Source organism: Lissotriton vulgaris, chromosome 4_1, assembly GCF_964263255.1.
Source record: "Lissotriton vulgaris chromosome 4_1, aLisVul1.2, whole genome shotgun sequence".
In the NCBI taxonomy this organism is placed as follows: domain Eukaryota; kingdom Metazoa; phylum Chordata; class Amphibia; order Caudata; family Salamandridae; genus Lissotriton; species Lissotriton vulgaris.
Window position 1 is genome coordinate 2,107,575,291 of NC_141691.1, and position 1,153,433 is coordinate 2,108,728,723.

General features: G+C 46.1%; 1 pseudogene; it reads left to right on the top strand.

The window, feature by feature from the left end:
- Nucleotides 1–410,908: 410,908 nt before the first annotated feature.
- On the top strand, nucleotides 410,909–924,756 carry LOC147725137 (putative methyltransferase DDB_G0268948; annotated as a pseudogene).
- The last annotated feature ends 228,677 nt before the right edge of the window (nucleotides 924,757–1,153,433 follow it).

Here is a 1,153,433-nt window from a genome sequence, read left to right on the forward strand (position 1 = left end):
AACCTCTAATTCTTGCCTCTGGATCCTAAGCTCAGCCTCTCTCATCTTGGCCTCATGTTCCCTTCTCTGAGGGCTAGTCATCTCCTTTCTGGAGTGACCATGAGAGCCTCTAGAGACATGGGAGGTATTGGATTCACCTGAGTGATGCCTCCTCCTCCTATGGCTCTGGTTAAGTCCACCTGAGGGTCTGAATGGGTTGTTACCTGATTCATTCCCAAGTTGACTTAAGTTAGCCTGGTTCAGTCTACTGACCAGCACCTGACTATCTCTGTCATCATCTGACTCACTGCTTTCCACCTCCTCCTCCTCTTCTTCTTCCTCTTCCTCTACATCTACTTGAGGAGCTCCAGTGGTGGAGGCTTCCTCATCTACTAGGATGATAGGGGCAGGGGTGTCTACAGTGTCATCCTCTGAAGGATGGCCTCCTTCAGCATCCCCTGTGGGGTTTGCCTTAGAGGGCTTTAGAGTCTCAGACTGGTCTAAGAGCTCTCTTAGGTGGTCTGTAGTAGGGGAAGGCCCTGTCTTCAGACCCCTTAAGACACAAAGCTGTCTTAATTCCTTAAAGGAAAAAATAGCAAATTTGGATGGTGCCCTTGGAGGGTCACTCTCAACAGGAGTAAGTCCACTGGACCCCTCTGCTCCAGACATTGCTCTAGTGTGGGTGGATGTGTTGCAATCTACCTACACTGGTGTTTACCTACTAAACCTATCTAGTAGTTGTAGCTAGGGTGTGCTACTCCCTTTGCTCTACAACAACTAAGTTCAGTAGAACTTAAGTATACTAGTCTTGTTTTATATGTACCTAGCAGGTACCTGTGTGATCTTTCAGATGATAATCTCAAAGATTGTAATGGTAAAACAACAGCAAGCTCAGATCCCAATCCGCTGCTCACCAATGTGAGAAGTTGGCCTGGTATATAATGCTCACTAGTTCTAGTGATCACTTTGTACCATGCCAAGCAACCCTTATGATGATGGTTGTAATTCAACCTTGTAGACCAGTTATCCTAGTGGTAACGTGGACAAAGCAGTCTTAGGCTAAACTCTGAAAGGCATGTGAAGCCAGCTGTTATACCATACACAACCCCCTTGAATACCAAATGAAAGGGACACCACACAGATATATATTGAAAATATATATTGATTTATTAACTATTAAAATCCCCTGGACTCTTTATGAGCACAGAAGCACAAGCGTTAAATCACAAGACAGTTTAAAATACACAAAAGTTGCACAATATGGATGAGCCCTAGGGGCCACCTAAACCATATACTAAATAAGTGGTATAAGAGATACCAGGAGGAAAGTGAAGAGGCCTAGGGCCTTGGGAATCGCTGGAGCTATTCGAGACTGGAAATAACTAAGTCGGGAAAGGCCCACGGGACTCGGATGCAGTGTTCAAAGTGCACGCACTTTACAATACAAAGTCTATGGTGCGTAAAAAGCACAAAGTTAGAAAGTTAGGAACCTTCCGAGTGACCTACGGAGCTGAAACTTAAAACACAGGCCCTTGGGATGTGTACCAGTGCAGGAGCACCGGCGGAGCTGAGTTACCTCACCCACAGGAAGCGGGTGCACAGGGTCGAAGATGTGTCGGGTTTCGTCACGCTGGTCGATGGTGCTTGGAGCTGAAGATGCTGCAGGCGGCTCGATGAGAAGAGTTCCGGTGGATCCAAGGGTGGATCTGAAGAGTTGAAGACCTGAAAGCAGAGGGGACAGTGTTCAAAGTCACTAGCCAGTGACTACCGTGGAACCAGATTGGAACCAGGCGATGTCGGGTGCAAACAGGCGTTGTCGGGTAGCTTCTTTCTGCAGCCACGTGGATACCCGGGGTCGAGGACGTCCAGGAGTCGGTCACGAGCTGTCCCACGTAGGCTTCTCGCTGTTGGCGATGTCGGCGACCTGATCGGAGCAAACAGGCCTTGGCAAATGCAAGCCACGCAGAAGTCGAAAGATGCTGTTCACTCGGACCAGCAAGGTCAGAGCGGGTGCTCCTTTTCACAGGAGCTTGGGTAGGTCTGGAGCAACCAGACCTGCTGTTTAAATCTTCGGGTTCGTCGCCAAGATGGCCGCTGGCCGCGTGGCTAGTGGCCGGGATGGCGCGTCGAGTGGCACAGTGCAAAAGGGCCCCACGCAGATCGTGGAGATGCTGGGGGGCTGATCTTCGGTGCAAGGGCTGCTCGGTGGTGGGGGTTCTCAGTCCCCAAAGCACATCGTCGAGGATGCCTCAGAAGCTGCGCAGTCAGCTTTACGAGTGTCTTCCAAGAGGTCCGGTCCCACGTCACTCGATGCCTCCACGGGTCCCTTCTTTGCAGGGACTGTGGATCGGGCTCTGAGAGGTCTGGGAATCTGGTTCTTGTCGGGCTCTGGGCTCGGGCTCCGGCGGGAGGCGGCGGCAAAGCAGACGTCGAGTTGCTGGTTGGTGCCTGTGTTCACAGGGTGGTCACTCCTTGGCCACAAGGGAGATTCTTCTTCAGTCTTCTGTGCAGCAGAATGTCGAAGTCCAGTCTTCTTCTTAGTTTTAAGTTGATTTCGGGATGATCTGCTGTGCAATGGCACTGCTCCCCCTCTTATTCCAATCTAGGGGGTGGATCACCTACTAGGTCCCTCCTCTGGGAGGAACCAGGAAGGGGGGCGGTTACACCCCCTTTCCTTTGTCCAGCTCCGCGCCAGGACTGGGGCTGGAAGGCCCCAGAACCGGTTTGGGCTGGCCTATGCACGGGGACACCTTGTGTGCCCCGGGCATGTCTGATTCTATTCAGCCCTGTCCTACCCAATACACAAAATCCTGTCTGGGGTGGTGCTCGCACCTCCCAAGGCAGGAAACCCTTTGTCCAGGCCACCATCTGCCGAGTTTCGGTCAGCAGCAGGAGGCCAGACTTGTGTCTGTGGTGGCAGCGTCCATTTTGTGAAGCTGAGGCTCTGTTTAACTTTAACCGGGGTTAAGGCTACACACATGTCGTGTCCCTCTAGAAGGGTGGAATGCTATCCCCGTCGCCAGAATTGGCGAGGGGATAGTATTCCAATTCGTATGACACCTTACTCGACATGTTTTGATAAAGCCAAACCAAAGATAGCATTTAACCGCGAGGATTATAATGCACTTAAGAGTATATGGTATGGCAATATCCCGGAACAGCTTAGGGAGTTGTTCCCGACCGCTGCAGACAGGCTCAGCTCATGCTAGAGCACCATCTCACATATTTCCAAGCACTCTGCCTCCAGGATTGATGAGGCCTTCCATAGGAGTGGCTGATAGGAACATATGTGCCCAGTTTAGGGTTAGGCACAGACATACTGTACCTAAGTAAGAGGTGGTTACACCGACTTACCCCAGCTGAGTGATCAGCCAGTTGTGTCAATTATGGAGGCCAGGCCAGGGGTGGCACAATACGTGCTGCAGCCCCTGGTAGGCCTTGGATACACCTATGCCCTGGGCACCTAGGGTGCACTATTACAGGGGCTCATAAGGTGAACCAGTTCCAATTCGTAATGCACCTAGAGTGCATTGGCAGTAATTTAGAGAGAGAACAGCAGGCTGTGGGTCTGATTAGCAGGCCCACAGCCACATTAAGTCAGAAACCAGTGAAGCAAAAAGCAAAAATTTGGGGTGACCATAGGATAGCAGACCCTACTCTCCTACACCCCCCTTCCTGGTTCCTCCCAGAGGAGGGACCTAGTAGGTGATCCACCCCCTAGATTGGAATAAGAGGGGGAGCAGTGCCATTGCACAGCAGATCATCCCGAAATCAACTTAAAACTAAGAAGAAGACTGGACTTCGACATTCTGCTGCACAGAAGACTGAAGAAGAATCTCCCTTGTGGCCAAGGAGTGACCACCCTGTGAACACAGGCACCAACCAGCAACTCGACGTCTGCTTTGCCGCCGCCTCCCGCCGGAGCCCGAGCCCAGAGCCCGACAAGAACCAGATTCCCAGACCTCTCAGAGCCCGATCCACAGTCCCTGCAAAGAAGGGACCCGTGGAGGCCCCGAGTGACGTGGGACCGGACCTCTTGGAAGACACTCGTAAAGCTGACTGCGCAGCTTCTGAGGCATCCTCGACGTTGTGCTTTGGGGACTGAGAACCCCCACCACCGAGCAGCCCTTGCACCGAAGATCAGCCCCCCAGCATCTCCACGATCTGCGTGGGGCCCTTTTGCACTGTGCCACTCGACGCGCCATCCCGGCCACTAGCCACGCGGCCAGCGGCCATCTTGGCGACGAACCCGAAGATTTAAACAGCAGGTCTGGTTGCTCCAGACCTACCCAAGCTCCTGTGAAAAGGAGCACCCGCTCTGACCTTGCTGGTCCGAGTGAACAGCATCTTTCAACTTCTGCGTGGCTTGCATTTGCCAAGGCCTGTTTGCTCCGATCAGGTCGCCGACACCGCCAACAGCGAGAAGCCTACGTGGGACAGCTCGTGACCGACTCCTGGACGTCCTCGACCCCGGGTATCCACGTGGCTGCAGAAAGAAGCTACCCGACAACGCCTGTTTGCACCCGACATCGCCTGGTTCCAATCTGGTTCCACGGTAGTCACTGGCTAGTGACTTTGAACACTGTCCCCTCTGCTTTCAGGTCTTCAACTCTTTAGATCCACCCTTGGATCCACCGGAACTCTTCTCATCGAGCCGCCTGCAGCATCTTCAGCTCCAAGCACCATCGGCCAGCGTGACGAAACCCGACACATCTTCGACCCTGTGCACCCGCTTCCTGTGGGTGAGGTAACTCAGCTCCGCCGGTGCTCCTGCACTGGTACACATCCCAAGGGCCTGTGTTTTAAGTTTCAGCTCCGTAGGTCACTCGGAAGGTTCCTAACTTTCTAACTTTGTGCTTTTTACGCACCATAGACTTTGTATTGTGAAGTGCGTGCACTTTGAACACTGCACCCGAGTCCCGTGGGCCTCTCCCGACTTAGTTAACTCCAGTCTCGAATAGCTCCAGCGATTCCCAAGGCCCTAGGCCTCTTCACTTTCCTCCTGGTATCTCTTATACCACTTATTTAGTATATGGTTTAGGTGGCCCCTAGGGCTCATCCATATTGTGCAACTTTTGTGTATTTTAAACTGTCTTGTGATTTAACGCTTGTGCTTCTGTGCTCATAAAGAGTCCAGGGGATTTTAATAGTTAATAAATCAATATATATTTTCAATATATATCTGTGTGGTGTCCCTTTCATTTGGTATTCAAGGGGGTTGTGTATGGTATAACAGCTGGCTTCACATGCCTTTCAGAGTTTAGCCTAAGACTGCTTTGTCCACGTTACCACTAGGATAACTGGTCTACAAGGTTGAATTACAACCATCATCATAAGGGTTGCTTGGCATGGTACAAAGTGATCACTAGAACTAGTGAGCATTATATACCAGGCCAACTTCTCACATTGGTGAGCAGCGGATTGGGATCTGAGCTTGCTGTTGTTTTACCATTACAATCTTTGAGATTATCATCTGAAAGATCACACAGGTACCTGCTAGGTACATATAAAACAAGACTAGTATACTTAAGTTCTACTGAACTTAGTTGTTGTAGAGCAAAGGGAGTAGCACACCCTAGCTACAACTACTAGATAGGTTTAGTAGGTAAACACCAGTGTAGGTAGATTGCAACACATCCACCCACACTAGAGCAATGTCTGGAGCAGAGGGGTCCAGTGGACTTACTCCTGTTGAGAGTGACCCTCCAAGGGCACCATCCAAATTTGCTATTTTTTCCTTTAAGGAATTAAGACAGCTTTGTGTCTTAAGGGGTCTGAAGACAGGGCCTTCCCCTACTGCAGACCACCTAAGAGAGCTTTTGGATCAGTCTGAAGCTCTAAAGACCTCTAAAGCAAACCCCACAGGGAATGCTGAAGGAGGCCATCCTTCAGAGGATGACACTGTAGACACCCCTGCCCCTATCATCCTAGAAGATGAGGAAGCCTCCACCACTGGAGCTCCTCAAGTAGATGTAGAGGAAGAGGAAGAAGAAGAGGGGGAGGAGGTGGAAAGCAGTGAGTCAGATGATGACAGAGATAGTCAGGTGCTGGTCAGTAGACTGAACCAGGCTAACTTAAGTCAACTTGGGAATGAATCAGGTAACAACCCATTCAGACCCCCAGGTGGACTTAACCAGGAGCCTAGGAGGAGAAGGATTCACTCAGGTGACTCTGACAACTCCTATGCTTCTAGAGGTTCTCATGGTCACTCCAGAAGGAGGATGACTAGCCCTCAGAGAAGGGAACATGAGACCAAATTGAGAGAATCTCAAATTAGAGAGGCTGAATTGAGAGTCCAGAGACAAGAGTTAGAGATTGCCCTGGCCCAAGAGAAACTTGCTAGAGCAAGACAGCCTAGAGAGAGTGGGGTAATAGAACCCACTGGTGGCAGCAATATCCACAAGGATAAAGACAGGTCTTTTGATAATAGAAACCTGAGTAAGATTGTGCCCCCCTACAAAGCTGGGGATGACATCCATAAATGGATTACTGCAATGGAGAGAGCCTGCAGAGTACAGCAGATCCCTCAGGAGCAGTGGGCAGCAATCTTGTGGCTCTCCTTTGAAGGTAGAGGCCGAGACAGACTCCTCACAGTTAGTGATGGGGATTCTAGAAACTACCTGGTCCTGAAGAGTGCTCTGATTGATGGGTTAGGCTTAACCACTGAACAGTACAGGTTAATGTTCAGAGATACCCAGAAGACACAGACTCAGGACTGGTCTGAATTTGTTGAGTGTGCCACTAAGGCTCTGGAGGGATGGTTGCTGGGAAGCAAGGTTACAGACTATGAAGGATTGTATAATTTGCTGATGAGAGAACAAATTTTAAATAATTGTCAGAACCAGCAGTTGCATCAACATTTGGTTGACTCAGATTTGACCTCTCCCCAAGAATTGGGAAAGAGGGCAGATAAATGGGTAAGAACCAGAGTTAAGCAAAAGAACCAGAACCAGAACCAGGGTGGTGACCAGAAGAAAACAGACCAGAAGGGTGGGGAGCAGAAAACTAAAGACCAGAAGTCTTCAACAGGGCCCCAAACTGAGACAGAGGGTGGGTCCCAAACTTCCAAGAAGAAGAAGAAAGAAGGTCAGAAGAAACCCTGGTGTAAAACTTGTAAGAACACCTCTCACTGGACAAGTGAGTGTAAAAAGGGTGGAGCCCCCAGCACTGCAGCCCCTAAGGCACCTGCACCCACTAGTACAGTTAGCAGTGTTGGTCCTCAAGCCAAGGGTTTAGTGGGAATCACTTTGGGAACTGAAGGAGATTCTGACCTAGTCAGAACTCTTACACAGGCTGTTCTGGTTTGTGAAGGGGACATAGATTTGACCCCTGACATAAGTCCCAGTAACCTGGGCAAATACAGACAGACACCTTTGATTAACAACAAAGTGGCTCAAGCTTACAGGGACACATGTGCCAGTGTCACTATGGTGACACCTAACTTTGTGGACCCTGGACAATACATGCCAGGCGATGATTACCTGGTGACCAATGCCAGCAATGTCACTACTACACATAGTGTGGCACTTGTTAACTTTTCCTGGGGAGGGGTAACTGGCCTAAAGAAAGTTGTGGTTAGTGCTGATCTCCCAGTAGAATGTTTGTTGGGCAATGACCTGGAGAACTCTCTATGGTCAGAAGTTGAGTACAGGACTCATGCAGAGATGTTAGGGATATCATCACATGTCCTTGCTGTGACCAGGTCACAGGCCAAAAAGTGCCTCTCTGAACCTCAGGTCTTGGATCCTGGAACAATGGACCAAGTACCTCCCAAGAAGAAGAACAGGAGGGTTAAGGCTGCGCCTTCCCAACTGCCTACAAGTGAGGATCAGGCTTCACAGGAAACTGATCTTGAGACCCCTGAAGGAACTGTCCCTGAAGAACTTGAACCTGATCAGGTTGAGTTTCTGGGGACAGGGGGACCTTCTAGGGCAGACTTGGGGCAGGCTCAGTTAACCTGTCCTTCTCTTGAACCCCTCAGACAGCAGGCTGCTGCTGAGGCTGCTGGGAATGCTCAAGGTGCCCATAAAGTATATTGGGACGATGGACTCCTTTATTCAGAGGCTAGAGACCCCAAGCCTGGTGCTACCAGGAGGTTGGTTATACCTCTGCAATTTAGGGGCTTCCTACTCACCTTGGCTCATGATATTCCTTTAGCAGGACACCTAGGCCAGAACAAGACTTGGGACAGGCTTGTCCCTCACTTTCACTGGCCTCACATGTCTGAAGACACCAAGGAGTTTTGTCGCTCCTGTGAAACCTGCCAAGCCAGTGGTAAAGCAGGTGGAACAACAAAGGCCCCCCTGATACCACTACCTGTGGTGGGGGTTCCCTTTGAAAGAGTGGGGATTGATATTGTTGGACCAATGGATCCCCCTACAGCATCTGGGCACAGATTCATACTGGTGGTAGTGGATCATGCCACCAGGTACCCAGAGGCAATTCCCCTTAGGACCACAACAGCTCCTGTTGTGGCCAGGGCCTTACTTGGAGTTTTCTCCAGGGTGGGGTTTCCTAAGGAGGTAATATCAGATAGAGGTACCAACTTCATGTCTGGATATTTGACAGCTATGTGGAAGGAATGTGGTGTCAACTACAAGTTCACCACCCCTTATCACCCACAATGCAATGGGCTTGTTGAGAGATTTAACAAGACCCTAAAGGGCATGATTAAAGGATTACCTGAAAAGCTCAGGCGAAGATGGGACATCCTTCTGCCCTGCCTTTTGTTCGCTTACAGAGAGGTCCCTCAAAAGGGGGTTGGCTTCAGCCCCTTTGAATTGTTGTTTGGGCACCCTGTAAGAGGACCCCTGTGTCTTGTGAAGGAAGGATGGGAGTTACCTCTCAAAAAGCCTAAACAGGACATAGTGGACTATGTACTTGGTCTCCGCTCCAGGATGGCAGAGTACATGGAGAAGGCATCCAAAAACCTTGAGGCTAGCCAAGAATTACAAAAAGCTTGGCATGACCAAAAGGCTGTCCTTGTTGAATTTCAGCCTGGACAGAAGGTATGGGTGTTGGAGCCAGTGGCCCCAGCAGCACTCCAAGACAAGTGGTCTGGACCCCATACAATTCTGGAAAAGAAGGGAGAGGTTACCTACTTGGTGGACCTAGGAACTCCCAGGAGCCCCCACAGGGTACTCGATGTGAACAGATTGAAGGCATATGTCAGCAGGGCAGACATGGGCTTGCTCATGGCTACAGATGAGGGACAGGAGGAAGAGAGTGACCCTCTCCCAGACCTGCTCACTCAGAACCCTGAGGATGGCTCAGTTGATGGTGTGGCCTTAGGTGGCAGCCTCACTGAACATCAGCAACATGACTGCAGACAAGTTCTACAGGCATACAGGCATATGTTCTCATTGACACCCAGTCAGACTAACTGGTGTACACATGTGGTGGACACTGGTGACAGTCTTCCTGTAAAAAGCAAAATTTACAGGCAACCTGACCACGTCAGGGACTGTATAAAGACTGAGGTGCAAAAGATGCTGGAATTAGGTGTCATTGAGCCTTCAGAGAGCCCCTGGGCTAGCCCAGTGGTTCTGGTCCCCAAACCTCACACCAAAGATGGCAAGAGAGAGATGAGGTTCTGTGTGGATTACAGAGGACTCAATGCTGTCACCAGGACAGATGCACACCCTATTCCAAGGGCAGATGAGCTCATTGACAAGTTGGCTTCTGCCAAATATTTGAGCACATTTGACTTAACAGCTGGCTACTGGCAAATCAGGTTAGCTGAGGAGTCTAAAGCCAAGACAGCATTTTCTACCCCTAGTGGGCATTATCAGTTTGTGGTGATGCCCTTTGGTTTGAAAAATGCACCTGCCACCTTCCAAAGGTTGGTGAACCAAGTCCTCACTGGGTTGGATGACTTTTGTGCAGCTTATCTGGACGATATTGCTGTCTTTAGCTCCACCTGGGAGGATCACCTGATCCACCTGAAGGAAGTGCTTGAGGCTCTGCAGAAGGCAGGCCTCACTATCAAGGCAACAAAGTGCCAGATAGGGCAGAGCAAGGTTGTATACCTGGGCCACCTTGTAGGTGGAGGCCAAGTTCAACCACTGGAGAGTAAGATCCAGACCATCCAGGACTGGTCCCCTCCAACTACCCAGACTCAGGTCAGAGCTTTCTTGGGCCTGACTGGGTACTACAGGAAGTTTGTTAAGAACTATGGGTCCATTGTGACTCCTCTTAATGATCTGACATCCAAGAAGATGCCCAAAAAGGTTCAGTGGACAGAAATCTGTCAAAAGGCATTTGATGACCTGAAGAAGGCCATGTGCTCTGCACCTATCCTGAAGAGTCCTGACTACTCAAGAGAGTTCATTGTCCAAACAGATGCTTCTGAGTTGGGAGTGGGAGCAGTGCTTTCACAGCTTAATGTAGATGGCCAGGACCAGCCCATTGCTTTCATTAGCAGAAGGCTGACCCCCAGAGAGAAACGTTGGTCAGCTATAGAGAGGGAGGCCTTTGCTGTGGTGTGGGCCCTGAAGAAGTTGAGACCATACTTATTTGGCACTCACTTCAAGATTCAGACCGACCATAAGCCCCTCCTATGGCTTAATCAGATGAAGGGTGAAAACCCCAAACTACTCAGGTGGTCCATTTCCCTACAGGGGATGGACTTTACAGTGGAGCACCGCCCAGGGACTGACCATGGCAACGCAGATGGTCTCTCCAGGTACTTCCACTTAGAACATGAAGACACAACTGGTCAAGGTTAGTCTAATGTCCCTGCGTTTGGGGGGGGGTTATGTAGGAGAGTAGGGTCTGCTATCCTATGGTCACCCCAAATTTTTGCTTTTTGCTTCACTGGTTTCTGACTTAATGTGGCTGTGGGCCTGCTAATCAGACCCACAGCCTGCTGTTCTCTCTCTAAATTACTGCCAATGCACTCTAGGTGCATTACGAATTGGAACTGGTTCACCTTATGAGCCCCTGTAATAGTGCACCCTAGGTGCTCAGGGCATAGGTGTATCCAAGGCCTACCAGGGGCTGCAGCACGTATTGTGCCACCCCTGGCCTGGCCTCCATATTTGACACAACTGGCTGATCACTCAGCTGGGGTAAGTCGGTGTAACCACCTCTTACTTAGGTACAGTATGTCTGTGCCTAACCCTAAACTGGACACATATGTTCCTATCAGCCACTCCTATGGAAGGCCTCATCAATCCTGGAGGCAGAGTGCTTGGAAATATGTGAGATGGTGCTCTGGCATGAGCTGAGCCTGTCTGCAGCTGTCGGGAACCACTCCCTAAGCTGTTCCGGGATATTGCCATACCATATACTCTTAAGTGCATTATAATCCTCGCGGTTAAATGCTATCTTTGGTTTGGCTTTATCAAAACATGTCGAGTAAGGTGTCATACGAATTGGAATACTATCCCCTCGCCAATTCTGGCGACGGGGATAGCATTCCACCCTTCTAGAGGGATACGACATGTGTGTAACCCTAACCCCGGTTAAAGTTAAACAGAGCCTCAGCTTCACAAAATGGACGCTGCCACCACAGACACAAGTCTGGCCTCCTGCTGCTGACCGAAACTCGGCAGATGGTGGCCTGGACAAAGGGTTTCCTGCCTTGGGAGGTGCGAGCACCACCCCAGACAGGATTTTGTGTATTGGGTAGGACAGGGCTGAATAGAATCAGACATGCCCGGGGCACACAAGGTGTCCCCGTGCATAGGCCAGCCCAAACCGGTTCTGGGGCCTTCCAGCCCCAGTCCTGGCGCGGAGCTGGACAAAGGAAAGGGGGTGTAACCGCCCCCCTTCCTGGTTCCTCCCAGAGGAGGGACCTAGTAGGTGATCCACCCCCTAGATTGGAATAAGAGGGGGAGCAGTGCCATTGCACAGCAGATCATCCCGAAATCAACTTAAAACTAAGAAGAAGACTGGACTTCGACATTCTGCTGCACAGAAGACTGAAGAAGAATCTCCCTTGTGGCCAAGGAGTGACCACCCTGTGAACACAGGCACCAACCAGCAACTCGACGTCTGCTTTGCCGCCGCCTCCCGCCGGAGCCCGAGCCCAGAGCCCGACAAGAACCAGATTCCCAGACCTCTCAGAGCCCGATCCACAGTCCCTGCAAAGAAGGGACCCGTGGAGGCACCGAGTGACGTGGGACCGGACCTCTTGGAAGACACTCGTAAAGCTGACTGCGCAGCTTCTGAGGCATCCTCGACGTTGTGCTTTGGGGACTGAGAACCCCCACCACCGAGCAGCCCTTGCACCGAAGATCAGCCCCCCAGCATCTCCACGATCTGCGTGGGGCCCTTTTGCACTGTGCCACTCGACGCGCCATCCCGGCCACTAGCCACGCGGCCAGCGGCCATCTTGGCGACGAACCCGAAGATTTAAACAGCAGGTCTGGTTGCTCCAGACCTACCCAAGCTCCTGTGAAAAGGAGCACCCGCTCTGACCTTGCTGGTCCGAGTGAACAGCATCTTTCAACTTCTGCGTGGCTTGCATTTGCCAAGGCCTGTTTGCTCCGATCAGGTCGCCGACACCGCCAACAGCGAGAAGCCTACGTGGGACAGCTCGTGACCGACTCCTGGACGTCCTCGACCCCGGGTATCCACGTGGCTGCAGAAAGAAGCTACCCGACAACGCCTGTTTGCACCCGACATCGCCTGGTTCCAATCTGGTTCCACGGTAGTCACTGGCTAGTGACTTTGAACACTGTCCCCTCTGCTTTCAGGTCTTCAACTCTTTAGATCCACCCTTGGATCCACCGGAACTCTTCTCATCGAGCCGCCTGCAGCATCTTCAGCTCCAAGCACCATCGGCCAGCGTGACGAAACCCGACACATCTTCGACCCTGTGCACCCGCTTCCTGTGGGTGAGGTAACTCAGCTCCGCCGGTGCTCCTGCACTGGTACACATCCCAAGGGCCTGTGTTTTAAGTTTCAGCTCCGTAGGTCACTCGGAAGGTTCCTAACTTTCTAACTTTGTGCTTTTTACGCACCATAGACTTTGTATTGTGAAGTGCGTGCACTTTGAACACTGCACCCGAGTCCCGTGGGCCTCTCCCGACTTAGTTAACTCCAGTCTCGAATAGCTCCAGCGATTCCCAAGGCCCTAGGCCTCTTCACTTTCCTCCTGGTATCTCTTATACCACTTATTTAGTATATGGTTTAGGTGGCCCCTAGGGCTCATCCATATTGTGCAACTTTTGTGTATTTTAAACTGTCTTGTGATTTAACGCTTGTGCTTCTGTGCTCATAAAGAGTCCAGGGGATTTTAATAGTTAATAAATCAATATATATTTTCAATATATATCTGTGTGGTGTCCCTTTCATTTGGTATTCAAGGGGGTTGTGTATGGTATAACAGCTGGCTTCACATGCCTTTCAGAGTTTAGCCTAAGACTGCTTTGTCCACGTTACCACTAGGATAACTGGTCTACAAGGTTGAATTACAACCATCATCATAAGGGTTGCTTGGCATGGTACAAAGTGATCACTAGAACTAGTGAGCATTATATACCAGGCCAACTTCTCACACTCAGCCACCCCAGTACAGACATGGTCATATGCAAATCAGTCTGACCCTGTGCCTCATGGGAACAGTCCAGCCAGAACTGCCAAGCCATGTCTTTCCTAGACTGGAAATAAGCATCCTGGGACCGGTTTCGGATTCATAATCCTCATCAGCCAGGCTATCTTGAATCCAGTGGCCAAGTGAGCAAGGGACTCACGTCTGAGCATACCCTGCCCACTTAGGGTGAACAAAGCGATACAAAAGAGGATGATGGACGGAGCATTTGAGCAAATCGAATACTCACCCCCAGTCAACTGATCTGGGTTTAATCCATCACCATTCTTTAGCTCACTCAGCTTCCCAGTTCAGACAGGGCCATGTGCAAATCAGTCTGACCCTGTGCCTCATGGGAACAGTCCAGCCCGAACTGCAAAGCCATGTCTTTCCTGGACCGGAAACAAGCATCCTGGGACCAGTTTCGGATTCATAATCCTCATCGGACAGGCTATCTTGAATACAGTGGCCAAGTGAGCAAGGAACTCACGTCTGAGCAAACCCTGCCAACTTAGGGCGAACAAAGTGATACAAAAGGGGATGATGGACGGAGCGTTTGAGCAAATCAAACACTCACCCCCAGTCAACTGATCTGGGTTTAACCCATCACCATTCTTTAGCTCACTCAGCCACCCCAGTTCAGACATGGCCATATGCAAATCAGTCTGACCCTGTGCCTGATGGGAACAGTCCAGCCCGAACTGCCAAGCCATGTCTTTCCTGGACCGGAAACAAGCATCCTGGGACCAGTTTCGGATTCATAATCCTCATCAGCCAGGCTATCTTGAATCCAGTTTCCAAGTGAGCAAGGGACTCTCGTCTTAGCATACCCTGCCAACTTAGGGCGAACAAAGCGATACAATAGGGGATGATGGACGGAGCGTTTGAGCAAATCAAACACTCACCCCCAGTCAACTGATCTGGGGTTATTCTATCACCATTCTTTAGCTCACTCAGCCACCCCAGTACAGACATGGTCATATGCAAATCAGTCTGACCCTGTGCCTCATGGGAACAGTCCAGCCAGAACTGCCAAGCCATGTCTTTCCTAGACTGGAAATAAGCATCCTGGGACCGGTTTCGGATTCATAATCCTCATCAGCCAGGCTGAGTCCAGTGGTCAAGTGAGCAAGGGACTCACGTCTGAGCATACCCTGCCAACTTAGGGCGAACAAAGCGATACAAAAGGGGATGATGGACGGAGCGTTTGAGCAAATCAAACACTCACCCCCAGTCAACTGATCTGGGGTTATTCTATCACCATTCTTTAGCTCACTCAGCCACCCCAGTACAGACATGGTCATATGCAAATCAGTCTGACCCTGTGCCTCATGGGAACAGTCCAGCCAGAACTGCCAAGCCATGTCTTTCCTAGACTGGAAATAAGCATCCTGGGACCGGTTTCGGATTCATAATCCTCATCAGCCAGGCTATCTTGAATCTAGTGGCCAAGTGAGCAAGGGACTCACGTCTGAGCATACCCTGCAAACTTAGGGCCAACAAAGCGATACAAAAGGGGATGATGGACGGAGCATTTGAGCAAATCAAACACTCACCCCCACTCAACTGATCTGGGTTTAATCTATCACCATTCTTTAGCTCACTCAGCCACCCCAGTTCAGACATGGTCATATGCAAATCAGTCTGACCCTGTGCCTTATGGGAACAGTCCAGCCAGAACTGCCAAGCCATGTCTTTCCTGGACTGGAAATAAGCATCCTGGGACCGGTTTCAGATTAATAATATTCATCAGCCAGGCTATCTTGAATCCAGTGGCCAAGTGAGCAAGGGACTCACGTCTGAGCATACCCTGCAAACTTAGGGCCAACAAAGCGATACAAAAGGGGATGATGAATGGAGCGTTTGAGCAAATCTAGGACTCACCCCCAGTCAACTGATCTGGGTTTAATCTATCACCATTCTTTAGCTCACTCAGCCACCCCAGTTCAGACATGGCCATATGCAAATCAGTCTGACCCTGTGCCTCATGGGAACAGTCCAGCCCGAACTGCCAAGCCATGTCTTTCCTGGACCGGAAACAAACATCCTGGGACCGGTTTTGGATTCATAATCCTCATCAGCCAGGCTATCTTGAATCCAGTGGCAAAGTCAGCAAGGTACTCACGTCAGAGCATACCCTGCCAACTTAGGGCGAACAAAGCGATACAAAAGGGGATGATGGATGGAGCGTTTGAGCAAATCAAACACTCACCCCCAGTCAACTGATCTGGGTTTAATCCATCACCAATATTTAGCTCACTCAGCCACCCCAGTTCAGACATGGCCATATGCAAATCAGTCTGACCCTGTGCCTCATGGGAACAGTCCAGCCCGAACTGCCAAGCCATGTTTTTCCTGGACCAGAAACAAGCATCCTGGGACCGGTTTCGGATTCATAATCCTCATCAGCCAGGCTATCTTGAATCCAGTGGCCAAGTGAGCCAGGGACTCACGTCTGAGCATACCCTGCCAACTTAGGGCGAACAAAGCGATACAAAAGGGGATGATGGATGGAGCGTTTGAGCAAATCAAACACTCAGCCCCAGTAAACTGATCTGGGTTTAATCCATCACCATTCCTTAGCTCACTCAGCCACCCTAGTTCAGACATTGCCATATGCAAATCAGTCTGACCCTGTGCCTCATGGGAACAGTCCAGCCCGAACTGCCAAGCCATTTTTTTCCTGGACCGGAAACAAGCATCCTGGGACCGGTTTCCGATTCATAATCCTCATCAGCCAGGCTATCTTGAATCCAGTGGCCAAGTGAGCAAGGGACTCACGTCTGAGCATACCCTGCCCACTTAGGGTGAACAAAGCGATACAAAAGAGGATGATGGACGGAGCATTTGAGCAAATCGAATACTCACCCCCAGTCAACTGATCTGGGTTTAATCCATCACCATTCTTTAGCTCACTCAGCTTCCCAGTTCAGACAGGGCCATGTGCAAATCAGTCTGACCCTGTGCCTCATGGGAACAGTCCAGCCCGAACTGCCAAGCCATGTCTTTCCTGGACCGGAAACAAGCATCCTGGGACCAGTTTCGGATTCATAATCCTCATCGGACAGGCTATCTTGAATCCAGTGGCCAAGTGAGCAAGGAACTCACGTCTGAGCAAACCCTGCCAATTTAGGGCGAACAAAGTGATACAAAAGGGGATGATGGACGGAGCGTTTGAGCAAATCAAACACTCACCCCCAGTCAACTGATCTGGGTTTAACCCATCACCATTCTTTAGCTCACTCAGCCACCCCAGTTCAGACATGGCCATATGCAAATCAGTCTGACCCTGTGCCTGATGGGAACGGTCCAGCCCGAACTGCCAAGCCATGTCTTTCCTGGACCGGAAACAAGCATCCTGGGACCGGTTTTGGATTCATAATCCTCATCAGCCAGGCTATCTTGAATCCAGTGGCGAAGTCAGCAAGGGACTCACGTCAGAGCATACCCTGCCAACTTAGGGCGAACAAAGCGATACAAAAGGGGATGATGGACGGAGCGTTTGAGCAAATCAAACACTCACCCCCAGTCAACTGATCTGGGTTTACTCCATCACCATTCTTTAGCTTACTCAGCCACCCCAGTTCAGACATGGCCATGTGCAAATCAGTCTGACCCCGTGCCTCATGGGAACAGTCCAGCCCGAACTGCCAAGCCATGTCTTTCCTGGACCGGAAACAAGCATCCTGGGACCGGTTTCGGATTCATAATCCTCATCAGCCAGGCTATCTTGAATCCAGTGGCCAGGTGAGCAAGGAACTCACGTCTGAGCAAACCCTGCGAACTTAGGGCGAACAAAGCGATACAAAAGGGGATGATGGACGGAACGTTTTAGCAAATCAAACACTCACCCCCAGTCAACTGATCTGGGTTTAATCCATCACCATTCTTTAGCTCACTCAGCCACCCCAGTTCAGACATGGCCATATGCAAATCAGTCTGACCCTGTGCCTCATGAGAACAGTCCAGCCCGAACTGCCAAGCCATGTCTTTCCTGAACCGGAAACAAGCATCCTGGGACCGGTTTTGGATTCACAATCCTCATCAGCCACGCTATCTTGAACCCAGTGGCCAAGTGAGCAAGGGACTCACGTCAGAGCATACCCTGCCAACTTAGGGCGAACAAAGTGATACAAAAGGGGATGATGGACGGAGCGTTTGAGCAAATCAAAAACTCACCCCCAGTCAACTGATCTGGGTTTAATCCATCACCATTCTTTAGCTCACTCAGCCACCCCAGTTCAGACATGGCCATATGCAAATAAGTCTGACCCTGTGCCTCATGGGAACAGTCCAGCCCGAACTTCCAAGCCATGTCTTTCCTGGACCGGAAACAAGCATCCTGGGACCGGTTTTGGATTCATACTCCACATCAGCCAGGCTATCTTGAGTCCAGTGGTCAAGTGAGCAAGGGACTCATGTCTGAGCATACCCTGCCAACTTAGGGCGAACAAAGCGATACAAAAGGAGATGATGGACGGAGCGTTCGAGCAAATCAAACACTCACCCCCAGTCAACTGATCTGGGTTTAATCCATCACCATTCTTTAGCTCACTCAGCCACCCCAGTTCAGACATGGCCATATGCAAATCAGTCTGACCCTGTGCCTCATGGGAACAGTCCAGCCCGAACTGCCAAGCCATGTCTTTCCTGGACCGGAAACAAGCATCCTGGGAGCGGTTGCGGATTCATAATCCTCATCAGCCAGACTATCTTGAATCCAGTGGCCAAGTGAGCAAGGGACTTACGTCTGAGCATACCCTGCCAACTTAGGGCGAACAAAGCAATACAATAGGGGATGATGGACGGAGCGTTTGAGCAAATCAAACACTCACCCCCAGTCAACTGATCTGGGTTTAATCCATCACCATTCTTTAGCTTACTCAGCCACCCCAGTTCAGACATGGCCATATGCAAATCAGTCTGACCCTGTGCCTCATGGGAACAGTCCAGCCCGAACTGCCAAGCCATGTCTTTCCTGGACCGGAAACAAGCATCCTGGTACCGGTTTCGGATTCATAATCCTCATCAGCCAGGCTATCTTGAATCCAGTAGCCAAGTGAGCAAGGGACTCACGTCTGAGCATACCCTGCCAACTTAGGGCGTACAAAGCGATACAAAAGGGGATGATGGACGGAGCGTTTGAGCAAATCAAACACTCACCTCCAGTCAACTGATCTGGGTTTAATCCATCACCATTCTTTAGCTCACTCAGCCACCCCAGTTCAGACATGGCCATATGCAAATCAGTCTGACCCTGTGCCTCATGGGAACAGTCCAGCCCAAACTGCCAAGCCATGTCTTTCCTGGACCGGAAACAAGCATCCTGGGACCGGTTTTGGATTCATAATCCTCATCAGCCAGGCTATCTTGAATCCAGTGGCCAAGTGAGCAAGGGACTCACGTCTGAGCATACCCTGCCAACTTAGGGCGAACAAAGCGATACAAAAGGGGATGATGGACGGAGCGTTTGAGCAAATCAAACACTCACCTCCAGTCAACTGATCTGGGTTTAATCCATCACCATACTTTAGCTCACTCAGCCACTCCAGTTCAGACATGGCCATATGCAAATCAGTCTGACCCTGTGCCTCATGGGAACAGTCCAGCATGAACTGCCAAGCCATGTCTTTCCTGGACCGGAAACAAGCATCCTGGGACCGGTTTCGGATTCATAATCCTCATCAGCCAGGCTATCTTGAATCCAGTGGCCAAGTAAGCAAGGGACTCACGTCTGAGCATACCCTGCCAACTTAGGCTGAACAAAGCGATACAAAAGGGGATAATGGACGGAGCGTTTGAGCAAATCGAACACTCACCCCCAGTCAACTGATCTGGGTTTAATCCATCACCAATCTTTAGCTCACTCAGCCACACCAGTTCAGACATGGCCATATGCAAATCAGTCTGACCCTGTGCCTCATGGGAACAGTCCAGCCCGAACTGCCAAGCCATGTCTTTCCTGAACCGGAAACAAGCATCCTGGGACCGGTTTCGGATTCACAATCCTCATCAGCCACGCTATCTTGAATCCAGTGGCCAAGTGAGCAAGGGACTCACGTCTGAGAATACCCTGCCAACTTAGGGCAAACAAAGCGATACAAAAGGAGATGATGGACGGAGCGTTCGAGCAAATCAAACACTCACCCCCAGTCAACTGATCTGGGTTTAATCCGTCACCATTCTTTAGCTCACTCAGCCACCCCAGTTCAGACATGGTCATATGCAAATCAGTCTGACCCTGTGCCTCATGGGAACAGTCCAGCCAGAACTGCCAAGCCATGTCTTTCCTGGACTGGAAACAAGCATCCTGGGACCGGTTTCGGAATCATAATCCTCATCAGCCAGGCTATCTTGAATCCAGTGGCCAAGTGAGCATGGGACTCACGTCTGAGCATACCCTGCAAACTTAGGGAGAACAAAGTAATACAAAAGGGGATGATGGACAGAGCGTTTGAGCAAATCAAACACTCACCCCCAGTCAACTGATCTGGGTTTTATCTATCACCATTCTTTAGCTCACTCAGCCACCCCAGTTCAGACATGGCCATATGCAAATCAGTCTGACCCTGTGCCTCATGGGAACAGTCCAGCCCGAACTGCCAAGCCATGTCTTTCCTGGACCGGAAACAAGCATCCTGGGACCGGTTTTGGATTCATAATCCTCATCAGCCAGGCTATCTTGAATCCAGTGGCAAAGTCAGCAAGGGACTCACGTCAGAGCATACCCTGCCAACTTAGGGCGAACAAAGCGATACAAAAGGGGATGATGGACGGAGCGTTTGAGCAAATCAAACACTCACCCCCAGTCAACTGATCTGGGTTTAATCCATCACCATTCTTTAGCTTACTCAGCCACCCCAGTTAAGACATGGCCATGTGCAAATCAGTCTGACCCTGTGCCTCATGGGAACAGTCCAGCCCGAACTGCCAAGCCATGTCTTTCCTGGACCGGAAACAAGCATCCTGGGACCGGTTTTGGATTCATAATCCTCATCAGCCAGGCTATCTTGAATCCAGTGGCAAAGTCAGCAAGGGACTCACGTCAGAGCATACCCTGCCAACTTAGGGCGAACAAAGCGATACAAAAGGGGATGATGGACGGAGCATTTGAGCAAATCAAACACTCACCCCCAGTCAACTGATCTGGGTTTACTCCATCACCATTCTTTAGCTTACTCAGCCACCCCAGTTCAGACATGGCCATGTGCAAATCAGTCTGACCCTGTGCCTCATGGGAACAGTCCAGCCCGGACTGCCAAGCCATGTCTTTCCTGGACCGGAAACAAGCATCCTGGGACCGGTTTCGGATTCATAATCCTCATCAGCCAGGCTATCTTGAATCCAGTGTCCAGGTGAGCAAGGAACTCACGTCAAAGCAAACCCTGCCAACTTAGGGCGAACAAAGCGATACAAAAGGGGATGATGGACAGAACGTTTGAGCAAATCAAACACTCACTCCCAGTCAACTGATCTGGGTTTAATCCATCACCATTCTTTAGCTCACTCAGCCACCCCAGTTCAGACATGGCCATATGCAAATCAGTCTGACCCTGTGCCTCATGGGAACAGTCCAGCCCGAACTGCCAAGCCATGTCTTTCCTGAACCGGAAACAAGCATCCTGGGACCGGTTTTGGATTCACAATCCTCATCAGCCAGGCTATCTTGAATCCAGTGGCCAAGTGAGCAAGGGACTCACGTCAGAGCATACCCTGCCAACTTAGGGCGAACAAAGTGATACAAAAGGGGATGATGGACGGAGCGTTTGAGCAAATCAAAAACTCACCCCCAGTCAACTGATCTGGGTTTAATCCATCACCATTCTTTAGCTCACTCAGCCACCCCAGTTCAGACATGGCCATATGCAAATAAGTCTGACCCTGTGCCTCATGGGAACAGTCCAGCCCGAACTTCCAAGCCATGTCTTTCCTGGACCGGAAACAAGCATCCTGGGACCGGTTTTGGTTTCATAATCCTCATCAGCCAGGCTATCTTGAGTCCAGTGGTCAAGTGAGCAAGGGACTCACGTCTGAGCATACCCTGCCAACTTAGGGCGAACAAAGCGATACAAAAGGAGATGATGGACGGAGCGTTCGAGCAAATCAAACACTCACCCCCAGTCAACTGATCTGGGTTTAATCCATCACCATTCTTTAGCTCACTCAGCCACCCCAGTTCAGAGATGGTCATATGCAAATCAGTCTGACCCTGTGCCTCATGGGAACAGTCCAGCCAGAACTGCCAAGCCATGTCTTTCCTGGACCGGAAACAAGCATCCTGGGACCGGTTTCGGAATCATAATCCTCATCAGCCAGGCTATCTTGAATCCAGTGGCCAAGTGAGCATGGGACTCACGTCTGAGCATACCCTGCAAACTTAGGGCGAACAAAGCGATACAAAAGTTGATGATGGACGGAGCGTTTGAGCAAATCAAACACTCACCCCCAGTCAACTGATCTGGGATTAATCTATCACCATTCTTTAGCTCACTCAGCCACCCCAGTTCAGACATGGCCATATGCAAATCAGTCTGACCCTGTGCCTCATGGGAACAGTCCAGCCCGAACTGCCAAGCCATGTCTTTCCTGGACCGGAAACAAGCATCCTGGGATCGGTTTTGGATTCATAATCCTCATCAGCCAGGCTATCTTGAATCCAGTGGCAAAGTCAGCAAGGGACTCACGTCAGAGCATACCCTGCCAACTTAGGGCGAACAAAGCGATACAAAAGGGGATGATGGACGGAGCGTTTGAGCAAATCAAACACTCACCCCCAGTCAACTGATCTGGGTTTAATCCATCACCATTCTTTAGCTCACTCAGCCACCCCAGTTCAGGCATGGTCATATGCAAATCAGTCTGACCCTGTGCCTCATGGGAACAGTCCAGCCAGAACTGCCAAAACATGTCTTTCCTGGACCGGAAACAAGCATCCTGGGACCGGTTTCGGATTCATAATCCTCATCAGCCAGGCTATCTTGAATCCAGTGGCCAAGTGAGCAAGGGACTCACGTCTGAGCATACCCTGCCAACTTAGGGCGAACAAAGCGATACAAAAGAGGATGATGGACGGAGCGTTTGAGCAAATCAAACACTCACCCCCAGTCAACTGATCTGGGTTTAATCTATCACCATTCTTTAGCTCACTCAGCCACCCCAGTTCTGACATGGCCATATGCAAATCAGTCTGACCCTGTGCCTCATGGAAACAGTCCATCCCGAACTGCCAAGCCATGTCTTTCCTGGACCGGAAACAAGCATCCTGGGACCGGTTTTGGATTCATAATCCTCCTCAGCCAGGCTATCTTGAATCCAGTGGCAAAGTCAGCAAGGGACTCATGTCAGAGCATAACCTGCCAACTTAGGGCGAACAAAGCGATACAAAAGGGGATGATGGACGGAGCGTTTGAGCAAATCAAACACTCACCCCCAGTCAACTGATCAGGGTTTAATCCATCACCATTCTTTAGCTCACTCAGCCACCCCAGTTCAGACATGGCCATATGCAAATCAGTCTGACCCTGTGCCTCAGGGGAACAGTCCAGCCCGAACTGCCAAGCCATGTCTTTCCTGGACCGGAAACAAGCATCCTGGGACCGGTTTCGGATTCATAATCCTCATCAGCCAGGCTGAGTCCAGTGGTCAAGTGAGCAAGGGACTCACGTCTGAGCATACCCTGCCAACTTAGGGCGAACAAAGCGATACAAAAGGGGATGATGGACGGAGCGTTTGAGCAAATCAAACACTCACCCCCAGTCAACTGATCTGGGGTTATTCTATCACCATTCTTTAGCTCACTCAGCCACCCCAGTACAGACATGGTCATATGCAAATCAGTCTGACCCTGTGCCTCATGGGAACAGTCCAGCCAGAACTGCCAAGCCATGTCTTTCCTAGACTGGAAATAAGCATCCTGGGACCGGTTTCGGATTCATAATCCTCATCAGCCAGGCTATCTTGAATCTAGTGGCCAAGTGAGCAAGGGACTCACGTCTGAGCATACCCTGCAAACTTAGGGCCAACAAAGCGATACAAAAGGGGATGATGGACGGAGCATTTGAGCAAATCAAACACTCACCCCCACTCAACTGATCTGGGTTTAATCTATCACCATTCTTTAGCTCACTCAGCCACCCCAGTTCAGACATGGTCATATGCAAATCAGTCTGACCCTGTGCCTCATGGGAACAGTCCAGCCAGAACTGCCAAGCCATGTCTTTCCTGGACTGGAAATAAGCATCCTGGGACCGGTTTCAGATTCATAATATTCATCAGCCAGGCTATCTTGAATCCAGTGGCCAAGTGAGCAAGGGACTCACGTCTGAGCATACCCTGCAAACTTAGGGCCAACAAAGCGATACAAAAGGGGATGATGAATGGAGCGTTTGAGCAAATCTAGGACTCACCCCCAGTCAACTGATCTGGGTTTAATCTATCACCATTCTTTAGCTCACTCAGCCACCCCAGTTCAGACATGGCCATATGCAAATCAGTCTGACCCTGTGCCTCATGGGAACAGTCCAGCCCGAACTGCCAAGCCATGTCTTTCCTGGACCGGAAACAAACATCCTGGGACCGGTTTTGGATTCATAATCCTCATCAGCCAGGCTATCTTGAATCCAGTGGCAAAGTCAGCAAGGGACTCACGTCAGAGCATACCCTGCCAACTTAGGGCGAACAAAGCGATACAAAAGGGGATGATGGATGGAGCGTTTGAGCAAATCAAACACTCACCCCCAGTCAACTGATCTGGGTTTAATCCATCACCAATATTTAGCTCACTCAGCCACCCCAGTTCAGACATGGCCATATGCAAATCAGTCTGACCCTGTGCCTCATGGGAACAGTCCAGCCCGAACTGCCAAGCCATGTTTTTCCTGGACCAGAAACAAGCATCCTGGGACCGGTTTCGGATTCATAATCCTCATCAGCCAGGCTATCTTGAATCCAGTGGCCAAGTGAGCAAGGAACTCACGTCTGAGCAAACCCTGCCAACTTAGGGCGAACAAAGTGATACAAAAGGGGATGATGGACGGAGCGTTTGAGCAAATCAAACACTCACCCCCAGTCAACTGATCTGGGTTTAACCCATCACCATTCTTTAGCTCACTCAGCCACCCCAGTTCAGACATGGCCATATGCAAATCAGTCTGACCCTGTGCCTGATGGGAACAGTCCAGCCCGAACTGCCAAGCCATGTCTTTCCTGGACCGGAAACAAGCATCCTGGGACCAGTTTCGGATTCATAATCCTCATCAGCCAGGCTATCTTGAATCCAGTTTCCAAGTGAGCAAGGGACTCTCGTCTTAGCATACCCTGCCAACTTAGGGCGAACAAAGCGATACAATAGGGGATGATGGACAGAGCGTTTGAGCAAATCAAACACTCACCCCCAGTCAACTGATCTGGGTTTAATCTATTCTTTAGCTCACTCAGCCACCCCAGTTCAGACATGGCCATATGCAAATCAGTCTGACCCTGTGCCTCATGGGAACAGTCCAGCCCGAACTGCCAAGCCATGTCTTTCCTGGACCGGAAACAAGCATCCTGGGACCGGTTTTGGATTCATAATCCTCATCAGCCAGGCTATCTTGAATCTAGTGGCAAAGTCAGCAAGGGACTCATGTCAGAGCATAACCTGCCAACTTAGGGCGAACAAAGTGATACAAAAGGGGATGATGGACGGAGCGTTTGAGCAAATCAAACACTCACCCCCAGTCAACTGTTCTGGGTTTAATCCGTCACCATTCCTTAGCTCACTCAGCCACCCCAGTTCAGACATGGTCATATGCAAATCAGTCTGACCCTGTGCCTCATGGGAACAGTCCAGCCAGAACTGCCAAGCCATGTCTTTCCTGGACCGGAAACAAGCATCCTGGGACCGGTTTCGAATTCATAATCCTCATCAGCCAGGCTATCTTGAATCCAGTGGCCAAGTGACCAAGGGACTCACGTCTGAGCATACCCTGCCATCTTAGGGCGAACAAAGCGATACAAAAGAGGATGATGGACGGAGCGTTTGAGCAAATCAAACACTCACCCCCAGTCAACTGATCTGGGTTTAATCTATCACCATTCTTTAGCTCACTCAGCCACCCCAGTTCTGACATGGCCATATGCAAATCAGTCTGACCCTGTGCCTCATGGAAACAGTCCAGCCCGAACTGCCAAGCCATGTCTTTCCTGGACCGGAAACAAGCATCCTGGGACCGGTTTTGGATTCATAATCCTCCTCAGCCAGGCTATCTTGAATCCAGTGGCAAAGTCAGCAAGGGACTCATGTCAGAGCATAACCTGCCAACTTAGGGCGAACAAAGCGATACAAAAGGGGATGATGGACGGAGCGTTTGAGCAAATCAAACACTCACCCCCAGTCAACTGATCTGGGTTTAATCCATCACCATTCTTTAGCTCACTCAGCCACCCCAGTTCAGACATGGTCATATGCAAATCAGTCTGACCCTGTGCCTCATGGGAACAGTCCAGCCAGAACTGCCAAGCCATGTCTTTCCTGGACCGGAAACAAGCATCCTGGGACCGGTTTCGAATTCATAATCCTCATCAGCCAGGCTATCTTGAATCCAGTGGCCAAGTGAGCAAGGGACTCTCATCTGAGCATACCCTGCAAACTTAGGGCAAACAAAGCGATACAAAAGGGGATGATGGACGGAGCGTTTGAGCAAATAAAACACTCACCCCCAGTCAACTGATCTGGGTTTAATCTATCACCAATCTTTAGCTCACTCAGCCACCCCAGTTCAGACATGGTCATATGCAAATCAGTCTGACCCTGTGCCTCAGGGGAACAGTCCAGCCCGAACTGCCAAGCCATGTCTTTCCTGGACCGGAAACAAGCATCCTGGGACCGGTTTCGGATTCATAATCCTCATCAGCCAGGCTATCTTGAATCTAGTGGCCAAGTGAGCAAGGGACTCACGTCTGAGCATACCCTGCAAACTTAGGGCCAACAAAGCGATACAAAAGGGGATGATGGACGGAACATTTGAGCAAATCAAACACTCACCCCCACTCAACTGATCTGGGTTTAATCTATCACCATTCTTTAGCTCACTCAGCCACCCCAGTTCAGACATGGTCATATGCAAATCAGTCTGACCCTGTGCCTCATGGGAACAGTCCAACCAGAACTGCCAAGCCATGTCTTTCCTGGACTGGAAATAAGCATCCTGGGACCGGTTTCAGATTCATAATATTCATCAGCCAGGCTATCTTGAATCCAGTGGCCAAGTGAGCAAGGGACTCACGTCTGAGCATACCCTGCAAACTTAGGGCCAACAAAGCGATACAAAAGGGGATGATGAATGGAGCGTTTGAGCAAATCTAGGACTCACCCCCAGTCAACTGATCTGGGTTTAATCTATCACCATTCTTTAGCTCACTCAGCCACCCCAGTTCAGACATGGCCATATGCAAATCAGTCTGACCCTGTGCCTCATGGGAACAGTCCAGCCGGAACTGCCAAGCCATGTCTTTCCTGGACCGGAAACAAACATCCTGGGACCGGTTTTGGATTCATAATCCTCATCAGCCAGGCTATCTTGAATCCAGTGGCAAAGTCAGCAAGGGACTCACGTCAGAGCATACCCTGCCAACTTAGGGCGAACAAAGCGATACAAAAGGGGATGATGGATGGAGCGTTTGAGCAAATCAAACACTCACCCCCAGTCAACTGATCTGGGTTTAATCCATCACCAATATTTAGCTCACTCAGCCACCCCAGTTCAGACATGGCCATATGCAAATCAGTCTGACCCTGTGCCTCATGGGAACAGTCCAGCCCGAACTGCCAAGCCATGTTTTTCCCGGAACCAGAAACAAGCATCCTGGGACCGGTTTCGGATTCATAATCCTCATCAGCCAGGCTATCTTGAATCCAGTGGCCAAGTGAGCAAGGGACTCACGTCTGAGCATACCCTGCCAACTTAGGGGGAACAAAGCGATACAAAAGGGGATGATGGATGGAGCGTTTGAGCAAATCAAACACTCAGCCCCAGTAAACTGATCTGGGTTTAATCCATCACCATTCCTTAGCTCACTCAGCCACCCTAGTTCAGACATTGCCATATGCAAATCAGTCTGACCCTGTGCCTCATGGGAACAGTCCAGCCCGAACTGCCAAGCCATTTTTTTCCTGGACCGGAAACAAGCATCCTGGGACCGGTTTCCGATTCATAATCCTCATCAGCCAGGCTATATTGAATCCAGTGGCCAAGTGAGCAAGGGACTCACGTCTGAGCATACCCTGCCCACTTAGGGTGAACAAAGCGATACAAAAGAGGATGATGGACGGAGCATTTGAGCAAATCGAATACTCACCCCCAGTCAACTGATCTGGGTTTAATCCATCACCATTCTTTAGCTCACTCAGCTTCCCAGTTCAGACAGGGCCATGTGCAAATCAGTCTGACCCTGTGCCTCATGGGAACAGTCCAGCCCGAACTGCCAAGCCATGTCTTTCCTGGACCGGAAACAAGCATCCTGGGACCAGTTTCGGACTCATAATCCTCATCGGACAGGCTATCTTGAATCCAGTGGCCAAGTGAGCAAGGAACTCACGTCTGAGCAAACCCTGCCAACTTAGGGCGAACAAAGTGATACAAAAGGGGATGATGGACGGAGCGTTTGAGCAAATCAAACACTCACCCCCAGTCAACTGATCTGGGTTTAACCCATCACCATTCTTTAGCTCACTCAGCCACCCCAGTTCAGACATGGCCATATGCAAATCAGTCTGACCCTGTGCCTGATGGGAACAGTCCAGCCCGAACTGCCAAGCCATGTCTTTCCTGGACCGGAAACAAGCATCCTGGGACCAGTTTCGGATTCATAATCCTCATCAGCCAGGCTATCTTGAATCCAGTTTCCAAGTGAGCAAGGGACTCTCGTCTTAGCATACCCTGCCAACTTAGGGCGAACAAAGCGATACAATAGGGGATGATGGACGGAGCGTTTGAGCAAATCAAACACTCACCCCCAGTCAACTGATCTGGGGTTATTCTATCACCATTCTTTAGCTCACTCAGCCACCCCAGTACAGACATGGTCATATGCAAATCAGTCTGACCCTGTGCCTCATGGGAACAGTCCAGCCAGAACTGCCAAGCCATGTCTTTCCTAGACTGGAAATAAGCATCCTGGGACCGGTTTCGGATTCATAATCCTCATCAGCCAGGCTGAGTCCAGTGGTCAAGTGAGCAAGGGACTCACGTCTGAGCATACCCTGCCAACTTAGGGCGAACAAAGCGATACAAAAGGGGATGATGGACGGAGCGTTTGAGCAAATCAAACACTCACCCCCAGTCAACTGATCTGGGGTTATTCTATCACCATTCTTTAGCTCACTCAGTGTAGGAGAGTAGGGTCTGCTATCCTATGGTCACCCCAAATTTTTGCTTTTTGCTTCACTGGTTTCTGACTTAATGTGGCTGTGGGCCTGCTAATCAGACCCACAGCCTGCTGTTCTCTCTCTAAATTACTGCCAATGCACTCTAGGTGCATTACGAATTGGAACTGGTTCACCTTATGAGCCCCTGTAATAGTGCACCCTAGGTGCTCAGGGCATAGGTGTATCCAAGGCCTACCAGGGGCTGCAGCACGTATTGTGCCACCCCTGGCCTGGCCTCCATATTTGACACAACTGGCTGATCACTCAGCTGGGGTAAGTCGGTGTAACCACCTCTTACTTAGGTACAGTATGTCTGTGCCTAACCCTAAACTGGACACATATGTTCCTATCAGCCACTCCTATGGAAGGCCTCATCAATCCTGGAGGCAGAGTGCTTGGAAATATGTGAGATGGTGCTCTGGCATGAGCTGAGCCTGTCTGCAGCTGTCGGGAACCACTCCCTAAGCTGTTCCGGGATATTGCCATACCATATACTCTTAAGTGCATTATAATCCTCGCGGTTAAATGCTATCTTTGGTTTGGCTTTATCAAAACATGTCGAGTAAGGTGTCATACGAATTGGAATACTATCCCCTCGCCAATTCTGGCGACGGGGATAGCATTCCACCCTTCTAGAGGGATACGACATGTGTGTAACCCTAACCCCGGTTAAAGTTAAACAGAGCCTCAGCTTCACAAAATGGACGCTGCCACCACAGACACAAGTCTGGCCTCCTGCTGCTGACCGAAACTCGGCAGATGGTGGCCTGGACAAAGGGTTTCCTGCCTTGGGAGGTGCGAGCACCACCCCAGACAGGATTTTGTGTATTGGGTAGGACAGGGCTGAATAGAATCAGACATGCCCGGGGCACACAAGGTGTCCCCGTGCATAGGCCAGCCCAAACCGGTTCTGGGGCCTTCCAGCCCCAGTCCTGGCGCGGAGCTGGACAAAGGAAAGGGGGTGTAACCGCCCCCTGTGAGAAGTTGGCCTGGTATATAATGCTCACTAGTTCTAGTGATCACTTTGTACCATGCCAAGCAACCCTTATGATGATGGTTGTAATTCAACCTTGTAGACCAGTTATCCTAGTGGTAACGTGGACAAAGCAGTCTTAGGCTAAACTCTGAAAGGCATGTGAAGCCAGCTGTTATACCATACACAACCCCCTTGAATACCAAATGAAAGGGACACCACACAGATATATATTGAAAATATATATTGATTTATTAACTATTAAAATCCCCTGGACTCTTTATGAGCACAGAAGCACAAGCGTTAAATCACAAGACAGTTTAAAATACACAAAAGTTGCACAATATGGATGAGCCCTAGGGGCCACCTAAACCATATACTAAATAAGTGGTATAAGAGATACCAGGAGGAAAGTGAAGAGGCCTAGGGCCTTGGGAATCGCTGGAGCTATTCGAGACTGGAAATAACTAAGTCGGGAAAGGCCCACGGGACTCGGATGCAGTGTTCAAAGTGCACGCACTTTACAATACAAAGTCTATGGTGCGTAAAAAGCACAAAGTTAGAAAGTTAGGAACCTTCCGAGTGACCTACGGAGCTGAAACTTAAAACACAGGCCCTTGGGATGTGTACCAGTGCAGGAGCACCGGCGGAGCTGAGTTACCTCACCCACAGGAAGCGGGTGCACAGGGTCGAAGATGTGTCGGGTTTCGTCACGCTGGTCGATGGTGCTTGGAGCTGAAGATGCTGCAGGCGGCTCGATGAGAAGAGTTCCGGTGGATCCAAGGGTGGATCTGAAGAGTTGAAGACCTGAAAGCAGAGGGGACAGTGTTCAAAGTCACTAGCCAGTGACTACCGTGGAACCAGATTGGAACCAGGCGATGTCGGGTGCAAACAGGCGTTGTCGGGTAGCTTCTTTCTGCAGCCACGTGGATACCCGGGGTCGAGGACGTCCAGGAGTCGGTCACGAGCTGTCCCACGTAGGCTTCTCGCTGTTGGCGATGTCGGCGACCTGATCGGAGCAAACAGGCCTTGGCAAATGCAAGCCACGCAGAAGTCGAAAGATGCTGTTCACTCGGACCAGCAAGGTCAGAGCGGGTGCTCCTTTTCACAGGAGCTTGGGTAGGTCTGGAGCAACCAGACCTGCTGTTTAAATCTTCGGGTTCGTCGCCAAGATGGCCGCTGGCCGCGTGGCTAGTGGCCGGGATGGCGCGTCGAGTGGCACAGTGCAAAAGGGCCCCACGCAGATCGTGGAGATGCTGGGGGGCTGATCTTCGGTGCAAGGGCTGCTCGGTGGTGGGGGTTCTCAGTCCCCAAAGCACAACGTCGAGGATGCCTCAGAAGCTGCGCAGTCAGCTTTACGAGTGTCTTCCAAGAGGTCCGGTCCCACGTCACTCGATGCCTCCACGGGTCCCTTCTTTGCAGGGACTGTGGATCGGGCTCTGAGAGGTCTGGGAATCTGGTTCTTGTCGGGCTCTGGGCTCGGGCTCCGGCGGGAGGCGGCGGCAAAGCAGATGTCGAGTTGCTGGTTGGTGCCTGTGTTCACAGGGTGGTCACTCCTTGGCCACAAGGGAGATTCTTCTTCAGTCTTCTGTGCAGCAGAATGTCGAAGTCCAGTCTTCTTCTTAGTTTTAAGTTGATTTCGGGATGATCTGCTGTGCAATGGCACTGCTCCCCCTCTTATTCCAATCTAGGGGGTGGATCACCTACTAGGTCCCTCCTCTGGGAGGAACCAGGAAGGGGGGCGGTTACACCCCCTTTCCTTTGTCCAGCTCCGCGCCAGGACTGGGGCTGGAAGGCCCCAGAACCGGTTTGGGCTGGCCTATGCACGGGGACACCTTGTGTGCCCCGGGCATGTCTGATTCTATTCAGCCCTGTCCTACCCAATACACAAAATCCTGTCTGGGGTGGTGCTCGCACCTCCCAAGGCAGGAAACCCTTTGTCCAGGCCACCATCTGCCGAGTTTCGGTCAGCAGCAGGAGGCCAGACTTGTGTCTGTGGTGGCAGCGTCCATTTTGTGAAGCTGAGGCTCTGTTTAACTTTAACCGGGGTTAAGGCTACACACATGTCGTGTCCCTCTAGAAGGGTGGAATGCTATCCCCGTCGCCAGAATTGGCGAGGGGATAGTATTCCAATTCGTATGACACCTTACTCGACATGTTTTGATAAAGCCAAACCAAAGATAGCATTTAACCGCGAGGATTATAATGCACTTAAGAGTATATGGTATGGCAATATCCCGGAACAGCTTAGGGAGTTGTTCCCGACCGCTGCAGACAGGCTCAGCTCATGCTAGAGCACCATCTCACATATTTCCAAGCACTCTGCCTCCAGGATTGATGAGGCCTTCCATAGGAGTGGCTGATAGGAACATATGTGCCCAGTTTAGGGTTAGGCACAGACATACTGTACCTAAGTAAGAGGTGGTTACACCGACTTACCCCAGCTGAGTGATCAGCCAGTTGTGTCAATTATGGAGGCCAGGCCAGGGGTGGCACAATACGTGCTGCAGCCCCTGGTAGGCCTTGGATACACCTATGCCCTGGGCACCTAGGGTGCACTATTACAGGGGCTCATAAGGTGAACCAGTTCCAATTCGTAATGCACCTAGAGTGCATTGGCAGTAATTTAGAGAGAGAACAGCAGGCTGTGGGTCTGATTAGCAGGCCCACAGCCACATTAAGTCAGAAACCAGTGAAGCAAAAAGCAAAAATTTGGGGTGACCATAGGATAGCAGACCCTACTCTCCTACATAACCCCCCCCCCAACGCAGGGACATTAGACTAACCTTGACCAGTTGTGTCTTCATGTTCTAAGTGGAAGTACCTGGAGAGACCATCTGCGTTGCCATGGTCAGTCCCTGGGCGGTGCTCCACTGTAAAGTCCATCCCCTGTAGGGAAATGGACCACCTGAGTAGTTTGGGGTTTTCACCCTTCATCTGATTAAGCCATAGGAGGGGCTTATGGTCGGTCTGAATCTTGAAGTGAGTGCCAAATAAGTATGGTCTCAACTTCTTCAGGGCCCACACCACAGCAAAGGCCTCCCTCTCTATAGCTGACCAACGTTTCTCTCTGGGGGTCAGCCTTCTGCTAATGAAAGCAATGGGCTGGTCCTGGCCATCTACATTAAGCTGTGAAAGCACTGCTCCCACTCCCAACTCAGAAGCATCTGTTTGGACAATGAACTCTCTTGAGTAGTCAGGACTCTTCAGGATAGGTGCAGAGCACATGGCCTTCTTCAGGTCATCAAATGCCTTTTGACAGATTTCTGTCCACTGAACCTTTTTGGGCATCTTCTTGGATGTCAGATCATTAAGAGGAGTCACAATGGACCCATAGTTCTTAACAAACTTCCTGTAGTACCCAGTCAGGCCCAAGAAAGCTCTGACCTGAGTCTGGGTAGTTGGAGGGGACCAGTCCTTGATGGTCTGGATCTTACTCTCCAGTGGTTGAACTTGGCCTCCACCTACAAGGTGGCCCAGGTATACAACCTTGCTCTGCCCTATCTGGCACTTTGTTGCCTTGATAGTGAGGCCTGCCTTCTGCAGAGCCTCAAGCACTTCCTTCAGGTGGATCAGGTGATCCTCCCAGGTGGAGCTAAAGACAGCAATATCGTCCAGATAAGCTGCACAAAAGTCATCCAACCCAGTGAGGACTTGGTTCACCAACCTTTGGAAGGTGGCAGGTGCATTTTTCAAACCAAAGGGCATCACCACAAACTGATAATGCCCACTAGGGGTAGAAAATGCTGTCTTGGCTTTAGACTCCTCAGCTAACCTGATTTGCCAGTAGCCAGCTGTTAAGTCAAATGTGCTCAAATATTTGGCAGAAGCCAACTTGTCAATGAGCTCATCTGCCCTTGGAATAGGGTGTGCATCTGTCCTGGTGACAGCATTGAGTCCTCTGTAATCCACACAGAACCTCATCTCTCTCTTGCCATCTTTGGTGTGAGGTTTGGGGACCAGAACCACTGGGCTAGCCCAGGGGCTCTCTGAAGGCTCAATGACACCTAATTCCAGCATCTTTTGCACCTCAGTCTTTATACAGTCCCTGACGTGGTCAGGTTGCCTGTAAATCTTGCTCTTTACAGGAAGACTGTCACCAGTGTCCACCACATGGGTACACCAGTTAGTCTGACTGGGGGTCAAGGAGAACATATGCCTGTATGCCTGTAGAACTTGTCTGCAGTCATGTTGCTGATGTTCAGTGAGGCTGCCACCTAAGGCCACACCATCAACTGAGCCATCCTCAGGGTTCTGAGTGAGCAGGTCTGGGAGAGGGTCACTCTCTTCCTCCTGTCCCTCATCTGTAGCCATGAGCAAGCCCATGTCTGCCCTGCTGACATATGCCTTCAATCTGTTCACATGGAGCACCCTGTGGGGGCTCCTGGGAGTTCCTAGGTCCACCAAGTAGGTAACCTCTCCCTTCTTTTCCAGAATTGTATGGGGTCCAGACCATTTGTCTTGGAGTGCTGCTGGGGCCACTGGCTCCAACACCCATACCTTCTGTCCAGGCTGAAATTCAACAAGGACAGCCTTTTGGTCATGCCAAGCTTTTTGTAATTCTTGGCTAGCCTCAAGGTTTTTGGATGCCTTTTCCATGTACTCTGCCATCCTGGAGCGGAGACCAAGTACATAGTCCACTATGTCCTGTTTAGGCTTTTTGAGAGGTAACTCCCATCCTTCCTTCACAAGACACAGGGGTCCTCTTACAGGGTGCCCAAACAACAATTCAAAGGGGCTGAAGCCAACCCCCTTTTGAGGGACCTCTCTGTAAGCGAACAAAAGGCAGGGCAGAAGGATGTCCCATCTTCGCCTGAGCTTTTCAGGTAATCCTTTAATCATGCCCTTTAGGGTCTTGTTAAATCTCTCAACAAGCCCATTGCATTGTGGGTGATAAGGAGTGGTGAACTTGTAGTTTACACCACATTCCTTCCACATAGCTGTCAAATATCCAGACATGAAGTTGGTACCTCTATCTGATATTACCTCCTTAGGAAACCCCACTCTGGAGAAAACTCCAAGTAGGGCCCTGGCCACAACAGGAGCTGTGGTGGTCCTAAGGGGAATTGCCTCTGGGTACCTGGTGGCATGATCCACTACCACCAGTATGAATCTGTGCCCAGATGCTGTAGGGGGATCCATTGGTCCAACAATATCAATCCCCACTCTTTCAAAGGGAACCCCCACCACCGGTAGTGGGATCAGGGGGGCCTTTGTTGTTCCACCTGCTTTACCACTGGCTTGGCAGGTTTCACAGGAGCGACAAAACTCCTTGGTGTCTTCAGACATGTGAGGCCAGTGAAAGTGAGGGACAAGCCTGTCCCAAGTCTTGTTCTGGCCTAGGTGTCCTGCTAAAGGAATATCATGAGCCAAGGTGAGTAGGAAGCCCCTAAATTGCAGAGGTATAACCAACCTCCTGGTAGCACCAGGCTTGGGGTCTCTAGCCTCTGAATAAAGGAGTCCATCGTCCCAATATACTTTATGGGCACCTTGAGCATTCCCAGCAGCCTCAGCAGCAGCCTGCTGTCTGAGGGGTTCAAGAGAAGGACAGGTTAACTGAGCCTGCCCCAAGTCTGCCCTAGAAGGTCCCCCTGTCCCCAGAAACTCAACCTGATCAGGTTCAAGTTCTTCAGGGACAGTTCCTTCAGGGGTCTCAAGATCAGTTTCCTGTGAAGCCTGATCCTCACTTGTAGGCAGTTGGGAAGGCGCAGCCTTAACCCTCCTGTTCTTCTTCTTGGGAGGTACTTGGTCCATTGTTCCAGGATCCAAGACCTGAGGTTCAGAGAGGCACTTTTTGGCCTGTGACCTGGTCACAGCAAGGACATGTGATGATATCCCTAACATCTCTGCATGAGTCCTGTACTCAACTTCTGACCATAGAGAGTTCTCCAGGTCATTGCCCAACAAACATTCTACTGGGAGATCAGCACTAACCACAACTTTCTTTAGGCCAGTTACCCCTCCCCAGGAAAAGTTAACAAGTGCCACACTATGTGTAGTAGTGACATTGCTGGCATTGGTCACCAGGTAATCATCGCCTGGCATGTATTGTCCAGGGTCCACAAAGTTAGGTGTCACCATAGTGACACTGGCACATGTGTCCCTGTAAGCTTGAGCCACTTTGTTGTTAATCAAAGGTGTCTGTCTGTATTTGCCCAGGTTACTGGGACTTATGTCAGGGGTCAAATCTATGTCCCCTTCACAAACCAGAACAGCCTGTGTAAGAGTTCTGACTAGGTCAGAATCTCCTTCAGTTCCCAAAGTGATTCCCACTAAACCCTTGGCTTGAGGACCAGCACTGCTAACTGTACTAGTGGGTGCAGGTGCCTTAGGGGCTGCAGTGCTGGGGGCTCCACCCTTTTTACACTCACTTGTCCAGTGAGAGGTGTTCTTACAAGTTTTACACCAGGGTTTCTTCTGACCTTCTTTCTTCTTCTTCTTGGAAGTTTGGGACCCACCCTCTGTCTCAGTTTGGGGCCCTGTTGAAGACTTCTGGTCTTTAGCTTTCTGCTCCCCACCCTTCTGGTCTGTTTTCTTCTGGTCACCACCCTGGTTCTGGTTCTGGTTCTTTTGCTTAACTCTGGTTCTTACCCATTTATCTGCCCTCTTTCCCAATTCTTGGGGAGAGGTCAAATCTGAGTCAACCAAATGTTGATGCAACTGCTGGTTCTGACAATTATTTAAAATTTGTTCTCTCATCAGCAAATTATACAATCCTTCATAGTCTGTAACCTTGCTTCCCAGCAACCATCCCTCCAGAGCCTTAGTGGCACACTCAACAAATTCAGACCAGTCCTGAGTCTGTGTCTTCTGGGTATCTCTGAACATTAACCTGTACTGTTCAGTGGTTAAGCCTAACCCATCAATCAGAGCACTCTTCAGGACCAGGTAGTTTCTAGAATCCCCATCACTAACTGTGAGGAGTCTGTCTCGGCCTCTACCTTCAAAGGAGAGCCACAAGATTGCTGCCCACTGCTCCTGAGGGATCTGCTGTACTCTGCAGGCTCTCTCCATTGCAGTAATCCATTTATGGATGTCATCCCCAGCTTTGTAGGGGGGCACAATCTTACTCAGGTTTCTATTATCAAAAGACCTGTCTTTATCCTTGTGGATATTGCTGCCACCAGTGGGTTCTATTACCCCACTCTCTCTAGGCTGTCTTGCTCTAGCAAGTTTCTCCTTAGCCAGGGCAACCTCTAATTCTTGCCTCTGGATCCTAAGCTCAGCCTCTCTCATCTTGGCCTCATGTTCCCTTCTCTGAGGGCTAGTCATCTCCTTTCTGGAGTGACCATGAGAGCCTCTAGAGACATGGGAGGTATTGGATTCACCTGAGTGATGCCTCCTCCTCCTATGGCTCTGGTTAAGTCCACCTGAGGGTCTGAATGGGTTGTTACCTGATTCATTCCCAAGTTGACTTAAGTTAGCCTGGTTCAGTCTACTGACCAGCACCTGACTATCTCTGTCATCATCTGACTCACTGCTTTCCACCTCCTCCTCCTCTTCTTCTTCCTCTTCCTCTACATCTACTTGAGGAGCTCCAGTGGTGGAGGCTTCCTCATCTACTAGGATGATAGGGGCAGGGGTGTCTACAGTGTCATCCTCTGAAGGATGGCCTCCTTCAGCATCCCCTGTGGGGTTTGCCTTAGAGGGCTTTAGAGTCTCAGACTGGTCTAAGAGCTCTCTTAGGTGGTCTGTAGTAGGGGAAGGCCCTGTCTTCAGACCCCTTAAGACACAAAGCTGTCTTAATTCCTTAAAGGAAAAAATAGCAAATTTGGATGGTGCCCTTGGAGGGTCACTCTCAACAGGAGTAAGTCCACTGGACCCCTCTGCTCCAGACATTGCTCTAGTGTGGGTGGATGTGTTGCAATCTACCTACACTGGTGTTTACCTACTAAACCTATCTAGTAGTTGTAGCTAGGGTGTGCTACTCCCTTTGCTCTACAACAACTAAGTTCAGTAGAACTTAAGTATACTAGTCTTGTTTTATATGTACCTAGCAGGTACCTGTGTGATCTTTCAGATGATAATCTCAAAGATTGTAATGGTAAAACAACAGCAAGCTCAGATCCCAATCCGCTGCTCACCAATGTGAGAAGTTGGCCTGGTATATAATGCTCACTAGTTCTAGTGATCACTTTGTACCATGCCAAGCAACCCTTATGATGATGGTTGTAATTCAACCTTGTAGACCAGTTATCCTAGTGGTAACGTGGACAAAGCAGTCTTAGGCTAAACTCTGAAAGGCATGTGAAGCCAGCTGTTATACCATACACAACCCCCTTGAATACCAAATGAAAGGGACACCACACAGATATATATTGAAAATATATATTGATTTATTAACTATTAAAATCCCCTGGACTCTTTATGAGCACAGAAGCACAAGCGTTAAATCACAAGACAGTTTAAAATACACAAAAGTTGCACAATATGGATGAGCCCTAGGGGCCACCTAAACCATATACTAAATAAGTGGTATAAGAGATACCAGGAGGAAAGTGAAGAGGCCTAGGGCCTTGGGAATCGCTGGAGCTATTCGAGACTGGAAATAACTAAGTCGGGAAAGGCCCACGGGACTCGGATGCAGTGTTCAAAGTGCACGCACTTTACAATACAAAGTCTATGGTGCGTAAAAAGCACAAAGTTAGAAAGTTAGGAACCTTCCGAGTGACCTACGGAGCTGAAACTTAAAACACAGGCCCTTGGGATGTGTACCAGTGCAGGAGCACCGGCGGAGCTGAGTTACCTCACCCACAGGAAGCGGGTGCACAGGGTCGAAGATGTGTCGGGTTTCGTCACGCTGGTCGATGGTGCTTGGAGCTGAAGATGCTGCAGGCGGCTCGATGAGAAGAGTTCCGGTGGATCCAAGGGTGGATCTGAAGAGTTGAAGACCTGAAAGCAGAGGGGACAGTGTTCAAAGTCACTAGCCAGTGACTACCGTGGAACCAGATTGGAACCAGGCGATGTCGGGTGCAAACAGGCGTTGTCGGGTAGCTTCTTTCTGCAGCCACGTGGATACCCGGGGTCGAGGACGTCCAGGAGTCGGTCACGAGCTGTCCCACGTAGGCTTCTCGCTGTTGGCGATGTCGGCGACCTGATCGGAGCAAACAGGCCTTGGCAAATGCAAGCCACGCAGAAGTCGAAAGATGCTGTTCACTCGGACCAGCAAGGTCAGAGCGGGTGCTCCTTTTCACAGGAGCTTGGGTAGGTCTGGAGCAACCAGACCTGCTGTTTAAATCTTCGGGTTCGTCGCCAAGATGGCCGCTGGCCGCGTGGCTAGTGGCGGGGATGGCGCGTCGAGTGGCACAGTGCAAAAGGGCCCCACGCAGATCGTGGAGATGCTGGGGGGCTGATCTTCGGTGCAAGGGCTGCTCGGTGGTGGGGGTTCTCAGTCCCCAAAGCACAACGTCGAGGATGCCTCAGAAGCTGCGCAGTCAGCTTTACGAGTGTCTTCCAAGAGGTCCGGTCCCACGTCACTCGATGCCTCCACGGGTCCCTTCTTTGCAGGGACTGTGGATCGGGCTCTGAGAGGTCTGGGAATCTGGTTCTTGTCGGGCTCTGGGCTCGGGCTCCGGCGGGAGGCGGCGGCAAAGCAGACGTCGAGTTGCTGGTTGGTGCCTGTGTTCACAGGGTGGTCACTCCTTGGCCACAAGGGAGATTCTTCTTCAGTCTTCTGTGCAGCAGAATGTCGAAGTCCAGTCTTCTTCTTAGTTTTAAGTTGATTTCGGGATGATCTGCTGTGCAATGGCACTGCTCCCCCTCTTATTCCAATCTAGGGGGTGGATCACCTACTAGGTCCCTCCTCTGGGAGGAACCAGGAAGGGGGGCGGTTACACCCCCTTTCCTTTGTCCAGCTCCGCGCCAGGACTGGGGCTGGAAGGCCCCAGAACCGGTTTGGGCTGGCCTATGCACGGGGACACCTTGTGTGCCCCGGGCATGTCTGATTCTATTCAGCCCTGTCCTACCCAATACACAAAATCCTGTCTGGGGTGGTGCTCGCACCTCCCAAGGCAGGAAACCCTTTGTCCAGGCCACCATCTGCCGAGTTTCGGTCAGCAGCAGGAGGCCAGACTTGTGTCTGTGGTGGCAGCGTCCATTTTGTGAAGCTGAGGCTCTGTTTAACTTTAACCGGGGTTAAGGCTACACACATGTCGTGTCCCTCTAGAAGGGTGGAATGCTATCCCCGTCGCCAGAATTGGCGAGGGGATAGTATTCCAATTCGTATGACACCTTACTCGACATGTTTTGATAAAGCCAAACCAAAGATAGCATTTAACCGCGAGGATTATAATGCACTTAAGAGTATATGGTATGGCAATATCCCGGAACAGCTTAGGGAGTTGTTCCCGACCGCTGCAGACAGGCTCAGCTCATGCTAGAGCACCATCTCACATATTTCCAAGCACTCTGCCTCCAGGATTGATGAGGCCTTCCATAGGAGTGGCTGATAGGAACATATGTGCCCAGTTTAGGGTTAGGCACAGACATACTGTACCTAAGTAAGAGGTGGTTACACCGACTTACCCCAGCTGAGTGATCAGCCAGTTGTGTCAATTATGGAGGCCAGGCCAGGGGTGGCACAATACGTGCTGCAGCCCCTGGTAGGCCTTGGATACACCTATGCCCTGGGCACCTAGGGTGCACTATTACAGGGGCTCATAAGGTGAACCAGTTCCAATTCGTAATGCACCTAGAGTGCATTGGCAGTAATTTAGAGAGAGAACAGCAGGCTGTGGGTCTGATTAGCAGGCCCACAGCCACATTAAGTCAGAAACCAGTGAAGCAAAAAGCAAAAATTTGGGGTGACCATAGGATAGCAGACCCTACTCTCCTACACCCCCCTTCCTGGTTCCTCCCAGAGGAGGGACCTAGTAGGTGATCCACCCCCTAGATTGGAATAAGAGGGGGAGCAGTGCCATTGCACAGCAGATCATCCCGAAATCAACTTAAAACTAAGAAGAAGACTGGACTTCGACATTCTGCTGCACAGAAGACTGAAGAAGAATCTCCCTTGTGGCCAAGGAGTGACCACCCTGTGAACACAGGCACCAACCAGCAACTCGACGTCTGCTTTGCCGCCGCCTCCCGCCGGAGCCCGAGCCCAGAGCCCGACAAGAACCAGATTCCCAGACCTCTCAGAGCCCGATCCACAGTCCCTGCAAAGAAGGGACCCGTGGAGGCCCCGAGTGACGTGGGACCGGACCTCTTGGAAGACACTCGTAAAGCTGACTGCGCAGCTTCTGAGGCATCCTCGACGTTGTGCTTTGGGGACTGAGAACCCCCACCACCGAGCAGCCCTTGCACCGAAGATCAGCCCCCCAGCATCTCCACGATCTGCGTGGGGCCCTTTTGCACTGTGCCACTCGACGCGCCATCCCGGCCACTAGCCACGCGGCCAGCGGCCATCTTGGCGACGAACCCGAAGATTTAAACAGCAGGTCTGGTTGCTCCAGACCTACCCAAGCTCCTGTGAAAAGGAGCACCCGCTCTGACCTTGCTGGTCCGAGTGAACAGCATCTTTCAACTTCTGCGTGGCTTGCATTTGCCAAGGCCTGTTTGCTCCGATCAGGTCGCCGACACCGCCAACAGCGAGAAGCCTACGTGGGACAGCTCGTGACCGACTCCTGGACGTCCTCGACCCCGGGTATCCACGTGGCTGCAGAAAGAAGCTACCCGACAACGCCTGTTTGCACCCGACATCGCCTGGTTCCAATCTGGTTCCACGGTAGTCACTGGCTAGTGACTTTGAACACTGTCCCCTCTGCTTTCAGGTCTTCAACTCTTTAGATCCACCCTTGGATCCACCGGAACTCTTCTCATCGAGCCGCCTGCAGCATCTTCAGCTCCAAGCACCATCGGCCAGCGTGACGAAACCCGACACATCTTCGACCCTGTGCACCCGCTTCCTGTGGGTGAGGTAACTCAGCTCCGCCGGTGCTCCTGCACTGGTACACATCCCAAGGGCCTGTGTTTTAAGTTTCAGCTCCGTAGGTCACTCGGAAGGTTCCTAACTTTCTAACTTTGTGCTTTTTACGCACCATAGACTTTGTATTGTGAAGTGCGTGCACTTTGAACACTGCACCCGAGTCCCGTGGGCCTCTCCCGACTTAGTTAACTCCAGTCTCGAATAGCTCCAGCGATTCCCAAGGCCCTAGGCCTCTTCACTTTCCTCCTGGTATCTCTTATACCACTTATTTAGTATATGGTTTAGGTGGCCCCTAGGGCTCATCCATATTGTGCAACTTTTGTGTATTTTAAACTGTCTTGTGATTTAACGCTTGTGCTTCTGTGCTCATAAAGAGTCCAGGGGATTTTAATAGTTAATAAATCAATATATATTTTCAATATATATCTGTGTGGTGTCCCTTTCATTTGGTATTCAAGGGGGTTGTGTATGGTATAACAGCTGGCTTCACATGCCTTTCAGAGTTTAGCCTAAGACTGCTTTGTCCACGTTACCACTAGGATAACTGGTCTACAAGGTTGAATTACAACCATCATCATAAGGGTTGCTTGGCATGGTACAAAGTGATCACTAGAACTAGTGAGCATTATATACCAGGCCAACTTCTCACATTGGTGAGCAGCGGATTGGGATCTGAGCTTGCTGTTGTTTTACCATTACAATCTTTGAGATTATCATCTGAAAGATCACACAGGTACCTGCTAGGTACATATAAAACAAGACTAGTATACTTAAGTTCTACTGAACTTAGTTGTTGTAGAGCAAAGGGAGTAGCACACCCTAGCTACAACTACTAGATAGGTTTAGTAGGTAAACACCAGTGTAGGTAGATTGCAACACATCCACCCACACTAGAGCAATGTCTGGAGCAGAGGGGTCCAGTGGACTTACTCCTGTTGAGAGTGACCCTCCAAGGGCACCATCCAAATTTGCTATTTTTTCCTTTAAGGAATTAAGACAGCTTTGTGTCTTAAGGGGTCTGAAGACAGGGCCTTCCCCTACTGCAGACCACCTAAGAGAGCTTTTGGATCAGTCTGAAGCTCTAAAGACCTCTAAAGCAAACCCCACAGGGAATGCTGAAGGAGGCCATCCTTCAGAGGATGACACTGTAGACACCCCTGCCCCTATCATCCTAGAAGATGAGGAAGCCTCCACCACTGGAGCTCCTCAAGTAGATGTAGAGGAAGAGGAAGAAGAAGAGGGGGAGGAGGTGGAAAGCAGTGAGTCAGATGATGACAGAGATAGTCAGGTGCTGGTCAGTAGACTGAACCAGGCTAACTTAAGTCAACTTGGGAATGAATCAGGTAACAACCCATTCAGACCCCCAGGTGGACTTAACCAGGAGCCTAGGAGGAGAAGGATTCACTCAGGTGACTCTGACAACTCCTATGCTTCTAGAGGTTCTCATGGTCACTCCAGAAGGAGGATGACTAGCCCTCAGAGAAGGGAACATGAGACCAAATTGAGAGAATCTCAAATTAGAGAGGCTGAATTGAGAGTCCAGAGACAAGAGTTAGAGATTGCCCTGGCCCAAGAGAAACTTGCTAGAGCAAGACAGCCTAGAGAGAGTGGGGTAATAGAACCCACTGGTGGCAGCAATATCCACAAGGATAAAGACAGGTCTTTTGATAATAGAAACCTGAGTAAGATTGTGCCCCCCTACAAAGCTGGGGATGACATCCATAAATGGATTACTGCAATGGAGAGAGCCTGCAGAGTACAGCAGATCCCTCAGGAGCAGTGGGCAGCAATCTTGTGGCTCTCCTTTGAAGGTAGAGGCCGAGACAGACTCCTCACAGTTAGTGATGGGGATTCTAGAAACTACCTGGTCCTGAAGAGTGCTCTGATTGATGGGTTAGGCTTAACCACTGAACAGTACAGGTTAATGTTCAGAGATACCCAGAAGACACAGACTCAGGACTGGTCTGAATTTGTTGAGTGTGCCACTAAGGCTCTGGAGGGATGGTTGCTGGGAAGCAAGGTTACAGACTATGAAGGATTGTATAATTTGCTGATGAGAGAACAAATTTTAAATAATTGTCAGAACCAGCAGTTGCATCAACATTTGGTTGACTCAGATTTGACCTCTCCCCAAGAATTGGGAAAGAGGGCAGATAAATGGGTAAGAACCAGAGTTAAGCAAAAGAACCAGAACCAGAACCAGGGTGGTGACCAGAAGAAAACAGACCAGAAGGGTGGGGAGCAGAAAACTAAAGACCAGAAGTCTTCAACAGGGCCCCAAACTGAGACAGAGGGTGGGTCCCAAACTTCCAAGAAGAAGAAGAAAGAAGGTCAGAAGAAACCCTGGTGTAAAACTTGTAAGAACACCTCTCACTGGACAAGTGAGTGTAAAAAGGGTGGAGCCCCCAGCACTGCAGCCCCTAAGGCACCTGCACCCACTAGTACAGTTAGCAGTGTTGGTCCTCAAGCCAAGGGTTTAGTGGGAATCACTTTGGGAACTGAAGGAGATTCTGACCTAGTCAGAACTCTTACACAGGCTGTTCTGGTTTGTGAAGGGGACATAGATTTGACCCCTGACATAAGTCCCAGTAACCTGGGCAAATACAGACAGACACCTTTGATTAACAACAAAGTGGCTCAAGCTTACAGGGACACATGTGCCAGTGTCACTATGGTGACACCTAACTTTGTGGACCCTGGACAATACATGCCAGGCGATGATTACCTGGTGACCAATGCCAGCAATGTCACTACTACACATAGTGTGGCACTTGTTAACTTTTCCTGGGGAGGGGTAACTGGCCTAAAGAAAGTTGTGGTTAGTGCTGATCTCCCAGTAGAATGTTTGTTGGGCAATGACCTGGAGAACTCTCTATGGTCAGAAGTTGAGTACAGGACTCATGCAGAGATGTTAGGGATATCATCACATGTCCTTGCTGTGACCAGGTCACAGGCCAAAAAGTGCCTCTCTGAACCTCAGGTCTTGGATCCTGGAACAATGGACCAAGTACCTCCCAAGAAGAAGAACAGGAGGGTTAAGGCTGCGCCTTCCCAACTGCCTACAAGTGAGGATCAGGCTTCACAGGAAACTGATCTTGAGACCCCTGAAGGAACTGTCCCTGAAGAACTTGAACCTGATCAGGTTGAGTTTCTGGGGACAGGGGGACCTTCTAGGGCAGACTTGGGGCAGGCTCAGTTAACCTGTCCTTCTCTTGAACCCCTCAGACAGCAGGCTGCTGCTGAGGCTGCTGGGAATGCTCAAGGTGCCCATAAAGTATATTGGGACGATGGACTCCTTTATTCAGAGGCTAGAGACCCCAAGCCTGGTGCTACCAGGAGGTTGGTTATACCTCTGCAATTTAGGGGCTTCCTACTCACCTTGGCTCATGATATTCCTTTAGCAGGACACCTAGGCCAGAACAAGACTTGGGACAGGCTTGTCCCTCACTTTCACTGGCCTCACATGTCTGAAGACACCAAGGAGTTTTGTCGCTCCTGTGAAACCTGCCAAGCCAGTGGTAAAGCAGGTGGAACAACAAAGGCCCCCCTGATACCACTACCTGTGGTGGGGGTTCCCTTTGAAAGAGTGGGGATTGATATTGTTGGACCAATGGATCCCCCTACAGCATCTGGGCACAGATTCATACTGGTGGTAGTGGATCATGCCACCAGGTACCCAGAGGCAATTCCCCTTAGGACCACAACAGCTCCTGTTGTGGCCAGGGCCTTACTTGGAGTTTTCTCCAGGGTGGGGTTTCCTAAGGAGGTAATATCAGATAGAGGTACCAACTTCATGTCTGGATATTTGACAGCTATGTGGAAGGAATGTGGTGTCAACTACAAGTTCACCACCCCTTATCACCCACAATGCAATGGGCTTGTTGAGAGATTTAACAAGACCCTAAAGGGCATGATTAAAGGATTACCTGAAAAGCTCAGGCGAAGATGGGACATCCTTCTGCCCTGCCTTTTGTTCGCTTACAGAGAGGTCCCTCAAAAGGGGGTTGGCTTCAGCCCCTTTGAATTGTTGTTTGGGCACCCTGTAAGAGGACCCCTGTGTCTTGTGAAGGAAGGATGGGAGTTACCTCTCAAAAAGCCTAAACAGGACATAGTGGACTATGTACTTGGTCTCCGCTCCAGGATGGCAGAGTACATGGAGAAGGCATCCAAAAACCTTGAGGCTAGCCAAGAATTACAAAAAGCTTGGCATGACCAAAAGGCTGTCCTTGTTGAATTTCAGCCTGGACAGAAGGTATGGGTGTTGGAGCCAGTGGCCCCAGCAGCACTCCAAGACAAGTGGTCTGGACCCCATACAATTCTGGAAAAGAAGGGAGAGGTTACCTACTTGGTGGACCTAGGAACTCCCAGGAGCCCCCACAGGGTACTCGATGTGAACAGATTGAAGGCATATGTCAGCAGGGCAGACATGGGCTTGCTCATGGCTACAGATGAGGGACAGGAGGAAGAGAGTGACCCTCTCCCAGACCTGCTCACTCAGAACCCTGAGGATGGCTCAGTTGATGGTGTGGCCTTAGGTGGCAGCCTCACTGAACATCAGCAACATGACTGCAGACAAGTTCTACAGGCATACAGGCATATGTTCTCATTGACACCCAGTCAGACTAACTGGTGTACACATGTGGTGGACACTGGTGACAGTCTTCCTGTAAAAAGCAAAATTTACAGGCAACCTGACCACGTCAGGGACTGTATAAAGACTGAGGTGCAAAAGATGCTGGAATTAGGTGTCATTGAGCCTTCAGAGAGCCCCTGGGCTAGCCCAGTGGTTCTGGTCCCCAAACCTCACACCAAAGATGGCAAGAGAGAGATGAGGTTCTGTGTGGATTACAGAGGACTCAATGCTGTCACCAGGACAGATGCACACCCTATTCCAAGGGCAGATGAGCTCATTGACAAGTTGGCTTCTGCCAAATATTTGAGCACATTTGACTTAACAGCTGGCTACTGGCAAATCAGGTTAGCTGAGGAGTCTAAAGCCAAGACAGCATTTTCTACCCCTAGTGGGCATTATCAGTTTGTGGTGATGCCCTTTGGTTTGAAAAATGCACCTGCCACCTTCCAAAGGTTGGTGAACCAAGTCCTCACTGGGTTGGATGACTTTTGTGCAGCTTATCTGGACGATATTGCTGTCTTTAGCTCCACCTGGGAGGATCACCTGATCCACCTGAAGGAAGTGCTTGAGGCTCTGCAGAAGGCAGGCCTCACTATCAAGGCAACAAAGTGCCAGATAGGGCAGAGCAAGGTTGTATACCTGGGCCACCTTGTAGGTGGAGGCCAAGTTCAACCACTGGAGAGTAAGATCCAGACCATCCAGGACTGGTCCCCTCCAACTACCCAGACTCAGGTCAGAGCTTTCTTGGGCCTGACTGGGTACTACAGGAAGTTTGTTAAGAACTATGGGTCCATTGTGACTCCTCTTAATGATCTGACATCCAAGAAGATGCCCAAAAAGGTTCAGTGGACAGAAATCTGTCAAAAGGCATTTGATGACCTGAAGAAGGCCATGTGCTCTGCACCTATCCTGAAGAGTCCTGACTACTCAAGAGAGTTCATTGTCCAAACAGATGCTTCTGAGTTGGGAGTGGGAGCAGTGCTTTCACAGCTTAATGTAGATGGCCAGGACCAGCCCATTGCTTTCATTAGCAGAAGGCTGACCCCCAGAGAGAAACGTTGGTCAGCTATAGAGAGGGAGGCCTTTGCTGTGGTGTGGGCCCTGAAGAAGTTGAGACCATACTTATTTGGCACTCACTTCAAGATTCAGACCGACCATAAGCCCCTCCTATGGCTTAATCAGATGAAGGGTGAAAACCCCAAACTACTCAGGTGGTCCATTTCCCTACAGGGGATGGACTTTACAGTGGAGCACCGCCCAGGGACTGACCATGGCAACGCAGATGGTCTCTCCAGGTACTTCCACTTAGAACATGAAGACACAACTGGTCAAGGTTAGTCTAATGTCCCTGCGTTTGGGGGGGGGTTATGTAGGAGAGTAGGGTCTGCTATCCTATGGTCACCCCAAATTTTTGCTTTTTGCTTCACTGGTTTCTGACTTAATGTGGCTGTGGGCCTGCTAATCAGACCCACAGCCTGCTGTTCTCTCTCTAAATTACTGCCAATGCACTCTAGGTGCATTACGAATTGGAACTGGTTCACCTTATGAGCCCCTGTAATAGTGCACCCTAGGTGCTCAGGGCATAGGTGTATCCAAGGCCTACCAGGGGCTGCAGCACGTATTGTGCCACCCCTGGCCTGGCCTCCATATTTGACACAACTGGCTGATCACTCAGCTGGGGTAAGTCGGTGTAACCACCTCTTACTTAGGTACAGTATGTCTGTGCCTAACCCTAAACTGGACACATATGTTCCTATCAGCCACTCCTATGGAAGGCCTCATCAATCCTGGAGGCAGAGTGCTTGGAAATATGTGAGATGGTGCTCTGGCATGAGCTGAGCCTGTCTGCAGCTGTCGGGAACCACTCCCTAAGCTGTTCCGGGATATTGCCATACCATATACTCTTAAGTGCATTATAATCCTCGCGGTTAAATGCTATCTTTGGTTTGGCTTTATCAAAACATGTCGAGTAAGGTGTCATACGAATTGGAATACTATCCCCTCGCCAATTCTGGCGACGGGGATAGCATTCCACCCTTCTAGAGGGATACGACATGTGTGTAACCCTAACCCCGGTTAAAGTTAAACAGAGCCTCAGCTTCACAAAATGGACGCTGCCACCACAGACACAAGTCTGGCCTCCTGCTGCTGACCGAAACTCGGCAGATGGTGGCCTGGACAAAGGGTTTCCTGCCTTGGGAGGTGCGAGCACCACCCCAGACAGGATTTTGTGTATTGGGTAGGACAGGGCTGAATAGAATCAGACATGCCCGGGGCACACAAGGTGTCCCCGTGCATAGGCCAGCCCAAACCGGTTCTGGGGCCTTCCAGCCCCAGTCCTGGCGCGGAGCTGGACAAAGGAAAGGGGGTGTAACCGCCCCCCTTCCTGGTTCCTCCCAGAGGAGGGACCTAGTAGGTGATCCACCCCCTAGATTGGAATAAGAGGGGGAGCAGTGCCATTGCACAGCAGATCATCCCGAAATCAACTTAAAACTAAGAAGAAGACTGGACTTCGACATTCTGCTGCACAGAAGACTGAAGAAGAATCTCCCTTGTGGCCAAGGAGTGACCACCCTGTGAACACAGGCACCAACCAGCAACTCGACGTCTGCTTTGCCGCCGCCTCCCGCCGGAGCCCGAGCCCAGAGCCCGACAAGAACCAGATTCCCAGACCTCTCAGAGCCCGATCCACAGTCCCTGCAAAGAAGGGACCCGTGGAGGCACCGAGTGACGTGGGACCGGACCTCTTGGAAGACACTCGTAAAGCTGACTGCGCAGCTTCTGAGGCATCCTCGACGTTGTGCTTTGGGGACTGAGAACCCCCACCACCGAGCAGCCCTTGCACCGAAGATCAGCCCCCCAGCATCTCCACGATCTGCGTGGGGCCCTTTTGCACTGTGCCACTCGACGCGCCATCCCGGCCACTAGCCACGCGGCCAGCGGCCATCTTGGCGACGAACCCGAAGATTTAAACAGCAGGTCTGGTTGCTCCAGACCTACCCAAGCTCCTGTGAAAAGGAGCACCCGCTCTGACCTTGCTGGTCCGAGTGAACAGCATCTTTCAACTTCTGCGTGGCTTGCATTTGCCAAGGCCTGTTTGCTCCGATCAGGTCGCCGACACCGCCAACAGCGAGAAGCCTACGTGGGACAGCTCGTGACCGACTCCTGGACGTCCTCGACCCCGGGTATCCACGTGGCTGCAGAAAGAAGCTACCCGACAACGCCTGTTTGCACCCGACATCGCCTGGTTCCAATCTGGTTCCACGGTAGTCACTGGCTAGTGACTTTGAACACTGTCCCCTCTGCTTTCAGGTCTTCAACTCTTTAGATCCACCCTTGGATCCACCGGAACTCTTCTCATCGAGCCGCCTGCAGCATCTTCAGCTCCAAGCACCATCGGCCAGCGTGACGAAACCCGACACATCTTCGACCCTGTGCACCCGCTTCCTGTGGGTGAGGTAACTCAGCTCCGCCGGTGCTCCTGCACTGGTACACATCCCAAGGGCCTGTGTTTTAAGTTTCAGCTCCGTAGGTCACTCGGAAGGTTCCTAACTTTCTAACTTTGTGCTTTTTACGCACCATAGACTTTGTATTGTGAAGTGCGTGCACTTTGAACACTGCACCCGAGTCCCGTGGGCCTCTCCCGACTTAGTTAACTCCAGTCTCGAATAGCTCCAGCGATTCCCAAGGCCCTAGGCCTCTTCACTTTCCTCCTGGTATCTCTTATACCACTTATTTAGTATATGGTTTAGGTGGCCCCTAGGGCTCATCCATATTGTGCAACTTTTGTGTATTTTAAACTGTCTTGTGATTTAACGCTTGTGCTTCTGTGCTCATAAAGAGTCCAGGGGATTTTAATAGTTAATAAATCAATATATATTTTCAATATATATCTGTGTGGTGTCCCTTTCATTTGGTATTCAAGGGGGTTGTGTATGGTATAACAGCTGGCTTCACATGCCTTTCAGAGTTTAGCCTAAGACTGCTTTGTCCACGTTACCACTAGGATAACTGGTCTACAAGGTTGAATTACAACCATCATCATAAGGGTTGCTTGGCATGGTACAAAGTGATCACTAGAACTAGTGAGCATTATATACCAGGCCAACTTCTCACACTCAGCCACCCCAGTACAGACATGGTCATATGCAAATCAGTCTGACCCTGTGCCTCATGGGAACAGTCCAGCCAGAACTGCCAAGCCATGTCTTTCCTAGACTGGAAATAAGCATCCTGGGACCGGTTTCGGATTCATAATCCTCATCAGCCAGGCTATCTTGAATCCAGTGGCCAAGTGAGCAAGGGACTCACGTCTGAGCATACCCTGCCCACTTAGGGTGAACAAAGCGATACAAAAGAGGATGATGGACGGAGCATTTGAGCAAATCGAATACTCACCCCCAGTCAACTGATCTGGGTTTAATCCATCACCATTCTTTAGCTCACTCAGCTTCCCAGTTCAGACAGGGCCATGTGCAAATCAGTCTGACCCTGTGCCTCATGGGAACAGTCCAGCCCGAACTGCAAAGCCATGTCTTTCCTGGACCGGAAACAAGCATCCTGGGACCAGTTTCGGATTCATAATCCTCATCGGACAGGCTATCTTGAATACAGTGGCCAAGTGAGCAAGGAACTCACGTCTGAGCAAACCCTGCCAACTTAGGGCGAACAAAGTGATACAAAAGGGGATGATGGACGGAGCGTTTGAGCAAATCAAACACTCACCCCCAGTCAACTGATCTGGGTTTAACCCATCACCATTCTTTAGCTCACTCAGCCACCCCAGTTCAGACATGGCCATATGCAAATCAGTCTGACCCTGTGCCTGATGGGAACAGTCCAGCCCGAACTGCCAAGCCATGTCTTTCCTGGACCGGAAACAAGCATCCTGGGACCAGTTTCGGATTCATAATCCTCATCAGCCAGGCTATCTTGAATCCAGTTTCCAAGTGAGCAAGGGACTCTCGTCTTAGCATACCCTGCCAACTTAGGGCGAACAAAGCGATACAATAGGGGATGATGGACGGAGCGTTTGAGCAAATCAAACACTCACCCCCAGTCAACTGATCTGGGGTTATTCTATCACCATTCTTTAGCTCACTCAGCCACCCCAGTACAGACATGGTCATATGCAAATCAGTCTGACCCTGTGCCTCATGGGAACAGTCCAGCCAGAACTGCCAAGCCATGTCTTTCCTAGACTGGAAATAAGCATCCTGGGACCGGTTTCGGATTCATAATCCTCATCAGCCAGGCTGAGTCCAGTGGTCAAGTGAGCAAGGGACTCACGTCTGAGCATACCCTGCCAACTTAGGGCGAACAAAGCGATACAAAAGGGGATGATGGACGGAGCGTTTGAGCAAATCAAACACTCACCCCCAGTCAACTGATCTGGGGTTATTCTATCACCATTCTTTAGCTCACTCAGCCACCCCAGTACAGACATGGTCATATGCAAATCAGTCTGACCCTGTGCCTCATGGGAACAGTCCAGCCAGAACTGCCAAGCCATGTCTTTCCTAGACTGGAAATAAGCATCCTGGGACCGGTTTCGGATTCATAATCCTCATCAGCCAGGCTATCTTGAATCTAGTGGCCAAGTGAGCAAGGGACTCACGTCTGAGCATACCCTGCAAACTTAGGGCCAACAAAGCGATACAAAAGGGGATGATGGACGGAGCATTTGAGCAAATCAAACACTCACCCCCACTCAACTGATCTGGGTTTAATCTATCACCATTCTTTAGCTCACTCAGCCACCCCAGTTCAGACATGGTCATATGCAAATCAGTCTGACCCTGTGCCTTATGGGAACAGTCCAGCCAGAACTGCCAAGCCATGTCTTTCCTGGACTGGAAATAAGCATCCTGGGACCGGTTTCAGATTAATAATATTCATCAGCCAGGCTATCTTGAATCCAGTGGCCAAGTGAGCAAGGGACTCACGTCTGAGCATACCCTGCAAACTTAGGGCCAACAAAGCGATACAAAAGGGGATGATGAATGGAGCGTTTGAGCAAATCTAGGACTCACCCCCAGTCAACTGATCTGGGTTTAATCTATCACCATTCTTTAGCTCACTCAGCCACCCCAGTTCAGACATGGCCATATGCAAATCAGTCTGACCCTGTGCCTCATGGGAACAGTCCAGCCCGAACTGCCAAGCCATGTCTTTCCTGGACCGGAAACAAACATCCTGGGACCGGTTTTGGATTCATAATCCTCATCAGCCAGGCTATCTTGAATCCAGTGGCAAAGTCAGCAAGGTACTCACGTCAGAGCATACCCTGCCAACTTAGGGCGAACAAAGCGATACAAAAGGGGATGATGGATGGAGCGTTTGAGCAAATCAAACACTCACCCCCAGTCAACTGATCTGGGTTTAATCCATCACCAATATTTAGCTCACTCAGCCACCCCAGTTCAGACATGGCCATATGCAAATCAGTCTGACCCTGTGCCTCATGGGAACAGTCCAGCCCGAACTGCCAAGCCATGTTTTTCCTGGACCAGAAACAAGCATCCTGGGACCGGTTTCGGATTCATAATCCTCATCAGCCAGGCTATCTTGAATCCAGTGGCCAAGTGAGCCAGGGACTCACGTCTGAGCATACCCTGCCAACTTAGGGCGAACAAAGCGATACAAAAGGGGATGATGGATGGAGCGTTTGAGCAAATCAAACACTCAGCCCCAGTAAACTGATCTGGGTTTAATCCATCACCATTCCTTAGCTCACTCAGCCACCCTAGTTCAGACATTGCCATATGCAAATCAGTCTGACCCTGTGCCTCATGGGAACAGTCCAGCCCGAACTGCCAAGCCATTTTTTTCCTGGACCGGAAACAAGCATCCTGGGACCGGTTTCCGATTCATAATCCTCATCAGCCAGGCTATCTTGAATCCAGTGGCCAAGTGAGCAAGGGACTCACGTCTGAGCATACCCTGCCCACTTAGGGTGAACAAAGCGATACAAAAGAGGATGATGGACGGAGCATTTGAGCAAATCGAATACTCACCCCCAGTCAACTGATCTGGGTTTAATCCATCACCATTCTTTAGCTCACTCAGCTTCCCAGTTCAGACAGGGCCATGTGCAAATCAGTCTGACCCTGTGCCTCATGGGAACAGTCCAGCCCGAACTGCCAAGCCATGTCTTTCCTGGACCGGAAACAAGCATCCTGGGACCAGTTTCGGATTCATAATCCTCATCGGACAGGCTATCTTGAATCCAGTGGCCAAGTGAGCAAGGAACTCACGTCTGAGCAAACCCTGCCAATTTAGGGCGAACAAAGTGATACAAAAGGGGATGATGGACGGAGCGTTTGAGCAAATCAAACACTCACCCCCAGTCAACTGATCTGGGTTTAACCCATCACCATTCTTTAGCTCACTCAGCCACCCCAGTTCAGACATGGCCATATGCAAATCAGTCTGACCCTGTGCCTGATGGGAACAGTCCAGCCCGAACTGCCAAGCCATGTCTTTCCTGGACCGGAAACAAGCATCCTGGGACCAGTTTCGGATTCATAATCCTCATCAGCCAGGCTATCTTGAATCCAGTTTCCAAGTGAGCAAGGGACTCTCGTCTTAGCATACCCTGCCAACTTAGGGCGAACAAAGCGATACAATAGGGGATGATGGACAGAGCGTTTGAGCAAATCAAACACTCACCCCCAGTCAACTGATCTGGGTTTAATCTATTCTTTAGCTCACTCAGCCACCCCAGTTCAGACATGGCCATATGCAAATCAGTCTGACCCTGTGCCTGATGGGAACAGTCCAGCCCGAACTGCCAAGCCATGTCTTTCCTGGACCGGAAGCAAGCATCATGGGACCAGTTTCGGGTTCATAATCCTCATCAGCCAGGCTATCTTGAATCCAGTGGCCAAGTGTGCAAGGGACTCTCGTCTGAGCATACCCTGCCAACTTAGGGCAAACAAAGCGATACAAAAGGGGATGATGGACAGAGCGTTTGAGCAAATAAAACACTCACCCCCAGTCAACTGATCAGGGTTTAATCCATCACCATTCTTTAGCTCACTCAGCCACCCCAGTTCAGACATGGCCATATGCAAATCAGTCTGACCCTGTGCCTGATGGGAACAGTCCAGCCCGAACTGCCAAGCCATGTCTTTCCTGGACCGGAAACAAGCATCATGGGACCGGTTTCGGATTCATAATCCTCATCAGCCAGGCTGAGTCCAGTGGTCAAGTGAGCAAGGGACTCACGTCTGAGCCTACCCTGCCAACTTAGGGCGAACAAAGCGATACAAAAGGGGATGATGGACGGAGCGTTTGAGCAAATCAAACACTCACCCCCAGTCAACTGATCTGGGGTTAATCTATCACCATTCTTTAGCTCACTCAGCTACCCCAGTTCAGACATGGTCATATGCAAATCAGTCTGACCCTGTGCCTCATGGGAACAGTCCAGCCAGAACTGCCAAGCCATGTCTGTCCTGGACTGGAAATAAGCATCCTGGTGTAGGAGAGTAGGGTCTGCTATCCTATGGTCACCCCAAATTTTTGCTTTTTGCTTCACTGGTTTATGACTTAATGCGGCTGTGGGCCTGCTAATCAGACCCACAGCCTGCTGTTCTCTCTCTAAATTACTGCCAATGCACTCTAGGTGCATTACGAATTGGATACTGGTTCACCTTATAGGCCCCTGTAACAGTGTACCATAGGTACCCAGGGCATAGGTGCATCCAAGGCCTACCAGGGGCTGCAGCATGTATTGTGCCACCCCTGGCCTGGCCTCCATATTTGACACAACTGGCTGATCACTCAGCTGGGGTAAGTTGGTGTAATCACCTCTTACTTAGATATAGTATCCCTATATCTAACCTTAAACTGGACACATATGTTCCTATCAGCCACTCCTATGGAAGGCCTCATCAATCCTGGAGGCAGAGTGCTTGGAAATATGTGAGATGGTGCTCTAGCATGAGTTGAGCCTGTCTGCAGCTGTCGGGAACCACTCCCTAAGCTGTTCCGGGATATTGCCATACCATATACTCTTAAGTGCATTATAATCCTCGCGGTTATTTGCTATCTTTGGTTTGGCTTTATCAAAACATGTCGAGTAAGGTGTCATACGAATAGGAATACTATCCCCTCGACAGTTCTGTCGACGGGGATAGCATTCCACCCTTCTAGAGGGACACGACATGTGTGTAGCCTTAACCCCGGTTAAAGTTAAACAGAGCCTCAGCATCACAAAATGGATGCTGCCACCACAGACACAAGTCTGGCCCCCTGCTGCTGGGAGTCCTTCCAGCGAGGGAGGCTTGGACAAAGGGTTTCCTGCCTTGGGAGGTGCGAGCACCACCCCAGACAGGGTTTTGTGTATTGGGTAGGACAGGGCTGAATAGATTGAGACATGCCCGGGGCACACAAGGTGTCCCCGTGCATAAGCCAGTCCAAACCGGTCCTGGGACTTTCCAGACCCAGGCCTGGCGAGGAGCTGGACAAAGGAAAGGGGGTGTAACCGCCCCCTTCCTGGTTCCACCCAGAGGAGGGACCTAGTAGGTGATCCGCCCCTCAGATTGGGAATAAGAGTGGGAGCAGTGCCATTGCACAGCAGATCATCCTGAAATCAACTTTAAACAAAGAAGAAGACTGGACTTCGACATTCTGCTGCACAGAAGACTGAAGAGAATCTCCCTTGTGGCCTAGGAGTGGCCACCCTGTGAACACAGGCACCAACCAGCAACTCAACGTCTGATTTGCCGCCGCCTCCCGCCGGAGCCCGAGCCCAGAGCCTGACAAGACCCAGACTCCCAGACTTCTCACAGCCCGATCCACAGTCCCTGCAAAGAAGGGACCCGTGGAGGCACCGAGTGACGTGGGACCGGACCTCTTGGAAGACACCCGAAAAGCTGACTGCGCAGCATCAGAGGCATCCTCGACGTTGTGCTTTGGAGACTGAGAACCCCAACCACCGAGCAGCCCTTGCACCGAAGAAGAGCCCTCCAGCATCTCCACGATCTGCGTGGGGCCCATTTGCATTGTGCCACTCGACGCGCCATCCCGGCCACTAGCCACGTGGTCAGCGGCCATCTTGGCAACGAAACCGAAGAACTACACTGCGGGTCTACTTGCCCCAGACTTGCCCTAGCTCCTGTGAAAGGGAGCACCCGCTCTGACCTTTCTGGTCCGAGTGATAAGCCTTTTTTGATTCCTGCATGGCTTGCATTAGCCAAGGCCTGTTTGCTCCGATCAAGTTGCCGACACCGCCAACAGCGAGAAGCCTGCGTGGGACAGCTCGTGATCGACTCCTGGACGTCCTCAACCCCCAGTGTCTACGTGGCTGCAGAGAGAAGCTACACCTCAACGCCTGTTTGCACCCGACATCGCCTGGTTCCAACCTGGTTCCACGGTAGTCACTGGCTAGTGACTTTGAACATTGTCCCCTCTGCTTTCAGGTCTTCACAACTTCAGATCCACCCTTGGATCCACGGGAACTCTTCACATCGAGCCGCCTGCAGCATCTTCAGCTCCAAGCACTATCGACCAGCGTGACGAAACCGACACTACTTCGACCCTATGCACCCGCTTCCTGTGGGTGAGGTAACTCAGCTCCGCCATTGTTCCTACACTGGTACACATCTCTAGGGCCTGTGTCTCAAGTTTCAGCTTTCTAGGTCACTCGGAAGGTTCCGAACTAACTAACTTTGTACTTTTTACGCACCATAGACTTTGCATTGGTGAGTGCGTGCACTTTAAACACTGCACCCGAGTCCCGCGGGCCTTCACCAACTTAGTCACTGCTAGTCCCGATCAGCTCCAGCGATTCCCAAGGCCCTAGGCCTGTTTCCTTTCTGATTGGTATCTCTTATACCACTTTCTTAGTATATGGTTTAGGTGGCCCCTAGAGCTCATCCATATTGTGCAACTTTTGTGTATTTTAAACTGTCTTGTGTTTAACGCTTGTGCTTCTGTGCTCATAAAAAGTCCAGGGGATACTTTTAGTTAATAAACCAATATATATTTTCAATATATATCTGTGTGGTGTCCTTTCATTTGGTATTCAAGGGGGTTGTGTATGGTAATACAGCTGGCTTCACATGCCTTTCAGAGTTTAGCCTAAGACTGCTTTGTCCACGTTACCACTAGGATAACTGGTCTATAAGGTTGACTTACAACCAATCATCATAAGGGTTGCTTGGCATGGTACAAAGTGATCACTAGAATTAGTGAGCATTATATACCAGGCCAACTTCTCACATTGGTGAGCAGCGGATTGGGATCTGAGCTTGCTGTTGTTTTACCATTACAATCTTTGAGATTATCATTTGAAAGATCATACAGGTACCTGCTAGGTACATATAAAACAAGACTAGTATACATAAGTTCTACTGAACTTAGTTGTTGTAGAGGAAAGGGAGTAAGCACACCCTGACTACAACTACTAGATAGGTTTAGTAGGTAAACACCAGTGTAGGTAGATTGCAACATATCCACCCACACTAGAGCAATGTCTGGAGCAGAGGGTTCCACTGGGAATGTCTCTGTTGAGAGTGACCCTCCAAGGGCACCATCCAAATTTGCTATTTTTTCCTTTAAGGAATTAAGACAGCTTTGTGTCTTAAGGGGTCTGAAGACAGGGCCTTCCCCTACTACAGACTAACCCTGGGCGGAGTTGGCGGAGTGGGGCTTCGCGGAGCTACGCGAAGTGGGCGAGAAACTACGCCCACCTCCGCACTCCGTGTAGCCCCACTCCGCAAACACCACCCGGCCGCCAGCCCCGCCACCCGCCTCCCGCCTCCCTCCCGCCCTCCCTAAATACTTTAAATTAAAGGAATAAATTAATTTAAAACGCACTTACCTTGCCCGCCGCTGCCCGCCGCGTCCCCGGGGCTCGCTATCTTCCGTCTTCTTTCGTAATGCGCATGCGCGGGCGGCCGCGCATGCGCATTTCTCACGAGAAAATGCGCATGCGCGGCCGCCCGCGCATGCGCATTACGAAAGAAGACGGAAGACGGAAGATAGCGAGCCCCGGGGACGCGGCGGGCAGCGGCCGGCAAGGTAAGTGCGTTTTAAATTAATTTATTCCTTTAATTTAAAGTATTTAGGGAGGGCGGGAGGGAGGCGGGTGGCGGCCAGCTACGCTCCGTCTGCGGAGCGTGCGTAGTGCCGCCTGGCTCCGCAAAATGCGGAGTAGGCGGCACTACGCACACTCCGCAGACGGAGCGTAGCTGGCCGCCCACCCCTACTACAGACCACCTTAGAGAGATCTTAGACCAGTCTGAGACTCTAAAGTCCTCTAAGGCAGACCCCACAGGGAATGCTGAAGGAGGCTCTCCTACTGAGGATGACACTGCAGAAGCCCCTGTCCCTATAGTCCTGGTAGATGAGGAAGCCCCCATCACTGGAGCTCCTCAGATAGATGAGGAGGAGGAAGAGGAAGAAGAGACAGAAGGGGGGAGCAGTGAGTCTGATGATGACAGAGATAGTCAGGTACTGGTCAGTAGACTGAACCAGGCTAACTTAAGCCTATTTGGGACTGAATCTGGGAACAACCCATTCAGACCCCCAGGTGGACTTAACCAGAAGTCTAGGAGGAGAAGGACTCACTCAGGTGACTCTAACAACTCCCATGCTTTTAGAGGTTCTCATGGTCACTGTGAGAAGTTGGCCTGGTATATAATGCTCACTAATTCTAGTGATCACTTTGTACCATGCCAAGCAACCCTTATGATGATTGGTTGTAAGTCAACCTTATAGACCAGTTATCCTAGTGGTAACATGGACAAAGCAGTCTTAGGCTAAACTCTGAAAGGCATGTGAAGCCAGCTGTATTACCATACACAACCCCCTTGAATACCAAATGAAAGGACACCACACAGATATATATTGAAAATATATATTGATGTATTAACTATAAAATCCCCTGGACTCTTTATGAGCACAGAAGCACAAGCGTTAAATCACAAGACAGTTTAAAATACACAAAAGTTGCACAATATGGATGAGCCCTAGGGGCCACCTAAACCATATACTAAGAAAGTGGTATAAGAGATTCCAATCAAAACGAGAACAGGCCTAGGGCCTTGGGAATCGCTGGAGCTATTCGAGACTAGCAATGATTAAGTCGAGAAAGGCCCGCGGGACTCGGGTGCAGTGTCTAAAGTGCACGCACTTCTCAATGTAAAGTCTATGGTGCGTAAAAAGTACAAAGTTAGTTAGTTCGGACCCTTCCGAGTGACCTAGAATGCTGAAACTTAAGACACAGGCCCTTGAGATGTGTACCAGTGTAGGAACACCGGCGGAGCTGAGTTACCTCACCCACAGGAAGCGGGTGCACAGGGTCGAAGTAGTGTCGGGTTTCGTCACGCAGGTTGATGGTGCTTGGAGCTGAAGATGCTGCAGGCGGCTCGATGTGAAGAGTTCCGGTGGATCCAAGGGTGGATCTGAAGTTGTGAAGACCTGAAAGCAGAGGGGACAATGTTCAAAGTCACTAGCCAGTGACTACCGTGGAACCAGATTGGAACCAGGCGATGTCGGGTGCAAACAGGCGTTGTCGTGTAGCTTCTCTCTGCAGCCACGTGGACACCGGGGGTCGAGGACGTCTAGGAGTCGGTCACGAGCTATCCCACGCAGGCTTCTCGCTGTTGGCGGTGTCAGCAACTTGATCGGAGCAAACAGGCCTTGGCTAATGCAAGCCACGCAGGATTCGAAAGATGCTTATCACTCGGACCAGCAAGGTCAGAGCGGGTGCTCCTTTTTACAGGAGCGAGGGCAAGTCTGGAGCAACCAGACCCGCAGTGTAAATTGTAGTTGTAGTCGCCAAGATGGCCGCTGACAACGTGGCTAGTGGCCGGGATGGTGCGTCAAGTGGCACAATGCAAAAGGGCCCCACGCAGATCGTGGAGATGCTGGAGGGCTCTTCTTCGGTGCAAGGGCTGCTCGGTGATGGGGGTTCTCAGTTCCCAAAGCACAATGTCGAGGATGCCTCAGATGCTGCGCAGTAAGCTTTTCGAGTGTCTTTCAAGAGGTCCGGTCCCACGTCACTCGTTGCCTCCACGGGTCTCTTCTTTGCAGGGACTGTGGATCCGGCGGTGAGAGGTCTGGGAGTCTGGTTCTTGTCAGGCTCTGGGCTCGGGCTCCGGCGGGAGATGGCGGCAAAGCAGACGTCGAGTTGCTGGTTGGTACCTGTGTTCACAGGGTGGCCACTCCTAGGCCACAAAGGAGATTCTCTTCAGTCTTCTGAGCAGCAGAATGTCGAAGTCCAGTCTTCTTCTTAGTGTTAAGTTGATTCAGGATGATCTGAAGTGCTCTGGCACTGCTCCCACTCTTATTCCCAATCTGAGGGGGAGGATCACCTACTAGGTCCCTCCTCTGGGTGAAACCAGGAAGGGGGGCGGTTACACCCCCTTTCCTTTGTCCAGCTCCTCGCCAGGCCTGGGTCTGGAAAGTCCCAGGACCGGTTTGGACTGGCTTATGCACGGGGACACCTTGTGTGCCCCGGGCATGTCTCAATCTATTCAGCCCTGTCCTACCCAATACACAAAACCCTGTCTGGGGTGGTGCTCGCACCTCCCAAGGCAGGAAACCCTTTGTCCAGGCCTTCCTTGCTGGAAGGACTCCCAGCAGCAGGAGGCCAGACTCGTGTCTGTGGTGGCAGCATCCATTTTGTGATGCTGAGGCTCTGGTTAACTTTAACCGGGGTTAAGGCTACACACATGTCGTGTCCCTCTAGAAGGGTGGAATGCTATCCCCGTCGACAGAACTGTCGAGGGGATAGTATTCCAATTCGTATGACACCTTACTCGACATGTTTTGATAAAGCCAAACCAAAGATAGCATATAACCGCAAGGATTATAATGCACTTAAGAGTATATGGTATGGCAATATCCCGGAACAGCTTAGGGAGTTGTTCCCGACAGCTGTAGACAGGCTCAGCTCATGCTAGAGCACCATCTCACATATTTCCAAGCACTCTGCCTCCAGGATTGATGAGGCCTTCCATAGGAGTGGCTGATAGGAACATATGTGTCCAGTTTAAGGTCAGGCATAGGGATACTATACCTAAGTAAGAGGTGATTACACCGACTTACCCCAGCTGAGTGATCAGCCAGTTGTGTCAAATATGGAGGCCAGGCCAGGGGTGGCACAATACATGCTGCAGCCCCTGGTAGGCCTTGGATGCACCTATGCCCTGGGTACCTATGGTACACTGTTACAGGGACCTATAAGGTGAACCAATTCCAATTGTGTTATGCACCTAAGGTACATGGAGTCCATTTTAAGGAGAGAGCAATCAGCCTGGGGCCCTGAATAGCAGGATCCCAGGCCAACTAAGTCAAAAACCAGCTAAACACCAGGCAAAAAGTTTGGGGGTAACCATAGTCAGATATCCACCTTCCTACACAACCCCCCCCCCCAAACGAAAGGAGATAAGGCTATCCTTGTCCAGGTAAGCCTATATTGCCTAAGTGGCCATATAAGGAAGTACCAGCTCTGGCTTGGTAACCCCCTGTCTCATGGTCCACTAAGCAACCCCTCACCCTAAGGGCATCTGAGGGTCTCCACCATAGGGAATCTCTACCTGTGGTGTGTTTTGGCAAAGTTAAAGGCTGGTTTTGAGATGGAGTACTGAAGTGAGTTTCCTCTGTAGGACTCAGCTTCCTCCAATCACTCTCCACCATGTGTGCCTTTCGTTCCATGACTGAGTTGCACTGTGCTCTCAGGGTCAACCTCTGGCTGCCTACAGCTGGAGGCTGGGTCCCTTTGTTTGGCTTACTGGAGGGACAAGTCAGGTTTGGGCCCTTAGGGTCCCAGGTTTGGCTGTGCCCAACAATATCCATCTGGGGGAGGTCCCTAACTACTTTTAAGGGGGATCCCTCAGGAGTTTTCAAAGTTTTCACCTCACTAGGGCTACTAGTTTTGGTGCCCCTAATCTGTTGATGGGGGTGCTTTATTTGACAGGGGGCCCTTTGGGGTTCACTGTCCTTCTTGTCCTCTGCAGCCCTGGGCTGAGTAAGGCAAGGTAGAGAGGGGCAGGTTACCTGCTCCAGACTGGGTCCCACCTGAGAAGGGTCCACTGCCATCAGAGGCTCTGTCAGGCCAGGCCTAACAACCTCTGGGGCAGTTCCTTCATCAGGGCTAAGATCAGTTCCCTGAGGAGGCTGATCCTTTCCTAATGTCTGGGGGGAGGGAGATTTCTCTTCCTCCTAAGTGCTCTCTGTTTGGGTTGAGTGATCCATCCTTCCAGGCTTCACTACCCATGTATCAGTTTGAGTTTGGGCTGTGGCCATCACAGCCCCACCAACCTTTTCAGGAGGAGACTCAGTTTGGGTATGGGCTGTTACCAGTACAGCCCTGCTACTCTTTTCGGGAGGGAAGTTATCTAAAGATGGGGCTGAGGTTTGCTCAGCCCTCCCAACCTTTTCAGGAAGGACATCTTGGATTGGGGCTGTAGCCATCACAGCCCCACTAACCTTTCCATGGAGATTTACCATTTTAGAATGGGTTTGCTGTTCAACCTCAGCCCAGGCTGAGATTTCCAAATCATTACCCAGTAGGCAATCTACAGGCAAGTTTGCTGACACTGCCACTCTCTTTGGGCCAGTGACACCTCCCCAGCTAAGATTGACTACTGCCATGGGATGATTGGTTTCTATGCCATCAATGTTTGTCACCTGATATCTGGCATCAGGTAAAAGTTGCCTTGAGGGGACTAGACATTCAGCCACCATGGTGATGCTAGCCCCTGTGTCTCTGAAGGCCTCAACTTTCAAGCCATTGATGAGGGGCTCCTGTCTATACTTGCTCAAAGTGTTTGGGCAAGCAGTGAAATTGGCAAACCCCATGCCAGTCTCATAGACAAGAGTATCTGAGTTAGGGGACCTGGATAGGCCAGAGTCCACCTGTCCTCCAAAAGTAAACCCACCCAAATTCTTGGGGGTGCTCCCCACCTGGGGGACCACTGCTAACAGTGACAGGAGGTGTTGGAGCCTTACCTCGAGGTATATTCTCTTTATTGCCATTCTTGGGACAACAGCTATCTGTTTTGTAATGCCCCACCTGTTTACAGGTATGACAATAAGGCTTTTTCTGGGTTGTAGAAGTGTCTTGGGACCCACCCCCATTCTTGGAGTTTTGGGGCCCTGGGGAAGTCTTTTCCTTACTTTTATCCCCACCCTTCTCTTGAGGCTTGGTAGCACATTCAACAAATTCAGACCAGTCCTGAGTCTGTGTCTTCTGGGTATCTCTGAACATTAACCTGTACTGTTCAGTGGTTAAGCCTAACCCATCAATCAGAGCACTCTTCAGGACCACGTAGTTTCTAGAATCCCCATCACTAACTGTGAGGAGTCTGTCTCTGCCTCTACCTTCAAAGGAGAGCCACAAGATTGCTGCCCACTGTTCCTGAGGGATCTGCTGTACCATGCAGGCTCTCTCAAGTGCAGTCATCCATTTGTGGATATCATCCCCAGCTTTGTAGGGGGGCACAATCTTACTCAGGTTTCTTGTATCAAAGGACCTGTCTTTATCCCACCGCTGCCACCAATGTGAGAAGTTGGCCTGGTATATAATGCTCACTAATTCTAGTGATCACTTTGTACCATGCCAAGCAACCATTATGATGATTGGTTGTAAGTCAACCTTATAGACCAGTTATCCTAGTGGTAACGTGGACAAAGCAGTCTTAGGCTAAACTCTGAAAGGCATGTGAAGCCAGCTGTTATACCATACACAACCCCCTTGAATACCAAATGAAAGGGACACCACACAGATATATATTGAAAATATATATTGATTTATTAACTATAAAATCCCCTGGACTCTTTATGAGCACAGAAGCACGAGCGTTAAATCACAAGACAGTTTAAAATACACAAAAGTTGCACAATATGGATGAGCCCTAGGGGCCACCTAAACCATATACTAAGAAAGTGGTATAAGAGATACCAAAGAGAGTGACAACAGGCCTAGGGCCTTGGGAATCGCTGGAGCTATTCGAGACTAGCAATGATTAAGTCGGGAAAGGCCCGCGGGACTCGGGTGCAGAGTCTAAAATGCACGCACTTCTCAATGTAAAGTCTATGGTGCGTAAAAAGTACAAAGTTAGATAGTTCGGAACCTTCCGAGTGACCTAGAACGCTGAAACTTAAAACACAGGCCCTTGAGATGTGTACCAGTGCAGGGGCACCGGCGGAGCTGAGTTACCTCACCCACAGGAAGCGGGTGCACAGGGTCGAAGTAGTGTCGGGTTTCGTCACGCAGGTCGATGGTGCTTGGAGCTGAAGATGCTGCAGGCGGCTCGATGGGAAGAGTTCCGGTGGATCCAAGGGTGGATCTGAAGTTGTGAAGACCTGAAAGCAGAGGGGACAATGTTCAAAGTCACTAGCCAGTGACTACCGTGGAACCAGATTGGAACCAGGCGATGTCGGGTGCAAACAGGCGTTGTCGTGTAGCTTCTCTCTGCAGCCACGTGGACACCGGGGGTTGAGGACGTCCAGGAGTCGGTCACGAGCTGTCCCACGCAGGCTTCTCGCTGTTGGCGGTGTCTGCAACTTGATCGGAGCAAACAGGCCTTGGCTAATGCAAGCCACGCAGGATTCGAAAGATGCTTATCACTCGGACCAGCAAGGTCAGAGCGGGTGCTCCTTTTTACAGGAGTGAGGGCAAGTCTGGAGCAACCAGACCCGCAGTGTAAATCGTAGTTGTAGTCGCCAAGATGGCCGCTGACCATGTGGCTAGTGGCCGGGATGGCGCGTCGAGTGGCACAATGCAAAAGGGCCCCACGCAGATCGTGGAGATGCTGGAGGGCTCTTCTTCGGTGCAAGGGCTGCTCGGTGGTGGGGGTTCTCAGTCCCCAAAGCACAACGTTGAGGATGCCTCAGATGCTGCGCAGTCAGCTTTTCGGGTGTCTTCCAAGAGGTCCGGTCCCACGTCACTCGGTGCCTCCACGGGTCCCTTCTTCGCAGGGACTGTGGATCGGGCTGTGAGAGGTCTGGGAGTCTGGTTCTTGTCGGGCTCTGGGCTCGGGCTCCGGTGGGAGGCGGCGGCAAAGCAGACGTCGAGTTGCTGGTTGGTACCTGTGTTCACAGGGTGGCCACTCCTAGGCCACAAGGGAGATTCTCTTCAGTCTTCTGAGCAGCAGAATGTCGAAGTCCAGTCTTCTTCTTAGTTTTAAGATGAGTCAGGATGATCTGCTGTGCAATGGCACTGCTCCCACTCTTATTCCCAATCTGAGGGGTGGATCACCTACTAGGTCCCTCCTCTGGGAGGAACCAGGAAGGGGGGCGGTTACACCCCCTTTCCTTTGTCCAGCTCCTCGCCAGGCCTGGGTCTGGAAAGTCCCAGGACCGGTTTGGACTGGCTTATGCACGGGGACACCTTGTGTGCCCCGGGCATGTCTGATTCTATTCAGCCCTGTCCTACCCAATACACAAAACCCTGTCTGGGGTGGTGCTCGCACCTCCCAAGGCAGGAAACCCTTTGTCCAGGCCACCATCTGCCGAGTTTCGGTCAGCAGCAGGAGGCCAGACTCGTGTCTGTGGTGGCAGCATCCATTTTGTGATGCTGAGGCTCTGTTTAACTTTAACCGGGGTTAAGGCTACACACATGTCGTGTCCCTCTAGAAGGGTGGAATGCTATCCCCGTCGACAGAACTGTTGAGGGGATAGTATTCCAATTCGTATGACACCTTACTCGACATGTTTTGATAAAGCCAAACCAAAGATAGCATATAACCGCGAGGATTATAATGCACTTAAGAGTATATGGTATGGCAATATCCCGGAACAGCTTAGGGAGTGGTTCCCGACAGCTGTAGACAGGCTCAGCTCATGCTAGAGCACCATCTCACATATTTCCAAGCACTCTGCCTCCAGGATTGATGAGGCCTTCCATAGGAGTGGCTGATAGGAACATATGTGTCCAGTTTAAGGTCAGGCATAGGGATACTATACCTAAGTAAGAGGTGATTACACCGACTTACCCCAGCTGAGTGATCAGCCAGTTGTGTCAAATATGGAGGCCAGGCCAGGGGTGGCACAATACATGCTGCAGCCCCTGGTAGGCCTTGGATGCACCTATGCCCTGGGTACCTATGGTACACTGTTACAGGGACCTATAAGGTGAACCAATTCCAATTGTGTTATGCACCTAAGGTACATGGAGTCCATTTTAAGGAGAGAGCAATCAGCCTGGGGCCCTGAATAGCAGGATCCCAGGCCAACTAAGTCAAAAACCAGCTAAACACCAGGCAAAAAGTTTGGGGGTAACCATAGTCAGATATCCACCTTCCTACACAACCCCCCCCCCCAAACGAAAGGAGATAAGGCTATCCTTGTCCAGGTAAGCCTATATTGCCTAAGTGGCCATATAAGGAAGTACCAGCTCTGGCTTGGTAACCCCCTGTCTCATGGTCCACTAAGCAACCCCTCACCCTAAGGGCATCTGAGGGTCTCCACCATAGGGAATCTCTACCTGTGGTGTGTTTTGGCAAAGTTAAAGGCTGGTTTTGAGATGGAGTACTGAAGTGAGTTTCCTCTGTAGGACTCAGCTTCCTCCAATCACTCTCCACCATGTGTGCCTTTCTTTCTTTGACTGAGTTGCACTGTGCTCTCAGGGTCAACCTCTGGCTGCCTACAGCTGGAGGCTGGGTCCCTTTGTTTGGCTTACTGGAGGGACAGGTCAGGTTTGGGCCCTTAGGGTCCCAGGTTTGGCTGTGCCCAACAATATCCATCTGGGGGAGGTCCCTAACTACTTTTAAGGGGGATCCCTCAGGAGTTTTCAAAGTTTTCACCTCACTAGGGCTACTAGTTTTGGTGCCCCTAATCTGTTGATGGGGGTGCTTTATTTGACAGGGGGCCCTTTGGGGTTCACTGTCCTTCTTGTCCTCTGCAGCCCTGGGCTGAGTAAGGCAAGGTAGAGAGGGGCAGGTTACCTGCTCCAGACTGGGTCCCACCTGAGAAGGGTCCACTGCCATCAGAGGCTCTGTCAGGCCAGGCCTAACAACCTCTGGGGCAGTTCCTTCATCAGGGCTAAGATCAGTTCCCTGAGGAGGCTGATCCTTTCCTAATGTCTGGGGGGAGGGAGATTTCTCTTCCTCCTCAGTGCTCTCTGTTTGGGTTGAGTGGTCCATCCTTCCAGGCTTCACTACCCATGTATCAGTTTGAGTTTGGGCTGTGGCCATCACAGCCCCACCAACCTTTTCAGGAGGAGACTCAGTTTGGGTATGGGCTGTTACCAGTACAGCCCTGCTACTCTTTTCGGGAGGGAAGTTATCTAAAGATGGGGCTGAGGTTTGCTCAGCCCTCCCAACCTTTTCAGGAAGGACATCTTGGATTGGGGCTGTAGCCATCACAGCCCCACTAACCTTTCCATGGAGATTTACCATTTTAGAATGGGTTTGCTGTTCAACCTCAGCCCAGGCTGAGATTTCCAAATCATTAACCAGTAGGCAATCTACAGGCAAGTTTGCTGACACTGCCACTCTCTTTGGGCCAGTGACACCTCCCCAGCTAAGATTGACTACTGCCATGGGATGATTTGTTTCTATGCCATCAATGTTTGTCACCTGATATCTGGCATCAGGTAAAAGTTGCCTTGAGGGGACTAGACATTCAGCCACCATGGTGATGCTAGCCCCTGTGTCTCTGAAGGCCTCAACTTTCAAGCCATTGATGAGGGGCTCCTGTCTATACTTGCTCAAAGTGTTTGGGCAAGCAGTGAAATTGGCAAACCCCATGCCAGTCTCATAGACAAGAGTATCTGAGTTAGGGGACCTGGATAGGCCAGAGTCCACCTGTCCTCCAAAAGTAAACCCACCCAAATTCTTGGGGGTGCTCCCCACCTGGGGGACCACTGCTAACAGTGACAGGAGGTGTTGGAGCCTTACCTGGAGGTATATTCTCTTTATTGCCATTCTTGGGACAACAGCTATCTGTTTTGTAATGCCCCACCTGTTTACAGGTATGACAATAAGGCTTTTTCTGGGTTGTAGAAGTTTCTTGGGACCCACCCCCATTCTTGGAGTTTTGGGGCCCTGGGGAAGTCTTTTCCTTACTTTTATCCCCACCCTTCTCTTGAGGCTTGGTAGCACATTCAACAAATTCAGACCAGTCCTGAGTCTGTGTCTTCTGGGTATCTCTGAACATTAACCTGTACTGTTCAGTGGTTAAGCCTAACCCATCAATCAGAGCACTCTTCAGGACCATGTAGTTTCTAGAATCCCCATCACTAACTGTGAGGAGTCTGTCTCTGCCTCTACCTTCAAAGGAGAGCCACAAGATTGCTGCCCACTGTTCCTGAGGGATCTGCTGTACCATGCAGGCTCTCTCAAGTGCAGGCATCCATTTGTGGATATCACCCCCAGCTTTGTAGGGGGGCACAATCTTACTCAGGTTTCTTGTATCAAAGGACCTGTCTTTATCCCACCGCTGCCACCAATGTGAGAAGTTGGCCTGGTATATAATGCTCACTAATTCTAGTGATCACTTTGTACCATGCCAAGCAACCCTTATGATGATTGGTTGTAAGTCAACCTTATAGACCAGTTATCCTAGTGGTAACGTGGACAAAGCAGTCTTAGGCTAAACTCTGAAAGGCATGTGAAGCCAGCTGTTATACCATACACAACCCCCTTGAATACCAAATGAAAGGGACACCACACAGATATATATTGAAAATATATATTGATTTATTAACTATAAAATCCCCTGGACTCTTTATGAGCACAGAAGCCCAAGCGTTAAATCACAAGACAGTTTAAAATACACAAAAGTTGCACAATATGGATGAGCCCTAGGGGCCACCTAAACCATATACTAAGAAAGTGGTATAAGAGATACCAAAGAGAGTGACAACAGGCCTAGGGCCTTGGGAATCGCTGGAGCTATTCGAGACTAGCAATGATTAAGTCGGGAAAGGCCCGCGGGACTCGGGTGCAGTGTCTAAAGTGCACGCACTTCTCAATGTAAAGTCTATGGTGCGTAAAAAGTAAGTTAGATAGTTCGGAACTTTCCGAGTGACCTAGAATGCTGAAACTTAAAACACAGGCCCTTGAGATGTGTACCAGTGCAGGGGCACCGGCGGAGCTGAGTTACCTCACCCACAGGAAGCGGGTGCACAGGGTCGAAGTAGTGTCGGGTTTCGTCACGCAGGTCGATGGTGCTTGGAGCTGAAGATGCTGCAGGCGGCTCGATGGGAAGAGTTCCGGTGAATCCAAGGGTGGATCTGAAGTTGTGAAGACCTGAAAGCAGAGGGGACAATGTTCAAAGTCACTAGCCAGTGACTACCGTGGAACCAGATTGGAACCAGGCGATGTCGGGTGCAAACAGGCTTTGTCGTGTAGCTTCTCTCTGCAGCCACGTGGACACCGGGGGTCGAGGACGTCTAGGAGTCGGTCACGAGCTATCCCAAGCAGGCTTCTCGCTGTTGGCGGTGTCAGCAACTTGATCGGAGCAAACAGGCCTTGGCTAATGCAAGCCACGCAGGATTCGAAAGATGCTTATCACTCGGACCAGCAAGGTCAGAGCGGGTGCTCCTTTTTACAGGAGCGAGGGCAAGTCTGGAGCAACCAGACCCGCAGTGTAAATTGTAGTTGTAGTCACCAAGATGGCCGCTGACAACGTGGCTAGTGGCCGGGATGGTGCGTCAAGTGGCACAATGCAAAAGGGCCCCACGCAGATCGTGGAGATGCTGGAGGGCTCTTCTTCGGTGCAAGGGCTGCTCGGTGATGGGGGTTCTCAGTTCCCAAAGCACAATGTCGAGGATGCCTCAGATGCTGCGCAGTAAGCTTTTCGAGTGTCTTTCAAGAGGTCCGGTCCCACGTCACTCGTTGCCTCCACGGGTCTCTTCTTTGCAGGGACTGTGGATCCGGCGGTGAGAGGTCTGGGAGTCTGGTTCTTGTCAGGCTCTGGGCTCGGGCTCCGGCGGGAGATGGCGGCAAAGCAGACGTCGAGTTGCTGGTTGGTACCTGTGTTCACAGGGTGGCCACTCCTAGGCCACAAAGGAGATTCTCTTCAGTCTTCTGAGCAGCAGAATGTCGAAGTCCAGTCTTCTTCTTAGTGTTAAGTTGATTCAGGATGATCTGAAGTGCTCTGGCACTGCTCCCACTCTTATTCCCAATCTGAGGGGGAGGATCACCTACTAGGTCCCTCCTCTGGGTGAAACCAGGAAGGGGGGCGGTTACACCCCCTTTCCTTTGTCCAGCTCCTCGCCAGGCCTGGGTCTGGAAAGTCCCAGGACCGGTTTGGACTGGCTTATGCACGGGGACACCTTGTGTGCCCCGGGCATGTCTCAATCTATTCAGCCCTGTCCTACCCAATACACAAAACCCTGTCTGGGGTGGTGCTCGCACCTCCCAAGGCAGGAAACCCTTTGTCCAGGCCTTCCTTGCTGGAAGGACTCCCAGCAGCAGGAGGCCAGACTCGTGTCTGTGGTGGCAGCATCCATTTTGTGATGCTGAGGCTCTGGTTAACTTTAACCGGGGTTAAGGCTACACACATGTCGTGTCCCTCTAGAAGGGTGGAATGCTATCCCCGTCGACAGAACTGTCGAGGGGATAGTATTCCAATTCGTATGACACCTTACTCGACATGTTTTGATAAAGCCAAACCAAAGATAGCATATAACCGCAAGGATTATAATGCACTTAAGAGTATATGGTATGGCAATATCCCGGAACAGCTTAGGGAGTTGTTCCCGACAGCTGTAGACAGGCTCAGCTCATGCTAGAGCACCATCTCACATATTTCCAAGCACTCTGCCTCCAGGATTGATGAGGCCTTCCATAGGAGTGGCTGATAGGAACATATGTGTCCAGTTTAAGGTCAGGCATAGGGATACTATACCTAAGTAAGAGGTGATTACACCGACTTACCCCAGCTGAGTGATCAGCCAGTTGTGTCAAATATGGAGGCCAGGCCAGGGGTGGCACAATACATGCTGCAGCCCCTGGTAGGCCTTGGATGCACCTATGCCCTGGGTACCTATGGTACACTGTTACAGGGACCTATAAGGTGAACCAATTCCAATTGTGTTATTCACCTAAGGTACATGGAGTCCATTTTAAGGAGAGAGCAATCAGCCTGGGGCCCTGAATAGCAGGATCCCAGGCCAACTAAGTCAAAAACCAGCTAAACACCAGGCAAAACGTTTGGGGGTAACCATAGTCAGATATCCACCTTCCTACAATCAGCACTAACCACAACTCTTTTTAGGCCAGTTACCCCTCCCCAGGAAAAGTTCACAAGTGCCACACTATGTGTAGTAGTGACATTGCTGGCATTGTTCACCAGGTAATTATCACCTGGCATGTACTGTCCAGGGTCCACAAAGTTAGGTGTCACCATTGTGACACTGGCACATGTGTCCCTATAAGCTTGAGCCACTTTGTTATTAATCAAAGGCGTCTGTCTGTATTTGCCCAGGTTACTGGGACTTATGTCAGGGGTCAAATCCATGTCCCCTTCACAAACCAGAACAGCCTGTGTAAGGGTTCTGACTAGGTCAGAATCTCCTTCAGTTCCAAAGTGATACCCACTACCCCCTTGGTTTGTGGACCAGCACTGCTAGCTGTACTAGTGGGTGCAGGTGCCTTAGGGGCAGTAGTGCTGGGGGCTCCACCCTTTTTACACTCACTTGTCCAGTGAGAGGTGTTTTTACAAGTTTTACACCAGGGTTTCTTCTGACCTTCTTTCTTCTTTTTCTTGGAAGTTTGGGACCCACCCTCTGTTTCAGTTTGGGGCCCTGTTGAAGACTTCTGGTCTTTAGATTTCTGCTCCCCAACCTTCTGGTCTGTTTTCTCCTGGTCACCACCCTGGTTCTGGTTCTGGTTCTTTTGCTTAACTCTGGTTCTTACCCATTTATCTGCCCTCTTTCCCAATTCTTGGGGAGAGGTCAAATCTGAGTCAACCAAATGTTGATGCAACTGCTGGTTCTGGCAATTATTTAAAATGTGTTCTCTCATCAGCAAATTATACAATCCTTCATAGTCTGTAACCTTGCTTCCCAGCAACCATCCCTCCAGAGCCTTAGTGGCACACTCAACAAATTCAGACCAGTCCTGAGTCTGTGTCTTCTGGGTATCTCTGAACATTAACCTGTACTGTTCAGTGGTTAAGCCTAACCCATCAATCAGAGCACTCTTCAGGACCAGGTAGTTTCTAGAATCCCCATCACTAACTGTGAGGAGTCTGTCTCGGCCTCTACCTTCAAAGGAGAGCCACAAGATTGCTGCCCACTGCTCCTGAGGGATCTGCTGTACTCTGCAGGCTCTCTCCATTGCAGTTATCCATTTATAGATATCATCCCCAGCTTTGTAGGGGGGCACAATCTTACTCAGGTTTCTGTTATCAAAAGACCTGTCTTTATCCTTGTGGATATTGCTGCCACCAGTGGGTTCTATTACCCCACTCTCTCTAGGCTGTCTTGCTCTAGCAAGTTTCTCTTGGGCCAGGGCAACCTCTAACTCTTGTCTCTGGATCCTCAATTCAGCCTCTCTCATTTTGGCCTCATGTTCCCTTCTCTGAGGGCTAGTCATCTCCCTTCTGGAGTGACCGTGAGAACCTCTAGAAGCATGGGAGTTGTTAGAGTCACCTGAGTGAGTCCTTCTCCTCCTAGGCTTCTGGTTAAGTCCACCTGGGGGTCTGAATGGGTTGTTACCTGATTCAGTCCCAAATAGGCTTAAGTTAGCCTGGTTCAGTCTACTGACCAGCACCTGACTAGTTCTGTCATCATCTGACTCACTGCTCCCCCCCTCTTCTGTCTCTTCTTCCTCTTCCTCCTCTGGGTCTACCTGAGGAGCTCCAGTGATGGGGGCTTCCTCATCTACCAGGATGATAGGGACAGGGGTGTCTACAGTGTCATCCTCTGAAGGATGGCCTCCTTCAGCATCCCCTGTGGGGTCTGCCTTAGAGGTCTTTAGAGTCTCAGACTGATCCAAGAGCTCTCTAAGGTGGTCTGTAGTAGGGGAAGGCCCTGTCTTCAGACCCCTTAAGACACAAAGCTGTCTTAATTCCTTAAAGGAAAAAATAGCAAATTTGGATGGTGCCCTTGGAGGGTCACTCTCAACAGAGACATTCCCAGTGGAACCCTCTGCTCCAGACATTGCTCTAGTGTGGGTGGATATGTTGAAATCTACCTACACTGGTGTTTACCTACTAAACCTATCTAGTAGTTGTAGTCAGGGTGTGCTACTCCCTTTGCTCTACAACAACTAAGTTCAGTAGAACTTAAGTATACTAGTCTTGTTTTATATGTACCTAGCAGGTACCTGTATGATCTTTCAAATGATAATCTCAAAGATTGTAATGGTAAAACAACAGCAAGCTCAGATCCCAATCCGCTGCTCACCAATGTGAGAAGTTGGCCTGGTATATAATGCTCACTAATTCTAGTGATCACTTTGTACCATGCCAAGCAACCCTTATGATGATTGGTTGTAAGTCAACCTTATAGACCAGTTATCCTAGTGGTAACGTGGACAAAGCAGTCTTAGGCTAAACTCTGAAAGGCATGTGAAGCCAGCTGTATTACCATACACAACCCCCTTGAATACCAAATGAAAGGACACCACACAGATATATATTGAAAATATATATTGATTTATTAACTATAAAATCCCCTGGACTCTTTATGAGCACAGAAGCACAAGCGTTAAATCACAAGACAGTTTAAAATACACAAAAGTTGCACAATATGGATGAGCCCTAGGGGCCACCTAAACCATATACTAAGAAAGTGGTATAAGAGATTCCAATCAGAACGAGAACGGAATCGCTGGAGCTATTCGAGACTAGCAATGATTAAGTCGGGAAAGGCCCGCGGGACTCGGGTGCAGTGTCTAAAGTGCACGCACTTCTCAATGTAAAGTCTATGGTGCGTAAAAAGTACAAAGTTAGTTAGTTCGGAACCTTCCGAGTGACCTAGAACGCTGAAACTTAAGACACAGGCCCTTGAGATGTGTACCAGTGTAGGAACACTGGCGGAGCTGAGTTACCTCACCCACAGGAAGCGGGTGCACAGGGTCGAAGTAGTGTCGGGTTTCGTCACGCAGGTCGATGGTGCTTGGAGCTGAAGATGCTGCAGGCGGCTCGATGTGAAGAGTTCCGGTGGATCCAAGGGTGGATCTGAAGTTGTGAAGACCTGAAAGCAGAGGGGACAATGTTTAAAGTCACTAGCCAGTGACTACCGTGGAACCAGATTGGAACCAGGCGATGTCGGGTGCAAACAGGCGTTGTAGTGTAGCTTCTCTCTGCAGCCACGTGGACACCGGGGGTCGAGGACGTCCAGGAGTCGGTCACGAGCTGTTCCACGCAGGATTCTTGCTGTTGGCTGTGTCGGCAACTTGATCGGAGCAAACAGACCTTGGCTAATGCAAGCCACGCAGGAATCAAAAAATGCTTAACACTCGGACCAGCAAGGTCAGAGCGGGTGCTCCTTTTCACAGGTGCTAGGGCAAGTCTGGAGCAACCAGACCCGCAGTGTAGTTTGTCGGTTTCGTCGCCAAGATGGCCGCTGACCATGTGGCTAGTGGCCAGGATGGCGCATTGAGTGGTACAATGCAAAAGGGCCCCACGCAGATCGTGGAGATGCTGGAGGGCTCTTCTTCAGTGCAAGGGCTGGTCGGTGGTGGGGGTTCTCAGTCCCTAAAGCACAACGTCGAGGATGCCTCAGATGCTGCGTAGTCAGCTTTTTGGGTGTCTTCCAAGAGGTCCGGTCCCACGTCACTCGGTGCCTCCACGGGTCCCTTCTTTTCAGGGACTGTGGAACGGGCTGTGAGAGGTCTGGGAGTCTGGTTCTTGTCGGGCTCTGGGCTCGGGCTCCGGCGGGAGGCGGCGGCAAAGCAGATGTCGAAGTGCTGGTTGGTACCTGTATTCACAGGGTGGCCACTCCTAGGCCACAAGGGAGATTCTCTTCAGTCTTCTGAGCAGCAGAATGTCGAAGTCCAGTCTTCTTCTTAGTTTTAAGTTGATTCAGGATGATCTGCTGTGCAATGGCACTGCTCCCACTCTTATTCCCAATCTGAGGGGTGGATCACCTACTAGGTCCCTCCTCTGGGAGGAACCAGGAAGGGGGGCGGTTACACCCCCTTTCCTTTGTACAGCTCCTCGCCAGGCCTGGAAAGTCCCAGGACCGGTTTGGACTGGCTTATGCACGTGGACACCTTGTGTGCCCCGGGCATGTCTGTTTCTATTCAGCCCTGTCCTACCCAATACACAAAACCCTGTCTGGGGTGGTGCTTGCACCTCCCAAGGCAGGAAACCCTTTGTCCAGGCCACCATCTGCCGAGTTTCGGTCAGCAGCAGGAGGCCAGACTCGTGTCTGTGGTGGCAGCATCCATTTTGTGATGCTGAGGCTCTGGTTAACTTTAACCGGGGTTAAGGCTACACACATGTCGTGTCCCTCTAGAAGGGTGGAATGCTATCCCCGTCGACAGAACTGTCGAGGGGATAGTATTCCAATTCATATGACACCTTACTCGACATGTTTTGATAAAGGCAAACCAAAGATAGCAAATAACCGCAAGGATTATAATGCACTTAAGAGTATATGGTATGGCAATATCCCGGAACAGCTTAGGGAGTGGTTCCCGACAGCTGCAGACAGGCTCAGCTCATGCTAGAGCACCATCTCACATATTTCCAAGCACTCTGCCTCCAGGATTAATGAGGCCTTCCATAGGAGTGGCTGATAGGAACATATGTGTCCAGTTTAAGGTTAGATATAGGGATACTATATCTAAGTAAGAGGTGATTACACCAACTTACCCCAGCTGAGTGATCAGCCAGTTGTGTCAAATATGGAGGCCAGGCCAGGGGTGGCACAATACATGCTGCAGCCCCTGGTAGGCCTTGGATGCACCTATGCCCTGGGTACCTATGGTACACTGTTACAGGGGCCTATGAGGTGAACCAGTATCCAATTCGTAATGCACCTAGAGTGCATTGGCAGTAATTTAGAGAGAGAACAGCAGGCTTTGGGTCTGATTAGCAGGCCCACAGCCACATTAAGTCATAAACCAGTGAAGCAAAAAAGCAAAAATTTGGGGTGACCATAGGATAGCAGACCCTACTCTCCTACAGTCACTCCAGAAGGGAGATGACTAGCCCTCAGAGAAGCGAACATGAGGCCAAAATGAGAGAGGCTGAATTGAGGATCCAGAGACAAGAGTTAGTGGTTGCCCTGGCCCAAGAGAAACTTGCTAGAGCAAGACAGCCTAGAGAGAGTGGGATAATAGAACCCACTGGTGGCAGCAATATCCACAAGGATAAAGACAGGTCTTTTGATAACAGGAACCTGAGTAAGATTGTGCCCCCCTACAAAGCTGGGGATGATATCCACAAATGGATAACTGCAATGGAGAGAGCCTGCAGAGTACAGCAGATCCCTCAGGAGCAGTGGCAGCAATCTTGTGGCTCTCCTTTGAAGGTAGAGGCCGAGACAGACTCCTCACAGTTAGTGATGGAGATTCTAGAAACTACCTGGTCCTGAAGAGTGCTCTGATTGATGGGTTAGGCTTAACCACTGAACAGTACAGGTTAATGTTCAGAGATACCCAGAAGAACCAGACTCAGGACTGGTCTGAATTTGTTGAGTGTGCCACTAAGGCTCGGGAGGGATGGTTGCTGGGAAGCAAGGTTACAGACTATGAAGGATTGTATAATTTGCTGATGAGAGAACAAATTTTAAATAATTGTCAGAACCAGCAGTTACATCAACATTTGGTTGACTCAGATTTGACCTCTCCCCAAGAATTGCGAAAGAGAGCAGATAAATGGGTTAGAACCAGAGTTAAGCAAAAGAACCAGAACCAGGGTGGTGACCAGAAGAAAACAGACCAGAAGGGTGGGGGAGCAGAAAGCTAAAGACCAGAAGTCTTCAACAGGGCCCCAAACTGATGCAGAGGGTGGGTCCCAAACTTCCAAGAAAAAGAAGAAAGAAGGTCAGAAGAAACCCTGGTGTAAAACTTGTAAAAACACCTCTCACTGGACAAGTGAGTGTAAAAAGGGTGGAGCCCCCAGCACTGCAGCCCCTAAGGCACCTGCACCCACTAGTAAAGCTAGCAGTGCTGGTCCACAAACCAAGGGGGTAGTGGGTATCACTTTGGGAACTGAAGGAGATTCTGACCTAGTCAGAACCCTTACACAGGCTGTTCTGATTTGTGAAGGGGACATGGATTTGACCCCTGTCAAAAGTCCCAGTAACCTGGGCAAATACAGACAGACACCTTTGATTAATAACAAAGTGGCTCAAGCTTATAGGGACACATGTGCCAGTGTCACAATGGTGACACCTAACTTTGTGGACCCTGGACAGTACATGCCAGGTGATAATTACCTGGTGACCAATGCCAGCAATGTCACTACTACACATAGTGTGGCACTTGTGAACTTTTCCTGGGGAGGGGTAACTGGCCTAAAAAGAGTTGTGGTTAGTGCTGATCTCCCAGTTGAATGTTTGTTGGGCAATGACCTGGAGAACTCTCTATGGTCAGAAGTTGAGTACAGGACTCATGCAGAGATGTTAGGGATATCATCACATGTCCTTGCTATGACTAGGTCACAGGCCAAAAAGTGTCTCTCTGAACCTCAGGTCTTGGATCCTGGAACAATGGACCAAGCACCTTCCAAGAAGAAGAACAGGAGGGTAAAGGCTGTGCCTTCCCAACTGCCTACAAGTGAGGATCAGCCTTCACAGGAAGCTGATCTTGAGACCCCTGAAGGAACTGTCTCTGAAGAACTTGAGCCTGATCAGGTTGAGTTTCTGGGGACAGGGGGACCTTCTAGGGCAGACTTGGGGCAGGCTCAGTTAACCTGTCCTTCTCTTGAACCCCTCAGACAGCAGGCTGCTGCTGAGGCTGCTGGGAATGCTCAAGGTGCCCATAAAATATATTGGAATGATGGACTCCTTTATTCAGAGGCTAGAGACCCCAAGCCTGGTACTACCAGGAGGTTGGTTATACCTCTGCTATTTAGGGGCTTCCTACTCACCTTGGCCCATGATATTCCTTTAGCAGGACACTTAGGCCAGAATAAGACTTGGGACAGGCTTGTCCCTCACTTTCACTGGCCTCATATGTCTGAAGACACCAAGGAGTTTTGTCGCTCCTGTGTAACCTGCCAAGCCAGTGGTAAAGCAGGTAGCACCACAAAGGCCCCCCTGATACCACTACCTGTGGTGGGGGTTGTGAGAAGTTGGCCTGGTATATAATGCTCACTAATTCTAGTGATCACTTTGTACCATGCCAAGCAACCCTTATGATGATTGGTTGTAAGTCAACCTTATAGACCAGTTATCCTAGTGGTAACGTGGACAAAGCAGTCTTAGGCTAAACTCTGAAAGGCATGTGAAGCCAGCTGTATTACCATACACAACCCCCTTGAATACCAAATGAAAGGACACCACACAAATATATATTGAAAATATATATAGATTTATTAACTAAAAGTATCCCCTGGACTCTTTATGAGCACAGAAGCACAAGCGTTAAACACAAGTCAGTTTAAAATACACAAAAGTTGCACAATATGGATGAGCCCTAGGGGCCACCTAAACCATATACTAAGAAAGTGGTATAAGAGATACCAATCAGAAAGGAAACAGGCCTAGGGCCTTGGGAATCGCAGGAGCTGATCGGGACTAGCAGTGACTAAGTCGGGAAAGGCCCGCGGGACTCGGGTGCAGTGTTTAAAGTGCACACACTCTCCAATGTAAAGTCCATGGTGCGTAAAAAGTACAAAGTTAGTTAGTTCGGAACCTTCCGAGTGACCTAGAAAGCTGAAACTTGAGACACAGGCCCTAGAGATATGTACCAGTGTAGGAACACCGGCAGAGCTGAGTTACCTTACCCACAGGAAGCGGGTGCACAGGGTCGAAGTAGTGTCTGGTTTCGTCACGCAGGTCGATGGTGCTTGGAGCTGAAGATGCTGCAGGCGGCTCGATGTGAAGTGTTCCGGTGGATCCAAGGGTGGATCTGAAGTTGTGAGGACCTGAAAGCAGAGGGGACAATGTTCAAAGTCACTAGCCAGTGACTACCGTGGAACCAGATTGGAACCAGGCGATGTCGGGTGCAAACAGGCATTGAGGTGTAGCTTCTCTCTGCAGCCTCGTAGACACCGGGGGTCGAGGACGTCCAGGAGTAGGTCACGAGCTGTCCCACGCAGGCTTCTCGCTGTTGGCGGTGTCGGCCACTTGATCGGAGCAAACAGGCCTTGGCTAATGCAAGCCACGCAGGATTGGAAAGATGCTTATCACTCGGACCAGCAAGGTCAGAGCGGGTGCTCCTTTTTACAGGAGCGAGGGCAAGTCTGGTGCAACCAGACCCGCAGTATAAATCGTAGTTGTAGTCGCCAAGATGGCCGCTGACCACGTGGCTAGTGGCCGGGATGGCGCGTTGAGTGGCACAATGCAAAAGGGCCCCACGCAGATCGTGGAGATGCTGGAGGGCTCTTCTTCGGTGCAAGGGCTGCTCGGTGGTGGGGGTACTCAGTCCCCAAAGCACAACGTCAAGGATGCCTCAGATGCTGCGCAGTCAGCTTTTCGAGTGTCTTTCAAGAGGTCCGGTCCCACGTCACTCGGTGCCTCCACGGGTCTCTTCTTTGTAGGGACTGTGGATCGGGCTGTGAGAGGTCTGGGAGTCTGGTTCTTGTCGGGCTCTGGGCTCGGGCTCCGGCGAGAGGCGGCGGCAAAGCAGACATCGAGTTGCTGGTTGGTACCTGTGTTCACAGGGTGGCCACTCCTAGGCCACAAGGGAGATTCTCTTCAGTCTTCTGAGCAGCAGAATGTCGAAGTCCAGTCTTCTTCTTAGTGTTAAGTTGATTCAGGATGATCTGCTGTGCAATGGCACTGATCCCACTCTTATTCCCAATCTGAGGGGTGGATCACCTACTAGGTCCCTCCTCTGGGAGGAACCAGGAAGGGGGGCGGTTACACCCCCTTTCCTTTGTCCAGCTCCTCGCAAGGCCTGGGTCTGGAAAGTCCCAGGACCGGTTTGGACTGGCTTATGCACGGGGACACCTTGTGTGCCCCGGGCATGTCTGATTCTATTCAGCCCTGTCCTACCCAATACACAAAACCCTGTCTGGGGTGGTGCTCGCACCTCCCAAGGCAGGAAACCCTTTGTCCAGGCCACCATCTGCCGAGTTTCGGTCAGCAGCAGGAGGCCAGACTTGTGTCTGTGGTGGCAGCATCCATTTTGTGATGCTGAGGCTCTGTTTAACTTTAACCGGGGTTAAGGCTACACACATGTCGTGTCCCTCTAGAAGGGTGGAATGCTATCCCCGTCGACAGAACTGTCGAGGGGATAGTATTCCAATTCGTATGACACCTTACTCGACATGTTTTGATAAAGCCAAACCAAAGATAGCAAATAACCGCGAGGATTATAATGCACTTAAGAGTATATGGTATGGCAATATCCCGGAACAGCTTAGGGAGTGGTTCCCGACAGCTGCAGACAGGCTCAGCTCATGCCAGAGCACCATCTCACATATTTCCAAGCACTCTGCCTCCAGGATTGATGAGGCCTTCCATAGGAGTGGCTGATAGGAACATATGTGTCCAGTTGAAGGTTAGGTATAGAGATACTACACCTAAGTAAGAGGTGATTACACCAACTTACCCCAGCTGAGTGATCAGCCAGTTGTGTCAAATATGGAGGCCAGGCCAGAGGTGGCACAATACATGCTGCAGCCCCTGGTAGGCCTTGGATAAACCTATGCCCTGGGCACCTAGGGTGCACTGTTACAGGGGCTCATAAGGTGAACCAGTTCCAATTCGTAATGCACCTAGAGTGCATTGGCAATAATTTAGAGAGAGAACAGCAGGCTGTGGGTCTGATTAGCAGGCCCACAGCCACATTAAGTCATAAACCAGTGAAGCAAAAAGCAAAAATTTGGGGTGACCATAGGATAGCAGCCCCTACTCTCCTACACAGGAGGCCAGACTCGTGTCTGTGGTGGCAGCATCCATTTTGTGATGCTGAGGCTCTGTTTAACTTTAACCGGGGTTAAGGCTACACACATGTCGTGTCCCTCTAGAAGGGTGGAATACTATCCCCGTCGACAGAACTGTCGAGGGGATAGTATTCCAATTCGTATGACACCTTACTCGACATGTTTTGATAAAGCCAAACCAAAGATAGCAAATAACCGCGAGGATTATAATGCACTTAAGAGTATATGGTATGGCAATATCCCGGAACATCTTAGGGAGTGGTTCCCGACAGCTGCAGACAGGCTCAGCTCATGCTAGAGCACCATCTCACATATTTCCAAGCACTCTGCCTCCAGGATTGATGAGGCCTTCCATAGGAGTGGCTGATAGGAACATATGTGTCCAGTTTAAGGTTAGATATAGGGATACTATACCTAAGTAAGAGGTGATTACACCAACTTACCCCAGCTGAGTGATCAGCCAGTTGTGTCAAATATGGAGGCCAGGCTAGGGGTGGCACAATACATGCTGCAGCCCCTGGTAGGCCTTGGATACACCTATGCCCTGGGCACCTATGGTGCACCGTTACAGGGGCCTATAAGGTGAACCAGTATCCAATTCGTAATGCACCTAGAGTGCACTGGCAGTAATTTAGAGAGAGAACAGCAGGCTGTGGGTCTGATTAGCAGGCCCACAGCCACATTAAGTCATAAACCAGTGAAGCAAAAAGCAAAAATTTGGGGTGACCATAGGATAGCAGACCCTAATCTCCTACACAACCCCCCCCCCAAACGCAGGGACATTAGACTAACCTTGACCAGTTGTGTCTTCATGTTCTAAGTGGAAGTACCTGGAGAGACCATCTGCGTTGCCATGGTCAGTCCCTGGGTGGTGCTCCACTGTAAAGTCCATCCCCTGTAGGGAAATGGACCACCTGAGTAGTTTGGGGTTTTCACCCTTCATCTGATTAAGCCATAAGAGGGGCTTATGGTCGGTCTGAATCTTGAAGTGAGTGCCAAATAAGTATGGTCTCAACTTCTTCAGGGCCCACACCACAGCACAGGCCTCCCTCTCAATAGCTGACCAACGTTTCTCTCTGGGGGTCAGCCTTCTGCTAATAAAAGCAATGGGCTGGTCCTGGCCATCTACATTAAGCTGTGAAAGCACTGCTCCCACTCCCAACTCAGAAGCATCTGTTTGGACAATGAACTCTCTTGAGTAGTCAGGACTCTTCAGGATAGGTGCAGAGCACATGGCCTTCTTCAGGTCATCAAATGCCTTTTGACAGATTTCTGTCCACTGAACCTTTTTGGGCATCTTCTTTGATGTCAGATCATTAAGAGGAGTCACAATGGACCCATAGTTCTTAACAAACTTCCTGTAGTACCCAGTCAGGCCCAAGAAAGCTCTGACCAGAGTCTGGGTAGTTGGAGGGGACCAGTCCTTGATGGCCTGGATCTTACTCTCCAGTGGTTGAACTTGGCCTCCACCTACAAGGTGGCCCAGGTATACAACCTTGCTCTGCCCTATCTGGCACTTTGTTGCCTTGATAGTGAGGCCTGCCTTCTGCAGAGCCTCAAGCACTTCCTTCAGGTGGACCAGGTGATCCTCCCAGGTGGAGCTAAAGACAGCAATATCATCCAGATATGCTGCACAAAAGTCATCCAACCCAGTAAGGACTTGATTCACCAACCTTTGGAAGGTGGCAGGTGCATTTTTCAAACCAAAGGGCATCACCACAAATTGATAATGCCCACTGGGGGTAGAAAATGCAGTTTTGGCTTTAGACTCCTCAGCTAACCTGATTTGCCAGTAGCCAGCTGTCAAGTCAAATGTGCTCAAATATTTGGCAGAAGCCAACTTGTCAATGAGCTCATCTGCCCTTGGAATAGGGTGTGCATCTGTCCTGGTGACAGCATTGAGTCCTCTGTAATCCACACAGAACCTCATCTCTCTCTTGCCATCTTTGGTGTGAGGTTTGGGGACCAGGACCACTGGGCTAGCCGATGGGCTTTCTGAAGGCTCAATGACACCTAATTCCAGCATCTTTTGCACCTCAGCCTTTATACAGTCCCTGACGTGGTCAGGTTGCCTGTAAATCTTGCTCTTTACAGGAAGACTGTCAACAGTGTCCACCACATGGGTACACCAGTTAGTCTGACTGGGTGTCAATGAGAACATATGCCTGTATGCCTGCAGAACTTGTCTACAGTCATGTTGCTGATGTTCAGTGAGGCTGCCATCTAAGGCCACACCATCTACTGAGCCATCCTCAGGGTTCTGAGTGAGCAGGTCTGGGAGAGGGTCACTCTCTTCCTCCTGTCCCTCATCTGTAGCCATGAGCAAGCCCATGTCTTCCCTGTTGACATATGCCTTTAGTCTGTTAACATGGAGCACCCTGTGGGGGCTCCTGGGAGTTCCTAGGTCCACCAAGTAGGTAACCTCTCCCCTCTTTTCCAGAATTGTATGGGGTCCAGACCATTTGTCTTGGAGTGCTGCTGGGGCCACTGGCTCCAACACCCATACCTTCTGTCCTGGCTGAAATTCAACCATGACAGCCTTTTGGTCATGCCAAGCTTTCTGTAATTCTTGGCTAGCCTCAAGGTTTTTGGATGCCGTTTCCATGTATTCAGCCATCCGGGAGCGGAGACCAAGTACATAGTCCACTATGTCCTGTTTAGGCTTTTTGAGAGGTAACTCCCATCCTTCCTTCACTAGACATAGGGGTCCTCTTACAGGGTGCCCAAACAACAATTCAAAGGGGCTGAAGCCAACCCCCTTTTGAGGGACCTCTCTGTAAGCAAACAAAAGGCAGGGCAGTAGGATGTCCCATCTTCGCCTGAGCTTTTCAGGTAATCCTTTAATCATGCCCTTTAGGGTCTTGTTAAATCTTTCAACAAGCCCATTACATTGTGGATGATAAGGAGTGGTGAACTTGTAGTTGACACCACATTCCTTCCACATAGCTGTCAAATATCCAGACATGAAGTTGGCCCCTCTGTCTGATATTACCTCCTTAGGAAACCCCACTCTGGAGAAAACTCCAAGTAAGGCCCTGGCCATAACAGGAGCTGTTGTGGTCCTAAGTGGAATTGCCTCTGGGTACCTGGTGGCATGGTCCACCACCACCAGTATGAATCTGTGCCCAGATGCTGTAGGGGGATCCATTGGACCAACAATATCAATCCCCACTCTTTCAAAGGGAACCCGCACCACAGGTAGAGGTATCAGGGGGGCCTTTGTGGTGCTTCCTGCTTTACCACTGGCTTGGCAGGTTACACAGGAGCGACAAAACTCCTTGGTGTCTTCAGACATGTGAGGCCAGTGAAAGTGAGGGACAAGCCTGTCCCAGGTCTTATTCTGGCCTAAGTGTCCTGCTAAAGGAATATCATGGGCCAAGGTGAGAAGGAAACCCCTAAATTGCAGCGGTATAACCAACCTCCTGGTTGTACCAGGCTTGGGGTCTCTACCCTCTTTGTAAAGGAGTCCTTCATCCCAATAAACTTTATGGGCACCTTGCGCATTCCCAGCAGCCTCAGCAGCAGCCTGCTGTCTGAGGGGTTCAATAGAAGGACAGGTTAACTGAGCCTGCCCCAAGTCTGCCCTAGAAGGTCCCCCTGTCCCCAGAAACTCAACCTGATCAGGTTCAAGTTCTTCAGAGACAGTTCCTTCAGGGGTCTCAAGATCAGTTTCCTGTGAAGCCTGATCCTCACTTGTAGGCAGTTGGGAAGGCACAGCCTTTACCCTCCTGTTCTTCTTCTTGGAAGGTGCTTGGTCCATTGTTCCAGGATCCAAAACCTGAGATTCAGAGAGGCACTTTTTGGCCTGTGACCTAGTCACAGCAAGGACATGTGATGATATCCCTAACATCTCTGCATGAGTCCTGTACTCAACTTCTGACCATAGAGAGTTCTCCAGGTCATTGCCCAACAAACATTCAACTGGGAGATCAGCACTAACCACAACTCTTTTTAGGCCAGTTACCCCTCCCCAGGAAAAGTTCACAAGTGCCACACTATGTGTAGTAGTGACATTGCTGGCATTGGTCACCAGGTAATTATCACCTGGCATGTACTGTCCAGGGTCCACAAAGTTAGGTGTCACCATTGTGACACTGGCACATGTGTCCCTATAAGCTTGAGCCGCTTTGTTATTAATCAAAGGTGTCTGTCTGTATTTGCCCAGGTTACTGGGACTCATGTCAGGGGTCAGAGCTCTCCATTGAGCAATCGTTAGCGGAGCGCAGAGGACATTACCTTTTCCTGCATTGCACCAAGCAGCATCACTGCCCAGGAAGAACCGGCACAAGGAGACCGAAGACCGCGAGCACCAGGCACGCCACCGCCGCCTCGGGACTACAGGTCCCGGCAGCCTTTGCGGCGGAGGCGCGTTCCCTGACGCCGATCCAAGGCGTCAGGAGGGGCGTAGAAAAGCAAACAGCCCTCGGTGTAGCGGGGGGAGCTCTCCATTGAGCAATCGTTAGCGGAGCGCAGAGGACATTACCTTTTCCTGCATTGCACCAAGCAGCATCACTGCCCAGGAAGAACCGGCACAAGGAGACCGAAGACCGCGAGCACCAGGCACGCCACCGCCGCCTCGGGACTACAGGTCCCGGCAGCCTTTGCGGCGGAGGCGCGTTCCCTGACGCCGATCCAAGGCGTCAGGAGGGGCGTAGAAAAGCAAACAGCCCTCAGATACGCGGGACGCGTGCGGGACGCCCGGGGCTAAGCCCGGGCAAAGGGCGGGCCCTCTGAGGCCCTCAGAGGCACGAACAGGCCAGGCTAGGCCACCCCCCTGAAGACGATTGCGTGGGATTGAGGTACGGCTGTTTGGTTCCTTATTATGAGAGTTAACATCGGCCAATAAAATAGTCAATAACTAATATCTTTGAGCCGGCCAACACTTTCAGCATTACTCGTTACTATCAGCTAGTTACCCGGCTCAAGCCTAGACGACAGTGTGGGATCCGCGACTGTACTAAACATTAATTCAAAGTATGGTTAAAAAACAGGCTCCCCCGCCCACCGAGGCTGTGAATACTCTCGATTCATACCTAGTTCAAGTGGTAACCAGCATTAACAGTAAGAGAAGGCAATCTTTGGGCCTAAGCCAATCACCGGTATTGCTTGCAGATAGCCCGTCTACAAGCAACGTAAGTATAGCTATGTCCGACTCCTTGACAGGAAACGCACAGTCTATTCCTGTAGATTCTGGCCCTAATTCCTCAATCAACCATATTGAAGCCATCGAAGAATCTGCTTCAGCCAAGGACAGAGCTGATCTCATCGACTTAGCTGATGACGCCTCTACCGAGACAAGCATCCAGTTAGATGCTATAGATGAGGTCCCCCAGCTCCAGTCTCCACCCAACCGTGTTGTTAGAGCATGCAGGAAAACAGCAGCAAAGCGAGGGGGGAAACAACTAGGGAGGAAGAAGCCAGCCACTCCCCCCCCCAGAAGGCTGGGCAAATCCACAGACTATGAGGTAGAACTCGAGTCTAAGCGTATATCCGATGATGATCTCTTCAACAGGATTCAAGATATGATGGATATTAAAATCAAAACTATCATAAAGCCCTTGATTGGGAAAGTGGATAAATTAACTGCCGAAGTTAGGAAGCTGGGAGGGGTTCACAGCAACCTGGCCAAGGAGCTAGAGAATCTATCTTCCCTCGTTGCAGATTTAATATCTACGGATGAGGATGCTCCTTCTACTGACAGTAACGTGCAGTCCATCCAACCAGGTTTGCCACATTTAACCTTATCCCCAACATCAACAGCCCTGAATCAGAATGCTGTAACTGGGGCTCCTCACGTCATTACCACTGATGCTACAGTGGCATGTAATCAAGAGGCTAGCCCGGTTCAATTTATAGCGGAAGCCTCACCGCTAGTCTTGGTATTGGCCAATGTTCCTGTTCTGCCACAAGATAAATTAGAGTCCAATCAGGATCTCAAGGACAAAGCCTTACATTGGCTCTCAAACAACATCTATATGGCGCAAGAAGGGTTCGATAAACTGGCAGGTGACATAGTTTCGACCAGAAGGGTACCCTGGATTGGCAGCAAGCCGAAAAAGTTCCAAGGCGATTGCGTCATTATAAATTTCACTAAAGCAGAGGTCCTTCCTGAAATCCTGAACAATGTCTTCCCACCTCAGAGGCGTAATGGCCCCATAGTCCCGCTAACTCTTAGATTTTTCAACAACGAGTCTCAATCTGGTACCTTAACAAACACTAATAGGCAAATTAAGTACAGGAATAATAACAGCTGGGGAGGGGCCACGGGCTCCCGATACGTAAATGATCGGTTTCTGCCTGTACCGCAGCATGCGTCAGGAAGACCCATCTATTCGTATGAGCGGAACATTCTCCCGGCTTACCCGCAGGTGCTGGGATCAAACGGGTGGGGGAATGGCGTACCCGGGTACGATCATAGTGCACGGGGCACTAGGCCATCATGGTGGCAGAGAATGGATCCGGCTTTGGCCCACCCAATCACCCCACATCCCCAGTGGAACCTAGCTCACGCTGGTCAGACCCATCTAGCCACCCCATCCGCTTGGGGCTTCACTACAGGCAACAGGTTTGGCCCTTTATCGGACCTCAATACGTGTGATTGACTTGCATCAAGTACTGACCCAAACATTTCTGGATCAACCAACTTGAATTCACGTAAAGAGGGCCATAACACCAATGGCCTCCAAAGCTTTTATAGGTCTAATGTAGCCACAGAGCCCCAAATATCCATTATTCGAGGTCAGCAATCACTCTCATTTGGGACAGACGCTGGCCCTAATACGAGCACGACCAGAGTGACGATACAGCAGTGCTGTCACGCGAATTTTACCAGGGCCCCATTAGTACAAGTATCAGCGGAAGGTGACCCTGAGAGTGGCAGTGAGTCTATGACCAGTAGGGAGTCATGTAGGATCATAAGCTGGAATGTGGCAGGCCTAAATAGTAAACGTCAGGACCCAGTATGGTGCAGCTTTATCTCAAAGTACCACATCATCGCGTTGCAAGAAACGTGGGACACCTCTAATAATATCTGGTGGGATGGGTATACTAGCTTTATAAGTCCTGCTGTCCCTAGTAGAATGGGTAGAGCCAAAGGTGGTCTGGCGCTCTTATTCTCCGTGGATTTAAAAGGAAGCTATAATCAGATCAGGTCCGAATCTGATAACATACTGATTGTAGAAAGGACTATCAATAAAACCAGTAGGACCTTATATGTTAACTTCTATAATTCAGGCAACTGTGCCTACGACGGTCGCAATATCGCTAATTTAGATAGCATTTTAAATTCAGTCTTACAGAATATCTCATTTGCATCCGAGTCAATTTTACTAGGCGATTTTAACATACATCCATGTAATTTAGCCTGTAAGGGAAGAGTACCATGTGACGATGATGACGTTGCCTTAGTTGCGCCCCACTTCGAACACTCCGCAGAGGGCCAGGAGCTTGAGGATCTACTGGCGAACTTTAATCTTTACGAATCCAATTTCGGCCCAAGATTGCCAACCTTCACCGGCGGCCAGCATGGGTCTGTGATAGACTATATTTTTGTTTCTCTTGGCATTCTATCTCTTACCATGGCTTATAGCACGGTAGTAACCCACTTCAGTGATCATAACCCAGTGCTACTGGAAGTGGCGTGGGGTAGCCAGATGGGCTCAGCACCAGCAACAGTAAATCGAGCCCACTCTTTGAGAACTACAGATCAAGACAGAAGAGTAAAATGGGCAAAGGTGATCCCAGAAAACTTTTACATAAAATGCTTCCCTAAGATCAAAACCCAGACTGAGCTATGTCAGAACCCTGATACTCAAGGGAGCTTAATGGTATCTGCCTACGAGGAAATATGTGCACAGGTTTCCAAAGATCTTATAGCCAAACCTCTTCAGGGAACTCAAGGTCACAAGCGATGGTTTGACTCTGCATGTTCGAAGGCCCACAGAGATCTGTTGGTGGCTCTAAAAATTGTCCCTAGAGTAAAAGAGGATATTGCGAGGCTAAGGAAATTTTATAAGTCCGCAGTAAAGAGCCGCAAAGATTCCATTAAGCGTGAAACATGGGAGGATCTTCTCTCAGCGGCGGTGCTGAAGGACAGCAGAAGATTCTGGGAAATTATTAAGCAGCCCCTTTTCTCGGAAGATATTAATCTACCAATGGACTGTGTGATCACTGAGGAAAAATGGTTGTCCTTTTTTAAAAATGTGTATGGGGGCAATGCAGTTGATGAGGACAATAATAGACGCTTACTTCCTAGCGGGACTGTAAACCCTATTTTCTTCAATCCCCAAGAAGTAGAAAAGGCGCTTATGGAAACCACCAAACACAAGGCACCTGGCCCGGACGGAGTTCCGGCCGATTTCTTTATGTATTCTCCTAAAATGTGGTCGAGAGTGTTGTCCAATGTGTTTAATGTAGTTAACTTCAACGCAGCACCTGCCTTGTGGGCTAAATCCATTATCGTCCCCATCTACAAAAACAAAGGTCAGCGGGACGACCCAGCATTCTATAGGCCTATATCCCTGTTGGACTCAACCGTAAAAATTCTGGGGAGAGTTCTTTTACTAAGGCTGAGGGAGAACGTTGAGGGTTGTGGCGGGCTGTGTGAACTACAATATGGCTTTAGAGAGAGTAAAGGTACGATCGAGCAATGCATTAATTTGTATCTACTCATCTCTAAGTACACAATGGCTAAGGAGGGCTCAGTTTTTTTGGCCTTTATGGACCTTTCGTCGGCCTTCGACCTCGTTAATAGGTCCAAATTATGGCTGATTCTGTTGGACTTGGGAATCGATGAAGCCCTGGTCATGTATATGGCCTCGTTGCACCAGGAGCTCTTTGCAGCTGTCCGAGTGTCCAACAACGGTAGGTGTACCTCCTTATTTAAATTTCTTAAGGGGGTGCGCCAAGGATGCATTCTGGCCCCTACGCTTTTTACCATCTACATTAACGGCTTGGGGGCGCACCTGAGGGGCATGGGCACGGACGTTCCGCGCGCAGGAGACACCCACATACCGGCACTCCTGTACGCGGACGATGCCGTGTTGATTGCCCGTACGGGTGTTGGCCTGCAGGTTCTCCTTGATGCCTTTGGTTCCTTCATGGAAAATCTGGATCTAAAGGTTAATGCATCTAAATCCCACACTATGGTTATGGGACTAGAGGGTGCAAAGAGAAGACATAAATCATTCTTCTGCAGCGGGACTCCAGTGTCTGAGGTAACCACATTTCCCTATTTGGGAGTGCTGTTCGACCAAAAATGTACCTGGGGACCACAGATAAATGCTAAGAGGCTGGCAGTAACTAGATCTGCCTCCGCACTTCTGGGCTTTGCAGGCAAGTTGGGTGCCAGGCCTATGGAAGCGATGCTGAAGATATACAAAAGTAAGCCTGTTGCCATCGCATCATATGGATCTCCTCTGTGGGGTTACGTAAACCTCGACCCCATTCAGAGAGCAGAAAATAGATTCATAAGATCCCTTCTCTCTGTCCCCCAATCAACCCCAACCTACTCCATTCATAAGGAGGTTGGGTTGCCATATTTGTCGGACCTACTAAGCGTTGCACCTTTGATCTTGTGGCTGAAAATGTGGCTAAATGCTGATTTACCTCTGAACCATAAAATTTTGAGGGACGCCCTATCACTGGATAATCAGAGTAAAATCCCTTGGTTGGCCTACTTAAGTAAATCATTTTTAGATTTGGGTCGCCCAGAACTTTTCCGCTGCCCGGAGAAAATCACGGCTCATGACATAGCTCAAACAAAAAAGGCCTTTATAGAAAGGAAGGAAGCAAGCCGCGAGGCAGCCGAGCTGCAGAAACCTGCAGTAAGGGCTCACCTTCTACTAGTTAGCGATCCTCATTTGGCTCCTTACCTTCGTTTTGTAACAATCCCTTACCACAGGTTTGTATTAACTAAACTAAGGTTTAATCTCATTCATTTTTACCTAGGTTCTTTTAAGGGTTGGCAGAAGCCAGAATTAGCCGCCCCTTGCAGCTGCGACCACTTTTCTGTGCAGGACACAATGCACTTCGTCATGTTTTGCAGTTTATTTCAAGAGCAGAGGAAAAAATACTTGCTCCCCTTACTTAAAAACGCAGGGTTCACACAGGTGCGCCCTGCACTGCTCTATCTACAGCTTATGACCAATCCATGCACAGTATTTAGCCTTGCAAATTTTTTAGTCGCGGCAGCTAGGGCGAAAGCCGCTGGCCAACCACCGCCCTAAAAAACTACTAAATGTAATGAAATTACACCATAGGCATTGTCTTATATATAAATTTATCTTTTAAATTGTGTAAATAGTATTTAATATGCGTATCGAGTTACATGTTTTTTAATTGTTATGATTGTATTGCATACTTTTATGTGACGTTTTATTGTCTTTTTTCTCTTTGCATGACTTTGATTAAGTCGAATAAAGATATTCTGACTGACTGAAAATGTCAGGGGTCAAATCCATGTCCCCCTCACAAACCAGAACAGCCTGTGTAAGGGTTCTGACTAGGTCAGAATCTCCTTCAGTTCCCAAAGTGATACCCACTACCCCCTTGGTTTGTGGACCAGCACTGCTAGCTGTACTAGTGGGTGCAGGTGCCTTAGGGGCAGTAGTGCTGGGGGCTCCACCCTTTTTACACTCACTTGTCCAGTGAGAGGTGTTTTTACAAGTTTTACACCAGGGTTTCTTCTGACCTTCTTTCTTCTTCTTCTTGGAAGTTTGGGACCCACCCTCTGTTTCAGTTTGGGGCCCTGTTGAAGACTTCTGGTCTTTAGATTTCTGCTCCCCACCCTTCTGGTCTGTTTTCTTCTGGTCACCACCCTGGTTCTGGTTCTGGTTCTTTTGCTTAACTCTGGTTCTTACCCATTTATCTGCCCTCTTTCCCAATTCTTGGGGAGAGGTCAAATCTGAGTCAACCAAATGTTGATGCAACTGCTGGTTCTGACAATTATTTAAAATTTGTTCTCTCATCAGCAAATTATACAATCCTTCATAGTCTGTAACCTTGCTTCCCAGCAACCATCCCTCCAGAGCCTTAATGGCACACTCAACAAATTCAGACCAGTCCTGAGTCTGTGTCTTCTGGGTATCTCTGAACATTAACCTGTACTGTTCAGTGGTTAACCCTAACCCATCAATCAGAGCACTCTTCAGGACCAGGTAGTTTCTAGAATCCCCATCACTAACTGTGAGGAGTCTGTCTCGGCCTCTACCTTCAAAGGAGAGCCACAAGATTGCTGCCCACTGCTCCTGGGGGATCTGCTGTACTCTGCAGGCTCTCTCCATTGCAGTTATCCATTTATGGATGTCATCCCCAGCTTTGTAGGGGGGCACAATCTTACTCAGGTTTCTGTTATCAAAAGACCTGTCTTTATCCTTGTGGATAATGCTGCCACCAGTGGGTTCTATTACCCCACTCTCTCTAGGCTGTCTTGCTCTAGCAAGTTTCTCTTGGGCCAGGGCAACCTCTAACTCTTGTCTCTGGATCCTCAATGCAGCCTCTCTCATTTTGGCCTCATGTTCCCTTCTCTGAGGGCTAGTCGTCTCCCTTCTGGAGTGACCATGAGAACCTCTAGAAGCATGGGAGTGGTTAGAGTCACCTGAGTGAGTCCTTCTCCTCCTAGGCTTCTGGTTAAGTCCACCTGGGGGTCTGAATGGGTTGGTCCCAGAGTCAGTCCCAAATAGGCTTAAGTTAGCCTGGTTCAGTCTACTGACCAGCACCTGACTATCTCTGTCATCATCAGACTCACTGCTCCCCCCTTCTGTCTCTTCTTCCTCTTCCTCCTCCTCATCTACCTGAGGAGCTCCAGTGATGGGGGCTTCCTCATCTACCAGGACTATAGGGACAGGGGCTTCTGCAGTGTCATCCTCAGTAGGAGAGCCTCCTTCAGCATTCCCTGTGGGGTCTGCCTTAGAGGACTTTAGAGTCTCAGACTGGTCTAAGATCTCTCTTAGGTGGTCTGTAGTAGGGGATGGCCCTGTCTTCAGACCCCTTAAGACACAAAGCTGTCTTAATTCCATAAAGGAAAAAATAGCAAATTTGGATGGTGCCCTTGGAGGGTCACTCTCAACAGAGACATTCCCAGTGGAACCCTCTGCTCCAGACATTGCTCTAGTGTGGGTGGATATGTTGCAATCAACCTACACTGGTGTTTACCTACTAAACCTATCTAGTAGTTGTAGTCAGGGTGTGCTACTCCCTTTGCTCTACAACAACTAAGTTCAGTAGAACTTAAGTATACTAGTCTTGTTTTATATGTACCTAAAAGGTACCTGTATGATCTTTCAAATGATAATCTCAAAGATTGTAATGGTAAAACAACAGCAAGCTCAGATACCACCGCTGCCACCAATGTGAGAAGTTGGCCTGGTATATAATGCTCACTAATTCTAGTGATCACTTTGTACCATGCCAAGCAACCCTTATGATGATTGGTTGTAAGTCAACCTTATAGACCAGTTATCCTAGTGGTAACGTGGACAAAGCAGTCTTAGGCTAAACTCTGAAAGGCATGTGAAGCCAGCTGTATTACCCTACACCACCCCCTTGAATACCAAATGAAAGGACACCACACAGATATATATTGAAAATATATATTGATTTATTAACTATAAAATCCCCTGGACTCTTTATGAGCACAGAAGCACAAGCGTTAAATCACAAGACAGTTTAAAATACACAAAAGTTGCACAAATATGGATGAGCCCCAGGGGGCACCTAAACCATATACTAAGAAAGTGGTATAAGAGATACCAAAGAGAACGGGAACAGGCCTAGGGCCTTGGGAATCGCTGGAGCTATTCGAGACTAGCAATGATTAAGTCGGGAAAGGCCCGCGGGACTCGGGTGCAGTGTTTAAAGTGCACGCACTTCTCAATGTAAAGTCTATGGTGCGTAAAAAGTACAAAGTTAGTTAGTTCGGAACCTTCCAAGTCACCTAGAATGCTGAAACTTAAGACACAGGCCCTTGAGATGTGTACCAGTGTAGAAACACCGGCGGAGCTGAGTTACCTCACCCACAGGAAGCGGATGCACAGGGTCGAAGTAGTGTCGGGTTTCGTCACGCAGGTCGATGGTGCTTGGAGCTGAAGATGCTGCAGGCGGCTCGAGGTGAAGAGTTCCGGTGGATCCAAGGGTGGATCTGAAGTTGTGAAGACCTGAAAGCAGAGGGGACAATGTTCAAAGTCACTAGCCAGTGAATACTGTGGAACCAGATTGGAACCAGGCGATGTCGGGTGCAAACAGGCGTTGTCGTGTAGCTTCTCTCTGCAGCCACGTAGACACCGGGGGTCGAGGACGTCCAGGAGTCAGTCACGAGCTGTCCCACGCAGGCTTCTCGCTGTTGGCGGTGGCGGCAACTTGATTGTAGCAAACAGGCCTTGGCTAATGCAAGCCAAGCAGGAATCGAAAAATGCTTATCACTCGGACCAGCAAGGTCAGAGCGGGTGCTCCTTTTTACAGGAGCGAGGGCAAGTCTGGAGCAACCAGACCCGCAGTGTAAATCGTAGTTGTAGTCGCCAAGATGGCCGCTGACCACGTAGCTAGTGGCCGGGATGGCGCGTCGAGTGGCACAATGCAAAAGGGCCCCACGCAGATCGTGGGGATGCTGGAGGGCTCTTCTTCGGTGCAAGGGCTGCTTGGTGGTGAGGGTTCTCAGTCCCCAAAGCACAACGTCGAGAATGCCTCAGATGCTGCGCAGTCAGCTTTTCAGGTGTCTTCCAAGAGGTCCGGTCCCACGTCACTCGGTGCCTCCACGGGTCCCTTCTATGCGGGGACTGTGGATCGGGCGTGAGAGGTCTGGGAGTCTGGTTCTTGTCCGGCTCTGGGCTCGGGCTCCGGCGGGAGGCGGCGGCAAAGCAGACGTCGAGTTGCTGGTTGGTACCTGTGTTCACAGGGTGGCCACTCCTGGGCCACAAGGGAGATTCTCTTCAGTCTTCTGAGCAGCAGAATGTCGAAGTCCAGTCTTCTTCTTAGTGTTAAGTTGATTCATGATGATCTGCTGTGCAATGGCACTGCTCCCACTCTTATTCCCAATCTGAGGGGTGGATCACCTACTAGGTCCCTCCTCTGGGAGGAACCAGGAAGGGGGGCGGTTACACCCCCTTTCCTTTGTCCAGCTCCTCGCCAGGCCTGGGTCTGGAAAGTCCCAGGACCGGTTTGGACTGGCTTATGCACGGGGACACCTTGCGTGCCCCGGGCAGTTCTGATTCTATTCAGCCCTGTCCTACCCAATACACAAAACCCTGTCTGCTGGGGTGCTCGCACCTCCCAAGGCAGGAAACCCTTTGTCCAGGCCACCATCTGCCGAGTTTCGGTCAGCAGCAGGAGGCCAGACTCGTGTCTGTGGTGGCAGCATCCATTTTGTGATGCTGAGTCTCTGTTTAACTTTAACCGGGGTTTAGGCTACACACATGTCGTGTCCCTCTAGAAGGGTGGAATGCTATCCCCGTCGACAGAACTGTCGAGGGGATAGTATTCCAATTCGTATGACACCTTACTCGACATGTTTTGATAAAGCCAAACCAAAGATAGCAAATAACCGCGAGGATTATAATGCACTTAAGAGTATATGGTATGGCAATATCCCAGAACAGCTTAGGGAGTGGTTCCCGACAGCTGCAGACAGGCTCAGCTCATGCTAGAGCACCATCTCACATATTTCCAAGCACTCTGCCTCCAGGATTGATGAGGCCTTCCATAGGAGTGGCTGATAGGAACATATGTGTCCAGTTTAAGGTTAGATATAGGGATACTATACCTAAGTAAGAGGTGATTACACCAACTTACCCCAGCTGAGTGATCAGCGAGTTGTGTCAAATATGGAGGCCAGGCCAGGGGTGGCACAATACATGCTGCAGCCCCTGGTAGGCCTTGGATACACCTATGCCCTGGGCACCTATGGTGCACTGTTAAAGGGGCCTATAAGGTGAACCAGTATCCAATTCGTAATGCACCTAGAGTGCACTGGCAGTAATTTAGAGAGAGAACAGCAGGCTGTGGGTCTGATTAGCAGGCCCACAGACACATTAAGTCATAAACTAGTGAAGCAAAAAGCAAAAATTTGGGGTGACCATAGGATAGCAGACCCTACTCTCCTACAATGGCCATATGCAAACCAGTCTGACCCTGTGCCTGATGGGAACAGTCCAGCCCGAACTGCCAAGCCATGTCTTTCCTGGACTGGAAAGAACATCCTGGGACCAGTTTTGGATTCATAATCCTCATCAGCCAGGCTATCTTGAATCCAGTTTCCAAGTGAGCAAGGGAATCTCGTCTGAGCATACCCTGCCAACTTAGGGCGAACAAAGTGATACAAAAGGGGATGATGGACGGAGCGTTTGAGCAAATCAAAAACTCACCCCCAGTCAACTGATCTGGGTTTAATCCATCACCATTCTTTAGCTCACTCAGCCACCCCAGTTCAGACATGGCCATATGCAAATCAGTCTGACCCTGTGCCTCATGGGAACAGTCCAGCCCAAACTGCCAAGCCATGTCTCTCCTGGACCGGAAACAAGCATCCTGGGAACGGTTTCGGATTCATAATCCTCATCAGCCAGGCTATCTTGAGTCCAGTGGTCAAGTGAGCAAGGGACTCACGTCTGAGCATACCCTGCCAACTTATGGCGAACAAAGCAATACAAAAGGGGATGATGGACGGAGTGTTTGAGCAAATCAAACACTCACCCCCAGTCAACTGATCTGGGTTTAATCCATCACCATTCTTTAGCTCACTCAGCCACCCCAGTTCAGACATGGTCATTTGCAAATCAGTCTGACCCTGTGCCTCATGGGAACAGTCCAGCCAGAACTGCCAATCCATGTCTTTCCTGGACTGGAAATAAGCATCCTGGGACCGGTTTCGGATTCATAATCCTCATCAGCCAGGCTATCTTGAATCCAGTGGCCAAGTGAGCAAGGGACTCACGTCTGAGCATACCCTGCAAACTTAGGGCCAACAAAGCGATACAAAAGGGGATGATGGACGGAGCGTTTGAGCAAATCAAACACTCAGCCCCAGTAAACTGATCTGGGTTTAATCCGTCACCATTCCTTAGCTCACTCAGCCACCCTAGTTCAGACATTGCCATATGCAAATCAGTCTGACCCTGTGCCTCATGGGAACAGTCCAGCCCGAACTGCCAAGCCATGTTTTTCCTGGACCGGAAACAAGCATCCTAGGACCGGTTTCGGATTCATAATCCTCATCAGCCAGGCTATCTTGAATCCAGTGGCCAAGTGAGCAAGGGTCTCACGTCTGAGCATACCCTGCCCACTTAGGGTGAACAAAGCGATACAAAAGAGGATGATGGACGGAGCATTTGAGCAAATCGAACACTCACCCCCAGTCAACTGATCTGGGTTTAATCCATCACCATTCTTTAGCTTACTCAGCTTCCCAGTTCAGACATGGCCATGTGCAAATCAGTCTGACCCTGTGCCTCATGTGAACAGTCCAGCCCGAACTGCCAAGCCATGTCATTCCTTGACCGGAAACAAGCATCCTGGGACCGGTTTCGGATTCATAATCCTCATCAGACAGGCTATCTTGAATCCAGTGGCCAAGTGAGCAAGGAACTCACGTCTGAGCAAACCCTGCCAACTTAGGGCGAACAAAGCGATACAAAAGAGGATGATGGACGGAGCGTTTGAGCAAATCAAACACTCACCCCCAGTCAACTGATCTGGGTTTAATCCATCACCATTCTTTAGCTCACTCAGCCACCCCAGTTCAGACATGGCCATATGCAAATCAGTCTGACCCTGTGCCTCATGGGAACAGTCCAGCCCGAACTGCCAAGCCATGTCTTTCCTGGACCGGAAACAAGCATCCTTGGACCGGTTTCGGATTCACAATCCTCATCAGCCAGGCTATCTTGAATCCAGTGGCCAAGTAAGCAAGGGACTCACGTCAGAGCATACCCTGCCAACTTAGGGCGAACAAAGTGATACAAAAGGGGATGATGGACGGAGCGTTTGAGCAAATCAAAAACTCACCCCCAGTCAACTGATCTGGGTTTAATCCATCACCATTCTTTAGCTCACTCAGCCACCCCAGTTCAGACATGGCCATATGCAAATCAGTCTGACCCTGTGCCTCATGGGAACAGTCCAGCCCGAACTGCCAAGCCATGTCTCTCCTGGACCAGAAACAAGCATCCTGGGACCGGTTTCGGATTCATAATCCTCATCAGCCAGGCTATCTTGAGTCCAGTGGTCAAGTAAGCAAGGGACTCACGTCTGAGCATACCCTGCCAACTTAGGGCGAACAAAGCGATACAAAAGGGGATGATGGACGGAGCGTTTGAGCAAATCAAACACTCACCCCCAGTCAACTGATCTGGGTTTAATCCATCACCATTCTTTAGCTCACTCAGCCACCCCAGTTCAGACATGGTCATTTGCAAATCAGTCTGACCCTGTGCCTCATGGGAACAGTCCAACCAGGACTGCCAAGCCATGTCTTTCCTGGACTGGAAGTAAGCATCCTGGGACCGGTTTCGGATTCATAATCCTCATCAGCCAGGCTATCTTGAATCCAGTGGCCAAGTGAGCAAGGGACTCAAGTCTGAGCATACCCTGCAAACTTAGGGCCAACAAAGCGATACAAAAGGGGATGATGGACGGAGCATTTGAGCAAATCAAACACTCATCCCCAGTCAACTGATCTGGGTTTAATCTATCACCATTCTTTAGCTCACTCAGCCACCCCATTTCAGACATGGCCATATGCAAATCAGTCTGACCCTGTGCCTCATGGGAACAGTCCAGCCCGAACTGCCAAGCCATGTCTTTCCTGGACCGGAAACAAGCATCCTGGGACCGGTTTTGAAATCATAATCCTCATCAGCCAGGCTATCTTGAATCCAGTGGCAAAGTGAGCAAGGTACTCACGTCTAAGCATACCCTGCCAACTTAGGGCGAACAAAGCGATACAAAAGGTGATGATGGACGGAGCGTTTGAGAAAATCAAACACTCACCCCCAGTAAACTGATCTGGGTTTAATCCATCACCATTCTTTAACTCACTCAGCCTCCCTAGTTCAGACATTGCCATATGCAAATCAGTCTGACCATGTGCCTCATGGGAACAGTTCAGCCTGAACTGCCAAGCCATGTCTTTCCTGGACCGGAAACAAGCATCCTGGGACCGGTTTCTGATTCATAATCCTCATCAGCCAGGCTATCTTGAATCCAGTGGCCAAGTGAGCAAGGGACTCACGTCTGAGCATACCCACCAACTTAGGGCGAACAAAGCGATACAAAAGGGGATGATGGATGGAGCGTTTGAGCAAATCAAACACTCACCTCCAGTCAACTGATCTGGGTTTAATCCATCACCATTCTTTAGTTCACTCAGCCACCCCAGTTCAGACATGGCCATATGCAAATCAGTCTGACCCTGTGCCTTATGGGAACAGTCCAGCCCGAACTGCCAAGCCATGTCTTTCCTGGACCGGAAACAAGCATCCTGGGACCGGTTTCGGATTCATAATCCTCATCAGACAGGCTATCTTGAATCCAGTGGCCAAGTGAGCAAGGAACTCACGTCTGAGCAAACCCTGCCAACTTAGGGCAAACAAAGCGATACAAAAGGGGATGATGGACGGAGCGTTTGAGCAAATCAAACACTCACCCCCAGTCAACTGATCTGGGTTTAACCCATCACCATTCTTTAGCTCACTCAGCCACCCCAGTTCAGACATGGCCATATGCAAATCAGTCTGACCCTGTGCCTGATGGGAACAGTCCAGCCCGAACTGCCAAGCCATGTAATTCCTGGACTGGAAACAAGCATCCTGGGACCAGTTTCGGATTCATAATCCTCATCAGCCAGGCTATCTTGAATCCAGTTTCCAAGTGAGCAAGGGACTCTCGTCTGAGCATACCCTGCCAACTTAGGGCGAACAAAGTGAAACAAAAGGGGATGATGGACAGAGCGTTTGAGCAAATCAAAAACTCACCCCCAGTCAACTGATCTGGGTTTAATCCATCACCATTCTTTAGCTCACTCAGCCACCCCAGTTCAGACATGGCCATATGCAAATCAGTCTGACCCTGTGCCTCATGGGAACAGTCCAGCCCGAACTGCCAAGCCATGTCTCTCCTGGACCGGAAACAAGCATCCTGGGAACGGTTTCAGATTCATAATCCTCATCAGCCAGGCTATCTTGAGTCCAGTGGTCAAGTGAGCAAGGGACTCACGTCTGAGCATACCCTGCCAACTTAGGGCGAACAAAGCAATACAAAAGGGGATGATGGACGGAGCGTTTGAGCAAATCAAACACTCACCCCCAGTCAACTGATCTGGGTTTAATCCATCACCATTCTTTAGCTCAGCCACCCCAGTTCAGACATGGTCATTTGCAAATCAGTCTGACCCTGTGCCTCATGGGAACAGTCCAGCCAGAACTGCCAAGCCATGTCTTTCCTGGACTGGAAATAAGCATCCTGGGACCGGTTTCGGATTCATAATCCTCATCAGCCAGGCTATCTTGAATCCAGTGGCCAAGTGAGCAAGGGACTCACGTCTGAGCATACCCTGCAAACTTAGGGCCAACAAAGCGATACAAAAGGGGATGATGGACGGAGCGTTTGAGCAAATCAAACACTCATCCCCAGTCAACTGATCTGGGTTTAATCTATCACCATTCTTTAGCTCACTCAGCCACCCCATTTCAGACATGGCCATATGCAAATCAGTCTGACCCTGTGCCCCATGGGAACAGTCCAGCCCGAACTGCCAAGCCATGTTTTTCCTGGACCGGATACAAGCATCCTAGGACCGGTTTCGGATTCATAATCCTCATCAGCCAGGCTATCTTGAATCCAGTGGCCAAGTGAGCAAGGGTCTCACGTCTGAGCATACCCTGCCCACTTAGGGTGAACAAAGCGATACAAAAGAGGATGATGGACGGAGCATTTGAGCAAATCGAACACTCACCCCCAGTCAACTGATCTGGGTTTAATCCATCACCATTCTTTAGCTCACTCAGCCACCCCAGTTCAGACATGGCCATATGCAAATCAGTCTGACCCTGTGCCTCATGTGAACAGTCCAGCCCGAACTGCCAAGCCATGTCTTTCCTGGACCGGAAAAAAGCATCCTGGGACCGGTTTCGGATTCATAATCCTCATCAGTCAGGCTATCTTGAATCCAGTGGCAAAGTGAGCAAGGGACTCACGTCTGAGCATACCCTGCCAACTTAGGGCGAACAAAGCGATACAAAAGGGGATGATGGACGGAGCGTTTGAGCAAATCAAACACTCACCCCCAGTCAACTGATCTGGGTTTAATCCATCACCATTCTTTAGCTTACTCAGCTTCCCAGTTCAGACATGGCCATGTGCAAATCAGTCTGACCCTGTGCCTCATGGGAACAGTCCAGCCCGAACTGCAAAGCCATGTCTTTCCTGGACCAGAAACAAGCATCCTGGGACCGGTTTCGGATTCATAATCCTCATCAGACAGGCTATCTTGAATCCAGTGGCCAAGTGAGCAAGGAACTCACGTCTGAGCAAACCCTGCCAACTTAGGGCGAACAAAGCGATACAAAAGGGGATGATGGACGGACCGTTTGAGCAAATCAAACACTCACCCCCAGTCAACTGATCTGGGTTTAATCCATCACCATTCTTTAGCTCACTCAGCCACCCCAGTTCAGACATGGTCATTTGCAAATCAGTCTGACCCTGTGCCTCATGGGAACAGTCCAGCCAGAACTGCCAAGCCATGTCTTTCCTGGACTGGAAATAAGCATCCTGGGACCGGTTTCGGATTCATAATCCTCATCAGCCAGGCTATCTTGAATCCAGTGGCCAAGTGAGCAAGGGACTCACGTCTGAGCATACCCTGCAAACTTAGGGCCAACAAAGCGATACAAAAGGGGATGATGGACGGAGCGTTTGAGCAAATCAAACACTCATCCCCAGTCAACTGATCTGGGTTTAATCTATCACCATTCTTTAGCTCACTCAGCCACCCCATTTCAGACATGGCCATATGCAAATCAGTCTGATCCTGTGCCTCATGGGAACAGTCCAGCCCGAACTGCCAAGCCATGTCTTTCCTGGACCGGAAATAAGCATCCTGGGACCGGTTTTGGATTCATAATCCTCATCAGCCAGGCTATCTTGAATCCAGTGGCAAAGTGAGCAAGGTACTCACGTCTAAGCATACCCTGCCAACTTAGGGCGAACAAAGCGATACAAAAGGGGATGATGGACGGAGAGTTTGAGCAAATCAAACACTCAGCCCCAGTAAACTGATCTGGGTTTAATCCGTCACCATTCCTTAGCTCACTCAGCCACCCTAGTTCAGACATTGCCATATGCAAATCAGTCTGACCCTGTGCCCCATGGGAACAGTCCAGCCCGAACTGCCAAGCCATGTTTTTCCTGGACCAGATACAAGCATCCTAGGACCGGTTTCGGATTCATAATCCTCATCAGCCAGGCTATCTTGAATCCAGTGGCCAAGTGAGCAAGGGTCTCACGTCTGAGCATACCCTGCCCACTTAGGGTGAAAAAAGCGATACAAAAGAGGATGATGGACGGAGCATTTGAGAAAATCGAACACTCACCCCCAGTCAACTGATCTGGGTTTAATCCATCACCATTCTTTAGCTCACTCAGCCACCCCAGTTCAGACATGGCCATATGCAAATCAGTCTGACCCTGTGCCTCATGGGAACAGTCCAGCCCGAACTGCCAAGCCATGTCTTTCCTGGACCGGAAACAAGCATCCTTGGACCGGTTTCGGATTCACAATCCTCATCAGCCAGGCTATCTTGAATCCAGTGGCCAAGTGAGCAAGGGACTCACGTCAGAGCATACCCTGCCAACTTAGGGCGAACAAAGTGATACAAAAGGGGATGATGGACGGAGCGTTTGAGCAAATCAAAAACTCACACCCAGTCAACTGATCTGGGTTTAATCCATCACCATTCTTTAGCTCACTCAGCCACCCCAGTTCAGACATGGTCATTTGCAAATCAGTCTGACCCTGTGCCTCATGGGAACAGTCCAGCCAGAACTGCCAAGCCATGTCTTTCCTGGACTGGAAGTAAGCATCCTGGGACCGGTTTCGGATTCATAATCCTCATCAGCCAGGCTATCTTGAATCCAGTGGCCAAGTGAGCAAGGGACTCACGTCTTAGCATACCCTGCAAACTTAGGGCCAACAAAGCGATACAAAAGGGGATGATGGACGGAGCGTTTGAGCAAATCAAACACTCATCCCCAGTCAACTGATCTGGGTTTAATCTATCACCATTCTTTAGCTCACTCAGCCACCCCAGTTCAGACATGGTCATTTGCAAATCAGTCTGACCCTGTGCCTCATGGGAACAGTCCAGCCAGAACTGCCAAGCCATGTCTTTCCTGGACTGGAAGTAAGCATCCTGGGACCGGTTTCGGATTCATAATCCTCATCAGCCAGGCTATCTTGAATCCAGTGGCCAAGTGAGCAAGGGTCTCACGTCTGAGCATACCCTGCCCACTTAGGGTGAAAAAAGCGATACAAAAGAGGATGATGGACGGAGCATTTGAGAAAATCGAACACTCACCCCCAGTCAACTGATCTGGGTTTAATCCATCACCATTCTTTAGCTCACTCAGCCACCCCAGTTCAGACATGGCCATATGCAAATCAGTCTGACACTGTGCCTCATGGGAACAGTCCAGCCCGAACTGCCAAGCCATGTCTTTCCTGGACCGGAAAAAAGCATCCTGGGACCGGTTTCGGATTCATAATCCTCATCAGCCAGGCTATCTTGAATCCAGTGGCAAAGTGAGCAAGGGACTCACGTCTGAGCATACCCTGCCAACTTAGGGCGAACAAAGCGATACAAAAGGGGATGATGGACGGAGCGTTTGAGCAAATCAAACACTCACCCCCAGTCAACTGATCTGGGTTTAATCCATCACCATTCTTTAGCTTACTCAGCTTCCCAGTTCAGACATGGCTATGCGCAAATCAGTCTGACCCTGTGCCTCATGGGAACAGTCCAGCCCGAACTGCCAAGCCATGTCTTTCCTGGACCAGAAACAAGCCTCCTGGGACCGGTTTCGGATTCATAATCCTCATCAGACAGGCTATCTTGAATCCAGTGGCCAAGTGAGCAAGGAACTCACGTCTGAGCAAACCCTGCCAACTTAGGGCGAACAAAGCGATACAAAAGGGGATGATGGACGGAGCGTTTGAGCAAATCAAACACTCACCCCCAGTCAACTGATCTGGGTTTAACCCATCACCATTCTTTAGCTCACTCAGCCACCCCAGTTCAGACATGGCCATATGCAAATCAGTCTGACCCTGTGCCTGATGGGAACAGTCCAGCCCGAACTGCCAAGCCATGTCTTTCCTGGACCGGAAACAAGCATCCTGGGACCAGTTTCGGATTCATAATCCTCATCAGCCAGGCTATCTTGAATCCAGTTTCCAAGTGAGCAAGGGACTCTCGTCTGAGCATACCCTGCCAACTTAGGGCGAACAAAGCGATACAAAAGGGAATGATGGACAGAGCGTTTGAGCAAATCAAACACTCACCCCCAGTCAACTGATCTGGGTTTAATCCATCACCATTCTTTAGCTCACTCAGCCACCCCAGTTCAGACATGGCCATATGCAAATCAGTCTGACCCTGTGCCTCATGGGAACAGTCCAGCCCGAACTGCCAAGCCATGTCTTTCCTGGACCGGAAACAAGCATCCTGGGACCGGTTTCGGATTCACAATCCTCATCAGCCAGGCTATCTTGAATCCAGTGGCCAAGTGAGCAAGGGACTCACGTCAGAGCATACCCTGCCAACTTAGGGCGAACAAAGTGATACAAAAGGGGATGATGGACGGAGCGTTTGAGCAAATCAAAAACTCACCCCCAGTCAACTGATCTGGGTTTAATCCATCACCATTCTTTAGCTCACTCAGCCACCCCAGTTCAGACATGGTCATTTGCAAATCAGTCTGACCCTGTGCCTCATGGGAACAGTCCAGCCAGAACTGCCAAGCCATGTCTTACCTGGACTGGAAGTAAGCATCCTGGGACCGGTTTCGGATTCATAATCCTCATCAGCCAGGCTATCTTGAATCCAGTGGCCAAGTGAGCAAGGGACTCACGTCTTAGCATACCCTGCAAACTTAGGGCCAACAAAGCGATACAAAAGGGGATGATGGACGGAGCGTTTGAGCAAATCAAACACTCATCCCCAGTCAACTGATCTGGGTCTAATCTATCACCATTCTTTAGCTCACTCAGCCACCCCATTTCAGACATGGCCATATGCAAATCAGTCTGACCCTGTGCCTCATGGGAACAGTCCAGCCCGAACTGCCAAGCCATGTCTTTCCTGGACCGGAAACAAGCATCCTGGGACCGGTTTTGGATTCATAATCCTCATCAGCCAGGCTATCTTGAACCCAGTGGCAAAGTGAGCAAGGTACTCACGTCTAAGCATACCCTGCCAACTTAGGGCGAACAAAGCGATACAAAAGGTGATGATGGACGGAGCGTTTGAGCAAATCAAACACTCACCCCCAGTAAACTGATCTGGGTTTAATCCATCACCATTCTTTAGCTCACTCAGCCTCCCTAGTTCAGACATTGCCATATGCAAATCAGTCTGACCCTGTGCCTCATGGGAACAGTTCAGCCCGAACTGCCAAGCCATGTCTTTCCTGGACCGGAAACAAGCATCCTGGGACCGGTTTCTGATTCATAATCCTCATCAGCCAGGCTATCTTGAATCCAGTGGCCAAGTGAGCAAGGGACTCACGTCTGAGCATACCCTGCCAACTTAAGGCGAACAAAGCGATACAAAAGGGGATGATGGACGGAACGTTTGAGCAAATCAAACACTCACCTCCAGTCAACTGATCTGGGTTTAATCCATCACCATTCTTTAGTTCACTCAGCCACCCCAGTTCAGACATGGCCATATGCAAATCAATCTGACCCTGTGCCTTATGGGAACAGTCCAGCCCGAACTGCCAAGCCATGTCTTTCCTGGACCGGAAACAAGCATCCTGGGACCGGTTTTGGATTCATAATCCTCATCATCCAGGCTATCTTGAATCCAGTGGCCAAGTGAGCAAGGGACTCACATCTGAGCATACCCTGCCAACTTAGGGCGAACAAAGCGATACAAAAGGGGATGATGGACGGAGCATTTCAGCAAATCAAACACTCACCCCCAGTCAACTGATCTGGGTTTAATCCATCACCATTCTTTAGCTCACTCAGCCACCCCAGTTCAGACATGGCCATATGCAAATCAGTCTGACCCTGTGCCTCATGGGAACAGTCCAGCCCGAACTGCCAAGTCATGTCTTTCCTGGACAGGAAACAAGCATCCTGGGACCAGTTTCGGATTCATAATCCTCACCAGCCAGGCTATCTTGAGTCCAGTGGTCAAGTGAGCAAGGGACTCACGTCTGAGCATACCCTGCCAACTTAGGGGGAACAAAGCGATACAAAAGGGGATGATGGACGGAGCGTTTGAGCAAATCAAACACTCACCCCCAGTCAACTGATCTGGGTTTAATCCATCACCATTCTTTAGCTCACTCAGCCACCCCAGTTCAGACATGGTCACATGCAAATCAGTCTGACCCTGTGCCTCATGGGAACAGTCCAGCCCGTACTGCCAAGCCATGTCTTTCCTGGACCAGAAACAAGCATCCTGGGACCGGTTGCGGATTCATAATCCTCATCAGCCAGGCTATCTTGAATCCAGTGGCCAAGTGAGCAAGGGACTTGTGAGAAGTTGGCCTGGTATATAATGCTCACTAATTCTAGTGATCACTTTGTACCATGCCAAGCAACCCTTATGATGATTGGTTGTAAGTCAACCTTATAGACCAGTTATCCTAGTGGTAACGTGGACAAAGCAGTCTTAGGCTAAACTCTGAAAGGCATGTGAAGCCAGCTGTATTACCATACACAACCCCCTTGAATACCAAATGAAAGGACACCACACAGATATATATTGCAAATATATATAGATTTATTAACTAAAAGTATCCCCTGGACTCTTTATGAGCACAGAAGCACAAGCGTTAAACACAAGACAGTTTAAAATACACAAAAGTTGCACAGTATGGATGAGCCCTAGGGGCCACCTAAACCATATACTAAGAAAGTGGTATAAGAGATACCAATCGGAAAGGAAACAGGCCTAGGGCCTTGGGAATCGCTGGAGCTGATCGAGACTAGCAGTGACTAAGTCGGGAAAGGCCCGCGGGACTCGGGTGCAGTGTTTAAAGTGCACGCACTCACCAATACAAAGTCTATGGTGCGTAAAAAGTACAAAGTTAGTTAGTTCGGAACCTTCCGAGTGACCTAGAACGCTGAAACTTGAGACACAGGCCCTAGAGATGTGTACCAGTGTAGGAACACCGGCGGAGCTGAGTTACCTCACCCACAGGAAGCGGGTGCACAGGGTCGAAGTAGTGTCAGGTTTTGTCACGCAGGTCGATGGTGCTTGGAGCTGAAGATGCTGCAGGCGGCTCGATGTGAAGAGTTCTGGTGGATCCAAGGGTGGATCTGAAGTTGTTAAGACCTGAAAGCAGAGGGGACAATGTTCAAAGTCACTAGCCAGTGACTACTGTGGAACCAGATTGGAACCAGTCGATGTCGGGTGCAAACAGGCATTGAGGTGTAGCTTCTCCCTGCAGCCACGTGGACACCGGGGGTCAAGGTCGTCCAGGAGTCGGTCACGAGCTGTCCCACGCAGGCTGCTCGCGGATGGCGGTGTCGGCAACTTCATCGGAGCAAACAGGCCTTGAATAATGCAAGCTACGCAAGAATCAAAAAAGGCTTACTACTCGGACCAGCAAGGTCAGAGCGGGTGCTCCTTTTCACAGCAGCTAGGGCAGGTCTGGAGCAACCAGACCCGTAGTGTAGTTATTCGGTTTTGTCGCCAAGATGGCCGCTGACCACGTGGCTAGTGGCTGGGACGGCGCGTCGAGTGGCACAATGCAAAAGGGCCCCACGCAGATCGTGGAGATGCTGGAGGGCTCTTCTTCGGTGAAAGGGCTGCTTTGTGGTGGGGGTTCTCAGTCCCCAAAGCACAACGTCGAAGATGCCTCTGATGCTGCGCAGTCAGCTTTTCGGGTGTCTTCCAAGAGGTCCGGTCCCACGTCACTCGGTGCCTCCACGGGTCCCTTCTTTGCAGGGACTGTGGATCGGGCGGTGAGAAGTCTGGAAGTCTGGGTCTTGTCAGGCTCTGAGCTCGGGCTCCGGCGGAAGGCGGCGGCAAAGCAGACGTTGAGTTGCTGGTTGGTACCTGTATTCACAGGGTGGCCACTCCTAGGCCACAAGGGAGATTCTCTTCAGTCTTCTGTGCAGCAGAATGTCGAAGTCCAGTCTTCTTCTTGTTTAAAGTTGATTTCAGGATGATCTGCTGTGCAATGGCACTGCTCCCACTCTTATTCCCAATCTGAGGGGCGGATCACCTACTAGGTCCCTCCTCTGGGTGGAACCAGGAAGGGGGGCGGTTACACCCCCTTTCCTTTGTCCAGCTCCTTGCCAGGCCTGGGTCTGGAAAGTCCCAGGACCGGTTTGGACTGGCTTATGCACGGGGACACCTTGTGTGCCCCGAGCATGTCTCAATCTATTCAGCCCTGTCCTACCCAATACACAAAACCCTGTCTGGGGTGGTACTCGCACCTCCCAAGGCAGGAAACCCTTTGTCCAAGCCTCCCTCGCTGGAAGGACTCCCAGCAGCAGGGGGCCAGACTTGTGTCTGTGGTGGCAGCATCCATTTTGTGATGCTGAGGCTCTGGTTAACTTTAACCGGGGTTAAGGCTAGACACATGTCGTGTCCCTCTAGAAGGGTGGAATGCAATCCCCGTCGACAGAACTGTCGAGGGGATAGTATTCCAATTTGTATGACACCTTACTCGACATGTTTTGATAAAGCCAAACCAAAGTTAGCAAATAACCGCGAGGATTATAATGCACTTAAGAGTATATGGTATGGCAATATCCCGGAACAGCTTAGGGAGTGGTTCCCGACAGCTGCAGACAGGCTCAGCTCATGCTAGAGCACCATCTCACATATTTCCAAGCACTCTGCCTCCAGGATTGATGAGGCCTTCCATAGGAGTGGCTGATAGGAACATATGTGTCCAGTTTTAAGGTTAGACATAGGGATACTATATCTAAGTAAGAGGTGATTACACCAACTTACCCCAGCTGAGTGATCAGCCAGTTGTGTCAAATATGGAGGCCAGGCCAGGGGTGGCACAATACATGCTGCAGCCCCTGGTAGGCCTTGGATGCACCTATGCCCTGGGTACCTATGGTACACTGTTACAGGGGCCTATAAGGTGAACCAATTCCAATTGTGTTATGCACCTAAGGTACATGGAGTCCATTTTAAGGAGAGAGCAATCAGCCTGGGACCCTGAATAGCAGGATCCCAGGCCAACTAAGCCAACAACCAGCTAAACACCAGGCAAAAAGTTTGGGGGTAACCATAGTCAGATATCCACCTTCCTACATAACCCCCCCCCCCCCCAAACAAAAGGAGATAAGGCTATCCTTGTCCAGGTAAGCCTATATTGCCTAAGTGGCCATATAAGGAAGTACCAGCTCTGGCTTGGAAACCCCCTGTCTCTTGGTCCACTAAGCAACCCCTCACCCTAAGGGCATCTGAGGGTCTCCACCATAGGGAATCTCTACCTGTGGTGTGTTTTGGCAAAGTTAAAGGCTGGTTTTGAGATGGAGTACTGAAGTGAGTTTCCTCTGTAGGACTCAGCTTCCTCCAATCACTCTCCACCATGTGTGCCTTTCTTTCTTTGACTGAGTTGCACTGTGCTCTCAGGGTCAACCTCTGGCTACCTAAAGCTGGAGGCTGGGTCCCTCTGTTTGGCTTACTGGAGGGACAGTTCAGGTTTGGGCCCTTAGGGTCCCAGGTTTGGCTGTGCCCAACAATATCCATCTGGGGGAGGTCCCTAACTACTTTTAAGGGGGATCCCTCAGGAGTTTTTAAAGTTTTCACCTCACTAGGGCTACTAGTTTCGGTGCCCCTAATCTGTTGATAGGGGTGCTTTACTTGACAGGGGGCCCTCTGGGTCTCACTGTCCTTCTTATCCTCTGCAGCCCTGGGCTGACTAAGGCAAGGAAGAGAGGGGCAGGTTACCTGCTCCAGACTGGGTCCCACCTGAGAAGGGTCCACTGCCATCAGAGGCTCTGTCAGGCCAGGCCTAACAACCTCTGGGACAGTTCCTTCATCAGGGGTAAGATCAGTTCCCTGAGGAGGCTGATCCTTTCCTAAAGTCTGGTGAGGGGGAGATTTCTCTTCCTCCTCCATGCTCTCAGTTTGGGTGGAGTGATCCATCATTTCAGGCTTCACTACCCATGTATCAGTTTGAGTTTGGGCTGTGGCCATCACAGCCCCACCAACCTTTTCAGGAGGAGACTCAGTTTGGGTATGGGCTGTTACCAGTACAGCCCTGCTACTCTTTTCAGGAGGGAAGTTAGCTAAAGATGGGGCTGAGGTTTGCTCAGCCCTCCCAACCTTTTCAGGAAGGACATCTTGGATTGGGGCTGTCGCCATCACAGCCTCACTAACCTTTCCATGGAGATTTACCATTCTAGAATGGGTTTGCTGTTCAACCTCAGCACAGGCTGAGATTTCCAAATCATTACCCAGTAGGCAATCTACAGGCAAGTTTGCTGACACTGCCACTCTCTTTGGGCCAGTGACACCTCCCCAGCTAAGATTGACTACTGCCATGGGATGATTTGTTTCTATGCCATCAATGTTTGTCACCTGATATCTGGCATCAGGTAAAAGTTGCCTTGAGGGGACTAGACATTCAGCCACCATGGTGATGCTAGCCCCTGTGTCTCTGAAGGCCTCAACTTTCAAGCCATTGATGAGGGGCTCCTGTCTATACTTGCTCAAAGTGTTTGGGCAAGCAGTGAAATTGGCAAACCCCATGCCAGTCTCATAGACAAGAGTATCTGAGTTAGGGGACCTGGTTAGGCCAGAATCCACCTGTCCTCCAAAAGTAAACCCACCCAAATTCTTGGGGGTGCTCCCACCACCTGGGAGACCACTGCTGACAGTGACAGGAGGTGTTGGAGCTGTCTTTGGAGGTATATTCTCCTTATTACCATTCTTTGGACAACAGATGTCTGTTTTCCAATGTCCAACCTGTTTACAGGGATGGCAGTAAGGTTTCTTTTCTGTAGAGGAAGTGTTGTGGGGCCCCCCCTTTTCATTGGAGTATTTGGGCCCTGGGGAAGTCTTCTCTTTGGATTTATCCCCACCTTTCTCTTGAGGCTTGGTAGTCTCTTTCTTTTGGTCACCACCCTGGTTCTTAGGCCTGATTCTGGTTCTGACCCATTTGTCTGTCCTCTTACCCAATTCTTGTGGAGAGGTCAGATCAGAGTCAACCAGGTGCTGATGTAGAAGCTGATTTTGACAATTACTTAAGATTTGCTCTCTCATAATTAAATTATACAATCCTGTTTAGTCAGTAACCTTACTTCCCAGCAACCAGCCCTCCAGAGCCTTAGTGGCACATTCAACAAATTCAGACCAGTCCTGAGTCTGTGTCTTCTGGGTATCTCTGAACATTAACCTGTACTGTTCAGTGGTTAAGCCTAACTCATCAATCAGAGCACTCTTCAGGACCATGTAGTTTCTAGAATCCCCATCACTAACTGTGAGGAGTCTGTCTCTGCCTCTACCTTCAAAGGAGAGCCACAAGATTGCTGCCCACTGCTCCTGAGGGATCTGCTGTACTCTGCAGGCTCTCTCAAGTGCAGTCATCCATTTGTGGATATCATCCCCAGCTTTGTAGGGGGGCACAATCTTACTCAGGTTTCTTGTATCAAAAGACCTGTCTTTATCCTTAGGGATAGTGTTGCCACCAGTGGATCCTAATCCACTCTCTCTAAGCTGTCTTGCTCTAGCAAGTTTCTCTTGGGCCAGGGCAACTTCTAATTCTTGTCTCTGGATCCTAAGCTCAGCCTCTCTCATATTGGCCTCATGCTCCCTTCTCTGAGGGCTAGTCATCTCCCTTCTGGAGTGACCATGAGAACCTCTAGAAGCATGGGAGTTGTTAGAGTCACCTGAGTGAGTCCTTCTCCTCCTAGGCTTCTGGTTAAGTCCACCTGGGGGTCTGAATGGGTTGTTCCCAGATTCAGTCCCAAATAGGCTTAAGTTAGCCTGGTTCAGTCTACTGACCAGTACCTGACTATCTCTGTCATCATCAGACTCACTGCTCCCCCCTTCTGTCTCTTCTTCCTCTTCCTCCTCCTCATCTATCAGAGGAGCTCCAGTGATGGGGGCTTCCTCATCTACCAGGACTATAGGGACAGGGGCTTCTGCAGTGTCATCCTCAGTAGGAGAGCCTCCTTCAGCATTCCCTGTGGGGTCTGCCTTAGAGGACTTTAGAGTCTCAGACTGGTCTAAGATCTCTCTAAGGTGGTCTGTAGTAGGGGAAGGCCCTGTCTTCAGACCCCTTAAGACACAAAGCTGTCTTAATTCCTTAAAGGAAAAAATAGCAAATTTGGATGGTGCCCTTGGAGGGTCACTCTCAACAGAGACATTCCCAGTGGAACCCTCTGCTCCAGACATTGCTCTAGCGTGGGTGGATATGTTGCAATCTACCTACACTGGTGTTTACCTACTAAACCTATCTAGGAGTTGTAGTCAGGGTGTGCTACTCCCTTTCCTCTACAACAACTAAGTTCAGTAGAACTTAAGTATACTAGTCTTGTTTTATATGTACCTAGCAGGTACCTGTATGATCTTTCAAATGATAATCTCAAAGATTGTAATGGTAAAACAACAGCAAGCTCAGATACCACCGCTGCCACCAATGTGAGAAGTTGGCCTGGTATATAATGCTCACTAATTCTAGTGATCACTTTGTACCATGCCAAGCAACCCTTATGATGATTGGTTGTAAGTCAACCTTATAGACCAGTTATCCTAGTGGTAACGTGGACAAAGCAGTCTTAGGCTAAACTCTGAAAGGCATGTGAAGCCAGCTGTATTACCATACACCACCCCCTTGAATACCAAATGAAAGGGACACCACACAGATATATATTGAAAATATATATTGATTTATTAACTATAAAATCCCCTGGACTCTTTATGAGCACAGAAGCACAAGCGTTAAACACAAGACAGTTTAAAATACACAAAAGTTGCACAATATGGATGAGCCCTAGGGGCCACCTAAACCATATACTAAGAAAGTGGTATAAGAGATACCAATCTGAAAGGAAACAGGCCTAGGGCCTTGGGAATCGCTGGAGCTGATCGGGACTAGCAGTGACTAAGTCGGGAAAGGCCCGCGGGACTCGGGTGCAGTGTTTAAAGTGCACGCACTCTCCAATGTAAAGTCTATGGTGCGTAAAAAGTACAAAGTTAGTTAGTTCGGAACCTTCCGAGTGACCTAGAAAGCTGAAACTTGAGACACAGGCCCTAGAGATGTGTTCCAGTGTAGGAACACCGGCGGAGCTGAGTTACCTCACCCACAGGAAGCGGGTGCACAGGGTCGAAGTAGTGTCGGGTTTCGTCACGCAGGTCGATGGTGCTTGGAGCTGAAGATGCTGCAGGCGGCTCGATGTGAAGAGTTCCGGTGGATCCAAGGGTGGATCTGAAGTTGTGAAGACCTGAAAGCAGAGGGGACAATGTTCAAAGTCACTAGCCAGTGACTACTGTGGAACCAGATTGGAACCAGGCGATGTCGGGTGCAAACAGGCGTTGAGGTGTAGCTTCTCTCTGCAGCCACGTGGACACCGGGGGTCGAGGACGTCCAGGAGTTGGTCATGAGCTATCCCACGCAGGTTTCTCGCTGTTGGCAGTGTCGGCAACTTGATCGGAGTAAACAGGCCTTGGCTAATGCAAGCCACGCAGGAATCAAAAAAGGCTTACCACTCGGACCAGCAAGGTCAGAGCGGGTGCTCCTTTTCACAGCAGCTAGGGCAAGTCTGAAGCAAGCAGACCCCCAGTGTAGTTCTTCGGTTTCGTCGCCAAGATGGCCGCTGACCACGTGGCTAGTGGCTGGGATGGCGCGTCGAGTGGCACAATGCAAAAGGGCCCCACGCAGATCGTGAAGATGCTGGAGGGCTCTTCTTCGGTGCAAGGGCTGCTCGTTGGTGGGGGTTCTCAGTCCCCAAAGCACAACATCGAGGATGCCTCTGATGCTGCGCAGTCAGCTTTTCGGGTGTCTTCCAAGAGGTCCGGTCCCATGTCACTCGGTGCCTCCACGGGTCCCTTCTTTGCAGGGACTGTGAATCGGGCAGTGAGAAGTCTGGGAGTCTGGGTCTTGTCAGGCTCTGGGCTCGGGCTCCGGCGGGAGGCGGCGGCAAAGCAGATGTCAAGTTGCTGGTTGGTACCTGTATTCACAGGGTGGCCACTCCTAGGCCACAAGGGAGATTCTCTTCAGTCTTCTGTGCAGCAGAATGTCGAAGTCCAGTCTTCTTCTTGTTTAAAGTTGATTTCAGGATGATCTGCTGTGCAATGGCACTGCTCTTATTCCCAATCTGAGGGGCGGATCACCTACTAGGTCCCTCCTCTGGGTGGAACCAGGAAGGGGGGCGGTTACACCCCCTTTCCTTTGTCCAGCTCCTTGCCAGGGCTGGGTCTGGAAAGTCCCAGGACCGGTTTGGACTGGCTTATGCACGGGGACACCTTGTGTGCCCCGGGCATGTCTCAATCTATTCAGCCCTGTCCTACCCAATACACAAAACCCTGTCTGGGGTGGTACTCGCACCTCCCAAGGCAGGAAACCCTTTGTCCAAGCCTCCCTCGCTGGAAGGACTCCCAGCAGCAGGGGGCCAGACTTATGTCTGTGGTGGCAGAATCCATTTTGTGATGCTGAGGCTCTGGTTAACTTTAACCGGGTGTGAGAAGTTGGCCTGGTATATAATGCTCACTAATTCTAGTGATCACTTTGTACCATGCCAAGCAACCCTTATGATGATGGTTGTAATTCAACCTTGTAGACCAGTTATCCTAGTGGTAACGTGGACAAAGCAGTCTTAGGCTAAACTCTGAAAGGCATGTGAAGCCAGCTGTTATACCATACACAACCCCCTTGAATACCAAATGAAAGGGACACCACACAGATATATATTGAAAATATATATTGATTTATTAACTATAAAATCCCCTGGACTCTTTATGAGCACAGAAGCACAAGCGTTAAATCACAAGACAGTTTAAAATACACAAAAGTTGCACAATATGGATGAGCCCTAGGGGCCACCTAAACCATATACTAAATAAGTGGTATAAGAGATACCAGGAGGAAAGTGAAGAGGCCTAGGGCCTTGGGAATCGCTGGAGCTATTCGAGACTGGAAATAACTAAGTCGGGAAAGGCCCACGGGACTCGGATGCAGTGTTCAAAGTGCACGCACTTTACAATACAAAGTCTATGGTGCGTAAAAAGCACAAAGTTAGAAAGTTAGGAACCTTCCGAGTGACCTACGGAGCTGAAACTTAAAACACAGGCCCTTGGGATGTGTACCAGTGCAGGAGCACCGGCGGAGCTGAGTTACCTCACCCACAGGAAGCGGGTGCACAGGGTCGAAGATGTGTCGGGTTTCGTCACGCTGGTCGATGGTGCTTGGAGCTGAAGATGCTGCAGGCGGCTCGATGAGAAGAGTTCCGGTGGATCCAAGGGTGGATCTGAAGAGTTGAAGACCTGAAAGCAGAGGGGACAGTGTTCAAAGTCACTAGCCAGTGACTACCGTGGAACCAGATTGGAACCAGGCGATGTCGGGTGCAAACAGGCGTTGTCGGGTAGCTTCTTTCTGCAGCCACGTGGATACCCGGGGTCGAGGACGTCCAGGAGTTGGTCACGAGCTGTCCCACGTAGGCTTCTCGCTGTTGGCGGTGTCGGCGACCTGATCGGAGCAAACAGGCCTTGGCAAATGCAAGCCACGCAGAAGTCGAAAGATGCTGTTCACTCGGACCAGCAAGGTCAGAGCGGGTGCTCCTTTTCACAGGAGCTTGGGTAGGTCTGGAGCAACCAGACCTGCTGTTTAAATCTTCGGGTTCGTCGCCAAGATGGCCGCTGGCCGCGTGGCTAGTGGCCGGGATGGCGCGTCGAGTGGCACAGTGCAAAAGGGCCCCACGCAGATCGTGGAGATGCTGGGGGGCTGATCTTCGGTGCAAGGGCTGCTCGGTAGTGGGGGTTCTCAGTCCCCAAAGCACAACGTCGAGGATGCCTCAGAAGCTGCGCAGTCAGCTTTACGAGTGTCTTCCAAGAGGTCCGGTCCCACGTCACTCGATGCCTCCACGGGTCCCTTCTTTGCAGGGACTGTGGATCGGGCTCTGAGAGGTCTGGGAATCTGGTTCTTGTCGGGCTCTGGGCTCGGGCTCCGGCGGGAGGCGGCGGCAAAGCAGACGTCGAGTTGCTGGTTGGTGCCTGTGTTCACAGGGTGGTCACTCCTTGGCCACAAGGGAGATTCTTCTTCAGTCTTCTGTGCAGCAGAATGTCGAAGTCCAGTCTTCTTCTTAGTTTTAAGTTGATTTCGGGATGATCTGCTGTGCAATGGCACTGCTCCCTCTCTTATTCCAATCTGAGGGGTGGATCTCCGGCTAGGTCCCTCCCCTATGGGTGGGACCAGGAAGGGGGGTGGTTACACCCCCTCTCCTTTGTCCAGCTCCTCGCCAGGACTGGGGCTGGAAAGCCCCAGAACCGGTTTGGGCTGGCTTATGCACAGGGACACCTTGTGTGCCCCAGGCATGTCTCAATCTATTCAGCCCTGTCCTACCCAATACACAAAACCCTGTCTGGGGTGGTGCTCGCACCTCCCCAGGCAGGAAACCCTTTGTCCAGGCCCTCCTCACTGGAAGGACTCCCAGCAGCTGGAGGTCAGACATGTGTCTGTGGTGGCAGCATCCATTTTGTGATGCTGAGGCTCTGTTTAACTTTAACCGGGGTTAAGGCTACACACATGTCGTGTCCCTCTAGAAGGGTGGAATGCTATCCCCGTCGCCAGAACTGGCGAGGGGATAGTATTCCAATTCGTATGACACCTTACTCGACATGTTTTGATAAAGCCAAACCAAAGATAGCATTTAACCGCGAGGATTATAATGCACTTAAGAGTATATGGTATGGCAATATCCCGGAACAGCTTAGGGAGTGGTTCCCGACAGCTGCAGACAGGCTCAGCTCATGCTAGAGCACCATCTCACATATTTCCAAGCACTCTGCCTCTAGGATTGATGAGGCCTTCCATAGGAGTGGCTGATAGGAACATATGTGTCCAGTTTAGGGTTAGGCACAGACATACTGTACCTAAGTAAGAGGTGATTACACCAACTTACCCCAGCTGAGTGATCAGCCAGTTGTGTCAAATATGGAGGCCAGGCCAGGGGTGGCACAATACATGCTGCAGCCCCTGGCAGGCCTTGGCTACACCTATGCCCTGGGTACCTATGGTACACTGTTACAGGGGCCTATAAGGTGAACCAATTCCAATTGTGTTATGCACCTAAGGTACATGGAGTCCATTTTAAGGAGAGAGCAATCAGCCTGGGGCCCTGAATAGCAGGATCCCAGGCCAACTAAGTCAAAAACCAGCTAAACACCAGGCAAAAAGTTTGGGGGTAACCATAGTCAGATATCCACCTTCCTACATAACCCCCCCCCAAACGAAAGGAGATAAGGCTATCCTTGACCAGGTAAGCCTATATTGCCTAAGTGGCCATATAAGGAAGTACCAGCTCTGGCTTGGTAACCCCCTGTCTCATGGTCCACTAAGCAATCCCTCACCCTAAGGGTATCTGAGGGTCTCCACCATAGGGAATCTCTACCTGTGGTGTGTCTTTGCAAAGTCAAAGGCTGGTGTTGAGATGGAGTACTGAAGTGAGTTTCCTCTGTAGGGCTCAGCTTCCTCCAATCACTCTCCACCATGTGTGCCTTTCTTTCTCTGACTGAGTTGCACTGTGCTCTCAGGGTCAACCTCTGGCTACCTAAAGCTGGAGGCTGGGTCCCTCTGTTTGGCTTACTGGAGGGACAGTTCAGGTTTGGGCCCTTAGGGTCCCAGGTTTGGCTGTGCCCAACAATATCCATCTGGGGGAGGTCCCTAACTACTTTTAAGGGGGATCCCTCAGGAGTTTTTAAAGTTTTCACCTCACTAGGGCTACTAGTTTCGGTGCCCCTAATCTGCTGATGGGGGTGCTTTATTTGACAGGGGGCCCTTTGGGTCTCACTGTCCTTCTTGTCCTCTGCAGCCCTGGGCTGAGTAAGGCAAGGTAGAGAGGGGCAGGTTACCTGCTCCAGACTGGGTCCCACCTGAGAAGGGTCCACTGCCATCAGAGGCTCTGTTAGGCCAGGCCTAACAACCTCTGGGACAGTTCCTTCATCAGGGGTATGATCAGTTCCCTGAGGAGGCTGATCCTTTCCTAAAGTCTGGTGGGAGGGAGATTTCTCTTCCTCCTCAATGCTCTCTGTTTGGGTGTAGTGATCCATCATTTCAGGCTTCACTACCCATGTATCAGTTTGAGTTTGGGCTGTGGCCATCACAGCCCCACCAACCTTTTCAGGAGGAGACTCAGTTTGGGTATGGGCTGTTACTAGTACAGCCCTGCTACTCTTTTCAGGAGGGAAGTTATCTAAAGATGGGGCTGAGGTTTGCTCAGCCCTCCCAACCTTTTCAGGAAGGACATCTTGAATTGGGGCTGTAGCCATCACAGCCCCACTAACCTTTCCATGGAGATTTACCATTCTAGAATGGGTTTGCTGTTCAACCTCAGCCCAGGCTGAGATTTCCAAATCATTTCCCAGTAGGCAATCTACAGGCAAGTTTGCTGACACTGCCACTCTCTTTGGGCCAGTGACACCTCCCCAGCTAAGATTGACTACTGCCATGGGATGATTGGATTCTATACCATCAATGTTTGTCACCTGATATTTGGCATCAGGTAAAAGTTGCCTTGAGGGGACTAGACATTCAGCCACCATGGTGATGCTAGCCCCTGTGTCTCGGAAGGCCTCAACTTTCAAGCCATTGATGAGGGGCTCCTGTCTATACTTGCTCAAAGTGTTTGGGCAAGCAGTGAAATTGGCAAACCCCATGCCAGTCTCATAGACAAGAGTATCTGAGTTAGGGGACCTGGATAGGCCAGAGTCCACCTGTCCTCCAAAAGTAAACCCACCCAAATTCTTGGGGGTGCTCCCACCACCTGGGGGACCACTGCTAACAGTGACAGGAGGTGTTGGAGCCTTACCTGGAGGTATATTCTCCTTATTGCCATTCTTGGGACAACAGCTATCTGTTTTGTAATGCCCCACCTGTTTACAGGTATGACAATAAGGCTTTTTCTGGGTTGTAGAAGTGTCTTGGGACCCACCCCCATTCTTGGAGTTTTGGGGCCCTGGGGAAGTATTTTCCTTACTTTTATCCCCACCCTTCTCTTGAGGCTTGGTAGTCTCTTTCTTTTGGTCACCACCCTGGTTCTTAGGCCTGATCCTGGTTCTGACCCATTTGTCTGCCCTCCTACCCAATTCTTGTGGGGAGGTCAGATCAGAGTCAACCAGGTGCTGATGTAGAAGCTGATTTTGACAATTACTTAAGATTTGCTCTCTCATAATTAAATTATACAATCCTGTATAGTCAGTAACCTTACTTCCCAGCAACCAGCCCTCCAGAGCCTTAGTGGCACACTCAACAAATTCAGACCAGTCCTGAGTCTGTGTCTTCTGGGTATCTCTGAACATTAACCTGTACTGTTCAGTGGTTAAGCCTAACCCATCAATCAGAGCACTCTTCAGGACCATGTAGTTTCTAGAATCCTCATCACTAACTGTGAGGAGTCTGTCTCTGCCTCTACCTTCAAAGGAGAGCCACAGGATTGCTGCCCACTGCTCCTGAGGGATCTGCTGTACTCTGCAGGCTCTCTCCATTGCAGTAATCCATTTATGGATATCATCCCCAGCTTTGTAGGGGGGCACAATCTTACTCAGGTTTCTTGTATCAAAGGACCTGTCTTTATCCTTCTGGATAGTGCTGCCACCAGTGGATCCTAATCCACTCTCTCTAGGCTGTCTTGCTCTAGCAAGTTTCTCCTTGGCCAGGGCAACCTCTAACTCTTGCCTCTGGATCCTAAGCTCAGCCTCTCTCATCTTGGCCTCATGTTCCCTTCTCTGAGGGCTAGTCATCTCTCTTCTAGAGTGACCATGAGAGCCTCTAGAAGCATGGGAGTTGTCAGAGTCACCTGAGTGAGTCCTTCTCCTCCTAGGCCTCTGGTTAAGTCCACCTGGGGGTCTGAATGGGTTGTTACCTGATTCATTCCCAAGTAAGCTTAAGTTAGCCTGGTTCAGTCTACTGACCAGCACCTGACTATTTCTGTCATCATCTGACTCACTGCTTTCCACCTCCTCCTCCTCTTCTTCTTCCTCTACATCTACCTGAGGAGCTCCAGTGGTGGAGGCCTCCTCATCTACCAGGATGATAGGGGCAGGGGTGTCTACAGTGTCATCCTCTGAAGGATGGCCTCCTTCAGCATCCCCTGTGGGGTTTGCTTTAGAGGGCTTTAGAGTCTCAGACTGATCTAAGAGCTCTCTTAGGTGGTCTGTAGTAGGGGAAGGCCCTGTCTTCAGACCCCTTAAGACACAAAGCTGTCTTAATTCCTTAAAGGAAAAAATAGCAAATTTGGATGGTGCCCTTGGAGGGTCACTCTCAACAGGAGTAAGTCCACTGGACCCCTCTGCTCCAGACATTGCTCTAGTGTGGGTGGATGTGTTGCAATCTACCTACACTGGTGTTTACCTACTAAACCTATCTAGTAGTTGTAGCTAGGGTGTGCTACTCCCTTTGCTCTACAACAACTAAGTTCAGTAGAACTTAAGTATACTAGTCTTGTTTTATATGTACCTAGCAGGTACCTGTATGATCTTTCAAATGATAATCTCAAAGATTGTAATGGTAAAACAACAGCAAGCTCAGATCCCAATCCGCTGCTCACCAATGTGAGAAGTTGGCCTGGTATATAATGCTCACTAATTCTAGTGATCACTTTGTACCATGCCAAGCAACCCTTATGATGATGGTTGTAATTCAACCTTGTAGACCAGTCATCCTAGTGGTAACGTGGACAAAGCAGTCTTAGGCTAAACTCTGAAAGGCATGTGAAGCCAGCTGTTATACCATACACAACCCCCTTGAATACCAAATGAAAGGGACACCACACAGATATATATTGAAAATATATATTGATTTATTAACTATAAAATCCCCTGGACTCTTTATGAGCACAGAAGCACAAGCGTTAAATCACAAGACAGTTTAAAATACACAAAAGTTGCACAATATGGATGAGCCCTAGGGGCCACCTAAACCATATACTAAATAAGTGGTATAAGAGATACCAGGAGGAAAGTGAAGAGGCCTAGGGCCTTGGGAATCGCTGGAGCTATTCGAGACTGGAAATAACTAAGTCGGGAAAGGCCCACGGGACTCGGATGCAGTGTTCAAAGTGCACGCACTTTACAATACAAAGTCTATGGTGCGTAAAAAGCACAAAGTTAGAAAGTTAGGAACCTTCCGAGTGACCTACGGAGCTGAAACTTAAAACACAGGCCCTTGGGATGTGTACCAGTGCAGGAGCACCGGCGGAGCTGAGTTACCTCACCCACAGGAAGCGGGTGCACAGGGTCGAAGATGTGTCGGGTTTCGTCACGCTGGTCGATGGTGCTTGGAGCTGAAGATGCTGCAGGCGGCTCGATGAGAAGAGTTCCGGTGGATCCAAGGGTGGATCTGAAGAGTTGAAGACCTGAAAGCAGAGGGGACAGTGTTCAAAGTCACTAGCCAGTGACTACCGTGGAACCAGATTGGAACCAGGCGATGTCGGGTGCAAACAGGCGTTGTCGGGTAGCTTCTTTCTGCAGCCACGTGGATACCCGGGGTCGAGGACGTCCAGGAGTTGGTCACGAGCTGTCCCACGTAGGCTTCTCGCTGTTGGCGGTGTCGGCGACCTGATCGGAGCAAACAGGCCTTGGCAAATGCAAGCCACGCAGAAGTCGAAAGATGCTGTTCACTCGGACCAGCAAGGTCAGAGCGGGTGCTCCTTTTCACAGGAGCTTGGGTAGGTCTGGAGCAACCAGACCTGCTGTTTAAATCTTCGGGTTCGTCGCCAAGATGGCCGCTGGCCGCGTGGCTAGTGGCCGGGATGGCGCGTCGAGTGGCACAGTGCAAAAGGGCCCCACGCAGATCGTGGAGATGCTGGGGGGCTGATCTTCGGTGCAAGGGCTGCTCGGTGGTGGGGGTTCTCAGTCCCCAAAGCACAACGTCGAGGATGCCTCAGAAGCTGCGCAGTCAGCTTTACGAGTGTCTTCCAAGAGGTCCGGTCCCACGTCACTCGATGCCTCCACGGGTCCCTTCTTTGCAGGGACTGTGGATCGGGCTCTGAGAGGTCTGGGAATCTGGTTCTTGTCGGGCTCTGGGCTCGGGCTCCGGCGGGAGGCGGCGGCAAAGCAGACGTCGAGTTGCTGGTTGGTGCCTGTGTTCACAGGGTGGTCACTCCTTGGCCACAAGGGAGATTCTTCTTCAGTCTTCTGTGCAGCAGAATGTCGAAGTCCAGTCTTCTTCTTAGTTTTAAGTTGATTTCGGGATGATCTGCTGTGCAATGGCACTGCTCCCTCTCTTATTCCAATCTGAGGGGTGGATCTCCGGCTAGGTCCCTCCCCTATGGGTGGGACCAGGAAGGGGGGTGGTTACACCCCCTCTCCTTTGTCCAGCTCCTCGCCAGGACTGGGGCTGGAAAGCCCCAGAACCGGTTTGGGCTGGCTTATGCACAGGGACACCTTGTGTGCCCCAGGCATGTCTCAATCTATTCAGCCCTGTCCTACCCAATACACAAAACCCTGTCTGGGGTGGTGCTCGCACCTCCCCAGGCAGGAAACCCTTTGTCCAGGCCCTCCTCACTGGAAGGACTCCCAGCAGCTGGAGGTCAGACATGTGTCTGTGGTGGCAGCATCCATTTTGTGATGCTGAGGCTCTGTTTAACTTTAACCGGGGTTAAGGCTACACACATGTCGTGTCCCTCTAGAAGGGTGGAATGCTATCCCCGTCGCCAGAACTGGCGAGGGGATAGTATTCCAATTCGTATGACACCTTACTCGACATGTTTTGATAAAGCCAAACCAAAGATAGCATTTAACCGCGAGGATTATAATGCACTTAAGAGTATATGGTATGGCAATATCCCGGAACAGCTTAGGGAGTGGTTCCCGACAGCTGCAGACAGGCTCAGCTCATGCTAGAGCACCATCTCACATATTTCCAAGCACTCTGCCTCTAGGATTGATGAGGCCTTCCATAGGAGTGGCTGATAGGAACATATGTGTCCAGTTTAGGGTTAGGCACAGACATACTGTACCTAAGTAAGAGGTGATTACACCAACTTACCCCAGCTGAGTGATCAGCCAGTTGTGTCAAATATGGAGGCCAGGCCAGGGGTGGCACAATACATGCTGCAGCCCCTGGCAGGCCTTGGCTACACCTATGCCCTGGGTACCTATGGTACACTGTTACAGGGGCCTATAAGGTGAACCAATTCCAATTGTGTTATGCACCTAAGGTACATGGAGTCCATTTTAAGGAGAGAGCAATCAGCCTGGGGCCCTGAATAGCAGGATCCCAGGCCAACTAAGTCAAAAACCAGCTAAACACCAGGCAAAAAGTTTGGGGGTAACCATAGTCAGATATCCACCTTCCTACACCGGGGTTAAGGCAACACACATGTCGTGTCCCTCTAGAAGGGTGGAATGCTATCCCCGTCGACAGAACTGTCGAGGGGATAGTATTCCAATTCGTATGACACCTTACTCGACATGTTTTGATAAAGCCAAACCAAAGTTAGCAAATAACCGCGAGGATTATAATGCACTTAAGAGTATATGGTATGGCAATATCCCGGAACAGCTTAGGGAGTGGTTCCCGACAGCTGCAGACAGGCTCAGCTCATGCTAGAGCACCATCTCACATATTTCCAAGCACTCTGCCTCCAGGATTGATGAGGCCTTCCATAGGAGTGGCTGATAGGAACATATGTGTCCAGTTTTAAGGTTAGACATAGGGATACTATATCTAAGTAAGAGGTGATTACACCAACTTACCCCAGCTGAGTGATCAGCCAGTTGTGTCAAATATGGAGGCCAGGCCAGGGGTGGCACAATACATGCTGCAGCCCCTGGTAGGCCTTGGATGCACCTATGCCCTGGGTACCTATGGTACACTGTTACAGGGGCCTATAAGGTGAACCAATTCCAATTGTGTTATGCACCTAAGGTACATGGAGTCCATTTTAAGGAGAGAGCAATCAGCCTGGGACCCTGAATAGCAGGATCCCAGGCCAACTAAGCCAAAAACCAGCTAAACACCAGGCAAAAAGTTTGGGGGTAACCATAGTCAGATATCCACCTTCCTACAGGGGTACCCTTTGAAAGAGTGGGGATTGATATTGTTGGTCCAATGGATCCCCCTACAGCATCTGGGCACAGATTCATACTGGTGGTGGTGGACCATGCCACCAGGTACCCAGAGGCAATTCCATTTAGGACCACAACAGCTCCTGTTGTGGCCAGGGCCTTACTTGGAGTTTTCTCCAGAGTGGGGTTTCCTAAGGAGGTAATATCTGACAGAGGTGCCAACTTCATGTCAGGATATTTGACAGCTATGTGGAAGGAATGTGGTGTCAACTACAAATTCACCACTCCTTACCATCCACAATGTAATGGGCTTGTTGAAAGATTTAACAAGACCCTTAAGGGTATGATCAAAGGATTACCTGAAAAGCTCAGGCGAAGATGGGACATCCTTCTACCCTGCCTTTTGTTTGCTTACAGAGAGGTCCCTCAAAAGGGGGTTGGCTTCAGCCCCTTTGAATTGTTGTTTGGGCACCCTGTAAGAGGACCCCTATGTCTAGTGAAGGAAGGATGGGAGTTACCGCTCAAAAAGCCTAAGCAGGAGATAGTGGACTATGTACTTGGTCTCCGCTCCAGGATGGCTGAATACATGGAAAAGGCATCCAAAAACCTTGAGGCTAGCCAAGAATTACAAAAAGCTTGGCATGACCAAAAGGCTGTCATGGTTGAGTTTCATATATCAATCAAAAAAGGGGGGGGGGAGAAGGAAAACTTGTGATCCCACCAAGTTCCTTGGCTTCAAGTATTTTCAATCAAAAAGGGGGAGGGAGGATCACTTGTCCTGTATAACCTGGGTACAGTTCTAACTGGGATGACCCTTGGTAAAAGACCCTCATTTACGTGTATCAATGATGGTATGGGCGGTATATGTTGATTCTCTGCCTTTGTTTACACGTCTGTGCAAAATCATGGGGTCAATTGGTATGCACCCTCCACCAGGAGGAGAACACCCTAGGTTAAAAACAGTAGTGATTAGTGACAGTGGGTGGTGTGTGAGGGAATTTATAAAAACAATCGAATCATGCCAGGGAAAATGCACTTTATTGTCCGGGATTGAATTGAGGGTTGAGGATATCGCAGAATATGTTTTCAGAAGTGGTTAGGATTCATACATATTCCATCCTCTAGTGTCTAAACAATGGTCGACATGTTTCAGCCGCGTTTCGCCTGTTAAGGTCAGTGGGGCTTTCTTCAGGACCAGTTGAGTTCGGTGTAAAGAGTGACTAATGTCTACTCTTTTATGAAGGTCAAATTTGGACCTGTGGGTAAAACAGAAAATTACGTTCTAGGGTGAGGGTCATAGGGACGTGTGTGTTACTTAGAAAGTTCTTAAAAATGTTGCTCATGAGTAAACTTCGCTTCAAGACTTCACACTTAGTGGGGGACGCTCACCACATACTCATCCTGACATAACAAACATAAATAGGATAGAGAATTAATAAAAAACTAATAAATACAGGTGTGTTACCACTATCAATTGCAACAAGTCAGTTTAGTTTTAAAGTTTTGTGATCAACATGCTTTGTATAGAGGTCTCATGAATCATGAGGCATGCATTCATATACCTTTCGCATAGAAGTAATTCAGGTGTATCTACATAGTTGGAATAGAATCACTTGTTGAATCTGGTATACAGAGGTATTATGCCACCATGATAAATGTGATTTGCGCAAGTAAAAGGACTCTCAGATGTTAACACGGAGTCCCGCTTCTGAAAAAAAGTGACTCTCATGGTGACTCGTGATGGCGTGGCTCTATAATGCCGATGCTAGATGGAATAGTTAGGCGGTTACACATACCTTTCATGCGTTAAATGATTAACGTCTCAATCAGGCTCCAGGAAGTTATAAGGAGGGGCGCTTCTACAAAGACAGAAGCAAGCATTAAATTAACGGGACGGGCGTGTACTTATCTGTATCTGTGCCGTTGTAGTCTGGTACGCGATCGCCATACCTCGTCGCTCACATCTCCTGCATGCAGCTTGTGCTGTCTCTACTTCACTTGGGCCCGGATGCGGAAGTTACTCTATCGGCCGGGTTAAGTGCTAGTCTCTGGTGTAGATATTGACGAAAGACTACGAAACAACGGGAAACATTCCGTCAATGATTTAAATTAACGAAAAAAGGCAGTTACTGTGTACGGGTTGGGCGATTATTAATGCCATGATTCAGGTTTAGTTTCGGGTCACTCATCCTATTTTGAGAAAAAAGGGGGAAGAAGACTAGTGTGGAAGAAAGACTTCCGTGTATAATTACATCAACATCATATTATTATGATAATTATTATAAAGAACACCATGAGATTTGTAGAAGGTCAGTTAGTGTATTTCGGACACACAGCAATTGCCAGTTTACTCAGTTGTGAGTATGTCATATTATTCAATATGAAGATGTATTAAGTGGCCATGGTATTGATAGGGCTATTATCAATGGATTCCTGGTGTTATCTGTTCGGAATGGTGTATAGTCATACTTTATCCACCTTATGATATATATCTTTGGCAGTGTTGTGTTTACTGACTGTAGGCTTAGAGTCTCAAAATAGTCTGGTATTGATTGGAATTTTAGTCACAGAATTGCCAGGGATCTTAGTTGGGTTCCATGGAAATTCTTCATCTGTTCAGGCTTACCCATGGGATATTATCATTCAATCCCTGTCGATCTGTTCCCAGCCGGTGGACCCACCTCTGTTCCTTTTCGAACAGGATGCGTTCTGCGTTATGGTCTCTTGTAGTCAGAGTTTCTAGGATGACCCATCTGAGGTCCTCCACTGTGTGTCCTTTCTCCAGATAATGGTTGGCCATCTTTGTAGTGGCCTTCCTGCACTTCACATTACTTCTGTGTTCACAAATTCTTTGTTTTATTTTGCGGCATGTCATTCCAATATAACGCATGTTGCACGGACATGTGATCATGTAGATCACATGACTGGAGTTGCAATTGGTATGAGTTTTCATATACCATTTCAAGTTTGGTAGTAGTTGGATTGTCTTTGTTGTTGCTGTTAAGTGGCAGACCGAACAACTTCCACAGGGGAAGTGACCCTGGACTGGTGGAAGGTCCCAGAGTTGTATTTGTTTTGTTCCTTGTTCTGGTAAAGGTCTGGTGTGGACTAGGATGTCTTTGAGGTTCTGAGTCCGCTTGTTGGAGAATCTTGGTTTGGGCCATGTAAGATTGGCCGAAGTTAGAATTCGCCAATGTTTATTCACTATCTTCTTAATTTGGTTAGAAGCCGGGCTGTACGTTGTGACGCAGGTCATAAGGTCTTGTTCTTGACTTTTTGGGTTTGTTTCTAGAAGGCTTTCCCGATTCTGGTTCCTGGCTCTTTTTTTGCAGTTCTTGATCACTTTCTTGGGGTAATCTCTTGCTGAGAGTTTAGCACATAGGTCATCTGCTTGGAGTTGGTATTCCTCAGTTTTACTGCAGTTCCTGCGTAATCGTAAAAACTGGCTATATGGAAGATTTTCCCTGAGTGGTCGTGGGTGATGGCTGTTAAAGGACAGTAAACTGTTCTTTGCCGTTGGTTTAAAAAAGGTTTTTGTTTGTAGTATACCTTCTTCCACATAGATCGTTATATCAAGGAAATCTAGGCTTTCCTTACTTGATGTATATGTAAATTTCAGCCATTGGTCTTGAACATTTAGCCATTTGTGAAACTGTATGAGGCTCTCAGCACTTCCTTCCCAAATGAGGAGAATATCATCTATGTAACGCTTCCAGAAATGGATTTGTTTCTGGAAGGGGTTACACTCACTTGGTCCGACCAACCACGACAGGTACAGACCAGGATCGTCACAAAAGCCAAAGCGGGACCGAGCACAGCGACTTGATCGTAAATTTGACAGAAAGAACACTCACTCCGGATCAAGTCAAAGTACTGAATAAGGGCCTTAGGTATGTACCCACACCTAATTTGGATATCTTCAAAACCAAGTGTGAAATATCAGAATTTTGCCGAAAATTTAAACTGAAGGCATTTTTTGCTGGACAAGAAATGCCCACTAAGGATGGTGACACCACGCTCAGAAAAAAATCAAGATTCTGTCCTATGAATTCACAGATAACAATCAAGATACAGACATTTGAACAGGCAGTGATGCTTGAACTCGATGACCTAACCACCCAGGTTAAGAAACCATTTCAGAATATATCAAAGAAAGAACAACAAGCTCTTCAAGAATTGAAAAATGACAAAGATCTGGTCATAAAACCAGCGGACAAAGGTGGAGGAATTGTCCTGCTTACTAAGGCAAGATACCATCAACAATGTTTAGAACTATTGTCTGACAACACCTTTTACGAAATCATAACAATTGATCCAACTCCAAGACTGCAACAAACAATAACCCTAATGATAGAAGAGGCTGAGACACATAACTGGCTCTCTAAAAAAGAAGCAGAGTTTCTCCAAACAAACACACCAAGGACACCATATTTTTATTCTTTACCAAAGACACACAAGGCCAGAAATCCACCACCTGGATGCCCCATAGTGTCTGGTATAGGATCAGTCCTGGAGCCCCTATCCCAATTCGTTGATGAATATCTCAAGCCATTGACACAACAAACTCCCACGTATCTTAAGGACACTAGAGACCTTCTGAACCACCTTTCCACCGTAACTTACTGCGAGACGACCATGATCCTTGTAGGATTAGACGTGGAAAGCCTCTATACTAGTCTTCCCCAAGAGAAGACACTCAATACCTTGGAAAACATACTATTCAATATGGATTGGAATTTCAAAACACCGAGACATTTCATTCTCGAATGTTGCAGACTTGCATTAACAGAGAACTATTTTCAATTTGAGTCCACCCTGTATAAACAACGACACGGTACCTCGATGGGCAGTACATTCGCCCCGAGTGTAGCCGGATTATACGTTAGCAATTTTGAGGAAACATATGTCAACAATGAGTGTAACCCCTTCCAGAAACAAATCCATTTCTGGAAGCGTTACATAGATGATATTCTCCTCATTTGGGAAGGAAGTGCTGAGAGCCTCATACAGTTTCACAAATGGCTAAATGTTCAAGACCAATGGCTGAAATTTACGTATACATCAAGTAAGGAAAGCCTAGATTTCCTTGATATAACAATCTATGTGGAAGAAGGTATACTACAAACAAAAACCTTTTTTAAACCAACGGCAAAGAACAGTTTACTGTCCTTTAACAGCCATCACCCACGACCACTCAGGGAAAATCTTCCATATAGCCAGTTTTTACGATTACGCAGGAACTGCAGTAAAACTGAGGAATACCAACTCCAAGCAGATGACCTATGTGCTAAACTCTCAGCAAGAGATTACCCCAAGAAAGTGATCAAGAACTGCAAAAAAAGAGCCAGGAACCAGAATCGGGAAAGCCTTCTAGAAACTAACCCAAAAAGTCAAGAACAAGACCTTATGACCTGCGTCACAACGTACAGCCCGGCTTCTAACCAAATTAAGAAGATAGTGAATAAACATTGGCAAATTCTAACTTCGGCCAATCTTACATGGCCCAAACCAAGATTCTCCAACAAGCGGACTCAGAACCTCAAAGACATCCTAGTCCACACCAGACCTTTACCAGAACAAGGAACAAAACAAATACAACTCTGGGACCTTCCACCAGTCCAGGGTCACTTCCCCTGTGGAAGTTGTTCGGTCTGCCACTTAACAGCAACAACAAAGACAATCCAACTACTACCAAACTTGAAATGGTATATGAAAACTCATACCAATTGCAACTCCAGTCATGTGATCTACATGATCACATGTCCGTGCAACATGCGTTATATTGGAATGACATGCCGCAAAATAAAACAAAGAATTTGTGAACACAGAAGTAATGTGAAGTGCAGGAAGGCCACTACAAAGATGGCCAACCATTATCTGGAGAAAGGACACACAGTGGAGGACCTCAGATGGGTCATCCTAGAAACTCTGACTACAAGAGACCATAACGCAGAACGCATCCTGTTCGAAAAGGAACAGAGGTGGGTCCACCGGCTGGGACCAGATCGACAGGGATTGAATGATAATATCCCATGGGTAAGCCTGAACAGATGAAGAATTTCCATGGAACCCAACTAAGATTCCTGGCGATTCTGTGACTAAAATTCCAATCAATACCAGACTATTTTGAGACTCTAAGCCTACAGTCAGTAAACACAACACTGCCAAAGATATATATCATAAGGGGGATAAAGTATGACTATATACCATTCCGAACAGATAACACCAGGAATCCATTGATAATAGCCCTATCAATACCATGGCCACTTAATACATCTTCATATTGAATAATATGACATACTCACAACTGAGTAAACTGGCAATTGCTGTGTGTCCGAAATACACTAACTGACCTTCTACAAATCTCATGGTGTTCTTTATAATAATTATCATAATAATATGATGTTGATGTAATTATACACGGAAGTCTTTCTTCCACACTAGTCTTCTTCCCCCTTTTTTCTCAAAATAGGATGAGTGACCCGAAACTAAACCTGAATCATGGCATTAATAATCGCCCAACCCGTACACAGTAACTGCCTTTTTTCGTTAATTTAAATCATTGACGGAATGTTTCCCGTTGTTTCGTAGTCTTTCGTCAATATCTACACCAGAGACTAGCACTTAACCCGGCCGATAGAGTAACTTCCGCATCCGGGCCCAAGTGAAGTAGAGACAGCACAAGCTGCATGCAGGAGATGTGAGCGACGAGGTATGGCGATCGCGTACCAGACTACAACGGCACAGATACAGATAAGTACACGCCCGTCCCGTTAATTTAATGCTTGCTTCTGTCTTTGTAGAAGCGCCCCTCCTTATAACTTCCTGGAGCCTGATTGAGACGTTAATCATTTAACGCATGAAAGGTATGTGTAACCGCCTAACTATTCCATCTAGCATCGGCATTATAGAGCCACGCCATCACGAGTCACCATGAGAGTCACTTTTTTTCAGAAGCGGGACTCCGTGTTAACATCTGAGAGTCCTTTTACTTGCGCAAATCACATTTATCATGGTGGCATAATACCTCTGTATACCAGATTCAACAAGTGATTCTATTCCAACTATGTAGATACACCTGAATTACTTCTATGCGAAAGGTATATGAATGCATGCCTCATGATTCATGAGACCTCTATATAAAGCATGTTGATCACAAAACTTTAAAACTAAACTGACTTGTTGCAATTGATAGTGGTAACACACCTGTATTTATTAGTTTTTTATTAATTCTCTATCCTATTTATGTTTGTTATGTCAGGATGAGTATGTGGTGAGCGTCCCCCACTAAGTGTGAAGTCTTGAAGCGAAGTTTACTCATGAGCAACATTTTTAAGAACTTTCTAAGTAACACACACGTCCCTATGACCCTCACCCTAGAACGTAATTTTCTGTTTTACCCACAGGTCCAAATTTGACCTTCATAAAAGAGTAGACATTAGTCACTCTTTACACCGAACTCACCTGGTCCTGAAGAAAGCCCCACTGACCTTAACAGGCGAAACGCGGCTGAAACATGTCGACCATTGTTTAGACACTAGAGGATGGAATATGTATGAATCCTAACCACTTCTGAAAACATATTCTGCGATATCCTCAACCCTCAATTCAATCCCGGACAATAAAGTGCATTTTCCCTGGCATGATTGGATTGTTTTTATAAATTCACTCACACACCACCCACTGTCACTAATCACTACTGTTTTTAACCTAGGGTGTTCTCCTCCTGGTGGAGGGTGCATACCAATTGACCCCATGATTTTGCACAGACGTGTAAACAAAGGCGGAGAATCAACATATACCGCCCATACCATCATTGCTACACGTAAATGAGGGTCTTTTACCAAGGGTCATCCCAGTTAGAACTGTACCCAGGTTATACAGGACAAGTGATCCTCCCTCCCCCTTTTTGATTGAAAATGGTTGAGTTTCAGCCAGGACAGAAGGTATGGGTGTTGGAGCCAGTGGCCCCAGCAGCACTCCAAGACAAATGGTCTGGACCCCATACAATTCTGGAAAAGAGGGGAGAGGTTACCTACTTGGTGGACCTAGGAACTCCCAGGAGCCCCCACAGGGTGCTCCATGTTAACAGACTAAAGGCATATGTCAACAGGGAAGACATGGGCTTGCTCATGGCAACAGATGAGGGACAGGAGGAAGAGAGTGACCCTCTCCCAGACCTGCTCACTCAGAACCCTGAGGATGGCTCAGTTGATGGTGTGGCCTTAGATGGCAGCCTCACTGAACATCAGCAACATGACTGTAGACAAGTTCTGCAGGCATACAGGCATATGTTCTCATTGACACCCAGTCAGACTAACTGGTGTACCCATGTGGTGGACACTGGTGACAGTCTTCCTGTAAAGAGCAAGATTTACAGGCAACCTGACCACGTCAGGGACTGTATAAAGGCTGAGGTGCAAAAGATGCTGGAATTAGGTGTCATTGAGCCTTCAGAGAGCCCCTGGGCTAGCCCAGTGGTTCTGGTCCCCAAACCTCACACCAAAGATGGCAAGAGAGAGATGAGGTTCTGTGTGGTTTACAGAGGACTCAATGCTGTCACCAGGACAGATGCATACCCTATTCCAAGGGCAGATGAGCTCATTGACAAGTTGGCTTCTGCCAAATATTTGAGCACATTTGACTTGACAGCTGGCTACTGGCAAATCAGGTTAGCTGAGGAGTCTAAAGCCAAAACTGCATTTTCTACCCCCAGTGGGCATTATCAATTTGTGGTGATGCCCTTTGGTTTGAAAAATGCACCTGCCACCTTCCAAAGGTTGGTGAATCAAGTCCTTACTGGGTTGGATGACTTTTGCGCAGCATATCTGGATGATATTGCTGTCTTTAGCTCCACCTGGGAGGATCACCTGGTCCACCTGAAGGAAGTGCTTGAGGCTCTGCAGAAGGCAGGCCTCACTATCAAGGCAACCAAGTGCCAGATAGGGCAGAGCAAGGTTGTATACCTGGGCCACCTTGTAGGTGGAGGCCAAGTTCAACCACTGGAGAGTAAGATCCAGACCATCAAGGACTGGTCCCCTCCAACTACCCAGACTCAGGTCAGAGCTTTCTTGGGCCTGACTGGGTACTACAGGAAGTTTGTTAAGAACTATGGGTCTCCTCTTAATGATCTGACATCCAAGAAGATGCCCAAAAAGGTTCAGTGGACAGAAATCTGTCAAAAGGCATTTGATGACCGGAAGAAGGCCATGTGCTCTGCACCTATCCTGAAGAGTCCTGACTACTCAAGAGAGTTCATTGTCCAAACAGATGCTTCTGAGTTGGGAGTGGGAGCAGTGCTTTCACAGCTTAATGTAGATGGCCAGGACCAGCCCATTGCTTTCATTAGCAGAAGGCTGACCCCCAGAGAGAAACGTTGGTCAGCTATTGAGAGGGAGGCCTTTGCTGTGGTGTGGGCCCTGAAGAAGTTGAGACCATACTTATTTGGCACTCACTTCAAGATTCAGACCGACCATAAGCCCCTCTTATGGCTTAATCAGATGAAGGGTGAAAACCCAAAACTACTCAGGTGGTCCATTTCCCTACAGGGGATGGACTTTACAGTGGAGCACCGCCCAAGGACTGACCATGGCAACGCAGATGGTCTCTCCAGGTACTTCCACTTAGAACATGAAGACACAACTGTAGGTGAGTAGGGTCTGCTATCCTATGGTCACCCCAAATTTTTGCTTTTTGCTTCACTGGTTTATGACTCAATGTGGCTGTGGGCCTGCTAATCAGACCCACAGCCTGCTGTTCTCTTTCTAAATTACTGCCAATGCACTCTAGGTGCATTACGAATTGGATACTGGTTCACCTTATAGGCCCCTGTAACAGTGTACCATAGGTACCCAGGGCATAGGTGCATCCAAGGCCTACCAGGGGCTGCAGCATGTATTGTGCCACCCCTGGCCTGGCCTCCATATTTGACACAACTGGCTGATCACTCAGCTGGGGTAAGTTGGTGTAATCACCTCTTACTTAGATATAGTATCCCTATATCTAACCTTAAACTGGACACATATGTTCCTATCAGCCCCTCCTATGGAAGGCCTCATCAATCCTGGAGGCAGAGTGCTTGGAAATATGTGAGATGGTGCTCTAGCATGAGCTGAGCCTGTCTGCAGCTGTCGGGAACCACTCCCTAAGCTGTTCCGGGATATTGCCATACCATATACTCTTAAGTGCATTATAATCCTCGCGGTTATTTGCTATCTTTGGTTTGGCTTTATCAAAACATGTTGAGTAAGGTGTCATACGAATTGGAATACTATCCCCTCGACAGTTCTGTCGACGGGGATAGCATTCCACCATTCTAGAGGGACACGACATGTGTGTAGCCTTAACCCCGGTTAAAGTTAACCAGAGCCTCAGCATCACAAAATGGATGCTGCCACCACAGACACAAGTCTGGCCCCCTGCTGCTGGGAGTCCTTCCAGCGAGGGAGGCTTGGACAAAGGGTTTCCTGCCTTGGGAGGTGCGAGCACCACCCCAGACAGGGTTTTGTGTATTGGGTAGGACAGGGCTGAATAGATTGAGACATGCCCGGGGCACACAAGGTGTCCCCGTGCATAAGCCAGTCCAACCGGTCCTGGGACTTTCCAGACCCAGGCCTGGCGAGGAGCTGGACAAAGGAAAGGGGCTGCACAGAAGACTGAAGAGAATCTCCCTTGTGGCCTAGGAGTGGCCACCCTGTGAACACAGGCACCAACCATCACCTCGACGTCTGCTTTGCCGCCTCCTCCCGCCGGAGCCCGAGCCCAGAGCCTGACAAGACCCAGACTCCCAGACCTCTCACAGCCCCATCCACAGTCCCTGCAAAGAAGGGACCCGTGGAGGCACCGAGTGATGTGGGACCGGACCTCTTGGAAGACACCCGAAAACCTGACAGCGCAGCATCAGAGGCATCCTCGACGTTGTGCTTTGGGGACTGAGAACCCCCACCACCGAGCAGCCCTTGCACTGAAGAAGAGCCCTCCAGCATCTCTACGATCTGCGTGGGGCCCTTTTGCATTGTGCCACTCGATGCGCCATCCCGGCCATTAGCCACATGGTCAGCGGCCATCTTGGCGACGAAACTGAAGAACTTTACTGCGGGTCTGGTTGCTCCAGACTTGCCCTAGCTCCTGTGAAAAGGAGCACCCGCTCTGACCTTGCTGGTTCGAGTGAAAAGCCTTTTTTGATACCTGCGTGGCTTGCATTAGCCAAGGCCTGTTTGCTCCGATCAAGTTGCCGACGCCGCCAACAGCGAGAAGCTTGCGTTCGACAGCTCGTGACCGACTCCTGGACGTCCTCGACCCCCGGTGTCCACATGGCTGCAGAGAGAAGCTACACCTTAACGCCTGTTTGCACCCGACATCGCCTAGTTCCAACCTGGTTCCACAGTAGTCACTGGCTAGTGACTTTGAACATTGTCCCCTCTGCTTTCAGGTCTTCACAACTTCAGATCCACCCTTGGATCCACCGGAACTCTTCACATCGAGCCGCCTGCAGCATCTTCAGCTCCAAGCACCATCGACCAGCGTGACGAAACCCGACACTACTTCGACCCTATGCACCCGCTTCCTGTGGGTGAGGTAACTCAGCTCCTCCAGTGTTCCTACACTGGTACACATCTCTAGGGCCTGTGTCTCAAGTTTCAGTTTTCTAGTTCACTCGGAAGGTTCCGAACTAACTAACTTTGTACTTTTTACGCACCATGGACTTTGCATTGGTGAGTGCGTGCACTTTAAACACTGCACCCGAGTCCCGCGGGCGTTTCCCGACTTAGTCACTGCTAGTCCCGATCAGCTCCAGCGATTCCCAAGGCCCTAGACTTGTTTCCTTTCCAATTGGTATCTCTTATACCACTTTCTTAGTATATGGTTTAGGTGGCCCCTAGGGCTCATCCATATTGTGCAACTTTTGTGTATTTTAAACTGTCTTGTGTTTAACGCTTGTGCTTCTGTGCTCATAAAGAGTCCAGGGGATACTTTTACTTAATAAACCAATATATATTTTCAATATATATCTGTGTGGTGTCCTTTCATTTGGTATTCAAGGGTGTTGTGTATGGTAATACAGCTGGCTTCACATGCCTTTCAGAGTTTAGCCTAAGACTGCTTTGTCCACGTTACCACTAGGATAACTGGTCTATAAGGTTGACTTACAACCAATCATCATAAGGGTTGCTTGGCATGGTACAAAGTGATCACTAGAATTAGTGAGCATTATATACCAGGCCAACTTCTCACACCTGGGACCGGTTTCGGATTCATAATCCTCATCAGCCAGGCTATCTTGAATCTAGTGGCCAAGTGAGCAAGGGACTCACGTCTGAGCATACCCTGCAAACTTAGGGTCAACAAAGCGATACAAAAGGGGATGATGGACGGAGCATTTGAGCAAATCAAACACTCACCCCCAGTCAACTGATCTGGGTTTAATCTATCACCATTCTTTAGCTCACTCAGCCACCCCAGTTCAGACATGGTCATATGCAAATCAGTCTGACCCTGTGCCTCATGGGAACAGTCCAGCCAGAACTGCCAAGCCATGTCTTTCCTGGACTGGAAATAAGCATCCTGGGACCGGTTTCGGATTCATAATCCTCATCAGCCAGGCTATCTTGAATCCAGTGGCCAAGTGAGCAAGGGACTCACGTCTGAGCATACCCTGCAAACTTAGGGCCAACAAAGCGATACAAAAGGGGATGATGAACGGAGCATTTGAGCAAATCAAACACTCACCCCCAGTCAACTGATCTGGGTTTAATCTATCACCATTCTTTAGCTCACTCAGCCACCCCAGTTGAGACATGGCCATATGCAAATCAGTCTGACCCTGTGCCTCATGGGAACATTCCAGCCCGAACTGCCAAGCCATGTCTTTCCTGGACTGGAAACAAGCATCCTGGGACCGGTTTCGGATTCACAATCCTCATCAGCCATGCTATCTTGAGTCCAGTTGTCAAGTGAGAAAGGGACTCACGTCTGAGCATACCCTGCCAACTTAGGGCGAACAAAGCGATACAAAAGGGGATGATGGATGGAGCGTTTGAGCAAATCAAACACTCACCCCCAGTCAACTGATCTGGGTTTAATCCATCACCAATATTTAGCTCACTCAGCCACCCCAGTTCAGACATGGCCATATGCAAATCAGTCTGACCCTGTGCCTCATGGGAACAGTCCAGCCCGAACTGTCAAGCCATGTTTTTCCTGGACCGGAAACAAGCATCCTGGGACCGGTTTCGGATTCATAATCCTCATCAGCCAGGCTATCTTGAATCCAGTGGCCAAGTGAGCAAGGGACTCACGTCTGAGCATACCCTGCCAACTTAGGGCGAACAAAGCGATACAAAAGGGGATGATGGATGGAGCGTTTGAGCAAATCAAACACTCAGCCCCAGTAAACTGATCTGGGTTTAATCCATCACCATTCTTTAGCTCACTCAGCCACCCCAGTTCAGACATGGCCATATGCAAATCAGTCTGACCCTGTGCCTCAAGGGAACAGTCCAGCCCGAACTGCCAAGCCATGTCTTTCCTGGACCGGAAAAAAGCATCCTGGGACCGGTTTCGTATTCATAATCCTCATCAGCCAGGCTATCTTGAATCCAGTGGCAAAGTGAGCAAGGGACTCACGTCTGAGCATACCCTGCCAACTTAGGGCGAACAAAGCGATACAAAAGGGGATGATGGACGGAGCGTTTGAGCAATTCAAACACTCACCCCCAGTAAACTGATCTGGGTTTAATCCATCACCAATATTTAGCTCACTCAGCCACCCCAGTTCAGACATGGCCATATGCAAATCAGTCTGACCCTGTGCCTCATGGGAACAGTCCAGCCCGAACTGCCAAGCCATGTTTTTCCTGGACCGGAAACAAGCATCCTGGGACCGGTTTCCGATTCATAATCCTCATCAGCCAGGCTATCTTGAATTCAGTGGCCAAGTGAGCAAGGGACTCACGTCTGAGCATACCCTGCCCACTTAGGGTGAACAAAGCGATACAAAAGAGGATGATGGACGGAGCATTTGAGCAAATCGAATACTCACCCCCAGTCAACTGATCTGGGTTTAATCCATCACCATTCTTTAGCTCACTCAGCCACCCCAGTTCAGACATGGCCATATGCAAATCAGTCTGACCCTGTGCCTCAAGGGAACAGTCCAGCCCGAACTGCCAAGCCATGTCTTTCCTGGACCGGAAAAAAGCATCCTGGGACCGGTTTCGGATTCATAATCCTCATCAGCCAGGCTATCTTGAATCCAGTGGCAAAGTGAGCAAGGGACTCACGTCTGAGCATACCCTGCCAACTTAGGGCGAACAAAGAGATACAAAAGGGGATGATGGACGGAGCGTTTGAGCAATTCAAACACTCACCCCCAGTCAACTGATCTGGGTTTAATCCATCACCATTCTTTAGCTTACTCAGCTTCCCAGTTCAGACATGGCCATGTGCAAATCAGTGTGACCCTGTGCCTCATGGGAACAGTCCAGCCCGAACTGCCAAGCCATGTCTTTCCTGAACCTGAAACAAGCATCCTGGGACCGGTTTTGGATTCATAATCCTCATCGGACAGGCTATCTTGAATCCAGTGGCCAAGTGAGCAAGGGACTCACGTCTGAGCATACCCTGCAAACATAGGGCCAACAAAGCGATACAAAAGGGGATGATGGACGGAGCGTTTGAGCAAATTAAACACTCACCCCCAGTCAACTGATCTGGGTTTAATCTATCACCATTCTTTAGCTCACTCAGCCACCCCAGTTCAGACAAGTCCATATGCAAATCAGTCTGACCCTGTGCCTCATGGGAACAGTCCAGCCCGATCTGCCAAGCCATGTCTTTCCTGGACCGGAAACAAGCATCCTGGGACCGGTTTGGGATTCACAATCATCATCAGCCAGGCTATCTTGAATCCAGTGGCCAAGTGAGCAAGGGACTTACGTCTGAGCATACCCTGCCAACTTAGGGCGTACAAAGTGATACAAAAGGGGATGATGGACGGAGCGTTTGAGCAAATCAAAAACTCACCCCCAGTCAACTGATCTGGGTTTAATCCATCACCATTCTTTAGCTCACTCAGCCACCCCAGTTCAGACATGGCCATATGCAAATCAGTCTGACCCTGTGCCTCATGGGAACAGTCCAGCCCGAACTTCCAAGCCATGTCTTTCCTGGACCGGAAACAAGCATCCTGGGACCGGTTTTGGATTCATAATCCTCATCAGCCAGGCTATCTTGAGTCTAGTGGTCAAGTGAGCAAGGGACTCACGTCTGAGCATACCCTGCCAACTTAGGGCGAACAAAGCGATACAAAAGGGGATGATGGACGGAGCGTTTGAGCAAATCAAACACTCACCCCCAGTCAACTGATCTGGGTTTAATCTATCACCATTCTTTAGCTCACTCAGCCACCCCAGTTCAGACATGGCCATATGCAAATCAGTCTGACCCTGTGCCTCATGGGAACAGTCCAGCCCGAACTGCCAAGCCATGTTTTTTGTGGACCGGAAACAAGCATCCTGGGACCGGTTTCGGATTCATAATCCTCATCAGCCAGGCTATCTTGAATCCAGTGGCCAAGTGAGCAAGGGACTCACGTCTGAGCATACCCTGCCAACTTAGGGCGAACAAAGCGATACAAAAGGGGATGATGGACGGAGCGTTTGAGCAAATCAAACACTCAGCCCCAGTAAACTGATCTGGGTTTAATCCGTCACCATTCCTTAGCTCACTCAGCCACCCTAGTTCAGACATTGCCATATGCAAATCAGTCTGACCCTGTGCCTCATGGGAACAGTCCAGCCCGAACTGCCAAGCCATGTCTTTCCTGGACCGGAAACAAGCATCCTGGGACCGGTTTTGGATTCATAATCCTCATCAGCCAGGCTATCTTGAATCCAGTGGCCAAGTGAGCAAGGAACTCACGTCTGAGCATACCCTGCCAACTTAGGGCGAACAAAGTGATACAAAAGGGGATGATGGACGGAGCGTTTGAGCAAATCAAACAATCACCCCCAGTCAACTGATCTGGGTTTAACCCATCACCATTCTTTAGCACCCTCAGCCACCCCAGTTCAGACATGGCCATATGCAAATCAGTCTGACCCTGTGCCTGATGGGAACAGTCCAGCCCGAACTGCCAAGCCATGTCTTTCCTGGACCGGAAACAAGCATCCTGGGACCGGTTTCGGATTCACAATCCTCATCAGCCAGGCTATCTTGAGTCCAGTTGTCAAGTGAGAAAGGGACTCACGTCTGAGCATACCCTGCCAACTTAGGGCGAACAAAGCGATACAAAAGGGGATGATGGATGGAGCGTTTGAGCAAATCAAACACTCACCCCCAGTCAACTGATCAGGGTTTAATCCATCACCAATATTTAGCTCACTCAGCCACCCCAGTTCAGACATGGCCATATGCAAATCAGTCTGACCCTGTGCCTCATGGGAACAGTCCAGCCCGAACTGCCAAGCCATGTTTTTCCTGGACCGGAAACAAGCATCCTGGGACCGGTTTCGGATTCATAATCCTCATCAGCCAGGCTATCTTGAATCCATTGGCGAAGTGAGCAAGGGACTCACGTCTGAGCATACCCTGCCCACTTAGGGTGAACAAAGCGATACAAAAGAGGATGATGGACGGAGCATTTGAGCAAATCGAATACTCACCCTCAGTCAACTGATCTGGGTTTAATCCATCACCATTCTTTAGCTCACTCAGCCACCCCAGTTCAGACATGGACATATGCAAATCAGTCTGACCCTGTGCCTCAAGGGAACAGTCCAGCCCGAACTGCCAAGCCATGTCTTTCCTGGACCGGAAAAAAGCATCCTGGGACCGGTTTCGGATTCATAATCCTCATCAGCCAGGCTATCTTGAATCCAGTGGCAAAGTGAGCAAGGGACTCACGTCTGAGCATACCCTGCCAACTTAGGGCGAACAAAGCGATACAAAAGGGGATGATGGACGGAGCGTTTGAGCAATTCAAACACTCACCCCCAGTCAACTGATCTGGGTTTAATCCATCACCATTCTTTAGCTTACTCAGCTTCCCAGTTCAGACATGGCCATGTGCAAATCAGTGTGACCCTGTGCCTCATGGGTACAGTCCAGCCCGAACTGCCAAGCCATGTCTTTCCTGGACCGGAAACAAGCATCCTTGGGACCGGTTTTGGATTCATAATCCTCATCGGACAGGCTATCTTGAATCCAGTGGCCAAGTGAGCAAGGAACTCACGTCTGAGCAAACCCTGCCAATTTAGGGCGAACAAAGCGATACAAAAGGGGATGATGGACGGAGCGTTTGAGCAAATCAAACACTCACCCCCAGTCAACTGATCTGGGTTTAACCCATTGTAGGAGAGTAGGGTCTGCTATCCTATGGTCACCCCAAATTTTTGCTTTTTGCTTCACTGGTTTATGACTTAATGTGGCTGTGGGCCTGCTAATCAGACCCACAGCCTGCTGTTCTCTCTCTAAATTATTGCCAATGCACTCTAGGTGCATTACGAATTGGAACTGGTTCACCTTATGAGCCCCTGTAACAGTGCACCATAGGTGCCCAGGGCATAGGTGTATCCAAGGCCTACCAGGGGCTGCAGCATGTATTGTGCCACCCCTGGACTGGCCTCCATATTTGACACAACTGGCTGATCACTCAGCTGGGGTAAGTTGGTGTAATCACCTCTTACTTAGGTGTAGTATCCCTATACCTAACCTTAAACTGGACACATATGTTCCTATCAGCCACTCCTATGGAAGGCCTCATCAATCCTGGAGGCAGAGTGCTTGGAAATATGTGAGATGGTGCTCTAGCATGAGCTGAGCCTGTCTGCAGCTGTCGGGAACCACTCCCTTGCCATACCATATACTCTTAAGTGCATTATAATCCTCGCGGTTATTTGCTATCTTTGGTTTGGCTTTATCAAAACATGTCGAGTAAGGTGTCATACGAATTGGAATACTATCCCCTCGACAGTTCTGTCGACGGGGATAGCATTCCACCCTTCTAGAGGGACACGACATGTGTGTAGCCTTAACCCCGGTTAAAGTTAAACAGAGCCTCAGCATCACAAAATGGATGCTGCCACCACAGACACAAGTCTGGCCTCCTGCTGCTGACCGAAACTCGGCAGATGGTGGCCTGGACAAAGGGTTTCCTGCCTTGGGAGGTGCGAGCACCACCCCAGACAGGGTTTTGTGTATTGGGTAGGACAGGGCTGAATAGAATCAGACATGCCCGGGGCACACAAGGTGTCCCCATGCATAAGCCAGTCCAAACCGGTCCTGGGACTTTCCAGACCCAGGCCTGGCGAGGAGCTGGACAAAGGAAAGGGGGTGTAACCGCCCCCCTTCCTGGTTCCTCCCAGAGGAAGGACCTAGTAGGTGATCCACCCCTCAGATTGGGAATAAGAGTGGGAGCAGTGCCATTGCACAGCAGATCATCCTGAATCAACTTGAAACTAAGAAGACGACTGGACTTCGACATTCTGCTGCTCAGAAGACTGAAGAGAATCTCCCTTGTGGCCTAGGAGTGGCCACCCTGTGAACACAGGTACCAACCAGCAACTCGACGTCTGCTTTGCCGCCGCCTCCCGCCGGAGCCCGAGCCCAGAGCCCAACAAGAACCAGACTCAAAGACCTCTCACAGCCCGATCCACAGTCCCTGCAAAGAAGGGACCCGTGGAGGCACCGAGTGACGTGGGACCGGACCTCTTGGAAGACACTTGAAAAGCTGACTGCGCAGCTTCTGAGGTTTCCTCGACGTTGTGCTTTGGGGACTAAGAACCCCCACCTCAGAGCAGCCCTTGCACCGAAGATCAGCCCTCCAGCATCTTCACGATCTGCGTGGGGCCCTTTTGCATTGTGCCACTCGACGCGCCATCCCGGCCACTAGCCACGTGGTCAGCGGCCATCTTGGCGACGAAACCGACGATTTACACAGCAGGTCTGGTTGCTCCAGACCTACCCAAGCTCCTGTGAAAAGGAGCATCCACTCTGACCTTGCTGGTCCGAGTGATAAGCATTTCTTGAATCCTGCGTGGCTTGCATTAGCCAAGGCCTGTTTGCTCAGATCAGGTCGCCAACACCGCCAACAGCGAGACGCCTGCGTGGGACAGCTCGTGACCGACTCCTGGACGTCCTCGACCCCCGGTGTCCACGTGGCTGCAGAGAGAAGCTACACGACAACGCCTGTTTGCACCCGACATCGCCTGGTTCCAACCTGGTTCCACGGTAGTCACTGGCTAGTGACTTTGAACATTGTCCCCTCTGCTTTCAGGTCTTCACATCTTCAGATCCACCCTTGGATCCACCGGAACTCTTCACATCGAGCCGCCTGCAGCATCTTCAGCTCCAAGCACCATCGACCAGCGTGACGAAACCCGACACTACTTCGACCCTGTGCACCCGCTTCCTGTGGGTGAGGTAACTCAGCTCCGCCGGTGCTCCTGCACTGGTACACATCTCAAGGGCCTGTGTGTTAAGTTTCAGCTCCATAGGTCACTCGGAAGGTTCCTAACTTTCTAACTTTGTACTTTTTACGCACCATAGACTTTACATTGGAAAGTGCGTGCACTTTGAACACTGCACCCGAGTCCCGCGGGCCTTTCCCGACGTAGTCACTGCTAGTCTCGAATAGCTCCAGCGATTCCCAAGGCCCTAGGCCTGTTCCCTTTCCTATTGGTATCTCTTATACCACTTTCTTAGTATATGGTTTAGGTGGCCCCTAGGGCTCATCCACATTTGTGCAACTTTTGTGTATTTTAAACTGTCTTGTGATTTAACGCTTGTGCTTCTTTGCTCATAAAGAGTCCAGGGGATTTTGTAGTTAATAAATCTATATATATTTTCAATATATATATCTGTGTGGTGTCCTTTCATTTGGTATTCAAGGGGGTTGTGTGTGGTAATACAGCTGGCTTCACATGCCTTTCAGAGTTTAGCCTAAGACTGCTTTGTCCACGTTACCACTAGGATAACTGGTCTACAAGGTTGAATTACAACCATCATCATAAGGGTTGCTTGGCATGGTACAAAGTGATCACTAGAATTAGTGAGCATTATATACCAGGCCAACTTCTCACATTGGTGAGCAGCGGATTGGGATCTGAGCTTGCTGTTGTTTTACCATTACAATCATTGAGATTATCATTTGAAAGATCATACAGGTACCTGCTAGGTACATATAAAACAAGACTAGTATACTTAAGTTCTACTGAACTTAGTTGTTGTAGAGCAAAGGGAGTAGTACACCCTAGCTACAACTACTAGATAGGTTTAGTAGGTAAACACCAGTGTAGGTAGATTGCAACACATCCACCCACACTAGAGCAATGTCTGGAGCAGAGGGTTCCACTGGGAACATCCCTGTTGAGAGTGACCCTCCAAGGGCACCATCCAAATTTGCTATTTTCTCCTTTAAGGAACTAAGACAGCTTTGTGTCTTAAGGGGTCTGAAGACAGGGCCTTCCCCTACTACAGATCACCTAAGAGAGATCTTAGATCAGTCTGAGACTCTAAAGTCCTCTAAGGCAGACCCCACTGGGAATGCTGAAGGAGGCCATAATCCAGAGGATGACACTGTAGACACCCCTGGTCCTGACATCCTGGTAGATGAGGAAGCCCCCATCCCTGGAGCACCTCAGGTAGATGAGGAGGAAGAGGAAGAAGAGGAAGAAGAGGAAGAGGTGGAAAGCAGTGAGTCAGATGATGACAGAAATAGTCAGGTGCTGGTCAGTAGACTGAACCAGACTAACTTAAGTCAACTTGGGAATGAATCAGGTAACAACCCATTCAGACCCCCAGGTGGACTTAACCAGAAGCCTAGGAGGAGAAGGACTCACTCAGGTGACTCTGACAACTCCCATGCTTCTAGAGGCTCTCATGGTCACTCTAGAAGAGAGATGACTAGCCCTCAGAGAAGGGAACATGAGGCCAAAATGAGAGAGGCTGCTTTGAGGATCCAGAGACAAGAGTTAGAGGTTGCCCTGGCCCAAGAGAAACTTGCTAGAGCAAGACAGCCTAGAGAGAGTGGGGTAATAGAACCCACTGGTGGCAGCATTATCCACAAGGATAAAGACAGGTCTTTTGATAACAGAAACCTGAGTAAGATTGTGCCCCCCTACAAAGCTGGGGATGACATCCATAAATGGATTACTGCAATGGAGAGAGCCTGCAGAGTACAGCAGATCCCTCAGGAGCAGTGGGCAGCAATCTTGTGGCTCTCCTTTGAAGGTAGAGGCCGAGACAGACTCCTCACAGTTAGTGATGGGGATTCTAGAAACTACCTAGTCCTGAAGAGTGCTCTGATTGATGGGTTAGGCTTAACCACTGAACAGTACAGGTTAATGTTCAGAGATACCCAGAAGACACAGACTCAGGACTGGTCTGAATTTGTTGAGTGTGCCACTAAGTCTCTGGAGGGATGGTTGCTGGGAAGCAAGGTTACAGACTATGAAGGATTGTATAATTTGCTGATGAGAGAACAAATTTTAAATAATTGTCAGAACCAGCAGTTGCATCAACATTTGGTTGACTCAGATTTGACCTCTCCCCAAGAATTGGGAAAGAGGGCAGATAAATGGGTAAGAACCAGAGTTAAGCAAAAGAACCAGAACCAGAACCAAGGGGGTGACCAGAAGAAAACAGACCAGAAGGGTGGGGAGCAGAAATCTAAAGACCAGAAGTCTTCAACAGGGCCCCAAACTGAAACAGAGGGTGGGTCCCAAACTTCCAAGAAGAAGAAGAAAGAAGGTCAGAAGAAACCCTGGTGTAAAACTTGTAAGAACACCTCTCACTGGACAAGTGAGTGTAAAAAGGGTGGAGCCCCCAGCACTACTGCCCCTAAGGCACCTGCACCCACTAGTACAGCTAGCAGTGCTGGTCCACAAACCAAGGGGGTAGTGGGAATCACTTTGGGAACTGAAGGAGACTCTGACCTAGTCAGAACCCTTACACAGGCTGTTCTGGTTTGTGAGGGGGACATGGATTTGTCCCCTGACATGAGTCCCAGTAACCTGGGCAAATACAGACAGACGCCTTTGATCAACAACAAAGTGGCTCAAGCTTATAGGGACACAAGTGCCAGTGTCACAATGGTGACACCTACCTTTGTGGACCCTGGACAGTACATGCCAGGTGATAATTACCTGGTGACCAATGCCAGCAATGTCACTACTACACATAGTGTGGCACTTGTTAACTTTTCCTGGGGAGGGGTAACTGGCCTAAAAAGAGTTGTGGTTAGTGCTGATCTCCCAGTTGAATGTTTGTTGGGCAATGACCTGGAGAACTCTCTATGGTCAGAAGTTGAGTACAGGACTCATGCAGAGATGTTAGGGATATCATCACATGTCCTTGCTGTGACTAGGTCACAGGCCAAAAAGTGCCTCTCTGAACCTCAGGTCTTGGATCCTGGAACAATGGACCAAGCACCTTCCAAGAGGAAGAACAGGAGGGTAAAGGCTGTGCCTTCCCAACTGCCTACAAGTGAAGATCAGGTTTCACAGGAAACTCATCTTGAGACCCCTGAAGGAACTGTCTCTGAAGAACTTGAGCCTGATCAGGTTGAGTTTCTGGGGACAGGGGGACCTTCTAGGGCAGACTTGGGGCAGGCTCAGTTAACCTGTCCTTCTCTTGAACCCCTCAGACAGCAGGCTGCTGCTGAGGCTGCTGTGAATGCGCAAGGTGCCCATAAAGTTTATTGGGATGAAGGACTCCTTTACACAGAGGGTAGAGACCCCAAGCCTGGTACAACCAGGAGGTTGGTTATACCTCTGCAATTTAGGGGTTTCCTTCTCACCTTGGCCCATGATATTCCTTTAGCAGGACACTTAGGCCAGAACAAGACCTGGGACAGACTTGTCCCTCATTTTCACTGGCCTCACATGTCTGAAGACACCAAGGAGTTTTGTCGCTCCTGTGTAACCTGCCAAGCCAGTGGTAATGCAGGTAGCACCACAAAGGCCCCCCTGATACCACTACCTGTGGTGGGGGTTCCCTTTGAAAGAGTGGGGATTGATATTGTTGGTCCAATGGATCCCCCTACAGCATCTGGGCACAGATTCATACTGGTGGTAGTGGATCATGCCACCAGGTACCCAGAGGCAATTCCCCTTAGGACCACAACAGCTCCTGTTGTGGCCAGGGCCTTACTTGGAGTTTTCTCCAGAGTGGGGTTTCCTAAGGAGGTAATATCAGATAGAGATACCAACTTCATGTCTGGATATTTGACAGCTATGTGGAAGGAATGTGGTGTCAACTACAAGTTCACCACTCCTTATCATCCACAATGTAATGGGCTTGTTGAGAGATTTAACAAGACCCTAAAGGGCATGATTAAAGGATTACCTGAAAAGCTCAGGCGAAGATGGGACATCCTACTGCCCTGCCTTTTGTTTGCTTACAGAGAGGTCCCACAAAAGGGGGTTGGCTTCAGCCCCTTTGAATTGTTGTTTGGGCACCCTGTAAGAGGACCCCTATGTCTGGTGAAGGAAGGATGGGAGTTACCTCTCAAAAAGCCTAAACAGGACATAGTGGACTATGTACTTGGTCTCCGCTCCCGGATGGCTGAGTACATTTTAAAAGGCATCCAAAAACCTGGAGGCTAGCCAAGAATTACAGAAAGCTTGGCATGACCAAAAGGCTGTCATGGTTGAGTTTCAGCCAGGACAGAAGGTATGGGTGTTGGAGCCAGTGGCCCCAGCAGCACTCCAAGACAAATGGTCTGGACCCATACAATTCTGGAAAAGAGGGGAAAGGTTACCTACTTGGTGGACCTAGGAACTCCCAGGAGCCCCCACAGGGTGCTCCATGTAAACAGATTGAAGGCATATGTCAGCAGGGAAGACATGGGCTTGCTCATGGCTACAGATGAGGGACAGGAGGAAGAGAGTGACCCTCTCCCAGACCTGCTCACTCAGAACCCTGAGGATGGTTCAGTTGATGGTGTGGCCTTAGATGGCAGCCTCACTGAGCATCAGCAACATGACTGCAGAGAAGTTCTACAGGCATACAGACATATGTTCTCCTTGACACCCAGTCAGACTAACTGGTGTACACATGTGGTGGACACTGGTGACAGTCTTCCTGTAAAGTGCAAGATTTACAGGCAACCTGACCACGTCAGGGACTGTATAAAGGCTGAGGTGCAAAAGATGCTGGAATTAGGTGTCATTGAGCCTTCAGAGAGCCCATGGGCTAGCCCAGTGGTTCTGGTCCCCAAACCTCACACCAAAGATGGCAAGAGAGAGATGAGGTTCTGTGTGGATTACAGAGGACTCAATGCTGTCACCAGGACAGATGCACACCCTATTCCAAGGGCAGATGAGCTCATTGACAAATTGGCTTCTGCCAAATATTTGAGCACATTTGACTTGACAGCTGGCTACTGGCAAATCAGGTTATCTGAGGAGTCTAAAGCCAAAACTGCATTTTCTACCCCCAGTGGGCATTATCAATTTGTGGTGATGCCCTTTGGTTTGAAAAATGCACCTGCCACCTTCCAAAGGTTGGTGAATCAAGTCCTTACTGGGTTGGATGACTTTTGTGCAGCATATCTGGACGATATTGCTGTCTTTAGCTCCACCTGGGAGGATCACCTGGTCCACCTGAAGGAAGTGCTTGAGGCTCTGCAGAAGGCAGGCCTCACTATCAAGGCAACAAAGTGCCAGATAGGGCAGAGCAAGGTTGTATACCTGGGCCACCTTGTAGGTGGAGGCCAAGTTCAACCACTGGAGAGTAAGATCCAGGCCATCAAGGACTGGTCCCCTCCAACTACCCAGACTCAGGTCAGAGCTTTCTTGGGCCTGACTGGGTACTACAGGAAGTTTGTTAAGAACTATGGGTCCATTGTGACCCCTCTTAATGATCTGACATCTAAGAAGATGCCCAAAAAGGTTCAGTGGACAGAAATCTGTCAAAAGGCATTTGATGACCTGAAGAAGGCCATGTGCTCTGCACCTATCCTGAAGAGTCCTGACTACGCAAGAGAGTTCATTGTCCAAACAGATGCTTCTGAGTTGGGAGTGGGAGCAGTGCTTTCACAGCTTAATGTAGATGGCCAGGACCAGCCCATTGCTTTTATTAGCAGAAGGCTGACCCCCAGAGAGAAACGTTGGTCAGCTATTGAGAGGGAGGCATTTGCTGTGGTGTGGGCCCTGAAGAAGTTGAGACCATACTTATTTGGCACTCACTTCAAGATTCAGACCGACCATAAGCCCCTCTTATGGCTTAATCAGATGAAGGGTGAAAACCCCAAACTACTCAGGTGGTCCATTTCCCTACAGGGGATGGACTTTACAGTGGAGCACCGCCCAGGGACTGACCATGGCAACGCAGATGGTCTCTCCAGGTACTTCCACTTAGAACATGAAGACACAACTGGTCAAGGTTAGTCTAATGTCCCTGCGTTTGGGGGGGGGGGATGTGTAGGAGAGTAGGGTCTGTTATCCTATGGTCACCCCAAATTTTTGCTTTTTGCTTCACTGGTTTATGACTTAATGTGGCTGTGGGCCTGCTAATCAGACCCACAGCCTGCTGTTCTCTCTCTAAATTATTGCCAATGCACTCTAGGTGCATTACGAATTGGAACTGGTTCACCTTATGAGCCCCTGTAACAGTGCACCATAGGTGCCCAGGGCATAGGTGTATCCAAGGCCTACCAGGGGCTGCAGCATGTATTGTGCCACCCCTGGACTGGCCTCCATATTTGACACAACTGGCTGATCACAGCTGGGGTAAGTTGGTGTAATCACCTCTTACTTAGGTGTAGTATCCCTATACCTAACCTTAAACTGGACACATATGTTCCTATCAGCCACTCCTATGGAAGGCCTCATCAATCCTGGAGGCAGAGTGCTTGGAAATATGTGAGATGGTGCTCTAGCATGAGCTGAGCCTGTCTGCAGCTGTCGGGAACCACTCCCTAAGCTGTTCCGGGATATTGCCATACCATATACTCTTAAGTGCATTATAATCCTCGCGGTTATTTGCTATCTTTGGTTTGGCTTTATCAAAACATGTCGAGTAAGGTGTCATACGAATTGGAATACTATCCCCTCGACAGTTCTGTCGACGGGGATAGCATTCCACCCTTCTAGAGGGACACGACATGTGTGTAGCCTTAACCCCGGTTAAAGTTAAACAGAGCCTCAGCATCACAAAATGGATGCTGCCACCACAGACACAAGTCTGGCCTCCTGCTGCTGACCGAAACTCGGCAGATGGTGGCCTGGACAAAGGGTTTCCTGCCTTGGGAGGTGCGAGCACCACCCCAGACATGGTTTTGTGTATTGGGTAGGACAGGGCTGAATAGAATCAGACATGCCCGGGGCACACAAGGTGTCCCCGTGCATAAGCCAGTCCAAACCTGTCCTGGGACTTTCCAGACCCAGGCCTGGCGAGGAGCTGGACAAAGGAAAGGGGGTGTAACCGCCCCCCTTCCTGGTTCCTCCCAGAGAAAGGACCTAGTAGGTGATCCACCCCTCAGATTGGGAATAAGAGTGGGAGCAGTGCCATTGCACAGCAGATCATCCTGAATCAACTTGAAACTAAGAAGACGACTGGACTTCGACATTCTGCTGCTCAGAAGACTGAAGAGAATCTCCCTTGTGGCCTAGGAGTGGCCACCCTGTGAACACAGGTACCAACCAGCAACTCGACGTCTGCTTTGCCGCCGCCTCCCGCCGGAGCCCGAGCCCAGAGCCCGACAAGAACCAGACTCCCAGACCTCTCACAGCCCGATCCACAGTCCCTGCAAAGAAGGGACCCGTGGAGGCACTGAGTGACGTGGGACCGGACCTCTTGGAAGACACTCGAAAAGCTGACTGCGCAGCTTCTGAGGTTTCCTCGACGTTGTGCTTTGGGGACTGAGAATCCCCACCACCGAGCAGACCTTGCATCGAAGATCAGCCCTCCAGCATCTCCACGATCTGCGTGGGGCCCTTTTGCATTGTGCCACTCGACGCGCCATCCCGGCCACTAGCCACGTGGTCAGCGGCCATCTTGGCGACGAAACCGACGATTTACACAGCAGGTCTGGTTGCTCAAGACCTACCCAAGCTCCTGTGAAAAGGAGCACCCACTCTGACCTTGCTGGTCTGAGTGATAAGCATTTCTTGAATCCTGCGTGGCTTGCATTAGCCAAAGCCTGTTTGCTCCGATCAGGTCGCCGACACCGCCAACAGCGAGAAGCCTGCGTGGGACAGCTCGTGACCGACTGCTGGACGTCCTCGACCCCCGGTGTCCACGTGGCTGCAGAGAGAAGATACACGACAACGCCTGTTTGTACCCGACATCGCCTGGTTCCAACCTGGTTCCACGGTAGTCACTGGCTAGTGACTTTGAACATTGTCCCCTCTGCTTTCAGGTCTTCACATCTTCAGATCCACCCTTGGATCCACCGGAACTCTTCACATCGAGCCGCCTGCAGCATCTTCAGCTCCAAGCACCATCGACCAGCGTGACGAAACCCGACACTACTTCGACCCTGTGCACCCGCTTCCTGTGGGTGAGGTAACTCAGCTCCGCCAGTGCTCCTGCACTGGTACACATCTCAAGGGCCTGTGTCTTAAGTTTCAGCTCCATAGGTCACTCGGAAGGTTCCTAACTTTCTAACTTTGTACTTTTTACGCACCATAGACTTTACATTGGAAAGTGCGTGCACTTTGAACACTGCACCCGAGTCCCGCGGGCCTTTCCCGACTTAGTCACTGCTATTCTCGAATAGCTCCAGCAATTCCCAAGGCCCTAGGCCTGTTCCCTTTCCTATTGGTATCTCTTATACCACTTTCTTAGTATATGGTTTAGGTGGCCCCTAGGGCTCATCCACATTTGTGCAACTTTTGTGTATTTTAAACTGTCTTGTGATTTAACGCTTGTGCTTCTGTGCTCATAAAGAGTCCAGGGGATTTTGTAGTTAATAAATCTATATATATTTTTAATATATATATCTGTGTGGTGTCCTTTCATTTGGTATTCAAGGGGGTTGTGTGTGGTAATACAGCTGGCTTCACATGCCTTTCAGAGTTTAGCCTAAGACTGCTTTGTCCACGTTACCACTAGGATAACTGGTCTACAAGGTTGAATTACAACCATCATCATAAGGGTTGCTTGGCATGGTACAAAGTGATCACTAGAATTAGTGAGCATTATATACCAGGCCAACTTCTCACACCCATCACCATTCTTTAGCTCACTCAGCCACCCCAGTTCAGACATGGTCATATGCAAATCAGTCTGACCCTGTGCCTCATGGGAACAGTCCAGCCAGAACTGCCAAGCCATGTCTTTCCTGGACTGGAAATAAGCATCCTGGGACTGGTTTTGGATTCATATACCTCATCAGCCAGGCTATCTTGAATCCAGTGGCCAAGTGAGCAAGGGACTCACGTCTGAGCATACCCTGCAAACATAGGGCCAACAAAGCGATACAAAAGGGGATGATGGACGGAGCGTTTGAGCAAATTAAACACTCACCCCCAGTCAACTGATCTGGGTTTAATCTATCACCATTCTTTAGCTCACTCAGCCACCCCAGTTCAGACATGGTCATATGCAAATCAGTCTGACCCTGTGCCTCATGGGAACAGCCCAGCCAGAACTGCCAAGCCATGTCTTTCCTGGACTGGAAATAAGCATCCTGGGACCGGTTTCGGATTCATAATCCTCATCAGCCAGGCTATCTTGAATCCAGTGGCCAAGTGAGCAAGGGACTCACATCTGAGCATACCCTGCAAACTTAGGGCCAACAAAGCGATACAAAAGGGGATGATGAACGGAGCGTTTGAGCAAATCAAACACTCACCCCCAGTCAACTGATCTGGGTTTAATCTATCACCATTCTTTAGCTCACTCAGCCACCCCAGTTCAGACAAGTCCATATGCAAATCAGTCTGACCCTGTGCCTCATGGGAACAGTCCAGCCCGAACTGCCAAGCCATGTCTTTCCTGGACCGGAAACAAGCATCCTGGGACCGGTTTGGGATTCACAATCATCATCAGCCAGGCTATCTTGAATCCAGTGGCCAAGTGAGCAAGGGACTTACGTCAGAGCATTCCCTGCCAACTTAGGGCGTACAAAGTGATACAAAAGGGGATGATGGACGGAGCGTTTGAGCAAATCAAAAACTCACCCCCAGTCAACTGATCTGGGTTTAATCCATCACCATTCTTTAGCTCACTCAGCCACCCCAGTTCAGACATGGCCATATGCAAATCAGTCTGACCCTGTGCCCCATGGGAACAGTCCAGCCCGAACTTCCAAGCCATGTCTTTCCTGGACCGGAAACAAGCATCCTGGGACCGGTTTTGGATTCATAATCCTCATCAGCCAGGCTATCTTGAGTCCAGTGGTCAAGTGAGCAAGGGACTCACGTCTGAGCATACCCTGCCAACTTAGGGCGAACAAAGCGATACAAAAGGGGATGATGGACGGAGCGTTTGAGCAAATCAAACACTCACCCCCAGTCAACTGATCTGGGTTTAATCTATCACCATTCTTTAGCTCACTCAGCCACCCCAGTTCAGACATGGCCATATGCAAATCAGTCTGACCCTGTGCCTCATGGGAACAGTCCAGCCCGAACTGCCAAGCCATGTTTTTTGTGGACCGGAAACAAGCATCCTGGGACCGGTTTCGGATTCATAATCCTCATCAGCCAGGCTATCTTGAATCCAGTGGCCAAGTGAGCAAGGGACTCACGTCTGAGCATACCCTGCCAACTTAGGGCGAACAAAGCGATACAAAAGGGGATGATGGACGGAGCGTTTGAGCAAATCAAACACTCAGCCCCAGTAAACTGATCTGGGTTTAATCCGTCACCATTCCTTAGCTCACTCAGCCACCCTAGTTCAGACATTGCCATATGCAAATCAGTCTGACCCTGTGCCTCATGGGAACAGTCCAGCCCGAACTGCCAAGCCATGTCTTTCCTGGACCGGAAACAAGCATCCTGGGACCGGTTTTGGATTCATAATCCTCATCAGCCAGGCTATCTTGAATCCAGTGGCCAAGTGAGCAAGGAACTCACGTCTGAGCATACCCTGCCAACATAGGGCGAACAAAGTGATACAAAAGGGGATGATGGACGGAGCGTTTGAGCAAATCAAACAATCACCCCCAGTCAACTGATCTGGGTTTAACCCATCACCATTCTTTAGCTCCCTCAGCCACCCCAGTTCAGACATGGCCATATGCAAATCAGTCTGACCCTGTGCCTGATGGGAACAGTCCAGCCCAAACTGCCAAGCCATGTCTTTCCTGGACCGGAAACAAGTATCCTGGGACCGGTTTCGGATTCACAATCCTCATCAGCCAGGCTATCTTGAGTCCAGTTGTCAAGTGAGAAAGGGACTCACGTCTGAGCATACCCTGCCAACTTAGGGCGAACAAAGCGATACAAAAGGGGATGATGGATGGAGCGTTTGAGCAAATCAAACACTCACCCCCCAGTCAACTGATCTGGGTTTAATCCATCACCAATATTTAGCTCACTCAGCCACCCCAGTTCAGACATGGCCATATGCAAATCAGTCTGACCCTGTGCCTCATGGGAACAGTCCAGCCCGAATTGCCAAGCCATGTTTTTCCTGGACCGGAAACAAGCATCATGGGACCAGTTTCGGGTTCATAATCTTCATCAGCCAGGCTATCTTGAATCCAGTGGCCAAGTGTGCAAGGGACTCTCGTCTGAGCATACCCTGCCAACTTAGGTCGAACAAAGCGATACAATAGGGGATGATGGACAGAGCGTTTGAGCAAATAAAACACTCACCCCCAGTCAACTGATCAGGGTTTAATCCATCACCATTCTTTAGCTCACTCAGCCACCCCAGTTCAGACATGGCCATATGCAAATTAGTCTGACCCTGTGCCTCATGGGAACAGTCCAGCCCGAACTGCCAAGCCATGTCTTTCCTGGACCGGAAACAAGCATCCTGGGACTGGTTTCGGATTCATAATCCTCATCAGCCAGGCTGAGTCCAGTGGTCAAGTGAGCAAGGGACTCACGTCTGAGCATACCCTGCCAACTTAGGGCGAACAAAGCGAAACAAAAGGGGATGATGGACGGAGTGTTTGAGCAAATCAAACACTCACCCCCAGTCAACTGATCTGGGGTTAATCTATCACCATTCTTTAGCTCACTCAGCCACCCCAGGTTCAGACATGGTCATATGCAAATCAGTCTGACCCTGTGCCTCATGGGAACAGTCCAGCCAGAAGTGCCAAGCCATGTCTTTCCCAGACTGGAAATAAGCATCCTGGGACCAGTTTCGGATTCATAATCCTCATCAGCCAGGCTATCTTGAATCCAGTGGCCAAGTGAGCAAGGGACTCAAGTCTGAGCATACTTTGCAAACTTAGGGCCAACAAAGCGATACAAAAGGGGATGATGAACGGAGCGTTTGAGCAAATCAAACACTCACCCCCAGTAAACTGATCTGGGTTTAATCCATCACCATTCTTTAGCTCACTCAGCCACCCCAGTTCAGACATGGCCATATGCAAATCAGTCTGACCCTGTGCCTCAAGGGAACAGTCCAGCCCGAACTGCCAAGCCATGTCTTTCCTGGACCGGAAAAAAGCATCCTGGGACCGGTTTCGGATTCATAATCCTCATCAGCCAGGCTATCTTGAATCCAGTGGCAAAGTGAGCAAGGGACTCACGTCTGAGCATACCCTGCCAACTTAGGGCAAACAAAGCGATACAAAAGGGGATGATGGACGGACCGTTTGAGCAATTCAAACAATCACCCCCAGTCAACTGATCTGGGTTTAATCCATCACCAATATTTAGCTCACTCAGCCACCCCAGTTCAGACATGGCCATATGCAAATCAGTCTGACCCTGTGCCTCATGGGAACAGTCCAGCCCGAACTGCCAAGCCATGTTTTTCCTGGACCGGAAACAAGCATCCTGGGACCGGTTTCCGATTCATAATCCTCATCAGCCAGGCTATCTTGAATCCAGTGGCCAAGTGAGCAAGGGACTCACGTCTGAGCAAACCCTGCCAACTTAGGGCGAAAAAAGCGATACAAAAGGGGATGATGGACGGAGCGTTTGAGCAAATCAAACACTTACCCCCAGTCAACTGATCTGGGTTTAATCCATCACCATTCTTTAGCTTACTCAGCTTCCCAGTTCAGACATGGCCATGTGCAAATCAGTCTGACCCTGTGCCTCATGGGAACAGTCCAGCCCGAACTGCCAAGCCATGTCTTTCCTGGACCGGAAACAAGCATCCTGGGACCGGTTTTGGATTCATAATCCTCATCGGACAGGCTATCTTGAATCCAGTGGCCAAGTGAGCAAGGAACTCACGTCTGAGCAAACCCTGCCAACTTAGGGCGAACAAAGCGATACAAAAGGGGATGATGGACGGAGCGTTTGAGCAAATCAAACACTCACCCCCAGTCAACTGATCTGGGTTTAACCCATCACCATTCTTTAGCTCACTCAGCCACCCCAGTTCAGACATGGTCATATGCAAATCAGTCTGACCCTGTGCCTCATGGGAACAGTCCAGCCAGAACTGCCAAGCCATGTCTTTCCTGGACTGGAAATAAGCATCCTGGGACTGTTTTTGGATTCATATACCTCATCAGCCAGGCTATCTTGAATCCAGTGGCCAAGTGAGCAAGGGACTCATGTCTGAGCATACCCTGCAAACATAGGGCCAACAAAGCGATACAAAAGGGGATGATGGACGGAGCGTTTGAGCAAATCAAACACTCACCCCCAGTCAACTGATCTGGGTTTAATCTATCACCATTCTTTAGCTCACTCAGCCACCCCAGTTCAGACATGGTCATATGCAAATCAGTCTGACCCTGTGCCTCATGGGAACAGCCCAGCCAGAACTGCCAAGCCATGTCTTTCCTGGACTGGAAATAAGCATCCTGGGACCGGTTTCGGATTCATAATCCTCATCAGCCAGGCTATCTTGAATCCAGTGGCCAAGTGAGCAAGGGACTCACATCTGAGCATACCCTGCAAACTTAGGGCCAACAAAGCGATACAAAAGGGCATGATGAACGGAGCGTTTGAGCAAATCAAACACTCACCCCCAGTCAACTGATCTGGGTTTAATCTATCACCATTCTTTAGCTCACTCAGCCACCCCAGTTCAGACAAGTCCATATGCAAATCAGTCTGACCCTGTGCCTCATGGGAACAGTCCAGCCCGAACTGCCAAGCCATGTCTTTCCTGGACCGGAAACAAGCATCCTGGGACCGGTTTGGGATTCACAATCCTCATCAGCCAGGCTTTCTTGAATCCAGTGGCCAAGTGAGCAAGGGACTTACGTCAGAGCATACCCTGCCAACTTAGAGCGAACAAAGTGATACAAAAGGGGATGATGGACGGAGCCTTTGAGCGAATCAAAAACTCACCCCCAGTCAACTGATCTGGGTTTAATCCATCACCATTCTTTAGCTCACTCAGCCACCCCAGTTCAGACATGGCCATATGCAAATCAGTCTGACCCTGTGCCTCATGGGAACAGTCCAGCCCAAACTTCCAAGCCATGTCTTTCCTGGACCGGAAACAAGCATCCTGGGACCAGTTTTGGATTCATAATCCTCATCAGCCAGGCTATCTTGAGTCCAGTGGTCAAGTGAGCAAGGGACTCACGTCTGAGCATACCCTGCCAACTTAGGGCGAACAAAGCGATACAAAAGGGGATGATGGACGGAGCGTTTGAGCAAATCAAACACTCACCCCCAGTCAACTGATCTGGGTTTAATCTATCACCATTCTTTAGCTCACTCAGCCACCCCAGTTCAGACATGGCCATATGCAAATCAGTCTGACCCTGTGCCTCATGGGAACAGTCCAGCCCGAACTGCCAAGCCATGTTTTTCCTGGACCGGAAACAAGCATCCTGGGACTGGTTTCGGATTCATAATCCTCATCAGCCAGGCTATCTTGAATCCAGTGGCCAAGTGAGCAAGGGACTCACGTCTGAGCATACCCTGCCAACTTAGGGCGAACAAAGCGATACAAAAGGGGATGATGGACGGAGCGTTTGAGCAAATCAAACACTCAGCCCCAGTAAACTGATCTGGGTTTAATCCGTCACCATTCCTTAGCTCACTCAGCCACCCTAGTTCAGACATTGCCATATGCAAATCAGTCTGACCCTGTGCCTCATGGGAACAGTCCAGCCCGAACTGCCAAGCCATGTCTTTCCTGGACCGGAAACAAGCATCCTGGGACCGGTTTTGGATTCATAATCCTCATCAGCCAGGCTATCTTGAATCCAGTGGCCAAGTGAGCAAGGAACTCATGTCTGAGCATACCCTGCCAATTTAGGGCGAACAAAGTGATACAAAAGGGGATGATGGACGGAGCGTTTGAGCAAATCAAACAATCACCCCCAGTCAATTGATCTGGGTTTAACCCATCACCATTCTTTAGCTCCCTCAGCCACCCCAGTTCAGACATGGCCATATGCAAATCAGTCTGACCCTGTGCCTGATGGGAACAGTCCAGCCCGAACTGCCAAGCCATGTCTTTCCTGGACCGGAAACAAGCATCATGGGACCAGTTTCGGGTTCATAATCTTCATCAGCCAGGCTATCTTGAATCCAGTGGCCAAGTGTGCAAGGGACTCTCGTCTGAGCATACCCTGCCAACTTAGGGCGAACAAAGTGATACAATAGGGGATGATGGACAGAGCGTTTGAGCAAATAAAACACTCACCCCCAGTCAACTGATCAGGGTTTAATCCATCACCATTCTTTAGCTCACTCAGCCACCCCAGTTCAGACATGGCCATATGCAAATTAGTCTGACCCTGTGCCTCATGGGAACAGTCCAGCCCGAACTGCCAAGCCATGTCTTTCCTGGACCGGAAACAAGCATCCTGGGACCGGTTTCGGATTCATAATCCTCATCAGCCAGGCTGAGTCCAGTGGTCAAGTGAGCAAGGGACTCACGTCTGAGCATACCCTGCCAACTTAGGGCGAACAAAGCGATACAAAAGGGGATGATGGACGGAGCGTTTGAGCAAATCAAACACTCACCCCCAGTCAACTGATCTGGGGTTAATCTATCACCATTCTTTAGCTCACTCAGCCACCCCAGGTTCAGACATGGTCATATGCAAATCAGTCTGACCCTGTGCCTCATGGGAACAGTCCAGCCAGAACTGCCAATCCATGTCTTTCCCGGACTGGAAATAAGCATCCTGGGACCAGTTTCGGATTCATAATCCTCATCAGCCAGGCTATCTTGAATCCAGTGGCCAAGTGAGCAAGGGACTCACGTCTGAGCATACCCTGCAAACTTAGGGCCAACAAAGCGATACAAAAGGGGATGATGAACGGAGCGTTTGAGCAAATCAAACACTCACCCCCAGTCAACTGATCTGGGTTTAATCTATCACCATTCTTTAGCTCACTCAGCCACCCCAGTTCAGACATTGCCATATGCAAATCAGTCTGACCCTGTGCCTCATGGGAACATTCCAGCCCGAACTGCCAAGCCATGTTTTTCCTGGACCGGAAACAAGCATCCTGGGACCGGTTTTGGATTCATAATTCTCATCAGCCAGGCTATCTTGAATCCAGTTTCCAAGTGAGCAAGGGACTCTCGTCTTAGCATACCCTGCCAACTTAGGGCGAACAAAGCGATACAAAAGGGGATGATGGACGGAGTGTTTGAGCAAATCAAACACTCAGCCCAAGTAAACTGACCTGGGTTTAATCCGTCACCATTCCTTAGCTCACTCAGCCACCCTAGTTAAGACATTGCCATATGCAAATCAGTCTGACCCTGTGCCTCATGGGAACAGTCCAGCCCGAACTGCCAAGCCATGTCTTTCCTGGACCGGAAACAAGCATCCTGGGACCGGTTTCGGATTCACAATCCTCATCAGCCAGGCTATCTTGAATCCAGTGGCCAAGTGAGCAAGGGACTTACGTCAGAGCCTACCCTGCCAACTTAGGGCGAACAAAGTGATACAAAAGGGGATGATGGACGGAGCGTTTGAACAAATCAAAAACTCACCCCCAGTCAACTGATCTGGGTTTAATCCATCACCATTCTTTAGCTCACTCAGCCACCCCAGTTCAGACATGGCCATATGCAAATCAGCCTGACCCTGTGCCTCATGGGAACAGTCCAGCCCGAACTTCCAAGCCATGTCTTTCCTGGACCGGAAACAAGCATCCTGGTACCGGTTTTGGATTCATAATCCTCATCAGCCAGGCTATCTTGAGTCCAGTGGTCAAATGAGCAAGGGACTCACGTCTGAGCGTACCCTGCCAATTTAGGGCGAACAAAGCGATACAAAAGGGGATGATGGACGGAGCGTTTGAGCAAATCAAACACTCACCCCCAGTCAACTGATCTGGGTTTAATCTATCACCATTCTTTAGCTCACTCAGCCACCCCAGTTCAGACATGGCCATATGCAAATCAGTCTGACACTGTGCCTCATGGGAACAGTCCAGCCCGAACTGCCAAGCAATGTCTTTCATGGACCGGAAACAAGCATCCTGGGACCGGTTTTGGATTCATAATCCTCATCAGCCAGGCTATCTTGAATCCAGTGGCAAAGTCAGCAAGGGACTCACGTCAGAGCATACCCTGCCAACTTAGGGCGAACAAAGCGATACAAAATGGGATGATGGACGGAGCGTTTGAGCAAATCAAACACTCACCCCCAGTCAACTGATCTGGGTTTAACCCATCACCATTCTTTAGCTCACTCAGCCACCCCAGTTCAGACATGGTCATATGCAAATCAGTCTGACCCTGTGCCTCATGGGAACAGTCCAGCCAGAACTGCCAAGCCATGTCTTTCCTGGACTGGAAATAAGCATCCTGGGACTGGTTTTGGATTCATATACCTCATCAGCCAGGCTATCTTGAATCCAGTGGCCAAGTGAGCAAGGGACTCATGTCTGAGCATACCCTGCAAACATAGGGCCAACAAAGCGATACAAAAGGGGATGATGGACGGAGCGTTTGAGCAAATCAAACACTCACCCCCAGTCAACTGATCTAGGTTTAATCTATCACCATTCTTTAGCTCACTCAGCCACCCCAGTTCAGACATGGTCATATGCAAATCAGTCTGACCCTGTGCCTCATGGGAACAGCCCAGCCAGAACTGCCAAGCCATGTCTTTCCTGGACTGGAAATAAGCATCCTGGGACCGGTTTCGGATTCATAATCCTCATCAGCCAGGCTATCTTGAATCCAGTGGCCAAGTGAGCAAGGGACTCACATCTGAGCATACCCTGCAAACTTAGGGCCAACAAAGCGATACAAAAGGGGATGATGAACGGAGCGTTTGAGCAAATCAAACACTCACCCCCAGTCAACTGATCTGGGTTTAATCTATCACCATTCTTTAGCTCACTCAGCCACCCCAGTTCAGACATGGCCATATGCAAATCAGTCTGACCCTGTGCCTCATGGGAACAGTCCAGCCCGAACTGCCAAGCCATGTTTTTTCTGGACCGGAAACAAGCATCCTGGGACCGGTTTCGGATTCATAATCCTCATCAGCCAGGCTATCTTGAATCCAGTGGCCAAGTGAGCAAGGGACTCACGTCTGAGCATACCCTGCCAATTTAGGGCGAACAAAGCGATACAAAAGGGGATGATGGACGGAGCATTTGAGCAAATCAAACACTCAGCCCCAGTAAACTGATCTGGGTTTAATCCGTCACCATTCCTTAGCTCACTCAGCCACCCTAGTTCAGACATTGCCATATGCAAATCAGTCTGACCCTGTGCCTCATGGGAACAGTCCAGCCCGAACTGCCAAGCCATGTCTTTCCTGGACCGGAAACAAGCATCCTGGGACTGGTTTTGGATTCATAATCCTCATCAGCCAGGCTATCTTGAATCCAGTGGCCAAGTGAGCAAGGAACTCATGTCTGAGCATACCCTGCCAATTTAGGGCGAACAAAGTGATACAAAAGGGGATGATGGACGGAGCGTTTGAGCAAATCAAACAATCACCCCCAGTCAACTGATCTGGGTTTAACCCATCACCATTCTTTAGCTCCCTCAGCCACCCCAGTTCAGACATGGCCATATGCAAATCAGTCTGACCCTGTGCCTGATGGGAACAGTCCAGCCCGAACTGCCAAGCCATGTCTTTCCTGGACCGGAAACAAGCATCATGGGACCAGTTTCGGGTTCATAATCTTCATCAGCCAGGCTATCTTGAATCCAGTGGCCAAGTGTGCAAGGGACTCTCGTCTGAGCATACCCTGCCAACTTAGGGCGAACAAAGCGATACAATAGGGGATGATGAACAGAGCGTTTGAGCAAATAAAACACTCACCCCCAGTCAACTGATCAGGGTTTAATCCATCACCATTCTTTAGCTCACTCAGCCACCCCAGTTCAGACATGGCCATATGCAAATTAGTCTGACCCTGTGCCTCATGGGAACAGTCCAGCCCGAACTGCCAAGCCATGTCTTTCCTGGACCGGAAACAAGCATCCTGGGACCGGTTTCGGATTCATAATCCTCATCAGCCAGGCTGAGTCCAGTGGTCAAGTGAGCAAGGGACTCACGTCTGAGCATACCCTGCCAACTTAGGGCGAACAAAGCGATACAAAAGGGGATGATGGACGGAGTGTTTGAGCAAATCAAACACTCAGCCCAAGTAAACTGACCTGGGTTTAATCCGTCACCATTCCTTAGCTCACTCAGCCACCCTAGTTAAGACATTGCCATATGCAAATCAGTCTGACCCTGTGCCTCATGGGAACAGTCCAGCCAGAACTGCCAAGCCATGTCTTTCCTGGACCGGAAACAAGCATCCTGGGACCGGTTTCGGATTCACAATCCTCATCAGCCAGGCTATCTTGAATCCAGTGGCCAAGTGAGCAAGGGACTTACGTCAGAGCCTACCCTGCCAACTTAGGGCGAACAAAGTGATACAAAAGGGGATGATGGACGGAGCGTTTGAGCAAATCAAAAAACTCACCCCCAGTCAACTGATCTGGGTTTAATCCATCACCATTCTTTAGCTCACTCAGCCACCCCAGTTCAGACATGGCCATATGCAAATCAGCCTGACCCTGTGCCTCATGGGAACAGTCCAGCCCGAACTTCCAAGCCATGTCTTTCCTGGACCGGAAACAAGCATCCTGGGACCGGTTTTGGATTCATAATCCTCATCAGCCAGGCTATCTTGAGTCCAGTGGTCAAGTGAGCAAGGGACTCACGTCTGAGCGTACCCTGCCAACTTAGGGCGAACAAAGCGATACAAAAGGGGATGATGGACGGAGCGTTTGAGCAAATCAAACACTCACCCCCAGTCAACTGATCTGGGTTTAATCTATCACCATTCTTTAGCTCACTCAGCCACCCCAGTTCAGACATGGCCATATGCAAATCAGTCTGACACTGTGCCTCATGGGAACAGTCCAGCCCGAACTGCCAAGCCATGTCTTTCCTGGACCGGAAACAAGCATCCTGGGACCGGTTTTGGATTCATAATCCTCATCAGCCAGGCTATCTTGAATCCAGTGGCAAAGTCAGCAAGGGACTCACGTCAGAGCATACCCTGCCAACTTAGGGCGAACAAAGCGATACAAAAGGGGATGATGGACGGAGCGTTTGAGCAAATCAAACACTCACCCCCAGTCAACTGATCTGGGTTTAATCCATCACCAATATTTAGCTCACTCAGCCACCCCAGTTCAGACATGGCCATATGCAAATCAGTCTGACCCTGTGCCTCATGGGAAATGTCCAGCCCGAACTGCCAAGCCATGTCTTTCCTGGACCGGAAACAAGCATCCTGGGACCGGTTTCGGATTCATAATCCTCATCAGACAGGCTATCTTAAATCCAGTGGCCAAGTGAGCAAGGAACTCACGTCTGAGCAAACCCTGCCAACTTAGGGCGAACAAAGCGATACAAAAGGGGATGATGGACGGAGCGTTTGAGCAAATCAAACACTCACCCCCAGTCAACTGATCTGGGTTTAACCCATCACCATTCTTTAGCTCACTCAGCCACCCCAGTTCAGACATGGCCATATGCAAATCAGTCTGACCCTGTGCCTGATGGGAACAGTCCAGCCCGAACTGCCAAGCCATGTCTTTCCTGGACCGGAAACAAGCATCCTTTGACCAGTTTCGGATTCATAATCCTCATCAGCCAGGCTATCTTGAATCCAGTTTCCAAGTGAGCAAGGGACTCTCGTCTTAGCATACCCTGCCAACTTAGGGCGAACAAAGCGATACAAAAGGGGATGATGGACGGAGCGTTTGAGCAAATCAAACACTCACCCCCAGTCAACTGATCTGGGTTTAATCTAACACCATTCTTTAGCTCACTCAGCCACCCCAGTTCAGACATGGTCATATGCAAATCAGTCTGACCCTGTGTCTCATGGGAACAGTCCAGCCAGAATTGCCAAGCCATGTCTTTCCTGGACTGGAAATAAGCATCCTGGGACCGGTTTCGGATTCATAATCCTCATCAGCCAGGCTATCTTGAATCCAGTGGCCAAGTGAGCAAGGGACTCACGTCTGAGCATACCCTGCAAACTTAGGGCCAACAAAGTGATACAAAAGGGGATGATGGACGGAGCGTTTGAGCAAATCAAACACTCACCCCCAGTCAACTGATCTGGGTTTAATCTATCACCATTCTTTAGCTCACTCAGCCACCCCAGTTCAGACATGGCCATATGCAAATCAGTCTGACCCTGTGCCTCATGGGAACAGTCCAGCCGGAACTGCCAAGCCATGTCTTTCCTGGACCGGAAACAAGCATCCTGGGACCGGTTTCAGATTCACAATCCTCATCAGCCAGGCTATCTTGAATCCAGTGGCCAATTGAGCAAGGGACTTACGTCAGAGCCTTACCTGCCAACTTAGGGCGAACAAAGGGATACAAAAGGGGATGATGGACGGAGCGTTTGAGCAAATCAAAAACTCACCCCCAGTCAACTGATCTGGGTTTAATCCATCACCATTCTTTAGCTCACTCAGCCACCCCGGTTCAGACATGGCCATATGCAAATCAGCCTGACCCTGTGCCTCATGGGAACAGTCCAGCCCGAACTTCCAAGCCTTGTCTTTCCTGGACCGGAAACAAGCATCCTGGGACCGGTTTTGGATTCATAATCCTCATCAGCCAGGCTATCTTGAGTCCAGTGGTCAAGTCAGCAAGGGACTCACGTCAGAGCATACCCTGCCAACTTAGGGCGAACAAAGCGACACAAAAGGGGATGATGGACGGAGCGTTTGAGCAAATCAAACACTCACCCCCAGTCAACTGATCTGGGTTTAATCCATCACCAATATTTAGCTCACTCAGCCACCCTAGTTCAGACATTGCCATATGCAAATCAGTCTGACCCTGTGCCTCATGGGAACAGTCCAGCCTGAACTGCCAAGCCATGTTTTTCCTGGACCGGAAACAAGCATCCTGGGACCGGTTTCGGATTCATAATCCTCATCAGCAAGGCTATCTTGAATCCAGTGGCCAAGTGAGCAAGGGACTCACGTCTGAGCATACCCTGCCCACTTAGGGTGAACAAAGCAATACAAAAGAGGATGATGGACGGAGCATTAGAGCAAATCGAACACTCACTCCCAGTCAACTGATCTGGGTTTAATCCATCACCATTCTTTAGCTCACTCAGCCACCCCAGTTCAGACATGGCCATATGCAAATCAGTTTGACCCTGTGCCTCATGGGAACAGTCCAGCCCGAACTGCCAAGCCATGTCTTTCCTGGACCGGAAAAAAGCATCCTGGGACCGGTTTCGGATTCATAATCCTCATCAGCCAGGCTATCTTGAATCCAGTGGCAAAGTGAGCAAGGGACTCACGTCTGAGCATACCCTGCCAACTTAGGGCGAACAAAGCGATACAAAAGGGGATGATGGACGGAGCGTTTGAGCAAATCAAACACTCACCCCCAGTCAACTGATCTGGGTTTAATCCATCACCATTCTTTAGCTTACTCAGCTTCCCAGTTCAGACATGGCCATGTGCAAATCAGTCTGACCCTGTGCCTCATGGGAACAGTCCAGCCCGAACTGCCAAGCCATGTCTTTCCTGGACCGGAAACAAGCATCCTGGGACCAGTTTCGGATTCATAATCCTCATCAGCCAGGCTATCTTGAATCCAGTTTCCAAGTGAGCAAGGGACTCTCGTCTGAGCATACCCTGCCAACTTAGGGCGAACAAAGCGATACAAAAGGGGATGATGGACAGAGCGTTTGAGCAAATCAAACACTCACCCCCATTCAACTGATCTGGGTTTAATCCATCACCATTCTTTAGCTCACTCAGCCACCCCAGTTCAGACATGGCCATATGCAAATCAGTCTGACCCTGTGCCTCATGGGAGCAGTCCAGCCCGAACTGCCAAGCCATGTCTTTCCTGGACCGGAAACAAGCATCCTTGGACCGGTTTCGGATTCACAATCCTCATCAGCCAGGCTATCTTGAATCCAGTGGCCAAGTGAGCAAGGGACTCACGTCAGAGCATACCCTGCCAACTTATGGCGAATAAAGTGATACAAAAGGGGATGATGGACGGAGCGTTTGAGCAAATCAAAAACTCACCCCCAGTCAACTGATCTGGGTTTAATCCATCACCATTCTTTAGCTCACTCAGCCACCCCAGTTCAGACATGGCCATATGCAAATCAGTCTGACCCTGTGCCTCATGGGAACAGTCCAGCCCGAACTGCCAAGCCATGTCTTTCCTGGACCGGAAAAAAGCATCCTGGGACCGGTTTCGGATTCATAATCCTCATCAGCCAGGCTATCTTGAATCCAGTGGCAAAGTGAGCAAGGGACTCACGTCTGAGCATACCCTGCCAACTTAGGGCGAACAAAGCGATACAAAAGGGGATGATGGACGGAGCGTTTGAGCAAATCAAACACTCACCCCCAGTCAACTGATCTGGGTTTAATCCATCACCATTCTTTAGCTTACTCAGCTTCCCAGTTCAGACATGGCCATGTGCAAATCAGTCTGACCCTGTGCCTCATGGGAACAGTCCAGCCCGAACTGCAAAGCCATGTCTTTCCTGGACCGGAAACAAGCATCCTGGGACCAGTTTCGGATTCATAATCCTCATCAGCCAGGCTATCTTGAATCCAGTTTCCAAGTGAGCAAGGGACTCTCGTCTGAGCATACCCTGCCAACTTAGGGCGAACAAAGCGATACAAACGGGGATGATGGACAAAGCGTTTGAGCAAATCAAACACTCACCCCCAGTCAACTGATCTAGGTTTAATCCATCACCATTCTTTAGCTCACTCAGCCACCCCAGTTCAGACATGGCCATATGCAAATCAGTCTGACCCTGTGCCTCATGGGAACAGTCCAGACCGAACTGCCAAGCCATGTCTTTCCTGGACCGGAAACAAGCATCCTTGGACCGGTTTCGGATTCACAATCCTCATCAGCCAGGCTATCTTGAATCCAGTGGCCAAGTGAGCACGGGACTCAAGTCAGAGCATACCCTGCCAACTTATGGCGAACAAAGTGATACAAAAGGGGATGATGGACGGAGCGTTTGAGCAAATCAAACACTCACCCCCAGTCAACTGATCTGGGTTTAACCCATCACCATTCTTTAGCTCACTCTGCCACCCCAGTTCAGACATGGCCATATGCAAATCAGTCTGACCCTGTGCCTCATGGAAACAGTCCAGCCCGAACTGCCAAGCCATGTCTTTCCTGGACCGGAAACAAGCATCCTGGGACCGGTTTCTGATTCATAATCCTCATCAGCCAGGCTATCTTGAATCCAGTGGCCAAGTGAGCAAGGGACTCACGTCTGAGCATACCCTGCCAACTTATGGCGAACAAAGTGATTCAAAAGGGGATGATGGACGCAGCGTTTGAGCAAATCAAAAACTCACCCCCAGTCAACTGATCTGGGTTTAATCCATCACCATTCTTTAGCTCACTCAGCCACCCCAGTTCAGACATGGTCATATGCAAATCAGTCTGACCCTGTGCCTCATGGGAACAGTCCAGCCAGAACTGCCAAGCCATGTCTTTCCTGGACCGGAAACAAGCATCCTGGGACCGGTTTTGGATTCATAATCCTCATCAGCCAGGCTATCTTGAATCCAGTGGCAAAGTCAGCAAGGGACTAACGTCAGAGCATACCCTGCCAACTTAGGGCGAACAAAGCGATACAAAAGGGGATGATGGACAGAGCGTTTGAGCAAATCAAACACTCACCCCCAGTCAACTGATCTGGGTTTAATCCATCACCAATATTTAGCTCACTCAGCCACCCCAGTTCAGACATGGCCATATGCAAATCAGTCTGACCCTGTGCCTCATGGGAACAGTCCAGCCCGAACTGCCAAGCCATGTTTTTCCTGGACTGGAAACAAGCATCCTGGGAGCGGTTTCGGATTCATAATCCTCATCAGCCAGGCTATCTTGAATCCAGTGGCCAAGTGAGCAAGGGACTCACGTCTGAGCATACCCTGCCCACTTAGGGTGAACAAAGCAATACAAAAGAGGATGATGGACGGAGCATTTGAGCAAATCGAACACTCACCCCCAGTCAACTGATCTGGGTTTAATCCATCACCATTCTTTAGCTCACTCAGCCACCCCAGTTCAGACATGGCCATATGCAAATCAGTCTGACCCTGTGCCTCATGGGAACAGTCCAGCCCGAACTGCCAAGCCATGTCTTTCCTGGACCGGAAAAAAGCATCCTGGGACCGGTTTCGGATTCATAATCCTCATCAGCCAGGCTATCTTGAATCCAGTGGCAAAGTGAGCAAGGGACTCACGTCTGAGCATACCCTGCCAACTTAGGGCGAACAAAGCGATACAAAAGGGGATGATGGACGGAGCGTTTGAGCAAATCAAACACTCACCCCCAGTCAACTGATCTGGGTTTAATCCATCACCATTCTTTAGCTTACTCAGCTTCCCAGTTCAGACATGGCCATGTGCAAATCAGTCTGACCCTGTGCCTCATGGGAACAGTCCAGCCCGAACTGCAAAGCCATGTCTTTCCTGGACCGGAAACAAGCATCCTGGGACCAGTTTCGGATTCATAATCCTCATCAGCCAGGCTATCTTGAATCCAGTTTCCAAGTGAGCAAGGGACTCTCGTCTGAGCATACCCTGCCAACTTAGGGCGAACAAAGCGATACAAACGGGGATGATGGACAGAGCGTTTGAGCAAATCAAACACTCACCCCCAGTCAACTGATCTAGGTTTAATCCATCACCATTCTTTAGCTCACTCAGCCACCCCAGTTCAGACATGGCCATATGCAAATCAGTCTGACCCTGTGCCTCATGGGAACAGTCCAGACCGAACTGCCAAGCCATGTCTTTCCTGGACCGGAAACAAGCATCCTTGGACCGGTTTTGGATTCACAATCCTCATCAGCCAGGCTATCTTGAATCCAGTGGCCAAGTGAGCACGGGACTCACGTCAGAGAATACCCTGCCAACTTATGGCGAACAAAGTAATACAAAAGGGGATGATGGACGGAGCGTTTGAGCAAATCAAAAACTCACCCCCAGTCAACTGATCTGGGCTTAATCCATCACCATTCTTTAGCTCACTCAGCCACCCCAGTTCAGACATGGCCATATGCAAATCAGTCTGACCCTGTGCCTCATGGGAACAGTCCAGCCCGAACTTCCAAGCCATGTCTTTCCTGGACCGGAAACAAGCATCCTGGGACCGGTTTTGGATTCATAATTCTCATCAGCCAGGCTATCTTGAATCCAGTGGCCAAGTGAGCAAGGGACTCTCGTCTGAGCATACCCTGCCAACTTAGGGCGAACAAAGCGATACAAAAGGGGATGATGGACAGAGCGTTTGAGCAAATAAAACACTCACCCCCAGTCAACTGATCTGGGTTTAATCCATCACCATTCTTTAGCTCACTCAGCCACCCCAGTTCAGACATAGCCATATGCAAATCAGTCTGACCCTGTGCCTCATGGGAACAGTCCATCCCGAACTGCCAAGCCATGTCTTTCCTGTACCGGAAACAAGCATCCTGGGACCGGTTTCGGATTAATAATCCTCATCAGCCAGGCTATCTTGAATCCAGTGGCCAAGTGAGCAAGGAACTCACGTCTGAGCATACCCTGCCAACTTAGGGCGAACAAAGCGATACAAAAGGGGATGATGGACGGAGCGTTTGAGCAAATCAAACACTCACCCCCAGTCAACTGATCTGGGTTTAACCCATCACCATTCTTTAGCTCACTCTGCCACCCCAGTTCAGACATGGCCATATGCAAATCAGTCTGACCCTGTGCCTCATGGGAACAGTCCAGCCCGAACTGCCAAGCCATGTCTTTCCTGGACCGGAAACAAGCATCCTGGGACCGGTTTCTGATTCATAATCCTCATCAGCCAGGCTATCTTGAATCCAGTGGCCAAGTGAGCAAGGGACTCACGTCTGAGCATACCCTGCCAACTTATGGCGAACAAAGTGATTCAAAAGGGGATGATGGACGCAGCGTTTGAGCAAATCAAAAACTCACCCCCAGTCAACTGATCTGGGTTTAATCCATCACCATTCTTTAGCTCACTCAGCCACCCCAGTTCAGACATGGCCATATGCAAATCAGTCTGACCCTGTGCCTCATGGGAACAGTCCAGCCCGAACTTCCAAGCCATGTCTTTCCTGGACCGGAAACAAGCATCCTGGGACCGGTTTTGGATTCATAATTCTCATCAGCCAGGCTATCTTGAATCCAGTGGCCAAGTGAGCAAGGGACTCTCGTCTGAGCATACCCTGCCAACTTAGGGCGAACAAAGCGATACAAAAGGGGATGATGGACAGAGCATTTGAGCAAATAAAACACTCACCCCCAGTCAACTGATCTGGGTTTAATCCATCACCATTCTTTAGCTCACTCAGCCACCCCAGTTCAGACATGGCCATATGCAAATCAGTCTGACCCTGTGCCTCATGGGAACAGTCCAGCCCGAACTGCCAAGTCATGTCTTTCCTGGACCGGAAACAAGCATCCTGGGACCGGTTTCGGATTCATAATCCTCATCAGCCAGGCTATCTTGAATCCAGAGGCCAAGTGAGCAATTAACTCACGTCTGAGCATACCCTGCCAACTTAGGGCGAACAAAGCGATACAAAAGGGGATGATGGACGGAGCGTCTGAGCAAATCAAACACTCACCCCCAGTCAACTGATCTGGGTTTAACCCATCACCATTCTTTAGCTCACTCAGCCACCCCAGTTCAGACATGGCCATATGCAAATCAGTCTGACCCTGTGCCTGATGGGAACAGTCCAGCCCGAACTGCCAAGCCATGTCTTTCCTGGACCTTAAACAAGCATCATGGGACCAGTTTCGGATTCATAATCCTCACCAGCCAGGCTATCTTGAATCCAGTGGCCAAGTGAGCAAGGGACTCTCGTCTGAGTATACCCTGCCAACTTTGGGCGAACAAAGCGATACAAAAGGGGATGATGGACAGAGCGTTTGAGCAAATCAAACACTCACCCCCAGTCAACTGATCTGGGTTTAATCCATCACCATTCTTTAGCTCAATCAGCCACCCCAGTTCAGACAAGGCCATATGCAAATCAGTCTGACCCTGTGCCTCATGGGAACAGTCCAGCCCGAACTGCCGAGCCATGTCTTTCCTGGACCGGAAACAAGCATCCTGGGACCGGTTTCGGATTCATAATCCTCATCAGCCAGGCTATCTTGAGTCCAGTGGTCAAGTGAGCAAGGGACTCACGTCTGAGCATACCCTGCCAACTTAGGGCGAACAAAGCGATACAAAAGGGGATGATGGACGGAGCGTTTGAGCAAATCAAACACTCACCCCCAGTCAACTGATCTGGGTTTAATCCATCACCATTCTTTAGCTCACTCAGCCACCCCAGTTCAGACATGGCCATATGCAAATCAGTCTGACCCTGTGCCTCATGGGAACAGTCCAGCCCGTACTGCCAAGCCATGTCTTTCCTGGACCGGAAACAAGCATCCTGGGACCGGTTGCGGATTCATAATCCTCATCAGCCAGGCTATCTTGAATCCAGTGGCCAAGTGAGCAAGGGACTCACGTCTGAGCATACCCTGCCAACTTAGGGCGAACAAAGCGATACAAAAGGGGATGATGGACGGAGCGTTTGAGCAAATCAAACACTCACCCCCAGTCAACTGATCTAGTTTTAATCCATCACCATTCTTTAGCTTACTCAGCCACCCCAGTTCAGATATGGCCATATGCAAATCAGTCTGACCCTGTGCCTCATGGGAACAGTCCAGCCCGAACTGCCAAGCCATGTCTTTCCTGGACCGGAAACAAGCCTCCTGGGACCGGTTTCGGATTCATAATCCTCATCAGCCAGGCTATCTTGAATCCAGTGGCCAAGTGAGCAAGGAACTCACGTCTGAGCATACCCTGCCAACTTAGGGCGAACAAAGCGATACAAAAGGGGATGATGGACGGAGCGTTTCAGCAAATCAAACACTCACCCCCAGTCAACTGATCTGGGTTTAATCCATCACCATTCTTTAGCTCACTCAGACATCCCCAGTTCAGACATGGCCATATGCAAATCAGTCTGACCCTGTGCCTCATGGGAACAGTCCAGCCCGAACTGCCAAGTCATGTCTTTCCTGGACCGGAAACAAGCATCCTGGGACCGGTTTCGGATTCATAATCCTCATCAGCCAGGCTATCTTGAATCCAGTGGCCAAGTGAGCAAGGAACTCACGTCTGAGCATACCCTGCCAACGTAGGGCGAACAAAGCGATACAAAAGGGGATGATGGACAGAGCGTTTGAGCAAATAAAACACTCACCCCCAGTCAACTGATCTGGGTTTAATCCATCACCATTCTTTAGCTCACTCAGCCACCCCAGTTCAGACATGGCCATATGCAAATCAGTCTGACCCTGTGCCTCATGGGAACAGTCCAGCCCGAACTGCCAAGCCATGTCTCTCCTGGACCGGAAACAAGCATCCTGGTACCGGTTTTGGATTCATAATCCTCATCAGCCAGGCTATCTTGAGTCCAGTGGTCAAGTGAGCAAGGGACTCACGTCTGAGCATACCCTGCCAACTTAGGGCGAACAAAGCAATACAAAAGGGGATGATGGACGGAGCGTTTGAGCAAATCAAACACTCATCCCCAGTCAACTGATCTGGGTTTAATCCATCACCATTCTTTAGCTCACTCAGCCACCCCAGTTCAGACATGGTCATTTGCAAATCAGCCTGACCCTGTGCCTCATGGGAACAGTCCAGCCAGAACTGCCAAGCCATGTCTTTCCTGGACTGGAAATAAGCATCCTGGGACCGGTTTCGGATTCATAATCCTCATCAGCCAGGCTATCTTGAATCCAGTGGCAAAGTGAGCAAGGAACTCACGTCTAAGCATACCCTGCCAACTTAGGGCGAACAAAGCGATACAAAAGGTGATGATGGACGAAGCGTTTGAGCAAATCAAACACTCACCCCCAGTAAACTGATATGGGTTTAATCCATCACCATTCTTTAGCTCACTCAGCCACCCTAGTTCAGACGTTGCCATATGCAAATCAGTCTGACCCTGTGCCTCATGGGAACAGTTCAGCCCGAACTGCCAAGCCATGTCTTTCCTGGACCGGAAACAAGCATCCTGGGACCGGTTTCTGATTCATAATCCTCATCAGCCAGGCTATCTTGAATCCAGTGGCCAAGTGAGCAAGGGACTCACGTCTGACCATACCCTGCCAACTTAGGGCGAACAAAGCGATACAAAAGGGGATGATGGACGGAGCGTTTGAGCAAATCAAACACTCACCTCCAGTCAACTGATCTGGGTTTAATCCATCACCATTCTTTAGTTCACTCAGCCACCCCAGTTCAGACATGGCCATATGCAAATCAGTCTTACCCTGTGCCTTATGGGAACAGTCCAGCCCGAACTGCCAAGCCATGTCTTTCCTGGACCGGAAACAAGCATCCTGGGACCGGTTTTGGATTCATAATCCTCATCAGCCAGGCTATCTTGAATCCAGTGGCCAAGTGAGCAAGGGACTCACGTCTGAGCATACCCTGCCAACTTAGGGCGAACAAAGCGATACAAAAGGGGATGATGGACGGAGCGTTTCAGCAAATCAAACACTCACCCCCAGTCAACTGATCTGGGTTTAATCCATCACCATTCTTTAGCTCACTCAGCCACCCCAGTTCAGACATGGCCATATGCAAATCAGTCTGACCCTGTGCCTCATGGGAACAGTCCAGCCCGAACTGCCAAGTCATGTCTTTCCTGGACCGGAAACAAGCATCCTGGGACCGGTTTCGGATTCATAATCCTCATCAGCCAGGCTATCTTGAATCCAGTGGCCAAGTGAGCAAGGAACTCACGTCTGAGCATACCCTGCCAACTTAGGGCGAACAAAGCGATACAAAAGGGGATGATGGACGGAGCGTTTGAGCAAATCAAACACTCACCCCCAGTCAACTAATCTGGGTTTAACCCATCACCATTCTTTAGCTCACTCAGCCACCCCAGTTCAGACATGGCCATATGCAAATCAGTCTGACCCTGTGCCTCATGGGAACAGTCCAGCCCGAACTGCCAAGCCATGTCTCTCCTGGACCGGAAACAAGCATCCTGGGACCGGTTTCGGATTCATAATCCTCATCAGCAAGGCTATCTTGAGTCCAGTGGTCAAGTGAGCAAGGGACTCACGTCTGAGCATACCAAGCCAAATTAGGGCGAACAAAGCAATACAAAAGGGGATGATGGACGGAGCATTTGAGCAAATCAAACACTCACCCCCAGTCAACTAATCTGGGTTTAATCCATCACCATTCTTTAGCTCACTCAGCCACCCCAGTTCAGACATGGCCATATGCAAATCAGTCTGACCCTGTGCCTCATGGGAACAGTCCAGCCCGAACTGCCAAGCCATGTCTTTCCTGGACCGGAAAAAAGCATCCTGGGACCGGTTTCGGATTCATAATCCTCATCAGCCAGGCTATCTTGAATCCAGTGGCAAAGTGAGCAAGGGACTCACGTCTGAGCATACCCTGCCAACTAAGGGCGAACAAAGCGATACAAAAGGGGATGATGGACGGAGCGTTTGAGCAAATCAAACACTCACCCCCAGTCAACTGATCTGGGTTTAATCCATCACCATTCTTTAGCTTACTCAGCTTCCCAGTTCAGACATGGCCATGTGCAAATCAGTCTGACCCTGTGCCTCATGGGAACAGTCCAGCCCGAACTGCCAAGCCATGTCTTTCCTGGACCGGAAACAAGCATCCTGGGACCAGTTTCGGATTCATAATCCTCATCAGCCAGGCTATCTTGAATCCAGTTTCCAAGTGAGCAAGGGACTCTCGTCTGAGCATACCCTGCCAACTTAGGGCGAACAAAGCGATACAAACGGGGATGATGGACAGAGCGTTTGAGCAAATCAAACACTCACCCCCAGTCAACTGATCTAGGTTTAATCCATCACCATTCTTTAGCTCACTCAGACATCCCCAGTTCAGACATGGCCATATGCAAATCAGTCTGACCCTGTGCCTCATGGGAACAGTCCAGCCCGAACTTCCAAGCCATGTCTTTCCTGGACCGGAAACAAGCATCCTTGGACCGGTTTCGGATTCACAATCCTCATCAGCCAGGCTATCTTGAATCCAGTGGCCAAGTGAGCAAGGGACTCACGTCAGAGCATACCCTGCCAACTTATGGCGAACAAAGTGATACAAAAGGGGATGATGGACGGAGCGTTTGAGCAAATCAAAAACTCACCCCCAGTCAACTGATCTGGGTTTAATCCATCACCATTCTTTAGCTCACTCAGCCACCCCAGTTCAGACATGGCCATATGCAAATCAGTCTGACCCTGTGCCTCATGGGAACAGTCCAGCCCGAACTTCCAAGCCATGTCTTTCCTGGACCGGAAACAAGCATCCTGGGACCGGTTTTGGATTCATAATTCTCATCAGCCAAGCTATCTTGAATCCAGTGGCCAAGTGAGCAAGGGACTCTCGTCTGAGCATACCCTGCCAACTTAGGGCGAACAAAGCGATACAAAAGGGGATGATGGACAGAGCGTTTGAGCAAATAAAACACTCACCCCCAGTCAACTGATCTGGGTTTAATCCATCACCATTCTTAAGCTCACTCAGCCACCCCAGTTCAGACATGGCCATATGCAAATCAGTCTGACCCTTAGCCTCATGGGAACAGTCCAGCCCGAACTGCCAAGCCATGTCTTTCCTGGACCGGAAACAAGCATCCTGGGACCGGTTTCGGATTAATAATCCTCATCAGCCAGGCTATCTTGAATCCAGTGGCCAAGTGAGCAAGGAACTCACGTCTGAGCATACCCTGCCAACTTAGGGCGAACAAAGCGATACAAAAGGGGATGATGGACGGAGCGTTTGAGCAAATCAAACACTCACCCCCAGTCAACTGATCTGGGTTTAACCCATCACCATTCTTTAGCTCACTCTGCCACCCCAGTTCAGACATGGCCATATGCAAATCAGTCTGACCCTGTGCTTTATGGGAACAGTCCAGCCCGAACTGCCAAGCCATGTCTTTCCTGGACCGGAAAAAAGCATCCTGGGACCGGTTTCTGATTCATAATCCTCATCAGCCAGGCTATCTTGAATCCAGTGGCCAAGTGAGCAAGGGACTCACGTCTGAGCATACCCTGCCAACTTAGGGCGAACAAAGCGATACAAAAGGGGATGATGGACGGAGCGTCTGAGCAAATCAAACACTCACCCCCAGTCAACTGATCTGGGTTTAACCCATCACCATTCTTTAGCTCACTCAGCCACCCCAGTTCAGACATGGCCATATGCAAATCAGTCTGACCCTGTGCCTGATGGGAACAGTCCAGCCCGAACTGCCAAGCCATGTCTTTCCTGGACCGGAAACAAGCATCATGGGACCAGTTTCGGATTCATAATCCTCACCAGCCAGGCTATCTTGAATCCAGTGGCCAAGTGAGCAAGGGACTCTCGTCTGAGTATACCCTGCCAACTTTGGGCGAACAAAGCGATACAAAAGGGGATGATGGACAGAGCGTTTGAGCAAATCAAACACTCACCCCCAGTCAACTGATCTGGGTTTAATCCATCACCATTCTTTAGCTCACTCAGCCACCCCAGTTCAGACAAGGCCATATGCAAATCAGTCTGACCCTGTGCCTCATGGGAACAGTCCAGCCCGAACTGCCGAGCCATGTCTTTCCTGGACCGGAAACAAGCATCCTGGGACCGGTTTCGGATTCATAATCCTCATCAGCCAGGCTATCTTGAGTCCAGTGGTCAAGTGAGCAAGGGACTCACGTCTGAGCATACCCTGCCAACTTAGGGCGAACAAAGCGATACAAAAGGGGATGATGGACGGAGCGTTTGAGCAAATCAAACACTCACCCCCAGTCAACTGATCTGGGTTTAATCCATCACCATTCTTTAGCTCACTCAGCCACCCCAGTTCAGACATGGCCATATGCAAATCAGTCTGACCCAGTGTGTAGGAAGGTGGATATCTGACTATGGTTACCCCCAAACTTTTTGCCTGGTGTTTAGCTGGTTTTTGACTTAGTTGGCCTGGGATCCTGCTATTCAGGGCCCCAGGCTGATTGCTCTCTCCTTAAAATGGACTCCATGTACCTTAGGTGCATAACACAATTGGAATTGGTTCACCTTATAGGCCCCTGTAACAGTGTACCATAGGTACCCAGGGCATAGGTGTAGCCAAGGCCTGCCAGGGGCTGCAGCATGTATTGTGCCACCCCTGGCCTGGCCTCCATATTTGACACAACTGGCTGATCACTCAGCTGGGGTAAGTTGGTGTAATCACCTCTTACTTAGGTACAGTATGTCTGTGCCTAACCCTAAACTGGACACATATGTTCCTATCAGCCACTCCTATGGAAGGCCTCATCAATCCTAGAGGCAGAGTGCTTGGAAATATGTGAGATGGTGCTCTAGCATGAGCTGAGCCTGTCTGCAGCTGTCGGGAACCACTCCCTAAGCTGTTCCGGGATATTGCCATACCATATACTCTTAAGTGCATTATAATCCTCGCGGTTAAATGCTATCTTTGGTTTGGCTTTATCAAAACATGTCGAGTAAGGTGTCATACGAATTGGAATACTATCCCCTCGCCAGTTCTGGCGACGGGGATAGCATTCCACCCTTCTAGAGGGACACGACATGTGTGTAGCCTTAACCCCGGTTAAAGTTAAACAGAGCCTCAGCATCACAAAATGGATGCTGCCACCACAGACACATGTCTGACCTCCAGCTGCTGGGAGTCCTTCCAGTGAGGAGGGCCTGGACAAAGGGTTTCCTGCCTGGGGAGGTGCGAGCACCACCCCAGACAGGGTTTTGTGTATTGGGTAGGACAGGGCTGAATAGATTGAGACATGCCTGGGGCACACAAGGTGTCCCTGTGCATAAGCCAGCCCAAACCGGTTCTGGGGCTTTCCAGCCCCAGTCCTGGCGAGGAGCTGGACAAAGGAGAGGGGGTGTAACCACCCCCCTTCCTGGTCCCACCCATAGGGGAGGGACCTAGCCGGAGATCCACCCCTCAGATTGGAATAAGAGAGGGAGCAGTGCCATTGCACAGCAGATCATCCCGAAATCAACTTAAAACTAAGAAGAAGACTGGACTTCGACATTCTGCTGCACAGAAGACTGAAGAAGAATCTCCCTTGTGGCCAAGGAGTGACCACCCTGTGAACACAGGCACCAACCAGCAACTCGACGTCTGCTTTGCCGCCGCCTCCCGCCGGAGCCCGAGCCCAGAGCCCGACAAGAACCAGATCCCCAGACCTCTCAGAGCCCGATCCACAGTCCCTGCAAAGAAGGGACCCGTGGAGGCACCGAGTGACGTGGGACCGGACCTCTTGGAAGACACTCGTAAAGCTGACTGCGCAGCTTCTGAGGCATCCTCGACGTTGTGCTTTGGGGACTGAGAACCCCCACCACCGAGCAGCCCTTGCACCGAAGATCAGCCCCCCAGCATCTCCACGATCTGCGTGGGGCCCTTTTGCACTGTGCCACTCGACGCGCCATCCCGGCCACTAGCCACGCGGCCAGCGGCCATCTTGGCGACGAACCCGAAGATTTAAACAGCAGGTCTGGTTGCTCCAGACCTACCCAAGCTCCTGTGAAAAGGAGCACCCGCTCTGACCTTGCTGGTCCGAGTGAACAGCATCTTTCGACTTCTGCGTGGCTTGCATTTGCCAAGGCCTGTTTGCTCCGATCAGGTCGCCGACATCGCCAACAGCGAGAAGCCTACGTGGGACAGCTCGTGACCGACTCCTGGACGTCCTCGACCCCGGGTATCCACGTGGCTGCAGAAAGAAGCTACCCGACAACGCCTGTTTGCACCCGACATCGCCTGGTTCCAATCTGGTTCCACGGTAGTCACTGGCTAGTGACTTTGAACACTGTCCCCTCTGCTTTCAGGTCTTCAACTCTTCGGATCCACCCTTGGATCCACCGGAACTCTTCTCATCGAGCCGCCTGCAGCATCTTCAGCTCCAAGCACCATCGACCAGCGTGACGAAACCCGACACATCTTCGACCCTGTGCACCCGCTTCCTGTGGGTGAGGTAACTCAGCTCCGCCGGTGCTCCTGCACTGGTACACATCCCAAGGGCCTGTGTTTTAAGTTTCAGCTCCGTAGGTCACTCGGAAGGTTCCTAACTTTCTAACTTTGTGCTTTTTACGCACCATAGACTTTGTATTGTAAAGTGCGTGCACTTTGAACACTGCATCCGAGTCCCGTGGGCCTTTCCCGACTTAGTTATTTCCAGTCTCGAATAGCTCCAGCGATTCCCAAGGCCCTAGGCCTCTTCACTTTCCTCCTGGTATCTCTTATACCACTTATTTAGTATATGGTTTAGGTGGCCCCTAGGGCTCATCCATATTGTGCAACTTTTGTGTATTTTAAACTGTCTTGTGATTTAACGCTTGTGCTTCTGTGCTCATAAAGAGTCCAGGGGATTTTATAGTTAATAAATCAATATATATTTTCAATATATATCTGTGTGGTGTCCCTTTCATTTGGTATTCAAGGGGGTTGTGTATGGTATAACAGCTGGCTTCACATGCCTTTCAGAGTTTAGCCTAAGACTGCTTTGTCCACGTTACCACTAGGATAACTGGTCTACAAGGTTGAATTACAACCATCATCATAAGGGTTGCTTGGCATGGTACAAAGTGATCACTAGAACTAGTGAGCATTATATACCAGGCCAACTTCTCACATTGGTGAGCAGCGGATTGGGATCTGAGCTTGCTGTTGTTTTACCATTACAATCTTTGAGATTATCATTTGAAAGATCATACAGGTACCTGCTAGGTACATATAAAACAAGACTAGTATACTTAAGTTCTACTGAACTTAGTTGTTGTAGAGCAAAGGGAGTAGCACACCCTAGCTACAACTACTAGATAGGTTTAGTAGGTAAACACCAGTGTAGGTAGATTGCAACACATCCACCCACACTAGAGCAATGTCTGGAGCAGAGGGGTCCAGTGGACTTACTCCTGTTGAGAGTGACCCTCCAAGGGCACCATCCAAATTTGCTATTTTTTCCTTTAAGGAATTAAGACAGCTTTGTGTCTTAAGGGGTCTGAAGACAGGGCCTTCCCCTACTACAGACCACCTAAGAGAGCTCTTAGATCAGTCTGAGACTCTAAAGCCCTCTAAAGCAAACCCCACAGGGGATGCTGAAGGAGGCCATCCTTCAGAGGATGACACTGTAGACACCCCTGCCCCTATCATCCTGGTAGATGAGGAGGCCTCCACCACTGGAGCTCCTCAGGTAGATGTAGAGGAAGAAGAAGAGGAGGAGGAGGTGGAAAGCAGTGAGTCAGATGATGACAGAAATAGTCAGGTGCTGGTCAGTAGACTGAACCAGGCTAACTTAAGCTTACTTGGGAATGAATCAGGTAACAACCCATTCAGACCCCCAGGTGGACTTAACCAGAGGCCTAGGAGGAGAAGGACTCACTCAGGTGACTCTGACAACTCCCATGCTTCTAGAGGCTCTCATGGTCACTCTAGAAGAGAGATGACTAGCCCTCAGAGAAGGGAACATGAGGCCAAGATGAGAGAGGCTGAGCTTAGGATCCAGAGGCAAGAGTTAGAGGTTGCCCTGGCCAAGGAGAAACTTGCTAGAGCAAGACAGCCTAGAGAGAGTGGATTAGGATCCACTGGTGGCAGCACTATCCAGAAGGATAAAGACAGGTCCTTTGATACAAGAAACCTGAGTAAGATTGTGCCCCCCTACAAAGCTGGGGATGATATCCATAAATGGATTACTGCAATGGAGAGAGCCTGCAGAGTACAGCAGATCCCTCAGGAGCAGTGGGCAGCAATCCTGTGGCTCTCCTTTGAAGGTAGAGGCAGAGACAGACTCCTCACAGTTAGTGATGAGGATTCTAGAAACTACATGGTCCTGAAGAGTGCTCTGATTGATGGGTTAGGCTTAACCACTGAACAGTACAGGTTAATGTTCAGAGATACCCAGAAGACACAGACTCAGGACTGGTCTGAATTTGTTGAGTGTGCCACTAAGGCTCTGGAGGGCTGGTTGCTGGGAAGTAAGGTTACTGACTATACAGGATTGTATAATTTAATTATGAGAGAGCAAATCTTAAGTAATTGTCAAAATCAGCTTCTACATCAGCACCTGGTTGACTCTGATCTGACCTCCCCACAAGAATTGGGTAGGAGGGCAGACAAATGGGTCAGAACCAGGATCAGGCCTAAGAACCAGGGTGGTGACCAAAAGAAAGAGACTACCAAGCCTCAAGAGAAGGGTGGGGATAAAAGTAAGGAAAATACTTCCCCAGGGCCCCAAAACTCCAAGAATGGGGGTGGGTCCCAAGACACTTCTACAACCCAGAAAAAGCCTTATTGTCATACCTGTAAACAGGTGGGGCATTACAAAACAGATAGCTGTTGTCCCAAGAATGGCAATAAGGAGAATATACCTCCAGGTAAGGCTCCAACACCTCCTGTCACTGTTAGCAGTGGTCCCCCAGGTGGTGGGAGCACCCCCAAGAATTTGGGTGGGTTTACTTTTGGAGGACAGGTGGACTCTGGCCTATCCAGGTCCCCTAACTCAGATACTCTTGTCTATGAGACTGGCATGGGGTTTGCCAATTTCACTGCTTGCCCAAACACTTTGAGCAAGTATAGACAGGAGCCCCTCATCAATGGCTTGAAAGTTGAGGCCTTCCGAGACACAGGGGCTAGCATCACCATGGTGGCTGAATGTCTAGTCCCCTCAAGGCAACTTTTACCTGATGCCAAATATCAGGTGACAAACATTGATGGTATAGAATCCAATCATCCCATGGCAGTAGTCAATCTTAGCTGGGGAGGTGTCACTGGCCCAAAGAGAGTGGCAGTGTCAGCAAACTTGCCTGTAGATTGCCTACTGGGAAATGATTTGGAAATCTCAGCCTGGGCTGAGGTTGAACAGCAAACCCATTCTAGAATGGTAAATCTCCATGGAAAGGTTAGTGGGGCTGTGATGGCTACAGCCCCAATTCAAGATGTCCTTCCTGAAAAGGTTGGGAGGGCTGAGCAAACCTCAGCCCCATCTTTAGATAACTTCCCTCCTGAAAAGAGTAGCAGGGCTGTACTAGTAACAGCCCATACCCAAACTGAGTCTCCTCCTGAAAAGGTTGGTGGGGCTGTGATGGCCACAGCCCAAACTCAAACTGATACATGGGTAGTGAAGCCTGAAATGATGGATCACTACACCCAAACAGAGAGCATTGAGGAGGAAGAGAAATCTCCCTCCCACCAGACTTTAGGAAAGGATCAGCCTCCTCAGGGAACTGATCATACCCCTGATGAAGGAACTGTCCCAGAGGTTGTTAGGCCTGGCCTAACAGAGCCTCTGATGGCAGTGGACCCTTCTCAGGTGGGACCCAGTCTGGAGCAGGTAACCTGCCCCTCTCTACCTTGCCTTACTCAGCCCAGGGCTGCAGAGGACAAGAAGGACAGTGAGACCCAAAGGGCCCCCTGTCAAATAAAGCACCCCCATCAGCAGATTAGGGGCACCGAAACTAGTAGCCCTAGTGAGGTGAAAACTTTAAAAACTCCTGAGGGATCCCCCTTAAAAGTAGTTAGGGACCTCCCCCAGATGGATATTGTTGGGCACAGCCAAACCTGGGACCCTAAGGGCCCAAACCTGAACTGTCCCTCCAGTAAGCCAAACAGAGGGACCCAGCCTCCAGCTTTAGGTAGCCAGAGGTTGACCCTGAGAGCACAGTGCAACTCAGTCAGAGAAAGAAAGGCACACATGGTGGAGAGTGATTGGAGGAAGCTGAGCCCTACAGAGGAAACTCACTTCAGTACTCCATCTCAACACCAGCCTTTGACTTTGCAAAGACACACCACAGGTAGAGATTCCCTATGGTGGAGACCCTCAGATACCCTTAGGGTGAGGGATTGCTTAGTGGACCATGAGACAGGGGGTTACCAAGCCAGAGCTGGTACTTCCTTATATGGCCACTTAGGCAATATAGGCTTACCTGGTCAAGGATAGCCTTATCTCCTTTCGTTTGGGGGGGGGTTATGTAGGAAGGTGGATATCTGACTATGGTTACCCCCAAACTTTTTGCCTGGTGTTTAGCTGGTTTTTGACTTAGTTGGCCTGGGATCCTGCTATTCAGGGCCCCAGGCTGATTGCTCTCTCCTTAAAATGGACTCCATGTACCTTAGGTGCATAACACAATTGGAATTGGTTCACCTTATAGGCCCCTGTAACAGTGTACCATAGGTACCCAGGGCATAGGTGTAGCCAAGGCCTGCCAGGGGCTGCAGCATGTATTGTGCCACCCCTGGCCTGGCCTCCATATTTGACACAACTGGCTGATCACTCAGCTGGGGTAAGTTGGTGTAATCACCTCTTACTTAGGTACAGTATGTCTGTGCCTAACCCTAAACTGGACACATATGTTCCTATCAGCCACTCCTATGGAAGGCCTCATCAATCCTAGAGGCAGAGTGCTTGGAAATATGTGAGATGGTGCTCTAGCATGAGCTGAGCCTGTCTGCAGCTGTCGGGAACCACTCCCTAAGCTGTTCCGGGATATTGCCATACCATATACTCTTAAGTGCATTATAATCCTCGCGGTTAAATGCTATCTTTGGTTTGGCTTTATCAAAACATGTCGAGTAAGGTGTCATACGAATTGGAATACTATCCCCTCGCCAGTTCTGGCGACGGGGATAGCATTCCACCCTTCTAGAGGGACACGACATGTGTGTAGCCTTAACCCCGGTTAAAGTTAAACAGAGCCTCAGCATCACAAAATGGATGCTGCCACCACAGACACATGTCTGACCTCCAGCTGCTGGGAGTCCTTCCAGTGAGGAGGGCCTGGACAAAGGGTTTCCTGCCTGGGGAGGTGCGAGCACCACCCCAGACAGGGTTTTGTGTATTGGGTAGGACAGGGCTGAATAGATTGAGACATGCCTGGGGCACACAAGGTGTCCCTGTGCATAAGCCAGCCCAAACCGGTTCTGGGGCTTTCCAGCCCCAGTCCTGGCGAGGAGCTGGACAAAGGAGAGGGGGTGTAACCACCCCCCTTCCTGGTCCCACCCATAGGGGAGGGACCTAGCCGGAGATCCACCCCTCAGATTGGAATAAGAGAGGGAGCAGTGCCATTGCACAGCAGATCATCCCGAAATCAACTTAAAACTAAGAAGAAGACTGGACTTCGACATTCTGCTGCACAGAAGACTGAAGAAGAATCTCCCTTGTGGCCAAGGAGTGACCACCCTGTGAACACAGGCACCAACCAGCAACTCGACGTCTGCTTTGCCGCCGCCTCCCGCCGGAGCCCGAGCCCAGAGCCCGACAAGAACCAGATCCCCAGACCTCTCAGAGCCCGATCCACAGTCCCTGCAAAGAAGGGACCCGTGGAGGCACCGAGTGACGTGGGACCGGACCTCTTGGAAGACACTCGTAAAGCTGACTGCGCAGCTTCTGAGGCATCCTCGACGTTGTGCTTTGGGGACTGAGAACCCCCACCACCGAGCAGCCCTTGCACCGAAGATCAGCCCCCCAGCATCTCAACGATCTGCGTGGGGCCCTTTTGCACTGTGCCACTCGACGCGCCATCCCGGCCACTAGCCACGCGGCCAGCGGCCATCTTGGCGACGAACCCGAAGATTTAAACAGCAGGTCTGGTTGCTCCAGACCTACCCAAGCTCCTGTGAAAAGGAGCACCCGCTCTGACCTTGCTGGTCCGAGTGAACAGCATCTTTCGACTTCTGCGTGGCTTGCATTTGCCAAGGCCTGTTTGCTCCGATCAGGTCGCCGACATCGCCAACAGCGAGAAGCCTACGTGGGACAGCTCGTGACCGACTCCTGGACGTCCTCGACCCCGGGTATCCACGTGGCTGCAGAAAGAAGCTACCCGACAACGCCTGTTTGCACCCGACATCGCCTGGTTCCAATCTGGTTCCACGGTAGTCACTGGCTAGTGACTTTGAACACTGTCCCCTCTGCTTTCAGGTCTTCAACTCTTCGGATCCACCCTTGGATCCACCGGAACTCTTCTCATCGAGCCGCCTGCAGCATCTTCAGCTCCAAGCACCATCGACCAGCGTGACGAAACCCGACACATCTTCGACCCTGTGCACCCGCTTCCTGTGGGTGAGGTAACTCAGCTCCGCCGGTGCTCCTGCACTGGTACACATCCCAAGGGCCTGTGTTTTAAGTTTCAGCTCCGTAGGTCACTCGGAAGGTTCCTAACTTTCTAACTTTGTGCTTTTTACGCACCATAGACTTTGTATTGTAAAGTGCGTGCACTTTGAACACTGCATCCGAGTCCCGTGGGCCTTTCCCGACTTAGTTATTTCCAGTCTCGAATAGCTCCAGCGATTCCCAAGGCCCTAGGCCTCTTCACTTTCCTCCTGGTATCTCTTATACCACTTATTTAGTATATGGTTTAGGTGGCCCCTAGGGCTCATCCATATTGTGCAACTTTTGTGTATTTTAAACTGTCTTGTGATTTAACGCTTGTGCTTCTGTGCTCATAAAGAGTCCAGGGGATTTTATAGTTAATAAATCAATATATATTTTCAATATATATCTGTGTGGTGTCCCTTTCATTTGGTATTCAAGGGGGTTGTGTATGGTATAACAGCTGGCTTCACATGCCTTTCAGAGTTTAGCCTAAGACTGCTTTGTCCACGTTACCACTAGGATAACTGGTCTACAAGGTTGAATTACAACCATCATCATAAGGGTTGCTTGGCATGGTACAAAGTGATCACTAGAACTAGTGAGCATTATATACCAGGCCAACTTCTCACACAGTGCCTCATGGGAACAGTCCAGCCCGTACTGCCAAGCCATGTCTTTCCTGGACCGGAAACAAGCATCCTGGGACCGGTTGTGGATTCATAATCCTCATCAGCCAGGCTATCTTGAATCCAGTGGCCAAGTGAGCAAGGGACTCACGTCTGAGCATACCCTGCCAACTTAGGGCGAACAAAGCGATACAAAAGGGGATGATGGACGGAGCGTTTGAGCAAATCAAACACTCACCCCCAGTCAACTGATCTGGGTTTAATCCATCACCATTCTTTAGCTTACTCAGCCACCCCAGTTCAGACATGGCCATATGCAAATCAGTCTGACCCTGTGCCTCATGGGAACAGTCCAGCCCAAACTCCCAAGCCATGTCTTTCCTGGACCGGAAACAAGCCTCCTGGGACCGGTTTCGGATTCATAATCCTCATCAGCCAGGCTATCTTGAATCCAGTGGCCAAGTGAGCAAGGAACTCACGTCTGAGCATACCCTGCCAACTTAGGGAGAACAAAGCGATGCAAAAGGGGATGATGGACGGAGCGTTTCAGCAAATCAAACACTCACCCCCAGTCAACTGATCTGGGTTTAATCCATCACCATTCTTTAGCTCACTCAGACATCCCCAGTTCAGACATGGCCATATGCAAATCAGTCTGACCCTGTGCCTCATGGGAACAGTCCAGCCCGAACTGCCAAGTCATGTCTTTCCTGGACCGGAAACAAGCATCCTGGGACCGGTTTCGGATTCATAATCCTCATCAGCCAGGCTATCTTGAATCCAGTGGCCAAGTGAGCAAGGAACTCATGTCTGAGCATACCCTGCCAACGTAGGGCGAACAAAGCGATACAAAAGGGGATGATGGACAGAGCGTTTGAGCAAATAAAACACTCACCCCCAGTCAACTGATCTGGGTTTAATCCATCACCATTCTTTAGCTCACTCAGCCACCCCAGTTCAGACATGGCCATATGCAAATCAGTCTGACCTTGTGCCTCATGGGAACAGTCCAGCCCGAACTGCCAAGCCATGTCTTTCCTGGACTGGAAACAAGCATCCTGGGACCAGTTTCGGATTCATAATCCTCATCAGCCAGGCTATCTTGAATCCAGTTTCCAAGTGAGCAAGGGACTCTCGTCTGAGCATACCCTGCCAACTTAGGGCGAACAAAGCGATACAAACGGGGATGATGGACAGAGCGTTTGAGCAAATCAAGCACTCACCCCCAGTCAACTGATCTAGGTTTAATCCATCACCATTCTTTAGCTCACTCAGCCACCCCAGTTCAGACATGGCCATATGCAAATCAGTCTGACCCTGTGCCTCATGGGAACAGTCCAGCCCGAACTGCCAAGCCATGTCTTTCCTGGACCGGAAACAAGCATCCTTGGACCGGTTTCGGATTCACAATCCTCATCAGCCAGGCTATCTTGAATCCAGTGGCCAAGTGAGCAAGGGACTCACGTCAGAGCATACCCTGCCAACTTATGGCGAACAAAGTGATACAAAAGGGGATGATGGACGGAGCGTTTGAGCAAATCAAAAACTCACCCCCAGTCAACTGATCTGGGTTTAATCCATCACCATTCTTTAGCTCACTCAGCCACCCCAGTTCAGACATGGCCATATGCAAATCAGTCTGACCCTGTGCCTCATGGGAACAGTCCAGCCCGAACTTCCAAGCCATGTCTTTCCTGGACCGGAAACAAGCATCCTGGGACCGGTTTTGGATTCATAATTCTCATCAGCCAGGCTATCTTGAATCCAGTGGCCAAGTGAGCAAGGGACTCTCGTCTGAGCATACCCTGCCAACTTAGGGCGAACAAAGCGATACAAAAGGGGATGATGGACAGAGCGTTTGAGCAAATAAAACACTCACCCCCAGTCAACTGATCTGGGTTTAATCCATCACCATTCTTAAGCTCACTCAGCCACCCCAGTTCAGACATGGCCATATGCAAATCAGTCTGACCCTTAGCCTCATGGGAACAGTCCAGCCCGAACTGCCAAGCCATGTCTTTCCTGGACCGGAAACAAGCATCCTGGGACCGGTTTCGGATTAATAATCCTCATCAGCCAGGCTATCTTGAATCCAGTGGCCAAGTGAGCAAGGAACTCACGTCTGAGCATACCCTGCCAACTTAGGGCGAACAAAGCGATACAAAAGGGGATGATGGACGGAGCGTTTGAGCAAATCAAACACTCACCCCCAGTCAACTGATCTGGGTTTAACCCATCACCATTCTTTAGCTCACTCTGCCACCCCAGTTCAGACATGGCCATATGCAAATCAGTCTGACCCTGTGCTTTATGGGAACAGTCCAGCCCGAACTGCCAAGCCATGTCTTTCCTGGACCGGAAAAAAGCATCCTGGGACCGGTTTCTGATTCATAATCCTCATCAGCCAGGCTATCTTGAATCCAGTGGCCAAGTGAGCAAGGGACTCACGTCTGAGCATACCCTGCCAACTTAGGGCGAACAAAGCGATACAAAAGGGGATGATGGACGGAGCGCTTGAGCAAATCAAACACTCACCTCCAGTCAACTGATCTGGGTTTAATCCATCACCATTCTTTAGTTCACTCAGCCACCCCAGTTCAGACATGGCCATATGCAAATCAGTCTGACCCTGTGCCTTTTGGGAACAGTCCAGCCCAAACTGCCAAGCCATGTCTTTCCTGGACCGGAAACAAGCATCCTGGGACCGGTTTCGGATTCATAATCCTCATTAGCCAGGCTATCTTGAATCCAGTGGCCAAGTGAGCAATTAACTCACGTCTGAGCATACCCTGCCAACTTAGGGCGAACAAAGCGATACAAAAGGGGATGATGGACGGAGCGTCTGAGCAAATCAAACACTCACCCCCAGTCAACTGATCTGGGTTTAACCCATCTCCATTCTTTAGCTCACTCAGCCACCCCAGTTCAGACATGGCCATATGCAAATCAGTCTGACCCTGTGCCTCATGGGAACAGTCCAGCCCGAACTTCCAAGCCATGTCTTTCCTGGACCGGAAACAAGCATTCTGGGACCGGTTTTGGATTCATAATTCTCATCAGCCAGGCTATCTTGAATCCAGTGGCCAAGTGAGCAAGGGACTCTCGTCTGAGCATACCCTGCCAACTTAGGGCGAACAAAGCGATACAAAAGGGGATGATGGACAGAGCGTTTGAGCAAATAAAACACTCACCCCCAGTCAACTGATCTGGGTTTAATCCATCACCATTCTTAAGCTCACTCAGCCACCCCAGTTCAGACATGGCCATATGCAAATCAGTCTGACCCTTAGCCTCATGGGAACAGTCCAGCCCGAACTGCCAAGCCATGTCTTTCCTGGACCGGAAACAAGCATCCTGGGACCGGTTTCGGATTAATAATCCTCATCAGCCAGGCTATCTTGAATCCAGTGGCCAAGTGAGCAAGGAACTCACGTCTGAGCATACCCTGCCAACTTAGGGCGAACAAAGCGATACAAAAGGGGATGATGGACGGAGCGTTTGAGCAAATCAAACACTCACCCCCAGTCAACTGATCTGGGTTTAACCCATCACCATTCTTTAGCTCACTCTGCCACCCCAGTTCAGACATGGCCATATGCAAATCAGTCTGACCCTGTGCTTTATGGGAACAGTCCAGCCCGAACTGCCAAGCCATGTCTTTCCTGGACCGGAAAAAAGCATCCTGGGACCGGTTTCTGATTCATAATCCTCATCAGCCAGGCTATCTTGAATCCAGTGGCCAAGTGAGCAAGGGACTCACGTCTGAGCATACCCTGCCAACTTAGGGCGAACAAAGCGATACAAAAGGGGATGATGGACGGAGCGCTTGAGCAAATCAAACACTCACCTCCAGTCAACTGATCTGGGTTTAATCCATCACCATTCTTTAGTTCACTCAGCCACCCCAGTTCAGACATGGCCATATGCAAATCAGTCTGACCCTGTGCCTTATGGGAACAGTCCAGCCCAAACTGCCAAGCCATGTCTTTCCTGGACCGGAAACAAGCATCCTGGGACCGGTTTCGGATTCATAATCCTCATTAGCCAGGCTATCTTGAATCCAGTGGCCAAGTGAGCAATTAACTCACGTCTGAGCATACCCTGCCAACTTAGGGCGAACAAAGCGATACAAAAGGGGATGATGGACGGAGCGTCTGAGCAAATCAAACACTCACCCCCAGTCAACTGATCTGGGTTTAACCCATCTCCATTCTTTAGCTCACTCAGCCACCCCAGTTCAGACATGGCCATATGCAAATCAGTCTGACCCTGTGCCTGATGGGAACAGTCCAGCCCGAACTGCCAAGCCATGTCTTTCCTGGACCGGAAACAAGCATCATGGGACCAGTTTCGGATTCATAATCCTCACCAGCCAGGCTATCTTGAATCCAGTGGCCAAGTGAGCAAGGGACTCTCGTCTGAGTATACCCTGCCAACTTTGGGCGAACAAAGCGATACAAAAGGGGATGATGGACAGAGCGTTTGAGCAAATCAAACACTCACCCCCAGTCAACTGATCTGGGTTTAATCCATCACCATTCTTTAGCTCACTCAGCCACCCCAGTTCAGACAAGGCCATATGCAAATCAGTCTGACCCTGTGCCTCATGGGAACAGTCCAGCCCGAACTGCCGAGCCATGTCTTTCCTGGACCGGAAACAAGCATCCTGGGACCGGTTTCGGATTCATAATCCTCATCAGCCAGGCTATCTTGAGTCCAGTGGTCAAGTGAGCAAGGGACTCACGTCTGAGCATACCCTGCCAACTTAGGGCGAACAAAGCGATACAAAAGGGGATGATGGACGGAGCGTTTGAGCAAATCAAACACTCACCCCCAGTCAACTTATCTGGGTTTAATCCATCACCATTCTTTAGCTCACTCAGCCACCCCAGTTCAGACATGGCCATATGCAAATCAGTCTGACCCTGTGCCTCATGGGAACAGTCCAGCCCGTACTGCCAAGCCATGTCTTTCCTGGACCGGAAACAAGCATCCTGGGACCGGTTGCGGATTCATAATCCTCATCAGCCAGGCTATTTTGAATCCAGTGGCCAAGTGAGCAAGGGACTCACGTCTGAGCATACCCTGCCAACTTAGGGCGAACAAAGCGATACAAAAGGGGATGATGGACGGAGCGTTTGAGCAAATCAAACACTCACCCCCAGTCAACTGATCTGGGTTTAATCCATCACCATTCTTTAGCTTACTCAGCCACCCCAGTTCAGACATGGCCATATGCAAATCAGTCTGACCCTGTGCCTCATGGGAACAGTCCAGCCCGAACTGCCAAGCCATGTCTTTCCTGGACCGGAAACAAGCCTCCTGGGACCGGTTTCGGATTCATAATCCTCATCAGCCAGGCTATCTTGAATCCAGTGGCCAAGTGAGCAAGGAACTCACGTCTGAGCATACCCTGCCAACTTAGGGCGAACAAAGCGATACAAAAGGGGATGATGGACGGAGCGTTTCAGCAAATCAAACACTCACCCCCAGTCAACTGATCTGGGTTTAATCCATCACCATTCTTTAGCTCACTCAGACATCCCCAGTTCAGACATGGCCATATGCAAATCAGTCTGACCCTGTGCCTCATGGGAACAGTCCAGCCCGAACTGCCAAGTCATGTCTTTCCTGGACCGGAAACAAGCATCCTGGGACCGGTTTCGGATTCATAATCCTCATCAGCCAGGCTATCTTGAATCCAGTGGCCAAGTGAGCAAGGAACTCATGTCTGAGCATACCCTGCCAACGTAGGGCGAACAAAGCGATACAAAAGGGGATGATGGACAGAGCGTTTGAGCAAATAAAACACTCACCCCCAGTCAACTGATCTTGGTTTAATCCATCACCATTCTTTAGCTCACTCAGCCACCCCAGTTCAGACATGGCCATATGCAAATCAGTCTGACCCTGTGCCTCATGGGAACAGTCCAGCCCGAACTGCCAAGCCATGTCTCTCCTGGACCGGAAACAAGCATCCTGGTACCGGTTTCGGATTCATAATCCTCATCAGCCAGGCTATCTTGAGTCCAGTGGTCAAGTGAGCAAGGGACTCACGTCTGAGCATACCCTGCCAACTTAGGGCGAACAAAGCAATACAAAAGGGGATGATGGACGGAGCGTTTGAGCAAATCAAACACTCAACCCCAGTAAACTGATCTGGGTTTAATCCATCACCATTCTTTAGCTCACTCAGCCACCCCAGTTCAGACATGGTCATTTGCAAATCAGCCTGACCCTGTGCCTCATGGGAACAGTCCAGCCAGAACTGCCAAGCCATGTCTTTCCTGGACTGGAAATAAGCATCCTGGGACCGGTTTCGGATTCATAATCCTCATCAGCCAGGCTATCTTGAATCCAGTGGCCAAGTGTGCAAGGGACTCATGTCTGAGCATACCCTGCAAACTTAGGGCCAACAAAGCGATACAAAAGGGGATGATGGACGGAGCGTTTGAGCAAATCAAACACTCATCCCCAGTCAACTGATCTGGGTTTAATCTATCACCATTCTTTAGCTCACTCAGCCACCCCAGTTCAGACATGGCCATATGCAAATCAGTCTGACCCTGTGCCTCATGGGAACAGTCCAGCCCGAACTGCCAAGCCATGTCTTTCCTGGACCGGAAACAAGCATCCTGGGACCGGTTTTGGATTCATAATCCTCATCAGCCAGGCTATCTTGAATCCAGTGGCAAAGTGAGCAAGGAACTCACGTCTAAGCATACCCTGCCAACTTAGGGCGAACAAAGCGATACAAAAGGTGATAATGGACGAAGCGTTTGAGCAAATCAAACACTCACCCCCAGTAAACTGATCTGGGTTTAATCCATCACCATTCTTTAGCTCACTCAGCCACCCTAGTTCAGACATTGCCATATGCAAATCAGTCTGACCCTGTGCCTCATGGGAACAGTTCAGCCCGAACTGCCAAGCCATGTCTTTCCTGGACCGGAAACAAGCATCCTGGGACCGGTTTCTGATTCATAATCCTCATCAGCCAGGCTATCTTGAATCCAGTGGCCAAGTGAGCAAGGGACTCACGTCTGTCCATACCCTGCCAACTTAGGGCGAACAAAGCGATACAAAAGGGGATGATGGACGGAGCGTTTGAGCAAATCAAACACTCACCTCCAGTCAACTGATCTGGGTTTAATCCATCACCATTCTTTAGTTCACTCAGCCACCCCAGTTCAGACATGGCCATATGCAAATCAGTCTTACCCTGTGCCTTATGGGAACAGTCCAGCCCGAACTGCCAAGCCATGTCTTTCCTGGACCGGAAACAAGCATCCTGGGACCGGTTTTGGATTCATAATCCTCATCGGCCAGGCTATCTTGAATCCAGTGGCCAAGTGAGCAAGGGACTCACGTCTGAGCATACCCTGCCAACTTAGGGCGAACAAAGCGATACAAAAGGGGATGATGGACGGAGCGTTTCAGCAAATCAAACACTCACCCCCAGTCAACTGATCTGGGTTTAATCCATCACCATTCTTTAGCTCACTCAGCCACCCCAGTTCAGACATGGCCATATGCAAATCACTCTGACCCTGTGCCTCATGGGAACAGTCCAGCCCGAACTGCCAAGTCATGTCTTTCCTGGACCGGAAACAAGCATCCTGGGACTGGTTTCGGATTCATAATCCTCATCAGCCGGGCTATCTTGAATCCAGTGGCCAAGTGAGCAAGGAACTCACGTCTGAGCATACCCTGCCAACTTAGGGCGAACAAAGCGATACAAAAGGGGATGATGGACGGAGCGTCTGAGCAAATCAAACACTCACCCCCAGTCAACTGATCTGAGTTTAACCAATCACCATTCTTTAGCTCACTCAGCCACCCCAGTTCAGACATGGCCATATGCAAATCAGTCTGACCCTGTGCCTGATGGGAACAGTCCAGCCCGAACTGCCAAGCCATGTCTTTCCTGGACCGGAAACAAGCATCATGGGACTGGTTTCGGATTCATAATCCTCATCAGCCAGGCTATCTTGAATCCGGTGGCCAAGTGAGCGAGGGACTCACGTCTGAGCATACCCTGCCAACTTAGGGCGAACAAAGCGATACAAAAGGGGATGATGGACGGAGCGTTTGAGCAAATCAAACACTCACCCCCAGTCAACTGATCTGGGTTTAATCCATCACCATTCTTTAGCTTACTGAGCCACCCCAGTTCAGACATGGCCATATGCAAATCAGTCTGACCCTGTGCCTCATGGGAACAGTCCAGCCCGAACTGCCAAGCCATGTCTTTCCTGGACCGGAAACAAGCATCCTGGGACCAGTTTCGGATTCATAATCCTCATCAGCCAGGCTATCTTGAATCCAGTGGCCAAGTGAGCAGGGAACTCACGTCTGAGCATACCCTGCCAACTTAGGGCGAACAAAGCGATACAAAAGGGGATGATGGACGGAGCGTTTGAGCAAATCAAACACTCACCCCCAGTCAACTGATCTGGGTTTAACCCATCACCATTCTTTAGCTCACTCAGCCACCCCAGTTCAGACATGGCCATATGCAAATCAGTCTGACCCTGTGCCTCATGGGAACAGTCCAGCCCGAACTGCCAAGCCATGTCTCTCCTGGACCGGAAACAAGCATCCTGGGACCGGTTTCGGATACATAATCCTCATCAGCAAGGCTATCTTGAGTCCAGTGGTCAAGTGAGCAAGGGACTCACGTCTGAGCATACCCTGCCAACTTAGGGCGAACAAAGCAATACAAAAGGGGATGATGGACGGAGCGTTTGAGCAAATCAAACACTCACCCCCAGTCAACTAATCTGGGTTTAATCCATCACCATTCTTTAGCTCACTCAGCCACCCCAGTTCAGACATGGTCATTTGCAAATCAGTCTGACCCTGTGCCTCATGGGAACAGTCCAGCCAGAACTGCCAAGCCATGTCTTTCCTGGACTGGAAATAAGCATCCTGGGACCGGGTTCAGATTCATAATCCTCATCAGCCAGGCTATCTTGAATCCAGTGGCCAAGTGAGCAAGGGACTCACGTCTGAGCATACCCTGCAAACTTAGGGCCAACAAAGTGATACAAAAGGGGATGATGGACGGAGCGTTTGAGCAAATCAAACACTCATCCCCAGTCAACTGATCTGGGTTTAATCTATCACCATTCTTTAGCTCACTCAGCCACCCCAGTTCAGACATGGCCATATGCAAATCAGTCTGACCCTGTGCCTCATGGGAACAGTCCAGCCCGAACTGCCAAGCCATGTCTTTCCTGGACCGGAAACAAGCATCCTGGGACCGGTTTTGGATTCATAATCTTCATCAGCCAGGCTATCTTGAATCCAGTGGCAAAGTGAGCAAGGTACTCACGTCTAAGCATACCCTGCCAACTTAGGGCGAACAAAAGCGATTCAAAAGGGGATGATGGAGGGAGCGTTTGAGCAAATCAAACACTCACCCCCAGTAAACTGATCTGGGTTTAATCCATCACCATTCTTTAGCTCACTCAGCCACCCTAGTTCAGACATTGCCATATGCAAATCAGTCTGACCCTGTGCCTCATGGGAACAGTTCAGCCCGAACTGCCAAGCAATGTATTTCCTGGACCGGAAACAAGCATGCTGGGACCGGTTTCTGATTCATAATCCTCATCAGCCAGGCTATCTTGAATCCAGTGGCCAAGTGAGCAAGGGACTCACGTCTGAGCATACCCTGCCAACTTAGGGTGAACAAAGCGATACAAAAGGGGATGATGGACGGAGCGTTTCAGCAAATCAAACACTCACCCCCAGTCAACTGATCTGGGTTTAATCCATCACCATTCTTTAGCTCACTCAGACATCCCCAGTTCAGACATGGCCATATGCAAATCAGTCTGACCCTGTGCCTCATGGGAACAGTCCAGCCCGAACTGCCAAGTCATGTCTTGCCTGGACCGGAAACAAGCATCCTGGGACCGGTTTTCAGATTCATAATCCTCATCAGCCAGGCTATCTTGAATCCAGTGGCCAAGTGAGCAAGGGACTCTCGTCTGAGTATACCCTGCCAACTTAGGGCGAACAAAGCGATACAATAGGGGGTGATGGACAGAGCGTTTGAGCAAATCAAACACTCACCTCCAGTCAACTGATCTGGGTTTAATCCATCACCATTCTTTAGCTTACTCAGCCACCCCAGTTCAGACATGGCCATATGCAAATCAGTCTGACCCTGTGCCTCATGGGAACAGTCTAGCCCGAACTGCCAAGGCATGTCTTTCCTGGACCAGAAACAAGCATCCTGGGACCGGTTTCGGATTCATAATCCTCATCAGCCAGGCTGAGTCCAGTGGTCAAGTGAGCAAGGGACTCACGTCTGAGCATACCCTGCCAACTTAGGGCGAACAAAGCGATACAAAAGGGGATGATGGACGGAGCGTTTGAGCAAATCAAACACTCACCCCCAGTCAACTGATCTGGGTTTAATCTATCACCATTCTTTAGCTCACTCAGCCACCCCAGTTCAGACATGGCCATATGCAAATCAGTCTGACCCTGTGCCTCAGGGGAACAGTCCAGCCCGAACTGCCAAGCCATGTCTTTCCTGGACCGGAAACAAGCATCCTGGGACCGGTTTTGGATTCATAATCCTCATCAGCCAGGCTATCTTTAATCCAGTGGCCAAGTGAGCAAGGGTCTCACGTCCGAGCATACCCTGCCTGTGAGAAGTTGGCCTGGTATATAATGCTCACTAATTCTTAGTGATCACTTTGTACCATGCCAAGCAACCCTTATGATGATGGTTGTAATTCAACCTTGTAGACCAGTTATCCTAGTGGTAACGTGGACAAAGCAGTCTTAGGCTAAACTCTGAAAGGCATGTGAAGCCAGCTGTTATACCATACACAACCCCCTTGAATACCAAATGAAAGGGACACCACACAGATATATATTGAAAATATATATTGATTTATTAACTATAAAATCCCCTGGACTCTTTATGAGCACAGAAGCACAAGCGTTAAATCACAAGACAGTTTAAAATACACAAAAGTTGCACAAATATGGATGAGCCCTAGGGGCCACCTAAACCATATACTAAGAAAGTGGTATAAGAGATACCAATAGGAAAGGGAACAGGCCTAGGGCCTTGGGAATCGCTGGAGCTATTCGAGACTAGCAGTGACTAAGTCGGGAAAGGCCCGCGGGACTCGGGTGCAGTGTTCAAAGTGCACGCACTTTCCAATGTAAAGTCTATGGTGCGTAAAAAGTACAAAGTTAGAAAGTTAGGAACCTTCCGAGTGACCTATGGAGCTGAAACTTAAGACACAGGCCCTTGAGATGTGTACCAGTGCAGGAGCACCGGCGGAGCTGAGTTACCTCACCCACAGGAAGCGGGTGCACAGGGTCGAAGTAGTGTCGGGTTTCGTCACGCAGGTCGATGGTGCTTGGAGCTGAAGATGCTGCAGGCGGCTCGATGTGAAGAGTTCCGGTGGATCCAAGGGTGGATCTAAAGATGTGAAGACCTGAAAGCAGAGGGGACAATGTTCAAAGTCACTAGCCAGTGACTACCGTGGAACCAGATTGGAACCAGGCGATGTCGGGTGCAAACAGGCGTTGTTGTGTAGCTTCTCTCTGTAGCCACGTGGACACCGGGGGTCGAGGACGTCCAGGAGTCGGTCACGAGCTGTCCCACGCAGGCTTCTCGCTGTTGGCGGTGTCGGCGACCTGATCGGAGCAAACAGGCCTTGGATAATGCAACATGAACAGTGGGGAGCCCCAATTTCCAAAGTATATATCGAAATCGATTTAATCCATTTTAACCATTTTTAACCATTTTTATCCAGTCAATTTTAGTGCTTTTCACTTGTATATTCCACAAACATATTAAATCATGCGTATTGGATGCTTCATATATTCACAGCGTGCCACAGGCCTCATCAGGAATACGACCAAAACTCAAGATTTCGTCGAGCCAGCATTTCTTTATTAATACCCAATGCATTTCGGGCTTTTCATAGCCCTTCGTCAGGGGCACTGCAATTAAATTATCACAAAAAGATTCATTAATTTTAATCTGGTCCTGAATCAAACATATACAGTTCTTAGTCCTTCAATACCGCGCAACATTATAAGCAATAAAACCCCATATACCCCCAAGTGACAGACCCCATGTAATCACAATCAGTATTTCATCTACATTTTCAGTGCCCTCATGTGCTTTTATCACAACATGTGCTAATCCACGTTCTATGTTTACCCCTAACATCATTCCACGAGCATCGCAGTTAAACACTCCCATGCATTTCACAACATGTCTTATTAAGTACCCTTCATCTGCCCTTCTGCATTTATTCCTGTCTGAACTTCCCCATTACCTCTGTCTCGCCCTTTTTATGTTATTTTCCCTGCTTCCAATCTTCATTTCTACACGGCGCAGTACCTCACATTCATCTAATCAATGAAAAAAACGTCTCCCTGGTTTTGTATTACTCCTTAACCTACTCTGATTACATCAGTTTCATAACTCTACAACATTCTTCTCCTCCCCTCTTCCCACTCGTTTTCACTCGCATTCAAACCTCCCCCCGTTTTTTTCAAATTAAACCACTTCCTTTTTCACATACCTGGCTCGACACCACATTCTTCCTAACCCTCTCCGTTCAGCGTTTAAATGCAAATGAAGTTTCCACTCTGTGAAGCCACTGTTTAAAACCGACGCTCCTCCCCCCCTACCTCTGATGATTTGCACCTGAATGAAAGTCCTTGCCAACAATTCCCATCATACTTTGCATCTTGTAGTGAAAAACATTAACATGAATCTTCTAACAAACTGTGAGCAAGTGTCAAATATCTAAAATAAAGCTAATCATTTTGCTTTCAGTTGCTCGAATATAAACTGCATATGTCCATTCCCACTTATTTCTGCCATTTTCCTCATCCAGTCCAAGGCTATTATTCAGTAAAATCATGCTGTTTCGATATGCGTGTGGTTTCCGATGTTGCAGCTTCAATTTCAACTTTTCCTGTGTTTTCCTCGGGTGCACTGCCAGCTATAGGGCAATATATTGTAACAAAAGAACGGGTGGTGGTGTGCACACCGCGTTTGTTCTAAGTAATCCATTTTAATCATCATCTGCACGTTGCGTGCGTTAAACTGGGCATGTACCTTGCCCTGTTGGTACACAAGTTGAAACATGAACAGTGGGGAGCATAAAGATGCTCCACTCCCAGTCGCACTGCTGAAAAGGATATTACATCCTGCCCCAATTTCCAAAGTATATATCGAAATCGATTTAATCCATTTTAACCATTTTTAACCATTTTTATCCAGTCAATTTTAGTGCTTTTCACTTGTATATTCCACAAACATATTAAATCATGCGTATTGGATGCTTCATATATTCACAGCGTGCCACAGGCCTCATCAGGAATACGACCAAAACTCAAGATTTCGTCGAGCCAGCATTTCTTTATTAATACCCAATGCATTTCGGGCTTTTCATAGCCCTTCGTCAGGGGCACTGCAATTAAATTATCACAAAAAGATTCATTAATTTTAATCTGGTCCTGAATCAAACATATACAGTTCTTAGTCCTTCAATACCGCGCAACATTATAAGCAATAAAACCCCATATACCCCCAAGTGACAGACCCCATGTAATCACAATCAGTATTTCATCTACATTTTCAGTGCCCTCATGTGCTTTTATCACAACATGTGCTAATCCACGTTCTATGTTTACCCCTAACATCATTCCACGAGCATCGCAGTTAAACACTCCCATGCATTTCACAACATGTCTTATTAAGTACCCTTCATCTGCCCTTCTGCATTTATTCCTGTCTGAACTTCCCCATTACCTCTGTCTCGCCCTTTTTATGTTATTTTCCCTGCTTCCAATCTTCATTTCTACACGGCGCAGTACCTCACATTCATCTAATCAATGAAAAAAACGTCTCCCTGGTTTTGTATTACTCCTTAACCTACTCTGATTACATCAGTTTCATAACTCTACAACATTCTTCTCCTCCCCTCTTCCCACTCGTTTTCACTCGCATTCAAACCTCCCCCCGTGGGGGTATATGGGGTTTTATTGCTTATAATGTTGCGCGGTATTGAAGGACTAAGAACTGTATATGTTTGATTCAGGACCAGATTAAAATTAATGAATCTTTTTGTGATAATTTAATAGCAGTTCCCCTGACGAAGGGCTATGAAAAGCCCGAAATGCATTGGGTATTAATAAAGAAATGCTGGCTCGACGAAATCTTGAGTTTTGGTCGTATTCCTGATGAGGCCTGTGGCACGCTGTGAATATATGAAGCATCCAATACGCATGATTTAATATGTTTGTGGAATATACAAGTGAAAAGCACTAAAATTGACTGGATAAAAATGGTTAAAAATGGTTAAAATGGATTAAATCGATTTCGATATATACTTTGGAAATTGGGGCAGGATGTAATATCCTTTTCAGCAGTGCGACTGGGAGTGGAGCATCTTTATGCTCCCCACTGTTCATGTTTCAACTTGTGTACCAACAGGGCAAGGTACATGCCCAGTTTAACGCACGCAACGCGCAGATGATGATTAAAATGGATTACTTAGAACAAACGCGGTGTGCACACCACCACCCGTTCTTTTGCTTGGATAATGCAAGCCACGCAGGATTCAAGAAATGCTTATCACTTGGACCAGCAAGGTCAGAGCGAGTGCTCCTTAACACAGGAGCTTGGGTAGGTCTGGAGCAACCAGACCTGCTGTGTAAATCGTCGGTTTCGTTGCCAAGATGGCCGCTGACCACGTGGCTAGTGGCCGGGATGGCGCGTCGAGTGGCACAATGCAAAAGGGCCCCACGCAGATCGTGGAGAGGCTGGAGGGCTGATCTTCGGTGCAAGGGCTGCTCGGTGGTGGGGGTTCTCAGTCCCCAAAGCACAACATCGAGGATACCTCAGAAGCTGCGCAGTCAGCTTTTCAAGTGTCTTCCAAGAGGTCCGGTCCCACGTCACTCGGTGCCTCCACGGGTCCCTTCTTTGCAGGGACTGTGGATCGGGCTGTGAGAGGTCTGGGAGTCTGGTTCTTGTCGGGCTCAGGGCTCGGACTCCGGCGGGAGGCGGCGGCAAAGCAGACGTCGAGTTGCTGGTTGGTACCTGTGTTCACAGGGTGGCCACTCCTAGGCCACAAGGGAGATTCTCTTCAGTCTTCTGAGCAGCAGAATGTCGAAGTCCAGTCGTCTTCTTAGTTTCAAGTTGATTCAGGATGATCTGCTGTGCAATGGCACTGCTCCCACTCTTATTCCCAATCTGAGGGGTGGATCACCTACTAGGTCCCTCCTCTGGGAGGAACCAGGAAGGGGGGCGGTTATACCCCCTTTCCTTTGTCCAGCTCCTCGCCAGGCCTGGGTCTCGAAAGTCCCAGGACCGGTTTGGACTGGCTTATGCACGGGGACACCTTGTGTGCCCCGGGCATGTCTGATTCTATTCAGCCCTGTCCTACCCAATACACAAAACCCTGTCTGGGGTGGTGTTCACACCTCCCAAGGCAGGAAACCCTTTGTCCAGGCCACCATCTGCCGAGTTTCGGTCAGCAGCAGGAGGCCAGACTTGTGTCTGTGGTGGCAGCATCCATTTTCTGATGCTGAGGCTCTGTTTAACTTTAACCAGGGTTAAGGCTACACACATGTCGTGTCCCTCTAGAAGGGTGGAATGCTATCCCCGTCGACAGAACTGTCGAGGGGATAGTATTCCAATTCGTATGACACCTTACTCGACATGTTTTGATAAAGCCAAACCAAAGATAGCAAATAACCGCGAGGATTATAATGCACTTAAGAGTATATGGTATGGCAATATCCCGGAACAGCTTAGGGAGTGGTTCCCGACAGCTGCAGACAGGCTCAGCTCATGCTAGAGCACCATCTCACATATTTCCAAGCACTCTGCCTCCAGGATTGAGCCACTCCACTGATATGTTCCTATCAGCCACTCCATAGGAGTGGCTGATAGGAACATATGTGTCCAGTTTAAGGTTAGGTATAGGGATACTACACCTAAGTAAGATGTGATTACACCAACTTACCCCAGCTGAGTGATCAGCCAGTTGTGTCAAATATGGAGGCCAGGCCAGGGGTGGCACAATACATGCTGCAGCCCCTGGTAGGCCTTGGATACATCTATGCCCTGGGCACCTATGGTGCACTGTTACAGGGGCTCATAAGGTGAACCAGTTCCAATTCGTAATGCACCTAGAGTGCATTGGCAATAATTTAGAGAGAGAACAGCAGGCTGGGGGTCTGATTAGCAGGCCCACAGCCACATTAAGTCATAAACCAGTGTAGCAAAAAGCAAAAGTTTGGGGTGACCATAGGATAGCAGACCCTACTCTCCTACACAACCCCCCCCCCCCAAACGCAGGGACATTAGACTAACCTTGACCAGTTGTGTCTTCATGTTCTAAGTGGAAGTACCTGGAGAGACCATCTGCGTTGCCATGGTCAGTCCCTGGGCGGTGCTCCACTGTAAAGTCCATCCCCTGTAGGGAAATGGACCACCTGAGTAGTTTGGGGTTTTCACCCTTCATCTGATTAAGCCATAAGAGGGGCTTATGGTCGGTCTGAATCTTGAAGTGAGTGCCAAATAAGTATGGTCTCAACTTCTTCAGGGCCCACACCACAGCAAAGGCCTCCCTCTCAATAGCTGACCAACGTTTCTCTCTGGGGGTCAGCCTTCTGCTAATAAAAGCAATGGGCTGGTCCTGGCCATCTACATTAAGCTGTGAAAGCACTGCTCCCACTCCCAACTCAGAAGCATCTGTTTGGACAATGAACTCTCTTGAGTAGTCAGGACTCTTCAGGATAGGTGCAGAGCACATGGCCTTCTTCAGGTCATCAAATGCCTTTTGACAGATTTCTGTCCACTGAACCTTTTTGGGCATCTTCTTAGATGTCAGATCATTAAGAGGAGTCACAATGGACCCATAGTTCTTAACAAACTTCCTGTAGTACCCAGTCAGGCCCAAGAAAGCTCTGACCTGAGTCTGGGTAGTTGGAGGGGACCAGTCCTTGATGGCCTGGATCTTACTCTCCAGTGGTTGAACTTGGCCTCCACCTACAAGGTGGCCCAGGTATACAACCTTGCTCTGCCCTATCTGGCACTTTGTTGCCTTGATAGTGAGGCCTGCCTTCTGCAGAGCCTCAAGCACTTCCTTCAGGTGGACCAGGTGATCCTCCCAGGTGGAGCTGAAGACAGCAATATCGTCCAGATATGCTGCACAAAAGTCATCCAACCCAGTAAGGACTTGATTCACCAACCTTTGGAAGGTGGCAGGTGCATTTTTCAAACCAAAGGGCATCACCACAAATTGATAATGCCCACTGGGGGTAGAAAATGCAGTTTTGGCTTTAGACTCCTCAGATAACCTGATTTGCCAGTAGCCAGCTGTTAAGTCAAATGTGCTCAAATATTTGGCAGAAGCCAACTTGTCAATGAGCTCATCTGCCCTTGGAATAGGGTGTGCATCTGTCCTGGTGACAGCATTGAGTCCTCTGTAATCCACACAGAACCTCATCTCTCTCTTGCCATCTTTGGTGTGAGGTTTGGGGACCAGAACCACTGGGCTAGCCCAGGGGCTCTCTGAAGGCTCAATGACACCTAATTCCAGCATATTTTGCACCTCAGCCTTTATACAGTCCCTGACGTGGTCAGGTTGCCTGTAAATCTTGCTCTTTACAGGAAGACTGTCACCAGTGTCCACCACATGTGTACACCAGTTAGTCTGACTGGGTGTCAAGGAGAACATATGTCTGTATGCCTGTAGAACTTGTCTGCAGTCATGTTGCTGATGCTCAGTGAGGCTGCCATCTAAGGCCACACCATCAACTGAACCATCCTCAGGGTTCTGAGTGAGCAGGTCTGGGAGAGGGTCACTCTCTTCCTCCTGTCCCTCATCTGTAGCCATGAGCAAGCCCATGTCTTCCCTGCTGACATATGCCTTCAATCTGTTTACATGGAGCACCCTGTGGGGGCTCCTGGGAGTTCCTAAGTCCACCAAGTAGGTAACCTCTCCCTTCTTCTCCAGAATTGTATGGGGTCCAGACCATTTGTCTTGGAGTGCTGCTGGGGCCACTGGCTCCAACACCCATACCTTCTGTCCAGGCTGAAATTCAACAAGGACAGCCTTTTGGTCATGCCAAGCTTTCTGTAATTCTTGGCTAGCCTCAAGGTTTTTGGATGCCTTTTCCATGTACTCTGCCATCCTGGAGCGGAGACCAAGTACATAGTCCACTATGTCTTGCTTAGGCTTTTTGAGAGGTAACTCCCATCCTTCCTTCACCAGACATAGGGGTCCTCTTACAGGGTGTCCAAACAACAATTCAAAGGGGATGAAGCCAACCCCCTTTTGAGGGACCTCTCTGTAAGCAAACAAAAGGCAGGGCAGTAGGATGTCCCATCTTCGCCTGAGCTTTTCAGGTAATCCTTTAATCATACCCTTTAGGGTCTTGTTAAATCTCTGAACAAGCCCATTACATTGTGGATGATAAGGAGTGGTGAACTTGTAGTTGACACCACATTCCTTCCACATAGCTGTCAAATATCCAGACATGAAGTTGGTATCTCTATCTGAAATTACCTCCTTAGGAAACCCCACCCTGGAGAAAACTCCAAGTAAGGCCCTGGCCACAACAGGAGCTGTTGTGGTCCTAAGGGGAATTGCCTCTGGGTACCTGGTGGCATGATCCACTACCACCAGTATGAATCTGTGCCCAGATGCTGTAGGGGGATCCATTGGACCAACAATATCAATCCCCACTCTTTCAAAGGGAACCCCCACCACAGGTAGTGGTATCAGGGGGGCCTTTGTGGTGCTACCTGCTTTACCACTGGCTGGGCAGGTTACACAGGAGCGACAAAACTCCTTGGTGTCTTCAGACATGTGAGGCCAGTGAAAATGAGGGACAAGCCTGTCCCAGGTCTTATTCTGGCCTAAGTGTCCTGCTAAAGGAATATCATGGGCCAAGGTGAGAAGGAAACCCCTAAATTGCAGAGGTATAACCAACCTCCTGGTTGCACCAGGCTTGGGGTCTCTACCCTCTGTGTAAAGGAGTCCTTCATCCCAATAAACTTTATGGGCACCTTGCGCATTCCCAGCAGCCTCAGCAGCAGCCTTCTGTCTGAGGGGTTCAAGAGAAGGACAGGTTAACTGAGCCTGCCCCAAGTCTGCCCTAGAAGGTCCCCCTGTCCCCAGAAACTCAACCTGATCAGGCTCAAGTTCTTCAGAGACAGTTCCTTCAGGGGTCTCAAGATCAGTTTCCTGTGAAGCCTGATCCTCACTTGTAGGCAGTTGGGAAGGCACAGCCTTTACCCTCCTGTTCTTCTTCTTGGAAGGTGCTTGGTCCATTGTTCCAGGCTCCAAGACCTGAGGTTCAGAGAGGCACTTTTTGGCCTGTGACCTAGTCACAGCAAGGACATGTGATGATATCCCTAACATCTCTGCATGAGTCCTGTACTCAACTTCTGACCATAGAGAGTTCTCCAGGTCATTGCCCAACAAACATTCAACTGGGAGATCAGCACTAACCAGAACTCTTTTTAGGCCACGTACCCCTCCCCAGGAAAAGTTAACAAGTGCCACACTATGTGTAGTAGTGACATTGCTGGCATTGGTCACCAGGTAATTATCACCTGGCATGTACTGTCCAGGGTCCACAAAGTTAGGTGTCACCATTGTGACACTGGCACATGTGTCCCTATAAGCTTGAGCCACTTTGTTGTTGATCAAAGGCGTCTGTCTGTATTTGCCCAGATTACTGGGACTCATGTCAGGGGACAAATCCATGTCCCCCTCACAAACCAGAACAGCCTGTGTAAGGGTTCTGACTAGGTCAGAATCTCCTTCAGTTCCCAAAGTGATTCCCACTACCCCCTTGGTTTGTGGACCAGCACTGCTAGCTGTACTAGTGGGTGCAGGTGCCTTAGGGGCAGTAGTGCTGGGGGCTCCACCCTTTTTACACTCACTTGTCCAGTGAGAGGTGTTCTTACAAGTTTTACACCAGGGTTTCTTCTGACCTTCTTTCTTCTTCTTCTTGGAAGTTTGGGACCCACCCTCTGTTTCAGTTTGGGGCCCTGTTGAAGACTTCTGGTCTTTAGATTTCTGCTCCCCACCCTTCTGGTCTGTGTTCTTCTGGTCACCCCCTTGGTTCTGGTTCTGGTTCTTTTGCTTAACTCTGGTTCTTACCCATTTATCTGCCCTCTTTCCCAATTCTTGGGGAGAGGTCAAATCTGAGTCAACCAAATGTTGATGCAACTGCTGGTTCTGACAATTATTTAAAATTTGTTCTCTCATCAGCAAATTATACAATCCTTCATAGTCTGTAACCTTGCTTCCCAGCAACCATCCCTCCAGAGCCTTAGTGGCACACTCAACAAATTCAGACCAGTCCTGAGTCTGTGTCTTCTGGGTATCTCTGAACATTAACCTGTACTGTTCAGTGGTTAAGCCTAACCCATCAATCAGAGCACTCTTCAGGACCAGGTAATTTCTAGAATCCCCATCACTAACTGTGAGGAGTCTGTCTCGGCCTCTACCTTCAAAGGAGAGCCACAAGATTGCTGCCCACTGCTCCTGAGGGATCTGCTGTACTCTGCAGGCTCTCTCCATTGCAGTAATCCATTTATGGATGTCATCCCCAGCTTTGTAGGGGGGCACAATCTTACTCAGGTTTCTGTTATCAAAAGACCTGTCTTTATCCTTGTGGATATTGCTGCCACCAGTGGGTTCTATTACCCCACTCTCTCTAGGCTGTCTTGCTCTAGCAAGTTTCTCTTGGGCCAGGGCAACCTCTAACTCTTGTCTCTGGATCCTCAAAGCAGCCTCTCTCATTTTGGCCTCATGTTCCCTTCTCTGAGGGCTAGTCATCTCTCTTCTAGAGTGGCCATGAGAGCCTCTAGAAGCATGGGAGTTGTCAGAGTCACCTGAGTGAGTCCTTCTCCTCCTAGGCTTCTGGTTAAGTCCACCTGGGGGTCTGAATGGGTTGTTACCTGATTCATTCCAAGTTGGCTTAAGTTAGCCTGGTTCAGTCTACTGACCAGCACCTGACTATTTCTGTCATCATCTGACTCACTGCTTTCCACCTCTTCCTCTTCTTCCTCTTCTTCCTCTTCCTCCTCATCTACCTGAGGAGCTCCAGTGATGGGGGCTTCCTCATCTACCAGGATGATAGGACCAGGGGTGTCTACAGTGTCATCCTCTGAAGGATGGCCTCCTTCAGCATTCCCTGTGGGGTCTGCCTTAGAGGACTTTAGAGTCTCAGACTGGTCTAAGATCTCTCTTAGGTGATCTGTAGTAGGGGAAGGCCCTGTCTTCAGACCCCTTAAGACACAAAGCTGTCTTAGTTCCTTAAAGGAGAAAATAGCAAATTTGGATGGTGCCCTTGGAGGGTCACTCTCAACAGGGATGTTCCCAGTGGAACCCTCTGCTCCAGACATTGCTCTAGTGTGGGTGGATGTGTTGCAATCTACCTACACTGGTGTTTACCTACTAAACCTATCTAGTAGTTGTAGCTAGGGTGTGCTACTCCCTTTGCTCTACAACAACTAAGTTCAGTAGAACTTAAGTATACTAGTCTTGTTTTATATGTACCTAGCAGGTACCTGTATGATCTTTCAAATGATAATCTCAAAGTTTGTAATGGTAAAACAACAGCAAGCTCAGATCCCAATCCGCTGCTCACCAATGTGAGAAGTTGGCCTGGTATATAATGCTCACTAATTCTTAGTGATCACTTTGTACCATGCCAAGCAACCCTTATGATGATGGTTGTAATTCAACCTTGTAGACCAGTTATCCTAGTGGTAACGTGGACAAAGCAGTCTTAGGCTAAACTCTGAAAGGCTTGTGAAGCAGGCTGTTATACCATACACAACCCCCTTGAATACCAAATGAAAGGGACACCACACAGATATATATTGAAAATATATAATGATTTATTAACTATAAAATCCCCTGGACTCTTTATGAGCAAAGAAGCACAAGCGTTAAATCACAAGACAGTTTAAAATACACAAAAGTTGCACAAATATGGATGAGCCCTAGGGGCCACCTAAACCATATACTAAGAAAGTGGTATAAGAGATACCAATAGGAAAGGGAACAGGCCTAGGGCCTTGGGAATCGCTGGAGCTATTCGAGACTAGCAGTGACTACGTCGGGAAAGGCCCGCGGGACTCGGGTGCAGTGTTCAAAGTGCACGCACTTTCCAATGTAAAGTCTATGGTGCGTAAAAAGTACAAAGTTAGAAAGTTAGGAACCTTCCGAGTGACCTATGGAGCTGAAACTTAAGACACAGGCCCTTGAGATGTGTACCAGTGCAGGAGCACCGGCGGAGCTGAGTTACCTCACCCACAGGAAGCGGGTGCACAGGGTCGAAGTAGTGTCGGGTTTCGTCACGCAGGTCGATGGTGCTTGGAGCTGAAGATGCTGCAGGCGGCTCGATGTGAAGAGTTCCGGTGGATCCAAGGGTGGATCTGAAGATGTGAAGACCTGAAAGCAGAGGGGACAATGTTCAAAGTCACTAGCCAGTGACTACCGTGGAACCAGATTGGAACCAGGCGATGTCGGGTGCAAACAGGCGTTGTCGTGTAGCTTCTCTCTGTAGCCACGTGGACACCGGGGGTCGAGGACATCCAGGAGTCGGTCACAAGCTGTCCCACGCAGGCTTCTCGCTGTTGGCGGTGTTGGCGACCTGATCGGAGCAAACAGGCCTTGGCTAATGCAAGCCACGCAGGATTCAAGAAATGCTTATCACTCGGACCAGCAAGGTCAGAGCGAGTGCTCCTTTTCACAGGAGCTTGGGTATGTCTGGAGCAACCCGACCTACTGTGTAAATCGTCGGTTTCGTCGCCAAGATGGCCGCTGACCACGTGGCTAGTGGCCAGGATGGCGCGTCGAGTGGCACAATGCAAAAGGGCCCCACGCAGATCGTAGAGATGCTGGAGGGCTGATCTTACGTGCAAGGGCTGCTCGGTGGTGGGGGTTCTAAGTCCCCAAAGCACAACGTCGAGGATACCTCAGAAGCTGCGCAGTCAGCTTTTCAAGTGTCTTCCAAGAGGTCCGGTCCCACGTCACTCGGTGCCTCCACGGGTCCCTTCTTTGCAGGGACTGTGGATCGGGCTGTGAGAGGACTGGGAGTCTGGTTCTTGTCGGGCTCTGGGCTCGGACTCCGGCGGGAGGCGGCGGCAAAGCAGACGTCGAGTTGCTGGTTGGTACCTGTGTTCACAGGGTGGCCACTCCTAGGCCACAAGGGAGATTCTCTTCAGTCTTCTGAGCAGCAGAATGTCGAAGTCCAGTCGTCTTCATAGTTTCAAGTTGATTCAGGATGATCTGCTGTGCAATGGCACTGCTCCCACTCTTATTCCCAATCTGAGGGGTGGATCACCTACTAGGTCCCTCCTCTGGGAGGAACCAGGAAGGGGGGCGGTTACACCCCCTTTCCTTTGTCCAGCTCCTCGCCAGGCCTGGGTCTGGAAAGTCCCAGGACCGGTTTGGACTGGCTTATGCACGGGGACACCTTGTGTGCCCCGGGCATGTCTGATTCTATTCAGCCCTGTCCTACCCAATACACAAAACCCTGTCTGGGGTGGTGTTCGCACCTCCCAAGGCAGGAAACCCTTTGTCCAGGCCACCATCTGCCGAGTTTCGGTCAGCAGCAGGAGGCCAGACTTGTGTCTGTGGTGGCAGCATCCATTTTCTGATGCTGAGGCTCTGTTTAACTTTAACCAGGGTTAAGGCTACACACATGTCGTGTCCCTCTAGAAGGGTGGAATGCTATCCCCGTCGACAGAACTGTCGAGGGGATAGTATTCCAATTCGTATGACACCTTACTCGACATGTTTTGATAAAGCCAAACCAAAGATAGCAAATAACCGCGAGGATTATAATGCACTTAAGAGTATATGGTATGGCAATATCCCGGAACAGCTTAGGGAGTGGTTCCCGACAGCTGCAGACAGGCTCAGCTCATGCTAGAGCACCATCTCACATATTTCCAAGCACTCTGCCTCCAGGATTGAGCCACTCCACTGATATGTTCCTATCAGCCACTCCATAGGAGTGGCTGATAGGAACATATGTGTCCAGTTTAAGGTTAGGTATAGGGATACTACACCTAAGTAAGAGGTGATTACACCAACTTACCCCAGCTGAGTGATCAGCCAGTTGTGTCAAATATGGAGGCCAGGCCAGGGGTGGCACAATACATGCTGCAGCCCCTGGTAGGCCTTGGATACATCTATGCCCTGGGCACCTATGGTGCACTGTTACAGGGGCTCATAAGGTGAACCAGTTCCAATTCGTAATGCACCTAGAGTGCATTGGCAATAATTTAGAGAGAGAACAGCAGGCTGGGGGTCTGATTAGCAGGCCCACAGCCACATTAAGTCATAAACCAGTGTAGCAAAAAGCAAAAATTTGGGGTGACCATAGGATAGCAGACCCTACTCTCCTACACAACCCCCCCCCCAAACGCAGGGACATTAGACTAAGCTTGACCAGTTGTGTCTTCATGTTCTAAGTGGAAGTACCTGGAGAGACCATCTGCGTTGCCATGGTCAGTCCCTGGGCGGTGCTCCACTGTAAAGTCCATCCCCTGTAGGGAAATGGACCACCTGAGTAGTTTGGGGTTTTCACCCTTCATCTGATTAAGCCATAAGAGGGGCTTATGGTCGGTCTGAATCTTGAAGTGAGTGCCAAATAAGTATGGTCTCAACTTCTTCAGGGCCCACACCACAGCAAAGGCCTCCCTCTCAATAGCTGACCAACGTTTCTCTCTGGGGGTCAGCCTTCTGCTAATAAAAGCAATGGGCTGGTCCTGGCCATCTACATTAAGCTGTGAAAGCACTGCTCCCACTCCCAACTCAGAAGCATCTGTTTGGACAATGAACTCTCTTGAGTAGTCAGGACTCTTCAGGATAGGTGCAGAGCACATGGCCTTCTTCAGGTCATCAAATGCCTTTTGACAGATTTCTGTCCACTGAACCTTTTTGGGCATCTTCTTAGATGTCAGATCATTAAGAGGAGTCACAATGGACCCATAGTTCTTAACAAACTTCCTGTAGTACCCAGTCAGGCCCAAGAAAGCTCTGACCTGAGTCTGGGTAGTTGGAGGGGACCAGTCCTTGATGGCCTGGATCTTACTCTCCAGTGGTTGAACTTGGCCTCCACCTACAAGGTGGCCCAGGTATACAACCTTGCTCTGCCCTATCTGGCACTTTGTTGCCTTGATAGTGAGGCCTGCCTTCTGCAGAGCCTCAAGCACTTCCTTCAGGTGGACCAGGTGATCCTCCCAGGTGGAGCTGAAGACAGCAATATCATCCAGATATGCTGCACAAAAGTCATCCAACCCAGTAAGGACTTGATTCACCAACCTTTGGAAGGTGGCAGGTGCATTTTTCAAACCAAAGGGCATCACCACAAATTGATAATGCCCACTGGGTGTAGAAAATGCAGTTTTGGCTTTAGACTCCTCAGATAACCTGATTTGCCAGTAGCCAGCTGTTAAGTCAAATGTGCTCAAATATTTGGCAGAAGCCAACTTGTCAATGAGCTCATCTGCCCTTGGAATAGGGTGTGCATCTGTCCTGGTGACAGCATTGAGTCCTCTGTAATCCACACAGAACCTCATCTCTCTCTTGCCATCTTTGGTGTGAGGTTTGGGGACCAGAACCACTGGGCTAGCCCAGGGGCTCTCTGAAGGCTCAATGACACCTAATTCCAGCATATTTTGCACCTCAGCCTTTATACAGTCCCTGACGTGGTCAGGTTGCCTGTAAATCTTGCTCTTTACAGGAAGACTGTCACCAGTGTCCACCACATGTGTACACCAGTTAGTCTGACTGGGTGTCAAGGAGAACATATGTCTGTATGCCTGTAGAACTTGTCTGCAGTCATGTTGCTGATGCTCAGTGAGGCTGCCATCTAAGGCCACACCATCAACTGAACCATCCTCAGGGTTCTGAGTGAGCAGGTCTGGGAGAGGGTCACTCTCTTCCTCCTGTCCCTCATCTGTAGCCATGAGCAAGCCCATGTCTTCCCTGCTGACATATGCCTTCAATCTGTTTACATGGAGCACCCTGTGGGGGCTCCTGGGAGTTCCTAGGTCCACCAAGTAGGTAACCTCTCCCTTCTTCTCCAGAATTGTATGGGGTCCAGACCATTTGTCTTGGAGTGCTGCTGGGGCCACTGGCTCCAACACCCATACCTTCTGTCCAGGCTGAAATTCAACAAGGACAGCCTTTTGGTCATGCCAAGCTTTCTGTAATTCTTGGCTAGCCTCAAGGTTTTTGGATGCCTTTTCCATGTACTCAACCATCCTGGAGCGGAGACCAAGTACATAGTCCAGTATGTCTTGCTTAGGCTTTTTGAGAGGTAACTCCCATCCTTCCTTCACCAGACATAGGGGTCCTCTTACAGGGTGTCCAAACAACAATCCAAAGGGGATGAAGCCAACCCCCTTTTGAGGGACCTCTCTGTAAGCAAACAAAAGGCAGGGCAGTAGGATGTCCCATCTTCGCCTGAGCTTTTCAGGTAATCCTTTAATCATACCCTTTAGGGTCTTGTTAAATCTCTGAACAAGCCCATTACATTGTGAATGATAAGGAGTGGTGAACTTGTAGTTGACACCACATTCCTTCCACATAGCTGTCAAATATCCAGACATGAAGTTGGTATCTCTATCTGAAATTACCTCCTTAGGAAACCCCACCCTGGAGAAAACTCCAAGTAAGGCCCTGGCCACAACAGGAGCTGTTGTGGTCCTAAGGGGAATTGCCTCTGGGTACCTGGTGGCATGATCCACTACCACCAGTATGAATCTGTGCCCAGATGCTGTAGGGGGATCCATTGGACCAACAATATCAATCCCCACTCTTTCAAAGGGAACCCCCACCACAGGTAGTGGTATCAGGGGGGCCTTTGTGGTGCTACCTGCTTTACCACTGGCTGGGCAGGTTACACAGGAGCGACAAAACTCCTTGGTGTCTTCAGACATGTGAGGCCAGTGAAAATGAGGGACAAGCCTGTCCCAGGTCTTATTCTGGCCTAAGTGTCCTGCTAAAGGAATATCATGGGCCAAGGTGAGAAGGAAACCCCTAAATTGCAGAGGTATAACCAACCTCCTGGTTGCACCAGGCTTGGGGTCTCTACCCTCTGTGTAAAGGAGTCCTTCATCCCAATAAACTTTATGGGCACCTTGCGCATTCCCAGCAGCCTCAGCAGCAGCCTTCTGTCTGAGGGGTTCAAGAGAAGGACAGGTTAACTGAGCCTGCCCCAAGTCTGCCCTAGAAGGTCCCCCTGTCCCCAGAAACTCAACCTGATCAGGCTCAAGTTCTTCAGAGACAGTTCCTTCAGGGGTCTCAAGATCAGTTTCCTGTGAAGCCTGATCCTCACTTGTAGGCAGTTGGGAAGGCACAGCCTTTACCCTCCTGTTCTTCTTCTTGGAAGGTGCTTGGTCCATTGTTCCAGGCTCCAAGACCTGAGGTTCAGAGAGGCACTTTTTGGCCTGTGACCTAGTCACAGCAAGGACATGTGATGATATCCCTAACATCTCTGCATGAGTCCTGTACTCAACTTCTGACCATAGAGAGTTCTCCAGGTCATTGCCCAACAAACATTCAACTAGGAGATCAGCACTAACCAGAACTCTTTTTAGGCCAGTTACCCCTCCCCAGGAAAAGTTAACAAGTGCCACACTATGTGTAGTAGTGACATTGCTGGCATTGGTCACCAGGTAATTATCACCTGGCATGTACTGTCCAGGGTCCACAAAGTTAGGTGTCACCATTGTGACACTGGCACATGTGTCCCTATAAGCTTGAGCCACTTTGTTGTTGATCAAAGGCGTCTGTCTGTATTTGCCCAGATTACTGGGACTCATGTCAGGGGACAAATCCATGTCCCCCTCACAAACCAGAACAGCCTGTGTAAGGGTTCTGACTAGGTCAGAATCTCCTTCAGTTCCCAAAGTGATTCCCACTACCCCCTTGGTTTGTGGACCAGCACTGCTAGCTGTACTAGTGGGTGCAGGTGCCTTAGGGGCAGTAGTGCTGGGGGCTCCACCCTTTTTACACTCACTTGTCCAGTGAGAGGTGTTCTTACAAGTTTTACACCAGGGTTTCTTCTGACCTTCTTTCTTCTTCTTCTTGGAAGTTTGGGACCCACCCTCTGTTTCAGTTTGGGGCCCTGTTGAAGACTTCTGGTCTTTAGATTTCTGCTCCCCACCCTTCTGGTCTGTGTTCTTCTGGTCACCCCCTTGGTTCTGGTTCTGGTTCTTTTGCTTAACTCTGGTTCTTACCCATTTATCTGCCCTCTTTCCCAATTCTTGGGGAGAGGTCAAATCTGAGTCAACCAAATGTTGATGCAACTGCTGGTTCTGACAATTATTTAAAATTTGTTCTCTCATCAGCAAATTATACAATCCTTCATAGTCTGTAACCTTGCTTCCCAGCAACCATCCCTCCAGAGCCTTAGTGGCACACTCAACAAATTCAGACCAGTCCTGAGTCTGTGTCTTCTGGGTATCTCTGAACATTAACCTGTACTGTTCAGTGGTTAAGCCTAACCCATCAATCAGAGCACTCTTCAGGACCAGGTAATTTCTAGAATCCCCATCACTAACTGTGAGGAGTCTGTCTCGGCCTCTACCTTCAAAGGAGAGCCACAAGATTGCTGCCCACTGCTCCTGAGGGATCTGCTGTACTCTGCAGGCTCTCTCCATTGCAGTAATCCATTTATGGATGTCATCCCCAGCTTTGTAGGGGGGCACAATCTTACTCAGGTTTCTGTTATCAAAAGACCTGTCTTTATCCTTGTGGATATTGCTGCCACCAGTGGGTTCTATTACCCCACTCTCTCTAGGCTGTCTTGCTCTAGCAAGTTTCTCTTGGGCCAGGGCAACCTCTAACTCTTGTCTCTGGATCCTCAAAGCAGCCTCTCTCATTTTGGCCTCATGTTCCCTTCTCTGAGGGCTAGTCATCTCTCTTCTAGAGTGGCCATGAGAGCCTCTAGAAGCATGGGAGTTGTCAGAGTCACCTGAGTGAGTCCTTCTCCTCCTAGGCTTCTGGTTAAGTCCACCTGGGGGTCTGAATGGGTTGTTACCTGATTCATTCCCAAGTTGGCTTAAGTTAGCCTGGTTCAGTCTACTGACCAGCACCTGACTATTTCTGTCATCATCTGACTCACTGCTTTCCACCTCTTCCTCTTCTTCCTCTTCTTCCTCTTCCTCCTCATCTACCTGAGGAGCTCCAGTGATGGGGGCTTCCTCATCTACCAGGATGATAGGACCAGGGGTGTCTACAGTGTCATCCTCTGAAGGATGGCCTCCTTCAGCATTCCCTGTGGGGTCTGCCTTAGAGGACTTTAGAGTCTCAGACTGGTCTAAGATCTCTCTTAGGTGATCTGTAGTAGGGGAAGGCCCTGTCTTCAGACCCCTTAAGACACAAAGCTGTCTTAGTTCCTTAAAGGAGAAAATAGCAAATTTGGATGGTGCCCTTGGAGGGTCACTCTCAACAGGGATGTTCCCAGTGGAACCCTCTGCTCCAGACATTGCTCTAGTGTGGGTGGATGTGTTGCAATCTACCTACACTGGTGTTTACCTACTAAACCTATCTAGTAGTTGTAGCTAGGGTGTGCTACTCCCTTTGCTCTACAACAACTAAGTTCAGTAGAACTTAAGTATACTAGTCTTGTTTTATATGTACCTAGCAGGTACCTGTATGATCTTTCAAATGATAATCTCAAAGTTTGTAATGGTAAAACAACAGCAAGCTCAGATCCCAATCCGCTGCTCACCAATGTGAGAAGTTGGCCTGGTATATAATGCTCACTAATTCTTAGTGATCACTTTGTACCATGCCAAGCAACCCTTATGATGATGGTTGTAATTCAACCTTGTAGACCAGTTATCCTAGTGGTAACGTGGACAAAGCAGTCTTAGGCTAAACTCTGAAAGGCATGTGAAGCCAGCTGTTATACCATACACAACCCCCTTGAATACCAAATGAAAGGGACACCACACAGATATATATTGAAAATATATATTGATTTATTAACTATAAAATCCCCTGGACTCTTTATGAGCACAGAAGCACAAGCGTTAAATCACAAGACAGTTTAAAATACACAAAAGTTGCACAAATATGGATGAGCCCTAGGGGCCACCTAAACCATATACTAAGAAAGTGGTATAAGAGATACCAATAGGAAAGGGAACAGGCCTAGGGCTTTGGGAATCGCTGGAGCTATTCGAGACTAGCAGTGACTACGTCGGGAAAGGCCCGCGGGACTCGGGTGCAGTGTTCAAAGTGCACGCACTTTCCAATGTAAAGTCTATGGTGCGTAAAAAGTACAAAGTTAGAAAGTTAGGAACCTTCCGAGTGACCTATGGAGCTGAAACTTAAGACACAGGCCCTTGAGATGTGTACCAGTGCAGGAGCACCGGCGGAGCTGAGTTACCTCACCCACAGGAAGCGGGTGCACAGGGTCGAAGTAGTGTCGGGTTTCGTCACGCAGGTCGATGGTGCTTGGAGCTGAAGATGCTGCAGGCGGCTCGATGTGAAGAGTTCCGGTGGATCCAAGGGTGGATCTGAAGATGTGAAGACCTGAAAGCAGAGGGGACAATGTTCAAAGTCACTAGCCAGTGACTACCGTGGAACCAGATTGGAACCAGGCGATGTCGGGTGCAAACAGGCGTTGTCATGTAGCTTCTCTCTGTAGCCACGTGGACACCGGGGGTCGAGGACATCCAGGAGTCGGTCACAAGCTGTCCCACGCAGGCTTCTCGTTGTTGGCGGTGTTGGCGACCTGATCGGAGCAAACAGGCCTTGGCTAATGCAAGCCACGCAGGATTCAAGAAATGCTTATCACTCGGACCAGCAAGGTCAGAGCGAGTGCTCCTTTTCACAGGAGCTTGGGTAGGTCTGGAGCAACCCGACCTGTTTTGTAAATCGTCGGTTTCGTCGCCAAGATGGCCGCTGACCACGTGGCTATTGGCCAGGATGGCGCGTCGAGTGGCACAATGCAAAAGGGCCCCACGCAGATCGTAGAGATGCTGGAGGGCTGATCTTACGAGCAAGGGCTGCTCGGTGGTGGGGGTTCTAAGTCCCCAAAGCACAACGTCGAGGATACCTCAGAAGCTGCCCAGTCAGCTTTTCGAGTGTCTTTCAAGAGGTCCGGTCCCACGTCACTCGGTGCCTCCACGGGTCCCTTCTTTGCAGGGACTGTGGATCGGGCTGTGAAAGGTCTGGGAGTCTTGTTCTTGTCGGGCTCTGGGCTCGGACTCCGGCGGGAGGCGGCGGCAAAGCAGACGTCGAGTTGCTGGTTGGTACCTGTGTTCACAGGATGGCAAATCCTAGGCCACAAGGGAGATTCTCTTCAGTCTTCTGAGCAGCAGAATGTCGAAGTCCAGTCGTCTTCTTAGTTTCAAGTTGATTCAGGATGATCTGCTGTGCAATGGCACTGCTCCCACTCTTATTCCCAATCTGAGGGGTGGATCACCTACTAGGTCCCTCCTCTGGGAGGAACCAGGAAGGGGGCGGTTACACCCCCTTTCCTTTGTCCAGCTCCTCGCCAGGCCTGGGTCTGGAAAGTCCCAGGACCGGTTTGGACTGGCTTATGCACGGGACACCTTGTGTGCCCCGGGCATGTCTGATTCTATTCAGCCCTGTCCTACCCAATACACAAAACCCTGTCTGGGGTGGTGCTCGCACCTCCCAAGGCAGGAAACCCTTTGTCCAGGCCACCATCTGCCGAGTTTCGGTCAGCAGCAGGAGGCCAGACTTGTGTCTGTGGTGGCAGCATCCATTTTGTGATGCTGAGGCTCTGTTTAACTTTAACCGGGGTTAAGGCTACACACATGTCGTGTCCCTCTAGAAGGGTGGAATGCTATCCCCGTCGACAGAACTGTCGAGGGGATAGTATTCCAATTCGTATGACACCTTACTCGACATGTTTTGATAAAGCCAAACCAAAGATAGCAAATAACCGCGAGGATTATAATGCACTTAAGAGTATATGGTATGGCAATATCCCGGAACAGCTTAGGGAGTGGTTCCCGACAGCTGCAGACAGGCTCAGCTCATGCTAGAGCACCATCTCACATATTTCCAAGCACTCTGCCTCCAGGATTGATGAGGCCTTCCATAGGAGTGGCAGATAGGAACATATGTGTCCAGTTTAAGGTTAGGTATAGGGATACTACACCTAAGTAAGAGGTGATTACACCAACTTACCCCAGCTGAGTGATCAGCCAGTTGTGTCAAATATGGAGGCCAGGCCAGGGGTGGCACAATACATGCTGCAGCCCCTGGTAGGCCTTGGATACACCTATGCCCTGGGCACCTATGGTGCACTGTTAAAGGGGCTCATAAGGTGAACCAGTTCCAATTCGTAATGCACCTAGAGTGCATTGGCAATAATTTAGAGAGAGAACAGCAGGCTGGGGGTCTGATTAGCAGGCCCACAGCCACATTAAGTCATAAACCAGTGAAGCAAAAAGCAAAAATTTGGGGTGACCATAGGATAGCAGACCCTACTCTCCTACACTGCCCACTTAGGGTGAACAAAGCGATACAAAAGGGGATGATGGATGGAGCGTTTGAGCAAATCAAACACTCACCCCAGTCAACTGATCTGGGTTTAATCCATCACCAATATTTAGCTCACTCAGCCACCCCAGTTCAGACATGGCCATATGCAAATCAGTCTGACCCTGTGCCTCATGGGAACAGTCCAGCCCGAACTGCAAAGCCATGTTTTTCCTGGACCGGAAACAAGCATCCTGGGACTGGTTTCGGATTCATAATCCTCATCAGCCAGGCTATCTTGAATCCAGTGGCCAAGTGAGCAAGGGACTCACGTCTGAGCATACCCTGCCAACTTAGGGCGAACAAAGCGATACAAAAGGGGATGATGGACGGAGCGTTTGAGCAAATCAAACACTCAGCCCCAGTAAACTGATCTGGGTTTAATCCGTCACCATTCCTTAGCTCACTCAGCCACCCTAGTTCAGACATTGCCATATGCAAATCAGTCTGACCCTGTGCCTCATGGGAACAGTCCAGCCCGAACTGCCAAGGCATGTTTTTCCTGGACCGGAAACAAGCATCCTAGGACCGGTTTCGGATTCATAATCCTCATCAGCCAGGCTATCTTGAATCCAGTTGCCAAGTGAGCAAGGGTCTCACGTCTGAGCATACCCTGCCCACTTAGGGTGAACAAAGCGATACAAAAGAGGATGATGGACGGAGCATTTGAGAAAATCGAACACTCACCCCCAGTCAACTGATCTGGGTTTAATCCATCACCATTCTTTAGCTCACTCAGCCACCCCAGTTCAGACATGGCCATATGCAAATCAGTCTGACCCTGTGCCTCATGGGAACAGTCCAGCCCGATCTGCCAAGCCATGTCTTTCCTGGACCAGAAACAAGCATCCTGGGACCGGTTTCGGATTCATAATCCTCATCAGACAGGCTATCTTGAATCCAGTGGCCAAGTGAGCAAGGAACTCATGTCTGAGCAAACCCTGGCAACTTATGGCGAACAAAGCGATACAAAAGGGGATGATGGACGGAGCGTTTGAGCAAATCAAACACTCACCCCCAGTCAACTGATCTGGGTTTAACCCATCACCATTCTTTAGCTCACTCAGCCACCCCAGTTCAGACATGGCCATATGCAAATCAGTCTGACCCTGTGCCTGATGGGAATAGTCCAGCTCGAACTGCCAAGCCATGTCTTTCCTGGACTGGAAATAAACATCCTGGGACCGGTTTCGGATTCATAATCCTCATCAGCCAGGCTATCTTGAATCCAGTGGCCAAGTGAGCAAGGGACTCACGTCTGAGCATACCCTGCCAACTTAGGGCGAACAAAGCGATACAAAAGGGGATGATGGACGGAGCGTTTGAGCAAATCAAACACTCACCCCCAGTCAACTGATCTGGGTTTAATCCATCACCAATATTTAGCTCACTCAGCCACCCCAGTTCAGACATGGCCATATGCAAATCTGTCTGACCCTGTGCCTCATGGGAACAGTCCAGCCCGAACTGCAAAGCCATGTTTTTCCTGGACCGGAAACAAGCATCCTGGGACTGGTTTCGGATTCATAATCCTCATCAGCCAGGCTATCTTGAATCCAGTGGCCAAGTGAGCAAGGGACTCACGTCTGAGCATACCCTGCCAACTTAGGGCGAACAAAGCGATACAAAAGGGGATGATGGACGGAGCGTTTGAGCAAATCAAACACTCCGCCCCAGTAAACTGATCTGGGTTTAATCCGTCACCATTCCTTAGCTCACTCAGCCACCCTAGTTCAGACATGGCCATATGCAAATCAGTCTGACCCTGTGCCTCATGGGAACAGTCCAGCCCGAACTGCCAAGCCATGTTTTTCCTGGACCGGAAACAAGCATCCTAGGACCGGTTTCGGATTCATAATCCTCATCAGCCAGGCTATCTTGAATCCAGTGGCCAAGTGAGCAAGGGACTCACGTCTGAGCATACCCTGCCAACTTAGGGCGAACAAAGCGATACAAAAGGGGATGATGGACAGAGCGTTTGAGCAAATCAAACACTCACCCCCAGTCAACTGATCTGGGTTTAATCCATCACCATTCTTTAGCTTACTTAGCTTCCCAGTTCAGACATGGCCATGTGCAAATCAGTCTGACCCTGTGCCTCATGGGAACAGTCCAGCCCGAACTGCCAAGCCATGTCTTTCCTGGACCAGAAACAAGCATCCTGGGACCGGTTTCGGATTCATAATCCTCATCAGACAGGCTATCTTGAATCCAGTGGCCAAGTGAGCAAGGAACTCATGTCTGAGCAAACCCTGGCAACTTATGGCGAACAAAGCGATACAAAAGGGGATGATGGACGGAGCGTTTGAGCAAATCAAACACTCACCCCCAGTCAACTGATCTGGGTTTAACCCATCACCATTCTTTAGCTCACTCAGCCACCCCAGTTCAGACATGGCCATATGCAAATCAGTCTGACCCTGTGCCTGATGGGAATAGTCCAGCTCGAACTGCCAAGCCATGTCTTTCCTGGACTGGAAACAAGCATCCTGGGACCAGTTTCAGGTTCTTAATCCTCATCAGCCAGGCTATCTTGAATCCAGTTTCCAAGTGAGCAAGGGACTCTCGTCTGAGCATACCCTGCCAACTTAGGGCGAACAAAGTGATACAAAAGGGGATGATGGACGGAGCGTTTGAGCAAATCAAAAACTCACCCCCAGTCAACTGATCTGGGTTTAATCCATCACCATTCTTTAGCTCACTCAGCCACCCCAGTTCAGACATGGCCATATGCAAATCAGTCTGACCCTGTGCCTCATGGGAACAGTCCAGCCCAAACTGCCAAGCCATGTCTCTCCTGGACCGGAAACAAGCATCCTGGGAACGGTTTCGGATTCATAATCCTCATCAGCCAGGCTATCTTGAGTCCAGTGGTCAAGTGAGCAAGGGACTCACGTCTGAGCATACCCTGCCAACTTATGGCGAACAAAGCAATACAAAAGGGGATGATGGACGGAGCGTTTGAGCAAATCAAACACTCACCCCCAGTCAACTGATCTGGGTTTAATCCATCACCATTCTTTAGCTCACTCAGCCACCCCAGTTCAGACATGGTCATTTGCAAATCAGTCTGACCCTGTGCCTCATGGGAACAGTCCAGCCAGAACTGCCAAGCCATGTCTTTCCTGGACTGGAAATAAACATCCTGGGACCGGTTTCGGATTCATAATCCTCATCAGCCAGGCTATCTTGAATCCAGTGGCCAAGTGAGCAAGGGACTCACGTCTGAGCATACCCTGCCAACTTAGGGCCAACAAAGCGATACAAAAGGGGGTGATGGACGGAGCGTTTGAGCAAATCAAACACTCACCCCCAGTCAACTGATCTGGGTTTAATCTATCACCATTCTTTAGCTCACTCAGCCACCCCAGTTCAGACATGGCCATATGCAAATCAGTCTGACCCTGTGCCTCAGGGGAACAGTCCAGCCCGAACTGCCAAGCCATGTCTTTCCTGGACCGGAAACAAGCATCCTGGGACCGGTTTTGGATTCATAATCCTCATCAGCCAGGCTATCTTGAATCCAGTGGCAAAGTCAGCAAGGGACTCACGTCAGAGCATACCCTGCCAACTTAGGGCGAACAAAGCGATACAAAAGGGGATGATGGACGGAGCGTTTGAGCAAATCAAACACTCACCCCCAGTCAACTGATCTGGGTTTAATCCATCACCAATATTTAGCTCACTCAGCCACCCCAGTTCAGACATGGCCATATGCAAATCTGTCTGACCCTGTGCCTCATGGGAACAGTCCAGCCCGAACTGCAAAGCCATGTTTTTCCTGGACCGGAAACAAGCATCCTGGGACTGGTTTCGGATTCATAATCCTCATCAGCCAGGCTATCTTGAATCCAGTGGCCAAGTGAGCAAGGGACTCATGTCTGAGCATACCCTGCCAACTTAGGGCGAACAAAGCGATACAAAAGGGGATGATGGACGGAGCGTTTGAGCAAATCAAACACTCCGCCCCAGTAAACTGATCTGGGTTTAATCCGTCACCATTCCTTAGCTCACTCAGCCACCCTAGTTCAGACATGGCCATATGCAAATCAGTCTGACCCTGTGCCTCATGGGAACAGTCCAGCCCGAACTGCCAAGCCATGTTTTTCCTGGACCGGAAACAAGCATCCTAGGACCGGTTTCGGATTCATAATCCTCATCAGCCAGGCTATCTTGAATCCAGTGGCCAAGTGAGCAAGGGACTCACGTCTGAGCATACCCTGCCAACTTAGGGCGAACAAAGCGATACAAAAGGGGATGATGGACAGAGCGTTTGAGCAAATCAAACACTCACCCCCAGTCAACTGATCTGGGTTTAATCCATCACCATTCTTTAGCTTACTTAGCTTCCCAGTTCAGACATGGCCATGTGCAAATCAGTCTGACCCTGTGCCTCATGGGAACAGTCCAGCCCGAACTGCCAAGCCATGTCTTTCCTGGACCAGAAACAAGCATCCTGGGACCGGTTTCGGATTCATAATCCTCATCAGACAGGCTATCTTGAATCCAGTGGCCAAGTGAGCAAGGAACTCATGTCTGAGCAAACCCTGGCAACTTATGGCGAACAAAGCGATACAAAAGGGGATGATGGACGGAGCGTTTGAGCAAATCAAACACTCACCCCCAGTCAACTGATCTGGGTTTAACCCATCACCATTCTTTAGCTCACTCAGCCACCCCAGTTCAGACATGGCCATATGCAAATCAGTCTGACCCTGTGCCTGATGGGAATAGTCCAGCTCGAACTGCCAAGCCATGTCTTTCCTGGACTGGAAACAAGCATCCTGGGACCAGTTTCGGATTCTTAATCCTCATCAGCCAGGCTATCTTGAATCCAGTTTCCAAGTGAGCAAGGGACTCTCGTCTGAGCATACCCTGCCAACTTAGGGCGAACAAAGTGATACAAAAGGGGATGATGGACGGAGCGTTTGAGCAAATCAAAAACTCACCCCCAGTCAACTGATCTGGGTTTAATCCATCACCATTCTTTAGCTCACTCAGCCACCCCAGTTCAGACATGGCCATATGCAAATCAGTCTGACCCTGTGCCTCATGGGAACAGTCCAGCCCAAACTGCCAAGCCATGTCTCTCCTGGACCGGAAACAAGCATCCTGGGAACGGTTTCGGATTCATAATCCTCATCAGCCAGGCTATCTTGAGTCCAGTGGTCAAGTGAGCAAGGGACTCACGTCTGAGCATACCCTGCCAACTTATGGCGAACAAAGCAATACAAAAGGGGATGATGGACGGAGCGTTTGAGCAAATCAAACACTCACCCCCAGTCAACTGATCTGGGTTTAATCCATCACCATTCTTTAGCTCACTCAGCCACCCCAGTTCAGACATGGTCATTTGCAAATCAGTCTGACCCTGTGCCTCATGGGAACAGTCCAGCCAGAACTGCCAATCCATGTCTTTCCTGGACTGGAAATAAGCATCCTGGGACCGGTTTCGGATTCATAATCCTCATCAGCCAGGCTATCTTGAATCCAGTGGCCAAGTGAGCAAGGGACTCACATCTGAGCATACCCTGCAAACTTAGGGCCAACAAAGCGATACAAAAGGGGATGATGGACGGAGCGTTTGAGCAAATCAAACGCTCAGCCCCAGTAAACTGATCTGGGTTTAATCCGTCACCATTCCTTAGCTCACTCAGCCACCCTAGTTCAGACATTGCCATATGCAAATCAGTCTGACCCTGTGCCTCATGGGAACAGTCCAGCCCGAACTGCCAAGCCATGTTTTTCCTGGACCGGAAACAAGCATCCTAGGACCGGTTTCGGATTCATAATCCTCATCAGCCAGGCTATCTTGAATCCAGTGGCCAAGTGAGCAAGGGTCTCACGTCTGAGCATACCCTGCCCACTTAGGGTGAACAAAGCGATACAAAAGGGGATGATGGACGGAGCGTTTGAGCAAATCAAACACTCACCCCCAGTCAACTGATCTGGGTTTAATCCATCACCATTCTTTAGCTCACTCAGCCACCCCAGTTCAGACATGGCCATATGCAAATCAGTCTGACCCTGTGCCTCATGGGAACAGTCCAGCCCGATCTGCCAAGCCATGTCTTTCCTGGACCGGAAAAAAAGCATCCTGGGACCGGTTTCGGATTCATAATCCTCATCAGCCAGGCTATCTTGAATCCAGTGGCAAAGTGAGCAAGGGACTCACGTCTGAGCATACCCTGCCAACTTAGGGCGAACAAAGCGATACAAAAGGGGATGATGGACGGAGCGTTTGAGCAAATCAAACACTCACCCCCAGTCAACTGATCTGGGTTTAATCCATCACCATTCTTTAGCTTACTTAGCTTCCCAGTTCAGACATGGCCATGTGCAAATCAGTCTGACCCTGTGCCTCATGGGAAAAGTCCAGCCCGAACTGCCAAGCCATGTCTTTCCTGGACCGGAAACAAGCATCCTGGGACCGGTTTCGGATTCATAATCCTCATCAGACAGGCTATCTTGAATCCAGTGGCCAAGTGAGCAAGGAACTCACGTCTGAGTAAACGCTGCCAACTTTGGGCGAACAAAGCGATACAAAAGGGGATGATGGACGGAGCGTTTGAGCAAATCAAACACTCACCCCCAGTCAACTGATCTGGGTTTAACCCATCACCATTCTTTAGCTCACTCAGCCACCCCAGTTCAGACATGGCTGTGAGAAGTTGGCCTGGTATATAATGCTCACTAATTCTAGTGATCACTTTGTACCATGCCAAGCAACCCTTATGATGATTGGTTGTAAGTCAACCTTATAGACCAGTTATCCTAGTGGTAACGTGGACAAAGCAGTCTTAGGCTAAACTCTGAAAGGCATGTGAAGCCAGCTGTATTACCATACACAACCCCCTTGAATACCAAATGAAAGGACACCACACAGATATATATTGAAAATATATATTGATTTATTAACTATAAAATCCCCTGGACTCTTTATGAGCACAGAAGCACAAGCGTTAAATCACAAGACAGTTTAAAATACACAAAAGTTGCACAATATGGATGAGCCCTAGGGGCCACCTAAACCATATACTAAGAAAGTGGTATAAGGGATACCAAAGAGAGTGAGAACAGGCCTAGGGCCTTGGGAATCGCTGGAGCTATTCGAGACTAGCAATAATTAAGTCGGGAAAGGCCCGCGGGACTCGGGTGCAGTGTCTAAAGTGCACGCACTTCTCAATGTAAAGTCTATGGTGCGTAAAAAGTACAAAGTTAGTTAGTTCGGAACCTTCCGAGTGACCTAGAACGCTGAAACTTAAAACACAGGCCCTTGAGATGTGTACCAGTGCAGGGGCACCGGCGGAGCTGAGTTACCTCACCCACAGGAAGCGGGTGCACAGGGTCGAAGTAGTGTCGGGTTTCGTCACGCAGGTCGATGGTGCTTGGAGCTGAAGATGCTGCAGGCGGCTCGATGTGAAGAGTTCCGGTGGATCCAAGGGTGGATCTGAAGTTGTGAGGACCTGAAAGCAGAGGGGACAATGTTCAAAGTGACTAGCCAGTGACTACCGTGGAACCAGATTGGAACCAGGCAATGTCGGGTGCAAACAGGTGTTGAGGTGTAGCTTCTCTCTGCAGCCACGTGGACACCGGGGGTCGAGGACGTCCAGGAGTCGGTCACGAGCTGTCTCACGCAGGCTTCTCGCTGTTGGCGGTGTCGGCAACTTGATCGGAGAAAACAGGCCTTGGCTAATGCAAGCCACGCAGGATTGGAAAGATGCTTATCACTCGGACCAGCAAGGTCAGAGCGGGTGCTCCTTATTACAGGAGTGAGGGCAAGTCTGGAGCAACCAGACCCGCAGTGTAAATCGTAGTTGTAGTCGCCAAGATGGCCGCTGACCACGTGGCTAGTGGCCGGGATGGCGCATCGAGTGGCACAATGCAAAAGGGCCCCACGCAGATCGTGGAGATGCTGGAGGGCTCTTCTTCGGTGCAAGGGCTGCTCGGTGGTGGGGGTTCTCAGTCCCCAAAGCACAACGTCGAGGATGCCTCAGATACTGCGCAGTCAGCTTTTCGAGTGTCTTTCAAGAGGTCCGGTCCCATGTCACTCGGTGCCTCCACGGGTCTCTTCTTTGTAGGGACTGTGGATCGGGCTGTGAGAGGTCTGGGAGTCTGGTTCTTGTCGGGCTCTGGGCTCGGGCTCCGGCGGGAGGCGGCGGCAAAGCAGACTTCGAGTTGCTGGTTGGTACCTGTGTTCACAGGGTGGCCACTCCTAGGCCACAAGGGAGTTTCTCTTCAGTCTTCTGAGCAGCAGAATGTCGAAGTCCAGTCTTCTTCTTAGTGTTAAGTTGATTCAGGATGATCTGCTGTGCAATGGCACTGCTCCCACTCTTATTCCCAATCTGAGGGGTGGATCACCTACTAGGTCCCTCCTCTGGGAGGAACCAGGAAGGGGGGCGGTTACACCCCCTTTCCTTTGTCCAGCTCCTCGCCAGGCCTGGGTCTGGAAAGTCCCAGGACCGGTTTGGACTGGCTTATGCACGGGGACACCTTGTGTGCCCCTGGCATGTCTGATTCTATTCAGCCCTGTCCTACCCAATACACAAAACCCTGTCTGGGGTGGTGCTCGTACCTCCCAAGGCAGGAAACCCTTTGTCCAGGCCACCATCTGCCGAGTTTCGGTCAGCAGCAGGAGGCCAGACTTGTGTCTGTGGTGGCAGCATCCATTTTGTGATGCTGAGGCTCTGTTTAACTTTAACCGGGGTTAAGGCTACACACATGTCGTGTCCCTCTAGAAGGGTGGAATGCTATCCCCGTCGACAGAACTGTTGAGGGGATAGTATTCCAATTCGTATGACACCTTACTCGACATGTTTTGATAAAGCCAAACCAAAGATAGCAAATAACCGCGAGGATTATAATGCACTTAAGAGTATATGGTATGGCAATATCCCGGAACAGCTTAGGGAGTGGTTCCTGACAGCTGCAGACAGGCTCAGCTCATGCCAGAGCACCATCTCACATATTTCCAAGCACTCTGCCTCCAGGATTGATGAGGCCTTCCATAGGAGTGGCTGATAGGAACATATGTGTCCAGTTGAAGGTTAGGTATAGGGATACTACACCTAAGTAAGAGGTGATTACACCAACTTACCCCAGCTGAGTGATCAGCCAGTTGTGTCAAATATGGAGGCCAGGGGTGGCACAATACATGCTGCAGCCCCTGGTAGGCCTTGGATACACCTATGCCCTGGGCACCTAGGGTGCACTGTTACAGGGGCTCATAAGGTGAACCAGTTCCAATTCGTAATGCACCTAGAGTGCATTGGCAATAATTTAGAGAGAGAACAGCAGGCTGTGGGTCTGTTTAGCAGGCCCACAGCCACATTAAGTCATAAACCAGTGAAGCAAAAAGCAAAAATTTGGGGTGACCATAGGATAGCAGACCCTACTCTCCTACACAGGAGGCCAGACTCGTGTCTGTGGTGGCAGCATCCATTTTGTGATGCTGAGGCTTTGTTTAACTTTAACCGGGGTTAAGGCTACACACATGTCGTGTCCCTCTAGAAGGGTGGAATACTATCCCCGTCGACAGAACTGTCGAGGGGATAGTATTCCAATTCGTATGACACCTTACTTGACATGTTTTGATAAAGCCAAACCAAAGATAGCAAATAACCGCGAGGATTATAATGCACTTAAGAGTATATGGTATGGCAATATCCCGGAACAGCTTAGGGAGTGGTTCCCGACAGCTGCAGACAGGCTCAGCTCATGCTAGAGCACCATCTCACATATTTCCAAGCACTCTGCCTCCAGGATTGATGAGGCCTTCCATAGGAGTGGCTGATAGGAACATATGTGTCCAGTTTAAGGTTAGATATAGGGATACTATACCTAAGTAAGAGGTGATTACACCAACTTACCCCAGCTGAGTGATCAGCCAGTTGTGTCAAATATGGAGGCCAGGCCAGGGGTGGCACAATACATGCTGCAGCCCCTGGTAGGCCTTGGATACACCTATGCCCTGGGCACCTATGGTGCACCGTTACAGGGGCCTATAAGGTGAACCAGTATCCAATTCGTAATGCACCTAGAGTGCACTGGCAGTAATTTAGAGAGAGAACAGCAGGCTGTGGGTCTGATTAGCAGGCCCACAGCCACATTAAGTCATAAACCAGTGAAGCAAAAAGCAAAAATTTGGGGTGACCATAGGATAGCAGACCCTACTCTCCTACAATGGCCATATGCAAATCAGTCTGACCCTGTGCCTGATGGGAACAGTCCAGCCCGAACTGCCAAGCCATGTCTTTCCTGGACTGGAAACAAGCATCCTGGGACCAGTTTCGGATTCATAATCCTCATCAGCCAGGCTATCTTAAATCCAGTTTCCAAGTGAGCAAGGGACTCTCGTCTGAGCATACCCTGCCAACCTAGGGCGAACAAAGTGATACTAAAGGGGATGATGGACGGAGCGTTTGAGCAAATCAAAAACTCACCCCCAGTCAACTGATCTGGGTTTAATCCATCACCATTCTTTAGCTCACTCAGCCACCCCAGTTCAGACATGGCCATATGCAAATCAGTCTGACCCTGTGCCTCATGGGAACAGTCCAGCCCAAACTGCCAAGCCATGTCTCTCCTGGACCGGAAACAAGCATCCTGGGAACGGTTTCGGATTCATAATCCTCATCAGCCAGGCTATCTTGAGTCCAGTGGTCAAGTGAGCAAGGGACTCACGTCTGAGCATACCCTGCCAACTTATGGCGAACAAAGCAATACAAAAGGGGATGATGGACGGAGTGTTTGAGCAAATCAAACACTCACCCCCAGTCAACTGATCTGGGTTTAATCCATCACCATTCTTTAGCTCACTCAGCCACCCCAGTTCAGACATGGTCATTTGCAAATCAGTCTGACCCTGTGCCTCATGGGAACAGTCCAGCCAGAACTGCCAATCCATGTCTTTCCTGGACTGGAAATAAGCATCCTGGGACCGGTTTCGGATTCATAATCCTCATCAGCCAGGCTATCTTGAATCCAGTGGCCAAGTGAGCAAGGGACTCACGTCTGAGCATACCCTGCAAACTTAGGGCCAACAAAGCGATACAAAAGGGGATGATGGACGGAGCGTTTGAGCAAATCAAACACTCCTCCCCAGTCAACTGATCTGGGTTTAATCTATCACCATTCTTTAGCTCACTCAGCCACCCCATTTCAGACATGGTCATATGCAAATCAGTCTGACCCTGTGCCTCATGGGAACAGTCCAGCCCGAACTGCCAAGCCATGTCTTTCCTGGACCGGAAATAAGCACCCTGGGACCGGTTTTGGATTCATAATCCTCATCAGCCAGGCTATCTTGAATCCAGTGGCAAAGTGAGCAAGGTACTCACGTCTAAGCATACCCTGCCAACTTAGGGCGAACAAAGCGATACAAAAGGGGATGATGGACGGAGCGTTTGAGCAAATCAAACACTCAGCCCCAGTAAACTGATCTGGGTTTAATCCGTCACCATTCCTTAGCTCACTCAGCCACCCTAGTTCAGACATTGCCATATGCAAATCAGTCTGACCCTGTGCCTCATGGGAACAGTCCAGCCCGAACTGCCAAGCCATGTTTTTCCTGGACCGGAAACAAGCATCCTAGGACCGGTTTCGGATTCATAATCCTCATCAGCCAGGCTATCTTTAATCCAGTGGCCAAGTGAGCAAGGGTCTCACGTCTGAGCATACCCTGCCCACTTAGGGTGAACAAAGCGATACAAAAGAGGATGATGGACGGAGCATTTGAGCAAATCGAACACTCACCCCCAGTCAACTGATCTGGGTTTAATCCATCACCATTCTTTAGCTTACTCAGCTTCCCAGTTCAGACATGGCCATGTGCAAATCAGTCTGACCCTGTGCCTCATGGGAACAGTCCAGCCCGAACTGCCAAGCCATGTCTTTCCTTGACCTGAAACAAGCATCCTGGGACCGGTTTCGGATTCATAATCCTCATCAGACAGGCTATCTTGAATCCAGTGGCCAAGTGAGCAAGGAACTCACGTCTGAGCAAACCCTGCCAACTTAGGGCGAACAAAGCGATACAAAAGGGGATGATGGACGGAGCGTTTGAGCAAATCAAACACTCACCCCCAGTCAACTGATCTGGGTTTAACCCATCACTATTCTTTAGCTCACTCAGCCACCCCAGTTCAGACATGGCCATATGCAAATCAGTCTGACCCTGTGCCTGATGGGAACAGTCCAGCCCGAACTGCCAAGCCATGTCTTTCCTGGACCGGAAACAAGCATCTTGGGACCAGTTTAAGATTCATAATCCTCATCAGCAAGGCTATCTTGAATCCAGTTTCCAAGTGAGCAAGGGACTCTCGTCTGAGCATACCCTGCCAACTTAGGGCGAACAAAGCGATACAAAAGGGAATGATGGACAGAGCGTTTGAGCAAATCAAACACTCACCCCCAGTCAACTGATCTGGGTTTAATCCATCACCATTCTTTAGCTCACTCAGCCACCCCAGTTCAGACATGCAAATCAGTCTGACCCTGTGCCTCATGGGAACAGTCCAGCCCGAACTGCCAAGCCATGTCTTTCCTGGACCGGAAACAAGCATTCTTGGACCGGTTTCGGATTAACAATCCTCATCAGCCAGGCTATCTTGAATCCAGTGGCCAAGTGAGCAAGGGACTCACGTCAGAGCATACCCTGCCAACTTAGGGCGAACAAAGTGATACAAAAGGGGATGATGGACGGAGCGTTTGAGCAAATCAAAAACTCACCCCCAGTCAACTGATCTGGGTTTAATCCATCACCATTCTTTAGCTCACTCAGCCACCCCAGTTCAGACATGGCCATATGCAAATCAGTCTGACCCTGTGCCTCATGGGAACAGTCCAGCCCGAACTGCCAAGCCATGTCTCTCCTGGACCGGAAACAAGCATCCTGGGACCGGTTTCGGATTCATAATCCTCATCAGCCAGGCTATCTTGAGTCCAGTGGTCAAGTAAGCAAGGGACTCACGTCTGAGCATACCCTGCCAACTTAGAGCGAACAAAGCGATACAAAAGGGGATGATGGACGGAGCGTTTGAGCAAATCAAACACTCACCCCCAGTCAACTGATCTGGGTTTAATCCATCACCATTCTTTAGCTCACTCAGCCACCCCAGTTCAGACATGGTCATTTGCAAATCAGTCTGACCCTGTGCCTCATGGGAACAGTCCAGCCAGAACTGCCAAGCCATGTCTTTCCTGGACTGGAAATAAGCATCCTGGGACCGGTTTCGGATTCATAATCCTCATCAGCCAGGCTATCTTGAATCCAGTGGCCAAGTGAGCAAGGGACTCAAGTCTGAGCATACCCTGCAAACTTAGGGCCAACAAAGCGATACAAAAGGGGATGATGGACGGAGCATTTGAGCAAATCAAACACTCATCCCCAGTCAAATGATCTGGGTTTAATCTATCACCATTCTTTAGCTCACTCAGCCACCCCATTTCAGACATGGCCATATGCAAATCAGTCTGACCCTGTGCCTCATGGGAACAGTCCAGCCCGAACTGCCAAGCCATGTCTTTCCTGGACCGGAAACAAGCATCCTGGGACCGGTTTTGAAATCATAATCCTCATCAGCCAGGCTATCTTGAATCCAGTGGCAAAGTGAGCAAGGTACTCACGTCTAAGCATACCCTGCCAACTTAGGGCGAACAAAGCGATACAAAAGGTGATGATGGACGGAGCGTTTGAGCAAATCAAACACTCACCCCCAGTCAACTGATCTGGGTTTAATCCATCACCATTCTTTAGTTCACTCAGCCACCCCAGTTCAGACATGGCCATATGCAAATCAGTCTGACCCTGTGCCTTATGGGAACAGTCCAGCCCGAACTGCCAAGCCATGTCTTTCCTGGACCGGAAACAAGCATCCTGGGACCGGTTTTGGATTCATAATCCTCATCAGCCAGGCTATCTTGAATCCAGTGGCCAAGTGAGCAAGGGACTCACGTCTGAGCATACCCTGCCAACTTAGGGCGAACAAAGCGATACAAAAGGGGATGATGGACGGAGCATTTCAGCAAATCAAACACTCACCCCCAGTCAACTGATCTGGGTTTAATCCATCACCATTCTTTAGCTCACTCAGCCACCCCAGTTCAGACATGGCCATATGCAAATCAGTCTGACCCTGTGCATCATGGGAACAGTCCAGCCCGAACTGCCAAGCCATGTCTTTCCTGGACCGGAAACAAGCATCCTGGGACCGGTTTCGGATTCATAATCCTCATCAGACAGGCTATCTTGAATCCATTGGCCAAGTGAGCAAGGAACTCACGTCTGAGCAAACCCTGCCAACTTAGGGCGAACAAAGCGATACAAAAGGGGATGATGGACGGAGCGTTTGAGCAAATCAAACACTCACCCCCAGTCAACTGATCTGGGTTTAACCCATCACCATTCTTTAGCTCACTCAGCCACCCCGGTTCAGACATGGCCATATGCAAATCAGTCTGACCCTGTGCCTGATGGGAACAGTCCAGCCCGAACTGCCAAGCCATGTAATTCGTGGACTGGAAACAAGCATCCTGGGACCAGTTTCGGATTCATAATCCTCATCAGCCAGGCTATCTTGAATCCAGTTTCCAAGTGAGCAAGGGACTCTCGTCTCAGCATACCCTGCCAACTTAGGGCGAACAAAGTGATACAAAAGGGGATGATGGACAGAGCGTTTGAGCAAATCAAAAACTCACCCCCAGTCAACTGATCTGGGTTTAATCCATCACCATTCTTTAGCTCACTCAGCCACCCCAGTTCAGACATGGCCATATGCAAATCAGTCTGACCCTGTGCCTCATGGGAACAGTCCAGCCCGAACTGCGAAGCCATGTCTCTCCTGGACCGGAAACAAGCATCCTGGGAACGGTTTCAGATTCATAATCCTCATCAGCCAGGCTATCTTGAGTCCAGTGGCCAAGTGAGCAAGGGACTCACGTCTGAGCATACCCTGCAAACTTAGGGCCAACAAAGCGATACAAAAGGGGATGATGGACGGAGCGTTTGAGCAAATCAAACACTCATCCCCAGTCAACTGATCTGGGTTTAATCTATCACCATACTTTAGCTCACTCAGCCACCCCATTTCAGACATGGCCATATGCAAATCAGTCTGACCCTGTGCCTCATGGGAACAGTCCAGCCCGAACTACCAAGCCATGTCTTTCCTGGACCGGAAATAAGCATCCTGGGACCGGTTTTGGATTCATAATCCTCATCAGCCAGGCTATCTTGAATCCAGTGGCAAAGTGAGCAAGGTACTCACGTCTAAGCATACCCTGCCAACTTAGGGCGAACAAAGCGATACAAAAGGGGATGATGGACGGAGCGTTTGAGCAAATCAAACACTCAGCCCCAGTAAACTGATCTGGGTTTAATCCGTCACCATTCCTTAGCTCACTCAGCCACCCTAGTTCAGACATTGCCATATTCAAATCAGTCTGACTGTAGGAAGGTGGATATCTGACTATGGTTACCCCCAAACTTTTTGCCTGGTGTTTAGCTGGTTTTTGACTTAGTTGGCCTGGGATCCTGCTATTCAGGGCCCCAGGCTGATTGCTCTCTCCTTAAAATGGACTCCATGTACCTTAGGTGCATAACACAATTGGAATTGGTTCACCTTATAGGCCCCTGTAACAGTGTACCATAGGTACCCAGGGCATAGGTGTAGCCAAGGCCTACCAGGGGCTGCAGCATGTATTGTGCCACCCCTGGCCTGGCCTCCATATTTGACACAACTGGCTGATCACTCAGCTGGGGTAAGTTGGTGTAATCACCTCTTACTTAGGTACAGTATGCCTGTGCCTAACCCTAAACTGGACACATATGTTCCTATCAGCCACTCCTATGGAAGGCCTCATCAATCCTGGAGGCAGAGTGCTTGGAAATATGTGAGATGGTGCTCTAGCATGAGCTGAGCCTGTCTGCAGCTGTCGGGAACCACTCCCTAAGCTGTTCCGGGATATTGCCATACCATATACTCTTAAGTGCATTATAATCCTCGCGGTTAAATGCTATCTTTGGTTTGGCTTTATCAAAACATGTCGAGTAAGGTGTCATACGAATTGGAATACTATCCCCTCGCCAGTTCTGGCGACGGGGATAGCATTCCACCCTTCTAGAGGGACACGACATGTGTGTAGCCTTAACCCCGGTTAAAGTTAAACAGAGCCTCAGCATCACAAAATGGATGCTGCCACCACAGACACATGTCTGACCTCCTGCTGCTGGGAGTCCTTCCAGCGAGGAGGGCCTGGACAAAGGGTTTCCTGCCTGGGGAGGTGCGAGCACCACCCCAGACAGGGTTTTGTGTATTGGGTAGGACAGGGCTGAATAGATTGAGACATGCCTGGGGCACACAAGGTGTCCCTGTGCATAAGCCAGCCCAAACCGGTTCTGGGGCTTTCCAGCCCCAGTCCTGGCGAGGAGCTGGACAAAGGAGAGGGGGTGTAACCGCCCCCCTTCCTGGTTCCTCCCAGAGGAGGGACCTAGTAGGTGATCCACCCCCTAGATTGGAATAAGAGGGGGAGCAGTGCCATTGCACAGCAGATCATCCCGAAATCAACTTAAAACTAAGAAGAAGACTGGACTTCGACATTCTGCTGCACAGAAGACTGAAGAAGAATCTCCCTTGTGGCCAAGGAGTGACCACCCTGTGAACACAGGCACCAACCAGCAACTCGACGTCTGCTTTGCCGCCGCCTCCCGCCGGAGCCCGAGCCCAGAGCCCGACAAGAACCAGATTCCCAGACCTCTCAGAGCCCGATCCACAGTCCCTGCAAAGAAGGGACCCGTGGAGGCATCGAGTGACGTGGGACCGGACCTCTTGGAAGACACTCGTAAAGCTGACTGCGCAGCTTCTGAGGCATCCTCGACGTTGTGCTTTGGGGACTGAGAACCCCCACCACCGAGCAGCCCTTGCACCGAAGATCAGCCCCCCAGCATCTCCACGATCTGCGTGGGGCCCTTTTGCACTGTGCCACTCGACGCGCCATCCCGGCCACTAGCCACGCGGCCAGCGGCCATCTTGGCGACGAACCCGAAGATTTAAACAGCAGGTCTGGTTGCTCCAGACCTACCCAAGCTCCTGTGAAAAGGAGCACCCGCTCTGACCTTGCTGGTCCGAGTGAACAGCATCTTTCGACTTCTGCGTGGCTTGCATTTGCCAAGGCCTGTTTGCTCCGATCAGGTCGCCGACACCGCCAACAGCGAGAAGCCTACGTGGGACAGCTCGTGACCAACTCCTGGACGTCCTCGACCCCGGGTATCCACGTGGCTGCAGAAAGAAGCTACCCGACAACGCCTGTTTGCACCCGACATCGCCTGGTTCCAATCTGGTTCCACGGTAGTCACTGGCTAGTGACTTTGAACACTGTCCCCTCTGCTTTCAGGTCTTCAACTCTTCAGATCCACCCTTGGATCCACCGGAACTCTTCTCATCGAGCCGCCTGCAGCATCTCCTGCTCCAAGCACCATCGACCAGCGTGACGAAACCCGACACATCTTCGACCCTGTGCACCCGCTTCCTGTGGGTGAGGTAACTCAGCTCCGCCGGTGCTCCTGCACTGGTACACATCCCAAGGGCCTGTGTTTTAAGTTTCAGCTCCGTAGGTCACTCGGAAGGTTCCTAATTTTCTAACTTTGTGCTTTTTACGCACCATAGACTTCGTATTGTAAAGTGCGTGCACTTTGAACACTGCATCCGAGTCCCGTGGGCCTTTCCCGACTTAGTTATTTCCAGTCTCGAATAGCTCCAGCGATTCCCAAGGCCCTAGGCCTCTTCACTTTCCTCCTGGTATCTCTTATACCACTTATTTAGTATATGGTTTAGGTGGCCCCTAGGGCTCATCCATATTGTGCAACTTTTGTGTATTTTAAACTGTCTTGTGATTTAACGCTTGTGCTTCTGTGCTCATAAAGAGTCCAGGGGATTTTATAGTTAATAAATCAATATATATTTTCAATATATATCTGTGTGGTGTCCCTTTCATTTGGTATTCAAGGGGGTTGTGTATGGTATAACAGCTGGCTTCACATGCCTTTCAGAGTTTAGCCTAAGACTGCTTTGTCCACGTTACCACTAGGATAACTGGTCTACAAGGTTGAATTACAACCATCATCATAAGGGTTGCTTGGCATGGTACAAAGTGATCACTAGAACTAGTGAGCATTATATACCAGGCCAACTTCTCACATTGGTGAGCAGCGGATTGGGATCTGAGCTTGCTGTTGTTTTACCATTACAATCTTTGAGATTATCATTTGAAAGATCATACAGGTACCTGCTAGGTACATATAAAACAAGACTAGTATACTTAAGTTCTACTGAACTTAGTTGTTGTAGAGCAAAGGGAGTAGCACACCCTAGCTACAACTACTAGATAGGTTTAGTAGGTAAACACCAGTGTAGGTAGATTGCAACACATCCACCCACACTAGAGCAATGTCTGGAGCAGAGGGGTCCAGTGGACTTACTCCTGTTGAGAGTGACCCTCCAAGGGCACCATCCAAATTTGCTATTTTTTCCTTTAAGGAATTAAGACAGCTTTGTGTCTTAAGGGGTCTGAAGACAGGGCCTTCCCCTACTACAGACCACCTAAGAGAGCTCTTAGATCAGTCTGAGACTCTAAAGCCCTCTAAAGCAAACCCCACAGGGGATGCTGAAGGAGGCCATCCTTCAGAGGATGACACTGTAGACACCCCTGCCCCTATCATCCTGGTAGATGAGGAGGCCTCCACCACTGGAGCTCCTCAAGTAGATGTAGAGGAAGAAGAAGAAGAGGGGGAGGAGGTGGAGAGCAGTGAGTCAGATGATGACAGAGATAGTCAGGTGCTGGTCAGTAGACTGAACCAGGCTAACTTAAGTCAACTTGGGAATGAATCAGGTAACAACCCATTCAGACCCTCAGGTGGACTTAACCAGAGCCATAGGAGGAGGAGGCATCACTCAGGTGAATCCAATACCTCCCATGTCTCTAGAGGCTCTCATGGTCACTCCAGAAAGGAGATGACTAGCCCTCAGAGAAGGGAACATGAGGCCAAGATGAGAGAGGCTGAGCTTAGGATCCAGAGGCAAGAATTAGAGGTTGCCCTGGCTAAGGAGAAACTTGCTAGAGCAAGACAGCCTAGAGAGAGTGGGGTAATAGAACCCACTGGTGGCAGCAATATCCACAAGGATAAAGACAGGTCCTTTGATACAAGAAACCTGAGTAAGATTGTGCCCCCCTACAAAGCTGGGGATGATATCCATAAATGGATCACTGCAATGGAGAGAGCCTGCAGAGTACAGCAGATCCCTCAGGAGCAGTGGGCAGCAATCTTGTGGCTCTCCTTTGAAGGTAGAGGCAGAGACAGACTCCTCACAGTTAGTGATGAGGATTCTAGAAACTACATGGTCCTGAAGAGTGCTCTGATTGATGGGTTAGGCTTAACCACTGAACAATACAGGTTAATGTTCAGAGATACCCAGAAGACACAGACTCAGGACTGGTCTGAATTTGTTGAGTGTGCCACTAAGGCTCTGGAGGGCTGGTTGCTGGGAAGTAAGGTTACTGACTATACAGGATTGTATAATTTAATTATGAGAGAGCAAATCTTAAGTAATTGTCAAAATCAGCTTCTACATCAGCACCTGGTTGACTCTGATCTGACCTCCCCACAAGAATTGGGTAGGAGGGCAGACAAATGGGTCAGAACCAGGATCAGACCTAAGAACCAGGGTGGTGACCAAAAGAAAGAGACTACCAAGCCTCAAGAGAAGGGTGGGGATAAAAGTAAGGAAAAGACGTCCCCAGGGCCCCAAAACTCCAAGAATGGGGGTGGGTCCCAAGACACTTCTACATCCCAGAAAAAGCCTTATTGTCATACCTGTAAACAGGTGGGGCATTACAAAACAGATAGCTGTTGTCCCAAGAATGGCAATAAGGAGAATATACCTCCAGGTAAGGCTCCAACACCTCCTGTCACTGTTAGCAGTGGTCCCCCAGGTGGTGGGAGCACCCCCAAGAATTTGGGTGGGTTTACTTTTGGAGGACAGGTGGACTCTGGCCTATCCAGGTCCCCTAACTCAGATACTCTTGTCTATGAGACTGGCATGGGGTTTGCCAATTTCACTGCTTGCCCAAACACTTTGAGCAAGTATAGACAGGAGCCCCTCATCAATGGCTTGAAAGTTGAGGCCTTCAGAGACACAGGGGCTAGCATCACCATGGTGGCTGAATGTCTAGTCCCCTCAAGGCAACTTTTACCTGATGCCAAATATCAGGTGACAAACATTGATGGCATAGAATCCAATCATCCCATGGCAGTAGTCAATCTTAGCTGGGGAGGTGTCACTGGCCCAAAGAGAGTGGCAGTGTCAGCAAACTTGCCTGTAGATTGCCTACTGGGTAATGATTTGGAAATCTCAGCCTGGGCTGAGGTTGAACAGCAAACCCATTCTAGAATGGTAAATCTCCATGGAAAGGTTAGTGGGGCTGTAATGGCTACAGCCCCAATTCAAGATGTCCTTCCTGAAAAGGTTGGGAGGGCTGAGCAAACCTCAGCCCCATCTTTAGATAACTTCCCTCCTGAAAAGAGTAGCAGGGCTGTACTAGTAACAGCCCATACCCAAACTGAGTCTCCTCCTGAAAAGGTTGGTGGGGCTGTGATGGCCACAGCCCAAACTCAAACTGATACATGGGTAGTGAAGCCTGAAATGATGGATCACTCCACCCAAACAGAGAGCATTGAGGAGGAAGAGAAATCTCCCTCCCACCAGACTTTAGGAAAGGATCAGCCTCCTCAGGGAACTGATCTTACCCCTGATGAAGGAACTGTCCCAGAGGTTGTTAGGCCTGGCCTGACAGAGCCTCTGATGGCAGTGGACCCTTCTCAGGAGGGACCCAGTCTGGAGCAGGTAACCTGCCCCTCTCTACCTTGCCTTACTCAGCCCAGGGCTGCAGAGGACAAGAAGGACAGTGAGACCCAAAGGGCCCCCTGTCAAATAAAGCACCCCCATCAACAGATTAGGGGCACCGAAACTAGTAGCCCTAGTGAGGTGAAAACTTTAAAAACTCCTGAGGGATCCCCCTTAAAAGTAGTTAGGGACCTCCCCCAGATGGATATTGTTGGGCACAGCCAAACCTGGGACCAAAAGGCCCCAAACCTGACCTGTCCCTCCAGTAAGCCAAACAGAGGGACCCAGCCTCCAGCTTTAGGTAGCCAGAGGTTGACCCTGAGAGCACAGTGCAACTCAGTCAGAGAAAGAAAGGCACACATGGTGGAGAGTGATTGGAGGAAGCTGAGCCCTACAGAGGAAACTCACTTCAGTACTCCATCTCAACACCAGCCTTTGACTTTGCAAAGACACACCACAGGTAGAGATTCCCTATGGTGGAGACCCTCAGATACCCTTAGGGTGAGGGATTGCTTAGTGGACCATGAGACAGGGGGTTACCAAGCCAGAGTTGGTACTTCCTTATATGGCCACTTAGGCAATATAGGCTTACCTGGTCAAGGATAGCCTTATCTCCTTTCGTTTGGGGGGGGGTTATGTAGGAAGGTGGATATCTGACTATGGTTACCCCCAAACTTTTTGCCTGGTGTTTAGCTGGTTTTTGACTTAGTTGGCCTGGGATCCTGCTATTCAGGGCCCCAGGCTGATTGCTCTCTCCTTAAAATGGACTCCATGTACCTTAGGTGCATAACACAATTGGAATTGGTTCACCTTATAGGCCCCTGTAACAGTGTACCATAGGTACCCAGGGCATAGGTGTAGCCAAGGCCTACCAGGGGCTGCAGCATGTATTGTGCCACCCCTGGCCTGGCCTCCATATTTGACACAACTGGCTGATCACTCAGCTGGGGTAAGTTGGTGTAATCACCTCTTACTTAGGTACAGTATGCCTGTGCCTAACCCTAAACTGGACACATATGTTCCTATCAGCCACTCCTATGGAAGGCCTCATCAATCCTGGAGGCAGAGTGCTTGGAAATATGTGAGATGGTGCTCTAGCATGAGCTGAGCCTGTCTGCAGCTGTCGGGAACCACTCCCTAAGCTGTTCCGGGATATTGCCATACCATATACTCTTAAGTGCATTATAATCCTCGCGGTTAAATGCTATCTTTGGTTTGGCTTTATCAAAACATGTCGAGTAAGGTGTCATACGAATTGGAATACTATCCCCTCGCCAGTTCTGGCGACGGGGATAGCATTCCACCCTTCTAGAGGGACACGACATGTGTGTAGCCTTAACCCCGGTTAAAGTTAAACAGAGCCTCAGCATCACAAAATGGATGCTGCCACCACAGACACATGTCTGACCTCCTGCTGCTGGGAGTCCTTCCAGCGAGGAGGGCCTGGACAAAGGGTTTCCTGCCTGGGGAGGTGCGAGCACCACCCCAGACAGGGTTTTGTGTATTGGGTAGGACAGGGCTGAATAGATTGAGACATGCCTGGGGCACACAAGGTGTCCCTGTGCATAAGCCAGCCCAAACCGGTTCTGGGGCTTTCCAGCCCCAGTCCTGGCGAGGAGCTGGACAAAGGAGAGGGGGTGTAACCGCCCCCCTTCCTGGTTCCTCCCAGAGGAGGGACCTAGTAGGTGATCCACCCCCTAGATTGGAATAAGAGGGGGAGCAGTGCCATTGCACAGCAGATCATCCCGAAATCAACTTAAAACTAAGAAGAAGACTGGACTTCGACATTCTGCTGCACAGAAGACTGAAGAAGAATCTCCCTTGTGGCCAAGGAGTGACCACCCTGTGAACACAGGCACCAACCAGCAACTCGACGTCTGCTTTGCCGCCGCCTCCCGCCGGAGCCCGAGCCCAGAGCCCGACAAGAACCAGATTCCCAGACCTCTCAGAGCCCGATCCACAGTCCCTGCAAAGAAGGGACCCGTGGAGGCATCGAGTGACGTGGGACCGGACCTCTTGGAAGACACTCGTAAAGCTGACTGCGCAGCTTCTGAGGCATCCTCGACGTTGTGCTTTGGGGACTGAGAACCCCCACCACCGAGCAGCCCTTGCACCGAAGATCAGCCCCCCAGCATCTCCACGATCTGCGTGGGGCCCTTTTGCACTGTGCCACTCGACGCGCCATCCCGGCCACTAGCCACGCGGCCAGCGGCCATCTTGGCGACGAACCCGAAGATTTAAACAGCAGGTCTGGTTGCTCCAGACCTACCCAAGCTCCTGTGAAAAGGAGCACCCGCTCTGACCTTGCTGGTCCGAGTGAACAGCATCTTTCGACTTCTGCGTGGCTTGCATTTGCCAAGGCCTGTTTGCTCCGATCAGGTCGCCGACACCGCCAACAGCGAGAAGCCTACGTGGGACAGCTCGTGACCAACTCCTGGACGTCCTCGACCCCGGGTATCCACGTGGCTGCAGAAAGAAGCTACCCGACAACGCCTGTTTGCACCCGACATCGCCTGGTTCCAATCTGGTTCCACGGTAGTCACTGGCTAGTGACTTTGAACACTGTCCCCTCTGCTTTCAGGTCTTCAACTCTTCAGATCCACCCTTGGATCCACCGGAACTCTTCTCATCGAGCCGCCTGCAGCATCTCCTGCTCCAAGCACCATCGACCAGCGTGACGAAACCCGACACATCTTCGACCCTGTGCACCCGCTTCCTGTGGGTGAGGTAACTCAGCTCCGCCGGTGCTCCTGCACTGGTACACATCCCAAGGGCCTGTGTTTTAAGTTTCAGCTCCGTAGGTCACTCGGAAGGTTCCTAATTTTCTAACTTTGTGCTTTTTACGCACCATAGACTTCGTATTGTAAAGTGCGTGCACTTTGAACACTGCATCCGAGTCCCGTGGGCCTTTCCCGACTTAGTTATTTCCAGTCTCGAATAGCTCCAGCGATTCCCAAGGCCCTAGGCCTCTTCACTTTCCTCCTGGTATCTCTTATACCACTTATTTAGTATATGGTTTAGGTGGCCCCTAGGGCTCATCCATATTGTGCAACTTTTGTGTATTTTAAACTGTCTTGTGATTTAACGCTTGTGCTTCTGTGCTCATAAAGAGTCCAGGGGATTTTATAGTTAATAAATCAATATATATTTTCAATATATATCTGTGTGGTGTCCCTTTCATTTGGTATTCAAGGGGGTTGTGTATGGTATAACAGCTGGCTTCACATGCCTTTCAGAGTTTAGCCTAAGACTGCTTTGTCCACGTTACCACTAGGATAACTGGTCTACAAGGTTGAATTACAACCATCATCATAAGGGTTGCTTGGCATGGTACAAAGTGATCACTAGAACTAGTGAGCATTATATACCAGGCCAACTTCTCACACTGACCCTGTGCCCCATGGGAACAGTCCAGCCCGAACTGCCAAGCCATGTTTTTCCTGGACCGGATACAAGCATCCTAGGACCGGTTTCGGATTCATAATCCTCATCAGCCAGGCTATCTTGAATCCAGTGGCCAAGTGAGCAAGGGTCTCACGTCTGAGCATACCCTGCCCACTTAGGGTGAACAAAGCGATACAAAAGAGGATGATGGACGGAGCATTTGAGCAAATCGAACACTCACCCCCAGTCAACTGATCTGGGTTTAATCCATCACCATTCTTTAGCTCACTCAGCCACCCCAGTTCAGACATGGCCATATGCAAATCAGTCTGACCCTGTGCCTCATGGAAACAGTCCAGCCCGAACTGCCAAGCCATTTCTTTCCTGGACCGGAAAAAAGCATCCTGGGACCGGGTTCGGATTCATAATCCTCATCACCCAGGCTATCTTGAATCCAGTGGCAAAGTGAGCAAGGGACTCACGTCTGAGCATACCCTGCCAACTTAGGGCGAACAAAGCGATACAAAAAGGGATGATGGACGGAGCGTTTGAGCAAATCAAACACTCACCCCCAGTCAACTGATCTGGGTTTAATCCATCACCATTCTTTAGCTTACTCAGCTTCCCAGTTCAGACATGGCCATGTGCAAATCAGTCTGACCCTGTGCCTCATGGGAACAGTCCAGCCCGAACTGCCAAGCCATGTCTTTCCTGGACCAGAAACAAGCATCCTGGGACCGGTTTCTTATTCATAATCCTCATCAGACAGGCTATCTTGAATCCAGTGGCCAAGTGAGCAAGGAACTCACGTCTGAGCAAACCCTGCCAACTTAGGGCGAACAAAGCGATACAAAAGGGGATGATGGACGGAGCGTTTGAGCAAATCAAACACTCACCCCCAGTCAACTGATCTGGGTTTAACCCATCACCATTCTTTAGCTCACTCAGCCACCCCAGTTCAGACATGGCCATATGCAAATCAGTCTGACCCTGTGCCTGATGGGAACAGTCCAGCCCGAACTGCCAAGCCATGTCTTTCCTGGACCGGAAACAAGCATCCTGGGACCAGTTTCGGATTCATAATCCTCATCAGCCAGGCTATCTTGAATCCAGTTTCCAAGTGAGCAAGGGACTCTCGTCTGAGCATACTCTGCCAACTTAGGGCGAACAAAGCGATACAAAAGGGAATGATGGACAGAGCGTTTGAGCAAATCAAACACTCACCCCCAGTCAACTGATCTGGGTTTAATCCATCACCATTCTTTAGCTCACTCAGCCACCCCAGTTCAGACATGGCCATATGCAAATCAGTCTGACCCTGTGCCTCATGGGAACAGTCCAGCCCGAACAGCCAAGCCATGTCTTTCCTGGACCGGAAACAAGCATCCTTGGACCGGTTTCGGATTCACAATCCTCATCAGCCAGGCTATCTTGAATCCAGTGGCCAAGTGAGCAAGGGACTCACGTCAGAGCATACCCTGTCAACTTAGGACGAACAAAGTGATACAAAAGGGGATGATGGACGGAGCGTTTGAGCAAATCAAAAACTCACCCCCAGTCAACTGATCTGGGTTTATTCCATCACCATTCTTTAGCTCACTCAGCCACCCCAGTTCAGACAAGGCCATATGCAAATCAGTCTGACCCTGTGCCTCATGGGAACAGTCCAGCCCGAACTGCCAAGCCATGTCTCTCCTGGACCAGAAACAAGCATCCTGGGACCGGTTTCGGATTCATAATCCTCATCAGCCAGGCTATCTTGAGTCCAGTGGTCAAGTGAGCAAGGGACTCACGTCTGAGCATACCCTGCCAACTTAGGGCGAACAAAGCGATACAAAAGGGGATGATGGACGGAGCGTTTGAGCAAATCAAACACTCAACCCCAGTCAACTGATCTGGGTTTAATCCATCACCATTCTTTAGCTCACTCAGCCACCCCAGTTCAGACATGGTCATTTGCAAATCAGTCTGACCCTGTGCCTCATGGGAACAGTCCAGCCAGAACTGCCAAGCCATGTCTTTCCTGGACTGGAAGTAAGCATCCTGGGACCGGTTTCGGATTCATAATCCTCATCAGCCAGGCTATCTTGAATCCAGTGGCCAAGTGAGCAAGGGACTCACGTCTTAGCATACCCTGCAAACTTAGGGCCAACAAAGCGATACAAAAGGGGATGATGGACGGAGCGTTTGAGCAAATCAAACACTCATCCCCAGTCAACTGATCTGGGTTTAATCTATCACCATTCTTTAGCTCACTCAGCCACCCCATTTCAGACATGGCCATATGCAAATCAGTCTGACCCTGTGCCTCATGGGAACAGTCCAGCCCGAACTGCCAAGCCATGTCTTTCCTGGACCGGAAACAAGCATCCTGGGACCGGTTTTGGATTCATAATCCTCATCGGCCAGGCTATCTTGAATCCAGTGGTAAAGTGAGCAAGGTACTCACGTCTAAGCATACCCTGCCAACTTAGGGCGAACAAAGCGATACAAAAGGGGATGATGGACGGAGCGTTTGAGCAAATCAAACACTCAGCCCCAGTAAACTGATCTGGGTTTAATCCGTCACCATTCCTTAGCTCACTCAGCCACCCTAGTTCAGACATTGCCATATGCAAATCAGTCTGACCCTGTGCCCCATGGGAACAGTCCAGCCCGAACTGCCAATCCATGTTTTTCCTGGACCGGATACAAGCATCCTAGGACCGGTTTCGGATTCATAATCCTCATCAGCCAGGCTATCTTGAATCCAGTGGCCAAGTGAGCAAGGGTCTCACGTCTGAGCATACCCTGCCCACTTAGGGTGAACAAAGCGATACAAAAGAGGATGATGGACGGAGCATTTGAGCAAATCGAACACTCACCCCCAGTCAACTGATCTGGGTTTAATCCATCACCATTCTTTAGCTCACTCAGCCACCCCAGTGCAGACATGGCCATATGCAAATCAGTCTGACCCTGTGCCTCATGGGAACAGTCCAGCCTGAACTGCCAAGCCATGTCTTTCCTGGACCGGAAAAAAGCATCCTGGGACCGGTTTCGGATTCATAATCCTCATCAGCCAGGCTATCTTGAATCCAGTGGCAAAGTGAGCAAGGGACTCACGTCTGAGCATACCCTGCCAACTTAGGGCGAACAAAGCGATACAAAAGGGGATGATGGACGGAGCGTTTGAGCAAATCAAACACTCACCCCCAGTCAACTGATCTGGGTTTAATCCATCACCATTCTTTAGCTTACTCAGCTTCCCAGTTCAGACATGGCCATGTGCAAATCAGTCTGACCCTGTGCCTCATGGGAACAGTCCAGCCCGAACTGCCAAGCCATGTCTTTCCTGGACCAGAAACAAGCATCCTAGGACCGGTTTCGGATTCATAATCCTCATCAGACAGGCTATCTTGAATCCAGTGGCCAAGTGAGCAAGGAACTCACGTCTGAGCAAACCCTGCCAACTTAGGGCGAACAAAGCGATACAAAAGGGGATGATGGACGGAGCGTTTGAGCAAATCAAACACTCACCCCCAGTCAACTGATCTGGGTTTAACCCATCACCATTCTTTAGCTCACTCAGCCACCCCAGTTCAGACATGGCCATATGCAAATCAGTCTGACCCTGTGCCTGATGGGAACAGTCCAGCCCGAACTGCCAAGCCATGTCTTTCCTGGACCGGAAACAAGCATCCTGGGACCAGTTTCGGATTCATAATCCTCATCAGCCAGGCTATCTTGAATCCAGTTTCCAAGTGAGCAAGGGACTCTCGTCTGAGCATACTCTGCCAACTTAGGGTGAACAAAGCGATACAAAAGGGAATGATGGACAGAGCGTTTGAGCAAATCAAACACTCACCCCCAATCAACTGATCTGGGTTTAATCCATCACCATTCTTTAGCTCACTCAGCCACCCCAGTTCAGACATGGCCATATGCAAATCAGTCTGACCCTGTGCCTCATGGGAACAGTCCAGCCCGAACTGCCAAGCCATGTCTTTCCTGGACCGGAAACAAGCATCCTTGGACCGGTTTCGGATTCACAATCCTCATCAGCCAGGCTATCTTGAATCCAGTGGCCAAGTGAGCAAGGGACTCACGTCAGAGCATACCCTGTCAACTTAGGGCGAACAAAGTGATACAAAAGGGGATGATGGACGGAGCGTTTGAGCAAATCAAAAACTCACCCCCAGTCAACTGATCTGGGTTTAATCCATCACCATTCTTTAGCTCACTCAGCCACCCCAGTTCAGACAAGGCCATATGCAAATCAGTCTGACCCTGTGCCTCATGGGAACAGTCCAGCCCGAACTGCCAAGCCATGTCTCTCCTGGACCGGAAACAAGCATCCTGGGACCGGTTTCGGATTCATAATCCTCATCAGCCAGGCTATCTTGAGTCCAGTGGTCAAGTGAGCAAGGGACTCACGTCTGAGCATACCCTGCCAACTTAGGGCGAACAAAGCGATACAAAAGAGGATGATGGACGGAGCGTTTGAGCAAATCAAACACTCACCCCCAGTCAACTGATCTGGGTTTAATCCATCACCATTCTTTAGCTCACTCAGCCACCCCAGTTCAGACATGGTCATTTGCAAATCAGTCTGACCCTGTGCCTCATGGGAACAGTCCAGCCCGAACTGCCAAGCCATGTCTTTCCTGGACCGGAAACAAGCATCCTTGGACCGGTTTCGGATTCACAATCCTCATCAGCCAGGCTATCTTGAATTCAGTGGCCAAGTGAGCAAGGGACTCACGTCAGAGCATACCCTGTCAACTTAGGGCGAACAAAGTGATACAAAAGGGGATGATGGACGGAGCGTTTGAGCAAATCAAAAACTCACCCCCAGTCAACTGATCTGGGTTTAATCCATCACCATTCTTTAGCTCACTCAGCCACCCCAGTTCAGACAAGGCCATATGCAAATCAGTCTGACCCTGTGCCTCATGGGAACAGTCCAGCCCGAACTGCCAAGCCATGTCTCTCCTGGACCGGAAACAAGCATCCTGGGACCGGTTTCGGATTCATAATCCTCATCAGCCAGGCTATCTTGAGTCCAGTGGTCAAGTGAGCAAGGGACTCACGTCTGAGCATACCCTGCCAACTTAGGGCGAACAAAGCGATACAAAAGGGGATGATGGACGGAGCGTTTGAGCAAATCAAACACTCACCCCCAGTCAACTGATCTGGGTTTAATCCATCACCATTCTTTAGCTCACTCAGCCACCCCAGTTCAGACATGGTCATTTGCAAATCAGTCTGACCATGTGCCTCATGGGAACAGTCCAGCCAGAACTGCCAAGCCATGTCTTTCCTGGACTGGAAGTAAGCATCCTGGGACCGGTTTCGGATTCATAATCCTCATCAGCCAGGCTATCTTGAATCCAGTGGCCAAGTGAGCAAGGGACTCACGTCTTAGCATACCCTGCAAACTTAGGGCCAACAAAGCGATACAAAAGGGGATGATGGACGGAGCGTTTGAGCAAATCAAACACTCATCCCAAGTCAACTGATCTGGGTTTAATCTATCACCATTCTTTAGCTCACTCAGCCACCCCATTTCAGACATGGCCATATGCAAATCAGTCTGACCCTGTGCCTCATGGGAACAGTCCAGCCCGAACTGCCAAGCCATGTCTTTCCTGGACCGGAAACAAGCATCCTGGGACCGGTTTTGGATTCATAATCCTCATCGGCCAGGCTATCTTGAATCCAGTGGTAAAGTGAGCAAGGTACTCACGTCTAAGCATACCCTGCCAACTTAGGGCGAACAAAGCGATACAAAAGGGGATGATGGACGGAGCGTTTGAGCAAATCAAACACTCAGCCCCAGTAAACTGATCTGGGTTTAATCCGTCACCATTCCTTAGCTCACTCAGCCACCCTAGTTCAGACATTGCCATATGCAAATCAGTCTGACCCTGTGCCCCATGGGAACAGTCCAGCCCGAACTGCCAATCCATGTTTTTCCTGGACCGGATACAAGCATCCTAGGACCGGTTTCGGATTCATAATCCTCATCAGCCAGGCTATCTTGAATACAGTGGCCAAGTGAGCAAGGGTCTCACGTCTGAGCATACCCTGCCCACTTAGGGTGAACAAAGCGATACAAAAGAGGATGATGGACGGAGCATTTGAGCAAATCGAACACTCACCCCCAGTCAACTGATCTGGGTTTAATCCATCACCATTCTTTAGCTCACTCAGCCACCCCAGTGCAGACATGGCCATATGCAAATCAGTCTGACCCTGTGCCTCATGGGAACAGTCCAGCCCGAACTGCCAAGCCATGTCTTTCCTGGACCGGAAAAAAGCATCCTGGGACCGGTTTCGGATTCATAATCCTCATCAGCCAGGCTATCTTGAATCCAGTGGCAAAGTGAGCAAGGGACTCACGTCTGAGCATACCCTGCCAACTTAGGGCGAACAAAGCGATACAAAAGGGGATGATGGACGGAGCGTTTGAGCAAATCAAACACTCACCCCCAGTCAACTGATCTGGGTTTAATCCATCACCATTCTTTAGCTTACTCAGCTTCCCAGTTCAGACATGGCCATGTGCAAATCAGTCTGACCCTGTGCCTCATGGGAACAGTCCAGCCCGAACTGCCAAGCCATGTCTTTCCTGGACCAGAAACAAGCATCCTAGGACCGGTTTCGGATTCATAATCCTCATCAGACAGGCTATCTTGAATCCAGTGGCCAAGTGAGCAAGGAACTCACGTCTGAGCAAACCCTGCCAACTTAGGGCGAACAAAGCGATACAAAAGGGGATGATGGACGGAGCGTTTGAGCAAATCAAACACTCACCCCCAGTCAACTGATCTGGGTTTAACCCATCACCATTCTTTAGCTCACTCAGCCACCCCAGTTCAGACATGGCCATATGCAAATCAGTCTGACCCTGTGCCTGATGGGAACAGTCCAGCCCGAACTGCCAAGCCATGTCTTTCCTGGACCGGAAACAAGCATCCTGGGACCAGTTTCGGATTCATAATCCTCATCAGCCAGGCTATCTTGAATCCAGTTTCCAAGTGAGCAAGGGACTCTCGTCTGAGCATACTCTGCCAACTTAGGGTGAACAAAGCGATACAAAAGGGAATGATGGACAGAGCGTTTGAGCAAATCAAACACTCACCCCCAGTCAACTGATCTGGGTTTAATCCATCACCATTCTTTAGCTCACTCAGCCACCCCAGTTCAGACATGGCCATATGCAAATCAGTCTGACCCTGTGCCTCATGGGAACAGTCCAGCCCGAACTGCCAAGCCATGTCTTTCCTGGACCGGAAACAAGCATCCTTGGACCGGTTTCGGATTCACAATCCTCATCAGCCAGGCTATCTTGAATCCAGTGGCCAAGTGAGCAAGGGACTCACGTCAGAGCATACCCTGTCAACTTAGGGCGAACAAAGTGATACAAAAGGGGATGATGGACGGAGCGTTTGAGCAAATCAAAAACTCACCCCCAGTCAACTGATCTGGGTTTAATCCATCACCATTCTTTAGCTCACTCAGCCACCCCAGTTCAGACAAGGCCATATGCAAATCAGTCTGACCCTGTGCCTCATGGGAACAGTCCAGCCCGAACTGCCAAGCCATGTCTCTCCTGGACCGGAAACAAGCATCCTGGGACCGGTTTCGGATTCATAATCCTCATCAGCCAGGCTATCTTGAGTCCAGTGGTCAAGTGAGCAAGGGACTCACGTCTGAGCATACCCTGCCAACTTAGGGCGAACAAAGCGATACAAAAGAGGATGATGGACGGAGCGTTTGAGCAAATCAAACACTCACCCCCAGTCAACTGATCTGGGTTTAATCCATCACCATTCTTTAGCTCACTCAGCCACCCCAGTTCAGACATGGTCATTTGCAAATCAGTCTGACCCTGTGCCTCATGGGAACAGTCCAGCCCGAACTGCCAAGCCATGTCTTTCCTGGACCGGAAACAAGCATCCTTGGACCGGTTTCGGATTCACAATCCTCATCAGCCAGGCTATCTTGAATTCAGTGGCCAAGTGAGCAAGGGACTCACGTCAGAGCATACCCTGTCAACTTAGGGCGAACAAAGTGATACAAAAGGGGATGATGGACGGAGCGTTTGAGCAAATCAAAAACTCACCCCCAGTCAACTGATCTGGGTTTAATCCATCACCATTCTTTAGCTCACTCAGCCACCCCAGTTCAGACAAGGCCATATGCAAATCAGTCTGACCCTGTGCCTCATGGGAACAGTCCAGCCCGAACTGCCAAGCCATGTCTCTCCTGGACCGGAAACAAGCATCCTGGGACCGGTTTCGGATTCATAATCCTCATCAGCCAGGCTATCTTGAGTCCAGTGGTCAAGTGAGCAAGGGACTCACGTCTGAGCATACCCTGCCAACTTAGGGCGAACAAAGCGATACAAAAGGGGATGATGGACGGAGCGTTTGAGCAAATCAAACACTCACCCCCAGTAAACTGATCTGGGTTTAATCCATCACCATTCTTTAGCTCACTCAGCCTCCCTAGTTCAGACATTGCCATATGCAAATCAGTCTGACCCTGTGCCTCATGGGAACAGTTCAGCCCAAACTGCCAAGCCATGTCTTTCCTGGACCGGAAACAAGCATCCTGGGACCGGTTTCTGATTCATAATCCTCATCAGCCAGGCTATCTTGAATCCAGTGGCCAAGTGAGCAAGGGACTCACGTCTGAGCATACCCTGCCAACTTAGGGCGAACAAAGCGATACAAAAGGGGATGATGGACGGAGCATTTCAGCAAATCAAACACTCACCCCCAGTCAACTGATCTGGGTTTAATCCATCACCATTCTTTAGCTCACTCAGCCACCCCAGTTCAGACATGGCCATATGCAAATCAGTCTGACCCTGTGCCTCATGGGAACAGTCCAGCCCGAACTGCCAAGTCATGTCTTTCCTGGACAGGAAACAAGCATCCTGGGACCGGTTTCGGATTCATAATCCTCATCAGCCAGGCTATCTTGAATCCAGTGGCCAAGTGAGCAAGGAACTCACGTCTGAGCATACCCTGCCAATTTAGGGCGAACAAAGCGATACAAAAGGGGATGATGGACGGAGCGTTTGAGCAAATCAAACACTCACCCCCAGTCAACTGATCTGGGTTTAATCCATCACCATTCTTTAGCTCACTCAGCCACCCCAGTTCAGACATGGTCATTTGCAAATCAGTCTGACCATGTGCCTCATGGGAACAGTCCAGCCAGAACTGCCAAGCCATGTCTTTCCTGGACTGGAAGTAAGCATCCTGGGACCGGTTTCGGATTCATAATCCTCATCAGCCAGGCTATCTTGAATCCAGTGGCCAAGTGAGCAAGGGACTCACCTCTTAGCATACCCTGCAAACTTAGGGCCAACAAAGCGATACAAAAGGGGATGATGGACGGAGCGTTTGAGCAAATCAAACACTCATCCCCAGTCAACTGATCTGGGTTTAATCTATCACCATTCTTTAGCTCACTCAGCCACCCCATTTCAGACATGGCCATATGCAAATCAGTCTGACCCTGTGCCTCATGGGAACAGTCCAGCCCGAACTGCCAAGCCATGTCTTTCCTGGACCGGAAACAAGCATCCTGGGACCGGTTTTGGATTCATTATCCTCATCAGCCAGGCTATCTTGAACCCAGTGGCAAAGTGAGCAAGGTACTCACGTCTAAGCATACCCTGCCAACTTAGGGCGAACAAAGCGATACAAAAGGTGATGATGGACGGAGCGTTTGAGCAAATCAAACACTCACCCCCAGTAAACTGATCTGGGTTTAATCCATCACCATTCTTTAGCTCACTCAGCCTCCCTAGTTCAGACATTGCCATATGCAAATCAGTCTGACCCTGTGCCTCATGGGAACAGTTCAGCCCGAACTGCCAAGCCATGTCTTTCCTGGACCGGAAACAAGCATCCTGGGACCGGTTTCTGATTCATAATCCTCATCAGCCAGGCTATCTTGAATCCAGTGGCCAAGTGAGCAAGGGACGCACGTCTGAGCATACCCTGCCAACTTAGGGCGAACAAAGCGATACAAAAGGGGATGATGGACGGAGCATTTCAGCAAATCAAACACTCACCCCCAGTCAACTGATCTGGGTTTAATCCATCACCATTCTTTAGCTCACTCAGCCACCCCAGTTCAGACATGGCCATATGCAAATCAGTCTGACCCTGTGCCTCATGGGAACAGTCCAGCCCGAACTGCCAAGTCATGTCTTTCCTGGACAGGAAACAAGCATCCTGGGACCGGTTTCGGATTCATAATCCTCATCAGCCAGGCTATCTTGAATCCAGTGGCCAAGTGAGCAAGGAACTCACGTCTGAGCATACCCTGCCAATTTAGGGCGAACAAAGCGATACAAAAGGGGATGATGGACGGAGCGTCTGAGCAAATAAAAACACTCACCCCCAGTCAACTGATCTGGATTTAACCCATCACCATTCTTTAGCTCACTCAGCCACCCCAGTTCAGACATGGCCATATGCAAATCAGTCTGACCCTGTGCCTGATGGGAACAGTCCAGCCCGAACTGCCAAGCCATGTCTTTCCTGGACCGGAAACAAGCATCATGGGACCAGTTTCGGATTCATAATCCTCACCAGCCAGGCTATCTTGAATCCAGTGGCCAAGTGAGCAAGGGACTCTCGTCTGAGTATACCCTGCCAACTTAGGGCGAACAAAGCGATACAAAAGGGGATGATGGACAGAGCGTTTGAGCAAATCAAACACTCACCACCAGTCAACTGATCTGGGTTTAATCCATCACCATTCTTTAGCTCACTCAGCCACCCCAGTTCAGACATGGCCATATGCAAATCAGTCTGACCCTGTGCCTCATGGGAACAGTCCAGCCCGAACTGCCAAGCCATGTCTTTCCTGGACCGGAAACAAGCATCCTGGGACCTGTTTCGGATTCATAATCCTCATCAGCCAGGCTATCTTGAGTCCAGTGGTCAAGTGAGCAAGGGACTCACGTCTGAGCATACCCTGCCAACTTAGGGGGAACAGAGCGATACAAAAGGGGATGATAGACGGAGCGTTTGAGCAAATCAAACACTCACCCCCAGTCAACTGATCTGGGTTTAATCCATCACCATTCTTTAGCTCACTCAGCCACCCCAGTTCAGACATGGCCACATGCAAATCAGTCTGACCCTGTGCCTCATGGGAACAGTCCAGCCGGTACTGCCAAGCCATGTCTTTCCTGGACCGGAAACAAGCATCCTGGGACCGGTTGCGGATTCATAATCCTCATCAGCCAGGCTATCTTGAATCCATTGGCCAAGTGAGCAAGGGACTTGTGAGAAGTTGGCCTGGTATATAATGCTCACTAATTCTAGTGATCACTTTGTACCATGCCAAGCAACCCTTATGATGATTGGTTGTAAGTCAACCTTATAGACCAGTTATCCTAGTGGTAATGTGGACAAAGCAGTCTTAGGCTAAACTCTGAAAGGCATGTGAAGCCAGCTGTATTACCATACACAACCCCCTTGAATACCAAATGAAAGGACACCACACAGATATATATTGAAAATATATATAGATTTATTAACTAAAAGTATCCCCTGGACTCTTTATGAGCACAGAAGCACAAGCGTTAAACACAAGACAGTTTAAAATACACAAAAGTTGCACAATATGGATGAGCCCTAGGGGCCACCTAAACCATATACTAAGAAAGTGGTATAAGAGATACCAATCGGAAAGGAAACAGGCCTAGGGCCTTGGGAATCACTGGAGCTGATCGAGACTAGCAGTGACTAAGTCGGGAAAGGCCCGCGGGACTCGGGTGCAGTGTTTAAAGTGCACGCACTCACCAATACAAAGTCTATGGTGCGTAAAAAGTACAAAGTTAGTTAGTTCGGAACCTTCCGAGTGACCTAGAAACGCTGAAACTTGAGACACAGGCCCTAGAGATGTGTACCAGTGTAGGAACACCAGCGGAGCTGAGTTACCTCACCCACAGGAAGCGGGTGCACAGGGTCGAAGTAGTGTCGGGTTTTGTCACGCAGGTCGATGGTGCTTGGAGCTGAAGATGCTGCAGGCGGCTCGATGTGAAGAGTTCTGGTGGATCCAAGGGTGGATCTGAAGTTGTTAAGACCTGAAAGCAGAGGGGACAATGTTCAAAGTCAAAGGATCAGAGGATCAAAATAAGCTTTATTCGGCTTTTGAGTTTAAAACCATAAAAGCAACAAAATGAAGTACATTTCATACAAGAATATCTCAACATAACATTTCATAATTAAAATAGGAATTGATTTGAATCCACCTAAGATGATTTAACAAACAAATCTACTATTCAAAATAATAATCCAAGGTACAGAGAATCCCCCCTATTTCACCCGGTGTTATGGTGATTCGGTGCTCGGGGACCAGGATAGAAATCGTGCAGGTCCCAGATAGAGATGGAACCATCTCCAAGTTTGGGTTTAGTAGATCTCAAATAGGGGGCAATGTTCCTGTATTTAAATTTAATTAGGATCAAGTCCCCCGAAACATTTTTGGGTAGATGACCAAGCCACCCCACCCTTCTGACGCTCATTATCCCTCCGTCTAGCGTAGGTGGTAAAGATCTATTGTTTTTGAGCCAAAAAATGGCTTTGTTCAGTAGGTCCTGGTGTAGCTCACGTTTGCCCGGACTGAGAGGAGGGACCCCAGAGAGAACAGTGACGTATGGGGCAGCTTCTGGGGGTAGATCAATACAATTTCTTCTTTCTCGGGGGATCAAATTAGTTCTATGTGGGGCGTGTTCAAGATTACAAGTAGCTTTTTTTCCAGTATGAATGGGTGGTGTCAGAGGGGAGTTGCAAGTTTGAAGTGTCCTGGGAGCGTTGTTCATAGACCTTTCCCGGGTGTTATGGTGGATGTTAGAGGGGGTAGAACGTGTGGGTATAACAGTATTTCCCGTTAATGGATATGACCCACTTACAGTTTTTTCGATCCTGGTCAGCCTGTCCCCCAAGTCATGTATTTTTGCTACCAGTGGAGATAGAGCAGTGAAGAGCAGTCGCTCAATTTGGGCCAAAAGGGTCACTTGCAGGGGGGATACAGAGTCATTAGGTCGAGTCTCAGCTTTTTCCAACGTAAATAAGGCTGGGTTGGGGGCAAGTAGAGAGGAGCTGCAGTTATTGAATAGAGGGAGGGTTATATCGGGAGATGCCTGGGGAGAGAAATGAACAAGATCAGTGTCTCTGGCCACTATGGGGGGGGTTGATGTATCCGGGATATAGTTAGTGCCGCACAGGGCGTTCAGCTCTTCCCAGATGGACATAGTCTGGAACCGGAAGACAAGAGTAATTAGATCAAAGCGATGGAGGTTAAGAGGATAGAAACCTGACTGTACCTTATCCTGTGATGGAGCCAAGAGTGGTGGCCCGTCCCGTCCTCTTTGTGCCTCTGAGGGCCACAGAGGGCCCGCCCTTGTCCCGGGCTTCTCCCGCGCGCGACTCGCGTGGCGAGTTGAGAGTGCGAGCTGTTATGCGCCTCCGTTCGCGCTGATGCCTCCTCCCTCGTGCGCGTGTCCCGGGGCTGCTGGGTATTGTAGTTCCCCGATGGGAACTACCGCCGTTCCCCTCACGGCTTTCCTTGTCTGCTCGGGCCGTTCCCCTCACGGCGCGGGTGCTGGTCGGAATACCCCACTGGCCCCCTGCCACGGACTGTGCAGGTGAGGCTTGCTTTGGACTCCCACTGGCTCGCCGAGAGTGCGGGCTGTTATGCGCCTCCGTTCGCGCTGATGCCTCCTCCCTCGTGCGCGTGTCCCGGGGCTGCTGGGTATTGTAGTTCCCCGATGGGAACTACCGCCGTTCCCCTCACGGCTTTCCTTGTCTGCTCGGGCCGTTCCCCTCACGGCGCGGGTGCTGGTCGGAATACCCCACTGGCCCCCTGCCACGGACTGTGCAGGTGAGGCTTGCTTTGGACTCCCACTGGCTCGCCGAGAGTGCGGGCTGTTATGCGCCTCCGTTCGCGCTGATGCCTCCTCCCTCGTGCGCGTGTCCCGGGGCTGCTGGGTATTGTAGTTCCCCGATGGGAACTACCGCCGTTCCCCTCACGGCTTTCCTTGTCTGCTCGGGCCGTTCCCCTCACGGCGCGGGTGCTGGTCGGAATACCCCACTGGCCCCCTGCCACGGACTGTGCAGGTGAGGCTTGCTTTGAATGTTCAAAGTCACTAGCCAGTGACTACCGTGGAACCAGATTGGAACCAGTCGATGTCGGGTGCAAACAGGCATTGAGGTGTAGCTTCTCTCTGCAGCCACGTAGACACCGGGGGCCGAGGACGTCCAGGAGTCAGTCACGAGCTGTCCCACGCAGGCTGCTCGCGGAGGGCGGTGTCGGCAATTTGATCGGAGCAAACAGGCCGTGGCTAATGCAAGCCACGCAGGAGTAAAAAAAGGCTTAACACTCGGACCAGCAAGGTCAGAGCGGGTGCTCCCTTTTACAGGAGCGAGGGCAAGTCTGGAGCAACCAGACCCGCAGTGTAGTTTGAAGATTCCTTCACCAAGATGGCCGCTGACCACGAGGCAAGTGGCTGGGAAGGCGCGTCGCGTGGCACAATGCAAAAGGGCTCCACGCAGATCGTGGAGATGCTGGAGAGCTCTTCTTTGGTGCAAGAGCTGCTCGCTGGTGGGGGTACTCGGTCTCCAAATCACAATGTCGAGGATGCCTCAGATGCTGCGCAGTCAGCTTTTCGGGTGTCTTCCAAGAGGTCCGGTCCCACGTCACTCGGTGCCTCCACGGGTCCCTTCTTTGCAGGGACTGTGGATCGGGCTGTGTGAGGTCTGGGAGTCTGGTTCTTGTCAGGCTCTGGGCTCGGGCTCCGGCGGGAGGCGGCGGCAAAGCAGACGTCGAGTTGCTGGTTGGTACCTGTATTCACAGGGTGGCCACTCCTAGGCCACAAGGGAGATTCTCTTTAGTCTTCTGTGCAGCAGAATGTCGAAGTCCAGTCTTCTTCTAGTTTTAAGTTGATTCAGGATGATCTGCTGTGCAATGGCACTGCTCCCACTCTTATTCCCAATCTGAGGGGTGGATCACCTACTAGGTCCCTCCTCTGGGAGGAACCAGGAAGGGGGGCGGTTACACCCCCTTTCCTTTGTCCAGCTCCTCGCCAGGCCTGGGTCTGGAAAGTCCCAGGACCGGTTTGGACTGGCTTATGCACGGGGACACCTTGTGTGCCCCGGGCATGTCTCAATCTATTCAGCCCTGTCCTCCCCAATACACAAAACCCTGTCTGGGGTGGCAGCATCCATTTTGTGATGCTGAGGCTCTGGGTAACTTTAACCGGGGTTAAGGCTACACACATGTCGTGTCCCTCTAGAAGGGTGGAATGCTATGCCCGTTGACAGAACTGTCAAGGGGATAGTATTCCAATTCGTATGACACCTTACTCGACATGTTTTGATAAAGCGAAACCAACGATAGCATATAACCGCGAGGATTATAATTGACTTAAGAATATATGGTATGGCAATATCCCGGAACAGCTTAGGGAGTGGTTCCCGACAGCTGCAGACAGGCTCAGCTCATGCTAGAGCACCATCTCACATATTTCCAAGCACTCTGCCTCCAGGATTGATGAGGCCTTCCATAGGAGTGGCTGATAGGAACATATGTGTCCAGTTTAAGGTTAGATATAGGGATACTATATCTAAGTAAGAGGTGATTACACCAACTTACCCCAGCTGAGTGATCAGCCAGTTGTGTCAAATATGGAGGCCAGGCCAGGGGTGGCACAATACATGCTGCAGCCCCTGGTAGGCCTTGGATGCACCTATGCCCTGGGTACCTATGGTACACTGTTACAGGGGCCTATAAGGTGAACCAGTATCCAATTCGTAATGCACCTATAGTGCACTGGCAGTAATTTAGAGAGAGAACAGCAGGCTGTGGGTCTGATTAGCAGGCCCACAGCCACATTAAGTCATAAACCAGTGTAGGAAGGTGGATATCTGACTATGGTTACCCCCAAACTTTTTGCCTGGTGTTTAGCTGGTTTTTGACTTAGTTGGCCTGGGATCCTGCTATTCAGGGTCCCAGGCTGATTGCTCTCTCCTTAAAATGGACTCCATGTACCCTAGGTGCATAACATAATTGGAACTGGTTCACCTTATAGGTCCCTGTAACAGTGTACCATAGGTACCCAGGGCATAGGTGTAGCCAAGGCCTACCAGGGGCTCCAGCATGTATTGTGCCACCCCTGGCCTGGCCTCCATATTTGACACAACTGGCTGATCACTCAGCTGGGGTAAGTTGGTGTAATCACCTCTTACTTAGATATAGTATCCCTATATCTAACCTTAAACTGGACACATATGTTCCTATCAGCCACTCCTATGGAAGGCCTCATCAATCCTGGAGGCAGAGTGCTTGGAAATATGTGAGATGGTGCTCTAGCATGAGCTGAGCCTGTCTGCAGCTGTCGGGAACCACTCCCTAAGCTGTTCCGGGATATTGCCATACCATATATTCTTAAGTGCATTATAATCCTCGCGGTTATATGCTATCTTTGGTTTGGCTTTATCAAAACATGTCGAGTAAGGTGTCATACGAATTGGAATACTATCCCCTCGACAGTTCTGTCGACGGGGATAGCATTCCACCCTTCTAGAGGGACACTACATGTGTGTAGCCTTAACCCCGGTTAAAGTTAACCAGAGCCTCAGCATCACAAAATGGATGCTGCCACCACAGACACAAGTCTGACCTCCTGCTGCTGGGAGTCCTTCCAGCGAGGGAGGCTTGGACAAAGGGTTTCCTGCCTTGGGAGGTGCGAGCACCACCCCAGACAGGGTTTTGTGTATTGGGTAGGACAGGGCTGAATAGATTGAGACATGCCCGGGGCACACAAGGTGTCCCCGTGCATAAGCCAGTCCAAACCGGTCCTGGGACTTTCCAGACCCAGGCCTGGCGAGGAGCTGGATAAAGGAAAGGGGGTGTAACCGCCCCCCTTCCTGGTTCCACCCAGAGGAGGGACCTAGTAGGTGATCCGCCCCTCAGATTGGGAATAAGAGTGGGAGCAGTGCCATTGCACAGCAGATCATCCTGAAATCAACTTTAAACTAAGAAGACGACTGGACTTCGACTTTCTGATGAATAGAAGACTGAAGAGCATCTCCCTTGTGGCCTAGGAGGGGCCACCCTGTGAACACAGGCACCACCCAGCACCTCGACGTCTGCTTTGCCGCCGCCTCCCGCCGGAGCCCGAGTGCAAAGCCTGACAAGACCCAGCTTCCTAGACTTCTCACAGCCTGATCCACAGTCCCCGCAAAGAAGGGACCCGTGGAGGCACCGAGAGATGTGGGAGCGGACATCTTGGAAGACCCCCAAGACGATGACTGCGCAGCACCCGAGGCACCCTCGACTCTGTACTTTGGGATTTGAGGAGCCCCACAATCGAGCAGCATTTGCACCAAAGATCAGCCCTCCAGCATCTCCACGATCTGCGTAGGGCCCTTTTGCTTTGTGCCACTCGACTCGCCATCTCGGCCACTTGTCATGTGGTCAGCGGCCATCTTGGCAACCAAAACTACGATTTACACTGCGGGTCTGGTTGCTTTCGACCTGCCCTCGCTCCTGTAGAAAGGAGCACCCGCTCTGACCTTGCTGATCAGAGTAATAAGCCTTTTTTACTTTCCCCATGGCTTGCATTAGCCAGGGCCTGTTTGCTCTGATCAAGTTGCCAACACTGCCAACAGCGAGAAGCCTACGTGGGACAGCTCGTGACCGACTCCTGGATGTCCTCGACCCCCGGTGTCCACGTAGCTGGAGAGAGAAGCAACCTCTGATCACCTGTTTGCACCCGACTTTGCCTGGTTCCAATCTGGTTCCACGGTGGTCACTGGTCAGTGACTTTGAACATTGTCCCCTCTGGTTTCAGGTCTTCACAACTTCAGATACACCCTTGGATCCACCGGAACTCTTCACATCGAGCCGCCTGCAGCATCTTCAGCTCCAAGCACCATCGACCTGCGTGACGAAACCCGACACTACTTCGACCCTGTGCACCCGCTTCCTGTGGGTGAGGTAACTCAGCTCCGCCGGTGTTCCTACACTGGTACACATCTCTAGGGCCTGTGTCTCAAGTTTCAGCTTTCTAGGTCACTCGGAAGGTTCCGAACTAACTAACTTTGTACTTTTTACGCACCATAGACTTTGCATTGGTGAGTGCGTGCACTTTAAACACTGCACCCGAGTCCCGCAGGCCTTTCCCGACTTAGTCACTGCTAGTCCCGATCAGCTCCAGCGATTCCCAAGGCCCTAGGCCTGTTTCCTTTCAGATTGGTATCTCTTATACCACTTTCTTAGTATATGGTTTAGGTGGCCCCTAGGGCGCATCCATATTGTGCAACTTTTGTGTATTTTAAACTGTCTTGTGTTTAACGCTTGTGCTTCTGTGCTCATAAAGAGTCCAGGGGATACTTTTAGTTAATAAACCAATATATATTTTCAATATATATCTGTGTGGTGTCCTTTCATTTGGTATTCAAGGGGGTTGTGTATGGTAATACAGCTGGCTTCACATGCCTTTCAGAGTTTAGCCTAAGACTGCTTTGTCCACGTTACCACTAGGATAACTGGTCTATAAGGTTGACTTACAACCAATCATCATAAGGGTTGCTTGGCATGGTACAAAGTGATCACTAGAATTAGTGAACATTATATACCAGGCCAACTTCTCACATTGGTGAGCAGCGGATTGGGATCTGAGCTTGCTGTTGTTTTACCATTACAATCATTGAGAGTATCATTTGAAAGATCATACAGGTACCTGCTAGGTACATATAAAACAAGACTAGTATACTTAAGTTCTACTGAACTTAGTTGTTGTAGAGGAAAGGGAGTAGCACACCCTTACTACAACTACTAGATAGGTTTAGTAGGTAAACACCAGTGTAGGTAGATTGCAACATATCCACCCACACTAGAGCAATTTCTGGAGCAGAGGGTTCCACTGGGAATGTCTCTGTTGAGAGTGACCCTCCAAGGGCACCATCCAAATTTGCTATTTTTTCCTTTAAGGAATTAAGACAGCTCTGTGTCTTAAGGGGTCTGAAGACAGGGCCTTCCCCTACTACAGACCACCTTAGAGAGATCTTAGACCAGTCTGAGACTCTAAAGACCTCTAAGGCAGACCCCACAGGGAATGCTGAAGGAGGCTCTCCTACTGAGGATGACACTGCAGAAGCCCCTGTCCCTATAGTCCTAGAAGATGAGGAAGCCCCCATCAATGGAGCTCCTCAGGTAGATGAGGAGGAGGAAGAGGAAGAAGAGACAGAAGGGGGGAGCAGTGAGTCTGATGATGACAGAGATAGTCAGGTACTGGTCAGTAGACTGAACCAGACTAACTTAAGCCTATTTGGGACTGACTCTGGGACAAACCCATTCAGACCCCCAGGTGGACTTAATCAGAAGCCTAGGAGGAGAAGGACTCACTCAGGTGACTCTAACCACTCCCATGCTTCTAGAGGTTCTCATGGTCACTCCAGAAGGGAGATGACTAGCCCTCAGAGAAGGGAACGTGAGGCCAAAATGAGAGAGGCTGCTTTGAGGATCCAGAGACAAGAGTTAGAGGTTGCCCTGGCCCAAGAGAAACTTGCTAGAGCAAGACAGCCTAGAGAGAGTGGGGTAATAGAACCCACTGGTGGCAGCATTATCCGCAAGGATAAAGACAGGTCTTTTGATAACAGAAACCTGAGTAAGATTGTGCCCCCCTACAAAGCTGGGGATGATATCCATAAATGGATAACTGCAATGGAGAGAGCCTGCAGATTACAGCAGATCCCTCAGGAGCAGTGGGCAGCAATCTTGTGGCTCTCCTTTGAAGGTAGAGGCCGAGACAGACTCCTCACAGTTAGTGATGGGGTTTCTAGAAACTACCTGGTCCTGAAGAGTGCTCTGATTGATGGGTTAGGCTTAACCACTGAACAGTACAGGTTAATGTTCAGAGATACCCAGAAGACACAGACTCAGGACTGGTCTGAATTTGTTGAGTGTGCCACTAAGGCTCTGGAGGGATGGTTGCTGGGAAGCAAGGTTACAGACTATGAGGGATTGTATAATTTGCTGATGAGAGAACAAATTTTAAATAATTGTCAGAACCAGCAGTTGCATCAACATTTGGTTGACTCAGATTTGACCTCTCCCCAAGAATTGGGAAAGAGGGCAGATAAATGGGTAAGAACCAGAGTTAAGCAAAAGAACCAGAACCAGAACCAAGGGGGTGACCAGAAGAAAACAGACCAGAAGGGTGGGGAGCAGAAATCTAAAGACCAGAAGTCTTCAACAGGGCCCCAAACTGAAACAGAGGGTGGGTCCCAAACTTCCAAGAAGAAGAAGAAAGAAGGTCAGAAGAAACCCTGGTGTAAAACTTGTAAAAACACCTCTCACTGGACAAGTGAGTGTAAAAAGGGTGGAGCCCCCAGCACTACTGCCCCTAAGGCACCTGCACCCACTATTACAGCTAGCAGTGCTGGTCCACAAACCAAGGGGGTAGCGGGAATCACTTTGGGAACTGAAGGAGATTCTGACCTAGTCAGAACCCTTACACAGGCTGTTCTGGTTTGTGAGGGGGACATGGATTTGACCCCTGACATGAGTCCCAGTAATCTGGGCAAATACAGACAGACGCCTTTGATCAACAACAAAGTGGCTCAAGCTTATAGGGACACATGTGCCAGTGTCACCATGGTGACACCTAACTTTGTGGACCCTGGACAGTACATGCCAGGCGATAATTACCTGGTGACCAATGCCAGCAATGTCACTACTACACATAGTGTGGCACTTGTTAACTTTTCCTGGGAGGGGTAACTGGCCTAAAAAGAGTTGTGGTTAGTGCTGATCTCCCAGTTGAATGTTTGTTGGGCAATGACCTGGATAACTCTCTATGGTCAGAAGTTGAGTACAGGACTCATGCAGAGATGTTAGGGATATCATCACATGTCCTTGCTGTGACTAGGTCACAGGCCAAAAAGTGCCTCTCTGAACCTCAGGTCTTGGATCCTGGAACAATGGACCAAGCACCTTCCAAGAAGAAGAACAGGAGGGTAAAGGCTGTGCCTTCCCAACTGCCTACAAGTGAGGATCAGGCTTCACAGGAAACTGATCTTGAGACCCCTGAAGGAACTGTCTCTGAAGAACTTGAGCCTGATCAGATTGAGTTTCTGGGGACAGGGGGACCTTCTAGGGCAGACTTGGGGCAGGCTCAGTTAACCTGTCCTTCTCTTGAACCCCTCAGACAGCAGGCTGCTGCTGAGGCTGCTCGGAATGCGCAAGGTGCCCATAAAGTTTATTGGGTTGAAGGACTCCTTTACACAGAGGGTAGAGACCCCAAGCCTGGTGCAACCAGGAGGTTGGTTATACCTCTGCAATTTAGGGGTTTCCTTCTCACCTTCGCCCATGATATTCCTTTAGCAGGACACTTAGGCCAGAATAAGACCTGGGACAGGCTTGTCCCTCACTTTCACTGGCCTCACATGTCTTAAGACACCAAGGAGTTTTGTCGCTCCTGTGTAACCTGCCAAGCCAGTGGTAAAGCAGGTAGCACCACAAAGGCCCCCCTGATACCACTACCTGTGGTGGGGGTTCCCTTTGAAAGAGTGGGGATTGATATTGTTGGTCCAATGGATCCCCCTACAGCATCTGGGCACAGATTCATACTGGTGGTGGTGGACCATGCCACCAGGTACCCAGAGGCAATTCCCCTTAGGACCACAACAGCTCCTGTTGTGGCCAGGGCCTTACTTGGAGTTTTCTAAAGAGTGGGGTTTCCTAAGGAGGTAATATCAGATAGAGGTGCCAACTTCATGTCTGGATATTTGACAGCTATGTGGAAGGAATGTGGTGTCAACTACAAGTTCACCACTCCTTATCATCCACAATGTAATGGGCTTGTTGAGAGATTTAACAAGACCCTAAAGGGCATGATTAAAGGATTACCTGAAAAGCTCAGGCAAAGATGGGACATCCTACTGCCCTGCCTTTTGTTTGCTTACAGAGAGGTCCCACAAAAGGGGGTTGGCTTCAGCCCCTTTGAATTGTTGTTTGGGCACCCTGTAAGAGGACCCCTATGTCTGGTGAAGGAAGGATGGGAGTTACCTCTCAAAAAGCCTAAACAGGACATAGTGGACTATGTACTTGGTCTCCGCTCCCGGATGGCTGAATACATGGAAAAGGCATCCAAAAACCTGGAGGCTAGCCAAGAATTACAGAAAGCTTGGCATGACCAAAAGGCTGTCATGGTTGAGTTTCAGCCAGGACAGAAGGTATGGGTGTTGGAGCCAATGGCCCCGGCAGCACTCCAAGACAAATGGTCTGGACCCCATACAATTCTGGAAAAGAGGGGAGAGGTTACCTACTTGGTGGACCTAGAAACTCCTAGGAGCCCCCACAGGGTGCTCCATGTTAACAGACTAAAGGCATATGTCAACAGGGAAGACATGGGCTTGCTCATGGCTACAGATGAGGGACAGGAGGAAGAGAGTGACCCTCTCCCAGACCTGCTCACTCAGAACCCTGAGGATGGCTCAGTTGATGGTGTGGCCTTAGATGGCAGCCTCACTGAACATCAGCAACATGACTGTAGACAAGTTCTGCAGGCATACAGGCATATGTTCTCATTGACACCCAGTCAGACTAACTGGTGTACACATGTGGTGGACACTGGTGACAGTCTTCCTGTAAAGAGCAAGATTTACAGGCAACCTGACCACGTCAGGGACTGTATAAAGGCTGAGGTGCAAAAGATGCTGGAATTAGGTGTCATTGAGCCTTCAGAGAGCCCATGGGCTAGCCCAGTGGTTCTGGTCCCCAAACCTCACACCAAAGATGGCAAGAGAGAGATGAGGTTCTGTGTGGATTACAGAGGACTCAATGCTGTCACCAGGACAGATGCACACCCTATTCCAAGGGCAGATGAGCTCATTGACAAGTTGGCTTCTGCCAAATATTTGAGCATATTTGACTTAACAGCTGGCTACTGGCAAATCAGGTTATCTGAGGAGTCTAAAGCCAAAACTGCATTTTCTACCCCCATTGGGCATTATCAATTTGTGGTGATGCCCTTTGGTTTGAAAAATGCACCTGCCACCTTCCAAAGGTTGGTGAATCAAGTCCTTACTGGGTTGGATGACTTTTGTGCAGCATATCTGGACAATATTGCTGTCTTTAGCTCCACCTGGGAGGATCACCTGGTCCACCTGAAGGAAGTGCTTGAGGCTCTGCAGAAGGCAGGCCTCACTATCAAGGCAACAAAGTGCCAGATAGGGCAGAGCAAGGTTGTATACCTGGGCCACCTTGTAGGTGGAGGCCAAGTTCAACCACTGGAGAGTAAGATCCAGGCCATCAAGGACTGGTCCCCTCCAACTACCCAGACTCAGGTCAGAGCTTTCTTAGGCCTGACTGGGTACTACAGGAAGTTTGTTAAGAACTATGGGTCCATTGTGACTCCTCTTAATGATCTGACATCCAAGAAGATGCCCAAAAAGGTTCAGTGGACAGAAATCTGTCAAAAGGCATTTGATGACCTGAAGAAGGCCATGTGCTCTGCACCTATCCTGAAGAGTCCTGACTACTCAAGAGAGTTCATTGTCCAAACAGATGCTTCTGAGTTGGGAGTGGGAGCAGTGCTTTCACAGCTTAATGTAGATGGCCAGGACCAGCCCATTGCTTTTATTAGCAGAAGGCTGACCCCCAGAGAGAAACGTTGGTCAGCTATTGAGAGGGAGGCCTTTGCTGTGGTGTGGGCCCTGAAGAAGTTGAGACCATACTTATTTGGCACTCACTTCAAGATTCAGACCGACCATAAGCCCCTCTTATGGCTTAATCAGATGAAGGGTGAAAACCCCAAACTACTCAGGTGGTCCATTTCCCTACAGGGGATGGACTTTACAGTGGAGCACCGCCCAGGGACTGACCATGGCAACGCAGATGGTCTCTCCAGGTACTTCCACTTAGAACATGAAGACACAACTGGTCAAGGTTAGTCTAATGTCCCTGCGTTTGGGGGGGGGGTTGTGTAGGAGAGTAGGGTCTGCTATCCTATGGTCACCCCAAATTTTTGCTTTTTGCTTCACTGGTTTATGACTTAATGTGGCTGTGGGCCTGCTAATCAGACCCACAGCCTGCTGTTCTCTCTCTAAATTATTGCCAATGCACTCTAGGTGCATTACGAATTGGAACTGGTTCACCTTATGAGCCCCTGTAACAGTGCACCATAGGTGCCCAGGGTATAGGTGTATCCAAGGCCTACCAGGGGCTGCAGCATGTATTGTGCCACCCCTGGCCTGGCCTCCATATTTGACACAACTGGCTGATCACTCAGCTGGGGTAAGTTGGTGTAATCACCTCTTACTTAGGTATAGTATCCCTATACCTAACCTTAAACTGGACACAAATGTTCCTATCAGCCACTCCTATGGAAGGCCTCATCAATCCTGGAGGCAGAGTGCTTGGAAATATGTGAGATGGTGCTCTAGCACGAGCTGAGCCTGTCTGCAGCTGTCGGGAACCACTCCCTAAGCTGTTCCGGGATATTGCCATACCATATACTCTTAAGTGCATTATAATCCTCGCGGTTATTTGCTATCTTTGGTTTGGCTTTATCAAAACATGTCGAGTAAGGTGTCATACGAATTGGAATACTATCCCCTCAACAGTTCTGTCGACGGGGATAGCATTCCACCCTTCTAGAGGGACACGACATGTGTGTAGCCTTAACCCCGGTTAAAGTTAAACAGATCCTCAGCATCACAAAATGGATGCTGCCACCACAGACACAAGTCTGGCCTCCTGCTGCTGACCGAAACTCGGCAGATGGTTGCCTGGACAAAGGGTTTCCTGCCTTGGGAGGTGCGAGCACCACCCCAGACAGGGTTTTGTGTATTGGGTAGGACAGGGCTGAAAAGAATCAGACATGCCCGGGGCACACAAGGTGTCCCCGTGCATAAGCCAGTCCAAACCGGTCCTGGGACTTTCCAGACCCAGGCCTGGCGAGGAGCTGGACAAAGGAAAGGGGGTGTAACCGCCCCCCTTCCTGGTTCCTCCCAGAGGAGGGACCTAGTAGGTGATCCACCCCTCAGATTGGGAATAAGAGTGGGAGCAGTGCCATTGCACAGCAGATCATCCTGAATCAACTTGAAACTAAGAAGACGACTGGACTTCGACATTCTGCTGCTCAGAAGACTGAAGAGAATCTCCCTTGTGGCCTAGGAGTGGCCACCCTGTGAACACAGGTACCAACCAGCAACTCGACGTCTGCTTTGCCGCAGCCTCCCGCCGGAGCCCGAGCCCAGAGCCCGACAAGAACCAGACTCCCAGACGTCTCACAGCCCGATCCACAGTCCCTGCAAAGAAGGGACCCGTGGAGGCACCGAGTGACGTGGGACCGGACCTCTTGGAAGACACTCGAAAAGCTGACTGCGCAGCTTCTGAGGTATCCTCAATGTTGTGCTTTGGGGACTGAGAACCCCCACCACCGAGCAGCCCTTGCACTGAAGAAGAGCCCTCCAGCATCTCCACGATCTGCGTGGGGCCCTTTTGCATTGTGCCACTTGACGCGCCATCCCAGCCACTAGCCACGTGGTCAGCGGCCATCTTGGCGACGAAACCGACAACTTACACAGCAGGTCTGGTTGCTCCAGACCTACCCAAGCTCCTGTAAAAAGGAGCACTCGCTCTGACCTTGCTGGTTCGAGTGAAAAGCATCTTTTGATTCCTGCGTGGCTTGCATTAACCAAGGCCTGTTTGCTCCGATCAGGTCGTCGTCACCGCCAACAGCGAGAAGCCTGCGTGGGACAGCTCGTGACCGACTCCTGGACGTCCTCAACCCCCGGTGTCCACGTGGTCGCAGAGAGAAGCTACACGACAACGCCTGTTTGCACCCGACATCGCCTGGTTCCAATCTGGTTCCACGGTAGTCACTGGCTAGTGACTTTGAACATTGCCCCCTCTGCTTTCAGGTCTTCACATCTTCAGATCCACCCTTGGATCCACCGGAACTCTTCACATCGAGCCGCCTGCAGCATCTTCAGCTCCAAGCACCATCGACCAGCGTGACGAAACCCGACACTACTTCGAACCTGTGCACCCACTTCCTGTGGGTGAGGTAACTCAGCTCCGCCAGTGCTCCTGCACTGGTACACATCTCAAGGGCCTGTGTCTTAAGTTTCAGCTCCATAGGTCACTCGGAAGGTTCCTAACTTTCTAACTTTGTACTTTTTACGCACCATAGACTTTACATTGGAAAGTGCGTGCACTTTGAACACTGCACCCGAGTCCCGCGGGCCTTTCCCGACTTAGTCACTGCTAGTCTCGAATAGCTCCAGCGATTCCCAAGGCCCTAGGCCTGTTCCCTTTCCTTTTGGTATCTCTTATACCACTTTCTTAGTATATGGTTTAGGTGGCCCCTAGGGCTCATCCATATTGTGCAACTTTTGTGTATTTTAAACTGTCTTGTGATTTAACGCTTGTGCTTCTGTGCTCATAAAGAGTCCAGGGGATTTTATAGTTAATAAATCAATATATATTTTCAATATATATCTGTGTGGTGTCCTTTCATTTGGTATTCAAGGGGGTTGTGTATGGTAATACAGCTGGCTTCACATGCCTTTCAGAGTTTAGCCTAAGACTGCTTTGTCCACGTTACCACTAGGATAACTGGTCTATAAGGTTGACTTACAACCAATCATCATAAGGGTTGCTTGGCATGGTACAAAGTGATCACTAGAATTAGTGAGCATTATATACCAGGCCAACTTCTCACAGACTTAACCAGAAGCCTAGGAGGAGAAGGACTCTCTCAGGTGACTCTAACAACTCCCATGCTTCTAGAGGTTCTCATGGTCACTCCAGAAGGGAGATGACTAGCCCTCAGAGAAGGGAACATGAGGCCAAAATGAGAGAGGCTGAACTTAGGATCCAGAGACAAGAACTAGAGGTTGCCCTGGCCCAAGAGAAGCTTGCTAGAGCAAGACAGCCTAGAGAGAGTGGGTTAGTACCCACTGGTGGCAGCAATAACCAGAAGGATAAAGACAGGTCTTTTGATAGCAGAAACCTGAGTAAGATTGTGCCCCCCTACAAAGCTGTGGATGATATCTACAAATGGATGACTGCACTTGAGAGAGCCTGCAAGGTACATCTGATCCCTCAGGAGCAGTGGGCAGCAATCTTGTGGCTCTCCTTTGAAGGTAGAGGCAGAGACAGACTCCTCACAGTTAGTGATGGGGATTCTAGAAACTACATGGTCCTGAAGAGTGCTCTGATTGATGGGTTAGGCTTAACCACTGAACAGTACAGGTTAATGTTCAGAGATACCCAGAAGACACAGACTCAGGACTGGTCTGAATTTGTTGAATGTGCCACTAAGGCTCTGGAGGGCTGGTTGCTGGGAAGTAAGGTTACTGACTATACAGGATTGTATAATTTAATTATGACAGAGCAAATCTTAAGTAATTGTCAAAATCAGCTTCTACATCAGCACCTGGTTGACTCTGATCTGACCTCCCCACAAGAATTGGGTAGGAGGGCAGACAAATGGGTCAGAACCAGAATCAGGCCTAAGAACCAGGGTGGTGACCAAAAGAAAGAGACTACCAAGCCTCAAGAGAAGGGTGGGGATAAAAGTAAGGAAAAGACTTCCCCAGGGCACCAAAACTCCAAGAATGGGGGTGGGTCCCAAGACACTTCTACAACCCAGAAAAAGCCTTATTGTCATACCTGTAAACAGGTTGGGCATTACAAAACAGACAGCTGTTGTCCCAAGAATGGCAATAAGGTGAATATACCTTCAGGTAAGGCTCCAACACCTCCTGTCACTGTTAGCAGTGGTCCCCCAGGTGGTGGGAGCACCCCCAAGAATTTGGGTGGGTTTACTTTTGGAGGACAGGTGGACTCTGGCCTATCCAGGTCCCCTAACTCAGATACTCTTGTCTATGAGACTGGCATGGGGTTTGCCAATTTCACTGCTTGCCCAAACACTTTGAGCAAGTATAGACAGGAGCCCCTCATCAATGGTTTGAAAGTTGAGGCCTTCAGAGACACAGGGGCTAGCATCACCATGGTGGCTGAATGTCTAGTCCCCTCAAGGCAACTTTTACCTGGTGCCAGATATCAGGTGACAAACATTGATGGCATAGAAACCAATCATCCCATGGCAGTAGTCAATCTTAGCTGGGGAGGTGTCACTGGCCCAAAGAGAGTGGCAGTGTCAGCAAACTTGCCTGTAGATTGCCTACTGGGTAATGATTTGGAAATCTCAGCCTGGGCTGAGGTTGAACAGCAAACCCATTCTAGAATGGTAAATCTCAATGGAAAGGTTAGTGGGGCTGTGATGGCTACAGCCCCAATCCAAGATGTCCTTCCTGAAAAGGTTGGGAGGGCTGAGCAAACCTCAGCCCCATCTTTAGATAACTTCCCTCCTGAAAAGAGTAGCAGGGCTGTACTGGTAACAGCCCATACCCAAACTGAGTCTCCTCCTGAAAAGGTTGGTGGGGCTGTGATGGCCACAGCCCAAACTCAAACTGATACATGGGTAGTGAAGCCTGAAATGATGGATCACTCAACCCAAACAGAGAGCATTGACGAGGAAGATAAATCTCCCTCCCCCCAGACATTAGGAAAGGATCAGCCTCCTCAGGGAACTGATCTTACCCCTGATGAAGGAACTGCCCCAGAGGTTGTTAGGCCTGGCCTGACAGAGCCTCTGATGGCAGTGGACCCTTCTCAGGTGGGACCCAGTCTGGAGCAGGTAACCTGCCCCTCTCTACCTTGCCTTACTCAGCCCAGGGCTGCAGAGGACAAGAAGGACAGTGAACCCCAAAGGGCCCCCTGTCAAATAAAGCACCCCCATCAACAGATTAGGGGCACCGAAACTAGTAGCCCTAGTGAGGTGAAAACTTTAAAAACTCCTGAGGGATCCCCCTTAAAAGTAGTTAGGGACCTCCCCCAGATGGATATTGTTGGGCACAGCCAAACCTGGGACCCTAAGGGCCCAAACCTGACCTGTCCCTCCAGTAAGCCAAACAAAGGGACCCAGCCTCCAGCTGTAGACAGTCAAAGGTTGACCCTGAGAGCACAGTGCAACTCAGTCAAGGAAAGAAAGGCACACATGGTGGAGAGTGATTGGAGGAAGCTGAGTCCTACAGAGGAAACTCACTTCAGTACTCCATCTCAAAACCAGCCTTTAACTTTGCCAAAACACACCACAGGTAGAGATTCCCTATGGTGGAGACCCTCAGATGCCCTTAGGGTGAGGGATTGCTTAGTGGACCATGAGACAGGGGGTTACCAAGCCAGAGCTGGTACTTCCTTATAAGGCCACTTAGGCAATATAGGCTTACCTGGACAAGGATAGCCTTATCTCCTTTCGTTTGGGGGGGGGGTTATGTAGGAAGGTGGATATCTGACTATGGTTACCCCCAAACTTTTTGCCTGGTGTTTAGCTGGTTTTTGACTTAGTTGGCCTGGGATCCTGTTATTCAGGGTCCCAGGCTGATTGCTCTCTCCTTAAAATGGACTCCATGTACCCTAGGTGCATAACATAATTGGAACTGGTTAACCTTATAGGCCCCTGTAACAGTGTACCATAGGTACCCAGGGCATAGGTGTAGCCAAGGCCTACCAGGGGCTGCAGCATGTATTGTGCCACCCCTGGCCTGGCCTCCATATTTGACACAACTGGCTGATCACTCAGCTGGGGTAAGTTGGTGTAATCACCTCTTACTTAGGTATAGTATCCCTATATCTGACCCTAAACTGGACACATATGTTCCTATCAGCCACTCCTATGGAAGGCCTCATCAATCCTGGAGGCAAAGTGCTTGGAAATATGTGAGATGGTGCTCTAGCATGAGCTGAGCCTGTCTGCAGCTGTCAGGAACCACTCCCTAAGCTGTTCCGGGATATTGCCATACCATATACTCTTAAGTGCATTATAATCCTCGCGGTTATATGCTATCTTTGGTTTGGCTTTATCAAAACATGTCGAGTAAGGTGTCATACGAATTGGAATACTATCCCCTCGACAGTTCTGTCGACGGGGATAGCATTCCACCCTTCTAGAGGGACACGACATGTGTGTAGCCTTAACCCCGGTTAAAGTTAACCAGAGCCTCAGCATCACAAAATGGATGCTGCCACCACAGACACAAGTCTGACCTCCTGCTGCTGGGAGTCCTTCCAGCGAGGGAGGCTTGGACAAAGGGTTTCCTGCCTTTGGAGGTGCGAGCACCACCCCAGACAGGGTTTTGTGTATTGGGTAGGACAGGGCTGAATAGATTGAGACATGCCCGGGGCACACTAGGTGTCCCCGTGCATAAGCCAGTCCAAACCGGTCCTGGGACTTTTCAGACCCAGGCCTGGCGAGGAGCTGGACAAAGGAAAGGGGGTGTAACCGCCCCCCTTCCTGGTTCCACCCAGAGGAGGGACCTAGTAGGTGATCCGCCCCTCAGATTGGGAATAGGAGTGGGAGCAGTGCCATTGCACAGCAGATCATCCTGAAATCAACTTTAAACTATGAAGACGACTGGACTTCGACTTTCTGATGAATAGAAGACTGAAGAGCATCTCCCTTGTGGCCTAGGAGGGGCCACCCTGTGAACACAGGCACCACCCAGCACCTCGACGTCTGCTTTGCCGCCGCCTCCCGCCAGATCCCGAGTGCAGAGCCTGACAAGACTCAGCTTCCCAGACTTCTCACAGACCGATCCACAGTCCCTGCAAAGAAGGGACCCGTGGAGGCACCGAGAGACGTGGGAGCGGACATCTTGGAAGACCCCCGAGACGCTGACTGCGCAGCACCCGAGGCACCCTCGACTCTGTACTTTGAAGTTTTAGAAGCCCCACAATCGAGCAGCATTTGCACTAAAGATCCGACCTCCAGCTTCTCCACGATCTGCGTGGGGCTCTTTGCTTTGTGACACTCGACTCGCCATCTCGGCCACTTGTCATGTGGTCAGCGGCCATCTTGGCAACCAAAACTACGAGTTACACTGCGGGTCTGGTTGCTCATGACCTGCCCTCGCTCCTGTAGAAAGGTGCACCCGCTCTGACCTTGCTGGTCTGAGTAATAAGCCTTTTTGTCTTTTATCATGGCTTGCATTAGCCAAGGTCTGTTTGCTCCGATCAAGTTGACGACACCGCCACCACCGAGAAGCCTATGTGGGACAGCTCGTGACCGACTCCTGGATGTCCTCGACCCCCGGTGTCCACGTGGCTGCAGAGAGAAGCAACCCCTGATCACCTGTTTGCACCCGACTTTGCCTGGTTCCAATCTGGTTCCACGGTGGTCACTGGTCAGTGACTTTGAACATTGTCCCCTCTGCTTTCAGGTCTTCACAACTTCAGATCCACCCTTGGATCCACCAGAACTCTTCACATCGAGCCACCTGCAGCATCTTCAGCTCCAAGCACCATCGACCTGCGTGACGAAACCCGACACTACTTCGACTCTGTGCACCCGCTTCCTGTGGGTGAGGTAACTCAGCTCCGCCGGTGTTCCTACACCGGTACACATCTCTAGGGCCTGTGTCTCAAGTTTCAGCTTTCTAGGTCACTCGGAAGGTTCCGAACTAACTAACTTTGTACTTTTTACGCACCATAGACTCTGCATTGGTGAGTGCGTGCACTTTAAACACTGCACCCGAGTCCCGCGTCCTTTCCCGACTTAGTCACTGCTAGTCCTGATCAGCTCCAGCGATTCCCAAGGCCCTAGGCCTGTTTCCTTTCAGATTGGTATCTCTTATACCACTTTCTTAGTATATGGTTTAGGTGGCCCCTAGGGCTCATCCATATTGTGCAACTTTTGTGTATTTTAAACTGTCTTGTGTTTAACGCTTGTGCTTCTGTGCTCATAAAGAGTCCAGGGGATACTTTTAGTTAATAAACCAATATATATTTTCAATATATATCTGTGTGGTGTCCTTTCATTTGGTATTCAAGGGGGTTGTGTATGGTAATACAGCTGGCTTCACATGCCTTTCAGAGTTTAGCCTAAGACTGCTTTGTCCACGTTACCACTAGGATAACTGGTCTATAAGGTTGACTTACAACCAATCATCATAAGGGTTGCTTGGCATGGTACAAAGTGATCACTAGAATTAGTGAACATTATATACCAGGCCAACTTCTCACAGGAACCAGGAAGGGGGGCGGTTACACCCCCTTTCCTTTGTCCAGCTCCTCGCCAGGCCTGGGTCTGGAAAGTCCCAGGACCGGTTTGGACTGGCTTATGCACGGGGACACCTTGTGTGCCCCGGGCATGTCTCAATCTATTCAGCCCTGTCCTACCCAATACACAAAACCCTGTCTGGGGTGGTGCTCGCACCTCCCAAGGCAGGAAACCCTTTGTCCAAGCCTCCCTCGCTGGAAGGACTCCCAGCAGCAGGGGGCCAGACTTGTGTCTGTGGTGGCAGCATCCATTTTGTGATGCTGAGGCTCTGGTTAACTTTAACCGGGGTTAAGGCTACACACATGTCGTGTCCCTCTAGAAGGGTGGAATGCTATCCCCGTTGACAGAACTGTCGAGGGGATAGTATTCCAATTCGTATGACACCTTACTCGACATGTTTTGATAAAGCCAAACCAAAGATAGCATATAACCGCGAGGATTATAATGCACTTAAGAATATATGGTATGGCAATATCCCGGAACAGCTTAGGGAGTGGTTCCCGACAGCTGCAGACAGGCTCAGCTCATGCTAGAGCACCATCTCACATATTTCCAAGCACTCTGCCTCCAGGATTGATGAGGCCTTCCATAGGAGTGGCTTATAGGAACATATGTGTCCAGTTTAAGGTTAGATATAGGGATACTATATCTAAGTAAGAGGTGATTACACCAACTTACCCCAGCCGAGTGATCAGCCAGTTGTGTCAAATATGGAGGCCAGGCCAGGGGTGGCACAATACATGCTGCAGCCCCTGGTAGGCCTTGGATGCACCTATGCCCTGGGTACCTATGGTACACTGTTACAGGGGCCTATAAGGTGAACCAGTATCCAATTCGTAATGCACCTATAGTGCACTGGCAGTAATTTAGAGAGAGAACAGCAGGCTGTGGGTCTGATTAGCAGGCCCACAGCCACATTAAGTCATAAACCAGTGAATCAAAAAGCAAAAATTTGGGGTGACCATAGGATAGCAGACCCTACTCTCCTACACAACCCCCCCCCCCAAACGCAGGGACATTAGACTAACCTTGACCAGTTGTGTCTTCATGTTCTAAGTGGAAGTACCTGGAGAGACCATCTGCGTTGCCATGGTCAGTCCCTGGGCGGTGCTCCACTGTAAAGTCCATCCCCTGTAGGGAAATGGACCACCTGAGTAGTTTGGGGTTTTCACCCTTCATCTGATTGAGCCATAAGAAGGGCTTATGGTCGGTCTGAATCTTGAAGTGAGTGCCAAATAAGTATGGTCTCAACTTCTTCAGGGCCCACACCACAGCAAAGGCCTCCCTCTCAATAGCTGACCAACGTTTCTCTCTGGGGGTCAGCCTTCTGCTAATAAAAGCAATGGGCTGGTCCTGGCCATCTACATTAAGCTGTGAAAGCACAGCTCCCACTCCCAACTCAGAAGCATCTGTTTGGACAATGAACTCTCTTGAGTAGGCAGGACTCTTCAGGATAGGTGCAGAGCACATGGCCTTCTTCAGGTCATCAAATGCCCTTTGACAGATTTCTGTCCACTGAACCTTTTTGGGCATCTTCTTGGATGTCAGATCATAAAGAGGAGTCACAATGGACCCATAGTTCTTAACAAACTTCCTGTAGTACCCAGTCAGGCCCAAGAAAGCTCTGACCTGAGTCTGGGTAGTTGGAGGGGACCAGTCCTTGATGGTCTGGATCTTACTCTCCAGTGGTTGAACTTGGCCTCCACCTACAAGGTGGCCCAGGTATACAACCTTGCTCTGCCCTATCTGGCACTTGGTTGCCTTGATAGTGAGGCCTGCCTTCTGCAGAGCCTCAAGCACTTCCTTCAGGTGGACCAGGTGATCCTCCCAGGTGGAGCTGAAGACAGCAATATCATCCAGATATGCTGCGCAAAAGTCATCCAACCCAGTAAGGACTTGATTCACCAACCTTTGGAAGGTGGCAGGTGCATTTTTCAGACCAAAGGACATCACCACAAATTGATAATGCCCACTGGGGGTAGACAATGCAGTTTTGGCTTTAGACTCCTCAGCTAACCTGATTGGCCAGTAGCCAGCTGTCAAGTCAAATGTGCTCAAATATTTGGCAGAAGCCAACTTGTCAATGAGCTCATCTGCCCTTGGAATAGGGTGTGCATCTGTCCTGGTGACAGCATTGAGTCCTCTGTAGTCCACACATAACCTCATCTCTCTCTTGCCATCTTTGGTGTGAGGTTTGGGGACCAGAACCACTGGGCTAGCCCAGGGGATCTCTGAAGGCTCAATGACACCTAATTCCAGCATCTTTTGCACCTCAGCCTTTATACAGTCCCTGACGTGGTCAGGTTGCCTGTAAATCTTGCTCTTTACAGGAAGACTGTCACCAGTGTCCACCACATGGGTACACCAGTTAGTCTGACTGGGTGTCAATGAGAACATATGCCTGTATGCCTGCAGAACTTGTCTACAGTCATGTTGCTGATGTTCAGTGAGGCTGCCATCTAAGGCCACACCATCAACTGAGCCATCCTCAGGGTTCTGAGTGAGCAGGTCTGGGAGAGGGTCACTCTCTTCCTCCTGTCCCTCATCTGTAGCCATGAGCAAGCCCATGTCTGCCCTGCTGACATATGCCTTTAGTCTGTTAACATGGAGCACCCTGTGGGGGCTCCTGGGAGTTCCTAGGTCCACCAAGTAGGTAACCTCTCCCCTCTTTTCCAGAATTGTATGGGGTCCAGACCATTTGTCTTGGAGTGCTGCTGGGGCCACTGGCTCCAACACCCATACCTTCTGTCCTGGCTGAAACTCAACCATGACAGCCTTTTGGTTATGCCAAGCTTTTTGTAATTCTTGGCTAGCCTCAAGGTTTTTGGATGCCTTTTCCATGTATTCAGCCATCCTGGAGCGGAGACCAAGTACATAGTCCACTATGTCCTGTTTAGGCTTTTTGAGAGGTAACTCCCATCCTTCCTTCACTAGACATAGGGGTCCTCTTACAGTGTGCCCAAACAACAATTCAAAGGGGCTGAAGCCAACCCCCTTTTGAGGGACATCTCTGTAAGCGAACAAAAGGCAGGGTAGAAGGATGTCCCATCTTCGCCTGAGCTTTTCAGGTAATCCTTTGATCATACCCTTTAGGGTCTTGTTAAATCTCTCAACAAGCCCATTACATTGTGGATGGTAAGGAGTGGTGAACTTGTAGTTGACACCACATTCCTTCCTCACAGCTGTCAAATATCCTGACATGAAGTTGGCATCTCTGTCAGATATTACCTCCTTAGGAAACCCCACTCTGGAGAAAACTCCAAGTAAGGCCCTGGCCACAACAGGAGCTGTTGTGGTCCTAAGTGGAATTGCCTCTGGGTACCTGGTGGCATGGTCCACCACCACCAGTATGAATCTGTGCCCAGATGCTGTAGGGGGATCCATTGGACCAACAATATCAATCCCCACTCTTTTAAAGGGAACCCCCACCACAGGTAGTGGTATCAGGGGGGCCTTTGTGGTGCTACCTGCTTTACCACTGGCTTGGCAGGTTACACAGGAGCGACAAAACTCCTTGGTGTCTTCAGACATGTGAGGCCAGTGAAAGTGAGGGACAAGCCTGTCCCAGGTCTTATTCTGGCCTAAGTGTCCTGCTACAGGAATATCATGGGCCAAGGTGAGTAGGAAGCCCCTAAATTGCAGAGGTATAACCAACCTCCTGGTAGTACCAGGCTTGGGGTCTCTAGCCTCTGAATAAAGGAGTCCATCATCCCAATATACTTTATGGGCACCTTGAGCATTCCCAGCAGCCTCAGCAGCAGCTTGCTGTCTGAGGGGTTCAAGAGAAGGACAGGTTAACTGAGCCTGCCCCAAGTCTGCCCTAGAAGGTCCCCCTGTCCCCAGAAACTCAACCTGATCAGGCTCAAGTTCTTCAGGGACAGTTCCTTCAGGGGTCTCAAGATCAGCTTCCTGTGAAGGCTGATCCTCACTTGTAGGCAGTTGGGAAGGCACAGCCTTTACCCTCCTGTTCTTCTTCTTGGAAGGTGCTTGGTCCATTGTTCCAGGATCCAAGACCTGAGGTTCAGAGAGGCATTTTTTGGCCTGTGACCTAGTCACAGCAAGGACATGTGATGATATCCCTAACATCTCTGCATGAGTCCTGTACTCAACTTCTGACCATAGAGAGTTCTCCAGGTCATTGCCAGTTACCCCTCCCCAGGAAAAGTTCACAAGTGCCACACTATGTGTAGTAGTGACATTGCTGGCATTGGTCACCAGGTAATTATCACCTGGCATGTACTGTCCAGGGTCCACAAAGTTAGGTGTCACCATTGTGACACTGGCACATGTGTCCCTATAAGCTTGAGCCACTTTGTTATTAATCAAAGGTGTCTGTCTGTATTTGCCCAGGTTACTGGGACTTATGTCAGGGGTCAAATCCATGTCCCCTTCACAAACCAGAACAGCCTGTGTAAGGGTCCTGACTAGGTCAGAATCTCCTTCAGTTCCCAAAGTGATACCCACTACCCCCTTGGTTTGTGGACCAGCACTGCTAGCTGTACTAGTGGGTGCAGGTGCCTTAGGGGCTGCAGTGCTGGGGGCTCCACCCTTTTTACACTCACTTGTCCAGTGAGAGGTGTTTTTACAAGTTTTATACCAGGGTTTCTTCTGACCTTCTTTCTTCTTTTTCTTGGAAGTTTGGGACCCACCCTCTGCATCAGTTTGGGGCCCTGTTGAAGACTTCTGGTCTTTAGCTTTCTGCTCCCCACCCTTCTGGTCTGTTTTCTTCTGGTCACCACCCTGGTTCTGGTTCTGGTTCTTTTGCTTAACTCTGGTTCTAACCCATTTATCTGCCCTCTTTCCAAATTCTTGGGGAGAGGTCAAATCTGAGTCAACCAAATGTTGATGCAACTGCTGGTTCTGACAATTATTTAAAATGTGTTCTCTCATCAGCATATTATACAATCCTTCATAGTCTGTAACCTTGCTTCACAGCAACCATCCCTCCAGAGCCTTAGTGGCACACTCAACAAATTCAGACCAGTCCTGAGTCTGTGTCTTCTGGGTATCTCTGAACATTAACCTGTACTGTTCAGTGGTTAAGCCTAACCCATCAATCAGAGCACTCTTCAGGACCAGGTAGTTTCTAGAATCCCCATCACTAACTGTGAGGAGTCTGTCTCGGCCTCTACCTTCAAAGGAGAGCCACAAGATTGCTGCCCACTGCTCCTGAGGGATCTGCTGTACCTTGCAGGCTCTCTCAAGTGCAGTCATCCATTTGTGGATATCATCCCCAGCTTTGTAGGGGGGCACAATCTTACTCAGGTTTCTGTTATCAAAAGACCTGTCTTTATCCTTGTGGATAATGCTGCCACCAGTGGGTTCTATTACCCCACCCTCTCTAGGCTGTCTTGCTCTAGCAAGTTTCTCTTGGGCCAGGGCAACTTCTAATTCTTGTCTCTGGATCCTAAGCTCAGCCTCTCTAATGTTGGCCTCATGCTCCCTTCTCTGAGGGCTAGTCATCTCCCTTCTGGAGTGACCATGAGAACCTCTAGAAGCCTGGGAGGTATTGGACTCACCTGAGTGATTCCTCCTCCTCCTACGCTCCTGGTTAAGTCCACCTGGGTGCCTGGGCAAGGCCATCCTTGCTTCAGTCCCAAATATACTTAAGTTAGTCTGGTTAAGCCTGCTGACTAGCACCTGACTATTTCTGCCATCATCAGAATCACTGCTCCCCCCTTCTGTCTCCTCTTCTTCTTCCTCCTCCTCATCTACCTGAGGAGCTCCAGTGACTTGGTCATCCTCATCTACCTGGACTATGGGGACAGGGGCATCCGTATTGTCATCTTTAGTGGGAGAGCCTCCATCAGCATTCCCTGTGGGGTCTGCTTTAGAGGTCTTTAGAGCCTCAGACTGGTCTAAGAGCTCTCTAAGGTGGTCTGTAGTAGGGGATGGCCCTGTCTTCAGTCCTCTTAAGGCACAAAGCTGCCTTAGTTCCTTAAAGGAGAATATAGCAAATCTGGATGGTGCCTTTGGAGGGTCACTCTCAGTAGAGACATTCCCAGTGGAACCCTCTGCTCCAGACATTGCTCTAGTGTGGGTGGATGTGTTGCAATCTACCTACACTGGTGTTTACCTACTAAACCTATCTAGTAGTTGTAGTCAGGGTGTGCTACTCCCTATCTTCTACAACAACAAAGTTCAGTAGAACTTAAGTATACTAGTCTTGTTTTATATGTACCTAGCAGGTACCTGTATGATCTTTCAAATGATAATCTCAAAGATTGTATTGGTAAAACAAACAGCAAGCTCAGATCCCAATCCGCTGCTCACCAATGTGAGAAGTTGGCCTGGTATGTTATTTATTTATTTATTTATTATAAAGTTTTGTATAGCGCGAACAAGACCCGTGGGTATCAGAGCGCTTAACATGGAAGACGTATAGGATAAACAACTATATATCAACAGTTATACGAACAACATATATGAGGTAGATGATATATATTCAAAAACACATGTGTAGTTAGCGTTAAATAGTCGGTTGCGGCTACACTTCTATCATAAGCAATATAAGTAAACAAGTATGAGGTAGGTCGTTATAAGTTCATGAATGTTCTACTCTAAGTAGCGTATTTCTTCATCAGAAAGCTCTTCACTTCTTGTTTGAATGTAGCCACATTCTGGATCTTCCTAATGTTAGGAGGGAGTGAGTTCCAGATTCTGGGGGCAGCTCCTGAGAACGCTCTGTCATAGGTTTTTTTCTTACGGAAAAAGGCTGGCCGTAACAGCAACTCCTCAGCACTCCTAGCTGGTCTGTTACCCCCCGACAGCTGAATTTTCTTCGCTAGGTATCTTGGGGAGTTGTGGTGTAGCGCTTTATGAGTGATACATGCTATCTTCATTTGGATTCTGGCTTCACAAGGTAGCCAGTTTAAAGCTTTCAGGTGTGGGGATATATGATCATATTTCCTAGATCCGGTGATAATTCTTGCCGCAGCATTAAGGCAGGCTTTCAGTGGCGCTGTGGAAGTTTTTGGTAATCCAGCTAAGGTGGTGCAGCCATATTCAATCCTCGAGATAACTAAGGATTGGATTGCCAATTTGAGATCCGCCTCTGAGATGAATGGTTTCAGTTTTCTTAAGTAATTCAGGTGGAATCGGGCATTTTTAGCCATTGAGTTAATGTGGGCTTTCATGTCCAGATTCTCGTCCAGTGTGATTCCTAGCAATTTCGCTGACTTGATTAGCGTTGGGGTGCAGTTTAGCGCAGTCACGACTTTCGTCCATTCCTTTATTTCCGTATGGCTCCTAGCTGGTGAGATTAGTAGGAACTCTGTTTTGTGAGCATTTAGCTTCAGCTGATTGGTAGTTAACCATTGTAGAGCCATTTTTAATGTCTTGTTCATTAGTTCAATGTCTTTTAGGGATGCGATCTTTAAGTATATTTGCGCGTCGTCTGCATACATGTGATAGGATATCTGTGATTTTTGGAGAATTTCTGTAAGCGGTTCGACGTATAGGTTAAACAGATCTGGGGATAGCGTCGATCCTTGAGGGACTCCTATTGAAATAGGGGATGGAAGTGAGATTGACTGGTTGACCAGGAATCGCTGCGTCCTGTTCTGTAGAAAAGAATCAAACCATTTCAGCACAGTTCCTGACAGTCCCATCCTGTCAGGCAGCCTGGTCAGTAATGCTTTGTGATTTACCGTGTCGAAAGCCGAAGACAAATCAAGGAGAATCAGTAAGCATGCTTGATTTTGGTCAAGGGCCTGTAGTGCATCATCAACTATATGGAGGATCGCTGTTTCCGTGCTATGCCCTGCTCTGAATCCTGATTGGCATTCATCAAGCAATGAGAACTTGGTGATGTGTTGGCTCAGTTGGTTCTGTACGCATTTCTCAATTAGCTTGGCCAGTAACGGGATGTTGGTCACTGGGCGAAAGTTGTTTGGGTCTGATGTATCTGCTCAGGGGGTTTTTGATTATGGGAGCAACTTGACCTGTTTTTAGGCAGTCAGGGAGGATCCCTTGTGAAAGTGAAGCATTTATAATTTCGGTCCATATTGGAACCAAGACGTGATTGATTTCTTTTAAACATTTTGCGGGAAGGGGATCTTGGTAGTGGTTGTTTGGTTTGATTTCAGAAAGAGTTTTGGCGATATTGTGTTGGTCATATAGTTCGAACGTATCCCATTTTGCCTCATTTTTTGCCTTGGTACTCTCCGTTGTAGCCACGGTATCGCTCGTAGGCATTGGTTCGGTGGGGAGGTTCGCCACGGCGTTTTTGAGCTCTATTTCAAGCGATTTCGCCTTCTCCGTGAAAAATGTGGAAAATTCTTCACAATTTAGGGGTGTTTTTGAGTTCTCATGAACGGATTTGGCTAGTTTGTTTGATTGTTGCTTTAGGATTTCAAAGAGTTTTCGTGGTCTGTTTTTGGCATTATCCAGTTCTGATCTTATAAATTCTTTTTTTGAATTGATGATCTTTTTATTATATTGGTTTCTAATTTTTCTGAGGGCTTTCAGCTCAGGGGATGAAGGGTGTTGTCTCCATTTTCTTTCGGCTATACTCAGTTTGCGCCTTTCTTCATTTAGTGCTTCATTAAACCATGGATTTTTTGTCTTCTCCGAGATTCTTTTCAGTTTTAATGGCATGGTGTTATTGACAATATTTTCAACCGTAGTGATGCTCACTAGTTCGAGTGATCACCCTGTACCATGCCAAGCAACCCTTATGATGATTGGTTGTGAGTTAACCTTATAGACCAGTTATCCTAGTGGTAACGTGGACAAAGCAGTCTTAGGCTAAACTCTGAAAGGCATGTGAAGCAAGCTGTATTACCATACACAATCCCCTTGAATATCAAATGAAAGGACACCACACAGATATATATTGAAAATATATATATATTTATTAACTACAAATATCCCCTATACTCTTTTTGAGCACAGAAGCACAAGCATTAAAACAAAACACAGTTAAAATACACAAAAGTTGCACAATATGGATGAGCCCTAGGGGCCACCTAAACCATATACTAAGAAAGTGGTATAAGAGATACCAATCGAAAAGGAAACAGGACTAGGGCCTTGGGAATCGCTGGAGCTGATCGGGACTAGCAGTGACTAAGTCGGGAAAGGCCAGCGGGACTCGGGTGCAGTGTTTAAAGTGCACGCACTCACCAATGCATTGTCTATGGTGCGTAAAAGTTAAAAGTTAGTTATTTAGGAACCTTCCGAGTGACCTAGAGTAGTGAAACTTTAGACACAGACACTAGAGGTGTGTACCAGTGTGGGAACATCGGCATTGATGAGTTACCTCACCAACAGGAAGCGGGTGCATAGGGTCGAAGTAGTGTCGGGTTTCGCCACGCAGGTCGATGGTGCTTGGAGCTGAAGATGCTGCAGGCGGCTCGATGTGAAGAGTTCCGGTGGATCCAAGGGTGGATCTGAAGTGGTGAAGACCTGAAAGCAGAGGGGACAATGTTCAAAGTCACTAGCCAGTGACTCCAGTGGAACCAGATTGGAACCAGGAGATGTCGGGTGCAAACAGGCGATGAGGTGTAGCTTCTCTCTGCAGCCACGTGGACACAAAGAGATCGAGAACGTCCAGAAGTTTATCACGAGCTGTCCCACGCAGCCTTCTCGCTGTTGGCGGTGTCAGCAACTTGATTGGAGCAAACAGGCCTTGGCTAATGCAAGCCATGCAGGAATCAAAAATAGGCTTATCACTCGGACCAGCAAGGTCAGAGCGGGTGCTCCCTTTTACAGGAGGGAGGGCAAGTCTGGAGCAACCAGACCCACAGTGTAGTTTGTAGGTTTCGTCGCCAACATGGCCGCTGATCACGTGGCAAGTGGCCAGGATGGCGCGTCGAGTGGCACAATGCAAAAGGGCCCCACGCAGATTGTGGAGATGCTGGGATGCTGATCTTCGGTGCAAGGGCTGCTCGGTGGTGGGGCTTCTCAGTCCCCAAAGCACAATGTCGAGGGTGCCTTGGATGCTGCGCAGTCAGCTTCTCGGTGGTCTTTCAAGAGGTCCAGTCCCACGTCTCTCGGTACCTCCACGGGTCCCTTCTTTGCAGGGACTGTGGATCAAGCTGTGAAAAGTCTGGGAGTCTGGGTCTTGTCAGGCTCTGGGCTCAGGCTCCGGCGGGAGGCGGTGGCAAAGCAGACGTCAATTTGCTGGATGGTGCCTGTGTTCACAGGGTGGCCACTCCTACGCCACAAGGGAGATGCTCTTCAGTCTTCTGTGCAGCAGAATGTCGAAGTCCAGTTGTCTTCTTTGTTTCAAGTTGATTCAGGATGATCTAAGATGCTATGGCACTGCTCCCACTCTTATTCCCAATCTGAGAGGTAGATCACCTGCTAGGTCCCTCCTCTGGGTGGGACCAGGAAGGGGGGCGGTTACACCCCCTTTCCTTTGTCCAGCTCCTCACCAGGCCTGGGTCTGGAAAGTCCCAGGACCGGTTTGGACTGGCTTATGCACGGGGGCACCTTGTGTGCCCCGGGCATGTCTGATTCTATTCAGCCCTGTCCTACCCAATACACAAAATCCTGTCTGGGGTGGTGCTCGCACCTCCCAAGGCAGGAAACCCTTTGTCCAAGCCTCCCTCACTGGAAGGACTCCCAGCAGCAGAAGGTCAGACTTTTGTCTGTGGTGGCAGCATCCATTTTGTGATGCTGAGGCTCTGGTTAACTTTAACCGGGGTTAAGGCTATGTACATGTCGTGTCCCTCTAGAAGGGTGGAATGCTATCCCCGTCGACAGAACTGTCGAGGGGATAGTATTCCAAATCGTATGACACCTTACTCGACATGTTTTGATAAAGCCAAACCAAAGTTAGCATATAACCACGAGGATTATAATGCACTTAAGAGTATATGGTATGGCAATATCCCGGAACAGCTAAGGGAGTTGTTCCCGACAGCTGCAGACAGGCTAAGCTCATGCTAGAGCACCATCTCACATATTTCCAAGCACTCTGCCTCCAGGATTGATGAGGCCTTCTATAGGAGTGGCTGATAAGAACATATGTGTCCAGTTAAGGTTAGATATAGGGATACTATATCTAAGTAAGAGGTAATTACACCAACTTACCCCAGATGAGTGATCAGTCAGTTGTGTCAAATATGGAGGCCAGGCCAGGGGTGGCACAATATATGCTGCAGCCCCTGGTAGGCCTTGGAAGCACCTATGCCCTGGGTACCTAGGGTACACTGTTACAGGGGCCAATAAGGTGAACCAGTTCCAATTCGTAATGCACCTAGAGTGCATTGGCAGTAATTTAGAGAAAGAACAGCAGGCTGTGGGTCTGATTAGCAGGCCCACAGCCACATTAAGTCATAAACCAGTGAAGCAAAAAGCAAAAATTTGGGGTGACCAAAGGATAGCAGACCCTACTCTCCTACAACCATTCTTTAGCTCAGTCAGCCACCCCAGTTCAGACATGGCCATATGCAAATCAGTCTGACCCTGTGCCTCATGGGAACAGTCTAGCCCGAACTGCCAAGCCATGTCTTTCCTGGACCGGAAACAAGCATCCTGGGACCGGTTTCGGATTCATAATCCTCATCAGCCAGGCTATCTTGAATCCAGTGGCCAAGTGAGCAAGGGACTCATGTCTGAGCATACCCTGCCAACTTAGGGCGAACAAAGCGATACAAAAGGGGATGATGGACAGAGCGTTTGAGCAAATCAAACACTCACCCCCAGTCAACTGATCTGGGTTTAATCCATCACCATTCTTTAGCTCACTCAGCCACCCCAGTTCAGACATGGCCATATGCAAATCAGTCTGACCCTGTGCCTCATGGGAACAGTCCAGCCCGAACTGCCAAGCCATGTCTTTCTTGGACTGGAAACAAGCATCCTGGGACCGGTTTCGGATTCATAATCCTCATCAGCCAGGCAATCTTGAATCCAGTGGCCAAGTGAGCAAGGGACTCACCTCTGAGCATACCCTGCCAACTTAGGGCGAACAAAGTGATACATAAGGGGATGATGGACGGAGCGTTTGAGCAAATCAAAAACTCACCCCCAGTCAACTGATCTGGGTTTAATCCATCACCATTCTTTAGCTCACTCAGCCACCCCAGTTCAGACATGGCCATATGCAAATCAGTCTGACCCTGTGCCTCATGGGAACAGTCCAGCCCGAACTGCCAAACCATGTCTTTCCTGGACCGGAAACAAGCATCCTGGGACCGGTTTCGGATTCATAATCCTCATCAGCCAGGCTATCTTGAATCCAGTGGCCAAGTGAGCAAGGGACTCACGTCTGAGCATACCCTGCCAACTTAGGGCGAACAAAGCGATACAAAAGGGGATGATGGACAGAGCGTTTGAGCAAATCAAACACTCACCCCCAGTCAACTGATCTGGGTTTAATCCATCACCATTCTTTAGCTCACTCAGCCACCCCAGTTCAGACATGGCCATATGCAAATCAGTCTGACCCTGTGCCTCATGGGAACAGTCCAGCCCGCACTGCCAAGCCATGTCTTTCCTGGACCGGAAACAAGCATCATGGGACCGGTTTCCGATTCATAATCCTCATCAGCCAGGCTATCTTGAATCCAGTGGCCAAGTGAGCAAGGGACTCACGTCGGAGCATACCCTGCCAACTTAGGGCGAACAAAGTGATACAAAAGGGGATGATGGACGGAGCATTTGAGCAAATCAAAAACTCACCCCCAGTCAACTGATCTGGGTTTAATCCATCACCATTCTTTAGCTCACTCAGCCACCCCAGTTCAGACATGGCCATATGCAAATCAGTCTGACCCCGGGCCTCATGGGAACAGTCCAGCCCGAACTGCCAAGCCATGTCTTTCCTGGACCGGAAACAAGCATCCTGGGACCGGTTTCGGATTCATAATCCTCATCAGCCAGGCTATCTTGAGTCCAGTGGTCAAGTGAGCAAGGGACTCACGTCTGAGCATACCCTGCCAACTTAAGGCGAACAAAGCGATACAAAAGGGGAAGATGGACGGAGCGTTTGAGCAAATCAAACACTCAACCCCTAGTCAACTTATCTGGGTTTAATCCATCACCATTCTTTAGCTCACTCAGCCACCCCAGTTCAGACATGGCCATATGCAAATCAGTATGACCCTGTGCCTCATGGGAACAGTCCAGCCCGAACTGCCAAGCCATGTCTTTCCTGGACCGGAAACAAGCATCCTGGGACCGGTTTCAGATTAATAATCCTCATCAGCCAGGCTATCTTGAGTCCAGTGGTCAAGTGAGCAAGGGACTCACGTCTGAGCATACCCTGCCAACTTAGGGCGAACAAAGCGATACAAAAGGGGATTATGGATGGAGCGTTTGAGCAAATCAAACACACACCCTCAGTCAACTGATCTGGGTTTAATCCATCACAATTCTTTAGCTCACTCAGCCACCCCAGTTCAGACATGGCCATATGCAAATCAGTCTGACCCTGTGCCTCATGGGAACAGTCCAGCCCGAACTGCCAAGCCATGTCTTTCCTGGACCGGAAACAAGCATCCTGGGACCGGTTTCGGATTCATAATCCTCATCAGCCAGGCTATCTTGAGTCCAGTGGTCAAGTGAGCAAGGGACTCATGTCTGAGCATACCCTGCCAACTTAGGGCGAACAAAGCGATACAAAAGGGGATGATGGACGGAGCGTTTGAGCAAATCAAACACTCACCCCCAGTCAACTGATCTGGGTTTGATTCATCACCATTCTTTAGCTCACTCAGCCACCCCAGTTCAGACATGGCCATATGCAAATCAGTCTGACCCTGTGCCTCATGGGAACAGTCCAGCCCGAACTGCCAAGCCATGTCTTTCCTGGACCGGAAACAAGCATTCTGGGACCGGTTTCGGATTCATAATCCTCATCAGCCAGGCTATCTTGAATCCAGTGGCCAAGTGAGCAAGGGACTCACGTCTGAGCATACCCTGCCAACTTAGGGCGAACAAAGCGATACAAAAGGGGATGATGGACAGAGCGTTTGAGCAAATCAAACACTCACCCCCAGTCAACTGATCTGGGTTTAATCCATCACCATTCTTTAGCTCACTCAGCCACCCCAGTTCAGACATGGCCATATGCAAATCAGTCTGACCCTGTGCCTCATGGGAACAGTCCAGCCCGCACTGCCAAGCCATGTCTTTCCTGGACCGGAAACAAGCATCATGGGACCGGTTTCCGATTCATAATCCTCATCAGCCAGGCTATCTTGAATCCAGTGGCCAAGTGAGCAAGGGACTCACGTCGGAGCATACCCTGCCAACTTAGGGCGAACAAAGTGATACAAAAGGGGATGATGGACGGAGCATTTGAGCAAATCAAAAACTCACCCCCAGTCAACTGATCTGGGTTTAATCCATCACCATTCTTTAGCTCACTCAGCCACCCCAGTTCAGACATGGCCATATGCAAATCAGTCTGACCCCGGGCCTCATGGGAACAGTCCAGCCCGAACTGCCAAGCCATGTCTTTCCTGGACCGGAAACAAGCATCCTGGGACCGGTTTCGGATTCATAATCCTCATCAGCCAGGCTATCTTGAGTCCAGTGGTCAAGTGAGCAAGGGACTCACGTCTGAGCATACCCTGCCAACTTAAGGCGAACAAAGCGATACAAAAGGGGATGATGGACGGAGCGTTTGAGCAAATCAAACACTCACCCCCAGTCAACTGATCTGGGTTTAATCCATCACCATTCTTTAGCTCACTCAGCCACCCCAGTTCAGACATGGCCATATGCAAATCAGTCTGACCCTGTGCCTCATGGGAACAGTCCAGCCCGAACTGCCAAGCCATGTCTTTCCTGGACCGGAAACAAGCATCCTGGGACCGGTTTCAGATTAATAATCCTCATCAGCCAGGCTATCTTGAGTCCAGTGGTCAAGTGAGCAAGGGACTCACGTCTGAGCATACCCTGCCAACTTAGGGCGAACAAAGCGATACAAAAGGGGATGATGGACGGAGCGTTTGAGCAAATCAAACACACACCCCCAGTCAACTGATCTGGGTTTAATCCATCACAATTCTTTAGCTCACTCAGCCACCCCAGTTCAGACATGGCCATATGCAAATCAGTCTGACCCTGTGCCTCATGGGAACAGTCCAGCCCGAACTGCCAAGTAAGCATGAGCGAATTTTGCGGATCTCGCGTTCGCGAATTTTGCGGATTTGCGGATTCGCAATCCGCAAAATCCGCGAATTCCCGCGAATTTGCGGATTTTTTTTTTTTTTGTGTTCGCCCGTGTTTCTGCCAGTTCGCGAGGGTTTTGTACACTTTCGCAAATTGCGAACTTACCTGTCGGGTCGCAAGTTTCGCGAACTTGTTGTTTCTACGTGTCCAGCCTGTTTGGGACACTCTTCTTCATCACTGCCACTCTCTGTCACCACTGCCACTCTCTGACTACTCATGCCACCCTCTGGCCCACCCATGCCACCCTCTGTTTCATCACCACACCCTCTGGTTGTCCAGTGTACATTATTTTCGGCAAAGCAAAGCACACCTTCCCTGCCTCAAGTGACCTGAATTAATTTGGGGCTGATTCATGTGTCACAGAATATTTTTTTAGCTGGCACCTGCTTCCTTAGTGCGCCCTGATTAGTGATCTTTTGCACTTGCTAAGTGCTTTCATTGTTGCAAAATTAGTTACAACACCTGCCCTGCCCCAACTGACAATAATGAATTAGGGGCTGATTAATGGATTTTAACTTCCAGCCTGGCTCCTGCTTGTCTCCCTTAGCTGTAATTCAGGACCTTTGTGGCATATGTGTAACTATTCTGAGGTTCAGAGCAGGGTCACATAATAGTTTCAACTGGCAACTGAACTCTGGAGGGGCCCCTCAGGAAGCACTCCAGGAAATGGCTACTAATGATGAGCCTGAACTTTTGAACCTGGTAAGTAGTTACTTTCAGTTTTGCTAAGATCGTATTTCTGCAATTTTGCACTTATTCGCGGGGCGCGAACTCACGCGAACAGTGCGAGCAGTGCGAGCAAAATCCGCTGCTCGCGGATTTGCGGATTTTGCGGGAAATTCGCAAATCTCGCGGATTGCGGATTTCCCGAAAATCCGCAAAATCCGCGAGCGGAACGGATTTTCCGCCCACGCCATGTCTTTCCTGGACCGGAAACAAGCATCCTGGGACCGGTTTCGGATTCATAATCCTCATCAGCCAGGCTATCTTGAGTCCAGTGGTCAAGTGAGCAAGGGACTCATGTCTGAGCATACCCTGCCAACTTAGGGCGAACAAAGCGATACAAAAGGGGATGATGGACGGAGCGTTTGAGCAAATCAAACACTCACCCCCAGTCAACTGATCTGGGTTTGATTCATCACCATTCTTTAGCTCACTCAGCCACCCCAGTTCAGACATGGCCATATGCAAATCAGTCTGACCCTGTGCCTCATGGGAACAGTCCAGCCCGAACTGCCAAGCCATGTCTTTCCTGGACCGGAAACAAGCATTCTGGGACCGGTTTCGGATTCATAATCCTCATCAGCCAGGCTATCTTGAATCCAGTGGCCAAGTGAGCAAGGGACTCACGTCTGAGCATACCCTGCCAACTTAGGGAGAACAAAGCGATACAAAAGGGGATGATGGATGGAGCGTTTGAGCAAATCAAAAACTCACCCCCAGTCAACTGATCTGGGTTTAATCCATCACCATTCTTTAGCTCACTCAGCCACCCCAGTTCAGACATGGCCATATGCAAATCAGTCTGACCCTGTGCCTCATGGGAACAGTCCAGCCCGAACTGCCAAGCCATGTCTTTCCTGGACCGGAAACAAGCATCCTGGGACCGGTTTCGGATTCATAATCCTCATCAGCCAGGCTATCTTGAATCCAGTGGCCAAGTGAGCAAGGGACTCACGTCTGAGCATACCCTGCCAACTTAGGGCGAACAAAGTGATACAAAAGGGGATGATGGACGGAGCGTTTGAGCAAATCAAAAACTCACCCGCAGTCAACTGATCTGGGTTTAATCCATCACCATTCTTTAGCTCACTCAGCCACCCCAGTTCAGCCATGGCCATATGCAAATCAGTCTGACCCTGTGCCTCATGGGAACAGTCCAGCCCGAACTGCCAAGCCTTGTCTTTCCTGGACCGGAAACAAGCATCCTGGGACCGGTTTCGGATTCATAATCCTCATCAGCCAGGCTATCTTGAATACAGTGGCCAAGTGAGCAAGGGACTCACGTCGGAGCATACCCTGCCAACTTAGGGCGAACAAAGTGATACAAAAGGGGATGATGGACGGAGCGTTTGAGCAAATCAAAAACTCACCCCCAGTCAACTGATCTGGGTTTAATCCATCACCATTCTTTAGCTCACTCAGCCACCCCAGTTCAGACATGGCCATATGCAAATCAGTCTGACCCTGGGTCTCATGGGAACAGTCCAGCCCGAACTGCCAAGCAATGTCTTTCCTGGACCGGAAACAAGCATCCTGGGACCGGTTTTGGATTCATAATCCTCATCAGCCAGGCTATCTTGAATCCAGTGGCCAAGTGAGCAAGGGACTCACGTCTGAGCATACCCTGCCAACTTAAGGCAAACAAAGCGATACAAAAGGCGATGATGGACGGAGCGTTTGAGCAAATCAAACACTCACCCCCAGTCAACTGATCTGGGTTTAATCCATCACCATTCTTTAGCTCACTCAGCCACCCCAGTTCAGACATGGCCATATGCAAATCAGTCTGACCCTGTGCCTCATGGGAACAGTCCAGCCCGAACTGCCAAGCCATGTCTTTCCTGGACCGGAAACAAGCATCCTGGGACCGGTTTCAGATTCATAATCCTCATCAGCAAGGCTATCTTGAGTCCAGTGGTCAAGTGAGCAAGGGACTCACGTCTGAGCATTCCATGCCAACTTAGGGCGAACAAAGCGATACAAAAGGGGATGATGGACGGAGCGTTTGAGCAAATCAAACACTCACCCCCAGTCAACTGATCTGGGTCTAATCCATCACAATTCTTTAGCTCACTCAGCCACCCCAGTTCAGACATGGCCATATGCAAATCAGTCTGACCCTGTGCCTCATGGGAACAGTCCAGCCCGAACTGCCAAGCCATGTCTTTCCTGGACCGGAAACAAGCATCCTGGGACCGGTTTCGGATTCATAATCCTCATCAGCCAGGCTATCTTGAGTCCAGTGGTCAAGTGAGCAAGGGACTCATGTCTGAGCATACCCTGCCAACTTAGGACGAACAAAGCGATACAAAAGGGGATGATGGACGGAGCGTTTGAGCAAATCAAACACTCACCCCCAGTCAACTGATCTGGGTTTAATCCATCACCATTCTTTAGCTCACTCAGCCACCCCAGTTCACACATGGCCATATGCAAATCAGTCTGACCCTGTGCCTCATGGGAACAGTCCAGCCCGAACTGCCAAGCCATGTCATTCCTGGACCGGAAACAAGCATTCTGGGACCGGTTTTGGATTCATAATCCTCATCAGCCAGGCTATCTTGAATCCAGTAGCCAAGTGAGCAAGGGACTCACGTCTGAGCATACCCTGCCAACTTTGGGCGAACAAAGCGACACAAAAGGGGATGATGGAGGGAGCGTTTGAGCAAATCAAACACTCACCCCCAGTCAACTGATCTGGGTTTAATCCATCACCATTCTTTAGCTCACTCAGCCACCCCAGTTCAGACATGGCCATATGCAAATCAGTCTGACCCTGTGCCTCATGGGAACAGTCCAGCCCGAACTGCCAAGCCTTGTCTTTCCTGGACCGGAAACAAGCATCCTGGGACCGGTTTCGGATTCATAATCCTCATCAGCCAGGCTATCTTGAATCCAGTGGCCAAGTGAGCAAGGGACTCACGTCTGAGCATACCCTGCCAACTTAGGGCGAACAAAGCGATACAAAAGGGGATGATGGACGGAGCGTTTGAGCAAATCAAACACTCACCCCCAGTCAACTGATCTAGGTTTAATCCATCACCCTTCTTTAGCTCACTCAGCCACCCCAGTTCAGACATGGCCATATGCAAATCAGTCTGACCCTGTGCCTCATGGGAACAGTCCAGCCCGAACTGCCAAGCCATGTCTTTCCTGAACTGGAAACAAGCATCCTGGGACTGGTTTCGGATTCATAATCCTCATCAGCCAGGCTATCTTGAGTCCAGTGGTCAAGTGAGCAAGGGACTCACGTCTGAGCATACCCTGCCAACTTAGGGCGAACAAAGCGATACAAAAGGGGATGATGGACGGAGCGTTTGAGCAAATCAAACACTCACCCCCAGTCAACTGATCTGGGTTTAATCCATCACCATTCTTCAGATCACTCAGCCACCCCAGTTCAGACATGGCCATATGCAAATCAGTCTGACCCTCTGCCTCATGGGAACAGTCCAGCCCGAACTGCCAAGCCATGTCTTTCCTGGACCGGAAACAAGCATCCTGGGACCGGTTTCGGATTCATAATCCTCATCAGCCAGGCTATCTTGAATCCAGTGGCCAAGTGAGCAAGGGACTCACGTCTGAGCATACCCTGCAAACTTAGGGCGAACAAAGCGATACAAAAGGGGATGATGGACGGAGCGTTTGAGCAAATCAAACACTCACCCCCAGTCAACTGATCTGAGTTTAATCCATCACCATTCTTTAGCTCACTCAGCACCCCAGTTCAGACATGGCCATATGCAAATCAGTCTGACCCTGGGCCTCATGGGAACAGTCCAACCCGAACTGCCAAGCCATGTCTTTCCTGGACCGGAAACAAGCATCCTGGGACCGGTTTCGGATTCATAATCCTCATCAGCCAGGCTATCTTGAATCCAGTGGCCAAGAGAGCAAGGGACTTACGTCTGGGCATACCCTTCCAACTTAGGGCGAACAAAGCGATACAAAAGGGGATGATGGACGGAGCGTTTGAGCAAATCAAACACTCACCCCCAGTCAACTGATCTGGGTTTAATCCATCACCATTCTTTAGCTCACTCAGCCACTGCAGTTCAGACATGGCCATATGCAAATCAGTCTGACCCTGTGCGTCATGGGAGCAGTCCAGCCCGAACTGCCAAGCCTTGTCTTTCCTGGACCGGAAACAAGCATCCTGGGACCGGTTTCGGATTCATAATCCTCATCAGCCAGGCTATCTTGAATACAGTGGCCAAGTGAGCAAGGGACTCACGTCGGAGCATACCCTGCCAACCTAGGGCGAACAAAGTGATACAAAAGGGGATGATGGACGGAGCGTTTGAGCAAATCAAAAACTCACCCCCAGTCAACTGATCTGGGTTTAATCCATCACCATTCTTTAGCTTGCTCAGCCACCCCAGTTCAGACATGGCCATATGCAAATCAGTCTGACCCTGGGTCTCATGGGAACAGTCCAGCCCGAACTGCCAAGCAATGTCTTTCCTGGACCGGAAACAAGCATCCTGGGACCGGTTTCAGATTCATAATCCTCATCAGCCAGGCTATCTTGAATCCAGTGGCCAAGTGAGCAAGGGACTCAAGTCCGAGCATACCCTGCCAACTTAAGGCGAACAAAGCTATACAAAAGGCGATGATGGACGGAGCGTTTGAGCAAATCAAACACTCATCCCCAGTCAACTGATCTGGGTTTAATCCATCACCATTCTTTAGCTCACTTAGCCACCCCAGTTCAGACATGGCCATATGCAAATCAGTCTGACCCTGTGCCTCATGGGAAGAGTCCAGCCCGAACTGCCAAGCCATGTCTTTCCTGGACCGGAAACAAGCATCCTGGGACCGGTTTCAGATTCATAATCCTTATCAGCAAGGCTATCTTGAGTCCAGTGGTCAAGTGAGCAAGGGACTCACGTCTGAGCATACCATGCCAACTTAGGGCGAACAAAGCGATACAAAAGGGGATGATGGATGGAGCGTTTGAGCAAATCAAACACTCACCCCCAGTCAACTGATCTGGGTTTAATCCATCACCATTCTTTAGCTCACTCAGCCACCCCAGTTCACACATGGCCTTATGCAAATCAGTCTGACCCTGTGCCTCATGGGAACAGTCCAGCCCGAACTGCCAAGCCATGTCTTTCCTGGACCGGAAACAAGCATTCTGGGACCGGTTTTGGATTCATAATCCTCATCAGCCAGGCTATCTTGAAACCAGTGGCCAAGTGAGCAAGGGACTCACGTCTGAGCATACCCTGCCAACTTAGGGCGAACAAAGTGATACAAAAGGGGATGATGGACGGAGCGTTTGAGCAAATCAAACACTCACCCCCAGTCAACTGACCTGGGTTTAATCCATCACCATTCTTTAGCTCACTCAGACACCCCAGTTCAGACATGGCCATATGCAAATCAGTCTGACCCTGTGCCTCATGGGAACAGTCCAGCCGGAACTGCCAAGCCTTTTCTTTCCTGGACCGGAAACAAGCATCCTGGGACCGGTTTCGGATTCATAATCCTCATCAGCCAGGCTATCTTGAATCCAGTGGCCAAGTGAGCAAGGGACTCACGTCTGAGCATACCCTGCCAACTTAGGGCGAACAAAGCGATACAAAAGGGGATGATGGACGGAGCGTTTGAGCAAATCAAACACTCACCCCCAGTCAACTGATCTAGGTTTAATCCATCACCATTCTTTAGCTCACTCAGCCACCCCAGTTCAGAAATGGCCATATGCAAATCAGTCTGACCCTGTGCCTCATGGGAACAGTCCAGCCCGAACTGCCAAGCCATGTCTTTCCTGGACCGGAAACAAGCATCCTGGGACTGGTTTCGGATTCATAATCCTCATCAGCCAGGCTATCTTGAGTCCAGTGGTCAAGTGAGCAAGGGACTCACGTCTGAGCATACCCTGCCAACTTAGGGCGAACAAAGCGATACAAAAGGGGATGATGGACGGAGCGTTTGAGCAAATCAAACACTCACCCCCAGTCAACTGATCTGGGTTTAATCCATCACCATTCTTCAGCTCACTCAGCCACCCTAGTTCAGACATGGCCATATGCAAATCAGTCTGACCGTCTGCCTCATGGGAACAGTCCAGCCCGAACTGCCAAACCATGTCTTTCCTGGACCGGAAACAAGCATCCTGGGACCGGTTTCGGATTCATAATCCTCATCAGCCAGGCTATCTTGAATCCAGTGGCCAAGTGAGCAAGGGACTCACGTCTGAGCATACCCTGCAAACTTAGGGCGAACAAAGCGATACAAAAGGGGATGATGGACGGAGCGTTTGAGCAAATCAAACACTCACCCCCAGTCAACTGATCTGGGTGTAATCCATCACCATTCTTTAGCTCACTCAGCCACCACAGTACAGACATGGCCATATGCAAATCAGTATGACCCTGTGCCTCATGGGAACAGTTCAGCCCGAACTGCCAAGCCATGTCTTTCCTGAACTGGAAACAAGCATCCTGGGACCGGTTTCCGATTCATAATCCTCATCAGCCAGGCTATCTTGAATCCAGTGGCCAAGTGAGCAAGGGACTCACGTCTGAGCATACCCTGCCAACTTAGGGCGAACAAAGCGATACAAAAGGGGATGATGGACGGAGCATTTGAGCAAATCAAACACTCACCCCCAGTCAACTGATCTGGGTTTAATCCATCACCATTCTTTAGCTCACTCAGCCACCCCAGTTCAGACATGGCCATATGCAAATCAGTATGACCCTGTGCCTCATGGGAACAGTCCAGCCCGAACTGCCAAGCCATGTCTTTCCTGGACCGGAAACAAGCATCCTGGGACCGGTTTCAGATTAATAATCCTCATCAGCCAGGCTATCTTGAGTCCAGTGGTCAAGTGAGCAAGGGACTCACGTCTGAGCATACCCTGCCAACTTAGGGCGAACAAAGCGATACAAAAGGGGATTATGGACGGAGCGTTTGAGCAAATCAAACACACACCCTCAGTCAACTGATCTGGGTTTAATCCATCACAATTCTTTAGCTCACTCAGCCACCCCAGTTCAGACATGGCCATATGCAAATCAGTCTGACCCTGTGCCTCATGGGAACAGTCCAGCCCGAACTGCCAAGCCATGTCTTTCCTGGACCGGAAACAAGCATCCTGGGACCGGTTTCGGATTCATAATCCTCATCAGCCAGGCTATCTTGAGTCCAGTGGTCAAGTGAGCAAGGGACTCATGTCTGAGCATACCCTGCCAACTTAGGGCGAACAAAGCGATACAAAAGGGGATGATGGACGGAGCGTTTGAGCAAATCAAACACTCACCCCCAGTCAACTGATCTGGGTTTGATTCATCACCATTCTTTAGCTCACTCAGCCACCCCAGTTCAGACATGGCCATATGCAAATCAGTCTGACCCTGTGCCTCATGGGAACAGTCCAGCCCGAACTGCCAAGCCATGTCTTTCCTGGACCGGAAACAAGCATTCTGGGACCGGTTTCGGATTCATAATCCTCATCAGCCAGGCTATCTTGAATCCAGTGGCCAAGTGAGCAAGGGACTCACGTCTGAGCATACCCTGCCAACTTAGGGCGAACAAAGCGATACAAAAGGGGATGATGGACAGAGCGTTTGAGCAAATCAAACACTCACCCCCAGTCAACTGATCTGGGTTTAATCCATCACCATTCTTTAGCTCACTCAGCCACCCCAGTTCAGACATGGCCATATGCAAATCAGTCTGACCCTGTGCCTCATGGGAACAGTCCAGCCCGCACTGCCAAGCCATGTCTTTCCTGGACCGGAAACAAGCATCATGGGACCGGTTTCCGATTCATAATCCTCATCAGCCAGGCTATCTTGAATCCAGTGGCCAAGTGAGCAAGGGACTCACGTCGGAGCATACCCTGCCAACTTAGGGCGAACAAAGTGATACAAAAGGGGATGATGGACGGAGCATTTGAGCAAATCAAAAACTCACCCCCAGTCAACTGATCTGGGTTTAATCCATCACCATTCTTTAGCTCACTCAGCCACCCCAGTTCAGACATGGCCATATGCAAATCAGTCTGACCCCGGGCCTCATGGGAACAGTCCAGCCCGAACTGCCAAGCCATGTCTTTCCTGGACCGGAAACAAGCATCCTGGGACCGGTTTCGGATTCATAATCCTCATCAGCCAGGCTATCTTGAGTCCAGTGGTCAAGTGAGCAAGGGACTCACGTCTGAGCATACCCTGCCAACTTAAGGCGAACAAAGCGATACAAAAGGGGATGATGGACGGAGCGTTTGAGCAAATCAAACACTCACCCCCAGTCAACTGATCTGGGTTTAATCCATCACCATTCTTTAGCTCACTCAGCCACCCCAGTTCAGACATGGCCATATGCAAATCAGTCTGACCCTGTGCCTCATGGGAACAGTCCAGCCCGAACTGCCAAGCCATGTCTTTCCTGGACCGGAAACAAGCATCCTGGGACCGGTTTCAGATTAATAATCCTCATCAGCCAGGCTATCTTGAGTCCAGTGGTCAAGTGAGCAAGGGACTCACGTCTGAGCATACCCTGCCAACTTAGGGCGAACAAAGCGATACAAAAGGGGATGATGGACGGAGCGTTTGAGCAAATCAAACACACACCCCCAGTCAACTGATCTGGGTTTAATCCATCACAATTCTTTAGCTCACTCAGCCACCCCAGTTCAGACATGGCCATATGCAAATCAGTCTGACCCTGTGCCTCATGGGAACAGTCCAGCCCGAACTGCCAAGCCATGTCTTTCCTGGACCGGAAACAAGCATCCTGGGACCGGTTTCGGATTCATAATCCTCATCAGCCAGGCTATCTTGAGTCCAGTGGTCAAGTGAGCAAGGGACTCATGTCTGAGCATACCCTGCCAACTTAGGGCGAACAAAGCGATACAAAAGGGGATGATGGACGGAGCGTTTGAGCAAATCAAACACTCACCCCCAGTCAACTGATCTGGGTTTGATTCATCACCATTCTTTAGCTCACTCAGCCACCCCAGTTCAGACATGGCCATATGCAAATCAGTCTGACCCTGTGCCTCATGGGAACAGTCCAGCCCGAACTGCCAAGCCATGTCTTTCCTGGACCGGAAACAAGCATTCTGGGACCGGTTTCGGATTCATAATCCTCATCAGCCAGGCTATCTTGAATCCAGTGGCCAAGTGAGCAAGGGACTCACGTCTGAGCATACCCTGCCAACTTATGGAGAACAAAGCGATACAAAAGGGGATGATGGATGGAGCGTTTGAGCAAATCAAAAACTCACCCCCAGTCAACTGATCTGGGTTTAATCCATCACCATTCTTTAGCTCACTCAGCCACCCCAGTTCAGACATGGCCATATGCAAATCAGTCTGACCCTGTGCCTCATGGGAACAGTCCAGCCCGAACTGCCAAGCCATGTCTTTCCTGGACCGGAAACAAGCATCCTGGGACCGGTTTCGGATTCATAATCCTCATCAGCCAGGCTATCTTGAATCCAGTGGCCAAGTGAGCAAGGGACTCACGTCTGAGCATACCCTGCCAACTTAGGGCGAACAAAGTGATACAAAAGGGGATGATGGACGGAGCGTTTGAGCAAATCAAAAACTCACCCGCAGTCAACTGATCTGGGTTTAATCCATCACCATTCTTTAGCTCACTCAGCCACCCCAGTTCAGCCATGGCCATATGCAAATCAGTCTGACCCTGTGCCTCATGGGAACAGTCCAGCCCGAACTGCCAAGCCTTGTCTTTCCTGGACCGGAAACAAGCATCCTGGGACCGGTTTCGGATTCATAATCCTCATCAGCCAGGCTATCTTGAATACAGTGGCCAAGTGAGCAAGGGACTCACGTCGGAGCATACCCTGCCAACTTAGGGCGAACAAAGTGATACAAAAGGGGATGATGGACGGAGCGTTTGAGCAAATCAAAAACTCACCCCCAGTCAACTGATCTGGGTTTAATCCATCACCATTCTTTAGCTCACTCAGCCACCCCAGTTCAGACATGGCCATATGCAAATCAGTCTGACCCTGGGTCTCATGGGAACAGTCCAGCCCGAACTGCCAAGCAATGTCTTTCCTGGACCGGAAACAAGCATCCTGGGACCGGTTTTGGATTCATAATCCTCATCAGCCAGGCTATCTTGAATCCAGTGGCCAAGTGAGCAAGGGACTCACGTCTGAGCATACCCTGCCAACTTAAGGCAAACAAAGCGATACAAAAGGCGATGATGGACGGAGCGTTTGAGCAAATCAAACACTCACCCCCAGTCAACTGATCTGGGTTTAATCCATCACCATTCTTTAGCTCACTCAGCCACCCCAGTTCAGACATGGCCATATGCAAATCAGTCTGACCCTGTGCCTCATGGGAACAGTCCAGCCCGAACTGCCAAGCCATGTCTTTCCTGGACCGGAAACAAGCATCCTGGGACCGGTTTCAGATTCATAATCCTCATCAGCAAGGCTATCTTGAGTCCAGTGGTCAAGTGAGCAAGGGACTCACGTCTGAGCATTCCATGCCAACTTAGGGCGAACAAAGCGATACAAAAGGGGATGATGGACGGAGCGTTTGAGCAAATCAAACACTCACCCCCAGTCAACTGATCTGGGTCTAATCCATCACAATTCTTTAGCTCACTCAGCCACCCCAGTTCAGACATGGCCATATGCAAATCAGTCTGACCCTGTGCCTCATGGGAACAGTCCAGCCCGAACTGCCAAGCCATGTCTTTCCTGGACCGGAAACAAGCATCCTGGGACCGGTTTCGGATTCATAATCCTCATCAGCCAGGCTATCTTGAGTCCAGTGGTCAAGTGAGCAAGGGACTCATGTCTGAGCATACCCTGCCAACTTAGGACGAACAAAGCGATACAAAAGGGGATGATGGACGGAGCGTTTGAGCAAATCAAACACTCACCCCCAGTCAACTGATCTGGGTTTAATCCATCACCATTCTTTAGCTCACTCAGCCACCCCAGTTCACACATGGCCATATGCAAATCAGTCTGACCCTGTGCCTCATGGGAACAGTCCAGCCCGAACTGCCAAGCCATGTCATTCCTGGACCGGAAACAAGCATTCTGGGACCGGTTTTGGATTCATAATCCTCATCAGCCAGGCTATCTTGAATCCAGTAGCCAAGTGAGCAAGGGACTCACGTCTGAGCATACCCTGCCAACTTTGGGCGAACAAAGCGACACAAAAGGGGATGATGGAGGGAGCGTTTGAGCAAATCAAACACTCACCCCCAGTCAACTGATCTGGGTTTAATCCATCACCATTCTTTAGCTCACTCAGCCACCCCAGTTCAGACATGGCCATATGCAAATCAGTCTGACCCTGTGCCTCATGGGAACAGTCCAGCCCGAACTGCCAAGCCTTGTCTTTCCTGGACCGGAAACAAGCATCCTGGGACCGGTTTCGGATTCATAATCCTCATCAGCCAGGCTATCTTGAATCCAGTGGCCAAGTGAGCAAGGGACTCACGTCTGAGCATACCCTGCCAACTTAGGGCGAACAAAGCGATACAAAAGGGGATGATGGACGGAGCGTTTGAGCAAATCAAACACTCACCCCCAGTCAACTGATCTAGGTTTAATCCATCACCCTTCTTTAGCTCACTCAGCCACCCCAGTTCAGACATGGCCATATGCAAATCAGTCTGACCCTGTGCCTCATGGGAACAGTCCAGCCCGAACTGCCAAGCCATGTCTTTCCTGAACTGGAAACAAGCATCCTGGGACTGGTTTCGGATTCATAATCCTCATCAGCCAGGCTATCTTGAGTCCAGTGGTCAAGTGAGCAAGGGACTCACGTCTGAGCATACCCTGCCAACTTAGGGCGAACAAAGCGATACAAAAGGGGATGATGGACGGAGCGTTTGAGCAAATCAAACACTCACCCCCAGTCAACTGATCTGGGTTTAATCCATCACCATTCTTCAGATCACTCAGCCACCCCAGTTCAGACATGGCCATATGCAAATCAGTCTGACCCTCTGCCTCATGGGAACAGTCCAGCCCGAACTGCCAAGCCATGTCTTTCCTGGACCGGAAACAAGCATCCTGGGACCGGTTTCGGATTCATAATCCTCATCAGCCAGGCTATCTTGAATCCAGTGGCCAAGTGAGCAAGGGACTCACGTCTGAGCATACCCTGCAAACTTAGGGCGAACAAAGCGATACAAAAGGGGATGATGGACGGAGCGTTTGAGCAAATCAAACACTCACCCCCAGTCAACTGATCTGAGTTTAATCCATCACCATTCTTTAGCTCACTCAGCACCCCAGTTCAGACATGGCCATATGCAAATCAGTCTGACCCTGGGCCTCATGGGAACAGTCCAACCCGAACTGCCAAGCCATGTCTTTCCTGGACCGGAAACAAGCATCCTGGGACCGGTTTCGGATTCATAATCCTCATCAGCCAGGCTATCTTGAATCCAGTGGCCAAGAGAGCAAGGGACTTACGTCTGGGCATACCCTTCCAACTTAGGGCGAACAAAGCGATACAAAAGGGGATGATGGACGGAGCGTTTGAGCAAATCAAACACTCACCCCCAGTCAACTGATCTGGGTTTAATCCATCACCATTCTTTAGCTCACTCAGCCACTGCAGTTCAGACATGGCCATATGCAAATCAGTCTGACCCTGTGCGTCATGGGAGCAGTCCAGCCCGAACTGCCAAGCCTTGTCTTTCCTGGACCGGAAACAAGCATCCTGGGACCGGTTTCGGATTCATAATCCTCATCAGCCAGGCTATCTTGAATACAGTGGCCAAGTGAGCAAGGGACTCACGTCGGAGCATACCCTGCCAACCTAGGGCGAACAAAGTGATACAAAAGGGGATGATGGACGGAGCGTTTGAGCAAATCAAAAACTCACCCCCAGTCAACTGATCTGGGTTTAATCCATCACCATTCTTTAGCTTGCTCAGCCACCCCAGTTCAGACATGGCCATATGCAAATCAGTCTGACCCTGGGTCTCATGGGAACAGTCCAGCACGAACTGCCAAGCAATGTCTTTCCTGGACCGGAAACAAGCATCCTGGGACCGGTTTCAGATTCATAATCCTCATCAGCCAGGCTATCTTGAATCCAGTGGCCAAGTGAGCAAGGGACTCACGTCCGAGCATACCCTGCCAACTTAAGGCGAACAAAGCTATACAAAAGGCGATGATGGACGGAGCGTTTGAGCAAATCAAACACTCATCCCCAGTCAACTGATCTGGGTTTAATCCATCACCATTCTTTAGCTCACTTAGCCACCCCAGTTCAGACATGGCCATATGCAAATCAGTCTGACCCTGTGCCTCATAAGAAGAGTCCAGCCCGAACTGCCAAGCCATGTCTTTCCTGGACCGGAAACAAGCATCCTGGGACCGGTTTCAGATTCATAATCCTTATCAGCAAGGCTATCTTGAGTCCAGTGGTCAAGTGAGCAAGGGACTCACGTCTGAGCATACCATGCCAACTTAGGGCGAACAAAGCGATACAAAAGGGGATGATGGATGGAGCGTTTGAGCAAATCAAACACTCACCCCCAGTCAACTGATCTGGGTTTAATCCATCACCATTCTTTAGCTCACTCAGCCACCCCAGTTCACACATGGCCTTATGCAAATCAGTCTGACCCTGTGCCTCATGGGAACAGTCCAGCCCGAACTGCCAAGCCATGTCTTTCCTGGACCGGAAACAAGCATTCTGGGACCGGTTTTGGATTCATAATCCTCATCAGCCAGGCTATCTTGAAACCAGTGGCCAAGTGAGCAAGGGACTCACGTCTGAGCATACCCTGCCAACTTAGGGCGAACAAAGTGATACAAAAGGGGATGATGGACGGAGCGTTTGAGCAAATCAAACACTCACCCCCAGTCAACTGACCTGGGTTTAATCCATCACCATTCTTTAGCTCACTCAGACACCCCAGTTCAGACATGGCCATATGCAAATCAGTCTGACCCTGTGCCTCATGGGAACAGTCCAGCCGGAACTGCCAAGCCTTTTCTTTCCTGGACCGGAAACAAGCATCCTGGGACCGGTTTCGGATTCATAATCCTCATCAGCCAGGCTATCTTGAATCCAGTGGCCAAGTGAGCAAGGGACTCACGTCTGAGCATACCCTGCCAACTTAGGGCGAACAAAGCGATACAAAAGGGGATGATGGACGGAGAGTTTGAGCAAATCAAACACTCACCCCCAGTCAACTGATCTAGGTTTAATCCATCACCATTCTTTAGCTCACTCAGCCACCCCAGTTCAGAAATGGCCATATGCAAATCAGTCTGACCCTGTGCCTCATGGGAACAGTCCAGCCCGAACTGCCAAGCCATGTCTTTCCTGGACCGGAAACAAGCATCCTGGGACTGGTTTCGGATTCATAATCCTCATCAGCCAGGCTATCTTGAGTCCAGTGGTCAAGTGAGCAAGGGACTCACGTCTGAGCATACCCTGCCAACTTAGGGCGAACAAAGCGATACAAAAGGGGATGATGGACGGAGCGTTTGAGCAAATCAAACACTCACCCCCAGTCAACTGATCTGGGTTTAATCCATCACCATTCTTCAGCTCACTCAGCCACCCTAGTTCAGACATGGCCATATGCAAATCAGTCTGACCGTCTGCCTCATGGGAACAGTCCAGCCCGAACTGCCAAACCATGTCTTTCCTGGACCGGAAACAAGCATCCTGGGACCGGTTTCGGATTCATAATCCTCATCAGCCAGGCTATCTTGAATCCAGTGGCCAAGTGAGCAAGGGACTCACGTCTGAGCATACCCTGCAAACTTAGGGCGAACAAAGCGATACAAAAGGGGATGATGGACGGAGCGTTTGAGCAAATCAAACACTCACCCCCAGTCAACTGATCTGGGTTTAATCCATCACCATTCTTTAGCTCACTCAGCACCCCAGTTCAGACATGGCCATATGCAAATCAGTCTGACCCTGGGCCTCATGGGAACAGTCCAGCCCGAACTGCCAAGCCATGTCTTTCCTGGACCGGAAACAAGCATCTTTGGACCGGTTTGGGATTAATAATCCTCATCAGCCAGGCTATCCTGAATCCAGTGGTCATGTGAGCAAGGGACACACGTCTGAGCATACCCTGCCAACTTAGGGCGAACAAAGTGATACAAAAGGGGATGATGGACGGAGTGTTTGAGCAAATCAAACACTCACCCCCATTCAACTGATCTGGGTTTAATCCATCACCATTCTTTAGCTCACTCAGCCACCCCAGTTCAGACATGGCCATATGCAAATCAGTCTGACCCTGTGCCTCATGGGAACAGTCCAGCCCGAACTGCCAAGCCATGTCTTTCCTGGACCGGAAACAAGCATCCTGGGACCGGTTTCGGATTCATAATCCTCATCAGCCAGGCTATCTTGAATCCAGTGGCCAAGAGAGCAAGGGACTTACGTCTGGGCATACCCTTCCAATTTAGGGCGAACAAAGCGATACAAAAGGGGATGATGGACGGAGCGTTTGAGCAAATCAAACACTCACCCCCAGTCAACTGATCTGAGTTTAATCCATCACCATTCTTTAGCTCACTCAGCCACTGCAGTTCAGACATGGCCATAAGCAAATCAGTCTGACCCTGTGCCTCATGGGAACAGTCCAGCCCGAACTGCCAAGCCATGTCTTTCCTGGACCGGAAACAAGCATCCTGGGACCGGTTTCGGATTTATAATCCTCATCAGCCAGGCTATCTTGAATCCAGTGGCCAAGTGAGCAAGGGACTCACGTCTGAGCATACCCTGCCAAATAAGGGCGAACAAAGTGATACAAAAAGGGATGATGGACAGAGCGTTTGAGCAAATCAAACACTCACCCCGAGTCAACTGATCTGGGTTTAATCCATCACCATTCTTTAGCTTACTCAGCCACCCCAGTTCAGACATGGCCATATGCAAATCAGTCTGACCCTGTGCCTCATGGGAACAGTCCAGCCCGAACTGCCAAGTCATGTCTTTCCTGAACCGGAAACAAGTATTCTGGGACCGGTTTCGGATTCATAATCCTCATCAGCCAGGCTATCTTGAATCCAGTGGCCAAGTGAGCAAGGGACTCACGTCTGAGCATACCCTGCCAACTTAGGGCGAACAAAGCGATACAAAAGGGGATGATGGACGGATTTTTTTAGCAAATCAAGCACTCACCCCATTCCAAGCCATGTCTTTCCTGGACCGGAAACAAGCATCCTGGGACCGGTTTCGGATTCATAATCCTCATCAGCCAGGCTATCTTGAATCCAGTGGCCAAGTGAGCAAGGGACTCATGTCTGAGCGTACCCTGCCAACTTAGGGCGAACAAAGCGATACAAAAGGAGATGATGGACGGAGCGTTTGAGCAAATCAAACACTCACCCCAGTCCAAGCCATGTCTTTCCTGGACCGGAAACAAGCATCCTGGAACCGGTTTCGGATTCATAATCCTCATCAGCCAGGCTATCTTGAATCCAGTGGCCAAGTGAGCAAGGGACTCACGTCTGAGCATACCCTGCCAACTTAGGGCGAACAAAGCGATACAAAAGGGGATGATGGACGGAGTGTTTGAGAAAATCAAACACTCACCCCCAGTCAACTGATCTGGGTTTAATCCATCACAATTCTTTAGCTCACTCATTCACCCCAGTTCAGACATGGCCATATGCAAATCAGTCTGACCCTGTGCCTCATGGGAACAGTCCAGCCCGAACTGCCAAGCAATGTCTTTCCTGGACCGGAAACACGCATCCTGGGACTGGTTTCGGATTCATAATCCTCATCAGCCAGACTATCTTGAATCCAGTGGCCAAGTGAGCAAGGAACTCACGTCTGAGCATACCCTGCCAACTTAGGGCGAACAAAGCGATACAAAAGGGGATGATGGACGGAGCGTTTGAGCAAATCAAACACTCACCCCCAGTCAACTGATCTAGGTTTAATCCATCACCATTCTTTAGCTCACTCAGCCACCCCAGTTCAGACATGGCCATATGCAAATCAGTCTGACCCTGTGCCTCATGGGAACAGTCCAGCCCGAACTGCCAAGCCATGTCTTTCCTGGACCGGAAACAAGCATCCTGGGACTGGTTTCGGATTCATAATCCTCATCAGCCAGGCTATCTTGAGTCCAGTGGTCAAGTGAGCAAGGGACTCACGTCTGAGCATACCCTGCCAACTTAGGGCGAACAAAGCGATACAAAAGGGGATGATGGACAGAGCGTTTGAGCAAATCAAACACTCACCCCGAGTCAACTGATCTGGGTTTAATCCATCACCATTCTTTAGCTTACTCAGCCACCCCAGTTCAGACATGGCCATATGCAAATCAGTCTGACCCTGGGCCTCATGGGAACAGTCCAGCCCGAACTGCCAAGCCATGTCTTTCCTAGACCGGAAACAAGCATCCTTGGACCGGTTTGGGATTAATAATCCTCATCAGCCAGGCTAACCTGAATCCAGTGGCCATGTGAGCAAGGGACACACGTCTGAGCATACCCTGCCAACTTAGGGCGGACAAAGTGATACAAAAGGGGATGATGGACGGAGCGTTTGAGCAAATCAAACACTCACCCCCATTCAACTGATCTGGGTTTAATCCATCACCATTCTTTAGCTCACTCAGCCACCCCAGTTCAGACATGGCCATATGCAAATCAGTCTGACCCTGTGCCTCATGGGAACAGTCCAGCCCGAACTGCCAAGCCATGTCTTTCCTGGACCGGAAACTAGCATCCTGGGACCGGTTTCGGATTTATAATCCTCATCAGCCAGGCTATCTTGAATCCAGTGGCCAAGTGAGCAAGGGACTCACGTCTGAGCATACCCTGCCAAATAAGGGCGAACAAAGCGATACAAAAAGGGATGATGGACAGAGCGTTTGAGCAAATCAAACACTCACCCCGAGTCAACTGATCTGGGTTTAATCCATCACCATTCTTTAGCTTACTCAGCCACCCCAGTTCAGACATGGCCATATGCAAATCAGTCTGACCCTGTGCCTCATGGGAACAGTCCAGCCCGAACTGCCAAGTCATGTCTTTCCTGAACCGGAAACAAGTATTCTGGGACCGGTTTCGGATTCATAATCCTCATCAGCCAGGCTATCTTGAATCCAGTGGCCAAGTGAGCAAGGGACTCACGTCTGAGCATACCCTGCCAACTTAGGGCGAACAAAGCGATACAAAAGGGGATGATGGACGGATTTTTTTAGCAAATCAAGCACTCACCCCATTCCAATCATGTCTTTCCTGGACCGGAAACAAGCATCCTGGGACCGGTTTCGGATTCATAATCCTCATCAGCCAGGCTATCTTGAATCCAGTGGCCAAGTGAGCAAGGGACTCATGTCTGAGCGTACCCTGGCAACTTAAGGCGAACAAAGCGATACAAAAGGGGATGATGGACGGAGCGTTTGAGCAAATCAAACACTCACCCCAGTCCAAGCCATGTCTTTCCTGGACCGGAAACAAGCATCCTGGAACCGGTTTCGGATTCATAATCCTCATCAGCCAGGCTATCTTGAATCCAGTGGCCAAGTGAGCAAGGGACTCACGTCTGAGCATACCCTGCCAACTTAGGGCGAACAAAGCGATACAAAAGGGGATGATGGACGGAGCGTTTGAGCAAATCAAACACTCACCCCAGTCCAAGACATGTCTTTCCTGGACCGGAAACAAGCATCCTGGGACCGGTTTCGGATTCATAATCCTCATCAGCCAGGCTATCTTGAATCCAGTGGCCAAGTGAGCAAGGGACTCACGTCTGAGCATACCCTGCCAACTTAGGGCGAACAAAGCGATACAAAAGGGGATGATGGACGGAGCGTTTGAGCAAATCAAACACTCACCCCCAGTCAATTGATCTGGGTTTAATCCATCACAATTCTTTAGCTCACTCATTCACCCCAGTTCAGACATGGCCATATGCAAATCAGTCCGACCCTGTGCCTCATGGGAACAGTCCAGCCCGAACTGCCAAGCAATGTCTTTCCTGGACCGGAAACACGCATCCTGGGACTGGTTTCGGATTCATAATCCTCATCAGCCAGACTATCTTGAATCCAGTGGCCAAGTGAGCAAGGAACTCACGTCTGAGCATACCCTGCCAACTTAAGGCGAACAAAGCGATACAAAAGGGGATGATGGACGGAGCGTTTGAGCAAATCAAACACTCACCCCCAGTCAACTGATCTGGGTTTAATCCGTCACCATTCTTTAGCTCACTCAGCCACCCCAGTTCAGACATGGCCATATGCAAATCAGTCTGACCCTGTGCCTCATGGGAACAGTCTAGCCCGAACTGCAAAGCCATGTCTTTCCTGGACCGGAAATAAGCATTCTGGGACTGGTTTCGGATTCATAATCCTCATCAGCCAGGCTATCTTGAATCCAGTGGCCAAGTGAGCAAGGGACTCACGTCTGAGCATGCCCTGCCAACTTAGGGCGAACAAAGCGATACAAAAGGGGATGATGGACGGAGCGTTTGAGGAAATCAAACACTCACCCCAGTCAACTGATCTGGGTTTAATCCATCACCATTCTTTAGCTCACTCAGCCACCCCAGTTCATACATGGCCATATGCAAATCAGTCTGACCCTGTGACTCATGGGAACAGTCCAGCCCGAACTGCCAAGCCATGTCTTTCCTGGACCGGAAACAAGCATCCTGGGACCGGTTTCGGATTCATATTCCTCATCAGCCAGGCTATCTTGAATCCGGTGGCCAAGTGAGCAAGGGACTCACGTCTGAGCATACCTGCCAACTTAGGGCGAACATAGAGATACAAAAGGGGATGATGGACGGAGCGTTTGAGCAAATCAAACACTCACCCCCAGTCAACTGATCTGGGTTTAATCCATCACCATTCTTTAGCTCACTCAGCCACCCCAGTTCAGACATGGCCATATGCTAATCAGTCTGACCCCATGCCTCATGGGAACAGTCCAGCCCGAACTGTAAAGCCATGTCTTTCCTGTACTGGAAACAAGCATCCTGGGACCGGTTTCGGATTCATAATACTCATCAGCCAGGCTATCTTGAATCCAGTAGCCAAGTGAGCAAGGGACTCACGTCTGAGCATACCCTGCCAACTTAGGGCGAACAAAGCGATACAAAAGGGGATGATGGATGGAGCGTTTAAGCAAATCAAACACTCACCCCCAGTCAACTGATCTGGGTTTAATCCATCACCATTCTTTAGCTCACTCAGCCACCCCAGTTCAGACATGGCCATATGCAAATCAGTCTGACCCTGTGCCTCATGGGAACAGTCCAGCCCCAACTGCGAAGCCATGTCTTTCCTGGACCGGAAACAAGCATCCTGGGACCGGTTTCGGATTCATAATCCTCATCAGCCAGGCTATCTTGAATCCAGTGGCCAAGTGAGCAAGGGACTCACGTCTGAGCATACCCTGCCAACTTAGGGCGAACAAAGCGATACAAAAGGGGATGATGGACGGAGAGTTTGAGCAAATCAAACACTCACCCCCAGTCAACTGATCTGGGTTTAATCCATCACCATTCTTTAGCTCACTCAGCCACCCCAGTTCAGACATGGCCATATGCTAATCAGTCTGACCCCATGCCCCATGGGAACAGTCCAGCCCGAACTGTAAAGCCATGTCTTTCCTGGACTGGAAACAAGCATCCTGGGACCGGTTTCGGATTCATAATACTCATCAGCCAGGCTATCTTGAATCCAGTAGCCAAGTGAGCAAGGGACTCACGTCTGAGCATACCCTGCCAACTTAGGGCGAACAAAGCGATACAAAAGGGGATGATGGATGGAGCGTTTAAGCAAATCAAACACTCACCCCCAGTCAACTGATCTGGGTTTAATCCATCACCATTCTTTAGCTCACTCAGCCACCCCAGTTCAGACATGGCCATATGCAAATCAGTCTGACCCTGTGCCTCATGGGAACAGTCCAGCCCGAACTGCCAAGCCATGTCTTTCCTGGACCGGAAACAAGCATCCTGGGACCGGTTTCGGATTCATAATCCTCATCAGCCAGGCTATCTTGAATCCAGTGGCCAAGTGAGCAAGGGACTCACGTCTGAGCATACCCTGCCAACTTAGGGCGAACAAAGCGATACAAAAGGGGATGATGGACGGAGAGTTTGAGCAAATCAAACACTCACCCCCAGTCAACTGATCTGGGTTTAATCCATCACCATTCTTTAGCTCACTCAGCCACCCCAGTTCAGACATGGCCATATGCAAATCAGTCTGATCCTGTGCCTCATGGGAACAGTCCAGCCCGAACTGCCAAGCCATGTCTTTCCTGGACCGGAAACAAGCATCCTGGGACCGGTTTAGGATTCATAATCCTCATCAGCCAGGCTATCTTGAATCCAGTGGCCAAGTTAGCAAGGGACTCACGTCTGAGCATACCCTGCCAACTTAGGGCGAACAAAGCGATACAAAAGGGGATGATGGACGGAGCGTTTGAGCAAATCAAACACTCACCCCCAGTCAACTGATCTGGGTTTAATCCATCACCATTCTTCAGCTCACTCAGCCACCCCAGTTCAGACATGGCCATATGCAAATCAGTCTGACCCTCTGCCTCATGGGAACAGTCCAGCCCGAACTGCCAAGCCATGTCTTTCCTGGACCGGAAACAAGCATCCTGGGACCGGTTTCGGATTCATAATCCTCATCAGCCAGGCTATCTTGAATCCAGTGGCCAAGTGAGCAAGGGACTCATGTCTGAGCATACCCTGCAAACTTAGGGCGAACAAAACGATACAAAAGGGGATGATGGACGGAGTGTTTGAGCAAATCAAAAACTCACCCCCAGTCAACTGATCTGGGTTTAATCCATCACCATTCTTTAGCTCACTCAGCACCCCAGTTCAGATATGGCCATATGCAAATCAGTCTGACCCTGGGCCTCATGGGAATAGTCCAGCCCGAACTGCCAAGCCAGGTCTTTCCTGGACCGGAAACAAGAATCCTTGGACCGGTTTAGGATTAATAATCCTCATCAGCCAGGCTATCCTGAATCCAGTGGCCATGTGAGCAAGGGACACACGTCTGAGCATACCCTGCCAACTTAGGGCGAACAAAGTGATACAAAAGGGGATGATGGACGGAAAGTTTGAGCAAATCAAACACTCACCACCATTCAACTGATCTGGGTTTAATCCATCACCATTCTTTAGCTCACTCAGCCACCCCAGTTCAGACATGGCCATATGCAAATCAGTCTGACCCTGTGCCTCATGGGAACAGTCCAGCCCGAACTGCCAAGCCATGTCTTTCCTGGACCGGAAACAAGCAACCTGGGACCGCTTTCGGATTCATAATCCTCATCAGCCAGGCTATCTTGAATCCAGTGGCCAAGTGAGCAAGGAACTCACGTCTGGGCATACCATTCCAACTAAGGGAGAACAAAGCGATACAAAAGGGGATGATGGACGGAGCGTTTGAGCAAATCAAACACTCACCCCCAGTCAACTGATCTGGGTTTAATCCATCACCATTCTTTAGCTCACTCAGCCACTGCAGTTCAGACATGGCCATATGCAAATCAGTCTGACCCTGAGCCTCATGGGAACAGTCCAGCCCGAACTGCCAAGCCATGTCTTTCCTGGACCGGAAACAAGCATCCTGGGACCGGTTTCGGATTCATAATCCTCATCAGCCAGGCTATCTTGAATCCAGTGGTCAAGTGAGCAAGGGACTCACGTCTGAGCATACCCTGCCAAATAAGGGCGAACAAAGCGATACAAAAAGGGATGATGGAAGGAGCGTTTGAGCAAATCAAACACTCACCCCGAGTCAACTGATCTGGGTTTAATCCAGCACCATTCTTTAGCTTACTCAGCCACCCCAGTTCAGACATGGCCATATGCAAATCAGTCTGACCCTGTGCCTCATGGGAACAGTCCAGCCCGAACTGCCAAGTCATGTCTTTCCTGGACCGGAAACAAGTATCCTGGGACCGGTTTCGGATTCATAATCCTCATCAGCCAGGCTATCTTGAATCCAGTGGCCAAGTGAGCAAGGGACTCACGTCTGAGCATACCCTGCCAACTTAGGGCGAACAAAGCGATACAAAAGGGGATGATGGACGGAGCGTTTGAGCAAATCAAACACTCACCCCAGTCCAAGCCATGTCTTTCCTTGACCGGAAACAAGCCTCCTGGGACCGGTTTCGGATTCATAATCCTCATCAGCCAGGCTATCTTGAATCCAGTGGCCAAGTGAGCAAGGGACTCACGTCTGAGCGTACCCTGCCATCTTAGGGCGAACAAAGCGATACAAAAGGGGATGATGGACGGAGCGTTTGAGCAAATCAAACACTCACCCCAGTCCAAGCCATGTCTTTCCTGGACCGGAAACAAGCATCCTGGGACCGGTTTCGGATTCATAATCCTCATCAGCCAGGCTATCTTGAATCCAGTGGCCAAGTGAGCAAGGGACTCACGTCTGAGCATACCCTGCCAACTTAGGGCGAACAAAGCGATACAAAAGGGGATGATGGACGGAGCGTTTGAGCAAATCAAACACTCACCCCCAGTCAACTGATCTGGGTCTAATCCATCACAATTCTTTAGCTCACTCAGCCACCCCAGTTCAGACATGGCCATATGCACATCAGTCTGACCCTGTGCCTCATGGGAACAGTCCAGCCCGAACTGCCAAGCAATGTCTTTCCTGGACCGGAAACACGCATCCTGGGTCTAGTTTCGGATTCATAATCCTCATCAGCCAGACTATCTTGAATCCAGTGGCCAAGTGAGCAAGGGACTCACGTCTGAGCATACCCTCCCAACTAAGGGCGAACAAAGCGATACAAAAGGGGATGATGGACGGAGCGTTTGAGCAAATCAAACACTCACCCCTAGTCAACTGATCTGGGTTTAATCCGTCACCATTCTTTAGCTCACTCAGCCACCCCAGTTCAGACATGGCCATATGCAAATCAGTCTGACCCTGTGCCTCATGGGAACAGTCTAGCCCGAACTGCCAAGCCATGTCTTTCCTGGACCGGAAACAAGCATTCTGGGACCGGTTTCGGATTCATAATCCTCATCAGCCAGGCTATCTTGAATCCAGTGGCCAAGTGAGCAAGGGACTCACGTCTGAGCATGCCCTGCCAACTTAGGGAGAACAAAGCGATACAAAAGGGGATGATGGACGGAGCGTTTGAGCAAATCAAACACTCACCCCCAGTCAACTGATCTGGGTTTAATCCATCACCATTCTTTAGCTCACTCAGCCACCCCAGTTCATACATGGCCATATGCAAATCAGTCTGACCCTGTGCCTCATGGGAACAGTCCAGCCCGAACTGCCAAGCCATGTCTTTCCTGGACCGGAAACAAGCATCCTGGGACCGGTTTCGGATTCATATTCCTCATCAGCCAGGCTATCTTGAATCCAGTGGCCAAGTGAGCAAGGGACTCACGTCTGAGCATACCCTTCCAACTTAGGGCGAACAAAGCGATACAAAAGGGGATGATGGACGGAGCGTTTGAGCAAATCAAACACTCACCCCCAGTCAACTGATCTGGGTTTAATCCATCACCATTCTTTAGCTCACTCAGCCACCCCAGTTCAGACATGGCCATATGCAAATCAGTCTGACCCTGTGCCTCATGGGAACAGTCCAGCCCGAACTGCCAAGTCATGTCTTTCCTGGACCGGAAACAAGTATCCTGGGACCGGTTTCGGATTCATAATCCTCATCAGCCAGGCTATCTTGAATCCAGTGGCCAAGTGAGCAAGGGACTCACGTCTGAGCATACCCTGCCAACTTAGGGCGAACAAAGCGATACAAAAGGGGATGATGGACGGAGCGTTTGAGCAAATCAAACACTCACCCCAGTCCAAGCCATGTCTTTCCTTGACCGGAAACAAGCATCCTGGGACCGGTTTCGGATTCATAATCCTCATCAGCCAGGCTATCTTGAATCCAGTGGCCAAGTGAGCAAGGGACTCACGTCTGAGCGTACCCTGCCATCTTAGGGCGAACAAAGCGATACAAAAGGGGATGATGGACGGAGCGTTTGAGCAAATCAAACACTCACCCCAGTCCAAGCCATGTCTTTCCTGGACCGGAAACAAGCATCCTGGGACCGGTTTCGGATTCATAATCCTCATCAGCCAGGCTATCTTGAATCCAGTGGCCAAGTGAGCAAGGGACTCACGTCTGAGCATACCCTGCCAACTTAGGGCGAACAAAGCGATACAAAAGGGGATGATGGACGGAGCGTTTGAGCAAATCAAACACTCACCCCCAGTCAACTGATCTGGGTCTAATCCATCACAATTCTTTAGCTCACTCAGCCACCCCAGTTCAGACATGGCCATATGCAAATCAGTCTGACCCTGTGCCTCATGGGAACAGTCCAGCCCGAACTGCCAAGCAATGTCTTTCCTGGACCGGAAACACGCATCCTGGGTCTAGTTTCGGATTCATAATCCTCATCAGCCAGACTATCTTGAATCCAGTGGCCAAGTGAGCAAGAGACTCACGTCTGAGCATACCCTCCCAACTTAGGGCGAACAAAGCGATACAAAAGGGGATGATGGACGGAGCGTTTGAGCAAATCAAACACTCACCCCTAGTCAACTGATCTGGGTTTAATCCGTCACCATTCTTTAGCTCACTCAGCCACCCCAGTTCAGACATGGCCATATGCAAATCAGTCTGACCCTGTGCCTCATGGGAACAGTCTAGCCCGAACTGCCAAGCCATGTCTTTCCTGGACCGGAAACAAGCATTCTGGGACCGGTTTCGGATTCATAATCCTCATCAGCCAGGCTATCTTGAATGCAGTGGCCAAGTGAGCAAGGGACTCACGTCTGAGCATGCCCTGCCAACTTAGGGAGAACAAAGCGATACAAAAGGGGATGATGGACGGAGCGTTTGAGCAAATCAAACACTCACCCCCAGTCAACTGATCTGGGTTTAATCCATCACCATTCTTTAGCTCACTCAGCCACCCCAGTTCATACATGGCCATATGCAAATCAGTCTGACCCTGTGCCTCATGGGAACAGTCCAGCCCGAACTGCCAAGCCATGTCTTTCCTGGACCGGAAACAAGCATCCTGGGACCGGTTTCGGATTCATATTCCTCATCAGCCAGGCTATCTTGAATCCAGTGGCCAAGTGAGCAAGGGACTCACGTCTGAGCATACCCTTCCAACTTAGGGCGAACAAAGCGATACAAAAGGGGATGATGGACGGAGCGTTTGAGCAAATCAAACACTCACCCCCAGTCAACTGATCTGGGTTTAATCCATCACCATTCTTTATTTACTCAGCCACCCCAGTTCAGACATGGCCATATGCAAATCAGTCTGACCCTGTGCCTCATGGGAACAGTCCAGCCCGAACTGCCAAGTCATGTCTTTCCTGGACCGGAAACAAGTATCCTGGGACCGGTTTCGGATTCATAATCCTCATCAGCCAGGCTATCTTGAATCCAGTGGCCAAGTGAGCAAGGGACTCACGTCTGAGCATACCCTGCCAACTTAGGGCGAACAAAGCGATACAAAAGGGGATGATGGACGGAGCGTTTGAGCAAATCAAACACTCACCCCAGTCCAAGCCATGTCTTTCATGGACCGGAAACAAGCATCCTGGGACCCGTTTCGGATTCATAATCCTCATCAGCCAGGCTATCTTGAATCCAGTGGCCAAGTGAGCAAGGGACTCACGTCTGAGCGTACCCTGCCAACTTAGGGCGAACAAAGCGATACAAAAGGGGATGATGGACGGAGCGTTTGAGCAAATCAAACACTCACCCCAGTCCAAGCCATGTCTTTCCTGGACCGGAAACAAGCATGCTGGGACCGGTTTCGGATTAATAATCCTCATCAGCCAGGCTATCTTGAATCCAGTGGCCAAGTGAGCAAGGGACTCACGTCTGAGCATACCCTGCCAACTTAGGGCGAACAAAGTGATACAAGAGGGGATGATGGACGGAGCTTTTGATCAAATCAAACACTCACCCCCAGTCAACTGATCTGGGTTTAATCCATCACAATTCTTTAGCTCACTCAGCCACCCCAGTTCAGACATGGCCATATGCAAATCAGTCTGACCCTGTGCCTCATGGGAACAGTCCAGCCCAAACTGCCAAGCAATTTTTTTCCTGGACCGGAAACACGCATCCTGGGACTGGTTTCGGATTCATAATCCTCATCAGCCAGACTATCTTGAATCCAGTGGCCAAGTGAGCAAGGAACTCACGTCTGAGCATACCCTGCCAACTTAGGGCGAACAAAGCGATACAAAAGGGGATGATGGACGGAGCGTTTGAGCAAATCAAACACTCACCCCTAGTCAACTGATCTGGGTTTAATCCGTCACCATTCTTTAGCTCACTCAGCCACCCCAGTTCAGACATGGCCATATGCAAATCAGTCTGACCCTGTGCCTCATGGGAACAGTCTAGCCCGAACTGCCAAGCCATGTCTTTCCTGGACCGGAAACAAGCATTCTGGGACCGGTTTCGGATTCATAATCCTCATCAGCCAGGCTATCTTGAATCCAGTGGCCAAATGAGCAAGGGACTCACGTCTGAGCATGCCCTGCCAACTTAGGGCGAACAAAGCGATACAAAAGGGGATGATGGACGGAGCGTTTGAGCAAATCAAACACTCACCCCCAGTCGACTGATCTGGGTTTAATCCAGCACCATTCTTTAGCTCACTCAGCCACCCCAGTTCAGACATGGCCATGTGCAAATCAGTCTGACCCTGTGCCTCATGGGAACAGTCCAGCCCGAACTGCCAAGCCATGTCTTTCCTGGACCGGAAACAAGCATCCTGGGACCGGTTTCAGATTCATAATCCTCATCAGCGAGGCTATCTTGAATCCAGTGGCCAAGTGAGACACACTGAAGACAATTAAGTCAATCCACTCAGGGGCACCCATGGACCCCTGCCCCCACCACATCTTCAACAGAGCCGCCAACACCATCGCACCCATGCTCCTCCAAACCATCAACCGCTCCCTGGCGACCGCCTCGTTCCCCGATTACTGGAAACACGCCGAGGTCAACCCCCTCCTAAAGAAACCCTCAGCGGACCCCACTGACCTCAAAAACTACAGACCCATCTCCCTGCTCCCGTTCCCAGCGAAAGTCATCGAGAAAGCCATCAACAGCCAACTCGCCACATTCATTGAAGAACACAACATCCTCGACTCCTTCCAATCCAGCTTCAGAAAAACCACAGTACGGAAACCGCCCTCCTCGCCGCAACAGACGACATCCGCACCTTACTGGACAAAGGAGAAACAGTAGCCCTCATCCTCCTCGACCTATCAGCGGCGTTCGACACAGTCTCCCACCGCACCCTAATACGCAGACTCTACTATGCAGGAATCCAGGACAAGGCCCTCAACTGGATCTGCTCCTTCCTCTCCGGCAGGAGGCAGTGGGTCAGACTCCCCCCTTTCCTCTCGGACCCCGCACCTACCACCTGCGGAGTTCCCCCGGGCCCCTCCCTCAGCCCGACACTCTTCAACGTCTACATGGCTCCACTTGCCCCCATCGTCAGAACCTACGGACTCAACATCGTGTCATACGCAGACGAGACCCAGCTCATCCTCTCCCTATCCAACGAGCCCAACACCGCCAGACACAACTTTCGAGAAGGCATGGAAGCCGTCACCAAATGGAGAAAAACAGCTGCCTACAACTAAACACCAACAAAACAGAAGCACTCATCATGGGCCCAAACTCCGATGCCTGGAGCGACACCTGGTGGCCCACCGCCCTCGGAAACCCACCAACCCCCACAGACCACGCACGCAACCTGGGAATCATCCTGGACTCCGAACTCAAAATGGACCGCCAGATCAACTCTGTCTCATCTTCCTGCTTCCACACCCTCCTCCTCCTCCGTAAGACCTTCAAATGGATCCCCCTCGAACACCGAAAGACAGTCACTCACGCCCTGGTCACCAGCAGACTCGACTACGGCAACGCACTCTATGCCGGAATAAAGAAAAACCTCATCCGAAAGCTACAGAACATCCAGAACGCTGCCGCAAGACTGGTCCTCAACCTGCCAAAACACTGCCACATCTCCCAGCACCTGCGCACACTCCACTGGCTCCCTGTCGAGGCGAGAATCACCTTTAAGATGCTCACCCACGCACACAAGGCCCTCCACGGCACCGGACCAGCATACCTGAACAGCCGACTCAAATTCCACGCACCCCAAAGGACCCTACGATCAGCCCAGCTTTCCTACGCCGTGGTCCCCCGCACCAGAAAGACCAGATCGGGAGGCCGCTCCTTCTCCTTCCTCGCGGCCAAAGCATGGAACGCCCTTCCGCTCCACCTCAGACAGACAACATCGCTCCCCATCTTCGCAAGAAACCTCAAAACCTGGCTCTTCGACAGACCCCCTCCTTGATGGAATGGAACCTGCACAAAAGGGGATGATAGACGGAGCGTTTGAGCAAATCAAACACTCACCCCCAGTCAACTGATCTGGGTTTAATCCATCACCATTCTTTAGCTCACTCAGCCACCCCAGTTCAGACATGGCCATATGCAAATCAGTCTTACCCTGTGCCTCATGGGAACAGTCCAGCCCGAACTGCCAAGCCATATCTTTCCTAGCGCCTTGAGACCCTTACGGGTGAGTAGTCGCGCTTTAACAAACTTCTGATTGATTGATTGAGTGAGCAAGGGACTCACGTCTGAGCATACCCTGCCAACTTAGGGCGAACAGAGCGATACAAAAGGGGATGATGGACGGAGCGTTTGAGCAAAATAAACACTCACCCCCAGTCAACTGATCTGGGTTTAATCCATCACCATTCTTTAGCTCACTCAGCCACCCCAGTTCAGACATGGCCATATGCAAATCAGTCTGACCCTGTGCCTCATGGGAACAGTCCAGCCCGAACTGCGAAGCCATGTCTTTCCTGGACCGGAAACAAGCATCCTGAGACCGGTTTCGGATTCATAATCCTCATCAGCCAGCCTATCTTGAATCCAGTGGCCAAGTGAGCAAGGGACGCACGTCTGAGCATACCCTGCCAACTTAGGGCGAACAAAGCGATACAAAAGGAGATGATGGACGGAGCGTTTGAGCAAATCAAACACTCACCCCCAGTCAACTGATCTGGGTTTAATCCATCACCATTCTTTAGCTCACTCAGCCACCCCAGTTCAGACATGACGATATGCAAATCAGTCTGACCCTGTGCCTCATGGGAACAGTCCAGCCCGAACTGCCAAGCCATGTCTTTCCTGGACCAAAAACAAGCATCCTGGGACTGGTTTCGGATTCATAATCCTCATCAGTCAGGCTATCTTGAATCCAGTGGCCAAGTGAGAAAGGTACTCACGTCTTAGCATACCCTGCCAACTTAGGGCGAACAAAGCGATACAAAAGGGGATGATAGACGGAGCGTTTGAGCAAATCAAACACTCACCCCCAGTCAACTGATCTGGGTTTAATCCATCACCATTCTTTAGCTCACTCAGCCACCCCAGTTCAGACATGGCCATATGCAAATCAGTCTGACCCTGTGCCTCATGGGAACAGTCCAGCCCAAACTGCCAAGCCATATCTTTCCTGGACCGGAAACAAGCATCCTAAGACCGGTTTCGGATTCATAATCCTCATCAGCCAGGCTATCTTGAATACAGTGGCCAAGTGAGCAAGGGACTCACGTCTGAGCATACCCTGCCAACTTAGGGCGAAAAAAGCGATACAAAATGGGATGATGGACGGAGCGTTTGAGCAAATCAAACACTCACCCCCAGTCAACTGATCTGGGTTTAATCCGTCACCATTCTTTAGCTAACTCAGCCACCCCAGTTCAGACATGGCCATATGCAAATCAGTCTGACCCTGTGCCTCATGGGAACAGTCCAGCCCGAACTGCCAAGCCATGTCTTTCCTGGACCGGAAACAAGCATCCTGGGACCGGTTTCGGATTCATAATCCTCATCAGCCAGGCTTTCTTGAATCTAGTGGCCAAGTGAGCAAGGGACTCACGTCTGAGCATACCCTGCCAACTTAGGGCAAACAAAGCGATACAAAAGGGGATGATGGACGGAGCGTTTGAGCAAATCAAACACTCACCCCCAGTCAACCGATCTGGGTTTAATCCATCATCATTCTTTAGCTCACTCAGCCACCCCAGTTCAGACATGGCCATATGCAAATCAGTCTGACCATGTGCCTCATGGGAACAGTCCAGCCCGAACTGCCAAGCCATGTCTTTCCTGGACTGGAAACAAGCATCCTGGGACCGGTTTCGGATTCATAATCCTCATCAGCCAGGCTATCTTGAATCCAGTGGCCAAGTGAGCAAGGGACTCACGTCTAAGCATACCCTGCCAACTTAGGGCGAACAAAGCGATACAAAAGGGGATGATGGACGGAGCGTTTGAGCAAATCAAACACTCACCCCCAGTCAACTGATCTGGGTTTAATACATCACAATTCTTTAGCTCACTCAGCCACCCCAGTTCAGACATGGCCATATGCAAATCAGTCAGACCCTGTGCCTCATGGGTACAGTCCAGCCCGAACTGCCAAACTATGTCTTTCCTGGACCGGAAACAAGCATCCTGGAACCGGTTTTGGATTCATAATCCTCATCAGCCAGGCTATCTTGAATCCAGTGGCCAAGTGAGCAAGGTAATCACGTCAGAGCATATCCTGCCAACTTAGGGCGAAAAAGCGATACAAAAGGGGATGATGGACGGAGCGTTTGAGCAAATCAAACACTCACCCCCAGTCAACTGATCTGGGTGTAATCCATCACCATTCTTTAGCTCACTCAGCCACCACAGTACAGACATGGCCATATGCAAATCAGTATGACCCTGTGCCTCATGGGAACAGTTCAGCCCGAACTGCCAAGCCATGTCTTTCCTGAACTGGAAACAAGCATCCTGGGACCGGTTTCCGATTCATAATCCTCATCAGCCAGGCTATCTTGAATCCAGTGGCCAAGTGAGCAAGGGACTCACGTCTGAGCATACCCTGCCAACTTAGGGCGAACAAAGCGATACAAAAGGGGATGATGGACGGAGCATTTGAGCAAATCAAACACTCACCCCCAGTCAACTGATCTGGGTTTAATCCATCACCATTCTTTAGCTCACTCAGCCACCCCAGTTCAGACATGGCCATATGCAAATCAGTCTGACCCTGTGCCTCATGGGAACAGTCCAGCCCGAACTGCCAAGCCATGTCTTTCCTGGACCGGAAACAAGCATCCTGGGACCAGTTTCGGATTCATAATCCTCATCAGCCAGGCTATCTTGAATCCAGTGGCCAAGTGAGCAAGGGACTCACGTCTGAGCATACCCTGCCAACTTAGGGCGAACAAAGCGATACAAAAGGGGATGATGGACGGAGCATTTGAGCAAATCAAACACTCTCCCCCAGTCAACTGATCTGGGTTGAATCCATCACCATTCTTTAGCTTACTCAGCCACCCCAGTTCAGACATGGCCATATGCAAATCAGTCTGACCCTGTGTCCCATGGGAACAGTCCAGCCTGAACTGCCAAGCCATGTCTTCCCTGGACCGGAAACAAGCTACCGAGGACCGGTTGTGAGTGTTTGATTGATTCACATGCTCCGTCCATCACCACCCCCTTTTGTACCACCCCCTTTATGCAGCGCCTCCACTCACTAAAAGGGGGTGTTTCACCCACAATGGGATGGTGCACAGTTAGTGCCAGTAACACTATATTACCCGGCCAGGGCTCGGGTCTCAGGAGGGGCCCGGTCGTGGGAGGGCAGCATACTCAATTTTGCGGGAATCCCCTCCGGACGCATTTGTACCTCGCTGATGGTGCAGGTTTCCCGTCAAGGAGTTCTCTCCCCCAGGGGAGTCAGCTGGCAGAAACCTGCTTCGAGAAGAGGTCAGGGGGGTTAGGAGGCCGCTATCAGATGTTAAAGCGGCAGCCGGCGACTTTGCGGTCAACTTCTCTCGGCCCCTGGGTGTTTTCCCACAATTCTCCGGCTGCCATTGTGGTTCATTTCCGTGCTGGGATGTCTCGGATCATATCTCAGCGAAGCGAGATCGTAGGGAGGCTGTTTAGCATTCCGAATACTCCGCCAGAGCTCCAATTGCAGAATTGTCAAATTTGTACACTGACGTGCTACAGTCAAATGTGCACAATCTATGCTGTCCCTAACCTCCTGAACACTACTGCTTCACTCTTTTAAAAATCCAGGTAGTAGCTATGCAAGCAGCAATCACACTGTCACTCTCTCTCCACTCCTGTAATAATCCTGAGAGAACCATGTCCTTTTCTTATAATTGTGCTGAAACACAAGAGCTTATAAACTCACCCTACTGTCAACTACCAACACTCTACCTGTGCAGTTACTGTTGATGCACTTGTACAGTGACTCAGGCATTAAGAGAAGAAGTGTTAGAGTCAAATGTGCACAATATATGCGGTCCCCTAAACCCCTGCAGAATACTGATTCACTCGTGCAAAAATCCAGGTAGTAGTCATGCAAGCAGAAATCCCACTGTCACAAGTACACCTACAATATTCTGTGCAGTTTGCATGCAGACCTCCAACCAGGTATTTAGTATTCATACACTCTTGCAAATACCCACCTACTACCCACGCAGCCTTGCAATCCCCTGTCTCTCCCATGCACTTCTCCAATCACTTATCCACCACTATCTACTTAGCCTATTACTCCGCCAATACCTAAGCACTTCTAAATTAACCATGCACTCTGTTTGCAGCACTGTCATCATTCCAATTACAAGTGATGTTCTTATGGAATGCCCTAGTCACTAACCCAAGTACACCTACAAAGGTCTGCGCACAATGCTTACAGACCTCTAACCACATACATACTATTGGTACACCTATGGTTTTCAGTGAATATATATATATATTCACTGGAAAAAAACTAGTTTTCAGGGGCATTATAGTTAGTTGGACATTTCACTCTTACAAAACCATAGAATTTCACCCGTTATAGTTAGTTCAGCAATGCACTGCCGATGATGTCACATATTACATCACTCATGACATGGTCATTGACATCATCCTTGGTTTAAACGGTGAGATTTGCACACCCAGCGCTAATATCGTCCGAAATTATTTTTTAAAAGGAAGCGCGGGCTTCATTGATATTTAGCCCCCAGGTGGGCCAAATCCCAGGGGCAATGTTTTAATTGTTATGAGGGGCATCCCCCGGGGCTCATTCAATTTGTGTGGGGGGGCTCACAGGCCCCCCCAGCCCGAGGCTTCAAACAAATGTGGGAAGGGGCCACGCGGCCGCCCTCCTGGAGACTTGTACAGGCTCTGGGGACCGCCACCCCCCTGGGCCGGCTCCTGCAGTGTCCCGGGGTGCCCACTCTCGGGACACTGCTGTTTGCAATGGCAGAGCGGGAGCCTCACGGCTCCCACCCTGCCATTGCAAACTGCTTTGCTTCATTGAAGCGAGAGCAGAGAAACCTGCTCTCGCTTCAAGGGAGCAAAGCAGATTGCCGGCGGGACAGTGGGGGGATTGGGTACCCCCCACGGTACCCAACGAGAGGCCAGGCCCCGGGGGGTGGGGTCCCCAGGGCCATAAGTGGCATGGGACGGGGGCCACGCAAGCCCCCTCGCCCAGTAAGTAAAAAAATATTAAAACCCTGAAGTCCCCTGTGTTGTAAAAAGGGGAGTGGGCTCTGAACACCTCTCGGCAACGCAGCTCCCTGGCGCAAACTGGAGGTACCTGGTGGACTAGTTGGACCCCAGGGGACTTCAGGATTGAAGAGGAATTAATTTCCCAACTTAAAATGTGCCACAGGGCGTGTTTGCACACATGTCACCTCAGGCCCCGCTCACTTCTTTCACCATTGTGCAAATATTCCTCTAAAATCAGCCGAACTACGAATTCCGATTTACTCACCTGTTATCAGAAGAGACCTCAGTGTTGCTTCTTTGAGCCCAGTACTGATCCTGAAAAGTAATTCTAACCATACTTACCAGTAACTTGTACTCCCTTCCATAGGAATACATTGTGTTGTCTTCACTAGAAAAATTTCTAAGTGTTGATTTTTGAAACGTACAAATATTCCTCTAAAATCAGCCAAACTACGAATTCCAATTTGCTCACCTGTTATCAGGAAAGACATTGACGGTTCTACGGTGGCTTTCTTCACCACCCCTGAACTTTCTCTACTGATGAGGGATATAAATCCCGGAACCCGGGCCATGTCTCGGGTCTAGAGATGATTGAACTTTCTAGAACAGACTTGCACCAACCAAGGTGATATACTTTGAACTTTCCGGTTCTTTGTGCTACTCGCACTACAAATACCAGGATGCAGAGGGGCGATCCGGTGGAGAGGCCAGCAGTGTTGCACCCATCTTTGTTCATACTTACCAGTAACTTGTACTCCCTTCCATAGGAATCCATTGTGTTGTCTTCACTAGAAAAATTTCTAAGTGTCGATTTTTGAAACGTACAAATATTCCTCTAAAATCAGCCAAACTACGAATTCCAATTTGCTCACCTGTTATCAGGAAAGACCTCAGTGCTGCATCTTTGAGCCCAGTACTGATCATAATAAGTAATTCTAACCGTACTTAGCAGTAACTTGAATTTCCTTCCATAGGAATCCATTGTCTGCTTTTCACCAGAAAAATTTCAGTGTCTATTTTCACAAACTAAAAATATTCCTTAAAAATCGCCTGTATGACTCAAACACATTCTTTCAACTGTTTACAGGAGACGCACCAGTACTGGATTCAGGATCCACCAATGAGTAAGAAAAAGTAACGATGACACTATTTTCCTGCTAAGTGAATTTCCTCCCATAGGATAACATTGGTGATTCCATTTCAACTTTTAAAATACAATAATATTCCTTAAAAATCACTACTGTAACCAAAACGCTTTTATAGGAGATTTCCCAGGACTGAATTTAGGATCCAGTCCTGTGGTTAGAAAAGTAATCCATAAAGTAACTAATTTCATTTAACTGGAAATTCCCATTCAGCTCAATGTTGAATTGTGTTTCAAATTGTGTTGTCCATTGCAACAACTGTAACTACTGTACTTAAAACTCTATTGCCTATCTGCAAAGTAGTTAAACTAAAGTAATACATTCTGAGAAAGTATATTTTGTAATGTAATGTATAATGTAATTATAATGTAATTTAAAAAAAACAAATATATAAAAATAAATAGTTAACATTTTTTTAATAAATCAGTGTAAAAAACATATATAAATTAAAACATTTAACAATTGTCATTTACAAAACCTTTGAAATTCACAGAAAAAAACATAGGTTTCAGATATGTTACAGTTAGGAATTAGCATTTAAAAAACCCTTGAAATTCACTGATAAAACCATAGGTTTCAGACATGTTATAGTTAGGATTTAACATTTAAAAAACCTAAGAAATTCACTCGTACAAAACCATTGCAATTCCCGCGTTATAGTTAGTTGTACAAACTATAACTCGCGCGCCCACAATTCACTGCTGATGATGTCACATATAACATAATTCATGACATGGTCAGTGACATCACTGATGACATCACTGATGACATCTCAAATGACATCACTGATGACATGTCCTAGTTATAGTTAGAACCTAGTTTCCATAGGAAATCCGCAACATTCTATTTGGAATAACTTTGGTGCCGGTTGACAAATCTTCGTGAAATTCTCCAAGAAGATGGCCCGCTCCTATCTTGAAAGTTTCTGGGTGATTTGTCAAGCAGGAGCCGAGAAAAAAGGGGGGTCCCAAAACGTGTTTTGCCTATGCAATTTTCTATAGGGACATTTAGCCGCGGCTACAGCCCGAGCTGCTGAACGGAATTACACCAAATTTGGCAAAAATGTAGAGTTTACTTCACAGTTCACGCTTTTTGTTAAATGGTGTAAATCCGTGCAGTAGTTCCTGAGAAAATCAAAAGTAAAATCATAAATATATATCTATGGGCGCGTAGGGTACGCATATCATCCAAGGATCATGCTCGTACCATTATATTGGCAGCCATCTTGAATCACAGTAGAACTGAGGCACAAGAAAACTGAAAAACAAGTGCACAAAAGACGCAAAGGGGGCACGGTAGAAACACCCTGAACACCTAGGCCTACTCCGGGGTTCCCTAAGGCCCCAAAAAGTATTTATTGCGGGATGTGCATAGGATACGCGTATTACGTGGGGAAAAAAACAAAGACTGCTTTTTTTTAATTAGCCCCCGGGGGTCCAAATCCCGGGGGCAATGTATTTCATTATTAATGCGGGGCCCAGAGAGGCCCCCCAGCCCTGGGGACAGACACCCCCAGGGATTTATTGTTATGTATGTGGGGGAATCAAGGCCCCCCTTGCAGCCCCGGGGACCGCCAGCCCCGGAGCTTCTTTTTTTTAATAATAATGGGGGGTCCAGAGGGGCCTGACAGCCCCGGGGACCAGCACACCCCAGGGCTTTAAATTATGTATGCAGGGAGGCTCATGGCACCGCCGCAACACCGGGGACCGCCACCCTTGGGCCTTCTTCTTTTTTTAAATTAAAAAACCTGTGTGGGGGGCTCAAGCCCCGGGGACAACCACCTCCTGGGGCACTACATTTTTAAATTGGGGGGTCCGTGACAGACCCCCCAGTCCTGGGGGCTTTTAATTGTTGGGAGGGTAAAAAGGTCGGCGCAGCCCCCCTCCTGGAGCCATGTGGTGGCCCTGTGGACCGCCACCCCCCAGGGTATCCCCGGGAGGGATCCAAGGTTTTTCTAATACCACCCAGTGTAAATCAGTATCAGCATGTCCTTTATCAATAAAATGATTGGTCAGTTTTGTTGACCGTTTGCCGCATCTAATTGTGCTCTTGTGCTCTTGGATGCGGATCTTGATTTTTCTAGTGGTCATTCCCACATAGCAAAGTTGGCAGGGACACCATATCAGATAGATCAAACGGTCGCTGTTACAGTTTGTATGTTTTTCAATTTTCCAAGGGCGTGGTGTGCCTATATCTAGTTCAAGAGTTTTCTCAGTTTGGGGGCACACTGAGCATGTCCCACATGGAAAATGGCCTACTACCTGGGGCAAATTCCACAATGTGGTCTGTGACTCAATGTTCTTAATACCATGTGGTCGGGTATGGACCAATTTGTCTCGAAGGTTAGGACTACGTTTATAAGCAAACAATTGGCATGGGACGGTGTTGTTAGCTAGGTTCAAAACCCCCCAATGTTTGTTAATGCTCTTTTTCACGGAGTTAGAAAAGCTAGAAAAGGTGTTGACAAACGTGATTCTCTCGTTAGTTTCTCTGATTGTTCTTCTTTCCAGCAACGCTTCTCTATTATTGTTTGCTGCTCTTTTCTTAGATTTGCGAATAAGTTTTATAGGGTATTTCTTTTCTATGACCCCAAAGTTTTATAGGGTATTTCTTTTCTTTGACCTCAAAGTGATTTACACTGGGTGGTATTAGAAAAACCTTGGATCCCTCCACACTTGGCAGACCCCACGAAATTTCTGTTCCGCAAAGAACAACAGTGGGTGTATAAACTGAAAACAGACATCGCAGGTCTAAACGATGTTATACCCGGGGCATCTATCTAACGGGCTCACTACATTTCTACTAATTGTTACATATAAATCCAAATGGGTTGGAAATTGATATATATTATATATATATATTTTTATACCCACATAATTCGGTCACAGACCATTTTCTTATGTATATACATTGTTGCACATAATTTAAAGGTTCGTGATTATGTAGGACAACCCTTTCTTCTGGTGTGTGATTTGGGAAATAGAGAATAAGAAGAACTGGTGTCTCTTGACTCCTGTCACCTTACTTACATAACGAGTAACTAACCATTATTGTTATGGGCGTATTACAGTTGTTTCAGGCTCAGACCTATACACATATGAGCATGTCTGATGTGGCACTTTGTCCACACTTCCTAAAACGATAGCGCATGCGTGGGGCTGTTCACACCTTATACTTATACACCTTAGCATGAGCTAACTTTAGTCTTTTTTTTAAAGTCTCTTTGAAAATGGCTTTATTGTTTTTTTGCTGAGTAGCCCTCATCATTAGCTACATCAGAAAAGGTTTTGCAAATATCAGCATCCTAGCGTAAACCCTTCGTTCACTAGATCGGGCTGCAGTGCATTCGCAAACTGATGTCTTCTGCGCATGCGCACAAAGATCAGCGTTTCTTCCTTTTTTGCATTAGCACGCATGCGCGGGGCTTAACCACTACTCCCCGACACATGCGCAGCTTTAAAACAGGCGCGCATGGAGACGGCTATTACTTCAGGACCCCCTATGCGCACGGCTGTAATCAATCAGATGAGCGCTATTTAAAGAGAAGTCTGCCTTCCGTTCGGAGCTTTGACCACTCTATGATCTGTTTAGACAGCTTGATGGGCGAGGGTATGCCTAGATTGGGTCTCCTGCTTTTGGCAACAGTTCACCTTCTATAGTTCTGTACTAGAAGGCCTTAGAAGATTCCTAAATATACCTTGGGGCAGTACTAAAGTGTACCTAGGAGTATTCTTGGTCCTCCTGTTTGATATAGCATTAAGTATTTAGAAGTTATAATGGTGTACCTTTTTAGACACCTGTATTTTTCCCTGCAGCGCGGGGCCTCTTTCCAGAGCAGCCAGCCAGGTAGAGGTGAGGCAGGACTTTCCTACTATTGAGGGTAAGTCCTTGTTAGCCATGATTAGTTATAAGCATTATTATACTTGCAATCCAGTGACTAATGCACTTATTATGCAAAGTAATTCATGTGTTAACTTAGCAATTTGTGTGTGTCTCTCTCTCTCTCTCTCTCTCTTTCTTTTTCTCTTGCTACTTGTGTTTATTTTTAGATACCTTGGTATGACCTGACAGACAAATGAAAAGCAGGAATACCGGTGTTGTATAAAACTTTACTTTATTCTATTATAATTATCAGTTATCACATATATTGCAGAAGCATTAGGACATATTAAATCTGGAACTGAAGAAAGCTGCTGATACTCTGTTGTAGATCAATAGGCTGAAACATGTTGACCATTAAGTGACAGTGGTTCTATATCCATACCACTGTGCTGTTTCTTTTTAACCCTGTCAAGCGGAACACATCAATAAAGTCAAACAGTGTTTTCACTTAGACAGTTTTAATCTCACTTACCCACCCTTCCACACAGCGCTGCATACCTCATTACACCCATCTTCTCACATATGGGATTACCATCCTGTCCCTTACCTGATAAAACATCTCTGAGCTCCTTCTTTAAACACCGAAGTAGTAGCTCCCAGTGGTGACTAGGTTTTCCACACTGGTAAGGAGGACCCATATGATGAAGCATGTCACCTTCGGGTGAGTGAGGGTTCTTATCCCTAAGGGATGTCTCCCCCAGTTATTTTTCACTTGTAGCAGTATGTTTGAGAGAGACACTACTCATTTGTTTACAAACATATGTCTGAGACTATAGGTGTACAATTTGGTATTGAGCCTCTTTTGTTCTGCCGCTGCGTCACAAAAGTCACGCAACAATGGATCAAAAGAGCCGCAAGGGGCTTCTAAATCTACCCCTACAGACTCAAGTCCAGTCCTTCCTTTGTACACCTGGCAATAAGAAGAAATAGTAGTGGTGGATTGATAGTTTGAGTATTTTAATGACTGGTTAATGTAGTAGGAAACTTTTTAGTGTTGTTGCTGATCTGCAATCACGATGGACTTTGTCTGTCACTTCGCGTGCTGCGGACTGCTGCCTGCCAGTCCTAGGCGAACCTTTTTAGTAGTTTGTTTAGTGAGTTACATAACTTTCCAAGTCGACGGTCCGCAAATCAAGCAATACTAATATCGTAGTAGACACATGAGATAGGTCAATATATCCCGTGGAATAGTTGTCTATTTGCTATTTCGCCAAAATATTTTGTTATTGTTCTCTTGAAATGTTTGATTTGGTTGACAAATATCATCCATGTTTTCTGGTCTTTCTTTCTTTAATGTTGTACATCAGCTCCTCCCAGGGGCAAGAGGACATTGGAGGAGGCAGCTGCTGCTGCTGAACAAGGCCAGGATCGGTCAGGCGAGGGCTCCTTTGCTGGCCCCGGTAGGTTTTAATTTTAATATAGAGTATCTATTTTTTCCTAGCGTTCCTCATTCGATTTTTTCGAAATCGTCTTTGATCTTCTTGTAGACTGTATCTAAATTCTTATCCTGCATCGACTATGACTCCCTGTGGTATTACTAGATTATTCTTATTAGTCTGTCTGTGTAGCTAACTAAGATTGCACATTTGGCAAAAGGTGTAAAACGAAACTCCCATTCTAGTCAGCAATAGCTCTATGCACTGAGTGCAGTCCTCTCGGATTGTCCATAATGTCTTTTCAAGTCTTCTAAATGTTTAAGCTTCTTTGACAATTACCAACAATAAAAAGGTGAATGACCACCAAGAAAGAATAAGATACTAGTACTTTACTTTTGGTTTGGATAGGAGGACAATCCATACTACTACTGTTGTGCCTGATCAAACTCTTGTTCCTGTGTCCACGCAACCTCTTGCCATACCTGCCTGGGAGCCCTTGCTGAGCCGCCGGCACTGCTGCCTTCGCCGCTGCTCCTGCGCTGCCTGCCACCTCCCCCCGCCGCAGCCTCTCTCCACCAGTGCTGCCGCAGTGTGGGGGAGTGTGCAACTACAACTCCCAGCGGCCTCCGCGACCGGAAGTCGCGTTGAGGCGGAGCGCGCCAGGAGGCGCTTAAAAACAGCCTTCATCTGCTGGGGAGCGGGTGCCTGATCAAACTCTTGTTCATGTGTCCACGCAACCTCTTGCCATACCTGCCTGGGAGCCCTTGCTGAGCCGCCGGCACTGCTGCCTTCGCCGCTGCTCCTGCGCTGCCTGCCACCTCCCCCCGCCGCAGCCTCTCTCCACCAGTGCTGCCGCAGTGTGGGGGAGTGTGCGACTACAACTCCCAGCGGCCTCCGCGACCGGAAGTCGCGTTGAGGCGGAGCGCGCCAGCAGGCGCTTAAAAACAGCCTTCATCTGCTGGGGAGCGGGTGCCTGATCAAACTCTTGTTCCCGTGTCCACGCAACCTCTTGCCATACCTGCCTGGGAGCCCTTGCTGAGCCGCCGGCACTGCTGCCTTCGCCGCTGCTCCTGCGCTGCCTGCCACCTCCCCCCGCCGCAGCCTCTCTCCACCAGTGCTGCCGCAGTGTGGGGGAGTGTGCGACTACAACTCCCAGCGGCCTCCGCGACCGGAAGTCGCGTTGAGGCGGAGCGCGCCAGGAGGCGCTTAAAAACAGCCTTCATCTCCCGCGTCGCGGTAGCGCGCGGAGCCGCGCCGGGCTAAGCCCGGGCAAAGGGCGGGCACTCTGTGGCCCTCAAGGGACTGAAGAGGACAGGACAGGCCACCCCCCTGTCAATTTCTACCGCATACAAGATCCAAGGTGTACTCTGTCCAGTAAACAGTACAGTTGTAAATCAAAGTGTAATCCAGTACTAACCACACATCACTTCAAGTAATGGAATGATCAGGAGGAGTGGCTTCTTCAAATGATACCTCGGCTTGAATGTCGATTTCCTGATGTGCCCCTACTTCGGGAGGAACAACTATTGTGGGCACTTGTGCCGCTCCATGCACCTCTGCTTGCGCATCTCCTTGCGCTGCCTCTCCTTCCACATGTACTTGGGCATGTACTTGCACATGTGGTTGTTGTTGCGGCTGTGGTTGTTGAACACTTGTCAGATGAGTTACAACAACCTGTGTTGATTGAGGGACATTGCTGCTACTTTCTTGCGATGAGCCAACATCACTGGTCGATGGTGATTGAACAACTAGACTGGCTGCCTCTGTAGCACTCAAGGGCTTGGACTTAAGTTGGCGTGGTGGTGGTGGCACTGAGCCCAATGGAGCGGGGGTGCTGCTCCCAGCTTGGTCCCCAGCAGATCCCGCTGCTGCTGCAGGCGTACTTTTTTTTTTATTCCCAAAAAATGTGGCGGGCGGCACACCAGTCTCCTTGGTAAGTGGTGCCACTTGCCTCTTCTGCTCCTTACTGGCAACTTTCTTGCTAGAGGAGCTGCGTGGAATTTTTTTTGGGGCCATCTTCTTCAGATGTCAGAGCAGCAGGCCGCAGTTGCACAAGTTGCAGAGTTGTCTTGTCTGTGGCCACACGTGACGTCGCATGATGTTATGCTGCACACACCGCTGCAGGACTTCTTCCTGGCACTGGTGGTTCTCTTGTGCACCTAAAAGCAATGGAAGACAGAGGAACATCAGTTATACACCCCAAAAAAGTCGAAAAACACACAAAAATCAGCACAATCCCATGCCATCCATGCCCTCAATGATGTTTAAATTCAAGACACCCCACAGAAAGACTAGGCCCATGCACCACTCACTACCCCTGGGCATAAAGGATGAAAGCTAGGCAAAATGGGTGCAGGCCTGAGAACACTGCCTGCCTTCAAAATGGCCCCTTGCCCCCAGCACATGGCCAGGGCCTGCCTGTACCAGCACTCAAAATGGCCCCCACCCACATGGCCAGTCCCCAACAGCAGCCAAAAAAATCGAAAAACACACAAAAAGCAGCACAATCCCATGCCATCCATGCCCTCCATGATGTTTACATTAAAGAGACCCCACAGAAAGAATCAGTCCATGCACCACTCACTACCCCTGGGCAAAAGGCCCCAACAGCAGCCAAAAAAATCGAAAAACACACAAAAATCAGCACAATCCCATGCCATCCATGCCCTCAATGATGTTTAAATTCAAGACACCCCACAGAAAGACTAGGCCCATGCACTACTCACTACCCCTGGGCATAAAGGATGAAAGCTAGGCAAAATGGGTGCAGGCCTGAGAACACTGCCTGCCTTCAAAATGGCCCCTTGCCCCCCAGCACATGGCCAGGGCCTGCCTGTACCCGCACTCAAAATGGCCCCCACCCACATGGCCAGTCCCCAACAGCAGCCAAAAAAATCGAAAAACACACAAAAATCAGCACAATCCCATGCCATCCATGCCCTCCATGATGTTTACATTAAAGAGACCCCACAGAAAGACTCAGTCCATGCACCACTCACTACCCCTGGGCAAAATGCCCCAACAGCAGCCAAAAAAATCGAAAAACACACAAAAATCAGCACAATCCCATGCCATCCATGCCCTCAATGATGTTTAAATTCAAGACTAGGCCCATGCACCACTCACTACCCCTGGGCATAAAGGATGAAAGCTAGGCAAAATGGGTGCAGGCCTGAGAACACTGCCTGCCTTCAAAATGGCCCCTTCCCCCCCAGCACATGGCCAGGGCCTGCCTGTACCAGCCCTCAAAATGGCCCCCACCCACATGGCCAGTCCCCAACAGCAGCCAAAAAAATCGAAAAACACACAAAAATCAGCACAATCCCATGCCATCCATGCCCTCCATGATATTTACATTAAAGAGACCCCACAGAAAGACTCAGTCCATGCACCACTCACTACCCCTGGGCAAAAGGCCCCAACAACAGCCCAAAAATCGAAAATTCCAAAATTGTAGTTGCAGCAACTGTAATGCCCCAAACAAACCTACTTGTGAAATTTCTAATCCAAAAGTGATCCAAAGAAAGTCAAAAAGGCCTCAAATCCAAATATCCAGAAGCATCCACAAAAAGTAATCCTTCCAGGTCAAGATCCAAATGAGTGACCAGCACATGAAGAAAGCACTGGGAGGAGCCTGCTGGACAGGAACAGGAAGTTGGAGACTGTTGGGCACTTCCTTCCTCCCACCCCTCCCCCCCAAAATGGACTCCTTGCAAAAAAAAGTGCAGGCAAATGTCAACCTGAGGAGTTATTCTGATAAAAATCAAAATTTTCAGAAGGTTTATGCTGCTTGCTGGTGGATTTCTTGTGCAGAATTGCAAATTTTGCAATTTCGCGAGTGCAAGATTGTTGCTGCCCGCCTCATCAACGTGTGCGCAATTACGAACTCTCTCGATGCGTCCTGTGCAAGGTGGCAAGCCGCGAGGACGTAATCGCGGTCGCCAAATTTCCGCGGGATCCCGCAGCAAGATCCAAAATGGCGCAGCACACGCAAAATATGGAGAAAAACAACTCTGCAGACGCTGAATGACGGTAACTGAACGCCGCGTGCCACAATATTGTATCACCAAGCAAAAAAATCCGCTGCGTGCGAATTTGCGGATTTTTGACAAAAACGCAAGAGTTCACGGATTGCGAATTTGCCGAAAATCCGCAAATTCCGCGAGCGGAATGGATTTTACGCCCATGCTTAGTTTTTAGAAGAGAGAGCTTGAAACCTGCTCTCTCTTCCAAAAACCAAAGCCTATTGCTTTTCTACGTGGAGAGCAGCGTGTTAGCTGCTCCCCATGTAGAAAAGCAATGCCGGCTCTAGCAGGACGCGGGGAGCCATCAGGGACCGTGGGGGGATTGGGGACCCCCCCAAGGTCCCCAACAGAGAGGGCCAGCCCCAGGGGATGGGGTCACCGGGGCTAGAAGTGGGAGTTTTACATTTTCTGGTTTTGCTAAGAACAGTGAAGTGCAGAGGTTCTGTATAAGAATATCTGCAGTGTGAGTGACATTTTACTTAATCTACAAATCAATTTGAAATGTGAGTTGTTAGCTTGTAAGGGGATGTATGTGGTGCATTTTGTTTTTAATAAGAGTAATGTGTTTTCCCTGCTAAAGTGCAAGGCGTAGTTTAGTTGTGTAGAATCACATTCTGAGTTAGTCTGCATAACCATTGTGTTAAAAGCATTTAGTAAGTTAATGTGTTTCGTCAGCCAGCTTTGTACAGTAAAGTGCAGTACTAAAAAATTTAGAATGTGTGCAGTCACTTTTCCAGTACTAGAGTAGTTAATACTGTTGCTTTTTTGATTTGACTTGTGTTTCAAACCTACAATTTTCCACTCAGTATACATACACTACTGCAAACTTTCTGGGCCAGATTTACAAGCTTACAAAACAATAGAGGAGTATCCCCTCAAGGACAGAGAAATAATTCTCTCAATCTAGGGTTAAGTGCTCAAGTCAGCACAATATGCCCCAACCTGTTGTCGGATAATGCATATCCTTATAGAAGACCCCTCACTCACCAACCTGGTTGGTGACATGCTTCATCATCGGGGTCCCACCCCAAAGGCCGAGTGCCTATAGGGTGTGCTGCGACACCTGACTACAGTGGAGCTGGTTCGTATTTTGCTTTTTTATGTGTGCATAACTATGAAGAAGTGTTTTAAAAAAGGGCCAAAACTACTCACTTCAAGTATTTATTCTTGAGTGCTTGAACCCTTATTAAAATGGTGTGGCACCTGTGCCTAATTAAGTAGGCTTTGGTGTCAAAAGAAGTATAGTGCGTTAAAAATAGCGAAGTGTGCTATGTGAGATGTGAAAATTACAAAGGCTACTATTTAAAAAGGTCTACATGTTTCAACCATTATATACATTCATAGGTTTTCGTCAGGACCGTGGTGTTTTGAACTGGGTGGTCCGCACACGCTAAGGCACGTCCTGCCCTAGTCCACATAGGAGACCGCAAATTGCGGTCTCGTGTAAAAAGGTGCGTATTTCCTTAATCGGGAAAAAAACCTGTAAGGAAAACAGGAGAACAAAAGAAGGAAGGGGTCACATACCAGGGTAGACAAAACAAATGTTCCTAGTCTTTACCCCAATCGTATGATCAATAGATGGGGTCATGCCAGCGTTTGAGATCAAACAATAGGGTCCATCTAGTGCGGTCAGGCTGCAGTGCTTCAGTGATTATTACCGAACTGTGCCTACAGTGAAAGACCAGCGCCAAAAAAGAGGTGTCGGACTGGTTTTGGCGTCTGGGGTTTTGGTGTAAAAATGAGGGCCGTAGTAAGGGAGAGTGATCTTTATCGTGCTGCGATGTGGACGGCTGCATAAGTTTGTTTGTGAGCAGTCGTGGCATCGCTATAGTGAATTTCAAAAGCGACTTGTTTTAGCTTACGCTTCGATGCGGAACTACCGCTTCATGGGCACCAACGTTTCCAAGATGGCAAGAGTCCGTCTCCTGTTGAAGTTGAAGCAGAGCAGGTGTGCTTGCTTTTTCCCCCCATAATCTCCAGTGATGATGATGAACCAGAGGGTGGCATTGATGTACCAGAGGGTGGCATGGGTGAAACAGAGGGTGGCAGTGTTGAAACAGAGGGTGCTGTGAACCTGTGATGATGAACCAGACTTAGAAACAACAGTCGCGACCGTTGAGTGCCGACAAGTAAGTTCGCAATTGCGAACTTGTACAAAATCCTCGGGAACTGGCAGAAACCCTTGCGAACACTATAAAAACAAAAAAATACACAAATTCGCAAGAATTCGCGGATTTTGAGGATTGCGAGTTCGCAAATGCGCAAATTCGCAAACGCCAGATTCGCAAAATTCGCCCATGCTTAAAAGAAATTCATCATGCCTTCAATAAGTGAAAAGAGGCGAGAACATTAAAAAGCTTATCATTTCAAGAGAAGTCATCCACAAGATTTACCTGAACAACAATGTGTGGTGAAAAAGAAAAAAAAACCTGGTAAGACAACAAAGGATTTTCTAAAAGAACTATCAAACACTAGTAATAGTGTTGAGAATGTGAGAAATAAAAAAAGAATGTATCTGCAACTAAAAAGAAAAACAAGAGAAAAAAGATAAATGATGGGAAATCATGTTCTAAAGAAACACTGTATAATAAAAGGAGGAAGAATCAATTTTAGGAAATTAAAAAGAGAATGTTTTACAATAGAGTTGTCTTAAACTTATTAAAGGATATGAAGAAATGTAAAAGAAAATCAGCATTGTATGAGAAGAAACATATTGAAAGTATTGTTGAGAAGGCTTTTAAATTAAAAAATAAATTATTCATTTTAATAATCAATAGAATCCGATCACTAGATAAACCAATCCATTTAATAAAGGCGAAAAGTACGTGGAGAAGAATAATTAACAGAACTCATTTTTCTGATGTTTTTCTGGGTGAATGGAAACACAGTTCAAGTTCTAACCGCCCGATTCATGTACCAAAATTGCGCTCGCAAGGGGCCGGATTCTGAGAATCCGGCCCTTTGCGAGAGCGATTTTTGCATTTGGGATTCAGCATCCCAAATGCAAAAATCGCTAATTGCGATGTCGCAAATGTGCGAGGAATTACATTTAAGGAATCTCTATTAGAGATTCCTTAAATGCAATTCAACATCCAATTTAAAATTGCGAATTCGCAATTTCTTGCCGCAATTTACCGCGAGGTCAGACCTCGCGGTAAATTGCGAAAACTCAGAAAAATGCATTTAAATGCATTTTCCTGAGTTGCATGTTACACACACACATGTCCCTCGGACATGTGTGTGTGCAACACCTGTGTGAAATTTCATTTGAGGGGTGCTACAGGGTGTCCTGTGGACACCCCTGGCACCCTTCAAATCGCAATCTTATTTGCGATTAGCTAATTGCTAATCGCAAATAAGGAATACTCCCCATTCATTCCTATGGGCCTTTTGGCCCATAGGAATGAATGGCGAGTTATTCCTTATTTGCGATTAGCAATTTGCTAATCGCAAATAAGGAATCAGTAGGAATCGCATTTTATTATGCGATTCCTACATGATTACCGTTTTGTGAGTCCTTAATAGCGAATCGCTATGATTCGCTATTAGGGGCTCGCAAAACGGCCCGTTGATGAATCAGGCTGCAAGCCTTTTTCTAATGCAGAGAGTTATTTTCAGAGTAATGATTTGTTGCATGCAGTGGACACTAGTGGTCGAGCTTATGAGGTTAGAAATGGTTGTCCCATTGAGAAAGAAAAAATGGTTCCCAGAAATGCAGAAGAGGTGTTAGCTGATGAAGTTTTAGGGGGACGGCCTAAAGCTCCAGTGTACACTTGGAATTGCAGTAGTATTTGTAGTACAACAGGAATCTAATGATTTTTGATGCAATTTCTTATGTGTCTATACTAAGAAAAGTGTTAAACAAAAGATTAAGATGTTGCAAGGACTAGACCCTTGCAGAGTGTGAGAAAATACTGGTTTGCAAGGTCATTCTCTGGCATGTCTTTCTAGAAAAGTATGTCAAAGTGTCTTTCACTATTTCAGGACGTTAGCAGTACATCATACTCAAATGAGGATATTAGTCAGAACATTGTATTATGCAAAAAGTCCAGCACTAATGTTAAAAAAGTTGAACAGTATAAGATGAAATGAACGTTTGTGAAGAAATTGAGTTTAGTTACTTTGGTAATGAGGAAGATAGTGCAGAAACTGGTACATTAATAGAAGGACATGTGGAAGAGAATGTACAACATTCTAGTACAAAAATTTTTGAGCAAGAAATTACGAAGTTTAAGGTGATTTCAGGTGAAAGGCCAAATTATTCTTGTATTTTTTGTCGACTAACTCATTATAAAAATCAGACTAGGACTGTTGATCTGTATTTAAAAAGTGAAAGAGAAAATAATGAGTGGAAGGAATTTGCAACTTATTTGTTGGTAGAAAATTGTTTTGATTTGGGTTTTAATCAACGTATTTGTAAATATTGTTATAACAAATTAGAAGAGAACAAAATGCCTGCTAGAGCTGTGCATAATAATCTTGAGTTGTTAAATATTCCTTCTGAACCGATTTAAATACATATGAGTCTATTCTTATTCAATGTGTGCATTCATTTCAGGCTGTTGTTCGTATGGAGCCTCAGATTGAAGGGAAGAGTTGTATATTTGCCTCTAGATTTAAAGAAAAATATTAAATCAATTGGTGTAGAAAATGTAGAAGATGAAGCTGTAGCTATTCTAGCTAATGGAGTTCCTACTAAGAGTAAGAAAATCTGGCAAGAATTAGTGGATGTTAGGAAAGTGAAAAAGGCAACGTTGTATCTGGTAAAAAATAATCAGTACTATGAAAATGTGTATGTGGGAGAAGAAGAAATTAGTGTAGAAGAAGATACTGACTCATCAAATTGAAAAAGTGGATATGTACAGAACTGAAGAAATCTATGAACATTAAAGTGTTCATCCACTTCATTCCAAAGAAGTGATGGGGAATACTATTGAGTTATTCCAAATCAAGGATGCAAAGGGAAGTCCCATGAATTTATGGGAAGAAACTTGAGAAGCTCATTGTTTCCCTCAGTTGTTTCCAACAGGAAAAGGAGGACGATATGATGAACGACCTGTGCAGATTCCTACATCTGTATACCGGACATCAAGATTGTATGCAGAAGATCCAAGATTTCGACAATGTATTCCATATTTTTTCATCTATTGTTTGAGAGTGACTAGTCTGGACTTTCTTATGCAGTCAACCATATATTGAAAACAGGTGTACATCTGCAAAATGTTTCGGCAAAGGAATTTATGGATAAAGTACACCAGAAAGATAATGTTTTGGAATCTCAGCTGATTAATCTCATGGCATGTCAGCGTGGTACTAATGAGTACTGGTGCCATTGTCATGAAGAACTTAAATATATGTTAAGGATCTTAGGAGCTCCTTCATGGTACCTTACTCTATGCTACGCTGAATATGCTTGGGATGATATACTTCAATGTTTTCGAGAGGCAAATCCAAATATAGTAAATATTGAATACAAGACACCTTGAGAATTGTGCTCTTTGGATCCAGTTAATGTATGCAGATATTTCAATCATAGATTTAAAGCTATCATGTCTTTTATCACCAATAAAAAAAATCCTCCTCTTGGAGAAGTTGTGGATTTCTTTCGGAGAAAGGAGTATCAAGCAAGATGTGCACCTCACATACATATACTAATATGGATCAAAGATGCCCCCAAATTCGGAACAGATTCGGATGATACTGTGTTGTCTTTTATTGAAGAATATGCTACATGTGCTATACCTAAAAGCACAGAAGAAAAGACCTTAAGACAACAAGTCTTCCAAGTCCAAAGCCATCGTTGTGGGAAATACTGTCGTTGAAAGTACAAGTCAAGGGAAAAGTTTTATACCAAATTTCGTTTTGGTTTTTCACGTCCTGTAATATCCAAAGGAAGAGTAAACATTTTTATGTCAGCTATGCAACATACCTTGACAATAAAGTCTCCAAAGAATACCTACAATTTGAGAAGAAGTGAAGAGTCAAAATATATAAATGATTGTAATCCAGTTATTCTGTCCATGTGGAATGCTAACATGGATATTCAATATGTTGCAGTCAATTCCATTGCTGTTGCTCGATATGTAACATCCTACATAACAAAATCAGAAAAGACGGAATTGAAGGAAATGTGGGAACTGATTTCCCACGAGAAGATTCTAAGTAAGATATTATACAGTTACAGTTTGAAGGTGTTATCTCATCGACAAATCGGAGAGTATGAATGCTCAGATCACTTATCATCTGCAAGTCTATACTCCAAATCTAGAAGAACCATTTGGGTGAGTCTAGGTATTGGTGCAACACGAAATTGAGAACTTAAATCTGTACAATAAATTGAATATTTAGCTGAAAAACATCCAGAAAGTATAGATATTGTGAAAACAAATATGTTGAATACATATTACCCAAATAGAAGTCATCATCTTGGGAACATTTGTGTCTAAGAAGTGCTGCAAAACTATACTTTTAAACGGAATATTACAGAAAACATCAAAAATGGAATATATGCTGTGATTGGTTATGAAGGCTGTTTGGTGAAACAAAGACAAGGACATTTGATTAATCACCGAAAACTGAGTTGCGATATTCCTGACATAAGGGAACTTTACTATTTAGCTCTTTTGCAACTCTTCAAGCCAAGGCGTTCAGATTTGGAATTACTTGAAGATTTTCAGAGCTACGAAGATTTGTTGAACTCTACTAAAGATACTATAGAATGTCCTGTTTTTGCTAATTATGTGAACATGTTGTAAGACAAAATTGAGCAAGAAACTAAAATTGTAGCTGAGATTGCTAGAGACAGTTCTCAAGACAGTCAAACTTCTGCTCCATTGAGTAAGGTTCCACTAGGAGAACCAATTGTTCAAAATGAAGCTGCTATTGCCATGGATGAGGTGGAAACGGCAATGTATCAAGCTCAAGAAGATGTAACAAACTTAGGAAACTTTGAAGAACAACTAAATGTTGAGCAAAAACAAATATATGAGCAAGTGAGAAAACAGATTGACCATGGATTACTTCATGGAAACAAAGAATGCTCATACACGTCATTTCAACCTATCCGAATGTACATGAGTGGACAAGCTGGAACAGGAAAAAGATTTTTAATTAAAGTAATTACAACTTATCTACAGAAAACAACTGAGTCGCATTTGTCTTGTGTTGTCACTGCTCCAACTGGGTTGGCAGCACACAATATTAAAGGAATTACTTTACATTGTTTACTAATGCTACCAGTAGAGCATGAAAACAAATTGGAATACCACAAGCTATCTGGAGAAGCTTTTTGTGAAGTTTCAAGAGTCTTGAAGAAAATGAAACTTCTCATTACTGATGAGGTAAACATGGTATCAAACTTAATGCTTGCATTTGTGCATTTAAGAATGCAGCAAATTCTTAAAACAGAGTACAGCGTGTTATTTGGAGGAAAACAGGTCTTAGTTTTTGGATATCTACTAAAATTTACTCCTGTAAAAGGACAACCAGTATTTAAAACACTTGCACATGAAGATACCAGAAAGTCTATGGGTAGCATTGGAAATGTTACCATTTGGTCATATTTTGAATATAAGGAACTTATTACAAATATGCGACAGGCAAATGTTGCTGATTATGGAACTATTCTTCAAGATATAATATTTGGAAAAGAGACTGAACATGGCAAACAAGCTTTACAGAGACGATTACTTTCCAATTTGTTTCCAAATGAAAAAATCGTTCCTGAGAAAATACATATGAGAATTGCAGAAAGCAAATCTGTAATCTGCTTAATGCCAACACTGCGTGAATATTCTACATTTAATGAAGACATTTTAAAGTTGGAAAAGGAAGAAATTATACAATTGGAAGCTATTGATAAAATAGAGCATGAAGGAATTACTATTATTTTGACACAAAAGTTGAAAAGGAAATTGGATTCTTTAGAGAAATCGATATCTAAAACTGTAGGCTTAGAAAAGAATCTATATGCATGTATAAACTGTCGGGTAATTTTACGACGTAATTTGAATGTGGAAAAAGGTTTAGTAAATGGAGCAATGGGAAAAGTTGTTGATTTTGTTAATTATCTGAATAGAGATGGTATTGAATTTTTGAAAATCAAATTTGATCAAATTAAAAAGTACAACAATTTAGTTGTTGTTCAGCTCGGATTGTGCTTGTAAAAGATTTGTATATTTGCAGAAAACAGTTTTCTTTGGAATATGCGGTGACCACTCATAAATCTCAAGGTTTAAGTGTAGATAGTGCTTTGGTGATTTTGAAAGTACCGTGTTTAAAGAGGGTATGGCATATGTTGCTTTGTCTTGAGTCAGAACTTTATCTGGATTGTACTTGATTGATTTTGATGACAGAAAGATTAGTGCAGATGCAAATTGTGTGAAAGAGTATAATCGGTGAAGAAGATATGAGAATACCTGTAGTGAAGTTATAGAGAAGGAAAAAAAAGAAGATAATTTTGAGATTGCAAGCAAAAAGAAAAAAGACACTATTGAAGAGATTGTTGGGTACCAGTTAGAAAATAGGTCAGGTATCAACTGCTATGCTAATGTAGTGGTCAATGTAAGTTAAGAAGAGAATATGCTCCCAATGTAGGTCAATATCCTGTATTTGAAAAGCGTGTGGTAGGTCGAAAAATAAGATATGAGAATATCTGTAGTGAAGGTGTAGAGAAAGAAAAAAACAAGATAAAGTTGTGATTGCAAGCAAAAAGAAAAGGGACACTGTTAAAAAGATTGTTGGTTATCAGTTTGAAAATAGTACTGATGTTAAATGCTATGCTAATGTAGTTGTTAATTTTGTTTTTTTCCTTGAAAGTTTGCAACAGACAATTGTTAAGAATCGGGAAAAAAGATTTTGTTTGTTGTTGTCTTCTGTTTATGAGAAATGTAGTACTGATAAAAGTACAATACAAAGTGTTTCTGACATTCACAATGTATTGGACATATGTTCTGGTTGTACTCATTTTGCGCAGAATATTCAGCAAGATTGTCAGGAATTTCTAATGTATATGCTTGATGTATTGGAAGATGAAGGTGAAGATATTGAAAATCTTTTTGGCCTTTCTTATAAATGGCAACATGACTGTGAAAATTGTTTGTTTACATGTAGCACTAGCATAGACACTGAAAGATGTGTATATTTGACTTTACCAGACTGTGAATCAGTGTCTTTTAACAACCTAGTTAGAGGTGCAACTCAAACATGGAGTATAGCCAATGTAAACCAGAAACGTCATCAAGATTATTTATACAAAGATATGGAAAGTTGTACAGCTGATGGAAGAAAATTGGAAGTTTTAATAAAATTTTTTGGAGCTACTCAAGTCAGGAAGAACTTTTGTAGCTGCAGCAATTATTTTTCATGATGGTCCTTCTACAACATCTGGACATTACACTGCTTATTTAAAATGTGATAAAGGTTGGATACATTGCAATGATAGTCAATTGGTTTTTAAACTACGTTTGCCTCAAGAATTACCAAATTTTTACCTAATATTCTTAAAGCCAAAGTTTTAGGAAAAAAATGTGGCCTTTCAGGATTACTATTGGACAACTTCCAAGCAAAGGATTTCTCGCATACTATTTGACCTTGAGGAAAAGTATCTAAAACAATTAAGAACTTTTTGTTGTATATTTTGTCAGCAGATATTTCTAAACAACATTATTTACAGTGTATGAAATGAATAATAATGTGTTGTTATTTTATCATTGTTTGAGTTGTTTTATATGTACGTAAGAAATTGCTATTAGAAAAAAACATTTAACATACGTTTTATTTCTAATTTTTAGATTGTTATTGAGATTATTGAATGGGGTCATTTAAGATAATCTAATTTTTTTTCTTTTTTTTGCCCGCTGTTATGTGATAAGTACAATTGAAATCACAGTTTCTAGTGCAATAGTATATATTCTGAGAACAGAAAAAGGCAAATGAAATGTTTTACAAATTATTCTGTGTTGTAAAATATATATTGTAACTGTAGTTTTTTCTTGTCTTCCAAAGATGCTAATTTTATAATATATCGTTTTTTTACTATGTATTATTTTTACAGTAAGTATAAGTAACTATAAAAAATGGTCAATGTTCTGTGCTTCTACACAGCTGAAGAAACAAGAGATGGATAGAGTACCTATCTGTGCAAAGATGGTTTGTATCTTTTAATGATATATGATAAAGTGAATATGCATACTGAGTGTCCCTGGGGACCCACTATCTTAGAAGATATATTCAAAAAGTGCCCGAGAGTTTTATTACAAAGATCTTAAAAATGGGACATGGCTTCAGAACAGCTGCACTCTTGTCTTTCACATCTTCAATTCGCCACTTTGTATCTTTATACTTCCACCAAACAGTCTGTCACTGTTGTTGCACTCTTGTGGTGACCCATTCAGCAGTATGTGCCAATTTATTCACAGCGCTAAAACTAAAGCATTTATAAATTCAGTTAGGCACTGTGCTTCCAGAACTGTAATCATTTAGTCAGTACCTAAGTACTCATACAGCGAAGTAGGCCTTAGAACATGGACTGCTTGAAACCCCTATAGACTATATATGCAGTCTTCTATCCACCTGCACACTTACCTTTCACATCTTCAATTCCCCTGTCTGTATCCTTACAATTCCATCAAACACTCTGATATTGCCCTTGAATTGTTGTAGTGACCCATTCAGCAGTATGTACCAATCATGCAGTGCACTAAAACCGAAGCACTTATGGATTCACTCATAGACTCTCCTTACAGTACTGTAATCATTCACTCAGTACCCAAGAACTCATGTAGCGAAGGAGGCCTTAGGACAAGGACTGCTTCAAACCCCTATGCGGTATGCATGCACTCTTCTATCCATGTGCACACTTGTCTTTCACACCTTCAATTCCCCAGTTAGTATCCATGATGTTGCAGCACATACTCTGTGTCTCCCCTTGTACTGTTCTAGTGCTGCATTCAGCACCATGTACTAATCTATTCACTGCTCCAAAATCCAACCACTTATACATTAATGTATGTAATCTTCTTGCAGATGTAGTTCTTCAAACTCCTATGCAGTGTGTATGCACCTCTTTTATCACTTACACACTTGTTTTTTATACTTAGTCATTGTAGATTGTATTTGTTTAGTAATACAATAGTATATTTTATAGATTTATTTTTATAACATTATATGTATTTTTTATAACATATTCCATTTATCAACACTAAAAGAAATTCATCGTGCCTTCAAAAAGTGAAAAGAGGAGAGAACATTAAAAAGCTTATCATTTCAGGAGAAGTCATCCACAAGATTTACCTGAACAACAAAGTGTGGTGAAAAAGAAAAAAAACCCTGGTAAGACAACAAAGGATTTTCTAAAAAAACTATCAAACACTAGGAATAGTGTGGAGAATGTAAAAAATAAAAAAGAATGTATCTGCAACTAAAAAGAAAAACAAGAGAAAAAAGATAAATGATGGGAATTCATGTTCTAAAGAAACACTGTATAGTAAAAGGAGGAAGAATCAATTTCAGGAAATTAAAAAGAGAATGTTTACAATAGAATTGTCTTAAACTTATTAAAGGATATGAAGAAATGTAAAAGAAAATCAGCATTGTATAAGAAGAAACATATTGAAAGTATTGTTGAGAAGGCTTTTAAATGAAAAAAGAAAATATTCATTTTAATAATCAATAGAATCCGATCACTAGATAAACCAATCCATTTGATTAAGGCGAAAAGTACGTGGAGAAGAATATTTAACAGAACTAATTTTTCTGATGTTTTTCTGGGTGAAATGAAACACAGTTCAAGTTCTGAGCCTTTTGCTAATGCAGAGAGTTCTTTTCAGAGTAATGATTTGTTGCATGCAGTGGACACTAGTGGTCGAGCTTATGAGGTTAGAAATGGTTGTCCTATTGAGAAAGAAAAAATGGTTCCCAGAAATGCAGAAGAGGTGTTAGCTGATGAAGTTTTAGGGGGACGTCCTAAAGCTCCAGTGTACACTTGGAATTGCAGTAGTATTTGTAGTACAACAGGAATATATTGATTTTTGACGCAATTTCTAATGTGTCTATACTAATAAAAGTGTTAAACAAAAGATTAAGATGTTGCAAGGACTAGACCCTTGCAGAGTGTGAGAAAATACTGGTTTGCAAGGTCATTCTCTGGCATGTCTTTCTAGAAAAGTATGTCAAAGGGTTTTTCACTATTTCAGGACGTTAGCAGTACATCATACTCAAAGGAGGATATTAGTCAGAACATTGTATTATGCAAAAAGTCCAGCACTAATGTTAAAAAATTTGAACTGTGCTCTTTTGCGTGGATCAGTATCAGATGTAATGAACGTTTGTGAAGAAATTGAGTTTAGTTACTTTGGTAATGAGGAAGACAGTGCAGAAACTGATAAATTAATTAAACCGTACCTGCTCCTTGCTCCGGTGGGACGCCCAGAGCACTCGGACTACCCTCATCCTGTGTGGCTAGGAATCCCGCCACGAGACCTTGCTGTGTCTTTGAAGCCTTTAAGCCACCCCTCGCCGGACCCGCTGCGCGGGTCCCGCTTCGCGAGTGTGGACTGTTTTGGGCTGACTGGACTCTGTTTGGGGCACACCGGAAGACCTAGGAGGAAGAGCTGCAGGGCTGCGAGCGACTGCAGGGACTCCAAGTACCAGGAGTCCCTGCCGGCCAATTGTGCACACCTGGCCCGCTCTCCCTGCAAGCCCCGCCCCCAGCGAACGGAACTTAAACCTTACCTGCTCCTTGCTCCGGTGGGACGCCCAGAGCACTCGGACTACCCTCATCCTGTGTGGCTAGGAATCCCGCCACGAGACCTTGCTGTGTCTTTGAAGCCTTTAAGCCACCCCTCGCCGGACCCGCTGCGCGGGTCCCGCTTCATGTGTGTGGACAGTTTTGGGCTGACTGGACTCTGTTTGGGGCACACCTGAAGACCTAGGAGGAAGAGCTGCAGGGCTGCGAGCGACTGCAGGGACTCCAAGTACCAGGAGTCCCTGCCGGCCAATTGTGCACACCTGGCCCGCTCTCCCTGCAATCCCCGCCCCCAGCGAACGGAACTTAAACCTTACCTGCTCCTTGCTCCGGTGGGACGCCCAGAGCACTCGGACTACCCTCATCCTGTGTGGCTAGGAATCCCGCCACGAGACCTTGCTGTGTCTTTGAAGCCTTTAAGCCACCCCTTGCCGGACCCGCTGCGCGGGTCCCGCTTCGCGTGTGTGGACAGTTTTGGGCTGACTGGACTCTGTTTGGGGCACACCTGAAGACCTAGGAGGAAGAGCTGCAGGGCTGCGAGCGACTGCAGGGACTCCAAGTACCAGGAGTCCCTGCCGGCCAATTGTGCACACCTGGACCGCTCTCCCTGCAAGCCCCGCCCCCAGCGCGTCACCCCGCCTATAACTTTTTTTTTTACCGTCTTCCGCTGCGCGGGAGCGCGCCGGGGAGAAGCCCGGGACAAGGGCGGGACCGTCTGTGGCCGTCCGGGGCCGTAAGGAGGCCGGGCTGGGCCACCTCTCTGACATCCCTTTTGTGGACCAGCTAAGGTACTGTGCTTCAGGAGGAATACTTCGTGGTCTATTGACTTCTATTGTTACAGAACTGTGTGTGTTCGTTTGGTCCTACTAATTATTTGTATCCTCCATCCTTCTTCCGGTTACCAGACGGGGGTCAGTTTGAAGAGGGTTTTTTCGAGCCCTCACTGAATCGCCCAGGAACACGGTTTAGTCAGTGGAGTTATTGTTACAGAATAGGACCAGATCTTGCTTATATGAACTCAAGCAGGACCTTGCTGAATAATTCTGTTATATAGGTGAACCACTTGAGGTTAATACTGACCTAATATAGGCTGTTGTGAGAGGTTATTTTACATGTGGACCCCAGCACTTATTTGTAATTGTATTTGGTCCCTAAATTTATTGGAATAAGAAATTGTTTATCGCTGTATGGTATTGTTTTTCTCCTGTTTTGTTAGTACTGCAGCCTGTTCTCATCATTATTTTATCTACTTGAGTGCCGTCATTGACCCCCGATAGCATCTTTACTTTATTGTAAATATGCCTAGAAAACTGGCCCCTGTAACCTCAGAACCACTTAATACCTTAGACTCTTTTTTAGTCCAAGTGGTTAAAAAAATAAATAATGAAAGAAGGGAATCCCTAGGTTTGAGCCAATCACCAATCTTGCTCCCTCTGAGTCCTGTCCCCAATGCACAAATGTCTGGTACACCACCACTTGATCCTACAACTTATATATCCGACACTAATTCTCAAGACATTAGCAAGGATGATGAGAATTCTGACCTGCTAGTTGACTTGTCAACAAATGCAGTATCTGACTCCGAGCAACAGCAAAATATCGCAGCGGAAGCTACCTCACCCTCGTTGCCTGTTACGCGGCCTGTGAGAACTTGCAGAAAATCACAAGCTAAACGCGGGGGGAAACAGTCAGGAAGGAAAAAGCTTACTTCACCACCTAGACACAAAGGGAAAAATGTGGAGCGCGAAGACGCCGACGAGTTCAGACAAATCATTGACGATGACCTATTTAATAGGATCTCGGATATGATAGATATTAAAATTAAGACCATCATCAAGCCACTTATTGGGAAGATAGACAAATTAACAGCAGAAGTAAAAAAGATGGGTGGGTCGCAAAGTAAGCTGGTTAATGATTTGGAGAATCTAGCCACTCACGTTATCAAACCAGTAGTCATAGCGGAGGAGGACACGGGTGTAGACACAGGCCCCATGGAAGCTCAATTACAGCCCACCCTGGTAGGGCAGTTACCACCACCTTCGCCCAGCCAGGATGTAACAAGAGAGTCCCCTACTTTACCACCTGTTGTGCCAGCACCACTGAATTTAGGGGATGATTCATCACAATTTATCATGGAAGCCTCACCATTAGTTCTGGTATTGGCGAACGTCCCTGTCCTATCTCACGGGCAAAAAGAATCCACTCAAGGACTAAAAGATAAAGCTCTATATTGGCTTACCAATAATATGAACTAATACAAAGCTCCTCCCATTAGGAAGGAGACACCCTGTTGCACAGCTTGAAATTCAGACGAATGAGTCTTTTCAATTGATCATCCAAATTAATTCCACCTCATATTGGGGTTCCAAAAGTATTTAATGATTCATCAAAGTTTCCACAAAACTCAAAGTTCTGGTTGTATATCCAACATCAACATAATCCCATATAATTCCTTCCCCAATGCATTTCGGGCTGATTGGAAAGCCCTTCCTCAGGGGACAACTCTACAAAAAAGGAACAAATCACCATATCACTATGTATGTCATAGATGTTATCTGTACAATTATCATTTAACATCATCAAATTCATAAAGTTAACTTCATGTCACTCAGTAAGTGCCAGGCTATCGTAACGAACGCTTAGGTGCCATGCCTGTGTTGTGAATTTCTAGTCATGCTCTTAGGTTCACCTATGTAGAAAATGTACGTCCTTGAAATGTGCCCGATAGATAAACGTGCGTCTCGTACAAAGAATAACTACTGTCACCAAATTCCCCGATCACCGAATTGTGCAACTGAACAGATCCCAAACCACTGTGGAGACGCTAACGTGAGGCCGATACTCACGGACTGTTTTAAAGCTCAGCGTCGCGGTATCTGTAAAATAACAGAACAGCGCGTGTCAACATTAAAAACGTCTGACTCGTGTGCTCTTAATGTAACGCGGTCTCCCGAATGGAGTACTCACATAGTGGTGAAGCTGGAAGGCAGCATAGCCGTCTCTGTGTCGGGAACCCCAGAAGTGTTCTCACTCGATAGTGTTTTTACCGGCTCGTGTTTAGATGCCAGCAGTGAGGACGGACTAAAAAATGTGAAACGGCTCGTGTTTAGATGCCAGCAGTGAGGACGGACTAAAAAATGTGAAACGGGCTAAAACAAAAGCGGAGCGGCCATGTTAAGTGAGAAAAAATAAAAATGCAAACTATAAGTTAATAACAGAACAGCGCGTGTCAACATTAAAAACGTCTGACTCGTGTGCTCTTAATGTAACGCGGTCTCCCGAATGGAGTACTCACATAGTGGTGAAGCTGGAAGGCAGCATAGCCGTCTCTGTGTCGGGAACCCCAGAAGTGTTCTCACTCGATAGTGTTTTTACCGGCTCGTGTTTAGATGCCAGCAGTGAGGACGGACTAAAAAATGTGAAACGGCTCGTGTTTAGATGCCAGCAGTGAGGACGGACTAAAAAATGTGAAACGGGCTAAAACAAAAGCGGAGCGGCCATGTTAAGTGAGAAAAAATAAAAATGCAAACTATAAGTTAATAACAGAACAGCGCGTGTCAACATTAAAAACGTCTGACTCGTGTGCTCTTAATGTAACGCGGTCTCCCGAATGGAGTACTCACATAGTGGTGAAGCTGGAAGGCAGCATAGCCGTCTCTGTGTCGGGAACCCCAGAAGTGTTCTCACTCGATAGTGTTTTTACCGGCTCGTGTTTAGATGCCAGCAGTGAGGACGGACTAAAAAATGTGAAACGGCTCGTGTTTAGATGCCAGCAGTGAGGACGGACTAAAAAATGTGAAACGGGCCAAAACAAAAGCGGAGCGGCCATGTTAAGTGAGAAAAAATAAAAATGCAAACTATAAGTTAATAACAGAACAGCGCGTGTCAACATTAAAAACGTCTGACTCGTGTGCTCTTAATGTAACGCGGTCTCCCGAATGGAGTACTCACATAGTGGTGAAGCTGGAAGGCAGCATAGCCGTCTCTGTGTCGGGAACCCCAGAAGTGTTCTCACTCGATAGTGTTTTTACCGGCTCGTGTTTAGATGCCAGCAGTGAGGACGGACTAAAAAATGTGAAACGGCTCGTGTTTAGATGCCAGCAGTGAGGACGGACTAAAAAATGTGAAACGGGCCAAAACAAAAGCGGAGCGGCCATGTTAAGTGAGAAAAAATAAAAATGCAAACTATAAGTTAATAACAGAACAGCGCGTGTCAACATTAAAAACGTCTGACTCGTGTGCTCTTAATGTAACGCGGTCTCCCGAATGGAGTACTCACATAGTGGTGAAGCTGGAAGGCAGCATAGCCGTCTCTGTGTCGGGAACCCCAGAAGTGTTCTCACTCGATAGTGTTTTTACCGGCTCGTGTTTAGATGCCAGCAGTGAGGACGGACTAAAAAATGTGAAACGGCTCGTGTTTAGATGCCAGCAGTGAGGACGGACTAAAAAATGTGAAACGGGCTAAAACAAAAGCGGAGCGGCCATGTTAAGTGAGAAAAAATAAAAATGCAAACACGGAGCGGCCATGTTAAGTGAGAAAAAATAAAAATGCAAACTATGTTTGCATTTTTATTTTTTCTCACTTAACATGGCCGCTCCGCTTTTGTTTTAGCCCGTTTCACATTTTTTAGTCCGTCCTCACTGCTGGCATCTAAACACGAGCCGTTTCACATTTTTTAGTCCGTCCTCACTGCTGGCATCTAAACACGAGCCGGTAAAAACACTATCGAGTGAGAACACTTCTGGGGTTCCCGACACAGAGACGGCTATGCTGCCTTCCAGCTTCACCACTATGTGAGTACTCCATTCGGGAGACCGCGTTACATTAAGAGCACACGAGTCAGACGTTTTTAATGTTGACACGCGCTGTTCTGTTATTTTACAGATACCGCGACGCTGAGCTTTAAAACAGTCCGTGAGTATCGGCCTCACGTTAGCGTCTCCACAGTGGTTTGGGATCTGTTCAGTTGCACAATTCGGTGATCGGGGAATTTGGTGACAGTAGTTATTCTTTGTACGAGACCACGTTTATCTATCGGGCACATTTCAAGGACGTACATTTTCTACATAGGTGAACCTAAGAGCATGACTAGAAATTCACAGCACAGGCATGGCACCTAAGCGTTCGTTACGATAGCCTGGCACTTACTGAGTGACATGAAGTTAACTTTATGAATTTGATGATGTTAAATGATAATTGTACAGATAACATCTATGACATACATAGTGATATGGTGATTTGTTCCTTTTTTGTAGAGTTGTCCCCTGAGGAAGGGCTTTCCAATCAGCCCGAAATGCATTGGGGAAGGAATTATATGGGATTATGTTGATGTTGGATATACAACCAGAACTTTGAGTTTTGTGGAAACTTTGATGAATCATTAAATACTTTTGGAACCCCAATATGAGGTGGAATTAATTTGGATGATCAATTGAAAAGACTCATTCGTCTGAATTTCAAGCTGTGCAACAGGGTGTCTCCTTCCTAATGGGAGGAGCTTTGTATTAGTTCAGACTCTCGCTGGGAGGCACAGACAGCGTCCAACCCTGCTCGCACGCCATAGAATCTTACTGTTGATTAGAATTTGAATCACAGCTGTGCAAGTCCTCTGCCAATTGTCTTACCAATAATATGCACATGGCATACCAGGGAGTTGATCAGCTAGCGGGGGAAATAGTCATGACAAGGAGGGTACCATGGATCGGGAATAAGCCAAAGAAGTTCAAAGGGGACTGCGTAGTATTAAATTTTGCTATCGCAGAAGTACTCCCAAACATTCTTGCTAACATCTTCCCACCTCAACGAAGAAGCGGGTCCATAATCCCCCTTACCCTGAAATTCTTTTATAACGAGAATCAGATTGCGACCTCTTCTAATATCTCCAGGCCTAGAAGGAACACAATAGGTACTTACTGGGGTGGGGAAACTAGACCCAGATTTAACAATGACCGTTTTCACCCTATGATTAGCCTTGGGACAGGGCAACACAACTTTCCGATTGGGCCAACCGTCAGAACACCAGGGCTAAATTGGCCCAATATAAATATAAATAGGAGGGGACCAAGCACCCCGGGATATGATAATAGAGGCCAGGGAAACGGGTTTATGGCCAGGCCGGGAAATGAACAGTTCCTGATGCGCCCTAATACTCCTCAGCCTATGTGGAATACTGCAGTAAATGGATGGGGTCAGGTGGCCACTCCTTTTGACTGGGGATTTGGAACAGGGAATAGGTATGGAGTCTTGTCCAATTTAAATGATTGTGACTGACATATAGAGGTCACTAACCTGGGAAAAGATGCTATAGACCAACAATTAGATCAGAATAGCCTATGCATTAAAGGTTTAGATCCCAGTGAGCCCATCCCTCAGTTGGGGCAGGAAGACCAAACGACATTTAGACATGATCATCTCCCCATTCCAAATCTGTCTGAGCACTGTGCGTTCCAGGGTCTCGCCAGTGATAACCTACAGAGTCTATCGAAAGTGGGACCTAATGAAGCAATCCAATTATCACGAGAGACTGAAGGGGCATTGGTGCGGTACTCAGAATCTAAGACACCCATTGACTCCTGTAAGCTGATAAGTTGGAACATAGCAGGGCTAAATGGCAAGCGACAGGATAAGGCATGGTCAAGCTTTGTTTTAGGCCACCATATTATTGCCCTCCAGGAAACCTGGGACACCTCTGCCAATCTTTGGTGGGATGGGTTTACTAGTTTCACCAAAGCAGCTGTTCCCAGTCGTATGGGGAGGGCCAAGGGAGGCCTTCTAATCTTGTTCTCCTTAGACCTAAAGGGAAGTTGTAGGCAGATTAGCACCGACTCTCCCAACATTTTGATGGTAGAAAGAGTGACTAACAACACCAGCAGGACCATTTATATAAACTTTTATAACTCAGGGAATAGTGACTATAGAGGTTGTAACATCACTGACTTAGATAGTATTTTAAATCTGGTCAGTCAGAATACTAAGTTTGACATAGAATATATTTTATTAGGTGATTTTAATATCCATCCGTGTAACTTAATCTGTAGGAGAAGTGGCAATGAAGGGGATGATGGACCAGAGGGACCTCATTACGAACATACCACAGAGGGAGAGGAGTTGGAAGATTTTCTTGCCAACTTTGACTTGCATGAACCAGATGGTGGCTCTAGATTGCCAACTTTCACTGGAATCCCTCAAGGTACAATTATAGATTACATATTCATATCCCTAGGTATTTTAAACCGGGTTATTGCTTACCGTACGGTACAATCACATTTTAGCGACCATAATCCGGTAGAACTTGAAGTGGCGTGGGGAGGCCATATGGGGCCATCCCCATCGATAGCAAGGCCTGCCCATCCCCTGAGGACTTGTGACCAAGGTAGACGTATGAGATGGGCAAAGGTGGTATCGGAAAAAGTTTATGCCGAAAATTTCTTAAAGATTAAGGACCAGGTCGAGATTTGTAAGAATCCCTGTGCCCAGGGTCAAGAAATTGTAGAGGCATTTGAGGTAATATGTGGGCAGGTGTCACAGGATCTTCTAGCAAAGACAAAAAAAGTAACCCCAGGAAATAAGCGCTGGTTTGACTCAGCATGCTCAAAAGCACATAGAATATTGCTGGCAGCCCTAAAAAATACTCCTAGGGTAAAAAATGAGATTACCAGACTAAGGAAGATCTACAAGTTAGCCGTAAAAAAACGAAAGGACATCATCAAACAAGAAGCATGGGATAGTCTCCTTTCGGTGGCAGTCCTGAAGGATAGTAAAAAATTTTGGGAGATTATCAAACAGCCATTTTTTTCAGACGATAATAACGAATCTATGGACTGCGTTATCTCTGATGAAAAATGGCTGTCCCATTTTAAAAACGTCTACGGGGATATTGTCGATGTGACTAAAGATGTCTCGTTGTCAATCTCAGCCACCCGCCCCATCTTTTTTAACTGACATGAGGTGGAAAAAGCCATTTTGGCCACTACAAAGCATAAGGCACCTGGCCCTGACGGTGTTCCCGCCGACTTTTTTATGTATTCACCAAAATTGTGGGCTGAAGTTTTGGCAAACGTGTTCAACGCAGTTAATGGTAACTCAGCACCTGCCTCATGGGATACCTCTACCATTGTCCCTATTTTTAAAAAAGGCCAGCGGGATGATCCAGGCTGTTATAGGCCTATATCCCTTCTGGACTCATCAGTAAAAATTTTAGGTAGAGTTCTTTTATCCAGGTTGCGGGAGAATGTTGAGAGCTGTGGCGGGTTGTCCGAAATCCAATGCGGCTTTAGGGAAAGAAAGGGGACTATCGAACAGTGCGCCAACTTACATTTGCTCATCTCCAAATACACTGTGGCCAAGGAGGGGTCCGTGTATCTTGCATTCATGGACCTCTCCTCGGCTTTTGACCTGGTCAATAGGACAAAGATGTGGTCTATCTTGATGGAGATGGGTACTGATGAGGCATTGGTTACCTTTATAGCCACCCTGCATCAAGAACTCTTTTCAAGTGTACGTGTAACGAACGAGGTAGATGTACCCCTCTCTTTAGATCATTAAGGGGGGTGCGGCAGGGCTGCATTTTAGCCCCCTTGCTCTTCACCATCTACATCAATGGCCTGGGCGCACATCTAGGTGGGCAGGAAGCCGACGTCCCGCGTGTAGGAGCGACTAAGATCCCGGCGCTCCTATACGCGGATGACGCCGTGCTGATCGCTCGCACGGGTGTTGGCCTTCAACGCCTTCTGAATGCCTTTGGTTCGTTTATGGAGCAACTGGATCTTAAGATAAACGTAACCAAGTCACACACAATGGTGGTGGGTCAAGAGTGTCGTAAGAAGGGAAATAAAACATTCACATGCAGGGGGGACACGGTTTCTAGGGTATCTACATTTCCCTACTTAGGCGTACTGTTCGATCAGAAAGGGTCCTGGGGTCCGCAGGTAAGAGCCAAGAGGTTGGCTGTTTTTAGATCATCATCAGCACTTCTGGGCTTTGCTGGTAGGCTAGGGGCTAGGCCCATGGAAGCTATACTAAAAATCTATTGTAGTAAATCTGTGGCTATTGCACTATATGGTTCCGCATTGTGGGGATATGTAAATATGGAACCAATTCAGAGAGCGGAGAACAGATTTATCAGAACACTACTTTCTGTACCCCAGTCGACCCCAACCTATTCCATTCATAAAGAAGTGGGTCTACATTTTCTTTCTGATATGCTGAGTATGGCCCCTTTGATTTTTTGGCTAAAAATGTGGATGAATGAAGAACTTCCATTAAATCACAAGATTATGTCTGACGTTCTGTCCCTGGATGAATCCAACAAGATTCCTTGGCTGGCTTACTTGGCCAGGGAATTTTTAGACCTAGGCCGCCCGGAGCTTTTTTCCTCCCCTGAGAATATTAGGATTCAAGACATTGACTTTGTGAAAAAGTCCTTTATGGAAAGGAAGGAAGCATGCCGCGAAGAACGCGAATTGGTAAAACCGGCAGTGAGGGACCATTGTTTACTGGTTAACTCTTTATCACTTGCACCCTACCTTGGTTTTGTCACAATCCCCTTCCATAGGTTCCTTTTAACCAAATTCAGATTTAATTTGGTACATTTTTATTTAGGTTCCTTTAATAATTGGCAGAAGCCAGAACTAGCCCTGCCCTGTAGCTGCGACCAGTTTTCAGTGCAAGATACAATGCATTTTGTCATGTTCTGTGGGTTGTACTCAGAGCCAAGGAAAAAATATCTGTTGCCTATTCTCAAAGAGGCCGGCTTCACCCAAGTGAGACCGGCTCTGCTCTTTTTACAATTACTGCCCAATCCCCACATTACTTTTTGCATTGCTAATTTTCTGGTAGCCGCTTCAAGGGTGAAAGCTGTGTGTCAAGATTAGTTTCAGAGTAAATGTTTTTATCATCTATGTCTATGTTCAAACGTAACACTTTTTAATTGTTTGTTACATTTTTTAAACTTGTTGTTTACATTTAATGTCTTCTGTGTAAATAGGAAAAATTTTGTATGAAATGTATTTTATCTTTTTTCTCTCTTTGTATGGCTTTTAAATAAGCCGAATAAAGATATTCTGACTGATACATTAATAGAAGGAAATGTGGAAGAGAATGTACAACATTCTAGTACAAAAAATGTTGAGCAAGAAATTACGAAGTTTAAGGTGATTTCAGGTGAAAGGCCAAATTATTCTTGTATTTTTTGTCGACTAACTCATTATAAAAATCAGACTAGGACTGTTGATCTGTATTTAAAAAGTGAAAGAGAAAATAATGAGTGGAAGGAATTTGCAACTTATTTGTTGGTAGAAAATTGTTTTGATTTGGGTTTTGATCAACGTATTTGTAAATATTGTTATAACAAATTAGACGAGAACAAAATGCCTGCTAGAGCTGTGCATAATAATCTTGAGTTGGTAAATATTCCTTCTGAACCGATTTAAATACATATGATTCTATTCTTATTCAATGTGTGCATCCATTTCAGGCTGTTGTTCGTATGGAGCCTAAGATTAAAGGGAAGAGTTGTATAGTTGCCTCTAGATTTAAAGAAAAATATTAAAACAATTGGTGCAGAAAATGTAGAAGATGAAGCTGTGGCTATTCTAGCTAATGGAGTTCCTACTAAGAGTAAGAAAATCTGGCAAGAATTAGTGGATGTTAGGAAAGTGAAAAAGGCAACGTTGTATCTGGTAAAAAATAATCAGTACTATAAAAATGTGTATGTGGGAGAAGAAGAAATTAGTGTAGAAGAAGATACTGACTCATCAAATTGAAAAAGTGGATATGTACAAAACTGAAGAAATCTATGAACATTAAAGTCTTCATCCACTTCATTCCAAAGAAGTGATGGGGAATACTATTGAGTTATTCCAAATGAAGGAAGTAAAGGGAAGTCCCATGAGTTTATGGGAAGAAACTTGGAAGCTCATTTTTTCCCTCAGTTGTTTCCAACAGGAAAAGGAGGACGATATGATGAACGACCTGTGCAGATTCCTGCATCTGAATACCGGACATCAAGATTGTATGCAGAAGATCCAAGATTTCAACAATGTATTCCATATTTTTTCATCTATTGTTTGATAGTGACTTGTCTGGATTGTATTATGCAGTCAACCATATATTAGAAAACAGGTGTACATCTGCAAAATGTTTTGGCAAAGGAATTTATGGATAAAGTACACCAGAAAGATAATGTTTTGGAATCTCAGCTGATTAATCTCATGGCATGTCAGCGTGGTACTAATGAGTACTGGTACCATTGTCATGGAGAACTTAAATATATGCTAAGGATCTTAGGAGCTCCTTCATGGTACCTTACTCTATGCTGTGCTGAATATGCTTGGGATGATATACTTCAATTTTTTCGAGAGGCAAATCCAAATATAGTAAATATTGAATACAAGACACCTGGAGAATTGTGCTCTTTGGATCCAGTTAATGTATGCAGATATTTCAATCATAGATTTGAAGCTATCATGTCTTTTATTACCAATAAAAAAAATCCTCCTCTTGGAGAGGTTGTGGATTTCCTTTGGAGAAAGGAGTATCAAGCAAGAGGTGCACCTCACATTCATATACTAATATGGATCAAAGATGCCCCCAAATTCGGAACAGATTCGGATGATACTGTGTTGTCTTTTATTGAAGAATATGCTACATGTGCTATACCTAAAAGCACAGAAGAAAAGACATTAAGACAACAAGTCTTACAATTCCAAAGCCATCATTGTGGGAAATACTGTTGTTGAAAGTACAAGTCAAGGGAAAAGTTTTATACCAAATTTTGTTTTGGTTTTCCACGTCCTGTAATATCTAAAGGAAGAGTAAACATTTTCATGTCAGCTATGCAACATACCTTGACAAGAAAGTCTCCAAAGAATACCTACAATTTGAGAAGAAGTGAAGAGTCAAAATATATAAATGATTGTAATCCAGTTATTCTGTCCATGTGGAATGCTAACATGGATATTCAATATGTTGCAGTCAATTCCATTGCTGTTGCTCGATATGTAACATCCTACATAACAAAATCAGAAAAGAAGGAACTGAAGGAAATGTGGGAACTGATTTCCCACGAGAAGATTCTAAGTAAGATATTATACAGTTACAGTTTGAAGATGTTATCTCATCAAGAAATCGGAGAGTTTGAATGCTCAGATCACTTATCATCTGCAAGCCTATACTCCAAATCTGGAAGAACTATTTGGGTGAGTCTAGGTATTGGTGCAACATGAAATCGAGTACTTAAATCTGTACAATTGAATACATATTACCCATATAGAAGTCATCATCTTGAGAACATTTGTCTCTATGAAGTGCTGCAAAACTATACTTTTAAACGGAATGTTACAGAAAACATCAATAATGGAATATATGCTGTGGTTGGTTCTGAAGGCTGTTTGGTGAAACAAAGAAAAGGACATTTGATTAATCACCGAAAAATGAGTTGCGATATTCCTGACATAAGGGAACTTTACTATTTAGCTCTTTTTCAACTCTTCAAGCCGTGGCGTTCAGATTCGGAATTACTTGGAGATTTTCAGAGCTACGAAGTTTCGTTGAACGCAACTAAAGATACTATTGAATGTCCTGTTTTTGCTAATTATGTGAAAATGTTGAAAGACAACATTGAGAAAGAAACTACAATTACAGCTGAGATTGCTAGAGACAGTTCTCAAGACAGTCAAACTTCTGCTCCATTGAGTAAGGTTCCACTAGGAGAACCAATTGTTCAAAATGAAGCAGCAATTGCCATGGATGAGGTGGAAACAGAAATGTATCAAGCTCAAGAAGATGTAACAAACTTAGGAAACTTTGAAGAACAACTAAATGTTGAGCAAAAACAAATATATGAGCAAGTGAGAAAACAGATTGACCATGGATTACTTCATGGAAACAAAGAGTGCTCATACACTTCATTTCAACCTATAAGAATGTACATGAGTGGACAAGCTGGAACAGGAAAAAGATGTTTAATTGAAGTAATTACAACTTATCTACAGAAAAAAACTGAGTCACATTTGTCTTGTGTTGTCACTGCTCCAACTTGGTTGGCAGCACACAATATTTAGGGAATTACTTTACATTGTTTACTAATGCGACCAGTAGAGCATGAAAACAAATTGGAATACCACAAGCTATCTGGAGAAGCTTTTTGTGAAATTTCAAGAGTCTTGAAGAAAATGAAACTTCTCATTATTGATGAGGTAAGCATGGTATCAAACTTAATGCTTGCATTTGTGCATTTAAGAATACAGCACATTCTTAAAACAGAGTACAGCGTGTTATTTGGAGGAAAACAGATCTTAGTTTTTGGATATATACTAAAATTTACTCCTGTAAAAGGACAACCAGTATTTAAAACACTTGCAAATGAAGATACCAAAAAGTCTATGGGTAGCATTGGAAATGTTACCATTTGGTCATATTTTGAATATAAGGAACTTATTACAAATATGCGACAGGAAAATGATGCTGATTGTGGAACTATTCTTCAAGATGTAATAATTGGAAAAGAGACTGAACATGGCAAACAAGCTTTACAGAGACGATTACTTTCCAATTTGTTTCCAAATGAAAAAATCGTTCCTGAGAAAATACATATGAGAATTGCAGAAAGCAAATCTGTAATCTGCTTAATGCCAGCACTGCGTGAATATTCTACATTTAATGAAGACATTTTAAAGTTGGAAAAGGAAGAAATTATAAAATTGGAAGCTATTGATAAAATAGAGCAAGAAGGAATCACTATTATTTTGGCAGAAAAGTTGAAGAGGAAATTGGATTCTTTAGAGAAATTGATATCTAAAACTGCAGGCTTAGAAAAGAATCTATATGCATGTATAAACTGTCAGGTAATTTTACGACGTAATTTGAATGTGGAAAAAGGTTTAGTAAATGGAGAAATGGGTAAAGTTGTTGATTTTGTTAATTATCTAAATAGAGATGGTATTGAATTTTTGGAAATCAAATTTGATCAAATTAAGAATTACAACAATTTTGTTGTTGTTCAGCTCGGTTTTTGCTGGTAAAAGATTTGTATGTTCGCAGAAAACAGTTTTCTTTGGAATATGCGGTGACCATTCATAGATCTCAAGGTTTAAGTGTAGATAGTACTTTGGTGATATTGAAAGTACTGTGTTTAAAGAGGGTATGGCATATGTTGCTTTGTCTTGAGTCAGAACTTTATCTGGATTGTACTTGATTGATTTTGATGACAGAAAGATTAGTGCAGATGCAAATTGTGTGAAAGAGTATAATAGGTGAAGAAGATTTGAGAATACCTGTAGTGAAGTTATAGAGAAGGAAAAAAATAAGATAATGTTGAGATTGCAAGCAAAAAGAAAAAGGACACTATTGAAGAGATTGGTGGGTACCAGTTAGAAAATAGTTCAGGTATCAACTGCTATGCTAATGTAGTGGTCAATGTAGGTTAAGAAGAGAATATGCTCCCAAATTAGGTCAATATCCTGTATTTGAAAAGCGTGTGGTAGGTCAAAAAATAAGATATGAGAATATCTGTAGTGAAGGTGTAGAGAAAGAAAAAAACAAGATAAAGTTGTGATTGCAAGCAAAAAGAAAAGGGACACTGTTGAAAAGATTGTTGGTTATCAGTTTGAAAATAGTTCTGGTGTTAAATGCTATGCTAATGTAGTTGTTAATGTTGTTTTTTTCCTTGAAAGTTTGCAACAGACAATTGTTAAGAATCGGGAAAAAAGATTTTGTTTGTTGTTGTATTCTGTTTATGAGAAATGTGGCAGTGATAAAAGTACAATACAAAGTATTTCTGATATTCACAATGTATTGGACATATGTTCTGGTTGTACTCATTTTGCGCATAATATTCAGCAAGATTGTCAGGAATTTTTAATGTATATGCTTGTTGTATTGGAAGATGAAGGTGTAGATATTGAAAATCTTTTTGGCCTTTCTTATAAATGGCAACATGACTGTGAAAACTGTTTGTTTACATGTAGCACTTACATAGACACTGAAAGATGTGTATATTTGACTTTACCAGACTGTGAATCAGTGTCTTTTAACAACCTAGTTAGAGGAGCAACTCAAACATGGAGTGTAGCCAATGTAAACCAGAAATGTCATCAAGATTATTTATACAAAGATATGGAATGTATGTATTTTTAATGATGCAACGTTGTACAGCTGATGGAAGAAAATTGGAAGCTTTAATTACATTTTTTGTAGCTACTCAAGTCAGGAAGAACTTTTGTGGCTGCAGCAATCATTTTTCATGATGGTCCTTCTACAACATCTGGACATTACACTGCTTATTTAAAATGTGATAAAGTTTGGATACATTGCAATGATAGTCAATTGGTTTTTAAACTATGTTTCCTGAATAATTACCAAATTATTACCTAATATTCTAAAAGCCAAAGTTTTAGGAAAAAAATTTGGCCTTTCAGGATTACTATTGGACAACTTCCAAGCAAAGGATTTCTCTCATACTATTTGGCCTTGAGGAAAAGTATCTAGAACAATTAAGAACTTTTTGTTGTATATTTTATCAGCATATATTTCTAAACAACATTATTTACAGTGTATGAAATGAATAATAATGTGTTGTTATTTTATCATTGTTTGAAATGTTTTATATTTACGTAAGAAATTGCTATTAGAAAAAAACATTTAACATATGTTTTATTTCTAATTTTTAGATTGTTATTGAGAATATTGAATAGGGTCTTTTAAGATAATCCTATTTATTTTCTTTTTTTTTGCCCGCTGTTATGTGATAAGTACAATTGAAATCACAGTTTCTAGTGAATTTTAATATATTCTGAGACCAGCAAAAAAGGCAAATGAAATGTTTTTAAAATTATTCTGTGTTGTAAAATATATTTTGTAACTGTATTTTTTCTTGTCTTCTACAGAGGCTAATTTTATTATATATAGTTTTTTTACTAATTATTATTTTATGATATTTTTACGGTAAGTATAAGTAACTATAAAAAATGGTCAATGTGCTGTGCTTCTACACAGCTGAAGAAACAAGAGATGGATAGAGTACCTATCTGTGCAAAGATGGTTTGTATCTTTTAAAGAATTATGATAAAGTGAATATGCATACTGAGTGCCCGAGAGTTTTATTACAAAGATCTATAAAATGGGACATGGCTTCAGAACAGCTCTCTGCAACACACCGGCGTGGTATTGAATAGAAAGACATGCTTGGCTTGTAGAGACCAGGGTCTCACAGAATTAAAAGAGACCAAATTGCTCAATATAAAATACGTCACAAAGTGTGTTTTCAAATACTCTTTCATATTTACAACGACGGGATAAGTTACTGTGTGTAGCTTTTCTTCTCTATGTAACTATGTCCTCATCATACAGAATACATTGTGTTGAAGGGGTGTTCTATAACTGTTGCTATGAGTATTTTGGACATATGTAAGCAATGATTAGTTACTAATTAAGTTAAAAGTTGAGTACTGGATAGGTGTTTAAGGATTGATGTGTGTGAAAACACATGAAGTATTCAAAAACTATTGGCACAATGATACCTAAATACACACAGATTCACAGTGTTATTCTAGACAAGCAACAGTATCCCTTGCATTTTAGTAAAACACATTTACTAGTTTGGAAGGGGTAAGGTGAATAGACATATTCTACATTTTTTAGTACTGCATTTTAGTTTAAAAGCCTGAGTCATTTTCCGTAGTCATAAGCGGAAACTGGTTTCGAATTTTACGAAAAGTTAGGAACAGGATATCTTTATAAGCAATATATTTATATGACCTTATGAAATACTAAAACTCTACTGTTGGAATGTTATTAAACAACTGTATTTGCATAATATTTTTTGGAGCTAAAATAGTTGGTAAACCTACTTTTGCATTATGTACTAAGAAAACTGTTAAAGTGATGTGCTTATGTTTTTGTGATAGGATCTAGAACATAACAGATTTGTTATAGATAAAGAGGAGAATATTATAGAAGAGACATTGAAAATGAGCAACAGTTTAAATACAAAATGAATCTATCACAGGCAGTGAGACTGATTCAGAGGACATCAGTACTGCAGATATCACCTGTGAATTTGAAAATGAAAGCAAGGATGCTGATTTTTTGGAAGCACTGGATGACGTAGCGTTACTGGAAGCTATAAACTCTGAAATGGCAAACCAGCAGTATGATCTGGAAGAAGTACCATATGAACTTCTTTTAGAAGCTATACTAAAATATGAGGTGTCTGAAGAATAATTACACTGTTTAATAATAATAAACCATTCAGCAGTATGTACTAATCCATTCAGTGTGATAAAATGCAAGCACATATAGATTCACTCAGGCAGTCTCTTTACAGTGTTCTATTGATTCAGTCAGTAGCCGGTACTCATGCAGCGAAATAGGCCTTAGGACATGGACTGCTTTAAACCCTTATGCACTATACATGCAGTCTTCTATCCACGTGCACACTTGTCTTTCATATCTTCAATTCCACAGTCTGTATCCTTACAGTTCCACCAAATACTCTGTCACTACTGTTGCCCTGTTGTAGTGACCAATTCAGCAGTGTGCACTAATCATTCAGTGCGTTAACACTGAAGCACCTATAAATTCAGTTAGGCACTCTTCTTGGAGAACTGTAATCATTCAGTCAGTACCCAAGTACTCATGTAGCGAAGAAGGCCTTAGGACATGTACTGCTTCCTACCTCTATGCACTATGAATGCAGTCTTCTATTCACCTGCACACGTGTCTTTCACACCTTCAATTCACCAGTCTGTATTCTTACACTTCCAGCAAACACTCTGTCATTGCCCTTGCACTGTTGTAGTGACCGATTCAGCGGTATTTACTAATCATTCAGTGACCTAAAACTCAAGCACTTATACATTCACGCAGACACTCTCCTTACAGTACTGTAATCATTCACTCACTACCCAAGTGCTCATGTAGCGAAGTAGGCCTTAGGACAAGGACTGCTTCAAACTCATATGCTGTATGCATGCAGTCTTCTATCCACGTGCAAACTTGTCTTTCACATCTGCAATTCTCCACTCTCTATCCTTACACTTCCACCAAACACTCTGTCACTGCTGTTGCCCTATTGTAGTGACCCTTTCAATAGTATGTGCTAATCCATTCACTGTGCTAAAACTCAAGCACTTAAAATTTCAGTAAGGCACTGTATTTGCAGAACTGTAAACATTCAGTCAGTACCCAAGTACCTATGTAGCGAAGTAGGCCTTAGGACAAGGACTGCTTCAAACCCCTATACACTATGCATGCAGTCTTCTATCCACCTGCACACTTGTCTTTCACATCTTCAATTCCCCAGTTTGTATCCTTATAGTTCCACCAATTACTCTGTCACTGCTGTTGCACTGTTGTACTGACCCATTCAGCAGTATGTACTAATCCATTCACTACGCTAAAACTGAATCACTTATAAATTCAGTTAGGCACTCTCCTTGCAGAACTGTAATCATTCAGCCAGTACCCAAGTAGTCATGTAGCGAAGTAGGCCTTAGGACATGAACTGCTTAAAACCCCAATTCATTATGCATGCAGTCTTCTATCCACTTGCACACTTGTCTTTCACATATTCAATTCTCTGGTTTGTATCCTTACAGTTCCACCAAATGCTCTGTCACTGCTGTTGCATTGTTTTAGTGACCCATTCAGCAGTATGTACTATTCCATTCACTACGTTAAAACTGAAGCACTTATAAATTCAGTTAAGCACTCTCCTTGCAGAACTGTACTCATTCAATCAGTACCCAATTAGTCTTGCAGCGAAGAAGGCCTTAGGACATGGACTGCTTCAAACCCCTATACAGTATGGATGCAGTCTTCTATCCACTTGCACACTTGTCTTTCATATCTTCAATTCCCCAGTCTGTATCCTTACACATCCAGGAAACACTCTCTCATTGCCCTTGCACTGTTGTAGTGACCCATTCAGCGGTATGTACTAATCATTCAGTGCGCTAAAACTCAAGCATGTATAGATTCACTCAGACACTCACCTTACGATTCTGTAATGATTTACTCAGTACCCAAGCACTCATGTAGTGAATTAGGCCTTAGGACAAGGACTGCTTCAAACCTGTATGCTGTATACATGCAGTCTTCTATCCACGTGCACACTTGTCTTTCACATCTTCAATTCCCCAGTCTGTATTCTTACACTTCCAGCAAACACTCTGTCACTGCTGTTGCACTATTGTAGTGACCCATTCAGCAGTATGTGCTAATCCATTCACGGCGCTAAAACTCAAGCACTTATAAATTCAGTCAGGCACTGTGCTTTCAGATCTGTAATCATTCAGTCAGTACCCAAGTACTCATGAAGTGGAGTAGGCCTTAGAACATGGACTGCTTCAAACCCCTATACAGTATGCATGCAGTCTTCTATCCGCCTGCACACTTGTCGTTTACATCTTCAATTCCCCAGTCTGTATCCTTACACTTTCAGCAAACACTCTGTCATTGCCCTTGCACTGTTGTAGTGACCCATTCAGCGGTATGTACAGATCATTCAGTGTGCTAAAACTCAAACACTTATATATTCACTCAGAAAGTCTTCTTACAGTACTGTAATCATTCACACAGCACCCAAGAACTCATGTAGTGAAGTAGGCCTTAGGACAAGGACTGCTTCAAACCCTATGCACTATGCATGCAGTCTTCTATCCACCTGCACACTAATCTTTCACATCTTCTATTATACCATCTGTATCCTTACACGTCCACCAAATACTCTGTCACTGCCGTTGCATTGTTTTAGTGACCCATTCAGCAGTATGTACTATTCCATTCACTACGTTAAAACTGAAGCACCTATAAATTCAGTTAGGCACTCTCTTTGCAGAACTGTAATCATTCAGTCAGTACCCAAGTATTCATGTAGCGAAGTAGGCCTTCGGACATGGACTGCTTCAAACCACTATACACTATGCATGCAGCCTTCTATCGACTTTTACACTTGTCTTTCATATATTCAATTCCCTAGTCTGTATCCTTACACATCCACCAAACACTCGGTCACAGCTGTTGCACTGTTGTAGTGACCCATTCAGCAGTATGTATTAATCCATTCACTTTGCCAGAACTGAAGCAGTTATAAATTCAGTCAGGCTCTCTACTTGCAGAACTGTAAGCATTCAGTCATAACCCAAGTACTAATGCAGCAAAGTAGTTCTTAGGACATGGACTGCTTCAAACCCCCTATGCACTATCCATGCAGTCTTGTATCCACCTGCTCTCTTGTCTTTCACACCTTCATTTCCCCAGTCTCTATCCTCACACTTTCACCAAGCACTCTGTCACTGCTGTTGCACTGTTGTAGTGACCTATTCATCGGTATGTACTAATCCATTCACTGCATTAAAACACAAACACTTATAAATTGACCCAGGCAGTTTCACCAGCAGTGCAGAGGGAAGTATCGACTTGTAACATATTCATGTACATATGTTACATTCATGTGCTTCGGAAGTACTACAGTATGCTGCAAGTAAACACCTTATAGAGTTATGCTGTAGCACCTCCTTATAGTTCTGCACTTTCTCATTCTCTATACACTACCAATGTATTCTTTCATTCATTTATGCACTACACATTCATTCAAAAAAAGTTTACGCACTATCATACTAATATAGCTCTTTTTTTGAGCAGTGAAGTCAGTTCTTAAAAGAACTTTTTTTTGTCTTCTTTGTTGTTTTGTATTTTTTTAACAATTTTTTGTTGTTTTTTTCAAAAGGAAAAAAAGTGAACTGCACAAATAAACAAAAAGAAATTATTGGTGGGAGCAACGGTGGTCTTGTTTGCGCCTGCAAATTAAGTCATTGGATTGTTCTCCATAACATAGTGTTTCTTTGCAAAATTTGCAAAAAAAAGGAGAGGTCTGCAAAATCTGGACTGATGTCCGGATGAGGATTTGATGGTCCTGCAGATGTGCTTGGTTGAGCTGCAGGAGTCTCCTCTCAAAGTCTGCTGCATGCAGCACGAGCATAGTTCATGGATGTAGATTTTTAACGTGCTTCACCATGCTGGCAGTTCCAACGGAGTAGTGTGTATTAGGATTCCCTCGAGACAGGACTGCTGAACACACCTTGCAGGTAACTTTTGCTGCTTTGACTTTTTTTTCTCCCTCCAGAAAGGATTTTTTTTCTCCAAATTAGTGCCTCCTTCCTCTTCAGAGCTGGGTCTTCTGCCACAAGTTCTTCTTCAGAAGAGTGTTCTGACATATCTTCACCTTGCTGTGCAGCCATAATGAAGATCTATTGAAGAAAGAGCTCCTTCACAAAAAGATGTTTCTTCAGTGAAGGTCAAAGAGGAATGAATAAAAATGGGTGGGGTCAATCAACAGTTAGAATAGGAAGTATTATGAACCAATCAAATCTGTTGTTTTGAAGTCACATGGGGTACGCGTAGGCTGCTCTTATGATGCGCGTATGTACGACGTACCCCGCGATTTGCGTAATTGCTTTTAAAAGTAATATACACTTAATAAAACTAAATCAAAATACTATTTTCGTGATTACCTCAGATAATTTATTGCCTTATTATTTACATTAAATACATATATATATATATATATCTTTTGAAACATAACATTTTTTTTCCGGGGTACGCGTAACGTGCGCCGTACAAATGTACAAGACGAAACGCGGAAGAGCCGATGCAACCTTAACGTCAAAATGGATTTTTAACGAATGCGCGGGTATGCGTACAGTACGATTAGAGATGCGCAGGAGAAAACACTATATAGAAATTAATTATAATATATTGAAAAAATATATAAAATGAAAAACACATTTTTATTATTTTACATTAAAATGTGTAATGTAATTTAAAAAATAAAATAGCTAAAAAAATTTACTATAAAAATAAAGTAAATCAGTATCAAAAAAATAAATATAACAATTAATATATTTAAAAATTGGCATTTACAAAACCTATGAAATTCACTGAAAAAAGCATAGGTTTTAGGCATGTTATAGTTAGAAATTAGCATTTAAAAAACCTTGCAATTTCACTGAAAAAACCATATCTTTCAGCCATGTTACAGTTAGGAATTAGCATTTAAAAAACTTTAGAAATTCACTAACAAAAACCATAGGTTTCACAAATGTTATAGTTAGCTAGACATTTCACTCATACAAAACCCTTGAAATTCCCCAGTTATAGTTAGTTCAGCTAACTATAACTTGCACTCCCGCAATCCACTGCTGATGACGTCATAAATTACATCACTCATGACATGGTCAGTGACATCACTCATGATATCTCCATCTCCTGTGTACATGCGAGTCCACCAAAGACGAGAGAAGAACTTTACTGAAACCAATTTTAAATATGTTGCAGATCCGCACCTGCAGGCAAGCAGTTACCAGCTGGATGGGAGCAGGTTCAAACATCCTAATATGCAGCGGGGTAAAATGTATGAAATTTGTAGAGACTCCGTTTTTAAAAGCTGAAACAGACTAAAGACAGGGTCTGGAAAATAATGTTTTATAATAAGGAACGAGAAAATATATTTTAAGTAAATGAATTTTTATCTTCTGCTATTTAACTGAAATTTTGTACATGTATGCTTTATGGTTGTGATAAACCAAATAAAGTAAATTTTTGACTGACTGACACTCATGATATTGCTGATGACATCTCCAATGACTTACTGCCTGTTACCATAGTAACAGTTGAGTGAGCACAGAGGTTAGAAGTTCACCACACTATGTTGCTAATCGAAACAGTTATTGTGCTGGAGTTTTAAAAGTTTTCCATAGGAACTGTTAGTCGTAGCTATAGCCTCTGGTAAAGAGCTGGTAAAGAGTTAGCCTCAGAATTATACTTCAACTTATAAATATTATTTCTATTTTTAAATGTCTTCTAACTGTATGATTATCACACTAAATAATAGTGAAATGTCTGAAAAAGAAGTTGTATATACTTTTTTAAATTAACTTTTATTAAAACAACAATAAATAACTGGAAATGTAACGTAAAGATACCAATCTAATAAATAGCTAGAAACATAACTTTAAAAAAACAATTAAACAAAATGTGAGTCCAAAAGATGTAGGGTAATCTGCAAAACAAAAATGAAAATAAGTGTTCAAAATTAGATTGATGTGACTAAATGAGGTCAAACATTACAAGTTAAGGTAACACTTGGCAATATTTAGTCATTTGGTTATTTGCACATCTGCAATGTGCCTGATACATTTCACCTCTCTTATAGGCCCGCGTTCAAGAGGTGTCTGTACGGAAATGCCTATTGCTTCAGATTTAAAGTATGGGCCAACAGGTCTTTAAAATGATTCTGAGTTGAGACAGAATTAGGTGAGAGATCAAGTCATTATGCAGGACAGTATTCTTTGGGGATTATTTACAAGCCTCTTGCGCCACTTTTGCGTTACTTTTCCATTGTTAAAAGTGATGCAAAAGTGGCGCAAGGGGCTTGTAAATAAGCTTTAAAATTTCTAATGCATTTAATCGGAGGCATTGTATTTCTCGGCAGCTCTGCTTACCTTATGTAAACACTGTGACCAACAGAGTTCACAACTTGAACTCAGCGTTGGTTGTACACAGCAGAGTGGACAACTTCCAAAACTTTAAACGAGAAAGAGAAATGACGTGAGAGAGATTGAGAGAGAGAAAGAGAGAAAAAACATAATTAAAACTGTGAGAGAGAGAAAGTTATAGATGGAGCAGTTAATACAGGAGAAAATACTCATAGCTCACCTTTTGCCTCCTTTGTGTGTCCAAGCACGTGCTTGTTCATAGTGCACCCTCCAGTTTAGTGATCTGTAATAGTATATAGAATTAGTAATTGCATAGTACTGTTGTGTGGCGTTTTAGGACCCTATTGTAATTTTCCCGATTCATGCCCATATATAGATATAAATCACCCTATCCTTATATAGGCATAGAAATCCTAACCATATTTAGACTTAGCCTATGCAGTCCAAATCCACAACGATTTCTTGGAAAAACCCTCCTTCATCAGTCAGGGACTTCCCCTTGCTTGAATATTGATTTATCCAAGAACTCATGGAGCTCATGGAGTTTTCAAAGAACTGAATCTTTGATGACGTTATTATATCCAACCTTATGTGAAAGAAGGCACCTTCAAGGTATAAATATGCCCACACTTGCCCAGGCAAGGACATAGTCATTTGGAGCACCTCGACTATCTACTTGCCCGATGCCCTGCTGCAGCAAGTGCTGAAGGAAGCCGACCCTCGAGCTGACGCACTGAGAGAGACGCTGTTTTTTATCTTGCTGAGTAATCCATCTCCAGTGTTTCCAGGCTACCCTTACAGCTTACTGGGAAATCGAGTCCTGAGAGAGAGATACAAGACCTCCTTCATTCTAATATTTAACAACAAGGGGTGGTGATGGACAGAGTTTCTGAATTAAGCAGAATACTCTCACCCAGTCAAGAGATCAGGGCTAGATCCAACACCGTTTTTTAGCTCACTGCGCCATCCCAGCTCAGAACCTGGCTATATGCAAATTAGTCTGTTCCTGTCCCAGTGCATGATGGGAACAGGGCAAACCAAACTACCAAGCCAATTCTTACACTGGGAAGGAACCAAGCTCCTTCATTCTAAACCAAGGTACAGAGCTGATTAGACCCTTGGAGAATTCTTGGAATAGATTCATGGCAAAAAGAATACTAAACTTAAGCTACACCTCACTTACTTCTTCCCTTGTACTAGACCTAGGTTAGGTACACCAGGGTAGGCGTATTCTAGAAGCACCAGTTGAGTACTTTTAGTCTTTATTTATTAATCTATGTATTTTTTGTATTTTATGGCTTAGAAACCATATCACGCTTTTACAGTATTATTTTATAATACTCTTAGTACTGTACGCATTGTACTTTGCAACCAGTATTACGATTGTAGCCGTTCATTTCTTATGCTTGAGAAAGAAGACTGTTCAATAAATACCCTTTTATTGAAAACGCAGGTCTCTCTATTTCTCTGCACCTCTGGTGAAACGAAGCATGCACGATTGACTGAGTGAAATAACTATTTATTGTTTCCGCGACTCTAGAGATAGATTTCTTATTTTTAGGAAACAAAGTTGTCATGTTTATGCGGTTGTCAGAAACTAATCACTCCTTGTTTATTCAAGTAAGTTTCTGGTGACCTCTGAGCTAGCTGGCACTCACAATTAAGTCTAGTATAATCGATAGAGACCTAGTATACCTCAGTCCTACGTCAAATCTATAGTATATATTATTCCAATGCGCAGAGCCTATTGGGAATATAGGAACTACACTACAGTACATTCAACTGCACCCGTATATTTTTGCTTTATTTATTTGTACACTCAGGATAATGTATTTTATCAATTTTCACTGTAAGGAGGTGTCTGTGCGCTGTTTTTCTTCCAAAGTAGTATATCCCATGCACTCCCACTGCATAGCGGTGAGTTCTCAATATTGCGTACCTAGATTGCTGCACCCCATTGACTCGCAAAGTCCGGAGGTGAGAGTTTTTCTTGGGAAGTCAGAGGCAGATTTAGAAGCTCCTTGTACCTTTTTTCTCATGTTAAAAATGCACAAAAGTGGCACAAGGGGCTTGTATATCTCCCCCTCAGACTGTTGTAACCTGTCCTCACTTGTCGGAGGTAATTGTACATTTCTATGCAGTGCAGCTTCTGCACACTACCCACTCTCTCCTTTCACATATGACTTGTTGTTGTTTCGGAAACAAGCTTATTTGATCACCTTGTGCCATTGGCGTGATTCTAAGAGGTTGCACCACGTGTCGAAGCAGCCTTCTGAGACGTTGCTATGAAGGTCATGCATCATCGCAGAATCCACAAATGTAGAGCTTTGTAGGTATTTTGGGGGGATGATGCCAATTTGTGAACCACAACCTGTAAGATAATAAAAAGTTAACATTGTGTGTCATTTCTTGATCAAAGGAGAAATGACGTGAGAGAGTGTGTTTTTCACCATGTGCCAGGACATAATGCACCCTGAGGCTCTACATCTAAACGATAGTAAAAGAAAGATGTTATGATTGGTATTTGTTACTATCTTAATGTGGAGTACAATAAGTTCGCCCTTTCACACACCTTCCCTCCCGCATTTAAAAACAACTATTTGTACGGTTTATATTCCGGACGTTTGACCGATTATAAAAATGTTCCTGCTATTGAAAAAAAATATTTAAATGCAATAAGATACGGTATATAGGACTGCGTACGTCTAAATTGCTGCATCGTTATTTTGTATCCAGTCTGCTGCACCCCATCGACTCCCTCCGGTCTGCACAAATGCCTCACTGCTCACCTTTTCGTGGACAGGACACCTTCTACATCATGCAGTCCCACTCTGCCACCATGAAATCTGACATATGGTTCTGAGTCTTGATATCGGTATGGCTAACGACATACTCGTGCTCCCATCATCATCGCAGGTTCCTCACCCGCTCAGTCCTTCCGGTACCACTAACTAGGTAACCAAAGAGGCCACGCACGTAGTGGTGGGCCCTTATACTCGGTGGCTTGGGCCTACATGTGGCGTCCGAACCACTAGGTTGAGCTATCTCAGCGTTTGGGATGGGAGCAACTCTAAAATGGTGTACGGTACGGTCACATGTGTAGTGAAGCATGTCTTGGATGGGTGTGGTGTGGGTGTATACCAGCCATGAGGGAATGTGTGTGTGTGTGCCGTTCTGACAACTAGACCTGGAAATAAGAAATCACTACAATGGAAATCTGGGCAATGTTTTGTTTTTCTTTTTTCCTGGTAGCATAAGTGGAGTTGGCTGGCCTGACGTATGCCAGTGCTGTGCGAGACTCTGAACCATGATTCTGGAGCTATGGGCATGATTTCGTTAGCTATATGAAAAATCAAGTGATTTGGGTGTCCATTTTGTAGTGATGACGTCACCCGGGTTTCAAACAAAAATGTGTCATTATATCTGTAAAGTTCCACAACTTGGCCAACATGGAAGGTACGGTGTATCACGGACTCTATATTAGTCCATAGTTGATTACATTAAAGGTGGTGGACATGACGCATTTCTGTGATTATAAATGTTTGTTGTACATTCAGTGGAGTGTTGTAGATGTAGTAATACAGGGCTGTGAAAGGTTTAAGTTGCAGTTTTTCGCACATGAAGGGCAGCTAATATATATACGTATGTGGTTATTTAGGTACACTGTAGAACTTGGTGCTAGAAATCAGTGTTCGAGGCTCCGAGTTGCGTCCACATCCTGTTATTGTAGAGTAATGACGTAATGTACGCGTGTCTGAAAATGTACTGTAAATACGGTGCTCATGTAAATTGCTGATATATTTTTGGGTTGATTTTGCGCTATATAAATATGCTAAAAAAATATTTAAAAAAAGGAGGAATAGTCCACACTTACTGTCAGAGGTAAGATGGTTGTATATGCTATTTATAGCACAATATAATGTAGTAGAGCATAGGAGCAGCATTTTACGAACATAATAAATACACCGATACAGATAGATAGTTGAATTGGGTACGGGCACGTGTGCTCAACTCCATTTTATTGTCATATCATGTCAAAAGTTTTTATATAGCGCATCTTATCACCGCAAGGTCTCAAGGCGCTTGCAGCATAAAAACCAGATGGAAAAAGAGAGGCAATATCCAAAAAAAAGGGCTGTTAGCAGCTAAACAACAGAGGAACAGTTACTTGGGAAAGAGCCAGGTTTTCAGGGCTTTGCGAAATTGTTTATGCTCAGCGATGGAAAGAAGATGGGAGGGCAGTTTGTTCCAGAGAGAGAGAGCCAGGTAGGAAAATGAGCGCTGACCGTACCTGGAGTTACGTGCGCGGGGTTGTGTCAGTAGAGACTTATTACTGGACCTTAGAGACTTCTTAGGGGCATACCAGTTAAGTTTTTTCTGATGATATTGAGGCCCTTTGTTATACAGAGGTTTGTGAGTTAAACACAGGATCTTAAAATGGCTTCTCTGACGAATGGGAAGCCATTGCAGCTTTTTCTGACATGGCGATGACGCAGTTCTAGGGGGCAAATCCAAAACTAGTCTGGCTGCCGCGTTCTGCAGGACATTGTTCTCTTTATATGTAAATGATATACCTGATACCCTCTTGGGCTGCAATCATGAAACTCCCAAGATGGGCGGTGACCATGTTCCTGCACTTCTATTCGCAGATGATACTATTTTAATATCACAGACACCCAAAGGATTACAAAATGTACTTGTTACATTCAGATCTTACTGTGAAACCAAAGGTTTGGAGATTAACTTGTCTAAAACTAAATATATGGCGGTCAATCCTCATAGAACTTTAAAAAAAACTCTGACTGTTAATACAGAAAGGATCTAATATGTGCAAAGTTTTAAATACCTAGGCATTACTTTGAACACTAAACTATATTGGAAAACTCAAGTAGATAAAAGTAAAACTATCCTTACCCAGAATTTAGTCCCGATAGCAAGGTGACACAAGAGTAGCTACTCTAAAGCTGTGTCCCCAGCATTAGAGTTGCACAAATATAAGGCCCAATCTGCTTCTCTTTATGGGGCCGAATTATGGGGCTACGCGGCTAAACACATTTTTACGATACAAGAGAATATTTTCTTTAGGAAACTACTAGCCATTCCACGGTGTTCACCTCTACTTCCCCTCATAATGGATTTGGATATCCATGGCATGGATGACTATGCGGTTTTACGACCCTTGTTGTATTGGGTCCGAGTGTGGTCAACAGACGAACTAGTTGACTATAGAGAAGCCCTAAAAGAAATTCTGAAAACTAAAAATAATATGAAGCTGGTATGGTTGATCCACATCGAGGATTGGCTTAGCAAGCTGGGGCTGAGACACTATTGGGTAGACCCTGAAGGCTTAACTCTCATTTGTAACAAAAGTGTTAAAACTAAGGTATTAGGCGTTTGTTTCAAAGTTACAACTACACAACCCCGAATTAGGCACCCTAACCTTGAGGTATCTTGCTATGAAGACAGAGAGCAGATTTGAATCTTTTTTGGACCAAATACTACCTGGCCTTGCTAAATCCATGTATTTAAAGTTTCGCGATGGCATATTACAAATTAAAGCAAACACGGCCAGATGGATATGCAAAGAAGGGAATGCAGGGAAGGATAACCTGGCTAGTTGCGAATTTTGTAATACCGGTGCCATAGAAGATGAGGCAATGTATTATTCTTTTGTTCTGCTTATACATACCCCAGATGAAAATGGATAAAACCTATTTGCCATCTCTTGGGTTTTAGACAGATCACTGACAGAATATCGGCAGTCAAAATATCGACTTGCCAAAATATCGAGGTAAAAATATAGAATGCCAGAATATCGACTTCCTATCTACAAACAGGTGAGTACAAAAATATCGACTCCAAAATATAGATAGGAAAAAATATACACAGTCAAAATATCGAATTTTTTAAATATCTTAAAAGTAATATAATAATAAATATAATTAATTTAAACATACTTAAAATACTTAAATAAACTTAAAATTAATAAATAATTAATGTAACTTTTAAAAAAAAGCTAATTTTAAAACCTATATATATATATAGACATATTATTAACAAAAAATATACAATATTTTTTCCATAGGATAGCGAGAGGGTTAAATTTACTATTCACACTCCAGAGAGTTCAACAGTAGGAAAAGCGTTGGATAGCGTAGGGGTAAAAATTATTATTCCCACTCCAGAGAACGGAACAGTAGGGAAAGCGTTGGATAGCGTAAGATTAAAAATTACTATTCCCACTCCAGTGAGCGCAACAGTAGGGAAAGCGTTGGATAGCGTAGGAGTAAAAATTACTATTCCCACTCCAGTGAGTGCAACAGTAGGGAAAGCGTTGGATAGCGTAGGGGTAAAAATTACTATTCCGACTCCAGAGAGTGCAACAGTAGGGAAAGCGTTGGATAGCGTAGGGGTAAAAATTACTATTCCCACTCCAGAGAGCACAACAGTAGGGAAAGCGTTGGATAGTGTAGGGGTAAAAATAACTATTCCCACTCCAGAGAGTGCAACAGTAGAGAAAGCGTTGGATAGCGTAGGAGTAAAAATTACTATTCCCACTCCAGTGAGTGCAACGGTAGGGAAAGCGTTGGATAGAGTAGGGATAAAAATTACTATTCCTACTCCAGAGAGTACAACAGTAGAGAAAGCGTTGGATAGCGGAGGGATAAAACTTATTATTCCCACTCCAGTTAGTGCAACAGTAGGGAAAGCGTTGGATAGTTTAGGGGTAAAAATTACTATTCCAACTCCAGAGAGTGCATCAGTAGGGAAAGCATTGGATAGCGTAAGATTAAAAATTACTATTCCCACTCCAGTGAGTGCAACAGTAGGGAAAGCGTTGGATAGCATAGGGGTAAAAATTACTATTCCTACTCCAGTGAGTGCAACAGTAGGGAAAGCGTTGGATAGCGTAGGGATAAAAAAATTACTATTCCTACTCCAGAGAGTACAACAGTAGGGCAAGCGTTGGATAGTGAGAGGATAAAAACTACTATTACCAATCCAGAGATAGCAACAGTAGGGAAAGCGTTGGATAGCGTAGAGGTAAAAATTACTATTCCCACTCCAGAGAGCGCAACAGTAGGGAAAGCGTTGGATAGCGTAGGGATAATAATAACTATTCCCACTCCAGAGAGTGCAGCAGTAGGGAAAGAGTTGGATAGCGAAGGGATAAACATTACTATTCCTACTCCAGACAGTACAACAGTAGGGAAAGCGTTGGATAGCGAAGGGATACAAATTACAATTCCCACTCCAGTGAGTGCAACAGTAGGGAAAGCATTGGATAGTGTAGGGGTAAAAATTACTATTCCAACTCCAGAGAGTGCATCAGTAGGGAAAGCGTTGGATAGCATAAGGGTAAAAATTACTATTCCCACTCCAGTGAGTGCAACAGTAGGGAAAGTGTTGGATAGCGTAGGAGTAAAAATTACTATTCCCACTCCAGTGAGTGCAACAGTAGGGAAAGCATTAGATAGCGTAGGGATAAAATGTACTATTCCTACTCCAGAGAGGGCAACAGTGGGGAAACCGTTGAATAGCGTAAGGATAAAAATTACTATTCCCACTCCAGTGAGTGCAACAGTAGGGAAAGAGTTGGATAGCGTAGGGGTAACAACTACTATTCTAACTCCAGAAAGTGCATCAGTAGGGAAAGTGTTGGATAGTGTAGGGGTAAAAATTACTATTCCTACTCCAGAGAGTGCAACAGTAGGGAAAGCGTTGGATAGCGTAGGGGTAAAAATTACTATTCCAACTCCAGAGAGTGCAACAGTAGGGAAAGCATTGGATAGCGTAGGGGTAAAAATTAATATTCCCACTCCAGTGAGTGCAACAGTAGGGAAAGCGTTGGATAGCGTAGGGGTAAAAATTACTATTCCCACTCCAGTGAGTTCAATAGTAGGGAAAGTAAATACTTCATATATAAATATAAATAATATAAATATTAATATCAATTACAAAATTATTAAAATATTTTATAATTTTATAAAACATATTAATTAATCAATTAAAATTACAAATAAAAACTAACTAATAATAAAAATTACCTACTAATACTAATTATTTACCAATTACCAATAAATTAATTTACAATATAAAAAATAAATAAAAATTAGACACCAAAAAATATTTAAAAAATGTATTTACTTACAATTAAATTACTTCCCAAGCTATTCCCCTATAAACACACAACCCACTACAGAAAATAATGTAATAAAAGTAACAGTATGCAGTCAAAATATCGAGTTTTTAATATCGAGTTACATTAATATCGAGTAAAAAATATAGAATGGATACAATATCGAATGGACAGAATATAGAATACAAAAATATCGAATAGAATAGCATAAATATTGAATTAAAAAATATAGAATGGACAAAATATCGAATGGACAGAATATAGACAACAAAATATATAGAATGACAGAATAGAGACAACAAAAATATCGAATTTGAGGTAAGTTAATATTCATTTTTTTAAAGTATTTTTTATGTCATTATATGTTTGAAAAGTATATATTTATTTTATAATTTATTTTAATTAATTAATTTTATAGTATTTTTTGCGTAATATAATTCTGTAGCGGGTTGTGGGTTTATAGGGGAATAGGGTGGGAAGTAATTTAATTATAATTAATTAAATATGTTAATTTATTTATTGGCATTTATTTAGAATTATTGTTAATTGATAATTAATTGGTAATTAATTAAAATATAATTGATAATTTTTTTAATTAATTGAATAATTGATAATTATGTTAATTTTATTAATGTATTTTCTGTAGCGGGTTGTGGGTTTATAGGAGAATAGGGTGGGAAGTAATTCAATTATAAATAATTAAATATGTTAATTTATTTATTTGTATTCATTTAGAATTATTTGTTAATTGATAATTAATTGGTAATTAATTAATATTTAATTGTTAATTATTTTAATTAATTGATTATTTGATAATTATGTTAATTTTATTAATGTATTTTCTGTAGCAAGTTGTGAGTTTATAGGGTAATAGGGTGGGAAGTAATTTAATTATAAATAATTAAATCTGTTAATTTATTTATTTGTATTCATTTAGAATTAGTTGTTAATTGATAATAATTGGTTAATAATTAACATTAAATTGTTATTTATTTAATTAATTGATTAATTGATAATTATGTTAAATGTATTAATGTATTTTATGTAGTGGGTTGTGGGTTTATAGGGGAATAGGGTGCAAAGTAATTTAATTGTGAATAAATGCATATTGTTATTTATTTATTGGTTTTGTTTTGTTGTAATTTTTAATACATATTTAATTGTTAATTAATTAATTGTTAATTGGTAAATAATGTGTATTAATAGGTAATGATTTGTAATAAATATTGTTTTAGTATTTCTTTTGATTAATAAATATATTATATACTTTTTTATTACTTTTAATTAATTTGTATTTGCTATTAATTTTTATTTTATTTTTATTCATATATGAAGTATTTACTTTCTCTACTGTTGCACTCTTTGGAGTGAGAATAGTAATTTTTACCCCTACAATATCCAACGCTTTCCCTCCTGTTGCACTTTCTGGAGTGGGAATAGTAATTTTACCCCTACGCTATCCAACGCTTTCCCTACTGTTGCACTCTCTGGAGTGGGAATAGTAATTTTAACCCTCCCGCTATCCAATGCTTTCCCTACTGTTGCACTCTTTGGAGTAAAAATAGTAATTTTTACCCCTACGCTATCCAACGCTTTCCCTACTGTTGCACTCACTGGAGTGGGAATAGTAATTTTTACCCCTATGCTATCCAATGCCTTCCCTACTGTTTCACTCTCTGGAGTGGTAATAGTAATTTTAACCCTCCCGCTATCCAACACTTTCCCTACTGTTGCACTTTCTGGAGTGGGAATAGTAATTTGTACCCCTACGCTATCCAACGCTTTCTCTACTGTTGCACTCTCTGGAGTGGGATTAGTAATTTTTACCCTTACACTATCCAACGCTTTCCCTCCTGTTGCACTTTCTGGAGTGGGAATAGTAATTTTCACTCCTACGCTATCCGACGCTTTCCCTACTGTTGCACTCTCTGGAGTGGTAATAGTAATTTTAACCCTCCCGCTATCCAACACTTTCCCTACTGTTGCACTTTCAGGAGTGGAAATAGTAATTTTTACCCTTACGCTATCCAAATGCTTTCTTTACTGTTGCACTCTTTGGAGTGGGAATAGTAATTTTTACCCCTACGCTATCCAACGCTTTCCCTACTGTTGCACTCACTGGAGTGGGAATAGTAATTTTTACCCCTACGCTATCCAACGCTTTCCCTACTGTTGCACTTTCTGGAGTGGGAATAGTAATTTTTACTCTCCCGCTACCCAATGCTTTCCCTATTGTTGCACTCTTTGGAGTGGGAATAGTAATTTTTACCCCTACACTATCCAACACTTTCCCTACTGTTGCAGTCACTGGAGTGGAAATAGTAATGTTTACCCCTACGCTATCCAACGCTTTCCCTACTGTTGAACTCTCTGGAGTGGTAATAGTAATTTAACCCTCTCGCTATCCAAAACTTTCCCTACTGTTGCACTTTATGGAGTGGGAGTAGTAATTTTTACCCCTAAGCTATCCAATGCTTTCTCTACTGTTGCACTCTTTATAGTGGGAAAAGTAATTTTTACCCCTACGCTATCCAACGCTTTCCCTACTGTTGCACTCACTGGAGTGGGAATAATAATTTTTACCCCTACGCAATCCAACGGTTTCCCTACTATTGCACTTTCTGGAGTGGGAATAGTAATTTTAACCCTCCCGCTATCCAATGCTTTCCCTACTATTGCACTCTTTGGAGTGGGAATAGTAATTTTTACCCCTACGCTATCCAACGCTTTCCCTACTGTTGCACTCACTGGAGTGGGAATAGTAATTTTTACCCCTACGCTATCCAACGATTTCCCTACTGTTGCACTTTCTGGAGTGGTAATAGTAATTTTAACCTTCCCGCTATCCAACACTTTCCCTACAGTTGCACTTTCTGGAGTGGGAATAGTAATTATAACCCCTACGCTATCCAATGCTTTCTCTACTGTTGCACTCTTTGGAGCAGGAATGGTAAGTTTTTACACCTACGCCATCCAACGCTTTCTCTACTGTTTCACTCTCTGGAGTGGGAATAGTAATTTTTACCCCTACGCTATCCAACGCTTTCCCTACTGTTGCACTCCCTGGAGTTGGAATAGTAATTTTTACCCCTACGCTATCCAACGCTTTCTCTACTGTTCCACTTAATGGAGTGATTATAGTAAATTTTACACTTTCCACTATCCTACCGTAAAAATATTTTACATATTTTATTAATATTACGTTTATATATATATATATATGTATTAACAAAATAATTTGTAATTTTTTTTTTTACTTATTTATCAATTTTCATGTTATTTAAGTACTTTAAGTATGTTTAAGTTAATTATATTTATGATTTCATTATTTTTTATTAATTTAAAGCATTTTAAAAAATTCGATATTTTGACTATATTTTTTACATCGATATTTTTGATTCGATATTTTTGTACTTACCTGTTTGGAGATAGGAGGTCGATATTTTGGTATTCTATAATTTTACCTCGATATTTTAGTAACTCGATATTCTTTACATCGATATTGTTTCAGTGATCCAAAAGTAACATATTTATCAATTACTCAATTACAATAAATTACAAATTATATTTTAATTAATTACCAATTAATAATTAATTAACAATTAATTCTAAATAATTACCAATAAATAATTAACATTTAATTAATTATAATTAAATTACTTCCCACCCTATTCCCCTATAAACCCACAACCCGCTACAGAAAATAAATTATTAAAATTAACACATTTATCAATTAATCAACTTAAAATTAATTACCAATTATATTTTAATTAATTACCAATTAATAATTAATTAACAATAATTCTAAATAAATACCAATAGATAAAATAACATATTTATTTAATTATAATTAAATTACTTCCCACCCTTTTCCCCTATAAACCCACAACCCGCTACAAAAAATACATTACTAAAATTAACATATTTATCAATTAATCAATTAAAATTAATTACCAATTATATTTTAATTATTTACCAATTAATAATTAATTTCAATTAATTCAAAATACATAACAATACATAAAATAACATATTTAATTAATTATAATTAAATTTCTTCACACTCTATTCCCCTATAAACCCACAACCCCCTACAGAATTATATTACACAAAAATTAAAAATGAATATTAACTTACCTTAAATTCAATAATTTTGTTGTCTATATTATGGCTAGTCGATATTATGTCCATTCTATATTTTTTATTCGATATTTTGTCCATTCTATCCGATATAAAAATGTTCTAGTCGATGTTTTGGTAGTATTTATTATGTCTAGTCGATATTTTGTCTATTCTATAGTTTTTTACTCGATATTATGTCTAGTCGATAATAAAAACTCGATATTTTGACTCTATTTATTTATTTAATACATTTTGTAAAGCGCTTGGTTACACTAGCAAGTCTGTCCCCGCGCTGGTTGCTTAGATGCCGCTTCACTTATGTCCGGCATGAATGGGGGTATTCTTTAGATCAAGCACTAGGGTTTGAGAAACAGAATTGGAATGAGCTCTCTCCGGAAGACGGACTCTGATGTTTCCAGTCGCAGCCTCTTTGGTAGCTTGTTCCACTGAGTGGCGGTCAGGACTCTAAAAGATTGTCCACCCATTCACAATCTTTTAAACTTTGGGACCTAAACCTGCCCGGTGCCACAAGATCTTAACTGGCGAGTGGGCTCATACTGATTGAGGAGGCTATGAAGGTACTTGGGGCCCTTTCCATGGAGGATGAGGTGCCCTACACAAAGGGCTTTAAAAGTCACCCGCTCCCTAACCGGGAGCCTGTGTAGGGTCCTCAGTGCTATTTTTGCTGTTGCTCTTCTGGGTAGCTGTAGGATCAGACGGGCAGCCGCATTTTGTGTGCGCTGTAGTCTCTGGAAGCATTTTGCGCTGGCACCTAGATATAAGACATTTTCATAGTCCAATCTGGACGTTATCAGGGCGTGGACCAGGGTTTGTCTTACAGGCACAGGCAGAAGGTCCAGTGTTTTCCTTAGGACCCGTAACATGCCAAAACAGGTGCCCGCCACCTGTTTGGTCTGGTGATCAAATGATATTTTGTTATCTAGCCAGATTCCTAAGTTCTTCACTGGATTGCTGGGTGTGGGTAGAGCGCCCAGCTCATCAGGCCAGCAGGCCGAAGTCTAGACTGATGGCAATTTGCCCACAATCAGCACCTCCGTCTTGTTTCCATTTAGTTGCAGGCAATTGTCAGCCATCCACTTGGCGAGCTCCTGCATACATACTGAAAAGTTGGCGGAACATTGCTCCTTTGGTTGCGTTAGGGTCACAATCAGTTTTGTCTCGTCTGCATACGACACTATTTTAACCCCAAATCTGTCCGTGATCCCTCCTATTGGTGCCACATACAGATTGAATAGGGTGGGGCTGAGACTGGAGCCCTGTGGCACTCCCTGTTTTAGTTTTATTTCTCTGGACCTAAAAGGTCCCTGTGCGACCTGGAAGCTGCGCGCCTGTTAAAAATGACTCCAGCCATTCCCATGCGTCGTCTACCACTCCTCCCTTTTTCAGAAACTGTAGCATTGTGTGATGGGCTACAGTGTTGAATGCGGCACTGAGGTTAAGAAGTATCAGCACCGCTGTCTGACCCTCATCCAGATATCTTCGTAAAGTTTCAGTGGAAGATAGCAGGGCAGACTCTGTCGAGTGTAGTGCGCGGAATCCAGACTGTGAGGGGTGGAGCAATCCACTAGTCTCAATAAATGCAGACAGTTGTTTATTAACTGTTTTATCCACGATCTTAGTGAAGTATGGGAGAAGCGAGATGGGCCAGAGATTTTCTAATTTCTCCATACTAATGTTGGGCTTCTTTCTCAAAGGAAGGACTACTGCTTTCTTCCATGTTATGGGCACCTGTCCAGATTCGAAAGTAGGTGCCTAATGTAGGGCTCTGGAATGTTTATACTGCCATGGAGTCTTTTTGGGGATGCCGGATCACTAGGCGAGCCTGATTTAATACTTCCGCCATGTGGCATAGGATTTCCCGCGAGGGTACCAGAAATGTCGTAAGGCAGTTCCTATCCTGAATAGTCGTGGGGATGTCCGCCCTCCCCTCACCTCCTCTAGCTGCCTCCGGAAAGGCAGAGTAGATTTGTTCTACCTTACTGGCAAAGAACTCTGCTACCTGATTTCAGGATTTAACTGATCCGTTCATAGGGGCTGCTAGTCGAGCGAGATCTGACAATTCCCTATATACTAGAAACATTTCCTTCATGGAGTTGTCCGCATCATTGATTCTAGTACAGTAATAGATTTTTTGAGTTTTCCGGATAAGAGCGTGATATTTCCTCAAACCCTTCTTGTATCCTACTCTCTCTGTCTCAGAAAAGCATCTCCTCCATTTCCTCTCTAGGCATTTACATTCTGCTTTTTTTACCTGCAGTTCATTATTGAGCCATGGGGTGGATTTCCTCGTCGGTGAATTCTGCGTCCATGGCGCTGTATAGTCTAGCGCCTTTTGAATTCATAAATCTAATGCCTCACAGGCAGATTCAATTTCCACACCTTCGGGAGGGCCTCCCAGTATTATTACTTTATTAAATGCCTCTGTGGAAAACTTTGCCCATTTACTGTGTTTATTTGAAGTGTTAGTCCCATTCGGAGTTCCATTATCAGGAACCATTGCCCTAAGAGAGACTAAAAAGTGGTCTGACCAAATCACAGGGGTTGGAGGCCCTACAGTCAGCGCATCCCAGTTAGCAAAGATAGGGTCCAGGAGATGTCCTTGGCAGTGGGTAGGCATTTCCGACTTAAACAGCAACTGTATGCCTGCCAGTTCCTGTCTAATCTCCTGAGCTTCAGTATTATGAGGATCATCAAAATGAAAATTCAAGTCCCTTAGGAGAAGGAGTCTCTGGTGTTTTACCGCTGATTGTGTGAGATTTTCCATTAGTTGGGTCGCAAACCTGTCCCCCGGTCCAGGGGGGTGGTATGTCAAGAATCCCTTGAGGCTGTAATCATGGGAAGCTGAGATTGAGAAAAACCCAGTCTCGCTGTCCGTAATATCCGCCTCCTCTAGGGTGCAGGCCAGATCATACTTATGTATTATAGCAATCCCACCCCCTCTCCCTTTCTTCCTATCTATTCTGATTATGTCATATCCAGGTGGAAGGGCAGCCAACACATCTGGTGCTGACGAGGCATTAAGCCATGTCTCAGTGAGAAAAAGGGCATCGATCTGACTGTCCATCAGGTAGTCATGGACTTCCATCCTGTGTTTCCCTAACGAGTGGCAGTTAATGAGGGCAAGATTTGATATCTTTCCCCTACACCTAGACCTAAGTTGCATGTTTACGGCGAAGGAGCAGTGCACACACTTTCTGTCACCGTTCTCAATACTCATGCTATGCTGGCAAGTATTGTCTATGGGTGGACATAGGTCTCTAAGCTCTAGGGAGCTATATTGCTTCAAAAAAGTTAAACCAACAGGGGTTCCTGCCCCTTGCCCCGGTAGGTCACGGACGGGCACAGATGGGCTTGCCTTTGGCGCGCCTTCAGCGCGCTGCCGGAGCGCCCGCTGCGCCCGTCCGCTGCGCCTCCAGATTGTGTCGGCCATTTAGAGTGGAAGAGGGTGGGAGGGGCCAGGCAGCTGAAGCGCTCCCCTTACACATCCCCCAAGATGGAGGCTGTTGGCTAGATTCCTGCCCCGTAGCAGCACCTTAATCGGCTGCGCGGGGGCCAGCAAGGTTCTAAGTGCACCGGGTGTCCGGCGCGAGCAGTGGTAGGTAGTACACAAATTAAAATCTGCAGAAAGTCAAAACATCAACATTCAGCCTGAGCGTATGATTAAAAACGAACCTCTTCACCTCACGGCTTTCCGCCTCAAGAGGGAAGAATCCAAGCAATCCAAGAATCCAAGCCAAGCAATCTATACCTTTTAGATGTTTCAGTGAGGCAGAAAGAATTTTTAGAACTGAAACAACTCAACCCATTGTCTTTAGTGTATGCAGATACCTCTTTTCTGTGGAGAGAGGGCAAGGAGGAGAAGGGGTTTCAAGCTGTAGAGACCCTCGGCTCGATTTTTAGTTGAGTCATTATAAGTATTAGAGGTGGAATGTGGAATTATGAGATAGTGTCTGTACTGCCTATACCTTTTATATCTCTCTTTTTTTCTTTTTAAGAAGGAGCAACATCATTTGTATAAAGTTTGTTCAAATGAATTGACAACTGGTCTACGAGCGCTCTATTAAACTCTTAACTTTAACTTTAACTTTTGATGAGTGATCCATGTTTTTAGATTCTAAAAATGTATGTATTGTTTTATTATTCGCAAGTGTCTCTGATTGGCCATCAATTAGCATAATTGAACTATGTGGGAAAGATGGGCACGGAATAGGAAATTGGATTGTTTTTATATTGTATGTATATCTTTTATGGTTTTTTATAACCAAAATAAAGATTATTGACTTGACTTGACTTGATCAAATTACATTTTTAAGAATTCAATACCATCTTTATTCTGATAATTAACAAAATCCACAACTTTGCCCATTGCTCCATTAGCTAAACCTTTTTCTACATCCAAATTACGCCTTAAAATTACTCAACAGTTTCTACATGCATATAGATTATTTTCAAACCATCAGTTTTAGATATCGATTTTTCTGAAGAATCCAATTTAGTCTTCAATTTTTCTGTCAAAATAATAGTGATTCCTTCATGCGCTATTTTATCGAGGGCTTCCATTTTTATTATTTCTTCATTTTCCAGTTTCAAAAGTTGTTCGTTGAATATACGACACTTGCACAGTGTTGGCATTAAGCAGATTACAGATTTCTTTTCTGCAATTTTCATAATTATTTTCTCAGGAACTATATTTGCATTTGGAAGCAAATTGGAAAGTATTCAACTATGCAAAGCGTGTTTGCCATGTTCTGTCAGTAGTCCTATAAGTGCTTTAAATACTGGTTGTACTTTTACAGGAGTAAGATCTCCAAAAACTATAACTTGTTTTTCACCAAATAACACGTTATACTCTGTTTTAAGAATTTGCTGCATTCTTAAATGCACAAAAGCAAGAATTAAGTTTGAGACCATGCTTACCTCATCAATAATCTGAAGTTTCATTTTCTTCAGCACTCTTGAAACTTCACAACAAGCTTCTCCAGATAGCTGTTGATATTCCAATTTGTTTTCATGCTCCACAGGTAGCTTTAGTAAACAATGCAATGTATTTCCTTTAATGTTGTGTTCTGCCAACCCAGTTGGAGCAGTTACAACACAAGACAAATGTGACTCACAGAAGTGACCATAGCTCGCAAGATCCTGATGAATCTCCTGGAGACAGTGGACACGAATGAATATATTCAAGTGGAAACTGCAGACGCCAGAGTCAGCATGCCCCATAAAAGTCATCGAGAAAGCTGTCAACAACCAGCTCGCCGCCTTCCTCGAAACCAACAAATCCCTCGACTCCTCACAGTCCGGCTTCCGAGCCAAACACAGCACCGAGACCGCCCTTATCGCAGCAACAGACGACATTCGAACTCTACTGGACAATGGAGACACAGTCGCCCTCATCCTCCTCGACCTCTCCGCAGCCTTTGACACAGTCTGTCATAGCACTCTATTACAGCGCCTCAGAAACATCGGAGTCCAAGGAAAAGCACTGGAATGGATCACCTCGTTCCTCACCGGAAGAACTCAGAGAGTCCGCCTCCCACCATTTAAGTCAGAGGCCACTGAAGTCATCTGCGACGTGCCACAAGGATCTTCACTCAGCCCCACCCTCTTCAACGTATACATGAGCCCCCTCGCCGCCATCGCACGCCAACACAACCTCAACATCATCTCCTACGCTGATGACACTCAACTGATCCTATCACTCACCAAAGACCCTAACACTGCCAAAACCAACCTACATGAAGGAATGAAAGAAGTAGCCGAGTGGATGAAGCACAGCCGTCTGAAACTGAACTCAGACAAAACAGAAGTCCTTATCTTAGGTACCTTCCCCTCCGCCTGGGATGACTCTTGGTGGCCAGAGGCCCTTGGAAAAGCACCCATCCCGACGGACCACGCACGGAACCTGGGTGTCATCCTGGACTCCTCACTCTCTATGAACAGACAAGTCAACGCCGTCTCATCATCCTGCTTCAACATTCTTCGCATGCTCCAAAAAACATTTCGCTGGATCCCCACCGAAACTAGAAAAACGGTCACCCACGCACTGGTCACGAGCCGCCTGGACTACGGAAACACCCTATACGCCGGTACCACCGCAAAACTCCAGAAAAAACTCCAACGCATCCAGAACGCCTCAGCCAGACTCATACTAGACATCCCGCGTAAAGACCACATCTCTGGTCACCTGAAAAACCTCCACTGGCTCCCAGTTAATAAGAGGATTACTTTCCGCCTCCTAACCCACGCACACAAAGCACTTTACGAACTTGGACCCGAATGCCTCAACACACGACTTTCCTTCTACACCCCCTCCCGCCAGCTACGATCCTCCAACCAAGCCCTTGCTACTGTACCTCGCATCAACAAAACCACCATGGGAGGAAGATCCTTCTCCTACCTAGCAGCTAAAACCTGGAACTCACTTCCTACTCACCTTCGCCTCACTCAGAACCACCTAGCATTCAGAAAGCAACTTAAAACCTGGATATTCGACAAGTAGTTCCCCACCCATCTTCAAGCGCCTTGAGACCCTCTGGGTATGTAGCGCGCTATATAAATCATTTGACTTGACTTGACTTGACTATGTATAGAGGGGGACAAAACAAGGAAAATAAGAGGTCCCTTTAGGGAGAATCTATCTAAAGGCTATGATATCCTTCTAGTAGAGAAAGACTGGCCACCAGAGTTTGTCAGGGAGTGCCCACAATGCGAAGAAATGATTATGCCTGCCTTCTCAAATCACATTCCAATTCATAAAAAATACACATTTGCTAGAAAATGGGCAGTGGCCTAAGCCCCTGCATTATATAAAAATCATGTAGGAAGGAATGAGGATTCTCCTCACCATAAAATAGCGTTGTCTGGGCCCACTCCCCGTTTTTCAGTTGTGTCCTCAGCATTCTCAGCATGTTTTACTTTAATACTGGCTACCTTCTTTCTGGGAAATTGTAATTTTTTACTTTGATGAGCAGGTTCCTTGTCTTTGGACTTGACATGCTCTTCTTTATGTTCTGACCGTCCTCTTCTTTCTGGTTTCTGTGAGGAAGTCTGAAAAGATCGAGAGGGACGTGTATCAATATCTTGATATCTGTCAGGTTTTCTTAAATTGTCCCTATTTCTAAGGTTGTATCTTTTTTCAGAGGGCTCCCGTTGTGGAGACTCGCCCCCCCCCCCCGTTCCGGAGATCTATCTCTTCGTTGGGGAGACCTTCCTCTGGTCTGAAACTGTTTTTCTCTGGGACTTGTTTGCTTATTACCTTCCCACTTCTTCTTTTGAGAATTGAGATTATTTTTAATGAAAGTTTTTTCAGGATTTTCAATTAGTGTTTTTAGTCGGTAGGTTGTACCGTCAACTGTTAATTGAACTAAATCTCTATATGCTTTTTATTTTAACTAAGAGTTCTTCGCTTGACAATTTTTCAATGTCTGGGTGTGGTGTATAGCTGACTAGAACCGGCCATGTGGCTCCTGGTCTACCTAGTGGTCCGAGCCTGGTAATGTGATTTTGATGTTTTAGGGCGCCATTAAACCAGAGCAGGTGCTCTTGGTAAGTTAGTGGAATTTCAACTTCCTCGAAAGGAGAATATTCCTCTGGAGATTCCTCTATTTTGTAGTAGTGGAACTCGCGTGTCACAGCATGTGCTGCTGGAAAATGTATCCAGGAATAGAATACCTCTGTCTGCCGATATTCAAGGGCCTCTACCACAAATACGACTGTACCACCTCTTGATGATACTCCATTTTCTATACGTTTTATAGTTATAGTTTTTCTTATATTGACCGGGATGATTATAGCATTCGGGTGTTCATTTTGGATAATTGTGTCAGAGTTGAGCTGCCAAAGCATCTCTTTCTTCGTCACTTTCCGGCATTTTACTGACTGAAAGTTTGCAGAGCGAGTTTCAAGAAAACAAAGATTAGGTGCACAATATTTTGGAACACTGTATCCTTCAACGTTGACTAAACCAAAAACTAATACATAGGAATCTCTTCCTCCTAAGTTTTGGCGGATATTAACCTTTTATCCACTCCAGATGTCTATTGGAGTTTTTACGGGAAAAGGGGTCTGTGTGAAAAAGCACGACTGAGTTACTCTAGTACCTTGCGTTAGATTATCGCCTTACCAAACGTTGGGCTAGTTCCTATATTCCCAATAGGCTCTGCGCATTGGAATAACATAAACGGTAGTTTAGACATAGGACTGAGGTCGACTAGGTCTCTACTGAATATGTTAGACTTCATTATGAATGCCAGCTAGCTCAGAGGTCACTAGAAACTTTCTCGAGTGAACAGGAAGGAGTTAACTTTCCTGAATAGACAAGAAGGGATTAGCTTCTGACAACCGCATAAACATGACAACTTTGCTCCCTCCAGAATAAGGAGTATATCTCCAGAGTCATGTGAAAACAATAGATAGCTATTTCACGCACTCAATCGTGCATGCTTAGTTTCACCAGAGTGCAGAGAAATAGAGAGACAGGCGTTTTCAATAAAAGTGGGTATTTATTGAGCAGTCTTCTTTCTCATGCAAGAGAAATGAATTGCCACAATTGCAATACTTATCATTAAGTAAAGTGCGTACAGCAAAAGGAGTATTATGAAATAATACTGTAAAAGCATTTATATGGTTTCTGAGCCATATGATACTTAAAACGGATAAAATATATACAATACATACAATGATAAAAGTTGACTGAACGTACTCAACTGGTGCTTCTAAAATACGCCTACCCCGGTGTACCTAACCTAAGCCTAGTACGTGGGAAGGAGTAAGTGAGCTGCAGTTAAAGTTAAGTTAGTTTTGCCAAGAATCTGAATCAAGAATTCTCTAAGGATTTAACCATCTCCGTACCTTGGTTTTAGAATGAAGGAGGTCTTGTATCTCTTTCTCAGGACTCGATCTCCCAGCAACCCACAAGGTTGACTGGAAACACTGGAGCTGGATTTCTCGGCAGGAGAAAAGACAGCGTCTCTCTCAGTGCGTCAATGGGAGGGTTGGCTTCCTTCGGCACTCGCATCCGCTGGGCTTTGGGTAAGTAGATAGCCGCTCTGCTCAAAACCACTGTGTGTTGCTTAAGGCAAATGCTGGTATATTTATACCTGGAAGGTGCCGTGTTTGACGTAATGTTGGACATAAGACGTCACTAAGAACTGTCACTAAGAACTGGCAGTTCTTTCAGGACTCTCAGAAGTTCTAGGACAAATCAACACAGAAGCAGGGGGAATTCCCGGGCTGCTGGAGGCTTGGTTTGTTTAAAGAATGCGTTGTACTTTCTAGGAGTCTAGGGAAGTAGCCTTGCCGTATTTGGACTGCATTGGCTATGACTAAATATGGATTTGATTCTTAATGCTTTATAAGGATATGATTTGTTATAACCACACAAGGGCATGAATCGGGAATATTTAATTAGGGTCCTAGATACATTCACAACAATGGAACTGGCTTACTATTCAGGGACTAGATGGTGGATATTACAGATTGTTACTGTTGGATAAACGTAGTACTATGATGGAATTACATGAAAGAATCACTTGATGATAAAGAGATGACGCGCTCTTTTATTTCTTCGCAGGGACGTATTGCTTTAATTTGAGGAGAATTATTATTACTATGTTTTGAACTGATCATTCAATGTGAGGAAACATTGTATAAAGGACCGGATTTATGACAAGGTTGGTAGTAGCCTTTGATATATGGACTTGAACTCACTTTCTGACACGTTATTTGGGTGATATCTTGTTGGGGACTTGGTTCTATTCCTGTATTCTGGTAACACTGGTTGGCTTGTGGATATGTAACTATTCTCAACTTTCATTTGGAATTTCTTTCCAAGTAATGGTACTTTTAATAATGTGTAAAATCTGCTGTACTATGTTATTCTTATGTATTGTTATTAGGGTTGCAGCCATGAAGAAGTCAATTGCTATATTTGGGCAAGACGAAACAAGTGTTGGCTGCATTTATTTCTTTTGAATTGGAGCTGAGTTGATTGGATTTCGAATTTTGTAACAATTAATAAATCTATTTTGGAAACTGACATCAGTGATGTCATTTGAGATGTCATCAGTGATGTCAATGACTATGTCATGAATGATGTAATATGTGACATCATCACAGTGGATTGCAGGCTCGAGAGTTACAGTTAGTACAACTAACTATAACGGAGGAATTTCAATGGTTTTGTATGAGTGAAAAGTCCAGCTAACTGTAACACCCCTGAAACCGATGGTTTTTTCAGTGAATTTCAAAGGTTTTTTAAATGATAATTCCTAACTATAACCTGCCTGAAACCTATGTTTTTTCAGTGAATTTCAAAGGTTTTTTAAATGATAATTCCTAATTATAATGTTCATTAAGCATATGTTTTTTCTATCTTTTTTAATTATCATCCCATTCTCAGCCTAGTAAAAACTGCAAATATTACCATGTCTTCAATATATTCCTTCCTCCAAGAAATCGCTACAAACCAGAACCACAACTTACGTTAATAATATTCAAACTAGGCATTACCTTAGAAAAAAAAACACTTCCCCATACTTTCAACAAGCCATATATGCTATGCTACCTAAAAAAACAGGCGATAGTTCTACTTACCACTAACAAATAACCATCAATATTTAAGTAGTATAAGGAGGTCGACTATGTACAACCACCCCTCCTGACCCATCCCCCTCTACTACTTCACAGGCAGCGCAAAACACGAACGGACCTTCCCAAAATAATATATCCTCTCAGCAGCACACTAGCTGAATGTTCAGACATGTGGCAACCAACTATGTGTAAGGGAGGGAACTCGCACATCAACAATAATGTACACAATGCTAACAATACTGGTGATATGCTATACACAACTCATTATAGAAACCAAAAATGTTTCTGTGTGTAGCAATACTTTAATACGTACAGTGTACTGCACAGTGGATGCAACCATATTATCTCAGACTCTTGGGAATATCTCGGTCATGTAGCTGTGTTGTCTCCCCCCTTGAAGCAGAAGCGGAGTGGGCTGATCCAACGTATACAACTCCACCGTAAGAGTATAAATAATTAGCCTACGCCTTGGGCGTGCTTCACTTCTGCAAAGACAAAATACTCTGCCACAGCAATTTTCCTCACCCTGCCACATAGCTGCTGCCATGAAAATGTGCCTCCTTGATACAGGCCCATTGCCAACTCAGCGCCACAGCACCACAGACGTATTTCTGTATCGACTACTGCCTTCGATCTACACTGCGGACAGCAGGGATCACAACTTGAATTCAGCTTTGGATCTATACTTCGGACAGCATTGAATTTAGCCTTGATTTATGCAATAAAGAGACAATTGCACTACATGTCTTCAGACTTTGTTAAAATAAGTGTAAACAATTCTTCATCGATATCTGTGGTGACTACTGCCTTCGATCTACAGTGCGGCCAGTCGAGTTTACAACTTGATACCAGTTTTGCATCAGCACTACAGACAATATAGATTTCAGCCCCGATTTATTTAAGGCAGAGACAATTGTACTAAGTTTTCAGATTTAGTTAAAGGATGCAACAGAAAACATTCCTCAATAGCTTTACTGACTACTGCCTTAGATCTACACTGCGGACAGCAGGGTTCACAACCTAAATTCAGCTTTTGATCTACACTATGACAGCATTGAATTTAGCCCTAATTTATGCAAGACAGAGGCAATTGCACTACATGTCTTCGACTTCGTTAAAATAAGTGTAAAAATGTGATATCTGTGGTGACTACTGCCTTCGATCTACAGTGCGGACAGTAGAGATTAGATCTTGATACCAGTTTTGGATCAGCACTACAGACAATATTGAATTTAGTCCCGATTTATTTAAGGCAGAGACAATTGTACTCAGTCCTTAGATTTTGTAAAAGTATGTAACAAAAAGCATTCCTCGATGTTTGTGATGACTACTGCCTTCGATCTACACTGCGTACAGCAGGGTTCACAACTTGAATTCAATTTTGCATCCACACTACGGATAGTATGGGATTCAGACTTGATTTACTTAATGCAGAGACAATTATACTGTATGTATTCAGATTTTGTTAAAATAAGTGAAAAAAAAGCATTCTTCTAAAACTGTGCTAACTACTGCCTTCCATGTACACTGCGGATAGCAGGGTTCACAACTTGGATTCAGCCTTGCATCTACACTACAGACAGTAGGAAATGATACTGTATGTATTCAGATTTTGTTAAAATAAGTAAAAAAAAGGCATTCTTCTATAACTATGCTGACTACTGCCTTTGCTATACACTGCAGACAGTAGGGTTCACAACTTGTATTCAGCTTTAGATCTTTACTACAAACAGCATTTAATTCATCCTCGATTTATTTAAGGCAGAGACAAAAATTACTCCTGTGGCACTGATAGTATTCACAAGCACCTTCAATCCCTCCATCCTATGAATTATGCTCACAAAGAATGTAGAAGACTGCGCCAAAATGTACCTCCACCACTGGCAATACCAAGTACCTCTGGGACATCACCTTCAACATCGCCACCAGACATATCTCCCCATTTTGAGAAAGTCATAATGCACTGCGTGAAATGCAATCATTTAATTTGTTCTGACCACAGCTGCGTTCACTTCACCTACAACAAGCCGAAACCCATCATCCACCTCCAACCAACTCTACAAAGAAACTGGAACAAAATCACCACGGATCAGATCTCCACATCGCTCCTTCGAACCTCCCCAGCCCTCTCTACTAACGCCAACGAAGCCGCCTCCAACCTCACCCTTTGGTTATCCAACACCGCCGACACCCTAGCACCACTGAAAAAACGTCAACACAAACTTGGCAACAAGAAGGCCTCATGGTTCAACGATGATCTCAAGAAGTCCAAGAAACTATGCCGCTCCCTTGAAAAGGCTTGGAAAAAAGACCCATCCACCAGCAACAAGGACGCCTTCAAAAGCGCCACCCGTACTCACCACCAACTGATCAGAAAAGCCAAGAAAACAGCATTCAAGGATCGACTTGACAACAACGCCCACAACAGCAAGGAACTTTTCAACATCGTCAAGGAATTTTCCAACCCCTCGGCCAACTCCAACGACATCACCCCCTCTCAAACCCTCTGCGACTCCCTAGCCTCTTTTTTCCACAACAAGATTGCTGACATCCACAACAGCTTTGACAACCAACCCGGAAGCCAACCCACCCTACCATCTGCTGACCATCTTCCCCCCGTAAACACCCTTAACGCCTGGAACCCAATCTCCACTGAGGACACCATCCGCCTGATGAATTCCATCCACTCTGGATCCCCCACAGACCCATGCCCTCACCACATCTTCAACAAAGCAGACTCCGTCATAGCTCCGCACCTCCGAGACGTCATCAACTGCTCCTTCAACTCCGCTACCTTCCCAGAAGACTGGAAACACGCTGAACTCACCGCCCTTCTGAAAAAACCAACAGCAGACCCCACCGAACTCAAAAACTACCGCCCCATCTCGCTTCTTCCATTCCCGGCCAAAGTCATCGAGAAAGCTGTCAACAACCAGCTCGCCGCCTTCCTCGAAGCCAACAAATCACTCGACCCCTCACAATCTGGCTTCCGAGCCAAACACAGCACTGAGACCGCCCTCATCGCAGCAACAGACGACATTCGAACTCTACTGGACAATGGAGACACAGTCGCCCTCATCCTCCTCGACCTCTCTGCAGCCTTCGACACAGTCTGCCACAGCACCCTTTTACAACGCCTCAGAAACATCGGAATCCAAGGAAAAGCACTGGAATGGATCACCTCGTTCCTCACCGGAAGAACCCAGAGGGTCCGCCTCCCACCATTCAAGTCCGAGGCCTCTGAAATCATCTGCGGCGTACCTCAAGGATCCTCACTCAGTCCCACCCTCTTCAACGTATATATGAGCCCCCTCGCGGCCATCGCACGCCATCACAACCTCAACATCATCTCTTACGCGGATGACACTCAACTGATCCTTTCTCTCACCAAGGACCCCGGCACCGCCAAAACTAACCTACACGAAGGAATGAAAGAAGTCGCCGATTGGATGAAACAAAGCCGTCTGAAACTGAACTCAGACAAAACAGAAGTCCTCATCTTAGGTACATCCCCATCTGCATGGGACGACTCTTGGTGGCCGGAAGCCCTTGGAAAAGCACCCATCCCGACAGACCACGCACGGAACCTTGGCGTCATCCTGGATTCTTCACTCTCAATGAACAGACAAGTCAGCGCCGTATCCTCTTCCTGCTTTAACATTCTTCGCATGCTCAGAAAAACATTTCGCTGGATCCCCTCCGAAACAAGGAAAACAGTCACCCACGCTCTAGTCACAAGCCGACTGGACTACGGAAACACCCTCTACGCAGGTACCACCGCTAAACTCCAGAAGAAACTACAACGAATCCAAAATGCCTCAGCCAGGCTCATATTAGACATCCCACGCAACGAACACATCTCTGGTCACCTTAAAGACCTCCACTGGCTACCCGTCAATAAGAGGATCACTTTCCGACTGCTTACCCACGCACACAAATCACTCTACGACATCGGACCAGATTGCCTCAACTCTCGACTGTCCTTCTACACCCCCTCCCGCCAACTTCGCTCTTCCAGCCAAGCCTTCGCCACTGTACCTCGCATCAACAAGACCACCATGGGAGGCAGATCCTTTTCATACCTAGCTGCCAAAACATGGAACTCACTCCCCGCTTACCTTCGCCTCACCCAGAATCACCTAGCGTTCAGAAAGCAGCTTAAAACGTGGATATTTGACAAATAATCCTCCTCCCCTTCCTAAGCGCCTTGAAACCCTCTGGGTATGTAGTGCGCTATACAAATTTTATGACTTGACTTGACTTGACTTGCTTTCAGTGCAGCCCGTTCAGACCACGCATCATCGCAGGGTGAGCACACGCTAAGCACCAAACGTACCACTAACTGAGTACACCATAAATAATCACCATGTGGCCTTATTAAGGCAAAATTCAGTAGTCAAAAGACATTCTTACCAGTCCGTTCTCCCAGAAACACGCATCATGGCAGGCTCCACACAAACCGCCCCTACCTCAGTGCACCACAACTCATGAACCCTTTACTATACAATCTTCTGTGTATTATTTCACATATAGTGCTCCTACCTTTGTACAGCAGAAGTCATAAACCGTTTACAATTGAACATCTGTGTATGATATCATGATTACTATTCTACTTGTTACCAACAGCAAAGTAATAAAATGGAGTTGAGCACACATACCCGTACCCACTTCAACTATCTATCTGTGTCTGTGCTTTTAATATGTTTCCAAAATGCTGCTCCTGGGCCCTATCACATTATATTGTGCTATAAATAATGTATGCAACTATCCTACCTCTGCCAGTAACAAAAACTTGTATTATATAACTTTCTCTTGCTCATTTTACAAATACAAAAGTACAAACTGGATCATTACAATACTGCAAGCAAAGTGTATAGTAAATGTATAAGTGTGTGTTATTGCTCCATTTTTTTTAGCATATTTGTATAGCGCAAAGTCAACACAAAACTATATCAGCAATTTACATGAGCACCGTATTTACAGTACATTTTCAGGCACGCGTAGATTACACCATTTCTCTACAATAACAGGATGTAGTCGCGCCTCGAACACTGATTTCCAGCACCAAGTTCGACAGTATTCCCGAATGACCACATACCTATATATATATATATATTAGCTACCTTTCATGTGCCAAAAACTGCATCCTAAAACTTTCATAGCCCTGTATTACTACAGCTACAACACTCTGTACAACACTGAATGTACAACAAACATTCATATTCCCAGAAATGCATCATGTCCACCATCTTTTATGTGTGCAATTATGGATGAATATAGTCAGTGATACCCCGTACCTGCCATATTGTGGAACTTTACTGATATAATGACACATTTGCGTTTAAGACCCGGGTGACGGCAGGACTACAATAAGGACACCCAAATAACTTGATTTCTCATATAGCTCATGACGGAACCATGGCCAAAGCCCTGGAGTAATCAATCACAGCCTCGCACAGCACTGGCATTCATCAGGCATGACCACTCCGCTTACACTTCCAGGAAAACACAACAATACTACATGGCCCAGATTTCCATTGTAGTGATTTCTTAGTTCCAGATCTAGTTGTCAGAACGGCACACACACTCCCTCATGGCTGGTAAACACCCACACCACACCCATCCAGCACATGCGTCACAACACACATGACCCTACAAATAAAGAAGACGGGGCGCACGTGCTTTATGCCATTTTAGAGATGCTCCCATCGCAAGCGCTGTGATGGCCCATCGTGGTGGTTAGGACGCCTCATGTAGGCCCAAACACCTGAACAAGGGGCCCACTACCATGTGCGTGGCTTCTTTGATCACTGAGTTACTGGTACCACAAGGCCTGACCGGAGAGGAGAAACCTGCGATGAAGATGCGTTCACAAGTATGTCCTTTCCCATAGCGATATCTAGACTGAGCACCAAATGTGAGACTTCTTGATGGCAGAGCTGGACTTCATGATGTAGAACGTACCCTGTCCGCGAAAAGGTGAGCATTGAGGCCTGGGTGTGCAACAGAGGGAGTCAATGGGGTGCAGTAGACTCCATTAAAAAGGCGACACATCGATTTAGGCGTACGCAGTCCTATATACCATATCTTATTGCATTTGTACTTTTTTTTCCTATAGCAGGAAAGTTTTACTTATTTTTTTTTTTTTATTATTTTTATTCAGAAATTTTAACAACATTTATTCCCCACCACCCCCCGCACAGGACATTTTATCACATATACAAATATACAATATACAAATATTTGGACAAGATATATGCATACAATTGCTGTGTACTACAGCAGAAAGAAAGAATGTGAACAAACCTACCCGAACTTATTAAAACAACCAGGGCTACACAATCAGAAAAATAACCAAAAAGGCGCAACAGAGGAAAAAAAAGGGCTCAGAATAGGAAAATAAACCATACATGCAAACCTAATGTTCTTCCCTTTTTCCCCTTTCTAGCATATATCGCTTTTTTCCAAATTATAAATATATAACAACCTTGCCATCCATTGCTGCATACTAGGTGGGAGTCTGTCCCGCCAGGCAGAGGCTATTCATAAACGGAGCACAGCCATAGCCACAAACACAAAGTATTCGAATTGCGGCTGAATTATGCTCTGCCCCACTCCTACTAGTATCACATCAGGCGTTAGTCTTAGTTTGCAGCCCAGAGATCTACCAATGAAAACTTCAATATCTCCTTTCAAGGGGAGCAGGTTCGGGCACTCAGCAAAGATGTGCGATATATCTCCTTCTGTGCTATCACACCTTGGGCAGTTAATCTCCTGCGTACCTCCCCACTGCGCAATTCTGGCTGGTGTATAATACAACTCATAGAGGATTTCATAATGTTGAGCTTGTAGAGCTGATGAACAAAGAACCTCCTGCCCTGGCTGTAAAGACTTAAAAAACACCTAGTTTATCCATCCATTTTAATTCAAACTTTCCTAGATCATCCCCTCTATTCACTATGAGCTCTGCATACAATCTTTTTATCGTACACCCGTGCCCCCCTCAATAACTTGTAGTATTACATTATCCGCAAACCCTCGTGCATCTCCTTTCTTACTAGCTATGAAACTTCTTGTCTGTAAGTATTTGAAGAAGCTCCTTGTGCTGATACCGAATTCCCGTTGTATTTCCGAGAATTGGTGCACCCCTGTCGATCCTATCAAATCTCCCATTTTTTCACTCCGAGTCGACTCCATTCCTTAGATATCGAATCCTCGAAGATCTCATGCGGTAGTGTAGGATTATTACCTAATCTAGTATATGCATTCCATCTTCCCAGGCCAAAGCTTTTTTTAAATGCCTTCCAAACCCGATACGCCGCCTCTATTGTTTTAAATCTGGTTCTTCTGAAATAACTTGGTTCCTTATATCTCCAAAATAAATTCTCAGCTTCCACCCCTAGAACCAATCTGTATACTGCTGTTGATCCTGCGTGCATCTCTATTTTCATCTCGGCTCCAACCATGAGACCTGTCATTTGCTTTATCGCTGCTGCCCAATAATATAGTCTCAGATCTGATAGCACCCAACCCCCCCTATCTCTTGGTAATGACATAAATCTTATCGCTCTTCTTGTTTTACCCTGTGACCAAACAAAACGATTAATCATGTGCTCTATCGTGCTAAACCATATGGAACTAAAAAACAGGGGAATTGTTCTAAACAGATACAGGAATTTTGGCAGTAGGTTCATTTTAACAAAATGTACCCTACCTACTATTGGCATATGCAGATTGTGCACCCTATCCAGATCTTTCTTTACTTTCCTAATAATTGTGCATATGTTTATTTCCACCAACTTATCAAAATCCGCTGTAATAACCACACCCAAGAAAACCCCCTCCACCACCACCCGTGAATCTGTACATACAGCGTGCGTATTCTTTATAATTTGCGTCTTTGCTTTATTCAATGCATATCCTGCCACCCGTCCAAACTGCTCAGCCTCCTGTTATATTTCTCTAATAGCCTCTGTGGGTGACGGTGTAATGACTTTGATGTCATCGGCATACGCAAGAACTTTTATGGAACCCATTTTGGTGTCTAATGGCCGAATTCGATTATTTTGCTCTAGTTTATAAATCAGTGGGTCTATATACATCGCAAATAGTAGGGGGGAACACGGACACCCTTGCAGTGTACCACGAGTGATTGCAAAGGGAACAGTTCAACCTGTATTCACCCTGACACAATCAGTGGGACTTTTATACAATGTCTGAATCGTCTTCACAAATCCTGCCCCAAAACCCCCTCTCCTTAGTACGGCCCATAGAAATTCCCACGACACGCGGTCAAAGGCCTTTTCGGCATCCAGTAACATAGCTGCCATTGGCTTCCCCTCTACCCTTTGTGCATCAAATAAAGTGATCATCTTCCTAACATGTAGTGGGGTACCCCTTTGCGGAATAAAACCATGTTGGTTTGTGCTCACCAACGTCTCTATTACCTTGGAGAATCTAGCAGCTAATGCTTTTGGAAAAATTTTAAGTCAGCATTTATAAGGGTTATTGGACGATATGGTCCTGGCTCCGTTGGGGATTTTCCTTTTTTAAGAATTATTATAATGTCCGCCCCTGTCCAACTGGCTGGGATAGATGACCCTATCTGTGCCTCCCTGATTGTTTTAACTAGGTCCATATTGATAGATGTGATGAAAACTTTATAAAATTCCCCGGAATCAAATCTGGCCCGGCCGCTTTGCCCAATGGTAAGCTCAGCATAGCCTTCTTAATCTCCTCTACCACTAGATAGGCATCCAATGAATCTCTATCTTTCTCCTCTAGTACTTTACTCGGTGTATCCTGTAAATACCTCTGTATTTCTTCCTGATCTCTGTCCTGCTCCTCCTCATACAGCTTGCAGTAAAACTCCCTGAAGACTTCCAAAATTCCCCCCTATCTGAAATCAAATTACCGTTACTATCCTGTATTTCTTTAATTTCCCCTTTGGCTTCCCTCTGTCTTGCTCGTACTGCTAACGTGCGACCAACCCTTTCACTATATTCATAGCATTTCTCCCTCTGGGCAGTGAACATTTTGGCTGATTTTGTTGCTATACTTTCCTCTGCATCTGTTTTGGCCAACATAACCTCCATTAGTCGCTGTTCCACATCGCGACCCCCTAGAGTGGCTTGTGCTAACCTCCGCTCTGCCTCCAGCAGAGCAGTGCTTGGCTGAAATGTCCTAACTTCTCCTTTTTCTGTTTAGCTAGACTGAAACTAAGAGTCTCAGCATGCACCCCAGCCATGAAAGTGTCCCAATCATTCCATTTACTGGTGCTCCCCCTATTAATATCCCAAAACTCCTTTATCCATGAGTGCATGTGAGTAACATATTCCGTATCCGACAATAACTCCCTTTCAAACGTCCAAGACCTTGTCTGCCTTTTAAGTCCACTGCCCATTATTGTTAAAGTCAAAGGGTTGTGGTCAGACACAATTCTTGGAAGTCTTTCCACCTTAAGGTTAGCTAGCAGTGATCTAGAGGTAAAAAAATAATCTAGCCGGACACACTTTTTTTATGTGGGGCTGAGTAATAGGTAAAACCAGCCTCATCTGGCTTCAGTTCCCCCAAGCATCTACCAGTGCGTTATTGGCAGCCATGCTCAGGATTGCTCTACATACCCTCCTTTTCCTTCCTTGATATTGGCCCTTAGTCTCCAAACCTAGGTCTGAAGCCCCATTTATATTAAAATCCCCAGCTAAGATAAACTTTGGTGCCCATGTGGCCAGTTCTATATCTAAAATTTCAAATAACTCTGGGTCATCCTCCGCTGAACCATAGACCGACCCAAGTGTGATCCAATCTTCTCCAATCAGACAATCAATCAGGGCCCATCTCCCCCACTGGTCCACCAGCTTTTTCTTTGTGCTGATATTATATAATTTTGTTAGAATAGCCACTCCCCTGGTATTTGCCCCTTGTTTTGAGTATGCTAACAAACGCAACCCTAATAAAAAAGGGTTTATTGCCCTCTATGTGAGTCTCCTGGAGACATATAAAATCAGCATATGAATTTTTCAATTCTAGCGCCACCCTTTGTCTTTTCAGCCTGTCATTGAGTCCGCAGACATTCATCGTCAATATCTTAATGTTCGTATTCATACTGTTTTTTTTTATTTTCCTCAACTGGCCTACCCGGGCTCGCATCTATCTTTTCTTGGCTACCCCACAGTTATTTATCATTGTTCCTAGCCCCGAGTTTTTATCAATCCCTGGTTGACTTCATTTCCTCCTTTGCTTCCCTTATTTGCAACCACCCACCTTCCTGTTTTACCTCTCCGTCCTGTAGTGTCCATGTCCTTATTCCCTGTCCTGTGCTTCCCCCCCTACCTCCCCCTATATCCCTCCCCCGGCCCCCCCTTCATAGGTAAATAGGTCAATTCTGACCGATGTGTGACTGCTTCGTAGCCCCTAGAGTGTTGCAACTGTCCCCCTCCCTATTTGTTTGAACCAAAATCCATAAACCTGTGCATTTTCAACCTTACTAGTGCAGAATAAACAATGTTAGTAATACTTTTAGCATAGTAAATAATAAGTGATAAGCCATTGATTATACAGTAATACATATTTTGTTTTAACGTGAAGTTGGCCGTGCATTCCTACATATTCTGCTTTTAACATGGACTTTATACAACAAGCCTGGCATTTCCCGACTCCTTTTTTCTTTAAGCTCATCCAGGAAACCCTGCGCCTTAACCTCAGAAAAAAACATTCTTGTATGACCGACTAGTATTACTTTTAGTCTAGCAGGAAAAAAAAGATATGCCTCGCATCTTATCTTCTGGAAAGGATCAATCAATTGTCTTAACCTCCACCTCCTCTCCACGGTGACATGACTGAAGTCCGGGCGTGCGAAAAAAGATATTCCTTTGAAAGTCCGACGTTCCTGAGGTTTAGCTTTGTCCATGATCTCCTGTCTAGCCAAACAGTTTTGACATGTGTGCTCTGTAGAAACAGGACCCACTCCTTCCTTGCACTCCTTTCTCTTTCACTCAATTTTTACTCCATGAATTCAAATACTTTTCCTCTGAAAATTTATTTTCATTTTCAAATCATTTTTGTAGCGAGTTTTTCAGTTCATTTACTTCATATATCTTTCATCATTTTTTACATGATTATGATTAGTCCCAATGCATTTCAAGCATTACGCTCTTCATCAGGGGGTTATTTTTCTGAAAATATAATACACATATTTAAGTACTGTGGTCCAATAATGCAACAACTCCAACCGGAGCTAAATCAGATAACAATTCTGTACATAGTTATTCTCTATTCCCCCATTTCCAAAACATCTTATGACCTTTCACCGCTCGCTATAAACGTGTATGTGTTCTACGTTCCAACTCCTCACAACAATAAAGTACACTGACCTTCAATACTTCACGTAAGTTTTCAAAACTGCAAGAAAAAGAAGGAAATTTCTCTCAATGAGTATGTCTCTTAATCTAGTCATTAAACTTGCTCTGGGTTGCCCTGTATTTTTCTTACCTGGTGAGCGGTCATGATAAACTTCCCTCGCTACCTTGGCGTTCGTCACTCTGGCCCTAAGTGCCGGTTACAACTCTATACTCCTATTCCGCTCACGTGACTACGTGAAAATGCGTGCAAGTTTACGAATATTTAAAGAGATAGGCTCTTGCTATGGTGCACTGGTCTATGCTATCGTTCCGCTCACGTGACTACGTAAACAAACGTGCAACTCAATTTCAAGAGATCTTACTACGATACACAAAGAAATTAACCACATATGGTAAAAATACGTGTATGAACGTATCTTACTCTTGCATTAGTTGTGATTTTTCGGTGTGGTTATACCTGACGTTAATAGAGTGTGTATGGGGATTCATCTATACATATCCAAAATGGCACAATTATACTGTCACGTGTCCTTACAAAAAACAATTTAAATCAGTTCGTTCATTGAGACCTTTCGGCTGCATGGTGCATAAAAAGTTTATCCAAAACACTTCTCTCCTGAGTAAATGATTGTTATTATCTCTTCCTGGAATGTTCGCAGCTATTTCCAGTATGCAGAATTTCAATTGGCTTGCGTTGTGGTTAGCTTGATTGAAGTGGGTCGCCACTGTCGATTTTTGATTCTTCAATCTGATGTTACTCTTATGTTCTATTATACGTGTCTTTATTTTCCTTTGTGTTTTTCCCACATAGGATAACCCACATGGACAGCGTAACATATATATCACATTTTCTGTGTTGCAAGTACCTGATACCTTCAGGTTTATGGGAGTACCTTTGCTTGGATGGTTGATGGTGTTTCCTTTAATGATGGCTGAACAATTGCCACAATTGTAACATGGTAATGTCCCACTGTATTTGATTGTTTCCTGCATTTTTAGTTGTTTCAATAATTCCTTCAGATTACGTGTTCTTTCATATGCAAAAATAGGTGGTTTGGAGAAAATGCCTTTGAAATCCTCCTTTAATGCCAATATTGGCCAATGTTTCCTGATAATCTTTTTTATTTTGACACTTCTAGTGGAGTATTTTGACACAAACACACTTCTTTTTTCTTCTTGTTTTGGTACGGATCTCAATAGATGTTGATGCTGTAATTTATCTGCTCTGTTAGCTGCAGATTCCAAAATGGGTTCAGGATAGCCCCTCCTTTTAAACTTGAGTAGTGTGGCCTGTTTATGTTTCAAATATAGTTCTTCTGTGGATGCTATTCGTTTGATTCTGAGGATTTGTGAAAATGGTAAGTGATGTTTTAGCGAGTTTTGATGAAAGCTGTTATAATGAAGTAGATTGTTTCTGTCAGTGTTTTTAGTATAAACACTTGTGATAATTTTTCCTTCTGCGTTGGTTAATAACACATCTAAGAATGACAATTCTTTGTTGCTCATGGTGCTCGTAAACTGAATTCTGTCATCTTTTGAATTTAGTTCATACAATGCTTGTTTCAAGGTTATTTCACTTCCTTTCCAGAGTACAAAAATATCGTCAATGTATCTCTTGTATACTATTAAGTTGTTTTTCCATATTTCATTTTCCAATATGTGCTCCACCTCAAATTTGTACATAAAAATGTTCGCATAAGTCGGCGCGGCACAATTGCCCATGGAAGTACCAGATGCTTGTATATAGAATGTATCTTCCCACTTAAAGTAGCTATGATATAGCGTGAAATGCAACAGTTCCATAATGAATATCTTTACATCTTCAGTTTTGTCTTCTCGTACCAACATGCTTTCAACTGCAGATAACCCCAAATCATGGGGAATTGAGGTATATAACGACTTCACGTCTATACTTGCCATGATCATGTCTTTGGTAAATTTTCCTTGTTCTTCTTCCAGAATGTTAAGGAAGTGGGTTGTATCTTTTATGTAGGTGCTTGTATTTTGCACTATTTTCTGTAGGTGTTTATCGATGTACTTCCCTATGGGTTCATGGATCGATCCTATGGTTGATACAATTGGACGTAGTGGTGGCTGATTCAGATCTTTGTGTATTTTTGGCGTCATATATATGTATGGCACAGTTGGATTATCTTTAATGAGGTAGTCCTTCTCTTTTTGACCGATGGTTCCTTTGGTCATTGCATTGTCAATGATTATTTTCAAAATTCTCATGAATTCTTTAGTCGGGTCTGTTGTCATAATAGTGTAGGTATTTCGATCTTGGACATGTGCTTTTACTCTGTTGTTGTAATAACTGGTGTCCATTATAACTAAGGCACCCCCCTTATCTGCTTGTCTGATTGTGATATCTCTGTTATTCGCTAGTTTTTGCAAAATGTTCTTTTCTTGATTTGTCATATTTGATTGTTTTGTCTTTGGTGATTTGAAAATGTCTTCTATTTCTGTCGCTACTACTTTTTCGAATGCGTCCAACACTTTATGGCTTACTGGGGCCATATATTTACTTTTGCTTCTCAAGCCCATCAAAGTGTTTTCTTTAGTTGGCGTGATTGTTGGTTCAATGATGGTGTCAAAAAAAGTCTCAGTCTCAGAGATCTTAGAAATTTGTATAGACAAACTTTGGTTTCTAAAAGATTGGAATGGTACGTTGGTACATATGATGATCCTTTTTGTAATATTTTTGATTCTTGATCTGTTATTCTTTGGCTCGATATATTTATAACAACATTTTCAGGACTTGACTCCTTGTATTTTGAGCTACAGTTTCTCGACTTGGTTGTTTTTTTGCTCCTCCTGGTTCTGTTTGCGGTGCTTGGCCCACTTCTAAAAAATTATCTGACGCTTGAGCAGATGTACTTGCGTCTGTTTGATTATCAATGTTTTGTGTATTAGGTTGAATTGGTGGACCTGGTCTGGGTCTCCTGTCATATGTTCAGCGACTTTGTTGAGTGTCATCAGATGATGTGTCTTCTGTCAACACGTTTGGTTTCTGTTGGCGTCTTTTCGCGTAAATGTCAGCCCATGAGTAGACTTCCCCTAATCTATAATCTGTCGTGTCCCTTTTGAACTTCCTTAACTTCCTGTCATTTATTTCCTTTGTGTACTCTTCCAATTCTTTATTGGTGTCATCCCAAATTTTACTCCATTCGTCTTTGGTTGTTATTTTTACTAACTCATCTTTGACTTGATTTATTTCCTTGGTAAGATCCTCTATTAATTTCGCAAGTTCTTCAACAATGAGTAATATGAGGTCTAGTGAACATTTATTTAGTATTGCTTGCCAACGTTCTGTGAATCTTGCGTTGTTTTTACACAATGTCGATTTCAGGGCTATTCTTAGACCACGTGGAATGCGTTGCGCTTTGTGATATTTAATGAGGGTGCTTGCGTGCAATTTTTGGTTTACGATCCTTTTGGATATGTATAGTAATTGTTTTAAGGTGGCTTCTTTGGACCCAGTGCTTGGGCTTATATCTTCAGTCTCCTCTATGAGAGAGTAAATACGACTAGTGTCATCCTCTGTAAAAACTAGAGTTTCCGCTCTATATTCCGTTGTGTGTGCAATTTCCGCAAATTGCATGTTGTTTTAGTATTAGTTCGGTGTTGGTGCAAATACCACTTCGCTCAGACGTGAACAATGTACAAATGTTTAATTTGTGGTAGTGCACACTTAGTTTACCTGGTTTGTATATTTCACATATGATCATACAGGTCGTTGGTGCATAGGTTGGTACCCTACTGAGCTCTTAGGGTGTGTGTACAAAGTCTTGACATGTGTGGTCTGTAGAAACAGGACCCACTCCTTCCTTGCACTCCTTTCTCTTTCACTCAATTTTTACTCCATGAATTCAAATACTTTTCCTCTGAAAATTTATTTTCATTTTCAAATCATTTTTGTAGCGAGTTTTTCAGTTTTTAAGTTTTAATCTCTAGATTAAGAGACATACTCATTGAGAGAAATTTCCTTCTTTTTCTTGCAGTTTTGAAAACTTACGTGAAGTATTGAAGGTCAGTGTACTTTATTGTTGTGATGAGTTGGAACGTAGAACACATACACGTTTATAACGAGCGGTGAAAGGTCATAAGATGTTTTGGAAATGGGGGAATAGAGAATAACTATGTACAGAATTGTTATATGATTTAGCTCCGGTTGGAGTTGTTGCATTATTGGACCACAGTACTTAAATATGTGTATTATATTTTCAGAAAAATAAACCCCTGATGAAGAGCGTAATGCTTGAAATGCATTGGGACTAATCATAATCATGTAAAAAATGATGAAAGATATATGAAGTAAATGAACTGAAAAACTCGCTACAAAAATGATTTGAAAATGAAAATAAATTTTCAGAGGAAAAGTATTTGAATTCATGGAGTAAAAATTGAGTGAAAGAGAAAGGAGTGCAAGGAAGGAGTGGGTCCTGTTTCTACAGAGCACACATGTCAAGACTTTGTACACACACCCTAAGAGCTCAGTAGGGTACCAACCTATGCACCAACGACCTGTATGATCATATGTGAAATATACAAACCAGGTAAACTAAGAGTGCACTACCACAAATTAAACATTTGTACATTAGCCAAACAGTTTCCCACAAACACCAACATTGCTCTAGGTCTATCATTCTGGGAGGCACCGTAAGTTTTCTTTTGAGTCATGGGATACCTGTGTGCACTTTGGACTTCAACCTCCCAGTTCCAGTTCACAACCTCCGGGAATGCCTCTTTCAGGAGTGTGACCACGAAAGATCTGGGGTCCTGCTCTTCAGCCCCCTCTGGAATGCCAAGTAGCCTGATGTTATTGCGCCTTTGCCTGTTCTCAAAATCCTCGAGTTTCCACTGTAAATCTTCAGTGGTCTGCTCCTGAGCTGTTCTAAACTCCTGTCAACGAGTCACATCATCTTCCAGTTTCCCTGTTATCTCTTCAACTTCTGTTACTCGTCCTGCCATCTCTGCATACAACTTATTTATTTTACTTAGTGACCCTTGGATTTTCTTATTAGCTTGTTTTGTTCTTTTACTCTCTGTCCTGGCGTCACCCTGCATTTGTTTTAGAGTGGAGTAGAGTAGATCCATTGTGGGAGCTTGAGCTTGAACTTGAATTTGAGCTTGTGTGCTATAAGAACAAGCCTGCTGGTCTCTCGTGGCCCCTTCTTCTTGATATAAATTAGATGTGGCTGAGTAATCCCATGTCAGTTTTTTAGCCATTTCTAATTGCATTGGGCTGACCGGGGTTTGCTGCCTATGCTGCCTATGACTCTGGCTGCTTCTCTGCCGTTTACTCGTTTGATTAGAGGAGGGCCGTTGGATTGTATCCTCTGAGGTAGACTGAGCTGGATCTGTATCTGAAGTGTAACTTTCTATTGAGCTCTCATCAGAACCCCCGTCAGACCCACCGCTCTCAGATGATATACCTGTTTCTTCATTCACAGAGATAAAGTGCTCATCATTGGAGAACCTGGTATTGGCACTGGCAGCCCCTTTTCTATCATAGTCTGCGATCCCTAGGCACTTGAAACCTCTTGTGGGCCTCTCTCCGCTAGATCCCCCTCCAAGGTCGGGTCTATTCCACCTTCTTGGTTTGAGTCAGTACCCAGAATGATCTGAGGCCCTTGGGGTGGACTGGGCGGTGGGAGGGGTTGACCACCTCCATTTTGCCTTCTAACGCTGCCATCAGAAAAGCCCGTCTGTGGTATTTTCTGCTATTTGAGTGTCTTGCATAATCAAACTTCTGGTTTTAGCCTCACTTTCAGCGCGGCTTACCTTGCTGCGCGCATCTGTGCCCCCATTAGAAGCTGCCGCTGCATCTCCGGAATGCTGCTGCCTTGTCGGCTGCTCCTTCTCCTTCTCCATTGCATCCCCCGGATCTGTCAGGTCTGACGTCTGCCCATCGGGATTCGCCCTGCTCGGCGTTCCCTGTGCGCGCGCCGCCACCGCTGATGCCGATGCAGCTGCCGAAGATGAAGATGCCAGTGTGTTAGCGGTGCGACCGTACTGCTCCAAACTGCTTTGGCTGCCGCTTTGAATCACCAGACTCCCGGTACTTCCAGGCGCCCCTGAGAATACCTCTGTCAAGGTGGGTTGCCTCAGACTGTTCACCCTCGATGCCTTAGGGTTTGCATCTCTCGGTGTAAGTGCCGTTGGTTTTACAGTTCTCCTTTCCGGGGCTGCCGCCGCTACTGTTTTTTTTTCCGCCCTTTGTTCAGCTTTCAGTTCGGCATCCTTTTCCTTTTCTTTTTTTCTTAGCTCTTTCCTTTTAGACGCTGAATCTATGGCTATGTCTGTGCTTTTCGCTGCCGTCTGTTTTCTGGTCATAGCGTGTGTATCGAGTGGTCTCAGGGGCTCGTCTACCTCCTTCACATCCTTCGCATCCTTCTGTTTCGCTCCTCGTGGAGGCATCTCGGCTCTGGCACCTCTGGCGTGTCTATACTTCCGAGTGTCTTTTGTGAAGAACCACGCAGTCTGCAGGGCCTTGCGAAGAGTCTTTTGCTGCAGCAATGCTAGTGTTTTAAAGAGTATATTTCTAATCCAGATGATTTTCTGCATTATTCCTGAAAGCTGTAGTCATTTTCCTTCATGTCGGGAGAGGGAGCTTGTAGCGACTTACTCCTGCAACAGGTACGCAGCCATCTTGCCTCAGCAGGAAAGTTTTAATAGTGAATCAAAACTCCGTTGCTTGTGATGATTCAAACCACGTGCATCACTGTTCACCATTTGTTTTCTATAACCGGATGTAAAACTGTATTTTTAATGCGGGAGGGAAGCTGTGTGAAAGGGCGATGTTATTCTACTCCACATCAAGATAGTGGCAATTACCAATCATAACATCTTTCTTTTACTATGTTTTAGATGTAGAGCTTCAAGGTGCACCATGTCCCAGCACGTCGTGGAAGACATCGTATAAAAGAGTAGTTTAAAAAAACATTTTTAATTCAGAGCCGGTGCTTTAACTAAGGCAACATTGAAGCAGCGTCAAGGAAATACATTTAAAATATAGTAAAAGTGTGTCAGAAAAGCTCTAAGGCAAAGAGTGCAATCAGGAGTAATCATAGGACAGTATTATGCACTCACAAGACCCTCAGACACAGTTCTGTGAATTGTCTTGAGAACGTACTTCTTTGAAAAATGTAAATCAGTGCCTGAATATAAGCAAACTAGTTGACAAGCTGGACAGTGGGAACAGCCTCTATGCCACAATCATCAAAAACCTCACAAGACTGCTGTATACCATCATTCAGAAATCATAGCCAGAATCACTCTTAACCTCCCATGCTGCACCACACCTGAAGGACTTCCCCAAACAGATCACCCACATTTTCACAGCACTATCTAACACTGGTCCAGTCGAACTCACCAATCTCATCCGCTTTCGCAAACCTTCTAGACACCTCCGCTTATCCAGAGTCCTTCTTGCACAAACCCCATACATACTGAAAACCGGAACCAGCATTTGAGCCCTCTCCTACATAGCTCCTGAAAAATTGAAAGACCTACCACTACATGTATGAGCCTTCTCCTCCAATCTTGAATTCTGCAAGAAGGTGTAGACCTGTTTTTTTAAGTAATCCAACTAGATCCTAGTTTTACCTGGACTCACACCTGCTCATTGCATAACTTTTCCAACGTAGTTAAATTTAGGGTGTGGGGCCACATAGGTATGTCCAGTCTGGGGGACATCGGGGAGAGAGAATACATAAAGTTATTTCTTGCCTTGCAAGATAAATTTCTATTTCACAAAGTACAATTTTACAACTACTTGCAACTAAGATATGTACCTTAAGCTCGCAAAGCAGATGTGTAGCCCTTCATGAGTACCTGAGGTGAGTCCTCTGGAAGCCAGAACACTGTTGGGTCAGTTGAGTGAGCTTGCTATTTTGAAGATTGATTGGTGTCTGACACATAACAACTCACATCTATTTGGTGACTTGGGATCTAAATGGGAGGGTGGTTTAGGCCCATTAGAAAAGGATGATTTGAGAGACCTGCAGTTGGCCCTCTGGGAACTACCCATCTCATTCAGATTGTGCAGTAGCCAACTTTGTTTTCTACACAGAAATGAATACACCCCTGAACGTCCTTGGAAGATGGTTAGAATCCAATCAACTGAATGCACTACATGCCACACAGAGGTGGGTTGGGACTTACTCATGACTCATAAATATTGACAGAATATTACACAAACATTTTCTTCAGATGGTCTCTGGGTGCTTTGCCCCAAGTGATCCTCTGAAGAATATAGGAATAATATTGAGTTTTGAGTAAGAATAGTCCCTTGGATATGGGGGTTTCAATTGCTAAACGCAATATTGCAAATTTCTCGAGGCCAGACACAATCCTATTAAAAGAATGGCTGAGAAGAATAAACATTTGCAAAAATGAAATACACCTGTATGCAAATTCTAGGGCTTCCTGTATAAATAGAAAGATCTGAGTCCATGGATGGAATTAATGAATATTTGTGTTGGTTGTCCAAAGAGAGAAATCTGTACATCACTGTCTTATTATGCAACATGTTGCGCTGGCCTACACTGAAACATTTGAGGAATGTCTCTCCCTCTTACTGGAGTGCAGCCCAGTAAGAGGGAGCATAGAGGTGGAGCTTGCCTTCCACTGATAAATAGTGGCCAGACTCTATAAGTCTTTCCCAATTACTTAGAAGCATTGGGAGTGTCCCAGAAGAACTATTTAGGCAATGTGATAAAAGCTTGCCCTCCGAACGAGAGAGAAAGGTATCAAGACTCGCCAAGAATGGTATTCTTGGGGCAATCAAGATTTGCCCCTTTGTTCTGCTAAGCGGTGTAACTTGTCCATTCGAATTCTGGTGAGGATACTGGCTCCCCCTAAAAAACAGTTTAGTATTCCTTAAAAAGCACTTGCTCTTTCCTTTTAGGAATCTTTTCATTTTTTCTTTTTTTCACCACCCACCTTGTGTTTTGACCTTGTGTTTGTTTACCCACCCCTGTGAGTGTGAATTGCTGTATGAAAGTTTTGCACAGAGCAAATGTGGAATGCAAGTCCATGAGTATTACCTATTTAATTTTTATTTGTCTTCACTTATGTGGTCTATTACACATTCTTTCGATTTTTAGAAACCAAACCACTCCCCTCCCTAACATTCGAAATCTTTAGAATTTTTTTTTTTTTTTTTAAAACCTTTATTGACATTTAAACCAAATACAAGTATGGGCCTACAACCCCGGGGGCCGGCCGCTAAGCAGTTAGATTAACAGAGAGCAATTTTAATCACATGCAGCACCTCGGGGAGCAGAATCTCCATGCTAGCGTACTCTCGGCCACTGAACAGCACAATTAGAAAAACAGGATATAAAAGGTTTTCATTTTATAATATAAGATGGAAGGATCAGGTGCCGAACAATTTCCCAGCAGCGAAAATGGCAGGCAGAATAGTAAACATATCGACAATAAACAGTAATCGATCAAAGCAATGGCGCTGAAACAAGAGGTCAGGATGTGAAGGAATATTACGGTCAATTCGCGCCTGCAGTTACCTGCCCTAGGACCCAAAAAAACACCACGAAAATTGAGGCACAGATGAAAAAGCAGGGATTGATACCAAAGGAAACCCACTGCACTGACCCAGGAAAGAAAAAGACAAAGAAAGCTAAGAGAAGAGAAAAAAGGCCATAGAAACAAAAATAAAAACGAAAGATCCCCCCCCCCACCCCCCACCCTGCACCCCTGCAGATGACTACGGCCCCCCCCCAGCAGTGTGCCTGTCGCCCGAGAACCAAACCCGAAATATAGAAGAAGAAGAGAAAAAAGAGAAAGAAAGGAAACCCCACCTAACGGGGAAGCGGAGGAGGGCGATAGTCTATGCGCTCCCGGTCTCTCCCCCCCGCCCTATCAAATGGGCCCCCCTAAGCCAACATAAGTAAAGTTGTCCACCATACAAAAATACCCCGCCCCGGAATCCGTCCGTTGATGAAGCAGTCCCGTTACCAATAGATCCATCGTAAACGATTCAACCCACAATCTCAGCCTTGGCCCCGTCTAACAAAGTTGCTGTGTCCCTCGGGTAAGAAAAGCCACATCCCCGGAAAGTCAAAGTTCCACAGAAGCAGCCGGAGCATGAGTCCGCAATTAGGAGAGGAATAGCAGGTCCCAACGCACACAGCTTGCACCAACGATGTCCCTCCCTGTCCCCGAAGCCAAGCATCGTTCCATCCGCCATATTGGGAGACCGATTGGGGAGGGGGTGCGACTCGTTCTGACACAGATCAAAGTGTGGGCCAACAGTGTCCAGGATGGGGGAAGCAGTGAAATGCTCCGATAACTGTAGGACCGATGTTTCCGAGAACTTAAGAGAGTCACCAATCTCAGCACACACAATGAATTCCGTTTCTTCGGGGGCAGGCACAGCTTCCGGCACCGGGTCCAAACACACCAGTAGGGCTTCCAACAGGGGGCAAGTCGGCTGCCGGGTCTCAAAAAGCAAGTCAGGGCTCGTTCCCGGTCCTATGATTCCATCTGTTGCCGACAGCCAATGATTGACCTGGGCCCTCACCATCGCGTGAAGCGCCGCAACTTCCGCCATTACCATCCGCAAGGAAGGGCCACATTGAGTCCGTTCCGCCGGGCTCCATTCGGCCGCAGGCATAACGATCCCCACGGAGAGGCTCCCTCTCTGGGGCAGGATACGCCGGAGCAGAAACAGGCCGTGAGAGATGGGCCAGCAACATGCAGCAACGTGCGGCGGAACCCCTACCCCGGGGCGCCAGCGGTGCTAGTGCCGGGCCTCCGGGCCGGGGCCCCCCGCGACGCGGTCCCGCGCACCACCCGTCGCCTCACCTCAGGTACAGCATCAGGCAGCAGATGGTTGCAAAGTAGTTCAGAGAAATTTTCGAAAGTTCCAGGGACCGGACCCAACCACCCTCGGCAGTCCGTTGTTGTTCACTTTGGACCCGGGTACACCAGAAATCGAGACCCCGGCTTCCAGGCTGGGTTAGGCCTCAAAACATTTTTGATGTTACTTCACACCAGAACATCAGAAAAATTCCGCGATCACACCATCGGGATGCAGACTAGTTCACCCAAACGAATCCGGGGCAGGAGATCAGGATATTCGACAGGATAAGTGAGCGGAGGACGGGGGTCAGCGGAGCCGGGAGACTATGCGGCCATCTTGGTTGGTGTCGTAGCTCCTCCAATCTTTAGAAATTTAATGAAATTTGTTAATATCTTTTTTCTACATCCTTTAAAAAGAAAATAAAAAGAAAATAAAAATATTTAATTCTGAACACACTGTGTATGGTGGTCATGCTACAATTGTTTAATATCATTGGGCATTGAAAGTTTGTTTACCTATTTCTGCAGTACTGGCAATTGTTCTGTTTATATTGATATGTGGCGCAGCCTTACTGTGTTTTGAGCCAACCCCTTTTGTTGTTCCTTAGCCCAGTAAGAGGGAGCATAGAGGTGGAGCTTGCCTTCCACTGATAAATAGTGGCCAGACTCTATAAGTCTTTCCCAATTACTTAGAAGCATTGGGAGTGTCCCAGAAAAACTATTTAGGCAATGTGAAAAAAGCTTGCCCTCCGAACGAGAGAGAAAGGTATCAAGACTCGCCAAGAATGGTATTCTTGGGGCAATCAAGATTTGCCCCTTTGTTCTGCTAAGCGGTGTACAAAACAAAGTCAGAGACTACTGAGGTACAACCATATGAAAGCAAAGTTGTGGACCCATTTTTACTGATGGAGGATTTTGAGAACCAACTAAGGGCTCGATTAGGATTGCGGTGAATCCGCATCCTCCGGGCCGGCGGAAGCCACCGCCGGCCCGGAGGATGAAGATTCACCGCTGCGGTGAATGAAAAGACCCTCGCCACATTAGGATGGCTGGGGGGTCATCGGCGGACGGGAAGACCGTCCGCCGCTTTTCCCTTTTCCCGGCTTCCGACCGTGGCGGAAAAGCTCTAATATGGTGGCGGTGTCTATCAGACACCGCCAGCCATATTAGGATGTGCTTCAGGACATGCCTGAAGCACGTATGAAAGGCATACGGTCTTTTCTTTGGGGGCCCGTTGTGCTTCCCAGGGGGAAGGGGGGATGGGGGGGTGCACATAGGGGGTACCTATGGTACCCCCCTGCATGTGCATGCACAATGCAGCAGGCACCGCGCGGTGCTTGCTGCTTTGTGCATGCAAATGCACAGCATGCATATTTAACTTTGCGGCGGGTGCTGCTTAAAGCCACCCTGGCGGTCACATCCTAATTCCACCGGAGGGACGGCCGCTGCCCCTGCGGACGGTCCCTCCACCTCGGGGTGGTGGATGGACGCAGGTCCGTCCGCCATCCTAATAGGCGCCTAAGTTTCTAAATATGAAGGTAAACATTTTCACTGTGCAGGAATACATCAATAGATGCAATGATTTTTCATGATGCTTTTCAACCTAAAATCTGTTTTTAAAAATCATAGTTTGAGAATTTTACTGTTTTGTTTTTTGCCTTTATTGTTACTTTGGTGCTGCTGAATTATTTATCAGGCATTGCCCTTGTGAAAAAAGTGCTGTTTTGTGCCATTGCTGCCAGGCATTGGGTGCAAGTTTTCTAACTAAGTTTGTTTTTCGTAAAGAAGGGTGTGGTTTAGTAAGTCTGGGAGAAGTTTATACTTGGCCCTTCAATGAGTTAATAACTAAGAGTCTCCCATTAGATATACCCATGGCAGGCAGGAATAAGTTGTGGGAAAACAGAGATCTGGTGTCACTCTATGATATACACCCCACTATGTAAAAGGTGATCTTTTAAAGTTAAAAATGAGTTGGAACTTGGTCTTGGACATTTTAACGCATATTACTGGTTCTTCAATGTCATGAGCTCCAGGGTTTTGTCATGGCAGGCTTTCCTTTCCTATAGGGAACAAAAGCAGCAACTTTGGAATGTTGAACCTCTCAAGTTTAGGGTCACCTTTAGATATTGACAGTGAGAGTTGCTACTATCAGGTGACAGAATAAGAAAGTGTTAAAACCCAATAAGAAGATGGATTCTCTGGGAGTAGTAGTATAAGGTATTATATTAAGATTTTCAAACAACATATTGGTGTTGTGCATGCATATAGAGAGTATTAGGTGGACCGATAATTTGAAAGGATCTAAATTTGATTAGTTAGTTTTCTATTTTAGTCTTAGTTTTAAATTTACATTGACACAGAATTCCTCTTCTCCAGTCCACAACCACTGAAGCTTTAGTCTAGACTGCAAGCTGACTTTCACATGCGAGCATTACACGGATAAAGCGTGTCATTTGGGGTATGTTAAGGAGACTTCTATAGACCTTTTTATCCAACACACAATTTTCTGGAAGTCTTGTTCTTCTCTTAATAAATTCTAATTTTGGAGCCACTTGTGCACTTTAAATTAAAATGCTTCTGCTAAATGTCATGGACTCCACTGGCATTTGTCAATTAAGTCTCAGGCCCCTATCTGAAGTAATCTCAGAATTCATGTTTCTGCAAACGTTCCACAGCCTCGGATGGCATCAGAAGAATTTTGACTATTAGTCGAATGTGACTGGAAGTCTTTGTGAGATAATCTAGAGTTGAAGAGCAGCAGTAACCTCAGATGTAGCATTCCCCTTCATGGAAACTACAATGCAGTACACAATGAGGATAGAGATGTGGATATTTGTCTTTGTTTGTTTTTTTCCAGGATCTCACCTTCATCAGAAAACGGACTAGGATTGAGATACCAATATGTTTAAGAGCACGAGAAGAGACCATTTCTGAAACCCTTTCACCAATTCTACTTTTTTTCCAGAAGGAAAAACCATTTGGGCTGGCAGTAGATACTGGCTGTGGCGCTGGAGACAGCACTCGCTTCTTGGCAACTAATTTTGAGAAGGTAGTTGGGATTGACATCAGCAAGGTGCAGATCGAAGAGGCTAACAGTACTGAAAACCCTCCAAATGTGTCCTTCCTGTAAGTTATAGCCACCCTTCATTAGAACTAGCCTATATTGTGAATTCCTAGGGTTTTTTAAATAATAATTTATAAATGTATTAATTATTATGTCTTTCTTTTTATACTAATTTCTTATATTTTTATTATAAATATTTATTTTATTTTTTAGATTATATTTCATATTCTTATTATAAAATACTAACAAAACTAAATTGCAAAATATTTTTGGGATTAAATATTGCTTGACTTCGATTGCAACCATAACACAACTCCAGCAAAGCTCTTGGGGCCATATGCTCACAATGCTGTATCAATCCTTACACCTGCTTCAAGCATATGCAAGATTTTGACGCAGCATAAGATCAAAAGTAACTGAATGAGATGTTATACATTTCATTCAGTCACTTTTAGGAGGCGTTACTGCATCCCCTCCTGCACAGGAAAGCCTCCTTCTGGCGCAGGGCTTTACAATGTAATGCTCTCTCCAGATGCATCACATTCTTAATACAACACACCATGGCACATCTTTTGCACCACCGCTGTTAAATGTTAACAGCGGTGGACAAGGTACCTACGCGGTTGCGTTGATTGCTGCTGCGCTCGCGCTTTATTTTAAAACTTCCTCGTTTTCTATTTGTGTTACCCTTCTTTTGTGCTTTTACCCTGCTTTTATCTGGGAGCCCCCTCACTGCACATAATTTTGTAAACTCACCGCCACTTGGGCGGATCCGGTTCCCGGGGCTGGTGTTCTGTGGGCGCCATCTTGAGTGAGGACTCGAACCATCGGCGAGCGCCATTTCGAGTGTTGTAGCGCTCTGGCAGCATCGCGGGACGCCTACTTAAGGCGGTCCTTGGTCTTTAGGTAGCCTGGACAAGGTACCTACGCGGTTGCGTTGATTGCTGCTGCGCTCGCGCTTTATTTTAAAACTTCCTCGTTTTCTATTTGTGTTACCCTTCTTTTGTGCTTTTACCCTGCTTTTATCTGGGAGCCCCCTCACTGCACATAATTTTGTAAACTCACCGCCACTTGGGCGGATCCGGTTCCCGGGGCTGGTGTTCTGTGGGCGCCATCTTGAGTGAGGACTCGGACCATCGGCGAGTGCCATTTCGAGCGTTGTAGCTCTCTGGCAGCATCGCGGGACGCCTACTTAAAGTCGCTCCCCCCGCACAGGGGGGACGCGCAGTAGGGGCGCCTCCGTGTTGCCGGAGTCGTGCCAGAGTCCCGCCCGTCCGCGCTAAGGACGCGCGGGGCGCAGCGGACTCTTCATTGGTAATCTCACTCTCTGGTGTAGTGATGATCACCTACTCTAAAGAGACCCTCTGGTCCATTGGGCAGACCGTCCCGAGGTGTGACCTGGCACCAATCCATCCTCTATGCGGCCCTCACCATTGTGCCTGCAAGAGATGGTTGCTTGACTCCCCCACTCCCATCCGCCAGGGGGATACTATATCTGCCCCTCGGAGCAACTGCTCCGCGCGTATGCTTAGGGTGCTGAATCTGAATGCCAGGTCCTTGGTGAAACACCACCAAGCCATCCATGACCTCATCAAGGACGAGTCTCCCGATATATTTGCCATCACGGAAACCTGGCTTCAGGAGGCTGATGTGGCTATTATCAACTTGGCTTTTCCCCCCGAGTACTCCATCTACACTTTGAACCGCCCTACTAGAGGCGGAGGTATTGCCCTCGCAGTCAGGTCCAGTTTCACCTGTAGTTGGAATGGTCTTAACATTGCTGGTTGTGAAAGTGCTTCTTTTAAGATCTCAATCAGCCCCCAGTTCTCGCTCTCTGGGATGGTTGTTTACTGACCTCCGGGTAGCGACGTAGCGTTTAGGAAAGCTTTCCCAGACGCCGTCAGCTCGTTAGCTATTGGCTATGCCAATTTTTCCATCCTGGGCGACCAGAACCTTCACTTTGACAACCAGAACATCCCGGCTGTTAGCAGCATTTTAGCTGATCTAGAGGCCCTTCAGTTATTCCAACAAGTATCCCAGCCCACTTATGTAGGGGGTCATACTCTGGACCCTTTTTTTACAAATCTAGCAGAAGCTAAAGTTCTGTCCATTTCCCCATTAGGGTGGACGGATCATTTTCTAGTGTCCATTCAGTACCCTTTGCCTGAGACCCCTTCTACTCCATTAGCCAGATTGGTTCCCAGACGGCACTGGAATAAACTCAGGCTGGAGGATTTGCACCGTATCCTGGCTGAAGAGCTGTTAGGCCCACTAGATAACGTGGAGACGGGCTACAATTATTTTTGCCAGTGGATCACCAGGGCGCTTGACTCTCTGATCCCCATTACTTTGAGCAAACTTAGCTCTAGAGAGTCGAGTCCCTGGTACGACAGTGCCTTACGTGCTCTAAAAGGTACCTGCAGACGGGCGGAAAGAGAATGGCGGAAGTCCTACGAGGCCGTCAAAAAAGCCGCGTATCTTGCTTCCGTTAAGCTCTACCATCGAGCCATCTGTAGAGCTCGCGCGGCGTTCTATTCCTCGGAATTCGGCAACAGCCCGAACCCATCTAAAACCATTTTTAAAGTCCTTAAAGACCTTTTGGCGAAAAGGATCTCCTCCCCGGAAGCCTGTTCCACCTCCCACTGCGAGGCTCTGGCATCCTTTTTCCTGGAGAAAGTCCAGGTTATCTATCAGGCTTTCCCCAGTATTGGACCATCTCCGGGAGCCCCAGACAGCACTCAAGTCCATACCACTCTGCACTCTCTTCCCCCGCTACTACCTGAGGGGTACAACAAATTGGCCCAGCAAATCAAGTCCGGCTCTCCTTAGGATCCGTTAGGACCTGCCCTTTTTAGAGACCAGTCTTTTTTGGGATGCTCCACGGTGTGCTCCCTGATTAACCTTTCACTGGCCTCGGGCATGGTTCCAGCCAAATGGAAGCAGGCAGTGGATTCTCCAATCCTGAAGAAGCCTTCGTTGGACCCATTAAAACCAGAGAACTACCGTCCTATCTCATTGCTCCCCTGGCCGGCGAAAGTTGCGGAGGCCCACGTCAATCGGGCCCTCTCGGACCACCTTGCTCGGGCCAATATCCTGGACCCCACGCAGAACGGCTTCCGTGCTGGCCACAGCACGGAGACAGCCCTTCTCGCCATGGTGGAGCATCTGCGTGCGGTGTTGGATGCGGGTCAGACGGCGGCGCTGGTACTATTAGATCTTAGCGCCGCCTTTGACACCGTCTCGCACCGCATTCTTTTGCATCGCCTGGAGGAGATTGGCATTGGTGGGCTTGCTCTGCAGTGGTTCCGCTCCTTCCTCGACAATCGCTCTTTTTGAGTGGCCATCCCACCTCACCAGTCCAAATTCCATCCTCTGGGCATGGGGGTTCCGCAGGGATCCTCGCTGAGTCCCACGTTATTCAATCTATACGTGAGACCGTTGGCTGATGTCGTCAAGCAGTGGGGCATGACTATGGTCTCATATGCCGACGACACTCAGCTAGCGGTCACTATCAGTGGGGACGCTGAGCAGGATGCCCCTAGGTTCCAGAGTGGACTGAGGGCGGTGGCCAACTGGATGAATGCCAACTGTCTCCAGCTCAATGCAAAAAAGACGGAAATCATGATTGTCGGTAAGAGAGCGGAACTCTGGGGGGACAGGTGGTGGCCTCCGGAACTTGGGCCGTCTGTGACTCCGGTTACGGAATTAAGAAACCTGGGAGTCTGGCTGGACCCCACCCTCAGCTTTGTCGGCCATACAAAGAGAACTACGGCCTGCTGTTTTGGTGTTCTTCGGGGCTTAAGACCTGTCCTCAAATTCTTCGATGCCCCGACCAGGCAGCTGGTGATTCAGGCGACGGTGATGTCCTGGCTTGACTATGCCAGCTCTCTCCTGGTGGGGGCCAACCAGGCAGATATTACTCGCCTGCAGCGTGTTCAAAATGCTGCAGCCAGAGCGGTAGTTGGCCTGCCCAGGTTCTGCTCCGTCTCTAACACCCTACGATCCTTGCACTGGCTGCCGGTCAAGATGAGAATTCATTTCAAGGTCTTATGTCTGGCCTTCAACATTTTGAAAGGTTCTGCACCCCAGATCCTTACCAACCTCTTGTCTTTGTATGTCCCGACACGCTCTCTTAGATCCTTGGGCCAAGCTCTCGCTGTGGTCCCCCGGTTCAAGCTCAGCCGAGCTGGGGGCCGATCTTTTCGTGTGAGAGCTGCGGCTTTCTGGAACTCCCTTCCGGTAGAGATTCGTATGTTGGAGGACCTCCTGCTGTTCCGTAAGGCCATCAAAACCTTCTTATTTTAAATCTTGCCCCGCAGCTGTTCCCCTTTTCTGTCTTTGCATCTAACAGGGTTGTGTTCTACCTTGTCGTGCGCCAGGACGCTTCTTGCTGGAGCATCTGTGCGCATTATAAGTGCCCATAACATAACATAACATAACAAATGTTAAATGTTACAGGATTTCTAAAGCGCATGGCTGCCCGTGAGCGTCCCAGCGCTGAATAAGTACAGACAGAGTCATAATGGGAGGCTCACGGGAACAGCCAGGTTTTCAGAGATTTTCGGAAGGCCAGGAGATTAGTCTGTGCACAAATGTCAGGAGGGAGGGAGTTCCATAATTTGGAAGCGTTATAGGAGAAACGCCGACCTCCTGATCGCGCTCTCTTGATCTTAGGTGGCAAAGTTAAGTGGGCATTAGAAGATCAAAGAGGTCTAGAGTAAGGGTGGGCGTAAAATCCGTTTCGCGGGCGAATTTGCGGATTTTCCGCGATTTCGCGATCCACGAATCTCGCGAAATCGCGGTAAAATCCGCCAATCAGCGGGGACGAATTTTTAGCCAAGCAAGGGTTACAGTAGCAGGTGCAAAAGTTGAACCTAATTTCTTTGTAACCTTTTACAAAAGGGTTACAAACAAATTAACTTCAACTTGGACATCTGCTGCTAATTGCTTCCTGGCACCTCGTTGCCTACTTGCAACTATTCTCTGACCCTGCTCTGACCCTTGAAGCAGGGTCAGAGAATAGTTACAAGTAGGCAACGAGGCACCTGTCCAAGGAATTAAACCTCATCAGGAAGCACTTACAGATATAAAAAACAGGAAGAAGGGAGAGGATGGCAAATACACCCATTTTGAGTTGTCAGGAGGGGTTAAACTAAAAGAGACCTTTACAGCACAATTTTCATATGCATTTTGCTAAAAATAAAAAGCTGTATGTTCTGTAGGGGCAACTCAGGAATCTGGCCCTTCAGAGATCCGGCCTCTCTTTCTTTCTCTCGTTCTCTCTCCCCCTCTCTCTTTCCCTCTCTTTCTCTCTCTTTCAATCTATCTATCTATCTATCTATCTATCTATCTATCTATCTATCTATCTATCTATCTATCTATCTATCTATCTATCTATCTATCTCTCTATCTATCTCTCTCTCCCTCTCCCATAAACGACTGCATGGGTATCTTCGCTATGCAAGCGGCCCGCGAACACGCAAAAAACCCCACGAACACGCAAAAAACCCCGCGAACACGCAAAAAAACAAAAATCCGCAAATTCGCACAAATTCGCGAATTTTGCGGATAGCGAATTCGCAAATCCGCAAATTCGCGGATCGCGAATTTGCTAAATTCGCCCATGCGTGGTGTATGGAGTCACCAGGTCTCTGAAGATAGGGGGGGCTTTACCGTTAAGGATTTTGTGCGTTAGACAGAGCGCCTTAAATTGCACTCTTTCTACCACGGGCAGCCAATGAAGTGATTTAATGGCTGGCTTGGCCGAGCACCGGCTCTTGGTGTTGGTGAGGATCCGTGCAGCCGCGTTCTGCACCACCTGGAGTTTGGTAGTGACTTTCCGCGGGGCACCCAGAAACAGTGCGTTGCCATAATCCAGGCGTGACAGGATGAGGCCTGGATGAGGAGTTTCCTTGATGGGAAAGGGAGCAGTAGAAGAATTTTCTGGGCGGATCGCAGAAGCCCATAGCAGACCCCGGCCGTTTTCCTAGCTTGAGTGTGCATGGTGAGATTTTGGTCTAGCCATAGTCCGAGGCTTTTGATCTCGGATTTAGGGGTTGGGGGCTTGCCCATGCATGGGGGCTATAGAGAATCTGGACGGAAATGAGCCTGATTTCCCATTACCAGTATCTCCGTCTTGTCGCTATTGAGCTTCAAGTGAGAACTGTCCATCCAGCTGACTATGTCTCCCAGACAGGAATGAAGATTGGTGGTAGGGTTTTCCTGCTGAGAGAGGGAGACAACCAGCTGGGTGTCGTCAGCGTACGTTAGAAGTTTAATCCCGTGAGGGGTGACTATTTTTTCCAGCGGGGACATATATACGTTGAAGAGCGTGGGGCTCAAGGAGGAGCCCTGTGGGACTCCGCAACGTATAGGGGTCTCTTTAGAAGTATAACTAACCTCGATCACCTGGAATGAACGGTCATGGAGAAAGGATTTTATCCAGGTCAGGGCAACATCTGTAATCCCAAGATCACTAAGTCGTTGGACCAGGATTTGGTGGTTGACCGTGTCGAAGGCCACGCTCAGATCCAGGAGGATCACTGCCACTGATCCTCCTGCATCCATGATCTTCCTGGCCTCCTCGACCACCGTCACCATTGCTGTTTCCGTGCCCTGGCCGGGGCGGAAACCCGTCTGAGATGGTTTAAGTAGTTCATTCGATTCTAGGTAGTGTGAAAGCTGGGCATTTATGAATTTTTCTGTCATTTTACTGATGCCTGGAAGGAGCGATATAGGCCTGAAATTGGCTAGGTTGAGGGGGTCTAGATTGTTTTTTTTTAGTAAGGCTCTAACCTTTGCCTTTTTCCAGCTGGGGGGAACCACTCCGTATGACAGAGAGGCATTAATCAGGTGTACCATGGGTGCGAGGATGATGGGTGTTACTTGTTTTAGGATTTTAACTGGGGCAGGGTCAGAGGGTGAGCCACTTTTAAGAGAATGGAGGATGGGGGCCAAGGTTTCCTTATTTATGGGAGTGAACGTCTCAAGTCTCGTGTTGAGGTTCTGGGGTTGTGTTAGGGAGATAGGTGGTGGGTCCAAAGGGATTGGCGGGAGTTGCTGCAGAATATTTTGGATTTTTTGATCGAAATACGTGGCCAACTTATCACAGTGGTTGTCTGCGAGGACAGACGGACAAGTGGACTCTGGGGTTTTCAAGAGTAGTTTCCCAATACGAAAAGTCTCCCTCGACGAGCAAGATGCAGCATTCATTTTTTTTTTAAAAAGGGTGTTTGGGCAATTTTCATGGCTTTTTTATAATTGAGGATGGCCAGCCTGTATTCCTTCTTGCTATTAGGGTCGAAGTCTTTCCGCCAGGTTCTTTCAGCCCTTTTGCATATTTTCTTCAGACGGCGGGTTTCCTGGGTGAACCATGGGGAGGAGGTTTTTTTACGAGCTGTCCGATATGGTTTATTAGGAAGGATGGTATTGAGGGAGTTTTCGATCCAAGATGAAAACTCAGCGTCCGCTGTTACGGGGTCGGTAGCAAGACTGGGCTTGGAGAGATCAATGATCTGTTCCCATTTTTTGGGATCTAATTTTGCCCACGGACGAGCCGGTCTGCCGGGAGGTTGAGTAGGAGGGGCATTGGTAGGAATCTCCCAACTGAAGGGGATAAGCCTGTGGTCTGACCAGGGCAGAGGGATCGGGGCACTGGTTTCCAAGGTGTTGATGTTGAAAAAATGGGGTCAAGTAAATGCCCAAGGCTATGCGTGGGTTGGTCGTTCTGAAGATGGAGGTGATGAGTGGCAAGATCAAGGAGCAACTCTGATGCGGTGTTGTCCTCCCCATTATCGAAGTGGATATTAAGATCCCCTAGGATAAGTAGGTTAGACAAGGTACTTGTCATGGCCGTGGAAAATTCAACGAGGGAGCTGCAGAATTGACCCAAGGGTCCTGGAGGGTGATAGATGAGGGCTCCTGAGAGTGAGTTACAGGGGGACAGTTGAATGCTAAAGTGAACATTTTCACAGTTCAGTAGAGGACTGTCCCGGAATCTGCATGGGAGTTGTTCCTTGTGGATGATAGCTATCCCTCCTCCCTTTCCCTTCGCTCGATCCAAGTGTTGTATGAGGTAACCCTACTGTCACAAAAGTGATGCAACGGCTGTGTAAAAGAGGCACAAGGGGATTGTAAATCCGCCCTCCAACATACAAATTCACCCAGACAGTTTCACCAGCAGCGCAAATTGAAGCACAGACTTGTAACATATTTATGTACATTTGTTACATTCAAGTGCTTCGGACATACTACAGTATACTATAGGTAAACACCTTATAGATTTATGCTGTAGCACTTCCTTATAGTTCTGCACTTTCACATTCTCCATACACTAGTAATATATTCGTTCATTCATTTATAAACTACACATTCATTCTGACAAACTTATACACACTAACATAGAAATATAGTTCTTTGACCAGTGAAGGTAGTTCTAAAAAGAACTGTTTTTTTCTGTTTTTACTTTTCAATTTTTTTTGTGTTTTGTCAACAAGTTTTTTTTTTTAAACTAAAAAAATTGAACTGGAACCCAAAAAGTATCAAACAGGAACAAAAGAATGAAAAAAAAACTAATGTTGAGGACAGCGATGCTCCTGTATCCTGCGTTTCATCAGCTCAATAGACTGCTCCCTATAACATAAAAGTCTATCGCAATGAATGCATACAATTTTAACGTCAGAAAAATCAGGATCAATTTGTGGGTGTGGACTGCTTACTGAATATTCTGCTGCAGTTGTTGATGTGCTTAGTGCAGAAGCAGGTGAGTTCTCCTGCAACTTCCGTCTTGCAGCTCAAGCAAACTTATTGGGTTGCAAGTTCTTCACATGTCGCACCAAATTTGCTGTGCCAAAGGAGTATTTCCTAGATGCATCACCCCGTGAAAGTGTTGTTTGCCAAATTTTACAGGTTACTTTTGGAGCATTAACCTTTTTTTGCCCTTCTGGAAAAGTAAAAAATTGCAAAATTAGAGCTTCTTTCCTCTTCTTTGGAGGTTCTTCAGGAATGAAACCTCCCTCTGAAGAACTGCTGGAAGATGAGTTCATTATAATGATCTTCCTTCTATTTGAAAAAATTGCCAGAAGAAATGATTCTTCTTAGAAAGTCAAAGTCGAATGGTTATAATGGGACGGAACTTTCAACAGTTACATTAGGAAAACTTATGAACTAATCAAATCTTTCCTTTTAAAGTCACTTGACTTTACTCACTCTTATGATGCGCTTACGCAGCTGTTTCAATACCAGTACACATGATGTTCTACCGCGATTTGTATAATCGTTTTTAAAAGCAATATATGATTGTTAAAACTGTAAAAAAAAATGTTCATAGGTATCTCAAATAATATCTTCCCTTAGTATGTACATTAAATATATAAATATATGTTTTCAACCATGTAGAAACATTGCCGCCTTTCGCGTACAGGGCCCCGTTCATGACGTCACACTTAACCTTTGATGCGACGCGTAAGGTCAAACCATATTCGTACTGTATGCGTGGGTACACGCTGACTATCATTAGCAGTACATGTATGGTGCGATCACCCTCTCTGTGACAAATCAGAGCACAGGGCATGCTAACGAGAATGATTAGAAGTAGTCACTCATTGGAGATCCGATTCAGGGCCTGCCTCTGCGCACATGATAACACTGCCCCCATCTCTCTCTGTTGTTAATTGTTGGTGCACACACTCACACTTGCACATGCTCGGTCCACGCCCGCCCACACTCCCCACATGATACCACCTAGCATGCTTGCTATCACTAAGCCTGGAAACCAATACATTAGCCAATGTGATGTCCCCCAAGGCCATCATTCTTATAGAACGCGAAAACGCTACCAATGATGCTCCTGGGCTTGGTTTGCTCAGCCCCCGCGGTTCCCATATAATACGAACACTGACGTGAGCAGGCTCTCTTTTGCCTGCCTGTGCTGCGGTGACAGACAGACTGTCATCGTCGATTTTACTACAAACTCACAGCTCGAGTGGAGGAGGACTCCTGACACTCGACGTGGTATCACTACTGCTGGCGCCCAGCCACAATACCATAGGCGCGGAGGCGGCGGCACCTGCACCCAAAACACCCCAGACCCAGCGAAACCGCAGCCTTTGAAGACACGACAAAAGAGGACAGAAGCAAAGGTAAGAGAAACCGTCACAACATCAGACTCCGCTGTAAATTGTATATGCATGATGCTATTTTTTTCTCCATCATATGGCTCTCCTACCCCGTAATGGTTTTATATTGTATGCACATAGTATAAAAGTTTCTATCTGCGTCACGAGGTCCTATACACCTCTAATTTTATAAATTATGCGTCCATAAATTTCTGTGTCGTATTTCTGTACTACGCCACGTGCTTAGGCCTCTATCGAGGCCTCTATCGTTATTAATTGTGCGTCCATCATGATAGTTTTTGTTCTGCGTCATGAGGCCGTCCGAGGCACGCCCGGACTGGACGTTGCGGGCACAGGCAATCCCCGATACACCGCAAGAGTGGGGGCCGCTTTTGGGCCCCTGGGGGCCGATTTTGTTACAGGGCTGTTTTTGCAGCATAGCTGCAAAATCGGACCTGTAACAAAATTGGCCGAAAACTGCCCCCACCAAAGACCTCGGTCGCACCCCTAACTCCCATCCTCCCTGGGGAGGGGGTGGGGGGGCGGTCGAGCACTTTGCCAGGGCCGGTTTTGGTTCCCAGTCCGGCCCTGGTCCCAGACCTCTATTCTTATTGATCTTCCTTTGTTGATCCTAAAATTTCCTTCTGTCTTACGGAGCACTCCTACGCCTTTTTTATAAATTGAGCTTCCATGAATTTCTGTATCCTATTTTTGAAGTGTGTCACGTTCTTTACAATGTGTTCTTTTTATTGTATGTTCATGATGGTATTCTTTTCTGCATCACGTGCCTCTCCTACCCCTCAATGATTTTCTATGTACATAGTATAATGGAGGACCCAGGGGGAGCCGTGCGTGAGCCGCGTTCTCCCCTGGGTTGGTTCGCGCAAGGGAACTGGCCACAGGTGCAAGGGGCGGTGATTAGCTAGTTGGAGCGGAAGGGAAAACTGATAAATAGTGGTAGAAAGGGCAGGAAAAGGAACTGTGCTGGGGAAGGCGGGTGGCGAAGGTTGTTTTTGCCCCACCCACCCTCTTGCTCTTTCAGGTCCTATTTGTTTGTTGTTTTATTGTACTCTGGGTACTGCCGAAACTGTTTATTCCTGGTTGCCACGCTAAGACAGGTCTAGGTACAATTTTAGTTGGTATGCGCTTTTTCTGGGGGGTGGGCAGCCTGGAGCGGGTTGGTCCATCCTCAAAGTGCAGTTAATGGAAAGGAGGGGGGTATCAACAAGAGTCAGATGCTCCCGAGTTTGTTTGGGTTAACTTGGTGGGGGTTTCATCTTTCATAAGGATGCTAAGATAAGTTGAAGGAATTTTTGGTTTATTAAATAATTAATTGCAAGATGTTTGATTAGAAGTTAATTTGCACCTGTCTTAATAAAGTGGGCTTTCTTGCTAACCAAGAAGTTGTGAACAGAGAGTTATTGCGCGAATGTTTCTTTCTATCCATCACGTGGCCCTCCCAGCTCTGCTTTGCTATATTTTTCTTGAATATATGCTTTCTGGTTCATCGTATTTGCTCCCTCCTTATTCTCCCATTAGTTTTAATATTTATTACTGCTTCACTTGACACTCCCAAGCCTGTATATATTTTTGAATAGTTGTAAGTCTAAACGAATGTAATTGGCAGCCACGGCTCGTGCAGGACGTTACTTCGGGTGGTGAAGTCAGCAGCCATGGCTCGTGCAGGGCGTTATGCCGGGCGGTGACGTCAGGCAGAGGAGGGGCAGGGTGGGGGGTTGTAAAATGCGGGATATGGACGATGTCAGGTAGGTACTGAAGAAAATAAATAAAACAAATTTCATGGCCTGCACTGCATCACATTTGGCGATGCAGCGCGGGTAACGAAATTCATTTTTTTTTTTCGGTACTTACCTGACATCGTCCATATCCCACATTTTACAACCCCCACCCTGCCCCTCCTCTGCCTGACGTCACCGCCCGGCATAACGCCCTGCACGCACCGTGGCTGCTTAAATGCAATCGCAATGGAATCTCAATTTAGAGATTCCTTATTTGCAATTTTTGCATTTGGGATGATGCATCCCAAATGCAAAAATACCGGTCGCAAATAGAAAGATTCTGAGAATCTGCCCGTTTGCCACCGTTTTTTTGCTTGATGCAACTTCTTTAAAATATTTATAAATACCAAAGAGGGTTTCAAGGATAACATTTATTTTGCAAACTACCTTTTCAATGGTTAGCATTGCTATTATTATTCCCTAATATACATCTTTTTTACATTTACAGTCTATTGAAAAGTATTGTGGTGTCTGCAACCAAAAAGCTTCAGCAACTTATACAGAAAACTTTATGGTAAGAATCATTTCTGAGTTGCGTACACTATATTTGAAAGCTGACTATGCACCGTCAAGGATATGTAATTCCTATAGCCCGACGCACAGCACATATTGTTAGAGGTCAAGGGCAACAAGTTTTCATGTGTATTGTGTTCTTGGCACAAGTAGGCCCAACTCTCAGCAGCACAAACCCTATGGCTGACAGTTAGCAGTACCACATAATTGGTCAGAGAAGGGCACTGTCCGTAGTTAACGTAATATGTTTGCCCATATGTTAATACTGATCAAACCTGTATTTATGGTTCATTAATTGAATGCATTTATTACTCGGGTGCGCACTCTAAGTAAATGTTGTAACCTCTGAGTGCACAACTGTCAGTGGCTTCAGTATACAAAAGCGTGCAGCTCTAAAACACGCCTTACCCACGTATGCTTATCAGAAATGTCTACTGCCAAGTTAATATTTGTGTCCATATGATAAAGACCTTCAAACTTCTACAAAATTGATACAGTCATTATTATTAGTTAGAGTGACTCTTCCAAATAAATGTTGTAAACTCAGACTGCACTACTGACAGTTTCTGTAGTAAAAAAAATTGTACACACACTTCCACAGTTTAGCACTATGAGGCTATGTATACTGCTCCCACAATACTCTGCAATTTGACACAAATCATTACAGAAGCTTAAAAGCAAGTTTGATAATACTTTGCTTTCAAAATAAAATTGTCATAAAAAAGAGAAAGCAGGAAAAAAAACATTTTGCTAAACTACTATAACATTTCTGTTTCCATTTTTTTGCAGCATCATTTAATAACATGTTTATCCATGCTAGTATTTCCCAAAAATATTCATTATGGAAAATCTCTGTAACTACTTTCAATAGGATTAGGGGAAACAAAATTCAACAACCATTGGCAAACACAGTAGGTCTGAAATTGATAGTCACCTTTTTACTTTTGTCATTGTGTGACTCGTTTTGGCATTGTGTCTGTAAAACTTAATTGCCATCTACCTGCTGCCCCCTCACTATTATAACAAACTTTGGCAAAAGCAAAACATATTTTTGGTTTTAAAAAGCACAAACTTCCACAGTAGTTACTGGCACTGAACAAAACTACTTTGTGTGCTGATATATTCCATGTGAAACAAAATAATGCTGTGACTCACACTGAAACCTTCTGATACAAAGACAGAGAGAGAGAGAGAGAGAGAGAGAGACAGGAGAGAGATCAGAGTGGAGGGAACAGAGAGAGAGAAAGAGAGAGAGAGAGAGAGTGTGTGAGAGAGAGAGAGAGAGAGAGAGATGTAATAAAAGCAAAAGGTCATGGTTAATGCCAGTCCAAATTAGGGGCCCAATTATTCAAGAAAGTCTCAAAAGTGCACCCATGGAATATGTCCTAGCATTAAGTGCAGCCTTACAGCTTTTGTGAATTCCCAAAAATGTCTACAAGTAGGAGAAGAAATAGTACTCCTAGAAAATATTTGTGAACTACATTTTAGCATGAGCAAATTTGCATGTGTAGATTTGCTCATGCGAAAATCTGAATGTTTACAAATTCACTTTTCCTCCAACACCTTTTTTCCCAACTCAGAAAGAAGGTTGCTGTCTGCCATTGTCGGGAAGAAATTTCCAACATTCTTCACTATAACAAAAGATTAGAGAAGAGTTCTTAAAAATGTATAAAACATGGAATTTATTGGGTTTGCGCAGACTCAAAAGGCCTTTCTGACCCTGGAACGATGTTTAGCATGTAAATACATATAAAGTTTGTATTTCAAAAAGCTATTCATCTTTAAACCATGCAATATTAATTAAAACTTACTATTCATTTTCTTTTCAACAGGCCCAATATTTCGAATGCAGCAGATGACCACCTTCAATCCATAAAAGGAAATGTAAATCATACTTACCTGTTACTGCCTATATATGTAAAAAAATCATTTTGTTTAGTCGAAACACTCCTTTTGCATTAGGACTATGAAATAGTGGTGTAAAAATATCATTCATTTTTTTGTCAGATATCTAACTTGGTGACAGTGGAATTACCACTACTTTTTAGACTTTTTAGAACAATATTGTGTAGAGGAGCGGTGTTGCTTCTTGACCCTCAAAGAGAAACATTTAAATGTATATTTCAACAGGTAAACAAAATAATTGCGGAATTTCAAAAAGAAAATTAAGTATCAATGTTACAGGAACTCTACTCCAACTCTTAAAAGATTACTATCTCAAGCTTTTACAATCCTCAATGCTACGTTTTCTGTGAGACGATGCCCATGCATAACCATGCTAAGTTTTCTTTAGCTCCATGCACACATGTATTGTAACCTATCAAACACTTTAAAATGCTATCCTTCCACTAGTTCTAAAGGCGGATGTAGAATTCAACGGTTCTTCACAAAATAGAATTTGACGTCGCTAAGTACAAAGTGTTTCTGTATTATGAAAGCTCTAATGTGTCCCTTAAAGATTCCAGCAAAGTCCACACACATACTAACTGAAACACACCAACCATTAGTAACCTGTTAAATTTACCAAACAACTCTTTCAAGGTGTGATCAATCCAAAAAATCCTCCTTTGGCACAGCAAATATAGTGCAACATTTAAACAACTTGCACCCCAACAACTTAGCTTCACTGCAACACAGAGATTGCAGAACAACCAACATCCTGCTGCATCAAGCACATCAACTACTGCAACAGCATCTTCAGCAAACAGTCCATACTCACATATTGATCTTCAATTTGGTAAACTTAAATTTCTATGCATTTATTGCGAATAACTTTTGTGTTACAGGAAACAGTCTATCAACCTCATCAAAAACAACAAACAGAAGCATCACTGTCCTTAACATTAGTTACTAGACATTTATCAAACTTTTTTGTTGTAAAAGCTACCCTGTCCAAAGGCAATGGAAAATTTGCACACTTGTTGCCTTTCTTGGCTGGAGTTATGAATTATTCTAAAATTAATTCAAATTCAAAATGCAGACCCTTTATTCAGCCTTCATGCTCACTACAAACCGTGAATACCAGTGAGTAATTTGCACACTTGTGTCCTTTCTTCCGTCCTTTCTACCGCACAGTGACTGTACTTTCTGCACTTGCACTGTTTGCTTAGATGTGATACCCACTTCTCAGGCTCCCACTACAGAATCTGACTTACAGTCTGTGTAATGGACTACAAAACCAAACACCCACTTCCTTTACAAAGCCATCAGTAGTTTCCACATCTCTTGCCTTTCTTAATTTTCACCTTATTCTGTATGCACTAGCACAAACACACCTACCTGCTGCCTTTCTTGACTGTCTTTCCCAAATTTTATTCTAATTCAAAGTAGAGTGTAGTGTAGTTCCTTTTTTCCCTATAGGCCCTGCGCATTGGAATAACATAAACAGCAGTGTAGACGTAGAAGTGCGGTCTTCCAGGTCTCTACTGACTATGTTAGACTTAATTGGGTTTGTTACCAACTAGCTCAGAGGTCACTGGAAACTTTCTTGACTGAATAGGAAGTGATCAGCTCCCCTGGCTCAAACAAGAAGGGATTCAGTTTTCCAACAACCGCATAAACATGACAACTTTGCTCCTTAGAATAAGAGTCAATCTCTAGAGTCGTGTGAAACAATAGACAGCTATTTCACTCAGTCAGTTGTGCAGACTACTTTCACCAGGATGCAGAGAATAGAGAGACAGGCGTTTTCAATAAAAAGGTATTATTTATTGAACAGTCTTTCTTCTCATGCAAGAGAAATGAATTGCCACAATTGCAAGACTTGTTATTATATAAAGTGCGTACAGTAAAAAGAGTATTGCGAAATAATACTGTAAAAGCATCGATATGGTTTCTTAGCCATACGATAGTTAAAATGAGTAAAATATATACATTCATATATACATTAGGCTAACGTACTCAACTGGTGCTTCTAACTACGCCTACCCCGGTGTACCTGACCTAAGCCTAATACTTGGGAGGGAGTAAGTAGCAGTTTTAGTTAAGTTGGTTTTGCCAAGGGTTTGCTTCAAGAATTCTCTCTAAGGGTTTAGTCAACACCATACCTCTGGAATAGAATGTTGGAGGTCTTGTATCTCCTCTCAGGACTCGATATCCCAGTCACCCGCAAGGGTAGGCTGGAAACGCCGGAGCTGGATTTTCTCGGCAGGAGAAAAGACAGCGTCTTTCTCAGCGCGTCGAAGAGGAGGAGGAGGGGCAGGGTCCGTGGGCTTCTCGCATCTGCTGGGCTCTGCAAGGGACAGCTGTTCTGCTCCTGTATTCTCTACCACCACCGTTGTCGCCTTTGCTTAAGGCAATGCTGGTATTATTTATACCTGAAAGGTGCCTTGTTTGACGTAAGTTTTTGGACATAAGACGTCAATAAAGATGTCACTAAGAACCGGTCATTCTTACAGTGCTCATTAGAGTTCTATTACTAATCAAAACATAGCAAGCGGGGCTTTCCCAGGTTGCTGGGGGTTTTATCTGGTGAAAGAACCAAGTGTGTAATCTAGGAATCTTAGATAGTGGCTTCTGCTGTGTCATGTACTTTAATGAGCTGCAGAGGCGAGTTTCTGAAATATGGCTGAAATATGGCTCTGATCGTTTATGCCATTATAGGGGTTTGATTTGATTATAACCGAATAGGGGCATAAGGTCACATATTGATCGGGGTCCTAGATTAGAACACGACAAGAGACCCTGAAAAGTGTCGGATGTTTTTATTTTTAAACTCTACGGCCCACAGCTTTGCTTCCTTAGATGTGGTAGTCATTTCTCAGCCTCCCACTGTGGAATACGACACATTCTCTGTATAATAAAAAGTATATCAAAAGATCCACTTCCCTGACAAAACAGAGAGTAGTTTGCATATCTGCAGCCTTTCTTATTTTTCACCTAATTCATCTTCTACTTGATGTAGACACCATCCACATGTACACACACTTACTTGCTGCCTTTTTTGGCTGGGGTTATCAATTATTCTTCAATTGCATATTCTAATTCAAAGACAAGACCCTTTATCGAGCATTTTGTTGTAACTACTTTCCCAACTAAACACACTAGGTAATTTGAACTTTTGCAGTCAATAAAAATATTGGAAATGTTAATTAAAAATGTTGTACTTGGTCAAGTTTCAATATCAGGAAGTACTTTTGTAACTGTTGCAATTATTTTTCAGAATGGACCTTCTACAACATCTGGACATTACACTGTTTATTTAAAATCACTGAAAGCTTGGATACATTGTAATTAGTTTATAAGCAACATTTGCGTAAAGAGTTACCAAAATGTTACCTAGTATTTTTAAAGTCAAAATTTTAAGATCAAAATTTGGCCTTTTTAGGATTATTTCTGTTATGGTAGATTACTCTGGTGTTGTATAGTGTTTTATAAGTGAGGGTGAGCAGCTTGAAGATGATCCTGTTCTTGGTATTAGGGCAGTGTAGGTGTATCAGGTGGTGAATGATGTGGCTGCAGCAAAGGACATTGATACTCACTCAGGTGGAGGTCTTTTGGACTTGTTGTAACTGTTGTACATGTTTGACTGGAATTCCTAAATAAAGTGTTTAGCCACTGTTTAGTCTGCTACTCATGAAGGACTGTGTCACTGTTTTTCTTTTGTTTACAATCTAATTGTAAATTGTGTAGAGCACGTGGAGGGTATTATAGCAGTACGAGGAGACGGTGTAGACTTGCTTACACATACAAAGGGAGGAGTTTAGGATGAATGCTAGGTTGTGCACATGCTTGATAGGTGTTGGTACTGTCCACAATGTACTCAGCTAGCGTAAGTCATCCGGGGCTGAGAGGGTGGGTCTGAGGATGACTACCTTCATTTTGTACGACTTCATGTTTAAAGAGATGCTCTTTATGTACTTGGTGACGTTGCAGCGGTTCTTATTTTTTACATTATTCATTTTCCACTCAATCAACCCATTATCTACACATACACACACACACACCTACTTCCTACCTTTCTTGCCTATGGTTAACAATCATTTCTTACGCTCCCACTGCAGAATCCGACTAACACTCTATAATGTACTGGAAAACAAAACACCCATTTCCTTTACAACACAGTAGGTTCTTTCCGCTTCTGCTACCTTTCTTCCTTTTCACCTTATTCTACATCCACTACCTCAAATACACCTACCTACTACATTTCTTGCTGCCTTTGCCAAGTATTATTGTAATTCAAAATGGAGTCCCTGAAAGGGGGCTGGTGTTGTAATTTTTCAGCCCTACCACTGCAGTGGTAACTTAGTACACTTAAATTCCTTCATTACATGTGGTAGTCATTTCTCAGACTCCACTACAAAATTCGACAATCCATCTGTATAATGAGGTGTGAAACCACACATCCACTTCCCCAACAAATCAGTGGGTACTTGGCACCTCTATAGCCTTTCTAATTTTTCCACTTTTTTATCTTCTCAATCAACACATCATCTACACATAACACACACCCACTTGCTGCCTTTTTTTGGCTAGGCTTATCAATTATCCTTGAATTTTATATTCTGATTCAAACTCATGCCCTTTATCGAGCCTTTTTGTTCTAACCAAAGTGAAAAAAATACTATTTTGGATTGGCTAAGGTGACTAGACATATTCTAAATGTTTTAGTGCTGTTTTTTGCTATAACAGCCTGAGCCTTTTCCTAAAGTCATAAGGAATGACTGATTTCAAAATTTAAGGAAACATAAGAGGACAATATCCTTATAAGTAATTATATTTATATAACTTTGTAAATGAGTAAAACTCTACTAATGAAATGTTATTAGATAATGGTCTTTATATAATATTTTTTGTAAGCCAAAATTGGTGAAAACGCTAGTTTTGTATTTATATATTAAAAAAACTGATAAAATTAACTGTTTATATTTTTATACAAGGAGCAACAACATAAAGAAAAAATTATGGAAACAGCCTCATACTGAGGAGATTTTGGATATTACCTTGAGTGTAATTCAAGAACTAATCGTATCTATCACAGGCAATGAGAGTGAAGAGGGGAAATTAGTGCTCCAGACATGAGCTATGATTGCAAAGACGAAAGCTTTGATACACACTTTCTAGAAGCATCAAATTATGTTGAAACTTTAGAACAAATGAATTCCGATACTGCTTATGAGAAAATGGATGTGTATTAAATACCTGATGAACTGATTCAAAGTCAAGGCCCTTTATTGAGCCTTTCTGTTCTAGCTACTACCGCGGCCGAAAGCAGTGGGAAATTTGCACACCTGCAGACTTTTTTCGGCGGGATTATCAATTATTCTTGAAGTAATTCAAAATTAAGGCCCTTTATTGAACCTTCTTCGTAACTACTACCCATCAATGGCAGTGGGTAATATCTACACATGCATCCTTTTTTACGTCCTTTCTACCGCACAGTGTGTGTACTTTATGCACTCGCTAAACTCCTTAGATGAGATACCCATTTCTCAGGCTCCCACTGCACAATCCGACACACACTCTGTGTAATGGACTGGAAATCCAAATACCCACTTTCTTTACAAAGCAGTGTAGCTACTACCCCGACCAAAGACAGTGGGAAGTTTGCACACTTACTGCCTTTCTTGCCTGGGATTAACAATTATTCTTCAATTTCATATTCTGATTCAAACTCCTTTTTCGAGTCTTTTTGTTGGAGGTACTACCCCAGCCGAAAGTAGTGGGAAATTTGCACACTTGCTGCCTTTCTTTCCTAGGGTTATCAAGCCTTTTTCATGTAGATATTGCACGGCCAGAAGGCAATAGGAAATGTGCACACTTGCTACCTTTCATAAGTAGGCTTATCAAGTATTCCTCTTAAAATTCAAATTCAAAGTGCAGGCCCTTTATTGAGCCTTTTTTTGTAACTGTTACTCGTCAATAAGTAGGTAATTTGCGCACTGCCTACTGTTCATGTATAATAAAAAGCTTAACAAAAGTCTACCAATATTAAAAAAAGAGACACTATGCTCTATGTTTATCAAATCTACTGTTTCTTCTCCTAATTCTAACGACAGACCCTTTATTGACCCTTCTTGGTAACTACTACTCATGAATTGCAGTGGATAACTTCCACACTTGCATCCTTTCTTATTTTTTCACATTATTCGTCTTACACTCAATCAACACATCATCTACACATACACACCCCTACTTGCAGCCTCTCTTGGCTATGGTTATCCACTATTCTTCTATTTCATATCCGTATTCAAAGAACAGGCCCTTTATCGAACCTTATTGTTGTAGCTACTAACCCAGGCGATGGCAGTGCAAAATTTGCACACTTCCTCCCTTTCTTGGCTGACATTATCAAATACTCTTCAATTTCATATTCTGATTCAAACTCATGTCCCTTTATCAAACCTTTTTCATGTAGATATTGCACGGCCAGAAGGCAGTGAGAAATTTGCACAGTTGCTGCCTTTCTTAACTGGGCTTATCAGTTATTTTTCTTTAAATTGGAATTCAAAGTGCAGGCCCTTTATTGAGCCTTCTTCATAACTATTACTCATCAATGGCAGTGGATAATTTGCGCACTTCCTGCCGTTCATATATAATAAAAACCTTAATGAAAGTCTACCAATATTAAAGAAAAAGCCAGTATGGTCTATGGTTATCAAACCTTCTATTTGTTTATCCTAATTCAATGTACAGACCCTTTATTGAGCCTTCTTGGTAACTACTACTCGTGAATGGCAGTGGATAACTTCCACATTTGCAGCCTTTCTTATTTTTTGACATTATTCATCTTCCACTCAAGCAACACAACATCTACACACACACACAACTACTTGCTGCCTTTCTTACCTATGGTTCTCAACTGTTCTTCTATTTCATATTCCTATTCAAAATGCAAGCCCTTTATCAAGCCTTTTTATAGTAACAACAACCCCAGCCAAAAACAGTAAGAAATGTGTATACGTGCTGCCTTTCTTCTCTGGGGTTATCAATCATTCTTCAATTTCATATTCTGATTCAAAGTCAAGGTCCTTTTTCAAGCCTTTTTGTTGTAGCTACTACCCCAGCCGAAGGCATTGGGAAATTTGCACACTTGCTGCCTTTCTTGACTGCCGTTATCAATTATCCTTCTTGCAATACAAATTGAAAGTACAGGCACTTTATTGAGCCTTCTTGGTAATTACTACCCGTGAATGGCAGTGGGTAATTTGCACACTTTCAACCTTTCTTGTTTTTTTACATTATTCATCTTCTACTCAATCAACACAACATCTACACATACACACACACACCTACGTTCTACCTTTCTTGACTATGGTTAACAACTATTCTTCTATTTCATATCCATATTCAAAATGCAGGCCCTTTATCGAACCTTTTTGTTATAGCTACTAACCCAGCCGATGGCAGTGCGAAATTTGCACACTTCCTGCCTTTCTTGGCTGGGATTATCAAATACTCTTGAATTTCATTTTCTGATTGAAACTCAAGTCCCTTTTCAAGCCTTTTTCATGTAGATACTGCACTGTCAGAAGGCAGTGGGAAATTTGCGCACTACCTGCCTTTCTTAGCTGACCTTATCAATTATTTTTCTTAAAATTCAAAATTCAGACACCCTATTGAGCCTTCTTCGTAACTATTACTCATCAATGGCAGTGGGTATTCATTCAATCTTAGCTTTATTCGATTTCAGTATAAAAATCATAAAAGCAACAACAGTACATAAAAATACACCAGTACGTTTCATCAAGATTACTTATGTTAAAATAAGATCAAGTCAATAAAATAAATCAGCTAATCATTTTAGAGCGAGAAAATAAGTCAAATTGATTAGACATGGAGATGATACGGCCACTCGGTACAAGACCACTCCTGCCCATCAAGAGGTTGCTCTCTGCTTTTTGACATTTCCACGGGACATATAATGATCTGGGGTAAAAGTCACTTATGCTCCAAATAGATATAGGACCATCTCCTAATTGTGGCTGCCAGGATTGGAGAAATGGAATGACGTGTTTAGACCTGAATTTGACTAGTACCAAATCGCCCGCTATATCCTTAGGGAGAGGTCCTAGCCAACCCACCCTTCTGACATTTAGTATGGTGTCATCGATGTTGGGTGGTAGGGGTCTATTTTTGGTTAGCCAAAACACAACCTTGTTTCTTAGGTCCAGATGACTTTCATGTTTCGCCTTTATAAGTTCTGGTACTCCCGAAAGGACGCACACAATAAGAGCGGCCTCTGGACGAAAATGTAAATGATCGGTTTTAAATAGCATATTGTCATGATTAGCCGCTGTTTCTTTACGTAATGTCAATTCTTTATTTGGCCCTACTCTAGGGTGAGGACTCCGTGCAGTTGTGGCAGGAGGATTAAAAGTTTTCACATGTGGCATTACTCGTTGGTTGCGGGTGGTCTGGCTTTGTGTGGAGGTTTCACACGTTTCTATAGAGGCTGGGCACTGTGGCTGAGTGGGTACTGCCATAGATTTTACTAGCAATGGATTGGCCTTGATTGCTTCTTCAACACCCGTGAGCCTGTCCCCTAAACTAGCCATTTTATCAATCAACGGGGATATTATAGACTTAATCATATTTTCAATCGAGGCCATTAAAGAAGCGTGGATAGGGGCAATCGATATGGCATTGCTGGGAGTGTTGGGCGATGGAGGATTTGGGTTTAGTTTTAGATGTTTGGCCTGACTCCCCAATTGTTTGGCCCCATCTCTCTTCCTTTTAGCAATAGTGACCTGAGGGGTAACTGCAGATAGCGATTTTTCTTTCGGTCGTGTTAAAAAGGGAGTATCCTGTGTGCTATGGGTTGGTTGAAGTTGACTGTTAGCCCGTGGACTACTCGTTGCTATAACGCAGATAGGGGGACTAATTTGTACATTGTCTGAATCCACAGGAGCATATGTGGATTTGCACATTTTATTTAGTTCCTCCAGTAATGATATATTTGGAGCTACATTGGCGGTCTGTGAGGGAGAGCACATAGTGGGAGGACTTTCCATGGCTGGGGATCGCTCTATTTTCTCTAATTCTCTGACAATGGGGAGCGTTACCATTTATTATTTATATAATAATCCATCGTTCCCCTGAACAAGTCACTCTGGGGGGAGATATTTCTGGTGTCCCCCTTGCAGGTCATATCAGCATCATCTGCCCAAAAGGAAACAGTTCAACAGATTCACTATGATGACAATGGGAAGGACATATGAGAAAGCGGGGGTAGGCAAAGGGTATCAGTACCTTTAATACTTTTTCTTCCTCTCTTAGATCGAAACCAAGGGGAATGGCCCCGTCCCGGCCTCCTCTGGCCTCCTCTGGCCGCAGATGGCCCCGCCCTTGTCCCGGGCTTGTCCCGCGCGCGATCCCGCAAAGCGGGGTCTGGCCTCCCAATTAAAGCGCCACCGGGCGCGGAAGTTGCGTGGGCGGCTTCTGCCGCTAAGAAGGCTGGGGAATGTAGTCCCTGTGGCCGTATGGCGGCGCAGTGTCAGCAGCAGCAGCGTTCACCCAGGTAGGGCAACCAGCGATGCTGCGGCCAGGGAGCACTTCACTCGCCCCTCAGCCCCTCCACCACCTTGAAAACAAGCAGTGGGTAATGTGCGCACTTCCTGCCGTTCATGTATAATAAAAAGATTATTAAAAGTCTACCAATATTAAAAAAGAGCCAGTCTGGTCTATGGTTAACAAATTATACTGTGTCCTCAGGTTATGCAAACAGTGACTAAATAGCTTTCATCGATCTTTCTGTCAACAACTGCCTTCAATCTCCACTGCAGACAGCTGGGTTCACAACTTGAATTCAGCTTTCCTTCTACATTAAGGATAGCATTACATTTAACCTTGCTTTCCTAAGGCACACACAATTATACTGTATCCTGAGATTCTATTATCTGTGACTAAATGACATTCATCGACCTTTGTGTAAACTGCCTTCAATCTACACTATGGACAGCTGCGTTCACACCTTCAATGTAGCTTTCCTTCTACATTAAGGACAGCATTGTATTCAGCCTTGCTTTCCTTAAGCCAGAGACAATTCTACAGTGACCTCAAATTCTGTTATCTGCAATAGCATTCTTCAATCGTTGTATCAACAACTGCCTTCAATCTAGATTGCAGACAGCTCAGTTCACAACTTGAATTCAGCGTTCCTTCTACATTAAGGACAGCATTACATTCAGCCTTGCTTTCCTTAAGGCAGAGATAACTCTACTGTGACCTCAAATTCTGTTATCTGTAACTAAATAGCATTCTTCAATCTTTCTGTCAACAACTACCTTCAATCTACACTGTGGACAACTGGGTTGACAACTTGCATTCACTGATCTTTCTGTCAACAACTACCTTCGATCTACACTGCAGACAGCAGGGTTCACAACTTCAATTCACCTTTCCTTCTACATTAAGGACCGCATTGCATTCAACACTGCTTTTCCTTATCACAGATACAATTCTACTCTGTCCTCAGATTCTGTTATCTGTAACTAAATAGCAATCTTCAATCTTTGTCTCAACAACTGCCTTCAATCTACACTGCAGACAGCAGAGTTCACAACTTCAATTAAGCTTTCCTTCTACATTAAGGACCACATTACATGCAACACTGTTTTCCTTATCACAAATACAATTCTATGTCCTCAGATTCTGTTATCTGTAACTAAATAGCATTCTTCAATTTATTTGTCAACAACTATCTTCAATCAACACTGCGGACAAGTGGGTTGACAACTTGTATTCACCAATCTTTCTGTCAACAACTACCTTCGATCTACTCTGCAGACAGCAGGGGTCACAACTTCAATTCACCTTTCCTTCTACATTAAGGACCGCATTACATTCAACACTGTTTTCCATATCAGAGATACAATTCTACTCTGTCCTTAGATTCTGTTATCTGTAACTAAATAGCAATCTTCAATCTTTGTCTCAAGAACTGCCTTCAATCTACACTGCAGACAGAGACTTCAAAACTTCAATTGAGCTTTCCTTCTACATTAAGGCCCGCATCACATTCAACACTGTTTTACTTATCACAAATACATTTCTATGTACTCAGATTCTGTAATCTGTAACTAAATAGCATTCTTCAAACTTTATCTCAACAACTGCCTTCAATGTACACTGCAGACAGCAGAGTTCACAACTTCAATTGAGCTTTCCTTCTACATTAAGGACCGCATTACATTCAACAGTGTTTTACTTATCACAAATACAATTCTATGTCCTCAGATTCTGTTATCTGTAACTGTGCATTGCTCGCATTGACTGGAAGTCATCTGTGCCTCTTTAGCTTCGCAGCGCTCCACTGCTCTGTTTACTGTTTGTGCATTAATCAAAGTCATCTGTGCCTCTTTGCATCGCAGCGCTCCACTGCTCTGTGTACTCTTTGTGCATTGCTAGCATTGTCTCGCATATCATTTGTGCCTCCTCAGTATCGTTGCGATATATTGGTCGCATTGCCTGATAAATATACATTGCGCCGGACTGTGGCCCCAATCTCGTCCTGTTTTCGCTTTCGTATTTGCAGCCATTTTGTTGTTGTGTCTCATAGCCCGTCCCTCCACCCCGCTCCCGCCTCCCAGCTGCTCCTCCCTTGCTCCGCCCCCTCCATTATACACATATGACAGACGCATTTGCGTGCAGCGTTCACGGGCAGCGGAAGCGCCCCATGCGCGCCGAAGGTGCGCCAAAGGTAAGCCCATCTACGCCCGTCCGCGCCTGGACCGCGCCCAGCGCCATACCCCCTGGCCCGCGCAAAATCCACTCCGCTTGCATAACGTACAATGCCGCTACCCTCTCCGCACTCAACCCCGGCCGACTCCCAAACTGCTACCAAGCCGCCCCAGGACACACCCATGGATCCTTCACCTGCCACTCATGCAAGTTCTACTGCATCAGGACTCACACCAAATCTACATACTCCAAACAGAGCTCCGACACTAACCATCTGAAGTGCATCCTACTCAACACCTGCTCGCTCCACAAACACGCCATTGAACTTTGGAACCTACTCGACACCACATCACTGGACGTCGCCTTCCTCACAGAAACTTGGATGAACACCTCATCAACGCCCGACATCGCCATAGCCATCCCGGACGGCTACAAAATCATCCGAAAGGACCGCATCAAGCGTACAGGAGGAGGAATCGCCATCGTCCACAAGAACACATCCACATCACAACCAGCTCCGATGACAACCTCACAACCGCCGAACACCTTCACTTCCAGATCCACACCGACCCTAAGACCACACTCAGAGGCACCCTCATCTATAGACCACCCGGCCCAGAACACAATTCAGCGAAGACATCACTGACTTCATCAGCCCTCACGCCCTCCCTTCTGAGGACTACATGCTCCTGGGAGACCTCAACTTCCACCTGGAAAAGAACAGCGACAGCAACACCACCACCCTCTTGGACAACCTCGCCAATCTCGGACTCAAACAACTTGTTGACACCCCCACCCACTATGCCGGGCACACGCTCGACCCAATCTTCACCTCCAGGAAGCACATCTCCTTTAATCACACCACAGCTCTCCATTGGACGGACCACAGCTGCGTTCACTTCAACTTCAAAAAGCCTACAACCCATAACCACCCACAACCAATTCCACGGAGAAACTGGAACAAAATTACCTCCGACCAGCTCTTCACATCGCTTCACCAAAACCCTCCTACAAAATCATCGGACCCAAACCAAGCAGCCACCAACCTCACACAATGGATCACCCACAGCGCTGACGAATTAGCACCCTTGAAAAACCATCAAATCAAGAAAGGCAGCAAGAATGCCCCCTGGTTTAATGATGACCTTAAGAAATCCAAGAAGATCTGCCGCACCCTCGAGAAAGCATGGCGAAAAAACCCAACCTCTGACAACCTGGCACCTTCAAGAATGCCACTCGCGACGCAAACACCACCAACTGATCCGATCCACCAAGAAATCATCATTCAAGGATCGATTCGACAACAACGCCCACAATAGCAAAGAACTATTCAACATCGTCAAAGAGTTTACCAATCCCACCGCCGGCACCAACGACATCACTCCCGCCCAAGACCTCTGCGACTCTCTAGCATCGTTTTTCCACAACAAAATTGCTGACATACATAACAGCTTTGGAGACCAGTCCACCCCACCCACCTCCGAAGTTGAACCCCCCCAACAACCTTTGCGCCTGGAACCCAATCACCACCGAAGACACCATCCGCCTGATGAACACCATTCACTCAGGATCACCAACCGACCCATGTCCCCACCACATCTTCAACAAAGCAGACTCCATTATTGCACCCCATCTCCGAGACGTCATCAACTGCTCCCTCAACTCCGCTACCTTCCCGGATAGCTGGAAACATGCCGAACTCAGCGCCCTCTTGAAGAAACCTACAGCAGACCCCACTGAACTTAAGAACTACCGCCCCATTTCGCTCCTCCCATTCCCTGCCAAAGTCATTGAGAAAGCCGTCAACAGTCAACTCGCCGCCTTCCTTCGAATCCAACAAATCCCTCGACCCTTCACAGTCCGGCTTCCGAGCCAAACACAGCACCGAGACTGCCCTCATCGCAGCAGCAGACGACATTCGATCCCTACTGGACACCAGAGAAACAGCTGCCCTCATCCCACTTGACCTCTCCGCAGCCTTCGACACAGTCTGCCATACCACCCTTATACAACGCCTCAGCAATTTCGGAATACAAGGAAAAGCATTGGACTGGATAATCTCGTTCCTCGCCGGCAGAACCCAGAGAGTCCGACTCCCCCCTTTCAGATCAGAGACCACAGAAGTAATCTGCGGGGTACCCCAAGGATCTTCACTCAGCCCCACCCTCTTCAACGTATACATGAGTCCCCTCGCATCCATTGCGCGCCAACACAACCTCAACATTATCTCCTACGCAGACGACACCCAATTGATCCTCTCCCTCACCAAAGACCCAAACACCGCCAAAACAAACCTACACGAAGGGATGAAAGAAGTAGCCGAGTGGATGAAGAACAGCCGTCTAAAATTGAACTCGGACAAAGCGGAAGTCCTCATCTTAGGATCATCCCCCTCCGCCTGGGACGACTCATGGTGGCTACCGGCCCTAGGAACCGCACCCATATCAACGGACCACGAACGTAACCTCGGCTTCATCCTAGACCCCTCCCTCTCGATGACCAGACAAGTCAACGCCGTCTCATCATCATGCTTAAACATCCTACGTATGCTCAAAAAAATCTTCCGCTGGATCCCCCCCGAAACAAGAAAGACAGTCACCCATGCACTGGTCACTAGTCGACTGGATTATGGAAACACCCTTTACGCCAGAACCACAGCCAAACTACAGAAAAAACTCCAACGCATCCAAAACGCCTCAGCCAGACTCATCCTTGACATTCCCCGCCAAGCTCACATCTCAGGCCACCTGAAAGACCTCCACTGGCTCCCCTTCAACAAGAGAATAACGTTCTGCCTTCTCACCCACGCACACAAAGCCCTCTATGACCTAGGACCCGAATACCTCAACACGCGCCTGTTCTTTTACACCCCCACCCGCAAACTTCGATCATCCAATCAAGCCCTCGCCGCAATCCCACGCATACAAAGATCCACCATGGGGGGATAATCCTTCTCCTACTTAGCGGCCAAGACCTGGAATTCTATCCCCACCCACCTCCGCCTTACACAGAACCACCTCTTCTTCAGAAAACAACTAAAAACATGGATATTTGATAAGTAAAGCTCCCCCCCTCCCTCAAGCGCCTTGAGACCCTCTGGGTGAGTAGTGCGCTATACAAATTTAAACTTGACTTGACTTGACTACCTTCAATCTACACTGCGGACAACTGGGTTGACAACTTGCATTGACCAATCTTTCTGTCAACTACCTTCAATCTACACTGCAGACAGCAGGGTGCACAACTTCAATTCCCTTTCCTTCTACATTAAGGACCGCATTACATTCAACACTGTTTTCCTTATCACAGATACAATTCTACTCTGTCCTCAGATTCTGTTATCTGAAACTAAATAGCAATTTACAATCTTTGTCTCAGCAACTGCCTTCAATCTACACTGCAGACAGCAGAGTTCACAACTTCAATTGAGCTTTCCTTCTACATTAAGGACCCCATTACATTCAACACTGTTTTCCTTATTACAAGTACAATTCTATGTCCTCAGATTCTGTTATCTGTAACAAAATAGCATTCTTCAATCTTTGTCTAAATAACTGCCTTCAATATACACTGCCGACAGCAGAGTTCACAACTTCAATTCAGCTTTCCTTCTACATTAAGGACATCATTGTATTCAACCTTGCTTTCCTTAACCCAAACACAATTCTGTTGTGACCTCAAATTCTGTTATCTGCAACTAAATAGCATTATTCAATCTTTGTATCAACTGCCTTCAATTTAACCTGCAGACTCCCAAACTGCTACCAAGCCACCCCAGGACACACCCAGGGATCCTTCACCTGCCACTCATGCAAGTTCTACTGCATCAGGACTCACACCAAATCTACATACTCCAAACAGAGCTCCGACACTAACCATCTGAAGTGCATCCTACTCAACACCTGCTCGCTCCACAAACACGCCATTGAACTTTGGAACCTACTCGACACCACATCACCGGACGTCGCCTTCCTCACAGAAACTTGGATGAACACCTCATCAACGCCCGACATCGCCATAGCCATCCCGGACGGCTACAAAATCATCCGAAAGGACCGCATCAAGCGTACAGGAGGAGGAATCGCCATCGTCCACAAGAATACATCCACATCACAACCAGCTCCGATGACAACCTCACAACCGCCGAACACCTTCACTTCCAGATCCACACCGACCCTAAGACCACACTCAGTGGCACCCTCATCTATAGACCACCCGGCCCCCGAACACAATTCAGCGAAGACATCACTGACTTCATCAGCCCTCACGCCCTCCCTTCTGAGGACTACATGCTCCTGGGAGACCTCAACTTCCACCTGGAAAAGAACAGCGACAGCAACACCACCACCCTCTTGGACAACCTCGCCAATCTCGGACTCAAACAACTTGTTGACACCCCCACCCACTATGCCGGGCACACGCTCGACCCAATCTTCACCTCCAGGAAGCACATCTCCTTTAATCACACCACAGCTCTCCATTGGACGGACCACAGCTGCGTTCACTTCAACTTCAAAAAGCCTACAACCCATAACCACCCACAACCAATTCCACGGAGAAACTGGAACAAAATTACCTCCGACCAGCTCTTCACATCGCTTCACCAAAACCCTCCTACAAAATCATCGGACCCAAACCAAGCAGCCACCAACCTCACACAATGGATCACCCACAGCGCTGACGAATTAGCACCCTTGAAAAACCATCAAATCACGAAAGGCAGCAAGCATGCCCCCTGGTTTAATGATGACCTTAAGAAATCCAAGAAGATCTGCCGCACCCTCGAGAAAGCATGGCGAAAAAACCCAACCTCTGACAACCTGGCCACCTTCAAGAATGCCACTCGCGACGCAAACACCACCAACTGATCCGATCCACCAAGAAATCATCATTCAAGGATCGACTCGACAACAACGCCCACAATAGCAAAGAACTATTCAACATCGTCAAAGAGTTTACCAATCCCACCGCCGGCACCAACGACATCACTCCCTCCCAAGACCTCTGCGACTCTCTAGCATCGTTTTTCCACAACAAAATTGCTGACATACATAACAGCTTTGCATGCGCAGCCTTGTTTGCAAGTGCACTTTTTTTTCTTTTTCTTCAAGTTCACCAAGCAAACCTCTCCTGATTTTAGGTATTAAATCTGCTGCTTTCTTTTCCCGGGTCGTATGTGTCATCCGGTGCTATACTTTTGTAATATATTAATAAACATATTTTATGTATATTTATTAGAAATGTAGTGTTGAGGCGCCAAACGTTGATTACATACTCCGTTCAACCACCATTTTAGTAGTTTACCTGTTACTTTCATTTTACCCTGCGCATATTTTCTCTGTGATCGATTAGATTTCCTGCCACAGACACCACGGTGTTTGTCCTTGGCCTCCGTTCTTATCAGACTTGGTCACACGTATACCTAGAAACTAATTTGAAGGACGTAAGCCACAGCCATTACAACGCATGTTCGTCAACAAAAAAAACATTATTAAGATTATCCGTTTATCATGCGTGGTAAATCCATACTAGTTTCAAAAGCATATGTGTGGTATAGCGATATGCATGCTAATGGTTTTGTGGTGACAATCACGCTTGCTTATGAACCGGGTCTGGGCGTGGTGGAGTCTAGGGCAGCAGGCGGAGGGCCACGCAGCTCCACTAATAGACTATAGAAGTAATATAGGATTTTTAAAAGTAAAAAAAAATGATTTCATAATTATCCTAAATTAAGTGCTTTGTTAGTATGTTCATTAAATACATGAATATATGTTTTTAAACAATTAAACACATTTGCGTATTTGGCATACAGGGTGCCGTACATGATGTCACACGGAAGCTTTGATGCGACGCGTAACGTCAAAGCGTATTTGTAACGTATGCTGAGAATGATTAGCAGTGCAAACTATGATGTGATCACTCTCTCACTGTCAAATCAGAGCACAGGGTGCGCTATGAGAATGGTTAGAAGTGGTCACTCATTGGAGATCCAATTCAGGTGTGTGGCTTATCCACAGTATCATAACGTTATTTTTTAACCTGTTTAAGTTTGAGGTTTGCATGAAATACTATGATATAGGCAGATATGGATGTTTTGGCAGCGCTTATGTCCATGAAGCTTGGTTATAACCATTTACATATAGGTGCATGAGGGAGGGAAAAGAAGTATATGTGAATGGCGAGGATTGCACAATAGTATCAGATCACTCCTTAATTTGTAGACACACAGAATTGCATGGCTCTTGTAAACAAGATGCGCCTAATTTGGACTGAGTTTTGAAAGGTAGTCCAACACCTGCTATCATAACAACGTTCAGTTTACTGGAAACGGGAGTTATTTGCTTGAAATAATGGAGATTGTTGTGCAATGTTAGCAGGCATTGCTTACATGAATATGGAAACTGAGCGTGTGGTTTGATTAAAAAAAAGTTGTGTTAACTCCTCTGCATGGGAAGCTGGATGTTTCCATCTGGCTGTCAATTTCGACCTTGAAAGCAGAGTCAAGCAAATGAGTTGTATAAGAGCGCTATTGTCTCAAAAAGAGGTCGCTGTTATATCTGCTACAGAAACATTTGTCCTTCATGTAGCAAACACCCGCACAGAAGTGCATGATTTATTAAATACAGACGTGTTCCTGAATTTTGGGGAGTTAATTTAGAGTATCTTTAATGTGTCCTTGACTACAGGGTTACCTTGTAACCCTGTTACAATGTAGAAGTGGTGGCCTTGTGACTTCTTTAGAAAGTATATTTGGTGTCTTTTCGGGATTTTTTCATTCGATTTTTTCCAGCATCTTTGGTGGATTGCGCTTAATACTCGCATTAGTTGCCGGTGTGCTTTTATTAATTTGTTTACATAAATAGGATGGACATCCTGTAGCAGACAACAATATGTCCCGGCTGTTGATGATTCGCAACCGAATGATTAGTTATTACGGAGCGCTACCTCTGGCTACATTGAGTGCAGTTTACGGATTATCGTTTCGATTTTCCTTTTTCACATGCGTTCAACCTGTCTTCCATTGCCTGAGCTGCGATTTCGACTGGGCCCTGGATTTGTGTCTCTGTAGTACGGTGTCTCCCAACGCGGATTATTATCAGATGATGAGCCCCTTAGTTGCTCATGAATTGCTCTTTTCTGGCGGCAGGATTATGGCCTTAGCAGCGATACATGGAATAATGGGATGTTAGAATGTTTTTGCAGCTGCGCATGACTTCTTGGCATGCAGTTACATTGAAGATGACCCGAGTTTTCCTTTGATGGTGATAGAGGCTCTGGTTGTTGAGGAACATGTATGTTGATTCCCACTATTGAATTGGAATGCTGAAATGTTTTCAGATGAGAACAATGACTTCCTGTTGGAGGCTGTTGCTACATACTGTGCTTACACACTGTTGGATTAAGACTCTTTGATTTTTCTACGTATTCTTTATTATTTAGCTACTGCTTTCTATCAAAGAGCGATTAATTATTTGGGGAAATGTGAACTTGACTCTGCTTTTAAGGCTTGGACTCTGCGTTCCTAATTGGCCCACGTTTATGCCACGTGCTTCGATCAAGGAAGGGTGCTGTGGGGCTGAGCCTTGCAGTCACACCCTGTTAAGTTAGCATGGGTTTATTAGAAGCTTACACGCTATTTTTGCTTTCCTGCTCTGCTTTGCACATGACACATACTTGTGATATTGTTTAGAGAACGCTGAGTATTTTGGTTTATATGAGAATAATTTGGTATGCTAGATTTGTAAACTGACTCGCTAGTTTTGTGTGTATAGTGAGAGCATGGAACATCAAGGTTATCTTGAATACTGTGTCTGTTATTCAGAATGATCCTCGCATGTTTGAGCCATAACACATATGCAGCTGTGGCCACCTCTGATACTTGCACATTTAATAATGCACTGTGGAGGTAAAGTTATACACAGTTGGAGAACATTCGTATCTTGACAGTTTGTGGAGCACTGAGTGTGATCCACTGCTGCTGACTACCAGAGGTAAGGGTCTGCTCATGTAATCCTATGAGACTTTCTGTAGTTATAAACTAATCTGCTAGGTAGGGAGGGTGAAATGTAGGTATATTTTAAATGTGTTTATCTTTAACATTATAGGATGCTTTTTCCGTTTGCATTTGATAGAACAGTAACAATGCCGCCAACCTTGCTTCTGATAATATGTTTGGTTGTATTATCTAAGGTACTGTGCATGAGATTATGGCGTTAGAAATAAACATTTCAAAGTTCCACGTGTCTTTATTTACATCTTGTTTTGGACTGGTGTACGACTATAATGAAAGAGTGCTCTTGTTATCCACTTTACTTCATGAAATTTAAGTCGCATGTTCTATGTTGACTAGTCATTGGTGTTTTTGCTCTAGGGAGAAGAACCAATGAGTCACTGATTGCTAGTCTGGTAGGGGGTTTGTGTAGTAAGGTGGGTTTTGGTACACCGTAATTCACTGAGGTCCTACGTCTTTATGCATAGTTCTGTGTATGAGCAGAATTCCTGGAACAGTAGTTACAACATAAAGGCTCGATAAAGGGCTTGCACTTTGAATATGAATATAAAATAGAAGAATAGTTGATAATCACAGCTAAGGAATTCAGCAATTAGATGTGTGTATGTGTGGATGATGTGTAGATTGAGTGGAAGATAAAAAACGTGAAAAATAAGAAAGGCTGGAGAGACGCAAACTACCCACTGCATTGTCAGTGAAGTGGATCTTTGAATTTCCAGGTCATTACACAGATAGGGTGATGGATTCCGCAGTGGGTGCAAGAGAAACTAGTACCACATCTAAGGAAGAAAGCTAGTGCATAAAGTACACACAGTTCGGCAGATTTACAAGCTCGTGGGAAAAATGATGCAAAAGTGGCACAAGGGGCTTATAAACCTGTCCCAGTGTGTGGTAGAAAAGACACAAGAAAGGATGGAAGTGTGCAAATTACCCACTGCTACTCATGGGTAGTAGTTATCAAGAAGGCTGAATAAATGGCCTGCACTCTGAATTTGAATTAAAGAAGAATAATTGATAAGCTCAGCTAAGAATGTTAGCAAGTAGGTGTGTGTATTTGTGATGGCTGTGTTGATTGAGTGGAAGATGACTAAGGTGAAACATTAGAGAGGTTGCAGAGATGCAAAGTTTCCATTTCGTTGTAAAGGAAGTGGGTGTTTAGTTTTCCAGTGCATATATATATTCACTGAAAAAAAAACCATAGGTTTCAGCCACATTATAGTTAGGAATTAGCATTTAAAAAACCTTGCAAATTCACTGCAAAAAACCATAGGTTTCACACGTTATATTTAGGAATTAGCATTTAAAAAACCTTGGAAATTCACAGAAAAAAACATAGGTTTCATACATGTTATAGTTAGCTGGACATTTCACTCATACAAAACCTTTGAAATTTCCCCATTATAGTTAGTTCAGCTAATTATAACTCGCGTGCCCACAATACACTGCTGATGACGTCATATATAACATCACTCATGACATGGTAAGTGACATCACTCATGACATCTCAAATGACATCACTGATGACATCACTGATGACATCATCCTTGTGAAAGAGTTGCAGACCTCCTCTCAGCGTAATATAACCTTTGATACAGCCATTCAAAAATAAAAAATAAAATTTTCAAAAAAATTGAGATACCGAAAAAACCATAGGTTTCCCACACGTTATAGTTAGGAATTAGCATTTCAAAAACCTTGGAAATTAACTATATATATGCTACAATTGTCTTCTCGAGTAAAGGAGACGCAGGGACACGGCGGGGCAGTTCAGGAGATGTTTATTTGAAAACACTTGGCATGACGCGTTTCGGCTGAGCCTTTTTCAAATGACACAGGTGCTGCAAAATCCCTGATTTGACTTCCGTTTGTTTCTTGCTCATAAAGTAGGGCGGTTCGCACCTAAGCCAATCTCAATTGGAGTCCATTCAGTCGTGTTTGAAGTGGTTGAACTGCAATACCCAGCAAGCAGTTGGTTCTCGTTCTTACTGAATGTCTCTGTCAGCCTAGTTTTGGGTTGCTTGAAGTAAGCGGCTGGCTGGATTGGATTCAGGCTGAAATTAGTAGTGCTTGTGCAGGGCAATAAGCATCTCCTGTGCCCTCACTCTCAACCACACTGTCTCGACGATCGCAGACTCCGAGGTGCCTGTTCAAGTAACTGCAACCTCCCATACGTAATGGTCTGCCATCCGACAGCAAAGCTTCAGCTACATCGAGACGTGTGGCAGTTCCAGGTATATATATATAAGCTCCCAGGAGGAGTGAAACGCGTCGTCGGATGGACACTTGTCCTTTATCTTAAAATAAATAACTTTTTTATGCTACCTATTTGAGGAGTTGTACCTTCTTTTCGATGATTCATGCGCTGCAAAAATGAGGTTGGTTGGAGGTCCGCACCTGGAGTGATTCTGTCTTCTATTGGCGGAACAGGATTGTTGGTTTCATATATATATATATATATATATATATATATATATATATATATATATATATATTCACTGAAAAAAACATAGGTTTCAGGCAGGTTATAGTTAGGAATTATCATTTAAAAAACCTTAGAAATTCACTGAAAAAACCATAGGTTTCAGGGGTGTTATAGTTAGCTGGACATTTCACTCATACAAAACCATTGAAATTCCTCCGTTATAGTTAGTTGTACAAACTGTAACTCTTGCACCCGCATCATTCATGACATAGTCAGTGACATCCTAGATGACATCACTGATGACATCTGTGTCTGTGTATTTATTATCTTTCTAAAATTCTGCTCCTGTGCCCTACCACATTATATTGTGCTATAAATAATGTATGCAACAATCTTACTTCTGCCAGAAACAAAAACTTTGATTATATAACTTTCTCTTGCTCATTTTACAAATACAAACGTACAAACTGGATCATTACAATACTGCAAGCACAGTGTTTAGTAAATGTTTAATTGTGTGCTATTGCTCCATTTTTTTTAGCATATTTATATAGCGCAAAGTCAACACAAAACTATATCACCAATTTACATGAGCACCGTACATTTTCAGGCACACGTAGATTACGTCATTTCTCTACAATAACAGGATGTGGTGGCGACTCCGAGCCTCGAACACTGATTTCCAGCACCAAGTTTGACAGTATTACCGAATGACCACATACGTACATATATATATTAGCTACCTTTCATGTGCCAAAACTGCATCCTAAAACTTTCATAGCCCTGTATTACTACAGCTACAACACTCCACTGAATGTACAACAAACATTCATATTTTCAGAAATGAGTCATGTCCACCATCTTTTATGTGTGCAACTATGAATGAATATAGAGTCAGTGATACCCGTACCTGCCATGTTGTGGAACTTTACTGATATAATGACACAATTGCGTTTAAGACCCGGGTGACAACAGCACTACAATACGGACACCCGAATCACTTGATTTCTCATATAGCTCACAACGGAACCACACCCAAAGCGCTGGAGTCATCGTTCACAGCCTTGCGCAGCACTAGCATACGTCAGGCCAGCCCACTCTGCTTACACTTTCAGGAAAACACAACAATGCTACATGGCCCAGATTTCCATTGTAGTGATTTCTTAGTTCCAGGTCTAGTTGTCAGAATGGCTGGTATACACCCACACCACACCCATCCAGCAGATACATCACAACACACATGACCGTACCAATAAAAAAGATGGAGCGCACGTGCTCTATGCCATTTTAGAGTTGCTCCCATCGCAAGCGTTGTGATGGCCCATCCTGGTGGTTAGGACGCCTCATGTAGGCCTAAACTACTGAACAAGGGGCCCACCACCATGTGCGTGGCCACTTTGGTCACTGAGTTGGTGGTACCGCAAGGACTGACCGGGTGAGGTACCTGCGATGAACATGGGTGCACAAGTATGTCCTTTCCCATTGCTATATCAAGACTGAGCACCAAATGTGAGACTTCTTGGTGGCAGAGCGGGACTGAATGATGTAGAACTTATCCTGTCCGCGAAAAGGTGAGAATTGAGGCCTGGGTGCGCAACAGAGGGAGTCGATGAGGTGCAGCAGACTCCATTAAAAAAGGTGACACCGCGATTTCCTATATACCGTATCTTATTGCATTTGTACTTTTTTTTCCTATAGCAGGAAAGTTTTTATAGTGGATCAAAACTCCGTCACTGGTGATGATTCAAACCACGTGTATCACTGCGCACCACTTGTTTTCGTTAGCCGGATGGAAAACATTACTACTGTACTAATTCTTCATAAATCGAAGCCCATTAAATAAGTTGGAACTGTACAAATAATTTTATTTTTAATGCTGGAGGGAAGCTGTGTGAAAGGGCGATGTTATTCTACTCCACATTAAGATAGTGGCAATTACCAATCATAACATCTTTCTTTTCCTATGTTTTAGATGTAGAGCTTCAACGTGCACTATGTCCCGGCACGTGGTGGAAGACACACCAGTGACCGAAAGGTGAGCTGCAAATATACTTTTCAGTCATTCTCTCACTTCCTCTCTCCTTTAATAAACAAATGAAGCACTATAATATCTTCCTTTTCATTTAACAGGTTGTGTTTCACAAATTGGCGTCCCCCCACAACACCTCCAAAGCTCAGCGTTTGAGGATTCCGCGATGATGCATGGTCATCGTAACAATGCATAAGAAGGCTGCTTCGACACATAGTGCACCTCTTTAAAATCACGCCAATGGCACAAGGTTAGCAAATAACCTTGTTTCAGAAGCAGCAGGAAGTCACCTGTGGGCAGGGTGAGTGGATACTCTGCAGCAACTTGAGTACAAAGGAATGTACAATCACCTCTGGGCAGTGGGAGTGGATAGGTTACAACAGTCTTGCTCCGCAGGAAAGGGCACTCACCTCCAGACACTGTGAGTCAATGGGGTGCAACAGTCTGGGTATGCAGTAATGAGAACTCACCGCTAGTCAGTGGGAGTGCATGGGTATAGTACTTTGGGAGGAAAAGAACGCACAGACACCTCCTTGCGGTGGACGTTGATGTAATCTAGTATCCTGAGTGTCAAAAAGCATAACGCAAAAATATATGTGTGCAGTTCTATGTACTCTGCTATTTCTAACTCTATACTATCTTTCAGATCACTAAACTTGAGGGTGCACTATGAACTGGTAAATGCTTGGACACACACTGAAGGCAAAAAGGTGAGCTATGAAGATTTTCTCCATTATCAACACTACCTCTCCTACTCCATCTATTACTTTCTCTCTCTCACACTTTCAATGTTGTATTTTCTCTCTTTCTCTCTCTCCCTCTCTCTCACATTATTTCTCTTTCTATTTTCAAGTAATGGACGCTACTTTCCACTCTGCAACCAAATAAATCAAGGCTGAATTTAATACAGTATGCAGTAGAGAACCAAAGCAGACTTTAAGTTGTGTACTCTGCTCAAAACAGTGTTAACAAAAGGTAAGCAGAGCGGCCTAGATACACAATGCTTTCAAGTAAACGCACTACTAATAAACTATATTGTCCTGCAATAATGACGTGATCTCTCACCTAATTCTGTCTCATCTCTTAATCATTTTAAAGACCTGCTGGACCATACTGTAGATCTGACCCAGCAGGCACTTACCTACAGACACCTCTTCAGCGCGGGCCTACGAGAGGGGTGGGATGTATCAGGCACACTGCACACGTTTTAATAAGCAATATTGCCAAGTGTTATCTTGCCTTTCGTAAAATTATAATCTCTCACCTCATTCAATCACATTGATCTTATTTTGAAGACTTATTTTCATTTTTGTTTTGCAGGTTACCTACGCTCCTACCATTGGAGTCCATATCACGCTTTGTTCATTATACTGTTATGTTAAAGTTACGTTTCTGTTTATTTATTATTGTTTCAATAAAAGTTACCTTTCTATTTATTTATTATTGTTTTAATAAAAGTTAATAAAAAAATAGTGTATAAGTCTTCTTTTTCTGACAATATTTCATTATTATATAGTGTGAAAATCATATTCTTAGTGAAGATTTAAAAATGCAAAGTAGAAATGATGTTTATAACTAGAAGTATAATTCTGAGGCTAACTCTTTACCATCTCTTTACCAGAGTCTGTAGCTGCAATTAATGGTTGCTATGGAAAATTTTAAAAAGTCCAGAACACTTGCTGTTAGGATTAGCAACATTGTGTGGTGAACTTGTGACATGTGTGCTCAGTTAAGTGTTCCATGAACTGTTACTATGGTAACAGGCAGTAAGCACTTTGGTGGGTAGTGTTGAAGGGTACTGGCTGTACAAAAGCTGTTATATTTACCCAGGATTTCTACATGACAGGGAAAAGCAAACTGAGACGGCACAGCACTATGTACATTATGACCAAAACAAGTACACAACTCTTTCAGTTAACCTCAAGAGAGGGCTTGAGGAATAGCCACTGACGTTACAAAACCCCTTGTACAATTTGCCTACTCAGTACTCAACAATGGGCGATTCTTTATCGATCACAATCAGACACTGTTGCTTCAAGATTCACAGTGTGCACTTCACTAAATACTTCGTGCCTATTTAAATGGGAGACGGGATTGTCGACATTCCAAAACTTAGAGGCAGATTTACAAGGACGGCGTTAAAATTATCACTGCTTTAACGGCAGCAAACTACAGCTAAAACAGCGATAATGGACTTCAAAATCCTTTGTTGTATTACCAGAAGATTTGTTCAACACTGCTGTTTGCTATGGCAGGGTGAGAGCCGAGGCTCCAGGCCTGCCATAGCAAACTAGTTTTGTATTTTGAAAGAGAGAACACAAAACCTACTCTCTCTTTTAAAATGCAAATCAAAATGCTTTTCCCCACGGGGAGCTGCATATTAGCAGGTCCCCGTGTGCAAAAGTAATGGTGGCTTCTGAAAGACTGGCACCATAAGGACATTGGGCCTCCAACCACAGTCCCCAGCGTTGAACAAACGCACAAGCGATGGGATCCCAAGGAAGAATATTAATTAGTAGGAAGTAATCATTTTTTACAGTAGAATTAGGAGTCTGTAATGAGCATATTTACAGGGACAGCGTGAAAATGTTCTGGTGTAAACCTGGGCTTCTATTGGAATTCTCACAAATTCTCAAAAGCCCATTATTAAACCCACTTTGGTCGCCTTAACGGCACTTTCCTAACCGTTAAAGCACGATCATTTTAACACTGTCCTTGTAAATATGGCCCCAATATCGCGAGAAATACACCAATAATTAATGTCCGCAAGTGAAAAGCTTGTTAATATAAGACTGTGGACTTAACATATCAATCCACCTCGCATATTAAACATGCTTCAGTCTATTTCAGAACAGATGTTAGCATATGACAAAAACCGCGATTACCAAGAGTTTTGCTATATGTCCTCAAATCCAGGGCCGCCTTGTAAATACACCGCTTTTGTCATACCTCCCTCTTTCCTGTTATAATGTCATAAGAACACCTACCTTGCCACTAGGAACGCCTACATTGCAACTCATTGGAGATACCAGGCAAGCCGTTAGAAACCAGCTGTTAACATGCGTTAATGCATCTTAGCGTCGCCTGGTAAAAAGGGCGATATAATTTTCCCTGCATTTTTTGCTTTTTTAAAAAAAATGCAGCAAAATAGCACTTGTTAATATTCCCTCAAGTTTGCTATAACAGAGTGGGAACCTTGACTCCCGCCCTGCCATAGCAAACAACAGTGTCCCGGGGGTAAGCACCCCAAGACACAGCAGGAGCCGGTCCTGAGGGGTGGTGATCTCCAAGGGTGTTGGCTGCTCCAGAATGGAGACCACGCAGCCCCCCTCCCAAAATATAAAAAGACCTGGAGGGTGGTAATCCCCAGGGCTTACATGCACCTTTGAGCTCCCTCACCCATTTATTTTGTAGCAACGAGGAATGACGGTCCCGGGGCTACAGGGCCCCTCAAAACCCCCATCAAATGTAATGTTTTAGACCCCGGGATTTGGCGCTCCCAGGTAGCTAATTTTTAAACAAGCACGGAAGCCCTCGCTTCATTTTTATTTTTTTTACGGTGAATCCATGCACCCAGCGCACATTTCTCCATTATTTCACCAAAAAAAAAAACTTTTTGGGCCCTAGAGATCCTTGTGGGACCCCCTAAGCATGTCTAAAGGGTCAAAAAAATTCTACGCTGCCCCCTTTATACATATTGAACACTTGTTCCACTAATTTCTAGATCCTCGCTTCTACTGAGACACAAAATGTCTGCCAACACTTCCTGGTTTTGAATGTTGACAACCACTTGACAGCCAATTAGCATTCAGCACGTGATCAGGACTGTGCGCTTATAGTTCGCGCAAGATGTGCAGATCCACTGAGGCCATAGATATATATGTACTTTTAATTATAATTTTCTCAGAAACTACTGAACATATTAGCACCATTTAAGCGAAAGGCACGAGTCTGAACCAAGAACTACCACTTTGCTAAATTTGGTATAATTCCGTTCACCTGTTCGGGCTGTAGCTGCAATGAACGGCTCGTAAGGAAAATTGCATGGGGAAAACACGTTTTGAGACCCCCATTTTTTCTCAGCCCCTGGTTCATGAATCACCCCAAGACCACCAGTTTTCGCGAAGAATCGTCAACGGGCGCCAAGACGCCCATGGGCAATCGCTGCGCTGTATAAATTGACAAATCAAATCAAATCAAATCAAATAGAATCTCGTGGATTTCCTATGGAAAATAGGTCCTAAATATAACTACTTACTGGCAAACGCCAGTAGGTAATATGTATATATATAAATATATATTCATTAAAAAAAACATAGGTTTCAGGGGCGTTATAGTTAGTTGGACATTTGACTCAAAAAAAATCTGAGAAATTTGCCTGCTATAGTTAGTTGACCTAACTATAACTCATGCGTCCGCAATGCACTGATGATGATGTCACATATTACATCACTCATGACATGGTCAGCGACATCACTGTTGACATCACTGATGACATCTCAAAAGACATCACTGATGACATCCTTCATGACATCGTCCAGTGAATGCGTGTTTCTGTAAAGTTTAAATATGTTTTATATATATATATACCCCGAGAGTGCACGTATCCTTTTGGATTGAGCTGTGATGTTGTAAGGGAGAACTCACCCTCTAACACGATGCACACGCCCTAGGAGTTCAGCGATAAAGGTGGGACTTGGAGCTGTGTATTTTCATACCGCGTGGAACCGCCGCTGAGGTGATGGACTTGCCAACCATAAAAGGGAGCGGGCTATACAAGCACCGAGGATGCCGATCCATCTGACCGACGCCTGCAGAAAAGTTACCTGTTCTATCCAGCGGCTGGCGGGGGGTTCGTCCGGTGCCATTTGAACTTTAGCCTGCAATGACGGGCTTGGAGGGACTGCTTCAAGGATATTATTAACATGGTGTGCAGGCCCCTCACGTTGTTATCGGTAATGATCCATCAAGGATTAAAGACATTTCCATCAAGGAATAAAATCGTGAATCATTTCAAATACATGATTGCCAGTACGACGAGGGGGCTGGGACGCTACGCAGCTGTGCAATCACGGCCATACAAACTGTAACCCTCCTATAGGCTGTGAGTCTACCCATGGGAAGCAACAACAGAACTCATAAGCCAAACAATCATCGGATGACATATTTTAGCAGGTTTGCTCATTGAGAAAGGCAGCACGCCGAAACATGTCTGAGACAACTGCTTTTAATAAATATTGGTTTACCCCGAGAGTGCACGTATCCTTTTGGATTGAGCTGTGATATATATATATATATATATATCTATATATATATATATATATATATTACCTACTGGCGGTCGCCAGTAGGTAGATATAGTTAGGATTATTTTGTAGAGGGAATTCGCAACATTCTATTGGGAATAACTTTGGCGCCGGTTGAGGAATCTGCCTGAAAATTTCCTCAAATTTGCCTCGTCGAGCTCCGCTCCTTCCTTTAAAGTTTGGGGGGGATTCGTCAAGAGGGTGCCGAGATAAAAGGGGGTTCAAAAACGTGTTTTCCCCATGTTAATTTCCTCAGGGCGGTCAAACTCACTTTTAGCCCGAACGGCTGAATGGATTTACACCAAACTTGGCAAAATTGTAGGGACTGGCAGCCCGATGTGCCTTTGCTATGTCTCAAGATATGTGCTCCAGTGGATTTTGAGTAATTTAGTTTCCAAAAAATATATATATCTATCGGCGCGCCCCGGTACGCGCACCGGGGAGCGCACCGGGCGTGCTACGCGACTTGCGCATGGAAAGCTGATTGGCTCACGGGTGTCTGTAAACATTCGAAACAGTCCGGGCGGCCACCATCTTGTGTCTCGGTAGGATCGAGACACAAGAGGTGGCATAAAAAAAAGGGGGAAATGACTATAAGGGGGCAGGGTAGACCCCCCCTGACCCCCTAGGTTTGATGTGGGGGCTAAAATAGGGTCCCACGGGGCTTTTAAAAAAAAATTCGATTTGCGCGGGGGGAGCGCCCGGTACGCGCACTGGGAAGCGGACCGGGGAGCGAAGCATGGGGAAAATCTAGGGCCTTATTTATGAAGGCCTTGCGACAGTTTTGCGCCGCCGGTGCGTCACTTTTTGTGACGCACCAGCGGTGTAAAAAATGTGCCTTGTTGCGCTATATGTAAAAAGTGACACATCTAGGTAGATGGGTCACTTTTTAAAACCCTGCACCACATTATACCTGCGTCAGGTATAATGTATGCAGAGGGGGCGTTCCCCCGCAAAAAGCCTCGTAATAGTGACGCAGTGAAATCTATGAGATTTCACTGCGTCACTTTTAGGACGCTGTTGCATCAAAATCTTGCGCCTGCCTCACAGCAGGCGTAAGACTGACGCAAGCCCTTTCACATGGGGCTTTCCCCATGTGAAAGGACGCATTACTGGAGTTGCGTCACTTTTGTGACACACTCCAGCAATGCGTCACTTTTGCGCTTACAGATACGTCAGAAATACTGACGTATCTGTAACTCCTTGCGACATGATTCGTCATACATTAAATATGACACATCAGGAATGTCGTAAGGAGTGCGCACTGAAAAGTGACGCATCGCTGTTTTCACGCAGCGATGCGTCACTTTTCATAAATGAGGACCCCAGTTTATTCACTGTGTCACCTCTACTACCCTTTCTTGCGTCAATATGTCCCTTTTGCATACATTACACCTGAGGTAGGAATAATGTGGCGCAGGGGCTTACAAAGTGACGCAACTACCTAGATGCGTCACTTTGTAAATATGACTGAATAAGGTGCATTTTTTACAGCACTGGTGCGTCACAAAAAGTGACGCTCCGGTGGCGTTAAAGTTACGCATGGCCTCATAAATGAGTCCTTCAGTCTTCTACTCATGCGTCATATTAAATTTATGACGTATTATGTTGGAAGTTCTTTTAGATACGTCAGTATTTCAGACGTATCTGTAAGCGCAAAAGTGATGCATTGCTGGAGTGTGTCACAAAAATGAAGCTAATCCAGCAATGCATCCTTTCACATGGGGCCAAGCCCCATGTGAAAGGGCCTGCACGCCTGCTGTGAAACAGGCGTAATATTTGGAAGCAACAGCGTCATAAAAGTGACGCGGTGATATGTCATAGATTTCACTGCGTCACTTCTACGACCCTTTCTTGCGTCAATACGTCCCTTTTGCATACATTACACCTGACGTAGGAATAATGTGGCGCAGGGGCTTACAAAGTGACGCAACTACCTAGATGCGTCACTTTGTAAATATGACTGAATAAGGTGCATTTTTTACAGCACTGGTGCGTCACAAAATGTGACGCTCTGGTGGTGTTAAAGTGACGCATGGCCTCATAAACGAGTCCTTCAGTCTTCTACTCATTCGTCATATTAAATTTATGACGTATTATGTTGGAAGTTCTTTTAGATACGTCAGTATTTCAGACGTATCTGTAAGCGCAAAAGTGATGCTTTGCTGGAGTGTGTCACAAAAATGAAGCTAATCCAGCAATGCATCCTTTCACATGGGGCAAAGCCCCATGTGAAAGGGCCTGCACGCCTGCTGTGAAACAGGCGTAAGATTTGGATGCAACAGCGTCATAAAAGTGACGCAGTGATATCTCATAGATTTCACTGCGTCATCTCTACGACCCTTTCTTGCGTCAATACGTCCCTTTTGCATACATTACACCTGACGTAGGAATAATGTGGCGCAGGGGCTTACAAAGTGACGCATCTACCTAGATGCGCCACTTTGTAAATATGACTAAAAAATGTGCATTTTTTACTGGACTGATGCGTCACAAAAAGTGACGCTCTGGTGGCGTTAAAGTGACGCATGGCTTCATAAATGAGGCCTTCAGTCTTCAACTCCAGCAATGCATCTTTTCTTACCCTTCCACACCCCCGTTCCTTTTCAACATTTTCTTTGAATATCAACATTCCCCATATTCACTTTTATTCTCCTTACTTTCCTTCCCAACACTCACCTCCTTTCAGTCCCCCTACTTCACTTCCTTTCTCCTCTCATACCTTTCTGTTCTTTCTTACTTATTTTCCTTTCCATTATCAATGCACTCCATTTCACTTACTCTTTTTCATTTTTTTAAGAATATAGCTCTTTGATGAGAATTGGAGGTAGTTCTGAAAAGAACTTTTTGTTTTCTTCTTTTTTCAAAACAGGAACAAAAACAGGGAATGGTACCTGCTCAACTGGAGCAAAAAAAAAAAAAAAAAATTAGGGTGGGAACTGCAGTGATGGTTCTCCAATGCTCGAACCATGAGCTAGACACTTTGCTCCCCATAGGTAAGGAGTTGATTGCAGTATCTGCATCTCAGGATACCATTGTTAAAAGCAGGTTGTATATTTGGCACAAGCTCCTGCGATTGCCCCCTCCCAGAAGTAGTTGCTCCTTCGGTGGATGTGGAGGCCCCATCACTGGGAACCTCTTGTGCCAGAACCCTGACACTTTCCCGGGCAAAATTCTGGGGGTGCCTCCTCTCCACATGCCGGATCATGGTAAAGTTCCCAAAAGAGTATTTTTTTTTTGGGGTCACCCCGTGACAGGACTTGTTTGCAGATCCTGCACTCCACTTTTGGAGCATTCACCTTTTTCTGGTTTGGTGGTATTTTAAAAAATGTCCAAATAAAATGCTCCTTCACCTTTGGCTGAGGAGGCTCTTCATTGATGAATTCAGGCTCTTCATCACTGCTGGATTCTCTGGCAGCCATGGTAAACCAAGAAAGATCCAGGAGCAAAAAAACAGGTCTTTCAGTCACAAAAGTGAAAGAAGAAGTGAAGGAAATGGGTGGGGATTTCATTCTTTGTAAAAAAACTGTTAGCAACCAATGAAAAGTGTTATTTTAAGGTCACATGACTTGACGCGCTGACACTGCGCGCACCGAAGCGCTTCCGGCTGCGCACACGTGGCGCGAACGTGGGCGCTTCCGGGGCGCATACGCGGCGCGAACGTAGGCGCTTCCGGGGGCGCTTACGCGGCGCGCCGAAGTGACGTCTTGATAGTTTCACGGAAATGCAATATCATTTTCATTTCCTTATTAAAAAAACTGCTTTTATTTGTATGGTACGAAATGTTTTGCGTTATTATTAACTTTTCCTTCATATTTTTTTCACGAACGAAAGTAGCGCTCTGGGTGCGCTTTCCGGAGAGCTTACCGAAGCGCGCACCCAGAGCGCCCCAGGAAAAAATGATAACAAAAAAAAAAAAACTTACAAATTAATACTTACACAAAACAGCAAATTTTAAAAAAAAACATAGGTTAGAAACTCGATATAGAAAGAAATTAGCATTTAAAAAACCTATGAAATTCACTGAAAAAAACATAGGTTTCACACCAGTTATAGTTAGGAATTAGCATTTAAAAAACCTATTAAATTCACTGAAAAAACCATAGGTTTCATACCAGTTATAGTTAGCTGGAAATTTTACTGACATAAAACCATTGAAATTCCCACGTTATAGTTAGTTGGACTCACTATAACTTGCGCGCCTGCAATGCACTGCTGATGACGTCACATATTACATCACTCATGACATGGTCAGTGACATCACTCATGACATCACTGATGACACCATCCTTGTGACAGAGTGACAGACCTCCTTTCAGTGTAATGTAAGGCTTGAAAACACATATTCAAAAATAGTATTTAACATTTTCAAAAAAATGGAGATACCCATACCAGTTACAACAAACAATTCAGTAATTCCACCATCTTATATACACATCCACTCATTCACCAACAGTTCTACATAGTCACTCATACATATACTCACTCATTATATGTAGTGATACACCTATACATCCTGATACACTTCGACAGTCATCCAAAAGTTACTCACACACATATTCACACATGCAAAAAAACTATTGAACATCCATTTATTTGCATATACAGCAATACACACACTACCACTTTACTTCTAAGGAAACTTACACATACTTACTCTCTTAAACAATCACTTATAGAAACACATTCTTATTTAAACAGGAACTCTTACAATCTCTCACTCTCACATATACTCACTTATATAAATCAATACTCACATATACTAGATTAAAACATATGTCGTTACTGAAAAAGACAATAGTGAGACAGTCGTTTACTCACTAACATACACATATACACACTCATCCATCCATACAGTTTTGTACATATGCTGTCTTCAAAACACATACAAACAGTGAGTCAGTCACCAACCCATACAGCCACTTATACACAAAGTGAAACACTGATACATACATGTCAATATTTAAAATTTACTTGCTAATATATGTATTCACTAAGATACACTTAATAAGGCAGTTAACCAATCAATTCTTATAAAAACAAACATCCATTTACACACTTATTTAACCATTTATTCTTCCATCGTCCTTTACAAATACATATATAAAACATATATGTTTTTCAGAAAGGCACACATTCACTGGATGGTGTCATCAGTGATGTCATGAGTGATGTCACTGACCATGTCATGAGTGATGTAATATGTGACGTCATCAGCAGTGCATTGCAGGCGCGCAAGTTATAGTGAGTCCAACTAACTATAACGTGGGAATTTCAATGGTTTTATGTCAGTAAAATTTCCAGCTAACTATAACTGGTGTGAAACCTATGGTTTTTTTCAGTGAATATATATATATATATATATTTATATATATATATATGTATATATATAGTTTTTTTTTTAATAATTTTTTTCCTGGGGCGCTCTGGGTGCGCGCTCCGGTAAGCTCTCCGGAAAGCGCACCCAGAGCGCTACTTTCGTTCGTGAAAAAAATATGAATGAAAAGTTAATAATAACGCAAAACATTTCGTACCATACAAATAAATAAAAGCAGTTTTTTTAATAAGGAAATGAAAATGATTTTGCATTTCCGTAAAACTATGAAGACGTCACTTCGGCGCGCAACGTAAGCGCCCCCGGAAGCGCCTACGTTCGCGCCGCGTATGCGCCCCGGAAGCGCCTACGTTCGCGCCGCGTATGCGCCCCGGAAGCGCCTACGTTCGCGCCGGGTGTGCGCACCCGGAAGCGCCTACGTTCACGCCGCGTGTGCGCACCCGGAAGCGCTCCGGTGCGCGCAGCTTCAGCGCGTCAAGTCATGTGACCTTAAAATAACACTTATCATTGGTTGCTTACATTTTTTTACAAAGAATGAAATCCTCACCCATTTCCTTCACTTCTTCTTTCACTTTTTTGACTGAAAGACCTCTTTTTTGCTCCTGGATCTTTCTTGATTTACCATGGCTGCCAGAGAATCCAGCAGTGATGAAGAACCTGAATTCATCAATGAAGAGCCTCCTCAACCAAAGGTGAAGGAACATTTTATTTGGAAATTTTTTCAAATACCACCTAACCAAAAAAAGGTGAATGCTCCAAAAGTGGAGTGCAGGATCTGTAAACAAGTCCTGTCACGGGGTGACCCCAAAAAAAAATACTCATTTAGGAACTTCACGATGATCAGGCATGTGGAGAGGAAGCACCCCCAGAATTTTGCCCGGGAAAGTGTCAGGGCTCTGGCACAAGAGGTTCCCAGTGATGGGGCCTCTACATCCACCGGAGGAGCAACTACTTCTGGGAGGGGGCAATCGCAGGAGCTCGTGCCAAATGTTCAACCTGCTTTTAACCATGGTGTCCTGAGATGCAGATACTGCAATCACCTCCTTACCTATGGGGAGCAAAGTGTCCAGCTCATGGTTCGAGCATTGGAGAACCATCACTGCCCTTCCCACCCCTAATTTTTTTTGGTTTTTTTGCTCCTGTTGAGCAGTTTCCATTCCCTGTTTTTGTTCCTGTTTTGAAAAAAGAAGAAAACAAAAAGTTCTTTTCAGAACTACCTCCAATTCTCATCAAAGAGCTTTATTCTTAAAAAATGAAAAAGAGTAAGTGAAGTGGAGTGCATTGATAATGGAAAGGAAAATGAGTAAGAAAGAACGGAAAGGCATGAGAGGAGAAAGGAAGTGAAGTAGGGGGACCGAAAGAAGGTGAGTGTTGGGAAGGAAAGAAAGGAGAAGGAGAGTGAATATGGGGAATATGGATATTCAAAGAAAATGTTGAAAAGGAACAGGGGTGTGGAATGGTAAGAAAAGATGCATTGCTGGAGTTGAAGTCTGAAGGCCTCATTTATGAGGCCATGCGTCACTTTTACGCCACCGGAGCGTCACTTTTTGTGACGCACCAGTGCTGTAAAAAATGCACCTTATTCAGTCATATTTACAAAGTGACACATCTAGGTAGATGCGTCACTTTGTAAGCCCCTGTGCCACATTATTCCTATGTCAGGTGTAATGTATGCAAAAGGGACGTATTGACGCAAGAAAGGGTCTTAGAGGTGACGCAGTGAAATCTATGAGATATCACTGCGTCACTTTTATGAGGCTGTTGCGTCCAAATATTACGCCTGTTTTACAGCAGGCGTGCAAGCCCTTTCACATGGGGCCTGGCCCCATGTGAAAGGGTGCATTACTGGAGTTGCTTCATTTTTGAGACACACTCCAGCAATGCATCACTTTTGCGCTTACAGATATGTCTGAAATACTGACGTATCTGTAAGTACTTGCGACATAATGCATCATATATTTAATATGACGCATGATTAGAAGACTGTAGGCCTCATTTATGAGGCCATGCGTCACTTTTACGCCACCGGAGCGTCACTTTTTGTGACGCACCAGTGCTGTAAAAAATGCACCTTATTCAGTCATATTTACAAAGTGACGCATCTAGGTAGATGCGTCACTTTGTAAGCCCCTGCGCCACATTATTCCTACGTCAGGTGTAATGTATGCAAAAGGGACGTATTGACGCAAGAAAGGGTCTTAGAGGTGACGCAGTGAAATCTATGAGATATCACTGCATCACTTTTATGACGCTGTTGCGTCCAAATATTACGCCTGTTTCACAGCAGGCATGCAAGCCCTTTCACATGGGGCCTGGCCCCATGTGAAAGGATGCATTGCTGGAGTTGCTTCATTTTTGAGACACACTCCAGCAATGCATCACTTTTGCGCTTACAGATACGTCTGAAATACTGACGTATCTGTAAGTACTTGCGACATAATGCGTCATATATTTAATATGACGCATGAGTAGAAGACTGAAGGCCTCATTTATGAGGCCATGCGTCACTTTTACGCCACCGGAGCGTCACTTTTTGTGACGCACCAGTGCTTTAAAAAATGCACCTTATTCAGTCATATTTACAAAGTGACGCATCTAGGTAGATGCGTCACTTTGTAAGCCCCTGCGCCACATTATTCCTACGTCAGGTGTAATGTATGCAAAAGAGACATATTGACACAAGAAAGGGTCTTAGAGGTGACGCAGTGAAATCTAGGAGATATCACTGCGTCACTTTTATGACGCTGTTGCGTCCAACAATTACGCCTGTTTCACAGCAGGCATGCAAGCCCTTTCACATGGGGTCTGGCCCCATGTGAAAGGATGCATTGCTGGAGTTGCTTCATTTTTGAGACACACTCCAGCAATGCATCATTTTTGCGCTTACAGATACGTCTGAAAAACTGACGTATCTGTAAGTACTTGCGACATAATGCGTCATATATTTAATATGACACATGAGTAGAAGACTGAAGGCCTCATTTATGAGACCATGCGTCACTTTTACGCCACCGGAGCATCACTTTTTGTGACGCACCAGTGCTGTAAAAAATGCACCTTATTCAGTCATATTTACAAAGTGATGCATCTAGGTAGTTGCGTCACTTTGTAAGCCCCTGCGCCACATTATTCCTACGTCAGGTGTAATGTATGCAAAAGGGACGTATTGACGCAAGAAAGGGTCTTAGAGGTAACACAGTGAAATCTATGACATATCACCGCGTCACTTTTATGACGCTGTTGCTTCCAAATATTACGCCTGTTTCACAGCAGGCGTGCAGGCCCTTTCACATGGGGCTTGGCCCCATGTAAAAGGATGCATTGCTGGAGTAGCTTCATTTTTGTGACACACTCCAGCAATGCTTCACTTTTGCGCTTACAGATTCGTCTGAAATACTAACGTATCTAAAAGAACTTCCAACATAATACGTCATAAATTTAATATGACGCATGAGTAGATGACTGAAGGACTCATTTATGAGGCCATGCGTCACTTTAACGCCACTGATGCGTCACTTTTTGTGACGAACCAGTGCTGTAAAAAATGCACCTTATTCAGTCATATTTACAAAGTGACGCATCTAGGTAATTACGTCACTTTGTAAGCCCCTGCACCACATTATTCCTACCTCAGGTGTAATGTATGCACAAGGGACGTATTGACGCAAGAAAGAGTCGTAGAGGTGACACAGTGAATAAACTGGGGGCCTCATTTCTGAAAAGTGACGCATCACTGCGTGAAAACAGCGATGCATCACTTTTCTGTGCGCACTCCTTACGACATTCCAGATGTGTCATATTTAATGTATGACGAATCATGTCGCAAGGAGTTACAGATACGTCAGTATTTCTGACGTATCTGTAAGCACAAAACTGACGCATTGCTGGAGTGTGTCACAAAAGTGACGCAACTCCAGTAATGCGTCCTTTCACATGGGGAAAGCCCCATGTGAAAGGGCTTGAGTCAGTCTTACGCCTGCTGTGAGGCAGGCGCAAGATCTTGACGCAACAGCGTCCTAAAAGTGACGCAGTGAAATCTCATAGATTTCACTGCGTCACTATTACGAGGCTTTTTGCTGTGGAACGCCCCCTCTGCATACATTATACCTGACACAGGTATAATGTGGCGCAGGGTTTAAAAAGTGACCCATCTACCTAGATGCGTCACTTTTTAAATATAGCGCAACGAGGCACATTTTTTACACCGCTGGTGCGTCACAAAAAGTGACGCACAGGCGGCGCAAAACTGTCGCAAGGCCTTCATAAATAAGGTTAGTCAAAAGGGCCCTGGATTTTCCCCATGCTTCGCTCCCCGGTGCGCTTCCCGGTGCGCGTACCGGGCGCTCCCACCGCGCAAATCGAAAAAAAAATGTTTTATTAAATGCCCCGCGGGACCCTATTTTAGCCCCCACATCAAACCTAGGGGGTCAGGAGGGGGTCTACCCTGCCCCCTTATAGTCATTTCTCCCTTTTTTTTATGTCACCTCTTGTGTCTCGATCCTACCGAGACACAAGATGGCGGCCGCTCCGGACTGTTTCGAATGTTTACAGACACCCGTGAGCCAATCAGCTTTCCGTGCGCAAGTCGCGTGGCGCGCCCGGTGCGCTCCCCGGTGCGCGTACCGGGGCGCGCCTATAGATATATATATTTTTTTGAACCTAAATTACTCAAAATCCACTGGAGCACATATCTTGAGACATAGCAAAGGCACATCGGGCTACCAGTCCCTACAATTTTGCCAAGTCTGGTGGAAATCCATTCAGCCGTTCGGGCTAAAAGTGAGGTCGACCGCCCTATGGAAATTAACATTGGGAAAACGCGTTTTGGGACCCCCCTTTTATCTCGTCCCCCGCTTGAGGAATCCCCCCCAAACTTTCAGAGAAGGACCGGAGCTCGAAGAGGCCATTTTGAGGAAATATTGAGGCAGATTCGTCAACCGGCGCCAAAGTTATTCCAAATAGAATTTTGAGATTTAACATTGAAAAAAATCCTAACTATAACTACCTACTGGCGACCGCCAGTAGGTAATATATATATATATATATATATATATATATATATATATATATATATATATATATGTATATATATATATATATATATATATTACCTACTGGCGGTCGCCAGTAGGTATATATAGTTAGGATTTTTTCCCTATGGGATTTCTGAAAATTCTATGCCTAATAACTTTTGCGTTTGTGGACGGAATTGGCTGAAATTTTCAGGAAAATGGCACATTTTGTTTCTGAGCAGCCCTTGAAAATTTGGGGGGGTTTTGTGGAGGGGGGCCGAGAAAAAAGGGGGGTCCCAAAACGCCTTTTTCCCATGTTAATTTCCATAGGGCGGTTGGACTCACTTTTAGCCCGAACGGCTGAATGGATTTGCACGAAACTTGGCAAAATTGTAGGGACTGTTAGCCCGATGTGCCTTTGCTCGGTCTCAATATATGTGCTTCAGTGGATTTTGAGAAATTAACGTTTAAATCAAGATATATATCTGTAACAGCGCTCCGGGCAGCGATCCGGTTAGCGAACCTTTCGCGTATCGGAACTTTGCGATGCGAAGCTGATTGGCCCTCTGGTGTCTGTCAACATTCTAAACAGTCCGGAGCGGCCGCCATCTTGTCTCTCGGTAGGATCGAGAGACAAGAGGAGGCCAAAACAAAGGGGGAAATTACCATAAGGGGGCATAGTAGATCCTCGTTGACCCCCTAGGTTTTATGTGGAGGTTTTAAAAGGGCCTAGGAGGGTCCAAAAAAAAAAAATAAAAAAAAAATTTTTTGCGTGGTAAGCGCCAAGTTCGCGAACCGGAAAGCGTTCTGGGCAGCGAACTTTATGGATAAAAGAATGAAAGACTTTTCTAATACTGTATGTTAATTATTTGTTGGTTTTGTTGATTATTTTTTAATTTTTTTATTTTTTAAGCAATTATTTATTATTGTGATTGTGTTTCAAAATTTAATAACATTTCTAACATTTAACTAGTTTATGAATTACATATAAAAATGATTAAAGACTCAAACAATTTTTTAATATTACATACAATTTTATTTTTCGGATTGTTTTTCAAAATTTAATACAACGTCTAGCATTTCACTGTCTGATATGTGTTCTTGTTCAGTGAACATAAGTTCCAACATTTGACCGTCATCATAATGAAGTAAATGATCCACAGATTCTACACATTGAACTAATTCATGGTCCCGTGATTCATCCATGAAATCTGAGTCATCATTGTCCTCAATAACTTTTTCTGTGTTGTTCTCCAGAACAATTTCGAAGGAAACATTCTGCTCACCTTCCATTTTATTGCTGTAATTTGCATAAAAAATAAATATATCAGTAGAGATAGGGCACTGTTGGGTTTAAGTTCAGACAGGCACTTGTGAGTTTATAACAGAGAAGTAATCTATGGGCACTGTATGGTTTCAGGCGTGAAGTAGTACTATTAAAAAGTGCCTGTGAAGAAGCCTAAGTAAATTCATAATTATACCACAGAAACCTAAATCAGTCCATAATTATAATAAAGAAGCCTTTCTCAATGTCTAACTCTTACAGAGGGATAGTATATAACTATCTGAAAAAGTTTACCATATTTACTTATAGTGCACAATATACTTCAGTTTTAAAAATAACAACTTACCTTTAGAAACAAGTTGATGTTATTAGTGATATTCTAAATGATATATACAACAACAAGTAGTAGTCAAAATGGCTGTGTTTCCTTCTCTTCCTTTATATATATTCAGGTATATAACCAATCAAATGTCAGGTAATAAAAGTAGAAAATGAAAGTAACATTTTCATTGGTTGTCAATTCCAACACTTCAGATGTGTTTTGTGAAGTAATTTACCTCACGGTACTTGGAGAGGTCTACAGGCTAAATGGCTAAATGAAATTTCAATGAAATTTGTGAGAATGGAAGGGATTGTTATGTAGTATGAGCTAATCTATATTTGGTGAGAGTGTCTCTAGTCGTTTTTCTGTAAATTACTTTCCCACCTTTTTTTTTGGACCGCTTTCCGGGAAGCGGCCCGGTTCGCGAACCTTAAGCGTCACGGGAGTCCACCATTTTGTGTTTCGGGCGCATTAAGATACAAGATGGAGGGAAAATAATGTTTAGAATGGGTAGAAGGGGTCATGGTAGACTTATCTTGACCCTCTAGGTTTTCTGAGGGTGGCTGAGGAGGCTTATATGTGCGGAAAAAAACATTTTTTTTAAAAATTCCGCGAGGTTAGCTTTCGGTTCGCGAACCGGGTAGGGCCCCGGGGAGCGAATTTTGTGGAAAAATAATGAAAAAAATTAGAAAAAAATAATAATTGTGAGTGATCAGATGAAGGGTAGCTCTGAGAAGAGCTTTTGGGTTTATGGTACATTTAGGTACTTATAAGTAGGTACCAATGCACAGTCTTAAATTCAGAATGAAAATTCTGTTGCCCTCATCTGAGAAGTGAACTCCATCTCCTCTGTAGATATCTTGCATGTAGTAACGCAAGTTATTGTTGTACAGAGAGCCCATTCCATGGTCTCTCATGAAAGCTGAAACAGATTTGTTTACATGCTTCCTCGCTTTCTCAATTTGTGGACAAAATTGGTTGGACCACTTCCATTTCTGTCTTTGGCATATATTGGAATATACCAAGGCAGTTTGAGGAAAAAGTGCCATTAATTGCTCAAAGGTGTCCTTTAAAAGCATTTCCAGACCTACCCCTGTCAAAGTGCCCAAATCATTACCTCCACAGTGCACAATTAACAGGTCAGGTTTTGGCAAATGCATAAAGGTTTTCACCAATGGTATCAATTGGTGACATTTTAATCCTCTTTGGCCCAACCACTTAATTTCCACATCTTGTAAATTGAGGTTAGGTAAATTTCTGTTCTCAGCATACCTTTGAGCCCAGTGGATGTAACTATGTCCAACAATCCAGACCTTAAACATGGTGGGAGAAGGTTGTTCTGCAGTCAGATGAAGTGTGGTAATGAAAGGGCAGTTGAAACAGTAGGAGTTTCTAAAGAAAAAAAACTGTGGATTTACAATGCTAATGATTCATTAGCAGTGATTGGTGCATTTCCATTTCTGAAAACAGAAAGTTAGGGTGCATGGATGTGTTCTTTGAAACATGTCATTTGAATGGTCAAGGAAGAAACATTTAATGAAAGATTGCACTGGATACGCAGGTGCACTGAGAGTTCACAGTTCAATTGAAACATTGTTGTGTGAATTTGCAAACATGAGAGGTCTTCCAGGAGGTGGTTGCTATGGAAACAAGGCAGATAGGGCAGAGGGGGGAAGGGTTTTGATTTGAAAAAAGTGAGGGAAGAGGTATGATTGGCTAATATGAGAGATATGTGAAATGAATATCTGTATTTCTGTGCTTTCAATAGCTGCAGCCTTTGGAGTGCATCCTTTTTCTTCTGCTGAAGACAATTTGGTGTATTTCTGAGACTGTTTTCAAAACTCGAAAAATATTTGCTAAGGTGAGAAAAGATTTATTTAATTTAGATAGAGAATAGTATGATTTAAGGAGAAAATGATGAAGAAAGCTGTGTTTTTAAAATGTGGTTTTGTCTCTAGTGATATAGTAATAGAATTAGTTTCATAGAGAAATTGTAATTGCATATTTGGTGTAACATTCTGGCATGCAGTAACACAAGTTATTGTGGTACATGGAGCCCATTCCATGGTCTGTTATGTAAGCTGAAACAGATATGTTGCTTTTAAAAACGATTTAAGAAATCAATTACATTTCTGGATATGTACTGCTAGAGCTTCATAGGTTGTTTAGAGCCATATTTATAAGGTATTTGAGTGTCTAAGATGTTATGTTTTCCTTTTAAAATGTAAAGTGTTCCTCATGGGGCAAGTGTCTTGTAAATACGCTCCCACTTGTGCTTGGCAAATTTAGATTTTGATTATGGGAGTTACCTAGCCATGTTAATAGTGTCCCAAAAATGGTGCTAGGGCATTCCAGAAAACACTTTCATGTGTCTCAAGGACATTTTTAGTCATTTCTTCATGAATGCAGGTATACAATTGATTTATATGTTGTGTTTAAAAACGAATTTTGAAATCAATTAAATTTCAGGATATGTACTGTTAGAGCTTCATAGGTTGTTTGGGGTCATATTTAGAAGGCATTTTAGTGTCTTTGATGTTATTTTTCCCTTTTTAAATGGAAAGCGTTCCTCATGGGGCCCTGAGCAGTTCTTAGCCATGTTATTTAATAGGAAGTGGATAACATGGCTAAGAGCATTTGCTGGAAAATGCATGAATATCGCTGATTTTTCTGCGATATTCATGCATTGCGGCCGTTTTTTTTCACATTGCTTCATAGGTTGTTTGGGTTCATATTTAGAAGGCATTTTAGTGTCTTTGATGTTATTTTTCCCTTTTTAAATGGAAAGCGTTCCTCATGGGGCCCTGAGCAGTTCTTAGCCATGTTATTTAATAGGAAGTGGATAACATGGCTAAGAGCATTTGCTGGAAAATGCATGAATATCGCTGACTTTTCTGCGATGTTATGTTTACCTTTTTAAATGGAAAGCGTTCCTCTTGGGGCAAGTGTCTTGTAAATACGCTCCCACTTGCGCTTGGCAAATTTAGATTTTGATTATGGGAGTTACCTAGCCATGTTAATAGTGTCCCAAAAATGGTGCTAGGGCATTCCAGAAAACACTTTCATGTGTCTCAAGGACATTTTTAGTCATTTCTTCTTGAATGCAGGTATACAATTGAATTATATGCTGTGTTTAAAAACGAATTTTGAAATCAATTAAATTTCAGGATATGTACTGTTAGAGCTTCATAGGTTGTTTGGGGTCATATTTAGAAGGCATTTTAGTGTCTTTGATGTTATTTTTCCCTTTTTAAATGGAAAGCGTTCCTCATGGGGCCCTGAGCAGTTCTTAGCCATGTTATTTAATAGGAAGTGGATAACATGGCTAAGAGCATTTGCTGGAAAATGCATGAATATCGCTGATTTTTCTGCGATATTCATGCATTGCGGCCGTTTTTTTTCACATTTGCAAGCACTTCTTAGCCATGTTATCCAATGGGAGGTGGATAACATGGCTAAGAGCATTTGCTTCAAAGGTTGTTTGGGGTTATACACCATTTTTGGGAAATTATTAACATGCCTATCTAACTCCCATAATCAAAATCTAAATTTGCCAACCGCAGGTGGGAGCGTATTTACAATAAATTTGCACCATGAAGAACGTAAAATAGCATACTAGACACTCAAATGCCTTATAAATATGACCCAAAACATCTTATGAAGCACTAGTAGTGCATATTTCCAGAAATGTATTGGTTTTCATTTAATGATTTACTTCATTGGTAGGCCTTCACATGTTTTTTTACCTTGGTTTTTTTCAGTGAAAATCTTATCTGCAACCATGTGTTGGCCTCACCTCAAATAAACAAAACAGGTGATGGACTGAATGTGGATCAATGACACACATTCACCCCAGTCTAAAGATCTGGGCCTAAACAAATCTTTAGATAGGCTACATCTTATCGTCATCCTGAATTAATGATTTAAAATATTAGGGAGTGATTTATGAGTGTTGTATGCCTGTTTTGTACCATTCAGTGTCATTTTTGTGATGCAGTGCTGGTGGAAAATATTTGCTATGTTAAATAATTAGTACGGCATTAAGTTTTAGATGACTGTTATTTATTTACTGTTTGGTAATAGTGGTTAATAACATTTTATATTATATTTTTCCACAGATTCAACTGCAGATTCTTTCATAGTTTGGAAAATGCCTTCCAAAAGTAGAATACGAAAGGCTAGAAAACGTCAAAGACAGCAGGATGATGTTTTATTGCAGCAGTCCTCTTCCCCAAATACTTGTCAAAACACCAAGAAAGGTCCGGGTAAGAGCACGAAATCATTCTTAAGAAATATTTGTAGTAAAAAAAGTTTTGCTCAAAAAAATGTTTCAGTTCACAAAAAGAAAAGTAATTTAAATGGAAAGGAGAGACCCATCACAAATGTTACTGGTAGAGGAAGAGATAACTCTGTGCATGATAGTAGAAGGAAACAACAGTTTAGGGACATTCGAAATCGAATGTTCCGTAATAGGATATTAGTTAATTTATTGAAAAATATTAAAAAGAAAGGCCAACAGAAAGCGGCATTTTATAAGAAGAAGAAAAATGTAGAGAAAATTATTGATCATGCTTTTGAAATTAAGCGAAAGTTGTTTATTTTGGTAATCAATAGAATTAGGAAACTAAGCAAGGTAATTTCTGATTTCAAAACAAAAAGTAGATGGAAGAGAGTAGTAAATCGTACTAACTTTTGTGAAGTTTTTTCCGGAGAATGGATGCATAGTTCAAGTTGTGAGGCATTTTTTAATGAGGAGACTTATTTTCAGGATAATGATTTGGTGCATGCAGTTGACATCAGTGGTCGAGCTTATGAAGTGAAGGATGGTTGTCCAGTTGAAAAAGAACAACTTGTGACAACAGAGACAGAAGAGGCGCTAAGTGATGAGGTTTTAGGAAGACGTCCTAAGGGTCCTGTGTACATTTGGAAGTGTAGTTCTATTTGCAGTGTGCGACAGGTTTCCATCAATTTGCTTTGTGATTTTATACGGACATTTAATAAGAAAAGTTTGAAGCAGAAAATGAAGTTGTTGCAAGATTTAGATCCTTGCAGAGTGAGACAAATGACAGGTTTGCGTGGTCATTCACTGGCTTGTCTTTCCAGGAGAGTATGCCAGAGTGTTTTTCATCATTTCAGGATGCTAGCAGTGCATCATAATAAAGTGAGAAAATTAGTGAGAATGTTGTATTATGCTAAGAGTCCAGCAATTATGCTTAAACAATTATGTGCTGCTCTTTTGCATGGTTCTGAAATAGATGTGAAGAATATTTGTGAAGAAATTGAGTTTTGTTACTTTGGTAGTAAAGATGAGAATGTTCAAATTGACCCTGAAGTAGAGGGTAATGTGGAAGATAATGTACAGGTTTCCAGTACAGATAATTTTCAGAAGGAAATTGCCACGTTTCAGATGAAATCAAGTGAGAGGCCTAATTTCACTTGTGTATGTTGTCGACGCACTTATTATAAGAATCAGACTAAGGTAGTGGATTTATATGCAAAAAGTGAAAGGGAAAATAATAGTGAATGGAAGGATTTTGCCACATACTTGATGGTAGAAAATTATTTTGATTTGGGATCGGATCAACGTGTGTGTACTTATTGTTGTAATAAATTAAACCAAAACCAGATGCCTGCTAGGGCAGTTCATAATAATCTGGAATTGGTTGAGATTCCTTCTGAATTGAAGGATTTAAATACTTATGAATCTATTTTGATTCAAAGTATCCATCCCTTTCAGGCTATTGTAAGAATGGAGCCAAAGACAGGGAAGTTGCCTCCAGCAGATTTACAGAGAGGATTAAAGGGAAGAGTTGTTTATTTGCCTCTAGATTTGAAGAAAAACATTAACACAATTGGAATAGAAAAAGTGGAAGAGGAACCTCTGGTTATCTTGGTTAATGGGGTTCCGACAAAGAATAAGAAAATATGGCAAGATTTAGTGGATGTTAGGAAAGTCAAAAAGGCAACAGTGTATTTGAAGAAAAATAATAAGTACTATAAGAATGTATATGTTGCAGAAGAGGAAGTAAGTGATGAAGAGGATAGCGATTTGTGTGCTGGCCAAATTGAGAAAGTAGAGGCCTCTAAAAGTGAAGAAATATATGAACATTATAGTGTTCATCCTTTGCATTCCAAGGAAGTCATGGGGAATGCTATTGAGTTGTTTCAAATGAAACAAGCCAAAGGGAGTCCCATTAGTGTTTGGGAGGAAAGTTTGGAAGCTCGGTGTTTCCCACAGCTATTTCCCACAGGTCAAGGAGGAAGATATGATGAGCGACCTCATCAAATTCCTGCGTCTGAATACCGGACTTTACGATTGTATGCAGAAGATCCTAGGTTTCGGCAATGCATTCCCTATTTGTTTCATCTCCTGTTTGAAAGCGATCTGTCTGGACTGTCATATGCAGTGAACCACATCTTAAAAAGTGGTATACAGATGCGAAACATCTCGGCAAGTGACTTTATGCATAAAGTCAATGTCCAAGACAGTATTTTGGATTCTCACTTAATTATTCTCATGGCGTGTCAGCGTGGTACTAATGAGTACTGGTACCGTCGTCATGGTGATTTAAAATGTATGCTGAGGAACTTAGGAACTCCAACATGGTTCCTCACTCTGAGCTGTGCCGAGTATGGCTGGGAAGACTTACTTGAATTTCTACGAGAGGCAAATGGAAATATTGAAAACATTAAATTCAAGACACCTGGAGAACTGTGTTCTTTGGATCCAGTGAATGTATGCAGGTACTTCAATCATAGATTTGAAGCTATGATGTCTTTCATCACAAATAAAAAGAATCCACCTCTTGGAGAGGTGTTGGATTTCTTCTGGAGAAAGGAGTACCAAGCAAGAGGTGCCCCTCATATACATATGTTGTTGTGGATCAAGGATGCACCTAAATTTGGAACCGATCCGGATGACTTAGTGATGAATTTCATCGAACAGTATTCTACGTGTGCTGTTCCAAACGCAACGGAGAAGAAAAGTCTAAGAGAACAAGTTCTACGTTTCCAAAGCCATCGTTGTGGAAAGTACTGTCGTCGTAAATTCAGAAACAAGGACAAGTTCTACACCAAATGTCGTTTCAACTTTCCACGACCGGTGATTTCTAAAGGAAGAGTGAACAGTTTGATGTCTTCGCTGCGACATAATGTGACGAGGAAATCACCCAAGAATACATACAATTTGAAAAGGAACGAAGAGTCCAAGTACATCAATGACTACAACCCAGTGATTTTGTCCATGTGGAATGCTAACATGGATATACAGTTTGTGGCTGACAACTGTATGGCTGTGGCTCGGTATGTGACATCTTACATCACCAAAAAAGAAAAGACCGAACTGAAGGATATGTGGGAGGACATTTCCCATGAAAAGAGCCTCAGCAAGAAGTTGTACAGTTTCAGTCTGAAGATGTTGTCGCATCGAGAAATCGGAGCTTACGAATGTTCTGATCGATTGTCTTCTGCAAGTCTCTATGCCAAATCCAGGAGTCTCGTTTGGGCGAGTCTTGGTCTTGCTGCAACGCGAAATCGAGTTCTAAAACCTGTCCGGGAAATTGAGTATTTGGCAGAAAAGGAACCAAACAGTACCGACATTTTGAAGACAAACATGTTGGATACATATTATCCAAATCGAAGCAGTCACCTTGACAATGTTTGTCTATATGAGGTTCTCCAAAATTATATATTCAAGAGGAACATCAAAGAAGATATTGAGAAAGGAGTGTATGCTGTAATTGGAAGTGAGGGATGCCTGGTCAAGCAAAGAAAATGCCAATTAGTAAACCATCGAAAATTGAGTGGTGAATCTCCAGAAAAAAAGGAGTTTTTTTATTTAGCACTTTTGCAACTTTTTAAGCCTTGGCGTGCAGAAGAGGAACTGCTTGGAGATTTCCTCTGTTACGAAGACTCTTTCAATGCAGCCAAGGAGTCCATAGAATGTCCTGCTTTTTCTAAATATCAAGAAATGCTAACTTTGGAAATTGAGCAGGAAGCAACGATTGCAGCCGAGATTGCCAGAGACAGTTCTCAGGACAGTCAGAGTTCTGTTTCATTGAGTCAAGATCCACTTGGAGGACCTATTATCGAAAATGAAGCTGCCACTGCTATGAATGAAGTAGAAAGAGCCATGGCACATGCTCAGGAGGATTCAGTTAACTTAGAAGACTTGGAAAAACAACTCAACGTTGAGCAGAGGAAAATATATGATGAAGTTACCAAGGAAATTGAGCACGGATTAAGTCATGAGAAGAACAAGTGCTCATGTACATCGTTGAAGCCTGTCCGACTGTACGTGAGTGGAGAAGCGGGAACTGGAAAAAGTTTCCTCATTAAAGCAATCTCTTGTTATTTGCAGGAAAGGACTGAGTCATCGCTGTCTTGTGTTGTCACCGCTCCTACTGGACTGGCAGCACATAACATTAAAGGTATTACTTTGCATCGTCTACTGATGCTGCCGGTGGAGCATGACAACAAATTACAATACAACAAGTTATCTGGAGATGCTTGCTGTGAAGTTTCAAGAGTCTTGAGGAAAATGAAACTACTTATCATTGACGAAGTAAGCATGGTTTCCAATGTCATGCTTGCCTTTGTGCATTTGAGAATGCAAGAAGTACTTAAAACTGAATATGATGTGTTATTTGGTGGGAAACACATCATTGTTTTCGGAGATCTTCTGCAGCTGACACCAGTAAAAGGTCAACCTGTGTTCAAAATACTCACGCATGAAGATACCAGGAAGTGCCTAGGGAGCATTGGCAACGTCAATATATGGTTAAACTTCAATTATGCAGAACTGCATCAAAATATGCGTCAGGCAAAGGATGAAGATTACAAGAATATTCTACAAGATATTAGAATTGGAAAAGTGACCGAGCATGGGAAAGAAGCTTTAAATGCACGATTACTGTCAAATTTATATCCCAAACAAGAGATTGTGCCTGAGAATATTTTTCAGAAAATTACTGAGAAGAAATCCGGGATATGTCTCATGCCAACTCTTGCAGAATGTGCCATCTTCAACAACAAAATGTTGAATTTAGAAAAGCAAGAGATTGTGAAACTTGAAGCTATCGACAAATTAGAGCATATGGGATCAACAATTATTTTGTCAGACAATTTGAAATCAAAATTGGATTCATTAGAGAAGACTATATCTAAAACAGCGGGTTTTGAAAAGACTTTGAATGTGTGTTTAAATTGCCGAATCATTTTGAGAAGGAATTTACATGTAGAAAGAGGTCTGGTAAATGGATCAATGGGTAATGTTGTTGATTTTGAGAAATACAAAAATAGAGATGGAATAGAATTTTTAAGAATTAAATTTGATGGCATTGAGGAAGTACAGCAAATTGGTCGTTGTTCTGCTAGGTTTTTGCTTGTTAAAGACTTATATGTTCGCCGTAAACAGTTTCCTGTTTGCTTGGCATATGCGGTGACAATCCATAAATCGCAAGGTTTAAGTGTAGACTGTGCATTGGTGAATATTGGCAGTTCTGTGTTCAAGGAGGGTATGGCATATGTGGCATTGTCACGAGTTAGAACTTTATCGGGATTGTACTTGATTGACTGTGATGTCACAAACATTTGTGCGGATCTAGATTGTGTTAAGGAATACAATAGGTTAAGAAGAGAGTATGCGCCACATTTGCCTCAATATCCTTTGTTTGAGAAACGTGTGGTAGGCCAGAAACGTAGAAATATCAGTAATAGTAGGGAGGTTGTTGCAAAAAGACTAAAAGTCAATGAACCGAAAGTTGTTAGCAGAAAGAAAGTGGATTCTGTTGAAGATGTTGTTGGTTTTCAATTTGAAAACAGTTCTGGTGTCAACTGCTATGCAAATGTAGTTGTTAATGTTCTCTTTTCACTAGAGAGTTTAAAAGAACAGATTGTGTTCAATTCAGAACAAAGTTTATGCTGCTTGTTGAATTCTGTGTTAGAGAAATGTAGCACTGATCGAACAAAAGTAGAAAGTGTGTCTGAAGTTCGTTATCTGTTAGATGAATGTTCAGGTCAAACAGACTTCTCTGAAAATAATCAGCAAGATTGTCAGGAGTTTTTAATGTATATGCTTGATGTATTGCAAGATGAGGGTGTAGATGTAGATCACCTGTTTGGGCTTTCTTATCAATGGCAGCATGACTGCGAGAACTGTATGGTATCAAGTACTACTAGTGTAGACTCAGAAAGATTTATATATTTAACTTTGCCAGACAGTAAATCAGTGTCCTTTAATAAGCTAGTAAATGCAGCGGATCACAACATGGAGTGTAGCCAATGTAAATGTGATATGATGTCAACATTATTTATACGTAGATATAGCCAGTATGTCATTTTAATGATCCAACGTTGTAGGCCTGATGGATCAAAATTGTCAACTTTAATAAAAAAATTTGTGGCTTCTCAGCTGTCAATATCAGGGAGGACTTTTGTAACTGTAGCAATTATCTATCACGATGGTCCATCAACAACATCAGGACATTATACAGCTTACTTAAAGTCTGGAAACGGCTGGTCATTCTGTAATGATTCCGTTGTAACTTTCAAAAAAAAATTGCCGTTTGACCTTAAAAATTCTTACCTGGTGTTTTTAAAACCAAAATTTTAAGTAGAGGGAATGTAAGTCTGCAATGCTGTCTAGATTAAAAATCCAACTATATAAACCTGATGCAAGTAAGTCTGCTTCATAGTAAGCAGTATCAGTGTCATAGGAAAAGGAGAACATGAGTGACAAAGAAGAGTAAGATATTAGTAGTCCAGGATTGTGAAAATAATCTCAAATATTTTATTTTTGAAAGTTGTGAAAATAGAAAATGTCGGGATTTGATTGGAAGAATTACAAGACTTGCGAATCGCGGCAACATGATTTGGCCTAGTGGAAACATGTGATATAATGAGAGAAGTTTTTTTTCTATGTAACATATTTTACGTATCGATGGAGGTTTTCTTTCAGAAAGTGGCGGGCTGAAAATATTTATAGCACAACAGAGTGGATGCTGTTTATAGGAGATCGTTCGACGTCATTGAAAGTAAGTTAATTTTAAGGAGTTTTGAAATCAGATTTCTTAGGTTGTATGGGTTTTTTAAACACAGTCATTTTGATTGTGTTTTTTTTTCCCCGCTGTTACATGATGAATACCTTCAAGTCACTGATTTAAGTGAAATTTGATACATTCTGAGAACAGCAAAAATAAACCATTTAACATGTATAATTAATGTTATGCTTTTTGTCCTTATAATATACATTTAGAAATGTGAGGTACATATGGGTAAGCTGAGTTCTGTAAATATCAATTTTAATGCTTACAGTGCTGTACTTCTGGGTAGTGTTTTTTTTAAAAAAAGAAAAGAGGCCTCACCTCAAAGAAAGCTCTTGAAAGCACACATCTTATTTGCATCCTAAAACAATCATTTAAAATGTTAGACACAATTTTATGATGGCTTTACATCTTTTTTGCGCTGCTATTGCATCACTATTGTGAGACATTAGCAGTGCAAAAAAAACACCATCAGCCTGATTCATCATACTCCCGTTTTGCGAGCCCCTAATAGCGATTCATAGCAAATCGCTATTAAGGACTCGCAAAACGGGATTCATGTAGGAATATGCAAAAAAAATGCGATTCCTACTAATTCCTTATTTGCGATTAGCAAATTGCTAATCGCAAATAAGGAATAACTCCCCATTCATTCCTATGGGCCAAAAGGCCCATAGGAATGAATGGGGAGTATTCCTTATTAGCGATTAGCAATTAGCTAATCGCAAATAAGATAGCAATTGAAAGGGTGCCAGGGGTGTCCAAAGGACACCCTGTAGCACCCCTTAAATGCCAATATGAACAGGGGTTGCACACACACATGTCCAAAGGACATGTGTGTGTGCAACATGCAACTCAGAAAAATGCTTTTAAAAGCATTTTTCTGAGTTATCGCTATTTACCACGAGGTTTGACCTCGCGGTAAATAGCGGCCCGAAATTGCCATTTCGCAATTTTGAAATGGATGATGAATTGCATTTAAGGAATCTCAAATAGAGATTCCTTAAATGTAATCCATCGCAAATTTGCGAAAACGCAATTACCGATTTTTGCATTTGGGATGATGAATCCCAAATGCAAAAATCTCACTCGCAAAGGGCCAGATTCTCAGAATCTGGCCCTTTGCGAGCCGAATCGGGCTTCATGAATTAGGCTGCATGTTCCAAAATAGGCCTCAGTTCATCAACATCAAGATACAGTTTCTTTAAAATATATATCTTTAGGATTGTGTAGGGGACGTAGAGAAGCAGAGACTTCTGTAAATGTCAAAGTTGTTGAAAAACTGTTTGTTCTTGAACCTTTTCCCTTGTCTTTTCTAATTTTTAAATACATGTTTTAATATTTTTGGAAATGTTTGTTCTCTGTTTTACAGATTGAAAGTATGAAAAAATATTTTAAAAAGGTAACAAGAAATATAAGGTAAATGTTTTCTACTCTTTTTACCCGCAATGCACTGCTGATGATGTCACTGACACTATCTCTCATTTACTCTCTATAGCTGTCTTTCTTTTTACATTATTCTCTGTTTACTTCCCTTATACTAACTCTTCTTTTTTTAAAAAAAATATTTTTTTTGGTTCGCTTCCAGTTCGCGAACCGGTCAGCGAACTTGAAGCGAACCAAAAGAAATAGAGCTTGCCAGAGTGATAAACATTCTAGCAATTTTATTTGAAAGGGGAGGTAGTTCTGAAAAGAACTGTTTTTTTTTGTTTTTGTTGTTTTATTTATTTTTTATTTTTTCTGAACATTTTTTGATTTTTTTGTATTTTTAGAACTGTTTTATGTTTTTTTTGTGTTTTTTATGGAGGGGAAACAACAAAAAACAGGCATTGAAAACGGCTCAACAGGAGCAAAAAAAAAATTACTGCTTGGGTGCATTAGGGCACTTATGGTTTTCGAACGCCATATTAATCAAGTTGACGCTCATGTTCCCATACGACAGCATAGCACCACAGTATATACAAGTAAACTTGATATGTTTGAAATTTGGTTGAATGTTTGGCACAGTTTCCTGTGCCTCTCTTCCTGTCAAAGACATTGTTGAGGTAGATCTGGCCACAGGAGTTGTCGGGGGATTGTCTTGTAGGTCCCTTAACTCAGCCCGGCTGTAGTTTAAGGGATGCCACCTGCTCATATGTCGATGCATAGTATAGTTGCCCATACTATATTTCTTCTCTGTGCCTCTAGACAATCTGTAATCACAGATGAGGCAGGTGGCATATTTAGCATTCACCTTCTTCTGTCCAGGAGGGATGGAGAAAAACTGCCAGATGAAACTTGTTTTTCTCTTAGAAACACGGGGCAACTCTTGGATAAATTGTGGTTGCTCTCTATCCTCTTCTTCTTCTTCCTCCTCTTCCTCCTCTCTGTTAGAGATAAATTGACTTGGTGGTCCTCTCTTCTTATGAGGAGGTTGAGGTGGTGGTGGGGGTCCACCAGCTGCAGCAAGTACAGAAGCCATTGCTCAATTGTAGGTAAATGGTCTTTCTCTCACCAAGATGAAAGTCAGAGTGAGGAAATAAGGAGGGGTTTACATGATTTGGGAAAAGCAAAAGTTCTGAACCAATGAAAAGTGTTATTTTTAGGTCACATGACCTAGTCATACATCATTTGGAAACCAAAAGTGAAATGAACCAATGAAAAGTTTGATAAACAAGTCACATGACCTGTTCCGCTTACGTTACGCGGTGCGCGCCGCGTCCCGGATCGCTTCCGGTTCGCGGTCCGGAGCACTTCCGGGAGCGCTAACACGGCGCGTCATTAGACGCATTACGCGACAACGTGATACGTCGCGCTTCCGCGACGCGTCACAGTTCCGCTAACGTAACGTTGACCGGTTCGCGGACTAGATCGCGGCATCAAGATGAGCTAACGGAAAGCTTCCCGGTTCGCGAACCGAAAGCGAAGAAAAAAAATATTTAAAAAAAAATTATCAATAAACATCTAAATATATTTTGGGATTTAAAGAAGAATACATTTTACAGCTACAGATGTTAGCTTTTAAAAAACCAATGAAATTCACAGAAAAAACCATAGGTTATAGACCATATATAGTTAGGAATTTGCATTTACAAAACCTTGAAAATTCACTGAAAAAACCATAGGTTATAGACCATATATAGTTAGGAATTTGCATTTACAAAACCTTGAAAATTCACTGAAAAAACCATAGGTTATAGACCATATATAGTTAGGGATTTGCATTTACAAAACCTTATTTTACTCGCATAAAACCATTGAAATTCCATATATAGTTAGTTGCGCTAACTATATATCGCGCACCCGCAATCCACTGCTGATGATGTCACATATTACATCATTCATGACATGGTCAGTGACATCACTGATGACATCACTGATGACATCTCAAATGACATCACTGATGACATCACTGATGACATCTCATTTGACATTACTGATCACATCACTGATGACATCCTTCGTGTGATAATACGATGAATCTCTTCAGACTCTAATATAACCTTAGATACACTCAGTGTAAACAGACACTCACAGACTGTCACTCATCCATGCAGTTACTCACACACCTAGTCAGTCATGCAAAGAATCAATCACACCTCCATTTCCTCAACTATACAGTTATACAAACTTTACTTATTCAAACATATACTAACACATATTTACTCTCTTATACAATCCCTGATACAAGTTCACAATGATCCATACAGCCACTCACACATTCACTGGCTCTTATGCACAGTTATTTATATATGTCAACTCTCACTTGTACTGTGTTTTACATATGTACTTACTTTGACATGTAGCACTGAGATATCCATTCACTCACCAATACACTCATGCACACAGTCAACCGCCCATACAGCTTTTTCCACATGCACTTTTGAAACCATACATCTACTGAATCAACTGCTCAAACATCTATGCACAGAGTCATACACCTCCCAGCCACCCACACACACACTCAGTCTCCCATACAAATACCTGGGCTACCAATCAATAACCCATATAGTTACTCATATAGCTACTTATCAACACATGCAGCAGTTTACAAAACAACAGACATAATAATGCACAAATTAAGACAGTTTAGTCACTAACCCATGCACTCAGTGAGACATATTTAATCACTCACTCATACAGTCAGTCATGCACCTACTAAATCCTTCATCCAAACACTTATACATCCACTCATTCTTCAATATGTAAGACATATTTACACTTTACAGAAACATACAGTCACTGGATGTTGTCATCAGTGATGTCATCAGTGATGTCACTGACCATGTCATGAATGATGTAATATGTGACATCATCAGCAGTGGATTGCGGGTGCGCGATATATAGTTAGCGCAACTAACTATATATGGAATTTCAATGGTTTTATGCGAGTAAAATAAGGTTTTGTAAATGCAAATCCCTAACTATATATGGTCTATAACCTATGGTTTTTTCAGTGAATATATATATATATATATATTAAGTCCAATTTTCCCGTAAGGGGAGTTAAATCTCCATGCACTCCCGGATATTCCTATCGAATTACAGCCATACACCAAAGATAGTAGAACGGTTTAGGTTTATTTTCGCTTGTCAGCAAACCAGCACCACCTGACGCGTTTCGGTCTCAACGGAGACCTTGCTCACAGGAAACCATCACTACATTTTTTTACACGGCTTAAATAACAAAACTTTCTCTATGTCAACATTTCACTTCCTGTTAGTCGCACAGGGATTATGGAACATGTAGTTTTACCCATCGTTTGGATCATAGCGTTGTTTTCCGATTTTTAAACATTGAGCAATTCAATAAAGTATAGAAATCACAAGTCAAATTAAACCCTCCAGTGGGATAATAATAAATTGTTGCAATACTTCAAACATTTTACTTCATATTTGATATAGCCCTCTAGGGGGCATGCAAACCAATCCATGCTATGGTACGTCTTTCCATGTGACATATCTGTTCCTACTATTAGTCCTGTGCAACTAGATTAACAAAATAAACAAAAATAAATCATTTTCAATTTGTTTCATAAGAAAAGGGTTATAAAAAAGTTTTTGAGAGAGATAGTTCAAGATCAGTTCATTAATTTGAAGTTCACAGATGGCAATGTAACTCTTCATCCAGGTTATGCCCATGAGGGTTGAGGGTTCGGATGCTCATAATATGTTTTGATTCTTTCTGTCGCATTATTTTTTCACAGTCTCCTCCTCGCTGATTTAGCCCAACACTTTCGATTCCATAGAATTTTAGTTCTTTCCAATTTCCTTTGTGTTCCTTCTCCATGTGTTTGGCCATTGCGTTACTTCCATCGTTATTGATTGTTGCACGTACATGTTCCAGAATGCGCATTTTCAATTCTTTTTTGGTGCTACCAATATATTTTAATGTACACGGGCACTCTAAGACATAAATAACAAATTGCGTTTTGCAGTTGATCAGTTGATTAATTGTCCAAGTTTTATTGTTTGCCATGGTCAGTTCTTTGATATTTCTGGCGATACAACAGACTTTGCAACCAGAGCATTTGTAGAAACCTTTGGGTTTGTACCAAGCCTCCGGTTTCTTCTGATCCTGAAAATGACTAAATATTAATTTGTCTTTTAAGTTTTTGGCCCTTCGGTACGTTATATTGGGATGATCCCCCACAATTGTAGCTATTGTGGGATCCATGTGCAAGATGTGCCAATTTTTTCTTAAGATTCTTGTTATTGATTCATTTGCTGTAGAGTGAGTTGTTATGAATCGAATCTTTTGGTCATCACTTTCTGGCTTGGATTTCTCTTTTAGCAACTCTGTTCTTTTAATACTGGAAGACCGTTTCAAAGCAGTTTGAATTATGCCTGGATAGTATTTGTGTTTCTCAAATCTTTTGCTGGTTAATTTTCGGTTGATAATCCAGTCCTCTTCCCTTGAGCATATTCTGTTGATTCTCAAGCATGAATTAGACTTGATTGATGAAAACTTTGTGCGTGTAGTACTGCGTTCGTAGCAGTGCTTTTACGGTGTAAAGTTGTTTGTATTGTATTGTTTTGAATGAAGATCTCAGTATCCAAAAATATCACTTTCGAATCACTTATAGAATAAGTGAATTTTAAGCCAAAGTTGGAATTGTTTAGTACTTCAAAGTATAATGCAAACTCTTCCTCAGTTCCGTCCCAAATTAATAGTAAATCGTCTATGTATCTCAACCAGGCTATAGTTTTCGATACCGCTACATCATTTTCACATCTCCATGCCCACGTTCTTTCCCAATGACCCATAGTGAGGCAGGCATAGGAAGGACTAAAAGAAAAGCCCATTGCGGTGCCTTTTGATTGACGATACATCTCTTTTCCAAACATAAATACATTTTGTTCCAGGCACATCGAAATCATTTCAAGAAGCATATTGGTGTGCTCAGCAAATTGAATATTTCTATCCATCAAAAATGTTTTGCAAGCTTCCAAGCCAATTTCATTTCTAATGTTGGAATACAAAGATATTACATCCATTGCCACCAATTAATAGGATGATTGCCATGGGGTATCTTCCAGTCTTCTCAATAGATCCCCCGTGTCTTTCACATAGGATGTTAAACCCTTTACATAGGGTAATAAGAAACTATCCAAGTAGTTCGCAATAGGCTCCAACAATGCACCTTTAGCCGAAATTATTGGCCTCCCTGGTGGTTTCGTGGGGTGTTTATGTATTTTTGGAAGAAAGTATATGGTTGCCATTTTGGGATGGGATGTTTGGAGGTATTTATATTCATCACTGTCTAATAGTTTGAGTTTGAACCAATTATCCAACTTCCGGTCTAATTCTTCCTTTTGCTTGGGCAAAGGATTTGTTTTCAACTTCTCATAGTATTCCTTATTGCGGAGCTGAGAATGCACCTCACGCATATAAGAGTCCTTATCCTGGATGATTACATTCCCACCCTTGTCGGCTATTTTGATCTCAATAGTGTCATCTTTCTGTAATTGATTGAGAACTTGGCGTTCTTCCCTCGAAAGATTGTCTTTTTTGTGAGGGATTTTTAGCTCATAGAGATCTTTCACTACACATTCATGAAAAAAGTCAATTTTATTTCCTGGGGGTAATTGTGGGTAAAATTTTGATTTTGGCTTGAAATTAGAGATACCAGCACCCAATTGCACACAGTACGCTTGTACTTCTCCACTTTGTTGTGGATCTTGGCTCAATTCCATGAGATTAACAAAGTGTTCTGCATCTTGTAATGGTATTTGCATGGTTGGTTGTGGGATTGTTCTTCTCCAATTGGCCATGTCCGGTTTATCCACAAATAGTTTGGCCAATTTGATTTTCCTATTATATTTGTATAGATCCACACGTGTTTCCGCTAGATTTATACCACTAGTTGGGCAAAAGTTCATACCACGTTTTAATAGATTCAGTTCCACATCGTTTAGATTTTTTGAGGATAAGTTGATAACTTGCAGTTCTTGATTTTCATCGGTGTCATCCATATTTAATGATTCCATTTCTTCCGCATATTCCTTGTCATGGTTCCCACGCGGTTTGCGCCAGTATTTTGTGCTGTATTTGTGCTTGCTTCTTCTGGTTTGTTTTGTGGCGCTTTTCCCCGGCCTCTCCCTCTTCCTCTTTGGAATGGCTGTTGGGGTCCCATTGTTTTCTCCCAATTTTTCTGTTGGAATGCCAGTTTCATTTCGTCTAAAAAAGGAATTTTTGTTCCTGCTCCTCTTTGTTCCTCTTCTCCTCCACTGGCACCTGGTTCTGTTGATACACTTGAGGCTAGAGAGGACATGCTTCCCATGCACAATACAAGCCGGATATTCGTAATTACTACCAAAACCGGGAAAAACTTTTGGGATAAAACTTACATAATACAGCGTGTACCCCGAGGCTTACGCATTAGTCTGATGCCGAGCCACCAAGATACGAGTAATGAACTATTAAGTGAATGGGGAGAATTCATCTTAAATTCATCTTTAGGATTAATGCAGATCCTAGTGAAACACATCGAAATTGCACTTAAAAGAACAACAAAACAATTGAAAGACATGGAAAAGGAATTGGCAACTCTTGACTTAAATTCAGAAATGAAAAAATTCAAAGAAGATCTGGATCAATACATAGAAAAACACGAATAAAGTGTACGCCTAAGAAAGCAGTACAAGTTCCAAAGAGTCAAAGAGGATTATGAGGAAGGTCGTATTTTTACATACGCAAGAAAATACGACAAATTCAGACAGAATTATCCGGATAATATGATGTCCATGGGAAGCATGTCCTCTCTAGCCTCAAGTGTATCAACAGAACCAGGTGCCAGTGGAGGAGAAGAGGAAAAAAGAGGAGCAGGAACAAAAATTCCTTTTTTGGACGAAATGAAACTGCCATTCCAACAGAAAAATTGGGAGAAAACAATGGGACCCCAAAAGCCATTCCAAAGAGGAAGAGGGAGAGGCCGCGGAAAAGCGCCACAAAACAAACCAGAAGAAGCAAGCGCAAATACAGCACAAAATACTGGCGCAAACTGCGTGGGAAGCATGACAAGGAATATGCGGAAGAAATGGAATCATTAAATATGGATGACACCGATGAAAATCAAGAACTGCAAGTTATCAACTTATCCTCAAAAAATCTAAACGATGTGGAACTGAATCTATTAAAACGTGGTATGAACTTTTGCCCAACTAGTGGTATAAATCTAGCGGAAACGCGTGTGGATCTATACAAATATATTAGGAAAATCAAATTGGCCAAACTATTTGTGGATAAACCGGACATGGCCAATTGGAGAAGAACAATCCCACAACCAACCATGCAAATACCATTACAAGATGCAGAACACTTTGTTAATCTCATGGAATTGAGCCAAGATCCACAACAAAGTGGAGGAGAAGTACAAGCGTACTGTGTGCAATTGGGTGCTGGTATCTCTAATTTCAAGCCAAAATCTAAATTTTACCCACAATTACCCCCAGGAAATAAAATTGACTTTTTTCATGAATGTGTAGTGAAAGATCTCTATCAGCTAAAAATCCCTCACAAAAAAGACAATCTTTCGAGGGAAGAACGCCAAGTTCTCAATCAATTAAAGAAAGATGACACTATTGAGATCAAAATAGCTGACAAGGGTGGGAATGTAATCATCCAGGATAAGGACTCTTATATGCGTGAGGCGCATTCTCAGCTCCGCAATAAGGAATACTATGAGAAGTTGAAAACAAATCCTTTGCCCAAGCAAAAGGAAGAATTAGACCGGAAGTTGGATAATTGGTTCAAACTCAAACTATTAGACAGTGATGAATATAAATACCTCCAAACATCCCATCCCAAAATGGCAACCATATACTTTCTTCCAAAAATGCATAAACACCCCACGAAACCACCAGGGAGGCCAATAATTTCGGCTAAAGGTGCATTGTTGGAGCCTATTGCGAACTACTTGGATAGTTTCTTATTACCCTATGTAAAGGGTTTAACATCCTATGTGAAAGACACGGGGGATCTATTGAGAAGACTGGAAGATACCCCCTGGCAATCATCCTATAAAGTGGTGGCAATGGATGTAATATCTTTGTATTCCAACATTAGAAATGAAATTGGCTTGGAAGCTTGCAAAAAATTTTTGATGGATAGAAATATTCAATTTGCTGAGCACACCAATATGCTTCTTGAAATGATTTCGATGTGCCTGGAACAAAATGTATTTATGTTTGGAAAAGAGATGTATCGTCAATCAAAAGGCACCGCGATGGGCTTTTCTTTTAGTCCTTCCTATGCCTGCCTCACAATGGGTCATTGGGAAAGAACGTGGGCATGGAGATGTGAAAATGATGTAGCGGTATCGAAAACTATAGCCTGGTTGAGATACATAAACGATTTACTATTAATTTGGGACGGAACTGAGGAAGAGTTTGCAACATACTTTGAAGTACTAAACAATTCCAACTTTGGTTTAAAATTCACAAATTTTATAAGTGATTCGAAAGTGATATTTTTGGATACTGAGATCTTCATTCAAAACAATACAATACAAACAACTTTACACCGTAAAAGCACTGCTACGAACGCAGTACTACACGCACAAAGTTTTCATCAATCAAGTCTAATTCATAATATTCCCTATGGGGAATTCTTGAGAATCAACAGAATATGCTCAAGGGAAGAGGACTGGATTATCAACCGAAAATTAACCAGCAAAAGATTTGAGAAACGCAAATACCATCCAGGCATAATTCAAACTGCTTTGAAACGGTCTTCCAGTATTAAAAGAACAGAGTTGCTAAAAGAGAAATCCAAGCCAGAAAGTGATGACCAAAAGATTCGATTCATAACAACTCACTCTACAGCAAATGAATCAATAACAAGAATCTTAAGAAAAAATTGGCACATCTTGCACATGGATCCCACAATAGCTACAATTGTGGGGGATCATCCCAATATAACGTACCGAAGGGCCAAAAACTTAAAAGACAAATTAATATTTAGTCATTTTCAGGATCAGAAGAAACCGGAGGCTTGGTACAAACCCAAAGGTTTCTACAAATGCTCTGGTTGCAAAGTCTGTTGTATCGCCAGAAATATCAAAGAACTGACCATGGCAAACAATAAAACTTGGACAATTAATCAACTGATCAACTGCAAAACGCAATTTGTTATTTATGTCTTAGAGTGCCCGTGTTCATTAAAATATATTGGTAGCACCAAAAAAGAATTGAAAATGCGCATTCTGGAATATGTACGTGCAACAATCAATAACGATAGAAGTAACGCAATGGACAAACACATGGAGAAGGAACACAAAGGAAATTGGAAAGAACTAAAATTCTATGGAATCGAAAGTGTTGGGCTAAATCAGCGAGGAGGAGACCGTGAAAAAATAATGCGACAGAAAGAATCAAAACATATTATGAGCTTCCGAACCCTCAACCCTCATGGGCATAAGCTGGATGAAGAGTTACATTGCCATCTGTGAACTTCAAATTAATGAACTGATCTTGAACTATCTCTCTCAAAAACTTTTTTATAACCCTTTTCTTATGAAACGAATTGAAAATGATTTAATTTTGTTTATTTTGTTAATCTAGTTGCACAGGACTACTAGTAGGAACAGATATGTCACATGGAAAGACGTACCATAGCATGGATTGGTTTGCATGCCCACTAGAGGGCTATATCAAATATGAAGTAAAATGTTTGAAGTATTGCAACAATTTATTATTATCCCACTGGAGGGTTTAATTTGACTTGTGATTTCTATACTTTATTGAATTGCTCAATGTTTAAAAATCGGAAAACAACATCATGATCCAAACGATGGGTAAAACTACATGTCCCATAAAGCCTGTGCGACTACCAGGACGTGAAATGTTGACATAGAGAAAGTTTTGTTATTTAAGCCGTGTAAAAAAATGTAGTGATGGTTTCCTGTGAGCAAGGTCTCCGTTGAGACCGAAACGCGTCAGGTGGTGCTGGTTTGCTGACAAGCGAAAATAAACCTAAACCGTTCTACTATCTTTGGTGTATGGCTGTAATTCGATAGGAATATCCGGGAGTGCATGGAGATTTAACTCCCCTTACGGGGAAATTGGACTTAATTTAATCGCGGCTTGGTTCTGCCGCGCTCCGTGTGCACCGCCACAGAGCGCCTGGTGGCCCGCCCTGAGGACCAAACGGGAATGAATATATATATATATATATATATATATATATATATATATATATATATATATATATATATATATATATATATATATATATATATATATATATATATATATATATGCCAAGGTGTATCAAAGAATGAATGCATTTACAAGTGCCTAAAGGGATTATTTTGTAGGTGCGTGACTGACAGTATAAGTGAGTTATTGAATGTGTCTACTGAATGCTTGGATTAGTGACTAAACTGTGGGAAAGTCTGTATTAATCTCTCAGTTGGTTTGTAACATCTGCATGGGTTGCTGAATAGCTACATGAGTGTCTATATGGGTTATTGATTTGTTGTCTGAATATCTGTATAGGTCTCTGAGTGTCTGTGTGGGTGGAGGGGTGTATCAGTTTGTGCATAGATGTCTGAGTGGGTGATTCACTGGTTGTATAGATTAAAAAGTGCATCTGGGAAGGGATGTGTGAGTGAGTTAGTGTGTGTATGGGTATGTTGGTTAGTGAATGAATGTCTCAGTCGTATATCTGTGACCAGCTACATATGTTTTAAGTCACTATATGTGAGTGTTAGAGTATATAAATGACTACACATAAGACTAAGTTATTTCAAGAGTGGGTGTATAAATAAATGTCTGCTTCTATCAGTGATTGTATAAAACAGTAAAAATGTGTTGGTATCTGTGTAAATAAATGATGTGGTCTGTCTATAAATAACGGAATTGGTGTATATAACTGTATACATGAGTAAATGGGTATGTGACTGAGTTTTTGCATTACTGACTAGGAGTGTGAATAACTCTATGGATCAATGGCAGAGTGTGACTGCATGTATAGATGTATGAGTGCATATTATAGTCCTGTATTGATGAATTACTACATGTATAAGTGACTGGATGTGTGTGTAGACCTAGGAAATAGTGAGTGGTATGTTGTATATGGCATTCTTGTTTGTATGGTTTAATAAATAGTAGTCTGCATTTTACAATGGGTCTATCAAAGTTTATATTAGGGCATCAGTATGTGCATCAGATTATCACGTGGATGATGTCATGAGTGATGTCACTGACCATGTCATGAGTGATGTAATATGTGACATCATCAGCAGTGCATTGCGGGCACACGAGTTATAGTTAGCTCAACTAACTATAACAGGCGAAAGCTCTGGTTTTATATGAGTCAAATGTCCAACTAACTATAACGTCCCTGAAATCTATGTTTTTTTAGTGAATTTCAAAGGTTTTTTAAATGCTAATTCCTAACTAAAGCGTCTGTAAAACCTATGATTTTTTCAGTGAAGTTTAAAGGTTTTTTAAATGTTCATTTCATATTTTAATATTTATAAAACCTATATTTTTTTATTTTTTTTGTAATATTTTGGAACACTATTATACTTCTTTTTTAACTTTAAAAATTATGTAATGTTTTATAACTTTCCCCCAAAAAATGTAAATCTTTTTTTTTGTTGAGAAAACTGCCCTCAAATATCGGTAGTGTACCAAACTCCATCACCAAGCAAATCCTATCCACCATATTGCTAAACTCGTAAATGATGCGCATTTCGTATCCGACGGGTTCATGGCACAGCGTCCCGTGTAACATCATATACTTATGAGTAAGTATGGGCGAAATTTGCGAATTCGCGATCCGTGAATTCGTGCGAAAGCAAACTTGCAATTCGCAAAATTCGCGAATCCGTGCAAATTTGCGAATTTGCTGTTTTTGCCAGTTCGCGAGGGTTTTGTACAAGTTTGGGAACGCAAACTTACTTGTGTGGTCGCAACGGTCGCGACCATGTTGTTTCTACGTGTTCAGCCTGTTTGCAACCCTGTGGTTCATCGCGGCCACCCTCCGGTTCATCACTGCCACCCTCAGGTTCACCAATGCCACCCTCTGGTTTGCCACTGCCACCCTCTGGATCATCACTGCCACCCTCTGGTTCACCACTGTCACCCTCTGGTTCATCACTGCTATCCTTTGGTTCATCACTGCCACCCTCTGGTTCATTACTGCCGCCCTCTGGTTTGCCACTGCCACCCTCTGGATCATCACTGCCACCCTCTGGTTCATCACTGCCGCCCTCTGTATCATCACTGCCACCCTCTGGTTCACCACTGCCACCCTCTGGTTCATTACTGCCACCCTCCGGTTCATTACTGCCACCCTCTGGTTCGCCACTGCCACCCTCTGTATCATCACTGCCACCCTCTGGTTCATCACTGCCGCCCTCTGGTTTGCCACTGCCAGCCTCTGGATCATCACTGCCACGCTCTGGTTCATCCCCGCCACCCTCTGGTTCATTACTGCCACCCTCTGGTTGATCACTGCCATCCTCTGGTTCATCCCTGCCACCCTCTGGTTCATCACTGCCACCCTCTGGTTTGCCACTGCCACCCTCTGGATCATCACTGCCACCCTCTGGTTCACCAGTGCCACCCTCTGGTTCATCACTGCCACCCTCTGGTTCATTACTGCCTCCCTCTGGTTCGCCACTGCCACCCTCTGGATCATCACTGCCACACTCTGGTTCATCACTGCCACCCTCTGGTTTGCCACTGGCACCCTCTGGATCATCACTACCACCCTCTGGTTCACCAGTGCCACCCTCTGGTTAATCACTGATACCCTCTGGATCATCGCTGCCACCCTCTGGTTCAACACTGCCACCCTCTGGTTCATCACTGCTATCCTCTGGTTCATCACCTTGTGGTTCACCACTGCCACCCTCTGGTTCATCACTGCCACCCTCTGGTTCATTACTGCCACCCTCTGGTTTGCCACTGCCACCCTCTGGATCATCACTGCCACCCTCTGGTTCACCGTTGCCACCCTCAGGTTCATCACTGCCACCCTCTGGTTCATTACTGCCACCCTCTGGTTCGCCACTGCCACCCTCTGGATCATCACTGGCACCCTCTTGTTCATCACTGCCACCCTCTGGTTTGCCACTGCCACACTCTGGACCATCACTGCCACCCTCTGGTTCACAACTGCCACCCTCTGGTTCATCACTGACACCCTCTGGATCATCACTGCCACCCTCTGGTTCACCACTGCCAACCTCTGGTTCATCACTGCTATCCTCTGGTTCATTACCTTGTGGTTCACCACTGCCACCCTCTGGTTCATCACTGCCACCCTCTGCTTCATTACTGCCACCCTCTGGTTCGCCACTGCCACCCTCTGGATCATCACTGCCAACCTCTGGTTCATCACTGCCACCATCTGGTTTGCGACTGCCACCCTCTGGATCATCACTGCCACCCTCTGGTTCATCCCTGCCACCCTCTGGTTCATCACTGCCACCCTCTGATTCATCACGCCACCCTCTGGTTGATCACTGCCATCCTCTGTTTCATCCCTGCCACCCTCAGGTTCATCACTGCCACCATCGGGTTTGCCACTGCCACCCTCTGGATCTTCACTGTACCCCTCTGGTTTATCACAGCACCCTCTGGTTCATCACTGCCACCCTCTGGTTGATCACTGCCATCCTCTGGTTCATCCCTGCCACCCTCTGGTTCAAAACAGCCACCCTCTGGTTTGCCACTGCCAGCTTCTGGATCATCACTGCCACCCTCCGCTTCACCAGTGCCACCTTCTGGTTCATCACTGCCACCCTCTGGTTGATCACTGCCACCCTCTGGTTCAAGGCTGCGACCCTCTGGTTGATCACTGCCATCCTCTGGTACATCCCTGCCACCCTCTGAATCATCACTGCCACCCTCTGGTTGATCACTGCCATCCTCTGGTTCATCACAGTGTAGGAAGGTGGATACCTGACTATGGTAACCCCAGATTTTTTTGCCTAGTGTTTAGCTGGTTTTTTACTTAGTTGGCCTGGGATCCTGCTAATCAGGGCCCCAGGCCATCTGCTCTCTCTGTAAAATTCATATCCATGTACTTTAGGTACATTACCAATTGGGATTGGATCACCTTATCAGCCCCTGTACTGAGTACTATAGGTACCCAGGGCATAGGTGCATCCAAGGCCTACCAGGGGCTGCAGCATATCTTTTGACACCCTGGCTGGCTATCCAAACTGACACAACTGGCTGATCACTCAGCTGGGGCAAGATGGTGTAATCACCCCTTGCTTAGATATAGTACACCTATATCTAAAGCTATATCTGGACACATATGCACCTATAAGTCACTCCTATGGAAGGCCTTAACAATCCTGGAGGCAGAGTGCTTGGTTTTATCTGGGATGGTGCTCTAGCATGAGCTGAGCCTGTCTGCAGCTTTCGGAACCATGTCCTTTATCTGTTCTGGGATATTGCCATACCATATACTCTTAAGTGCATTATAATCCTCGCGGTTACTTGCTAACTTTGGTTTGGCTTTATCGAAACATGTCGTGTAAGTTGTCATACGCTTTGGAATACTACCCCCTCACCAGTTCTGGTGACGGGGGTATCATTCCACCCTTCTAGAGGGAGAAGAAATGTTAGTTTGCTTAAACGCTGTGTCATATAGATGCTGCTTTTCTGTATACTGTGTTAAGTTAGCATGAGTTTATTAAGTGTTTAAACGACATATTTACCTTCGGCTTTAGTTTGCACACGACGCATAATTGTTATTGTAGCTTTCAACCTAAACGAAAGATGTGATTTATTTGAGAATAATATGTTATTACTCTGATATCAGTCGCGCTTGGTACACTGTCTGAACAGTGAGTGCTGAAACCTATAAGAATAACTTAACACAAGGTTGCTGGGAGCTCTGATCCTCGCACCACTAGACATAACACAAATACAGTTGCTGCCAACATTGGGCTCTAAGCGGGTTTAAGATAGAGTTACTGAGAATTCAAAAACACACTTGATGATGCTTCGCATGCAGAGAGCTGGTGGCAGATGATGTGATCTTCTCCTCCTGAGATTCAGAGGTATGGGCCCGCCCTGCTAAAACCCAAAAGAGACCTTCTTAGATATAATATAGTATGCTAAATAGGGAGTGCGAGAAATAGGTGTTATTAATTTCTATTGATTTTTGCACTATAATATGCTATCACCGTTTGCTTACTATGAACTAGTAACTATGCTGATAACTCCGATTCTTATAATATGTCTTCTTGTATTATATAAGATACTGCGTTTGAGAACCTTGCATTGAATAATAAATATTTCAAATGTGCACGTGTTCTCTTTTACTCCACGGTCTGGTTTGAAATGATTATAGAGCGAAAGAGTGTTCATGTGTTCCACGATACCTGAGGTAACCTAAGTTCATGTTCTGGTTTGTCTAAGTCATTGGGAGTTTGTTATGACCAATGAGACACTGTAGCTAGCTCGGCAAGGGGATTTTGGATACTGAGGTGAGTTTTGGGTCACCCTAATTCACTGAGGTTCCGGATCTCTATGCACAGTTCTGTAAGAGAACGGAATCCCTGCTACATGGCGCCCGTACGTTGGTGGTCTTATATCATGACACTCGAGTAGTATATCATTCAATCCTTAACCCCTTCATTCCCGTTTCCGGAAAACAGTGGTGTCGGAAAAACCTACCTATTTTTGAAATAGGTCTTTTCAAGCTTGAATCTATCTAAAACGGTTTCCTTGAATTACTACCCAGTTGTGCTACAAAGTAATTTTTGTTTTTTCTTGTTCCTGTTCAGTCATGGCACAAGCCGTGGACATTCCGCAACATAGTCGCATTGCGGTGCGTGATCATTTGCGGGCTTATAATGTTCCTTTGGAAGGCTTGGCTGTGATAATGGTGGTTAGTGCGGAACATGCTTATCCATACGAATTGTTTTATTCATGGGTGACATTTCCGGCAGTGGACGCTAATTCTGGAGTGTTCCACACATACACTGCCACTGCTGTACCTGATGTGTATACTCCGTACAGAGAGCAGGAAGTACCTATTGATGTTTGGCAGCATGGAGTTTGGTTTGGTGGCACCCTACCCCATTCTTTGACCGCTCCGAGGTTAGGTCCTTTGTCCATTCCAGACGCAGATTGGCCTGTTTTGGCTGCATTTACTCCTCTCCCTCTACACGGCAATTGTAACTTAGGTGAACTTCGGCGACTTCATGTTGTCGCTATTGCCGTGATTAGAGCTTTAGTGCACTACACAAGCCGTAATCTTCGGGGTGGAGCCCCGGGAGGTGCGGCGCTTCCGGCAGGGCAGACTGGTTTGAAAATCAGTCCTGTGATGGTCAATTCCGTAATGGGCAAGAAGCCCCAGAATAAGGATGATTTTCCTTTCTGGCTTGGCAAGAAATTTGACCAGCTGGAGGCAGTGTTTCCGAATACGACTCCGGGTGAAAAACACCGGATTTTTACGCTTAGTTTGCCGAAAGATTTGGCCCCTGAGCTCGTTGACTGTGAGACATGGGGAAAGACTTTTGCAGCGGTCTATTCGAGATGCTTTGGCACCCCGTCTATGTCCAATCTGTCTACGGTCCTTAAACGTGTTCAAGATGATCACGGACCGTAGTCTGCGGTTGAGTTGGGTATGAGCCTGTGTTGCACCTTTGATGTGGTTTGCGATCTAATCCTTGCAAATGTCAAGGGGGATGCAGTGAACTTTCAGGTTGCTAACGCTTTAAAGGTGATTCCCGATGCCGAGAAACCCCGGCAGTTAGCGAAGATAATTGTGGCGGCTTATAAAACGGTTGGCTGCAATGCCAAGGGTCTTGAGCCTTTTTCTGATAAAGAGAAAAAGCAGCCCCAGGGACAGTCTTCGGTAACGGCGGTTCAGCCCAATTCCAATAAAAAACAAAATTGGCCTAAAAAAGAGAAACAGGGTAAGCAACAACAACAACAAGCTCAGACTTCTCGCCCTGCATCTCCATTGCCTGCGCAGCCGGAACGTGTTTATGATTTGCGCGACCGCGCGATGATTAAATCTCCTGATCGTTTTCAGGCTTCTGAACAACGCTCTCCTCCTTCCTTTCAGGACTCATCGGCCGCGTCAACCGGTGGTGGAGGGGGCGGCAGGGGCCGGGGTGGCCAGCAAGGACGTGACCAGCCCCGCCCGCACAACGGTGCAGACAAGCAGGAGGCCTCTACGCCTAAGAGACCGCAGTTTGCCAAGAAGAAAGTCACAGCCTTAACGGCGCATCGATATGCCCCAGATTGTGAGAACGCTGCTTCGGAATCTGGCGTGGGCTCTGACCTTGCTGGACAGCGTGGCGGAGATTACCATAGTGAGAGAGGCCCTCCGTCCACTACTGAAGGTGACAGCGACTGACACTTATGTTGTGATTGAAACAGCTGATACGAGAGTTGCTCCCCCTGATAGACTTTTTGAAATTGTCCTGTTAATTGAAGGTGACATACAGCGTACCAGGAGGTATTTTGGGAAAATCTTTTATCTACGTATGACATTTTGCTTTTGGAGGCTGACTGGCCCCCACCTTTTGTTCTTGCAGCTGCGCGAGGGGAGGAGGTGATCCTCCCCAGTTTCGCGAACACTGTTTCGAGAGTGGAAGCGCTGCACTTTGCAGAAGAGTGGGCTCTTGCGCTTGCACCGGCTGTGTACCGCAATCAATGTGGATGGGATAAATTGTCCCCAAGCCACGAGATTCATTTACGGTCTCAGCCGCAGCCTCAACCTCAATATCCCATACGACGTGAAGCCAAAGCTTCAGACGCGGCTATCCTTGAACAATTGGAATATCAAGGTATAATTGAAACATGTGTGTCACCGATGAATAACCCCCTCTTTACGGTAAACAAGCCGGACGGCTCATATCATTTGGTTTTGGATTACCGGCATTTAAACTCGAATTGCCGTAACTGTGCAGTACGGAATACTCACGGCTCTGCCCTTGTGAATAGTCTTGTGCGTAAGCGGTTCAAAACCACGCTTGCCATTTCCAATGGTTTTTATGCCCATAGATTGGACGGTCTAAGTTCCCAATGGCCCTCCTTCACATGCGGCGGTGTGCAAAAAATGTTTCGGCGTCTCCCAATGGGCTATAAGAATAGTCCTGGAGTTTTTTCCGCCCGCATAGTCTCGCTGTTGGAGAGAATCGACCCGGATGCTTGTTCGTATGTGGATGACATTTATCTCACAGACGTAGAGCTTTGGGAGCATCTGTGTCGAGTGAACAGTATTATTTGTAACTTTGCAGACATGGGTTACAAGTTTAATTTTGCAAAATCGCACATTGCAGAGTACACAGTGTTGTTTCTAGGCTATGAACTCAACAATGAAGGAAAAGGTCTGGCTCCTCACTTCCTGGAGAAATGCGCACAGTTGCGTTCTCCGACAACACTGAAAAAATTACAGTCTATACTGGGCTTCTTAAATTTCGGGAGAACATACATTCCGGAATATGCCCAGCGTATCAAGCCTTTGTATGCTTTGATACAACCATCTTTTTCCAAATCATGCTGGCTGCCTGAGCATTCAGCTATTCTGCAGTCTTTGCCAAGCTGATTTGCTCGCTTCTGAATATTTACAGACTCGTGATAACCAGACCAACCTGGTGATAAGAATTGTCCCTGGGACGGTAGGTTTCACGTACCTAACTTTTAATGAAGGAGATACAGTACCTATTGCTTACAAGTCACACTTGTAAACCTCGGCTGAAATGCGATTTTCCACTGTGGAGAAAGTTTTAACGGCTGTACAGATTGCAATTCTCAAGGAACGTGCCCTGTCACAGGGAAAATGCATGTTGGTTGTTACCCCGTGTCCTGCCTTGGAGGCAGTTACGAAAGCCAGTGTAACAAATTCCAAAGCTTTGCACCCTCGGTGGATTCAATGGGCTGCATCCTTGACATCCCAGGATGTCACGTTTATTTTTGACGCCACTTTACGGTCGCAGGAGTACTTACAGTATGAATTCGTTCATCCGGCTCCTTTAGCAATGCGGCCGTTGGAGGATTTCCATTGCATCATTTACACTGATGGTTCGGCGCAGGTTGCGCATGGCTCTAAACATGCCTACGTTTTCGCATGCGCCATTGTGGTCGGTGCTATGGTGAACGATGAGTTCAACTCCAGTGTCGTGCACACGCAGACACTTGGTGACTGCACTGCACAATTAGCAGAGCTTCGTGCTCTGATGCTTGCATTGGAGTACGCAGATCCTTGTGTGACGACTTTAATCGTAAGTGACTCTTACTACTGTGTCCAGTCTTACAATGAAAACTTGTTCTTTTGGATTCAGAATGAATTTCGTGATTCCAAAGGTAGCACAATGAATCAATCAATCAATCAATCATAGCATTTATATAGCGCACTACTCACCCGGAGGGTCTCAAGGCGCTTGGGGAGGGGGGGGTCCGCTACTGCTCGAACAGCCAGGTCTTGAGCTGCTTCCTGAAGGCGAATTGGTCTTGGGTCAGGCGGAGGTGGGTCGGGAGGGAGTTCCAAGTCTTGGCGGCCAGGTGGGAGAAGGATCTTCCTCCTGTTGTGGCTCTTCGGATGCGGGGGACGGCGGCGAGGGCGTGGCTGGTCGATCGAAGGTGGCGTGTGGGAGCGTAGAAGTTGAGGCGGCTGTTGAGGTAACTCGGGCCTTGGTTGTGCAGGGCTTTGTGTGCGTGGGTGAGGAGGCGGAAGGTGATTCTCTTGTTGACCGGGAGCCAGTGCAGGTCTCTCAGGTGTCTGGAGATGTGGCTTCGTCTGGGGATGTCGAGGATGAGTCTTGCTGAGGCGTTCTGGATTCGCTGGAGTCTCTTCTGGAGCTTGGTGGTGGTTCCGGCGTAGAGGGCGTTGCCGTAGTCCAGACGGCTGGTGACGAGGGCCTGGGTGACCGTCTTCCTGGTCTCGGTGGGGATCCACCGGAAGATCTTACGTAGCATGCTCAGGATGTTGAAACAAGACGAGGAGACGGCGTTGACTTGTCTGGTCATGGAGAGGGAGGAGTCCAGGATGAAGCCCAGGTTGCGTGCTTGGTCTGTTGGTTTGGGTGCGGAGCCCAGGGCGGGTGGCCACCAGGAGTCGTCCCAGGCGGAGGGCGAGGAGCCCAGGATGAGAACTTCCATCTTGTCTGAGTTCAGTTTCAGGCGGCTGGTCATCATCCATTCGGCTACGAGTTTCATCCCTTCGTGTAGGTCGGCTCTGGCGGTGGCGGGGTCGTTGGTCAGGGAGAGGATCAGCTGTGTGTTGTCGGCATAGGAGATGATGTTGAGGTTGTGTTGGCGTGCGATGGCCACAAGGGGGCTCATGTAGACATTGAATAGGGTGGGGCTGAGCGAGGAGCCTTGAGGAACGCCGCAGATGACTTCGGTGGCCTCTGACCTGAACGGGGGTAGGCGTACTCTCTGTCTTCTTCCAGCGAGGAAGGAGATGATCCATTCCAGTGCCTTCTCCTGGATTCCGACGTGCCTGAGGCGTTGCACTAGGGTGCGGTGGCAGACAGTGTCGAATGCCGCGGAGAGGTCTAGGAGGATGAGGGCCGCTGTTTCTCCGTTGTCAAGCAGGGCACGGATGTCATCGGTGGCAGCGATGAGGGCGGTCTCGGTGCTGTGGTTGGCCCTGAAGCCCGACTGTGAGGGGTCGAGGGATCCATTCGTCTCGAGGAAGGCGGCCAGCTGCTTGTTGACTGTCTTCTCAATGACTTTGGCTGGAAATGGGAGGAGCGAGATGGGGCGGTAGTTCTTGAGTTCGGTGGGGTCTGCTGTTGGTTTCTTTAGTAGAGCACTGAGTTCGGCGTGCTTCCAGCTCTCAGGGAAGGTTGCGGTGTCGAAGGAGGCGTTGATGATGTCCCGTAGCTGGGGTGCGATGGCGGCGTCGGCTTTGTTGAAGACGTGGTGAGGGCAGGGGTCGGTTGGAGATCCGGAGTGGATGGAGTTCATTGTGCGGATGGTGTCTTCGGTGTTGATTGGGGTCCAGGCGCTGAGGGTGGTGGTGGGGGGCATTGGTGCGGTCGTGGGGAGCGTTGGTTGTGTGCTGAAGCTGTTGTGTATGTCAGCGATCTTGTTGTGAAAGTAGGAGGCGAGGGAGTTGCAGAGGTCTTGTGATCGGGTGATGTCGTTGATTCCGGCGTTGGGGTTGGAGAGCTCTTTCACGGTGTTGAAGAGTTCCTTGCTGTTGTGTGCGTTGTTGTCCAGTCTTTCCTTGAATGATGTTTTCTTGGTGGCGCAAATCAGTTGATGGTGTTTTCGAGTGGCGAGCTTGAGGGTGGTCATGTTGTCCGGTGTTGGGTCTCTTCTCCATGCTTTCTCGAGAGCTCGGCAGTTCTTCTTGGAGCTCTTGAGTTCGTCGGTGAACCAGGATGCTTTCTTGCTGCCGGGTCTGCTGGGCGGGGTCCTCAGTGGGGCGAGGTCGTCTGCGCAGTTGCTGATCAAATTTGTGAGGTTGTCGGCGGCCTGGCTGGGGTTCGCAGAGGTGGCGGGAGGGTGCTGGTTCAGGGCTGCGATGAGCTGGTCGGCCGTGATCTTTTTCCAGCTTCTTCGTGCAACCTGTTGCTGGTGGTTGTGGATCGTGGTCCTTCTGAAGCTGAAGTGGACGCAGCTGTGGTCCGTCCAGTGGAGTCCGGTGCCGTGGCTGAAGGCGATGTCTTTGCTGGATGAGAAGACGGCATCGAGTGTGTGTCCGGCGAGGTGGGTGGGGGTGGTCACCAGCTGCTTGAGTCCGAGGTTGGCGAGGTTGTCAAGCAGGGTGGTGGTATTGCGGTCATTGTTGTTCTCCAGGTGGAAGTTGAGGTCCCCGAGGAGGATGTAGTCAGCGGAGGGGAGGGCGTGCGGGCTGATGAAGTCGGCGATGTCTTCGCTGAATTGTGTGCGGGGGGACGGTAGATCAGGGTGCCTCTGAGGGTGGTCTTGGGGTCGGTGTGGATCTGGAAGTGCAGGTGTTCGGCGGTTGTCAGGGTGTCGTCGGTGTTGGTCGTGATGCGGATGGTGTTCCTGTGGATGATGGCGATGCCTCCTCCCGTCTGGTTGACGCGGTCCCTCCGGGCGATCTTGTATCCGTCCGGGATGGCGATGTCGGGCGCTGAGGAGGCGTTCATCCAGGTTTCCGTGAGGAAGGCGACGTCTGGAGATGTGGTGTCGAGGAGGTTCCAGAGTTGAACGGCGTGTCTGTGGATGGAGCGGGTGTTGAGCAGGATGCACTTCAGGTGGTTGCTGCTGGTGTTCGGCTTGGTGGGTGCTGGTGTAGTGCAGGTCCGGATGCATGTGAACTTGCAGACGTGGCAGCTGAAGGGTCCGTGGGTGCGTCTCGGAGTGGCTCTGTAGCATCCCGGGGCTCGGCCGGTCTTGAGTGCGTTGAGGGTGGCGGCGTCGTACGTCCGGCAGGAGGGGTGGCCTCTGCGGGGGCCAGGGGTCCTGGCACTGGGCGTGGTCCAGGTGCGGACGGGCGTAGACGGGCTTACCTTTGGCGCACCTTCCGCGCTCAATCGGTGCTCCCGCTGCGCGCGTCCGCTGCGCGTGCTCTGGAGACGTCATAAGAAGGGAGCCGGTCGGGAGGGTCTGCGGGGAGGCGGGAGCGAGAGCCTATCGGCTGGCGGGGGGCGGGGCCGCAGGCTAGGGCGGCGGGAAAAGCTGGAGCGGGCTTGGCGGCCCTCGGGTGGCTGGGGCTGCGGGAGGCTGGTGTGGGCTCGGCGGCCCTCGGGTGGCTGGGGCTGCGGGAGTAGGCACAGGCACAGGAGCGTGGGGGTGACCAGGCCAGAAGGCGCAGTGGTCACTCCCTGGTTCTGGTCAGGCTCCCCTTAAGAAGGGAGCCGGTCGGGAGGGTCTGCGGGGAGGCGGGAGCGAGAGCCAATCAGCTGGCGGGGGGCGGGCCGTGGGCTAGGGCGACGGGTGTGAGAAGTTGGCCTGGTATATAATGCTCACTAATTCTAGTGATCACTTTGTACCATGCCAAGCAACCCTTATGATGATTGGTTGTAAGTCAACCTTAAGACCAGTTATCCTAGTGGTAAAGTGGACAAAGCAGTCTTAGGGTAAACTCTGAAAGGCATGTGAAGCCAGCTGTATTACCATACACAACCCCCTTGAATACCAAATGAAAGGACACCACACAGATATATATTGAAAATATATATTGGTTTATTAACTAAAAGTATCCCCTGGACTCTTTATGAGCACAGAAGCACAAGCGTTAAACACAAGACAGTTTAAAATACACAAAAGTTGCACAATACAACCATATACTAAGAAAGTGGTATAAGAGATACCAATCGGAAAGGAAACAGGCCTAGGGCCTTGGGAATCACTGGAGCTGATCGGGACTAGCAGTGACTAAGTCGGGAAAGGCCCGCGGGACTCGGGTGCAGTGTTTAAAGTGCACGCACTCACCAATACAAAGTCTATGGTGCGTAAAAAGTACAAAGTTAGTTAGTTCGGAACCTTCCGAGTGACCTATAAAGCTGAAATTCGAGACACAGGCCCTAGAGATGTGTACCAGTGTAGGAACACCGGCGGAGCTGAGTTACCTCACCCACAGGAAGCGGGTGCACAGGGTCGAAGTAGTGTCAGGTTTTGTCACGCTGGTCGATGGTGCTTGGAGCTGAAGATGCTGCAGGCGGCTCGAGGTGAAGAGTTCCGGTGGATCCAAGGGTGGATCTGAAGTTGTGAAGACCTGAAAGCAGAGGGGACAATGTTCAAAGTCACTAGCCAGTGACTACCGTGGAACCAGATTGGAACCAGGCGATGTCGGGTGCAAACAGGCGTTGAGGTGTAGCTTCTCTCTGTAGCCACGTAGACACCGGGGGTCGAGGACGTCCAGGAGTCGGTCACGAGCTGTCCCACGCAGGCTTCTCGCTGTTGGCAACCAGACCAGCAGTGTAGTTCTTCAGTTTCGTTGCCAAGATGGCCGCTGACCACGTGGCTAGTGGCCGGGATGGCGCGTCGAGTGGCACAATGCAAAAAGGCCCCACGCAGATCGTGGAGATGCTGGAGGGCTCTTCTTTGGTGCAAGGGCTGCTCGGTGGTGGGGGTTCTCAGTCCCCAAAGCACAACATCGAGGATGCCTCAGATGCTGCGCAGTCAGCTTTTCGGGTATCTTCCAAGAGGTCCAGTCCCACGTCTCTCGGTGCCTCCACGGGTCCCTTCTTTGCAGGGACTGTGGATCGGGTGGTGAGAGGTCTTAGAGTCTGGGTCTTGTCAGGCTCTGGGCTCGGGCTCCGGCGGGAGGCGGCGGCAAAGCAGACATTGAGTTGCTGGTTGGTACCTGTATTCACAGGGTGGCCACTCCTAGGCCACAAGGGAGATTCTCTTCAGTCTTCTGTGCAGCAGAATGTCGAAGTCCAGTCTTCTTCTTGTTTAAAGTTGATTTCAGGATGATCTGCTGTGCAATGGCACTGCTCCCACTCTTATTCCCAATCTGAGGGGTGGATCACCTACTAGGTCCCTCCTCTGGGAGGAACCAGGAAGGGGGGAGGTTACACCCCCTTTCCTTTGTCCAGCTCCGTGCCAGGCCTGGGTCTGGACAGTCCTAGGACCGGTTTGGACTGGCTTATGCACGGGGACACCTTGTGTGCCCCGGGCATGTCTCAATCTATTCAGCCCTGTCCTACCCAATACACAAAACCCTGTCTGGGGTGGTGCTCGCACCTCCCAAGGCAGGAAACCCTTTGTCGAAGCCTCCCTCGCTGGAAGGACTCCCAGCAGCAGGGGGCCAGACTTGTGTCTGTGGTGGCAGCATCCATTTTGTGATGCTGAGGCTCTGGTTAACTTTAACCGGGGTTAAGGCTACACACATGTCGTGTCCCTCTAGAAGGGTGGAATGCTATCCCCGTCGACAGAACTGTCGATGGGATAGTATTCCAATTCGTATGACACCTTACTCGACATGTTTTGATAAAGCCAAACCAAAGATAGCATATAACCACGAGGATTATAATGCACTTAAGAGTATATGGTATGGTAATATCCCTTAACAGCTTAGGGAGTGGTTCCCGACAGCTGCAGACAGGCTCAGCTCATGCTAGAGCACCATCTCACATATTTCCAAGCACTCTGCCTCCAGGATTGATGAGGCCTTCCATAGGAGTGGCTGATAGGAACATATGTGTCCAGTTTAAGGTTAGATATAGGGATACTATATCTAAGTAAGGGGTGATTACACCAACTTACCCCAGCTGAGTGATCAGCCAGTTGTGTCAAATATGGAGGCCAGGCCAGGGGTGGCACAATACATGCTGCAGCCCCTGGTAGGCCTTGGATGCACCTATGCCCTGGGTACCTATGGTACACTGTTACAGGGGCCTATAAGGTGAACCAGTATCCAATTCGTAATGCACCTAGAGTGCATTGGCAGTAATTTAGAGAGAGAACAGCAGGCTGTGGGTCTGATTAGCAGGCCCATAGCCACATTAAGTCATAAACCAGTGAAGCAAAAAGCAAAAATTTGGGGTGACCATAGGATAGCAGACCCTACTCTCCTACACAACCCCCCCCCCAAACGCAGGGACATTAGACTAACCTTGACCAGTTGTGTCCTCATGTTCTAAGTGGAAGTAACTGGAGAGACCATCTGCGTTGCCATGGTCAGTCCCTGGGTGGTGCTCCACTGTAAAGTCCATCCCCTGTAGGGAAATGGACCACCTGAGTAGTTTGGGGTTTTCACCCTTCATCTGATTAAGCCATCACAGGGGCTTATGGTCGGTCTGAATCTTAAAGTGAGTGCCAAATAAGTATGGTCTCATCTTCTTCAGGGCCCACACCACAGCAAAGGCCTCCCTCTCAATAGCTGACCAACGTTTCTCTCTGGGGGTCAGCCTTCTGCTAATAAAAGCAATGGGCTGGTCCTGGCCATCTACATTAAGCTGTGAAAGCACTGCTCCCACTCCCAACTCAGAAGCATCTGTTTGGACAATGAACTCTCTTGAGTAGTCAGGACTCTTCAGGATAGGTGCAGAGCACATGGCCTTCTTCAGGTCATCAAATGCCTTTTGACAGATTTCTGTCCACTGAACCTTTTTGGGCATCTTCTTGGATGTCAGATCATTAAGAGGGGTCACAATGGACCCATAGTTCTTAACAAACTTCCTGTAGTACCCAGTCAGGCCCAAGAAAGCTCTGACCTGAGTCTGGGTAGTTGGAGGGGACCAGTCCTTGATGGTCTGGATCTTACTCTCCAGTGGTTGAACTTGGCCTCCACCTACAAGGTGGCCCAGGTATACAACCTTGCTCTGTCCTATCTGGCACTTGGTTGCCTTGATAGTGAGGCCTGCCTTCTGCAGAGCCTCAAGCACTTCCTTCAGGTGGACCAGGTGATCCTCCCAGGTGGAGCTAAAGACAGCAATATCATCCAGATATGCTGCGCAAAAGTCATCCAACCCAGTAAGGACTTGATTCACCAACCTTGGGAAGGTGGCAGGTGCATTTTTCAAACCAAAGGGCATCACCACAAATTGATAGTGCCCACTGGGGGTAGAAAATGCAGTTTTGGCTTTAGACTCCTCAGCTAACCTGATTTGCCAGTAGCCAGCTGTCAAGTCAAAATGTGCTCAAATATTTGGCAGAAGCCAACTTGTCAATGAGCTCATCTGCCCTTGGAATAGGGTGTGCATCTGTCCTGGTGACAGCATTGAGTCCTCTGTAATCCACACAGAACCTCATCTCTCTCTTGCCATCTTTCGTGTGAGGTTTGGGGACCAGAACCACTGGGCTAGCCCAGGGGCTCTCTGAAGGCTCAATGACACCTAATTCCAGCATCTTTTGCACCTCAGCCTTTATACAGTCCCTGACGTGGTCAGGTTGCCTGTAAATCTTGCTCTTTATAGGAAGACTGTCACCAGTGTCCACCACATGGGTACACCAGTTAGTCTGACTGGGTGTCAATGAGAACATATGCCTGTATGCCTGCAGAACTTGTCTACAGTCATGTTGCTGATGTTCAGTGAGGCTGCCATCTAAGGCCACACCATCAACTGAGCCATTCTCAGGGTTCTGAGTGAGCAGGTCTGGGAGAGGGTCACTCTCTTCCTCCTGTCCCTCATCTGTAGCCATGAGCAAGCCCATGTATGCCCTGCTGACATATGCCTTTAGTCTGTTAACATGGAGCACCCTGTGGGGGCTCCTGGGAGTTCCTAGGTCCACCAAGTAGGTAACCTCTCCCCTCTTTTCCAGAATTGTATGGGGTCCAGACCATTTGTCTTGGAGTGCTGCTGGGGCCACTGGCTCCAACACCCATACCTTCTGTCCTGGCTGAAACTCAACCATGACAGCCTTTTGGTCATGCCAAGCTTTTTGTAATTCTTGGCTAGCCTCAAGGTTTTTGGATGCCTTTTCCATGTATTCAGCCATCCTGGAGCGGAGACCAAGTACATAGTCCACTATGTCCTGCTTAGGCTTTTTGAGAGGTAACTCCCATCCTTCCTTCACTAGACAAAGGGGTCCTCTTACAGGGTGCCCAAACAACAATTCAAAGGGGATGAAGCCAACCCCCTTTTGAGGGACCTCTCTGTAAGCAAACAAAAGGCAGGGTAGAAGGATGTCCCATCTTCGCCTGAGCTTTTCAGGTAATCCTTTGATCATACCCTTTAGGGTCTTGTTAAATCTTTCAACAAGCCCATTACATTGTGGATGGTAAGGAGTGGTGAATTTGTAGTTGACACCACATTCCTTCCACATAGCTGTCAAATATCCAGACATGAAGTTGGCATCTCTGTCAGATATTACCTCCTTAGGAAACCCCACTCTGGAGAAAACTCCAAGTAAGGCCCTGGCCACAACAGGAGCTGTTGTGGTCCTAAGTGGAATTGCCTCTGGGTACCTGGTGGCATGGTCCACCACCACCAGTATGAATCTGTGCCCAGATGCTGTAGGGGGATCCATTGGACCAACAATATCAATCCCCACTCTTTCAAAGGGAACCCCCCACCACAGGTAGTGGTATCAGGGGGGCCTTTGTGGTGCTACCTGCTTTACCACTGGCTTGGCAGGTTACACAGGAGCGACAAAACTCCTTGGTGTCTTCAGACATGTGAGGCCAGTGAAAGTGAGGGACAAGCCTGTCCCAGGTCTTATTCTGGCCTAAGTGTCCTGCTAAAGGAATATCATGGGCCAAGGTGAGTAGGAAGCCCCTAAATTGCAGAGGTATAACCAACCTCCTGGTAGTACCAGGCTTGGGGTCTCTAGCCTCTGAATAAAGGAGTCCATCATCCCAATATACTTTATGGGCACCTTGAGCATTCCCAGCAGCCTCAGCAGCAGCCTGCTGTCTGAGGGGTTCAAGAGAAGGACAGGTTAACTGAGCCTGCCCCAAGTCTGCCCTAGAAGGTCCCCCTGTCCCCAGAAACTCAACCTGATCAGGCTCAAGTTCTTCAGAGACAGTTCCTTCAGGGGTCTCAAGATCAGCTTCCTGTGAAGGCTGATCCTCACTTGTAGGCAGTTGGGAAGGCACAGCCTTTACCCTCCTGTTCTTCTTCTTGGAAGGTGCTTGGTCCATTGTTCCAGGATCCAAGACCTGAGGTTCAGAGAGGCACTTTTTGGCCTGTGACATAGTCACAGCAAGGACATGTGATGATATCCCTAACATCTCTGCATGAGTCCTGTACTCAACTTCTGACCATAGAGAGTTCTCCAGGTCATTGCCCAACAAACATTCAACTGGGAGATCAGTACTAACCACAACTCTTTTTAGGCCAGTTACCCCTCCCCAGGAAAAGTTCACAAGTGCCACACTATGTGTAGTAGTGACATTGCTGGCATTGGTCACCAGGTAATTATCACCTGGCATGTACTGTCCAGGGTCCACAAAGTTAGGTGTCACCATTGTGACACTGGCACATGTGTCCCTATAAGCTTGAGACACTTTGTTATTAATCAAAGGTGTCTGTCTGTATTTGCCCAGGTTACTGGGACTTATGTCAGGGGTCAAATCCATGTCCCCTTCACAAACCAGAACAGCCTGTGTAAGGGTTCTGACTAGGTCAGAATCTCCTTCAGTTCCCAAAGTGATACCCACTACCCCCTTGGTTTGTGGACCAGCACTGCTAGCTGTACTAGTGGGTGCAGGTGCCTTAGGGGCTGTAGTGCTGGGGACTCCACCCTTTTTACACTCACTTGTCCAGTGAGAGGTGTTTTTACAAGTTTTACACCAGGGTTTCTTCTGACCTTCTTTTTCTTGGAAGTTTGGGACCCACCCTCTGTGGAAAGTAAAAAATGGTCAGGCAATTGGGTCGATGTCTCTCAAGTATTTGCCTGGCGCGGCTGTTTGCCATCGGGCCCCACAGAGGAACAAGTCCCTTCACCGCATCCAGGAACTGTGCTCCGGTGGAGTCGGCTTGTCCAATGTCTCCGGCGCGCTTCTGCCGGTGATGGTTGGCTGGGGCCACATACGTGGGGGGGAGGATGAAGGCGATGTAACAAGTACCTCCCCAACCTTTTGGGAGCCAAGTGTAAGCTTTGGTGCCACACACAAAGTACATATTCGGAGAAGCAACAAAGGAGGGGGGATCAATTGAGTCCAATGTCCTGGTGATGCGGCAGGAACTGTGACCCACCAGCTGTGTTCCCAAGCCTTTGATGCACACAAGACCTGTGACATTGATAACAGACAGAGCCACAGTCAGAGTGGCAGCAGTTCGTTTCCGTAGGTAGGAGAAGGTGGGTCTAGCTGGGTTATGGAGCACCTGCATCTCAACTCGTTCTTTGGCAGGGATGTTCATATGGAAGGAGGAACCGGAGATTACAGGACAAAAGGGAGCAGAAGTCCTTCCGGTTTTGTTCAGCCAGAACCCATAGTAGAAGTGTGATACTGTTTGACCAGAAGCAGCATTGTCTCCGTGGCTCTCTTGCAAGAGGATCAACCAGGCAAGGCAGGAGCCGTGGACTGAGAATGGTGAAGGGATGAAAGGGATGGAGTGTCCGGTGGCATGCGGGAGCAACCCGCAGATCCAGCAGTTGGTAGTGTTGGCAGCAAGGTTGTGCTGGTGCAACAATTGCACGAAGGAATTGTTCCAGAACTCCTTACGCCTTTCTCGGAGCTGAGGCGAAAGGGAGATCAGGTGATGCTCTTTCATAGTGGTTGGCTGCGCAGTGGTCAGCAATATCTGATGAGCGGGTGCGCTTTCCTCCAAGATCCAGAAGGAAGTCATGAGGAGGAGGCAAAAGAGGAGGACAATGAAGAGGGCGATTGTCTTTGATTTGTGCAGACTGTCAGTCTTTGGGTTCCTGTAGTGGGTATTTCCGGTTGCTTCCATCATCTTCTTGTCTGGCGCTTCCATCATCTTCTTATCTGGCGCTTCCATCATCTTCTTATCTGGCGCTTCCATCATCTTCGAGGTGCTCGGTAGTGGGCAGAACCACAGACTTCGTTTAGCTTCTCTCCGGGTAACCCTTGGTTGTGTTTAGGCCACCGTTCTGAGATTTAACTTAGTCCGTGGTCTACTTAGCCGAAGCTCCCTCCTTTCGACGCAGGAAATACCCTTCCCTGGATGGCACAGTGGGGTCAGAGAATTTTGCAAGTTCAAGTGCCTCCGTATCAGGATAACAGTTCAGTGATGGCCGATCTTTGTTCAGGAGCTCTTCTTGGATGTCGACGTTTTCTGTTGTGGCCAGGGTCGAGGAGACCTTCTTACAGTGGTGTGCGTGCAGCCAGTGCCGTTTCCCCTCCACTCGAAGGGCCGTCCGGGTGGTGATCAGTACTTGCCAGGGGCCCGTCCACCGGGGTTCCAGACTCTTTGCCCGTTGAAAATTCCGGACTAGCACATAATCCCCCGGTTGGATGCCGTGACCCGGACCCCTGGAAGCATCGGGGATGGCCTGCTGCACCTGCTGATGAATGACAGACAACGTTTTAGTTAATTTGTATAAGTAATCTGACAGCAGGACGTCGGGGACGTCGTGGATGGAGGTCGGTTTGGGGGCAGTCCAGAGGTTCATCGGTCGCCCAAATACAACCTCGTAGGGGGTCAAATGGTGCTTAGTGGGAGTGGAGCGCATTGATAGCAACGCCAGTGGGAGGGCGTCTGGCCACTTAAGTCCTGTGGTGGCCACTATTTTTGACAGTTTTAGTTTCAATGTAGCGTTGTGTCACTCGACTAAGCCAGCGGATTGGGGGTGGAAGACCGCATGAAACCTCTGTTTTACTCCCAACCCCTTCAAGATTAGTTGGATAACTTCAGCTATGAAGTGGGGGCCGTTGTCGCTCCATAAAATTCGACAAAGGCCGTAGCGAGGGAAAAACTCTTTCAGTAGTACCTTGGCAGTAGTCATGGCAGTGTTATCACGGGTTGGATAGGCTTCTACCCATTTGCTAAAGGCACATACAATGACTAATACATATTTCAAGCTTTGGCATCTTTCTAGCTGGATGTAATCCATCTGGAGGACCTCAAAGGGATGGTCGGGGATCCCAAACCCTCCCCGGGGTACCACAGTTCCTTTCCCGGGGTTGTGCTGCAGGCAGATAAGGCACTGTTGGACCAGGCGTTTGGCTGAGTCGGGGATTTTGTCGTTGTGCCAGACTTTGGAAATGAGTTCAGTCATGGGTGCAGATCCTATGTGTGCGGGGGAGTGTGCCATAGTCAGTATGGGAATCAAATATGAGTCGGGCAGCAACCATCTGTTTGCATCTTTTGTCCGCCAGCAGCCTTCATCGTCCTTTAAACCCACCCGTGCCCACTCAGTCAGTTCTTGAGGGGTGCTGGCCGACTGGATGTCCCTAATCGTCTCCCTAGCGTCAGTCCATTTTTCTGCTTGTGACCTGGTCACATACATGCGTGTCCTCGCCCTATTCTCGGCAGTGGTTCGGGCAGTGATGTCGGCCAGCGCATTTCCCTGTCCGACTAAGTCCGTCACCTTCTTGTGTGCCTGACATTTGATCACTGCTAATCGTTTGGGGAGGAGAACTGCTTCAATCAGGGCGGAGACTAGATCTCCGTGGAGGATGGGCGTGCCGTGGGACGTCAGGAATCCCCTTTCCCTCCATAAGAGCCCAAAATGATGAACCACCCCGAAGGCATACTGGCTGTCCGTGTAAATGTTCGCCGTGGTCCCTGCCGCTATGATACATGCTCGTGTGAGGGCAATTAGCTCTGCCGCCTGTGCGGATCGTTGTGTGATGCGGGCTGTCTCAACTACTGTTCGGGCTGTCGTTACCGCATAGGCAGCTGAAGTGGTGCCGTCTGGGAGTTTAATGCAAGAGCCGTCTACCCATAGCTCTCCATCAGGGTCTGTAAAAGCAGTGTCTCGGAGGTCAACTCTACTCCTGGTCTGTTCGTCCGTGCGTGTCACACAGTCGTGTATAGGGGGCACATCGGGGTCATTTTCAGGCAAGGGCAACAGTGTGGCAGGATTCAAAGTTGTGCATCTCTTCAGAGTGATATGGGGTGCAAGTAGGGTCAATTCGTACCCCGTCAGTCGTGCACTAGTCAGGTGTTGTGTCTTGGTCTGGTTCAAAAGGGTGTTGACCGCGTGGGGTACTAACACCGTGAGGGAGTTCGAAAGTACGATTCCCTCACTCTGACGGATAGAGACAGCAGCGGCGGCTACTGCTCGAAGGCAGGCAGGCAAAGCTCTGGCGACAGGGTCAAGAGTGGCAGAGAAGTAGGCACAAGGGCGCTGCTTAGAGCCGATGGGCTGAGTTAGAACGGACAACGCGCATCCCTCCCTTTCGTGAGTGAAAAGGGAGAAGGGCTTGGAGTAATCTGGTGTTCCCAGGACAGGTGCTGAGCAAAGGGCATCCCGCAACTCTTTAAAGGACGCCTGACATTCAGAGGTCCAGGGGAGTGGGAAGGGGATGTCTTTGGCCAACAGGGAAAGTAAGGGTCTGATAATGAGACTGAAATTTGGTAACCATTGTCGGCAGAAAGAGGTAAGACCCACTAAAGAACGGACTTGCTTCTGTGTTTTTGGGACAGGGGTATCTAGGATGGTTTGGATTCGGTCGGGCGTAAGTTTCCTCCCTTCTTTGGACAGGAGATGGCCTAGGTATGTCACTTGAGACTGGCAGAACTGCAGTTTCTTTTTGGAGACTTTGTGGCCATTTTCCGCAAGAAAGTGCAGGAGTTGGATAGTGGCCGTGATGGCAAGTGGAGTGGTGTCGGCCGCCAAAAGGATATCATCGACATACTGGATCAACACCACTCCATCTGGTAGCTGGACGGCGTCCAGCTGTCTTTTGAGGGCCTGGCTGTAAATGCTGGGACTTTCAGTGTAGCCCTGGGGAGCTCTACAGAATCGGTACGAACGGTTCTTTAGGGTGAAGCCGAAGAGATAACGGCTGTCTGGGTGGATGGGGATAGAGAGAAATGCATTCTTAAGATCAATAACAGTGAAGGTGGTAGCAGTGGATGGGATGAGGGTCAGAATGGTGGTGATGTCTGAGACTACGGGATACTGAGGCACAACCACTTTGTTGACCTCTCGTAGGTCAATGATGAAACGGTACGCTTTCTCATCTCCCTCACCTTGCTTCTTAACAATAGGTAGGATAGGGCTGTTACAGACATTGCTAACCACTTCCTCTACCACTCCTGCATCTACCAGGGACTGAATAATCGCTACCAATGCCTTCTCGCCTTCGGGTGATATTCGGTACTGTGGGAGTTTCGGGAGCGTCGCGTCTTGTCGAACAGTTATGTGCACAGGGTCAATCATCATTCGTCCTACATCAGAGTCGTTTTTGGCCCATAGGTACGGGGGCAGGGTGTCGAGCAAGGACAGGTCAGCATCAGTTATAGAGTACATATGTCGTGTGGGGCAGGATCTGGACATGCTCGGGTTGTCGTACAGGATGACTCGGACTCCATCTGGGGAACACCTAATGGTAGCCCGGAAATGTTTTAGTAAATCAATACCCATAATGGCGTCGGGGGAGTTGGAAGAGAGCAAAAATGTGGTGTCAGTTGGGTTGTTTCCTAGGTCAAAGGGGATAGGTACAGACAGGGGGTTAGTGCAGGGCGTTCCATCGAAACCTATCGATGTAATGTGTGAGCCAGACAAGGGTGCCCTTGGAATCAGTCATTTTGATAACACACTACGTGTCGCCCCAGTGTCTACCAAGAATGGAGACTTTGTACCCAGGACCTTAGCGGTGACGTAAGGACCTTGCTGGTCAACACAGAGCTCGACTGGATCCCTCCCTTGCCCCTGGCAGTCCTATGCAAAGTCGGGGGCGTTCTCACTGTCAGATAGTTGGTACTGGTTCTGTCGGGGACGGTCAAACGTGTTCGGTCTTCCTGATCTGTCGCTGTTGGTGTCATTTGTGTATCCTCGCCCCTGCCCTCTAGCCCTGGGGCCATTCGTCATGTCCCTTGTCTCTTTATTTTTAGTTAGTTCCAGAAGAACCGGACATTGAGACTTCCAATGCCCGAATCCTTTGCAAAATGCGCATTGGTTATCCTCTATGTCCCTACGTCCAGAGTAGGGAGTAGGTGTGCGATCCTTCGGGGGTGGATTTCTAGGAGCAGCGGATTGGTAGCCCCCCCTGTGAGGTTCTCTTCCAACCGCCACCCCTTGTATCTGGGCTATCATCACCCTTTCTTTCAAATCTTTCTTTTTTCTCTCGGACGCCCTATCATTCTCATTCTTTTGGTGCTCGTAGTACTGAGCCATCTGAAGGATAGCTGCGGGTTTGGAGGCCCCCCAACTACTCTCGCTCGTCTGTAATTTTTGGGAGACCTCTGGTGATAGACCTTTCACGTAATTTTGCAGGAATAGGTGTTGTCCGGTGGCGGAGGTCATGTCCTGGCCACTGTAGTCGGAGAACACCGTCTCAAATCGGGAGAAGTATTCTGATACGTCTTCCTGGGGTTTCTGGCGGCAAGCCGTGACTATCGACCAATCTACCTTTTTCTCTGGGATCAATGTTTTTAGCTTCAGGACTATTTTGTCCGGGAGTTCCAGTATGTCTTTTACAGGTTTCTTTCCGGGCTCTCGCCGTCTATCTAGTTCACTGAGTTGATTCCAGGTATGCCCGAACAGATCTGTGTGGTCGGCTTTCCGGATTTACTTCCACACGTCAGCCGGCAGACATAATCCGAAAAACAAGTCAATGTCCGCTAGAGTCATTATCGTTGAACCCAAGGCGGTGCCTAATTCGGTATAAAATGCTGTCGGGTTCTTTCTTAAATCAGGCAGGGTTTGCCGAAAAGTTAAAATATCCTGTCGATCCCATGGTTGATAAACCCAATTGTACACAACCCTCCCTTTTGCATCTGCGTGATTGATATCATCGTTTGTTCCCTGACCTCTTGGGGGAACCCAGTAGGGGGTGGCTTCTCTGATAGGCATCATGGTGTTGGCTACTTCTGATGAGGACCCAGCCGTTTCAGGGACTGTAATCTTAACCTCTGGCTTCTGTTCCGTGAGGTGGCGGAAGACTTCAAGCGTTTGCATGAAGAGGTCCGTCACATCGTGCTCAGTCCCATCTCCAACATCGACCTTTCTATATAGAGTTGTCAGCTTAGCAGGACCCTTATTCTGATACCTATCTTCATATGCGTTCAGGGTGTGGTAGCTGAATCGTAAAATGAAATGCCGCCTGTGGCTACCGGCATGTGAATTGTGCATATCCATCGTATATTCTTCGCTCTCCTTCCATTCTACCAGTGTCTTTGCTATCTTGTCAATCCCATCCCCTCGTCTTTGCTCAACCTACTTGGTCTGGCTGGTGGCTGCTTGTTAGTCTCGAGCTCGTCTGATGTTGTTACTAATGCGGTCGGTGCGGAGGCCGCGAGGGCCGGGGCACTAGCGCTAAGGTCACTCTCGCCCGCACTCGGAACTGGCAGGTGCCGCACTAGAGGCTGGCAGGGGGCATATGGGGGGGGCATGTAGATAATCGGAGGACCTAGCAGTAACTCGTCGTTCGCCCGTTGTTTGGAGGGCAGCTCGGGGTAGAGCGTAGAGGGGGTCCTAACAGGGCATTGGCCTGCCGACCCTGATTCTTGCTTTTGTCTAGCTTCCTCTCTCCCTTTTATTTATTCTTCTAGTTTCTTAGCGGCCAGGTGGGCTGCCTTTCGTAACTCTTTCCCTATTTTTGCTTCTTCTCTTTTCTTTCGTTGTTCTGCTTCTTTGCGCCACATGCCGACACTATCGAGCATGGTGGGCGTTGTCTTATTTTTCCGAAGGGCTGCTTCTAACGTTTTTATTTTATGATCATCAAAGGAACCTATCAGTGGCCACTGACTTTCGGGGTCCTTCTTTGTATATTTATGCCATAACTTACTATAAGCTACAGCGACTAGTCCATGCTTAGTGAACATGTCCTTATTAGGGGTGCCTTCCAATGGAGCTGGATGGTTCATCTCTAATAAGCGGTCCGGGCTATACCAACTATCAATCAGTGGGGAGAAGACAGGCATGACGGATTACAACGGGGACAAAAGTCTGCACTACCTATCTTATCACTGCTTGAAAAGACTAGACAGAATATTTCTATTCTCCGTTATTTGTAAGCAGAGAATATCTCAAAGAATTATACTGCAAACAATCTATGTTTGGACAATCAATCAGTGGGGAGAAAAATAGGTACGACAGATTACAACGTGGGACAAAAGTCCGCGTTACCTACCCTTCACTATCTGCAAAGGGAGACCGAATATTTCTATTCCTCCCCGTTTGTAGTCAGCGAATGTCTCAAGGAGCAACCAGGTATCTCAGGTATTGAATCCAATGAACCAGAGAACCCATTGGTCCAACAATCAATCAGTGGGGAGAAGAGATAGGCACGACGGGTTACAACGGGGGACAAAGGTCCGCATTACCTACCCTTCACTATCTGCAAAGGGAGACAGAATATTTCTATTCCTCCCCGTTTGTAGGTAGCGAATATCTCAAAAGGGTGACGAAAACAAAATACTAGTATTTCAATTAGGCAAACAATCAATCAATTCGTAATTCGTCGTGTTTCACGACCTTACCCGGACTGCATGGACAGTTTCTCGTCTTCCGTTTCCAGTGCCTGATCGTCCTCTATTTTCTGTTGTTACTGCGGCACTCCTGATGGTTCCCAGTCAGGACCGTAGATCACTCGAGAGAGGTCTGCTCGGAATCAGTGAAGTTCAGATGACCGGCTGCCAGACGAGGGTCTATCGGGCAGGTGCACTTCCGATCGTTGCAGTCGTTCACTCTGTCGTCGGGACCTCTCCCACTGGATCCACGCGTCGCTTATGGGCCCAACAATGGGCGCCAATTGTGGAAAGTAAAAAATGGTCAGGCAATTGGGTCGATGTCTCTCAAGTATTTGCCTGGCGTTAAATGCCTCTAATACCATGCAAGGATTACCAAACAAAGAGCAGGCGCTGGAGACAGGAAGACAGGAAACAAGTTTTATTCCGACGGAGCAGAACACATCAGATCGGACAACAAGGTATCGTTTCGAGGTGCTCTAACAGCCTCTCTGAGGCCTGGCCTCTTATACACTGGTTTATGACATGTGACCATTCCTTATGACAATAAGGACAATGTGAAGCATGGAAGAGACATCCCCGGAATTCCCCCCCCCCCCTATACAATAGGAGATGGTTATTACACAGCCGGACGTTTCATCGATTCTAAGAATGTGTGCACCTGATCGGATTTCAAGGGGGGGGTGGAGGGCCAGGACCAATCGTAGCTCCTTTGAAGAGGATCCTCAGGCTAGGTGATGACCGAGGACCCGTGAAAACAATCGGGCTCGAAGGAAGGGGTCATCAAAGGAGAGGTAGTCATGCAAGGAATGGTTCAGTGTGGTTTATCAATAGAGGGGTATTCATGAAAGGAAGGGGGGGTGTTGGTCAGGCGCGGGGTGTGATTCCCAGGGGCAGAGTCACGTAGGAGAAGAGGGTTTATGACTTGTGCATGTGAGAGCGGGGGGGCAGCCAGGGTGCGCGGGGGATGTTTGCAGGGTCAGGGGAGTGCGCTGGCGATCGATCGTGAACAGGGAGGCCATGGTACCTAAAATGGTTGCCGTGCATATTCGTACATGAGTCTGAGGAATGGACAAGGTGGCGCAGATGATGTTCAGTTCGCAAACTAGAATTCCACACCTCTGCATCAGTTTGGGGCCCTGTTGAAGACTTCTGGTCTTTAGCTTTCTGCTCCCCACCCTTCTGGTCTGTTTTCTTCTGGTCACCACCCTGGTTCTGGTTCTGGTTCTTTTGCTTAACTCTGGTTCTAACCCATTTATCTGCCCTCTTTCCCAATTCTTGGGGAGAGGTCAAATCTGAGTCAACCAAATGTTGATGCAACTGCTGGTTCTGACAATTATTTAACATTTGTTCTCTCATCAGCAAATTATACAATCCTTCATAGTCTGTAACCTTGCTTCCCAGCAACCATCCCTCCAGAGCCTTAGTGGCACACTCAACAAATTCAGACCAGTCCTGAGTCTGTGTCTTCTGGGTATCTCTGAACATTAACCTGTACTGTTCAGTGGTTAAGCCTAACCCATCACTCAGAGCACTCTTCAGGACCAGGTAGTTTCTAGAATCCCAATCACTAACTGTGAGGAGTCTGTCTCGGCCTCTACCTTCAAAGGAGAGCCACAAGATTGCTGCCCACTGCTCCTGAGGGATCTGCTGTACTCTGCAGGCTCTCTCCATTGCAGTTATCCATTTGTGGATATCATCCCCAGCTTTGTAGGGGGGCACAATCTTACTCAGGTTTCTGTTATCAAAAGACCTGCCTTTATCCTTGTGGATATTGCTGCCACCAGTGGGTTCTATTACCCCACTCTCTCTAGGCTGTCTTGCTCTACCAAGTTTCTCTTGGGCCAGGGCAACCTCTAACTCTTGTCTCTGGATCCTCAATTCAGCCTCTCTCATTTTGGCCTCATGCTCCCTTCTCTGAGGGCTAGTCATCTCCCTTCTGGAGTGACCATGAGAACCTCTAGAAGCATGGGAGTTGTTAGAGTCACCTGAGTGAGTCCTCCTCCTCCTAGGCTTCTGGTTAAGTCCACCTGGGGGTCTGAATGGGTTGTTCCCAGATTCAGTCCCAAATAGGCTTAAGTTAGCCTGGTTTAGTCTACTGACCAGTACCTGACTATCTCTGTCATCATCAGACTCACTGCTCCCCCCTTCTGTCTCTTCTTCCTCTTCCTCCTCCTCATCTATCTGAGGAGCTCCAGTGATGGGGGCTTCCTCATCTACCAGGACTATAGGGACAGGGGCTTCTGCAGTGTCATCCTCTGTAGGTGAGCCTCCTTCAGCATTCCCTGTGGGGTCTGCCTTAGAGGACTTTAGAGTCTCAGACTGGTCTAAGATCTCTCTAAGGTGGTCTGTAGTAGGGGAAGGCCCTGTCTTCAGACCCCTTAAGAAACAAAGCTGTCTTAATTCCTTAAAGGAAAAAATAGCAAATTTGGATGGTGCCCTTGGAGGGTCACTCTCAACAGAGACATTCCCAGTGGAACCCTCTGCTCCAGACATTGCTCTAGTGTGGGTAGATATGTTGCAATCTACCTACACTGGTGTTTACCTACTAAACCTATCTAGTAGTTGTAGTCAGGGTGTGCTACTCCCTTTGCTCTACAACAACTAAGTTCAGTAGAACTTAAGTATACTAGTCTTGTTTTATATGTACCTAGCAGGTACCTGAATGATCTTTCAAATGATAATCTCAAAGATTGCAATGGTAAAACAACAGCAAGCTCAGATCCCAATCCGCTGCTCACCAATGTGAGAAGTTGGCCTGGTATATAATGCTCACTAATTCTAGTGATCACTTTGTACCATGCCAAGCAACCCTTATGATGATTGGTAACGTGGACAAAGCAGTCTTAGGCTAAACTCTGAAAGGCATGTGAAGCCAGCTGTATTACCATACACAACCCCCTTGAATACCAAATGAAAGGACACCACACAGATATATATTGAAAATATATATTGGTTTATTAACTAAAAGTATCCCCTGGACTCTTTATGAGCACAGAAGCACAAGCGTTAAACACAAGACAGTTTAAAATACACAAAAGTTGCACAATATGGATGAGCCCTAGGGGCCACCTAAACCATATACTAAGAAAGTGGTATAAGAGATACCAATCGGAAAGGAAACAGGCCTAGGGCCTTGGTAATCGCTGGAGCTGATCGGGACTAGCAGTGACTAAGTCGGGAAAGGCCTGCGGGACTCGGGTGCAGTGTTTAAAGTGCACGCACTCACCAATGCAAAGTCTATGGTGCGTAAAAAGTACAAAGTTAGTTAGTTCGGAACCTTCCGAGTGACCTATAAAGCTGAAACTTGAGACACAGGCCCTAGAGATGTGTACCAGTGTAGGAACACCGGCGGAGCTGAGTTACCTCACCCACAGGAAGCAGGTGCACAGGGTCGAAGTAGTGTCGGGTTTTGTCACGCTGGTCGATGGTGCTTGGAGCTGAAGATGCTGCAGGCGGCTCGAGGTGAAGAGTTCCGGTGGATCCAAGGGTGGATCTGAGGTTGTGAAGACCTGAAAGCAGAGGGGACAATGTTCAAAGTCACTAGCCAGTGACTACCGTGGAACCAGATTGGAACCAGGCGATGTCGGGTGCAAACAGACGTTGAAGTGTAGCTTCTCTCTGCAGCCACGTAGACACCGGGGGTGAAGGACGTCCAGGAGTCGGTCACGAGCTGTCCCACGCAAACTTCTCGCTGTTGGCGGTGTCGGCAACTTGATCAGAGCAAACAGGCCTTGGCTAATGCAAGCCACGCCGGAATCGAAAAAGGCTTACCACTCGGACCAGCAAGGTCAGAGCGGGTGCTCCTTTTCACAGGAGATAGGGCAAGTCTGGAGCAACCAGACCCGCAGTGTTTCGTCGCCAAGATCGCCGCTGACCACGTGGCTAGTGGCCGGGATGGCGCGTCAAGTGGCACAATGCAAAAGGGCCCCACGCAGATCGTGGAGAAGCTGGAGGGATCTTCTTCGGTGCAAGGGCTGCTCAGTGGTGGGGGATCTCAGTCCCCAAAGCACAACATCGAGGATGCCTCAGATGCTGCACAGTCAGCTTTTCGGGTGTCTTCCAAGAGGTCCGGTCCCACGTCACTCGGTGCGTCCACGGGTCCCTTCTTTGCAGGGACTGTGGATCGGGCGGTGAGAGGTCTGGGAGTCTGGGTCTTGTCAGGCTCTGGGCTCGGGCTCCGGCGGGAGGCGGCGGCAAAGCAGACATCGAGTTGCTGGTTGGTACCTGTATTCACAGGGTGGCCACTCCTAGGCCACAAGGGAGATTCTCTTCAGTCTTCTGTGCAGCAGAATGTCGAAGTCCAGTCTTCTTCTTGTTTAAAGTTGATTTCAGGATGATCTGCTGTGCAATGGCACTGCTCCCACTCTTATTCCCAATCTGAGGGGTGGATCACCTACTAGGTCCCTCCTCTGGGAGGAACCAGGAAGGGGGGCGGTTACACCCCCTTTCCTTTGTCCAGCTCCGCGCCAGGCCTGGGTCTGGAAAGTCCCAGGACCGGTTTGGACTGGCTTATGCACGGGGACACCTTGTGTGCCCCGGGCATGTCTCAATCTATTCAGCCCTGTCCTACCCAATACACAAAACCCTGTCTGGGGTGGTGCTCGCGCCTCCCAAGGCAGGAAACCCTTTGTCCAAGCCTCCCTCGCTGGAAGGACTCCCAGCAGCAGGGGGCCAGACTTGTGTCTGTGGTGGCAGCATCCATTTTGTGATGCTGAGGCTCTGGTTAACTTTAACCGGGGTTAAGGCTACACACATGTCGTGTCCCTCTAGAAGGGTAGAATGCTATCCCCGTCGACAGAACTGTCGAGGGGATAGTATTCCAATTCGTATGACACCTTACTCGACATGTTTTGATAAAGCCAAACCAAAGATAGCATATAACCGCGAGGATTATAATGCACTTAAGAGTATACGGTATGGCAATATCCCGGAACAGCTTAGGGAGTGGTTCCCGACAGCTGCAGATAGGCTCAGCTCATGCTAGAGCACCATCTCACATATTTCCAAGCACTCTGCCTCCAGGATTGATGAGGCCTTCCATAGGAGTGGCTGATAGGAACATATGTGTCCAGTTTAAGGTTAGATATAGGGATACTATATCTAAGTAAGGGGTGATTACACCAACTTACCCCAGCTGAGTGATCAGCCAGTTGTGTCAAATATGGAGGCCAGGCCAGGGGTGGCACAATACATGCTGCAGCCCCTGGTAGGCCTTGGATGCACCTATGCCCTGGGTACCTATGGTACACTGTTACAGGGGCCTATAAGGTGAACCAGTATCCAATTCGTAATGCACCTAGAGTGCATTGGCAGTAATTTAGAGAGAGAACAGCAGGCTGTGGGTCTGATTAGCAGGACCACAGCCACATTAAGTCATAAACCAGTGAAGCAAAAAGCAAAAATTTGGGGTGACCATAGGATAGCAGACCCTACTCTCCTACAGTGGGAAAAGCTGGAGCGGGCTTGGCGGCCCTCGGGTGGCTGGGGCTGCGGGAGGCTGGTGTGGGCTCGGCGGCCCTCGGGTGGCTGGGGCTGTGGGAGCAGGCACAGGCACAGGAGTGTGGGGGTGACCAGGCCGGAAGGCGCAGTGGTCACCCCCACGCTCCTGTGTTCTGGGTCCGAGTGGCGGAACTTAAAGAAAAGTTGCCAATCGTGTTTGTGATTCATACTCTTGGCCACCAGCGTGTGGGAGTCCACGCTGTCGGTAATTCGCTTGCTGATGAAGCGGCGAAGTCAGCAGTATCGAAATACTTAGTTGCAGCAGTTACACGGTCCAAAAGTAAAATAGATGATGACATCTTGGCGGCTGGTACTGCCACTGAGAAGGGAGGTAAATATCCTGCGGGGTTCCCTTCGAAGTACACATACCACTTAAGTCCCGATAAGGTTCCTTATGTGAAAATTCCTGAAGTTGGCGAACGTTTAATTCCCAACTCGGATCGCAGAGCTACTTTGATTACAGCGGCTCATGAAGGTGTGGCGTCTCCGCATGCGGGCATCTCGGCCACTGTAACTCAGCTACAACAGAGGTTCTGGTGGCTGGGACTGTACAAACAGACGCGCGATTATGTCCTTCAATGTGACATGTGTCAGCAGATTAAGCCTTCAACTGCTGCGCATCCGCCTGTTATGTTATGTTATGTTATGTTATTTATTCTTTTGTATAGCACAACGGTTACTCAAAAAGAGTGTCCCGGCGCTTTAGGTAAGGAGAACAGATTTCAGAATAACACAACACAGCTAAAAGAGGATAAAAAATAAACAGAAAGAAAGCGAAACTACTGGCAGACCTATTGGGAAAACAGCCAGGTTTTGAGACCTCTTCTAAAATCAAGGAGAGTAGACGCCCCCCGCAAAGGGAGCGGTAATGAATTCCACATCTGTGGGGCCAACAGACTGAAAGAGCGGCCCCCGAGGCGAGCCCTCTTCACACGCGGAACAGCCGCCAAAAGTAGAGATTCTGACCTCAACGAACGAGTCGGATGGTAAAAGGTCAGTCTCTTTTGGAGATGTTTAGCTCCCACAGCGTGGAGCGCTTTGTAGGCCAAGGTCAGAGCCTTAAAGGCGATCCGTTTGCGGATGGGTAGCCAGTGTAACGCCACCAACAACCCAGAGGCGCTGGTGCGTCTACTTAGGCCAAAGATGGCCCTGGCCGCCGCGTTCTGTGCAACTTGAAGCCTTTGCAGCAGATACTCTGGCAGGCCCAGGTAAAGAATGTTGGCATAATCCAACCTGGAGCCTATCAGAGCCTGCACCGTCAGCCTCCTGTGCTCCTCGGACAAGAGAGGCAAAAACCTCCGCAGCATTTTTAACAGGCCGAAGCAGGTGCCGGTTACCCCCAAGATCTGGGCTTTCATCGTCAGCCCCTTGTCCATCTTAACCCCCAGGTTTTTAGCCATGGGAGAAGAGCCGGACGGAGGGAACATGTCGATGGGCCACCAGGCCTGCCAGCTAGGCTCCGTATCGCACCCGAAGAAGAGTACCTCCGATTTGTCGGAATTGCACTTGAGGCTGTTCAGTTGGAACCATGCGAACACAGCCCCAAGGCAATTCTGGATACTCTCCCCGTCAAAGTCAGCCCCTCTCTCGCAAGAGAAGAGGAGCTGGGTGTCGTCGGCATACGACACGATCCGGGCACCAAATGACTCCGCCACCGCCGCCAAAGGGGTCATAAAGATGTTAAAAAGGGTCGGGCTCAATATAGAGCCCTGAGGGACCCCGACTCCCAGAGGCGGCATTACAGCGGTGTCAGATGATGTCCAGATCGTTTGCCGGCGGCCGGCCAAAAAGGAAGAAAACCATTTGAGCACCGTCCCCCGCAGACCAATCTCAAAGAGTCTCGCGAGCAGGCCCTCATGGGGGACGGTGTCAAAAGCCGCCGACAAGTCCAACAGCACCAGCATGACTTTGCCCCCGGTATCCAACACCCCTTTAATGGTTTCAGAAACCTCAAGGAGCGCGGTCTCGGTGCTGCGATTTGAACGGAAGCCCGACTGGGAGTCATGTAAGATCTCATGGGACTCCAGAAAATTGGAGAGCACCGACTGAACGTGCTTCTCCAAAATTTTTACAAGAGCCGGCAGCAACGAAATTGGCCTGTAATTGGCTGGGGCTTTCGGGTCAAGTCCCGGCTTTTTAAGCAACGGGATGACCATTGCCTGCTTCCACACTGGCGGCACCTCTCCCAGACTCAACGAAAGGTTGAGAAGAGGGTGCGCCAGCGGATTAACCACCTCCGCCAGTTTACCCAGGAGCTTAGCAGGGCAGGGGTCAAGCGGAGACCCAGATTTTAAATTGCCCATAAGCGCTAGGGAAGCTGAGGCTGGCAGAGATGGAAACTCAGCCAATATGGCGCCCTGCATAACTGGGGGAGGCGTGCCCGCCTCAGGCATCGGCAATGTAACCGGTCCACTCGATAGAAAGGAGTCCTGGATGAGTTTGATCTTGCCAGTAAAAAAACACGCAAGATCCGCCGCCCAAGATTCTACGGGCCCCTCTTCCGAAGCAGTGGTCCGCGGGGAGATGAATTCACGAACGATGGTAAAGATCTCCTTACTGGAGTTCGAAGCTGCTTCGATTCTCCCCGCAAGATAGGCTTTCTTTTCGAGGCGGATGTCTCGGTGGTAAGCTTTAACCACAGCCTTGTAGGCAGACCTGTCCTTGCTGTCATAATGTGCCCGCCAGGCCCTTTCGGCTACCTTGCACTGCTGCCGCGTAGCCCACAGAGCAGGGGTAAACCAAGGGGCCGAGACCCGCTTAGATGTCGGGCGGGGGGGCAGGACTGGGGCCAGGTCATTCAGCCTCTCCGTCAGCCATTCTTGCAGGGACTCCAGGTCTCTCTCTAGCTCGCCAGACAGAGGGCAAGGGTGAGTCGCAGCAGCCTGAGCCAGCATCTCAGGGGTCACCCTGCTAAATGCTCTAGAGGCTCGTCCCCGCTGCTGTGAGACAGGGTTAGGCGCCCTGACATTGCCGCTGATTACAAATTTGGCCAGCCAGTGATCCGACCACAAGACCGGGAGAATCTCTTTCACCACTAAAGGAGAGGTCGAGAAGACCTGATCTAGAGTATGCCCCTTGTCGTGGGTCGGGCCCTGCAAATGCGGGGTGAGACCCAGCGGAGTCATAGCCTCCAAAAGCTTAATAGCGGCGGGGTCCAACGGATCATCCATCCGGATGTTAAAGTCCCCCGCCACTAAGCAGTGTTCTGCTCTCAGGGCTAGACCCACCAGCACCGAATCAAGGTCAGCAAAAAACGTCCCAAGCGGACCAGGGGGGCGGTAGACCAACAGTCCCTTAACTGATTGATACGGCGCTAGCACGATTGAAAAAGCCAGCGATTCCGAGCCGCGGATGTCCTCAGTGGGCAAGATGGTGCAGGGCGTGCCCTTCTTTACCACCAATGCGACCCCGCCACCCCTGCCCTTTGCTCTGTCCTTCCTGAAGATGTCAAAATCCGGCGGAATGGCCATAGCCACATCGGGATTAGAAGCTTCACCCCACCAAGTCTCCGCCTCAGACACAGTTGTACATTTCTAATAAACCGCTAGGTTGGGTTTATTTAGATCACTGCGGTCCTTTTTCTTCTGATACTGCGTATAAGTACATCTTAGTAGCAGTTGATTCATGCACACGCTTTATGTGGGTATGGCCCCATCGCAGCGCTGATTCACGGACTGTCATAAAGGATTTGCGTGTCTTTGTAGGGATTTTTGCCTGTATTCCCCCCATTCGGATCAGGGTCCGGCTTTCGCCTCTAAGGCGTATAACGATGCTATGGTTTCGTTGGGGTCCAAGTCAAGTTTTCGTCTCCGTACAGACCTGAGGGTAATAGTATAGTGGAACGAATGAACCGTGACTTAAAGCAATCTTTGACAGCTCGAGTTATAGGCACTGGCAGAAACTGGTTGGCCCATCTCAATGGCGTGCAGCGTGCTCTTAATAATCTCCCTACAAGGTCTCTGGGTGGGCGGACCTCATACGAAATGCTCTTTGGTATCAAGATGTATGTACCTGACCTCAACGGTCTAGACTGCAAGGCCCAGGCCGCGGCCTTTGACGTAGATGAACATTGCAATGTTTTACTGGATCTACAAAAGACCAGAGACAGTCTAGCTAAGGAACATTTGCCCTCCACATCGGATGATGCATTGCAGATCCCGGTAGTTGGCTGGCTACCCCAAGTTGGAGAACTGGTTCGAGAGAAGATCAATAACAAGAAAGAATTTGGCCCTTCATATCGTGCACCGGTTCGGGTTCTTGGAGTGAAGGGAACGAGAACAGTCATATTACCACCGCTTCCAGGTCGTAAGGAAAACAGATTTATCTCAATTGACAATGTCAAGATACACAGGGTGGCCGATTCTTCATAGCATGACACCGGCGGTATCCTGTCGTTCGATGGTGAGAAATTCTGTGTTGGCCATTACTTCTGGTGCTGAGCCAGAGGTGTCCCTCGAGATGCCTGTTATTTCCAGTCCTTTATTAAATACTTTTCCTGTTAATGACACTGATGAGCTGAACTACACCTATCCAACTGATTTATCAATGCCGGATTTGCAGACTCGTTTGGCCACAGAATCCAGATTGTCTTTTGACTCTGTTTCAGTACATTCGAAGAAACCCTCAAATATTGCAATTTATGCCACTTTATTTAAAAAATATTTTTTGGTTCCCCCTTGGACATACATTTGGATGATTCTATTTTCAGTTTATCTTTTTATGTCAATTGGTTTTGTGTTTTATTTTTTCCGTCTGATCGATGGCCACTATGTCAAAGAAAGAACAGGAATTCGGTACCTTAATGGAACATTGGCCCCTTTTTCCTCTTCACATTCAGCACACAGACTGAAAAGAGATTTGAATACAGTTAACATCACTGCTTGGCCTGTTCTTGATGGGATTGTGTGGGATGCAGTTAGGTTTCAAATACATGGCCTCACTGAAGTGATTAATGTTCCGAATGTGCTTCGAGTAAACATTGGGGATGTGGTAAAACAAAATATACGTTCTGATGATTGGGATATTCAGGCAGTGGAAGCATTATTCTCTGATTTAAAATATTATGCTGCCTTTGATGCTGAGGATTTATACTTAGATTCTGTTAATTATGGCGATTTGTTTTGCTTTCAACATTATGGTAATCATTTTCTGCATAAAACAAGTTCCAGAAGGGGTACTGTAAATTACACACAGTGGGAACATTGCCCAGCTCCAATAAGAGGCAGCTCCAGTACATTTCTGAAAAAATACACTTATTTTACAGACTTTAATCAATCAAATCCTGAGTCATTTTATTTCAAAATGACATAAAAGTCTATGTCCAAAGTTAGACTTACCGATACAAAATTGCTGTATTCGAAGTCCTTTCTAGACAAGTTAGCTGTGGATGGCTACGAGCTATGGAAGGAAACAATTGACCTTAAATCGGTTTGGGGTACCAAAGATTGGCAGGTACAAGGCTCTGAGGCTTTGCACCTTGCATGTCTCATCCCGAATCACATGTTGTTTCTAAATTCTACTGCTTTCCAAACAACATGCTTTGCATTGGCTACTTCTAAAAAATTAAATACACCAACTATCCCCGAATTGGAAGAATATTCAGGTTGGGGTAATTATACTGAATTGTCCATTCGTGAGTTACAAACTCTATTGCATAATTCATCGTTTAATGTATCCAGTTTGGATCCGAAGGGTTAGCTGATGTGGCATAGAAGTGCTGATTCTTGCCAACGTCGTTTTCTGGGTTTGACTGAAGGGTTTACACAAGTCAGGCCTGATCCCCGTTTTGAAACTGATCATACTGTCACAACTTACTCTGTGGGCAAACTGTGTCAGAATTGGTTACAACATTCCACGTTAGCTGCAGTTAAACTACATTTATCCCAGTTAAATGATAATGTGGATTTAAATGATTTTATAAAAGGCCCGGCTAATAGTAGATCTAAACGGTGGATTTATGCGGTTTACAATGAAATTTGGAAATTTTCACAAATTGAGGCTGCTAAGCGCCTAAGGGCTATTGACCAAGCAAATTTGGAAAGAGTGCTTGCAGTAGTCGATAACAGTATTAACATGCTTTCTTCCCGAATTTACACGTTGAATAATATTGTTTCTTCTGTAGTTGACATTGTGAATGATGAGGTGTCTGTATTATACCATGGTCAAAATCAATTGCGTTCTGTAATGCAGTTTGCATGGACATTACAGAGTCTTAAGGTGGGCCGTGTGCCCTGGAGTTACATGAACGTGTCCTCCCTTTTTGCCCCATTTAATTTGACTGATAAGCAGCGCATGCTTTCAATGCGGGATGCATCATTTTCTATGTTACATATTGAAAAGTTAGAATCTTTACCCTTTTCTGTAGCTGAAGCCGCTGCTGCAACATGGCTAATCCATGGATTAATTACATTACCATTTTCTTTGTACAAATTCACTAATTGTATGCGGTATATTGTAATAGGGCGATATGAACCACTAGGCAGCGCATTCCTCCATGAGGCATGGTCTCTACCATACACATACAGATGTCTAAAGGATGGAAAGGAAGTGAATCTTAATGGTGAAGAATGCATGCAGTCGCCTGACCGTTCATTAATATGCAGACACATCCAGTTACACGGTTCTTGTAATCAGGACCGGCCTAATTTAGCCTGTGTTTTGAAAGGCACACCAGTACCAGCGATTGTTCCCACATTTACATTATTGACAAATGGTAGTTATTTGCTTTTGAATAACGAAGAGTGTTGTGGTTTAATGGTCGGTATCGCTTATGTGGTTACTGTATCAGAACGTGTGGTGTGTTGGAAGAATGTACTATATCCTCCCACACATGGGAATTCAGATGTTTCCATCTGGCCGCGCATCCCAACCTTGAAAGCGGAGTTCAATGGTATGATTAGAATAAGATCCCTTTTGTCTCAAAAGGAAGTGGCCCTGAGCTCGGCCCATGAAACTTATGTCCTTCACATAGCTAACACACGCACAGAGGTGCAGGCACTTTTAAATACTGACTTGCCGTTTCATTTCTGCGAATTAGTTAATCAAATCTTTAATGCCTCCTCCACGTCTGGCTTAGCTAATTTTTTTAAATTAGTTAGCAGTGGTCTCGTGACTACCTTTGAAAAAAATTTTGGTGTCATCCCCGCGTTCTTTCATTCTATATTTTCAAGTTTGTTTGGCGGATTCCCTGTTTTGCTGGCTTTGGCTGCAGGCATTTTGATATTATTTTGCTTCCTAAAACATAGATGCCCGTCCTGCGCAAGAAGCCGCTCAGCTCCTTCTGACACTGTTTCGTAACCGGATGCTTGATTACTATGGCACCCTGCCGCTTGCGACTTTAAGCACGGCATTTGGATTATCGTTTCGATTTTCCTATTTCACATGTGTGCAGCCTGTGTTTCATTGCCTGAGCTGCGATTTCGACTGGGCCATTGATTTGTGTCTCTGCTTGCCGATATCTCCTGACGTCGATTTTAATCACCTGATGGGCCCCGTAGTTGCTCACGAGTTGGTTTGTTCTGGCGAAAGGATTAAGGCCTTGGCAGCGATGCATGGACTAATGGGTCAGTGGGACATACCCGCAGCGGCGCATGAGTTTCTGGCACATAGCGTTCTTGAGAACCCACCGAGTTGTCCTCTGATGTTGCTAGAGGATCCGGTGCTGGAGGAGCACGTATTTTCTTTCCCATTGCTTAATTGGATGGCTGAACTGATTTCGGATGATGACAGTGATTTCATGTTGGAAGCTGTTGCTGCCTATTTTGCATATTCTGTCCAATCATGAGATGCCTTGGAGACTTTCATTATTATGGCACGTGACTTTTTAGTATTTTTGAAAGGTGCCTTTTTCTGACGGACATTTGACTTTATATGATCTAGGCCTATAACTTTATACTTGGCCTCGAGTTGAAGACTTTTGATTACATTTTGTTTGGCCACTATAGGCATTCGTACATATTTTTATATATTTTTTATATATACATTTAGCTTGGCTCAATATTGTTGAACTCTGCTTTCATGTTATGCCTCTATTCTAGTATTGGCTTTTTTTGACCGTCCTCGGATCATTGGGGGGTGTCATATAGATGCTGCTTTTCTATATACTATGTTAAGTTAGCATGAGTTTATTAAGTGTTTAAACGACATATTTTCCTTCGGCTTTAGTTTGCACACGACGCATAATTGTTATTGTAGCTTTCAACCTAGACGAAAGATGTGATTTATTTGAGAATAATATGTTATTACTCTGATATCAGTCGCGCTTGGTACACTGTCTGAAAAGTGAGTGCTGAACCCTCTAAGAATAACTTAACACAAGGTTGCTGGGAGCTCTGATCCTCGCACCACTAGACATAACACAAATACAGTTGCTGCCAACATTGGGCTCTAAGCGGGTTTAAGATAGAGTTACTGAGAATGCAAAAACACACTTGATGATGCTTCGCATGCAGAGAGCTGGTGGCAGATGATGTGATCTTCTCCTCCTGAGATTCAGAGGTATGGGCCCGCCCTGCTAAAACCCAAAAGAGACCTTCTTAGATATAATATAGTATGCTAAATAGGGAGTGCGAGAAATAGGTGTTATTAATTTCTATTGATTTTTGCACTATAATATGCTATCACCGTTTGCTTACTATGGACTAGTAACTATGCTGATAACTCTGATTCTTATAATATGTCTTCTTGTATTATATCAGATACTGTGTTTGAGAACCTTGCATTGAATAATAAATATTTCAAATGTGCACGTGTCCTATTTTACTCCACGTTCTGGTTTGAAATGATTATAGAGCGAAAGAGTGTTCATGTGTTCCACGATACCTGAGGTAACCTAAGTTCATGTTCTGGTTTGTCTAAGTCATTGGTAGTTTGTTATGACCAATGAGACACTGTAGCTAGCTCGGTAAGGGGATTTTGGATACTGAGGTGAGTTTTGGGTCACCCTAATTCACTGAGGTTCCGGATCTCTATGCACAGTTCTGTAAGAGAACGGAATCCCTGCTACAGCGGTTAAATCTAACCAGAGCCTCAGCATCACAAAATGGATGCTGCTGCCATCGACACAAGTCTGGCCTCCTGCTGACCGAAACTCCGGCAGGGGAGGCCTGGACAATAGGTTTCCTGTCGCAGGGAGGTGTTACACCTCCCCAGACAGGAGACAGTGGATTGGGGCAGGGAGGGCTGAATGAAACTAGACACTGCCTGGGGCACACAAGGTGTCCCATGCAAAGTCCAGTTCAAACCGGTGCTGAAGCTCTCCAGCCCCAGCTCTGGTGCGAAACTGGACAAAGGGAAAGGGGTGTAACCACCCCCTTCCTGGGTCCCACCCATAAGAGGGACCTAGCAGGAGATCCAGCCCCTAGATTTGGAATAAAAGTAGGAGCTGTGCCAATGCAAACCAGATCATCCTGACTGAAACTTTGAAACAAAACTCTGGACCCTCCGACATACCACTCGATGTGGAAGACTGAAGAATCTCCTTTGTGGTGAAGGAGTGGCCACCCTGTGCAAGCAGGCACCGTCAGCGCATCGAGACTTTCTTTGCCATTACTCCCACCGGAGCTCGAACGACAGAGATCAACGAGACCCAGACTCCTAGACATCCAACAGCCCGATCCACAGTCCTGGCACAGCTGAGACCCGTGGAGGCAACGAGAGACGTGGGTCCGGCCATCTTGAAAAATTGACGAAGTGCTTCCTGTGCAGCTCCCAAGGCATCCTCGACGCTGTCTTTTGGGGTTTGAGAAGCCCCAGCCCGAGCAGCATGTGCTCCAAAGATCACCCCTCCACACTCACCGAGTGCTGCGTGGGGCCCTTTTGCACTTTTCCTGCTTGACGCGTTGTCCGGTCTGGCCCTAGCTCCCCTCAAAAGGACCCATCGATCTGACCTTCCCGGTCCGATCCAGACGACATCTTCGAGTCCTGCTTGGGTTGCATTTGCCAAGGTTTGGTGACTCCAATTCAAAAACTAAAAACCACAGTTGATGGATAGAATGCAGAACAATGTCATACATTCACCCCAGTACAGAGATCTGGGCCTGAATCCATTGTTCTTTGCACTCCACACCACCCCAGTTCAGACATGGCCATATGCAAATCAGTCTGACCCTGTGCCTCATGGGAACAGTCCAGCCCGAACTGCCAAGCCATGCCTTCCCTGGACCGGAAACAAGCTTCCGAGGACCGGTTTCTGGCATTCCAGCTGTCTTCAGCCCGGCTTCCTTGAATCCAGTGGTGTGGAGAGCATGGGACTCACGTCTGAGCATACCCATCCCACTCGGGGTGACAAATGCAAAAACCACAGTTGATGTACAGAATGCAGAACAATGTCATACATTCACCCCTAGTACAGAGATCTGGGCCTAAATCCATCGTTTTTTTGCACACCACACCACCGCAGTTCAGACATGGCCATATGCAAATTAGTCTGACCCTGTGCTCCTTGGGAACAGTCCAGCCCGAACTGCCAAGCCATGCCTTCCCTGGACCGGAAACAAGCTTCCGAGGACTGGTTTCTGGCATTCCAGCCGTCTTCAGCCCGGCTTGCTTGAATCAAGCAGTATGGAGAGCATGGGACTAATGTCTGACCATACCCATCCCACTCGGGGAGACACATGCAAAAACCAAAGTTGATGGACAGAATGCACAACAATGTCAGACATTCACCCCAGTACAGAGATCTGGGCCTAAATCCATCGTTTTTTTGCACTCCACACCACCCCAGTTCAGACATGGCCATATGCAAATCAGTCTGACCATGTGCCTCTTGAGAACAGACCAGCCCAAACTGCAAAGCCATGCCTTTTTCCGGACCGGAAACAAGTTTCTGAGGACCGGTTTCTGGCATTCCAGCCGTCTTCAGCCCGGCTTGCGTGAATCCAGTGGTGTGGAGAGCATGGGACTCACGTCTGAGCATACCCATCCCACTCGGGGTGACAAATGCAAAAACCACAGCTGATGGACAGAATGCAGAACAATGTCATACATTCACCCCAGTACAGAGATCTGGGCCTAAATCCATCGTTTTTTTGCACTCCACACCACCCCAGTTCAGACATGGCCATATGCAAATCAGTCTGACCCTGTGCCTCAAGGGAACAGTCCAGCCTGAACTGTCAAGCAATGCCTTCCCTGGACCGGAAAAAAGCTTCCGAGGACCGGTTTCTGGCATTCCAGCCGTCTTCAGCCCGGCTTGCTTGAATCCAGTGGTGTGGAGAACATGGGGCTCACGTCTGAGCATACCCATCCCACTCGGGGTGACAAATGCAAAAACCACAGTTGAAGGACAGAATGCAGAACAATGTCATACATTCACCCCAGTACAGAGATCTGGGCCTAAATCCATCATTTGTTTGCACTCCACACCACCCCAATTCAGACATGGCCATATGCAAGTCAGTCTGACCCTTTGCCTCATGGGAACAGTCCAGCCCGAACTGCCAAGCCATTTATTTTACCGATTTGTAGAGCGCATGGCTGCCCGTGAGCGTCCCAGCGCTAAATGACAAGGAACCAGAGGTAGATGGAGCTTCACGGGAACAGCCAAGTTTTAAGAGCTCTGCGGAATGAGAGAAGGTTAGGTTGGGCTCTGATGTCTTGAGGTAGAGTGTTCCACAATTTGGAGGCATTGTATGCGAACATTCAACCTCCAGAGCGGGCTTTCTTAATTCGAGGAACAGAGGCTAAATTGCAGTTAGAGGAGCGGAGTGTTCTTTGGGTGGTGTGAGGTGTGACATCGGACCAGATTGCCTCAACTCTCGACTGTCCTTCTACACCCCCTCCCGCCAACTACGTTCTTCCAGTCAAGCCTTCGCCACTGTACCTCGCATCAACAAGACCACCATGGGAGGCAGATCCTTTTCATACCTGGCTGCCAAAACATGGAACTCACTCCCCGCTTACCTTCGCCTCACCCACAACCACCTAGCGTTCAGAAAGCAGCTTAAAACGTGGATATTTGACAAATAATCCTCCCCCCCCTCCTAAGCGCCTTGAAACCCTCTGGGTATGTAGTGCGCTATACAAATTTTATGACTTGACTTGACTTGACTTGCAAGATTGGAGGGGCTTTGCCATGCAGGATTTTGTATGTGGTGCAGAGAGCCTTGAAATGTACTCTCTCCTGAACGGGCAGCCAATGTAAGGCGTTCAGAGCGGGTTTGGCTGAGCAGCGACTGTGGGTTCCTGTGAGGAGATGTGCTGCAGTGTTTTGCACTGTTTGAAGTTTTGACAGTACTTTTTTGGGAGCCCCCAGATATAGGGCATTGCCATAGTCCAGGCGGGACAGCACGAGACCATGAATTAAGAGTTTTTGGGATTGAGCTGGGAGTAAGGGCAAAACTTTCATAGCTGATCGTAGGAGGCTGTGGCATATACCAGCCGTTTTTCTTGCTTGTACGTCAAAATTAAGGCCTTCGTCGAGCCATATTCCTAGGCTCTTTATTTCCTGTTTCGGCACAGGAGGAGTGCCCATGCTAGATGGCCATAGGGAATTGGGATGGTAGAGTAGTTTGTTGCCCAGGATCATTATCTCTGTCTTATCGTTGTTCAGTTTGAGGTGGGAGAGATTCATCCATTTGGTTATATCCATTAGACAGGTTTGTAGGTTAGGGAGGGAGTGGTCTTGCTGACTTAAGGATACCACCAATTGGGTGTTGTCAGCGTAAGTAAGTAGCTTGATCCCAAAAGGGGTGACGATTTTTCCTAGAGGAGACATGTAAACATTAAAAAGGGTCGGGCTGAGGGACCCCACAGCTGATGGCTGTGGACCTGGACGTAAAGTTGCCATCTGCTACTTGGAAGGATCTATTATCCAGAAAGGATTTAAGCCAAGCCAGGGCAGTTCCTGCGATTCCAAGTTCACTGAGCCTGCGGGCCAGTATTCAGTGGTTGACGGTGTCCAAAGCAGCGCTAAGGTCCAGGAGGATCACTGCCACTGATCCTCCTGAGTCCATGATTTTCCTTGCCTCTTCGACAACCGCCAGTATCGCAGTTTCAGTGCTCTGGCCAGGCCTAAATCCTGTCTGGAACGGCTCCAGGAGACCATTGGTTTCAAGATGTTGGGATAAACTGTGGTTAACATGCTTCTCGGCTATTTTACTAATGCCTGGAAGCAGGGAAATTGGCCTGTAGTTGCCTAGTTCCAATGGGTCCAGCTGAGATTTTTTTATCAGTGCTTTCACCGTTGCCTTTTTCCAGCTCGGGGGGACGATGCTGTTGGCGAGTGAGCTGTTGATCAGTTTGGTCAGATAGGGGAGAATGGTGGGCCCTACTAGTTTAAGGATGTTAAGCGGTGCGGGGTCTGTAGGGCTACCGCTTTTGATGGAGTTGAGTAAAGGAAGGAGAGTGTCTATTGTCAGGGGAGTGAGGTGTGACAATTGACATGCTGTGGCATGGTGCGTACGACAGGGCTGATCTACAACCGAGGGAGCGTCCAAGGTTGGCAGAGGAAGGGAATTGATGATTTTTACTATCTTCAGATTGAAAAATTCTGCTAGTTCGTTGCAACGGGTAACTGACGGCTCTACTAAGGGGGGGGGGCTCCGGTACTTTGAGAAGTTTCTTGGCTATTTGAAAGGTTTCCCGGGATGAATTGGTAGATGTTCTGATTTTTTCCGCAAAATAATTGCCTTGGGCGGTTTTGAGTCCTTTTTTATAGTTGAGAAGGCTTTTTTTATATTCAGTTTTTTTTGCAGGATCAAAATTTTTCCTCCAATCTCTCTCTAATCTCTTGCAGGCTTTCTTTAGGAGTCGCGTTTCCTGGGTGAACCAAGGGGAGGTAGCTTTACTCCGAGGTTTACCTGAGGGTTTTTTGGAAGAGTTTTATCCAGTGTGTCTCTGATCCAGGTTGAGAACTCGACATCTGCGAGAGTTGGGTTGGCGTCAAGTTTAGGGGGGGATTGCTCTAAATGGAATTTCCATTTTTACGGATCTAGCTTAGCCCAGGGGCGCGTGGGCTTGTTAGGTAGAGTTGTGATCGGTGGAGTTGGAGTCAGCTGCCAGTATAGTGGAACTAGGAAATGGTCAGTCCAGGGTACCGGGATAGGGTCCAGTGCAGTCAGATCAATAATATTAGAGAATATCGGGTCCAGCAGATGGCCCATTGAATGAGTGGGTAGTCGACTTAGTAGCTTAAGTTGGAGGCTTTCGAGGTCTGCTATTAGGTCCACAGCTGGTTTGGCTTCCTTTTTATCCAGGTGGATGTTTAGATCTCCTAGGATCATACAGGTGGAATTTGTAGCGGCTAGTGTATATGTGTGTTCTATAAGAGAATCACAAAAGTGGCCTAGGGGTCCTGGAAGACGGTAGATGAGAAGACCTGATATGGATGCCTTTCCTGGACCGGAAACAAGCTTCCGAGGACCGGTTACTGGCATTCCAGCCGTCTTCAGCCCGGCTTTGCCATTTGCTTTGAACAAATTCACTAATTGTATGCGATATATTGCAATAGGGCGATATGAACCACTAGGCAGCGCATTCCTCCATGAGGCATGGTCTCTACCATACACATACAGATGTCTAAAGGATGGAAAGGAAGTGAATCTTAATGGTGAAGAATGCACGCAGACACATCCAGTTACACGGTTCTTGTAATCAGGACCGGCCTAATTTAGCCTGTGTTTTGAAAGGCACACCAGTACCAGCGATTGTTCCCACATTTACATTATTGACAAATGGTAGTTATTTGCTTTTGAATAACGAAGAGTGTTGTGGTTTAATTGTCGGTATCGCTTATGTGGTTACTGTATCAGAACGTGTGGTGTGTTGCAAGAATGTACTATATCCTCCCACACATGGGAATTCAGATGTTTCCATCTGGCCGCGCATCCCAACCTTGAAAGCGGAGTTCAATGGTATGAGTAGAATAAGAGCCCTTTTGTCTCAAAAGGAAGTGGCCCTGAGCTCGGCCCATGAAACTTTTGTCCTTCACATAGCTAACACACGCACAGAGGTGCAGGCACTTTTAAATACTGACTTGCCGTTTCATTTCTGCGAATTAGTTCATCAAATCTTTAATGCCTCCTCCACGTCTGGCTTAGCTCATTTTTTAAAATTAGTTAGCAGTGGTCTTGTGACTACCTTTGAAAAAAATTTTGGTGTCATCCCCGCGTTCTTTCATTCTATATTGTCAAGTTTGTTTGGCGAATTCCCTGTTTTGCTGGCTTTGGCTGCAGGCATTTTGATATTATTTTGCTTCCTAAAACATAGATGCCCGTCCTGCGCAAGAAGCCGCTCAGCTCCTTCTGACACTGTTTCGTAACCGGATGCTTGATTACTATGGCACCCTGCCGCTTGCGACTTTAAGCACGGCATTTGGATTATCGTTTCGATTTTCCTATTTCACATGTGTCCAGCCTGTGTTTCATTGCCTGAGCTGCGATTTCGACTGGGCCATTGATTTGTGTCTCTGCTTGCCGATATCTCCTGACGTCGATTTTAATCACCTGATGGGCCCCGTAGTTGCTCACGAGTTGGTTTGTTCTGGCGAAAGGATTAAGGCCTTGGCAGCGATGCATGGACTAATGGGTCAGTGGGACATACCCGCAGCGGCGCATGAGTTTCTGGCACATAGCGTTCTTGAGAACCCACCGAGTTGTCCTCTGATGTTGCTAGAGGATCCGGTGCTGGAGGAGCACGTATTTTCTTTCCCATTGTTTAATTGGATGGCTGAACTGATTTCGGATGATGACAGTGATTTCATGTTGGAAGCTGTTGCTGCCTATTTTGCATATTCTGTCCAATCATGAGATGCCTTGGAGACTTTCATTATTATGGCACGTGACTTTTTAGTATTTTTGAAAGGTGCCTTTTTCTGACGGACATTTGACTTTATATGATCTAGGCCTATAACTTTATACTTGGCCTCGAGTTGAAGACTTTTGATTACATTTTGTTTGGCCACTATAGGCATTCGTACATATTTTTATATATTTTTTATATATACATTTAGCTTGGCTCAATATTGTTGAACTCTGCTTTCATGTTATGCCTCTATTCTAGTATTGGCTTGTTTTTTTGACCGTCCTCGGATCATTGGGGGGTGTCATATAGATGCTGCTTTTCTATATACTATGTTAAGTTAGCATGAGTTTATTAAGTGTTTAAACAACATATTTTCCTTCGGCTTTAGTTTGCACACGACGCATAATTGTTATTGTAGCTTTCAACCTAGACGAAAGATGTGATTTATTTGAGAATAATATGTTATTACTCTGATATCAGTCGCGCTTGGTACACTGTCTGAACAGTGAGTGCTGAACCCTCTAAGAATAACTTAACACAAGGTTGCTGGGAGCTCTGATCCTCGCACCACTAGACATAACACAAATACAGTTGCTGCCAACATTGGGCTCTAAGCGGGTTTAAGATAGAGTTACTGAGAATGCAAAAACACACTTGATGATGCTTCGCATGCAGAGAGCTGGTGGCAGATGATGTGATCTTCTCCTCCTGAGATTCAGAGGTATGGGCCCGCCCTGCTAAAACCCAAAAGAGACCTTCTTAGATATAATATAGTATGCTAAATAGGGAGTGCGAGAAAAAGGTGTTATTAATTTCTATTGATTTTTGCACTATAATATGCTATCACCGTTTGCTTACTATGGACTAGTAACTATGCTGATAACTCTGATTCTTATAATATGTCTTCTTGTATTATATAAGATACTGCGTTTGAGAACCTTGCATTGAATAATAAATATTTCAAATGTGCACGTGTCCTATTTTACTCCACGTTCTGGTTTGAAATGATTATAGAGCGAAAGAGTGTTCATGTGTTCCACGATACCTGAGGTAACCTAAGTTCATGTTCTGGTTTGTCTAAGTCATTGGTAGTTTGTTATGACCAATGAGACACTGTAGCTAGCTCGGTAAGGGGTTTTTGGATACTGAGGTGAGTTTTGGGTCACCCTAATTCACTGAGGTTCCGGATCTCTATGCACAGTTCTGTAAGAGAACGGAATCCCTGCTACAGCGGTTAAATCTCACCAGAGCCTCAGCATCACAAAATGGATGCTGCTGCCATAGACACAAGTCTGGCCTCCTGCTGCTGACCAAAACTCCGGCAGGGGAGGCCTGGACAATAGGTTTCCTGTCGCAGGGAGGTGTTACACCTCCCCAGACAGGAGACAGTGGATTGGGGCAGGGAGGGCTGAATGAAACTAGACACTGCCTGGGGCACACAAGGTGTCCCATGCAAAGTCCAGTTCAAACCAGTGCTGAAGCTCTCCAGCCCCAGCTCTGGTGCGAAACTGGACAAAGGGAAAGGGGTGTAACCACCCCCTACCTGGGTCCCACCCATAAGAGGGACCTAGCAGGAGATCCAGCCCCTAGATTTGGAATAAAAGTAGGAGCTGTGCCAATGCAAACCAGATCATCCTGACTGAAACTTTGAAACGAAACTCTGGACCCTCCGACATACCACTCGATGTGGAAGACTGAAGAATCTCCTTTGTGGTGAAGGAGTGGCCACCCTGTGCAAGCAGGCACCGTCAGCGCATCGAGGCTTTCTTTGCCATTGCTCCCACCGGAGCTCGAACGACAGAGATCAACAAGACCCAGACTCCTAGACATCCAACAGCCCCATCCACAGTCCTGGCACAGCTGAGACCCGTGGAGGCAACGAGAGACGTGGGTCCGGCCATCTTGAAAAGTTGACGAAGTGCTTCCTGTGCAGCTCCCAAGGCATCCTCGACGCTGTCTTTTGGGGTTTGAGAAGCCCCAGCCCAAGCAGCATGTGCTCCAAAGATCACCCCTCCACACTCACCGAGTGCTGCGTGGGGCCCTTTTGCACTTTTCCTGCTTGACGCGTTGTCCGGTCTGGCCCTAGCTCCCCTCAAAAGGACCCATCGATCTGACCTTCCCGGTCCGATCCAGACGACATCTTCGAGTCCTGCTTGGGTTGCATTTGCCAAGGTTTGGTGACTCCAATTCAAAAACCAAAAACCACAGTTGATGGATAGAATGCAGAACAATGTCATACATTCACCCCAGTACAGAGATCTGGGCCTAAATCCATTGTTCTTTGCACTCCACACCACCCCAGTTCAGACATGGCCATATGCAAATCAGTCTGACCCTGTGCCTCATGGGAACAGTCCAGCCCGAACTGCCAAGCCATGCCTTCCCTGGACTAGAAACAAGCTTCCGAGGACCGGTTTCTGGCATTCCAGCTGTCTTCAGCCCGGCTTCCTTGAATCCAGTGGTGTGGAGAGCATGGGACTCACGTCTGAGCATACCCATCCCACTCGGGGTGACAAATGCAAAAACCACAGTTGATGTACAGAATGCAGAACAATGTCATACATTCACCCCCAGTACAGAGATCTGGGCCTAAATCCATCGTTTTTTTGCACACCACACCACCGCAGTTCAGACATGGCCATATGCAAATTAGTCTGACCCTGTGCTTCATGGGAACAGTCCAGCCCGAACTGCCAAGCCATGCCTTCCCTGGACCGGAAACAAGCTTCCGAGGACCGGTTTCTGGCATTCCAGCCGTCTTCAGCCCGGCTTGCTTGAATCAAGCGGTGTGGAGAGCATGGGACTAATGTCTGACCATACCCATCCCACTCGGGGAGACACATGCAAAAACCAAAGTTGATGGACAGAATGCACAACAATGTCAGACATTCACCCCAGTACAGAGATCTGGGCCTAAATCCATAGTTTTTTTGCACTCCAACCCACCCCAGTTCAGACATGGCCATATGCAAATCAGTCTGACCATGTGCCTCTTGGGAACAGACCAGCCCGAACTGCAAAGCCATGCCTTCCCTGGACCGGAAACAAGCTTCTGAGGACCGGTTTCTGGCATTCCAGCCGTCTTCAGCCCGGCTTGCGTGAATCCAGTGGTGTGGAGAGCATGGGACTCACGTCTGAGCATACCCATCCCACTCGGGGTGACAAATGCAAAAACCACAGTTGATGGACAGAATGCAGAACAATGTCATACATTCACCCCAGTGCAGAGATCTGGGCCTAAATCCATCGTTTTTTTGCACTCCACACCACCCCAGTTCAGACATGGCCATATGCAAATCAGTCTGAACCTGTGCCTCAAGGGAACAGTCCAGCCTGAACTGCCAAGCAATGCCTTCCCTGGACCGGAAAAAAGCTTCCGAGGACCGGTTTCTGGCATTCCAGCCGTCTTCAGCCCGGCTTGCTTCAATCCAGTGGTGTGGAGAGCATGGGACTCACGTCTGAGCATACCCATCCCACTCGGGGTGACAAATGCAAAAACCACAGTTGATGGACAGAATGCAGAACAATGTCATACATTCACCCCAGTACAGAGATCTGGGCCTAAATCCATCATTTAGTTGCACTCTACACCACCCCAGTTCAGACATGGTCATATGCAAATCAGTCTGACCCTGTGCCTCATGGGAACAGTCCAGCCCGAAATGCCAAGCCATGCCTTCCCTGGACCGGAAACAAGCTTCAGAGGACCGGTTTCTGGAATTTGAGCCGTCTTCAGCCCGGCTTGCTTGAATCCAGTGGTGTGGAGAACATGGGACTCACGTCTGAGCATACCCATCCCACTCGGGGTGACAAATGCAAAAACCACAGTTGATGGACAGAATGCAGAACAATGTCATACATTCACCCCAGTACAGAGATCTGGGCCTAAATCCATCATTTGTTTGCACTCCACACCACCCCAATTCAGACATGGCCATATGCAAGTCAGTCTGACCCTTTGCCTCATGGGAACAGTCCAGCCCGAACTGCCAAGCCATGCCTTCCCTGGACCGGAAACAAGCTTCCGAGGACCGGTTTCTGGCATTCCAGCCATCTTCAGCCCGGCTTTGCCATTTGCTTTGTACAAATTCACTAATTGCATGCGGTATATTGCAATAGGGCGATATGAACCACTAGGCAGCGCATTCCTCCATGAGGCATGGTCTCTACCAAACACATACAGATGTCTAAAGGATGGAAAGGAAGTGAATCTTAATGGTGAAGAATGCACGCAGTCGCCTGACCGTTCATTAATATGCAGACACATCCGGTTACACGGTTCTTGTAATCAGGACCGGCCTAATTTAGCCTGTGTTTTGAAGGCACACCAGTACCAGCGATTGTTCCCACATTTACATTATTGACAAATGGTAGTTATTTGCTTTTGAATAACAAAGAGTGTTGTGGTTTAATGGTCGGTATCGCTTATGTGGTTACTGTATCAGAACGTGTGGTGTGTTGCAAGAATGTACTATATCCTCCCACACATGGGAATTCAGATGTTTCCATCTGGCCGCGCATCCCAACCTTGAAAGCGGAGTTCAATGGTATGAGTAGAATAAGAGCCCTTTTATCTCAAAAGGAAGTGGCCCTGAGCTCGGCCCATGAAACATATGTCCTTCACACAGCTAACACACGCACAGAGGTGCAGGCACTTTTAAATTCTTGCATTTCCCGTTTCATTTCTGCGAATTAGTTCATCAAATCTTTAATGCCTCCTCCACGTCTGGCTTAGCTCATTTTTTTAAAATTAGTTAGCAGTGGTCTCGTGACTACCTTTGAAAAAAAAATTGGTGTCATCCCCGCGTTCTTCCATTCTATATTTTCAAGGTTGTTTGGCGGATTCCCAGTGTTGCTGGCTTTGGCTGCAGGCATTTTGATATTATTTTGCTTCCTAAAACATAGATGCCCGTCCTGCGCAAGAAGCCGCTCAGCTCCTTCTGACACTGTTTCGTAACCGGATGCTTGATTACTATGGCACCCTGCCGCTTGCGACTTTAAGCACGGCATTTGGATTATCGTTTCGATTTTCCTATTTCACATGTGTCCAGCCTGTGTTTCATTGCCTGAGCTGCGATTTCGACTGGGCCATTGATTTGTGTCTCTGCTTGCCGATATCTCCTGACGTCGATTTTAATCACCTGATGGGCCCCGTAGTTGCTCACGAGTTGGTTTGTTCTGGCGAAAGGATTAAGGCCTTGGCAGCGATGCATGGACTAATGGGTCAGTGAGACATACCCGCAGCGGCGCATGAGTTTCTGGCACATACCGTTCTTGAGAACCCACCGAGTTGTCCTCTGATGTTGCTAGAGGATCCGGTGCTGGAGGAGCACGTATGTTCTTTCCCATTGCTTAATTGGATGGCTGAACTGTTTTCGGATGATGACAGTGATTTCATGTTGGAAGCTGTTGCTGCCTATTTTGCATATTCTGTCCAATCATGAGATGCCTTGGAGACTTTCATTATTATGGCACGTGACTTTTTAGTATTTTTGAAAGGTGCCTTTTTCTGACGGACATTTGACTTTAAATGATCTAGGCCTATAACTTTATACTTGGCCTCGAGTTGAAGACTTTTGATTACATTTTGTTTGGCCACTATAGGCATTCGTACATATTTTTATATATTTTTTATATATACATTTAGCTTGGCTCAATATTGTTGAACTCTGCTTTCATGTTATGCCTCTATTCTAGTATTGGCTTGTTTTTTTGACCGTCCTCGGATCATTGGGGGAGTGTCATATAGATGCTGCTTTTCTATATACTATGTTAAGTTAGCATGAGTTTATTAAGTGTTTAAACGACATATTTTCCTTCGGCTTTAGTTTGCACACGACGCATAATTGTTATTGTAGCTTTCAACCTAGACGAAAGATGTGATTTACTTGAGAATAATATGTTATTACTCTGATATCAGTCGCGCTTGGTACACTGTCTGAACAGTGAGTGCTGAACCCTCTAAGAATAACTTAACACAAGGTTGCTGGAAGCTCTGATCCTCGCACCACTAGACATAACACAAATACAGTTGTTGCCAACATTGGGCTCTAAGCGGGTTTAAGATAGAGTTACTGAGAATGCAAAAACACACTTGATGATGCTTCGCATGCAGAGAGCTGGTGGCAGATGATGTGATCTTCTCCTCCTGAGATTCAGAGGTGTGGGCCCGTCCTGCTAAAACCCAAAAGAGACCTTCTTAGATATAATATAGTATGCTAAATAGGGAGTGCGAGAAATAGGTGTTATTAATTTCTATTGATTTTTGCACTATAATATGCTATCACCGTTGGCTTACTATGGACTAGTAACTATGCTGATAACTCTGATTCTTATAATATGTCTTCTTGTAATATATAAGATACTGCGTTTGAGAACCTTGCATTGAATAATAAATATTTCAAATGTGCATGTGTCCTCTTTTACTCCACGTTCTGGTTTGAAATGATTATAGAGCGAAAGAGTGTTCATGTGTTCCACGATACCTGAGGTAACCTAAGTTCATGTTCTGGTTTGTCTAAGTCATTGGGAGTTTGTTATGACCAATGAGACACTGTAGCTAGCTCGGTAAGGGGCTTTTGGATACTGAGGTGAGTTTTGGGTCACCCTAATTCACTGAGGTTCCGGATCTCTATGTACAGTTCTGTAAGAGAACAGAATCCCTGCTACAGCGGTTAAATCTAACCAGAGCCTCAGCATCACAAAATGGATGCTGCTGCCATAGACACAAGTCTGGCCTCCTGCTGCTGACCGAAACTCCGGCAGGGGAGGCCTGGACAATAGGTTTCCTGTCGCAGGGAGGTGTTGCACCTCCCCAGACAGGAGACAGTGGATTGGGGCAGGGAGGGCTGAATGAAACTAGACACTGCCTGGGGCACACAAGGTGTCCCATGCAAAGTCCAGTTCAAACCGGTGCTGAAGCTCTCCAGCCCCAGCTCTGGTGCGAAACTGGACAAAGGGAAAGGGGTGTAACCACCCCCTTCCTGGGTCCCACCCATAAGAGGGACCTAGCAGGAGATCCAGCCCCTAGATTTGGAATAAAGGTAGGAGCTGTGCCAATGCAAACCAGATCATCCTGACTGAAACTTTGAAACGAAACTCTGGACCCTCCAAAATCCCACTCGACGTGGAAGACTGAAGAATCTCCTTTTTGGTCAAGGAGTGGCCACCCTGTGCAAGCAGGCACCATCAGCGCATCAACACTTTCTTTGCCATTGCTCCCACCGGAGCTCGAACGACAGAGATCAACAAGACCCAGACTCCTAGACATCCAACAGCCCGATCCACAGTCCTGGCACAGCTGAGACCCGTGGAGGCAACGAGAGACGTGGGTCCGGCCATCTTGAAAAGTTGACGAAGTGCTTCCTGTGCAGCTCCCAAGGCATCCTCGACGCTGTCTTTTGGGGTTTGAGAAGCCCCAGCCCGAGCAGCTTGTGCTCCAAAGATCACCCCTCCACACTCACTGAGTACTGCGTGGGGCCCTTTTGCACTTTTCCTGCTTGACGCGTTGTCCGGTCTGGCCCTAGCTCCCCTGAAAAAGAGCCATCGATCTGACCTTCCCGATCCGATCCAGAAGACATCTTCGAGTCCTGCTTGGGTTGCATTTGCCAAGGTTTGGTGACTCCAATTCAAAAACCAAAAACCACAGTTGATGGATAGAATGCAGATCAATGTCATACATTCACCCCAGTACAGAGATCTGGGCCTAAATCCATTGTTCTTTGCACTCCACACCACCCCAGTTCAGAGATGGCCATATGCAAATCAGTCTGACCCTGTGCCTCATGGAAACAGTCCAGCCCGAACTGCCAAGCCATGCCTTCCCTGGACCGGAAACAAGCTTCCGAGGACCGGTTTCTGGCATTCCAGCCGTCTTCAGCCCGGCTTCCTTGAATCCAGTGGTGTGGAGAGCATGGGACTCACATCTGAGCATACCCATCCCACTCGGGGTAACAAATGCAAAAACACCAGTTAATGGACAGAATGCAGAACAATGTCATACATTCACCCCAGTACAGAGATCTGGGCCTAAATCCATCGTTTTTTTGCACACCACACCACCCCAGTTCAGACATGGCCATATGCAAATTAGTCTGACCCTGTGCTTCATGGGAACAGTCCAGCCCGAACTGCCAAGCCATGCCTTCCCTGGACCGGAAACAAGCTTCCGAGGACCGGTTTCTGGCATTCCAGCCGTCTTCAGCCCGGCTTGCTTGAATCAAGCGGTGTGGAGAGCATGGGACTCACGTCTGAGCATACCCATCCCACTCGGGGTGACAAATGCAAAAACCACAGTTGATGGACAGAATGCAGAACAATGTCATACATTCACCCCAGTGCAGAGATCTGGGTCTAAATCCATCGTTTGTTTGCACTCCACACCACCCCAGTTCAGACATGGCCATATGCAAATCAGTCTGACCTTGTGCCTCATGGGTACAGTCCAGCCTGAACTGCCACGCCATGCCTTGCCTGGACCGGAAACAAGCTTCCGAGGACCAGATTCTGGCATTCCAGCCGTCTTCAGCCCGGCTTGCTGGAATCCAGTGGTATGGAGAGCATGGGACTCACGTCTGAGCATACCCATCCCACTAGGGGTGACAAATGAAAAAAACCACAGTTGATGGACAGAATGCAGAACAATGTCCTACATTCACCCCAGTACAGAGATCTGGGCCTAAATCCATAATTTTTTTGCACTCCACACCACCCCAGTTCAGACATGGTCATATGCAAATCAGTCTGACCCTGTGCCTCATGGGAACAGTCCAGCCCGAAATGCCAAGCCATGCCTTCCCTGGACCGGAAACAAGCTTCAGAGGACCGGTTTCTGGAATTCCAGCCGTCTTCAGCCCGGCTTGCTTGAATCCAGTGGTGTGGAGAACATGGGACTCACGTCTGAGCATACCCATCCCACTCGGGGTGACAAATGCAAAAACCACAGTTGATGGACAGAATGCAGAACAATGTCATACATTCACCACAGTACAGAGATCTGGGCCTAAATCCATCATTTGTTTGCACTCCACACCACCCCAATTCAGACATGGCCATATGCAAGTCAGTCTGACCCTTTGCCTCATGGGAACAGTCCAGCCCGAACTGCCAAGCCATGCCTTCCCTGGACCGGAAACAAGCTTCCGAGGACCGGTTTCTGGCATTCCAGCCGTCTTCAGCCCGGCTTGCTTGAATCCAGTGGTGTGGAGAGCATGGGATTCACGTCTGAGCATACCCATCCCACTCGGGGTGACAAATACAAAAACCACAGTTGATGGACAGAATGCAGAACAATGTCATACATCCGGTAGGGTGTTAAAATATTGATTACAAAAATATAGCTGACATAAATATAGTTGTAAAAATATCGTTTACAAAAATATCGACACCCTATACTTAAACAGGTAAGTACATAAATATCGACTCCAAAATACCGTTGTAATTAATATAGATGTAAAAAATATCGACTTTTTAAATTAATTAAAATTACATTAAATAATAAATAAATATAAGTACTATTAACAAAATACATTACATTACTTTTATTTTTTAACTATTTAAAACAAATTAACTACACTTTTTAATTATAAACTTAATAAATGTGGACATATACATATATTTAACACATTACTTTATCTAACAACAATAATACATACATATAATTAAAATATACAATATATTATTAGTTAAAACATTTGATAGCGTAGGAGTAAAAATTACTATTCCCACTCCAGAGGGTGCAACAGTAGGGAAAGCGTTGGATAGCGTAGGGGTAAAAATTACTATTCCCACTCCAGAGGGTGCAACAGTAGGGAAAGCGTTGGATAACGTAGGGGTAAAAATTACTATTCCCACTCCAGGGGGTGCAACAGTAGGGAAAGCGTTGGATAGCGTAGGGGTAAAAATTACTATTCCCACTCCAGGGGGTGCAACAGTAGGGAAAGCGTTGGATAGCGTAGGGGTAAAAATTACTATTCCCACTCCAGGGGGTGCAACAGTAGGGAAAGCGTTGGATAGCGTAGGAGTAAAAATTACTATTCCCACTCCAGGGGGTGCTACAGTAGGGAAAGCGTTGGATAGCGTAGGGGTAAAAATTACTATTCCCACTCCAGAGGGTGCAACAGTAGGGAAAGCGTTGGATAGCGTAGGGGTAAAAATTACTAAATGTATTTAGTCATTTATAAAATAACAATTTTTTTTTTTAAATCATTAATTAAATAATGAATCAATTAAATTGTAATTAATTTACTACATTTTCACTAAAAAATTCCTGTACACACACCTAAAATTAATTAAAAAATTAACATAATTAATTACATAATTATTAATCAATTAACTAATTGAAATTAATTAACTATTATTTATTACACTATTTATATTCATTTAAAACATTAATTAATCTATTATTTCATTATATTTAAATTATTTCCCACCCTACTCCCCTCTAAACCCACAACCCGCTACGGAACTATTAATACTAAATTCTGTCATAAAATACATTATTAACTAATAAAATACTACTAAAAATACTACTTTGACTACAAATACTCATTAAAAACACTACATTACTTATAATTATTTAAAAAACGATATTATTGTAAACTATGTTTTTGTAAACGATATTTATTACAACTATATTAATGTTATCGATATTACTTACCTGTCTGTCGATATTCTGGTCAGACTATATTTTTGTCATCGATATTTCTTCCTGTAGATATTTTTGCAGCGATATTTAGGTAAGTCGATATTTTTGCAACGATATTCCCGTTCTGTACCCATACATCCACCCCAGTACAGAGATCTTGGCCTAAATCCATCGTTTTTTTGCACTCCACACCACCCCAGTTCAGACATAGCCATATGCAAATCAGTCTGACCCTGTGCCTCATGGGAAAAGTCCAGCCCGAACTGCCAAGCCATGGCTTCCCTGGACCGGAAACAAGCTTCGTATGACCAGTTTCTGGCATTCCAGCCGTCTTCAGCTCGGCTTGCTTGAATCCAGTGGTGTGGAGAGCATGGGACTCACTTCTGAGCATACCCATCCCACTCAGGGTGACAAATGCAAAAACCACAGTGGATGGACAGAATGCAGAACAATGTCATACATTCACCCCAGTATAGAGATCTGGGCCTAAATCCATCGTTTTTTTGCACTCGGTTTCCTTGGATAATCTAAATACTCATCGTTTATGTCAATACTTATCATCTCCGCTATTTCTCTAGGTATAGTTTTCTAATGGGTAGCTTCTGCGACAGATTGTTTATTAGGCACACAAAATGAAGCGCATAGAGAACATATCATTGGACTACATTGAATACATACACAACACGTGAATAATATGGCAACAATTATGCATAGTCCAGTGAGAACCTTCCAACCCCATGTAGAAATCAAGGTCCAAAACCACCCAGAAAAGGTCCAAGATCCATTTTCAACATGTATATCAGCTGCAATCTTATGTAATTTGTTAATGGCTTTATACACAGAAGGAGTATGATCGGGGATAAAGACACAACAGCTGCTTCTGATAATTCTACAAGCTCCAACTCATATCCGCTAACATCACATCAAGAACCATTCGGTTCTGTAACGCAACAATCCTGGTACTTAGTAGTTCTTCACTAAGATCTCCAAGGGCACAGCAGTTTGATTAGTGACAGCTTCCACTACTCTCGTTAATCGGCGTATCTTTCTACTGTTCAGAGCAGCTCCCACAAAGAAAAACAATCCTAGGTTAAAATCTATATATTGTTGCAGACTAGTATCAGTTTGATCAACGTCATCTACGGATAAAGTTCATTTGAATCTATTTACAGTCACATTATTCAATAATTTCAAGTCTTTATGATATGATGCAGGTGCCAGAAATACAGGTGGCAATAAAAACGATACATAACATACTCCAGACCATCCGGCTGGTAATCGATAATAACCTTTGTTCCCGCATACAAAATAGGTATTATGTGAGGCAAGGAAAGTACTATTATTAAGGCCTTCAATATTCAGTACAACAATACAATCACTAACACCTACAGGAATATGGCCTACACTTTGTACACATAAATCAGCTTGTGCTTGGGCCACTGAAATCACAAACTTCTCTTGTCCAACAGTGTCTCTAGTGTTTGTGAAAATATAAGGTGTCGATTCATTGTCCGGTCGATACTCTTCCCACTTTCATATTGTTCCGTTGGCTTGTGGATAGCCTTCTTTATTTTGATGACATCCTTTATTCAGTCTGAAAAGCAATCTTCCGACTTTAGGCTTTCTCGTAGCAAAAAGCAAAGTGTACCATGCTCTACAAGAGCCATTATGAGAGAAAGGAAGAGGTATGAACGGTGTTCCCTCTTTCTTTTGGTGCACTGGCATCATCCCACATATCCAACAGTCTATAGCTTTTGTAGCAACGTGGGTATGATGCAACATCTGGATGAAAGTGTTATTCAGATATGACTGTCGATGTTTCAACTCTTGATATGGGAGGGTATAGAAAAAGTGCTCATCAGGGACTGGAGTGGAAACAACATATAGCTCACGGTCAGGAGCTTTATCCTCCACAAACCACATGACTGTAGCAATAACTGCTATGATGATAATAAATCCTACAGAACGAAAAATCTTCTTCTTATCCATTCGAACAAATGCACACAGTATTTTCCTGAAACTAAAGTGTTGTCAGAACTCTTACCCCATAGGTAGCCATTGTTTTCTTCACCAGCGGGCCAAGACGGGTGTCACTACACTAATGCATGGCTGATCCCCCTCCTTGCCTCATTGGCTCTCTGTTTCACTGACCTAGGGACCGTTCTGACAACTTCTCACACAATTGCAGATTCTTTTCTTGGTCGTAGATTGTATCTTCTTGATGCAGGCATTGTCTGGTCCGGGAAGAACTCCTCAGATTCTTCAGGTACCACAGCACGGCCTCTTTCCGTAGTAAGGATATCTCGATGGTCGGTCAATACAGCAGGCTCCAACAGGTCAGGTTGTACTTTTCGGCAATGGATGGAATGGATCCAGTTTCTGCAATTGGTCACCCGCACTGCTGTTCTAGTTGCGAGGAGGACCTGCTCAGGACTGCACCACTTCGGCTCCAGACCACTCGACCTCTCGAAGGACTTCACCAGACCAAAATCGCCAGGTCGGAGGTGATGGCCTTCTCCTGTGGCCCGGTCAGGGAGTGCTTCTCGAACCTATTGATGAATGGAAACCAAGCTATCAGTTAATTGTGCCAAATATTCATTCATTAAAACACAAGGTACATCGTACACTGAGCTCGGTTTGGGCACCCCCCATATGTTCATGGGGCTCCCGAATACAATCTCATAGGGCGTTAGGCCTGTCCGAGAATGCGGTACTGATCTGATAGACAATAATGCCAAAGGCAAAGCATCTGGCCAAGTCAGAGAGGTAGAAGCCTGTATTTTCGCTATTTTCAACTTAAGCGTGCCATTGTACTTTTCCACCAATCCTGCTGACTGAGGGTGGAACACTGCATGACATTTTTGTACAATGCCTAATCCCTTCAGGACATACTTAATAACGTCCGCCACAAAATGTGGTCCGTTATCACTCCACAACAATCTGCAAACACCGAATCGAGGAAAAAATTCCTTCAACAGCACCTTAGCAGTAGTCATTGCAGTAGTGTCCTTTGTAGGGTATGCTTCAATCCATTTGCTGAACGCACAAACCACAACCAGGACATACTTCAGATTATTACAGCGTTCCAGCTGAATATAATCCATTTGCAATACTTCAAACGGTGCAGTGGGTGTTGCAAATCCTCCTGCTGGAGTTCGTGTCCCTTTTCCCGGATTGTATTTAAGGCAAATCATGCAGGTCTGTACTACTCTCTTAGCGTGCTAGCAATTTCTGGATGCTCCCAAACTTGCGTCAGCAATTTCACAATTGCCGAAGCTCCAACATGTGCTAGCCCATGTGCCATCTGAACCATAGGTTGTACGAAGGCTGTAGGTAACTTCCACCTATCCATCTGCTTATTCCTCCAACAGCCTTCATCGTCCAATTCTCCATCTTTGGACCATTGCTCTCGTTCTTTATAGTACCTTTTCTCTAGCGTTGTGCCACTGCTCAGCATGTGACTTCACAACATACATTGCAGTGGAGCCAGGCTGCATCGCAGTTTCACGTGCAACTCGATCTACAAAGGCGTTTCCTTGTCCCACTTTGTCTGTCACCTTCTTGTGCGCACTACATTTCACTATAGCTATCCTTTTAGGATAGGTCAGTGCAGTCAAGAGATTTTGTACTAATTCCCCATACATTATCTGCGCACCATGTGATGTCAAAAAGCCCCTTTCCTTCCAGAGCAGGCCAAAATCGTGCGCTACTCCGAAAGCATAGCGGCTGTCCGTATAGACATTCAAGCATAATCCTGCACTAAGCTCACAAGCTCGTGTCAACGCTATCAGTTCTGCTGCTTGAGCTGATTTCTGCGGTATGGGTGCTGTCTACACTATTGTGTGTAGCGTAGTGATTGCATATACTGCGGAGGTGGTCCCATCTGGTTACTTTAAACAAGACCCATCCACCCACAGCTCTCCATCCACATCTGTAAAGGGCGTATCTTGCAAATCGATACGACCCTTTGTCTGTTCCTCAGTCACAAAGACACAGTCATGTGTCTCTTGCGCCTCAGGCTGAGTCGCTGGGAAAGGCAACAATGTGGCTGGATTCAGTGTTGCACATCTCTTCAAAGTAATATGAGGAGCCAACAGCGTCAGCTCGTACCCTGTCAGACGAGCACTAGTTAAATGCTGCATCTTTGTCTGATTCAAAAGGGCATCAACAGCATGTGGGGCCAACACTAACAACTTATGAGATAACACAATTCCTTCACTCTGGTGTATTGACACAGCTGTTGCTGCAACTGAGCGAAGACAACCAGGCAACGCTCGAGCGACAGGATCAAGCATTGCTGAGAAGTATGCACAAGGGCGCTGCTTATCGTTGTGCATCTGCACTAACACTGATAACGCGCATCCATCTCTCTCATGCACAGACAATGTAAAGGGCTTCGTGTAATCAGGGGTGCCTAACACTGGTGCTGAACAAAGGGCCTGACGTAATTGTTGAAAGGCATTCTCACATTCATCTGTCCAGGGAAGGGGAACTGGAGTATCTTTTGTCAAAAGGACTAACAGTGGCTTAACTATGTATGAAAACCCTAATATCCACAGTCTACAAAATGAGGTGAGACCCAGAAAAGCTCGAACATCTTTCTGCATGGAGGGTGCTGGTGTGTCTAAAATAGCTTGAATACGATTTGGTGTAAGTGCACGCCCCTCCTTAGACAAAAGGTGACCTAAGTAGGTTACCTTTGGTCTACAATATTGCAGTTTCTTTTTCGATACTTTGTGATTGTGCGATGCTAAAAAGGTAAGCAGGGACAACGTACACTCCTCACATTGTTCAGGGGTGTCGGCTGCCAACAAGATGTCATCGACATATTGTATAAGCGCCACACCTTCAGGCAGTATGAAAGAATCCAACTGCCGTTTCAATGCCTGGCTATAAATGCTAGGGCTCTCAGTATAGCCTTGGGGAACTCTACAAAATCTGTACGATCTATTATTCAACGTGAATCGGAAAAGATATCGGCTGTCAGGATGAATAGGGATCGAAAAGAAAGCGTTCTTCAAGTCTATAACTGAGAACGTTGTTGCAGTTGGCGGGACCAGAGTAAGAAGTGTCGTAATATCAGAAACTACTGGGTATTGAGGTATCACTATCTTGTTGACCTCCCTCAAATCGATAATAAATCGATAAATCCTAGTGTCTGTGTCTTTCTTCAAAATCGGTAGTATAGGACTGTTACACACATTGTATGCCACTTCTTCAACCACCCCTACTTTAATCAGATCCTGCACTATCTGTATGAGCGCTTCCTCTCCCTCCTGTGAGATTCGATACTGAGGCAGGCGCGGTAACACAGCTCCATCCTTTACACTAATGTGCACCGGAGGAATGATCATCTGTCCCACATCAGTATCTGAAGTGGCACACAAAGTATGAGGTAAAGAGGCCAGTGCAGCATCTTCCTTAATCATACACACCCTCTCCATTGTTGGATAGTTGTCATTCAGGATAACACTTACTCCCTCAGGGGAGCACCGTATCGTAGCCCGAAAATGTTTGAGCATATCCAGGCCCACAATGTTATCAGGCGTGTTCGGGGAAAGCAAAAATGGACATGGTGCAGCAAACTGATCTACATAAAGTGCAAGAGGTTGTGATAGTGGGCTAACAGAAGGCGTTCCATCGAACCCTATTGACGTAATTGTTGAGCCAGACAGGGGAGCCCTCGGAATCAATTTTTTAGACAAAGCGCTACGAGTAGCTCCTGTATCAAGCAGGAACCGATCAGTAGAACCCAAAACATGTGCTGTAACATAAGGAACCCTCTGATCTACTGGCACTTCAACTGATTCCTTACCCCATCCTACGCAATCCTATGCATACTGTGAATCGTGCTGTTCAGGAGATACATAATCAGACATCTGATATTGATTTCGTCGATCAAAAACATTGGACCCATCTCGTGGTCGCATATTAGATTCAAACTTAGCTCGATCATTCGTGTTGCCCCTAGGGCCTGAAAAACCTCCTCTACCCCTCATGGATCCCTGCCCACGCTCTTGCAGCTGTGCACGTAACTATGGACACTCGTTCGCCCAATGGCCTTTCTGCCTGCAGTATGCACATTGATCCCGGACCAAATCAGTACGGCCCGAAAAAGAACCAGGGAAATTCCGACCGCCCCTTTCATTACCTCCACGAGGCGGCCCATACACTTGCGCTAACATAACCTTCGTTTTTAAATCTTTAGATTTCTTTTCCTCACTACCCTTCGCTTCTAATTCCTGATGCTCATAATACTGAGCCATCGTCAGGAGGGATGCTGGCGTCAAAGTCGTCCACGAGCTTTCACTCGCTTTCATTCGAGCTGCTACTCCCGCTAATAAATTCGAAACATATTTATCAACAAAAAGATGTCGACCCGTGTCGTCCGTAAGCGACTGGCCGCTAAAATCATGGAAAGTTTCCTCAAATCGTGTAAAGAAATCTGAAACCGATTCATCTACTTTCTGTTTACATGACGCTAGCATGGTCCAATCAATCTTTTTAGGGGGGATAAGCGTCTTTAATTTAGTCAAGATAGCAGCGGGCAGATCTAAAATCGACTGGGGTGGTTTCTGTGCAGGTTTCCTCTCCCTATCCTCATCCTCAAGATCCGCCCATTTAACTTTAAATGTATGAAGGTCATCTACTTTTCGTATAGATCTCCACATATCTGGGGGTAATATAAGCCCGAAAAATAAGTCAATAACGGTCAGAGTCATAGTACAAGAATTCAGAGCGCCCTCAACTTCCTCATAAAAGGCTGCGGGATTCTTTCGTGGATCAGGTAACGCCGCTTTTAGTGCCATAACATCTGCTCTATTCCAAGGAGTATAAACCCAGTTATAGATGAAATACCCTTGAGCATCAGGAGACCCTCTATCTGAACTGCACTGCACCGATCTCATCTGAATAAAAGATGGATGACTGCTTCCCGCCGCCACTCTGATTCGATTGCTCCTCGCCAGCTTTCCTTCTCCGCGCTTCATCCCGTAGCCGAAACATCTCATCTCATCTCAATAGCCGTCGAATCGCATCAGGCACCTGGGAAGGAAGAAAAAGACCTTTACGCAATTTTTTGGAATCGGCTACCACATCATCAGGTTCAAGAACATCGGAATATTTCCGAAAAGCTGTTGTTACTTCATTAGAAACAAATTCATTAAAGTATAGTTTCTCCCTATCCTCCCACGCCTCAAGCTCTTCCAATAAATCTGTCAGGGAGACAGCATCTTTGTTAACCCGGTAGGCAATCTTACGGAGATCAGCCATACGCTCGGTTGACAACATAGACCGCGTATCCACTTTCTGTCCGGACGGTCTAGAATCTTGATCTCCTCCTCTCGGGGCAGACGGGCCAATGTACGGGGGTGGAGAGCGATCTAATAACGAAAAATCATCATCCGATTTATTAAGGACAGGATAAAGAGGCTGTCGAACAGGATATTGGCCAGATATTTGCAACCGGCGTTCTTTCTCCTGCTTTTCTTCTAATTCCTTTACTTCGTGCTTTTTCGCCTCGTGCGCTTTCTCACGCTCACTCTTTTGCTGCTCTTTTTCAATCAGTGCTTGCTCACGCTTCTCAGGCTCTCGCACCTCTTTCACCCACATACGTATACACTCAAACATATCTTGTCTCACTCGCCGCTTACACATACACTGCTCCACATACTCAATTTTCCACAAATCAAATGATCCATACATAGGCCATCGCAACTCAGGATCTTTTTTGGTATATTTCCGCCACAACGTGCTGTACATTATGGGGGAAAGATCAAATTTAACGTACATGTCCCAATTCGGCGTCTCCTCCGGGGGAGCCGGCTGTGATTCTTCAAGTATCAACCGATCATTTCCAAAACAGCAGCACCACTTACGAAGTGCGCTAAAAACAGGCATGTCTAAAAATAGTGCAAACTATGCAATATTATAATTAAAATGGCACTTAAAACATTGCGCCGCTCAAATCCAAAGATCAGGAGAAATATCTCCACATTGCCTGCCTATATGAGTTGCAACACATATATGAATATCGCCAAACAAACAATATGACTAGTCACCTCAAACAAACAAACAAATGAGTCGGGGCAAGCATATTCTAAAACTGCCTTGCCAATCAAGACTACCAAAGGCTCGCAGCAAGTACCGTACAATGATTCTTACCAATCAAGAGCGTCCAGATTCCAACTGCCAAGTTCCGAATTCGCCCAAACGGCCACTATATGGCAAACCAACAGAAGAGGTCTCAGTCGATGACCGGCATCACCCAGATGGTCAGATCGGAAGGGAAGGAAGAATACCTCGGGATGCCAGGACTAAAGGCGCCGCTGGCAGTGATCACGTCCCCGGCAAGGTTCCAATCCTTGGTCACGACCAGTCCTTCGAGCATCCGAGTCGTCGATGAGCCCCACGTGACGGGCGCCAATTGATGAGTACAGGCCTCAGCAAGGCCTGCGAATGCGAAAGGGTTCGCCCTTCTGTACACAGAGTCCTCAGACTTACACAAGAACTTGGCACGGACCCTGGAAATACAAAAACATAGTTTAATAAACCTTTAAAGGTGGTACTACAGCCTACACAACACACAGTATTGTACAAGGTAGCACAAAGAACTCGGACATGCGGTCCCCTTTTATACACAAAGAAGGGGCTCATAAGTGGGCGGTTACAGCTCAAAGCATGATATACAACCATATATGGACATTTCTTGAACATGATCGATACATGGGTGGAGTTAACGGTTCTTGAGACCCCCCGAATGCACATTCCAATCTTCGCTAATCAGAAACAGATGTGACTCCTACTGGGCATGCGCTAGAAACGTGAAGAACTATTTATAGCCTGTTGCTGGGCAAACTTCAGGGGTGACAGTCAGTGAGGTAGGACTTGCCTCGTGGCGAGCACATGGCAATGTGTAGCATACAAAATGGACGCCGGAAAACAAAATGGAGTCTGGCCGTATTTTAAGTACGGGCGGGAAAACTAGAATAAAGACATGATAGCATGTCTTCAGCGAATGCTTAATACTATCGCTGTTTTATTTACAACACTGGGGCACCTTAAAATAGTGGTTAGAAATTATAAATAATGTCACACACGGGAGGCGCCAGTTGTAGATCGACAATCAAAAAAAACCTGGTCCGTTATCTTCAAAATGTTATACTGTGTTTGCTACTTGCTGGTGTTACTGATGCTGGTGTTACTGAGTGTCAACTTTCCGTTGACTTATTTTGACTTTATGTTAAAGACTATTGGCTACAGTATTTTTCTTTCTTTCTTCATAGATGCTACTCCAAAAAAGCTCACCCGTAAGGAGATGGCTATCCGGGCCAGGGCCCGTAAGCTGGAGACTATTTATGCCGAGTATCGCCGGTTGTGGGCTCGGGAGCATGAGGACACTACAACAACCAGTACATCCTCCTCCACTTCCCCCCGGTCCACCAGCCACAAGCCTCCAGCCAAACGGAGCCGTGGCCCGACAGCCTACCGCCGCCGCCGCACAACAGCAAAAACAACAGCTGCCCCCCCCCAGAGCCTGGATGGCACGTGTGCGCCGCCTCCGAAAGCGAGTGGACTACCTGGAGCGGTTGGGCGAAAAACATCAGCGCCAGCTCCGGAACATCCGCAAAGAGCTGCGGTACGTGCAGCACCAGCTGTCCACACTACGCCACCGGAGGAAGTGACTGTCCCTTGCCCCTTTTTTAAAGACTGTTGGGGGGGTGGGAATTGGGTTTTTGTGAAAGGGGACTTTTTGATTTTTGGACATTGGTTTGGTTAGGGAGGGGGGTGAGTTGGGGTAATTTATTTTATTTTTGTGACAACAACATCCATAATTTATATTTCTTAATAATTATATTTTTCATACCAAAACACAGTATACGTGCTCATATTATTTTTTGTGGGGGTTGGTGGTGGTTACTGGACGTTTGTTTTTTCAAACTTACCAGCATGAATAAAATATCTTGTCCTGAAATGTCCCGACATGCAAGTAACCGAGTTAGTCAATTCAGTAGCCCTACTACTGTACTTTACTAGTAGTACTGTCAGTCTCTGATCTCCACCCAACTTAGTCCTAGCCCATTATTCTACTACTTTTCCAATATGCTTATTTTACCTGTGATTTGTGAATCACGGTTGGTGAATAAGGTTGGCTGTTGACTTGAATCCTCGACGGATGCAATATCATTGTTGTGCTGGTAGCAGTAGTGGTACACACTGGCAGTATCACCATATGAAAAAAAAGGAAATGAAACATTGAGTGGGCTGAGCGTAGCATTAGAAACAGTACATTAGATAGTACGGTAGAGAACAGTGCCCTAAATTGTAGCCTAAGCAGTGTTAAATTATTTGAAGTAGTTGCGTGGAGTTGGACTGCTATAAGAAATTAAGGCAAAGGACACGTCATCAACGTAACGTAAGCATTAAGCATTTGATTGTTCACGTCGTGTAGGAGGAGGATGTTCTATTCAATCCACGATGGCGCACAATAACTTCTGATTCTAATGATTTTGGCTGCTTTGACCCTGTCCTCCCCAGCAAGTGTGTGGAATTTGTTGTTGTTGTCAGTCACACCACAATGAAATACCACACAGCCCGGGGGAAGAGGGTTAGGGTTTGAAAATTGGATGGGAATGTTTTTTTTTTGAAAGTTTGGTACAGAGGAAAAAAACACAGCATGGACAGTCAAACAACAAATGAAGAGAAACAAATTTTTGGATTTGAACTACGAAGAAACAAGTTGAGAGTACAGGGCTGCAGTCATTACGCAATTTCACTTGCCTCTCTGCCCTCGTAGAGAAAAAACACTTAGAATATTAAATTACTGTTAAACATAGCAAAAACATAGCAAATTTAGAAGCAGAGAGAAAAGAAATGCAGATTTACACTCATAGAATTTCACAGCAATAACATTACTTAAAAGATAAGTAGAAATGAATGGATACTGTTACTGTATGTTGTTGTAATTGTCCTGTTGAATTTGGGAAGTTGCATGCATCAAGCAATTCCTCTTATTTGCGGTACTCCTCCGTTCCATCTGACGCTCCGTCGATCAATGTTGGTGACCAGAAGACACCCTGTCCACTGACTGCCTGGCGGATGCTGAATTGCGTGTTGCTAATGTGAAGCCTGACTTCATCCTTTTTTCCATTGCACAGGGTGAAAGCCGCCCTGTAAATGGTGATGCAAAAACAGGAAGGGTTATTAAAACACCACTGAGAAAAAAATATAAGGTACGTACGCTGTGTAGTGCAAAAAGTCACACTTTCATTTTCTGAATCGACAGTACAATAGTTTCGAAAGGGCGTACTCTGAGTCTCCCTTTGAAGGATAAATAAGTATGGGCGAATTTTGCGGATCTTTCCCCTCAAGCTAGGTGTAGTGTAAACTACGATTTTAGAAAAAAATTAGACCTTCCCAGCAGTGCAACCAGACCCTTAACCCCTTCGCTGCTGATGACGAGCTCAGCTCGTCATCAGCCACGGTGGTCGTGTGCGGATGACGAGCTGAGCTCGTCATGTAACGCGGCTTTTCGAAAAAAGCCGCACAGCGGAAAAATAACCGCCGCAGCGATGCGGTTAAACACCGACGCTAAAATGTAGATTACCCCCAATCAGACCACAAAAAACATGCGATACTGATACCTGTCTGAGGCCTAGTGGAAAATGGTGACAAAACGTACTTTGAAAGTAAAGTAATCAATCAATCAATCAATCAAAGCATTTATATAGCGCACTACTCACCCGGAGGGTCTCAAGGCGCTAGGGGAGGGGGGGTCCGCTACTGCTCGAACAGCCAGGTCTTGAGCTGCTTCCTGAAGGCAAGGTGGTCCTGGGTCAGGTGGAGGTGGGTCGGGAGGGAGTTCCAAGTCTTGGCGGCCAGGTAGGAGAATGACCTTCCTCCTGTGGTGGCTCTTCCGATGCGGGGGATGGCAGCGAGGGCGTGGCCGGTCGATCGAAGCTGGCGTGTGGGAGCGTAGAAGTTGAGGCGGCTGTTAGTGGTATCCTGGGCCTTGGTTGTGTAGGGCTTTGTGTGCGTGGGTGAGGAGACGGAAGGTGATTCTCTTGTTGACCGGGAGCCAGTGCAGGTCTCTCAGGTGTCCGGAGATGTGGCTGCGACGGGGGATGTCCAGGATGAGTCATGCTGATGCGTTCTGAATCCGCTGGAGTCTCTTGTGGAGTTTGGCGGTGGTTCCGGCGTAGAGGGAGTTGCCGTAGTCCAGACGGCTGGTGACGAGGGCCTGGGTGACCGTCTTCCTGGTCTCGGTGGGGATCCACCGGAAGATCTTACGTAGCATGCGCAGGATGTTGAAGCACGACGAGGAGACGGCGTTGACTTGTCTGGTCGTGGAGAGGGAGGAGTCCAGGATGAAGCCCAGGTTGCGTGCGTGGTCTGTTGGTTTGGGTGCGTGCCCAGGGCGGGGGGCAACCAGGAGTCGTCCCAGGCGGAGGGTGAAGATCCCAGGATGAGGACTTCCGTCTTGTCCGAGTTCAGTTTCAGGCGGCTGTTCATCATCCACTTGGCTACGTCTGTCATCCCTTTGTGTAGGCTGGCTCTGGCGGTGGCGGGGTCGTTGGTGAGGGAGAGGATCAGCTGGGTGTCTTTGGCGTAGGAGATGATGTTGAGGTTGTGTTGGCGTGCGATGGCTGTGAGGGGGCTCATGTAGACGTTGAAGAGGGTTGGCCTGAGCGAGGAGCCTTGAGGAACGCCACAGAGGACTTCGGTGGCTTCTGATCTGAACGGGGGGAGGCGGACTCTCTGTGTCCTTCCGGCGAGGAACGAAATGATCCATTCCAGTGCCTTCTCCTGGATTCCGACGATGCTGAGGCGCTGCACTAGGGTACAGTGGCAGACAGTGTCGAAGGCTGCGGAGAGGTCTAGGAGGATGAGGGCCGCTGTTTCTCCGTTGTCGAGCAGGGCTCGGATGTCATCGGTGGCTGCGATCAGGGCGGTCTCGGTGCTGTGGTTCGCCCGGAAGCCAGACTGCGAGAGGTCAAGGGATCCGTTCGTCTCAAGGAAGGCGGCCAGCTGCTTGTTGACGGTCTTCTCGATGACTTTTGCAGGAAACGGGAGCAGAGAGATGGGGCGGTAGTTCTTGAGGTCGGTAGGGTCGGCTGATGGCTTCTTTAGTAGAGCGCTGAGTTCGGCGTGCTTCCAGTTCTCCGGGAAGGTAGCGGTGTTGAAGGAGGTGTTGATGATGTCCCGCAGGTGGGGTGCGATGACAGCGTCGGCCTTGTTGAAGACGTGGTGAGGGCAGGGGTCGGTCGGAGATCCGGAGTGGATGGAGTTCATTGTGCGGATGGTGTCTTCGGTATTGATCGGGGTCCAGGCGCGGAGGGTGGTGGTGGGGGGTGGTGGTTCAGTCGTGGCGTGCGTCGGTTGAGTGCTGAAGCTGTTGTGTATGTCCGCGATCTTGTTGTGGAAGTAGGAGGCGAGGGAGTTGCAGAGGTCTTGCGAAGGGGTGATGTCATTGTTTCCGGCGTTGGGGTTGGAGAGCTCTTTAACGATGTTGAAGAGTTCCTTGCTGTTGTGTGCGTTGTTGTCCAGTCGTTCCTTGAATGCAGTTTTCTTGGTGGCGTGGATCAGTTGGTGGTGTTTTTGGGTGGCGAGCTTGAGGGCAGTCATGTTGTTCGGTGTTGGGTCTCTGCGCCAGGTTTTCTCGAGTGCTCAGCAGTTCTTCTTGGATCTCTTGAGTTCGTCGGTGAACCATGGGGCTTTCTTGCTGCCGGGTCTGCTAGGCGGGGTCTTCAGAGGGGCGAGGTCGTCTGCGCAGTTGCTGATCCACTTCCCGAGGTTGGTGGCCGCCTGGCTTTGGTTCATTGCGCTGGTGGGGGGGTTCATGCTCAGGGAAGTCGCGAGCTGGTCGGCTGTGATCTTGTTCCAGCTTCTGCGTGCAACCTGTTGCTGGTGGTGGTGGATCGTGGTCCTTCTGAAGCTGAAGTGGATGCAGCTGTGGTCCGTCCAGTGGAGTCCGGTGGCGTGGCTGAAGGTGATGTCCTTGCTGGATGAGAACACGGGGTCGAGTGTGTGTCCGGCGTAGTGGGTGGGGGTGGTCACCAGCAGCTTGAGACCGAGGTTGGTGAGGTTGTCCAGCAGGGTGGTGGTGTTGCGGTCGTTGTTGTTCTCCAGGTGGAAGTTGAGGTCCCCGAGGAGGATGTAGTCAGCGGAGAGGAGGGTGTGCGGGTTGATGAAGTCGGTGATGTCTTCGCTGAATTGTGTGCATGGTCCCGGGGGTCTGTAGATGAGGGTGCCTCTGAGGGTGGTCTTGGGGTTGATGTGGATCTGGAAGTGCAGGTGTTCGGCGGGGGCGAGGGTGTCGTCGGTGTTGGTCGTGATGCGGATGGTGTTCCTGTGGATGATGGCGATGCCTCCTCCTGTCTGGTTGACGCGGTCCCTCCGGATGATCTTGTAGCCGTCCGGGATGGCGATGTCGGCTGCTGAGGAGGCGTTCATCCAGGTTTCTGTGAGGAAGGCGACATCTGGGGATGTGGTGTCAAGCAGGTTCCAGAGCTCGACGGGGTGTCTGTGGATGGAGCGGGTGTTGAGCAGGATGCACTTGAGGTGGTTGCTGCTGGTGTTCGGCTTGGAGGGTGCTGGTGTGGTGCAGGTCCGGTTGCAGGTGTACTTGCAGGAGTGGCAACTGAAGGGTCTGTGGGTGCGTCTCGGGGTGGCTCGGTAGCATCCCGGGATTCGGCCGGTGTTAAGAGCGTGGAGTTCGGTGTAGTTGCAGGTCCGGCGGGTGGGCTGGTGTCTGCGGGGGCCAGGGGTCCGACGCTGGGCACGGTCCAGGCGCGGTCCAGGCGCGGACGGGCACAGATGGGCTTACCTTTGGCGCACCTTCGGTGCGCATAGGGCGGCGCCCACTGCGCGTGCACGCTGCGCGTACGCGTGGACTGTGCCATAAATGGCGTAGTGGGGGGTGGAGCGAGGGAGGAGCAGCTGGGAGGCGGGAGCGGGGTGGCCAATGGACGGGAAGCAGGAGCGAGATGGGGCGGGCCGCAGGGAAGCAGCGGCGGGGAGCGGGGAGAGGTACAAGCGGCGGGAAGGACACAGGGACGGCACAGGAGGCACAATCAGGGGAAAAAGTCAACACAGTACAGTATAAACAGAAGAAAACCCAGCAAACAGTGTACAATGGCGAAACAACGCAAAGTTCACGATCAGGGGCACAATGGAGACAGGAAACGAGCCGGGCGAACAGCAGTCCAGGCACACGCCTGTGCGAGGCAGCAGCAGAGGGGTCGGGGGTCCCGGCACTCAATGAGGGAGCTGCGCGGTGTGTGGAGCGACCAGCCCTGCAGGCTCAGTAGGCCTAAATCCCCCCTTTCCCACCATGGATTTTCTTCAAACCCCTTGCAACCAAAATTAGACATTTCTCGACAAGTGCTCAGAGAGTAGACCCCAGAACCCAGTTGCCAAACTCTCGAACTCCCCCAAACACATGCAATACTGCTAACCCTAACAAGCCCTAAGTTAAAAATAGTGTCAAAGGCTTTCTTCTACTAGGCCCTAACTCCACTTTGCCACCATGGATTTTCTTCAAACCTCACGAAATCAAAAGTATCCATACCCAGCATAGGTCCAAGACCCCAAAACCCACCCAAAAACACCAGGAAGCCCCCCAAACAGCCCCCCGAAAACGCTAGAGTTAGCAAAATGCCTGAAAAGGGAAAAACTTTTCCACCTCCGATTTTCTCCAAACCACATTTATCCGGTATAAGACCTTCACAGCTATGTCCCCATCAACACAGGCGAAAACAAGTTTAACCTCCCCAAACAGCCAAAAAGCAAAAATGGGCACTTAGAAATATTTAGCCCTAGTTCCAAAATCACTCCGTGCGCCTCTGCAGCTAGGCCCTAACTCCCCTTTGCCACGATGGATTTCCGTCAAATCTCTTGCAATCAAAAGTATCCATACCCAGTGTTGCTCCAAGACCCCAAAACACATACACAAACACCAGGAACTCCCCCAAGCAGGCCCCCAAAAACACAAAAGTGAGCCAAAACTCTGGAAAGTTAAAAAGTTTTTCACCTCCGATTTTCTCCAAACCACTTTTATCCGGTATTAGACCTTCACATCAATGCTCCCAGACCCGTCAACCCAGGCGGAAACAAGTTTAACACCCCCAAACAGCCAAAAAGCAAAAATGGAAAAATGGGCACTTAGAAATATTTTGCCCTATTTCCAAAATCACTCTGTGTGCGGTCTGAGCGAGGCCCTAACTCCCCTTTGCCACCATGGATTTCCGTCAAACCTCTTGCAATCAAAAGTATCCATACCCAGCGTTGCTCCAAGACCTCAAAACCCACCCACAAACACCAGGAACCCCCCCAAACAGCCCCCCGAAAACGCTAAAGTGAGCGAAATTCCTGAAAATGGAAAAAGTTTTTCACCTCCGATTTTCTCCAAACCACTTTTATACGGTATTAGACCTTCACAGCAATGCCCCCAGACCTGTCAACCCAGGTAGAAACAAGTTTACCACCCCCAAACAGGCAAAAAGCAAAACCGCAAAAAGTGAGACTTAGCAAAATGCGGGCCTGCCTGGAAATCAGTCCAAATGCTCTGTGCAGCTAGGCCCTAACTCCCCTTTTCCACCATGGATTTCCTGAAAAACAAATGCAATCAACATTAGACTGTGCCAGCAGTGCTCCCAGACCCCAATACCCACCCACAAAAACCTGGAAGCCCCCCAAACAGCACCCCAAAGACAGGCAAGTGAGCAAAAACGCAAAAAACATTTCACCATGGATTTGTTCCAAAACACTTGATTCTGATATTAGACCTTCCGAGCTATGCCCCCAGACTCCTGCAGCCAACCGCAAAAAAGCAAAACACCCCCAAACAGGCAAAAATAAAAAATGGGCCTACTACCTTTAATTCAGTCCAAATACGGTGTGCAGCTAGGCCCTAACTTCCCTTTTCCACCATGGATTTCCTGAAAAACAAATGCAATCAACATTAGACTGTGCCAGCAGTGCTCCCAGACCCCAAAACCCACCCACAAAAACCTGGAAGCCCCCCAAACAGCACCCCAAAGACAGGCAAGTGAGCAATAACTCAAAAAAAATTCACCATGGATTTGGTCCAAAACACTTGATTCCGATATTAGACCTTCCAAGCTATGCCCCCAGACCCCTGCAGCCACCAGCAGAAAAGCAAAACACCCTCAAACAGTCAAAAAGCAAAAATGGGCCTACTACCTTCAATTCAGTCCAAATACGCTGTGAAGCTAGGCCCTAACTCCCCTTTCCACCATGGATTTCCTGAAAAACAAATGCAATCAATATTAGACTGTGCCAGCAGTGCTCCCAGACCCCAAAACCCACCCATAAAAACCTGGAAGCCCCCCAAACAGCACCCCAAAGACAGGCAAGTGAGCAAAAACGCAAACAAATTTTCACCATGAATTTGGTCCAAAACACTTGATTCCGATATTAGACCTTCCGAGCTATGCCCCCAGACGCCTGCAGCCAACCGCAAAAAAGCAGAACACCCCCAAACAGGCAAAAAGCAAAAATGGGCCTAATACCTTCAATTCAGTCCAAATACGCTGTGCAACTAGGCCCTAACTTCCCTTTTCCACCATGGATTTCCTGAAAAACAAATGCAATCAACATTAGACTGTGCCAGCAGTGCTCCCAGACCCCAAAACCTGGAAGCCCCCCAAACAGCACCCCAAAGACAGGCAAGTGAGCAAAAACGCAAAAAAATGTTCACCATGGATTTGGTCCAAAACACTTGATTCTGATATTAGACCTTCCGAGCGATGCCCCCAGACCCCTGCAGCCACCCGCAAAAAAGCAAAACACCCCCAAACAGGCAAAAAGCAAAAATGGGCCTACTACCTTCAATTCAGTCCAAATACGCTGTGCAGCTAGGCCCTAACTCCCCTTCCACGAAAGAAAAAGGGAGAAGGTCCAGCGCTAGCATTTTAGCTAGCTTTGCGTTAAACAGACGTACCGTTGGGTGGTTGCGTTCAAATGACGCCTCTGACCAGAACATTCCGCTAATGGTGGGCTGGATCATTTTACGTGATGATGATGATGATGACCTCTTCAAACCAGTTAGGCCCATTGATGTCGTTTTTCGCATTGGTGTCTCTACAACACTCTTAGTGTGCCTCATAAATGTTGCAGGGGTAGAGGGTGATACCACTGCAGTGCTGCTGCCAGCAGAACTGGGTGTACCAGAAAAAATGTCTGTCGCTTTTTCACTTCCCCCTGCACGATCAGATTCTCGTCATCATCAGATGCAATATCAAGGGATACATTTGGATTTGTTTTTCTTTTGGCTTCCTCGATCTTCCTCATGTGTGCTTCCCACTGGATAGGGTGGTGTTGTTTGAGATGACCTGTCTGGCCTCCGGTACCATAGTTGGTACCAAGCTTACCCCGACTAACTAATACTTTACAAATCGAACAAACGACCATGTTTTCCGCCTTTGCGCTAACAGTAAAGAAGTCCCAACCTTGGGACGGGTGATATCTGCTGGAGGTGGAGGTGCTACTTTGACTTTCAATGCCAGATGAAGTGGAGGATGGGGGTGGATGAATTTGTTTCTGTTGTTCACTTACAGCACCACTACTTGAGGTTGAGCTGGATGGAGGTCCATGCCGGCCCTTCTGACTAAAAAAGATGGAAGCTGTAGGTCGTGTTGGTGTTGTAGTTAACGGTGGTGGTACCAGTGCCACGCCGCCCATATCCCGCTCAGCAGCCATTCGGGCTAGGGTTAAAATGGCTGTCTGCTGCATGCCTTCTGGGGCTGGAGTGACGACAGTGATGACTGGGTCATCGTCAGACTGTTCATCAGCAGCAGAAGATACCACTTCTTGTTCGTCGTTATCACCCATAAGTGGAAGCTTTGCGGGAGCCTTCCTTTTAGGCTTAGCTACCTTTGTCGGCTCATGTAATGTAATGTAATGTAATTCATTCTTATATAGCGCGGGCTTACTCCAAGGAGCATCTTGGCGCTTTGATAAGACTTACGCAATAAGACAGGGACCACTCTGCGTTAACTGGGGGTATCACTACGAGTGTTGAGTCATATTAGGCTTTTACATAGAGTGTCAGATAGGCCATATATCCATGTTTTGAGGTTCTTCCTGAACGCTGTTTACACGGAGATTTGGCGGAGATACAGGGGCAGTTTATTCCAGGCCTTTGTGCCTAGAACTGCCAGGGCCTTTCCTCCTCTGGTTTTCAGTCTAAAATTAGGGATGGTAAGAAGGTTAGCTTTGGTCGATCTGAGAGTACGTGAGGAAGTGCAGCATTTAAACATATTCTGAATGTAGCCAGGCCCTCTTCCATGGTAGGCCCTGAAAGTGATTAGAAGAATTTTAAACAGGAACCTTTTATGTATCGGCAGACAGTGTAGAATGTCCATTGCCGCCGTGGCGGATGCCTTTCTATTCCATCCTAGCACCATTCTTGCCACTGCATGTTGTACCATTTGTAGTTTATGGTAGACCGTCCTATTTGTCCCTGCATAGAGACTGTTGCAGTAATCTAGGCGCGATGTAATGAGCGCTACTGCAACCATTTTTCGTGCTGAGAATGGTATTAGGTCAAAGAATTTCCTTAGCCCCTTTATTATGCCAAAGCAGGTTCCTGCCACAGCTACTGCTTGCTGTTTAAATGTTAGGGCCGAGTCAAATTTGATCCCTAGGTTTCTGACTGATGTTACGGTATTAGGGGGGGCGGTGGCATCCTCCGGCCACGATAGTGTGGGGCTGAAAAAATTGTCTTTTCCATATGCCAAAATCTCAGTTTTCTCTGTATTACATTTCAGATGGTTGTCGCTCGTCCATTGGAATGTAGCTGTCAGGCAGTTTTTAAGGTCCCGTTCGGCCTCTCCAGTGTCGTCATCAAGTACAAGGATGAGCTGTGTATCATACGCATACGAGATGGTATTTATATTAAAAGATGATATAAGTGCAATCAGGGGGGCCATATAAATATTGAAAAGCATAGGGCTCAAACATGAGCCCTGCGGTACTCCTGAGTTTAGCCTTTTTTCCCCCGATCTGAAGTGGCCTAAGGTGATTACTTGGCGCCTATTTGCTAGAAAGCTTTTTATCCAGTCCAGTACATTTCCCGCTATCCCGGCTGCGGCCAGACGGTCCCTCAGAATGGAATGTGAAACTGTATCAAAGGCCGTGGACAGGTCGAGCAGGACCAGGACCGCCTTCTTCCCCTGATCCATTGCAGCTCGAAGAGTTTCGGAGGTGAAAATGAGGACTGACTCTGTTGAATGTTGCCTCCTAAAGCCTGCTTGGTTTGGATGCCAGATGTTGTTGGCCTCTAGGAAAGTTGTAAGTTGTTTGTTCACGGCTTTTTCAGTGAGTTTGCAGAGGGCAGGGAGTAGAGAGATCGGTCGTAAGTTTGCGTGTTGTTGGGTCTGGTAGCTGTTTTTTCTGTAATGGTTTTACTGCTACTAGTTTCCATTCCTCCTGAACTAAGGCCAGACGTAGTGAGGAGTTTATAATACTATTTATGGTGGGACTTATGTCCACCAATGTGTGTAGAACCAGAGGCGGACAGGGATCAAAAGGGGAACCTGATTTAGTTGCCAGAATTCCTGCCCGGGATTCTTCTAAACTAATGGGATAGAAGGATGACATGCAGGCTATAGTTGTGTCAGTCCTGCTGCCCCCTGCTACCCCTTGTCCCGGCGGTGGGGGGAAATCTTTGGTCAAGGTATACATTTTTTCTTCAAAGAAAGTCGCTATTGTATTGCATAGACTTTGAGAGGGGGGAATTTCTATCTGCATAGTTTTCGGATTCATAAAATTGCTAACAATCTTAAAGATTTCTTTTTGCTTGTTGTTGCTCTTGTTTATGACTTCAGTGAGTGTTCATTTTTCGCAGTTTTTATTAAATTATGATACTGACGGCGTGCGGCCTTATAGTTGTATTGATCAATTTCCCCATAGTTTAGAGGCCATTTACGTTCTAAGGTCCTTACTTTACTTTGCTATTCTTTCAGTGTCGGCGAGAACCATGTGGCGGATGGTCTTTTCTACTGGGTAGGTTTTCTGATACCTGGCCTGGGTCCTGCGTCGGTGTTTTCTGACCTGAGTGTATTTATCCATTCCCTGAAGAGCTGGCTGTCTCTGGTTGGATCTTCAGTTAAGTTGGGTCTATTTCCTGCGGCTATAGTTAGAAAATCTGTCTTTTTTATAATGTTTTTCCAGCATGGATCTCCAGGGGGGGGATCTTATCTCCGTATCTAAATGCTTTGTGGATCTGCCGGCCCTTACTATCATTTCAAATGAAATAAGGTTGTGATCCGTCCAGGTTTGTCTTTGTTTTTTTTTTACAATAAGTGACTCTAGGTTTGAGATAATGCAGTCCAGGATGTGTCCTGCTTTGTGTGTGGGATTGTTTGTGAGCTGGGCTTGGCTTCGCCCAGAACACTCAATGTGTCCATAAAACATATGGCTGCTGGGTCTGTGGGGGGAATCTAAATGTATATTGGCATCTCCTAAAAGTGTAAAATGGGCGGATTTAAGGGCTAGGTCGCTAATCCCTACCCCAATGCTTTCCAGAAAGTCTATATGCTTTCCTGGTGGGCAGTAGATTAGTGCTCCGGTGAAAGTAAATGAGTCATGCACCTTGATGGCAAAGCCCATGTTCTCTGCTCCTTTTAGGTCTGAAATGTCAAAGAGTTGGCAGTGGAGGGTATCTCAGTATATAATCGCGATACCTCCTCCTCTTTGAATTTGTCTATCCTTCCTTGATATTAGGTATTCAAGGGGGAGAGTGTTTGTGACATCAGGGTTGCTCTCGGGTGTCAGCCATGTTTCGGTCAAAAAGAGACAGTCCAAGTCTCCCTCAGTTATGAGGTCAAAGATATCCATTGAGTGTTTGCTCATTTATCTTACATTAATGAGCCCACCTCCCAGGACTTTTGGTTGGTTATGTGTCTGGGTATCGGTGTTTGACCCGAGATTTTCTCTACATACCCTGCAACTCCATGGTCCTACCGGTGATTGTATAAATGTATTAGGGCCAGGATTTAACCCAAGTAAAAAATCCCTTGTATATTGCAAAAACGGTCCAGGGGGCATGGCCCCGGGCCCGACAGAGGCGCGTACGGGCGCAGACGGGATTACCTTTGGCGCACCTTTGGTGCGCCGACGGTGCGCCCGCTCCGCGTTGTAAGGGGCATGTCTCTTTTAATATTGCCGTATGCCGGAAAAAGGTGGCAGAGAACTAGAGCGCCGACCTGGATGCAAGCGCACCGGAAGTCTACTCACTTCAGGTGTGTAGGGGTGACAGCCGTCCTCCCTCCACTACAAGCCGGCCTAATGTCTGTGGTGGAATCCGGGAGGTGGCAATAGGTAGGATTAAAAATGTGCAAATTATATTTTTCAAAAGTGCTGAAGTTTCAATTAAAATGCAGTACAATTTTGCAGTTTGAGACCACGCAGCAGCGCGACAGCGGGCGGAGTCTTCTAGCGCTATTCAAATCTAGCGCTGGAAGAGAAGATGCCCCTTTTATACACTTTCTGAGGACTAGGGCGCTGACCTGGATGCAAGTGCACCGGAAGTCTACTCACTTCAGATGTGTGGGGGTGACAGCCGTCCTCCCTCCACTACAAGCTGGCCTAATGTCAGTGGTGGAACCGGGGAGGCGGCAATAGGTAGGATTAAAAACGTGCAAATTATATTTTTCAAAAGTGCAGAAGTTTCAATTAAAATGCAGTACAATTTTGCAGTTTGAGACCACGCAGCAGCTCGACAGCGGGCGGAGTCTTCTAGCGCTATTCAAATCTCATCATGGGGTGACTCACTCTCAGACTGCATTGGTGGGTTCCAATCAACATCAACATCATCAGAAGGAAGGGGGCTTGAAGAAGAACTTGTAGTAGCTCTCCTTGACCTTTTTCTTGCTGGGATCTGAAAGACAATGGATAATCATCATCAGGAGGAGTGGCTTCCTCGGATTATACCTCCTCTTGAATAGCAATTTCCTGATGTGCCCCTACTTCTGGAGGAACAAGCATTGTAGGCAGTTGTGCCGCTCCATGAACCTCTAGTCGCACCTCTCCATGCACCTGTCCATTCGCCTCTTCTTGCGGCTCTACTTGCGCCTCTCCTTGCGGCTGTACTTGCGCCTCTCCTTGCGGCTCTACTTGCGCCTCTACTTGCGCCTCTCCTTGCCTATGTACTTGCGCTTGTACAAGTTGCACCTGTGTTTGTGGCTGTGGTTGTTGAACACTCGTCAGCTGAGTAACATCCGGCATTGATTGGATGGTACTTTCTTGTGATGAGCAAAGATCACTGGTCGATGGTGATTCAACAACCAAAGTGGCTGCTGCAGCAGAACTCATGGTGGTCTTGGACCTAACTTGGCATGGTGGTACTGAGCCCAATGAAGCGGAGGTGCTGCTTTCAGCTTGGTCCCCGCGGACACCGCTGCTGCTGCAGGCGTCGTTTTTTTTCCCAAAAAAGGTGTCGGTGGACACACCAGTCTCCTTGGTAGGTGGTGCCACTTGCTTCTTCTGCTCCTTCTTACTGGCAGTGGTACTGGCGACTTTTTTCGCTGAGGCGCTACGGCCATCTTTCTTTGGGGCCATCTTCTTAAGGTGTCAGAACAGCAGGCCGCAGTTGCACGAGTTGTAGAGTTGTCTTGTCTGTGGCCAAACTTGACGTCACTTGATGTTGTGCTGCACACACCGCCGCAGGACTTCCTCCTGGCACTGGTGGTTCTCTTGTGCACCTAAAAGCAGTGGAAGCCAGAGGAACATCAGTTATACACCCCAAAGAGTAAAAAAACACTCAAAAATCACTACAATCCCATGCCATCCATTCCCTCAATGATGTTTAAATTCAAGACACCCCACAGAAAGACTAGGCCCATTCACCACTGAGTACCCCTGGGCATAATGGTTGAAAGCAAGGCAAAGTGGGTGCAGGCCTGAGCACACTGCTTGGCTTAAAAATGGCCCCTTGACCCCCACCACATGGCCAGGCCCTGCCTGTCCCAGGCCTCAGAATGGCCCCCACCCACATGGCCAGGCCCCAACACCACCCCAAAAAGTAAAAAAACACTCAAAAATCACCACAATCCCATGCCATCCATGCCCTCAATGATGTTTAAATTCAAGACACCCCACAGAAAGACTAGGCCCATGCACCACTGAGTACCCATGGGCATAATGGTTGAAAGCAAGGCAAAGTGGGTGCAAGCCTGAGCACACTGCCTGGCTTAAAAATGGCCCCTTGACCCACACCACATGGCCAGGCCCTGCCTGTCCCAGGCCTAAAAATGGCCCCCACCCACATGGCCAGGCCCCAACACCACCCCAAAAAGTTGAAAAACACTCAAAAATCACCACAATCCCATACCATCCATGTCCTGCATGATGTTTAAATTCAAGACACCTCAGAGAAAGACTAGGCCCATGCACCACTGAGTACCCCTGGGCATAATGGTTGAAAGCAAGGCAAAGTTATTGCAGGCTGGAGCACACTGCCTGGCTTAAAAATGGCCCTTTCACCCCCAACACATGGCCAGGCCCTGCCTGTCCCAGGCCTTAAATGGCCCCTACCCAAATGGCCAGGCCCAAACACCACCCCAAAAGTCGAAAAACACTAAAAAATCACCACAATCCCATGCCATTAATGCCCTCAATGATGTTTAAATTCAAGACACCCCACAGAAAGACTAGGCCCATGCACCACTGAGTACCCCTGGGCATAATGGTTGAAAGCAAGGCAAAATGGGTACAGGCCTGAGCACACTGCCTGGCTTAAAAATGGCCCCTTGACCCCCACCACATGACCAGGCCCTGCCTGTCCCAGGCCTCAAAATGGCCCCCACCCAAATGGCCAGGCCCCAACACCACCCCAAAAAGTCGAAAAACACTCAAAAATCACCACAATCCCATGCCATCCATGCCCTCAATGATGTTTAAATTCAAGACACCCCACAGAAAGACTAGGCCCATGCACCACCGAGTACCCATGGGCATAATGGTTGAAAGCAAGGCAAAGTGGGTGCAAGCCTGAGCACACTGCCTGGCTTAAAAATGGCCCCTTGACCCACACCACATGGCCAGGCCCTGCCTGTCCCAGGCCTCAAAATGGCCCCCACCCACATGGCCAGGCCCCAACACCACCCCAAAAAGTTGAAAAACACTCAAAAATCACCACAATCCCATACCATCCATGTCCTGCATGATGTTTAAATTCAAGACACCTCAGAGAAAGACTAGGCCCATGCACCACTGAGTACCCCTGGGCATAATGGTTGAAAGCAAGGCAAAGTTAGTGCAGGCCGGAGCACACTGCCTGGCTTAAAAATGACCCTTTCACCCCCAACACATGGCCACGCCCTGCCTGTCCCAGGCCTTAAATGGCCCCTACCCAAATGGCCAGGCCCAAACACCACCCCAAAAGTCGAAAAACACTAAAAAATCACCACAATCCCATGCCATTAATGCCCTCAATGATGTTCAAATTCAAGACACCCCACCGAAAGACTAGGCCCATGCACCACTGAGTACCCCTGGGCATAATGGTTGAAAGCAAGGCAAAATGGGTACAGGCCTGAGCACACTGCCTGGCTTAAAAATGGCCCCTTGACCCCCACCACATGGCCAGGCCCTGCCTGTCCCAGGCCTCAAAATGGCCCCCACCCAAATGGCCAGGCCCCAACACCACCCCAAAAAGTCGAAAAACACTCAAAAATCACCACAATCCCATGCCACCCATGCCCTCAATGATGCTTAAATTCATGACACCTCAAAGAAAGACTAGGCCCATGCACCAATGAGTACCCCTGGGCATAATGGTTGAAAGCAAGGCAAAGTGGGTGCAGGCCTGAGCACACTGCCTGGCGTAAAAATGGCCCCTTGACCCCCACCACATGGCCAGACGCTGCCTGTTCCATGCCTCAAAATGTCCCCCACCCACATGGCCAGGCCCCAACACCACCCCAAGAAGTCAAAAAACACTCAAAAATCACCACAATCCCATGCCCTCAATGATGTTTAAATTCAAGACACCCAACAGAAAGACTAGGCCCATGCACCACTGAATACCCCTGGGCATCATGGTTGAAAGCAATGCAAAGTGGGTGAAGAGCTGAGCACACTGCCTGGCTTAAAAATCGCCCCTTGACCCCCATCACATGGCCACGCCCTGCCTGTACCATGCCTCAAAATGGCCCGACCCACATGGCCAGGCCCTAACACCACCCCAAAAAGTTGAAAAACACTCAAAAATCACCACTATCCCATGCCATCCATGTCCTGCATGATGTTTAAATTCAAGACACCTCAGAGAAAGACTAGGCCCATGCACCACTGATTACCCCTGGGCATAATGGTTGAAAGCAAGGTAAAGTTAGTGCAGGCCGGAGCACACTGCCTGGATTAAAAATGGCCCCTTCACCCCCAACACATGGCCAGGCCCTGCCTGTCCCAGGCCTTAAATGGCCCCCACCCAAATGGCCAGGCCCAAACACCACCCCAAAAGTCGAAAAACACTACAAAATCACCACAATCCCATGCCATCCATGCCCTCAATGATGTTTAAATTCAAGACACCCCACAGAAAGACTAGGCCCATGCACCACTGAGTACCCCTGGGCATAATGGTTTAAAGCCAGGCAAAATGGGTGCAGGCCTGAGCACACTGCCTGGCTTAAAAATGGCCCCTTGACCCCCACCACATGGCCAGGCCCTGCCTGTCCCAGGCCTCAAAATGGCCCCCACCCAAATGGCCAGGCCCCAACACCACCCCAAAAAGTCGAAAAACACTCAAAAATCACCACAATCCCATGCCATCCATGCCCTCAATGATGCTTAAATTCAAGACACCTCACAGAAAGACTAGGCCCATGCACCAATGAGTACCCCTGGGCATAATGGTTGAAAGCAAGGCAAAGTGGGTGCAGGCCTGAGCACACTGCCTGGCGTAAAAATGGCCCCTTGACCCCCACCACATGGCCAGGCCCTGCCTGTTCCATGCCTCAAAATGGCCCCCACCCACATGGCCAGGCCCCAACACCACCCCAAAAAGTTGAAAAACACTCACAAATCACCACAATCCCATGCCCTCAATGATGTTTAAATTCAAGACACCCCACAGAAAGACTAGGCCCATGCACCACTGAATACCCCTGGGCATCATGGTTGAAAGCAATGCAAAGTGGGTGAAGAGCTGAGCACACTGCCTGGCTTAAAAATCGCCCCTTGACCCCCATCACATGGCCAGGCCCTGCCTGTCCCAGGCCTCAAAATGGCCCCCACCCACATGGCCAGGCCCCAACACCTCCCCAAAAAGTCGAAAAACACTCAAAAATAACCACAATCCCATGCCATCCATGGCCTCAATGATGTTTAAATTCAAGACACCCCACAGAAAGACTAGGCCCATGCACCACTGAGTACCCCTGCGCATAATGTTTGAAAGCAAGGCAAAGTGGGTGCAGGCCTGAGCACACTGCTTGGCTTAAAAATGGCCCTTTTACCCCCACCACATGGCCAGTACCTGCCTGTCCCAGGCCTCAAAATGGCCCCCACCCACATGGCCAGGCCCCAACACCACCCCAAAAAGTCGAAAAACACTCAAAAATCACCACAATCCCATGCCATCCATGCCCTCAATGATGTTTAAATTCAAGACACCCCACAGAAAGACTAGGCCCATGCACCACTGAGTACCCCTGGGCATAATGGTTGAAAGTAAGGCAAAGTGGGTGCAGGCCTGAGCACACTGCCTGGCTTAAAAATGGCCCCTTGACCCCCACCACATGGCCAGGCCCTGCCTGTCCCAGGCCTCAAAATGGCCCCCACCCACATGGCCAAGCCCCAACACCATCCCAAAAAGTCGAAAAACACTCAAAAATCACCACAATCCCATGCCATCCATGCCCTCAATGATGTTTAAATTCAAGACACCCCATGGAAAGACTAGGCCCATGCACCACTGAGTACCCCTGGGCAGAATGATTGAAAGCAAGGCAAAGTGGGTGCAGGCCTGAGCACACTGCCTGGCTTAAAAATGGCCCCTTGACCCCACCACATGGCCAGGCCCTGCCTGTACCAGGCCTCAAAATGGCCCCCACCCACATGGCCAGGCCCCAACACGACCCCAAAAAGTCAAAAAACACTACAAAATCACCACAATCCCATGCCATCCATGCCCTCAATGATGTTTAAATTCAAGACACCCAACAGAAAGACTAGGCCCATGCACCACTCACTACACCTGGGCCTACTGGCTAGTGAGGCTTTACAGGCACCCCAACATTTAAAAAAAAATCAACATATAACAGTGAGCTAAAATTCCATGACATAAATGAGAATTAAGTTAAAAAACAAATCACAGAAACAGTTGTATCATGCACCCATGACTAACCCTGGGCCTACTGGATACTGTGGCTACCCACCACAGTATATATTTTGTTAAAGTTGTAAAAAAAGTTTTAGAACTGTAGTTTCCTCAACTGCAATGCCCCAAACAAACAACACCAACTTACTTGTAAAATCTCAAGTCCAAAAGTGATCCAAACTCCAAAGTCCAAAAAGTCCTCAAATACAAATCCAGCAGCAGTCACAGAAAGTAATCCTTCCAGCTCAACAGCCAAATGAAAAGTGACCAGTACATGCACAAAGCACTGGGAGGAGCCTGCTGGACAGGAACAGGAAGTTGGAGACTCTGAGGCACTTCCATCCTCCCACCCCACCCCAAAAAATTGACTCCTGCACCAAAAAGTGCAGTCAAATGTCAATCTGAGGAGTTATTCTGATCAAAATCATCATTTTCACAAGGTTCATGCTTCCTGTAGTGGATTTCTTGTGCAGAATTGCAATTTTTGCAATTTCGGGAACGCGAGCTGTTCAAATCTCCCGCCGGAAGTCAGCTGCGCGCCGTCGTGGGCTTTTATGACGTACTCGCATTGTCAAACTCTCGTCGTGCAAGATGGCAAGCCGCGATAACGTAATTGCGTTTGAAAAACTCTCGTGCGATCACGCAGCAAGATCAAAAACGGCGCCGCACATGCAAAACCTGAATAAAAACAATTCGGCGGAGTCAGAATCATGGTAAGACAACGCCGCGCGCGCGATATTGTATTTTTCAAGCGCGACCATGCAAAATAATTCGTGGCTTGCGAATTTGCGGATTATTGGGTGAATTCGAGCGGATCGCGAAATCGTCAAAAATCCGCAAATTCGCCAGCGAAACGGATTTTACGCCCACGCTTACTTATGGAGTCGCACCAGCTGCTACTTTGGTATCTGACTGGTACGCATTACCAAGCCACACGTTACGTCGTGTACATATGGGGTCGCTCCCGCTGCGCTTTGCATATGCGACAAGTGCACCCTGTCAGGCCCTGTTTTACGTCATAGACATATGGTGTTGCGCCGGGCACGCCATTCACTCATTTTTTTTTATGTCTCAAAACTATATCTAAATAACTTTAAACTGTATATGAGAGCAAGCGATAACCTAAAAGATTTTAAGCATTTATATATTTCTAACTGTATTAAATTTATATTTAGATAAACATATTTTCTCAAAATCGTGTCGGGTGCGACCTCCTTGCGTGCTTGGTGCGCGATAGAAGGTGACCTTAAAAAAAAGCATTTGATTGGTTCATAACATTTCCCACTGTAACAGTTGGAGGACCCAACCCATTTTAGTCATTCTCTCTACCGCATTTGATAAGAGACATCTCTTCAGCTGAGAGACTTTTTTTTTAAAGTTTTTAGCTGTGTACACATATCTTATACTACACAAAGCATGCAACAATCATCTTGATCAATATTCATGGTCTATACATTAGACTTCCACGTGTGATAGCTATGCATCTCAAACGTTACATCAAAAAACAAATGTGTGTTACACGATGCCCCTGGTGTGTGTGTGTGTGTGTTTTTGCACATTATTTTGCTGGCTTTCGGCCTTGGTATTGGTGGCTCTGAGGAGTATCATCAGCCATGGGCAGAGTGCAAATCCTAGATCACATGTGACAAACAGTAAAGAGTAATGTTTAGATTTGTATTGCTGTATGCTCTGTTGTCAGGCTTTACCAGTATAGTAGTGTGTCATATGTGAGACTTTCAGATTCACATTTGACATGCATTGTTTGACTGTAATGAACGTTATCACTATGTATGACGTAGCCTCACTGCTGATCCTCCCTTCATCCAAGCAGATTCACATGTGTGCGCTTAGTGAAAGCAATAATACTGCACACTATTTACATGCGTGTCTGCACATATCCACAACCTTGACAACAACATGTGATGTTCACCAGTCAATGTTTTCGAACTGCATCTCACTAGCGATAGTTGCTGCCCTCCCAGTACATGGTACATTAATGTAAATTGTGCATTCTGTGACGTCAAAATTGCAACAGAGACACACATAAGTACACTTCCTGGCCAGGCAGGCACTGAACAACGCTCAGGTTCCTGGAACAATTATTTAAACCCCTATGCTGGCCTTGCGTACGCAAGCCCAGCCCACTTTGTGTACGTATAAATAGGATAACGATGATGCCACATGTACGAGTTCTTCTACACTGCCTCAGGTGATATGGTGGCATCCAACTCGCATATCACAATCTGCAATAAAAAAAGGGATACACTCAATAAATCAGTCAGGGTATTTATAAAGTGCGTGACATACCCGTGAGGGTCTCAAGGTGCTGGGGGGGAGCTGCTACTGGTCGAAGAGCCAGTTCTTGAGAAGCCTTCTGAAGGTCAGTAGGTCTTGGGTCTGTCGTAGGTTGGTGGAGAGGGTGTTCCAGGTCTTGGCGGCGAGGTGGGAGAAGAATCTGCCACCTGCGGTCGTTCTCCAGATGCGGGGGACTGTGGTGAGTGCAAGGCCGGCTAAGCGAAGGTTGCGGGTGGGGATGTGGAAGCTGAGTAGTCTGTTGAGGTATGCTGGGCCGGCGTTGTGGAGGGCTTTTTGTGAGTGGATGAGGAGTTTGAAGGTTATCCTCTTGTTGACAGGTAGCAAGTGTAGGTCTCTCAGGGGGGGTGTGATGTGGCTGCGGCATGGGATGTCAAGGATCAGCCGTGCCAAGGCGTTCTGGATGCGTTGCAGCAGTCTCAGGAGCTTGGTTGTCGTTCCTGCATAGAGGGCATTTCCGTAGTACTGTCTGCTGGTGATGAGGGCCTGGATGACAGTTCTTCTTGTTTCAGTGGGGATCCACTTGAAGATCCTGCAGAGCATTCGGAGGGTGTTGAAGCAGGATGAGGAGACAGCGTTGACCTGCTTGGTCATGGAGAGGCTGGAGTCGAGGATGACCCCGAGGTTGGGTGCATGGTCAGTAGGTGTTGAGGCTGTTCCCTGCGATGTTGGCCCCCAGGAGTCGTCCCAGGCTGAGGGGGTGGAGCCGAGGATGAGGGCCTCCATCTTGTCAGAGTTCAGCTTCAGCCTGCTGTCCTTCATCCATTCAGCGATGGCCTCCCTTCCTCTGTGGAGGTTGGCTTTGGCGGTGAGAGGGTCATGTTTGAGGGAGATGATCATCTCGGTGTCGTCGTCGTAGGAAATGATGTTGAGGTTGTGGTGTCGGGCGACGTGGGTGAGCTGTGCCATGTAGATATTGAACACCGTCGGGCTGAGTGAGGAGCCTTGTGGTATGCCGCAGATGATCTTGGTGGCCTTGGAGCAAAAGGGTGGGAAGCGGTCGCTCTGGGTTCTCCCCAAGAGGAAGGATGTGGTCCAGTCCAGTTCCATCTGTTGGATTCCTGCGTCGTGAAGGTGTGCTCCTAGAGTACGGTGGCACACCGTGTTGAAGGCGGCTGACAGGTCCAGGAGGATGAGGGCTGCTGTTTCTCTGTTGTCCAGCAGGGTCCTGATGTTGTCGGTGACGGCGATGAGGTCGGTTTCGGTGCTGTGGTTGTTGCAGAAACTGGACTGGGACGGGTCCAGGATGTTGTTGTCCTCAAGTAGCGGGTCAGTAGTTTGTTGACGATTTTCTCTGTGACCTTCACGGGGAACAGGAGCAGGGAGATAGTACGGACGTTCTTGAGGTCCTTACGGTCCGCCTTGGTTTTTTTGAGTAAGGCGTTGATCTCGGCGTGCTTCCAGCTCTCCGGGAAGGTTGCTGTCTCAAAGCAGATGTTGATCGCTCTTCGGAGATGGGGAGCGATGACTGTGCAGTCTTTGTTGAAGACATGGTGTGGGTATGGGTCGGACCGGGATCCGGAGTGGACGGAGTTCATGATCTTGATTGTGTCATCGTCGCTGATGTTGGACCAGGAGATTAGGCAGCAGGTGCGGGTGGTGGTCGTGGTGGGGAGCTTGGTGGTAGGCGGGGGATCGAGGCGTTGAAGCTGTCGTGGATGTCGGCGATCTTGCGGTGGAAGAAGGAGGCCAGCAAGTCGCACACGTCCTGCGATAGGGGAATGTCGTTGATGTTGCAGCTGGGGTTGGAGAGTTCCGTCACGATGCTGAAGAGCTCTTTGCTGTTGCGTTCGTTGTTGTCCAGGCGGTCCTTGAATGCGGTCCTCTTGGCGGTTCTGATGAGTTGATGGTGTCTGTGGTAGGGAGTCTTGAGTGGTGCGAGGGTGTTGGCGCAGTCGTCGATCCACTGTCTGAGGTTGCGGGCGGCGGTGTCGGGTTCGGTGGTGTCGGCGGGTGGGCTCTGGGCGAGGGTGGTGGTCAGCGGGTCTTCAGTGACTTTGCCCCAGCAGCAACATGGCATCTGTTGGGTGCGGTGGTTTGTGGTGGGTTTCCTGAAGGTAAAATGGACGCACCAATGGTTGGTCCAATGGGGTTCGGTGGTGTGGTTAAAGGAGACGTGGGGACTTGCGGAGAAGATAGGGTCAAGCGTGTGACTGGCGGGGTAGGTGGGTATTGTCACGAGCTGTCTGAATCCGATGTTGGCGAGGTTGTCGATCGGGGTGGTAGAGTTGGCATGGTTGTTGTTCTCGAGATGGAAGTTCAGGTCCCCGAGAAGGATGTAGTCAGTGGAGGCGAGGGCGTGGGTGCTGATGAAGTTGGCGATGGAGTCACTGAACTGTGGTCAGGGTCCGGGCGGTCTGTAGATGAGGGTTCCTATGAGGGTGGTGTTGGGGTCGGTGTGGATCTGGAAGTGCACGTGTCGTCTGTGTTGGTCGAGACTCTGAGGGTGTTCTTGTGGATGATGGCAATTCCACCTCCTACTCCATTGGTGGGGTCTCTGTGGGAGATCTTGTAGCCTTCTGGGATGGCTTTGGCAATGTCTGGTGCTGAGGTGGTGTCCAGCCAGGTCTCCGTCAGGAAGGCGACGTCGGGCGGTTGAGTCGAGGAGGTCCCAGAGTTCGACGGCGTGTTTGCGGGCAGAGCGGGTGTTGAGGAGGATGCATCGAAGGTGGTGGGGTTCTTTGGTTGACGGTTTGGTGGATTGGATGATGGTGAAGCTGCAGTTCCGGCAGGTGAAGGGCCCTTGGGTGTGCTTCGCGGTGGCCCGGTAGCAAGAGTGTTCTCGTCTGGGGATGAGTGCGTGGAGGGTGCTGGCGTCGTAGTGCAGTCGGGTGTCATAGCGTCTCCGGGGTCCAGGGGTTCTGGCACTGGGCGCGGTCCAGGGGCGACAGGCCTAGACGGGCTTGTCTTAGGCGTGCCTTTGGCGAGCCAGCGACCGCCATAAGAAGGGGAGGTGGGAGGTAAGGAGGAGCGGCTGCGTGGGGGGAACAGGCCAATGGCCCACAGGGGACGCAGTGGAAGGAAGCGATGGGGGAAACAAGCACGGGCAAAGGCAACAAAGCGGGCAACAAATCAAGGCACTAAGCAACAGGCACAATAGAAATACGGGCAACAAATCAAGGCACTAAGCAACAGGCACAAGAGAAATACAGGCAACAAATCAAGGCACTACGCAACAGGCACAATAGAAATACGGGCAACAAATCAAGGCCCTAAGCAGCAGACACAATAGAAATACAGCACAAAGTAGCAGAGATGGAAAACAGTAGCGCTGGTAGACACAAACCTACAGGCCAACCACTGGCCACCAGGGATGAGGTGCAGGTGGCAGCCTGCGGGTGGTGGCAGTCCGATAAACACCCACAGCAGAGCAGCTGAACACAGGAGCATGTGCGCAGTCAGGTGGAGCTGCGCAGCGTGGGGAGCCACCTGCCTGGCGTAAGGCATACACCATCCTGGCAATCAACACTGGACATGAATTGTGAACCCTACTGGACATCGTGTTTCGAAAGGCATCCATGAGGTGTACACCATCCTGCAATCAACAGCGCATCTGAATTGTGAACACTGCTGCCTGTTGTGTTTGGAAACTCACCAATGACAGCCGGTGAGCAGTGGGGCATGGGTGCACAGGGGCTGCAATTGAGCACGGTGGTGCGGGAGGAGTGGGTTGCATCAGCCTGGCTGCGCAGGTGTGTACAAGCGATGTTGCCGTGCATATTGATGTGATCTCTGACCTTATTCAGTCACATATCTGACTCATTCTGAGGACCTGCTTGACCGTACTGTAGGCCTGAGCCAGCTGGCAGTGCTGCCCTACAGACATGTGTAGAACGCGGTGTTGCAGGAGGGGTGGGGTGCATCTTCCTGGGTGCGCAGGTGCGATCAAGCGATGTTGCCGTGCATAATGATGTGATCTTTGACCTCACTCAGTCACATCTCTGTCTCATTTAAAGGACCTGCTGGACCGAACTGTAGGCCTGAGCCAGCGGGCAGCACTGCCCTACAGACACATGGCGTTGGCTTTTAGGGCACTGTACTGAGCTGATTACTAAGTGAACATGCACACAGGCTTGCTCCACTGCATTACACGTGCACATTATACTTCTAGCATGAGCTCTGTTCCTTTGTATGTGAACGTTGGTATAACATATTAATATTTAACCTTGTGTATTCTCGTACACTTCAACTCCTCTTTCAGCCACCATTACCAATAACAGTTGGTAGATCGTACTTCAGGAACGATGGATGCACTCAACTGGTGTTCTCTATTAAGCTTGAAATAAACCTTCATTTACCTGCAGATGTTTCCACCATTATATTATTTCTCCCTTGTTAGACACTGAATTGGTTGCGCCAAAATGGGTGGGTGCTCACCGCCGTGATGATGCCCTGGGCATTCTGATGCCTTCCATCATGGTATCAAGACACCGTCCCTGACCGGAGACCTGCTGTCCCACCCTACAGAAGCACCCCAGACTCTGAGCTTGCACCGGCATGTCATTTGACACACCAATGGTGGCAGGTGAGCAGTGAAGCCTTGGTGCCCAGGAGCTACAATTGAGCACAGTTCGGGTGAAAGGGCCGGGGTGCAGCAGCCTGGGTGCACAGGTGCAGGCTAGCGATGTTCCCGGAGCTAATAATGTAATCTCTGGCCACATTCATATCTGTTTCATTTTAAGGACTTGCTGGACTGCACTCTTTCTCGCAGACCCCAGCATCCTAGACAAACGAGTGACAGGAGGTAAACAGTGAGGGCTGGGTGCAGTAGGCCGATGTTCTGTCTCCTCCTCCCTCTGTTCTTTTGACTCTCCCTCCCCTTCTCCCTTCCACCCACTCCCTCTCTGTCCCATTCTCACTATCTTCCTTTCATTCTGACTACCTTTCTTTTTCTCTTGGACATGGTACACATACTTATGTTTCATTTTTGTCTTGCAGGTTTTGTACGCTGATTCCGGAGGAGTCCCACCTATGTATTTCATGTTATACTGTTGTTTGTTCTAATAAACTTGCGTTTACATTTATTTGTATTGTTTTAATAAAGGTTATTTTTTTACCAATAAATAAATGAGTGTATAGGTCTTCTTTTTCTGACAACACGTGTCTGTAATTCGTTGTGAAAATCATCTGTTTATAGAGGATTATGAGCGAAAATACTTGTAGTTTTGTAGTGCCCCTACCAAATATAAACCGACAGACTATTACATAAATGAAGCCTGCAGAATTCTATAACTGCAAGGGTTCTATGCGTGTATCACTTTACAACACCATGAGTACTGCCAGTGTGATTAGAGAACCAATAAGACACTGCCAAGGACCACGAGGCTTCACGGACTGGTGAGGCCCACCCTGCATATTTAAGTAAAGCACCAGAGGGTGGCAATCCCCGGTCTTCAATTGGCCTTGAAGACCCTGAACAATTAGCAATTAGCAAACAATCCACAGGTCGGATGACATTGTTCAATGCGCCGATGACCCTGGGATGAGTAGAAACAGCTTCACGAAGAAAACGGGTCTTCAGCAGAAGGCAAATAAGCTCAAACTATTGGTGAGTGTTGCCTTCTTTTTACCTTCTCCCGCTCATCATCAAATTTATGTACTGATGAGGCAGACAGCAGTGGATTCGATAAGTAGATGTATTGCAGGAAAACAAGACAGCTTATATAGCCACCAACAGGAGCAGACAGCAAGGCAACCGTCTTCTCCAGCACGGTGTACAAACTCACAAAGGCTCCCCTCATGACAGCACTACATTCTAACATTAAATACTTACATTCTAGTAGAATTACATACTAACATTCTATTATGACTTACATTGGAATACTACAAAGAGCACATGACTTTACAGCAATGAACTCATGGTTTCATCCTTGAGTCTTGGGTGAGTAGTTTGCTTCCCACTCCCTGTATTGCATAAACACAAACTAATACTACTTCCACAGGTATGCTACACCGCTCAGCGCACATCACTTTACAGCAATGGGATCACGATTTAGGTTCACAGTTTAATCCTCGAATCTTTAGACCAGTAGGGGTGAGTAGTTCACTTCCCACTCCCTGTATACTATAAACGCATTCTAACACTACTTACACAGTTATTATAAAGCACCCAGAGCCCATCAATTAACAGCAATGAGCTTGGTTTGATCCCCGAATCATCAGACTAGTAGGCGTGAGTACTACGCTTCCCACTTCCAGTAAAGTATAAACGCACAGTATGGGCAGTAATTTGCTTCCCATTCTATGTATGATATAAGCGCCTACTAACACTACTTGCACACGGATGCTCCAAATACCAGAGCACATCATTTTACAGCAATGAGCTTACGGTTTACGCTTTCGGTTTCATAGCAACACGTCATTCTGAGCAACACCGCACTTTCAGACCGGTAGGAGTGACTACTTCACTTCACACTTCCCCACAGAGCTTACAGTACTCCTATACTCCTTGGTCCTCCTCTTTATGCATAGTGGATAGGCGTTTGAAGCAGTCCCTGTGCTAAGGCCTGGCTCAGTGCATGAGTACTTGGGTACTGACTAAATGATTAGAGTACTGCAGGGAGAGTGCCTGGGTGAATTTATAAGTGGTTGGGTTTTGGCACAGTGAATGGATTAGTACATGGTACTGAATGGGTCACTAGAGGAGTTCAAGGGGTGTGACAGGGTGGTTGATGGAGTGTATGGATACTGACTAGGGAATTGAAGGTGTTAAAGACAAGGGTGTAGGTGGTTGAAGGACTGCATGCATAGTGTTAGGGGTTTGAAGCAGTCCATGTTAAGTATGGCGTAAAATCCATATCACGGGCAAATTTGCGGATTTTCGGCAATTTCGCGATCCGCGAATCTCGCAAATTTGCCCAGAAATCTGCAAATTCGCAAGCTACGAATTATTTTGCTTGGTCGCGCTTGAAAAATACAATATCGCGCGAGCGGTGTTGTCTTAGCGTGATTTTGAGTCCGCTGAGTTGTTTTTCTCCCGGTTTGCGTGTGCTGCGCCATTTTTGATCTTCCTGCATGATCGCGCGAGAGTTTTTGAAACGCAATTACATTATCGCGGCTTGCCATCTTGCACAGCGAGAGTTTGACAACGCGAGTACGTCATAAAGGCCTGCGATAACGCATTGCGGCAGTAAACAATGCCGAACACGTAGATGCGGCGCGCAGCTGACTTCCGGCAGGAGATTTGAACAGCTCGCGTTCCCGAAATTGCAAAAATTGCAATTCTGCACAAGAAATCCACCGCAGGAAGCATAAACCTTGTGAAAATGATGATTTTGATCAGAATAACTCCTCAGATTGACATTTGGCTGCACTTTTTGGTGCAGGAGTCCATTTTTTTGGGGTGGGGTGGGAGGAAGGAAGTGCCCCAGGGTCTCCAACTTCCTGTTCCTGTCCAGAAGGCTCCTACCAATGCTTTGTCCATGTCCTGGTCACTTTTGATTTGGATCTGGAGCTGGAAGGATTACTTTTTGTGGCTGCTGCTGGATATTTGTATTTGAGGACTTTTTGGACTTTGGAGTTTGGATCACTTTTTGACTTGAGATTTTACAAGTAAGTTGGTGTTGTTTGTTTGGGGCATTGCAGTTGAGGCAACTACAGTTCTAAAACTTTTTTCACAACTTTAACAAAATATATATTGTGGGTAGCCACAGTATCCAGTAGGCCCAGGGTTAGTCATGGGTGCATGATACAACTGTTTCTGTGATTTTTTTAAACTTAATTCTCATTTATGTCATGGAATTTTAGCTCACTGTTATATGTTGATTTTTTGTTTTAATTTTGGGGTGCATGTAAAGCCTCACTAGCCAGTAGGCCCAGGTGTAGTCAGTGGTGCATGGACCTAGTTTTTTTATGGGGTGTCTTGAATTTAAACATCATTGAGGGCATGGATGGCATTGGATTGTGGTGATTTTTGTGTGTTTTTCGACTTTTTGGGGTGGTGTTGGGGCCTGGCCATGTGGGCGGGGGCCATTTTGAGGCCTGGGACAGGCAGGGCCTGGCCATGTGGTGGGGGTCAACGGGCCATTTTGAAACCAGGCAGTGTGCTCAGGTCTTCACCTAGCTTGCCTTGCTTTCAACCATTATACCCAGGGGTAGTCAGTGGTGCATGGGCCTAGTCTTTCTGTGGGGTGTCTTGAATTTAAACATTATTGAGGGCATGGATGGCATTGGATTGTGGTGATCTTTGAGTGTTTTTTTTTACTTTTTAGGGTGTTGTTGGGGCCTGGCCATGTGGGTGGGGGCCATTTTGAGGCCTAGGACAGGCAGGGCCTGGCCATGTGGTGCGGGTCAAGGGGCCATTTTGAAGCCAGGCAGTGTGCTCAGGCCTGCACCCAGTTTGCCTTGCTTTCAACCATGTAAATGTGAATGTAAATGTGTTTCGATTTATATAGCGCACTTTAACCCAGGGGTCTCAAGGCGCTTGCTTAGGGAACCCGTCCTGGTATTCCCCTGTGAGATACCCTGGCCGGGTATCCACAAGGTGAAAGCCAGGCATCCCGCCGCGAGGGGCCGTAGTGGAGATTAAGCAAGCTATTGCCCAGAGTCGCAGAGTGTGACCCTGTGAGTTGAGTAGGCACCAGAGCGAGAATTGTCAACTCCGTGGAATTTTTGAGCCCGAGACCCGCCGAGGCGGGGAATCGAACCCTGGTCCACGGCCGATCTCAGCTTCTGGGTCTGCCGCCTCTAACCACTGAGCCACGCTTCTCCACTTATGCCCAGGGGTACTCAGTGGTGCATGGGCCTAGGCTTTCTGTGGGGTGTCTTGAATTTAAACATCATTGAGGGCATGGATGGCATTGGATTGTGGTGATTTTTGAATGTTTTTCGACTTTTTGTGGCGTTGTTGGGGCCTGGCCATGTGGGTGGGGCCCATTTTGAGGCCTGGGACAGGCAGGGCCTGGCCATGTGGTGGGGGTCAAGGTGCCATTTTGAAGCCAGGCAATGTGCTCAGGCCTGCCCCAGTTTGCCTTGCTTTCAACCATTATGCCCAGGGGTACTCAGTGGGGCATGGGCCTAGTCTTTCTGTGGGGTGTCTTGAATTTAAACATCATTGAGGGCATGGGTGGCATTGGATTGTGGTGATTTTTGAGTGTTTTTCGACTTTTTGGGGCGTTGTTGGCGCCTGGCCATGTGGGTGGGGGCCATTTTGAGGCCTGTGACAGGCAGGGCCTGGCAATGTGGTGGGTGTCAAGGTGCCATTTTGAAGCCAGGCAATGTGATCAGGCCTGCACCCAGTTTGCCTTGCTTTCAAGCATTATGCCCAGGGGTACTCAGTGGTGCATGGGCCTATTCTTTCTGTGGGGTGTCTTGAAATTAAACATCATTGAAGGCATGGGTGGCATTGGATTGAGGTGAATTTTGAGTGTTTTTCGACTTTTTCGGGTGTTGTTGGGGCCTGGCCATGTAGGTGGAGGCCATTTTGAGGCCTGGGACAGGCAGGGCCTGGCCATGTGTTGGGGGCCAAGTGGCCATTTTGATGCCAGGCAGTGTGCTCAGGCCTGCACCCAGTTTGCCTTGCTTTCATCTATTATGCCCAGGGGTACTCAGTGGTGCATGGGCCTAGTGTTTCTGTGGGGTGTCTTGAATTTAAACATCATTGAGGGCATGGATGGCATTGGATTGTGGTGATTTTTGAGTGTTTATCGACTTTTTGGGGTGTTGTTGGGGCCTGGCCATGTGGGTGGGGGCCATTTTGATGCCTGGGACAGGCAGGGCCTGGCCATGTGGTGGGGGTGAAGGGACCATTTTGAAGCCTGGCAGTTTGCTCAGGCCTGCCCCCAGTTTGCCTTGCTTCCAACCATTATGCCCAGGGGTACTCAGTGGTGCATGGGCCTAGTCTTTCTGTGGGGTGTCTTGAATTTAAACATCATTGAGGGCATGGATGGCATTGGATTGTGGTGATTTGTGAGTGTTTTTTTACTTTTTGGGGCGTTGTTGGGGCCTGGCCATGTGGGTGGGGGCCATTTTGAGGCTTGCGACAGGCAGGGCCTGGCCATGTGGTGGGGGTTAAGGGGTCATTTGGAAGCCAGGAAGGAAGCACAAGAAATGCGCATGCGCGGGCGGGCGCGCATGCACATTAGCATCCAAGACGCGTGCGCCAGTGGCGCAATGACGAGCGGTAGCCCTGGGGACGCGGCAGGACAAGGTAAGTGGTTTTATAATTCTTTTATATATTAATGTAAGCGTTTAGGGAGGGCGGGAGGGAGGTGGGTGGCGCGAAGTGGGGCTACAAGAAGTGCGTGGGTGGGCGTAATTTTTTGCCCACTTCGCGTAGCTTCGCAAAGCCCCACTATGCCCACTATGCCCAGGGTTACCTGGCAGTGTGCTCAGGCCTGCACCCAGTTTGCCTTGCTTTCAGCCATTATGCCCAGGGGTACTCAGTGGTGCATGGGCCTAGTCTTTCTGTCGGGAATCTTGAATTTAAACATCATTGAGGGCATGGATGGCATTGGATTGTGGTGATTTTTGATTTTTTTTCCTGACTTTTTGGGGTATATAACTGATGTTCCTCTGGCTTCCATTGCTTTTAGGTGCACAAGAGAACCACCAGTGCCAGGAAGAAGTCCTGCAGCGGTGTGTGCAGCACAACGTCACGTGAAGTCACGTGTGGCCACAGACAAGACAACTCTGCAACTTGTGCAACTGCGGCCTGCTGTTCTGACATCTGAAGAAGATGGCCCCAAAGAAAGGTGGCAGTAGCACCTTAGCGAAAAAAGTTGCCAGTGCCACTGCGAGTAAGAAGGAGCAGAAGAAGCAAGTGGCACCACCCACCAAGGAGACTGGTGTGCCCACCAACACCTTTTTTGGGAAAAAAAACTACGCCTGCAGCAGCAGCGGTGTCCGCCGGGGACCAAGCTGGAAGCAGCACCTCCGCTCCATTGGGCTCAATGCCACCACGCCAAGTTAGATCCAAGAACATAAGTGCTGCTGCGGCAGCAACTTTGGTTGTTCAATCACCATCGACCAGTGATCTTGGCTCATCACAAGAAAGTACCATCCAATCAACGCCGGATTTAACTCAGCTGACGAGTGTTCAACAACCACAGCCGCAACTACAACCACAGGTGCAACTAGTACAAGCGCAAGTACATGGGCAAGGAGAGGTGCAAAGAGAGAGGCGCAAGTAGAGCCGCAAGGAGAGGCGGAAGTAGAGGCGCAAGGAGAGGCGCATGGACAGGTGCACGGAGAGGTGCAACTAGAGGTTCATGGAGCGGCACAACTGCCTACAACGCTTGTTACTCCAGAAGTAGGGGCACATCAGGAAATTGATATTCAAGAGGAGGTATCATCCGAGGAAGCCACTCCTCCTGATGATGATCCATTGTCTTCCAGATCCCCAGCAAGAAAAAGGTCAGGGAGGGCTACTACTACTACTACAAGTTCTTCTTCAAGCCCTCTTCATTCTGATGACCTTGATCTTGATTGGAACCCACAAATGCAGTCTGAGAGTGAGGTACGTCATGAGCCGACAAAGGTAGCTAAGCCTAAAAGGAAGTTTCCCGCAAGGCTTCGACCTATGTGTGATGACGACGAACAAGAAGTGGTGTCTTCTGCTGCTGATCAACAGTCGTCACTCCAGCCCCAGCGGGTATGCAGCAGAAAGACTTTTTGACCCTATCCCGAATGGCTGCTGAGCGGGATATGGGTGGTGTGGCACTGGTACCACCACCAACGCAGTTAACTACAACACCAACATGACCTACAGCTTCCATCTTTTTTAGTGAGAAGGGCCGGCAGGGACCTCCATCCAGCTCGACCTCAAGTAGTGGTGCTGTAAGTGAACAACAGAAACTCTTTAAGCCATACCCATCCTCCACTTCATCTGGCATTGAAAGTTAAAGTAGCACCTCCACCACCAGCAGACATCACCAGTCCCAAGTTTGGGACTTCTTTACTGTTAGCGCTCAGGAGGAAAACATGGTCGTTTGTTCGATTTGTAAAGTATCCGTTAGTCGGGGTAAGCTTGGTACCAACTATGGTACTGGAGGCCAGAGAGGTCATCTCAAACAACACCACCCTATCCAGTGGTATTCGCACCTAAGTAAGATCGAGGAAGCCCAACAAAGTAGAACTGATCCAAATGTATCCATTCACATTGCATCTGATGCTGACGAGGGGCTGATTGTGCAGGGGGGCCATCAAGAATTGAGCGACATTTTTTCTGGTACACCCAGTACCCCTTGCAGCAACACTGCAGTGGTAGCGCCCACACCCTCTACCCCTGCAACATGTATGAGGCACACTAAGAGTCTGGGACAGACACCAATGCAAAAAAGTCCATCAATGAGCCTAACTGGTTTGAAGTCTGCATCATCATCATCACGTAAAACGGTCCAGCCCACCATCAGAAGCATGTTTTGGTTGGAGGCGCCATTTGAACGCAACCACCCAATGGTATGTCTGTATAACGCAAAGCTGGCTAAAATGCTAGCGCTGGACCTTCTCCCTTTTTCTTTCGTGGAAGGGGTGGGGTTTCTAGAATTAGTGGCAACAGTCTGCCCTAAATAGAAGGTTCCTAGCCGGTCCTATTTTGCCAGAGTTGCGGTTCCAGCACTACATCAAGATGTGCTGGAGGTGATTGGGGCAGCTTTGGAGAAGAGTGCTGTTCACACTATCCACTTGACAACAGAAATGTGGACCAGTTGCCAAGCCCTTGATTACATGTGCATCACTGCACACTGGGTCTCTTTTGCAGAGGTTAGAGACAAGTCAAGTGCAGTTGTTGACCTGGACTCACTTTTCCAAGCTACTCGGAAACATGCAACATTAGCCATGTTTGCCATGGAGAAATCTCATACTGCAAAAAACATTTTGGAGGAGTTTAACAGTAAGGTGTCTGAATGGATGCATCCAAGAAATCGCATAGTTGGTTATGTTTCCACGGATAATGGCAGTAATATAGTTAAGGCCATGCAGCAAGGTGACTATTTCAGAGTGCTGTGTTTGGTGCACAGTATTAACATTGCGGTGCAAGATTTCTTGAAAAATGAAAAAACAGTCAGAAAGTTACTGACCACCGGCCGAAGAATCTGCACACATTTCAGCCATTCTTTTAAGGCCCGGAAGGAGCTGAGGAGCATTCAACATGAACGTAAATTGCCAGTCAAAGGACTCATCCAGGAGGTGGCAACACGTTGGAACTCAACCTTTTACATGCTTGAGCGTCTGTCTGAGCAGTGCATGGTAATCAATGAAGATGTCTTTCGACTAGGTTCTACTATGAAAGACATGAGGCTAGAGTTGGAGGAATGGAAGCTAGTTAAAAGCCTGACAGACATGCTTCGTCCTTTTGAGGTCTTCACGCGTGAAGTCAGCAGGGAGGACTGTTCTTTGGGCAAAGCTATCCCATTGTTGGTCATGCTAGAGCACCAACTGAAGGCGGTGTCTTCAATGTTCAGAGATACTGGTGAAAAGCAAGACGCATATCAGTTGGCGGAGAGGTTATTAAGCCGCCTAGTTGCCAATGAAAGGCTTAAAAACATACATACAGAACAACATTATATTTGTGCCACTATTCTGGATCCACGGTACAAAAAGGCAGAGGCCAGCAAAGCATTCCTTCCTTTTGATGAAGCAGACGTTTCAAAGTACAAACATTGGCTAGCTGTGTCAGCCACTCGGTTCGAAAAAGATCGTCAGAAAATTCAAGGAGCCGGCAGAAGTCCAACTGAATCAGCAGGCCATCCGGCGTCAAGTTCCACTTCTGAATCTGTGGGCGAAGGGAGTCAATTTCCCTCACAGCCGTTAACGAAACCAACAGCAACCGTATCATCATCCTCACCTGCACCAGGCCCAGCCATAATATTGTCGGAAGCGGATTGGCTAACTCATCAAGGGTTTGCTCGTTCCAGTGCTGCAAAGGCCACAGATGGTACGCAAAGTGGAGCAACCAGGGAGAACCTTGAGTCGATGGTGGAGGCCTATCTGGATGACCCAACAGAGGTCTTTGTTAATAAGAACCCATTGTTGTATTGGTACAGGAAAATGGCTCTATGGCCACTGATCACCAACCTGGCTCTAAATTATTTTTCTTGCCCACTCGCAAGCGTGTCTTCTGAACGTGTTTTCAGTGCTGCTGGTGCCATTGTAACTTCAAAAAGGACCCGCCTCTTGGCCAAAAATGTGGAGAGGTTAACACTGATCAAGATGAATCAGCACTTCATTCCACCAGATTACAAAGTACGTGAATGCATGCAGGAAGAAGAGGACACCGACTTAGGTGACGGAAGTTCTTCTCTGTTACCTGACCTACTTCCGTCTCAATTCATGGAGTTTGAGGACAAGCTCTACTTCCCTGACACCAAGCCCTGAAAATGACTTCCTTTTTTTCGTCCTGGTTCACTTTTATTCCTGTGTGTCTTTCTTTGTTTCGCAACTTTTACCACAACAAAACTCTAATCACCTAATCACAACAAGTCCATCAGCAGCACTGTCTTCCTCTTATATTCCTTATTGATTTGAAGGTGCCGCAGTCTGCATTCCTGAAGTTCACAAGTTCACAACTCAATCATGCTCCTCTATATTCCTCCTCCAGACTCCCCCTATCCATTTCCCCCAAGGCAGATGGATGGATTACGACGAGTCCCCTTAAGTGGGACTGAAATTACTGACTGACTACATGCTTGCTGATTGCTGACAGACTTACTTCTGATATTGACAGGAGAGGCTGCCCTGTGGGCCCTCACTTTCCGAAGAAGATGCGGACAAAAAGTAGAACAGGTAATGAATAATTGAGAAGATGGCATGCAGTGGGCAGCAATGGGTGTCTGGCTCTGATGAAACCAATTGCTGTTTGTTTTTTGTGCATGAAATGATGAATCATATGTCTTGTCTTAGTTATTATTTAATCTTTTACACAGTAATTGTAACTCATGTCAACTACTCTGGTTTTTTTACCTTGTTTAATTCAAATTGCACTTCAAATTCAGGTGCCACTATGTTGCATTTCACAATATGCAAAATGTCCTTGGAGCTGACTCACTTTCCAATATACCATGATGATTGATTAAATAATATATCTTTTTTCTTTACAGTCACTCACTGGGATGGATGGATCATCACCGTCGGTTGGGTTTACGGAACAACTATGGCCAATTCGTGAGTGGCAAACAGGTAAACCAGTCTACAACATCTACTACAGCAGAACTACATGTATGTCTATTTGTGGTATGTAGTGGTCGAGGGCGAGGCAGTGTACTGTTTTTGTTATGCCAGGCAGAGTCCACTCCAGACAGCAGTTCATGTAAAATTGGGGCTATGTGGCTTGCTGCATACAATTAGATATGCTTTGTCTGTCTGACAAAGAGCCTAGGTATGCTACATCAGGTTGCTTCACTCAGTGGTGCCTGCCTTGACTGTCTGCATGGCACTGCTTCAAGCTTGGGCCAAACATCCGTTATGTTTGCAAAATGTGCTTTTTTTCGGTATTTCGCAAATCTCGCGAAATTACCAAAAAATCGCAAATTCTTGAGCGGAACGGATTTTTGGCTCATGCTTGCGGCAGGGCCATGCAGACGGTCAAGGCAGGCACCACTGAGTGAAGCATCCTAATGATGTAGCATACCTAGGCTCTTTGACACTGACAGACAAAGCATATCTAGGGTTTAGTGTTCAGAGCGATTTACTAGGGTTTTGGGTTTAAGTTGGTATGGTTCACACTGAGTCTAGGGCTCGGGGCCCGATGCAGGCTCGTTCATAATGATGTTGGCAAGGTTTTAGGGGGGTTTGGTGTTCTTTGGTCCAGAATTGGACGAATTTTGGCCTTTTTGGGTGTTTTGCTAGTCGTAGACCTTCTTCAAAGAGCGCAGTGGTTCGATTTTGTTCTGCCTTGCTGAGATTCTTGTGAATCGCTGGAACAAGTGACTGTCCAGGTAAGTTTCAAGAGGATCGAAGTAGTGGAAGTGCTGAAAACAGCAATGTTTTGTGAACAGCGCAATTTGCCATGTTTTGAATATACCAGTATTGCATGTTTTGAGGGGCTGTTTGGGGGTGTTCTAGATTTGTGGGGGTGGGTCGGGGGGGGGCTTGGAGCACTGCTGGGGTAGTATAATTTTGATTGCGAGTGGTTTGAAGAAAATCCATGGTGGAAAAGAGGGGTTTGGGCCTAGTTGCAGACAACGTTTTGGCACAATTTGAACTGAGGCCTAGCAGTATTGCATGTTTTTAGGGGGCTGTTTGGGGTTGTTCTAGATTTGTGGGGGAGGGTCTGTGGGTCTGGGAGCACTGCTGGGATAGCATAATTTTGATTGCAAGTGATTTGAAGAAAATCCACGGTGGGAAAGAGGAGTTGGGGAATAGCTGCAGAGCACGTTTGGACCGATGTTGACTGGTTGGCTGAAAATTTTTTAAGTATGAGTTTTTGCATTTTTGCTTTTTGCCTGTTTGGGGGTGTTCTGCTTTTTTGCGGGTGGCTGCAGGGGTCAGGGGGCATAGCTCAGAAGGTCTAATATCGGAATCAAGTGTTTTGGACCAAATCCATGGTGAAAAAGTTTTTCCATTTTTGCTCAATTCCTTGTTTTCGGGGGGCTGTTTGGGGGGGTTCCTGGTGTTTGGGGGGGAGTTTGGGGGGTCTTGGAGCAACGCTGGGTATGGATAGTTTTGATTGCAAGTGGTTTGAAGAAAATCCATGGTGGCAAAGGGGAGTTAGGGCCTAGCTGCAGAGCGCGCACGGAGTGATCTGGGAACTAGGCCTAAATTTGTCTAAGTCCTCGTTTTTGCATTTTGGCTTTTTGCCTGTTTGGGGGTGTTCTGCTTTTTTGCGGGTGGCTTCAGGGGTCTGGGGGCATAGCACGGAAGGTCTAATATCAGAATCAAGTGTTTTGGACCAAAACCATGGTGAGAGAGTTTTTCCGTTTTTGCTCATTTGCCTTTTTTTGGGGTGCTGTTTGGGGGGCTTCTAGGTTATTGGGGGTGGATTTTGGGGTCTGGGAGCACTGCTGGCACAGTCTAATTTTGATTGCATTTGTTTTTCAGAAAATCCATGGTGGACAAGGGGGGTTAGGGCCTAGCTGCAGAACGCATTTGGACTGAATTGAAGGTAGGCCCATTTTTGCTTTTTGCCTGTTTGGGGTGTTCTGCTTTTTTGCGGGTGGCTGCAGGGGTCTGGGGTATAGCTCGGAAGGATAATATCGGAATCAAGTGTTTTAGACCAAATCCATGGTGAAAAAGTTTTTCACTTTTCAAAGTTTTCGCTCACTTTCCTGTTTTCGGGTGCCTGATTGGGGGGGTTCCTGGTGTTTGGAGGGGTTGGGGGGTCTTGGAGCAACGCTGGGTATGGATGGTTTTTATTGCAAGTGGTTTGAAGAAAATCCATGTTGGCAAAGGGGAGTTAGGGCCTAGCTGCATAGCGTGCATGGAGTGATTTGGGAATGAGGCCTAAATTTGTCTAAGTCCTCGTTTTTGCATTTTGGTTTTTTGGCTGTTTGGGGGTATTAAACTTGTTTTCGCCTGGGTTTGACAGGTCTGGGGCATTGCTGGGAAGGTCTAGTAGGAATAAAAGTGTTTTGGAGAAAATCCATGGTGAAAAAGTTTTTCACTTTTCAGAGTTTTCGCTCACTTTTGTGTTTACGGGGGCCTGCTTGGGGGGGTTCCTGGTGTTTGGGGGGTTGGGGGATCTTGGAGCAATGCTGGGTATGTATAGTTTTGATTGCAAGTGGTTTGAAGAAAATCCATGGCGGAAAAGGGGAGTTAGAGCCTAGCTGCAGATCGCACATGGAGTGATTTGGGAATGAGGCCTAAATTATTCTGTGTCACTTTTTCCGGTTTTGCTTTTTGGCTGTTTGGGGGTGTTAAACTTGTTTTCGCCTGGGTTGACGGTGCTGGGGGCATTGCTGGGAAGGTCTACTACTGGATAAAAGTGTTTTGGAGAAATTCCATGGTGAAAAAGTTTTTCACTTTTCAGAGTTTTCGCTCACTTTTGTGTTATATGGGGCCTGCTTGGGGGGGTTCCTGGTGTTTGGGGGGTTTGGGGGGTCTTGGAGCAACACTGGGTATGTATAGTTTTCATTACAAGTGGTTTGAAGAAAATCCATGGTGGCAAAGGGGAGTTAGAGCCTAACTGCAGAGAGCGCATGGAGTGATTTGGGAATGAGGCCTAAATTATTCTGTGGTACAAAAGGGGGTGGTAATGGACGGAGCATTTGAATCAATCAAACACTCAAACCCAGTCAAAATATCTGGGTTTAATCCATCACCGTTCTTTAGCCCACTCTGCCACCCCAGTTCAGACATGGCTATATGCAAATCAGTCTGACCCTGTGCCTCATGGGAACAGTCCAGCCCGAACTGCCAAGCCATGTCTTCCCTGGACCGGAAACAAGCTTCTGACGACCGGTTTCTGGCATTCCAGCCGTCTTCGGCCCGGCTTGCTTGAATCCAGTGGCAAAGTGAGCAAGGGACTCACGTCTGAGCATACCCTGCCACACTTATGGCGGCCAAAAGTGGTACAAAAGGGGGTGGTGATGGACGGAGCATTTGAATCAATCAAACACTCACACCCAGTCAAAAGATCTGGGTTTAATCCATCACCGTTCTTTAGCCCACTCTGCCACCCCAGTTCAGACATGGCTATATGCAAATCAGTCTGACCCTGTGCCTCATGGGTACAGTCCAGCCCGAACTGCCAAGCCATGTCTTCCCTGTACCGGAAACAAGCTTCCGAGGACCGGTTTCTGACATTCCAGCCATCTTCAGCCCGGCTTGCTTGAATCCAGTGGCAAAGTGAGCAAGGGACTCACGTCTGAAAATACCCTGACACACTTATGGCGGCCAAAAGCGGTACAAAAGGGGGTGGTGATGGACGGAGCATTTGAATCAATCAAACACTCACACCCAGTCAAAAGATCTGGGTTTAATCCATCACCGTTCTTTAGCCCACTCTGCCACCCCAGTTCAGACATGGCTATATGCAAATCAGTCTGACCCTGTGCCTCATGGGAACAGTCTAGCCCGAACTGCCAAGCCATGTCTTCCCTGGACCGGAAACAAGCTTCCAAGGACCGGTTTCTGACATTCCAGCCGTCTTCAGCTCGGCTTGCTTGAATCCAGTGGCAAAGTGAGCAAGGGACTCACGTCTGAGCATACCCTGCTACACTTATGGCGGCCAAAAGCGGTACAAAAGGGGGTGGTGATGGACGGAGCATTTGAATCAATCAAACACTCACACCAAGTCAAAAGATCTGGGTTTAATCCATCACCGTTCTGTAGCCCACTCTGCCACCCCAGTTCAGACATGGCTATATGCAAATCAGTCTGACCCTGTGCCTCATGGGAACAGTCCAGCCCGAACTGCCAAGCCATGTCTTCCCTGGACCGGAAACAAGCTTCTGACGACCGGTTTCTGACATTCCAGCCGTCTTCAGCCCGGCTTGCTTGAAACCAGTGGCAAAGTGAGCAAGGGACTCACGTCTAAAAATACCCTGCCACACTTATGGCAGCCAAAAGCGGTACAAAAGGGGGTGGTGATGGACGGAGCATTTGAATCAATCAAACACTCACAACCAGTCAAAAGATCTGGGTTTAATCCATCACCGTTCTTTAGCCCACTCTGCCACCCCAGTTCAGACATGGCTATATGCAAATCAGTCTGACCCTGTGCCTCATGGGAACAGTCTAGTCCGAACTGCCAAGCCATGTCTTCCCTGGACCGGAAACAAGCTTCCGAGGACCGGTTTCTGACATTCCAGCCGTCTTCAGCCCGGCTTGCTTGAATCCAGTGGCAAAGTGAGCAAGGGACTCACGTCTGAGCATACCCTGCCACACTTATGGCGGCCAAAAGCGGTACAAAAGGGGGTGGTGATGGACGGAGCATTTGAATCAATCAAACACTCACACCCAGTCAAAAGATCTGGGTTTAATCCATCACCGTTCTTTAGCCCACTCTGCCACCCCAGTTCGGACATGGCTATATGCAAATCAGTCTGAGCCTGTGCCTCATGGGAACAGTCCAGCCCGAACTGCCAAGCCATGTCTTCCCTGGACCGGAAACAAGCTTCCGAGGACCGGTTTCTGACATTCCAGCCGTCTTCAGCCCGGCTTGCTTGAATCCAGTGGCAAAGTGAGCAAGGGTCTCACGTCTGAGCATACCCTGCCACACTTATGGCGGCCAAAAGCAGTACAAAAGGGGGTGGTGATGGACGGATAAAAGTGTTTTGGAGAAAATCCATGGTGAAAAAGTTTTTCACTTTTCAGAGTTTTCTCTCACTTTCGTGTTTTCGGGAGCCTGCTTGGGGGGTTCCTGGTGTTTTGGGGGGGGTCGGGGGTCTTGGCGCAACGCTGGGTATGGATAGTTTTGATTGCAAGTGGTTTGAAGAAAATCCATGTTGGCAAAGGGGAGTTAGGGCCTAGCTGAAGAGCGCGCATGGAATCATATGGGAATGAGGCCTAAATTTGTCTAAGTCCCCGTTTTTGCATTTTGGCTTTTTTGGCTGTTTGGAGTTGTTAAACTTGTTTTCGCCTGGGTTGACAGGTCTGGGGCAGTGCTGGGAAGGTTTAATACCGGATCAAAGTGTTTTCGACAAAACCCATGGTGAAAAAGTTTTTCACTTTTCAGAGTTTTCGCTCACCTTCGTGTTTACGGGGGCCTGCTTGGGGGGGTTCCTGGTGTTTGGGGGGGTTGGGGGGTCTTGGAGCAACACTGGGTATGTATAGTTTTGATTGCAAGTGGTTTGAAGAAAATCCATGGTGGCAAAGGGGAGTTAGAGCCTAGCTGCACAGCGCACATGGAGTGATTTGGGAATGAGGCATAAATTATTCTGTGTCACTTTTTCCTGTTTTGCTTTTTGGCTGTTTGGGGGTGTTAAACTTCTTTTCGCCTGGGTTGACGGGTCTGGGGGCATTCCTGGGAAGGTCTAATACCGGATAAAAGTGTTTTGTATAAAATCCATGGTGAAAAAGTTTTTCACTTTTCAGAGTTTTCGCTCACTTTCGTGTATTCGGGTGCCTGCTTAGGGGGGTTCCTGGTGTTTGGGGGGGAGTTGGGGGGTCTTGGAGCAACGCTGGGTATGGATAGTTTTGATTGCAAGTGGTTTGTAGAAAATCCATGGTGGCAAAGGGGAGTTAGAGCCTAGCTGCAGAGCGCGCATGGAGTGATTTGGGAACGAGGCCTAAATTTGTCTAAGTCCCCGTTTTGGCATTTTTGATTTTTGCCTGTTTGTGGGGGTTTTGCTTATTTGCGGGTGGGTTGGCAGGTCTTGGGGCATTGCTGGGAAGGTCTAATATCGGAATCAAATGGTTTGGACTAAATCCATGGTGAAAAAGTTTTTCAGTTTTTGCTCACTTGCCTGTTTTTGGGGGGCTGTTTGGGGGGGTTCCTGGTAATTGGGGGGTCTGGGAGCAGAGCTGGCACGGTCTAATTTTAATTGAATTTATTTTTAAGGAAATCCATGGTGGAAAAGGGGAGTTATGGCCTAGCTGCAGAGCGCGCATGGAGTGATTTGGGAATTAGGCCGAAAATATTCTAAGTATGAGATTTTGCATTTTTGCTTTTTGCCTGTTTGGGGGGGTTCTGCTTTTTTGCGGGTGGCTTGCCGGGTCTTGGAGCATTGCTGGGAAGGTCTAATATCGGAATCAAGTGGTTTGGACTAAATCCATGGTGAAAAAGGGGGGGTTAGGGCCTAGGGTTAGGGTTAGGGTTAGGGTTCTAAAATCACAGTTTACACTTTACACCTAGCTTGAGGGGAAAGATCCGCAAATTTCGCCCACACTTATTTATCCTTGAAAAGGAGACTCTGAGTACGCACTTTCGAAATGATGCTTGTATGTTTTGTAATACTGTCGACTCTAAAACTGAAAGTGTTATTTTTGCACTACACAGCGTACCTTATATTTTTTTAAGTAGTTCACTTTCTGTTTTTTCCCATCAAAAATTACAGGACGGCTTTTACTATGTGCCATGGAACAAATGCTGAACTCAGACGCATTCCGCAATTACTCATCAGGCAGCCAGTGGACAGTGTGTCTGGTCACCAATATTCATCGACGGAGCGTAAGATGGAATGGAGGAGTATATTGCGAATAGGAGGAATGGCAGGATGCATGCAACTTCACCAATTCAACAGGACAACTACAACATAAAGTTACAGTATTCTCTCTTAACTTCTCCTTATCTTTTAAATGTTATTGTTGTAAAAAACTTGAACTTCTACGAATGTGACTAGGTGCGTTTCTTTGTTCTCTGCTTCAAAGTCATCTCTCCAGCTATTTCATACATTTCTTTGCTATTTTTATGTATTAGTGCACTACCTTTATGTCCCGTAAAAGATTTATGGATATCTTTTAATCCAAAAATGTGTTTCTCTTCATTTGTTGTTTGTCCATGCAGTGGTTTTTTTTCTTCTCTCTACAAAACCTTTCCCCAAAAACCCCATTCCCTAACCCTCTTCCCCCGGGCTGTGTGGTTTTTCATTGAGGTATGACTATGACAACAAGAAATTTCACACACTTGCAGGGGAGGATAAGGTCTAAGCAGCACCAGAAACATGTTGGAAAATGGAATTTCATGTGCGACATCGTGAATTGAGCAGCAAACATCATGCTCCTACACATGACGAATCAAATGGTTAATTCTTATGTTTAAGTATCCTTTGCCTTCATAGAATATTTCTTATGGTAGCCATAGTCCACAAAGATAGTAAAGTTATATTTAGAATACTTTTGCACTGCTTAGGCTACAATTTATGGCACCGTTCTGTAGCGTACTATATATCGTACTGTTTCTAATGCTACGCCCAGGCCACTCAATGTTTCATTTCCTTTTTTTTCATATGCTGCTACTGTCAGTGTGTACCACTACTACTACCAGCACAACAATGATATTTCATCCGTCGAGGATTCATATCAACAACCAACCATTTGCCATGCAGGCAGCCCTGTGGCTACCCCTATTCTCAAACACGAATCACAGGTAAGATAAGCATTTTGGAGAGGTAGAATAATGGGCTAGGACTGGGAGGAGAGCAGAGACTGCCAGTACTACTAGTAAAGTACTAGTAGGGCTACTGAATTCACTAACTCGGTTACTGGCACTTTGGTACATTTCAGGACTAGATGTTTCATTCATGCTGGTAAGTTGGAAGAAACCAAACGTCCAGTAACCACCGCCCACCCCCACACAAAATAATATGAAAGCTTATACTATGTTTTGGTATGAAAAATAATTATTAAGAAATATATTCATGTAGTACAAAATAAAACAAATTAACCCAACTCACCCTCCTACCTAACCCCAACCAATGGTCAAAAGTCCAAAAGTCTCCTTTCCCAAACACCCAATTCCCACCCCCCCAACAGTCTTTAAAAAAAGGGGCAAGGGACAGTCACTTCCTCCGGTGGCGTAGTGTGGACAGCTGTTGCTGCACGTCCCGCAGCTCTTTGCGGAGGTCCCGGAGCTGGAGCTGATGTTTTTCGCCCATCCGCTCCAGGTACTCCACTCTCTTACGGAGACGGCGCTGACGTACCATCCAGGATCAGGGGGGGCAGCTGATCGTGTTGCTGCTATGCGGCGGCGGTAGGCTGTCGGGCCACGGCTCTGTTTGGCTGGAGGCTTCTGGCTGGTGGACACGGGGGCACTGGAGGAGGATGCATTGGTTGCTGTCTCCTCCTCCCGAGCCCACAGCCGCCGATACTCGGCACAAATAGCCTCCAGCTTACGGGCCCTGGCCCAGACAGCCATCTCCTTTCTGGTGAGCTTTGTTGGAGTAGCATCTATATGAAGAAAGAAAGAAAAAACTGTAGCCAATAGTCTTTAACATAACGTCAAAATAATTTCACTGAAAGTTGACTCTCAGTAATACCAGCAAGTAGCAAACACAGTATAACATTTTGCCATGTAACTTTCCGCCGTCTTTGTAGGCCTGTGACATTACTGGGAGTTTCAGGAATTCCACTAGCAGGACTATGGATGGACTCACTGATACATTACATACATAGTCAAAGAGTACTAAAAAAAGTCTTCTGTTTTTTTCTCTTGTTTTGCAAAAGAAATTAGTGGTACATGAACTTGTGGTAGCCAGCATGGCAGCTCACTCAGCCATGATGACGCAGACTCGCAGTACTTTAAGCAGTACATGCAGGTGGTGATAGGAAGCTCTTAATTTTCTATAGGGGTGGCTCTGCCACTGGCCATACTCGGTTACATCAAGGGCTACTGATCAATGTAATGCTATCTTTCGCACTGCCCCCCGTGCCTTTACTACAACAAAAGAAGAATGGAGATTATTCAATTCTGATCATATATCATTATTCTGCCGATCAAATGATCTTTGGTTATATGATGGATGCCTTTAGGTGCTTTGTTTTGATAGATTGAGTGAACTACAGCGATAGTCCACCCATGACACGGCTGAAATAAAATTATTACATAGGGAGTGAGTGTGGAACCCATAATTGGCGGAGGAAGGGACTTGACTTTATATAATGTTGTCAACTATACAATCCATACACAATAGATGCTGCGCTTGCAAAGTAAAGTAAAGTACTGTTAGTCAAGGCAGGGAGTATTTGGGATCAACCCATAATTGGCGGAGGAAGGGACTTGACTTGATATAATGTTGTCAACTATACAATCCATACACAATAGATGCTGTGCTTGCAAAGTAAAGTACTGAACTGTTAGTCAAGGCAGGGAGTATTTGTGAACAATCACAAATTCTAGTATTTGGATTTCCTCTGCTTTGCTACTCTGGCACGGACATGCTGTTCAAAGTAACAATCTTTATCCACTCAGCGTCTGCTCTACTACATCATACACCTCTGCTATCGATGAGGAAAAAGAAGATAACATCCAGGCTTCCAAAGTACGTCTATCATTCTTCTTAATGTCTCAAATGTCCCAGGTTTTCTTTTTCTCAACAACCAACTAACACCCTTTTCATTATATTTTGGAAACCACCGTTTTCTTCTCTTGACTTGCATTCAAAAACACCATTCTTTACAGTCATAAATGTAAAGACTCGCTCGTCCTTCATTTTACCCTTCTTTCACCTTTCGTTCTTCACATCCCTAAAGTACATCTGATATGACTTGGCTTCACGATAAAGGTTTGCCAGCTGAGTTGAAGTCAAATAGAGGGGGCCATTGCTTACCCGAGAAGTACCCCCGCTAATGCTATTACAAGTCAAGGTTGACTGTCTTCTCCGTGTTAGCCAAAAAGTAGTTCTAAATTAGTAACTGTTCTTAAAAGTAAAGTGTACTTGTACTAGTGTACTGTACAGTACATCATACACTCCTTTGCGAGCCTACTCAAAAATGTCAATAAGTAAGGAGTATAATAACTTACCACCATCTGCCGCCGCTGAGCCTTCCCCCCATCTCCTCCTGGTGGCGCCGCCGCATCCGCCCCTAGAGTGGAGCCCTCCGCAGTGCTGGCCCCGGCACTGGTGGTCAGCTGTGCCGCATCAGATGTTGTGACGTCTGGAAAAAACATGTCATATTTTCAGATGCCATACACAACCCCCTTTTTCGTCTCGTAATGGAAGGAAATGTTACATAACACATTTGTTATTACTGGGATTGAAAAATAGTAACGGTTTGGGGAGGGTATTAACTTTTTATATGCTTATTCCATTAAATGCTACACTTCTTAGGACAACTGATGAATGCTTGCTTAACGTGCACCATTTTTCTAATTACAGAAAGAAGATTACATTGCCCTTCTCCCAACAGGACGATTCACCAACTACTAGTAAGTCATCACCAGCAGTACTTTAAGTACTTTAAAGAAGGTGGTGGCTCCTGCACAGTTTTTCTAATATTTATTGTGTCTGTTAACTATTACGTTAAAGTAATTTGATTCATGGGAATGTTGTTTAAACTTTAACGTCATCTAGCAGCAGTGTTCGCTCCGAATACTACGCTATTAAAAATAAAGATTTTTTTTTCATTTCTTAATTGAAAATAAAACTTTAAAACTAGTGAGTGAGCGGAAGGGTTTGAACTACTGCACTTGGAAGTCATGTTTCAGTGACTCAGATAGGCCAGGACTCGGCGTTAGTCTTCTTCTGTTGTTCTGGGTCGTAAAATCATTTGTCAGACACACTACATAGTCGGTCAGGGGATTGGGGGTTCAACTTCTGTTCTGGGTCATAGTTTGGTTTAACACCGTTTGCCGACTGGGCAAGCTTAGCTTTCTACACAGGCCGACTCATAATCGTAAATAGTAGTAGCACAGAGAGTGATGGTACAGGCAGGATAAGAATGTAGAAAGTAGTCTAGATTAGAAGAAGATCAAAGGCTATTTTGTAAAAAATAGAATTAGGAAACAGTTTGTAATGAATAGGAGCTGTAAAAGTTAGGGAAGTATAAGTATTAATATAACAATGGAACAACTTACTGAAGCCAGCAGAAGAGCCTGCAAGGGACTGCTGTGACTGTCCACCTTCTTCCACCGGAGTCTCAATGGTGCTGTTAAACGCCTTGCCCCTGGGAGGTGCTGATGATCATGAAATAAAGAAACACAACATGGATGATTGTTTTTTTGAAATATTTGATTTCTTTGACCACAATCTAAAATAATCTCGGGGAAACAAATTAGCAACAACTGCACTACATATTAGCAACAATTGCACTACATGTATTAACCTATCTGATCTGGTCAACTAGGAGGATACTACTAGTACAGAATTGCTGGATTCACAGGCCGTCTACTAGGAAAGTTATGTAAATCACCAACAAAACCAACAACAAAAAGGTTCTACTATGACTGCCAGCACTCAATGATTGAGTGATTAGAGTACTGCAAGGAAAGTTCCTGAGTGAATTTATAAGTGTTTGGGTTTTGGCGCAGTGAATGGATTAGTACATGGTGCTGAATGGGTCACTGGAGGAGTGCAAGGGGAGTGACTGAGTGTTTGCTGGAGTGTATAGATACTGACTTGGGAATTGAAGGTGTGTAAGACAAGTGTGTAGGTGGTTAGAGGACTGCATGCATAGTGGATAGGGGTTTAAAGCAGTCCATGTGATAAGGCCTGGGTTACTGGATGAGTACTTGGGTACTGACTGAATGAGAAGAGTACTGCAAGGGGAGTGCCTGGGTGAATTCATAAGTCTTTGGGTTTTCGCGCAGTGAATAGATTGGTACATGGTGCTGAATAGGTCACTAGAGGAGTGCAAGGGGTGTGACAGGGTGTTTGCTGGAAGTGTATGGATACTGACTGGGGAATTGAAGGTGAAAGACAAGTGTGTAGGTGGTTACAGGACTGCATGCATAGTCGATAGGCTTTTGAAGCAGTCCCTGTGCTAATGCCTGGCTCAGTGCATGAGTACTTGAGTACTGACTGAATGATTAGAGTACTGCAAGGAAAGTGCCTGGGTGAATTAATCAGTGTTTGTGTTTTGGCGTATTGTTTGGATTAGTGCATGGTGCTGAATAGGTCACTAGAGGAGTACAAGGGGAGTGACGGCGTATTTGCTGGAAGTATATTGATACTGACTGGGGAATTGAAGGTGTGAAAGACAAGTGTGTAGGTGGTTACAGGGCTGCATGCATAGTGGATAGGCATTTGAAGCAGTCCCTCTGCTAAGGCCTGACCGAGTGCATGAGTACTTGGGTACTGACTGAATGATTAGAGTACTGCAAGGAGAGTGCCTGGGTAAATTTATAAGTGGTTGGGTTTTGGTGAGGTGAATGGATTAGTACATGGTGCTGAATGGGTCACTAGAGGAGTGCAAGAGGAGTGACAGGGTGTTTGCTCGTAGTGTATGGATACTGTCTAGAGAATTGAAGGTGTATAAGACAAGTGTGTAGGTAGTTAGACGACTGCAATCATAGTGGATAAGTGTTTGAAGCAGTTCATGTGCTAAGGCCTGGCTAGCAGCATGAGTACTTGGATACTGACTGAATGATTAGAGTACTGCAAGGAGAGTGCCTGGGTGAATTAATAAGTGGTTGGGTTTTGGCGCAGTGAATGGATTAGTACATGGTACTGAATGGGTCATTAGAGGAGTGCATGGGGTGTGACAGGGTGTTAGCTGGAGTGTATGGATACTGACTAGGGAATTGAAGGTATGAAAGACAAGTGCGTAGGTGGTCAGAGGACTGCATGCATAGTGTTAGGGGTTTGAAGCAGTCCATGTGCTAAGGCCTGGGTCACTGGATGAGTACTTGGGTACTGACAGATTGATTAGAGTACTGCAATGAGAGTACCTGGGTGAATGTATAAGTGGTTGGGTTTTGGCACAGTGAATGGATTAGTACAAAGTGCTGAATGGATCACTAGTGGAGTGCAAGGGGAATGACAGGCTGTTTGCTGGAATTGTATGGATACTGACTGGGTAGTTCAATGTGGGAAAGACAAGTATGTAGGTGGTTACAGGACTGCATGCATTTATTTTTATTTATTTATTATTTAAGTTTGTAGAGCGCAACAGCTACCCCTAATAGTTTCCCGGCGCTAAGATTGTGCAGGTAATAAAGTCAGATGGAGGCAGATGCAATTATTGATCAAAGAGCCAGGTCTTAACGGCTTTGCGGAAGCAAGTGTGACTGTCCTCCGACCGAATGATCAGAGGGAGAGAGTTCCATAACTTAGGCCTTCCATTCTGACCCTCGGCACAAAAAAAAAGGATTTGGGAGGAGGATCGGAGGGAGCAAGTAGGAAAATACAATTTCACCAAAGTCTGAAGATAACTTGGGGCCACCTTCTGCCTGATCTTGTGCATATAGGTAAGCGCTTTGAACTTCACACGGTTTTCCACCTTCAGCCAATGAAGTTTATGAAGGTGGCTGGATACATGGTCGGTTTTGCGGCATCCGCTAAGCAGGCGCGCTGCGGCGGTTTGTACCAACTGGAGGCGGCCGCGTGACAGCCTTGGACGCCCCCAGGTAAAGTATGTTACCATAATCGAACCGGGAGGTGACCAAGGCACTCACGACCAAACGCCGGGTATCCACAGGCAACATCCACAAGATCTTTCTCAACCAACGTAAAATGGTGAAGCATAAGGATGATACCTTGTTTACTTGGCATTGCATTGTCAGATCCCTGTCAATAACAACACCAAGATTACAGACCTGTTCCACGGGTGCCGGAAGGGGGCCGAGTTTGATAGGCCAGTACCTCAAAGTCCATAGGTCTGGTTTATGACCCAGGACAAGGACCTCGGTCTTACCCCCGTTCAACTTGAGAAGGTTATGGTCTATCCATTTAGCAATTTTACCGAGCCCAACTGAAAGGAGAGAAGTGGAGGCCTTGTCAGATTTGGTGAGCGAAAAGACAATCTGCGAGTCATCAGCGTACGTAAATAAAGTAAGACCAACGCTGTCTGCTATATGGGCTAAAGGGGTGACATACAGATTGAAAAGAAGAGGGCTAAGAATAGAACCCTGAGAGACACCGTGAGGTTGGGGATAAACATTGGAAGTCGGGGATTGGGAAAAGATTTGAAAAGTGCGATCAGCAAGAAAAGAGGCCAGCTAACCCAAAGCCAATCCTTCAACGCCCATGATGGCTAAGGCGTCCAGGAGGATTTTGTGGGAAATGTTGTCGAACGCCGAGCTGAGATCGAGTAATATCAGAGCGGCCATCTCCCCTCTGTCTAGTAAAGAACGGAGATTCTTTGTAACAACTAGGAGCTTCGTTTCTGTTGAGAAACCAGACCAGAATCCTGACTGCGAAGGATGGAGTAAGTTGTTAGAGGTCACAAACTGGGTAAGGTGAGGATGAATGTGACGTTTGAGCACCTTAGAAAAAGCAGGTAACAGTGAAATAGGGCGGTAGTTAAAAAGTACGGGGTCTGCAGAAGGCTTTTTCAGGAGTGGCATGACCATAGCGTGTTTCCAGATGGCCGGGACTGTGGCAGTCTTAAGCGATAGGTTCAATGTGGAGCAGATTGCTGACAAATGCTGGGGGTCGAGGGACCTAAGTACGTCAATGGGTAAAGGATCCAGAGGGGAACCTGATTTTATTTTGCAGAGAGTATCAAGGAGGCGATCAGGCTCTAGATCAGGCCAAGTCACTAATGGGCAGGGGATATGGGCCGGGTGACAAGTAGCCTCCTTGAGGAGAGTCGATTGAACCGTAGGATTTTGGCCCTGCTTTCAAATGGAGATGTCCTGGTGGATCTTGTCCACGTTATTTATAAAAAACTGGGCAATGTTGTCGCATCTTCGGCTCGACAAGGGGGGAGCTTTGGCTGTAGTGAGAGACCCTGCAAGATTTTTGACTAGGCCAAACATTACTTTGGATTTATCAAGGGCCTCTTCTATGGATTTCGCCACAAAATTGGCCCTAGTAGAGGCACAGGCTGTGTGGTAGGTTTTTAGGGCACTTCTGTAGACAAGAGCTGATGGCTTAGAATAGTCTTTCCGCCAAATGCGTTCCAGCTTCTTACAGCAGGATTTCTCGGCCTTTAGCGTCTCTGTATACAAGGAGCTGGAGTCTTGTGAGGCACACCCTTCTTTAACGAAGTAGGGAGACAAATATCAATGGCAGTTTTTAGCCAGGCATCCATCGAGGAATCTGCGGTTTCCACATCCACTGACATAAGCAGTTCTGCAGGGAGATGGGATGCTAACACTTTGTTCAAAGAACAAATGTCCAATTTTTTTCAAGCCCTCTTTCTTTCCGCTTGGGTATCATTGGGATAAACTCGAGCCGTCCTGGACGTAATCATGAAGCCGACCAAGAAATGATCGGACCAGAGGATGGGCAAGGCCGGATAACATATCAGGTCAGGCAAATTTGAGAAGATGGGGTCTAATAGATGTCCACCTTTATGAGTGGGGCCAGAATTGAGAAGAGTGACATTCATTGCCTGACAGTAGGCAATCAAGGTTCTGGCTGAACTGTTGCTAGGGTCTTCTAAGTGAATGTTGAGGTCACCTACCACTAAAAGAGAACTGGATGTAGTCAAAAGTGAAGCAATGAGATCAGACAGATGGGAAACCCAGTCGTTAACAGGTACCGGAGGGCGGTAAATTAATAAACCGGACAATGAAGTTTTGGGGTGAAGAACAAGTTTGAAAGACGCAGCTTCACAGTTGTGCAGGTGTTAGACCTGACATCATTGGCCTGAGTCTCTCCTCCATTTTTTTCTGTTTGCCTCCACTGTTTACGATGTTTTTGCTGGTATAATGCTTTGGGCACTGTGCCACTGCTAATCAGTGCCACAGTGCAAGTGCTCCCTATGTAAAATTACTGTATTGATTGAATTCCATGTTTGGCTTATTTGGTTTACTGTCAGTCCCTAGTAGAGTGCACCAGGAGTGCCAGGGCTAGTAAATACAAATGCTTCTCGTGGGCCTGCAGCACATGTTGTGCCACCCACAAGAGCGGCCTAGTAAAAGTATGTCTAAAGGTCTGCCATTGCTAGACCTGCGTGCAGTCTGGTACTGTCACGCAGACTGCGCAAGTGCACCTACTTGCCAGTCCCTAAACCTTCCCTTAGCTTCATGTTAGTCACCCCTATGGTAGGCCCGAGGGCAGGGTGCATTGTAAGTATAAGGTAGGACAAGCCTGACCAAGTTGGCATGTCCTAATAGTGAATTACAGCCATTTTCGTTTTTCACTATTGTAAGGTAACCTGCTCTCCATTAGTTAGAATGGGCTGCCAGGATTATTAATGCTATAATCCTAGATGGCTCGGGGAGCATGGTGCAATGTCCAGTTTGGTATCCCTGAACTCGGGGTTTAATCACGCATCCGTTTGTGTGGATGGTTTTTGGACTCTGGGTTTGAAAATAGCACTTTTAGAAAGTGGCTATTTTCTTGTCTAACTATTTCTGGTTTCTGCTGGTTTGGTGTGTGTACGACAGGAGCTGGGTGGCTCCAGAGGTCTGAGTGAGTCAGTGTGGGATGAGTGGGACATTTGCATTGAGAATAGGGGGAGAGTAGTTCCTGATAGCCTGCCCTGCCTGATACAATGCTGGCTCCACCTCCTGCCAGGCGACTGATGACTCTGTGCCTGCCAGGGACGATCCTGGCCCCACCTCCTACCAGGAGGCTGATAGCTCTGCTCCTGCCAGTGACAATGCTGGTTTCACCTCCTGCTGGGTGTCTGAGGACCCAGCCCTGCACAGTGAATAGGCCAGGTGCCTCTGCCTGGCTACACCCACAACAAACCCAGGATGTTGGGAAATTCCCCTGCATGGACAAAGGGATCAAAGCCAAAAAGGGGTATAAGAGAAGGACCCCTGAAGCAAGAATTTAGATCACTTCTGACAAGGAAACCTGAACCAAGGACAAGAAGCCTGCTGATCCAAGGACTTGCCTACCCCTTCTGCCAAGAGTGCTGTTTGTTGGGGGAATCCTGCAGTTGCTTCTTTATTTTTGCCAAGGAACCAGGAGAGAGGAACTGTGTGTGTACTCTCAAGCTTTGCTAAAGAAAATCTCAAAGGGCTGGAAGAGTACCAGCCTCCTGTTGAAGTCACAGGGCTAAAGGACTTCATCTGCTAAAAGTGCTTGTTGCTGGAACCTGAGAATCCAGCACCTCTGAAAGAAACCAGCAATCTCGACGCCGACGGACGCCGACGAATCCAGCTCGACATCGTAAGTAACGGCTCCAGTGTCCCGCTTCCTCGACGCCGGCCGCCGGGCCCGATCGACGCCAGCAGCAACGCCAGTGAGTAGCGAGTTCGGCTCCAGCTCCAAGTGACCCCGTGTCTGCACCGCTGCTGATCGCATCGACTTCGAGCCCTCTCAACGCCGTGAGCGCTGCTCACTCTTGCAACATCATCATCGACATCGACGATGACGCCGTATCCTGCTTCGCGTCGTGAGCGCTGCTCCTGCCTGACATCTGTCGACGCCGCTGCAGGTCGCCCCGACTCCGAGGCCCGATCGACGCGGAAGACGCGACGCCGGACATCTCGATGCCGCTGATCATCGTGTGCTTCGCTTTTCCAAGGTACTGTGTTGTGGGGGTCTGTGCGACTCCGGGCTCGACGTAGCGCTCCTCGCGGTGGACGCCGAACCTTTGGATTAACTTTGCCTCGACGTCGTGTGACTCCAGTGAGGGTTGCATTGTTGCCAAGAACTGTGTTTTAAAGAAGAGTTGCTTTTGATACTAAAGACTTTGTGCTAAGAAGAAACTACACTTGAACTATTATTTTTCCTTCCAAGAGTATTTATAAGATTGTGGTATATTTTTGTCGTTATTTGGTCTTGTGCTAAGCCTTATATAAAAATCCTTATTTTTATAATACTACTGTGTCGTGTCCATTTGTAGTGTATTCACTTTATTACTGTATGTAGTCATAAATGCTTAACGCACTGCCTCTGAGATAAGCCTGTCTGCTTTGCCAAGCTACCAAGGGGGTGAGTAGGGGTTATCTAAGTGTGTGATCCCCTTGTCCTGACTAGAGGAGGTCAGTCCCTATTTGTCAGAAGTGTATACCTCTGCCAACTAGAGACAGCCAAGTCTAACATTGGTGGGTCAGCGGTGAAGATTTGAACTTTGCATTTATGACCCATGTGCAGTGATTAGTGTGCACTACATAGTGAAAGCAGACCATAGCGCAGCCACAATCAATTTGGAAGGATTCTATTTTTGTTCTCCGCTTTTCTGAAGCCTGATTTTTTTGAACACTGCCAGTTTTGACCATGAATGACGCCGGAGTCACTACCCCTGTTGTTGTTGTGGAAGGATTTGATAGAGCAAAGATAAACGCCTACGGCTTAAAGGAGCTGAAATCCTTTTGCAAGCAGTTGAAAGTTCCTACCAAAGGCATCTCTAAAAAGGAGGAATATCTTAAAGCATTGCAGGCCTGGTTGGAGGCCAGAGATCCCACTGATCCGGTGGTGGTACCGCCAGTGGAAGGGGATGAGGAGGTGCCAGTGAATGGAGCCGTGTCCTCTCCCGGTAGCAGTGTTTCCTCCAAAGGTCTTTCCCCTGAAGAAAGAGAAGAAAGGGCGAAAGAGCGAGAATACAACATGGAAATGGCAAAGCTTAAGATAAATGGGCAGTTGGAGTTAGAAAATGCAAGAGGTAGGAGAGAAGCTGATTTGGAGATCAAAAGGTTGGAGTTTGAAAGAGAAAAATTAGCTTTAGAGCGTGATACAAGGTTGAGGGAGATAGAGCTCAAAGCTAAAAGTTTAGAATTAAATCCCTCTGGTGGCAGCATCCCAACTGTGCCTGCAGAAAGTAGGTTTTATTTTCCCAAAGATGTGATCAAAGATTATCATAAGAATGAAGATATTGGTCAATGGTTTAAAGCATATGAGTTAGCATTGTTGGCCCACCGGGTCCCTGAGAAGGATTGGGGAGCGGGGTTGTGGGGTCGCTTTGTGAATGAGGGGAGAGATACCCTGTTAGACATGCCTGTTGAGGATAGGATGTCTTATGCTCATATGAAAGATGCTTTAATGTTGAGGTATGGCCTAACCCCAGAAAAGTAAAGACAAGCCTTTAGAGAATGTAAGAAATTGCCTGGTACGACGTGGGTTGAATATGTGTCATTTTTTTGCAGAGCCATGGATGGTTGGGTAAAGGGCAGCAAAGTGGAAAGTTATGAAGCTCTTTATGATTTATTTGCTTGGGAGCATTTGTCTAATAACTGTTTTCCAGAGCTGCGCCAGCACCTTATTGATAGCAAGATATCTAACCTTAGAAAACTTGCTGAGGAGGCGGACCGCTGGGTCAGTACCAGGGTCCACAAGGGTCCAGTGGGAGACTCAGCCAAAGGTGGGCAGGGTCCCCAGCAGAAGAGTGGGGGGGGACAAGGGTAAACAGAGGGAGTTCCAGAAAGGCCCCCAAAGTAATCCCCAAGGGAACCAAGGGAAAGGTTCCCAGCCTCCCCCTGTGAAGAAGCCAGGGGCCCCGACAGGTAAACCTGTTCATAGGGGCCCAATGACCTGCTATGTTAGTAAGCAGGTGGGACATCATTATTATGATCCCCAGTGTCCCATGAGGGACTCTAATGCACCACCATGTGCACCCCCCCGTCAGTTGGCGAGTGTAGCCCTGGGAGGGGAGGAGATGGTTGCCCCTGGTGGGAGGGGTCCCGCAGAGATGTCCCTGGTCTCTTTAGTAGACATGGAAATGGTCCCTCCACCCCCTCTGCCTAGTAACACTAATAAATATAGGCAGTGGGTGACCATTAATGGCCATAGAGTGGAAGCTCTCAGAGTCACCGGAGCGAGTGTGACAGCTTTCAAGTGTCACTTGGTATCCAGAGAGCAGGTGGTTCCCCACGCATTCTACCCTGTGATAGCTGCTGACAACTCCCAGAAAGAGTGTGAGGTAGCTCAGGTTCCCTTTGAATGGGGGGGAGTTTCAGGTACTCTTCAGGTTGCTGTGAGGCCCGCCATGCCTGTTGATTGTCTCCTGGGCAATGATTTAGAAGACTCCCCTTGGGCTAAGGTGAAGAGGGAGACACATTTGAAAATGTTGGGTGTGCCAGAGTGGGTGTGTGCAACCACTCGATCCATGACAGCGAGTAAGGGTGTTGATGGGGTCCCGGAGCCTGAAAGTATGGCCCAGGATCCAGCTGTGAAGAGAAGTGGCAGGAGGCGCGGGAAACGGGCCCCCATAGTTCCTGTGGTCCAGGAGGAGGCAAACCCTGAGGGGGATGCCCTGGAGCCCACAGGGGAACAAGTTGCTGAACTGGGAGACCTGCTCGAGCTGACCCATTGGCAGCAGGATGGTGGTCCCTCCAGGGAAGAATTTGTTGCAGAACAGAAAGTGTGCCCCTCTCTTGTGGGTATGAGGCAGCAGGCCTCAGCCCAAACCTCAAGTGATCAGTCAGGGTCACATTTTGTCTACTGGGAGAACGACCTCCTGTATAGCGAGCCTAAGGCTGCTGAGCCTGGGTCAGCCCGTGTGCTGGTGGTACCCCAGCGCTTTAGAGCCTTCCTACTGGGTTTGGCTCATGACGTTCCGTTAGCTGGACATCTGGGGCAGGACAAGACCTATGACAGGCTTGTCACCCATTTTTATTGGCCTCAGATGAGAATGGATGTAGACATCCATTGTAAAACCTGTCACACTTGCCAGGCAAGTGGGAAAAGCGGAAGGAAGCAGACGGCTCCCCTCCAACCTTTTCCAGTGGTCAGTACCCCCTTTGACCGGGTGGGGATTGACATTGTTGGGCCCCTGGACCCCAAGACAGCCCTGGGCAACAGGTTCATCCTGGTCTTGGTGGACCATGCCACACGGTACCCAGAAGCCATCCCTCTCAGAACAGTGACGGCCCCCGTGGTGGGACGGGCACTGATGGGTGTTTTCTCCCGCATGGGGTTCCCCAGAGAGGTGGTGTCAGACCGAGGCACCAACTTCATTTCCAATTATATGAAGTCTCTGTGGAAGGAGTGTGGGGTAACCTACAAGTTCACCACTCCTTACCACCCTCAAGGTAATGGGTTGGTTGAGAAATTCAACCGCACCCTTAAAGGCATGATCATGGGTCTTGAAGAACCAATGAGGCGGAAATGGGACGTCCTCTTGCCATGCCTGTTGTTTGCTTACCGTGAGGTGCCACAGAAGTCTCCAGGGTTCAGCCCCTTTGAGCTTTTGTATGGTCACCCGGTAAGAGGACCTTTGAGTCTGGTCAAAGAAGGCTGGGAGCAATCTCCCAGGAAACATCCCCAGGATGTATACAGTTACATGCTGGCCTTTAGGAACCAGACTAGGCGCTTCAGAGATCTTGCTCAGGCAAATCTGGAGGCCAGCCAGGAGGAGATGAAGCGGTGGTACGACCCGAATGCCACTCTGGTAGAGCTTCAGCCTGGTCAAGAAGTTTGGGTCATGTCCCCTGTGGAACCTTGTGCGCTCAAGGACAGGTGGACTGGACCGTTTAAAGTTGTGGAGAAGAAGAGCGATGTCACCTACTTGGTGGACTTGAAATCTCCCAGGAACCCCTTGAGGGTCCTGCATGTCAACCGTTTGAAGCCCCACTTAGAAAGGTCCGAAGTGGGCATGCTCCTAGCTACAGATGCTGGAATGGAGGAGGAGAGTGAGCCTCTTCCTGACCTCCTGTATGCAAAAGAGCAAGATGGGTCAGTGGATGGTGTTGTCCTCTCTGACACACTGACCCTTGAGCAGCAGCAAGATTGTCACCAACTGTTGGGACAATTCCCTGATCTGTTCTCCTTGATTCCTGGTGTCACTCGGTGGTGTGTCCATGATGTGGACACCGGGGACAGCACTCCTGTGAAGCACAAGGCTTACAGGGTGACTGACAAGGTCAGAGCATACATTAAGGAGGAGGTCTCCAAGATGTTTGCCTTAGGGGTGGTTGAGTCCTCTAGCAGTCCTTGGGCCAGCCCAGTGGTCTTGGTCCCGAAGGCTACAGCGCCTGGTGCTTCACCAGATCTTCTGTTCTGTGTGGATTACCGAGGACTCAATTCAGTCACCAAGACTGATGCGCACCCCATCCCCAGAGCTGATGAGCTCATAGATCGGTTGGGGGCTGCCCGGTACCTTAGTACGTTTGATTTGACGTCTGGGTACTGGCAGATCGCCTTAACTGATGGGGCAAAGGAGAGGTCAGCATTCTCCACACCAGATGGGCTCTACCAATTCCGGGTTATGCCCTTTGGGATGAAGAATGCCCCTGCCACCTTCCAGAGGTTGGTCAACCAGGTCTTGGCTGGGCTGGAGGATTTCAGTGCCGCCTACCTGGACGACATCGCAGTGTTCAGCGCCAGCTAGGAGGAACACTTGCACCACCTCCAGGAAGTGTTGTTGGCCCTGCGCAGAGCAGGCCTCACAATCAAAGCCAGTAAGTGCCAGATTGGGCAGGGTTCTGTGGTGTACTTGGGGCACCAAGTAGGGAGCGGCAAGGTGGCCCCCCTGCAACCCAAGATTGATACCATCCTGGCATGGGCACCGCCCAAAACCCAAACTCAGGTGAGAGCCTTCCTAGGACTCACGGGTTACTACAGGAGGTTCGTCAAGGATTATGGTATGTGCACCCCTTGACTTTGCTGACTTCCAGGAAGCAGCCACGAAATGTGATCTGGACTGACGCCTGTCAGGCGGCCTTTGACACCCTGAAGACTGCAATGTGCACAGCACCCATCCTCCAGGCACCCAACTTTTCTAAAGAATTTGTTGTCCAGACGGACGCTTCAGAGCATGGCCTGGGGGCTGTTCTAGCTCAGGTGAATGAAGAGGGCCGAGACTTACCTGTAGCCTTCATCAGCAGGAGGTTACTTCCCAGGGAGCAGAAGTGGAGTGTGATAGAGCGAGAAGCATTTGCTGTGGTCTGGGCGCTGAAGAAGCTAAGACCCTACCTGTTTGGGACTCACTTCCGGGTTCAGACAGACCACAGGCCCCTCAGATGGTTGATGCAGATGAGGGGTGAGAACCCAAAACTGTTGAGGTGGTCCATTTCCCTACAGGGTATGGACTTCACGGTGGAACACCGCCCTGGCACAGATCACGCCAATGCTGATGGTCTGTCCAGATTTTTCCGCCTTAGTGATGAGGACTCCCTAGGTGAAGGGTAGTTCTCCCCACATTTCAGCTGGATGGGACACGTGTTAGACCTGACATCATTGGCCTCAGTTTCTCCTCCATTTTTTTCTGTTTGCCTCCACTGTTTACGATGTTTTTGCTGGTATAATGCTTTGTGCCAATGCTAATCAGTGCCACAGTGCAAGTGCTCCTTATGTAAAATTACTGTATTGATTGAATTCCATTATTGGCTTATTTGGTTTACTGTCAGTCCCTAGTAGAGTGCACCAGGAGTGCCAGGGCTTGTAAATACAAATGCTGCTCGTGGGCCTGCAGCACATGTTGTGCCACCCACAAGAGCGGCCTAGTAAAAGTATGTCTAAAGGTCTGCCATTGCTAGACCTACGTGCAGTCTGGTACTGTCACGCAGACTGCGCAAGTGCACCTACTTGCCAGTCCCTAAACCTTCCCTTAGCTTCATGTTAGTCACCCCTATGGTAGGCCCGAGGGCAGGGTGCATTGTAAGTATAAGGTAGGACAAGCCTGACCAAGTTGGCATGTCCTAATAGTGAATTACAGCCATTTTCGTTTTTCACTATTGTAAGGTAACCTGCTCTCCATTAGTTAGAATGGGCTGCCAGGATTATTAATGCTATAATCCTAGATGGCTCGGGGAGCATGGTGCAATGTCGAGTTTGGTATCCCTGAACTCGGGGTTTAATCACGCATCTTGTGTGGATGGTTTTTGGACTCTGGGTTTGAAAATAGCACTTTTAGAAAGTGGCTATTTTCTTGTCTAACTATTTCTGGTTTCTGCTGGTTTGGTGTGTGTATGACAGGAGCTGGGTGGCTCCAGACGTCTGAGTGAGTCAGTGTGGGATGAGTGGGACATTTTCATTGAGAATAGGGGGAGAGTAGTTCCTGATAGCCTGCCCTGCCTGATACAATGCTGGCTCCACCTCCTGCCAGGCGACTGATGACTCTGTGCCTGCCAGGGACGATCCTGGCCCCACCTCCTACCAGGAGGCTGATAGCTCTGCTCCTGCCAGTGACAATGCTGGCTCCACCTCCTGCTGGGCGTCTGAGGACCCAGCCCTGCACAGTGAATAGGCCAGGTGCCTCTGCCTGGCTACACCCACAACAAACCCAGGATGTTGGGAAATTCCCCTGCATGGACAAAGGGATCAAAGCCAAAAAGGGGTATAAGAGAAGGACCCCTGAACCAAGAATTTAGATCACTTCTGACAAGGAAACCTGAACCAAGGACAAGAAGCCTGCTGATCCAAGGACTTGCCAACCCTTCTGCCAAGAGTGCTGTTTGTTGGGGGAATCCTGCAGTTGCTTCTTTATTTTTGCCAAGGAACCAGGAGAGAGGAACTGTGTGTGTACTCTCAAGCTTTGCTAAAGAAAATCTCCAAGGGCTAGAAGAGTGCCAGCCTCCTGTTGAAGTCACAGGGCTAAAGGACTTCATCTGCTAAAAGTGCTTGTTGCTGGAACCTGAGAATCCAGCACCTCTGAAAGAAACCAGCAATCTCGACGCCGACGGACGCCGCCGAATCCAGCTCGACATCGTAAGTAACGGCTCCAGTGTCCCGCTTCCTCGACGCCGGCCGCCGGGCCCGATCGACGATAGCAGCAACGCCAGTGAGTAGCGAGTTCGGCTCCAGCTCCAAGTGACCCCGTGTCTGCACCGCTGCTGATCGCATCGACTTCGAGCCCTCTCAACGCCGTGAGCGCTGCTCACTCTTGCAACATCATCATCGACATCGACGACAACGCCGTATCCTGCTTCGCCTCGTGAGCGCTGCTCCTGCCTGACATCTGTCGACGCCGCTGCAGGTCGCCCCAACTCCGAGGCCCGATCGATGCCGAAGACGCGACGCCGGACATCTCGACCCCGCTGATCATCGTGTGCTTTGCTTTTCCAAGGTACTGTGTTGTGGGGGTCTGTGCGACTCCGGGCTCGACGTAGCGCTCCTCGCGGTCGACACCGAACCTTTGGATTAACTTTGCCTCGATGTCGTGTGACTCCAGTGTGGGTTGCATTGTTGCCAAGAACTGTGTTTTAAAGAAGAAGAGTTGCTTTTGATACTAAAGACTTTGTGCTAAGAAGAAACTACACTTGAACTATTATTTTTCCTTCCAAGAGTATTTATAAGATTGTGGTATATTTTTGTCGTTATTTGGTCTTGTGCTAAGCCTTATATAAAAATCCTTATTTTTATAATACTACTGTGTCGTGTCCATTTGTAGTGTATTCACTTTATTACTGTATGTGGTCATAAATGCTTAACGCACTGCCTCCGAGATAAGCCTGTCTGCTTTGCCAAGCTACCAAGGGGGTGAGTAGGGGTTATCTAAGTGTGTGATCCCCTTGCCCTGACTAAAGGAGGTCAGTCCCTATTTGTCAGAAGTGTATACCTCTGCCAACTAGAGACAGCCAAGTCTAACAGCAGGACAATGTCTTCCAATTGGCATTGATGTATACTTTTAAATACAATAGCAATGCCGCCACCAACTTGTACCCCTCTGTCACACATAACAATGGCATAATGCTGGCAATGCCTCCGCAATGTCTGGGTCAGAGCCGATTCAGTAACAACGAGGGCATCAGGCTAATTGTCGGCTAGGAGATCAAAAATCTTGCGCCTCTGCTTGGGTATGGACCGGCAGTTCATACTATAAAAGTTGTAAACGGTTTCAGGATTAGTCGACGGTTTAGGAGTGCAGCTAAGACAAAGCTGAGGAACTTTGAGTGACAGGGGGCAGTTGGAGCAGAATTGAAGGAATTTGCTGGTTGGACTGAACAAAGAGCATGTCGCTTTGCGATGGGGCCTGTAGGCTCGCAGAAGATTGGCACTATATGTGAGTCTGGGAGACAAATCGGCAATTTGACCAGGTGGTATGGCCCTTGGGCCCGTCAGGGCGCGGAAGGGCGCAGACGGGCATGCCTTTGGTGCGCCTTTGGCACGCCGTCGGCGCTCCCGCTGCGCCCGCCCACTGCGCGGACGGGAACGCCGCTCCATAAATACCAAAAGAGGGTGGGGCGGAAGAGCCAACTGGTCCACAACCCGGCGCCTCCACCAAGATGGCGGCTTCCCTTACAGCGTCCCACGTCAGCTCCTAATCGGCTGCGGGGACAGCAGTGAGGGTCAGGTAGGATACAGAATGCCCCCAAAGTGAAACACCCCCTAAATACAATAAAACAATTATTAAAACATCAGTTTGTGCAAAATGGGCGAAGCAGCAATTCGAGCAGCAAATTAATAAAAGCAGTGGCCTAAACCCCGGCTTTCCGCCTCAGGGCATAAATTAGCAGCAATCACTGGGGGGAGCGGAGAGCTGAGTTTAAGTAGTAGCGAGGGCGGGGCGGAAGAGCCAACTGGTCCGCAACCCGGCACCTCCACCAAGATGGCGGCTTCCCTTACAGCATCCCGCGTCAGCTCCTAATCGGCTGCGGGGACAGCAGTGAGAGTCAGGTAAGATACAGAAAGCCCCCAAAGTGAAACACCCCCTAAATACAATAAAACAATTATTAATACATCAGTTTGAGCAAAATGGGCAAAGCAGCATTTCGAGCAGCAAATTAATAAAAGCAGTGGCCTAAACCCCGGCTTTCCGCCTCAGGGCATAAATTAGCAGCAATCAATGTGGGAACGGAGAGCCGAGTTTAAGTAGTGGCGAGGGCGGGCGGAAGAGCCAACTAGTCCGCAACCCGGCGCCTCCACCAAGATGGCGGCTTCCTTACAGCGTCCCGCGTCAGCTCCTAATCGGCTGCGGGGACAGCAGTGAGGGTCAGTTAAGATACAGAATGCACCCAAAGTGAAACACCCCCTAAATACAATAAAACAATTACTAAAACATCAGTTTGTGCAAAATGGGAAAAGCAGCAATTCGAGAAGCATATTAATAAAAGCAGTGGCCTAAACCCCGGCTTTCTGCCTCAGGGCATAAATTAGCAGCATAGTTGATAGGCTTTTGAAGCACTCCCTGTGCTAAGGCCTGGCTCAGTGCATGAGTACTTGGGTACTGACTGAATGATTAGAGTACTTTAAGGAGAGTGCCTGGGTGAATGTATACGTGGTTGGATTTTGGCACAGTGAATAGATTAGTACATGGTGCTCAATGGGTCACTGGAGGAGTGCAAGGGGAGTGACTGAGTGTTTGCTGGAGTGTATAGATACTGACTTGGGAATTGAAGGTGTGAAAGACAAGTGTGTAGGTGGTTAGAGGACTGCATGCATAGTGAATAGGGGTTTAAAGCAGTCCATGTGATAAGGCCTGGGTCACTGGATGAGTACTTGGGTACTGACTGAATGATTAGAGTACTGCAAGGAGAGTGCCTGGGTGAATTTATTAGTGGTTGGGTTTTCACGCAGTGAATAAATTAGTACATGGTGCTGAATAGGTCACTAGAGGAGTGCAAGGGGATTGACAGGGTGTTTGTTGGAAGTGTATTGATACTGACTGGGGAATTGAAGGTGTGAAAGACAAGGGTGTAGGTGGTTAGAGGACTGCATGCATAGTGAATAGGGATTTAAAGCTGTTTATGTGATACAGCCTGGGTCACTGGATGAGTACTTAGGTACTGACTGAATGATTAGAGTACTGCAAGGCGAGTGCCTGGGTAAATTTATAAGTGGTTGGGTTTTCGCGCAGTGAATAGATTAGTACATGGTACTGAATCGGTCACTAGAGGAGTGCAAGGGGTGTGACAGAGTTTTTGCTGGAGTGTATGGATACTGACAAGGGAATTGAAGGTGTGAAAGACAAGTGTGTAGGTGGTTAGAGGACTGCATGCATAGTGTTAGGGCTTTGAAGCAGTCCATGTGCTAAGGCCTGGGTCACTGGATGAGTACTTGGGTACTGACAGATTGATTAGAGTACTGCAAGGAGAGTACCTGGGTGAATTAATTAATTAATTAATTAATTGTGGGTTTGTACTGCGCTAGAATCGACTCCCGAAGGAGTATCTCTGCGCAGTAGACTTCTGGGGAACCCGTCCTGGCTTTCCCTGTGAGATGGTCCCTACTGGGTATCTCCAAGGTGAAACCAGGCATCCCCGGCGTATGTGGGGGGCCGTTGTGGAGATGAGGCAAGCTAATGCCCAGAGTTGCCGAGTGTGATCCCTGGTTAGAGTAGGTACCGAGGTGAGAATTATCGAGTCCGCTGACCCTGGTCCACGACCCTGCCGTGTCGGGAATTGAACCCTGGTCCGGGGCCGTTCTCTTCTCCCGGGTCTGCCGCCTCTAACCAGTGAACCACACCACTCCACACTCCACTCCACACTGAATGTCTAAGTGGTTGGGTTTTCGCGCAGTGAATGGATTAGTACATGGTGCTAAATGGGTCACTAGAGGAGGGGAATTACAGGGTAGTTGCTGCAGGTGTATGGATACTGACTGGGGAATTGAAGGTGTGAAAGACAAGTGTGTAGGTGGTTAGAGGACTGCATGCATAGTGGATAGGCTTTTGAAGCAGTCTTAGTCCTAAGGCCTGGCTCGGTGCATGAGTACTCGGGTACTGACTGAATGATTAGAGTACTGCAAGGAGAGTGCCTGGATGAATGTATAAGTGATTGGGTTTTGGCACAGTGAATGGATTAGTACATGGTGCTGAATGGGTCACTAGTGGAGTGCAAGGGGAGTGACAGGCTGTTTCCTGGAATTGTATTGATACTGACTGGGTAGTTCAATGTGGGAAAGACAAGTGTGTAGGTGGTTACAGGACTGCATGCATAGTCGATAGGCTTTTGGCACAGTCCCTGTGCTAAGGCCTGGCTTAGTGCATGAGTACTTGGGTACTGACTGAATGATTAGAGTACTTTAAGCAGAGTGCTTGTGTGAATTTATAAGTGGTTGGATTTTGGCACAGTGAATAGATTAGTACATGGTGCTCAATGGGTCACTGGAGGAGTGCAAGGGGAGTGACAGGGTGTTTGCTGGAGTGTATAGATACTTACTTGGGAACTGAAGGTGTAAAAGACAAGTGTATAGGTGGTTAGAGGACTGCATGCATAGTGGATAGGGGTTTAAAGCAGTCCATGTGATAACGCCTGGGTCACTGGATGAGTACTTGGGTACTGACTGAATGATAAGAGTACTGCAAGGAGAGTGCCTGGGTTAATTTATAAGTGGTTGGGTTTTCGCGCAGTGAATAAATTAGTACATGGTGCTGAATGGGTCACTAGAGGAGTGCAAGGGGTGTGACAGGGTGTTTGCTGGAAGTGTATTGAAACTGACTGGGGAATTGAAGGTGTGAAAGACAAGGGTGTAGGTGGTTAGAGGACTGCATGAATAGTGGATAGGGGTTTAAAGTTATCCATGTGATACGGCCTGGGTCACTGGATGAGTTCATAGGTACTTTCTGAATGATTAGAGTACTGCAAGACGAGTGCCTGGGTAAATTTATAAGCGTTAGGGTTTTGGCGCAGTGAATGGTATTAGTACATGGTGCTGAATGGGTCACTGGAGGAGTGCAAGGGGAGTGACTGAGTGTTTGCTGGAGTGTATAGATACTGACTTGGGAATTGAAGGTGTGAAAGACAAGTGTGTAGGTGGTTAGAGGACTGCAGGAATAGTGGATAAAGGTTTAAAGCAGTCCATGTGATAAGGCCTGGGTCACTGGATGAGTGCTTGGGTACTGACTGAATGATAAGAGTACTGCAAGGAGAGTGCCTGGGTTAATTTATAAGTGGTTGGGTTTTCGCGCAGTGAATAAATTAGTACATGGTGCTGAATGGGTCACTAGAGGAGTGCAAGGGGTGTGACAGGGTGTTTGCTGGAAGTGTATTGAAACTGACTGGGGAATTGAAGGTGTGAAAGACAAGTGTGTAGGTGGTTAGAGGACTGCATGCATAGTGTTAGGGCTTTGAAGCAGTCCATGTGCTAAGGCCTGGGTCACTGGATGAGTACTTGGGTACTGACAGATTGATTAGAGTACTGCAAGGAGAGTACCTGGGTGAATTAATTAATTAATTAATTAATTGTGGGTTTGTACTGCGCTAGAATCGACTCCCGAAGGAGTATCTCTGCGCAGTAGACTGCTGGGGAACCCGTCCTGGCTTTCCCTGTGAGATGGTCCCTACTGGGTATCTCCAAGGTGAAACCAGGCATCCCCGGCGTATGTGGGGGGCCGTTGTGGAGATGAGGCAAGCTAATGCCCAGAGTTGCCGAGTGTGATCCCTGGTTAGAGTAGGTACCGAGGTGAGAATTATCGAGTCCGCTGACCCTGGTCCACGACCCTGCCGTGTCGGGAATTGAACCCTGGTCCGGGGCCGTTCTCTTCTCCCGGGTCTGCCGCCTCTAACCAGTGAACCACACCACTCCACACTCCACTCCACACTGAATGTCTAAGTGGTTGGGTTTTCGCGCAGTGAATGGATTAGTACATGGTGCTAAATGGGTCACTAGAGGAGGGGAATTACAGGGTAGTTGCTGCAGGTGTATGGATACTGACTGGGGAATTGAAGGTGTGAAAGACAAGTGTGTAGGTGGTTAGAGGACTGCATGCATAGTGGATAGGCTTTTGAAGCAGTCTTAGTCCTAAGGCCTGGCTCGGTGCATGAGTACTCGGGTACTGACTGAATGATTAGAGTACTGCAAGGAGAGTGCCTGGATGAATGTATAAGTGATTGGGTTTTGGCACAGTGAATGGATTAGTACATGGTGCTGAATGGGTCACTAGTGGAGTGCAAGGGGAGTGACAGGCTGTTTCCTGGAATTGTATTGATACTGACTGGGTAGTTCAATGTGGGAAAGACAAGTGTGTAGGTGGTTACAGGACTGCATGCATAGTCGATAGGCTTTTGGCACAGTCCCTGTGCTAAGGCCTGGCTTAGTGCATGAGTACTTGGGTACTGACTGAATGATTAGAGTACTTTAAGCAGAGTGCTTGTGTGAATTTATAAGTGGTTGGATTTTGGCACAGTGAATAGATTAGTACATGGTGCTCAATGGGTCACTGGAGGAGTGCAAGGGGAGTGACAGGGTGTTTGCTGGAGTGTATAGATACTTACTTGGGAACTGAAGGTGTAAAAGACAAGTGTATAGGTGGTTAGAGGACTGCATGCATAGTGGATAGGGGTTTAAAGCAGTCCATGTGATAACGCCTGGGTCACTGGATGAGTACTTGGGTACTGACTGAATGATAAGAGTACTGCAAGGAGAGTGCCTGGGTTAATTTATAAGTGGTTGGGTTTTCGCGCAGTGAATAAATTAGTACATGGTGCTGAATGGGTCACTAGAGGAGTGCAAGGGGTGTGACAGGGTGTTTGCTGGAAGTGTATTGAAACTGACTGGGGAATTGAAGGTGTGAAAGACAAGGGTGTAGGTGGTTAGAGGACTGCATGAATAGTGGATAGGGGTTTAAAGTTATCCATGTGATACGGCCTGGGTCACTGGATGAGTTCATAGGTACTTTCTGAATGATTAGAGTACTGCAAGACGAGTGCCTGGGTAAATTTATAAGCGTTAGGGTTTTGGCGCAGTGAATGGTATTAGTACATGGTGCTGAATGGGTCACTGGAGGAGTGCAAGGGGAGTGACTGAGTGTTTGCTGGAGTGTATAGATACTGACTTGGGAATTGAAGGTGTGAAAGACAAGTGTGTAGGTGGTTAGAGGACTGCAGGCATAGTGGATAAAGGTTTAAAGCAGTCCATGTGATAAGGCCTGGGTCACTGGATGAGTGCTTGGGTACTGACTGAGTGATTAGAGTACTGCAAGGGGAGTGCCTGGGTGAATTCATAAGTGGTTGGGTTTTCGCGCAGTGAATAGATTAGCACATGGTGCAGAGTAGGTCACTAGAGGAGTGCAAGGAGTGTGACAGGGTGCTTGCTGGAAGTGTATGGATACTGACTGGGGAATTGAAGGTGAAAGACAAGTGTGTATGTGGTTACAGGACTGCATGCTTAGTCGTTAGGCTTTCAAAGCAGTGCCTGTGCTAATGCCTGGCTCAGTGCATGAGTACTTGTGTACTGACTGAATGATTAGAATACTGCAAGGAGAGTGCCGGGTGAATTTAGAAGTGGTTGGGTTATGGCGCAGTGAATAGATTAGTACATGGTACTGAATGGGTCACCAGAGGAGTACAAGGGGTGTGACAGGGTTTTTGCTGAAGTGTATGGATACTGACTAGGGAATTGAAGGTTAGAAAGACAAGTGTGTAGGTGGTTAGATGACTGCATGCATAGTGTTAGGGGTTTGAAGCAGTCCATGTGCTAAGGCCTGGCACGCTGCATGAGTACTTGGGTACTGACTGAATGATTAGAGTACTGCAAGGAGAGTGCCTGGGTGAATTAATACGTTTTTGGGTTTTGACGCATTGAATGGATTAGTACATGGTGCTGAATGGGTCACTAGAGGAGTGCAAGAGGAGTGACAGGGTGTTTGCTGGAAGTGTATGGATACTGTCTGGAGAATTGAAGGTGTATGAGACAAGTGTGTAGGTAGTTAGAAGACTGCAATCACAGTGGATAGGTGTTGGAAGCAGTTCATGTGCTAAGGCCTGGCTAGCTGCATGAGTACTTGGGTACTGACAGAATGATTAGAGTACTTTAAGGAGAGTGCTGGGTGAATTCATAAGTGGTTGGATTTTGGCACAGTGAATAGATTAGTACATTTTGTTCAATGGGTCACTGGAGGAGTGCAAGGGGAGTGACAGGGTATTTGCTGGAGTGTATAGATACTTACTGGGGAACTGAAGGTGTAAAAGGCAAGTGTGTAGGTGGTTAGAGGACTGCATGCATAGTGGATAGGGGTATAAAGCAGTCCATGTGATAAGGCCTGGGTCACTGGATGATTACTTGGGTACTGACTGAATGATTAGAGTACTGCAAGGAGAGTACCTGGGTCGCTTTTCGCGCAGTGAATAAATTAGTTCATGGTGCTGAATAGGTCACTAGAGGAGTGCAAGGGGATTGACAGGGTGTTTGCTGGAAGTGTATTGATACTGACTTGGGAATTGAAGGTGTGAAAGACAAGGGTGTAGGTGGTTAGAGGACTGCATGCATAGTGGATAGGGACTTATAGCTGTTTATGTGATACGGCCTGGGTCACTGGATGGGTACTTGGGTACTGACTGAATGATTAGAGTACTGCAAGGCGAGTGCCTGGGTAAATTTATAAGTGGTTGGGTTTTCGTGCAGTGAATAGATTAGTATATGGTACTGAATGGGTCACTCGAGGAGTGCAAGGGGTGTGACAGGGTTTTTGCTGGAGTGTATGGATACTGACTAGGGAATTGAAGGTGTGAAAGACAAGTGTGTAGGTGGTTAGAGGACTGCATGCATAGTGTTAGGAGTTTGAAGCAGTCCATGTGCTAAGGCCTGGCACGTTGCATGAGTACTTGGATACTGACTGAATGATTAGAGTACTGCAAGGAGAGAACCTGGGAGAATGTATAAGTGGTTGGGTTTTCGCGCAGTGAATGGATTAGTACATGGTGCTGAATGGGTCGCTAGAGGAGGGGAATGCTGCAGGTGTATGGATACTGACTGGGGAATTGAAGGTGTGAAAGACAATTGTGTAGGTGGTTAGAGGACTCCATGCATAGTGAATAGGCTTTTGAAGCAGTCTTAGTGCTAAGGCCTGGCTCGGTGCATGAGTACTTGTGTACTGACTGAATGATTAGAGTACTGCAAGGAGAGTGCCTGGGTGAATGTATAAGTAGTTGGGTTTTGGAACAGTGAATGGATTAGTACATGGTGCTGAATGGGTCACTAGTGGAGTGCAAGGGAAGTAACAGGCTGTTTGCTGGATTTGTATGGATACTGACTGAGTAGTTTTATGTGGGAAAGACAAATGTGTAGGTGGTTACAGGACTGCATGCATAGTTGATAGGCTTTTGAAGCAGTTCCTGTGCTAAGGCCTGGCTCAGTGCATGAGTACTTGGGTACTGACTGAATGATTAGAGTACTGCAAGGAGAGTGCTTGGGTGAATTTATAAGTGGTTGTATTTTGGCACAGTGAATAGATTAGTACATGGTGCTCAATGGGTCACTGGAGGAGTGCAAGGGGAGTGACGGGGTGTTTGCTGAATTGTATAGATACTTACTGGGGAACTGAAGGTTTAAAATACAAGTGTGTAGGTGGTTAGAGGACTGCATGCATAGTGGATAGGGGTTTAAAGCAGTCCATTTGATAAGGCCTGGGTCACTGGATGAGTACTTGGGTACTGACTGAATGAGAGTACTGCAAGGAGAGTGCCTGGGTGAATTTATAAGTAGTTGGGTTTTCGCGCAGTGAAACAATTAGCACATGGTGCTGAATAGGTCACTAGAGGAGTGCAAGGGGAGTGCCTGAGTGAATTTATAAGTGTTTGTATTTTTGCACAGTGAATAGATTAGTACATGGTGCTCAATGGGTCACTGGAGGAGTGCAAGGGGAGTGACAGGGTGTTTGCTAGAGTGTATAGATACTTACTTGGGAACTGAAGGTGTAAAAGACAAGTGTATAGGTGGTTAGAGGACTGCATGCATAGTGGATAGGGGTTTAAAGCAGTCCATGTGATAAGGCCTGGGTCACTGGATGAGTACTTGGGTACTGACAGAATGATAAGAGTTCTGCAAGGAGAGTGCCTGGGTTAATTTATAAGTGGTTGGGTTTTCGCGCAGTGAATAAATTAGTACATGGTGCTGAATGCGTCACTATAGGAGGGCAAGGGGTGTGACAGGGTGTTTGCTGGAAGTGTATTGATACTAACTGGGGAATTGAAGGTGTGAAAGACAAGGGTGTAGGTGGTTAGAGGACTGCATGAATAGTGGGTAGGGGTTTAAAGTTATCCATGTGATACGGCCTGGGTCACTGGATGAGTGCTTGGGTATTGACTGAATGATTAGAGTACTGCAAGGGGAGTGCCTGGGTGAATTCATAAGTGGTTGGGTTTTCGCGCAGTGAATAGATTAGCACATGGTGCTGAGTAGGTCACTAGAGGAGTGCAAGGGGTGTGACAGGGTGTTTGCTGGAAGTGTATGGATACTGACTGGGGAATTGAAGGTGAAAGACAAGTGTGTATGTGGTTACAGGACTGCATGCTTAGTCGATAGGCTTTCGAAGCAGTGCCTGTGCTAATGCCTGGCTCAGTACATGAGTACTTGGGTACTGACTGAATGATTAGAGTACTGCAAGGAGAGTGCCAGGGGAATTTATAAGTGGTTTGGTTTTGGCGCAGTGAATAGATTAGTACATGGTACTGAATGGGTCACCAGAGGAGTGCAAGGGGAGTGACAGGGTGTTTGCTGGAAGTATATTGATACTGACTGGGGAATTGAAGGTGTGAAAGATAAGTGTGTAGGTGGTTACAGGACTGCATGCATATAGATAGGCGTTTGAAGCAGTCCCTGTGCTAAGGCTTGGCTCAGTGCATGAGTACTTGGGTACTGACTGAATGATAAGAGTACTTCAAGGAGAGTGCAGGGTGAATTTATAAGTCGTTGGGTTTTGGCACGGTGAATGGATTAGTACATAGTGCTGAATGGGTCACTAGAGGAGAGCAAGAGGAGTGACAGGGTGTTTGCTGGAAGTGTATGGATACTGTCTGGAGAATTGAAGGTGTATGAGACAAGTGTGTAGGTAGTTAGAAGATTGCTATCATAGTGGATAGGTGTTTGAAGCAGTTCATGTGCTAAGGCCTGGCTAGCTGCATGAGTACTTGGGTACTGACTGAATGATTAGAGTACTTTAAGGAGAGTGCTGGGTGAATTTATAAGTGGTTGGATTTTGGCACAGTGAATAGACTAGTACATTTTGCTCAATGGGTCACTGGAGGAGTGCAAGGGGAGTGACAGGGTGTTTGCTGGATTGTATAGATACTTACTGGGGAACTGAAGGTTTAAAATACAAGTGTGTAGGTGGTTAGAGGACTGCATGCATAGTGGATAGGGGTTTAAAGCAGTCCATTTGATAAGGCCTGGGTCACTGGATGAGTACTTGGGTACTGACTGAATGAGTGTACTACAAGGAGAGTGCCTGGGTGAATTTATAAGTAGTTGGGTTTTCGCGCAGTGAAACAATTAGCACATGGTGCTGAATAGGTCACTAGAGGAGTGCAAGGGGAGTGCCTGAGTGAATTTATAAGTGGTTGTATTTTTGCACAGTGAATAGATTAGTACATGGTGCTGAATGGGTCACTGGAGGAGTGCAAGGGGAGTGACAGGGTGTTTGCTAGAGTGTATAGATACTTACTTGGGAACTGAAGGTTTAAAATACAAGTGTGTAGGTGGTTAGAGGACTGCATGCATAGTGGATAGGGGTTTAAAGCAGTCCATGTGATAAGGCCTGGGTCACTGGATGAGTACTTGGGTACTGACAGAATGATAAGAGTACTGCAAGGAGAGTGCCTGGGTTAATTTATAAGTGGTTGGGTTTTAGCGCAGTGAATAAATTAGTACATGGTGCTGAATGCGTCACTAGAGGAGGGCAAGGGGTGTGACAGGGTGTTTGCTGGAAGTGTATTGATACTAACTGGGGAATTGAAGGTGTGAAAGACAAGGGTGTAGGTGGTTAGAGGACTGCATGAATAGTGGGTAGGGGTTTAAAGTTATCCATGTGATACGGCCTGGGTCACTGGATGAGTGCTTGGGTATTGACTGAATGATTAGAGTACTGCAAGGGGAGTGCCTGGGTGAATTCATAAGTGGTTGGGTTTTCGCGCAGTGAATAGATTAGCACATGGTGCTGAGTAGGTCACTAGAGGAGTGCAAGGGGTGTGACAGGGTGTTTGCTGGAAGTGTATGGATACTGACTGGGGAATTGAAGGTGAAAGACAAGTGTGTATGTGGTTACAGGACTGCATGCTTAGTCGATAGGCTTTCGAAGCAGTGCCTGTGCTAATGCCTGGCTCAGTACATGAGTACTTGGGTACTGACTGAATGATTAGAGTACTGCAAGGAGAGTGCCAGGGGAATTTATAAGTGGTTTGGTTTTGGCGCAGTGAATAGATTAGTACATGGTACTGAATGGGTCACCAGAGGAGTGCAAGGGATGTGACAGGGTTTTTGCTGGAGTGTATGGATACTGACTGGGGAATTGAAGGTGTGAAAGATAAGTGTGTAGGTGGTTAGATGACTGCATGCATAGTGTTAGGGGTTTGAAGCAGTCCATGTGCTAAGGCCTGGCGCGCTGCATGAGTACTTGGGTACTGACTGAATGATTAGAGTACTGCAAGGAGAGTGCCTGGGTGAATTAATAGGTTTTTTAGTTTTGGCGCAATGAATGGATTAGTACATGGTGCTGAATAGGTCACTAGAGGAGCGCAAGGGGAGTGACAGGGTGTTTGCTGGAAGTATATTGATACTGACTGGGGAATTGAAGGTGTGAAAGATAAGTGTGTAGGTGGTTACAGGACTGCATGCATATAGATAGGCGTTTGAAGCAGTCCCTGTGCTAAGGCTTGGCTCAGTGCATGAGTACTTGGGTACTGACTGAATGATAAGAGTACTTCAAGGAGAGTGCAGGGTGAATTTATAAGTGGTTGGGTTTTGGCACGGTGAATGGATTAGTACATAGTGCTGAATGGGTCACTAGAGGAGAGCAAGAGGAGTGACAGGGTGTTTGCTGGAAGTGTATGGATACTGTCTGGAGAATTGAAGGTGTATGAGACAAGTGTGTAGGTAGTTAGAAGATTGCTATCATAGTGGATAGGTGTTTGAAGCAGTTCATGTGCTAAGGCCTGGCTAGCTGCATGAGTACTTGGGCACTGACTGAATGATTAGAGTACTTTAAGGAGAGTGCTGGGTGAATTTATAAGTGGTTGGATTTTGGCACAGTGAATAGATTAGTACATTTTGCTCAATGGGTCACTGGAGGAGTGCAAGGGGAGTGACAGGGTATTTGCTGGAGTGTATAGATACTTACTGGGGAACTGAAGATGTAAAAGGCAAGTGTGTAGGTGGTTAGAGGACTGCATGCATAGTGGATAGGGGTATAAAGCAGACCATGTGATAAGGCCTGGGTCACCGGATGAGTACTTGGGTACTGACTGAATGATTAGAGTACTGCAAGGAGAGTACATGGGTGGGTTTTCGCGCAGTGAATAAATTAGTACATGGTGCTGAATAGGTCACTAGTGGAGTGCAAGGGGATTGACAGGGTGTTCGCTGGAAGTGTATTGATACTGACTGGGAAATTGAAGGTGTGAAAGACAAGGGTGTAGGTGGTTAGAGGACTGCATGCATAGTTGAAAGGGATTTAAAGCTGTTTATGTGATACGGCCTGGGTCACTGGATGAGTACTTGGGTACTGACTGAATGATTAGAGTACTGCAAGGCGAGTGCCTGGGTACATTTATAAGTGGTTGGGTTTTCGCGCAGTGAATAGATTAGTACATGGTATTGAATGGGTCACTCGAGGAGTGCAAGGGGTGTGACAGGGTTTTTGCTGGAGTGTATGGATCCTGACTAGGGAATTGAAGGTGTGAAAGACAAGTGTGTAGGTGGTTAGAGGACTGCATGCATAGTGTTAGGGGTTTGAAGCAGTCCATGCGCTAAGGCCTGGCACACTGCATGAGTATTTGGATACTGACTGAATGATTAGAGTACTGCAAGGAGAGTTCCTAGGTGAATTTATAAGTGTCTGGGTTTTGGCGCAGTAAATGGATTAGTACATAGTGCTGAATGGGTCACTGGAGGAGTGCAAGGGGAGTGACAGGGTGTTTTCTGGAGTGTATAGATACTGAGTAGGGAATTGAAGGTGTGAAAGACAAGTGTGTAGGTGGTCAGAGGACTGCATGCATAGTGTTGGGGGTTTTAAGCAGTCCATGTGCTAAGGCCTGGGTCACTGGATGAGTACTTGTGTACTGACAGATTGATTAGAGTACTGCAAGGAGAGTACCTGGGAGAATGTATAAGTGGTTGGGTTTTCGCGCAGTGAAAGGATTAGTACATGGTTCTGAATGGGTCGCTAGAGGAGGCGAATGCTGCAGGTGTATGGATACTGACTGGGGAATTGAAGGTGTGAAAGACAATTGTGTAGGTTGTTAGAGGATTCCATGCATAGTGGATACGCTTTTGAAGCAGTCTTAGTGCTAAGGCCTGGCTCGGTGCATGAGTACTTGGGTACTGACTGAATGATTAGAGTACTGCAAGGAGAGTGCCTGGGTGAATGTATAAGTGGTTGGGTTTTGGCACAGTGAATGGATTAGTACATGGTGCTGAAGGGGTCACTAGTGGAGTGCAAGGGGAGTAACAGGCTGTTTGCTGGAATTGTATGGATACTGACTGGGTAGTTTTATGTGGGAAAGACAAGTGTGTAGGTGGTTACAGGACTGCATGCATAGTGCATAGGCTTTTGAAGCAGTCCCTGTGCTAAGGCCTGGCTCAGTGCATGAGTACTTGGGTACTGACTGAATGATCAGAGTACTGCAAGGAGAGTGCCTGGGTGAATTTATAAGTGGTTGTATTTTGGCACAGTGAATAGATTAGTACATGGTGCTCAATGGGTCACTGGAGGAGTGCAAGGGGAGTGACAGGGTGTTTACTGGAAGTGTATTGATACTGACTGGGGAATTGAAGGTGTGAAAGACAAGGGTGTAGGTGGTTAGAGGACTGCATGAATAGTGGATAGGAGTTTAAAGCTATCCATGTGATACGGCCTGGGTCTCTGGATGAGTCCTTGGGTACTGACTGAATGATTAGAGTACTTTAAGGAGAGTGCCTGGGTGAGTTTATCAGTGGATTTTGGCACAGTGAATAGATTAGTACATGGTGCTCAATGGGTCACTGGAAGAGTGCAAGGGGAGTGACAGGTGTTTTGATGGAGTGTATAGATACTTACTGGGGAACTGTAGGTGTAAACGACAAGCGTGTAGGTGGTTAGAGGACTGCATGCATAGGGGTTAGGGGTTTAAAGCAGTCCATGTGATAAGGCCTGGGTCACTGGATGAGTACTTGGGTAGTGACTGAATGATTAGAGTACTGCAAGGTGAGTGCCTGGGTAAATTTATAAGTGGTTTGGTTTTCGCGCAGTGAATAGATTAGTACATGGTACTGAATGGGTCACTAGAGGAGTGCAAGGGGTGTGACAGGGTTTTTTCTGGAGTGTAAGGATACTGACTAGGGAATTGAAGGTGTGAAAGACAAGTGTGTAGGTGGTTAGAGGACTGCATGCATAGTGTTAGGGGTTTGAAGCAGTCCATGTGCTAAGGCCGGGCACGCTGCATGAGTACTTGGATACTGACTGAATGATTAGAGTACTGCAAGGAGAGTTCCTGGGTGAATTTATAAGTTTCTGGGTTTTGGCGCAGTAAATGGATTAGTACATGGTGTTGAATGGGTCACTGAAGGAGTGCAAGGGGTGTGACAGTGTGTTTGCTGGAAGTGTATGGATACTGACTGGGGAATTGAAGGTGAAAGACAAGTGTGTAGGTTGTTACAGGGCTGCATGCATAGTGGATTGGGGTTTAAAGCAGTCCATGTCATAAGGCCTCGGTCACTGGATGAGTACTTGGGTACTGACTGAATGATTTGAGTACTGCAAGGAGAGTTCCTGGGTGAATTTTTAAGTGTCTGGGTTTTGGCGCATTGAATGGATAAGTACATGGTGCTGAATAGGTCACTGGAGGAGTGCAAGGGGGGTGACAGGGTGTTTGCTGGAAGTTTATTGATACTGACTGGGGATTTGAAGGTGTGAAAGACAAGTGTGTAGGTGGTTACAGGACTGCATGCAATGTGGATAGGCGTTTGAAGCAGTCCCTGTGCTAAGGCCTGGCTCAGTGCATGAGTACTTGGGTACTGACTGAATGATTAAAGTACTGCAAGGAGAGTGCCTGGGTGAATTTATAAGTGGTTGAGTTTTGGTGCGGAGAATGGATTAGTACATGGTGCTGAATGGGTCACTAGAGGAGTGCAAGAGGAGTGACAGGGTGTGTGCTGGAAGTGTATGGATACTGTCTGGAGACTTGAAGGTATATACGACAAGTGTGTAGGTAGTTAGAATACTGCAATCATAGTGGATAGGTGTTTGAAACAGTTCATGTGCTAAGGCCTGGCTAGCTGCATGAGTACTTGGATACTGAATGAATCATTAGAGTACTGCAATGAGAGTGCCTGGGTGAATTTATAAGTGGTTGGCTTTAGGCGCAGTGAATAGATTAGTACATGGTGCTGAATGGGTCACTGAAGGAGTGCAAGGGGAGTGACAGGGTGTTTGCTGGAAGTTTATTGATACTGACTGGGGAATTGAAGGTGTGAAAGACAAGTGTGTAGGTGGTCAGAGGACTGCATGCATAGTGTTAGGGGTTTGAAGCAGTCCATGTGCTAAGGCCTTGGTCACTGGATGAGTACTTGCATACTGACAGATTGATTAGAGTTCTGCAAGTAGTTGGGTTTTCGCGCAGTGAATGGATTAGTACATGGTGCTGAATGGGTCACTAGAGGAGGGGAATTACAGGGTAGTTGCTGCATGTGTATGGATACTGACTGGGGAATTGAAGGTGTGAAAGACAAGTGTGTAGGTGGTTACAGGCTGCATGCATAGTTGATATGCTTTTGAAGCACTCCCCGTGCTAAGGCCTGGCTCAGTGTATGAGTACTTGGGTACTGACTGAATGATTAGAGTACTGCAAGCAGAGTTCCTGGGTGAATTTATAAGTGTTTGGCTTTTTGCGCAGTGAATGAATAATTACATGGTGCTGAATGGGTCACTAGAGGAGTGCAAGAGGAGTGACTGGGTGTTTGCTGGAAGTGTATGGATACTGTCTGGAGAATTGAAGGTGTATAAGACAAGTGTGTAGGTAGTTAGAAGACTGCAATCATAGTGGAGAGGTGTTTGAAGCAGTTCATGAGCTAAGGCCTGGCTAGCTGCATAAGTACTTGGATACTAACTGAATGATTAGAGTACTGCAAGGAGAGTACCTGGGTGAATTTATAAGTGGTTGGGTTTTCACGCAGTGAATACATTAGTACATGGTGCTGAATAGGTCACTAGAGGAGTGCAAGGAGAGTGACAGGGTGTTTGCTGGAAGTGTATTGATACTGACTGGGGAATTGAAGATGTGAAAGACAACGGTGTAGGTGGTTAGAGGACTGCATGCCTAGTGGATAGGCGTTTAAAGCTTTCCATGTGATACAGCCTGGGTCACTGGATGAGTACTTGGGTACTGACCAAATGAATAGAGTACTGCAAGGCGAGTGCCTGGGTAAATGTATAAGTGGTTGGGTTTTCGCACAGTGAATAGATTAGTACATAATACTGAATGGGTCACTAGAGGAGTGCAAGGGGTGTGACAGGGTTTTTGCTGGAGTGTATGGATACTGACTACGGAATTTAAGGTGTGAAGGACAAGTGTGTAGGTGGTTAGAGGACTGCATGCATAGTATTAGGAGTTTGAAGCAGTCCATGTGCTAAGGCCTGGCACGCTGCATGAGTACTTGGATACTGACTGAATGATTAGAGTACTGCAAGGAGAGTTCCTGGGTGAATTTAGAAGTGTTTGGGTTTTGGCGCAGTGAATGCATTAGTACATGGTGCTGAATGTGTCACTGGAGGAGTGCAAGGGGAGTGACAGGGTGTTTGCGGGAGTGTATAGATACTGACTTTCGAATTGAAGGTGTGAAAGACAAGTGTGTAGGTGGTTACAGGACTGCATGCAATGTGGATAGGCATTTGAAGCAGTCCCTGTGCTAAGGCCTGGCTCAGTGCATGAGTACTTGGGTACTGACTGAATGATTAAAGTACTGCAAGGAGAGTGCCTGGGTGAATTTATAAGTGGTTGAGTTTTGGTGCGGAGAATGGATTAGTACATGGTGCTGAATGGGTCACTAGAGGAGTGCAAGAGGAGTGACAGGGTGTGTGCTGGAAGTGTATGGATACTGTCTGGAGACTTGAAGGTATATACGACAAGTGTGTAGGTAGTTAGAATACTGCAATCATAGTGGATAGGTGTTTGAAACAGTTCATGTGCTAAGGCCTGGCTAGCTGCATGAGTACTTGGATACTGAATGAATGATTAGAGTACTGCAATGAGAGTGCCTGGGTGAATTTATAAGTGGTTGGCTTTAGGCGCAGTGAATAGATTAGTACATGGTGCTGAATGGGTCACTGAAGGAGTGCAAGGGGAGTGACAGGGTGTTTGCTGGAAGTTTATTGATACTGACTGGGGAATTGAAGGTGTGAAACACAAGTGTGTAGGTGGTCAGAGGACTGCATGCATAGTGTTAGGGGTTTGAAGCAGTCCATGTGCTAAGGCTTTGGTCACTGGATGAGTACTTGCATACTGACAGATTGATTAGAGTACTGCAAGTAGTTGGGTTTTCACGTAGTAAATGGATTAGTACATGGTGCTGAATGGGTCACTAGAGGAGGGGAATTACAGGGTAGTTGCTGCATGTGTATGGATACTGACTGGGGAATTGAAGGTGTGAAAGACAAGTGTGTAGGTGGTTACAGGCTGCATGCATAGTTGATATGCTTTTGAAGCACTCCCCGTGCTAAGGCCTGGCTCAGTGCATGAGTACTTGGTTACTGACTGAATGATTAGAGTACTGCAAGCAGAGTTCCTGGGTGAATTTATAAGTGTTTGGCTGTTTGCGCAGTGAATGGATAAGTACATGGTACTGAATGGGTCACTAGAGGAGTGCAAGAGGAGTGACTGGGTGTTTGCTGGAAGTGTATGGATACTGTCTGGAGAATTGAAGGTGTATAAGACAAGTGTGTAGGTAGTTAGAAGACTGCAATCATAGTGGAGAGGTGTTTGAAGCAGTTCATGAGCTAAGGCCTGGCTAGCTGCATAAGTACTTGGATACTAACTGAATGATTAGAGTACTGCAAGGAGAGTACCTGGGTGAATTTATAAGTGGTTGGGTTTTCACGCAGTGAATACATTAGTACATGGTGCTGAATAAGTCACTAGAGGAGTGCAAGGAGAGTGACAGGGTGTTTGCTGGAAGTGTATTGATACTGACTGGGGAATTGGAGATGTGAAAGACAACGGTGTAGGTGGTTAGAGGACTGCATGCCTAGTGGATAGGGGTTTAAAGCTGTCCATGTGATACAGCCTGGGTCACTGGATGAGTACTTGGGTACTGACCAAATGAATAGAGTACTGCAAGGCGAGTGCCTGGGTAAAAGTGTAAGTGGTTGGGTTTTCGCACAGTGAATAGATTAGTACATAATACTGAATGGGTCACTAGAGGAGTGCAAGGGGTGTGACAGGGTTTTTGCTGCAGGTGTATGGATACTGACTACGGAATTGAAGGTGTGAAGGACAAGTGTGTAGGTGGTTAGAGGACTGCATGCATAGTATTAGGAGTTTGAAGCAGTCCATGTGCTAAGGCCTGGCACGCTGCATGAGTACTTGGATACTGATTGAATGATTAGAGTACTGCAAGGAGAGTTCCTGGGTGAATTTAGAAGTGTTTGGGTTTTGGCGCAGTGAATGCATTAGTACATGGTGCTGAATGTGTCACTGGAGGAGTGCAAGGGGAGTGACAGGGTGTTTGCGCGAGTGTATAGATACTGACTTTCGAATTGAAGGTGTGAAAGACAAGTGTGTAGGTGGTTAGAGGACTGCATGCATAGTTGAAAGGGCTTTAGGCAGTCCATGTGATAAGGCCTGGGTCACTGGATGAGTACTTGGGTACTGACCGAATGATTAGAGTACTTCAAGGAGAGTGCCTGGGTGAATTAATAGGTGTTTGGGTTTTGGCGCATTGAATGGATTACTACATGGTGCTGAATATGTCACTAGAGGAGTGCAAGGGGAGTGACAGGGTGTTTGCTGGAGTGTATAGATACTGACTTTCGAATTGAAGGTGTGAAAGACAAGTGTGTAGGTGGTTACAGGACTGCATGCACAGTGGAGAGCGCTTTAAAGCAGTCCATGTGATAAGGCCTGGGTCACTGGATGAGTACTTGGGTACTGACTGAATGATTAGTGTACTGCAAGGAGAGTGCCTGGGTGAAACAATAAGCGTTTGGGTTTTGGCGCAGTGAATGGATAAGTACATGGCGCTGAATGGGTCACTAGAGGAGTGCAAGAGTAGTGACAGGGTGTTTGCTGGAAGTGTATGGATGCTGTCTGGAAAATTGAAGGTGTATAAGACAAGTGTGTAGGTAGTTAGAAGATTGCAATCATATTGGATAGGTGTTTCAAGTAGTTCATGTGCTAAGCCCTGGCTAGCTGCATGAGTACTTTGATACTGACTGAATTATTAGAGTACTGCAAGGAGAGTGCCTGGGTGAATTTATAAGTGGTTGGGTTTTGGCGCAGTGAATGGAATAATACATGGTTATGAATGGGTCACTAGAGGAGGGGAATTACAGGGTAGTTGCTGCAGGTGTATGGATACTGACTGGGGAATTGAAGGTGTGAAAGACAAGTGTGTAGTTGGTTAGAGGACTGCATGCATAGTGGATAGGCGTTTGAAGCAGTCTTAGTGCTAAGGCCTGGCTCTGTGCATGAGTACTTGTGTACTGACTGAATGATTAGAGTACAGCAAGGAGAGTGCCTGGGTGAATCTATAAAAGGTTGGGTTTTGGCACAGTGAATGGATTAGTACATGGTGTTGAATTGGTCACTAGTGGAGTGCAAGGGGAGTGACAGGCTGTTTGCTGGAATTGTATGGATACTGACTGGGTAGTTCAATGTGGGAAAGACAAGTGAGTAGGTGGTTAGAGGACTGCATGAATAGTGGATAGGCTTTTGAAACAGTCCATGTGCTAAGGCCTGGCTCAGTGCATGAGTAATTGGGTACTAACTGAATGATTAGAGTACTGCAAGGAAAGTGCCTGGGTGAAGTTATAAGTGGTTCGGTTTTGGTGCAGTGAATGGATTTGTACATGGTGCTGGATGGGTCACTAGAGGATTGCAAGAGGAGTGACAGGGTGTTTCCTGGAAGTGTATGGATACTGACTGGGGAATTGAAGGAGGTGTGAAAGACAAGTGTGTAGGTGGATAAAGGACTGCATGCATAGTGGATAGGCGTTTGAAGCAGTCTATGTGTTTTGCTTCTTTCTGCACATTTTGTCATCTTTCTGTACTTCTGTTGCCTCTGTCTGCATTTCTTTTGCTTCTTTCTGCACTTTTCTTCCTCTTTATGCACATGTCCTACCTCTGTAGGAATAGTTAGAAATTAGCAAAATTTGAAATGCACTGAAAAAAAGAGAACTTTATAGTTAGAAATGAGAATTTAAAAAACCTTTGAAATTCACTGAAAAGAACATAGGTTTCAAGGATTGTAATAGTTAGAAATTAGCAATTGAAAAACCTTAGAAATTCACTGAAAAACACACAGGTTTCAGGGACGTTATAGTTAGTCAGCCACTTCACTCATAAAAAACCAGAGAAATTTGGCCGTTATAGTTAGTTGAGCTAACTATAACTCGTGCCCCTGCAAAGCACTGCTGATGATGTCATATATTACATCATTCATGACATGGTCAGTGACATCACTGATGACATCTCAAATGACATCACTGATGACATCATCCAGTGACTGTGTGTTTTTGTAAAGTTTAAATATGTTTTATATATTTACCTGCCAAGGTGTATTGAAGAATGAGTGGGTGTATGAATGGATGACTTTGTGGGTGCGTGACTGACTGTGATTAAACGTGTCTCACTGAATGCATGGGTTAGTGACAAAACTGTGTGAATCTCTGTATCAGTGTATGGGTCCTTTGGGCCAAAATCAGCCTATTGAGATGGGGGTCATGCATTCCCCTTCCACTTTAAAATGGTATCAGGCCCGAGAGGATGGGCTTCGTGGGACTGAAAAAGGCCCGCAGAGTGGATCCTCATGCCCACCTGCCCTTTCAATATAGTGCCAGGCTTCTGGGATTGAAACTAGCCTGGGAAGGGGGACCATGTGACCCAACCCATTCTGAATAGTCCCATGCCAAGGGGGATGGTGTCCCAAGACTTAAATATGACCTGGGGAGTTAAGTCATACATGTTCCACCTCCTACAAATGTTGCTGGGCCACAAAGGATGTTGTTTCTGGGGCCAAAATAGGCCTGGAGGGGAATGCATGCGGCACTGATAATTGTGGCAGACCCTGACAAATGGAGTCTTTGAGGTCAAAATTGGCTGGGGAGAGTGCTGCATACCCCCTCCCCAAACAAGCATACAGGGCTCTGTGTCCTCTCCCCAAAAGAAGTATGTCAGGCCTGGGAAGGGAGGCCCAAAGGGCCAATATCAGCCTAGTGAGGAGATCCATGTGCCACCCCATAACATACTTTGGGCCCTGGGGATGGGATTCCCAGCACTGTAATAAACCCAGGGAGGGGGCCACTGGCCACCTTCACCCTCAAAAGTATGCTGTGCCCAGGTGATGTGACCCCTAGGGCCAAAATCGGCCCAGGAAGGGGGTTGTGTGTCCCCTCCCCCTTTATAACGGTGTCAGGTCCTTGGAGATATGGTCCCTGGGGAAGAAACGAGCCAGGGGAGGTGTGTTGTGTGCCCCCTCCCCTTTCAGTATAGTGACAGGCCCCAAAGGATGGGGTTCCCAGGGCTAAAATCGGCCCGGGAGGTGGGCCTTGTGTCCTTTCTTCAAAATGGCCACAGAGAGGGGGTTCCCAGGGCCAACATCAGCCTAGAGAGTGAAGCCTTGTGCCCCCCTCCCCCTATAAAAAGCTGTGGGCCGGGGCATTGGCTCCTAGGGGCTGAAGGCCCCCCTCCCCCTTAAAAGTGTGCCATGGCCAGGGGATGGGGACCCTGGGGCCCTGGGGGATAGGGTCCCTGGAGCAAAAATCAGCTTGGGGAGAGAGTCATGTGCCTCTCTCCCCTTTCAGTATAGTGACAGGCCCCAGGGGATTGGATGCCCAGGGCCAAAATCAACCCAAGGAGGGTGGCCATGCCACCCCCCAAAAAATTCTTCCTGGTCCCGGGAAGTGGGGTCCCTGTGTTTGAATCAGTTTAGAAGTGGTGGCGCGTGCTCCCCTATCCCTAATAATTGCAGCATGCTCTGGGAGATGGGGTCCCTGAGGCTGAATTCACCTGCAACCGGAAATATTGGGAAAGTATTGCTGGGTGCCCTTGTAGCATCTGAAAATAGCACTAGGGAAAGCCAAATATTTATATCAGCATCAATCATTCAGATGGGATACAGGCCAGTGAACATTTTTCTAGTGCTAGACCACAGAGATTATTGAAACATACGCAGAAGTGATGGACACCTGCTTCACCCCCAGGCATGCTAATTTGCATATGAGCTGGTGGATGGAGAAGGTGATAACAGATTGGAATCAACAGTGTATAGAAAGCCAACAGCTGGTTATACTGTTTTACATTTAAGCAGTTTTAACCCAATAACACCGAACAAAAGTGTACCCTATGAGGATAATTTAAGAGTGGTGAGAAAATGCAGTGAACAGAAACAAGCCATAGTGAGTGATAACCTAGCATAAAGCTTCAAAGAATGAGTGTATCCAGCTGAAGTAATTATACAAGCTAGGATGAAAGCCCAGAGATGTCAGAATTTGAAATGTGCTTACAAAGCTGCCTTTCTGGAGTCTCCCTTTTTTGCGTCCCCCAACTATCCGGGATTAGATTTTTTAAGCTCAGTAGATACTGGTGCAATTTCTTTTGTGCACAATGAGTCAAAATTAGCATTTTCAAAAACAAACAATAGAATCCTTCATGTGTGTCACTTGATTACCACGATTGCAGCCTCTAGTGCCTTCACTGATATGTTCACAATGTCCAACCATGACTGTGTTTACCTTCTGTGTGTCCATAAACTTTACCATGTACTGTTCTGGGGTTGAACTAAACTTCTTGACTAGGCATTGCCTTTTTGTGGAATTGTGTGTCATCCCCATGCAGAGTTAGCAGCCTATTCCTTCATCTGCTGGGACCATATCCTACAAGAGTGAACCCCAGTGCTTGTTGCTGGCCCTTCACATCACAATGGCCCTTTTAAATAGTCAGTCCTTTGTCAATATCATCCCATTCTGTGTACCCCGACACTATACCCTTGAACAGCGTGTGGTCAAACCCAGCCCCCCCTGACATCTCAACCCCCTTGTTATTATCCCTGCCACTATTTCTTCTAGTTTTCTTCTCTTCCCACTGCTCCTTAGCTAATTCTATTTTCTTATTTCACTAAAGCTATTAAAGCTTGTTGGGCTTCAAGCTGCCTCTCTGCGAGGGACTGTGGTGGTTCCTGCATGGTGGTCCCTGCTCTCCTCCCACCATCTAAAATTATTTATTTATTTTATTTATTTAATTTCTTGTATAGCGCAAGAATCAACCCTGTACGGGGTATCTCCGCGCTTTGCTTGCTAAGATGTAGAAAAGGAGGAATTATTGCAGATGAACTGTGGTCTAGTAGGCTGACAGTCTAGTTATTCTTCTAGGAACAGGTTGGTTTTTAACTTTTTCCTGAAGGCGAGGTGGTTAGAAATTTGCCTAATGCTGAAGGGCAGGTTGTTCCATAGGGTTGGCCCCACCAGGGAGAAGGCACGGCCACCCTGTCTGGTCTTTTTTACAAGAGGGGTTTTTATCAGCAGTTGGTTGCTTGAGCGTAAGGATCTGTCTGGTTTGTAGAGGTGTAGTTTTTGAGTCAGATAGTTGGGGGCATTCCCGAACAGACATTTGTGGACAGTGCAACAGATTTTGAATTTGACACGTTGTTGTATCGGTAGCCAATGAAGTTCTCTCAGCAGAGGCTTGGAGGGGGTTCTTGGAGGGGCATTCAGAATCAGTCTAGCCGCTGTATTCTGTACTACCTGTAGGCGGTTTATGGCATCCTCGTTGGCTTGTATCAGGAGCCCATTACAGTAGTCTAGTCGACTTATCACCATGGTCTGTACAAGGGTCTTTCTGTAGTTGTTCGGTAGATAAGGGAAGACTCGTCTCAACAGGCCGATGGTGTGGAAACATGCCCCAGCGATCGCATTCACATGTTCCTTTAAGGTTAGATTTTGATCTAACTTCACCCCCAGATTCTTTACTGTCAATTTTGGGGAGGGTACTGGTCCTAGGTCCAAGGGCCACCAGTCAGGGGACCATAGTATAGATGCTTTTCCAAAGAGCATTACTTCCGTCTTCCCAACGTTGCATTGGAGACGGTTGGAAGCCATCCAATTAGAGATAGCCCTCATGCCTTCAGCAAAATTTTCCCTAACATTAGAGTTAAGGGAATGGAAAGGGTAGAGGAGTTGGGTGTCGTCAGCGTAGGACACCGGAGTGAATCCGTATTTCCTCACAATCTCAGCAAGGGGGGCCACGTACACATTGAACAATGTGGGGCTTAGGCATGAGCCCTGTGGCACCCCCTTCGTGAGCACCCTTGAGGAGGAACGATAGGGTCCCAAGCTGACGGATTGTGAGCACCCGGACAGGAAACTCTCCAACCAGGAAAGGGCCTGTCCTCCAATGCCCACTCCCTTTAAACGGCTCACAAAAATCTTGTGAGACACAGTATCAAAGGCGGCCGACAGGTCTAACAGCACCAGAATCATTGAGCCTCCTCTATCCTGTGACATCTTGATGTTATCGGTCACGGAGAGGAGTGCTGATTCGGTGCTGTAGTTGGGCCTGAACCCAGATTGTGAGTGGTCCAGGCCCCCTGTCGCCTCTATGAAACTGGACATGTGGGTGTTAACATGTTTCTCGGCCAGTTTACTCAGGAGGGGCAGAAGAGAGATAGGGCGAAGATTGGATAGCTCTGTCCAAGGGGAGGTGGAGTTTTTCCGTATAGGATTCACTACTGCCTCTTTCCATTGCTGAGGGAGTTTACCTTCCTTGTAAGAGAGGTTCAAGACTTTTTGGATAACGGAGCAGAGAGCTGTGCTCAGAGTGTTCATCACTCTGGGGGGGAGAAGGTCGAGGGGGGACTGCACTGGAACAAATAGAGGAGGCATCATGCTGACCCTCCTCCCGTGAGATGTGGGGGATAAGTATTACCCTCCCTTTCATTCTCTGGGCCTGAACTGGGCCAGGCATTCAGGATACTAACCAACTCAGCCTTCCTAATCTTGTTAGTAGTAGGTAGCATCCTAACCTTACACAAAACTCTAAGCTCAGCCACTTTAAGTTTAGTCAGTTTAGCCAGATCCAGCTGTATGGTATCTCTAGTTTTAGGTCTCAACAACTCTGAATCAGACTTAAAACAAATTTAGAAAAATCTTAACAATGGATTAAAAAGATGGTTAGTCAACATTTAAACAATTCAGAAATCTAACTTTTGAGGATTTTTACAGATCTTACTTAACCACTCTATGCGGTACTTTAAATACAAGTCTACATCTACACCGCTCAACACCAAATGATGGAAAGTGGGGTTTTGGTAGTGGTAAGTTTGTACCTACCACTAGTAATAAGTCCACTAACATGGAATAAGGTCCAATGAAAGTCTCAATAAATTAGTCCCCTGTTCAACTCATGAGAGCTGTGGCCGAGCAATCAGGTCATTACATCGAATAAGTATACAATAAAATCCTACACCAATTTATAAAAATATTTCTTATTTTTATAAATTGGTGTGAAATATTTTGATCTTTAAAATGACACCAAAAAAACAAGTATCTAATGTGGGTCCTGGAGATATGAAATTTTAAAGATTAACCGCTATGTAGGGCTTAAAAACCTATAGCACCACTCTGGGACATCTGGTTGCGCTTGACCGGGACAAAGTGTCAGGCGAACCCCGATGGAGCCCTGGCCAGATACACTAAGCAGGATGCTGAGGAAATAAAAAATTTTAGGTAGTCAGTGTGACCCCCACACGCACCCTATCCATGTACCCGTGCCACATGTATGTCATGTAATTCCTCTTCCGTGCCTGCCATGAAGACGCATATGCATTTGCGTCCAATGTTAACATGTCTGTTATATAGTTCTCCAAGAAAACCACGTTAATTTGGCTTTTAGGCCTATGGTGCCAACGTCTTTATATAGTACACTTTTAAATATTGCAAAGCTCACGTTCTTCTGGCTCAGCCGAGCCAGGCCCTTAATTGAGGCTCCGAGCCTCTTCTGTCTCTGAAAGCTACAGTATAGATATGCATCCCTGACCTTTGTCTTACTTTCTGCCCAGGCGAGCGGTGCCCGGCTCGGCCTGGTCTGCCTGCGAAGACGATATTTTGCCTACAGTTATCTGTTCAGCCTCCGTGAAAACACATTCCAGCCCAGTGAAATAGGTAAACATATTCCCGCCTGCAGAGTAAAGGGCCCAGCCTTCCTGTCTCCTTGCAAGTGATTTACTGCACCCGTTACCATGGTAGACCCATGCCCCCGTACATTGCATGAAGAACCATATGCACACACTAGCATTCAGTAATTCGGCCTCTGCCCGAGAGACCTTTTACTTCAGACAACATATCCTCCAAACGCACGATACCAGATATGCTATAGGTACAGGTCGTTCTGACACTCCAGACTCTAGTCTCCTCTACTAGTGCTAAAGTCAAGCCCCCAGTTCTCCCCGGTTACACGTCTATACCACGTCATGCTCAGTTGCGTGCGCATGTGTGGCAAAGGTTCCTGCTGACCCTGCAAACTCTCTCTAAGTATCCACCCACATGTGACACTTCTGTGACGATTCCAGTACACACCTCCGTGTACGCCCTCGCACACGCCTTCTTTTTACGCCCATGTGTCCTTATCTCTTCTTTTTCACTTGTTACGCCTACTGTATTCATTTCAATTGTACAGTTTTACTATATATAATGTGTGATGTTAATAAACCGTTGAATATCCCTTCCTGAACCTTAGTGGTGATGGAACTCGATGTCCCGTGTCTCGAGACACTTAATTAAAGCCCGTATGACTCAGATACCACGGACTCTGCCTCTCATTTTATTGAGCTATCCTTATTGTTATTTAATGTATAGAAAAATAGTCCCGGTAATTTTATTTACCACATAATCTGGCGCCCGAATAGGGACCCCCCCTTCCCCATGCACCGGCGATGTAACTCAGACCCCTGACCCCTTCTACAGCCGTGACGGACTCCTATGCGCACCTGCGGGATTTCCTGCTATCTCCCTCAGGCCCACGGAGGAGACGGAGACTGCGGTCCGGCATCCAGACGAGGCGGTGAGGAATGCGGAGAGTCCCGACCAGAGCCCAAGCCGAGAGAGCAAGGTCCGAGGTATCTGGAGGCCCACCTGTTCCGAAGCGCATGCGTAGCAGCCAGAAGCCGTAGCGGTCCAGTCCAGTCCAGTCCAGTATCGAGTTTCCGAGGCCTTCAGTTCCTGCTTCCCGGTGAGTACCGTTATTGGGAACGCATATTGACGGGTTCATTAATTTGTGCCCGGTCCAGACGGGTCTGGGTACACAGACCCGGTCCAGACGTGTTCACTTAGGTGGATACGGTATGACGTGTCTCTTTATGGGACCGGTATGTCTGTACTGTTTTAGCAGTGCATCCAGTAATTCAGTACTCTAGTATTGTCTTTCGAGATTTTCAGACTTGTGTTTTCCACGTATCAGGTAGTATCTGTCCGAAATGTTTTACTGTGTTTAATGTCGTGGTATGAATGATTGTTTGCAATTCATTACTGTGTTTATTGTGTTCACGCTCTAGTAAGTTAAAAATTATGCCACTGTTTTCGAAATTACGCAAGATAGGAACTAGGAAAGGGATACTCGAAGAAGCAGTTCCTGTCCCGCCTAGGGACACTCCTGGTCATTTTATGTACCATAAGCATGGCTTAGATGCCATACTGTACTTAGATTTATGGGTTGACTATACCAAGGAACTAGACGAGAAATATAGATGGCCTGTTTCAGGGACATGGGATGCTGAATGCATCATGAGAGTAGAAGAAGCACTTTGGAAAAAGAAATCCAGACAATCCCAGAAAGATGCCATAGAATTGTGGCGTACAGAAGCACATAGAAGAATAGAGAAAGGAATCCGTAAAGCAGAGAGAAGTAGAGAAGAATCTGAAAAAGCCCAAGAAAAAGAATTACAAGAAGAAGGGGAACGAGTTAGAGCAGAACAATTAGATCGACAAAGAAATGCCCTTATGACTGGTATGTATCCCCTTCTCGCCGAGGGCCTACCTAAGGCCACCCCGGAAGCACCCAGTAATTTACCGCCACCATTGGTTCCAACTAAACTCCGTCATAAACAGACCGCAGCGGAAATTTTCCTTTCTTCCTACTTGGATGACACTGTCCCAGCATATGCAAATGCTAATCCTCCTCAAAATATTAATCCTCCTAACCCTGTTCATGACACGATTCCCCCTACTGTCTCTCCTGCCACTGGTCCTGGCAATCCTTTTATTCCGCCAACAACCCAGGGCCAACCTGTATTGCCTACACCTACTTCCACTACACCTACTTTACCAGTTACACTACCACCAACGACAGCACCACCAGTAATATTTGGCGATCACCCTTTAGGAGGAGCAGTAGGAGGTATTCCTATCACCCCGCCTCAAGTGAAACGAACCACACTGAGAGAAGCAGCATTACAACGTACACCAAAGGTTACTACATACGCAGCCCTTAAACAGTATCTTACTGATTGTAGATATGATCTAGTACCAGGCGAAGACCATATGATTCTATATTCGATGCGTCTACGACGTGTTACAAATTATTTGGCTATTTTACCAGACATGAGGGAACACCTAGACAACATATATCTTTTTATTAGAACGGGAGAGAGACCAGAAAGTATTCAAGAGGCCATGACACACCGGAAGGTGGAGACTCAAAATATGATCTTACAGTTTTTGATAAATCGTTTGATAAGGGAACAAGACCAGCCTGGTTAAAATAAAGACCAGATGAAGGTTCTGACAAAATGGAGTGACAACATAGCCGATGGCAAACATAGTAGACAAGCTTGTATAGAAGCCATGTACAGGAGGATTCGTAAGGTAATTATAGACATACACGAAAAGGAAAGAGCAGAGAGAGAAGCCAATATACAGGATGATGAAGTTTCAGAAGACGATGATATAGACATTGAGAACCCGGATAGAATAGCGTACGTAGGTAAGACAAGACCTGTCAATGTTTTTGACAAACCAATACGCCTAGAATGCAAGAAACGTTTTCGTTCTCCCATACCAGAACAATGTTCTCTTGAGCATCTATTCCAAGCCACTGATAAAATATTGAAGCAACGAATAGGTTACAGTGAACTTAGTTCCATGCAGGAACAGGAACTAGCACAGTCAGCTGTACAATGGGCTGGCAATACTAGCGTATATAAAGACGACGCGGTAGCGCAAACATTTTTGAATCTTTCCCCAGACGAACAGCGATTAGCTGGTAGATACATGATTCAACACCTCATTATATTGTATGAAAGTCAGCATTCTGATCCAGGTCCCCTATATAATATATTGGAAGAGTTACTCCTAGGTAGATGGAGAGGCCTAGGTACCGATTTAATTAATGTTATTCTGGAACAGCGACACAAGTACAGAACTTTCCTGACTCCACATTCTGTTCCTGTTCCACACCCAGAAAGGAAGACATTTTACATAGACAGACAGAATCCCTTACGAGAGGTTCATCCCGTCAGAGATAATGGAGGTACACTTCAAAGAGTATTCGTATATACACCCTTAACGAAAATGGAATTATTGGAAATGAAAAAATTAGTACCCTGTCACGATAAAGATCCAGCAGGGTTTCACCGTGAATTAAAAGACATGCTCCGCATGGGAGAGTATACATATCCAGATATACTTAAAATGTTAAAGGTTCTGTTGCCTGCTGGCATTTACGAAAAACTTAAAGAAAAAGAGTGGGAGGTGGGAGAGAAAAAGATTGATTGGACAGCATTAGAACAAGAAGAAAATACGCGAGTCCCTGGTACTGGTCTTGGGGAAAAAGCTAAAGCATTATTTGAATAATTAGTGCAAGTCTTGCCGAGGTTATTAACAACTAAAAAGGAAGATTGGGATGCAATCTCTGCCTGCAAACAGAAACAAGACGAAGACACTAGCGATTTTTATTCCAGATTCGAGAAATGTTTCATTATTAATAGCGGCCTGAAGACAAGTAGTGAATCATACCCACATCTTTTTGTGACCAAATTAGTAGAGAATTCCTTGCCCCAAGTCAAAAATAGAGTACTCAAGGTAGAGAGTACCTGGCAAGCTAATACCCCTTCTCAAATGTTGCAAATGTTACAGTACCATCAGAATCGAATTAGGGAAGAACGCGAACACGAACAGAGACGTATGAAAGACACGAAAATGAAAGTACTAGTAGCTCAGTCTGTCCCGGCTGACAGCCAGAAGAGGGGTATGGCACCGTCCAGTCATTTTGCAGCTCCTGTCAAAGGGAACTGCAACTACTGTAAACAGCCAGGTCACTATATAAACGAATGTGCCGTCCTGAAACACAATATAGCTACTGGCAAAACGAAAGAAAGACCGCGTCCACCTAGACAGGAACATGTTCCGCAGAATACGCAAATTCCTCAGAACACGCAACAGACAGTAGCTGTGCCCCAGGCCCAGCCCATAGCCGCCACACAACATGTTACACAACAAATGTACCAGTATGCTCAGTTAGATTACCCAGATTACCAGCAGTACTCATGAAATAGCCTAGAGAGGGAGGTTGGCTTGCCCCTTATCGAGGTTCCTGTAGATCAAGAGGGTCCCTATGTACACAGTCAGGTATTAGGGAAAGACAGAAAAATTTTGATTGACACAGGGGCGAGCAGAACTACCATCAGTCATGACGAGGTTCCAGGGGCACCCCTCTCAGGCTCACAGAATGTTTCCCTGGGATTTTCAGGAAAGCCTATTGTTAACGAAGTATCAAAACCAGTTCCCCTAGAAATTGGCCCATTGTCTCGAACTACAGACTTATTGCTCACGAAATCATGTCCTGAAAACTTGCTTGGTATTAAAACATTGAAAGCGCTAGGAGCAGTAATTTGTTGTTCTCCAGAAGGAGTGAGATTGTTTTTACGTGATTTTAAAGGACATTATGTGTTGAGAGATTTTGATCCAAGATTACAGAATGTACCACAGCATTGATGGGCGCAAGGCCCGACTGATGTAGGATGTATGCACATTACACCATACCGTGTTACTCTTAAACAAGGAGTTGTACTGCCTCGAATTCGACAATATAGGTTACCACCTGAGGCTGTAGCAGCCTTACTAAAAATTGTTGACGAGCTCATTGCCCAAGGAGTGGTAGTAGAGACTGACTCCAATGTATGTAATTCCCCTATTATCCCGATTCTTAAACGAACTGACCCGAATGCACCTCCAGTCTACAGACTGGTGATTGACCTTCGAGAATTAAATAAATGTATAATACCCCAGTACCCAGTGGTCCCAGACATTTCTTCACTATTAACTGCCATTGATTCTGAAGCGGTGTTCTTTACTGTAATTGATCTCAAGAATGCCTTCTTCAGTGTCCCCATTCATCCGGAAAGCCAGTATCTTTTCGGATTCTGTTTAAATGGCCGAAGCTTCAAATTTACACGTGCTCCTCAAGGATTCACAGAAAGCCCTAGTATTTACAGCCAAGCACTGAAACGACAACTTGACAGTATTCACATGCCTACTGACACTGCCCTACTCCAGTATGTTGATGATCTATTGATCACAGCCCGAACAGAACGAGACTGCGAACATGCATCACTGACAATCTTATGTTTCTTGGCCGAAAAGGGGCACAAGGTGTCCCCTTCAAAGTTACAATTCTGTGCCCAGCGAGTGGTTTACCTTGGACAATCGCTGTCCAAGAGGGGTAGACAGTTGACACCTGACCGTATCCAGTTAATTGCACATCTTCCACAGCCCAAGACACAGAAGGAAGTAAGGGCCTTTATTGGCCTCACTTCTTACTGCAGACAATGGATTCCCCAGTATGCATATCTAGCGAAACCACTGATACAATTGACAACGCAGGAGGCAGCGACTTCGACTGCCCTCCCTTGGACTCAGGAACATACACTTGCTTTTGACGAACTAAAGAAAGCCTTGTGTCAAGCACCTGTTCTAGCGACACCATGTTACAGAAAACCTTTTACACTTTTTGTCACTGAACGCGATGGTACAGCATTGTCTGTTCTTACACAAGATCAAGCAGGAAAACATAAGCCTTGTGCTTATTTTTCTAGTACATTGGATCCAGTAGCCCAGGCTCTGCCTGCATGTCTGAAATCAGTCGCAGCAACCGCTCTAGCAATCAGACAAAGTGACTCCATAGTATTAGGACATCCCCTGACAGTACAGGTTCCACATTCCGTGGAAGTTCTCCTAAACAGGACCCAGACTCAGCACTTGACCATAGCACGTTTGACAGGATATGAATTGACACTGTTTCAGCCACACATTGAGATTAGACGTTGCAACACGTTAAACCCTGCTACACTTTTACCGTCAAGCACAACAGACCCCACACCACATGACTGTGTGGAAGTCATTAACACTATCACGAAACCAAGACATGACTTGACAGACATTGCCTTACCCGACCCAGACCTGACACTTTATGTGGATGGTTCATGTATGAGAACAAGTACAGGAGAGTTAGTAGCCGCATATGCAGTGAGTACTGAATCAGAAGTCATAGAAACACATCGTATTCACACATTGTCTGCCCAAGCAGCAGAGCTCATTGCTCTGACCCAAGCCTGCATACGAGCCAAGAACTTGAAAGTAAACATATACACAGATTCACAGTACGCATTCGGAGTCGTTCACGACTTCGGTGTTCTCTGGCAAGAAAGAGGTTTTTTAACTTCTCACGGCGCCAAGATACAACATGGGCACCTCATTCAAGCTCTGTTAGAAGCAATACACTTACCTGCATCTATTGCCATCATGAAGTGCAAAGCACATACTAAGGTTACAGACACTATTTCCAAGGGTAACGACCTGGCAGATCGAACAGCCAAGCTTACAGCTCAGACTCATACAGACATATCGACTGACCCGACAAAGACTGATATAACTCCGCTGACACATTGTATGACAGTCAGGGATCCCACACAAGATGTACTCGACATACAGACACATGCTACTCCAGACGAAATCAAGAAATGGACTGAACAAGGAGGGATCCAGACAGATCAGGGATGGATGACGAAGGGAAAATCCACATGGTTTCTCCCCGACTCTATGGTTCAAGTTATCATTAATACAGCACATAGTCCAGCACATTTAGGAGAAAAAGCCATGTTAGATAGTATTCAGAATATCTGGTCCAACAAGCATTTACGTGCAGCAGCAAAACAGAAGGTACGAACCTGTATGATCTGTTGTCAGTTCAATCCAGGTAAAGGTATTCCCGTGGAACAAGGTGGATTTCATCCTCCTGACCACCCATTCGAAGTCCTCCAGATGGATTATATCCAGATGGATAGATGTCGAGGATTCAAGTATGCCCTCGTAGTTGTATGTGCCCTTTCCAGATGGACAGAAGCGTACCCAGTCCCAGATTACACTGCCATGACCACTGCCAAACAGTTGGTCCGTGAATTTTTCCCGCGATACGGTTTGCCCCGTGTTGTATACTCAGATAATGGACAGCCATTCTCGTCCGAACTCATGAAACAGGTATCACTCCTGTTAGGTTACCAGTGGAAATTTCACTGTGTACGACATCCTGAGGCAGCTGGCCTCGTGGAGCGCCATAATCAAACTCTGAAAACACGATTAGCGAAGATCTGTGCAGAAAAAGGTGTAGATTGGATGGTAGCCCTGCCGGTTGCCCTCTTTTACATGCGTATGGTAGCTCATTCCAGAACCGGATTATCTCCTTATGAGGTAGTCTTCGGCCGACCACCAAACATGTGGGGTACGCCGATGCCTCGAAAGATAACTGATGTTGATAGTAATATGCTGGCAGATTACCTGGCTTCCTTGATGTCTGCACTACTATCTTGTCGTTCACAGGTCGCGGCTGCCTTCCCGGATACACCCAAGTGAAACCGCATGAAATCGTTCCAGGCGACCTGGTGTGTGTCCGCAACTTTGATCGCGCAAGCCCTCTGGAGCCCAGGTGGAAGCAACCGAAACTGGTGTTGATGACAACAAGGACCGCTGTGAAGATAGAAGGCAGAAAAGGGTGGCTCCACTCTAGCCACATCAAACGCTTTTATGGACTGTGTCCAAAGACTTTTTACAAGGACTGCCCCGTTTCCGATACAGACTCTAAACTCCCCCTGATAGAGAAAACTCTGCAGCAGGAGTACAAAACAAGGCTGAGGTCTAGTAAGTCAGACAGCGTTTAATTGTTTAAGTCCCCCTCGGGTGAAGCGGTTAGACAGGTTCCTGACATGTATGAGATAGACCCCAGTAGTCAGAGAGATAGACAGAAAGTCAAAAGAGACAAATATTGTAAAAATCTGCATAGCAGATGTATTATTACTTTGATTATTATGTTTTTTCTGAGCATCTCGGTTATATGTACAAGCTTAATGCTACATGTTTTCTTTCCTCCTCTTGGTTCACATGTACATTCCTCTTTCAATGACACTGTAGAGCACACTTTCAGTGACCTGCCACCACACGTATTGTCTTATCGCTTAGCGCTGCGCAACAATACTTTTATCCGTATGTTACACCATTCTCACCAGACCAGCAATGCCACGAATTGCTGGGTATGTGGCCGACTCCCTCCTTATCAGATATACAAGGGAGTTCTGCCCCTCTTTCCCTATCCGTTTACACATAATGGCACGTGCGGGGCATGGTTCACTTTAATGTCCTCCTTAGACAGTAAGTCCAAAGTTTCCCAAGGCAATTGGATATGGGGGAACCTGAATACAGTTATGAATCGAGCATGTTTTCCAGACAAGGATGGTTTTCCCCAAAGGACAAGGACTGATCTAGAAAATGAAGTGTATGGATTAGGAAATTTTACACTTAACCTCATGATTCTGAACGTTCAGTCTGAGACTAATTCGGACTCACCGTTTATAACTGTATTACCAGTAAAAGGTGAATTATGCGTTAAAAAGAAAGGTTCAGTACATCTTGGACACAGTGATTGTAATACTGTGGTCCAATTCAGTGATAAAGGAAAGTCTACTTTCAAAGCTTCTCGCCATTCCTATTTAATTTGTGGTCAGACAGCCTATGTACATCTGCCCTTAGATTGGGATGGAACATGTTATATTGCATTCCTATTGCCACCTGTTTTTCTAGCTCCATCCGATTATCATCGAAATCCACACCTTGTACATATAAGACATACGAGGGAGATCGAGTCCCCGATTGTCGATCAGACAGAAACAACATTGGAGCAATATACCGATTTCAATAAAGGATTCTTTTTCTTCATAGGTCCCATCCAAAATAGTAAATTAATACGTAGATTAACCAGAACTCTTGAAGCAGTAGTGAATGAGACTACTTCTGCTCTAGGTAACCTGACCGAAGAGCAGTCTGCTATGAGACTTGTTGTTCTTCAAAACCGCCTTGTCCTTGACGTCATCCTGGCCGATAGGGGCGGGGCTTGTAGAGTGATCGGATCCAGTTGTTGTGTGTTTATTCCTAATAACACACCGTCAGTGTACAAAGCCATAACAAGGCTTCATAACATAGCTCACCAGATACACCAGAACCCAGGCTCCTGGACATGGTCCGGTTGGCTCTGGAGTGTGATATCCGCCTGGGGATGGAAAGTATTGTCATTCCTAGGAATAATACTGCTCATAGTATTCAGTTGTTGTCTCTGTCTGCAATGTGGGCCAGCGATTTGCGGCTTGTGCGCCACGTCTTGTATTCCCCGTCCAAGTTCAAATTCATGCTCCCGAGTGAGAAAAGACGAGCAAATGATGTTATATGAACAGATAGATGGTCTCATGAAAATAGATATATCCTGAAGGGCGCAGTAGGGGCCAAGGAGGGAATGAGGAAATAGAAATTTTTAGGTAGTCAGTGTGACCCCCACACGCACCCTATCCATGTACCCGTGCCACATGTATGTCATGTAATTCCTCTTCCGTGCCTGCCATGAAGACGCATATGCATTTGCGTCCAATGTTAACATGTCTGTTATATAGTTCTCCAAGAAAACCACGTTAATTTGGCTTTTAGGCCTATGGTGCCAACGTCTTTATATAGTACACTTTTAAATATTGCAAAGCTCACGTTCTTCTGGCTCAGCCGAGCCAGGCCCTTAATTGAGGCTCCGAGCCTCTTCTGTCTCTGAAAGCTACAGTATAGATATGCATCCCTGACCTTTGTCTTACTTTCTGCCCAGGCGAGCGGTGCCCGGCTCGGCCTAGTCTGCCTGCCAAGACGATATTTTGCCTACAGTTATCTGATCAGCCTCCGTGAAAACACATTCCAGCCCAGTGAAATAGGTAAACATATTCCCGCCTGCAGAGTAAAGGGCCCAGCCTTCCTGTCTCCTTGCAAGTGATTTACTGCACCCGTTACCATGGTAGACCCATGCCCCCGTACATTGCATGAAGAACCATATGCACACACTAGCATTCAGTAATTCGGCCTCTGCCCGAGAGACCTTTTACTTCAGACAACATATCCTCCAAACACACGATACCAGATATGCTATAGGTACAGGTCGTTCTGACACTCCAGACTCTAGTCTCCTCTACTAGTGCTAAAGTCAAGCCCCCAGTTCTCCCCGGTTACACGTCTATACCACGTCATGCTCAGTTGCGCGCGCATGTGTGGCAAAGGTTCCTGCTGACCCTGCAAACTCTCTCTAAGTATCCACCCACATGTGACACTTCTGTGACGATTCCAGTACACACCTCCGTGTACGCCCTCGCACACGCCTTCTTTTACGCCCATGTGTCCTTATCTCTTCTTTTTCACTTGTTACGCCTACTGTATTCATTTCAATTGTACAGTTTTACTATATATAATGTGTGATGTTAATAAACCGTTGAATATCCCTTCCTGAACCTTAGTGGTGATGGAACTCGATGTCCCGTGTCTCGAGACACTTAATTAAAGCCCGTATGACTCAGATACCACGGACTCTGCCTCTCATTTTATTGAGCTATCCTTATTGTTATTTAATGTATAGAAAAATAGTCCCGGTAATTTTATTTACCACAATGCCCTCATCAAAATTTTACCTTCGCACTTTGAAACTTTTCTGGAGTATTTTCTTTCGAGGTCCCATGCTGCTCTTCACCAGACTATATTCAGTGAGGTTTTGCTGGCTTGTTTTTAAGGGAGCTCTCAATCAAATCCTGGGATTCAAGCCCTGAAGCTTTTTTTGGCTCCCAGAAAAGAAAGTCTTATAACACCCTTTCTGTACAAAATATGACAAATAGATTATCACTTCTAAAGAGCACATAACACCAAAGTCAAGTTTGCAGTGAATTTACTTTTAGAAGCTGTGCTGCAGAGCAGGCCTGGTTTTAAAATGACCTCAGATACTCAGCAGTGCACGCATGCAAGTGCAAAAAGGCTGTTGGTCTCTAAACATCCATGCCCTATTATTTATATACAAGGGTATTAAAGGTAGTTACAATCCTCCTGCTCTATTATCTACTATGGACTTATAGGATAGGTTATACAAATTGTAAGGGTACCCGAATACATAGTGCACCTTATACATGTGTGTATTTAAATATAACACTGGCCCTGGATCTGACTAGCAGAACCCAGGGCACTATCAGAGTCAAAAAATCAGCAATCAGTCATCTTAAAGGGGGCAAAAAGTGGGGGGACACTGCAAACAGATTATGATTCCTTACAGCTGTGTTTTAAAAGACATGGTCACTTATTTAACATTGTGCTCATTACTGGGTAGCTAGAGTTAGAACAACTTATATTAATTGAGGTGCCGTTTGACAAATTAACGCAAACATTTCCACAAAAAATATCCACCTCAGCTTCATATTGGAATGTTTTGGGGTGATTCGTCAAGCAGGGGCTTCATGTGCCCCCCCCCCATACAGTTTCCCATATGGGCTTGAGGATACACAGTCAAAATTTCAAGTTTTTTGTTTCGATATACAGAAATATCATATTGGAAATATCTATAGTTAGATATATATCGATTTTCTGTATATTGATATAAAAACATCGATATTGAGGTAAGTAATGTTGATGGTAAAAATATCGACATGTCAAAATATCATTTTAGTATGTGTTTTATGATTTATTTTAGTAAGTGTTGAGTATTGTTTCAAGATGTATATAATAATGTTTTATTTGTCTAATTGTTTTAGGAGTGGGATGTTGGGTTTATAGGAGATAAGGGTGGGGAGTGTTTTAAACTTTTTTATTTAATTTTACAAAAATCAAAATAAAATAGGAAATTAATTTTTTTAAATTTCAATTTCAATGATTATTTTAGGAGCGGGATGTTGGGTTTATGGGGATAAGGGTGGGTAGTGTTTTAAAATATGTTTTTTTTTTCAGTTTAAGAAATTTTTATTGATTATTTAAAGATAATAACATTACACATGTTATGAATTTACGAAAAACAGGCAAATAATACGTATAAATAAGAAAAACATAACATATGTACTAAAAACTAATTGGATTGATAAGAGGGATATAAAGGAAAGAGAAAGAAGGAGATAGGTAAAGAAGCAGAAAGAGAACAAGAAAGAAAGAAGATAGAGAAGAAAAGGAAAAGAAAGGGAAGGGGAAGAATAATAAAGGAAAAGCAAAGGAGAAAAGTATGTGGGAATAAATAGAAAGCATTCAAGAAGGGGAACTAGAAGAAAGATAGGATGTGAAAGGGAGCCACATAAGATCAGATTTAATTTTTAGGGGAATAGAAGAAGATGCAGCAATGGAAAGCCTATGTTCATCGCATACAAAATTCCACCAAGTATGAACAGAAATCTTAGAATTATCTTTCCAACAAGATAGAATGACTTTGAATGCAATAGAGATAAACAGGTCTAACAATCTAGCAGAAGAAGATAAAATATCAACATCATCGGATAATGAGCCTAGAAAAACATTCTGTAAGGATAACGGAGCTGAACAGTAGAATATGCGCATACAAGTCTCCCAAACCTCCTTCCAAAATGAAAGAACAAGAGGACAAGTATATAATAAGTGTTTAAGTGTTCCAGGCTCTTTAGAACATGACCAACATAGTGTAGATGAAGTTTGGGAAAACGTATGAACAGTAACAGGTGTAATTAAGACTCTATGATGAATAAAAAACAAAGATTGAGTAATTCGAGCAGCAATAGATGTCTTAAACAGTTTAGACCAGATACGATCCCACAACAAAACAGGGAAAGTAGTATCCAAATCACATTCCCATGCAATCTCAACAGAAGATTTGGGGCGAGCACCAACAAACGAAGTCAAAATTGAATAAACATGAGCAGCTTTGGGTTGATGGCTGGAGAATAAAGGATATAAAGGAGAGGTAGGGATAAAAGAAGGAAAAGTAGCTGGAGGTGAAAGGGAGGGTAAATGAGAGAGAATGGCAGTAGTTATAATATCGTATTCATTAATGGAGGAAGAGGGCAAGTCAAATAAGGTTTGCAATTGCAAAAAGGGAAGGAGAGAGCCATCAACAAAAAACTGATGAACAAATACAACATTCTTTTCCTTCCAGTGTTTGAAATAAAATGTTTTGCCTTTGTAACAAAGGAATTTGTTATACCATACAACTGGTGCTAAAAAACATTGTAATGGGGACAGGTGAGAGGAAAATACATTAGATAACACAGTTTGGGAATATTTTATAAAAGGAAATTTAGTCAATAAAGAACAGTTTGACATAAAAACAGTCTGCTGAAACAAAAAATCCTTCAAAAGCAAGCGTTCAAGGAGAATCCAGGCAGGTAAGGGGGTATCCTGAAAGTCATAGGCCAAAGAAAAAGCTTGTCTAATCAGGAAGGCCAAATGATAAGATTTAAAGTTAGGGAAACGAATGCCACCTTCGGATTTGGGGCGCATCAGCTTATGCAAGGCTATACGAGGGTGTTTATTATTCCATAGGAATTTGGAGCAAAGAGAATTGATGCGGGAGAAATGGGAAAGGGGAATTTTAAAGGGGAGCATAGAGACAGTATATAAAACATGTGGAGCAATCATCATTTTAATCGTGTCTAAACGACCCCACCATGAAAGAAATAAGGGTGACCAGCTTTGAAGAAGGGATTGGAGTTTTTGTACAAGGGAAGCAAAGGTAAGCTTGAGGGTTTCTTTCAGGGAAGGTGCAAACCAAATACCCAGGTATTTAATTTTGGTGGGACACCATGCAAAGTCAGTATTAGTAAACATGAATTGATAACATAACGCATTAAGTGGTAACACTTCAGTTTTGGATAAGTTCAGCTTATAACCTGATATAGAGGAATATAAACGGACCTCCTCCAAAAAGGGGGGAAGAGAGGATACAGGATCGGACATATAAATCAGTACATCATCTGCATAAGCTGACAATTTAATTTCATTAGAGGCTAGCTTAAAACCAGAAATCTTGGGATTAGATCTAATTCTTTCAAGGAAAGGTTCAAGACATAAAATAAATATTAGGGGAGATAAGGGACATCCTTGTCTAGTACCTCTAGACAAGGAAAAAAATTGTGAAAAGTGAATGTTAACAAAAATACTAGCACGCGGTGAGGAATAAAGGAGTTTGATCATTGGGATAAAAGAAGGACCAAAACCAAACCAATGTAAGGTATGGAACAAAAATTGCCAATTGATGCGATCAAACGCCTTTTCAGCGTCTAAGGAGAGAGCTGCCAGGGGAATTTTAAGTTTTTTGCTGTGAGAAGTGATATTAGAGAACATGCGGGCGTTATCGGCAGCAAGCCTACATTTTACAAATCCTACCTGATCAGTTTTGATTAGACAAGGGATAAGGGAATCAAGACGTAAAGCTAAAATTTTCACAAACATTTTACAATCATAATTGATTAAAGATATGGGGCGATAATTTTTACATTGGGAGTGATCCTTGTCAGGTTTGGGAATGATAATGATTAATGCATCCAAAAAGGAGCCAGAGGCCTTTGCATCCAAAATAAAAGAGTTGAAAAGTTGCAATAGTTTTGGAGCAAAAACGGTATGAAATATGGAATAAAATTCTACGGGAAGGCCATCAGGACCAGGTGCCTTGGATTTTTTAAGCGAGTTAATGGCCTGAGTTACTTCTTGGATAGTAATTTCTTTTTCCAAGAGAGCAAACTCTTCTGGGATGGCTGGGGGAGAAGGAAGACCTTCAAAAAAGGATGTTAAATTAACATTAGACGGATGTGTATCATCCGTATATAAGGATTGGTAATAATTATGAAAGACTTCAGCGATATCTTCATCCGCTGAAACTAGTTTGTGTAGAGAATCATTAAAGATTGGACCTACATTTTTACGTTCTGACTTTACTTTCAAATAGTTCGCTAGCATTTTCCCCGCTTTGTTTTGAGCACCATGAAATTTGGACTTAATTTTGAGAAGAGTGTTACAAGCTTCATTAATAATAATCTTATTCAATTCTGTTTTGGCATAGAATAAATCTTGAAGGGAGGAAGGGGATTTAGAAGAAAAATAAAAATGTTCTAGGTTTTTGATTTTCAGAAGTTGGTCATCATATTTTTTCAGATTGAGTTTCTTTTTGTTAGCCACATAGGAGATAGTAAACGCCCTGAAAGCTGCCTTAAAGGCATCCCAGTTATTAGGGATGGAGGTGTCAGAGGGATTATTAAAGGAGAAAAATTCTTCAAAAAACTCCACACATTTCTTCATAAAAACAGGATCAGATAATAAAAAGGAATTAAATTTCCAACGACTGAATTTGGAAGAGATAAGGGAGAGGTCAAGTGAGGTGAAAACAGGGGCGTGGTCAGAAATGAAAATGGAGCCAATGACAGAATTTTGGATTGAGGGGAGTAACGATTTACTAACCATAATATAGTCAATCCTGGAGCGGGTGTGATGAACATTAGAAAAAAAGGTATACTCCAACACATCAGGATTACATAATTTCCATGAATCAAATAAAGGACGCGAGGCAATGGCCGATTGAAAACTCTTATGGGTCTTATCAGGTTGAAATTTACTGGAGGATAGTCTATCTGAGAAAGGGTCTAACCATTGGTTAAAATCACCGGCAATAATGAAGTCAGGGGAATCAATGGAGGAAATCAAAGTTTTAATATTGTTCCAAAACTTAGGGTCAGCAAGTGCTGGGCCGTAAATATTTAACAACACCAGTGTCTTGTTTTGGATAATCACCGTAGCCATTGCCCAGCGTCCCTCATCATCATTTTGAGTAGAGTTAATCTGTACATTTAAAGCTTTATGAAATAGGATAGCGACCCCACCTTTTTTATGAACAGCAGGAGAAAATACAACTTGGCCCACCCACTGTCTTTTCAACTTTAGAGATTCTACATCAGAACAATGTGTTTCTTGAAGGAAAGCAACCTGTGAATTAAGTTTAGATAAATGAGACAATACCTTTTGACGCTTGACAGGATGACCAAGACCTCGCACGTTCCAGAAAACAAATTTACACACCATGTCAAGTCAAGTCAAGTCAAAGAATTTATATAGCGCACTACATACCCAGAGGGTCTCAAGGCGCTTAGGAAGGGGAGGAGGATTATTTGTCAAATATCCACGTTTTAAGTTGCTTTCTGAATGCTAGGTGGTTCTGGGTAAGGCGAAGGTAAGTAGGGAGTGAGTTCCATGTTTTAGCAGCCAGGTATGAGAAGGATCTGCCTCCCATGGTGGTCTTGTTGATGCGAGGTACAGTGGCGAGGGCTTGGCTGGAGGAACGTAGTTGGCGGGAGGGGGTGTAGAAGGACAGTCGTGAGTTGAGGCATTCTGGTCCGATGTCGTAGAGTGATTTGTGTGCGTGGGTTAGCAGTCGGAAAGTGATTCTCTTATTGACGGGTAGCCAGTGGAGGTCTTTCAGGTGACCAGAGATGTGTTCGTTGCGCGGGATGTCTAATATGATTCTGGCTGAGGCGTTTTGGATTCGTTGGAGTTTCTTCTGGAGTTTAGCGGTAGTACCTGCGTAGAGGGTGTTTCCGTAGTCCAGTCGGCTCGTTACCAGAGCATGGGTGACTGTTTTCCTGGTTTCGGTGGGGATCCAGCGAAATGTTTTTTTGAGCATGCGAAGAATGTTGAAGCAGGATGAGGATACGGCGCTGACTTGTCTGTTCATTGAGAGTGAAGAATCCAGGATGACGCCTAGGTTCCGTGCGTGGTCTGTCGGGATGGGTGCTTTTCCAAGGGCTTCCGGCCACCAAGAGTCGTCCCATGCAGAGGGGGATGTACCTAATATGAGGACTTCTGTTTTATGGAGGGAGGAGGAGATGGGCGACACAAGAATGGAACACATGGTAAAGGAGCAACTACAAAAAGGGGAATAACAGAGACAAAAAACACATGAGGTGGAAAATCCCAGAAAACTCGCAGCACAAAAACAGAACCGACTACGATCTAAAAAGGACACCATGAAAGAAAACAATCGAGGAAAAGACCGCATAGGAATAGAGAAACAAAGAGCAAATAAAAAGAAGAACAGGCAATCTAGAAAAGAAGAAAAAGGGAGAGAGAGAGAAAAAAGGGGAGAATAAAGAAGCAGAGGAGAAAGAAGCGAAAGAAGAATAAACAGATCAAGGCACAGAAGCCTAATCGGAGAAAGGAAGAGCAACCGAAACGAATGAGGCATGGATACACCAGACAGGGGACTTGTCCCCACGAGCAACAAGTAAAGGACACAAATATAAAAATAGAGTAGAATGTGAGAGCGAAGCCTCTCGAATAAGAACAAAGATTATAAGTAAAAAATAACAGAGGATGGAAAGAAGAGGAGAGAAGCTGCAGTAGAGGAAAAAGTATCAAAAGAGGAAATCAGCAATAGGAACATTAGATGGCACTGGCACTGTCCATGTTCGAAGGAGCAACACTCTGAAGATAAGTATGGAGCTTCTGAGGATCATCATAAGAGGAGGTGCGACCATTATGTGTGATCTTGCAAAAGCATGGATGAAGAATGCCGTATTGAATATTGAGCTGTCTCATGAGAGGACGAAGGTTCAGAAAGTCCTTGCGTCGGGCATTCGTCGCTGAGGAAAGATCTTGTGAAATAAAAATGTTATGGCCGGACCATTGAAGGCGTCTTTTGAGTCTGGCGGATTTTAAGACAGACATCAACTCCGTGAATTCCAGGAAAAGCATAATAATGCCACGAGGTTTTGTAGAGGTCGAGTTAATGCGGCCCAGACGGTGAGCCCTCTGGATGTTAAGAGGGTGAGACGTAGGTTGGAGGTTCAAGAGTTCCTGTAAAAATTTACGTATGAAAGTCACCATGTCAGGCCCTTCCAAATTTTCTGGAACACCATAAACACGTAGGTTATTTCTTCGATTACGATTTTCCAAATCCTCTGTATGTAGTTTAAGTTTATGGATTTCTTGTTCTAATAGTGGAATTTTGACTGAAGCATCCTGAATGTCGCTTACTCTTTGCTCCAAGTTTAAAACCTTGCTCTCCATAAGCACCCAGCGATCCTCAATTTGCTTGAGCCGATCATTAGTAGCAGACATGAACGGTTGGAGACCTCGGACTTCCTCAAGAATGGAGTCTAATACTGGGTTTGGCGAAGATTTTATGGGGGAAGGCGGGTCATTTCTAAATCTTTTAGGCTTGGTACCTGTTTGAGACAATTTCGCAGTATGAGAGTCAGCAGCCATGTCTGCAAGAATAAATAAACCAGATAGGCTGAATATGCAAAAGTGACACAGCTCGAGTTAGTACGTGGTACAACTGAGAACAAAATACCACTTGAATGAGAAGAAAAAATGGCACTCAAAACAAGCGACCAAAACCACGTATTGTAGAGCAAGAAGTCACAGAGCACAAGCACAGCAGCAAAAGAACCTTGAGGAGGTATCTCAATAAAGAATCACAAAATGGCAGTGACAGAGCGTGAGTGCCTCCATATGGTGTAACATAGGTGGTGGCTTATTGAAGAAATAGCTTCTGGAAGTATAACAACATTGGCGAAGACACTGCTTTACATGGGGGCATTCATGAGGATATCTCAAAACCGGCGTTACCAAAATGGCGGCTAGCATTCCTGTGAGGCACATACCAAAACATGAGGAAAAATGTCAGGGACCATGCAGTGCCGGTCAAAGAAAAGTAGTAAATCCAGGAAGCATTGCAGGGCAGCCCAGTGGTGAAACAATACATTCAAGAATCCCTCATAGCAGCAGAAAAGTCGGAAATTGTAGAAAAAACCGACGCAAGCTTAGAGTCTCAAAATGGTGGCCGTTCGTGCCACAGAGCAGAGAGGAATTACCGTAGATAATTAGGAGCACCACCGCTGCATAAAAACGGCCAGGAACAACATCCTCATGTTCTCTGGAAGTTCCGCCGAATCTGCAGCTGTCTCAGATCATCAATGGACAGGGGAAACAGCTCTCACGGCATCCGCAGAGTAGGTCCGTAGCGGAGCTCACGGAGAAGCCGTCCTCACCAGCCGGCGCACAAGCCACGCCCCCTTAAAATATGTTTTGTAATTTAAAAAAATCACAATAAAATAGGAAATTAATTTATTACATTTCGAATTTCAATGAAAATTTTAGTATTGGGATATCGGGTTTATAGGGGATAAGAGTGGGTAGTGTTTTAAAATATTATTTTAAACATAAAAAAAATCTAATTAAAATAGGAAATACATTTAATACATTTAGAATTTTAATGAACATTTTAGGAGCGGGATGTTGGGTTCATAGGGGATAAGGATGGGTAGTGTTTTAAAATATTTTTAATTTTTTAATTTTTTTTTAATTAAAATAGGAAATTAATGTATTAAATTTCAAATTTCAATAAATTTTTAGGAGCGGGATGTTGGATTTATAGGGGATAAGGGTGGAAAGTTATTTGAAATATTTTATATAATTTTTTTTAAATTTAATTTAAAATATTAAATTATTTAATTAAATTTCCCAATTTAAAATACATTTTAGGAGTGTGATGTTGGGTTTATTGGTGATACGGGTGGGGAGTGTTTTAACATTTTTATATTTACTGAATAAAATTTGATATTAAAAATTGAAAATATTTTAAAAATCAAAAAATTTAAATAGAAAACTAGGAGTGGAATTATTAGTTTATAGGGGATAATGTTGGTTATTGTGTTTAAATATATTTAGCATTTTCTATTTATATATAAAAACAGTTTGTAAAAGTTTATGAATTTTTTATTTTAAATTTGTTAAATTTATAAAATATTTATGTTTTTGTTTTAGCATTTTAGGTTGGAGTGGTAATAGTAAATGAATTAGGTTCAGTGTCTAGCACCTACCCCTATTTAATGTAGATTGGAGTGGGAATAGTGAATTAATTGGGTTCAATGTCCAGGACTTACCCCTATTTAACCACATGGATGCTGAAGATATTCCTCTGCTGTGCTGGACAGCAATAAAAAGGGGTGTGGTCATGACGAGCTCAGCTCGTCATGAGCACACGAGAGGTGTACCTCATGACGAGCTGAGCTTGTCATGAGCATCAAAGGGGTTAATGTAGAATTAGAATTGGAATAGTGAATTAAGTAGGTTCAGTGTCCAGCATCTACCCCTATTTAATGTAGACTGGAGTGAGAATAGTAAATTAATTAGGTTCAGTGTCCAGCACCTACCACTATTTATTGTAGACTGGAGTAGAAATAGTACATTAATTAGGTTCAGTGTCCAGCACCTACCCCTATTTAATGTAGACTGGAGTGGGAATAGTAAATTAATCAGTTTCAGTGTCCAGCACCTACCCCTATTTAATGTAGACTGGAGTGGGAATAGTAAATTAATCAGGTTCAGTGTCCAGCACCTACCCCTATTTAATGTAGACTGGAGTGGGAATAGTAAATTAATCAGGTTCAGTGTCCAGCACCGACCCCTATTTAATGTAGACTGGAGTGGGAATAGTAAATTAATCAGGTTCAGTGTCCAGCACCTACCCCTATTTATTGTAGACTGGAGTGGGATTAGTAAATTAATCAGGTTCAGTGTCCAGCACCTACCCCTATTTAATTTAGACTGGAGTGGGAATAGTAAATTAATTAGGTTCAGTGTCCAGACCCTACCCCTATTTAATGTAGACTGGAGTGGGAATAGTAAATTAATCAGGTTCAGTGTCCAGCACCTACCCCTATTTATTGTAGACTCGAGTGGGATTAGTAAATTAATTAGGTTCAGTGTCCAGCACCTACCCCTTTTTAATGTAGACTGGAGTGGGAATAGTAAATTAATCAGGTTCAGTGTCCAGCATCTACCCCTATTTAATGTAGACTGGAGTGGGAATAGTAAATTAATCAGGTTCAGTGTCCAGCACCTACCCCTATTTATTGTAGACTGGAGTGGGATTAGTAAATTAATCAGGTTCAGTGTCCAGCACCTACCCCTATTTAATGTAGACTGGAGTGGGAATAGTAAATTAATTAGGTTCAGTGTCCAGCACCTACCCCTATTTAATGTAGACTGGAGTGGGAATAGTAAATTAATCAGGTTCAGTGTCCAGCACCTACCCCTATTTAATGTAGACTGGAGTGGGAATAGTAAATTAATCAGGTTCAGTGTCCAGCACCTACCCCTATTTAATGAAGACTGGAGTGGGAATAGTAAATTAATCAGGTTCAGTGTCCAGCACCTACCCCTATTTATTGTAGACTGGAGTGGGATTGGTAAATTAATTAGGTTCAGTGTCGAGCACCTACCCCTATTTAATGTAGACTGGAGCACCTACCTTAATTTAATTTACAATGGAGTGGGGATAGTTTAATATTTAGGCTCACTGTTTAATATGTTTTATAATAAAATATGTAAAGTATTTTAATTTTAATTTGAATTATATTGTAAGTGGTATTTAATTTATTAATTCTGAAATGTAATGTTATAATATTTTTGTAATAATTAATATTGAAAACACATCTTATATATATTCTAAATAAATATATTCATTATGTATTTTATTATATTTACATTAGTATATATTAATTATAAAAAGAACAATTTTTTAATACATTTAAAGTAGGAGCAATGTGAAGGTAGTTAGAATAATAACACATTTTATTTGTGAAATTTTTATTATATAAAATATAGAGTACATAAGTAAATCAAAATATTATTTTTTAATAAACTGTAGAAATGTAATCACAATATATAAATATTTTTATATCTTTATTTCATTCACATTTTTTACAGTTGTATATATGTTGCAAAAAGTACAATATAGTGAATATAAATATATTTTGCATTTGTAGCGACTAACAAAAACCGCTCAACCTGGGTGGAGACGTCCAAAAACCGACCGCGGCGGTCGGAAACGCAGCGGAAAACTCACAACCCGCCGCAAGCAAAGCAGAGACACCGCACGGGAAATTACTATATCCCTGATGGTCCCGCGGTACGATCCGCTTTTTCCAACCGCCACGGTCGCAAACAGGAGTGAATGGGAGAGACAGCGGAAGAGCTGCAGCATAGCCACCGCAGCGGATTAAACATGAAAAACATGGCGGATGATGCCAAAACACCGCAAAGATGCCAAAACTGGCACAAAGTAAAGTAGCCATGCCCTACAAATACACAAAACACATAACAATGAAAAAAAAGATTCCAAAAAAAAAATACAAATCCATGGACTACACCCAAAACACACCTGACATCAAAAAACCATTTAGACACACCCACACAGCTGAGCATAAAACCAGCCCCTTCACTGACCACAATCCTTTGCAACACTCCAGAAGAGAAGGGCATACACCACATCTGACAGGAGAGGCAAAAGAACATAGCACACTCACTACCACCACCACATCTACCACCATCACAACCACCATCACACTAGCACCAACAATCCCCCACCACACAACACACCTCACATCTCAACACCACAAACACTTCATACACCACGCACCATGGCAGCACAGAAAATGCCAAAATTTGCAGAGAGTTGACAGTCATGGTCAATGAGATAGTGAGAGTGGAACCACAACTGTTTGGTAGCCTGGTCCAACAGACACCGTTAGCCACATGGACGCAGATGTAGGAAAAGATAGTTCAAAGGGTCAATGCAGTAGGAACCACCAAGCGATCCACGAACGAGATCATGAAGCGGTGGCATGATCTCAAGAGGGTTGTCAAAGAGAGGAGTAACAAAAATCGGGAGCTGGATGAGAGGACTGGCGGTGGCCCTCCCATTCCACCAAAAACATTCATACCATGGGAGGAGAAGGTGCTTGCCATACTGCATCCTGAGAGTCTCACAGGAGTAGCCGGGGGAATGGAGGCTGGTAAGTACAAACTAATGTCAACCAACACACTGATAAGTACTTCCTTGCACAACCCAAACACCATTGCATTGTCCACTCACCTAACAAGTAGCTAGCCATCTTGTTCGGGGGGCCTGTTCGGGGGGGCCTGTTTAGGGGAGGAAGGCTTGCACTACTACTCCCACCATGCCCCCTGTCCCACACCCCAGCAGCATGGAACACTCCCTCCCACTTAGAAGCATGTGTCAGCCATTGTACTGTTTACCCTCAACTAACAGGTAGGTATCCATCTTGCCTGGGAGACCTGTATGGGGGCAGGATGCCTGCACTACTATACCCACCATGCCCCCTGTCCCACAGCCTACCAAGATGGATCCCTCCCCCACCCAGGAGCATGTGGCAGCCATTGCATTGTCCACCCTCACCTAACAGGTAGGTATCCATCTTGCCTGGGAGGTCTGTTTGGGGGAGGGAGGCCTGTACCACGACTCCCACCATGCCCCCTGTCCCACACCCCAGGACATGAATTACTACCTTACCCAGAAGCACTTGGAAGCCATTGCAGTACACCAAACAAACTAACAGGTAGGAATCCATCTTGCCTGGGAGGTCTGGGTGCGGGAGAGAGGCCAGTACCACAACTCCCACCATGCCCCCTGTCCCACAGCCTACCAAGATGGAGCCCTCCCCCCACACCACCCAGGAGCATGTGTCAGCCATTGCATTGTCCACCCTCACCTAACAGGTAGGTAGCCATCTTGCTTGAAAGGCCTGTTTGGGTGAGGGAGGCCTGTACCACCATTCCCCTCATGGCCCCTATCCCACAGCCTACCAAGATGGAGCCCTCCCTCCCACCCAGAAGCATGTGGCAGCCATTGCAGTACACCAAACAAACTCACAGGTAGGCAGTCATGTTGCTTGTGAGGTCTGTTTGGGGGAGGGAGGCCTGTACTACTATTCCCATCATGCCCCCTGTCCCACACACCAGCAGCATGGAGGCCTCCCCCACCCAGAAGCGTGTGTCAGCCATTGCATTGTACACCATCACCTAACAAGCTGGTATCCATCTTGCCTGGGAGGTCTGTGTGAGGGAGGGAGGCCTGCACTACTACTCCCACCATGCCCCCTGTCCCACAGCCTACCAAGATGTAGCCTTCCCCCACCCAGGAGCATGTGTCAGCCATTGCACTGTTCACCCTCACCTAACGGGTAGGTATCAATCTTGCCTGGGAGGTCTGTTTGGGGGAGGGAGGCCTGCACTACTACTCCCACCATGCCCCCTGTCCCACAGCCTACCAAGATGGAGCAGTCCCACCCAGAAGCATGTGGCAGCCATTGCAGTACACCAAACAAACTCACAGGTAGGTAGCCATCTTGCCTGGGAGGTCTGTGTGGGGGAGGGAGGCCTGTACCAATAGACACAGCAGTAGTTGCATGCAATGCATCAATACATTACATGAACGAGTAATTGATGTTCCTCTTCACCATGTAATTACGCCCAGTAATGGCAATACTAATAATAGTGAAGAACTCTCAATTGTGTAGTACAGACTGTCAATTACATGCAGCTAACAGAATACTTGCACAGTGCCCAACACTGACTATTCACAATCTAATCCACTGGTGATGAAGAACTCGCTGCTGAGGACAACAACGACCAGCAGAGACAGTCTTCACCCCCAGTACATGGACTCTCGGATGTTGAGTCCCAGGATAGTTTGGATGATGAGCTCCAGGCCGGCCCTTCTGGTGTGCCAGGGCCTAACAGGTCCCAGGCCCCCATCCAGCCCCCACCATTGCTGCTGCAACAACAACAGCACAGCAGACCCCTGTAGTCATGGCCTGTGCCTCCACCGTTGCCACTTCGGCCACCACCACCACCACCAGTACCACCAGTACTACCTGCAGCACCCTCCCAGTCCAAGGGGATGACTAGGCCACAACAACAACTGTGGAGGGCAAGGAGAGTGTGCATGGACCCACAGTGGTGAGGCAACACGTCCGTCGTAGCAGGGCAGGTGGGAGGACCAGGGTCACCCCCAGACCTCAGGAGGTTGGCACACCATCCCTTGACCACTTCACCAGAGTCATCGGGCATATGAACAGGTCCAGGGACAAAGTAGCCGGTCTGACGAACTATTGCGTGAGCTCATCCTGCTGATGAGGTTCATTGACACCCACATGGGACAAATGGTGGACCTTATGGCCCAGCAAGTGGCGTTACTGAGGGACAGGCCAGCGTCCCAAACAACACCTCCATCCCCCTCTGTTGTGCTGCAGGAAGACAGTGCACCATCATCCCCTGTGGCCACAGAGAGGGGTGAGTCCTCAGACGCCATGGCCATGCAGCAGGCCCCCCCGCCAAAGCGATCAAGTGGGCTTCCAAAGAAGATCCTGGGAGTCCCTGGAGGCAAAGCACCAGCCACACGCCAGTCACGGAGCCAGGCCTGATGGCGACCCTCTTCCCTACTGCATTGACTGTTTGGACTGTCCTTCCCCACACTCCCTTGTGAATGGCACCTGTCTGTTGGACTGGGTCACCACATCCATCTACCTTGCATCTCATCTACCATGACTGTCAACTCACTGCTCCATCACAACCTTCATGTAAATATGTCCTCACCACTCACATGACAACTTTGTAAATAAAAAACTCACACACTTGAATTTGTGCACTTTGGTTTTTACTGCACTATCAACACTTTTGTAATTGTCTGAGATGTGCCCAAAAGATGTACACTATGTAGTCCTGGAGAATATCGAGGCACCTAGGGAGACACAACAGAACAACATTCACTGGCGTCAGTGTGGCATTACAGACATAACACCACACACAACATCCTCATTAGTCTACAGGCAGACAACACAATGTGCAGCAAGTGTCACCAAACAGAGTCCTGTATACGTTCACATGTGAAATGTCACTGCCACATTTCTACATACAGTTGACTCAACATGTGCCTGTCTGTACCATCCACACATAGCCCTTCACAACAACAGCAATCATACCCAAAAATGTACAAGTTGTACCTCATCATACACCTTCAAGTGAAGTAACGCATGTCAACTCCTTCCTCCTCTCCACTGTCCTCATCACTGGACTCATTGCCCCGAACAGGCGGGGGTCTTGGGTTCTCCTCATTGTCAAGGAGCAGGAGGATCACCTTGTGAATGGCCAGGTTGTGCGGCATACAGCATGCCACAACGATGTTGCTGACCTTCCCACGCAAGTATACCAGTGCTCCTCCTGTCCTGTCAAGGCAGCGGAATCTTGACTTGAGTAGGTCAAAAGTCTGCTCAATGACACGTCGGGTCCTGCCATTGGCCTCATTGTATCTGACATCAGCAGCGGTCCTGGGATTCTGTAGTGGGTTTAGCAGCCATGGCCAACTCGGATATGTAGAGTCACCTAGGACAGACAAACATACATTGCAATGTTGCACAGGCAGAGGGCAGCAAGCCACACACACAGCACACCATACCACTAGGCAAACTCACCCACAATCCAAGCATGCTCGGGGACCAGATTTGCCATCACCTGGGGCACAATGCTGTTCCTTAGGATGTAAGAATCATGGGCTGAGCAGGGAAATCTTGCACACACATGTGATATGGTCATGTCCGCAAGGCACATCACCTGCACATTGATAGAATGATAATGTTTTCGATTTCCCAAAAAAGTGCTCCCTCGCCTGTGGTGGCACCAGACCTACATGGGTGCAATTGATGGCACCAACAACATGCGGGATGTGCCCAAGGGGATAGAAGTCACCCTTCACACCGGCTAATTCTGTTCCCCTAGGGAAATGTATGTATCGATCCTTATATAACATCATGGCAGCAAGTACATCCCTCGGCACTATGCTGAACATGGGTCGCGACATCCCTGCAGCGCTGGCCACAGTCTCCTGGAAGGAACCAGTTGCAAAAAAGTGGAGCGCTGCTATCACTTTGTACGTCGTTGTGAATGCCGTTCGGTAGTGGCGACGAGGCTGCAGGTGGGGCTCCAACAGATCACAAAGGGCCTTCAGTGTCGGTCTGTTGAGGCGAAATTTGCGAACTATCGCTATATCCTCCATGTCCTCCAGCACTGTCAGGTGACATATGAGATTAGGCCTCCTCCTAGTTGAGATGTAAAAGGCCAGATGTTACTGACAACCATCCTGAGATGGGCACTGCACATACATTTAAGGATGTGACGGTAAAGCAAAGACTGCCATGAGAGATGCGTGGCACACCATGTCCCATGGGTGGACATATAAGACACACCGAGGGCACACCTCTCCATTAGCAATACACAAGTGCCATAAACAACACATTGGTTAATGTGAATGCACACATACAGAAACACATATTACACATTAGCACGCCTTGTACCGTACCATCCAACAACGTGTGTAAAATGATCATGACTGTCTCATTCCCATCTGCTGTACCTGTCACACATCAATACATCTATGTAACTTGGCACACATCCAAAACACAATGATCACAGTAGCTGTAAAAATGTCCCTAGTGTGGTCATTGGATGATTTTGAACGATGCACCATCGCGGTAGCGCACCCCGGGCCCCTGCGGTGCATCACTGCCATGGAGCATTGCCTACAGCCAATGGGAGCGATGATCGCGGTGGCATGATGCAGTTATGAAAATCGGGGTAGGCGTGCTTCACCACCGCGGATGCGAACATTGGATGCTTTTAAATGAGGCAGAACTAGACATCCTATTGTTGCAGCTTTGCACCTTTAAATGACCCCAGGGGGCTATCAATCTGTAGGAGTGAGCCTCACATTTCCACTGCTCACAGACAGAGCCTGCTGCCTGGGACCCTCTCCTGCTGCTGCCTGGGACTCTCTCCTGCTGCAGCCTGGGACCCTCTCCTGCTGCTACCTGAAGTGCCTGCTGCTTGAGACCCTCTCCTGCTGCTGCCTGGGACCCTCTCCTGCTGCTGCCTGAAGTGCCTGCTGCCTTGGACCCTCTCCTGATGCTGCCTGGGACCCTCTCCTGTTGCTGCCTGAAGTGCCTGCTGCCTGGGACCCTCTCCTGCTACTGCCTGGGACTCTCTCCTGCTGATGCCTGGGACCCTCTCCTGCTGCTGCCCGAAGTGCATGCTGCCTGGGACCCTCACCTGCAGCTGCCTGGCCAGTCATTCACAAGCGAGGAGATGGAGGTCCTTTTGGACGAGGTGCTGGCACAGTACCCAAGGCTGTATGGTGGCCCCAATGTAGTGGTAAGTCATTGTAGAGGTAGCTGTAGGGCAGCTGGGGTGTCAGACATGTACTTGTGCTGCTGCATGATATGCCTGAGGGTGTGGGGTTGTGTCATACAATGACAAACAAACTGTCTCCAGGGCAAGGGAGTGTGTGTGTCCCAATGTCACTGTGTTACCTGCCTGCAGTTGTATGTGTGAGTGGAGTGTGTTACATTATCAGCCATCAAGTGCCACAGGATGTTGGACATGTAGGTGACAGGAAAGGAATTGCTTGGGAGATTGGTTCTGTGTGCCACTGTTGTCTAACTCAGTGTGAACCCAGAGAATAGGCCCAGTGCCTGCACACAGTGCTTCAAAACACACACAGGTATAAATGTGATGCATGTAGTGTGCAAGCATGCATGGGACTGGTGATGTCTCCAAGCCAATGAGGGTGTTCAGTGCAGTCATCCTGCATGTGTGTGAGATTATCTGTGACCCTGTACGCCCTCATGAATGCCTGCAATCAAATGGTTTTGGCCCATGCAGAGTGCCCTTGTGAGGTGTCCCCCAGTATGTGATGGTGGGAGTCTACAATTGGTCATGAGTAGGTGTCTTGCTACTGTGGTTATAGATGTTGGTACATGACACTGTGTAACTGATCATTTCCCCTTCTTCTCTCCCATATCTGCAGCTCAAGGTAAACCAGTGTAAGGCTGTGTGCAGCAAAGGTGCGAGCCCTGAGGGTCTCCAAGAGACTACGCACATACTGCCACAAGAAGAGGGATGACATCAGTCGGCTGGCAAAAACCGTGGCTGAGATGACTTTGGGCATGATACCGCGCACTGGGTATTTGGCACGGCGTAACATGACTCCACTGATGGGCCGCATATTGGCAGTGACTCATCCTGAGCTGGATGCACCTCTGAAGGAGCTTCCGCAAGAAGGCAGGGGTGAGTATTTGGGGAGAGTGACTGTGGCTGGGAGCGGAGGCAGGTGTACAGGGCCTGTGGCAGCGGGGGACCATGTGATGTTCGTGTGGTGGAGTTGTGCTGTGTCATGTGTGTGTCTGCTGTGATGTGTGCCAGTGTCTTGAATTGTGACAAAATGCCCTTACTAAGGTGACCCTCCCTGCTGTTCTTCCTCATTGCCAGATGTGTTAAGATCCACGTGGTACTTCAGCATTGGTATAGTGTGAGGAATCTATTAGGGTGGGAACAGCAGGTTCTACTATCTGAGTGTGAGTTCATGTATGCCTACTTTGCATGCACCATGACCATTGAGGACAACACATCTGACAAGGTGCCCCAGAGTACCAAATGGTGCTTGGTATGGCCTACTTGGCATTGTGTCCAGTCATGTACTAATGGGGGTGTGGGTTGTCCCCTCCTGTTCTCTGAAGGTATGTATGTAGTAATGAGTGTTGTCCACACATCAGGCCCCTAGGTGTGGGCTGGGCAAGTTGTATGTCTGGTACACTTAATCCACAGGCAGGGTGTTGTGCTGTATGTCCTCAACATGGCTCAATCATGGCAGAGATTCAGTGTTACAGGTACTGTAGTGGTCTATGTAGTGTGGTGCTGCTATGTGATTGCAGGGTGTGGTGGTCAGCATGTCGATCTGAGCATCTCCTGTACTGCATTGATTGGATTGCTTTGTCCTGATAATGACACTAACACAACCCTCTCTCTCTCTCTCTCATGCAGAATCAACTGTGGACATGGAGGAACAGGACCCGGAAACCAGTGGTGGCGAAAGTACCACCACAGCTGCAGCGGAGGCCAGTGAATCAGAGCTCACCAGCGCATCTGAGGGGAACCATAGTATGCAGGAGGAATCAGTGCCTGAGACAAAGAGTACAACATCATCTGATGCCAGCAGTGATGCATCCATGTTGTTAGGCAAAGGAGATGGTAAGTCAGCGTCATCATCTACCACACAGCGGCCAGTGGCCAGTCTCCCACCACTTCCTCTGGTGCTGCCCGTGTCTGTAAGAGGGGGCCAGTTACATTCACACATGGCACCGCTGAGCCTGCACCTGTCCCCCTGCTGCCCTCAGTGCAGAGTCAGTAGAGCTCCTGCGCCAGCTTTGTGTGGCCAGACTGCCCTGATCAATGCCTTCAGTGACCATGACAAGAAATTAGGCGAGGTGGTTGCATACATGGAGGGAATACACTCTGACTTGGGTGGGCTACACCCTAAAGTCCAGGCTTTGTCGTCCGCAGTGACGTCTGCCCTTCAACAGGCACTTGCTCCCATTCCTGCTCAGGTGCCTTTGTCCACCCCCCAGTCAGTGACCACGGTGCGCATGCGTCACAAACACGATACAGCACAAGGAGCACACAGCAAACAAATTCAAAACGGCCCGCCCACAGACACCATCGCCTAGGAAGAGCAGAGCCACCCCAGAATGCAAAGACAAGACCCCGTCAGGGAAGAGCAACGCCGAAAAAGCAATGAGGCTGGCATCTGGCTCCCATGCCTCAGAGGCATCACCAGCAAAGGACTCTATGGCCACTGAGGAGGTGTTGTTTGGCAAGGGTACACCTAGGAAGGGCAAAGGGCCACATCCCCCCACCATGTCAACTCTAAATCCAAGCCCAGTGAAGCAGGTGGAGGAGGGCACTGTAGGTGGGACACCTGGCAAACACACAAAGGTGAGCACTGTAGGTGGGACTCCTGGCAAGGAGGCAAAGGAGGGCACTGTAGGTGGTACACCGGGCAAGGAAGCAAAGGAGGGCATTGTAGGTGGTACACCGGGCAAACATACCAAGGAGGGCACTGTAGGTGGGACACCTGGCAAGGAAGCAAAGGAGGGCTCTGTAGGTGGTACACTGGGCAAACACACAAAGTAGGACACTGTAGGTGGGACACCTGGCATGGAGGCGAAGGTGGGCACTGTAGGTGGGACACCTGGCAAACACACAAAGGAGGGCACTCTAGGTGGGACACCAGGCAAGGAGGCAAAGGAGAGCACTGTAAATGTTAAACCAGGCAAACACACAAAGAGGGCACTGTAGGTGGGACACCTGGCAAGGAGGCAAAGGAGGGCACTGTAGGTGGGACACCGGACAAACAGGGAAAGGCGGTCCAGAGGCGTAGCAAGACAAAGCGTCCCGCAGGATCAAGCACATCACCAAAGGGAGTGCCAGTGTCGGCACCTGATGCTGGACAGTTGGTGTGTGTGACTGTTGTGTCTTCACCAGTTTCCATAAGCCCCAAGACAGGGAAGCCATTTCATATTCCCAAAAAGTGGAAGGGCACCCATCAAACTTCTCCCACCACACACTGTGTCACAGGTCTGCATGACTCCACCTCCACCTGCCACTATAACACCTGGTCCAAACAGCCCTCCAGCTTGCCAAACCACTGATAGGGCTACATCATCTGTGCCTCTGTCTCCCCAGTCAAGTGGTCCTGCTGTCCCCGACACACAGCCAGCTCCAAGCCCGCCTGACAAACAGATGTGAATTGCAGTGCCCCTAATACAACTATCTCTCATATAGGTGTGCTAGTCCTGGCCATTGTTTGTCACCTGGGGGTGTTGCTGGCCATGGAAGGCTACAGTCAGACACACTGTGCAGCTTCTCATGTCCTAAATCAGCAGTTCTCCCTGGTCACTGGCCTTGTCACTCAGTGCTGCTCTGCCCTTGCCTGTGCAGCTTCTCATGTCCTGACTCTGCACTTCTCCCTGGCCACTGGCCTTGTCACTCAGTGCTGATCTGCCCTTGCAGCTTCTCATGTCCTGACTCTGCACTTCTCCCTGGCCACTGGCTTTGTCACTTAGTGCTGCTCTGTCCTTGCCTGTGCAGCTTCTCATGTCCTGACTCTGCACTTCTCCCTGGCCACTGGCCTTGTCACTCAGTGCTGCTCTGCCCTTGCCTGTGCAGCTTCTCATCTACTTGATGTGCGCCCTGTAGTTGACACTGGCCCAGCTGCTCTGCTGTGTTGCAGTCTCCCCTGTGCAATGGACACTGGTCCTGCTGCTCTGCTGTGTTGGACTCCCCCCTGTGCCATGGACACTAGCCCTGTTGCTCTGCTGTGTTGTGCTCTCACCTGTACAATGGGCACTGGCCCTCCTGCTCTGCTGTGTTGGACTCCCCCCCTGTGCCATGGACACTGGCTATGTTGCTCTGCTGTGTTGTGCTCTCACCTGTGCAATAGACACTAGCCATGCTGCTCTGCTGTGTTGGACTCCACCCTGTGCCTTGGACACTGGCCCTGTTGCTCTGCTGTGTTGGACTCCCCCCTATGCCATGGACACTGGCCTTCCTGTTTGGAGTTTGCCTGTGCAGATTTATTTTGCATTTGAACAGCATTTTGTGCCTTGCTCTTGTCTACTGTTGTTCTACTGTCACATCTGTGCAATATGTCAATAACGTCATTTACTCCTGTTGTCTGTTTTGTCAGTGTCCTTGCTGATTAAAGTTATTTTGGTATGTGCATTTTGTTGCCTGTGCCCCATGCTCTAAGTGTGACTACACCATTACCAAGCTGTTTGCCCGCATCACATTTTTAGACAGGGGTGACAGGGTCTTCAGTCCATTCAGACACTGATACTTGCGTTATCTGTGTTGCCTCTTTTGCCTGTCATGCAGTTCTACTTTTAGTGGTTTGATATTGTTGGCTAAATTGTTGCCATGTCAGCTTGGGGTAAACTGCCAGCACAGGGTGTGATGGTGTGCACATGTTTGCATGCAGGCTGGCAAGGTCATGATGTATATGTGTTATACCTGTATCTGTGCCCAGCTGTGTATGTGTATGTTCATTTTGTGTTGGCCCTCAGTCATTGTCCCTTGGACTACATGTGATGTGTGCTCTTGGGTGGTGATGAGGTGTGCAGTGTGAAGGTTGTGACTTTGTGGTGGTTGTGGATGTCTGTGTGCCCCTGGATTGTGATGGCCACACATGTCTCACCCAGGAGGTGTGTGCCTGCTGTTTGTATTGTCCTGCGTAAATGATTGTATGTAGTTGTGTGAGTTGTCTGGAGTGCACTGTGCAGTGTGTTGGTGTGTCCATGCAGGTCTGTGTGACTCTTCCTTGTTGTTTTTGTCATTTATGGGTGTGAAATGTGTGTGACTTGCACTTCAGTTTTGTGTTTGTTTGATGATCAACGTGTCTTGAGTGTGTTTGTGTAGACTGTGTGGCCCTGCTGCTCCCCACTGGCATTGTGTTTGTGTTTGTCATACATTGCAGGCACATGGTGCCTTTGATCCTCCTGCCTGGCATGGTGTGTGTGGTGCACTGCCATCACCTATGTGTGCCACTTGTGCCTGGCCATTGTAAGTCTGCACAACCTCTATTTGTGTAGGGTACAACACTTGCGTGTCTACTACTGACATGCTAGTCAGTTGACTTGGATGTCAGCTATCCCCTTGGTTTACATGTGTATGTGCCTCCACATCACTTGTTTGTGGGACTGTGCCATTTGGTGCACTTCATGGGCCTGGAGTGTTGTTCCACACTGGACATTGCCCACATGGTTTATGTGTGATGTTTTTGTGCTATTTGTCAGTAAGGATTGTTCATATGCACTTCAGCTGTGTGTGCTGCCCAGTGATCTGGTGAAGATGGTTGTGCTCTTGTGTCCCAGAGTGGTGCATCCTGTTGTTGTTGTGTTGGATGTATGTGTGTTGGATGTGGTATTGCTTCACTTCATGTATGTGTTGTTGTTTTTGAGCTATGCTGATTTGTGGTGTGCGTATTGAGGTTGAATCAGTCATGTCTATGTGTAGCTGTCGTGCTTGGTGTGCACAGACTGCTTGTTGTGCATACTGTGCTGTGTGTATGTGGCCTTGGCATTGACTGATGTGCAACCCCTGATGTCCTGTGGTGGTTGTGATTTTTGCTTTCATGTGCATGTGTGGTTGGTTTGATGTGGCAGTGTGGTTCTGTGCAGGCGCCCGTCTTGTGTGATTTGTGGTATGTTGTGTGTGTTTTGTTCTTGAGTGATGATGTGCACTCATGTTTAGTGGTTGTGCTCACATTGCCCTTCCACAGTTTGGCTGACAGCTATATGTCAATTTCTGATGTGGTTCTGTGTGTGTTCCTGTGGTGTTTGTGTGTTGTTTTTGGGCAGGCATCTGTTCAGGATTCCCTGTGTGTTTGTTTCTGTGTATTTGTGCTGGGAAGTATTGGCAGCCTTCAGGGTGATTGGCACTGGTGGTGTGTGTTCCTTGTCATCCACTCCTGCAGTTGCTGTCTCCCTGGTTGTTTGTTGTATGGTGCCGGGTGTGTATTGTGCTTGCTTGTTGCTTGTTGGTTTGCATGGGGGTGCGCAGGATGGGCACCTGGCCTGTGACTTGATGAGGTGTGTTGCTGTGTGGTTGGGGGTGGTGTGTCCCTGTGGCCTTTGTGCCCTGCCGATGCCTTGGAGTGGCCCTGCCTTCTGCATTGTACGCATGTGTTGACCGCGGCGGTGACGTGAACTGGAACGGAACATTGCTGTTAGTTGGCGGTCGATGTGTGTCCCGGATGCAGAGGGGTGACATGTGTGGGTGCCCTTGTGGATGTGTTGGGACCCCCAGCAGGATGTCTGTGGTGGAATTGTACCCTGTGTCGGCCTGTGTGTTGTGTGTTGTTTTTGTGTAGTTTTGTACCTGCGGCGTCGTCCACGGCGGCCCATTTGATGATAGTGCTGTAGCAGGTATATCACCTGATGCATATGTAGGGCTGGGTCCATGGCGTTCATGACCGGGTCTCTGCTATCGCGCTCCGCTGTCAAGTTTCCATCGTGTCAGATTGAGCGGCATCTCCGCTGTCGTGCGTCTGCTTGTTTGGGCATCCTAATTTGTTGAGCGGGGCGGACGTCATTCCACACGGCAGTCAATCAATCAATCAATAGAATTTGTATAGCGTGCTACTCACCCGTAAGGGTCTCAAGGCGCTGGGAGGGGGGTCACTACTGCTCAAAAAGCCAGGTCTTGAGTTGTTTCCTGAAGGAGAGATGGTCCAGGGTCCAGGGTCAGTCTCCATTGGCTCTCACTGCCGCGGTGACGGTAGCACTTTGATGGCGGACGGGAAATGACCTATATTTTACTATACTAATGTGGCGGTCGTGAGTACCGCTGCTCACTGGCGGAAAAAGGCGTTTTTCCGCCCCGCAAGCACCGCGGTGGTTCAACCGCCCAACATCCTAATGGACCCCATCGTTTGATGCATTTTTATATTTTCTTTTGACATCTTGTTAATTAGTACATATTTTGTTATAAGTTTAACATTTTGGTTTTACATTTAAATAATGTTATAAATGTTAACATAAATTACTAAATATTCAATAGTTTAATATACTGTTAATTTTTTACAATAAAGTTTGAAAAAAAGAACATATTTTTGAATGATACCATAAAGTACATTTATCTATTTTATTAATATAAATAATGAATTATTAATATTAATAATTGTTACATGTTATGACATTCGTTTTGTACAAATAAAGAAAATGAATACATTAATTTAGTAATAGTTTTGAACATACATTTTTTTTATAATTATAATATTAAATATTATTATGTAATAATATTTATTATTATTATTGTACAATATATAAAGAAAATATTATATTATGAAAAATATAATATACTATTATTTTAATTGTTACATTACTATTTATTGTTAAATAAATTATTTAGTTATTTATTTAAAATTTTTTTGATTGACATCTTTATTTGGGTCTTTTATTTTGTAACCGCTCATTGTCTTTTTGGGTTATTTGGAAAGGTAGGAGCACGCGGTTGGGAGCTTGCTTCGCGTCTGAGAAGCAAAGAGTTATTTTCTTTAAATTAAACTATTTTAAGTGTATTTGGAAGGTAGTAGTTTTGTTTTTAGGATGTGTGGAGTTCCGTTTTAGAAGTTATGGTGTTTGTAGTTGTCAATTTAGGTATTACTTTTTATCGATGTATTTTCAAATTACGGCCTAGTACGAATCTGTTTGTTTGTATGTATTTACTTTAATTTTGTGTTAATGATGTATGTAAGGGTTTTTAAAGTGTATTATTAGTACCTTTGTGTGGGTGGGATTATTTTTGTTTCTATTCTAGGTTTTTGGAGAAAACGTTTTCGTTTTATGGAGTCTGGTGTTTCTTTATATGAACTAATATTTATTTTACACTTCCTTTATTATTCGGTTTACCTGGAGCAGTATTTAATGTTTTTTAAACTTTTCCGTTTTTTTATGGATATTGGATTATCGATTTCTTCTGGATGTTCGAGTTTTTTGAACAGTTGTATTTTTGCATTTTGTTGGTGTCTATTTTTTGAAAATATGGATTTGTAACTACCAGGATTATTTTGGAGGAGTTGGATTTTCGTATTACAGCAGTGGAAAAGGTAAGTCTTTTTAATTATATTTTATTGCGGGAGGGAAAGTATGTTATTTTCATATCATTGTTGTTTTGTTGTGTAATTATTTTGTCTATATATATATTTAAATAAAATAAATGATATATTAGACAAAATAATTATTTTTTTTATTAAAGAAAAAGTGTTTGTTTATATTCTGAATTTGTTTGGGCTATTTTTTTATTAAAATCGGTTCTTTGTTTAGATTAGGGTTTCCGCAATAATTTTTAGGTAGTCTAGCCCTCTTGTTGAAGGATAAAGTTGTACTTGTTGTTGTAGATATTGGTACATTTGAGCAGTCTGTCTTGGTAATTTAGGTTTTAATTGTATTATAGATTGTTCCATTCTCAATTCTTGAAAACGTTGCTCTTTTCGTATTGCTATTAAGAGTTTGTGTAGGGTAGGACTTGTTCTTCCAGTTAAAGCTAGAAAGGCATTATGCCAACCCTCAACTGCATTGTTTGTTTTGGCTTCTTGGTTTAGTGTTGGTAGATATACATTCCACCAAGGAATTTGAAATTTAGCTTGACGTCTATAGCCGGATCTGTGTAGTCTCCCCACCTAGGTGTCCTCAAAATAATCTAAAAGGGGGATCATTTTTGTTCGTTTTGGTTGTAGAATGGACTTTCTATCAAAATGTTATAGTGCTCAGCCATATCTGTGACTGGCACATAGGCGAGAGCTATTAGGTGTTTTATTTGGTATGCTAATGTAATGTTTATTGCATATTCAACACTAAGGGGTCCAGTAGGATGGCGGGCTGTTCGCCCCGCCAGGCCGGCGGTAGCCACCGCTGGCCTTGCGGGATGATCCGCCCGCCATCCTTGCAGGAATGACTCCCTGCCATATTATTATGGCTGGGGGGTCCGCGGCGGACGGAAAGACCGTCCGCCGCATTTCCGCCCCGGTCGCCTTGCGACCAGGGTGGAAAAGGCTGCAATATGGTGGCGGTGTCTGTTTGACACCGCCAGCCATATTACAATGCGCGCTGGGGAATGCCTTTCCTGTGGCGGTATTGCCGCCACGGAAAGGCATGCAGAGTCTACCTACGGGGGCCCGTTGCGGGCCCCCAGGGACTCCGAGGGGTTGGGGGGTACCTATGGTACCCCCCTGCATATCAAAGAACAACGAGGCAGGCACCGTGTGGGTGCCTGTCCCGTTGAAATGCACAACATGTATTCTTAGCATTTCGGCGGGCAGTGCTTTCACCACAGCCCGCCGCAATGTTAAAAATACAGGATGCACCCGCCACTGTGAAGGGCGCATCCTAATTTCCCCCACTGGACCCCCGCTCTTATGGCGGGCGGTCCCTTTCTACGATGGGATGGCGGGCGGATAAAGTCTGCCCATTATCCTAATGGGCCCCTAAGTGTTGATTTTTGCAAATGTCTCCACAGACATTGGTTGAAGGGAAGTAACATCCTTGTATAGATGTGTGAGCGTATATTTTGAGGATGGAGTTTATCATTGCTTGTTCAAAGTCAATCACAAATGTTAGTGGAAAGAAGTCTGTTGTTTCTGATTTTAGTTTATTTCATATTTCTGTGTATGTTGAAGTTTGTTTGTTTGGCAACAAACAATATATAAATGGAATGCAAGTGTTGTGGTATTGCCCATAAATAGTGTATAGTTGATAGAATGGCTTAGGGCATATGCTAAAAGTGCCATCCATCATCCATGTTTGGCTTTCTTTTAGTTTCCCTATATTGTTTGCTGTAGCAAACATAAATATCCTTTCATGTTTATTGTTGTTTTCGTAGAAGATGAAAGGTTCATCATGTGTTATTGAAAGTTCGCACAAATGAAGTGATGGGAAGGCACATACACATGTAAACCAAGGAGATAGCTGACATCCAATTCAACTGACTAGCATGTCAGTAGTAGACCTGTAAGTGGTGTACCATAGACCAATAGAGGGAGTGCAGACCTACAATGGCTAGGCACAAGTGGCACACATAGGAGATGACAGTGCACCACACACACCATGCCATGCAGGAGGATAAAAGGCACCATGTGCCTGCAATGCATTACAAACACAAACACAATGCCAGTGAGGAGCAGCAGGGCCAGTCTACACAAACACACTCAAGACATCGAACAAACACACAACTGATGCGCAAGTCACACACATTGCACACCCTTAATTGACAAAAACAACAAGGAAGAGTCACACAGAACTGCATGGACACACCAATACACTGCACAGTGCACAACAGACAACTCACACAAGTGCATACAATCATTAACACAGGGCAGGACAATCCAAACAACAGGCACACAACTCCTGGGTGAGACATGTGTGGCTATCACAATCCAGGGGCACACACACATTCACAACCACCACAAAGTCACACCCTTCACACTGCACACCTCTTCACCACCCACGAGCACACATCTCATGTAGTCCAGTGGACCGTGACTAAGGGCCAACACAAAATGACCATACACATACACAGCTGGGCACAGATACAGGAATAACACACATTCATCATGACCTTGACAGCCTGCATGCAAACATGTGCACACCATCACACCCTGTGCTGGCAATATACCCCAAGCCGACATGGCAACAACGTAGACAACAATAGCAAACCACTAAAAAGTGAACTTCATGACAGGCAAAAGAGACAACACAGATAACACAAGTATCAGTGTCTGAATGGACTGAAGACCCTGTCACCCCTGTCTAAAAATGTGATGCGGGCAAGCAGCTTGGCAATGTTGAAGTCACACATAGAGCATGGTGCACAGGCAACAAAATGCACACACCAAAATAACTTTAATCAACAAGGAAACTGACAAAACAGACAACATGAGTAACTGTCTTTATATACACATTGCACAGATGTGACAGTAGAACAACAGTAGACAAGAGCAAGGCACTTAATGCTGTTCATATGCAATACAATCTGCACTGGCAAACTCCAAACAGGAAGGCCAGTGTCCATGGAACAGGGGAGAGTCTAACACAGCAGAGCAACAAGGCCAGTGTCCATGTCAGGTGGCACAGCAAGTACATGAGTGGCTGCACAGGTGAGAGCACAACACAGCAGAACAGCAGGGCCAGTGTCCATGGCACAGGGGAGAGCGCAACACAGCAGAGAAACAGGGCCAGTTTCCATGGCACAGGGGAAAGCACAACCCAGCAGAGCAGCAGGGCCAGTGTCCATGGAACAGGGGAGAGCACAACACAGCAGAGCAGCAGGGCCAGTGTCCATGGCACAGGGGAGAGTCCAACACAGCAGAGCGACAGGGCCAGTGTCCATGTCAGGTGGCACAGCAAGAACATGAGAGACTGCACAGGTGAGAGCACAACACAGCAGAGCAACAGGGCCAGTGTCCATGGCACAGGGGAGAGCACAACACAGCAGAGCAGCAGGGCCAGTGTCCATGGCACAGGAGAGAGCACAACACAGCAGAGCAGCATGGCAATTGCCCATGGCACTGGGGAGAGCACAACATAGCAGAGCAGCAGGGCCAGTTTTCATGTCACAGGGGAGAGCACAACACAGCAGAGCAACAGGGCCAGTGTCCCTGGCACAGGGGAGAGCACTACAAGGCAGAGCAATAGGGCCAGTGTCAACTTCAGGGCGCACATCAAGTACATGAGAAACTGCACAGGCAAGGGCAGAGCAGTAAGGCCAGTGGTCAGGGAGAAGTGCAGAGTCAGGACATGAGAAGCTGCACAGGCAAGGGCAGAGCAGTAAGGCCAGTGGCCAGAGAGAAGTGCAGAGTCAGTGCATGAGAAGTTGCACAGGCAAGGGCAGAGCAGTAAGGCCAGTGGCCAGAGAGAAGTGCAGAGTTGAGACATGAGAAGCTGCACAGTGCGTGTGTTTGACTGCAGCCTTCCATGGCCAGCAACACCCCCAGGTGGCAAACAATGGCCAGGACTAGCATACCTGTATGAGAGATAGGTATATGAGGGGGACTGCAATTCACATCTGGCTGTCAGGCAGACTTGGAGCTGGCTGTGTGTCGGGGCCAGCAGGACAACTTGACTGGGTAGACAGAGACCCAGGTGATGTCCGCCTACCAGTGGTATTTCAAGCTGGAGGGCTGTTTGGACTAGGTGGCATAGTGGCAAGTGGAGGTGGAGTCATGCAGACCTGTGAAACAGTGTGGGTGGGAGAGGTTTAATGGGTGCCCTACCACTTTTTGGGAATACGAAATGGATTCCCTGTCTTGGGGTTAATGGGAACTGGTGATGACACTATAGGCACACACACCAACTGTCCCGCATCAGGTGCAGACACTGGCACTCCCTCTGGTGATGTGCTGGATCCAGTGGAACGCTTTGTCTGGCTACGCCTCTGGACCACCTTTCCCTGTTTACCCGGTGTCCCACCTACAGAGCCCTCCTTTGCCTGTTTGCCAGGTGTCCCACCTACAGTGTCCTCCTTTGCCTGTTTGCCAGGTGTCCCACCTACAGTACCCTCCTTTGCATGTTTGCCAGGTGTCCCACCCATAGTGCCCTCCTTTGCCTCCTTTGCCACGTGTCCCACCTACAGTGCCCTCCTTTGCCTCCTTGCCAGGTGTCCCACCTACAGTGCCCTCCTCCACCTGCTTCACTGGGCTTGGAATTGGAGTTGATGTGATGGGGGATGTGGCCCTGTGCCCCTCCTAGGTGTACCCTTGCCAAACAACACCTCCTCAGTGGGCATAGACACTGCACGCCTAGCTCTGCATGAAGTCTTAGGGAAATTAGAGTACTTTGCTGGTGATGCCTCTGAGGCATGGGAGCCTGATGCCAGCCTAATTGCTTTTTTGGCCTTGCTCTTCCCTGACGGGCTCTTGTCTTTGCATTCTGGGGTGGGTCTGCTCTTGATAAGGGATGGTGTCCTTGGGCGGGACCGTTTGGGTTGTGTTTGCTGTGTGCTCCTTGTGCTGTACAGTGTTTGCGACGCATGCGAACCGTGGTCACTTGCACCTGATGTGGCCACTGACTGGGGGTGGACAAAGGCACCTGAGCATTAATGGGAACATGTGCCTGTTAAAGGGCAGACGTCACTGCGGATGACAAAGCCTGGACTGTATGGTGTAGCCCACCCACGTCAGAGTGTATACCCTCCATGTATGCAACCACCTCGCCTAATTTCTTGTCATGGTCACTGAAGGCATTGAGCAGGGCGGTCTGGCCCACTCAAAGCTGGCGCAGGAGCTCTACTGACTCTGCACTGAGGGCCGCAGGGGGGACAGGTTCAGGCTCAGCGGTGCCAGGTGTGAATGTAACTCGTCCCCTCTTACGGACACGGGCAGCACTAGAGAAATTGGATGGGAGGCTGGCCACTGGCCGCTGTGTGGTAGATGATGACGCTGGCTCACCATCCCCTGTGCCCAACAACATGGATGCATCACTGCTGGCATCATATGATGTAGTACTTTGCGTCTCAGGCACGGATTCCTCCTGCATACTCCGGTCCCCCTCAGTTGCGCTGTTGAGCTCTGTTTCACTGGCCTCCGGTGCAGCCGTGGTGCTACTTTCGCCACCACTGGTTTCCGTGTCCCGTTCCTCCGTGTCAAGTAGGCCATAGCAAGCACCATTTGGTACTCTGGGGCATCTTTTTGTCAGATGTGTGGGCCTCAACGTTCATGGTGCATGCAAAGTAGGCATACATGAACTCACACTCAGATAGTGGACGCTGCTGTTCACCCCTAATAGATTCCCCACACTATACCAATGCTGAAGTACCATGTGGATCTTAACACATCTGGCAATGAGAAAGAACAGCAGGGAGGGTCACCTTTGTAAGGGCATCGTTGCACAATGCCTGATAAAGGCACACATTCTAGCAGCCACTCGTATGACACAGCACAGCACCACCACACGAACATCACATGGTCCCCCGCTGCCACAGGCCCAGTACACATGCATCTGCTCCCAGCCACAGTCACCCTCCCCAAATACTCCAACAGTCACTGCCAATATGCGGGCCATTAGTGGAGTCATGTTGCGCCGTGCCAAACGCCCAGTGCACGGTAGCAGGCCCAATGTCATCTCAGTCGTGGTTTTTGCCAGATGACTGATGTCGTCCCAACTCTTGTGGCAGTGGGTGCGTCGTCTGTTGGAGACCCCCAGGGCTCGTACCTTTGCTGAAATGGCCCTCCACATGGCCTTACGCTGGTGTACCTTGAGTGGCAGGTATGGGAGAGAAGAAGGGGAAATGATCAGTGACACAGTGTCATGCAGCAACATCTATCAGCACAGTAGCAAGACACAGACTCATGACCAATTGTAATCTCCCACCATCACTTCCTGGGGGACACCTCACAAGGGCACTTTGCATGGGCCAAAACGATGTGATTGCATGCATTCATGAGGGCTTACAGGGTCACAGATAATCTCACACACATGCAGGATGACTGCACTGAAAAACCTAGTTGGCTTGCAGACATCACCAGTTCCATGCATATCTGCACACTACATCACATTTATACCTGCATGTGTGTGTGTTTTGAAGCACTGTGTGCCGGCACTGTGCCTAGTCTCTGGGTTCACACTGAGTTGGACAACAGTGGCACACAGAAACATTCACCCGAGCAATTCCTGTCCTGGCACCTACATGTCCAACATCCTGTGGCCTTTGATGGCTGATACATACAACTGCAGGCAGGTAAAACAGTGACATTGGGACACACAGACTCCCTCGCCCTGGAGACAGCTTGTTTGTCAGTATATGACACAACTACATGTCTGACACCCCACCTGCCCTACAGCTACCTCTACAATGACGTATCACTACATTGTGGCCACCATACAGCCTTGGGTACTGTGCCAGCAGCTCGTCCACCAGGACCTGGAGCTCCTCGCTTGTGAATAGACTGGCACGGATCTTCTCTGTCCTTGCCATCCCTGTGGACATGGAACACCTGTGGTGGAAGTGAGTGGTAAGGGGTCCCAGGCAGCAGGCACTTCAGGCAGCAGCAGGAGTGGGTCCCAGGCAGCAGGCACTTCAGGCAGCAGCAGGAGAGGGTCCCAGACAGCAGCATGAGAGAGTCCCAGGCAGCAGGCACTTCAGACAGCAGCAGGAGAGGGTCCCAGGCAGCAGGCTCTGTGAGCAGTGGAAATGTGAGGCTCACTCCCACAGATTTATAGCCCCCTGGGGTCGGTTGTAAGGTGAAAAGCTGCAACAATTGGTTGTCTAGGTCTGCCTCATTCAAAATCATCCAATGACCGCATCCGCAGTGGCAGAGCACGCCTTCTGCGATTTTCAAAAATGCATCAGCCACCGCAATCATCGCTCCCATTGGCTGTAGGCAATGCTCCATGGTGGTGATGCACCGCATAAGTCCGGGGTGCGCTACCGCGATGGTGCATAGTTCAAAATCATCCAATGACCGCATCCGCAGTGGCGGAGCACGCCTTCCATGATTTTCAAAAATGCATCATACCACCGCAATCATCGCTCCCATTGGCTGTAGGCAATGCTCCATGGCAGTGATGCATCGCAGGGGTCCGGGGTGCGCTACCGCAATGGTGCATCATTCAAAATAATCCAATGACCGCATCCGCGGTGGCGGAGCAGGCCTTCCGTGATTTTCAAAATTGCATCATGCCACCACGGTCATCGCTCCCATTGGCTGTAGGCATTGCTCCATGGCAGTGTCGCCCCACCGGGCCCAGGCGGTAGTAATGCGATTTAGGTGACGGAGCTTGCCCACCGCCATATACACAAGTCTTCATGCCAATGGCTGGCGCACTTGTGAAGGGGGTGGTGCTGGTCACACCGCCGGGGTCAGGTGGTAGCTACTGCAATTTGAGGCCCATGCAATGGCAATGTCCATCGTGAACGCTGCATCATTACACAGCAGCAACATGATTAAGGGCACAAAATTGGGCACACAATGCCAATATTACATATAATCCACAGGTGGACGCACGTTATGTGTGACGCACATTGGTCTGTGGTCCCTCCCATGTCGCTTAGGCATTTGATGGTTGATGATGCTGCACAGTGTAAAGCTGGTGTGAATAATGTGTAAGAAATCAATGTGTCAGTGCTGACCTTGGCAATGCTTGTCCCACTGTATGGTGTTGTTACTTACTTGTGCTTTCATTTCAGCACATGTACACAAGTGACAGTTTTACAGCTACTGTGATCATTGGGGTGTGGATGTGTGCCAAGTTAAATAGATGCATTGATGTGTGACAGGTACAGCAGATGGGTATGAGATAGTCATGGTAATTTTACACACGTTGTTGGATGGTACGGTACAAGGGGTGCTCATGTGTAATGTGTGTTTCAGTATGTGTGCATTCACATTGACCAATGTGTTGTTTGTGGCACTTGTGTATTGTTAATGGAGAGGTGTGCCTTTGTTGTGTCTCAAATGTCCATCTGCATCTCCCATGGCAGTCTTTGCTTTTTCGTCACATCCTTAACCGTATGTGCAGTGTCCATCTCAGGATGGTTGTCAGTGACATTTGTCCATTTACATCTCAACTAGGAGGAGGCCTAATCTCATACATCACCTGACAGTGCTGGAGGACATGGAGGATATGGCGATCATTTGCAAATTCCGCCTCGACAGACCAACACTAAAGACCCTTTGTGATCTGTTGCAGCCCCACCTGCAGCCTCATCGCCACTACCCAACAGCATTCACACCCACATACAAAGTGATGGCAGCCCTCCACTTTTTTTCAACTGGTTCCTTCCAGGAGACTGTAGCCAGCACTGCAGGGATGTTGTAACCCATGTTCAGCCTGGTACTGAGGGATGTTCTTGCAGCCATGATGTTATATAAGGATCGATACATACAATTCAATTTAATAAGCTTTATTCGGTTCATATAAAACAACCATAAAAACACGAAAAGAAAAAGAACAAGCAATTGTTTGGAAGAACCAATTCTGTACATTAAATAAACAAAATCCAATCAGATTATAAATACTGCTTAAAACATCATACTTTTCCTTGCATCAATAGATTTTAGGATAAAAGTTGCAGTGTAAAAACATATATCAGGCTCTCACATTGTAAACAGCAAACTCATAGCAGCTTCTGTGGTAAAAGTATAATATTTTATAAACAAGGGTTTTAAAAATGCAATATGGAGGTTCAAATATAAATCACATATGAAGAGAAAGTGCAAAGTGCTTTGTTTTGTGTGGCCGTCACATGGGCAGGGGGAGGTGGGGTACTGTTTTACACATGGAAAAGCTACCAAGTGATGGACAAGACCAAATCTCATTCTTGTTAGTACATAACAATGCGAAGATCTGGTTACCTGGCTCAAATAAGTTTGGAATCCCTCAAAAAACGAGTAAGAATAGTAAAACTGACATGTCATTTGCTGCCCTATGTTCCATAAACGCCTCTTTTTTCTATGCAGCAAGAACAAGTTCTTCACTTCTGCTTTGGGCAGCTCGGTTACTGCGTTGGGATTATCCAAAATGTTTAATTTTAAAAAAATCCTTAAAACTATGTACAATATAATTTAGCCAGGGAGTCATAACACAATTATCTAATTGGAGACAGTCTTTGATAATCGTTCTATTGAAGGCAGTCTCTTCCTTCAGCCATATTGATCTCCAAATCAATAATGGCCTGAGTGCTACTAAGTCCATCAGGTAGCTAATTCCCACTTCGCTGTGAATTAATTATACATACATTTTCCTAGGGGAGCAGAATTAGCCGGTGTGAAGGGTGACTTCTATCCCTTTGGGCACATCCTGCATGTTGTTGGCGCCATCGATTGCACCCATGTAGGTCTTGTGCCACCACAGGCGAGTGAGCACATTTTCAGAAATCGTAAACATTATCATTCAATCAATGTGCAGGTGATGTTCCTTGCGGACATGACCATATCACATGTGTGTGCAAGATGCCCCGGCTCAGCCCATGATTCGAACATCCTGAGGAACAGCATTGAGCCCCGGATGATGGCAAATCTGCTTCCCGGGCGTGCTTGGATTGTGGGTGAGTATGCCTAGTGATATGGTGTGTTGTGTGTGTGACCTGCTGCACTCTGCCTGTGCAACATTGCAATGTGTGTTTGTCATTCACAGGAACTCTGCATATCCCAGCCGTCCATGGTGGCTGAGCCCACTACGGAAGCCCAGGACCCCGGCAGACGTCAGGTACAATGAGGCCCATGGCAGGACCCGACGTGTCATTGAGCAGACTTTTGGCCTGCTCAAGTAAAGATTCTACTGCCTTGACAGGACTTGAGGTGCATTGTCATACTCGCCTGGGAAGGTCTGCAAGATAGATAATTTTGGCATGCTGTATGCTGCAAAACATGGCCGTTCACAAAGGGGATCCCCCTGCTCCTGGATGATGGTGAGGACTCAAGACCCCCGCCTGTTCAAGGCCCTGAGTCCAGTGATGAGGATCGTGGAGAGGAGGAATGAGTTGAAATGCGTCAACAGCTCATCACCCGCTTCTTTACTTGAAGGTAGATGACGTACGACTTGTACATTGTCGGGTGTGATTGCTGTTGTTGAGAAGGGCTAGGTGCGGATGGTACAGACAGGCACATGTTGAGTCACCTGTGTGTAGAAATGTGGCAGTGACATTTCACATGTGAACATATACAGAACTCTGTTTGGTAACACTTGCTACACATTGTGTTGTCTGCCTGTAGACGTATGTGGATGTGTTGTGTAGTGGTATGTCTGTGATGCCACACTAACACCAATGACTGTTGATCTGTTGTGTCTCCCTAGGTGCCTCGAAATTCTATAGGACTACATAGTGTACATCTTTTGGATACATCATGGACATTTACAACACTGTAGATAGTGCAGTTAAAACCAACGTGCACAAAATCAAGTTTGTGAGGTATTTTATTGACAAAGTTAACATGTGAAGGGTGCGGGCATATATACATGAAGGTGGTGATGGAGCAGTGAGTTGACAGTCATGGTAGATGAGATGCAAGAGTAGACACCACATGGATTTGGTGACCCAGTCCAACAGATAGGTGCCATTCACAAGGCAGTGTGGAGAAGGACAGTCCAAACAGTGAATGCAGTGGAGAAGAGGTTTGCCATCAGGGCTTACTCCGTGACTGGCGTGTGGCTGGTGCTTTGCCTTCAGAGACTTCCAGACTCTTCTTTGGATGCCCCCTTGATCGCTTTGGTGGGGGGGGCTAGGTGCATGGCCAGCTGCCTCTCTGTGGCCGCAGGGGATGATGGTGCACTGTCTTCCTGCAGCACAACAGATGGGGGCAGAGGTATTGTTTGGGACGCAGTCCTGTCCCTCAGTAATGCCACTTGCTGGGCCATGAGATCCACCATTTGTCCCATGTGGGTGATGATGGACCTCATCATCAGGATGAGCTCAAGCAATAGTTCATTAGACCCGCCACTTTGTCCCTGAACCTGTTCATATGCCCCGATGACTCTGATGAAGTGGTCCAGGGATGGTGTGCCAACCTCCTGAGGTCTGGTAGTGACACTGGCCCTCCCACCTGCCCTGCTGCCACTGACCTGTTGCCTTGCCACTGTGGCTCCACGCACACTCTCCCTGCCCTCCACAGTTGTTGTGTCCTGGTCATCCCATGGGACAGGGAGGGTGCTGCAGGTGGTACTGGTGGTAGTGGTGGCAGAGGTGGCAATGGTGGAGGCACAGGCCAAGACTGCAGTGTCTGCTGTGCTGTTGTTGTTGCAGCAGCTGCGGTGGGGGACTGGATGGGGGCCTGGGACCTGTTGGGCCCTGGCACACCAGATGGGCCGGCCTGGAGCTCATCGTCCAAACTATCCTGGGAGTCAACATCCGAGAGTCCATGTACTGGGGTGGAGACTGGCTCTGCTGGTCGTTGTTGTCCTCAGCAGCAAGTTCTTCATCACCTGTGGATTAGATGGTGAATGTTCAGTGTTGGGCACTGTGCAAGTATTCTGTTAGCTGCATGTAATCGACTGTCTGTACACTACACAATTGAGAGATCTTCAATATTAATATTAATGCCAATACTGGGCATAATTACATGGTGCAGAGGAACATCAATCACTCGTACATGTCATGTATCGATGCATTGCATGGAATGCCTGCTGTATGTAGTGATGCAGGTTTCCCACCCCCAAACAGGCCTCCCAGTGAAGATGGAACCTACCTGTGAGTATGTTTGGTGCACTGCAATGGATGCAACATGCTTTTGGGTGGGACAGGCCTCTATCTTGCTCAGGTGTGGGACAGGGGGCATAGTGGGAGTGGTAGTGCAGGCCTCCCTCCCCCAAACAGGCCTCCCAGTGAAGATGGCTACCTACATGTAAGTGTGTTTGTTGAAAAGTGCAATGGCTGACACTTGCTTCTGGGTGGGACAGGCCTCTATCCTGCTCAGTTGTGGGACAGGTGGCATGGTGGGAGTGGTAGTGCAGGCCTCCCTCCCTCAAACAGGCCTCCCAGCGAACATGGCTACCTACCTGTTAGTTTGTTTGGTGGACTGCAATGGCTTCAAAGTGCTTCTGGGTGAAGGACTGATCCATGCTGCTGGGGTGTTGGACATGGGGCATGGTGGGAGTCATGGTAAAGGCATCCCACCCCCAAACAGGACTCCCAGGTAAGATGGATACCTACCAGTTAGGTGAGGGTGAACAGTGCAATGGCTGAGACATGCTCCTGGGTGGGGGCGGCCTCTATCCTGCTCAGGTGTGGGACAGGATGCATGGTGGGAGTGGTAATGCAGGCCTCCCTCCCCAAACAAGTCTCCCAGTGAAGATGGCTACCTACCTGTAAGTTTGTTTGGTGAACAGTGCAATGGCTGACACATGCTCCTGGGTGGGAGAGGGATCCATCTTGGTAGGCTGTGGGACAGGTGGCATCGTGGGAGTCGTGATACAGGCTTACCACCCCCAAACAGGCCTCCCAGGAAAGATGGATACCTACCTGTTAGGTGAAGGTGAACATTGCAATCGTGTTTGGGTTGTGCAAGGAAGTACTTATCTGTGTGTTGGTTAACATTAGTTTGTACTTACCAGCCTCCACTCCCCCGGATACTCCTGTGAGACTCTCAGGATGCAGGATGACAAGCACCTTCTCCTCCCATGGTGTGAATGTTTTCTGTGGGAAGGGAGGGCCACCGCCAGTCCGGTTAGCAGGCTCCCAGTTCTTACTCCTCCTTTCTTTGACAACCCTCTTGAGATTATGCCACTGCTTCATGATCTCCTTCTTGGATTGCAGGGTGGTCCCTACTGCAATGACCCTTTGAACTATCCTTTCCCACATTTGTGTCCTTGTGGCTAATGGTGTCTGTTGGACCAGGCTACCAAACAGTTGAGGTTCCACTCTCACTATCTCATTGACCATGACTGTTAACTCACTCTCTGTGAATTTGGGCATTTTCTGTGCTGCCATGGTACGTAATGTATGAGGTGTTTGTGGGTGCAGGGGTGTGTGTGGTGGGTGTGGTGTTCAGGTGTGAGGTGTGTTGTGTGGTGGGGGATTGTTGGTGCTGGTGTGATGGTGGTTGTGATGGTGGTAGTGGTGGTGTGTGTGCTGTGTTATTTTGCCTCTCCTGTCAGGTCTGGTGTATGCCGTTCTCTTCTGGAGTGTTGCAAAGGATTGTGGTCAATAAAGGGGGTGGTTTTATGCTCAGCTGTGTGGGTGTGTCCAAATGGGATTTTGATGTCAGGTCTGTTGTGTGAGTTGTCCTGGGAATTGTATGTTTTGTTTGGCATTTATTTTTTCATTGGTATGTGTTTTGTGTATTTGGGGCATGGCTACTTTGATTTGTCAAAATTTGGCTTTGCTGCGGTGTTTTTGCATCAACCACCATGTTTTCATGTATCGTCCGCTGCGGTGGCTGTGCTGCAGCTCTTACGCTGTCTCTCCCATTCACTCCTGTGTGCGACCGCGGGGGTCGGAAACAGCGGATCATACCGGGGGACCATCGGGGATTTCCTATTTTCCCGTGCAGTGTCTCCGCTTTGCTTGTGGAGGGTAGTAGCTTTTCTGCTGCATTTTCGACCGCCGCTGTCGGTTTTTGGACGTCACCCCCTGCGTCAGGCGGTTTTGGTTCACCCGCTACCACTGCGGTTGGTCTTTTTTGGCGGTTAATCCTAATTTGACCGCCGGTTCATCTGCGGTACCGGCGGGCGGTTGTTTCCCGCCTCCATGGCGGTCGGGTTCGTTTTCCGCCCGCTATCCTAATGGGCCCCTTAATGTTTTAGATATAGTTTATAAACTATTTTTACAAGACTTCAAAGTCTGAATGAAGTTGTTTTGATGGTTAGGACATTTTAGGTTTTTAGTTCTCTTTTAGTTATATTAAGTATACTTACTTTTGTAGTTAGATGTTTTTGCAAGTTGAGAATGTTCCTATGTTTTTCTAGTTATATCTGGTATGGAAATATAAAGAGATAAAACATATAATTTAGTATTTTTAGTAAGGAAATTCAAATGTAGGTTACATTTAAATTAACAGTTTATTTAGAAATGCTTATTTACTTACTGTTTGTTGTTTGTAGTAGGCTTTATTTTAGAAGAGTTTTTGAGGGTGTAGAAAATCCGGTAGAGTTTCTTCTTCGTTATTTTTTTGTTGAAGGTGTAATAGTGTTAAGTTTAGTTCCTTATATAGTGAGTTTGTAATTAGTTGTTGTATGTTATTGGTCAAATATATTTATTTGTGTTCCTATTGGTTCATTTGATTTTCTTTTACTTTGGTAATTTGTTTTCTTGTTTGTAAATTGACAACGTTGACAATTTGTATTTTTAATTATTTGATGAAGGATATTTTGAAGGTATTTTGTTTTAAATAAGTTGTTATATATATTTAAACTGTTTAAGATGTTGAGTGTATTTGTTTTAAGTGTTTTTATTTTTGTAGTATTTTTATTTATTTTTATGTTGTTTAAATTGTGTTATTTGTGATTGTTCTATACATTTAATGTGATGTTAGTGTGTATGTTATTTATTAGAATTATAGTTTTGAAAATAGTAATTGTAATGTGTTTGAGTTGTCGATATTTTGATATTGACGATAATGTTGTTGTCTATATTTTTAATTTTGATATTTTGGATATGTACTATGATTTTTTATAACTGTCGATATTTTGTAGAAAGATATTTGTGTAGTCAATATTTTTTTATGACGATATTGTGGTATCGATATCTTTGTATTTTTATAACTAACTATACAATGTCGATATTTTAGTTATCTATATTTAGGACTCGATATTTGTGTATGTAGATTTTTTGAGTTTCGATAATATGTCAGTGATTCGAGCTTCAGACAATGCTACAGCTAAAACAGTTCCATGGAATTATACCAAATATGGTTGAAAGCTTGATTGGTTTTTATGATACGGTATAAATCCAACCAGAAATTTGAAAGAATTTCAGCTGAAAAATTAACAGCTATCTAGATACAAAGTATATTCAATGGAGTTCGGTGGTAAAATTAATAATATAAAACAAAATACAAAGGGGAAGTGTAGGAGTACCTAGACCTCCTGGCCCTTGTGAGGGGGTCCAAGAAGGATCGCCACTGGGGTCAAATTGCAAAAAAAGAATTTTGAGTCACCTCTAGCTCGCTGTACTCAGCACAGCCCCTCCCCAGGAAAGTATGTGTGAATACAGCCACATTGCCTGACAATTATTGTATGATTATAGTGGGGCCAAAATAAATAGAAGTTGGGTGTCCATTAGTGTTACAAGACCTTGGAGGGCTGGCCAACAAAGGGGGTTGGCTGCCTGCAGGTGAAAGTTAAATGGCCTTGCAACAGGCCAGGCCTTGTATCCAATTCCATTCCATGCATGACTGAAGGCCTGGCACTGTGGGGTTGGTGACCCTCAGTTTTTTGTGCTCACATTGTGGCTACAAGGCACGCACTGTGGGGGTGGAGATAGTTAGGATGGTAATATAATCTTACTTCACACCGTTTCCGTTTATTTTTGAATTTAATGTCATCCAGTTTGCATTCTTTACTTCTGGACCCAACCTGATAAGGCCCCCTTGACGCCATATCTTCTACAAAAAGAGAGTATATGAGATTTACAGTTTCATAAAAGGTACACATATCACTGTATAGAGCAATCTAAATACTTTCCACTTTTCTTGATTGCTTTAGAAAAATCTAATTTTATACTAATACATAAAGCCAATAAGTTGACTGTCACTCTAGTCAAGCTCCAGGATGAGTTGTTCTATCTCAGCAGCAATAGCCATTTCTATGTTCACCGTAGGTAAATCCTGTTTTTTAATCTACAAAGGTTGTACCAGAGGAGCTCCTACACGAATGTGTTCCATCACTTTGGTTAGAACGTGATATTTTATATAATTGTATGATTCAGTAGATCATTTTTGCACAATTACTTTTTTCAATATTTTGTGGATACTATTATTTATGGCTGCGAAACAGCTGTCGCTACATGCTTACATTGTCCTTTCTAGCTGCAAAAATCAGCAGCCCTATAAACCCTATCTTAATATCTAAGGTAAACCACCCTTGTCCATTACCTATAATTGATTGGACCTTCTTTCAGGTTCAGTGGGAGTATGGGGCTATGGAATGTCATTATCATAACACTACTGACACCTGCTGTTTCACTTGATTTGCCAGATATATGTAGCACACATTTTATCAGCTATGCTGAGGGATAAACTCCCCAACTGTTACTAGTATTAGATTTTATGATTAATACTGATTCCATTAATATGCCCTCGATTGCATGGATGTAATCAGGTGATTTACTAAGAGGGTTTTTTTTTGATAGTAAGAGGTATTTCTTTTAGGTGGATATGTGCACGTAAACCACAACAGTTGAAGAAATATGAGCCGTAATGTATGTCTTCGTGCTAGGCCTTCGAAAGTCCAAACAATAATATTTCAGATCCTGGTTTCATATTTAAAACTGACAATTGTTTATCTTTCTAGGATTGCCCCTGCAGAGAAGATGCCATTTAAAGATACCTCTGTGGACCTGGTCACTGCTTCAGTTGCGGCTCACTGGTTTAACATGGAGGAATTCATGAGAGAAGTGGATCGTGTCCTCACAGCAAATGGTTGTCTGGCATTTTACTCTCCTAATGCCCACTTCGATCTTTGCTACAAAGAAAATTCTGAACGTATAACAAAGGCCTTCAATGAGGTGAGTGCTAGGGTGATCATTATTCTATATATTTCCAATACTTCTGAATCCATGAAATTGAACAAATGTCCTCAGGTGTGAAGGATGACCATTTGGACTCCAAGACAAACGTTCTAGTATCCTTTCTTTTTTGTTCATCCACACCACTATATTTAACTGAGGCTTGTAGAACACCTACACAACTCACCAACTAGAAACAAGTACTGCATTCATGTATGTCACAACAATTTCATAACAGGACAGCTGAAGAAAAAAGTTATATCTAATTGCCATCTTAGATTCCAGGCCATCCATATCCACTCTATCTCCAAACCTCACTGTACTTACTATATTTCCAGATCAGTCTCTTTTGGAGTCCTGATACTGAATTCTCTCCCTTTTGAAGAGGGGTTTTCACCACATAATTTACTGCTGAAATGTGCTATCTAAAATGACAAGACACACGTGTGAGAGGCAGGAACTAAGTCAGGAGTAGCATCATTTATTCAAGAAACAGTTTAAACAATGAATGTCGAGACACATCATTAGTCAAAAGTAACACCATGAAGTCTAGCAAATAACAAGTGTAAAAGACACATCACAGATCATGAGCAAAAACATGCAATATAGTAAGTTTTAAAATCACAGCAATCCAAAGTAAAAGAGGGAGAGAGAGACAAATTGAGAGAGAAAGAGGGAGAGAATAAAAATCAGAGTACAATGAAGCATTACAACCTTAATTGGAAATGCTAAATAAAATGGTTAACCGGGAGCACCAATGGCGTGATAAACACACTGCAGAAGGTGGTTAATGAATGAACTGATAGGTGACCTTTTATACCTTTTAATGAGGAACAGTTGAATGCAAGATCTTCTATTTTTAGATCTCGCTCTGGTAGGGGCCTGACCGCAGATCATGCCAAAAATTGAAAATGTAATCAAAAACAACTTGTGTCTCTACTCAGAAGCTTCAAGTTGGAATCTCCTTATATGTACATAGCACATAGAAAAGGTCATTGTCACTTTAAGGAAAGTGGGCATCTTAGTTTCCATGGTAAGCAAAGACCATCAGGTGAGAAGCTATGGAAAGTTACAGTTCGGCCCCACCCTTTTTTTGCCCCATCCTGTTCTTCTAAATGACAGATGCATCCTGTTGTTGCTACATCATTGTGATATTCTGAAAGATGTGCACACAGAGGACACTAGAGGCGGGTGGGGGCCTGGTGACTTGTTTCTGAGAATATCAGTGAACTGAGGTTAGTGGCCTTCACAGAAGCTGTAATATTTTTCAGATAGGCATGAGGCTTACCATTTCAGTGAATGCTTAGGGCACTCTAGGCAATGTAGCAGTTTGTTACCTATGGACTGGCAGGGACATTTCATGTTTCAAAGGTAGAAAATATTATCTGGGTGTCACGGTCGGTGATGGTACATCCACCTTTGGATCCTCTCTCAGTTGGTATATGCCAGGGGGAAGTTTGGGGCTAGTGACCTGGCCCTGGGGAACTGTAACACGCTGAGGTGAGCGTAGTCCTGGCGTTGTGAGTTCTACCACTTATAATAGTGCCAAGCTATCCCCGTTCCCAGGTCTACCCTTCTGCCTGTGTATAGGTTGTTTGAATGTTCTTGTTCCTGCATAATTCATACCCACTAAGAGTCTGATTACGATGGTGGAGGGCCCACCACCGCCGGCCATGCGGTGGTGGGCCCTCTGCATTCGGGCAGCAATTTTCCCCTTGCCATATTATGATGATGGGGGGAATCGTTCCAGTACTGTGGGGGTCGTAAAGACTGCCCGACACCATTCGGACACAGCATGGAGAAGCAGTCAACATGTGTAAATGGTGGTGGTGCCTAGCAGCCAGTCTTTCCGTGGCGGGTAAACCTCCATTGAAAGGCTGGTGGAGAATGCATTTCGGGCCCATCGTGGGCCCCCTTGTGTTGTGGGGTCATGCACTGTGGGGGTACACCTCTTATTTCACTGCACTATGTGGCAGGCACTACGTGGTACCTGCCATGTAGTGCAATGAAAAGCACAACCTGCATGTATAGCATTGCAGTCAGTGCTTCAGCACAATTTAAACCATGCACGATGTGACCGCCATGATGGTGGTCCCATCATAATCTGATGTGCGGGACCACCACGTTGCTGGTGGGCGGTCCCAGTCTCCACTACGGTGGTGGGCGGACTGAAGTCCACCTGGCATCGTAATGACCTCTTTAGTTATTACCAGCATTTTTTACACAATGACAGAGTATCTGTAGGGAACAACAAAGGAGCAACGGCACAGCAAAAACCAGCAATAGAATTTTTAGGAGGGAAGACAGCCAAGTAGGCATCCGGCTTCAATCAAACCAGTCGGGGGCTATGTCTGCCCTGGCACCTCCTTCTGCAGCCATTTTCTTCCCTATGTTGCTCTCAATGTACTCAATGGCCTTTGTGATGGACCCATTACCCACATCATTTTCAGGTACGAGTGTTCAGCAAGAGCTGCCAATCTTGTGATATACTCCACCTTCCATTGCTGGTATCCTTTCCAGGATGTTCGGGTGTTGCAGAACCATACGCCTCAGGGGGCGTAGTTCTTCCTTGATTGCGTTCAGCCCATCCCTAGTACTGTTGAGGTCCTGCTTGACTTTGTAGCGGGTCAACTTGAGCCAACGTGTATTTGCTTTGATCTGGAGCATAGGGATGAGGCTTTCCAAAGAAGACTTTGGCATTGTTGAAGAGCCAGAACTCCAGGTGTATATCATCAACGGGTGTGTTGGCAAAGTGCTCAGAAAATCGTCAATGTAGGTGGAGCAAGGTCACAGAGCCCGTTATGGGATGAGCATGGTTATGGGAAATATTGGTTGCTGGAATGACCAAGTGAACTTCAATCATTGTCACCAAGGTACACTGTCCATTCATTTGAGGAGGCAGTTGGACATAGAGACGTTTACAACAAGCCCAGTAGTCCTTTAGGCTGGAGGTGCCATATTGCATGTCCAAGTTAAAAATGAAGCTGTTGCATCCCTAGTTGAGCCCCACAGGCACAGTGCCATTTCCTAGGAAACAAAGAAGAGGGGATTTTAGTTTAGAAGCTTTTTATGGTTTAAACTTTGTCTCCCCACCCCAGGTGTACATTTCTGACATTTTTGCTTGAACTCATTCTCAACTTTCCAGCCAGTCCCTGTCTTTATAATTGGAGCCTATCCAGGGTGGTACAAATGATGCTACCATCGCAGCAACAGACGACATTCGAACTCTACTGGACAATGGAGACACAGTCGCCCTCATCCTCCTCGACCTCTCTGCAGCCTTCGACACAGTCTGCCACAGCACCCTTTTACAACGCCTCAGAAACATCGGAATACAAGGAAAAGCACTTGAATGGATCACCTCGTTCCTCACCGGAAGTACCCAGAGAGTCCGCCTTCCACCATTCAAGTCCGAGGCCACTGAAGTCATCTGTGGCGTACCACAAGGATCCTCACTCAGTCCCACCCTCTTCAACGTATACATGAGCCCCCTTGCGGCCATCGCTCGCCAACACAATCTCAACATCATCTCCTACGCGGATGACACTCAACTGATCCTTTCTCTCACCAATGACCCCAGCACCGCCAAAACTAACCTACACGAAGGAGTGAAAGAAGTTGCCGAATGGATGAAACACAGCTGTCTGAAACTGAACTCAGATAAAACAGAAGTCCTCATCTTAGGTACATCCCCCTCTGCATGGGATGACTCTTGGTGGCCGGAAGCCCTTGGAAAAGCACCCATCCCGACAGACCACGCACGGAACCTAGGCGTTATCCTGGATTCTTCACTCTCAATGAACAGACAAGTCAGCGCCGTATCCTCATCCTGCTTCAACATTCTTCGCATGCTCAAAAAAACATTTTGCTGGATCCCCACCGAAACCAGAAAAACAGTCACCCATGCTCTGGTCACGAGCCGACTGGACTACGGAAACACCCTCTACGCAGGTACTACCGCTAAACTCCAGAAGAAACTCCAACGAATCCAAAACGCCTCAGCCAGGATCATATTAGACATCCCACGTAACGAACACATCTCTGGTCACCTGAAAGACCTCCACTGGCTACCCGTCAATAAGAGGATCACTTTCCGACTGCTAACCCACGCACACAAATCACTCTACGACATCGGACCAGAATGCCTCAACTCACGACTGTCCTTCTACACCCCCTCCCGCCAACTACGTTCTTCCAACCAAGCCCTCGCCACTGTACCTCGCATCAACAAGACCACCATGGGAGGCAGATCCTTCTCATACCTGGCAGCTAAAACATGGAACTCACTCCCCACTTACCTTCGCCTTACCCAGAACCACCTAGCATTCAGAAAGCAACTTAAAACATGGATATTTGACAAGTAATCCTCCTCCCCTCCCTAAGCGCCTTGAGACCCTATGGGTATGTAGTGCGCTATATAAATTCTTTGACTTGACTTGACTTGACTACCCTGCACACCACGTATGCAGGATCACTCCATTTGTCATGGACATAAATCTGTGCATAATACAGTCCTATTTTGGCATGGGGTTATGTTGTCATAGGGTGTTAGGTGGTTGCATGCTGTTGGAGGTGAGGACATTGTTATAAATCCAAGCTTCCTAGTGATAGGTGCCAGAACCCCTATGCCTAGATATCTAATATTATGCAGTCTATCAAGTAGCTCCACAATCTCAGCTGTTTTGGAGAGAACCCGGTATGTTATGGGGGTAGGGTTCCATGTCGTGGCATTTAAGTAAAGATGGAAAATGTCAGCTCTTATTATTTGTACTTGTCGTTGTATGCAACAAAGGAACAGGTGTAGAAGGCACTTGGCAGAATGTGGTGGTATTTCCCTAGGGAAAATCAGTATTTCTGTGCCTACTGCATGGGAAATGTATGAGCACACATAACAAGATCCATTAGTCTTCTGTCTCCCTTTTGTGCCATCTCACTATACCACATGTTGTTGTGAAGAGAGTCATGGGCAGCAGGCTGTCTATCTACTGGGGCATCCCTACAATGATGAGACAACAGTGAGGTACGTAGTCTGATATGAATGGTAGCATCCCATTCAGTATTATTTTCACTGGGGAAGGAGATAAGGAAGCGGGGTGTGCATCGGAATTTTGGGTGCTGATGTTGCTGACAGAGGAATTTGAACATGTTGCATTACTACATTGGCACTTTCAGTACATGTCCTAGCTGGTAGAGGGGGGGGGTAATATGGGCAGCATAGTGACATTGGCAGCTTCAATACTCATCAAGGTTTATAAGCATTTTTATCAACACAATGAGAAACAAACAGCATACCAGTTAAACATCGCTAGTGCCACTCCGACAATAATATAGAACAATAAAATACAAGTACATAACTTTACATAAAACAAGTCTGTGGTGCAGCTGTTGCGGTGACGGATGAATCCGTAGAACACCAAATGATCACCATCTTCTTTTCAGGTACTCAATGGGAACAATTTACCCTCCTCTAGTTCATTGTTCAGTGCTGAGGGGGTGCAGGGTCGAACCTGACGTGACGTCAGTGGATCCATTCCTTCCTTTCGGCGATGCAAACAGCTGTGGATGAGGAGTCTGTGACTTTAAAAGATCCTTCACAATTTGGATCTCCCCAGCATTGGATGGCCTTCCGGACTAAGATCTGTGTTCTTGGACGGATAGGTGGGAGCTCAGGTTCGATGGTACACTTCTCCTTCCACTTGAATATCTGGGTAGAAAGGAACCTAATAGCGTGTGTTAATTCACATAGATATTTCAGCTTTCACAATTTCAGTTTTAGGTCTGGTGGATGGAACTGATATACCTATTGATCGACCGGTGACAAGCTGATGGGGCGTTAGATGGTGATCAGAACTTGGATAATTTCTGAGTGAAAACCAGGCAATTGTAGGCAATAGAGCCATTTCTTTCCAATTGTAGCACTTATTTTGCTCATTTTATTTTTTAGGAGGCTGTTAAGGCATTCATGGATGCCATTGCTTTTTGGGTGGTATGCTAGTGTTAATTTGTGTTTAATCCCTAGCATGTTCAATGGAAAGGAAAAAATTGCATTGCAGAAATGGTTGCCATTGTCAGACTGCAGCGAGTCTGGCAAGCACTAGCACAAAATGACATCTTGTAGTTGGAAATTGGCTGCTGCTTTGGCATCACAGTGGACACATGGTCGAGCTTTGATCCATTGTGAAAATGGACAGACCACCACAATGAGGTATCATTACTTTTGACATCTGTAAATCATGTCAACAAAGTCAATGTGGCGTTCTCTAAAGGGGCCTTTTGGTTTTGGGATTGTGGCAGCAACTGTTTTCATTGGGGGGTTTGGTGAATATTGTTGACAAATGAGACATTTGATCACAAATAATTGTATTCATCCATGGGCATTGGGGACAAACCAGTCAGTTTGCTTGGTGGTAGATATGTGTGGGGCAGTATAACTGATCTAGAGATAATTGTAATAAGGCCTGGGGCATGACAGGTTTACCTGTCATTGTTTGTTTATAGATATGAACTGAGGGATCTTGTTGTATTCCCCTCTTCTTCCATAGCTCTTTCCCTTGATCTGGTGCACTTTCCTGTATTTCTCTGCGGTGTAATTGTGCAATGTTAACACATAAATCAATCAATAACTCAATCAATTATTCAATCAATCAGGACACTTATAAAGCACACTACATACCCGTGAGGGTCTCACGGCGCTGGGGGGGGTGCTGCTACTGATCGAAGAGCCAGGTCTTGAGGAGTCTTCTGACGGCCAGTAGGTCTTAGGCCTTGGGTCTGCCGTAGGTTGTTGGGGAGGGTGTTCCAGGTCTTGGCAGCGAGGTGGGAGAAGGATCTGCCACCGGCAGTCGTTCTTCAAATGTGGGGACTAGGCGATGGCGAGGCCGGCGGAGCTGGCGAGTGGGGGTGTAGAAGCTGAGTCGTCTGTTGAGGTATGCTGGGCCGGTGTTGTGAAGAGTTTTGTGTGCGTGGATGAGGAGCTTGAAGGTTATCCTTTTGTTGACGGGGAGCCAGTGCAGGTCTCTCAGGTGGGGTGTGATGTGGCTGTGGTGGAGGTTGTTGAGGATCAGACATGCCGAGGTGTTCTGGACGCGCTGCAGTAATCTCAGGAGCTGGCGGACGTTCCTGCGTAGAGGGTGTTTCCGTAATCCAGCCTGCTGGTGACGAGGGCCTGGGTGACTGTTCTTCTAGTTTTGGTGGGGATCCACTTGAAGATCCTGCAGAGCATTCGGAGGGTGTTGAAGCAAGATGAGGAGACAACGTTGACCTGTTTAGTCATGGAGAGGGTGGAGTCAAGGATGACCCCTAGGTTGCGTGCGTGGTCAGTGGGTGTTGAGGCAGTTCCTAGTGTTGTCGGCCACCAGGAGTCGTCCCAGGCTGAAGGGGTGGAGCCGAGGATGAGGACCTCCATCTTGTCCGAGTTCAGCTTCAGTCGGCTGTTCCTCATCCCTTCAGTGACAGCCTTCATGCCTTTATTGAGGTTGGTTTTGGCTAAGCATGGGCGAATTTTGCGAATCTGGCGTTCGCGAATTTTGCGAATTTGCGAACTCGCAATCCGCAAAATCCGCGAATTCTCGCGAATTTGCGGATTTTTTTTTTTGTGTTCGCAAGGGTTTCTGCCAGTTCGCGAGGGTTTGGTACCAGTTCGCAATCGCAAACTTACTTGTCGGCTCGCAACGGTCGCGACTATGTTGTTTCTACGTCTGGTTCATCTTCACAGGTTCCCAGCACCCTCTGTTTCACCACTGCCACCCTCTGTTTCACCCATGCCACCCTCTGTTACATCAATGCTACCCTCTGGTTCATCATCACTGTAGATTATGGGGGGGAAAAGCAAGCACACCTGCTCTGCTTCAACTGACATGAATTAATTTGGGGTTAGTTTATTAATGTGTCACTGTTTTAAAATTCCAGGTCTGGCACCTGCTTCCTTATCAGTAATTTGCTTTCTGTTGCAGTGCAATTTTTTTTTCCAGGACCTTTGTGGCCTACTTGTAGCTATTCTATGAGCCTGCTGTGAGGGTCAGAGCAGGGTCATACAATTGTTGCAACTAGCAACTGAACTCTGGAGGGGCCCCAGTCAGGAAGCACTACAGGGAATGGTTACTAATGATGAGTTTGAACTCTTGCACCTGCCGAGTGCTTTCAGTTTTGCGAAACTCGTTTTTCTGCAATTTCGCGGGATTCGCGGGGCGCGAACACGCGCGAGATCGGATTCGGAAGCCGCGAATTCGTGCGAATATGCGATTTGTTTTTTTGCGGCGTGTTAGTTCGCAAGGTTTTGTGCGTTTTCGCGAGCCGCTTGTAGCGCAAGGCACGAAGTTACCCTCGCGGTCGTTCAAGGGCGCGGCCATCTTGTTTGCATGACGTATTTCCATTTCCGGGCGCGAAGTGTAATCTCGCAAAGTGTGCGGCTCGCCAGTACAATTTCGCGAGTGTTCGCGAGGAAAATCTCGCGCGAACTTCCCCTCCCGGTCGTGAACGGGCGCGGCCATCTTGTTTCTCATTCATTGCTATGGTTCTGGGCATGCTTTTTGTATACTCTCTAAATCTCTGCCATCCTTTGCTTGTTTGAAGTTTTTTTTAATCTATTTTACTTATTATCTATCCCTCTATTTTTCTAGCCCTATATTTTTGTGTTTACTGCTACTTTTGGTTAATTTTAAACTACTTTTTTAAACTCTTTTCTTTTCTTCTCTTCCCTATTCTATTTTCTTTATTCCTTTCCGCCCAGACCATGATGAAGGGAGCCGGGAAGCATCCAGAGAAGGGGAAGGGTCCCGCACCCCGTGTCCGGCTCCCGTGCGGGCGTTTGAGGGGGGAGCAGGTCGTACCCCGGGAGATCTTTAGCCCGGAGGAGGTGGCCGCACTCATTTTTTATGTTCAGCGCCGCCTCCCCAGGACCATCATGGCAGGCGGCAGGATCAGTGTCGGGTACGGGATCCGGGAGCGCCGGAAGCGGTGGGAGAAGGTGTGCCGGGCCATGTACCACCACTCTCGGGTCCGGCGCACCTACAACCAGGCCACCCACCGCTGGACGGATGTCCTGAACCGTGAACGAGATCTGCTCGACCGGCTTGGCCTTGGGATCCCCGGGCTTGGTGAGTAGTAGTAGCTATTTATTTACTACTCTGTTTTCTCCTGCTGTGTTATTATATTGCAAATGTTTGTTTTTTACCAAGAGCAATAATGCTGCTCATTACATTGTAGGTAAATTATATTTCAAAATCTTCTGTGCATTTCAGGTGCACTGCTCTCCTTCTCAGTAGTGTTGCTACTATGCTTATTTGTTTTCGATTTTGTGTTCATTTCATTGGCCTGTGAAATTATGTATGAGTGTAGTTTAAAGAACTGCGTAATGCTACACACTAAGGTTCAGATTTTTAATTACCGGCGCATCCCTGCAAAGTAGCAGGGATGCGCCAGTAATTGTGCGCCACGCCACCATCACCCATGGTGCGCCGTATTTACAATGCGGCGCACCATGGGCCCAAAGCATTACGCATCTGTGCCGTAAAGGCGGCACATTGCTGGAGTTGCGTCGCAACGATGGCGCAGCTCCATCAATGCTCTGGGGTGCCCTATCTCCCCAATGCTGCGTCAAGCCGTACGTCTGCTTCAAGCAGGCGCAGGGTTTGAGTCACGCATCATTGTCGTTAAAGTGAGTGATTGAAATCTTGTAGATTTCCCTCAGCCACTTTTAGGATGCGTTCCTGCACAGGAACGCCCTCCCTTGCGCCGGAACGCCCCCTGATGGCGCAGAGCTTTACAACGTGATGCATCTCCCATATGCGTCACGTTGTTAATATACGCCGCACCATTGCGCCTCTTTTGTGCTGCCGCTGCGTCACAAAAGTCACGCAACAATGAAGCAAAAGAGCCGCAAGGGGCTTCTAAATCAGCCCCTACAGACTCAAGTCCAGTCCTTCCTTTGTACACATGGCGATAAGAAGAAATTGTGGTGGTGGATTGATAGTTTGAGTATTTTAATGACTGGTTAATGTAGTAGGAAACTTTAGTGTTGTCGCTGATCTGCAATCACGATGGACTTTGGCTGTCACTTCGCGTGCTGCGGACTGCTGCCTGCCAATCCTAGGCAAACCTTTTTAGTACTTTGTTTAGTGAGTTACATAAGAAGTTTCCAATTCGACGGTCCGCAAATCAAGCAATACTAATAACGTAGTAGCCCACATGAGATTGGTCAATAATATATCCCGTGGAATAGTTGTCTATTTGCTATTTCGCCAAAATATTTTGTTAGTTCTTTTGAAATGTTTGATTTGGTTGACAAATATCATCCATGTTTTCTGTTTTTCTTTCTTTCATGTTGTACATCAGCTTCCCCCAGGGGCAAGAGGAGGACACAGGAGGAGGAGGAGGAGGAGGAGGGTGCTGTTCAGGATGCAGGCCAGGATCGGGCAGGCGAGGGCTCCTTTGCTGGCCCCAGTAAGTTTTAATTTTAATATAGAGTACTTATTTTTTCCTAGCGTTCCTCATTCGATTTTTTCTAAATCGTCTTTGATCTTCTTGTAGACTGGATCTAAATTCTTATCCTGCCTCGACTATGACTCCGTGTGGTATTACTAGATTATTCTTATTAGTCTGTCTGTGTAGCTAACTAAGATTGCACATTTGGCAATTCCATTGGACTCCCATTCTAGTCAGCAATAGCTCTATGCACTGAGTGCAGTCCTCTGGGATTGTCCATAATGTCTTTTCAAGTCTTCTAAATGTTTATGCTTTGACAATTGCCAACAATAAAAAGGTGAATGACCACCAAGAAAGAATAAGATACTACTTTACTTTTGGTTTGGATAGGAGGACAATCCATTCTACTACTGTTGCAGGGACAAATCTGCACAAACAGAACTATGGACACTAAATAATGCATTGCTTAGCTTATCAATTATAATAGGTGCTGTTAGACTTTCCACATACCTCAGTGATAACAGACTTTGTAGTTGAACCCCCAATCTCCTTACTGACTAGATAGTGTGGCAGAGTCATTTAGCTCCCAAAGTCACCGATGATTGATCCCGAATGATGTCAGAGGCACGGACTCATGCTTGCAAAAATTGAAAAACCTTTAGCTCATCCACTCTAGTCTGGAGGACCAAAAACCACAGAGTCTATTTAAGTTTAAAAGCTTTATTAAAAGTAAACACATTTATTAAAATCAAGTTTGTCATAAAAGTAAACGTTTAACTGAAAATGGAAAAGTGCTTAGTGCTGACGATTAATTGGACACATTTCTTGTGGTCGAGCCGAGCTCTCACCTGGTTTGAACTTGATCCTGCTCGTGTTCTTAGAAGTCAAGCTTCTGTCTGTTAGGAGAAAAAGTGGTGCGTGTTATAAATAAAAAGCAAGCATTCATCAGTTGTGCCAAAAAGTGCAGCAAGACAACAGCCTTCCCTGGAAAAAGGGACATTTTTACTTTAGAGTAGACAGTCACAAATTATTAAATTGTATACTGTTTTTTTCACATTTCTTTCTTCCTCTAGACCAAATATTATATAGTAGTGAGTGGTGTATTCTAACATTATTAAATGTACTTTGTAGGTGGAACATCTGGAGGCGGGGCCAGCGCGGAGGTGGTGGCGGCATTGGACGAGGACAACTCTGGGGAGGAGGCGGTTGAAGTGCCGGACAATCCTGTGAGGGTTCACACGGTGGTGGCGGGCAGAGGTAAGCTATATATTCCTTACTTATTGAGATTGAAGACTGCAGAGTGTGCTTTCTGCACGGGTGTATTATAAATCAACCAGGTAGTAGCCTCCTCTAAATGTACTTTCGACTTAGCTGTGAAGTTTTTGGCGAGAAGAATCCCAATCTGATCTGAGATGAACTTGATGGATGGGATGAACGAAAAGCGAAAGAAGGGTGTAAGTAAGTGTGGAAGGACGAGAAATGTAATGATGACTGGCAAAGAAGAATGATATGTGTTTGCTTGGTCCCCAAGGTGGCTGGGAAGGAAAGAATATGGTATGGTGCATGGCTGGGTGAATGATGAAGCAAGGATGGGTGGAAGGAGAACAGCCTGGGTGGGTGAAACAGAAACTGTATATGTGCATATACTTTGAATGGATGGATGCCTGGATCATTCATGGTACTATCTGACTCTTAGATAGCATATGTGTATCTAGAGAGAGTAGACGGTCACTGGATGAACTAAGTGTTACTTTGAAGAGCATGTAACACCGCACCCGCACGTCCGTTCCAGTGTAGGAAAGGCAAGGAAAAGAAGTTGTCATTTTGTCCAAATACTACCATGAATAGTAGCAGTAGTTTGTATTGCAACTGCAAGCACAGCATATATCCGGTTATTACGGTGGACACTCCCTACCTCTCTTAATAACTTTAGTTTAGTAGTAGTACGTCATTCATGTGTGGGTGTATCACTGTTCACTCAATAATAAGCAAAGCACCTAAAGTCATCCCATATGTCATCAAATACATCCCATGTGAAGTGATAGATAATCAGATTATTTAGGTTCTTCATTTTCCTTTTCTAATACTCATTTGCACTATAGGGTGAAAGCTAAATTAATTAAGCAGTAGCCCTTTTAACAGAGTATTCTCAGTGCCACCCGTAATAGAAAAGTAAGAGCTTCACCACCTGCATGTACTGGACCGGTACAGTAACGCAAGTCTGTCTCACTCATCATGGTGTGCGTCTGTTTTTCTCGGGTGCAAGTTCACTGCGCTGGCATTATGCCGGCTTGCATAACATAACGTACCAATTTTCCTAAACAAGAGAGAAGAAGAAGAATAAGACTGGTGTACTGTCATAGTCGACTGTAATGGAAGTCCATAGTGCTCGTAGAATTTGTTCCTTAAACTCCCACTAATGTTAGAGCAAGGATGAAGAAGTCGGAGGTTACATAGATACTGTCCTCAATAGTTATGTACTGTGCTTTCAATTTGCTACTTGTACTGTGACACAACTTTCTGCTCAATCATTTTGTGTTAATCTTAAGGAGCATTGGTTACAGACTATGTCTTTCTTTCTTCATATAGTTGCTCCTTCCAAATCCAAGAGACCATCAAGGAGGAGGGAGCTGGCTCAAATGGCCCGGCAACAGAGGCTGGATGCCACTGTCGCTGAATATCGGTGGCTGGTGGCCCTGGAGGAGGAGGAGACGCAGTCTGGTACTACAACAACATCCACTGGGACAGCTGCATCCTCCTCCGTGCCCCCACGGGCTGCCAGCCAGCGCAGTGCTCCAGCGGTACGGAGCCGGGCTACCAAAGCCAAAGGCCACCGCCGAGCAGCAAAGACAGCAGCTGCCCCCCACAGGATTTGCAAGGCACGCCAGCGCCGCTTATGCCTCAGAGTGTCCTACCTAGAGCAGGAGGTCCTAAGCTATAAGAACTTGGTGGAGGGCCTCCGCTTCGAACATGCCACCCTCCGCAAGGAGCATGATGCCCTGGCTGCTAAAGTCAACAGCACCCTGCCGTAGTGTCCCTTGCCCCTTTTTTAGAGACTTTTGGGGGGTGGGAATTGGGAGTTGGGTTTTTTGGGGACTTTTGAAGGACAATCGTTGGGGTTAGGGAGGGTCTTGCGGGAGATTATTTTGTTAGGGCTATAAAAATATACTTTTTGAAACTTTATCTGACCATACCTGTTTTGTACTGCTTTTGAGTCTGGTGGGTGGGGGTTTAACAGTAAGTTTGTTTTCCTGAATAGTCCTAGGACTTTAGTAGTACTACCGTCAATCTCTCGTCTCTCCTAAAATACCATTATACTACCTCCAACCAAACGCTTATCTTACCTGTAATTTGTGTTTGAAAGTAGGGCTAGGCCCAGGGCTGGCTCCACGGGAAATGGCGATTAAGGTTGGCAATCCAGGGCGGATGAAATTTCCTCCTCATTGCGGTGGTACTAGTGGTGTGACACAGTAGCAGTTGCATGGCTATGGAAAAAAAGAAAATGAAACCTGGTTTGTCTTTACTGTAGCATTACAACGGTACGATAGAGAATATAGTAGGTGACAGTACACTAGACTAGAACAGTGCCACAATGTAGCCTAACAAATGGTAAAGTATTGATAGTATAACTTGTACTTGTGTAGGATTTCTTTGACATTGGCTACTACTACAAGAAATAGTACTGAAGCTGAGTAAGTCTAGAATATATCCTCGGATTCCTTCACCAGCCTGTTGCTATGACCTTATCCTCCCCAGCAAGTGTGTGGAATTATTGATGTCATTTAGTCACACATCAAGCAAAACCACACAGCCCGGGGGAAGAGGGTTAGGGTTTGTAAAATGGTTGGGAATGGGGGTTTCTTTTTGGGTAGGTTTTGTTGAGAGAAAAAAAAAAAGCACAGCATGGACAAACAATAATTGAACATAAAGAAATTTTTGGGTACAAAGCTAACCATATATCTTTTACGTGACATAAAGGAAGTGCATGCACTACTGAATGCATTGTTACTGAAAAGTAAGTAGTACTTTCAACAACCGTGAATGAAAGAATGCGACAGTACAGGGCTACATTAAATTAGGTTTAAAAAATAGCCAAAGTAAAACCTATAGAATGGCTGTAGGGATCAATTTAGAAGCAGAGAGAGATCCAAGAAATGCAGTCACACTCATAGAAGAAAAGAATGGATACTGTATCTGTCTGTATGTTGTTGTAGTTGTGCTCCTGTTGAATTTGGTAAGTAAGTTGCATGCAGCAAACAATTCCTCTTATTAGCGGCACTCCTCCATTCCAGCTGACGCTTCGTCCATCAATGTTGGTGACCAGAAGACACCCTGTCCACTGCCTGCCTGGCGGATGCTGAATTGCGGCTCGCTAATGTGAAGCCTGATTCCATCCTTTTTTCCCCATTGCACAGACTGAAACCCGGCCTGTAATTATTGAACGAAAAACAGCACTGATAAATAAATATAAGGTATGTACGCTGTGTAGTGCAAAAAGTCACACTTTGATTTTCCTAATAGACAGTACAATATTTTTGAAAGTGCGTACTCTGTCTGAGTCACCTTTTGAAGGATAAATAAGTATGGGCAAATTAATTTAGCGATCTTTCCCCTCAAGCTAGGTGTACTGTAAACTGTGTTTTAGAACAAAATTAGACCTTCCCAGCAGTGCTCCCACCCAGACCCTTACTAAAGCCAGTCGCAAAAATGTAGAAGACCCCCAATCAGATCTCAAAAAACGAGGCCTAGCAGAAAACTGGTGACAAAACGTACTTCGAAAGTAAAAGTAGGCCCAAATACCCCCTTACCCACCGTAGATTGTATTCAAACCACTTGCAAGCAAGCAAAAGTATCCATAGCCAGCATCGCTCCAAGACTCGAAAACCCCCCCACCCAAAACACATGCAATAGAAATACTGCTAACCCTAACGAGCCCTAAGTTAAGAATAGTGGCATAGGCTTTCTTTAACTATGCCAAATCCCCCCTTTCCCACCATGGATTTTCTTCAAATGACTTGCAACCAAAATTACACATTCTCACGAGTGCTCTAAGACCCCAGAACTCAGTTGCAAAAATCTAGAACACCCCGAAACACATGCAATCCTGCTGCTAGGGCTAACCCTAACAAACCCTAAGTTACAAAAAGTGCCAAAAGGCTTTTCCTTATGGATTTTGTCCCAACCACTTCTATCCGGTATTAGACCTTCCCAGGAATGCCCCAAGACCCGCCAACCCACCCACCAAAAAGCACAACACCCCAAACAGCCAAAAAGGAAAATCTCATACTTACAATATTTCTCGGCCGTCGGTCCAAACGCGCTGTGCAGCTAGGCCATAACTCCTGTTTTCCACCACAGATTTGATGAAAAGCAAATGCAGTCAAGATTAGAGTGTCCCAGCAGTGCTCCCAGACCCCAAAACTCAGCCACAGACACCCGGAACCCCCCCAAAGAGCACCTGAAAGGCGAGCAAGTCAGCAAAAACACAAACAAATTTCCGCCTCCGATTTGGTCCAAACCACTTTTATCCGGTATTAGAGCTTCCCAGCAATGGCCCCAGAGCCGTCAACCCAGGAGAAAACTAGTAGAAGACCCCAAACAGCCAAAAAGCTAAAGTACAAAAATGGGGACTTAGTCATTTTTTGGCCAATTTCCCAAATAACTCCGCGCACGCTCTGCAGCTAGGCCCTAACTCCCCTCTGCCACCATGGATTTGCTTCAAACCTCTTGCAAACTAAAGTATCGATAGCCAGCAGTGCTCCCAGACCTCGAAACCCACCCACAAACACCAGGAAGCCCCCCAAACAGGCCCCCGAAAACGCTACATTGAGCAAAATGTCAGAAATAGCAAAAAAAAATTCAGCGTGGATTTTGTCCCAACCACTTCTATCCGGTATTAGACCTTCCCAGGAATGCCTCAAGACCCGCCAACCCACCCGCCAAAAAGCACAACACCCCCAAACAGCCAAAAAGGAAAATCTCATACTTACAATATTTCTCGGCCTTCGGTCCAAACGCGCTGTGCAGCTAGGCCATAACTCCCGTTTTCCTCCACGGATTTCCTGAAAAGCAAATGCAATCAAGATTAGAGTGTCCCAGCAGTGCTCCCAGACCCCAAAACTCAGCCACAAACACCCGGAACCCCCCCAAAGAGCACCTGAAAGGCAAGCAAGTCAGCAAAAACACAAAAGAATTTCTGCCTCCGATTTGGTCCAAACCACTTTTATCCGGTATTAGAGCTTTCCAGCAATGGCCCCAGAGCCGTCAACCCAGGAGAAAACTAGTAGAAGACCCCCAAACAGCCAAAAACCAAAAGTACAAAAATTTGGACTTAGTCATTTTTTGGCAAATTTCCCAAATCACTCCGCGCGCGCTCTGCAGCTAGGCCCTAACTCCCCTCTGCCACCATGGATTTGCTTCAAACCTCTTGAAAACTAAAGTATACATAGCCAGCAGTGCTCCCAGACCCCGAAACCCACCCACAAACACCAGGAAGCCCCCCAAACAGGCCCCCGAAAACGCTACATTGAGCAAAATGTCAGAAATAGCAAAAAAAAATTCAGCGTGGATTTTGTCCCAACCACTTCTATCCGGTATTAGAACTTCCCAGGAATGCCCCAAGACCCGCCAACCCACCCGCCAAAAAGCACAACCCCCCCAAACAGCCCAAAAGGAAAATCTCATACTTACAATATTTCTCGGCCTTCGGTCCAAACGCGCTGTGCAGCTAGGCCATAACTCCAGTTTTCCACCACAGATTTCCTGAGAAGCAAATGCAATCAAGATTAGAGTGTCCCAGCAGTGCTCCCAGACCCCAAAACTCAGCCACAAACACCCGGAACCCCCCCAAAGAGCACCTGAAAGGCAAGCAAGTCAGCAAAAACACACAAAAAATTCCGCCTCTGATTTGGTCCAAACCACTTTTATCCGGTATTAGAGCTTCCCAGCAATGGCCCCAGAGCTGTCAACCCAGGAGAAAACTAGTAGAAGACCCCCAAACAGCCAAAAACCAAAAGTACAAAAATTTGGACTTAGTCATTTTTTGGCAAATTTCCCAAATCACTCCGCGCGCGCTCTGCAGCTAGGCCCTAACTCCCCTCTGCCACCATGGATTTGCTTCAAACCTCTTGAAAACTAAAGTATACATAGCCAGCAGTGCTCCCAGACCCCGAAACCCACCCACAAACACCAGGAAGCCCCCCAAACAGGCCCCCGAAAACGCTACATTGAGCAAAATGTCAGAAATAGCAAAAAAAAATTCAGCGTGGATTTTGTCCCAACCACTTCTATCCGGTATTAGAACTTCCCAGGAATGCCCCAAGACCCGCCAACCCACCCGCCAAAAAGCACAACCCCCCCAAACAGCCCAAAAGGAAAATCTCATACTTACAATATTTCTCGGCCTTCGGTCCAAACGCGCTGTGCAGCTAGGCCATAACTCCAGTTTTCCACCACAGATTTCCTGAGAAGCAAATGCAATCAATATTAGAGTGTCCCAGCAGTGCTCCCAGACCCCAAAACTCAGCCACAAACACCCGGAACCCCCCCAAAGAGCACCTGAAAGGCAAGCAAGTCAGCAAAAACACACAAAAAATTCCGCCTCTGATTTGGTCCAAACCACTTTTATCCGGTATTAGAGCTTCCCAGCAATGGCCCCAGATCTGTCAACCCAGGAGAAAACTAGTAGAAGACCCCCAAACAGCCAAAAAGCAAAAGTACAAAAATGGAGACTTGGTAATTTTTTTGCCAATTTCCCAAATCACTCCGCGCGCGCTCTGCAGCTAGGCCCTAACTCCCCTCTGCCACCATGGATTTGCTTCAAACCTCTTGCAAACTAAAGTATCCATAGCCAGCAGTGCTCCCAGACCCCGAAACCCACCCACAAACACCAGGAAGCCCCCAAACAGGCCCCCGAAAACGCTACATTGAGCAAAATGTCAGAAATACCCAAAAAAAATTCAGCGTGGATTTTGTCCCAACCACTTCTATCCGGTATTAGAACTTCCCAGGAATGCCCCAAGACCCGCCAACCCACCCGCCAAAAAGCACAACCCCCCCAAACAGCCCAAAAGGAAAATCTCATACTTACAATATTTCTCGGCCTTCGGTCCAAACGCGCTGTGCAGCTAGGCCATAACTCCAGTTTTCCACCACGGATTTCCTGAAAAGCAAATGCAATCAAGATTAGAGTGTCCCAGCAGTGCTCCCAGACCCCAAAACTCAGCCACAAACACCCGGAACCCCCCCAAAGAGCACCTGAAAGGCAAGCAAGTCAGCAAAAAGACAAAAAAAATTCCGCCTCCGATTTGGTCCAAACCACTTTTATCCGGTATTAGAGCTTCCCAGCAATGGCCCCAGAGCCGACAACCCAGGAGAAAACTAGTAGAAGACCCCCAAACAGCCAAAAAGCAAAAGTACAAAAATGGGGACTTAGTCATTTTTTTGCCAATTTCCCAAATCACTCCGCGCGCGCTCTGCAGCTAGGCCTTAACTCCCCTCTGCCACCATGGATTTGCTTCAAACCTCTTGCAAACTAAAGTATCCATAGCCAGCAGTGCTCCCAGACCCCGAAACCCACCCACAAACACCAGGAAGCCCCCCAAACAGGCCCCCGAAAAAGCTACATTGAGCAAAATGTCAGAAATACCAAAAAAAATTCAGCGTGGATTTTGTCCCAACCACTTCTATCCGGTATTAGAACTTCCCAGGAATGCCCCAAGACCCGCCAACCCACCCACCAAAAAGCACAACACCCCCAAACAGCCCAAAAGGAAAATCTCATACTTACAATATTTCTCGGCCTTCGATCCAAACGCGCTGTGCAGCTAGGCCATAACTCCAGTTTTCCACCAGGGATTTCCTGAAAAGCAAATGCAATCAAGATTAGAGTGTCCCAGCAGTGCTCCCAGACCCCAAAACTCAGCCACAAACACCCGGAACCCCCCCAAAGAGCACCTGAAAGGCAAGCAAGTCAGCAAAAACACAAAACAAATTCCGCCTCCTATTTGGTCCAAACCACTTTTATCCGGTATTAGAGCTTCCCAGCAATGGCCCCAGAGCCGTCAACCCAGGAGAAAACTAGTAGAAGACCCCCAAAACAGCCAAAAAGCAAAAGTACAAAAATGGGGACCTAGTCATTTTTTTGCCAATTTCCCAAATGACTCCGCGCGCGCTCTGCAGATAGTCCCTAACTCCCCTCTGCCACCATGGATTTGCTTCAAACCTCTTGCAAACTAAAGTATCCATAGCCAGCAGTGCTCCCAGACCCCGAAACCCACCCACAAACACCAGGAAGCCCCCAAACAGGCCCCCGAAAACGCTACATTGAGCAAAACGTCAGAAATAGCACAAAAAAAATCAGCGTGGATTTTGTCCCAACCACTTCTATCTGGTATTAGAACTTCCCAGGAATGCCCCAAGACCCGCCAACCCACCCGCCAAAAAGCACAACACCCCCAAACAGCCCAGAAGGAAAATCTCATACTTACAATATTTCTCAGCCTTCGGTCCAAACGCGCTGTGCAGCTAGGCCATAACTCCAGTTTTCCACCACGGATTTCCTGAAAAGCAAATGCAATCAAGATTAGAGTGTCCCAGCAGTGCTCCCAGACCCCAAAACTCAGCCACAAACACCCGGAACCCCCCCAAAGAGCACCTGAAAGGCAAGCAAGTCAGCAAAAACACAAAACAATTTCCGCCTCCGATTTGGTCCAAACCACTTTTATCCGGTATTAGAGCTTCCCAGCAATGGCCCCAGAGCCGTCAACTCACCCGCAAAGAAGTAGAACACCCCAACAAGTGCTGAGTCTTTCTTCATTGGGCGTAATCCAGCCCTCTGCTTTGATGGAAATAGGAGTCTGGAGGAGGAGGATAGAGGAGCATGTTCTTCTGAACTTGTGAACCTGAGGAATGCAGACTGCGGCACCTTCAAATCAATAAGCAAACAAGTGAAGACAGTTCTGCTGATCGGCTTGTTTTTGTGATTAGGTGATTAAAGTTTGAATTATATTAACTGTGCACAACAAAGAAAGACAGACACACAGGAATAAAAGTGAATAAGGACGAAAAAGAAAGTTATTGATTCATTGTCTCATTTTCAGGGCTCGGTGTCAGGGTCCAGGAATAAGAATAAGGCTTCGTCATCATACTCTGCGAATTCAGGCAGGGTGAGCTCAGTGTCACCGAACAGAGAAGAAATTCCCTCATCTTCGTTGCTGTCCACCTCGTCTTCATCCAGCGTGCTTTCTCGTACTTTGTAATCTGGTGGTATGAGGTGCTGATTCATCTTGATCATTGTTAACCTCTCCACATTTTTGGGCGAGAGGCGGCTCCGTTTGGGAGTTACAATGCCACCAGCAGCACTAAAAACACGTTCAGAAGACACGCTTGCGAGTGGGCAAGACAAGTAGTTGAAAGCCAGGTTGGAGAGCTGTGGCCACAATTCTTTTTTCCCATGTCAATACGCCAATGGGTCAGCATTAACATAGACCTCTGTTGAGTCATTCAGATAGTCCTGCACCATCGACTCAAGGTCCTCCTCCAAGGTTCCTCCACTTTGCTTAGCTGTTGCTGTGACCTTTTGAGAACCAAACCCAAGCAGAGCTAGCCAATCCTCTTCAGCCTCCAATGTTACTGTTGTGTCTGGTGCAGATGATCCGGTTGCCGGTGTCTTTAACGGCTGAGAGGTCACTTGTGCCACAGCCACAGGTGCAGAAGTGGATTGTTTTGACTGGGGATGGCCTGCTGATGCTGATGTACTGCCTTTTCCTTCAATGAGCTGCCGTTCTCTTTCAAACCTCTTGGCTGACAAGACTAGCCAACGTTTGTAATTTGTAACATCTTCATCATCAAAAGGAAAGAATGCTCTGCCTGCCAGCGCCTTTTTGTAGCGTGGATCCAGAATAGTAGCACAAATGTAATGCTGTTGTGAGTGGATCATTTTAAGACGTTCATCACCTTGTAGGCGCTCTAATAATTTCTCCGCCAAAACAAAAGGGTCTTGGTTTTTTTCATTTTTTTGAAACACAGAAGACACCGCCTTCAGTTGGTGCTCCAGCATGTACAACAATGGGATAGCTTCCCCCAAATTACAGTCCTCCTTGCTGACTGCACGCGTGAAGAACTCAAAAGGACGAAGCATGTCTGTCAGGCTTTTAACTATTTCCCATTGCGCCGCATCCATCCTCAGGTCCTTGTGAGCTGTACCCTGTTTTAAGAAATAGTGATCGAGTACCGTATACTGCTCATACAGACGCTCAAGCATGTAGAAGGTTGAGTTCCAACGTGTTACCACCTCCTGGATGAGTGCTTTCACTGGCATTCGACGTTCATGTAGCAGGCTCCTCAAATGCTTCCGGGCCTTAAAAGAATGGTTGCACATTTTTCGGCAGGTGTCCACTACCTCGTACGCTGGACTGTCTTTATCACTCAAGAATTTTTTAACAACAAGATTTATACAGTGCGCCAAACACAGCACTCTGAAATAGCGACCCAGCTCCATGGCCTTAACTACATTGGCGCCATTATCCGTGGAAACATAACCAATCTGGCGTTTATTTTGGGACAGCCAGTGAAGGACCTTTGTGTTAAACTCATCCAAAATGTTTTGTGCTGTGTGACGTTTCTCCAAACCAAACATGGCTAGTGTTGCATGTTTCCGAGCAGCTTTAAAAACTTGGTCCGGGTCAACACCTGCGTTTAGCTTTGCTTTAACCCCTGAAAAAGAGACCCAGTGTGCAGTGATACACATGTAATCAGCGCCTGCGCCACTGGTCCACATGTCTGTTGTCAGATGTATAGTGTGAACAGCACTCTTCTGCAAAGCTGCCCCAATCACCTCCAGCACATCTTCATGTAGTGCTGGAACCGCAACTCTGGCAAAATAGAACCGGCTAGGAACCTTCCATTTAGGGCAGAGCGCTGCCACTAATTCTAGAAAACCAACCCCTTCTACAAAAGAAAAAGGGAGAAGGTCCAGAGCTAGCATTTTAGCCAGCTTAGTGTTATACAGACGCGTCAGTGGGTGGTTGCGTTCATATTGCGCTTCTGTAAACAACATCTTTTTAATGTTGCCCTGGACCAAGCATTTACGGGATGATGATGATGATATCTTCGACCCAGTTACGCTCGCTGATGAACTTTTGCGCATTGGTGTCTCACTCTCTCCCACACTCTTAGTGTGGCTCACATGGGGTGTGCTGCTGACAGAGGTACTGGGTGTAAGTGAAGTGTTTGACACGTCTTCTTCCTCCTCGTCATCATCAGATGAAACATCATTACGTGCAATTCGGGCTTCCTTGATCGCCTGTAGGTGCGCAAACCATTGGACAGCGTGCTTTCTTTCAAGATGACCTCTCTGGCCTCCGGTACTATAGTTGGAACCAAACTTACCACGACTAACTGCCAACTTACAAATGCTACAAATGGCGAGGTTTTCCTTTTTTGGGGAAACACTAAAGAAGTCCCAAGCTGCGGAGTTGAAATGTCTTTGGGGGCCGGAGGAGGCGGCGATACTGGTGGTGGTGGTCCTGCTGCTAATGCCAGATGAAGTGGAGGATGTGGATTGCCGAACTTCAGTACGTTTTGCACTTTCACCACCACTAATTGAGGTCGAGGTGGATGGAGGTCCCTTCTGGCGAGTAAGAAATATGGAAGCGGTAGGTGTTGGTGTACTAGTTAACTCCAATGATTGTGGTGTTTCTTCCATTGCCTCCTCGTCGACAACATCATCACGCTGAGCAGCTTCTCGGGCTAGGGTCAAAATGTCTTTTTGCTGCATGCCCGCTGGGGCTGCAGTGACCTTTATGATGACTGTGTCGTCGTCTTGAGAGTCTTCATCAGCAGGAGTATCCGCCACTTCTTGTTGAGCCTCATCACACTCCATAAGAATGAGACTTGGGACGCGCTTCCTTTTACGCTTAACTACCTTTGTCAGATCATGGTGTGCCTCACTCTCAGACGGCAGTGATGGTTCCCAATTTAGATCCGTATCATCAGAAGGAGGTGGGCTTGAAGAAGATGTAGACACCACCCTTGATCTTTTCCTTGCTAGGGATGTGGAAGACAATGAATGATCATCAGGAGGAGTGGCTTCCTCAAATGATACCTCCTCGGCTTGATTGTCGATTTCCTGATGTGACCCTACTTCGGGAGGAACCACTATTGTGGGCACTTGTGCCGCTCCATGCACCTCTGCTTGCGCATCTCCTTGTACTGCCTCTCCTTCCACATGTACTTGGGCTTGTACTTGCACATGTGGTTGTTGTTGCGGCTGTGGTTGTTCAACACTCATCAGATGAGTTACAACAACCTGTGTTGATTCAGGGACATTACTGCTACTTTCTTGCGATGAGCCAACATCACTGGTCGATGGTGATTGAAGAAGTACACTGACTGCCTCTGCAGCACTCAAGGGCTTGGACTTAAGTTGGCGTGGTGGTGGTGGTGTTCGGCACTGAGCCCAATGGAGCGGGGGTGCTGCTCCCAGCTTGGTCCCCAGCAGATCCCGCTGCTGCTGCAGGCGTACTTTTTTTTTTACTCTCAAAAAACGTGGCGGGCGGCACACCAGTCGCCTTGGTAACTTGCTTCTTCTGCTCCTTACTGGCAACTTTCTTGCTAGAGGAGCTACGGGGAACTTTTTTTGGGGCCATCTTCTTCAGAGCAGGTCAGAACAGCAGGCCGCAGTTGCACGAGTTGCAGAGTTGTCTGTGGCCAGACGTGATGTCGCGTGACGTTATGCTGCACACACACACCGCTGCAGGACTTCTTCCTGGCACTGGTGGTTCTCTTGAGTCTTGTGCTACTAAAAGCAATGGAAGACAGAGGAACATCAGTTCAGTTATACACCCCAAAAAAATCGAAAAAACACAGAAAAATCAGCACAATCCCATGCCCTCCATGATGTTTAAATTCAAGACACCCCACAGAAAGACTAGGCCCATGCAACACTCACTACCCCTGGTGAAAAGGCCACAACAACAGGCCAAAAAAACGAAAATCACAGAAAAATCAGCACAATCCCAAACCATCAGCACAATCCCAAACCATCCAGGCCCTCCATGATGTTTAAATTCAAGACACCCCACAGAAAGACTAGGCCCATGCAACACTCACTACCCCTGGTGAAAAGGCCACAACAACAGGCCAAAAAAACGAAAATCAAAGAAAAATCAGCACAATCCCAAACCATCCAGGCCCTCCATGATGTTTAAATTCAAGACACTCCACAGAAAGACTAGGCCCATGCAACACTCACTACCCCTGGGCATAAAGGTTGAAAACTAGTCAAAATGGTTGCAGGCCTGACAACACTGCCTGCATTCAAAATGGCCACTTGCCTCCCAGCACATGGCCTGCCTGTACCAGCACTCAAAATGGCCCCCACCCACATGGCCTGTCCCCATGAACACCCCCGAAAAATCGAAAAACACAGAAAAATCAGCACAATCCCAAACCATCCAGGCCCTCCATGATGTTTAAATTCAAGCCACCCCACAGAAAGACTAGGCCCATGCAACACTCACTACCCCTGGTGAAAAGGCCACAACAACAGGCCAAAAAACCGAAAATCACAGAAAAATCAGCACAATCACAAACCATCCAGGGCCTCCATGATGTTTAAATTCAAGACACCCCACAGAAAGACTAGGCCCATGCAACACTCACTACCCCTGGTGAAAAGGCCACAACAACAGGCCAAAAAAACGAAAATCACAGAAAAATCAGCACAATCCCAAACCATCGAGGCCCTCCATGATGTTTAAATTCAAGACACCCCACAGAAAGACTAGGCCCATGCAACACTCACTACCCCTGGTGAAAAGGCCACAACAACAGGCCAAAAAAACGAAAATCACAGAAAAATCAGCACAATCCCAAACCATCCAGGCCCTCCATGATGTTTAAATTCAAGACACCCCACAGAAAGACTAGGCCCATGCAACACTCACTACCCCTGGTGAAAAGGCCACAACAACAGGCCAAAAAAACAAAAATCACAGAAAAATCAGCACAATCCCAAACCATCCAGGCCCTCCATGATGTTTAAATTCAAGACACCCCACAGAAAGACTAGGCCCATGCAACAGTCACTACCCCTGGGCATAAAGCTTGAACACTAGGCAAAATGGTTGCAGGCCTAACAACACTGCCTGCATTCAAAATGGCCACTTGCCTCCCAGCACATGGCCTGCCTGTACCAGCACTCAAAATGGCCCCCACCCACATGGCCTGTCCCCATGAACACCCCAAAAAATCGAAAAACACAGAAAAATCAGCACAATCCCATACCATCCAGGCCCTCCATGATGTTTAAATTCAAGACACCCCACAGAAAGGCTAGGCCCATGCAACACTCACTACCCCTGGTGAAAAGGCCACAACAACAGGCCAAAAAAACGAAAATCACAGAAAAATCAGCACAATCACAAACCATCCAGGCCCTCCATGATGTTTAAATTCAAGACACCCCACAGAAAGGCTAGGCCCATGCAACACTCACTACCCCTGGTGAAAAGGCCACAACAACAGGCCAAAAAAACGAAAACCACAGAAAAATCAGCACAATCCCAAGCCATCCAGCCCCTTCATGATGTTTAAATTCAATACACCCCACAGAAAGACTCAGTCCACCCACCACTGAGTACCCCTGGGCAAAAGGCGCCAAAACAGCCCAAAAATCGAAAATTCCAAAATTGTAGTTGCAGCAACTGTAATGCCCCAAACAAACTTACTTGTGAAATTTCTAATCCAAAAGTGATCCAAAGAAAGTCAAAAAGGCCTCAAATCCAAATATCCAGCAGCATCCACAAAAAGTACTCCTTCCAGCTCCAGATCCAAATGAAAAGTGACCAGGAGATGGACAAAGCACTGGGAGGAGCCTGCTGGACAGGAACAGGAAGTTGAAGACTGTGGGGCACTTCCTTCCCCCCACCCCCCCTCCCCAAAATGGACTCCTCGCAAAAAAAGTGCAGGCAAATGTCAACACGAGGAGTTATTCAGATAAAAATCATCATTTCCAGAAGGTTTATGCTGCTTGCTGGTGGATTTCTTGTGCAGAATTGCAAATTTTGTATTTTCGCGAGTGCGAGATTGTTGCAGCTCGCCGCATCTACAAGGTCGCAATTGCGAAGTCCCGCAATACGTGATCACGGCATACTCGCGTTGACAAACTCTCGCTGTGCAAGTTGGCAAGCCGCGATGACGTAATCGCGCTCGCCAAATTCCCGCGGAATCCCGCAGCAAGATCCAAAATGGCGCAGCACTCGCAAAATATCGAGAAAAACAATTCGGCAAACGCTGAATGACGGTAAGTAAACGGCGCGCGCCGCAAAATTGTATCACCAAGAAAAAAAAGTCTGCTGCGTGCGAATTTGCGGATTTTCGGTAAATTCGCGATCGTTCGCGGATTGCGAATTTACCGAAAATCCGCAAAATCCGCGAGCGTAACGGATTTTCCACCCATGCTTAGTTTTGGCGGTGTGAGGGTCTTTGGTGAGGTAGAGGATCAGCAGGGTGTTGTCAGCATAGGAGATGATGTTGAGGTCGTGCTGTCGGGTGATGTGGGTGAGGGCTGCTTTTTAGATGTTGAACAGCGTCCGGCTGAGGGAAGAGCCCTGGGGTACGCCGCTGATGTTCTCAGTGGCACTGTGAATCATCAAAAGTGTATGGAATTAGGAAATCAGGTGTGTTTTCATCTGCACCTTTTTCATACTGTTGTTCTCCTGTGGGTATATTCTGGGCAAGCAGGATGGGGACACGTTGACATTATATTAATGCTACATGCAAGGGCCCCCTGGCAGCGGCTTTGACTGCCAAGTCTGCCAGAGGGTGACCACTGGAGACAAAGTCTTGGCCATTTGTGTGGGCTGTAGATTTGACTACGGCAACCCCAGATGGTAGAGTCAATGCATAAATTAGTTCCTCAAGGAGGTGTCTATGCATTACAGGTGTGCCATCAGATTTGGGAAAAACACGCATTTTCTAGCATAGGATTTGGAATGTGTCATTATTGTGACATAGGCACAGTCGGAATAAACAGTGATGCGCTCATCCACCCAATTCTTCATGATGGCAATCAATGCCCCTAGCTCTGCAGCTTGGGTTGAGTAGTGTGAAGGTAATGTAATCTGCTGTACAATGCCTAGGGCGTCAGAAGAGTCATTTAGTTGTGCTCTAACTACTGCAGCTCCTGTATACCTGATCCCTGTTTCTTGATCAATTATAGAAGACCCATCAACAAAGTATATGGTACTGTATGGCAATGGGTCCTCTTTTGATGCTCCTGACTCTTATGGTGAGTATGTGGCATAATCATGAGGGGCATCATCTGTGGTGGGAAAGGGTGGGCGAAGAATGTTTCAGGGTTCACCGTGTGGCATTTAACATCTTTTGGGGATGGCAAGGATAGTTTGACTTTGTAGCCTGATACTCTTTATGTCATAAGAGTTGTCTTAACTTTTTGTATTATTGCAAAGACAGCTCTTCTCAACAGCGAATGCTGCCGTTGCCAATGCTTGTTCGAAAGGTTAGTGTCCTTTCATTACAGAATCTAGCTTGCCACTGAAGTAGGCAATGGGCTTGTGGCCCATGGTATATTTTTGAGAAATTACTGCTGTCACGACTTGGCCGTTGCAGTGAGTGAGCAGGTAGAATTATTTAGTGTAGTCAAGGGACCCTAACATTGGGGCGTTTGTAATTTAATTCTTTAGTTGTGTGAAGGTTCCCCATTTCAGGTGTCCAATCTGTCCTTAGCCATCTTACAGCTTTCAGTCAGTGTGGCAGTAATAGTGGAAAAATAAATACCCACTGATGAACATAGTTGACTAAACTGAGGAATTTCTGCATGTCTTTGACTCTATTCTGTCTGGGGGACTCCCCTTCAAGATGCCAAGAACAATTGGCCATGGTAGTGTACTTCTTTCTGACACTACTGAAGCTTCCCTTTGTCTACTCTGTATCCTCTGTGTGCTAGAGTTATCAATAGGGCAATGGTGTATTTTCTGCACTGTTGTTCTGTCAGGCTGCAGATCAAAACTTCGACAACATATTGCAGCATGGTGCTCTCACATTAAAAATTGGACAAATCAGCCTTCACAACTCCGTTAAAAATGCTGCAGGACTCAAAATACTGTTGTGGTAACCTAGAGTAATTTATTTGGGTGCCACAAAATGTAAAAGATCTCAGATAGTGGCAATCCGGGTATAGTGGGCACTGAAAAAGGTTTTTTTCAAGTCAATGCAGAGAAATAACCTGTGTTTGGAGGAATATTTGTGCGAATCACTGATGGGTGTGGGACGATCAGAAATTCTGTTATCACAATGTTGTTAAGTAGGCGTAGGTCATAAACCAAATTGTTTGGTTTTATCCTTGCGCACAGGAAACAATCAGGTGTTGCATGGAGATGTGCATGGGTTAATGACTCCCTGATCCAGTAATGCTTATATGGTGGGGGCAATACACTCCTATACTTCCTTGGACAAGGGATACTGGTGCACTCTTGGTAGAATTGCACCCTGTTTGAGTGTTATTCTCAATGGGACAGCAGAGTGAATGAGTCCTACATCATTTGGGCCAGTAGCCCAAAGGTTGCAAGGTACGTGAGCTAAATCAGCATCACGTATGGAGTCACATTGTTTGGAAGGAGTTGATGTTCTTATTTCTACTGTCACTGAGAGGGTGACTGCATTTTCCTACACTATCATGCTTGTTGGGTACTGCTCAGGAGGCACAAACAATTGGTCATCTAAAATATCCCTCACCAGTCCTCCTGGTTGATTGAAAATGATGCAGGCCCAGGAGCGGGCACTGTCATCAAATGCATGGCAGGTTCTTTATATAGGTGTTATTTCAAGATAGTGTATGTCTAAGATCATGTGTTTATTGGCATTTAGGAATCCTGTGACTGTGGCGGAAAGAGGAACTCTTTCAGTTCTGGGGTTATGTTATGTTATGTTATGTTAAACGGGCTTATATAGCACATGGCTGCCCCAGCAACGGGGCGTCCCAGCGCTTGCGGACAACCAGACAGAAAGAGCGATAGAGTACAGAAAGCGGCCTAAGAATTGGACCCCAAAGTAGAGGCAAACAGCCAGGTTTTGATACATTTCTGGAAGTGCCAGTGGTTTTGAGTGGCGCGTGCCTCAATAGGGATAGAATTCCAGAGGGCTGGGGCAAGGGACCTGAAGGAGCGGCCACCCGCTCTGCTTTTGCGAACTCTGATGGTCCGGGCAAGGTGGATATCAGCAGAGCGTAGGGTTCACTGCAGCGGAGAACATTCGTTCATCCACCGGGTGGGCCCTTATCAGATCATTTAAGGAGGAGTCCAGAGTTACTGCCATCATCCTGGCCCAAGGTGTGCCCGGAATCCAGCAGTTCATGGTACCATCTTCACCAAAGTAAATTGTCATGTTGAGTTTAGCCAAGAGGTCACGTCCCAGGAGATTCACTGGTGACCGCAGTGAGTAGAGCCGTGCTTGAGGACATTGTAGGAGAGTAGGGTCTGCTATCCTATGGTCACCCCAATTTTTGCTTTTTGCTTCACTGGTTTTCGACTTACTGAGGCTGTGGGCCTGCTAATCAGACCCCCAGCCTGCTGTTCTCTCTCTAAATTTGTAATACATGTGCTATAGGTACATACCACAATTGGAAATGGACTCCTTGTCAGCCCCTGTACCATGCACTATAGGTGCTCAGGGCATAGGTGCCACCAAGGCCTACCAGGGGCTGAAGCATAGCTTTTGCCACCCCTGGCTGGTTCTTAAATTGACACAACTAGCTGATCACTCAGCTGGGGCAAGTGGGTGTAATCACCCCTTGCTTAGATATAGTATACCTATATCTAAACCTATATCTGGACACATATAAACCTGTGAGTCACTCCTATGGAAGGCCTCATCAATCCTGGAGGCAGAGTGCGTGGTTTTATGTGAGATGGAGCTCTGGCATGAGCTGAGCCTGTCTGCAGCTGTCGGGAACAACTCCCTAAGCTGATCCGGGATAATGCCATACCATATACTCTTAAGCGCCTTATAATCCTCGCGGTTATATAGCAACTTTGGTTTGGCTTTATCGAAACATGTCGTGTAAGGTGTCATACGAATTGGAATACTACCCCCTCGCCAGTTCCGGCGACGGGGGTAGCATTCCACCCTTCTAGAGGGAGAAGACATGTTACTTTACTGAAATGCGGTTGATTTAAAATGAGCCTCAGATCCACAAAATGGATGCCTCTGCCACAGACACGGGTCTGGCCTCCTGCTGCTGACCGAAACTCAGCAAATGGTGGCCTGGACAAAGGGTTTACTGTCGCAGGGCGGTGTCAAACCACCCCAGACAGGAGATAGTGGATTGTAGCAGGGAGGTTTCAAAGAAACCAGACACTGCCTGGGGAGCACAAGGCTGCCCCTTGCATAATCCAGCCAAACCGGTTCTGGGGCACACCAGCCCCAGTCCCAGCACGGCCTGGATCAAAGGAAAGGGGTGTAACCACCCCCTTCCTCGGTCCCACCCATAGGAGGGGACCTAGCAGGATGTCCAGCCCACCAGATTCGAATAAGAGTGGGAGCAGTGCCAATGCAACTCAGATCATCCTGAAGAAACATAAGAAACGAATTCTGGACCCTTCAACATCCTACTCAACGTAGAAGACAGAAGAATCTCCCTTGTGGTCAAGGAGTGACCACCCTGTGCAAACAGGCACCATCCAGCCCTCGACCCTTGCTTTGTTGCAGTTCCCGCTGGAACTCGAGCGACAGAGATCGACGAGATCAAGCTTGCCTGCCTTCTCCCAGCCCGATGCACAGTCCCTGCAGAGCTGAGACCCGTGGAGGCGACCGGAAGCGTGGGGCACGCCATCTTGAAAAGGCCACGAGACGCTGACCGTGCAGCCCACGAGTGACCCTCGAAGCTGTACACCGGGGTTTGAGAAGCCCCAACCCTGAGCTACACTTGCACCAAAGCTACCCCCTCCACACTCGACGAGTGCTGCCTGGGGCCCTTCTGCTTGTGTTGGCTCGACGGGTTGGCCCGGTCACTTGCCAGCTGGCTTGTGGCCCCTGTGACAACGAAAACTTGAAAACGACTTGCTTTTCTGGTTGCGCCAGATCTGCACCAGCTCCTGTGAAAAGGAGCCCCCACTCTGACCCTCCTGGTCCGAGTGAGAAGTAATCTCCCGGTTCCGCGTGGATTGCTTTTGCCAAGTGCTGTTTGCTGCAATCTTGAAGCCGACGGTACTGACGGCGAGAGCCTGCGTGGGACAGATCGTGACCTGCTCCTGGACATCGCAGATGCCCCAGAGCCCACGTGACAGCGGAGAGAAGCCTCTCGACAACCATCTGATTGCGCCCGACATTGCCCTTGGATCACACCGGACACTTCTGCTTCCCATCGCCTGCAGCTTCTCCAGCTCCAAGCACCAAGAACCTGCGTGTCAAAACCCGACGCCACTTCGACCCTGTGCACCCACTTCCTGTGGGTGAGGTAACATTGCAACGCCGGTGTTCTTACACTGGTACACACCTCTAGGGTCTGTGTCTTAAGTTTTGTTCCTCTAGGTTCAGCAGTAGTATCTTTAAACTAACTTTGTGTAACTTTTACGCACTATTGACATTGCATTGGTGCAAGCCGCACTTTACGTGCTGCACCCGAATTCCGCGGGCTTTTCCCGACTTCAGCATTGCTAGTCCCGACTGCTCCCAGCGATTCCCTAGGCCCTGGGCCTAACCACTGTTCGATTGGTATCTCTTATACCACTTTTTTAGTATATGGTTTGAGTGGCCACCCGCCCTCATCCATAATTGTGCAACTTTGTATGTTATACTGTGCTTTTGATTTAACGCTTGTGCCCCTTTGCTCATAAAGAGTACTGGGGATTAATTTAGAAATAAACACATATATTTTTATAATATATACTTGTGTGGTGTCCTTTCATTTGATTATAGGATTGTATGTGGTAAAACAGCTCTCTTAACACGACCTCTTAAGTTAAGCCTTTAAGGCTGCTTAGTCCATGCTACCCCTAGGATAGCTTGTCTAACAAGGTTGACTTACAACCAGACACCATAAGGGATTGTTTGGACTGATACAAGGCGGTTCCAGAATTGGAAACACCACATATCAGGCCAACTTCTCACATTGGTGCGCAGCGGTGCGGATTTGAGCTTGCTGTTTGTTTTACCATTGCAATCTCTATATCAAATTGAAAGATCACATCAAGTACCTTAGATACATATAAAATCAAAAGCTTAGCATATTAGGTTCTACTGAACTTAGTAGTTGTAGATTAAAGGGATTAGCACACCCTGACTACAACTCACTAGCAAGGTACAGTAGGAAAACACTTAGTGTAGGTAAGTGCACCACTTACACCTCACTAGCAGTCATGTAAATGTAAATGTAAATGTAAATGTAGGTATACTTATATAGCGCGACCTGTCACCCAAAGGGCAATCTGGCGCTTGCTTAGGGAACCCGTCCTGGTATTCCCCTGTGAGAGGCCCCGGCAGGGTGTCCACAGGGTGAAAGCCAGGCATCCCGCCGCAAGGGGCCGTAGTGGAGATTAAGCAAGCTATTGCCCAGAGTTGCAGAGTGAGACCCCGTGAGTCGAGTAGGCACCGGAGCGAGAGTTGTCGAGGCCGTGGAATTTTTAGCCCGAGACCCGCTGAGCGGGGAACCGAACCCTGGTCCACGGTCGATCCCAGCTTCCGGGTCTGCCGCCTCTAACCACTGAGCCACACTTCTCCTCATGTCTGATACAGGTGGAGCCTCAGTCTCTGCTCCTGTAGCAGTTGACCCTACCAAGGCAACTTCCAGATATGACAACCTTAGCCACAAAGACTTGGGTGCCTTGTGCACAACAAGGAGCTAAAATAGGGCAGAGGCCCTACCATTCCTTCCCTGATAGCTATCCTGGAAAAGGATGACTTAGATAAGGTGAGTCAGGCTCCCTTAGATTCAGGTGAGGGGGTGAACTCCCCTGAGAATGAGGATCTTCCAGAAGAAGAAGAGGAGGAGGAAGAGGAAGAGGAAGAGGAAGGCTCAGAGATAGAAGAGCCTGAAGATCAGGATCAGAGGGTGACCCAGGTACAGATTGGTAAGCTTAACCAGGCCAATCTAGACCTACATGGGGGTGGAGAGGGCCAGCACCTCCCCAGATCCCATAAACTAATTCTCCCAGGCAACAGGAGGGTGAGATCTCCATCAGGAGACTCTCATGTTTCTATTGTCTCAAGAGAATCTAAAAGGGGACTGACTTCCCCCCCAGAGGAAAGAGCATATGGCCAGGATGAGGGCTGTCCAACTCCAGATAGAGAGGGAAGAGATAGCCTTGGCTCAAGCTAAACTTGCTTTAGCAAGAGAAAGAAAATTGTGTGGCTTAGATGCCACTGGTGGCAGCAAAGTTCCTAAAGAGAAAGACAGGGCCTATGATAATAGAAACCTGACAAAAATTGTGCCCCCCTACAAGGAAGGGGATGACATCCACAAATGGATGACTGCTCTTGAGAGGGCCTGCATGGTACAGCAGGTCCCTGAGGATCAGTGGGCAGCAATTTTATGGTACTCCTTTTCTGAGAAAGGGAGGGATAGGCTCCTCACAGTTAGACCTGAGGATGCCAAAAACTACTCTGTCCTGAAGAGTGCTCTTATTGAAGGGTTTGGCCTAACCACTGAGCAATACAGGTTGTTGTTCAGAGACACCCAAAAAGCACAGACTCAGGGCTGGACTGATTTTGTTGATTGTGCCACTAAGGCTCTGGAGGGTTGGCTGCAGGGAAGTAAAGTCTCAGACTATACAGGATTGTACAATCTTATAATGAGAGAGCAGATCCTTAATAACTGTCAGAACCAGCTGTTGCATCAATACCTTATTGACTCTGATTTGACCTCTCCCCAAGAATTGGGAAAGAAGGCAGACAAATGGGTCAGAACAAGGATTAAGCAGAAAACCCAGAACCGTGGTGACCAGAAGAAAACAGACCAGAAGGGTGGGAATCAGAAAGATAAAGAAAAGGACCAGAAGTCTTCAGGCCCCCAAACTAGTAATAAGGAGGGTGGTTCCCAAAATGACAAAAAGAAAAAGAAGAATGATGGCCCAAAGAAACCTTGGTGTAATACCTGCAAATCAGTTTCACACTGGGGCAGTGAATGCACTAAGACAAATCCAGTTCCTGCCACTGCAGCTCCTAAAGCAACTGCACCCCCTAGTACAGTCAGCAGTGGTAGTGCACAACCTAAGGGGATAGTAGGGTTAACCCTGGGTACTGAGGTGGAATCTGGCCTAGTCAGAATCCCCACACAGGCAGTTCTCCTATATGATGTGGACTTATCTTTGACCTCTGCAGTAAGCCCCAGTAACCTGGGCAAATATAGGCAGACTTCCTTAATCAATGAGAAACTGGCTCAGGCCTACAGGGACACTTGCGCCAGTGTCACTATGGTGACACCAGACTTTGTGGACCCTGGTCAGATTGTACTAGGTGAAAGTTACCTAGTGACCAATGCAAGCAACTCCACTACAACACATAGTGTGGCTGTTGTGAACTTCTCCTGGGGAGGGGTAAATGGCCTAAAGAAAGTTGTTGTGAGTGCAGACCTCCCAGTAGACTGTCTGTTAGGCAATGATCTTGAAAGCTCAGTTTGGTCAGAAGTGGAGTACAGGACTCATGCAGAAATGCTAGGGATTTCAGCTCATGTCCTTGCAGTAACAAGGTCTCAGGCTAAGAAGTGCCTTCCTGAACCAGTGGTGGATCTTGAAACATTAGACCAACCACAATCCAAGAGAAGGAGCAAGAGAGTTAAGGCTCTGCCTCCCCACTTGCCCCAGGTTGAGGATCAAGTTTCACAGGAAACTGATTCTGCAGTCCAATAGGAGACTGTCTCTGAGGAGCTTGAACCTGACCAGGTTGAGTTTCTGGGGACAGGGGGACCCTCAAGGGCAGACCTGGGGCAGGCCCAATTAGATTGCCCTTCACTTGAACCCCTCAGACAGCAAGCTGCTGCTGAGGCTGCAGGGAATGCTCAAGGTGCCCATAAAGTTTATTGGGATGAAGGACTCCTTTATTCAGAGGCTAGAGACCCCAAGCCTGGTGCCACCAGGAGGTTGGTTATACCTTTGAAGTTTAGGGGTTTCCTTCTCACCTTGGCCCATGATATTCCCCTTGCAGGACACTTAGGCCAGAATAAGACTTGGGACAGGCTTGTTCCACACTTTCACTGGCCTCACATGTCAGAAAATGTCAAGGAGTTTTGTCGCTCCTGTGTCACTTGCCAAGCCAGTGGTAACTCAGGTGGCACAACAAAGGCCCCCCTGATACCACTACCTGTGGTGGGGGTACCCTTTGAAAGAGTTGGAATAGATATTGTGGGTCCCATGGATCCTCAAACAGCATCTGGGCACAGATTTATACTGGTGGTAGTGGATCATGCCACCAGGTACCCAGAAGCAATTCCCCTGAGGACCACCACAGCACCTGTGGTGGCAAAAGCCCTCCTTGCAGTTTTCTCAAGAGTGGGCTTTCCAAAGGAGGTTCTTTCTGACAGAGTTACCAACTTCATGTCTGGATACTTAAAAGCAATGTGGAAAGAGTGTGGAGTGAACTACAAGTTTACCACACCCTACCATGCACAGTGCAATGGGCTTGTTGAAAGGTTCAACAAGACCCTAAAGGAAATGATAAAAGGTTTACCAGAGAAGCTTAGACTGAAATGGGACATCCTTTTACCCTGCTTGCTCTTTGCTTACAGAGAGGTCCCACAGAAGGGGGTTGGCTACAGCCCTTTTGAACTTTTGTTTGGCCACCCTGTGAGGGGTCCATTGTGTTTGGTGAAGGAAGGATGGGAGTTACCTCTCAAAAAGCCTAAACTAGATATTGTGGACTATGTACTTGGTCTCCGCTCCAGGATGGCTGAATACATGGAGAGAGCATCCAAAAACCTTGAGGCCAGTCAAGAATTACAGAAAGCTTGGCATGACCAAAAGGCTGTTCTGGTTGAGTTCCAGCCAGGGCAGAAGGTGTGGGTGTTGGACCCAGTGGGCCCAGCAGCACTCCAGGACAAATGGACTAGACCCTACCCTATCATTGAGAAAAAGGGAGAAGTCACCTATGTGGTTGACTTTGGCACCCCTAGGAGCCCCCACAGGGTGCTCCATGTAAACCGTTTGAAAGCATTTGTTGACAGGGAGGACATGAGTCTCCTCATGGCCACAGATGGGGATCAGGAGGAAGAGAGTGACCCTCTCCCAGACCTGCTCTCCCAGAACCCTGATGATGGTTCAGTTGATGGAGTAGCCTTGGCAGGCAGCCTCACTGAGCAGCAACAGGTGGACTGCAGACAGGTGTTGCAGGCCCACAGGCATATGTTTTCACTCACACCCAATCAGACTAACTGGTGCACCCATGAGGTGGACACTGGTGACAGTCTGCCTGTCAAGAATAAAATCTACAGGCAACCTGACCATGTCAGGGATTGTATAAAGGCTGAGGTGCAAAAGATGTTGGAGCTTGGAGTGATTGAGCCATCAGAGAGCCCATGGGCTAGCCCAGTGGTTCTTGTGCCAAAACCTCATACCAAAGATGGAAAGATAGAAATGAGGTTTTGTGTGGACTACAGAGGTCTCAATGCTGTCACTAGGACAGATGCACATCCCATTCCAAGAGCAGATGAGCTCATTGATAAGTTGGCTTCTGCCAAGTTTCTGAGCACATTTGATTTGACAGCTGGCTACTGGCAAATCAGACTAGCTGAAGAGTCAAAAGCCAAAACAGCATTCTCTACCCCTAGTGGACATTATCAACTTGTGGTAATGCCCTTTGGTTTGAAGAATGCACCTGCCACCTTCCAAAGGTTGGTGAATCAAGTCCTTGCTGGGTTGGATGACTTTTGTGCAGCATATCTAGATGATATTGCTGTCTTTAGCTCCACCTGGGAGGATCACCTGATCCACCTGAAGAAGGTTCTGGAGGCCCTGCAAAAGGCAGGCCTGACTATCAAGGCTACTAAGTGCCAGATAGGGCAGAGCAAGGTTGTGTACCTGGGCCACTTAGTAGGTGGGGGTCAGGTTCAACCACTGGAGAGCAAGATCCAGACCATACAGGACTGGGCTCCTCCAACTACCCAGACACAAGTCAGAGCCTTCTTGGGCCTGACTGGGTATTACAGAAAATTTGTAAAGAACTATGGGTCCATTGTGACACCATTGAATGACTTGACATCCAAGAAGATGCCCAAAAAGGTTCAGTGGACAGTTAGCTGTCAAAAGGCATTTGATGACCTGAAGAAGGCCATGTGCTCTGCACCTATCCTGAAGAGTCCTGACTACTCCAAACAGTTCATTGTACAGACAGATGCTTCTGAGTTGGGGGTGGGAGCTGTGCTTTCACAACTTAATCAAGATGGTCAAGACCAGCCCATTGCTTTTATTAGCAGAAGGCTGACCCCCAGAGAGAAACGTTGGTCAGCGATTGAGAGGGAGGCCTTTGCTGTGGTTTGGGCCCTGAAGAAGTTGAGGCCATACTTGTTTGGTACTCACTTCCTAATTCAGACAGACCATAAGCCCCTCTTGTGGCTAAATCAGATGAAGGGTGAAAATCCCAAACTGCTCAGGTGGTCCATTTCCCTACAGGGGATGGACTTTACAGTGGAGCACTGCCCAGGGACTGACCATGGTAATGCAGATGGTCTCTCCAGGTACTTCCACTTAGAACATGAAGACTTATCTGGTCAAGGTTAAGTTTAATGTCCCTGCGTTTGGGGGGGGGGGGTGTAGGAGAGTAGGGTCTGCTATCCTATGGTCACCCCAATTTTTGCTTCTAGAGGGAGAAGACATGTTACTTTACTGAAACGCGGTTGATTTAAAATGAGCCTCAGATCCACAAAATGGATGCCTCTGCCACAGACACGGGTCTGGCCTCCTGCTGCTGACCGAAACTCAGCAAATGGTGGCCTGGACAAAGGGTTTCCTGTCGCAGGGCGGTGTCAAACCACCCCAGACAGGAGATAGTGGATTGTAGCAGGGAGGTTTCAAAGAAACCAGACACTGCCTGGGGAGCACAAGGCAGCCCCTTGCATAATCCGGCCAAATCGGTTCTGGGGCACACCAGCCCCAGTCCCAGCGCGGCCTGGATCAAAGGAAAGGGGTGTAACCACCCCCTTCCTGGGTCCCACCCATAGGAGGGGACCTAGCAGGATGTCCAGCCCACCAGATTCGAATAAGAGTGGGAGCAGTGCCAATGCAACTCAGATCATCCTGAAGAAACATAAGAAACGAATTCTGGACCCTTCGACATCCTACTCAACATAGAAGACTGAAGAATCTCCCTTGTGGTCAAGGAGTGACCACCCTGTGCAAACAGGCACCATCCAGCCCTCGACCCTTGCTTTGTTGCAGTTCCCGCCGGAACTCGAGCGACAGAGATCGACGAGATCAAGCTTGCCTGCCTTCTCCCAGCCCGATCCACAGTCCCTGCAGAGCTGAGACCCGTGGAGGCGACCGGAAGCGTGGGGCACGCCATCTTGAAAAGGCCACGAGACGCTGACCGTGCAGCCCACGAGTGACCCTCGAAGCTCTACACCGGGGTTTGAGAAGCCCCATCCCTGAGCTACACTTGCACCAAAGCTACCCCCTCCACACTCGGCGAGTGCTGCGTGGGGCCCTTCTGCTTGTGTTGGCTCGACGCATTGGCCCGGTCACTTGCCAGCTGGCTTGTGGCCCCTGTGCTGATGAAAACTTGAAAACGACTTGCTTTTCTGGTTGCTCCAGATCTGCACCAGCTCCTGTGAAAAGGAGCCCCCACTCTGACCCTCCTGGTCCGAGTGAGAAGCAATCTCCCGGTTCTGCGTGGATTGCTTTTGCCAAGTGCTGTTTGCTGCAATCTTGAAGCCGACAGTACTGACGTCGAGAGCCTGCGTGGGACAGATCGTGACCTGCTCCTGGACGTCGCAGATGCCCCAGAGCCCACGTGACAGCGGAGAGAAGCCTCTCAACAACCATCTGATTGCGCCCAACATTGCCTGGTTCCGTCCTGGTTCCACCCTGGTCACTGCTGAGTGACCCAGACTCTGTCCCCTCTGCTTTCAGATTCATCTCGACTTCGATCCACCCTTGGATCACACCGGACACTTCTGCTTCCCATCGCCTGCAGCTTCTCCAGCTCCAAGCACCAAGAACCTGCGTGTCAAAACCCGACGCCACTTCGACCCTGTGCACCCACTTCCTGTGGGTGAGGTAACATTGCAACGCCGGTGTTCTTACACTGGTACACACCTCTAGGGTCTGTGTATTAAGTTTTGTTCCTCTAGGTTCAGCGGAAGTATCTTTAAACTAACTTTGTGTAACTTTTACGCACCATTGACATTGCATTGGTGCAAGCCGCACTTTACGTGCTGCACCCGAATCCCGCGGGCTTTTCCCGACTTCAGCATTGCTAGTCCCGACTGCTCCCAGCGATTCCCTAGGCCCTGGGCCTAACCACTGTTCGATTGGTATCTCTTATACCACTTTTTTAGTATATGGTTTGAGTGGCCACCCGCCCTCATCCATAATTGTGCAACTTTGTATGTTATACTGTGCTTTTGATTTAACGCTTGTGCCCCTTTGCTCATAAAGAGTACTGGGGATTAATTTAGAAATAAACACATATATTTTTATAATATATACTTGTGTGGTGTCCTTTCATTTGATTACAGGATTGTATGTGGTAAAACAGCTCGCTTAACACGACCTCTTAAGTTAAGCCTTTAAGGCTGCTTAGTCCATGCTACCCCTAGGATAGCTTGTCTAACAAGGTTGACTTACAACCAGACACCATAAGGGATTGTTTGGACTGATACAAGGCGGTTCCAGAATTGGAAACACCACATATCAGGCCAACTTCTCACAGACATGCTGTCTGAATGGTGGATTCCTTCTATGAAACCCAAAGTTTAGCTAGATAATGTTGACGAGTCCCAGAAATGTTCTATTACCACCGGTTAAACAGGTGAATACAAAGAGGGTGCATGCTGTGAACTCTCAGCAGTGGAGGACACCCGTGTGAAATTTGGCAAACTGTATCTGGACATGTAGAATCTGGAAATGCTGAGCCAGACCTGGAAAATGTATGGCTACTACACTGTGGCGGTAGCCCTGTCAAAGTCAGTATGGACACTCTTACTTCTCGTGTAGCAGTTATATCTATCCTCAGTATGCCCCAAGTTGTTGATAGAATGTCACTTTGCTGTGCAGTTATTGGAGTTATTGTGTCTGTTTGACTGTTAAATAGCACAACTGATCCGTGATGGAGTAGGTGTAGGATTACTTCTGTTCTTTCACTTTTTTCTCTACACATTACGCGTGTGAACCTTCCTGGTGTACACCAGGAATGTATATAGTGCAGCTGCTTCCCTTCTTTGAGGCGGGTGGCTAAAAGTCTCACATTTGCCAAAGTAGCAATAGTTCACTTCCCTATGTGCCTTTACTATTTAATGTGGCTGTTGAATTTCACAAGAAAAAAACGTTTATAAGGACTCATTGTCAGGGTGACCACATGCTTCCAGAGTTTCAGCTTAGTTCCGGACAAGGCAGATGTCGTAAGCCCAGTCTGTCCACTCAGTGTTTGCCCTTTGCAGATGCCCCCTTGGAACTTTGGCGATTACAGCTTGGTTCCGGTCAGGCCAAAAAGACATAAGCATGTCACTTAAATTCTAGATTATTTGCTAAATACCTAATTCCACGCTATTTGCCCCTTGACTGATCAATCAATTGAGATAATCCACTGCTTTTGGACCAGCCGATTCTTTTTTAGAGAGGAAATTGAACATTGCCTTCCTGCTTTTAGTTATGGTAGATAGGTGCAGGGGGGGAAAGTGTGAGTTGCATCCAAGGATGCTTTTTTTAAATGGTTGAACAAGTTATTCACAGTGTAGTATGTTAATTGGTGAGCCTATTGTAATTGTTTTCAAAGGATTTATTTCACAATTAATTTAAAGGCAAACTGTGCATTATTTTGCTAGGAAACAGAATGAGAAAACAAATTTGTACATTGCATGAAATGTTGGCAGATAAGAATAATGTATTTTTTCTCTTAAACGCAGGAGGCAGGAAGCCAAGAAGGGAGCTAGTTTTGAAAGAGAAGTGCTTCCTCTTTATTTTGCTGTGAAGTTAGAAATGTTTGAAAGTGAAGCACTTACAATTTATTCTGTTCGACAGTCGGAAATGTTTTATTTAAATAATGCAAAAGTATGAGAATCTAAGGTAGCTGGGTACCCTTTCACAAAGCTATTTATTTGGTCTGTTTAACCGTTAATATTTTTTCTTTAGGACTGCAGAAGCTGAAAATTTAGAATACTTCCAGCACTAAACTTACCTTCCAGTCACCAGACGTGAACTGACAAACACTTTTAGGCGTTCTGACCTTTTGAGAACCCGTTAGAGCTGATAGACGCAAGGCGCAATTCCCCTTATCCTATTTGTACTAATTTAATAGACGCTTGATTTTTCACATTAGTTATCGAAGAAGATACACCGGCATGTCTCTAGATGCACAAGAGATCAGACATTTCCGAGTAGTTTGGACTATGGCAACGCACTCTACACAGGAATCCCGGCCAAACTCCTGAAGCGGCTTCAACGCATCCAGAACGCCTCGGCACGTCTGATTCTCAACACACCCCAACGCAACTACATCACCCCACATCTGAGACTCCTACACTGGCTTCCCGTCAGCAAGAGGATCACCTTCAAACTCCTCACCCACACTCACAAGGCACTCTACAACACTGGACCAGCATACCTCAACAGCCGACTCACCTTCTACACTCCTACCCACCAGCTCTGCTGCCCCGTCCTCGCCCTCGCCACGGTCCCTCACATCCAACGAGCGACCTCCGGCGGCAGACCGTTCTCTTTCCTCGCAGCCAACCACTGGAACACCCACCCCACCCACCTACGGCAGACCCAAGACCTGCTCACATTCAAAAGGCTTCTCAAGACCTGGCTCTTCGAGCAGTAGCAGCATCCCTTCACCCCCAGCACCTTGAGACTCTCAAGGGTATATAGAGCGCTTTACAAATACTGTGATTGATTGTCCTATCACCTCGCATGACATGTCCCACCGACAGACCAGTGAGACAAGCGATCCCTATCTTCTTAGACAGGCGATATTAAGAAAAAATTACAATACTAAATCTGTACAAAGGAAACCCAAAAACCACAGCATCAAATGGCAAAATCTAACAGTAAATCCTGGTTTTGTTGTGCATAATATTTAAAAAAAGGGATGCTTACTGTGGCAAGACACCAGTCAGCAAGGTACTGTGGCTTGGGCAGTATCACACCTACGAGTACTCAACTGACCACAGCCAGACACTACACAGGGACAAGGCAAAGAGGAAAAAGTAAAAGGCTCTTTGACTTACCAGTGTGTGTGTCCGGTGGTTCAGTCAGGAAGGGGAAATGAAGGGCAATCTCTGGCTGCAGCCACAGGGGAAAATTCCCTCTCCTTACAGTCTGGAAATTCTTATGAACCCCCTGTTTCATAGTTGCAAGCTCTTGGAAAGTGGTTTTAGCACATAATGTACAGCAGAACTGTGCTATTCAAAATAACAAATTAGTTACATATAAAAAGGGGAGCCCTTATCCCTAAAGCCTGATGCACGTTGCAAAGTAACACTGGAATCCAAATAAGGGTTCAAGTATGACACTCCAAAAACTAAACTACCCAAAAAGGAGGCTTATAAAAGAAAAAGAGAGGAGAGAAAAAAAGAAAAAGCTGAATATAATATGGGCACAGGACACCCATGTACAGACTCTTTCATTGAAAGAGAAAATTTAGAAAATATTTTTTTATTATTATCAAAGGTAGACAATCAAAAACAATCATGAGACACTATTGGCGCTCGTGGGTTTACACAAAAAATACAGAAAGTGCCAATAATACAATGTTTAATCAGACAAAGTGGCTGAGGAGTAGTATACACAGGCAGGGTTCAGAAAATACAGAAACAACACACAGCAAAAAATGTGTCATCTTCATTTAGGGCCCCTGTTAGACCTTACATCTTTGGCGTGGTTTCCCCCTATCTTTTTGCCTCTACCTCCTGTATTTTTGATGCTGTGCTGGATTTCGTTTTTGCTGGTTTAGATGCTTTGGGCACTCTGCCACTGCTGATCAGTGCCAGAGTGTAAGTGCTCCAAATGTAAATTGCTATTCTGATTGGATATACATGTTTGGCATATTTGTGTCACCATGAAGTCCCTAGTAAAGTGCACAGGGTGTGCCAGGGCTGGTGATGACAAATGCTACTAGTGGGCCTGCAGCACTGATTGTGCCACCCACAGGAGTAGCTCTAAAATGGTGTCTCAGGCCTGCCACTGCAGTGCCTATGGGCAGCTTAGAAACTGCCATGTCCTCCTGGTCAGTGTCCCCACTGACCAGGCCTAACCCTTCCCTTTTCATGCACATCAGTCACCCCTATGGAAGGCCCAAGGTACCCCCCTGGGCAGGGTGCAGTGTATGTGAAAGGTAGAGCATGTACTAGTGCAGGTGACACGCTCTGGTAGTGAATTACAGCCATTTTCGTTTTTCACTATTGTAAAGGCTATCTTGCTCCATTGGTTAACATGGGGGATGCTGGCTACAGTGGCTTCCAGCATTTCCTCCCATAGGAACAAGATAGGACTTAAGTATCTAGTATCCCTGAACTCAGAAATTAATAACACATCTTTTAGGAAAGGTTGTTTTTAAATCCTGTGTTTGAGAACAGCACTTTTAGAAAGTTGCTGTTCTCTTGTCTGACCCTTCTGTGTGCCTGGGCCTGTTTGTGTATTGACTGTCTGGTTTGTGAGTGACGGGGGCTGGGGATTCCCCAGGAGGCTGGCTGAGTCAGCCCTAGGCTGAATGACTGCATCTGCAACCTGAGTGGTGGGAGGAGTTAGCTCTGGGGCCTGAATAGGGCTGTGCCTGCCTGCCACAATGCTGGCTCCACCTCCTGCTAGGCGGCTGACGACCCTGCCCCTCACTCTGAAAGGAAAGAAGCAGCCAGCAAAACAAAGTACTCAGGATCCACCCAGAACTGGTTTAGACGGGCTCAGGGCCCACATGCACTAAGAGAACAAAGACTTTAGGGGTATAAGTACAGGACCCCTGACAACAGAAAATTAGATCATCCTGGAATCAAGAAGGAACCTCTGCCAAGGAGTAAGCTGACTCTGAAGAAGGAAGACTGTCCTGCTGTTGCTCTGCTGGACTAACCTGCTGTTGCTTTGCTGCCAAGGAGAGGGGAAGGACTTTGCTGTGTGCTGTGCCCCCTGTCTTGAAGGAATCTCCAAGGGCCTGAGAAGAGCTGGCTCCCTGTTCTGAAGTCCCAGGAACAAAAGGACTTCACCCCCCAGCTTTCCTGAACTCTGCTGAGAGAGTTCTGTCCTTCCTAGAGTGCTTTATCCAGTTGTGGGGCCTCTGGAAGTTGTACCTGTGCTGGGAAGCTTGAAACTAAGCTTGAGAGACGTTTGCATTTGAAAAGTGTTGCATCGCTCGCTTGCGGAGCGCATCCCCGACAGTGCGAGAAGTTTCCCGCCGCTACGAAGGTCGAGATCGTCGCAGCGCCTGACGCCGCTGCCAGAGCCGTCGCATCCTTCGTTTGCGGGACGCACCCGATAGGTGCGGGAAGCCGAACATCGCTGCGAGTGTCGTCGCAGAGCCTGTCATCGTTAGGTGAGATAGCCGCACCGCTTGCTTGCGGACCGCATCACGTCGCTGCGAGCATCGTCGCAGAACCATCGCATTGAGGAGCTGCGGGAGAGAGGATCCCCGCTGGACCGCGCATCGTCGCCCCGGAGATCGTCGCAGCCCCTTCGAGATCGTCGCATCGTGCCTTTGCGAGAACAAACTTCCTTCGGAACCTACGCACCGGAATCCATACAAGTGGCCTTCCTCCCCATACAGACCGGATTCGTCGCAACACGCCCGCTGCTGCAGCGGGGCTGTCGCATCGCCTCCCCAGGGTCTCAGGAGCAACGCATCGCTTGTTTTCCACCGCACCAGCTTCTGCGTTTGGAACTTTGTTGCAACTAAAAGGTACTGTGAGTAAAAGTGACGCAACTGCGAACTTTTCACGCATCTGTGGATTATTTTATTGCAATTTAAAGAACTTTGATTACAACCTTAAGAACTCTTTTGAAACCATATTCTTGAACTGTGTATGTTGGATTTTTGTCGTTTTGGTCTTGTGTAGTTTAGAAGAAATAACTTTATTTTCCTAAACTGTGGTGGAATCAGTTTGTGGTGTTTTCACTGTGTTACTGTGAGTGTTGGTACAAATACTTTACGCATTGCCTCTGGTTAGCCTAGACTGCTCGTGCCAAGCTACCTAGAGGGTGAGCAGGGGTTATCTCAGAGGGTTATCTCCTTGCCCTGACTAGAAGCAAGGGTCCCTATTTGGACAGTGGTACCTACCTCTGCCAACTAGAGACCCCCAGTTCTAACAGCCCCAGAATAGCATCAGAATAAAAATAACAAGACACACGTGTGGGAGACATGAACTAAGGGAGTCATTATGATGGCTGAGGGACCACCACTACCAGACATGCGGTGGTGATTCCTCTGCCAGCGAACAACGATTCATCACCTGCTAGATTAGGATAGCGGGCAGATACAGACCATGACGGGCGCAAAGTCCACCCACCACACGATCCGTCAAAGGCAATTGTCACGATTGCCTGACAGAGCGGACTGCATATGTTAAATAGTTGCGGTGCCTAGCACGCACCCTCTTCCATATTACAATGTTGGCTATAGCCAGCCTTTTTCATTTGCCACCCTGAAAAGGTTGGTAGGGATTGGTTTTGGGGGCCTGTTGCAAGCCCCCCTTATGTTGGGGGGAGGTGTGGGTCGACTGGGGGGTAGCCACGGTACCCCCTACATTTCACTGCACTAAGTGGCAGGCACTGTGTGGTTCCTGCCACATAGTGCAGTGAAATGCACTACCTGCATTTTTGACATCGCGGCGGGTGTTGCAATCAGCAGCACCCACCACGATGTTAAATTGCAACATGCGACCCCCATGGTGACAGTTGCATCCTAATTTGGTGTGTGGGACCGCCGCATGCATTGCATGGCAGGTGGTCCCCATCTCCACTATGATGGCGGGCGGACTCTAGTCTGCTCGCTATCATAATTGGCCCCTAAATCTTAGATTCCAGGCCCTCCATACCCACTCTGCCTCCAAACCTCACTGTACTTACTATATTTTTAGATCAGTCACTCTTCTAGAGTCCTGAAACTGAATTCTCTTCCCTTGCAAACTACACCCTGACAATCCTCAACATTTTAAGCAACAATTGCCTAAGCCAAATACGATTGACTTTGGCTGCCAGTTTTTACGAAACTTTATTGTTGGTGAGGAATCCAGGACCTCATTGATCTATAAAAAAACATTGGCTATAGGCAAAAATGTGTTTACTAAAAACCAAAAATAAAGTATACATATATTACAAATAATAGTCCCTGACACTGAAGCAAACTACTTTTGGCCTTATTTATGAGGCCTAGCGACACTTTTGCTCTTCTGTTGCTTCACTTCACTTCACTTTTGTGACACACTCCAGCAATGCGTCATTATTGTGCCTATAGATACGTCAGAAATACTGATGTATCCGTAACTCCTTGTGATATGGAGTGCCGTACAATAAATACGGCACATCTATGAAGTCGCAAGGAGGGCCCGGAGAGAACTTTTGCACAATGCAAAAGTTTTCGTACATGAGGCCCAAAGTGCGGTGGTGGTGCTTCTGAACAGGCAGCATGCCTTAGCTCAAAAACACGTCAGAAAATGACTGAAGTGCGCTGACCCTTTTCCACAAGAGGCATGCTGGAGTGGGTTGAGGAACAGTGTGAATGACAAAACACCAGACTAATGGATACAATTTGGCTGAAAGCACTTGTAAGGAACAATGTTATACACGTGTTTTTTGTAAATCAAATGGTATTGGCTAATACCAGACCTATAAAAACAAGTTGGTCAGCTGTTAGCTTTCAGCCTCTTGTCTTTACAAATTTTTTGTAATGTTTTTGAGTCCTTTTTACAAATAGAGGTGTGCATAGATAGATAGGCAGGCAAGCAGATAGGTGGGCAGGTTGACACACAGAAATGCAAACAGACAGACAGGGAGGCAGCTAGATAGATAGGTAGGTAGGCAGATAGATAGACAGACATGTCGATAGACAGACAGATAGGGTTGCAAAGATAGATAGATAGATAGATAGATAGATAGATAGATAGATAGATAGATAGATAGATAGATAGATAGATAGATAGATAGATAGATAGATAGACAGATGATAGACGGATGGACAGATGGGCGGGTTGGCGGGTTGGAGGATGGATAGACTGACAGATAGGCGGGCGGACCTACTGACAGACAGACAGATGGATAGATAAATAGATTGAAATAAATAGAACAGCTTAATTAGTAATATAATAGTTAAATGTTTTTATAAGTACAGTATACAAGAGCACTGAAAGCAAACTTTAAATCCACACAAACAACTTTAATTTAGATATGTAACATGCATAACTTTAGTTCTCAATTAAGAATCATACCACATGAGATACAATAATGTATTTCATTGCATGCATACCAAAAAGAGTATAACTTTATAAAGAACAGTTTCAAGTGGACAACATCTGGCATGCAAAGAAATACACGCAGTCAGATAAACAAAGGCCACTCCAAAATCTTAAGAGTAGCAATAGAAAGTGTTTCCCAGTGCAGCCAAAAAGGAGCATATCATCAGCAGGTGCTATAGTGTATAGTGTATCTTTCAGATGCATCCTTAAAACAGCACAAGTTGCTGTTTTCTTTTGAGGCATCGCATTTCTTCTGATTTTACCTAAAAGTCTCCGGGTTTTCAGTTAGTTTACAATGCTAAAGGACGCCCCGAATATCCTTAGAGACATGATTCCCAGCTCCAGGTGCAAGGTTTCCATTACCTGACTGCACTGAATGGTCCTCGTAACGCAACACATTAATAAAAGAGGTAAGTAAGTAAGATCAATTGACACTTGGTTCTTAGCACTCATGTGGCCCTTCTGTTCTTGGTCTAAATGGATCATGGTTTATGCATTTGTTTATAGCTTTTGGACCAAGAACAGAAAGCCTTTGAACTAAGGTATCAATTCAAACACTTCGTTTTATTCCATCGGAGGTTACTGTACATGGTTTTATAAGCAGAATGCAAAAACATGCACCAATGTGTTCATTACTTACTGCTGTTGACATTTGTGCTAATGTCATGTTACCTCCAAATTACTGTACAGTACAGCCAGAAATATCATAAAAGAGGCACATTTTACTGGGATGAAGATATCCAGTTCTCACCCTGATGTAACAGGCCGCCTCCGTTTTTCCCCGAATCAACAGCAATTTTATTTAACTTTTACAACAAATGTACAGACCCGATTTTATTTAACTAGATTACGCTTGCATACCCTGCACTTTTTGGTGGCTTTCACAAAACAGTCAGGGTGGGAAGATAAACTGAAACCTTGTCCCTGTGATAGTCTTGCAGCTCAAAGCACTGTGCACTGTATGCTATTTTGCCCCCTCTACAAAGAACCAAGAAGATTTTTAGTTCCGATTTTTTTTTTTAATTAGGCCAGGTTCTTATATTGAAATTAACTTTGGTGGATGATACTGATATTGGCGATTTGTGTTGCAAATGAGCCCTAGGAGGAAATACTAAAAAGCAATATAGGTCAGATTACAGGCTCTTTTTTTAGTATTTGCCATTTTCCCCTCCTTCTTGGACCTCAAATCAATTAGGGGGTACCTTTTTTTGCGATTGCATACTTTTCTTATGCATTGTGTTCTTACTCCGCATAAATGTTCAAAATATAGTTCTACATAGGAACTTACAGATACTTGACTTACTTAGTTCTAGAAGACAGAGCACACAAGATCATCCTATTTTGTAGCTACACTTTTGCAAAGAACAGAAATGGTCTAATGATTCATTGTTATCCTAAGTTTAAAAAAATTTGAGGGCACATATATTAGTTTCACCATGTATTAGCTTCAACATTATAACATTATAACCTTGTTTCTAAAATCAGAACTTTCACCGTATGCTTTAATATTTTAAGTGCATACTGGACATGTTAGCATGCAACCATCTATGTGACATAAGAAATACCTATAGTAATCTTGCCACAAATGACAAAAAGGCCTAGATGTTCAAAGCATTTTTGCAGTTGCAAATTGTCCAATTCACAGAATCAGATGTTTGTGAGCACAAAAATGATTTTTCAAATGTACAAAATGCAAAATGTGATTTGGTATCTGGAAGGGGCATGTTTTGGTGTCCCTTCCAAATACCGAATCAGTATGCTATGCATTACTGTTTTGCATCTGAATTCTGGTCGCAAAACAGTAATACTTTGCCACCTGTTTAAAAGTGGTGGTAACCCATTTGTCAATGGAAAGGGGTCCCCTAGCGACCTCTTCCTCTTTAAGAATATTAAAAAAAGAACATTTATAAGCATGCGCTGGTCCCAAAAACTTCAAAGTTTCATTATTTTCTTCATATTCGCATCCCATTTTCCTTTATAGAAAACAGACTGCTTTTTTTTTGTAAGTTGCTCTATTAAAAAGCAGTTGTGCACATGGAGGTCTGTTGACCTCAGCAGGCCACCAACCCTGTGATGGCTGCAAATCCTACTGGGTGGCATATTACAACCACCCTGAGTTAAGTCAAATTGCGACCTACTAGGAATTGCTATTTTTATAAAATTACTTCATACATTAGTTCTGGTTGTATGTGATTTTGTGGAAAAATTATTTCATGAATTACTGAGAAATCATTTAATGGAAACAGTTTAATGGAAATTTTCAGAATCTATGGTACTTATTGTTTCATAGAAACCAATACTTAGACTATCCTTTTGGTTGAAAGAGCCTTTTGAATGCTAACTTTTGAGTGCCAATGCATTGATTGCATGTCTTACATTCAGACATAGTTTTGCCAGATATTTATTTAAGTGCTTTTATTCAGTAAACATGATTTTATATGTATATCTTAAACAATGAATTTGAATGCTTTTAATTTGCTGACTCATCACCACCCATAAACACCATTCATTGCTGCCCCTTCACAACCTCTAAACACCTTTAATCCCTGTCCCTTAATGCACCCCACCACACTTAAGCTACACTCATTCCTGTAGTCTAAAAGATCCACCATCCCAAACCATAACATCACTCACATCCCCTATCTATGCTTACATCCTACCCATCCCATATCCCTTAAATCACCTCAGCACACCCAAACTCCACCCATCCCTGAACCCTAAAAAAATCCTCATTGCCCTTTAACACCAGCCATCCATGACCCACAAGAACTCGTCATCACCCTAAGCTAGTTAGCTCTGATTTTTAAAAACCCATTTCTACATCTAAATTCCACTCATCTCTTAATCCTTAAAACTATTCACCACCCTAAACTTCAACCCATCCTGAACCCTAAAATCCCTTCATCCCCAGCAGCTAACCATAATTGAACCTTAAAAACCCTCACCGACCCTAAACTCTGCTCATCTGTGAACCCTAAAACCCCCTCACCACCCCTGTGCTCCACCCATCTCTGAACCATAAAAATCTCTTTCTTTGCCTTAAATCAGTTGTTTTATCCATAAAAAACCCACATTACTCTAATCACTACCCATCCCTGAACCCCAAAACACCACAGTAGTCCTAAACGTCGCCCAAGTTTAATGTTATTTTGGAATTTCCTTAAAATTATCTTTCCTTCAAAATGCTTCCTTTCATTTTAATTTTTTTCATATTTCCATGAAATAATTTTTCCTTCATTTGGTTTCCTCCAATGTGGTTTCCCAGTATTCATTTTCCATTAATTCACACACATCAATTAGGAATACTGATTTCCTAATTGCAATTCAGAGATAATTGCAATTAGAAAATCAATATTCCCAATGTTTGTACATCAGGCCCTAACTCCCATAATAGATCATCTTTCCCCGAGAAGCTCATATTTTAATACTTTACAATATCATAACATACCATATGTATTTGTAAAGCTAATTTTACCCCTTGAATCCGGAGATGTTTATTGATGACTATCTAAATGGAACTCAATTTAATGAGCTCAGAAAAAGGAAAGGTTGACTTGCCATGTCAGGTGTCTGAACTGTAACCATTAGGTAAAAGATAGACTCATGCAGTGGATGCAATAATCCACTGAGCCATAATACCCGGCAAAAACAGATGTACAGCTATCTTTGCAAAGAAAAACATAAGCTCTAGTAGCATAAATGAAGAGGTATCCTTTTTGATTCAATTAATGAATTTTTACTTTGTATGCAACCCTGTTAAAAGTCATTAAACACGTTTTTGGCTATATAAAGACCATGGGATAGTACAAAACTGCCCATCGTATTTTTGTTACAGTGTTAAGAAGCCTTTCTGCCTGCTAAGATACATCTTTTTTTGGTCCATTGATTTGTCACTATCAAACTTCATAATGCTCTGGTTTTGAAATGAAGATTTTTTCATTAAAATCTCACAATGAGATGTTTCCTCTAATACATTTTGGCAGGTCAAGCTTGCAGAAATGTGCTGGTTAAAAAAGGTTCATTAAGTAACATCCATGTTATGCTTTATTTTGAGATCCAAATTCATAAATTGCAAATATTTCAGCAAACAACTAAAGTTATTGAACAGAAAAGGAGGAGTAGTAAAAATAGTCTACAATATGATGAGTCAACAATATTTTAAATACAAATGAGAAATTAATAAATAGTATAATAGAACATGTATACTTATGAGAGAGCACAGAAAAGGAGAAAAAAGAGAGAATAATGTAAAGAGAGAAAAAACAAGAGCATCTTATGCTTTTATGTCAGTATAAAAAACTGAAAAGCATATTTAGTAAATAAAAAGGTAAGCAACATATTTCCATTGGTATACAAATCGGTTAAATAAATAGAAAACACAACAAGATTTAGATACTTCTTCAGATAACGGTTGATTTAAGGTAGTCATTAAAGCAGAGGAATCCAAGCAAAGTGTTACTAGGGACCAAAGAATGCTTCTTTTGATAGAGGCATTGGGATAGTGTATGCCCTGCCTAGCCAATGATTGTAACAGACACCATACCACCATGCTTGAAAAGATATATTAGGAGCATTTTCCATTTTTTTGCTATTGGTTGAAATTCTACAGCAATTTGCAAATCAGCAATTTGTGGATTGAGAGTACAGCTATGTCTATTGTTAGAAAAGCTACCTAAAAATAGGATGGGAAATTAAAAAGTTGTACGTTTATAAAAAATAGAATACATTTTTTTCCAAACATTTAACCAACATTTAAAAGCAGTCGGACATTAAAAAAAACGGTTTACTATCTGAAACTGAGACATTAGAGGACCAGTAGGATGATGGGATGGTGGGGTTAAACCTGTGTAAGGAAGTAAGGAAGCTGGAGTAAGCATAAGTTAATTATAAATAAAAAATAAAGTTTGAGATGTGTTGGATGCACAAGAAGGTTTACGTATTTTGAGCCATGTTTTATTCCATAGAACAGTCTTTAAAGAAGTTTTTTAATTCATTTCCCATTAAAAATCCCATATTATTTTCTGACTAATACTGGGGGGTGTGAGTGAGGCAGGTATAGCTATGAGAAGCAGTAGGGGTGGTTAACCGCAATGCTTATATAGGGGAATAGAAGGTGGGGAAGTAATGTCTAGGCAAAAGGATGATTTGGTTGTGAAAATAGATGAGGTAAGGAATTGAAATTAGTTTTTATATGAATTAGGCAAATTACAGTGTTGGACAATGGTTCTCTCTAAATGGTCCCCCCCAAAGTTTTGCCTTCCTCCTTTTTTTCTGAATTATTTTTGTTGACTTCAGAACTCTGAGCACTTTACCACTGCTGACCAGTGTTAAAGTGCATGTGCTCTCTCCTCTAAACATAGTGTATTTGGTTTACACCTGTTTGGAAAATGTGATTTATTTGTAAGTCCCTTGTAAAGTCATATACCATATACACAGGGACTGTAAATTAAATGCAACTAGTGGGCCTGCAGCACGGATTGGGCCTTCCACACAAGTAGACTTTCAAACCTGTCTCAGGCCTTCCGCTGTAGAGCCTGTGTGTGCAGTTTCACTGTCACTTCGACTAGGCATTTAAAATCCTACACCAAGCCTTAAACTCTCCTTTTATTACACACTTGTCACCCTTAAGGTAAGCCCTAGGTTGCTCATAAGGCAGGATGCTGGGTAAGTAAAAGCCGGGACATCATTTTTGAGTTTGTTTGGGCTGATAGTGAAAAAACCTTACATTTGTTTTTCCCTACTGTGAGGCAAACTCTTCTCAGAGGTTAACATTGGGAATCCCTTATTAACAGTTTAAACTATAATTCCAGAATACAAAGGAGTAGCTGTTTCGTGTTTTATATGTTTAGACAGGTACTAATAAATCCTCTTTACTGGTAAATGTGTATTTATCACTGCTGTGTTAGAAAAGCTACTTTTTTACAGTGGGCATTTCTCTACTCTTACAGCTCTGTGTGCCTGTGGCATGTCTCCAATACACATGGGGTGGATTGGTCCAGGGGCAGAGCCAGCACAAGACACAGAGACTTTCCTTCCTCCGGCTCAGGACCAGAGAGTCCTAACGCTCCCTGCTGAGGTTCGTAGTTTCCGTACAAAAGGAAGCTTATCAGAACTAGAAACAGAGTGTTTAAGACTAACTTTACTAAGTACTTCACAAATTGTGTAAGTAACTGTTTTGTCTGTCCTGACGAATGCTCCGTAGACCCGGCTGGGCATAATGGAGCAGAAACATATCGGCTTTGTCAATAAGTGATATCAGAGATCTAGTAACTCGATCTTTGTTTATACCCACCATCTTTTAATAACAAATCCTCACCATTCTTAAATTAAAAATTGTTTCTGGTGAAGTCTTGCTTTTTAGACACAGCCTTCCAATTACCCTTCGTTTCTTTTTGGGGGTGCCCTCCTATCTCTGGACACTACTACTCATACCAGAGGTTGCCTCAGGTTTGAGGCTGGCATACAGCACAAATTTGGACACCCAATGATAATGCCGTAACGCGTATGTGGGGTGGAAAAATAATATGTGGATTACAGCTACAGTTTGTGCTGGAGAACTCTGTTTGGTCCATTTAACTCACAGTGGACAAGTGGAACAGTTGTCAAGCAAGAATGACATTGCATCACAGCACACTAGATGTTCTTTAAGGGAGTGAAGCAACGTCTAATTGCTGGTTTCAAGCTAACAGTGTTTTTTGGGTACATGCAAAGTCTGCTATGCTCACAATGTAGAAATCTCAGACAGCTGCCTATATATTGGACTTGAGCAAACTAAAGTGTATGAATGGATACATCCCAGAGGTCTCAGCACTGGATTTGTTTCCACTGACAATGCACTAATAGCGCTATTATTTTCAAAGCTATTGCTGATGGAGGATACTATAGTCCTGTGGCTAGCACAAAGCATAAAGCTAAATTTGCATGGCTTTCTCAAAAAAGAAGACAAAGCCAGCAACATACTGGTCACCTGCTTAAGAACTCACACTCATTTTAGCCATTCACTTGAAACCCGAAGCAGGATGATTCATTGTGCTAACAAAGTATCATGGATTTCCCCACACTTTTGGTAAACCAGGTCCAGCAGCCTTATCCTACATCACTCCTAATGTGTGCACATATAAGTGTCGCTCAAATCTGCAGGAAGCGTAGGACCTTGCTTTTAGAGTAGTCTCATTAGAACCTAGGTTTGACAAGACTCTTATCTGTTCAGTGTCAAGAAACCCTCCCCGTGATGGCACACTCTGCAAACTGCATACCATCTGTTTGAGCATTATAAGTCTGTCTGTGACTATGTTACTCCAAGCAGAAGTGATGCAACTGCCAAAACCATGGAACTGGAGTTGGACACATGGGTACTAGAAGAGTTCCTGATGCAAATGATGTTTTCTTTCAAGACAATGACACAGGAAGTGAGCAAGGAGGTGAATATAATACGCCATGTGTTCCCGTTGCTGCATATGCAGCACAAGCATTTGTAAAAGGTGGAAGAAACAATTACCAATGTCAACAAACAAGCTGATTCTTTGATGAACAGCTTAATCCTTCACTCCAACACTATTCAAAGGCTGCAACAAGAGATTGTGTCCTCCTAAGAGCACATCTGTGTCTCACTACTGGATGCAAGGTACAAAAAAGTATTGGCCACTAAAGTTCAAAGAACAGATAGGCGGGATTATTGTTTTTGCTGTATGTTGAATGACACCATCAGTAGTCACTAGTTAAAGACAATAGGCCTACGACAGTAAGCAGTATGCACCTTTTACTGATACTGATAGGAGGATGGGTGCAGTTCGTCTTAATCAAGCCATTAAAGAGTGCGAGGATGGTCATAGCCAGTTTTTCAATACTGGTGGCAGACTGGTGTCCAGGACTGGATGAAGTAAAGTAAGTAACATACTTAACAATACATGTAAAGGGATCCTATGTAGGCAAAAACTAAGAGCTAGAAAGGGATAAGGGGATGGCCAAAATGGGAAAATTGATTTGCAATGGGACAAGTGCAGAGAATAGCCTCTGTCATCACTACAATGATGGCCCTGCTTGATGTCTACCAGGCTGTTGGGATGGAAGAGCCCTCTGACTGGTGATAGGCATTGCCCTCTTGCACTAAGTGCACAACTGTACTGAATTCTGGATCCTGAAGGCTGATTTTGCTTTGTCATATGCAAACATAAATCATGAATGTGCACCACAACATAGGCCTGTCTCACAGAGTGGAATCATGTTGGACCAACAGGGGCCCCACAATTCTACCCTGATAGTGGTGGAAAGTTAAAGCCTTCATCACAAATTAAGCATCATGATAGCAGTGCTGGCATCATACTATGTAGTCACCTGTAGGAGTGAAGATGTCTTTTTTAACTTGTGCCACTGAAGTGAGGCCTCAGGGCTTACTCACTTTAAAAATGCTGTTGTGTACTTGACTCAACCTTGGCCCACATTGGTGTGAATTGCTGTGTAGAAGTGGTGGATCTGTGCTGGGTGTAAGTGTACCTTGGAAGAGTGCAATATAGGGATATTACAATACTGAGCAGTGCATACACGCAGTGCATACACACACATACTGGAGGTTCGTGTGCTTATGAGTGGTATATTGCCTAAAGGATGTAGTCCTGGGCAGAGTCAATAATAAATGCATGTGCTGGAAGTATGTGTACCACTGAGTTGAACAATATATTAAGAATTCACTGTGTGCATGTTAAATCCATATGATGAATGTATGTGTTCCCATGAGTGATACAATACTGTGCAGTGAGTGTACGCAGTATACAGGCAATGGTTGTATGAGTAGTTTTGGATGGTACAATCCATGGAGGGTCCTGGATTTTACTTTTGAAGACCCAGGCCTGCACTGTGAAACATGAAGTTGAGGAAGAGAGATCCATGCAGACAGATTTGGGATTGTTGCATTCATGTAAGCTAGGTGGGATACACAACTGAGATGAGAGGACCAGAGCTCTCTATATACTTCAAAAGGTGCTCTTTAATTCAGCAAGAAGTCACAAGGAGGGAGTTTGTGCATATCTCAGGAAGAAGCTAGGACTGACATGAAAATCATATGAAGTAGGACTGGGGGCAAAGGGCTAACCTTTTGATGCACATACCACTATGGCTGACATTTAGGTTTGAACTCCAGTTAGGAGAATATCTATTTTCCAGGCATTCCAGCCGTAACTGACTGCTTTTTCAAGAGGAAGAAGAAGCAGAGGAACATGTACCTCAAAAGAAGTAGAACCCCAAAATAAAACGTCAAAGAATCAGACACTAAATTATATTTGGGCTTCAGAAATTGACTATACGAAAGGAAGTTTGAGACCTCAAAAATTGTGATCTGTCAGCCAGTCAAACAGGCTGTGCTAGGAGGGGAAGGGCTGCAAGACTTCTACTTATGAATAGGACTGGGGGCCAAGGTCAGCTTGTTTCCCTGCTGGGTATGTGGACTACCTTAGGGAATCCAAGCCTACCTGCCCTGGACCACCAGCACCTGTCTGCTTGCCAAGAACAGAGATGGTGTTGTCTGTGTGCCAGGAGGGGGCTACTGTGAACTTAGCTTTATGTCAAGCTGCCATGTGGAAAGGGGCTGTAGTCCTTTTCAGTAGTGGAGCGGCAACCCATATGCCAGGAGGGGTGCCAATGGGAAGTATTACTGCTGATTAGGTCGATGGCCAAAGACTGTGAGTTGTGGTGACTCCCGTATGCCAGAGGGGGTTACCGGGAAGTACTGCAACCTATTCTACCGCACTGGAGAAGTGAAGACACTGTAGAAGCACCATCACTCAGGTGAAGGACTCAGGACAGATTCATCAGGAGCCACCTGCAATTTAGAGGTTATGTACCAGCAGAGAGCAGTCCCTTGATATGCTTGCAGTCTTATGACCTGAACACGTCTACAACTGCTGCAAGCACCCTAGGAAGGTGTACACTCTGGTACGCCAAATGTTACCTTCCTACAAAAGCGGATAAGACTGGTTATGGACCTGTTAGTCCAGAGAAATTTGCTACTAGAAGTGTTGTGGCGCTAAAACACTATTGACTTTATTTGGGAGTCAAAGTGGAATCTTGCGACTCGTAATGCTAGCAGAGCATACCCTGGATTTTTCCAATAGAGAATGTGGGCTACCAACTATTGCTAATTTGAAGGGAGATGGGGAAAGAGTATCACCAAAGAAACACTACAGCCCTTAATTCAAAGAAAATTGGTTGATTATAGTGAATGTAATATTTTTACTTAGTGTGGTTTGTGGTAGAAATTAAATACTATTCTATTCTTATAGTTTTTATTTGGGTGGACAATTACTTTTTTATGTTGTGCGCATGTTGAGTTGTTTGCCCATTTTCACTCCCTTGTATCCATGCCTCCCTCCACAGCGAGGAAGTCTTCAACTACTTGAATCACACTTATATTGAGAGTCAGAGGCGTATGGGGTAATTGGCCTAGTTACTCAGGATTCATAGTAAAGCGGGTCTCAAGACATTAGAAATAAAAGGCATTAATCCCCACTCTTGGCCCCTGGAGCCCCTATGTGTCTCTTGGCCCTCTAAAAGGGAAAAAGGTGAAAAGTGCATATGGTAGCTGGGGACCTTGGCTGACTGCACTGATGGCAATATTGTTGCCAGGGTTACTGTGACTTGCAGGCTAAGGCAGTTGGGCTGCTTTCTCCCCCTTCTCTTGTGCAAGGACCAACAGCGGATGGTACTTTATGGCATTTGCCTCCATTGCTTTGAAGTGCGGTACAGTGACTGTGTCCCAGCTGGAGTGGGACTTCGGGGCATGTCCGACAGCAGAAGCAACTAGGTGATCCAAACAAAGACGAAAAGAACATAAATTGTAGTACTGAAAGCAAACAATTGTTTATACAACATTTGTGGTCCCCTTTAGCCATTGGAAATGTTTTAGTGTAATTCTGTCTCACAGGGACATGTTTTTCCTATAAATACAATGAATGACGCTTTTAGCAGTGCGTACTATGAAATAATCCATGACAATCATCATACTCAAAAATAGGAACTCTAATCAACAAATAAGGAGGGTTAATGCACAAGATCAGGACATTGTGAGGCTTCATAAGCCTAATAAGGATAATAAACAAATCTATCTGAGGCAAGGATTATAGATTAAAACCTCATGGGTTTATTCAAAATGTTGATTGTTACAGAAAGCAAAAAGTAATTAGTTAGCCTCTTAATAAAGCCAAAGGGAAAAACTAATCAATAAACACAGACCAATTCAAAATGTGCTCAGTTAGAGAGTCTATACATAAATCAAATAGACAGACTGATATAGATCCTGATTCCAAAGAAGTAGGTCAACAAATCTTCAACATTTTTAGTAATGTTTCAGAATCTAGGTGCTACATACACTTCATGATATGATATGGCACAGTAGTGTTGGACTAGCAATGTTGCAAACATAAAAAAAAATCAATAATCTAGTAAATACTTTACTACTATAGACTCTGATTTCCTAATTCATTTAATTAGTTAGACCATCCATAGCTAGATAAGGAAACAATCTGTGATTTTTAAGGAACACACCAAGACAATGACTCGCTCAACTTATGAAGGAAATTCACCAAACATTGGCAGGAAACATTGGAAAGATTCAAATCAAAGATCATCTTAAACATTGCTTCCTCATAGGAAAACAAAATATTATAATACAGTTGCTCAGAACACCGCCATCAAGGCTGCATTTTCAATGATTTTCCTGAAATGGAAAAGCGTACAAGAACACAGAGACACAAGCTGGTTCACATAAAATAAACATGCACTATTATTCTGCAATTTTGAATAGCTGCGATTTGATGCTGACTGTGGTCTAGTAATGCTAGCTGAGTCACATATAATTTAAGCATACTGTTCTAATTAGTAAAGACTCTATATTTGTGTGTGGTGACACTTGCAATGCACTTAGGGCCCACCTAAGAGGTAACTGTGCTGTGGCACGTCCACCAAATCTGTGATCGGGCCACCCGCAAGAGTGAAACTTATATCTGGCAGGATTCAATTTTGACAGCACCAGTGTGGATATGGCAAACACAGTTCCTATAAGGTCCATGCCATGTAGGAACTGGTGGGCATGCATGTGTGCCCCCTGTGTCCATACACAGGGTGTGAGGCAATAAAAGGCCATATAGGGCCCCCTTTGTTTTCTCTGTGCCAGGTTTTTCATGGAGGAGGAACCATTATAACGAACCCTGGCAGAGAGGAAACTTGTAATATGCTTGGTACAACTATAGTGGTCCTGACAAGCATGTTCCGGCCTCTGGATTGCCACGCCAGCTCCAGGAAATGGCAGATCCTTGGCAGCGGTCAAATGGCGGTCTAAACCGCCCAAGTCATAATCGGGCAGTCATGATTCCGCCATGCCTCCATGAGTCTGTCAGTGGACCGCCACACTCCTAAACAAGCCCTTAATGCCTGTTAATAAATTAAAAGGATGACATGATTCAAATGTGAGTTGACTGATTAATATGGCACTTTAAATTAATGTTGCACAACTTACTTGACAATTTAATATAGCAACAACAGATTTTTTCAGGACAGTTAATGGCATGTCACTACAAATCCTAACGGCTCTGCCCGCACTGCCACCAACCTCTAGTGTGCTGCCCTGAGCCTAAACTGTATGTATGTATGTATAACAAACTTATAAAGCACTTTCTGTCACCCAACGGGCATCCTGGCGCTGAGATCAAACAGGTCCTGATACACGGTCAAAGAAGGATCATAGAGCAATTATCCCAACCGAGGAAATAAATGAGTTTTTAATAGTTTTTAAAAGAAAGGAGGTCTCCTGAGCATCTGAGCAACAGTGGCAGATCGTTCCACAGCTTAGATGCCGTGAAGCCAAACGAACGGCCGCCCATTCGCTTTCTCCGGAACTTAGGAACAACCGCCAAATAGGCAGAGGCAGAACGGAGAGCTCTTGCGGGGGTGTACCAGGTGAACATCTCCTGTAAGGGCAACGGTCCCGAGCCATGCAGAGCCCGGAAAACCAGACAAAGCGCCTTGAATTCGATCCGTTGAGGGATAGGGAGCCAATGCAAGTCTCTAAGAGCTGCAGAAGATGAATCAGAACGGCGGCGGGAGAGTGCTAGCTTTGCCGCGAAATTCTGTACTCTTTGTAGCTTGCCTATCGCCATAGCAGGTGCCCCCAGAAGTAGTGCATTGCAGTAATCCAGTCGGCTTAGAATGATGCTGCGCACTACTTCTGGTCTGGCATTGACAGGGAGCAGAGGAAGAATCTTCCTGAGAGAACGCAACAAGCCCATACAGGTGGATACTGTTTTGTCAATGAAACCGTCCAGTTGAAGACTTGGTTCCATTGTCACTCCCAAATTCCGAACCGAGGTGGCTGCTGCCGCCGTGCCCTGAAAGGAGGGGGGCCAGAAGTCCTGTGGTAAAGATCGAGGGACTCGGTCTACTGAACAGTGTAACACCTCTGTCTTAGAGCTGTTAAATTGCAGCGAGTTGTTACTTAGCCATGTTGCCGTGGTGACCATGCAATGATGAAAGGTCTCCAGGGACACCGCATTCTCCCCTTCAAAGGAAAAAATAAGCTGGGTGTCGTCAGCGTAATTGGTGACTGAAATGCCAAATGTTTTTATTAGCTTGACCAGGGGGTGGAGGTACAGATTAAAAAGAATAGGGCTGATGGCCGAGCCCTGGGGTACTCCCTGACCGACCCTTTTAATGGTGGACTTAAAGGGGGGCAGGGCAACCACCTGATGTCTATTGGCCAGGTATGAAACAAGCCAATCCCGGGCAGTGCCCGTCACCCCAACCTCCTCCAATCTCCTGGTCAGGATGGCATGGCTGACCGTATCGAACGCTGCCGACATGTCGAGCAGCACTAAAAAGGCTGCTCGTCCATAGTCGGCACGCGCACGAAGGTCACTCAGGACAGTCACCAAGGCTGATTCGGTTCCATGCGCTGGTCTGAAACCAAACTGCGCCGCGTCCAAACATTCATTAACTTCCAAAAAACTGGACAGGTGTCTTGTGACCAGTTTTTCCAGGATCTTAATCGGAAAGGGAAGTAATGATATGGGTCTGTAGTTGGCGGGGCATAAGGGATCCAGTGATTCTTTCTTCAATAATGGAGAAACAACTGCTAATTTCCAGCTGTCCGGGACCTGGGCAGAGCCAAGAGATTGGCAACAAATTGCGTGGAGAGGAGGGTACAACTCTTCCCGAAAAACTTTCCAGAGTTTGTGCGGGATTACATCAAGAGGGGACCCAGAGGATACACTATCCGCTAGGACACCAAACTCTGCAAAAGACGGGAGAGGGAAACTTTCCAGCCTGGCTTTCCCAGCCTCCAACTCCGATGTAGGAGGAAGAGCAGCCCCAGGTGTCGTGGGATTTAGGTTGCTCAGAATGGTCGCGATCTTGTCTTCAAAGGCCTTGGCCAATGAATCGCATAGTAGCTGAGAGGATGGGATAGCGGTAGTAGCACAGGCCGGTCGTGACAGCTCGTTGACAATTTTAAACAAAGCTTGTGCTTTGTTTGAGGCTGACAGTAAAGTTTCCTCCAAAAACCTCGCTTTTGCACACTTAATCTGTGCTTTGTAGGCTTCTGTTTGAAGAGAATCTTATCAGAAACCAGACAATGTCTCCTCCATCTCCGCTCCGCCTGTTTACACTGCTGTTTAAGAAGAAGAAGTTCCCTCGAAAACCATGGCATGGCGGTTTTTGTTCTGTCACTCGTTTTTCTTAGCGGAGCCAGCCTATCCAAGGTGGTCTTAATTTGCTGGGTAAGCGCATTATAGCTTTCTTCCGCGTTGTCTGCCAGCTGAAAAGCTTCAACAAGCAGATTTGGAAGGACTGCGCCTCTCAGAAGTCTGGACCATTGTCTCCCTGTCCTGGCCATTCCTGTATTATTAGTTTTAGAGCAGCCCGTCGGGAGAGCCACCAAAAAGAGGACTAGGGCGTGGTCCGTCCAGCACTGCGGAAGGATGTTGCTAACCTTTACCTGGCCAGCGTCAGCAAAAAACCAAATCCAAAACATGTCCCATCTGATGAGTCTTGGAAAGAACCAATTGCTCTAGTTTGATATTGCGACAAGCCTGTGTGAGATATGTAAAGGCTGAGTTTGTGGGTCCATCTGGCCACATATTAAAATCCCCCAATACCATCAGTCTGGCATGGGAGTTAGAAAGGTCATATATTAAATCAGTAAGGTCGGACACAGCCGATGTACCGCCAGCCGGAGGTCTGTAACACAAAAGACCAGTTAGTAGTACCCCCCCCTGTCCCTTCAGAGAGAACCCCATCAATTCATAATCCTTGATTTGCCTGATTTCTAACTGGGAGAAGTCCAGTGAGTCCCTATAAATCAGTCCTACACCTCCTCCTCTAGCCCCGACCCGAGGGTTATGTCTAATCTTGTACCCTGGGGGGCAGGCTTGTCCCAGTTCCATGCCGCTATCTGTCCTTGTCCATGTTTCAGTCATGAATAAGACGTCTAACTCATGTTGTTCTATGAGTAGCGCTATCTCTGTATGATGCCTGCATAAAGATCTCACATTCAGCAGGCCGCAGACCAGAGAATTGAGGATTCCGGCAGTAACAGAAGGAAGAGTTTCTCCCGTGACAGCAGGGGGCAGGACTAGTAGGTCTTCGTTGGTATGAGTTAGGGGCGTGAGGGGGACCGAGGCAGCATTACTAGCTGCCAACGCGTCCTGTGCGCGAACGGGCTTACCTCTGGCGCACCTCCGGCGTGCCTACGACGCGCCCGCTGCACGCCAACGCTGCGCGCTGGGTCCTCCATAGATATTTATCACCGTGAAGCGCGGGAGACCGCCTATGCGATCGTCTAGCCCGCCTACCAAGATGGCGCCTAGTTACCGGCCCACTTTCCCAGCCCACTCACCCAAGATGGCGGCTAGCGCCGCGATGTATGCCTCCCGAGCCTCCAAGTAGCCCCACTGACTAAATCCCACAAATGTGGGTGGGTTTTACACAAATTATCGTGCAGGTAAGCCTCTCTAGTTTTCCCCTCCAAACACAGGCGCGTCTGCGCGAATTACAGCACTAGCGTGAAGCGTGACCAAAAGCCAGGTTATGGCGATTTAATATTAAAGTAAAGATAAGGTTTAAAAATTAACAGAAGCGGTAACGTGCGTGCAGGTTCTATAAGATCTCAACTAAATCCAACACTGCACTCTAAACCACAAATAATATATTTTGTTTAACTATTTTCCTGGGCTATAAAGCAAGTAAGTGTAGGGTAAAGTAAATTACAATAAAACCTCACATTGTGGACTAGGTTTAAGGTTTGGCCATAGACAGATTGGGTGTCATGTACTGCTAGGCTTGGTTGCATGGTTGTGGGAAGGGCAAAGATGTAACAGTAATGGAAGCCATAACAAATAGTCACCTAGGCACAAATTGTGGGAGAAATGTAGCACATGCTGAGATGGGATTGTATTTTGTGGACTGACTGAGACAGAATTGCACAAACGTCAGGGCTACAAAGGCCTGTCATTTCCTATGTGCTAGCCCTGGAGGCTGATTTTGAAAGGCTGGGGATTGCGGCTGGTGCCACTGTTACTTTCCCCAGCACCCCTAGATTAATTGTACTAGACTCAGGGAGGCTTCAAGATAGAAAGAACTAGAGAGTAGGAGGAAATAGGTAGGGAGAAATTTATTAGTGAATTGGAAGAGAGATAGAATGAATGGAGAGTGACACTGAGCAGCTTCAACCCCTCTACTCTGATAACATAGAACCACCTACGCCATACTCTAGAACTCTCACAGCTACCTGCCACTCCACAATTCCTACTCTGTTGTGGCTGCCCCCTCCCAACCCTCTATTTTACCTGCCTATTAGGGCTTCAGATGGGAAGCATGGACTCCCCATTGTCAGTTCTCACTTCTCCAATCTACAATGCAGTACCCTACAATATAATAGAAAATGAACCCATCCTGGGACTAGTCCACATAATACACTGACCTTCTTCAGCATATTGTGCTATTGAGATGTAACTTCTACCTTTGGTTCAGTTTTGTGTCAGGATACAAGGATGAATCTTTACTCCCTACATCATGCACTCTGTATTGTCCTAAATAGATGCAAATTATTGGTTTATGTATGCATTTCTGTAATGCATGCATACCTTAAATAAAATGTTTTTTTGTAAATGCCATGTTTCAACAAACTATGACTTTTAGGTTATTCAGGCCATTTGTATTTCATGAAATAATTTTGAGACTATTCATGTCTATGAGCTGTTCCTACCATAGTTAAGTTGCTAGTAGGTTGAAGTACTGTATGCAATTAAAATATTCTTATGTTGGATTTTTTTTTTAAAAAAGAGAATGAATGGGAAGACAGAGATTACATGAAAAGGCAAAGAGAGTAGGACTGGTTTAAGTATTTTTGCCAGAGATGCTTTTGGTTTGCCAGTTCTTCCCTGGAAGTGATAGTTATGAGTTGGTACAGGGCAATGCTCCTTTTCGTCTACCAATCACTTCAGTGGTAGAGAGGCTACGTCAGAAACATAGCAGGCTGGATAATTTATAAAAGGATTGCAAATTGCGCTTGGAAAAAAAGAAGGAATATTGTAGTATTCTATCCTCATGATTGTAGTTTCCTATCCTCATGATTGCAGAATGCTCTGTTAGGAAGGTTCTGTAGAACTGTATTGCATTCCACTTAGAGTGTTAAGGTGGAGGAGTTTTGACAGTTGGTTGTTTGCTGATCTGCTGTTTGCCTCGCTGCTGCGCAGCACCTGTTTATTTGACAATAATCTACAACTTAAACCTCGCGACTACTATCTTAATTGCCACAAATATATCGACACAATCAGTGATTTTTTTTGAGAAAGGAAAGCATCTTACCACTCATCTCAGCAGTCTCTTGCTCCCCCTCCACAGGATGGTTTGGGCCCTCCTGCTCAGCAGGATTCTGGAGTACTTCAGGACCTAGACAAAAACATAGTGCACAGCTTTAGATGTCCGTAACCAAATTTTTAGCAAAATTACGAATATTATATTTCACTAATGCAAGGTAATTATCTTTTTAGTATATCTCTTTGGAAGGTTTACTTGTTAATTTAAAAACTGAGTAGTCGAACATTCAAAATTATTCTATTTTTTTCATAAAGGAGGGACATGGCTATGAAAGGGTCAGAAAACCAATTACATGCTTGATACTGTAGGGTAAGTGGAAATGTGAAAGTTCTATGGCGCAGTATATATACTGTCTTGGACGTGAGCCACGGAGGACGCTTCCCCCTACTCCTGAACTGCACCATAGAACTTTCACGTTTCCACTTACCCTACAGTATCAAGCTTCGGGTTGGAATTATCACTGGCATCTCGATCACACCGCTATTGTTTCCAGTATCGCAGCCATGAAGAATTCATGGGAGTATTCTCCTAGATGAAACACGTGTTGGCTGGTTGTTTTTGTGCTGATTACTTTCTACGTGAATTAAATGAAAAAGAACAAGGAACAACTCTTCAGCGAACTTTATTGAATACTCAACTTTTACATGAACTTACATAACAAGATTGTTTTCTAAACACACCTCTGAATGTGTGCCCAGGATTCAGGGGTGGAATGGTTATGGGGAAGGGAGGGAGAGAAAGTTAAAGACGAGAGGAAATCTGCTGCAAAACTGATTGAATATGAAAGAAAACACAAGGAGACAGGTATGCAGGGTAAAACGGACACTAACAAAGATAGGGGGAAGTTGAAAAATAGAAAATAGAGCATAGTGCACAATAGTTGTTAAAAGTAAAAAATATTCAATATAACTTAACAAGAGGTACCATCACTAAAGACAGTGAAGGCAGAGGCTAGTTTTTCCCCTTGGGAAAACGGGGTGATATTGGTCAGTCCTGAAAAGAGGAAACATAAGAGGAGACTGAATAGTACTTATTAGTACTATTTAAAAAAGTCAGTTTACAGGCACACAAATATACTGCCTGACTAAGCAATCCTTTAGCTCCCTTCACGCTCACCCTCAAAATAAATCAGGCATCTTCCTTTCACAATTTCCTGATATGACCCTTCCACTTGCTTCATACAGTATGCTATTTTTGCCATTCTGAAAACTATAGAAAAAGTGAATCTTCGTTCTAGTGCTGCACCGCACAAAGATGGAGAGGAGATATCTACTAGAGGGATAAGGGCACGGTTTCTGCCACCATGACAAAAAGGGAGAGAACAAATCTAGAGAGGAGGCCGTCAGCTGTGTAAAGAGAGGCATATAGGACCAATAACTATGCGGGGATAATAAGCATAAAAGATCAAGAAAAATAAAAATTGAAAATGCCATCAGACATACAAGGTGGGAATAGTTAAAAGTAAGACATAATAAACATGACTTATTAATGCCAGCAGAAATGTTTCTGCAGAGACTAGGGTAATGCCCAGAACCATCTCATGGACCATGGTTTAGCTACTGCTTGTGGTTGCCTTTCCCCTCTTGATTCACTTGGTTGTCTTTGGTTCTCTGGAAAGGAAAGAGTAGGATAATTAGTAGTCTCTACATAAGGGTATTTTATAGGCACACCATTGTACTTTCAGACTAACCAAGCCTATTCCTTTCTTTAACTTCCACTATGAAAATAAATCTCTGTCCGGCTCATTATTGGCTCATCACAAATATTCTTACTACTTCACTCACCTCATTCATTATTGCTTTTGATTGGCAAAGTCCGTCTCCCTCAGCTTACTGCACCTAATGGAGATGAAGACTGTATTTGCAATATAAAAAAATCCCTGAGGAACACCAACACCCCAAATATAGAACTATCCTAGTGACATCTCTGAAATGATGTTAAACATACCTGACTCTCAATTGGACGGATTCTAGGGAGTATGATTCACTTGACTTGCACTCCACATCCCTCTCAATTTTCTACTTCTACACTCTGCCTTTCAGGCTGGCAGCATGCCTCACTGATCTCTGGACCGTATGCACTCTCCAACATGCATAAAGAAACCCTTACAAAATACATGCCTGCTCCTATGAAATAAAGGCAGTGGACAAAGGCACTCTCTGATACAAAAAGTTTGTTCATTTATGTGAGTGGCATACACTAATATTAAACCTCTGAAATCAGCCTTATTCTCTAAAAACATGGTGACACACACATAAATAAATGTATTTTTTGCACCAGATGGCACGTGTATCCACAGTATTCTTTTCTACAAAGAAGTAGTGTAGTTATAGTTAGGTGAATGTTCCCAAATCCCAAAAATATCATCCACGTCAGCTCCTTCCAAACAGGTTTAATTTTGAACAGTCACATAGGGACTGAGGAAAAGGGGCGGGGTCCAAGATCACTTTTGGGCTATTCAGTTTTCATGGAGAATTTTAGACAGCTTTACGGGCGTAACTACAGAACAGGTTTATACCATATTTGGCAGAAAGCTACATCTTTACCCAGAAAACATGCTTTTTGTGAGTTAATGAAAATCTGTTCACTCATTTTTTAGAAATTAATTCTCAAAATATATATATTGACAATTGATCCCACGCAACAATGCAGAAACTCAAGCTAAACAAAATCACGCATTCTAATTTGCCAAGATGTCTTTTTTAGTCAGCCCATTACTCCTGAAGGAGTGAAACAGCAGAAGCATGTGCTGTGATTGGCTTGCCCCAACAGTTTTTGAAATAGGGCCAATATTACAGAACATGGGGACTCAGTCAATCAAAATAAAGAGATATAGATTGGTGCTGGGTAGGTATACCCTGACCTGTTGGGTCATGGGTGGTTCTATTTATCAATATTTTTTTAATGATTTTGGGTGACCACAATCCTGCTGGACTCAGAGAAGCCCCCACAAAAGTAAAACAAAGGCTGTAGATTGCTCTTTGTGTAAAAGGCGTTTACAATACACTTTGAAACCCACACTACTGACACTTCACTCAGTCTGAACTCAGTGCACAGACTATGTGTACAGACCACTCCCTCCATACATCCAAGCCCCATTAAGTGGTCAATCCCCTACAACCCAAAGTCTGAACTCAGTGGAAGTTTGTGCCTAAGACCACTCTCTCCAGAGTCAAATGCCCTATTACTTAGGTAAGCCCCTACTATGGACAATTCAGCACACAGTGTGCAGATTGTGTGTAGAATCCAGTCTTTACATAGATCTGAACCCCATTAGTTGGGAAGTTCCTACTAGTCATAGTCTGTGCTCAGTGCACTGACTATGCGTAGAGCCCACTCTCTTAAGACACCCAAGTCCAGTTTGATGGGTAAGCCATTCTGATGCCTAGATGTGTTCTCTGTGCGTCTGTTCACAATGAACTCATTTGCTCAACATACTCAATCCAAGAACATACTAGGTATAGTTAGGCATGTTAGTAATATATATATTTTTACATTAACATAAACCCCTAGTATTTCACTGAAAACAATAAAGGTTAATGGACGTTATAGTTAGGGTTGGTAATAATGTATTTTAAACAAATATGTACTGAAAATACCACATGTTAAAGTAAAGTTATAGATACATATATTTCTTTACATTACAACAGAAATTCAAAATTCACTGAAAACACAAATGTAATTTTGAGATTATAGGTAGGTGAAAATAAAAAATAGGAGCTCTGGATTTTCAAGCAAAGATTGCTAGAAATGAAACAAAAACAAAGGGAGCACCGACATTTTATCCATAGAAATCGATCCTATTAATGATAAGTTAAGCAGAGACCATTTATCTAGCTATTTCTTCACTTTCGCAAGCCTTGTATCATAATTCTAAGAGTATAATTGCCCAAAATCATTTGTAACATGTATACCCAAATATCTAACTGGATGTGGTGGCCTTAACTGAATGGAAGCCAGAATATCAGAAGGCAGCAAGGTAAAAGTGAGAATTTCAGTTTTCGAGTATAGCTTAATTTTTGCCATCCCGTCCATGTGGACCAGAATCATTACACTATTCAGAATTTTGACAGCTCAGGGTTCGATAAATAAAGAAAACAAAAGGGGGATGACGGACAGCCTTAATATTTACCCTACCGGCTTTAAATCCGTTAATAAAAATGTTGGCTTCCGCATGACTATATAATTCTTTTAGCATTTGTATCAACTGTAGCGGAAAACCAGACTTATCCAAAATATCAATCAATCAGGAGTTTGTTAAGTGCGACTACTCACCTGTGAGGGTCTCAAGGTGCTGGGAGGAGGGGAGTGCAGGTTCCAGTGCATCAAGGAGAGGGTCTGTCGAAGAGCCAGGTTTTGAGGTTTCTTGCGAAATACAAACTACAAAATAAAAAAGAAACCATTCCAATCTACTAAATCAAAAGCCTTCTCAGCATCAATCATCATAATCACCGCATTTTTAATCTTATTAGTGGAAAAATAATCAATGGCTTGTATTAAAAAATACATATTAGATGCCATTAAAAGTCCTGTAATAAAACCATTTTGGTCAGTATGAACCACATGTTGTGCACCTGGGGCAATCCTTCTTGCCCAGATTTTCATCAACAATTTATAGTCCGTATTTAACAAACTAATAGGGCAATAGGAGTTGCAGTCACAAGGATCTTTTTTTCTTTTTGAGGAAGACCAGCAGCACTGACTGTTTAAAGACTTTGGGGATGTCTATCCCATCTTTTACTTGATTGAACAGTTTTGCTAAAAAGGGAAGTAGTTCTTCTTGAAAAACCTTGTATTCTTACGCCGTGATGCCATCCGCTCCACTAGCCTTTGCAATGGGCATACATTTTCATACTGATCGAATTTCTATGTTTGCTATTGGGCCACTAAATATTTCAGAAAGCTGCTGTGATGCCAGTGGTATCTCCAGTGATTAAATATAAACTGTAAATTCTGCCTCATCTACCGCCACTGTTTCTGAATATATTTGATTAAAATGTGAGAAACACCTCAGAAATTGCTTGCTTGTCATCTTGTAAAAGGCCAGTGGATGGATTTTTAACTTGACTGATTAATTGAGCAGCTTTCAGACTTTTCGTGGACCAGGCCAAAAATCTGCCAATCTGCTGGCTTTCTTCATAAAGCTTATGTTGGTAAGCCTTACTTCCTGTATTTTCGTCTACCAAAACAAAATCCTTCAGTTGCTCTTTAGCTTTCGCTTTTTCTTGCTGATGTGCTCTTTCATAGGCTCTGCTGTACTTAATAGAGTTATATTTTATCTAGCGTTCTCTACAGCAGTCTGTAATTCCTGAATCTTTTGTTTACGTAAATTACATATTCTTGCCTTATATGATATTGTCTGAGCCCGAATACAGGCAAGTGTGTTGTCTTTGCCGCTGGGACGCTGCTGTTGGGGGCCGTGTAGACGTCTGTTTCCTGCCACTGCCTGCTGCTCTGAGGGAACTTCATTTCCCACTACACCCTTGCGGCACGCAGGCCGCGCACCGCATCACTGAGCGCCAGGAGGCTCTGAAAAGTGGTCCGTGGGAGTCCGAATCCATTACCTGGCAAGTGTGTTGTCTTGGCCGCTGAGACGCTGCTGTCGGGGGTCGTGTAGATGCCCATTTCCTGCCACTTCCTGCCGCTCTGAGGGAACGTAATTTCCCACCACCCCTTGTGGCGCGCAGGTCGCGCACTGCATCACCGAGCACCAGGAGGTGCTGAAAATGGGGCTAGAGCTCCCACAGCGTGGGACGCGCGTGGGCGTGCCCGGGCCAAGGGCGGGCCCATCTGCGAGCGTCAGAGCCTAGAAGAGGCCAGACTGGGCCACTCCTCGTCCAACTGAGACTCAAAGTTGACTAAGGTGAGCCAAAACCTGTTGTGCTTGCTTAAGATCAAAGGTACTGCCACATATATAGATATGGGGAAACACAACAGAGTAGCACACAGGGAACAGTGTAGTGCGAGCAGATTCGGCTGGTTTGAGGAGCAGCTCACACAGTATGACTAAGACTAAGACACAAATCAGCAGAGTCCCTAACCTTTCGAGTAGGGATACAATAGAGGGCAGTAGGGAAGTCCTCAGTCGCCGCTTGCCCATATTTATTGGTTTTAGCAGGAGTACCCCCCACTCAGAAATGATCAAACAGAATCTTGGGCGCAGCTGCGCAACAATTGCGGTGACTGGCTTTGAAAACATAAAGGGCTGCGTGCAGCACATTTTAATGATTGATCATGGCACAGAGGGTAGAGTGGGTAGGCACTTCTCAAAAGAACATCAGGGGTGACTGTATAGTTTTTAACTTCAGAAAACCAGTCTTGGTAAAATATCAACCATGGAGGAGCCTAACACAGCGAACCCTACTCTCATTTGGTCACTCCCTTTGGGTTATTTCTACAAGCCTGTGTCAGATTTGGCAACCTGGGAGGCACCTCAAATGACCATGCATAATAGGTTTTCTACTCTGACGGCCTTGATAATCAGGATTGACTGGAGCCCTCCCTTTTAACTGATGCCACTATCTTCCCTCCACCTATGCCCGTATGCTCAGGTCTAGTTTACCAACCCATTGTTGAAAATGCTGAAAATGATCTCAATCTAAATATCCTGAGTTGGAGCATTGCCGGTCTGACATCTAAAATTGAATTGGATGAATGGATAACAACAGTTCAAAAATATGACATCCTTATGTTGCAAGAAACTTGGGCAACACTGGAAATATATCAAGAAGGGTTTGAATGTTTTAATATAACTACCCCCATCCCCAAGATAGGCTGCCCGTCTGGCGGGCTTTCGTTCTGGATTAAAATTTCTGCAAGTGGTAATGCCAAGGCCTTATCAACTAATAATGATAATTTTCAGGCGCTAATTTACACTAGGGGTGTATCTATCTGTTTTATCAATTTCTACAATAATGATTTTTATACCGTTCCGAATGCAAATTTTACTAATTTGTTTATCTTCATCTCGAAATTTACAAAGGCAAAGGTTGTTTGACAGGCTAGCTGGTATTTGCTTAGGAGGTGATTTTAACGTTAAGATCTCAAATAATAATATGTTAGATAAGGAACTATACGCAGACAAACACCCGTGCAATAGGGGGGCAATATTGTTGGCTCACTAGTCCAATTTTATTTTAATAAATGTAATGGAAATTGTGGCGGTACTTGTTATATCCTACTTACTAGAATAAAATGTACTCTAGCCCTGCTGCCTCTAGCTGCTCAGCCAGAGTGTGAGTTTATCTTAGAAATGTTGGTGTGCCTGTGATGCGTGGAATGCCTCGTTGTCTGACTGGGATGAATGTGGCAGTTATAGATGGGCTGACCAGCAAGGCAGGGGTTGGTACCACACTAGGCTGGCTGGAGTCAAGAAAGATGTAACCTGAACTGGGAGACTAATAAAGATGACCTAAATATACATCCTGGCTCCTGGTGTCTTTCTACATAGGACACAACATAATTTTGGCGACGACGGGCAGACTTGAACCCTAGAGACTCTTGGTACAGCAAAGAAACAAAGAAACTAAGGAACTACAAGAGAAACCAAGAGATCTTACAAGCAACTACAGCTATAAGGAAGGTATTATCAGGCAAGTCAGCGCCAGCCCCACCAGTGTCCTTCCAACGGACAGACCCAGCGAGCAGTGTCACCTTCAACTGACACTACAGCCTGGGAATACTACAGCAACAGTGAGTTGGAAGAGTAGTTCAACTACAACCGGATTTGCTGTTCCAGCCACAAAAGATTTACAGTGAGTTGGAGGAGTAGTACAACTAAAACCGCATTTGGTGTTCCAGCCACAAAAAAAGATTACAGTGAGTTGGGAGAGTAGTACAACTACAACCGCATTTGGTGATCCAGCCACAAAAAGGAAGAAAAGTCTATATGAAAAAGACATTTTTCATTTCAAATATGGAAAAACTAACAGCGTACAGTTGCTGCACAAAATGACATTGCCGCAGAAGAAGGTTTATAGAAATGTGAGACCTTTGTCTACCTTTGGATGTCTGCTCTAGACTGAGGTGCCAGCTCTAAGTCTTTGGAGACTCTTTGGCTGCTACATGATGGTCCCTGTCTACATCAGAACAGAAATCCCCACACAGGCTTTTCTCTGGTTCTTGCCTGCACAAGGTTAGCACATGCTGTCTCATAGCAATGATTTATGCCTGTCAAGAATTTCCTTCAAAGTGACTGTTTCCTAATTCTTTATTGAGGTGTTTTAAATTTTTTAACCAGCCCACCCCTCCTACCCCCACCCCACCCCCATACAGGCATTTTCAAACAATATATACATACATTGCCAGGTGTAAACATATTGATCAACAAATTCAACATTAAATCAATCATATTTATACCAGTATGCTTGGAAAATTGGTTAGTCGATTCTTTCTATCCACTGTGTAAGGGGGTCCCATATTTCTAATCCTTTCTTTTTCTTATTCCGTCCCTTCCTGCTGTAGATAGCTATCTCTATACTATATGTTGCTAGCAGTCGTGCCCGCCATTGCTGGAATGTTGGAGGGTGTGGGTCAAGCCAAACCGATGCCAGGCAAATTCTAAACACTGCCATCAAAACAAACAAAAGTCCTTTCAATTTATCAGGTTGAATATCCCTGTCTACCCCTAATATAATTTCTGCCGTTGAAATTTCTATTCTTCTTTCAAAGATTCCTGAAAGAAAAATAATGATTTCCCGCCTAATGGGGTTAAGTGCTTTGCATGTAGCGTACATTTGTATTAGGTCTGCTTCGGGCAGCGCGCATTGTGGGCATTGCGCCCCTTTACCCGTACTCCATTTGGCTATTCTCTTGGGGGTATAGTTCAATTGGAAATAAGTTTTATAGTACTGAGCTTGCAATTTGGTCGACATTAATAGAGATTGGGAAAGTTCGAACGCCCTCTGTATTGAGGTTTCCGGTATATCTAATTCGTTCTGCCATTTACGGGTGTATTTATCCAAATCATCAGGAAAACCAGTAATTAAATTATTATATATTTCCCCAATTTTGACTCTAGTGTTTTCAACAATTGATTCCATTTTCTGGATTCTCCGGAATGCAACTCTGCCCCCACTTTTTCATTATAAAGTCTCTTATTTGTAAGTATTTGAAGAAATCCCTATATTCTAGACCAAATTCACTTTTTAACTCTTTGAATGAGCTAAAACCAAGTGAGTTATAAAATGATCCAAATTGAGTAATGCCTGATCTGACCCATCGCATCATACATGTGTCCGTAAAGATCTCTGGGAGGTCTTTATTTCTGTGCAGTGTTGAAAATAAGAAAACCTTCCAATCCCCAGAAGTTTGAGTATATGAGTCCATGCACTATAAATTCCTTTTAGGATTTTGAACCGAACTTTTTTAAAGTAGCAATCATATGTCAATCTCCAGAAATGTTCCCCTGTTTCATTACCTAGGTTAAGTGCCTGTGGAGTTGATTGGGCTCCCAATTTGGAATTAGAAGTGTCCTGCTATATTTAAGTATTGTGGCCCTCCAGTAAGCTTTAAAGTTAGGTAAGGCGAGACCTCCTCGTTCCTTCGGTAAGGTGAGGTATCTATGGGATCTTCGTGACCTACTATACCCCTAAAGGAAACGAGAAAAAATATTAACAATTTCTTTGAAAATCTGTTGGTCAAAGTTTAAACAAATAGTTCTAAAAAAATATAAGAATTTGGGAAAAAATAACATTTTGATTAGATTACATCTGCCAATGATTGTTAGATGTAGATTGTGCCGTCTGCTAAGGCTCTTTTCTGTTTGTTTCATGAGTGGGTTTAAATTTAGTTTAACCAGGTTATTTAATTTTGAGGTAATATTAACTCCTGAGTATAGTGAATTTTCAAATATCCAAGCATCATTATAATTGCTTTTGATGTTGATTGTAATCTGGGTTTTATTTTGATTCAGTTTGTAGCCAGAAATGTTCCCAAAACTACATGCTTCTTCTTCCATTGAGTTAACTGCTTCCTCTGGGTTGGGTGTGAGTATTGCTATCGCGGAATTTGTGGATTTTCCGAGATTTCACGATCCGCGAATCGTGCAAAATCGTGGCAGAATTTGCGAATTCGCGAGCGGGACGAATTTTGCTCAGGATGCACTTACAGGGTTACAGCAGGTGCCCAAGTTGAAGCTAATTTATTTGTAACCATTTACAAAATGGTTACAAAGAAATTAACTTCAACTTGGGCACCTGCTGTAACCCTGTAAGTGCTTCCTGAGCGGAGCCTTGTTGCCTACTTGCAACTATTCTCTGACCCTGCTCTGACTCTCGAAGCAGGGTCAGAGAAGAGTTACAAGTAGACAACGAGGCTCCGTGAACAGGAAGCACTTACAGATATAGATAAAGCAGGTGCCTGAGTTAAAGGGCTCCGTGAACAGGAAGCACTTACAGATATAAATAAAGCAGGTGCCCGAGATGAAGGTCAAATTAAGTAACTCCTCAATCAGCCCCAAAAAATTGTGTGCTTTGTCGATGCTGGGCAGGTGTGCTTTCTCCCCATATCTACAGTCGAAAATTAGCTATGATGCTTGATGGAGGCCTTTGCATCCTTGACTGTCACGAGTGCAATCCCTGTGCAGTACCTGTAACCAGTAGCTTCTTACTCCCCATCTGCTGCTCTGATTGGTGCCTGACCTTTTATACACACAAGAGGCATGTGAACTCGCAAAGAGGCCCCCCCCATTAGCCCCCTCCCACACACTAGCGGTGTGCACCGTCTTCCCGCCCTTTACTCAGTATGATGGACAGCTCACTCGAGGGACCCCGGTGCCTTCGGCGCGATGGCAAAGTTAATCAGCCCCATAAAATTGTGCGCTTTGTCGAGGCTGGGCAGGTGTGCTTTCTCCCCATATCTACAGTCGAAAATTAGCTATGATGCTTGATGGAGGCCTTTGCATCCTTGACTGTCACGAGTGCAATCCCTGTGCAGTACCTGTAACCAGTAGCTTCTTACTCCCCATCTGCTGCTCTGATTGGTGCCTGACCTTTTATACACACAAGAGGCATGTGAACTCGCAAAGAGGCCCCCCCCATTAGCCCCCTCCCACACACTAGCGGTGTGCACTGTCTTCCAGCCCTTTACCCACTATGATGGACAGCTCAATCGAGGGACCCCGGCGCCCTTCGGCGTGATAGAAAAGTTAATCAGCCCCAAAAAATTGTGCGCTTTTTGTTGAGGCTAGGCAGGTGTGCTTTCTCCCCATATCTACAGTCGAAAATTAGCTATGATGCTTGATGGAGGCCTTTGCATCCTTAACTTTCACGAGTGCAATCCCCGTGCAGTTCCTGTAACCATTAGCTTCTTTCTCCTTATCTGCTGTTCTGATCTGTGCCCGACCTTTTATACACACAAGAAGAGGCATGTGAACGCGCAAAGAAGCCCCCCTATTTCCCCCTCACACACTAGCGGTGTGCACGTCTTCCCGCCCTTTACACACTGTGATGGACAGCTCACTCGAGGGACCCTGGCCCCCTTCGGCGCAATGGCAAAGTTAATCAGCCCCAAAAAATTGTGCGCTTTGTCGAGGCTGGGCAGGTGTGCTTTCTCGCCATATCTACCGTCGAAAATTAGCTATGATTCTTGATGGAGGCCTTTGCATCCTTGACTTTCACAAGTGCAATCCCCGTGCAGTTCCTGTGACCAGGAGCTTCTTTCTCCCCATCTGCTGCTCTGATCGGTGCCTGATCTTTTATACACATAAGAGTCATGTGAACTCGCAAAGAAGCCGCCCCCCCGCTTGCCCCCCCCACACACACTAGCGGTGTGCACCGTCTTCCCGCCCTTTACCCACTATGATGGCAGCTCACTCGTGGGACCCCAGCGCCCTTCGGCATGATGGCAAAGTTAATCAGTCCCAAAAAATTGTGCGGTTTGTCGAGGCCGGGCAGGTGTGCTTTCTCCCCATATCTACAGTCGAAAATTAGCTATGATGCTTGATGGAGGCCTTTGCATGCTTGACTTTCACAAGTGCAATCCCCGTGCAGTTCCTGTAACCAGTAGCTTCTTTCTCCCCATCTGCTGCTCTGATCGGTGCCTGACCTTTTATACAAACAAGAGGCATGTGAACTCGCAAGGAAGCCCCCCCTTTTGCCCCTCCCACACACTAGCCGAGTGCACCGTCTTCCCGCCCTTTACCCACTATGATGGACAGCTCACTCGAGGGACCCCGGCACCCTTCGGCGCGATGGCAAAGTTAATCAGCCCCAAAAAATCGGGCACTTTGTCGAGGCTGGGCAGGTGTGCTTTCTCCCCATATCTACAGTCGAAAATTAGCTATGATGCTTGATGGAGGCCTTTGCATCCTTGACTTTTCACGAGTGCAATCCCCATGCAGTTCCTGTAACCAGAAGCTTCTTTCTCCCCATCTGCTGCTCTGATCGGTGCCTGACCTTTTTATAAACAAGAGGCATGTGAACTTGCAAAGAAGCCCCCCGTTTGCCCCCCCACACACTAGCTGTGTGCACCATCTTCCCGCCCTTTACACACTATGATGGACAGCTCACTCGAGGGACCCCGGCGCCCTTCGGCGCCATGGCAAAGTTAATCAGCCCAATAAAAAATTGTGCGCTTTGTCGAGGCTGGCCAGGTATGCTTTCTCCCCATATCTACAGTCAAAAATTAGCTATGACGCTTAATGGAGGCCTTTGCATCCTTGACTTTCACGAATGCAATCCCCGTGCAGTTCCTGTAACCAGTAGCTTCTTTCTCCTCATCTGCTGCTCTGATCTGTGCCTGACCTTTTATACACTCAAGAGGCATGTGAACTCGTAAAGAAGCCCCCCCATTTGGACCCCCCACACACTAGCGGTGTGCACCGTCTTCCCGCCATTTACGCACTATGATGAACAGCTCATTCGAGGGACCCCGGCGCCCTTCAGTGCGATGGCAAAGTTACACACACATGGTCACTGGAGGCAACTCTTCTGGCCCTACGCAGCTGTAGTGCAGGAAAAGCACTATACATTTACCCAACGAGGTATCACTTACTGATTAGCCAGTAGAAAGTACACCAGTTAAGTATGGTGCAAAATTACAAAAAAATCCGCGATTTCGCGAGGAAATTTGCGAATTTGCTGATTTTTTTAGCAATTTCGAGCAATTTTGCGAACCGCTGATTCGCAAAATTCGCCAATACTTAATTTCATCAGCATATGCCAAGGTCTTTATTTCTCTGTTAGGATTCCTCATCGGTGTTATAGCTAAGTTGGTTTCTAGCCTACGGATGAACGGGTCTTTAAATAAGCCGAATAATAGAGGGGAGCATGGACAACCCTGCCTTGTCCCTCTGGTTACTTTTATGTTATTTGAGAGTTTCCCGTTGATCATAACTACAGCTTCCGGATTGACATACAACATACGAACCACGTTGATAAATTGTTCCCCAATCCCACTCCTTGACATAGCAGTCCATAAGTATTGCCAGGATACCCTATCAAAGGCCTTTTCTGCATCTAGCAATATAAGCGCTGCCACTTTTGCTATGTCAAAGAGTGTGATCACCCTCTGAATATTATCAGTGGTAGATCTGCCCGGTGCAAATCCGTGTGGTCTGGCTGAGATGATTTTATGGATTACTTGGGCGAGTCTATTAGCTAGCAATTTGGAATACATTTTAGAATCATTTGATTGGGCTGTAGGCCCCTAGTTCTGTGGGGCCTTTGTTCTTTTTGGGGAATACAATGATTTTAGCACAAGCCCAGGATTTCGGTGGCCGCTCTCCTTGGTAAACATGAGTCATTAGTTTTGTTAAGATCACTTTCAACTGCTTGTGGAATCTAGAGTAAAATTCCGTAGGGATCCCATCTAGACCGGCCGCTTTTCCAGGTGAAAGGCTGTTTATTGAAAGAAGGATTTATACCCATTGCGGTATCTCTGCCAAAGTATCTTGGTCGGTTTGCGGGAGCTGTATCCCCATGACTGAGTCCAGATATTCCTCAATTTTAGATTGGTTTATGTTTGTCTCAGTATATAAGTCCTCATAGTAGCTCTGGAATGCATCCCTAATCTCTTTGGGTTCTTGTGTAAGGCCAATAATAGGGTCCCTGATCTCTTTAATCATGTTTTCCGAGTTTTGCTGTCTTGTTCGGACTGCTAGATGGTGTCCTACCTGCTCGCTTAGTTCATAGATTTTCTCTCTATTCAAGGTGGCTTTATATATTGCTTTTACAGTTAAGATCTCTGTTATTTTGTTCCTTGCTATGGCTACATCTCTTACTGCACCCTCAATGTCTGTGCCCCCCTGAACTGCTCTTATAAGATATTCCTCCTTTGATACCAGATTCTCCTGTAGATTTTTAAGGTTTTGTTTCGCCTCTTGGTTGCTTTTAATTGGGAATCTAAGAGTTTCTCCCCTGATTTCCGCCTTGAGTGCATCCCAAACCATTTCCAACGGAGCACTACCCAGGTTATACCCAAGAAATTCTGGGATCCAATTTTCAATGTGCTGACAATACGTATCATTTAACAATAATACCCTTTTGAATGTCCATCTACTGCGGTTGTGTTGTATCTTCCCTGTATCAATGCTTACTATTAGGGGATTATGATCTGATAGAACCCTGGGTAATCAATCTATAGAGCACTTGGTTATGATGGTGTGGGAGGCAAATATGTAATCCAGCCTGGCAGATTTAGAATGTGGGTGAGAAAAAAAAGTAAAGCCGGGATTATTTGGGAATTTCATCTGCCAACAGTCCGAAATCCCCTGTGTGTTGCATAATACCTCTAGGGCTCTGAATACTTTTGGTTTCCTACCCTGATATACAAAATTGTGCCCCGACGACCAGTCAGATGGTAGATTAAGGTTAAAATCGCCACATACGATCATTGGGGCTGACCAATGTACTAATTTGTTAGACATAAATTCCAAGAGGTCTGGATCGTCTGTAACACACGCATATACCGACCAAATAGTTACTTTTCTTCCAGCACCATATAGACACTCCGTAATTGCCCACCGTCCCAATTTATCGGCGGCTGATCGTGTAAATTGGAGCCCCCCTCCACCTGCCAAAATAGCCACCCCTCGTGTTTTATTTGTCTGAGTTGTCGCCGTGACCAATCTATATCCGAGGGTTTTCAGAAGATGCAATTTGGGACCCTTCCACATGTGTCTCTTGAAGACAAACAATATCTGCCCTAATTGATTTGAGACCTATTGCTGTTCTCTGTCTTTTTTTCGGATCATTGAGACCACAGATATTAATTGTTCATATTTTTAATTTAAAACAGTACATGGAAGATGCACAGCTATAGGTTTAGCCAATAGTTTAGAAAAGTTCAAAAAAAGTTCAGTAAGATAGGGTGCTCTCTCAGGAAGCGCGTCCGTCCTGAACGCTGTCAAATACAATGAAAGTTGTGCATAATAATAATAATAATAATACTGATTCTTGTATAGCGCGAACAGCTACCTCGCGAGGAGGTGTCCCGGCGCTGAAAAGAAACCGCAGCAGCAGAGAGGGATGCAGGGAGAGGTACTAGGCTTTCTGTCCAAAGAGCCAAGTCTTTAGGAATTTCCTAAAGATGGCTTCTGACGGGGCAGATTGGATGGCAGGGGGGAGGGAGTTCCAAAGCTTCGCAGTGCCTACCGAGAAAGATCTACCTCCGAGTCTCGCTCTTCTCGCTCGAGGTACAGCCAGTAGGGTCTGCGAGTTTGATCTCAGGTGTCTCTCTTGATGGTAGCGGGGGAGTCGGAGTTTCAAATAATTGGGACAAGTCCCTTTTTGTGCTCTGTAAGCTAGGGTGAGCGCCTTGAATTTTACTCTGCTTGTCACTGGAAGCCAGTGCAGCTCGTGAAGATGCGGAGAGATATGATGTTTAAAAGGCACGTGTTTTATCAATCTCGCAGCCGCATTCTGCACGCTCTGCAGGCGTTGTGTCAGATATTTCGGGAGGCCAAGATAGAGGCCGTTCGAATAATCCAGTCTGGATGTGACTGTCGCATGGACCACCGATTTACGACAGTCAGTTGGTAGAAGAGAGAGAAATTTTCGGAGGTTGCGGAGTTTATAGTGGCAGCTAGAGGTGACTTGTTGTATGTGAGAGGAGAAGGAAAGCGTCTCGTCCCACCATACACCCAGATTTTTTGCCTTGGTGCCAGGGGTGGGAGCAGGACCCATTTCGGTGGGCCACCGGAGGTTAGGGGAGGGTGGAGTACTTTTCCCAAAGAATAGTACCTCGGTTTTACTAGCATTCAATTTTAGCTTGTTAGTGTTCATCCATCTGGCTACGTCACTAAGACAGCCTTTTATTTTGCTGAACGCTGCTTCTGACACCTCAATGTATGGGAAGACTAGTTGCGTATCATCCGCATACGAAATCGCCTTGACCCCCCATTTGGCGATTAAGGTAAAAAGTGGGGCCAGATAAACATTGAAAAGTAGCGGGCTGAGGGCGGACCCTTGCGGGACACCACACCACAGCCGTTTGGGTTCAGAGGAAAAAGCACCCAGAGCTACTTTCTGAGAGCGGTTCGTAAGGTAGGAGTGCAACCAGCTCAGTGCCTTGTCCTCTAAGCCAATATCCTTCAACCTGAGCAGCAATCTACCGTGATCCACAGTATCGAAGGCGGCAGATAGATCCAGGAGCACCAGCATGGCCGATGCTCCTGAATCCAGCGACCACCTGATTGACTCAGCCACCTCAATGAGGGCAGTTTCAGTGCTGAAGCCGGCCCTGAAACCAGACTGTGTTTCGTGTAGTATGCCCCTTTTTTCGATGAAACTATTGAGTTGGCGTAGGATAAGTTTTTCCAGCATTTTTCCCAGGGCTGCTAGTAGGGAGATGGGGCGGAGATTGCTCAGATCATCGGGGGCGCCATTGGGTTTTTTTTTCAATGGGAGAAGAGTGGCATGTTTCCAGCGGTCGGGGAACGTGCCAGTGTCGATGGACATGTTCCAGATGTGAAGGAGTGGCCCTACCGTGGCATCCGACATCATTTTCCACAGTTTGGGGGGGCAGGGGTCATCAGGAGCACCTGATTTGCATTTGTGTAGTTCTTTCAATGCATCCTCGAGGGTGATTGGGAGGAACCGAGTTAAGGGAGGGGTAGGCATCACAATGATATCGTGGTCTGCCATAATTGTTGGCTCGGAGGGGGTGAAGGAGTCATAGACCTTCAGGATTTTTTTGTCGAAAAAATCCGAGATATCCTCGCAGAGTTTGCTAGAGGGAATAATTTCTGTTTCGATGGCCTTGGGTTTGAAGAAGGACTGAACTATTTTAAAAATTTCTTTGCTCGGTTGTTCCGCTTGTTGAATAGAGGATACAAAGAACAGTTTTTTTGCTTTTTTTATGGAGTGATGAAGGCTGTGCAGGGCTTTTTTATAGCAGTTTTTTGCAGGTTCGGAATAGCTAGCCCGCCACTGACATTCTAGTCTTTTGCATTTGCTTTTTTCAGCTATCAGTTCTGCAGAGAACCAGGGGGCAGACGGGGATTCTCTTCGTGAAGTGGCTATTTTGGGCGGAGCAATAGAGTCTACTGTGCTGCTAATCCAGTGATTCAGTAGTATTGCATCAGAGTTCACATCTGCTGATAGTAAAGGGGGGGCAGCTGCGAGCGCGGAACAGAGGGTCTCGGTGGATAAGTTATCCCAGTTTCTTCGTACATACGTGCGTTTTCCTGTAGCTCGAGAGCAAGTAGGGAAAGAGATTAGGAAGGGGACGAGGAAATGATCTGTCCATAGAAGTGGCAGCGGGGGTTTAGTTGTGGTATCCGGAATGTTAGAGAAAATGAGGTCCAGCATATGGCCTGCCTGGTGCGTGGTACCGGAGGTGATAAGGGCTAGATTTGCTGATTGAAGTGTGTTAATAAGTTGGGAGGCCAAAAGACAGTCAGATCTGTCTGCATGAACGTTAAAGTCACCGACTACTATATAGTGTTGGTGAGAGAGAGTGTTTTGGACTATGAAGTCCATAAGTTCATGGGTATGGGCCGGAGAACAGTCCGGGGGTCTATATATTATCAGGCCAGCTAGGGACATTTGAGGGTTGATTTGGAGGCAGAAGTGTAGCCCCTCTATGCCGGCGAGGGTGGTAGGAGTGGAAGAGGATAAGGTGTATTTATCTTTAAAGATAATAGCCACTCCGCCACCTCTTCTATTCTTCTCTCTATTGGAGAGACTTAAAGTGAAACCGAGCGGAACGGCTAGAGCAATGGAGGCAAGGTTTTCTTCGTTGAGCCACTTTTCGGTGAGAAATAGGGCGTCCCACTCGGAGTCAGCTAGCAGCAGATAGATATCATCTGCATGTTTAGGAAGGGATCTGCAGTTCAGAAGCCCAGCTTTAAAGGGGGAGGTGGGAGTGTTGGCTGAGCGATAGTTCAATGTTTTTGGGTAGGAATTAGCAGAGACTGAAACGACACACAGAGGCTTGTTGCACCGTGAGCAGGAGGGGGGGAGGTCCGGGGTGGAAAGGTCGAGCCTGGGAGCCTGACAATGATTGCCAGGGTTAAGTGCTAGAAGTTCGCTTCTAGACCAGACTATCCTTCTTGTGTGGGACTGGTCACTGGCAGCGTGGCCGGCGCCGGGCGCGGTCCGGTCGCGGACGGGCGCAGACGGGCTTGCCTTAGGCGCGCCTTCAGCGCGCAAACGGCGCTCCCGCTGCGCTCGTCCGCTGCGCTTCCTAGGTAGACACATTTTTATAGAAGGAAGGGGGTGTGGCCAGATGGGGTGGGCGTGAGCCCAATGGAGTCCCCTCAGCTGGCGTCAATGAGGGTGTGTTCCCCTCGTCAGCGCTGAGATCCGCTGAGCAGGAGAAAGGCAGGTTGTTTTAAAATTACACAGTATTAGTCACACGTAAAGTTTAAAACAATTAAAAGTCAAGACAAAGTTTCTCCCGGCTTCCGCCTCAGGAGCATGCAATTTCTTAAAGACGCGCTAGTGCCTCAGCGCGGGGTTTAAATACTTTTGCAAGGAGGCGTGGCCAGATGGGGTGGGCGTGAGCCCAATGGATTCCCCTCAGCTGGCGTCAATGAGGGTGTGTTCCCCTCGTCAGCGCTGAGATCCGCTGAGCAGGAGAAAGGCAGGTTGTTTTAAAATTACACAGTATTAGTCACACGTAAAGTTTAAAACAATTAAAAGTCAAGACAAAGTTTCTCCCGGCTTCCGCCTCAGGAGCATGCAATTTCTTAAAGACGCGCTAGTGCCTCAGCGCGGGGTTTAAATACTATTGCAAGGGGGCGTGGCCAGATGGGGTGGGCGTGAGCCCAATGGATTCCCCTCAGCTGGCGTCAATGAGGGTGTGTTCCCCTCGTCAGCGCTGAGATCCGCTGAGCAGGAGAAAGGCAGGTTGTTTTAAAATTACACAGTATTAGTCACACGTAAAGTTTAAAACAATTAAAAGTCAAGACAAAGTTTCTCCCGGCTTCCGCCTCAGGAGCATGCAATTTCTTAAAGACGCGCTAGTGCCTCAGCGCGGGGTTTAAATACTTTTGCAAGGGGGCGTGGCCAGATGGGGTGGGCGTGAGCCCAATGGATTCCCCTCAGCTGGCGTCAATGAGGGTGTGTTCCCCTCGTCAGCGCTGAGATCCGCTGAGCAGGAGAAAGGCAGGTTGTTTTAAAATTACACAGTATTAGTCACACGTAAAGTTTAAAACAATTAAAAGTCAAGACAAAGTTTCTCCCGGCTTCCGCCTCAGGAGCATGCAATTTCTTAAAAATATGAATGCATCCCTGTTTGAGGCACTCCACTGGGTTCATCAAAAATAGACTCCCAAACGATGTTTGTTAAATTTTGCAAGGTTTATATGTGATTATCAGTGTCATTTGATATTTTCAGCATATCATATGTGCGACGTTATCATCATAGCATCATTGTTTATCATTTCACATGTTTCTTTAACTCCAAGAAGAGTGAGTTTAAGATCATCCAATCAGAGACTGCTTGCATGCAGTTCCTGAAGCTGAACGCAGAGGTACTCACCGAGTGGGAGAGGGACACCATGATCTGGGTGTCATCGGCGTATGACACCACCTCCTTCCCATGCAATCTTACTAGCCTGGCAAGTGGGGCCACATAGATGTTAAAAAGGGTCGGACTCAAGGCCGACCCCTGTGGGACCTCACATTGCACAGGTGTGGCAGGGGAGAGGTACTCTCCTAGCTTGACCCTCTGCTCTCTCTGATTAAGGAAGGAGGTCAGAAGGCTCAGTGCTAGGCCCTCCACCCCCATCTCCCTCAGACGAGCTGTTAAAGTCGAGGGAGATAGGGTATCAAAGGCTGCGGTCAGATCGAGCAGGACCAGAAAAGTAGTCTGGCCCTGGTCGACCTTTGATCGGATGTTGTCTACCACTACCGTAAGAGCCGACTCGGTGCTGTGAAATTTCTGGAACTCATGCTGAGATTGATCCAGGAACCCAGACACATCAAGGAAGGTAGTCAGATGCTGATTGAGATGGGATTCAAGCATATTTGCTGGAGCAGGCAGCAGGGATATTGGTCGAAAATATTTGAGGGTTTCCAGATCCAGAGTCGGCTTTTTAAGTCGAAGCTTCACTATAGCCTTTTTCCAGACTGCTGGAAACAGGCCCTCAGACATGGCACGATTCATCACCTTAAGAAGAGGGAGCAGCAGAGTCTCCCTATACTCTTTCAGGACCCTCAGAGGACAGGGGGCCAGTGGAGATCCTGATTTAGTTCTATTAAGAAGCGAGTCAAGTTGATCGAGAGTAAGGGGAGGGAAGATGGTCAGATTCTTGGAGGGATCCTTAGCCCAGCACTCTAAAGCCGGATGAGCAGGGACAGGATGAGAACTCAATAAATCTCTCTGAACTTCAAGAGAAGAGTAGATGTCGGCGATTTTAGTGTGGAAAAAATGTGAGAACTTGTCACACAGCTCTTGGGAACCTATGATGGGATCAGGAATTTGTAGGGAGCACAGAGAGTCAACGATCTTAAATAGTTCCCTAGAAGAGGTAAGGGACGTAGTTAGCTTAGAGAAATAGGCCTGCTTTTCTTTAATGACCCTAGTCTTGTAGTCTCCAAGCAAAGCCTTATGTTTTTCTCTATCGGTGGGATCCCAAGTTTTTCGCCATAGTCTCTCCTGTTTCCTGCAACTCTGCCTTAAAAGCCTAAGAGGCTCTATAAACCAGGGGACTGAAGGTTTCCGCCTCGCTGAATAGCGATAAGAGGCAGGGGCTAAAAAATCTACTGCTCTGGAGATAGAGTTGGAGAGTTCCAGTGCGGCATCACTGGCATCCTTCACAGAAGAGATAGTGACTTGGGTCATAAAGGGGGCAAGAGAGTCATTCGTGATATCCCTATAGTTCCGCCTAAGTTCTTTGTTGGTGAGGCCGAGGGGCGGTGAGGAAGAGAGGGAAGTTTTAAATTCCAGGGGGACTGCAAAATGGTCTGACCAGACCAGGGGAATAGGGGGACCCGTAGAGAGTCTAGGGTCGTTGGAAAACACCCCGTCCAGAATATGGCCAGCCAGAGGGGTGGAACTAGTTACCAGCTGGCCAAGGCCGCATGCAGCCAGGGGCTCCACCAAGGAGAGAGTATCATTAGAGCCAAGATCATCTAGATGAAAATTTAGGTCTCCCATAACTGTAAGGTGGGGTTTACCAAAATAGTGTTCTAGGATTGTGAGTAATTTCTGACGCAAACTGGATCTAAGACCAGGAGGTCTATAAATGAGAAGACCAGTAAAGGATACAGAAGGAGAGGAGGATATGAAAAAGTGAACAGCCTGAAAGAGATCTGAAGGAGCAGAAAGAGTTTTAATACGGCAAATGGATGAAACTTTATATAAAATTGCCAAACCTCCGCCCCCTACGACCCACTCTATCCAGTCTGGCTAACGCATAGCCCTCAGGGATAGCATTCAGAAGGTCAGGGCCAGAGGCTTCAGATGCCCAGGTTTCAGTAACAAAAACCCACGAAGGGTTCCTGGCTGTAACAAAATTGTGGAACGCGATATTGTTTTTAATCAATGATCTGGCGTTGATGAGATATCCCCCTTCCGTATAAGCGGTAGGCGTAGTAGAGGTTTTAGCTGCAGTCTGCCTTTTGGGGGGATCAGGAAAAGAGGTCTCTATGTGAGCGGTGTAACAGCAGCATAAAGGTGAGCAAAGAAAAGCCTCCGGGGTAAAACTATATTGGCAGGGTCGAAAGGTGGGCTTTAGTGCTATAATATCATTATAGGCATAGGACCAAGTTACCTGTCTAGCCGTTAATGTAGCAAAGTCTTCTCTGCGCAGCCCGTCCTGCAGCCCGTCCTCAGCGCGGACGGGCGCAGACGGGCTTAACTTCAGCGCACGACCGCTTTGCGCGTCCGCTGTGCGCAGAGATATTCATCCTCGTTAAATGTATCCGGTCACGAGTCTGGCACCCCACCTGACCAGCACCGGCCAATGAGAATGGGACAAGCTCTCTACCGACGTGCCCTCCCTCCACTCAAACGGGAGAACCCGCGGTGGAATGGGGCACAGGCAGTGAGGTAACACACAGGTAGGTGAAGACAAACTACAGTTTTAAAAACAATTAAAGTGCAAGAGATTCTAAAAACACGACGGGATTGAAAGAGCTGATTTCCCCAGGTTTCCCTGAATAGCAGCAAGTACGATAAAATTAATAGCAGGGCAGTCACAACATAAAACTAGCATGCACTGGAACCTCTGATTAAGCAGGGATGTCATGAAGCCCCTTGGGTCGTTCCCCTCTGCTCCCTCTGGAATTCCAAGAAAGTGTAAGTTGTTGCGCCTAGCTCTATTTTCTTGATATTTGACCTTTTGCATCAAATCTTTTACAATTCCCTCCTGCTCTTTTCCTTGTTCTTGGAGAAGGAAGACGTCTTTCTCAAGGTTCTCGGTATGTAGTTCCACCGAAGCCATTCTGTCGGAAATCTCCAAACAAGTGTGACACACTTTTTTCATTGCTCCTTGTAGTTTCTGGATGGCGACGTGGTACTTCTTGTTGTCCAGTTTAATTGCGGGTTTATATAGCGCTAGGATCGACTCCCGGAGGAGTATCTCCGCGCTTCGACCGCTGGGGAACCCATCCTGGCTCACCCTGAGAGATGGTCCCTAAAGGGTATCTCTAAGGTGCGACCAAGCATCCCCGGCGGTCTGGGGGGGCCGTTGTGAAGATGAGGCAAGCTAATGCCCAGAGTTGCCGAGTGTGGTCCCTGACTGGAGTAGGCACCGAGGCGAGAATTATCGAGCCCGCTGACCCTGGTCCACGACCCTGCCGCATCGGGAATCGAACCCTGGTCCCGGGCCTTCCTCTGCTTACGGGTCTGCCGCCTCTAACCAGTGAGCCACACTTCTTCACTTTAAAGTCTTCTTGAAAGTTCTTAATAAAGCTTAGGACATCACTCAGGGAGGGTTCTGCTTCCTTTCCAGTGCAACCATCGTTGTCAGATTGCTTATGATCGGTCCCTTTGGCATCTCCTGAAAAGCATAGATTATGGTCTGATTCGTTCATGAGATTTGAAGCTGGGTTCCTCCGAGTATAATCTATCTGATCTGTATTACTCCCATGGTCGGTAGTATCTTCGTACATTAGTTTACTTTGTCTTTTTTGTCTTCTTTTTTTTTTCCAGCATCTTTCTTGGGGTGTTATCTTGCAAAGACTCATTCGGTTTCCTTGCGTTTGGATCTGGAGAGTCGAAAGACTCTGCACTTGATTGCTCTAGTCTCTGTGCCTCACTTGATGTAGAGACGCCTGTTTCGTATATTTCAGAGTCTGATTCATCAGAGGTAGCTTGGGGTTGAGATTGTGATCTCTTACCGAGAGAAAGGGTTTTTGTTGAGGAAGAGGAGGGATTTGATAGTAGAGTTTTACTTGAGTCGGAAAGATTACTTAGATCCTCGACTATTAGCCTGATAATTTTTGGAGTCAGTCGATTCCTTCTCAGTATCTGCTTGATAAGAAAAAAGTATGGTTTTAAAACATAGACACTAAGTCTTTTTTAACTCTGGCTTTTAATTATTTAAAAAAATTTTTATAACTGTTTTTAATATGAGGTCTGTAAATTCCCTTGAATGTAAAATGTAAATGTTTCTCTTATGAATTGTAAACAACTTAATGTGAATTGCAAACAATTGGACTTTGTATGGGGACCTTACATCCATTTGCACTGTACTTTTCTAAATAGATGTAATTTTGTTTTTATGAATAATGTTAAATGTATTTTTATGCTGGCTTTATGGCAAATTGCCGAATAAAAGCTTTACAAACAAACAAATAGTAGAGTTTTACTTGAGTACATGTGCTCCCCCAAACCTTCTTGTGACATATTCATGTCCGAAGTTATCTCTGAAGTTATCTCTGAAACTAGCTCTACAGTGCCTGGCTCGTGATCTGGGCCTATATCTGGGCTTGATTTAGTCTCAGAAGCAACTGCTTTTATATCCGCTTGTGTAACCGCTGCATTTTTCTGAAAGGGGATAAGACTGGAATTACTGAGATTACAGCAGGTCCTAGCGCCATTTCTGCTTCTGTTGCTGCGGGTTCGGTCACTTTGCTAGCCTTGGCTGTTTGGGTTGCCGATATATCTAGCAGAGCCCTCCGTCTCTCAGATTTGGCGGAAATGTTGTTCATTCCTTCCCTGGACAACGGGCTAAAGATGTTGGAGATCCTTGGTTGAGACTCAATTGATTGCCCGCTACTTTTGGCTGCCGACTTCAAGTTTTTAATTGTTTGGAGTGTCTTTGCTTTTTTAGCAAGCAGTTCCATTTTATCGCTAGCATGCATGCCCTCCATATCCTTGTCTTTGTCTTTATCGTTATCTTTGTCTTTGTCCTTGTCTTTGTCCTTGTCCTTATAATCTCTGTTTTTGGACCCCCTTGTCTCGGTTCGTCTCTGTGTGCTCTGTGTGTTCAGTAATTTTTATGTTCCATGTGAGCTCTCGAATAATACCTCGGCCTGATTACCGGCTAGCGCGCATCCTGCCCCCCTCTGCCCTGCCATTCTTACTTGTATTTGAGTTCGTTTTTGTTGAAGTCCTGGTCCTTTTCTCCCCACCGGGTCACGATAGGCCTCTACTTGCAGCTTGACACAACACCTTTTCGCAGCCTTTGGTCTTGCCCAGGTCCGCAACCCACTAAAGGTTACTTTAATCGTGATGCTGTGGATGCTGTGGATTCTGTGGCGCGCTGGCCGAATGGAGTTGGCAGCGGTTCTGGCAGCATTGGGGGCCGACCAGCGTCTCCCCTGCGTTGCCCCTGGCAACAGAGTAGCACGGGCCGGCAGAGGAGGGCTGGCTGAACCAAAGAGCATCAGGCCATCGAGGACGTGGATCAAGGCCGCAGCAGCAGCAGAGATAGCAGAAGCAGTCCGGTCGGCGGAGCAGGGGACGGACATCTTTCAGCCCACGGGTAGCTGCATTCAGACACAGCCGAACAGCCTAATTCAACCCCCCTTTCAGCCCAATCCAGACATCAGAGATGTAGGAGATATCGGACATCGGACATCGGATGTCGGAGGCCAACGGAGGAGGGTGAGATAACCATGGCCGGGGTCAGCGGGATGCTTGTAGCTTGTAGCACTTAAGCGATGTTCACGATAATTGCTCTGCCTGGTATGCCAGCACTCGGCACTCGGCACTCGATCGTTCAATCACAGTAGTTCATCGGCAAATAATTTACAAGAATCGTCAAATCTGAGAAGTCTTCTTCACCGCATATTTGCCGATTGGTAGATAACCGCAAATCTGTATATATCATTCATCGTTCACTCATCAGATGGATACATCGTACAGTTACAGGGTCAGAGTCCATGGAGCAGGACTGTTTCCTATTTCTACTGGATTATAGTACATCTATGTTGGACTATGTGCTATTTGGGAGCGTGCTGTTTATGAAGGTGTGGGTCCACCTCTTTATTTGGACACTTAACAGAAGGTGTCAGGATTCCTGAGTGCACCAGAGCAAACGCTGTAAGCAGCCCGTGTGATTCCCAAAGCACAGGGTGGGCTGTGGACATTTCCTGCGTTTTTCTTTTATTCAAGCCTGTTGGTATACCGTCGTTCCCCAGTCTTACTCTTTAATTGTGCAGGTACGGAGATAATCCAATTAACTTTATTTTAATGGTGTGTGGCTGCCTTGGTCTTATAGCAGTTAAACCGAAATCTTCATTTTCAAAAGAGCATGCACGCGCTTACCTTTGCCAAGCTACTGGTCGCGTGCAGTCCTCCGGTGTAGTTCCCAGTGGTCATCTTCAGTGTGACGTGTGTGGCTGCCTCAACTTCGTCGTCGGGCCCTTGTGGACGTTTGGTGCAAGGACGCACCGTAAGCCACTCTGCAGGACATTGACAGCGTGCCACCATCTTGTGGTTGGTGGCCGCCATTGCTGTTCACCTTTAGTGGTCCCAGTCTGAAGCAGAGATAGAGTCCACACAGCTTCCTGCCAACCACGGTGTTCGCGTTTCTCCTCAATAAAGTTTTCTAAAGTCGACATGAGGATTTGGGACAACGCTGAGTCTTCACGACTTAATCATCATCTGCATTCGTCTACTTTGGAGTATCCTTGTAGAACCTTCGTTTCTCCTCCATTTATTTGATTTAGGGGGTAATGTACTTTGGGCTTGTTCTTATTTGAACATTTTTAAGTACTGTCAATTCAGGAATCCTTTTGTGGATTCTCCATTTCAAGTATGTCGGAGACCACGTGAGTTGTGAGGACCAGGAGTATTATTTTTTGGAGAACATGTTTGGGATCATTTTACAGAAGATATGTTTTTGGGGACTAGATCCATTGTATAGTAACCATTTCTTAATGCCTAGTTTATTTACCACATTACCGTGTTCTGTGTTAGTGAATTCTTCTTACAGGTCGCACTCTTAAGCATTGCTCTGGGGCATTTGGTTCATTCTCACGAGACTATGTATTTTAGAGTAAAGTAACCAGGATGAATATATTGTAATGTACCTGTGTGCACTTTACAGCACTTCTTTGGTGGTTTTGCATTTCTTTCATAATTCCCATTGTTTACTCATTGTTTGTGGAAATCTTGTGTGAGACTCAGCGCACAGGTGTGTAGGAAAAATGTTTTCTTACCACATCTTGAGTGAGAGATCTCTCACCGGTGTGTCGCATGAATGCATCTAAGTTTTTGTTTTAGGGGAATGATTAGTTATTTGTTGTCGTGATGCCACAGTCTAGGTATTCCTTTAAATGGTGGGTTGTTAGTTTTTGGGTGGTCATCACCGTTGGTCCTGTACCCATGGAATCTGTGTGAGTAACGGACCTTTTCACAGTTATGTTTGTTACCCCTACACGGCTGTATGTGATCTCCTCAAGGGGGTTGGGACATGAGTTAGTTCCCATATTTGTTCCAGGTTTTTTATTACAATGGGTCCGTGTGTTACTCCTACATGGGGTATGTAACCTCTACAAGGGGTTTGGAACAGGGGTTAACTCCCATACGTATGTACCTAGGTAAACTCCTGCTCGGGGTTGGATGTGGGTTTTAATCCCTTTTATAGTTGCGCAGTACAATAGTACATACCTTTATGGTTGGTTATATGGGTAAGGACCCATTTGTTTTTGTTTCCCTTACTCTTGGGATTGAATTCGCAGGGTATTCTATTCTATGTTATGCTTTTGGGCATTTAAGTTGTGAAGTCTTTTACTCTGCGTTATAGTGCTTTATGTTACAGTATATGATACAAAATGCTATGTACTGAAATATGTTTAAAAATTCTCTTTTTAAGGGGGATGGGGGATATTGCTATTCAAATGTATGTATCTCAACCATCCTTTCTTTAACTAATGGTTCTTTCTCTTGTGATGTTTTGTCTTCATTACTGCATCATAGAGATTTGTACTATTATTGATTTTTGAGATTTGTTATATTATTCTACTTGGGCTTAGCTCTCTTGTTTCCTTTTTGCTTTTGTTAAAGAAAAAGGTATAATGTTATATCCTACTTACTAGTATAACATGTACTCTAGCCCTGCTGCCTCTAGCTGCTCAGCCAGAGTGTGAGTTGATCTTAGAATGTTGGTGTGCCTGTGATGCGTGGAATGCCTCAGTGTCTGATTGGATTGAATGTGGCAGTTAGAGATGGGCTGAGTAGCTAGGCAGGCTGCTCCTGGTGGGGCGGGGATGGAGAAGTGTGGCTCACTGGTTAGAGGAGGCAGACCCTGATGCAGAGGTCAGACCCGGGACCAGGGTTCAATTCCCGACGCGGCAGGGTCTTGAGCTCAAAATGTCCACGGACTCGATAATTCTCGCCTCGGTGCCTACTCGAATCATGGGCTCACACTCTGCAACTCTGGGCAATAGCTTGCTTATTCTCCACTATGGCCCCCGCGATGGGATGCCTGGTCTTCTCCTTGGGGATGCCCAGTAGGGGTTATCTTGCAGGGAAAGCCAGGACGGGTTCCCAAAGCAAGCGCTAAGAGACCTGTCGGTGATTTGGCGCTATATAAATCGAAATTAACATAACATAACATACCTAGGCTGGCTGGAGTCAAGAAAGATGTAACCTGAACTGGGAGACTAATAAAGAAGACCTAAATATACATCCTGGCTCCTGTTGTCTTTCTACATAGGACACAACAGTACTCCATAAAGATAAGCATACTGTACCAACATATAGAGGGCGAGGCTGTGCCTCTACTATTGATTATGTGTTTATATCCTCCCCACTGGAAGATTGCCTGTTAAGAGCTGAGGTTCTACAAACATTTCAGGGCGACCATAACCCTAGCACCACAACATTAAGAGCTGCCCCTAGGCCAAAATTTGGGAAAGAATGTGGGGCCACTAACTTAGTGCGCACAAACCAATAACTTACGAGTGGCCTGGCGAGGTGTTGATAATAACAATTTATTTCCCAGAATCATAAAAACTCACTTAACACTTATCGACAGTTGTCTGTCACCAGGTGATCATAATCCTGTGGTAGTCAATGCCTTTGTCCAACTGTGTGGGTGCATTAAACAAATGTTATCAAAGTTAATTGGCATATCTCCGGACCAGATTTGGCTACAATGCGGTGCACCACTTGGGTTTCTCCAGGGGCGCATGCGGAACGGCCATACTTATTCATCGCAGCGTTCAATTCCAGATTACTCAACAGTGGCTAGACCCCGGCGTCCGCTTCGCAGTCATTTCTGGTACCCTGGCGGGTGAGCAGGTAAACGCCCCATCCCCCCTTAGTCAGACGTTTGTGGACAGACTGACGCAGCTATGAGGAGAACTTCCTGACGACTTGATTATACTCGGGGGAGACTGGAATGACATTATGGCCCCTCTAAGTAAGTACGTAAATTCTTTTATTGTATAGTTAATAAAAACAATTACAAAAAAATAAAATGACGTAATATTTAAAAACTGATCGAGAGATACATTCATGATTAGGAATTATAACCATTGATAAAATTAAATTCGAACTTCGAAAGCCGAGTCAGTTACAGAGGAAACAGTCACACAAGAAATGCAAGTTCAGGGTATGAATAGGATCTTTGCAAAACTTCCTCTTTTTTTCTCAAAGTTGGTGATAAATTTAACTGCTCTACAGTTGAGTTGAGGGTCCGCTGAGCACAGGACTTATATGATCGCGGAACAACAGGTGCGAGTTCCATTTTCCTTGAACTTTGCTTTTAACCTGTTCTGGCGTTCGTGGTCCAGTGCAGGACAAATGCAGATCAGATGAATGAAATCTTATATTGCAGCACCACATAAGTCACACTCCTTGGAGTCTTAGGTCCTCCATTTAGGTTGATCTGCATTTGTTGGCAGGTTGCCCATTCTTAGGCTGAGGTATTTAAGTTTAACATATGATGAAAATGAGAGTTCTAGATAGGCAGCCGGCGTAGACTTTTTGTATGATTGTATTGTCATCCAGGCATGTGAGCGATGGCTCAGGGTTGTCTTGTCATTGAACAATGAGTGCCCGTTGGCCGCCTTCTTTACCGCCTGTTTGAACGTTGGTACAGGTAGCTTGGTTTCCCAAAGTGCTACTAGCTCGGTGGTTTCAAGGGAGTGTTGTAAGAATTTGGCGTACTGGGAATTCGGACTGTTATGGATTGCTTCCCACATGGCGCGATTGACCTCAATTTCCAGGTTCATCCAGACATCATACCAGAATTTAACCGTCTCATATTGTTTCAGCAGGACTTGAGACTGCGGGACGAACTCGAGTCGCACTTGCGCAGGTGATGCGTTGTGCGGTAAGCCGAATACGTGCTTGTAGACTTTCGTTTGAATTCTGTCTATAAGCTGTGCACTCCTTCCGTGACGTAACACGCTGTCGCAAGCTATTGTTGGGAGTAGCTTGGCTTTCATTACGGTTAATAGGGAGTTGAACAAAGGGCCTTTGAGTTGGTTTGCTAAACTGCTAAATGCGTGTAACAAGGCTGTTCCCTTCTTTTCGATGGCGTTGAAATGCAAGGAAAAATTAAGGCGCTTGTCCAATTGTATCCCCAACTACTTATAGCTTTCCACTACTTCCAATTTGTTGTTGTCTATTACAAAGGTTGGTGATGCTTTGCAGCGTCGAGTTATTATCATAATCTTTGTTTTCTTGCTATTTATTTCAAGAAGGTTCTGTTTTGTGTATCCGGTCAGTTCTTGCAAGAGACGCTGCAGGTCTATTTTCATCTGGCTGAGTAGGACCACATCGTCGGCATAGGAAAGATGTGTTAGACGAAGGTTTCCCTAGCCGCGGAGGATGAGCATTGATCCTGTCTAGCCTTGATGTCAAGGCGGCCATGATTAAATTGAAAAGATGTGGGGCCAAAACGCAGCCTTGTTTTAGACCATCAAAGGTACTCATCTTCTGAGTTAGCCGCTGACCGTTGTCGATCTTTACCTGCATCCAGGTGTTGGTGTACAGGTCAATTATTGGGGTTAAGATTGAATCCGGCAGGCCCTGCTGCTTCAGTTTAGACCAGAGTAGTTTCCTGCTGACATGGTCGAACGCCGCCTTAAAGTCTATAAAGCAGGTGTACAGTGCTTGATGATTTTGTAGACTTTTTTCAGCTATTAAGCTTATCGCCAATGCATTTGCCATAGTGCCTGTCCCGCGGCGAAACCCTGTCTGGTTTATCGGGATTTTGTTATTGGCTTCGGACCATTGTGCAAGGTCAGTTAATACCAGGGATGCGTAATATTTGATAAAGATAAGCATACTGTATCAACATATAGAGGGCGAGGCTGTGCCTCTACTATTGATTATGTGTTTATATCCTCCCCACTGGAAGATTGCCTGTTAAAAGCAGAGGTTCTACAAACGTTTCTGGGCGACCATAACCCTAGCGCCACAACATTAAGAGCTGCCCCTAGGCCAAAATTTGGGAAAGAATGTGGGGCCACTAACTTAGTGCCCGCAACCGATAACGTATGAGTGGCCTAGCGAGGTGTTGATAATAACAATTTATTTCCCAGAATGATAAAAACTCACTTAACACTTATCGACAGTTTTGTGTCACCAGGTGACCATAATCCTGTGGTAGTCAATGCCTTTGTCCAACTGTGTGGGTGCATTAAACAAATGTTATCAAAGTTAATTGGCATATCTCCGGACCAGATTTGGCTACAATGCGGTGCACCACTTGGGCTTCTCCAGGGGCGCACACAAACCGGCCATACTTATTCATCGCAGGGTTCCCTTCCACGTTACTCAACAGTGGCTACACCCCGGCGGCCGCTATGCAGTCATTTCTGGTACCCTGGCGGGTGTGCAGGTAAACGCCCCATCCCCATTTAGTCAGACGTTTGTGGACAGACTGACGCAGCTATGGAGAGAACTTCCTGATGACTTGATTATACTCGGGGGAGACTGGAATGACATTATGGCCCCTCTAGACAGGTGGAGGGCGCAGCCCTGACTGTTCCCCCCCAGAACTAAACTCAATATCCTTGCACATATCCTGGGCTGAACAAACACTTGGCGGGCCCTTCACCCCTACGAGGCAGGATAAACATATGTTTCCTCTGTACACCAAACGCTCTCCCGATTAGACTACCTGTTTCTTCCACATAGCTACACACATAGGGTTGTGTCTACCTCCATCCTCCCGTGCAGCCTGACGGACCACTCGCCTACCCAGCTCACGCTCCGTCTGCAGACTTGTCGTCACTCCTATTGCTGGCGCATGTTGCCGTGGCTGCTTCGAGATCCCGAGTATCGGGAGGCACTTCACGGAGGATTACTTTGCCTCAAACATCGGGTCTGTTTCCTCCAAGATATCATTGTGGAAAGCCCACAATACGGGGGGTTGATATTGGTTACCGCACGAGCGAAAAGAAACACCCCTTGGCGCAGATACTGGATCTGGAGGAGCGACAATGCGCTCTCGAGGACGTTGTGATTGAGGGTTCGGACGGTAGAGGTCGCCACAAACTGCTTCAGGTTCAACAGCAGCTGCACCAGCTGCTTACGAACACGGCCAAAGATGCCTGGCTGGCGACTCAATACCGGATATATCAATGGGGCTTCAAGTCAAGCCAGATGCTACATAGACTGTGCCAAGCAAGGTCCTCCCCGACACAAGTCCCAGTACTTCGATCCTCTACCTGCCCCTTTTGCTCCTCCCCAGAGGCAGTGGTACAGGCTTTCGCTGAGTTCTACGCCATGCTATACAGTGCCCGTGAGGAACTTGCTGATTCGCTCCTTGATGCCTTTCTCGTAGATATCCCCCGAAGAACTTATCCAATGAGCAGCGAGACGCCCTCGACAAACTCATCTCTCTAGATGAACTACAGGCCGCCCTCACCAATATTCACCCAGGCCACGCGCCTGGCCCTGATGGGTTCCCCGGTGACTTCCTACGCCCTCATATGGGGACCGCTGGCCCCATATTTTCGGCACAGTACATCAGGCGCTCGAGCTAGAGATTTGCCTCTGGACTGGCGGCATGCCGAAATTGTTGATTTCCTCAAGTCGGACGGACCGTCGGAAGACCCGGGCTAGTATCGCCCCATATCTTTGTTAAATTGCGAGCCGAAGCTGCTGGGGAAGGTGATGGCTGATTGCCTCCGCACGTGTATCCTTGACCTCGTCCACCCGGACCAGTCAGGCTTCATGACGCACTGCTCCACTAGGCATAACATACGTCGCGTGCAAAACGCCATTGCCGGGGCCCACCGTCTGGGATGCCCAGCGGCAGTTCCACTGGCCAACATTGATAAGGACTTTGATTCCCTAGGTTGGACATACCTTTTTAAATTATTGGAGGCAGTTAATTTGGGGTCCCGCTTTCGAGCTTATGTTAAACTCTTATATACGGACCTAATGGCTTCTTTTTGGGTGGCCGGGTTTCGCTCAGACCCCTTCCATATCCAGAGGGGAACGAGGCAGGGATGTCCTCTTTCCCCACTTCTTTTCGCTTTGACAATTGAACCATTGGCAGCATGGGTGTGCCTGGACGCGGTCTACAGGGCCTGGTTTGGTCCCCTGAATACTCAGATAAAATCGCACTCTATGCAGATGATGCACTATTCTTTTTCTCAGACCCCAGGTTCACTGGACCAAGGGTGACCATAATCTTGTGGTAGTCAATGCCTTTGTCCAACTGTGTGGGTGCATTAAACAAATGTTATCAAAGTTAATTGGCATATCTCCGGACCAGATTTGGCTACAATGTGGTGCACCACTTGGGCTTCTCCAGGGGCGCACACAAACCGGCCATACTTATTCATCGCAGGGTTCCCTTCCACGTTACTTAACAGTGGCTAGACCCCGGCGGCCGCTTCGCAGTCATTTCTGGTACCCTGGCGGGTGTGCAGGTAAACGCCCCATCCCCATTTAGTCAGACGTTTGTGGACAGACTGACGCAGCTATGGAGAGAACTTCCTGATGACTTGATTATACTCGGGGGAGACTGGAATGACATTATGGCCCCTCTAGACAGGTGGAGGGCGCAGCCCTGACTGTTCCCCCCCAGAACTAAACTCAATATCCTTGCACATATCCTGGGCTGAACAAACACTTGGCAGGCCCTTCACCCCTACGAGGCAGGATAAACATATGTTTCGTCGGTACACCAAACGCTCTCCCGATTAGACTACCTGTTTCTTCCACATAGCTACACACATAGGGTTGTGTCTACCTCCATCCTCCCGTGCGGCCTGACGGACCACTCGCCTACCCAGCTCACGCTCCGTCTGCAGACTTGTCGTCACTCCTATTGCTGGCGCATGTTGCCGTGGCTGCTTCGAGATCCCGAGTATCGGGAGGCACTTCACGGAGGATTACTTTGCCTCAAACATCGGGTCTGTTTCCTCCAAGATATCATTGTGGAAAGCCCACAATACGGGGGGTTGATATTAGTTACCGCACGAGCGAAAAGAAACGCCCCTTGGCGCAGATACTGGATCTGGAGGAGCGACAATGCGCTCTTGAGGACGTTGTGATTGAGGGTTCGGACGGTAGAGGTCGCCACAAACTGCTTCAGGTTCAACAGCAGCTGCACCAGCTGCTTACGAACACGGCCAAAGATGCCTGGCTGGCGACTCAATACCGGATATATCAATGGGGCTTCAAGTCAAGCCAGATGCTACATAGACTGTGCCAAGCAAGGTCCTCCCCGACACAAGTCCCAGTACTTCGATCCTCTACCTGCCCCTTTTGCTCCTCCCCAGAGGCAGTGGTACAGGCTTTCGCTGAGTTCTACGTCATGCTATACAGTGCCCGTGAGGAACTTGCTGATTCGCTCCTTGATGCCTTTCTCGTAGATATCCCCCGAAGAACTTATCTAATGAGCAGTGAGACGCCCTCGACAAACCCATCTCTCTAGATGAACTACAGGCCGCCCTCACCAATATTCACCCAGGCCACGCGCCTGGCCCTGATGGGTTCCCCGGTGACTTCCTACGCCCTCATATGGGGACCGCTGGCCCCATATTTTCGGCACAGTACATCAGGCGCTCGAGCTAGAGATTTGCCTCTGGACTGGCGGCATGCCGAAATTGTTGTTTTCCTCAAGTCGGACAGACCGTCGGAAGACCCGGGCTATTATCGCCCCATATCTTTGTTAAATTGCGAGCCGAAGCTGCTGGGGAAGGTGATGGCTGATCGCCTCCGCACGTGTATCCTTGACCTCGTCCACCCGGACCAGTCAGGCTTCATGACGCACTGCTCCACTAGGCATAACATACGTCGCGTGCAAAACGCCATTGCCGGGGCCCACCGTCTGGGATGCCCAGCGGCAGTTCCACTGGCCAACATTGATAAGGACTTTGATTCCCTAGGTTGGACATACCTTTTTAAATTATTGGAGGCAGTTAATTTGGGGTCCCGCTTTCGAGCTTATGTTAAACTCTTATATACGGACCTAATGGCTTCTTTTTGGGTGGCCGGGTTTCGCTCAGACCCCTTCCTTATCCAGAGGGGAACGAGGCAGGGATGCCCTCTTTCCCCACTTCTTTTCGCTTTGACAATTGAACCATTGGCAGCATGGGTGTGCCTGGACGCGGTCTACAGGGCCTGGTTTGGTCCCCTGAATACTCAGATAAAATCGCACTCTATGCAGATGATGCACTATTCTTTTTCTCAGACCCCAGGTTCACTGGACCGAGGGTGTTGCAAATTCTGCGGGTTTTTGGCAAAACGATGGAGCTTCATGTCAACCCGTCTAATTCTACGCTTTTCCCGATCTGTGGGGATCAGGGGTGTCAGAACTGGGCCTCGCAGCTAGTCATGGCACAGGACGGAATTAAATACCTTGGGGTCTACGTCACCAGAGACCCCACCTTGGCATGGTTGCTTAACATTGCCCCTCTGCTTCCTGAGGTCCGGGAAGAGACAACTATATGGTCCCATCTTCCCCTGTCTTTATACTGCCGTCTGCAATTTTTAAAATGGTTTCCTTGCCGCACTTGTTATACAGACTGCAGAACTACCCATACCCCATCCTGCCATTGTGGTTCCGTCAGGTGAACACTCCCCTAAACAGTTTCCTGTGGGGTGGCAGGGCGGTCAGAGTGGCATTAGCGACCTGTGTCCAATCTACTTACTGCCGGGGCGACGCGGCAGCAGACGTGCAGTCATACTACTGGGCGTCCCAGCTGCTGGTCATCAATGAGTGGTGGTATAGCCCGCAAGGCGATCTGGTTTATGCGGTGGAGCGACTCTTCTTGGAGGTGTATCCACTACTAGATCTCCTGTATAGTAACTTAACTCTAGAGCCCCTCCCGCCTGCCAGCCGCACGGTGATCCAGATATGGAGACGTGTTTTGAGGTCCATGGGTTGGTGGGGCATGCTAACGTACGAGACGTCCCTTTGGCGGGGCACATGCCTCCAACTGGTCTCAGCTCTGCCCGGTTTCCGTTGTTGGGACACTATAGGGATCTTGACGCTGGGGGATGTGATGAGCGGACCCACACTTAAAAACTTTCAAAGGCTACAGGAGAAGTTTGATCTACACATGTCCCAATTCCATAAATAAATACCTCAAGGTTCGTCACGCTTTTTCTCCCCTGATTAAAAACCTTACGACGCTGCCAGAATTTCATCCACTAGAGGGTAGACTATTGATGGGGGATCTAGGGGAACATAAAATCCACCAGCTGTATCAGACACTGACCACCCATGCCAAGATGATCCTGCACTGGACGAGGGCACCGTGGGAGGCTGACGTACCGCCCCTCTCTGACGATAACTGGACTGAGGCCCTTGCCAGCCCTAGGGGTTCAGCTGTGTCTACTAGATATCGACTGATTCAGTTTAAATACTTCCATTGGGTGTACTACACCCGCCACTGTCTCTGGAAGATGGGTGCTATCTCATCCCCCACCTACCTCAGAAGCCAGTCGGATGACGGCTCCTTTTTACACACGGCCTGAAGCTGCACGGCGCTACGACATTTTTGGTTGGGTGTATTGTCCTGCCTGGGGCGTGTACTGGGCTGGGACCTCCCAGCAGTTCTCCGCCTAATTCTCCTCCACAGTACTGATGTTATAGGGGGGAACATATACAAAAGACACCTGCTCTTTTTAGTTCTCACATTGGCCAAGCGCGACATAGCCCAACAGTGGAAGTCCTCTTCTCCCCCTGGGGTGGTGGCTTGGAAATCCGCCTTAGATAAATGTATGTCTGCCGAGGTGGTGGTTTTTCAGTCTCGAGGTTGCCCGCAAAAGCACAGGAATTTCTGGGCTGCATGGGCTAAATACCGAAGCATTGACCTTTCCATCTTTCCCACGTCCACCAATCAGGATCTCATAGACAGGCTTATCATTTAATGACTTTTCAACCTATATTGACCGGTAAGGGTCAGTAGTTTGCGCTTTACAAATACTAATTTACATTTTACATTTACATTTTTATCTTCCACCCCCCGGCGCCTCAGGCCCGCTCATTAGGAGACCCAAATCCCTCAAACTGGACCCTGCTGATCACAGAAACCACAACGTTCATGGTGTCTGCCCAATCAGGTCCCCACATGGATCCATGTCCACACCACCTCTTTGACTTCTGCAGCATCACAGTAAGCCCAGCATTACAGCCCATCATCAACACATCACTATAGCCACTTTCCTGGATGCTTGGAAACACACAGATGTCACCCATCTCCTCAATAAACCATCCACAGATCTATCTTTCTGCTTCCCTTCCCATGAAAAACCCTTGAAAAAATCCATTAACAACCAGCTTTCCTGCTTCATCAAAACAGTATGAATTCATTGACAACTCACACTCAGCTTTTTGCTGTAACCATAGCACCTTTGACGCAGTCTCACCTCACATACTCATCACCAGCCTCCATGACGCAGGAATTTAAGGACTAGTCTTCCAGTGTTTGCACTCATTCCTTTCTAAAAGAATGCAACATGTTAGCATGCTGTTATTTTCCTCCAAACCCAAAGACATCATCTGTCGAGATCCACAGGGGTCATCTGTCAGCCCTACCCTCTTCAAGATCTACCTTACGTCCTTTGAGAAGATCACCCACTCCAACAGAATCAGCATCATCTTGATACAAACTCTCTCTCTCGGAACACCCTATCAACACCAAAACGACTTGAAGGGCTCCATGACGGAAGTTGCCACCAACTGCCTGATGCTCAAGGCTGAGAAAATGGAAGCCCTGATTTTTGGATCCAATAACACCCCCCGGACACCACCTGGTCTGGGACCTACTCTGACCAAGCTCGTAACAAGACCCCAAACCAATGTTGCTGCATGCACCTTCTTCAACATCATCCACATATTCAGAAAAATCCTTAAATGGTTCTCCCTGTACACTTGAAAAACTATCAGCCAGGCATTATTCACAAAGTGGCTGGAATTTGGCAATACGCTATACTATGGATTTCCCATACACCTCAGGCACAAGCTCTAACTATCCAAACCGTCCCAGCAAGACTCGTTTTCAACCTACATCACTCCTCACCTCAGGGAACTTCACTGGCTCTCCAACCAGAAACGCTGCCACTTTAAGATGCTCCCCACTCGCCTACAAAAGTTACATCAGAATGGACCCGCCTACCTCAACTGCCATCTGCACTTCTCCCAGCCAACCGGCAACCTGTCATATGGTTCGCTCTCTCTTTCACACATTCCCCACATCCACAGAAGCAGAACATCAGGACAGCCACCAGACTCACAACATTTCACATGAACTGAAGGCCTAGCTGTTTTTCTGATGCTCCTAACCCTCAGCTCCTAGAGACGCTCATTGGTGATTAGCTTGCTCTCTTCAAATCAGTTCACATTACATAACATCTGCTTTTTTTTCGAATGCATAGCAAAGAAGATGCATTATATTTAAATATGCATAATTTGTTGTCATTTTTTAATAATTTAGGATAATTCCACAAGAACAAATTATGTGAATTTCACAAACTCGAATTAATTGCCCACAAAAGTGCAAGAGGTTCTGGTGTATCAATTCAATTAGAAGAATACATGAAATTTTAATTAGGACTGTTGGGCCCTAAATTTGATATGGTATTCTTTCACCACGAACATCACCAAATAATGGATATGTTCTTATTAACAACATGATAATCACGTATAGCTGTGTTGGAGGCACAATATGGTTGTGGCTCCTGTATTGCTTGAGATGATGTAATGTTTTCAGGAAAACAATGACCATCTATCATCATTCAAATAATAATCAACATTATAATCTACAAACAGAATGCTCAAATAGTAACAAAGATCGAAATGTGTATCCATTATGGGTGAATATACCCATCACAGTTAAAACAACAGGTCAAAATCAATGTATCAAATACAAGTAGATGATGGACGGAGTGCTTAAAATTTTCAGACACTCAGTCCTAGTCACAAATCTGGGTTGAACCAATCATCATTTTTTTAGTTCACTTGGCCACCTTGATTCAGGCCCAGCGATATGCAAATCAACGGAACAGTCCAGCCCAAACTGCCAAGCCAGGTCTTCCCTGGACCGGGAACAAGCATCCTGGGACCAGATTCTGGCTAATACCTTTCATCAGCCAGGCTATCTTGAATCCAGTGGCAACGTGAGCAAAGGACCCATGTCTGGGCATACCCTGCCAACGTAGTGCGAACAAAGCTAACACAAGGAGATGATGGACGGAGCACTGAAACTTTTCAGACACTCCCCCACAGTCACAGATCTGGGTTAAATCTATCATCATTTTTTAGCTCACTCTGCCACCTCAGTTCAGACCCAGCTATATGCAAATCAGTCTTCACCCTGTGCCTCATGGGAATAGTCCAGCCTGTACTGCCAAGCCAGGTCTTAACTGATGTCCTCTCCAGAATATAGAGAATATAAACTTCTCAAATGGGAAAACACTTTGGCTACTGAACAGATTCAACTACCTGATACATCATTATGTGATTAATCCACATCTTCCTGTTTTTCTTTGCACAAGGCAGTGGTGGCAGAACTGCCATGTGAGTGACTTGCATGTGTGAAAATTCTGTTGATATCTGCTAGAGCTAAAATTATGAATATCCTGTCCACGCTATCTAGATGTTCATTCAAGTGAGCGTCAGTGATATTTATTGCATTGATGTATTACAACAGTTCAGGATCTTCTTTTAAAATCTCAATTATTCTGTTTCAAAGGAGCCAGAGTTTTTCCTACACCATTTCAGTGACTTGTTTAAAGGTATTGAGTAACACCAAGTGTGAAAGTGTTTAAATACTTAGATTCAGGTGCTATATTTTGGGTAAAGAGTCTAATGTCTAACATCATTCTGTATACTTCCGTACCTAATTTGTAATCAGTCTAGTACAGTTTACGTTTTGCACTGCATGTGTACATGCATGTGAATTCCAGTTTCTTCAATCCATTGTGATGTTATAAGAATGATCTAGTTTTAACACCTATTGGTAGATTATCTCTCAGGATTGCAGATGGTATCCCCCCTTTTTAGATTGTATGCAAAGGTGTAGAACAAATAGTTAATATATTTAAGGAAGCAGATCTTACTCTACCACTTAACTCTAACCCACTCATCTAGAGTGTCTTTCAAAGAAAAAAAAGGTTTGTCTTTATCACAGACTGCGCTGCTTGGAATAATGTTGTATGCAACTATACTGTGCTAAACAACAGCATTCAAACAATGTACTTCAATTTCCAGCAGACTATAATCTTTCACATGTTCTGGAGAGACTGAGGAAATCTTGGACGTCTGGATATATTTTGCCTTGAACCGACGGTCTTTGCTTTGCAATTCTGATACAATGTTGCTACATCCAGGACCTTGCTATGTGAACTACGTTTTCTTTCCAAGATCCATTGCTTTCCTATGTTTTCGTTCTAAAGGGTTTTGGGAATGGAGAGAAGTATTCTGAAAGCTTTTGACTATTTGTATACATTTGCCTGGGGATGTTATATTTGCTAAGAGGCATTCTGTGAAAGAACATGTTGCTCATGTTATGTAGAAATGAAAGTATACAGTGGTATTGTTCTGGTTTGAACATATATATTGCCTAGACTAAGGAACAAGAGAATATAAACTTTGTTATCATGCAACTCTATAAGAGTCAAGTCGAAAGTAAATCTTCCTCTGTGATTAAATAGGAATGAAGCTTGGGATAGCTATTCAACATTTAGGGAGAAGTGGTAATAACATATATTTGAGGTACTCATTCTTTGTGTGTTTAGATCTCAGTGGTCACAAGTTCCACTTCAAAGTTCAGAGTGTCATTCACACAGGGACATTCAATCTAGTTAATCATAGAACCTTTTTTGGCACGTTATTTAAATTCTTTCTGTCCAGTACAACCTGCACTTTTGCTTGAACAACAGAAGTTACGTGTCAGAGTGATGAAGTCCTGTGTCTCTGTTTTCTTTATTCCAGCCTCCTTCTACCTGTGTTTACCACTGGCCCTCCTCTTCCTGTGTATGTGTGCGGTTGTGAAGATGGGGACAGAGGGATAAGGGTATTGCTACTTTTGGAATCTGTGCACAAGATTAGCGCATTCTTTCTTTGGTCATGATAAAGGTGAGATATCAGCCATACTCATTCAACCATTCTAGAAAAGTTTCTTCCCCATTGTTTGCCCACAAGGCAAAGCTATAGTTGACCTGGGCCATATGTACAAAAGAAGCCGTTGCTATTTCCAAATAGTGAATCTGTAGAAATCACTATTAGGGAATCGGAAAATAAGATGTATAGAATGGGGATTCCACAAGTAGACATTTTTACTGATTCACAATAGCAATTAGGAAATCACAATTCTGGAAATCACAAAATTGGAACTTTCTGACAGGAACTCGCAAATAACAAAGCGTTGCATTCTGGGTGCAGAATGATCATGTCAAACCAAGAAGCTAAGAAATGCAGGGTGTAGCCACAAAATCCAGATGCCTAGGAAAGTGCTAGAAGGGAGAAGTGCACCCGCCTCAGAACTGTCAAGTGAATGCCTGTGATTAAACTGCACCAAGTCCAAGGAAGATGGGGACAAAGATTCGGGGAACAGAAAGTGGAAGGTCACATTTTCTGAAAAGGAGCTGGAGCTCCTAACAGAAGACTGTGTGGCGCATATTGACCAGCTATTTTGAAAGGTCTCTTTTACCGTTCCTGGGAGCCATGAAGACCAAAATATGGAACAGCATCTTGGAGAAGATAAACTCCCTTGGTGTCAGGCAGAGAATCATTCAACAGATCCACACATGCTTGTTGCACAATCCTGCACAAAGGAGAATGTGACGAGCAGAATGGCTGAGGGTTGTGGCACAGGTGGAGGACCCTCAAATCACCCCCTCCCACTTGGATGAATGCGGTCATAGAGGGAACACTAGAACAGAAAGTGTGGTGGGAGTGTCAGACATTGATGCCTCCAATACTGCAGGCAACTGTCAGGGTAAGTCAACTCCCCTCTGCCTACTTAACCTAATCTAATGTTTATAATTCACCAAATAAAACATCACAGTAAAGGTAACTCAATTGAGATGCCTATCCTACCTTGGCAATGCATCATGGGAGTTGTAGCACACCAAGGTTGCACGCTGTACTGTGTGTTGATGACTACTCCACACATATAAGTATATCAGAAACACATGAATTACAGTGACAACAATGTAATAAAAATTCACCACTCATTCCACAGATATGAAAATGGCAAGGTAACCTCATGGGCACTAGGCATCAGTCTTGAACAAAAGCAATGACTAAATTACCAATAGACAAGCTAAGGTATTTTTAATATACATTCCAAAACAATTGAATCAGTGTGTTGAAATGGAAAATAGAAGAAATTATGCTAATCCATACACACAAATCATCTTTTGCAGAACTGATCCAGCCTTTGTCCTGGGGAGAACCCCAGTACTGAAAAGGGGTATGAAATGCATTTACATGGTCTCTTAGAAATAAATCTACAGTAAATATCTAGCAAGTGGCAACACTGGTAGATTGCCTATCCCACTATATATTTTAGTAACAACTAGCTGCCCCCAACACCTAACATCAGCAGGAGGCAACTTTCGGACTGAGTGACTCACATCCTCAGCTCAGTCATTTTATGAACAAATGACTAGCATAAAGAGTTCTTAATATCAAGTTCTGATTAAAATGTAAAAAGGTGTATGTAGGAAGGTGGAATCTTACTATATGGTTGCCCCCACTTTTTTCCTGGAATTTTGATGGTTTTAGACTTAGTTTGGCTAGGATCCTGCTATTCAGGCTCCCAGCCTATCTGCTTTCCTCTCTAAATTTATTCCATGTACTATAGGTATACTCCAGTTTGGTTACTGGTATCCTTGTGAGTCCCTAGTATAGGGTACACTAGGTACTAAGGCCACAGGTACCTCAGAGGCCTACCAGGGGCTGCAGTATGTATTATGCCACCCTTGGGAAGCCTTCCAAAATGACGACATGGTTCTCAGTAGCACAGAAACGATATCCTGATTCATTCATTAAGGAAGTTAATATTTGTTTACTCATTTATTTTTGAAGGTTGGTGCAGCATCATTTTTCAATCAGTGGTATATTTCTCCCATATCTCTACCACAAGCAATGCATTTAGGAGTTGGGTTTGGGTTGTTTCAGAGAATACTATATAGCTAATAGTCAACCCAGATGGCGCTGTTACCCACATTAATCTGGAACAATATAGTCCACAATCACAAGTGCACAGGATGAAGGAAGTTGCAAAATCAAACCATCCATTGAAGACTTCCACTCTGGTAACCCACAAAAAATCTTTCAAGAAATAATGGCCCTGACAAACAAAGACTGCCGAATTGCGGAAAGGTGGCCCGACCCCGGCTTTGTTATGGCTGTGGGGGTCCTTTTCCTCATAAGGGGACGTGTCCTGCCATTGGGAAGCGGTGCTCTAATTGCAACAGGTTTAACCATTTTGCGAAGGTGTGCCGTTCTGTCCCTGCACGTTCCGTTCCCATGTCCTCCGCACAGGTGTATGAGGCTGCTCCGTTGTCGGCAGAGGGAGACATGGATGATGATGGGCTTGAGGGGACTGTACATGTACTCCATGCCTTGCAGCATGGGGGTTCGGTATGAAGAGGTCTTCCTTAATGTTGTGTGATGGTGGACGGTCACCCGGGGCCTGCTTTGATTGATACAGGTGCTTTTATAAATGTGATGGCCGAATCAATGATGATGACACTGCCAACTGTTCCTGTTGTGAGTGCAACCACTACGAGGGTTTTTGCTTATGGAGCCTGTGACCCCCTTCCTTTGGCTGGTCTTTTTACTGCTGAGGTAGCACATAATTCTCATACTGTGAAGACACGGATATATGTCACGAAAGGTAGTCAAGGAATGTTGTTGAGTTGCCAGACAGCAGAGGGTTTACAGTTGGTAGCTTTTGCTTTGGCCGTGCATCAATGGACTGTGGATGATTTACTAGTCCAGTTTTCCCCGTTGTTTGATGGAATTGGCTGTTTGAAAGATCGCATGATCAAGTTGCACATTGATGACTCTGTCCAGCCAGTGGCATTACATCACAGGAGGGTGGCGTTCCATCTTCGGCTGAAAGTGGAAGCAGAACTGGTGAAACTGGAAAAGGCAGATATCATTGAACGGGTGGATGGTCCCACTCCCTGGGTGTCTCCCATTGTGGTGGCTCGTGAGCCTAAAGAGCCTGGTGAGGTCCGCATTTGCGTGGATATGCGGTTGCCTAATCTTGCAATTAAACATGAACGGCACCTCACCCCTACTGTGGATGATATCGTGGTGGAGGTGAGTGGGTTACAGTGGTTTTCCAAGATGGACCTTTGTGCTGGTTACCACCAGCTGATGCTTGACCCTGCTTCCCTTGCGATCACCACATTTTCTACTCATGTGGGTTTACGGAGGTATAAGCTTTTGAGTTTTGGTATCTCCAGTGCTGCGGAAGTCTTCCGGGATACAATCCGTGGGGTTCTTTCTGGACTGGATGGTGTGATTAATGTCAGCGATGACAGTTTGGTGCATGCACCTACATTGGATGGGCATTTCAGTCATCTTAAGAATGTGTTTCAGCAGCTTTTAGCGAATTTCTGAAGACTGACATCTCGTTTTTTGGATATCGCTTTTCACAGGATGGTGTCCCCCCTGACCCTCTGAAAGTGTGTGACATTCAGACTGCTCCTGCTCCTGTTAATGTGTCTGGTGTGCGGAGCATCATGGGAATGGTCAACTAATGTGGCTGTTTTATCCGTAATTTGACTGATTTGATGGCTCCTTTGTGGGAACTTATTAAATCTAACGATGCATGAACTGGGGTCCAGAGCAGGAATCTGCTTTTTAAGCTACAAAGCGGGCCCTCTCCGCTGATACCACTCTGGTGTATTTTAATCTTTCACTGGACTCTGAATTATCTGTGGATGCTAGTCCTCTGTGGCCTGGGGGCTGTACTTTCTCAGCGGCAGAGCAATGGAGAGCTGGATCCAGTGGCATATGCCAGCCGTGCATTGACGGCAACTGAACAAAGATATTCTCACATCGAGAAGGAGGCTATCGCCATACACTGGGGGTGTCATCATTTCCATTTGTATATGTATGGTCAGGCTTTTGTTGTGCATACGAACCATAAGCCGCTTATTTCATTGTTCATGGGATCGTCTTTTAAACCTCCACCTCGAATTGAGAAATGGATCCTGCAGTTGCAGGATTATTGTTTTACAGCGGTGTTTCATCCTGGAACTTTGAATCCTGCTGACTACCTTTCCCGGCATTTCCATCTTGCTACTCCAGGTGAAGAATCTGCTGCTGGGGAGACTGAGGAGTATGTGCGTCTGGTGGTGGAGCGTTCCAGGCCTCTTCCTATTTCTTTGGAAGAGATTTTGGAGTCCACGAAACAGGATGGGTGTCTCCAGCTTTGTCTTTCTGCAGTGGGTACCGGGAAGTGGAACGGTCTCATGGATTCTGCAAGGTGTCGTACTGAGAATGCTAGGTCGACCTTGGCCTCTCTTTTTAATGTACGGGATGAACTGGCAAGATCCATGGAGGGGTGTTTGATGAGAGGTCCGCGGCTGGTGATTCCTTCCTGTCTCCAGCGGAGGGTGTTGGATTTGGCTCATTTGGCTCACCAAGGGGTTGTGAAAACCAAGTCCACATTGAGATGTGAAGTGTGGTTTCTAGGATTGGATGCTTTGGTGGAGAGTATTGTGTTGCGTTGTGCGCTGTGTCAATCTGCTGGGGCTGGTGATTCTCCAGCTCCCATTCTTACGGAAGACATTCCCTCGTTCCTTTGGCATCGGGCAAGTGCTGATTTTGGATGTTTACCGGATGGGCGACATACACTGGTGGTTATTGATGACTTTTCTAAGTACCCTGAGGTTGAGCTTTTGGACACTACTACGGCTTGTCACACTATCCTATTGTTTGATAAGATCATGGCGACACATGGTTTGATTTCTGAGTTACGTACGGATAAAGGTCCTCCTTTTTCCAGCCATGACTTTGCGAACTATCTACAATCTAGGGGCATCCATCATCGAAGAGTTACCCCTTTATGGCCTCAGGCCAATGGAGAGGCTGAACGCTTTATGTGTACCCTTAATAAAGCTATCAGGATTGCTGTTGCCGACCGCCAAGATCTGGATTGTGCTATATTCACGTTTTTAAGGGAATATCGGATGACCCCTCATTCAACTACGAAAGTCAGTCCGATGTCCTTATCCATGAATCGGCCTATGGGTGATTTTGTTCCTCAGATGGAGGCAGTGTCTACTAAACATGCAGTTGTAGCTGATGAGCTGCGGAATCAAAAGATAAAGAATGATAAGGTGGCTTTCAGGCGTGGAGCTTAGTCCAGGTCTTTTCATGTGGGTGATGCTGTGATGGTGAGGAATCGGTATAAAAAAGGAAAGTTTAGTTTGCCTTTTGAGCCTGAGACATGGACTGTGCAGTCTGTTCATGGGACTAAAATTACTGTGGTGAGGAATGGATTGGGTATTTTCCGGAATGTGTCTTTCCTTAAAACATACTGGGCTCCTGTTGATGCTCAGGTTTATGACCATATGGTACCGTCAGATACTGGGTCTTTGGTTTCTGATGATGAGTTTACGGATGTGAATCCGTTTCCTGCTGCGTTGCTGGATCATGATCGTCGAGGGAAGGATCATGCAGTGCCTGGACAGTGTGGTGTATCTCCATCTGCCATACCTTCTGGTGTGGCTCCAGAGCCGGTTCTGCTGCTCCCGTCTGGTGAATGTTAAGTGCCTGATTCTAACTCCCAGCAAAGGGGTGTTGGGAGATACCAGCTGTGGCCATGTCCTGCCAGAACCACACGTCTAAAGAACTATGTAACTATTGAACGGACTCAGGACTTATGTTTTGTTTTTGTTTTGCTTGTCTGTTTTCACTTTGATTTTGTGGAGGAGTGTGATGTGGTCACCGCCGTTTTCAGCAACCCGGAAGGGGTAGCGGTGGACCACCTGTTGTATATATAGCACGTAATAATAAATTGATTCATTGGGGGCGGGGCTTTCTCACTAAATAAAAGGATCCTGGTTTGGACAGGATATTGAACAGTCTTACCTGACTTGTGGTGCTTACTTCTACTTGGACATAACAATGGGGACCCTGTAGGGGCATCCTTAACTAAGACTGTTCCTAATAATATAATCTGGGACACACAACTATGCTAGGAGTTCAGTAAATAGATTAACAGATATGACCCCTTTCTCCAGGTTTGTTGAGATGGTTCATTTTGATTTATGCACCATACAAATGAATGGGTTTGATTCACAAAGGTAAACTGAGAAGAAAGTCCAACTTTATGCCTTTCAGTATTCACAAAGGGTTTTTACAAGTAGTTAAGCTAAACTTTTGTCTCAGTTTAACTTAAGTTTTGGTGTTAAGTCTAACTGAGACCAAAACTTAAGCTCAACTGGGACTAAAGTCTAACTTTACTACTTGTAAAGAACTTTTGTGAAAACGGACTGTCTTTCCTAATCGGGCACAATGTTTGCATAAGGAACCGCTTTTAAGTGTGCTCTAGAAACCTTGTAAATGTATAGGAATGGAAGTAATATATAGCTCAAACTCATCTACGGAGCAATATTGAGTTGTACACATAGGAGGGTCATAGTAGAAAGATCCACATAAACTGAGTAGAGTGGGGAGCATTGATTCGGAATCCAGACAAGCTTACAGACAAGAGGGAAGGTTGTTTGGGTGAGGCCTACAGGAGTTATGGGAGTGATATTAGCGGCAGAGATGACAGTGAGCAAAGGTGTGGTGTAAAATAAGGTGGTAATTGTTTTAAACTACATGATCTCAACGGCAGACCACCCTGTTTTCACACCATCTCTGTTGGTCAATGCTTGGAGAGATCGTGGGAGTTACATCACCACCCATCACAGTTGGCTCATCAGATGCAATCATGTTAGGGAGATCAAAGTAGTTATTCTACTTATAGCCTCAGCAGGAAGCATGTACTGTAAAGGGATTATCAAAATGGTGATTGTAATGTTTCTGTTATTACAGGGGAACCATGCAAAGTTTATTATATATGGAATAAAGGTCAACCATATCACTTTATTGTATGTATCTCTCTAGACTGTTGGATTTTTATTATCTGAACATGGAACAGAAAGAAAGGGAGTAGTATTATCGGAATACAAAGAAATATATGATTCTGTACATTTTGAAGAGAAAACAAGGTAAGGTGAACAAAAGCAATATTCAAGAACCAGTTAGATAACCTTACAGTAATTTTCCAACTATCCAAAAATATGCATCAATAAAATTGGTAAAGTACCTTAACTGTAGTTAACTGAAAATTGTTATGATATAAGCATTTCAAATAAGAGGGCCTAGCTGATATGAAGTTGCATGGTGGCTATCGATATTAAAAAAGGGTTGCTATTGTGGCTAAAGTTTGTACATTTCCTTGAATATAAGCCTATCACAAATAAACTAATGCATCAATGTACTTGGCTTGTGTTGAGCAATTGCTTGTGTTGAAAGCTGTCTAAAACAAACCATTTATTTTTATAACTATTTCTTGTTTGTTTTATATATGCATCACTAGGTAAGCAAACTATGTCTAGGTATGGCTGTGATTTCTCAACACTGTCACTGAGGAACGAAGGGTGACAATTACTACTGGAGTGATTGTAAAATATGTAACATTTATTCATTTCTCACATGGTTTGCATATCATTTAGATCATCTTTGAACCCTGTAACTTTTAAACTAGATCACCCTTCTCTCGATATAGTGCACTAAAATGTACACTGTGCAGAGAATCCAGTAGATCCCAGATTGGTATGCAGAGGCAACAATAGATAATACTAACGCTTCATGGGCAAACAGTTCTCAGGGATGATTCCAGGACAGCTGGACCACTCACAAAGTGGGTGTCAAGGTTCTTGATGTCATACAATAGGCGCTTGCTTCCTGGGCAGTTACAGTGTGAAGTTCAGGGAGTACAGGCAGTCCAGTATCCCAGGTTTTGGTGCGACATGACTGGGTAGGTTTTGGTGTCTTCACACTCTGTGGGTAAACAGTTCTGATCCTCTAGAGCTATTGTACCTCTTCTTGCTTGGAGCTGCGTCAGAGTCTCGGGGGAGCAGTAAGTCAGTAAACTGGACTCATCCCGTTCAGTGCCGGTGGACTGCAGTTGAGTAGTCCCTCTACCACAAGTGAGTTCTCTGGCAAGTGGTGAAGGACTGGGAGTGCACCAGGACTTTTTGGTTATATATAGGAAAACAGCGGTTCCAGTGGATAGTAGGAAAAATGATTTAAGCAATATATATGCAAAATCGCAACAAGCCTGTAAAGGACCTAATAATATCAGAGAACAAAATACACTTTCTACACAGTTTGCTCTATAATGTTTATATAAACACACAGTAAATAATATAAACACTATCTTAGATTCAAAAAGCGCAATACTTTGTGCATTGCTAACAGTCCTAACAACTGGTCGCGGGAGTGGTGGCCCGATGTCCTTGGTGCCTGTCCTATCCCGGTATCTCATGGGAAAAATCTGGGAGTTGTGGTAGATGTCTCCCTCTCCATGAATCTGCAGGTTTACAGGACAGTGGCCACCTGCTTTTGGCTTACCTGGATCATAAGGAAAATCTCACGGTTCCTCTCTCTGGACGCTCGGAAAAAAGTGGTGGTTGCTTTAATACTGTCCAGACTGGACTACTGTAACGCCCTCTATTTGGGCATCAATAAAGGCCAGCTGCGACGTTTACAACTGGTGCAAAATGCTGCTGCCAGGTTGGTGATGGACATTCCGAAACGTCATTCGGTCTCGTCCTCCCTTAGGGCGCTACACTGGCTCCTGGTGGATCGTAGAATCATGTTTAAAACTCTTTGCCTTACCCATACTGCATACTATGGCCAGGGCCCTTTGGGTTTAAAGACAATTTTTAAACAGTATGTGCCCTCCAGAAATCTGCGGTCTACAACTAAGAATTTCCTTGTTGTTCCTCGGGTTAAAAAGATGAGATGGGGCGGGAGAGCCTTCTCATTTGCTGCTGCAGGTGCTTGGAATTGTCTTCCGAACTCTCTCTCCGGGCAACAGGAACACGCATTGTTCCGTAAAGCCCTCAAGACATGGCTGTTCCCCCAGGATCGGTTTGAGTGAGAATCGGTTTTGCCTGCATGATGTCTGCTCTCAATGCCTTGATGCCCTTGGGCTAAGTTTGCGCTTTAAAAGCTGCACATTCATTCATTCATTTATTCATTGCGTCCCCAAGTGAAAATGGAACCAAAAAGTGACTATATACAGTGAACAGTTTACAAAAGGTTTCCATAAATTACAAGAAATTACCATTCAAATATACATTTTCCACAGCCTAGATATACAGTGACACTAGCTGTATGATGGTCCGTTCTATGAACTTGTCGACGGCGTTTCGACCCTCCTGTGAATGTGGGGTCTCTTCAGGACTCCTAATATAGAGACATCTGGATAGTGAAAGGTTGCAGCCTGTGTGAACTTGATGTGCCCCGTGCGAAGTGAAAGGTAAAAACTCATGTGAGGACACGGCCGGGTTCTCATGGTGAGGAAGACTGGCTCCTAAGGGTAAAGGTCAGCGGGCATACAGCTAGTGTCACTGTATATCTAGGCTGTGGAAAATGTATATTTGAATGGTTGTTTCTTGTAATTTATGGAAACCTTTTGTAAACTGTTTACTGTATATAGTCACTTTTTGGTTCCATTTTTACCTAGGAACACAATACACAAAGTATTGCGCTTTTTTAATCTAAGAAAGTGTTTATACTATTTACTGTGTGTTTATATAAACATTATAGAGCAAACTGTGTAGAACGTTTATTTTGTTCTCTAATATTATTAGGTCCTTTACAGACCTATTGCGATTGTGCATATATATTGCTTAAATCATTTTTCCTATTATCCACTGGAACCGCTGTTTTCCTATATATAACTAATACCCTGGTTCCTTGTGAGTAGGGATCCCTTGTCCTTAGTTGTGGCCAGGATTTTTGGGGCCTCACAGTTGCAGGGCAAAACAGCACACTATGATGGTTGAGTCATGAGAGCAGCAATCAGGGTATTGTGCCAAAAATTTGCAGCAGGTCTTCGTTTCTCAGGTCAAAAGCTATTCTTTGTCAGTGTCTTCTTTGAATCCATCAAATCCAGGTAAAAGGTCTAGGGATGCCACCCAAATACTAAATGTAGCGGTGGTAATTGGAGTCACTGTTATTAGTCAATGGACTACTTACCTTTAGGGTGTCTGCACTCTCTAAGTGACCTCTTCCTTTGGGAAGGAGCAGTACTCTTTCCCTGATAGGCTAATTGCTCCAATCTCAAGATGGAGGAATTGGAAAAGTATTGTCATCATCAAGTGCCCCACTATAGGGGTGGTGGTGACTGAATGTGGGCACATCTCCTAATCTAACAGATTTTCCTGCCTGTCCTCCCACTAAATGTGGAGCAGGACGGGGGAGTAGTCATCCTTCACTATCTGTAGATACCCGGTTACATTACATTCCAGCTTGCGATAGGTGTTAAGCATTTCCACCCAGAGCAGGAATTGTTCCTAGCCTCTGAGGTCAGAAACAGGGTTGGGGGTGGCAGGCTAGATAAGTATAGTCAGAGATCAGGAGACCTTTTACGGTGTCTCCTGTGTACATGTATTAGTAAATCCAACACTGGCATCAGTGAGAATTTCCTAAGACAAGATGTTTGTTACCAAACATCTTAGGGTACAGTGAAGCCATCATGAAGCTAGAAAACTCCTAATGACAAGTATTCAGATCATGTACTCTCTATGACTTCCTTAGGCTCTTACCATATCCAAAAATGGTTTAGATATTGTAGGGTCATCTCTGCTAATGCAGTTATGTCTACATATGGGATACACTGTACCCTGCCTTAGCTCTGTAAGGCCTGCAGTAATGATGACTTACCTATACCTCATATAGTGCCTTTAGGCATGGCATACAGGGTTCCATGTAGACCCTCTGGTTTCTCTGCAACATAACACCCACCCTGCTATGGCAGTTGCATGGGCTTGATGGTGAGGGGTCCCTAGGGTATTTGTGCTGCAGCCCCACTGGATGGTCTTCAGTATCAATGCCCTACGTACCAGGGATACCATTTAATAGGGACTGCTGAAGCTGTGTCAATCATGGTACAGTTTTAGTAAATAGATCTGGCACTGGGAAACTTGTTAAGCAGGGACCCAGTGCACTCTCTTTCAAAATCATTTCATGCACCATTCGAAAAGTGAGGGCTAACCATGTCAAAAGAGACACTTTACTACACTCCAACTTTGAACCAAAGCTCTTGCGGCACTGAGCAAGAGTAGCAAGTCATTGCAATCCTCCCCAGAAGAGCTTTTCCATCCAAGCACCAATTCATTCAAATTTTCATTCTTCCTTCCACCCTTTGATAATCACCATTTCACCTTTACATTCCATCATTCATTCAGTCTTTCGTCCAATATTCAGTTTATCACCACTCCATCCCACTGTCCACCCATCAACATCCAAACCTATCTATCTATCTATCTATCTATCTATCTATCTATCTATCTATCTATCTATCTATCTATCTATCTATCTATCTATCTATCTATCTATCTATCTATCTATCTATCTATCTATCTATCTATCTATCTATCTATCTATCTATCTATCTATCTATCTATCTATCTATCTATCTATCCTCAAACCAATTAAATTCATCAAAAATATCCATCCTTTCAGTCACTTAGCCATCCTTTCACATATCCATCCCCCTTCACCTATCCATCTGTCCATCTGTTATCCAGTCATTCTTTCAGCCATATCCACCCATTTATCCATTAATTTACCCTTTCACTGATTGATCCATCTGTTCACTCCGTCATACCTCCTTTCTCTCACCTTCCACCCAGCCACTCTTTTACTCATCACCCAGCCACCATTAACCATTTCACTCATCCATACATCTTTCCGCCCTTTCACTCACCCATCCTCACATCAGTCATTTCACTCATTCATCCATCCACCATTTCATTCACACATCTATCGATCCATCCATACTTTGGGACATTAGAATGTCAAAATGCACAGACTCTGTCTCTCTGCCACACCAGTGCTCATCAGCCCAAATGTCCTGGCTACCTCACAGTGCCTTACCTGAGCACCTAAACTTCCCAGAGTAGCAGGAATTTTGGCAACCTAGAACACAACACTCTAATCACCTTTCACTTCTCACTCATACATGTCCATAATACACAAAATATAGGCACAAGGAAAGATTACAATATTAATTGAAATTATTGTGCTCTATTATGAAGCAAGGGGGCTGCAAATAGGGAACATAAACAACTAAGCATGTGACAGAAGCAGGGAAAAGGTGTACCATGGGAAAACCCGAATTTAGGAGTTGCAGGAACTGCATAGCTTGAAGAGGTAGTTCTGACTGTGACATATTGTTGGTACCTAATTCTAAAAGGGAGTTCCTGATTAGAAAAACTCTAACGTGTAACACGACATACAGTGTTTATGTTCTAATTTGCCCCTGCAATAAATAGTATGTGGGGAGCACAAAACATCAGGCTAAAAAGCGGGTTTTGGAGCACATCCGTGCTATAAGAAACAACAACAAACCATATCCTGTAGCTAGTCACTTTCATGCCAGCCACTTTCAGGATAAGACTTTGGCCCGTATGGTTGTCATTGATTCTGTGAGCTTAGGAGTCAGAGGTGGCGACAGGTAACTGTCTCTAAGAAAGCTGGAGTCACGGTATGTTATAGACCTGAAGAGTTTGGCACCGAAAGGACTAAATTCAAGCGAGGAGTTGGCAATCCATCTGTACAATTAATGATATTGTATTAAAGGTTTCTATAGAGCAGCAGTTGATGTTTTTATTAATTTTAACTTTTTACATTTTTAGGTTTGGGCACTTCACCTATCAACTATCTAAGAATTTTATTTTGCTTATTTAGTTTTTTTGCTGATGAACTGTTTGGGATACTTTGGACAACAAACACATGGACTTGATGTGCATTAATGCCCACTTGGGGTAGATTGCTGGACTATTATTCAATCATTATGTCTTTCATAAACTAGACTTTGGCCTACTTAGGCAGGATTGTTATAACATGGGGTTTTGAAAATATGGGTGTAGAGGAATGAATTTTTGTACATAATTATGCATTTGATTAATTTTCTTTCTGCCAACTGGGGCAAGATTTCCATGCACATGAATGAAGGCTGCTGCAAACTGTTGATTCATTTTGATTAGTATTGTGATTATTCATTGGTTTATCAGGATTATTGTTCAACACCCGTGAAACTGGTGTACATATTGTATGTAAAACATAGAGCTCTACATGTATTGAATTAATTTTGCACATTACAAAATGGCTGCAACAGTTGCTAGTATTGTACATACATAGAGTGTGGGTTAGTCCATCTTCTAATGGTTAGAAGGAAGTGGATATAAGCATGGTGATACTTGGCATCTATGAGCATGACTAAGGCGTAAAGCCGAAATGCATCATTTTGAACTTGCCTTTAAAAGATATTTGCATCACTTTGAAGAGTCCGAGTGTTTCCTGTTATTGACAGTGACTTGTGAAGACAACTAAGCAAAGGAATTAACATTACTAGCAAACTGTATACGTTCAAAAGCCCTAACATGGTGAATTATATATTTGTTTAAGCCTAATCTCTCTACTTGAGCACAGTCATTCATCATTGATATCTGGGATTTACAACGGACACCAATACTTACTATTTTGTAGTTAGATGCTCAGGATTGTAAGTGTAAAGTCTGTTCAGCAAGGATAAGCATCCGTTCGATGACCTGCCCCTCTGCACGAAGCCTCCTATCTTTTTTTCAAAAAGTCAAGTCTTTGGGGGCCGATTCACAGGTCTAACCTGAGACAAAATGCTAAACGTACTACTTTTGGTAATCACAGAAGGCATTTAGTAGTAGTAAAGTTAGTATTTTGTCTTAAGTTAGTATTTTTTCTTAAATTAGTATTTTGTCTTAAGTTCGGATTTTGTCTTAATTTAGGATTTTGTCTTAAGATTTGGTCTTAAGACAAAATCCTAACTTAACACACAATACTAATGCTAATGAGTAATAGGAGAAAGTGTTGGATGGACTGACAAATGTGGCACATGAGGTGAGGTTGGGGGAATCCAGTTGCTGTCGGATTGCAATACTGACCAGCCATGCTTTTTCCCTGCCTCTTCTGTTTTGTCAAGCCTCCAGGATTTTACCTTAGCCGCTTTGTTAGCAATTTTGTTAAATGCTGTAAAACAGATGTTTACCTCCCAGACTTTGGAGAGATCAAGGGTTGTTAGAGCTTGTCAAAACACTGTTGGCCAGTCACTTTCTTTGGTTGTGCTGGGTCTCTATTTTAGCCCAACACAAGGCAGCCAGAGATTTGGGGTGAGGAGCTCTCATATTCCAGCACAGTTTAGTTATGGTGGTCATCCTTACTGGGAGTTGGCGAAAAATCCTAAATTCAAGGCACACTTGTGCTTAAGAAATTTGTTGTGGTAAATGGAAGATGTATTTCAATAATATGGACCGTATTTATTTAATGTGGTAACGTCCTTGCCTTTTAGCAGACCTGAGCCATAGGTCAATGAGGGTAAAAACTTTGCCCAGGACTATTTGTAGAAGATGTGACTGCGACAAACTCCCCATCGTTTTTTAAATTTGTTTGAAAGCAAGGTATAGCTTGTTACCTAGATTCCTTCTTTGTATTAAATGATGTTTGGAATGTAATCATGTGTCCATTTCCACCCCAAAGTATTTGTAAAAAATGTTTACCAAGTGGAGGCTGTTTCCTGATGAATTCCATTCGAATTGTACATTTTGTTGGCTGTTTTTCAATGAGAAACAGATGATTTTTGTTTTGCTGTAATTTAATTTCAAGCCTGATGATTCAGAGAATTTGAGGAGAGTTGTAATTTGGCGCTGGCGGCTGATTGGGGTCTGGCTGTATAAGACAATGTCATCTGGCTATTGTAGTCTGTGCACCGGTCTCTTAGCTAATTATCGTGGGTCCCTCTAACCTTCCAATTGACGGCCATCCAACTCTGCTGTGTATATATTAAAAAGGCGGGGGCGAGAACACATCCTTGTTTTAGGCCTATGAAAGTAGACATCTGTTTTGTCGTTCTGTCACACCTACCTATTTTGACTCGCACCCAGGTGTCTGTGTATAAGTTGATAATTGCTTTGAGGAGTTTTAGTGGTGTACCCCATCTGGCCATTTATGCCCAGAGCAAGTCCCATGGGGCCATGTTGAATCCAGCATTTAGATCAACAAAGCAAGTGTATAGCTTGGAGGAGTTGTGAATGGCTTTTTCCATTGAGTAGACGGAGGGCAGCTGGACTTATGCCTGCCCTGAAACCCATTTATATGGCCACGATGATGCTTTAGCTGAAACCAAAGCTTCTGATTCTTTTAATAGATTGACGGCATAAAGTTAGGCTTCAACATCAATCCAGGCAGTTCATCTGCAGTTTGCTGGGTTTGTTTACAAACGTGACTTGAAGATGGGATGGAGGATGCTTCCTTTCCATGATGTAGGAATAGTGTCGGTGAAGACTTCCTGGTTAAATGGTAGGGTAAAGTATAAGCATGGGCGTAAAATCCGTTCCGCTTGCCGATTTTGCGGATTTTCGGTAAATTCGCAATCCACGAACTCCCGCGAATTTGCCGAAAATCCGCAAATTCGCACGCGGCGGATTTTTTTGCTTGGTGATACAATATTGCTGTGCGCGGCGTTCATTTACTGTCATTCAGCGTTTGCCAAGTTGTTTTTCTCGATATTTTGCGAGTGCTGCGCCATTTTGGATCTTGCTGCGGGATCCCGCGGGAGTTTGGCGACCGCGATTATGTCATCGCGGCTTGCCACCTTGCACAGCGAGAGTTTGTCAACGCGAGTACGCCATGATCACGTATCGCGGGAGTTCGCAATTACGAACACGTAGATGCGGCGGCCAGCAACAATCTCGCACTCGCAAAATTACAAAATTTGCAATTCTGCACAAGAAATCCACCAGCAAGCAGCATAAACCTTCTGAAAATGATGATTTTTATCAGAATAACTCCTCAGGTTGACATTTGTCTGCACTTTTTTTGCAAGGATTCCATTTTTTGGGGGGGGGAAGGAAGTGCCCCACAGTCTCCAACTTCCTGTTCCTGTCCAGCAGGCTCCTCGCAGTGCTTTCTTCATGTGCTGGTCACTTTCATTCGGATCTTGACCTGGAAGGATTACTTTTTGTGGATGCTGCTGGATATTTGGATTTGAGGCCTTTTTGACTTTCTTTGGATCACTTTTGGATTAGAAATTTCACAAGTAAGTTTGTTTGGGGCATTACAGTTGCTGCAACTACAATTTTGGAATTTTCGATTTTTGGGCTGTTGTTGGGGCCTTTTGCCCAGGGGTAGTGAGTGGTGCATGGACTGAGTCTTTCTGTGGGGTCTCTTTAATGAAAACATCATGGAGGGCATGGATGGCATGGGATTGTGGTGATTTTTGTGTGATTTTTCGATTTTTTTGGGGTGTTCATGGGCCTGTCCATGTGAGTGGGGGCCATTTTGAGGACTGGTGCAGGCCGGGCTTGTCCATGTGGTGGGGGCCTAGGGGCCATTTTGAAGCCAGGCAGTGTGCTTTGTTGTGCCATTATAGGCCTGCACCCAGTCTGCCATGCTTTCATCCATTATGCCCAGGGGTACTCAGGGGTGCATGGGCCTAGTCTTTCTATGGGGTGTCTTGAATTTGAACATGATTGAGGGCATGGATGTCATTGGATTGTGGTGATTTTTGTATGTTTTTCGATTTTTGGGCTGTTGTTGGGGCCTTTTGCCCAGGGCTAGTGAGTGGTGCATGGGCCTAGTCTTTCTGTGGGGTGTCTTGAATTTGAACATGATTGAGGGCATGGATGGCATTGGATTGTGGTTATTTTTGTGTGTTTTTCGATTTTTGGGCTGTTGTTGGGGCCTTTTGCCCAGGGGTACTCAGTGGTGCATGGACTGAGTCTTTCTGTGGGGTCTCTTTAATGTAAACATCATGGAGGGCATGGATGGCATTGGATTGTGGTGATTTTTGTGTGATTTTTCGATTTTTGTGGGGTGTTCATGGGCCTGTCCATGTGGGTGGGGGCCATTTTGAGGACTGGTACAGGCCGGGCTTGTCCATGTGGTGGGGGTCTAGGGGCCATTTTGAAGCCAGGCAGTGTGCTTTGTTGTGCCATTATAGGCCTGCACCCAGTCTGCCATGCTTTCATCCATTATGCCCAGGGGTACTCAGGGGTGCATGGGCCTAGTCTTTCTGTGGGGTGTCTTGAATTTGAACATGATTGAGGGCATGGATGTCATTGGATTGTGGTGATTTTTGTGTGTTTTTCGATTTTTGGGCTGTTGTTGGGGCCTTTTGCCCAGGGCTAATGAGTGGTGCATGGGCCTAGTCTTTCTGTGGGGTGTCTTGAATTTAAACATCATTGAGGGCATGGATGGCATGGGATTGTGGTGATTTTTGTGTGTTTTTCGATTTTAGGGCTGTTGTTGGGGCCTTTTGCCCAGGGCTAGTGAGTGGTGCATGGGCCTAGTCTTTCTGTGGGGTGTCTTGAATTTAAACATCATTGAGGGCATGGATGGCATGGGATTGTGGTGATTTTTGTGTGTTTTTCATTTTTGGGCTGTTGTTGGGGCCTTTTGCCCAGGGGTACTCAGTGGTGCATGGACTGAGTCTTTCTGTGGGGTCTCTTTAATGTAAACATCATGGAGGGCATGGATGGCATTGGATTGTGGTGATTTTTGTGTGTTTTTTCTATTTTTTGGGGTGTTCATGGGCCTGTCCATGTGGGAGGGGGCCATTTTGAGGACTAGTGCAGGCCGGGCCTGTCCATGTGGTGGGGGTCTAGGGGCCATTTTGAAGCCAGGCAGTGTGCTTTGTTGAGCCATAGGCCTGCACCCAGTCTGCCATGCTTTCATCCATTATGCCCAGGGGTACTCAGGGGTGCATGGGCCTAGTCTTTCTGTGGGGTGTCTTGAATTTAAACATCATTGAGGGCATGGATGGCATGGGATTGTGCTGATTTTTATGTGTTTTTCGAGTTTTTGGGGTGTATAACTGAAGTGATGTTCCTCTGTCTTCCATTGCTTTTAGGTGCACAAGATTCAAGAGAACCACCAGTGCCAGGAAGAAGTCCTGCAACGGTGTGTGTGTGCAGCATAACGTCACGCGGCATCACGTCAGGCCACAGACAACTCTGCAACTTGTGCAACTGCGGCCTGCTGTTCTGAACTCTGAAGAAGATGGCCCCAAAAAAAGTTCCCTGTAGCTCCTCTAGCAAGAAAGTTGCCAGTAAGGAGCAGAAGAAGCAAGTTACCAAGGAGACTAGTGTGCCGCCCGCCACATTTTTTGGGAATAAAAAAAAAAGTACGCCTGCAGCAGCAGCGGGATCTGCTGGGGACCAAGCTGGGAGCAGCACCCCCGCTCCATTGGGCTCAGTGCCACCACCACCATGCCAACTTAAGTCCAAGCCCTTGAGTGCTGCAGAGGCAGCCACTCTACTTGTTCAATCACCATCGAGCAGTGATGTTGGCTCATCGCAAGAAAGTAGCAGCAATGTCCCTAAATCAACACAGGTTGTTGTAACTCATCTGACGAGTGTTGAACAACCACAGCCACAACAACAGCCACTTGTGCAAGTACAAGCCCAAGTACATGTGGAAGGAGAGGCAGCGCAAGGAGATGCGCAAGCAGAGGTGCATGGAGGGGCACAAGTGCCCACAATAGTTGTTCCTCCCGAAGTAGGAGCACATCAGGAAATAGACATTCAAGGCGAGGTATCATTTGAGAAAGCCACTCCTCCTGATGATCATTCATTGTCTTCCACATCCCTAGCAAGGAAAAGATCAAGGATGGTGTCTACATCTTCTTCAAGCCCACCTCCTTCTGATGATACGGATCAAACTTGGGAACCACCACTGCCGTCTGAGAGTGAGGCACACCATGATCTGACAAAGGTAGCTAAGCGTAAAAGGAAGGTCCCCGAAACTCTCATAGTTATGGAGTGAGATGCTGACGCTGAACAAGAAGTGGCATATACTCCTGCTGATGAACACTCTCACGACGACGACGCAGTCATCATAGACTTCACTCCAGCCTCAGCGGGCATGCAGCAAACAGACATTTTGACCCTAGCCCGAAAAGCTGCTGAGCGTGATGATGTTGTCAAGATGGAGGCAATGGGAACACCACCATCATTGGAGTTAACTAGTACACCACCACCTACCGCTTCCATATTTCTTTCTCGCCAGAAGGGACCTCCATTCACCTCGACCTCAATTAGTGGTGGTGCAAGTGCACAACGTAGTAAAGTGCGGCAACACACATCCTCCACTTCATCTGGCATTAGCAGCATGACCACCACCAGTATTGCCTCCTCCGCCCCCCACAGACATTTCAAGTCCGCAGTTTGGGACTTCTTTAGTGTTTGCCCAAAACGGGAAAACATAGCCATTTGTAGCATTTGTAAGCTTGGAGTTATTCGTGGTAAGCTTGGTACCAACTATGGTACCGGAGGCCAGAGAGGTCATCTTAAGAGACAGCACACTGTCCAATGGCTTGCGCACCTAAAGGAGATCAAGGAAGCGCGAATTGGAATCAACAAACTGTACACGTTGATGTTTCATCTGATGATGACGAGGAGGAAGAAGTGTCAAACACTTCACTTACACCCATTACCCCTGTCAGGAGCACACCCCCTGTGAGCCACACTAAGAGTGTGAGAGAGAGTGAGACACCAATGCGAAAAAGTTCATCATCGAGCGTTACTGGGTCGAAGAAGTCATCATCATCCCGTAAAATGGTCCAGCCCACCATTAGAACCATGTTGTTTTCAGAAGCGCCATTTGATCGCAACCACCCACTGGCGCGTCTATATAACACTAAGCTGGCTAAAATGCTAGCTGTGGACCTTCTCCCTTTTTCTTTTGTGGAAGGGGTTGGTTTTCTAGAATTAGTGGCAACGCTCAGCCCTAAATGGAAGGTTCCTAGCCGGTTCTATTTTGCCAGAGTTGCGGTTCATGCACTACATGAAGATGTGCTGGAGGTGATTGGGGCAGCTTTGCAGAAGAGTGCTGTTCACACTATACATCTGACAACAGACAGGTGGACCAGTGGCGCAGGCACTGATTACATGTGCATCACTGCACACTGGGTCTCTTTTTCAGTGGTTAAAGCAAAGCTAAATGCAGGTGTTGACCCGGACAACGTTTTTAAAGCTGCTCGGAAACATGCAACACTAGCCATGTTTGCAATGGAGACAAGTCATATGGGAGCTAGTTAAAAGCCTGATAGACATGCTTCGTCCTTTTGAGGTCTTCACGCGTAAAGTCAGCAGGGAGGACTGTAATTTGGGAAAAGCTATCCCATTGTTGCGCATGCTAGAGCACCAACTGAAGGCGGTGTCTCCTATGTTTCAAAAACATGAAAAAAAGCAAGAAGCTTTTGTTTTGGCGGAGAAATTATTACAGCGCCTACTTGGCGATGAACGTCTTCAAATGATCCACTCAGAACAGCATTACATTTGTGCTACTATTCTGGATCCACGCTACAAAAAAGCACTGGCAGGCAGAGCATTCTTTCCTTTTGGTGACAAAGAACTTTCAAAGTACAAACGTTGGCTAGCTATGTCAGCCATGAGATTTGAAAGAGAACGGCAGAAAATTGAAGGAAAAGGCAGTACATCAGCATCGGCAGGCCATCCCCAGTCAAAAGAATCCACTTCTGCACCTGTGGCTGTGGCAGAAGTGACCTCTCAGCCGTTAAAGACACCGGCAACCGGATCATCTGCACCAGACACAACAGTAACATTGGGTGAAGAAGAGGATTGGCTAACTAAGCTTGGGTTTGCTTCTCAAAAGGTCCCAGCAAAAAGTAAGCAAAGTGGAGGAACCATGGAGAACCTTGAGTCGATGGTGCAGGACTATCTGAATGACTCAACAGAGGTCTATGTTAATGCTGACCCATTGGCGTATTGGCATGGGAAAAAAGATTTGTGGCCAGAGATCTACAACCTGGCTATAAACTACTCGTCTTGCCCACTCGCAAACATGTCTTCTGAACGTGTTTTCAGTGCTGCTGGTGGCATTGTAACTTGCAAAAGGACCCGCCTCTCGCCCAAAAATGTGGAGAGGTTAAAAATTATCAAGATGAATCAGCACCTCATACCACCAGATTACAAAGTACGAGAATACAAGCCGGAAGAAGACGAGGAGGACAGCAACTTAGATGAGGGAATTTCTTCTCTGTTAGGTGACCTACTCCCGCCTGAATTCGCAGAGTATGAGGACAAACTCTTATTCCCTGACACTGAGCCCTGAAAATGTGCCAATGAATCAATACCTTTCTTTTTCGTCCTTATTCACTTTTATTCCAGTGTGTCTTTCTTTCTTTGTTTTGCACAGTTAATATAATTAAAACTTTAATCACCTAATCACAAAAACAAGCCCATCAGCAGAACTGTCTTCACTTATTTGCTTATTCCTCCAGACTCCTATTTCCCTCAAAGCAGAGGGCTGGATTATGCCCAATGAAGAAAGACTCTGCACTTGTGGGGGTGTTCTACTTTTGTGAGGGTGAGTTGGCCGGTCTTGGGGCATTCCTGGGAATGTCTAATACTGGATAAAACTGGTTTGTACAAAATCAGACTTGAAAACGTTTTTGCCTTTTTGCTCACTATCATGTTTTGGGGGCCTGTTTGGGGGGCTTCCTGGTGTTTGTGGGTGGGTTTCGGGGTCTGGGAGCACTGCTGGCACAGTCTAATGTTGATTGCATTTGTTTCCTAGGACATCCATGGTGGAAAAGTGGAGTCATGACCTAGCTGCACAGCGCGTTTGGACAGAAGGCTGAAAAATATTGTAAGTATGAGATTATCCATTTTTGCTTTTTGGCTGTTTGGGGGTGTTGTGCTTTTTTGCGGGTGGGTTGGCGGGTCTTGGGGCATTGCTGGGAAGGTCTAATACCGGATAAAACTGGTTTGGACCAAATCGGAGGCAAAATTCTTTTTGCGTTTTTGCTGACTTACTTGTCTTTGAGGTGCTCTTAGGGGGGGTTCCGGGTGTTTGCAGGTGGGTTTTGGGGTCTGGGAGCACTGCTGGCACAATCTAATTTTGATTGCATTTGCTTTTCAGGAAATCCATGGTGGAAAACGGGAGTTATGACCTAGCTGCACAGCGCGTTTGGACAAAAGGCCGAAAAATATTGCAAGTATTTGATTTTCCATTTTTGCTTTTTGGCTGTTTGGGGGTGTTGTGCTTTTTTGCGGGTGGGTTGGCGGGTCTTGGGGCATTGCTGGGAAGGTCTAATACTGGATAAAACTGGTTTGGATGAAATCAGACTTGAAAACTTTTTTGCCTTTTTGCTCACTATCATGTTTTCGGGGGCCTGTTTGGGGGGCTTCCTGGTGTTTGTGGGTGGGTTTCGGGGTCAGGGAGCACTGCTGGGTATGGATACTTTTTATTGCAAGAGGTTTGAAGCAAATCCATGGTGGCAGAGGGGAGTTAGGGCCTAGCTGCAGAGCGCTCGGAGTGATTTTGGAAATTGCCCTGAAAATGACTTAGTCCCCATTTTTGTACTTTTGCTTTTTGGCTGTTTGGGGGTCTTCTACTTGTTTCGCCTGGGTTGACCGCTCTGTGGCCATTGCTGGGAAGGTCTGCTACCGGATAAAACTGGTTTGGACCAAATCAGAGGCGAAATTCTTTTTGCGTTTTTGCTGTCTTGCTTGTCTTTGAGGTGCTCTTTGGGGGGGTTCCGGGTGCTTGTGGGTGGGTTTTGGGGTCTGGGAGCACTGCTGGCACAGTCTAATTTTGATTGCATTTGCTTTTCAGGAAATCCATGGTGGAAAACGGGAGTTATGACCTAGCTGCACAGCGCGTTTGGACAGAAGACTGAAAAATATTGCAAGTATGAGATTTTCCATTTTTCCTTTTTGGCTGTTTGGGGGTGTTGTGCTTTTTTGGGGGTGGGATTGCGGGTCTTGGGGCATTGCTGGGATGGTCTAATACCGGATAAAACTGGTTTGGACAAAATCAGACTTGAAAAAGTTTCTGCCTTTTTGCTCACTATCATGTTTTCGGGGGCCTGTTTGGGGGGCTTCCTGGTGTTTGTGGGTGGGTTTCAGGGTCAGGGAGCACTGCTAGGTATAGATACTTTTGATTGCAAGAGGTTTGAAGCAAATCCATGGTGGCAGAGGGGAGTTAGGGCCTAGCTGCAGAGCACGCGCGGAGTGACTTTGGAAATTGCCCTGGAAATGACTAAGTCCCCATTTTTGTACTTTCGGGGTGTTGTGCTTTTTTGCGGGTGGGTTGGCGGGTCTTGGGGCATTGCTGGGAAGGTCTAATACAGGATAAAACTGGTTTGGAGAAAATCCATGCAGAAAAGCCTTTTGGCACTTTTTGTAACTTAGGGTTCGTAAGGGTTAGCACTAGCAGCAGGATTGCATGTGTTTCGGGGTGTTCTAGATTTTTGCAACTGAGTTATGGGGTCTTAGAGCACTTGTGGGAATGTGTCATTTTGGTTGCAAGTGATTTGAAGAAAATCCATGGTGGGAAAGGGGGGATTTGGCATAGTTAAAGAAAGCATTTGCCACTATTCTTAACTTAGGGCTTGTTAGGGTTAGCAGTATTTGTATTGCATGTGTTTGGGCGGGGGGCTGTTTGTGGGGGGGTTTGCGAGTCTTGGAGCGATGCTGGGTATAGATACTTTTGCTTGCTTGCAAGTGGTTTGAATACAATCCACGGTGGGTAAGGGGGGATTTGGGCCTACTTTTACTTTCAAAGTACGTTTTGTCACCAGTTTTCTACTAGGCCTCATTTTTTGAGATCTGATTGGGGGTCTTCTACATTTTTGCGACTGGCTTTAGTAAGGGTCTGGGTGGGAGCACTGCTACGAAGGTCTAATTTTGTTCTAAAACACAGTTTACAGTACACCTAGCTTGAGGGGAAAGATCTGCTAAATTAATTTGCCCATACTTATTTAACCTTCAAACGGAGACTCAGACAGAGTACGCACTTTCAAAAATATTGTACTGTCTTCTATTAGGAAACTCAAAGTGTGACTTTTTGCACTACACAGCGTACATACCTTATATTTATTTGCCAGTGGTGTTCTAATATCACTTCCTGTTTTTCCATCAATAATTACAGGCCGGGTTTCAGTCTGTGCAATGGGAAAAAAAGGATGAAGTCAGGCTTCATATTAGCGAGCCGCAATTCAGCATCCGCCAGGCAGGCAGTGGACAGCGTGTCTTCTGGTCACCAACATTGATGGACGGAGTGTCAGCTGGAATGGAGGAGTCCCGCTAATAAGAGGAATGGTTTGATGCGTGCAACTTACCAAATTCAACAGGACAACTACAACAACATACAGATACAGTATCCGTTCTTTTCTAATTATCTTTTAAGTCATGTTATTGCTGTGAACTTCTATGAGTGTGACTCTGCATTTCTTGGATCTCTCTCTGCTTCTAAATTTATCCTTACAGCCATCATATAGGTTTTACTTCTGCTATTTTTTAAACCTAATTTAATGTAAGAAGTGTTTCTCTGAGTGCAGAGATAGGCAAGTGAAAACGCTGCAGCCCTGTACTGTCGCATTCTGTCATTCACGGTTGTCCAAAGTACTACTTACTTTTCAGTAACCATGCATGCAGTAGTGCATGCACTTCCTTTATGTCACTTAAAAGATTTATGGTTAGCTTTGTACCCAAAGATTTCTTTATCTTCAATTATTGTTTGTCCATGCTGTGCTTTTTTTTCCTCTCTCAACAAAACTTTCCCAAAATCCCCCATTCCCATCCATTTTCCAAACCCTAACCCTCTTCCCCCGGGCTGTGTGGTTTTGATTGATGTGTGACTAAATGACAGCAATAATTCCACACACTTGCTGGGGAGGATAAGGTCATAGCAACAGGCTGGTGAAGGGATCCGAGGATATATTCTATTCTTACTCAGCTTGACACTCAGTCACTATTGGCAAATGAAAGCAGATTTTCATGTGCGCCATCAACTTGATAGGTCATCAAGAACATCCTCCTCCTAGACGTGGCAAATTATTACGCTGCTGTGTCCTTCACCTTCGGTACTATTTCTTGTAGTAGTAGCCAATGTCAAAGAAATTCAACGCAAGTACTAGTTATACTTTCAATACTTTACCATTTGTTAGGCTACATTGTGGCACTGTTCTAGTGTACTGTCACCTGCTATATTCTCTATCGTACCATTCTAATGCTACGGTAAGGACAAACAAGGTTTCATTTTCTTTTTTTTCAGATGCTGCAACTGCCACTGTGTAACACCACTAGTACCAACGCAATGATGAAATTTCATCCGCCCAGGATTGCCAACCTTAATCGCCATTTGCCGTGCAGCCAGCCCTGTGCCTAGCCCTATTTCCAAACACAAATTACAGATAAGATAAGCGTTTCTGGGGAGGAAGTATAATGGAGTATTAGGAGAGACGAGAGACTGACGCTAGTACTTGTAAAGTCCTAGGACTATTGAATTCACTTACTCTGTGAGGGGCACTTAGTTTTGAAAACATTTGGGCAATTAATTACACAACTTGAATCAAGATGCCACTTAAGTTTCACGAAAACAAAGTTACTGTTAAACCACCACCCACCAGCCTCAAAAGCAGTAAAAAAAACACGTATGCTAAGATAAAGTTTAAAGTATATTTATATCCCTGACAAAAATAATCTCCCACAAGACCCAACCCACCCCCACACCCTAACCCCAACGAATGTCCGTGAAAAGTCCAAAAAAGTAAAAAAACCCAACTCCCAATTCCCACCCCCCAGAAGTCTTTAAAAAAGGGGCAAGGGACAGTCTCCTCCTACTGCTGGCTGCTGCTGTTGACTTTCCGGGCCAGGTCGGAATGCTCCTTGCGGAGGGTCTCGAGCAGGGTTTTCGTGTTGAGCAGCTCCTGTTTGAGGTAGGAAACCCTCAGGCAAAGGCGGTGCATCCGTTTTTTGCAACTGCTGTGGGGGGCAGCTGATTTCTTTGCTGCTCGGCGGTGGCGGGTGGCTGCGTTAGCGGTACCCCGGCTCCGTACCACTGGAGACCTGCTGCGCTGACTGGGTGACCCAGGGAGCGCGGAGGAGGATGCAGCTGTGCCGGTAGATGTTGTTGTAGACTGCATAACCCCCTCCTCCTGGGCCACCAGCCACCGATATTCAGCGACAGTGGCCTCCAGCCTCCGTTGCCTGGCCCGTCTAGCCAGCTCCTTCCGGGTTGGTTTGGAAGGAGCATCTTTATGAAGAAAGAAAGACATAGTCTTTAACCAATGCTCTTTAAGATTAACACAAAATGATTCAGCAGAAAGTTGTGTCACAGTAGAACTAGCAACTTGCAAGTGCAGTACATAACTATTGTGGCCAGTATCTATCTAACCTCCCACTTCTTCACCCTTGCTCTAACATTAGTGGGAGTTTAAGGAATCAATTCTACGAGCACTATGGACTCACTCCATTAGAGTCGACTATGACAGTACACCAGTCTTATTCTTCTTCTTCTCTCTTGTTTAGGAAAATTGGTACGTTAACTTCTGCAAGCCGGCATAATGCCAGGGCAGTCAACTTGCACCCGAGAAAAACAGACGCCCGCCATGATGAGTGAGACAGACTTGCGTTACTGTACCAGTCCAGTACATGCAGGTGGTGATGCTCTTACTTTTCTATTACAGGTGGCACTGAGAATACTCTGTTACAAGGGCTACTGCTTAATTAATTTAACTTTCACCCCACAGTGCCAATGAATACTAGAAAAGGAAAATGAAGAAGATAAATAATCTGATTATCTATCACTGCACATGGTATGTATTTGCTTACATTTGGGATGACTTTAGGTGCTTTGCTTTTTATTGAGTGAACAGTAATACATCCACACGTGAAGGACCAAGTTCTACTAAACTTATTAACAGAGGTAGTGAGTGTCCATCGTAATAGCCGGATATATGCTGTGCTTGCAATACAAACTACTGCTACTATTCATGGTAGTATTCGGACAAAATTACAACTTCTTTTCCTTGCCTTTCCTACACTGGGACGGACGTGCCGGTGCGGTGTTACATGCTCTTCAAAGTAACACTTAGTTCATCCAGGGACCGTCTACTCTCTCTAGATACACATATGCTATCTAAGAGTCAGATAGTACCATGATCCAGGCATCCATCCATTCAAACTATGGGGCAGATTAGGATGGCGGATTTCCCGCATCCTCCGGGCCGGCGGAATCCACCACCGGCCCAGAGGATGCGGGAAATCCGCAGCGGACTGAAAAAGACCCTCCGCCAGATTAGGATGGCTGGGGGATCGTTTTTCAGTCCGCAGCTTTTCCGCCGCGGTCGCCTCCCGTCCGCGGCGGAAAAGCACTAACATGCCTGGCGGTGTCTATCAGACACCGCCAGCCATATTAGGATGTCTGGAGGAACATGCCTTTACACTGCGGCATTTCCGCAAAGGCATACGAATTTTTGTTTGGGGGCCCGCTGCGGTCCCCCAGAGGTGAAGGGGGGGTGGGGGGTGCACATGGGGGGTACCTATGGTACTCCCCTGCATTTGCCTGCACAAAGCGGCAGGCACCGCGTGGTGCCTGCCGATTTGTGCATGCAAATGCACAACTTACATTTTTATCATTGCAGCGGGTGCTGCTTCAAGCAGCATCCGCCGCAATTATAAAAATACAGGATGTGACCACCAGGGTGGCTGTCACATCCTAATTACCACAGAGGGACCGCCGCTGCCCCTGCGGACGGTCCCTCATACTCTATGGTGGCGGACGGACTCAGGTCCGTCCGCCATCATAATAGGCCCCTAAATGTCAATCATTCTTCTTCATGTCTCTCATCTGGACAAACCTTACGTTTTCTCACGGGGAGCAGCCCACTATGCAGTCTGCAATCTCAATAAGTAAGGAATATAAGAGCTTACCACTGCCCGCCACTACCGTGGCAACCCGCACAGCAGTTTGGTCCGGCACTTGCACCCCCTCCTCCCAAGAGCTTTCCTCCTCCACCTCCGCTCTGGGCCCAGCACCAGATGTTCCACCTACTAAGTACATTTAAGAATGTCGTAGACATACACCACTCACTAGTATTTTGTCTAGGAATGAAGAAATGTGAATACAGAAACCAATCTAATAATTTGTGACTGTCTACTCTAAAGTAAAAATGTCCCTTTATCCAGAGAATGGTGTTGTCTTGTTGCACTTTTTGGCACAACTGATGAATGCTTGCTTTTTAACACGCACCATTTTTCTCATAACAGACAGAAGCTTCACTTCTAAGAAGAAATCATTAGGACGAAGGGACCACTGATTCAGCACCAAAAAGAAAAATGAAAGTTCAAACCAGGTGAGGACTCGGCTCGCCCACAATAAATGTGTGAAATAAAAAATGACTATAAGCACTTTTCCATTTTTAATCAACCGTTTATGTTTTATGACAAGCTTGATTTTAATAAATATTTTTACTTTTAATAAAGCTTTAAAACTTAAATAGACTGTTTTTTGGTCATGAGTGAATGAGCAAAAGGTTTTGCAATTTGCAAGCATGAGTCCGTGCCTCTGACACTTCTGGACTCTGACTCCGTACTCTTGTCCTGCGTTGGATAATCATCATTGGGGATCAATCATCTATGAATTCGGGAGCTAAATGACTCTGCCACACTATCTAGTCAGTAAGGAGATTGGGGGTTCTTCAAAGTCTGATATCACTGAGGTATGTGGAAAGTCCACCTGCGCCTATTATAATTGATAAACAATGCACTATTTAGTGTCCATAGTTCTGTTTGTGCAGATTTGTCCCTGCAACAGAAGTAGTATGGATTGTCCTCCTATCCAAACCAAAAGTAAAGTAGTATCTTATTCTTTATTGGCGGTCATTCACCTTTTTATTGTTGGTAATTGTCAAAGCATAAACATTTACAAGACTTGAAAAGACATTATGGACAATCCCTGAGGACTGCACTCAGTGCATAGAGCTATTGCTGACTAGAATGGGAGTTTCGTTTTACACCTTTTGCCAAATGTGCAATCTTAGTAAGCTACACAGACAGACTAATAAGAATAATCTAGTAATACCACAGGGAGTCATATTCGAGGCAGGATAAGAATTTAGATACAGTCTACAAAAAGATCAAAGACGATTTAGAAAAAATCGAATGAGGAACGCTAGGAAAAAATAGGTACTCTATATTAAAATTAACTTACCGGGGCCAGCAAAGGAGCCCTCGCCTGCCCGATCCTGGCCTTGTTCAGCAGCAGCAGCAGCCTCCTCCAATGCCCTCTTGCCCCTGGGGGGAGCTGATGTACAACATGAAAGAAAGAAAGACCAGAAAACATGGATGATATTTGTCAACCAAATCAAACATTTCGAAAGAACAATAATAAAATATTTTGGCGAAATAGCAAATAGACAACTATTCCACGGGATATATTGACCTATCTCATGTGGTCTACTACGATATTAGTATTGCTTGATTTGCGGACCGTCGACTTGGAAAGTTATGTAACTCACTAAACAAACTACTAAAAAGGTTCGCCTAGGACTGGCAGGCAGCTGTCCGCAGCACGCGAAGTGACAGACAGAGTCCATCGTGATTGCAGATCAGCGACAACACTAAAAAGTTTCCTACTACATTAACCAGTCATTAAAATACTCAAACTATCAATCTAGCATTACGCAGTTCTTTAAACTACACTCATACATAATTTCTCAGGCCAATGAAATGAACACAAAATCGAAAACAAATAAGCATAGTAGCAACGCTACTGAGAAGGAGAGCAGTGCACCTGAAATGCACAGAAGATTTTGAAATATAATTTACCTACAATGTTATCAGCAGCATTATTGCTCTTGGTAAAAAAAAAAAATTTGCAATATAATAACACACAGAGCAGGAGAAAACAGAGTAGTGAAGAAATAGTTACTACTACTCACCAAGCCCGGTGATCTCAAGGCCGAGCAGGTCGATCAAGTCGCGTTCCTGGTCCAGGAGATCCGTCCAACGGTGGGTGGCCTGGTTGTAGGTGCGACGGAGTGTTGGTACATGGCCCGGCACACCTTCTCCCACCGCTTCCGGATCTCCCGGATCCCGTACCCGCTAGCTATCTTGCCGCCTGCCATGATGGTCCTGGGGAGGCGGCGCTGAACATAAAAACTAGTGCGGCCACCTCCTCCGCGCTGAAGATCTCCCGGGCTGTGACCTGCTCCCCCCTCAAACGCCCGCACGGGAGCCGGGCACGGGGTGCGGGACTCTTCCCCTTCTCAGGATGCTTCCCGGCTCCCTTTACCATGGTCTGGGCAGAAAGGAAGGTAAATAATAAAGAAGAAATAGAATAGGGAAGAAGAAAAGAGTTTAAAAACGTAGTTTAAAATTAACCAAAAGTAGCAGAAAACACAAAAATATAGAGCTAGAAAAATAGAGGGATAGATAATAAGTAAAATAGATCAAAAAAAATTCAAACAAGCAAAGGATGGCAGAGATTCAGAGAGGATACAGAAAGCATGCCCAGAACCATAGCAATGAATGAGAAACAAGATGGCCGTGCCTGTTCACGACCGCGTGGGTAAGTTCGCGCGAGATTTTCCTTGCGATCACACGGGAACTTGTACTAGCGAGCTGCACACTTTGCGAAATTACACATCGTGCCCGGAAACTGAAATACGTCATGCAAACAAGATGGCCGCGCCCGTGAACGACCGTGAGGGTAACTTCGCACCGTTGCGCTACAAGTGGCTCGCTAAAACGCACAAAACCTTGCGAACTAACACGCCGCAAAAAAACAAATCGCATATTCGCACGTATTCGCGGCTTCCGAATTCGAGCTCGCGCGAATTCGCGCCCCGCGAAATTGCAGAAAAACGAGTTTTGCAAAACTGAAAGCACTCAGCAGGTGCAAAAGTTCAAACTCATCATTAGTAACCATTCCCTGTAGTGTTTCCTGAGGGGCCCCTCCAGAGTTCAGTTGCCTACTTGCAACTATTCTATGACCCTGCTCTGACCCTCACAGCAGGCTCATAGAATAGCTACAAGTAGGCCACAAAGGTCCTGTGAAAAAAAATTGCCCTGCAACAGAAAGCAAATTACAGATAAGGAAGCAGGTGCCAGACTGGAAGTTTAAATTCAGTGACACATTAATCAACCCCAAATTAATTCATGTCAGTTGAAGCAGGGCAGGTGTGCTTGCTTTTCTCCCCCATAATCTACAGTGATGAACCAGAGGGTGGCAGTGATGTACCAGAGGGTGGCATGGGTGGACCAGAGGGTGGCAGTGGTGAAACAGAGGGTGCTGGGAACCTGTGATTATGAACCAGACGTAGAAACAACATAGTCGCGGCCGTTGCGAGCCGACAAGTAAGTTCGCAATTGCGAACTGGTACAAAACCCTTGCGAACTGGCAGAAACCCTTGCGAACACAAAAAAATAAAAAATCCGCAAATTTGCGAGAGTTCGCGTATTTTGCGGATTGCGAATTCGCAAATACGCAAATTCGCGAACCGCGAATGCGCAAAATTCGCCCATGCTTAGTAAAGTACGAGGGCCATCAAGGTTGATTGTGCTTGAAGCGGGCATTTTCAAGACCAGTTGTTCCTGGTGCCCCTTCCGATCTCAATGTCTACAATTAGTGTTTGACTTATCTATCTTCCTGCCATTTTCCCTCTGATTGCAGCTCAGTGGACATTGATCCCTTCCTGTTTGTGCCTTTTGTGATTATGTTGTCCTTGATAGGCCGCTTTGATGTATGTTGTCCAGTCGAATTCTGTCATACTGTTGTAGTGATAAAAAAATCTGTCATTTGTGAGTGTTTTGATATCTGCCCAGATTGGTTTGCTGTTTTTTTGTGAGGCTGTGTGCAGTAATTCTAACCATATTTTTACTTGTTGTGTTTTTTGGGCTGACCAGATTGCCTTTATCTAAGTACGCCTCATCACTGCCATTTAATTTGAAGTGGAATGACTAAGCTTAGGGTCAGTTTTTTGCATCTGCCTAATTTCCTTATTAAGCTCTCTTTATTTTTTCTCCAAAAGACTGTGGAGAATCATGGTGCCCCTTTGGTGGATGGGTTAAGAGGTTGTGTGCAATTGGATGGCCAGGTGGTATCTAGTCCGCACTAAGAGATTCCCAGTGAGTCCACTGCACCAGTTTGATGTCTGATGTACGGGAAGTGAAAGTGAATATAAAATGAATTATCTCTGCAGGCCGCTTTCCATTCCAGGCTAGATCTTTTAGTTTGTAGGCAAAAGGTTGAACCATATGATCATTAGTGTGGGAAGCACTGCGGTGGAAACATGGAGCTCTACATTCTGGGGTATGTGGTCGCTCTCGACTCTAGGTATTATGCAATAACTCATGATCTCATCAAATGTCTGAGTCAACAAATGTATAATCCAGTGTAAATCAAGTTTTGTTTGAGATCCTAGTAAAGGAGGCAGGTTGATCGTGTAGAAGGCGGACATTGAATGAGCACAGGACATTTTCTTCAAGGGCTGTTTTGCAATCTCGGTTTATTTGATAAGAAGTCCTATGCTTGAAAAAAGCTTTTGTGTTGTGTCTAAAATGTTAGGAGATATTGAAAACAGTGCATCATGTTGTTCGAACTTGTGTGAAATGTTCAGACTGAGTGCCAAGAAGGAGGACTAAATAACAAATAAAAAGTGCAGCATATTTTTTATATAATATTTGTGGCACAAAAAAAAAATGTATTATGTGTGGATGTACAAAACAAAAGCCATCCTAAAACATTTACGTAGCTCCAGAAGGGAACTTACTACACTCCACATTGCTTGGGAAAGTAACTTAGAGACTAAGAAAATTATAAAAAAATCTCAAGCCAAAATAAGCAAATTCAAAGCCATGCTAAAAAGCTTGTTATACAGAACAGTTATAATCATAAAACATATAACATGCAAATTTGGAAAACATGGCTATATTTAAGTAGATGTGAAGGCTTCTGAGATATCGCCCATAAGATCGATGTTTAGTGAATCCAGAATGGATTTTATCTCTGCAGACATTGATTCTGCAATTTTAATTAATCATTATCAGCTGATGCTTAGGAAGTAGCCTGTTGTCCTGAATCAGTTTTATTAGGGCCAGATTTCGGTAAGCCTTTTGCAGAGCACCTATCTCCCTCAGTGGGACTCTCTTATACCAAGCTTCTTGAAGCATTCGCAAGTTCATGGGACAGCTCCAAAAATGGGTCTCATTATAGGACTCATCAATGGGTAAATGTCCACGGGAACCGACATTTGCAGTGCTAGGCGTACATCCAGTGCCAATTCGAGTGGGCACCAGAGGCAAGGACACACAGGTAAACCAGGTGGGTCAGAATGACAGTGACCAGTCGGTGTTCATTTCTTGGAGCATAGGGGATCTAAAGAATGTCAATATATACTCACGGCACAACAGGACCAGTGATAATTGCATTACTAGTGAGATTTGAAATGGCAAATCCCTCGGGGAGCTCCAAAAATGTAACCAAAATACTGTATTTGAGGAATAACACAAATGTGATAGCTCAAAATACACTTGAAAAAAGGACTGTATAAAAGCTGGTATGACTCCAAAGATGTTCTGGAAGGAACTGACCAAACCAGTCCCATTACCTTTTAGATTGTGTGCTATACTGGCGGTTTTGGAAGCATTAAATATGCAGTGAACTAGCTCACTGAAATGTTATGGGAGATTAGAGTGGAATAACGACTGCATTTCACTGGATGTCCTTGCAACCTGCAGTTCAAAATCTTCTCGAGCAGATATTAATGCAATAAGAAATCTGATAGGTACATGTCTTCCAACAGGAGAGAAAGATGTTGGTTTATTACAGACAGTGTGGAATGTTCCAGCCATTGTTGACAACATTTCCCCACCGAATGGGTGCTGACAAAAATTGTTGAAAGTGGGAATAAAAGGGGATGTGTTTACTTGCCTTAAACCAGAGTTTAGCAAAAGAAAATGAGTATAACACGCATTTTTGTGTACTGCCCGCAATAGTCACAAGTTAGGACTGAAATCGTGAAGTTAGATGGACTATTTTGCAACATACTATTGAGTTGTTCTTTGGTGTAGTTTCTCGAATGTTGCCAATTGTGAAATAGACAATAGAGAGAATGTAGCATTTATGTCTATTACATTACGATTTTCGTTATTCACAAAGGGTATTTACAAGTACCAAAGTTAGACTTTTGTCTCAGTTTAACTTAAATTTTCAACATAAATCTAACTGAGACCAAAACTTAAGTTAAGCTGAGACAACATGTAGATGCCCTTTGTGAATACCGAAAGTTGTAAAATTAGACATATTACTCAGTTTACCCTTGTGAAACGAGCGCTAGTTTGGTGAACTATGTCATTCAGAAAAATCATTTGTGTGGGAATCAAATAAGGTCAAAACAAGGTTTCCATCCCCTGAAATTGCCATGTTTTTTTTTTACCGCAAACAGATTTCATGTCAATGGCATCCTTCTAATAATCATAGTTTTTTATAGCTAATTGGGTAATAAACAAATCTGTATATATTATTAGCTTTGTTTGTGTAAAAATATATATCTATGCTGGTGTAGGGACAAGTTTGAAAACATATGATGTTGGTTTTTATGTATCATCTCCTAAAGAATTTATGAGTTTATGCCTATATGTTTTTGAGCTCCATTGTGTGGGAGTAGAGTAATAGTCCCCTTATATGTAATTAAAAAGTTTACATTGGTGTCCATAATGAGTGTAACAGACCACTTCACCATTATTAGCAGAACTTAAATACAGATCCTCAGATTCTAAACTGTTTAGTATTCTACTGAGTGCGTAGAGTTTGCAGTTTCAACATTCCAATCACCAGAATGTAACCCAAGTACAATTGTTTCACTCATAGAAACCTTAAATACATAAGGTATCTGCAGGATTTCCGTACAACCAAATGTATCATAAGTTACTTTATCCCAAACAACTCCATCAGTCACTGGAGTGGCTGAAATATTCACAAGGGACAAGTATCTTCTAAGCTTCTGTGAAGATCAATGGGATATCAATACCCCATCGACTAGTTCTGTGGCAGAGCATTCTGAAAGATGATGGCGATTAATCAGCAAATAGAAAACAGTCACAAAGCCAATTACACAGCAATAGAAAAACCAAGGACAGTGGTATCCAAACATATATCCAATGAGGGACCAGATATGGATGTTTCAGTCATGAAAATAAAGCATATATCCTTGTAGGAGGAGAATACATAACAGAAAAATTGTCAAATTAGTCAGAAGAAAATAAATCATCTGAACCACATGATACCCAAAAGCAGTTAATTAAAAAACTGTTGCCACAGGTACAGTAACAGGACCGGAAAAATCCAAGAGCGGTTGATCTGTATAAACGACATTATCTGCAGAAGATGCAGTAGTAAGAGCAGTACTAACTTCAGATCGGTGCTGGAATTTGAAGCAGTATTGGGAATTAACTGAAGTTCATTCTTGACCTCCGTCCTCCCCAGCTGGGCAGATGCAGCAACTGTGGTGCTCACACGAAGTAGAGGATTATCCTGTATGGTAGTGAGAGTAGTTGTGGAACCTCCGAGAACTCCCCATTGCCTACTGTTTAAAATGAGCCACATAATCTAATTATTTGATGTGATCAAGGAAGAGAAAACAATTGTCTTTAGAACCAGTAAGCGGTAGCAAAATGAAAGTTCTCATAACAAGAATGCCAAAGACTTTCATAGGAGCACAGAATGATGACCCAAACTTCCTCCTCACAAACACTTTCTCTTGCACGCGATCCCCGAAATGTGGAATCCATCAAAAAGGTTCTTGTGTCTCCTTATTTCTCGCAGAGACAGATGACTTCAACTGCTTGTTGGATTGGTTGTAAGGGAAGATTTGTAGATCCTGTCATACAGCACAGCAATCATTTATATGAAATGCCACAAGGTCTGGACCATCAGGCCTGTAATGTACCACTTTATGCCAAAGAGTTTCCCATATGGGGTCTGGCCATCCAGAGATGTTTTAGAGAGATTGGCAAGTGCTCCTTGTACCCAAATAGGTGGTGGATCCAACTACTCCCGCACCTAATAATCCAGCAGGCAGGGACTGTTTTCAGTCACAGTTCATCCTCTCCACAACAGAATTGCCCTCGGCCCATCTGGAGAAGAATAATGAACTTGTACACCCAGAGTAGCCAAAGTATTCAAATATGCTTCTGATGCGAAAGCCGGCCACTGGATTCTGTAGAACCAACTGCATGCATATGTCTTAATACAGACTTGCATATGTTTAAACAAAGTGTGAAAACCAGCCAAACACTGTGGAGAAATCCAGATCAACCTTGAACAAGAATCAAGTGCAACAAGGATACATTTAAATGCAGTATCCGAAAAAAGAGGACCACAATACTCCAAATAAATGCAGTAGAAAGGCTTGTTGGAAATCAACAGGTGTGTCTGAGGTGGACAAACCATGGTGGAAGATTTATTTTGTAGACAAATGTCATAAAAACCTACATATTTTAAGTCTCGCCAACAAAAACGTTTCTGTAGATTCAAAATTGTGGTTGCCATATGGTGTATGCAGATGCAACATCCTCATGCACAGCCATCACAAAAACTAGCCTGCGGTCTTAGTGGGATTTAAACATCACCAACTTTACAAATGGAATGTATCGTTCACTTAGGTGGTATGTATATTTAGATGGAAAGCCCCTAGGTAAAGGGACGCAGGCTTTGTTAGTATTAACAGTAGCTAATTTGTCATTAACTATTCTCATTGTAGAATGAGAAATCAAAGCAACAGAGGCAGTTACTACTGCAGATTTGAACGCTTCATCAGTAAGAGAATTTCCTACAATGTGTGCTCCCACACGTTGATGACTCAACATATGAAAGATGTTGGTCAGTGGCAACCTACCTTTAAAGTCCGCCACTTTTATCCAAAGCAGTTTTTGCTTGATTGTGTTGCCTTTAGAATCTTTGAATCCAATATAGCACCAACAATGCAAATTATCATTAAAGGACTGGACACTGTCATACAAATTGTACACTATAAGCATAGAGAAATCAGGTGCCGAATGTTCCAGTTCAAGAAGGAAAGCTTAAAGTTTAGTTAACTGTGTAGTGCAGACCCCAAAAAATATGCTTATATTGTAGAAATTAGTGTGTCTGTAAAGATGGTTCAAAGACAAAGTCTACATAAACAGCTATTAAGGATGTTGCCCAATGTATCCATCCAAGAGGGATAGATTTACCTTTATGAAGGCTACCTTTTGTAATAGTCTTTAAGGCCAAAACTAGTATTATGTGTTTCGCTTGTTCCAGTGGCCACGTCTTAAGAACAAAGCAAAACCAAAGGGTATGATGGACGGAGTGTTGAACAATACAAGCACTCACCCCCAGTCAACTGATCTGGGATTAATCCTTCATCATTCTTTAGCTCACTTCGCCACCCCAGATCAGACATGGCCATATGCAAATCAGCCTGACCCTGTGCCTCCTGGGAACAGTCCAGCCCGAACTGCCACGCCATGTGTTCCCTGGACTGGAAACAAGCGTCCTGGGACCTGTTTTGGGGGTCACAGCCCTCATCAGCCAGGCTATTTTGAATCCAGTTGCAAAGTGAGCAAGGGACCCAGGTCTGGGCATACCCTGCCAACTTAAGGCGAACAAAGAAAAACCAAAGGGGATGATGGACGGAGTGTTGAACATTGCAAGCACTCACCCCCAGTCAACTGACCTGGGTTTAATCCATCAGACGTGGGTCCTGAGGTCTCCATGCCACTGGAATCAAGCTTTCCTGGATGAAGAGGGGGTAAAACCCTGAACCGGTCCTAGGATGCTTGTTTCCAGTCCAGGGAGAACCTGGTTTGACAGTTCAGGCTGGACTGTTCCCATGAGGCACAGGGTCAAGACTGGTTTGCCTATGGCTGGATTCAAACTGGAGTGGCATGGTGAGCAAAAAAAGGATGGATTTAGGCCCAGATCTCTGTACTGGGTTGAATGTATGACATTGTTCTGCATTCTGTCCATCAACTGTTGTTTTTGCATTTGTCACCCCGAGTGGGACGGGTATGCCCAGACATGGGTCCTGGCTCTCCATGCCACTGGAATCAAACTATCCTGGTTGAAGAGGGGTGAAACCCCAAAACTGATCCTAGGATGCTTGTTTCCAGTCCAGGGAGAACCTGGCTTGACATTTCAGGCTGGACTGTTCCCATGAGCCACAGGGTCAAGACTGATTTGCATATGTCTGGGTTCAAACTGTAATGGCATGGTGAGCGAAAAAACAATGGATTTAGGCCCAGATCTCTTTACTGGAGTGGATGTTGACATTGTTCTGTATTCTGTCCATCAACTGTTGTTTTTGATGTTGTCACCCCGAGTGGGATGGGTATGCCCAGACGTGGGTTCCATGCTTTCTATGCCACTCAAATCAAGCTATTCTGGCTGAAGAGGAGTGAAACCCCAGAAATCGGTCATAGGATGATTTTATCCAGTCTAGTGAAAACCTGGCTTGGCAGTTCGGGCTGTACTGATCCCTTGAGGCACAGGGTCAAGACATGGAATGACATGTTGAGGAAAAAAAATGGATTTAGGCCCAGATCTCTGTACTGGGGTGAATGTATGACATTATTCTGCATTCTGTCCATCACCGGGACACTCCAAAGTATCCATGCGTGTTATAAATCTATATTGACATAACTGTTGTTTTTGCTCTTATCACCCCAAGTGGGATAGGTATGCCCAGACGTGGGTCCCATGCTCTCCATGCCACTGGAATCAAGCTATCCTGGCTGAAACTGGTCCTGGGATGCTTGTTTCCAGTCCAGGGAGAACCTGGCTTGGCAGTTTGGGCTAGACTGTTCCCATGAGGCACCGGGTCAAGACTGATTTGCATATGGCTGGGTTCATACTGGAATGGTATAGTGAGCAAAGAAAGAATAGATTTTTTGCACTCCTTAAGAAAAGCCTTCTGATCTGCAATCAGTATCTTTCAGTGAATGTAACATTTATTTCCACAATGCAATATAAACCAAATTTATATCAGCATTGAAAGTGGTATAGGTAAATCCAATTGCACCTGCTATAATGTGAATGAGCAGGTTTGTGGTATTTACATGTGTATGTAAATGACATGTTGCCAGTAAGTCAGATTGTAATGTAAGCTGAGTGTGTCTCAGTCTTTGTAGTGTAGTTCCTATATTCCCAATAGGCTCTGCGCATTGGAATAGTATATCCTAAAGATATGACATAGGACTTAGGTCAGTAGGTCTCTATTGAATATTCTAAACTTAATAGTGAGTGCCAGCTAGCTCAGAGGTCATTAGAAACTTTCTCGAATACACAAGAAGGGATTACTTTCTGACAACCGCATAAACATGACAACTTTGTTTCCCTAGGACTGGAACAAATATCTTTAGAGTCGTTGAAACAAAAGATACGTATTTCACATAGTCAACCGTTTCTACAGAGTTGTAGAGAAATAGAGAGACATGCATTTCCAATAAAAGGTTTATTGACCAGTCTTTTTTGTCATGCAAGAGAGGTGAACTGCTACAATCGTTAGGCAGACTGCAAAGTATAATGCGTACAGTGAGAATAGAATTATAAAATAATACTGTAAGAGAATTGTACGGTTTCTAAGCCATATAAAAATACATACATAAATACACAGGCTAAAATACTCATCTGATGCTTTTAAAATATGCCTACCCCAATGTACCTAACCAAAGTCTGGAACGAGGGAAGAAGTAAGTATGGTCTTTTGCATAGGTTTAGTTTTGCCAAGAATCTACCAAAGGTTTCCCTAGGTTCTAATCAGCTCTATACCATAGCATGAATGAGGTCTGGTATCTCTGTCTTGGGACTCGATTTCCCAACACCCAAATCAGCCTACTCTACAAATAAAATTCAGGCAGCTTCCAACACCACCAGAGAACTATTTAAAACTGTCACTCATTTGACCAAGAGCCCCCGTGATACTGTATTTAGCCCTGACCAGAGCTTTGTGACTAACATTGCTACCTTTTTTCAACAAATGGTTCAGACAGTTTACGATGATCTTAGCTCTTCTGCGCTAAATACACTTATCGAAAACAATGACTCTGCCCCCCTGACTGGACCCAGCTATCCCTGTTTCCCCCTATTAGAGGAGTCACAGGAGACAGATCTAATTACACAGATGAAGTCAGGCTCTCCGTTAGACCCCTGCCCGCCACGAGTATTGCATATGATTCCACAGACGGTGGCAGCTGTTCTGACCCCCTTGATAAACAACATTATCACCTCGGGTGATTTCCCCAGCAGCTGGAAGAAAGCCTGCATCAGGCCTAGCTTTAAGAAGGATACGTTGGATCCTACTGAACTTAAGCATTACCGGCCAATATCCTGCCTACCCCTACCAGCCAAGATTCTGGAGAAAGCCATAAATCAAGAAATGATGCGGTATGTTGACCATAACAAGCTCCTAGACCCCTCGCAACATGGTTTTCGCCCCTCCCACTCAACAGAGTCTGCCCTGATTATGGCAACCGAAAACATTCGAAGGACAATGGATGAGGGTGATAGAACGGCCCTGATTTTATTAGATCTTACAGCGGCGTTCGACACCGTGAACCATTCGATCCTGCTAAACCGATTAGGAACTTTAGGCTTTGCTGGCACTGCCCTAACTCTTCTAACATCTTTTCTGGACTCCCGAATTCAACAAGTGCACTGGGAAGGTTTTCAATCTGACAAATTCTCCCTCCCAGGTGGGGTCCCCCAGGGCTCGGCACTGTCGCCTACCTTGCTTAATCTATACGTCACCCCCTTAGCCGCCTTAATTCAATCCCACGGCCTACAATTAGTGTCGTACGCGGACGACACTCAAATTGTAGTGTCAGTGTCCCAGTCTATTGAAGCCACAGCAGAGCGTTTTAAGAATTGCCTTCTCGATGTAAAAAACTGGATGAGCTGTAATTTCCTAAAATTAAATACGGATAAGACCGAGATAATGGAGTTCGGTCAGAAACCGTCCATTTGGAGCAATCTTTGGTGGCCTCCGGAGGCGGGCTCCTGCCCCAGTCCTGCAGACAAGGTTAGAAATCCTGGCTTCCTGGTGGACAAAGATCTCTCTTGCAAAGCGCAAATTAACCAGGTATGTTCTACCTGCTTCTATACCATCAAGACTCTTAGAAAAGTTCTACCTTACATCCCTCCAACATTTAAAAAAAACTGTAATGGGTGCCCTGGTAATGTCCAGAGTGGACTATTGCAACTCACTCTACTTGGGCACAGGAGAAAAACAACTGAACAAACTGCAGGCAATTCAAAATGCCGCAGCCAGGGTTCTGTTGAATTTACCCTACCGTCACCCAACGTCCAAAGTCATCAAGGAACTTCACTGGCTCCCAATTAGGTCCAGAATACAGTTTAAGGCCCTCTGTCTGGTCCACAAGTCCCTGTACGGTATGGGACCAGACGACTTCTCCAAACTTCTCCCTCGATATGTGCCATTGCGTACGCTGAGATCAGCCAATCATGACTTTATATGTCAGCCAAGAATAAGAAGAATGCGATGGGGGGGCAGGTCTTTCTCATACCAAGCTTCCAGACTATGGAACTCTCTGCCCCCTACACTGCGCTCACAAAAATCTAAATTATGCTTTAGAAAAGCATTGAAAACCTGGCTTTTCTCTCAGCATTAAGATCTGCTCTCACCGCTCTCTCTGTCACTGTATCGCCAAGACGCCGCGGCATTCGAGCGCTTATAAGTATTTCAGTCAGTCAGTCAGGCAGTCAACACCTCGCAAGGGGAGTCAGAAACACTGGAGTTGGATTTCTCAGCAGAGGAGGGCAGCTTCCTGATCAGTGCGTCAGCTGTAGAGTCGGCTTCCTTCAACACTTGCTGTAGCGAGCTGCGTCAGGCAAGTAGGTCGTCAAACTGCTCCGAACCACCGTACTTTGCTATAGCAAGTGAAGGTATATTTATACCTTGAAGGTGTTTAGGAATGCCATCGTTGACGTAAAGTCAGGTATATGAACGTCATGAATGAACCCCTGAGGAATAGTTGTTCATTGTAAAACTAACTGAGTTCTTGTAGAAATCAATATTCAAGCAAGGGGAAGTCCCTAATGGCTTAAGCTGGTTTCCCAAGTAATTGTTGTGACGCTTGGTGAACGGATGATAGTAGTCATGTCTGTATTTGGGTAGCATGGGCTATGCCTAAATAAGGGCTTGATTACTATGCCTACATAAGGACAGCGTGATTTGTACCTATATAAGGGCATGAATCGGGAAAATCCATTCTGAATCTAAAACAATATACAACACCCACTACACTTTCTTATGTACGACTTCTACTAAAATACTAAGTCTAAACACAGTAAACATATCTAAACATGATGTGTTAAAACCCACCCAAAATACATAAAAACTGCATTGGTACTGGTTGTACACGAAAAGAGCATTTGTGCTGAGCGCATTTAAAGCAATGTTTCATTCCAAGCATATAGTTGACATTTGAAAATGCTATCTGAATGAATCACGAAAAAATGTTTATGAAATGGCTCGTAAATACAGAAGAGAAAAAAGGTGCCAAAACCATTTCATGTCATATAAAAATATAACTGTACATTATGAGGACAAGGTCAAATATTGTCTCTGGAAGTTTTTCAAAGAATTCTAGTTCTCTATGAATAGTTCTACTTTGAGCAGATCACTTTGTGCGGAAAAAAATGAAAAATAAAAATTGGGAAAATAATAATCATAGAAAGAAAAGAGTTCCAAAGTTAGAACTTTGTTTTGAAAAAATGAAGGTCGAATTCAGAGTCTCAGAACACTGTGTGCCAAATCAAAAGTCAGTGTTGGTATTTGGAGAAAACATCAAATCTTCGAAGTCGGCAAAAACTTTGTCTACCATTGTAGGTGAAAGTTGGATTACCTCGTTAAGAAGATCAACCGCACATAGATGTGAAGCATTGCCATCAGCATTGGTCGGAATGTATGACATTACAACGCATAAAGAAAAAGGAGGACCCCACGCAGACTTGTAGGGGACTGGGGGGAAGAATGTTTTGAAAGAAAGAAGGTCCAAGAGAATGGACAAAGTAAGGGTATGTCCAATTTCAATAAGTATTCCTAGGGGTAAACCTATTATCTAAAGGACAGCATGCCATCAATTGGGCGGGAAAGGCAAAGGTACAAAGTGGTGTGTTCAAGTTGTAACAGTCTCTTAGCATTGGGCAATAATGAGTTATCATAAAATACTGCTGTATTAACTAATTAAAAAAGAGATGATCCCCACAATATATGTTTGGTAAAACTCTGTTTAGATTTATTTTGATACAAAATTACTTCATTATTCATTATCACAATTTTAAAAACAACATGTTATACATTTTATTAAAAATTACATTAAAAACACAAAGAATCAAAAAAGTCGACGCGGCGTTTCGGTTTTCTGCTAGTACACCTTCTTCAGGACTGATTCTTGTTCCAGATGGAGTTCTTATCTCTACTGGAAGAATGCTGATTGTAATGAAATCCTATGGGCTTTGGAATGATAGACCCGTCCCAGGATGCTGTGCTCAATTTGCAAGTTGTGATGTCACTGCCTAGGTAGAGAAATATTAACAACGTTCTTTTATGTTGTCATCTGTCTCTGTTACTCAATCACATTAAGTGTCTCTGTCTCTAGGGCATTATCTTGCTGGATATTTGACTGCCAGGAGGAGCCACCGTTTTATTGATCGTAGCTGCCATTAATTTACCATTCAATCTAGGTGAAGGATATTGTTGCTAGAAACTCGCTTCCACTACGGTCCGTTTTCAATTGGGTCCGTTCAGCGATCTTTACATCGGCCTCCCTGCTCCTTTTCTCCCGGCAGTTCGTCCGTTACTCCTTCAGTCGGTGTGTTTCAGAATTTCTGAAACACACCGACTGAAGGAGTAACGGACGGACTGCCGGGAGAAAAGGAGCAGGGAGGCCGATGTAAAGATCGCTGAACGGACCCAATTGAAAACGGACCGTAGTGGAAGCGAGTTTCTAGCAACAATATCCTTCACCTAGATTGAATGGTAAATTAACGGCAGCTACGATCAATAAAACGGTGGCTCCTCCTGGCAGTCAAATATCCAGCAAGATAATGCCCTAGAGACAGAGACACTTAATGTGATTGAGTAACAGAGACAGATGACAACATAAAGGAACGTTGTTAATATTTCTCTACCTAGGCAGTGACATCACAACTTGCAAATTGAGCACAGCATCCTGGGACGGGTCTATCATTCCAAAGCCCATAGGATTTCTTGACAATCAGCATTCTTCCAGTAGAGATAAGAACTCCATCTGGAACAAGAATCAGTCCTGAAGAAGGTGTACTAGCAGAAAACCGAAACGCCGCGTCAACTTTTTTGATTCTTTGTGTTTTTAATGTAATTTTTAATAAAATGTATAACATGTTGTTTTTAAAATTGTGATAATGAATAATGAAGTAATTTTGTATCAAAATAAATCTAAACAGAGTTTTACCAAACATATATTGTGGAGATCATCTCTTTTTTAATTAGTTAATACAGCAGTATTTTATGATAACTCATTATTGCCCAATGCTAAGAGACTGTTACAACTTGAACACACCACTTTGTACCTTTGCCTTTCCCGCCCAATTGATGGCATGCTGTCCTTTAGATAATAGGTTTACCCCTAGGAATACTTATTGAAATTGGACATACCCTTACTTTGTCCATTCTCTTGGGACTTCTTTCTTTCATGACATTACAACGCATACATTCACAATGCATACCATTACAACGCAACTTTTACTACGCAAGATCCATTATAACGCATGCTATTACAACGTATGCCATTACAATGCAGGTGCTACTACAACGCATGCCAACCTAATGAAAGTATGGGTTAGTATTTTTTTATATTAATTTTTTTTAATGTAATAGTAGTGTAAATGTTGGATAGTGTAGGGGTTTAATTTACTATTCTAACTCCAGGGGATTGTAATAGTAGGATAAGTGTTGGATAGTGTAGGGGTTAAAATTACTATTCTAACTGCAGGGGGGTGTAATAGTAGGGTAAGTGTAGGATCGTGTAGGGGTTAAAATTATTATTCTAACTCCAGGGGGTTGTAATAGTAGGGTAAGTGTTGGATGGTGTAGGCATTAAAATTAAATTAAATTAAATTTAATTTAAATTTATTCATTTAATAAAATTAATTAATTAAAATGTAAGTAAATTAAGTAAAACTTAGAGTAATAATAATTAAATTGAATACTTACCCATACTTACGTTGGAATGGCATGTGTTGTAATAGCATCTGCGTTGTAATGGCATGCGTTGTAATGGCATGCGTTGTAATGGATCTTGTGTTGTAAAAGTTGCATTACAATGGTAGTGCGTTGTGAAAGTTGCGTTGTAATGGCTGTTTCCCATTGGTCACATTAGCAATGTTCGAATCGGATGGTACTTGTGTGCCTGTCATTTGTTGTACCTCAGCAGTAGCATTTTGTTTCTGTGAGATCTCAGTGAATGTCGTCATCAGGATTGGTAACCGTTGGGGACACACAGTGCATGAACTGTTACTGGTCCAAGCAAAGTATCAACATCCATTTTCAGGACTGATGGGAGTGTCAGAGAAGTGTCTAGCACGCATTCTTCTCCACATAGCAGGCAGTGCAAAACAGGTAAGATGCAATCTTGCCAAATTGGTCTGAGCGATAGAATTCGTATTCAATTCTCTTAGACGAGATAGTCCAAAAATTTGAACGATGCGCTTAGGACATTTCATCGCCAGTAGAGTTGTCTCCACTGTGAACTGGGTGTCGCTGGTAAACTGACTTGCCATATCACAGCAACAGGAGCAAAAATAGTATCCCTGCAGCGAGTCCCAAAATGACAGGCAATCCGCCAAACACTGAGTGCACAAAGTTTGGAACTATTCCTAGGACTGCTTCAAATGGTGCTAACAGTCCTGAAAATACTGTCTTAAATACATATACAATACCACTCATATCAGACATGTTTAAGATACGACTTAACATTTCTGAGAAATGTATAGGGCAATGTGTAGTTAAGAGGGCATGTATCACTGCAGAAGTCCTTGCGACTCGCAGATCATAAGCTTCTTTGGCCGAGGTCAATGGCAGAGTTTTTTGTAAAAGAATGGCTTTAATTCTGCTTAAAGTATCAATTTGTATAGAAGAGATGTTCAGTGAAGGCCAAAGTGGCGACTTCCAGTCTGTCTTGGTTTTAGGAAACAATACTTGCATACAGCAAGTGACCCTGGCTGACACAGTAACTAGATAGGGTAAACCTGGCAACATGCAACAGCAGCTGTGCTCGTTCAACATGAGGTAACTTCCATTTAAAAGTTGTCCAAAAAGTGGATCAATCACCACAGACGGAGAACCGTGTAGGTGGCAGGATAAGTTGTCAGAGGAACCATCACAGGCCCATTGTAGGCTTATACCCTGACAAAGGAGAGAACTGCTTAGTGCTTTTTCACAATTTTTTCCACTAAGAAACACTTCTTCCCCCACTCCAACATCTGTGTGTGTATGGTAATTCCCAGGATTTCTTGATATATTATTTACCCAACTTTTCATATGTGCCTGCTGGTATTTGTTTTAGGCAATATGAGAATGGAAAATTGTAACAGGCAGAGTGATTGTTCTGTGTATTATTCATTCTGTTGCTGGTCTTTCAGCAACAGTTAATGGCAATCTTCCCCATTTTTCAATGCTCAGCACCGTATAATCTGCTCCCCTCTGTGCCAGTTTGATCTGTTTACCAGTGAGATTAAATTCTGAAAACAGTGACGTGGTATTGATTAGACGCCAAGGCACATAGCCTGAATGAAGGTTTTGTAACATCCAGCCTAATAGCATGATAGAACGTAATTGCGACTGACCATGTTGCAACATGACCAAGTCCCGTTCCATGATGTCTATGGCAGAAGATACTAAGCTGTCCAAAAAATATATCCTGGACGACAGAGTTGTTAACCCATTGTCAACCACAGAGAGGGATTTCTCTAAATTAATACAATCAATTTCTCGTATTCTTTCTGCAGTCTCTGATTGCATAATCTTCCATGCTTCACTATATGCAGCATATCTTTTGTGCCCCAGACAGTTTTTGTCTCAATGTTGTCTTTCCAAAAGTCAAAACTTAGTGAAGACAGCTGAGCATAAAAGGCTGCAGAATAAATTTGCTTGGTATTTGTAAACATACTTTTCATTCCTGTCTTAACATTTTTAAAGTAAAATGATTCTGGATTGGAGGTATTAAAACCTGAAAAGTATGGAAAGTTGCAATTAAATGTTTTTGAGCTACCATTTGGTGGCGTAGGACAATGTTCCCATTGGTTATACATTAATACATTTCTAGGGTTTGCAGATTTGTGCAAGAAATGATGACCATAATGCTTATAACAATACATTTGTTCATAATCTGATGAACCTTCTAAATATTCATGATTAGAAAATACTGCAGACTTTTCTAAGTCTGGCATCATATTATTAACAGTCTCGAATTCCCAATCATCAGAAAAGGTACTAGATGAAACAAAGTCATTCAAGGAAATCTTCAACTGGTGTAGAATCTTCAACAACTCTGCAGGGCCAAAAATGTAATAATCAGTTCTACCCAAGCTTTATAGGAACGGCTGTGATGTTCACTGATGACAAGTCTCTTTGTTCACGATGAGGTGATTTGTGTGGCTTGAGGAGTAAGTTGATGTTCTTACTTGCTGTGTCCTTTTAAGCACATATCTTCCATTTATCAGCATTACCAAAGTTATCACCAGAGTCAACCAAAGTAGAAGAAAAAGCACACCCAACACAATCCAAAGTTCAATCCATTGTGAAACCAGATAAGTCTTTTCCAGGTGATGAAAAAGGTCTGTTGCTTGTTCTTTCGAAGTTCTTTTTTCTGGCGTTGTTTCAGGTTCGCTGGGATCCTCGGAAATGTATCAAAGTTAATGAAATAGACAAAGGACGTTCTGTAAATTGTTGGGATTTTATCAGGATTCGTTGAAATCGCTGGAACCTTCTTTTTGCACTGCAGATTCTTCAAAGGTGATGAGTCTCTCAGTTTGAACCTCTTGGATAGTCGCCAGATTCGTGCGTCTGCTACATTGGTGGAGTCCACTTGGCCTACTGCTTATGATCAGCCACATGATGTGGTTTGACCAGGTCGATAGACACAAACCTGTACTCCTTCTTTCCAGCAAGAGGCGGCAATCATACTGTTCTTGATCCGTGGCTTGCTAGGACAGATACTGGTTGTCCGTAAGAAGGCCCAAATTCCTTCTTGTCTACGATCTACTCTCTGACTAGATACCCAATCTTTGGGATCCAGACAGGCCTTGCTGGGACGGTCGGTTTCTCTTCAGTGGTGGTTGGCTTTAGGAACACGTTACTTTATTTGGTTCTAATTTCATTTAAGTCCTGTAAAGCAGCCAAACGATCTTTGATATCAAAGGGTTTTTGGTCTACCACTCTGACAATCGAGCTCTGATACTATCATTCTGGTTCCAAAAAGGACTTCATATGGAGGGATACCCCTAGATGACTTCTTCACAGATTATTAAGACTATGTTGGATACTTTTTAGATGTTTGACCCACTCGTCACCCGAGCCTAATACCCTAGCTGTTATAGATTGCTTTATGTCAAAGTTTTTTCTCTCCACTACCGAATTTCCCTCAGGATAGAATGGACTAGAGTACCGCAATGCAATGCCCAGATTGGCCATGGCCTCCTTGTAACCTCGAGAGCTAAATGCAGGACCCTGGTCAGAATATAGCGTGCGCAGTATGTGCTGATAAAGACTCACAAATCTTTTATAACAGTTCGAGCTTCAGCCGAGCGCTGAGGCCACATCTAAATGAACCTTGAACACAAATCCACTGTGATCATGATATATTTATAGTTACCTTCCCTCTGTAAGGGACCGCCGTAGTCCAGGTAAAAGCAAGCTAATGGTTTATCTGAAATTAACAGGGTCATCTGCGCAGGATGTTTCACAGTAGAGACTTTCATTTGTTGGCAGATTTCACATTCTAAAACATAGTTTCGGGTCTGTTTCCTCATGCGTGGCCACCAGTATCTCTGTTTTAATAACGACACTCGAGCGGAAACACCTGCGTGTGCAGAGGCGAGCCATTCATGTGCTGCTGAGATTAGTCCTAATCTATGTTCCATGTTTGGAATCACTCTATCCCCCACTCCAGGGATTCGAGCAACCGGAACATTAGTTGCATCAGTTATGTATGAGTATTTGTTTGGAAAGCCTTTTGGTAATGTTTTACCACTGTCTTTGCTCGAGGCACTGACAGCTTGCATTATATCGCCGTCTATTTTCGTTTTTGAACAAGTGATTGCAGCTGCGGAAGCCATTTGCACAGCTGCCTTCGCTGCTTCATCAGCCAATAAATTCCCTGCAACGTGAACGCCATCACATTGATGACTCAGTATATGTATCACATGAGTGTTTTGTAGTCCTTGTCGGGACTGAACTACTTGTTCCCAAAGCAACTTTTGCTTGATTGGGCCACCTTTTACATCTTTGTAACCGTTTTGAATCCAGTTCTGCAAGTATTAATTGTATGATTTCACACAAGAATATGAATCGCACACTATGAGTGTGGGGAATTCGCAGTCCTTATTTTCAAGCGCCATCTTAAAAGCTTGTAGTTCAGCTCGCTGAGCTGTACAATCTCCTAGAGATTGATTTTTAGTGACCATCGGTCGGAAATTGCCATCTCGCCAATGACCTTTAACGATCGCGCATGCAGCACTATAAGCTTGTTTACTCTCTGTAGCGGGCTGTGCTGATCCGTCAGTATAAATTATACATTCATACTGCTCTAGAGGAAGAATTTTTGTAGGCAGAGGACATTCTTGTTCATAATATAGAAATTCTTGTGTTTACAGATATGGATCAAAAATGTATTCAACGTCTGTTGCAGCAAGAGAATTAACCCATTGTATCCATCTGGGATGTAAAGCTTCAGCATTTGGAATGCTTGCTTTAGTCACTGCCTCTAAAGCAGGACTCAGGTCAGGTTGGAATAGGATATGAGAGACACGTTTTTTAACGGAGCGACACGCTTTTAAAACCTGTCCTTGTTTATGTGATTTTGATTTTTTAAATATATTCTGTATGCACTGTCACTGCTTTTTACCATTTGCACTCACAATTGCCAGCATCGGACTCCGGGTAATGACCGCTCTTACCGGAACTTACCGTGGATAGATACCCATTTTGCACAGCGTTTTCTGCACAGAATATTCAGTGGTCAGGGCTGCGTTTCCGGTCTGCCAGGGCTTGTCAATGCCGATTTAACAGAGAAACGCAGCTCCGCACACAGAGGACACGTCCCCCCCAGCAGCTCGCCGGCCTAGTGGCGGGAACCTCGAAGGGGATTTAAAGTGAATGCTGCAACGGACGCGCAACGGCAAACCCGTCCCCGCCCATCCGTGTCAGGAACACGGCCACGGGCAGAAATGCTGCCACCATCAAACCAAATCCCCAATATACTAGCGAAGAACTACTCGCACTCAACACACAGGTCAGACACTTTAAAGCCCCACCATGAATGGAAACTATCAAAGGTCCCCTCACCTCTCTCACCTGCAAATGCACTATCAACCACGAGCTCTACAATAAAAAAAAGATGCCAGCCCTCCCAATGGCAAGACCCACCTCAAACAGGTTCATTGTGGCCTGATTAATGCAAGATCCCTAGCAAAAAATGCTTTATACATCCAGGACTTGCTGACAGATCATAACTACAACTGCCTCTTTGTCACGTAAACTTGGCTGACAGAATGCTCCAATCCAGATATAGTTCAAGCCCTTCCACAGGGGTGTACCATATACAGAGTGGACAGAAATTTGAAAAAGGGAGGAAGAATAACCATAATATATAATGACCACCTGAAATGCTCTGTCACAAATATCACCGAACTGAAGGATGCAGAAAGTCTCTGCTACAATCTCAAATTAGACTACTGCACCACACTCACAGGGGCTCTTGTATACAGGCCCCCAGGATCAATGGAAACGTTTCTAGATACCATGGGAGAAAATCTAAGCTCCCTTGTCGTATCATACTCTAATTTTACAATCCTAGGTAATTTTAATCTTCACCTAGAAACGATCGACAATCCCAAAACAAAAAATGTCATAGAAATCATAAATACATTGGGACTAACACAACAGACACAGGGGCCCACACACCAGGCAGGACACACCCTAGACGGTATATGCACCAATGCCACCAATCTAATGATTGGCACTCCGATTACTTTAACTTGGTCAGATTATAAGTTAATCCCCTTCAAATTCACTTATGTCACTGTCCAAATGAAAGACAATTCCAGCAAACCAGGCCCCACATGAAAATTGAATAGCATGCTATCTAACCCCAAGTGCAGAGCATGGCAGAAACCATCAGACCTACCCTTACAGGAAATCCGGAGACTGGCAATAATCTATTCACTGAATGGATGCTGTCAATAGTCAATAATTTAGCCCCCCTAAAGAGAACCACGAGCAACCAAAAAAATCAGCACCTTGGTTTACCCCCCATCTGAAAGCCTTGAAGAACTCTGCAGAAAAGCGGAAAAACAATGGTGGAAACATTATGAGGATGAAGATATGAAGCTCTTCAAATCAGCACTCAATGCATACAAACAACAAATAAAAATAGAGAAAAAACTCACTATGCTAATCTGATAAACAGGGCAGATGACAATCAAAAAACTATTTTCAATATTGTGAAATCCTTCACTAACCCTACAAACCTAGAACAGGAAATCCCTCCCTCACAAGACCTATGCGATGACATTTCTGAATATTTCGACAATAAAATTAAAGACCTAAAGAAAGATTTTACCAACATATCTCCCCAGTCAAATAAAGCCCAAACGATAGGAACAGAAAAGGACCTGACAAGTTTTAAGGAAATAAATCTAGATCAATCCAGGCAGGCCATCCTTTCCTGCAAATCAGGCTCACCTTTTGATCCATGCCCACCGAATAATCTACACACATTGGTGGATACAGTAAATCCTGCCACCAATCAAATCAATAATACACTTTTAGGCTAGCAAAAATCCCTGACATTTGGAAAATTGCTGCGGTAAAGCCACTCCAAAAAAAGAAATCCCTCGACCCTACTACTCTATCAAACCTCAGGCCTATCTCAATACCCTGCATCCCAAGCAATCAGGTTTCAGATCAGGCCACTCAACAGAGCCAGTGCTACTCCATACCACTGACACCCTAAAGTTTGCCCTTAATCAGGGCAGGGAGGCAATACTGATCCTGCTGGATCTATCAGCGGCATTCAACACTGTATCTCATGATATCTTGGTAGACAGCAGAATCAAAGACAAGGCCTTGGCCTGGATTACATCTTTCCTAGATAAAAGAGATCAAATGGTTGCACCGGGCATTTACAAATCAAAAGAGAAATGGCTGTCATCAGGGGTCCCCCAGGGCTAATCCCTGAGCCCTACCCTGTTTAGCCTTTACATGAGACCACTTCTCTCTCGGATAGCCACCTTTGACATTGAGTCAATTGCATATGGTGACGACACTGACGACACCCGGCTAATCCTCACTCTAGACAAAAACTCCTCAGTAGCAGAAGAGAAGTTCCTCCACTGCCTCACGGCAACAATGAATTGGATGAAACAAAATCACCTTAAATGTAATAGCTCCAAAACCGAAATTATATTGTTTGGAAAATCCAATGTTTTTAGACCCTATCAATGGTGGACCTTGGACTCTGATGCCCCACCCACAACGGCTGATACAGTCAAAAACCTAGGGATAAAATTCGACCCCACACTTTCTTTTCTATCTTGCTTGGACTACTGCACAGTCTATATGCAGGAACCAAAAAGATGGTGATGAAAAGATTACAGATAGTCCAGAATTCTGCAGCGAGATTGGTACTTAGGCTCCCTAGGGGCTCTTCCTCAGCGGCAGCATTTAAAACGCTGCACTGGCTACCAGTTCACAAAAGGATTCTCTTTAAGATCCTAACCATTACGTACAAGGCCATAAGCGAAACTGGACCAGAATACCTGAGATCCAACATCAAGCCATTTAACACCAAACGCACTTTGCGGTCCACATCAGAAATCCTACTAACTGTCCCCAACTTCAAATTGACCACACGGGGGGGAAGACTATGGCGGTACTAGGGACAAAAGCCTGGAACACCCTACCCACTCAGCTGAGGCACACACAAACAGAACTCACTTTTAGGAACCTTCTCAAAACATGGATCTTTGCTACCCCAGATCATTTAGTGCTATCTCTCAATCACCCTTTTTTTCTGTAATACATCACCAGATGGCCTTTTTCTTTCTGCTAAGCGCCAAGATGCTCCTTGGACTGAATGTCGCGCTATACAAAAACCCTTTAATTCATTCAGGTACAGGTGTAACAACCATAATGCGCTTTCCATGTGCAAGGGCTCTCTCTTTTGCTACTGCAGTTTGAACCGCTGTCAGAATTTTTTCTGTAAAAGTGAATTTAATTTCTGGTTTTGTGTACAAGTGTGATTTCTAAGCTATTGGTACTTTTTCTCTTTTGTTGAAGGTAAAGTATGTGAATCCTCAACGTCCTGGAATGATTTGGTTCACTAAATTGCACACGTTTACGTGTGTTTGTAAATGTTTTGTTACTAACATGTCTGTTTGCAATGAACGCACAATTTCAGTGTGTTTTTGTGTCCAATTAACTGTTTTAAAATCATGTTTGACTAATTCGTAGAGAGGTTTAACCTTTCTGCGTGATTTAGAATGTATGTTCTTCCACAATTCAGGAAACCTAGAATCGACTGTAAGTTTTTCCGCGTTTTTGGAGGTTGGATCAGCGCACATTTTTCTAAAAAATAGGCTGCCAGACTTTTCCCTTCACTTCATAACTCATATCCTGTAAAAATGACTTTGAGGTGGGCAATTTGTGATTTATTAAAATTTAAATTCATACCCTTCAGAGGCTAAGCCAAGTATAATAGTGTTCACTCTGTTCAAATGCCTGTCCAAGTCATCGTCTGTTAGATAGATGTCATCCACATATGACAAAGCTTCGTCATCATATGTTTGTAGTAACTCTGTTACTCTTGCTGAAAATAACCCAGGACTGTTCTTGAATCCCTGAGGGGGATGACAGAAGTGACGCTATGTCCCCATAATTGAGAACATGGTAAAATACCTACTTTCTGGTGCAATGTTTTGACAGAAGAAACTGTTAGAAATATCTAAGTGGTTTTGTACTTTTTATGCACAATGTTATTCATTAATGCTGCACTGTGTGCATTTTGTACTGCAAAAGTTTTGCAAAAAGAGTTTAATTGCCTGTAATCCAAAACTAGACAATATGTATTGTCTGGTTTGGAGACAGGAAACAAAGGATTGTTCATGGACGAGGTGCATGTTTCAATCACCCCTTGGTATTCAAGTTGATCTAATATCTCTCTAACCTGTTTTTTAGCTACTTGCTTAACTGGATATTGCCTTTGTGCAGTTGGTTGAGTTTTCAATTTGATGTTATGGTGAGGAGAATCCTCATCCCATCCTGCATGATTTTTGTATAATAGAGGAGCCTGGGCTACTGCCCGTTTCCTGGCATAAGTATATTTTAAATGAATTAGAATGTGGTTGGAGAATGCTGGCATAATGATGTCTTCACCATGTAGGCACTCCCTGACAAATTTTTGTGGCCAGTCCTGTTCAGTGAGAAGAATGTCATAACCCTGAGAGAGTCACTCCCAAAAGAGTGCTCTTCCTTTTCTTGTTATATCTCCCTTCATATGGAAAGTTACTTCATATAACTTATGTGGAGAACTAACCCTGGTATCTGCAGTTTCTACTTGAATGTATTCATTCAAGTCCAATGTCTCCAGATGATCCTTTAAGTTCTTGTGAGCTATGGTGACTTCTGCTGCACTGTCCAACATTGTCTGAGCCCATTCCCCGTTCTTGAGTTGTGTCCTCAAGATCCTCGGCATGTCTGATCTTTAGACCTGCTACCGTCTTTTTGGTGAATTGAGTTTTCTTGTTTTTCTGAACGTGTTGATCGTCTTTGGACTTCATGCATTCTACCTTATGTTCTGACCGCCCTCTTCTTTTGGATTTCTGTGAGGAAGTCTGAAAGGTACGAGAGGAACGTGTATCAGTATCTTGATATCTAACAGGTTTTCTCAAATTATCCCTATTCCTGAGGTTCTAACTCCTTTCAGAGGGTTCCTTATGAGGAGACCTACCCCTGGAATGAGAACACTTCTCTTTAGAAGTTTGCTTAGTGTTTTCCCACTTCTTTTTAGGAAGAGTAGGAGTGTTTTTAGTTAAAACCTTTTTCAGTACTTTCAGACAGTTGAGGTTTCACTGGTTTCCCACCCAGACAGTCTCTGCCTAATTCTCCATAGGATTTTTCAATTATTCTGGCTAGTTCTTGAGGTTGCTCAGTTACATCAAATTCCCTTAATTTCTGGTGGATCGCCACGTATGCTGCTTCACCTTTAATATTAACTAATATTATTGTTGAGACCTGTTTGAAATCTTTTAGTAGTTTCATACCTAGATTTAAAGCAGTTTCTGCCCCGTATTCATTTTGAATCTGTTTCAGGACGTCTGGTATACCCACCACAGACGGAACACCATGTGTTTTAGTGTAGATTGCAGCAAAGACTGTACCCCAAGTGTTGCAGTCCTCCAGATGTGTTGCTATCCCCATTGGTAAACAGTTTTTTTTAAAATCCTGTGTTTATCATGAGGGGTAGTATTAGGAAATACCGCCTTGATTTGAGTAATTTTTTGAGCTATCCAGAATGGAAATAGTTCTAGTTTTGCGGGTAATTTACCAATGACTGAATGTAGAGTCTGTAGTGTACGTTTATTTGTGTTCCCCTGGTACGGTGGATGTTGTGGAATCATTATTGCCAGTTGGACTGTAAGAGTCCGCATGACATATTGAACCAATTTTCTATACATTTTGATTAGCTCTTTCAGTTGAGCTCTATAGGTCCGCATCTGACATTTAATTAATTTCAGGATGTGGTGTATAGCTGGCTAAAACCGGGCAGGTTTCTGTTCTACCTAGTGGACCGAGCCTGGTAATGTGATTTATATGTTTTAGGGTGCCTTTAAACCAGAGCGCATGCTCTTGGTATGTTAGTGGAATTTCAATATCCTCGAAAGGAATGTATTCCTCTGGTGGATCATCTTCTTTGTAGAAGTGAAACACATGTGTTACTGGATTTGCTTCAGGGAAGACTATCCATGAATAGAATACCTCTGTCTAGTGATATTCATGTGCCTCTATCACAAAAACTACCCTACCACCTCTTGCTGATAGGCCATTTCGTATAAGTTTTATAGTGATGGCTTTCCTTAAAATTTCAGGAATGCTTGTAGCATCCTCATCGGTTTCTTGGAAACCTGTTAAATTGAAAGCTTGTATGGCGTCATCGCCTGTAGCTCCACCGGCCTCAGTGTTATTGCTGTCCGGCATTTTGTTGACTAAAAGTTTGCAGAGCAAGTTTCAAGGAAATAAAGATAAGATGCACAATATTTTGGAACACTGTATCCTTCAACGTTGAACAAACCAAAAAGCTAATGAATAGGATTTTTCGTCCTACTCAGCTATGGTGGAAATTTTATCCTTTTACCCACTCCGGACATCTATTGGAGAATTACGGAAAATGGGGGTCTCTGAGAAAAGCACAACTGAGTTACTGTAGTATCTAGCTCTAAATTAGTGCCTTACCAAATGTTGGGCGCCATGTAGTGTAGTTCCTATATTCCCAATAGGCTCTGCACATTTGAAAAGTATATCCTGTAGATATGACGTAGGACTTAGGTCAGTAGGTCTCTATCGAATATACTAAGCTTAATAGTGAGTGCCAGTTGCTCAAAGGTCACTAGAAACTTTCTCTAAAACACAAGAAGGGATTAGTTTCTGACAACTGCATAAACATGACAACTTTGTTTCCCTAGGACTGGAACAAATATTTTCAGAGTCGTGGAAACAAATCGATAAGTATTTCACTCAGTCAATCGTGCATGCTTCGTTTCTACAGAGTTGTAGAGAAATAGAGAGACGGGCATTTTCAATAAAAGGTTTATTAAACAGTCTTCTTTCTCATGCAAGAGAGGTGAACTGCTACAATCATTAGGCAGACTGCAAAGTATAGTGCGTACAGCATTGTATGGTCTCTAAGCCATATAAAAATACATACATAAAAACACAGGCTAAAATACTCAACTGGTGCTTCTAAAATAAGCCTACCCCAATGTACCTAACCTAAGTCTAGTACAAGGGAAGAAGTAAGTATGGTCTTTTGCATTGGTTTAGTTTTGCCAAAAATCTACCTAAGGTTTCTCTAGGTTCTAATCAGCTCCATACCTTAGAATAAAGGAGGTCTGGTATCTCTGTCTCGGGACTCGATTTCCCAACACCCCGCAAGGGTAGTCAGAAACACTGGAGCTGGATTTCTCAGCAGAGGAGGGCAGCGTCCTGATCAGTGCGTCAGCTGGAGAGTCGGCTTCCTTTGCACTTGCTGTAGCAAGCTGCATCGGGCAAGTAGGTCGTGAAATGGCTCTGAAGCACCGTACTTTGCCATAGCAAGTGAAGGTATATTTATACCTTGAAGGTGTTTAGGAATGCCATCTTTTGACGTAAAGTCGGGCAAATGAACGTCATGAATGAAACCCTGGGGAATAGTTGTACATTGCAAAAACTAACTGAGTTCTTGCGGAAATCAATATTCAAGCAAAGGGAAGTCCCTAGCAGCTTAAGCTGGTTTTCCAAGAAATCGGTGTGACGTTTGATGAAGGGATGGAAGTAGTCATGCATGTATTTGGGTAGCATGGGCTATGCCTAAATAGGGGTTGATTTCTATGCCTATATAAGGACAGCGTGATTTGTACCTATATAAGGGCATGAATCGGTAAAATCCATTCGGAATCTAAAAGGATATACAACATCTTATGATGTCCAATGGAAAGTCAGCATGGATTAATTCATACAGTGATTTAATGATTTGAGAATAATCAGTTATGTAAATTCAGCCAAAATTGAGAAATCCTAACAAGGATGTAATTTGAAGGTTGCAATTGTGCACATTTCTCCAGAAAGTGAGGGTCAAGACCTTTCCTCTTGTGGTTAAGCTCACATTCCAAGAAAAGGACACATAGAAATGTTATATTAGATTTCTTAAACTTGAATTTGTAGCCAGTTTCATAAAATCCCAATATTATGCGATCTACTCTGGTTAAATGTGAGTTCCACTGAACATAATTCAGGTAGGTATCACCCACATAGGATAATGCGTCTGGGGATATATTGTGTAGAATTTAAATTTTACATGCAGCAAACAGTTCTAGACTGTTTTTTATATCCCATGGTTAGCTGTGCAAAGCGATGTTGAAAGCAAAGCGCAGAGGAGGCCGTCTAATTTTTGCTTTCAGGTGCTGTATTGTAGCTGAAAAAAACATTGGGAATATCAATTATATTTTGTATTTTTTCCAGGCTATATTATTAATTAGTGCTGTACTGTGTGTATTTTGAAATGCAAAAGTGTAAGAATTACTGTTTAAATGTCTGTAGTCTAAGACTATGCAATATGAATGGTGAGTTTCAAACAGGAAAAAGAGGATTATTAACTTGCGATACAGGATTCAATTACTCCCTAATACTCCAATCAGGAGAGTATTTCCCTAACAGGTGCTTTAGCATTCTGTTTGATAGGATATTGTTATTGCACTTGTTGACTGGACCATATGGGGCTTCTGTAAGTGCCCATTCTGTTGAATAGGCTTGCTTGCTGTCAACAGGCACAAGAGCAGAAATGAAGGAATTACTACATACTGACCTTGTGATGATGTTTGATCAAACTGTGGGGGCCAATCGGTCTCCGCTAAAAAGACCCTGTATTACAAAGTTAAATTCTCACATAATGTTACTCTAATAGTCTGTTGTATGTCACCCTCAATTTGTATATCCAAGTCATATAATTGGTCCCCAGGGATCTAGTGTTCTATATACAGGTGATGATGCGACCATCTGTAGCCTACATTCCAGGAATGTAAGAGGCTACTGAAATCAGTTTGTGTTGGCAGCAACTGGTTGAAGTGCACCTTCCTTTGGCTGTGCATCTCATTGGGGCCTATGAAGCTGCCCTTACAAAAAAACTAATTTACTTGGAATACTGACTCTGGGGTTTAATTTTACATTTGGCAATGAGCGACTTGTAGATCTTGAACCCTGCTGCTTCTGTAGCTTTTACATGCTATTGAATCATGGCCTCAACACAATGAAATGACTGATGTGACAGTGAGCACATTCAAACATCAGACGTAACTGCCTACCAACAGTTTACTCTTGTATGCTCACAGGTACGCTTACCTCCCAAAATTGAGCGTAATGCTTGTGGGATGGCAACAGGTGCATCTTGAAACATGGCAGGTGCAGCGCATGATGCTGTACATAAGTTGTCCTGACAGCAGAGACCCCCAAGCGGTTCCTTATTGCAAGCCGTGGTCAAGCAGCACTGTTGGCAATTCAATGTGCATTAACAAGTGGTTCTCTAGCAAGCTGTACTGAGACCTTGGTGGCACTGGAAGCTGAGGCACAGCAACATTGACATATGCACATCAGGAAACAGTTGCCCATTAACCTTGCCCAAAGCTGTGTTTATCCCGTCAAAGGTCACTACATGCCTGTGCTTTTAACGTTTATTGTGATTTCTCTTGACACAACATGTTGTGGTGAGGAATACCATTGGTTGGTTATCTGTGAATCATGATGATTTCACCACCAGAGCAGCAGGGAGGTGTCTAGCGTCTACTGTATGTTGATCTAAATCCTGCTGTTTAAGACTTGGGCAAGGCATTCCTCTGACTATTTATTCATCTGCAATCTACAATAGCCATCTCTATATACAACTCTATCCCTTAGGTGGGGTCATTTTTTTTTCTTGGATTATAAGTGCCTGCAGGGAACTGACACTTTATTTATTTTGTGTTGAGCTACTTTTGCTGTTTGTCTTCTGGTTGAACTGAGGTTTTGTCTGATACCTGAGTAATATTTATGTGAGGTACCTACTGTTTACTTTCTTTTACTTACTTCTCCATTGTACAGTGTTAGAACTGGGGGTCTCTGGTTTGAAGAGGTAGGTACCTTTGAACAAATAGGGACCCTTGCTTCTAAGTAAGGGAAAGAGGATTACACTCCTGGATAACCCCTGCTCACCCCCTTGGTAGCTTGGCATGAGGAGACAGGCTTATCTCAGAGGCAGTGTGTTAAACAAACATTTGTGAACACATACAGTAATACAGTGAAAACTCTACAGATGGATACCACGCAGGTTTGATAAAAATAAATATTCTTTATATAGACCTAACACAAGACCACATATAACAAAAATCCACAATACGGTTCTAAACAAGTACCTGAATGAGTAACACAAAACTAACAAAAGGTTTGCAGGGAGGGTGATGCTTCGGTTCCTTGCTTCAGGGGAGTTGATGCGTCGCTCCTCAATGCTTGTGCAGAGTAGTGGATGAGTCTTGTTCCTTATCGGTGAGATGTGATAATTTGCCGCCCTTGATGTGATGCAACAACGGAAGATGATGTGTGCACACCCGACGGCCGTGCGGCAAACTCTATAACTCTGGAGTTGCGACAGGCCCTGTGACACACTTCTCCGGTGATGCGATGGCGACCCTTGTGGTGGCAACACGCTTCTCCGGTAATGCAACGGCAAACAGCTGCTACAAAGATAAGATACGCTTCTCTGGTGATGCAGGGGCAACTTCTGTGGCGGTGATACGCTTCTCCGGTGATGCGACGGAAACAGCTGCAGCGGCGACACACTTCTTCTCATTCAGTCGCGCTTTCAGCTCCCAGCGACACGCAGGCTTCTGCAAACAGAATTCCCAGCAAGGAAATTCAAAGGGGAGCTGGTGGTGAAATCTTGTAGCCCTTAAGACTTCAGCAGGAAGCAAGCACAAGTTCAAACACTTGGAGAAATATTCTGCAAATTAATAAAAGTTCTTTTGCCTTTCCTTGGCATTGAAGACACCACTGCAGGCCAACCCAGCAACACAGCACACTGGCAGGCGTAAAATCCAAACTCCTGCAGCTTCCTTGGTTCTTCTCCTTGGCAAAGGTTTGTCGTGTTGTTCCAGAAGTGATCTAACGTCCTAGGGTCAGGGCCCCAATATTTATACTGCAAAATCCTTTGTCCTCTGAAGACAGAGGGTCATGTACCTAGTTCAAACAAGTTCTGGATGTATTCTGCCAATGGACACCTTCTTCCTTTGTCAGTGTGGGCCAGGGGCCTCAGACACACCACAGGAGGTGGAGCCAGCATTGTGGATGGCAGACACAGCCCTATTCAGGCCCAGGTGCTACCATTCTACATGCAGATAGGTCTATTCAGCCCTGTGCTGACTCCTGTCTCCTGGAGTCTCCCGAGCCCCGGTCTCTTGCAAACCAGAACTGCAATACACAAGCTAGAAGAGGCAGGCTAGTTGGTTAGGCAATAAAAAACACTCTTTTTATAAAAGTGGTATTTTCAAACACAGAATGTTAAAACAAACTTCACTGAAAGATGTATTTTATCAATCTGATTTCAGGCATGCTAAACTAGAATTTCTACAATGTTCCCTGGGTCAGTTGGCGTTATAAGGTGATATAATCAAACTAGTTCAACAAATGAAGGAGTAACCACTAAGGGTACTGAATACCTGCACATTTACTGCGGTATTGAGGTGCATGCCCTGCGACCCAGTCTGGGACAATCCTTTGTCCTTAGAAGACCCCTCACTCACCAACCTGGTTGATGACATGCTTCATCATCTCGGTCCCACCCGGATAGCCGAATGCCATCCAGGTGTGCTACGACACCTGATTACAGTGGAGCTGGTTATTTTTGTTTATATGTGATATTAAAAAAGGGTGGTTTTAAAAGTTGTCTCAACACTACCCACTCGAAGACTTTATTCAAACTGCCCAATCTGGCCTATAGGGATAGCTTTGCAATAGTGAAAAATGAAAATGGCATAATTCACTATCAGGACATGCCACACACATCAAGGCATGTCCTACCTTTTACATACAATGCACCGTGCCCTTGGGCCTACCTTAGGGGGGTCTGATATGTAGAAAAGGGGAGGTTTAGGGACTTGAAAGTGGGTGCTTCTGTGGGTGGTACATTCAGTGCTGAGAGGCCTCTAGCACCTTTAGATTTACAGGCCCTGGGCACACATGGTGCACTATACTAAGGTCTGACAGGTACATCAAATAAGCCAATCATAGAGTCACTAATCAATACATCAATTTAACATAGGAAGCACTTGCACTGTGGCACTGAATAGCAGTGGCACAGTGCCCAAAGCATCTAAACGAGCAAAACAGAGTGTATTACTCAGAATAGGGAGTGTACATTTTTTCGAGTTAAATTTAGGGTTTTTTGCAAATGTATATATTGTGTACATGCATTGTTCTACATATGTGATTGTGATTTATATGTGATTTATATGTGCCCTATGGGCAATTTTTAAGAATTTGCCGGAATTGTTCGAATAAGGATGATTACTTCGAAAACGCAGAAATATTACTAAAGAAACTCTATGCGACGGGTTACCCGAAGAAACTGGTGAGAGCCGCCCTTAAGAGGGCTTGGTATACCAAACGCGAAAGTTTGTTAATCCGAAATCCAATAAAGTGAAACAAATAATTTTAAGAAACTGGAGATTGATTGAACACCTGAATATACCCAAACCGCTCTTTTCCTTTAGGACACGTAAAAACCTGAGACAACATCTGGTCAGAGCGACTAGGGAAGAAGAAGTATGTTGAGCCTTCCAACACTGGTTGGACACTTTAGATGTACCAACTGTGCCGCTTGTTCAAATACGACAGATTCAAAATGTATCTTCATTAACAACAAAAAAAGCGTGATGCAGACATTTTCCAACTGTAACACCAAAAATGTGGTGTATGTGGTGACTTGTCGATGTGGGAGGCCATATATCTGTCAAACAACCCACGCGGTCAAAATGTGAATTTTGCAACATAAATCCTGTATCAGATGCAGGATCTTGGGAGCGCCATTAGTGCAGCATTATATCGAGTTTGGGCATTGTCTGGACGACTTGGTATGGTCTGTACTAGTGGTCATTAAGGCCTGCAACAAAGGAGAACTAGAGATGAAATTGAACCGCACAGAAGCTCGCCTGATAGAGAGATAGCACACAGCCATAGACGGTTTAAATGATAGGGATGAGTTTTGGGCACTGATTTAGTTGAAGCAATCCCTAGAAATATGGATTTGTGTATCTGGATCTTAGAAATCTATAAGTACATGAATATGTTGGGACTGTAAAGTTACCTTAGGGTTTAGATATATGGATATGTGGTGAAATTGAAAACCTGTATTGAAACATGCAGTTTTTACTCTGAATGTAAACTGATGAGTTTGAAATGTATATGGTTTTAGAATACTCAGTGACATAGTGACTTATGGTCACACAAATGCTGAAGATGTGAGATTGGAAGCCTGATTGTACATGCAGTGCATCAGAATGGTAGGTGGATGATAGCCGAGTGAAGAATATACCGTCCTGTATATGTTTGCAGGCGGTATTGTCCTACCTGGGTCATTTTTAGTACGGGCCTGTTTGGAGGGGGCTATTGCTAATATTGTAAATATTGTCATCTGGTACCGTTTGAGCTGTCGTATATTGGTGTAATATAATATGTGTGCCACCTGTTGGCTATCCTGCTACGGGAAGGGGGGCAGTGCCCTGCATAACGCCTTGTGAAGTCACTCATGTTGACCTGTTTTGAAATAGAGATTATGTGAGACCTGGCTTTGGCTATGAGTTCTCTGAGCTTGGATACGATATTTGGTGTGTATATACATTTTTTATATTACTTCTTATTTCAATTTCGACACAGGTACAGCCCCACATGGTATGAGCCTATATTTAACTTTGGATTTACACACAGTTTAATCCAAGTGTGCATAGTAGTGAATGATGGCATTTGCGGCTCTTGTAAAGACCCAGTTTTCTGTGCGGAGTCTTTCTTCTATCAGAGGCCCCCCATTGGTTTAACTTGAAGATTGGCAGAGTCTTTTGTTTATGTCAACACCAGGAAGTTGGTCATGTGACCACACGCACGTTGTTATACCCGGTGTATGCAAGCAACAGCATCTTTGAAAGAGCAGCGAGTAGATCTTAGACCGCATGTCCACTTTGTGAATGGGGAGCCCGTAAGCAGGTAAATATTACGGATCCCGTCTTAATCCATGGATGTACAGCCTGAGGAATCGTAGGTGGTGATAGATATTGTCTTTACATGGGCAAAGCATCCAGAACACCTCCGCCCGACTCATCCTGGACATCCCCAGACGCAGCCACATCTCCGGACACCTGAGGGACCTGCACTGGCTCCCCGTCAGCAAGAGAATCACGTTCAGACTCCTCACCAACGCACACAAGTCCCTCCACGACCTGGGCCCCAAGTACCTCAACGACCGCTTGACCTTCTACACGCCCACCCGCCAGCTACGTTCGACAAGCCTCGCCCTTGCCGCCGTACCACTTTGCCGATTTAGAAATGCTGGTCATTTGGCCAGTTCAAAGGATTGTCCCAGTTGGAAGGTTATATGTAATTTTTGTCGGAGGTAAATTAATCTATCAATAAAAGGAGATTTCTTAATGTTGAATGTATATCTAGACCCCAATGAGGATTCCCCAATGAGGATTAAAGTTGTTCTCACATTAGGGACAGTCCGAACTGAAAGTGATGTGCGGGTGGACAAATATCCTGATGTGTTTAGGAAGAGATTTGGTTGTCAAAAGAAGTATATGCACTTCATCAGACTTAAATAGGATGCACAACCAAAGCAGCCACTTTGCATGGTGTTCTGATGTTGGTAAGAGAAAGTATGAAGAAGAAAATGGACAAATTGTTAGACGATAAGATTATTCAGGTAGTGGAAGTCTCAGAGTGGGTGGTGATGGCCTCCAAGGCTAATGGTGAACCCAGACTCTGTGTCGACCTTTGGGAACTCAACAGGTCGGTCATTGTGGACCATTATCCCCTGCCCAATATCAACATCCTGTGTTACCTTAACGGTACCAAGTTTTCCTCAGCTCTCAACCTTACATCGGCTTATCACCAGATTAAGCTGCACCCCCCCTCATAGGAACTTACCACCTTTATCACTCCCTTAGGAACCTTGAAATTTTCCAGGATGCCATTTTGGTTGATTTCCCCAACATCTATTTTCTAGAGAGCTAAGGAGGACATTTAAAAAGGTGTCAATGGGGTGAAAGTGTATCAGGATAATATTCGGATATATGTGTTTGATAGCAGTGAGCATGACAAGAGGTTGTGCAAAGTCCTAGAAAGGTTGCAGAAGAGTAATCAGAGAAATGCAAATTTAAAGTTTCTTAACCCCTTCCATGCTTATGACGAGCCCAACTCATCATGAGGCACAGTGGAGCTGTGCTCATGATGAGCTGGGCTCGTCATATTTGCCGCGGCACTCCCACGCGCAATTGATTCCCACCTGTGCGGGAGAATCAATCAGTGGGTGGAGTCGTGACGAGCTCAGCTCATCATGAGCACAGCTCCACTGTGCCTCATGATGAGCTGGGCTCGTTACAAGCACCGCAGTGCCATTGCCCCCCCTTCCCCCTACCTCATGGGGGAATTATCCCCACGGCAAAGGGGTTACATGAAGTACCTAGGTCATTTGGTCATAGGTAATGGGATTTCACCCAATACTGCTTTGGTGTTTGCCTCCTCAGAACAAAGAGGAGTTTTTGAAATAATGCCCAGATTTGCTGAGAGAACTACCTGTAGGAGTACTTTGCTTGGTAAGGTCAAATAGTTTGTGTGGTGCAAATTATTTAAGGAAGAGTTTGTTGACTTTAAAAAGGGCCTAGAGGGAGCCTCAAATTTAGGTAACTTTTATTTCAAGGGTGAGATACTGGTAATTACTGAAGCCATTTCAAAAGGCTTGGATCCAAAGATCTGGTGACAGTGCTATTTTGTTCATTTCAAGAGGCTTGAGAGGTACTGAGCTCAGCTATACTGTAGTGGAAAATGATTCATTGGGAGAGTATTGGGCCACAAGGAAGCTCAAATGGTTTCTTTGGGGAAGTAAGTTTGAAGGAAAAACTAATCACAAACCTCTTAAAATCTTTTCCAAGAAAGGCATAGATTTAGTTTTATATTGTATCTGCAAATGGGTGGTCACAGCCCAATCACTGTTCATGAAGAGGATCCTCAGTGTTTGTGGTATACCTTGCAACGTTCTTTTTTTTTTTAAATGGGGCTTACATTGGGGAGGGATTTCCTCCTTTTTTCATGTCAGATGAGCATTGTGAGCCCCTCTTCAGTTTCACTTACTCTCCTTGTCTAGGATGAGATCATCTTCCTCTTTCATACTGCTTGTGAAAGGAACAAGGAGAATGAGTATCTATCAATCAATCTTGGATTTTAAGAGTGCTACTGAGAATCTGGTCAGTCAAAGAGCCAGGCCTTGAAGGTCTTCCTGAAGGAGTGCAGGGTGGGGGCACATCGGACTTGTATCGGGATATAGTTCCATATCTTAGCCACTATGTTGGAGAAGATTCGTCCACTCGTTCTCGATTTACAGATGTTCGGTAATTTTGGAAAGGTCTGAGGATCAGAGGTTTCTCGTGGGTACGTGGAAGGAGATTCTGTCATTGAGATATTAGGGTCTGGTGTTGTGGAGGCATTTGTTGGAGTTGGTTAGTATATTTAAGGTTACTCTCTCCTGGACAGGGAGCCAGTAAAGGTTACGCAGGTTTTGAGAGATGTGTTTTTGTCGAGGGATGCTGAGGACAAATCGAGCTGCAGTGTTTTCTATGGTCTGAAGTTTGCGGAGCTGAGACTTGTTGATCCCAGAGTAGAGAGTGGTTATGTAGTCCAGCCAGCTGGTTATGTGTGCATGGGTAACGGTCTTCCTTGATTCAGGGAATCCATTGGAAGGTCTTTCCGAGGATGCAGAGGGTGTTGAAGCAGGTGGAGTCGATGGCTTTGACCTGTTGGGTCATGGAGCGGGAGGAGTTGAGAATGATGCAGAGGTTTTGGGCTTGGTACGTTGGGGTGGGGGCTGCCAAGGGCAGTAGGCGGCTGGTACTTTCCCATGCAGATCAATCAATCAATCAATCAATCAGTGAACTTGTAAAGCGCACTACTTACCCGTGAGGGTCTCAAGGCGCTGAGGGGAGGGGGCGCTGCTACTGCTCGAAGAGCTAGTTGCTCTGTCTTCTCTGAGTTGAGCTTCAGGCAACTGCTGCTCATCTAGGATGCAATGTCCTCCATTCTTTCCTGGAAGTTGAGTTTTGTAGTGAAGGGGCCTTGGTGAAGGAGAGGATGAGCTGGATGTCTTCAGCGTAGGATACTATGCTGACTCTATGCTGTCTGATGATGGTGGCGAGGGGGGCCATGTAGATGTTGAAGAGCATGGGATTGAGCGATGATCCTTGGGGTAAACTACGGTGGATCTCTATGGGTTCGGAGAGGAAGGGTGAAAGTCTGATTATTTGGGTTCTGCCAGTGAGGAAGGAGCTGATCCACTCGAGAGTGCTTTCCTGTATGCCAGCGTCATGGAGTCCGGCTGTGAGTGTGCGGTGGGAGATGGTGTTGAAGGCTGCAGGTCAAGAAGCATCAGGGCTGCGATGTGTCCTTGGTTGAGGATGGGGCAGATGTCATCTGTGGCAGAGAGTAGAGAAGTCTCAGTGCAGTGGTTGCTGTGGAATCCAGATTGGGAAGGGTTGAGGGTGGAGTTTTCTTCAATGAATTTTGTTAGTAGGACATTGATGGTCTTCTCAGTGACTTAGACCGCAAAGGGGAGGAGGTCTTCTCAGTGACTTTGGCAGCAAAGGGGAGGAGGAAGATTGGTCTGTAGTTCTTTTTCACGTCTTTGGGATCTACTGATGGCTTCTTGAGTAGGGGTATGACTTCTTCGTGTTTCCCGTGGTCATGAAAGATGCTGGTTTCAAAGATGATGTTGATGGTGGTCTGCACTTCCAGTGCAATATTGGTGATGGCCCTGTGGAAGACGTGCGGGGGCAGGGGCCGGGTGGGCTCCTGAGTGGATGCCTTTCCAGCTACTTTGTTCAAAATGTTACGCTATCCAGTATAATGGGTCCATTACCCTTCTCACTGATGAGAGTTCCAGCGTTGTGCTTCTATTACGCGAGTATACTATTGCATCCAACTCTTCCACTCAGTCTGTTTCACTTTCTGTGGCACAAAATTAAGGAGACTGGGTAGAAGAATTGGATGAACAATGTATCTGGATTATAATGATGGACGTTTATGAGAGAATACAGAAAATATATACTGGGACAGAATTTGAACTGGGTACCAGTTGCAGTGAGGAAAGATAGGAAGACAGCCCTTAGGAAGTCGTTGGCTAGGCATATGAAGTTTAAGAAATGAAAGAACACGGAAGACACATATGTGTTTATGGATAATTTTATAAACTGTATTACTATTTGTTCTGTGTTGCAGGTATTGATTAACTGTCCTGATGATCCTTGTGGTCTGTAGTAAAAAGAGGTAGGGTGATTTCTCTTTCCCTTGAAGCATCAGTCTAAATGCTAGATTCTTTGGTACAGTATCCAGAAAAGAAGGAGTGCCCACGTGAACCCCGAGAAATAGTCACCCAGCTGTTCTTGCCAAGATACTGTGGAAGATTTGAGAAATGTTGTTCTTGTTGCAGTATCCCCCACTTTCTGCCTGGTTTTTTATACAGCTTTGAATGAGTACTGGGTTTCTGTAAATCAGGTTCCCAGTACGTGCCAGTATTCTTTCCCTAAAGCTTTACCACTATTGGAACAACTTCAGCAATCCCTTTAAGTGCCTACTAAATGGTACCCCTAGTACAATGGGCATTGGTCCTGAAGAGGGTCAATTTATGCTACATTACAAATTGTGCCATGCAAGAGACCCCTAACCAAGACCATACAAAATGACATTGCATGCTAAATGTCTTGGTACAGAGAAAACTGAAGAGTAGACTTGATACCCATCCCTGTATGCTTTGGGATACTCAGAATGTTGCGCAAGTTCTTTCCCCTTCTCTCGGAGGAACATCGGAGGATCACTGTTCAGGCACTCATAGGGTCCAGATTGGACTATGCAAATGTCCTATATCTGGGTCTGCCTGAATACCTCCTCCAGCGTTTGCAGGTTACTCAGAACGCTGCTGCTCGTGCAATTTTTGGCCTGCACCGCCGCACCAGTGCCTCCAATCTCCTTGTATCCCTTCACTGGCTTCCGGTGCGGAAGAGGATACTTTTCAAGGCCATGACTCTCGCCCATAAGGCCTTGCATGGCAATGGTGCCAAATATCTTCAGAGGAGGCTGGACTTCTATCGACCTGTACGATCCCTCAGGTCAGAAGCTTTGGCTTTGGCTCGGGTGCCACGCATCAAAAGGGCTCGGCTAGGCGGCCGGTCCTTTAGCTTTCTTGCTCCGCAGCTATGGAATTCCTTACCGGTGTCCTTGCGAAACACCGCTAACCTGCTTGCCTTCAGAAAAGACTTAAAAACCTGGCTGTTCACTGGATAATCTGCCCCCTCTTTTAGGCCCCTGCTCTTTTTACTGTTATGTTTTCCAGCTCTTTCTTTGGTCTGGAGCACAAAAGCGCCGGGACACTCCTTTGGAGTAGCCGTTGCGCTATAAAAGTCCCATTTAACATAACACATAACATAACATTCCCACAGAACCTGCATGAGGTATAAGTAATTGACCCCTACAGCAGGCCGTACAGCTCTGAGGCAGGGTGCACTATACCCCATGTGTGGATAAATCTGCTGAGCAGATATAACTCAATAATATCTAAGTCCATTCTTGGAATTTGCAAGTGCAAAGGGCAGTCATAGAGAGTGCATGGGCTAAACACTTGGTGTCATGTACCGTGAGGTGTTTGGTACAAAATATATTGTCTTAATAGATCCTCACTGATGTCAGTGTTGGATTTAATAATAATGCACTTAGGGAACACCATATACTGTCCCCTGAAAACCTACCAAGCACTAGTGTGGCCTTTGTCAAGTCTTAGGCAGCACTCTCAGAAACTAGTAACAAAGCCTGCTCTGTGCAGAGGTGCTTCACACGGCCTGCCAAAGCAAGAAGCTTCAAAGGTGATGCTGACTTTTATATATGACTCAGCATCTCCAGATAGTGGAGGTTGCAAACCCCCTCTCCTGCTCCACATTTGGTGGTAGGACAGGTGGAAAAAGTGGTAAATCAGGAGGTGGGTCCACATTCAGCCTGCACCACTGCTGGTAAAGCAGGTGATGTGGAGCCCACTTTTCATTTCCCTTCATCTTGGCTTTAGAGGGAATTAGCCAATTAGGGTCAGGGTAGTGTCCCTTACCTCAGGAAGTGGTAACTTAGAGGGAGTAAGACCTCTGACCCTCGGTCAATGGCCTGCTCTCTGCCCAGCAGCTCTACTCTACTGTCAACCCTACAGAGTCCTCTGACCTCGTCATGGGAGGTATTCAAGGCCGTTGTCTCCCCCGTGTGTTGCCCATTGCTGCCTCGACCGGTTTCTATCTCCCTGCATCTAACTGTTCAATTATTGGGAATTGTATTTGGTAATTGTATCTGTTATTGTTTTTCCCTTTTGTAATTGCCTATTTTGGTTTTGTGACCGTCCTTTTCCTGTTTCCATCTTCCTGCTGCTGCTGCTGCCCTTGCAGCCCCTCCCCTTTGTACTCTTCCGTTCGCCCCTCTCCTACTTAATGGTAGCCCCTGCGGGGTTGCACTGCTGGCATGCCGAAAGGGCGCATAAGGCAAGCCCATCTGTGTCCGTCTGTGACCCGACTACGGCCAGTGCCAGGGACCCTGCATCTTGATCCCCCCTCAGCAACAGCACAGCCACCCTCCACGCACTCAACCCTGGGGGACTCAAAACTGCCAACAGTCTCACCAAACATGACCCACAGCCAGTACTCCTGGCTCCACTGCCGCCAGACCTTCACCACCACCCGGGCCTCCTACACCACTGATGCCAGCCCCAGCAACACCCTAAGATGCATCCTCCTCAACATCCCCTTGGTACACAAACATGCCGTGAAGATCTGGAACCTACTTGAAATTGCCTTCTTCACGGAGATCTGGACCAACTCCGCCTCTGCACCCGCCATCAACACCGCTAGGTTTCCCAATGTATGCCCTTATATAGGCGCAATATAAGGGCATACATTGGGAAACATATATAAAGGTATCTAATCGAACACACATCAATCCATAACAAAATCCTCACCAACTCCACCAACTCCAAGGAACTCTTCAGTGTCATTCAGGAATTCACCAAGCCACGCAGCGAAGCCATAGACACCACCCCATCCCAAGACCTCTGCGATAAGCTTGGAACCTACTTCAATCTCAAGATCGAAAACCTCTACGACCACTTTGTTGAGCAACCACCAGATGCAACCGCCAGCCCGTCCCCCAGAAACACCAGCTAGCCAACCATCTCCACCTGGACGCCAATCATGGCTGAAGTAATTGCCTTGACCATGAAAGGCATCCACTCAGGGGCCCCCACTGACCCCTGCCCACCACACATCTACCACAGAGCCACCATCGCACCTAAACTACAACGCACCATTTACACCACCTTCGGCCCCTGCTCAAAAAGCCCACAGATTACCTCACTGACCTCAAAAACTACCAGCGCATCTTGCTCCTCCCCTTCACAGCCAAAGACACAAAAAAACAATCAACAGGGAACTGACATGATTCATGGAAGACAACACCGTCCTTGTCCCATCCCAATCTGGATTCCAAAGCAACCATAGCACTGAGACCACCCTACTCACCACCACAGATAACATCTGCACCCTCCTGGACCAAGGCCACACCTCAGCCCTTATCCAACTTGACCTATCAGCAGCTTTTGATACCGTTTTCCACCTCACACTCATCGCCAGACTACACAACACCGGCATACAAGAAACAGCCCTAGAATGGATTTGATCATTCCTCACCAGAAGAAGCCAAAGAATCAGACTACCACTCTTCTTCTCCGACCCCATGAAAATCACCTGCGGAGTCCCATAGGGGTCATCACTGAGCCTGACCCTCTTCAACATCTACATGGTCCCCATCGTCACCATCGTCCAATAACACAGACTCACCATCGTATTCTATGCTGACAACAAGCAGCTCATCCTCTCCCTCACCAAATACCCCACCACAGCTAAACTCAACTTCCAGAAAGGAATGCAGGACGTCGCAGTCTGGATGACCAACAGCTGCCTAAAGCTCAATTCTGAGAAGACAGAGGTCCTCATTCTCAGAACCATCCCTTCAGCATGGGACAACACCTGGTGGCTGACCTTGCTCAGAAGCCCACCGACCCCCTCAGACCACGCCGAAAACCCTCAGCGCGTACTCGACTCATCCCTCACCATGAACCGACAGGTCAACGCGATGACCTCCAGCTGCTTCAACACCCTCTGCATCCTCAGCAAGACTTCCAAGTGGATCCCCAGAGTCAAGGAAGACAGTCACTCAAGCACTCATCAGCAGCAGACTGGACTATTGAAATGCACTCTACACCAGCATAAACAAGTCCATACTCCGCAAACTCCAGATGATACAGAACATCGCTACCAGACTCGTCCTCGGCATCCCACGGCAAGAACACATTAGTCAATACCTATGAACACTGCACTGGCTCCCCGTGGAGAAAAGAGTCACCTTAAAAATCCTCACACACGCCTACAAATGCCTACACAACATCAGACCAAATACGTCAATGCCAGAATTACCTTCCACGTACCCAAAAGAAATCTTGATCTTCCAAACACGCACTGGCCGAAACCCAATGCATCCACAGAGCAGGTGGAAGATCATTCTCCTACATTGCTGCCAATACCTGGAAAGAGTAGCCACAGACATTAGACGCACCCCCTCCCTGAACACCTTCAGGAAGACTCTCAAGACCAGGCTCTTTGGCTAAATAGATCTGTGCCCCCCTCAGCACTTGAGACCCTCACGGGTGAGTAGCGCCCTTACAATCCACTGATTGCTAGAGGGAGTAGACACCCTAAAGGTATGCAGCCTATTGGTTACTACCTCCGTTTTTTCCTGTCTCGCTCAGGCCCAATTAAAATGTAATGAAAACAAGTCCGAAATACTTCTCTACGGGCAGTTCACTCCCAATTTTAGGGAAATATTATGGCCACCTGATGTCCCTTTCCCGAGTGCGGCTGGCAAATTAGCTAAGAACCTAGGAGTCTGGTTCGGGGAAGACCTCAAATTTGAGAAGCACATTTAAAAGCTTACCTGTGGGTGCTTTTGCACTCTGAAAGCCCTCCGTAGGTTTTTTCCCCTGTTGCCAAGGACGGCCAAAAAGACAGTGGCAAGGGCCCTTATACTCTCTCGTCTCGACTATTCTAATGTCCTATTCTCTGGTATTCCCGCTTACCTTACTAATCGCCTCCAGGTTATACAAAATGCAGCGGCCAGACTCCTTTTTAATATCTCAAGGCAGTCTAGTGTCCGTCAACACCTGCGCAGTCTTCATTGGCTTCCTGTAAAACAAAGGGTTGTGTTTAAATCTCTCACCCTGGCGCATAGGGCCATCCACGATCAAGGTCCTGCGTACCCGAGAACTCGGTTTGCTTGGTATCTGCCGGATCGCCCTTTACGGTCCACCTCACAACATCTGTTGGCTGTTCCTCGCTTCAATCGGTCCCGCCTTGGTGGCCAGTCATTACTGTTAAGGCAGCAACTGCTTGGAATATTCTCCCTCTGTCTCTTCGCTCTATCCAGGATTTAATTCTTTTAAAAAAAGCACTTAAAACTCACCTTTTTAAAATACTACTGTAATTTCCCTTGCTATCTCTGCCTCCTCTGCATTTCTCTGTGCCAGGATACTCGTGAGTAATTGAGCGCACTATAAAACCCCAATAACATAACATAACCTGTCAGCCCTTTAATTCCCCTAAACTTAGTATTTAGCCAGTATCTCTGGAGTCTGAATTTCAGACTCAATGGGCTGCTGACCCGAGGACTGGTGCCGTGCTGCATAGAATTGACACCAATCAATGTGTACTTCTTCGATAATTGAGATGTGCTGTTTCATCCAGCAGCTATAATCCCTCTAAGAACCCCAGAGCCCCTCCAGCCTTGGAACAATCACCAAACAAATCCTTTGGAGCAGATTAACTATTCTCCTGCAGTCTGCTGGCACCAAACCAGCATAATCTGGTTTCCCGACTTGCTACTCCCCGGTGACTCCAACACAGCACCCAAAGCAAAAGTGGTACACTAGCCCGAAGATCAGATCTGTCTCCCCTCCAAGTTTGTTCACACCAGGATCTACCATATATCTGTGCTGCACTAATACCTAGGGTACCAGACCCTCTGCAGCATTCACAGAGATGAAGAGCCCAATCTGGACTCCAACTGCCCAGGAAGCAAGCACATGTGTAGCAACATTAAGACCCCCAAGACCTACTTTTTGAGCAGCCCAGCTGTCCTAGAGTCACCTCTCCAAGCAGCCTGCTCTTGACTTATCTGCACCCTGCCTATTATTTTATATGCATTTGTCTATTGTCTGCCATTGATTTCAACGGTGCATATTTGCGTACAAAATGTGCTTTATTTTCCAATCTTTTACAATTCATATCTTGAAAAGGACTTACTGTAGAATAAAGTTCTTTGTCTGTAAATTATATAAATATCTATGTTATTTGTATAAATTGGTCTCCGACTATTTCTGGAATGTTTTTATCATGTGTTGCCTCTGTGAGAACAACACATGCTTAGCACTATCTTCTGATATGCCTAACAGCTCACCCACACTACCACAAATAGAGTGTTAGTATGATCTACTTTTGCCTCTCTATACCAATCTGGGTCTCACTTGACTCTCTGCACAGTGTACTTCATTTTGGTGTGCCATCCTCCTTTCACTTCTCACTAACGCATGTCCATAATAAACACAAGAAAGACAAAAGGAAAGTTTACACTACTTATCAAAACTATCCACCTCTATTATGAAGCAAGTGTGCTGCACTTAGAAAACATCTACAACTTAGCAAAGTTATCAACATTACTAGCAAACTGTACTCAATAAAATGACCTAACGTGGTGAATGATACATATGTGATATCTGGAATTAACACCGCACCACTTACCTGGAATTTCATAGTTAGGTGGTTCGCATCATAACTGTAAACTCAGTTTACGCAAGACTGGGAAGCCTTTAAAATTACCTGTCTGTAGCAATGAAGCCAAGAAGTAATTCAGGTAGCCGGGATGTAGTTTAAGATGATTAATTAGGATTAGTTGTTGCTTTGTAAGTTCATGAACATCAGCCTCATCAGGAGCAGTCTGCCTGCTGTTCAGCCCATACTTCAACTGTCACACTTCAACTCACAGGCACCCAAAAATGTCATTCATCTTTACCACACAAACATTACACTCAGAACACTCACACTGGCTGAGAAGCTAGAGAAAAAGCAACAGGAGAGAAGGATAATCATATTTATAGGATACTATATATCCTCTTCCTTCATATGATACAAACAATGCAGGTGCAAAACAGGATACATTATTGACAAGAAGATCCATGAAAAGAGATATAATGCCATAGTATAACATGCAAGAAGGAATGAGCATTCAGCAGAAGAACCAAAATAAAACATTGAGATAAAAAGAAAAGATGGATAGCTAAATATACAATAAAGTGCATCAACTAGGTTTGAAACTATATAAAGAAGATGCATAGACAAATATACTAGAGAAAATGAAGAGGATGCATAGATAAATATACACAATGAAATATCACAAATCCTCCCCCTCTATAAAATTCATAAAATATGGAAGAAGAAAAACCATACTGTATGAGAAAGACAATCGCACCTATGACCAACATTAACCACACCCACTGCACAGACAGGCATGAGAGGTGGCAGAGCACAACATGAATTAACTGTAAGCATTACTCACACAAACATTTCATAATGTACAAGTAATGGATGAAGTACACCTGATCAACCATCCCCAAAACAAGGGTAAGTAGAGTACCATGTAGCAACATACATCTATTTATCCTTTCACTCATCATGCATAGTTACACTGACACATCCATCTATCCTGCATCATCATCCATCCATCCACAATTTCACACATTTATCCATGCATTTATCCATCCTTTCTTAATTTCACTCATCCATCCTTACAACCACCATTTCCCATTCATCTTGCATCTAATCATCCCCCCTTCACTCACGTGCCCATCCATCCATCAATCCATGCATCCATCTATCCACTCACCTGCCTACTCTTTCGCATTACTTATAATCCCTTGGCTACAAAGGTGCAGACAGAAGAGGCTCATCAAAAATCCCACCCATGCTGTAGCTACCCATCACCTATTGTGAGTTTTAAATATATAATATCATGACATCTCCTCATGACTATAAGTTATATGCTGATAATATCTTGTATTTTTGATCTTTGCCATGGGAGGATGAGAATGATGTATAAAACCTTTACTCATAAAGTGCAAACTCAGTTTTTTTGTTTTTAAATATAAGGTTTGAGAAGAATGTAATATATGTTATGGAATGCAATTGTGATGATGCCAGTGTGGACTGCTTCATGACTAAGTTTATATTGCCTGCACCGTCCCGGTGGGATACTGACCTTGCTATTTTGAACGTCCTGGCTGGACCCTGGTTGCTGCCTCTTTTTTCGCCACCGTCAACCCTCTACCGCTCGCTGGACCCGCTGCGCGGGTCCCGCAGCGCATTGCCATCAGCGGGAGCTGTTAAAGGGGCTGCTCAACTGAGGAGGAACTTTGTGGGCTGTGTGGCGGCGGAGCAGGGCTGCGAGTGTTGAAGCAGGGACTCATTCTCCCAGGAGTCCCTGTGTGCCCAATCTCTTCCACCTGGGCCGCTCTCCCTACTGGACACGCCCCCCGCCCACCGAGGTAAAAGTGGTTGCCTGCACCGTCCCGGTGGGATACTGACCTTGCTATTTTGAACGTTGTGGCTGGACCCTGGTTAGTGCCTCTTTTTTCGCCACCGTCAACCCTCTACCGCTCGCCGAACCCGCTGCGCGGGTCCCGCAGCACGGGTCCCGCAGCGCATTGCCATCAGCGGGAGCTGTTAAAGGGGCTGTTCAACTGAGGAGGAATTTTGTGGGCTGTGTGGCGGCAGAGCAGGGCTGCGAGTGTTGAAGCGGGGACTCCATCTCCCAGGAGTCCCTGTGCACCCAATCTCTTCCATCTGGGCCGCTCTCCCTGCTGGACACGCCCCCGCCCACCAAGGTAAAAGTGGTTGCCTGCACCGTCCCTGTGGGATACTGACCTTGCTATTTTGAACGTCGTGGCTGGACCCTGGTTGCTGCCTCTTTTTTCGCCACCATCAACCCCCTACCGCTCGCCGGACCTGCTGCGCGGGTCCCGCAGCGCATTGCCATCAGCGGGAGCTGTTAAAGGGGCTGCTCAACTGAGGAGGAACTTTGTGGGCTGTGTGGCGGCGGAGCAGGGCTGCGAGTGTTGAAGCAGGGACTCCATCTCCCAGGAGTCCCTGTGCGCCCAATCTCTTCCACCTGGGACGCTCTCTCTGCTCGACACGCCCCCCGGATATTTCCCTCCCTATTTTAGACGGCCACTAATCCCGCTGCGCGGGAGCGCACGGGAGTGCGCCGGGCTAAGCCCGGGCAAAGGGCGGGCCCACTGAGGCCCTCAGAGGCATGACGAGGCCGGGCCGGGCCCATACCCTAACGTATTGCGTAGGATTGTTTGTGCATTTTCCTTGTTCGCCTATTTGCCATGGCTGAGACATTTGACAAACCCACACCTGGAGGTGTAGTTGGGAATACCAAGGGCACATTAGACAATTATTTCATCAAGGCTGTCACTGATCCAGATAGGGAGAGTGCTTTGGCCGAACGTAGGGCAGAGCGGCGTCGCTCCATTGAATGCCTGAAAAGTAGACCTCTCTTGGATAGTGTGCCCTGTACTACTCCATTTGGTGCTATTATCCATACTGAAAACGAGGACATTTTATCTACTGAGAATGTCCCAATACTCCTGCGTGACACGCCCTCCCCACTTGATTCTCCCAACACCTCATCCACGAATATTGTATCCCTTCCTGGCGACTCCATTGTAGGTACAGATGTGATAGTCGAGCCGCCTGTACCTATATCTGAGACCGTTAGGAAAAAAAAGGTTAGGAAACCAGCCTTGCCTAAAGTTTATGGCCCGCCACCTAACAAGAGAAGGAAAAGGGGTGGTGAGCCGCTCAGAAGTAAGATTCACCACTCTGACTTTGGCAAGACTACTAAGGCGAATGCAATACCCACATCTACCTTAATGGCCACAGTACCAAATGCCCAAACCTCGATGGCTCCTACGAACACAGTATTAACCCTGAAATCCCCTGTATTGACTGTATCAACTCCACCAGGTTTAGCTACTCCCCTATATTGTCTGTCGAAGGAAGCAGTGTCTGCTGTTCCTCTTGAAAGCTTTGAACATCTAATCAGGTCTTTTGTTTTACCCATAATAGAGAGGCTGAAGAGGGTGGAACAAAGGCTGGGAGACCTAGAACTGGCCATTAGCAATAATGTTGGATCATCAAAGGGTCCTGTGAAGCATGTCCCACCACCTGTAGTAGTATTGCCATCTCCCACCCCTGCTGTTGAGACGGGCATAAATAAAATTAGTAAGCCTACAAACTCAAAAAAAAGAGGGCAATACCCCCTAAACTGGTCCAACAAACACTACCACATACAGTCAGCGAAGTCCCGAAGGCAGGGAATAAATCTCTCACGGGAAATAAGCAAGAGGAGAGGGGAACTGCTAGTTCAGCTAGGACAGAGAAGCACAGGGGGCGTCAAGTCGAATTACCCCCTGAAGCGGTTCCTTTTGTGGTTGTCCTCCCGGGTGTTCCGATATTAGATGATGGTAGGAGGGAAGGGTTCTCCCAGTTAAAAAACAAAACCATGCATTGGCTTAACCAAAACCGACCCCTTCCCTTTAATATTAATGGAGAGATTCTGCATGTTCGGCGACTTCCCTGGTTGGGAAGTAGAGTGAAAAGCATAAAGGGGGATCTAATTGTCATTAACTTTAGAGATCCGGAGGCATATTTTAAATTGGACCCCAGGGCACGTTGGTAACTCCATCGTTCCCTGTGATCTGACTTATTTTTCCCGAGATCTCTAGTGAACCCTGTATTCCATCCCGGGGTACTAGCATGCCCGCAGATTAAACCACCTATACCATTTAACAACCGGTATATGATGCAGGCATCTAACCCCATGACCGCTGAAAATGTATTTGGGTGCGAAACTGTACCTTTCAGGTGCCATAGAAATGGAAATAAGAGGATGGACCACTGTGTAGGAAATGGGAGGATGGACCATCTGTTACCCTTCACCCCGTTGGAAGTCGCAAACAGGTTCGATGCCTTTTCAGGCTTTGATGATTGCGATTGACAAACAGGGCTTCCCAGTAACAAGCGATCTGCAAACGTGAACCAAGATGTAAATGCTACACCTAGCCCTCTATTGCAAGTCCTGATATTAGAACAAACTACCCAACCCACCATTGTCATCTCTCCTGATGACCAACCCCCACTGAACTGTGAGCCTGAGCCGGGGTCAGCTCTTAGTACCTTCACTATTAATGAACTTTCTGGTACACTGGACTGTGAACCAATTAAGCAAGATTTGTCGGTTGCCTAGGTTAAAATCCTCTCTTGGAACGTGGCGGGTCTTAAGAATAAACTGCCCATCCCAGAGTGGGGCTCCTTTATGGCCTCACATGATATCTGTATGTTGCAGAAAACCTGGGCCTTAAAAGAAAGTAGGGTTCAGGGCTTTGCAACATACGACATCTTGGCAAGCATGGGTGAGAAGGGTAGGCCTTCGGGTGGGCTGTCTATATGGGTTGGTACACATCTTGGTGCTAAGGCATCTCAAATTCCAACCAACTCAATGGACGTGCAGTGCGTGTTGTTGAGTATGTTAAATGGGCCGGACATTGCCTTGATCAATGTATACTCAAGGCCAGTTAGGCGGGGTCTCGAGTCAGAGGTTATTGAGACCTTGTTAACCTTCATCCAATCGATTGATATATCCACCGTGTTAATCCTGAGTGGAGACTTTAACTGTCACTTTGAGCCACTCATGGACCCGAATTTGAGCAATCCAGATGAGGATGACTTGCTGTGGGTTATTCCTGACCCATTGATTACCCGGGTGAAGGCATCGACCCCTTTGGTTCTACAATTGCAGTCATTCTCGCTAGTGACTTCATTGCGAGCCTGTAATGGGAGGGTGGAGCCTGACAGACCAGGGAAAAACACGTTTTATCGATTAAAAACCAGTAATCGATTATATATTCATCAAGGCCAGGCATTGGGACAGGCTGCACGAGTTCAGGGTCATTGAAAGATCTGACAGTGATCATAATGCGGCTGAAGATTTCCCCATTGTGCCTTTAATAATAACAAACTGTAGGCGCAGGGTTAAATGGCCAGATCTTCAGATGTCCACTAGTAAACTTGCCGAATTATATGAGTCTGTTATCCCATTCATTGAAGACATAGGGAAATCCGGCCACCTAGGCAGGGCATCTGAAATACACATCCAACTGGTTGCCGCACTCAAAGACATTCTGTATCCGGTGAGAAAGCCAAAACACCCTCGAACAATAATACTTAGATGGTATAACGCCTCCTGCAGGAAGGCCAAAAAAGCCCTTCTCATAGCAATAAAAACCAACAACAGTGAGGAAATTAGGGCCCATCGCATCATGTACAAAAAGGCAATCTGTGATGCCAAGAAGGAATGGGAGGCCTCTACGTGGGAGGAATTGGGATCCGCGCTTAGCGCCAATGACTTTAAATCATTCTGGTCCATAGTTGCAACAAGACTTAGTGGACATACCCCTGCACTTGCTCTGAATATTGCCCCTTCAATTTGGGAAAGCCATTTTTGTGATCTCTATGGCATCCATGAGCCTGATGAAAAGCCTGTTACTGTCCTCGAACCACAGCAGCCTGTAAGCATTAGTGGGGCTGAGCGGGGACGGTTATCTACAGTTCCCTTATGCCCCGCCCCAGTTGAATTTTTCACCCTGGCTGAGGTAGAGACAGCTATAGGCAAATTGATTCCTAACAAAGCTCCAGGTTTGGACAAATTGCCAGGGGATTTGTTTAGGACACAACCGAAAATCTGGGCCCCCTATTTGATTGTTCTGTTTCAAGGTATTCTACAGGGAGATGACTTGCCACCTACCTGGTTAGGGGCTGAAATCGTGCCTATCTTAAAAAAGGGTTGTCCATTAACCCCTTCTAATTATAGGCCGATCAGCCTAATTGATACATCTCAAAAGTTGATGGGGAGGGTCATCCTTGATGGGATTTTATGGTGGATTGAGGACAATGGGATACTGTCCTTACTCCAGGCAGGTTTTAGGTCTGGCACCTCCACTCTAGACCAAATATTTCGCCTGCAGGTCCTATACTGGAAGACAGCCAAGGTGGAGGGTGGCAGCCTCTACCTTGTGTTTGTGGACCTGCGGGCAGCTTTTGATCTAGTTCCATGGAAAAAAATTGTGGAGAGTACTAGCAGACTTGGGCCTCCCGCCCTATTTGTTAGCCATTCTTTCTAGGCTTCATGAAAACAACTTTGCCCAGGTGAGGTGTGGCACGCACGGCAAACTCACAGATCAATTTCCTGTTAAAAAAGGAGTTCGCCAAGGGTGTGTATTGGCGCCAACGCTATTCAGCCTCTACATAAATGGCCTCGTGGAACACCTGAATGGTGTGGAAAATAATGATGCCCCTAAATTAGCCACATATTTACAACAAGGGGTGGTGAGGGACAGAGTCTCTGAATTAAGCAGAAAGCTCTCACCCAGTCAAGAGATCAGGGCTAGATCCAACACCGTTTTTTAGCTCACTGCACCATCCCAGTTTCAGAACCTGGCTGTATGCAAATTAGTCTGTTCCTGTCCCAGTGCATGATGGGAACAGGGCAAACCAAACTACAAAAGCCAATTCTTACACTGGGAAGGAAACAAGCTCCCGGGGACCGGTTTCTGGCATTACAGCCGTCTTCGGCCCGGTTTGCTTGAATCCTGATGGTGCAATGAGCAAGGGTCTCACATCTGAGAATACCCTTCCACGCTTAGGGTGGACAAAAATATTTACAACAAGGGGTGGTGAGGGACAGAGTCTCTGAATTAAGCAGAAAGCTCTCACCCAGTCAAGAGATCAGGGCTAGATCCAACCAACACCGTTTTTTAGCTCACTGCACCATCCCAGTTTCAGAACCTGGCTGTATGCAAATTAGTCTGTTCCTGTCCCAGTGCATGATGGGAACAGGGCAAACCAAACTACAAAAGCCAATTCTTACACTGGGAAGGAAACAAGCTCCCGGGGACCGGTTTCTGGCATTACAGCCGTCTTCGGCCCGGTTTGCTTGAATCCTGATGGTGCAATGAGCAAGGGTCTCACATCTGAGAATACCCTTCCACGCTTAGGGTGGACAAAAATATTTACAACAAGGGGTGGTGAGGGACAGAGTCTCTGAATTAAGCAGAAAGCTCTCACCCAGTCAAGAGATCAGGGCTAGATCCAACACCGTTTTTTAGCTCACTGCACCATCCCAGTTTCAGAACCTGGCTGTATGCAAATTAGTCTGTTCCTGTCCCAGTGCATGATGGGAACAGGGCAAACCAAACTACAAAAGCCAATTCTTACACTGGGAAGGAAACAAGCTCCCGGGGACCGGTTTCTGGCATTACAGCCGTCTTCGGCCCGGTTTGCTTGAATCCTGATGGTGCAATGAGCAAGGGTCTCACATCTGAGAATACCCTTCCACGCTTAGGGTGGACAAAAATATTTACAACAAGGGGTGGTGAGGGACAGAGTCTCTGAATTAAGCAGAAAGCTCTCACCCAGTCAAGAGATCAGGGCTAGATCCAACACCGTTTTTTAGCTCACTGCACCATCCCAGTTTCAGAACCTGGCTGTATGCAAATTAGTCTGTTCCTGTCCCAGTGCATGATGGGAACAGGGCAAACCAAACTACAAAAGCCAATTCTTACACTGGGAAGGAAACAAGCTCCCGGGGACCGGTTTCTGGCATTACAGCCGTCTTCGGCCCGGTTTGCTTGAATCCTGATGGTGCAATGAGCAAGGGTCTCACATCTGAGAATACCCTTCCACGCTTAGGGTGGACAAAAATATTTACAACAAGGGGTGGTGAGGGACAGAGTCTCTGAATTAAGCAGAAAGCTCTCACCCAGTCAAGAGATCAGGGCTAGATCCAACACCGTTTTTTAGCTCACTGCACCATCCCAGTTTCAGAACCTGGCTGTATGCAAATTAGTCTGTTCCTGTCCCAGTGCATGATGGGAACAGGGCAAACCAAACTACAAAAGCCAATTCTTACACTGGGAAGGAAACAAGCTCCCGGGGACCGGTTTCTGGCATTACAGCCGTCTTCGGCCCGGTTTGCTTGAATCCTGATGGTGCAATGAGCAAGGGTCTCACATCTGAGAATACCCTTCCACGCTTAGGGTGGACAAAAATATTTACAACAAGGGGTGGTGAGGGACAGAGTCTCTGAATTAAGCAGAAAGCTCTCACCCAGTCAAGAGATCAGGGCTAGATCCAACACCGTTTTTTAGCTCACTGCACCATCCCAGTTTCAGAACCTGGCTGTATGCAAATTAGTCTGTTCCTGTCCCAGTGCATGATGGGAACAGGGCAAACCAAACTACAAAAGCCAATTCTTACACTGGGAAGGAAACAAGCTCCCGGGGACCGGTTTCTGGCATTACAGCCATCTTCGGCCCGGTTTGCTTGAATCCTGATGGTGCAATGAGCAAGGGTCTCACATCTGAGAATACCCTTCCACGCTTAGGGTGGACAAAAATATTTACAACAAGGGGTGGTGAGGGACAGAGTCTCTGAATTAAGCAGAAAGCTCTCACCCAGTCAAGAGATCAGGGCTAGATCCAACACCGTTTTTTAGCTCACTGCACCATCCCAGTTTCAGAACCTGGCTGTATGCAAATTAGTCTGTTCCTGTCCCAGTGCATGATGGGAACAGGGCAAACCAAACTACAAAAGCCAATTCTTACACTGGGAAGGAAACAAGCTCCCGGGGACCGGTTTCTGGCATTACAGCCGTCTTCGGCCCGGTTTGCTTGAATCCTGATGGTGCAATGAGCAAGGGTCTCACATCTGAGAATACCCTTCCACGCTTAGGGTGGACAAAAATATTTACAACAAGGGGTGGTGAGGGACAGAGTCTCTGAATTAAGCAGAAAGCTCTCACCCAGTCAAGAGATCAGGGCTAGATCCAACACCGTTTTTAGCTCACTGCACCATACCGTTTTTTAGCTCACTGCACCATCCCAGCCACAGGTAGAGTGCCCGCTCTGATGTTCGCAGACAACACCTTGTTGTTGTCTAGAACATCATCGGGCATTCAGACAATACTTGATGGTTTTGTGGAGTTCTGCGACCTTCGGGGGCTGGAAATCAATTCAGGTAAAACTAAATTTATGATTTTTAACCCTCCGAAGCGCGTACGCCCAAATCCTGTTTTACATGGTACTCCCCTTGAAAGGGTTACAACATTTGTTTATTTGGGTGTCACTTTAACTGAGAATTTTGGTTGGAATATGCAGATCGCCAAATCCACACTCAAGTTATCCCAGCTAGCGGGGGGCATCAGCAAGGTTTCCAGGGTATCTACTTTCAGGCCGGCGTCCCCAGCCCTAGAGAGATATTGCCGGCAGGCTAGGCCGGCAGCGACCTATGGGGCTGACCTTTCGGGGCACAAGCAGATAACGAATCTTAAAAGGGTGGAGCTGTCTTTCGTTAGAAATTTAGTTGGGTTACCACCTAGCACGCCATTAATCCCTCTTAGATTCGACCTTGGCATGCTGCCAATAGAGGAGATCACCAGTGCTAGACCAATTATGTACTGGAAGAGGTTGTGGTCAGTCCCTGAACTGGATGCGTACAGAGCGGAATTTTCTGAGATTTTGCCTCTTCTTAAAAACAAAAAGATCACTTGGCTTCAGCATATTAGTGCTGTTAGTACCCGTTTAGGTTTTCCTGAACTATGGGAAACTCCTGAGATTTTCTGCCTCGGGATATCCAAGAATGAACTTCTTTCTCAGATAGGTACGTCAAACTATCAAATATTAATGAGCTCTGCATCACTGGGTAAGCTGACATCTGAATTCCTCCTAGTTAAACCAGAACCTAAAGTCGAGGAATTTATGGACTTAATAGAATCCCCAGTTGCCCAAAAGCTGTATCTTCAGTTAAGGCATGGCACTCTTCCAGTTAGGTCTTTTACATCTAAATGGTCAAATCCTAACAATGAAGTTTGGCCAGCTTGCAGCTATAAAACTGAGAATGTAACCCATGTACTGTTTTTCTGCCCTGCATATTCTGCAATTAGAAAACGCTGGCTAACACCCATTTGCAAGAACCTAGGACTTTTGCACTTTACACAGGCCTGTAGGATACTGACATATGATACACATCCACCCATTGTGTTTGCAGTCTCTCGTTATTTATTTAATATGTGGCGCAGGAGATATACCTTTTTAACTTGATTGTTGTATACACAATTTTGCTTAATGTCTTGTATCATGATAACTCTTAGTTTAATCCTCTTTTTAACATTTTATGATTATTTATTGTTTTACTGTCTGTGCTGATGTATTTTATATGCACTTTTTATGGTCTTTCGACCGAAATAAAAGTTATCAACAACAAATATATGTATGATTAATACATCTAAGTGTTCCTCCCATATTGAGTATTTTTTCCATTGGATACTGAATCCAGTTGAATGCACTGCCACACTTGAATTGTTGCTCATTTCCGGAAACAATTCCTATGATCTTTTTAGTTTGTCTGAATTGATAAAGTAACCGAAGGCCGTTAGGCGGGATGGGTGAAATATATTTTGTAATTGTAGTTTAATGTAATACTCTATGTATGCATCATCAAAACAAAACGTTATGCATTGTGACCAATTTGACATTTTTTGTACAAAAGCTCAAATTTTTGTTGAAACATATGTATCAAATCTAATGAAGTATTTTGAAGGATAATTCTGACAATCGAAAATGTAGAGTTCTTGAAACATTTATTGTTTTAGGACTTAATAATGGTGTAAAAAAATCACATTTAGGTCAATATTGAGAAGCCAGTCCATGGAGATAGCCGGCTAATGAGAAGAACACCAACCCTTTACTTAAATAGATCCCTCTTTAATTCAATGCTAGATTATGTTTTTAAAGTTGGTCTATGAAGTAATGCATAGTTCCAAAGCTTGAAATCTCTTTATTCTTTTATAGGGTTATTAATATTCCATTGAGGTGTACCATGTCCGTTACAGCAGTGATCGCATTCATAGAGTCAATGTGCATTTTCCAAAACTTCTTCTTGAGGGAACCAGAAGCTGCAAAAGAATTACTGCAAAAACTGCAAGAGAGGTAATGAAATGTGGTTGCTTTGATAACATTCCCTTCAGGCAGGCAGCCAGCAGACTTGGTGAGCATGCACCACATACTATTCTGAAACCATGTTTATGTGGATCTCCTTGGAAAGCAGCATGCCCTAGACATTTTCTTTTCTCAGGTTATTTGTCATCATCATCTTCATCATCATCATCATCATCATTCTATTCAATTTAAAGAGGTAACGTTCATACAAGTACAATAATAAAAGCAATACAATAAAATTAATTTGGGTTCCAAAAACATGGTAAGGAATTAATAACAAAACTCTATCCTGTCTCGCCCTTCCCCACTTCATACGGTCCAGGTGATGACAATTCAAAATAGAGAAGGAGGGCGAAAACCTCAGCTTAGGGTTAACAAAAGGAGGTGTTGCTGCATATCGGTTGGGCAGGATAGATATACTGATAATTATATACTATATAGTACACAAAGCAGAATTAAGATATGCCTAACCCTTGTTCCATTTGGTATGAATAACCCTGTGGAAGGAAATGATCCTAGATTGAGAGAGTGAGTTAATGGCCCTGAAATAGTAGTGATTGTACAACACAGTCAAATAAACATAAGGAACAGTACATCATATGACAAGCTGAACACTAGTGATTGAAATAAAGAGGGTCTGTGTTTTGTATTATTTAATACGTCATTATTTTATTTTTATTGTCACACCTCCAGACTCCTGAGATCTGTCAGTAAAGGACCTCTTGTAGGCCACGCTTTGTACCTTGCGGGCACAGTGTGTAAGAGGGAACCCAATGATGAAGCATGTCACCTTTGGGTGAGTGAGGGTTCTCATCTTCACAAGACTTATGCCCTTTTCCCGACACTTACACTGTAGTTTTTTCGCTTATATATTCAAACCATCTTGTTACCTTTTTGTGAGTATAGAGTGGGTGAACATTGCCACCATATAACGCCAGTCTCCCTGCAGATTGCTTCTTTAAATACAGGAAGGAGCTTGAGGGCATTCAATGGGAGAACTGTGTCCGATTCAGTCAAGCAGGCCACTTTTTTGAGGGTGGCAGTACCAGTGTCATTATTATATTTTTGTTGATGTAAGAATCTGCTCTTTAGTTGAGGATATGACTTCTGAACAGAGGTCTGACAGCGACCCTGACCCTCTGTTGTTAAAAATGATGGGCACTGCCTTGGATAGGAACTTGTCAAGTTGTACTTCTAGAATAGAAGAGCCCCCGGTAACCAACAATAGTAAAATAGTTACTTGGCCCATAGTCTTAGTAGACCAGGGCCTATACACTAGAATCTATGGGCTATATATACATGTTTTGACTAGTTTGAGCAGTACTGCGTGCAGTGCACATTCCTTTGAACCAATTCATAATACATCGGTGCACAGAGATTTTTTTGAAGCACTCCAAACTGTTTCCATCAAACATAGCTCTGGTAGAAGGCCTGTTGGTACCCGGGAAAGCAAAATGGTTTAACAGTGAATTTAAGCTACCTAAGGGGGTTTTGTAACTAGCAGTAAGGGAGCATAGCAGAGTCGAGGTAGTCTTGGCCTACCACAGATATAAAGCTACGCTAATTAAAGCTAAACGTGATTTTTCAGACAAAAACTGGCAAGACTTCGTACTAGCTGCAAAACATAATGACAGTCGACAGTCGCCTGTTTTGGCATATTATTTCAGGGTAGCTTGGAGAATGTTTCCACTTTTAGTTATCACATCCAGCTGGAGGCTTGGGGGGTGGAATATTCCTCAAAATGATACACCAGGGTTGAGGTCTTGAGATGCTTAGACACCCCGGGGGTTGATCTCAACTTTACTAATACTGTCCCTGGGGCATCTGCGATTGGCACAGCATTGATTGTCAGCAATCAGCAGATTAAAGGCAGGTAAAGTCCCCAGCCCTGATTTGATACCGGGTGATCTCTATAAAGCAGAACCCACGATATGGGCCCCTTACATAAAACTATTGTTTAATTGTATAGTAAGCATGGGCGAATTTTGCGAATCTCGCGTTCGTGAATTTTGCGGATTTGCGAACTCGCAATCCGCAAAATCCGTGAATTCTCGCGAATTTGCGGATTTTTTTTTTTTTGTGTTCGCGCGGGTTTCTGCCAGTTCGCGAGGGTTTTTGTACAATTTCGCAAACGCGAACTTACCTGTCGGGTCGCAAGTTTTGCGAACTTGTTGTTTTTACGTGTCCAGCCTGTTTGGGACACTCTTCTTCATCACTGCCACCCTCTGTCACCACTGCCACTCGCTGGTTCACCCATGCCGCCCTCTGGCTCACCCATGCCACCCTCTGTTTCATCACAGCACCCTCTGGTTGTCCAGTGTACATTATTGTGGCAAAGCAAAGCACACCTTCCCTGCCTCAAGTGACCTGAATTAATTTGGGGCTGATTAATGTGTCACAGAATATTTTTTTAGCTGGCACCTGCTTCCTTAGTGCTTCCTGATTAGTGATCTTTTGCACTTGCTAAGTGCTTTCATTGTTGCAAAATTAGTTACAACACCTGCCCTGCCCCAACTGACAATAATGAATTAGGGGCTGATTAATGTGTCACTGGATTTGAACTTCCAGCCTGGCTCCTGCTTGTCTCCCTTAGCTGTAATTCAGGACCTTCGTGGCATATGTGTAACTATTCTGAGGGTCAGAGCAGGGTCACATAATAGTTGCAAGTAGGCAACTGAACTCTGGAGGGGCCCCTCAGGAAGCACTACAGGAAATGGCTACTAATGATGAGCTTGAACTTTTGAACCTGGTAAGTAGTTTCAGTTTTGCTAAGATCGTATTTCTGCAATTTAGCGCTTATTCGCGGGGCGCGAAGTTGAACTGGGAAGCCGCGAACTCACGCGAACAGTGCGAGCAAGTCATAAAATCCGCTGCTCGCGGATTTGCGGATTTTGCGGGAAATTCGCGAATGACGCGGATTGCGAATTTACCGAAAATCCGCAAAATCCGCGAGCGGAACGGATTTTCCGCCCATACTTATTGTATAGCAGCTGGTGGGGAAATTCCAGCAACCTGGAGAGGAGCTGAGATAATCAGTTCTAGACAAACTTCAAGACTCAATGGATGGGAATGCGATATTGTCCCCTTATCAGGCAGGTTTTCATCCAATAATAAGTACATGCGACCAGGCTTTCAGATATTCCTTACTAATTTGAAAATATGTGCTACTAAGAAAACAGAAACTTTATGTAGCATTCGTACATCTGAGAGCAGGTGCACCTGTAGATCTCGTAAGATTGATAGCCAAACTTCACAAGGATAATTACGCCTAGTTCAGGTGGGGGAAAAATGGTGAATTAACTGAGAATATACCGATACAGCGAGGTGTGCGCCACGGGTGTGTCATTGCCCCCACATTATTCTTTCTGTTCATTAATGATGTGACAAGCAGATTGATGGACTGCAGGAATGATTTCTCCTCCATGAATGGTGCGAAAGTCCCAACCCTGCTCTTTGCAGATGATTCTTTACTTATATCCACAGCACCCATAGGTCTTCAAATTTTATTGGACACATTTTTTGAATTTTGCAGGGACAGGAGTCAGGAACTCAACAATGCTTAAACAAAATAATTGGTGTTTGGGAAAGTGCCGGGAGGATTATGTGATTATGTGAGATAAGGATTGCATGTGAGCCTCTTGAGCGGGTAAACCATTTTGATTACCTTGTAATAAGACTGTGTGTGTCACTTAGATGGTAACATCAGTTAGACAAGAGCTACCTTGTCTTATGCCATAGTTCCAAATCAATACTTAGATTTGATAAACAGTCATACACTCACTCCCTAACCCCAGCACAGGAAGTTTATCTTGCCAAAACCCAAAGAGGAGTGCTTTATGGAGCAGAGATCTGGAGCCACACTAGTGTAAACAAACTAACGATATGTGAAAACATCTTTGCCAGGTCATTCATTTCGGTACCCATTACCATCCCATTGATTCCTCTATTTTGCGATATAGGGATGAAGAGAATAGGTGATATGGCTGCCTTGAAACCCCTAACCTATTGGTTGTGATAGTGGACAGCCCCTCAGCTCATTGACTGCCGTAACTCTATGAGGGAGGTACTGATGATCAATGGTGCAAAAATACTACAGTGGTTTAAACATATTGCAGATTAGTGCAAATTGAATCACATGTTGGATCTATGGGAATGGTGGGACAGGGCCACAAGAGTTGATTTATTGAGAATAAAACCCAGGTATTGGGCGGTGGTAGAGGAGCATTATGCTATTAAATCAGATAATGGTCAGCAACATTTTTAACTGTTAAATCATGTCTGCAATTTGAACCCTTTTTGGATCAAATCTCGCCCCTTGCCAAAAGTTTATTTGTCGGATTCAGAAATGGCAACCTGCTCCTAAAGTTTCCTGTCCCGCCTGCACTAGGGCCAAAGAGAACGAAGAACATGTACTTTTCTTTAGCACTAAATACCAAAAGATACGCAGGAGGTGGATAAGACAAATTTGCCTAAACCTTGGAGGCAGGCTATATAAGACTGCATACAGAATCCTAAAAACTGATGTTTTTGGTATAATAGTTTTTGCCTTTAGCTGCTTTCTATTTGCCTTCTGGATAACTCGACAGAAGCTTTTACCTTAGGTTGTATTGCAATATTAAACGATCCCAATTGCGATATGTTGGACAAGGAAATGAATGTATTGTGTATTGCATTAGAGCTCCTCCTCTGTGTATTGTCCTTGTAAGCGGCGTGGTTATCAGCTGGAAGGTTGTAATGAAGTTCGTCTTTTATGCATTTTTTATGTGGGTATTCATCAACCACATTTTTATTGTATACTTTAACAAAGCATCGTAAATGCATTCTAATTTTATATTTTTAGATTGTAAACTGAGATTGTTCTATTTTTGTATACTTTGATGGTTTGAAACAAAAAAACAAATAAAGTTATTTGAATTTGAATTACCCCCTCAATTTAGCCATCCCATCTAAAAGAAATATAGTTTTTTGCCAACAACTTATCCCCATTTTTTTGAGGCAGCTACATGGATGATGACAGTTTTCACAAACCCATCTGCGAGCTTCAATCCCCCACACATGCCTCTGTGCCTAAATATCCTGAAGCTTTGCTTGTTTCCGATTCTGTTCTTTTCACGCAATAGCTACTTGTGTTATCAGTGTATGTCCTTTGGCTGCCTAGCCACTCACTAATTATCTCTTTGGATGTCTTTTGGCCTTTTCCTGAACTCTCTTTCTCAGGGTTAGAACATCCTTCGCCTACACCTCTCCTCCTACACTTCCTGCTTCTTGTAGCTTCTTAGTATATTGTAAATAACATGCCGGCCTCAGATAACTTTGTCTATGGAATGCTGAAAACAAGCTTGGAAGCAACAGCGTGAACCCTATGCACTGTTTAGGTTTTCTGCATGTATTACCACTTATCTACATTGTTCAAACTAATTAACCCTTCGCGTCACAATGTCTTCCGCAAACTATCCCTATACTACACAGATAGATGGATACATTTTTATTGCACAATTAATTAAAATCATTGCTATTCATACAAAAAAGTTTCAAAGCAATTTTTGTTCTCTATTAAAAAAGGAGTTCATATTAAAAGAAAGTTCATTACTGGCATGGTTGAATCTCATGGCGGTCGTCTACTGGTAAAATAGATCCGATTGCAGTCATGTATTTTACAAATTGGGCGGCCATCTGAGCTGAATCACCCTTCATGCACTCCTCTAGGGGCACTTGACATGTCCACACATTGAGCACCTGCCAGATTGGACATACCCAAAAGGTTTGCAAGGGGCCTAAGATCCTGCAAATGCATAATACATGAGTTAGGTTTTCTTCCCATTGCGCAACAACGGCATTGAGAAGGCATATCTGCCTTCTACCTCTGGCCATACTTGTACACCATCAGAGGATTTAAGCCAAAATGTAGTCTCATTAGATGATGTTTCACTGATGGCTTCATTGAAGATGGCAAATAGTGTGGTAGAGTTTCACAATCATAGAGTTTGACGCCCGGCTACCATGGGAGACATTTTTCACAGCAAGTGCATCATGTTCCGCTGACAAGATCTTCGCTTGTTTGGTAAGTACTTTTTCAACCACCCCTGTGGGCAGTCAACTGGCCCATATACATCTACCGTCTAGTGTGTCCAAGCAGGGGGTTAAAAATTGACTTCTGGTGGCTCTAGGATTGTTTAGCAGGGACCAGATGTGACTTTTTAGTGTAAGGTAACAGGCCTTTGTAGTTTATAATCCAGTGTTGGGATGACAAGCTTAACTCCGTACGGGATTGGGCTTGAGAGCTCGAGTTGGGTAGATGGAGCACTGTGCTAAAACAGGCTGATTGTGCTCTGTCTAACCAGGTGAACATTTTATCTTTGAAGGATAGTGCGCCAAAGGCTAAGGTCGGTAGAAGTTTGGTACCTATCAATCAGATAAATAGTGACAAATCAGGAGAATGAAGGGCTTTCTTGGTTCTTGAGAAACCCCCTCCAGGCAGCCAGCCACTCCTTACATTACAGCAATGTGCGGAGCCGGTCTTCCTCTGTGATCTATCCAGACTCCCAGGTACTTATAAGCGGCCGCTACCTCTATTGATTGCTGTATAATCATCCCCCAGTCAGTCACTTGCCTAAAGACCTTCCTGTAGGGCATACTGATTGCTTATATATATTGGAGCACCATCTGCTTCTTCAATAGACTGGTGGTAGTGGAGTGGGTGGTGAACCTGCCCAAGCCCTGTGCCCATAGATGTTTTCATAAGGGTTTATAGAAAAAAAAACAATGGAAATGTGTAAATCTGGGTGTCAGATTTGGTACAGTTAGGTGGTGTGTTCAGTAGATCCCTCATCAGGTGCTGATTATCAAAGTTGACCTCTATAAAATCCCCACTTGCCATTTTACCGGTTTGTCCCACCAATGCCACTCTCCTAGGCATAATATGTCTATAAACATTGTGCTTGGTCATCCACTGTAAGGCTTTAGTCGATAATTGCTCTGTGGACTCTGTCTGAGTTCTGTCCAGTTCTGGGTATTTTTCAAGATGAAATCAAATGGGCAGGCTACTGGGGGAAGGTCTAGCCTCATGTAGGCTTTGGCCCTATATGACTTCTGCCTATTTCTCTGCCGCTGTATCTCATAGGAACTCATCCACCCCACACCACTCTCTTTACCCACTGTAAAAGATTCAGAGTTCCTCAATCCTCATATATGTGGGTATCCTCTGTTACACTATTGGGCCTTTGTGAGGATTGGGTGGATTGTAGGGGTTGTGGACACTGACTAAAAGTTACTGCTGCCTTTAGACTGATCCTGGTCGAGAGTTGGAGGTTGGGATTAGAGCAACCCTCCCTTCCCTTAGCCCCCCTAAGGGTAGTTATCCTCTGTTGTGGTATTTCAGAGAGGCCAGTCAAGCCTGGGGGCTGGGTAGAGGGAGGCTACAACTATGTGTTGCATGTTGAGTATGCATCACTATGGTACAGATACCTACATATTTCCTTTTGTAATGTGATATGTCATACAATAATCCTCTCTATTACTTATAAACAATTGGAAGAAAGATTGATTGTTACAAAAATATCTGGGGTATCACAAGCAGAATATTGATCACCACAACAGTGGGAAAAAATTGAATATATAGGTAACTTTCCACACCCAAAGACCTGCGAAATGATACACTATACTAAGGATCTACCGTCATATATCCAAAACAACCCACACACCACACAGTTGCAAACTGACAATCTCTAACTCTCCAGCGTTCAAAGACAACACCTCTGCTACCATCTACAGAAACTGATTCGTCTTTATTCAAGCCAATAATGCCAACCTAGATTAATTTGAATCCCTATTTCCCATGCTATGGAATGACATTATTCATTTGCCTTTACTCACTTGCACAATTCATCCTCCCCCAACCAACCTCTCCCACTGGTGACAGCACAAAAAAATCTCACGACTCACACCAAAGACTTTAACTTTACCCCTCCTCCACCCCTCTCTCTGCCTCCCCCTGACCCCTAAGTGGTCATGATACATCTTACCTACTGTACCATACTAAAACCCCTCACTTGTACTCCAAAGACTTGGTTAACCAGACCAGTTCTGAGAAACATCACTAATTCGACTCCCTAACCCCCTGTTGATTCTTCCTTCACACACTCCCTATCCTGTGAACCTCTTTCACACAGGCCTTTCATGAGGTTGGGGAAACCAAAGGTGGTGATGGACGGAGCGTTGACAGTACAAACACTCACCCCCAGTCAACTGATCTGGGTTTAATCCATCACCGTTCTTTAGCCCACTCTGCCACCCCAGTTCAGACATGGCCATATGCAAATCAGTCTGACCCTGTGCCTCATGGGAACAGTCCAACCGGAACTGCCAAGCCATGTCTTCCCTGGACTAGAATCAAGCTTCCCAGGACCGGTTTCTGGCATTACAGCCGTCTTCAGCCGGGCTTGCTTGAATCCAGTGCAAAGTGAGCAAGGGACTCACGTCTGAGCATACCCTGCCAACTTAGGGCGAACAAAGAAAAACCAAAGGAAATGATGGACGGAGCGTTGACAATACAAGCACTCTCCCCCAGTCAACTGATCTGGGTTTAATCCATCACCGTTCTTTAGCCCACTCTGCCACCCTAGTTCAGACATGGCCATATGCAAATCAGTCTGACCCTGTGCCTCATGGGAACAGTCCAGCCCGAACTGCAAAGCCATGCCTTCCCTGGACCGGAAACTAGCTACCGAGGACCAGTTTCTGGCATTTCAGCCTTCTTCAGCCGGCTTGCTTGAATCCAGTGGCAAATTGAGCAAGGGACTCACGTCTGAGCATACCCTGCCAACTTATGGCGAACAAAGAAAAACCAAAAGGAAATGATGGACGGAGCGTTGACAATACAAGCACTCACCCCCAGTCAACTGACCCGGGTTTAATCCATCACCGTTCCTTAGCCCACTCTGCCACCCCAGTTCAGACATGGCCATATGCAAATCAGTCTGACCCTGTGCCTCATGGGAACAGTCCAGCCCGAACTGCCAAGCCATGCCTTCCCTGGACCGGAAACAAGCTACCGAGGACCGGTTTCTGGCATTTCAGCTTTCTTCAGCCCGGCTTGCTTGAATCCAATGGCAAAGTGAGCAAGGGACTCACGTCTGAGCATACCCTGCCAACTTATGGTGAACTAAGAAAAACCAAAGGAAATGATGGACGGAGCAATGACAATACAAGCACTCACCCCCAGTCAACTGATCTGGGTTTAATCCATAACCGTTCTTTAGCCCACTCTGCCACCCCAGTTCAGACATGGCCATATGCAAATACGTCTGACCCTGTGCCTCATGGGAACAGTCCAGCCCGAACTGCCAAGCCATGCCTTCCCTGGACCGGAAACAAGCTACCAAGGACAGGTTTCTGGCATTTCAGCTTTCTTCAGCCCGGCTTGCTTGAATCCAGTGGCAAAGTGAGCAAGGGACTCACGTCTGAGCATACCCTGCCAACTTATGGTGAACAAAGAAAAACCAAAGGAAATGATGGACGGAGCATTGACAATACAAGCACTCACCCCCAGTCAACTGATCTGGGTTTAAGGGTATGCTCAGACGTGAGTCCCTTGCTCACTTTGCCACTCTGATACCTTCAGGTCTGGCTATCTCTATATAAGACTCTTGAATAAATAAGTTAATTATAGATTTCCTTTTTTAACTTTAAATTTAGACTACAATAAAACTGAATATTCAGGTAGCATACTCAGATGGGTCCTTACCAGGTGACACAACAATTGTACCATGGGCCCTAATGGAGGCAAGGAAATGGGCATTATTACCCCTCCAAGATAGCCATTGTTTGGAAGCAATTGACTCCTAAAATCCGTGAACCTAGACCTCTCTTCAGGCTGCATTTATGAAAGGATGGCCAAGTCTTTCTTATGCTACACAATCATTTAAGTCCTTCAAAAAAGGAGGCCTCCTCATTCAGCATTTAGCTTCAGAGATATTTGCTGTTTCTTATTTGGATTTAAATCATGTTTATTGATTAGCACATATCAGGCAATCACAATCACATTGTCACTACTGATATGTTTCTCACTAATAATCCATTCTACAGTTGTCTGCGAGCAACTATCTCTTAGTTATTTCAATAAAAAAGAAAACATTTCTAATCTCCTTCAGATATATAATTTTCACATATAAATGAGTGGGTGGAAAAAAGGCTTAGCTGGGCAAAATATCAAGATTAGAAGGATAGTGGATAACTAAAAGAAGAAGTATTAGAATGCACTAAGGAAGGTAACAGACATACTTGCTTTTGGAACAGTACAAAGTAGAAAGATCGGCAGGGGGAAGGAATATGGCGGGCTAGTGCTACCCCGTCTCAGCTACACCACGAAGCTCCTGGCCGGCTTTCTCGCAGCAGCGCGTATTGCAGCAAAGAATGCTTTCATCAGAATAAGAAGAATGCCCAAGAACTGCCATACCTGTGTTAGAACTTAATATGCCTATGGTAGCTCTTTCTATGGCTGGGACGGATCTTGCTTACTTAGATGCTTGGGCATGCAAAGAGTTTTTGGCAGCTCTGGCTGTCTTCTCGGTGGGTGTGTTGGCTGGCTGGCGCCTGCGGCTCCTGCAGTTCGGGGCTCTATTGGTCGTGCCTTTCCAACCTTATGTTGGAATCTACATTGTTGAAAGGAATGGCGCCACCGAAGAACACAGCAAAGCCAGCCCGGGATGAGAGGACTGCTTGCTTGCAAGGAGCCCCTCAGGGCAATGAGGCTCTGATACCTGGAAATGCTAGAAATGGGACAAAAGGAGGTTTGACAAGGACTGGCAAACCCGCACATTGTCTGCTGCAAGCTGGTAAATATGCTGAATTAATCTTGGAGGGGTGGTGGTGGTTCAAACAGCTGATGCAATCGCTATTGAAATGATTTTGTGTAGTGCTGGCAATATTGTTGCACAGAAGGTGGTCACAAATAGCAGTTTCTCTTCAGAACCGGGTCCAGCACAGGCCAAGGATACTTTGTTGCACTCTGTAGGGCTAGCAGAATTGGAGATAGATCCGAGTGATGTTGCTGTTGCTGGACCTGCAAATGTGTCTTCCTCAGGCTATACGGAGTGCCTAGTGTTGAGGGATACTCTGGCTATTATAGATGATTTAATATTGGAAGAGGTTGATGTAGCTGCAGGGGGCGATAAAATGGCTGATGGCAATGGCGAGAGCCCAATTAGTATTTCCCAGGATTCTAATATGTCTAGCCCTGAGGTGGATGGGGACAGATCCGAAACTTTGTAGGGGGCCAAGGGACTCCTACATATATGGATCAGGGTGCCAAACCATAAAGAGGGAACTCAACTACGCGCGACATTTTGCCTGATATTACGATCACTTGGAAGAACAGGCGGGCCTGCAACATACTCTCAACTCCTCCATTGGGAATAAAAATAATTAAAATGAATCTAAGGTAGCCAACCCTCGCAAGAAGGTGACATATCTGCAAGGACACAGTTGGCATAACAGTTCCGGCGTTCGTCAGAGAGTTGGCCTGGAGAGTAGCCCTTTACAAAAAGGGGTTCAAGCAAACAGAGAGGTTAAGTCATTGATCTCCCGCTTGTCTGGCTCCGACCCGGCTTGAAAAATGGGCAAAGTATGGAAAATACCAGGGATCAGGAGATACACTTAACAGCACAAGATGCCAGCTTTGAGGAACCAACCATCGTGGATCATCTTAACGAGAACTGCCTAGAGAGTGCCCCCTGCCCTAATGGGGTACCAGCGCTGGAGTTAGGGGATATGACATGGGTAATTACTTTGGATATAACAGACAGGACGGAAGACCAGTCGTCTGCTAAGGAGCCGTCACTCACTGCAATACTGCAGGCATTACAATAGCAATGACGGGAAGCACACAACTATCATGCCCAGATCATAGCTGATTACCTTGTTACTCAACAATCACTTAAGGAGGTGAAGGGCACAGTAGCTGGAATAACAAGGGACATGGCTGAGTTACAAATTAGGGTCGCAGAGACAAAAGAGACTGTCTCAACTACAGCTAAGACAGTGCAGTCCCATGATGTGCAGCTTTTGGCCTGTCAAGCTAAAATTGAAGACTTGGAAAACCGGCAACGCTAGAATAATATAAGATTATTTGGGGTTCTGGAAGGCAAAGAGGGATCAGATCCTCGTGCCTATGTAGTTCAACTTCTTCAAAAGGCCTTCCGGACCTGTCAGATTGGGATTGGGATAGCTCTCTATATCCCCAACCTATTTTGATTTTTGGGGGGAATTTCTTGTTAAGGCAGGCATTACCTTTAAATGCTCAGCCTCGTTCCCCAATAGCTGTTGACTCCTTCTCAGTTTTTTTTAGATCTGATTTAAGCAGAACTACAATGGAGAAACAATGGAAAATGAGACAACTTATTGATCTGATTAAAGCCAAAGGGGCTCACATTTTTTTGCAGGAACCAGCTCGGCTGAAAGTCATTAAAGATGGGCATTCACATTTTTTTAACGGATATAGAGGCTAAACAAGTTTTGAGCAAGTGGAAGATGGCAAGAACATCTGGTAGGATTGGTAGATCTAATAGATCTGACGGTGTTTAGTATTCTGTAAGAAGATAAAGGGGGCAGAGATATGTGGCATATAATGTATTGGAGATAGGGATTGGGAGGTCTCTGAGGTTATTAAAAGCCAATATGTTTTATTTTCGCTATTGCACTGTGTTGCATCTCCCCTAGTTTCTCTTCTTTCCTGACCTAGGAAGGTTCATCCTCTTGCCCTTGTGCAATATACTAGTTATGCTTGGATTTATACTTGGAAGAGATACCATTGCCTGTGTCAACACAGCAGTGGCGGCTTTCGATGCTGCAGGGAAGTTAAAAACTAACCTGGGCATGGTTCAATGAGATGCAGAAAAAACATTTGACTGGGTGGCTTGGGAATATCTTTGGGCAACACTTACTGCATTTGGGGTCAGGGAGAAATTTCAGAAATGGGTCCAAGCAATGTACCATAGCAATATGGCTAGATTACTTTACTCTAATATTCAAACAGTTCCTTTTTCCATCCTCTGCAGCACAAGACAGGGTTGTCCCCTTTCTTTCCTCCTTTTTGCTCTCTATATAGAGCCATATATTAGGGCACTTCTGGCCAATGTCATGATATGTTCACTGAACATTGGGCAGCGCTCGCTGAAAATCATGCCTACGCGGATGACATTGCTATTTTTTCAGCTGAGCCAAAATTGGCAACAGAAAACATTAACATGGAAACTAAGAAGTTTAGCATTTTTTCAGGCTACCAATTAAACAGTAAGAAAACGCAAGTGCTTCTTAGCTTCCAGCCGGAAATCCAGATGGAAGAGACATGCCCGACTGCTATGTATTTAGGGGTACATATTTCGCCTAAAGTTGAATTTATCCATTCATTAAATTATTATCCTCTTTAATTTGTTATTACAAAGCAACTGAAACTGTGGCACAAGCTTCCAATGAGTAATTTGGGTAGGTGCAACATCATTAGGATGAAGATACTACCTGCATTTTTTTACTTATTCAGGTCAATCCCACTGCGAATTCCCAATTTGTGTTTTACTAAATTGGATGGGGTTTTGAGTAGTTTTATTTGGGGCTATAACAAATCAAGATGTGCTATTGGTTTAATGAAGTTTTCCTACAACCATGATTTTAAATTCTATTTATGGGCTGCATTTGTTGGTTGCCTGTGCAGTCTTTTGAATCCAGATAAAGCAGATTTTTGGCACTGGTTTGTTCTTGGCCCAGAAAGCCAGATGTTTTTACATTGAAACAATGACACTAACTACTAAACGTGTACTGTTTAAAACTATTAGAGACTGTGTTTATATATGGCAGGGTATCAAAGCTAGATCTTCTCTTTCTCTTAAACATGACAAGCTTCCTCTATGGAATAACCCAATGCTGCCTAGGATATTTCAAGATCCTATGGGCCTACAATGGAAAAAGAATGGTCTGTACCATCTCGGGAAATTGTATGATTGTAATGTTTTCAAATCATTTAAGAACCTACAACTAACGTTTGATATTCCTCAATGGATGTTTTTTAAATATATTCAGGTTAGGGATTATTTTGTTAGACACTAAGCTATCCTGATTGTTTCAGGCTCAGAGGTGTGGGAGTGCTTGTGTCCTCGGAACCGGCAGGCCACTATAATACTATTTGTTGTTAAACTCCGACTTGGGGTCGAATATACATTTATGATAGCTGAAAAGATTCTTGTTTATGAGGAGGGTAGTGGCTGGCATAGATCTATACCTGCAATTATGTGTGGTGCTGCCCGGCTGGCGATTGCTAGAACCTGAATCTCTCCCAAACCTTCAACTGTGACAGAATGGTGGTTAATTGCCGGGGAAAGAGAGAAGGAGCTAAAGCAAGGGGTATTCATGCTTTGCAAAAATGTGGGTTTATATGGGGCTGCTTAGACGACTCATAGGCGAACTTTCTGATGGGATTAGCATGTGTTTCTTATTTGTGTTGTTTTAGCATCCTTTGTTTTTCAGATCATTTTTTGTATATCCATATTTTCATGTTTATTTATATTCTACCAATATTATACTTCTTTGCTACCACCCCTGTATAATCTCCACCTTCTCTTTCTCTTTTTCCCTATATTGTAATACTGTGGAGTAGAATTATTCCTGAATGCATTTCATTTTGACAATAAAAACTTTTATTAAAATAAAAACAAAGAATAAAGATCCTCAAAGGGGCCCTCCCTCAGTCTCAATATTCCATGACACACAGGGGTTCAACCTGTTTCATTAAACCTACTCAGTTCATCAAGGCACTCAGAAATAAGGTGTAGGATTAGTTCCTTATCTGAACCCACCTAGCAATGATTTGACTGCTTACACGTTCTGTACTTTAGACCAAAGGCCTGGTCCCAAATTAGCAACCTCCTTTAGAAATGCCAGAAGTTCCTGACTCCTGCTTGCATGAGTTCACTCAGGCCAGAGAATAGAAGAAGTCTCCTTTGTCCTATCAGGAGCAACCATTTCAAGGAGCCTTCTGTATGCAGCATGTAGTCTTGTCGCTCCAGGCTTCAGAGTTCAACTATTATAGTGGCTCTATTAGTGCCCTTGCTTCAGTGATTCTGGATCCCATCTTCTCCAGAAGTTCTTCCACCGGGTTGGTTGACCTCTCCAACTTTTCAAGCTTCTTTACTAAGGTTACCTGTGCTTCTATCATTACTTTTTGGCCAATGGCAATCCAATCTCCGAGCCTTCGGTGTCTTCCTCTTAAGCATATCTTTTCTGTAAGAACCAAAAGAGTCCAACAATTCAAAATCAATAAATTACAATGAAGCACCCGTGGCTCCACAATGATGACAGAGAGTAGTAGATTTCAAAACATTGATGTTTATAAACAGACTAACAAAGTTACAGCTTAACTCGTTCTAATTAGTTGTGAATCCATAATCAGTTCTGAAAAGTCTTTGATATACTTCTAGGAGGTCAAAACTAGCAAAAGCATGGACAGGTTATAAAATGATTGTCATATCCAAATCAAATCGTCTATGGTTTCCATTGCAAGAACATTTCCTAATACTTGCTAAAAAGTCAAAGATGAAGTTCAGGGAAAGATTAAGCAGCAGGTGTCAACAATTGAACTCCTTAAAGACAGCACCAAATGAAAATGTATTCAGGTAGAAAACAATGTCTGTTCAAGAGTTTAACTATGTGAACAGGGATAATAAAGCCTAGAGTCTCAAGAGAGTGTAAAGGTCCATCTGCACCTGAATGTATGTAGGATCTTATGATCTGATCTTACTCAGCAAAGCACAATGAATACAAGAATTATTACTTATTGTTCAAGTTTAAATTCAAATCCACTTTATTTGGGGGTAACAGTACCAATAAAAGTACATAAAATGATCAAAATAATCAAACATATCATAGAACACAATTAGAAAGGTCAACAATAAAATCCCCCCAATTTATAAAAAATACAAACTTAAGATAGCCATAATTCCCACAGAGAAAATACCTAACAAAACTAAATATTTCTGATCTCCTGCTGGCCTTCATACATATCTTGTGAAGGAGGCTACATCTCGGCCAGTCTACCTCATGTACAGGTGTTAAAATGTAATGATCAGCTTGTTAAGAGATACATTGATTGGCTTCACACATAATTTAACAATAACAGCACAGTTCCAATGAGCATATTGTTGGAACTTTGCTTCTGAGTCAGAAAAAGATTATGCAGAGCATATAGAAACACATCATTTCATTTAACATAAGGCCTCTCAAATCAAGGACTACAGTTACTATGAATCCACTTCAATTATGCTTAGTTATAACAATGAAAAATATCATTAGGATTAAACTTAAACGGATGTCACATATACATATATACCTTAATCATAGATTATTGTGTGACACCCATGTTAAGTTTGATCCTATTTATATTTTTTTATGTTATAACTATGACTTCCCCCTCTAATGACTCAGAGTCATCACATAAAACATTTGTAAAGCATGTTTATACCTATATTTAAAATGTCAGTTGTTGCTTCTGCTGTTTATGCCTAGACTCCTCAAGACTCTGTCTCGTCATAAAGATAAAATTGAATCTCCTCAAGCTCCACCTCTTCTCTTGTTATTCACCCACTTCCTTTTCTCAACAATTTTCCTCCTTTACTCATTACAGTGCTTCTTCCAGTCGTCCCTCTAGTCTATCTCCTACACAATGATGAATAAATACTTGACACAGCAATGATTAATATGGAGGTCAATATAGTCCCTAATATCTCACTCCCTATACCACTAAAAAAGCTACCTATTGCAGAAAAACCTCTCCCAATTGCCTGCAAGGCACCCATTTTCCATTTCTTTGTTTCTAATTTTTTCAGCTCATGGGAAACACCAAAATAATGCTATTTATGAACTTGTGGCTCTTGTCAGGCACATAAGTGCAGCACTTATGAACATTTAACATACAACAAACTCCTCCCTCTTTTGTGAGTGAAATATCTGCAGCAAGCCTATGTTGAAGAACCATAGCCCAAATATCAACAAGTTCTGAATTCATAGCAGATCATGATCCGGGTGTATTAGAAGGCTTTCGGTCAAGTAAGATAGACAGTTTTCTAATCTTCAAGTCATTTGAAACTGCTCTGACAGAAGAAAGTGCCACAAATGTCACCTACTATCTGGGAAGCTCTACTCTTGTTCCTCTCATGAAACATCCCTTCCTTGTCATCTAATGTATTACCATGATATACCTCAGGAAGCATTAAAGGTATAAAGACACATACTGGCACATGCATCAAGCTAGGATTTTGCGAGTCCTTAATTGCGAATATTAAGGATTCGCAATTAAGGACTCACAAAATCCTATGCATGTAGGAATCGCTATAATAAAAGCGATTCCTAAACATTCCTTATTTGCGACTCGCAAATTGCGAATCACAAATAAGGAATAGCTTTCCATTCATTCCTATGGGCCTACAGGCCCATTGGAATGAATGGGAAATTGCGCATGCAATTTCAGGCTGCAATGGGGTCAAAAGGACACCCTGTTGCACCCCTGGAATTGGCCTGTGTACATATGTTGCAAACACACATGCCCTAAGGGCATATGGGTGTGCAACATGAAACTTTGAAAAAAGCACAAAAGGGCTTTTTTCAAAGGTTTAGCAAATTACCATGAAGTCAACTTCATGGTAATTAGCGACCCTATTAGCAAAATCGCTAATTTTTCAACTTTAATGCGTTGCATTTAAGGTATCTCGATTTGGGATTCCTTAAATGCAATCGCAATTTAAGTAATCGCAATTTAGAGATTACACAGAGCAGATCCTTTATTGGACGCGATTGGAAAGGCCTGCTAAAAAGGAAAGAGAAAGGAAAGTTCAATCTCCATCACATTGGGAATTCGTTCAACCCAGAGAACGACATCACCACTAACTATCTCACGTTGTGTAAAGAAGTAACCAAAAAGCTCGACGATACTGTACCCCTGAAAGTAATCAGGAAAAGAGGAAGACCCTCCGCGCCCTGGTACACGGATAACCTGAAGGCACTGAAAAGAGCCTGTAAAAACGCCGAAAGGATGTGGAGAAAAAATTACTCGGAGCCGGAGAAACTGATATGGAGACAAACCATTGTAAGATATAAAAAAGATATCATCGCAGCCAAAGCAAACTATTTCGCCGACTTACTACTCCACAGCTCTAATAAGTCCCGTGACACTTTCAGGATAATCAGAGAGTTATCCAATCCGGATTGTGCGAACAGTCAAATTAAGCCCTCACAAGAATTATGCGATGACTTAGCTTCCTTCTTTCAGGAAAAAATCACTAAAATCATTGAGGGAATGAAGGGTGCTTCCATCTCCTCTGAGCAGGATAATAGTAACCCCGAGAATAGGGAGAAGAGCGAAGACAACGCAGGACGACCCAACCCAAAGGCTACCTTAGAAAATTTTAAAGTCCTTACAAAACAAGACTTCACAAAAACTGCTCTTAATACAACCTCAGGGTCCCCTTTGGACCCTTTGCCTCACAAAATAGTAAAGGAGTTCAGGGATGACCTTTTCCCAGTATTGCAACAGCTTTGCAATCAATCCCTCATTTCTGGCACAGTACCAAAAGAATGGAAATTGGCGGTTGTTACCCCCCTATTAAAGAAACCTAATCTAGACCCGAACTGCAAAAAAAACTACCGTCCTATATCGCTCCTGCCATACCCTATAAAGATCATAGAGCGGTGGGTCAGCAGATCCCTTGCCCTCTTCCTAGAAACCAACAACATCCTGGAAGAGGAGCAATTCGGTTTCAGACCAGCTCACGGAACCGAGTCAGCTCTGCTGACAGTTCTGGATGACCTGCGAATGAGGGCGGACAGGGGGGAATCAGCAATCCTAATTCTGCTGGACCTGTCCGCCGCATTCGATACGGTGAGCCACGACATCCTGCTGACAAGACTAAAAAACATTGGAATCGGCGGAGTGGCGCTCGATTGGTTTCACTCCTATTTAAAAGACAGATGGCAGGCAGTAGCCATCCCCCCATATCAGTCGGAATTTGTTAAAGTCCCACATGGCGTCCCACAAGGGTCCGCAATCAGTCCGATACTTTTTAATGTATATATGCAACCCCTGTTGGGCATTATCAAGGCCCACGGTATTAGCGTGATCAACTATGCGGACGACACGCAGCTGATGATTTCCCTTGATGGTGCCCAGGCCAACTCACTCACGGCTTTCCATACCTGCATGGCAGAAATGACACTCTGGCTAAACCAGAACTCACTACAATTTAATAGTGATAAAACGGAAATAATGCACTGCGCAGTTGGCAGAATTACCAGAAGTCTACCCACCAATTTCTGGCCCTTGGACTCGGGGGAGTCATTAACCCCAGTGAAATCAGTGAAGAATCTCGGAGTCAGCTTTAACGACTGTCTGAGCTTAGAGACCAATGTCAACAAGCAGATGAGTAGCTGCTTTGCTTTAATGAGAGGACTGCGAAAGCTGCTACCCCTCTTACCAGCGCAGGTCAGAACCACCATAGTTAGGAGCACCATTCTCAGCCGCCTGGATTACTGTAATGCTCTGCTTCTGGAATCCCCGGCCTATTTGATCTCCAGACTGCAAAGCATCCAGGCGGCAGCAGCGAAGCTGGCACTCTCCCGAGAGCGAAGATCCTCTACCACCCTCGCTCTAGCCGATCTTCACTGGCTACCTGTACATCAAAGGATCTGCTTTAAATCCCTCTGCATTGTCTTTAGGGCAGTACACGGAATGGGCCCCCGACCACTTCAAAAGAAATTCAAATGGTATATACCCACACGGTCCCTCCGTTCCTCATCTTCCAACCTGATAAGCATACCCAGGATCAGGAAAGCCACTTATGGTGGCAGAGCTTTCAGCATAGCCGCAGCCCATCTGTGGAACAAATTGCCTATCGACATCAGGAAAACAGACGAACTGATGGCTTTCCGTAAAAAGGTGAAAACATGGCTCTTCCCCAAAGTTTAATCTCACCAGAACTTTATACTATCCCCCTCCTCTGATGCACAGTATTTTCAGCAATATGTACACAGCGCCAGGATGCCCGTAGGGTTGCAGAAGCGCTCTACAAATGCTATAAATAAATAAAATAAATAAACTTACATTGCGATTTATGCATTTGGGATGATGCATGCCAAATGCAAAAATACCAGTACCAGAGGGGCAGATTCTGAGAATCTGCCTGTTTGCGACCGTTTTTTCCTTTGATGCATGTACCTGATAGATAATAGACTGCAGGAATAACAGGATTATTTCAACCAAACTGTCCTACCTACATTTCAGACCTATATGAATTCTCACTCTGCCCCATCTGACGGTATTTAATCTTTTAATTTCTTCTCATAGTTCAAGGTTTTCCTATGCCAATCCAAACTCAGCTTTGGGAGTACCATTATCAATGTGACATGAATAAAAACACATGAATGAAAGAGCGATTGAGTGAATCGTCACTATCAGGATTTGGAAAATTCATATGCCCTTGCATTTTCACTCAGGCTCAGGAATCATGGTGTCATACCACTCCTGGAAGCAATGTGCAACCAAAATTGTGTCAGTACACAATAGTGGAGTAGCTACCGTTAATGAAGCAAGAGCATTAGTACTGGGGACCAGAGATGCGCGAGTACCATTGTTTTTTTTCTACAGAACGGGGGGGGGGGAGCTTTTTCATGTTTCTGCTCAGGCCCATTCTCTCTTACTGTGCCACTCGTGCACTTCTTTTCACCAATGTTTACTTTGATCACCCTGCCTCCATACAGTGTTGTCTGATTTGTGATGAGCCATACACTTTATTCACTCTCTCCATTTCCTGTTGCAGGCTTTTGAGGATCATGGGGAGCTCTTCTGCAGACACTGAATTAGAGGTCTGCAACAACTACTACTGTGTGTTGGCCCGAAAATCTGCCTCATAGATGGTGCTGCTTATAACTACATTGTGAATAGGTTCTCTGTGAATGAGTTTCATTGGTCTTAATAACCACCACATGATGCACTACAAATCAAAAATAAATTTATATCATTTTACTACTGGACATACAGTGTTTTCTGACTTTTTCTGCTGTACCATCAGGTGGATTTACAATAATTTTACAAAAGAGATTGTGTAATAATGAAAGAGATCGCCTTGAGTAGGGGTGTAGAAAATAGGTGTTGTATGTGTTACAAAATGACTTTACTTATGGAGGAAGTAGGGCAATTTCTGCATGTTCCAGAATTACACAAATGTTTACCCTCAAAAGAAGGAGTAAAAAAAAAATATGTAAATTGATACTTGTATAGCGCACTACTCACCTGCAAGGGTCTCAAGGCGCTTGTACGAATACCGCTGTGGAACCCATCCTGGCTTTCCCTGTGGGGCGTCCACTCCTGGGCACCCCCAAGGTGGAGGCCAGGCATCCTTAGCGTTGTGGGGGCCGTTGTGGAGATTAAGCAAGCTATTGCCCAGAGTTGCAGAGTGGGACTCCATGATTGGAATAGGCACCGAGGCGAGAATTATCAGGTCTGTGGAATTTTGAGCCCAAGACCCGCCGAGGCAGGGAATTGAAGCTATCAAGTTTTAAAAGAGGCAGCACATGTGAGGAATTAGTGGGTGTGATTTCCTACACACATAAGCAATCTTGCACTGTGCTGCCTATGTTGTCTATGTTCTGTGTGTGTTTGAAGAAGCACACCCATTTGCCATCTGTTTTGTAACAATTGTTTGTGCTAGAAGAGCTACATGTTCTGTAATGATGTTTGGTGAACAACTTTTCACTATCCTAAAAATATAAACATGTAACAATGGCATGAAGATGATGAGTGTAGGGTGAAAGGTTGGTCGCAGGGAAGCCTACTATGGAGGCACTAACTTGAGGTGTGGACTATGGAGGTAACCCTGTGTGCAAACGTGGGTTTGTGCAGCGGAGCACAGGATGCAAAGAGGAAGCAAAGGGGAACACTGTGTGCACATGTGTGCTACAAGTAGGGGTCATCTATTAGGAGTACTTTCCTGAAAGTCTATAGACTATTCATGCACCAACTGAACAGATATAGTTTGTCCGTCAACTCCTGCCCCGCTGAATTTATAAAACAAGAGAACATTTACACTGTAGAACACAGCAGATGGATTGCCCTGTAGTGCTTGCATCTTGCAGGTAAAAATCGATGACAATCTGTTTCGATTTATGAACTATAATAGTGTTTTAATCTTAAGGAGGAAGGGAGCACCGTGCCTTGCATTCCAGCACTCAGTTTGCCCCAATGCAGTACGGTAAATGCAGTGGATGATACTTCAGAGACTGCCTTTAGAATGGTAACTACTAAAAACTTGTAATTGAAGAGAGTGTTATTATGCACTGGATTTACCACAGTGTACCTGGACCAGTTGTGTGCTGGTATGCCATGCAATGTGCTAGCTCCTCCTTTTGAGATTCAAACATAAGCCTTTTAGCCACTGTAAAGGGTCCAAAGCATCAGAGCCAGAAAAGTGACAAGGACGAGACAGGGCAAGCCTGGTTCCACTGATTGAATTTGTTATATATGTTTGCACAAGTGGTGCGGTCTGGTGATGACTGAACTACCAGAGAGCAAGATTGGCAAAGGACCTTGAGGAGAAGCCACTTTAGACCCCCTCAGATCCTTAGAGAAGCCTTCCTGGCATGCCCTGGCCCCCCATTAGCTCTGCTTAACAACTCTCTCGCTACTGGGGAGGTCCCCCGTTCCTTCAAACAGGCAGCTGTTATACCCATCCTTAAAAAAACTAATGCTGACCCCACCATACTAAGTAATTATCGCCCCATTTCCCTCCTTCCCTACTTGGGCAAAATTCTGGAGACCTATGTTACCCGCTGCCTGAGTACCTTTATCGAGGATTCCTCCTTCCTGGATGCCCAACAAGCTGGCTTCAGACCCCTCCACTCCACGAGGCGGTCATAGTGGCCGTCATGGATGCCCTGAGGAAAGGTGCCGATAACAACATCTCTCAGGCCCTTGTCCTCCTGGACCTGACGGCTGCTTTTGACACGGTCGATCATACTATTTTGATCGACCGTGTCAACAATTCCGGCATCCAGGGGGTGGCCCTCGACTGGCTCAGATCTTTTCTGAGCCATCGGACTCAGGCAGTTCACTTATCTACTTTTTCTGTGCCCTATTCATCCCTCCCCTGCGGGGTCCCTCAGGGCTCCGTGCTCTCACCCTTATTGTTTAATTTGTACCTTCAGCCCCTTCTTGCTTCCCTCCGTAATACCCCGGTTACTATTTTCAACTACGCAGACGATCTTCAGTTAATTTTTCCCATTGACCCTCTTCCTTCCTCCCGCTCCAATTTTCAATCCACTATGCTCAACATCGCAGAGTGGATGCTCCATAGTCAGCTAAAACTGAACCCCACAAAAACTGAGCTGGTACTTGTTGGGGGTTCCACTAACCCGTGGAATTCCACCTTCTGGCCCACTTCCCTGGGGACTCCGCCCAGCCCTGTTAGCACTGTGAAGAGTCTGGGGGTGATCATCTCTGAGGACCTCTCAATGAGGCCTCAAATCAACACAGTCACCTCATCCTGTTTTTTCCACCTTAGGCGGATTCGTAAAATCAGTAGGTTTCTCACTAGAGATGCTCTAATTTTAGTCATCCTAGCATTGATCACTTCCAGACTCGACTATGCTAACACGTTGTATGCCGGAATTACATCAATCCATCTCCACCGGCTGCAACTTGTCCAGAACCAGGCAGCTCACCTGATTTTCCGCCAGCCAAAATACCAGCATGTCACCCCTCTTCTGCGTAGCCTCCACTGGCTCCCCATCACTAAACGCTGCATTTTTAAACTGGGCTGCGTCACTTTCAAAGCTCTATCTGAGCTAGCCCCTGCATTCATCTCCTCTTGCCTGACATGGTATGTCCCCCATAGAGACCTCCGATCCGCAACTCTCAATCTCCTTGTCATTCCTAAAACCAGACGGAAAAAGCATGGTGGCCTGAGCTTCTCTGTCATGGCCCCCACCACCTGGAATTCCCTCCCAACTGCACTCCGTCTCTGCCCCAACTATGATCACTTCCGCAGACTGTTAAAGACCTTCCTGTTTCAGTCAACACTTGAGTAACTCCTCCACCCCAGCTGCCGTTATGTCAAGAGCGCCATGAAACCGTTGGTGAACGTGCGCGGTACAAATATTTTTAACGTAACGTTTAGAGAAAATCAGGTGGATGCCAGTTTCTTAATGTGAGAGAGCAATCTGCATCTATATACATATTCAGGTTTCGAAAAGCAGAGGAGACAGTGGGTGCGAGATTACTGGGTAATGCCTTGCAATTTGCTAGTAAAGGGTAGGAAGATCAGCCTGCAGAGCAGCATAGGATCCCTGTTTTTGCTCCATTAAATTGAATCAAATTATGTTCCAAACATAGAGAAATAGTTTATAGGCAGTTATCAAACACTTCCAAAACACTTCCAAAAGAGTAGGGCTGATTCATCAACTGCTAAAATTATTTGAGTGTCATCTGCGTAGTTCGTAAAATTGATTCCATGACAGCGTATTGATGGAGCGAAGTGGTAAAACAAAATTTTGTGCACCCCTCTCGAAATCAATGTTCCATAACGTTAATATTTATTAATGGCATGGTATGGTGAATTAATCAACCATAGTATAAGATGCATACACAAAATATACACGGGAATACTAATTTTGCCTGCATGATGCAATAAAATTAACTAATATGTGTTGTAACTGTAATGTGAATTAAAGCACAGCTTAAATATGCTTATTGTACACGTTTTGTGTCAGAAAGTCGTTGGATATGTGAGTATAAAACGCATTTATGTGGCTAATGGGAAAACATTAGTATGGTGGGAGGTAAACAGAAGGGCTTTAGTTCAATATTTAACATACATTTTTGTTTGTTTCTACGATAGTTCCAAAAGTGGCCTCTGAGGCCTACTGAGAAAATGGCAGTTTTGATGAACTGCGAGCGAATGTTAGACTGCGCATGTGCATCCAAAGCCTGCAAGCGCGAGTGGGCTGCTTTTGCTAGGATGGGAGGTTCAAGGCTGACTTGCCGTGGAAGCCAGGATGGTTGCCAAAATATGGACAGTCGAGTGTTCAAAACGTGGGAAAGCAATGCGACGTTGCGAGTTAAGGAAGTGACCAGGCCAAAGACTGTCCTAAACAAAGCAGTATTATAATTTTGCTGATTCACTGTGAATAAGATGTTGTAATGGTGAGGAGATGCTAACCCACCCCAAATTGTCCAATCAGAACCCGAATTGGTGATGTTAGATACCTTTTAGATAGATTAAGTTAGGGAATTAGTGTATAAAACTCCCTGATTTTGCTTAGAGGCATCGCTCCTTTCGATTTCCTCTGGAGATGCTGCCGGTCTGAAGATTGATTCCTGGATGTAAGAATTCTTTCTAAATGTTTGTTTTCTTTGCAGGACTGATGAGGGTGTTAGTTAGGGATGTTAGGAGAGAGTGAATTTGGAACTATCTGTTCTTTGCAAAACTTCTCAACTGAACTAATAAATAAATGCCTATTTCTGAGCTTTTAAATAAATGATCATTTTGAAATAAAGTTAAAGATTTTAACTGAATAAAGAATTAATAAATGCCTAAATGTCAGACATACTAAAGTTTGCTTTGAATAAAAATTAGATAAATGGAGAATTAAAAGCTGGTCTTGTATTTTCCTACGCCTGATTTTTGCTCTAGCAGATCCATTGCCGCTATGGTGGTGTCTGAATAAAATGGTGTTTAATGAAAACCATGGTAAATAGATTTAAACTATAAGTGTAAATAGTAAATAGTCAATTAGATTTAGACACCCCGCCAATGTTACAGCAGGATTACTTTGTGTTTCACTAAGTAGAATTAAATGAATAAAAGATAGTGTGCAGTGTTATGGGCCCCACTGGTGAATGGATGAGTGTTAGAAAACTTTAGGGAAATGGGGATGCTGAATTAGAATTTATTTTTGGATCCCCGCTGTAGCAGTTATTTCTTGGTAGCAGAGTAGTGGTTGCTAAGGAAATTAGCTAGGATTATGTATAAAGCATTATATAGAGTTTAATGTACAGAATTATGAACTAACATCTGTTGAGTTTGTATTATGTTATATGTAGTTCAGAAAAAGCTTCCAAGTGTTGCGTGAAGCTAGTGCCTCTGTCTGCAGGCAGAGGAAGTGTGGCAAGTGAAGTCGCTCAGTGCATTGGTCTGTTTCAAAGAAGTAGTATTGTCGTATACTGCGGTGGTATTGTCGCATATCACTGTTTAGGGACATTAGGTGTGAAAGGATAAATGTATAGTGAGGGCAGTCTATGAAATCTCGGCTTTCAAGTATAGGGATCAGTGCGTATCCTGACTAAAACTTATCGCTGAGGAGAGGAGTAGGACTTAACCCGAACTTGATAGAAGGGTAAAGGAGTGGCGTCTACTTTACTAACGACAGAGGAATTCTGTGGTGGGTTAGAGGTAAGCGCTGCCTACTGGGGATACAGAGTTTATGTATATTTGAAAAGGGATTTCTTTATGAACGCGTGTAAATGAAATTGCAATATGCGTTCAAGTAAAACTCTGGGATTGTCTCTAAGGAGGTGAAAAAGATCTCTGTTTGTGCTTTCCTGGAGAAACAAGTTTGTTATTGCCTGATAGAAGGGTAAGGTAGAGGGTAGTGCTACTTTATCGACGAGTCTAAAATTCTGAGGAGATAAGCGTTGTCTACTCCAGTTACAGAATACTTGTGTAATTGAAAATTCTATCACTTTATTAGCAAAACAGGCAAATTGTATTGTTTTGTGTAAGTTACTAACGGATTTTGTAAAATATCTTGTAAAAACGGCTTATTGAAAAAACCCTGTAAAGGAGGGGTCAGTCGGCGCTGCAGAAGCCGGAGCGCTGGTGACGTCAAAAGTGTCGCCCTGGGATTGGTCCTCAATTCTCATGACCAAGTCAGAGTAGGAGCTGATAGGTTCATCACGAAAAAGCAGCAAAATGATTGGTTAAGCACTTAGAAAAACACATCGTGTTCTAATTGGTGCGCTAGTGTAAACCGAGCTGCAATAGGTTGGTGTTACGGAACAGCAAACATGGAAGTGCGCGATCTTTTGAAAGACAGAGAAATACCAGAAAAATGTCTTACTATTACGAAGAAGAAAAGAAGAAGCCTTCATGGTTTAAGAAATTAAAGAATGTATTTTCAAAAGACAAGGACATTGTGACTAGAGAGGGAAAATTACTTCCTCCACCGAAAACGCCTGCTTCTTACATGTCATCAAAATATGGTTACCATACATGCATTTGGTTAGAGAATTGGGCAAGGTATACTCAGGATGATGGTGTGTTAGCTTTTCCTGAAGTAGGATCGTTTGATTTAGCAGTTTTGAGAAAATTGAGAGACAAGACGATGAAGCTAGAGCCGAGACCTAGACCGACACAGTTTGAGGCTTTGGTTGAATGGGAGGATGAGATGCATGAACAAAAGAGTGAAAGACTATGTAGGCCTATCAGACCAAAAGGTAGAGGTCGAGATTTATGGGGAGAAACACATGAGGGTAGAATGCATTGATGCAGAAATGGTAATATGTTTGATGGTATGTATCCAGTTAGATTAGCGGATGAATATGAGGGTTGGAAATGTACAGAAAAGAAAAAGAATATAGAAACAGTGAACCAAAGTTATGGTGATAGTGAATCAGAAGATGTTGTATTAGAAGAAATATTAAATAGGAGACCGCCACCATATCAGCCAATTTATTTATGGACTACTCCGAATGCCGCGGTAATAGATGAAAGAAATATTGAAACTCCTAGACAATATTCAAGTTTAAAAGATGTGCCGGACAGAGTAGAAATAAGATATATTCCAAGTACTCCAATTGTGGAAGCCAGAATTACAGGTACTCCTGTACAAATGAATGATTCACACAAAAGTGTGCGAAGTAATGAAAATCGAAGTGATGTGCAACCAAATATTTCTGATTATGCACATGAACTGATTCAGAACTTTACTAAAAACTGGAAGCCTGTAACGATAGGGCCGGTAATACCAGTATTTGAAAATCAGAGGATAAAAGAGCCAAGCTTGACAATCCCGTTACAACAAGGTTTACAGAAAGTAAGAGAAAATATTTATCCTGATTTGTCAGAAATAAGGCGGACTACTAATGTGAATCCACCTGAATTGACTTTTAACCAAAGTTCATTATATAAATACCTGATTGGTGCAGAATCTGACTCTGCAACACCAGAGAAAAGTCTAGATAAAATAGATTTAATACAAACTCCTGTAGAACCTTCAGATAGAGAATTGAGTGATTGGATTAAAACTTTAAAATTTAAAGAGAATGAACCAAAAGTATTTGATGTAGCAAAACTAAAAGTAGATATGGAAGAATTATTCATTGGAACAATTGGAACAGATACACTAAAAATTATCAGGATGATGAACTTATGTGTATGTGTAAAAGCATTACATTGTATGACCATTTGGAGGAATTAACAAGCGATTTAGGAGTACAATTTTCAAAATTTAAATCATTACAGAAATCATATAGAGTGGATTTTGCAGAAAAAGACACGGAAAACATGAATACTGCTGGGAGGCTTGCACAAATAAAAGAATTGATTGTGCTGCTGCGAAAATGGGGAGATGTGAGCAAGTGGAGAATTAAATGGGCAAAGAAGAGAGAAGAAAATAGTGATAAATCCACATTAGCTTTTTTAATAAGAGAAGAAGAGGCAATGGTAACTGAGTTCCCCATGAGAGAGATACCTGGAGGAGGATATGTACATGTTCCTTGGAGTAGACAAGATATATTGTCATTCACATATGATTTCCCTAGGTTAAGAGAGAAACCATTAGAATGGTATCGACAGGTAGACAGATTTGTAAAAGTTGCAAAAGTCTTATGGATTGATCTGGATGGATTGTTTGACATAGTGGTGCCAGCAGATTTATGGACAGAATGTAAAATAGCTATAGATTGGCCAAGAGAAGAATTTGCTAGAGACAAAGTCACAGGAGCTCCATCACCAGATGTAATGCGAAAATATGAACAAGTAATAGTATGGTTGAAAAATAAGATACCTCCAAAAGAAACTGATTGGGTGAAAATAGACAGGACTACACAAGAACCAAAAGAATCTGTACATTCATTTTATGAAAAATTGCTGTTAGTCTTTAAACAGTATAGTGGTTATGGGGAACTAAATGAGAAGGATATGAGCCACTTCATATACAGATTTGTGTATGGGTTGAGACCAGATATTGGAGACATGATACGCCACAACATGATAGGTTGACAGTCAGGTACTGTGTATGACGTTTTGAGAAAGGCAAAATATTGCAGTGAAGAAAGTGATGCAAAGCAGAAAAAGCTGAAAGAGAAAGCTATGTGGGCACAAGTAAAAGTAGCGGAACAACAAGTGGCGCAAATGGAAAGTAAGAATGCAGGGAATCAAGGACATTTTAAGGGTAAACCTAGGTTAGTAGGAAATATAGATGAATTGAAGAAGAAACTCCCTTGTTTTAATTGCGGCAAGTTAGGGCATTGGAAGAAAGAGTGTAAATGTCCTCCAAGAGTTAACGTGGAAAGTAATTTGTTACATTCGCAGGTGCAGTTTGAGGTAAATCAACAACAGCAACAACAGCAGATAGCAAATCAGCAAAGTCAGGTGCCACAACCGCCACTGCCAAACAGTGTAAACCAGCAGAGATACAGTGCAGAGACAGGATTCAGCGGAGGTGAACAGGTAAAAAGACCACAAAGAGTGAATGCGTGTCCTCAGTATTGGTTACAAGAAGAAAGTGGCAGTGAGTCGGATGAAAGTTTATGACGGTGCCTGAAAGAGGGAGAAGAGTGTGTGCTTGGAGCCACTCTTGAGGTAGATCAGTCTGGTCCATTTGTGAACAAAAAGGTGAATGGTGTGGAAATAACTTTCCTAGTGGACACTGGTTCTACCCGTTCTACTGTTAAATCAGTGGGAATTCAAAATCTTCCTCTCTCGGGAGAGAGCATCCAAGTTGTAGGTGTAGCTAATAAACAGATACAAACTCCTCTGACAGAACCAGTTGAAATAGAAATTGGAAATTACAAAGATATGCATTGATTTGTGGTGTGCGATAGCAGTCCTGGTAATTTGTTAGGACGGGATATTTCGTGCAAAATGAACTGTGCCATATATTGTTCACCGGATGGCATAGAATTGCAAACCCCAGATGAAGATAGTTTGTATAAAATGACAATGCTCATGATTGAGGCAGAGCAGAGCAAGTTATTTCCTGTTTTTGATCGAGAAAAGATTCCTGTTGGATTGAAAGAAGTAGTGAACGAAGAAGTATGGGATTTCACTCGAAAAGATATAGGATTGGTGAAAGGTGTTGATCCTGTAAGAGTCACAGTAAAGGAAGGTGCAAGCTACCCAAATATTCCTCAGTATAAGATGACTGCAGAAGTAATTGAAAGAATCCCTCCAGTGATTGACAAAATGATTGAGCAGGGAATTTTGAGAGAAATAGGAAGCAGCCCTTGTAATTCACTAATCATGGGATTGAAAAAGCCCAAAAGAACATTAAGAATTGTACAGGACCTTAGAAAGGTTAATATAATTGTTGTCCCATGTTGCCCGATTGTTCCGAATCCAGCAGTGATTCTTTACCAAATTCCCCATGATGCAGAGTGGTACACAGTGATTGACCTGTGCAATGCGTTCTTTACAGTTCCATTGCATTCAGAAAGTCAGCCAATTTTTGCGTTCCGATTCCAGAATCGTATTCTAGCACGGTGTAGGATTCCACAAGGGTACGCTGTGAGTCCATCGATTTTTTATTCAGCTGCCTGGAGAGTCTGTATTAGTACAATACATAGATGATCTTTTGGTTGCATCAAAAACAAAAGATGCATGTGTAACTGACACAGTAGCATTGTTGAATCATTTGGCAGAGGAGGGAAATAAAGTGTCTCCATCTAAATTACAGTTTTGTCAGAAAGAAGTACAATACTTAGGTCACAAGGTAGCTAAAGGAATCAGACAAGTCACAATAGAAAGAATCAGGATGGGCGGGAGGCAAGATGGCAGCCGCTTGACCCCCAGTGAGCGTCTCCCCTGTCTGATCTGGATGGAATAACAATGTGCTCAAGATAGTACTACAGAGCAAAGAAAGAGAATGTGAATACTTTTTTGAAGTCGGGAAGAAACTGACAGAATCGCTGGGTCGTGGAACTACCTGTGAGGTGTATGCAGTCGCTGCAACGAAATCTCAGTGTCTCGGTCCGGGCAGCCCGACTCGTGGCTACCTTTCTCCGGAGCAGAGCACACCTGTGGAGGGTGTGGTCTCCGAAGAATTCGCTTCCGAAGCAGGAAAAAGCAGTAGTCAGCAATTCTGCTACCTGTATGTCGCCACCCCGTAAGAACGGGAAAGCCCCCGTCGGTGCTATGGAGGAGCCACCAGCAGCCGCTAGGAGAGGAGCGCCAGCGACGGCTCTTAGCAGTGAAAAGGAAAAGGTGGTTACATCGGAGAGAACTGGCTCCAAAGCTGCTCCGGTGAGTCTCAAGAAGGGCGCTGTAAAGGGGAGAGGCACTGATAAGATTGAAAAGACTGATAAGACACAGCCCCTAGAGAACAGTAATGAGGACGGGAAAAACAGAGGGTCTGGGACTCAGATGTCATATGCAGCCGGCTCTTTACGAGGGAAGACAGCGACAATCCCTGGGATGTTTGCGGGAAAGGACTCTGGGAATTTTAACCAACACCCTAACGCTAAAGATATTTCTAAGGGTCTAGAAATGGCAGAGAATCGTGTTCACGCTGAACAGCATCAGTTAGAGGAAGGGAAAGGGGGACAAGCCTGTTCAGAAGAGCAGAGCGAATTGTCACAAGAAACTAGAGATATGGTGACACTGGAATCAGGATTGGGGGTTGAGTAAAAAAAAACTGGCTCTGAAGGGAGTGTAGACCCTCAAACAGTAATATATAATGTGGACACCTCCGAAGGAAATCAGGGAACTAGCAATGTCACTAAGCACTCAATATACGTCCCTGACAACGATCTGAAGGAGATCTCTAGGTCCCCCACTCCTGCTAGAGATAAATTACATATAGGCTCTACTGAAGGCAATTTCTACGAGGGAGATAGTTTCTTCTCGGTCCCTGAAGTGTCTGACACTACCGAAGAGTCCACTGATTCTGCCGAAGGGGACGATATATCAGGAGATGAGAGTGGGATTCCCCCAAATACTGGTGACACTCTGAAGAGGGTAACCCCACGGCGTATTAAAGCAAGGAAAAAAGGTGCTCTACGAGACAGTTATGGGTCCGAGGCCAGTAACAATATTCTTCAATTGGACCACCTACATGCTACTACTTCCTTGGCCGGAGCAGACAAGATGAACGTGCAGGAAGAACTGAGAGGGACGGCTGAGACATCTCCCCCGAATTCGGTGATCTATGCTATGTTGAAGACCATTCAAAGTGAAGCACGGCAAGAACATAAGAGAGCCCAGCTGGCTACCATGAAGATACAAGGGGCTATCCGCAAGAATACTAAGGCTTGCACAGAGATCATTGCTAGAACAACAGCCCTGGAAGAGCGGATCGTTGGGCTTGAAGATGGTTTACAGGGTGCGGAACAAAAGACCACTGCCAATGATGATAAATTAACAGATATAATGTGGAAGCTGGAAGAGTCTGAGAACCGCTCTCGCAGAAATAATCTCAGACTGCTAGGTATTGAAGAAAACGTGGAAGGACAGGACATACGAGGCTTTGTGCTGAAATTATTCAAGTCTGCATTTCCAGAGCTGTCACATTGATGTTGGGAAACCGAAATCCAAAGAGTACATTGATTACCTTTTATGTTAAAAAAGCACACAGGTCCCGAATCCAAACCAAGGGCTATCTTTATTTTTTTGGGAATTCTTTCGCTTAGACAAGCTGTCTTTGAAAAAGCCCGCCCGGACGCCAAAAGAAACTCAGAGGGGCACTCATTTTTTATTTGTCCTGACTTCTGCCATGCTACGGTGGAATGGAGGTGGCGACTCCGCACCCTGATTAGTCCTTTTCAAAAGAAGGTGTGCAAGGTTTATCTTATGAACCCCGCAAGGTTGAAGGTTATTTTTGGAGGCAAAACTCGGGTATTTCTCTCTGAAATACAAGCCGAAGTATACTTGAATGAACTGCCTAATGGCTAAATTTTGGATTTGGATTAAGAATCTGAGAAAATAGGAGTTGCATCTCTGTTTCTTATGTGTTCTTAGTTTTTTTTTTTTTGCTCTGACATTTTTCTTTCATGTTCTTTCATGTCTTAGGTGTTGTTTCTCAACTTTTGGTTGGATGCACTGCAGACAGGGTTGACCACGGGCACTTGGGAGGCGATAGGCATCACACGGGTCCATGGACCCCTATTGCCTTTTTTGTGGGTGGAGGGGGGCTAGGGGGGGTCCTGAGGGAGGGATGAAAAGGAGAGGGAGGGGGAGGGGGAGGGGACAGAGGGAAGGAATACAGGATCATATGTTTCAATGTAATCTGATTTGTAATTTTGCTTAAATTGGTTCAAATGTAGTAGGAAATTTCTAGTGTTATGGCTGTGCACGTAGCTTCTATTAATATATGTGGCCTGAATGATTCTAATAAGCGAAGGCGTATTAGTGAAGATCTGAAGTTTCTGAGGGCCGACATTATTTGTTTCCAAGAGACTCATATTGAGGCCAGTCGTCATAAATGTATGGAGGTTGAGGGGTTTCAGTTAGTCTCTTGGACCAAATTAGAATCTAAGACCTAAGGTGTCGCTATTTTGGCTAGACGTGGAAAAGTAAACATTTTTCGGACAGACGTAGATCTGTATGGTCGATGGGTCATTGTCTATGGCAAATTTTTAAATAAAGAATTTACTTTATGTTCAATATATGGGCCTGTGCTGGACGATCCAGCAATCTACGAAAAGTTAAGTTTAGAATTGTTAGGCTGGCCATCAACATTGATAGTCTGCGGCGATCTTAATATTAATATAGAATGTGATCTGATGAATCAAATGGGAACAACCTATGTAGGCCGAAAACCTAGGGTGTATAGGGCCTTTCGCCACATGATGGATTTGCATGGATTGATCGATGCTTGGGCTTATTTCAGATCTAAAGAACCCGGTTTCACCTATTACTCCGCACCACACAAAAGGTGTTCTAGATTCGATTATTTTTTTATCTCTCCTACACTTACTGATAAATCTAATATTTTCCGTTATCCTAGAGTAATGTCGGATCATAATCCGCTTGTATTAGAGATTGGTGGGCAATGTAGAAGGGATAAGCCAGATGTCTGGACGTTCAATCGGGGGTTGTTAAAGGACTGTAGCTTTGTGTAAGGTATGGCCGTATGGATTACTAGATTTCTCGATGACAATTTGGGCAGCTCGGGGATATAAAATGTATGGGACACATTAAAGGCTGGGGTCAGGGGAGAGACTACTCGCTTTGGCTGGGAGAATCAAAAAAAGGAAAAAGCTGCACTAGCCAAGTTATATGTAAATTTAGAGAAGGCTGAGGTTAATCTGGCTACGGCACTTGCTGAGGAGATAGACAGTGATCCAGCTCAAACCCAGATTGTCCTAGCCAAAGCAGCAATCGTAGAAATATCACAGAGAAAAGCAGCTAATACATTTATGGCTTGGAGGACGAAGATGTTCGAAAACAGTGAAAGAGCTGGTCATTTATTTGCCTCTAGAATTCGGGATAGAGAACAGGTAACACGGATAAAAAACATTCTTGACCCTGACATTGGTCTTGTATCTGAGGAAGATGCCATCACTGCCACTTTTCATAAATTTTACCAAAAATTATATAAAGAAGATATCTATGAAAATGAGATCTTACAGGAAGAAATTCTAAACTATCTGAGAGAAATAGAGGTGGAGGCTTTGTCTACAGAGGAGAGAGATATGCTAGACTCTGCTATAGGGATGGAGGAATTGTGGCAGGCTATAGACTCTCTCGCGTCTGGCAAGGCTGTAGGCCCCGATTTTTTACCAGGGGAATTTTATAAATGTTTCCTTTCTCAGTTGTCACCTATTATGTTACAAATGTTCCATAGGATTCAGAAAGGAGAGTCCCCGCCTGAATCGTGGAGAAGCGCTCGAATAGTAACATTCCTGAAGAAGGCCAAGGAACATTCGGACACAGGGTCCTATCGACATATTACACTTATAAATAGTGACATAAAAATCTATGCCAGAATATTAGCATGTAGGCTTTCTGGTGTTGTTAAAAAGCTGGTCGCCCTGCAACAGCATGGGTTTGTTCCCGGACGGGAAACAATAGACCATATTCGGTGTACTATTACTCTGTTTGATTTTACTAAGGTTTCAGGAGACCCTATGGCTTTACTTCTATTGGATGCAGAAAAAGCTTTTGATAGGGTCTCCTGGCCTTTTTTATGGGCTACTTTGAGACCTTATGGGCTGGGTGATGAATGTATAGGGGCAATAGAGTATGTATAATGGACCCAAAGCCCAGATCTCGGTTATGGGAATACAATCAGGTACAATTAACATCATGAGGGGCACCAGGCAGGGCTGTCCCTGCTCGCCTTTATTATTTGCTATTTACATAGATCCTTTAATTAGAAAACTGTTTTGTAATAATTTGATTTATCCAATCTGTGCAAAAGGGGGAGACACCAAAACTCTTGGCTATGCAGATGATTTAGCTATATTAACTAACTCCCCTCAGGTGGCATTGCAAGAAATTCAGACCCTAACATCACAGTTTGGGGTAATCTCTGGCTATTTATTGAATGAAGCCAAAACGCAAATAATACATAATGACAAATTGGATTTGCTAGATTCTCGGGTGGTGCATCACGCTAAATATCTGGGAGTAGAGATTTGTGCAAATCCGGATTAAATAATATCGATCAATCTAAATCCTCTACTAGACAAAATTGAGGTAGATGCCTGCCGACTGAATAATCTCCAATTAACATTAATGGGCCGCTGTAATGTGGTTAAAATGATATTTCTACCTAAAGTATTATATCTCTTAAGAGCCATCCCTTTATTATTTGAGCAAATTTGGTTTTCTAAACTAGATCGAATCATTTCTTGGTTTTTATGGGCCGGGAAACGGCCCAGACGGGCCATGAAATATATGACATTGCCTCAGGAGAGAGGGGGATGGTCCGTTCCAAATTTCCAGATATACTATTGGGCAATCATGGTCCGTCACAGCGCAGAACTTTTAGATTCTCTAGATTCAGAGACTATGGATATCTCCAATTATCATTTAATTCTTGGAGAGGAGGCGCGGGGCTTTTACTTACACACATTGATTTTGCCTATTTCAAACGGGTTAGGTTTAAGGTACTCTTGGGGGCCTTCAAAGTCTGGTCTAGGATACAGAAGTTATGTAATATCGGACGGTTGCATATCTACTCTCCTCTGGCATGGAATACTCTGCTCCCTGATATTTTTCATGATGCTTACTTCAAAGAATGGCTCTCAAGAGGAGTCTCTGTAATGGGAGACTTAGTTTCTCCGGCTGGCCTTCTAACATTTGATAGTATAAAATTAAAGTTTGGAGTCAATAATAGACAGTTTTTTAAGTTCTTACAGATTAGAGATTTTTTTTCCAGCAAAACAACTAGTTGGACCCAAATTCCGCTTATTGAAGCTGTTAAAATGGGGCAACCGACTATTTCTAATATATACAAATTAATAAATGAATCTCGGAAGGATGATCTCGATAACCATTTTAGGCGTTGGCAGATTGGCTTAAATGCTGAACGGGGGTATGTGAGGAATCTTTAGGTTATATTCAAACAGCATCTATTTCAGTAACATTCAGGTCCAGTGCTACAAGACTTGGTTCAATCTTTACATTACCCCACATCGTATTTTTCAATGGGGAGGCACAGTCGGGGTTGTTTGCCCCAGGTGCGGAGAACATGATGTGGATAGTATTCATATGTTTGCATCTTGCTCCTGTTTGACTCCCTGGTTAAATAAGATAGAACAATATCTGACGCAAATGCTAGAATGAAGGATTCCATTGACTCCACAGGCAATAATGTTGGGTGTAACAGATCAGGACTTATCCGAATCTAAATGTAAATTCTTTTTTATAACTATGGCAATCTTGCGGCTTGCAATCGCCACTATATGGCAGGATCCCATTCCCCCGAATGTATATGTATGGCTGGCTAAATTGGTTAATGTTTATAAATGGGAAATGTTGGTGTACAGGAAAAGGGGTCCGCGGGCTCGCAGGGAGGGAGAACTTATTTGGGAACCATTAAATAAATGGATGTCTGGTGGGAATTGAGGGTGAAGGCTCATATCCCTCTGTGTATTTTGTAATTGAGATAGTTGGGGATATCAGATTTTACTGCTATGCCTCCTTGGGGTTTGTCTTTTGTGGTTTTTTATTCTTTTCCCCTTTTTTGCTTGGATGTTACTATCGATTTATGTAGTTTTGCTTTCTTTCTTTCTTTCATTCTGAAACTTTCCCTCTTCCGGGTCCGGGGTGGGGGGTGAAAATTGTGTAAAAAGCGACGCTTGACATGTTAAACTGCATGATTTATTTTTTATTTTTTGGAAATTTATTAAGTTTAATGTCTCGTGTCTAATAAATATTAAAAAAAAAAAGAAAGAATCAGGATGATACAAGGAATGTAGCCACCTAAAACTCAAAGACAAGTGAGAATGTTCCTGGGAATGGTAGGTTATTGTAGACAGTTGATTAGTGATTTTCATTGATTGCCAAACCATTACAGAGATTGACAAAAGCAGATATCAGAGACCCAATAGTTTTGACCAAAACTGAAATGGAAGCATTTGAAGAGCTGAAAACAAAACTGTGTGAAGCACCATCATTAGGGATGCCTGATTATGAAAAAGAGTTTGAATTTTACTGCAGTGAGCGAGAAGGATGTGCATTGTCAGTATTAATTCAGAGACATGGAAAAATGAGGAAACCAATTGCCTATTTCTCAGCTGTTTTAGACCCTGTTGCAAAGGCTTTGCCAGGATGTCTGAAAGCAGAAGCAGCAACCAGTGTAAGCTTAGAGCAAATTGAAGGAATTGTGATGGGATTTCCTGTGAGGGTGTATGTACCTCATTCTTTGGAGATTCTCCTCACAAGAGAAAAAACACAATACATGACCAATAGCAGAATGACTCGATATGTAAAAGTAATTTTTGGAGCTGAAAATGTGACAATCGCCAGATGTGTAATCGTTAATCCTTCCACATTACTACCTGACACTATTGAAGCAGAAGTAAAAGGTGAGCTTGATCACAAATGTCTGGATGTTCTTGAGTATTGCACAAAACCCAGACCAGACATTAGGGACGAACCATTACCTGAATCAGATTTTGTGATGTTTGTGGATGGATCATGTCCGTGAACAGAGAGTGGCATTTTAAGCGCTGCTTATGCCATTTGTACGGTGGCAGAAGTGTTGGAAGTATCGTGTTTGAAAGGAATTCATTCTGCTCAAGTAGCAGAGATGATTGCGTTGATACGAGCATGTGAACTAGGTAAGGAGTTGAAAGTAACCATAGTGACTGACAGTCAATATGGCTACGGAGTTGTTCATGATTATGGACAACTCTGGTCTCAAAGAGGTTATTTGACTACTGCTGGAACACCTATTCGGAATGCTGAATTTGTAAAAACACTGATAGATGTGATTCAGCTTCCTGAAAGAATAGCTGTAGTGAAATGTTCAGCGCACAAAAAGAGTGAGGATTACATTTCTAGAGGAAATAATTATGCAGATGCCATTGCAAAGCATTGTGTGAAAAATCAAATTTCAATCAATCAAGAAAAGCTAAAAGAACATGTTCCGAGTCCTTTAATGCTAACCACTGTAGTTGAGACATGGCAGGAAGTGAAACAGATACAGGAAGAGGCAGAAGCAGAGGAAAAAGATATTTGGTTAAAAGCAGGATGCAGACAGAGAGAAGAAGATGAAATTTGGGTTTACAAAGATGAAAGACCAGTAATGCTCGATAGCATGATCTCAGACATGGCTCGAATGTACCATGGTCAAGCCCATATTGGAAGAGATGCCATGATTCGTCTTTTTAGACAAACTTGGTATAACCCCAAGTTCAGGATGATTGCTGAAACTTTGTGCCAAAGGTGTTTGGTATGTCAGCAATTCAATCCAAACAGAAGAACCATTGTAAGTTTGGAAACCATAGGACGGGAGGGTGGTCCATTCACAAGGGTTCAGATGGATTTTGTGGAGTTGCCCCCATGCAATAGGCTTAGGTATATTCTTGTGATAATCTGTTCGTTCTCCCGATGGGTGGAAGCTTTCCACACGAGGAGGAATGATGGGATAACTGTTGCTAAACTGCTTTTACGAGAGATAATACCGCGTTTTGGATTCCCAGTGTCAATTGAATCAGATCGCGGCCCACATTTTCAAAATGAGTTGATGCACATGATCTGTGAAGCTCTAGACATTCGCCAGAAGCTGCATTGTGCTTACAGACCTGAGGCTTCAGGGGTAGTGGAGCAGGTGAATGGAACCATTAAGATCAGAATTGCAAAAATGTGTTTGGCAACAGGACTTACGTGGCCAGACGCCTTGCCGCTGCTGTGTTCATATCTAGGACCCTAATTCGATATTCCCGATTTATGCCCTTGTGAGGTTATAATCAATAATATCCTGATAAAGGCATAAGAATCAGATTCATATTCAGTAATAGCCCATGCAATCCAAAGCACAGCACGGCTATTCCCATCGACTCCTAGAAAGCACAACACGTTCTTTAAACAAACCAAGCCTCCAGCAGCCCGGGAAAACCCCCTTAATTTTGTTTTCATTTGAACAAGAACTCCTGAAGTCCAGCAAGAACTGTTAGTTCTTGGTGACGTCTTATGTCCAACCTTACGTCAAACCCGGCACCTTTCAGGTATAAAATACCAACAGTTGCCTTAAGCAAACACATGGTGGTTTGGGGCAGAGCTGCCATCTACTTGCCCAAGAGCCCAGCTGATGCGAGTGCCCACGGAAGCCGCCCCTCCTGATTGACACACTGAGAGAGACGCTGTCTTTTTCTCCAGCCGAGAAAATCCAGCTCCGGTGTTTCCAGCCTACCCTTGCGGGTTGCTGGGATATCGAGTCCTGAGGAAAGAGATACCAGACCTTCCACATTCTATTACCAAGGTACGGAGCTGACTAAACCCTAAAGAGAATTCTTGATGCAGATTCTTGGCAAAATTATCTTAACCAACTTAACTTAAAACTGCTACTTACTCATCCCTTCCCAAGTATTAGGCTTAGGTCAGGTACACCGGGGTACGCTTAGTTAGAAGCACCAGTTGAGTACTTTAGTCAATGTATTTATGTTTGTATATATTTTATCCATTTTAAAGTATCATATGGCTAAGACACCGTATAAATGCTTTTATAGTATTATTTCATAATACTACTTTTACTGTACGCACTTTACTTTACCTTAAGTATTGCAATTGTGGCAATTCATTTCTCTTGCATGAGAAGGAAGACTGTACAATAAATAACACCTTTTTATTGAAAACGCCCGTCTCTCTATTGCTCTGCATTCTGGTGAAACTAAGTATGCACTGCTGACTGAGTGAAATAGCTGTCTATTGTTTTCACACGACTCTAGAGATATACTCTTATTCTGAGGGAGCAAAGTTGTCATGTTTATGCGGTTGTCGGAAACTGAATCCCTTCTTGTCTGAGCCATGGGAGCTTTTCCTCCCTATTCATTCAAGAAAGTTTCCAGTGACCTCTGAGCTAGTTGGTAACAAACCCAATTAAGTTTAGCATAGTCAGTAGAGACCTAGAAGACCGCACTTCTACATCTACACTGCTGTTCATGTTATTCCAATGCGCAGAGCCTATTGGGAAAATAGGAACGACACTACATGGCGCCCAATGTTTGATAATGATAATCTAACGCAAGACACTAGAGTAACTCAGTCGTGCTTTTTCACACAGAACCCTTTCCACGTAAAAACTCCAATAGACGTCTGGAGTGGGTGAATGGTTAATATCCGCCGGAACTTAGTAGGATGGGAATCCTATGTATTAGTTTTTGGTTTGATCAACGTTGAAGGATACAGTGTTCCAAAATTTTGTGCACCTAATCTTTGTTTCCTTGAAACTCGATCTGCAACAGAAAACTTTCAGTCAGTTAAATTGACAGAAAGTGACGACGAAAGGGAGCGAGTAAGACTAGCAGCTCGACTCTTAGAGGAAGACACAAGTCTCCATGAAACCGAACCGTGTGCTATAATCATTCAGGTCAATGTAAGAAGAACTATAACTCAAAAACTTATAGAAAATGGACTGACACCACGAGGTGGTACAGTCATATTCGTGATAGAGGCACATGAATATCGGCAGACAGAGGTATTCTATTCATGGATACATTTTCCAGCAGCACATGCTACGACAAAAGACTTCCACTGTTACAAAATAGAGGAACCTCCGGATGAATACACTCCTTTCGAGGAGATTGAAATTCCACTAAAACACCAAGAGCACCTGCTCTGGTTTAAAGTCGCCCTAAAACATAATAATCACATCACCAGGCTCGGTCCGCTAGGTAGACCAGGAGCAACGTGGCCGGTTCTAGCCAGCTACACACCACATCCAGACATTGATAAAATGTCAGTTCCTGAACTTTTAGCTCAGGTAAAACTTTTAATTAAAATACATGGACAATTAGTCCAATATGTTATGCGGATTTCAATAGTCCAACCGACAATCAACATTCCACAGCAGACCCCTCACTAGGGGAACATAAACAAAATCACACCACAGAACATACAATCATGTCTTGGTAAAGTACCCATAAAACATGCATTCTGGTTAGCACATAAAATTACTCAAATAGAGGCAGTAATTCCAGATACTACTCCTACTGAGAAACACAGAATTCTGACTATCTGCCTCCTGATGGGGATCGCACCACATGTGGAGGACTGTGACACTTGGGGCACAGTCTTTGCTTCCATCTACACAAAAACACATGGTGTCCCGTCTATGGCGGTCATAACAGATGTATTAAGACAGGTTCAAAATGAATACGGTCCAGAACCTGCTTTAACTCTGGGTATGAAATTACTAAAAGATTTCAAGCTGGTCTCGGCTATATTATTAGCCAACATAAAAGGTGAAGCAGCATCTGTGGCCATCCGCCAGAAATTGAGGGAAACAGATATGGCAGCCCAACCATTGGAACTTGCCAGAATCATAGAAAAATCCTATGAAGAGCTAGGAAGAGATAGTTTGGGTGGGAAACCGATAAAACCCCAACTAACTGAAAATCCTGAAAAACATTTATTAAAAATAATTTAAAGACTCCAAAAAAGAGTTGGGAAGGTAATAAACAAACCATTCCCAGGGAAAAACCTTTCCAGTCCAGAGGAAGGTCTCCTCAGCGTAGAGAGAGATCTCCAGGCAGAGAAGACAAGTCTCCCCAAAGGCAACCCTCTGAAAAAAGATACAACCTTAGAGATAGGGATAAAATAAGAAAACCAGACAGATATCAAGATGTTGATACACGTCCCTCTAGATCCTTCTCACTGAATCTTTCTCGATCTTCCTCACAGAAATCGGAAAGAAGAGGACGGTCAGAACACAGAGAAGAGCACGTCAAGTCCAAAGACAAGGAACCTGCTCATCAAAGTAATAAATTACAATTTCCCAGAAAGAAGGTAGCAAGTATTAAGATTAAACATGCCGAGAATTCTGAGGACACAGCTGAAAAACGGAGAGTGGGCCCAGACAATGCTAGACAACGGAGCAGAAGTGACCATAGCTCACAAGACCCTGATGAATCTTCTGGAGACAGTGGACACGAATGAGTACATTCAAGTGGAAACTGCAGACACACGAGTTAGTGTGCCCCATAAGCTATATGAAATAACATTACGTATAGAGGGAGATCAAACCAGGAAAATAAAAAGTCTCTTTTGGGAAAAACTTTCAAAAGGCTATGACATTCTGTTAGCTGAGAAAGACTGGCCACCAGAGTTTGTCAGGGAGTGCCCTCATGGCGAAGAAATGATTATGCCTGCCTTCTCGAATCATATCCCGATTCATAAAAAATACACATATGCAAGAAAATGGGCAGTGGCCCAAGCTCCTGCTTTGTACAAAAATCATGTAGGATGGGATGAGGACTCACCTCACCACAAGATCCAGTTAAAAAATCAGCCCACTGCACAAAGGCAGTACCCAGTTAAGCAAGAAGCTAAAAAAGAAGTCAGGAAGATTTTAGATCAACTTGAATACCAAGGGGTGATCGAAACATGCACCTCTCAAATGAATAATCCTTTGTTTCCTGTCTCCAAGCCAGATGATTCATATTGTCTAGTTTTGGACTACAGACACCTTAACTCCTGTTGTAAAACATTTGCAGTACAAAAGTCACATAGTGCAGCACTAATGAATAACATTGTGCGCAAAAAATATAAAACGACATTAGACATCTATAATGGATTCTTCTGTCAAAACATTGTACCTGAAAGCAGGTATTTGACCGCTTTCTCAATATTTGGATCGCAAAAACAATTTTGCCGACTCCCACAGGGATTCAAGAATAGGCTAGGATTATTCTCAGCAAGGGTAACAGAGTTACTACAAATATATGATGATGATGAAGCATTATCATATGTCGATGACATCTATCTCACAGATGATGACCTGGAGACTCACTTAAAAAGGGTGAACACCGTAATACTTGGACTCGCCTCAGAGGGTTACAAATTCAACTTTAAAAAGTCACGAATTGCCCATCTAACTGTCCTATTTTTAGGATATGAATTATCAAGTGAAGGCAAAAGCCTGGCAGACAATTTCTTAGAGAAATGTGCTGTACTCCAAGCACCAAAAACGCTGAAGAATTTACAATCACTACTAGGTTTCCTGAATTCCGGAAGAACATACATTTTAAATTATGCTGAGAGGGGTAAACCTCTCTATGAATTAATAAAACCAGATTTCAAACAAACCAATTGGACTCAGAAACATGCAGAAATTTTGAGATCACTAGAAACAGACATGTTAACTAAAACAAAATTGCAAACATGTGAAAACACACGCAATCTCGTAATCCGAGTCATCCCAGGAAGATGCGGATTCACATACCTGACCTCTAATGAGGGAGAAACGGTACCTATACCTTACAAATCACATTTGTACACTCAAGCTGAAATTAAATTCAGCTCCACAGAAAAAAATCTAACTGCGGTTAGAACTACTGTAGCTAATGAAAGAGCCCTTGCCCAAGGCAGAAGAATATCTGTTTTTTCAGCAGAATCAGCCCTTGAGGCGTTAACAAGTCCTCGTAACCTGGTTAAAGGGGTATTAGATCCAAAATGGATAGAATGGGAAACTTCTTTTGCTACAGAAGACGTGAAATACTATTTTGACCCAAAACTGAAAAAACTAGATGATCTAGTATATGAACGCGAATATCCTCTGCCAGCTGAAATTCTACCTCTAGAAAAATATACCTGCGAAATCTATATGGACAGATTCGCACAACACTATGATGTAGAAAATAAATCCTATGATGCAGCGTGCGCGATTGTTAAAGGTCGCTGGCGCTCTGGTAAATTCAAACCAATGATTACCAAATTACCGAATCAGATTCATATTCAGTTATAGCCCATGCAATCCAAAGCTCAGCACGGCTATTCCCATCGACTCCTAGAAAGCACAACGTGTTCTTTAAACAAACCAGGACTCCAGCAGCCCGGGAAAACCCCCCTGCTTTTGTTTTGATTTGAACAAGAACTCCTGAAGTCCAGCAAGAACTGTTAGTTCTTGATGACGTCTTATGTCCAACCTTACGTCAAACCCGGCACCTTTCAGGTATAAAATACCAACAGTTGCCTTAAGCAAACACACGGTGGTTTGGAGCAGAGCGGCCATCTACTTGCCCGAGAGCCCAGCTGATGCGAGTGCCCACGGAAGCCGCCCCTCCTGTTTGAAGCACTGAGAAAAACGCTGTCTTTTTCTCCAGCCGAGAAAATCCAGCTCCGGTGTTTCCAGCCTACCCTTGGTAGTTGCTGGGATATCGAGTCCTGAGGAAAGAGATACCAGACCTCCCACATTCTATTACCAAGGTACGGAGCTGACTAAACCCTTAAGAGAATTCTTGATGCAGATTCTTGGCAAAATTATCTTAACCAACTTAACTTAAAACTGCTACTTACTCATTTCTTCCCAAGTATTAGGCTTAGGTCAGGTACACCGGGGTAGGCTTAGTTATAAGCACCAGTTGAGTAATTTAGTCAATGTATTTATGTATGTATATATTTTATCCATTTTAAAGTATCATATGGCTAAGAAACCGTATCAATGCTTTTACAGTATTATTTCATAATACTACTTTTACTGTACTCACTTTACTTTACCTTAAGTATTGCAATTGTGGCAATTCATTTCTGTTGCATGAGAAGGAAGACTGCTCCATAAATAACACATTTTTATTGAAAACGCCTGTCTCTTTATTTCTCTTCATTCTGGTGAAACTAAGTATGCACGGCTGACTGAGTGAAATAGCTGTCTATTGTTTTCACACGACTCTAGAGATATACTCTTATTCTGAGGGAGCAAAGTTGTCATGTTTATGCGGTTGTCTGAAACTGAATCCCTTCTTGTCTGAGCCAGGGGAGCTTGTCCCTCCCTATTCATTCAAGAAAGTTTACAGTGACCTCTGAGCTAGCTGGCGCAAACCTAAATTAAGTTTAACATAGTCAGTAGAGACCTAGATGACCTCAGTCCTATGTCTACACTGCTGTTTATGTTATTCCAATGCACCGAGCCTATTGGGAAAATAGGAACTACACTACACCGCTTGTCCTGATGACATTAAGAAGCATTCCGGACAGAAAACTGGACTAAGTCCACATGAGATTTTGATGGGCAAAGTGATGAGGCAGGCCTATGTACCTGTTGATTAATTATTAACAATTAATGATGACATCATACTGGATTACTGCAAAAATCTGTCAGATGTGGTAACGTCTGTGCTCCACCAGGTGGGAACTGAGTCAAATTCCAAAGAGAAAATTCCAGCTCATGATCTAGTCCCTGGAGACTAGGTTCGAGTGAAGGTACATCACAGGAGAAATTGTTTGGTACCTTGGTGGCAGAAACCACATCAGGTGATCTTGGTCAGCACAACAACAGTCAAGTGCGCTGGACTGAAAAGGTGGGTGCATGCAAGCCACACCATCCGTGTGCCTGCCCCTGAATACCCGTACGACGGTGAAAGTACAACTGACTCTGATTCTGAAGCTGAACCAGAAAGAACTCCAGATACTGAAGATCGACAAGAACGTCGACATCTGGAAGTATCAGAAGCCAGTTCTGCGTCTGAAGGGGAAGGTGAAATGGAGATTGTGGAGATACCAGATTCTGAAGATCAATCTGAAGATCGAGAATCGTTAAAGACAGACACCAGTAAAGACGCAAAAGTAAGTGAAGATAAGCTCAGTGAAGGGGAGAAAGCTGAAGAGAAATCTGGAATCTCTGAAGGCAGGATAGGAAATCCTGAAACTGGGGAAGAGGAAGTGACTCACGATAAGGATGAGATTCCAAGTACCAGTTATGAAGGTGTTCCTAACAGAGTAACAGAAAAGAAAGCTGAATCTGTTGAAGACAAATATATTGTAAAGATCATAATCAACGACACAGTTGAAGATACTGAAAGTGAAACTGATGACAGTTCAGATGAAGTTGCATTAAGAAAAAGCCCAAGGAAAAGAGCTTGGAGAGTGGAGAATAACACAATCAAAATCAGCAAAGGAGATAATTGGCCTAAAGAAACTGGTGGATTGAGATTCAAACTGGTGAACAAAACAAATGAGCCAGAAGAGCAAGTGAATGAGATCACTAGCCAGAAGGAAACACTGGGAAAGAAAATAGAAGTTGTTCAAAGGCCAAAAAGAGTAAGACGACCAAATCAGAAGTACAAATTGCCTGAGTGGACGTATATAGTCCTACCACCCATTGTTGAAGTCAATAGAAGCCAAGAAAACTTGTACTGCCCAAAAGCCATTAGGAAAAGTGAGTAAAGAAGTCAACCTAAGAGAAAAATTGTTAGGTGCTCAAGAAAAATCTGATATTAAATTAAAAAAAAACCCTGAAGTCCTGTGAGACAGATATTGTAAATATAGAAGAGGTCTGAGTTGACATAAGGTCGGAGAAAACGTGTTAGAAAATTTTTTATAATGTAGTTTTGAATAGAATTGACACAAGGTCGAAGAAATCTTGTTAGTGATCTGTATATTGAGTAATTTATAAGTGGCACAAGGTCGAAGAAAATTGTGTTAGAGAAAAATGGCTATCAGCAACCATAAAACAAAGTGTTCTATTTTTAGAAAATGGTACAGATGCTGTTCGATATGTACGGGATTATTGATAATAATATGGGTGATTTTAGCAATTGTTATTCCTTTCCAAGATAGTTTAACGAAATTAAAGCCAAATGTAAGTTCTAATAAGCCAAATGAGAAAGTAGAAGTTCATGAAAGTCATGTGTATAGACCAGAGGTGCGTCAGGATCAGTCAATAAGTGACTTCACAAAGCATACATTTTCAAAATTATTGCTTGAGTATATTAAAACCATGAATGTTGTTGATTGCTATGTTTGTGTAAAATTACCAGCATCAGTGTCAGAAGGGGTAAAATATCACCACCTTCCTCTTACATATGGAGTGACTGGGAAATTGGAATATCATTATTCCAATGTAGATGAACTTTTTGCAAAATTAAAGATTGACAGTGCATTGAACACAAAGAAGTCTGCTAAGGAGATGGAAGAGTATTTCTTAGAAATATATGAGTTGACACATGAATATGCTTTTAATAATAATTTGACATGTAAATTGAGAATTGAAGAAAAAACAATTTAAATATGGTTGAGGAAAGAAGGATTGCTTATAAACAAAGTAAGAAAATAAAAGATTCAAAATCTAAACATTGGACATTTAATGATGAAAATATGGATGATAAGAATGTGAATGTAGCTATAAACATAGATTCTCCAATGTTAGGGAAATGTTGTATTAGAAGAGACAATACTATGTATGATAATTATTTTGTGGGTGCAAGTCAATGTAAAGACACCTATAGAATTGTAGGAGGTTGGGTATTTAAAGGAGGAAATGATCCTGCTTTTCCGGGTATTTATTTTATCTGTGGGAATAAAGCTTACTATAGGTTACCCGACCATTGGTATGGAACCTGTTATGTTGGTTTGGTCTTTCCTAAAATTTTCCATGTAGATAGAGGTACTAATGGAAAGCATGAGATAGGTATAGTTTTAAGTCGTAAAAGAAGAGAGAGTGTTTGAAATAATAGGTGATGTTTTTGGAACACTAATACCAGCAGTGGGAATTTCATTTAATGCAAACAGAATTTGAAAATTGTCCACAATAGTTGATCGATTATCAACAGACACAGCAGGAGGTTTCCTGATGTTTGGTACTGAAATGATTGCTATGAGAGCTATGGTAATGCAAAATCGACTTGCCCTTGATATAATTTTAGCAAAAGAGGGAGGAGTCTGTAGAATATTGAAAGTGCAACATTGTTGTACTTATATTCCAGATAAAAGTCAGAATATTGAAAAGTATATTACAACCATTACAGATTTACATAAAGAGATTGAACCACTGGAGGTTGAAGGTGTTCTTGAAAAATTAGGTAGATGTTTTACAGCAGTTAAGCATTGGTTCCAAGAAATAGGCAGTTCAATTATAGGTAAAATACTAATTCCAATAACAATTTTAGTGATAGTGATTTTTCTGTTAAGGCTATGCTGTATATGCAAAGGTAGGGGAGATTTCAGAAAGGCAATAAAGAAGACAATTCAAGAACAAAAAGCAAAGGAAAGAGAAAAGAATGAAATAGAAATGGAAGAAATCAGAGAAAATATTTTTAAAGAATCAAAAGGAGAAAGTTACAAGAGTATAGATTATACTAATATGAAGAATTCAAAACAAGTTCTGATAAATTGTACAACATTTTGAGAGATGTTTGGTGATAGGATCACCAGATGAGGGTATTGATGGAGCGAGGTGGAAAAACAAAATTTTGTCCACCCCTCTCGAAATCAATGTTTAATAATGTTAATATTTATTAATGGCGTGTTATGGTGAATTAATCAACCATAGTATAAGATGCATACACAAAATATACACAGGAATACTAATTTTGCCTGCATGATGTAATAAAATTAACTAATATGTGTTGTAACTGTAATGTGAATTAATGCAAAGCTTAAATATAAACAAACACAGCTTAAATATGCCTATTGTACAGGTTTTGTGTCAGAAAGTCGTTGAATATGTGAGTATAAAACGCATTTATGTGGCTTACCTGCTAGGTAATAACTAATGGGGAAACATTAGTATGGTGGGAGGTAAACAGAAGGGCTTTAGTTCCATATTTAACATAAATTTGTGTTTGTTTCTCTGATAGTTCCAAAAGTGGCCTCAGAGACCTAGTGAGAAAATTGCCGTTTTGATGAACTGCGAGCGAATGTTAGACTGCGCATGTGCATCCAAAGCCTGCAAGCGCGAGTGAGCTGCCTGTGCTCGGATGGGAGGGTCAAGGCTGACTTGCCCTAGAAGCCAGGATGGTTGCCAAAATATGGACAGTCGAGTGTTCAAAACGTGGGAAAGCAATGCGACGTTGCGAGTTAAGGAAGTGACCAGGCCAAAGACTGTCCTAAACAAAGCAGTATTATAATTTTGCTGATTTACCGTGAATAAGATGTTGTAAGGGTGAGGAGATGCTAACCCACCCCAAATTGTGCAATCAGAACCCGAATTGGTGATGTTAGATACTTTTTAGATAGATTAAGTTAGGACATTAGTGTAAAAAAAAACCTGATTTTTCTTAGAGGCATCGCTCCTTTTCGATTTCCTCTGGAGATGCTGCCGGACTGAAGATCGATTCCTGGATGTAAGAACTCTTTCTAAATGTTTGTTTTCTTTGCAGAACTGTTAGGATAAGATGAGGGTGTTAGTTAGGGATGTTAGGAGAGAGTGAATTTGGAACTATCTGTTCTTTGCTAAACTTCTCAACTGAACTTTTAAATACATGCCTATTTCTGAGCTTTTAAATTAATGATCATTTTGAAATAAAGTTAAAGATTTTTACTGAATAAAGAATTAATAAATGCCTAAATGCCAGACATACTAAAGTTTGCTTTGAATACAAATTAGATAAATGGAGAATTAAAAGCTGGTCTTGTATTTTCTTACACCTGATTTTCGTTCTAGCAGATCCATTGCCGCTATGGTGGTGTGTCTGAATAAAATGGTGCTTAAGGAAAACCATGGCAAATAAATTTAAACTATAAGTGTAAATAGTAAATAGTTAATTAGATTTAGACACCCCGCCAATGTTACAGCAGGATTCCTTTGTGTTTCACTATACCCTAAAGTTGAATTAAACTAATAAAAGATAGTGTGCAGTGTTATGGGCCCCACTGTTGAATGGATGAGTGTTAGAAAACTTTAGGGAAATGGTGATGCTGAATTTTGAATTTATTTTTGGAGTCCCGCTGTAGCATTTGTGCCAGGTGCCTAAAAAAAAAGCTGAATAATGTAGAGTTCAAGGAGGAGTCCTGAGTCACCCTTTGACCTACATAAAAAATGTGCACTCGGATGGTGGAAGATGAATGGGTTGCTCTCTAAACAGGATTTTCACCAGTCCAGGGCAACACCTCGGATTCTGAGCTCACGCCGCCAGGAGATCAAGATGCCATGTCTGACTGTGTCAAAGGTGGCAGATTAGTAATACAAAGGCCACAAGGTTTTCTTCATTCGCCCAGATTATCAGGAGTAGTCGTGTCACTATTTCCAACCAGACAAAGGGTAGAACCAGTCAATTCTGCCCTCATATCATTAGTGATGTAAGAAAGACATTGATAATTACTTCTTTGGAAAAACCCCTGCGAGTTCTATCCACGTTCATTGGGAATCTCGGATTCTCTCGGGCCTCTTTCTAATGGCGTTTGGGCTTTTCTTCTCATCGGTGCCTGGAGCAGTGCTCGCCGTTCTGTGCTGAAGACAGCTGCTTGCAGAGAGCTCACCGGATCACCACTCGAGGAGAGAGCAAGGAGAGGACGCCGACGCCGATTGCCCCGCTTTGCTGAAACACCTTCTGCTTTCTGCCTTCTGCCTCGGCTCCGCCGGAAACACCTGGCCGACCCTCGGCCAATCCATACCGCAGTGAGGGGGGCCCTGACTCCCTTGTCACCTCAGTCCTGCTCTACTTGACGGTAGTAGAGTGGGAGCAGGAGCAGGAGAGACAGCGGCGCATTTTGCATTGCGCAGCGTGCAGGGAACCGCGAGCCGTGATATGGAGCTGCGTCCTGAGAGCGATTACAGGGAGCAGGAGGCAGAGTGGCCCAACTAAACCCCACCGAATCAAACTAGCTGTGGGAACCACCCTCCTGACTGCACATGGCGGTGAGTCTTGTGGGAGTGCCTTAGTGTTGTGCAGGGTGAGGCTTGCACTAGGCCCAGGTCCAGGTCAGGCCCAGGTCCAGGAAGAAACCCAGGACCCAGGCCCAGGAAATCCAGCGGAGTCTAAGGGAGGACACCAGCAGGTGCACTAGAGTGCACTAGGTGGAACCTCAACCCCTGGTCACTGGGAGCCGCGCAGCATCAAGGCAGCATCAAGGCGCTTAAGACACAAGTGTGGCGCGTCAGGAGCTGAGGAACCTAAGAGGACCTAAGAGAACTTAAGAGCCTTAAGATCCTCAGCAGCTGGTCCAGTGTGGTGCAAGCACAAGCCATACAAGTGACATATAAGCCATACAAACAATGAATATTGAATATTGAATATTACAACATATTTTGCTGCATACACCAATGTACCTACGTACACCCAACTACTGGCCCGCTACTGGCACGGACGTGGACAAAGTTTGGGCCAAAGCTGGGCAATAGCAATAGCTAGGGCCAAGCCAAAGCCGAAGCTACGCCAAGCTAAAACTATCCAGGGTCGTCTGGGACTAACCTGGGCAACAATAGGTAGTTGCTGACTGTCAACAGAAAATAACCAGCTGAAATAGAACTTGGGGTGCCGCTCGAAGCAGTTTGTGGACATTGCCGACTCTGCAGCCATTGGGGATAATATCGCAGGAATGCGAGGACCTGCAGCCCCGTCATCCGCCTCACATGTGCTCCTCTTCCTGCCTTGCCGCTACCTAACTGCTTGCGGCCCCTGCCCGGGCCAAGGGTGGGCTCGTTTGAGCCTGTTCAAGTATGGGCGAGGACGGGACGGGTCCCCCCCTAACATCCACATCCAAAGGTTAGTGCATGATCAGCATCTTGTCATTTATCGCAGACTGCATAAGCACTAGCCATTTCAACTATCCAAAGAAGCGAGTGTTGTTATTTTTTCTTCTGCAATGACAACTTCCAAGGCTGGGAGGGGTAGGAAATCCATCACTGGAGGATCAATAGTAGGCACTCTGGACCAGTTCCTTACGAGAGCATCCTCTGTTTTGGCACACGAAATAGAGCTGACAGAAAGAAGACTATCAATGGACCCTGCCTTTGATAAACGGTCGTCCATGGGAAGATTGGCCCAGGCACCGTCACCAAATCCCCAACAAGACATTGATCCTATTAGATCAGATGGCTATGGGGAGTGTGAGGGGAACCAATTACTGCAAGCAGTTGGAGGTTCGCCTACCTCCCCTGCAAGTAGAGATGTCATACTTGTCACTCGTAATGCCTCCAACCAACACAACAAGAATTTGGGATCGCCGACATTAAGTGTTAAAACGCGATCTGCACACAGCTCTAAAGTGGGGTCATCATTACCGGCGGAAGGTTCAATCTCTAAAAGGAAGCGCTGGGCGCCCCCTTGAGAGGAAAAAAAGCAAAAATTCAGAAACCCAACAAAGCAGGTGAGACGTCACTAATCCCAAATAGTCCGGCGATATGCCAGCCTATCTCCCAAGTGAACTCACCGACTAAGGGCCTTGGTGTTGTGTTTCCAGCCGAGCTGGGACAAAACTTCTAGATTAAACTGGAACACATCTTTAACAAGACATGCCTCCCTATTTATGAAAGACTAAACATGATATAAAGCAGATTTGCGTGCCTTGAACTATTGTTTGCTTCGGCTCAGGCGCTGGGTGAAAAACAGGTCAAAGGGGCAACCGAAAAGCAAAAGAGATTGATTGAGCAAGCCAATGAAGATGATCACTACCCTGCCCCGCTGACCCGAACAATATAGCTGATAACACTGCCCCTGCTGTAATAATACTTAATCCTTCATCTCCCCATAGCGAAGCTGCAGCGATCAATCATATTCCATCGAGCAGAAGAGCGGAGAGAGGGGATGACAGCAGGACTGAAACTCAGCAACTAAGAGTGAACAGTAACCCACCTCGTGTTCCACCAACAAATAGTCTACCATGTATAGATCTCCCGCTGAGTCTATACCGTATGTGGTGGTCCTTGTGGGGGTTCGAGTTTTGCCCCAGGGTAAAAGGGAGGTGTATATGGAGCTTAATAACAAATGTATTCATTGGCTTATTTACAATAGGAATCTTCCTGCTATGGTATCCGCTGAAATTGTTTTTATTTATTTATTTATTAATTGAATTTATTGAGCGCGACAGCTACCCATGAGGGTTTCCCGGCGCTAGGAGACAGATCAAAAACATCACGCAGAAGATTTAGAGATCGAAGAGCCGGGTTTTCATCGCTCTGCGAAATCGCATATGACAGTTTTCCATACGAATGGCCAAAGGAAGCGAGTTCCACAGTCTGGGTCCTAAGTTCGCAAAGGAACCACTGCCCATTCTGGTGAGTTTAAACTTTGGTACATTGAAGAGATGACGGGATGAGGAACGAAGTGAGCGAGCAGGAAGGTAGGGGCTGACAAGGGCCTGAAGGTAGAGGGGGGCTGCTCCGATTTTGATCTTATGCATAAAGCTCAAAGCTTTAAACTTTATACGATTTTCAACACGAAGCCAGTGCAGCTCTCTCAGGCGTTCTGTAATATGGTCACGTTTCCGACAGCCACAGAGAAGCAGAGCTGCAGCATTTTGTACCAGCTGAAGGTGCCGTGTGACAGCCTTGGTAGACCCCAGGTAGAGCACGTTGCCGTAATCTAATCTCGAGGTTATCAAGGCATTCACACCAGATCTCTGGGTGTTTTTGGGGAGTATCCAAAAGATTTTACGTAGCCATCGTAGGATGGTAAAACAGGTGGCTGCGACTTTGTTGACCTGATCTTTCATGGATAGTCCCCTGTCGATAATTACTCCCAGGTTACTCACTTGTTCAGATGGAGTTGGTAGGGGACATATGGTAGTAGGCCAATGTCTTAGGTTCCAGAGGTCGGGTTTGTTACCAAGGACCAGGACCTCAGTCTTTCCGCCATTTAATTTGAGTAAGTTGCTGTTCATCCATCCAGATATTTTGCTGAGTCCTGCTTGCAAAGGGGAAGAAACCGTGGGATCAATTTGAGATAGTGAAAAAACAATTTGTGAATCATCAGCATAAGAATAAAGGTTTAAACCAGAACATTGTGCAACATAAGCCAAAGGTGTGACATATAAATTAAAAAGAAGAGGACTAAGGATTGACCCCTGGGGTACACCATGGGGGGAGGAGAAGCTCTTAGAGGAGGATGACTTAGAAAAGATTTGAAAGGTACGGTCAGACAAAAAGGATGCGAGCCATTCCAAGGCTTTATTGCCAATGCCGATGGCAGCGAGGGATTTGAGAAGGATACTGTGTAACAGAGTATCAAAAGCTGCGCTGAGATCAAGTAAGATCAGTGCAGCTGTTTCTCCTCGATCCAAGAGCAATGGCAGATTGTCTGTAATGCCCAAAAGGGTCGTCTCCGTAGAGAAGCCGGGGCGAAATCCAGACTGGGATGGATGTAAAAGGCTGTTGTCTGTTACAAATTTTGAGAGATGAACATGGATGTGTCGTTCCAAAATTTTCGAAAATGCCGGTAGTAAAGAAATGGGACGGTAGTTGGCGGTCACCCTAGGATCCGCCAGCGGCTTCTTCAAGAGCGGGGTGACCATAGCATGCTTCCAACAACTGGGAACGGTTGCAGTATCAAGCGAGTGGTTTAACATTTTGCAAATAGTGGAAAGATGTGAAGAATTCAGAGTGCGTAGTATCGGGGCGGGCAAAGGGTCCAGCGGGGATCCTGACTTGACTTTGCTCAATGTTTCTGAGAGAGTTTCCGGGCAGAGATCAGGCCAGGACAACAGTTGAGGCGAAGGTGACACCAATGAGTTGACAGCCTCTTCCCTAGTCTGAGGAGAAGTCGTGGAAACATTTAAGTTGCTTTGAGCAAAAATGTCCTGATGTATATTCGTAATTTTGGAAATAAAGTACTGGGCAAGCTCATCGCATTTCGTGTTGGATAACTGGGGAGGTGTTGCCGTGGTCTGTGAACCAGCGAGCTCCTTCACCACGTTAAACAGAGTTTTAGACTTATTTATTGCTTCATTGATAGTCTTATTGACGTGGATAGCCCTGGTTGTAGCACACGCCTTATGATAGCATTTCAGCTCTGTTTTATAGGCGGTACCAGATATAAGGGAGTAATCTTTCCTCCATAAGCGTTCTAATTTCTTACATTTAGATTTGTGCATGCGGAGCGTCTCATTGTACCAAGGAGCGGGGGCTTTGTGAATTATCCCTTTCTTGTGGGTAGTGGGAAGACAGGTATTTATGGCTTCAAAAAGCCAATCATTAGCGGCACTGGCCATCACATCCATATCATTGGACGCGAATATATTTTCAGGCTTGAGATCAGTTAGGATTTTATTAAAAGCAGCAGAGTCGAACTTTTTCCAGTCCCTTTTCTGTGTGTTAGTATCAGGTTTGTGAGTGGGTGTGTTCTCATTGTTAATGACGGTAAATTTAATTAAGAAATGATCAGACCAGATGACTGGCACCGCCGCGGAACACTTGACATGGATACTATTGGAAAAGATTGGGTCTAAGAGATGTCCGCCCTTGTGGGTGGAGCCCTTGTTATATAAAATGAGATTCATGGAAGCAAGGTCCGCAATGAGGTTGCAGGCCAGACTGTCATTACGATCGTCCAAATGAACGTTCAGATCACCGACGACGAAAAAGTTACTAGATGTAGACAGAGCCGAGGCTATGAGTTCAGAATGTTGTAACTGCCATGCGTTAGCAAGACCTGGAGGGCGATACACTAGTAGGACCGAAAGGGTGGTTTTAGGTTGGAGAGCCAGCTTAAAATACGCTGCCTCACAGCCGTTTAACGGAGCAGGATCAAGATGGCATTGATAAATATTTTTAAATATTATTGCCACACCGCCTCCAATTTTCCTGAGGCGATTGTGCCTTACAATCGCGTATTGAGCAGGGAGGGCTTCTGCAATGTCTGGTCCGGAACTATCGCGAAGCCACGTTTCTGTAATAAAAAGTGCGTCAGGGGATTCATCTGTGAGGAGATCGAAAATCTCACGTTTGTGTTTGGGCAGGGAACGGCAGTTCAAGCTGAGGAAGGTGTAACTTGAAGGGGAGTGAGTTCCTACTCGGGAAGCTAGACTACAACATCGTTGTGGAGTATCCAGATGGAAGGAGCAATGAGGGCAGCATTGTGGAAACTGATCTAGCATATTAAAAGTAGCTGTCGGATGATCCCTTGTAGGTCTAAGAGCGAGGATCTGATCAGCCTCATAGCATAATCGAGGGCGCACAATTTGACCAGGGGGTATGGCCCCTGGGCCCGAAAGGGTGAGGACGGGCGCAGACGGGCTTGCCTTTGGCGCGCTGACGGCGCGCTGACGGCGCGCCCGCTGCGCCCGTTCGCTGCGCGTACGGGGAAAGCACATTATTAATAGGAAGGGAGGGGGGAGGGGCGTGGCCTGTTGAAGGGGGGCGTGGCCAGTGGCCTCTGGGGAATGGCGGCGAAGATGTTGTGGCCCGCTGCAGCTATGCAATCAGCTGCGCGGGACTGCCCAGAGCGTAAATAGTTAAAGTGCAAGTGCCCAGGAGGGGGAAGTGAGTAGATAAAATACAGTCAATACAACAAATTTTAAAAGTAAATGCAATTTGCGCTTTCTCCCGGCTTCCGCCTCAGGAGTTCGATTTGCCTCTGCCTCGCGCTCGCATTCAGCGCGTTTAAATGACTTCGGCGGGGGGCGTGGCCTGTTGGAGGGGGGCGTGGCCAGTGGCCTCTGGGGAATGGCAGCGAAGATGTTGTGGCCCACTGCAGCTATGCAATCAGCTGCGCAGGACTGTCCAGAGCGTAAATAGTTAAAGTGCAAGTGCCCAGGAGGGGGAAGTGAGTAGATAAAATACAGTCAATACAACAAATTTTAAAAGTAAATGCAATTTGCGCTTTCTCCCGGCTTCCGCCTCAGGAGTTCGATTTGCCTCGCTAGGTGAGTGTATTGGGTTAGGCCACGAAAAAAGACCATTGAGAGAGACTGTGTAATAATTAATTTCAGGGACTTTAGGGCTGCAGAACATATCAGTGAATGGGTCCTGGCACGTTCAGCCACGTTAATCCAATCACTACCCTTAACCTATTTCTACCCTGCCACACACATGCCCCCAGAAATATGCTACCAGAAGGGGGGAGACAGACTTGGAGCGATATAGGGGGAATTAGGTTGACCAACAGATTCGATGTGTTGTCTGGTTTGGAAGATTGACGATTATCTGAACCTAGGCAGAGAGCAAATGCAGTAGTGCCAACTGAAGGCAAGTTAGTGGGGAGAAGGAATTCAATTGCTGGCATGGCTAATACACAGAAAGGGATATTAGACCCACAGCTCAATAGAATCCAAACGAATGTAGAGAGAATAGATTTGGATTCTCTGGGTTGTGAGTTATCGCCTATTCAGTCGCTGGGAGAAATAAATCTAATCTTAGCTCCAGGGCCATGTAACGAAAATAGGCAGCAACATCTACCTGGCAGGTCCGACTATCCTGATGGCTTGTCCCTCAATAATTGCTCTACATCAATGTTACCTTGGAATATAGCGGGACTGGGATACAAATTAGCTTCGCCCGATTGGTCTGATTTCATCGAAAAACATGACATCTGTCTCTTCCAGGAGACTTGGTCGGTGGACCCTGTTTTTCGTTTGGGCTATCTCAATTTTCAGGTCCCTGCGATAAAGAAAGACAAAGGACACCCGCTAGGAGGACTAGTGATCTGGGTTTGGCAGGCCTTAAGTTATAAGGTACAATAACTTGCCGTACCAAACAATGATATTCTGGCAGTGAGACTTAGCTTGTCTTCAGGTAATAGCATAGACATTTACAACATATATGCAAGAGGTCATTCGGGGGGAAAAAATCAGAGGTAATTTCAGCCTTAGACGATCTGATAGATGCCATGCCTAGCAATACATTGCCACTAGTAGTGGGGGATTTTAATATGATGTTCGACCCACTAGGGCAAGAAGATCAGAGCCTCACGGAGGAGGAAGACACCAGATGGGGTGTTCCCCATCTTGAGATAACACCTATAAAAAAATGGACTGAGGTGGCCATTCAATTGAAGGGGTTATGTATGGGGAAGCGACTGAGGGCTGCTAATGGTCGTACACCATCTGATAGGCAGGGTGTCGGCACATATGACAACGGCCATAGGTCCAGCCGTATAGATTATCTACTTGTTATTATATAATTGTGTCACTGTCTTAAGGATATGGCTGTAACAGAACATATAGAAAGCGACCACAATCCTCTCACTTCTCATTCAATTTACTTATGGGTGGGGTGGCACCAGTAACACATGGCGCAATAGTATCAGATCTTATCTTAACCAATGATATGCGCCATCTAAAATGGAGCAAAATCACTGAACATCCTGAAACCCTGCTCGCAATTAATAATGATGTAAATAATGCATTAGTCGTTCTGGGGGCTAGTGCCAATGATGGGGACTTTCACTCCTTTATGATCGATACTCATACCAAACTCTTCGCTCGATTAAAAACTTATTTTTGCAAGTCGGGTTCATGTAAGAGTATAGAGAACAAGAAACCCGAAGGTTGGTATAATGAGGCCAGTCGACATGCTTGGGCTAAGCTGGGCTTAGCACTTAGACATAGGGACCCGGGTAACATAAGAGCGGCTCGGGATTGTTATAGTAAAACTCAAATGGAGGCAAAAAAGCTATGGGACGAGTTTAGATGGCAAGAATTAAATCAAGCATGTGAGGCCAACCAAAATTGTTCTGGGATAGGGGGGGGTGTCCAGACCGCCCCCAGAATATTGTTGCCCAGCATCTATGGATCGATCATTTAAAGCCACAGTATGCCAGTTGTGTCGATGAAGGGAGCAATAGAATATTCCTCCACACATTTTATGCAGGGGTGGTTTTTACACCAGAGGAGGTAGATATGGCGTTAGATGCAGTCACAGAGGGAAGAGTTTAGGGCATAGATTGCATCCCAGCCGATGTTTTTTAAATGATAAACAAACCTGGCGACAATATATTGTTTATCTGGCTAATGCAATCGCACATGGAGCTGTTGTCCCTCCCTCATGAAAAGGGGCAGAGATTATTCCGGTGTACAATAAAGGAGGTAAGTCTGTCGCAGGAAATTATAGGCCCATTAGCCTAATCAACTCGATGCAGAAGGTCATGGGTAGATTAGTTTTGAGTAAGGTACAGACCTGGATGGAGGAACACAATATCTTGACCCCATTGCAGGCCGACTTACGTCCCTTAACAAGCACGATTGACCAAGTATTTAGCTTTATTACCCTCTATTGGAGGACAGTGGTTTGGGGAAAAGGGGCACTGTGCGCTGTCTTCATCGATCTGAAGTCAGCCTTTGACTTAGTACCGCATAGTAGACTATGGCGAGTCTTGGGGGAGATGGGGATGGCCTCGGAGCTGCTGTTATTGATCGTCTGCCTACATGAGGTCAATTTTGCCCGGGGCCGATGGGGGCAACAGGGCGAAGTTACAGAAACCTTTCCCGTTGATAGAGGAGTGCGACAGTGATGCGTTTTGGTGCCTAGCCTGTTCTCGCTCTTCGTCAACGGAGTGACAGACCATATTGACCTGACTCCCACGGATGCGCCGGTGCTGGCAGGTATCCGTATTCCCATCCTCATGTTTGCGGATGATACCTTGATTATCTCCAAAACACCGAGTGGCCTCCAGAGGGCCCTACAACGGTTCAAAGAATTCTGTCTCCTTCGTGGTTTAGAAATTAATACTGCCAAGACCAAATTCATGTCCTTTAACGAACATAAATCTTTTAGAGGTAGCGTGTACATGAATGAACTTCCCCTGGAACAGGTCAATGCTTTTACTTATCTAGGTGTCACCTTGCAGAAAGATATGCGCTGGAAAAGCCAACTGGATCTGGCCATTTTAAAACAACAACAGCAATCAGGGATTCTTATATCCAAATTTAAATCCGCTCTAACTAAACAGATTAGTCCTGTGCTAGATATCTATGGTATGAAGGTACTGATCTCTGCCCCATATGGTGCAGAACTATGGGGGTTTGAAAACCTGAAGCACCTAACTTTGGCGGAGAACGTATTTCTATGCAAAATCACTGGTGTCCCATAATGTACCCCCTTGAGACCACTCCTTTAGGACCTAGGCAGGAAAGCATTGGAATATTTGACCAAGCTTCGCCCTTTATTATTCTGGCGTAGAATATGGTGCACGGAGGAACTATCACACTATGCTCAGGGTCTTAAGGACATTATTGAAGTAGACTCCTTCCATAAAATCAAATGGCTGAAGGAGATCGGATCTTTGTTAGCGAGATTGGGTATGATCGAATTATGGGATGATCCCACTAATGCTGACTTTCCTTAAAAAAATACCTTGAAGGAAAGATATTGGGAAATGGTCCTTTCAACAGTATGTCCCAAAGGACTCTCCACCCATCTCACTGGACGCATTTCAGAATTAAATCCTGACCCGTATTGGGACTTTATTGAGAAGCCATACAATCAAAAACTGTATTTCCAACTCAGGGTGGGTACCTTGCCAACAAGGATATTTACTGGTAAATGAGCTTGAGCTATTAATGATAAATGTCTTAGGTGTTTGGATCAGCAGGAATCAGTAAGGCACATACAGTTCTTCTGTCCATCATATGCCTCATCACGTCACAAGTGGATAAAGCCCATTTGTAACTCATTGGGCATTAAAAGACATGCTGAGGCCATGCAAATTTTATTCTCTGATCCCACTCCACCTATTGCTATAGCCATTGCGAAGTTTTTGAATTGGGCATGGTCCATTCGATCAAAGATGCTGCTTTTGGTAGCTAGTAGTTAGCCTCTGTATTATTCGCCAGCTCCATGATGCATATCTGTGACAGTATTCCCATGTCTGCTACATCAAAAAGGTTGTACGAGCTCTCTTTGGTAATGTTAGATACCTAGATTTAGCAAAGCAACGTAATCTATATAATAAATTATTGAAATGTGGTAGTTATGTTTTTAAAATGAAAGGAAGCATACTTTTAATGTTTAACAATGTATTCAATAGTTTCTAAAGGAATTTAATTACATCTTAATTATTTATATAAAATGATCAAATATGTATGTTTTTAGATTGAGTTGTATATTGAATTATGATATTTGTTTTTTAAACGTTGGGCTTTTATGACTTAACTGTCAAATAAGGTTTACATGGGTAAGACATTGAGTAATCTAAACCGGTGATGATCACTTGAATTTCTCTTCAGAATGAAGGTAAAGGTCATCACATAGCTTTCAGTATGTACTAAAGAGTGGGAGGTACAGGTGATATTTGCTACTGATTGAACTATTGAGAAGATCCTTTTGTTGTGTTCAGGACTTTGAGAATGTATTTAGCTTAATAATCAACTTTTGCAGCAGAGATACATTTAGTCTTTTAGAGACATTTTTGATTGAAGTCTTAATTCTGCAGAAGAATTTCCTTCCCAATATTTTCCAGTTTTCTTACAGCCTAATTTAACTGTTCTAAGGTTATCACCATACAAAAATGCCAAAAAACAGAGACATGGCCATAAATGTCTTTATTAGAAGAACAATATTTAGGACCTACTTAATCCAATTTGGAATGGAGGAGGATTCATTATCCTCTGTGAGATCAGAAGACAAGAAATAAGTAACAGAGAGAGTATTCAATAGTGCCTTATAAGATAATTTGTTCCAAGGAAGGAACATAATGGATTTATTGCTGGCAGAACCACTAGGTTAAGGTGGATCAACCTACTGAATCTGAAAATAAAATAAGGTATGTTCAGTCCATGCCAGAGGTGGAATTGTTCCCACTGATCTCAAACCTGTTGGGGCAAAGATTTGGCCAAAGATATGACCATCTGTCTGTGTGAGACCAGAGGCTAATTGCATGGGCTCAATCAAGTCCCTAGTGGAAAGCTGGCCAGATATGAAATATCCTCTAAGAAATTAAAATTAGGAATGGGCGGAGTTCACAGAGTTCTGCAATGAGGAACTCCGTGAAGTGACAAAAAAACTCCACTAAGCTGTGCAGAGTTGCATGAGCAGTAGAGTGTGTTACCTTGCGCAGTTTGCACTGATATGTAGCACCAGGTGTTTTTCCCGTGCTGTAAAATCAGTGCAAATGGAATCATGAAAGAGGGTGAATCTTCTTTCTGCCACTTGAGTAGTAGTTCTATTCTCCAACTTTTCAAGTTTCTTTAACCGCATCGCTGCAGCGGTTATTTTTCCGCTACGCGGCTTTTTTCTAAAAGCCGCGTTAGATGACGAGCTCAGCTCGTCATCCGCACACGACCACCGTGGCTGATGATGAGCTGAGCTCGTCATCAGCATCGAAGGGGTTAAGTAGGCTTCCTGGGCTTTTATCATTACATTTTGGCCAATGGCAAATCCAATCTCCGAGCCTTCGGGGTCTTCCTCTTAAGCAGTTTCTTTTCTGTGAGAACCAAAAGAGTCCAACAATTCAAATTCAATCAATTACAATGAAGCACAAGTGGCTCCATAATGATGACAGAGAGTAGTAGATTTCAAACTATTAATGTTTATTAACGATTTAACAAAGTTACAGCTTAACTCATTCTAATTAGTTGTGAATCAGTAATCAGTTGTAAAAAGCAGTGTTTGATAACATACGCAAAGACAGGTTATAAAATGATTGTCATATGAAAATCAAATCGTCTATGGTGTCCATTGCAGTAAAATTCCCTAATACTAACTAAAAGTCAAAGGTGCATTTCGGGGAAAGTTTAAGCAGCAGTTGTCAGCAATTGAAATCTCTAAAGTCAGAAGCAAATGAAGGTTTATTCAGGTAGAAAGAAATGTTTGTTTGAGAGTTTAACTATGTGAACAGGGATAATACATTCTAGAGTCTCAAAAGAGTGGAAAGGGGCATCTGCACCTGAATGGATGTAGGAGCTTTTGCTCTGATATTACTTCAGCAAAGCCCAATGAAAACATAGAATTACTCCTTATTATTCAATTCCACATTCAAATCCACTTTATTTGGGGGGTAACAGCACCAATAAAAGTCCATAAAATAGGCAAAATCATCATATGTATCATAGGGCACATTTTGACAAGGTTGATGATCAAATCCCACCAATTCATAAAACATACAAACTTAAGTAGCAAAGTAATTCCCACAGAGAAAGTACCTAACAAAACTAATTTTTCCTAATCTCCTACTGGCCTTTATAGATAACTTGCAAAGGAGGCTACATCTCAGCCAGTCTACCTCATGTACAGGTGTTAAGATTTAATGATCAGCTCCTTAAGAGATACATTGAATGGCTTCACACATAATTTAACAATAGCAGCACAGTTCCTATGAACACACTAGTGGAACGTTGCTTCTGATGTGAGAAAATGATTATGCAGAGCATATAGAAACACGGCATTTTATTTAACATATGGCCTTTGAAATCAAGGACTACAGTTACTATGAACCCACTTTAATTATGGTTAGTTAGAACAATAAAGGTTCTCATTAGGATTGAACTTAACATGGATGTCACATATACATATATATCTTAATGATATATTATTGTATGACACCCAAGTTAAGTTTGATCCTATTTATATTTGTTATTGTTATAACTATGATTTCCCCCTCTAATGACTCTGAGAGTCATCACATAAAACATTCCTAAATTCTGTTTATACCTGCATTTCAAATGCCAGATGTTGGCTTCTGCTGTTTATGCCTACACTCCTCAAGACTCTGACTCATCATAAAGGTGAGTTGAAACTCCTCAAACTCCACCTGTTCTATTATTTCTTTGCCCACTTCTTTTTCCCATCAATGTTCCTCCTCTACTCACTACAGTGCTTCTTTCAGTTGTCCCTCTAGACCATCTCCTGCACAATGATGAACAAATACTTGACACAGCAATGATTAGTATGGGGGTCAATATAGTCCCCAATATCCTACTCGCTATACCACTAAGCCAGCTACCTATTGCAGAAAAACCTTTCCCAAATGCCTGCCAGACACCCATTTTCCAATTTTTTGTTTCCAATTCTTTCAGCTCATACGAAACACCCAAGTAATGCTATTTACAAACTTTTGGCACTTGGCAAGCACATACGTGCAGCACCTATGAACATTTAACATACAACTGACTCCTCCCTCTTTTGCGGCTGAAATATCTAAAGCAAGCCTATTTTGAAGAACCATAGCCCAAATATCCACAAGTTCTGAATTAACAGCAGATCATGATCCTGTTGTATTGGAAGGCATACGGTCAACTACAGTAGACAGTTTTCTATTCTTCAGGTCATTCAAAACTGCTCTGATGGAAGAAAGCACCACAAATGTGACTTACTATCAGTGAAGCACTACTCTTGTGTCTCCCATGAGACATTACCTCCTTGTCATCTAATTTGTTACCATGATATACCTCAGGAAACATTAAAGGTATATAGACACATAGATAAACCTACCTACATTTCAGACCTATAGGAATTCTCACTCCACCCCATCTGAGGTTATTTAATCTTTTAATTTCTTCTCATAATACAAGGTTTTCCTATGCCAATCCAAACTCAGCTTTGGGCGTACCCCACTTTTCTGTAATCTCTTATGTACCTTCTCTCACTTATCTGGAGTATACCTTCCGCCTGGTGCTCAAGTCTTTGCCGACTTCTTTCCAGCTCTTTGATAAATTCTTTTTTAGCCTTTGACATTTTCCATGTCCACCATTCTTTCTGGGTATTTGAAAGACCAACCTTGGCCAGAGATCTAAAGGAGTGCCATATAGTGTATATGTACCGGGTGCTATAATAAGGATTAAAATGTTTATACATAGAGACCAGGTCACTCTGATGATAAAAAAGACTAAGCATTATTGTACAGGAAAGTGAGTAGGTAAAAGATAATGATGGTAGGGCACTGCCTCTGCAGTGGAATCAGGCAAATAAGCACAAATAAGCAAGCATGCAGCAGTAAAAGAAATACATTATCTGTGAAGTGGGAACCATCTGCATGCAAAATCATCTTATTAAATATGTACTCTTAATCTAAGTCAATACAACTAGGTTTTGCTACTTAATTATTTTGGTGAATTAAATACCATGATGTCTTTTAAATCAAAACCTAGAAGAAATTGTTTTTTTACAATTATATTAATCAGTTTCTACTTTTGCAAATCAGAAAAACTATACGCACATTTTAATATTGTTAACTACTGGAGCCTGGATCCTATGGGATTTTTCATATTTTTCACAAAGTTCAGTTCAGTTGGAGAGTTCATTTGGACTCAAGCCAAAGTCAGGCAGTCTTTACTGTGATAGCCCTAATCACAGAGGTTTTCTCAGTACTTATTTTTTAACTTCTGTTTTATTTTCACTCGAGGAAAGCTGCCTCTGCCAACAAGTGATTGTGATCACAACTGCTTCACCAGCCACTTTAACTCTTCAGGTTTGAGGAATGTGCACCTTCTGGAAGGCCTGGATGCCTGGGAACAGGCAATGGTCAATGATCTTCTAAAGAAACCCTTGGCAGACCCTACACAATTAGCAAACTACTGTTCTATCTCCCTGTTACCCTACTTGGTAAAGGTCATAGAAAGGCCATAAACAAACAACTATCTCAGCACCTCAACAGATACTAGCTCCTAGACAAAATGCAATCCCTTTTCCTGCCCAAATACAGCACCTAGACTGTCTCCTTTGCAGCAGTCAACACCTAAAGGCTTATCCTCAACCAATGAGACGCAGCAGCCCTTATATTACTTGTCCTCTTTTAACACTGTCTACCACTCCATTCTGATCATAAGACTACAATTAACAAGCAAGCAAGGATGCTCCCTCAACTGGATGTGTTCCTTCCTTACAAGAAGAACTAAAAAGTGACAACCTTATTTATTTATTTTTATTATTACAACCTGCCACCCTATACATTGAAGGCCAAGAATCTCATATGTGGAGTCCCCCAAGGATCCTCCTGCGGTATCCACAAGGATGAAAACCATCTGCCTCAAACTCAATACAGACATAAGTCTGGTTACCTTCTGATGGAAAGCCTCCTCCTGGGACTTAACTTGGTGGCCAACTAACCTAAGACACTCAGCCACCCTCCCACCCATGCAAAGAAATCTTGTACTCATCGTGGATGACAATCTCGACATGACTGCCCTTGTAAACGTAGTGACCTCCACATGCTTCCACAACCTTGAGATTCTATGAAAGATCTTAAAATGGCTACCAGAAAACACCAGACAAACAGTTGCATAGGCCTTGACAACCAGCAGACAAATTATGGCAAAACAAATAGGAATCACTAAGAAGCTCCTGAATAGGCTGCAGACCATTCAAAACGATGCACCAAGTCTCAAACTACTCACACACACATACAAAGTACAACACAACACCCGCCCTGCATACATTTACAGTCTCATACACTTTTGCACACCTCCACTCATCCGGACTCTCACTGGCATGCATACCCCTCATCTCCAAAGCCAGAGGCTGCTACTATTCACATCTCTCCCCCAAGGCATGGCATGACCTCCCTTACTACATCAGAGTCTCCCCATCACTTATTGCATTCTACAAGTAGCTGAAGACCCGGCTCATTGATTAACCTCACCCAGGACAGAACTGCTTGCCCACCTGCAAAGTGCCTGGATACAATCACAGTTGTTTAGCACGCTTAACAAATACACATATCATAACATGCAATTTGGAATGTCACCAAAATTCACAGCGTCAGTGGTCACCAATGTGACTTGAAAGTTGCCATGTCAGTGGGTCTCAAGACACAACTTCCCAGGAACCAGTCTCCAGGATTAAGGTCATGGCATTGTTCTGAGCTAAAAGGAGAGTCGTAGCTTTGACCTCATAAGAAATTGAATGCACCACATCAGCCAGTCCTTTGCAGTAGTTGATAACCATATCATATGCAATATTCACAAGTGGAGCAACAAGCACATAAGAAAATCTCATGGCTCTTCCCATGAGAATCTCATGGGAGGAAATAACTGTTCACAAATCAAGGTGCTTCAAATTCCCATCAACACTAAGGGAAGGGCATCATTATTTTAGAGATATGGATGCACACACTTTGGCAAGTCGGGAATTCTGGTGTCCCACTGATCTGCCCAACAATACCTGATGCCTCTGGCTGATAAGTGCAATGAAGTCTACGCATAACATGAATATGATCGGTAGGCTGCAACTCCATGATTCTCTGCCTCCACCTACCTACTGTCTCCAACTGTGTGTTGACGGTGAACAGCCCCATTACAGAGCCAATGGCTGTTTGTTTATTACCCTCCCTCAGTCTTGGGTGCTTGAATTTTTCTGGAGTTTCTGGGACCATCTTTAATCAAAGCATCAGGCTCTTGTTCCTGATTGAGCTCTGCTTGTTTTGGGTGCCTATCGCCCGATTGGACGTGCTAAAGAGGCTAGGTTGCCACCCATAATCACTCTGATCAGAGAAATGCAGGCAAAAAAAGGGCTGATGAATGACTAACATTGACTATGGCATTATTTGAAACAAAAGCAATTGACTACGGCATTACCCATGAAGCTGCGATGATCCCGATTGCCATTACTTGTGCTGTTGCTTGAGGACCAATTTGACCTCCCTTTCTTCGCAAAGGTACAATGTTTCGCTGCTGATATTCATAACGATGTTGGTGTTCCGGTTACCATTGTTTAACGTGGCGTGACCTTAAGATGGCGCCCATACAAGAAGTTCAGGGAGCACTTCACCTTCCCCTGCGGGGCTGCGCAATGGAATCTTATAACCTGAGCAAGTATTTCTGATGCTGTGACTGTTATTTAAAAGGAGTGAACTATTGCTAAACCATTCTCTCCAACACCGCGCTTTCTCATAGGTGCTGCGCCTGTCCTTAAGATGGGGCCTGTGTTTTAAAACCTGGGGTATTTCATGAATGATATAATCATCTGTAACTGTTTCATGACTATCACTAACTATTGCGAATGTGATAACTGCTGGTAATATGGTGCACTTCATTGTAATGACTGATCTCTTTTCCACGGCGATCATTATGAGAGTAGTGCCTGTCCCTAAAATGGCACGTGAGATATGTGAATCATATCTTAGCACTTTCAATCAGGGTGATGACCGTCTGGCATATTGATATCGGGTAATTCACTTCTCTATTACTCCAAGCTGGGGGTCTCTTTCATGACAGCTGAGACCCAGCCATTTTGACTGATGCCCGGTGGAGCTACCTCGCGAGCTATATGGGAGATGGGCTATGGATTCCCTCCTTGGCCATCACCTACCCAGCCTGTCCCTAGGCAAACTCTCCTGTATTTATCCTGACCTTATCTCCCTCCTCCCCCTTCACACTACCCCATACCACTCTATTCTTCTTTTCTATTGACCCCTGCTCACACCCTTCCTTGCTCATAGTTCCCACTCTGTTTATTCACTGGACATTCGTATGAGAACTTTCCCTTGTCAGTTGAAATCTAGCTATTTGACTGATGCCTGATGGAGCTACCTTGTTTAGCTAAAGGGGAGACGGGCTGTGGATTCCCTTCTTGGTCGTCACCTACTCAGTCGGTCTTTGGGCAGACTTCCCTTCGTCTCTCCTGCCGTCTTTTTCCTCATCCTCCCCCTTCACACTTCCCCATTCCCCCGTCCACCCTACTTCTCTCACCTTTCTTTCCTCTTTCAATGTGTTGCTTATTTTTGATGTAAGGTGTAATTGTTATCATTTTCTGGGAGCTATGCGTAACCGAATGTAAAGCGATCTGATACCTACGGGTCTAGCCAGCGCTATATAAAACTCATTAAATAAATAAATAAATACCACAGCTGCACAAAATCATTGACCATGCACAATCTGTATTGACTATCAGTGTAGATGGTGACTTTCAAATTGTTAGCGTCACAGCAAGCTCTAATAAGAGCTATCAATTCCGCCACCTGTGCTGAGGTTACATTGCACAAACTTGATGCTTCAACCATACCCTCTAAGGTAGAGGTCTTCAAACTTTTGGAGGTTGAGCCCCCCCAGCTGAATTGTTTTAGATGTCGGGCACCCCCACCACCTGATACATTTCTGGAATCTGGTACACTAAATAATTGACCGCCACTCTCATATTCCAGGCCATATCCGGCAGATAATGTTCAACACAACAGGAGTATTTAGTAAACTGCAGGTTTGGGAGTGGGTGTGGTTAAATAGCACAGGCTTATTACACAGCTCAAAACACAGTTTTCCAACATAAATGTGCACACATTTTTTTTACTAGGATGTTTTGTTTTATACGTGACATAGATTGAAAATACCACTAACATTAATGTGACAAGTGTGCCTGTTTTTCGCCACAGAGACTGTAAATCTGTGGATGGATTTTTGCTTCTGCCGTCCTCAGGTTGTGCTCCACATCCAGAAATTCTAAAAGTGTTTACCTCCAATATTCCGAGATAGTGATGTGTGTTTTCACTGTTGTAACACAGCAGCAGCTCACTAATTTTACAGAGAATAATATCTGTGACATCCTTCAATTTCTCATATGTGAGAAGCCGTTTTGATCTAAAATAAACGTTTTGATGGTTGTTGCATCAAAGAAACACATTTCTCTGCACATATTAATAGACTCTCTCACATCATACACATTAAAAAGAAATGAAAATTATGATATTTATAAGACTCTGTGTAGGAATTATTCCAGGCCATCAGGGAAAAAACAGAGCTGTCTCCATCAAGGGGCCCCCTAAAAGGCTGGATTGCAGTGCATGTAAATGTGTACGTTTGTAATTTAGGACAAAAACCTTGATAGGGCACGTCATGCCAATACGTGTGTACAGGGGCGCAACTAGACCTGAACTTCAGGTGGAGCTAACACTCTCAGCCAGGGCTGGCCCTAGCACTGGTCGCACACACTGCACAGTCTTTTTTAGCGCCCCCTCCCCCATTTCCTCTTTCTCCATGAATTCCCTCACTACTACTAACCAACAATTCGCCCCATCTCTCAGAAGCCCCTTTCTGACAAACATTTAATTTTTTTATAGCGCTACTCATAATTTAATCACACTCAGTTCTTTGATCTGCATAGTACATATTGTTTTTAGCAGGTACATTAACCCTCTGCGCTGTGTGGGGGAGCAGGAGTGCCCATGTGAGTGCGCGGTGAGAGAAGTGCAGAGTGGGAAGAATGAATGTATGGTTAGTGATGGGCTTATTTGGTGAGATTGTAGATTGAGCAGTGAGGGGATAGGTGAGTGAAGTATCACATAAGTGCAGGGTGAGTAGTGTGCTCATGTCGCTGCAGGGTGCAGGGTGACCAGCGCAGGTGCATTGTGAGTGCAGGTGGAGGAAATAAATAATGTACTGATCTTGCAACAAACTTCCAGTCTTGTGATTAGGGTTGCCAGCTCATTAGATCGATGTCCCAGGATGTACAAAATAAACAGTCACCGAAAGTATTTTCAGCACTTATCTGTGCATACTGTCAACAGCAAATATAAATAGAAATCATTTGTGATTGTGTTCTAGGGATGACTGAATGATCCATGAATGATAATTAAAGAGAACAAAGACAGCAAAGTAATATTACAAATGAATACATACTATTTTGTTTATACCTCTATCATTGTCCAGATGAGGCCTTTGCAGGCTTTTTAAACAACAAAAAGCTGGTATTTTTCTTTTGGTGACCCAACTGTATATTCCTTTTCATGAAAAGCATTCTCACACTACAGCAGTAAATGTAAAACACAAATGTAAGGAATAGGCAGACCAGGGGCCCAGGGGGTACTGGAACCCCCAAAAAAACCTAACCCTCAGTAACCAGTTTACGAAGATATGTTGATATGCAAATGGTCTTTAACCCCTTCGCTGCTCATGACGAGCTCAGCTCGTCATGCAGTACACTGGTCGTGTGCTCATGACGAGCTGAGCTCGTCATGAAATGATGTATTTCAAGGATCTCCAGCACAGGAGGGGAATTGCCTTAGCAGTTATGTGGTTAAAGAGCTGTGAAAAACTGGGGCGTGCCGTAGAGAAGGTTCTAGACACTGCCCAGCTGAGCACACAGCAGCTCGAGCTGTAGCAGCCGAGAGACACACGACGGGGAGGGCTGAAGCCCTTTCAGCACTATGGGCTTTGTTTGACCTATGGTGTCCTACTGCTCAAAGAGACAGCACAGCTCGAAGGGCGGGGGCACTGATACAGAAGCGCAGACATCACACATGTAGGACATAACCTTCTAATGTGCAATGCATTGTGGGAATGGCATGTAAACCATGTTTAGGGCACATTTTACAACAAGAGTTTATGGGGGGTGTTGTTACCCCTGTGTCCTATGCTGAAGGAAGATGTGCAGTAACTGAAAGCAAGACATAACCAACTGTGTCACTTTTACTTTCCTCCTCTCTTCTCCCAGTGTTTCTCAGGTGCAGGCCTTGGATGCTAATAATTACACCTGCATCGCCTCCAGCCAGGTGGGCGTAGACTAGAGGACATTCCTCCTTCTGGTCCAGAGTAGGTGCTGGTCGCACTTTATTGGATGACATACTTAAGTATGAGAGTCGTACAAGTAGAATAAAGCGAAAGGTTATAGAAACCTCAGCCAGAAGTAGTGGAAAGGATGGGGTTGTCTGTGATTGTCCAATTATTCCTGTAGAGCAGGCAACCTATTTAACGTTCTGATACATTTTGAAATCCCTGGGTTTCAGGTGGCGCACGTGTAGCACAGTGGACACCTCGGCTGATGTTTTCTACCTATTTAAGTATTGTATTTCAGTGATGGTACTTTGTCACCTTTTGGCACTTTGAAGCACTTCAAGACAATGCGAGAAACAAAAATGTGCAAACTGAGATGGAACTAGGTAAATGTAGACATTCATAGCAGGCAAACCGTGCATGGCGTGTTGAAGGTGGAAGCAGAGGGCATGCATTGCAGTATAATCAGTGGAACTACAGGGTGTGGTTTATGTAAAGTGCCCTGCTGCAATTTAAGTCATTAAAATCTGAGGTCCAAGCTCTCTTAGCGCAGAATTTGTAATTCTAAATTTGGCACAAACACTGTTTTCTGCAGATTTTGAAGTTACCATAGCCTTGGAATGAGGCTATAAGCAGGGGCATTGATACCGCAGGAGATGCCTGTATAATATTAAGACTTTGACTCCTTTCTGGGAAGAGCTAACCGTCCCGAAAGGGTTAATTCCTAGAGCTGAAATGTTGGTTGCTTTCGGTTTCATAGCAGACGAGACTCCTTGAATCCCCCTGTAGCTGAAGCATTTCAGCTCTAGAAATTAAGCCTGTGCTGGGACCATTAGCTCTTGATAATACAAAAACCAAGTGTGCCCAATCGATTTCACCTCCCTCCCCCATACAGCCCTTCATTACCGCTGAACCCTGCTGATTGGTTGCTGCTCCGTAGTTATCAAATCGACTTCAGACCTGGGACAGTGGAAAACAAAGGAAAGAGTTTAGGGTGGAGTGCACGCTACCCCTGAGATGGTTGCAAAAACACAGTTGATGGACAGAATGCAGAACAATGTCTTACATTCACCCCAGTACAAAGATCTAGGCCTAAATCCATCGTTTGTTTGCACTCCACACCACCCTAGGTCAGACAATGGCTATATGCAAATCAGTCTTGACCCTGTGTCTCATGGGAACAGTCCAGCCAGAACTACCAAGCCATGTCTTTCCTAGACCGGAATCAAGCATCTAAGGACCGGTTTCTGGCTATCAGCCTTCTTCAGCCTGAATAGCTTGACTCTAGTAATGTGGAGAGCCTGGGACTCACGTCTGAGCATACCCAGCCCACTCGGGGTGAAAATTGCAAAAAACACAGTTGATGGACAGAATGCAGAACAATGTCTTACATTCACCCCAGTACAAAGATCTGGGCCTAAATCCATCGTTTTTTTGCACTCCACAACACCCTAGGTCAGACAATGGCTATATGCAAATCAGCCTTGACCCTGTGTCTCATGGGAACAGTCCAGCCCAAACTACCAAGCCATGTCTTTCCTAGACCGGAATCAAGCATCGAAGGACCGGTTTCTGGCTATCAGCCTTCTTCAGCCTGGATAGCTTGACTCCAGTGATGTGGAGAGCCTGGGACTCACGTCTGAGCATACCCAGCCCACTCGGGGAGAAAATTGCAAAAAACACAGTTGATGGACAGAATGCAGAACAATGTCTTACATTCACCCCAGTACAAAGATCTGGGCCTAAATCCATCGTTTTCTTGCACTCCACACCACACTAGGTCAGACAATGGCTATATTCAAATCAGCCTTGACCCTGTGCCTCATGGGAACAGTCCAGCCCGAACTACCAAGCCATGTCTTTCCTAGACCGGAATCAAGCATCCAAGGACCGGTTTCTAGCTATCAGCCTTCTTCAGCCTGGATAGCTTGACTCCAGTGATGTGGAGAGCCTGGGACTCAAGTCTGAGCATACCCAGCATACCCAGCCCACTCTGGGTGAAAATTGCAAAAAACACAGTTGATGGACAGAATGCAGAACAATGTCTTACATTCACCCCAGTACAAAGATCTGGGCCTAAATCCATCGTTTTTTTGCACTCCACACCACCCTAGGTCAGACAATGGATATATGCAAATCAGCCGTGACCCTGTACCTCATGCGAATAGTCCAGCCCGAACTACCAAGCCATGTCTTTCCTAGACCGCAATCAAGCATCCAAGGACCGGTTTCTGGCTATCAGCCTTCTTCAGCCTGGATAGCTTGACTCCAGTGATGTGGAGAGCCTGGGACTCACGTCTGAGCATACCCAGCCCACTCGGGGTGAAAATTGCAAAAAACACAGTTGATGGACAGAATGCAGAACAATGTCTTACCATCACCCCAGTACCAAGATCTGGGCCTAAATCCATCGTTTTTTTGCACTCCACACCACCCTAGGTCAGACAATGGCTATATGCAAATCAGCCTTGACCCTGTGCCTCATGGGAACAGTCCAGCCCGAACTACCAAGCCTTGTCTTTCCTAGACCGGCGCCCCACAGATTGAAGAACTCTGCTCTCAGGTGAAAACTGCAAAGGCTGCTTTTGAAATCCCTTATTAGTTTCTTAAACAAGAGCCATCCAAAATCAACATATCAACATGGAGTACGGCTCTTCCAGAGGGATCTCTTGAATATTGGGTTTGAACGTGGTACATAATTCTGTGAGATCGGGACAATCATGGAACTGGTCAATCATTCTTGCTTTGTCCTCAAGAAAATGTTGATATCCCACTGATGACAGTAGCCCACCATTCCCTTAAACATCCAGACTTGTCTTTGAATTGTGGGACGGTTCCTTTTCAGAATGGAAGAGATTCTCTCTTGAGACAGTTTTTTAGCTCTTTTCTCAATATGGTGTCCTGGAGACAGGATTTCTTTCTGACAATATTTCTAATTTGCTTGGAAATGCTTTATGTAATTTCTAAGCCAAATGAATCAATAGTGTCCTTGTTAGCATGCCTCTTGCGTGGTTGATATCATCAAAAGAGTGTTGTTGTACGGAACAAGGACTAAATCGCATAGCAACTTCAAGGTCTCTAGATAATTTTTCAAACTCTGATTGAAGATCAAGAGGCTTTCTGTACCCTCTTCCGGAACTGATCACAATGACAAAACTATTTTAAATCTGAATGCAAAGCGAAGCTGAGGAATTGAGAAACTGACTGTCCTCATGCACAGGAATGGAAAAGACTGCAAGAATACATCATTACAGTGAACCAAAGTGGCGTCTCCTCTGTTGGAGCCTGGGGGCACCGCCCCACTGCTTTCTCGCAGTGCAAGAAGCAGAAACATAAAATGGTAAAAATACCATTTTATGTTTCTTCTTCTCGCACTGCGAGAAAGAAGAAATGTCTGGTTGAGGGAAGGCACGGCGGTCCTGCTCATGGGCAGGGGGGAGAGGCTTGCACCACGCTGAATGCCCTGATTGTTTGGTCGACCTTGGGGCAGTCTTGTGCATTCTAAATGGCTTCTGTACAGGCGACCGGCTGGGGTGCTCTCTGCTGTGCCTTACCAATCACAACGCTGCCATTGCAGCGTTGTGATTGGCTTAGGAGAGGGAAGGGAGGCTCCCTAGGCAAAACGCATCCAGAAGCAGCAGGAGGCAGGACCGGAGGCGGCGGTGCTGATCTGGAGGAAGGTACTTTTTTTTATTTTAAATACTGCCCTCCGCGAGAACTCCAGGGCCAACTCTGTGCCCTCCGGTTCACTAATGCATGCCCCGTCCTAACATGCATCACCTTTAAGCTGTGCCCAGCGCTTTATGCCACTCGGGTCCCAGGAGAAGTTAGGACATGAAAGGAACAAGAAGAGCTCACCTGGGTATCAAGCTGGCAGGTTGCATGGCTCCTGGGTCTATGGGGCTCTTGAGTTGCCACCGCTGCTGAGTTCTGCATGTTCTGCTCAGTTAAGTTTGTCTGCATGTCCTAGAGGCTTGCACAGTTTCTGGCATCTGCTGGGCTGCAAGTGCCTGCACGTCTGCCGGTTCTCCACAGCTGCTGGGTCTGCATAGTTGCAGGTGCCTGCACTCATTCCTGGATACCCACATGCCGGAGTCTGCACGGCTCCGGGGTCTGCACAGATGCTGGATACAGCAATGCTATTGAGGTCTGCACAGCTGCGGGGTTCTGCCCTGCTGTCGATGTATTCACTCATGCCGGGTTCAGCATGACTCCAGAGTCTGTACCACTGCAGGTGGTAGTGTGGCGGCTGTGGACTACACACCTGCTCGGGTCTGCATGGATGCCAAGGTATGCAGGACTTTTGGGACTTGTGCATCTGGTATCCCAGGGTCTGCAGGGCTGCGAGGCTCTGTATGGTTGCTGGTTTCTGCACAGCTCTTTGGAACTGCATGACAGCTGGGCTTGTTATGTGTTCTGGCTTTGTACATCTGCCAGTCTGCACGGCTCCTGTGATCTGCTGTCTGTTCAGTCTCTACGGTTGATGGGAGCTGTAAGGCAGCTGGTTTCTACACAGCTGCTGGGGAGTGCACATCTCCTATGATGTGGCTGTGGGGTCTGCAGAGCTGCCTGACAGAGTTCTCTGGTTGATGAGTGAGTGGATGCTGGTCTGTCCGTGCTGTGGACCTAGTGGTGGAGGCGAATATCTGGTGGTTTGTCACCTTTGCACTTTTCTTTGCGTGACGACTGACCCCAGGGCTCCTGGAAGTGAAACCTTCAAATAGCACCTCTGTGTGCAGAGGCAGCACTCACTATACCCTTGATGTGTAACCCCACGAACTACAAACACCCACTATGCACAGGCAGTGCTGCACTGCCTGCATAGACATTCATGGATCAGCACAGCCTACACCAGCGGAGCTCTGTGCTGTCTGCAGCCTCCTGAGATTTAGAACTGGCCCCGATATGCACAGTCTCTGCATAGTCATCCTCGTTCACACAGCGTTAAACTGACTGCACAGATTCTCTTTCGATCCACGACTCCCTCTTGGCTGGGCAAGCACTGTGTACAGCCCTCCGCTCCCGAAAGCTCTCTCTCTCTTTACACTCTTTACCATCCCTCACAGTGCCCCCTTTCTAGAGAGCCATGCTGTGAGCACCTCTCTGCTCGACTCTTTCAGAACAGCTGTGCAGAGTGTGGCCTCTGTGCTCACCCACAGCACAGCTACTCTTGCACAGGTCACCAGCAGTACAAGCGTTAACTCTCAGGTCAGCCTGAGAGTTGACAATCATTCTCTGACTGCACAGTTTCCCAGTGCCTGTGCACTCCCTGCCCAGCACTACCATCGTCCCACTCTCTACACAGTAACCCGCTCCCAGAACAGCCTCCTTCTGTTGTGTTCTAATCTAGGACCCCGATCTATACTGTGACCTTATGCCCCTATACGGCTATAATCCATTCATACCCCTATAATGGCATAAACGATCAGAGCCATATTTCAGCCACATTTCTGAAACTCGCCTCTGCAGCTCATTACAGTAGATGACACAGCAGAAGCCACTATATAGATTCCTAGATTACACTCCGAGTTCTTCAACAAGATAAAACTCAGCAACCTGGGAAAGCCCTGCTTGCTATGTTTTGATTAGTAATAGAACTCTAATGAGCACTGAAAGGACGATCACTTCCTAGTGACATCTTTATTGAAGTCTTATGTCCAAAAAAGGACGTCAAACCAGGCACCTTTCAAGTATAAATATTACCAACGTTGCCTTAAGCAAATGCGATGACATCGATGATAGCGATGGTGTGGTGAACACAGGAGCAGAACAGCTGTCCCTTGCAGAGCCCAGCAGATGCAAGCAGCCAACGGACGCTGCCCCTCCTCCTCCTTGACGCGCTGAGAAAGACGCTGTCTTTTCTCCTGCCGAGAAAATCCAGCTCCGGCGTTTCCAGCCTACCCTTTCGGGTGACTGGGATATCGAGCCCTGAAAGGAGATACAAGACCTCCAACATTCTATTCCAGAGGTATGGTGTTGACTAAACCCTTAGAGAGAATTCTTGAAGCAAACCTTGGCAAAACCAACTTAACTTAAACTGCTACTTACTTACTCCCTCCCAAGTATTAGGCTTAGGTCAGGTACACTGGGGTAGGCGTAGTTAGAAGCACCAGTTGAGTACGTTAGCTAAATGTATATATGAATGTATATATTTTATTCATTTTAACCATTGTATGGCTAAGAAACCATATCAATGGTTTTACAGTATTATTTCGCAATACTCCTTTTACTGTACGCACTTTTTATAATAACAAGTCTTGCAATTGTGGCAATTCATTTCTCTTGCACGAGAAGAAAGACTGTTCAATAAATAATATCTTTTTATTGAAAACGCCCGTCTCTCTATTCTCTGCATCTTGGTGAAAGTAAAAACCTCTGCAATAACCTTCCTGACAGTAAAATGTCAGATCTAGAGAACGGAACAGCTGACACAGCAGTAAATGCGACTCAGCAGGGTCCCGATGGAAATAATGAACCGGGTGCGACAATCATCCCGGTCAACATAAGAAAAACTATAACGTTAAAACTTATAGAAAATGGACTGACCACACAAGGTGGCACAGTCGTCTTCGTGATAGAGGCACAAGAATATCGGCAGACAGAGGTATTCTATTCATGGATAAAATTTCCAGCGGCAAACGCTGCAACAAACGAGTTCCACTATTACAAAATAGGGGATCCACCGGATGAGTACGCTCCTTTCAAGGAGATTGAAATCCCATTAAAATACCAAGAGCATCTGCTCTGGTTTAAAGGCGCCCTAAAACACAATGATCATATTACCAGGCTCGGTCCACTAGGTAGACCAGGAGCAACGTGGCCGGTTCTAGCCAGCTACACACCACATCCGGACATTGTAAAAATGTAAAAAGAAGAGCTGTTAGTACAGCTAAAAACATTAATTAAAATACATAGACAATTAGTCCAATATGTAATGCGGACTGCAACAGTCCAAACAACTGTTAATGTCCCACAGCTGACCCCTCATCAGGGGAACACAAGTAAAATTACACCACAGAACATACAATCATGTCTTGGTAAAACAAGTATAAAACGGGAACAAATTCCTTTCTGGCTAGCGCAGAAAATTACTCAAATAGAGGCAGTATTTCCGAATACTACCCCTATTGAGAAACACAGAATCCTGACCATCTGCCTTCCAATGGGGCTCGCACCACACATGGAGGACTGTGACACTTGGGGTACAGTCTTTGCTTCCATTTACACAAAAACACACGGTGTTCCGTCCATGGCGGTAATACCAGATGTGTTAAAACAGATTCAGAATGAATACGGTCCGGAACCTGCTTTAACTCTTGGTATGAAATTACTGAAAGACTTCAAGCAGGTCTCGTCTATATTACTAGCCAATATAAAAGGAGAAGCAGCATCTGTGGCGATCCACCAAAAGTTGAAGGAAACAGATATAACAGATCAACCAATTGAGCTTGCCAGAATTATAGAGAAATGTTATGAAGAATTAGGTCGAGACAGCTTGGGTGGGAAACCAGTGAAACCCCAACTTCTCGAAAATCCTGAAAAATTATTTATTAAAAATAATTCAAACACTCCTAAAAAGAGCTGGGATGGAAATAAACAATCCACTCCCAAGGAAAAAGTTTTCCAGTCCAGAGGAAGGTCTCCTCGACGGAGGGAAAGGACTCAGACTCGAGAACACCAGTCTCCCCAGAGGGAGCCCTCTGAGAAAAGATATAACCTTAGAAATAGGGATACTTTGAAGAAGCCTGATAGATATCAAAGTATTGATACACGTCGCTCTCGATCTTTTTCGCAGAAATCGGAAAGAAGAGGACGGTCAGACCCAGGAGAGCACACCAAGTCCAAAGACAAGGAACCTGCTCAAAGTAAAAAATCACAATTTCCAAGAAAGAAGGTAGCCAGTATTAGAGTAATCAACCATGCCGAGAATACTGAGGACACAGTTGAAAAATGGGGAGTGGGCACAGACAATGCTAGACAGTGCAGCAGAAATCAGCATAGCTCGCAAGATCCTGATGAGTCATCTGGAGACAGTGGACACGAATGAATACATTCAAGTGGAAACTGCCGACACCAGAGTTAGCGAACCTCATAAGATATACGAAATAACATTGCGTATAGAGGGTGATAAGACTAGGAAAATAAGGGGTCTATTTTGGGATAAACTCTCAAAAGGCTATGACATCCTGTTAGCTGAAAAAGATTGGCCCCCAGAGTTTGTCAGGGAGTGCCCTCATGGCGAAGAAATGATTATGCCTGCCTTCTCGAATCACATTCCGATTCACACTAAGTATATATATGCGAGGAAGTGGGCAGTAGCCAGGCACCAGCATTATACAAGAATCATGTAGGATGGGATGAGGACTCTCCTCCTCACAAAATCCAGTTAAAAAGTCAACTGACTGCACAAAGGCAGTATCCAATTAAGCAAGAAGCTAAAAAACAAGTCAGGGAGATTTTAGATCAACTTGAATACCAGGGGGTGATTGAAACATGCACCTCTCAAATGAACAATCCTTTGTTTCCTGTCTCCAAACCGGACGATTCATATCGTCTAGTCTTGGACTACAGACACCTAAACTCGTGTTGCAAAACATCTGCAGTACAAAATTCGCATAGTGCTGCACTAATGAATAACATAGTTCGGAAAAAATATAAAACAACATTAGACATATCTAATGGATTCTTTTGTCAAAACATTGCACCAGAAAGCAGATACTTCACCGCTTTCTCAGTAATGGGGTCTCAGAAAAATTTCTGTAGGCTCCCACAGGGATTCAAGAACAGCCCAGGACTATTCTCAGCTAGAGTAACAGAGTTAATACAAATGTATGATGATGAGGCATTATCTTATGTAGATGATATCTATCCCACAGACGAAGACTTGGATACTCACTTGAAAAGAGTGAACACCATAATACTTGGGTTCGCGGCAGAGGGTTACAAATTCAACTTTAAAAAGTCTCGAATTGCCCATCTGACAGTATTATTTTTAGGATACGAATTATCAAGTGAAGGAAAAAGCCTAGCGGACAACTTCTTAGAGAAATGCGCTGTACTCCAAGCACCTAAAATGCTGAAGAACCTACAATCGATTCTAGGTTTCCTGAATTTCGGAAGAACTTACATTTTAAATTATGCTGAGAGGGTAAAACCTCTCTACGAACTAATAAAACCTGATTTTAAACCAATCAACTGGACTCAAAAACACACAGAAATTTTGAGATCACTGCAAACAGAAATGTTAGCAAAAACAAAATTAGATACACGTGACAATACACGCAACCTTGTAATCTGAGTCATCCCAGGAAGATGCGGATTCACGTACCTGACCTCTAATGAGGGAGAAACGGTACCAATAGCTTACAAATTTCACTTGTACACACAAGCAGAAAAAACATTCAGTCTCACAGAAAATACTGTGAAAGCAGTGCAAACAGCTATAGCTAAAGAACGAGAACTAGCAAAAGGCAGAAGGATCACTGTTGTCACAGCGGAATCCGCCTTCGAGGCACTATTCAGCCCAGTAAACCTGCCTACAGTGTCACTGGATCCGAAATGGATACAGTATGTAAATTCTCTTGCTGCGGAAGACGTGAAATTCTATCACGGCCCGCTCATGAAAAAACGGAATGATTTAACTTATGAACAAGAATATCCTCTGCCAATCGAAATTCTTCCTCTACAACAATACTCCTGTATAATCTACACAGACAGATTCGTACAGCATTACAACGTAGAAAATAAATCCTACGATGCAGCCTGCGCGATTGTTAAAGGTCGCTGGCTGTGCGGTAAAGTCAGACCGAAAATAACAAAAACTGAATCAGTGAGAAACTGTTCGGCTCAGAGAGCTGAAATCAGATCTTTAAAGATGGCGCTTGAAAATGCGGAACATGAATTCCCGTCACTAATCGTGTGCAATTCGCATTTTTGCGTCAACTCTTACAATAATAAGTTGCAGAGCTGGATTCAAAATGATTACAAAGATGGCACAGGTGCCACAATCAAGCATAAAATGCTTTGGAAACAGGTAGCTCTTTTACAGAAAGGACTACAAAAGACTCACATGATACACGCACAGAGTCTTCAACGTGATGGCGTTCACGGTGCAGGGAATTCATTGGCTGTTACAGCCACAGCGGAAGCAACTAAACCGGCTTCCGCAGCCACAAAAAAACGTTCAGAAAAATACATAGACGGGGAAACCATGCTGGCGGTAAAAACGTCTTTAAAAGATGACTGTGCAGCACTACCCGTGAACTATCCACTCAATTATGCATACGTCATTGATGCAAACTCCGTTCCTTTTGCTCGAATCCCTGAAGTGGGGGATAGGGTAATTCCAAACATGAACAGGAGAGGCTTCCTATTACAGGAAGCACATATGGGGTTGGGTCTGAGACACCAAACAATCAGGGACTCTCTGAAAGAATTACAATCAGAGTACTGGTGGCCAGGAATGAGCGTAGATATTCATTATTTTGCAAAAAATTGTGAAGACTGCAACAGAGATTGCAGTGGAGAAACGGCCAGCGTAGTGTCAGGAACCCTAATAGAAAGCATAAGACGCTCTATACGCATAATCAAAAAAGAGAAATGCGTCCCAATGTATGTTATTTAAGACTAAAATTCACTTAAAAAATGTGGCCCCAGCGCTCGGCTGATGCCAAAACTGTTATAAAAGATCTGCGAGTCTTTATCGGCACATACGCAATTGCCATGTTCCATTCTGACCGGGGTCCTGCTTTCAGCTCTCGAGCTTATAGGGAGGCCATGGCCAGTATGGGCGTTGGGCTGCGATACTCTTGTCCATTTCACCCCGAAGGGAACAGTGTAGTGAAAAGAAAAAACCGGGACATAAAGCAATCTATAACAGTGAAGGTATTAGGTTCGGGGGATGTATGACGGTACAACGCGTACCGTCACAACGCATCCCTTTAGCACGCATCCCTTACAACGCAAGTCGTTACCACGACTTGCGTTGGGGGTGCGGATTTCGAATAGTATAATTTACTATTCTAACACCAGTCCCCGTGGACCCTAGGGAAGGTGTTGGGATAGTAAATTAACAATTTTTAAACCTTTAGCGCCCTCCAGCGCAAGTCGTGGTAACAACTTGCGTTGTAAGGGATGCGTGCTAAAGGTACTGCGTTGTTAAAATTTCGTGGTAAACGATGTTTACCGGTTCGGGTGATGGGTGGGTCAAACATTTAATAAGTGTCCAGCTCAGTCTTAACAATTTGCCAAGAAATTCTCTAAAAGGTTTCAGCCCGTACGAACTATTGTTCGGAACTAGAATGCACATTCAGGACTTAGATAGTCAGGTATCAGTGGTAGAAGATAAGAATAAAGACTTTGACATCAAAGATCGTTTGGCTGTTTTACAGGACTTGAATGAAACAAGAAAATCCTTAAGCAACATAAAGTTAAAGCAACAGCCAACTACCACTGAAGAGGCACCACCAGCCCCAGCAAGGCCTGTCTGGATTCCAAAGATTGGGGATCTAGTCAGAGAAAAAATAGCAGTGAAGAAGGAATTTGGGCCTTCTTACAGAAAAGCAGTACCTGTCTTGGCAATCAACGGAATAAGATCAGTAGTACTACCGCCCCAGGCTGGTAAAAAGGAGAACAGAGTTGTATCAATCGACCTGGTAAAACCACAAGCATGTGGCCTATAATCAACAGTAGGCCCAGTGGACTCCCGAGAAACAACAGAATACCCAAATTTGCAACAATCCAAGAGGTTCAAACTGAAAGACTAATCACATTCGATAAGCCTACAGTGCACAGAGAGGGACTATGCAATAATGCCATGGAACTCGTGCCACTTGAAACACAGATTGAATCAGTTCGTCAAGACCCACCAGTCTACAATGATGTGGCATCACAATGTGCTACCGAAAGAGAAATTGAAAGAACAATTCCAACAATTGACAGAACTGCCTCTGGCTACTTCATCAACTTCGATAACTTTTTTGAAGATCAAAACGACCCTGAAGCGAAGCCAGAAACAAAGACTTTTAAAGAAAAAGCAATTGAACTCTTTCATCAACTCAAGGAAATTTACCTTATTTCTCCATGGTTAGAGTTCTGGTTTGGACTAGGTGTATTTTTCCTCCTGCTTTGGCTCATCATGGTACTTTGTTTGGGAAAATTCATTGAGGGAAAATACAGTTCAATGGACACAGCAAGTCAGAACATCAACTTAGTCATCAAACCACACAGATCATCCCACGTGAAGAAAAGAGAACTATCAACAGTAAATGTCACAGCCATTCCAATACCCGGGGGGGTAGTATGGGACAAAACTGACTATGAAATATATGGTCCGGTCAAAATCCTGAAATATCCTCACCAGTTCAAGGTTTCCTTAAGTGACTTTGTAAAACCAAGTACATTTTCTGATGATTGGGATTTTGAAAGTATTAATAATATGATGTCTGATTTAGTGTTGTCAGCTAGATTTACAGAGCATGATTATTTACAAGGTTCGTCTAATTATGAACAGATGTACTGCTTCTCACATTACGGTGACCATTACTTGCATAAATCTGCACAACCTAGAAATGTTTTTAAATATAACCAATGGGAACATTGTGCTACTCCACCTAAAAGCAGTTCGAAAACATTCTATGAGAAATTCCAGTACTTCTCAGGGTTTAACACAAGTAATGCAGAAACGTTTTATTATAAACTGTTAGATAAAACAGGATTGAAAACAATGCTGACAAATACTAAATTGATATATTCAGAAGCATTTTATGAAAAAATGATGACATTTGGTTTTGATTTTTGGAAAAATAACATTGAAACAAAAACCATCTGGGGTACAAAAGATTGGCAGGTACAAGGCCTAGAAGCATTATTTCGAGCCTGCATGATCCCAGAACAAATAATGTTCTTAAATGACACAATTCACCAAACAACCTGTCTTGGCCTAGCTAAGATTAAAGACCTTAACAAACCGTCTATTCCAAAGCCAATACCTGATAATGCAACTACAGATATTGAGATAGACGTATCTAAAATTTTACATCTAAACAGAACACATCCTGATTGGAAAAAGTGGTTAATCTGGCCTACTGACACGAATAACTGTCAAGATAGATTCCTGAACAAAACACAGGGGTTAACAATGACCAGACTAGACCCTAGATACTCCCAGAGACAACATCCAGGGATAGTAACAACATACAGTGTAGGGAAGCTGTGCCTTGAATGGCTAGAATCATCCACACTGGCAGAAATTAAGCAACACTTATCTTTACTTAAAGATGGTGCTGATTTGCGCAATTTCATTTTGGGACCACGCAAACAGCGTCAAAAACGTTTCATAGCGGCAAGTGTATATGCGGCTTACAACGAGGCGTGGAAAGTAACACAAATTGAAACAGCTGAAAAAATACGAGAAATTGATCGTATTAATTTGGAAAAATCACTTTCTGTTGTGGACAATGGGTTAATGACTCTGTCTTCCAGAATATATTCACTGGACAGTATTGTATCATCTGCCATAGATATAATAGACAAAGACTTGCTAATGTTACAGCATGGCCAGTCACAATTGCGTTCTATTGTACAGCTAGGCTGGACGCTGCAAAATCTTCGTTCAGGCTATGTGCCATGGCGTTTAATCAACACAACGTCATTGTTTTCTATCTTTAACCTTACTGATAAACAAATCAGCTTGGCACAGAAAGGAGCAGACTATACAATTCTGAGCATCGAAAAACTTGAGAGATTACCATTGACAATGTCAGAAAGTCCTGTCATTGAACGGATAATAGACGGGATTATCACAATTCCGATAACAACTTTCCGATTTAAGAATTGCCTTGAGTATATACCGACTGGCCAGTATGAACGATTGGGTAAAGGGTACATTAAGTCAGCATGGAAATTACCATACACACACTCATGCTATAGTGACAGCAACAAAATGTATTTCTTAGTGGTGAAAACTGCAAACATTCACTAAGCGGTATACTTTTGTGCCAGGGTATTAATTTACATGGGGCCTGTGAAGGAAATTCGAACAACCTTTCATGCCACCAACATGTCAAACCTGCAACGCAGATAGAGCCTTTCTTTAAGCAGCTCTCAAACGGGAGTTCTGTTGTGGCCTTTTGCCAGGAAAAGCCTATCTCGTAAGCGTAACATCTATGGTCAAATGCTGTATGCAAGCATTGTTTCCAAACGGCCCTGGAAACTCCGAGACTCCCATATGGCCTCGTTTGAATGTCTCTTCTATACGAATTGATACTTTAAGCAGAATGAAGTCTGTGCTTTTGCAGACAACAGTGCCCATCACGTCATCAAAAGAGACGTATGATCTCCAAGTTGCAAGGACAGCATCGGAGATTCATGACCTTTTATCAACAAATTGCCCCGTGCATTTCACAGAAATGCTTAGCCAAATCCTAAATATGTCCAATGCCATAGGCATCCCAGGCGTATTTAAGACCATTTTTTCGGGACTGTTAACACCATTCAAAGCAATTCTGGGAATCATTCCCAATTTTGTCCATTCAGTCTTTGGCTGCATACCCCTGATTTTGGGACTTGTAGCAGGTATTTTATTTTTGACCCTCCTGCTCCGATATGGCAAGCCAAAACACAGACATGACTCCGGCATGGAGGGATCCTAGCAATACGCTACCGGGACCGCATAACTAGAGTCCTTGGATTGGCCAAGCTGAGAGATCTGAACATGACCTGGTTTCTTTCATTCAGACCTATATGGCAGACCTGCATCTTACCTGTGCTTCGATGTATGCTATGCGGAGAAGAATGCGTGTTAGACACCTGTCTTGCACTTCCATCAGCAGTACCAATGGACATCGATACTTTGCTAAATCCTGTAACAGCTCACGCATTGTGTTGTCCCCAGCAGCTACCAATCCTGATGACGGCATTCGTTGAGACTCCTGTGCTACGACTAGATGGTGACAGTGGAGCGAGAAATAAAAGCAACATCACCCAGGTACGACCTTCTGTGAGCATTGCTGATCCAGACTTTGATGATAGCAATCATTCTCACACCTGCCAAGTTACAGCACTATTAAACTTGGTCGAACTGTCACCTGATTTTGTAGACCAATTCTTTGAGAGCCTGTCTGATATGATGTTCTCCCCTGAACAGAAACAATAATTTTTGAAAAGCATTCCGACACACAGCGTTCCCATGAACTCTGAATTCGGCCTTCAGTTTTGATCAACAAAAACTACTGAAAAGCGTTGGAACTCTATTCCCCCGTTCACCATGAAAAGTTTTTTTTGGATTAAATAATTTTTTCAAAATATTTACCTTTTTTCTGGCACGAAAGCCTTTTGCTTAAAGTAGAACTATTCATAAAGAACAGAACTTCTATTTTTAGGTAGATTTAGAGACATAATAACTTTACATCAGCCTCTAGCACATGTTACAGCAAATGCATTTATATGTGATGAAATAATCTCTCCCTTCTTTTCTGTATAAAGAGATATTTCATGTGTAAATTTTTCGCAAAATTGTTCAACTGATTACATATGCTATCATTTTGAATGATTTCTATGCTTAAAGACGTACAGTACCTATATTTCCATGTATTTTTCAAATACGCCATTTCAAATGCAAATATGTATTTTGGGGTGGGTAATGATACACATGCATCTTATTGCTTTAGTTTTTAGTAATTTGATGGACATAAATTCGTGGAGTGGGTGTCGTGTTCTAATCTAGGACCCCGATCTATACTGTGACCTTATGCCCCTATACGGCTATAATCCATTCATACCCCTATAATGGCATAAACGATCAGAGCCATATTTCAGCCACATTTCTGAAACTCGCCTCTGCAGCTCATTACAGTAGATGACACAGCAGAAGCCACTATCTAGATTCCTAGATTACACTCCGAGTTCTTCAACAAGATAAAACTCAGCAACCTGGGAAAGCCCCGCTTGCTATGTTTTGATTAGTAATAGAACTCTAATGAGCACTGAAAGGACGATCACTTCCTAGTGACATCTTTATTGACGTCTTATGTCCAAAAACTTACGTCAAACCAGGCACCTTTCAGGTATAAATATTACCAACGTTGCCTTAAGCAAATGCGATGACATCGATGATAGCGATGGTGTGGTGAACACAGGAGCAGAACAGCTGTCCCTTGCAGAGCCCAGCAGATGCAAGCAGCCCACGGACGCTGCCCCTCCTCCTCCTTGACGCGCTGAGAAAGACGCTGTCTTTTCTCCTGCCGAGAAAATCCAGCTCCGGCGTTTTTCAGCCTACCCTTGCGGGTGACTGGGATATCGAGCCCTGAAAGGAGATACAAGACCTCCAACATTCTATTCCAGAGGTATGGTGTTGACTAAACCCTTAGAGAGAATTCTTGAAGCAAACCTTGGCAAAACCAACTTAACTTAAACTGTTACTTACTTACTCCCTCCCAAGTATTAGGCTTAGGTCAGGTACACTGGGGTAGGCGTAGTTAGAAGCACAAGTTGAGTACGTTAGCTAAATGTATATATGAATGTATATATTTTATTCATTTTAACCATTGTATGGCTAAGAAACCATATCAATGCTTTTACAGTATTATTTCGCAATACTCCTTTTACTGTACGCACTTTTTATAATAACAAGTCTTGCAATTGTGGCAATTCATTTCTCTTGCACGAGAAGAAAGACTGTTCAATAAATAATATCTTTTTATTGAAAACGCCCGTCTCTCTATTCTCTGCATCTTGGTGAAAGTAATCTGCACAACTGACTGAGTAAAATAACTGTCTATTGTTTCACACGACTCTAGAGATTGACTCTTATTCTAAGGAGCAAAGTTGTCATGTTTATGCGGTTGTTGGAAAACTGAATCCCTTCTTGTCTGTACCAGAGAAGCTGATCACTTCCTATTCAGTCAAGAAAGTTTCTAGTGACCTCTGAGCTAGTTGGTAACAAACCCAATTAAGTTTAGCATAGTCAGTAGAGACCTGGAAGACCGCACTTCTACGTCTATACTGCTGTTTATGTTATTCCAATGCGCAGTGCCTATAGGGAAAATAGGAACTACACTACACTTCTCTGCATAGCCGCTACTCTCTTTACATACCTCTGATCCACTCCAGCTCGCCTAGTCACTCTCTGCACACCGCCACACTCTTCACAGCTCAGCGAAGCCCTCATCTTGCAGCAGAACCTGCCACCCTCTCCACAGCTCAGAGAAGCCTGCCACCTGCAGCACAACACCCACACTCTTCACAGCTCCGCAGGGCCCTCCACTTACAGCACACCTGCCACTCTACATAGCCATCTACCACCTGCACAGCTCACATTGATGCACAGCACTGAACACGTCAGATCACTAATTTCTCTGCTCAGCCTTCTGCGTTCTACTAACCTCTGAACTATCTGCCCAACCCCCTGCTTGATACCCAACCCTTAACTCTCTGCTCAGCCCTCTGCATTCTACCCATCTTTGAGCTATGTGTACAGCTCTGTACTCTCTTCTCTCTTCTTAGTTCTCCTAACAATTGGCAGTAATTACAGCAAGTTGTGCTGGGGAGGACGTGGCAGCATATCAAAGAGTGTCATTAGCGAGGGAGTGTCTTTGGCATCCATGAAGATGAATTTTTGCAGCATTGTCTGGCTACCCCCAGAAAAGTGTTAGCCAAGACAACTCTTGCAGATTTACAGGGTATTTGGAACCAAATTATGGCCGGGTTTGGTAACCATAGGACAAATAAAATTGGGAATATGTCACAGGAAATTTTAAATGCATTACAAACTTTGGAAAAAAAATTATGGAAATCACAGTTAGCACCCACGCCAAAGTCAAGATGTCTAAAAATGAGTGCTTAACTCCCAAGAAAAGGGTAGAGAGAAAATCATACCATTATCGAATAGACTTAACAAACCAAACAGAAATCTCAAATACTTATCAGACAATGAAACTTTTAACCCTAATACAGTCATATGAGCCAGAAACTAGCAGCAGAGGGGAGGAAATTAAGTGACCAGCCTGTCTCCGGACGTGCGGTTGCTCCCCCTTGCCTCCTGCATCTCTGGGTATCGTAGCGCTGCTCTCCTCCTCACTGCTGCCAAAACGAATCTGTGCATTGTAGCGCCTCGCATTGCTGGATATTAATTGTGCCTGTGTGTAGCGCCTCGCATTGCTGGATATTAATTGTGCCTGTGTGTGTCCCCGGCGCTCCACCGCTCGCATCGCCTACATTGCCCCCTGTGTATTGCCTGACTGTGCCCAAGGAAGTATTTTGCTTTGCTTTATTTGCCATTACTTGAGCCCCAATAGCCCCAATATCATCGTGTTAGCCTTTGCTTTGCTTGCTGCCATTTGGTTGTGCCTCCAGCCCGTCCCTCCCCCGACGCTCCCGCCTCCCAGCCGCCCCGCCCACGCTCCGCCCCCCTCCACTCTCCATTTATGACAGATGGACCTTCGCGCTGCGTCCACGCGCAGCGGACGCGCCCTATGCGCGCCGAAGGCACGCCAAAGGTAAGCCCGTCTACGCCCATCCGCGCCTGGACCGCGCCCAGCGCCAGACCCCCTGGCCCTCGCAAATCCACCACCCGCCGCATCACGTACGACGCCGCATCACTCTCAGCCCTTAACCCCGGACGTCCGCTTAACTGCCACCAAGCCGCCCCAGGATACACCCATGGACCATTCACCTGCCACTCCTGCAAGTTCGACTGCATTAAGAAACCCACCATATCCTCAGTTTCCAAACTGAGCTCCGACCCCAACCATCTGCAATGCATCCTACTTAACACCTGCTCGGTCCACAAACACGCCATCGAGCTATGGAACCTACTCGACACCACAGCGCCGGACGTTGCCTTCCTCACAGAAACCTGGATGAACAGCTCTTCAGCTCCCGACATCACCATATCCATTCCGGACGGCTACAAGATCATCCGAAAAGACCGCACCAAGCAAACAGGAGGAGGCATCGCCATCGTCCATAAGAACACCATCCGCATCTCGACCAGCTACGACGATAACCTCGCTATCTCCGAACACCTTCACTTCCAGATCCACACCGACCCCAATACCACACTCAGAGGCACCCTCATCTACAGGCCACCAGGTCCTCGCGCACAATTCAGCGAAGACATCACTGACTTCATCAGCCCCCAAGCCCTCCCCTCCGAGAACTACATCCTACTGGGAGACCTCAACTTCCACCTAGAAAAGAATAATGACTACAACACCACCACCCTTCTGGATAACCTCGCTAATCTCGAACTCCTACAACTTGTTAACACCCCCACCCACTCCGCCGGACACACGCTCGACCCAATTTTCACCTCCAGCAAGCATATCTCCTTCGACCACACCACAGCTCTTCAGTGGACAGACCACAGCTGCATTCACTTCAGCTACAAAAAAACTACAACTCACAACCGCCCACAACCAATCCCCCGCAGAAACTGGAACAAAACTACAACCGACCAACTCCTCGCATCACTGCACCAAAAACCCCCTGCAAAATCATCAGACCCAAACCTTGCAGCCACCAACCTCACACAATGGATCACCCACAGCGCTGACGAATTAGCACCCTTGAAAAAACATCAACCCAAACAGACCAACAAAAAAGCCCCCTGGTTCAACGAAGACCTCAAGAAATCCAAGAAGATCTGCCGCACCCTCGAGAAAGCCTGGAAAAATGACCGAACCACTGACAACCAGACAGCCTTCAAGAACGCTATCCGCAAACACCACCAACTGATTCGATCCACCAAGAAATCAGCATTGAAGGACCGACTCAACAACAACGCCCAAAACAGCAAGGAACTATTCAACATTGTCAAAGAATTCACCAACCCCACCGCAGGAGCAAACAACATCACCCCCTCCCAAGACCTCTGCGACTCCCTTGCCTCATTCTTCCACAACAAAATCGCAGACATTCATAACAGTTTCAAAAACCAGACCAGAATTCAGTCCTCCCCACCCACATCCGAAAAAAGCACCCCTCTAACAACCTTTTTGCCTGGAATCCAATCACCACTGAAGAGACCATACACCTGATGAACTCCATCCACTCAGGATCACCAACCGATCCTTGTCCCCACCACATTTTCAACAAAGCAGACTCCATTATCGCACCCCATCTACGAGATGTCATCAACTGCTCCCTCAACTCCGCTACCTTCCGGAAAACTGGAAACACGCCGAACTCAGCGCCCTCCTGAAGAAACCCACAGCAGACCCCACTGAACTCAAGAACTACCGCCCCATCTCGCTCCTCCCATTCCCTGCCAAAGTCATCGAGAAAGCTGTCAAAAGTCAGCTAGCCGCCTTCCTCGAATCAAGTAAATCCCTTGACTCCTCACAAACCGGCTTCCGAGCCAATCACAGCACTGAGACCGCCCTCATCGCAGCAACAGACGACATTCGAACACTCCTGGACAACGGAGAAACTGTCGCCCTCTGTCAGATATGATCAAGCACTCTTACCTGAGCTGAGCTCCAGCCTTACCTGTAAGGTGCTTGGTCGGTTTTGCAGAGACGCTATGGACCAATCCCCCAAAACCCTACCTTTTCAGCCAGTGACTCTTATCTATACACTAGGATGTTGGGTAGTGGTCAGGGAGAGAGGCCGGATCTGACGCTACTTGTTGATTAGTAGTCGACCTGAAAAATATACCAAAAGTTGTTTTAACAGATGTTCTATTTCTTCTAACCTCTTATCCCACTTCTCTAACTCTTTCTAAACTTTCGTGAGCAGTCTCCTACCTGCGAACTACTCGATAGGTCTTCGCGTCCAGGAAGTCGTCGTCGTGATGTGTGTTCAAGGGTTGAGATGTTTTGCGCAGTTGAAGGTGGTTGACTTGTCCGCCCCCAGACTGGTTTTAAAGATTCTATGGAGGAAACAACACACTTATTTGCACTTTCCTTTAAAACACTTTTCCCTGTAAAATAACCTTGAATTAATCCTACTCACTTCTTTCCCAGCTTGTAGATTAAATCACGACTTCTCCTGTAAGGTTTAGCAGTTTTCAGTTCACTACTAAAGCTTTGTTATCCCGGCTGAAACCTTAGAAAATTCTGTGAAGACTTAAACACTTTCTATACATCTAAATAAAATATTGCCAAACATTTCAAACATTAAAAACACTCATGTCTGAATTAGTCTTTGACTTGGTTCTACAAGGGTTCACAAGGGTTAACCAGAAATTCCCATCGAGTGTCTTTTAACCAAATGTCCAAGAAAAAGTCTTGAGGATGCTAGCGATGGGCGCCTTGATGAGAAATGAGAAATGTACTTAGCTTTGAGTTGTCCGATGACTATAACAGATGGTTGTCTCAATCCGATGACAGATAACAGATGGCTGACTCAGTCCGTGGGCCTTGGTGAAATACGCGAGCTCTTCAGTGAAGGTGCTGCTTCCAGGATGCTCCGAAGACCAAGCGTCTTCTGGAAACCTGGGCGCGGCTTTTATAACCTAGCCACACCCTAGGACGTCGGCTGTCAAGTGCGTGCCACACCCAAATCCTGCGAGCGCTCCGAGAACGGAGCATGCATAATCATTACTGCGCACCAAAAAGATGCGTGCTGATTTCAAAGCGCGTCTTTTTTTTTCCCTTTGCACCAAAAGGATGCGTGCAGTTTTAAAAGCGCGTCTTTTCTTCCTGCATTCAATTGCCTACACAGAATACCATTTAGACAGTTATAAGCGATCACCAAACATAAGAAGCACACAACAGTTTCAGGACCGATTATAAACATGAAATCCTTAGTTCAATTAAACAACCATTATTATATTCACAGTTTCTTGACTTTACTAATCCCTTCTTTCCTTTCTAGGTACAGGAGTGCTGGATGCACGGGACAGGGGTGGGTTTCCTGGAAGGGTGTTCTAACCTTATCATGGACTTGGGAATCACAGTGTCATGACAGTACCCTCCCCGTAGAATCCCCCCTAAAACCATTGGAATTGGCTTTGGTTTGTCTGGGAATCGATTATGAAATGTTTTCAAGATTCTGGGAGAATTTCTTAAGTTTTCTAAGGGCTCCCAAGAGCGCTCTTCAGGACCGTAGCCCCTCCAGTCCACCAAGTAGTATAGTTTGCCTTTTTTCCTTTTGGAGTCTAAAACTGCTTTTACCTCGTACTCCAAATCACCCTCTACCTCAATTGCATGAGGATGGACAAGATTTCGAGTGTCAGGATCACAAGGTTTCAGTAAAGAAACATGAAAGACTGGATGGATACGATATGAGCTAGGTAGTTTCAGTTTCATACTAACTGGATTGACAATTCTCTCTATTTGGAAAGGACCAATGAATCGAGGACGGAATGTCTTATGATCTTTTAGTCTTAGGTTCCTTGTGGCTAACCAAACACTGTCACCCACTGCATATTCAGGCTGTTTGGTCCTATGTTTATCAGCAAATTTCTTCTGAACTTCTTTTGCATGTACCAAATGCTGTTGAGCTTCTTGTTGGATAGAAACCAGATTATCTACAAAATCTATGACTGCTGGTGTATCAGAGATCTTTCTATCTATGCCTAGCATATCTTTTGGGTGGAAACCATGAGCGCAGAAAAAGGGTGACATACCAGTTGAAGAATGATTTGAATTGTTATAAGCGAATTCCGCGGCCCAAATGATATCTGACCATTCCTGATCATGAGTGGTTAGTAAACACCGCAGGAACTGTTCCACCGTCTGGTTGGTGCGTTCAGTTAGACCATCAGTTTGCGGATGGTAACTGGATGACATTCGTATTTCCATTTTCAGAGATTTCCCCAGGCCTTGCCAAAAATGTGACACAAACTGTGAACCTCTATCAGATAACACCACAGATGGAATTCCATGTAACCTTACAATATGTGTGACAAAAATGTGTGCTAATTCCCAAGCAGTAGGAAGTTTCTTCAATGGGATAAAATGAGCATATCTAGAGAAGTGATCTACTACTGTGAGAATGGTGGTAAACCCAGAAGTGGTGCGAGGCAATTCTACAATGAAATCTAACGACACAGTATGCCAAGGCTGGGGAGGAACTGGTAAAGGCATAAGTAATCCAGATGGGGAGTTATGAACCGCCTTGTTCTTGCTACAAACTGCGCATGTTTGCACATATCTCTGAATGTCCACTAACATGTTCTGCCACCAAAAGTGTCTTTTTATGAGCTGATACATCTTAGTAACCCCTGGGTGGATTGTTAACATAGAATCATGATAATTCTGCATTACTTTTTCCTGTAATATTTCATTAGGAACAAACACTTGGTCATTCATAAATAGCATATTATCTTTCCATTGCAACAAGGGGTAAAGCTTATTCCAATCTTCTTTAATGTGACTTTGTAAAGCTTTCTCAATGTCAGGCAGAACATCAGAGTTGACAAGACCAATCAGAAACTTATCCTCAGAAATTATTGGATGTAACTTTTCTTTTTGTATGTTCAGATCATCACTTACACCTATTCTAGACAAAGCATCAGCCTTGTTATTGTCTTTACCTGGTCGATAAGTTATAATGAAATCATAATCATTAAAAAACAATGTCCAACGTAGTTGGCGAGGAGTCAAGGCTTTAGCGGATCTGAGTGTCTGTAGGTTCCTGTGATCTGTGTATATGGTAACCGGATGTCGAGCCCCTAGCAAGTAGTGTCGCCATTCCTTGAACACAGCTTTTATGGCCAATAGTTCTCGGTCTGCAATTGCATAGTTCTGTTCAGGAGGGGTTAATTTTCTGGAATAGTATGCAATGGGGTGTAACTGCCCAGTCTTTGTACTTCTCTGAGACAGGATCCCTCCTATTGCAAATTGTGAAGCATCAGCTTCTACTATAAATGGCTGGGAAGGGTCAGGATGTTTTAGAACTGGGGCTGTCACAAACTGTTCTTTCAAATCCTGAAAAGCTTGTTCACTTTCTGAAGTCCATTCAAATTTTATATTCTTGCGTAGTAATTTTGTGATAGGCGTAACTTTTAGGGAAAAGTCCTTAATAAAACGCCTATAGAAATTCGCAAAACCTAGAAAACTCTGTATTTGCTTTACAGAAGAGGGGCTAGGCCATTCGATTATTGCCGCAACCTTTTTTGGGTCCATTTCTATTCCAGCCGGACTAAGAATGTAACCCAAGAAGTCTACTGTGGTCACATGGAATAAACTTTTTTCAAGTTTGACAAACAAGGAATTTTGTAAAAGCTGTTGAAGAATGGCTCGTACTTGCTTTACATGCTCAGAATGATTTTTTGAATAAATTAGGATGTCATCAATGTATACAATACAACAAATATCCAAGAAATCTCTCAAGACCTCATTTATAAAAAACTGGAATGCTGCTGGAGCATTGCAAAGTCCGAAGGGCATCACCTGGTATTCATATAAACCGAATTTAGTTCTAAAGGCCGTTTTCCATTCGTCGCCCTCTCGAACTCGCACCAAATGGTATGCTCCTCGTAGATCCAGTTTAGTATAAATGGTGGCATCTTTGATTTGATCGAGTAAAGTTGGAATCAAAGGTAAGGGATATCGATTCTTAACTGTGACATTGTTAATGGCACGATAGTCGATGCAGGTTCGCAATTCTCCTCCCTTCTTCGGAATAAAGAAGAGAGGAGAAGAGACCGGAGACTTAGAATGTCGGATGAACCCATTTGCCAAGTATTCATCCAGATAATTGCGTAGATGTTCATTTTCTTTTTCTGTTAAAGCGTAAATCCGACTACAAGGCAAGGAAGCCCCGGGGACTAAATCTATCTGACAATCAAAGTCTCTGTGCGGAGGTAAAGTTTCTGCCTTTTTTTTGTCAAAAACATCCACTAAATCCTGATATTGTTCTGGGACCCCCGCAAGCACTAGAACACTTTTGGACTTTTTAGGGAAGTCATATCCTTGGATTAACAATTCTGAACCTGGGAATTGTTTGAAACATTTAGCATGACAGTAATCAGATTTAAATAAAATGCTCCTGTTTGTCCAATCTATATATGGGTTGTGTAAAACTAACCAGGGTATCCCCAAAATCAAACCAAATTGAGGAGCATCAATTATGTCGAAAGTTATTTCTTCTATGTGTTTCTCTGCACAAGTCATTTTTAAAATCTCGGTATGGTACTGTATAAGCCCTGAAGTGAGTTCCTTTCCGTCCACTGCCCTGACTATTTCTGGTGAGTCCTTGACTATTTGTCCCAGGCCTAATTTCTGAAACAATTTTGTGTCAATAAAATTTCCAGTCGCCCCGGAATCGATTAAGGCGTCTATGGACCAAGATCGTTCTTTATTCAGTTGGGACTGAAGAAGAATACGCATACTGAGATGGCAATGAGAAGCAGTTGGAGTTAAGGAGGCCAAGGTGATGGGTGAACTCGATAGATCGACCTCTGTATCTACCGAGAGAGCTAGTTTTCCGACTGTTGTAGGGTAGCAACCTCAGAATTTCTGGTTTTAGGCCTTACAGGACGTGTTGGACAATCTTTTATGAAATGCCCGGTTTTTCCACAGTACATACATTGGTTCAGTTTTCGGCGCTTCTCTCTCTCATCTTTAGTGAGAGGTCCTCTAATCGTGCCTATCTGCATTGGCTCTACTGGATCGAGTTTAGAAGGAGAAGATTCGGTTCTTACATTCCCTTTTTCTTTGAAGACCATCATCCTAAAATCTGATTTCCCCCTCTCACCTTTTCTTTCTGAAATTCTGTGATTTAATTTTACAACCAGGTCTATGAACTCCTCACAATCTGTAGGTGGATCTAAAATTTGTGTTACCATGTCTTTTAAATCATCGCGCAAACCACGATAAAATAGTGATACTCGTTTCTCCTCAGGCCACTCTGCTTCAATAACCAGCCGGTTAAAGATTGAGATATAATGCAGTAAGTCTGAAGATCCTTGCCTTAAGTTTAGCAACTCATGATCCGCGGATTGCACAAAAACATGTTTGGCAAACAATTTCTTCATTGCCCTTTTGAATCTCCTAAAATCAGTTAACATTGGATCATTCCGTTCTACATAGGGCACAGACCATAAGGCAGCATCTCCACCCAGATATGACAAGATAAATGCCACTTTAGAAGAGTCATCGGGAAATGCTGTGGGTTTTGCTACAAAATGCAATTGACACTGATTTAAAAAGATAGTGAATTTGTTGCTATCCCCATAAAACCTCTCGGGTGGAGCTAAAGGTACTGACACAGGAGTAACCACCTGAATTTGAGAACCACCTGACGTAGCAGAGGTAGTATCTCCACTATACAGCGTATGCATATTGGGCTGAAAGGTTGGTGGTTTTAAAAAAGATTTTTTATCTGAAGTAAAAGTCCAGGTCTGAGGACTTGGTGCTTGTAACCTATTCTGAACTGCAGTTAGATCCTTTCTTAATTCTGCGTTTTCTGTTCTCATTTCTAATAGAACAGCAGCTAAATCCTGCAGCGTGAATTGGTGGGATTCATCCATAGCGTCTGGGCAAAACTTCTCCGTGGGCTTGGTCTTCTGTCAGATATGATCAAGCACTCTTACCTGAGCTGAGCTCCAGCCTTACCTGTAAGGTGCTTGGTCGGTTTTGCAGAGACGCTATGGACCAATCCCCCAAAACCCTACCTTTTCAGCCAGTGACTCTTATCTATACACTAGGATGTTGGGTAGTGGTCAGGGAGAGAGGCCGGATCTGACGCTACTTGTTGATTAGTAGTCGACCTGAAAAATATACCAAAAGTTGTTTTAACAGATGTTCTATTTCTTCTAACCTCTTATCCCACTTCTCTAACTCTTTCTAAACTTTCGTGAGCAGTCTCCTACCTGCGAACTACTCGATAGGTCTTCGCGTCCAGGAAGTCGTCGTCGTGATGTGTGTTCAAGGGTTGAGATGTTTTGCGCAGTTGAAGGTGGTTGACTTGTCCGCCCCCAGACTGGTTTTAAAGATTCTATGGAGGAAACAACACACTTATTTGCACTTTCCTTTAAAACACTTTTCCCTGTAAAATAACCTTGAATTAATCCTACTCACTTCTTTCCCAGCTTGTAGATTAAATCACGACTTCTCCTGTAAGGTTTAGCAGTTTTCAGTTCACTACTAAAGCTTTGTTATCCCGGCTGAAACCTTAGAAAATTCTGTGAAGACTTAAACACTTTCTATACATCTAAATAAAATATTGCCAAACATTTCAAACATTAAAAACACTCATGTCTGAATTAGTCTTTGACTTGGTTCTACAAGGGTTCACAAGGGTTAACCAGAAATTCCCATCGAGTGTCTTTTAACCAAATGTCCAAGAAAAAGTCTTGAGGATGCTAGCGATGGGCGCCTTGATGAGAAATGAGAAATGTACTTAGCTTTGAGTTGTCCGATGACTATAACAGATGGTTGTCTCAATCCGATGACAGATAACAGATGGCTGACTCAGTCCGTGGGCCTTGGTGAAATACGCGAGCTCTTCAGTGAAGGTGCTGCTTCCAGGATGCTCCGAAGACCAAGCGTCTTCTGGAAACCTGGGCGCGGCTTTTATAACCTAGCCACACCCTAGGACGTCGGCTGTCAAGTGCGTGCCACACCCAAATCCTGCGAGCGCTCCGAGAACGGAGCATGCATAATCATTACTGCGCACCAAAAAGATGCGTGCTGATTTCAAAGCGCGTCTTTTTTTTTCCCTTTGCACCAAAAGGATGCGTGCAGTTTTAAAAGCGCGTCTTTTCTTCCTGCATTCAATTGCCTACACAGAATACCATTTAGACAGTTATAAGCGATCACCAAACATAAGAAGCACACAACAGTTTCAGGACCGATTATAAACATGAAATCCTTAGTTCAATTAAACAACCATTATTATATTCACAGTTTCTTGACTTTACTAATCCCTTCTTTCCTTTCTAGGTACAGGAGTGCTGGATGCACGGGACAGGGGTGGGTTTCCTGGAAGGGTGTTCTAACCTTATCATGGACTTGGGAATCACAGTGTCATGACACCCTCATCCTACTGGACCTCTCCACAGCCTTCGATACTGTCTGCCATAACACCCTTATTCAACTCCTCAGCAACGCCGGAATACAAGGTAAAGCACTGGACTGGATCACCTCATTCCTCGCCGGAAGAACCCAGAGAGTCCGACTCCCCCCTTTTAGATCAGAGGCCACCGAAGTCATCTGCGGCGTACCACAAGGATCATCACTGAGTCCCACCCTCTTCAACGTATATGAGCCCCCTCGCAACCATCGCACAACAACACAACCTCAACATCATCTCCTATGCAGACGACACCCAGCTGATCCTCTCCCTCACCAATGACTCTAACACCGCCAAAACCAACCTACACGAAGGGATGAAAGAAATAGCCGAATGGATGAAGGACAGCCGGCTAAAACTAAACTCGGACAAAACTGAAGTCCTCATCCTAGGTTCCTCACCCTCCGCCTGGGACGACTCTTGGTGGCCACCATCCCTGGGAAGCGCTCCCATACCTACGGACCACGCACGTAACCTGGGCTTCATCCTCGACTCCTCCCTCTCGATGACCAGACAAGTCAACGCCGTCTCCTCTTCATGCTTCAACATCCTGCGCATGCTCAAAAAGATCTTCCGCTGGATCCCCACCGAAACAAGGAAAACGGTCACCCACGCACTAGTCACCAGCCGACTGGACTACGGAAACACCCTCTACGCCGGGACAACGACCAAACTACAGAAAAAACTCCAGCGCATCCAAAACGCCTCAGCAAGACTCATACTAGACATCCCCCGCCAAGCTCACATTTCCGGTCATCTGAAAGACCTCCACTGGCTCCCCGTCAACAAGAGAAAAACATTCCGTCTCCTCACCCACGCACACAAAGCCCTCTACGACCTAGGACCCGAATGCCTCAACACGCGCCTGTCCTTTTACACCCCCACCCGCCGACTGCGATCATCCACTCAAGCCCTTGCCGCAATCCCACGCATCCACAAATCCACCATGGGGGGAAGATCCTTCTCCTACTTAGCAGCCAAAACCTGGAACTCTCTCCCCACCCATCTCCGCCTTACTCAGAACCACCTTTCCTACAGAAAACAATTGAAAACTTGGATTTTCGATAAATAAAGTACCCCTCCCTTCAAGCGCCTTGAGACCCTCTGGGTATATAAGGCGCTATACAAATGCCGAACTTGAACTTGAACTTGAAGTCAGTCCAGATCGATGCCAATAGAAAATCCTGGCCTAAGAATAGGAAACCCAACCTCAACAACCTACAACAAGTCCAACTAACCGCCAATACTGTAGAAATTAACTCTAGTAGCGCAGGAAAACCACTACTATGCCTACTAACCAACTGTCGGTCCACAGCACAACATGCCTCAGACATCGCTGCCCTCATTGTTAACCAGGAACTAGACATAACAATACTAACAGAAACCTGGCTTATTGATTCATCATCTTCCCCGATCATGGATGTTCTGGTGCCCCCTCAATATAACATTACGAGATTAGACAGACAAAAAAAGACAGGAGGCGGTGTAGCATAAATACACCGGTCAGATATAGAGATCAACCAAATACAATCAAACCCTCTCGAATCTTCATAAGAACAGCAAGCAATCAAAGATTCAACCTACATGTGCTTTACCACCCACCAGGAAATAATGCTACTTTCATAGAAGAGCTAATGGAGATCATCACGGCTAACTCTAACAGTCATACTAATAACATATTCTCGGTAACTTCAATTTACACTGGGATGACAAAAAGGACAAACAGATCAATGCATTGAAAGATTTTCTGACAGATCTAAACCTTACTCAAGCCTGCGCTCAGCCAACCCACTCACAGGGAGCAACCTTGGATTGGATAATAGCTAGGAGTAAAGATGTTGCAGACCAATCAAGTATTCCTTGTGATTGGTCAGATCATTATGCCATAACATTCCTGATACCTACAATAATAAAGAGCAAAACCGCGCAGCCTGTCAAACTGAAAAAGTGGTCCCGGGACATTAAGGAACCTAATATGGAACTGCGCATAGTAAGATGTGAGAAGGAACTAAATCCGCCTAACAACTTGCTGAACACTAACGATCTCACTGAACACTACACTAGGTCAATGACGAATATTTTCAACTCCACCATGCCACTAAAACTAAAAAGAATAGCTAAGAAGGATAAAAACCCATGGTTTAATGAGATACTGAATGAAGATAGGCGTAAATTATGACTGGCAGAAAGAAGATGGAGACAACACCCATCATCCCCCCAGCTTAAAACACTCAGAAAGATCAGAAAAGAGTTCAGCAAAAAAGTACACCATTCCAAGAAGGAGTTCCTTAGATCGGAACTAGACAACGCCAAAAACAGACTTTGGAACTATTCGAGATGTTAAAGCAACAATCAAATAAGTTAGCCAAGAAACTTCTAAAACTCAACTGAGCTGCGAAGAATTCTCTATATTCTTCACTGACAAGGCCAACACGTTTAAAAGAGACCTCAGGTTTGCAGCTAAGAACCTGCCTAGACAACTACCAATTCAAAACAATGATACCACGACAAACAATCATGATAGACTGAAAAACAATGCACATTGGACAACCTTCAAGCTATATGACCAGAATACCATTGACAAAACTCTCTCGGATATCAAACCCAACAACCACTACAATGACCCCTTCCCATCTAAATGCTTAAAAAGAATTAATCATATCATTGTCCCAGTATGGACAAAGATAATAAATGCCTCACGTTTTCAAGGGATCCTACCAGAATGCCTAAAAACAGGTCAAGTCTTCTCTATCATCAAAAAACCTACTGCGGACCCGGAAGAGCCATATAACTTTCACCCAGTAACCAATATTACAATACTTGCCAAACTAATCGAGAAATGTGTACAAAATCAACTGAGCAACCACATCGCCAATTTCAAGCTGCTGGACGACTGCCAATTCGGATTCAGACCGGGCCACAGTACGGAACCAGCAATCCTACACATAGTGGATGATGAACTGCAGGCCCTAGACCATAATCAAACATGCCTATTAGTACTTCTTGATCTTTCATCTGCCTTTGACACGGTAAACCATGAAAAATTGCTAGCCAGGCTTCAAGACAGGATGGGACTATCGGGATTTGTTCTGAAATGGTTTGAATCATTCCTCGAGAACACAACTCAAAGATTCCTAGTCAACCAGTCGCTTTCCCCATCATGCGCAAATTCAATTGGAGTCCCTCAAGGTTCAACTCTATCCCCATCACTATTCAACCTATATGTCGAACCCCTTACAGAAATTCTATGAGACGCAGGCATATCTTATCACATGGACGCTGATGACACTCAGATTTACATCAAGATAACGTCACTGGACGACATAAAGAAAATGAGGCCTTAAAAATGTAATTTCATTGGCTAACTAGTAATCATCTGAAACTAAACGCACAAAAAACAGAATTCCTATTAATTACACCACCGAAGAAACCCACAGAAGTGAAAGAATGGACCAAAATGATCACAGCACTAAACTGCACCCCTACACTAGTTGAATCCGCAAAATCACTGGGAATCACACTTGATTAGAGCCTAGAAATGAAAGCTCACATCAAATCAATGCCAAAAAGTGCACGGTTACACCTGAACTATATTAGAAAAGTGAAACTACTCATCACAACAGCGGACCTCAAACTAGCAGTACAGTCCTTGGTTATCTCAAGGATTGAATATGGATGTACAACTCTAGCAGGTCTGTCAAAAATGTCCCCAGCTCCACTAAAAGCATGTCTAAATGCGACAGCAAGACCATTACTGGATCCAGAAAATATGATCATATCGCACCTCACCTGAAAACATTAAACTGGCTACCGTACGAAGCCAGAATTCAATTCAAACTGGCATGTACTACGCACAAAGCACTTCCCTACAAAACTCCAAGGTGCCTAGCTCAGAAAATAGAGCTTTCAGGGGGAAACAGACCAGCTAGGAGCGCCGGAGAACTGCTGCAGAAACCACCCATCTTTCGGAAAAAGAAAACCTATGACAGAGCTTTCTCCGGAGCAGCCCCCAGTATCTGGAATTCACTCCCTCCAAACATTAGAAAAATTCCAAACATAGCAACATTCAAGAAGGAAGCTGAGGTACCTTGGTTTCTGACTTCGTCCCGTATTTAGCCGCCATTTTGTGTCTCGTCGCCATTTTGTGTTGCCCTCACTCAGGCAGCACGGCGAACGGAGTGTTTTTGCTTTTCTCAGCTGCTACGTGTCTCTTCGGTTAAAGAGTAACCCCCTGCCCTTGTTTACGAAACCGATGTCAGGGTCTGGCCGAGTTACTTAATCGATGTCTGGGTTGATTGATCCCTGTCCTGACTGACTATTTGGCTTCTCCTATTCTTTCCTTACATTATCTTATCCGACTGGCCTTCGCTATTCTCTCCTTGTATTCTCTTGTTACACAACTATCCTTTGAGGCACACAAATACGCCCTGCCACCTGCAAATTGGATTGTCGGTACTAGCACTGATTAATTTGTTGGGAGGGGTACCACACGGGGTTTGAGAGAGGGGTGTATTTGGGAAACCTGATGGCTTGTTTTCCAACTTTTCCTATTGGCTTGCTTTGTATGCATTGGGAGTATATGTCATAAATATGTGTACTATAAGAGATTGTGCGCCACAGACTGTAGTGGCAGTCTCCTTAGAATCTACACTTTGTATGTACTTCTAGGACAACTGTGCTTAGCTGCAGCTAATAAACCGGCTTTCTACTCCCAACAGAGTGTCTTGTGTCTCTGTTCGACAAGGCAGGTGAACTCTGGGATTTAAGGCGTGCCCTGCGCCTCCAGGCCCATAAAGCCCGGTTCTCCAAAGTGAAGAGCTTCCTGATGAGCAAGTTTCTTCCATAAGACTTGACTGCTCTTTAGCTGTATAATACCAAACGTCGATCAGGAACCGGTCCTGTGGTAGGACTCACAGAAAGCACTACAGACCCTTGTATACAAAAATACTTTTATTTTTCTGAAACGGATAAGAATGTATTGTACATGAATATTATATATAATAATACTGCTGTTTTTTACTGAAACTGATAAAAAAATCTTGTACAGGAATTTTATATAGCTAATCGCACTGTATCATAAATGTTCCATATGTAACTGTGAAGCGCTCTGATACCCAAGGGTCAAGTCCGCGCTATATAAAACTCTATAAATAAATAAAAAAAATAAACATAGAACAACAACATTATTGTCTTTTTGCAGGCCCTACACTATCCAGCTTGTTTTATTGAGTTTATGCAGGCCAATTATTTGTGATTTGCATAGACTTCTGAGTGTCACTTTTATAATGCCTTGCTCTATAGTAGACTCGATTCTGGGAGTAAAACCAGGCACAGTCTCTTCTGAGATGTTGTATTGGGCGATCAGCAATACTCTGCATTCGGTTGGATTGTTATTCTGATAGGTTCTACATCTTTGACCAGGCCAATATCTTTGGTAGAAAAATCCCAGACTTTCACTTTCACCGAATTTTCAAGTCAAGTATTCCTTTGTCAAAATCAAGAAACACTCATTGGCTGACTTCTCTGTGCTCAATTTCCAAGTAATAGACGTAATGTTGGTAATTGCATGTCACTCCTTAATGTCTAATTACTGAGAATTACTATATTATCCCTGCTTGCTTGATTAAGAGTAATTTGGGGGGAAAAATCCCACAGCAAATGCACATTTACAGATTTGCTACACTGTTAGAGCAGAATGTATCCCTGCATCAACTTTTGAAGTGAGGGTGCATTTGGCTTTAAGAAAATAGCTCTAAATCTCTGTAGTGAACTCGAGGAAAATCCCACACCAAGTCCACATTTAGCAAGCATGATTGGCTGCTCGACATTCACAATCTATTGCATTTAGTGTCACTTCATAGCGCAAAATGCATCCTCATTCATTTTAGACATGTCTGGGCCTTTTTCCACTGAAAGAGATTTGCTCTAAATGCAGAATTACTATTTGCACATATTTCAAACATCGTAGGTAAGTCTACATTATTTGCTATGCAAATTACACTACTCCTAGTCTCTAGCTCTGCACAATCCGTTGTACAACAGATAACACAATTGAACTTACATAGAAGATCTCTGCCCAACAAATTGACTGGACCCAAATCACATATGACAAACTGTGGTTCTTGTTGTGTACAAAAAAGCCACCTCAGTGCCCAGAACCCCAAACCGAATAGCATTAGTGTCTCATTCATTCTCCGTACTACAGCAAATCTACCAATAATTAGACAACCTGGAACATGCGACTGAGTAAACTCTCAGGAATAGTGGGAAACAAGAACACTCTTTCATTCACACATACTTGTCCACAACGTGAGTAAACAGAGACACTGTATAGTTTAAAATGTTTATTTTTAACGAACGTGCTCTAAGATGCAGTACTCTAGCCAACACGAGCAGCATAATGCATAAAAACAATATAATTAGCATTGTTACAATTCCGTATAGCACAAAAGAGGAAATCATATTATAATGATAGTGGTAACACAACTATAGCTCCTTTTACCACCCTCCCTGTGCTCATGAGCTACTTTAGAATAATTATAGAAGACCTCTGGGCTTTGTCAGCGAGACCCCATACCTGCGAGAGCAGGTGCAATGAATTACATCTCAGAATCAGCACAGTTCTTCTGTGTTGAAAAGGTTTTCTCCAAGTACTCTCGCATGCATGTAATGCCATATTAAAAGCACCCGAATTGGGCCGCTGTGCTTCATGTTATGTCTATGTGAATGGGACTGGCCACAGTGAATCAACAGCATGCATTGTTATTCGACCTTGAACAGGCTGTACAGACAGAGATCGCAGTGCCCCGCTCGATATGTGAAAGGTAGGAAGCTCTCATGTGAAGCAGCTTCAGCAAAGTATTTCACAAGAACAGAGCCCTGTAGTGTTGTGTGCAAAAGCAGTAGAATGGCAGCCAAGCTTATACTACTCATGCTAACTTAGCAAGGTCTGCTGTTAACCCCATTTCCCCACTACACTCTCCCCATGGTAGGCCCAACGGACAGTGGACTCAACAGAACAGAGAGTTCAAACAAGAGTGAGCAAGAATTAAGAGCCTCAGTCATAATTTTAAAAGAGTCAAATGGTGCACTAATTTGGTTATAAAAAACTCAATTTGAGAAAAAAACGAACAAGAAAAAAACATTAAAAAATCCAGTATACGATGGAAGCCAGGTTAATCCATTAAGGTGTATGAGCAGTAGGTTGCAATAGCCTCCAAGAGGAAGTAATTGATTTCATCAGAAAAGAGAGTAGGCAACCATTCCATTAAAGTGATGAAGTATCCCAGGTGTTATAAGGAGCCAGTGTAGGTATCTTTGGTGCATTCATTTGTTTTGCAGTTGCCAAACCTAAACAGGTTGTCTGATAAATAGAACTATTAAAAAATAGGATTTGTTTTGGGATAAGGCAGGCACGATGCAAAGCTTCAGAGCCTTGCACCTGCCACAATTTAGAACCCCAGACTTAAGATCAACAGTGTCCTTCCATAGCTCATAACCACCCACTGCCAGTCGATCAATAAAGAATTTGAAATACACTAATTTAGTGTGGGTGAGCATGACTTTGGAATTTGAGATAATTTTTAATTTAAAATAAAATGAATCCGAATTGGATTGATTAAAATCTCTAAAATATGCACATTTTTGTAAAAGAGTTTTCGAACAGCCTTCAATGGGAGCTGGGCAATGTTCACATTGCGTATAATTAAAAACATTTCTAAATGTATTAGCGTTATGCAGGTAATGATGGCCAAAATGCTGGTAACAAAACACATCAGCAAAATTTGCAGTGTTTAAATAAAAATCCTCAGCATCAAATGCAACATAATACTTTAAATCAAAAAACAAAGATTCAACGGCATGTACGTCCCAATCATCAGAGTGTTTATTCTGTTTCACTACATCCCCCATTGAAACAAGAAGTACAGTTGGAACATTAACCACTTCTGTGGGGCCATGAATTTGGAAGTTAACTGCATTCTACACTATTCCATCCGCAACGGGCCAGGCCAAGATGTTGACAAAAGTCTGGTCCCTTTTCATGATGTGTGATGAGGATAGTGGAGCAAAAGTTCCATCAAGTGTTTTAACTGCAGAGCGTTCAGTGAGGTAGTGACCATTGATTAAAAGTAAAAAGAAATGTCACAAATCCAATCAACATGAACAAAAAAATGGCGATGAGCACCAACCATATGTATGTCCAAGGAGGAACAAAATAATTTAATTTAGAGCAGGTGACAAAAATAGAAAAATTGGAGGGGGGACTCGATGCCGAGGAATTTGAGTCAAAGGAAAAACATGACTGGTTCAGTGTGCTGTCTTGCAAACCAGGCAATGACTCTGTAGCAGGATATGTTTATTCAGTTTCTTCATGAAGACTGCAAGCTGAAGGGGTTAGCAAAGGATCAGTAACAGCGGTTATCTCTATGGCAGAGTCGGGCCTAATGTTGCTGGAATTGCCAAACTGTATTCCTAGATATTGCTGGACAGGAAACAGCAGGTGTCATACTATGTAGAATCGGCCGGGCGTTGTAGTTTGATATTGTCCACTGAGAAGTATATGTTTTCTTTGCGACCAGGAAGTGGTGGTTAAATGACTCTTCGAGTACCCTACACGCCAAGCACTGGGACAGGTGCATGATAAGAGGGGTCAAACTCCTTCTTGTTCTCCACCTTCTCAAGGACCAGGTCATCGATATTGGGTAGCCAGCCAACTACCGGAATCTACAGTGATTGAGGGTAAATGTTCCTTTACAAGACTGTCTCGAGCCTCCTGCAGTTTCTGTAACACATCAGAATGATTATGTACGTCAAAGCACCTGCCTGTAGCCGCCATGTCTAGACCATCAAGGTCCAGGAGAAACATCTTCATGCCAAAGAGCATTTTGTATGGGGTCCGCGAACCCAGAGATCTTCTAGGGAGATTATTTAGTGCAAGTTGTATGCTAAACAAATGGGCGAAGCAGTTCCTGCCAGTACCTATAACTCTAGCTGTCGAGGATTGCTTTAATTCACGGTTCCTTCGCTCTACAACTGAGTTGCCCTCTGGCCTGTATGGAGACGAAAATTTGACTTGCACCCCCAAAGACCACATGGCATCCATGTATGCCTTAGAGGCGAACGCAATACCCTGGTCAGAAGGAAAGGTGCCACATGCAAAAATTCCCACAAAGACACGCAAATCCCTGATGACAGTTTATGCGTCAGCACTGCGTTGAGGCCAAACCCAAAGAACACGTGTGCACGAATCAAATGCAACCAAGATAAACTTATATGCAGTATCTGAAGAAAATGGACAGCAGTGATCTAAGTAATCACAACTGAATGGTTTATTAGAAATGTACAACTGTGCTTGTGGCAGCGTGATGCAGTTAAATGTAATCTGATGACAAATGGCACATGAAAGCACATAATTATGGGTTTGTTTATATAACAAATGCCACCAGTAACGTTGCTGTAAGATAGAGACAGTCACCAAAACGCCTACATGAGCCGAGGCCATGCCTTCATGCTGTTATCAAAGCTTGTCTGTGGTCGTGGTTGGGAATTAACCTGTCACCAACATCACTATTTCTCACATAGGTAACTTTATCAGGACTTAAATGATAAGAGTATTTTGAAGGGAAAACCTGTGGATACTTACTTCCCTTCTCTCTAGCAGCTATAGTTGCCAAGATGTCATCCTCAATCTTAGTCATGGATCTTGTAACTGCTGCTACTGAATAAGTGGTTACTTCTGCTTTAGCTGCTTTGTCAGCCAATCTGTTACCAACCGCATGTAGTCCTAAACGCTGGTGGCCAAGAGTATGAATCACATGTGTGAAAGACAGGCGTTCTTTAAGCTCTGCGACTCAAACACAAAGCATTGTATGCTTAATTGTGCTGCATTTAGAGTCATTCTGAGGCCAAAAGTATAAGTTGTCATTAAAAGACTGAACACAGTAATAAGAGCCACTTACAATCAAAATAGTCACATTAGTATCAGCAAACTACAGTGCTAGTACCAGAGCTTGCAGCTCCGCCAACTGGGCAGTACAGTCCCCTTGCGCCTGAGTGTGCACGACATTGGACTAGAACTCACCGTTCACTATGGTACCTGCCACTATTGTGCAAGCTGCTGAGTATGAATGTTTTGATCTAGTTGCTGGTTGCGCAGAACCGCCTGTATAAATGATACAATGGTAGTCCTCCAGCGGGTGCATAGAGATAGGAGCAGGATGAACAAATTCATACTGTAAGAACTCCTGAACTTGCAGAGAGGAGTCATAGATATATATGTGACATCAGATGATGTCAACAAAGTTGCCCATTGTATCCAACGTGGATAAAGCTTTTGAATGTGATACACTGGCTCTCATTACAGCTTCAAGAGCAGGATATGGTGTTACAACCATCATGCGCTTTGCTTGCGCCCGTTTATGTTCCTTTAGGATTGCCATCTAGACTGCGGTTAATACTTTTTCAACTGTCGAAAAACGCATTTCAGCCGAAGTGTACAAATGTGACTTGTAAGCAATAGGTACTATGTCACCTTCATTAAAAGTCAAGTAGGTGAAACCCACTGCCCCTGGCACAATTCTTATCACCAGGTTTGTGTGGTTATTACGTGTTAGCAATTATTTAGATCCAATAAGATCAGACTACAAGCATTGCAGAATAGCTGAATGTTCCGGAAGCCAGCAGGCTTTTGTAAAGGTAGGTCGTATCAAGGCGTACAGCGACTTGATAAGCTGGGCATACCCAGGAATGTAAGTTCGTCCGAAGTTTAAAAATCCCAGCAAAGATTGCAATTTTTTCAGGGCTGTAGGAAAGCACAAACTTGAGCATTTCTCCAAGAAGTGAGGCGCCAAGCCTCTTAATTCATTTTTGAGCTCATAGCCCATGAACAACACTGTTTACTCTGCAATGTGTGATTTGCAAAGTTAAATTTGTTACCGTAGTCCGCAAACAAAACTATGATGCGGTCCACGTGACAAAGATGTGGCCATGATTCGTCATCCATGAGATAAATATCATCAACGTATGAGTACACATCAGGGTCTATGTCGTCTAACAGAGAGACAACACGTGCGGCAAAAAAGCCCACGCTGTTTTTGTAGCCCATGGCCAATCTTGTAAATTGTTTTTGTTTACCGCCTAGGGTGAAGGCTGTCCATTGACTACTGATGGAGGACAGATTGTGCCTAGAAAAGCCATTGGAAATGTTAATGGAAAAGATTCAACAGCATGTACGTCCCAATCATCAGAGTGTTTATTCTGTTTCACTACATCCCCCATTGACAGAAGGAGTACAGTTGGAACCTTAACCACTTCTGTGGGGCCATGAATTTGGAAGTTAACTGCATTCCACACTATTTCATCCGCAAATGGCCAGGCCAAGATGTTGACAAAAGTCTGGTCCCTTTTCATGATGTGTGATGAGGATAGTGGAGCAAAAGTTCCATCAAGTGTTTTAACTGCAGAGCGTTCTGTGAGGTAGTGACCATTGATTAAAAGTAAAAAAAAAATGTCACAAATCCTATCAACATGAACAAAAAAATGGCGATGAGCACCAACCATATGTATGTCCAAGGAGGAACCAAATAATTTAATTTAGAGCAGGTGACAAAAATAGAAAAATTGGAGGGGGGACTCGATGCCGTGGAGTTTGAGTCAAAGGAAAAACATGACTGGTTCAGTGTGCTGTCTTGCAAACCAGGCAATGACTCTGTAGCAGGATATGTTTATTCAGTTTCTTCATGAAGACTGCAAGCTGAAGGGGTTAGCAAAGGATCAGTAACAGCGGTTATCTCTATGGCAGAGTCGGGCCTAATGTTGCTGGAATTGGCCCAACTGTATTCCTAGATATTGCTGGACAGGAAACAGCAGGTGTCATACTATGTAGAATCGACCAGGCGTTGTAGTTTAATTTTGTCCACTGAGAAGTACCTGTTTTCTTTGCGACCAGGAAGTGGTGGTAAAATGACTGTACGAGTAACCTTCACGCCAAGCACTGGGACAGGTGCATGATAAGAGGGGTCAAACTCCTTCTTGTTCTCCACCTTCTCATGGACCGGGTCATCGATATTGGGTAGCCGGCCAACTACCAGAATATACAGTGGTTGAGGGTAAATGTTCCTTTGCAAGACTGTCTCGAGCCTCCTGCAGTTTCTGTAACACATCAGAATGATTATGTACGTCAAGGCACCTGGCTGTAGCCGCCATGTTTAGACCATCAAAGCCTCTTACTTCATTTTTGAGCTCATAGCCCATGAACAACACTGTTTACTCTGCAATGTGTGATTTGCAAAGTTAAATTTGATACCGTAGTCCGCAAACAAAACTATGATGCGGTCCACGTGACAAAGATGTGGCCATAATTAGTCATCCATGAGATATATATCATCAACGTATGAGTACACATCAGGGTCTATGTCGTCTAACAGAGAGACAACACGTGCGGCAAAAAAGCCCACGCTGTTTTGTAGCTCATGGCCAATCTTGTAAATTGTTTTTGTTTACCGCTTAGGGTGAAGGCTGTCCATTGACTACTGATGGAGGACAGATTGTGGCTAAAAAAGCCATTGGAAATGTCAAGTGTAGTTTTATATTTTTTACTCACAAGACTGTCTACCAGTCCTGAGCTATGAGTATTCTGAGCCGCACAGTTAAGACAATGGGAGTTCAAATGTTGGTAATCTAAAATTAAGCGGTACTACCCATCTGGTGTGGTCACTATAAAAAGAGGGTTATTCATTGGTGACACACATGTCTCAATGACTCATTGATACTCTAACTGGTCAAGTATTTCAGAAACTTGAGCTTTAGCCTCCCGCCGGAGGGGATATTGGGGTTGTGGCTGTGGCATCGTTAGACCTGGCCTCATTGGCGTGGGTCTCCATCCCCTTTCATTCTTCCGATCTTGTATGTTGGCTGGATATAGATGTCCTGGGCTCTGTGCCACTGCTAATCAGTGCCACAGAGCGAATGCTCCCTGTATATAAATGACTGTGTGAATAAGGATAGCTCTAATGCTTACCTCTGTGTAGCCTGTTTGTTAAGGATTAATTTCTATCTCCCTAGACACCCGATAGGAACTTTGAGTTTGGTATGTTTATGCTCAGGCCAGGGAGGGCCACCTTGTAGTAAGGACATTTTAGGTATCATATGTTGTAAAATGTCTTTCCTGAAAATGCCGTAGTTTCTTGCCTGAAGCTTTACTGCAGGCTGTTGCGAGTATGCGTATCAGCTGTCTGGGTTTGGAGCAGCAGGGCCAGCTGGGTCAGACTTGGCTGGAGATAGAGATCGGTAATCTAAGCGTGGGGAGGGAGACTCTTTGATCTGAGCTGGGACGTACCGGCAAGGTGAATGATGGCTCCACCTCCCACTTGGTGTCTGATAGCAGACCCCCTCATTATGAAAGGGCAGGATTTCCCCTCATAAACCAAGTGCTCCCCGACCCCACTGAAGTGATTTGCAACCTTAGAGAACAATGACTTTTTAGGTATAAAATGCTGTGCTGGAACTTTGGCCAAGTGTGTTCCTTCTGGATGTCAAGACGAAACTCTGTCCGAGTGAACAGAGGAAAGGACTTTGCAACTTTCACTAAGCCTGCCAAAGAAACTACTCGAGGGCCTAAATTGAGAGAGCCTTCTTCCGAAGTCTCAGGGACATTAGACTTCACCACGTCCGCCGTAGGAATTCCTGTGCAAGGAATTCTGCTTGCAGGTCAGGCCTCGGTCGAGTAATCTGGCGGCTCTAGTCCTACTATAAGGACTGCGGACTGGGCATCTTCTGAACTTTTGCTAAATGTGCGGGACACTGCAGCTAAGAGAGAACTGCCGTCGCTGATTGCCCACTCGAATCTACACTGAGACTTTCCAAACTTTTGCTGAAACTGTGCGGGCCGCTACAGCTAAGGCAGAGCTGCTGACGCTGAGCTCCCCCCTGACTCTGAACCTTTGAACCTTTCTTTGCTAAACCTGTGTGGGCTGCTGCAGCTAAGACAAGAGCTGTCACCGCTTAGAGCCCGCCTACATCTGTACCCTCCAACCTTCCACAGGGTCCATGTGGGTGCTGCAGCTGAGGCAGAGCTGCCACCGCTGAGAGCCGCTGGAATCTGCAGCTTCAGATCTCCCGCTGAATCGGCGTGGGGCGCCGCAGCCAAGAAAGAGCTGTAGCTGCTGAGGGCCCACACCCTTTGCTACAGTGCACGATCGTGATTTGTCACTTGTGCAGCCGCATCCAAGAGAGAGCTGTAGCCGCTGAGTGCCCACACCCTTTGCTACTGTGCACCATCGAGATTTGTCCCATGGGCCACTGCTGCACGACGAGATTCCTCGCCACCACCAGCCCGGGCCGCCGCAGCTGCGTGCTGCTGCCCCTGAGCGCCCGCCTGTCCCCGAGTGCCCAATTTACTGTGAGTGCATGCTGCGGACCTCTGCTTCCAAGACTTGGGGTTGCTGGGAGTCCGCCTGTCACCATTTCCGCCTTGTTCGAGAAGTTGCGTGCTGCCTCTCCTTTCAACTACAGGTATCTGGTGCGCAATCGGTCACGTAGGCCCCGGCCCTGAACTCAGTCAGTGTTATGCTTTGGTGAATACGTTGTTATCTCATTGAGTCCCTATGGGTTGACATGAATTGTAGTTATTGAAACGCTTTGAGAGGTTAGATAAAGACATTATTTTCCTATATCTACCTGAGTTGTGTCCTTTTGTGGTGTCATTACTGTCTTATTGTACGTGGTCATAAACACTTCACACACTGCCTCTGAGACAGGCCTAACTGCTTGTGCTACGTTACCACAGGGCTGAGCAGGGGTTGTCAAAGGGGGTGACCCCTTTGCTCTGACTTTGGAAGAAGGGTCCCTATCTGAACAGTGGCGCCAGCCAGTGCCAACTATAGACCCCCATTTCTAACAGGCATAGACCGCAATGGTATCCCATGAGGCGGGGAGGTTTTATCCCAACCCACCTGAGTACTGTACAGGGCCGGTGCAAGCACCATAGACCACTCTTCTGCAAAAGCCAATGCTTGCTCCATGGCAACGTTGTGTGAAAAACTCTGGAGGATTACCTTCTCCCCCCTCGGAGCTGCTAAAACAAAAGGCGGGCCAGTCTGCCTCAGCTAACAAGATGTCATATGAAGAAATCAGATTTTCCCAATCAATCCCTTTAATAACATATTGTATATCACCTTCAATTAAAAGTTCAATGTCATATAATCTATCAGGGCGGATTCACTCGGGTGTCAGCAGTTTCTACTGTGATAAAAGTGTCAGTTGCTGTCGCCTCCAGAAATGGACGCAGTGCTTGCTGCACTATGGTAACCTCCGCGGCGCTGTCTTGCAGCGTTACAGCCCATGTTAGATTCCAAAGGCGGGTTCTCACCGTCTGTGGTATATCTCGCTGTTAAAGCAGCAATTTTCTTCTTTTAAAACAGAGGGCATTGACAAGGAAAATCGTCCTGCTTCCCTTTACCGTCAGTTTGATGAAGTTGCTTGCGTGCTTGGGGGCACCACGACCTCTGCCGCGATCCAGGCAAATACGTCCACCGGCTTATGAGTCTGATGTTTCCTGTAAAGAAAGAGGAGAACGCTGGTCAGGGACCTGAAACCTGTCAGGAGACCTAATTCTCATACGGTCGCGCAAATCATAAGTGATCTCAGAGCGTTCAGGTGCCGGTGACGCATCACGTGATCCTTGTTTCTGTTGTTGCCTCCCCTGTCTTTTATTTTCCAATTCTTTTTAGGAAAAATTTGGCTGTTGTCTTTATTAGACTGCGCCGTCAGAGTTTGCTGTTGTGCCGGTATTTTAGCAAAAGGCTTAAAACCCAAACTATTGCGTCCAATGGTCTTATAGGCATCAGCAATAATGTTTGGTTTCTCTTCCTCTGGGACAAGACGCAGAGCATTAGACACTTGAAAGTTTACTGCATCCCCCTTGACGTTTGCAAGTGTGAGATCAGCAACTACGTCAAACACTCCGACAAGTCTCATTCCCAGCTTGCCTGCTGCCTCTGGGCCGTGCACATCCTGAATACGCTTAAACATGGATGGTAGAAGGTGCGCCAAAACACTTTGCATACATTGTCAAGATCCTTTGTTTCTCCACAGGATTGGTATTATGAAATACTGCTTGCAGGTGGTCAAGTTTCCTAGCAAGCCAGTAAGGTAAAAGATCCTTATTCTGTGGTCGCTTGCCCATAACCAAATTAACCATGACAAGACTAATAGACATCCCTATCGGGCCAGCTGGTTGTGCCGCAACCCCAGGTGCTCCCACCTGGAGATTGCAGGCTATGTATTTTACTAGACCCCTATGAGGAAGGTGTGCATTACACGCAATTCGGCTACAGTGGCTGCTAGATAACATGGATGTGGTGTGTACCCGGCCAAAACTGGCCAAATGGCCCCTGGATTAGACAAAGGGCCTAACCGGACCGGTGTCACAGTGTGGGGGAGGGCACCATTAAACCTGATACGGTGTTACCATACTGAAATCAGACATTCGAAATTTGTATATGGCCGATACGCTACAAGTACTGCAGTGGGAGTGTATGCGTGAAACAAAATATCATCACCGTTCACTGCTGGAAACGTTACCCAAGAGTAAAATACCTCAAAGTGGCAAGCCGGATCGGCTCCAACCACAAAGCTGAGTGCGATACCAGCATCTAGCACTCCAAATGCTGCAAAGTGCTGACAGACTGGCATGCGGCTATACACCGCAATATCGACCTCAGCCATAAGGACTTAAAAAAAGGAATAACAACTTAAAAGCATGGCAGCACAATAGGTTCATAATTCATATGAATGAGAAAACCATTTTAAAATATCAAGCTTGAAAAGACCTATAATGTATCAATAAAGGTAGGTTATGCCGTCACCCCCGTTTAACGGAATACAGTAGTGAGGGTATTGAGGACAAGTAGAAGCACTACTAAAGCGTCTCATAAATAAGTACCAGACCAAACATTAAGCGCGCCATGTTGCAGGGATTCTGCTCATGCACAGAACTATGTGCAGGAAACCAGGACCTTGGTGCATTGCTATGTACAAAAAAGCCATCTCAGTGCTCAGAACCCCAATCCGACTAGCATTAGTGTCTCATTCGTTCTCCGTACTACAGCAAAGCTAATATTGATTAGACAGCCTAAAACATGCGACATAGAAAATTCTCAGGAATAGTGGGAAACAAGAACACTCTTTTGTTCACACTCATACTTGTCCACAACGTGAGTAAACAGAGACACTGTATAGTTTAAAATGTTTATTTTTAACTAATGTGCTCTAAGATGCAGTACTCTAGCCAAAACGAGCAGCATAATGCATACAAATAATAAAATTAGCATTGTTACAATTCCATAAAGCACAAGAGAGGAAATCATATTATAATGACAGTGGAAACAGAACTATAGCCCCTTTTACCACCCTCCCCGTGCTCATGAGCTAGTTTTGAATAATTATAGAAGACCTCTGGACTTTGTCAGCGAGACCCCATACCTTTGAGAGCAAATGCAATGAATTACATATCAGGATCAGCACAGCTCTTCTATGTTGGAAAGGTTTTCTCCAAGTGCTCTCGCATGCATGTAATGCCATATTAAAAGCACCTGAATTGGGCCGCTATGCTTCATGTTATGTTATGTCTATGTGTATGGGAATGGCCAAATTGAATCAACAGAATACAATGTTATTCGACCTTGAACAGGCTGTTCAAACAGAGATGGCGGTGCCCCGCTGGATATGTGAAACGGTAGACAGTTCTCATGTGAAGCAGCTTCAGCAAAGTATTTCACGAGAACAGAGACCTGTAGTGTCATGTACAAAAGCCGCAGAATGGCAGCCAAGCTTATACTACTCATGCTAACTTAGCAATGTCTGCTGTTAATCCCATGTCCCCACTACAGGCCATTCACACACTTTCTCTGGGCAATTTTCGACGGCCCCCCGAGGCAGAATCGTCGTTCAAAGAACCTACCAGCGTCCGATTATATGAGGCTCCGGCGGAATGTATTTTGCTCTCTCGGGAGTATCTGCACAGGCCTTACTCTGTTGCGACTTCTCCGGGAAGAGAATTCAGCGAGGGCTAAGATGGCGGCCGGAGTCCACCTTTGACAAGAGATGGCTCGACCCCTCTGAACAACGTGGCTTCCACAGATGCTTTGGACACACCGGCACCTTGAGGAACGCAGTGGTGAGCCCCGCAAAGCGTGCTCGGAGTTTCTGGAGGCAGTGGAGTCTGCGGCGCTGTACATCCTCAATGCCTGACTTCAACAATCCAACGAGGGACAAGATGGCGGCCGGAGCCCGCCCGTGATGAGAGACAACCCGACCCCTCTGAGTAACGTCGCGGCTACAGACACACCGGAACCTCGAGGATCACAGAGGTGAGCCCAGCGAAGCGCGCTCAGGGTTCCTGGAGGTGGTGGAGTCTGCGGCGCTTTACATCCTTAATGCCTGACTTTAAAATGGCGGCCAAAATTGCCCTCAAATGCGCCTGGAGCTGAAGCTCCGTGTCGACCCTGCTCTCCAGGCTACAGAAGGGATCTTTGCAGCACCGCACAACGGAATAGAGAGCGTGTTCCAGCGTCGGAATTTGGTTGGAGGCGCATGGGCATACTATTACTGCCTTAACTTGTGTAGCTGGCCCCGACATTGGAGTTTTCGGTTGCAAACACCGGTGAGCAAGATAGCGACTGCCCCGAACAGTCTGGTTGCGGATTATCCTAAATTTCAATTTGTGACTTTGCCAGCGGCTGGTTGCTGAACCTTTACATGCACCCTTACAAGCAGGCATTAGGCCGGACATGGCACTTCTATAAGACGCTTTGGAGAATCTTATGACCACAATTACAGCTCCCGGTACGGGAAACTCCTGAGGCATTGCAATTGTGGTCCACAGCCTCTCATGGACTTCTTTACTTTTCCCTTTGTCCTGCCCGCCATTTTGCTGCTGTTCTCGGCCGTTTTTTCCCTGGTCCCCGACCCGTCATCTTGTCCATTCCCTCATCTGTTTACCCTTTTCCCTCTTTACCCCCTAGAGGATCCTCAAATGTTTCTTCCCCTCTCTTTTTTGCCTTTTCTTTATACCCTCGAATCCCTCCCACCCTCCCTTGGTGTTGTGACTACGTCCCCCCTCCGACCCCACTTAATGGAACTCTGCCTGAGGAAATCTACTATGTTTGTATATATATGTATATAGGGATAACTCTAATCACTAGTATAGGCAGTAGACGTTTGTACCATCTACCATTCCTATGTGACTCTTAGAGTATATCCATTCATATCCCTTCCCTATGTATATAGAGAGAACTCTATTCACTAGTATATGCAGTAGACCTTTGTACTCTACTATTCCTATGTGACTCTTAGAGTATATCCAGTCATATCCCTTCCCTATGTATATAGAGATAACTCTAATCACTAGTATATGCGGTTGACCTTTGTACTACCTACCATTCCTATGTGACTCTTAGAGTATATCTATTTGTATCTCCTCCTTGTGGGACTTTACATCTTGTACATTTGCAATTTTTTCTGTTTGTATCCTGTATGTAACGCATGTAATCCTAAGTCCTTATGTTTCTCAACTGGTTCTTATGTAAAGCGCTCTGACACCTTCGGGTAAAGTTTGCGCTATATAAAATCGCATAAATAAATAAATAAATACAATAATCCTTCCCTCTCACGCACGGTCACAGTGGTTGATCTGATCCTGGGTCTCCAGAAGTGGTGTAGACCGGGAACTGTTCAAAACTATTGAGACTTGCCGAACGATGTAGAAGTTTTCTACAATAAACCTTGTTTTACCAAAATTCTGCTGCATCAACAGGGGTTGGGGCACTCTGTACCATTTGTACATTGTGGGCTTGCATCACAATCATGTTAGATGCTTTTCAATTTGGATTACTCCTACATTCCCATTTTCAATGACCCACCTTATTGCAATAATGACATAGCATTGTCTTTTTTAATATAGCCACATCTATCCCTGTATTCACATCAACTGGCATTCCTCGACCTCTAACCTATGGGACAAAGTTTCCATTCTGCATCATTTGACCTCTGCCTTGATGACAACTCTCTGCATTCCAACACCTGGGTACCGGTTGAATTCAAAAACAACAGGTGATGGACCGAATGTGGATCCACATTCGGTCCATCACCTGTTTTGTTTGCAATTACCGGTTGAATTCACCACACATATGCTGTTCTGAAATCCTTTCTGCACTAGCTTTGCCAGGGACAACGTAAATTCGAAAAAAACTATTTCATCTCCAGTTCATCTCTGCATATTAAAGTATTTCATTTGATTGCGAAAAAAATCATATTTTGTTGAATAGTTGAGCTAATCACCCCAGCTCAACAATGCACAGGTATAATAGAAACAATGGTTCCAGCAGAAAAAATGCTAATTTATTATGGTAATGGTATGCACAATCGCAATCATGAAGGGTTATTATGATGTCTGAAAGAAAGGAGGCCCCGTAGACCTTTGTTTGTATTTACTTTAATTCTTTTATAATATTCAAAGAATTTACAGGTATTTACAAAAAAAATCGTGTTTTTTGTTCCCAGTGTGAAATGGACCCATGAAACAGAAAGTGACAAAATACGTGACGTATTTAACTTGGTTTCCACAATTTTTAAAGACAACCATTTATAACTTTTCCATGGTACAGCTACTGTATGCAATAATCAGAGCGGGTGAAGTTGTTCGCTTTCAATTGCTGTCAACAACGTTTCAACCCTACATGCGTAAAAGGGTCTTTTCAGGACCAAGGGATATAGGGACATCTGATGGGTGTTGCTCAGCCAGGTGAAGAAGGCGAGATTTATTCACTGCAGTAGAGGTGCACTGTTGTAATGGTTGCTTGAGACAGTGGGCAGCTTTTACATTTACTCAGTTGTTCATAATTTACCAAGTGCACACCATGCACTTGACTGGACCCATTCTCCTCAATTGCAACATAAAGCAGGTAGTTGATGTCACTTAATACTACACCGTGATAGCAGCCAGTCATGGCTTGCCCAGGTCAGGTTTCCAGAAAAAAGAGAAAGTGGAATGAAATTTGGTGCCAGTGGCTGCAGGAGGGGATCACATTGCTGCAGGGGCCTGTCATAGTGTGCTGGCATGGGTAAAAATACTGGGCCTCATTTATGAGGCCTTATGTCAGTTTTGAGCTTCCGATGTGTCACTTTTTGTGACGCATCGGCGGCATAAAACATGCCTCCTGTTGTGCACTATTTACAAAGTGACGCATCTAAGCAGATGTGTCACTTTGTAAACCCCTGCGCTACATTATACCTGCGTCAGGTATAATGAATGCAGGGGGGGCGTTCCCCTTGAAAAAGCCTCGTAATAGTGACGCAGTGAAATCTATGAGATTTCACTGCGTCACTTCTAGGACGCCGTTCCGTCAAAATCTTGCACCTACCTCACAGCAGGTGTAAGACTAACGCAGGCCCTTTCACATGGGGCTCGCCCCATGTGAAAGGACGCATTGCTGGAGTTGCGTCACTTTTGTGACACACTCCAGCAATGCGTCACTTTTGCGCCATACAGATACGTCAGAAATACTGACGTATCTGTAACTCCTTGCGACATGATGCGTCATACATTAATTATGACGCATCAGGTATGTCGCAAGGAGTGCGCACTGAGAAGTAACGCATCGCTGCTTTCACGCAGCGATGCGTCATTTCTCATAAATTAGGCCCACTGAATCTATCTGGATCACATATGACGGTTCTGTCATCTATCTTGTCCACATTGAAACAAGCCAACTACTATCTAATGCCGGGTCTGGTGGCTCAGTGGACTAATGCATCCACTGCAGGGGCCTGTGTTCGACCTTATGGCCACAGGTTCAAATCCTGTCGTGTCCACTCAGCTTATCATCCATTTGAGGTCGATAAAATGAGTACCATTGAGTTGGGTTACAATATACATCTGTTATTTCTGCGCAAAGATGCCCCGTTGCTGGGGCGAACGTGCACTTTACAAACACATATGATATGTTATGTTATGTAATCCTAGCAGCTGAAGCATTGTAAGTTAAGCTGTGCATAAAGTAAGTCATTTTACCTGGCGGAGTAGCAAGCTTTCAAGCAAAAGGTTGTAATTATAGGGGATTGCAGAATTGGGCAAGTGTTTGGGTAGTCGAAAAAGGCTTGGAAAACAGAGAGAAGTAGAGAAGCGTCACTAATATTTCAACATACTCCCAGTATGTACAACCAGGCCTCTCCTACACAGTGGAAGTTGGGTGACCCATGTCACCCTGAGGGACAGAGATTAACTTACCAGGCAGTCCCTTTACCCAGCAATTGGATTTCAAATCATACCAGAGAGCCTTAGAATAGTATCTGGAAGAGGATATGTGGAGGTCTCCAAACATGTACTTTCTAACTATTTCAGATGTAGTTAGCTCATGTTGAAAACAATTATGTTTAATCGGCATTAAACTGACATCATTTAGGGAGCAGTTGCTCCCTTATTCTTTCTGGTTCTTTTTTTGTTTTTGTTGGAAGTCAGCTCTCTGTCCAGCGCTTCAGTTGATGGGGATATGTGGAAGGACAACGATTTTCTGAAATGAGCATCTGTGAATTTCACTACCCCTCTTTGACATATGGTTATTTTTAATATGTTATGGACCTAGATCACTGGCATTTTGGAACACTGGTCCGTTAAAGCATGCTCTTTACCACTGAACCATGGTGACACATTGTTAACACCAGTCATCAGATTGGCCTTTTAATCCATGGTAAATACTGTGCAAAGCGTGCAGGAGTGTTATGCATGTGAAATGTCTAATGATGGATACAGTGTGACTTTACGCCACCCATGTGTGGGATTTTACTCCCATGGCACCGATGGCACAATTGAAGTGTTACCATATCACGCTAAAACCGTTTTTAAGATTTTAGGCCTTCTTTATCAATCAGTAAGACGTGCAAAGCATGCCTTACTGTCGCCAAGGCCCAGCAGACAGTGTTCAGAAGTGTACATACATGCTGTTCAAACATTGCATATATTTATATTTATATATTCATGATGTACAACATATTCCAAGCGCAGTGGAGAAACTAAAGAGTCGCAGGTTTATGTTCGCTTTTCTTTTTTGTTTAATATCGTGGTTAACGGGTCAGTGAAATATTTGGGGGAGCTCAGATATGAAACTTTTTAAATAATGCAAATTTAATTTCATTTCATTTGTTGACTAATGTAAAGGCATTTGATTTGTTTTGGTAGGGTCAAATATATGTTTTTTACAGGACAAAAATGTTTTTGATTGTATTTGCCAAGATATTCGGTGGAGTGTTGAGGAAGATGAATGGGCTGTAGAGTAATGTGGACAAAGCAAGGGTTTCTGTCCTAAGGATAGCTTGTGCTAATTTTAGCATGGAGGAGATTTTGTACATGTTGTAAAGAAGATAATATATGCCTTTCTGATAATCCCTTGGACATCGAGGAACATGAGAGGCCAGAGTCTAATACAAATCCCCACATTTTTTTCTGTTTTGCCAAGACCATGAGGAGGTGTCTGGTCTGATGGACAATTGAAAGGAAAGTCCCAGGGATCTTTAATCCCAAATGTTAGTCTTTGTTTAGCCAGATGAGTTTTTTTCTATTCATCCAGTGTTTAGTTGCCAAATGTCTGAGGGGTTCACCCAGGGTTTAGTGGCCAAAAGGTCAGGAATTCCTCCAGTGTTAAGCAAGGGTGGATGTGGCTGGGCTCTGAACTGTTGTGATTAAGGGGGTCAACTAGATTCTGGGTCTCTTTGTCATACATGTGGATACTTAGACGTAAAGTGAATATTACACCTGCTAGAAGCCGCACATACGTGTTGAAGAGTATAGATGAAAGGGACGAGACCTGTGCAACTCATGTCAGATTAAGGAGTTTTTGGAAGGTAGTTGATCTAGTTTGAATCATTGTTCCTTGTTTGGTGGGAAAGGTTGTATCCAAGCTTGGACGTTTTCATGAACGCCAACATCCGCGTCCAGAGATGCTAATGGTATTTCATGATCAGCTATGTAAAAGGTCCAGTAATTAACCTCCAGTAATGTTTCATTAATGAAGGACCATAGGTTTCATACTGCAGACGATGATGGTAGCTTTCTGTTGCCAAGGCTGCCCCATTTTACTACTCCTCCAGTTCTGATCCTTAGGAGAGAGAGATCAGGTATGTTGTAACAATGACTCAGATATGACTTCAATAAAAGTTGCCCATTTCTGCGTCATGGATCCGAGAAGTAACATGCAGGTTAAAAATCTTACAAACCTTCTGCAGTGCATGTAGCGAGCCTTCCTCAGATCACAGGCCTCTTGATTTGAGTGATTGCCATGAAAAAGGGCTGTGCTGAAAAGAGAACAGTTAAGTTGGGAGAGAAGGGGAAGGGGCAATGGGCATCCATCACCCAAAGACAGCTAGTCTGACTTGACACCACTTTTACATTCCAAAAACCAGAGCCAGTGACATAGGCCTTCTCCCAGACTCCTCAGTGCCCAGGTAGGTGCAGTGGAGTGGAAAGGAAGGCAGCTGATATCAAAGGACTGGTCAAAAGGAGGACTTAGTACACCTAGAGAGTTAAGCACACTGGAGCTCCCTTGAAACATTTATGAATAGTGCCTTCTCGGATTGCAATGAAGATGAAGCAAAGTAAGTGCTGTTCTATTGGAATAGACAGCATAGGAAAGTCTGACTCAAAGCCTTTGCCAACCAATGGTAAAAAGTTCTCAGTCAGGGTATTGCTAGTAAAAATATCAACTATTTTGTCCTTAATATTGTCACAAACATATTGGGAATATTCTCAATTACGTTCGATAATGATCGCCAACCTAGGCTAACACAATTGCACATAACACCATCTATCGCGGAAAACTAACACCATATTAACGGTCTATCCTCAACACGCCGGCAACAGGTGATAGTTCTCCGACAACGCGTCAAATGTCAAAGTCAAAATTACTGGAATGCCGATAAAAAAGGAAAACGAATGTGAAAAAAGTGTCAATAGGCCAACACATCCGTCCGAAGACCTCCTAACCTTCAGGAGACTCCTCAAAACCCGGCTCTGCGAACAGAAGCAACGCCCCGCCCAGCGCCTTGAGACCCTCATGGGTATGTAGTGTGCTTTATAAATGCTATGATTGATTGATTGATTGGATAGCTATAAAAATATCAGTGATAAGCAGCGCCAGGCTTGTCATCCCCACGTCAGGATGGAAAATTCACCAAAAACAAAAGCCAGAGAACTGAGAAGCACCATGGAGGAAGCTGGAGCAACTACAGAGGCCAACCAAAATCCCCAAAGCACCCGTTAGACCAGCCAGGGACCTCAGGGAAGGAGAAGGGCACGGAGAAGAAGAGGAACCCATGATTCAGTCCACAGGAAAAGAAGATCCTGATTAGGGAGGTGATAGAACACCACCAACTGTTCATCACCTCCACTGTGCCATTGGCAAATAAAAATGCAATATGAAATTCCATCATGGCCAAGGTGAATGCTGTCGTAGTTAAGTGCCAAGAAGAACTGCAATGATGTGAAGCCCAAAACCATTTTTAGGTTTTGCCTGCAAATGCTCACGTAGTGAGCATTCGCTAAAAAACCTATTGAGTTCTATATATGATCGATGACCCGCCTCTGCCTCTCATTGGCTAGCTCCATAAATGGAGGCTAGCCATTGGGAGACAGAGGCTGTCAATCGCGCTTTCTCTCGAAAACGCGATTCGGGGGCGTTTCTGGTGCTTTTTTTAAGCCCCGCCCCTTTGTCCCGGGCCGCGCTGCGATTGGCTGCCGGCCCGGGACACCCCCGTGACGTCAGCCAATCACAGCGCGGCCCGGGACCTGACTTGTTCAATTAGCTGTCGACCATGGAAAGTTTCATTGTGGCTACTGCAAACTCCTTTTGTGGCGCTATATTGGGACTCATTGAGTTGGAAGACGCTCTTTAAAAAGCCTCTTTATTTTAATCTCGAGGGTGCCACCCCTCTGAAATGCCCCCGAGATTCACCGCCGCGGCCCGAGCGCCGCAAAACAGGAAGTCAGGCACGACGGTGCCTGATGCGGGGCGGGACTTCCGGTTTGTCGGAGGAAGTCCCGCCCGCCGCCGCGCTGTGATTGGCCAGCACTGCCACCGGGGAAAATAGAGGAAGAATGCCGGCCGAATCCCTGCGGCCCGGGGCTCCCAGGAGTGAGGGAGAGCGCCGGGGCCGCCCCGGAAAGCAAAGAGGGAAGCGGCAGGCAGGGCTCCGTGGCCGAGGAGAGCCCCGCTGCCCGAGAAGAGGAGCAGCGCGAAACCTGCCAGGAGCCCCCGCCAGAGTAGCCCGGTAAGTGAGAAGGGCTAGGGGAGGCTCCGTGTGGCAGGGTGTCACTGTCTTGAGCCCTGAGAGGCTCACGAGGGCATTCCTGAAGGGGTAGAGTGGCCCCAGAAGGCAGTGGGTCGCTCCCCCAGCGGACATTGTTTCCAAGTCCCCGGGCATTTCAGCAGAGCCGTGAGGGGCTCCAACGATGGCTTTGGGAGATGATAGGGAGAACAGTCAGGTTAAAAAGGCAGCTAGAGGGTAGCAAGAGGGAGGTGACAAGTGGAGAGAGAATAAAAAGTAGAAAAAGAGGGAGGAGAGGTCGGTAGAGGAGAAAGAGGGGCATGGCAATACAGAGTTAAAAGAGAATGTTGATGTAGGAACATAGAGAGATAGCGACAGTATAGATAAAAGAGAAGAGACGGGCGAGGGGAGAAGCAAGTATAAGGAAGAGAAAAAGGAAGGATAAGAGAAAAAACAGAGTCCTAAAGAGATAGGGAAGAGACAGAAAGAGGGGCAGCAAAGTAGCAGTGGATGGGGGGGGGGAGGGGGAGGGGTAAAGAGAAGGAAAGAGAGAAAGTGAGAGAGGAGGAGGGACAGAAGGGAGAGGTGGCTTAGCAGCGAGCACCAGACAGGAATGAGGAGTTGGGGGAAGGGAGATGGCCCGTGGACTTGATTTCCCTGTTAAAACTTTAGACAGACTCGCCCTGCGGACTGCTCGGGCTCCGGCCTCTACCTACTCTTGCACTATTTTTATCCTTCGCCTTTGACCGTCTCCTGCCATCTGACTCGGCGCCCAGGCTCTTGACTCACCTCTTCTGGGCGCTGGACTGCATGAAGATGGCGTCGCCTGCAGGGGGCAGCACCTCGGACCCTGGACCGGCCGGCAGGGGGGCCCTACTGCTGCTGCTACTAGGTGAGCGACCCCACACCTCGCGTCTGCACGTGTGCCGGGGACGGGGCAGGCTGTCAGTCACGGGGAAGGCCCGCGCCAAGTCAATCACTCCGGGCTGTAGGGCTGTCTCTGAGAAAACGCTGCCAGTGCCTGACTACCTCAGCTGTCTAAAAACTCAGTGGTTAATTTGTAAAATAAAAAGTGCCGGGGCTCTCATCAGGAGACAGCGCTAACCGTAGAAATGTGCAGGTGTAATCTGCCTCCCGACTAGAGCCCCAGCACTCGTTATTCTGGAGAGGACTTGGCCAAATGGCTAGAAGCTGCCTATTTCGGAGCTGGAGAACCGGGCTCGAGTCTCGGCGTGCCTCAATGTCCAGGGGAAATCATGCGACACAATCGCCGGTGCTGAGCACCTGCTCAAATTAAACACTTGGCAGAATGGACTGCCTCCTCCTGGAAGAAGTCTAACATGCAATCGACTGTTCCATCCCTACCGGCTTCGCTTTTCAGGCAGTGACATGACTTTACTCCAGCCCTGCCCCTGACAGCTCCTCTGGCCCCTTCTGGCGCGAGACTGACCCTGTGCCAACCCTACTGCGCAACAGAGGCAGTCTGACGTGGTTCGCCGCGCTTTTACAACACTGTCTTGCTGTGTGTGGACTGTTGCAGGTCAGCATGTGCTATGTGTGTCAATGTTCCCTCGCACTATATTGCCGGGTGGGATTCGAACCTGCGGTCAACTGGCGATGTGTGTGCAGGCGCAGATACGCCGAGCTTGGCACTTCATGGAAGCTTGCCTGGCAGTTTAAGAAGTTTGGTGATATTTCTTGGGGTGAGTGGGCTGCGCACCACACCCCCCGCTCATGCTTATCGTGGGATAGGGTAAGGCGCTTGCAGGATGTGGGTGAAGTGCAGGCAGGCCGGTTAGTGTCAGCCACACTCGCTGAGAGGGACGGCGGCCCCTCCACAGCTCAGAGGCTGTCACTGGTAAGAGGTGTCAGTCACAGCACACGTGCCCTAAAAGGACACACTCTGCCAGCCGCGGATGGGCACGCCGAGTAGGGGGAGCCAGGGTACTGCAGCTCCACGGGGGTGTGTTTATCCATACATAGGGGATTGTGCATGAGCGTTAGAGAAAAGCCATGTCTGAAGAGAGCATTGCATGTATGCTGGAAGAAGTGTATGTACATGCTAGTGTGTGTGTATCCGTTTAGGTATATAACAATGTGTGCGTGCTTCCGTTTATTCGAGAATTGTGTGACATGCGAGCGTGTGTGTGTGTTTAAAACACTGTGCGTTGTTATGATCAGCTAAATGGGAGATTATTAGGGTTACTGAATTTCTATTAAGGTAGGCAGATTGTGTTATTTCAAAAGGTTTTCCAAAGTATTGGGACATACTGAAATTCTTTGTTTTCTCTTCCTTTGCATTGAAACTTTGGGCAATTAAATCAGCATCTGTATGATGATCACAGAAATCGACTTTGCGTGTAGGGAACAACTTACTGATTCAGTTACTTTCAGGCCATGGATAAAGGTAAAGCAGAATCATGTTTTCTTTTCAGAAATATGGGTTCTCACAAATGCATTTTGGGTGCCCTAAATAGCACTGTGTGGATGTACAAAGCATCAAGGAAGAATTGTCCAAGTTGATGTTTCGGAATACCACTAAAATAGTGCATTTTATTTTTGTTTTAGTTTGGTCCACAGAGAGGCATAATTCATAAGTGCGTTTTCTTTTTTGATTTAATTGTTGTTCACATTGTACAGAATTCGAGTGAATGTAAATCATATTTGACCTTTTGGTGGTCTTCTTATCCTGTTTCTTATTTCAAATATGTCTGGTTAACAATAGTCCTAGTGTGTAAATAAGTATTACTAGCAGGACATATGGAGACTTACCATGCTTTAGTCATTTTTAGGTTTCGCCTGGCGTTTACTGCGCAAGCAGTATCGCGCAGGCGAAAACTTTTGTAAACAAGTATGGAGCTTTCTCCCGCCTCTGTCTTCCATTGGATAGCTCCATAAATGGAGGCTAGCCATTGGAAGACAGATCTGCCCGTCATTGCCGGAGCTCCTGTGTGTGTGTGTGTGTGTGTGTGTGACTGTTCCAGGGTGTGTGTATGTGACTGCTCCAGAGTGTGTGTGTGTGTGTGTGTGACTGCTCCAGTGTGTGTGTGACTGCTCCAGTGTGTGTGTGTGTGTGTGACTACTCCAGTGGGTGTGTGTATGTGACTGCTCTGGGTGTGTGTGTGTGTGGGGCTCTGGGTGTGTGTGTGTGGCTCTGGGTGTGGCTGGCACTGGGTGTGTGTGGCTGGCTCTGGGTGTGTGGGGCTGGCTATGGGTGTGTGTGTGTGGCTCTGGGTGTGTGTGTGTGGTAGTAATTGCTGTCTGCTGAGCTCGTCCGTAGGGTACAATAGTTCTCACATTTGCGAGATATTAAGCTATTGGCAATGTAAATGACAATGCCATTTATTTATCTGTTTTCAAAACCAACACATAAGTACACATTTTGTCATTTACAATGCCAATAGCTCTAACTTCTCCAAAGGCGAAACCGTTGCATTGTAAATGCTTGTTTTTAAATGTGTGGGATCTGGCCTGGTCTGTACTTTTCAGATCATATTCAGGGTAATACCAGCTTTTATTCATTCTAATAATTCCAGCGTTTTCGGAGGGTTCCCCTTCATATTGGCGCTAGAAGCTGGTGTCCTGCTTCTCCTCTTTGTGCTTAGTAATGGCTGCTCACTTTGTGGCTCTGCACAGGCCGGCCCAGTTTCAACTGTACTGCAATCCCCTATATGAGGCTTTTAGATGCTAGCCCTTAGCAACGATTGACATCAGTTACGACTTGACTTTTCGCTTTGCATACTATACTTGCGTGCAACCTGTGCTACATTGCAAATTATGTCATTTCTCCTGGACGATGGGACTTTGATTATCGAACACGTGGTGTCCAATCCCTGATTTCAGCCGGTTGATTGGTCCCTTACAGGCGCATGGCGAGGCATGTTCTATGGATGGTCAAATGATGCGTGCAGCTTTACTTGGAATCTTAGCTCAATGGGATATCTGTGCAGCTGCGCAGACTTTACTACAATGTAGTTTCGTTGAATATCATGCAAGTTTCCCATTTCTAGTTTTGAATGCTCCTGCTTATCAGGAACATGATTGTTCCTTCGACTTACTTAATTGGATGTCATTGCTTTTTTCAACCAATGACAAGGATGAACTGTTAGAGGGAATTACATTTCTTTGCACATGTACCTTCATGGATTAACTGCTTAGGTCATCACAACACCGCTGTCTGCTTTATTGACTCTTTTTTCGGAGGCTCAATGTGCCTTTAGCTATTTCTAAGGACTTGCCATTTTTTTTCTTTTATTTTTTGGGTAGTTTCCTCACAGATATTTTGAACACTGCATGACTTTTGAACTGTTTAGGTTCTTCTGAGTTTGTCCATGTCATACGGACTTACCAGGGGAGGGTATTATATGGGATTGTGTGGCCCTTTGGATACATTGTCAACATTGCTAAGTTGGCATGAGTTTGCTTTTGCGTACACCACTGCAGGAGTTTATTTTCGCAACACTTTGCCTCTGCCCTGTACCCTGAAAATTCTGAACATAATGTGCAAGGTCTGTCAACAATGTCTCTTGTTATTCTGTTTTGGTCAGTCCCTATTACCTAGACAAAATATGTTAGCAACAGCTGCAGTATGAGGGAATCTTGCTTTGATATAACATGGTTGCATGTTTTTGACACAAACTCATAAAAAGCCATCCCATGGAGCTTAGCTCTGCTGTTCCTATGATGTAAACCTCTGTGCATTTAGGCTTTCAGATAGGGGGCCTGATAGGGGGCCTGATAATAACGCCTAGAGATCTTCTGTTATGTGAAATGACTTCTTACTGCCGAGGGCAGGGTGATTAGGCCTAGTTATTTTGCCTTTTTCACAGACTTTATTAAATGACGGCTCCTTTTGTATTCTATGGTATTGTAACAATGCTGATGATGGTAGTTTTATGCATTTTGCTGCTGGTCATGGTTTGCATACTGTTTCATGAATCACTGTAGTCATAATAAACATTTTGAACTTATTTAGTGACTCTGATTATTCTTTTTGTGGACAAGTACGAGAGTGCGAAAGATTGTCTTCTTCTGCGCTGCCTGGGTAGTAGTCCAGGGGGTGGTGGCAGTGGGTGTTGTGGCCCTCTTGAGTCTCCAAGCTGCTTGAGTAGTGGCTTCAGGGCATCTGTTGGTGTTCAGATGTGGCTCTGAGCTGGGCTTCCTTTCTACCACAGGTTTTCGTCCTACTGAAGACCAGGAAAAAGCAGGTCTTATGTCCCTGCTGCTAACGTGCCTTATCACCAGTTTTTGGCCCACATCACAGATCTGGCTGGTCGTCGAGAATATCGCAAGTGGTGTTATTATGAGTTTTTGGACGCCTACTCTGCATATGATTAGCGTTAGTGGTCGCTGTCAGCCTTGGCGATGATTTTCGTGGCAGCAGTCGCAGGTAAACTGGCGATGTCAGCTGTTGGCGCATGCTTGTGAATAGGGCGAGAAATCTATTGCCACTTTCGTCGCGGAAAAGTGCTGCTAAATCAGCAATGTGTCCTTGACAATATGCCCCATTGTCTCTTTGGGTGTTGCGTTTTTATTCATTCTGTTGATATATGTGTGAACAATAATTAGCACCCAATATATCTGTAGGATTTTACTATTCTGGTACAAATGGTGGTTTACTATTCCATGCTGGATTACTTCTTCAAATGACTTGCCCCTGGAGACGAAAATGCTTCTTGACCCTGAGAAGTGTAATACTGACACCTGAGGAAGATCTGATGAATCCTGCTTTTCTTGAATCTCTAGAGAAATTGTGAACCTTTCTTGGGGAAGCTGATCCCTTTAAAGTCTACAGGGAGATAAGTAATTCAAAGAATAAACTGCAGGAAAGGGGTATTGGAGTTAGGATGGAGCCAATGTTGAGGTGATTGGATATGAGGCCTGTCGCCAACTGCTATCTATGGCCTGGTGATGGAGCAAGAATTCGCATAGTTCGCGACTTGCTTGTATTCATAAACCTCGAATAACGTGAACGTCTTAACCAACGTGTTTTGTCTTATTAATATTGCACTTTTACACTACACGGGGGTGTCCCAGTGACGCTTGCCTATGTGTTTATTAATCCTAACTACGCTTGCATATTACATGGTCACTGCTTTGCGGGATTCTAGTCTGCGCATGCGTCGGTCATACCCATGTGATGTGACGCACTCGCAGTTCTGGAGGGAACTTGTCGCTCATGCGCAGTACAGCTAAAAGGGCCGCTTTGTTTCTCACATGCTCTTCGCTTGCACTGCTGCTTTAGCCCAGCTATTCCGTTCTGCTTAGCTCCTAATGCTATAGTTATTATAAAGTAAGGGATGTAGTATAGCCAATCATGGTATACAGTGTATTCAATTTTTCCCGTGTTTCTAAATTGTTTTCGCTTACTTTTCATGTAACATTCTTCGGGGGCCTGGGAGAGAGGTGCTACTCCATCTTGGAAGCCTGTGCGGTACCAATCACGTGATGGGGGACAAGAGAGTCATACAGCAGTGGAACCCAGCCAGCTGGCTGCCGAAGCTAAGATGCTCATGGGAACCTGAACTGCGCCCCAGCGCGAAGATACTAACCCGTACCTGCATCTGTTACATTGTAATGTTGTACTGTGTACTCTATTGTTTTCTTAAACTCACATGCCATGGGAACTGGAATGTAGAGGGTGGGTTCAAATATTGAATATTAATTATGAGAATGTCTTAAAATCAGGAGGTACAATGACCTAACCACCACCCGTGTCCAATCAGAAGTTGGGGATCCTTTCACTTGCAACATTGGTGGGTGGTACACTGACCCGAAAACAGTATAACTAGCCTAGGTTTAGCTAGAGAAATTGTCCGACTTGTCCGAATAGCTGGCCTGTCACTGACCCAACGAACTCTATAGGTGATTGATACAGAGAGCTGCGGAGCACTCTGTCCGTAATTTCCACAAACTCAGTCGGAGTTTGAAAACCTTAAGTGCTGGCGTAGCACTTTGCTGGGAGATTCGAGAACCCAATCGGGGTTATGGGCAGATTCCTTGCAGAGAGGGAGTAGCGCAGGCGTTGCATCCGAAGCTGCAGGTGATGGTCGTACCCTTTGGTGAGCCCAGTCCTGATCCAAATCCTGGGGTTATCTTGTCCTGACTGTCCATGAGCTGTACCTGCTCGCCTACTGGCATCCTAAGTCCTTGAGGGTCCTTTCCCGCCTTTCCCAACTGACCCGTGGCCAGGGTTAGTCTCCATCCTGTTCTAGGTAAATATATTCCGTGTGGGTGTTTGTCCATCTAAATCTTTCTCTCTCCCGTCTTAAATAAAGCAAACTTGCCTTTGTCAAATTTCTCTGTCATTTGACTCTCACGTAAAGTATTTTACTAGCATGTTCCATATCTGCTCCCCACCTATAGTCAAATACTGAACTGTCTATATATATATAGTATGTTCCATTCTTACCCTCCCTATAGAAAATAAGCACTTGTTGGTATAGAGACTTTCATGAGTTTCGGTTTTCTTCTTAACTGTTAGAACATTTGAAAGCTTACTTTGATTAGTATGTTCCCTTTCTTTACCCACCTTTAGTGACGTTGTGAAAGTCGGTTAGACTAAAATAGCGTGTTCCTTATTTTTTCCCCTCCCTTTATTCTTCGATTTATAAATGATTCTCACTCTGATTCATAGCTACACTATATTTCTAATCTTAGTTATTGATAGTCTGATCTGTGTAAATTTAATTCTCATGGCATATGATGACTAAAATGTATTACATAAAGGTGTTGAAAATCTCTTGCGTTTGTGGTTATTACAAAAGTATAAACATTTTCAAATGTACAAAGTATCAATTTTATGTTGTTTGCCTATCCACTGATAGCTCCTGATCCATTGTGATCTTAGGTACCTGTTTCCGAGGATTGGTAAGTCAGGTACACGGAAATAAATAGAAAGGAATAAGGATTACTGATAGCGGTGTGTAGGTTACCTGATTAATGAAATATAGTGATAAATACGTTATGGGCCCAGGTGTGCATATTTGGTAAAATAAGAGTCGGGTGACCTGCGCGCTCTATCAGTATTTTTCTGGTAAGCAGAGGATGGTTTTTAGGACTAGTTAAGATAGGTTAATTGTTGGTAACTGTATAAAATATTTGCTGCTAATATTTTTCCCCAAAACTGATCGGATGTATAAATACTGCATTGAAATGTTATAAAATGTTTTTATAATTATAATTTATGAAATGCTGCTATATTAAGTGTTTATTAACAAATTGTTAGTGATTGTTATATGTTGTCTGGAAATTCCCCAGGGATAGAATAGCAGGTGGTGAGTAGAATCCACTCTGCGGTGAGGTCACTTGCTGTGAGAAAGATTAGTGCATGGTTAGGTCGAACTGGAAGCGCTAATTAGGGATCTTTTTTTCTGAATGAGTAGTTGAATAAATGATAGCAACGAGTTCGTTAATGAAACTTCAGTTGTGATCTAACCTAGTAAGGGTCACATGAGGAAGGAGTAGTAGGTTCATCGAAGCTTGAGTGATAGCAAAGGAGTTCGCTGCTGAAACTTTAGACTTAGTATATATCCTGGAAAGAGTGGATGAGTCAAAAAAGTAACAGGTTCTCTAATGCTTGTGTGAAGGGTAGGCAGAATGGTCTATCCGTAGTGTAAGAAAAGTAGACGGAAGAAGTTTACTTGCAGTGAAACAAAGCGTTCTTTTTAGACACTCGAGTACAGTGGCGATTGTTATACGTTGTAAACTAAACTGAGCACTTGCACTTTAAGAAAAATTCAAAAGTTTCCGTTACCTTGTGAAGGAGGGAGTCGGTCGCGGAGCTGCGCTTACGTCACTCTGTGCCGCGCTGGTTTTGGTCGAAACAGCGGGTGTGTAATGAAGCTGGTATTGTAAAGGAGGGGTGAGTGCCAGAGCGTGAGAACGTGTCTCGCGAAAAAGGCCGCGCACCCATTGGTCGAAAATACTTGCAATCACAGTGTTGATTGGTTGTTGAAAAATTGAAAGACGCGCTAGCATTGGAAAAGGATTGTAAACAAAATACGTAGTTTCACACGCAAACTAAGGTTACGAAGTATATGTGGTATCCCAAATTTTTACCTGATCCGCAACACTTAGGGTTTGGTAAGGATCAGATGCTAAGAGGCAGACCTTACAATATGTACGGAAGCAAGAGAAAAATGTCTTTCGCAGACAAGGTCAAAAATTCTTTCAAGAAAGAAAAGCCCATTAAAACTAGAGAAGGTGTAATCATTCCACCACCTAATACTCCCGCATCATTTATGATGTTTGACAAAGGATATCATACCTGTGTATGGTTGGAAATTTGGGTAAAGTATACCAAAGATGACGGAATCTTAGCATTTCCCCTAGATGGTACCTTTAATAGTAGAATCTTGTTTAATTTGAGGACCCGAATGAATGACTTACACCCCAGACCAAGATTGACGCAATATGAGGCTTTAGAAGAATGGGAGATTGAGGCCTTGGAGCGAGACAGACCCAGAATGGATAAGGGAATAAGTAAATGGTACCCGAAAATGCAGAGAGAAACTAAAGAGAAAAAGATGAAACAATGGAGACAGAATATGATGGTTGAGGGATTATTTCCAGTATTTGGTGTAGACGAACCCGTAGGAGGAAAAAGCACAAAGCAATCCCGACACTAAATGGCTGCGGGTGATTCAGAAGACGAATACCTGGAGGATTTATTTATGAAAAATCCACCACCATATGATGAAGAGTCTAGGTCCCTGAGTTCGAAAAAACCATTTCTCAGACATCCTAGGGATAGAAGGGCCAGTACCACTGAAGCGACAGGACTAGGCTGCAGACCTAGTGGCAATGAGGGATCAAGCATGTCGGATCCGACTATTCCTTGTTATAGACCGATCTGTGGTGAGGGACCAAGTAGGACAGTTCCAACTGCCCGAGTCTTTACCCTCCTTTAGTTCCGCATGTGATACCTGAAACCTCTATGGAAAAGATTTTGCAGGAACGAGAAAAGGAAGCCTTAGAGAGACAGAGAATTGAACTCATTCAGAAAATAACCCAGCTAAATACCAGTCCTGAAGCTCTGACCATTCCAGTAACTATTGGCCCAGTTGTTCCCCTCTATGGGGATAGACAGGCTAGTCCAAAAACTCCAGTTATTACTCCAGCTGTAATGCAGCCCAGAAAAGAGCCTTTAATAGTTGATGACCAGGCAAGTGAATGCGAGTCTGTAATTTCCCTAATGGATTTGCCCATAAGAGAACAAGAAGGTAGTGCACAAAGAACAAGAACTCAGACTAGTGCAAGAGAAGTCCTGATAGAGTCATCTGCAGGTACTCGGAGTGCCACGGTAGTGACTCCGGAAGAGATAGATCGATGGACACGAGAATTATAAAAGATAAATCCTCAGCCAAAACCATTAGATATTTATAAATTAAGAATAGAACTGGAAGAACTAATGGCTGGGAACGTGGGACTGGACAGGTTGAACACCCTTAGTGAGGAAGAGTTATTATTCATCTGTAAAAGCATTACCAGAAACACCAGAGTGTTCCATGAGAAATTAATGGACACAGCAGCCAATATGGGAATAGATGTTAGCAGATCCAAAGTATTGCAGAAGCCCTACAGAGCAGAATTTTCTGACAAGGATTTAGAAAACATGGATGTGTCAGGGAAAAAGGTGCAGATAAGAGAATTGTTGAATCTATTACAAAAATGGGGAGATTTAGAGCAATGGAAAACCAAATGGGCAAAGAAAAAAGAAGACAGTAAGTCCAGACAAATGACTTCTGAATATGTCCTAAAAGAAGTCGACAAGGTAGAGACTTTGTATCCTATGAGAGCCAGGTTGGAAATATGTACATGTTCCATGGTCCCGACAAGATATTGTGTCATTGACAAATGATTTCCCAAAATTACGAGAAAAGCCTGTAGAGTGGTTTAGACAGGTCTAGAGATTTGTTAAGGTTCAAAAATGTCTTCTGAAGGACCTAGATGGGTTCTTCGACATTGTAGTTCCTGTAGATTTATGGACAGAATGTAAGATTGCAGTTGATTGGCCCAGTGAGGAGTATGCCAGAGACCCAAGAACAGGAGCCTCCTCAGCGGAGGTGATGAGACAGTATGACAAAGTAATACTGTATTTAAAAGGAAAAGTGCCAGCCAAAGAAACTGATTGGACCCGCATAGATATAACTACCCAAAATCGTGATGAAACTGTTCACTCATATTATGAACGACTGTTACAAGTGTTCAAAACTTACAGTGGAATAGATAACATTGAGATGAAGGATATGACCCATTTTATTTATCGATTCGTGTTAGGGCTAAGACCTGAGATCTCACAGTGGATTAGAGATAATAAAATCTGTTGGCAAGGAAAACCTATAGATGTGGTCCTGAAATACGCCAAGTATTGTGAAGATGAGATGGAAAATAAACGGAAAGCATTAAAAGAAAAGGTCATGTGGGCACAAGTGAAATTAGCAGAGCAACAAGAAAAGCAGTTAGGTAAAATGAATAATAATACCCCGAATCCAGGCCCTGGAGGTGGAGGGAAACCCCGAGTAAAAATGAGCCGAGAGGAAGCCCGGAAGAAATTTCAATGTCACGGGTGCGGTCAGATAGGGCACTGGAGAGACGAGTGTCCCATGCTACAGTATGGTAATGTGCCCAATAATGATTTAAATCCACAGGTGCAGAAAGAGGGGCCACGAAAGACACAGCAGCAGGTAAAGCAGACACAGCTGCCTCGCGCACCTAGGCCAAACTATAAGAATAGAGCACAGCAGAATGAGGAAATCGAAGTATGGGAGGATAGAAATGCAGCAACTTCGCAATTCCTGTTAAATGATATGTTTCTCTGTGATAAACCTTACTGACAGGGCCTGAGGGGGGAGGACGAGGAGTGCGTGCTTGGCAACTCCTTGCTGGTAGACCAGACTGGGCCATACATTGAAGGAAAGGTTGAAGGAAATGACGTCACCTTTCTCTTGGACACTGGTGCTACCCGTTCTACTGTGAGAACAGCAGACGTTCCAAACCTACCCCTCTCGGGAGAAGCCATCCAAGTAGTGGGTGTTTCTAATCAGATAATTAGTACCCCAGTAACTGAGCCCATGGAAATCTCAATAGGGAATTTGAAGTACCGGGTTTTTATGGACCCAGCGGTGCCAGGGAGAACACCCAAAGACTTTGAGTCCTTCCTGTTTCAGACTACAGAAACACAGAGTCTTCTTGGTGAAGTCAAAGATCGTATTTATTGGCTGCAGCCAGTAACAGGTATCCTAGAAGTACAACAGCATGTATGTTCTCAGGAGACTGCTCAAAATTACAAAGCCAGACTTCTCCTTATATACAAAATAATATGCTTCAGGCAAACATTCCTTATTTTACAGTAGACCATTCACATATTTTCGCTACAAAGGAAAAGCAGAGTCATGATGACAAGCCCACATTTCAGTTTGTCCAGTCCATAATCAATTAACCGGCAAGGCCCAGAACTTTCATCAGATATGGACGGACCCCTAATAAAAACGGGCACCTCCTCCTCGTAAAACAGGTCATAAAGAAGAAACAGGGACAGGTGTGTGTGAGATTAGGCATGGTTTGTGTGTGGTGATTGGTTTATGACATGTTGTGCCTTGATTCTGATCTCGCTCGGCCACTGGGAAAGAACCTGGCCGGACAGGTTTGGTTTCAGGCAGTGGAGTCAGCTTGCCCAGGTCACAGCGGAGTCAGCAAAGGTGTACGTGTCCTTCAGGTTGGTTTCGGCCTTTAGTCATTGCCTTATGTGAGGGCAATCACAAAATGGCTGCCGATCACAAAATGGAACCCGAGGGTTCGGGACGAAAAATCCGATTTCAGGGTGATTCCGTCACTCGAACATGACGGAAATGCTTGTGCTTAGTATTCAAACCATTACTGGTCTGCTGATACCAAAATCGTCATGGTACGACGATGTTCATGACACGGGTCCAGAATTTTCAGTACCACAAATTTCAAAGAGATGCACAGATTTGTCGTCTGTGATTCCAGTCCTGTGAACTTACTGGGACGTGATTTGCTGTGTAAAATGAACTGTACCATCTTTTGCACACCAAAAGGCGTTGAAATTCAGACCCCAGATGAAGATGGACTTTACAAATTAATGTTCATAAGGCCTGACTCAGAAATTAAGAAACTGACAATACAAGACTTACCTGAAGAACTTCAACAGACAGTGAAACCGGAGGTGTGGGATTTCACTGGAAAAGATGTAGGATTAATGGCAAATGTAGACCCGAACCAAATAGCCATAAAAGCAAATGCAGTGTACCCAAATACCAAGCAGTATAAAATGAGTGCAGAAGTAAAAGCAGGGGTTGCCATTGAAATAAAAAGATTGCTAGAAGCAAACATCATACAAGAGGTGATGAGCAGTCCTTGTAATTTGCCCATAATTGGAATCAAAAAGCCTAGTGGAAAGTACAGGGTAGTGCAGGACCTACGCAAGGTAAACAAAATTGTTGTCCCTTGCTGTCCTATTGTGCCAAACCCTGCAGTGATTTTGTACCAAATTCCATGGAATGCTGGATTGTTTACCGTCATTGACTTATGTCATGCATTCTTTTCGATCCCATTGCATCCAGACAGCAAATTTATTTTCTCATTTGAATTTGACAGTCATATCTATGTCTGGAATCGTGTTCCTCAAGGGTACACAGAGAGTCCTTCGATTTTCAATCAGATTCTGAAAAGATGCCTTGAATCATTAGTCCTACCTGGAGAATCAGTTTTGGTCCAGTACATAGACGACCTCTTGGTGGCGTCTAAAAGTCGGAAAGACTGTGTTACTGATACCATTGCCTTATTGAATCATTTAGGTAAAGGTGGACATAAAGTATCACCAGACAAATTACAGTTCTGTACAAATTCAGTGAAATATCTGGGGCACCAGATAGAAAAAGGTATCCGGAAAGTTACTTCAGAACGAATTAGGATAATTCGAAACATGGAATTACCAAATACTCAGAAAGAAATAAGAATGTTTCTAGGAGTTGTAGGGTACTGTAGATAGTGGATTGTGGGGTTTGCAGTCCTAGCAAAACCGTTAATAAAAATGACAAAGAAAGGAGCAAAGGATCCAGTGGAATGGGATGATGAAAGCAGGACATCTTTTGTGAAATTGCAAGACTGTCTATGCAAGCTCCCGCATTGGGAATGCCTGACTTTTCAAAAGACTTTGCCCTGTTTTGTGACACAAGAGACAATTGTGCACTCTCAGTCCTAACTCAAATTCATGGTCTGACTAGACGTCCGGTGGCCTATTTTTCCGCTATTTTAGATCCAGTGGCTGCTGGATCGCCTGGATGTCTGAAAGCAGTAGCTGCAACTTGCATGAGTCTTGAACAAAGTGAATCCATTGTCATGGGACATCCTGTAACTGTGTATGTCCCACATGCAGTAGTAATCCTACTGACCCGAACCAAAACTCAATATCTCACACCTAGTCGGCTGACTAAGTATGAAAGAATCCTGGTGGGTGCAGAAAATGTAACCATCACTAGATGTAATATACTGATTCCAGCAACTCTATTACCAGATACACTGGTTGCAGAAGTCAAAGAAGAGGTCGAGCATAATTGCATTGATCTGACTGAATTTAGTACAAAACCATGCCCAGATATCAAGGAAACGCCCCTGCCTATAGAAGATTTTGAGTTTTTTGTAGATGGCTCATGTTTAAGACATAAGGATGGAGGTCTAAGTGCTGCCTATGCCGTGTGCACTCTAGAAAAGACAGTAGAAGCATCCTACCTATTTGGAGTAAAGTCTGCACAGGTAGCCAAATTGGTTGCATTGGCAAGAGCCTGTAAAAATGGGAAAAACAAGAGAATAACCATATACACTGATAGCCAGTATGGTTATGGGGTTGTGCATGACTTCGGCCAGTTGTGGCTGCAAAGAGAATTTATGACTTCCTCGGGTTCTCCTATCAGTAATGGGAAAGTGGTACAGAACCTACTGGAAGCAATCCAGTTACCAAAAGAATTGGCAGTGGTCAAGTGTGCTGCTCACAAATCTGGCAATGGCGATGTGACAGCCGGAAATAGATATGCTGACCAATTAGCCCAACATTGTGCAAGACATAGAATGTCAGTCAATATCAAATTGGGGGGAATCGGAAACAGCTGCCAACTTATGGTGTTTGAGGATGTATCAACATGGGAGGAACTGAAAGAATTGCAAGGGGCAGCAGAACCAGAGGAAAAGGAGAGATGGAAAAGGTCTGGTTGTCAGCCAAGGAACAAAGATGGTGTCATTGTCTGTAGTGATGGTATGCCTGTGTTGCCAGACATCTTGCTTGCTCCTATGGCCAGACTGATACATGGAGATACACACATAGGGAGAGACGCAATGGTCCGTGTTTTCAAACAGGCATGGTACAATTCGAGGTTCAGGAACATTGCAGAGGCACTCTGCCAGAGGTGCTTAACTTGTCAGCAGTTTAATCCTGGGAAGAAAACAGTGGTGTTGCCAAGTACAATTGGGAAAGCAGAGGGCCCTTTTGTCAGACTACAACTTGACTTTATACAGCTACCCCGCTGTAAAGGAATGAAGTACGTCCTTGTCATAGTCTGCCTGTTTTCAAAATGGGTGGAAGCTTACCCAGCTAAGAAAAATGATGCTATTACTGTAGCCAAATTGTTACTAAGGGAACTGATACCTAGGTTCGGTTTTCCAGTCACAATTGAATCAGACAGAGGTGGGCATTTTTCAAATGACGTAATAGGTCAGCTCTGTGAAGCATTCAAAATTACACAAAAACTGCATTGTGCATATCATCCAGAGGCTTCTGGAGTAGTAGAAGAGCTGAATGGCACTATAAAATCAAGATTGGGGAAAATGTGTGACTCTACTGGAATGAATTGAATAGACGCTTTACCCCTTGTCCTGATGGGACTAAGAAGTATTCCAGACCGAAAAACAGGCCTGAGTCCCCATGAGATACTGATGGGAAGAGTAATGCGGCAAGCATGGGTACCAGGACACAAACTGCTTAGTATTTCTGATGATTTGGTACTAGAGTACTGCAAGCAACTGGTGACCAAGTGCGTTCTATCTCTCACCAGATTGGGGAAGACGCCGTCGCCAGGCCAACAACTCCAGTCCATAATCTGAACCCAGGTGATTGGGTTGTACTAAAGAAACACACCCGGACGAGTTGCCTTGCACCGAAGTGGGGAAAACCAAGACAAGTGATTCTTGTCACCACAACCTTGGTGAAGTGCGCAGGTGTGCCAAAGTGGATCCATGCCAGTCATACCAAGAGGGTGACAGAAAAAGAAGCAACTGAGGCTGAAGGTTGTGCAGCTGAAGGGTCTCCAGACGTTGGTCCTGAAATAGCTGATGACGAACAACCGAGCACCAGTCAAGACGAGTGGGTCCCAGTAATCGATCTGACTCTCGATCCAATAAGAACCCGAAGATACCCCTACTTAGATAGAGAGTGGGAGAGTGAGGATGAGACAGGACTAAAGGGAGATAATCAGATAATCGAAATCCATGTCAAATCTGATGAGGAGGAAGGTCAGATAGGGACAGGGCAGGTTATCGACACACACCTCCAAGAACTCCGGAGACTGAAAAGGGACAGTTAGAAATTAGGGCTGAAGTTCATGCGGAAGAAAACCAAGGGTTCGAAGTGCATGAACAGGATCAGATAAAGATAGACGAATGCGTTCAGGAAACAGAATTTGAAACAAACAAAAGTCAAAATCAGCTTACACCTGAACAAGGCCAGCTTGGCAGAAGAGACTGAAATAAGACCTGGAACTAGTCAGACAGGAAGGGAAGAAGACAGCGTTGAGATAAATGTGCCACAACTGAATGCAAATAAATGACCGTTAGAAGAAAGCAAAACAACAGTGCCAGTTAAAAGACTCAAAAAGAAGAAAAGTGAACCAAGATTCATAAAAAGACTGAGACTAAGACTGAAAACTGTAGAGGAAAAACTAGAAGACCGAAAAAAGGCCTCCAGTGAAAAAGAGAAAGCTGGAGCCAAGCCTAAAAGAAGAAGTAACAGAATAAAAAGACAAAACGAAAAATATCAGAATCCTGAGTGGACTTACCTAGTGTTAGAGGAATTTGAAGACCTCGAGAAAAGTCACAAGAGTGATGAAGAACTGATTGCTGACCATGTTTTTGAAGAAGAAGATCCTACCTGAAAGTTACCCTGCATAAGCAACCTGTGTAAAGTTACAAAGAGGGGTTGGAAAACTTCTTTTGAGCCACAATGTCTGATTCTAATGTAAATGAAAGACCTAGACAAAACTGTTGTAAAACATGCTGCAAAGTATGTTAGTGTAGTGTAGCAATAGTACTGATATTATGGATAGGACTAACAATTACTATTCCATTCATGATGAGTAAAGACACTAACCTGTACCCTACTAAACAAGTGACAAAAGACACAGATGTTCTGCAAACAGAAGAGACACCACGAAGTATAGAAAGACATAAGAAAACACTTAGCCTTAGACAGACTAAAATGGACTTAGATGCATCAGATGAAGGAAGACTACATTATCACAGAATCAAAAACAGAACTCATTTAAATGTATTTGCAAACCTTTTAGTACACTACGTAGAAGCCATGGAAATAGAAGACTAAGCTACCCACTTCTGTAGCTGAAGGTGTGACCTATTACCATTTACCCCTAACCTATGGAATTTCCTGTAGTATTTTAGCTAGCTTATTTTATAGAGGAACATTACAGTATTATTATTCTAACTCTGACATAATCTTTTCTGAACTTCCTATACGTGGAAATCTGAATATTGTACATACCAAGAGTGATGTGACACGTTATATGGGAGAATACTTTCTGACAATAGGTACTATAGATTTAGGTGAAGCACACAGAGATAACTTGACCTGTTCATTACATGAACAAGAGAAAATGTTTCTAAATATGGCAGAGAAAAGAAGGGAAAGTTTCCAAAGAAAGGCTAATGATAAAAGACAGAAAACTCCTAAATGGGCAGAAAACATGGAAAGCACCTCAAATGGTGAAGCTAACCCTGCTTTGCTGCTGGATTTCGAAAGAAAAGGGAAACTTTGTCTTCATAGAGAAAAGACTAATTATTATAATAATGTATTCATCGGTTCCAGTGAATGCGAACACCATTACAAGGTAATTGGAGGGTGGGGTTTCAAAAATGGGTCAGAACCTGTGTTTCCCGGAATTTATTATATATGTGGAAACAAGGCTTATTTCAAATTACCGGATCACTGGTATGGAAGCTGCTATTTTGGAATTGTCTTCCCGAAAATATACCATGTGAATGAAGCCGCTGGAAGCAATGAAAATACTAATGGATTAGTGCGTAGTAAAAGAGAAAGTGTAGGAGAAATTTTAGGTGATATATTTAGTGCATTGATACCTGGAGTGGGAGTGGTTCTGAACACACACCGAATTTGCAAATTATCTACAGTGGTGGATCGGTTATCAACTGACACTGCTGCTGGTTTCCTGCTGGTCAACACCGAACTGGTTGCGATCAGATCTATGGTTTTACAAAATAGACTTGCTTTTGATACCTTATTGGCAAAAGAGGGCGGAGTCTGTAGAATGTTGAAAGCGCAACATTGTTGCACTTACATTCCTGACAAAAGTGTTGAAATTAAGAGATATGTGCGAAACATAACTAATTTGGAAAAAGAGCTCAAACCACTGGAGGTTGACAGTGCCTGGAAGAGACTAACTGACGGTCTCTCCTCTGTAGGTAGTTGGTTTTCTAACATAGGTAAAAGTCTTGTGAGTAAAATACTGATGCCAATAGCAGGAATAAGTTTAATTGTGCTAATAATAATAATTTGCTGTAAATGTCAAAAATGCAAAAAGAAGTATGTTGTGAATAATAGAGGAGTGAAACGTAATGTTGATGAGCTTGAATTAGAAGAACTGAATAATCATATTTACAAAAAAATGAATAATTACCATCCTAATAAGGATGCAGAAAAAAGGCTGAACAAAAAGTTTGTAGAAATTGAGTTGGGTGAAATGTAGAAGTTGGCATCTGGTTCCAATAATAGTGATGATAGTAAATATCATCAAAGAGGGGATTGATGGAGCAAGAATTCGCATAGTTGGCGACTTGCTTGTATTCATGAACCTCGAATAACGTTAACGTCTTAACCAACGTGTTTTGTCTTATTAATATTGCACTTTTACACTACACGGGGGTGTCCCAGTGACGCTTGCCTATGTGTTTATTAATCCTAACTACGCTTGCATATTACATGGTCGCTGCTTTGCTGGATTCTAGTCTGCGCATGCGTCGGTCATACCCATGTGATGTGACGCACTCGCAGCTCTGGAGGGAACTTGTCCCTCATGCGCAGTACAGCTAAAATGGCCGCTTTGTTTCTCACATGCTCTTCGCCTGCACTGCTGCTTTAGCCCCGCTATTCCGTTCTGCTTAACTCCTAATGCAATAGTTATTATAAAGTAAGGGATGTAGTATAGCCAATCATGGTATACAGTGTATTCAATTTTTCCCGTGTTTCTAAATTGTTTTCGCTTACTTTTAATGTAACATTCTTCGGGGGCCTGAGAGAGAGGTGCTACTCCATCTTGGAAGCCTGTGCGGTACCAATCAAGTGATGGGGGACAAGAGAGTCATACAGCAGTGGAACCCAGCCAGCTGGCTGCCGAAGCTAAGATGCTCGTGGGAACCTGAACTGCGCCCCAGCGCAAAGATACTAACCCGTACCTGCATCTGTTACATTGTAATGTTGTACTGTGTACTCTATTGTTTTCTTAAACTCACATGCCATGGGAACTGGAATGTAGAGGGTGGGTTCAAATATTGAATATTAATTATGAGAATGTCTTAAAATCAGGAGGTACAATGTCCTAACCACCTCCCGTGTCCAATCAGAAGTTGGGGATCCTTTCACTTGCAACATTGGTGGGTGGTACACTGACCCGAAAACAGTATATCTAGCCTAGGTTTAGCTAGAGAAATTGTCCGACTTGTCCGAATAGCTGACCTGTCACTGACCCAACAAACTCTATAGGTGATTGATACAGAGAGCTGCAGAGCACTCTGTCCGTAATTTCCACAAACTCAGTCGGAGTTTGAAAACCTTAAGTGCTGGCGAAGCACTTTGCTGGGAGATTCGAGAACCCAATCGGGGTTATTGGCAGATTCCTTGCAGAGAGGGAGTAGTGAAGGCGTTGCATCCGAAGCTGCAGGTGTTGGTCGTACCCTTTGGTGAGCCCAGTCCTGATCCAAATCCTGGGGTTATCTTGTCCTGACTGTCCATGAGCTGTACCTGCTCGCCTACTGGCATCCTAAGTCCTTGAGGGTCCTTTCCCGCCTTTCCCAACTGACCCGTGGCCAGGGTTAGTCTCCATCCTGTTCTAGGTAAATATATTCCGTGTGGGTGTTTGTCCATCTAAATCTTTCTCTCTCCCGTCTTAAATAAAGTAAACTTCCCTTTGTCAAATTTCTCTGTCATTTGACTCTCACGTAAAGTATTTTACTAGCATGTTCCATATCTTCTCCCCACCTATAGTCAAATACTGAACTGTCTATATATATAGTATTTTACATTCTTACCCTCCCTATAGAAAATAAGCACTTGTTGGTATAGAGACTTTCATGAGTTTCGGTTTTCTTCTTAACTGTTAGAATATTTGAAAGCTTACTTTGATTAGTATGTTCCCTTTCTTTACCCACCTTTAGTGACGTTGTGAAAGTCGGTTAGACTAAAATAGCGTGTTCCTTATTTTTTCCCCTTTCTTTATTCTTCGATTTATAAATGATTCTCACTCTGATTCATAGCTACACTATATTTCTAATCTTAGTTATTGATAGTCTGATCTGTGTAAATTTCATTCTCATGGCATATGATGACTACAATTTATTAGATAAAGGTGTTGAAAATCTCTTGCGTTTGTGGTTATTACAAAAGTATAAACATTTTCAAATGTACAAAGTATCAATTTTATGTTGTTTGCCTATCCACTGATAGCTCCTGATCCATTGTGATCTTAGGTACCTGTTTCCGAGGATTGGTAAGTCAGGTACACGGAAATAAATAGAAAGGAATAAGGATTACTGATAGCGGTGTGTAGGTTACCTGATTAATGAAATATAGTGATAAATACGTTATGGGCCCAAGTGTGCAAATATTGGGTAAAATAAGAGTCGGGTGACCTGCGCGCTCTATCACTGGTACCCTAATACCTGTAATTTCATAGTCTGGAGCTGCTGGACAGATGAGGAACAAATATTTGCAGCTTTTAAAGTGGTACTGATGGCAAGAGTTGAGCAGAAAGCCTCCCACTGAATGCCTGACCTGGGCCTCCCAAATGGTGCCCTGAAGAGTTGGAGAACCATATCAAACTACTAGAAAGTTTTGCTGCTGGTTCTGAAAGTCTGTACACTTCGTTTCACCACTGCCATTTGCTACATTTGTTTGACACTGCAGCTTGTGATGAGAAGCTTTTCCTTCAATATGGAACTATTTCAACACTTTCTGACTAGAGCTGTGCTTTAGTTTTAGTGCTAAAACAAAATGCACTTCTGTTCTCTTGTGGCTGTTTTTGAAAAGTGCGGAGAAGGCACCGATATTCCCCGAATCAGACCAAAGCCCGACTCCATAATATATGCACACCCTTACACTATGTAGTCGCCGTGTAAATTCCCCCATAATGCGAACAGTCAGCATTAAACTATATTCAAGGAAATAAACCAACACACCTATCCGTATGGCTTCAAGCACAATACGGCAAATACTGATCACCCTCCGGTGTGCCCTCCAAAAATCTCCCCATTAGACCACATAGCACAACCCATGTGGTCTCACCCCGCTGATGCCACTCTTTCTGACTCTCCCACCTCGCTCAGAGCTTATCATCCTCCTGATGACTGTCCATCCTCGGCGCAGTTCTTGCTCCTTAATTAATTTGGGGCATGATTCCACTCTTTCTGGGACACGGATAAGACTTGGCTGATGCCCAGTGGAGCCGCTTGGTTCGGCTATCGAGGAATCCGGACTGGGCTCTCCCACAGCCATCACCTACCCAGCTAAAGATTAGGGCATGGCTTACCTCACCCCACTAATGCCTCTCTTTCTGACTCTCCCGCCTCCCTCGTAGCTTATCGTACTCCTAATGACTGTCCAGGTGTGGTTAATACGTCTTCCTGCAGTACTTGCGTTTACCAGGTCTGGTAAATACCCCATCCTGGAGAACTGCCAGTTACCAGCTGTGGTAACTATCACATCTGAGAGTGCTGGTGTTTACCAGGTCTTGTAAATACCACATCCTGGAGTACTGATATTTACCAGGTGTTCTAAATACCGCTTCCTGGAGTACTGGTGTTTGCCAGCTGTGGTTTTCAAAGTTCTGTGCTCCTGTCAGAAGGGCCTGAGCGGTCGTGCTCCACCTTATCGTCGCAGGCCGAGGTATGTGCTGTACCTTGAACAACGTATGCGCTGGCAAGGTAAGCGCTTTCTGATGCAGCCGCCCTGTCAATCTAGAGCACAGGGCGCTGACAGCCCCCTCTTCAGGGGCTTATGCTGTGGTCCAGAGCAGTCTCGCCTGAGGAATACGGTCACGCGCCTCTCTCAGGGGCAGATTTAGAAGCCCCCTGCGCCTCTTTCACGCCACGTTGCGTCACTTTTGTGACGAAGCACCGGCGCAAAAGAAGCGCCATAGTGCGGGGCACTTACAACGTGACGCATCTGGGAGATGCGTCACGTTGTAAAGCCCTGTGCAAGAAGGAGGCGTTCCTGCGCAGGGGGCTGGGGGGGCATTCCGGCATAGGAACGCCTCCCAAAAGTGGCTGAGTGAAATCTACAAGATTTCACTCAGTCACTTTTGTTTTTTTTTTTGTTTTTTTAAAAAACCTTTATTGACATTTAAACCAAATACAAGTATGGGCCTACAACCCTGGGGGCCGGCCGCTAAGCAGTTAGATTAACAGAGAGCAATTTTAATCACATGCAGCACCTCGGGGAGCAGAATCTCCATGCTAGCGTACTCTTGGCCACTGAACAGCACAATTAGAAAAACAGGATATAAAAGGTTTTCATTTTATAATATAAGATGGAAGGATCAGGTGCCGAACAATTTCCCAGCAGCGAAAATGGCAGGCAGAATAGTAAACGTATCGACAATAAACAGTAATCGATCAAAGCAATGGCGCTGAAACAAGAGGTCAGGATGTGAAGGAATATTACGGTCAATTCGCGCCTGCAGTTACCTGCCCTAAGACCCAAAAAAAAAAAACACCACGAAAATTGAGGCACAGATGAAAAAGCAGGGATTGAGACCAAAGGAAACCCACTGCACTGACCCAGAAAAGAAAAAGACAAAGAAAGATAAGAGAAGAGAAAAAAGGCCCTAGAAACAAAAATAAAAACGAAAGATCCCCTCCTCCACCCCCCCACCCTGCACCCCTGCAGATGACTACGGCCCCCCCCCAGCAGTGTGCCTGTCGCCCGATAACCCAACCCGAAATATAGAAGAAGAGAAAAAAGAGAAAGAAAGGAAACCCCACCTAACGGGGAAGCGGAGGAGGGCGATAGTCTATGCGCTCCCGGTCTCTCCCCCCCGCCCTATCAAAGGGGCCCCCCTAAGCCAACACAAGTAAAGTTGTCCACCATACAAAAATACCCCGGGGGGAACCACAAACCCCCCGCCCCGGATTCCGTCTGTTGATGAAGCAGTCCCGTTACCAATAGATCCATCGTAAACGATTCAACCCACAATCTCAGCCTTGGCCCCGTCTAACAAAGTTGCCGTGTCCCTCGGATAAGAAAAGCCACATCCCCAGGAAGTCAAAGTTCACACAGAAGCAGCCGGAGCATGAGTCAGCAATTGGGAGAGGAATAGCAGGTCCCAACGCACACAGCTTGCACCAACGATGTCCCTTCCCGTCCCCGAAACCGAGCATTGTTCCATCCGCCATATTGGTAGACCGATTGGGGAGGGGGTGCGACTCATTCTGACACAGATCAAAGTGTGGGCCAACAGTGTCCAGGATGGGGGAAGCAGTGAAATGCTCCGATAACTGTAGGACCGATGTTTCCGAGAACTTAAGAGAGTCACCAATCTCAGCACACACGATGAATTCCGTTTCTTCGGGGGCAGGCACAGCTTCCATCACCGGGTCCAAACACACCAGTAGGGCTTCCAACAGGGGGCAAGTCGGCTGCCGGGTCTCAAAGAGCAAGTCAGGGCTCGTTCCCGGTCCTATGATTCCATCTGATGCCGACAACCAATGATTGACCTGGGCCCTCACCATCGCGTGAAGCGCCGCAACTTCCGCCATTACCATCCGCAAGGAAGGGCCACATTGAGTCCGTTCCGCCAGGTTCCATTCGGCCGCAGGCATAACGATCCCCACGGAGAGGCTCCCTCTCCGGGGCAGGATACGCCGGAGCAGAAACAGGCCGTGAGGGACGGGCCAGCAACATGCAGCAACGCGCGGCAGGACCCCTACCCCGGGGCACCAGCGGTGCTAGTGCGGGGCCTCCGGGCCGGGGCCCCCCCGCGACGCGGCACCGCGCACCACCCTTTGCCTCACCTCAGGTACAGCATCAGGCAGCAGATGGTTGCAAAGTAGTTCAGAGAAATTTTCGAAAGTTCCAGGGACCGGACCCAACCACCCTCGGCAGTCCGTTGTTGTTCACTTTGGACCCGGGTAGACCAGAAATCGAGACCCCGGCTTCCAGTCTGGGTTAGGCCTCAAAACATTTTCGATGTTACTTCACACCAGGACATCAGAAAAATTCCGCGATCACACCATCGGGATGCAGACTAGTTCACCCACACGAATCCGGGGCAGGAGATCAGGATATTCAACAGGATAAGCGAGCGGAGGACGGGGGTCAGCGGAGCCGGGAGACTATGCGGCCATCTTGGTTGGTGTCGTAGCTCCTCCCCACTCAGTCACTTTTGAGCCCATGCTGTGTCAAAACCCTGCGCCTGCTTGAAGCAGGCGTAAGGATTGATGCAGCATTGTACACATAGGCCCCCCAGAGCATTGCTGGAGCTGCGTCGCACTTGCGGCGAAACTCCAGCAATGCGCCACCTTTACGGCACAGATGTGTCACGCATCTGTCCGTTTTTGCCCCAAGGTGCGCTGCTTTGTAAATGCGGCGCATCCATGGTGGCAGAGCCCTGACGCACAATAACTGGTGCATCCCTGCTGCTATGCAGGGATGCACCAGTTATTGTAAATCTGCCCCTCGGTGTCTTTTCAAAGCAACACAGAGTTTTCTGGTTTGCTAAATCGTAACTAGTCTCTCTTTACCTTTGCCAGCTTTGGTTTCTCTTCTTCCCTTTCTTTGTGGTAGCGCCTAGATAAAATTCCGTTCTTCTTCCACACTATACAGCTAAACGATTTTTAAAAAATCCAAACAAAATAAGATGCTTTCCACATCTAAACTGCCAATGCTGGATAAATGATATCTTGTACGGGTGCGGCATAGATGGCTACTTTTAAAGTTATTTTTTATTTACTTTAAAAAATAAAAAGAAGAAACAGAACAGGACTGATATTTCTGTGTGCCTCAGTACAGTACAAATATTGCTGAATACTTTAAAAACCTATTAGTAACAAATTACAAGTATAATGAAATCCCACTGTACAGGACAATTCCCTTAACTTCATTATTGCGGACTTGCTTCAGGTGTAACGACCGCGCCGGGTGCGAACATTGCGCCCCTCGTTGAGTCTCGTCCATTTCACTTCATGTTGGTGGCTGGGGGTCTCCCCACCAGTTGGTGATGCAGGACGTGTCTCTGCAGCCTTATCTTCTGCAAAGGGTTTCAATGACGAACCCTAGAACAGCGCCGAGGATCCGGTCTGAACGGCCCACGAACTGGGCGCTAAGCCTGGACCCGGTAATATCGTAGAGTTGATAGGACCAGGGGTGCACTTTGTCCCCCATTCTGCCTTGCACGTCACTGAATATAAAGCTGATACATGGATAGAGTCGGATGGGTGAAAGAAATACCCTTGAGAGCAACTCGCACTCGAGTTTTAATATCAAATCAGGTGAAGATGGGAATTTTCGCCCTCTCTGTGTAAGAGCCCTATCAGGAACGGGGGTTTATTTTCTCCAGTGTTAAATACGGATAAATATGACATAAACTGTCGTAATTCCACAATTTCACCGATATATGGCAAAGTTAAACATGCTCCAACCGCCACAAACTTGAAAATCTTTCCTAAGAACTTAGTCAAAGTTTCTTTTTTTTAATTTAATTTTTTAAATAGCAAATTTGAACTCCCCTATGTAATACTCTCAGTACGTGCAGCAGCCTGACGGAGATGTGCATATACTTAGGGCTTTCTTGAATTGGGTAAGAGGTGCGGTCTGCATTCACGGCTTCTAATGTGAAGCTGACGCCGTTCAAGAACACCTCAGCTTTGGGGTCACTCAGGAACAACCAATTCAGGGCCCCCCACGGGTGTATTTCAGAGCAGCAGCAGGCATGTCACCTGTGGGTCTATAACTGTATTTATTACTTTATCTGGGCAACTTTCCAATTTCCTTTTGAGGCCATCATATTTAATAATGAATGAATCAACAAACATTCTACCCCTTGTAGGTTTAACTGTATGAACTCACCATACTTTAGCCACTGATTACATTCTCCTGGTGTTTAATGTGTAAATAATAATAATAATAAGTGCCAGGGCCCTTGTCAGGAGGCCACTGCAAATTCCACTACCTAGTGCCCCTGTAAGTGCTGCCAAAGACAATACCAACCCTACTCCTAATCATCACACTCCTACAAGAGTGACAATTGAGACTAGTAGAGGCCCCCAAAGCTATGAGTGTGGCTTGGGCGACATGTATTAGTCGTTTTCAATGTATATTGAAAAATAAGCAACTTTGATAGTGCTCATCTCTACATTAATCAAACAGCGCCACCAAGCGGTAGACTGAGACTGTCATAAGCGCCGGTGTTGACAATTAACAGACGTTGCCCAGCGCCCAAAACCACCGGATCAAATTAAGCACTGCATTCTCCATATCTGTTAACTTATAGCGAACCCAAAAACAATACTTTACTGTATTTAAAATATACATGAAACACAGGTGTATGTGTCCACCTGCCTGGTGCATATTAAATGTAGATATCCACTATACCCACTGAATTAACCATCATGGAATATATCTCTTGTACGGAATACTAGCAGGACATAGTCATAGATAAGAATCGAATGAGTGGATGGTGTTCATGGTGTTGTTGGTGTCGTGGTCGTTGATGTTGGTCCAGGACAGCAGGCGGTTGGTGAGGGTTGTGGCCATAGAGGGCGGTGGTCTCAGTGGTTGTCGGGGCGGTTGTGGCAATTAAGCTGTCATGGATGTCTGCGATCTTGCGATTGAAGAAGGGGGTCGAGTGAGTCACACAGGTCTTGACAAGGTGGGATGTCGTTTGGGTTGGAGCTGGGCGTTGGAGAGTTCCTTTACGATGTTGAAGAGCTCTTTGCTGTTGTGTGTATTTTTGTCTAGTCGGTCTTTGAAGGAGGCACTTTTGGCTATATGTGTCTGTGTATAATTTATACTAGCATTTTAAATTATTTAGAATTTGATTGCAAATTAAATAATTAACAGATATATAAATGTACTGATAAGTTAAATGTAATTTATGTGCAAAGTACATATATAATTTAAATATGGATTTATTTTTTATTCAGAAAAATAACTTAATGTATAAGTATATGATTTTAGGCTCAATTGTTATTGTTTACTTATACGGTAGTATGCCATTTTATTTAGGCGTAAGCAAGGGTTGCGTTGAGGGGTAGTAAGGAATGTTTAGGGTTAAATGAGTAGTAGTATTCAGCTGTGGTAAGGGGTTCAGTGAAAGGCAGTGCTACGAGTTTGGAAATTGTTTTTAGGATTCAGGGATGGATATTGCTAAGGAGCAAAGCCTATAGAAATAAAGGGCAATAAAACATGTGAGGGTTCCGTGAAGAGTTGCCTTAAGTTACATTAAGTGGGGAGAGGATGTGGTATTATGGCAGAGCTGCCCGCCTTTTAATTGAGGAACCAGGTTAGAATCTCAGCATTGGCTCAACATCCTGTGATTCTGGACAAATCATTTAATGTCCCTATGCCTAAAAAAATGTATGTGTGCTTGTGTAATATAACTGGTGCTAATGTAAAGTGCTGCAATACCTTTGGGTCGTCTGCGCTATACAAAACTGCAAAACAGCGTTCAGGTGTAAAGGGAAGTACACAACATATAAGGTTCATTAAAGAGTAGCATTTAGGGAGTAGTAAGTGGTGTTTGGGTTTAGGAATTGGTAGCATTAAGGGGTATTAAGGTTTTTTTAGGGTTCAATGAATGGTAGCATTAAGTAAAAGCCAGGGGTTTTTAGGATTCAGTGAAGGGTCAGCATTAAGGGATTTAGAAGGGGTAGGGGGTTAGGGGGGGTAGCAGTAAGGGCAAACAGCTTTTAGGGTTCAGGAGAAATGGCTTTATGGGGTAGTGAGGGTTTTTTAAGAGTTTTTTAGTGTTCATGTAAGGTACATAAAAGGGTAGAAAGTGAGTTTTAGGGTTCTGGGATAGTAGTCTTAGGTGTTTGTAAGTGTTTTTTTCTGATTCCAGGAAGAGTCGATTTAAGGTTTTTATAAAGAAGAATAGTGGTAAGGGATAGTAAGGGGCTGTGAGGGTTCAGAGAAGGGTAGTGTTAAGGTGCATTAGAGATGTTTTAGGGTTCAAGGAAGAGTGGTTTTGAGGAGTACAGGGAATGGTAGCATTAAGAGGTTCTAAGGAGAAGTAGGTTTTAATGAAAGGTAGTGTTAATGGATAGTTAGGGTTTTTTAATATTTAGTGAAGGGTAGCATTAAGGGTCTACTAGGGTTTAATGAATGGAAGCATAAAGGGGTTTTTAGCATTCAGTGAAAGATAGCATTATGGATAGTAAGGGGTTTTATTGGGTTCAGGGATAGTTTGTGTTAATAGGTAGTGGTCTTTAGAATTGAGGTAAGAGTAGTGTTAAGTATCTATTTATTCGGGAGTTTTATATAGCGCCGGCCAGACCCTAGGGTATTGGAGCGCTTTACAACTGTTAAAATGAGAGAATCACAAAATAAGGCAAATATAAACATGATGGTTAGTAAGTCCCAGTGTGGATGTTGCATTGAGGTATGGAAGTCCAGCGAGGCCTAGCACTGCGTACATAGTCTAGGGCGGAACCATTTCCGGGGCGGGACGAGGGTACACTGGGAGGAGGTAGAGTCGGTGACACCGTGTCAAGGTGCTGCAGATTGCATGGGTGTTTGCTTCAGCGAAGGTTAACTGCTCGGGAATGCACGGCTGAGGAAGAGGTCTTTTAGGAGTCTTTTGAATTTTACAAAGGGCGGGATATTCCTCATGTGTGCTGGCATATTTTGGATGTGCTTCTAGCGAAGGATCGAGCAGCAGTTTTTTGCTTGCGAGTTTTAATGGGGATGAGCAGAGGGTGTTGGTGCTCCTGAGATTCCTTGACTGGCCGGCTTTTTTGAGTTTGGAGGTCAGGTGTTCCGGTTCCCCAGTGTGGAGAGCTTTGTGAGTGAGACAGGCAGTTTTGAAGCTGGCACGCATCTCTATTAGGAGCCATTTTAATTCTTTGAGTGCAGGTGTAATCTGATCAAATTTCCTGAATCCAGTGACCATTCTGGTTGCTGCATTGAGATTAGTTTTGAGGGGGGTAAGGTGGGATTTGGCTGTACCGGTTAGGATAGCGTTTCCATAGTGGAGTCTGGATATCACCAGGGATTGGGTGGCTTGCTTGAGGTCCTTGAGAGGGATGAAGGGTTTTATTTGGTTCAGGAGCTTCAGATTGAGGAAGGCACTCTTCGCTGAGTTCCTAATGTGTTTGGTCATGTCAAGTTTACGTTCTAGGGTGATGCCTAGTGATTTTACGGAGTTGGCTAGGGTGAGACTAACCTTGAGAGCATCGATTGCTTTAAGTCATTCCATGATTTTCGTCTGTTGGAGAAGAGGAGGATTTAATTTTTTTCATGGTTGAGTTTGAGGTGGTTTACTGGTAGCCAGCGTTGGACTTCCTTGAGATTGTTATTGAGTTTCTGAATGTCTTCGATAGAGGAGGTTTCCAGATAGATCTGCGTATCGTCTGCATATAAGTGGGAGGAGATGTTGGCTTTTTTAAATAGGGAGGTGAGGGGTTCCAATATATATGTTGAACAGTTAAAGGGAGGGCACTGATCCCTGAGAGACGCCTCTGCTGACAGGGTGTAGGTCGGACGTGAAGGAGTTGATTTTTATCCTCTGGGTGCAGTTGTGTAAGAAGGAGGAGAAGCATTGTATGACCACTTCATCTGCACCTCCCCTATCTTGAAGAGCCTTAATGAGTAGATTGTACTAGTAAGTTCTTTTTAGGATTTGGGATTTGGGAAGAGTAGTGGTAAGGTGTAGAAAGGAGTTTTCCAGGTTCAGGGAAGGGGAGTGTCAATGGCTGTTAAGGATGTTTTAGGGTTCAGTGAAGGATAATGTTAAGAGTAGAAAAGCTTTTATACTGTTCATAACTCCTGATGCATGGCCCGACCTCCTATGCATAACTCCAGATGCATGAGCTGACTCCCTATACATAACACCTGATGCATGAACCGACTCCCTACACATGACTCCTGATGGATGACCTGACCCCCTGTACATAACTCAAGTTCAAGTTCAAGTTCGAGCATTTGTATAGCGCACTACTCACCCAGAGGGTCTCAAGGCGCTAGGGGAAGGGGTATATTATTTGTCGAATAGCCAGGTTTTCAGTTCTTTTCTGAAGGAGATGTGGTTCTGAGTAAGGCGGAGGTGGGTGGGGAGTGAGTTCCAGGTCTTGGCAGCCAGGAAGGAGAAGTATCTGCCACCCATGGTGGATTTCCGGATGCGCGGGACTGCAGCGAGGGCTTGATTGGACGATCTTAATTGGCGGGTGGGTTTGTAGAAGGACAGTCAAGTGTTGAGGCATTCGGGTCCTAGATTGTAGAGGGCCTTGTGAGCGTGGGTGAGAAGGCGGAAAGTAATTCTTTTGTTGACGGGAAGCCAGTGGAGGTCTTTTAGTTTTAGTTTTAGTCTTGTAGTTTTGTTGTGATTCCGGCGTAAAGTGTGTTACCATAGTCCAGCCGACTCGTGACCAGTGCGTGGGTAACAGTTTTTCTTGTCTCGAGGGGGATCCAGCGGAAGATCTTTTTGAGAATGCGAAGTACGTTGAAGCAGGAGGACGAGACGGCGTTGACTTGTCTGGACATCGAGAGAGAGGAGTCTAGGATGAAGCCTAGGTTACGTGCATGGTCTGTGGGTGTGGGTGCTGTGCCCAGAGCGGAAGGCCACCAAGAGCCGTCCCAGGCTGAGGGGGAAGATCCTAGGATGAGCACCTCAGTTTTGTCTGAGTTGAGTTTTAGACGGCTTTGTTTCATCCAATCGGCAACTTCTTTCATGCCTTCGTGAAGATTGGTTTTGGCGGTGTTGGGGTCTTTGGTGAGGGAAAGGATTAGCTGGGTGTCGTCGGCGTAAGAGATGATGTTAAGGTTGTGTTGTCGTGTGATGGATGCGAGAGGACTCATGTAGACGTTGAAGAGGGTGGGGCTGAGTGAGGATCCTTGAGGTACGCCGCAAATGACTTCGGTGGCCTCTGAGTAGAATGGGGAAAGACGGACTCTTTGAGTTCTCCCGGCGAGGAATGAGATGATCCAGTCCAAGGCTTTTCCTTGTATGCCGATGTTGCTGAGGCGTTGTATAGGGGTGCTATGGCAGACTGTGTCGAAAGCGGCGGAGAGGTCGAGTAGGATGAGGGCCACTGTTTCTCCATTGTCAAGTAGTGTTCGGATGTCGGTCGCTGCAATGAGGGCGGTTTCGGTGCTGTGTTTGGCTCGAAATCCAGATTGAGATGGATCAAGGGAGTTGTTAGATTCAAGGAAGGTGGCGAGCTGGCTGTTGACGGCTTTCTCGATGACTTTGGCAGGGAAAGGGGGGAGGGATATGGGATGGTAGTTTTTCAGTTCTGAGGGGTCTGTTGTGGGTTTCTTCAGGAGGGCGCTGAGTTCGGCGTGTTTCCAGCTTTCTGGAAAGGTAGCAGAGTTGAACGAGCAGTTGATGACATCGCGGAGTTGGGGTGCGATGATGGAGTCAGCTTTGTTGAAGATGTGGTAGGGGCAGGGGTCAGAAGGCGAGCCAGAGTGGATTGAGTTCATGAGGCGAATGGTGTCTTCAGAGGAGATTGGGTTCCAGGCGCTGAGGTTGTTAGTTGGAGGAGTAGGATCAGAAGGGGGTGGGGTGGGTTGATCGCTGGGAGAATTCTCGAAGCTGTTGTGGATGTCGGCAATTTTGTTGTAGAAGAAGGAGGATAGTGCATCGCAGAGGTCTTGGGAGGGAGTGATGTCGTTGGATGCTGCAGTGGGGTTGGTGAATTCTTTGACGATATTGAAGAGTTCCTTGCTGTTGTGAGTGTTGTTGTCGAGACGATCCTTGAAAGCGGATTTCTTGGCAGATCGGATCATTTGGTGATGTTTGCGGGTGGCTGTCTTGAGGGAGGCCATGTTGTCTGAGGTTGGGTTTTTTCTCCAATTCTTCTCCATGGTGCGGCATAGCTTCTTGGATTTTTTAAGTTCATCATTGAACCAGGGAGCCTTTTTGCTGGTTGATTTCATCTGGTGCTTTTTCAGGGGTGCTAATTCGTCTGCGCTGTGGGTAATCCATTGCCTGAGGTTGGTGGCCGCTTGGTCTGGGTCCATTGAGAGTGTGGGAGGGTTTTGTTTGAGTGAGGTGAGGAGTTGGTCGGTGGTGATTTTGTTCCAGTTTCTCTGAGGAAAAGGTTGTGGACGTTTGTGGGTCAGGGTGGTTTTGTAGCTGAAGTAAACACAGCTGTGATCCATCCAATGGAGAGCTGTAGTGCGATCGAAGGAGATGTGCTTGCTGGAGGTGAAGATAGGGTTGAGCGTGTGTCCGGCTGAGTGAGTGGGGGTGTCAACAAGTTGTTTGAGTCCGAGATTGGCCAGGTTGTCCAGAAGGGTGGTGGTGTTGCTGTCGTGTTTGTTTTCAAGGTGGTAGTTGAGGTCTCCTAGAAGAATGTAGTTCTCGGAGGCGAGGGCGTGTGGGCTGACGAAGTCCGTGATGTCGTCGCTGAATTGAGTGCGGGTGCCTGGAGGCCTGTAAATGAGGGTGCCTCTAAGTGTGGTCCTAGGGTCGGTGTGGATCTGGAAGTGGAGATGTTCGGCGGTTGCGAGATTGTCGTCGGAGCTGGTTGTGATTTTGATGGTGTTTCTGTGGACGATGGCGAGGCCTCCTCCTGTTTGATTGGTGCGGTCCTTTCGGATAATCTTGTAAGCGTCCGGTATGGCTATGGCGATGTCGGGAGCGGATGATGTGTTCATCCATGTTTCAGTGAGGAAGGCGATGTCAGGAGACGCAGTGTCGAGTAGGTCCCAGAGTTCTGTTGCGTGTCTGTGGATCGAGCGGGTGTTGAGCAGGATGCACTTTAGGCGGTTTGAGTCGGTGTTGTGTTTGGAGGATGTGGATTTGGTGAGGGTTCTGAAGCAGTTGAACTTGCAGGAGAGGCAGGCGAAAGGACCGTGAGTGCGTCCTGGAGCCCCTGTACATAACTCCTGATGCATGACCTCACGCCCTATAAATAACTCCAGATGCATGACCCGACTCCAACACATACCTCCTGATGCATGAGCTGACTCCCTTACATTACTCCTGATGCATGACCTCATGCCCTATACATAACTCCAGATGCATGACCCGATCCCCTATACATAACACCTGATGCACAAGCTGACTCCCTATACATAACTCCTGATGCATGCTCTCATGCCCTATACATAACTCCTGATGCACGACCTGACTCCCATACATAACTCCTAATGCATGAGCCGACTCCCTACACATGACTCCTGATGCATGACCCGACCCCTATACATAACTCCTGATGCATGATTTCCTATACATAACTCCGGATGCATGAGCTGGCTCCCTATTCATAACTCCTGATGCATGGCCCGACCCCCTATACATAACTCTTGATGCATGAGGTGACTCCATATACAGAACTCCTGATGTATGACCCTACCCCCTATACATAACCCTCTAATGCATGACCTCACGCCCTATACATAACTGCTGATGCATGACCTGACCCATACATATTTCCTGATGCATGAGCCGACTCCCTACAAATGACTCCTGATGCATGATCCAACCCCTATACATAACTCCTGATACATGAGATGATGCCCTATACATAACTCCTGATGCATGAGCTGACTCCCTATTCATAATTCCTGATGCATTACCCAACCCCATACATAACTCCTGATGCATGACCTGACCCCCTATACATAACTCCTGATGCATGACCCAACCCCTGTACATAACTCCTGATGCATGACCTCACGCCCTATACATAACTCCTGATGCATGACCCGACTCCTGATACATAACTCCTGATGCATGACCCGATCCCCAATACATAACACCTGATGCAGAAGCTGACTCCCTATACATAGCTCCTGATGCATGACCCGACCCCCGTACATAATTCTTGATGCATGACCTCAAGCCCTATACATAACTCGTGATGCATGAGCTGACTCCCTATACATAACTCCTGATGCATGAACGGACCCCCATACATAACTCCTGATGCATGACCTGACCCCTATACATAACTCATGATGCATGACCCAACGCCCTGTACATAACTCCTGATGCATGACCTCACGCCCTATACATAACTCCTGATGCATGAGCCGACTCCCTAAACATGACTCCTGATGCATGACCCGACCCCCTATACATAACTCCTGATGCATGAGCTTACTCCCTATTTATACCTCCTGATGCATGAGCCGACTCCCTACACATGACTCCTGATGCATGAGCTGACTCCCTATTCATAACTCCTGATGCATGACCCGACCCCCGTACATAATTCCTGATGCATGACCCGACTCCCATACATAACTCCTGATGCATGAGCCTACTCCTGATACATAACTCCTGATGCATGACCCGATCCCCTATACATAACACCTGATTCATAAGCTGACTCCCTATACAAAGCTCATGATGCATGACCCGACCCCTTAATATAACTCCTGATGCATGACCCGACCCTCATACATAACTCCTGATGCATGACCCGACCCCCGTACATAATTCCTAATGCATGACCTTACACCCGACCCCAATACATAACTCCTGATATATGAGCTGATGCCCTATACATAACTCCTGATGCATGAGCTGACTACCTATACATAACTCCTGATGCATGAGCTGACTCCCTATACATTACTCCTGACGCATGACCCGACCCCTTATACATAACTCCTGATGCATGAGCTTACTCCCTATTCATGATTCCTGATGTATGACCCGACTCCCATACATAACTCCTGATGCAAGACCTCACACCCTATACATAACTCCTGATGCATGACCTCACGCCCTATACATAACTCCTGATGCATGAGCTGACTCCCTATACATTACTCCTGACGCATGACCCGACCTTCATACATAACTCCTGATGCATGAGCTGACTCCCTATTCTTGATTCCTGATGCATGACCCGACCCCATACATAACTCCTGATGCAAGACCTCACACCCTATACATAACTCCTGATGCATGAGCTGACTTCCTATACATTACTCCTGATGCATGACCCGACCTTCATACATAACTCCTGATGCATGAGCTGACTCCCTACACATGACTCCTGATGCATGACCCGACCCCTTATACATAACTCCTGATGCATGAGCTTACTCCCTATTCATACCTCCTGATGCATGAGCTGACTCACTATTCATACCTCCTGATGCATGAGCTGACTCCCTATCCATAACTCCTGATGCATGAGCTTACTCCCTATTCATAACTCCTGATGCATGACCCGACCCCCGTACATAATTCCTGATGCATGACCCGACTCCCATACATTACTCCTGATGCATGAGCCTACTCCTGATACATAACTCCTGATGCAAGACCCGATCCCCTATACATAACACCTGATGCATAAGCTGACTCCCTATACAAAGCTCCTGATGCATGACCCAACCCCTATATATAACTCCTGATGCATGACCCGACCCCCGTACATAATTCCTGATGCATGACCTTACACCCGACCCCCAATACATAACTCCTGATACATGAGCTGATGCCCTATACATAACTCCTGATGCATGAGCTGACTCCCTATTCATGATTCCTGATGCATGACCCGACTCCCATACATAACTCCTGATGCATGACCTCACGCCCTATACATAACTCCTGATGCATGAGCCAGCTCCCTACACATGACTCCTGATGCATGACCCGACCCCCTATACATAACTCCTGATGCATGAGCTTACTCCCTATTTATACCTCCTGATGCATGAGGTGACTCCCTATTCATAATTCCTGATGCATGACCCGACTCCCATACATAACCCCTGATGCATGACCTCACGCCCTATAAATAACTCCAGATTAATGACCCGACTCCCACACATACCTCCTGATGCATGAGCTGACTCCCTTACATTACTCCTGATGCATGACCTCATGCCCTATACATAACTCCAGATGCATGACCCGATCCCCTATACATAACACCTGATGCACAAGCTGACTCCCTATACATAACTCCTGATGCATGCTCTCATGCCCTATACATAACTCCTGATGCATGACCTGACTCCCATACATAACTCCTAATGCATGAGCCGACTCCCTACACATGACTCCTGATGCATGACCCGACCCCCTATACATAACTCCTGATGCATGATTTCCTATACATAACTCTGGATGCATGAGCTGGCTCCCTATTCATAACTCCTGATGCATGGCCCGACCCCCTATACATAACTCTTGATGCATGAGGTGACTCCATATACAGAACTCCTGATGTATGACCCTACCCCCTATACATAACCCTCTGATGCATGACCTCACGCCCTATACATAACTGCTGATGCATGACCTGGCCCATACATATGCCCTGATGCATGAGCCGACTCCCTACAAATGACTCCTGATGCATGATCCAACCCTTATACATAACTCCTGATACATGAGATGATGCCCTATACATAACTCCTGATGCATGAGCTGACTCCCTATTCATAATTCCTGATGCATTACCAAACCCCATACATAACTCCTGATGCATGACCTGACCCCCTATACATAACTTCTGATGCATAACCTGACCCCCTATACATAACTCCTGATGCATGACCCAACCCCTGTACATAACTCCTGATGCATGACCTCACGCCCTATACATAACTCCTGATGCATGACCCGACTCCTGATACATAACTCCTGATGCATGACCCGATCCCCAATACATAACACCTGATGCAGAAGCTGACTCCCTATACATAGCTCCTGATGCATGACCCGACCCCCGTACATAATTCTTGATGCATGACCTCAAGCCCTATACATAACTCGTGATGCATGAGCTGACTCCCTATACATAACTCCTGATGCATGAACCGACCCCCATACATAACTCCTGATGCATGACCTGACCCCTATACATAACTCATGATGCATGACCCAACGCCCTGTACATAACTCCTGATGCATGACCTCACGCCCTATACATAACTCCTGATGCATGAGCCGACTCCCTAAACATGACTCCTGATGCATGACCCGACCCCCTATACATAACTCCTGATGCATGAGCTTACTCCCTATTTATACCTCCTGATGCATGAGCCGACTCCCTACACATGACTCCTGATGCATGACCTGACTCCCTATTCATAACTCCTGATGCATGACCCGACCCCCGTACATAATTCCTGATGCATGACCCGACTCCCATACATAACTCCTGATGCATGAGCCTACTCCTGATACATAACTCCTGGTGCATGACCCGATCCCCTATACATAACACCTGATTCATAAGCTGACTCCCTATACAAAGCTCCTGATGCATGACCCGACCCCTTAATATAACTCCTGATGCATGACCCGACCCTCATACATAACTCCTGATGCATGACCCGACCCCCGTACATAATTCCTGATGCATGACCTTACACCCGACCCCAATACATAACTCCTGATATATGAGCTGATGCCCTATACATAACTCCTGATGCATGAGCTGACTCCCTATACATAACTCCTGATGCATGAACTGACTCCCTATACATTACTCCTGACGCATGACCCGACCCCTTATACATAACTCCTGATGCATGAGCTTACTCCCTATTCATGATTCCTGATGCATGACCCGACTCCCATACATAACTCCTGATGCAAGACCTCACACCCTATACATAACTCCTGATGCATGACCTCACGCCCTATACATAACTCCTGATGCATGAGCTGACTCCCTATACATTACTCCTGACGCATGACCCGACCTTCATACATAACTCCTGATGCATGAGCTGACTCCCTATACATTACTCCTACGCATGACCCGACTCCCATACATAACTCCTGATGCAAGACCTCACACCCTATACATAACTCCTGATGCATGACCTCACGCCCTATACATAACTCCTGATGCATGAGCTGACTCCCTATTCGTGATTCCTGATGCATGACCCGACCCTCATACATTACTCCTGATGCATGACCTGACCCCTTAACCCCTTCCCTGCTCATGACGAGCTCAGCTCGTCATGAGGCACAGTGGAGCTGTGCTCATGACGAGCTGAGCTCGTCATGAACAATGGGAATAGAGGTCATGCAGCACAGGAGGGGAAAACCTCTAGCAGCCAAGGTGTTAAGTATAACTCCTGATGCATGAGCCAACTCCCTATACATAACTCCTGGTGCATGACCTGACCTCCTGTACATAACTCCTGGTGCATGACCTCACGCCCTATACATAACTCCTGATGCATGAGCCGACTCCCTGTACATAACTCCTGATGCATGAGCTGACTTCCTATACATCATCCTGATGCATGACTTGATCCCCTATACATAACACCTGATGCAAGAACTGACTTCCTATACTAAGCTCCTGGTGCATGACCCGACCCCTGTACATAACTCCTAATGCATGATCCCTAGATATAACTCCACATGCATGACCTCACGCCCTATACATACCTCCACAAGAATGAAATGAAATTAAATGTGGCTTTAGTAAAGCGCAAACTGTCGCTCCCAAAGGAGCCTCCTGGCGCTACCAGATAACATGCTTCAGACGAGAAGGATTAGGATCTAAATGAGTGCGAAGCAAAGTTCATCAGATGTTCCATAGATCCATGTCTTTAGGGCCTTCTTGAACTGTTCTTCAGATTCCATTGATCTTAGTTTGCTTGATATGAAATTCCAAGCCTTTGCCCCTAATACAGTCGCCGACTTCCCTCGCCTAGTTTTGAGTTTGAAGTCTGGTACTTTAAGGAGGTTTGAGGAAGTGGATCTAAGTGTCCTCTTTGTCGTGTATGGCAAGAATCTTGTGGAGAGATAAACTGGCCCCAATCGACGCTTTGCTCTGAAGGCCGTGAGGAGAAGCTTGAACAAAAATCTTTTGTGTAGCGGAAGCCAGTGAAGAGTTTTCAGGGCTGCTGAGGCCGACGCCCTGTGGGGGAGTTTTAAGACCAATCTGGCTGCTGCATGACCTGACTCACCTGATGCATGACCTAACCGCCTAAATCTGTGGATTGCCTTATGCCTTTAACATAATTTGCTAGGGTTTCACTGTGTCTCAGAGCCTACACATAACTCCCTGTGCATTGCTTCACTCTTTATACATAACTCCTTGTACATGACCTCACTTCATTGGGAGAGGGTGTGGCCTAATGGCTAGAGCGGTCCACCTCAAAGCTGGGGAACCAGGGCAAATCACGTAATCTTCCTGTACCTAACAAACAATGAATGTATCTGTCTGTGACTCAACTGGTGCTCATGTAAAGTGCTCTGATACCTTCAAGTCAAGTTCTCACTATATAAAACTCCCTCAAAACCCCCCACTTCATATGCATAACTCCCTGACCTCACTCATTATACACAACTCCCTGTGCACTGCCTTGTTCTCTTTGCATGATACCCGATGCATGGCTTTACTATTCCTAACTCCCTCTGCATGACCTCACTTCCTATACACAACTACCTGTGCACAGCCTCACTGCATATATGGCCGCATTTCCTCTACATAACTCCTTGTACCCCATCTCACTCTTTCTGTGCATGGCCTTCCTTCCTCTAAATGAGTCCTCATGCATTCCCAGCGCTGACTCCTCTTGCAGTTTCTCTTTTCCTCTGTTTAATGTCTCCATGTCTCACACCAGCTGCAGCACTCCTACCAAGTAACACGCATCAGACGTTAGACTAACGCATTTCAGCATGGTGCTCCGCATCGCCGCACTGAAATTTGTTCCCACACATGCAAATGCATAGTGCCTTTGCTGTCAAGACACGCCGTTTCTAGTGCTGCCTAAATTAAACTGTGGATTGGCAGCTGACACCATGCACCGTGGCGTGCGGGTGCAGCTTCCACACTAGCTTGGGGCTCGCTCTGCTGGCAGGCTACAATGCTTAATGCTACAATGTTGTATCATGAGGTGCCGCGGTGAGCGAACGTCACATTCTGCTGCTGGAGTTTAGTTAACTTGTGGGAGGCTGGCAAGCGCTGGGCTACTTTGTTGCAAATCATCATGGTGGCCGCTTGCCGTTGCCTCCGTTGCTGAGCGAGGGACTGATTAGACTGACGGGAGTGACCCGTGTTGCAGCGCAGCCAGAGTCACACTGCAAGTGAAGTTGGTGAGAGAGTGGAGTGCCGCCTAAATGATTAATTTTCTTCAGGCGTTGAAATGTGGGGCTCTGTTCTCCATGAGCCACTTACTCTCACCACTAAGGCGAACCAATCAGTGAGCTGAAAGGAGGGTCGGGGGACAGAGTAAGTGCGCCAACAGAATCATCTTTCACTGCGATTGCTGCTTCAGAGCAAGTCCTGTGAGGAAGACAGGTTGTATAGAAGGGGCCTGACTCCTGCCGTCTCATCCTTGTTAGGTGTCTCCGGGGCTGGGTGCTTTAACTTAAGGCACTCTGAGGAAGGGGCTGCTAAGATGCGCTGGCCTCCCTAGAAATGGGAAAACTATAACTTACCCATTTCTGAAAAGCAGGCCCGTGTCTTGGGTCAAGGGCTCTTTGCAGGCCACATGTAGGCCTGTGTTTAATGGGAAGAGTGAAACTGCAAGTCCTTTGATTTCATGTTTTTCTCTTTTTGGTTTTCTTTATTCTTTGCGTCAGTCTAATGATGAAAAATAAGTCTCAGGCACCAATAATCAGCGCTGAAGGCAACCGCCTGCAACCACCCTCTTGTTGCAGCCACTGGGTTTTAACAGACCCCTTTGGCGCACAATCCCATAGCACAGGCAAAAAGAAATCACTGCATATACATGTCTAGCATTGCTCCAGCACAGCTGTAAATGGGGCATCTCCTTTGTAATATCAGAATTAAATCAGAAAGTTTGGAAAAAGTAGTATTTTTAGGGATTGTAATATAATTATGACGCAGCTTTTATTTTTACCATACAACCCCTCTGATGCCAAAGTGAGACATGACTTCATTTAAAACAAGTTCAATATATTACAAGAATTCAAAACACATTCTCCAGGCTTCTCTCAGCTTCCCTGATGCTCTCATATAACCTGATAATAATTCAAATAGCTGAATACAACTGTCAAAAAAGACCACCTCTGCAGCCAGATGAATGCAAGAACATTACTTAATGCACCTGATCGCTTTCATAGAGCTGTTGCTTGGCTGAGAGATGGTTCTCTCTTAAAGGGGCCTCCTCTGAAGAGAAAGCAACAGGCCTCTCCTGCACCACTAACAGACTCCACCAGGAAGCATTCCAGAAGGTTCTTTCTTTGATGACGTCTGCTTGGATGTTAATACCTATTGTGACATCATTCAATGGATTGCCCCCGCCCTTTAATGAATGGTCTTGGGTGGCACACAGTATGATTCAGACAACCTTGATGCGCAAATGTGTGTGATATCTGATATTAATATGTTTCTCGCCAGAAAGTGTCACTCATAGTCGTTGAAATATCACTCATAATTACACTGAAATTATGAAAATGTCACACATAGGAATCTGAAACCTTGACAGTTATGCTACAGTGAATTCTGTTTCTGTCTGACTCTGACCCTATCTCACTCTGTCTGGCTCAGACCCTGTCTCACTCTGTCTTACTTTTGACCCTGCCTCACTCTGTCTGACTCTGATCATGTCTCTCTGTGTCTAACTCTCATCCTGTCTCACTCTGTCTCACTCTGTCTGACTCTGACCCTGTCTCACTCTGTCTGACTCTGACCCTGTCTCACTCTGTCTGACTCTGACCCTGTCTCACTCTTTCTGACTCTGACCCTGCCTCACTCTGTCTGACTCTGATCCTGTCTCTCTGTGTCTAACTCTCATCCTGTCTCACTCTGTCTCACTCTGACCCTGTCTCACTCTGTCTGACTCTGACCCTGCCTCACTCTGTCTGGGTCTGACCCTGTCTCACTCTGTCTGGCTCTGACCCTGTCTCACTCTGTCTGACTCTGACCCTGCCTCACTCTGTCTGACTCTGATCCTGTCTCTCTGTGTCTAACTCTCATCCTGTCTCACTCTGTCTCACTCTGTCTGACTCTGACCCTGTCTCAATCTGTCTGACTCTGACCCTGTCTCACTCTGTCTGACTCTGACCCTGTCTCACTCTGTCTGACTCTGACCCTGCCTCACTCTGTCTGACTCTGATCCTGTCTCTCTGTGTCTAACTCTCATCCTGTCTCACTCTGTCTCACTTTGACCCTGTCTCACTCTGTCTGACTCTGACCCTGCCTCACTCTGTCTGACTCTGATCCTGTCTCTCTGTGTCTAACTCTCATCCTGTCTCACTCTGTCTCACTTTGACCCTGTCTCACTCTGTCTGACTCTGACCCTGCCTCACTCTGTCTGACTCTGATCCTGTCTCTCTGTGTCTAACTCTCATCCTGTCTCACTCTGTCTCACTCTGACCCTGTCTCACTCTGTCTGACTCTGACCCTGTCTCACTCTGCCTGACTCTGACCCTGTCTCACTCTGTCTGACTCTGACCCTGTCTCACTCTGTCTGACTCTGACCCTGCCTCACTGTGTCTGACTCTGACCCTGTCTCTGTCTCTCTCTCTTCCCAGATGTACAATCAAAGACGTTGGGGACTGCGCCTACATTGGGGAAGGAGCCCTGCGGGTGTCAGGATGTCATCTGCCGAGACCCTACATCTGTGCTAAAAGGCCTTATGACTGAGCACGCCTGCAGCACAGAGGAGGCTGCAGAGGATCTGGCTGTGCCACTGGGTGGCGCTGTTATGTCATTTTCCATAACATTTGTTAATGACTACTTCATTCATCCGCCAATCACTTTTCTCCTTTTGTGGGTGGGGGGAATCTCTGGACTCTAGAGAAACTGTAGGTGCCACTGTCACTTATGAGCCCACCTCTCCTCTCTGTTGCTCTGTGCCCCGGACCTGCTGTCATGCCAGGACGTGAAGACATCTGAACACAGGAGCAGCAGGTAAAAAGAGAAACTTGAGTACAGCAGAGGAGCTAAGAACCTGCTGTCAACATTTGGGAACACTCAAGATGGCACTTTTGGAGCTGTTAGAAATGGGATCCCTGGCTGGCCAGGGCTTGCGCCAAAGTCAGTCAGAGACCACCACTCCTAAGTCAGGGCAAGGGAGTTACAAGCCAAGATAACCCCAGCTCACCCTCTAGGTAACGTGGCGCGAGCAGTCAAGGCTAAACTTGGAGGCAATATGAGTTAAGTATCTGCGCACGCACCCCAGCAACAACACCCAAGGCCCACCACAAAGGAAACTCCACACAAGGTTATATATAAAAATAGCCTTTGTATTACCAATAAACATGCATTAGATAAAACACACACTTTACATTGTGCCAGGGGCACGGGCAGAATTTACAGGGGATATTTAAAAGAGAGGGCCACCTGGACCACTGTCAGGAATCAGCACTTTTAGAAGTAACACTTTTAAAATAGCATTTAGGATGTAAAACTGTAGCACAAAAATAACATACAACCAGTCACTACTGGTACCAGGTGAGCACCACCTATGCAACCCTCACTATTTTAGGAGATTACACTAGGGACCTGGGCCTCGCTAGTACCACCTGCACTAGGGAGAAAACAACCACCTAAGTATCACTATACCTGTAGGGGTGTAAGAACATAACAGATGATGCAATGCATAACATTCATTCAGAGGTGCAAGGAGGAAAACACATGATGCATCAACAATACATTCAGAGGTGTAAAAGCAAAATGAACAATTGCGCCAAACTCACGTAAGTCACCACCTGTGACTGTCTCTAGGCCCTCTGGCCTTGTTGGGGCTAGGACGCCCTGTGTCCAATGTCAGGGGGGCCTAAACGTGGCAGTTGCCCACAAAGTGCTGGGCAACTGGTGCAACAATGGTTGAGCCTTCCAGGGCTCAAGAACGACAATGGGGCCAATGTGAGAGCCTCGCTGGGCTCTAAACAATTGACTGGGCCCTCAGGAGCTTCTCAGACTCCCAGTAAATAAATGGCCCCTGAGCCTCTCTGGGCTCTTAAACAACAATGCCCCCTTCTGGAGCCCTCGTGGCTCTGAGTAACCACTGAGCCTCTCTGGGCTCGAAAACAAGAATGCAGCCTGAGTGGAGCCTCTCGGGGCTCAAGCGACCCTGCAATGCCCCCGGAGGTCGCGCTAATGAGAGGGGGCGGGGCGGACACCGGCAATGTGTCCCGACGCCCCCCTCTCCTCCTTCACAGCACCAGCACTCACCGGGTTCTCCTGCGGCGGGCGGCTGCTTAACGAGAGCTCCCGCTCCTCGGGGCTCCCTGCACACTTCTCCCCTCTCTCTCTCCTGGGCTCTCCCTCGCTTTGGGAGCCTGGGAGGGGGAAAAGGAAAGACGCCGGCTTCTCCCCTCACCGGAGCGCGGGGTGGCCTCCCGTCCGCTTCCGGTTGCTTCTCTGTCCTGCCCCCGGCCTGCCTGACTTCCGGGTCGCGGCTGCGGGGGCGGGACTTCCGGTCGGCCCGGTCTCCGATTGGCCGGCCGGCAGGAACACTTCCGGGTCGTCGCGGGCAGCGCGGCGGCCCGTCTCCGGCGCTTCTAGGCGGGGGTGAGTTTACCGAGGAGTGGGCTCCCTCGAGGTAAACTTAAAATTGTCGGCAAGGTCCCTGGCAGGGTGGGCACCTGCCAGGGGACAAAATACTCAAAATAAGCGAGGTGGCACTCGCTTGGGGCGGACAATGCCGGGTGGGCACCGGCCTCTGCAGACAAAGCGCTCCCAGCGCTAGAGAGGTGACCACAGCGCTCCCAAGCACTGCAAGCAAAATAAAGCGCTCTTAAGCGCTAAAAGGCAATCAAAAGCGCTCCCAGGCGCTAGGGGCCAACAAGCCCAGCAAAAGTCCTTTCAAGGGGCAGGGGGCAAGGCTGGGCCCAGAGCCAGCACACTGGGTCTCCAGGCAAGGAGACACCCCAAGTGGCGGTCCTCTGGCCCAGCAGCAGCAACAGCAGCCCTCTCAGGATCCTGGAAGAGAACAATTTCAGTGGGGACACAGCCCCATTTTTATACACCAAATCCTTTGTTCTGGCACAGGGTGGGGGCAGACCCAGTCGCAGCTGGTCCTTGAGTACCCTTGATGGCCCAACCACCCCTTCCTTTCACTGGCAGGGCTAGGGTCATCAGTCACACCGCAGGGGGGCGGAGCCAGCATTGTCTGGGGAAAACCCAGCCTCATTCAGGCCACAGGTACACTCCTCCCCAGCCATCAGCATGCTAATCTCCCACTCACCACCGGGCAGACCCATCCAGCCTTCCTGGAGCCAGGCTCACCAGCCTGCTCCAGCCAATCACACGTCAGACACATTTTACACTAATATGCCAAGTCCTAGAAGTGGCACTTCTACATATGGCACACTCATGCAACACACACCATTGCGAAGCATTCACTCTCACGAGTTCGCACATATCAGATTCGAACCTGTACACCCCACGCATCAGGAACTACCAGGGACACATACATTCCCAATGCATTCCTATGGGAGGGCAGGCCTATCTCATCACATGCACTCAGAGTGCGCACGCACTTTCCACTGGGACACAGTGAAAGTGCGCAGAACCCATAAATCACCATCACCAGGTCACCATTCCAAGCAAAAAGTCTAGGGGTGAACCTGCCATAAGGGCCAAGTCCAACACAACCCCCTTCCAGCCAAAACGCAGGGGAGAACAATCACCACCGTGATGGACTTCCCTGCTTGGGGCCATAGAACACGGACGCGGGCCCGCAACTGCAGGGACACCCTCCTGTTCTACGCCATGGTGAACCCATGGGATTCCTTCTAAAACCACTATCTGGACCAACAGGGCTACCCCACTGGTACTCCCAAGCTGTCCGGGGCCAGGACCAGGCCCTGGGCCACCCAGGTGCCACCGGTCCTTGCCAATTCACAGAGCGGGGGGTAGTAACCCCTGGCACATAGTAGCCATTCTCCACTCTCCCTGTCTGTAAGACAGGACTAGACTGCCACTGGTTCTCCAGCCTAGGGCCTACAACCTCAGGCGGACCAGGAGTCTCAGGGAAGGCTCTCCTCCCCCTACCTCTTCTTCTAGGGTTCCTCCTCCTGCGAGGGGTACCCTTACAACGCCACTCCAACCCAGGGTTTAACCCCTCAGGTTTCACCGGGGTCAGAGGTGGGCTCTCCCACCCTCTGCACCCCCTTCCAGAGGTCTGCCCTCTCCCAACTGGAGCGGGTTCTCTGGAAGAACCAGTCAGGACACTGGTTACAGTCGTCCTACCCTTCAGGTCAGGCTGAACCTGAACCTGGCCTCCCAACCTCCGGTCTAAAACCTTTGGCGGAATAATTGCCTGGCACTCTAGGACTTCTGGGGACTCACACGCAATCCCCCTGAGGCTGACACATGACCCATGTGTCATGTGACTGTCTGCCTGGCGCATATCTCCCGCCTCCTGTCCACCTGACAGTGCGCAAAGATCCCCCAGCACAGAAGTGGCGCCACCCGGGTCCCCCCAAGAAGATCTAGCCCAGCTGGCTAGTCTCTGGTCCACTGGTGCATCCACTGGGAAACTCATCCCCCACTCACTCCTCACTTCGGACTTCTGTGCACTCCCTCCTGGAGTAGCACTGCCGGACACTGGAACCACTGGAGCTCTAGTTACAGATGCTCCAGGTTCCCTAGACACTAGGAGATCCTCCTCAAGTGTACTAACAGGACAGCCTAGGTCCCTAACCTGGTGTTCCCTCAAGAAACCACCCAGGTTCTGAGACAGGGCTTCGGGCCTCTGGGGGCTCTCAGCCACCCACTGACTCCTGCTCCACTGAGCCAGGTAGTCAGCCCCTCCACCCTTCTCACTATACTGGGACCTAGCTGGGCTACACTGAGCCTCTTCCACCACGCTGGGCTGGAAGATACCTATACCACTACTGTTGAACTCACTCACTAGGGACTCTAAAGAACCTCTTGCACTCTCCCAGCGGTCTGCTTCATCTGCAAGCTCAAATGCGTCAGACAATCCACACCCCAACAGGTGTGTGCGCAACCCTGGAGAACAACAACTGAGCAGGTGCTCTTTGACAATCAGATCAAACAAGACTTCAAAATCATCTCTCGTGTGAACCTGCACCCAATCAAACAGTGTCCCACAACATTCATCCTCAAACTCCTCCCACGACTGGTGAGGCAGCTTCCTACTGCCCCTGAATTTCAACCTTAACTCCTCCTCTGGGGAAACAGGTACCAGACTGGGGGAACTGGGAGTGGGACTGCTCGCACTGGGCTCTACATAGCTGCCACCACTGGACTCAACCCTCCCCGGGGAATCCAGAAAATCAACACTGCGCGCAGGGGATAGTCTACCCTCCAGAGCTACTTTGCCTCTGGTGGAGGCCCTCTCAGCCTCCTCTATCCTTTCCTGCGCTAAGACCCTCTCGGTCTCTAGCTGTTGCTTCTTAACCTCCAGCTGTTGCTTTCTAACGCCCAGCTGTGCCATAGCCTGGGCATGCTCTAACTTGAGCTTCTCTAAAGCCAGCTGGTGCTCCCTTTCTCTCCTCCTATCTTCCAGCTCCTCTGGGGACAGGGAAAGGGATGAGGCGCTGCCTCCTACGCTGGACCCAGCAAGGGACTCCCTATCTATGGGGTCCTCACTATCTGCTGGCGTCCCTGTGCTATCATCTTCTCCCTCCTCCTCCGAATCTTCAGGGCTCCCCACAGACCCACCACCCTCATGGCGTGAGGCCTGGGCCCTTTCCTCACTGCGCGCAAGATCCCACTGACCCTTTTGCCATAGGATCAGGCTGCTCCTAAGTTCGGACTGAGTGTCTGACTCATCCACCCCTATGTCTCTCTCTTCACAGAACCTTACCAACTCTCCCATACTGTATCTAAACAGATCACAGACATCAAAAGCAGGCTCCATTCTGGCGGACGTTCTAGAGAAGAGATTACACAGGGAACCTAGGGGTCTGGGCTTAACACAGGAGTACACAATTCACAAAGGTTCAGCAAGTTCCCTCTCCCAGAGAACTCACACTCACTTGCCTAGTGCCACACACCATTCATTCACACACAACCCCCCCCCCTCGGACTGGTAAGGCAGTTTCTACCACCCCTGATTCCTCAACCTGACCACACGTGACACAGGTACCAAACTCTGGGCGCGGGGCAGGGGAATAAATGTACTTGACACAATTAAACAATGATACCTTCAGGAGAAGAAAATAATGGAATTTCAAAAACAATAATCCCCTAAAATGTGGTCATCTAAAATGCAGAGTTTTGTAGTGTGGCCTGTCGCCACTGTGGTACAACGCAAACACAAATCCTCATCCTCACCGCTGCGTCCAATGTTAGAAATGGGATCAGTGGCTGGCCATGGCTTGCGCCAAAGTCAGTCAGAGACCACCACTCCTAAGTCAGGGCAAGGGAGTTACACGCCAAGATAACCCCAGCTCACCCTCTAGGTAACGTGGCGCGAGCAGTCAAGGCTAAACTTGGAGGCGATATGAGTTAAGTATCTGCGCACGCACCACAGCAACAACACCCAAGGCCCACCACAAAGGAAACTCCACACAAGGTTATATATAAAAATAGCCTTTGTATTACCAATAAACATACATTAGATAAAACACACACTTTACATTGTGCCAGGGGCACGGGCAGAATTTACAGGGGATATTTACAAGACAGGGCCACCTGGACCACTGTCAGGAATCAGCACTTTTAGAAGTAACACTTTTAAAATAGCACTTAGGATGTAAAACTGTAGCACAAAAATAACATACAACCAGTCACTACTGGTACCAGGTGAGCACCACCTATGCAACCCTCACTATTTTAGGGGATTACACTAGGGACCTGGGCCTCGCTAGTACCACCTGCACTAGGGAGAAAACAACCACCTAAGTATCACTATACCTGTAGGGGTGTAAGAACATAACACATGATGCAATGCATAACATTCATTCAGAGGTGCAAGGAGGAAAACACATGATGCATCAACAATACATTCAGAGGTGTAAAAGCAAAATGAACAATTGCGCCAAACTCACGTAAGTCACCACCTGTGACTGTCCCTAGGCCCTCTGGCCTTGTTGGGGCTAGGACACCCTGTGTCCAATGTCAGGGGGGCCTAAACGTGGCAGTTGCCCACAAAGTGCTGGGCAACTAGTGCAACAATGGTTGAGCCTTCCAGGGCTCAAGAACGACAATGGGGCCAATGTGAGAGCCTCGCTGGGCTCTAAACAATTGACTGGGCCCTCAGGAGCTTCTCAGACTCCCAGTAAATAAATGGCCCCTGAGCCTCTCTGGGCTCTTAAACAACAATGCCCCCTTCTGGAGCCCTCGTGGCTCTGAGTAACCACTGAGCCTCTCTGGGCTCGAAAACAAGAATGCAGCCTGAGTGGAGCCTCTCGGGGCTCAAGCGACCCTGCAATGCCCCCGGAGGTCGCGCTAATGAGAGGGGGCGGGGCGGACACCGGCAATGTGTCCCGACGCCCCCCCTCTCCTCCTTCACAGCACCAGCACTCACCGGGTTCTCCTGCGGCGGGCGGCTGCTTAACGAGAGCTCCCGCTCCTCGGGGCTCCCTGCACACTTCTCCCCTCTCTCTCTCCTGGGCTCTCCCTCGCTTTGGGAGCCTGGGAGGGGAAAAGGAAAGACGCCGGCTTCTCCCCTCACCGGAGCGCGGGGTGGCCTCCCGTTCGCTTCCGGTTGCTTCTCTGTCCTGCCCCCGGCCTGCCTGACTTCCGGGTCGCGGCTGCGGGGGCGGGACTTCCGGTCGGCCCGCTCTCCGATTGGCCGGCCGGCAGGAACACTTCCGGGTCGTCGCGGGCAGCGCGGCGGCCCGTCTCCGGCGCTTCTAGGCGGGGGTGAGTTTACCGAGGAGTGGGCTCCCTCGAGGTAAACTTAAAATTGTCGGCAAGGTCCCTGGCAGGGTGGGCACCTGCCAGGGGACAAAATACTCAAAATAAGCGAGGTGGCACTCGCTTGGGGCGGACAATGCCGGGTGGGCACCGGCCTCTGCAGACAAAGCGCTCCCAGCGCTAGAGGGGTGACCACAGCGCTCCCAAGCGCTGCAAGCAAAATAAAGCGCTCTTAAGCGCTAAAAGGCAATCAAAAGCGCTCCCAGGCGCTAGGGGCCAACAAGCCCAGCAAAAGTCCTTTCAAGGGGCAGGGGGCAAGGCTGGGCCCAGAGCCAGCACACTGGGTCTCCAGGCAAGGAGACACCCCAAGTGGCGGTCCTCTGGCCCAGCAGCAGCAACAGCAGCCCCCTCAGGATCCTGGAAGAGAACAATTTCAGTGGGGACACAGCCCCATTTTTAAACACCAAATCCTTTGTTCTGGCACAGGGTGGGGGCAGACCCAGTCGCAGCTGGTCCTTGAGTACCCTTGATGGCCCAACCACCCCTTCCTTTCACTGGCAGGGCTAGGGTCATCAGTCACACCGCAGGGGGGCGGAGCCAGCATTGTCTGGGGAAAACCCAGCCTCATTCAGGCCACAGGTACACTCCTCCCCAGCCATCAGCATGCTAATCTCCCACTCACCACCGGGCAGACCCATCCAGCCTTCCTGGAGCCAGGCTCACCAGCCTGCTCCAGCCAATCACACGTCAGACACATTTTACACTAATATGCCAAGTCCTAGAAGTGGCACTTCTACATGTGGCACACTCATGCAACACACACCATTGCGAAGCATTCACTCTCACGAGTTCGCACATATCAGATTCGAACCTGTACACCCCACACATCAGGAACTACCAGGGACACATACATTCCCCATGCATTCCTATGGGAGGGCAGGCCTATCTAATCACATGCACTCAGAGAATGCACGTACTTTCCACTGGGACACAGTGAAAGTGCGCAGAACCCAAAAATCACCATCACCAGGTCACCATTCCAAGCAAAAAGTGTAGGGGTGAACCTGCCATAAGGGCCAAGTCCAACAGGAGCGCATAGAGGCGTTTTATCTAGCAGCTAAACTAGGGAGGGCAGGCATCGTAGAGGTGCAGATAAACAGGTCACTCCTCCTTTTCCCTGCGGAAGTTACTTGGGAAATATTTAGGGCCTTATTTGTGAAGACCTGCATCACTTTTGCACCACCGTTGTGTCACTTTTACATGCCTCATGCAAAAGGAACATTGCTGGAGTTGCCTCACGCTTCTGACACAATTCCAGCAATGCGCCACATTTGGGCTGGCAGATACATCAGTAATAATGACGTATCTGTCATTCCTTAAACCATGTTATGTCATACATTAAATATATAACGCTTCATTTGTGTCGCAAGGAGGGCACACTGAGTAGTGTTGTATGTTGCGTTCACGCAGTGATGCAACACTTCTCATAAATGGGGCTCATAATCTACAGGTGACATGCCACATTATTGTTAAACAATGGTAAATGGTAAATGACAAATGTATTTATTTAGGCTCATGACCCCTGATGAGGCATTGAAGCGCTTGTTCAGTGAGTAGCGCGCTACTCCGGCACCCAAGATCAGTAGGCAGTAGATTAGTACAGGTTTATTTGATGTTTTATTACTTTTTCTAAGTTGTGTTAAGTTTGTGTTTTCTATTTCAAGCGTGTTTAGTAGAGTTTGGAGTAAGAATAGAAAGACAGGAATGGATTTGAAAGGGAAAGTAGTAAGTTAGTTGAGTGGCATGGTTCAAAAGTAGGGGTGAAAGTTTGAGATGGATATTTGGGAGTTCATAGTAGTCAGAAAGGTTTTTGAGTCCATCAACAGAGCCTAGAGGACCGCAATGAGCTATGTAGGAGAGCTTGTAGCATTACATAGCATGGCTGTCGTCACCAGATGATTGACATTTTTAACAGAGTCTCTTGGTAGCGGTACAAGCAATCGATGCCCCGTGATCAAAAAGGAAGCAAGTTAGATTTTAAATATTGCCTATTTTGGGAAACAAATTACGTTTGTCCTGATGAAGGTGGTTCTATTGAAAAGATACCACTGAAACGCATCAACGCTCCACTTTTTGTTAAATTTGGAAGGTTCAACAGTATTTTGGTGACAGGAAATTAAGATCTATGTCCTCTGTTGTTCAAAGAAGATCCAAATTGACACTTACAAGACAAAGATTGTTGTCTATGTCTTTTCTCCTAGAGGACTGTTGTAGCCAGATGATATGAGTTTTCTTTGTGTATGTGTTTTTATGCAATGGTTTTAGAAATTATAATGAAATATTGTGCCATGATATTTGTTTTTAATTATGTATAAAAATTTTCTTTGTACGTGCTTTAATACGCTCGGAATGGGACGAGAGGTGTGTTGTATGTGAATGGATTTTTGAAACACTTTTTCTTCTACTCTATGGTGTCTTGGTGCTCCCTTCCATTGGTATAAAGAGCCCCCTCTCCTTGTTGTAAGGCATAGTACAAGCAACAACAGAATGCACATGGGGTGGGCGGGGCGGGGCAAACAACAATGTGGGATGGGTTGAGGAGAAATGACTTGCAAACACATGCACTCTTGTAGAGTGCTGCTGCAAAACATTTGAAAAAGTACCTTAAAGTGCACAAGCATTGGAAGGAGACTGGACCCTGCAATGAAGCAGTACTTGATCTATGTTCCAGCAGCAGGACAAGCACACTACAAAGCTGACATATATCACTTTAACTTATACACTAGATAATCGTCTTTACTGTAAGCACACATTTCTCGCTTTGCACTTGACTCTGATATTTGGATTGTCTTCACAAGGCAGCCAGGGCCTGGGGTGTCACAGTGGGGGAGGTCAGCATGATCAGTGTCTCAGTGAATTATACATAAAACAAACCTAGCATTATACCTGTTCCAGGTTCCGAAAGATCCCTGGGTTGGTACTCTTTTGTCTTTCTAGTCAAGAAGTCTTCAAATGATTATCTGCCTATTATAGACTTCCAGCATCTGAATCATTTTGTAAAAGATAATTCATTACAAGAAGAACTTGCTCCATCAGGTGATTCCATTGATTCATCAGGGAAGCTATCTTGCATCCCTGGAGCAAGAGGGCACTTCCTACACATTGCAATTGTCTCTGTCCATCAGCACGTTCATCGATCACTTTACGATACCGTCCTCCCTCATGAATTTTGGGAGTCTGTGAAGGCTTGGAATGATCAGGAAGTATAGTGGCCTCATTTTCCAATTTTATAATTGAAGTGGGCAGGTTATTTTCATGTTGTTTCCTTCTTTCAGAGTGCTTGGCAGGAGTGACTGAGGTGAGGATTCTCTTCACAAAATGTAAACAGTAAGGGATGGGACGAGGCCGCACAGTCACCGCACTGCTCTACAACATGACTAGAAGACATTAGCAAAGGCAATAGCTCTCACATAATCAGAACTCTATTGGCTTTGTCAATGTCTTTTTGCCATGTTATACAACAGTGTAGATGTGCAACATGGCTAAAAGTAATTTTAGGAAAAAGACGCTAAGCAGGGGCCAGCACTGACTTCTTATGATGGATGTAGGTGGTCAACATGGACAGGGAGAAGGAGGGTGATAACAGGCAAAAGGGAACCACAGGAGGGTGGGAGGGAATGGGCAACAGGATGGTACTAAAGTGCTATGGCCGTTAAGCACTTGTCGTGTCTCAGTGCTTGTTTAATGGTGGGTGATGGGGAGGCCACACACTTAACAGGAAGGTGGTACGTGGGAGAGAAGTAGCAACACGGACAATGCTGGAGGGTATGAGAGTAAGAAGCAAACCAGAAAAGGATGGGGAGTGAAGAAGCAACATGGACAATGGGTGGGGAGTGGGACTGGGAGAAGCAACATGGGCATGGTGGATGGTTGAAGGGTAAGAAGCAACACCGAAAAGGGTGGGGAGCTAAGAAGCAACATGGACAATGGGTGGGACTGGGAGAAGCAACATGGGCATGGTGGATGGTTGGAGGGTAAGAAGCAACACCGAAAAGGGTGGGGAGCTAAGAAGCAACATGGACAATGGGTGGGGAGTGGGACTGGGAGAAGCAACACGGGCAGGAAGAGCTAGTGTGTGTAAGATTCTACTAAACTTGTGGACTCAGTAAGTATTTCTACTCTTTTGTGAATATCTAACACCAAACATGAGATGTCTACAGCGTATTAGACTTACAAACATAATAAGTGAGATTTGTGAGATGATCTGCAAAGCTAGAAGCCCAGTGAGGTAGAGTGTAGCAAACTTGTCAAGTCAAGTCAGAGAATTTATATAGCGCACTACATACCCAGAGGGTCTCAAGGCGCTTAAGGAGGGGTGGGGAATTACTTGTCAAATATCCACGTTTTAAGTTGCTTTCTGAATGCTAGGTGGTTCTGGGTAAGGCGAAGGTAAGTGGGAAGTGAGTTCCAGGTTTTAGCTGCCAGGTAGGAGAAGGATCTACCTCCCATGGTGGTCTTGTTGATGCGAGGTACAGTGGCAAGGGCTTGGTTGGAAGATCGAAGCTGGCGGGATGGGGCGTAGAAGGACAGTCGTGTGTTGAGGCATTCTGGTCCGATTTCGTAGAGTGCTTTGTGTGCGTGGGTTAGGAGCCGGAAAGTGATCCTCTTATTGACGGGAAGCCAGTGGAGGTTTTTCAGGTGACCAGAGATATGTTCTTTACGCGGGATGTCTAATATGAGCCTGGCTGAGGCGTTTTGGATTGGTTGGAGTTTTTTCTGGAGTTTAGCGGTAGTCCCGGCGTAGAGGGTGTTTCCATAGTCCAGTCGGCTCGTGACCAGAGCGTGGGTGACCGTTTTCCTAGTTTCGGTGGGGATCCAACGAAATGTTTTTTTGAGCATGCGAAGAATGTTGAAGCAGGATGAGGAGACGGCGTTGACTTGTCTGTTCATTGAAAGTGAGGAATCCAGGATGACGCCCAGGTTCCGTGCGTGGTCTGTCGGGATGGGTGCTTTTCCAAGGGCTTCTGGCCACCAAGAGTCGTCCCATGCGGAGGGGGAGGTACCTAAGATGAGGACTTCTGTTTTATCTGAGTTCAGTTTCAGACGGCTGTGTTTCATCCATTCGGCTACTTCTTTCATTCCTTCGTGTAGGTTCGTTTTGGCGGTGCTAGGGTCATTGGTGAGTGATAGGATCAGTTGAGTGTCATCCGCGTAGGAGATGATGTTGAGGTTGTGTTGGCGGGCGATGGCCGCGAGGGGGCTCATGTATACGTTGAAAAGGGTGGGGCTGAGTGAGGATCCTTGTGGTACGCCGCAGATGACTTCAGTGGCCACTGACTTGAATGGTGGAAGGCGGACTCTCTGGGTTCTTCCGGTGAGGAACGAGGTGATCCATTCCAGTGCTTTTCCTTGGATTCCGATGTTTCTGAGGCGCTGTAGAAGGGTGCTATGGCAGACTGTGTCGAAGGCTGCGGAGAGGTCGAGGAGGATGAGGGCGACTGTGTCTCCATTGTCCAGTAGAGTTCGAATGTCGTCTGTTGCTGCGATGAGGGCGGTCTCAGTGCTGTGTTTTGCTCGGAAGCCGGACTGTGAGGAGTCGAGGGATTTGTTGGCTTCGAGGAAGGGGGCGAGCTGGTTGTTGACAGCTTTCTCGATGACTTTGGCCGGGAATGGAAGGAGCGAGATGGGGCGGTAATTTTTGAGTTCGGTGGGGTCCGCTGTGGGTTTTTTCAGAAGGGCGCTGAGTTCAGCGTGTTTCCAGCTTTCCGGGAAGGTGGCGGATTTGAAGGAGCAGTTGATGACGTCTCGGAAGTGCGGTGCTATGATGGAGTCTGCTTTGTTGAAGATGTGGTGAGGGCATGGGTCTGTGGGGGATCCTGAGTGGATGGAGTTCATCAGGGGGATGGTGTCCTCAGTAGAGATTGGGTTCCAGTCATTAAGGATGTTCGAGGGAGGTGGAGGTTCAGCAGATGGTTGGGTGGGTTGGTCTCCGGGTTGGTTGTCGAAGCTGTTGTGGATGTCTGCAATTTTGTTGTGGAAGAATGAGGCTAGGGAGTCGCAGAGTGCTTGAGAGGGGGTGATGTCGTTAGAGTTGGCCGAGGGATTGGTAAATTCCTTGACGATGTTGAAAAGTTCCTTGCTGTTGAGATGCTGTTGTTCCTCTGAGGTGCTCCTCAGAGGTACAATGTGTAAATGTCTCACGAACGCAAGCATCTTAATGTGAGGTACTCAGAAATAAGAGTGTTATGTGTGATTTTCAAAAACAGTGTGCAAGATGAATGTGGGCACCAGACAAGCATAAGAAAGATGTCGAGGGAGATGCTAACGAATAGATGGTGAGTGAGATGTACATAGATATGAGAAGCCTAATGCATGAAATGTAAAGGGACACAAGAGTCTAATGTGTGTGACGCTCACTGACATGAGATCAGAGCGGACCATCCCACCCTCCTCCATGTGTACAGTTTAGATTGATCTGTGTCAAGCACAGATGCCTCAGACATGCAAAGTTCACATACAGCCTGGAGATCTTTTAGAGAAAATAACCCTGTGTGGTTTGCTACTGAGAACCAGAATGTGGGAGCTTCACCGATGGTAATGAAATGGCAGAGCAATAAGATGTAATATGAAATTCTTAAAATGATGTACAGTCGCTATATAAATACGCAGACCGTGCGATACCCATTTTGCAGATCATATGGAGCCGCAAAATTTAGTGTTCCATAATTACTACTGATCTCTATGTTACTCCATGTGCTAATATGTCAACCTGCATTTTAATGTGGGGCAGTAGAAAAGCATATAGAAGCCACACTTTACGTATCGTAGTCTACTCCTTAGTTTATGGTGCAGTCACATTAATCAACATGTATTCCTAACAGAGGGTTAACTGTGAGTAGGTCTCAGTTGCCCAAACTCATTTTCATTATAACATATAAACTTGATTTCAATGTGTTCTCACATTTAACGTGTTGTTGCCTGATGACTGGCAATCCATTTCAAGGGAGAGAAGAGGAAGGGAAGAGATAGTTGCCAATGCCCCTGTAAGATGGTAGGAAACATTCAGTGACCCATCTATTGATGGTTTGTGTACTTTTACTCGAGGAAAGGAAGAAGATTCTCTGAGCTGTATTAAAAAAGTACGGATACAGTCGAGAAACATGGGTTTACCATTGTTATGTGATCTTAGATACAAGGATGTAACCCTTGCCCTGGGCAATACTTGTGTAAAATTATAACATCCCAGGTTAGGCTTTTTCCCTCTTAGTGTTTTAAGGCGAAGGTTGGCACACCTTTACGTTGGCAGGGTGGCATCTTGAATTGGTAAGCAGATCTGGGTCCAATAAGAGGATGCCTTGGTGGGTTGGGAGATGGGAAACTCCGATATCAAGGATGGTTACGAGAGAACCTCGTGGTTGAGGTAGGCTGGCATGCACACTGCACTTTATAAAGCCCATGTGAAGAAAAGGAGTTGCAAGCTGCTGGGTATGTAATCCTCTTTCTTTTAAAATGTGTCTAATGTATACAGGACCCTGTTCTTTACCTTCCTGTGCCCTGTCCACATTAGGAGGATGCACTGGCAAGGCCACATGTGAAGATGGGAAATGTTTCCTGGTAATAAGGTTGATTAAAAAAGCCTCAAGTGATTGTGATCAGCTGCTATGATTGCTGTACTTTATAATGCTTTATTTGAACTAGTTGCATGTGACTGGTTAATTTGGCACTTTTTGTTTTTTAATGGGTTCTTAATATATGTGCGATTTTGGGTTCACGACCTTTTATTGTGTTTTAATGTCGGAAATTTTAAATGATGATATAGTTATTAGCCAAAATCATGCGTTAGTTAAATTGATCTGAATGTGTACTGTGCACGACTGATTTTATGATATTTGTGATTGTTTGCTAATGAATAAAGCAATGTGCAATATTTCTGTAAGAATGTATTTTTTGGAAAGAAAGTAGTTTGATTGATTAGTTGATAAAGGCCTATTCACAATCTTCCTGCACAAAAGAACCCTGAGAGGTGTTTTCCTCTTTCAATGTGTGCTGCAGACATAGAAAGAGGAAAAAGAGGAAAAAACGAGGAGAAATAAAGATATTTGTCCTTGTTATGCCTGTCCTGGGGAGATGCATATATTTAGTGCATTCCCGGTTTACCTGTCCTTGTAAATCTGGGAATTCATCAAAATCCATGGATGTTGTGAGCAAAGACCTATGCAACACCCATGTAAATGCCTCCCTGGCGCAGAGTAATGCAGCACAGCCATTTGCGCAGCATTACATTGCTCAGGATTTATAAAGCCAAACAGGGCCACACAATGTGGCTTTATAAATCTCAATTACATTTGCGCCACTCTTGCACCCCGCTGCGCTTATGACCCCATTAGCATCCCTCTTGCACCACGCTGCGTGGTGCAAGAGGGATGCTAATGGGGTCATAAATATGCCCATAATGTGTGTCATATATTTAGGCCATTGTCATTTGATTATGCACATTGCAGGCCACTTTTGCTTAGCACACGTTACAAAATATCATGCATGTGTTTGTGCCACATTGTATCTTCACACATAGTCAGCACATGTTTTTTATATTTTATTCTTTGTTGGGATTTAGTTAGAAAACAGTCTAGGCAAGGTCATACACCATTGCTCCTAGTTATTCTCTGTGATCAGAAACTAGCACCACGACATAATAGAGAAACCCAGCTGGTGTTTTTGAACACACATGTGTTGTCATATAACCCAGGATGGGTTGCTCTAAAACAAATAAACTCAGACAGCGCAAAGGTCCTGAGACAAGAGGGTTGAGTCGGCTGAGATGTAGAGCAACCATCTAAGTGTGTTGCGGTACAGGGGCCGCCACTAATCCCAGAGATCCATAATCACAGCTTTTGTACTGAGGGTGGGTTAGGCAAATGTGTCAGATAATACGACAGGGCTTTTTATTGTATGTGGCCTGCTAATATTTCTAGTGACATTACTGACCTGTATTTGTTTTATAGTTGTGGCACACTGATCACACAGTAGAGCATGATATTTTTAATAAATATTCCTTTGTGTCTCTTTTTCTATTTTATTGTGGATAAGTACGGGTGAGAGAACAAGGCACTGATCTGCTGCTGCGACCCCAGAGAGGTCTAGAGTGTTGTGTTCTGGGGCGCCAAATCACTTGTCCCGCTGAAAAGGAGGGCAAGTGAGGTACAATAAGCTGGTCGGATTTGGGAAAATGGATGCGGATGTGGTACAGTGACTCGGTCCCCACATGCTGTTCCATGGTCCGAAGCAAAGTTCTGTTCCTGAGCGGAATTCCGGCAACATCCCCAAGTGTATTTAGATTTCTGATGGAACTTTGAATGCAGATGTGGCACTGTAATGCATGCCCCTAACAGATACAAAAATCTATACATCTGCAAATGTCTAGGAACTTATAATATGGAAGGAACACAAGAAAGATTTCTTAATCCCATATCAGCCTCTACTGAAGTAATAAGCTGTTATCAAAGGGATTGCAGGTATGCTGATCAACTTTACACTAAAACATGCATATATGGGGAAGGTCGACACGCAGTTCACCAAAGTTCGTTTCTGTATTTCACATTTGTGAAAGTGGTGGATACATTAGAGGGGGTCATTTTACTGTTTCATTGCACTGAGAGGATAATATTAATAATAATAATATTGAAGTCTGTATAGCGCAAACAGCTACCTCACAAGGAGGTGTCCCGGCGCTTTGTAAGCATCAAGATAAGCTGGGTAGTAAAAGAAAAAGCAGCATAAAAAACAGGTTACTGATTGAAAAGCCATGTCTTTATCTGATTCCTGAAGACGGGCTCTGAGTTTGCATTACGAATGAAAAGTGGTAGGGCATTCCACAATTTAGCAGTTCCAGCCGAAAAAGCTCTACCTCCGAGACAAGACTTCACGAATCGGGGGACAGAGATCAAGTTCAGAGTATTCGAGTGCAGTGAGTGTACCTGCCTATAAAGGTGGAAATCTTAATTCAAGATAGTTAGGGCACTTACCCTGCAATGCCCGATAGGCCAAAGTCAGGGCCTTAAATTCAATCCTACTTGTCAAAGGTAACCAGTGCAGACTGCGCAGATGCTGAGAGACATGATGTCTGAAAAGAATATGTTTGATCAGTCTCGCAGCCGCATTCTGCACAATCTGTAGGCGCTGGGTCGCATACTTAGGCAGACCAAGATAGAGACCATTTGCGTAGACCCACCTGGATGTTACGGTGGCATGGACTACTAATTTACGACAATCTTCTGGCAGTAGGTCCAACAACTTTTGAAGATTTCTAAGTTTCGTAAAGTACCCCACCGCTACCTGTTGTATATGAGCAGAAAAGGAAAGGTCGTAATCCCATCTCACCCCCAGATTTTTGGCACTAGTGCTGGGGAAGGGTGGTGGGCCCATTTCGGTAGGCCACCAAAGATCGGGCGAGGGCACAGGCCCCTTTCCAAAGATTACTTCCATTTTCCCTGCATTTAGTTTTAATTTATTCGTGTTCATCCAAATGGCGATATCACGGAGACAGCCCTTAAAATTTCCAAAGGCCTCCACTGTCAGTTCTTGGTAAGAGAAGACCAGCTGTGTCATCAGCTTATGAAATCGCTTTGACACCCCAGCTGGCTATTAAAGTAAAAATAGGTGCTAGATAAACATTAAAGAGTAGAGGGCTTAGGGCTGAGCCCTGGGGAACACCACACAAGAGGTTTAGGTTTGGACGAAAAAGGGCTTAGGGTGACCTTCTGAGATCGGGCGCTCAGATAGGACTGCACCCAAGCTCGCACCTTCCCGCCAAGGCCAATATTTTCCAATCTCTGAAGCGGCCTGACGTGGTCGACTGTGTCAAAAGCTGCAGAAAGATCCAGGAGCACCAGCATTGCGGATGCCCCTGAATCTAGTGCCCATCTAACCGATTCTGCCACGTCTATGAGGGCGGTCTCGGTGATGAAACCGGGCCGAAAGCCTGAGTGTGTTTCATGCAAGATATCATTGCGTTCAATAAAGCAATTCAATTGTCGTTGTACTAGCTTCTCTAGCATTTTCCCAGGCGCAGGTAAGAGCGAAATTGGCCTGAAATTGCTAATCTGTGGCTCCATTTAGTCTCTTTTTCAGAGGAAGCAGTGAAGCATGCTTCCAACAATCAGGGAAAATTGTGGTCTCAAGAGAGGTGTTCCAAATATGGATGAGGGTGTCTATCACAAAAGGCAAAATCATTTTCCACAGTTTGGGGGGGCATGGATCCTCCGGCGCTCCTGATTTAAAATGTTAAATCTCAGCCAGTGCCTCCTGCTGCGAGATAAGCAGAAAGCAGAAAAGCGACTGAGCCCGCGCAGTGACCAGAGAGGAATCTGACTTCTCTGTTGCAACAGAGACAGAGAATGTGTCATACACCTTTACGATTTTATTGTTGAAGAAATTAGAAATATCTTCACACAAAGCCGGCGGCGAAGTAATTTCTGTCTCAATTGCTCTCGGCTTGAAAAAAGATTGAACTACCTTGAAAATTTCTTTGCTCGATTGGTCAGCTATCTGAATACGGGAAGCAAAAAAATTGCTTTTAGCCATTTTTATCGATTTATGTAGATTTTGTAAGGCACTTTTGTAGAATGTCTTTGCTATGTCGCTATATTTTTGTCTCCATTGTCGTTCCAATCTCTTACCGCTCCTTTTTTCCTCTTTAAGCGCCTCTGAGAACCATGGTGATGAGGGAGATTGTCTGCGGGACCAACATCATTTTTGATGGCTTCCACCACCGAAGCAATCCACTAGTTAATTGCCAGGGCATCACTATTTGGGTCTAAGGTAAGGGCAGGTGGATCACTATCTAAAATAGGGCCTAAGGTATCAGCTGATAAATTAGCCCACTTCCTCTTCAGAATAGACCGCTTGCCTCTATCCTGGCTCAAATTAGCCAATTTAACTGAAAAAGGGATCAGATAGTGGTCTGACCAGACCAGTGGTTGAGGCACCTCTGCTGTAGTATCCTGAATATTGGAGAAAATTAGACCTAAACTGTGGCCTGCCCTATGAGTAGGACCCGAGATTATTTGCGCTAAATTGGCAGCTCCTAGTGAGGAAATTAGTTGGGAGGCATGAGAAGACTTAGGATCATTAGCATGAAAATTAAAATCCCCCAATGCCAGAAAATGTGAATGAGGTAGCGATTTTTGTGCAATGTAATTGCATAGATCGAGAGCAAGGTCTGCTGCACAATCAGATGGCTTATAGATAAGCAGGCCTGCTAGAGATACCCTCGGATTGATTTGGAGGCAGAAGTAGAGTCCCTCGATTCCTTGTATGTGGTGAGCAGCCATGACAACGCGGGCATTACCCTGCGCTCCCATTACAATGCTGCTTTTACAACGCAAGTCATTACAACGACTTACTCTGGAGGGCGCTGTTGGAAAAGGAATAGTTTAATTTTCTATTCCAACACCTTCCCTACTGTAACGTGGGCTGGAGTTGGAATAGAAAATTAAACTATCCACTATCCAGCGCCTACAGGGCAAGTCGTTGTAACGACTTGCGTTGTAAAAGCGCTGGGTAAAAGCCTGCGTTATCTTGTCATACATCCTTGTATGTCGATGGGCCTAAAGGAAGTCAATTTAAATGAATCTTTAAGAATAATAGCCACCTCGCCTACTCTTTTTTTGGGGGAGATGGAATTCAGTAGCATCGGTTTTTTACTCTTAAAGCCAATTTGTAATCATTTTTTTGCCTGAAATAAATGTTTCTCTGATATATACAATTTAAAGTACTTGGATAAATGTTGCTGGGCAATCCCTACAGAATAAACTGGGCACTTCATGAAGTTAGCAGTGATTGTTTTGCATTCCAGATTGGTGTTTGATAATATAACCTGTATAAAACATTTGTGCTTGAAATATTATTGCTTCTAAATAAATACAAATATTAAAAACCTATGAATTCTGCACAGCTTTTAGCCACCTACCACATATGTAATGAATGCATTACATCTATTGATTTTGATGCATTGCAACAAACATCGTTCAAGGTTTATATCTTACGTGTCGTTGTATTATGCATCTGGAACACTACAATTGTGACAGTGATAAAGAAAATGAATAAAATAGTAAAAAACAAATCACTTTTCTTCTCTTGTTTTCAAAATCCAAAGCAGTACAAGATGGTTTTTAACATCCAGGATTTTTGCAAATATATCCATGTTGCATTCTCCACTCATAAAAAAATCATCATCAATTGCCAGTGGGTCTGTGATCAGAGAATTAAAATCCATCTCCTGGGTTCGTTGACTCCAGTAGGTCAATGGGATTGCAGATGGATAGTGCAGGAGTGCCTTGAAAGCAGAGCAGCAACATGAACCCGACGGCAGGCACGCATGGATTTAACACTTGCCTTTACTGGTGCTAAGTAGGACGACGACCTGCAGTATAAAAGGGAGCCCAGCCAAGAGCCACATCTGAACACCAACACATGCCATGGAGCCAATGATCATGCAGCTCCGAGACCCACCGCAACCACCTCCAGGACCCCCACCCACCTGACCCCACCCCCGGACTTCCACCTAGGAAACGCAGAACAAGACAGCTGACCATCCAAAAACAGCATGGCCCCTCACCCAATTGCAGAATGTGGGGCAGGTGGGAACCAAGTATGTGTGAAGGAGGCAAGTCACACATGAGTAGAATTTTACACAATGCCAAGTGTGGCGGTGATGTGCTGGACAGACTACAGTATGCAGGGCGCAGACATTTCCATGTGGACATATACTGTTGGTGTTTGTAGTGTTGTGGATGCAGCCACGTTTCCAAGGCAGTGGGGAAGACCTCGATCATGTAGATTTGCTGTTCGCCCCTGTAAGCGTCAGCAGAGTGGGCTTGTCCAACATACGCCAGTCCAGCATAGGAGTGTGAATAAATAGGCCAGGGCTCTGGCCGTGGTTCACTTCCGGGATGGCCAACGTGTCTGCCAGGGTGGCGCCCCTCACCCTGCCATGAGTCTCTCTGTCGTGACTACCAGCCTCCTCAGCCAATCGCTGACTTCCACGACACAGCCCCCCAGTGCACACAGCGGCACAGGACCGCGGAGTAATGTGTTTACTGACAACTGCCTTCAGCCTACACTGCGGGCATCAGGTCCCCAAATTCAAATCGAGTCTAGATTTATTGATGGCAAAGTCCAGTAGGCAACAGACATTGCTCCCAGTGCGGCCCGCCTGGACGACGCATCATCGCTAGCTTTGCACACGCTGAATGCTTCAGGTGACACTACCTCTGTGCAGTACAAGTCGACACTATGTGGCTGTTGGCCCTTGCTGACCACTGCCTCCGGCCTACACTGCGGTTGGCAGGGCTCACACATATTGAATACAATCCAGACCTGCAAAGACATGCCATCATCGCTGGCTGCACACCCTCACCCACCGCCAGGACCACCTACAACCAATAACTGCCAGAGTCGGAGGAGTCTTACAGCCAGCCTATCAAAGTTGCTCTCACCTGTCTTGGAGACATCATCAGCTTGATACCCTGCTCAGCTCTTCAGGTGCCACTAACTGTGCACCACAACTTATGGACACTTTCTGATTGAGTTTTGTGCTGTGGACAGCAAATGCAAAAATGTCACCTCAGGCAGTGTGGAAGACCTGGGACGATGATGAAGATGAGGCAGGTGAACCACACCCCACTGCAGCTACAGCAGGGATATCCCGAAGGGATATACTATTTAACAATTCCTTCACATTAGCATGCCCAGCTCTGGTGCCCATACCTCAGTGCACCACAAGTCATGGACCCTTTCTGATTGAATATTGGATGACTTCTGAGCTTATACAGTGCTGAGCTGTTGCAAACATGGGTAAATTGGGCTCTTGGTCGGAGTGGTGACTCTTGGACATGGTTTGTCCGCAGATGTGCTATACTTAATTGTGCATGTGTGCCATGGTGCCCGTCTCAACCCGTCCTCCCAGTCTCTGTTCGTTACTCACCCTGTTGCTGTTGGCTCAGGTCATGTTGTGCAGTGTCTGGTTCCCCAACTCCCACCACCGTCTTCCAAATGATGGTCCCAGGCTGGGCCTCCGTGAGGCTTGTGGGGTACTGGTTGTCTTCTGTACTTGCTCCGACTACCTCCATGGTGCTTCGCAGTTGTAACTGTTTTATTTTACCGCTTTTATAGTGATTTTACCCTCCTGACTTGTGGGACTTGCAGACCTGGAGCACCTTATAGCTGGATTTTTTATTGCGGTTGGGCCCATCGCAACTTTTACGCATTCCGCTTTAGATTTTTATCACTGTCACAGTATTTTTATTGCATACATTTGACGCGTTATCGGGAAACTATTGCATGTTACCGTTGTGTTGTGAATACTACGTTAACACAGAGTTATTTTCCCACGATGGACGGCAATATGCAAAATTGCGTTAAACCATTTTGGCGATGATTATTGAACGTTCTTGAGAATATACCCCTTAATGTTTATCAAAATAATGAAACATGAATGATGTAATTTGTTAAAGAAAAAAGTGCCATATTAAAATGGTTTGTTAGGCTAAACACATTCCTATTGAAAATGAGTTCTCTGGAGATTGTTTACTTTGTACCATTTTAATGTGGTGATTTCCTTTTTTGTAACAAATTACATTATTCATTTTTCTTATTTAAGTGTGTATGTTTTCTTTATTTATTGGATAACAAGTGGCCTTTATGCATTAAGGGTACGAATATAACAATTTGCCGTCATGAGTATTGTTAGACGTTTTTTGCATTTCATTATTTTGATAAACATTACATGTTTTAAACTTTGGATCTGTTGCGTTTGTCTAGTTGGCATCACTTCAATATGGCGCTCACATTTTTGGGCAAATGTTATTACTCTTGTCAATTACTATGTGTTTCTCTCTTCTTTGCATATTTGAAAACAAGTTAAGACTATATAATGAGGGAATAAATGTGGTCGTATAAGAACTCCTTATCCGAACAGTTGACGGGTGCTTTTTGCGTTCCACTTTTTGGTAATAACTATTTTTTAACAATTCAAGATGGGGTGATTCAGATACATCTGAATCAAGTGATGTGGGAAGAGATGAAAGGTGTGGCTCACAATTTCTCACAGGTGTTGTCATTTTTGAAATGGTATATATTGTGAGACTTTAGGGTGCTCGGTTCTTTTTGATTTTCAAACCGGACACTACTACAAACTCTTGGGAGATACATATCCCGTAAGTACAATGATTCAAGTCTTGTCCTTGTATTTTTTTTAAATAAATATATTTTTTAATAATTTATCCTTTTCTTTTTGCCCCAATATTTTTGTCTTCAGTGCGTTATTCATGCGTATTTGTTATGTACATATTTGATTTTTTTCCTTGCTAATCTTTATTAATATTGCTCTTGGATAGCGCAACTTACCAGGGTTATGTCTTGCACCATACACAACTAATTTTGTCCGTTGCCATTACAACCATTCTTCTACACTTGGAGATGGTGCAACTTGATTAGACTAAAGTCTACATTATATATTATTTTACGTACCATTTTATTTAATATGGTGCTCGTCCTTCTTGGAAACTGTTATTACTTTTGTTTCACATTGCGAGTGTCTTCCTTCTTTGTATATTTTAAATATGCAAAGCTTATATATAGTGAGGATATGAATTTGATTGTATGACAACTCCTTATTAGAAGGCTTGACGGTGTGTTTTGTGTGGGTTACTATTTTGGTATCATCTATTCTGTGACATTCTAAGATGGCGCGACTTTGATGTGTCCGTGTCACGTGATACGGGCCGAGCTAAAATGTGTAGTTTACAACTCTTCACAGGTGCTGTCACTCTAGGAGAGGTATATTTTGTGAGGTTTTCGGGTGCTCTGTTCTTTCCGACTTTGGAACCGGACACCATTACAAACTCTTGGGAGATACATATGCTGTGAGTATGATGAGTATGATGTTATCGTTTGTTATTCAAAAAATAACTTTATTTATAAATTAATTTTTTTTGTCTCAATAATTTTTGTTGTCAGTACGGTATCGACTCACGTTTCGTTAAGTGCCATAATTGATTGTTCCTCATGATAAGCCCTAAATACAATTGCTTCTGGATATCTATAGATAGCATAATTTTACTTGGTTAAGCTTTTCATCATTACGATTAATTCCAGTGCATCGCTATTATAACTACTCATTAAGTATGAGCGGAAAATCCGTTCCGCTCGCGGATTTTGCGAATTTTCGGTAAATTCCCAATCCGCGAACTCCCGCGAATTTACCGAGAATTCGCAAATCCGCGAGCAGCGGATTTTTCCGGGGGCAAAAGTTGAAGGCCTGTTGTAACTATTTTAGGATGGCGCCGGCAAGCTGCCAGCGCCATCCTACAATAGTTACTAAGTTAGCTTCAACAGGAAGCTCTAATAGATAAAATAAAGCAGGTGCTCGATTTTATCTATTAGAGCTTCCTGTTGAAGCTAATTTAGTAACTATTTTAGGATGGCGCTGGCAGCTTGCCGGCGCCATCCTAAAATATTTACCATGCCCTTCCTGTGACTTCTTCACAATCTACCGTGGAAAATCAGCTGTGATGCTGGATAAAGGCTTTTGCATCCGTGACTTTCACAAGCGCAATACCCGTGCTGTTTCTGTGACCAGGAGCTTATTTCTCTTCATCTGCTGAACTGATCTTTCTCTGACCTTTTATACACACTAAAAGCATGTGTGAACTCACATGGTAGCCCTGCCCGTTTGGCCCAGCTCACACACTCGCGGTTTGCACCGTCTTCCCGCCATTCACCCACTATGATGGACAGCTCACTCAAGGGACCCCTGCGCCCTTCGGGGCGATTGCATAGTAACACGCACATGGTCGCTCGAACTAGTTGATGCTCAAAATCAGTGACTCATTCATTAGCCCAAAAACAATCATGAGCGTCTTCGAGGCGGGACAGGTGTGCCTCTTCCCAAATCTACTGTGGAAAATCAGCTGTGATGCTGGGTAGAGGCCTTTGCATCCTTGACTTTCATGAGCGCAATCCCCGTGCTGTTCCTGTGACCAGGAGCTTCTTTCTCTTCATATTATTGTGTTCGCACGGGTTGCTGCAAATTCGCACGCGTTTTGTACAATTTCGCAATTTGCGAAATTGTACAAAACCCTCGCGAACTTGCAGAAACCCGTGCGAACATAAAAAAAATCCGCAAATTCGCGAGAATTCGCGGATTTTGCGGATTGCGAGTTCGCAAATCCGCAAAATCCGCGAACGCGAGATCCGCAAAATTCGCCCATGCTTACTACTCATGTACACCCTAAGATGTGCCAACTTCATGAGACTACACTGTGCATTAATTATCATCGCTATTACATGTTGCCAGATTTGTGTAATTCAACAACAGACAATAATAGGAATTGTATTTTTTATTATTAGTATATGCTTTTATTAATTAATTAATTAATTAATGATCTATTGTGCTCTGAATGTTGTCAAGTAGAGGAAACATTTTTGTATTGCTGGTTCGTAATCGAAAAAGGAGTAGCTGCAGTACCAGATCAATGTAGGACATATTTACATGTTTTTCTTTAATTATTTTCTTAATGATGTTTTTCTGGTATTTGTTCAATTATTGTACAACAAAAATTGATGCCTCCAAAGCAATACTTCATGAAAAAATATTGGTAAAAATGGACTCACCAATAATGTAAACCCCACACCTGTCGATGTGCACACGTGAGGAGCACAGCTGAGACTGAATGTTGTATTTAACATTGTCACTGAAGGGATATGTGTGTTTTATTTCCTTCACAGATCCACTTGCTTCATTATTATTGTCATTGTTCATATAAGAACTATACCTCAAAGAACACATGAAATATATCTTTCACTTATCAAGGTGTGTTAAAATTATTAAATAATTCCTCTAGACAACTCTCATGTACTGGGTTCTTTTCTTTCACCTTTTAATACATTTTGGATTTTTTTCTTTGCTCAAGGATATTGTTTTTCACTGGATGAACTTTTTTTCTGGATTGATTTTTTTTTTTAAATAGAACACTATTCACTCAATATAAAGTGATAGTGTTCATTTTTGCACGCCTTAGTTTGCCTTTATAACAAATGTGTTTTGCGTTTTGTGCTTCCCTCCCTTCTAGAGTGTCCAATATATGTAAGTTCTTTGCTTTATTACTGTATATAATTGTTAACAGATAATCTTCCCATGAGCCCTGAAAAGATGAGACATATGATGATTACTATATGGAATAGAATTGTGATTCATCTTTATGTAATATAAGCAATGCTCTGTCTGTTTTGTTTGTAGTTCATGCTTTTGTTAATATATTGTAAATAGTCTTTGTATATATTTTAGCCCTGAAGAAGTCCCAAGGTGGAGGAAACGCGTCAGCAGTGTTGTCCATTGGGAGCTATGTTTATAAAAGAAATTTCTATGGAATAAAAGAATAAAAATGAATCGTTTTCTACAATCAAAATAACGACTGTTGCTCTCTCATTTAGGAAGATATCACTTTACTTCTTTGTGATAGATTATAGACAATAATTGCCTTTACCAATTATCTACCTGTTGTTTTGAGTGCAGGGTCATTTGTACTTGAACCCTCAGGTGCCCCTCTTCCTCTCAGAGGGTGCCCTGGGACTCAGCTGGTTCTCTCAAATGTCTTCACACAGGAGACCGTGCGCTCTGTGCACCAGCTTCAACCGGCTGAGCTACTGTACTTTGGCCACCTTTCACTTCCCTAGTTTTCACTCATGACCAAAGCATATTTATCAAACAAATAAGATACTTCTAACAGTTCCTGTGAACTGCCTGCCTCATTAGCTGTGCTGGCCTGTATTTGAACTCTCTCTTCCTGATCGTATCCCCATCTCTGAACTGGGCCATTTCTGGAGGAATTTAACCCTCTCCTTGCAAGTGTGCAGTAAGTCTGCCTAGAGCACGTTTTCTCTTCATATTCCTTTACCTTAGGACACATAACATAACATTAGTATTTGTAAAGTGCATGTTCACCCGTAGTATCTTGGCTCTGAATAACAGATGTTTATTGTTACCCAACTCAATGTAACTCATCTTATCGACGCATTAGTGCACTGAACCACCAGACCAGGCTCACAAAGAATACATTATTACTTCCCTATATATTTCCGCCTTTCTACACCAATAGTTTTAAATATTGCTCACATTTAATTAATGATCAGTTTTTTTAGCCTGTTTCTACTCAAGTAAAATGGAAGGCACAGATGAGTGGTCTTAAAAAACTAGCTGTTTCAAAGCCTTCAGGAAATTCAGAGCCTAAACACTCTGACTCCACTGTGGAAGAGGATTGCCAGTGATGGAGCAGAAAGTGGGGAAACACTTATAACTCCAACCACCAGAGGAAAATTGTCACATCATCACAGCAGATTACCCTTTAATTCCACGTCTTTCCTGATTATACCCCTTTGGTTTCTGCTCTGATTAGTTTATTTCTTCCACTTGTCCAGAATCAGTTTCCTTTTTACTACCTGATCCCTTGATAAAACAAACTAATCTTTTCTTCTACTTCAATGGTTCTTTTAATTAATTGAATTTGTAGTTCACGTTTCCTATTAACTCTTATTCTCATATTAACAAATAAATAAAGACTCTAATAACCACAGATGCTGATTTTAATTCTTTTTCTGTACCTAAAATTTGTAAATATAAACACTACGAAAAATACAGCAGAACTACCATTAGTTCACTCAAGGGAGAAAAATATTCATTAGCAGAAATCAGGTCAGATCAGTCACTACTTCCATTAAATGTAGAGTGGATAGAGGAGTAGACAAAAGTTCATGTAAACAATATCATTTGTATAATCTTAGGATAAGGTATTACCCAGATGGGGCGCTAAAAAAACCAATCCCTTGTCCTAGGGACCGGCAGGTGCCTCCTGAGCAGGATTCAGGGGGCAAAGGACTTAGGACAGGATGCGGATAGGATAGGACAGCTGGGCCTCTTCTATTCTTTCGTCTCCCTCTCTCGCGCTAGCTCCCTCCTCAAGTGTTCTTCTGCAAATCTTCTTCTAATCAGCATCAGAGTCTCTCGTTCTTCAGTAGCAGTTGTTCTCTGGTTTCTGGTCTGTAGTCTCCGGCATCTAGCATCAACATTAGCACAAGCACTAGCCCACGTCTAACTAAAAGCTACCCTAGTTATACCTTACATCACCTCATAGCCCCCCTCTAATGTAACATTTGTACTAAACTTTATTTCTGATTGGACCAGTTGGGGGTGTCGGGATCTTGTCATTGCTGACTTTGCAGTTTTTCAATATCTTATTGTCTTTAAACCCTCACTTTAATTTCATATTTAATATTTCCTTTCCCATATAGTTCAATTTATACAGTTTGAAACATTTGTTGCTACAGAATAAAAAAAACTTTCACGAAGAGCTTGACAAGCTGTGGTTCTCATCAAGGTGGACTTCATGCTTTGGCGGAAGTTCAAGCTTTAGGCCACCAGGTCATTTCACTCTCCCACTGCGTAGACGCGGTACATCATTACCCAGGCTTAATTTTCAAGTTTCAGAGGCCCAAATAAGCACTAATAGTAGACAGCAGAAAAGAAAGACGTTAGAATTTCATACTTAGTTTCTCAGTGTTCACCACCTGTGGTGGTGAGCCTCAGCAAGGCCTACCAGTGCAAGGGATTCACCCTTCTCTGCACAGAGTCCTCAGACCAATAGGAAAAAGTTGGCACAGAAATTGGAATAGAAAATACTAGATTTATTAAACCTCATGAGGTGGAACTACATTCACACAACACCCTTCGGTAATGTATGAAGTAGCACCCTGAATGGAAGGACCTGGGCCCTTTTATACCCACAGAGGGGCTCAAATGAAGGCGGTACAAGTACAAAATGCAGGTTTTAGGTACATATAAGGTCATACAGAAAATGCATAGTCAACAAGTGGGAGGAGCTAACAGTTGCTAATTCTGGTGAACAAATCCTGACACTTACAGACTAACAGCAGCTGCATGGACAGCTGCAAGCTCAACTGAGCATGTGCGAAGGTAGAAGATGCTAAATATAGTTTGTCTCTAGGCAGATTTCAAGAGCAGTTAACAGAAAGGTAGGACATAGCACATGGCGAGCACCTGGTAGCACATGGCAAACAAAATGGCTGGACAGAAATACAAAATGGATTCCACAAAACGGACAAGATAGTCTCTAAATGCAGGATGTCTTCCGCTAATCCTAACCTAATCGCTGCCAAATTAAAACAGACAACCCTTTTAGCATTAGCTGAATACATTTGTTTATCTGGGGTAATCTAGATATGCATCCTGTACATTGATGCTCATAATCTCAGTGATCTCTTCATCTAACATTTGTTGTGCTTTCATTTCTGTAATATTTCTTTTGGCAGATGTACAAGCAATGATGCACATGGAGAAAAGCATAGGACCACATTGTATACAAGTACAGCTTGTAAATAGTATCACCAGTAGTATACATAGAATAGTCAATAGCTTCCAGCCCCAAGTAATAAAGGGTGTCCATATCCAGTTCGAAAATATTCAAGTACCAGTCTCTGGGTGAATTTCTGCAACAATCTTATGCAGTAGAGATTGCATCATATACTGACGGCGAGGGATCCAGAATGAAGACACAACAGCTGCTGCCAATGATGCGGCATGCACCACCTCGATCAGCCAGAATCACATCTAATACCATGCGATTCTGGAGTGCTACAATCCTGGCAACTTGCAGCTCCTCTGTTATGTTCCCAAGTGCCATAGCTGTTTGATTGGTGACAGCTTCCACAACACGAGTCAATCGCCTTATCTTTCTGCTATTCAATGCAGCACCCACAAAGAAGAACAAACCCAAATTGAAATTGACATATTTTTGCAAAGTGGTATCAGTCTGATCAACCTCATCTGTACTTATTGTTCGTTTGTATCTGTTCTTGGAAATTTCGTTGTACAATTTTGAATCCCAGTGATATGATGGAGGAGCTAAGAACACAGGTGGTAACAAAAATGATATGTAACATACCCCAGACCACCCAACAGTTAATTGATCGTATCCTTTATTACCGTACACAAAATAGGTATTATGTGAAGACGTAAAACTGATGTTATTAGCACCTTCAATGGTTAGAATTACAGTACACTCACTCCTTCCTACTGGAATTCTCCCAACACTACTAATACATAAATCTGCTTTAGCTCTTGTCACAGAAATTACAAAAGGTCCAATGTTTTTAATTATTCTCATATTCGTGAAGACATATGGTGTGGAAATATTTATCAAGTTGATACTCTTCCCATTCCCATTTAGTCCCTTTAGCTTGAGGATAACCATCTTTATCTTGATAGCATACTTTATTCAGAGGAAAGTTAATCCCACCTACTGAAGGCTTTCCGGAAGCAAACAAAACTGCATAGCAAGCTTGACACGAACCCTTATGGGAAAACGGTAGAGGAATAAAAGGTGTTCTTCCTTTCTTTTGGTGTGCAGGTATCATCCCACACACCCAACAGTTGGTAGTATTCGTGGCATTGTGTGTATGATGCAACATCTGGATAAATGTATTATTTAGGTAGGATTGTCGATGCTTCTGCTCATGGTAGGGAAGCGTGAAGTAGTGATGTTCCACTGGTACTGGAGTAGTGGCAATAAAAAGCTGTCACACAGGAGCCATTTTCTCAACAAACCAGGTGATTATTGCCATACCCACCAGAGAAACAACAAACCCTACAGCACAAATGATTCTATTGTTATACATTTTAGCAACAGTGATAATTGATCTTTCTAAAAACTAGTTGAAACAATCGTTGGTGCTCTTATCCATGGGCAGTCGTTGATTTCTTCACCACGGGCCAAGACGAGTGTCACTACACTACGCAGGACTGATCCCCCCATTGCCACATCGTCTTTCCGTTTTGCTAACCCAGGGCGGTAGCTCAACCAGAGTTTTTCCGCACTGCAGATTCTTTCCTTAGTCTCGAGTGGTATCGCAATGCTCCAGGAATCGTAAGGTCCTGGAAGACTTCCGCAGATTATAGTAGCGTTGTACCTCTCCACTAACCCTGCTGATTGTGTGTGGAAAACTGCATGGAATTTCTGTTTGATCCCCAATCCTTTCAGGACATGCTCAACAACTTTCCCAATAAAAATAGGTCAATTGTCACTCCATAAAAGCTTAAAAACACCATATCTTGGGAAAAATTCCTTTAGAAGTATCTTTGCTGTGGTGAGAGCAGTATTATCCTTTGTAGGGTATGCCTCTATCCATTTGCTGAAGGCACATACCACCACTGGGACATATTTGAGATTATTGCAGCGTTAACGTTGGATGTAATCCATCTGCAAAATTTCAAAAGATGCGGTTGGTGTAGTAAACCCTCCTATAGGAGTTTGTGTCCCTTTTCCAGGATTATACTGCCAACAGATCAAACAGGACTGTACTACTCTTTTAGCTGTGCTGGCAATTTCAGGATGCTCCCAAAGTTGCATAAGCAACTTAGTTGTTGCTAGAGCCCCAACATGTGCCAGCCCTTCTGCCATTTTAACCACGAGTTGTGAATAGGCTGCAGGCAATTTCCATTTATCCATGTCTTTGTTGCGCCAAAACCCTCATCGTCCAATATTTCTTCTTTAGACCATTGCTCAAGTTCTTTCACAGAGGCAGATCTCTGTATATCCAATACTTCCTCTCTAGCATCATGCCAATGCTCAGCTTGTGATTTCACTACATACATGGATGTAGTGCTTCGCTGCATGGCAGTCTCACGGGCTACACGGTCTGCAAGGGCATTTCCTTCCTATTTTGTCAATGATTTTCTTGTTTGCGCTACACTTCATAATAGCAACTCTCTTTGGGTTTGTAAGTGTAGTCAAGAGATTATGCACTAATTCTCCATGCATTATCTGCATTCCATGGGATGTAAGAAAACCTCTTTCCTTCCAGAGTAGGCCAAAATCATGAACCACTCAAAAAGCATAGCGGCTATCCGTGTAGATGTTTACACACAAGTCAATGCTAAGTTCACACGCTCGTGTCAAAGCTATTAGTTCAGCTGCTTGAGCCAACTTCTGTGGTATGTGAGCTGTTTCCACTACTGTCTCAAGTGTCGTGATTGCATATGCAGCTGAGGTTGTGCCATATGGTAACTTCAAAAAGGACCCATCAACCCATAGTTCCCCATCTACATAGTTAGTTAGCTAGTTAGTTAGTTAGTTAGTTAGTTAGTTAGTTAGTTAGTTAGTTAGTACATCTGAAAGGGGCGTATCTTGCAAATCAACGCGACCCTTTGTCTGTTCCTCAGTAAGGAATATACAATCATGAGGCTCTTTTGATTGAGATTCAGTCACAGGATATGGCAACAAAGTAGCTGGATTGAGAGTCGCACACCTCTTCAAGGTAATATGATTGTTCTAAATGTGTCAATTCATATCCTGTCATGCGAGCACTAGTTAAGTGTTGTATCTTAGTCTGATTCAAAAGGGCATCTAGTGCATGGGGTACTAGCACCAACAATTTGTGTGATAAAATTATCCCTTCACTCTGACGCATGGACACAGCTGTCACTGCAACTGAACGGAAGCACCCAGACAATGCATGAGCAACAGGATCAAGAACTGCAGAAAAATACTCAGCAGGGACGCTGCTTATCACTGTGAGTCTGTACTAAAACTGACAATGCACACCCATCTTTCTCGTGTACATAGAGTGTAAAAGCCTTCGTGTAATCTGGTGTGCCTAACACTGGTGCAGAGCAAAGAGCTTGTCTTAACTGACGAAAGAATTTTGGTAGTCATCTGTCCATGGAAGGGGGATCGGAGTGTTTTTAGTCAAAAGCGCTAGCAGGGGTTTAACAATGTGTGAAAAACCCAACATCCATTGCCTACAAAACGAAGTCAAACCAATGAATGCACGGGCATCTTTCTGTGTGGAAGGTCCTGGTGTGATAAAAAATTGCTTGAATGCTATCTGGTGTCAGTGCACGGCCCTCCTTAGACAGAAGGTGACCTAAGTAGGTTACCTTCAGTCTACATTATTGCAATTTCTTTCGTGATACTTTATGATGGTGTGTAGCAAGAAAAGAAAGCAAAGACAAAGTACTTTCTTCACACAGTTCAGGCGTATCAGCTGCCAACAAGATGTCATCGACATATTGTATGAGAGCCACTCCTTTAGGCAAAATGAAAGAATTAAGCTGTTGTTTCAGTGCTTGGCTATAGATACTAGGACTCTCAGTGTACCCTTGAGGAATTCTACAAAATCTGTATGAACGATTATTCAAAGTGAAACCGAACAAATATCGGCTTTCAGGATGAATAGGAATCAAGAAGAAAGCATTCTTCAAATCAATCACGCTAAATGTAGTCGCTGTGGTGGGAACTAAAGTAAGTAATGTCGTCATGTCAGAAACCACTGAGTATTGTGGTACTACAATCTTGTTAACTTCTCTCAAATAAATGATGATTCTGTAAATCCTAGTGTCAGAATATTTTTTAAAATGGGAATAATCGGACTATTGCAAACATTGTAAGGAACTTCTTCCACAACCCCCACTTTAATCAAATCATTTACAATGCGTGTGAGTGCTTCTTCTCCTTCTCGAGAAATATTATATTGAGGCAATCGTGGCAATGAAGCACCCTCCTTTTCACTAATATGCACTGGTGGGATAACCATTTTCCCTACATCGGTGTCTGAAGTAGCCCACAAAGTACTAGGGAGTGAAGCTAAAGCAATGTCCTCCTTAACAATACAGGATCTCTCAATCACAGGGTTGCTGTCATTCAAAATAACCGGTACTCCTTCCGGAGAACATCGTATCGTAGCCCTGAAATATTTGAGCATATCAATATTATTATCTGGAGTGTTTGGAGAGAGCAAAAACTGACATGGAGCAGTAAACTTATCAACATGGAATGCAAGTGGTTGTGACAGTGGGCTAAGGGAAGATGTTCCATTGAAAACTATCGATGTAATAGTTAAGCCAGACAGGGGAGCCCTAGGAACCAAGGGGCATATTATCAAGGACCGGTGTTATTATCAAGCCCATTATTGCCGATAAAATAGCGATAATGGGCTTGATAATACGCCCTTGTTAATTCCCATAGAAGCCCATGTTCTTGTGTTAACATGGGCTTCTATGTGAATTAACAAGGGCATATTATCAAGCCCATTATCACTGTTTTATCAGCAGTTTCCTGTGATAAAACTGTGACACTTCTAACACCGGTCCTTGATCATATGCCCCAACGTGTTTAGACAAGCCGCTACGAGTAGCTCCTGCATCAACCAGAAACTGATCAGTAGAACCCAAAACGTGTGCTGTAACATAGGGACCACTTTGATCTACTGGAATTTCAACTGATTCCGTACCCCATCCTAGGCAATCCTATGCATAAGCAGAATCTTGAAAATCAGACTGCACATAGTCGAACATTTGATATGGGTTCCTTCTATCAAAAGTGTTAAACCCATCCTGTCCACGTGTATTAGCATCAAACCTAGCACGATGATCCGTGCTTCCTCTAGGCCCTGGATATCCTGAGCGATTTCTCATTTGTCCCCGACCATGTGGACTCTACTGAGCACGCAATACTGGACAATAGGAAAGCCAATGTCCAAATTTCTTGCAGTACGCACACCGGTCAACAGACAAATTTGAACGAGTATAGGAAGGAAAGGACGAACCATAAGATCCACGTCCACCTATATCATTACCTCTAGAAGGCAGACCATAAGCCTGAGCTAATATAACCTTTGTTTTCAACTCTTTAGTCTTTTTAGCCTTATTACCTTTCGCTTTTAATTCCTGGCGTTCATAATACTGAGCCATAGTTAGGAGAGAAACCGGAGAAGAGGTGGTCCATGAACTCTCACCGACCTTTAGGCAACTAGCTATTACTGGCAAAAGGTTTGCAACATATTTATCAATGAACAGATGTCTACCCTTGTCATCTGTCAATGACTGGCCACTAAAATCGTGGAATGCTTCTTCAAAGCGAGTGAAGAAGTCAGAAACTGATTCATCTACCTTTTGCTTGCAAGACGCTAACACTGTCCAATCTATCTTTTTAGGGGTAATTATCGTCTTTAACTTAACTAATATAGCTGCCGGAAGATTTAATATTAACTGGCATGGTTTCTGTGCAGGTTCTCTGTCTTTATCTAACTGCTCTAAATCTTTCCATAATGCTCCAAATGTCGCACGATCATCAACTTTACGCACAGTTCTCCACATATCAGGGGGTAATATTAGTCCAAAAAACAGGTCAATATCAAGCAAAGTCATAGTACAAGAGCTAATAGCACCCTCAACTTCCTCATAAAAGGCTGCTGGATACTTTCGGGGATCAGGTAATGCAGTTTTAAGAGCCATGACATCTGCTCTATTCCAAGGAGTGTAAACCCAATTATAAATAAAATAACCCTTTGCATCTGTAGAAGTCTTATCATCACTTGTACCCGTTCCTTTAGGAGGAACATATAAAGGCGCGGCCTCCCGCATGGGTTTCACATTAATTACAACATTCTTATCTGTCTCAGGAGTAGGAGTTCGTGCCATGCCGATCTGGGATGTTTGTGCAGCTTCGTCTGCTGCCTTTTTCTCCTCTCGCAAACGGGCTGCTTCAACATGCAGTTTAACCAAGCATCTGATCGTGTCAGCCACCTGGGAGAAGATAAAAAGACCTTCACGTACTTGTTTACAATCATTTGGTACATCATCGAGCTCTATTTCTACAGAATATTTTCTGCACCGTTCAATAACCTCTGCGGCAAATGTATTGGTAAAATATATTTGCTCTCTTTACTGCCAATCTTTTTTACTATCAAAAAGTTCAGAAGCAGTGGCAGTACTGCGAACGGCTTTACGCGCAGCAGATCTAATGTCAGACGCACACCCAGCAGATACCATTGAGCGAGTTTCTCGAGCTTTGTCCTGGTCTGTAGGAGAGTCCTCTTCCGACTCATAAGGAGCAGAAGGAAGAGTATACGGAGGTGGACAACGATCTAATAAGAGAGAATCATCTTGGGGTTTATTAAGAATAGGATAAAGAGGTCTACGAACAGCGTATTTGCCATGTACCTGTAAATGACGCTCCCTATCTTCCCTCTCTTTATTTTCTTTCATTTCCCTTTTTTTCATTTCCAATGCTTTCGCATGAATGCTCTTATGTTGTTCTTTTTCAATCAAGGCTTGCTCACGCTTTGTTCGCTCACGCACTTCTTTCTCCCACATTCGCACACAGTAAAAAATATCTTGCCTAGCTTTTCGCTTAAACATTCGTTGTTCCACATACTGAATCTTTCCCAAATCAAATGACGCTTGCATAGGCCAACGCAACGCAGGATCCGTATGAGTATATTTATTCCATAACGTGCTGTACATTATAGAAGAAATACCATACTTAATATTCATGTCCCTATTAGGCGTCCCCTCCGGGGGGGTTGTGCTTCATCGAGTCTCAAACTTGTACCTCTACAAAAGCGGCACATCCTACGAAGTGTGCAGGAAACAGGCATGCCAACAATAGTGCAGAATATGCAGTAATATAATCAAAGTAGCGCTTAAGGTACTCTTCGTACGTTGCACCGTTCAAACAAATTCAACATAGAGAAAAAGCTCCTCATTACCTGCCTATATAAATTGCAATTCATATATACCTTACAAACAAATACTAATATTGGCCAGTCCTTCAAATCAAAAGCCGCAGTAAGTGTTACTAAATTACCTTACCAAACCAAGGCATCAAAATCCAACGGCAAGTGCTGCAGAACGACTCTTACCAATCAAATGGTGTCCAGGTTCCAACTGCCAAGTTCTCAAATAGACCAAATGGTCACTGCATGGCGAATCAACAGAAGAGATCTCAGTCGAGGACCGGCACCACCTGGATGGTCAGATCAGAAAGAAAGGAAAAATGCCGTGGTTGCTAAGACTCAGGTCTCCTCAGGCAGCGATCGCGTCCAAAGCGAGATTCCGATCCTTCGTCTCGACCAATCCTTCGGGCATCCGAGTCGCTGATGAGCCCGCGTTGGAAGCACCAATTTGTGGTGGTGAGCCTCCACAAGGCCTACCAGTGCAAGGAATTTGCCCTTCTCTGCACAGAGTCCTCAGACCAATAGGAAGAAGTTGGCACAGAAACTGGAAAGAAAAAATACAAGATTTATTAAACCTCATGAGGTGGAACTACATTCACACAACACCCTTCGGTAATGTATGAAGTAGCACCCTGAATGGAAGGAGCTGGGTCCTTTTATACCCACACAGGGGCTCAAATGAAGGCGGTACAAGTACAAAATGCTGGTTTTAGGTACATATAAGGTCATACAGAAAATGCACAGTCAACATGTGGGAGGAGCTAACAGTTGCTAATTCTGGTGGACACATCCTGACACTTACAGACTAACAGCAGCTGCATGGACAGCTGCAAGCTCAACTGAGCATGTGTGAAGGTGGAAGATGCTAAATATAGTTTGTCTCTAGGCAGATTTCAATAGCAGTTAACAGAAAGGTAGGACAGAGCACATGGAGAGCACATGGTAGCACATGGCAAACAAAATGGCTGGACAGAAATACAAAATGGATTTCACAAAACGGACAAGATAGACTTTAAATGCAGGATGGCTTCCGCTAATGCTAACTTAATCGCTGCCAAATTACAACACACCCACCTCTACTTCACCCCATGTTAATCTCTCTTATTGAGCAGAGGCATTTATTAGAGAAAACAACATTTCAAATACGGCAAAGCATGTGCCATGCATGCGAGCTGGCAAGACGCCATTTTAAGCGTTACTGCTCATGTGCAAGATTTCTGACCAAATAGACTATAACAGACACACTTCAGTCAGACTGATGCATGCACAGACAGATTTTCCCGTTTAAAGCAATATTACACAAATTAAGCGTTAACTGCATGGGTTTATGCATCTGCAAGCTTCGCTAACCCATGCGTTGATGTAATGCATTTAAGCATGGGCGAATTTTGCGGATCTCGCGTTCGCGAATTTTGCGGATTTGCGGATTCGCAATCCGCAAAATCCGCGAATTCCCGCGAATTTGCGGATTTTTTTTTTTTTTTGTGTTCGCCCGTGTTTCTGCCAGTTCGCGAGGGTTTTACAATTTCGCAATTTGCGAACTTACCTGTCGGGTCGCAAGTTTTGCGAACTTGTTGTTTCTACATGTCCAGCCTGTTTGGGACACTCTTCTTCATCACTGCCACTCTCTGTCACCACTGCCACTCTCTGACTACTCATGCCACCCTCTGGCCCACCCATGCCACCCTCTGTTTCATCACCACACCCTCTGGTTGTCCAGTGTACATTATTTTCGGCAAAGCAAAGCACACCTTCCCTGCCTCAAGTGACCTGAATTAATTTGGGGCTGATTAATGTGTCACAGAATATTTTTTTAGCTGGCACCTGCTTCCTTAGTGCGCCCTGATTAGTGATCTTTTGCACTTGCTAAGTGCTTTCATTGTTGCAAAATTAGTTACAACACCTGCCCTGCCCCAACTGACAATAATGAATTAGGGGCTAATTAATGTGTCACTGAAAGAATTTAAAGTTCCAGCCTGGCACCTGCTTGTCTGCTCCTTTAGCTGTAAATCAGGACCTTTGTGGCATACAGTTAAGGTCAGAGCAGGGTCACACAATAGTTGCAAGCAGGCAACCGAATTCTGGAGGGCCCCCTCAGGAAGCAATACAAAGAATCGTTACAAATCATGAGGTTGACCTTTTGCACCTGCTCATTGCTTTTGCTTTTGCTGAAATCGTTTTGCGGTTTTTTTCGCGCTATTCGCGGGGCGCGGCGTCGTGCGAAACCGACCGCGGAAGCCGCCAATTCGTGCGAATGAGCATTTTATTTTTTTGCGGCTTGTTGTTTCGCGAGTTTTTTTGCAGTATTCGCGAGCCGCTTGCAGCGCAACACGCGAATTTACCCCAAGGTCGAGTACGGGCGCGGCCATTTTGTTTGCGTGACGTATTTCCGTTTCCGCCCGCTATGTATAATCTCGCGCAGTAAGCGCATTGCGAGTAGAGGTTCGCACGAGATCGCGCGGGAAATCTAGAGGTTCGCACGAGATCGCGAGGAAAATCTCGCGCGAACTGACTTTCGCGCTCGGAAACGGGCGCCGGCCATCTTGTTTTTCATTCATTTCCTGTGTCTGGGCATGGTGTTTAATCCTCTTGATATCTTTCCCATCCTTTGCTTGTTTTCAGTTTTTTTTTTACGATTTTGCTTCTTATCTATCCCTCTCTTTTCCTAGCTGTATATTTTTGTCTTTTCTGCTATTTTTCTTTACTTTTAAACTACTTTTGTAAACTCTTTTCTTTTCTTCTTCCCTATCCTATTCTTTCTTAATTTTCTACTTCTTCCTACCTTACCTGCCCAGACCATGGTCAAGCCAGGCGCCGTGAAGCTGCCCAGGCACTTGAGGGCCGCAGCGGCGGCGGGGAGTAGTGCTGGACCCAGTGGCAGGACAGCAGGCGTGAGATCGAGGGGGGAGCAGGTGACGCGCCGGGAGATATTCAGCCCGGAGGAAGTGGGCGCGCTGGTCTACTTCGTCCAGCGCCGCCTGCCCAGGACCATCGCGGGAGGCGGCAGGATCGCGGCCGGCGGCTATAACATGCGGGAGCGCCGGAAGCGGTGGGAGAAGGTGTGCTGGGCCATATCCCACCTCTACGGGGTCCAGCGCACCTACAGCCAGGTCACCCATCGCTGGACGGACCTCCTGGACCGCGAGCGCGACCTGCTGGACCAGCTCGGCTTGGAGATCCCCGGGCTTGGTGAGTAGTAGTAGCCATTGGCATTTAATCACTCACTACTATGATGTTTTCTCCTGCTCTGTGTTGTTGTATTGCAAATATTTGTTTTTTACATGGAGCAAGCCAATAATGCCGCTGATGACGATTACATTGTAGTTAAATTATATTTCAAAATCTTCTGTGCATTTCAGGTGCACTGCTCTCCTTCTCAGTGGGGTTGCTACTATGCTTATTTGTTTTCTATTTCGTGGTCTCATTGGCCTGAGTAACTATTATGTATGAGTGTACTTAACAGAACTGCGTAATGCTAGACACTAGGGGGCAGATTACATTTACAAGCCCCTTGCGCCACGTTTACGTTGCCTTGCGTGACGCAACAGCGGCGTAAACGTGCCGCATCCCTGCAAGTCATTTACAGCATGACGCATCTAGGGAGATGCGTCACGTTATAAAGCCATGGGCCTGCACCACAATGGGTGCGTTCCTAGTACGCAGGGTGGGCGGTCCAGCGGCTGTGCGCCTCGCAAAATTGCCTGCGTGAAATCTACAAGATTTAACGCAGGCACTTCTGCGACGCTGCTACGTCAATTCAATTCCTTATGTCTGCTCGAAGCAGGCGAAAGGACTGACACAGCATGTAAAGTATTGGGTGGCCCTGAGCATTACTGGAGTTGCATTGCGTTGGCGACGTGACTCCAGCGATGCGCCGCTCTTACGTGACGAGATGCGTCACGCAAGTGCCTACCCTTGCGCCAGGGCGCGCCGCATTGTAAATGAGGCACATCTGCCGTGTCGCAAGGGTAGTTTTGCGTGACGCATTTGATCTGGCGCATCTCTGGAGATGCGCCAGAACGCGTAAGTAAGTATGCCCCTAAGGGGCAGAATTGCAATTACCGTCGCATCCCTGCAAAGTAGCAGGGATGCGCCATTAATTGTGCGGCCCGCTACCACCACCAAACATGGTGCGCCGTATTTGCAATGCGGCTCCCCATGGGCCCAAAACGTCACCGAAGCTTTACTGCTGGAGTTGCGTCGCAACGATGGCGCAGCTCCATCAATGCTCTGGGGTACCCTATCTCCCCAATGCTGGGTCAAGCCGTACGTCTGCTTCAAGCAGGTGCAGGGTTTGTGTGACGCATCATTGTCCTAAAGGTGACTGATTGATATTTTGTAGATTTCCCTCAGCCACTATTAGGATGTGTTCCAGCGCAGGAATGCCCTCCCTTGCGCCGGAACGCCCCCTGATGGCGCAGGGCTTTATAACGGGATGCATCTCCCAAATGCGTCACGTTGTTATAATATTATACGCCGCACCATGGCGCCCTTTTTTGTTTAGCTGCTGCGTCACAAAAGTCACGCAAGAAGGGCTTAAATCTGCCCCTTCCTTTGTAACCCTGACAATAAGAAAAATAGTGGCGGTGGATTGATAGTTTGACTATTTAAATGACTGGTAATGTAGCAGGCAACTGTTAGTGTTGTCACTGATCTGACTGAAATCACAATGGAGTTTGTCTGTCACTTTGCGTCTTGCCTGCGGACTGCTGCCTGCCAGTCCTAGGTGAACGTTTCAGTACTTTGTTTAGTGAGTTACGTGACTTTCGAAGTCACAGGTCCGCAAATAAATAAAAAGTAACCATAATCAATATAATTTCGCGGAAATATTTTGTTATTGTTCTTTTGAAATGTTTGATTTGGTTGACATTGACAAGCAACAATCATCCATGTTTTCTGTTCTTTCTTTCATGTTGTACGTCAGCTCCCCCCAGGGGCGAGAGGAGGACACAGGAGCAGCAGGCGGCGGATGCTGTTCATCAACAGGGCCAGGATCGGGCAGGCGAGGGCTCCTCTGCTGGCCCCAGTAAGTTTTCATTTTAGACTAGTACCTATTTTTCCTAGCGTTCCTCATTTGAATTTTTTCAAAATTGTCTTTGCTCTTCTTGTAGACTGTATCTAAATTCTTATCCTGCCTCTACTATGACTCCCTGTGGTATTACTAGATTATTCTTATTAGTCTGTCTGTGTAGCTAACTAAGATTGCACGGTTGGCGAAACTCCCATGATTCTAGTCAGCAATAGCTCTATCAACTTAGTGCAGTCCTCTGGGATTGTCCATAATGTCTTTTGAAGTGTTCTATCTGGACTCATGCTTGCAAAAATTGCAAAACCTTTCGTTCAGTCACTCTAGTCTGGAGGACCAAAAAACACAGATTGTATTTAAATTTAAAAGCTTTATTAAAAGTAAACACATTTATTAAAATGAAGTCATAATAAAACTAAACGTTTAACTGATAATGGAAAAGTGGTTAGTGCTGACGATTAATTGAAGACATTTCTTGTGGTCGAGCCGAGCTCTCACCTGGTTTCAACTTGATCTTGTTGTTAGAAGTCCATCTTCTGTCTGTGTGGAGAAAAATGGTGCGTGTTAAAAAATCAGCCTTCATCAGTTGTGCCAAAAAGTGCAGCAAGACAACCTTCCCTGGAAAAAGGGACATTTTTTTTAACTTTAACGTAGACAGTCACAAATTACATTGTTTTCACATGTCTTCATTCCTAGACCAAATACTAGTGACTAGTGAGTGCTTTATTCTAAGATTCTTAAATGTACTTTGTAGGTGGAACATCTGGTGGCGGGGCCAGTGTGGTGGTGGTGCTCGACACGGAGGCGGAGGGCAATTCATCATCAGGGGAGGAGGCGGCGGCGCCGGCTGTGAGAGTTGAGACGGTGGTGGCGGCCAGAGGTAAGCTCTTATATATTCCTTACTTATTGAGATTGAAGACTAGCTGGGAAGGCAAGAATATGAGATGCATGGCTGGGTGAATGATGAAGCAATGATGGGTGGAAGGACAACAGCCTGGGTGGGTGACACAGAAACTGTATGTGTCCATATACCTGGATCATGCTACTATCTGACTCTTAGATAGCATATGTGTATCTAGAGCAGGGGTACTCATAGTACGGCCCGCGGGCCGGTGGTGGCCCGGCAAGCCTTCCTTGGCGGTGCGCAGACCTCGCAGACAATCACTGCTCCCCCGGCCCCCACAGAGCAGAGGCTTTTTTGTATTTCACCTGTTAGCGCCCCTGCATCTCCACTCTGACAATCACTGCTCCCCCGGCCCCCACAGAGCAGAGTGGAGATGCAAGGCCACAAAGAGGTGAAATAGAACAAAGCCTCTGCTCTGTGGGGCCGGGCAAGCAGTGATTGTCAGGGTGGAGAAGCAGGGGCGCTAAAACAAACAAAGCCTCAATAATATGTTAATGGTCTTTTAAAGACCTGTTAAGTACTTTGGTGTTGTTGTCTGTGTGTGCGCGTTGAGGAAGCGGTCTCAACCCGGGCTGAAGGCTGACACAGATAGACACACACACAGTGAGATGACAGAGGGAGAGGGAGGGCAGGAGGGAGAGAGAGATGGAGGGAGGGCAGGAGGGACAGCAGGAGGGAGAGAGATGTATGTAAATGCTGGGTCTGGTGGCTCAGTGGATGAGGGCATCTGCTGCAGGGACCTGTGTGCAACCTCATGGTCACAAGTTATCGTTTTGCTTTAGCCCCGCCCCCTCTGACTCCGCCCCCACCAGTGCGGCCCTCGGCCACAAACTACACTGTAAATGTAGCCCCTGAGAGAAAGTTTGTGAGTACCCATGATCTAGAGAGAGTAGATGGTCAGTGGATGAACTAAGTGTAACTTTGAAGAGCATGTAACACTGCACCCGCACGTCCGTTCCAGTGTAGGAAAGGCAAGGAAAAGAACTTTTAATTTTGTCCAAATACTACCATAAGTAGTAGCAGTAGTTTGTATTGCAAGCACTGCATAGATCCGGTTATTATGGTGGCCACTCCCTACCTCTCTTAATAAGTTTAGTAGTACTCAGTCATTCATGTGTGGATGTATCACTGCCTGTCACTCAATAAAAAGCAAAGCACCTAAAGTCATCCCATATATAAGCAAAAACATCCCATGTGAAGTGATAGATAATCAGATTATTTATCTTCTTCAATTTTCCATTTCTAGTACTCATTTCCACTGTAGGGTGAAAGTTAAATTAATTAAGCAGTAGCCCTTGAGTTGTAACAGAGTATTCTCAGTGCCACCCGTAATAGAAAAGTAAGAGATTCACCACCTGCATGTACTGGACGGGTACAGTAACGCAACGGCAACGCAAGTCTAGGTCACTCCTCATGGCGTGCGTCTCTTTTTCTCGGGTGCAAGTTTACCGCGCTGGCATTATGCCGGCTTGCAGAAAATAACGTACCAATTTTCCAAAACAAGAGACAAGAAGAAGAATAAGACTGGTGTACTTTCATAGTCGACTCCAATGGAAGTCCACAGTGCTCATAGAATTTGTTCCTTAAACTCCCACTAATGTTAGAGCAAGGATGAAGAAGTGTGAGGTTAGATAGATACTGGCCTCAATAGTTATGTAATGCGCTTGCAAGTTGCTAGTTGTACTGCAGCACACATTTCTGCTGAATGATTGAGTTAATCTTAAAGAGCATTGGTTACAGACTATGTCTTTCTTTCTTCATATAGGTTCTCCTTCCAAACGAACAAGGAGGAAGGAGCTGGCTAGAGCGGCCCGGCAACGGAGAATCGAGGCCACTGTTGCGGAATATCGGCGGCTGGTGGCCCTGGAGGACGTGGAAAGTGTGCGGTCGACAACAACGACAACGTCGTCCTCCGTGGCCTCACCGGCTGCCACCGTGACCCAGCACAGTGGTCCACCGAGACTGAGCCGGGCTGCCAAAGGCAAACGCCACCGCCGAGCAGCAAGGCCAACAGCTGCTTCTCACAGGCCTTGCACCTGCAAGGCAGTGAAGGCACGCCTGCGCCGCACTACCCTGATGGTGTCCCGCCTTCAGCAGGAGCTCGCCTTGCTCCGCGAGGAGCATGATGCCCTGGCCCAAAAAGTTAACAGCATCCACCCATAGTGTCCCTTGCCCCTTTTTTAGAGACTTTTGGGGGGTGGGAATTGGGAGTTGGGTTTTTGGGGACTTTTGAAGGACAATCGTTGGGGTTAGGGAGGGTCTTGCGGGAGATTATTTTGTTAGGGATATAAATATACTTTTTCAAACTTTATCTGAGCATACCTGTTTTTTACTGCTTGCCTGGTGGGTGGGGGTTTAACGTTGACTGTTTTCCTGAAAGTTTAGTTCCATTTTCTTCCTTTAAGTGTAAATGCCCAAATGTTTTCAACACTAAGTGCCTCTCACAGACTAAGTGAAGTGAATCCAAGAGTCCTAGGACTTTAGTAGTACTACCTTCAGGCTCTCGTCTCTCGTACTAATACTCCATTATACCCCCAAACCACCAAACGCTTATCTTACCTGTAATTTGTGTTTGAAAGTAGGGCTAGGCCCAGGGCTGGCTCCACGGGAAACACCGAATAACGTTGGCAATCTTGGTCGGATAAAATTTCCTCATAGCGGTGGTAGTAGTGGTGTGACACAGTGGCAGTTGCATGCCTATGAAAAAAAAGAAAATGAAATCTGGTTTGTCCTCCTGAGCAATTCAACGGTACAACTGAGAATATAGCAGGTGACAGAAGTACAGTAGAGCAGTGCCACATTGTAGCCTAACAAATGGTAAAGTATAACTACTAATTCGGTTGAAGTTCTTTCACATTAGCAATGGTTCTTTGTCAAGCAGAGTAAGAATATATCATCGACAACTGTGGAAAGAAAGAATGCGACAGTACAGGGCCTGTGTGGAATTATTGATAACTATATTCAACATAAGGTCTCTGTAGCCAGATACCCGAGAGCCTTGCTGGTCACTATAAATCCATTCACAACAACACTCAATGGGGTTGGTCTGGAAGGTGTCACGTTTACTCCCCGTGATCCAGTCGATGCAAATATGGTTCCACCTCCAAATGTCACCAACACCCAGAAGTGTAAACACAGGGTGTTCGAGGCATTAGGCGAGGGAGAAAAATAACAAACTAAAATAAAAAATGTGGGATGGGTAAAGGTAGGGTCAGCAGGGAAAGGATACCTGTAAGAGAAGACAAGACAGGCATCAGTGAAGTGATGTCCTAACATACAAGGGTACTCTCATATAGTCTCACTAAATAGTCTGCAAGTCTCCCGCCTACTCATGGGAAATGTAGTTTCATAGTACGGTAGGCGCTTAGGGGCTGCGTAACCTGACAGAAGGTATAGTAGATAGAAAAGGAGAAATTGCTTTTTTTCTAGGTGTCCCCTCACTCACCAGGGTTGCCCCTTGGTGACATGCTTCATCATTGGGGCCATCCCAGTCCTCTACGGCCTGGGGCGTGCTGCGACTTGCGAATTACGTAGGAGCACTTACAAATGACTATGTGTGGTGCAGATAGTGGAGTGGACTAAGTGATGTGTTAAGGGATCAATGTAGAAGCCGAGAGAGAGCAAAGAAATGCAGTCACAGTCAGAGAAAAAGGCAAGGGATACTGTATCTATGTGGTTGTAGTGGTCCTGTTGGAAGTGGTAAGTAAGTTGCCCGCAGAAAAAAAATCCTCCTATTAGCGGCACTCCTCCATTGCAGCCGACGCTTCGTCCACCGATGTTGGTCACCAGAAGACACCCTGTCCACTGCCTGCCTGATGCTGAATTGTGGCTCGCTACTGTGAAGCCTGACTCCATCCTTTTTTCCCCATTGCAGAGACTGAAACCCGGCCTGTAATTATTCAACGAAAAACAGGAAGTGATATAATATTACAACACCACTGATAAATAAATATAAGGTATGTAGGCTGTGGAGTGCAAAAAGTCACAATTTGTTTTTCCTAGTAGACAGACAGTACAATGTTTTTGAAAGTGCGTACTCTGAGTCACCTTTTGAAGGATAAGTAAGTATGGGCAAATTAATGTAGCGGATCTTGCCCCTCAAGCTAGGTGTACTGTAAACTGTGTTTTAGAACAAAAATAGATCTTCCTAGCAGTGCTCCCACCCAAAAAACGAGGCCTAGCAGAAAACTGGAGACAAAACTTACTTTGAAAGTAAAAGTAGGCCGAAGTACCCTAATTACCCATTACCCCCCGTGGATTGTATTCAAACCACTTGCAAGCAACCAAGCAAAAGTAGCCATAGCCAGCATCGCTCCAAGACTCGAAATCCCCCCCACTCAAACACATGCAATAGAAATACTGCTAACCCTAACGAACCCTAAGTTAAGAATAGTGGCAAAGGCTTTCTTTAACTGTGCCAAATCCCCCCTTTCCCACCATGGATTTTCTTCAAATGACTTGCAACCAAAATTACACATTCTCACGAGTGCTCTAAGACCCCAGAACTCAGTTTGAAAAATCTAGAACACCCCGATACACATGCAATCCTGCTGCTAGGGCTAACCCTAACGAACCCTAAGTTACAAAAAGTGCCAAAACTAAAGGCTTTTCCGCGCGGATTTTGTCCCAACCACTTCTACCCGGTATTAGACCTTCCCAGGAATGCCCCAAGACCCGGCAACCCACCCGCCAAGAAGCATAACACCCCCAAACAGGCCAAAAGCAAAATCTCATACTTGCAATATTTCTGGGCCTTCTGTCCAAACGCGCTGCGTAGCTAGGCCATAAGTCGGGGTTGGCACGACGGATTTCCTGAAAAGCAAATGCAATCAAGATTAGAGTGTCCCAGCAGTGCTCCCAGACCACGAAACTCACCCACAAACACCAGGAAGCCCCCCAAACAGGCCCCCGAAAACGCTACATAGAGCAAAATGTCAGAAATAGCCCAAAAAAAAAAATCGGCCTGGATTTTGTCCCAACCACTTCTACCCGGTATTAGACCTTCCCAGGAATGCCCCAAGACCCGGCAACCCACCCGCCAAGAAGCATAACACCCCCAAACAGGCCAAAAGCAAAATCTCATACTTGCAATATTTCTGGGCCTTCGGTCCAAACGCGCTGCGTAGCTAGGCCATAAGTCGGGGTTGGCACGACGGATTTCCTGAAAAGCAAATGCAATCAAGATTAGAGTGTCCCAGCAGTGCTCCCAGACCACAAAACTCACCCGCAAACAGACGGAACCCCCCCTAAGAGCACCTCAAAGGCAAGCAAGTCATCAAAAACACAAAAAAAATTCCGCCTGGGATTTGGTCCAAAACACTTTTATCCGGTATTAGAGCTTCCCAGCAATGGCCCCAGAGCCGTCAACCCAGGAGAAAACGAGTAGAAGACCCCCAAACAGCCAAAGAGCAAAAGTACAAAAATGGGGACTTAGTCACTTTTTCACAAATTTCCCAAATCACTCCGCGCGCGCTCTGCAGCTAGGCCCTAAGTCCCCTCAGCCACCATGGATTTGCTTCAAACCTCTTGCAAAGTAAAGTATATATAGCCAGCAGTGCTCCCACACCACGAAACTCACCCGCAAACACCAGGAAGCCCCCCAAACAGGCCCCCGAAAACGCTACATAGAGCAAAATGTCTGAAATAGCCCAAAAAAAAATCGGCCTGGATTTTGTCCCAACCACTTCTACCCGGTATTAGACCTTCCCAGGAATGCCCCAAGACCCGGCAACCCACCCGCCAAGAAGCATAACACCCCCAAACAGGCCAAAAGCAAAATCTCATACTTGCAATATTTCTGGGCCTTCTGTCCAAACGCGCTGCGTAGCTAGGCCATAAGTCGGGGTTGGCACGACGGATTTCCTGAAAAGCAAATGCAATCAAGATTAGAGTGTCCCAGCAGTGCTCCCAGACCACGAAACTCACCCACAAACACCAGGAAGCCCCCCAAACAGGCCCCCGAAAACGCTACATAGAGCAAAATGTCAGAAATAGCCCAAAAAAAAAAATCGGCCTGGATTTTGTCCCAACCACTTCTACCCGGTATTAGACCTTCCCAGGAATGCCCCAAGACCCGGCAACCCACCCGCCAAGAAGCATAACACCCCCAAACAGGCCAAAAGCAAAATCTCATACTTGCAATATTTCTGGGCCTTCGGTCCAAACGCGCTGCGTAGCTAGGCCATAAGTCGGGGTTGGCACGACGGATTTCCTGAAAAGCAAATGCAATCAAGATTAGAGTGTCCCAGCAGTGCTCCCAGACCACGAAACTCACCCGCAAACAGACGGAACCCCCCCTAAGAGCACCTCAAAGGCAAGCAAGTCATCAAAAACACAAAAAAAATTCCGCCTGGGATTTGGTCCAAAACACTTTTATCCGGTATTAGAGCTTCCCAGCAATGGCCCCAGAGCCGTCAACCCAGGAGAAAACGAGTAGAAGACCCCCAAACAGCCAAAGAGCAAAAGTACAAAAATGGGGACTTAGTCACTTTTTCACAAATTTCCCAAATCACTCCGCGCGCGCTCTGCAGCTAGGCCCTAAGTCCCCTCAGCCACCATGGATTTGCTTCAAACCTCTTGCAAAGTAAAGTATATATAGCCAGCAGTGCTCCCACACCACGAAACTCACCCGCAAACACCAGGAAGCCCCCCAAACAGGCCCCCGAAAACGCTACATAGAGCAAAATGTCAGAAATAGCCCAAAAAAAAATCGGCCTGGATTTTGTCCCAACCACTTCTACCCGGTATTAGACCTTCCCAGGAATGCCCCAAGACCCGGCAACCCACCCGCCAAGAAGCATAACACCCCCAAACAGGCCAAAAGCAAAATCTCATACTTGCAATATTTCTGGGCCTTCGGTCCAAACGCGCTGCGTAGCTAGGCCATAAGTCGGGGTTGGCACGACGGATTTCCTGAAAAGCAAATGCAATCAAGATTAGAGTGTCCCAGCAGTGCTCCCAGACCACGAAACTCACCCGCAAACACCAGGAAGCCCCCCAAACAGGCCCCCGAAAACGCTACATAGAGCAAAATGTCTGAAATAGCCCAAAAAAAATCGGCCTGGATTTTGTCCCAACCACTTCTACCCGGTATTAGACCTTCCCAGGAATGCCCCAAGACCCGGCAACCCACCCGCCAAGAAGCATAACACCCCCAAACAGGCCAAAAGCAAAATCTCATACTTGCAATATTTCTGGGCCTTCGGTCCAAACGCGCTGCGTAGCTAGGCCATAAGTCGGGGTTGGCACGACGGATTTCCTGAAAAGCAAATGCAATCAAGATTAGAGTGTCCCAGCAATGCTCTCAGACCATGAAACTCACCCACAAACAGACGGAACCCCCCCTAAGAGCACCTCAAAGGCAAGCAAGTCATCAAAAACACAAAAAAATTTCCGCCTCGGATTTGGCACAAACCACTTTTAGTGCTTCCCAGCAATGGCCCCAGACCCGTCAACTCACCTGCAAAGAGGTAGAACAACACCCCCACAAGTGCTGAGTCTTTCTTCATTGGGCGTAAACCAGCCCTCTGCTTTGATGGAAATAGGAGTCTGGAGGAGGAGGATAGAGGAGCATGTTCTTCTGAACTTGTGAACCTGAGGAATGCAGACTGCGGCACCTTCAAATAAATTAGCAAACAAGTGAAGACAGTTCTGCTGATGGGCTTGTCTTTGTGATAATCTGATTAAAGTTTGAATTATATTAACTGTGCACAACAAAGAAAGACAGACACACAGGAATAAAAGTGAATAAGGATGAAAAAGAAAGTTATTGATTCGTTGTCTCATTTTCAGGGCTCGAAGTCGGAATCACGGTCCAGGAATAAGAATAAGGCTTCGTCATCATACTCTGCGAATTCAGCCCGGGTGAGGTCAGTGCCACCTGACAGAGTAGAAATTCCCTCATCTATGGTGCTGGCCACCTCCTCTTCATCCGGCACGCTCTCTCGTACTCTTATATCTGGTGGTATGAGGTGCTGATTCATCTTGATCATTGTTAACCTCTCCACATTTTTGGGCGAGAGGCGGCTCCGTTTGGGAGTTACAATCCCACCAGCCGCACTGAAAACCCGTTCAGAAGACACACTTGCGAGTGGGCAAGACAAGTAGTTTAAAGCCAGGTTGGTGAGCTGTGGCCACAATTCTTTTTTCCCATGCCAATACGCCAATGGGTCAGAATTAACATAGACCTCTGTGGAGTCATTCAGATAGTCCTTCACCATCGACTCAAGGTCCTCCTCCAAGGTTCCTCCACTTTGCGTAGCTCTTGCTGTGCCTCTGGCCTTTTGAGAACCAAACCCACGCAGAGCTAGCCAATCCTCTTCAGCCTCCAATGTTTCTGCTGTCTTTCGTGCAGATGATGCGGTTGCCGGTGTCTTTAACGGCTGAGAGGTCACTTGTGCCACAGCCACAGGTGCAGAAGTGGATTGTTTTGACTGGGGATGGCCTGCTGATGTACTGCCATTTCCTTCAATTTCCAGCCGTTCTGTTTCAAACTTCTTGGCTGACAAGGCTAGCCAACGTTTGTACTTTGTAACATCTTCATCAGCAAAAGAAAAGAATGCTCTGCCTGCCAGCGCCTTTTTGTAGCGTGGATCCAGAATAGTAGCACAAATGTAATGCTGTTCTGAGTGGATCTTTTGAAGACGTTCATCACCTTGTAGGAGCTCTAATAATTGCTCAGCCAGAAGCAAAGAAGAGTCTTTCTTTTTGTCATCTTTTCGAAACACAGAACACACCTCCTTCAGTTGGTCCTCCAGCATGTACAACAATGGGATAGCTTTTCCCAAATTAGAGTCCTCCTTGCTGACTGCACGCGTGAAGACCTCAAAAGGACGAAGCATGCGTGTTAGGCTTTCAACTATGTTCCATTGCGGCCCACCCATCCTCAGCTCCTCTATACCCTCTTTCAAGAAATATTGATCGAGTTGCGTATACTGCTCATACAGACGCTCAAGCATGTAGAAGGTTGAGTTCCAACGTGTTACCACCTCCTGGATGAGTGCTTTCACTGGCATTTGACATTGATATAGCATGCTCCTCAGCTGCTTGCGGGCCTTAAAAGAATGCCTGAAATGCTTGCAAATTTTTCGGCAGTTCTCCAATACACTGGACGCTGCACTGAGTTTATTACCCAAGAATTTTTGGACAACCAGGTTTATACAGTGCGCCAAACACGGCACTCTGAAATAGTAACCGTCCCTCATGGCCTTAACTATATTGGAGCCATTGTCCGTGGAAACATAACCAACCTTGCGTTTTAGTGGGGACAGACAGTTAAGGACCTTTGTGTTAAAGACATCCAAAATGTTTTCTGCTGTGTGACGTTTCTCCAAACCAAACATGGCTAGTGTTGCATGTTTCCGAGCACCTTTAAAAACAATGTTAGTGTCAACACCTGAGTTTAGCTTTGCTTTAGCCCCTGAAAAAGAGACCCAGTGTGCAGTGATGCACATGTAATCAGCGCCTGCACCACTGGTCCACATGTCTGTTGTCAGATGTATAGTGTGAACAGCACTCTTCTGCAAAGCTGCCCCAATCGCCTTCAGAACATCTTCATGTAGTGCTGGAACCGCAACTCGGGCAAAATAGAACCGGCTAGGAACCTTCCATTTAGGGCAGAGCGCTGTCACTAATTCTAGAAAACCAACCCCTTCGACAAAAGAAAAAGGGAGAAGGTCCAGAGCTAGCATTTTAGCCAGCTTAGTGTTATACAGACGGGTCATTGGGTGGTTGCGTTCATATTGCGCTTCTGTAAACAACATCTTTTTAATGTTGCCCTGGACCAATGATTTACGGGATGATGATCTCTTCGACCCAGTTACGCTCGCTGATGAACTTTTCCGCATTGATGTCTCACTCTCTCCCACACTCTTAGTGTGGCTCCCATGGGGTGTGCTGCTGACATGGGAACTGGGTGTAAGTGAAGTGTTTGGATCGTCTTCTTCTACCTCCTCGTCATCAGCAGATGACAAATCAACGTTTTCATTACGTGCAATTCCGGCTTTCTTGACCGCCTCTAGGTGCGGAAACCATTGGACAGGGTGCCTTCTCTCAAGATGACCTCTCTGGCCTCCGGTACCATAGTTAGAACCAAGCTTACCACGACTATATCGAAGCTTACAAAGGCTACAAATGGCTACGTTTTCCTTTTTTGGGCAAACACTAAAGAAGTCCCAAACTGGAGACTTGAAATGTCTTCGGGGGCCGCCGCCGGAGGAGGCGTCGATACTGGTGGTGGTGGTCCTGCTGCTAATGACAGATGAAGTGGAGGATGTGGATTGCCGAACTTCAGTACGTTTTGCACTTTCACCACCACGAATTGAGGTCGAGGACGAGGTGGGTACCTTCTTGCGAGGAAGAAATATGGAAGCGGTAGGTTTTGGTGTACTACTTAACTCCAAATCTAATGATTCCATTTCCATTGCCTCCTCGCCGACATCATCATCACGCTCAGCAGCTTCTCGGGATAGGGTCAAAATGTCTCTTTGCTGCATGCCCGGTGGGGCTGCAGTGACCTTTGTGATGACTGGCTCGTCGTCATCGTGAGAGGCTTCATCACCAGCAGTATCTGTCACTTCTTGTTGAGCCTCATCACACTCCATAGGTTTGAGTTTTTGGACGACCTTCCTTTTACGCTTAGGTACCGGTGGCAGATCATGGTGTGCCTCTGCCTCACTGTCAGACCGCAGTTGTCGTGGTTCCCAAGACAGATCACTTGCACCAGAACGAGGTGGGCTTGAAGAAGATGTAGACACCCCCCTTGATCTTTTCCTTGCTAGGGATGTGGAAGACAATGAATGATCATCAGGAGGAGTGGCTTCCAATGATACCTCAGCTTCATTGTCGATTTCCAAATGTGCCCCTACTTCGGGAGGAACAACTATTGTGGGCACTTGTGAACGTCCATGCACCTTTGCTTGCGCATCTCCTTTTGCTGCCTCTCCTTCCACATGTACTTGGGCGTGTACTTGCACATGGTGTTGTTGTTGCGGCTGTGGTTGTTCAACACTTGTCAGATGAGTTACAACAACCTGTGTTGATTCAGGGACATTGCTGCTACTTTCTTGCGATGAGCCAACATCACTGGTCGATGGTGATTGGAGAAGTACACTGACTGCCTCTGAAGCACTCAAGGGCTTTGACTTAAGTTGGCGTGGTGGTGGAGGCACTGAACCCAATGGAGCAGGGGTGCTGCTCTCAGGTTGGTCCCCAGCAGATCCTGCTGCTGCAGGCGTACTTTTTCTTTTGCTCCCAAAAAAAGTGGCGGGTGACACACCAGCCTCCTTGGTAACTTGCTTCTTCTGCTCCTTACTAGCAACTTTCTTGCTAGAGGAGCTACGGAGAACTTTCTTTGGGGCCATCTTCTTCAGAGCAGGTCAGACAGCAGGCCGCAGTTGCACGAATTGTAGAGTTGTCTGAGGCCAGACGTGACGTCGCGTGACGTTATGCTGCACACACACACCGCTGCAGGACTTCTTCCTGGCACTGGTGGTTCTCTTGAGTCTTGTGCACCTAAAAAAAATGGAAGACAGAGGAACATCAGTTCAGTTATAGAGCACAAAAAAATCGAAAAACACTGCAAAATCAGCACAATCCCAATCCATCCATGCCCTCCATAATGTTTAAATTCAAGACAACCCACAGAAAGACTAGGCCCATGCAAGACTCACTACCCCTGGGCATAAATAAAGGTTGAAAAGTAGGCAAAATGGTTGGAGGCCTAACAACAAAGCCTGCATTCAAAATGGCCACTTGCCTGCCAAGCACATGGCCAGTGCCTGTAGCTGCACTCAAAATGGCCACCAGCCACATGGCATGTCCCTCCCCATGAACACCCCCAAAAATCGAAAAACACTGCAAAATCAGCACAATCCCATTCCATCCATGATGTTTAAATTCAAGACAGCCCACAGAAAGACTAGGCCCCATGCACCACTCACTACCCCTGGTCAAGGCCCCAACAACAGGTCAAAAATCGAAAAACACAAAATTTTACAAAAAAAAAAATCGAAAAACACAGAAAAATCAGCACAATCCCAATTCATCTATGGCCTCCATGATGTTTAAATTCAAGACAACCCACAGAAATACTAGGCCCATGCAAGACTCACTACCCCTGGCATAAATAAAGGTTGAAAAGTAGGCAAAATGGTTGGAGGCCTAACAACAAAGCCTGCATTCAAAATGGCCACTTGCCTGCCAGCACATGGCCAGTGCCTGTAGCTGCACTCAAAATGGCCACCAGCCACATGGCATGTCCCTCCCCATGAACACCCCCAAAAATCGAAAAACACTGCAAAATCAGCACAATCCCATTCCATCCATGATGTTTAAATTCAAGACAGCCCACAGAAAGACTAGGCCCCATGCACCACTCACTACCCCTGGTCAAGGCCCCAACAACAGGTCAAAAATCGAAAAACACAAAATTGTACAAAAAAAAAAAATCGAAAAACACAGAAAAATCAGCACAATCCCAATTCATCTATGGCCTCCATGATGTTTAAATTCAAGACAACCCACAGAAATACTAGGCCCATGCAAGACTCACTACCCCTGGCATAAATAAAGGTTGAAAAGTAGGCAAAATGGTTGGAGGCCTAACAACAAAGCCTGCATTCAAAATGGCCACTTGCCTGCCAGCACATGGCCAGTGCCTGTAGCTGCACTCAAAATGGCCACCAGCCACATGGCATGTCCCTCCCCATGAACACCCCCAAAAATCGAAAAACACTGCAAAATCAGCACAATCCCATTCCATCCATGATGTTTAAATTCAAGACAGCCCACAGAAAGACTAGGCCCCATGCACCACTCACTACCCCTGGTCAAGGCCCCAACAACAGGTCAAAAATCGAAAAACACAAAATTTTACAAAAAAAAAAATCGAAAAACACAGAAAAATCAGCACAATCCCAATTCATCTATGGCCTCCATGATGTTTAAATTCAAGACAACCCACAGAAATACTAGGCCCATGCAAGACTCACTACCCCTGGCATAAATAAAGGTTGAAAAGTAGGCAAAATGGTTGGAGGCCTAACAACAAAGCCTGCATTCAAAATGGCCACTTGCCTGCCAGCACATGGCCAGTGCCTGTAGCTGCACTCAAAATGGCCACCAGCCACATGGCATGTCCCTCCCCATGAACACCCCCAAAAATCGAAAAACACTGCAAAATCAGCACAATCCCATTCCATCCATGATGTTTAAATTCAAGACAGCCCACAGAAAGACTAGGCCCCATGCACCACTCACTACCCCTGGTCAAGGCCCCAACAACAGGTCAAAAATCGAAAAACACAAAATTTTACAAAAAAAAAAAATCGAAAAACACAGAAAAATCAGCACAATCCCAATTCATCTATGGCCTCCATGATGTTTAAATTCAAGACAACCCACAGAAATACTAGGCCCATGCAAGACTCACTACCCCTGGCATAAATAAAGGTTGAAAAGTAGGCAAAATGGTTGGAGGCCTAACAACAAAGCCTGCATTCAAAATGGCCACTTGCCTGCCAGCACATGGCAAGTGCCTGTAGCTGCACTCAAAATGGCCACCAGCCACATGGCATGTCCCTCCCCATGAACACCCCCAAAAATCGAAAAACACTGCAAAATCAGCACAATCCCATTCCATCCATGGCCTCCATGATGTTTAAATTCAAGACAGCCCACAGAAAGACTAGGCCCATGCTAGACTCAAATACCCCTGGTCAAGGCCCCAACAACAGGTCAAAAATCGAAAAACACAAAATTTTACAAAAAAAAAAAATCGAAAAACACAGAAAAATCAGCACAATCCCAATTCATCTATGGCCTCCATGATGTTTAAGTTCAAGACAACCCACAGAAAGAATCAGTCCACCCACCACTGAGTACCCCTGGGAAAAGGCCCCAAAACAGCCCAAAAATCGAAAATCCCAAAATTTTAGTTGCAGCAACTGTAATGCCCCAAACAAACTTACTTGTAAAATTTCTAATCCAACAGTGATCCAAAGAAAGTCAAAAAGGCCTCAAATCCAAAGATCCAGCAGCATCCACAAAAGGTAATCCTTCCAGGTCCACATCCGAATGAAAAGTGACCAGGAGATGGACAAAGCACTGGGAGGAGCCTGCTGAACAGGAACAGGAAGTTGAAGACTATGGGGCACTTCCTTCCTCCCACCCCCCTGCCCCCCTCCCCAAAATGGACTCCTCGCTAAAAAAGTGCAGGCAAATGTCAAACTAAGGAGTTATTCACATAAAAATCATCATTTCTAGAAGGTTTATGCTGCTTGCTGGTGGATTTCTTGTGCAGAATTGCAAATTTATATTTTCGCGCGCCGCATCTCAAATCTCGCAATTGCGAAGTACCGCGAGACGTGATCTCGCCGTACTCGCGTTGACAAACTCTCGCTGGCAAGCCGCGATGACGTAATCGCGCTCGCCAATTCCCGCGGGATCACACAGCAAGATCCAAAATGGCGCAGCACTCGCAAACTATCGAAAAAAACAACTCGGCAAACGATGATAAACGCCGCGCGCCGCAAAAATTGTATCACCAACGCCGCGCGCCGCCAAAAAAATCCGCTGCGTGCGAATTTGCGGATTTTGCGGGAAATCCGCAAATCTCGCGGATTGCGGATTTCCCGAAAATCCGCAAAATCCGCGAGCGGAACGGATTTTCCGCCCATGCTTAAATGCATTGTAATTTCACAGCACAGTTGATTAGTATTTATTTATTTTATTTATTTATTTATTTAATTACCCTTAGGCGTCTCGGCGCTGAAATTAATATTAAATAAATATTAAATTAATATATTTATCAGGGAGATTCGTATCCGAGCAAGTTTCACTTGGAACCTTGCTCCATCACCAGAAAGGGCCTTCTAGGCAGGATTCTGCCTGTGAACAATCAGATACAGTGCTGTATGTAATTCAGTCCACTGTTTCAGCATCAATGCAGTTGCCCAGAAAATATTTCCGCTCCTATCGTGGCATTCTTCACTCACTCGACTACAGCCGTCTTCGGCCCGGCATGCTTGAATCCTGATGGTGCAGTGAGCAAGGGACTCACATCTGAGCATGCCCTTCCACGCTTATGGTGGACAAAACTATTCAGAAAAGGGATTCAGGATTCAGGATTCATGCAAGCCGGGCCGAAGACGGCTGTAATGCCAGAAACCGGTCCCCGGAATATTGTTTCCTTTCCAGTAAAACAATTGGCTTGGTAGTTTGGTCTGCCCTGTTCCCATGATGCACTGGGCCAGGGACAGACTAATTTGCATATAGCCAGGTTCTGAGCTGGGATGGGGCAGTGAGCTAAAAAACGGTGATGGATCAAGCCCTGATCTGTTGACTGGGTACGAGTGTTCTGTTTAATTCAGATACTCTGTCCATCACCACCCCCCTTTTCTGAATCGTTTTGTCCACCATAAGCGTGGAAGGGTATGCTCAGACATGAGTCCCTCTGAAGCCTTTATTTCCGCAGGCCGCCTGGAAGAGATCCTTAAAGCTACTGATTGATAGAGAGAGTCGTGGTTTTGGTCGTGCAGTCCCTGCCTTCTGTTGACTTCTAACCATTTCCTGTTTTGATAACACTTCTGACCCCTGCTATAACGGGTCTCAAACCACACACAAACCTATATGCAAAATGACTCATCGGGAAGATCACGTCACTGTTTAGCGCCAGGAGGCGCTTAAATTTGCTGGTGGACCGACGCAGCGCGGGACACGCTGCTATTCGAGCCCTTACCTGTTCCGGTCTGCTCACTGCTGCCCTGCTGGTGTCCGCTGCCATAAGTGTGGGACTGCTGCTGTTCTCGCGGCTGTTGCCGCTGCCGCCCTGACCACCATCATCGCGCCTGGAAGGAGGGGACTACATATCCCACAAGCCTCCAGTGGAGCAGGAAGATCACGTCACTGTTTAGCGCCAGGAGGCACTTAAATTTGCTGGTGGACGCACGCAGCGCGGGACACGCGTGGGCCAAGGGCGGGCCCGTCGTAGCCAGGAGGAGGCAGGGCAGGGCCACCCCCTTTGCAACGTCGAACTGGTTAGTGAAATTGGAATCTTATTTTGTGACTTTATATATTCTGGACATATACTTTTTATATATCCCTATTGGGTAGTCTTTTATGCATATCTATTCTTCTTTAGGGGAATTCAGAGTTGCGAGTTGATCTAAGATATTTAGTGTGGCTCCACTGTTTCCAAGGTAAAATCGTGAGATCATTTTAGCGTTTTAATTATGGGAAGGCGTAAGATTCAGGCAAAGCAGGATGGGGTTTTAGGTAATGCAAAAGCAGCTGTGGTTACCATGAATGCCTTCCTGTCTAGAGCTGTGACACTGATAGACAGGGAGATAGACTTGGTAAATAGACGCCTGTCTAGATCTCCGACTAGTGGTCATTTACCTCTTTTGGACGGGCCAATATTCAAGTAAATAACTGTCCTGTTGAGGTTGGAGGCACTATACTTATACAGGAGATGGTTAGTGACACTCAAGATGTGGTTGTGCTTTCCCCTGTTGTGGAGTTACAGCAGGTTGCCCCAGCTATGTCCTTATCACCTGTTATTACTGTGGCAAATAGGCAGGAGGCTGTTCGTACACCTCCAAGCAGAAAGGAGGAGGGAGGAAGGACAACCTCTACTACACATATAGAGGTTACAAGCCACAACAACTGGGAAGTGTACGCCCATCAAATGGGAGTATAAAGAGAAAAGGCAAACCAATGGGCAGCCAAGCGAAGAAGAGCAAATCTAACGCATTGTTATTTCCACCAGCGGACATTAGGGTGACATCGACACCAGTTACTGCTGCGCCTGATCTCCCACTGATAGAAGTGTTTAAATCCGCACTATGTAGCATATTGGAAGATAACCTTCGCCCAATTATGATTAAACTACATAATATTGAGCAAAGCTTAGCAGATCAGCATAAAATTATACAATCTGTTCAGAACCGAAGCTGTGCTGTATCAGTCCCTTCTGTTTCAAATAAAGAATGCCCGAAGGTACATACAGATGGGTTGTCTGAAACCATTCATCCACCAATTAACTGGGTACCTGCTCTTTCAGACTTGAGTCTCAGCTGCCCAGGAGGGTTGAATGACAAGGCTCCCGATTGTCAGACAATTGTTGGAGCTCAGGCAACAAAGCAACATGGTGTAGCCCTTAGCGTTGTGGAAAATAATGGGGGCCTGTTACGGGGGTACACCAGTGATGCTTAGCCAAAATTACCTTTAATTGTTTTACTGCTGCAATCAACACCTCTGGTGGCTATCTTGGGAAATGTGCTGTCTCTCCCAATGATTCAGAAAAGGGGGTGGTGATGGACAGAGTCTCTGAATTAAGCAGAACACTCCTACCCAGTCAATATTAAGTCTGGCTCTCCCTTAGACTCTTACCCGCTCAAAGTACTGAAAGCCTGTCGGGAAGTGGTTATTCCACCTTTTATGAAGGTTATGAACCGTGCCATCTTGGAGGGAGTTTTTCCCTCCCTATGGAGGACGGCTGTTGTAAAACCCATTTTGAAGAAACCTGCTTTGAACCCAGGGGTCTTGAAAAATATTTGTCCCATCTTTCTACTTCCCGCTCCCGCAAAGATGTTGGAGTCCCATCTCAATCTCCATATTAGTACTTATCTCAGAGATTTTGCCCTTTTGGATACCTGCCAACATGGCTCCAGGAGATTTCACAATACTGAAACTGCTCTCACTGCTGTTGTTCATAATATTCGCTCTCAGGTTGACAAGGGCCATACCACTCTTTTGGTCCTGTTGGACCTTACAGCGGCCTTCGACACTCTGTCTCCATATATATTGGTGTCACGTCTTAGGGAGATAGGGGTCGAAGGCCTTGCCCTGAGTCTTCTTGATTCCTTACTTAATGAAGAGGACAGAGAGTGAAACTGGGTCAGTTTCTGTCTGCCCCTAAGCCTGTGCACTGTGGGTCCCTCAGGGCTCTTCATTGAGCCCTACACTGTTTAACATCTATGTGGCCCCCCTTGCCAGGGTGGTTAGATCATTTCAGCTCGAGGTGCTGTCTTACGCTGACGACACCCAAATATTGGTCTCTCTCACTCACTCAGTGAAGGATTCTGCCCAGAACTTTAGGAGCTGTGTGGAGACTGTCTCTCGGTGGATGGTGCAAAACTTCCTGAAACTGAATGGGTAAGAAAACAGAGGATTTAATCTTTGGGGGCAATCAGGATATCTGGTCAAGGGACTGGTGGCCACCTTCACATGGGGAATGCCCCCAACCTCACCAGTATGGCAAGAACTTTGGGGTGCTAATGGACACTGCTCTTTCCTTTGACCGTCAGGTCAACAGGACTGTCTCCACCTGCGTTGGCTTTTTAGGGTTCTTAGAAAGATCGCTCATTATCTTTCCCCTGCTGCTCGGAAACAGGCTACGGTGGCATTAGTCTCTTCCAGACTAGACTATTGTAATGCCCTTTATCTGGGCATTAACAAGAGCCTTATCCATTGTCTTCAAATGGTCCAGAATGCTGCGGCGAAGATGGTCCTGAACCTCCCTAGATGTGCCTCAGCCTCGGCAGCGCGGGAGAATTTACACTGGCTTCCCATACACTGTAGGATCACTTTTAAAATCCTTTGTCTATCTCATGAAGCTTTTTATGGTACTGGTCCAGAGGGGATCAAGTCTCTATTCCCCCAGTAAATCCCTTAGCTCCTCTGATAAGAACTTTCTTGAGGTCCCCAGGTTTGTAAGAGCAAAATGGGGAGGTAGAGCGTTTTCATCTGTGGCGCCCAGATTGTGGAACTCTCTCCCCCCTGAGCTAATAGGGCAACCCTCTCTCTCTCTGTTCCGGAAGGCCTTAAAAACCCGGCTTTTCTCTGAAGCGTACTTATAAAGCCGATTCTTCTGACTGTGTGTTGGATGACCTGCTTTAGCGCCTTGATGCCCTTGGGCTAAGTTGCGCTTTATAAGATTAAAAATAAAGAAAGGACTTGGGCACTAATATAACAGAAGAGGAATGGGTGTCTCACTTCAGCTGTATTTTTAAAAGTGCCACAACCCTACCCCGGTTGCAACCGAGAATTCAGGAAAATGACGCGGTTGTCTTCACCCGAAAAGAAGTGGAGGAAGGTATAGGTAGTCTCACTTGTAATAAGGCACCTGGCCCGGATGGTATTCCACTGGACCTTTTTAAATCTAATCCCTCTCTCTGGGCATCGATCCTGGTGGCAGTGCTAAACGCTGCGGCAAAGGAAGGGTGCCCAGAATCATGGGGTATCTCCACAATTGTAACCTGTTTTTAAAAAGGGTGATTGCAATAGCACTATGAACTATAGACCGATTTCCCTTATCGACTCCGTGTTTAAGGTTGTCGGTGGGGTTGTTTTAAATAGGTTGGTGGCATGGATGGAAGAAAATAAGATTCTTTCTGATATCCAGTATGGGTTCCGCCCAGGTCACTCCACCGTGGCGCAATGCCTTAACCTCTATCTGATCCTAGGGAAGTACACTGTTGCCCGCCAGGGGACAATCTACATGGCCTTCATGGATCCTTCCTCTGCAAAAGACTGTCAATTGGGGGAAGATGTGTATTAAATAGGGCAAAGTTACAACAATGTGGCAGTCCATGAGGGCCATGGGGGTGGAGGCAAACCTTGTGGACTTTCTGTTGGATTTGCATAGAGACACCAAGGCAAACATCAGATTCGCCCAGGACCTGAGCGTCTCCAGGGACTTTAGTACAGAAAGGGGTGTACGGCAGGGGTGCATCCTAGCCCCGTTTCTTTTCAACCTTTATATCAATGATTTAGATAAGATCTTGCGAGAAACTGGGGCTGATTTTCCATTTGTGGGACGCAGGGGACTGCCCATCTTGCTTTATGCAGACGACGCAGTTCTCCTGGCCCGCGCCCCAAAAAGCTTACAGACCTTGCTCGACACTTTTCCTAGATTTATGGCCGAACGAGACATGGCCATAAACAATTCTAAATCCTATGTAATGCAAGTCGGGTTGCGCCCCAAGAAGCAGTATTCTTTTGCAGTGAATGGAGAAAAAGTACGTATAACATCAACTTTCTCCTACCTTGGGTGTCTTATTGGATGACCGCTTGAAGTGGGTTCCTTTACTTAGGAAGAAAGGGGGGAGGTATCTAGGACCAATGCTGCGATCTTTAACTTCGCTACTAAAATGGGCAAGCGCCCGATAGCGGCGATGATAAAAATATATCAAGCAAAGAGTGTAGCGATTGCTAGTTATGGTAGTGAACTGTGGGGATAATCAGGCCTGGAGGGTATTCAGGTGGCAGAAAATAACTTTTTAAAACAGCTGTTGGGGGTTCCAAAAGGTACCTCGAACTTAATAGTTCACAAAGAGACAGGACTAACATTTATTGGTGATATTCTGCTGGCTGAATGCGGAGCTCGGCCTTACTCAAGAGTTAATGAAAGAAACTTTGAGCCTGGATTACATGATTGAAATACCCTGGTTAAAATACTTAAAGGGAGAGTTGGGACGACCGGACCTTTTTTTAAGACCTGATTGTATCACCAGATTAGATGTGGCCTTTGAGAAGCAATCTTTTATTTTGCACAAAAAATTACATAGAGATGGGTTGGAACTGTCTAAAAACAGCGTCCGTATGTACGTGATGCTCAAGTCCACCCCAGATTTGGAACCATACCTGTCGTAGCCTTTGTCGGCTCACGAACGGTTTTTACTAACTAGGTTCCGACTGGATTACTTCCATCTTTTACTTGCCGTACCGAAGGGGTGTCACAAAGGACAAGTGTTAGCACCCTGTGGCTGCGACAGTCTGTCTCCTCAGGACCTGCTGCAATTTGTGTTTTTCTGTAGTTTTTATGATGCCCCTCGGAGGTTCTATTTAAAACCGCTTTTAAAAAGTTACATTTTAAACAGGTTCGCCCCGCTCTCTATTTTTTGCAATTATTGAAGTCAGAATGTATCCCATTTGTAGCCGGTTTTCTGAAATCCTCTTTAAGGTACAGAAACTATGTAGATCCCTAAACAATGATTGATGTATTTTAAGAAGTGCCTGGTTAAACCTTGGTGATGTTGTGTTTATAATTGTTTTCCCCTCTAAATGTAATATATGTACTGGGATATTTGTATTTTATGTCTGGATAAGTATATTTGTGTTTTTTTAAATATTTTTTTAAATGAATTGCAAACTTTTATGGTTTTCTAATATGCAAACCGAATAAAGTATTTTAAATGAATGAATGATAGAGAGAGTCCACTTTGTCAACATTCTATTCAAACCAACTGATCATGTTTCTTCTGATGTTATTGGACAGCTTTAAACTTGTCATAAATGAGCCTCTGGTCTTGTAATAGAATGTAAAACTCCCCCACTAACGGGACAGGAAATTTGGAGTCTATTAGGGAAACGGAGTCGAAGATTATCCCACTCCACCCTCCTAAATAGTTAACAATCCTTTTGTCTTCCAGCTTGAGTGCAATTGGTGGTTGTCATAGACGGTGGCCTTTTCAGATCGATACCTTTCAACATTGGAAGGTTTCAAGTTTATCGTTATGTTACAGGTCAAGGCATGACTAAAGTGGACTGTTTGGATTTCTCTGATATTATGACAAAGAAGAGAACGGTAATTATAAAGAGTCTGTTCACTCTAGAGTCCTGACTGAGAATCGCCTCTCTGCTCTGTTTTTGCTTTTACCCCGGGGGGAGCTAGGAAGGAGACCTGTTCAGATGGGTGGGTGTCTAGGCGCTAAAACCAGGTGACGCACAGTGCTTGAAGGTATCTCTACCCTGGACATAGGGTCACTGAAGGGTCCAATTGTATTATGATGACTGGTGATTCCATAAACTAAAGATAACACGCACTGTAGAGTGTGGTACGGAGGTAGGACAGTGTATGGTATGCAGGTAGGACAGTGTATGACATGCAGGACAGTGTATGGCATGCAGGTAGGACAGGGTATGGCATGCAGGTATGACATGCAGGTATGACATGTAGGACAGTGTATGGCATGCAGGTAGGACAGGTAGGACAGTGTATGGCATGCAGGTAGGACAGGTAGGACAGGGTATGGTATGCAGGTAGGACTGTGTATGGTATGCAGGTAGGACAGGATATGGCATGCAGGTAGAACATGTAGGACAGTGTATGGTATGCAGGTAGGACAGGATATGGCATGCAGGTATGACATGCAGGTATGACATGTAGGACAGTGTATGGCATGCAGGTAGGACAGTGTATGGCATGCAGGTCGGACAGGATATGGTATGAAGGTAGAACATGTAGGACAGTGTATGGTATGCAGGTAGGACAGGATATGGCATGCAGGTATGACATGCAGGTATGACATGTAGGACAGTGTATGGCATGCAGGTAGGATAGGGTATGGTATGCAGGTAGGACAGGAAATAGTATGAAGGTAGGACAGGTAGGACAGTGTATGGCATGCAGGTAGGACAGGTAGGACAGGGTATGGCATGCAGGTAGGACAGTGTATGGCATGCAGGTAGGACAGTGTATGGCATGCAGGTAGGACAGGATATGGTATGAAGGTAGGACAGGTAGGACAGTGTATGGCATGCAGGTAGGACAGGTAGGACAGAGTATGGTATGCAGGTAGGACAGGATATGGTATGACGGTAGGACAGGTAGGACAGTGTATGGCATGCAGGTAGGACAGGTAGGACAGGGTATGGTATACAGGTAGGACAGGGTATGGTATGCAGGTAGGACCGGATATGGTATGGAGGTAGGACAGGTAGGACAGTGTATGGCATGCAGGTAGGACAGGTAGGACAGGGTATGGCATGCAGGTAGGACAGTGTATGGCATGCAGGTAGGACAGTGTATGGCATGCAGATAGGACAGGATATGGTATGAAGGTAGGACAGGTAGGACAGTGTATGGCATGCAGGTAGGACAGGTAGGACAGAGTATGGTATGCAGGTAGGACAGGATATGGTATGACGGTAGGACAGGTAGGACAGTGTATGGCATGCAGGTAGGACAGGTAGGACAGGGTATGGTATACAGGTAGGACAGGGTATGGTATGCAGGTAGGACAGGATATGGTATGGAGGTAGGACGGGTAGGACAGTGTATGGCATGCAGGTAGGACAGGTAGGACAGGGTATGGTATACAGGTAGGACAGGGTATGGTATGCAGGTAGGACAGGATATGGTATGAAGGTAGGACAGTGTATGGCATGCAGTTAGGACAGGTAGGACAGGGTATGGCATGCAGGTAGGACAGGTAGGACAGTGTATGGCATGCAGGTAGGACAGGTAGGACAGGGTATGGTATGCAGGTAGGACAGGAAATAGTATGAAGGTAGGACAGGTAGGACAGTGTATGGCATGCAGGTAGGACAGGGTATGGTATGCAGGTAGGACAGGAAATAGTATGAAGGTAGGACAGGTAGGACAGTGTATGGCATGCAGGTAGGACAGGTAGGACAGGGTATGGTATGCAGGTAGGACAGTGTATGGCATGCAGGTAGAACAGGATATGGTATGAAGGTAGGACAGGTAGGACAGTGTATGGCATGCAGGTAGGACAGGGTATGGTATACAGGTAGGACATGTTATGGTATGCAGGTAGGACAGTGTATGGCATGCAGGTAGGACTGGATATGGTATGAAGGTAGGACAGTGTATGTCATGCAGGCAGGACAGGTAGGACAGTGTATGGCATGCAGGTAGAACAGGATATGGTATGCAGGTAGAACAGTATATGACATGCAGGTATAACATGTTGGACAGTGTATGGCATGCAGGTAGGACAGGTAGGACAGGGTATGGTATACAGGTAGGACAGGTTATGGTATGCAGGTATGACAGTGTATGGCATGCAGGTAGGACTGGATATGGTATGAAGGTAGGACAGTGTATGTCATGCAGGCAGGACAGGTAGGACAGTGTATGACATGCAGGTTTGACATGTAGGATAGTGTATGGTAAGCAGGTATTCAGGTAGGACAGTGTATGGTACACAGGTAGGACAGTGTTTGGTATGCAGGTAGGACAGTATATGGTATACAGGTAGGACAGGGTATGGTATGCAGGTAGGACAGGGTATGGTATGACATGTAGGGCAGTGTATGCTATGCAAGTTTGACAGGTAGGACAGTGTATGGTACACAGGTAGGACAGTGTTTGGTATGCAGGTAGGACAGTGTTTGGTATGCAGGTGTGACATGGAGGACAATGTGGGGTACGCAGGTAGGTCAGTGTATGGTATAACATGTAGGACAGTGTATGGTAGGCAGGTATGACATGTAGGACAGTGTATGTTATGCAAATTTGACAGGTAGGACGTGTATGGTATGCAGGTAGGACAGTGTCTGGTACGCAGGACAGGTAGGACAGTGTCTGGTACGCAGGACAGATAGGATAGTGTATGGTACGCAGGACAGGTAGGACAGTGTCTGGTATGCAGGACAGGTAGGACAGTGTATTGTACGCAGGACCGGTAGGACAGTGTACATGCCACCATGTCCAAGACACATGAGTCCAGTTCTCACCCTCCGGGCGCTTTTCTTCTGAGATTAAGGGTAGGGTTTCTTCGGGAGCCTCATTGGATAGAATGCAGCTTTTCCCACTGTCCCTCCGTAGTTCTGTCTTTGGTTCTGGTCTTTGGTTCTTGTCTTTGCTTTGACTGGAACAATGCCTCAGAGGAGTGCGGGAGGGTTCACTTGTTGAGCAGGTGAGATGGACCTTGGACCTGGATTTCTGTGTTGGACCCGTTGACCTCCACGTGTTTTTGTAACATCCTTTGAGGTCATTTGTGGACTGGTCCTTGCCTCCTGTGACTCACAAATCGATTTAAGTCTTGTGGGTGTAGGACTCGACCTGGAGGTTGTGGGATCCAAGGAGGCCCTTGAGAGGGTTGATGTAAATATCCAGGGGCAGAGGTCTCTCACAGGACCCTTGGGGTCTCTGCTGGTCACTGGGCTTGGGGGATGGCTCTGAACCATGTAAGGCTCCAGGCTGAGGTGCCTAACACAGATTAGAGGGGTGTGTGAGTATGTTGTGGTTCATTATATGCCAAGCAGCAAATGGTTGATGATGTAATTAATTGCACACTGGAGGGGCTGGTGCCAGTACGAGGATCTCATCTCGACACTGACTAGAGCTGTGCCAGTTAGTCTTTGAGGCGGAACTGGATTGGTTTATTCCTAAAAAGCAAAGTGGGCTTAGGGTGATCCACCATCCGTAAATTTCACGGACTGCCCCGAATTTGAGCCTCTTGTCCGTAAAGAATTCTTTCACAGACTCCTTTTGTCCGTAATTTCGGACATTGGCGTGATCTGCCCCCTGCCAGCGGCCTGTAACTCTCACTGCGGGGACCAGCTCACGCTCCTGCTGTGATCTGTGGCCTCAGCCAGTGCTTAAGCGATTCCGCTCTGCATGGCCTGATTTCTCCCTGATACAGTCAAGACCACAAGGAGCGATCGAGTGCCCTCGTGAGATACAGTTTTGGGAGCAAGAGCAGATTTGTATTCAGTGACCCTAGCTTATGCCCACGGCTGGCCTACTTTAATTAGTTTTAATGGGACATGCCGGATCATATCCGATGAGCGTGCAGTTGCCCCGCTTTCTGTACTTCGGAGCCCATGCGTCCGATCTTTTCACGATTCAGCCCCCCATGTAGGGCTGTATACGGTGCCCACTCCCCCATCACAGTCCTGAGGAAGACCCCTATGTAAGGTGGCTATTCACCTACAAGTCTGTGGGGTTGAAACATCAACACTTCTCTTCAAGCCAGCCTATAAACAACAGAGATTTTTCTACTGTGTTTTGCTATGTAGCTTGGCTAGTACCAATAATGCAAACTTTTGTGCAGTAGTGGCGAAAAAACACGCAATTCAAATAATCTTTATTTCGATCATGAAAGATCATAAAAGATGTACAAATGATTTTCATCATTAAAAACATTATAAAAATATGTTATACATTTTAAAAAATTCCCCCGACTCATGATTACAATCAGATTACTAAGAAAAAACAAGCCCAATTCTGACGCCTAATGTGAATCAGTTTATTGCACCAATTTCCTTGCCTGTCCATGACACTTCATCCTCACATAAATCTCCCTCTTTTTCTAATACCCCCCTTCCTTTATTCTGGGCACAATGTGTATGTTTTCTAAATGTGTTATTCATATATTTGCAAATATGACTGTGTGATAAAATAACACTGCTCAGTCATTGATTGTATGTATTATTTTTTACGTATTGTGAGTATTTGCTCATTATATTCTCTTGCTAAAAAAATGTCTACTGGGACCATCCCTTACTGTACTGCATAATACCCAGGTCCCAGTACCATTGGGTCTACCTTATGTGTAACTAATGTGATCTGTGGCCTGCAGCAGCCCCTCCCTGGCCTGGCACAGACTGCTATTGGCCCATTATCATTTTGTATGTAGGTCTAATTATCAGATACAGAATGATAATGGGCCCCTCTGCGCAGTGACAGCATTTGCTGGGCCTCCTCCTGCCAGAGCCCAGGACATGGCAAACTGCTTTTGTTTTTGGGCTCCTGTCACCTCACCAGGAGCTAAGCTCTGGGGTGGGGGGGAGGGTGGAGGTTTCATTTTGGCACATGTGACCCAGGTGCATCCAATATGTAAACGCAGGTATTTAAGTTTCACTCCAGCACACACCAGATGCAGTGTAAGTTTCTCTTAACCTAATATAAACTTATTCTAACTTGTGCTTGTGTTCGTTGTCGATTTACTTATGTAATATTGCGCAACCTCCTCTGATGTGCCTGTAAAATGTACCTTCTGACCTGAGTTTTTGTCCTGAATTTGCATCCATGCCAGTTGGTCACCATATGTGGGCTTTGAGTTAATAAGACAAAAAAAACTCAAGGGTCAGAGCTATAATGACCGGCACGAATTTTCACTATTAGTGATGCCTGTCTAGTAATTGGTTCCTCGTGCGACAAGGTCAAGGATGTGACCCATATACATCCCCTGATAGTGACTAAACAGTCACTGAAACATATACCACAAAAATTGACCCGCACCAAAGTTTGTATACAAGTACTGAATTATCAAAGTTCTATAATTCACAAGTGTTGTCGATGTTCAGAAGAAAACTTCCCACAAATAAGAATCTCAAAAGAAGTTGATTGAAGATTTTCAAACTTTCTTTATTCAATGTTTCAATTAAAATAACAGAATTGCTTGTTGCCAACGCGTTTCGTCACACCCGTGACTTCTTCAGGGTCTCAAAATAATATGCTCGGCGTGTCCCCCTCTAACCACTCAGTACAGTACAGGGAAAGCACCTGCTGTTCTTTTGTAGAGCTTTAATCAATTATTTTCTCGTGGCCAGCGCTCATCTGTGTAGAGATGATTCCCAAAGCGTCCCGGTCTGTGTATAAGTCAACTTTTACACAGACCGGCTGTGAGGGGAGCTGCACAAAAAGAAACCATTGTTTCAGGAACCTGGGCATGACAGACCCCAAACAACCGAAGATCCCAAGGCACTGCTCAAGGTCCAACGGAAATTTCAGATAGGTCAGAGGAGGATCTGCGCTCAATCTTACTGGAAGTATGTTCTCTTCTAACATCAAAAAAATTGATACCCTAACGTCAAGCCTAGATGCTGTAAAAAAAAAGGTAGACATTCATGAAACCCGCCTGGATGTTTTTGAAAATCGACTATCCGACGCTCCAGACGTTCAGACTGAATCCAGAATGCAGATCCGCAATATGGAGACGGTGCATGAGGTGATTAGGGCTAAAAATGAAGACTTGGAGGTAAGTTCTCGAAAGGAACAAGCTTAGGATTTTAAGCCTTCCAGAATCGACAGCTATCTCAAAAATGGAACCCTTTATTGATAATCTACTGTGTGAGCTGTTTGACGAGGTAGTATCTCCAGTTATGACTGTCGAGTGCTCCCACCGTTCCTTTGGCCCCAGACCGGTGCCAGGACGGCACTCCTGATCATTGCGCATCTTCTAAATTACGCAGACAGAGATGCCATCCTGAGAGAGGTGATGGCCCGGAGCCCCATTAAGGATCAGGGTGATACGCTATCCTTTTTTACGGATGACACCCCCGTCGGGCAGGCTGTACGCAAGGAATTCATGGCAGTAAAAGACCTTCTGCAGTCTTCTTCCATACAGTATGCTATGCTGTACCTTGCAAAACTGAAAATCATAAATAACAGCCAAGCGCATTTTTCACTGACACCAAGTCGGCCTTGAAATTTACGCAGCACATCTGTCCACGTAAATCTCCTCAGGCCCCTTTCCAGAATTCCTCCTTACCAGCACACCTCAATGATAATGATTGATATTAGTCCATATATATGCTCTCTGCTATTGGTCAGCTATTCAAGTTACTACAATTGCCTCCAATCGCCTAACTCATTAAGTTTGTGACAGTGGTATTGCCAAGCCTGCACTTCAACGAGCTTACCCTTATTGCACACCATGTTAATCTTAAATATTGTGCTTCGGGTTCATCTTCCTTGCTAGCCCCTTAGCTGGGAGGGCTTTCGGTTTAAGGTTACTGTAGCTTGGCCACACTGCCACTAGGCAGATGTTTGCCGTTGTTCCTTGTCCCCACAGGGAGATCTCCCATGTGCTTGAATTCAAAGTTGGGTTTTGGGATAAATTCGGGGTGGGAGGGTGGTTTCTATAATCAACTTGTTTGGGAGGTTGTAGTGGGAGGGGGGTGGTACAAGGAGTTAATGCAGCAGGAGACAGCCATTATTCATTTGCATTGTTGTCATATGATTAACATGGTGTTTGTGGTTTATGCATCTGTGGGGCACTACTTGCATATAACATAGATCTATTGCACTTTAAACTTCTACATGTCTTTTCTTTTCAGGTTTTCATATTTAGTCACCTTCTTGGAGCAATACCATCCAGTTTCCCACTCACCGGTTTGTTGTGACAGAAACTAAGTTCCTTACATGGAACATGAGAGGACTCAAGGACTTCAAGAAGGTGAGGCTGGTCAATGCATACCTGCGTAGGCACCACATTGACATCTGTTTTTTTGCAGGAAACCCATTTACGGTGCAGTACTGATTCTAAATTGGCACACATATTCTGGGTGGAAGTGCCTTCTGCAACCTTTTCCAATTATGTCAGAGGCGTCTCCACACTTATTAGAAAGGGACTCGGCTGGGCCACATCACATACTTTGGTGGACCCTGAGGGACGTGATGTTATAGTCAAAGGCCGCCTAATGTCAACACAGGTTACCCTAGTGGCCATTTATGGCCCCAATATGGCTTCCCATGGTTACCGCCACTTTTTGCTGATGTTTCACTGTTTTTTTTACTTTAGTCTGGCTGGGGCCCTGCTATCCAGGACCCCAGTCTAGCTGCTTCTACTCTAAATTGATTCTATATACTATAGGTGCACTCCAGTTTGGTTACTGGGGTACCCTTGTGAGTTCCTAGTATATGGTACACTAGATACTAAGGGCATAGGTACCCCAGAGGCCTAACAGGGGCTGCAGCATGTATCATGCCACCCCTGGGAAGCCTTCCAAAGTGATGCCACAGGACTGCTACTGCAGCCTGGGTAAGGTGGTGTATGCAACTCCTTAGTGAGATATAGGCTACCTATATCTACCTTTACTGTGTGTTATTAGGTGTAACTTGTGTGCTTTGATCTCTAGCCTCATAAAGAGACTAGTAGAGTGTGTTTAGAATAAATACATATATATTATATATATAGCTGGTGTGGTTCCCCTTTCATTTGGTCATTCACAAGATTATAAACCGGTAAAACAAACTTCTTTACGTTCCTTCAAGATTTAGCCTGAAGGCTGCTCTCCTAAGCTACCACTAGGATAGCTTTCTATATAGGTTGTCTTTAAACCTACCATCAATAAGGGTCGTTTGGACTGGTGCAAGGTGCCCACTAGAATAGTGGACAGCATATACCAGGCCAACTTCTCACAGATGCCTTTAAAGTTGTAATTAGGGGTGCATGTATCTCCAAGCAATTGGGCGTCCTCGGTTCCATACGCACAACAATTACTAACCTCGCGCAAGCCATCAAAGCTCTGGAAACACAATACTTCATTACAAACAACACTACAACGCTGGCTTCCATACGCAGCACTATATCTGAATTTGAGGAGGAGGCAGAGAGAGAGACCAGATTCTTTGGCAGGGATGCACGGGCACCAGACTATGGGGAGGGTGATAGCCTGGGAAAACTCTTGCAAATTCACTTTAAAAAAAACACAGCGCCCACTTTTATTGTGGAACTCAATAATGGTGATTCCCCTCTAGTTCTAGGTCAGGTGGCCAAACATGAGCATCTAACCAAATTTTACTCTTCCCTCTACACTGCCACTCAGCGACATGTCGCTCCTGATCTGGGTGACTATTTTGATTCCCTGGACCTCCTTTGGCTGAGCCTATGCATAGAGAATATCTTGACATCCCCTTCACTGTAGAGGATATTACATAAGGGATTAGAAGAAGCCTCTCAATTGGGAAGGCCCCTGGGCTTGATGGGCTGACAATGTTGTTCTATAAAACATATGTAGACACAATTGCACCCCAGCTTTTGGACGTCTATCCGGAATCTCTCGAAGTAGGGGAGCTTCCTCCATCTATGAGTGAGGCTGTAATCATTACCCTGTTAAAACCTGATAAGCCTGCAACACACTGTGACTCTTACAGGCCCCTATCCCTTAAACACGTGGACACCAAAATCCTAGCTAAATTAATAGCTAACAGATTACAGCCGCTTATGCCCCTCATTGCTCGTCCGGATCAATCCGGTTTTATACCGGGACAGTCGACAGCTCATAATCTGCATACATTTTTCCCCATACTTCAGCAAATTGAACCCAAACTTCCCGCTGTAGCAGTCTTTCAAGATGCCACTAAGGCGTTTGATTCTTTGGAATGGCCTTTCTTGGTCACACTACTTCCCCGATTAGGGTTTAGTCCTAATTTTATAAAATTGGTCAAATTACTTTCTTCCAACCCGAACCGCACACCTCCAGGCCAATGATCTGATATCAGAGGCCTTCCCTATATCACGTGGTACCCGGCAGGCTGCCCCTTATCGCCACTTATATTTGCGATAGCTATGGAGCCACTGGCGCCAGGATTCACCAACACCACTCTACCCGAGGCCTGTTTTTTACTGATCGCAACCTCACAATTTCCATTTACGAAATTACATTATACTTTTGACGACCAGATGATAATCTAAATCCAGTACTATGGGAGGTGCTCCGCTTTGGGGGCCTCTGTGGTGTTAATATAAATTGGACTAAATCTTCCATATTGTCCCTCACTGATGCCCCGCTTAATACCTCATTGGACTTTCAGTGGTATGGGCGGAGGATGCTGTCAAGTATTTGGGTATTTGGCTCAGCAGAGACCTACAGCTCATCTGGCTCTTACATTTTGGAAGACTGCATACCTGGTTTGAAGATAAAATTACAGTTTGGACAGCATTACCCTTATCACTGGCAGGTAGGATTGTCAATTTGAAGAGGATTGTCCTCGCTAAATTATTATATCTATTTGTCAATATACCCATTCCACTCACTCTGCAGCAATTTCAATGGTTTGGGCCGGGGGTCAACCCAGAATTAGTTGGGACTTGTTGACACGCCCACTGTCCAAGGGAGGTCTGGGCACTCCAGACTTTGAATTATATGCTTTGAGTGCACAAACCCCATTTTTACATGATAGGATTTACCCTGTCCCTTTCCAACCCCACCTTGCCACTGAGAAAGATATAGCGGATCCTACTCCTTTGTACATGACCATATATCAGCCTTTCCGTAGGACTTCCAATGAGATGAATACCGTTGAAATGGTGCGATGGGCATGGGGTGGCCTCCGGAAGCTTACGCAAACCCCGCTACTATATGCACCCTCTACATCACTTGCATTTCACCCTCAGTTCCCCTTTCAGCATGATAAGGGTTCCATCAATAGGGCACGTAAAATGGGCATTAAGACACTGGGGGACCTCTATCTTAATGGCACTTTTTTGGAGTAGCCGGTTGGGCAGGTCGAGGAGAGAACTCCGGTTCTGGAATGGCTGCTACATCAGTAACTCAGGGCTGCCTCTAAAGCACTTCATTTGATTTTTCCAACCCCTCCCAATTCTCTGTACCCACTAGAACACCATCTGGCCACACCATCCCCTAAAAAATTAGTCACTAGGCTCTATGTCCATAGGCAGGAGCATACTCCGTGGGTGGAACCGAGGGTGCTGGCGCAGTGAAAAGCAGAGCTCTTGGACCTGCCCACTGACGATCAATGGGCATTTTGTTGCTCAGAGATGAAGCATTTGTCCCCCAACTATAAATTATAGCTCATACACTTTAAATTCCTACATTGTTGCTATTGTACCCCTCTACAGTTATTTAAATTGAAACTGAGAGCTGACTCTGCCAGTTGGAAGTGCAGACGAGAGGGAGCCACATGTCTACACATAGCATGGGATTGTCCCGCCATTTCCCGATACTGGGGGCAGGTGTGTGATATAATCCAAGCTGTTACAGGCCAGCCCCTTGAATGCTCCCCACTAGTGCTGCTGTTGGGTTATGTGGAGCAGTCCCTGCCTGCGGTTCGCCGTCTGACTGCAATGCTGCACATCCATTTAGCAATACACAGGGGTGCTCTCAGCTGCCTATGCGTTAGGACGTGATTCAAAGATGTTGCTTACTGCCAAGAACAATTAGCAAACTATTGGGACCTCATGCCTACGGCGTCGCACCCTAAAGATATTTGGGAGCCTTTCACAAACTGGCTTAGGATGAGAGACTCCCCCCAGACACTGATCCTTCGGAGGTTGCCCAATAGAATTCCAATGCAGCCACATAAATAGCAAGGCGCTTGTGATGGACATGTGAGGTGCCCTGGATTCGAGCCTTCCCCCAGGAGTTTTGATCCAAATGTATGAGGGAGGGGAGACCTGCGCTGATCTCTACAGATGTTATTCTATGTTTTTGCGTCTGATGACATATCGATGGATGTAATGTCCTCTCATGGTCTATGCCTTTGTATCATTTGCTGTCACAGTGCTTGTTCAACATCATCATGTCCGATGTATGTCTCATGGATGCATACGTTTATTTATATGTTCCCATTTTGTATATGTTCGTCTGTCTCTTCAAAATCATAAATGTATTTCTTTTAAAAAAGGTAGCTACTCTATCACAGAATTCTTGGGAGGGGTCATCAACTGATTCCCTGGTGGCTCAGAGATCTCCTAGAGGAACCTGAAAAGTCTACTGGAAGAATTATCAGCTGATAGAATGTTTTCAGTAAAGAAGCAGGCTTTGGCTTGGAAAATTGTGTGCTTGTATTTCTGTAGCCAGGATTTCTGCTCAACCTTTTCCCTAGAACAGGGGTCCCTACGCCATTTACGTTCTTGCCTGCGGCAGTCCCGCCTAGGGGATCTGAGCTCTTCTGAGACCCATGGGACCGAAGGTTAGCTCTTCTAGTGATGCAGTCTTCAGAAAGGGGCATCAATATCAAGAGCCTTGTTGATCCAGTTGTGGACACCCTCGGCCATGGGAGGGGCAGAATGTGCCTCCCCTCACAGGCTGCACCCAAGGCGGCCTCCTCTTTAGTGGCTGTGAGCTTGTTCAGGCCTCTACAGCGTATGGACCTCAGAATAAAGCCCTCCTTCACCATAGTGGGGAGGGTGGGGCAGACTCTGATCTCGATCAGCCATGGTCCACCCAGCTGAGGGGCTGAACCGTCTCTATCGCTAAATTGTCGTGGTTGGTTAAAATGCCATCCAAGGTGTGGCCGGCAGTGTGGGTTGGAGATTGAAATAATTTCTCATATCCCAAATGCCATGAGATCCAGGAAGAGTGCTATGTCTTTATCTTTTTTGTTTTCCAGATGGCAATTAAAGCCCCCTATTATCGTGAGGTGAGTAAAGGTAGCAAATGGTTCAAATTTTTTGCACCAAGACTCTGAAAACCTGATTCTAGGGCCAGGCGGGCGATATACCAGGAAGCCAGAAAAGTTATAATTTCGGAGAGCTTAATCCCAAACGAAGCTACCTCCAGTAGCGAGCCAGGGTCACCATCCACGATACACAGAGGGCATCTAAGAGAGCACAAAGACACAAAGGCCAGTCCACCACCTCCACGGTCGAGGCGGTCACATCTGAGAATGATATAGCCAGGGGGAACAGCCTCTGCCAGAGCTTGAACCGAGTTCTCCCGGGCCCATTATTGAAGACAAAGAGGCAGTCTAAGAGTTTTGATAATCAGAGCAATTTCGGTTTTGTGTTTTTTTGTGTTTTGGCCTGGACCATGCGTTTATTAACGCTGCCTGAAAAGGAATGGATTCCAACCCAGTTTTGACATTAGCTCCAGTCTTCATCTCCAGCCCAAGTTCCTGGGAGCCCCAGAATAGTTCAGAGACAGAGGCCAGGCCATATGTGGGTCTGAAATGAAAATGCTGTCAATATTCTGCTTACCCCGTTATTAAGAACAAGCTTATTCGTACACCCCACTTGGGCTGGTTTGGGATGTAGTTTAAGAAGACATGTCCTAGAGTAGGTTGTGACCGGGGGATTTTTATGTTCTGCGGGGAAACAAGCAGCATGCCTGTCCACTTCCAGTGCTGGATGCAGCATGAGATTAAAGTACGTGAACCACCCAAACGTCCCCGAAGAACGGAGAAAAAAACCTAAGACAAATGCCCCCTGGTTTACTCCAGAATTAGCCCAAGCCCATCTATTATGTAGAAAACTTACGACACAGCAGACAGAAACTCTTATATCCAGCTGAGGAAGATATATCACTCCGGCATAAAAATGGCCAAGAAAGATTTTTATATCAATGCCATCAAGGATTCCAAACAAAAACAAAAAACATTATTTTCGATAGTCAAGACTTTTACCCATCCCAGAGCGTTACAGCCTGAAATACCCCCATCCCAAGAGTTCTGCAATCAAATAGCTGACTTTTTTGAGGAGAAAATTGACTCAATACAGAAAAACTTTCCTATACACCAAGTCTCTCAGACTTCTACCCTCTCTGATCAGGGAGAAAACACAATTGGAAGTCTTAAAACTTTCACACCGGTCAGTCTAGCCCAAACACGGGATGTAATTCTAGCCTGTAAATCAGGAGCACCTTCGGACCCATGCCCCCCAAGAATTCTCCATCAGTTAATTGATGTGGTGAATCCAATTATAAATAAGATTGTTAACTCTTCCCTCAATACAGGTATCGTCCCACGTGAATGGAAACAGGGAATAGTAAAACCCCTGATGAAAAAACCTAATAAATCCCCCTCAGACCTCACTAATCTAAGTCCAATATCACTCCTCCCAGTTTTGGGAAAAATCACTTAACAGATGGTATAGAGAACTAAAAAGCCATATAGAAGCATACAACGTCCTCCATCCTCAACAGTCAGGTTTCCGTCCCCATCACTCTACAGAAACTGCATTGATTGAATTGACAGACTCTATAAAGCTGTTACAGGACCAAAGAAAGAACGCCGTGCTGATTCTACTGGACCTCACAGCAGCGTTCGATACCATTTCGCACTCTATACTGTTGAGTAGATTGAAAGACATTGGTATCTCAGACGTGGTTCTTGCGTGGACAACATCCTTCTTAACTGACAGATCCCAAACCATTGCCTTGGGCCCTTTCCTTTCTAAAGAGAAGAGGGTGCTTCTGGAGTCCCTCAAGGTTCCATTTTGAGTCCTCTACTCTTTAATGTGTATTTGATCCCACTTATCTCCCTGATTGAATCATTCGGCATACTCGTAACTTCGTATGCCGATGATACTCAACTCATTGTACCATTAGATGAACATTCCACTAAGGCTGAATAAAATCTTAAAAACTGTCTGAAGGCCGTTTTCCACTGGATGGAAAAAACCCACCTGAAATGTAATGCCAGCAAGACAGAAATCCTCCCAATAGGAAAAAATGTTCATTTCTGTCCCAGCCTATGGTGGCCAGAGGACTCCACGGCTCCCCCCCAGACCGTAGCAACAGCAAGGAATCTCGGAGTCTTGTTCGACACTGAGATATCCTTCGACCAACATGTTAGGAATGTGGCAGGACGCTGCTTTGGCATCATAAAATCTCTTAAATTTTTTTTTGACTTCTTGCCCACTGACTCTAGAAAGGTTGTAGCAGTGGCTCTAATCCTCGCCCGCCTAGACTACTGCAATGGTCTGATGGCAGGTGTAAAAAAATCTACACTGAAAAAACTTCAAAGTGTACTACATTCGGCAGCCAGATTAGTTTTAAAACTACCCAGAAAATCCTCAATATCAGCTGCCTTAAAGACTCTTCATTGGCTCCCTTTGCATAAAAGAATATTTTCTAAGATTCTAATCGTCGCATTTCAGGCATTCAACAACACAGGCCCTAAATATCTCATCAGGCGTTATCCCCACTACAACCTTTCTAGGACTCTACGATCCTCCAATGAGAATCAAATAAAACTAGCTAGGTTTAACCTCAAAACCAAAGGTGGCAAAACCTTGACTTATCTGTCCTCTAGAGCCTGGAACTCTATGCCCAAAAATCTCAGGTCCCAAACCCAAGAAACCCACTTTAGGAAGCTACTAAAAACCTGGATTTTTAATCTCCCAGACGAATATATCATGGCCGCCATCTAATTTTTTTGCTTATGTAACTGACTGCTTACCTTCATAACAGCGCCATGATGCTCCTTTCGGAGCGACCGTTGCGCTCTACAAATACAACTACAAATTACAAATTACAAAATTACAAGTGCGCAGACAGGCTTGCCTGGTGTTTGCATTGGTATTTCATGACTCAACAAGTCAGTATGCATAAGCTGGACCTCAAACCCCCAAAATGGCGACCGGTGTAAGTGCACGTGACTCTCTCCACACAATCGGGAAAACCCTGTGGAGGAACGGTGAGTTCCACAAAACAGAAATGAAAAAATGCACCAACAGAGAGAGAAAGAGAGACGCCAGATCGAGGGCATAGGTCAGACAGCACAAGAAAGCCTTTGGTGAGTAAAGCCCTAGTCAGTAGAATGCAGAAAGCACAACAAATATTCCTAAAATGTGTTTACAATGAGTATAACTAAAAGAGCAGTTTATAATAGTAAAAAATAGCAGAGGCACAACTCACTGCACCACACGTCTGCTGTGTGCCAAGGGTTGTTTCCATATTTAATACCTCAACCAGGAAGTATGCACAAGCTGGACCACTAACCCCCAAGATGGCAGCTGGTGTATGTGCGCAAGACTCTCTCTGCACAATCGGGGAAAACCCGTGGCGGACCGGAGAGTCCCACAAAACAGAAAGGAAAAGATGCCCCAACAATGAGAGAAAGAGAGATGTATGACTGTCATGTCCTTTAACCTTTTCCATGCGTTGGACGGCCACCGGGCGTCTGACATCACGGTGGGCATGTGTGTCGCATGGCCTGGGGCAGTCCGATCTGAGCCAGCGCCATTTTTTTCCGCACCGCCGCGGAATGTCCGCCGTGTGAAAAAGTTAGGATATTCCCATCATGTACATACCAATTACATACATTTTGTCCCATCCACACAACATAACGTTCCTA